This window comes from Schistocerca nitens, chromosome 3, assembly GCF_023898315.1.
Source record: "Schistocerca nitens isolate TAMUIC-IGC-003100 chromosome 3, iqSchNite1.1, whole genome shotgun sequence".
Lineage (NCBI taxonomy): Eukaryota > Metazoa > Arthropoda > Insecta > Orthoptera > Acrididae > Schistocerca > Schistocerca nitens.
Genome location: NC_064616.1, coordinates 274,239,830 through 275,208,338, shown reverse-complemented (window position 1 = coordinate 275,208,338; position 968,509 = coordinate 274,239,830). Strand labels below are relative to the sequence as shown.

Here is a 968,509-nt window from a genome sequence, read left to right as displayed (position 1 = left end):
TGTACGTGGTCCTTTATTTTTAGATCACTACTGGTTTCATGGTACAAAAAGTCACATCTTGAGGTGAACATATAACTAAAACATTAGAGCTAAAAGTCTCAGAACTTTGCACCCAACGTTCATTGTCCACCAGAACAAAACACTGCTAAAAGGCGATTCTGATGTATGACAAATGTTGGGTACAAAGTTCCGAGCTTTTTACCTCTAGTGTGTTAGTTATATGTTCACTTGAAGATGTGCCTTTTAGAGCCATGAAACTGGTAGTGATCTAAAAATATAGGGTCAAATAAAGCTGGAGCTGTTTATTAATATGCAAGATGATTACTCCTAGCTGTGGTTCTTCTACCTACCAGGTTGTCTGTAAAATCTTATATTTGGTAAATAAATACTTGCAATGAGCTCTGCTGTCTGCTCTTGTGATTACTCTACTTGCCTTCTGTTGAATTACAAGAATTTCATTTATTTTTTTTCTGTTTCCCCAGCGTGTTAATCCAAATTTTAAAATAGATTGAAAAAAGCAAAATATGCTGCCCTTACATATTCAAAGGTGACACTTGATGTCAGTCTCTTCAGGAAATATAATACTCTTAATCAGCTGATTGTTACTTGTTACACATGGATCTTACATGTTAGTTTGTTGTCAAGTGTAATACCTAAAAAAATTTTTTTCCTCTATTTCCATAGTCTTTGAGAGACTGAATAACATATTCTGTGTCTAATTTACATTTAATAGTAAACCATTTGCATTGAATTAGGACACTGCACTTTCTTTCACCAAATTCATTCTTTTGACAAGTTCTTTAAATATGTAGTTTATAGACAGAAAAGTAGTATCATCTGCATACTTATCTGTTCGTACAACTATATTCTCTGATAAGTGATTTATTTGTACCAGGAATAGAAAAGATCCTAATTTTGATTCCTGTGGCAATCCATTTTGAGCCTCAAGTGTGTTTGATAAGTGACTGAACTCACCACCTACTTCTTTTATTGAGATATGATTGTGTTACATTTAGACTTTTACCACAAATTCTACAGTATTCTAATTTTGAGAGTAAAACATGGTGGCCAACACAGCTGAAGACCAGAGTCAGATCACAGAATGTTAGCTACATAGGGGCATGGCCCTCAGATGCTGATGAAATGTCCCTAACTGAGACTTCTGCAATTAGCGTATGTGATCTTTCTTTTCTGTAATTGAATTGTGACATAATTAGCATCTTGGTCAATTCGAGGTACTCATACATTTGTTTATACATGATGCTTTCAAAGACTTTGGCTAGTACTAGGTGTAGTGAAATTGGCCTGTGGTTCACAGGTTCAGATTTGCTTCCCTTATTAAAGACTGGAGTCACCTTGGACAATCTGAGTGAATCGGGAGAAACACCCTCTGTTAGACACAAGTTTATAGTGTATGTTAATGGAGTTTCAATGTAATATGTTATTTCTTTCAGTAGTTTATTTGACATATTGAAAATATCTGTACTATCTGAATGTTTCAAGTCTTTAAGAATTTCAAGAATTTCCTCTTGGTTAACCTCCCTAAAGTTGCTTCACGAAGTCTGGCCTGATCATGATTTAGGTTTTTCATAGATTTTCTTACTAACTTTTTGATATCCTCTGCACAGCTTACAAAGTATTGGTTGAATGTGCCTCTTTGTATTGGAACTGTGTTATCAGAGTTTCTGATTACCTCTTTAATATTAGTAATTACAGACCAGGCTGCTTTGAATGGGTTTTTACTATTTTTTATGAAATTAATGTTGTGTTCTGGTGTAACCACAAGTGCTGGAATGAAGACGAAGATAGCAAGAGCAAAGAAGGCAGTGAGATAACGTCAGCCAATAGCCCTCTGACAAGGACCACACCACGACAGGAGTGCCCTCTAGCCAAAGAGAATATAACTACTGATCCTGCCAGCCTCGGCCAGACAGTATTCAGACAGGAGTAGACCGGCACTATGATAGCAGTGACGTGTGATCCATATCGATTGCTTACATGGACCTTGTATACAGCAAGGGCTTTGACTGTTTGCATGTCACGCATCGCTTGCGACGCATTATTGTAATTGCAAGGTTAAGTATTGTCAATCTGCTTTATTGAAATAAAACTATTAATGTTATTTGCTTGAATTGTTGTATAGCATTCCAAGAATGCAACACGGTTCAGGCACCCCATACGAGACGGGTGGGCAGAACCCCACTTGTTGGATCTTTGTTTAGCCAACTGTATCTCTTTCTTGAAAAGTTTCTTTGCAATTTTTTGCAGATCTTTGCTTTCATCAGAATTATTAACTTTTCTTAGGCCTTTTAACACCAGTAATTTATTCTTTAGATTCCCAGTTCTTGAGTGTACCATAGTTTTCCCTTTCTAGTTACACATTTTTCTTTGGAACAAGATAGGCATTTAAGATACTAATTAAATAATTGTGGAAGGTTTCATAAACAAGCCTGGCATTGGACTCACATCTTATAAATAATTTGTCCCAGTTTGTTATGCTCAGCAGGTGCAATAGTTTTTTTCAGATTGTATTTTGTTGTATTAAGGTATTTTTAGAATTAGTTAACTTTTGTTGGGACTTGTTTCTGTTCACTTTTATATAGGGTTGTATCTGTACTGTTTACATTTTGTGATCTGAAAAAATAAATTCTTTTGCATTGGTGGAATAAATATCATGAGGACACTTAACAAAGGCATCTAAGCATGGTTTTAGTCTAGTAGGTTTTGAATTAATGAAAATTGTGCTGCCTGAGGATATTCAGTAACTTTTTTACATTAGATTTGTTACATGTTTCATCAAAGCATGAATTTATGTCTCTCCCCATATTTATTACACATTCTTTCCTCTTTGTTAAGTAGCAGAGTACCCTGTCTAAGTTATCTAAAAATGTATTTTCATTTCAGTCGGGAGCTCGGTAGATACTTGCTAAAATAACTTTCGTTATGTCACACATATGATACCCATAACTTCAAAGTGTTTCTCAACACATGACTGCCTGAGAGCAAAGGTGCTCTAAAGTCCACTTCACTGGAAACATAGATTACAGTACCGTTTTCCTATTGTACACTATTCTGTGAAGAGGAAGGTGTGAATGGCGAGGGTGTTTCTTGTAGCTAACAACTGGAAATGTTATCAAGGTCTGTAAAAAACAAGTTAAATAATTGCACTGACGTTTCAGTATATCCGGTTATTGATAATGCTTGTGACAACCAACAGAAGGGGCTCATTTTTTCCAGAAGGATTGCAGTATTAATAGCCATGACACAAGAGGAAAGTAAAATTTATACAAAGAGTCTATCTCACTGGCCTACTAAACAGTACACATGTTTAAACAATAATTTTCATTTCTTCCATGAACTAACTACTTACTATGGTGGTACAGTGGTTAAGGTTCTGTACTTGGGTTGCAGGGAAGAATAATTTGTATCCATGCAAGCTACCCTAATTTAGCTTTCCCTTTATTTTCCTGAATCACTTCAGGTGACTGCCAGAGTAATTTCTTAGGAAAGACCATGTCTGCACCCTGCCTCATCCTCCTATTGAGAAACTGCTCCAACTTTAAAGACCCCAATCACAATGAAATATTATTCTCTAAAAGTCCTTATTTTATATAAATTGATTGAATTTTTAGTGTAGTAAAGTATGTTTTAGCATTAATTAGTATAGGTAAGAAAATCTTCCATTTGATTTAAAATTAATATAATATGATAAAATAAATATAGAATAATAGTGCATTCCATTACCAGTAGTCATACCATACACACATTAATTTAACTGTAATGCATTTGATTCATTTCATAACTTATGATGCTGTAAAAGTAACAAAACAGTAGAGACATTATAGCTCCAAGTTTAATATACTAGATGCTAATAATTAATGTGGTATTGAACAACATTTTAAAGGCACCATTACTTTGAAAGATACTAAAACAACCACTTATATTTTATATTTCTCTGTCTCTCTCTGTCTCTGTCTCTGTCTCTGTCTCTCTCTCTCTCTCTCTCTCTCTCTCTCTCTCTCTCTCTCTCTCTCTCTCTCTGCCTCTCTAAAGTTGTAACTGAATGCTCTTTGATCTACAGACAACTTATCTAATTATTTAGGACACACACACACACAGGGTGTTTGATTACTATATGCACAAATGAAAGAGGTAAGTAGAGGACAATGAAACAATCAAATCATCCTAATAAACATAGCTGTAGAAACCAACGGTTTCCCCAAAATGACATATGCACATGTGCAGTCTTGCCAATGATACAACACCGTCAAATGTCTAAAGCTATGTTTAATATTAAACACTACAAGTAAGAAATCGATTACAAAATGATAAACCACCCTATTTGATATTATCACTATTTCAGCTACGTAAGTGTAGGTAAACATTGTTTCCACAACAGATATATTGGTTGTGGCTCACCATTATCCCCATCTTAAACTCACTGGATGTTTTTGTGTGGTGATATTTACAAGCCTTGGTGTATTCCACCCTGTTGATAATGTTGATGACCTCTGGGAATGGACTGTGGATGGTTGTCTGTTCGCTAGTAACACAGCTGGTATTCTTTAACATGTATGGGCATAGAGGAGGGACATGCTGAAGCTCTTCTATGAAGCCGTGAGGGATTAGCTGAGCAGTCTAGGCGCTGCAGTCATGGAGCTTCATCGGTTGAGAGGATATGTGAAGTTATTTCGGTTATTACAATATTGAGACAAATTTACTAAGAACTTGGCAACATGAGCCTGCTTATCAGTGTGACATTACCCTCCCTAGCCTTGATGCATGCACTTATTGTGTTCGGAAGGGTGTCTTCTGATCCAAGCAGACCCACAACTGTTGTAACTGGACTTTGGTATCTTCTATACTGGTTCTGGGATGCAGTTGACATCTGAGCTCGTCCCACGTATCTTCTATTGGAGACAGGTCTGGGGATCTTGCTGGTCACATAAGTACCTCAGCAACATTGTCCTGTTCAAAAATGGCACTATGATGAAACTGTGTGAGAGGTAACACAAGAGGACATGGGATGTGCATGAGATTCCTCAGTCACTACCAGCTGTGACTTGAAGTCATACTCAGTGGCTTCCCATACTTGTGAATATTTATTTGTATAAGGAAGTAACATACCAAGTGTCTGTAAGAATATGAATCACACAAGGGATTAATTTATTACAGGAAATGAGCAATGCACAATGCATCCAATCAGTATGCTTTTAAATGTGGCAGAGTGGTACAACTGACATCACAGAAGATATCTTTGTTAGAAGACAAAATGCCACCGGTGAGAATGTAATGTCACCATGCAGTGGGATCACCTTCAGCAGTGGCTCCAGCTGATAGGGTTGTCAGCAGCCACAGCCAAGCCAGACTTCAGCTAACACTGCAAGTGTTTAAGAGGTGTATCACCTGGGCTAATAACGATCAGACAGGCATTAGTCTTGAGGGTAATGATGGCTCTTGATTTCACAGCACCCTAGAGGAAGGACACCATTACTACCACCTTTAAACCTGGCCAAGTAAAATCAAAGACGTTAATTTTAGTAGGGCATTTTAACCACTCATATGTCTCTGGAAATTGTTCATAGTTACACTTCAGTATATTATGATTCATAATAAATAACACTGACTTTGCACTGAATATCACACCCTGAAAAGAACAGTGACACAACTTAAAATTGCAGTACTTGAGGAAACTTGACTTAAAGAATTAATTTTATAAAACTTAATCTGAAATATTATATCTTTATTTATATTTCAACTAAGTGTTGTTGGCAGTAAATTCCATTATATTTTTCACACACATTGTGTCACTTCACACATATTTTCAGTGACATAAAACAAAGATGCCATTTTTTGACTTGTGTCACTTTTCTTGCTGGGGTGTGATATGTAGGACTATAATTTACAGTTATACCTCTCAATGCCATGTTGAAATCACTGGTTCCACTCTTTTAGCAAAAACCTTAGATGAGAACAGCCACTGTGCTGAGATGGAGTCCTCTTCAGTTGCGTCACATAAACAATGTTAAGAAAACATCACAAAGTAACAGACATCTTACACCCTCACAGAAATGAGACCAGCAAAGCAAGTGAAAGAATTAATTTAGTATGTCACTGTTGATATTCTTGTTTTTTGTTTGATTATTTAAATATGCCACATTAACTTCCTTAATTACTTCTGAGATACATGTATTCATTTGTAAACCTTTCAAGTAGAACAGAGAATATGCAGTGTCTCTTGTCTTGATATTAACTGGGCTTAACTTTGAGTCATTTTTTGACATTTTTGTTCAGTTTGTCATTTCCATATAATGTTCTATGAAGTGCTGCATTTTCCTAATTTTGCAGAAAGGTTGAAAAATCACCTACATGCCATGCTTGCACAATGTCCTGGCTACCTAGACAGGGATTAGTCCTTATTTTGTAGGAACACTAGAATGATGCTATCACCTTCCATCTTTTTCTTCTGTCCTTAGACTGAGTGCGCATTTTATTTGTGCTTTTAAGCAGCCATTCCTTTGAAATGCTTCTTGTAGGTATTTTAGCTCATAAGGCAACCTCTCTGTGTTGTATCTGGTTTATGTTCAGTGCACGAGAATGATGAGCACTGCTCTGGATGGAGACAGCTTTTAGTGTTAAAGTAGAGGACTGTGTGGATCTTCTTAATGTATACTGATTGCCCAATTGTCCCATCTGCTTTTTTCTTAATCAGCATGTCCAGGTAAGTCAGGTAACAATTTGTTCCATTTTCCATGGAGAAAAATATGTTATCATGAGTGCCGTTGAAGTGTTGGAGAAATTCAACCAGTAACAGTACCACTCAGTTGTGTTAGTGCAGCAGTTCTATTGAACTATGTGTTATATCCCAGCTGCTTCTGCTATGATTATTATAGTTTTTCCAAGCACTAGAGTACCACAAAACTGTCTTTTTCCTAATATCCCAACAGTAGTTTGGCACCAGGATTTCTTTTTATTATAGTGTTGCATCAAGTACATAACACTCTCTCCATCATAACCACTTCATTATTGACCAAGGGAAAGTGTGTATTCTTCTACAATCTACTGTTGCAGTTAAAATCTTGCTGGCCACTGTTATTTAGTCATAAAGCTGTATCTAACATTTAGTTATAAAGCTGTATCTCACAAGACACTGTCAACTATGTGCGATGAGTAGTAAGTGAACTTCCTTGAACTTCCCTTCTAAGTTCTCAGGTGTGTGGGAGAGAGTCTGCATGCAGCCACCCCAGCTCTTGTGGATGACTGTGACACATAACATGGACTCCTGAGCTACAATACCTATGAGAAACATTCCATAGGGATGGCTACTCGGAATCACAAATGAAATGTGCACCCAGGTCTAAGAAGAGAAAGAAAAAGACTGAAGACAAGAGCATCATCCTAGTGTTTATTCTGTACACAAGACTAATCTGCACTGAGACTGCCAGGGCGTTTGGAAAGTATGGTGTGCAGATGATTTTTCATTCTTCTTGCAAAATTAGGGAAATGATGAGCTTCATAAAAGACCAGCTGAAAATATGAACACTTGGCATAGACAGCATTGTATGTGAATGTGGATGACAGTACATTGACCAAACACTACACTGCATCTTGCCAATAATGCACAGAGCACCCTAGACATTTGAGCATACAATAAACAAAAAAAGAGGAGTGTCAGAGTTTCTATTGTATTGTATGGAACTGGGGATCTAGAAATGATGGAGAGGCTTCGTCCCTGCTGTAGCCCGCAGTGGTACACAACCCCGTAACAGGCTACAGCAGTCCACTCACCCCACCGCCCCCCCCCCCCCCCCCCACACACACACTGAGCCCAAGGTTATTGTGCGGTTCTGCCCCCCAGTGGACCCCCCACCCCCCACCCCCACCCCTCCGGGAACGTCTCATACCAGACAAGTGTAACCCCAGTGTTTGCGTGGTAGAGTAATTATGGTGTACGCGGTACGCATACGTGGAGAAATTGTTTGCGCAGCAATAGCCGACATAGTGTAACTGAGGTGGAATTTGGGGAACCAGCCCGCATTCGCCAAGACAGATGGAAAACCACCTTAAAAACCATCCACAGACTGGCTGGCACACCGGACCTCAACACTAATTCGCTGGGCAGATTTGTGCTGGGGACTGGCATGCCTTCCCGACCGGAAAGCAGTGTGTCAGACTGCACGGCTAACTGGGCGGCCTGTGTCAGAGTTTACTCAGCTAATAATGTGAGAAGAATTCATTAGCAATACTCTCTGAGAAAGCCTACAGTCACATACAATATTTAATTTCACTAATATTTCTTTTAGAGCCTAATAAAAGTGTACCCTTGAGGAATCTCATGATTAAATGATTTTAACATGAGGGCTATTCATAAAGTAACGCCACACTTGCGGTGGAATGCACCTTGAACCAATATGCTGTGAGCAGTGGAGGATCAAGATCATACCTTTGTTCCTCTCTGAGCCACATGGCCACATGATTTCAAACTGTGTGCTGCAATCGCAAGTCCCACCAGTTGAGAGGTACATTCTATAATAAGGTTTGTGGAAAAAAAAAAACTGTAAAGTTAGTTAAATCTATGGTGAATTTGGTGAAGTCTTGGGGTGAAATGTATTAAGTGAAGGTTGTGTAAGATAATGATGCCATATGCTAAAAAATGGGCAAACCAATGTCGATGGTGAAGAGAAAAGTGACCAACTGAGTACCATGAATACAGATCTGAATTATTTGGTTGACAAAGAGATTAGAGAAAACCACAGTTTTAGTATCTCGGATCTTTGTATTCATTTTCCACAGATTAGTGTACTCTTCTGTACAGAGTGATTTCTGGTGATTTCAGTTACCAGAAATTTAATGCCAGATGAGTGCAGCATTGCCCTTTTTTGTGTGTTACAAAAGAAAATTTGATGCTTTTCTTGACCAGACTGTGACAGGAAATGAGATATTTGTGCAGTACATGAATGCAGAAACAAACATTCAATGCAGTGGGGTCATAATGGATCATTGAAAAATGCACAAAGTGTTGTCATACTTTTTCGAGCAGGAAACTAATGGCAACCATCTTCTGGGACAGAAAATGAATTTTGCTAGTGGAGTTCCTGGAGATAAATACCACAACTAATGCTGAAAGTTACTGTAACACACTAACAAACATGAGAAGGGCCATTTGAGACAAATGTCATGGCATGTCAAGCTCTGGCCTGTTTTTACTGCATGGTAATGCCCACCTGCATGCAGTGCAACATGCTGTGACCAGACTGTGGGGGCTCAAATGGAAAGTACTGAATCACTGTCCCTACAGCCCTGATTTGGGCCTAGCAATTATCTATTCATGCACATGAACAAATGGATTGACTTGAAGTGCTTTGATGATGATGAAAAGGTGAAAACTGGGGCCATAGGTTGGCTTCAGTGATGTGACAGGATTCTACAATTGTGGAATTTCAAAGCCCATCAAACACTGTGACAAATGTCTCAATGTAGCTGGTAACTACATCGGAAAATAAATTCATGTGTGTACTTTCACAGTATTGTAAAACATTCTGTAACTTCGCTCTCATATTTAAAAAAATAAACCGAACTTATTCTATGAACAGATCTCATAATTCTATTTCATGTTTTGCCTGCATCTACTTGTTAGAAGAAAATGGAAAAGAAAATAAATAAAAAACTAAGGCATACTTTATCATAGGGGAATGGCTAACAGTAAATTAAATTAAACATTTTCTGTGTAGTTTTTAAAAATTTTTTTAATTACATAAGATGATGAACTCACAGGCACACAATGTTTTTCAAGTCATTTCTGCTCAGGAAGTGTTCTTAGGACAGGTTTGTTGCCTTAATATTTACCATGTGGGAGAAATTGCAAATTTTTATTTATTTATTTTACATGTGTAGTTCTGTAGGACCAGACTGAGGAGTAAATCTCCAAGATCATGTAATGTGTCAGTACATGAAACTACAACATAAAAGTAATAACAGCTAAAATAAAATGTTTATGAACCCAAAAAAGACAAGCCATTTGTTTATGTAAATGCAATCAACAATATAACACATGAATCAGCTTAACTTTTCAAGGAACTCCTCGGCAGAATAAAAAGAGTGACCCATGAGGAAACTCTGCAGTTTCAATTTGAAAGCATGTGGATTAGTGCTAAGATTTTTGAATTCTTGTGGTCACTTAACTGGAAATGGATGCAGCAGTACACTGCACAACTTTCTGCGCAGGAGTCAAGGAAGTGCAATCCAAATGCAGATTGGATTTATGCCTAGTATTAACTGAGTGAAAACTGCTAATACTTGGAGATAAGCTGATACTGTTAACAAGAAACAACAGTAAAGACTATAGATATTGAGAGGCCAATGTCAGTATACCCAGCTAGTGAACAGGGGTCAACAAGAGGTTCATGAATTTACACTACTTATCGCCGAAACTGCTCATTTCTGAGCCAAAAATATCCTTTGAGAACGGGAAGAATGGCCCCAAAATATAATACCATATGTCATAAGTGAATGAAAATAAGTAAATTAGACCACTAATTCATGCCAACCTATCACTTACTTCAAATACCATTCAAATAGTAAAATGGAAGCATTAAGTCTTTGAACAAGATCCTGAATGTGGACTTTGCACTACAGTTTACTATCTGTCTGAATACCTAGAAACGTGAACTGTTCAGTTTCACTAATCATATGCCAATTGTGTGAAATTAAAACGTCAAGTTTTGTTGAATTGTTTGTTAGAAACTTTAAAAACTGTGTCTTACTGTGATTTAGCATTAGTTTATTTTCTACAGGCCATGAACTTATGTCATGAACTGCACTGTTTGGAACAGTGTCAGTGTTGCACACAACATCCTTTACTATCAAACTAGTGTCATCAGCAAACAGAAATATTTTATAATCACTTGTAATACTAGAGGGCATTGTTGTGTCTTCAGTCCTGAGACTGGTTTGATGCAGCTCTCCATGCTACTCTATCCTGTGCAAGCTTCTTCATCTCCCAGTACCTACTGCAACCCACATCCTTCTGAATCTGCTTAGTGTATGCATCTCTTGGTCTCCCCCTACGATTTTTACCCTCCACGCTGCCCTCCAATACTAAATTGGTGATCCCTTGATGCCTCAGAACATGTCCTACCAACCGATCCCTTCTTCTGGTCAAGTTGTGCCACAAACTCCTCTTCTCCCCAATCCTATTCAGTACCTCCTCATTAGTTATGTGATCTACCCATCTAATCTTCAGCATTCTTCTGTAGCACCACATTTTGAAAGCTTCTATCCTCTTCTTGTCCAAACTATTTATCGTCCATGTTTCACTTCCATACATGGCTACACTCCATACAAATACTTGTATCAATAAGGAACAGGAGTGGCCCCAGCACTGATCCCTGGGACACCTCCCATTTGACCGTGGCCCACTCAGACGTCACATCATAGCCATCCTCAACACTGTGGATAACGACCTTTTGCTGTCTGTTATTAAAGTCAGAGAAGAACCAATTGTGAGCTACTCCCTGTATTCCATAATGGTCCAACTTCTTGACCAATAGTTTGTGATCAACACTATCAAACACCCTAGTTAAATAAAAAAAAAGTTGCCTAGCACTCGAAACTTTTAGTTCAATCCACCCAGTACCTCACAGATGAAGGAGAATATAGCATTTTCAGTTGTTAAATCCCTTCCAAAACCGGACTGTACATTTGATAGCAAGTCATGTGAAATAAAATTATCAATTATCATTAGATAGACAGCTTTTTCAACAACTTTAGCAAACACTGATGCCATAGAAATAGGTCTAAAATTGTCTACATTATCCCTTTCTCCCTTTTTATAAAGTGGCATTACTACTGAGTCCTTTAAACGTTCAAAAAATGGTTCAAATGGCTCTGAGCACTATGGGACTCAACTGCTGAGGTCATTAGTCCCCTAGAACTTAGAACTAGTTAAACCTAACTAACCTAAGGACATCACACACATCCATGCCCGAGGCAGGATTCGAACCTGCGACCGTAGCGGTCTCGCGGTTCCAGACTGCAGCGCCAGAACCGCGCGGCCACTTCGGCCGGCTTTTAAACGTTCAGGAAACTGACAATTCCCAAAGGCAAAATTACAAATACGGCTAAGTACAGGGCTAACATGTGCAGCACAGTTCTTTAATATTATGCTAAGCACTCCATCATATCCATGAGAGTCCTTAGTCTTCGTTGATTTAATTATTGACTCAATACCCCCCTTTTCTATATTACATAGGAGTATTTCAGACATCAATCTCGGAGAGACATTTGTCAAAAGAGTTATATGATTCCCTGTAGAAACTATTTTTTATTTAAATCACTAGCAATGTTCAGAAAGTGATTGTTAAATACTGTACATGTATCTCATTTATCAATAATAGAAATATTTTTACTACGAACTGAATTTATATCATTGACCTTGTGCTGCTGACCAGATACTTCCTTCACAACTGACCGTATGGTTTTGATTTTATCCTGTGATTAGCCTTTCTATTTGCATCCCACATACTATTTACCTTCCTAACATTTTAAGCACCTTAAAATACTGTCTGTAATGGGCTACTTGATTGTGACTACTTCTAACACTTTGATAGAATTCCCATTTTGTTCTTCATGACATCCTTAACCCACTAGTCAGCCACCCAGGCTACCCTGTTTACAACATTGTAATGGAAAGCAACTTTCAAAGAGCATGAGAAATATGTTAAGGAAAGCATTATATTCGTCATCTGTGTTATTGGCACTATAAAAATTCTGCCACTCTTGTTCCTTGTTGTTGTTGTGGTCTTCAGTCCTGAGATTGGTTTGATGCAGCTCTCCATGCTACTCTATCCTGTGCAAGCTTCTTCATCTCCCAGGACCTACTGCAGCCTACATCCTTCTGAATCTGCTTACTGTATTTATCTCTTGATCTCCCTCTACGATTTTTACCCTCCACGCTGCCCTCCAACACTAAATTGGTGATCCCTCGATGTCTCAGAACATGTCCTACCAACCGACCCCTTCTTCTAGTCAAGTTGTGCCACAAACTCCTCTTCTCCCCAATTCTATTCAATACCTCCTCATTAGTTATGTGTTCTACCCATCTAATCTTCAGCATTTTTCTGTAGCACCACATTTTGAAAGCTTCTATTCTCTTCTTGTCTAAACTATGTATCGTCCACGTTTCACTTCCATACTTTCAGAAACGAATTCCTGACATTTAAACCTATACTCGATGTTAACAAACTTTTCTTCTCCAGAAACGCTTTCCTTGCCATTGCCAGTCTACATTTTATATCCTCTCTACTTCGACCATCATCAGTTATTTTGCTCCTGAAATAGCAAAACATCTACTACTTTAAGTGTCTCATTTCCTAATCTAATTCCTTCAGCATCACCCGACTTAATTCGACTACATTCCATTATCCTCGTTTTGCTTTTGTTGATGTTCATCTTATATCCTCCTTTCAAGACACTATCCATTCCGTTCAGCTGCTCTTCCAAGTCCTTTGCTGTCTCTGACAGAATTACAATGTCATCGGCAAACCTCAAAGTTTTTATTTCTTCTCCATGGATTTTAATACCTACTCCAAATTTTTCTTTGGTTTCTTTTATTGCTTGCTCAATATACAGATTGAATAACATTGGGGACAGGCTACAACCCTGTCTCACTCCCTTCCCAACCACTGCTTCCCTTTCATACCCCTTGACTCTTATAACTGCCATCTGCTTTCTGTACAAATTGTAAATAGCCTTTTGCTCCCTGTATTTTACCCGTGCCACCTTCAGAATTTGAAAGAGAGTATTCCAATCAAAATTGTCAAAAGCTTTCTCTAAGTCTACAAATGCTAGAAACGTAGGTTCGCCTTTCCTTAATCTTTCTTCTAAGAAAAGTCGTAGGGTCAGTATTGCCTCATGTGTTCCAATATTTCTAAGGAATCCAAACTGATCTTCCGCGAGGTCAGCTTCTATCAGTTTTTCCATTCGTCTGTAAAGAATTCGCTTTACTATTTTGTAGCTGTGACTTATTAAACTGATAGTTCGGTAATTTTCACATCTGTCAACACCTGCTTTCTTTGGGATTGGAATTATTATATTATTTTTGAAGTCTGATGGTATTTCACCTGTCTCATACATTTTGCTCACCAGATGGTAGAATTTTGTCAGGACTGGCTCTCCCAAGACCGTCAGTAGTTCTAATGGAATGTTGTCTACTCCGGGGGCCTTGTTTCGACTCAGGTCTTTCAGTGCTCTGTCAAACTCTTCACGCAGCATCATATCTCCCATTTCATCTTCATCTACATCCTCTTCCATTTCCATAATATAGTCCTCAAGTACATCACCCTTGTATAGACCCTCTATATACTCCTTCCACCTTTCTGCTTTCCCTTCTTTGCTTAGAACTGGGTTTCCGTCAAAGCTCTTGATATTCATGCAAGTGGTTCTCCTTTCTCCAAAGGTCTCTTTAATTTTCCTGTAGGCAGTATCTATCTTACCCCTAGTGAGATAAGCCTCTACATCCTTACATTTATCCTCTAGCCATCCCTGCTTAGCCATTTTGCACTTACTGTCGATCTCAATTTTGAGATGTTTGTATTCATTTTTGCTTGCTTCATTTACAGCATTTTTATATTTTCTCCTTTCATCAATTAAATTCAATATTTCTTCTGTTACCCAAGGGTTTCTACTAGTCCTCATCTTTTTGTCTATTTGATCCTCTGCTGCCTTCACTATTTCATCCCTCAAAGCTACCCATTCTTCTTCTACTATATTTCTTTCCCCCATTCCTGTCAATTGTTCCCTTATGCTCTCCCTGAAACTCTGTACAATCTCTGGTTCTTTCAGTTTATCCAGGTCCCATCGCCTTAAATTCCCACCTTTTTGCAGTTTCTTCAGTTTTAATCCACAGTTCATAACTAATATATTGTGGTCAGAGTCCACATCTGCCCCTGGAAATGTCTTACAGTTTACAACCTGGATCCTAAATCTCTGTCTTACCATTATATAATCTATCTGATACCTTTTAGTATCTCAGGTTTCTTCCATGTATACAACCTTCTTTCATGATTCTTAAACCAAGTGTTGGCTATGATTAAGTTATGTTCCTTAATGAGGTTTAAAAAACTCTCTTTTGCCATTGGATTAGTTTTTTTACATATTTTATAAGTATATATAACACTTTTTGATTACTAAAACCATTTAGTGTTCAAATTTGTGCATCGTGGTCTGAAAGGCTATTCACACTTTTACTAACAGAATGCCCATCTAGTAATCAAGAATGAATAAAAAATATTATCTATGGTTGTGCTACTGTTCCCCTGCACCCTGGCTGTGAAAAACACGGTCTTCATCAGGTCATATGAATTTAGGAGGTCTTCCAACATCCTTTTTCGTGCACAATCACATACAGAATTAATACTGAAGTCACCACATATAACTAATTTTTGGTACTTGCTATAAAGTGAACCTAGCACCCTCTCTAGTTTGAGCAGAATGCTCTGAAGTCAGAGTTAGGGGACCTATAAAAAACAACAATTAGAAGTTTAGTTCCACTAAATTCAACTGCCCCTGCACAACATTCATGTATCTGTTCAGTGCAGTGCTGTGCTATGTCTATGGACTCAAATGGAATACCATTTTTTGCACACATTGTCACTCCCCCACTCCACAAAAAACTATTATACGTGGGGGATTATATACTAGAAACTAGTTATGTACTTCTGTATCAGCAGCAGTGGTCCATACTCATGCCATGTGAACGTATTCCACTGCATAAAACTACTTGCTCCAGCCTGTATTGTGGATGCTGCACGTGATGTATTCATAGCCTCATCAAGTTGCTGTCCCTACTTTTAAGGAAAATATTCATTCTTGTATTCATCAATCATCAGACTGCTTTGCTTCTTACCTCAGTTATCTTCACTGATGAATTGTGTGAAGCATAAATGATGTAGTGAAGACCTGCTGGTGTAGAATGTACATTTGAATGCGCAGGACATAATCATCAATACAAGATTGGCCCACAACCACTTGCCTAGAACCAAATTGCTATCGACTGAGACCATGTGACCCGGCAGCCGCACCTCTTGTGGCACTTGAAAAACACACACACACAAACACAAACACAGGGCTAAATTGTCTCAGCACTACAGCCTGACTGTCGTGAAGGGTTGTGCCTTGTGTAATGGATGCGGGGGTCAAGGAGGATGGGAGGCAGGAAGGGAAGCGACTGTTGAGGAAAGTGAGTGTAACAGGATGGGAGGAAAAGGAAATAAGGGTGATGTAAATGTAGCACCAGTTGAGTCCATCCTGGCACTGGTGGGGAAGTTGTGTGTGGCACAGACAGGAAGAAGGTGGGGGTGAGGGGAAGAGGTAGAACTGTTGAAGAGGGAGGCTGTGGAGAGTACAATGTGGGTTTAGATTAGTGGATAGATGGACTGAACTAGAATGAAGCGAGGTGGGGGATGATGAAAGGCACAGGGACGTGGGTGGAGGCAGGTAATGAAGATCGAGGCAAGGAGGATTATCGGATTGATGGATATGTTGAGAAGAACTATTCTCCTATATGCAATTCACAGAAGCTAGTATTTCCTCACTTGGCATGGTATAAGACACCACCATTTAAATTGATTTATGTTGCACTCAGTGGCATTCACTGCCACTATGTAGCAAAAAAAATGTAAAATATTACAGCATGATTGTCTAAGAGATCCTAAGGGCAGGTTCAGCTGCCTAATTGGAAAGACTATTGCTATCCTACACACTATCTGGCCTCTTCATGAAGTATGAGATTTGAGTGTTATGGGTATCTGATATGTACAGATTACTGTAATGGTTGTGTGTGTAGTATGTTGTCATGTTTGCATTGCATGATGATGGGAGAAGGGATAGGTGAAACCTGGTGCTGGCAAGTAACCTACTTCTCCCAAATAGCACCAAAGTGGTTACTGAGCTTAATACCCCTTCCAATGCATGGATCACCATTAACAGTTTCATGAGACACTGTGGGGAGGTTTGGAATTTAACTCATGACAGTCTGGAGATCAGGTACTTTATGCCACCACCCCTCCTCCACTTTGCCAGAAAGACAACGACATGTCACATATCTGGACATTTACCCTTTCAAGTACAAGTCATTCCCAGTGTTGTTTAACTTTTGTGATCTGATGGGAACCAGTGTATTCAACAAGGCAAGGCAATTGACATCACTGGGTAGTCGACTCCACTCTTGGCCACACTTTGGTGGTGGCCAGTCATTCAAATAGACACCTATGTCCTGATTAAAGGCTATGGAGAAGTTATATCAGACTAGATATAGACCTATAACATGACTGTTTTCACAAGTGGCTCTGTCTCTAATAGAGTAGGATATGTTGTTAAGTTGTTTCGTTGTATGGTGATATTGGATTACACAAAGGGAATAGGATGGATATGGAATGGGAGATATATTTGTGGACTAGATTTGACAGTAGTGCCTGGCTGTGAAGGTCTCAGTAAGACCATCAGCATAATAAGCAAGGGATTACTCATCACTGAATATGTGCCTTCTAGTTTGGGTAGGACTGTATGGGAGAGACATTTTAGTGTAGAAGTGGCAGCTACTCAAGTGTTGGTGGCTGATGGGCTTTACATGGATGGAAATTTTGTAGAGCCATCAGAGAGGTACAAGTCAATGTCCAGGAAGTTGTCATGTAGAGATGAAGAGAAGAGTTGAAGCTGATAGGATGAATGGTATTAAGGCTATTGTGAAATGAATGTATAATGTCTTGGCCCTGGATCCAGATCATGAATGAACTAGAACCAGACAAGGGGCTTAGGATATTGGGTAACTAGGAAAGTTACCTCTACATGGCCAATAAACGAGGTAACATATGAGGATGCAATGTAGGTGCCCATGGCTGTGCTGTAGATTTGTTAGTATGTCTTCCCCTTCAAGGGAATTCATGATACACAGAGCTCAATATCAGATTTGTGAACAATAGGGAGGCAAATTGGTCATGTTCTGTTAAAAGGAATCATCTGAGAATGTGCCTTAATGGTTTTGGAAAACCTAAATAATGATGGATGGACAGTGATTTGCATTGGTGTCCTCCCAAATGTGAGTCAAAGGTCTTACCATTATGCCACCTTCCTCAGTTCCTCCACATGAAGGAGATGTAGTTATGGTTTGGACATAGTTAGTCATGTGTATAGGAAAAGAAGTTGTGGGTCTGAAGTCTGCAGGAGAGAAATTTGTGTACAAGGAGGTGGCAGGCAAGAAGTGAGATGCTGATGGGGTGAGGAGGATGAATAGGTGATGAAAGAAGTTGATAGTGTGCTTTATATAGGAAATTAGACTGTGAGCAATGTGGTCAAGGTGTTGGTCAACTAGGGCAGTGATTCTTTCTAAGGTAGCGCAGTAACCAGCTATGACGAGAACTGCTCATCAATCCTCATTACGCATCTAGCCACAACCCCTTGCCACAAGGTCCACATTCTTATATTCGAGTCAAAGATTTAGGTTCAAGACCTGTCCTATGCATCCAAACAACACAACTACAGTATTGTTGCATGCAAGTGAGCTCAAGAACAAAATTTCATTCTAACTCAATCCATCTATCCATTAATCTGCACTTTCACTGTTCTCTTCACAATCTCCCTCTTCTTCTGTTCTATCTTGTATACCCAACAAATCCACTTTTCTGCTTCACCATGCTGCACATAACTTCCCTTGTATGTGTCAGGGTGGGTTTTCTGGTTTCACTTTACTGTCCCATTTCCTTGCTGCCTCTTCCTCCCTAGCTGTCAACCCCCTCTCACCTTGTGTGTGTGTGTGTGTGTGTGTGTGTGTGTGTGTGTGTGTGTGTGTTAGTTCTAATGAAGGACAACTGCTTAATACCCAGTAACCATTTCTATTTTGTTTATGTGCCTGCTGTGTGCTTCAAGTAAACAAACTAGTTATGCAGTAAGGTGATCTTTAACAGGACAGTTTACATTTTTATTTATCACTGCTAAATAAAATATATTTTATGAATAAGGAAGAAAAATGTGGATGACAATACTTAACAAAATGTTGTGCATCACATGTAAGTCTCATTTTAATAAAACGTGCCAAGGAGTGCTATAAAAAACAATACAAAGAATGAGTGTGTGAGAGAGAAAAAGACACACACACTCACACACACACACACACACACACACACACACACACACACACACAGAAACAGAGACACAGAGAGAGAGAGAGAGAGAGAGAGAGAGAGAGAGAGAGAGCTTGTGTTGACAAGCTCTCTTGTATAGATCTCAGTCAGCCATGAGCCTTCCTGGCAGGATAAAATGTGCACTTGAACTTGTGTGTTTGTCATTTTTGTTCACTGTAATCCCATCTGAGAATGTCTCATTGCCCGTGCCAGTGCTTGAAATGTGGAATGTGTGCTCTGTAAACAAAGTCTTGTATATGCTGTTGGACTTGTACACCTGGAAGAAGAAATATGATGAATAATGACTTGGCCAAATATTAGGAGAATACCAGAATGATATTTTCACTCTGTAGCAGAATGGATAATGACACAAATCTTCAAAACTTTACAGGTATTCACACAGTTTTGAACCAGTACTAACATATCAAGGAAGCTGTAAATGCCCCACTTCAAAGTGAAGATTTCCTGTAATTAAGCATGCTCATTTAAAAGGTAACATACTATTGATAACAAAATCATTAGATGTGGAGCAGTATTTTGGGTTGAACAGGTAAAACTAATTTATAGTTTAATGTCTGGTATATCATAAAGTCTTTAAAGAACCGACACTGTATTAGATTTGGCAAGTATGGGAAAAAACAATGTGGCTAAGCCATGTCTCCACAATATCCTTTCTTTCAGGAGTGCTAGTTCTACAGGGTTCGCAGGAGAGCTTCTGTAAAGTTTGGAAGGTAGGAGACGAGATACTGGCAGAAGTAAAGCTGTGAGGATGGGGCGTGAGTGCTTGGGTAGCTCAGTTGGTAGAGCACTTGCCCACGAAAGGCAAAGGTCCCGAGTTCGAGTCTCGGTCCGGCACACAGTTTTAATCTGCCAGGATGTTTCATTGCACATATGTTTGCTGACCACTATCATCAACTACACTCCTGGAAATGGAAAAAAGAACACATTGACACCGGTGTGTCAGACCCACCATACTTGCTCCGGACACTGCGAGAGGGCTGTACAAGCAATGATCACACGCACGGCACAGCGGACACACCAGGACCCGCGGTGTTGGCCGTCGAATGGCGCTAGCTGCGCAGCATTTGTGCACCGCCGCCGTCAGTGTCAGCCAGTTTGCCGTGGCATACGGAGCTCCATCGCAGTCTTTAACACTGGTAGCATGCCGCGACAGCGTGGACGTGAACCGTATGTGCAGTTGACGGACTTTGAGCGAGGGCGTATAGTGGGTATGCGGGAGGCCGGGTGGACGTACCGCCGAATTGCTCAACACGTGGGGCGTGAGGTCTCCACAGTACATCGATGTTGTCGCCAGTGGTCGGCGGAAGGTGCACGTGCCCGTCGACCTGGGACCGGACCGCAGCGACGCACGGATGCACGCCAAGACCGTAGGATCCTACGCAGTGCCGTAGGGGACCGCACCGCCACTTCCCAGCCAATTAGGGACACTGTTGCTCCTGGGGTATCGGCGAGGACCATTCTCAACCGTCTCCATGAAGCTGGGCTACGGTCCCACACACCGTTAGGCCGTCTTCCGCTCACGCCCCAACATCGTGCAGCCCGCCTCCAGTGGTGTCGCGACAGGCGTGAATGGAGGGACGAATGGAGACGTGTCGTCTTCAGCGATGAGAGTCGCTTCTGCCTTGGTGCCAATGATGGTCGTATGCGTGTTTGGCGCCGTGCAGGTGAGCGCCACAATCAGGACTGCATACGACCGAGGCACACAGGGCCAACACCCGGCATCATGGTGTGGGGAGCGATCTCCTACACTGGCCGTACACCACTGGTGATCGTCGAGGGGACACTGAATAGTGCACGGTACATCCAAACGGTCATCGAACCCATCGTTCTACCATTCGTAGACCGGCAAGGGAACTTGCTGTTCCAACAGGACAATGCACGTCCGCATGTATCCCGTGCCACCCAACGTGCTCTAGAAGGTGTAAGTCAACTACCCTGGCCAGCAAGATCTCCGGATCTGTCCCCCATTGAGCATGTTTGGGACTGGATGAAGCGTCGTCTCACGCGGTCTGCACGTCCAGCACGAACGCTGGTCCAACTGAGGCGCCAGGTGGAAATGGCATGGCAAGCCGTTCCACAGGACTACATCCAGCATCTCTACGATCGTCTCCATGGGAGAATAGCAGCCTGCATTGCTGCGAAAGGTGGATATACACTGTACTAGTGCCGACATTGTGCATGCTCTGTTGCCTGTGTCTATGTGCCTGTGGTTCTGTCAGTGTGATCATGTGATGTATCTGACCCCAGGAATGTGTCAATAACGTTTCCCCTTCCTGGGACAATGAATTCACGGTGTTCTTATTTCAATTTCCAGGAGTGTATGTTAGCAGGTGCACCATAATAATGCAGCCTTTGCAGCGGTCCCCCAGACCCTCACTGGTACACTTGATGATACAGTATTGGCATTCCATTTGGAGGAGATCATGAGTGATGATATTGCAGACGCCCTTGCCAAGGAGGCAGTTTATAAATAACCAGGTGCAGATGGCTTTCCATTCGAATTTTGCTGGACCTTTAAAGATCTGATAGCCCCGCAGTGGAAGATGGTCAGGAGTTGCCGTCATTAGCAGTCCCCACGCCACCGTTTTTCTGGACAGGTCTCATTATTCCGGTGCCCAAACAAGTTTGAGGCACACAAATTGAACATTACCACCTGATCTCCCACAATAGCTGTGATTTCAAGATCTTCACCAGAATCTAGGCGATGTGTCTTAAGCGAGTATTGTGCCAAGTTGTTTTATGTCAACAAATGTCTTTGAGCTGTGGGTGACAATAATACCCCAATGGTCCTTAGCAACTATCGAGATGTGATTGCCCTTGCATAGGCCTGTATGTTGCATGGTGCCCTTGTCTCTATGGACTTTGATGGCATGTTTGATAATGTGAGCCATTCTTTCCTGGCTGCTGTGATGGATTGTAAGGCCTTCTCTGCAGCCTTTACCAACGTGATGAAGCATGTTCTCCATGGGGCCTCTTCGAGGGTGTTAAAGATAATTAACAGTAGGGGAGAAGGGCAGAGGCCAATGTTATGTTCAATCCAACAAGGCTGTCCCCTCTCAGGGATCCTCTATGCAGGAGTGACAGCCGCTTCTGTGTAGACTGAAACAATATTTTTCGGGGATCATCCTGAGAGGACGCAATTTCCAGTGCCACGCTCATGTGGATGATGTAGTGGTTTTCGCCCATTCTGAAGAGAAGATACAGATGGCGCTAGAATGGATCAAGTAATAAGGAAACATGGCAGGCAGCAACATGAACACGGTCAAGTCACATGCCATGGAAATTGGTAGAGGGTTTTCGGAGGGTAGTGTGGCCCCCCTGCAGATGATGGATACACTTTCATGTTTGGGCATCACATTTATGAGAGATGCCTGCTATACGACAGCGCTGAACTATAAACGACTTTTACAAGCCCTCCACATGGACGTCCGACGGCACCTCCTCTGAGCTTTAGATATGGCCCACAAGAGTCCCTATTTTGTGCAGATACTACCGATGATTCCAGAGATGATACAGTGGATCCAGGCAGCTTTTGGTTACTTTGTTAGTAAAGAAATTCTCTTCAAGATATGGTACAATGCCTTCACCCTCTGCCTTCACATTGGAGGACTGGGACTTATCAACATTCGAACACATTCAGGAGCCATTTAAATCAACGCCACAGTTGAGACCTGGACCCATCGTCGACACAGATTCACCAGTCTGCCCATTGATGAAGTGGTGCCTCCGTCATGCCTACCCACCATTGCATTTGCTCATATCGTGCCTTTGCTCTCCACATCAATAACCTTCTTCCTAGGTTATAGCTATGTGCACACGAATTTTCCACATGCCACGGCACCTACGTCATGTGATGTGTACTGTCCATTGATGATGAATCACCCTTGGAATGTGTTTGAAAGTTGCCAGCCAGAAATGACATAGCGTGTGATGTAGTGAGTGATTTACCATAAATATTTCACGATGGAGATTTGCGTTACCTGGTACTTTGTGGTCAACAAAAAGTTACCAACAACACATAGACTACAAAACATTACTCTAGCTGACTCCGAAATGTGTATGCAGTGTCATGTGACCGACATGAGCATTGCTTCAAATGTGGACCTTCCACAGATGTGAGGCTTCTAGTTCAGAAGATGCTTGCCTCCTATCTCTGAGTGCCATCCTGTATGGTTGAGCCTAGAGTGTTTATTCATTCGTTAAGACATACTTTCCCTAGTCAAAGAAACATGCAATGAACTACATCAAAGGACTTTCTGTGTACTATCTTTTTTGGGAAGGTCACAACGATGTGCTGACTTTTGGACTTTCTTACTGGAATGACAAGATTAATTGCAGTCATACGTATTCCAGTCATTGTCAGACTTTTGTTAATTACTTAAACAGTGTATTCAAAGATTCCCACCCACAGTTGGGCAGTGCCAAGTAAGAGAAGCTGATTCTGGTGGAAACTGATTTCAGTCTCGCAATGGACCACTGAGCAAGACTTTATTTTGAGAAGACACGCCAAAGTACCCACTGTGGAAAGTTAGAACCACACAGCGTTTTATTTTCTGATGTTATCGAGCGGTCATCGTTATTATGTTGTACTACCAGAAGGGTATCCTGAGCTTCGGTGCATTCTGTTTTATAGTGTTTACTAATAAAATACAACTCTGTCATACAGGTTTCATTCTTTTTTGTAATTTTATTATTCTCACTGATGTTAGTACCATGTTAGTCCATTGACTTAAAAAAAAAGTAAAGAAAGATGTTCCTGTCCCAAGGGGAAAAATTACAGTGACGTTTTCTTGTTTAAATAGTATAGTACACTTTCCTCCTTGTCATCACTGATAGCCGGCCTGGGTGGCCGAGCGGCTCTAGGCGCTATAGTCTGGAACCGCGCGACCGCTACGGTCGCAGGTTCGAATCCTGCCTCGGGCATGGATGTGTGTGATGTCCTTAGGTTAGTTAGTTTTAAGTAGTTCTAAGTTCTAGGGGACTGATGACCTCAGAAGTTAAGTCCCATAGTGCTCAGAGCCAAGCCATTACTAATAAATTTTTTTATTTGTTATAAAAAAAAACACAGTTAGTAGAGGGGCCACCTTATGGAACTGAAGGTAGATCGGAGAGGGTTCATACCCAGCTCTATCCAATATTTTTTTCACCTTCGCCTTTTCTAAAGGCTTGTGGGACTTTCTTATGAAATTAATAGAGATAATGACTGTATTATTTGACGTTATGTAAATACACTAACAGAAAAGAAATCACAACACCAAAACCTAATTGTTGTGGACTAAAGAAATTTTGGGAATATTTAAGTGATTAACATTCCAAGACCAACGCCATGTCACAAGTTCTGCAATATATCCACTGGGTTATAGGCGAGGGAGGATGAGGGCTGACTGAGAACGATCACATACAGTAGATGGTCACTTTAAAAAAATGCAACGTTAGATTGAGGTCATAGAAAATCTACAAAATCCAATGTCCAGTACACTGCCTTATCAGATCTATAGTTTTACACTTTCTGGTAGAAGTGCTGTCTGCGATTTGGAATCAAGTCTTTACATTCAGTCACATACCTACTTTGAATCCTATGGAGATGTTTTTTAACGATTACAGACACTAGTGAATCATAATCGCGACACCCTCATATCTTGAAGAAAGTCACCTTTCTCGAACATATTTGCTACTGTAAAACTCCAACATGGTTTTAAACACCTCCTATGCCTCTTGTAACTTTTCTTCAGTGTTTGCCTTACTCTCCCTGCAAGTTTGTCCGTGTGATCGTTCCAATTTAATTCGAAACTGAGCAGAGGCCGGAAAGTGCTATGTCTAAGACCTTCTGTAAACCGTCGAGAGCCGTGCGGGATTAGCCGAGCGGTCATAGACGCTGCAGTCACGGACTGTGCGGCTGGTCCCGGCGGAGGTTCGAGTCCTCCCTCGGGCATTGGTGTGTGTTTGTTCTGAGGATAATTTAAGTTAAGTAGTGTGTAAGCTTAGGGACTGATAACCTTAGCAGTTAAGTCTCATAAGATTTTACACACATTTGATTTTTTTTCAAACCGTGCAGAATGAGTGTGCCACAGATCTGTAGTTTTTTACCGCGGGCTGCGGTGTCCGATCGGTTCTAGGCGCTTCAGTCCCGAACCGCGCGACTGCTACGGTCGAAGGTTCGAATCCTGCCTCGGGCATGGATGTGAGTGATGTCTTTAGGTTAGTTAGATGTAAGTAGTTCTAAGTTCTAGGGGACTGATGACCTCCGATGTTAAGTCCCATAGTGCTCAGAACCATTTGAACCACTTTTTTCGTTTTCTACCACTCGGTGGGAATGGAAACGTGTTCTTGTAGCTCTTCCAGTTGTGTACGATGTGTAAGGCCAACGGCTAACGAAGTTTTCTTCTGCAACACGAGGTAGTAGAAAAGACAGTACAAGCAGTTACGGGAACTGGAAGAAGGACAAGTTTTTTACTATTGCATTGTGGTGCATCTCCAAAATACATACAGGTACTGTAGGCTGAAGGAAATCTGCGTCACTCAGGGTGTATTCATGTCCACCTTTCAAAACGCTGTCTCTATCATCGTTATTTTGTATCATCCAATAGAGATAAACTAGAAACTATAAGAACTCTGCCAACGTCATTCGACAGAGGACTCAATAAGAATTTTACCGCATCTCTCTCTTGTGATGTATCAGGAAACAAATACCGTCAGTGTGCTGGCATCGACTACAGGTATTGATCCACTGGAACAAATGGCCAGTCATCGAAGTCACCTGTGCAAACCTGTATATGATACTAGCAAAGTACTGAACGGGTGGTTTAGCAATGACAACAGAAACTTGGAAGCATGCTGCCAAGTCATTGGTCAGGATTTAAATTACTTAAAACAGGTAAAATTGCTAAAATTTATCTCACTATCAACTGTGATGTGTATTACACTACATCGATGGTGTCTTTTCCACCCCATCCATCCACTAGTATGCTGTTGATTACTACAAGATTTGGCCAGTAGTAGAGCAAAGTACGAGGGTCGGTCAAAAAGTAATGCCTCCCATTTTTTTCTACTTAAAGAAATTAAGTTAAGTGAAAAATTTGAATTTGGCGCCATTCCTCAAACCTTCTGCAATCCACTGCAGTAGTAACTTTCTGTGTCAACAGGTGGCAGCACAGCAGAAGTTTGTAAGATGGCCGACATCGATGTTCGTTTGAGACAGCGTTGTGTGATTGAATTCTTGAATGCAGAAGGTGAAACGCCCATACGCATTCATGAAAGACTGAAGAAGGTGTATGGTGTTGTGACAGTGGATGTCAGCACTGTTAGACGATGGGTTCGTCGTTGTAAGGAAGCTGAAGGGCAAACACCGTTGACTGACGAAAAGCGGAGCGGCAGGCCGGTGAGTGCAGTGACTCCACACAACATTCAGCAAGTTGATGACATCATTCGTGGTGACCGTCGGGTGACTGCAGATGAAGTGTGTCGCATTATTTCTCTTAGTAAAGGCAGTGTGATCACGATTATTAAACAATTGGGGTACTCAAAAGTTTGTGCACGGTGGGTTCCAAGAATGTTAACCGATCAGAATAAAGAGGCAAGGAAAACAATAGCCTCCCAACACTTGCAGCGCTTCCGTTTCGAGGGAGATGAGTTTCTGAAAAAAATTGTGACCGGGGACGAAACATGGGTGCTTTTTTGAACCCGAATCAAAGAGGCAGTCAATGGAGTGGCGTCACACAAGCTCGCCGAGGAAGAAAAAATTCAAAACTGTGCGATCGGCAGGGAAAGTTATGGCAACAGTTTTCTGGGATACAGAGGGTGTGATTCTGGTTGATTTTTTGGAGCAGGGATGCACAATAAATTCTGTTCAATACGTCACAACCCTCAAAAAACTTAAAGCACGTCTTCAGCGAGTTCGCCCAACAAAATCAATGGCAGATGTTCTTCTTTTGCATGACAATGCAAGACCACACACCAGTCGTCACACCTCTGACGAGATTGTCAAAATTGGATGGGAAGTTTTGCCTCATCCCCCATACAGCCCTGACATGGCACCATCAGACTTCCATCTGTTCGGGCCACTAAAAGAAGCTCATCGTGGGATTCATTTTGAAGATGAGGAGGCCGTCAAAACATCCGTGCGTCAATGGCTTAGGAAGCAGAGCTGTGATTTTTACCGTGCTGGGATACATGCCCTTGTTCAAAGATGGACCAAAACTGTAGAGATGGGCGCAGATTACATTGAAAAATGACAAAATGATCCTCAATGTTGTGGTTTTCAACCTATGTAATTGCATTTAAATTTCCTGACAATTAAACGTAGAAAAAAAAATAGGAGGCATTACTTTTTGACTGACCCTCGTATGTGTCACCCCACTTTCCAGTGTTGCCAAATTTATTCAAGACAGTGGCGATGACGTCATCCAAGATTGCTGTATGTAGACTTGGCAACAGCACATGACATCATCCAAGATGGCTGCTTTTGGCGGAAAAATAGCTCAATTGGGCATTGTCCACTAACCTAACACTCCAGAAAAAATGGGGGGAAGTTTGAATTTCGGCAGGAAAATAGGTCAAGTGTGCCATGTCCACTAACTAACCTAACCCCCAGAAAAAACGGCAGGAATTTTGAATTTCGGCGGGAAAATAGGTCAATTGGGCTATGTCCACTAACCTAAGCCTCCAGAAAAAATGGCTGCAAATTTGAATTCCAACAAGAGAATGCCTGCAAAACCTTACTTTTCTTTATTATTATTCATTATCATTTATTATTATTTATTTATTATTATTATTATTTATTATCATTGGCCTACCTCCACTAGAAAATACGCGCCAGCACGGTAATGCCTGCAAAACCACACTTCTCTTTATTATTATTATTGATTACCATTCATCATTTCTTATTATGTACTATTATTATTGGTTTACCTCCACTAGAAAATTGCGTCAAATTCAATTTCCAACAAGATAATGTCTCGAAAACTGTACTTCTATTTTTTATTATTTATTATCATTTATTATTATTAATATTATTTATTCAAGATGTCCGATTTTCGCGGCGAGAAAGCCATTTGCGTTACATCCATAACAAAAATCTATCACAAGTTCAAACCCCAACACCACAATCGATCATACGTACGAACTTTCGCGGTCACTTTTCTTTTTTCAATGGTAACCTATCAAAATCGCGTCAAATAATAAAGTGCACATATAGTAACCTAAGTCACGTCCTTTGATTTTGCAGGGGGAAGGGACTGAAGTGTTTATTTCAAACAGTACGGTCATCACTTGTTCTCCAACACAATCAGTACACATCTTCGAGATCGCAGCAACGACCAATGCAATCACCACGACGTCCGCGCTCCAACTGATTTAGTTCAAATCGTCGCCACCACCTGGCACCGCCGGCCAGAGTGCGGCCCGTTGCCTACGGCGGTGACGTGAGGTGGCTGGACTGGCGGCGCGCTGGGGCCGGCCCATGCTAGCTGCTGGACCAGTGATCGCTCCCATGTCGTAATAATGTTTTCGCTGGACGCACTGGAACTTACCGAGGTTGACGTCCCAATGGTCCCTTGTCCGTTCACCACGTGTATTCGTCGCCTCCGCACATTTCCCACCAAAATTGTTTGCCTGGGAACGGAATCACTCAATGGTTGCCCATTCGGCTTAGCTCGTGGTTCGACAAAGAACGCCCTGCCACACTTTTGGCGCGAAAGTTGTTTTCCTGGACACATTCAAACCTGTCGATGCCGACCGTTAGCCACCCACCACGTCTGTTTGTGCGACCGAGAACGCCATGCTACACTTTTGGCGCCAAAGTTTGCTCGATAGTGGAACCCTCCATGACTGTACAACAGTACATTTGGTTGCCACGAGACCCTTCGCTAAGTTAATTGACTCTCTCTCGTGCACGCGTTATAACCGGACACGCGCCGTGCCGCCGCTCTGCTCATGTCCAACCGCTTACATCACACACCCTCGATCGCCCCCTCCATACACCTGACAGTCATAGTCATCTGTAAATATGCTAACACCCACATCGCGCATCTAATCTATCAATTACCTAAGCACTTAATTCCATTTCAGTTTTAATCATATTAAATAATTCAATTTACAATTTCATATACGTTTGCAAAGGTGTTCAACTATCTACTTTCAACTACTTTTAGAGGACCAGACCGCGACCTCTTCCTAGGTACCCTCACCGAGTTTGAATTCTGTCGGTAAAAGAAACGTCACTTGCGCTTTCGCTACCAACCTAAGAAAATTGTGTGTAAAGAAAGCGCACTTGTACTAACCTCATCCACCTGACGACCACTTCCTCCTAGGATCAGCCGCCAAGTGTGATATCTCTCAATAAACAAACCTCAATTGCCTCGTCACTACCAACCTAAGAAAATTTCTGAAAATGAAGCGTACCACCACCAGCACTTCCTAGGGGGCGGGTGGTAAAAGGACTCATGTGACAGCATATTTTCCTAATTTCAGTATCATAGCTAAACCATACCTCCTCTACTTTGCAAGTATCATTGCGAGCATTGATAGATGACTGTTCAGTATGTCCATTCACACTTAATTCTTGAACACATAAAAATGATCAAAGTAAACCAGACAACGCTATACATATTTCTAAGACCTCACACATAATACTCGATCAATCTCTTTGCGTATGGCGGTCACAGAGCAATCTCGCCCTCTTACGTTAAAAGACCATCCTCACCTCGGCATTGACCAGCCTACCCCGCATCATCGCTACCCAATTAATCCTCAACCGAGCAGATGAATACAGCTACACGTCACCTCTCTTGACTGAATAGAGCTTTCCTAGTCCTAACCCCTCCAAGTGCACCACATTTCTCGAGATGTAACCAAGTCTTGGAGCTTAGCACACCATATCGATCTATAGTAACAGATCTCAAAGTGCCTTAATTTAATAGTGTAGAGTTAAGAAGAACAAGAATGGAGTGATATTTATTTGTAACGTAGTTTGACACATTTTTACGTAAATCATCCAATCCATCATGTGTAAAGTATTGTAGCTGCACACTACTAGAATGCAGGCTATATCATGTCACTAAAGCACCGAGATAGAACACTGGAAAAAAATTGACCTTCAGCAACTTGTCCTTCTCTAGAATAAATGATTCAACGTTTAAATCGTACCTAGTTACAGCCCTATCTCAATAGATCATCCCGTACACTCGCTGTTATCCTTTACCACAGATGTGACTAAGTTTAGACGTGAATGATTCTCTGTCCTCCTGAAAAGCATCAAATACAGTGTTCAACTCGCGTGTATCACTGCTACCTTAGTAGACATACACTATAATACGAACTCAACGAGAAAAAATTGACTACCTTCCTGATTCCGCTAGCTTCAATGTCATCGTTTTCCTACATCACTCTTGTTGCTGCATACTTGACTCCATGTACAAACAGAAGATAAGCAAGTATGTCCTCATTTTCACCGCATTTCGGTGTGTATTAGGTTAGTTTATACGTATGCGCTAATCAGTTTCCGCATGTCTTTCGATTTTATGTCAGATCCATCCATGCGACCGCGACATAACCTATCGTTCTGTGTTCTAAAATTGCCTGTAAATGTAACCCAGGCGTATCCAGTCACCTCCACATTCACAGAGCGCTTGCTCTGTTTTCTATATGTCTGTTTTAGATGGCTGGTCACATGACGAGGCGAGAGCAGGGATGTGTAGTTATGTTTAGTTAAAGGGCCGTGTAATGTTGTGTCAAGAGCAATGCGCAGTGTGCTATCGTGTCATAAGAGGTAAATACATGTGCTGCTATGATGTGTCTAGCGTATGGAGGCCTGGACGGACGTCTGTGTGTGCCTTGACAACTGACGAGCGCGTCGACCATGCCAGCTCATACCTGCAGAAGCTGAGCAGACTGTGAGTGAGTCAACAAGTAACTGGACAAATTTCTCTGTAGAGGAGTTAAGGGCCTGGATTGGAATGAATATCTTGATGGGTGTGGTTGTGTTGCCAAGTGTAGTGCACTACTGGAGTTCAGAACCTGCCTTAGGTCAGCCTTACATATCGAAACCTATGACATGCAAACGTTTCAAAAAGATATGTGAAACTATTCACATATTCTGATGTCAGGGGGGGTGTCCTGTGTACTAAGTCAGCTGGACCATGGACTGAGTGGCGAATACAGAGGGTGGTGGTGGTGTCTATCTCTAGTTGTTTAAACAAAGACAGGTGTATGATTTTGAAAAGTTGACGATTAGGGAGCAGGGTATTTTACATGGATTATTATTTAGAGAATTTAAGAGTTGTTCAGTTCTATGGGCGTGCATGTTTTGAATTATTTAGGTGTGCTTCACATATCTGTAGGCTGTGCAGTGACTTTTTTGACGGTTTACAATTAGCAAGCGTGTGTGTAGAGCCTTATACATGAGTTATGTAGGAGTATTTTGCAGGTCTGTATGCTGGGGGGGGGGGGGGCGGGGAGCCATGTCAGAGCGTGTGTTCCTTCCTTCCTCCTTCCTCCTCCCCCCCTTGAAACCTTGGACCTTGCCGTTGGTGGGGAGGCTTGCGTGCCTCAGCGATACAGATAGCCGTACCGTAGGTGCAACCACAACGGAGGGGTATCTGTTGAGAGGCCAGACAAACGCGTGGTTCCTGAAGAGGGGCAGCAGCCTTTTCAGTAGTTTCAGGGGCAACAGTCTGGATGATTGCTGATCTGGCCTTGTAACATTAACCAAAACGGCCATGCTATGCTGGTACTGCGAACGGTTGAAAGCAAGGGGAAACTACAGCCGCAATTTTTCCCGAGGGCATGCAGCTTTACTGTATGGTTAATGATGATGGCGTCCTCTTGGGTAAAATATTCTGGAGGTAAAATAGTTCCCCATTCAGATCTCCGGGCGGGGACTACTCAAGAGGACGTCGTTATCAGGAGAAAGAAAACTGGCGTTCTACGGATCGGAGCGTGGAATGTCAGATCCCTTAATCGGGCAGGTAGGTTAGAAAATTTAAAAAGGGAAATGGATAGGTTAAAGTTACATATAGTGGGAATTAGTGAAGTTCGGTGGCAGGAGGAACAAGACTTTTGGTCAGGCGAATACAGGGTTATAAATACAAAGTCAAATAGGGGTAATGCAGGAGTAGGTTTAATAATGAATAAAAAAATAGGAATGCGGGTAAGCTACTACAAACAGCATAGTGAACGCATCATTGTGGCCAAGATAGACACGAAGTCCATGCCTACTACAGTAGTACAAGTTTATATGCCAACTAGCTCTGCAGATGACGAAGAAATTGATGAAATGTATGATGAAATAAAATAAATTATTCAGATAGTGAAGGGAGACGAAAATTTAATAGTCATGGGTGACTGGAATTCGGTAGTAGGAAAAGGGAGAGAAGGAAACGTAGTAGGTGAATAAGGATTGGGGCTAAGAAATGAAAGAGGAAGCCGCCTGGTAGAATTTTGCACAGAGCACAACTTAATCATTGTTAACACTTGGTTCAAGAATCATAAAAGAACGTTGTATACATGGAAGAAGCCTGGGGATACTGGCAGATTTCAGATAGATCATATAATGGTAAGACTGAGATTTAGGAACCAGGTTTTAAATTGTAAGACATTTCCAGGGGCAGATGTGGACTCTGACCACAATCTATTGGTTATTAACTGTAGATTAAAACTGAAGAAACTGCAAAAAGGTGGGAATTTAAGGCGATGGGACCTGGATAAACTGAAAGAACCAGAGGTTGTAGAGAGTTTCAGGGAGAGCGTATGGGAACAAATGGAAGGAATGGGGGAAAGAAATACAGTAGAAGAAGAATGGGTAGCTTTGAGGGATGAAGTAGTGAAGGCAGGCAAGGATCAAGTAGGTAAAAAGACGAGGGCTAGTAGAAACCCTTGGGTAACAGAAGAAATATTGAATTTAATTGATGAAAGGAGAAAATATAAAAATGCAGTAAATGAAGCAGGCAAAAAGGAATACAAACGTCTCAAAAATGAGATCGACAGGAAGTGCAAAATGGCTAAGCAGCGATGGCTAGAGGATAAATGTAAGGATGTAGAGGCTTATCTCACTAGGGGTAAGATAGATACTGCCTACAGGAAAATTAAAGGGACCTTTGGAGAAAAGAGAACCACTTGTATGAATATCAAGAGCTCAGATGGAAACCCAGTTCTAAGCAAAGAAGGGAAAGCAGAAAGGTGGAAGGAGTATTTAGAGGGTCTATACAAGGGCGATGTACTTGAGGACTATATTATGGTAATGGAAGAGGATGTAGATGAAGATGAAATGGGAGATATGATACTGCGTGAAGAGTTTGACAGAGCACTGAAAGACCTAAGTCGAAACAAGGCCCCGGGAGTTGACAACATTCCATTAGAACTACTGACGGCCTTGGGAGAGCCAGTCCTGACAAAACTCTACCATCTGGTGAGCAAGATGTATGAGACAGGCGAAATTCCCTCAGACTTCAAGAAGAATATAATAATTCCAATCCCAAAGAAAGCAGGTGCTGACAGATGTGAAAATTACCGAACTATCAGTTTAATAATTCACGGCTGCAAAATACTAACACGAATTCTTTACAGACGAATGAAAAATCTAGTAGAAACCGACCTTGGGTAAGATCAGTTTGGATTCCGTAGAAATATTGGAACACATGAGGCAATACTGACCCTACAGCTTATCTTAGAAGCTAGATTAAGGGAAGGCAAACCTACATTTCTAGCATTTGTAGACTTAGAGAAAGCTTTTGACAATTTTGATTGGAATACTCTCTTTCAAATTCTGAAGGTGGCAGGGGTAATATATAGGGAGCGAAAGGCTATTTAAAATTTGTATAGAAACCAAATGGCAGTTATAAGAGTCAAGGGGTATGAAAGGGAAGCAGTGGTTGGGAAGGGAGTGAGACAGGGTTGTAGCCTCTCCCCAATGTTATTCAATCTGTATATTGAGCAAGCAGGAAAGGAAACAAAAGAAAAATTTGGAGTAGGTATTAAAATCCATGGAGAAGAAATAAAAAGTTTGAGCTTCGCCGATGACATTGTAATTCTGTCAGAGACAGCAAAGGACTTGGAAGAGCAGTTGAACGGAATGGATAGTGTCTTGAAAGGAGGATATAAGATGAACATCAACAAAAGCAAAACGAGGATAATGGAATGTAGTCGAATTAAGTCGGGTGATGCCGAGGGAATTAGATTAGGAAATGAGACACTTAAAGTAGTAAAGGAGTTTTGCTATTTGGGGAGCAAAATAACTGATGATGGTCGAAGTAGAGAGGATATAAAATATAGACTGGCAATGGCAAGGAAAGCGTTTCTGAAGAAGAGAAATTTGTTAACATCGAGTATAGATTTAAGTGTCAGGAAGTCGTTTCTGAAAGTATTTGTATGGAGTGTAGCCATGTATGGAAGTGAAACATGGACGATAAATAGTTTGGACAAGAAGAGAATAGAAGCTTTCGAAATGTGGTGCTACAGAAGAATGCTGAAGATTAGATGGGTAGATCACATAACTAATGAGGAGGTGTTGAATAGGATTGGGGAGAAGAGAAGTTTGTGGCACAATTTGACTATAAGAAGGGATCGGTTGGTAGGACATGTTCTGAGGCATCAAGGATTCACCAATTTAGTATTGGAGGGCACCGTGGAGGGTAAAAATCGTAGAGGGAGACCAAGAGATGAATACACCAAGCAGATTCAGAAGGATGTAGGTTGCAGTAGGGACTGGGAGATGAAGAATCTTGCACAGGATAGAGGAGCGTGGAGAGCTGCATCAAACCAGTCTCAGGACTGAAGACCACAACAACAACAAGGAACAAGAGTGGCTGAATTTTTATAGTGCCAATAACACAGGTGACGAATATAATGCTTTCCTTAACATGTTTCTCATGCTCTTTGAAAGTTACTTTCCATTACAATGTTGTAAACAGGGTAGCCTTCCACCTTCCATCAGCCTAGTGCAGGCTGAGTCCTTTTACCACCTGCCTCCTAGGAAGTGGTGGTGGTGGTATGCTTCGTTTTCAGAAATTTTCTTAGGTTGGTAGTGAAGGGGCAAGTGAGGTTTGTTTACTGGGAGATTTCACACTTGGCGGCTGATCCTAGGAGGAAGTGGTCGTCAGGTGTATGAGGTTAGTACAAGTGCGCTTTCTTTACGCACAATTTTCTTTGGTTGGTAGCGAAAGCGCAAGTGACGTTTCTTTATTGACAGAATTCAAACTCGGTGAGGGTTCCTAAATAGGAAGAGGTCGCGATCTGGTCCTCTAAAAGTAGTTGAAAGTAGATAGTTGAACACCTTTGCAAACGTATATGAAATTGTAAATTGAATTATTTAATATGATTAAAACTGAAATGGAATTAAGTACTTAGGTAATTGATAGATTAGATGCGCGATGTGGGTGTTAGCATATTTACAGATGACTATGACTGTCAGGTGTATGGAGGGGGCGATCGAGGGTGTGTGATGTAAGCGGTTGGACATGAGCAGGGCGGCGGCACGGCGCGTGTCCGGTTATAACGCGTGCACGAGAGAGAGTCAATTAACTTAGCGAAGGGTCTCGTGGCAACCAAATGTACTGTTGTACAGTCATGGAGGGTTCCACTATCGAGCAAACTTTGGCGCCAAAAGTGTAGCATGGCGTTCTCGGTCGCACAAACAGACGTGGTGGGTGGCTAACGGTCGGCATCGACAGGTTTGAATGTGTCCAGGAAAACAACTTTCGCGCCAAAAGTGTGGCAGGGCGTTCTTTGTCGAACCACGAGCTGAGCCGAATGGGCAACTATTGAGTGATTCCGTTCCCAGGCAAACAATTTTGGTGGGAAATGTGCGGAGGCGACGAATACACGTGGTGAACGGACAAGGGACCATTGGGACGTCAACCTCGGTAAGTTCCAGTGCGTCCAGCGAAAACATGTTTACGACATGGGAGCGATCACTGGTCCAGCAGCTAGCATGGGCCGGCCCCAGCGCGCCGCCAGTCCAGCCACCTCACGTCACCGCCGTAGGCAACGGGCCGCACTCTGGCCGGCGGTGCCAGGTGGTGGCGACGATTTGAACTAAATCAGTTGGAGCGCGGACGTCGTGGTGATTGCATTGGTCGTTGCTGCGATCTCGAAGATGTGTACTGATTGTGTTGGAGAACAAGTGATGACCGTACTGTTTGAAATAAACACTTCAGTCCCTTCCCCCTGCAAAATCAAAGGACGTGACTTAGGTTACTATATATGCACTTTATTATTTGACGCGATTTTGATAGGTTACCATTGAAAAAAGAAAAGTGACCGCGAAAGTTCGTACGTATGATCGATTGTGGTGTTGGGGTTTGAACTTGTGATAGATTTTTGTTATGGATGTAACGCAAATGGCTTTCTCGCCGCGAAAATCGGACATCTTGAATAAATAATATTAATAATAATAAATGATAATAAATAATAAAAAATGGAAGTACAGTTTTCGAGACATTATCTTTTTGGAAATTGAATTTGACGCAATTTTCTATGGAGGTAAACCAATAATAATAGTACATAATAAGAAATGATGAATGGTAATCAATAATAATAATAAAGAGAAGTATGGTTTTGCAGGCATTACCGTGCTGGCGCGTATTTTCTAGTGGAGGTAGGCCAATGATAATAAATAATAATAATAATAAATAAATAATAATAAATGATAATGAATAATAATAAAGAAAAGTAAGGTTTTGCAGGCATTCTCTTGTTGGAATTCAAATTTGCAGCCATTTTTTCTGGAGGCTTAGGTTAGTGGACATAGCCCAATTGACCTATTTTTCCGCCGAAATTCAAAATTCCTGCCGTTTTTTCTGGAGGTTAGGTTAGTGGACATGGCACACTTGACCTATTTTCCTGCCGAAATTCAAACTTCCCCCCATTTTTTCTGGAGTGTTAGGTTAGTGGACAATGCCCAATTGAGCTATTTTTCCGCCAAAAGCAGCCATCTTGGATGATGTCATGTGCTGTTGCCAAGTCTACATGCAGCAATCTTGGATGACGTCATCGCCACTGTCTTGAATAAATTTGGCAACACTGGAAAGTGGGGTGACACATACTTTGCTCTACTACTGGCCAAATGTTGTAGTAATCAACAGCACACTAGTGGATGGATGGGTTGGAAAAGACACCATCGATGTATTGTAATACAGATCACAGTTGATAGTGAGATAAATTTTAGCAATTTTACCTGTTTTTAAGTAATTTAAATCCTGACCAATGACTTGGCACCATGCTTCCCATTTTCTGCTGTCATTGCTAAACTACCTGTTGAGTACTTTGCTAATACCATATACGGGTTTTCACAGGTGACTTGGATGACTGGCCACTTGTTCCAGTGGATCAATACCTGTACTCGATGCCAGCACACTGACGGTATTTGTTTCCCGATACATCACAAGAGAGAGATGCGGTAAAATTCTTATTGAATCCTCTGTCGAATGACGTTGGCAGAGTTCTTATAGTTCCTAGTTTATCTCTACTGGATGGTACAAACTAACGATGATAGAGACAATGTTTCGAAAGGTGTACATGAATACACCCTGAGTGACTTCGTTTGCCGTTGGCCTTACACATCGTACACAACTGGCGGAGCTACAAGAACATGTTTCCATTCCCACCGAGTGGAAAAGACGAAAAAAGCGGTTCAAATGGCTCTGAGCACCATTGGACTTAACATCGGAGGTCATCAGTCCCCTAGAACTTAGAACTACTTACACCTAACTAACCTAAAGACATCATTCACATCCATGCCCGAGGCAGGATTCAAACCTGCGACCGTAGCAGTCGTGCAGTTCGGGACTGAAGCGCCTAGAACCGATCGGACACCGCAGCCCGCGGTAAAAAAGGACGTTTCTGTGGCATAAACTCAGCTCACCCTCTTTCTCCACAGTTTGAAAAAAATCAAATGTGTGTGAAATCTTATGCGACTTAACTGCTAAGGTCATCAGTCCCTAAGCTTACACACTACTTAATCTAAATTATCCTAAGGACAAACACACACACCCACGCTCGAGGGAGGACTCGAACCTCCGCCGGGACCAGCCGCACAGTCCATGACTGCAGCGCCCTGACCGCTCGGCTAATCCCGCACGGCTCTCGACGGTTTACAGAAGGTCTTAGACATAGCACTTTCCGGCCTCTGCTCAGTTTCGAATTAAATTGGAACGATCACACGGACAAACTTGCAGGGAGAGTAAGGCAAACACTGAAGAAAAGTTACAAGAGGCATAGGAGGTGTTTAAAACCATGTTGGAGTTTTACAGTAGCAAATATGTTCGAGAAAGGTGACTTTCTTCAAGATATGAGGGTGTCGCGATTATGATTCACTAGTGTCTGTAATCGTTAAAAAACATCTCCATAGGATTCAAAGTAGGTATGTGACTGAATGTAAAGACTTGATTCCAAATCGCAGACAGCACTTCTACCAGAAAGTGTAAAACTATAGATCTGATAAGGCAGAGTACTGGACATTGGATTTTGTAGATTTTCTATGACCTCAATCTAACGTTGCATTTTTTTAAAGTGACCATCTACTGTATGTGATCGTTCTCAGTCAGCCCTCATCCTCCCTCGCCTATAACCCAGTGGATATATTGCAGAACTTGTGACATGGCGTCGGGATAGAATGCGTTACAAATACTATTTGTTAGCGTGAGAATTGTCTAGCGGCGGAATTCCTTAGGCAAATAGTTTCCTAAATTCGGTGCTCTTATTATGAGCTTACATGCACCCGCGCTTTCGGTATGTTAATAGAAACCGCGGTGGTCTCCATCTGTATTCAATGTCGCGGAATTTGTGTGAAAAACCACTTCATTCGGAAGTAATACGATATCTCTATTTATAAAGCTTGTGTAGTTTTTAACATGGATATCGTTAGCAATATTTGTGTGCGCTGGTAGAACCAAGACTGCTTTTCATGCAAGGCGACAGTAATATAGTGGTTGCGATCGTGTTTCTTTAATAGCTGGTCGCTTTTGAGAGGATTACGTGTCTCTTCTTAAAACACACTGGTGCCACTCGCAAGAAAAACAAATGAGGCATGTCCATGCAATACAGATTTTCGCTCAATATTGTTTGGTTCTCTAGGATTCGGTAATTGACGAAGTATTATACTTAGTAGGGATATGTGATAGATTTACTGTGATCAGTGGTTCAAATGGTTCAAATGGCTCTGAGCACTATGGGACTTAACTTCTGAGCTCATCAGTTCCCTAGCACTTAGAACTAATTAAAACTAACTAACCTAAGGACATCACACACATCCATGCCCGAGGCAGGATTCGAACCTGCAACAGTAACGGTCGCGCGGTTCCAGACTGTTGCGTCTAGAACCGCTCGGCCATTCCGGCCGGCGTGATCAGCGGCCTTATAAGGAATGTGTACTGTGGTCAGTGTTCTGACATGTGCAAGGGAAATGAATATGTCGTATCATAAGGTGGAGGAGGCAAGGATTACGTCTCTCTTCCTAAGACACACTGATACCCTCGCAATTTGACGTTGGAAAAGGCGATAACCGTAAGGGGGTTGAAAGATTTTACTTGGAAAATTATGTCCAGTCATAAGGAAAATGTAGATATTTATATGTCGAGAGCCACAGCCGTAAGGAGGCGATATCTAGACACTTCGCTCATTGTCGAATGTCGACAGTTTGAGGCTGAAGTTGTAATATTTAATTGTAATTCGAGTGACTGGATTCCTAGGTCGATTCTGCTTGGAGTGCGTAAGCGCGTGGTGATCATAGCCTGTGGCCTCAACGATTGCCATTTCCTGTTTACGGCAGGAGTCGTCCGAATTGGACGGGCTGTGTTACAACGTGCAGTTGAGCTAACCGTGTCGCCTTCTAGGCAGCTCAATAGCGAAATAATACTCAATATGTGTTGGAAGGCCTTTGTGATCGTGAGTGTTGGGAGTATTCTCCACGGAAATTTGAGAAGATTCACTATGGGTGTGTGTTTGCGCTGGACTGTTATTCGCTCCCATGTAAATTGTCCTGTTGACTGTTTGTGCTGCCATTCTACATATTTCGCGTCTTTATTTGGTTGAGAGAACTTCGATTGTCATGTGTGTTATGTGTATCTAGATGGTGAAAAACAGATGGATGAGAAGTTTGCTGGTTCTCTAGACATTAGAAACACCTTAGCTGACTTTGTAAAGTAGAAGGCTGTGCTGGAGTCTTGTTATATCATTGACATAGGTATTCGTTAAAAAATACGAGTGGAACTTCCAGTTTCCTCCATTTTTTAGAGTTTTCATGTAAACATCTTCGCATAAGAGATAAGTTTCTAGTTACTCAGTAGTTTGCAGCATGTCCACCTCGCTGCATGTCGCTTAAGTTTTGGGTTTCTAGCGATATAATTTCCACTCTTTTATCTTCGGAATTATAATGTGGAAGCGGTCGGTAGCTCTGTGGCTGATATCCACAACAATCGCGTAAATGGTATCATATTCTAGCAAACCATGTGAAAATACTTATCAGAGGCTGGAGATGGATGTAGAAAGCATGGCAGCAAACAAGCACGCCAGAAACAGTAATGCATTTGTACCGGCGGGAATCAGCTGTCTTTGTGCACCAGTTCAGAGAGGGACCATTGTCCGTGGAGGATGCTCTCCGATCGCGCATCAGGCAAGCGTGTGTGGGGACAGTTGACTCGTGGCCGTTGGCCGTAGTGGATGACCGACAGACCTCGCAGGACGTGCCTAGTGCTGCGACTGTATACAGTGACGATGCTTATGTTTTTAGGGATCTGTCTGTCTGCACCGTATATGCATGAGTGTATGGTGGTCGATAGTTGTATGCAGCATGCAGAGGTGATGATTTTGTATGGTGCAGGATACGAATTGTATTCACTACATTGATATTGTAATCGTGTCTGGAAATATAGCGAGGTTATAGATCGGTTTCACGCTGAAAAATTCAAGCTTTCCTAGACAGTAGCAGAGCAGTGTAATTGAGGAATTGTCTTTGGCGATATCTTCTGTATTTCATGATTTGTAGACTAATTTTGCAGGGTTTGACTGTCAGTGCAGTATGGCAGCTGTATGTTTTTTCTCGAACTGTACAAAATAGTTTTGCCTCAGCAAGCCTCGTAATTTGTCCATCTGCACAAAATGGCGGGCAGTGCTCACACACCAGCAGGAGGAGCAGTTTGATGGGTAAATTCAGTAAGAACCAAACGCAACACTCCATTCACAGTAAGTTCTATGACAGCAGAGAGTCACAAGAAATTGTGTGGGGCATAGGAGCCTCTACGGACTGGTTCGAACTGGACAGGAGCAAGTTATCTATGGAAAGTTATGTGACGTCTGATAACCACGTGATGTCTTCTTTTTTCAAGTGTCCAGAGACAAGTCCAAGCAGACCATCCTCCTCTGGTTTGGACAGGCGGGATCACCCACCATTGTGACTTTAGAATATCTCCATTCCAGCAGCTGTAGGACACCGAAAATTCGTAGAAAATTCCAGCCATTTGTTTTCGTCTGTAGCACAATGTTTCGAATTCTGTTTTTGTAATTGTTCTGATTTTCCTGTCTGTGCTTGGACACCAGTATGTGCTTCGAGAAGTGAGAAAAATAACATCCTAACATCCCTGACTCCAGCAGGAAATATGAACTAAGCCAACTCGCCGTTTCGGTAAAGTAATGAACACCACAGCAGAAATTTTTCTATCTCTCTGGCAGTGCCTTCAAACAAGCGGCTTAAAGTCGAAAAGTGGTGAGCGTCTTGTTCAGAGTTACAGAGATATTTATTTCGACTTCCAAAGATCGTCGTTTTGACGTGTAAAAGCAGACATTGCAGCTTATTTCGGTTTTGGGATCCATTTCCCACAAAAGCGCTTGAAGTGTCTAAGGAACAATTTCTTTTTTTAGAGTCTGTGCTCAAGTGTGCCGGTGGTATTCCTGGCAATAAAACGTGTAATTACATCGCAAATTGTTTAAATATTCTTGCTTCATCTGCAAAGCACACTCTCTCTTTGCAGTGGTGCATTTAGTTTCTGTGACCTCTTCAAGATATTTCTGTGACAAACGCTACTGGCCATTAAAATTGCTACACAAAGAAGAAATGCAGATGATAAACGGGTATTCATTGGACAAATATATTATACTAGAACTGACATGTGGTTACATTTTCACGCAATATGGGTGCATAGATCCTGAGAAATCAGTACCCAGAACAACCACCTCTGGCCGTAATAACGGCCTTGATACGACTGGGCATTGAGTCAAACAGAGCTTGGGTCGCGTGTACAGGTACAGCTGCACATGCAGCTTCAACACGAGAGCACAGTTCATCAAGAGTAGTGGCTGGCGTATTGTAACGAGACAGTTGCTCGGCCACCATTGACCAGCCGTTTTCAGTTGGTGAGAGATCTGGAAAATGTGCTCGCCAGGGTAGCAGTCGAACATTTTCTGTACCCAGGAAGGCCCGTACAGGACCTGCAACATGCGGTCGTCCATTATCCTACTGAAATGTAGGGTTTCGCAGGGATCGAATGAAGGGTAGATCCACGGGTCGTAACACATCTGAAATGTAACGTCCGCTGTTCAAAGTGTCGTCAATGCGAACAAGAGGTGACCGAGACGTGTAATCAATGGCACCCCATACCATCACGCCGGGTGATACCCCAGTATGTTGATGACGAATACACGATTCCAATGTGCGTTCACCGCGATGTCGCCGAACACGGGTGCGACCATCATGATGCTGTAAACAGAACCTGGATTCATCCGAAAAAATGACGTTTTGCCATTCGTGCACCCGGGTTCGTCGTTGAGTACACCATCGCAGGCGCTCCTGTCTGTGATCTAGCGTCAAGGGTAACCGCAGCCATTGTCTCCGAGCTGATGGTCCATGCTGCTGCAAACATCGTCGAACTGTTCTTGCAGATGGTTGTTGTCTTGCAAACGTCCCCATCTGTTGACTCAGGGACCGAGACGTGGCTACACGATCCATTACAGCCATGCGGATAAGATACCTGTAATCTCGACTGCTAGTGATACGAGGCCGTTGGGATCCAGCACGGCGTTCCGTATTACCCACCTGAACCCACCGGTTCCATATTCTGCTAACAGTCATTGGATCTCGACCAACAAGAGCAGCAATGTTGCCATATGATAAACCGCAATCGCGATAGGCTACATTCCGACCTTTATCAAAGACGGAAACGTGATGGTACGCATTTCTCCTCCTTACACGAGGCATCACAACAACGTTTCACCAGGCGACGCCGGTCAACTGCTGTTTGTGTGTGAGAAATCGGTTGGAAACTTTCCTCATATCAGCACGTTGTAGGTGTCGCCACCGGCGCCAACCTTGTGTGAATGCTCTGAAAAGCTAATCCTTTGCACATCGCAGCATCTTCTTCTTGTCGGTTAAATTTCGCGTCTGTAGCACGTCCTCTTCGTGGTGTAGCAATTTTAATGGCCAGAAGTGTAATTCCGCAGATTGTTTGAACACCAGATTTAATAACTCCTGAAACAGCATGTGTCCAATGACAATTTGTATCTGTGGGCCAGGGATGGGAACGAAGTAAGGCTGTGGATACTTCCAACGTGACAGAAGTACTAAGCAAGCAGCGGCCCCTGGGGCTACCACATGCCAGTGCTGTGAGCCGAGTGCGGAGACTTTTCCAGTCGGCATACAGGCTGAGGGGCAGGGAGCGTGGGCGCCCAAGTGCGGGTTTGTCCTGCCTCTTGCGCCTTGGAAGACTGACTGGACTTTTATTGAATGTGTAACACCCCACCCGTTGCTTGTCCGATTTTTGCGCGTGTTCGCCCCGGACAAACAACTTACAGAGAAATTGGGAGTGGAACTGTACGCAAAAATGGATAACGCTAGCTTTAAATGTGGCCCTGTCACCCCTAATTAATCTGCGGTGGAAGTGTTGAAGATAAATCACACCTATTTTTACTTCCAAACAGGAACGATCACGAACACTTAGGGTGTTCAATGACATCAAACACATACAAAAAAGTAAAATAAAGCACAAGAGTGAACTCAGGATCAACTACTGAAAGTAAAGGCGCTACTGAATCACAATAATTTTATTATAACCTTCAGATCAATCCTGAATAAAACACAATGAACAATTTACAAATTATCCTCCTAAATGGCGTTGGCCGTGAACTGTGCTAAAATTGGTCCGAAACGCGATCTCTTATAACTTGGCTGACCGACTGACATCGACACAAAACGTAAAATACGAAGAAACACTACACCCCAAAGTACCGTGTAACCTCTGTGGAAACAGCAACTGCAGGTGATCCAACTATTTAACGTTACTCCTAACACAGGCCGAAGCGGGAGCGATCTCACCGTAATACTCCTGTTGCAGCGGCGGTCTCCGACGGCGACGGCGCGGCTGTGCGGTTGGCGTGTGGCATCTCGGAAAGTACACTCCTACACTACTCGGACAACAGATCGCTGTCCGTGAACTTCTCTATTTGCAACGATCCTCCCGGCAGCAAAGAGCTGGCACGGCTAACGTCCTCTCAGAACGAAAGACCGAGACGGGAGACGACTTGGCTAACGTCCTCTCAGTACGAGAGCCTAGAACGGAAGACTACTACCGAGAGTCCAGCAAGATCGCTCTTCACCTTTGTTTTCTCCCCTCAACTTTTACCGAGCGAATTACATCACTAGAAGCTCTCAAAATACCCAGTTTGCCAGTGCCGACCAATGTACGGCCTGGGAACAGAACTCTTTTCCACCATTCTTTTATTTCTACAAAATTTCACAAGTAAACTCCGCCCTCGCTGGCTGGGAAGAACCACAGCTGTGGGCAATAGCACGTTTACTGGAAGTTTTCTCCCAAGAGACCAATCGAGATTTTCCCGGCAAGATTCCCCGTCGTAGCGAACACAGATTCTTGCATTGAAAGTTTGTTCTTCGGAACTCTTGGCCTGCCCCACTTGAGTTACTCAAAGGCGTAAAATTAGTGGGACATAGGTGAGAGCACGCACAGGAAAGCCCGTCCAGCTATCCACTGCCCTGTTTTGGTGAACACTTGAACACCTGCAGCTGCACGTCCTTCAGAGGTTGGCGGCTGCTGTGGCCTCTCTAAACGGATTACAGAAATCCCCCAGTACACCATTCATACCGTTAGGCTGTGACCTTTGGCGGCTAGGCGGGGAGGTAGCCGAGCTCTGTCTCGTGTACTGCCTTTCCGCAAAATCTTATAATTACAAAATCGCGGAGATCTCGCGTGCCGATGCGTTTCCACATAGATTTCTTACACCGTACTTTAGAGTATTACTTCAACATAACCTAAAGTGTCACGTTAAATGGACTCATGTAAGGTGAAAGGCCGTTGCCACCTTACAAATGATGTACAGTTACAGCAGACGCATTTATCAGCATGGGTTGGGAAATGTAACTCAGCCCCATCCTGTTGCATGTTCATCATTTGATAAAGCTTATTCATCTTTTTCGTATATTCACCAAATATCATTACTTTCCAAGCAAATGTGCAGGTTTCTATTGAGACAGTCCTCACCTGCAAAATGGCTCTGAGCACTATGGGACTCAACTGCTGAGGTCATTAGTCCCCTAGAACTTAGAACTAGTTAAACCTAACTAACCTAAGGACATCACAAACATCCATGCCCTAGGCAGGATTCGAACCTGCGACCGTAGCACCGCACCTGCATGATTACAGCTAATACACCCATTGAACTCTTTCTCTAGCACAGGCAACTCATCCATTGAACACGTACTATACATTAAACGAATTATGTTCATCTTCTTGGGAAGCTCAACAGAGATTGAGCGAGTCCCCCCCCCCCCCCCATGTTTTACTAAGAACGCCATCTTGGGAGGGAGGGGGGAGCGCCAACAGCGCTCTCTGATGGTGGTGCTCTAAACTGGGCTGGTTGGAGGATTAGGATATTTGGCTTGTGGGACACTCAAATGCGTGGATATCATTGCCCGTACAAAGTCCCTACCTTTGCTCAGTCCAATCTCGCCACTTTCATGAGTCATCTCGAGGTATATGAAAATCCCTGACCTCACCAGGAATTGAACTCGGGAGCCCGTCCTCGGGAAGAGAGAACGTGACCATGGACCACAACCTTCGGGTGGGTTAGTTGGATTCGAGACAACAAGGTGAACACAGTGGATGGAGCTACTGTGTATGACAATTCAAATTGTTTAAATAATCAATGTACTGCAATGCATACCAAATAAAGGCTTACGTCTGTACTAGCCAGCAGCCCAGCACAGACAGTTCTTTCCTCGCCAATTTCCAGTTAAGAGAGGGGACGGGACGAGAGGGTAGGACGGATATGGGATGGGGAAGGGTGGGGTGGGGGAGCTGGATGGAGTTAGGTTCTATTTTCCCACCATAATTTGAACTTTCTGTCAAGACATCAGTGCATTGTTGCCACATATATGGCCGCCACCTTGGATCCGCCATATTGGATACGCCATCTTGAATAAATTTGGCAACAGTTCAGAGTGGGGTGACATGAACTTTGCCCTACTACTGCTAGAGACTAAGGCATATCACAACAACTAATAGGTGTTTGGAGTCAACGGCAAAAAACGGGAAGGAACCGTAGCCAACAAGCGAAGGTCAGGTCATTCTGAAAAAACAGTGAGGAAGAATGATTTTTAAGCAGTCGGCTTCTACTCCAAGAAAATCCGCTCTATAAATTAAAGATTATCAGGAGCAAGCATCATGGACTGAACCTATCTATGTGTACTGTCAAATGTCAGCTATTACAGGTGATTTAAATGGTAGACGACCATAATGTAAACCACTCATAAATTAAAAAATAGAAGAGCCAGAACAGAGTTTGCAAAGAAACGTCAAATTTGGATTGCTACAGACGGGGCGAGCCGTAGCTGGCGTGGGGTCATGTGCAGAAGTTTCGCGAAGGGCTCTCCCGCATCCCCTCTGCCCCCCCCCCCCCCCCAATCACTCCATAGTGTGGGTATGGTAATTACTAAAACGTCAATAATAAAAACTAACTTAGCTATGGAAATCATTCCAGTTTATTGAAATTCAAAATCAAATAAGGTTCACAGGTGTTCTTCGGGATATACTCTTAAATGTTTTCATTACTTGACTATGCTCTATATTTACAAGAAATTAAATGAGTTGTAGGTTATAAACACTAAGGGTTTTCTGCTTTACACAGTTTACACAAAACATCTTTTCCTTGCTTTCTGAAGAGCAAATTCATCAATAATACGTCCAAAATTCAATTTTGAAATCACATCGTGTTCCACTGACAGCACGGCAAGAGAAGACAGGCATTCTTGCGAGATGCTACTTCTAAAATAATTCTTGAGAAGCTTCAAACGTGAAAAGCTCCTTTCAGTGGAGGCGGCAGTTACTGGCACAGTTAGTAAAATTCTGTAGGCAATATAAACGTTGGGAATTTGGTTTCCAATGCCATTCGGGTATTTCAATATTAACGTAAGAGTTTCCACACCCTCGGGCATAATTTCTCTGAACACTTTCATTTCTGTCAAAAGGTTTGCTGTAGCAATGTATTTCAATCATTCACCATTTATGTTTCCGGTTAGCTCTTTCTCGAGGTTTTAAGATAGCATTTTCAGTTCTTCTTCCTGTATGCATTTTTAACTATCTGTCAACGACAGGGTAGAAAAAATCGATTTTGTATTTCTCCTCTGAAGGCTGAGCTCTGCAAACCATGTCGTCACCTTCATAATCAAATTGCTTCGCCTTCTTACCAATTCTCTTTTCTCCAAATTTTGGTTCAATCTGTAAACTTTCAGCTATCTCTTTCGCTGTTATCTGAGAATTAACGAAACTTTCTTCACGGAAATTCTCGATAAACTTCACTAGACTTTCTAGGGATTCAGTTGCTGCTTTCACATCCATGTGTTCTGCTTGAAGTGCCTTACTTCCGGCGTTAAGGGCAAAGAGGAGGTTATAATACAGGACAACGCCTACAATAAACTTGAAGCTTCCTAATTCGTTCACAGCAAGAGAGTGTTCTTCGCTCTTTGTTTTCGATTCAACAATGCTGTTGCTCACTTCAAGAAGGGCATCTCGGACTTCTCTTGTCTCATAACTTACAGCTTTGACATACTCCACCCTACTGGAAGCTTCTTCACTGTTAAGGTTGGTACCATGTCCAATAAGATATCCCATCTCTGAGTGAATGCGCTGAAAACAATGTATATTCTCTGAATTACACCAAAAAATGAGTGCTTTCGCTGTAGTTTTTCTGTATCTGATATCACAAGATTACCGCTGGCACATGGCATATAAAATGCTATTACAATGAAATGAACACATTGAGCTGTTTACAGGCGTTGACATATGTCAACGGGGACACATGAAAATGTGTAACCCCGACCGGGACTCGAACCCGGGATCTCCTGCTTACATGGCAGACGCGCTATCTATCTTTTTTTTTTTTCGTTGTTGATCGTTGTGTTTGGTCGTTGCGGACGTCACGTAATATCCGTTCAAGTTCGTTGTTGATCCTTTCACTCAGTTTTTTATTGCAGAGGCCAACCCGCTCTCTGACCGAACACGCTGAGCTACCGTGCCGGCAAGGGAATCTGATTTCAAGTCAGACGCCTTAACCACTCGGTCACGGCTGCCGGTGATCAATCTGAGCCACCGAGGACACAGAGGATAGCGCGATTGCAGGGATTTATCTCTGGCACGCCTCCCGCGAAACCCACATTCTCAACGTATTGTCCCGCACTAAATTCGTAGTGACCCCGCCCATTATACTCATTACTCGCGGCGCGTTGCCGATTCCCGTAAGAATTCGGACTCTGTTTGTGCATTCGCACAGAAGAAGCAGATGGTCAAGTGGCCGGTGAGCCTTAACTATATATATATACTAAGATGGTATCTGCTCTTTCGGACATGTCCGGAAGAACAGATACCATCTTAGTATATATACACTCCTGGAAATTGAAATAAGAACACCGTGGATTCATTGTCCCAGGAAGGGGAAACTTTATTGACACATTCCTGGGGTCAGATACATCACATGATCACACTGACAGAACCACAGGCACATAGACACAGGCAACAGAGCATGCACAATGTCGGCACTAGTACAGTGTATATCCACCTTTCGCAGCAATGCAGGCTGTTATTCTCCCATGGAGACGATCGTAGAGATGCTGGATGTAGTCCTGTGGAACGGCTTGCCATGCCATTTCCACTTGGCGCCTCAGTTGGACCAGCGTTCGTGCTGGACGTGCAGACCGCGTGAGACGACGCTTCATCCAGTCCCAAACATGCTCAATGGGGGACACCATGATGCCGGGTGTTGGCCCTGTGTGCCTCGGTCGTATGCAGTCCTGATTGTGGCGCTCACCTGCACGGCGCCAAACACGCATACGACCATCATTGGCATCAAGGCAGATCTTGCTGGCCAGGGTAGTTGACTTACACCTTCTAGAGCACGTTGGGTGGCACGGGATACATGCGGACGTGCATTGTCCTGTTGGAACAGCAAGTTCCCTTGCCGGTCTAGGAATGGTAGAACGATGGGTTCGATGACGGTTTGGATGTACCGTGCACTATTCAGTGTCCCCTCGACGATCACCAGTGGTGTACGGCCAGTGTAGGAGATCGCTCCCCACACCATGATGCCGGGTGTTGGCCCTGTGTGCCTCGGTCGTATGCAGTCCTGATTGTGGCGCTCACCTGCACGGCGCCAAACACGCATACGACCATCATTGGCACCAAGGCAGAAGCGACTCTCATCGCTGAAGACGACACGTCTCCATTCGTCCCTCCATTCACGCCTGTCGCGACACCACTGGAGGCGGGCTGCACGATGTTGGGGCGTGAGCGGAAGACGGCCTAACGGTGTGCGGGACCGTAGCCCAGCTTCATGGAGACGGTTGCGAATGGTCCTCGCCGATACCCCAGGAGCAACAGTGTCCCTAATTTGCTGGGAAGTGGCGGTGCGGTCCCCTACGGCACTGCGTAGGATCCTACGGTCTTGGCGTGCATCCGTGCGTCGCTGCGGTCCGGTCCCAGGTCGACGGGCACGTGCACCTTCCGCCGACCACTGGCGACAACATCGATGTACTGTGGAGACCTCACGCCCCACGTGTTGAGCAATTCGGCGGTACGTCCACCCGGCCTCCCGCATGCCCACTATACGCCCTCGCTCAAAGTCCGTCAACTGCACATACGGTTCACGTCCACGCTGTCGCGGCATGCTACCAGTGTTAAAGACTGCGATGGAGCTCCGTATGCCACGGCAAACTGGCTGACACTGACGGCGGCGGTGCACAAATGCTGCGCAGCTAGCGCCATTCGACGGCCAACACCGCGGTTCCTGGTGTGTCCGCTGTGCCGTGCGTGTCATCATTGCTTGTACAGCCCTCTCGCAGTGTCCGGAGCAAGTATGGTGGGTCTGACACACCGGTGTCAATGTGTTCTTTTTTCCATTTCCAGGAGTGTATATAAAATGCTGTTGGATTACACCTTAGGATCCTGGCTTGAACATCACTTCGATAATTTTTCACATTTGCGTCGTTATCGTAACTTTGGTCTCTGCTGTCACGAATATCAAGTCCTAGTTGATTTAGTTTCGACAATAGCGTTTCAAACTTTCTCCTGTTGTTGAAGTAACGTTCAGAAAGTCGAGGAAGTGTTCCTCTACAGTCACTGCGTCTTCTGATTTACAAATCTAATTATCAGTGTCATGTGTTCTTAGTGGCTTGTATCAACAGTACAATCAAGTATTACAGAAAAAATATTTACTTCCTTTTACAAAATTAACAATACTGTTTTTCCTTTGTTGGTAAGCAGATTTATGGGTTCATCTTTAATATTTTTCCCAAGATAATGGTCATGAATTTCTTGAGTTTTAGCCGACTTAAATGTTCTTGCAAAACAGGGTCATATTCTGCTATCATTTCGATCAAACCAAGAAAAGTATCATTATTTACTTGATAGAGCTTGCTGCTGGTTCCTTCTCTTTTTCCAGCAGTTCAAGTTCAATTTGATCAATACCACTTTTTGTTTCAAACGTATCTTGTATTCTATCCATTTTTGTACAGTTTATGTGGTTAAATGACTGAAGACAATTTCCTAAATGAACCTAAACACAGCGTTTATCAATTGACAGCTTGTTTGAAGGAGATCCAAAAAGTTTACAACAAAAACAAAATATTTGTCGGTAGATTTCGAATACACAGGCCATTTATGATCCCTTTTTTTTCTTAATTTGGTAAAGTTCTTACGAAAAACGAGTTGAAAATTTTCTTCTGTTCTTATCTGAGGGATACTCAAAATTTACAATTTTAGTACGATGAAAATTTTCCTCTGTTCTTATTTGAGGGATACTCAAAATTTACTATTTTAGTACGGATTTTCGGCACAATTTTACTTATCATGGAGGATGTTAACGTATTAGGCCAAGTGCCTGTGTCTGAATTTGTGATTACTTCAAAATTGCTACTACAAGGCCTACCTGAATGTGGGAATGCAGGAGGACCGCATGCCAATGCTTCATGTTCACTTGCATCTATATCACCACTGTTAATGCCATCGCCCTTTAAGCACTCTTTATTCTCACTGTCTGAAGTTGTTGGCGGAAGAAATTTTTCGAAAGCGCATTTTTGTGAGTTCAGAAACTGTTCACGTTATAGCTAGGGTGACCATATTTTCTTGGGACAAAAGTGGGACTTTCATACATTTTCTATGCCAAAAAGTGGGACAATTTTTATTTCTCGTTAAATAGCACTTTTAATGCTAACATTTCTTCTTCCTCTGCAAATATAGCCTTCACTGATATTTGTGTGTGTGTGTGTGTGTGTGTGTGTGTACAAAACCAAACAAAGAATGGAAAGACTGGAAAGAAGTACATTTCAAGTTTTCAGAAATTTACTTATTAAGAAATGTTCTTAGTGAACACAAGGAATTTATGGTTTTGTGGATTCCACACTGCAATCATATTTCTTCGAAGATGAAATTTCATTCAGCAACTCAGGTTTGGCTAATAGGTATGAATAGAAGTCAGTGCAACTGTATTTACTGAAGTTTAAACAGGTCAGTAAAATACACTTAACTCTCCTCACCGTAAATCTATTCCTCTCATCTGTCCACTGTGACGATAGTAAGCTGAAAACTCTTTCAACATTTGCATTGTGAGCAGGGAGCGAAAAGAAGTACTGCACTATATTAAGCGATTCTCTGAACTGTTCATTACACTGGCAAGATCTGAAAAACCTACACCATTTTTCATGTGCCATCAACTAATTCCATTGTTCACTGTCTGTTTCCACTTGTTGTTTTACAAATGACTGTATATGAACTATTTCATCAAATAAGAGGCTGTCATTTACTAGAATGCCCTTTTCATTTAGCCACATTAAAGTACTGGGTGATCAAAAAGTCAGTATAAATTTGAAAACTCAATAAATCACGGAATAATGTAGATAGAGAGGTACAAATTGACACACATGCTTGGAATGGCATGGGGTTTTATTAGAACCAAAAAAATACAGACGTTAAAAAAATGTCCGACAGATGGTGCTTCATCTGATCAGGATAGCAATAATTAGCATAACAAAGTAAGACACAGCAAAGATGATGTTCTTTACAGGAAATGCTCAATATGTCCACCATCATTCCTCAACAATAGCTGTAGTCGAGGAATAATGTTGTGAACAGCACTGTAAGGCATGTCAGGAGTTATGGTGAGGCATTGGCGTCGGATGTTGTCTTTCAGCATCCCTAGAGATGTCGGTCGATCACGACACACCTGCGACTTCAGATAACCCCAAAGCCAATAATCGCACGGACTGAGGTCTGGGGACCTGGGAGGCCAAGCATGACGAAAGTGGCGGCTGAGCACACGATCATCACCAAATGATGCGCGCAAGAGACCTTTCACGCGTCTAGCAATATGGAGTGGAGCGCCATCCTGCATAAACATCTTACGTTCCAGCAGGTGTTTATCAGCCAGGCTGGGGATGATGCGATTCTGTAACATATCGGCGTCACGGTAGCACTTTTGCTGTCCAACGCCATCTGTCGGACATTTTGTTAACTTTGTTTTTTTTTGGTTCTAATAAAACCCCATGTCATTCCATGGTTTATTAAGTTTTCAAATTTATACTGACTTTATGATCACCCTGTATTTTCAACTACTGACCATTCTGGTGGTTCTGTGAGCATCATCCATTAGAATACAGAAAACTCAGCTATTCCCTGTAACCATGATGATAAGTAGTCTACTGAAGCATCATAAAACTTTGATACTGCTATGTCAAATTTCCTAACAGACTGGTCATCACAATCATTCAGCAGTTTTTTTACACTTAGTGGTACAAAATGTTCATGTTTCCTTGAATTTAGACTTATCAAAGCTTTATTTAAGACTGCCAATACTTCACATATGGAATTATTCTGTTTCTCAATGCTCAGAATGGATTGTTGGAAAACACTCATTTGTGAATGTACAAAAAGTAAATAACATTCATTTATAGGATCACTACTTAAGATTACAGGGCACTTTCAGTTAGACTGTGACAAAAAGTAAGATTTCAAAGGTTCATACATTTTCAAGATCCTTTCTATGGCTGGAAACAATGAAAGCCACCTTGTTTTGGAAAAGGAAAGTAAATTTTTGTAAGTGACACCAACAAATTCACAGAATTCAGTGAGTTCTGCAACACGAATAGAAAAAATATGAAAATGGTTGTACAACTTCATGACAATGCAGTCAATGTCAACAGGTAAAACATGACAAGCACTTTGAAGTGTGTTATGCTGGACAACCTATGCCAACAATGTTAGAGTTTTTTAATTTTTCTTTCAGATGTGTGAAAACATTATTACCCTCTTTCTTCATTAACCCCCCAAAATTACAGTTAGTATTGTCTGCACCAAATGCAACACACTTTGAAATCATACTGAATTACTGTATAACGTGAGAAAGATAATTGGAAATTGTTTCGAACTTTTCGTTCTGCAATTCATCAAGATCAAGCAATTTCGTCTGCAGTCCACCCTCACTTACAGAACAATACCGAACTATCACAGGAAAAATTTTCTGATGCCCATGGTTGCAAGCATCAGTAGATATTGAAAAGCATTTTGCACTGTTTACAGCAGCTATTACCTGTTTTTGGGAATGCGGAGCTATAACATTGTTGATAATTGCTTCACACTTTGTTCTTCCACACGAAACATTTTCTGCAATCTTAGAATCAGGAAATTTTTTTTGTTTAGTTGAACACTGCAGTCATTAGAACGATAGCTTTGGTGGTGTTTAACAACATGGAATGACAGGGTTCCTTCTGCTGCAACTACGTTTTTCTGTTCCTGTGTATTTGAAGTTACAAAATATCTCGTCATTTTTTGCGAGGAACCTGCCGATCGAAGATTCTTCCTGTGTTTCTCTGATTCCATACGATGCTTGAGATCTGCAGCACCACCATGAGACACGGATACAGCACAGTTACATACGTTACATATTGCTGAACAGTCATTGTCTGTAGCAGTGAAGCAAGGAAATTTCCTCTGAAGCTCTTCAGAAAACTTTGAGTTTCGTTTCGGCATCGCCACGACGTGCTAGCACATCACGAAACCGATACTGAGTGCTGACAACAATGGCAACCAAAAGCAAAGAAAATAAGAGTACGCAACAATTATATTACTTAAGCTGTACATTATCAGGGGGTACCAACGTACGGAATGTCAGTTTCAATTGATAGTTTATAAAATCGACAATCAGAAAATGTTTTAACCACTTTGTAAATGTCTGAAAATAATCCTTGAAAATCGGAACAAATTGCTTGTTTTTTAAAAAAAAGTCGGGACAAATTTTTGAGCCTCAAAAAACGGGACAATCCCGAATAATCGGGACGTATGGTCACCCTAGTTATAGCGTTTTCTTGATCTTTTGAGTACCTGAATCGTATTTTCTAAATCTGTCCCTTTCACGAGACATTTCACTGTTGGTACTTGGAATTTCACAGGACAGACAAAAGCACTATCTTCACACAGAGGGCACACAAGACACATGAAAGGTCCTGAGCTGGAAAAGTACCGTACGTTTAAACTGATGACAATGAAAAAATCATTCTGTGGGGAACACATGCTGACGGAAGAATGTAATGCTTCATTATTAGTCACAACAATGAGTAGAATGGGCGCGGAGAGGCGCTGAGAAACAATGAATCGCGTATCTCTTAATTTACATATGAGCAACAGTCACTTGTTGAGAGTAGATATTACTATTACGCATCAGCACCCTAGCCCCCGGTTTCCTTGACTCCGATGCAGGTACAATTTTCTGAGACGTACTCCAGTGGCCACAGTCGTGTCACAATAGGTATATGATTGAATTACATTACATTAAAAGTAGTTTCACAAACACTTCATTTTTTCCCTTTTTTCTGTAATAATAAAATTACAGGTCATAGTTTTCAAATTACCTTCCAATATTCTGCGGGGGGCCCCCAGAAGCGCGGGCGTCGATGGCGCATGTCTAAGGCCGGCCGTGGAGTGATGAACGCAAATTCAATGTGTTTTCTTCTCATGGTGTGCAGTATATACGCGACCGAAAATTCGAAGACACAACAAAAAGTACCATGTACCGGCCATTAAGCACGGTGATGGTAGCAACATGTTATGGGCACGTTTTTCGAGACGTGAGGCTGATTCTCTGCTGCAAATACACTGACAGAAAAACATCACAACACTAAAAAGTTATTAATGTAGCGTAATGAAATTTGGGGGTTACATTTGTCCAAGTAACATATGTGTTTACCATTCCAAGATCACAGGTTAATGCTAGCGCGACATAAACCATTGCAGATGTGAAATGCTGGTACACTAATAACCTGTTTAACCACCAGAAAGTTGAATGCAAGCATGCAACGTGCATGCATTGTGTTATACAGGTGCCGGATGTCAGTTTGTGGGATGGTTCAAAATGGTTCAAATGGCTCTTAGCACTATGGGACTTAACATCTGTGGTCATCAGTCCCCTAGAACTTAGAACTACTTAAACCTAACTAACCTAAGGACATTACACACATCCATGCCCGAGGCAGGATTCGAACCTGCGACCGTAGCAGTCCCGCGGTTCCGGACTGAGCGCCTAGATGTGGGATGGTGTTATATACCTGTTGCACTTGGTCGGTCAATACAGAGATAGGTAATGCTGTTTGTGGATGACGCAGGAGTTGTCGTCCGATGATGTCCCACATGTGCTCAATTGGAGACAGATCTGCTGATCGAGCGGGCCAAGGCAACATGGTGTAACTGTGTAGGTCCTCGCCAGGTCCTGATGGGATTCCAGTTCGGTTTTACAGAGAGTACTCTACTGCACTGGCTCCTTGCTTGGCTTGCCTTTATCGCGAATCTCTTGCCCAACGTAAATTCCCGAGCGACTGGAAAAAAGCGCAGGTATATAAGAAGGGTAGAAGGACGGATCCTCAAAATTACAGACAAAAATCCTTAACATCGGTTTGTTGAAGGATTCTCGAACATATTCTCAGCTTGAAAATAATGAATTTCCTTGAGATAGAGAAGTTGCTGTCCATGCATCAGCACGGCTCTAGAAAGCATCGCTCCTGCGAAACTCAACACGCCCTTTTTTCGCATGTTATCTTGCGAACCATGGATGAAGGGTATCAGATGGATGCCATATTCTTTGACTTCCGGAAAGCGTTTGGCTCGGTGCCCCACTGCAGACTCGTAACTAAGGTTGGAGCATATGGGATTGGTTCCCAAGTATGTGAGTGGCTCGAAGTAATAGAACCCAGTACGTTGTCCTCGATGGTGAGTGTTGATCGGAGGTGAGGGTATCGTCTGGAGTGCCCCAGGGAAGTGTGGTAGGTCCACTGTTGTTTTCTATCTACATAAATGACCTTTTGGATAGGGTGGATAGCAATGTGCGGCTGTTTGCTGGTGATGCTGTGGTGTACGGGAAGGTGTCGTCGTTGAGTGACTGTAGGAGGATACAAGATGACTTGGACAGGATTTGTGATTGGTATAAAGAATGGCAGCTAACTCTAAATATAGATAAATGTAAATTAATGCAGATGAATAGGAAAAAGAATCATGTAATGTTTGAATACTCCATTAGTAGTGTAGTGCTTGACACAGTCACGTCGATTAAATATTTGGGCGTAACATTGCAGAGCGATATGAAGTGGGACAAGCATGTAATGGCAGTTGTGGGGAAGGCGGACAGTCGTCTTCTGTTCATTGGTAGAATTGTGGGAAGATGTGGTTCATCTGTAAAGGAGACCGCTTATAAAACACTAATACGACCTATTCTTGCGTACTGCTCGAGCGTTTGGGATCCCTATCAGGTCGGATTGAGGGAGGACATAGCAGCAATTCAGAGACGGGCTGCCATATTTGTTACTGGTAGGTTTGATCATCATACGAGTGTTACGGAAATGCTTCAGGAACTCGGGTGGGAGTCTCTGGAGGAAAAGAGGCGTTCTTTTCGTGAATCGCTACTGAGGAAATTTAGAGAACCAGCATTTGAGGCTGACTGCAGTACAGTTTTACTGCCGCCAACTTATATTTCGCGGAAAGACCCCAAAGGGAGTGGAACAGGGAGAGAAGATGCTAGTTGTGGTACGAGGTACCCTCCGCCACGCACCATATGGTGGATTGCGGAGTATGTATGTAGATGTAGATGTAGATGGTCGGTTACAACAGCAGTATGTGGGCGAGCGTTATCCTGTTGGACTGACGAACAAACTTGCAGTCACATTGCGTGGGATAATGAGGAGAGTGGTCCTGCTATGATACGAAAGCGCACCCTAGAGCATAACTCTAAGTGTAAGTCCAGTGCGTCTAGCACGGAGACAGGTTGGTTGCAGGCCCTCAACTGGCTTCCTCCTATCCAACACACAGCCATCACTGGCACGAGGTAGAACCAGCTTTCATCAAGAAACACAGAAGACCTCCACTCTGCTCTCCAGTGAGCTCCCACTTGGCGCCACTGAAGTCGCATATGGTGGTTGTTTGGTGTCAGAGGAATATATGCTACAGGGCGTATGCCTTGGAGCTGTCCTTGAAATAACCGATTTGTAATAGTTCGTTGTGTCAATTGCTGCTTTCAATTGCCAACTGCTGCTCAGATTGCTGCTGCAGATGGAGTACGATGCGCCAAAGCCATACGCCCAACATTACAGTCTTCCCTTTCGGTAGTGCCCTGTGGCCGTCCGGAGCCTGGTTTTCTTGCGAACGAACATTCTCATGACGACCGCTGCCAACAATCATGTACAGTGTCTACGTTCCTGCCAAGTCTTTCTGCAATATCGCAGAAGGGACGTGCAATATCGCAGAAGGGACGTCCAGCTTCTGGTAGTAACATTACATGATATCTTTCAAACTCAGGGAGGTGTTGGCATCTTCGTCCCCTTGAAGGCGTTCTTGACTAACGTCAGCTCACCACTTCGAATCTCAATGGTAACTAACGCCCACGACCGTTACAGCGTGTATTTAAAGCTAACCCGATTTGCATCCTCATAGTGGCGCTACAAGCGCCATTCTTATGCGATTAGCCTGAAATCCGAATAGACGTAATCTCTCAGTTGAAAAAACGCGCCTATCAACTTTCGTTTATGTCGCAGAAATCCTTCTGGAGTTGCGATTTTTTTCCCGTCAATATAGAAGGCAAAATGGATAGGTTCCTGTACAGCGACTTTTTAGGAAGAAGTCCCCTCCCCCCGGTAGCTGAGTGGTTGCCGGCACGGTAGCTCAGCGTGTTCGGTCAGAGGGTTAGCAGCCCTCTGTAATAAAAAAACTGAGCTAATCGATCAACAACGAACTTAAATGGATGTCTTATGACGTCCGCCCCGAGCAGATGCAACGAACAAAAGCGAACAAAATGAGATAAAAAAAGGGGTCAGCGCGACAGGGCCCGGGTTCGATTCCGGGGTGGGTCGGAGATTTTCTCCGCTGAGGGACTGGGTGTTCTGTTGTCCTAATCATCATCATTTCATCCCCATCGACGCTCAAGTCGCCGAAGTGGCGTCAAATCGAAAGACTTGCACCAGGCGAACGGTCTACCCGACGGGAGGCTGTCGTCACACGACATTATTATTATTATTATTATTATATAGGAAGAATATAGTTCCACGTGGCAGAAAGAACATGCAGCGTAATTGGATATTTGGCCGGACAGTGACTCAAAAAATAACTCCAGCCATTTAAAAAAATTCTTTTCAAATAAATAGTCAAACTTTCGGGGCGCGCGGAGTGGCCACTCGGTTTGAGGCGTCATGTCACGGATTGCGCGGCCCCTCCCGCCGGAGGTTCCAGTCCTCCCTCGGCCATGGGTGTGTGTGTTGTTCTTAGCATAAGTTAGTTTAAGTTACTTTAAGGGGACGGATGACCTCAGCAGTTTGGTCCCTTAAGAATTTACACACATTTGAACATTTTGCCGGCCGGTGTGGATGAGCGGTTCTAGGCGCTTCAGTCTGGAACCGCGCGACCGCTACGGTCGCAGGTTCGAATCCTGCCTCGGGCATGGTTGTGTGTGATGTCCTTAGATTAGTTAGGTTCAAGTAGTTCTAAGTTCTAGGGGACTGATGACCTCAGATGTTAAGTCCCATAGTGCTCAGAGCCATTTCAACAATTTTTGAACATTTTCAAGCTTTCGGAGTGACCAAGCCAGAGCCAGGAACTAAATCAAATTCAAGATCTCTGGGATGCATTGAATCGACGTGTTCGTCGTAGATTCTATTCAAATAAGGATCAATTTGGTGCTGCCGTATTGGTCGAATGGCCAAAACTCCCACTTGACCTGTGGATTCAGTGCCAAATAGATGGGCAGCTATGATCAAAGCCCTTGGGTGTGCAACGAAATAGTGATTTGTACTTAAGATTCCAACATAGTTTTGTATTATTCTTACATAGTTAACGCTATAAATTACTTTTGAGCCACAAGAATTGTTATTTCTGTTTTGATGAAAGACAACTTTGTTTTAAACTAAATGTTGTTTTGTACCAAATGGATTATAATGATATACTATTCAATTATCCACAGAAAGTTTTTTATATTACTCACTTGTCTTTGTGTAATTGTAACTAATGGTTTCTATAAAATTCTTTTGAGCGCTACTGTACCTGTGAAATGCAGTGTAGCATGTGAAGTACGAATATCCATAATTTATTCAGGTAGTATTTGAAAATGAAAGCAATTAGCGACTTGTAACATACTTGAAACATAATTTGTTTTAATTTATTACTTTTGTACTACTACTCGTATTGGCAACACATTTTGTAGACTGTGTTCATATACAGGGTGAAAAGTATTTAAACCGACAAACTCTGGGAGGTTGTAGGGGACATCAAAACAAATATTTTTCCCTAATGTCATTTTTTCCTATGATGTGTATTTAAACCGGTAGAGGAAGATTTCTCTGGCTGCAAATTAATTAAACCAACAAGAACTTTTCCATTTTTTATGACCAAGAGACAACAACTAGGTAGCAGATACGGCCCAATTAAACAGTCTCCAACAACACCGACCCACAAATTAACGAAGAACCGCACTTGATGAGCGTTAGTAACTGTGGCATGTGGATTATCCTCACTCCAAACATGCGAATTGTGCATGTTGAAGACTCCATCATCCCGAACGTTGCTTCATCGGTAAACAATACAGAGGATCTAAATGTAGGATGCATTTCACACTGTTCCAGGTACCACTGCGAAAACTGTGGTCTGGGTGGATAATCAACTGGTTCCAGGTTGTGGACACGCTGTAAGTGAAATGGACGTAACAATTGCTCTCGAAGGACTGTTCTTACATTCGTCTGATTCGTCCCCATGTGACGTGCAATTGCACGAGTGCTGATTGAAGGATCCCGCTCCACATGCTACAAGACAGTTTCCTCAAATTGCACCGTTCTTACCGTGAGACGGCATCCCTGTCCAGGTAATCTGCTAAATGACCTGGTCTCACGCAGACGTTGGTACACAGCATCAAAGGTCGTATGATGCGGGATACGGCTATTAGGATATTGTTGTTGATAAACCCACTGTGCAGCTCGTCCGTTGCGGTGCGCTACGTAGTACGCACCAGCCACATCAGTGTACTCACTCCAGGTGTATCGCTCCATTAGTAAACAGAGACAATGCATTAGTACACTGGTGGACAGCAGTTGCCTACAACTGAAGAGCGTAATACGCCCTCTAACTACTGAAGATCGTAATACGGCCTCTATCAACCGAAGACTGTAATACGGCCTCCAACGGTTTAAATAATCCTCGTAGGAAAAAATGATATTAGGGAAAAATATTTGTTTTGATGTCCCTTAAAATCCCCCAGAGTTTGTCGGTTTAAATACTTTTCACCCTGTATACCACTGAATGTAGCAGCAAAATTATATCATAGTACGACAAATAGTTCAGGAGATGTTGTTGTTGTGGTCTTCAGTCCTGAGACTGGTTTCATGCACCTCTCCATGCTACTCTATCCTGTGCAAGCTTCTTCATCTCCCAGTACCTACTGCAGCCTACATCCTTCTGAACCTGCTTAGTGTATCCATATCTTGGTCTCCCTCTACGATTTTTACCCTCCACGCTGCCCTCCAATACTAAATTGGTGATCCCTCGATGTCTCAGAACATGTCCTACCAACCGATCCCTTCTTCTAGTCAAGTTGTGCCACAAGCTCCTCTTCTCCCCAATTCTATTCAATACCTCCTCATTAGTTATGTGATCTAGCCGAGCGGTCTAGGGCGCTGCAGTCATGGACAGTGCGGCTGGTCCCGGCGGAGGTTCGAGTCCTCCCTCGGGCATGGGTGTGAGTGTTTGTCCTTAGGATAATTTAAGTTAAGTAGTGTGTAAGCTTAGGCACTGATGACCTTAGCAGTTGAGTCCCGTAAGATTTCACACACACACAGTTATGTGATCTACCCATCTAATCTTCAGCATTCTTCTGTAGCACCACATTTCGAAAGCTTCTATTCTCTTCTTATCTAAACTATTTATCGTCTACGTTTCAATTCCATACATGGCTACACTCCATACAAATACTTTCAGAAACGACTTCCTGACACTTAAATCTACACTCGATGTTAATTTATTTTTCTTCTTCACAAACGCTTTCCTTGCCATTGCCAGTCTACATTTTATATCCTCTCTACTTCGACCATCATCTGTTATTTTGCTCCCTAAATAGCAAAACTCCTTTACTACTTTAAGTGTCTCATTTCCTAATCTAATTCCCTCAGCATCACCCGATTTAATTTGACTACATTCCATTATCCTCGTTTTGCTTTTGTTGATGTTCATCTTATATCCTCCTTTCAAGACACTGTCCATTCCGTTCAACTGCTCTTCCAAGTCTTTTGCTGTCTCTGACAGAAACACAATGTCATCGGCGAACCTCAAAGTTTTTACTTCTTCTCCATGAATTTTAATACCTACTCCGAATTTTTCTTTTGTTTCCTTTACTGCTTGCTCAATATACAGATTGAATAACATCGGGGATAGGCTACAACCCTGTCTCACTCCCTTCCCAACCACTGCTTCCCTTTCATACCCCTCGACTCTTATAACTGCCATCTGGTTTCTGTACAAATTGTAAAAAGCCTTTCGCTCCCTGTATTTTACCCCTGCCACCTTCAGAATTTGAAAGGGAGTATTCCAATCAACATTGTCAAAAGATTTCTCTAAGTCTACAAATGCTAGAAACGTAGGTTTCCCTTTCCTTAATCTTTCTTCTAAGATAAGTCGTAGGGTCAGTACTGCCTCATGTGTTCCAATATTTCTAAGGAATCCAAACTGATCTTCCGCGAGGTCATCTTCTATCAATTTTTCCATTCGTCTGTAAAGAATTCGTGTTAGTATTTTGCAGCTGTGACTTATTAAACTGATAGTTCGGTAATTTTCACATCTGTCAACACCTGCTTTCTTTGGGATTAGAATTATTATATTCTTCTGAAGTCTGAGGGTATTTCGCCTGTCTCATACATCTTGCTCACCAGATGGTAGAGTTTTGTCAGGACTGGCTCTCCCAAGGCCGCCAGTAGTTCCAATGGAATGTTGTCTACTCCGGGGGCCTTGTTTCGACTCAGGTCTTTCAGTGCTCTGTCAAACTCTTCACGCAGTATCGTATCTCCCATTTCATCTTCATCTACATCCTCTTCCATATCCATAATATTGTCCTCATGTACCTCGCCCTTGTATAGACCCTCTATATACTCCTTCCACCTTTCTGCTTTCCCTTCTTTGTTTAGAACTGGGTTTCCATCCGAGCTCTTGATATTCATACAAGGGGTTCTATTTTTTCCAAAGGTCTCTTTAATTTTCCTATACGCAGTATCTACCTTACCCCTAGTGAGATAAGCCTCTACATTCTTACATTTGTCCTCTAGCCATTCCTGCTTAGCCATTTTGCACTTCCTGTCGATCTCATTTTTGAGACGTTTGTATTCGTTTTTGCCTGCTTCATTTACTGCATTTTTATATTTTCTCCTTTCATCAATTAAATTCAATATATCTTCTGTTACCCAGGGATTTCTACTAGCCCTCGTCTTTTTACCTACTTGTTCCTCTGCTGCCTTCACTACTTCATCCCTCAAAGCTACCCATTCTTCTTCTACTGTATTTCTTTCCCCCATTCCTGTCAACTGTTCCCTTATGCTGTCCCTGAAACTCTGTACAACCTCTGGTTTAGTCAGTTTATCCAGGTCCCATCTCCTTAAATTCCCACCTTTTTGCAGTTTCTTCAGTTTTAATCTACAGTTCATAGCCAATAGATTGTGGTCAGAGTCCACATCTGCCCCTGGAAATGTCTTACAATTTAAAACCTGGTTCCTAAATCTCAGTCTTATTATATAATCTATCTGATACCTTTTAGTATCTCCAGAGTTCTTCCATGTATACAACCTTCTTTCATGATTCTTAAACCAAGTGTTAGCTATGATTAAGTTATGCTCTGTGCAAAATTCTACCAGACGGCTTCCTGTTTCATTTCTTAGCCCCAATCCATATTCACCTACTATGTTTCCTTGTCTCCCTTTTCCTACGCTTGAATTCCAGTCACCAATGACTATTAAATTTTCGTCTCCCTTCACTATTTGAACAATTTCTTTTATCTCCTCATACATTTCATCAATTTCTTCGTCATCTGCAGAGCTAATTGGCATATAAACTTGTACTACTGTAGTAGGCGTGGGCTTCGTGTCTATCTTGGCCACAATAATGCGTTTACTATGCTGTTTGTAGTAGCTTACCCGTACTCCTATTTTTTTATTCATTATTAAACCTACTCCTGCATTACCCCTATTTGATTTTGTATTTATAACCCTGTATTCACCTGACCAAAAGTCTAGTTCCTCCTGCCACCGAACTTCACTAATTCCCACTATATCTAACTTTAACCTATCCATTTCCCTTTTTAAATTTTCTAGCCTACCTGCCTGATTACGAGATTTGACATTCCACGCTCCGATCCATAGAACGCCAATTTTCTTTCTCCTGATAACAACGTCCTCCTGAGTAGTCCCCGCCCGGAGAGCCGAATGGGGAACTATTTTACTTCCGGAATATTTTACCCAAGAGGACGCCATTATCATTTAATCATACAGTGAAGCTGCATGCCCTCGGGAAAAATTACGGCTGTAGTTTCCCCTTGCTTTCAGCCGTTCGCAGTACCAGAACAGCAAGGCTATTTTGGTTAGTGTTACAAGGCCATATCAGTCAATCATCCAGACTGTTGCCCCTGAAACTACTGAAAAGGCTGCTGCCCCTCTTCAGGAACCACGCGTTTGTCTGGCCTCTCAACAGATACCCCTCCGTTGTGGTTGCACCTACGGTACGGCCATCTGTATCACTGAGGCACGCAAGCCTCCCCACCAACGCCAAGGTCCGTGGTTCATTGGGGGGGGGGGGGGGGGTTCAGGATATATGACGTCATAAACACTGAGATGCGTGAAAACTGCGGCATTGTGCATGAGGTTTAAATTTATTACTTCTTTGCTACTAACTCTGTTCATAACGTATTTTGCACACAGTATCCACATAGTCCGTCGAAGGTACCTACAAAATATATCACTGTACGACACCTAGTTTAGGAGATACGACGTTATAAACGTTGAGTTGCGTGAAAATGAAATTGCAGGGTGAAATTTCGCTAAAGCTACAGATGAAATATGTGTGCAAATGCGTGTGAATGATTCAATATACACTACTGGCCATTAAAATTGCTAAACCACGAAGATGACGTGCTACAGACGCGAAATTTAACCGACAGAAAGAAGATGCTGTGATATGCAAAGATTAGCTTTTCAGAGTATTCACACAAGGTTGGCGCCGGCGGCGACACCTACAACACGCTGACATGAGGAAAATTTCCAACCGATTTCTCATACACAAACAGCAGTTGATCGTCGTTGCCTGGTGAAACGTTGTTGTGATGCCTCGCGTAAGGAGAAGAAATACGTACCACCCCGTTTCCGACTTTGATAAAGGTCGGATTGTAGCCTATCGCGATTGCGGTTTATCGTGTCGCAACATTGCTGCTCGCGTTGGTCGAGATCCAATGACTGTTAGCAGAATATGAAATCGATGGGTTCAGAAGGGTAATACGGAACGCCGTGCTGGATCCCAACGGCCTCGTATCACTAGCTGTCGAGATGACAGGCATCTTATCCGCATGGCTGTAATGGATCGTGTAGCCACGTCTCGGTCCCTGAGTCAACAGATGGGGACGTTTGCAAGACAACAACCATCTGCACGAACAGTTCGACGATGTTTGCAGCAGCATGGACTGTGAGCTCGGAGACCATGGTTGCGGTTGCCCTTGACGCGGAATCATACACAGGAACGCTGACGATCGTGTACTCAACGAAGAACCTGGGTGCACGAATGGCAAAATGTCATTTTTTCGGATGAATCCAGGTTCTGTTTACAGCATCATGATGGTCGCATCCGTGTTTGGCGACATTGTGGTGAACGCACATTGGAAACGTGTATTCGTCATCGCCATACTGGCGTATCATCAGGCGTGATGGTATGGGGTGCCATTGGTTACACGTCTCGGTGACCTCATGTTCGCTTTGACGGCACTTTGAGCAGTGGACGTTACATTTCAGATGTGTTACGACCCGTGGCTCTACCCTTCATTTGATTCCTGCGAAACCCTACATTTCAGCAGGATAATGCACGACCGCATGCTGCAGGTCCTGTACGGGCCTTTCTGGATACAGAAAATGTTCGACTGCTGCCCTGGCCAGCACATTATCCATATCTCTCACCAATTGAAAACGTCTGGTCAATGGTGGCCAAGCAAGTGGCTCGTCACAATACGCCAGTAACTACTCTTGATGAACTGTGCTATCGAGTTGAAGCTGCATGGGCAGCTGTACCTGTACACGCCATCCAAACTCTGTTTGACTCAATGCCCAAGCGTATCGAGGCTGTTATTACGGCCAGGGGTGGTTGTTCTGGGCACTGATTTCTCAGGATCTATGCACCCAAATTGCGTGAAAATGTAATCACATGTCAGTTCTACCGTAATATATTTGTCCAATGAATACCCGTTTATCATCTGCATTTCTTCTTGGTGTAGCAATTTTAATGGGCAGTAGTGTATATTTGAAATATATTTGACAGGTTTATATGAGGGCAAAGCCACGGCTAAAAACCTCATCCTAAACCCCACAAACAATTACAACCCAGCTTATTAAACATATTAGTTACGATCTGGGATGAAATACTGTGGGGGTAAGAACCACCAGCCTCCTACTGGGATGGTGGCGATAGCGTAGAGAGAGAATGAGGGAGGCGGATGTGGATGGACAGAGCGGAGGAACAATGTGATGGACACAAATAGAGGGAACGAGGTGGTGGAGAGAGAGGGGAGGGGGAAATGGGCAGAGAGAGGGGGAGGAGGAGATATATAGAGAGAGGGGGGCGGGAAGGTGGACATAGGGGGAGGGGAGGAGGAGGAGGAGGTGACAAAGAGAGAGGGAGGAGCAACTGGCCAGAGGGAGGGGTAGGAGCAGATGGACACAGAGAGGGGCAGGAAGACGTGATTGGAATGGTTCAAATGGTTCTAAGCACTATGGGACTTAACATCTAGGACATCACACACATCTAGGATTCAAACCTGTGACTGAAGCAGCAGTACAGTTCTGGACTGAAGCGCCTAGAACCGCTCAGCCACACCGGATGGCAGACATGGTTGGAGGAGGGGACAGAGAGGAGGAGGGTGGAGGAGAGGGTCTAAATAGAAAATTGGAATAAATATATACCTGGTCAATGTCTGGTATTCGGCTAGTATTAGTTAAAAGGAAATATCGGAGCACTATTACTGTTCAAGGACAACTGAGCTATAACACTGATATAAGATGTTATAAAAGTATCTGCAAGAAGGGTAAATCGTGATGGGGGTAAACTCAGCTGAGATAGCTAAAAGTGTTATGTTGTTGTTGTTGTTGTTGTTGTCTTCAGTCCTGAGACTGGTTTGATGCAGCTCTCCATGCGACTCTATCCTGTGCAAGCTTCTTCATCTCCCAGTACCTACTGGAGCCTACATCCTTCTGAATCTGCTTAGTGTATTCATCTCTTGGTCTCCCTCTACGATTTTTACCCTCCACGCTGCCCTCCAGTACTAACTTGGTGATTCCTTGATTTCTCAGAACATGTCCTACCAACCGATCCCTTCTTCTAGTCAAGTTCTGCCACAAACTCGTCTTCTCCCCAATTCTATTCAATACATCCTCATTAGTTATGTGATCTACCCATCTAATCTTCAGCATTCTTCTGTAGCACTACATTTCGAAAGCTTCTATTCTCTTCTTGTCTAAACTATTTAACGTCCACGTTTCACTTCCATACATGGCTACACTCCATACAAATACTTTCAGAAACGACTTCCTAACACATCAATACTCGATGTTAACAAATTTCTCTTCTTCAGAAACGCTTTCCTTGCCATTGCCAGTCTACATTTTATATCCTCTCTCTTCGACCATCATCAGTTATTTTGCTCCCCAAATAGCAAAACTCCTTTACTACTTTAAGTGTCTCATTTCCTAATCCAATTCCCTCAGCATCACCCGACTTAATTCGACTACATTCCATTATCCTCGTTTTGCTTTTGTTGATGTTCATCTTATACCCTCCCTTCAAGACACTATCCATTCCGTTCAGCTGCTCTTCCAAGTCCTTTGCTGTCTCTGACAGAATTACAATGTCATCGGCGAACCTCAAAGTTTTTATTTCTTCTCCATGGATTTTAATACATACTCCGAACTTTTCTTTTGTTTCCTTTACTGCTTGCTCAACATACAGACTGAATAACATCAGGGATATGCTGCAACACAGTCTCACTTTCATCCCAACCACTACTTCCCTTTCATGTCCCTCGGCTCTTATAAGTGCCATCTGGTTTCTGTACAAATTGTAAATAGCCTTTCGCTCCCTGTGTTTTACCCCTGCCACCTTCAGAATTTGTCAAAAGTTTCTCTAAGTCTACAAATGCTAGAAACGTAGGTTTGCCTTTCCTTAATCTTTCTTCTAAGATAAGTCGTAGGGTCAGTATTGCCTCACATGTTCCAACATTTCTACGGAATCCAAACTTATCCTCTCCGAGTTCAGCTTCTACCAGTTTTTCCGTTCGTCTGTAAATAATTCGCGTTAGTATTTTGCAGCTGTGACTTATTAAACTGATAGTTCGGTAATTTTCACATCTGTCCGCTTTCTTTGGGATTGGAATTATTATATTCTTCTTGAAGTCTGAGGGAATTTCGCCTGTCTCATACATCTTGCTCACCATATAGTAGAGTTTTGTCAGGACTGGCTCTCCCAAGGCTGTCAGTAGTTCTAATGGAATGTTGTGTTATGATAGAATCAGAAAAAAGTCAAAGATGTTACAGTCCTTTTACAGAACCACTGTTGACCAAAAAAGCATATCAGTATTTGCTGCAAAACAGTAGTTATCTCATAATAATGAGTTATTTTAATATAAAGTTGATCGTAATTGATCAAGAAAATTAATTAGCAGGTATATACTCTATTATTCTTTCTAATGGAAACCAATAACTTTGTAATATGAATAAATATTGCGAAATGTCTATGTTATTTTTCATTTGTACCCATCATTTTAAAACAAAAACATTTCCAGATACCGTTATGTCCAGATCATGGTTCCAAAAGTCGTTATGTTCAAACCAAAATATTTACTTTAAATAAAATTATTGTGGTCTGGTTTATGGGAGGTATGAATATAAATCCAGAAAATAAAAAAGATGATATAAGAAATAAAGAATAACAGAAAAACCAAATAACAACTGAGCGAGGCCGGCCGGTGTGGCCGTGCGATTCTAGGTGCTTCAGTTTGGAACCGCGTGACCGCTACGGTCGCAGGTTCGAATCCTGCCTCGGGCATGGATGTGTGTGATGTCCTTATGTTAGTTAGGTTTAAGTAGTTCTAAGTTCTAGGGGACTGATGACCACAGATGTTAAGTCCCATAGTGCTCAGAGCCATTTGAAACATTTTTTGAACAACTGAGTGAAAGTTTTTTGTTTCTGAAAATTTTTGTTACATAGGCTTAACAGACTCTGTAGATAGTCGACTCATGTCTGTTACAATTAGACTGTCAGTGCCTCGCCCAACTATAGCGTTCAATTTCCATTGACCAGAAGATACTGGAGGCTTGCGTTGTCACTGCCGACAGTGTTTTGCCTTGAAATGCTGTGCACATGAAGGATACCGACCACTACTCTCCTAAATTTACCAGAAGACTCAGTCCATTCAATGTAACCACAGATCACACCATTGTGGAGCCACCATCAGCTTGCACAGTGCCTTGTTGTGAACTTGGGGCCATGACTTCGAGGGGTTTGCGCCTCACTCGAACCGTACCATCAGCTCTTACCAACTGAAATTGGGGCTCATTTGACCAGGCCATGGTTTTACAGGCGTTTAGGGTCGGTCACGAGCACCAGGAGAGGCACTGCAGACGTCGTGCTGGTAGCAAAGGCACTTTGTGCCGGTCGTCGTACTTCCCTTTGATTTCTGCGGTTATTTTACGGAGTGTTTCTTTGCTATTAGCACTCACAACTCTACGCAAACGGTGCTGCTCTCGTTCGTTAAGTGAAGGCCGTCGACCATTGCTGGTATTCTCAGCACACACTGTGGATCTCAGAATACTGAATTCTCTAGCGATTTCCGAAATGGAATGTTCCATGCGTCTGGCTCCGACTACCATTGCGCTTTCATAACCTGTTAATTCCCGTCGTGTGGTCATAATTACTTCGGAAACTTTTTCACATGAATCACTTGAGTATTAATGACATCTCTGCCAATGCAGTTTCCTATTACACCGTGAATACGCGACAATACCGCCATCTGTATACAAGCATATCGGTATCCCGTGACCTTTGTCACCTCACTGGATAAGCATGATCCATTTCCTAACGTATTTGATGCGTGCCTGGTAGATATAACTTCGACTGCCCGGTCAGCCGTGCGGTCTAACACACGGCGTTCCGGGTTGGGAAGGAGCGCCTGGTCCCCGGCATGAATGCGCCCGGCGGACTTGGGTCGAGGTCCGGTGAGCTGGCCAGTCTGTGGCTGGTTTTTAGGCGGTTTTCCATGTGCCTCGGTGAATGCGGGCTGGTTCCCCTCATTCCGCTTCAGTTACACTATGTCGGCGATAGCTGCGCAAACAAGTTCCCCACGTACGCGTACATCACCATTACTCTACCACGCAAACATAGGGGTTACACTCGTCTGGTGTGAGACGTTCCCTGGGGGGGGGGTCCACCGGGGGCTGAACCGCACAGTAACCCTGAAAGAGTGGTTCGGTGTGGGACAGCGGTGGGGTGAAGTGGACTGCAGTAGTCGTCGTGGGGTTGTGGACCAGTGCGGTTGCGGCGGGGACAGAGCCTCTCTGTCGTTATAGGCCCCCGGTTAACTTACAATACAATACAGTATATAACTTCACACGTGTTTGATGCAGCTGGTGGCCAGCTATTGGTGATATATGTTTAGTTCAAATGGGTCAGAGCACTATGCGACTTAACTTGGTTCAAATGGCTCTGAGCACTATGGGACTTAACTTCTGAGGTCATCAGTCCCCTAGAACTTAGAGAACTTAAACCTAACTAACCTAAGGACATCACACACATCCATGCCCGTGGCAGGATTCGAACCTGCGACCGTAGCGGTCGCGCGGTTCCAGACTGAAGCGCCTAGAACCGCTCGGCCACTCCGGCCGGCGCGACTTTACTTCTGAGGTCATCAGTCGCCTAGAACTTAGAACTAATTAAACCTAACTAACATAAGGACATCACACACATCCATGCCCGAGGCAGGATTCGAACCAGCGACCGTAGCGGTCGCTCGGCTCCAGATGTAGCGCCTAGAACCGCACGGCCACTCCGGCCGGCGATTTATGTTTGTTTGATGGCTGCCATCCCGTACAAATTAACCTTTTGGTGGCGAATTTTAAAAACATAATATTTGAACTTGTTTTTGGCTTCTGATCCGTGGCACAAGTGTTTCTCAGAGGCCGAGTGTAAATGAATTTTTGAATTTGCCTCCATAAAGTATATGTGAGCTACTGGTCATTTTAAACTTCGGGCCATTTTGAATTTCCGCAATTTTTCAATATAGGCTAAAGCGTAAGTGCGCTTCTTGCATTTTAAATTTCCCCACCAGTTTAACTCGAGTTGCGTGGGTTGTGACTACAGTACCATAAGAAAAAACGTACTTGTGGTGGAAATCAGAATTACCATCCTGTATTTCGTGTCATATAGTCGGCTCGCAGCATCCGTACTGAGTCCACTGAAGCTCAGCACACTGGCTGATGCTAGCGGTAGCGACACCGGTTCAGACTTCAGCTGCTATCGGATTCTGCATGAGATGTCTCGATTTGAGGGATGTCTGTTCTGTCAGACCACTCAAATATATATATATATTTCTATAAGAGCGCGACGGTTTCTTGGCTTTTGTTTCAGCACAGACGCAGTAATATCGTCCGAACTCCTACAATAATCAATAAATTGAGTGTAGGAGGTAAATGGATGAGGGACGCTGCAATGCAGCGTGCGATAAATTGGAGATTTGAGTCGTTCAGCCGGCCGGAGTGGCCGAGCGGTTCTAGGCGCTACAGACCACTCCCCCCCCCCCCACACACACACACTACAAAAAATTGACCGAGCGAGGTGGCGCAGTGGTTAACACACTGGACTCGCATTCGGGAGGACGACGGTTCAATCCCGCGTCCGGCCATCCTGATTTGGGTTTTCCGTGATTTCCCTAAATCGCTCCAGGCAAATGCCGGGATGGTTCCTTTGAAAGGGCACGGCCGATTTCCTTCCCCGTCCTTCCCTATTACGATGAGACCGATGAGCTCGCTGTTTGGTCTCTTTCCTCCAAAAAACAACAACAACCAAACAAAAATTTACGTTTACAAAAATCATCTCCCATATTCGACCTTGTCGGTCCTCATTGACTAGGCTTATTACGATACCAGCTTAGTCATACAGTTACAAATTGGAAAATTTTTGTTTGTGTAAATTTTATCTCAACATTTGTGCATTTTAATAAAATTAACAATTAAATCATTTTGTTCGTCTAATCGTCTTACTACGAAATTACTGTGTTTCTAAGGGTTAAGTTAGGTCGACATGTCAACGTAATTTGTTTTGCGTAATGTTTAAAGATGGCTTTTTTTCATTAGCCTTATAGGAAAGTTTAAATTATTAACGTTGACAAAGTAGCCGACTAAGCCGGTTTATGAGGACCAAAGAGCGCGATTATGTGACATAATTCGTGTACTTTAAATTTTTGTGCAGTTGAAGGGGGAGTGGCACGAACAACGTACTAAAAATCCTGACCAGCGGTGGGAGGGGGGGTGAGTGAGGGGGGATGGGAGTGTTTGAATGTCACCTTTGTAAATTTTGCTTGAATAACTCGAAAACTGCGGCCTGGCGCGGAAAAGTATTTCAGTACAAAATAAAACTACATTAAATATCCCACAAAAAACGGCCAATTCATTTTTTCTCCAGTACTAATAGTTTGCGAATAGAGAGCGAGATGATACTGAATAATATCACTCGAGGCTCATGCGCTGTAGCTTAAGTGTTTTTTTTTAGGCCCAAATTGAGGTAATGTCGAGACTTGATAGACCACAAGTGTCCAATATCAAATTCTCGCCTCGACTTCCTCAGCACCACCGTGGTGCATTGTGAACAGTTATTGTTTACACCCCGTAGAGTAGGAATCTACTCTGTGATGTCAACCAAAGACGCGGGATCTGGTGTCAACAACGGAGAATCAAGTCTGCGCTGCCGTTATTCGCTGCTTTGCAGTTTACTGGATTACATCCGAGGCGGTTAAACGTGTGCTGTTTGTCCATTGTGCTACGTGCGCGTGCGGTGGAAGAACAGGCTAGTACTTTTTGCAAAGTTCCGCGAAAGCGGTTAATGGCGAAAATGTATTACAATAATAATTTACCTACTGTTTAACAGACATACGATTGAAGATACTAATCAGTCATGATTAAGATCCATATGGTATATGCACAGATGATTTTGATAATATTCACCAACTTGAAATAATGCCACTCGTTTCAAGTATTTCGTGAAATAGTTTTAGGTCTTATTTGCGGCGAATGAAACGTCACGTTCTATAATTACCAGTGGGTACAAAGACCATGCGATGTCCTCAGAGTAAATGTCGTATAAAATATATTTCGTTTTATCGTGTCCGACTCAGCTGTTTGATGGTGTATCGAAGGATCTCGTGGAATTATATAATGTATGTCTGACAGTCCTCGGTATCTTTTTACATCTTGCCCATCCAATGGAGTATCATTCCATGAGTGAGTGCCCGCGTAAGCAAAGTAGACTCACGATCGCGTGTCACAAGATCCAACCACCGCAAGCCACATGTTGATTGCCAGGAACAGGTTAAGAGCCGTATAGACAGCAATCAGCAGATTTTCACTCCTCACTTCGAGGGAAGAATTTCTTGTTGATGTATCGTTCTTATAGGCTGCTATTTTAGTGGCTGTAATCAATGTTGGATAAAACTCCTGCATTTATCTGCAGGGAGTCATGAATCCCCCCGCCCCGTCTCTCTCCCACTCCCTCCTGACAAAATGTTGAAAATCACGAATCTGACAATAAAAGAGGCTATAAAGATAATTGTTACCTTATTACCGGAATACGGTTTGTATGTAGGATCTGTGGACGTTGCTTAACAAAGGTGAGGTCCTACCCCAGCTCGATGTAGAAGGGGCTGGGAAATACAATCATTGAAAAATCTGAAGTGTAGAAATCGTAAACACTTGAATTATAATAATCGTTTTCCGTAACAAATGTAGGAATTGCCTGTGGCGAAGTGCATAATGACTCCCACAGCTAGTGGTGTGCACAGATAAGTGCTCTGTGACCCACACCTGCAGGGCTATTTTCGTCTGCAGACACATATTGTGAGTTAACTGAGGAACATACGAAGTCTTGAATTCATACTAACTTATTTATGCATCTAATAGTGGCATGAAACATTTTTGCTTTTTATCTGTGTTGAAGACACTTTGCTGAGAAGTTTCTTATCCATTGTTAACATTTTAGCAACAGACATCATAATCTGCATTTTATATAACTACTACTTTGAGGACTAGCATGACCACATCTTATTACACTATAGCTTACTATAGTCTCAATAAACGTCCATATTAACCCTTGCAATGGATGCAGGGAACATCTTAAAACAGATGATGATCCCTGCATCCCTATAAAAGTTTTTAATAGAAGAATTCTATAGTGTGTCTGAATATATGAGCAGACAGTGATAAGATGTTTATATTGTGAATGATAAATATTATGTACAGCATTAAGAGAAACTAGAATTACAAATTAGTGTGAATAACTAAACTAGAATTAAAATTACTGATGTGCAATATACGATTCACAAAAATGTATTTTTAACTTTGGTGTAAATCATTTAGAATTATGTACATACTGAGCAAGCTGTTGCTTGGTTTCACTGTGTAGCATATTATATGTATATTCTCCAGGTATAACCAAGTTAAGCATTAAGTATTACAAGTACATACCTGTACAAAAGGTAATTTATGGGACCAATAAAAATCAATCACCAAGGGGGCAGGTGAGCAGGCACTTTGTGCCTACATTTTGAAAATACTGTAATCTAGTCTATTCCTTTATACTGCAAAGTTTTGAAAAAATATTTATTCTCTTTGACGAATTCTTCTACCAGATTCCATAAATGTTCAAAAATATTCCATCACTGAACCCAAAAATTTGTCTTAGTACTAGAAGTCACTTGCTCCAACAAAAGACATACTCAGTGTTTTCAAGTTTGGGACCTTACTTACACAGAAGTATCTCTTTGAAAAACCACATTGTGAGTAAAAGTAAACAAAAATTAACGAAATTGGTATTTTAATTTTTTTTTTAGAGTGGGCATAAAATGACCCCACCCCTGCTTGTTAGTACACGTCATCAAAAGTGCATTGATGTTGCTTAGTGTGTGCCAAGATATTTTTCATTCAAGACATGAACAATACCTCTATACACCTTCAAAAAGTGTATTTTTACTATATGTCAACAATTAACAAATTTTGTGTTTTTTAAATTTTGTTAGTGTGGGTATAATACAAGTTATGGAAAATGCCTTGATATTGCTAGGGTTGAAATATTTTGTCATAATTACTGAAATAAATTTTGTGTAATCTTCTGCAGAAGATTTCCACGACATTTATTTTTTTATCATGTGGCTTTTTGACACAATGAAACAGTAGTGTAGAGTGTAATATTTACAATACAAATGTTAGGAACAAACATGTAGAGCATTTATGTAATCTAGCAGCTTTGAAGTCTCCAGCAGTATATCTTCTGGTCTACCACCATATGTTCTTTGGGGGGGGGGGGGGCAGGTAATCTTCTGTGATGTGCCTGATGGTCTGTTTTTCTCCACATTTATAATGTGGGTGTATTTGTTTACCCCATTTGTGTGTAGGAGAGGAAAAAAGAAAGTATGTGCATCTGTCATGCTGGGTTCCAATTCTGTTTAGCATTGACCACACATTGTGTGGCAAGTTTTATCCCAGTGGTTTCTGGATGATAAAACACATTATTGGTGTACTGTCCAGTCCATTCTTGTCTATGAGTTAGTAATGGTGAACTCTTCTTCCACAGCTACCCTTGCAGTTATTCTTGGTGGTTGTTTAGAGAGAAGATGATTATGGTTTGCATAAGTGACATCTTGATAGATTGCTAGTTTTTTTATTATCCATGATCTATTTGCACTAGTTTGTGAGAGCATTTATGCATTGTAGTTGAGGGGATAGAATGTGGCTACCATTTGTTGACAATGTACAAAATTTTTTGAAAGCATCTCTGATGAACTGATATCAGGATTGGTGATATCATTTTCTGCTTCAATTGATTTAATAAAAAAAATGAATTTTTGCAATACAGGTATTTGTTTGTTTCCTGCAGTTTTGGCAACACTGTTCATTAGTTTCCACGCAGGTTTGAACTTATTTGTGGAATTCTCAATACTACTGCAATTGTGTGTTTTTTTGCATTCCATGATGCCTTTTTTTAATACTCGTACCTACGTGCAACATAGGCTAATCTGACATGCCATTCTGCAGGTGTTGATTTGATAACTCCAGCAACCATTCTCATGGGATTATGTAACTGGACATCTCTTTTGTGCAAATGTGCTGGTTAGATAAACTGAGGCTGATAAGACAAGATGCAGAGCAGAAGAATGTAGGGTGGATGCTGATACTACATGGCTTTATATATATTACTTGTTTTCAACCTTTGGCTGTTTTTGATACACTCTGAAATAATAATAATAATAATAATAATAATAATAATAATAAATAATAATAATTTATTATTATTAATATTTATGTTGTTGTTAATAATAATATTTGGGCATAACAGCAATAGACAATGTCAAACACATAATGTAATACAGTTGATAATTTAAAAGAAACAGGTCGCTTATTAACATTAAATTGTTACGTTACAGCTGGTAAATTCCTTTTTATCATAGAGTGGGCGGCCACTGACTAGTCATGCAAGATTTGTTTGAAGGCTTGTTCTGGTAGATCTTGTATGGTTTGTGGAACCTTAGTAAATAATTTGTGCTCTGAGTTCATAGCTGTTAATTGGTTTTGACAGTATATATGCATCTATTGCTTCTCTTGGTATAAGGATGTATATTTTTTCCTCCATTTTGCTGCAAGTAACTATTTCTTCATACAAATTAAAAAAGTGTGTGTGTGTGTGTGTGTGTGTGTGTGTGTGTAAACAATCCATAAGTTGCCTTAAGAAATAAATTATTCGGGTCGACAGAAGCGTCCGATCCCACGCGTCGGCTTCGACCCGTGATGTAAGGGTGTTGTCGTGTGTGACGTCATGACGGCGCGGAGTTTGGTTTGAGTGTGGCTGTCTCCAGTTCTGTTTTATCTTATTTTATTTACTTTTCTCATCTGTTCGTTCTATCTCGTGAGTTTTTTTTTTTAATTTAAAAACTGTTATTAATTATTTTAATTATGTTTCCTCCAATTTCTGTTTTAGTTTATTATATTTATCTTTCTGATCTGTTCGTTCTATCCCGTGAGATTTTTTTTTTAAAGACAAAAAACACTAATCAGCTACTGAAGCATCTTTATCTTCTATGGGTTGCGCGGGTTACGACCCCTAGGGAGGTGGGTGGGTATTCATGCATGGCTGTCTTCACTTACACGTTGTAGCTACGCAAGGCGTCTAAATTTGTTTATATTTAGTTTGCCCCCCACCCAAAACACCCCATTTCCTGCGCTTATCCCGTTAGTGTCATTAGGCTTCTTGTGGAAAGTGTGTGTGTTTATTTTTGTTTCCTCCATATTTGTGACGTCATGGGTCAAAGCAGACGGGCGGGATCGGACGCTTCCGTATTTCCAATTATTCTTGACATCTTACCACTAATATACAGTAAATAGGTAACCATGTAAATACATCCCCAAATATTTAACATAACTTGTCATCTGACACAGGCTTGTTCTTTACACTAAAACCCATATGCCTTTTTTTGTTTTCGATCAGCAAGAATCCATTTGCTTTAAACCAATAGGAAGCTTGATAAGTTGTCTTTGCAACTTGTTATAAGATGACGAAAATCATTACTAATGTGAAGAAATGTAGTATCCTCTGCATATAGCACTGTAATGATTAAATGAATGATGGCATGTCATTGGTCATTATTAGGAACAAGAAAATGCCCTGTACAGATATCTGTGGAGCACAGACATTAACTTATTCTGTACAGGACATTTCTTTGCCAACACACACAACTTGCATATGATTCTATAGATAAGATTTTTATAGTTTAAGGCTGCCATCTCTGACACCATGAAAGTCCATTTTTTCTCATAGTTGTATTTGCCCCACACACTCAAAGGCTTTGGTTAGGTCACAAAAAGTGGACTTCAACAAACTCTTTGCCCTCAAACACTCAAAGTAGGAATTTGACTAGTCTATAGCATTAACCATACCAAGTTTCTTCTAAACCATATTGTGCTCCACTAATTAGTTTCAGTTCTTCAGCATAATCATATAACTGTTGGTAAATAATGCATTCAGATACTTTAGAAAAAGCTTAGACTGTGAAAATTGCCCTGTGCCTTAAGGCGAATTTGTATCTCCCTTTTTATGTACTGGAACTACCCTAGACACTTCAAGCTCATCAGGAAAATACTGCTCGGAATACACTTGTTTGTATATTATGTGAAGGGGTACACAATACAATTGATAACTTCCTTGAGCATGTTAAGAGATTTAAGAGATATGTCCTATACATCTACACTGTGTGATTATTTCTTCTCTTAGGAGAAGATGAATATAATCATGTTTGTTGACAATCTACAGAAATTTTTTGAAAGTATCTTTGATGAACTGATGTCAGGTTTGATATTTGCATTTTATACTTAAATTTATTTAAAAAAATGAGTTTTTGGGGCACACACATTTGTTTCTTTCCTGCAGTTTTGGCAACGCTGTTCATTAGTTTCCACGCAGGTTTGAACTTATTTGTGGAATTCTCAATACTACTGCAGTTGTGTGCTTTTTTTGGCTTCCATGATGGGTTTTTAATAATCATACCTACATGTAACATAGACTAATCTGGCATGGTGAGTCTTTGCACTATTAGATATATCAAAAGTCATTCTACTCAGTTCCCAAACTCTGCCGCACTGGTGCAGCAACTGTGGTAATGCTGTACAGAGAATTCAGTCGTGTTTGCATTCTGAATTGTGGTTTATTTGTCTCATAATGTACATAAACAACATCATTTGATTCACATATGGCAGACATGTCAAATTGTGGTAAAATTTCACCATAAACAAACAACTGCTGGTGTTAACAAACAGCATAATAATAATAATAATAATAATAATAATAGAATTTTGTTATACATACATACAATAAAATCTGACACTTTACTACTCCTTGCTCAAGTTATAATTTCACCCTCTATGAATTCTTCTATTGAATAGTACTCATAGTATTTCTCCCACAGGATCTGCTATAGCCTTGTTTTTAAATTTCTGGCTTCATATTAATTATGTTTTTGCCCATTAACTTGTTGTGTATCATCATCCCCAAATACTGTGGAGTCTGTACATATAATTTCAGCCGGGGTGTAGGTAGCATAAAATTATTTTTATTTCTTGTGTTACATGTATGGTTAAAATGATTCTCCTCAAATAATTTTTGTCTGCTGTGTAGGAAGATCATACTTCCATACATGTATATGGAGGGAACAGTTTGGAATTGTAGTTTCCAAAATAATGGGGGACAGCACTGGATTTATTAGCTCTTTACTTCCGATCCATTTCAGGTTTACTGAAAGGCATCTTCAGACACTCTAGGAAAATTACAAACCCCAGTACAAATATAATTGTCATGTACAAAAATTCTAAAACAAAAAAATGAAAAACAAGTAAAAGTTCTTGAACCCAACAACATAAAAGTTACAGGTCCTAAATTGCATTAAGGGGGTGGGGGTGATGATAACTAAACAGGTACTGGCTCTCATAGTATGAAATATAAAATTTAATGCTATGTGTAAATAATCATCATGTGAAATAAGTAGTTACACACGAAATTACACTCAGGAAAAAATGAGCAAAGTGTATGTATGACGCTAAAATACAGATAAATGTCGTTGGTCACAATTTGTATCTAAAATAGGAATGCTATTGGGTCATACACAAGATAGCCATGAAAAAGAAACAGGCAAAAGCCTACCATGTGATGGTTTACAGTAATGTGGTAACACACAAGAAGCCAATAATAAGAAAACTCTCATATGGTACGATCAAATGAGACTTTTTAAAAAGATACAGGTTCTCTTGACAACATAAAAATCATCTGGAGAGGGAAAAGAACACTGTTGAAATATGTAAACCATGACTGTATACAACAGGAGGAAGCCAAATCATCTGCACACTGAAAGAGGTGAGAGACAGACATTATTTGATATCATATAGAGATAATGTCCCTTAAACACAAAATGTGCCCTGTTTACATCTGTCATATGTGCACAACCTTATGCGTTAGCATCAGTCTGACTAGATAAAAAAATAAAGCCTTGTGATGTTTGAAGCTTTCCCGGTGTACTGATTGTTCCATGAAAACACTACTACAGTGGTACACACCTGAAGATGGCCAGAAGACTCGGCGCCGAAATATCGTGGCAGGACGTTACTGACATCCGGCAGTTCTCCCGTGTTTTTATGGAACAAGTCTTATGATGTCATACTTCGAAGGTCAACAGGCAGTGGCATTACTGTTTCTAACTATGGAAGGCTATGTGTAAATAATCGGGAAGAATGCCCACTGTCTGAACAATATAAACTCATTTGAAGATACAAATCATAGCATCCAAAAATTTCTAATTTTTTGACATAATTATTCGTTTAAAAGCCTTGGAGATTTGAACAGAAAATATTTTGAAATTTCAAGTTCGTCAGTCATATTTAATTTTTGATGTGTTAAACTGTTTATTTGTAAGTTGTTTTGAAGATCTGAATTTTTTGTGTTTTCACCTTATGTTGAACCAAAACAGTATTCTTGAGGTCTTGATGACTGCACATGATATATTATATACCTTTTACTAACAGTACCTTTATGTAATGTTTCAGAGTGGGGCTGCATGTTCTTCTGGAGAATGTTTTTAAAAAAAAGATCTTTCTATTGCTAAAATTTCCTTTAAACTGTTAATTGTAGTAACTTGGATGTATAACCAATTATTGTTAAATAATAAATTTGTGTCAACAAGGCTTGGACCAAATAAATGCCCTACACCTTCCCCATCCTGGCTCTGCTACCGTCCGTCCATTACAATTTACATTATGCGGTAACTAGTGTAGACATGTGGGTTAAACATATTGAAGGTTGTATAACTGTATAGTTACTGGTACGTCCTAATTATATTCATTACTATGAAACATGTTACTCAGCAAATACCAATCACTCACAGCATCTTCATAAATATGATAATAATCAAAAGCCAAAGAGTAAACGGCTTTTTCAAAGAGTAAATATTTTTCCCTGATTCGCATAATAATATTATTCAAATCAATGAGTATCTTGAACTACACACTTTCGAAAAAGCAGCTTATGTTCTTCTTCGGGGTTCGTGCTACCTATACCAGATGTCATCGAAATCGGTTCAACAGCTTAGTTGTGAAAACGTAACAGAGACAATTACACTGAGCAACCACAACATTATGACCACCGATCTACTATATACGCTAATAAACCCGTCCAGGTGATAACAGCGTCACCTGACGGGAAATGAGTGATAGTCAGACACGCACATGCACGTAGTCTCAAGTAAGCGTGCCTGTCCATCTGCATTTACATCCATACTCAGCAAGCCACTTGACGGTGTGTGGCGGAGGGTACCTTGAGTACCTCTATCGGTTCTCCCTTCTATTCCAGTCTCGTATTGTTCGTGGAAAGAGAGATTGTCGGTATGCCTGTTTGTGGGCTCTAATCTCTCTGATTTTATCCTCATGGTCTCTTCGCGAGATATATGTAGGAGGGAGCAATATACTGCTTGACTCCTCGGTGAAGGTATGTTCTCGAAACTTCAACAAAAGCCCGTACCGAGCTACTGAGCGTCTCTCCTGCAGTCTTCCACTGGAGTTTATCTGTCATCTCCTCAACGCTATCGCGACTACTAAATGATCCTGTAACGAAGCGCGCTGCTCTCCGTTGGATCTTCTCTATATCTTCTATCAACCCTATCTGGTACAGATCCCACACTGCTGAGCAGTATTCAAGCAGTGGGCGAACAAGCGTACTGTAAACAACTTCCATTGTTTTCGGATTGCATTTCCTTAGGATTCTTCCAATGAAGCTGTCTGGCATCTGCTTTACCGACGATCAACTTTACATGATCATTCCATTTTAAATCACTCCTAATGTGTGGGGAAGGCGAGCGATCAGTCACAGTTCGACCGAGGGCAGATTGTGATGGCCCGGAGGCTTGACACGAGCATTTCGGAAACTGCACGATTTGCCGGGTGTTCGAGGAGTCCTGCGGTGATTGTCTTCAACACGTGGCGAAACCAAGGTGAAACCACGTCCAAATGTCGTGGGGTTGAGCGGCCACCCCTTATTACAGATGCCAGACGACGTAGGCTGGGCAGACTTGTAAAACAAGACAGGCGGCGAACTGTGGCGGAACTAACATCAGACTAATTCAGCACAGAGTACAAATGTGTCTGAACACACAATGCACTGAACACTCCTAACAATGGATCGCCACAGCCGACGATCCATGCATGTGCCAATGTTAACACGATTACAACGTAACTAGGACTGAAATGGGCACGTGACCACCGGCACCGGACGTCGGTACAGTGGCAGAGCCTTGTGTGGTCTCATGATTCCCGATACTTTCATGCTGATGGGAGGGCAAGAATCGGTCGTCTTCCGGGGGAACAGCTGCTTGACACCTGTACTGGAGGACAGAAGAAAGCTGATGGCGGCTCCATTATGCTCTGGGGAACATTCACGTGGGCATCCGTGTCTCATGTGGAGCTCATGCAAGGCACCATGATGGTCAAGGAGTACCTTACACTGGTTGCAGACCACGTACATCCCGTCTACATCTACATCTATATTTATACTCCGCAAGCCACCCAACGGTGTGTGGCGTAGGGCACTTTATGTGCCACTGTCATTAACTCCCTTTCCTGTTCCAGTCGCGTATGGTTCGCGGGAAGAACGACTGCCGGAAAGCCTCCGTGCGCGCTCGAATCTCTCTAATTTTACGTTCGTGATCTCCTCGGGAGGTATAAGTAGGGGGAAGCAATATATTCGACACCTTATCCAGAAACGCACCCTCTCGAAACCTGGACAGCAAGCTACACTGCAGAGTCCTGGACAGCAAGCTACACTGCAGAGTCTGCCACTTGAGTTTGCTAAACATCTCCGTAACGCTATCACGCTTACCAAATAACCCTGTGACGAAACACGCCGCTCTTCTTTGGATCTTCTCTATCTCCTCTGTCAACCCGACCTGGTACGGATCCCACACTGATGAGCAATACTCAAGTATAGGTCGAACGAGTGTTTTGTACGCCACCTCCTTTGTTGATGGACTACATTTTCTAAGGACTCTCCCAATGAATCTCAACCTGGCACCTGCCTTACCAACAATTAATTTTATATGATCATTCCACTTCAAATATTCCCAGATATTTTACAGAAGTAACTGCTACCAGTGTTTGTTCCGCTATCATATAATCATACAATAAATAATTCTTCTTTCTATGTATTCGCAATACATTACATTTGTGTATGTTAAGAATGAGTTGTCACTCCCTGCACCAAGTGCCTATCCGCTGCAGATCTTCCTGCATTTCCTACAATTTTCTAATGCTGCAACTTTTCTGTATACTACAGCATCATCCGCGAAAAGCCGCATGGAATTTCCGACACTATCTACTAGGTCATTTATATATATTGTGAAAAGCAATGGTCCCATAACACTCCACTGTGGCACGCCAGAGGTTACTTTAACGTCTGTAGACGTCTCTCCATTGAGAAGAACATGCTGTGTTCTGTTTGCTAAAAACTCTTCAATCCAGCCACACAGCTGGTCTTATATTCCGTAGGCTCTTACTTTATCAGGCGAAAGTGCGGAACTGTATCGAACGCCTTCCGGAAGTCAAGGAAAATGGCATCTATCTGGGAGCCTGTATCTAATATTTTCTGGGTCTCATGAACAAATAAAGCGAGTTAGGTCTCACACGTTCGCTGTTTCAGGAATCTATGTTGATTCCTACAGAGTAGATTCTGGGTTTCCAGAAACGACACGATACGCGAGCAAAAAACATGTTCTAAAATTCTACAACAGATCGACGTCAGAGATATATGTCTATAGTTTTGCGCATCTGCTCGACGACCCTTCTTGAAGACTGGGACTACCTGTGCTCTTTTCCAATCATCTGGAACCTTCCGTTCCTCTAGAGACTTGTGGTACACAGCTGTTAGAAGGGGGGCAAGTCCTTTCGCGTACTCTGTGTAGAATCGAATTGATATCCCGTCAGGTCCAGTGGACTTTCCTCTGTTGAGTGATTCCAGTTGCTTTTCTATTCCTTGGATACTTATTTCGATGTCAGCCACTTTTCCGTTTGTGCGAGGATTTAGAGAAGGAACTGCAGTGCGGTCTTCCTCTGTGAAACAGCTTTGAAAAAAGCTAAAAATCTTGTTTGCATTCTCAGTTGCGTAAGGAAAATATTTATTCGAGTCGTTATCTGTTGCCAGATTTAAATGCTAAATGCTGATTCATTAGTTCTGCTCAGGGTACCATCCCCACTTTCTTTTAGATTTATCGTCCCACATTAAAACAGATACCATTTATATAAGCTCACCCAAGCAGGATCAACCTTGTTGAGCGCGTACAAGTTACAGGAAGAGGGTTTTCTGCCATGTTCATCTACCGTTTTCTCCTTATCGGACCGTTAATGAAGCTTCATGTTTCCCTATTAAACTAAAGGAGTGTGCTATGGGTGCTGCATGTAGCGTATTGCGACGGCGGAAATTTATTTAGTTATGGACTTCTGAAGTGAGAAGTCGAGGGCACGCATCGCATATTTTCTGCAAAATTTTTACCGGTGCGTCTTAATCGGCTCGTTAATGTTCTTACTTTTTTTTCACACAACGCTGAAGAATGGGTGTCCAATAGACGTCGGATTTTGCAAGTGGCTTTGTATTTTTGCAGATACAGCTGTCCGAACGTAATATCTGCTTAATATTGTGTCTGGATGTCAATCTTTGTGTGAATTTGGTAAGTGAAGTTCGAAAATAGTTTTAAGCTCTCAACTATGTTTGTTCGTCAAATGGCGGCGATTCTGTGCCTTCTGTTAACTGCGTATATCGCCGTAATGCGCTATGCAATTTACCCTTGAACTTCGATATATTTCAGCAGTTGGTACCGAGTCGTTTTGCGCCTGCAAGTTATACTGTCCCTTCTCCCCTCTCCAAAAGAAACCAGGGGGGGAAACGAAGATAACACCATACTTGCAGTAGAACAAGGGCCATATGAGTGTGTTCTCAAACGTCTGTTATGACATGAGCTATGATCGTTAAAAAGGGAACTTTTCTAATTTCCATATGTATCTCTGTAAGTAGGCTGTTTAGGTTTTTATGTTGGTAACGCCACGTAGCGCTCTATATGAAAATCACTGACTGTGCTGTGTGAAGGCTGTGGTTGGTTTGCATTGTTGGAATAGTCGCCATTGTAGCGTTGGGCAGTTGGCTGTTAACAGCGCGTAGCGTTGCGCAGTTGGAGGTGAACCGGCAGCAGTGGTGGATGTGAGGAGAGAGATGGCGGAGTTTTGAGAGCGGATGATCTGGACGTGTGTCCACCAGAGACAGTAAATTTGTAAGACTGAATGTCATGAGCTGCTATATATATATTATGACTTTTAAACACTATTAAGGTAAATACATTGTTTGTTCTCTATCAAAATCTTTCATTTGCTAACTATGCCTATCAGTAGTTAGTGCCTTCAGTAGTTTGAATCTTTTATTTAGCTGGCAGTATTGGTGCTCGCTGTATTGCAGTAGTTCGAGTAATGAAGATTTTTGTGAGGTAAGTGATTCACGAAAGGTATAGGTTATTGTTAGTCAGGGCCATTCTTTTGTAGGGATTATTAAAAGTCAGATTGCGTTGCGCTAAAAAAATATAGTGTGTCAGTCTAAGCACAGTCATTTGTAATTTTTCTAAAGGGGCGTTTCATATGTCGACCTTTAGCCGAGGATACCTACTGGAATCTTCTGATTTTTTCCTGTAGTTTATGTAATTAGTGTAGCTATTGTTTATTGCTAGCGCGTAATCATAGAGAGAATTTCCTTTGTAGTTGTAGTTTTACATTGTTGTACAGTAAAACAGTTGTGGCATGCATGTAGATTTGCACCAAGTATTTCGCAGCTGCGCTTGCAATTAACGAGATATTATTTTCAGTGCTATGTTAATGTGTTTTCTTAATTTACTCTTCAAATTGTGCTTTTCTGTGTTATCGTGTGAAATATTGTCACAATTATGGCGTGTGATAAACGTAATACTAGGCCCCAAAGTAAACTGAGAAATGGCAGTGGAGACGAAAGCAGTGTGTTAGCGCCACCGTGTAATGAATTAACTAATGTTCAAAGTAGTAATTTGGTAATTGTGCATAGGGAAATGGATCGGGCTGCAAATAATGGTGTAGACATTGAAACAATTAGTGAACAGGGAAGCATTATCGATCGATCGGTCGGCAACAGCTCTCCTCAGGAATCCGAAATGACAGGACACAATCTCGCAAATACTGTAGATTCAGGTTTTAGGTCCTCGCCGTTTTCTCAAATCAGTCAAGACACATTTTCTGCTTGTCAAAATGTGAATGTTCCCGGTGCAAACGCACTGCCGAAAAGCACTGAGGAACATGTTTCAGACACCAGTGCATTGTTATTACAATTAATACAACAAATGGGACAAAATCTTCAAAAGTTAGACACAATGCTTGAACAAACACGTGAAGATTTAACTACTGAGTTACATAACATCGAATCTAAACGTGAGAAAGTCTGTAATGACTTAAAAACACAAATTTGTGAGAATTTTCAACCTATTTCTTCGCGGCATGAAAATGCATTACAGAATCACGAATCAGCCATAAAAGAACTGCGAACTATTGTTCATGAAAATCACGAGACCTTGTGGGCTAAAATTGACTCAGTTGCATCTACCGATTCAGTTACACAACTTGCAAAATCTCAGGAAAACTTAAAGGACACAGTAGATACTATGAAAATTGGTTCAGAAAGACACATGGAGGAAATTAGTTCATTATCAGAGAAAGTAGTCGAACTTTCGGATCAGCTAAATAATTTATCTACGAAGGTAGATGAAATCTGAATGACACAAGACCGGTAGTCTTTAATGATACAGAAGAGTACGAACAAATTAGGAAATTCAAACAAAATCAGAATCAAATTAATACGCAACATCAAAGAGAAATCCGGGAAGTACAAGATCAGTTGACACAGGTAATACAAGAATTACATATTTCAGAGGAAACTCGCGCTCCAATACGGGAAGAGGGACATAGAAATACGGAACAGCCACAAAATAATAACACAGGGTACGTCGGAAATTATGAAAGAAATAGGCAAGGTACACCGAATTTTGAGATGGAACCGCCGAAACGACGTAACAATGGCCGACATGCGACTCGCCGACATGATGATTTTGACTATAAGCTGTTTATTACTACACGTAAATTCAAAACATTTAAGAATTCTGGCAACGACATTCATCCATATGCGTGGGTTCATCAATTCTCCCATTGTTTTCCTCCCAACTGGTCATTAGAGCACAGATTAGAATTTATGTGTGGCTATTTAGAGAATGAACCAGCTGTAAGAATGCGATCAGTCATTCACGACTGTCACAGTGAAGGAGAATTTTTTCATGCCTTCCTCTCAGCATATTGGTCTCAAGCTACACAAGACCGAGTAAAACATAGCATCATAATGATGAAACATTTCGAACAATCTGAATTTTCCAGTGTTGTGAAATATTTTGAAGACATGTTGCGCAAGAATCAGTATCTGTCAAACCCATACAGCCTCTCAAAACTCATCCGCATTTGCTTAATCAAATTGCCTGAACATTTACGACATATTATTTTGGCAGGACGTTGCAAAGACGACATTGAAGCTTTTCAGGGACTGTTACAAGAATTGGAAATTGACACTGACAATCGCGGGACGCGAAAACAGGAACACAACAATTACAGGTCACATCCGTCACAATTCCGCGATGAAAGAAATAATAACTGGACACGACAACGCTATTCTTACAATGTAAATCGTGACCAAAAAAGACACAACCCGTATGACAACCGTTGGCAGAGTAGTAATAATTACAGGGAAAGATCACCTCTCCGCAGTAATGACTATCACAGAGACAGTCAGAGAAACAGACAATATGGGAACCAAAATAATTATTATCAACGGAGACAGAATAACGTCAGATGCAACGGTCCACCCCGCAGTTACGATTCTGGGAGAAATTCTCCACCACATGACCGACAAAAAAGAAACTATGTAAACTACCGACAAAACGACAGACCTGAATTTCATCAGAACTGGCGGGATTCAAACAGGGCAGGACCCTCTCGACAAGGTGAATTTGTAGAAGTTAGATCTCCAAATCCCAATAACGATGCGCACCAACAAAGAGACAATAGGCAATGACCCACACCGCTGGCAGCCACAAAACGTACTTATGAAGCTGACGACGTAGCTGCCGTGGCTAGTAATTACGTAAAAATGGAAGACATTAGGGACATCTTACTCCAGGAACACGGTGTAAAACATAACAACATTGCATATCCTGTAATTCACATTACAGTAAATGACGTAAAATTTACGGAAGTACTTGACTCTGGCAGTCCCATTTCAGTAATTAGTGAAACAGTCTTTAGAAAATGTAACAAATCGAACGATTGCCCCAAACTTCCGTTACGTAAGACTAAATTACAAGGTGCAATCGTTGGAAAAATGTAGATGTACGCCAACAAACCAACTTGGAATTCTTTTGTTAAAGCCACAGGTTCTCTATGAACTTTCTTATTGTCCCATTGTTGTCGACGGAAATTATATTGGGAGTAGACTTTTTGAATGAACACAAAGCAATCTTAAACTTTCACGATGCTGAAATAAGTTTAGAGAAAGAAGGTAAGTCAATAGCTTTGAAATTTGAAGATTGGCTCTCAAACCATGACGAGGAAATTAATCGGCTTTACCTTCTGTTAGACAACAGTTCGGAATTTTCGACGGAACTAGACACTAACAATCACTCTGCAGGTACTGACAGGAATGATATCCACGGCATATTTTATACTAATGAATTAATTCAGAATAAAATTCAATTAATTGAGAACTGTAATGACACTGACAGGCAGGACCTTTTTGAGATTTTACAAGCATATTCCACAGTTTTTACTCACAAAACAGGAACAATCAAGGGATTTCAATACCAATTTCTGTTGGTGAACATACTAAATTTTGTGTTAGACCATACGTAATTCCAGCACATTATAGGGACCGTGTTAGAACAGAAATACAATCTATGCTTGACGAGGGCATTATTGAGCCTGCAGTAAGCTCACACAACAATCCATTACATGTTGTTGAGAAGAAAAATGGATCGATCAGGCTTGTCTTAGATTCGAGACAAATCAATACTATCATCATTCCTGAAACAGACAGGCCGCAAACGATGGAAGAACGTCTTCAAAATTTTAATGGTGTAAAAGTGTTGTCTTCTATCGATCTCAGATCCAGCTTTTATCAGATCGAACTTCATCCAGAATGTAGAAAATACACAGCTTTTCTTTGTTTCGGCGTTTGTTATCAATTTCGGAAACTTCCTTTTGGTTTGAACATTTCTTCGGCAGCATTCATTCGCGGGCTAAATTCCATATTACCTGATTTCTTAAAACGTCACATCACCTTATATATGGATGATATTCTAATAGCAGAAGCCTCATGGGAACAACATAATCACATCCTCAACAGTTTGTTACGTATTTTTGCAGAATCTGGAATTACAGTTAACTTGGAAAAGTCTGAATTCGGTAGGTCAAAGGTGAGGTTTTTGGGCCATATTATTTCTTCTGAAGGCATTCAGCCGGATCCTGAAAAGTTAGAAGCAATCAGAGCCATTCCAGTTCCATCAAAAAAAAAAAAAAAACAAAAAAAAACAGGTCCGCAGTTTTCTAGGTCTCGTAAATTTTTACCGTCGTTTTCTGAATATGCAAATTCTAGTTGCACCAAAACTTTGTTCTCTCACTGGAAAAAATACTATTTGGAACTGGGACGAACAAGCACAGTTCAAATTTAATTCTTTGAAAGAATCGCTACTTAACGCGGCAATACTAGCTCATGCAGATCTGTCACAAGATTTCTGCCTTAGCACGGATTCTTCTAAAGTCGGTCTTGGTGCCCATTTATTTCAAGAAGCCATGGAAAATGACACTACTGTTCAGAAACCCATTGCTTTTGCTAGCCGAGTACTAACAAAATCTGAAAAAAATTATTCCGTTACTGAATTAGAAGCTTTAGCTATCGTTTGGGCATTTAACAAATTCCGTTTCTTTCTTTCTGGTAAGCACGTAAAAGTATACAGTGATCATCGTGCACTACAATTTCTTATGTCTTCAGAATTAAATCATGACAGGTTAAAACGTTGGGCATTGTTTCTGCAAGAATTCCACTTCACAATAGTCTACATTCCCGGCAAGGCGAACATTGTTGCGGACGCAGTGTCACGCGAACCGGCTGGGCTTGAGAAAAGTAACACAGAAGGCAACCTCGAGAAAAATTTCAGTATTCTTTACATTCAGAAAGTCGCCTTTGAAAACTTCATCACCACATCTTTAAAGGACATTGCTGATGAACAAGATAAATATCTGATTTGGAAAGACATCAAAAGTAAATGGCATGAAAAGACACACACAGATTCGGCATTATTATCTGGTTAGAAACAACATACTCTTCAAACGCTGCACTGTTGGTGACAAGCTATGGGTACTTTGCATTCCAGACGATTTTGTTAATAAGCTCATTTGGTACATTCATTTCAGCTACGCACATTTTGGTCCACGAAAATGTTATCATATTCTTCGAACGATTTGTTATTTTAACAATATGGAAAAGAGAATTCGAAGAGTCTTGTCTATTTGTAAACTTTGTCAAAAGGCTAAACCATCTACTATCTCACATCGTGCTCCGTTGTTTCCTATCATTCCTTCTAAATTAAAAGAATTTGCTGCTGTTGATCTCTTGGGTCCCCTTGTCAGAACATCGAATGGATTTTCGTACGTTCTAGTCGCTGTTGAACTTACTTCACAATTTGTTTCCTTCACTCCGTTACGTAAAGCCACTGGACGGTCTGTATCCAACGCCTTTGTAAAAAATTTCTTACGTGAAGTTGGACATGTTAGTAAAGTCATTTCAGATAACGGACCGCAATTCAGATCTGCTGTTTGGTCACGCATGCTTCGGAACCATAAAATCAAACCTGTTTTTATTTCATTGTACTCACCACATTGTAACCCGTCTGAACGGATTATGAAAGAAATCAATAAGCTTTGCAGACTTTATTGTCACAGAAAGCATCAGCATTGGGACAGATAGTTACACTTATTTCAAAACGTGCTGAATGAAATGCCTCATAACTCCACTGCATTACCACCTATTCTTGTACTGAAGAATGAAGAACCACCAAACAGAATCAGAGAGCTTGTACCTTTTCCGAATACACGTAAACTTCGACACAAAGACATAATTAATTTGGCTATTAAAAATATAAATTCTGTTGCAGACAATAGGAGAAAACTACACAGTAAAGCAAATGCAAAGTAATTATATATTGGTCAGAAAGTTCTCATTAAAGCTCATTCATTGTCACATAAGAAGAAACACTTGAGTCACAAATTCTTTCTGGTTTACAATGGACCTTACAGAATCCGACGTATACCACATGATAATTGCGTTGAAGTTGAAACTCTGCGTACTAGGAAGAGTAAAGGATTGCACCACATTTCACATGTAAAACCGTTTATTGAAAGATAATCTGCTTTTTAACTTAGTCATTGCCATAAAATTTTTCACTTCACGTTACTAGAATGCTTTGTCAGACTTAGAAACTGTTAACATGCAACAATGTTTGAAGTTAAATATTCAGTCAAGAACCTAGAGAACTTATTTAAACAGAAATTACGAATGCATTGTTATAGTGAACAGACGACACAGTGTTGTTATTTGTACATTCTTGCTTGTTAGTTGCACGATTACGTAACGAATATAAGGCTCACATACCTAGAACATTTACTGCTACTGTTAATGAGATTTTAATGCAACATTTTGTTTTACATGAAAATATATTATGGATTTAAAGTGCTTTCTGAGAGATATCAAATGACTCAGTGGTTAAGCTACACGATTATATCACGACTCTACTAATGTGTGACACAATTTACATTGTTGTTTTTGCGGTGTATCTGTTTTATATCTGCACAGTTTTTCTGAATTCTTCTGGAAAGGAAAACATGTTTTAATAGTAACTTTTGTGGTATAGCTACAATGAGACAGCCTTTTTCGTAGCACAATACATTACAGTATAGTACTTTCTTGATCACGGTACTGTACACAATAACTACGATGTGTATACGCATAGAATTTCACTTTTGTTTGTTACGAGGTAAGTACATTGACTTCTACATAACTTTGCTTATGGACGACGATAATTACGACACTTGGCATATTTTTACCCTTAAGTAATGACAGAGATTATCTTACAACAACACGCACAGTTTAGCGCTACAGTACACGTATTTGTGTGATTAATTTTATACTTAAAACATTTATTTTTAAAGATTTTTGAATTACAAAGATAAAAAGGTTTTCCGTGATACATTTCATTCCATTACTGTAATCTGTAACACCTGAGGGTATAATTACATTAATCCTCAGGGGGTACACGCCTACTTTGTGTACCATGTGTTTGGCAAGCACAAGGAGCCCTAGCTAATATGGTATTTGCTTATACAACTTTACACATCGGTACCATATTTCTCGAACACATAATTACACAGCTATCTGATCATTTAACTGAGAGAGACAAACATTTTTTTTTACTACATCAGTGACAGATGTTTACATAATTACACCGCTGGATAACTTCACACTTATGAAATTGTATTTTGTCTGTACTTTGTGAACTGTTCATATTTTTTCGGAACCATTGTGATACTACAAGAGCTTTGAATGTCGTATTTGATATGGGATCATGATTTTTAAAGTACGTTTGAGGTAGATGATACTATCTAAATGAGCAGAGAATTTTTTTTAGGTTTTGAAATTATTGGAGGAAGCTACGACGATTTTGAGAATTGACTGAGATGTTATGATATTATTACGACGACGAGGTGTATTATGCTGTTGAGGTATGTTTATGATCAATAAGATGATGCTACCGTATATGAGGAATTTGATTATGCTACATATTTCTTATAATGAAATATTGAAGAAGTGTCAACAAATATGTGTATGTATAATAAGGTAAGGAATAATGAGTAGGGGTTAGGGACTCTGATTTGTGGAAAAGGATGTTGGAAACCAAGGATCGTACTTTAAGAATTATGAAATGTGTGTACATGCGTGAATGTATTACAGTGCTGTCGAAAATTTTTTGGACACTGTTACATTTACAGGATTTTGTTTCTACACATTTGTAACGCAAATTCTCGACCTGTGGAATTTTTATATGAGACTGTCACTGTAGCGGAAACTGCTGTCGTAAATGTTTCGTTAAGGAAGGTAAGTGACCTTGACGTAATGCGTAATGGGCGCCCAGCTGAGCGATAGTTGCCGTAAAAAAAGAAAGCCATTAGGTGAAAAAAAAGAGGCCATTAACCTCGCTATTGACATTCCTTTACAGAAAGCATCACAAATACGACACGGTCATTACTTGGAAACATATGATTATATTGTGGAGCGCGTACTTTGTGCTACTTACTGAAATGCTTATAAACTCATGGGAAATATTCTTACACCTGCACACCTGATTATGACAAGTGTCTTTCTACGAGAGTTGATAAAATTTCTACTAACTTATGAAATGCCACATGAGTACTGAATGATATTTTTAAGCTTTGCTTTAGATAGTTGCTTATTTCATTTGATATCTGGTTTTCAGCTGTGTTGCAGCATTGGTTTTATAAAATAAAATTAAATGCATTTCCTAATGTGAAAACTTTCTGTCAACAGATCTGTTAAATAATAATTTTATGATCCACATTCTTCGAAAAAGGAGCACTTGGAAAGGAAAGAACAATAAGAAGGGACTAATAACAGTAACTGCATACATAATTTTCTTTTCCAGTGCTTGGTAATTTCTTTTGTAGAACAAGTTGTGGTGCACCACTTTAATTACATAGACATTAAGATGTGAATAGACATTTACCTTATCTGCATTGTTGTCTTTAGTGTACTATTTTTTCTGCTTGAACTTTGTCATGTTTAGGTATAAGTTATTGCATTTGCTGCTGCTGTTTGCCAGGCATAGTGCTACTGAATGTCACTTTGTATTACTCTGTTAAGCCAGTTCTACTACCGATTTATATTTCTTGTTGCTGCACATTGCCTTATATTAGTTGTAATATTGCAATTGCTTTGCTAATTTATATTTATTGCTGCTTGCTTTGCCAATTTGCATTTTTTGTAATTGCTGTTTGTGTTAATTATTTTGTGCTGCTGCATTGCCTCGTCCCTTAGTTTAGCATCTGAGCTCAGTAGATTTAAGATAGCTTAAGAGGGGGTAAGCTATATAAGAGAATGAGTTGTGATGAATTGGAAGAAATGCATTGACAAGATATAAAAAAAGTGAAATAAGAGGAAACATTTATGAAATGAAGTTTTGGTTTGGACTGCAGTCCCAAATGTCACAATGAAAACAATCCGTGATCTGTCCTTTGTGTTATTCCACTATGTGTCTCTTTTCCTTGTGTATTTGTGTTCTTCTTGTATTTATGTGTTTATCTGACGAGACTTATGTTGTAGAATTTTTCTAATACTCAGCTACATTCACTATGATGAGGAATACTGTTATCCTTAAATATAATTTACATTTATAATATGTTATTCACTTTGTAAAGATGTTTAGACATTTTTTCTGTTTTGTTTTAATGCACACGTGTGAAGTTGATGTTTCGAAAGTTATTCTGACCTTTTATGTATTTACTTATGTCATAATTCCTGTAATACTGATGTATATGTTATTTCGATCCTTTTGTAGAGCCCGTATTACTACAAATGTTATCTGTATTGTTATGTCCTTTAATGATGTATTTTGTACCTTTGTTATTGTATTCTCATGTTATAATATTGTAATTGACACCAGTTCATCAAATTAAGTAACTTGTAAGCATTCATTTCACTGCACACATTTCTGTTGGTCATAGTATATGCACAATATGTGAAAAAAAAGAGGACTGTTAATGCTCCCACGTGTGTTGATAATTCTGCAAGTGACTGGTTAACAGCATTGCTGGTTCTAAGGACAACTCCAAAAACTTTGTGAGTGCACAAGTGGTGGTTTATGGACTTGCATATTGTCTGCAAGACTCTTCGATGGTGATTGTGCACCTGCACAGTCGCAAAAGATGGCTGCTGGCCATCTCTACAAGGACTGCAGTGGGTCTGCAACTATGGTGGCCCACCAATACCATAATCTCTACCAGGACTACAGTGGGTCTGCTCTGTGATTACATACTTACCAATATTCTTCAAAACTTCGACTGACTCTGCTGTGGGTTTGCTCTATTGTGGCCCATTACCTGTCTGCATGTCGAGAGTCAGAACTGTCTTTCTGTTGGAAGGACAACACTACTTCTTCAAGACTGCATGGATATCCACTACTTCTGTGTGCATTTTCTTTTACTAATGAGACTTTGTGAAAAAAAACTTTAATTACTATTGCGATAAATGATCAGGACTGTCTTAATGGACTGTGAGAAAATCTTTGCTTTTGACCAACAGTGTATCAATAAGTGTGTGCATTTGATATCTTTGTTACCATAATTATGAAAAATTTTTTTCAAATCTGTATTGGCCACTGCCCAAAACAATTTGTAAAATTTTTTGTGGGGAGCATGGGGGCTATGTAAGTAGGCTGTTTAGGTTTTTATGTTGGTAACACCACGTAGCACTTTATATGAAAATCACTGACTGTGCTGTGTGAAGGCTGTGTTTGGGTTGCATTGTTGGAATAGTCGCCATTGTAGCGTTGGGCAGTTGGCTGTTAACAGCGTGTAGCGTTGCGCAGTTGGAGGTGAACCGGCAGCAGTGGTGGATGTGGGGAGAGAGATGGCGGAGTTTTGAGAGCGGATGATCTGGACGTGTGTCCATCAGAGACAGTAAATTTGTAAGACTGGATGTCATGAGCTGGTATATATATTATGACTTTTGAACACTATTAAGGTAAATACATTGTTTATTCTCTATCAAAATCTTTCATTTGCTAACTATGCCTATCAGTAGTTAGTGCCTTCAGTAGTTTGAATCTTTTATTTAGCTGGCAGTATTGGTGCTCGCTGTATTGCAGTAGTTCGAGTAATGAAGATTTTTGTGAGGTAAGTGATTCACGAAAGGTATAGGTTATTGTTAGTCAGGGCCATTCTTTTGTAGGGATTATTAAAAGTCAGATTGCGTTGCGCTAAAAAAATATAGTGTGTCAGTCTAAGCACAGTCATTTGTAATTTTTCTAAAGGGACGTTTCATCTCCTCATAGTACATTTGTAGCAGGCAGTCAAGTATCTCTCTAAATGGTCTTAGAAACACCTCTTAAGACTGCATGGATTCGAAGTGTTTATTCAAACCTGATTCTAATTTAGATGCTGAAGTTATTAATCCTCTAAATAACCATTTATTTACTCAACCGTCCTTTTCGTTATATCCATAAAAGAAAACCCAGTCTATTAGTTTGGACAAAGTTTCAAGTTCTTTTTAATGTTGATATTATGTTCATAGATCGAAAGTCTCTATGCGTCATTAAGTTTTTCTTCAATATTTTTTTTTACTTCTAGCATAACACTATTTAGCCTTCACACTTTACCGAGCGAGGTGGCGCAGTGGTTAGCACACTGGACTCGCATTCGGAAGGACGACGGTTCAATCCCGCGTCTGGCCATCCTGATTTAGGTTTTCCGAGATTTCCCTAAATCTCTTCAGGCGTATCCCGGGACGGTTCCTTTGAAAAGGGCACGGCCGACTTCCTTCCCTAATCCGATAAGACCGATGACCTCGCTGTTTGGTCTCCTCCCCCAACAACACCGAACTCTTCACACTTTTTTAAAAAGCTGACAGTCATAGTAAGGTATCATTTAACCTTGATCAAACATACTTTGTAGAAGAGATATTCATAAATGCGTCTTCAGAATATAACCGTGACACATAGTCAACGAGAGTACTAGATAACATTAACAGTAAAGTTCTTGTTTGTATGAAAGCAGGTAATTCTGTTCTTGTAGTAAGGCACGGCTTTCCGGACTGGGAAGGAACGCCTGGTGTCCGTCACGAATCCGCCATATATGGCGGGTTATGGCCCATCGAACACAGGCCGGTGTGAGGTGGAGGTTACACCATTAAGTTAAGTAGTGGTTTAGACTTTGTACATGTGTACTGTTTGTGTTTTCCTTTTTTCGTTTATAAATGTATAGCTATGGTGTTATTTTAATCATTGACAAAGGTCTTCTTAGTCACTTGTGGGTTTATTGTTCTGAAGAAGTTGCAGTTATCTACGCCGAAACCTAGGTTAACACTAGGTGCTTTTCCGCTATCGAGGCCGGTTTCTAGTTTTTTAATATAAAAAAAGGTTTCTGCTATCTATTTTCTCGAGAAAATAAATTTATTTGTTAAACTCTAGTCTTTCTTTTCCTTTCATTATACCCTCTTATAAACGTATATATAATTGTTTACAATGTGCACTTACATCCGCAACGCACATTTCCTTTCTATAAGAATGGACACATTTATACTTCAGTTTACTTCAATTTAGGAGAAGCAATTGAATAAAGTGTTAAAATTTTGGTACAATGGGCAGAGACATCTGCATTGCAAATGTCCTTATCTATAATGAGGGATGCATTGAAACTGTAGAAATATAAACACCTATACCTACACACCAGACACACACTACTACACAGTGTACAGTTTGGACAGTAGCTTATGATGCTGTATGACATATGTGCTGCCCAAACATAAAAATTTGTTTTAGCTGGGAGAATAGCTTAACTTGAAACAGGCGGGATGGAATGACACAGTGACCTGAGTGCTATAAATAGCCCTACAGGTCTGTATAGGCGAGTTACTTCCATTTGTCCTACCATCTTGGAGTCTGACATCATAGATCTGTACCAGTTTTCCAGCTATGGAGCAGGAGCAGTACATCAGAATTCTACACTTTTATAAATAACATGACAGATCTGAGCTTCAATGTGATGTCATAGCGCCAGTGTTCCTAGTCAGCTACCATGACAATTCACCATCTCTAATCTGGGCAAATACGCTAGAATTTCACACAGTTATAAACAGCCCGATAGGTCTTACCTGGATTCTGACGTCAAAGTTCTGTGCCAGTATGCCCTGATCGCCATCTTCCATTGAATGTCAGCCATCTTGGATTCTGACGTCATAGTTAGGCTGGTGCTCGTGTTTCAATGCAACCAACATGACGATGCACTATTTTGAATTTCCCAACAGTTCATATCTAGGACAACAGCCCTATTCTCACTTGAAACACGCTAGCGCAATTGTTATTTTTTAAATTTCCCTCCAATGTTTTGCATTTCCCACCTGAATTTGAATGCCCGCCATTTTATACACAGGGAAATTTTCCTTTGTCAGAGAGGCGAGGGGTGGTGGTGGGGAAATCCCGTAGTTAATCGATAACGGCATTGATGACCTACTACTGAAGTTTCTCATAGGCGAATCCACTCATCTAGGGATATTATGACTTTGGCATCACTATATTGAGGATTTTCGAACACAATCACTGGTAGAACTCACAATCTGAAATCATCTCTGCACCAACACACTTGCTGTCTCTGATTTTTAAATGTTCGGTGGTGTTTCAAAACATAATTATAACATCCGAAGCAGGCTGTGATAGCTTCCCCTTACCTACAGGAAGAAGAATAGGAGTGTTAGCCACCAATGTATAGTCTCATTCTTCGTCTTTTTCTTCTGCTTCTTGTTTCTTTTCTACGAGTACTTACACCATTAATACATATTTGCTGACTACATTGTGGAGGAGGCAAGGTGCGGTTCACAGCTGGACATCCTCGTCCTTTAAGAGTTCTTATTAGATAAAGCACTATTTAAAAAAATGGTTCAAATGGCTCCGAGCACTATGGGACTTAACTTCTGGGTCATCAGTCTCCTAGAACTTAGAACTACTTAAACCTAACTAACCTAAGGACATCACACACATCCATGCCCGAGGCAGGATTCGAACCTGTGACCATAGCGGTCGCGTGGTTCCAGACTGTAGCGCCAAGAACCGCTCGGTCACTTCGGCCAGCCACTATTTTAAACTGCTGTTAACATATACCATTTGCAGCACTGTATGCAACACCAAAAATTCTATATGTCAGGTAAGATGGGGTAAGTACACTTTTGGGGCAAATGCACAGTTAGTTCATAGCTTCCATGAATTATTTCATACAGAACTGCCACTGGGTGATCATACAGAGAACTACAGGGTGGGGCAAATGAAAGTGGCCCAGAGAACAGAGTTACAGGGTACAAAAAAACACAAGAGAAAAGCAAATACGGTACTAAGCTGACTATAGCAGATGTTGAAAGTGACAAACATTCATCTCTTGGCACTTTTGGGCCCCACTCAGGAAGTTGCTGAAAGCGGATCGAAACTGGCCTGCTGGAATTGCTGCAGTCTCATCCGAAATTTTCTACTGCAGTTCTTGAAGACTATGAGGGTTGTTGCGATACATCTTAGATTTGAGGGCTCCCCACACAAAGTAATCACACACTCACAGATCAGGTGACCTGATTAGGCAGATAGGGTTGCGACCAGACTGACGTCTGCTAACAACTGTCAGGCGTGAAGATTGTGTAAATGTGCTCCAAGGTCCGGCTGGCTGTATGGACAGTTGCTCCATCATGTTGGAAGTAACTCTAGGTGTTTCCCTTCTCTGTTAATCCTGCCACAAATGGATTCAAAATGGTGGAAATGTAATCCACAAAAATCATCGTCTGATGAAGGAAGATGGGACCAATAACATGACGTGCAGACAATACACACCAAACCCCAAACTTCTGATAATGCAAAGATGTTTCGTGGAAGTTATGTGGATTACTCGAAAAAAAAAAAGATTTATTGACACATAGTAAGCACGGTTTCAGAAAATATCGTTCTTGTGAAACACAACTAGCTCTTTATACTACTGAAGTAATAAGTGCTATCGACAGGGGATGTCAAATTGATTCCATATTTTTAGATTTCCAGAAGGCTTTTGACATCGTTCCTCACAAGCGTCTTCTAACCAAACTGCGTGCCTACGGAGTATTACCTCAGTTGTGCGACTGGATTCGTAATTTCCTGTCGGAAAGGTCACAGTTCATAGTAATAGACGGAAAGTCATCGAGTAAAACAGAAGTAATATCCGGCGTTCCCCAAGGAAGCGTTATAGGCCCTCTATTGTACCTGATCTATATTAACGACATAGGAGACAATCTGAGTAGCCGTCTTAGATTGTTTGCAGATGATGCTGTCATTTACCGTCTTGTAAAGTCATCAGATGATCAAAACGACTTGCAAAATGATTTGGTGCGAAAAGTGGCAATTGACCCTGAATAAAGAAATGTGTGAAGTTATTTACATGAGTACTAAAAGTAATCAGCTAAATTTCGATTACGCGATAAGTCACACAAATCTGAAGGCTGTAAATTCAACTAAATACTTAGGGATTACAGTTACAAATAACCTAAATTGGAACGATCACATAGATAATATTGTGGGTAGAACAAACCAAAGACTGCGATTCATTGGCAGAATACTTAGAAGGTGCGACAGGTCTACTAAAGAGACTGCTTACACCACGCTTGTCCGCCCTATTCTGGAGTATTGCTGTGCGGTGTGGGATCCGCATCAGGCGGGACTGACGGATGACATCGAAAAAGTACAAAGAAGGGCAGCTCATTTTGTATTATCGCGAAATAGGGGAGATAGTGTCAGCTCATTTTGTATTATCGCGAAATAGGGGAGATAGTGTCACAGACATGATACGTGAATTGGAGTGGCAGTCATTAAAACAAAGGCGTTTTTCGTTGCGATGGGATCTTCTCATGAAATTTCAGTCACCAGTTTTCTCCTCCGATTGCGAAAACATTCTGTTGGCGCCCACCTACATAGGGAGAAATGATCATCACAATACAATAGAGAAATCAGGGTTCGCACGGAAAAATTTAAGTGCTCGTTTTTCACGCGTGGCGTTCTAGAGTGGAACGGTAGAGAGACAGCTTGAAGGTGGTTCATTGAACCCTGAGCCAGGCAATTTATTGTGAATAGTAGAGTAACCATGTAGATTTAGATGTGGATGTGCCTAGAACCTGTGACTCTGTCAGTTGACATAACCACTCAGGTGAAACTAGGCTTCATCATGTATAAAGAACAGATCCTTGTCCAAGCCATTCATTGTTATCTCATTGATAAAGTTGACAAAACTGGCGGCGCTGATGAACATCCGCTGGTTTTAATGGATAAGCAACAGACACTCGGTAGGGATGCATGTGCAGGTCCAGGTGGGGTATTCGTACACATGATCGACGTGATATGCCTGTCTCTTACAACAGCCATCGGGTTGATTTGATAGGACTCTGAAGTATTTTCTGGTGAAATGCAGCGACATTTTGTGGTATGCAGGCACGTTTCAGAATGTTTTTTGAGATGTTCAAAAAATGTTCAGATGTGTGTGAAATCTTATGGGAATTAACTGCTAAGGTCATCAGTCCCTAAGCTTTCACACTACTTAACCTAAATTACACTAAGAACAAACACACACACCCATGCCCGAGGGAGGACTCGAACCTCCGCCGGGATCAGCCACACAAGATGTTCAGATCTGATCCTGTGTGACGCCATTTCCGGACTAAGCGTTTCGTGGCACTCTTTGTTGGCACTTTGATACAATTAAACTACTCAGGAAACAACTGACTGCATCGTTACCACGACTTTGTTGTCGTGTAACTTTTCACAACGAACACCTGCTGCTCCACTGTGAGTACCATCATCCCCTTTGCATTGCTTCACTCACACTAACACAGCCCGCACTACGCTCTGAACCTGTGTGGATCACGTGAGGGCGTACACGTGGTGTGTACGTCATGAGGTCTGGTTATATGCATACATTCACGTCCAATCGTATCTACTCATCTGGGTAATTTTTATTTGCCCCACCCTGTATATGTATTTATTTCTGTCTTAGCTAGTGTGTGCTGGCGTCAGGCATAGCATTTCCAGAGGCATTTCTATGCATGTATTTAATTAAAGTACAGTTTCTGAGTTTTACCCAAAAAAATTCACTAGTTGGGCTAGTGCATCCTAATTTGTAGAGAAAGCGCACAGTACTGTGCGTGTGCCCCATTACTGAATTTTCATTTCCCTAGTGCAGAGCAATGTCAAAATGTTGAACAAGAAAATGGATGAGTAGCTAATGAACAGGTGAACAGGTGAATGAATACTCTCCTTTTAACTAGTTTCAACATTTTTAATGAAAGGTACTCTTTAGCTGGACTATTCTATGGTGAGTCAAGGTAAGAAACTATGTAAGGTAAACGAAGAGAGGAAAGCAGTAGACAGGAAGAGACCTAGAAGCTGGTGTGGAGGAGGTGCTCCCTGGCCGAATGGATACACATCGCGGTTCTAAGATATACAGTGTACCATATTTTGCATTAAGAGATCGTGCCAAAGGTAGACGAGGGGCCAAAACGTCCTCTCTTGGCAGCTCAACCACGTCTTCACCCGACGTCGAAAAAAGCATGGCAGCAAGAATAACTGAGACGAAAAAGTGAGGTTTTGGACTGACAAGACAGGAGCTTTTTCCATTGTACATCACAAACTAAACTATGATTTTAGTTCTATGCGTTCATGAAATGCAATAATTTATCTATTAAAAACCCCAAAGGACTGAAATGTGCAGAAAAAATTGCGTGGATCCATTCATTGTCAATCCCTACTTCAACCTCCTTGAAGTTGCTATAAAAGCTCTTGGGCTCGAAAATACGCCTAATGTGATTTGTAATATAGACAAGACAGGATAGCGATTCTTCAAAGACTAAGGTTGTGGGAGATAGGGCTTACCTTCCCCGAGCAGAAAAAGTTCTCCAGGAAGGGATAATGTTTGTTTTGTTTAACGTATCTGTGAACGGGAGTGAACTGCCTCCATTAGAAATATTTAAAGGTCAAATTCGCGTGGTGTGATTGGCAAGCTTCTCAAGAAGAAACTGTTCCTGAACTTACTTATGCAGCCTCTCGCAATGGCTGGATGGATGGTTAGATATTTGAGATTTTTTTTCGAGAAATCGTTTTTACCGTCACTAGGAGGAAATAGGCCTCTTTTGCTTATACGTGACCGCCATAAAAAACATGTATATTTGAAATTGATAAAAATGGCATGGAATGGAAATATCAAGTTTTAATTGTTCTTCCTCGCTCATCCTACCTTCTTCAGCCATTGGACTTAAGCGTTATGAAATCTGTAAAAACAGCCTGGTACATTGCGCTCATTAAGTGGCAAAAACATCATATTGGCCAGAAGCTAAGTCGTGTGTGGATGAATGTAGACCGATCTGTTATGCAGGCAGGATTTCGAAAACTAGGAATTTACCCAGTCAAACAGGGTGTGATTTCCTAAAGCTCTTCAACATTGGAAAGCAGAGCACCCATAGACCATTTCACAATCATTATCGACTTATTCCATTGATGATACAACCTTCTGTGGGGAGCCCTCAACATCTACCAAGGCTGGTCTTTTTGTTAATACTGGACATGACGTATGCCAGTCTATCACCTCAGGGCAAAGATAAACATTTCTAGATTACTTTTGGAAACTATTCACAGCCATAAGAGGCCTGTAGAGAAAAACAGGAGAGAGTACCCAAAGGATCAGAGGTAATAACTTCATGTGAAATGCATAAAAATCTTATAACCCGACAAAAGGAAAAAGACGTAACTGAAAAGTTGAAGGAAGGCCTTCAAAGATGATTATTGTTAATGAAGTAAAAGATCCACGCAGTGGACACCTGGTGAATACGCTACTCCTAATGTTTCAGATCTAGACTGCCACAATAAAATGGGGAGTAACTGTTAATTAGAACTCAGGGAGAAGTTGTAGTCTAATTGACAACAAAATTATTAAAGAAACATCACACAAACATTTTTATTTAACAAACGCCTTACTAACATGGGATCTATGGTGGACAAAGTGATCTGCTGGGGATCGACACATGACACTAACCAGAACACTACTGGCTCTATCTGACTTCATACACGTCAATCCAGGCTATGGGATCAAACTACGCCATCACCAAGCATCTATATTCTACCATACAAAAAAAAAAAAAAAGAGAAAAATGTGGTTCGAAAGAACAGGGTGCTGAGAAGTATATTATAACCCTACGTCGCAGCAGCGAATACTTTACCGTCCTACTGGTCAAGGCGGCACACCATGGTGCTTTCGGCGGCTGAAGTCATGGACGGCGGCAATCTGTTATTAATAGTGCATTCCCAAAAAATGTAAGTACGCGGTCTTGTGTTCAGTTAATTCAGAACGCAGGTACTTCACTATGGATTCCAGTGTGCAGGTGAACCCATTTGCTGGTCTGCCAAACCAATTTGACTCCATGCCATGACTGTGCGTGTCGGAATACATCAAATGTTTAGACGGCCGACTCAAGACAAATAAGTACACGCATGTATCACTCGTTGTGACTGTGATTATATAAGTAGTACCTCTGACCGTTCACAAGGTGACTGGCACAGGCTCTAAGTCACACACTAGCAAAGGACACAAGACTCGCCGTTTAGGTAGAGACCTGCAGTGCTTTACTAGCCAAGTGCCAGCACAAGAGACTTCTACGAGAGTGATCTTTCTTCCTTTCTCTGTGTTTCCTCCTCAGCTCGGTTCCAAAAGCACATTTCTCTTTTTTGACTTCCCCCACTTTAGCACAAGCCAATCACAATCTGGAGCCCAGCATTCTAAGCTTGGAGAATGGTCTTTGCACTGCAAACAGATTTGACCAATCAGAGACTTTAAAGTTAACTGGCAGAAAACAGAAATAATTCGCTAACACAATACAAGGTGGAAGCACAGCCCTCCATAAACAGCTTGTTATCTGCCTTGTTGCGTCCATTCCAAAGTTTCCAAAGAATGGCCATAAACTCGCAAACAGCTTCGTGCATTGACCAACATGTTTTGAAATAGAGTCTGGACGCCTGGACGCCAGTTTCCCTGTCCCATGTAGATTCACAGAATATTTACATTCCTTTTGGCGGCTTGCTTCCTAACAAGGGCCCATCCTCTGCTTTATTCTCGGCCCACAGTGCGCTGTCGGCGACTTCTCGGCGCTGGTCCCGTATACCTGGACCTGTGCCTGTCGCCCGGCGCCAGCTTAATGTGTTTTTGCACAATGCAAAGTTGGCATGCGGCCGTCTGGAAGTGTCTCCTCACCATTCTCCAGAAAAACGCGCTTTGTCGGCCCACCAACGCCATGCTTTTACTGCAGTCGTTTAAGTCGGCACCCTGTTCCTTTGAACGCAGGTAAAGCTTACCATATTTCCTTCTCTAGAGCACGCAAACAAGACCATAAACTACTGACCACCATTTCATCATAATGTATGAAGTCAAATCGCAGTAGATCGTATTCCCTACACCGAATCAGAAGTGAGAGTGCCCTGCAATCTCTTAACCTAAAAGTTCAGAAATTACTAACAAAGGAGACTAATAGGACTACCAGAAAGAAGACTGATGGTTCTTACAGAAGAAACTTTAAAAAGCGACAAATTGTGGAAAGTTCTTCGGAAACAGACGATGATGTGCACTGCATCAGAGATTGAGATGAAGACTACTGCAACGATTTTTTGGAGGAAAATTTGGCGCAAGAGAATAAGAGGACACCATAACGCTGGAAGCCGTGGAGACAAAGTTTGATGCAGATGACTCCAGTTATAAGTTTTGGAGAAAATCTTCTGTGATCAATGCCCAAATCACATTCAAGAACCCTCCTAGTGAAGACATTTGTGCAGTAAAAAGTGTGACACTGTAAATATTCTTCCACGCCCCACAGAAGGCAGAAGGTGGGATGTTACCTTTACCATTCAGTTCCTTAATTATATGTGCAGTAATGTGTGTTTTAGTTTATTTGGTTGTCATTAATTATTTAATAAAACTGCTGCTAGTTTGTTTGGCATTGTAGTGCTTACGATGACGATATTTGCTATCACTTGTAATTTCCCCCCTTCATTGTAAGATGTACATCTTTACCCTTTGTCAGCCCTTTATCCTGACGAAGAAAGACTGTTTCCTACAATACATCATTAAAATATACTCTTTGACATAATAAATCTTGGTTTTGATGTTATGTATGTTCTTGAGATCCACAAGCATTGTGACACACGAAGGCACAAATGTTGATAAGTCAAGAAGTTTTAATCTAACTTTGGAGCTTCAGCCATAAAAATAAATGTCAGAATATGTACTATTGGGCACATACCCTAGAATTACTGCCAACTAAAAAGACAACTTTCACATACTATGTTGGTCACTTACCCCACTTCAACAGAGGTGTAAATTGGATGCAATTTAATGGATTAATTGGAAAAAAAGTTTGGGACAAACACGACTCGGAAGTTTCATGATCGCATAGAGCCAATCATTGTGACGACCAATGACAAGAGCTCCTGTTTTGATTGTCCAAAACCATACGTTTCCATCTCAGTTATTCCTGCTGCCAAGCTTTTTTCGATGTCGGGTGAAAACATGGTTGAGCGGTCATAAACCAACTATTTAATATATATATATCTTAAAAAAAGGCAGTCTACTTACCACAATTCAGAAAAATATATTAATGTAGATGTATAAACAAAGTTCGTATGCCCATGTGCAGTAGAACTTCATGACTTTACATGTGCGTTTACTCCACCTTACATTGCACCATCTTTGGTTTCAGGTATGTGCAAGGTGAAGAAAAAACTTGTACTTAGTGGTTGGCATACGATTCCTCATCCCAAGACAAAAGTGTATCTAGCAAAATGTAGTCCCACTAACATATTTAATAGAAACGCGATTTAAGAAACGTGGCTCTGACAATGCTGTAACTGCGTGCAGTGCAGCCAGGAACAGGTAAATAAACTCTGCACTGCGTCAGAACTGCGAGCTCAGTGGGGTGAGGCAATGCCGTTGGGAATGGTTATACAGACTTGCCAATGTTTGAGTCGCACATTTGCCCCAAACAATTGTTTTTTTTTCAATTAAAGCATGAAACTGTATCCAATTTACACCTCCACAATGCGGTATCTTGTGTATTTCTTTCTGTTACTGTTACCTTTATTTAAACATTAAGACATAACACTAACTTGTTACAGATGTAGACGACCACTCTATTTCTTCCATGACACAAATAAATCCAACAGTTAATAATAGTGAGTACAATAACATCGTCTGTATCCAACGAGGTACAAAAAACGCAATAGGTAGGCTACACTAGATTGCACATTATGCTATGAACAATAATTCCATTCTGTACATTTGACCCCAAAAATCCACCATTGCCGAAGTGGCATGCATGTGAGCTATTAGGACATGTACATCCGTGGGTCGAGCAGTATAATCTTGTTCCTTTAATAGTCACCACAAACGGAAATCTAGTGGATTAAGGTCCGGGAAATGTGGAGGCCAGTTCATTGGACCTCCACGACCGATCCATTTCCCTGCAGATCATTGGACCTCCATGACCGATCCTTTTCCCTGAAAACGCTTCATTCAAATTGTTACACACGTTTGTTCCAAAGTCTGGCGATGCACCATCATGCTGAAACCATAGCTGTCAGGAAAAGTATTGCAAAGAAATGTACGATACAGGGGCGCATTCAACTTACTCGGGAATAGGCAATGGCCTAAAAACAGTCCTCCCACGATTCCAGTCCGTAACTTTATGTCAAAGTGTTCCTGAAAGTCACGTTCACGAGTGACATATGGGTTGTGTTCCGGCCAATAATGGCTCATGTGGAGGTTGACAATACCTTCTATAGTGAAGCTAGAGTCGTCAGTCTATATTATTTAGTTCCTTTCACTATCGGAATAAAATAGAAAGTTCCGCAATTTAACATCGTCTAAATTTTTTAAACACCAGTGTCAATTTCAATGTGCATTACGATTTCAGAAATAAATAAACAATATTCTTAAACAAATTGCTTCAACAATGCCTCGTTCACGCTATATTTGCCTACCATCATGAAGCCCCCCCCAGTCCAGCAGCTAGACACAGACTGAGCAAATTTCCCGCCATTTTTCCCCAGACCGCCATCCTGTATTACGTCACAGGAATGGAGGTGGAGCGGAGTGTCAACAGGGCCCTTTCGTGGTGGTGGTGGTGGTGGTGTTGCGAACTAGGTCAGTTGGTCTCTGCACCTCTGGGTCAACACACTGGATGGAGCTACTGTCTACAGCTAGATCAATAGCATCTCAAATTGTTTAAATAAACAATAAATCACACTGCATTCAAAATAAAGACTTACGTCTGTCCTATCCAGCAGCCCAGCGCAGATTGAGTCCTTTTCCTTCCAATTTCCAGATTGGGGGAGAGGAAGGGAGGGGGAGGGTAGAGGTGGGAAGGGAGGGGAGTTAGGTTAGTGGAGGTAGCCCAATGACCTATTTTCCCACCAAAATTTTAAGTTCCCATCATGACATCAATGTGACATTGGCATATCTATGGCCGCCATCTCGAATAAATTTGGCAACAATGCAGAGTGGGGTGATGCCAGCTCTTCCCTACTACTAGTGTAATAAAAACTTAGCAACAAAATTTGAGATCAGGTTACATAAAAGAGCTCAGAAAGGTAGAGGCTTTAGAAAGAAGTGGAAAAAGGAAAGGATGAATTGTGTAAACCATTAAAAAGTCTCTTGTACTACATTCATTACTGAATTACACATTACTTCGTTACAATCATTACTTTACATTACGAGTTTTTTCTTTACAAAGGATGTGAAACGTCCTGTTCCTAGCTTATCAAGCCTTCACTATTCTCAAAGGAGTACAGACGATTCAGAAAGCAATTTCGCTCATGTGTGGCCAGTCATTCCTGCCTTCCCAGCACTGTCTGTATCCCTGTTAACACTCGGGCTCAGCCGGGTATCCGAACGAGCTGTGGAAATCCTTTAATGTATAATTATGTGGGACTTCAGTGAATCATTATCACGTACATCACTTATTATCCAACACTACTTGACCATTTATGTCTCATCAGCATCATGCGAAATAATTTTTTCTGAACTGAAACGAATAAAAAATTATCTTAGCTGTATGATTAATCAAGAACGACTTGCCAATCTGTCCATTTTTTTAACTGAAAGAAAAGTTTAAAATGAAATAAATTGCAAACAACATCACAGAGAATTTAGCGAAATAATGGCATGAAAGCATGTATTATATGATAATATCAATAATAACTACTATATCGTACAAAAGTTAAGCAATTAACTAATTTTATAATTACACAATCTTTGTTTCAAGGTGTACAAAATAAAATGTAATATTCTTATTCTGTTCTTTACTATTTTTTTGCACTCTGCCTAATGGTTAATGTGCTAAATGGTGATTAGTACTCTAAATTTCTCACCTGTATCTTTAAAGATGTGTGTTAAAATTACCATACCGTAGAATACACACATTATAAACGCCTGATTTTTATGACAGCTTTATATCTACATTATTCATTTTTTACAAAATATACATTATACATATATCAATTTCCAAGCAGACTGGAGGCCTCATTTAGTTTCGCCGAGCCCTTAGACAGTGTAGCCAAAGGGCATTGTCGAATACATCAGGCCAACATCTCCTTCGTTAAACTCGCTCCTGTGCACGGGAACGCGTTATGCAGGCCTTGGAGTCACTCACGTCCATCTAGGAAGTTTTTACTGAGTTTAACAAAGGTGATGTTGGCCTGATGTATTCGACGATGCCCTTTGGCTACACTGACTAAAGGATCGTTCTAAGAACTACCAAATTAAGATCAACCTGAGGATGCCTAAATAAGGTGAAACGCGTAGTTGAAAAATAAAAAAACTAAAATTGCAACCAAGACTGTTTTTAACCAATACTCAAACACCCGTCTCTCAATTGTCATGCTCAGCGCCATATTAAAAGTTTCGGCACACAGTAGTTCCCTTAATTACTTAGCAGAGAATTTGTGCATTGTGTATTTTGGGGGAGTATCTTCTTTGTCTGCCGGATATGGCTCCGTTGAAAATCCTTCTGTAAAGATTTGTGAAAGCTCTAGTGTATTGCACTTGCATGGCTGTTTCACAGAGGAAGACCACACTGCAGTTCCTTGTCTAAATCCTCGTACAAACGAAAAAATGGCTGACATCGAAATAAGTGTCCAAGGAATAGAAAAGCAACTGAAATCACTCAACAGAGGAAAGTCCACTGGATCTGACGGGATACCAATTCGATTCAACACAGAGTACGCGAAAGAACTTGCCTCTCTTATAACTGCCGTGTACCGCAAGTCTCTAGAGGAACGGAAGGTTCCAAATGATTGGAAAAGAGCACAGGTAGTCCCAGTCTTCAAGAAGGGTCGTCGAGCAGACGCGCAAAACTATAGACCTATATCTCTGACATCGATCTGTTTTAGAATTTTAGAACATGTTTTTTGCTCGCGTATCATTTCATTTCTGGAAACCCAGAATCTACTCTGTAGGAATCAACATGGATTCCTGAAACAGCGATCGCGTGAGACCCAACTCGCTTTATTCGTTCATGAGACCCAGAAAATATTAGATACAGGCTCCCAGGTAGATGCCATTTTCCTTGACTTCCGGAGAGCGTTCTATGCGGTTTCGCACTGTTGCCTGATAAACAAAGTAAGAGCTTACTGAATATCAGACCAGCTGTGTGGCTGGATTGAAGAGTTTTTAGCAAACAGAACACAACATGTTGTTCTCAATGGAGAGACGTCTACAGACATTAAAGTAACCTCTGGCGTGCCACAGGGGAGTGTTATGGGACCATTGCTTTTCACAACATATATAAATGACCTAGTAGATAGTGCCGGATGTTCCATGCGGCTTTTCGCGGATGATGCTGTAGTATACAGAGAAGTTGCAGCATTAGAAAATTGCAGCGAAATGCAGGAAGATCTGCAGCGGCTAGGGACTTCGTGCAGGGAGTGGCAACTGACCCTTAACATAGACAAATGTAATGTATTGCGAATACATAGAAAGAAGGATCCTTTCTTGTATGATTATATGATAGCGGAACAAACACTGGTAGCAGTTACTTTTGCAAAATATCTGGGAATGTGCGTGCGGAACGATTTGAAGTGGAATGATCATATAAAATTAATCGTTGGTAAGACGGGTGCCAGGTTGAGATTCATTGGGAGAGTCCTTAGAAAATGTAGTCCTTCAACAATGGAGGTGGCTTACAAAACACTCGTTCGACCTATACTTGAGTATTGCTCGTCAATGTGGGATCCGTACCAGGTCGGGTTGACAGAGGAGATAGAGAAGATCCAAAGAGGAGCGGCGCGTTTCGTCACAGGGTTATTTGGTAAGCGTGATAGCGTTACGGAGATGTTTAGCAAACTCAAGTGGCAGACTCTGCAAGAGAGGCGCTCTGCATCGCGGTGTAGCTTGCTGTCCAGGTTTCGAGAGGGTGCGTTTCTGGATGAGGTATCGAATATATTGCTTCCCCCTACTTATACCTCCCGAGGAGATCACGAATGTAAAATTAGAGAGATTCGAGCGCGCACGGAGGCTTTCCGGCAGTCGTTCTTCCCGCGAACCATACGCGAATGGAACAGGAGAAAGGGGTAATGACAGTGGCACGTAAAGTGCCCTCCGCCACACACCGTTGGGTGGCTTGCGGAGTATATATGTAGATGTAGATGCAGATGTAGATGTAGATGTTGCAAATCTGCGTGGTTGGATTACAGCAGCAACATGACTGGTCACTCTGATTGTGTTTATGAATGTGTGGCAGCAGATAGAGTATCACCTAGACACGGTCCGTGCTACCAAGGGTAACCACGTCGAGGTCTACGTAAACCAGTTAGTTTCTCCCAGCAGACCGTCTAAATCTCAGCACAATAGTTTCCCAGAGACACAACTTTCTCTTTCGTCAGTACGGTCCTGGACACCCTGTGCTTTTGTCTTACTTACTCCGGTCACGTCTTACCGTTTCAGTTGCGAGGTGCAGGGGCTAGTAGTGTATTTATCACTAAATTCTACTAGAATCCACATGTGTAAATCATGCTCTAAGCCCCCCCCTATTCTAACTCCGACTTTTGCTGTTGCACAAGGATAAAAAAAAATACGCGAACTGACTCTAATCAACCCTGCTAGTGGAGTAGAAGAGAGTTTGGCACCTGCAATAATTTAATTTGATACATAAGTTAAATAAACAAAGGTTTCATTAGCATAGTGAGGAATGATAGGGTTGCTCTATCGATTAACAGAATGAAAGTTCTGTTCAAAATAACAATATGATTTATTAAGCTTAAACACAGAATAGTAAAAGAAACACAGGAAATTTATAAATCATCAAATTGGCTAAAATTGGAGATTCATACAAACACTATAAAGGTGAAGTTGTCCCTAACTTAGATCCTGAGGTTTAAGACGAAGTGGTATGTGGAGCCAATTCCTTTCCACTCAAATCTCAAGAGAGACACACGGCTAACCCAATAGTAATTGCTGTTACTCGAAACTGAACACAGTTAGAAAAGGATGAACAGGCGCGCTCTGCTGAGCTCTGATTATCACCCAGGAAAAATCCCTATCTGCCGGTGCTGCGGACGTACATTACCAACAGTCTTCTTATCTCCCAGAACACGATCTGGCGTACCGCAGGCGAGGGCTGGCTGCTTCGACGTCCTCGACCGAAAGGCGACTGCCGACTACCCAGAGCACCCGTACAGGCCGAACACCGAACATTCCCGCCCCCACGACAGTGGCCGTGGTTACGTTCCAATCAGCAACTCGAAAACCGGCGGAAATTCCACTCCATTGCCGGAGCACTACCATTCCACCAATGGAGATTCTTGGCGCCAATTTCTGTGCTGATTTTGCAGAAAGTGCGGGAATTTTCCCGCCACAACTGCGTGGGTACACAAGTCATTCCCACGCCTCGCTGGTAGCCCGCCAGAAAGTGTTTTCGCAAAGTTTCTCTGAAGTAACGGAACCTCTAGCCCAGCCGCTACTTCACACCCCAGCGGGCGTGTCTCTTGACAATGTCGGCGTCTGAAAAGCATTCACTCGACTGCCTCACACACGTCGGCTTAACTCTCTCCAGTTCCACCGAGCCCGCCTGTCACCGGCCCACCCGGGTGACGAGAGACGCTGCGTGGGAAGTACGCGTGTTAAGGAAAAGCAACCCTCCACCGCATGCAACTAGAGAGGAGAATCGTAAGATAGAAATATGAGAGGGGGCTCATGCCACCTCTCATTGCCCCTACGCCATTTTAGATTGTAATTGGTGAGCGGTTGGCTCACTTAGGAGCAAGGTAGTGAGTCAATCGCCCAAGAACAATCTTACAAAGTGACTCCACATACCGCACTCTATAAAAAAGATCATTGCAACTGAAAAATGCAACTCATAGAGGGAGGATTATTTATGATGTAGCCAACTTCACCTTCTTAATATGGAACACTAACACTCACATCACACATCCATACCCAGGGAGCCCCTTCCGAACACCGATTCACGCAGACATTCACGCTCTAAACATGGCCCGGGCATCTGAGCCAAATATGGAGCAGTTTATTCTTTACAATCAGAGTTGGAGTGCTCCGCAATTAAATGCCCAAGATGTTACAACAATTTTAATCATTAAACTAACCTGACCTCACTCACACATGATAATATTTAAGTTAACAATCTCTTTGTGAGTTTTCAGAATCTAGTTACAACCTCCGATTCATTCTGTCTCCCTGCAGCAAGAATAACCTTTACAAAATGTTCCCTGAACTGATGGTCCATTCACAATGACAGTGGTGGTATCTGCTTCAGTTTATGGGGACTTCAGGCACACTGTTAGCATACACACAACAATAAACACAAAATACAAAAAAAACATGATGTGGAGAACAATACAGTAATCTGTAATAAGAATTACAGTGTAAAACACAAACGCATACAAGGTATAACATACATTACAGAAACAACATAAGAGAAAGAAATTTAAGAAAAACAAAAAAAACAAGGTTCATGGGGCATCAAATTGTGCGTGCACATTGCACAAAGTTCACGACTGTGCTGAGAATGAGGCACTAAATCACATTGTTAGAAATATCCGTGGCACTTCACTGATTCCACTGTACTGACATCACATAAGGCTAAACGTCGGTTGTAGTTGCTACGTTGTGGCAACAGCAATAGGGAGTTCTGGAGTGTCTGCAGTACGCTGTTGAGGTTGTAGTCAGACCCACGCATATGATCACGGCCGTATGGTAGGAAGACACAGTGATAGGCTCTCCTCACGTCGATTAATTGTCTCTGAGGTCTACTCGTTGGGATACATCACTAGTCTAGGTCTCTTCTCTCGCTGGACAGAACTTTATGTTTCCCAATATTGCAGTTCGACGAGGGATGATGGCACGTGGAGTGACTCCACAAGTGTGTGAGGTCATCCATACAGGATCGAACTAGGAGCGACTATTGTTAAAAACTGCTCTCTAATAGAGAGGAGAAGTAAGACATGAGACCATACATTTGTTAGTGTGGCACGATACTGCTTTGTGTATGCAGATCGGCCAATGCTAGTGAGTTGTAAAAACCCAAACAGGTGAGTATAGAGCGTCCCTTTCTGTCCTGAGGCACATGAGGCGCAGGTTCTGACACGATATGTGATCTTCTTCGTGTACTCACGACAACGTGGTCTGCCGCAGGGAATCCCTCCAAGCGGCTGCCGCGTCTGGAGAGCTAGCAGGCTGTCGCGTGTCAGGGTCAACGGCCAGCCCCTCTTTCGCTTGTGGCGGGGCAAGGGTCCCGTGTAATCCCTCAGGTAGGCAGCCGGGTGACTGTCAGCGTGTAGGACGGGACGCTCGCCCTCTAGCAGGTAGCCGAAGACCTCTTGTTTTTGCGCTGGCTGGCCTCTGCATTGCCACGTTCCTCGTCATCTGTACAATTCTTACAAAAGTCTTATGCCTAACTTTTTCCCATGACCTTCTATGTTATAATAAATTTACCTAATGAAACATTGATGGTCTGTCATTTCAGACACTCTTATTTTACTTTTATAGTTATTAATCTATGGCAATCATTATAACATCTAATCTAGACATGGAAATAATTTATTTTGATATACGTGTAGAGACCGATCTCAGTAAGTACATGGTGTGTGATAACTGATGCTTTGTAGTGGATGAACAACTAAATGTGCGGGCCCGCACTAATATTACTATTAATTATATAGATCGACAGTAGACATGCTTCAAGAATTAACTACCATATCCCAACGATCTACATTCTACGTCTTTTAATTAAATTATGTTGTTATGCAGGTCTAAGTTTTACTGTGCTATAAAGAACATGCAACTACGCTACTTTCGCTCGCCCGTCGTCCCTCCATCTCGGGTCTGTGGTTTGGTGACCTGAAAAATAGCAACTCAACAGGCGCGCGCCACACTTGTGGTAGAAAACCCCCACAATATTAATCTAGTTATTGTTAAATCCTACAGTTTAACTTATCCTAGTATCGTACTTTCCCTTTTATTTATTTATTTATTTATTTTATTTTATTTATTTATTTATTTATTTTTTTATTTACCTTATACAATACCCTTACATAGTTCCTGTTACGCTGAGATGTCTTGCTGCTCGCCGCTATTGACGACAGTGATGTGCGCGCCGTACGACATGACCTCCGAGTTTTCATTACGCCTCACTGAAACTCCAGAGACTGGGTTAGCCATGGCTATACACGACAATAAATTTATAGTTGCAACTTCCTTCTCTATGTGAAGCGGTTTTCGCGATCGAAGTACACCTTTCCAGAAGCAATGTAATATGACCAAGCCAGGACTGGTTCCTGTTGAGGATTCAGACACCCAACACACGCCAGCTACACAGTATGTCACGAATATCCAAGTACAATTCCTTGGTGATTCATCTGTGACAAAAACGAGCAGCACGCTAAATCCCCAACCAGCACATTAGCATGGTAGGCTTTTATGCCCTCATTTCTCTCGTCTAGGGCACCATTAGAGTCAAATGCTCACAGGTTCACCCCGACTTGCAAGACAACGATACCGGCGCAGCTCTGCAAAAACTATACTGCCCATATTCACCCTCGAAATCGCGCAATATACCACAATCGTGCAGTGCACTGACGCGTGCCTGCAAGCATTGGTATGAACGTCTCACGAACTGGTTGTGGCCGCTATGGAGCGTATCACGACCTCTCAGAACGCTTCTAAGAGCACGTTCTTGTATGCGCCCGTTTGTGCGACGTCTCGTCACTCATCCTTATCCCTTAACATGGACACCAGATAGGAAAGGACAAAAACATTGCTCATGAAAAGGTAGTGTCTCCTACTCCATCGACATTGGAGATCGCAAACATAAACAAAAAGAGGATAGCAGCAGTAAATTCTTATGCAAGACAACGCAGCGTGTTAATACTTTAGCAATCTTAATCTATTAATGTAACGATTATTGTTCCCCGAACAAAGGTTCATATATTTGCCTATTCTACTATGTACATTTCTTACACTACTACTATTCTACGAACTCCTTTATGTGAGATATGTGGTGGAGTCCTATGGACTTCTTTCCTTTCAGCGTCTCCAATTCATAAGCATTGTGGTGAGCTGCTCTCCTTATACGGTACGGGCCGTTGTAAACAGAATAGAATTTTTGGCATTTCATTTTTTGTTTGTTCGAAAGTCGGAAAGACTTAACGAGCACCTTTTGTCCAATTTGGAAGTGTCGTAGACGAGCTCCCCTGTCGGCACGTCTCTTCCTGACCTCTGCTGCAGCCCGTATCCTCTTGAGAGCCAAATCCACTATGGCTTGGTGCTGCGTTCGCGCCCTTGGTGGGAAGTTTACGACCTTGGTTATCAAGTCCTTAGGAATCCGGTTTTTCAGTACTGTAATGGGTGCCAATTTTGTTATCCCATGGGGTGCCTCATTGATCACCTCCTGGAAGTCTTTAAGGAAAACGTCCCATGTCGTGTGCTGTTTGTTACAGTACAACCGGCACAAGTTTCCGAGTTCTTTGATAACCCGTTCTGCAGCATTCGAGCTCGGATGGTGTGAAGATATAAAAATGGGATCAATTTTACATCGACGCAACATCTCCTTCCATGTTTTTGACTTAAACTGTGGCCCGTTATCAGAAATGATTCTACTCACATGACCAACCTGTGGTAGGAAATCCCGGATGAGGGCTCGTGATACAGTTCGTCCTGTCGCCCTCTTCAGTGGCGTAAAGGTAACGTATTTGGACGTTAGTTCAACAAACACTAATACGTAAGTATATCCTCTTCTTGTTCTTGGCAAAGGTCCCATCAAATCTGTTGCTGCTAATTGTCTTAATTTGGTCGGTACGATTGGGTATAATGGTGCCTGCATGCTCACAGTAGTGTGCTTAGCCTTTTGGCAGTCTTTACACACCGACAGTACCCTCCGAATTCGACGCTCCATGTTTCGAAAGTAACACATGGTCCTTAGCTTGAGATTGCACTTGCGTGGTCCGAAGTGTCCATAGCTGAGGTGAGTATGCCATATAACCTTGTTTATTAGGTGTTCAGGGATGCATACCCCCCATTCAGTGTCATTGGTATAATTTCGGTGGAAAATTATGCCTTTCCGCAAGAGGTAGAACTGCCTGATGGTGGCGTGTCTTCTGTCTATCCATTTCTGTTTCAATAACACTAGGGCAGGGTCCTTGTCTTGCTCCTCCTTGATGTCCTGCATACTACAGGTAATAAAATTTTCAAAGGCTACTTTCTGCATATAGTAAAGGCAGTAGTGATTTTCCTCCAGATCTTCTTCCATGTTGTGCTCAAATCCGATCGGTGACCGTGATAAGGCGTCTGCAATGATGTTCTGACTGCCGGGGATATATTCTATCGAAAAATTGTACTGCTGTAGATACGATGCCCACCTAATGAGCCGCCTGTGATTAAGCTTTGCAGTCATCAAGAACTCGAGTGCCTTGTGGTCTGTGTAGACCCTCGTCTTGCGACCAAACAGAAGGTATCTGAATTTTTCAAACGCCCATACAATAGCCAGCGCCTCTAACTCGGTTACTGAGTAATTCCTCTCACTCTTGGCTAGTACTCTGCTAGCAAACGCAATTGTCTTCCACACCCTGTTTCCTTCATGTACATAGTCTTGGAACACCATGACACCCAGACCGGAGTATGAACTGTCCGTTACTATGCAAAGCTCTTCAGCTAAATTAGGGTGTGATAGGATGGGTGCTTGTAATAATGCGAATTTTAATGTTTTCCATTCGGATTCGGCCGCCTCATCCCATTCCCAAGGAATCTTCTTTCCTGTAAGTTGATGCAACCGAGGACTGCTCTGAGTTTTGACATGTATAAAGCGGTTGTAAAAATTTATGATCCCCAAGAACCCCCTTAACTGCTTCTTTGTCGTAGGAATGGGAAACTTTTCAATCGCTTCGATCTTTTCGGGATTTGGCGCAATGCCCTCACCCGTGATGATATGTCCTAGAAATTTCACAGAGGACGTCCCAAAATTCGATTTTTCGATATTGATAGTCACACCGTATTCCTTGAATGTCGCTAGGAGTTCACCGAGGACCGCATTGTGCTCTCCCCAAGATTTCTCCGCGATCAGCAAATCGTCCACATAGCTGGTGACATGACGTTTCAAATTATCGCTTAGTATGCCGTCCAGCCCCCGAATGAATGCGGCAGATGAAACGTTCAAACCAAATGGTAGGCGACGAAACCGGTAACATCTTCCAAATGCTAAAAAGGCTGTGTACTGTCTGCAATTTGGATGGAGCTCGATCTGCCAGAAACTCGATTTTAGATCAACTGATGAGAAGATTGATATTCCATGGAAGTTTTGTAAGAGTTCCTCTAATCGTTCCGGTCTGTCTGTTTCGGGTTCTATTATGGTATTAATTTGTCGCGAGTCCAAGACTAAACGAATACTACCATCTGCCTTCTCGACTACTCTTAACGGGTTATTATAGGCTGAAGCCGTAGGTTCTATTATTCCTTCACTCAGCATTCGCGTAATTTCAGCTGCTACTTTCTGTCGATATGCCAAGGGGATTGGATAGGGTGGCACACGAAACTGGTTGTGCGGACGTACACGAAATTCATATTGGAAGTTCTTTATTGATCCTGTCTTGGGAAGGAAGACCTCCGCATGTTCTACTAGTAATTTATGAAGTTCTTTGCGGTGTTCGCCCCTTATATTCTTTATTGCTTCCACTTTTTCTCCTATTTTCTCCTTTATTTCTCCCATTATTCCGACTTCATTCTCATCCGTGTCCTCTCCCCTATCCGCAACGTCGTCCTGTTCTTCCTTTCTGTCTTTCAGACACGCATAGTTTATCCGAACACAGTTAGACGGTAGTTGAGCTGGGATCAGCTGATCGTCGAACTTAATGTGGACGGGATTCCCTTTCCTCAAAACCACTTCACCTCGTCCTAGATCAACTATCGCTTCATGTTCATTTAGGAAGTCCGTTCCTATTATCATGTCGATCGCCAGATTTGGCACGATCCAGAAGTTAGACTCTATTTTGTGTCCTTGGCAGGAGAATTCCAGTCTTGTTTGTTGGGTGACCTCCGTACATTTACCCGCTAATGCCCCTTTTATTTTGGTTTTCTTAACCGATAGGACAGGCCAGTCCATCTCCTGAGAGCACCTCTTGTATGCTGCCTCAGATATTGCTGTTATGTAGCTTCCACTATCTATTATCGCATTCAGACTCTTTTCAGCTATTGCTACTGTGATAAGAGGCTGCCGATCATGTCGAGGAGTTGCTTTATGTTCCTCGAGCAGGATTTCTGATAAATCTTCGTAATGTATCATCCGTAGTTGGCCAGGTCCGAGATTACGTGCGAAATTCCGGCGGCCTGTGTTCGCACTAGTCTGGCGTCAATCCCTAGTTAGGCTCCCCCTCCTCTGACGTGCATTAGGATTTGCGGGTCTGGTTTCAATCTCCTGGTTCCACCGTTGTCCTTGGTTTCGCTCTCTCCAATTACGGTCGCTTTGCCGTTCGTTATTCCTTCTATCCCAGATTCCTTGTCTAGATTGACCCTGCTCCCTGACGTTCTGGTTTCCGTGTCTTTGGTTTCCATAACCTTGAATAGCGTAACCTTGACTTCCGTAACCCTGGTTTCCTAACTGACCAGTGCGATTATGCAATCTGCTGTCGTCTTCTGTTCCTGGCCGGTGGTATTTGTTACTTTGCCCCTTCTTCCTGTCCTTTGCGTCTTGTTTATCAAAGACTACTTCGAGTTCGCGCAATAGAATCTTGAATGCTTCTATGTCAGCTCCACACTTGCCGACAAGTGTCTGTTGGTACCTAACTGGCAATTTGGAAAAGCAAAATTTAATGATTTCTCCGTTACTATATGGACTATCTAAAAATTGATTCTTCTTGAGTAAATCATCAAGAAATTTGGTTGCGCTCCTATGCCCGGACACTTCCAGTTCAGGACAAAATATTATTTCCTCTTTAATCCTATCTTGCGTTTCCTTTGACCAGTAGGTCCGCAGGAATGCACCAACAAATTCCTGATAAGTCCGACACGTCACTGCCACACCCCGCATCTTTTCCGCGGCTTGGCCTTCGATGTGTCCACACATGAATTCTAATTTTGCCTGGGTTGGCCATGATGCCGGTAATGAATTTGTAAACTGCATCACCCAGCTCTTCGGATGCATCGACCCTCCATTTTCTTTGAACTTCTGGAATTTCAGTATCGACAGGAAGTGATTGTGATCAAAATCCTGTCTGATCCTCGCACTGGTGTTGTCACTCGTTTCCGATACTTGCACGTCTGCTGAGTGTCCTGTTCTATCTTGCTGATAACTGTGATGTGCAACCTCTGTATCACAGTGGAAGTGGCACTCAGAATTCACTCTCCTAAGTGGGCTATAATTATTGGAGCTATTACTTGCTGTTTCTGCGTGTGCATTGTTAGTTCCGCACTCTGTCACTGGGCTAGAGCACGGCGGGCTTTTCCTCGGAGACACAATTCTGTGTACTCCATCATGGGTATCCGAACGCGCAGTGCTCGTGTGCCCGTTTTGCTCTAGTTTTGCTATCCGACTCTCTACTTCTTCCATTCGTTTCGTGGAGTTCGCAACCGCGATATTACCTTGAGTTTTTAAGAATGCTAGGGATTTTGAGTGGGATTGTGTTGTACGTCGCAAGCGCCCTGCGAGTTTAGAAGTTGCTTCCGCGACTTTCATTGCCCCTGTTGCTGCAGTTTTGGCAAGGCCTGCTACTTTTTGTGCTACCGTTGACATTTGTTTTGCTTCTCCACATTCTTTCTTTATTGTTAATAATTCCCCACGAATTGCCCCTATATGCGAGATTATTGCCTCAGTGTCCCTCTTACGCTGTTCGTCAGCTTCTTCCTTCTCCTTCTTACGTTGTTTGTCAGCTTCTTCCTGCTTCTTACGCTGTTCGTCAGCTTCTTCTTTCATTGATCGTAGGAAGCTCAGTATTGGGTTTACGTCATCTTCTTGATCCTCTTCAAACATGGGCGATGTAACTCTGGACACCTGGGCGCTAGAGCTCTGACGTGACCGAGCTGGCCTCTGTCTGCACTCGTTCGTTTGACTATAAACTTCTGCTACCGTCTCGATCTGTGTGCCTGTCTCTGTTTCATCCTCTACTTCACTATCATAATCACGGCCGCAACGCTGCTCTGAGATCGCGTCCAAATCACCTTCCTCATCAATGCCCCTGGCGTCCTGTCCTGCTAAAAATGTGCCCATCTCATCTCCGAACCTATTCCCGTCAATAAACTGCCCCTTATCCATTATGCTATCCTCTTTTGTTTTAGCTTCGCCCGATAATAGTCGTGCCTTACTTCTCGTTATCATTCATAAAAACAAATTCATCTAAAATGCACAATAAAATTAATCTACTCCATATATTTTTTACACATAAACATAAAATTTCAACAACGCTGTTCCAACGCTGTAATCACAAACACAATATGATGTGGTACAGAAACCACACACAAATCTGACAAAGTGCGATGCGGTACAGACACCACATCAGCGAAACACAAAAAAAACAATGAACAAAAAATATATACACTGAAAACAACAACTGTAGTCATGCGCCGCTACTTAAAACTAAACGCGGAACTACCAAAACAAAAAAAAACTTGGGTATTAATCATTAAAAAAAATAGAGAGAAAAAAAATTGAATGTTCCTACTAAGAATCCTGTTTGTTTATCAGAGATTCACAGGAAAGATCCGAGGCCAAGGGTCGCCATATTATGCGAGGTGCCGGGGCTAGTAGTGTATTTATCACTAAATTCTACTAGAATCCACATGTGTAAATCATGCTCTAAGCCCCCCCCTATTCTAACTCCGACTTTTGCTGTTGCACAAGGATAAAAAAAAATACGCGAACTGACTCTAATCAACCCTGCTAGTGGAGTAGAAGAGAGTTTGGCACCTGCAATAATTTAATTTGATACATAAGTTAAATAAACAAAGGTTTCATTAGCATAGTGAGGAATGATAGGGTTGCTCTATCGATTAACAGAATGAAAGTTCTGTTCAAAATAACAATATGATTTATTAAGCTTAAACACAGAATAGTAAAAGAAACACAGGAAATTTATAAATCATCAAATTGGCTAAAATTGGAGATTCATACAAACACTATAAAGGTGAAGTTGTCCCTAACTTAGATCCTGAGGTTTAAGACGAAGTGGTATGTGGAGCCAATTCCTTTCCACTCAAATCTCAAGAGAGACACACGGCTAACCCAATAGTAATTGCTGTTACTCGAAACTGAACACAGTTAGAAAAGGATGAACAGGCGCGCTCTGCTGAGCTCTGATTATCACCTAGGAAAAATCCCTATCTGCCGGTGCTGCGGACGTACATTACCAACAGTCTTCTTATCTCCCAGAACACGATCTGGCGTACCGCAGGCGAGGGCTGGCTGCTTCGACGTCCTCGACCGAAAGGCGACTGCCGACTACCCAGAGCACCCGTACAGGCCGAACACCGAACATTCCCGCCCCCACGACAGTGGCCGTGGTTACGTTCCAATCAGCAACTCGAAAACCGGCGGAAATTCCACTCCATTGCCGGAGCACTACCATTCCACCAATGGAGATTCTTGGCGCCAATTTCTGTGCTGATTTTGCAGAAAGTGCGGGAATTTTCCCGCCACAACTGCGTGGGTACACAAGTCATTCCCACGCCTCGCTGGTAGCCCGCCAGAAAGTGTTTTCGCAAAGTTTCTCTGAAGTAACGGAACCTCTAGCCCAGCCGCTACTTCACACCCCAGCGGGCGTGTCTCTTGACAATGTCGGCGTCTGAAAAGCATTCACTCGACTGCCTCACACACGTCGGCTTAACTCTCTCCAGTTCCACCGAGCCCGCCTGTCACCGGCCCACCCGGGTGACGAGAGACGCTGCGTGGGAAGTACGCGTGTTAAGGAAAAGCAACCCTCCACCGCATGCAACTAGAGAGGAGAATCGTAAGATAGAAATATGAGAGGGGGCTCATGCCACCTCTCACAGTCTGCAACGAAAGGAGGCACATTTTCTCCAGAATGTAACTACAATTAATCTTGATCATGTGGAGGCCACCACAGCTGACATTAATATTAATGGTTAATGAAAACCGTCCTAGGTATATTACACTGAGGTGACAATAATCATGGGATACCTCCTAATATCGTCTCAGACCTCCTTTTGTTGGGCGAAGTGCAGCAACTCGACGTTGTAAGTAGCCGGCCGCGGTGGTCTCGCGGTTCTAGGCGCGCAGTCCGGAACCGTGCGACTGCTACGGTCGCAGGTTCGAATCCTGCCTCGGGCATGGATGTTTGTGATGTCCTTAGGTTAGTTAGGTTTAACTAGTTCTAAGTTCTAGGGGACTAATGACCTCAGCAGTTGAGTCCCATAGTGCTCAGAGCCATTTGAACCATTTGACGTTGTAAGTCACCTGCAGAAATATTGAGTTGTGATGCTTCTGTAGCCGTCCACAGTTACGAAAGCATTACCAGTGCAGCATTTTATGCGCGAACTGACCTCTCCGTTATGTTCCATAAGTGTTCGATGCTATTCATGACGGGCGAGCTGGGTGGCCAAACCATACACTAGAATTATCCAGAATGTTCGTCAAAGCAGTCGCGTACAATTAGACCAGTGACATGGCTCATTGTCTCCCATAAAAATTACAACATTGTTTGAGAACATGAAGTCCAAGAATGGCTGCCAATGGTCTGCAAGTAGCCGAACATAACCATTTCCGATCAATAATCAGTTCAGTTGGACAAAAGCACCCAGCCCATTTCAAGTAAACATAGCCCACACCATTATGGAGCTATTACCAGCACGCACAGTGCCTTGTTAACAACTTGGGACCATGGCTTCGTGGTGTCTGCGCCACACTCGAACCCTACCATAAACTCTTCCCAATTGAAATCGTGACTCATCTGGCCAGGCCACGGTTTTACAATCGTCTAGGGTTCAACCGATATGGCACGATCCCAGGAGACGCGCTGGAGGCGATGTCGTGGTGTTAGCAAAGGCACGTGCGTCGGCCGTCTGCTGCCATAGCACATTAATGTCAAATTTCAGCACACTGTCTTAACGAATATGTTCGCCATACGTCCCACATTGATTTCTGAGGCTATTTCACGCAGTGTTGCTTGTCTGTTAGCACTGACAACTCTACACAAACGCTGCTGCTCTCGGTCGTCAAATGAAGGCCGTCCGTGGTGAGAGGTAATGCCTGAAATGTGGTGTTCACGGCACTTTCTTCCCACTGTTGATGGCGGAATACTGGAGTCCCTAACCATTTCCGAAATGGAATGCCCCATTTGTCTAGCTCCAACTACCATGCCGCGGTGAAAGTTTATTAATTACCGTTGTGCGGCCATAATCAAGTCGGAAATCTTTTCACATCACTCACCTGAGCGTGTACGTATGTATGTATGTATGTATTAGACCAAGGACCTAGAAACGACGGAGAGGTTTCGTCCGCACCCCACAACAGGCCACAGCAGTCCACCCAGCCCACCACCGCCCCATACCGAACCCGGGGATATTGTACAGTTCGGCCTCCAGTGGACCCCCCGTGGCAACGTCTAATACCAGACGAGTGTAACCCCAAATGTTTGCATGGTAGAGTAGGTATGGTGCATGTGTATGTGGATACGGTGTTTGTACAGCAATCGCCGACATGGTGTAATTGAGGCGGAATAAGGGGAACCAGCCCGCATTCGCTGAGGTAGATGGAAAACCGCCTTAAAAACCATCCACCGACTGGCCTGCACACCGGAGCTCGACACTAATCCGCTGGATGGATTCGTGCTGGGACTGGCTCGCCTTCGTGCTCGGTCTTACGCCCGGCTGTGCCGGGACTGGCTCGCCTTCGTGCTCGGTCTTACGCCCGGCTAGCCAGGCGGGCTTTACTCACCTGAGTACAAATGACAGCGCCGCCAGTGGACTGTCCCTTTATACATTTTTAGATTAGAGTTTAGATTAGATTAGTACTTGTTCCATAGATCGTGAATACGACACTTCGTAACGATGTGGAACGTGTCAGGCTGTAAAAGGTGTCTATACAAGATATTGCATTAGACAAAATATTACATGACACTCAATATTATTAATTATTTGATTTTTTAATTTTTTTGTGGGGGTTGGGCAATTACCCACTTACTATATCCAAAAATTCATCTAATGAGTAGAAGGAATTGCCATTAAGAAATTCTTTTAATTTCCTTTTAAATGCTATATGGCTATCTGTCAGACTTTTGATGCTATTAGGTAAGTGACCAAAGACTTTTGTGGCAGCATTATTTACCCCCTCCTGAGCCAAAGTTAGATTTAACCTTGAGTAGTGAAGATCATCCTTTCTCCTAGTGTTGTAGCCATGTACACTGCTATTAGTTTTGAATTCGTTCGGATTGTTAATAACAAATTTCATTAGTGAATATATATATTGAGAGGCTACAGTGAAGATTTCTAGCTCTTTAAATAAGTGTCTGCAGGATGATCTTGGATGAGCTCCAGCAATCATTCTGATTACACGCTTTTGTGCAATGAACACTCTTTTACTCAATGATGAGTTACCCCAGAATATGATGCCATAAGAAAGCAGAGAATGAAAATAGGCGTGGTAAGCTAATTTACTGAGATGTATATCGCCAAAATTTGCAATGACCCTAATAGCATAAGTAGCTGAACTCAAACGTTTGAGCAGATCCTCAGTGTGTTTTTTTCCAGTTCGACCCCTCATCAATGCATACACCTAGAAATTTTGAATATTCTACCTTAGCTACCGATTTCTGATCGAAGTCTATATTTATTAATGGGGTCATTCCATTTACTGTGTGGAACTGTATATACTGTGTTTTGTCGAAGTTTAATGAGAGCCCATTTGCAAAGAACCACTTAATGATTTTCTGAAAAACATCGTTTACAATTCACCAGTTAATTCTTGTCTGTCGGGTGTGATAGGTATACATGTATCATCGGCAAAAAGTACCAGCTTTGCATCTTCGTGAATATAGAATAGCAAGTCATTAATATATATTAAGAACAGCAGAGGACCCAAGACCGAACCTTTCGGCACCCCATTCTTGATTGTTCCCCAGTTTGAGAAATCACCAGTTTTTTGCATATTATGTGAACTGTTTATTTCAACTTTCTGCACTCTTCCATTTAGGTATGATTTAAACCTTTTGAGCACTGTCCCATTCATACCACAGTACTTGAGCTTATCTAGAAGTATTCCATGATTTACACAATCAAAAGCCTTTGATAGATCACAAAAAATCCCAACGGGTGACTTCCGGTTACTCAGAGTAATTAATATTTCATTACGCGATACCCCTGTCATCTGTATATGTGCATATCGCTAATGCATGACTTTTGTCAGCTCAATGTATTACACATTTATTATATTACGAGCAGTTTCATTTCTTTGAACATCTTAAGGTTGCCGAGTAGACATCAGCACAATTCGGCAACTTGAAGTTGTTCAAAGAAAATGAATCTGGTCGTAACACAATAAATGTTTCATAATACAGCTGAGGTGGTTTTCATTAATCACCAGCAGTCCAGCCCGGTTTCGCAGGGTCTGTGGCCAGTTGACTTGACTGGTGTGCCGTGTTTTGTTTGCAGCCCACGAATAAAATTATTCTGAGAACAGTGCTGATTAAATTAATATCATCAATTTCATATAGTTTACGCGATGTAAGCACCGAACCGAAAGAAAGTTGTCTGGAGGCATGAATGTTGGAATTGGTGTTTTGAGTGAAATCTAATGGCAAGGACGGGAGCACTTCGTGAATTTAAGTAATATGTTTACAGTCAGTGTAAATAGTGTATGACAATCACGAGTTATATGTGTGTGAGTGATTCAGTATGTATCGGAAGTTGGCTGAGGTAGCACAAATAAAGGAAAAAATAAAAAACAAAAATTTGTTCAAATGTGTGTGAAATCTTATGGGACTTAACTGCTAAGGTCATCAGTCCCTAAGCTTACACACTACTTAACCTAAATTATCCTAAGGACAAACACACACACCCATGCCCGAGGGAGGACTCGAACCTCCACCGGGACCAGCCGCACAGTTCGTGACTGCAGCGCCCTAGACCGCTCGGCTAATCACGCGCGGCAATAAAAAACAAACCCGTGATATTTTTTCCGTTTAGGTCGTGCTTACAGCACTGCTCTCATGAAACTCAGTACACACTGTAATGCATTGTTGAGACTAATTGCCGCAATGGCAGACTTCTTCGCCGTACCACGCAAAGAATCGTGTCCACATCTAGACTTGATTCATGGAAAGCAGAAAGGTGGAAGATGAGTCATCTCCTGAGCTGCTGAAAGAACGAACTGCATGTAAACGAAGTGAAGTTGCTGTTGTAATTTTTCGGAAAACGTTTTACTTGAAGCATTAAAAATAAAACACGACACATTTTGGTTTCGCATGTTTTCTTGCTATGCAATTGTTCTCAACGATTGCAGGGAATCTATAGGTTAAAAATATTTGATTATTTCAAATTTTAAATTTCATATCACATGATGAGGCTGTTATCTTTTTGTTATTGGTCATATTCGGTGCTTGATTTGTAATAGTACGCACCGGCATCTCTGACAAAAAAGAAAAAAAAAATCAGAACTGTTGTTTTGGGGATGTGGTATGACAGAATTTTATTTTTTACCAGTACAAATGTTGTATTCGCACGTTTAAAGTGCGCAGAAAAGCTTTGAAATAACGTTTTAAGGAAGTCTAAATTTAAAAAATACCACCCTCGAACGTCACTGTACAGGAACCTCTTCTTTTACAAATCAAGCATTGGTCATATTTATTAGAATACTCGGAAGTTCAGCAACTAACTGCCCATTGTCCGAAGAATTTGCAGTGAATTAGGAATGCGAATTGCAATTGCTAATGTGAGGGAAGCAGAAACTGGCTGTCTGAAATTGTCGTCATATATCGAACTGCGTTGCCAGTGGAGGTTGCTATTTATTGAGAGGGATGGACGTTGGCAGTTTCTTGTAATTTCATAAAGCATTTAATTCTGCTAAGAAATACAACTTACAGTGTCATTATACGCTCAGAGCATTACGAGCTGGTAGAAGCCGAAGCACGCAAAGAGCTAGTAGCCAGGCTTAAGAACGACATACCAGCAGACGTAAGTTTACAAAAAATTCTTAGTGAAGAAGATATAGAAATATGCATCACAGATAATGTACTGTAATGCGTTTATTATTTTCAGGTGAATGACAGGGAAGAAAACGCAAGTGAAGTAGCAGTTCGAGCAAGTTACAAATTCGCTCACAATTCCCTACATTCCACATAACACCTTCTTTTTTTCCTTTCTAGAAATACTTACTCCCAAGCTATGCATGGCGCAGTACTAACACCTCTTCCTCTTTCTGAGCTCAAAAAAAAAAAAAAAAAAAAAAAAATGGTTCAAATGGCTCTGAGCACTATGGGACTCAACTGCTGTGGTTATCAGTCCCCTAGAACTTAGAACTACTTAAACGTAACTAACCTAAGGACATCACACACATCCATGCCCGAGGCAGGATTCGAACCTGCGACCGTAGTAGTCCCACGGTTGAGCTCAACATCTCACTCATTATGGAGGGATGCTGAATCAGTTTTTCAGGATAGCAAATGGGTAGTTGTGGTACAGAAAATGGCCCAGAGATCACCAGTGTGTGTGTGTGTGTGTGTGTGTGTGTGTGTGTGCGTGCGTGCGTGCGTGTGAGTGTGTGTGTGTGTGTGTGTGTGTGTGTGTGTGTGTATGTGTGTGTGTGTGTGTGTGTGTGTGTGCAGTGAGTGAAGTGTTATGAAACAATGTGTGTATAGTGTGTGCAGTGAGATATGAATGAACAATGTGGCATTACATTATTTAATAAGTTATTTGTAAATCAAATGATTGTCTCTAACTAGAAGTCTGTAAATATATGTGTATACGAATTAGCTTATTTTAAATTGATCTAAATTTCTAAATACTTTGAAATGTCCTATATCCTTGTAAAAAGAGATCTACGGATGAATAAAGCTACTACTACTACTACTATTATAGGGAGGAGTGGCAAGCCGTCTTCAGTGGAAGCCGCTGCAGAATGTTTGTTACTAAAGGAGCTGCAGGCGATTGAAGGGGTTTGCCTTTCAAAGTAAACAATATCCCATCATATCGTGGACATGACAGCGAGTTTAGAGACACAACTCAGGAAAAAGGCTAAGAGCTTTGTTGCGTTTTCACATTTGACGAAGATACAGATATATCTGACGGTGCTGCAGTATTTGTGCGTGGTGCCGATAGGGAGCTGAAGAACTCTTGGATGTGGTAGCGTCCGGTTAAACCACAACAGGTCTTGATGTTTTTGAAGCTGTTAGTGAATCAGTGAACAACATGAATTTGCCATGGTATAAGCATTATTCTCTAGCCACAAATGATTGGGGGTCATCAAAGTTTCACTTGTTCTTTAAAAATAAACTAGGAAGCAAATTCGGGAAAGACGTTTTGCTTGTTCAGTATTTTCATCACCAAGAAGCACTGTGTGCTGAAACAGTGGAAGCAGGTGATGTAATGAATGTCATGGTCAAGGGTGTGAATTCTGTGTGGCATCACGTTGTTGTCACCGCCAATCTGTTACAGTCAAAACCCGTTTTTAGTTAGAACGCGTTCTTACAAGTTAAAACTAGTTTGTACTGAGTCAATTCATCAAAAGGCGTTTTGCCTAGTTAAAACTAGTTTTAACTGACTTTCGTTTTTGACCATCAGTAAATTCTAGTTGTAACTATGGCTATCAGTATCAACTAGTTTCAACTAGTAAGAACGCGTTCTAACTAAACTAGACATTTCTAGTTTTCACTAAATTTATTTAGGGGCAAATATTAAAATTAAGAGCAACTACGTGTTGACTGAAATAAAAAACAGCATTTTTGTATTGCGAAATGCAATATTTATTGAGAATATTGATCACACATCTAAGTCATTAATGTTAACTATAGCAATACAATAAAAAAACCATACACTGAAGAAACATTTTAAGGAACATTACAGAGCCATATTAACAGTATTAGTTACGAAAGTGGAAAAAAATATAATCATACAGTAAAAGTATATTAATTACTCATACATTTGACAAAAGTTACTGCAGTGTTAATAAAAGAGAAACATACGAAAAAAATTAACAATTAAATTTTGATTATTTGTTATTACAAGGCAAACTGTCATGACATTTTGAGTTACAAAGGTTTCCTTTTTTCCTACAAAAGCACCTTTTGAAGTACATGCGTTCTTACACAGACAGCGAACAAATCCTTGTCCTGATCCTAAGGCTGCCGTATTGGCAGCAGTTCTTAATGAGACCTTTGTCTCTGGCACGTCTTCCAGCAGCAAGAATTTCTCTTTGAACACGCCGAATTCTGATCTGGAAGAGAACTTTTAATTAGCTTGTTTGAGAGTCGATTAGGTACTTAATACATATTATAAAATATATTACAGTGTAAGTATTAAAACTTACAACATTAATTAATTACTTGAATAGTTAGCAACATTTTCAGAGCATTAAATCAATGAAGTAATGAATATGTCTGACATTTGTCCTTAATTATTGAAATCAATTCAGAAATACATACCTTCAATACAATTTATCGAGTATCCCATATTTCGTTCCAATCTTGTGCAAGCCCTGTTCATCTTTCCGAAGAACAGCTCCAATAATAATGGGGAGATCTGCTTTTGCTCTGTCGATAATAGGAATCGGTATAATTATATTGTCACTGATTTCTACAGTGGCGTGTATTGAATCTGAAGCCGTCTTCATTCTTTTGGCCTGTTTCGTCAGGTTTTCATGAGCATTTTCTCTAGCTGTTCGTATCTGAGATTGTCGTTTCGTAATAGCTTCAGCTTCTGGATCTTCGTGACAAGCTGGAGTTATTTGAGGCTCTGCACTCGTACAAGCTACGGCTTCTGGATCCTCTTGATTGGCTACTGCTGTTATTGGAGACTGTATACTTGTACTGGGCAAAGCTTCTGCATCTTTTTGTCTGGCTGCAGCTGTAATCTGTCCTTTGCTACTAGCCATAACCGCTGTCTCCTCTGAGACGTGTGATAGTTCCAATTCACCAGGTGTCTCATTTACTGTGTCTACCACATTAATTTTATTTAAAGCCTCTTTAAGATAATCTTCATCTTTTATCTCCTTAATAACATCTAGAGGCAAACTCGAAGTCAGAAGCCCTGCTCGTGGTTCTGTGCCAAACATAGCTTTGTAAGGTGTTTGCTTGATACCAGAATGATATGCCCGAGTTTTAATAAACTGTACAAAGCGAAGACCGTTTGACTAGTTGGTGGTAATGTTGTCTTGCATCCATGAAGCCAATATTTTTTCAACGTCTTGGTTGGCGCGTTCAACAGAACCTTGGCTTTGGCTGTGCTCGGTTTTCCGTGAACCAGTTTACACTCAGGCCAAAATACAGCCAGCTCATTTACGACAGGATTAACAAATTCTCTGCCGTTTCAGAGTGTAAAATACAAGGAGCACCAAATGTCAAAAATATATCTGCTAAATGATGTGCCACTTCCTCTGTCCTCTTGCTTTGCAGTGCACGTAACAAAACAAATTTTGTCAAGTGGTCCTGATACACCATTATATACCTAAATCCACGACCTTCTTGAGTTTGTATGTCGATCAGATCAACTCGGCAACGACTGTTCATTTCTGAATAAAGCATAGGTTTCAAAACATGCCCCCTTTTCTTAATGATCCTTTTGCGTTGACAAGTCTCACACATAGACAGATAAATGTTTATCATCTCCACTGTTATGTTTGCCGGCCGCGGTGGTCTAGCGGTTCTGGCGCTGCAGTCCAGAACCGCGGGACTGCTACGGTCGCAGGTTCGAATCCTGCCTCGGGCATGGGTGTGTGTGATGTCCTTAGGTTAGTTAGGTTTAAGTAGTTCTAAGTTCTAGGGGACTTATGACCTAAGATGTTGAGTTCCATAGTGCTCAGAGCCATTTGAACCATTTTGAACCACTGTTATGTTTGCATATTTTCTTGAAGTTTCAACCTTTAATCTGTCTCGACCTCCATGACCAACGGCCTGATGAGCTGCTTCAATAATGTCGAAAATTTCTTCGACACGGAATTAGTATTTCGCAGGCTCTTTTCTTGTCACTAACTTCCTGGTCCCACAAGTATTAATAACCTTGAATCGATTTAATCTTCTGTACTGCTTCTGTGTTTCTCAGCTGATTGTGCTTCTTCAATTTCGTCCACTAATTTATCGTAACTTTCTTTTGTCATAACATGGTAGTGGTTTTCTCTTTTGTCGTGTTCTTCAATCTGTAACATCCTTCTCACAAATTCTTCTTTCCATCGCCTTTCTTGATTTAGATCTGCCATGATAAATACGTAGAAGCTGATCTGCACGTGCTTAACTCCTAGACCGTGTTGTTTGTTGTGGCGAAAAGCGCCCAGTGGCGGGCTATTGTCGGCCGCTGCAACGCTGCTCAGGCGTGGAGCTTTGGCGCCTGCAACTGTTCCCGCGCATGTGATTCTTTCCGCGCCTCCAGCGCTTATTGTAGCGGTGCGTATTTGACACGCTTATGTGCGTTTGTTGTGGGGGCAAGTGGTTATCTAACAACTGAATACCTAACAATTCGAGGGTTTTCACAGTAGTAACGCTGTTGCAGAATTAAAAATTATTTACCGGCTGAGGTGGCTGAGCGGTTCTACGCGCTACAGTCTGGAACCGCGAGACTGCTACGGTCGCAGGTTCGAATCCTGCCTCGGGCATGTATGTGTGTGATGTCCTTAGGTTAGTTAGGTTTAATTAGTTCTAGGGGACTGATGACCTCAGATGTTAAGTCCCATAACGCTCAGAGCTATTTGAACCATTTTTTTAAATACGGGTTTTGGCTGTAACAAATCCAAGGGATTCCTGAGAGATGTAGAAGCGGAGTACGGGGAATACCTTAGCACAGTACAGTTCGTTGGCTTAGTCGGGGAAAAGTTGTTGATGTTTCCTGTACCATTCGTGAGGAAATATCTACCTTTTATGAAATGAAAGGAGGAGAAATGCATTGTCTGAAGGACTTAAAATGAATATCAGATCTAGCGTTCCTAGGTATAACTGTGCATTTCAACAATTTAAATTTGTCACTGCAGGGCAAAGAGCAACTGATATTTGACATACACGATCAAATCAGACCCTCCATAGGAAAGTCATGTTTGTCTGAGAGGCAAATTGCCGGCCGGAGTGGCCGAGCGGTTCTAGGCGCTACAGTATAGAACCGCGCGACCGCGACGGTCGGAGGTTCGAATCCTGCTTCGGGCATGGATGTTTATGATGTCCTTAGGTTAGTTAGGTTTAAGTAGTTCTAAGTTCCAGGGGACTGATGACCTCAGAAGTTAAGTTCCATAGTGCTCACAAGGGAACCTCCCCATCGCACCCCCCTATGATTTAGTTATACGTTGGCACAGTGGATAGGCCTTGAGAAACTGAACACAGATCAACCGAGAGAACAGGAAGAAGTTATGTGGAACTATGAAAAAAATAAGCAAAATATACAAACTGAGTAGTCCATGTGCATGATAGGCAACATCATGGAGAGGGTGTGCACAGTAGTGCCGTGGTCCTGTGGTTAGCGTGAGCAACTGCGGAATGAGAGGTCATTGGTTCAAGCCTTCCCTCGAGCGAAAATCTTTACTTTCTTTATTTTCGCAAAGTTATGATCTGTCCGTCCGTTCATTGACATCTCTGTTCACTGTAATAAGTTTAGTGACCGTGTTTTGCGACCGCACCGCAAAACCGTGCGATTGGTAGACGAAAGGACGTGCCTCTCCAATGGGAACCGAAAACATTTGATCGCAAGGTCATAGGTCAACCGATTCCTCCACAGGAAAACACGTCTGGTATATTCTATACGACACTGGTGACGGCATATGCGTCACATGACAGGAATATGTTGTCGACCCAACTAACTTGTACACTTGGCGAATGGGTGAAAAGATTCTTCTACCTTGCCCGATTTAGGTTTTTTTTGTGGATGTGATAATCACTCCCAAAAAAGAGTTTGTCACATAAACTGCAACAAATGAATGCAACAGTTTCACAGTCGCACAGTTTTCCCCGTGCTCTGTCAAAACATATGTTTTTAACGTTTTCAAATTTTTACGTGTGTAGACTGTCAAATCCTGCATATGTCCAAGCAAATCTGAACATGTCCTGGAATTTTGGAGAGCGAAGTTGATTATGTGTGAGTACCTGAACTTTGATAATTGTCTGAAAATAAAAAATTAAACTTTTCACGCGTGGGAAGAACCTTTCGTTCCGCAGCTGCTCACGCTAACCACGTGACCACGGCGCTACTGAGCCCACGTTATCCTTGATGTTGCGTAACTTGCTCTTGGGCTACTCAGTTTGTATATTTTGATTATTTTTTCATAGTTCCACACAACTTCTTCCTGTTTTCCCGATTGATCTGTGTTCAGTTTTTCAAGGCCTATCCATTGTGCCAACTTATAACTAAATCTGAGGGGGGTGCGATGGGGAGGTTCCCTTGTCAGAGCCATTTGAACCATTTGAGAGGCAAATTACTAATGGAATTTAAACATTCTAACGTCGTCTGTCTTCTTTAAAACTACCTAAAGGTACTAGTTTTGGCGCTTACCAAGCCAAGATAAAGCAGCTCAACGTGCCTTTTGATACAAGATTCCGAGAGCTAACCTCTTTCGAAATGACAATGAAATTGATTGTTCACTTCAACACTGCTTTGTCAGTTTCATCCGATGATTTGCAATCGTTTCTACAGTTAGATATTATACGCTTGTAAAATTCAACTTTGCTGAAAGATACTACAACACGCTGAATATGTTGCGGTGGTATCGTTCATTACAAGAAAAAACATTTACCAAGCTGCACAAAAATGTCGCCAGTATCACGTACATGTTAATGTATCTACATACTGTTGTGAGCGACCTTTCAATCAGCAATGAAAAGCATAAAAACCAAGGAACGATTTTTTCTAAAACGCCACAGTGAAGAGCATTCTCCGCATTAACGTTACGAACATTTCGACGCCTGTTGATTTGAATATAACGTGTCAGATTTCAGGAACCCAATAAACAGTATTCAATTTGCTTTAAAGCTGTTGTCTTCTTATTTATATCCTTAAATTTCTGTCGCCGAACTCCGCAGCTCGTGGTCTTGCGGTAGCTTTCTCGCTTCCCGCACGCGGGGTCCCGGGTTCGATTCCCGGCGGGGTCAGGGATTTTCTCTGCCTCGTGATGACTGGGTGTTGTGTGTCTCTCATCATCATTGACTCGCAAGTCGCCGAAGTGGTGTCAACTGTAAAGGACTTGCCTCCCGGTCAACAATGCCATACGATCATTTCATTTTTGTTTCCCCGAAGTAGCATGACGCTACAGTATGGCAGCTAGGAGAATTAGATTAGCGATCATTAGTGATGAGACAACCGACTATTTTCAACAACCAGTTGGCCAGTCGATTGTTTTTTCGTTCAGTCGGTTTTTCCAGTCGAATGAAACAAGCGAATGAACAACGGCCATGTCACTCGTTTGAGTGGTTAACGTGACCCAAGTATCTGTCGGTTACGTCAGTTATATGAATGTTTTCAGTCTCTGTGTTTGGGTGATTTTACTTACATAATATTTCACCCTTTCCCGGGGCGGGGAGGGGGAGGGGGTAGTGGGGGGCGACGGTCGTTGGTGATTTAGGGGGTAGTAGGGGGGCGCGAGGCGATGCCACCGTAGCCTCCTCCTACATCTGCTAGAGCCAGGGTTACAGCCGGAGCGAGGAGGTAGCGAGGCGTCAGTCGCTACAGCGGTGGCGCAGCGCCCGGCGCAAGCGCAGTACTGCTGGGGCCGAAGGTAGCGGTGAGTGGTTACCTCCTCCCACCGTCTGCCAGTCTGGCCCTCAGGCAGCAGGACGCTGACGTGGAGCCAGGCGACAGATAAATAAATAAATTAATATCGACATTATACCTTTCAGTTGAACTTCAACGCAAACAGTCGCAAAAATCTGGCAATGTTCCTGTCTTTTTCACGTAGCCCTAACAGAGCCCCAACGAATCTTTAATTTAATCGCACCTGGAACAATTTAATAATTGCACAGCAGCAATCAATCCTTTTATCACTTGTAAACAGACGTGCTTCAACCGCCAGAAAAACTGGCTTCACTTGAAAAGAAAGAACAAGTAAGTCAGTCAGATTAGATTAGATTAGATTAGTACTTGTTCCATAGATCATGAATGCGACACTTCGTAATGATATGGAACGTGTCAGGTTAATAAAAGGTGTCTATACAAGATATTACATTAGACAAAATAAAACATGACACTAATTTTTTTTTTTTAGTGGGGGTTGGGAAATTACCCACTTACTATATCCAAAAATTCATCTAATGAGTAGAAGGAGTTGCCATTAAGAAATTCTTTTAATTTCCTTTTAAATGCTATATGGCTATCTGTCAGACTTTCGATGCTATTAGGTAAGTGACCAAAGACTTTTGTGGCAGCATAATTTACCCCTTTCTGAGCCTAAGTTAGATTTAACCTTGAGTAGTGAAGATCACCCTTTCTCCTAGTGCTGTAGCCATGTACACTGCTATTACTTTTGAATTCGTTCGGATTGTTAATAACAAATTTCATAAGTGAATATATATATTGAGAGGCTACAGTGAAGATTTCTAGCTCTTTAAATAAGTGTCTGCAGGGTGATCTTGGATGAGCTAAAGCAATTATTCTGGTTACACGCTTTTGTGCAATGAACACTCTTTTACTCAATGATGGGTTACCCCAGAATATGATGCCATACGAAAGCAGAGAATGAAAATAGTAGTGGTAAGCTAATTTACTGAGATGTATATCGCCAAAATTTGCAATGACCCTAATAGCATAAGTAGCTGAACTCAAACGTTTGAGCAGATCCTCAGTGTGTTTTTTCCAGTTCAACCCCTCATCAATGCATACACCTAGAAATTTTGAATATTCTACCTTAGATACCGATTTCTAATCGAAGTCTATATTTATTAATGGGGTCATTCTATTTACTGTGTGGAACTGTATATACTGTGTTTTGTCAAAGTTTAGTGAGAGCCCATTTGCAGAGAACCACTTAATGATTTTCTGAAAAACATGGCTTACAATTTTGCCAGTTAATTCTTGTCTGTCGGGTGTGATAGGTATACTTGTATCATCGGCAAAAAGTACCAGCTTTGCATCTTCGTGAATATACACTCCTGGAAATTGAAATAAGAACACCGTGAATTCATTGTCCCGGGAAGGGGAAACTTTATTGACACATTCCTGGGGTCAGATACATCACATGATCACACTGACAGAACCACAGGCACATAGACACAGGCAACAGAGCATGCACAATGTCGGCACTAGTACAGTGTATATCCACCTTTCGCAGCAATGCAGGCTGCTATTCTCCCATGGAGACGATCGTAGAGATGCTGGATGTAGTCCTGTGGAACGGCTTGCCATGCCATTTCCACCTGGCGCCTCAGTTGGACCAGCGTTCGTGCTGGACGTGCAGACCGCGTGAGACGACGCTTCATCCAGTCCCAAACATGCTCAATGGGGGACAGATCCGGAGATCGTGCTGGCCAGGGTAGTTGACTTACACCTTCTAGAGCACGTTGGGTGGCACGGGATCCATGCGGACGTGCATTGTCCTGTTGGAACAGCAAGTTCCCTTGCCGGTCTAGGAATGGTAGAACGATGGGTTCGATGACGGTTTCGATGTACCGTGCACTATTCAGTGTCCCCTCGACGATCACCAGTGGTGTACGGCCAGTGTAGGAGATCGCTCCCCACACCATGATGCCGGGTGTTGGCCCTGTGTGCCTCGGTCGTATGCAGTCCTGATTGTGGCGCTCACCTGCACGGTGCCAAACACGCATACGACCATCATTGGCACCAAGGCAGAAGCGACTCTCATCGCTGAAGACGACACGTCTCCATTCGTCCCTCCATTCACGCCTGTCGCGACACCACTGGAGGCGGGCACCACGATGTTGGGGCGTGAGCGGAAGACGGCCTAACGGTGTGCGGGACCGTAGCCCAGCTTCATGGAGACGGTTGCGAATGGTCCTCGCCTATACCCCAGGAGCAACAGTGTCCCTCTTTTGCTGGGAAGTGGCGGTGCGGTCCCCTACGGCACTGCGTAGGATCCTACGGTCTTGGCGTGCATCCGTGCGTCGCTGCGGTCCGGTCCCAGGTCGACGGGCACGTGCACCTTCCGTCGACCACTGGCGACAACATCGATGTACTGTGGAGACCTCACACCCCACGTGTTGCGCAATTCGGCGGTACGTCCATCCGGCCTCCCGCATGCCCACTATACGCCCTCGCTCAAAGTCCGTCAACTGCACATACGGTTCACGTCCACGCTGTCGCGGCATGCTACCAGTGTTAAAGACTGCGATGGAGCTCCGTATGCCACGGCAAACTGGCTGACACTGACGGCGGCGGTGTACAAATGCTGCGCAGCTAGCGCCATTCGACGGCCAACACCGCGGTTCCTGGTGTGTCCGCTGTGCCGTGCGTGTCATCATTGCTTGTACAGCCCTCTCGCAGTGTCCGGAGCAAGTATGGTGGGTCTGACACACCGGTGTCAATGTGTTCTTTTTTCCATTTCCAGGAGTGTATATACACTCCTGGAAATTGAAATAAGAACACCGTGAATTCATTGTCCCAGGAAGGGGAAACTTTATTGACACATTCCTGGGGTCAGATACATCACATGATCACACTGACAGAACCACAGGCACATAGACACAGGCAACAGAGCATGCACAATGTCGGCACTAGTACAGTGTATATCCACCTTTCGCAGCAATGCAGGCTGCTATTCTCCCATGTAGACGATCGTAGAGATGCTGGATGTAGTCCTGTGGAACGGCTTGCCATGCCATTTCCACCTGGCGCCTCAGTTGGACCAGCGTTCGTGCTGGACGTGCAGACCGCGTGAGACGACGCTTCATCCAGTCCCAAACATGCTCAATGGGGGACAGATCCGGAGATCTTGCTGGCCAGGGTAGTTGACTTACACCTTCTAGAGCACGTTGGGTGGCACGGGATCCATGCGGACGTGCATTGTCCTGTTGGAACAGCAAGTTCCCTTGCCGGTCTAGGAATGGTAGAACGATGGGTTCGATGACGGTTTGGATGTACCGTGCACTATTCAGTGTCCCCTCGACGATCACCAGTGGTGTACGGCCAGTGTAGGAGATCGCTCCCCACACCATGATGCCGGGTGTTGGCCCTGTGTGCCTCGGTCGTATGCAGTCCTGATTGTGGCACTCACCTTCACGGCGCCAAACACGCATACGACCATCATTGGCACCAAGGCAGAAGCGACTCTCATCGCTGAAGACGACACGTCTCCATTCGTCCCTCCATTCACGCCTGTCGCGACACCACTGGAGGCGGGCTGCACGATGTTGGGGCGTGAGCGGAAGACGGCCTAACGGTGTGCGGGACCGTAGCCCAGCTTCATGGAGACGGTTGCGAATCGTCCTCGCCGATACCCCAGGAGCAACAGTGTCCCTAATTTGCTGGGAAGTGGCGGTGCGGTCCCCTACGGCATTGCGTAGGAGCCTACGGTCTTGGCGTGCATCCGTGCGTCGCTGCGGTCCGGTCCCAGGTCGACGGGCACGTGCACCTTCCGCCGACCACTGGCGACAACATCGATGTACTGTGGAGACCTCACGCCCCACGTGTTGAGCAATTCGGCGGTACGTCCACCCGGCCTCCCGCATGCCCACTATACGCCCTCGCTCAAAGTCCGTCAACTGCACATACGGTTCACGTCCACGCTGTCGCGGCATGCTACCAGTGTTAAAGACTGCGATGGAGCTCCGTATGCCACGGCAAACTGGCTGACACTGACGGCGGCGGTGCACAAATGCTGCGCAGCTAGCGCCATTCGACGGCCAACACCGCGGTTCCTGGTGTGTCCGCTGTGCCGTGCGTGTCATCATTGCTTGTACAGCCCTCTCGCAGTGTCCGGAGCAAGTATGGTGGGTCTGACACGCCGGTGTCAATGTGTTCTTTTTTCCATTTCGAGGAGTGTATTGTGTCGATTGTTTTCATTCGGTTGCTCCCAGAGACTGGTTTCAGGTGAAAGAAATGAACCGATACGTAAAGCTACAACCGACCGATTTGATTCTTTTTATTCAGTTGCTGCCAGACTTGTTTCACTCAAAAGAATTCAACCGATACGTAAAATTAAAACCGAATGAATCGATTGTTTTGCAACGAACAACTGAATCGATTGTTTTCATTCGGTTGCTCCCAGAGACTGGTTACAGGTGAAAGAAATGAACCCATACGTAAAGCTACAACCGACCGATTTTATTCTTTTTATTCACTTGCTGCCAGACTTGTTTCACTCAAAAGAATTCAACCGATACGTAAAATTAAAACCGAATGAGTCGATTGTCTTGCAACAAACAACTGAATCGATTGTTTTCATTCGGTTGCTCCCAGAGACTGGTTTCAGGTGAAAGAAATGAACCGATACGTAAAGCTACAACCGACCGATTTGATTCTTTTTGTTCAGTTGCTGCCAGACTTATTTTACTCAAAAGAATTCAACCGATACGTAAAATTAAAACCGAACGAGTCGATTGTCTTGCAACGAACAACTGAATCGATTGTTTTCATTCTGTTGTTCCCATCACTAGCGATCAGGGAGTTCAGATGAGGCTCGGCGTGCCAGCTGCCGAATCCCGTGCCACCGGCTTATTTGATTGTTGAAACTTCCTGGCAGATTAAATCTGCGTGCCAGGCCGAGACTCGAACTCGGGACCTTTGCCTTTCGCGGGTAAGTACTCTACCAACTGAGCTACCCAAGCACGACTCACGCCCCGTCCTCACAACTTTACTTCTGCCAGTACCTCGTCTCCTACCTTCCAGACTTTACAGAAGCTCTCCTGCGAACCTTGCAGAACTAGCACTCCTGAAAGAAAGGATATTGCGGAGACATGGCTTAGCCACAGCCTGGGGGATGTTTCCAGAATGAGATTTTCACTCTGCAGCGGAGTGTGCTCTGATGTGAAACTTCCTGGCAGATTAAAACTGTGTGCCAGGCCGAGACTCGTACTCTGTTCACAGCCAGCGACAATGCACCGCAAAGCAGAGAGCGCTCTTCAGCTCAACAGGGAGCTCAGCAGCTGGAATACCCACTTCATTGATCTCCACTGTTTTGTTAATATTTGTGTACGTAAATGTGTTTAATAATTTTTATTATAATGGACGACCGGAAAAAGTAGTGGAGAGACGTACAGGAAAAATTAGCAGAAGAAAGTAGGAAGAAAATAAGTGACATGTTGTCCCAAAGATGAAAATTGGATTCGCTTTTCACAAAGCCTGCTGCCAGTAACGAAAACTAAATACCAAGTAAGATTGTATAATACCTGTATAAATACAATCCGTAAGCGATTCCGCCGCCCTGTGTGACCGAGCGGTTCTAGGCGCTTCAGTCTGGAACCACGCGACCGCTACGGGCGCAGGTACGAATCCTGCCTCGAGCATGTATGTGTGTGATGTCCTTAGGTTAGTTAGGTTTAAGTAGTTCTACGCTCTAGGGGACTGATGACCTCAGATGTTAAGTCCTATAGTGCTCAGAGCCATTTGAACGTAAGTGATACCTTGAAGCTGTATTACTATAATCGTTTTTTATGTGATTTTAAAATCGTGTTTGTAATTGTTTTTACTCTGATTTTATCGTTTGATATTATTTTCTTTTTAATGATTTTAAGTGACTGAAATGGACCCTATGTGCACAAGGAAGAGGAAGGCAGAATCTAAACAAAACCTTAGGCCGTGTGCTTTTGTTTTATTTCTATTTTTGGTTTGTTCAAGTCACGATCTGCATTACGTTTGCGTACGTGAAGGATTTAAAAAACGCAAAGTAACAAGTAGTTTCTGTTTTAAGGTAGCGGTATACATACAGTAAATAATAAACGTTTCTAATCATATCTAACCATAGAGCATACGATGCCGTGCAAGGTCAGTCGAGAGAAATGGTTTGTGCGTTAAGTGCCTACTTCCAGGCTCAAAAATTTAATGGCGGCCTGCTGCTCGCCTTTAAAACTAATCGATAGAACTGATGTAGGTCTGAACATAAACAAAAACACAATTTTGAAGATTGGCAACTAATGTTCGCGAAATAAAATGAAGCTGAATAAAATAAAAGCTTGACATTCTTGGGGAAAAATCGTTTTATCGGTGAGCGGATTACCAATACAGATTTATTTCAAATTCAAATGGCTCTGAGCACTATGGGACTTAACTTCTGAGGTCATCAGTCCCACAGAACTTAGAACTACTTAAACGTAACTAACTTAAGGACATCACACACTTCCATGCCCGAGGCAGGATTCGAATCTGCGACCGTAGTGGTCGTGCGGTTCCAGACTGTAGCGCCTAGAACCGCTCGGCCACTCCGGCCGGCAGATTTATTTCCTGAGGATGCTATTCGTCGTCATGTTTTTGATTATAATCGCGCAAAGGAAAATCCGACATTCAGCATGTTGTTAGTCACCATTAACAAATCCTCTCTTTTTCAAGTTAGCTGCACAGAGTTTTTTTTTCATTTCATTAAATAACAACAGTGACAGTTACAGCTACACTTTAAGCATCTGTCATAGCAACGAGAGTGATGTCAGTGGAGTTTTTGCGTTATCTCCACAGAAATGAAGTACAGGAGGATGCAGCTACATGTTTGAAGTGCGCAGTCTAAAATGGAGGGTAAAAAAAGAAAAGCACTCCGTCTTCAGGCTACGCGTGGCCTACCGGAACCATCCGACCGCCGTGTCATCCTCAGTGGAGGATGCGGATAGGAGGGGCGTGGGGTCAGCACACCGCTCTCCCGGTCGTTATGATGGTATTCTTGACCGAAGCCGCTACTAGTCGGTCAAGTAGCTCCTCAATTGGCATCACGAGGCTGACTGCACCCAGAAAAATGGCAACAGCGCATGGCGGCCTGGATGGTCACCCATCCAAGTGCCGGCCACGCCCGACAGCGTTAACTTCGGTGATGTCACGGGAACCGGTGTATACACAGCGGCAAGGCCGTTGCCAAAGTGGTAGGTAACACAAAGGAATTGTATTAGCGTACGTTTTAATAAGAAGCTCTTATCAGCGACTAACTCCAACTGCAGCTCGTGTCAGGAATTCAGTCTATATCACACAAAATAAATATTACCGTTTACAATATCAGTGCTGCATTACTGAAGTAATGTTTTCGTAACGCTTTTTTTCTTTCTCCCATCACTAGATGGACTACGTAAGGTACGTGCTCTAACCGCGATAAACACGATCTTATACTCTGTTATGCTCCAAATAAGTAGATGGATTAGAAAACTTCATAAGGGATTAATTATAAGTCTAGCGATCCGTTTCCTACGGGCGACCACTAAGTAATTGCCGCGTAAGCGGACCATTATGCGTCGTATTTAACGGGCATTATTTCGTGTTTTGAAAACTCTGACAGAGTTCCGGTTAGGAGTACATGAAAATTTGATGTATTCATAAGATTTCATCCACTGCATCTGTTCACCTAGCTTCAATAACAAAAGCGTTTCTCGCAGGTCGGAATTTCAGTAACGTCGTCAGAAAATGCAGTATTTTATACTGCCCGTACAGCGTCTTAATAATTTGTTGCTCCAAATAAAAGTAAAATTGACACATACTGCAGCTCTTCAGGATCACATTGATCCAAGTTACACATTTATAAGGTGAGTAGTTTGCGAGCTTGAACAAGCTGAATGAAACGATAAACTCACGCATGTGCCCTCCATGCGGAACGTGGCAACTCTTGTCCGCGCCTCGGCGTGCTCATGCCGAACTGTCAACCCTAATACAACTTTTATGAGCTTGAAGCAAGTAATGGTAGATTTCCACCGAATTATCTCATGCGATCGTATAGATTTTACTTTACCGCACGTAAATTACGAGACAATAACAGGCTACGTACGAATAGTTTTCTTCTTGCTTCCAAGGCTCTCGGGTGTACTGCCGCATGCAATCGTCGAAGGTGCTCTATATTTCGGCGAACAACCGTTCCGCCATCATCAGGTGGTACTGACGGCGTAAGTGGTCTGCGGTGCGCTCCCAGTGTATAAGTTTTCTTCTTGTATGCGCTTTTTTGCGACATTTTAAACAGGGATTAACCTCTTGCCGTTACTGTAAGACTACCACAACATCAAACGACGTAGACAAATTACTACAGGACAGTAAATCTCAAAAGGTTAGTATAGATTTTATATTTTTTGGTTTCAGTTTTGAAGTTAACCACCAAGATGACAATGGAGGAAACAGAAGAGGCGGTGAAATGTGAAACACCAGTTTCTGGAATATCACCTGGTCTTCATGAAAAGAATGAACCTTGTGAATTTGAATTTGATTTTAACGATCCTGGTACATGGCCGAAGAGGTTTTCCGACACTGAAAAATATTATGCTATAAAAATGGGTGTAGAAAACGAACGTGATCCCGGCATAAGAGAAAGCTATGTAGAACGCGGCAGTTTAAATAAAGATATGTTTCGAAAGGAGTTGAAAAATGGGACAGAAAATAAAAGATCATGGCTATGCCATAATCAGAGCAAAAATGCTTTATATTGTATGCCCTGCAGATTATTTTCTCACTTAGGTTCAGATTCTTACTCAAAATCATTATTAGCTAAAGAAGAAGGAATGGTTAGCTGGAAAATAAATTACCTGCCCATGAAAATTCACCAAAACCATAAGCTTTGTTTTTGCTCATGGAAGGCTCTAGAGTCTCTCTCGGGAGCGGTGACATTGACAGGGAGTTACAAGACAAGATACAAAAAGAGGAATCTCACTGGAAAGCAGTGTTGCATTGTGTTATTCGTACTTTTTTCCTTTTATTTCTTTTTTCCCCCTAGCAGAGAAAAGGAATCCGTTTAGAGGAACAAAAGAAGTTGGTGATTTTGGTGATCCAGAGGGTGGCAGATTTCTGTATACCATTGCTCTCTATCACACTATAGTGCCCCCCTTCATCAGCATAGTGAACGTCATTGCCAAAAAAAATGAGGCAAGATATAATTAAAAATATATTAGATGATAAATATTTTTCATTGATGTTTCACTGCACTCCGGCTGTCAGTCACAAGTCAGTGACTCAAGTAGTTCACCATGTCAAGTTCAATGACTCAGAAGTTCTGGAAGGTTTTGTTGACTTTTTTATAATTTGAGACAAAACAGGTCTTAGTCAAGAGATACTGAAAAAAAAGAACAAGATAGGTTGAACACGGAATGCTACAGAGGGCAGTCTTATGGCAATGGGACAAACATGGCTGGAAAGTACAAAGGCGTCCTGTCAAGTATATTTGAGAAGAATGAACTGGCCTATTTCGTACCATGTGTTCCTCACTCTTTAAATGTAGTAGGAGCACATGAAGCCGACACTTCTGCCGTCATTGCATCTATTCTTTGTGGCTTCAACTTCAAGATGGAATGTCTTACAAAAACAAATCCCCATAACTTTAAAATCCCAGAGTAAGACTAGGTAGTCTGCAAGAGTAAAGGCGGTCGAAACTGTTTACAAGCATTTTGATAAATTCATAAAGGCTGTGGAAGAGATTATGACTCAGAACTTGTCAACACCAGGAACAAAAACTGAGGCAAAATCTTTTTTAAAGAATATGATAAAACTCAAATTCATTGGTTTAACTTGTTTCTGGTATGCAGTATTAAAAAAGTGGTATTGTCAATCTGGTTCTGCAAAGAGAAGACCTTATGATTGATAAAGCTGTTCGAAATCTTCAAGGCCTTTTGAGTTTTCTTAAAGCTTCTAAGAGTACTGGTTCCAGTCTTTCAAGGGACATTCCCGCTGAGTGCAATCAGACATTAGCTAGTACCTCCGCCCTCCGCCCTCTGCCATCTGTTACCCCCCTCCCCACCATCACCACATTATCAGCAACTTTAGCACATAACTAAAGTGGTAGAATGAAAGACTTTTTTTGGAACACATTTATTTTTAAAATGATGAAAGATGGACGACAACACCTTCTCGCACAACACCTTCTCAAAAACGAAAGCTGGTACTCACAGTGGGTCTACACACTTGTTACAAAACATGCTTCTCCTGCATTACTCCCCCCCCCCCCCCCCCATTGCGGCACTCGCTTGACCTGCACTCTGCAACCCCATTTAAAATCAAACAAGTTCAAATGTGTGCACTGTACTTGCTGTTCGTAAATCACTTTATTGCTGCACTTCTTACTTCTGAACTGGCAGAAGTTGGATGACTTTTGGTTGTTAATGCTTTATGTCTAACCATTCTAATAATAATAATAATAATAATAATAATAAAACTGTGTACAACTCTGTAGTAGCCTTATGTAATTACTGATGTGTCAAATTATTCATTTATCTGTTTCGAAGCGAGTAATGAAGCAATTTCTGGACTACTGCAGGTACTATCTACAAATTGGAGAAGACATTTTCTTGAGAAATTTAACATTTGTTACGTATACGTATCTTTGTGATCAGCGATGTAAGGGACAAAGCACAACATATGTGTGCAGTGGGTGGATTATGTGAGGAACCTGTAACCTCCACAGCATTAAAGCTACACGACTGGCCATCAAAATTGCTACACCAAGAAGAAATGCAGATGATAAACGGGTATTCATTGGACAAATATATTATACTAGAACTGACATGTGGTCACATTTTCACGCAATTTGGGTGCATAGATCCTGAGAAATCAGTACCAAGAACAACCACCTCTGGCCGTAATAACGGCCTTCATACGCCTGGGCATTGAGTCAAACAGAGCTTGGATGCCGTGTACAGGTACAGCTGCCGATGCAGCTTCAACACGATATCACAGTTCATGAAGAGTAGCGACTGGCGTATTGTGACGAGCCAGTTGCTCTGCCACCATTGACCAGACGTTTTCAATTGGTGAGAGATCTGGAGAACGTGCTGGCCAGGGCAGCAGTCGAACATTTTCTGTGTCCAGAAAAACCCGTACAGGAACTGCAACATGCGGTCGTACATTATCCTGCTGAAATTTAGGGATTCGCAGGGATCGAATGAAGGGTAGAGCCACGGGTCGTAACACATCTGAAATGTAACGTCCACTGTTCAAAGAGCCGTCAGTGCGAACAAGAGGTGACCGAGACGTGTAACGAATGGCACCCTATACCATCACGCCGGCTGATACGCCAGTATGGCGATGACGAATACACGCTTCCAATGTGCGTTAACCGCGATGTCGCCAAACACGGATGCGACCATCATGATGCTGTAAACAGAACGTGGATTCATCCGAAAAATGACGTTTTGCCATTCGTGCACCCAGGTTTGTCGTTGAGTACACCATCGCAGGCGCTCGTGTCTGTGATGCAGCGTCAAGGGTAACCGCAACCATGGTCTCCGATCTGATAGTCCATGCTGCTGCAAACGTCACCGAACTGTTCGTGCAGGTGGTTGTTGTCTTGCAAACGTCCCCATCTGTTGACTCAGGGCTCGAGACGTGGCTGCACGATCCGTTACAGCCATGCGGATAAGATGCCTGTCATCTCGACTGCTAGTGATACGAGGCCGTTGGGATCCAGCACGGCGTTCCGTATTACCCTCCTGAACCCACCGATTCCATATTCTGCTAACAGTCATTGGATCTCGACCAACGCGAGCAGCAATGTCGGGATACGATAAACCTCAATCGCGATAGGCTACAATCCGACCATTATCGAAGTCGGAAACGTGATGGTACGCATTTCTCCTTCTTACACGAGTCATCTCAACAACGTTTCACCAGGCAACGCCGGTCAACTGCTGTTTGTGTATGAGAAATCTGTTGGAAACTTTCCTCATGTCAGCACGTTGTAGGTGTCACCACCGGCGCCAAACTTGTGTGAATGCTCTGGAAAGCTAATTATTTGCATATCACCGCATCTTCTTCCTGTCGGTTAAATTTCGCGTCTGTAGCATGTCATGTTCATGGTGTAGCGATTTTAATGACCAGTAGTGTACTAATTGAGAAAACGTAATTACTGATAATTTGTATAATCAGTATTAGAGTCTTACAACATTGTGATAATAGTAGTAATTTTTTTAAAATAATTTAGTTTCCTGACCGAAATAGAATCGAATTGTTTAGTTCTTACCTCTCAGAATATTTCATTTTACCCCGCAGGTGGTAATTATCCCCAGGTTGGGAACCACTGTTCTAGAGGCTCCCGTACCTTCGAAACTATTCCTGAGGCTGAAGTATTAGCAGAAAATAATGCGACATCAATGGAATTTTCATAAAAAACGAAGAGAAAAGTAAAAATGGCGATGAGCTTCATATCCGATTAGTTCAGAATGTCCCTGTTAGAAGTAAATGACAGAGTGATAATGGAGCTGAGTGCCAGGTTTAAGGCACTGGAGAAAATTTGCGCAAAATTTAATCTTTTGTGTGGCGCCCCAATTCGAGCAACGGAAGTAGAGGACTTAAACAGTTTATTTTTTAAATCGAAAGTTTCAAGCATCGTGTGCTGGCAATAGAGAGCGGCTTGCATGATACTACTGCATCATTCACAATAGGTTTAATTTATTAAAACAAATTGCTAGAAGGATATCCGAACCTTACTACAGCCCTAAAAATATTCCTCCCCATTGCAGTTTGAGGAGCACGATTGCTCAACAAAGGTTAACAGACCTGTGTATAATCTCCATAGAGCACAAACGAGCTGTTTCCATAAGCTATGATGAGATCATATCATTTTTTATGCAGAAAAAGCTCGAAAACTGAAAATTTAAGTTTATTATTTGTACAATGAGTAATTAGGTTTTATTCTCTAAATTTTTTGTTTGTTTTGACTTTGGCCTTAATTCAGTCAATAAAATTAGTCAATGTTATACGATGGTGATATTTATTTCGAAATATATTACCCTAGCTTTACCGTTAGACTATCACAGCAGATGCAAATTATGTTACGCTTTCCGCCATCTCAAGGTGACTATCCCTCTCTCGAATTATGACGACTGCTCGCTAGGTGGCAAAGGCGTCGTTTTCGCAATTGAGCTTTAATTCATTACAATTCAGACAATTTGTACCAAATATTTATAAATTATATACAAAGACCTTCCTCATGAATCAATGTATCCATTAGTCAAACTCCAAAACTCTCTCTCCGTCCGAACAGGCATTGAAAGGCCCAACGGGACCGACCGACCACCGTGTCATCCTCACACGATAGGCCTCACTGGATACGGATATGGAGAGGCATGTGGTCAGCACACGCTCTCCCGATCGCTGTCAGTTTTCGTGACCGGAGCCGCTACTTCTAATTCAAGTAGCTCCTCAATTGACCTCGCAAGGGCTGATTCAAAAACGGATAAAAATCCCTACAGCAGTTCCTGCGATTAGCCTGCACATACAGACGGATGCGAGGAAGCGATTTCAGGTCATATATAAAGACAAGAGAAGAGATGTCAATAAATCTCTCTTCTTCTGAAACGCCTGCTTTGCCATTGCCAGTCTGTATTTTATGTCCTCTCCATGTCAGCCATTATCAGTTATTTCGTCGCCCAAAGATCAAAGATGAACTTATTTAAATCAAAACGTACAGTTATAGTTTACTCCCAGCTCCGCCATTCATTATAGTGGACAGGTATCGGGATGGTTTCCAAACTTATTTTTAATTGTGATATTGAGGCAAACAATCCTTCCAAAAAATGATAACAGGTGTTTGAATCCGTTACAGACCCGGAGCACCAAATATGTTGTACATCACGGCCTTCAATTCACATACACTATGTGATCAAAAGTATCCGGACACCTTCTGAAAATGACTTACGAGTTCGTGGCGCCCTTCATCTGCATTGCTGGAATTCAATGTGGTGTTGGCCCACCGTTAGCTTTGATGACAGCTTTCACTCTCGCAGGCATACGTTCAATCAGGTGCTGGAAGGTTTCTTGAGGAATGGCAGCCCATTCTTCACGGACTGCTGCCGTCAGGAGAGATATCGATATCAGTCGGTGAGGCCTGGTACGAAGTCGGCGTTCCAAAACATTCCAAAGGTGTTCTACAGGATTCAGGCCAGGACTCTGTGCAGGCCAGTCCATTATAGGGATGTTATTGTCGTGTGACCACTCGACCACAGGTGGTGCACTATGAACAGGTGCTCGATGGTGTTGAAAAATCGCCATCCCCGAATTTCAGTGAGTGTTTCTTGATTATCAGAGTAGCTCATCAGAAGATTATCTTGGGAATTTGTCACCGTATAGAGTAGGGTAAACATAGTCATGTGTAGGGACTGTGGTTGTTGTGAGCGGACGCAAGGAGAATTGGCCACTCTTCGGGGACAGGTGGAGGCTTTGTCTGTTAGGCTCATCGAGCTCGAGGCGCAGGCGTCGGCTCGTAGTGGCGTTGGGGCAACTGTGGTGAGACCTATGCCTACTTCGGTGGCCTTGGAATCACATGGAACCCCTGATGTCGCTGCGTCTTCCGGCAGTGAGCATCTTACCGGTCAGCCATCACTCCAGGGTGAATGGCGGACAGTGGTGGGCTCGCGCGTGCCTGGCCGAAAGGCGAAGGTGGGATCTGGCCGCGTGGCGGCTGCCTTACCCCTTTCCAACAGGTACGGGGTGCTTCCTAGTGGTGATGACATCGTTTCCGAGCCACCACAGGATGCCTCGCCTGTTGGGCCAGTGGCCGATTCTCCGGCAAGGTCCCGACAGTCACAGAGGGCGGGCCTATTAGTTATAGGGAGCTCCAACGTTAGGCGGGTTATGGAGCCCCTCAGGAAAATAGCGGGTAGGTCGGGGAAGAATGCCAGTGTGCACTCGGTGTGCTTGCCGGGGGGTCTCGTCCGTAATGTGGAGGAGGCCCTTCCGGCAGCTATTGAACGCACTGGGTGTGACCGGCTGCAGATAGTAGCACATGTCGGAACGAATGACGCCTGCCGCTTGGGTTCTGAGGCCATCCTTGGTTCCTTCCGGCGGCTGGCTGATTTGGTGAAGACAACCAGCATCGCACGCGGAGTGCAAGCTGAGCTTAATATCTGCAGCATAGTGCCCAGAGTCGATCGCGGTCCTCTGGTTTGGAGCCGTGTGGAGGGTCTAAACCAGAGGCTCAGACGACTCTGCGACTATAATGGTTGCAAATTCATCGACCTCCGTTATTGGGTGGAGAACTGTAGGGCCCCCCTAGACAGGTCAGGCGTGCACTACACACCGGAAGCAGCTACTAGGGTAGCAGAGTACGTGTGGCGTGCACACGGGGGTTTTTTAGGTTAGAGGGACCCCCCCTTGGGCGAAACGATAAAATACCTGACGGCTTACCAGAGAGAACATTATCATCGTTGATAAAGAACGTCCGTCCTCAGAGACCAAAAACAGGAAAAGTTAACGTAATATTGGTAAACTGCAGGAGTATCCAGGGCAAGGTTCCTGAATTAGTATCTCTTATTGAAGGAAATAGTGCGCATATAGTATTAGGAACGGAAAGTTGGTTAAAACCGGAAGTGAACAGTAACGAAATCCTAGACACAGAATGGAATATATACCGCAAGGATAGGATAAACGCCAATGGTGGAGGAGTATTTATAGCAGTAAAGAATTCAATAATATCCAGTGAAGTTATTAGCGAATGCGAATGTGAAATAATCTGGGTTAAGTTAAGTATCAAAGGTGGGTCAGATATGATAGTCGGATGCTTCTATAGGCCACCTGCATCAGCAACCGTAGTAGTTGAGCGCCTCAGAGAGAACCTGCAGAACGTCGTGAAGAAGTTTCGTGATCATACTATTGTAATAGGGGGAGACTTCAATCTACCAGGTATAGAATGGGATAGTCACACAATCAGAACTGGAGCCAGGGACAGAGACTCTTGTGACATTATCCTGACTGCCTTGTCCGAGAATTACTTCGAGCAGATAGTTAGAGAACCAACTCGTGAAGCTAACGTTTTAGACCTCATAGCAACAAATAGACCGGAACTTTTCGACTCCGTGAATGTAGAAGAGGGTATCAGTGATCATAAGTCAGTGGTTGCATCAATGACTACAAGTGTAATAAGAAATGCCAAGAAAGGAAGGAAAATCTATTTGCTTAACAAGAGTGATAGGGCACAAATCGCAGAATATCTGAGTGACCACCATCAAACGTTCATTTCTGAGGAAGAGGATGTGGAACAAAAATGGAAAAAATTCAGAAACATCGTCCAGTACGCCTTAGATAAGTTCGTACCGACTAAGGTCCAAAGCGAGGGGAAAGATCCACCGTGGTATAACAATCATGTACGAAAGGTACTACGGAAACAAAGAAAGCTTCACCATAGGTTTAAGAGTAGTCGAATCATAGCTGATAAGGAAAAGCTGAACGAAGCGAAAAAGAGCGTAAAGAGAGCAATGAGAGAAGCATTCAACGAATTCGAACATAAAACATTGGCAAACAATCTAAACAAGAACCCTAAAAAGTTTTGGTCATATGTAAAATCGGTAAGCGGATCTAAATCCCCTATTCAGTCACTCGTTGACCACGATGGCACCGAAACAGAGGACGACCGAAGAAAGGCAGAAATACTGAATTCAGTGTTCCGAAACTGTTTCACTGCGGAAAATCGTAACACGGTCCCTGACTTCAGCCGTCGCACGGACGCCAAAATGGAAAATATTGAAATAAACGATATCGGAATTGAAAAACAACTGCTATCACTTAGTAGCGGAAAAGCATCCGGACCAGACGAGATACCCTTAAGATTCTACAGTGATTATGCTAAAGAACTTGCCCCCTTTCTATCAGCAATTTATCGTAGATCTCTGGAAGAACGTAAAGTACCTAGCGACTGGAAGAAAGCACAGGTCGTTCCCATTTTCAAGAAGGGTCATAAATCAGATGCGAATAATTATAGGCCTATTTCACTTACGTCAATCTGTTGTAGAATAATGGAACATGTTTTGTGTTCTCGTATTATGACGTTCTTAGATAATACAAATCTCCTTCATCATAACCAACATGGATTCCGCAAACAGAGATCATGTGAAACCCAGCTCGCCCTATTTGCCCAAGAAATTCACAGTGCCGTAGACACTGGCGAGCAGATTGATGCCGTATTCCTGGACTTCAGGAAGGCATTTGATACGGTTCCGCACTTACGTTTAGTGAAAAAAATACGTGCTTACGGAATATCGGACCAGGTTTGTGATTGGATTCAGGATTTCCTAGAAGAAAGAACACAACATGTCATTCTTAACGGTTCAAAATCTGCAGATGTAGAGGTAATTTCGGGAGTACCGCAAGGAAGCGTGATAGGACCTTTATTGTTTACAATATACATAAATGACTTAGTTGACAACATCGGTAGCTCCGTGAGGCTATTTGCAGATGACACGGTTGTCTACAAGAAAGTAGCAACATCAGAAGACTCGTACGTACTCCAGGAAGACCTGCAGAGGATTAATGAATGGTGCGACAGCTGGCAGCTTTCCCTAAACGTAGATAAATGTAATATAATGCGCATACATAGGGGCAGAAATCCATTCCAGTACGATTATGCCATAGGTGGTAAATCATTGGAAGCGGTAACGACCGTAAAATACTTAGGAGTTACTATCCGGAGCGATCTGAAGTGGAATGATCACATAAAACAAATAGTGGGAAAAGCAGGCGCCAGGTTGAGATTCATAGGAAGAATTCTAAGAAAATGTGACTCATCGACGAAAGAAGTAGCTTACAAAACGCTTGTTCGTCCGATTCTTGAGTATTGCTCATCAGTATGGGACCCTTACCAGGTTGGATTAATAGAAGAGATAGACATGATCCAGCGAAAAGCAGCGCGATTCGTCATGGGGACATTTAGTCAGCGCGAGAGCGTTACGGAGATGCTGAACAAGCTCCAGTGGCGGACACTTCAAGAAAGGCGTTACGCAATACGGAGAGGTTTATTATCGAAATTACGAGAGAGCACATTCCGGGAAGAGATGGGCAACATATTACTACCGCCCACATATATCTCGCGTAATGATCACAACGAAAAGATCCGAGAAATTAGAGCAAATACGGAGACTTACAAGCAGTCGTTCTTCCCACGCACAATTCGTGAATGGAACAGGGAAGGGGGGATCAGATAGTGGTACAATAAGTACCCTCCGCCACACACCGTAAGGTGGCTCGCGGAGTATAGATGTAGATGTAGATGTAGATGCTCTTCAACAGTGGGAAGCAGGAAGGTGATTAAAACATCAACGTAGGCCTGTACTGTGATAGTGCCACGCAAAACAACAAGGGGTGCAAGCCCCCTCCATGAAAAACACGACCACGCCATAACACACTGCTTCCGAATTTTACTGTTGGCACTGCACACGCTGGCAGATGACATTCACCGGGCATTCGCCATACCCACACCCTGCCATCGGATCGCTACATTGTGTACCGTGATTCGTCACTGCACACAACGTTTTTCCACCGTTCAATCGTCCAATGTTAACGCTCCTAGCACCAAGCGAGGCGTCGTTGGGCATGAGTAACCGCTCGATAATGAAATCCAAGTTTTCTCACCTCCCACCTAACTGTCATAGTACTTGCAGTGGATCCTGATAAAGTTTGGAATTCCTGTGTGATGGTTTCGATAGATGTCTGCTTATTACACATTACGATCCTCTTCTACTGTCGGCGGTCTCAGTCAGTCAACAGACGAGGTCGGCCTGTACGCTTTTATGCTGTACGTGTCCCTTCACGTTTCAACTTCACTATCACATCGGAAACAGTGGACTTGGGGATGTTTAGGAGTGTGGAAATCTCGCGTACAGACGTATGACACAAGTGACAATCACGTTCGAAGTCCGTGAGTTCCGCTGAACGACCCATTCTGCTCTCTCACGATGTCTAATGACTACTGAGGTCGCTGATATGGAGCACCTGGCAGTAGGGGCAACGCAATGCACCTAATGTATGTTTTTGGGGGTGTCCGGATACTTTTGATCACATAGTGTAGTTCATAAAGCGAATTTATATTGATGCAGGATTTAGTGACGTCTTTCCTATTCTTATGTCACATTCCATGTCTCAGTAATGGTTACTGGAATTGGCATATGTCTATAAATAACGTTTTTCCGGTTAATATTCAGCGCTCATTTGCATTTTCCAAGTAAGTTAAATTCGATGCGCCGTTATACCAAGGATCTAATGGTGGTACTGCTAAGCGGCGGAAAGGAGAGTTATTTCTCAAGACTAGCCAGCACAGTACACGCACCCACCGTACGCATGCGTAAAACCTGGTCTCCCATACGGCTGCAATGTGGCGGAGGTTCCGTGAAGGACAACAGGTGCGCGAGATTGTTTGAAAGCTTCACATTCAGAAGGTTACATCTGCATACTATCAGAATTATGACCCAAATTTTCTCGCGGAGTCATTATATCGTTGCATGGATAGTCCGCGCTGGTAACCTCGCCTCTGAGCGCCCGTGAACACCTTTCAAATGGCGCTGAGCACTATGGGACTCAACTGCTGTGGTCATAAGTCCCCTAGAACTTAGAACTACGTAAACCTAACTAACCTAAGGACATCACACACATCCATGCCCGAGGCAGGATTCGAACCTGCGACCATAGCGGTCGTGCGGTTCCAGACTGTAGCGCCTTTAACCGCTCGGCCACTCCGGCCGGCGAACACCTTTCATACGTGGACAATCACGAACAATTATACTCTGGAGCAAGGCCCTAATGCAGCTGGAAGCGCCTCCTCTGAATCCAGTTAGTTTTGATAAAGTTTTGTTTTGATGTAGTGTTATTTGCATAATTTTATTTATGCTTCATTTTACAGCAGTATTCATATTGTTATTCTGAGGAGTATGCTCTCCTCAAAATCGTCTGTCATGTGAAAATATTGGGAGGAATGAGTGAAATGACAGTTCATAGAAGCACGTGGTTAGTTATAGTGGTGCCTTTGTTCGTCCAATTACGGCGAGAACACAGATGAATACATTTTACATTGTATTATTTTTAATAATATAGAACATAACAAAATAACGAGCGAAATTCGCAAATTTGCATGTCGGATATTCACGTACGTTTTTACACTTCTAAAGGAAAAGTAACAGCAGATTAGTAATACATGTTTTAAAAAAATATGCAGTAGAAGTCCTTCGAAATGTTTATTTAGGATAATGTGTAAAAATCTGAAGTAAATCGATCAAGAACTTCTGGAGATTTTTGCGGATATTTCCTCTTTTTTTATATTGAGTCTGTGAAGGTCTGAACGTTTGTTAGATTGCCGTGTAAAAGTTTGAAATAAAGTGATCAAGAACTTATCGAGATTTTTGCTAATAACGTTTCCCGTTACGTAGTATGTATACATTAAAAAAACATATATTATAAAATATATGTCCTATGTCCGTCCAAGTATTTTTAGAGGATCGTGTATAAATATGAATTAAATCAGTCAAAACTTTTCAAGAGCTTCTGAAGCCACAGTTTCCCTTTGTATACTACATATATAGGGTGGTCAGAAATTGCCTGTAACGGCTGTAGGGATGTTGCAGGGCAGGTAGTTATGAGAAATAAATGTTAAGAAAAACATTCGATGTGTTCGCCGTTTCCGAGTCACTTATCATTGAAATTAGCCAATCGAGCCTTTGCACACTCGCGCTCGCATTCAAACAGTCTACCGGGGGCGGCATGGCCAAACAAGTGCTGTGTTTGGTTAGCTGAAACTTGAATTTGAGCGCACAACGGTCTGATTGCCTAACTTAAATGCAAAATAACACAGAAACGGGCGGTCTCCGTACAACCTGCCTTGCAATATCCCTACAAGTGTTTCAGACATTTTCTGAGCATTCGTGCAAACAAACTCGTAAATTACCGAAATAATGCTTTGCACGCCCTACAGACTCCACACTACGCGTAGATCACCGAAATAGTGCATGTATAATGCTCTGGAGACACGCTCACTAATCGTAAACTGTCGAAATAATACACAGCACACCCTAAAGAGCTGCATACTACTCTTAGATCACCTAAATAATGCAGTACATTGATGTGCAGGGAGCTAAACAACTCGTAAATTGTCAAAATAATGTATCTAAAAGACTCTGCAAACACACTTGCTAATCGTCAATTGTCGAAATCATGCATTGCGCACCCTACAGACCTGCAAACTACTAGTAGATCACCGAAATAATGCATGTAAAACGCTCTGCAGACACGCTTGCTAATTGTAAACTGCCGAAATAATGCATTGCACAGCCTACAGACCTGCAAACTACTCGAAAACCACCGAAATAATGCAGTACATTGACGTGCAGAGAGGCAAACAACTTGTAAATGTCTAAATAATGCATCTAAAGGACCGCACTTGCTAATCGTCAACCTTCAGAAAAGACTTCATAAGATTTAAGTCCATATTCAATGTTAACAATTAATATCTCTTCTTCTGAAATGCTTTTCTTGCCATTGCCAATCTACATTTTATACCCTCTCTACTTTGGTCATCGTCATTTATTTTGCTGCCCAAATTGCAAAACCTGTCTATTATTTTCAGTCTCTCGTTTTCTTATCTATTTCCCTCAGCATTATCTGCTTTAATTTGATTACATTTCGTTATCCTTGCCTTGCTTTTCCCCACCAGGTTAGCCGAGGGTGCTAATGTGCTCTTTCCTGGACTTGATTAGGCCGCTGGTCCCGGATTGAATCCGGCCAGATGATTAACAATGAGGCCAGCCTGGATGTGGTTTTCAGATGGTTTTCCACATTCCACTAGGTGAATACCAGGCTGGTCCATATGTGAGGCCTCAGTTACACGACTTACAGACATTTGCAAAACATTCACACTATTTCATGGCTTTCACTAAACGCAGACAGCTGGAGTACATTAATTCTGTCCCGGGGCATATGGGGTGGTGACAGGAGGAGCATCTGGCCACCCTCCAACACTAAAATCACCAAATCCATAGTAACAAGGTCGACCCCACATTGAAGTGGGACAAAGGCCCTAGAATATGACTATGATCCTTGCCTTGCTTTTGTTGATGTTCATCTTACTACATCCTCCTTTCAAGGCACTGTCTATTTTGTTCAACTGCTCTTCTGAGTCTTTTACTCTCTCTGATAGGATTACAAAGTCATCGGCAAACCTAAAGATTTTTATTGCTTCTCCGTTAACTTTAATTCCTACTCCATTTTTTCTATGCAAGTTTTAAATAGCCTTTTGTTCCCTGCATTTTACCCTTGCTGCCTTCAGAATTTAAAAGAGAGTCTTTCAGTCAACATTGCCAAAAGCGTTCCCTAAGTCTACAAATGCTATAAATGTAGGTTTACCTTTCCTTACCTGCCTTCTAAGATAAAATAACCTACCTTCTAAGTTAAAATAACACTTCCTGAAATGATTACAAAACAGTTTCTTTCACCAACCCATTTAGCTGACACAAAGGAAATACTGACGTACGAGGCAATACCTACACCATCATTTTCTCTGCCTTGTAGTGCTGGAGTTGATAGGAGATAGTGCTGCAGCATAGCTGATGATGCCAGAAGTAGGGCACAGAGGCGACAAGTTCTTAGCTTGTAAATGGCAGTGTGGTGTGCGTACTGTAAGACCTTCAGTACACACACCAGCAGATTATTTGACTTGTCGCTCTAATGAAGTTGGCGAGTGTCAGCAATATGTCTCGTGGTCTTATCGTGGTGTGTTTATCTTCAGCTGTTAGGTCAGACAATAGAAATGCCACTTGCAGGCTTAGAGTAGCAGATTGACGATGACCAACTTTAAACAGAACTTGATTAATTTTCACACACATTTATTAAAATAATAACAAGCATAAAAATTACTTAACTTGGTTCTGGATGCTATTTACAATTGACAATCTGAAGTTCCTTTGGTATTGGTACTTTAATCTTATTCTCACATATATCTCTGATACCTGACAAAAGTGTCTATACATTTATCTTCATGGCTATGTACAGGAATATGGTAATCTTATTAGGCACAGACTGAAACTTGACTATAGACTGGTACAGACAAATGTAGAACTCGTACAGACTGGTACAGACTAATGCAGACTGGTACAGACTGGTGCAGACAAATGCAGACTGACTAATCGGAGGTCTGTACACTCGTTATAATACCTTGCGCGTTCATGTATCACTGCGCGAGTGTGATCCGCGAGGAGAAAAGTTTCTACATAAGCAGCAATCTCATTGGCTGCATTACATATTAATACGCAGATCGGCGGAAGCAGAATTTGGTCTGTCTCTATGGCAGCACCATCTCGAAGTGTGGAGACGGACGAGCGCTGCGCCTGCACTGTTGTGCTTAGCGGGGCGCGCTCTAGTGGGAAAGTTGTGTACATGCTACTACGCGGAACTATGTACACAACAGACAGTCTTATTATGATGATAAAAATTAATTTTTATTAAATATAATGCAAGGACATAGTATGTTTTCTAGTGCATTTTAGCATGGGTTTCTTAGCTTTTTGAGCATTAGCAAAGCCAAAGTAGATATTCTCCCATGCTCTAAACCTGAGAAGAAAAGTTGTTTACGCTTAAGAAAGGTCTTATATCTAATTTCACGTGGTGAGGACAAGAAAAAGAAAATCAGAGAGGATTAAATGGACTGAAGAAACGCTAAAAAAGACATTAATTTCAGTGAAGTCAGGGAGAGCACTGAACAGCAATTCAGAGGAGCCAAACATAGTAAAAATTACACTTTATGATCGATTAAAATAAAATTGAGACAAGAAACCTTCCATAGGCAAAAGGTCTGTGTTTACTCGTGAACAAGTTAGTCAGCCACATGGCTACATTGGCACAATAATTCTATGAGATTTTCTTGGTTGAGCCACAGCATACCCTACAATTAGCTTAAGGAAATCATCTGCAACAAGTATCAACAGAGTAATAGGTTTCAATAAAGCTTTATTTCATTTATTTTTTCCAACTTGTGCACTATTTTTGAAAAACATGCTGTGTATGTGTTTTGATAAATGTTAAGATAATGAAGTATATTGCGTTCTTAGTTCAGAAATTTTATTCTGTCTGTATTTCATACTCTTACTATTACCTTGTAAGAGTGTCAGTTGTTATCTAGGTACATGGGGCAATACCAACAGGTTTGAGACTTGGAAAAACGTTTATATGACTCTGAACATACTCAGCAATTTTAGATTTGTTTTGGTAGAGCTAAGTGTCTAATATTCCTGGTTCATTTTACAATGGAAGTGGCATATTCTGAAACAAAACAAAAAATCTCTTAAGGTGTCAGTATTCTCCTGATATCCTCTACTCTTTCATCTTTGTTCATGATGGAAGGTAGCCAAAAAAGTAAATACTGTAAAGTTTGAAATGACACTAAATAAAATCTTTCTATTTCTGCTTGAAATTTCCAGTTATTATTGGGCTCAGTGATAATGAACTGTTGCAACTCAGGTGTATATTAGCCTTGGGAAAAAGCAGCCTTCATCAGGCATTATTGAAATCTACAGCTATTGGCAAAGAGTAGATATAGTAAAATTTTCTTCTTGGCAATTGAATGTGACATGGGCACAAACCATGTGATCATTTACATGTACTTTTAAAGATCACTTGTTTTACTCTTCCTGTAGATCAGTGTAATCTATGGTTTCCTGTAACTGCTAGGTAAAGTGTTTTGTTCAAGGGATGTGCAGTAGATCATGGTTACAATAGGAGTGAACTCATCCACAAATTCTGTATACAATCTGATAGGTGTTCCTTCGGGAGCTGGTGCTTTCTTTAATTTTAGCTATTTTGGCTGTTTCTCAACACCACTGACACTGTATCACTCATCTCTGTAATAGTGCAGAAATAAAACTGTCGCCATATTCCTGTATTTTCCTTTGTAAAGGAACATTTGAAATTGGAGTTCAGGTTTTTGGCTTTTGCTTTGCTGCAATCAATTCAAGTTCATGTGCCATTCATAAGTGTTTGGACACTAACACCATTGACAACCTCCATGTACGATTAGAAATAATTTGGTTTTTGTGAGAAGTCTTTTGATAAGAGTCTGCTACAGCAGTCATTGAAAGACTCACACATTGCCCTTTTGACAGCCAAATGCACTCTGTCTACCCTCTTCCTGTGTATTGTTGTATGCTTTGCTTTAAAACTTTTGTACAGTATTGATAGTTATTATTCCTTTAGAAGTTTCTTTACAGAGACTATATACCATGAAGGGTCTCTTCTGACATGAACTAGGTATGTATCTGTTCAATGTTTCATCAGTTACTTATTCTTCCAAACTTGAACTATTCTTCTTCTACATGCTACTGCCCAGTATTAAGTAAGTTATTCCAGCTTCTTTCTTGAGAAATTTATTTAGTTTGTTGAATGTATAAATCTTTCTACAAGTTTTAGTTGCCTTTTTACTTTGGTGATCACTGCTGCTAAAACTGCTAAATATCACTGACATCAATTTCAGTGTGTAGGGGAGATTGTTTTACCTTGCAACATTTTTCACATTTTCTCCGCTAGCCACTCCTGTCATAGAAGTTTATATATTTTTTATTTCACTTTGAAATGATAGCTTTCACTTTATGTGTACTGCAGTCATTTTCTGAAATTACAGAAATTACTTAAGAAAAGTAAAAATTTTTCAAAATGCGAAAAATTGTTCCAAAGTTCAACATGGCCATGTACCTAGGAACAAATATTCTGTTCAAATTTAAAACTGTTTCAATCAAGAAACACTTGTCAGTACTGTATTTAACAGCCTGTGTCACATCATTACTCTGCTGCCTCCCAATAATTGGTAAATGAAATCAAATTAAGAATAAGTATTATCAAAAACAAGTTACAATCTACAAATATTTTGAAACACAAATTATTGGCAGCCGAAAGAAAAATTATATTTTTGAGACACAGAAAATCATTAAGAAATTATTGGTATTGAGTTCACTTGCAAATATCGCATGTCCCACAGTAAACTTAACCATCCATATGTCATATAACTGGTTTTAAAATATACAGAATTTTACTCAACATAAAAACCTGCAAGTGAAGAATTGACAGTATCCTCCAAATAGTATTGCCTTTTCCTTCTGTTGCTGCTGTTTTTTTCTGTGGATGTACTGGACCAGCTGCTGTCAGTAACCCAGCCTACCTGTGCTTTACTGATTTGTCAAAAGCCTTTGATAGGATAGAAAGAAGGATATAATTCATACTTTAATTGGCAAGAAAATACCAAACAGTTTAGTGAAAACAATAGAAGATATGTGTATGCTGGTAATAAAAGAGAATAAAAACACAAAAATGATTCACATGTGAAATTATAATAGATACAGGAATTAGATAAGGAGACTCATTACACCACTCTTGTTCAACTTAATAATGGACCACATCACTGATGCTGTAACAAATGAATTGGACTATAAAATGGGAAATAAAGTGGTAAAAGTTACACATTATGCTGATGATGCTGTACTGAAGAGGATACTTTACAAAAGTTACTTCACAACTTTAATAAAACAGCTAAGCAGTATACCATGGAGATCTCACCCAAAAGAGTAAGAATACTGTAATACAAAAACCTGTATTATATAAATTTAAAGTAGATGACATGTGAGTTGAGCAAGTGATGAGCTTTAATTATTGAGGGACTATTATCACCAACTATAAAGACTTAACGATGGAAGTGGAAAACCAAGTGACAAAGGCAGTAATGGTATAGCACTTAATCATGTAGAACTCATAATATTTTCACACATTGCATGAAACATAACCTCATAAAACACTAAAAAAATAGTAGAAAATCCTGAAAACTGCTTTGATGGTCTCTGGTGCAATTCCTTTACGTGATTTTAAAATAAATTGCTAGATTGAAGCACCCACCAGGAAACATCATGTGCTCCTAGGTACACTACCCTCCAGGTACATTCTCAAAGAGGTCACTTCTATTTGTTTCCAGCATGCAGAAGTGCCGCAGCACAATGTGACATGGACTTGATTAATGTTTGAAGTAGTGCTGGAGGGAATTGACAGCATGACTCCTGCAGGGCCGCCCATACATCCATAAGAATATGAGGGGTGGAGATCTCTCCTGAACAGCATCCCAGATATGCTCAATAATATTCATGTCTGGGGAGTTTGGTGGCCAGCGGAATTTTTAAACTCAGAAGAGTGTTGCTGGAGCCGCCCTGTAGCAATTCTGTACGTGTGGTATGTTGCATTGTCCTGCTGGAATTGCCCAAGTCTGTCAGAATGCACAATGGAAATGAATGGACACGTATGTGTCACCTGTCAGAGTTGTATCCAGATGTATCGGGGGCCCAATATCACTCCAATTGCACACACCCCACACCATTGCAGAGTCTCCACGAGCTTGAACAGTCCCCTGCTGACATTCAGGGCCCATGAATTCATGAGGTTGTCTCCACACCCACACATGTCCAGCCACTCGATACAATTTCAAACAAGACTCTTCCAACTAGGCAACATGTTTCCAGTCATCAACAGTCCAATGTCAGTGTTGATGGGCCCAGGCAAGGCATAAAGCTTTGTGACTTGCAGTCATCAAGGGTACATGAGTAGGCGTTTGGCTCTGAAAACCCATATCAATGATATTTCGTTGAATGGTTAGCATGCTGACACTTCTTGACAGCCCAGCATTGAAATCTGCAGCAATGTGTGGAAGGGTTGCACTTCTGTGACATTGAATGATTCTCTTCAGTTGTCATTGGTCTCGTTCTTGCAGGATCTTTTTCTGGCCCCAGCAATACCAGAGATTTGATCTTTTACTGGATTCCTGAATTTTATGGCACACTCATTAAATGGTTGTAAAGGAGAATCTCCAGTTCATTACTACCTCAGAGATACTGTGTCCCATCGCTCGTGCACTGACACCACATTCAAACTCACTTAAATCTTGATAACTTGCCATTGTAGCAGCAGTAACCAAACTAACAACTGTGCCAGAAACTTGTCTTATACAGTCGTTGTTGTCCAAAGTGCCCTATTCGGTTTATTTACATATCTCTGTATTTGAATACGCATGCCTATACCAGTTTCGTTGGTGCTTCAGTGTAGCTCTGCCATGTATTCCTCCCACATTTCAGACTTTCCTTCTTTCCTATTACATCTGAGCTCTTGATGCTTACAAAGCCATTTATCTTTCCTCCAAAGATTTTTGTTAATTTTCCTATAACGAGTATCCACTTTTCCGAAAATCATGCATGCTTTAACAGCTTTACATTTCTCCTTTAACCATTCCTAATTTCCTAATTTTCCATTCCTAATTTGTTTTTGTCTGTCTGTGATTCCTTACATCTGTTTCATTTTTTTATCTTATACTTTCAGTCCTTAAATTGAAGGATTCCTATTTGTATTTTTCCCTAGTTGTTCTTCTGCTACATTGATTATTTCCTCATATTATTGTATGGTTGTTGAAAATGATAAAATTATCTATTCAACACACAGCAGGCCAAAATTATATTGCTTCTTGCCTCTATGTTATTTCCAGTTGCACTGTAAATGGTGTCATCAGCATACAGAACAGATTTACATGGCATGGTACTAGGTAGATCATTAAATTAAATTAAATTAATTTAATTAATTAATTTAAATTAAATTAAATTGTAAACAACAAGTGTCCCAGTATGGAGACTGAGACATGCATCTTGAAACACTTAGGAACCCATTAAAGCCCACCTTGTGCTTCTTACTCTCAATATATGATTTAATAAGATTGAGTTCTGTCTCTCAAATGCCATAGCATCCAAGTTTATCTTTCAAAATCCAATGCCTCACAGAATCAAATGCCTTGCTCAGGTCAATCACTAGGACATCAACAGATGATTGTGGTTGAAAGGCACTGAGTATTGTCAAAACAAAATTTCCAACAGCTTTCAGTTTAGATGAATTTCCCCTGAAGCTATACTGAGTGTTTTTCAATGTTCCATTGTGGGTGAAATGTTTGTAACTTTGTTGGTGTGACAATTTTCTGCTATTTTCAAAAGTATTGGTAGAAGAGAAATAGGACAGTAGTTATCAACACATGATTTGTCTCCTTTTTTTATGAAGAGGGACCACTACTGTTATCTTTGAGCAGACTGGAAAAGAACAACTCATAAAAATCCAATTTATTAGTAGGTAAAGTGGTTGCAGTACAATGTGTGCTATCTTCTTAATAACAAGATTTGGCAGACCATATACATCTTGTGATTTTGAGTTGCTGAATTTTGCTATTGCTACTGCTATGTCAGTGACAGCAATTTGTGCCCACTTGAGTGTAGATGTTGCAGGTTTGTTGTGTGATATGAATAACTTTTTTTCCTAGGTGTTTATTAATGCCTGATTTATAGCTGTCATTTTGTTGTGTTGGGTGCCCTTTGTTACCAGAATTAATAAAGAAGTTATTCATTTCATCAGGTGTGATGTTTGTAGTATCACGAGTGGTTCTATTAGTATTACCCAGTTCTGATTTGATAACTCATGAAGCAGCCTTGCATTTGTGACTGCTGAATATAGTTATAATTTGCCATTCATTTCTGTTTTATAATTTCTAATCTGTAGCTATTCTTCAGGTTTATCTTCTTTTACTGTTCTTAGATCTGTCATAGAGACTGATGACATGTGTTCTTCATTTTTTGAGGTCAAGTGGGAAATATCAATGAAATCTTCTATGATTACTTTTACTTGGTTTCCCCCTGTGTCTTTTTAATACTGTGGGGACAGCACTTATGAAACATATTAGAATCAAGATTGACAAAGCTGTCAACAGCTTCATCAACATTTCTAAATTGAGACAGGAAGCTGGACCATTCTGTCACATACAGCTGTGGCCTAAAAGCATTGACATGAATACCATTAACAGTTCTAATGTGTCTGGGTTGTTCACATTGATCTTTGGGACTTTTTGTCAGAAATTTAAACCATATCCCCTCATGATCTGATAGACACATAGTAAGCAGTATAGCGCTAGTTTATTGGCAATACAATGTAAAAGATTAAGTTTCTTGGGTGCTTCACTTTTGTTGATGTGTACCTTGATTTGTTGCAAATCCATTGAGGTCCTCCTTCTTAATGTGATGTATGAGACATGATGTTCAATTGAATGAGTGAATCTCTTAAGCCTTCCAGTGTTTCAAAGTCGCTTCCATCACTCTTAAAGCAAGTATTAGCAATGATTAAACTGCTCACCATGCAAAATTTTACTAAGCACCTGCTCCTTTCATTCTTTATCACAGTCCATGTTTACCTACTGTTTTGGCTTCTCTTCCTACTATCAAAATGAAGTTCCTCATGACAATGAAAATTTCATCCTTAAATACTGAAGAATTTCAGCCATATACACTTGTACTATTGGTTTAGTGTCTGTCTTGATTTTGGTAATGTGTTCACTATGTTATAATAGTTATCTGCATACCTATTTTTCTGTTTATTATTAGATCTAATCCTACATCACAAGTAGTTTGATTTTAGGTTGATAACCCTATATTCACTTGACCAGAAATCCTGTTCAGCCTGCATTCATACTTCACTAATTTACACTATATTTAACTTCAGTCTTTCCATTTAGCTTTCCAAGTTCTCTAATCTCCCTGCATGACTGAGTGATCCAACCATCAACCCTCAAACCCATAGAAGGCCAAATTTCTTTTTGCTGATGACAATATCCTTCTGAGTAGTGTCCATCTAGAGATACAAATGGGAGCTATTTTATCACTAGAATATTTTACTAAATAGAATGTCCACAAGAAGAATAATGGCTACAGTTTCCCTTGTTTCAGTACCAACATAGCAATAGCATGTTGGTTAATGTTTCAAGGCTAAATCAATCAATCATTGACACTGTTGCTCCTGTACTACTGAAAATGTTATTTCCCCTATTCAGGAACCATATGTTGTTAGTCTCTCCTCACCACACTCATCTGATGTGGTCGCATTTATGGTGTTGCTGTCTGTCTGGGTGAGGTATGCATGCCTCTTAATTATTGTAAGGTCCATGATTTGCTTCTTATAATAGCGTCTGAAAATCATGTCATACAGAAAATAGACTTCACAAATATTCTGATATACACTCACATTCAGAAAAAACAGAATACCTTGAATGATTAGAGACAGGATATTCATATTCACAGAATATGTACATTAGTATGTTCTGCAGAACAACACTACCTGTAAAATGTACAGTGCCAACTCAAGACCTTAAGGTGTGGGGTGCTATTGGATACAACCACAAATGACACCTGTTGCATGTCCAGGGCACTGTGACCAGTGTGATCTACATAAATGACATCCTGGGACCTGTAGCCACACCCTCTCTACAGAACACCTCAGATGCCATTTTTCAGCAAGACACTGTATGACTTCATGTTGCTGCAAGAAAACATGTCTTCTTGGTGTCACAGGATGTTAGCCTTTTGCGCTGGCCTACCAGATCACCAGACTTGTCGCCAATCAAAAATGTGTGAGATATGCTGAAACTACAGGTGCAGTGCTGTGACCCAATGCCAACCACAGCAGATGAACTTTGCAGCCAGGTGAATTCAGTATGGATTGCTATACCACAGGATGCCATTCATGCCTTATACACATCATTGCCATCATGCATGGAACAAGTTATCAGGACCCATGAGAGACCTGGGGCCTACTTGGCAACAGGACACATGCTGAACCTAGGTGACTGAAATCATTTCTGCAGAATATACTAGTGAACATGTCCTGTGAATATGAAAATCCTGTCTCTAGTCATTGAAATTGTTCTGGTTTCTTTTTTTAACACGAGTGTATTTTATTGGATTAATTATTATTTTTTGTTTTCTACAATAAAATTTATTTACTAATGTTATCAGCTGGGAAAATTAAAAACTTATTATCAGATAATATGGGTGAAGGCCCCATGGTTTGAATTATCTGGGTACTTCCACACAGTTTAACCAGTTTCTGCATATGATAGGCAGTATCTTTAGCTGATGAGTTCATTTAAGGGTGCACAACATGCGATATATATTTCTTGAGTGTTGTCAAGTGAGGTGGCACAGTTGTAAAACACTACATTCTCATCCAGATTTATATTTTCAATGATTTCTCTAAATGCAGGGATTGTTCTTTTGGAAAGGACATGGCCGATTTCCTTCCTCATCAGGTTTTGTGCTTTGTTTTTAATGATCTCATCATTGACAGGAGACATAACTATAATCTTCCTTCTACCTGAATTTTCTAAGACTACGGTTATATTGTGAACTCTGGTTTTTGCCTTTTGAGTATTCTTCAATTTTATATTTATTCTTGTATTCTGTTTACTTGCCGCTGCAGTGAATTCCTATCAGATATGCCCAACTTCTACAATCATTATTTTACTATTAAAAGCTAGTAGGAGCATTTGTTAATTCCATCCTTCTGTGGATTACTGCCATTGTCATCAATAATGTTTAGTTTATAAATAGTGCCCAGAGTGATGCACAGAAATTGACATATATGTCAGTATGAATTCAGCATGTAGTATAATTAGTTTTTACTAACACAATGAATACATTTTGCCTAAATAAATAAGTTTCTTTAAAATTTTCTTACTATAATTCATCATATCATGGCAAACAAATACTTCTCATACAGATCCATATGTCAAGGATGGTGGGTAAGGCATGGCATGACGAGATAGCTGATGATACACAATATTAAAATGTAACAAAGGAATTTTGCAAAACATGTATTAAAATTAATTTAAAAGTGATAAGCTCTTTGGATAAATATTTTAGTACATGTTTTAGATAATATCTTTGTTACAATTTAACAACACACATTATCAATTGTCTAGCCACTCTCCCTTATGCTTCCACCTCCCACCACTCCCACCCATCATCCCACACATTTTTAGATCTGAATGATACAGAGTAGGGTTAGCAAGATGGTGGAGACCACTGAATGCTGTTACAAGTCTGGTATATAGCTGTTCCTCAACTTTACAGCTTGTGAAATTTATTTTACTAAATTTCTTGACATTTCACAGCTTGTGATTAATTAAGTATTATTTCAGGACTTTTAAATCTTAAAATATTTTCAGTCTATGTTAATTACTTAAATAGACACTTATTAATGTTTTATTTTTATTTATACCTCTGACAATAATCATTAAGTGATCAAAATAAGTTTTTATTATTATTGTATGCATCAATTAGAACAACAAAACTGTTACATATATATTTAATCACAAAACTTACATGTGCAACTAAACATTCAATGACCCAAACTACACGCACACATGTTGGAAGACTCAGTCCAGTGGAGCATCTTGTTGGACACTTCATGGAGACACTTGACAGCACCAGGGAAACATCTCTTAAGACAATCATTTACAATTTAGTTCTTTGTGTGAATATCACTGCAGTCAAATGTGCTGTGAGTTCAAAAGCCCCACTCGTGCATGATGTATTTGCATATACCATCTTCAGTCTGGGATCTATTAAGCCTACCTCCCTATGATGATAAAAGCCTGGAACTTTAACAGATGGATTGTCAACAAGTTCATGGCTCTGTGTTTTCATGGCTTACCACTCTCGGAATTTAAGGAGATGGAACCTGGATAAACTGAAAGAACCACAGGTTGTAGAGAGTTTCAGAGAGAGCATTAGGGAATGATTGACAGGAACAGGGCAAGAAATACAGTAGAAGAAGACTGGGTAGGTTTTAGAGATGCAATAATGATGACAGCAGAGGATCAAGCAAGTAAAAAGATGAGGGCTAGTCGAAATCCGTGGGTAACAGAAGAGATATTGAATTTAACTGATGAAAGGAGAAATAAAAGTGCAGTAAATGAACAGGCAAAAATGAATACAAAATTCTCAAAAATGAGATTGACAGGAGTTCCAAAGTGGCTAAGCAGGGATGGCTAGAGGACAAATGTAAGGATGTAGAAGCATATATCACTAGGGAAATTAAAGAGACTTTTGGAGGAAGGAGAACCACCTGTATGAATATGAAGCACTCAGATGGAGAACCAGACATAAGCAAAGAAGGGAAAGCAGAAAGGTGGAAGGAATATATAGAGGATCTATACAAGGGTGATGTACTTGAGGGCAATATTATGAAAATGGAAGAGAACATAGATGAATATGAAATGGGAGATACAATACTGCATGAAGAATTTCAGAGCCCTGAAAGACCTAAGTTGAAGCAAGGCCCCAGGAGTTGACAACATCTCATTAGAAGTGCTGATAGCTTTGGGAGAGCCAGCCATGAATAAAACTCTTCCATCTGGCGAGCAAAATGTATGAGACATGGGAAATACCTTCCAACTTCAAGAAGAATATAATAATTCCAATCCCAAAGAAAGCAGGTGTTGACAGGCTTGAAAATTACCAAACTATTGATTTAATAAGTCACAGTTGCAAAATACCAACATGAATTCTTTACAGATGAATGAAAAAAACTGGTAGAAGCTGATCTCAGCGTAGATCAGTTTGGATTCTATAGAAATGTTGGAACATGTGAGGCTATACTGACCCTACAACTTATCTTAGAGGATAGGTTAATGAAAGTAAAACCTATGTTTCTATCATTTGTAGACTTAGAGAAAGCTTTTGACTATGTTTCAAATTCTGTAGGTGGTAGAGGTAAAATGCAGGGAGCAAAAGACTATTTACAATTTGTACAAAAACTAGATGGCAGTTATAAGAGTCGAGGGCACGAAAGGGAAGTAGTGGTTGGGATGAAAGTGAGACTGTGTTGCAGCATATCCCTGATGTTATTCAGTCTGTATGTTGAGCAAGCTGTAAAGGAAACAAAAGAAAAATTTTGAGTAGGAATTAAAATCGATGGAGAAAAAATAAAAACTTTGAGGTTTGCTGACGACATTGTAATTCTGTCAGAGACAGCAAAGGACCTGGGAAGAGCAGTTGAACAGATTGGACAGTGTCTTAAAAGGAGGATATAAGATGAACATCAACAAAAGCAAAACAAGGATAATGGTATGTAGGCAAATGAAATCAGGCAATGCTGAGGGAACTAGATTAGGAAATGAAACGCTTAAAGTAGCAAATGAGTTTTGCTGTTTGGGGAGCAAAATAACTGATGATGGTCAAAGTAGAGAGCATATAAAATGTAGACTGGCAATGGCAAGGAAAGCGTTTCTGAAGGAGAGAAATTTGTTAACATCGAGTATAGATTTAAATGTCAGGAAGTCATTTCTGAAAGTATTTGTATGGAGTGTAGCCATGTATGGAAGTGAAACATGGACGATAAATAGTTTAGACAAGAAGAGAATAGAAGTTTTTGAAATGTGGTGCTACAGAAGAATGCTGAAGATTAGATGGGTAGATCACATAACTAATGAGGAGGTATTGAATAGAATTGGGGAGAAGAGGAGTTTGTGGCACAACTTGACTAAGAGAAGGGATCGGTTGGTAGGGCATATTCTGAGGCATCAAGGGATCACCAATTTAGTATTGGAGGGCAGTGTGGAGAGTAAAAATCATAGAGGGAGACCAAGAGAGGATACTCTAAACAGATTCAGAAGGATGTAGGTTGCAGTAGGTACTGGGAGATGAAGAACCTTGTACAGGACAGAGTAGCACGGAGAGCTGCATCAAACCAGTCTCTGGACTGAAGACCACAACAAACAAAGAAGAGAACAGTAGCTTTCAAAATGTGGTGCTACAGAGGACTTCTTAAGATTGGATGAGTAGATCACATAACTAATCAGGAGGTAATGAATAAAATTGAGGAGAAGAGGAATTTGTGGTGCAACATGACTAGAAGAAGGGATTGGTTGGTAGGATATGTTCTGAGGTATCAAGGAATCACCAATTTAGTATTGGAGGGAAGTGTGGAGGGTAAAAATCCCAGAGGGAGACCAAGAGATAAATATACTTAGCAGATTCAGGAGGATGTAGGTTGCAGTAGTTGTTTGGAGATGAAGAGACTTTCACAAGATAGAATAGCATGGAGAGCTGCATCAAGCCAGTATCTGGACTGAAGACCATAACAACACCACCACCACTCACATTTCCATTCATCATCCTGGTTGAACTCAGTAAAGTGCATTTAGACTCCTTCTTCATACGCTTGTCTTCTGGATTTGAGGAATTTCATTTTTAGAAACTTGCTGGCAAAGGTTGAAGAGAGAACCATGTTTTGAGAAAGGTGAGCTGGACAGATGCTTAATAGTATTGGTAGCCAGCAAGCGTGTGTAGAGCTGACTGTGCCACTAATTATTCTCATAGCTACATTCAAAAGAATGTTAACTTTCTTCACATGAATGCTGCAGAGCCAATCTGGTGTGCAGTGTTCTGCTGCTGCATATAACAATGTAGGGGATGCTCTACAGAAAATTGATGTATTTCATTCCCATGTGCTACCTCCCAGGTTCCTCATCAGGTTCTCTCATGTTTGTACCTTCATAGTTGTGTTAGAAATGTGTTTATGATATGTCAATGTCCTGTCTAATGTGACACTACGTATGTTGGCTTATCATTGTATCTGACTATGGCAAGATGACCAAACCATGGGCTGATATTTACTGATGCTAAATTACTAGGGAGGTGGAAAAAGACATATTTCTGTTTTAGAAGCATTAAGTCAGCCCAGGTCAAGATTTTCCCTTTTGGGGTGCACACACACTCTGTGAGTGCAGGCAAGTCTGCTCAGCCCTCCAGCTTCCACCACCACTGCGCAATTCTGAGCAGGTGTGTGAGTAAGTCGGCTACATGCCAAAGACCACACATGCGGGGAAGTTAGGAAGATGTGTTTGCAACACAGTGCAGCTATGTCTAAGAGATGAATATTACAGCATACTTTTATAAGCAGAATTTTTGTCATGTGTGTTTCTTTTCATCTTTTTTTTCTGCCAAAGCAATAAATGTTATTACCTAATTAAATAAATACATTAGATTGTGCTACAATGGTGAGCAGAACTACAAAAAGATTTACATGTAGGCAGTTAACATCAAGTTGTGCTGTTTATAGACTTACACACATTATGATTTCAAAATATGTAATATATCTGAATCTATGGTTCATGGTATAAACACATGGAGCTACCCAGATTAAAATCTGTTAAACTTGACCATTGACAGGACTTGGTCAGCTTGTTAATATAAAAAAATTGGGACACACTTGTTGAACCAAACAATGAAATAGCCTTAGCAGCTTTTCTGTGCAATTGAAGATATTGCTCTTGAGGGTAGCAATTCATAAAAGTCTTGTAATTTCCTGGATCAGAGAAACAGGTCATTGAACAGGGTGCTGCATTGTATGGCAAACAGATCAAGCTGGAAGTAATGAGGTATGTTACTGAAAACTTTAATTAGTTGACTACAAAATTTGTAACTATCCAAGGTTTAGTGAATTATTATTTGTCTTTCCCACTGTATACATATGAAAGTGGAACACATTATTTTACATGTTTATTTTTGTATCATGGAAATGGAACAGCTCAGAACATGGGTTATTATTCAGGCCATTTACTTCTCAGCATCCTTCACAGCTTAAAATTTAAAAACGAGTTGTATGCAGGATAATAACACATTTAACACTAGCTTGGCTCAGATTAATTCATTTCAGATTACCCTGTGGTCTTTTGAACTTCCCTATTCAAGTCACTGAAAGCAGACTGCATGGTCATAACACTATTTTTTTTTTTTTTTTGCCCTGATATTTCAATGAGTTACTTGTTACATTCTCACCTTTGCCTTCAATATACACAGTATGAAAATATATTATGTCAAAACTCTTAGGAGTGGCAGAACAGACAGGAACAAGCACTTTAATCGAAATAACTGTAGGTTGGAATTCTGTCTTTTAATGACTACAGGGTTCGGAAATAAGATAATAGCACTATATATGTCACCTGAATATTCCAAACATAATTTGACTTTGTCACTATGTACTTCAATAATTTATCAATATTTATGGGATTGTGACACTTTAATGAGTGAAGGAATGTTACATGATAAATACAGGGCGTTACGAAAAGGTACGGCCAAACTTTCAGGATACTTTCCTCACACACAAATAAAGAAAAAATGTTATGTGGACATGTGTCCGGAAATGCTTAATTTCCATGTTAGAGCTCATTTTAGTTTCGTCAGTATGTACTGTACTTCTTCGATTCACCGCAATGATTTCATACGGGATACTCTACCTGTGCTGCTAGAACATGTGCCTTTATAAGTACGACACAACATGTGGTTCATGCACGATGGAGCTCCTGCACATTTCAGTCGAAGTGTTCGTATGCTTCTCAACAGCAGATTCAGTGACCGATGGATTGGTAGAGGCGGACCAATTCCACGGCCTCCCCGCTCTCCTGACCTCAACCCTCTTGACTTTCATTTATGGGGGTATTTGAAAGCTCTTGTCTACGCAACCCTGGTACCAAATGTACGGACTCTTCGTGCTTGTATTGTGGACGGCTGTGATAAAATATGCCATTCTCCAGGGCTGCATCAGCGCATCAGGGATTCCTTGCGACGGAGGGTGGATGCATGTATCTTCGCTAACAGAGGACATTTTGAACATTTCCTGTAACAAAGTGTTTGAAGTCACACTGGTACGTTCTGTTGCTGTGTGTTTCCATTCCATGATTAATGCGATTTGAAGAGAAGTAATAAAATGAGCTCTAACATGGAAAGTAAGCATTTTCAGACACATGTCCACATAACATATTTTCTTTCTTTGTGTGTGAGGAATGTTTCCTGAAAGTTTGGCCATACCTTTTTGTAACACCCTGTATAACCACTGTGCTGCATGTATTTTGATGATGTATTGTTGCAAATCCAGATCACACTGACAGTTAACAGTTATTCAGTAAGAACCATAAGTAACCATATGGATGAGAGAGGGGGTGGTAGATATGGAGGCAAGAAAATTTCTGTGGGCATTCACAATAAGAAGTGCATTTTCTTGACTTTTCAGGAAGTCCTATCAATTTTTTTATATGGAACTATATTGTATCCATTATGAGTGTCAACCAAAACATACAGTATTTTTTATTCATCCTTACCATACAGAAGTTGCCAGAATGCCATATTACTGTAGGGAACAAATTTACATTTTTTTGGTAGGATGAAGCTATACTTTTGTTTTAGCCACTGAAAATGATATGTATTTAATTTGCAGATTTCTGCTTACTTTCTTGTAGATTTCAGCTCTCAGAGTACATATATATTGACACTTATTGCTTATTCTTTAGATATGGGCTATCTAGCTGATAGCCCATACAATAACAGATGAAAAATAGCTGTTTATATGAATTACGGCTAAACTGATGATCTTGCTGGTAAAGTAATAGCAAATTAATTCATCTTCATGTACAGAAACCTAAAGAAAAAAATAAAACAGAGGATCATAAACTGCTACAGACATCACTGAATAGCCTGTATAATTGTGTTCAAAATGTTTCTGACTTAAATCAGCTATGCACCTGAATACTGCCAAAAATATGTGCAGAGTAAAATTAGACTCTGTTGCCGACAACAAAACATGTCATTTCCTCAAACTAGTGTGATATTTATCACCTTGGTAAATTACATTTAATGTATTTCTCTTTTTACATGTTTGTTACTTCAAGTGATTTGCTTATATTTTTACACGACACAGGTCTACTTTATTTCTCTATAAGAGAGTGAAATTTAATTCATTTTAGCCCTCAGAAAATATACTAAAATAAATATATTTATTGCAAATCATTCTCACATAAATTACAAAGCATATGAAAATAATCTCTGAGTTACAACATCATATGTTTGTCAAGCAGTTCAGTACATTCATCAACACCTCTCAAACTTAGAAAGAAAGTTCATTATTGCTTGAAATACATGAAAGCAATGCCATAGAGGTACAAAAATTTTGGTTACTTTGCTCTGCCATTCTTGATTAAAAACAAGTTTACAGGAAATTTTATTTCATAACAAAATGAAAGTATTCTACATCTTCACTACAGAACAAAATAACCAGACAGAGCAATTCTTTAAATGTGCAGTGCAGTCATTATAGTGAGTTGTATGTTGCATTTCTTATAATTTAGTCAAAATGAGTTTCTTAAGTGTCTTTCTTTTTCATGTGGACCAATGCTGATGGTGGTAATGGATCATGTAATTAACTATTATATTAGTTTCCTGAAAGCCACATTCTTGGTTTGGTATTTATTTAAAATCTGTTCTTAGAAACAGCCAATGAATTTTGTTGAAAATGCATTTGTGGTGGTTTGCAATGAGCTGATGGAATGATCATTTTTTTCTGTTTTGAGTAAATCAACTGAGTTCAATGACTTGCTGTGTATCTAGTATGGAATTCAACTTAGTTTCATTTCATCTTCTGTTTAATGTAGTATTTTCATAAATTTTGTTAAATAATTCATATCATTTGAAACATTTCCAAAATGAGACAACCAATATCAACTTGGTATTTCTTTAAATGCAAGTGTCTTTGTCACCACACTTCATGCTGCATGCAACTAGCAAGTGTTGGGTAACACCATCTTGTACCTTTCATTGCTAATATGTTTTGAACTTGCTGTAACTAACCCTAATTGTCGTAAAGCTTTAAACTATCTCAATTATTTTTATACTCCTGTCTATCCTTGGACTGCAGACTGTGACAGTCTCAGAGTTGCGCATTAACTTTCTGTTCAAAGGTAGCTAATGAAGTTCTGGATCTTTAATTTATCATACCATTTTGCAATATTCTACAAACTTTTGGGTACCTACTGAGCATACTGTCCAAGAGAGAGGTTAGAGAGGTTTAACACACTAACTCTCCTTGCCTTTCTTTTACAGGTGTAGCCTGGAAAAGATGAGATACTGAAGGAAGTATCATATTTTATTCTGTATTGCACATCTTGGCCTTTTGTAGCAATCTTTTCCCATTTTAAGAGGCATGTGGTGAATTTTATGGTCTTTTTTTATTATGCATATCCAGTATAGATTTAACAGTTTTATTGAGATTTTAAATGGGATCTCACCACTTTTCTTTCTTGATGAAAGAATTTTTTGTTAATCCTGTGAGTAATTAAATATGGCACTGTAGCCTGGCTGTACAGTCTTGCCAATATAGTTCATTTCCAGTCCTGTGAAGAGACAGTAGTCTATGATGTCACATTTTCAGACTTTTAAAAGCTGTGTATGTACTACATCTTCACCAGTGTCATGATTTCCATATTTATTATTTACTTAGTGACTTTTCTTAGTGAAAATGTTTCATATACTCAATAACATCTGTTACCTTTGCTAAACAATTACTGTTGGAATGATACTGTGCCAATGTGTTTTGCAGAAATCTTCAGCTGAGTGCACACAATATATACTATTCCCTACTGGTAAATGCTGCAACAAAGCGCAGAATTATTAATTCCCATATCATCCAAACAAAGCTCAATATGGCTGAGGTTTTACCAAAGAAGCATTAAAGTAATTCCTTTTGTCATGTCCACGCTGTGTCAAATATACTGCTGACGTGTTAAGAGTAACTTTTATATCTTTAGGTAAGACATTTACTGTTGTCATTACTAATATACTGACTGAATTATTAGGTGGCTGATGAATCGGTTGTTTTGCAGCTGGGCAGATTGTTTAGCTGTCTCTGATCTTTTATAGCTTCTTTGGTTTATGATTGTCCCAGGGCACTGGTTGTTTAAGTGGCAAAGAACAAACTTGGGTGGTACAATAGTGCTGTTACAGACATTATTCTCTTGTAACTGCATCATGAAAGAGTTCTTAGGCATGCACTCTGCTGATTAACTTTTAGTGACATATTGAATCTCACATCTAACATATTGAAGGCCAAAACATGCAAATACAATATGTAGCATCTACCAGCAGGTATTATTAGTATACAGATGTCACATGCCTCATACAGCCAGTTATAAGACTATCTAGTTAGTAGAATATTCGCTCTCTCTGTCAGCTGATAATGGTAAAGTGGTAGTGTGTTCATTTCATCTGATATAAATGAAATTTTTTGGCAACATGTAATGCAAACTTAATTTTCATTTGAATTATATCTAACAGAAAATTATATCAAACAAAAGACAAGGTACCATTGAAAAAAAAAAAACCTCTGTCCAAACAAGCCTTGAAGGATCAACAGTACTGACCAGCCGCCATGTCACCCTTAGCCCTTAGGTATCATTAGATGTGGATACTGAGGGGCATGTGGTCAGCACACCGCTTTCCCAGCTGTTGTGTGTTTTCATGACTGGTGCCACTACTCTTTAATCGAGTAGCTCCTCAATTGGCCTCACAAGGGCTGAGTGCACCCTGCTTCCCAACAGCACTCGGAAGACCCAGACGGTGACCCATCCAAGTGCTAGCCAAGTCTGACAGCGCTTAACTTCAGTGGCCTGACTGGAACCGGTGTTACCACTGCAGCAGGCCATTGGCAAAGTACCATCTAAGCTACTCGATTCTTCATATTTACTATGACAAAGCAAGTATCTTACATTGCATTGATCAAAGAAGATATTGAGACATGGAATGTGGAGGATGAGTGAGGCAACAAGAACTATTAAGAAAATAGTTATAGTGCAGGAAGCTGACAGTTCTGCCATTTGTGGGGCCAATATATGAAACATATACTAACTCTGAGCAACTGATAGTCAGCATGTGTCTTCATGATTAATGGCGTGGCCAGTGTCTTGAAAAGATATGGAAATTATGAGTTTGAAGACTAAAACAGAATTGAAACATTCAACAGTAGTCATAACATCCCCACTCAATGGCAAAATTTGTTAATTATGTGTGACAAAACATTAAGTGGAACATAGTTGAAAACACAATCAACAGTCAACATAGATTGGAAATTACAGACTTCAAGAAAAATACCTAATGAGTAGGCTAATACATTTCTTTAGAGATATAGCATCAAGTAATAAAGATAACATGTTAATACACAGAATCTAAATCATTAAGAGAAAAATCAACAATTTTTACAATATTTAAGCCTATTTCAAACTTTTTCTATAAATAACTGATACTAATACATTGTACAGACAAATAAGATATTTAAATGCATGTTCTCACAAATAAAATTGACAGTGAATAATATTGAACAAAAATATAACAAATGGTAAAGGAACTACATTACAAAATGCTTATTGATGGTTCTTTTCCTATGATATGAAGAAACAGGACATACTATTCATTAACCTACTGTATCATAAAACAGAAATATTTCTGTTTCAATTAACATAGTGCACATTAGCTTTTAAAGAATAACACAGAGAGTTGTCTTACATGGAAGAGTAGTGAAATTGCTGCCATATTGGCACACATTGACAACAGTAACACTAAAAAAATAGATCATAAGCATCTTTTCACCTCAGGTGGTAGGCATTCCACAAAATCTACGAACACATCTTTTTATTCGAGTAATTTCTCTCTTCTGCATGAAAATTGTGCCTCTTAACTAAAGCAAATATACTTTATTTCCTTCTTGCAATTTGATAATTTATACAGTTGTGTTATGAGGAATACATTGTCCTTACTCTCCTCAGATGTAGTAGCTTCAGTGCCTACAATGTCTTAAATTTCAGTTAATTTGTTAGTAGAATATCTGTAAAGCATTTATGATATGTTTACAATTTGCTGACAGGAGTTACATTTCCTTTAAGTTTACAAGAAACCTGATCATAGTATTTGATAAAGTAACTATCAAAATATGTTGTTTTAATTATGATATGTAAATATGATTTTTTTTCTATTTAATAGTTTGCCCAATTTATTGTGTAATGCTGTGAAGTGCCTGAAGATGTACCCAGTAGAAAAATAATTACAGTAATCATATGTCAATCTCTACAATACTTTATCATTTCAGATGAGAATGTGTCAGTCTTTGTAGATTCTAGTTGTATCTGATAAGTATTGGACAGAAACTTCATCTAACTTTGTAAGATAGACAACTCTTAAACATTTGCAAATAGCAGCTTCTTTTTATTTATGCATATCTTGTCTCTGTTAAAATGATGTATGAATTCTCTGAGCAACTGAATGAACATAACATTATTTCTTTTTCACAAATTTATCCTCTTTCCACATGGTCAGAAGTTGTATTACATATTACAAGAGAGTAGCTGCTTACAGATGCTTTATATCCTTAGAGAGGAAAAAAAGAAACTACATCACACTGTGGGATGTGCAAACAGGCTTCGTGTGTGTGTGTGTGTGTGTGTGTGTGTGTGTGTGTGTGTGTGTGTGTGTGTGTGTGTGTGTGTGTGTGTCACAGCAGTATTCATGGCTGGACCTTCAACAGAGTAAACATAAATGCTGTATTATAACACTGGCCATGCACTAATATTAGCATTCTATCATTACTAAATACTCATACTTGGAAAAAGTGGACATTGATCCCTTATCACACCTTTAAACCACATAAGTACTTTTCAGTATTATTCATAATTTATAATCGTCCTTGGAAACCATTCTCATATGCCATGCTAGTTACTAAAAATATGCGGTACTACACTACATTGTTATTAAGGAATAGTTTTCATTTGCTTTTTTTGTTAATGTTTTCAGGATTTACAAGCAACAATGCATTTATTTACAATTTAATAATTTTTGGAATGTGTATTGCAGAAAAGTGTATAACAGTAACATTAGCCCTTTTTATCCCAATTATCCACAGTGAAGCTATGTTGTAGAGAGAATTGTCAGAAATGGTTGTGTCTTGATATATTTTACTTTCTTCCATTCTTCTACATAAAAATTCTGTGTAAGGAACATGCCTATGAAAAGGTATGCCATTTCAATATTTGATTTCCACTTTGTGTTGGTCCAGATTTTCAACATTTCCACCTACAGCTATATTGGCCTTTTAGCTATGGAAATATTACTTTATCCACACACATACATTTCTTTATCTCCATTATCAATGTCTCAACATTCTATCATTTACAGGAAATTAAAGGACTGCTTGTGTGTCAAAGGTTGCAAGTGTGTGCTGTGGCCTATCTCTAAGCAGAACTATTCATAGAATATCACAAAAGGTAACAAACAAGAAAATACAGTGTCTGTGGTTGTATTCTGCAAATCATTTTCTTCTCTGTACAGCTAAAGGATAAAAAAAATGAATAAATGAAATGCTGTTCTGGAAGAATTATGACTACAAGTTCTCCACATGAAACTACACAGTTTCCTGTATTAGCTAAAAAGTTCTATAAAGTAAGTAATTAAAATACTCTTCAAATGTATATGTTCTATTTACAGTCAGTATTGTGAGGCATCTTATCTAAATACAATATGATGTTTTTATAAATAAAACCAGATTACTACTTGGAAGGTCTGATACCACAACAAAACCTGACATACTTTGGACTCATCTTGAGAAGACATGATTCACTGGAAAAGATCTTAATACTGGGGAAGACCAAAGGTACAAGGAGAAGAGGCAGCAAAGGATGAGATGAATTGTTGGCATCATAAGAGTAATGGATTTCAAACTGGAAAGTCTTATGGAGATGCAGTAGGACAGAAGAAATTTATATGATTTATCTCATGTGGTCAGTAAGAGTCAGAATTGATTAGAGAGAGAGAGAGAGAGAGAGAGAGAGAGAGAGAGAGAGAGAGAGAGAGAGAGAGCTATTTTTATTTTTATTTACATGTCTCACTGAACTGTTTGGGCATCTCACATGTATAATAAATTTTGTATCAGTTGGGACAAAAGTTACAGCGCACACACACACTGTATAGACAGGATGATAAACGTCCCCATTGAAACTGATCTATTTCATGTTTGGCAATTATATTTGGCAATTCACAGGAAATAAATGAACTATCTGTGAATATATATGAGTATTACAGAAGATATAGGTGTTAGTAAAAAAAAAAACCTAATGGGTGCCACCACTAAAAATTAGAGGAAACTCCAAATTATGTATTGGTTTTTGGAGAATGCAGTGGTATACTTGCAGCAGGATGGGCTTTATACTAGTGTCTGATTATATGTGATAATTTAAGACTGTGTGGGGGTCTGAGAATTTGAGCTGGATAATCTCTTTTCATGGCTGTGTTCTTCCAGTTGAGCCATCCAAGCATACCTCGTGGGCAGACACACAGATTTTAGTTTTCTTTTCTCTCCAAGCATACTTCATGGACAGGTTCACAAACCTTAGTTTCCATTTCTTTCCCTGTTCCAGTGTTTTGTGTGGTAAATTTTACTTTATGTAGGCAATGAATACCTTGTGTACATTAGATTTCACAATTTCTTTCTCCACATGAAACTATACACTTTCCAGTATTAGCTACAAAATTTCTATTCATATAGAATGCTTGAGAATAGTACTTGCATTAATCATTGTCTAGCACAACAATGTTTATGTAATTTGTACATAAATGCTCCAAATTGGAGAAAAATACTTTATTGATTTTCTTAATATTTTACTAGTATTTATGGCAGGAAATTCTGAAAGTGTTCATAGCTGGCATTTCTTCTGTTTCAAGAAAGCAGTCATTAAATAATGCCAGTACAGTGCAGTTTGTGTATACAAAATATGTTGAAATAGTTTATGGAAAGCAAGTACCAGTTCCCTATGACACAGAGAGTCGTAAATGAATATCAAGAGGCTCAATGCAGGCTTATTAATGATAAAAGAGAGACAGATTATTTTGTGTTACTTGGCTGCTGTAACTGAAAAGAAAATTAGAGGCAAGAACTGCAGGAAGGTCACACTAAAATGTGAGAACACAAACTACAGGGATATTTTCGATGATAGTTAAAATTTACTCTATTTTAATTGTGATGTCCATAAAATAATGTAGGAGGCTCTTATAAAACAATGTTTCCAGCTATATCATCTAATGAATGGTACCATATAAGGCATAGGGCACTCTTTGGTTTCTAGAGAATTAGGCCAACATCATGTCTTTTATAAGACATAAACTAATAACACATACTTTCTTGAATTTCAGAAACTAGTTCATAAGAACTACATAATAAACAAAACTTAATCAAAAGCTAAAAGATTAATCCTTACTTCAAAGTCATTTTAAATATCACAATATTCTTAATGTATAAATGTAAAAGTAAATAGGTAATACAAAGGATCAATACTTATTTCTAAGCCATTTCAAATACTGTGATATTTTTAGTTGCCATGATCATATCAAACACACAGAAGGATAATTATTTTACTACATTATGGAAAGTATTGATTTGAATTTATGTAATATCATTTTCGTAGTATCGCAATCACATGCTCTTAAATACATCATGTGTATTAGGTTCTTTTGTGCTCATGGCAATCAGGGTATAACATATTTTACACTGTGATTCAAAATAAACAAAATAAATATGTTAATTTTAACAATGTGGTATGCCACACTGTACCACTGAGAGTAAAGTTAAAAATAATAATAAAGAAAGAGGATTTCCAGATGCAGAATTTGAAACATACTGAAATAAGTCATTAGTTGCACATTATTTAACATGCGCCGCATCTGCAATTGGGTATCTTTCACTGTGCTTCTGAGTGTGCTGACTAGGCACATGAGACTGTATACATCATGACTTTTTCCTGCATCATGATACAAAAGATATTCCTTGTCTTGATGAAAATAAAACTGCTGAGATTGTATGGCAGTAGACAGTATTGGAGCAATGGGTACCTCAAAGAGTGAAATTAAATTTTGGGGCAATTAGTAGCAGATTCATATTTATGTAAGATGTAACTGCCTCCAGTGTGAAGCAAACATAGTGCACTGACTCATACTTAATTAGATCTGATTATGTTGCTTTACAACTTTTGTTGACAATTAACATTAAGAACTGATTACAATTATACCTTTTGATGTAATATATTCTGTGGATTATGCATAAGCCATTCTTGTTTCCCCATAAGCCTCTGTTTTCTAGTGTATTTCTTGTGGGCATAGTGGTTGACAGTTTTCTTAACATTTCCAATATGTTATAAAACCAGCTGCAACAGATGGTTTATTGACATACAAAATCTTCCTTTCATAGTTGTTTACATGTTTTTCACAGTCTATCAACAGAAAAAAACATAAACTGAACCCATAAGAAACTGCCTTGTGCTATGATATTCAGCTTCCACACAGTCCTTTCTGTGGACCAGTTTCTAATGTATATGATTGCTAGTCTATAAAATATTTAGTTGAAAACAAAAAGTTCGGAGGTCACAGTACATATTATTTTCCCTTATGGGCACACTAATTTCAGAGATAAAAGTTTAATACTTTTTTTGTATTTCATTCACTGCCATTAATTAACTAATAAAGATAATCCACACATTTGTTCAGGACAGAAAGTATTTCAACTGAAAATATTTGTACTTTAATTTCATTCACACTTTGAACAAGGTTTGTGAAATGAAATACCATTCATTCCATGCTAGCCAGAGGAACTTCATATTTTTCTTTGCTTCTTCCAAAACAACTTGCACATGCTGTGTCTCCTTCCCCAAATTTCTCACCATCTTCTAAAGTTTGAGGCATTGGTTTGTTCAGTGTTTCTGGGAGCAAAAGTGATAATAAGCCTGAAGCAATGGCAATTGTGGCAAAGATAACAGAAGGTAGCTTTTTATCAAAGGAGTCCTGCAAATTAAAAAAGAAAAAATGTTACACATATAAGATATCTTGCACTTAAGGTACAGTTTACTCCTTTGCCAAAAGTATATTTTAATTTACACTCAAAGAAACTTGTTGCTAATATAGAGAATATCATATTATACTTACATGTAATTTATTAGGTCATATGTGTAGTGTGATTAATTTATTGAAATTCAGAAGCACATGAACAATATTAAAATCAAAATTTTCTATGAAGTTAATGTTATTTGCAATTGAATATGATGTAATTAACAGAGAATTTTAGATTCATTTTATGTTATCACTACTGAAATGAAGCTTGAAAAACTGGTATCAGAATTCTGATAAAATTAGCACAGCAATAAAACACACTTTGATAGTTCATTCATTCTGAAATCAATATACCTTTTTAAAATTATTGCTTTACAGGAGGGCAGTGTGGAGGGTAAAAATCGTAGAGGGAGACCAAGAGATGAATACACTAAGCAGATCCAGAAGGATGTAGGTTGCAGTAGGTACTGGGAGATGAAGAAACTTGCACAGGATAAGGTAGCATGGAGAGCTGCATCAAACCAGTCTCAGGACTGAAGACAACAACAACAACAACAACAACAACAACAACAGGGTCTTTTATAAATAACTGAACATGTGATGCCAAATGAGAAGTCACACAAAGTTCTGTGGGCTGTAAAGCATTAGGGGATAGGCTAAATTTCTGTTGTGAAATGTATGATACTGATGATTAAATTCACAGTCTGATACAGAAATGGTTTTGTGATATGTAATACATTTGGTTATATAAATTATATGTTTCCTTTTGAATTGACAGTGATTAATGTAAACATTTCTTTTAGTTATTATCTGACATATACACAAGACATAATCAACTTTAAAAGACATTTTATTTAAAGAAATACAACTGAAATTTTCAATGTAAAAAAGTCACCATTTTTTTGAACATCCCATTATAAATTAAAATTTAATGTAAAGAATAGAAAATACTTTCTTTTGCATTTCTATTACAGTTTCACAATATATTCACATTTACTGTAATTCACTTCTGTTTTGGAAAATTTATGATAGTTCAAAAAGTTTTTTTGTTTTAGTAAATTCGTGAGCTGAACCATAATCTGCAAATAACCTCATAGCATGTGAATGAATTGGTTACTTATTTCTTGTAAGTTCTTGTAACCTCATGTCAACAATGTGAGGTCTGATCAGTCAATTATTCTTATCTTTTGTTATGGACCAATATCAACATTGTAGTGGAAATGAGTTTGAAAAATTTTGTGAAAATATCAAGCCAAAATATGGAAGAGAATAAATAATGAGATACAAACAACTATGTGTTTCATTTAAGTAAACATAAGTACCTGGGACCTGCTGGACAATGATGTAAATTATTTACCACTACCTTCAAGAAAGATGAGTATAAAAAATTAATTCTTTTATAAACATTCTGTCCCTGCTTGAATTAATAAGTGGCAAAATATTAATGTGCTAAATAGAAGTGCACTTCACTTACTGAAATTTATACAACTTGTAAAATGAACTGTATAATTTGAGAAAGTAATTGAATGTTTAAAAAATTTTAATAGAGTTTCTAATTAGGGGAAGGGAGTCTACAGAGTCTATTAGCAACCTTTTTCTTTGATTAAATTTTGATCCTTTACCTATCTGTCTGTTAATGGAATGTGAAGAAAGTTATGTTGAATAATGTGGCTTAAACTATCTAGACTTATTTCTATGGTGCTGTGATATCTTGATATTAAATTTTGCTGCTGATTTATTCAGAAATCTCATTCAGAAATCTCATTCAGAAATCTCATTCAGAAATCTCATTCAGAAATCTCATTCAGAAATCTCATTCAGAAATCTCATTCAGAAATCTCATTCAGAAATCTCATTCAGAAATCTCATTCAGAAATCTCATTCAGAAATCTCATTCAGAAATCTCATTCAGAAATCTCATTCAGAAATCTCATTCAGAAATCTCATTCAGAAATCTCATTCAGAAATCTCATTCAGAAATCTCATTCAGAAATCTCATTCAGAAATCTCATTCAGAAATCTCATTCAGAAATCTCATTCAGAAATCTCATTCAGAAATCTCATTCAGAAATCTCATTCAGAAATCTCATTCAGAAATCTCATTCAGAAATCTCATTCAGAAATCTCATTCAGAAATCTCATTCAGAAATCTCATTCAGAAATCTCATTCAGAAATCTCATTCAGAAATCTCATTCAGAAATCTCATTCAGAAATCTCATTCAGAAATCTCATTCAGAAATCTCATTCAGAAATCTCATTCAGAAATCTCATTCAGAAATCTCATTCAGAAATCTCATTCAGAAATCTCATTCAGAAATCTCATTCAGAAATCTCATTCAGAAATCTCATTCAGAAATCTCATTCAGAAATCTCATTCAGAAATCTCATTCAGAAATCTCATTCAGAAATCTCATTCAGAAATCTCATTCAGAAATCTCATTCAGAAATCTCATTCAGAAATCTCATTCAGAAATCTCATTCAGAAATCTCATTCAGAAATCTCATTCAGAAATCTCATTCAGAAATCTCATTCAGAAATCTCATTCAGAAATCTCATTCAGAAATCTCATTCAGAAATCTCATTCAGAAATCTCATTCAGAAATCTCATTCAGAAATCTCATTCAGAAATCTCATTCAGAAATCTCATTCAGAAATCTCATTCAGAAATCTCATTCAGAAATCTCATTCAGAAATCTCATTCAGAAATCTCATTCAGAAATCTCATTCAGAAATCTCATTCAGAAATCTCATTCAGAAATCTCATTCAGAAATCTCATTCAGAAATCTCATTCAGAAATCTCATTCAGAAATCTCATTCAGAAATCTCATTCAGAAATCTCATTCAGAAATCTCATTCAGAAATCTCATTCAGAAATCTCATTCAGAAATCTCATTCAGAAATCTCATTCAGAAATCTCATTCAGAAATCTCATTCAGAAATCTCATTCAGAAATCTCATTCAGAAATCTCATTCAGAAATCTCATTCAGAAATCTCATTCAGAAATCTCATTCAGAAATCTCATTCAGAAATCTCATTCAGAAATCTCATTCAGAAATCTCATTCAGAAATCTCATTCAGAAATCTCATTCAGAAATCTCATTCAGAAATCTCATTCAGAAATCTCATTCAGAAATCTCATTCAGAAATCTCATTCAGAAATCTCATTCAGAAATCTCATTCAGAAATCTCATTCAGAAATCTCATTCAGAAATCTCATTCAGAAATCTCATTCAGAAATCTCATTCAGAAATCTCATTCAGAAATCTCATTCAGAAATCTCAGTATGCATCAGTCTAACATGACTTATATAGAATTAACTGTCAGAGCTACATCTACATATACAGGGTGTTACAAAAAGGTACGGACAAACTTTCAGGAAACATTCCTCACACACAAAGAAAGAAAATATGTTATGTGTCTATGTGTCCATGTGTCCAGAAATGCTTAATTTCCATGTTAGAGCTCATTTTAGTTTGTTCTTCCACCTACACTCAATGGAGCACGTTATCATGATTTCATATGGGATACTCTACCTGTGCTGCTAGAACATGTGCCTTTACAAGTATGACACAACATGTGGTTCATGTACGATGGAACTCCGGCACATTTCAGTCGAAGTGTTCGTACGCTTCTCAACAACAGATTCGGTGACCGATGGATTGGTAGAGGCGGACCAATTCCATGGCCTCCACACTCTCCTGACCTCAACCCTCTTGACTTTCATTTATGGGGGCATTTGAAAGCTCTTGTCTACGCAACCCCGGTACCAAATGTAGAGGCTCTTCGTGTGCGTATTGTGGATGGCTGTGATACAATACGCCATTCTCCAGGGCTGCATCAGCGCATCAGGGATTCCATGCGACGGAGGCTGGATGCATGTATCCTCGCTAATGGAGGACATTTTGAACATTTCCTGTAACAAAGTGTTTGAAGTCACACTGGTATGTTCTGTTGCTGTGTGTTTCCATTCCATGATTAATGTGATTTGAAGAGAAGTAATAAAATGAACGCTAACATGGAAAGTATGTGTTTCCGGACACATGTCCACATAACATATTTTCTTTCTTTGTGTGTGAGGAATGTTTCCTGAAAGTTTGGACGTACCTTTTTGTAACACCCTGTATACTCTGCAAATCACTGTAAAGTGAAGAGCAGAGGATGAATGCCTTGTACCAATTATTAGGGTTTCTTCACATCCTATTCACATGTGGAGTGTGGGAAGAATGCTAGTTTGAATGCCTCTGTGCACTGTGCAGTTATTCTAATCTTATCCTCATGATCTCTGTGTGAGCAGTATGTAGGGGCCTGTAGTGTATTCCCAGAGTCATAGTTTAAAACCTGTTCTTGAAATTTGTTAGCAGATTTCCTTTGATAGTTTATGTCTATCTTCATGAGTCTGCCACTTCAGTTTCCAGCATTTCTGAGACACTCTCCCCTGAATCAAACAAACCTGTGACCATTCATGCCGCCCCTCTATGTATATGTTCAGTAACCCCTGATTGTCCTATTTGATACAGGTCCCACACTCTGGAACAACACTCTATGACCAGTTGCGCAAGTGATTTGTAAGCAGTCTCCTTTGAAGATTGACTGCACTTCATCAGTATTCTGCCAACAAATGGAAGTCTACCAATTGCTTTACCCACAGCTGGGCCTATGTGATCATTCCATTTCATATCCCTACAAAGTGTTATACTTGGTATTTGTATGAGTTGGCTGATTCCAACAGGGAATCATTGGTAATACAGTCATAGGATACTACCAGTATGTTTTTTCATTTTGTGAAGTGCACAGTTTTATATTTTCAAAGAAAGTTTCCAAATATTTGAACCACTTTGAACTATTATCAAGATCTGACTGAATATTTATGCAGCTTCTTTCAGACTGTACTTCATTACAGATAACTGCATCCTCTGCAAAAAGTATGGGTTTACTATTAACATTTTCTGCAAGGTCATTAATATACAAGATGAACAGCAAGGGTTCCAACACACTTCCCTGCGGCACACCCAAAGTTACTTCTGCATCTGATGATGACTCTCCATCCAAGATGACATGCTGCATCCTCCATATCAAAAAGTCCTCAAACCAGTCACACATTTTGCTAGAGACAGTATGTGATTGTACTTTCGACAAGAAGTGTAGGTATGGTACAAATTGCAATGCTTTTTGGAAATCAACAAATACTGCATCTTTGTGACTGACTTGGTCCAAAGCTTTCAGTATGTCATATGAGAAAAGTGTGTGTTGGGTTTGACATGACCGATGCTTCAAAATGTGAAACACTGCTGTGTTATAGATCTAAACTGCTAATTACACAGACAATTCTGTTTCAGAACATTATATAGCAAAATGAGGCACTGTTTGCATCTCCATTGCATTATGTGTAACTCACCAGAAGTGTGATTAGAGGTGTCAAAGCACCACTGAGACGTGCACACATACTGCCAACACCCAATGCTGTATTGCGCACTACTGTGGGAAAAAGTTCTGCTGTATAGTTGTAGATGATAGCAAATGATCCTGCTATGAAAAACTTTCCAAGCATAACTACTGTAACTGCAGAAACACTTCCTGTTGCTGTCTCTGGAAGTACAATAAATAATTCACATTAAAATTATATGAAAAATATAATATAACTCTGTATGAAGGCTATCATTTAAGAAAAATTTTAAATGCAATAACACAATAGTTTCTAAAAATTAAATTATCATTTTCTACAAAAAAATCACTGTAGTTCTCAGTTGTCAGACTGGAATTAATTAGTACTGCAATGATCAATTCATATTTAAAAAATAAAATAGTTCCTAATGTTACTCTTATTCATCCGCTGCTATAAACTGAAAGCCATTCTGTTTGTTTTTACTTATTGTTGAGCCCCTTATTTTATCTGAGGAAATTAGAACTAACCTCAAAATTATTCAAATAAAAAATATATCGAAAAAAGAAAGCCAATTTATTTGCTGACATACCAATCTACTACAGTTCTTTTTGTGGTAAATCTGAACTAGTTGATATATGACTGACCATTTAAAATGGTGTGTAGTGATAGAATAAATGAATGATTTACTAGAGTACTATCAGCAATGAAATTCAAAATGTGTTTCAAATACAAGAATTTTTAGAAAACCATACAGTAAAATCACTTACTAAAATCTGTGGCAGTAGAATGTACACAGTCATAAACACAAATTAAAAGTAAACCAGTGTATTGATTATGGATACAAATGGTCTTTGGAAGATCAAAATGAAGTTCCCAGTTGTCTCCTGTGTTACAGCAGTAAGCAGCTAAGAGAAAGCTGAAGTGTAATTAAGTATTTAAATAATAATAATAATAATAATAATAATAATAATAATAATAATAATAATAATAATAATAATAATAATAATAGTAATGATAGTTATATTAATAATTGTCAAGAACTATGGAATCAGATTAAGTGAATGATGTTAAAGGCGCGGGAATCATGGAGGAATAAGAAAAGTAAGAAAGACGTGAATTTGCAGAGCAAACAGTATAGCTTGACTGCTAGGTTTCAAAATGTGCTGTCCAACATAGTTATAAACATCTGTAAAATATCCACTATCTAGAGTGAACACTGAGAAGTAGGAATATAGTTTAGAACTGGTGAAAATGCCTAAATACTGCTAAGGAAAATTAGAAGTAAAGCAGCTGAAAATAACAAATTCAAGTGTAAAAGGTGTTTCTTGCCATGTTCTGGAACTTATTGCCCCATGGTTTTTATTATATTTGCACCTCAGTTTCCAAATATAACTGAAAATGAATGCACACTACTTGAGACATATTAATTTGTTAACTGCTCTGTTTCCCTCTTAACAAAGCATCCTTAATTAGATGTCATGTTCACCACTAATATGTGTATTTCTTCTTGCCAGTTCTTCAAAATGAAGCATACTTTTTATATTTTTCACTTTTATTGACAGACCAAATGGTATTTTCAAGCACTGGTTAATGTTTGTGTATGTTACCATTAGTAACCCTTTTTCCAACTTTTCCTCTTATTTTTCTCTTTTTAATCTCTTACTTTCTTTCATAATATTTATTTTGTTTTTCACTACCACTGTTATAATGTAAAATGATAATACTCTTACATTATTCATATAGTTGTTATAGCAAACTATGTAATAATTTTATATGTAATGCAGACTGTTGGCCAGGATTAAAAAAATAAGACCTGACAAGTTTATCTGATCTTGCATAAATTTGCTAATACATTAGGGCACCAGTAACTACCTTATACATTATAGAGGATGATCAGAAACATTGTGTAAAAATTGCTAGGGTGTTACAGGGTAGGTCATAGTAAGAACTAATTGTTAAGAAAACAATTCCATATGTTGCACTGTTTCAGTGTTAATCATCATTGAAATTAGCCAATCAGGCCATTACACATGCAATTTCAAGTGGCTCACCAGCCTTTTGTTTGGCTTTGATCCTTACTGCCATCTCATATCCAGTTTTTGTATTGCTCTCTTGTTCAGTTTTAGGAAACCAAAGAAAGAACACATCTGGTGAAACTGTTCCTGGTGGGCCACTTCAATTTGCTTGTGCAACTACTTGACTGGCTAACTCCAGTGCTAATTAACTCAGAAAAGTGTAGCATATAAATTTTTTTTCTTAACAGTTATTTCTCAGCACAACCTACTCTGCAACAACCTTACAAGCTATCCAGACTGTTTCTGAGCACTGTGTGTAACTACATTAGATTTATGGACATTGTGTTATGTTATATACTGTAGTATATACTCTGAGCAAATAGAATATAATGTATTTACTTTTGTGAATAGAGAAATTTAGAAAACACTGTTGACATACCTTGTGGAATGTAGCATGCTATGATACAGCATATCCCACCCAGCAGCATTAGTGAGCTAATAAGCGAACGTCTTCCAGTACGGTCCATCAACAAAATAGTCATGATATAACTGGGTATTTCTACCAACCCAAGAATGAATAAAATTAAATATGGATTTCCTGCAAGATTCCCTGTGTTCAGGGACAAACCATAGTATGCCAGGCTATTAGCAAACCTGCAAAACAGAGACCATAGACCTTGTAGATAATATTTTTGTGATTCATTGTATTTAAATGAATTATGCATTATGAAATTTCTAAAAGAACGGAAATATCTCTATTGAAACCAAAATATGCATCCACAAGCAGAATATTCCACAGAAAAATGTTTGGAGCAGTGAAAGACCAAATCACTGGAGACTGGCATATCAAAACAATAAACAAGAACTCTATGGCCTAATTAAAGAACCTGACCATGTAACAAGAGAATGAGATTCTAAGATGATGTGGAATAGAACTTAATTTACTTGAAAATTTCTAATTGGAGAGAACATTGTAAAAACAAACAAGTTTGGGAAACATTATGTCTGCAGCAAAGAGATTATGTAGCTTGTAATTCCTTAATAATAAATAATAATTGTATTTAATTTTGGAAAAGTATTATAATTTTGTATGAAATGTTACTTTTAAGTAGGTGTCTGTGTTATATTCCTAAGGGATTCAGTGTATTTCCTAGTCCTTAATGAAAGTCTGTCTCCTTTAGTTGCTTCATTTTCTGAAACATTTTTTTCAGAATTTTACATTACACTCAACAACTGAAGAAGATATAGTTACTGCATTGGAAAGAGAATGTGCCAGTCACTATAGTGACTGGCATATTATGTGAGTGGGAGTTCATCAGACTTCGTAGTGGTTTTGCAATGATAGACATAAAATTGGCAAGATGTATGATATCACAGCAGTTGATTGTCACCAAATCACAGGTGCCTGTGCATGGGACAATCAACCTCTAAGATCAAGCTGGCACTGTGATTTTCATGAGTCATCTTGTCAATGCTGCACCACAAATACCTTACTTTGAGGAGATCTACCTCTACAAGTATCCACTAGCATATGCAACAACATGTTAATAACAAGAGTTGCCACCAACTACACAGTGTAACAGAAGAGAGAGAGAGAGGTCATAACACAGTAAATTACCACTTCAGTGCTGGCCAACAGCAACCACTGAGCTGCCATACTATCCAGAACCAGTTTCACATTATAGGAATCAGAGACTACAGTCCCACATCAGTACCTATGCTCATCACATCTTACAGGGCACACATACTTTAGCCTGGGAACAGTAACACTATCACTGGACACCCAAAGTGTGAGAAAATGTTGCCTGGTCTGATGAGTCATAGTACATATTGGTAAATGGTGATGACAGGACCATTGAAAGCTATATGAAGTAATGCACCCTATTTGGAGGATGAGCATGAAGTTAGATATGTGTATATGAAGAAAGAAATGGTATTTGTTGCCCAGAAAAGAATTCAACATTCCTTCAAATAAGTTGCATCAATAGTATGAAAAAGGTGGCTATGATATCTAGTAGTGCCCCACATCATGTGGAGCATTTATTTAGTATGACATTGAATAATGCCCATTGGGAGATTGTTTTCACCTCTACAGTATCACATGAGGTCATTACTATAATTCACAAGGAAGCAAGACTTACTGGAAGTTTCTGTTCTTTACCAATTGGCATGCCATGCACTATTGTTGAACTCATTGTAACTGGCTGTATCTCTGATTTGATAAAATACAAATTACATGCATGAAGCATCCCCATTTACTTATTTCAAATTCTACAATTCTGTGAAAAAAAATTCTGCGTGAGGCGTACTGATCTGCGGTGTAATGTTTCCCTCCAAGTAACACTAGTGCAAAATGTTGAACTCTGTACAACAGTTTGTGTGTATCCATGGTTCTTGTGAGGAAGCTGATCAGCACATATGTAGACTAATTGGTTCAAAATCCTAATCATTTATATGCTTCAAATATTCTTTATATTTCAAACAACTTTCACATTTTCTTCATGATGTTACATTGTTCACAAACCTGTTCAGAGAAGTGGGTATTGTGATTACTGCTTGACACTGTTTATTCATCAGTTAATTAGATTTGCATTAAATAATATATACAGTCTCCAAAACATCAGTTCAGTTCACAGAATTATCACAAGGAGTAGTTAAGGGTGCTTGCTTTTATTCCAAACAAGATGTCTGCCAGTAAAGAAAATTTTCAGTAACTTGTTAGCAACCATAATGAGGAGTCTGCTAACAAGGTACAGGCAGTTTCAATGGTAGCCACTCTGTTCATCAATTAATTTTGTGATAAAACTAATTACTGTTTATAATGTTAATGATGTCACTATGTTACTGCTATACAATATACAACTTCCACACATCTTAATTCCATAAAGATTACCAGTGCAGGTAAAAAGAAAAGGAATTTTATGTACAGTGCTTAAGTAATTGTGGATTTATATGTTTATGTTAATTGTATTAAACTGAATTAAAGTGAATTAAAATGAATTCCACAGTTTAAGATTTTCTAGCTTCTGTTGTGCTAAATAAGTTTGTCATGAATATTGATATAAACATGTTAATTCTTGTATTTCACATTTTATTTTGTATTATGTCCCACATCAAGAAGGATCTCATCACAATGGGTCTATAAAATAAACAGTATCTCTTAATTTAATGTATTGTTGGGAATGTTCCTCCCATTCCTCGAACATTAACCCATACTGTACTGTAATACACTTTTGCTTTATTCTTTCCTTTACATGCAAAAAACCTCAGTCATTTGAGAACGGTTCCTTTTCGAATGTACTACATAATTTCAGTTATGTCAATAAAAAATCATGGAAAATGTAGAAATTATTTTGAGAAGATTACGTACCAGTTGAGACAAACATTGAGTGTTTTATTTCTAAGATTTGGTGTTTTGAACAAATCTAATAGGCTATATGCAACAGTTTCTTGCTTCTGTGCAGACAGTGCACCTTTGGAAACGAAGTGTGCTATATCCACTTTTTCTGAGTTGCTATTGATTTGTGCACCACGATCAACGATCTTCACTGCTTCAGTGACTCGCCCTTGAGCCCATAACCAGCGGGGCGATTCATCAATAAGCCTGAAAAATAAAAATGAGCTCTCAGAAATTCCCCAAAAAGCTGAGCTACATAAGGAGTACTATATGCTTAGAGGGAAATTCTAGTAGAAAAGTAAGTAATGACATGGACTAACACTTCCAACAACTGCAAAGTCAACTAGGCCCCATATTACTGAAATATTATTAAAAGGATAGTTGCCACTCACCATACAGTGGAGATCTCACACACACACACACACACACACACACACACACACACACACACACACAGGAGAGAAATATGCAGACTGAGCATTGGTGGAATAGAGGGCTGTGTAGTGCTGGAATGGGAGGGTAGGGGCTAGATGGGTAAGGACAATGAATAATGAAGGTTGAGGCAAGAAATGTTATGGGAACATAGGATATACTGCAGGGAGAGTTCCCATCTGTTCAATTCAGAAAAACTAGAGTTGGCAGAAGGATCCAGATGGCACTGGCTGCAAAGCAGTCATTGAAATGATGAATGTCGTGTTGGATGCCATGCTCAGCAACAGGGTGGTCTAGTTGTTTCTTGGTCACAGTTTGTGGTGGCCATTCATGCAGACAGGCAGCTTGTTGGTTGTCATGCCCATGTTGAATGCAGCAGTGATTGCAGCTTAGCTTTTAGATCGCATGACTGATTTCACAGGTAGCCCTGCCTTTGATGGGATAGGTCATGTTTGTGACTGGACTGGAGTAGGTGGTAGTGGAAGGACATATGGTACAGGTCTTGCATCTAGATCTAATACAGGGATATGAGCCATGAGGCAAGGGGGTTGGGAGCAAGGGTTGTGCAGGGACAGACTAGGATAATGTGTAGGTTTGGTTGATGGCAGAATACCACTGTGGGAGAGGTGAGAAGGATATTATGTTGCAGATTTCTCATTCAGGGCAGAACAAGAGGTAGTTGAAATCCTGCCAGAGAATGTAATTTAGTTGCTACAGTCCTGGGTGGTACTGAGTCATGAGGGGAATGCTCCTCTGTGGCTGGATGGTGGGACTTTGGGAGGGGGTAGGAGACTGGAAAGATAAGGCATGAGAGATCTGTTTCTGTACAAAGTTGGGAGGGTAATTATGGTATCAGTGAGACCCTCAGTACATTTCGAGAAGGATTGCTCGTCATTACCGATGAGATGGCCATGGGTGGCTGGGCTCCATTCCATACAGCCTAGCCACCCAAGGCTGTTGCTATGATGTGACAAACCTATTTGAGAGATACAATTGTGCCCCTTGTAAACATACTTATTATTTGACAAAGCAAACTGCAGACCAGCCTGCAGCAGGAACTAACTTACACGGGGAGACCATGATGTTGGGAATGCAGATTTACTTCAAACATTGTACACTTTTAGTAGGCCATTAACACAACATAATGTGCAAGTAGTAGGGTGCACTAATCTGACAATCCTGAGAAAATTGCAAGAGACGTTTTATGCATCTATTATGTAACTGACATTTCTGTGTGTAGGGGCCAGACATGGTGGGCATCATAAGCTGATGGTTCAGTCTTAATTTTTAATCTATACTTTTTCATCACTGGTCATTATTTGATTTATATGACATATGACAGGTAATAGAATTAAAAAACCTTGTGTGTATCTGCATGAAGTTTTAGTGAATTTCATGTTACTTGACTACTTACTAGTTTTAATTAAATTTAATTAATAGAACAGACATTTATAGCTATTAACAAATAAGAGTCATGTGGAGTTTTCCTGAAAAGTATGCCTTTGCAATTTGCAAAATTCCTTATACATGCAATCTGGTAAGGTACCTGGAACTACTTTGCACCTTGATGCTTTGAGCTGTAGACACAGAGGCAGGCCCCATTTAGCAGTTAACCTGCATAGTGGTGGGATATTGGTAATGCAGCAAGAACAAATGGTGTAGGTGAAATTTTTTGAATATCACAGAATTTACATTTGTACTACAAAAACAAAAGTTTGAGCAGGAGTTGAACCATCTCCTCATACACATGCATCTTACAAAGCTTGAACATATTAACATGAATATTAACATCTGGCACCTGTGCACAGATACATCACTTATTTAATAGATGTGTAAAACTCTTCTTGCAATTTTCTCAGAACTGCCAGAGTAGTACACCTTGCTACTTGCACATTATGTTGTTTTAATGGCCTAAAAGTGTACAAAGTTTGAAGTCAATGTGTGATCTCATTCATGTGGCCTTCCCTTGTTAGTCACATGAGTAGGTGCAGCTATGTTCCAGTTGAATATAGTGTACGTTACTACTTCTCCATGCTAGTATTGAAAGTTATCAAACAAAATGTTTCAGTGGCAGCCACTATGGTTTGGTCTCAATGGCATTAAATTTAGAGATAGTTATAAGAAGAAATGTTTGACAGTGCTGATGGTAATCGAGACAGAATGTACAATCAAAATGTTAAAGTTGTGCAAGTAAATGGTGTCCAAATGACAGTGGGTGGGAATGATGTGAAGTGGAGGTGGACGAAGTATCTAGAAGCACTGCACACACAATAAGTATCTCATTGATGATATGGATAAATGGGTTATTAGAAAATAGTATTTGTGATACTTTGATCAACAGAAAGAAAACTTTGCAGAAAATTCACAGCTTTTGTTGCTCAGAAATTGACTTCGAGCTTAGTAAGCAAATTTTGGGTAAAATTATTTTATCAATGGGATTTGGTTTTAAAGGCTACCAGAATAAATGAGTCATTATGTGTACAAACAAGACAACTTAGTTTCACAAAAGGTAGTTGAAATTAGTTTGTAATGAAAAAATGAAGCAACAGAATTTAAGCAGTTTTAACAAAACAGATGGATTCTTTCCCCCTGTCACATTTTCCTTCCTACCAAATTTTTATTTTATTTTGTTTCATTTATTTATTTGCAGATATCTTCCATATATAATATGGCCTGTGCACACTACTAAATTCTCAAATATCAACTCAGGCCTTAGCCAACTTGACTTTATTACCCAGTACCATCATTTTCTTAATCAGAATCTGTTGATGTAATTAGTTTACCGAAAAATTGTGCTAATTACAAATACCAGTAATTGCAAACGTTAGTATCCTTGTTCACATGTGAACATATACCTGTTATAACCTTTAAGCACTAATAATTTGCGTGGATATGCAAAAGTAGAAAAACTAGCGGGTTACATACTACTGACTCCGCATCTCTCATTCGACTGCCGTGCAGTGACATGCGGCCGGCGCCGTTCATAGCCAGGTGGCGCTCCCGCGCTCGGCCGAGCTGCGGAGCGCCTCTATCGCCGTGTTCGCGTACTAACGTAGCGGCACTTTTGAATGTCGTGGCACTGTCGCAACACTTTCCCCCCTTGAAAAAAAAAAACTCACTTCCTTGGAGACACGGACAGTGCGGAGACATCCATGGCCTCTTGGGAGGCCCCGAGAAGATCCCGCGGAGAAACACGAGAGTATGGTCGAAAATGTCAGGACGGAAGCTTGCGCGTGGAACGTGCCTCCTGGACGAGATGATGGGTGAAAACTCCGGAGCAGCATTCATAGGTGTCGTGGACCTGGGGCTGTGCTCCAGCGAGATGGGTCCCGGAGAAGGCGGCGTCGCGACTGGGGCCGGTTCCGGCGTACTCGGAAGCGGTAGCGACGTCGGCTGCAGCAACACGCCCGGAAGATCGGCAGCAGCGACAGGACTGGCTTCACGGGCTGGTGGAGACTAAAGAAGGGGCGGTGGCACCGGCGTGGCCACCACTCGTGGGCGCATCTGGTCGTAATGGCGAACAACCGTGCCGTCGTCCGTACGTATTTCACAAAGCCGGCGGCCGCGAAGAGCCTGGACCACCCCTGGAATCCATTTAGGGCGAGATCCATACCCCCGTGCCCACACGTCGGCGCCCACCGGGTATTTTCCCGCACTAGGGGACACAGTACAAGGCCTGACAGGGTGAAGCAGGTGCAGTAGAGTGCGCGGTTGGCGGTCATGCAAAAGTTCAGCAGGGCTGCGATCACGCAGAGGCGTGAAGCGATAAGAACTCAGAAATTGCAACAGAGCGTCATCTGTGGAAAAATAACTAAGGAATTTTTTCATTTGGCTTTTGAAAGTGCGGACAAGGCGCTCGACCTCCCCATTCGATTGCGGATGGAAGGGCGGTGCTGTAACATGATGAATCCCTTGTCCAGTACAAAAATCACGGAAGGCCTGCGAAGAGAACTGAGGGCCATTGTCCGTGACAATCGTAGATGGAAGACCTTCTAGCGCAAAGATTTTGGACAAAGCCAGCGTCGTCGCCGCGGTGGTGGTGGTGGTGGTGGTGGTGGTGGTGGTGGTGGTGGTGGTGGGCGACGCACATCGAACAACAAACGGAAACTTCGAGAAGGCGTCAATCAACAGTAGCCAAAAAGTGCCGAGGAAGGGGGGCCGGCAAAGTCAGCGTGCACCCGTTCCCACGGCTGCGCCGGATCAGGCCACGGAGAGGGCATTGTACGAGGTGCAGCCAGTTGTTGAACACACTGATCACACGCAGCGACCATGTGGACGATGTCCGAATCAATACCGGGCCAATAAACGTGCCTGCAGGCCAGGGACTTAGTCCGAGAAATCCCCAATGGCCTTCATGCAATAGTTTGAGAACAGCTTTGCGAAGAGAGGCTGGCACCACGACCCGTGGAGATGCGCCATCCGTGGCCAGAAGAACAACACCCTCACGAACAGACAGACGAAGGCGCGAGGCATGGTAGTTGCGAAGGGGATCCGATGCCCGGCCCTTGGTCCTGTCCGACCAACCCCGTTGAACAAAACCGATCACCTGACGCAGGACCGGGTCCGCGCAGTAGCCGACGCGACCTGCGAACCGGTAAGTGGAAAACCCTCGACCGCACGACGTTCTTCCTCGTCAATGTGGAAACAGTAGTTCATCTCGATCGAAAACCGGGTCGGAGCCCATCGGCAAACGCGACAACGCGTCAGCGTTGGCGTGCTGGGCCGTGGGGCGATAGTGAATCTCATAGTGAAAACGAGACAAGTATAAGGCCCAACGTTGCAGGCGGTGAGCTGCCTTATCCGGAAGCGACGCCGAGGGGCCGAACAGAGACCGGCGGCTTGTGGTCGGTGAAACTTAGAACCATACAAAAAAACGCTGAACTTTTTTAGAGCATAAACGATAGCGAGCGCCTCCTTTTCGATTTGAGAGTAACGCCGTTGAGCACCGTTGAGGGACTTGGAAGCGTAGGCGATGGGTCGTTCCGACCCATCCTCATACCGATGGGCGAGAACAGCCCCTAGGCCATACTGTGACGCGTCAGTCGCCAGAACCAAGTGCTGACCCGGACGGAATGGGTCAAGACAAGGCGCCGACTGCAAATGAGCCTTCAGGCGGACGAAAGCCTGCTCACACTCGTCGGACCAACAGAAAGGAACGTTTTTGCGTAACAGCTGATGCAGAGGATGAGCCACTGCCGCCGCGGATGGAATGAATTTGTGATAAGCAACCTTGCCGAGAAACGCCTGAAGTTCTTTGACGTAGACGGCCGGGGTAGAGCGGTAATGGCCGCAACGTGCTGTCTTAAGAGGACGTATACCCTCATGGGACAAGTGGAAACCAAGATACACAATGGAGGGTTGGAAAAACTGACTTGTCCAGATTGCACTTCAACCCAGCTGAATGCAGGACCCGAAACAGTGAACGCAAATTGCGAAGGTGATCCTCAGTGGAGGCCCCCGTGACAACAATGTCATCCAGGTAGTTGATGCAGCCAGGAACGGAAGCCGTGAGCTGTTCCAAAAACCGCTGAAAAATGGCTGGCGCGCTAGCGACGCCAAATGGTAACCGCTGGTACTGATACAACCCACAAGGAGTGTTGACGAGAAATTCCTTGGAAGACGCATCCAATGGCAACTGATGGTACGCCTCCGATAAGTTTGGAAAAGAACTGGCCCCCAGCGAGCTTAGTAAATAACTCCTCAGGACGGGGAAGAGGATAAGTGTCAATGAGGCTCTGAGCGTTGACAGTGGCTTTAAAATCACCGCACAATCGCAGACTCCCGTTTGGTTTAGAAACCACGACGATGGGCGATGCCCATTCGCTGGAGGTAACAGGAAGGAGAATCCCTGAAGCTGTTAACCTGTCTATCTCAGCTTTGACAGGCGCACGCAACGCCATCGGAATAGGGCGTGCCCGGAAAAACTTAGGGCGAGCTGTAGGTTTAAGAGTAACGTGGTCTTCAAAATCCTTGGCCCGACCCAGACCAGCAGAGAACACGGACGAGAATTCAGAACACAATCCATCCAGTTGTTGATACGGAATATCCTCAGATATGAGGTGCACATCAATGGAGAACCCGAACAACTGGAAAGCATCATAACCGAACAGGTTTTCCGTTCCCGCATGATCCACCACATAAAACGTGAGGGGCCTAACAGACTTGTAGGCAGTGGAAGCATCAAACTGGCCAACGATAGGAATTTCATGCTTATTATAAGTTCGCAGATTTCGCGTAACGGGAGACAAGGGAGGGGAGCCCAACTCCAAATACGTGCGAGAATTAATGAGAGTTACTGCAGAGCCCGTGTCCACTTGCATGCGAATGTCTTTATCCAGAACACGAACAGTAACAAAAAACTTATTTGTTTGAGAAAGCACACAGTTAACATCCATGTCAGATGCCTCGTCCTCGTCGACAGGAGCTTTAGGGGACTGACACACAGAAGCAATGTGGCCTTTTTTCCTACAGGAATTACACGTGGCCCAACGCTTTGGACACGCGGCCCTGTCATGCTGTACGAAACAACGTGGACAAGAAGGAAATGCGGAACGAACCTGCTTCCGTGGTTGCTGTTTTCGCTGCGAGCGTGGGGGCCCCACGCGACGTTGTTGACGCGAGTGAACCGCCGCCACATCGTCGTTCCCCTGTGAAACAGGCAAATTGTCCGCGTCGAAAGCGGTCTGTACAGCGCCCACATCACACCACGCGTCTATTTGCGCACCAGCAGCGTGAGACACTTCAAAAGATTGAGCGATGCTGAGAACTTCCGACAACGACGGGTTTGGCAGTTGTAAGGCACGTTGCCGAACTTCTTTATCAGGAGCAAGCCGTAGAATAGCGTCCCGAACCATTGAATCAGCATAAGACTCATGATGAGTGTCCGTGACAAACTGACATTTCCTACTCAGACCGAGTAATTCCGCCGCCCAAGCCCGGTAAGATTGATGGGGCTGTTTACGACACCCGTAGAACGCCACGCGGGCGGCAACGACGTGGGTGTTTTTACGGTAATAGTTAGACAACAATTCACACATTTCTTGGAAGGACAGAGAGGCAGGTTCCCGCAAAGGGGCTAACTGAGATAGCAGCTGATAGATCCGTGGGGAAATCCCAAATAGAAATAACGACTTACACATAGGAGCGTCGACAACGCCGAAAGCCAAGAAGTGTTGCCGCAAACGCTTCTCATAATCCTCCCAATCTTCAGCGGCCTCGTCGTAAGGAGGGAACGGAGGCGGAGAAGAGGAAGACAGACGATGAGTAAGCGACGTCGTCAACGCCTGAATAGCAGCCGTCAGCTGTGTTTGTTGTTCAATGAGCGCTTGCATAAGCTGTTCCATGTCTGCCCCGACACGAACACCCAAGTCCACAACGCAGGAAAAAAAATATCCGACCTCGTCGCCAAAATGTTATAACCTTTAAGCACATATAATTTGCGTGGATATGCAAAAGTAGAAACACTAGCGGGTTACATACTACTGACTCCGCATCTCTCATTCGACTGCCGTGCAGTGACATGCGGCCGGCGCCGTTCATAGCCAGGTGGCGCTCCCGCGCTCGGCCGAGCTGCGGAGCGCCTCTATCGCCGAGTTCGCGTACTAACGTAGCGGCACTTTTGAATGTCGTGGCACTGTCACAACAATACCCAGTTACTAACTTTCAGAGAGAGTAGAGGAAAAAGAGAGATAAATAATTGTAGCACTTATACTGCTAATGTTGGAGATATGATAGTAGTTTTTTTCCTCGTTTGGTTTCAGAGTAATTAACATTCTTATCTAAAACATTGTTACTGAAACAGAATACCAAATTTTGGCAAACTAGACAGCATAATTAAGCAGCAATTATTGTTTTATCTAAAAAGTCACCAGTAAAAAAATCGTGTTCCATTATTCAGTTATTCAGAAACAGCACTCTTTAACTGTAACTTGTAAAACTCCAGCAAATGAACATAGCTGAGTTTATTGCTAATTTTTGCAATCTTATAAAAGGAAGCCTGCTGGGAGCCATTTTAATCAGTCTGCAGATGTGTATAATGTGAGCAAGATCAGTGCCTCAAATTAACGCAGTGTACCACAGATGTGTTAACGCAAATTACAACTTGTACAGCGTGCTGAGTTTTAGCTAAAATCCATGTCCATGAGGTTACTCAGCGACTGTTTCATTTGATTGACTGTGAACTTGTTATTAGTTTCATGGAATGTGTTAATCTTCTAATAATCCCTTCTGCAAACTGTGACAATAGTATCAAATTGTGAACTGTGTTGTTTCCAAATTATGTTTACTGTGCATATCGTTTTCATTTTGGTATGAATAGCTACCTGAAAGGACAGTGTAATTGATGAATGTGTTAATGATTCCCTTGCCACAAATTACTTATTGTGAATCAGTGCATTTATGTTGGATTAGTGCACTCAAACAGCCTTTGTCTTTATAGGTCATCAACTGAGTGTAGTATGTGGGTGAAACATAGTCTGTGCTTAAATTAGAGTGAATGAGACTTGATTTGGCAATAAACATTAGGTTATTGGATATCAAAGTGCCATTAAAGTGTTTTGGACTGTAAACCTGGTGTGGAAAATGTCACATGAAATAGTCTACTTTCGCCAATTACTTTTCAGCCAGATTCAACAGAGATGCAGGTTGCCAGAGGCATATTAGCCCAGATAAATAGGATAATGTTACACATTTGTTGTTTATTCAGACAAATTGATGATTCATATATATTATGCTGTTAATTAGATGTTCTTAGAGTATGTGAGCAGTATTGTCATGAAGAAGTGCAGGTCAATGTTTAATTGTTGAGCCATTCAGGGTATAAACTTGTAGCACATTAAACCACTCCACTTGCAAGAATACTGGACTGTGCACTAGTACTACTTCCTTGCCCTGTTTCTTGGCCATAAACACAATGGTACTGCCACTCTGGTTATGTTTTCAGTTCACTTTGGCATTTAATACTTGCTGACATTGGACGCTTTAATGTCTACAATGCATACTGACACTTGCTTTCACAATTCCTCTTTGTTTGTTGGTTCTTCACCAATTGAGCTTGGTGTAATTAATGTTATCCTAACTACTTATTACAAGTATACAAGTGCACTGCTCTACACATCACTTAAGTTTGTATTTATACAAGCTATTCTTTTTGGATGCTGCACTTGCACAATCATTAGTGTCTAAGGCAGTTGACAGATACTCCAAAACTCTAAGTCAGAGAAGGACACATGAAGCAGCTGATTGTGTTTATTGCAGTGGCACATTTTTTATAGACAAAACAGAAATGTGGGAATAACTGTATATGGTGGTAAACAGAAAATGAATACAATGAAGTGTAACAGAGAAGATGCAGATTATTACTGAACAGATAAAATTAACATTATAATTTCAAAATTAATTTGTAATAATAAAATAAGAAAATAAGTTTGGAACAGAAATGAAGACAATCTATTCAGTAGAACCAAGTATTTGTATTTGTTTCCTGTTTAGTAACATTATTTATAAACACCATGTAACTGTTGAAGTTACTTGTTTTCTGCACATAATACTTGAATATTTGGAGACAAGCCCCATATGAAAGTGAGAAAAGCTGCAAAAGTAGTTGAAGCAGCATAATCCTGGTACTTAAATTTATAACTTTGTTTACAATCAAAGAAATTTTGTGGAACTGGTGCCAATATTGATCTAAATTCTACTTTCAAATAACTTAAGTTATTTTACTCTTTTACACCTATAATTTATTGATAGTAAAAACAGAAAAATTTTTTTTTGGTCTTGAAGAAATTAGACTGTACTTACCACCAGTGTGCAATGAGAATTGTACTGTGTAGTCCATATACAACTTGAAGCAGTGTGCTGTCTTTTATAAAATAACCCCAAAATGCAACCATCATAACACCAACAGCAAACATGGCTTGGAATGTTACCCCACAGATGGTTCTTTTTGATGGGCCAACTATTTCCATGGCTGATAAAGAGGAAAAAATAGTTTCAGCAATATAGCTAAATTAATAATGCATAAGAACATTCCCAATAAACATATAAACACACAAGATTTTAGATGTGGTAGAGAATAGAGAGTAGAAGAAGCCATTAAAGATGTATAAATGCTAAAGTACAAAATAATTTATAGAAATTCTGCTTTATGTGTTGATCTGAATTGATATTTAAACACATAAAAATATTTGTGTAACATTATAGGCAAGTCTTCCAGGCATTTTAAACTCACTACAACATAAACGCTATTTAGAAAAAAAACCATGTTAATTTCCCAGCAGTTGGTTCATTGCCATTATTGCAGTTTTAGTAGCTTTAGTTTGTGCTGAAATCATTCTTGTGTTTGTGAACAGTAATATGACACTATAATTTTATCAAAAGTTTGTTGCTACTTTTACTTGACATTTAATAATTGGTAATCTTGCATGAAAACCTATGAAAATTCAGTGATTATGACTTACAATATAAGTTGCCAACATTTCTTTTACAGGCTTTTATGAATCTGAAATGTGGACTTATTACCACTTTCATGAACCACATTGTTGTTTTATTGTTTCTAATTTCTCTTTGAGTCTTGAAAATCATTAAAGGCCCTTTTTAGATTCCATTAGATAACAAATATAGTTTAACAGCTAGCAAAGAATAAGGAAGGCATTTATTTTCGATTAACAGTGAAAGAAAATGTCACACAAAGAATTAACTAACTCTGCCAACAGTGAAATACAGAATTGGTGAATAACTAGAAATTTGTAGAGTGAGCCAAATGTACAGTGGAATTAATTCATGATAAATTAATACTGTGTTGTAGTCTGGGACCGGAAATGAGATATTTGTCTTTCATGGGCCATACTCTATCATTTAGGGCATCTAAGCATATCTCACAGACTGAGTCAATTCTTCAAGTCACTAGTATCTTTCTGTTACACTTTCAAACTCAAGGGTCTTCTTTCTCTCCTGCTCTATTATCAAACTTAGACTAAAGGTATGAGATAGAATAGCTTAGTCAGAGTCCAAGGATTGGTTGCAGAATGAAACTTTTCCTCTGCAGTGTGCAATGCACTAAAGTGGACATTTCAGACAATTTCAAAGAGGTGGTGTGATATAACACCCAAAACAATAAGCCACACACAATGTGGAAACCGGATAATAACCTACATATGAATGTAGTCTCATGAGGGGAACCCACTATATGTCCCTCTCTGATGCAGTCCAAACATTGCAGGATGAAATAAGAATGAAAACTGTAGTGACCCACATACCTGAGATCAGAGTGCGCAGTAATAAGCCATGCCACATAACTTGGCAGATGCAGCTAGAAGTTTGACAACTGTTGGACACCACCACTTGTGGATGTGTGTACAGCCTCTTGTCCATGCACTGTACCAGCTGGCAGATAGATTTTAGAGATTGGCATAGCCAGCTTTAACTCAGTTACATATTTACCTCTGCATATGTGTTATCAGACTGTTATTGTCAGCCACTATGTGGCTAATGTGCCCATTATAATAAATTGTTCTCAACATTTAATAAAGTTCTTTGTATCAGTTATTGTGTGGTGTTCTCTTGCAAGATTAGATCACATTGGCGACAAGTTTTTTCTTTGTACAATTGCTTTCCACATTTTGGCATGGCAGAGGGTCTCTGATTCATATGTTGGTGCAGGAACAGATGGACCTCATCACTGTCATGTAACAGGCTTTGCTGGTGTTGCTCTCCAAAAATTCAGCTCTTGCTCCATTTCTTCTCAGTTTGTGCTATTCAATAAAGTGGCAGAAGATTGGTAGGCATGCAAACACCACCTACAGTAGCATTTTCATACTTTCAGTGTTACTGATGCAGAGGTATGTCATGTACTGTTTTTGTCATGGATTTCTTCCACCTTGTATCAGGCATTCCAGCAGTTGGCCCCATTGCAGGAGCCTTACTCATTGTCATTTGACATCTAACATTCATTGATGTCTTCATATTATTGCTTCTGCATACACATCGTGGTCACTAGGGTTGAATTTTACCATTGGAAGAAGCAGCACCATCAGTCTTACCATTCCTGGGCCATGACCCTCCATGGTGGCCTTAGTTGCAAGTGCCATTTTGTCACAGATAAGGCAAAAGAGTCATATGCAGACATCATGGTTCGTGATGTTATCATCCACTCTGCCCCAGATAAGAAAGTCTGGTAATGGGCCCTCCAGAGGTTTTGTTACTTGCCCAGTTGTATGAGGTTTCACAAGCCACTGGTCAGCAACCGGAAGCCTGGTGCAATGTCACAGTGGTACAGGGAGGCCCGGCTGTATTCGGGGAGGACAACATCATGGCACTGCAAACTGGCTGATCCAGCAGCTCCTGCACAGCATGTATACAGTGTTCCACCTGCTGCCCACAGTTGCCATCATGTGTGTTGGGTTGCTCCAGACATACTAATCTGGGCCTTCTGTCTTAAGTGTCAGAAAAAAGGCCACACTGTGGCAGTCTGCCACTCAACTGCTCAGCTGTACAGAACACAGCATCAGAGCACATAATATGGATGTTCAGGAAGTGTTGAGGTCAGAGCTGGTTCCCAACAAGCTTTTTATTGAAGTTTAGGTTCTCTCAAGGCAGCTGCATCTGCAGGTGGACACCAGCATGGTAGTTTCTCTGCTTAATGCCCAAACATCTTCAGACCTCCTCTATCAGCTGTCACAGGGAAACAGGCACCTCAGGGGATAAGGTAAACAACAAATCCCTTTTCTTGGTCAGTTCACTAAGGAAGTTACCTATAAATCAGTGACTCAACCTATTACCTTTATTGTTGTTCATGATGCTAGCCCAGCAAATCTTTTCACGTTTGATGTCTTTTATGCCTTTGGCTTTTCAGTTACTGACTCAATACAGTTGGTATCTGTTGAGGTCCTCTATCAGTCTTTGGAATCTCTGTGTTCAGAATTTCAGGATATCTTTGTGGGAGATCTTGGGTGTCCACAGACTTCCAAGTCCTCATAACCTTGAAGCAGTCGGCTTGTCCTTGATTTTTTTATGCTAGATAGAGTCCCCTGGCTTACACGTCAAGGTGGAACTGGACTGGCTTGCCTCTCGCAGGATTGTGTCTCTCATTTTCTCTAGTGAATCGGCCACACCGCCTTCACTGTTAAGAAACCATCTGCTAAACTGAACCTTTGTGGTGATCTTAAGGCCCCTATGAATTTGCAGTCTGTGATCGACATATACTTGTTGCCACATCCTGACAAACTTTTCACATGCTTAGCAGGGGTCAGTTCTCCTCCAAATGTGATCTTTCCATTTACCCCTGGATGATGAGTCTAAGCATATCATGGTCATTAACATGCCATTCAGCCTTTATAAATACCAATGGTTGATGTTCAGGGTGGTTAGTGCCCCCACAATTTCTCAATGCTGTTTGGAACAGGTCATGTCCAGTATTCCACACTGTTTCAACTTACCTGGATGACATCGTCATTACAGGATGTACTAGGAGCTACCATCTGCACAACCTCCAGGCCCTTTTTTTCAAACTTTTCCATCCATCCATTATTTGAGCCCTGTTATCTCAAGGCAGGGCATTCAACCCATGGAGAATCTTTGGGCTGTTACAGACCTGCCACATCCCTTGTCAATTGGCGAACTGCAGACTTTTTTGTTAGGTAAAATTGCATATTACCACCAGCTCATTCACAAGCCATCCACCACTGTGCACCCACTGCATCTCCTATGCAGAGGTGTTCCATTTATCTGGTCTCCGGTGTGTGACCAGACCTTGACCACACTGAAGGAACACCTCTGGTTGGCTCCATGTCTAGCTGCCTTTGATCCCATAAAACTATTAATTTTGGCTATGGATGCCTTTCACCATGGCGATGAGGTGTTCCTCTTGTATTGGACTGCAGATGGCTTGGAGCAGACACTGGCATTTGCATCCAAAGCTCTCAGTCCACTATTCTCAAATCAATGAATGTCTGGCCGTTGAATATGTCATCACTAAATTTCACATTTTCTTATGTGGCACCAAATTTGCATCTAATTATAAATCACAAGCCCTTACTTTTGTCATTTAGTCCATCCATCCAGATGCCTGATAAGGCAGCACACATGTTGTATTGGTGGGCCCTTTTCCTCTCCAAATACAAGTGAGGCATTCATTTTTGCCCCATGGGGTACCATGACAATGCAGGTGCCTTATCCCAGCTGCCCGTTGGCCCCCAGTTTGATCAAGAGTAGCTCATGTGCTTTCATCTGCATATCTCCTCCTCCTGAGTGGTAGACAGTTTTCTGATCATGAGTGCCCAATTCGCCAAGGAAATAGCAGCCAACCCCATCCTGAGGCAGGTAGTCCACCTCATCCAGCAGGAATGGTTTTCTCATCCTCCGGGCCACTTGTCTGATCTACTTTGCAACTTCTTTGTCTTGTACCACTGTCCCTCTGTCTTGGATGAAGTCTTCTCCATGGACAATGCAGCTCACTTGGTGGTCATTCACAGGAGTTTCTGGTGGGAAGTTTTACAGCTGTTACATGAGGGACACTGGTGTGCTTTCCATACCAAAGTCTTGGCTCACAGAAATGTTCACTGGCTCAGCATCAACCAAGAGCTGGAACACTTGGTTGCTGCTTGTCACCAGTGTGCTAGTTGACAGGTGGCTCCCAGGTCATTGTTCTCTCTGTGGTCTCCAGCAACCCAGCCCTGGGAGCACTTCCATCTTGATTTTGCAGATCTGTTTCTCAACATGATCTGGCTGATTGTTATTGATGCATTTTTGCATTTTCCATATGTGGTCTTGTGCCACTCAGCCACTATTGAGGCCATTATTCAAGCTCTCTCCAAATTTTTTTCTTTGGAAAGTCTTACCCTTGTTTCTGACAATGGATGCCAGTTCCTGCCTCAGGCATTTCATAACTTCTGTGTATGGTCAAGTATTCACCATGTTTGCTCCCCTCCAGTTCACCAAAAATCTAATGGGGAGGCTGAGCACATGGTTTGCACCTTTAACACCCAGATGAAAAAATATCTGCAACACGTCCCCCTCAAAGAGGCATTAATTTTTTTTCTGGCAGCCTACCAGATGACTCCTATAGATTCCCATAGCCCAGAGGAGCTTCTCCATGGGCGCCAGCTATGGACACTGCTTCATTTTCTCCATCCTGGATACTGACCGCCACAGTGTTCCAGAGTACATGTTTTTATACCAGGGATGGCAGTCTAGGCAAATCATTTTCATCAGCGTCCCACTGGATACCAGCAGTCATCATATGCTGGAATGGCCACCACATATACACCCTGTGAACAGGTGACTGGAGGTCCAGCGCCATCAAAATCAGTGCTGTGTATGGGTGAGCACCCACTCCCTCCCATCCTGGGCACAACACCACGTTTTCCGGTATCCCAGTCACTGAGACTGGCTACCTGCTAGGATTCCAGCCTTCTCTTCCACCTGTGGCAGCGCCTCCACCTGAAGAGTGTATGCCTCCGCAGCATACAGCAGCAGCTCTGGTGGCATACCCCTCACTGGTTCAATGTCACAGGAGCAGCCTCACCCTGCATTGGTGCAGAAACTGGTCTGGCCAGTTATTCTGAGCCACTGTGCTGCCAGTGTATCCACAGTAAGTTTTTTTTTCAAAAATTAATAAATTTTATTGTGTCAGTCATCCTGTGGTGTTCTCTTGTGGGATTAGAACAGGAAGCTTTTGAGGAAATGACAGTCAAAGTTTTGACACCACTTCATCAATATGTGCACATGACATTGAGCTAAGCAAGCATGTAGCATAATGGCTAAGAGCATAGTTTCAGAGTTTTGCACCCCTGTTCAAATACAATCTAATTATTCTCTTTTTGTTTTGTTGTAACAAAAGTATGACAACAATATCGACAAAATAAATAAGCATTTCAGATCTTGATAAAAATAGAGTTAATCACTACAAATTGTATATAATTAACAGTAACTGAAAATTAAAAACATTTAAGTTCTAGTATTTCAGTTTTTGCTTTGTTTTTTACTATTATACATTCTGTAACATCAGAAAAACCAATGCATTCCCCAGGGTAATATTTATCATTAAACACTCAAAGTACAAAAAAATGGGACACCATGGGCACTGTATGAAGGTACATTTGTGACAGTCACATGTTTAGGTGTAAATGTCATTAGAAAAAGCAACCTCATTAACACTTTTGAGTATCTTGTGAACTGGTGATAATTTTGTGGCAAACTACACATATCGAAGCACATTCTTGACTGCTGGAGTGTGTAGTTGATTATGGATCAAAGTGTGTATTTTAATTGCCTCAGTTCTTCTTGTGATTTCTCTCTGCTGTGTGACAAGAAAGTGGCATTCCTGCAATCAGGGAATCTTTGCCTACTGGTAAAAGTGTAAATTGCAGAGTTGACAGAATGGCATACTCTTTGGTGGAGTTACTCTTAATGAACATCTTGATATTCCAATCCCATCAACAAACAGCCCACTGCATAAGGGGACTGGTTTTGTCCATACCATGAATCAATAATATACAGAAACAGTTCAATTTTTACAAATAACTAAACTTCATAAAAAACGAATGATAGGTATCTTGTGAAACTTTTGCAGATTTTGTTGCTGTTTTCTACACATTCTGATACCATTTCATTAACTGTAATATGTCTTATTGGAATCAAGGGTCAGATTTTCCACTGACTTCTTGGAGACAAACAAAAACTGTTTGTAACAGCAAAGGGCAAGCAAACCATACATACTGAAGCATTTTCTCAAAAGCTGGAGCCTTCAATTGAGTGTGGATAAAGGCATGTATTTAATTGCATTACTTCTACAGAAGCCTGCGATGTAGGAGCAATGCAGTTAAAATACATGTCTTTAACTGCATTACCTCTACAGAATCCTGCAATATAGAAGCAATGCAGTTAAAATACATGCCTTGATCCATAATCAATTGCACACTTTAGCTTTTGAGGAAATGCTTCAAAATGTATTGTTTGCTACAAAATTATCACCAGTTCATGAGGTATTTGGCAACATTAACAAGGATGCATCCTCGAATGACATTTACACTAAAAAATGTGACTGTAGCATATGTGCCTTTGCACATTGCTTGTGGTGCTGAATTTTTGTATTTTGAATGTTTTTTTATGATAGAGCTCAACCTGGGAAATCTACCAATACTCCTGAAGTATAATAGTAAAATTCAAAGTAAAAATTGAAGTACTAGAATTTATATGTTTTTCATTTTCTGTTACTGTTAATTATATAAGAATATGTTATGGTAAAATCTATTTGTGGCAAGATATGAAATGTTTATTTCTTTGGTCAGGGTTGATGTCACATATTTTCATAATAACAAAAGAAAAGAAAAGCTTGAGATTGGATTTGAACACAGGACATAAAAATCAATAGCTATGTTCTTAGCCACTACACTATCAGCTTGCTAAGTTCAATACCACATGTGCATATTGACCAAGGGGCATCAAAAATTTGAGTGTCATTGTCTTGAAAACAATTCAGTGTTGGCATGTAAGCCAAAATAGGAGTCCCTTTATTTCCACTCTTTTTTCACCCCGAGAAGCTTAGACATCAGAGAATGACCTATTACCAGTTCCCCTTGTCAATGACATTGTGGAAGCAACCATGTTGTTAACCACTAGTGTGTGGCTCCAGCCAGAAGATGTGCAAGGACAGCACTGGCCGATAACTTTGTTTGAATCCTTACTCACTGGTGGTCAGTAGGTGAATTGTTTTGCAGATTGTTTGGCCAGGGAATGACCACTTAAAATGAGGGGTGTGACTGTGACGCCATATGTCACATATCCAAAAGAGTGTAGTATACTGGACATTTAACTGACGGTCTATGAGGGCCACAGCAGGTGATCCTGCAGTGGGTAACAGATTACCATCAGAGAATCAATATTGTCAACAGTCTCCACAGGAAGTCAAGTAAAGGTATTAGTAGAGGCATGGCACACTGCAGATTTAAAATTAGTGCTGTAATTTTCATTGGTTAACAGTAAATGCTAAATGCTGTGGTCATACTGTGCTCACAGGGCTATGGTGGTCGGGGCAGGCTTGCAGTCTAACCTGGTCAAATGGTAGCCTGTAAAGATAGTCATAAATGTTATAGATGCTGTGAATGATTGATAACACTTCTTTCTCTGTTTCAGGAACACTTGTTTTGAAGTGATGAGAGGGCTTTAAAGATTAGGGGTTGTGACCCATACAGTGTGTGTAGTTCTATACTAAGGCTATATACTGATTTGTCTATTCTCTGAACATGTTAGCAACCTGGGATGAAGTGCTTGAGACATAGTGCTTGCAACTAACAGTTCATCAAATGGCTTAAGCATTGTTTAAAGTGAGGAGTGCAAGCAGATTGAAAGATATTATTACCAACTTATGTAGTGAGCTGAGTGATTCTGCAGTTGTAGTAGCATCTGGGATGAACTGAACATAAGAGTTCACCTTTTGAGACACAGATTGTTATTTAGTGATGTAAATTCTTTAACATACGAGGTGCGGCTAGAAAAAAACCGGACTGATGCTGGAAAAAAACATTTATTTACAATTATTTACAATTTCATGTTATCTCCTTCAATGTACTCTCCTCCTCGGTCTCTACACTGCTCCATACGAATTTTCCACTGTTCATAGCAATGCTGCAGATCATTTTCGGTAAGTCCATACATTACTTCCGTCGCTTTTTCTTTTACTGCTTCAACAGTCTCAAATCTAGTTCCTTTCAAAGCTGACTTGACTTTAGGGAAAAGAAAAAAGTCACAGGGGGCCAAATCAGGTGAGTAGGGTGGATGATTTGCCAGGGTTTTGAATACCTCTCATCATGCCCTGAAAAGAGGAATACTGTACCCACTATCCTCCCCACAAACTCCACAGTGGTATTCCACTGCCCACTGAACTTACACAATATCCTTGTCCATTCCTACTCCACTTCTGCTCCAAACCACTTGTCTCATGGTTCATATCCTTGCAATCGACCTTGATGCAAGATGTGTCCCATACATCCTCCCACTACCACCAACTCCAATCCTGTCACAGGAACCTCCTATCCCACAAAGGCACAGTACCTTTGAAAGCAGTCATGTGATTTAAAAGCTTTTTGTCCAAAAAGCTTAAACGTTTAGTAGTATTTTCATTGTACATCGCATCTGACTACAAGTCAACACCACCTCTATATGGTGAGAAGCAATTTATCATTTTCATATTGTTGTTAACTAGGAAATAAAGAAGAGCCAAGTTATTTGTTTACATTTTTATCCATCCATATGGTTAATAGAGCACTTAAAGGAGAAGAGTAAACTCTGTTGGTGCTTGTCCATCAATGGATGTGAAACATTAGCCAACGTCTATCAAGAATGGAAGTAGAAGAGACACCTGTTATTACAAGACAGTTTTCAGACCCTCCAATTGATCACCTAGCCACCACATCTTGGAAACACTGATGATAAAGACACAGTTTTTCTATGAGAGGAGGACACAAAAACAGCAAATCTTCCTCTGCTGGATGTCATTTAAATGTCATGTAAAAATATAGAAAACATCATGGTTTGTCAACTAGTAAGAGTACTTATCATCTCTGGTGTTTTCTTTCCAAGCTTTTCAAGAAAGTGTAATTGCAGCCAAAGGAAAGCCAAGGTTGCTGGCAACATAAATTATGCACACCATGTTAAAGGGCTCTGTTGTTTGGAAATTCTACTTTGTTGAGTTTGCAACAATATGTACATACAATATTTTTGCTTGAGTGGTTCAAGTTTGGCTCAACCAGAGGCTCAGTTTTCAACAGGTCTCAGAGCAATTAGCACATTGATTTTCAGTAGCTAGATTTTTACAGAATTAATTTTAATAAATGGCAGACGCAAACATGAACAAAGAACAGAGATTAAATTTGGTAAAGAATCTCAGTGGAGTCATTGTGCTTCAACATTTGAGAAGAACATTTATTGGAGAAACACCTGCCACTACAGAATCACATACTAATATTATCTCAATTTCAAATACTGAAGAAACAAAAGTGAAAGGGGAAATGATGACGCAACAGAATGCTGAGAGCAGCATGAGAGCCTCTTGCAGAAAACCACAACTCTACCCTGCAAGCAGTTCTTGGGATCCTGCCCATGTCCAGATGTGCTAGCTTTAGTTTTAGACATAGGCCTCTCAGCATGCTACCAACCATCTGTCTGGTGGCAACACCTTCATGAGTTTTTAACCTCTGTTCAAAGTCCCTGAAAGATGAACTACCCAATGACAACTCTGTGAGTGACCATTTGTCAGCAACCTGCAATAGCAATCCCTGAAAATTTTAGGATAGATGTCTTGACAAAATATTTATGGACTTTGACTACATAATCCAGTCAATGATCTGAAAGCTATGTATTCAGCCAGTAAGATGACTGTTCAATAAAGAAAAAGATTCTTTTAGTAAATTTTGTTACCTTGTGATGATTTAAAAATTTTAGCAAAGCACACACTACTCTGATGGAGTTTAGTTCAGTTAATGAGTATTTTATTTCTCTCAACAATTTATAAAAAAAAAAGATCAATGGTCATACAAATAAATAATGGAGGAAATTACAGAGAAAATATTTGATTCAGATACAGCTAGAAAATTTGCATAGTTTGTCACCAAACAAAAGATGATTCCACAGAGTGGATAATTTAATTGAAGGTGAAAGTTAAAATGATTTCATCACACTGTGTGATACATATTCTTACTACTTACTCATTACAAATCCTGTAATGTAGGAACCTGCAGATCCAAAAACTCCATACAGGAATCTTATTACTAGGAATGTATAGTATTCAGGTATAAATGCCACTCCAACACCAAGAAGAAGCTGCATTACAGCTGAGAGGTAAAATATAGTCTTTCGTCCAAACCTAAGAAAAGTGTCAAAGAAGATTAGGAAATATACAACAAAAAACTGTTTTCTATCTATACAATTTATGCGATCTGTTAAGCACATTATACATATTTCCAAACTAAAAACTGAGGTTGAATACTAATTTAATTTTCTGAAATGGGTTTCTAAGCATATAAATGGCCCTAGGAAATTTGATTACTAGTAATATTTTTCAAGTTACATTGCAAAACTGCAAGTGTTTTCAGGGAGTACACTAAAAATCTATCATCATACTAAAATTACAGATGGAATTTCTACAATACTTGCCCCAGTTAACATTCGGATGTATAAATTAACATTATTTTTATACAGGGAGATTCAAAAATTGAAGGAGCTGATACAGGTGACAAACTACAACAACTTAGGAATATAAATATCTGTCTCTTCAAGGAGACTACTCATAGAAAAGCAGAAGGACTGAGTTGTCAATAGGCACATTTTCTAGCTTTCAGAGTTACCGTTTTACAAGCTACAGTAAAAAAAATAATAAGAAAATGAAAAAAACTACATCGTGCTGGCTGGACCAGCAGTGTCAGTGTTACATTTTGGCAGTTGGACTGATTGTGGTGGGGTCAGTGTCAAGTGGGATGGGTAGTGGGAAAGGGAGTGGGATTGGGGGTGGGTGGCAAGCAGCTCAGAGGAAGGTGGCGACTTGGTGGGATTGCCAGTAATGCGGGAGGGAGGATTGGCAGGTATAGCAGCTAGCCATGTAATGCAGGATTGTAGGTGTTGGTAGAGAGCGGTGCATTCTGAAGGTGATGTGGAAACATTAATTGAGAGGGTGTGACAAGATAGGGGAAGAGAAACAGTTGGGAGGAGGGTGCAGAGACTGGGTTACTACAGGCTAAGGCCAATATGAATATGGGAGTGGAGGATGTGTTATAAGGATAACTCACACCTGCATACTTCAGGGAAGCTGGTGGTGAAGGGGAAGATCCAGTATGCCCAGGTTGTGAAGCAATCATTAAAATTGAGCACGTTGTACATGTTGTGACAGCAGGTGGTCAACTTGGTTCTTGGCAACAGTTTGGCAGTGGCCATTCATTCTGGTGGACAGATGGTTGATAATCATACCAAGATAAAAAACTGTGCAGTGTTTGCAGCAGAGCTGGTATTGGGTAGGGCTGCTTTCAAGGTGGCCTGGCCTCTATGGTGTTAGATAAGCTGTGACAGGACTGGAGTAGGAGGTGCAGGTCTTGCACCATGGTCTGCCACAGGGATATGATCCATGAAGCAAGGAATTGGGAGTGTGAGTGGCTAAGGAATGGACAAGGATGATGTGTAGGTTGGATGGGTGACTGAACACCACTTTAGGAGGGCTGAGAAGGATCTTCAGTAGAATGTCCCTCATTTTCTGGCATGATGAGAGGTAATCAATGCTCCGGCAAATGATATGGTTTAGTTGTTCTAGTTGAAGATGATACTGTGTAATGAGGAAGTGTTCCCTTGTAGCTGACACTTGGCAGTGGTGGAAGGATTGGGATGTATGAGGATATGACATGGGAAATCTGTATGTGGACTAGGTTTGAGGGATATTGCTCATATGGGAAGTCCTCTGTGAGGACATCAGAATACTGGGCAAGGGAGTTCTCATCCCTGCAGGTATATTGTCCATGGGTGGCTAGGCTGTATACGAAGCATTTTTTAGTGTACAATGGATGGAAATTGTCAAAATACAGGTGCTGTTTGTGTTTAGTAGGTTTCATGTGTACAGACATGTGGATGGAACCATCTGAGATCTGGAGGTTGATGTCCAGAGAGGTGTTGTGTTGGGTAGAGGAGGACTAGGTGAAGAGGATGAGATAGAAGGTGTTGAGGTTGTGAAGGAATGAGGAATGGATATCTTGGCCCTGAGTCCAGCTCATGAAGATAACATCAATGAACCTAAACCGGACTAGGGGTTGAGAGTTTTGGGAGGCTAGTAAGGTTTTCTCTAGATAGCTTATAAATATTTTGGCATAGAAGGGTGATATGTGGGTGTCCATGGATGTGCCATGGATTTGTTTGTATACCTTCCCTTCAAAGTAAAAGTAATTGAGAGTGAGGATAAAGTTGGTAAGGTGTATAAAGAATGAGGTGGTAGGTATGGAGTCTGAAGGACATTGGAGAGGTAGAGTTTGATGGTAGCAAGGCCATGGGCATGAGGGATATTGGTGTATATTCAGTGTCATCAACAGTGGCAAGTGTTAATCCAATAGGGAAAGAGGTGGGAATGGTGGAAAGTCAGTGAAGGAAGTGATTAGTATCTTTGCCAAGGGAGGCTAGGTTCTGGGAAACTGGTTGAGGTGTTGCTCAACAGGAGTGGAAAGTCTTTCTGCGGGAGCACAACAGCCAGCTACAAGTGGGCATCCAGAATTGTTGGGTTTGTAGATTTTGGGGAGAATACAGAAGGTGAGTGTGAGGGTTGTTATTGAGATGAGGAGAGAGATGGACTTGCAGGAGAGGTTCTGGGATGGGTATATGGGTTTTCAGTATGGAGTGGAGGATATGTTGGAGGTATGTGATGGGATAACCTTGGCAGAGCTTGTAGATGGAGGAGTCAGACAGTTGGTGGAGGCCTGCCAGGTAGCTACTGCAACTCATAAGGACAGTGGTGGATACTTTGTCTGCAGGGAGGATGATTAGGTCAGGATATGTTTTCAGGTTGTTTCTCATGGCTGTCCTTTCTTCTACAGAAAGCTTAGTGTACTTGAGAAGGGATCTGAGGAAGGATGGTGAGGCCAAGTTGGAGGTAGGGAATTTCTGGAAGGTGGCAAGGGAGTGATTTGGTTGGAGGTGGGGGGGGGGGGGTGTTATGACTGGATGGTAGTATGAACTGAGGGAGACAAAGTTCAGTGTTGGGATGAGATTGGCTTTGGATGGAGGCATTGGCAGCAAAGAAGTGTTTCCAGTAGGGATTGGGAGAAGGAGAGTAGGCCTTTGACAAGTCCAACATCGTTAAACTTGTGTGTGGGACTGAAGGTGAGGCCTTTGGATAGGACTGAAATTTCTTTGGCAGAAAGTGTTTTGAGTTTGCCTAGATTGCAGGTTTTATGGGGCGCTGGGAGTGAGTTTTCAAGGATGTGGTGAATTGCAGAGGTCAGATAGGTAGAATATGGGTGCTATGAGGAGTCAATGAGGAGTTTCACTGTGAGCAGGATGGATGTTGATGGATATTGGATTTACAAGGCGGGAGTAAGGTGTCAAAAGGCTAGACAATTGATATAGAGGTTGTGTCTGGGAAGCTCTTACAAGTGTTGGAGTGCAAAGGTTTCTATTTCTGAGATGCTTTGTATGTAGTAAGGATAGCACAGCAGCAGTATCTTGTTGAGTGTGTAGAGTTAGTTTTGAGATGTGTATGACATGGAGAGGTGTTTCTGCAGTGCTAGATCTGTGTGGGTATGGTTAGTGGGACACAAAACTTTGAATGTCACTGTGAAACGAATGGTGGGATACAGAGAAGGGGATTTTTACTATTATGCTATTGGGGGTTTCCATGATTTAGACAGCACTTAAGGAACAATATGTGGGACTGGGTTTTAGCCAGGGACAGGAATACTTTCCTGAGCTGGTGTAGAAAAATGGAGCAGGGGTCGATTGGAATATGGATGGTGTTGGGAAACAGGAAATGATGCAGGAAATGGGTGAGTGGAAGTGTTAGGTAGTTATAAGGGAACTGGATGATATAGTGTGAGACCATGGAGTGAAAAGGACGGAAGAAGTTGTGCTGGGAGCAATATGAAGGATTTGTGGCATGTGGATATTTGACTGCACGCAAGTTATCATCACATGCTGGAAAGAAGAGTGGATTTGATGGTTAAATGTAGTGGTTAGTAGCTGGAAAATGTTGTAGCTGTGATCTGGGAGACAGAGGGTATGTAGAACAGTGTGTCGTGCAGTCATAACAACAGCAACCAGTGCTACATGGGGTTATAAAAGTCACATGTGACCAGGTTGGTTGCCACAAGTGAAGTGTGTGCATAACAAGTATGATATGGATAAATAATGCAGGAGAGCAAAGAGGATTTAGATTTATGAATAGTAACAAAGGAGGGCTCACATGAGGTTTGGAGGAAAAAGAGCTTTTAGATAGTGTAGATGTTGTAGGAAAGTTCTCATAGGTAAAATATTCATAACAGTGGGAAAGAGAGTCAGTTCTGTCAATAGTACTAAAATATACATTATTAGTGAAAATTGGGGCTGTTCTGTTTCACTTTTGATAGGCACAGTTATGAAGGCATCAAGGTTAATCACTTGTTTAACACATGACAAAACAACTGCTCCAGTAATAGTTTTATCTTACTGTTATCAAGTAAAAACTTTAATTTTTACAATTGAAATTCTAAAAATTGTTATTGATATATTAGGAGCACTGTGGCAATATTTAATACACCCATAAATCTGACAATTCGAAGAATAATTAGGTCACTAATTGTAAGACAAAAATATTTTATTAGCTATTCATAATTAGAATTAATTGTAGTCATAATATTAAAAGAAGTAAATTTGTATTTCATATTTCTAATTTAATTAGCAAAAAGCAGAAATTAAATTTACTCTATTCTTATTTTTATTCTCATTAGGTGGATTACCATCATCCCTTGGATTTCAACAAAAATTAATTGTTATACAGTCAGCAACAGAAATAATTTAGCAACCTTAATAACAGTTACAGTGGTATTAACAACTGTTACATTATATGGTTATATATTAATTTGATTTCTGCTCTTATTATATCATATGCAGAAAGTTTATTATCAAGAAACATTAAAACTCAATAATCCAATTTTAATCTACCAATAATAGTTATAATTTCAACACTAGAAGTAATGTAAAGACTGACTTTAATCACTTTATGTTAAGGACTTATTTGCAGCAAAGTAATAATCCTAAAAGCAATAACTAAAAGCCCAGTCTTTTAAGCCTTAGTGGAAATTTACACCTGAAGAATTGCAGTATATAATCACTTTTGAATATAAAATTTATTTCAAGGCAAGAGAGGAAGATTTTCCAGAAGGAATGTTACAGCACAAGACCAGATACATAAGCTATCTTGCTTCAAAAATAATTCTTCTCAAGAATGTATAAGGAGATCAGTACTTCATTTTTTAGTTATAGCATGGGGAGAAATAGTCAGAATATCAGTAAGAACACTTACTGAAGTCATACTAGATCAATTTATATCTATAACTGGGGCTTATCAAACATACAGGGTGTTACAAAAATGTATGGCCAACCTTTCAGGAAACATTCCTCACACACAAAGAAAGAAAATATGTTATGTGGACATGTGTCCGGAAACGCTTACTTTCCATGTTAGAGCTCATTTTTTTACTTCTCTTCAAATCACATTAATCATGGAATGGAAACACACAGCAAACAGAACGTACCAGCGTGACTTCAAACACTTTGTTACAGGAAATGTTCAAAACGTCCTCCGTTAGCGAGGATACATGCATCCACCCTCCGTCACGTGGAATCCCTGATGCGCTGATGCAGCCCTGGAGAATAACGTATTGTATCACAGCCATCCACAATACGAGCACGAAGAGTTTCTACATTTGGTACCGGGGTTGCGTAGACAAGACCTTTCAAATGCCCCCATAAATGAAAGTCAAGAGGGTTGAGGTCAGGAGAGCGTGGAGGCCATGGAATTGGTCCGCCTCTACCAATCCATCGGTCACCGAATCTGTTGTTGAGAAGCGTATGAACACTTCGACTGAAATGTGCAGGAGCTCCATCGTGCATGAACCACATGTTGTGTCGTACTTGTAAAGGCACATGTTCTAGCAGAACAGGTAGAGTATCCCGTACGAAATTATGATAACGTGCTCCATTGAGCGTAGGTGGAAGAACATGGGGCCCAATCAAGACATCACCAACAATGCCTGCCCAAACGTTCACAGAAAATCTGTGTTGATGACGTGATTGCACAATTGCGTGCGGATTCTCGTCAGCCCACACATGTTGATTGTGAAAATTTACAATTTGATCACGTTGGAATGAAGCCTCATCCGTAAAGAGAGCATTTGCACTGAAATGAGGATTGACACATTGTTGGATGAACCATTTGCAGAAGTGTACCCGCGGAGGCCAATCAGCTGCTGATAGTGCCTGCACACGCTGTACATGGTACGGAAACAACTGGTTCTTCCGCATCACTCTCCATACAGTGGCGTGGTCAACGTTACCTTGTACAGCAGCAACTTCTCTGACGCTGACATTAGGGTTATCGTCAACTGCACGAAGAATTGCCTCGTCCATTGCAGGTGTCCTCGTCGTTCTAGGTCTTCCCCAGTCGCGAGTCATAGGCTGGAATGTTCCGTGCTCCCTAAGACGCCGATCAATTGCTTCGAACGTCTTCCTGTCGGGACACCTTCGTTCTGGAAATCTGTCTCGATACAAACGTACCGCGCCACGGCTATTGCCCCGTGCTAATCCATACATCAAATGGGCATCTGCCAACTCCGCATTTGTAAACATTGCACTGATTGCAAAACCACTTTCGTGATGAACACTAACTTGTTGATGCTACATACTGATGTCCTTGATGCTACTAACACTGTAGAGCAATGAGTCGCATCTCAACACAAGCACCGAAGTCAACATTACCTTCCTTGAATTGGGCCAACTGGCAGTGAATCGAGGAAGTACAGTACATACTGACGAATCTAAAATGGGCTCTAAAATGGAAATTAAGCGTTTCTGGACACATGTCCACATAACATCTTTTCTTTATTTGTGTGTGAGGAATGCTTCCTGAAAGTTTGGCCGTACCTTTTTGTAACACCCTATATAATGTACTGTAATTACTATAGCTCTTTATAATAGGTGGGTTTGTTAATTGTTTTTCATCATTAATAATTGGGCACCAGGAATTGCATTTCCACAAACAAAAGACACAATGTTTTTAAATTTTCCAAGATCATTAGCAATTTTCTTAAATCTTCTGTAGCAGACAGTGGTGCTGGTAAAGAATGAAACGTTTATCCACTACTGGCAAGTGCTATTGGTCATGAATAAATACCAAAAGATGTTGTAATTTCTTAATTAGATTTTCCAGGTGTTTCATCAATTTTAGGTGCAATTAACTTTATTGGAACAGTAACTAAGACATGCTCAAAAGTATGATGACAGATCAAATACCATTATTTGTTTCATCAATAGCTATTACATCCCTTGGTCTTCTAACATTACCTCTACTAGAATGCTGTGTAACAATATTATTAACTGACCAAAAATGAATCACATCTTTCTTTGAACTGATAGGAGCTTTTGATTCCAATTCAACAAACATTTATTTCGACTTTTTTGGTCATGTAGAAGCTTGTACATTAATTTTATCAGGGTTTTATGTTACTTCACATACTGTTTGACAAGAAAGTGGTTAATATTTAGTACATCAGGAATAAATTATTCTGTTTTATCAACTGGATTTATAAAATTAATTGTATAAGCATATCACGAATATTTAAATAGCTCTGGGACCTGAAGCCAATATTTCTTTGAATATTCATTTCATAGGGAAATGTTTAAAATTCATTCATCACATATTATTGTCATCCCAGGAGAAATTAGTGTATTAAGATGATAAACAACACTTTACAAACCAATGTAGAAATTATGTCTATGTCTACTTTGAATTCATTCACTTATTTATAGCTGGTGGATTAACAGGTATAGTATACATTAAATAATAACTGATGGTCTAGTATCTTTTGTAGAATTTATTTATTTTATTATTGTTTATTAATCACGTAAGTGGATCATCATACAATAATTTCCAATTTAATAATTTTGTCTACTGTGCATTTTGTGTTTGGGTTTGTTGAAAAGGCAGATTATACTTACTAACCTCTATTTAGGTTGATTTTACAATTAATTTATAGTTAGTGTGTTATAATTATTACTGAATTCATTGTAGAAATTAAATATCAGTCATCTTCTATGATATCTACCTTCTCCAGGAAAAAAATAATTTTTTTGGTGAATTTTCTTGCTATTTAAATTTTGAAAATAATTATTTCAACCTATTTATTCTTTAGCGGATAAATTCTAATAATTTATTAAGTACTGACTATAAAAGTGAGCTTTAAAGTAGATATCTTCTTTTATTATATTATATTTCGTTATTTATTATTCTAATTTTCTTATTATTTTAGGTTTTCATTAATAATAATGGAATTAAAATATTGATCTTGTTTATAATAATTAATTTAGTGAATTTATTGTAAGAGTGTAGGCAAATATGATTTTTAACTGTTTACCAAAATTATTCCTCTCCTCACTAGCTAAGATTAGAGGGACAGTATCTTCAGCATTCAAAGGTAGCATTATCATTATTCTCTTATTTAGGAGCAGAAGCAATGACTTTATGAGAAATCAATTGTCTCTTATTAACCATCTTAGTTAAAAGGCTTAAATTTTTTTAAGAATAGAAAGCCATACATAGCTTGACATTTCACTTTGTATGTCTTTTTATATTTTCAGGTAATATTTTGTTGGGGTTACATAGAGGACAAATAAACTCTTTATTATTAAATTATTATTTTTTCTTTATTTTGCTTCAAAAATAACGATCATAAGGTTAATTTACTTAATGGGTAGCAGCAGAACTGTTTTTAATGTAAGATACTGCTACAGATTGTGTTGCATGCAGTGTAGTGTAGTGATTGGTGTCACTAGCTTGTGTGCTGGTGTTTGCCAGTTCAGACCCACTTATCAGCAGTTATGTTTTATTTAGTATTTTACTTACGTGGAAGGTTCTTGAAATATGTTATTTTTTGTAATGTTTGTATATTCTGGAATATTCGTTTGTATGAACGCCCGCATTCTGGAATATCTCATGTTCGTGAAACTTCCTGGCAGATTAAAACTGTGTGCCCGACCGAGACTCGAACTCGGGACCTTTGCCTTTCGCGGGCAAGCGCTCTACCATCTGAGCTACCGAAGCACGACTCACGCCCGGTACTCACAGCTTTACTTCTGCCAGTATCTCGTCTCCTACCTTCCAAACTTTACAGAAGCTCTCTTGCGAACCTTGCAGAACTAGCACTCCTGAAAGAAAGGATATAGCGGAGATATGGCTTAGCCACAGACTGGGGGATGTTTCCAGAATGAGATTTTCACTCTGCAGCGGAGTGTGCGCTGATATGAAACTTCCTGGCAGATTAAAACTGTATGCCCGACAGAGACTCGAACTCGGGACCTTTGCCTTTCGCGGGCAAGCGCTCTACCATCTGAGCTACCGAAGCACGACTCACGCCCGGTACTCACAGCTTTACTTCTGCCAGTATCTCGTCTCCTACCTTCCAAACTTTACAGAAGCTCTCCTGCGAACCTTTCGTATTAATAGCTGCACTCGTCACTCAGGTCAGTTCTGCTCTGATTTTGCTTTGGTCTCAGTAATAAACATACTTGCTGTGCTAAGTTTTTAACTTGTTTGGCTACTTTGCCTTCAGATTTAGCCTTGATTGTGGTTTAGACGTGGCATTAGTTGGTGGAGAAGTTGGGTGCTTCGTAACATCTATTTCACTATGGCTTCAATTAGGCAATCGAAGAGCCGTCGTATAGACGGGCAGAAACCGAAATATAAGCATTGTATCGTTCCTAAGATGCATATATTCAGGAAAGAGATGGCCTCCAAAACAGCAGAAAGTCTGTTGCACATCAGGCATCCATCAGATGTTTGCGGAGATGCTGTTTAGGAACGGACAAAAGTAACTGAGAAGTATTCGATCAGGTCGAAAAACACAACAGGTGAGACGACACAAGGTGTTTTGCAAATGTTTACATCTCCTTGGATGGCATAGGCCATTAGTGGTTCGAAAAAACGTAGAGAAGCTCAACAGCTGGTAAAAGTTCCAGTACAAATGGAAGAAAACGTTAGGTGACGATCAGCAGCAAGTACGCTTAAAGGAAGAGAAACCGAAGAATAGGGACCAACATCATGGGGAAGCGATAGAGTGGTACACACAGAATCTTTCACAGCCTTACACCACATCGCGAATCCTGACATGACAGAAACTGACAACATCTCGCACTTGATGAAATGAGTTGCAGAAGATATGTACCGAGCTCTTCTGGTAAGGATGTCACAACAGAGGAATTCATCATGTGGTGCCAGGGAATTGAGGAAATGTAACAGAAACGAGGTGGACGTAAAAGATATGACAGTCTGCCGAATGTGGCCACTATGGCAGTAGTGGATGACCACCATGGGCTCGCCCGTTTCATACACCAGTTCGTAAGATAAGAGATACAGCAGTGTATGGCAGCCCGGAATGTCAGATGATCACACAAGGTATACGAGCCTTGAATGTCGACCTCATAAAGCAGGAGGTAATAGAGAATGTTGAAGAAGAGATGTATCCGACATTAGTGTCAATCTCCGTCATCAGCAATGGGTGCCCATGCAACAGTTTGTAGGGGGGGAAGGCTTGATCTGGGGGTTGTGGAGTATTTTTAATATTTAGAAAGACGAATGGCAACTAGCTATAGAAAAGTTCCAGTTCTGTTCCGATTAAAAACTTACGTAAAACCGACTTTTAAATCATTTTATTGACAAAAAACACCTTACTACACTATGTTTTTTACCTAGGAACTGGAGGGTGGAGGAAGCGACTGCCTCTTGACCCTGGACAGAGGCGACCTTGTCATCAGAACGCGTAAGGAAGAATGGACTCAGCGTAATTGCACTTACGTTGCAGCCATCAAACGACAACCCAGCACTCTAACAACACAGGTAAAATCAACTGCTATGCCAAGCAGAACGCTCCACAGAAGAACAGACATTTGGAAGACAGAGGACAACACCCCAGCATGTTTCCACATTGGACGACCTGGACACATTGAATGTACTGCGGAGAAAGAAGGCGAGTTTTTGAAGACTACTACGCAGCCAGACCTAGTAGATAGTGTCGGAAGTTCCATGCGGCTTTTCGCGGATGATGCTGTAGTATACAGAGAAGTCGCAGCATTAGAAAATTGCAGCGAAATGCAGGAAGATCTGCAGCGGATAGGCACTTGGTGCAGGGAGTGGCAACTGACCCTTAACATAGACAAATGTAATGTATTGCGAATACATTTAAAGAAGGATCCCTTATTGTATGATTATATGATAGCGGAACAAACACTGGTAGCAGTTACTTCTGTAAAATATCTGGGAGTATGAGTGCGGAACGATTTGAAGTGTAATGATCATATAAAATTAATTGTTGGTAAGGCGGGTGCCAGGTTGAGATTCATTGGGAGAGTCCTTAGAAAATGTAGTCCATCAAGAAAGGAGGTGGCTTACAAAACACTCGTTCGACCTATACTTGAGTATTGCTAATTAGTGTGGGATCCGTACCAGGTCGCGTTGACAGAGGAGATAGAGAAGATCCAAAGAAGAGCAGCACGTTTCGTCACAGGGTTATTTGGTAAGCGTGATAGCGTTACGGAGATGTTTAGCAAACTCAAGTGGCAGACTCTGCAAGAGAGGCGCTCTGCATCGCGGTGTAGCTTGCTGTCCTGGTTTCGAGTGGGTGCGTTTCTGGATGAGGTATCGAATATATTGCTTCCCCCTACTTATACCTCCCGAGGAGATCACGAATGTAAAATTAGAGAGATTCGAGCGCACAAGGAGGCTTTCCGGCAGTCGTTCTTCCCGCCAACCATACGCGACTGGAACAGGAAAGGTAGGTAATGACAGTGGCACGTAAAGTGCCCTCCGCCACACACCGTTAGGTGGCTTGCGGAGTTTAAATGTAGATGTAGATGAACCATCATAACAGTTCTGTTCACGCCACTCAGCCGCAGACGATTTTAGTCGACCTATGGGACGACGCCCATCGCTATACAGTGGACGAGATAGCTCTTCAACACGCCACAGCCGCTCCCTGTCGCGATTCAGAGGTACTAGCTGCTCGCCTAGCTAACTGACTTCAGGAAAATTAAGCAAGGCGGCCATCTATGGAAGTGAGGTCTTCGTAGATGAAAATCCTGCATAGATGACAGTCACCAAAATATCAGAAAATCTCACTGACGTCACCATCGATGGCCAATCTCTCCGGTCACTAGCTCACTGAGGGACATCCCTTTCTGTAATGCCGGACACTTATCGTTGTCAACTGAAGAATACTATGTTCTGTGATATGAAATAGTTTGCGGTGAAAGTTACAAACTATACACACATCCAGCAAACAGGGACGTGTATTGCAAGAATAACTGAACACAGCCAGTCTAATTTGTTATTTTATCAGAATGTAATCATAGGGTTATTCTCAGTTTGTGCTTGTTGCCAGCGTCACAAGCTGTCATAGGCTATGGAAGATCCGAGCTCCAGACTGGCAAAGCTATTCCAACAGGTACAAAAAACAAATATTGCTCTGGGCGGTTGTTTGTCACTGAAGAAATTGTTATTCCACTGTCATCAACGAGACGAGCTCCAGTCGTCAATCGAGATGCACAGTTAAATTGTAAAGCTTTTGTCGATTGCAAAGAGATATTCAGGCTCACAAAAGAAGTCTTCATGACAGCGACCATCATAATCACTGGCGATGGTCAAGGAGAACTCTGGATCACCATTGCCACGAGCAGGCGCAACACGTTCTTAGATACGCGCATAGGGACAGATGAACCAATCCAGGAAGGACAGCTCAGTGTTATCAGTGAAAAATTATACCAGGAAGGGCCAGTTCAGTGTTATCGACGAGGAATTGTGCCCTCATACCACTAAAGACAACGCAGGATGCAAACCACGTGTTCTGCCAGTCTTCCTAGCCACAAAGATGATGCATAATCTGTGATCATGAAACAATGCTCGGTGACCATGAATGCTATCACGAAGACACATCAGCATTGCCTGATAACACGCAGAGAATTGGAGATGCTCTGTGCTGAAAATGATATTCTACTCCAACACCTTCACAACATATCTGTATAACTTGCACACAACATATCTGCATAACTTGCACATGCACATAAACTGTACAAAAGGCTCTCTGTCACCCCTGCATATGCAGAACACACCTCATCGCCTCCACATCAAGCAGATACGCCACCGGCGCACTTGACCACACTGCACCACTCACAGGTTAGTATAGCGCCGTCTACCTCGGTTCTCAGTGTATCACTAATATCTCACACATCATCCAAATCATGAGTGAAGATCCGTCAGTGTGCCATTTGGAATAGCACAGCGCACAGCATTCTCACGACCTGGCCCTCCAATTTGGCACAAGGCATACCTGCTGGCCTTGGGTCTTCTACTGGCAGCAAAAACAGCAATCGATGAATTGTGACAATTGGGTATAGTTCTCTTTTCGGACAGCTCCTGGACCTCACCCATAAAACTGGTCACAAAAAAGGATGGCTCTATTAGACTTTGTGGTGATTACAGAGTTCTCAACTGTTGAAATACACGACAGTTACCCATACCTTACATTCAAGACTTTACACGTTACCTTGTGGGTGCGACTGGTTTTAATGTTATCGACTGCAAAAAGGCTTAACTTCAATTACCGATGCACCTAGGTGACGTCACTAAGACGGTTATCATGACACCTTTCAGCCTCTTCAAATTTCTTTTCATGCTCTACAGATTGAAAAACGCGACCCAAACCTAACAACGTTTTATCGACGGAGTTCTCTTCAAACTGAACTGTTGCTCAGGGTATTTTAATCTTTCCTGCCAACAACCTGGAAAATAAAGAATCTCAAACTCGTTCTCACCACCCTCCAAGATGTGACGCTCATCATTAAAGAAGAAAAATCTCAGTTGTGTAGAAGTGAAGTAACTTTCAGTGGACACATCGTCAATGCCAAAGGCATGAAACCCACATCTAAACAGAAGAAACTCATTCTACAGCTACCACTCCCACAAACTTAAAATGACTTCTGGCGCTTTCTAGCCATCCTTAACTTTTACCAATGTCACCTGTCGCATGCAGTGGAGATTCAGGCCTGCTCACAGATGCTCTTGCCAGGTCGAATGTATAAGGCAAGAGGACTCCCACCATACAAGCTGTCAAAGTCGGCATCATGAAAGCGACCACCCTAGCACACTGCATACCAGAGGCACAACTCACAGCCACTGTGGACACTAGCAGACTGGCCATTGGGGTGGTCCTACAACAAGCTGCTCCAGGCGAAATACAGTCTCTCCGCTTCTTCTCTAAGAAACTCATGGTCTCAAAATAAATGGTCCATGTTCAATCTGAGTTACTGGCTGTGTATGAAATAGTTTGATATTTCAAGCAGGATATTGTAGGCAGACATGTTGTGTTCTATACAGATGACAAACCACTTGCTCATGCAATATGTCAACCATCAAAGGATGTTATTCCTGCATTTTTGCCATCTTGATCTCATCGTACACTACATGATGGACATCTGTCACTTACATGTTACCAACATTATGCTCATCAACAATCTCTTGTGTATCAATACTATTTCACTCTACCCTGACTACATCATGCTAGCAGATGAATAAGAGTGCAATCTGTCCATCATGCACTTACTCAACAGAGCTATCTTTAATTTATACATCAAACGATGATTAGTTCCCAGTACCGACGACCATATGCTCTGCAAAGGTTTACGGAAAAGTCTTATCCATGTGTTACCTGATCTTCAATTAGCTCCACAAGCTGGCCTACCCAGGTGTCGAAGTAACAGTCTGGCTTGTAACTGAATGATTTGCTTAGCCAAATGTCAAATGATGTTGAGGCAACTGGACGCAGACCCGTTTTGGGTGCCAACTTGGTCAAGTCAGTAGCCATGTGGAACCTTCACTTGGCAGCTTTGATATACTGTGTGCTCAAAAAATGGTTCAAATGGCTCTGAGCACTATGCGACTTAACTTCTGAGGTTACCAGTCGCCTAAAACTTAGGACTAATTAAACCTAACTAACCTAAGGACATCACACACATCCATGCCCGAGGCAGGATTCGAACCTGCGACCGTAGCGGTCGCTCGGCTACAGACTGGAGCGCCTAGAACCGCATAGCCACTCCCCGTGTGCTCAATTTGGACACATGCACTGGCCTAGAATCGAAAGGCTACAGACACCTATAACCGATCGAGTCTCACACTGGGTTGAAGCAGTGTCGATCAAAGATGTCACAGTAGAATCTACTGCTTGAGCTTTCATTAGATATGGATACCTCACTTCAGCTGTCCTGAAACGATTGTTCCAGATCAAGGGAGACAGTTCGAATCCTCTATGCTTGACATACTCTACCACCTTTGCGGCATTACTTGTAATCATAAGACTACATAATACCCACAGAGTAATGGCTTCATGGAACATTGGCACTGCACCCTGATGACTGCAATCATGTGCCACGATGGATGGTGGACAGAGCTCTTGCTGAGGGTGTTGGTCGTTTGTTCAGCATTTAAGAAGGACCTACAGGCTTCCCTACTGCATGTCTTCTACGGCAAATGTCTGCTGGAATTAGTGCAATGGGCGAGGTGCCACATTCAAAATATGCAGGTACCACCACTCTGGAAACCTTCACACGTAAGGTGTTGTCCTACTGCGACCACATCATACTACGCAATTACAGGATGTGACTGGCAGCCTGCATACCTTTGATATTTTACTATGTGGGAAAACAATGGCAGTCTCTCTACAAAGAATCAAACTTGCATGGGTCCTCTGTGCCCCTGTGGCTTCATGTCCTATGATTCTGACCAGCCCACATACTGACTACGATGACCAGATTCCTGTCAAAACGATTTTTGCTATTACGCAGTCTGGCGACCCGTCGTGAATCATCCTTGACGTCCATGACTTCAACTCTGAACACATCAGCATCAAACTAGCTGAATACAATCTAATAATAGATACCTAGCATGATGCTCCCTTGGCCGGGCGGTTCTAGGCGCTACAGTCTGGAACCGCGCGGCCGCTACGGTCGCAGGTTCGAATCCTGCCTCGGGCATGGATTGTGTGATGTCCTTAGGTTAGTTAGGTTTAAGTAGTTCTAGGGGACTGATAACCTCAGAAGTTAAGTCCCATAGTGCTCCGAGCCATTTGAACCACTTGATGTTCCCGGCACACCCACCGCTCCGGTCACCTGTCTCCTCATTCATGTCTACCGATTATTATCACACATTGACTACGAGGCCTAATCCTCTTGCTGTCAGCAGACGGTTTACTCACCATCACTGCACTGGCATAGATTCCTCGCCAGTCGTTACCACACACCATGGAGGAAACTGCTATGGAACAGCCAATAGGGTTTGGCCTATCCAAGGAACAATGTTGGTGAGTGATAGACATTCTGCATCAGCTTTTGGATGCTTTCAAGTTCACAGTGGAGAAAAGCCAAACCAAGCGGTCTATGACAAAAATTATCAACACTGGTGATCATCCAGCAATTAGCCAGCGCTCACATAGAGTGTCACCGACTGAATGAAGTAGAATCCAGGAGGAAGTCGAGAAGATATTGCACGCTATCATCAATGAACCTTCAGAGAGCCCTTGGTACTCTCCTATGGTCCTTATGAAGAAGAAGGATGGCACATGGTGTTTCTGCGTCGACTACTTACGTATGAACAAAATCATAACGAAAGATGTCTATTCATCATTGGTGCACATTTATGACACCCTAGGAAGCTTGAAAGGAGAAAAGTATTTCTCGATTATGATCATGCAGCAAGACTAATGGCAAATCGATGCTGATGATACTGACCGACGAAGGACTGTTTTCATAACTCCTGATGGTCTCTATGAGTTTCATGCTATGCTTTTTGGACTGGTTGAAGCTCCAGACACTTTTAAACGAGTAATAGACAACTTGCTTTGACACCTTAAATGAGCGACATGTCTTTGCTATATACACTATGTGATCAAAAGTATCTGGACACCTGGAAGAAAATGACTTTCAAGTTCGTGGTGTCCTCCATCGGAAATGCTGGAATTCAATATGGTGTTGGCCCATCCTTAGCCTTTATGACAGCTTCCACTCTCGCAGGCATACCTTCAATCAGGTGCTGGAAGGTTTCTTGGGGAATGGCAGCCCATTCTTCACGGTTTGCTGCACTGAAGAGAGGTATCGATGTCGGTCGGTGAGGCCTGGCACGAAATTGTCATTCCAAAACATCCCAGACGTGTTTTATAGGATTCAGGTCAGGACGCTGTGCAGGCCAGTCCATTACAGGGATGTTACTGTCGTGTAACCACTCCGCCACAGGCCGTGCACAATGAGCAGGTGCTTGATCGTGTTGAAACACGCAGTTGTCATCCCCGAATTGTTCTTCAACGGTAGGAAGCAAGAAGGTGCTTAAAACATTAATGTTGACTTGTGCTGTAACAGTGGCACGCAAAACAACAAGGGGTGCAAGCTCCCTCCATGAAAAACACGACCACACCATAACACCACCGCCTCCGAATTTTACTGTTCAGTCGTGCAATGTTTGCGCTCCTTACACCACGCGATGCGTCGTTGGGCATTTACCGGCGTGACGTGTGGCTTATGGGCAACCGCTCGACCATGAAATCCAAGTTTTTTCACCTCCCGCCTAACTGTCATAGCACTTGCAGTGGATCCTGATACAGTTTGGAAGTCCTGTGTGATTGTCTGGGTAGATGTCTGCCTATCACACGTTACGACCCTCGTCAACTGTCGGCGGTCTCTGTCAGTCAACAGACGAGGTCGGCCTGTACGCTTTTGTGCTGTACGTGTCCACTTCACTATCACACCGGAAACAGTGGACGTAGAGACGTTTAGGAGTGTGGAAATCTCGCGTACAGACGTGTGACAAGTGACAATCAATCACCTGACCACATTCGAAGTCCTTGAGTTTCGCAGAGCGCCAAATTCTGCTCTCTCATGATGTCGAATGACGGCTGAGGTCGCTGATATTGAGTACCTGTCAGTATGTTTTTGGGAGTGTCCAGATACTTTTGATCACATAATGTAGGTGAGACTGGCGTTTTTCAAAGACATTTGAAGAGCGCACAAGCTGCCTGACAACGGTGCTGATGTGTATTCGGACTATAGGCCTCCGCCGCCAAAGTCACCGCCCGCGCTGAGCGTGTCCGGCTTCAGACGCCCCCAGCCGTCTACCGCTCACCTGGCTCATCTCTACACCACCGCCGCTGAGTACTAGACGCCAAAAAACAGTCCAGTCGTGACCTGCATTGCAGTCGACTACGACACATCTGGTCATGTGTATCTGCACACGCTCTCTACAACTAACAACATTTACCAAGCATCACCACCCACAGTTGGGTTGGGGTGTTTGGGGGAAGAGACCAAACAGCGAGATCATCGGCCTCATCGGATTAGGGAAGGACGGGGAAGGAAGTCGTCCATGCCCTTTCAGATGAACCATCCCGGCATTTGTCTGGAGCTATTTAGGGAAATCACGGAAAACCTAAATCAGGATGGCCGGACGCGGGATTGAACCGTCGTCGTCCCGAATGCGAGTCCAGTGTGCTAACCACTGCGCCACCTCGCTCGGTCACCACCCACAGTGCTCTGCACTATTGAAGGGGGAGGGGGGAAGGGGGGGGGAGCCCTGTGGTGACATCAGCGTTAGAGACACCGCTGATCAGAGAGTCTCCACTGTTCTGTTGAATATCTGTGTGGAGCTCGGGAAAGACAGTTCAGTCTAGAATCTCATATAATGCAGATGTGCTGTATTGTACTCTGTTATAATAAAATGTTATTGCTCAATATCGTCTCGTCTACGTTCTTGGTACTTCTCCCTTACGGGAAAATGTATCGCAGCGGTGTTCGTCCATCAAATCAAGAGTGCTGTGAACGAAGGTGCCCATATTGACGGGCTGTGCCTTGACATCTGGAAGGGGTACAGTACAATTCGGGACTGTCGTTTAATCAACAAAATATGAGCTTAGTGAGCACTGGATCGCATTTGTTACAGGATTCCGGCTTTCCTAGGAGGCAGAAAGAAACAAACTGTTCTTAACAGGACGAAAACGTCGGATGTAAAGGTATGGAAATATGATAGTACCGTCACTTTTCGCAATATACCAGTATATGACTGATCTAGTGGATAACGTTCTAGGCGCTGCAGTCCGGAACCGCGGGACTGCTACGGTCGCAGGTTCGAATCCTGCATCGGGCATGGATGTGTGTGATGTCCTTAGGTTAGTTAAGTTTAAGTAGTTCTAAGTTCTAGGGGACTGATGACCTAAGATGTTAAGTCCCATAGTGCTCAGAGCCATTTGAACCATTTTGATAACGTCGGAAGCTCATTGACGCTGTTTGGAGACGATGCTGTTGTCTACAGGAATGTTGCTACACCAGAAGAGTGTAGCGAAATTCAGGAAGACCTGCAGAGGAACAATGATTGGCCCAAGGATTGGTGGTTGGCCCTGAATAAAAATGAATGTAATGCATGGCGCATAAATAGGTGAAGAGATGTATTACTGTTCGATAACATTGCTGTTGAAAAGTGACTAGAATCATTAAAAACCCTAAAATACCTAGGAGTAACTGTCCAGAGCGACCTAAAATGTGATGACCACATAGCACTAATTGCAGGAGAAGCAGATTCCAGGTTAAGATTCCTTGGAAGGATCTTAAGGAAATGTAATTATTCCACGAAAGAAGGGGCTTACAGTACACTTATTCGGCCGGTTCTTGAGTACTGTTCCTGAGTATGGAACCCTAACCAAGTAGGATTAATAGAAGAGGTAGAGAAGACCAAATGAAGAGGGCACATTTCATCAAGGGATCATTTAGAAGGTGTGAGAGCGTTATGGAGATGTTCAACGAACACCAGTGACTGTCGCTACAAGAGAGGCGTTGTCCATCGTGGAGAGATGTACAGTACATCTAAAATTCTGAGAGAGTACGTTCCAGGAAGTCTTGGGTGTCATCTCACTTCCTACCAAATACTTCTTGCGAAACGACCACGTCAAGAAAATCAGAGAAATTAGAGCTCATACGTTGGTTTATCAAAAGTCATTCTTCCCACGCATCATTTGCGAATGGAACAGGAAGAGTGAGAAATAATCACGGTACCAGAAATATCCACCTCCACACACCATGAGACGTTGATGTAGTTGCTAAGTCAAATACTGATGATAGTGAATTCACGCATCGATCTTACGAGGTGCTTACCAAATGTTCCCGGAATACACCAATAAATAAAATTACACTTTACCTGGATATTATTTATTACCATCACCTTCTAAGTAGTCTCCTTAGTGGTATACACAGCTCCTAGCATTTTTTTTCCATGAAATGAAAGTTCCTTGGAATGAATTTTTCGTGAGCCTGTTTAGTACCACTTGCGATTCTGTTTGAATCTCCTCAACTTTCTGAAATCTTCGGCTTTTTAACCTGAATTTCATTCGAGGGAATAAAAGAAAGTCACTCGATGGCAGATTGGGTGAATATCGTAGATGAGGAACAACAGGAATTTTCTTTCTCGCCAGAAACGCCCGCATGATCAATGCAGCGTGTGACCTCAGACTGTCAGGAAGGAGGAACCATTCGTTCGTGCGCCACTACTGTAGGACAAAATCCTCTGACACGTCTCGTAAGACAGCCCCAAGACATTGCATTACGTCCTGGATGGTCTACCTACAATCTTTTAGCACCGTATTCCGAGCAGCAGGTCGTCCTGAATGGGGTTCATCGTCAAACAATGTTCTGTCATTCGACATAAAAGTTTTCTGGGTTTGGTAGCGCCTCATAATGTAAAAACTACTGCTGCTATAGAAAAGCCAACGTTTCGGCCACGATTGCAGCGGCCTTCTTCTGGGTCTAATGGTGCGTTCTAGCTATGCAGTGTCCTTTATATTTTGTTGTTTGTGTTCACTGCGCATCCCATTACGTCATAATTTTAAAAAGGTAGGGCACACTGAGGCACAGAGTATATCGTAAGCCTACACATACTGACAGGTATCTGCGCGCCCAATCCTACCACCACCCGGCGCAGAAGAACTGTCATCCGCTCTTTGGCAATCCGTGCGCAGCGCCTAAGTGATGCTCAAAACATCACACCTGAGCTCAAATGGTTACGCACAACGTTTTTAGCCAATGGCTACAGCCATAAGTCGATAAACACAGCCTTGTCGACGAACACAAGCAAGAAAGATAAGCAGGAAATAGACAAACTGCAGCCAACAGTACGCTTACCCTATGTGAAAAACGTTTCTGACCGAATAGGCAAACACCTTCGCCGCGTTGGGGTGCAGCCTGTCTTGTATAGTGGTCGTAGGATCCAGGACGTGCTAGGCTCCACCAAGGACAAGGTGGATGCATTACACACTGCAGGCGTTTACAAGGTGGAATGAGAATGTGGAGAGGCATACATCGGCGAGACTGGTAGGCCAATAGCAACGCGCATTCGGGAACACGAGCGCTATATTCGTCTAGGGCAACGCAACAAATCCGCAGTGGCAGAACATCAGCAGACTACGGAAAAGAAATAAAATTCAGCGAAGCCTGTGTGTTGGCCAAGCAGCCAGTTATGACGAAACGCAAAATCAGAGAGGCCATCGAAGTACTTAAACACCCGAACAACATGAACAGGGAGTATGGACTCAGGCTTGCCCCATCTTGGCCGCCAGCAATCAGAGCCCAACAGAGCGCACTGTCAACACGAGGCACGAGCACTACCGGCGAGTAGCTGCCGCCGCGTGGCCGACGTCCAGCAGTTGGTAAACAGCAGCCAACTTCTCATTAGACGGTGACCACCAATCATGGCATAAAACACAAGAGTCAATAGACAACAGAGGTTACGTTCTTCCTCCACCGCAATAACCTATTAAAATAAAGTTCCCTCTCCTTCTTCCTTAAGTGACCAATAAACTAACTACCTTTTTAAAATGATGACGTAATGGCATGCGCAGTGAACAGTAACAACAAAATATAAAGGACACTGCATAGCTAGAACGCACCATTAGACCCAGAAGAAGGCCGCTGCAGTCGTGGCCGAAACGTTGGCTTTTGTATAGCAGCAGTAGTTTTTACATTATGTCGCGGTACCAAACCCAGAAAAATTTTATGTCGACTGACTCTGGCCGCGGAAGCCTACGCAATTATACGCAATTATAATGTTCTGTCACCTTGAAAACTTTTAAAACAGTCGTAAACTGGACTGTGACCTACGGCATCTTCCCCAGATGCTTCATTCAACATGTCATATGTTTATGTAGCTTCTTTTTTGAGTATGAAACAAAAGTTTATACAGCGATTTGTTTCCAGGCCTCCCCTCCCCCTCCTCCTATTTTTGCAAGACACACAACACACGACAATGGGGAAATGGGCATAAAAACTAAACGCGACTACCTAGCACAAAGAATGTACGAGATACCACCCGGCGGCGTTCCGTCGTGTTAGCTAGACTTCACCAGCTACACATACATTTTGGGAACTTTCGGGTAGTACATTGTATATTGTGTGAATATATTTTCAAAGCTTGTGAAGTTGCTATGTATCACTCAACTGCTACAATACAATTTACTTTAAGGTGACGCAAACAAATTGATATTACTGTTTTTATATAAAACATTTCATATATTATTATAATTGTAGGAATCTGTGGCAAGCTAAAACTGGGAGGTGATGGCAAGATAGATCTGTGAGGAATGGGAAGTGGGAGAGAACGTAACAACCCTTCCAGAACTGAACCCAGTGTTCATGCTTGAGCATTAGAGATGTATAAAGGAGAACAAGTGAAGCACAAATGAAGACACGAGTGCTACAGGTTTATGTTTTGCCTTAGTATTAATTAAAATTATTCGTAACCCTGGTGTTGTCCAGGTGAACGACAAGTAGTGGAGAGTATAAGGCAACAACATACAGGACCAAGTCAGAACACTGTATTGTGGAGTGCCGGAGCTTACAATTGCATTTGCTGGAGTTAGAATGAACAGTGCAAAATATAGCTAGAATTTCATCCCTCACATTCTGTTACCGTTCCTTCAAAATCAAGGAAATACGCTTTTCCAACAGGACAGAATCTGTGCACACACTACGCACATCACTCAACACAAGCGCCGAGATATCCGTCAGCTGCAGTGGCCAGTTCAGTAAACAAACTGGTCCACCACTGAGCTTGTGTAAAATTGAATAGGAACGTGTCTGGCTCAGTGTACATTACTTTAACATCCCTTGATAAGCTGTGAAAGCAAGTGGAAGTGGCATGGAACACTAATTTCCAAGTGGCTTTCAACAGCTCTGTGACCATCTGTATGAAATTATGACTGGAAGAAGCTATACAAAATACTGAAAGTCTTATCTGAGACAATCCGTTCGAAGTTACACAGCCCTGTGATTTTGGGCATATATCGTGTACAAGCTACTTCTCTGTGAATAAAACTTCATTCATGTGGAGCTATTACTTCCAGAGCCTTGTGTTTCATTTTCCACTAGTGTTGTAGCATCTTTTCAACTCTGTCAATAAAAAACACTGTGACGTTGGCTGTATCCTCGCCATACATCCGTGACGGAAGGGGAAAAATGTAAGTAAAAGTAAAAATGAGGGTGGGTAATGTTGAACCAATAGCTTAGGACTGTAATGAAAATATACATTTGTTACAATTAAATAGTAGGCCAGTCATTCTCTCCTCTTGATGTTATCTAGTAATCAATACGGTGCGAGGAAATAAAAGAAAAATATTTCTGCTGAACGGCCAATATATTGCAATGGAATCTGAATTATTATACACTCCTGGAAATTGAAATAAGAACACCGTGAATTCATTGTCCCAGGAAGGGGAAACTTTATTGACACATTCCCGGGGTCAGATACATCACATGATCACACTGACAGAACCACAGGCACATAGACACAGGCAACGGAGCATGCACAATGTCGGCACTAGTACAGTGTATATCCACCTTTCGCAGCAATGCAGGCTGCTATTCTCCCATGGAGACGATCGTAGAGATGCTGGATGTAGTCCTGTGGAACGGCTTGCCATGCCATTTCCACCTGGCGCCTCAGTTGGACCAGCGTTCGTGCTGGACGTGCAGACCGCGTGAGACGACGCTTCATCCAGTCCCAAACATGCTCAATGGGGGACAGATCCGGAGATCTTGCTGGCCAGGGTAGTTGACTTACACCTTGTAGAGCACGTTGGGTGGCACAGGATACATGCGGACGTGCATTGTCCTGTTGGAACAGCAAGTTCCCTTGCCGGTCTAGGAATGGTAGAACGATGGGTTCGATGACGGTTTGGATGTACCGTGCACTATTCAGTGTCCCCTCGACGATCACCAGTGGTGTACGGCAAGTGTAGGAGATCGCTCCCCACATCATGATGCCGGGTGTTGACCCTGTGTGCCTCGGTCGTATGCAGTCCTGATTGTGGCGCTCACCTGCACGGCGCCAAACACGCATACGACCATCATTGGCACCAAGGCAGAAGCGACTCTCATCGCTGAAGACGACACGTCTCCATTCGTCCCTCCATTCACGCCTGTCGCGACACCACTGGAGGCGGGCTGCACGATGTTGGGGCGTGAGCGGAAGACGGCCTAACGGTGTGCGGGACCGTAGCCCAGCTTCATGGAGACGGTTGCGAATGGTCCTCGCCGATACCCCAGGAGCAACAGTGTCCCTAATTTGCTGGGAAGTGGCGGTGCGGTCCCCTACGGCACTATGTAGGATCCTACGGTCTTGGCGTGCATCCGTGCGTCGCTGCGGTCCGGTCCCAGGTCGACGGGCACGTGCACCTTCCGCCGACCACTGGCGACAACATCGATGTACTGTGGAGACCTCACGCCCCACGTGTTGAGCAATTCGGCGGTACGTCCACCCGGCCTCCCGCATGCCCACTATACGCCCTCGCTCAAAGTCCGTCAACTGCACATACGGTTCACGTCCACGCTGTCGCGGCATGCTACCAGTGTTAAAGACTGCGATGGAGCTCCGTATGCCACGGCGAACTGGCTGACACTGACGGCGGCGGTGCACAAATGCTGCGCAGCTAGCGCCATTCGACGGCCAACACCGCGGTTCCTGGTGTGTCCGCTGTGCCGTGCGTGTGATCATTGCTTGTACAGCCCTCTCGCAGTGTCCGGAGCAAGTATGGTGGGTCTGACACACCGGTGTCTATGTGTTCTTTTTTCCATTTCCAGGAGTGTATCATTTGTGAAAGACCTGAAATCATATGCTTGTGGTTCTAAGAGGAAGGGATGTGTCATGGTCCTATGATGACAAAGTACAATCTACAGTAGGAAGATGATCTTGGGCACGAGAGAGGTATGAATGGTTTGATTTTGTTTTCCATTAACATAAAAAAATTGAATTCCACTTCATTCACCTGTGAATTACAGGTAGTTGTAGTTACATGTATTAACAAATGTGGCATTTCACTACACTTCCAAGTCATAACACGATGGGCATTGAACCCGATGCTGTTACTGGACTTACTATTAGCTTTATTGTCTATTTGTCCTTCTAAGAGGTTCACAGCAGCTCCACAATCTGAGACCGTGTTTGCAGCGTCTCTCAGTGTTGACAGTCTCCTCTTAGTTCATAACATATTATTGCCAAACGCAAGGCAAGTGACATGTTTAAGACTGCAATATGATTGCCTTCTGCCACTATTCACATCTTTTACGCTCTATTCACTATTCATAATTTTCTGCGGGAAGTGCTTGAGGAATAATGCTCTTCTGAAAACTATCTGATTTGGAAACACCTATAAATAGTGCAGAGCAAAAAGACGGTAAGATGGCGATATTTTGGACCTGCACTAAGATTCAGAAATGATAGAAGCACATCATCACTGACATCCGGCAAGCTACTGGCATCCATTCTATGGTGTCCTTGTCGTCTTAAGCAAGGAACTGCAGTTTGGAAATCATGATATCACATACACAGGGTGATCAGAAACAGTTTGGAAAGCTTGTAAGGGTGTTGCAGCTTAGGTTGTGCTGAGAAACAATTTAAGAAAAAAATTGATAAGTTGCGCAGTTTCCGAGTTAATTAGCGTTGAAGTTAGCCAAAAAAACGTTGCGGGTGCAAATTCAAGTGGCCCGTAAGAGAGGATGTCGCCAAACGAGTCCCTCGTTTGGTTCACTAATACCGATCAAGATAGTGATACAAGAATTGGACATGGAACTGTAGTAAGGACTTAACCCGAGGCAAAGGCTGAGCAGTCTCGTGCGCCATCATCTATGCTAAAGAAAAACTGACGCGAATTGAATCTGGCGGGCCGCTTGATTTTGCACGCGCAACGGCTCAGTTGACTATTTTTAGTGCTAATTAACTCGGTAACGGTGCAACGTATAAAATTTTTTACTTAACAATTATTTCTCAGCATAACTTACCCTGCAACACTCTTACAAGATTTTCGGACTGTTTATGACCACCTTGTTTATATTTAACAGTAAAACATCAGCTCTACTTTGAAGTATTTCTGTCAAGTACAAGTCCTCTGTTTTGGTATGTTTGAGTATTTAATTATAACAGTATGCGCATATTTTCTGACATGAAACAAGTTAATCAAGAAATCAGTCTTCATATGAAAGCAAGGAAGTAAATGCAGTTCACACAAGCGTCGATCTGAAATTGTTGAGAAGGCAATGCAAATTTCTAATATGTCAAATATTTACTTTCAAGTCTTCTCAAAGTATTCTCCATCAATTTTTATTCACCGTTATGAGTGAAACGTGAGTATTTCTTAGCCTGATGATGAAAGACATTGTTTTTTTAGGCAATAAACGAATTTTTATTTAGTGCTCCATTAGGTTAGTTCACTTTGTTCAACATTCTCTAGTGAGTGTATTCTATACCAGAAGCATGATTCTTGAAGATCTTCAAAATCCCCTTCAATAACTGTTAGTATCTTTATTGGCCTTGAAATGCTTTCTAGCCAAACTTTCTTTAGGTACTGGAATGTGTGGAAGTTACTACGTGCAATATCTGTTTAATACAGTTTATATTCGAACAGTTTGTCCTGCAGATTTCTGTTTTTCTGTTGCCTTTGTAGCCAAAACTGTTGTGCTGAAACATCACGATTTTCTCCAGGTCTCTTTCCTCGTATTTCTCGCACTGTGGAAACAGTTGTTGGAACAATATAAGCAGCAGTAGGAATGATTCGGTTTTAACAGTAGCATCATTATCGTCATCATCATCAACAACAACCACAACAGCAGCAGTAACCACTGTTGCAACAACTACAACAAAAACGACACAGAGCGGCAGCAACATGTTACAGTTACTGCCTTTTGCTGCCTTCAACGAAACCGAGGAAACCTGGGACGTTTAATTATGACATTTCTTACTGTATTGCAGTACAGGTGCCATTTCTCACCCAGTTCATCAGTGTGTCTGCTATTTTCCAGTAGTCATTTTTATGAGACAGCCTCAAAATTTACAGCTTCTATCAGCTACAGGTATGCTTGAATTATCTGTTGTCTATGATTTAGCGACAAAAAGTAATAGCCAACAACTGTCTTTCAGATCGGGAGTAATTTATGTGGGCAGCTCCAAAATTTACATCTTCTAGCAGATAACAGTTGGCTAGAGTTTTCTGTTGTCTGTGATTTAGTTACAAAAAGTTATCGCCAACAAACTCACATTGTAGCCAAGTTCGAAGTCTATCAATGTACAAAGTAGCTGGCTTCATCCTTCATATACACGATCTCTAAAAAAAATGGTTCAAATGGCTCTGAGCACTATGCGACTCAACTTCTGAGGTCATCAGTCGCCTAGAACTTAGAACTAATTAAACCTAACTAACCTAAGGACATCACACACATCCATGCCCGAGGCAGGATTCGAACCTGCGACCGTAGCGGTCACGCGGTTCCAGACTGAAGCGCCTTTAACCGCACGGCCACACCGGCCGGCCACTATCTCTAATTCGTAATGTTATTGACAGATTGACACTAGACAAGAAAGCTGAAACGAAGGCGTTAGCATCTTCAGACCCATCATTTGATGAGATATTAGACATAGCTCAAGCCCGTACGCCACTAAGAAACCAATAATTCAGCTACCACTGCGTTGGTAGATGCTCCAGTACAACCGAGTAAACTTCACTATCCGTCACCAGCACGTGCGAGTTCATGGTCGGTCCTCCACTTCAATGACTTCATGGGTCCATACATATTAAGTTAAGTAACTCTTGCCCCAGGTGTTACTCAATTCAGTGTCTGTATTACAGCGTGAAGTGTGATGTATGCCACAGATCATGCCACCCAGACAGCGACCATCAATAGCTACATGCCACACTGCACTGCTCCACGCCATCACACTGATAGTACCAGCATATGAAACTCCAAGCTGATGATTCATTTAATCATCAACAATCAGCAAACTCAGGTGGACACAGGGATAGTGGCGCCGCTAATTAATTGACACTCATTCAAGCAAAATGGTACCACTTGGGTCCAGAATATAGAGAGACAAGTGGTATCCAACAGTGGCCTGCGGACACCATTAAGAGTACAAATTAAAGCACCAGTAATTTAAAAGCAAGTAGCTCGCACACTGACATTCATAATAGTTTGCCAGCGGTAAGTAACATATTCATACTGAAAAATTTCATTTCATTTGGGTTCCAAATCAATAAGCAAGTAGCATTCTCATCTACGATAATTCCTTTTAGTGATTTGGAAAACTTTGTGTTAGTCTTAAGCAATTGTTTGAATCCACTTTGGGGTGCACAAAGGATCAAAACCATCATAATCTTATTCATTAGGCATGAAGTCACTCAAACAGAGCTTCAAAGACTGCAGTAACTTATGGTTATAACGCTTAATCTGGGTCGCAAGTTGGCAACACTGTTGATTACAATTAAAAAGTCTGTCGGATTAATTTGTATATGTGGTGATTTTAAACTGACGGCAAATACACAGTCTAATACTAATCTTTATCTGACAGCTAGATCAGAGGAGATGGTGGTAAACTAGATGGGGGCCCGATCATCATCATCATCATCATCATCATCATCATCATCATCATCATCATCTTGACAGTTTACAGCCCCAGACTGTGTCTGTTTGGAACGTATGCTTCGTCATCTAGTCCTGTTTTCCCACCATCTTTCTGTGTTTACTCTGGTTCCGTCCTCGTCTCTTTTTTCAACACACTCATCCGCACCTTCCACCCATCTATCCCTTGGTCTTCATCTTGCTCGTTTCCTTCATATCTCGATTTCATGTATCTCCTTGGCAATCCTCTTGTTTTCTATTCTCTTTAAGGGCCCATACCATGTTAGCCTTGATGTTTACATCCTGTTCTGCAAGGATTCCTCTTTCATTATTTCCATACTCTTTCATCCCTCATCCTTCCTCTCCTCGTTACGCCTTCCGTACAGATTACATACCTGTAATCTGCTTACATCTCTTTTCTTCATTACCCATGTTTCAGATGCAAAGGCCCGCATTGACATGTAGTAATTTCTGTATATTACTTCTTTGTGTTTTTGTGGGACGTCTTTATTCCAAACCAGGCTCTTAACACTTGGAAAGAATGCGTCTGCCTGTCTACCACGCTCACTGATCTCCTCCTCATTTCTTCCAATTTCCTCCATCACACCTCCCTAGTATTTGATACTTCCCACCTCCTTCGATTGTCCACCTCCAGTCCGTATTCCAGTTAGTTTGGTCTGCCTTTCTTTCTAGCTATAACCAGGATTTCGCATTTGTTTACATTTAATTTCATTCCATACTGTCTCACAGCTTCTTCCCAAGCACCCAGCTGTTCCTGAATCTCGTTCTTCCTGTTTCCACACATTATTAAGTCATCCGCGAACACTACTGATTTCATCTTGTCTTCTCCAGTTTTTTCTGACCATAAGACGACATTCAAGAGGAGAGGTGACGCCGGCCGCTGTGGCAGAGCGGCTGTAGGGGCTTCAGTCCGGCGCCGCGCGGCTGCTACGGTCTCAGGTTCGAATCCTGCCTCGGGCATTGACGTGTGTGATGTCCTTAGGTTAGTTAGGTTTAAGTAGTTCTAAGTCTCGGGAACTGATGACCTCAGACGTTAAGTCCCATTGTGCTCAGAGCCATTTTTGGAGAGGTGACAATGCGCTTCGCTGTTTCACACCATTTGTGTGCTGGAACTAATCCATCCTTCCATTTCCCACTTTCACACAACCCATACTTCCTCAATACGGCTCTTCCACTCTCTTGTTTTCTACAGCTTCCCTGACCTTTCTTCTACAGACGCCATCAAATGCGTTTTCTGTACCGAGGAAGGCTACCAGAACATCTTCCCGAAATTCATAGTGGTGCTGCCTGAGATGCCTAACTATAAGTGTAAAGTCAACGGTTGACCTCCCAGGTCTGAAGCCACGCTGTTCCTCTCTCAATTTGTTGACGACCGTTGTTCGGCTTTTGATCTCCTGGATCTTTTCATACACCTTCGCACAATGTTGTATCTCTGTCACTCCTCTATAGTTTCTAAAATCCTTCCTACGCCTTTTCGTACATATAGAGACAATTAGCGCCCTCTATCAATCTCTTGGAGTCTTCTTCTCATTCCACACCACTCTCATCACACGTTCAGTCAGTATTTCCCACCCCCTTGCTTTCACCATTTCGACACTTACTTCCTCCGTAACTGGTGCCTGTCCTACTTTCATCTTGTCAAGTGCCACATTTCTACTTCTTCCCATTTCAGGTCCTCCCACCCCTCCCCCTAAAGTTTACTTCTACTTCCTTTAGTCTATTATCATTATCTCCAAGCCCATTCGGATTTAGCAAGTGCTCAGAGTAAACCTTCCTCGCTGTCTAGTGTCTCTTTGTTATTAAACTCTCTCCCATTTTTATCTAGCATCCTCTCTCATACCTTTCCTCTCATTTTTGACCATTCCATATACTACTTCCTTACTTCTTCTGCTATCCTCCTCCATCAACTTTGTCCATTCTTCCAATCACTTTCTTCAGTAATCAGCTATTGTCTTATTTACCTCTTTCTTCTTTTTCTTATACTCCTCTCTTGCTAATTCGGTCCTTTCTTCTAACTATAATCTGAAGGTCTTGTTCTTCCTTCCCACTACCTCCTTGACTCTTTCTGCCACCATGATGACACTTTCAGTCCGCATACAGTTACTGCAGCTTCTTCCATAGCACTTTTAAACTTTCCCCGTTCCTCTTCTCCAGGTATTCTTTCGTGACTTCCTTTTCCTTCAGTTTCCATATTCCAATTCTCCTTTCCTGGTTCTCTGTCTTCTTCCATTCCTTCATGGTTCTCGTGCAACTCACCATGGCTCTCTTTCTTCTGAAACCAGGAGTTCCCTATCACTAAACCACTTCTGATGCAGAATTCCAGCGATCTCTTTTCATCTTCATTTCTACTTCTCCATCCTTCTGCTCCCAATACATTTTCATACCGTGGTCTTTATTCAAGTCTCCGATGACTTTTATCCTTTGTGTATTCATCAGTTTTCATCATTCTTCCTCAAAGTCCTACTTGAGGGGCATACACCTGACCCACCGCCAAGCTTCTTCTCTTTACTATTATTCTCATCTTTATTATCCTGTCGCCTGTTCTCTGTTCCTCTCCTTTTAGACCGTTCCTCACGACAACTCGCATTTCCTTCTGTCTTCCTTTTTCATTTCCACTGCAATACAACTTGCAAACTTTCCTCAGTTCCCTACTGCCTTCTCCTTTCCATTTTGTCTCTCCCATGCCTAACATATCCAGCTTTCTCCTCTCCATCATATCCACTATTTCCTCTACCTTCGTTGACGGTGTTCCGATGTCCAGAGTACCAACTCGTGGTCTGTTGGCCTTGGAGGGTCGTTGTCTTTTATTCCCATCTTTTCCGGGGATAGTTCCCTTGTCGAAAGCTAGTTGTTGATCCACTGTTGGCTAGCTAGGCCTATCACAGTTTTACCACAGCCCCGTTAGGCAGTATTTTTCCAAAATCAATCTCTCTACTCCTCCCTTTGACAAGTAGTCATTTCTAATACATAATCTGGGATGTACTGGTAAAACTGATTGCTGTTCCTGGAAGCAAGCATGTCTGCTGTATTCCAAAGGTACATCAGACAGTTGATTCAGGGCATCCCTAACTGTATTAATTATTTAGACGATATTTTGTGAACCAGACCTTAGCGGTAACAACGTACAGTTACTCGTCAACCATTGTTTAACACTGCAGGGTAACAGCTTAAAATTGTGGTTCGACAAGTACATTCTTTTTCATCAGAGTTTGAAATGCCAAGGGCATTCACGAGTAAAAGGGGCTCACACCCATGAGAGAACATACAGTGGCCATAGAGAGTCTGCCAATTCTGAGGAATTTAAAATAATAAAACTAATTTATTGGAGATGTGGCATTGATTTGCTATCTCAATAATCACAATCATTTCCTAACGTTAAAGTTGCGTAATCGAGTCAGTAGAAATAGTAGTGGAACGTATCTCAGTATGTGCTCTGTTTAATTTGATACTGATTGGTGCAAACCGCAACTTCATCCAACCTTTGGACCTGTAGATTTTGAATTTTAATTGAGTGAGGGCATCAGAATTTACTGGATTGTGCGACAGACGCTTCCGACCATTGTTGCACTGAGGGCTGCCGAGCGCCTGGTAAAAATGCAAGCCACCCATGGTGGGGCCGTAGTGAAGCATTTGGAAGGTTCTGTGTTCTCGGCACAGGAATACTACCGGAAAATATTAAAAGTAAGACAAGTTAGTGGGGGCAGACACCGCTTGGCAACAAGTGGTTGGAGTTGTCTCAAGCCCTTAAATTAGCGAGAAGCAAAGGTAGTTTACCCGTAAAAACACCTTTTCAACAGATAGCATGATCGTAAAATTATTTCAGACTGTATTTCCCAGAGAGTTGGTACTTTAGGTACCAGTGTGTAGCATTGTCATGTCAAAATTGTATACAGGGTGCCCAGAAACAGTTAGAAAAGTTTGTAAGGGTGTTGCAGGATAGATTGTGCTGAGAAATAATTCACAAGAAAAAAAATTCGATACATTGCAGCGTTTCCGAGGCCGTTGCACAAACAAATTCAAGCGGCCCACCAGAATCAATTAGTGTCAGTTATTTTCACATCGTAGATGATAGTGCGCGATCCTTATTACCGTCTCATGTCCAATTTTTGTATCGCTCTCTTGTTCGGTTTTAGGAAACCAAATGAAGGACACGTTTGGCAACACTGCCTCTGAGGGGCCACTTGAATTTCCACGTGCAACGGCCTTATTGGCTAACTTCAATGCTAATTAACTCGAGAACGGCGCAACATATCGACCTCTTTCTTAACAGTTATTTCTCATTGCAATCTACCTTGCAACACCCTTACAAACATTAAAACTGTTTTGACACCCTGTATATTGGGGAGCCGGCCGGTGTGGCCGAGCGGTTCTAGGCGCTTCAGTCGGGAACCACGCTACAGCTACGGTCGCAGGTTCGAATCCTGCCTCGGGCATGGATGTGTGCGACGTCCTTAGGTTAGTTAGGTTTAAGTAGTTCTAAGTTCTAGGGGACTGATGACCTCAGATGTTAAGTCCCATAGTGTTCAGAGCCATTTTTATATTGGGGAAAGTGACGCGTCTGTCATCACAATTGGCTAAAAACTGGTAAGTAGGGGTCTTAGGCCTTTGTTCGAGGCAGAAACCGACTTGTGTTGAATGGCGATGGACCTGCAGCTGATGGCAGTTCCACCTCAGTAGCGCAATGAGCTTTTTGATGTGCATTTTATGTTAACAAAGTCAAAATATGAACAGTCACGTAGGAAGTTTTATTTTGATTAAGACAATACCTTCAGCCTTAGACATTGGTAGCTAAGACGAACAAAGTTCATGTCGCATCGCTAAGTCATCTCTCACCCAGCTGATTGTAACTAGGACGATTCTGTTGTGAACTTTCTCAGTCTTGTGTTGTAAATAGTTGCCGATAATCTTTTGATTGCGACTGTGGCTGTCCATTTTTATAATCTTGGAAATATGGAGCTTAGTTCTCACACACGTTCAGAACTGTCCTGGCGTTTCCTTTCCAAGGTCCCCCGAGGCACCAGTATTACTGCAACAGCCTGAAACACAGCCACAGCTCAGGGTCTTAGGTAGAGCTCAGCTGCGGGCAACGACTTTCCTTTTCAGCAGCAGCGAGGAATTTCAACACCGAACTTCCACGAGTCAACGACCAGACCGCTGACCAACTTTCTGGAAGATTCTGCAGATTCACTCATTACCGTGTGGCAACACGTGGACCTTGGTTCAAATGGCTCTGAGCACTATGGGACTCAACTGCTGTGGTCATAAGTCCCCTAGAACTTAGAACTACTTAAACCTAACTAACCTAAGGACAGCACACAACACCCAGCCATCACGAGGCAGAGAAAATCTCTGACCCCGCCGGGAATCGAACCCGGGAACCCGGGCGTGGGAAGCGAGAACGCTACCGCACGACCACGAGATGCGGGCCGTGGACCTTGGTCACTGACCTAAACTAGAGACGCTTCTGCAGTTCACAGAAGGGCGGCTTCTTCCGCACGCTCAGCGCCGGACAGTGGTATCTCAGCCCTCAGGACCAGCCCGTTATCGTTTTGGACAGCTGGGCAATATTGCTGCGCCTAGACCTTTGAGCTACGTTGTAACAATGACACAGCCCAGGATTCATCTCCCTGGACTGTACCACCCGCCACCACGCCACTATGACACTGCCGGCTATAGCGGTAAGATGCCTACGCAATGTTGCGACTGGCCGCCAGCTCCGAGACTGCGTCCGTTCACGCCACCACTGACTCAACGTCCAGAGTGCAGAAATGTCGACCTCAGCACGTCCGCCTCCATGGTAGCGTGCATATACAGTGATGTGACAAGTCTTCTCATGGTGTCGGACCTCCATTTCCCCGGCGTAGTGCATCAGCTCGACGTGGCATGGACTCAGCAAATCGTTGGAAGTCCCCTGAAGAAATACTGAGTCTTGCTGCCTTATAGCCGCCCATAAGGACGAAAGTGTTGCCGGCGCAGGATTTTATGCACGAACTTCTCGATTATGTCTAATAAATGTTCGATGGATTCAGGTCGGGCCATCTGGGTGGCCAAAGCATACATTCGAATTGTCTAGAATGTTCTCCAAACCAGTCGCTAACAATTCTGGCCTGGTAACATTACATAGCTGTTTGTGAACATGAAGCCCATGAATGGCTGCAAATGATCTCCAGGAAGACGAACAGAACCATTTCCAGTCAATGACTGGTTCAGTTGGACCGCAGGATCCAGTCCATTCCATGTAAACGCAGCCCACACCATTATGGAGCCACCACCAGCTTGCACAGTGCCTTGTTGACAAGTTGGGTCCATGGCTTCGTGGGGTCTGTACCACACTCGAATCGTACCATCAGCTCTTGCCACCTGAAGTCGGGACTCATCTGACCAGACCACGATTTCTAGTCGTCTAGGGTCTAGACGTCTAGGGTCCAACCCTGTGGGAGAGGAGCTGCAGGCGAAGTCGTGCTGTTAGCAAAGGTACTCTGAACGGTTGTCTGTTGCCATAGCAAATGCCAAATTTCGCCGCACTGTCCCAACGGATACATTTTTCGTACGTCCCACATTGACTTCTGCGGTTATTTCATGCAGTGTTGCTTGTCTGTTAGCACTGACAACTCTATACTAACGCCACTGCTCTCGGTCGTTAAGTGAAGGCCATTGGCCACTGCGTTGTCCGCGGTGGGGGGTAATGCCTGATATTTGGTATTCTTGGGACTCTATTGACACTGTCGCTCCCGTAATATTGAATTCCTTACGATTTCAGAAATGAAATTTCCCATGCGTCTAGCTCCATCTACCATTCCGCGTTCGAAGTCTGTCAATTCGCCTCGTGCGGCCGTAATTACGTCGGAAACCTTTTCACATGAATCACCTGAGTACACATGACAGCTCCACCAATGCACTGCTCTTTTATACCTTGTGTTGGCGATACTACCGCCATCTGTATATGTGAATATCGCTATCCTATGACTTTCCTCACCTCAGCATATACCGCAGGCACTTTGTGGTACGCATACCTCGCTTGCTGTGCTGAGAGAAAATATTACAAGACAACAGCGAGCCGTGCCAGAGATGTTTGTCCAAATCAAATGGCTCTGAGCACTATGGGACTCAACTGCTGTGGTCATTAGTCCGCTAGAACTTAGAACTACTTAAAGCTAACTAACCTAAGGACATCACACACATCCATGCCCGAGGCAGGATTCGAACCTGCGACCGTAGCAGTCGCACGGTTCCGGACTGCGCGCCTAGAACCGCGAGACCACCGCGGCCGGCTTTGTCCAAAACAGATGGAATAGTAAAGAACAGTTTTGTTCACCGTTTACTTCTCTCCACCCTTCTACAACGGTCTCATGTCTCCCTTCGAATCACCTTAACGGTATAACAGTACAGTGCACTTTTACCAGGGTAGTGTATTATTTATTTGATGGTGTACGACCTTCTTCCTGAATTGTTTTGTGATAATGCAAAGATTAATTTGCCACACCAGTTGGACCAAGGGATGTCGGGTATCGCATCGGATTTTCGGTTACATCGTTTCTTTTCGTCTCCAGTTTAACCTGACTGTTAAAATTGTTCAAAATAACCGGTTTCTGAATTAACCGATTTTCGGGGTCTTATTGCTATTACTTCTACTAACAAACGTAGACTTCGAACAAAAGTGGATATTCTAATGAGGATGAAGGAGTAGATCACGAGTGATATGAGGCTGAAGCTGCGGCATAAATCTGTCTCATTGTCTCCAGCAAAGATTGCGAAAGTGAAGGAGACGGACACGGCGACAGCGAGAGCGTAATGTCAGAAGTTGATGTCTCCCATGCATCGTCACTTTTGGATAATATGAATTTTTCGCTCTGAAGCAGCCACAGAATTAAGGGTTCAGTTCTTATTCTAAGTTTATAGCACGCCTACGTATAGACCAGGTGGGGGCAAGTCTAGTAGACTGCACATACGCGCGTACTGTCTCTATCAGACCACGCCACTGGGGTCGCCAGAAGACCGGCTTTAGCCGGACATGTCTGGCTTTTTACATCCGTGTCCGGCCAGAGAGATACAGATTTTGTTACACTTTTTAGCGATGAAATAGAGAAAGCACTACTAGGGCCAGTTCCAAGCAAATGACGCAAGCACGAGTAATATGTATGAGGAGGAATGGGGACATATACTATAATAATATAAAGATAGAGCAATCATTGTTATTCTTATGTCTGTGTCCTATGTTTCTCTTCGAAGGTCGGACGAGCCTAACACAGAGTATCACAACCACACTAGATGCACAGCGAGCGAGGCAAAGAAGAATGTGCCTATCAGCCGTTGCCAACCCGCCACGCCCCGCCATGTTCACACGTCTCTCCTATCCGTTTTCAAACAAGTAAGTGCATAATGATGAATTTTATTCGGAATTATTGAAATTGGCAGAATATTACTTTGGAATTCCAGGCAATAACGCCAAAGTCGAACGGGTGTCCTGTTTCATAAACGCCCAATGAACAAAGGAACGCAATAAATTGCAAACCAACACAATCGCAAAGATGTTGTGGTTGTGTAATTTAAAATTATATTGTCACGAGTTCCACGAAATTATTTATAAGAAAAATAATGTTTTTGATAAAGTGGGTTCAAAAATGGTTCAAATGGCTCTGAGCACTATGGGACTTAACATCTGAGGACATCAGTCCCCTAGAACTTAGAACTACGTAAACCTAACTAACCTAAGGACATCACACACGTCCATACCCGAGGCAGGATTCAAACCTGCGACCGTAGCAGTCGTGCGGTTCCGGGCTGAAGCGCCTAGAACCTTTTTTTTTATTTCATTTTGTTCGTCTTCGTTCGTTGCATGTGCTCGTGATGGACGTCGCAAGATACCCTTTTTAGTTCTTCGTTGATCCATTAACTCAGTTTTTTTATTACAGAGGGCAGCTAACCCTCCTGCCGAACACGCTGTGTTACCGTGCCGGCATGGCAAAGTGGGTTCAGTTGAGAAATATTAACACTTAATTGCCTATTACTGTCCTTTGTTTATAAGTCTAAATGAAATGAAGGTTTTTGAATGTCTTTTCACTTTCTGTCCCAGAAGAATGTATAATTATTTACTTTGCGTGCTAGAGAGCTTTCAGTTTATTCTGACATAATATTATCATAGGAACAACACAGCAATTCAGAAGACTGAGTACTTAGTTGCTAACGTAATTGCCAAATTATAAGGATTTTTAATGATTGTTGCTTAGTTTAAGTACGTTTATTGATGGTCTCGCAAAAAACTGACTTTAATTGGTTATTAACAAATGATTGAAAATACCCAACTGACGATTTCTATTCAAAATTTGTAGTCCGGCTTTTAGGGCAAAAAGTCCAGCTAAATATAACACCGAGTCCGGCTTTTCTGGTTCAGAAATGGTTCAAAGGGCTCTGAGCACTATGGGACGTAACATCTATGGTCATCAGTCCCCCAGAACTTAGTACTAATTAAACCTAACTAACCCAAGGACATCACACAACACCCAGTCATCACGAGGCTTTTCTGGAAACCCACACGTCACACGACAACAGGTACATTATTATCCTCGCAATGCCGTACTGATTCGTGTGTCTTGTGTTTGTTGTTACTTCCTAACCGTAAGCGCTGTTATTAGTGCTGGTCGATTTTCCCAAATTCTGTCAGATCCAGTATTTCAAAGCAACGGAAATTTTAGCAATAAACAGCACTCGTTTTTAAAAAGGTTTTATTTGAAAAGCAAAAATTTTAGCACTGCTGCTGTGAAGGTATTTACTCGGTTATTAGCAAAAAATGAAAGAAATCTGTTATAGCCGAGACCAAACAAACACCGGAAAATACCGGTTATTCAGAACTAAAGCACGCGGCGAGATGCAGCGGCCATGGTGATCCTAGAGGCAACAGGGAAGCCTCAGCTATCGCCACAGGGGTGTCATCAACCCAGGTCAAAGGCAGCAGCTGGAGACCAACTTCTAGCTGCTTGCGGACAGTGACCAATTTGATGAATTCTTCTCGGGTTATCAACTGAGTGGTGGCGTTGTCTTGTCGCAACGTTTCAATGAGTTTCGCACCCATCGTCTTCTGGCGAAGGTGGGTACGAAACTCATTGAAACGTTGCGACAAGACGACGCCACCACTCGGCTGATAACCCGAGAAGAATTCATCAGTGGAATACGCCGAGAAAGACTGCAATCGCAAAGACCAGTTTGCCCTGCATCCACTCACTCACAAGAATTCTCCTACCTATTCAGAATATTCAGGAAGTGAAATCGAAATAACTATATTCAAATAGTCAAACATATTACAGAGTTCTACATTTACAACATCTGTTCAAAGGTATCGGCACATCTATTAGTGGACATTAATATGGGGTGTGTCCACACTTCGCCTTGATGACAGCTTGAATATTGTTGGGGGCACATACAATGGGGTGTCTGAATGTCTGTGGGGGAATGGCAACTCATTCTTCCTCAAGGGCTGAAACCAGAGAAGTTAGTGATGTGGCACCTCGGGGTCTGGTGCGAAGTCGACGTTCTGACTCATCGCAAAGGTGTCCGCCCCGTTAGCTGAGTGGTCAGCGTGACGGATTGCTGTCCTACGGGCCTGCGTTCGATTTCCGGCTGGGTCAGAGATTTTCTCCGCTCAGGGACTGGGTGTTGTGTTGTCTTCGTCATCATTTCATCCCCATCCGGTGCGCAGGTCGCCCAATGTGGCGTCTAATGTAATAAGACCTGCACCAAGGCGGCCGGGCGTGCCCCGTAAGGGGCCTCCCGGCCAATGAAGACAAACGCTCATATCCATATATATCCCAAAGGTGTTCCATTGGCTTAAGGTCGGGCATCTGTGCAGGCCAGTCCATTTCAGGAATGTTATCATACACAAACCATTGCTCCACAGACGCTGTTTATGACAGGATGCATTGTCATGCTGATACAAACAACTGCCGTGTCCGATTGGTGTTTGGTGCTGACGGGCGCTCAACGGCGAGGTTATGAGCAGATCGTGTCCGAACTGTTTCTCTACTATACGCAGTAAAATGTGCTCATATCCTACCGCATTTAAATTTCTTAAGCACAATAAGAGCGCTACACTCTGATCACGGAAAACACCCCATACCCTAACACTGTGTCCTCTGTACTCAACTGTTTAAACTACACATGATCGCAGATAACATCTGCATCTACGTCTACATCTACATCTACGTGATTACTCTGCTATTCACAATAAAGTGCCTGGCAGAGGGTCCAATAAACCACTTTGAAGCTGTCTCTCTACCGTTCCACTCTCGAACGGCGCGCGGGAAAAACGAGCACTTAAATTTTTCTGCGCGAGCCCTGATTTCTCTTATTTTATCGTGATGATCATTTCTCCCTATGTAGGTGGGTGCCAACAGAATGTTTTCGCAATCGGAGGAGAAAACTGGTGATTGAAATTTCATGAGAAGATCCCGCTGCAACATAGAACGCCTTTGGTTTAAAGACTGCCACCCCAATCCACGTATCATGTGTGTGTCACTATCTCCCCTATTTCGCCATATTACAAAACGAGCTGCCCTTCTTTGTTATTTTTGGATGTCATCCGTCAGTCCCACCTGATGCGGCTCCCACATCACAGGAGCAATACTCCAGAATAGGGCGGACAAGCGTGGTGTAAGCAGTCTCCTTAGTAGACCTGTTGCACCTTCTAAGCGTTCTGCCAATGAATCGAAATCTCTGGTTTGCTTTGCCCACAACATTATCTATGTGACCGTTCCAATTTAGGTTATTTGTAATTGTTATCCCTAAGTATTTAGTTGAATTTACAGCCTTCAGATTTGTGTGACTTATCGCGTAATCGAAATTTAATGGATTTCTTTTAGTACTCATGTGAATAACTTCACACTTTTCTTTATTCGGGGTCAATTGCCACTTTTCGCACTATGCAGATACGTTATCTAAATCATTTTGCAATTCGTTTTGGTCATCTGATGACTTTACAAGACGGTAAATGACAGCAACATCTGCAAACAATCTAAGACCGCCACTCAGATTGTCTCCCATGTCGTTAATATATATGATGAACAATAGATGACCTGTAACACTTCCTTGCGGAACGCCGGATATTACTTCCGTTTTACTCGATGACTTTCCGTTTATTACTACGAACTATGACCTTTCTGACAGGAAATCACGAATCCAGTCACACAACTTAGGCGATATTCCACAGGCACGCAGATTTGTTAGAAGACGCTTGTTAGGAACGGCGTCGAAAGCCTTTTGGAAATCTAAAAATATGGATTCAATTTGACAGCCCCTGTCGGTAGCACTCATTACTTCATGAGTATAAAGAGCTAGTTGTGTTTCACAAGAACGATATTTTCTGAATCCATGCTGACTATGTACCAATAAATCGTTTTCTTCGAGGCATTTCATAATGTTCGAACACAGTATATGTTCCAAAACCCTACTGCAAATCGACATTAGGGATATGGGCCTGTAATTCAGCGGATTACTCCTACTTCCCTTTTTGGGTATTGGTGTGACTTAACATTCTCGGGTCATCTGGCAACCGAGACCCATCCATCGGATTGCCACGGGGTGTAGTGTGATTTATCACTCCAAATCACTCGTTTCCAGTCATCCACTGAACAGTGGCGTCACTCTTTACGTCATATCCAGCGTCGCTGGGCACTGATGACAGAAATTTATGGCTTATGGAGAGCTGCCCGACCGCTCCACCCCATTCTTTTTAACTCCCTACGCACAGTCATTGTCCTAGTAGGACTGCTGGTCGCGCTTTGGAACTACAAATGATTCCTTCCGCTAATTTCGTGCCGTATTTTACTACCGCTCTCCTAAATGCTCGACGGCGGCAGCCCGTCTGTACATGAGGTCCGCCTGGTCTTGGTTTAGTTGTGGTTATTCCTTCGTGTTTCCACTTCATAGTCACATCACCAACAGTTGACTTGGGCAGCTTTAGAAGGGGTGAAATGTCCGTGATGGATATGTTACTTAGGTGGCATCCAATGACTAGTACGGGGGGCGTTTGAGAGGTCCGTGGAAAAATAAAACTACTTACGTGTTTGGGGTAAACCTTTTTTAATTTTCGGCATAGTCTCCTTTTAGACTTATTCACTTACTCCAACGCTGTTCTAATTTGTTGATCCCTTCCAAATAATACGAATTGTCCAAGTCTGCAAAATAGCTACCAGTTGCTGATCTTTGTCCCGCCAGCCATTTCTTCAAATTGGAGAACAAATAGTAGTCCGAGGGAGCCAAGTCTGGAGAATAGGGGGACTGTGAAACGAGTTGGAATCCTATTTCCATTAATTTTGCGACCACAACTGCTGAAGTGTGTGCTGGTGCATTGTCGTGATGGAAAAGAGCTTTTTTGCGGTCCAATCGCCGGCGTTTTTCTTGCAGCTTGGTTTTCAAATGGTCCAATAACGATGAATAATACTCACCTGTAATAGTTTTACCCTTTTCCAGATAGTCGATGAGGATTATCTCTTGCGAATCCTAAAAGACAGTCGCCATAACCTTTCCGGTCGAAGGAATGGTCTTCGCCTTTTTTGGTGCAGATCCTCCCTTAGTAACCCATTGCTTAGATTGTTGTTTGGTCGCAGGAGTGTAGTAATGTATCCATGTTTCATCCGCAGTGACGAAACGATGCTTGAAGTCTTGCGGATTCTTCCTGAACAGCTGCAAACCATCCTTGCAACACTTTACACGATTCCGTTTTTGGTCAAGCGTGAGCAATCATGGAACCCATCTTGTGGATAGCTTTCTCATGTCCAAATGTTTATGCAAAATATTATGTACCCCTTCATTCGACCGAGCGAGGTGGCGCAGTGGTTAGACACTGGACTCGCATTCGGGAGGACGACGGTTCAATCCCGCGTCCGGCCATCCTGATTTAGGTTTTCCGTGATTTCCCTAAATCAGTCCAGGCAAATGCCGCGATGGTTCCTCTGAAAGGGCACGGCCGACTTCCTTCCCCATCCTTCCCTAATCCGATGAGACCGATGACCACGCAGTCTGGTCTCCTTCCCCAAACCAACCAACCTTCATTCGAGATGCGCACAGCACTAGCAATCTCACGCACCTTATCTCTTCTGTCATCCTTCACCATATCATGGATTTTATCAATGATTTCTGGAGTCATAACCTCCACAGGGTGTCCAGAACGTTCAGCATTACTTGTGCCAATATGGCTACTCGGAAAATTTTGAAACCACTTATAATTTGTTCTAATCGAAGGTGCAGAGTCACCGTAATGTTTGTCAAGCTACTCTTTAGTCTCCTGAGGCGTTTTGCCTGTCATAAAGTAATATTTAATCACCACACGAAATTCTTTTTCGTCCATTTTTGACAATCATTCGGCTTCCTTGATTCACACGAAAGCCAAAAACAAAGAAATAGACCAATATGGCTGAAACTTGGTGTGCAGTCTTACCAAAGATGCTACTAACTAAATATGACCTCGATACGCGCCGGTGGTGCCATCTCTCGGACTTTGGACAGACTTTTGAAACGCCCCTCGTACACGTTCGAAGTGAGTGAACTCTTCCGACCGTTCCATTCGGCTGTTACTGCTTCTGTACTGACAATGCAGTTCTCCCCGTCTCCTTTTATACGGGCGGGTCTGCCTCTCTTGGCATCTAGCAGTGAATTACGCATTACATGAGGGGGAGAGGGGGTTCCAGATACTTTTGATCAGATAGTGTATAGTTCTGAAACTTCTCTCAACAGTAGCCTAAATTTGTTGGAAATGAACAACAAAATACACGATAATGACAATAGCCAACGCTAACATTCATCGGATTAGTCTAAGACTGAAGATCACGACGGGGTGAGAAACATAGGGAGGCTAGATGCCTCACTCTAAATAGTGACAAAAATTAAGGGATAATTGAGGAATGAAGAAATGGAACAGAAAAGGTGAGCAGTCAGTGTAAATGACTGACAAGCTTTCTCCTCAAACCAGACCTATGCTACATGTATAGGACTGGTGAGCTCCCGTCTCAAAGAGGCTCGTGATTCTAAGAGAACGAAAAGTAGTTCGTTGAAATCCCTTAGCGGCATCCAAAGAACTAAACCCAGTGAACAAAAACCAGACCATAAAGAGCAAATGTCAAAGTGGAAATAACAGCTCGCAACAAATAATGCTCATCTGGCATTTGCGCAGTTCGTGCACCACCACTAGACTGGCTCAGAAAGTAATGCGATTTGTTACTTCGTTTGTTACTCTGAATTGCTGTAGGCCTTGGGCAACGTGTTTTTTTATCACCGTGATCGGCAGCAAACAACTGATGTGGTCCTTCGTTTATGTGCCTCCTTCTCACCTGTGGTATCCCAGCACATATTTCTCTGAACAAATGGTATGAATATTAACATCTTTTAAGTGGAAATCGAATGTTTTGCTATTTATCGGCCAGCCGCAGTGGCCGAGCGGTTCTAGGCACTTCAGTCTGGAATCGCGCGACAGCTACGCTCGCAGGTTCGAATCCTGCCTCGGGCATTGGTGTGTGTGATGTCCTTAGGTTAGTTAGGTTTAAGTAGTTCTAAGTTCTAGGGGACTGATGACCTCAGATGTTAAGTCCCATAGTGCACAGACCATTTGAACCATTTTGATATTTATCAAGATGTAGGTGGCCCCTGTTTGCGAGTATTTTCGACTTCCATGATCGTGACTGGTAAAAGAGGTGATAAAAAAAGTCTCCGTTTGCGGCCGTTGCTGCAGCGTATATGCAATGTAGTGCGACTTCGATGCGTGTATAGAAGCTCCGACATTTAGGCAAGGGAGTAGTGGGGCATTCGTGCGTGCGGTAAATGGGGAAACGTGAACTATGGCGACGTTATTACCAAATGAGTCCAATCAGGACCAACGTGCTGTTATTCTTTTCTTGGTTGCCGAAGGATAAACGCCGTAGACGGCCATTGGAGAATGAAGAACATGTTTGGGGCAGCATTTCTGCCGAAAACCATCTTGGTGGAATGATACGCCAAGCTCCGTGCTAGTCACGATTCGACACAAGACGCTGATCGATCTGGGAGGCCAGCCTCATCCATCAACTCAAGCAGAAGACAGCCGAGCACCCGCCATATAGCACTGATATCTCGCAATGCGATTATCAATCCTTCGGTCCCTTAAAAAAGGCCTTGAAGAGTCGACGATTCCTATCGAATGGCGATGTGCAGCAGGCAGTTACAGACTTTTTCAAGCAGCAGGACACAATGTTTTACCAAACTGGTATATTCATCCTAGTGCGTAGGTGGGATGATTGTCTCAATGCTAACAGCGATGATGCCTGACCGACATGTCGATTCTGGATCGTACAGCCTTCGAACAGAAACTTTTTGATCGCCCTTTGTGTCTTGTAAACCACTGACTTCCTCTCTTGCTACGTCATCCACTGTTGAATATGGAATGTGAAATTTGACCGAAATCTCACAGAAGGGCAACTGCGTTAGTAGAAACTATAAAACTACTCTTTCAATTCACATCTCTGTGTCTTTGCGGCGTTTCGGATAGCGTAGCTGGAATCTAGTATAGAGGTCCGTGGCTCAATCCAGAGAGCTACAGCATACTTTTCTGTAGTGGAAAGTTTTCGACAGGAGTCTGCTGAATCGTAGGATTAAGTGAGAAGCTATTTAGCAAAAGAAACGACAATGACACGCAGTCCTAAGTGGCGTCCAGTCGAAATGCTTGCAACAGGTAAGGAGTCTTACGTCCAGCGCTTGTCGTTTGTTCTTTTAGTCTTCTGCAGCTAGTGAATAAGTCTTCTGAGCCGCTAGATTCCAGTAAAGAAGATTACTGTTTAACGTTCCATCGATGATAAGGTCATGATGGACGAATCACAAGTTGGGAGTAGGGAAGAAATCGACTGTTCTTTATAGAGGAACCGTAGTGGCATCTCCCTTAAAAAAACAAGTGAAAACCTAAATCTGCATGGGTGGACGAAAATCTTAACCGTTGTCTTCCCGAATGCGAATCCAAAATCATAGCAGTTGCGCCAGTTCACGCAGCCAGTACATTTCTAATATCGCTAAGTGACCTATGGCAACAATCTACACTGCCTAAAACCGTTATCGAGTAAGAAAAAAATTAATGTAAATATGTGTATTATGCTCATTCACTTGCAAGGGAACATTTCCAACCGTTGATACACATGTTTACGAAAATTGGCAGGTGTGTTGAGGGAACAAAATAATACAATACATATTTCTTTTGTTCGTGCCTAATTTCACTATTAAAGGGTAAAACGCACTCCAAAACGTAATATGGTGTATTAAGTTTAGAGAGAATATCTTCGCAACGACGATGTATAAAAAATGTTTTTTCATATGACAGCTGTTACGTAACTAACGTTCTTGAAAACTCTATAATCAACTTCCGTAACATTTAGAAAGTTTGCAAAATACACCACCATCATTAATTAATTTTGAAAAATGAAAAATTTTCTTACAACGTTAATTAAAGAAGCTTCGAAGCCACATACATCCATGTGTAATACAGCTGTTTTTTGAAATACTATTTTTGGAAAATAAGCTGCACAAAATGTGCTCTCAGCGTAATTTCACCATACCTAATAAACATTGTAAATATTTGCATCCACTTTCTTCAGTTGCTAATAATAACTTCATTTATGTTTTATCATAAAGATAAGAAAACTTCCTTCTTTTGCAACGGAAATTTACTCTTGAGTACCAGACATGTTTCGCCTGTTCATGTTTGGCACTTTCAGTACAATACAAATAAAATTATTTAATTATACATATTTTTATGTGGGATTTGCAGTGTTTTTGGCAGTTTGTTCTGATCTAATTATTTCGATTTGTAATTGTGTGCTTATATTTTTTACTTACAGTAATTTTTGTGGAATTTTCATCCAGCCATTTGTTGTTCTATATGTGCCACATGCACATTTTATAGTTTTCTTCCAGTAAATACTTCTATTCACATAATGTATGCTGTAGAAGAGTGCATATGTTTGCACTGTTCTTGGCCACGTGCTATAGAGATGACTGAGGGATCATGAGAACTGACTGAGGGATCCTGAGGGAATGGAGTGGGATTGAGGAGGGATGGGTAGTGAGGCACTGTCTGTGTGTGTGTAAATTTTTATTTATTTATTTATTCTTAGTTATACTTTCTTTTCAATTCTTTTAATTTTTTAATATTTTTAAACATAAGTTCATGGTAGCTTGTGAATTAGTTTGGATATGGGTCATTTTTATTTATGACCTTTTCGTATGAAATGTGGATGCTTTGGGGTGACCATTCCCTAGCTTTTGTTGTTATGGTATAAGACAGCCATGTCTATTTTTACCCCAGTGTGGTGGTGATTTTCTTTTATTCGATGTTAAGCATTTTTATAGTGGGTGCATTCACTCTTCAGTGTCCTTATACAGAGTGTTCGGAAATTCTAGGACTTGTAGAGGGGAGTGAGTACATAACCTTTGGAATAGGAACTCATGTGCGGAATCGTTCGGTTTCCATTCCCAGACGGTTTCAATTCAGATTCTGAACTCATCCACTTCTGCTTGAGGACTGAATTACGCGTGACGCAGAACGATTATTTGGTAACAATTCGAAAGGAAATATAACGAAACAGCAATTTATCACTTACGCACATTTGTTTGTATTAAAACTTGAAACCTTACATGTTAACATTAACCCAAAACCACTATCGGACTTAACTTCTAAGGTCATCAGTCCCCTAGGACTTAGAACTACTTAAACCTAACTAACCTAAGGATATCACACACATCCATGCCCGAGGCAGGATTCGAACCTGCGACCGTAGCGGTCGCGTGGTTCCATACTGTAGCGACTAGAACCGCTCGGCCACCCCGGCCGGCTCTATCCCACCAGGTATCTCTTCAGTTTCTAATGCAGGAGTCAGAATTCGTGCCAGCCGATCTGTCTCTACAGGAGACTCATAAATTAAACATTGCATGCGGCCCCACAAGAAGTAGTCTGTATGAGTTAAATTCGGCGATCGCGGTAACCACGCTATTGGACCACCTCGGCCTCTACATCTTTCACTATATCGTCCCCGAACGGCACACGAGAAGTAAGGTGGTTCACGATCGTGCTGAAACCACATTTCCTGACGGATATTCAGTGGCACAGCTTCCGAGAACAGGTACAATACGTTTCGTAGGCAGATCAAGTGTGCAGGACCAGTTAGCTTCAGTGGAAGGAGGTATGGCCCAGTCACATGACCGTCCAGAACACCTGCCCGCAGGTTAATACCGATCCAGTGCTGAAATCCCTGAACATACGAGGAATGAAGGTTTTTTTCTGCCCAGACGTGGCTGTTTTGCAGATTCAGAACACAATCCCTAGCGAACTTACATTCATCTGTGAACAGAAGTCGAAATGGGAAAAGGGGTATTTGGATGCACCAATGCAGGAACCACTTGCAATAGGCAACGCCTTGTGGAAAATCTGCTGAACCTATAGAGTGTACGCTTTGTAAGCGGTATGGAAGTAATTGTTGCTTGGCCCGCTCGGTTTGCAGTGCGGTCTCACACACGGCTTTCCGGACTGGGAAGGAGCGCCTGGTTCCCAGCACGAATCCGCCCGGCGGATTTGTGCCGAGGTCCGGTGAGCCTGCCAGTCTGTGGATGGATTTTAGGCGGTTTTCCATCTGTCTCGGCGAATGCGGGCTGGTTCTCTATATTCCGCCTCAGCTGCACTATGTCGGCGATTGCTGCGCAAACAAGTTATCCACGTACGCGTACACCACCATTACTCTACCACGCAAACATAGGAGCTACATTCGTCTGGTGTGAGACGCTCCCGGGGGCCGAACCGCACAATAACCCTGCGGTAGTCGTCGTGGGGTTGTGGACCACTGCGGCTGCGGCGGGGAAGGAGCCTCTCCGTCGTTTCTAGCCCTCGGTTAACATATAGTACAATTGTTGCTTACGTAGAATTTCCCAGACGATACTGTGACTAACACCCATTGCATGCACAATTGTTAGAGTACTCGTTGACGGGTTCTCTTCAACGCGATGCAGTACATCTTGTTCAAATTCTGGCGTGCGACATTGCCGTGATGCGCCACAGTCCTGCCTCCTCATGTTGAAGGTACCTGCTTCTCGGAACCGCTGATACAGCCGACTGGCAGTTCTTCCGTTACCTAGAACTTCGCCATACACGAGGAGCATGTCGGTTTATTCCGAAAACGCGTACTGAACCATGTAACTATATCGGAGGCGCACAGGCATTGAATACGTCTCGCAGCAATGCAGAAGTTAAGTGACATCAGGTAACCGTCTGACGTAGTGCACAGCATCCTGTCTACCCTGTTACATACCAGCACAATCAACTCTCATACACTTCTCTTTCCTTCAGCAGACGTGGACACTTTACACATCTGATCTTAAGCCATTGTAGAATGGAACGGTAGGTTTCAGGACATGGATTTCTGTTCAAAATATTACCTACTCATTCCCCTCTACAAGTATTAGAAGTTTATAACAGGAATTTCCGATCACTCTGTATATTCTTGTACAAGAAAAAGCTACGAACTTACGCTTCAATCTAATTGTTTACCGTTTCACATAAATGTATTTTGTTAATTAAAAATAATAAGTAACTCGAAACGATTTTTTCACTCTGACCACCAGTCTTTTCACAGTTTTAAAAGAAACTAATAGTGAGTTAAGACCAAGAAATAATCTCTTTTTGAAGCCACAAATGTCCTTGTAACAACGTAGAAATCTGGTTAGCAAATGTCTTACCAGGTCAAAAGATATTTGAAAGATGTTTTCTTTCCCAAGCGGGGATAAAAATCTGCATTGTTGTTACATTCTTGGAGTGGTCAATGTGCAAGAACCGTTTAGAGCACAGCGGTGGTGGTTAGTGTTTAACGTCCCGTCGACAACGAGGTCATTAGAGACGGAGCGCAAGCTCGGGCTAGGGAAGGATTGGGAAGGAAATCGGCCGTGCCCTTTCAAAGGAACCATCCCGGCATTTGCCTGAAACGAGTTAGGGAAATCACGGAAAACCTAAATCAGGATGGCCGGAGACGGGATTGAACCGTCGTCCTCCCGAATGCGAGTCCAGTGTGCTAACCACTGCGCCACCTCGCTCGGTTTAGAGCACAGCAATTGAGGACAAGAAATTTGCTCATCTGGTGATCCCAAAGGGCTCGTCAGCACGGGTTAGCCGTACGACTTATACGGCCTTTATGTTGGGAAAACGTTATGGGAATATTTTCAGATCTAGTTCTGTAAAATGATTATGATGTCCATCTCCACTTGAGAAACAATATACACTACTGGCCATTAAAATTGCTACACCAAGACGAAATGCAGATGATAAACGGGTATTCATTGGACAAATATATTATACTAGAACTGACATGTGATTACATTTTCACGCAATCTGGGTGCATAGATCCTGAGAATTGAGTATCCAGAACAACCACCTCTGGCCGTAATAACGGCCTTGATACGCCTGGGCACTGAGTCAAACAGAGCTCGGATGGCATGTCCAGGTACAGCTGTCCATGCAGCTTCAACACGATACCACAGTTCATCAAGAGTAGTGACTAGCGTATTGTGACGAGCCAGTTGCTCGGCCACCATTGACCAGACGTTATCAATTGGTGAGAGATCCGGAGAACGTGCTGGCCAGGGCACCAGTCGAACATTTTCTGTATCCAGAAAGGCCCGTACAGGACCTGCAACATGCCGTCGTGCATTATCCTCCTGAAATGTAGGCTTTCGCTGGGATTGAATGAAGGGTAGAGCTACGGGTCATAACACATCTGAAATGTGTCAATGCGAACAAGAGATGACCGAGTCGTGTAACCAATGGCACCCCATACCATCACGCCGGGTGATACGCCAGTATGGCGATGATGAATACACGCTTCCAATGTGCGTTCGCCGCGATGTCGTCAAACATGGATGCGACCATCATGATGCTGTAAACAGAACCTGGATTCATCCGAAAAAATAACGTTTTGCCATTCGTTCATCCAGGTTCGTCGTTGAGTACACCATCGCAGGCGCTCCTGTCAGTCATGCAGCGTCAAGGGTAACCGCAGCCATGGTCTCCGAGCTGATAGTCCATACTGCTGCAAACGTCGTCGAACTGTTCGTGCAGATGGTTGTTGTCTTGCAAACGTCCCTGTCTGTTGACTCAGGGATCGAGACGTGGCTGCACGATTCGTTACAGCCATGCAGATAAGATGCATGTCATCTCGACTGCTAGTGATACGAGGCCGTTGGGATCCAGCATGGAGTTCCGTATTACCCTCCTGAACCCACCGATTCCATATCCTGCTAGCAGTCATTGGATCTCAACCAACGCGAGCAGCAATGTCGCGATACGATAAACCGCAATCGCGATAGGCTATAATCCGACCTTTATCAAAGTCGGAAAGACAATGGTACGCATTTCTCCTCCTTATGCGAGGCATCACAACAACGTTTCACCAGGCAACGCCGGTCAACTGCTGTTTGCGTATGAGAAATCGGTTGGAAACTTTCCTCATGTCAGCACGTTGTAGGTGTCGCCACCGACGCCAACCTTGTGTGAATGCCCTGAAAAGCTAATCATTTGCATATCACAGCATCTTCTTGCTGTCGGTTAAATTACGCGTCTGTAGCACGTCATCTTCATGGTGTAGCAATTTTAATGGCCAGTAGTGTAATACAGCTGCAGCCACTGGTACATAATCAATTCTCTTCGTCAAGCCTTACCAATGTACTGAAATATGCCTGATACAAAGCTGCATATTTAGTGGATCACCTATGAAAATTTGAAATTCTACTGGATTTTGTTTTATATTTTCTCAGTCGTTTATATTATGTGACGAAATTTCGTTAATTTTATGTGGATACTGTAAAAAACGTTATGTTTTAAATATTTCTTTACAGATAATCATTATTATAATGATTTTGTATCATAATAGTGAGTTACTTACTATTTTCAATTAATAAAATACACATACGTGAAACAGAAAAACCATGAATGTACAACGTCAAATAACAATTTAAAACGTAAAATAAATGTAAGTGAAATAAAGAATTAGGATAATATAAAAGGTTTAGATATTTTAATTACGTATGTTCAAAATGCTCCGACAGCAAATTGCGTACAGCTTATTTTCCAGAAATGTGTTTCAGAAATGAGCTTTATTACACATCGATGTATATGGCTTGATAGCTTTTTAATTAATGTTGTAACACAATTTATCATTTTTGAAAATCGATTAATGGGGCTTGCGTACTTCATAAAATTTCAAATTATTAAAAAAAGTTGATTATAGAGTTTTCAAGGACGTTAATTATATATCAACTTTTATATGAACAACATTTTTAATGCCTCACCGTTTGGCGGTACTCACGCTAAGCCTAATATGCCAAATTACCTTTTAGGGTGTGTTTTCCCCCTTAAAAGAGACGTCGGGCACAAACAAAAAAATAAGTAGTGCATTATTATGCCCGCTCTACACACTTGACAAGTTTCATCAAGACTTTTTATTTACTCTTGGGAATATTCCCTTGTGTGTGATCCACTTAAAGTAAAATCAGGCTAACGAGACTAACGAGCACAGACTTGTAGTACCATACTGTTTTGCCATGATCACTCAGCTGTACCAGATGGCTAATAACTGTAGATGAATAGCCATTTCTATCTTCATGATGAACATTTGTCTTTCCAATTTTTTATTAAGACTGCAGAGAATTGGCGTGCGTAGATCCAGTGACGCCCTCTTTTCTGTGACCGGAGAAGTCAATGTTACACCACATTCAGTGGATGCGGAGCCTTCAAACGAAATGGAAACGTGCAAGCAAGTGTCTATACGCTTCGTCAACGTCAGGGGCGGCAATGTCCGATTTTGAGTGAGTTCTACCGGGGCAGAATGAACGATCCCAGGGAAATGCCTTTGTCGTACCGTGACACTGCAGCTCGTACAAGGCATGCTGCGAAGGCAGAGATGCGTGTGTCGAACCAGAAGAGGGTGTTACTCGGCGACGAGCGGGCACTGGACCACAGAAGGCGACCACAGCAAGGGATCACGGCCATCTTCTCCGCATGGCCGTAACCGACAGAACAGCATCGTCCACAATGTTTGGCTCAATGTCGAAGCTCTGCAGCGGATGTGGATATGTCTTTGTCAAAGGTTCGATGCTTTCTGCTGCGAACTGGACTGGTGGCATGCCGCCATTCTGAAGCATTCCACTGACCAGAAACAACCAACGCCTCAGACTGCTACGGGCAGAGAACGCCATCAGTATCACGCTGAGTGAAAAAATGTGTTTTCGCACAAGTCTCACTTCAGCTTGTTTTACAGTGATAGCCGCGTACATGTTACACGCTAACGTGGTGAACGCAATCGGGCAGACTGCACTGTTATGCGGCAAAGTGCACAAACGCCGATTGTGATGGTTTGGGATGTCATTAGCTATAACGTGCCATCTCGCCTCCTACTTAGTGAGGGCAACCTGAACAGCAACCGCAGCATCAGGGGCGTCTTAGAGCCCGAGGCAATGGTTCAAATCAAATGGCTCTGAGCACTATGGGACTCAACTTCTGAGGTCATTAGTCCCCTAGAATTTAGAACTAGTTAAACCTAACTAACCTAAGGACATCACACACATCCATGCCCGAGGCAGGATTCGAACCTGCGACCGTAGCGGTCTCGCGGTTCCAGACTGCAGCGCCTAGAACCGCACAGCCACTTCGGCCTGCCCGAGGCAATGTCCCTCCTGTAGCAGCTCCATATGCCGTATTTCAGCAGGACAATGTCCAGCCACATATAGCAAGGAATTTGCAATTGTACCACTGATTCCCTGCTTCACTTTGATCTCCCGAACTGAATGCTGTTCAGGGTGTTTCAGGACGAATAGTAAATATTTTAGGAGGCGTTGCTAGGCTAGTACGAATAAAACATTTCATAAAACATGTGCCCAGTTCTTATTATTTACAACGATAGAGCTGATTACAGAGATAACTTTCCGTTTCGCGTGTTGCTATCCAGTTGCCATGTCCTTATTTATCAACTCTCATTGTTGTTTTGAATTTCAGGTAGTTGAGTTCTGCTCGAGTTTACGTAACTGAATTTTTCGACTGTGATTGTGATTGCGGTATGTTGATCAATTGTAATGCATCGTTTAAGCATACTGCACTTATTTACAAATAACACATAGCAAATGCCGAAGGAACAAAGTTACATTTGGCTGTAAGGTTAGGTACGTTTTTCCAGCATGACGATTCTCCAACACATTCTAGTCGTCAGGTGACACATCATTTAAACTTAACATCCCTCGGAAGATGGATTGGGAGAAATGATCACGTTCCTTGGGCACCAAGGTACACTCTACTTACGACTTTAGATTTTTATTTGTTGTGGTGGTTGAAAGGTGGACTCTACAAAGGAAATGTAAACACAAGAGTCGAACTGATCTTCCGGATTACGAATATTGCTACCCCCATCAAATATCGCCGAAGTATCCTCAGAAGACATTGCCAAGAGAATTCAAAAGCGCTGTTGCATGCCTACCTTGTACAAGGCAACAAACGGTTAAAATTTACATTTACATTACGGTGGTGTCGACACGAGGCGGGCGCGGAGAATAACATTTCACGATAGAGAGTGGGTCAAGGGAAAACACATCATCGGGGATTCTGGCGAGCCAGACAGCGGACCTCAGCAGAAATGTAGTGAGGCAGCGCAGCTGGGTGGGATCGCGTCACCTTCGTTACGTCATGAAAGAAATGCTTTTGCTAAGGCAACAATGTGTACCAAGATCTTTTGCGGACCAGTCTTATACTGTAACAAAGTAGCTGAGCTACCCAGCAGAGTGAGAATTGCTGATATCTTCGCAACAACAAGACCGACGTATGTGGTCGTGGCGCCGGGTAAACATTAGCCACTACGTCGCTGCATAAATACCTCAGTATTTTAGCTCGTAAGGCAGTGGATCACAAGGCTCGATGGCGCACATTACGTTCACACCCGACTCCCTGATTTCAGCAAAGGGACGTTTGGCACAAGTCTCTTGTAGATTTCCTGCACGCTACTGAGAAACGACCGCCGCTACTGGGCTATCTCGCTATAATTATCATTCGCAGAGTTCAATATCACAGCCTGCTGCTGTCTACATCTACATCTACATCTACATCTACATCCATACTCCGCAAGCCGCCTGAAGGTGTGTGGCGGAGGGTACCTTGAGTACCTCTATCGGTTCTCCCTTCTATTCCAGTCTCGTATGGTTCGTGGAAAGAAGGATTGTCGGTATGCTTCTGTGTGGGCTCTAATCTCTCTGATTTTAACCTCATGGTCTCTTCGCGAGATATACGTAGGAGGGAGCAATATACTGCTTGACTCTTCGGTGAAGGTATGTTCTCGAAACTTCAACAAAGCCCGTACCGAGCTACTGAACGTCTCTCCCGCAGAGTCTTCCACTGGAGTTTATCTATCATCTCCTTAACGCTTTCGCGATAACTAAATGATCCTGTAACGAAGCGCGCTGCTCTCCGTTGCATCTTCTCTATCTCTTCTATCAACCCTATCTGGTACGGATCCCACACCGGTGAGCAGCATTCAAGCAGTGGGCGAACAAGCGTACTGTAACCTACTTCCTTTGTTTTCGGATTGCATTTCCTTAGGATTCTTCCAATGAATCTCACTCTGGCATCTGCTTTACCGACGATCAACTTTATATGATCATTCCATTTTAAATCACTCCTATTGCCTATTCCCAGATAATTTATGGAATTAACTGCTTCCAGTTGCTGACCAGCTATTTTGTAGCTAAATGATAAGGGAACTATCTTTCTATGTATTCGCAGCACATTACACTTGCCTACATTGAGATTCAGTTGCCATTCCCTGCACCATGCGTCAATTCGCTGCAGATACTCTTGCATTTCAGTACAATTTTCCATTGTTACAACCTCTCGATTTACCACAGCATCATCCGAAAAAGCCTCAGGGAACTTCCGATGTCATCCGCAAGGTCATTTATGTATACTGTGAATAGCAACGGTCCTACGACACTCCCCTGTGGCACACCTGAAATCACTCTTACTTCGGAAGACTTCTCTCCATTGAGAATGACATGCTGCGTCCTGTTATCTAGGAACTCTTCAATCCAATCATACAATTGGTCTGATAGTCCATATGCTCTTACTTTGTTCATTAAACAACTGTGGGGAACTGTACCGAACGCCTTGCGGAAGTCAAGAAACACGGCATCTACCTGGGAACCCGTGTTTATGGCCCTCTGAGTCTCGTGGACGAATAGCGCGAGCTGGGTTTCACACGACCGTCTTTTTCGAAACCCATGCTGATTCCTACAGCGTAGATATCTAGTCTCCAGAAAAGTCATTATACTCGAACATAATACGTGTTCCAAAATTCTACAACTGATCGACGTTAGAGATATAGGTCTATAGTCTGTCACGGATGGGTGGACTCCGGAGTGGTCCCTATCGTCCCAGGTCAGGACGCCAGCGATCCTGATACTTCGGCTGACTGACCAGAGCCTACCTGAACGACAGGCAAAGATCGTTGTACTACACTTCTACACGGCATTCGCTATAGCAGTTGAATAGATGAAGAAGAACGGTGGTGAGTGGGAGGGGACAGAGCACCTCCCGAATCGTCGTGTGTGAATCCAGCATAGGCGCCGCCATCACTCACTGTTGCAGCATCGCAGTATGGCCAGCCCCGGAACCACCGCGTGGCAACCGCCACGGCAGCAGCCGGCGAGAAATAAGCGTGCGGCGTCATCTACCTCGAGCGGATAAACGCCAGTTACGGCGAGTCAAGACACTGGTTATGGCTTACAGAAATAAATAACTACACTACTGGCCATTAAAATTGCTACACCAAGAAGAAATGCAGATGATAAACGGGTATTCATTGGACAAATATATTATGCTAGAACTGACACGTGATTACATTTTCACGCAATTTGGGTGGATAGATCCTGAGAAATCAGTACCCAGAACAACCACCTCTGGCCGTAATAACGCCTGGGCATTGAGTCAAACAGAACTTGGAAGGCGTGTACAGGTATACCTGCCCATGCAGCTTCAACACGATACCAGAGTTCATCAAGAGTAGTGACTGGCGTATTGTGACGAGCCAGTTGGTGAGAGATCTGGAGAATGTGCTGGACAGGGCAGCAGTCGAACATTTTCTGTATCCAGAAAGGCCCGTACAGGACCTGCAACATACGGTCGTGCATTATCCTTCTGAAATGTAGGGTTTCGCAGGGATCGAATGAGCCACGGGTCGGAACACATCTGAAATGTAACGTCCACTGTTCAAAATGCCGTCAATGCGAACGAGAGGTGACCAAGACGTGTAACCAATGGCAGCCCATACCATCACGCAGGGTGATACGCCAGTATGGCGAAGACCAATACACGCTTCCAATGTGCGTTCACCACGATGTCGCCAAACACGGATGCGACCATCATGATGCTGTAAACAGAACCTGGATTCATCCGAAAAAATGACATTTTGCCATTCGTGCACCCAGGTTCGTCGTTGAGTACACCATCGTAGGCGCTCCTGTCTGTGATGCAGTGTCAAGGGTAACCGCAGCCATGGTCTCCGAGCTGATAGTCCATGCTGCTGCAAACGTCGTCGAACTGTTCGTGCAGATGGTTATTGTCTTGCAAACGTCCCCATCTGTTGACTCAGGGATCGAGACGTGGCTGCAAGATCCGTCACAGTCATGCGGATAAGATGCCTGTCATCTCGACTGCTAGTGATATGAGGGCGTTGCGATCCAGCACGGCGTTCCGTATTACCCTCCTGAACCCACCGATTCCACATTCTGCTAACAGTCATTGGATCTCGACCAACGCTAGCAGCAACGTCACGGTACGATAACCGCAATCGCGATAGGCTACAATCCGACCTTTATCAAAGTCGGAAACGTGATGGTACGCATTTCTCCTCCTTACACGAGGCATCACAACAACGTTTCACCAGGCAAGGCCGGTCAACTGCTGTTTGTGTATGAGAAATCGGTTGGAAACTTTCCTCATGTCAGCACGTTGTAGGTGTCGCCACCGACGCCAACCTTGTGTGAATGCTCTGAAAACCTAATCATGTGAATATCACAGCATCTTCTTCCTGTCGGTTAAATTTCACGTCTGTATCACGTCATCTTCACGTTGTAGCAATTTTAATGGCCAGTAGTGTAATTCTGAATCTTCTTTGACTGCGGTTACATGTGACAACAGGTTACCGCTATCCTTCCGAAGAAAACCCGCGAGGAGCGATCTGGAAGAGTCCCTACTTTACGGAACTATCTCTACTTCCGCCCTCCAAACAGTCACCTCTCTGAGTAGATAGAAGTCGGGAATGGAGCTTCGAAAATTAACTTTCATCTTAATCATTTGCCTAAGCTTAACACCTTCTGTGAGTATTTGTTTGGGTTGCATTCTAACAGCTGCGTCTCTGTAAATAATAAAAACTGGACACATGTTATACGGTATTTTTTCCCAAATCCGTCTGAACTACAACCTCCTAAAATATTTACTGTTCCTCCTTAATCATCCTTTAAACCTTATGGCAATGGAACTGTTTCACGAAAGTAACGTTGCAGAAAGTTGTCTACGAGAAGTAACTGCAGAGTCTTCGAGAGGCGTGTTGCAGCTCTAACCAGGAAAGTACTTGGGCTCGAACAAACAGATCTGTATGAACGTTTGGTTGCAGGACCATTATGTACCTCTGAATGTGCTGGTGGGTGTCGTTTTTCTGCAAAAGTCTGCACTCATGCTCTAGATATCACTGTAGATGTAATTGTAGACGCCATACGCAGTGCAGCAATCTTAACTATAAATGTAAATGCGGAATGTCAATAAAATGCTCCGAGCAATTCGAATGACTGCAAAACGCACAGTGAAGAAATGCAAGTTGATCCCATGGCGTATTTGCACATTCTATAATATCAGTGTTGAACGCCACGTCAATGACACTTTTGAAGTTGTTCACTGGTTCACCAATATCGTAGCCAGCCTTCTGCCACGCGTAACGAAGCATTGGTCTGTATACTCCCGCAGATAACTAATTGTAAATGACAGAATGCATATTAATGATAAAGAATCTGTGATGCAATTTCGGCTGCATATTACTGGAACGTAGTGTAATGAAGTCTGTTATTCAAGAAATACACATCCAGAGGTTGTGCATATTTTGCAGTTTTAGACGGAATGATTTTTAAATCTACATGTTTTCCGCCAGATGCTTCCAGTAGTACTCGTTCATCCTTATGTCCAGACCAGGAGTAACAAAGTACTAATGACTTTCTCGACAAATGTGGATTCAAAACTGACAGAAGAAACGTCTTCAGATGTTGTTTCGTCATCTTCCCACTCACACATGCATCGACGACGACATTTGGAGGGCACCGCGTTTCTGTTTCCCTTGACACGCGGGGTCCAAACTTTCCACTGGATTCTTGGAAGCAAATATAGTGTTTGTCTGCCAATCGTCCGTCCATTGATATAGCAACATCGATCGTGTAGCTATGTGTTGCACAGTTAACTGATTGCAACATCGCGACAGTGTTTCTCTCCCCTTTCATGGATGGTGTTCTGTCAAAAGAAAGTTCGTAGTTGAACTGACTCTGATCACAGTTCCATACAGAACTAAGATCGATGTTTTCTCTCGTGATATGCTCATTGACGTCAGCAACAAACGTTTGAGCTCTTTCAATCAGCTCTTCTTCGTCATCCTTATCTTTTCGTGCTTGGAGAACAGTGATACGGCGTGATGTTATCCTAAATTCCTTTTTCAAAATGGTAATAAATCCTAGTGAAGCTGTAAAGTTTGTACACCCGAGATTTCTGCTACGTCCAATGCCAATGTTGTATATGCCAATAATGAACAGCGGAACCGCATTATCGCACTTCATCGAATTTCGCCATTACACGCTCCTTGATGGTCTTGAACAGCAGTGTACGATTTCCTTTGAAAACTGTATTTCCTTCTCTTTTCTTTGCCACGTAATCCAGTATGTTTTTAATTTTGCTTTTAGACTTCAGTTTAGGGTATATTCTCAGAGGCTTGTCGTATGTGTCGAAACCTCTTACGTAATAATCATCGTACATGTTCTCCAGTGTGTTGTCATCAAACGGCGTGATGATACTTGGAACTCTAACCTTCTTCTTGGGAGACGGTTGGTATTCAGTGTCACTGCTTCCATCGTCTTTTCCCGCACTTGCCGTAGCACTACCGTTTGCAATGAGTTGTTCGTCATTATCATCCCTATCATCATCATTATGTGTTAGTGTTACAACAGTATCTGTTTCTAACTTATACTCATATTTCTGCACTATAATAGATACCAGAAAACATGCGAATGATTCGTCTTCTACACCAATACCACCTTCACGAAGAAGGGTTCTTCGTAACTTCATCTCAACCAATCGCAATACATTAGCAGGATTTATTACCAATCGCCGAGCCATCTGACGCTTCAATACACAAATAATGTCACAAAACACAACTTCAGAGGCACACTGCACCGTCCCTACTGGTCTCGACTGGCGTACCGGCAGGTCAGTGTGCAATGCGGCACGGCATACGCAGAGGCCTCTAACGGACGACTACAGAGTTATGCAGATGCGGTAGTATCACTAGTGCAATAAGAGACCTTTGCATTATTTCTCACACGATTTTGGTGTATTTGTGTTTGTTCGAGCCCAAGTAAATTCCTGGTAAGTCCACCTCTGCAAACTTCTGCCTCACTGGGAAGTATGCACATCCAGTGACATCTATCGGGCTGAGGATGATACGGAGTTTAGCTCATCTACATCTACATGATTATTCTGCTGTTCATATGCTGCGTCCTCAGCTGACCACTACGTCACATCTCAGTCTATACAGCGAGATGGCACTGCCATCTCCTCTGTAGGAAAGAGGAATGTGGCCTCAGATGGCACCTTACGACCCAGCTACTAGCCACACATCCGAGTGCCACGGGTTGCCTCCCTCCGAAGGCGCCCACAAACCTAGCCCACGTCATCCTGCCTGCGTCAGCCGCCGCAGTATCTGGGGGCATCACAGCGCCGCTATTGACGACACTGGCTCTCCTATGTGGCCACTTGATAGAAGCACGACTTCCCAGTATTCGTCTGCTTGATGGCTTCACAAGACGCCGACCAGCAGCGCGCCTGTCGGTCTGTGAGTGTGCGAGTTCGACATCGACGTTTACCGAGTGCCATTCGTCAGAGCGCAGCGCACGCCAGTCGAAACAGAAACATCGATACTGCGGCAGATACGGACTTTATCTATGGCAGTCTTTTCTTACTGTGACAGGCTGCGTTCTAAAACTGTATATTGAAGAACTGCTGTCGAATAGTCAAATTTCTCATTAAATCAGTTGCATTTTTCAGAAGCTATACAAACGTTAGTGTGTATTCTTTACGTCAGTAATAAAGTTGTACTGTTTTTGGTTACCTGGGCACAGCTCTCTTGCAGTGGTTAGCACACTGGACTTGCATTTGGGAGGACGACGGTTCAATCCCGCGTCCGGCTATCCTGATTTAGGTTTTCCGTGATTTCCCTAAATCGCTTCTGGCAAATTCCTGGATGGTTCTTTTCACAGGGTACGGCCGACTTCACTCCCCATCCTTCCCTAATTCGACGAGACCGATGACCTCACAGTTTGGTCTCTTCCCCCAAATCAATCCTAGCACATCTCTCTTCTGGCCTGCATCACCCATGCAACGGGATACTAAATCACACTTAAATGCGTAACCAAAGGTTCACAGAACCATTTTCACATTAATTGTCAACTGTTCCACTCACGAATAGTGCATTGAAGAAATGTACACCCTAAATCTTTGCGTGTGTGCTCCGATTTATCTTATTTTGTCACGATGGTAATTTCTTTCTTCGTAGGTGGGAGTCAACAAAATATTTTGGCATTCGGAAGAGAAAGACGGCGAGTGTTCATCAGAGACATGGGTACTGTCAGGAGTGCTCCAGGGAAGTGTGACAGGACCACTGTTTTTGTCATCATCATTTTCCTGAGGCCTTATTCCCGCTGCAATGCGGAGTCGGCCTTGTTATTATTGATTGGGTAGTGTTAGTTGCAAAGGGTGGCCGGATGCCCTTCGTGCCGCCACTCCGAACCCCCCGGGACGGAATCAGAGTACCCCAGCTGTCTGCGTCTAGTGTAAGCCATGAAAGAGTGCGAACATGTTTCAAATGTCTGCGAGTCGTGTAACTGAGGTGGGACATGGGAACCAGCCCGGTATTCACCTAGCGGGAAGTGGAAAACCACCTAAAAACCACATCCAGGCAGGCTAGCATACTGGCCCTCGTCGGTAATCCACCGGACGGATTCGATCCAGGGCCGACGTGTCTACCAGAGTCCAGGACCACTGTTTTGTTATATACATAAATGATCTAGCGGACACGATAAGTAGCAATCCGCGGCTATTATCTCATGATGCTGCGGTGTATGGGAAGGTGTCGTGCCGGCCGGTGAGGCCGTGCGGTTCTAGGCACTTCAGTTTGGAACCGCGTGACCGCTACGGTCGCAGGTTCGAATCCTGCCTCGGGCATGGATGTGTGTGATGTCCTTAGGTTAGTTAGATTTAATTAGTTCTAAGTTCTAGGGGACTGATGACCACAGATGTTAAGTCCCATAGTGCTCAGAGCCATTTGAACCATTTTTGAAGGTGTCGTCGTTGAGTGTCTGTAAGAGGATACAAGATGACTTACATTAAATTTCTAGTTGGTGTGTGGAATGGCAGCTAACTCTAAATGCAGAAAAATTTAAGTTAATGCAGATGAGTAGTAGAAACAAATCCCTAATGTTCCAATACAGTATTAGTAGTGTGCAGCTTGGCACATGCCCATTGATTAAATATCTAGGCGTAACGTTGCAAAGCAATATGAAATGGAGCGAGCTTGTAAGGACTGCAGTATGGAAGGCAAATGGTCGAATTCGATTTATTGGGAGAATTTTAGGAAAATGTTGTTCATCTGTAAAGGAGACCGCATATGGGACACTAGTGTGACCGGTTGTTGAATATTGTTCGAGTGTTTGGGATTAAAGGAAGACATCGAAGTAATCCAGATACGGATTGCTAGATTTGCCACCGGTAGGTTCCAACAACACGCTAGTAGTACGGGGATGCTTCCGGAACGTGGACAAAAATCACCCTGTAGACAATCTTTTTTCCCTCGCTCTATTTGCGAGTGGAACAGAAAAGGAAATGACTACTAATGGTACAGGGTACTCTCCACCACGAACAAGATGGTGGCTTGCGGACTGTGTATGTAGATGCAGATGTAGAAGTTACATGAAAAGCTCTCGCCTCAAATAGAACACCTTTGTTTTAATGATTGGCACCCTATCTCACTTATCATGACCGCGACACTCTTTTCCCAATTTGACGATAATACCAAACGAGTTGACCTTTTTCGAACGTTTTCTATGTCTCCCGTCAATTGTATCTGGCGCTTCAGTCTGGACCCGCGCGAACGCTACGTTCGCAGGTTCGAATCCTGCCTCGGGCATGGATGTGTGTGATGTCCTTAGGTTAGTTATGTTTAAGTAGTTCTAAGATCTAGGGGACTGATGACCTCAGATGTTAAGTCCCATAGTGCTCAGAGCTATTGTATCTGGTAAGGATCCCATACCGCACGGCAATACTTCAGACGGCGTAATGTGGGTGGTCTCTTTAGAAGATTTGTTGGATCTTCTAAGTTTTCTGCTTATAAAACGTAATCTTTGGTTCACCTTCGCCAAAACATTTTCTATATGATGTTTTCAATTAACGTTGTTCATAATTGTACGTATTTAGTTGAACCGACAACCTTCAAACTCATGTGGATTTTCGTTTTACCGAAATGTGACGAAATTTTTTTGTACTGAAGTGGAGGGGTACACACTTTTTATTGTTTGTGGTCATTCTCATTTTTGGCATCATGCAGATCTTCTTCTTCTTTTCCCTAGCGTGTATACCGCCTAGTATGGGGTCCACTTTTTCAGGAGTTTGCACATTTTATTTTGCTATTTAACTGTGTGGCTCGAAGCCTTTCCTGACGCCACAGTCGTCAGGGTAAACTAAGGGAGGGATTTCGTCAGCACCATTTGCCTGTGAATCGTACAAAATAGATTACCCGAAAAAATTAGTACACCCTTTAAGCGATTTCCAATTCAGTCAAGATTTATAGTTGCAACACTGAATATGGAACACATGAAATGACTACATTTACAGATCAACAGCACAAGCGATTATGAGGTACCGAGTGTCGCCCATTGCTGAGACACCTACACTACTGTCCATTAAAATTGCTACTCCAAGAAGAAACGCAGATGATAAACGAGTATTCATTGGACAAATATATTATACCAGAACTCACATGTGATTACATTTTCACGCAATTTGGGTGGATAGATCCTGAGAAATCAGTACCCAGAACAACCACCTCTGGCCGTAATAACGGCCTTGATACGCCTGGGCATTGAGTCAAACAGAGCTTGGATGGCGTGTACAGGTATAGCTGCCCATGCAGCTTCAACACGATACCGCAGTTCATCAAGAGTAGTGACTGGCGTATTGTGACGAGCCAGTTGCTCGGCAAACATTGACCAGACATTTTCAATTGGTGAGAGATCTGGAGAATGTGCTGGCCAGGGCAGCAGTCAAACATTTTCTGTATCCAGAAAGGCCCGTACAGGACCTGAAACATGCGGTCGTGCATTATCCTGCTGAAATGTAGGGTTTCGCAGGGATCGAATGAAGGGTGGAACCACGGGTCGTAACACATCTGAAATGTAACGTCCACTGTTCAAAGTGCCGTCAATACGAACAAGAGGTGACCGAGACGTGTAACCAATGGCACCCTATACCATCACGCTGGGAGATACGCCAGTATGGCGATGACGAATACACGCTTTCAGTGTGCGTTCACCGCGATGTCGCCAAACACGGATGCCACCATCACGATGCTGTAAACAGAACCTGGATTCATCCGAAAAAATAACGTTTTGCCATTTGTGCACCCAGGTTCGTCGTTGAGTACGCCATCGCAGGCGCTCCTGCCTGTGATGCAGCGTCAAGGGTAACCGCAGCCATGGTCTCCGAGCTGATAGTCCATACTGCTGCAAACGTCGTCGGACTGTTCGTGCAGATGGTTATTGTTTCGCAAATGTCCCCATCTGTTGACTCAGGGATCGAGACGTGGCTGCACGATCCGTTACAGCCATGCGGATAAGATGCCTGTCATCTCGACTGCTAGTGATACGAGGCCTTTGGGATCCAGCACGGCGTTCCGTATTACCCTCCTGAACCCACCGATTCCATATGCTGCTAACAGTCATTGGATCTCGACCAACGCGAGCAGCAATGTCGTGATACGATAAACCGCTATCGCGATAGGCTACAATCCGACCTTTATCAAAGTCGGAAACGTGATGGTACGCATTGCTACTCCTTACACGAGACATCACAACAGCGTTTCACCAGGCACGGCCGGTCAACTGCTGTTTGTGTATGAGAAATTGGTTGGAAACTTTCCTCATGTCAGCACGTTGTAGGTGTCGCCACCGGCGCCAATGTTGTGTGAATGCTCTGAAAACCTAATCATGTGCATATCACAGCATCTTCATCCTGTCGGTTAAATTTCGCGTCTGTAGCACGTCATCTTCGTGGTGAAGCAATTTTAATGGCCAGTAATGTATATTAGTACGTGGTGTGGCCCCCGCGGCAGTAATGCGGGCGCTGACTGTGGCATCCAGTCGGTTGTACAAATGGCGAATGCTGCCCTGGGTTACGTTATGCTACGCCTGCTCGACCTGTTCACGTAGGTCTGCGAGATTTGTTGGCTGACGAGTTGCACGAAACATTTCTCGTCCCTTCATATCCCACAAGTGCTCGGTTGGAGACAAATCCGGGGATCGTGCTGGCCAGGGACGTCGCTGCACGACTTGCAGAGCACGTTGAGTTTCACGGGCAATGTGTCTACGAGCAGTATCCTTTTGGAACAACACATCACCTTCCTGTTGCAAAGACACCAAAAGAACGGTGCCTCAGCAATGCCTCTGCGACGTGGTTACCGTCGTCGCTGGCGGCGCAGAGCACCTATTTACAAGACATTAAGGGTGATTGAAACTGATCTCGACGGACATGTTAATAAGCAACAACTGATGGGAGGTCCTCAAGTGTTTTGTGGCCTACGAATGTAGTTTACTTGTGATGTACAAGCTATGTTTGGTGGCAGTACATGGCTGACCTTGGCAGTTGTATGGGGCAACTAAGCTGATCATGGTGGCCTTGAAGCTTTTCCAGACTCTAACATCTTGAGTTGGAAGACATGGAGTATAGCAGATAATACAGGACTGCTTGCTAAAGTTCCTTCCAAGAACATTCTGCACGTACCGAGAGCTGGTTAGCGTCCCTTCCAGAAACACCACAAGCGTACGATAGTTGTAGCTAGTACCCTAGACCATAAAGGTTGGGGTAGGGGCATCGTGCCCTGCACGAATGCACTCTACGAGACAGCGCTTACCAGGTCTAAGTTTTATGCAGAAACGACCATAACTTGATTGCTGGCAGAAGTTACTTTCATCGCTGAAGATCATGGCGCGTCATTCCATGTTCCAAGTGATCCTCTGATGGCACCAGTCGAACCATGCCCGTCGATCCTGTGGCGTGAGTGGAAGACGGGCTAGAGTGTTTATGTCCGTAGTCCCACTGTTAATGACGAGTTGGAAACAGTTCCTGTTGCTACGCATGGACTTACAAGTCCTCTCATTTGTGCTTAATGGAAATGTCGTGTGGCTAGGGCCACTCGTCGGGTAGACCTCTCGCCTGGTGCAAGTCTTTCGAGTTGACGCCACGTCGGCAACTTGCGTGTCAAAAATGGCTCTGAGCACTATGCGTCTTAACTTCTGAGGTCATCAGCCGCCTAGAACTTAGAACTAATTAAACCTAACTAACCTAAGGCCATCACACACATCCATGCCCGAGGCAGGATTCGAACCTGCGACCGTAGCGGTCGCTCGGCTCCAGACTGTAGCGCCTAGAACCGCACGGCCACTCCGACCGGCTACTTGCGTGTCGATGGGGATGAAATGACGATGATAAGGACAACACAACACCGAGTCCCTGAGCGGAGAAAGTCTCCGACCCAGCTGGGAATCGAACCCGTGCCGTTAGGTATGACATTCCGTCGCGCTGACCACTCAGCTACCAGGGGCAGACTCATTTGTGCTGTGTTAGCTGTACGATATGCTACTGCTGCCCTTACAAAACGACGCTCCTTGTGGGCGTTTGTACTGCCTGAAAGTCCAGAACCTCGTCTACGAGTGTGAGAGTGTTTATATGATCACGGATACCATCACCGTTGTACAAGTGACGCAGCATGTCCAACTCGTGTGGCAATTCTCCGGAAGGACCATTTCACCATTCGGAAGACTATAATTTAACTCTTTTTCAAACTCGTTCAATTGGCTGTAGGAAGCACGAGTGCGCCTCCGTAGAATAGTGGCCTGCTTGCTTCACACGCTTGAGCCATACTGAGGCTTATCGCTGAGAACATTCCCTATTAAAGGATAGATGCAGATGGCACTCTGGTAGTTATGCCACTATGATATCTGTTGGCGGACGACGTTGAAACCATTATCAGTACTTCTACTATTCCCCAGGTGGCATATGCCGTTATCGAATCAAAATCGACGTCGTGGTTTTAAGTGTACTAATTTTTTTTCCAAGCAGTATACATCCTGTGTCTTACTATATTTTAACCGTTTGTGTATCATATTATCTGACGCGGAAGTAGGGTACCAACTTTTCATTTGCCTAAACGGTCCTGGGAAACACCATCTAAACAGCACGCTCAGGCTAGTGAACGGTGATTAATCGTGTGTGGTTCATCTCCATGTCTCGCAAAGTAGTGCACTGTACGGTACGCTAATAGAGCAGGTCCTCCGCACCCTGCAGATACCTTGTCAAAATCATTTTGCAATTCGTTTTGATATTCTGATGAGTGTACAAGATGGTAAACGATTTAAAAGAGCTTACAAGAACATCTCATAAATCGTGTGTATAGATTAAGAACTGGAGAGGGTCTATAACAACTCCTTGGCGAACTCCAGATATCAATCCATTTTCACGAGATGACTTCGCGTCTATTACTACGAATTGTGTCCGTGATGACTGGAAATCACGAATCCAGTCGCACAACTGAGACGATACTCCGTAGGCATACATTTTGATTAGAAGCCGCTTGTAAGGGACGGTGTCAAAATACTTCTGAACATATAAAAATATAAAATGAACGTGAGATCCAATGTCTTGAGTTCAGGTCCTTTGCCACCGTATTTGATGTTTTCTATTTCTAAACATAGTTTTTGTCCCGTGATGACAATTGCGAAGCTACCTGCCCTAGTTCTAACTGCTCTACGGTCTGTAAAGTCGGCAAAACAGGCCACATGCGTCACCACACTGCATCCGCACGACATCACAAGGCATAGGATGACACGCCGACCGGTCGACATCCATTGGGCCCTCACGACCTAGAAGTGGAGCTCGTTTTTTTTTTCTTGTGTTTTTAATGCATTTTTTGTGTGAGTGCGTGACAAACGAGGCAGGTCACTGCCACGAACAACACGTCCTATGGAAACTAAAATCGACGTTAAATCGATGTCCGAAAACGTAGATGTGTGCGAATGTTACCACTGAAAGGTATATGAGCTCAAATAGGTACTAGAGAAAAAAGCAAAAATCATCTTGACCACTATATGCATAATCAGAGTTCCGTTTCAGAATTCTCGTCGAGAAAGCGAGGTACCTGAAATACAGATGCTTCGAAAGCAAGACATAAAGTGACCATCCAGCCGCCAGCACGACTGCCCTTCCCATGTGACATTTTTCCAGAGACTGCCGGGGCAGCGGAGGCCGAAAGCTTAAGTATCTGCTATACAGATAACGTCTTACCCTCACTCTGAGCATGTTTCCATATTGTTGCAATTGAAGAATGTTAGAGAGATGATGCATGTCGCCTCTGTAGTAGCGTATACGTTGTGATGAACACTGGTGACATGTTAAAACTGTGTCGGATTGTGATCTGAAGCCAGATCCACGCTTTTCATAGTTAGATGTACACAGGATGGCTTTGGAGTTTTAGTAATTAGTTAAAGTTTCGAATATTTTTCAGCTGGGGTTTACTTTCTCGTTGCTATCAAACAATACGAGCACACATCACTAACTGAGCCATAGCTTCGACTTGCCACTAGTTCTTCTCCTAACGTTACAAACATTCCCACATCTCATCTTAACAACACCCATGAGGCTGTGGTTTAGTACAACTCTCGGCTGTATCCTTTCTCCCGGATAGGCTGGTTCAGAAAGCCTCTGTAGAGTTTGGAGGACGAGGAGAGACGGAAGTGGCAATCTGAAGCCTTGTGACAATGGTGAGGCTTTTTCAGGTCGTACAATTCGTGACTAAGTATTCACGAAAGACTAAAGTGGCACAGAGCTTTCACTTATAACATACACTATGTGATCAAAAGTATCCTGACACCTGGCTGAAAATAACTTCGTGGCACCCTCCATCGGTAATGATGGAATTCAATACGGTGTTGGCCGATCATTTGCCTTGATAAAAGCTTCCACTCTCACAGGCATACGTTCAATCAGGTGCTGGAAGGATTATTGGGAAATGGCAACGCATTCTTCACGGACTGATGCACTCAGGAGCGATATCGATGTCGGTCGGTGAGGCCTGGCACGAAGTCGGCGTTCTAAAACATTCTAAAGCTGTTCTATACGATTCAGGTCAGGGCTCTGTGTAGGCCACTCCATTACAGGGATGTTATTGTCGTGTAACCACTCCGCCACAGGCCGTGCATTATGAACAGGTGCTCGATCGTGTTGAAAGATGCAGTCGTCATCCCAGAATTGCTCTTCAACAGTTGGAATCAAGGTGTTTAAAACATGAATGTAATCCTGTGCTGTGATAGTGCCACGCATAACAACAAGGGGTGCAAACCCCTCCATGGAAAACACGACCACACTATAACACCACCGCCTCCGAATTTTACTGTTGGCACTACACACGCTGGCAGATGACGTTTACCGGGCATTCGGCATACCCACACCCTGCCATCGGATCGCTACATTGTGTACCGTGATTCGTCACTCCACACAACGCTTTAACACTGTTCAAACGTCCAATGTTTACGCTTCTTACACCAAGCGAAGCGTCGTTTGGCATTTACCGTCCTGATGTGTGGCTTACGAGCAGCCGCTCGACCATGAAATCCAAGTTTTCTCACCTCCCGTCTAAGTGTCATATTACTTGCAGTGGATCCTGATGCAGTTTGGAATTCCTGTATGATGGTCTGGATAGATGTCTGCCTATTACACATTACAACCCTCTTCAACTGTGGGCTGTCTCTGTCAGTCGACAGACGAGGTCGGTCTGTACGCTTTTGTGCTGTACGTGTCCCTTCACGTTTCCACTTCACTATAACATTGGAAACAGGGGACCTAGGGGATATTTACGAGTGTGGAAATCTCGCGTTTAGACGCATGACACAAGTGATGCCCAATCATCTGACCACGTTCGCGGTCCGTGAGTTCCACGGAGCGCCCCATTCTGCTCTGTCACGATATCTAGTGACTACTGAGATCGCTGATATGGAGTACTTCCCAGTAGGTGGCAGCACAATGCACGTAATATGGGATACGTATGTTTTTAGTGGTCTCCAGATACCTTTGATAAAATAGTGTACGTTCTTACGTCATACTGGTGGTTTGTTAATGAGATGAAAGGCATTCAATTTATTCTGCCCTATATACTAACAGTTCGTGAATTGACCGGTTGAAGGCTTTCAATGCATGTGAAATCCAAGCAGTTTATTTGGTGAAGTTCATATAGAATGTTGTTGGTAAAGACAAAACCTAACAGCCTACCTTGTGCGAACATAAGAGAAGATAAACTCTGAAGCTAGGAATGTGATTTTACCTGTATAATTTCAGAACAGATCAACGTGCGAAGTATGGATTATTGAGGAGCTCTGGAGAAACAGGTAAATCGAGCTGTATGCTATTTCTGTGTCTCATCGTCTATAGTGAGGAAATGCACTAAAAGTCACTGAATTATTAAAAAGCGAAGAAGGCAACCTATTCATACCAGGGCAAAATTATAATATTTCACTTGACACATCGTTGAAAATAAATCTGATAATATTTTTAGAGTCCAAATAATCTTCTGATTTTGGCTGTCATGTGTAATTTAAATGTAAAATCATCTAGTGAAGAATAGTGAGCACACCTGAGTCTCTTGCGACCGAGTAAGTAGTGTTATTATCTCGTTGCCGTGTTTTTCGCGGAAAAGAGTCGGAATTCACTGAATGTGGTGGTCATTGATAGATTTATGTTTCCATTTGTCTCACTGAGAAAAGAGTGAATCATAGCCACTTGACATCAGTTATCATTCAATTTTGTTTACTACATAATAAATTCATTGTTATTTTTCACCTTCAGAGCTACACTGGAATATACATAGTTTCTGTATTCTTGATGACACAATTTTGGAATTTGTTGAACCTTTTCTTGGTGACATTTCTCCGTTGTATAGGGCTGTTTCTGTGATTGAAATAAAATCCTCTCATTCTGGTGCATAATTATTTTGTTTATAAGGTTTTACTCAATTTTTTTGTATTTGTGTTGAATTTCACTGTTCAAGAAAATGTTAACTTTATGGTGCAGTAGTGTCATAAAAAGTGTGAACTTTCTTATCTACAGTGACTGTATGACACATCCATTATTTCATGTAGGATCTAATTATTTGGTTCAAATAATTAGAATAATATCTTTCACATAATATTTGTTTCACATTACTTGTAATATATATGAATCGATTTATTGTTAAGAGTATTATTATAAACAATTTATCTTATCACATATTTTGCATCATTGTAAGCTATTAAATCCAGAAACAGTTTATTAAGAGTTCCCTTAATAGTTCTTTTTGTCCTAATGAGGTTCTGCAATAAGGAATTAAAAGATCGATACCATCTCTCCATGTGATGTTACTATAATTCTTTATTTTTGTCTGATGTGTTTTATTAATAGAGTTGCTCATTAATCAGCGAAAAATTTAAATTATTCCTCTTAGAAGCCTCGGTCATTCTTAGGTCACAAAGAATTTCAAAATATTTATTGAGTATATCATTCATGAAAATTAAAGTTTCCATAATGGCTCTGCTTTTTGTATAAACAGATATTCTTCATTTCATGTTATTACTTGTGCAGTAACACATAACCTATTTCCCTTAAGAAAAAATTAGTCCACAACACATATGGACATACAGGTGGAAAGACTGTGACAATTTGTTATTACTTAAAGAAACGTAAATACTTAATCTCTAATGTTTGAAATTTGTACATTTGATTAATCTTCTTACTTTTAAAATTTGATGCGGTCGTTGTTTTATGAAGATATTACTGATCTATTTCAGTATGAGTTTTTATATTTAATTATGTATTTGTCAAATAATTGTCGCAGTTACTTTAGCTGTGCCTGCTGTATTGTAATATATATATATAATATTAGAATGACAGCTATTTAAAAAAATATTCATACATTTTGAGGCTGCAGTCATTTTTCACTGCTTAATGAACTACACTTAGAAAATGTTTCTCATGTAACAATCCTTTGGCATTTGTTCCAATTATTTTTAATAACTGATTAATTTCTAGAATGGGATGTAATTTTTTATTCAGACGAACAGTAGAGTAGTTGGAATATGAATGTAATATACTGTTAACATGCCCATCTTAACAAAATGAAATATAGCAAGAACTCCACTGACAATACACTTTCAGCTAGTTTATAACCTTGATCGAGTTATCTGATGACTGTGAAACACAATTTTTATCAAAGTTAATCGCTATTTTAGATTTGGCTTTGAGAGAAATATGGCAGTAGCAAAACAGAATTTTGTATTAATATATAGTTTTAAACAATGTTTCTTTGTATTTTGAAAGGGAGATACTTCTCACTAGTCATGTACCCCTTTACTTTCATTGCAGTACTGCACTTTGTCCCATTAGAAAAGAATATGCTGAAATATTTTGTTGGTCAAATTTGTCTTTAAGAAAATTTAATTAGGAAAAAGTTGCTATTGTCTTTTCAATGATGCTCATTATCATTTCTTTTTAATTTACGCCAAGACTGACAAGATAGAACTACTTACTATATTTTTTACTTGCCGCTCATAATGCAAAATGAATGCGATTCACTTTTACACGAATAAGTAAGGGAAAGATCACTATGTATATGTAAGTGAACACTTTTAATGTACTTCTTATCTGAAAAATGCCCTGTGTTTAATAGCTACCTGTTACCTTCCAAGAGTCTTAACTTTTGATTGAATGTAAAGAGAAGCATAAGGTAATTTCTGCGTGGTTCATTTCAACTATACTAAATCAAAGCTTTAAAAAATACTTTGTTCAATATTTTCCATCCCATTTTATCAGATCATATGGTGAAGTAAATTATTTTTTCTTGGTTCTAGTGTATTTCTCCCAATCTGAGAATACTTCACCAGTCAAATTTGCAGTTGTGTGGAGGAAAAGTTTATATCAGCAAGATGTCAACTGCATGTTAAACAGTGATTTGTGCTACATATGTAAATGTAATGTCTGTTCTGTGTGCTTCTTTATCCTTAATGTGATAGTGGCCACACTTGAACAAATATAGCCATTTCTTGAAACGATCATTCATGGACGTGAGACAGTTGTGCAAAAATGATACTCGAGTGTTAACTGAAAATGTAATAAGTGATCTTTAATCACATCTGTTTCAGATTTTTCGATTTACTTCTCTATATATCACACTCTGCTTCTCTCATCAGATGTACAAAAGCATGTTCAAGTATCTCACTTGTCAGCGAGGCTCCCCAGCACAACAGCGCCAGTAAAAACACCGAACATGTACGCAGATTGTGCAACAGCTCCCATCCATCGGCGGTCACAAACAAAATTCCACTGCAAACAATAATAAAAAGTCTTCAGGCATCTTATTGTGAACATGATACTTTTATGTACATTGAAAATTGACGAGAAATTAGTTATATACATCAGAAATGAAACCAAATCACAGGAAACAAACTCAACTGATCATGTGTCAAATTATTTCTCAGACTTTCTGAGTTTGCATTCCAAGAGTTTGTTTCTGGATTACTTTTTTCTTTTGTGATTGTGCAGATATTTATCAATTTCACTTTTCTGATCTCCTTATGCATAGAACGCAGTATTAAGTAATGTGGAAGAGAAAGATGCGACATACAGATTTATGGAAAGTCACAGTGGCATTACGTCCTTGATAATTTCACACATACGAAGCAATCTACGCCATAGTTAGAAAACACATTAAACGTACTTGAGGGGCCATGTGAATATCAATATTGTAAATAGTTCTTTGGATTCTATCTCAGGCACTTTACTGATCGAGCTTCTAGTCTCTGAGAAAGGGGTATGGTGGAGTGTAAATTCTGTGATCGCAAGAAAATGTTTGCTTTTCACAGGCCTCAGTTCTTAAAAGGCCTATTTACATTCTAAATTATAAAGTTTAAATTCCTTATAAATGTTACTCTACTTGGACTTGTTATAATGTTTTCTATGAGCGGATGTAGCGTTTCTGAAAGTCTAAATTTTCACTATCTGCTAACTTAGCGTCATAAAGATGCAGGTAATTTTGGCACAGCAGAAGTGTTAACGTTGAAGATATTAACCAGCAGCGTCATTTTTTAGGTGTTCTGAAGTTCATCAACAAATATATTTCACAAAGTATACCGTTGCTACAGCAAGGAGATGTATGACAGTATATAGGTACGCCTGCTTTGAAATGCGGTCTTCATCACGCAGTGTTTGAAACTCACTTGCTTGTGTGTGCTTGAAGTAATTTGCGGCACATCACCCAAATTGTGTCGTAATCTCAACAGTGGCAGTAGATGTGAAAAGAAAAGAAAAAGACAGTAATAATAGGGAATTCGAATACCAATATAGTATTCATAATTTCACGCCTATGAATCAAACTGTACCACAAATAAATAATGAGTAATTTTTCAGACCCGCTCGGTTTCGAAATATCGTTTTTTTTAAAAAACTGATGGATTCCTCGAATTTTCAATACCCAGAGGCTATTTAGAACCATTGTTTGTTACGAGGGAAATATGTGAGTTTCTGAGGCGGAGTGGAAGACGGGATTGTTTACGTAAAAAATGTACTTATTTTCTAATGATGTCCACTTTTATGAGGTCTCCTGGCCAGTGTTTTTCCAGTGAGTAGATTTCATTCCTGAAATGCGATTTCGGAGGATCTGAAAAAAACATCTGTCTATGGCTTCCATAGCCTCTTCATTGAACTTACAACGTTATCCATCCATAAATTTTGTTTTTGGAAATAGTTGGAACTCACAGACTGCAAGATCTCGTGAATGTCGTCCAAGCTGCAGGAGTTTTCTTCAGGTGAGAGAATCTTTTGTTTAGTCGCCGAATCTGGTGTACGTCTCCTTCGTTTTGTTTTGACATCCAGTTGGTCGAGATAACTTGTGTATCATTCATCAGTTTTTGTTTTATCTCTGTAGGTAGAAAACAGGATATTTTACAGACCATAAAAAACTGATTATGTTCTTTCCGACTGATGAAACCAATTTAGCCATTTTTGGTACGGGGCTATCGACTTCAATTCACTGCTTTGATAACTGCTTCGTATCTTGCATGAAGTGTTGGATCCACGTCCCATCCACAATAACAAATTGGTACTCACCATTTGGTGGTTTATTTATGAAAGGGTTCAAACATTGGTAACAAACAAGTTTTCGCAATTTCTTTTGGTCAGTATTCAACAAAAGCGGAACCCGTCTTGCACCAAGCTTTCTCGTCCATAATTTGGCACATAACGTTACTGTTTCTTCTGATAGGTCTGCGGAGTTAGCTATGCCACGTTAAGCACTTTCTCAGTGTTTTCATATGTGGTTGCAGGTTTGAGACGTCTTTCACTTCTTCTTCAAGAGAAATACCGCAAGTTTTGAATTCAGCCATCCATTTCCTAACTGTTAAAATGGAGAATTCGTTGGCGATAAACAGTCCACAACAAAGTTTAATGACGGCTCTGTTTTCCAGTTAATCAGTTTGTGCGAATCAAAAACAAGAGAATAACTTAAAATAGCAGTAGAAACTGAACTCTTTATAGATACAGTAAATACTTGATGAACGTTACAAAATATGCCAAAATAACAAAAACAAAATTTCATTGCTAACAACACCATCTCTGCAGCTGGTGCCTCGCCCTCTTTCTCTACCGGTTCTTGCAGAACAGAGTCAGAACGTCTCATTCTGGTAACACATTAACCGCCAAAACTCCGTTGGCTCTTCTCTTGTGAACTGTCTATTGACAAGATTCTCCATATAATCTGATATGGAGACGTTCTTGGCTGCATGAGAACCGGAAGTGCATTGCGGAACGTCACATAGTTAGCAGGTATTGATTCAAGACCACAGCTGTCATAATGAAATAGTATGTTGTGGAAATTATATAATAATGTTTCCTGGAGCAGTTCCAAAGCCCTACGTTATTGCACAGTAATGAAAAATGCCTTACAGACAAGTTGCCCATCGACGGCATTCCTGGTGCGACATGTTACCCTGGCGTGCAAGATCCAGTGACCAATCACACACTCGACATGGTGGGGCCCGACGTGAAGGTTGAAGTCTTGTACTAGGGATCTGGAATGCCCGTTGCAGAAATACGGCACATTTCCTCAGCAATACGTCAAGCGCCTCTATGACGCAATGGGTGTTCGCCCCAAAGTGCAGTGTCTCATTTTAACAGTTGGCCATATTTGTGGTGCAGATAATTTTATATTATTTGTATATACATATTTACGAAAAAAATATATTTTATGATTTTACAATATTTTTATATCGCAAATAATATTTACAAAGAAACACGTGAAAATAATCATAAAGTAACAGAACATAAAACGGAGCCACTTTAATATTCGGCTGTCCATCAACGACCCAATAAATTTCTACTTCAAAAAGTTCTCAATATATTGTTTGACATTGTTTTAGTCTTAGAATCTCTTAAATGTTTATACCGGTACCTGTTTCCTTAGCATTTTTCTGTTGTTTTTCGAGTGGGTAGTGAGAAATTCTTCAATTCTGTCTATACGGAAATTATCTATGCTATACTTTTCTTCTCAGAATGTCTCATTACTTCTCCATGAGCCTGAGCTACAGAGATTGCGAGATTATTTAAATAACTTTAGAGCAGCCAAAAGGCAGTCGCAGACGCACTGCGAAATCCTCATGTTTCATATCTCGGTAGAATATGATCGTCAATCTGACGCAAATTATTTGGTTCGACTTCTGTGCAAATACTTCTTTAAAAGATTCAGGCACTTGCCTCTAGTCAAGTTCTGCCAGTAAATGTAAGTTCGCCTCCCCTAGTCGAAGATATAGATTACATATAATTACACCAGTTCCAATGTGGTTTACTGCGATGCGACGATTTTACTTTGTAATATTTCGTCGATCAAGTGCCACTCACGCGCTCTGTCATCTGATTTATTACTTTCGTCCTTAAATGCATTTCCTACCAGTCAGGTTCTTTACTCGTGTAGCTCGGATCCATCGTACGACTGATCACATTAAATAGGTAATTTTTCCTTTCTTTCCAGCCGGTGTAATCTTGACAAAAATGCATTCTCCTCTCTGAGGGTTGATTTTGGTGCCACTGTTCTGAAAAAAATTACGCTGCTAACTTAAGCAATTGTACAAGGGGTTTCCATTAAGTTACGGCTGATGAGACGTCTGTGTGTTTCACTAAGCTTCCCTTGCTGCCGCTGTTGTGAAAGTGAGATGATTCTCTCTTCATTTCTGTACGAACGAATAGATGATGATTTACGGCGGAGGGCGCTAAACAGAAAGGTCATCCGCGCTCGAGCGTATAGAGCCGATAGCGATGGAAAGAGATGTGTTGAAAACTAATCATATGCCTGAGCGAATCGCGCTTTTTATAGCAACAGGTCAGTAGCTGTCACTAATAGAAAGATATTGTTGGAGACAAGTATTGCTGGGATGTAAAGAAGGTATTTGTTACAGTTTCAATGAGGGAACAAACGCTCGAGCCATTGGTAGCCGCATGTTTGTATATTATAACTTAATGCTATTTTAGCGTCAAAAAAGGAAATTTTTTCCTACAGTTCAAGCCAGAAATAATAGAACGGTAAAAGTACCTATCTGGAGATGTACTTCCTTTATGTCGTTACTTACTTGCTACCATGCCTGCTTTCTGTCTGCGGAATTTCGACGTTGATGTACTGGGGTGGCCAAATATTAAAGTAATGCACTGTATATCATCCTGAAACCTGATGTAAGTAACGTAATTAAAACGAACATTCCAGTACAAAACAGTGTCGCTAAATTCTGGTATGGAGTGTCCAGTTTTATTCCCTGGCCAACGTGCCGTAATAGTGAAGTCTAATTGCGTTACGCATGTTCTCGGGTCGCTTTCCATACCAATGGCAATGAAATTAATTTCAAAATGGTTGCTATTCGGATTTAGTGTTAAGCTGATACTACTAAGTTTATAGAACTTGACGAGGATACGGAATAATTTTAGACTTGTAACCGCGATAGCTGTAAAAACAGAATGCACAAGGTGTAGCTCGACAAGAAATAATACAGGGTGATTCAAAAAGAATACCACAACTTTAAAAATGTGTATTTAATGAAAGAAACATAATATAACCTTCTGTTATACATCATTACAAAGAGTATTTAAAAAGGTTTTTTTTTCACTCAAAAACAAGTTCAGAGATGTTCAATATGCCCCCCCCCCCAGACACTCGAGCAATATCAACCCGATACTCCAACTCGTTCCACACTCTCTGTAGCATATCAGGCGTAACAGTTTGGATAGCTGCTGTTATTTCTCGTTTCAAATCATCAATGGTGGCTGGGAGAGGTGGCCGAAACACCATATCCTTAACATACCCCCATAAGAAAAAATCGCAGGGGGTAAGATCAGGGCTTCTTGGAGGCCAGTGATGAAGTGCTCTGTCACGGGCTGCCTGGCAGCCGATCCATCGCCTCGGGTAGTTGACGTTCAGTTAGTTACGGACAGATAAGTGCCAATGTGGTGGCGCTCCATCCTGCTGAAATATGAATTGTTGTGCTTCTTGTTCGAGCTGAGGGAACAGCCAATTCTCTAACATCTCCAGATACTGTAGTCCAGTTACAGTAGCACCTTCGAAGAAAAAGGGACCAAAAACTTTATTGGCTGAAATGGCACAGAAAACGTTCACCTTAGGCGAGTCAGCTGTTTATACCAACGTTTAATACACCACCTATCAGGAGGTTTAACACCATACTTCGTTCGAAATGCACGCTGAACAACTGTCGTCGATTCACTTCTGCCGTACTTAATAACACAAAAAGCTTTCTGTTGAGCGGTCGCCATCTTAGCATCAACTGACGCTGACGCCTAGTCAACAGCGCCTCAAGCGAACAAATGTACAACTAAATGAAACTTTATAGCTCCCTTAATTCGCCGACAGATAGTGCTTAGCTCTGCCTTTTTTCGTTGCAGAGTTTTAAATTCCTAAAGTTGTGGTATTCTTTTTGAATCACCCTGTATGACTCTGTTCATTTACAAATAATATTAAGTCTGAGAGATCTGAATTTTGGAGAATTGGAATTTAAAAAAAAAAGGGCCACTTAGAGAACATGTTTAAAGGAAATGCAGCATATAAAAGCTTGCTTCGAAGCGGTAATGGCTCCTGGGTATAACGAACTGTTATCCAAGCTTCACTCGCAACTGGCGTGGGACGGAAAAATCTTCTCAACATGTCTCGTGCCACTGGACCTCAGACTGACTGATGGGTATTTTATTGGAGTCATTCAAGCGATATCACGCACATAAGGCTTTATTCTCAGACATCTATCCCGGTTGAGTCCAGTGTCAAAAAACTAGCATGTCCCGTTAATCGGCTGCACATATGCACTCACAGCACTTCCGTAAGCAGAATATGCTGCACAACGTTTGGGCATGGGCAGTCTGGATAATCACGTTTGAATGCATGATGCTACTTGTATGAGTCATCACTCATTCCATGTGGGGTACAGAGGGCTTGCCCAACTGGTAGGTGACTGGCAAAGGACATGGGAATATGATTTGAGTTTAACGTCTCATGGTAATCAAAGCCAATGGAAACGGAATGCTAGTTCAGTTATGGAGGTATCATGGAAGGAAGCAGCCGTGGCCTATTTAAAGATTCAGTCCATTGTTCGACTGAAATGACTTAGAGAATACACACAAACGGGGTTATCTAGATTAGTAGATGGGTGAAACTGTTTCCCTTACGGTAAGTCCCTCCTGGCACCGCCTACACCCACCCCTCCACACCGCCCCCCTACCCACCCCATGCTGCACGTGTTAGTTGTCCTAAAATTTGGTGTCAGGAAATGGCGATGATCGAAACTTGTGATGTAACGACTGTTTAGGATTCTCATGTACCAACATACTTCACTCATTGTCTAACTGTGTGACCAACAACGTCCGTTGCAAAACAATTTATTTACGATATTTACTGTTCTGTTAACAATGTGAAAGCCGAGCAAAGTAGTTGATGATAAGGAGAAAGAAAACTGGGTCTCTTACATTGTTAAAGCGCTTGGGCTGCATTGACTTGATAAGATAGCTGAGCTTGTCAGTCAATACAAGGGGCAAACCGAGGTAGCTGAGATTAACCAGTTGGAGAAGACTGAAGTCTATGAACATGACGTCGTGCTTATGGTTTCAAGCGATTCCAGAAATTTACAGAAGCAAATGTACGTCTAATATTGAGTACTTCTCAAATTGGCATATGATAACGTGACGTAACTTCAGCGTACGCACTGTGAACGGTTTTCGCAGAAGATGAAGACTCGCCTACTCCTGACAACACTAGAATAGGGTAAAACTCAATATTCTAACACCAGTCTAAAAGGGAACCGCACTGTCTATGTCATTAGCTCTGGGATGCGAACTGCGTTGGGCGATAGGCAATACGAAACGCCTGACTGCTCTGTGGAGGGAGAAACATCCTGTGGGCAGCTAAGTCGCTAGAGGCTCTATTCAGCGGTTTCCTTCCTCGAGTTGTTTACATCGCAGTATTTCCTCTGATTGCAGAGATTTTTAAATTTCCGGTCAATATCGGTTATTTGCACGCAGAATTAAAATTAATAGCTACGAAACTCTGAGCGAAAAACAGATTATTTCTCTTTACCATGCTCATTTCTCTAAATTATCATCTTCTATGTACAGTATTTGCGCTGTATCATCTTTATCTACTTTGGGAACGACAGAAGATCAATTATTAGTCATTCTTTGTAGGTAGAAGATTTATTCAAGATTTATCATGGTCTAGTTAATACCACGTGTAGGACCATTGGCAGACAATAAACAGAAAGGTTTAATGTAACTTAGTAAACAGTATTAGGGTGGACTTTAAAACACATCACCTATATTAGATTAAGGCGCAATCGATAAACGATGCATACTCTGAAAGGTTATACCGACACCTAGAAAGAGCTAAGTTCCGTTTAAGTTCCCGCCGGGTTTCATACGTCAGTCTATCTACGGCACAGTTTATTCTTTTATAGGAGGTTCTCGTTTGTTTACTTTTCAAAAACTTCTCTAAGCTGAGCCAAAATATGTACCTGTAGCCCACAGTATACGATGAACTAACAAAATCGACTAGACTACACCTCCATGCTGTACTTTGCGTGGAAAGTATCTAGTCGCCAAGAAGAGCTTTAGAATGGTTTCCATGTCTTCTTGCCACTTTACATAGACATATACTATCAAGCTACGGTATAGACGGACCTCATCTCTTTCTTGCAGCGTATAACACGGGCGTAGTGTCTCTACGGAGATAGCGAGCTCCTCAAATGCACTCTCTATCATCCATCCTGCTGCGGATAAGCTGTCCGACAGTCCATAATACGTATTTTCTTAATTATTATAGAACTAGAAACATGCGACTGCATCATTTCATCACTCACCTCTATTGCTTTGCTCGATTCGTAATACGTATTATCAAACACCCAAGAGTCACACTTGATTGATTGGTTCGTCGAGTGGTCTATTATACGGCAGGAATCGAGACCGTCCTTTCCACGCGGTATATGGAATGTCAGCTCACTTGTGTTCCAAGGAGCTACACTGCCATTCACGTCAACTCCGGGAATTGCACACCTGTCAAGAGAAACAAACACGTAAATTGTTGAAGGAATGTTTACTGCCATTTGTTACTGAAAGGAGAAACACAATTATTCTTATGAGAAATTATTGAGCAAATTAAGAATTACACAGTCAAACGGTGTTCACTATGTTCTACGTTATGTTCCTGCAAAAATATTCTGCAATTAATTCATTTAATAACTTTTTTGAAAAATCAAATGTTTTTTGGTATGATTTGTTTAAAAGTAAGTGATGAAATCGATTAGAGAAACGTTTGACATGCCTCTGAATGATGCTTGAAGTCATGTACAGCAGTTGAGATGCTCATATGTTAGTGACATAAGGAGACTAATGAGTGAAGTTCTACCAGAAAAATACTCTCCAGCACACTTCAAAATTCTAAGTTACACATTGGACTTTAAATTTTCAATCGGCACCTCATTTTCTTTACATAATTTCAAGTATCGTTCAAAAGTGCGTAAATGTTCCTCTAATCTAGTTTATTTTTTACATTCAAATTATTTCACGAAACGTTTGTTGGTCTTTCATTAAATTTTTATTTTCAAGCTTTGTTCAGGAAGCATGAAATATATTTAAATATTGATCGACAGTCTGTTATTATTAAGAGTATACAGAGTGTATCAAAAAGAACCATCCGATTTGGCACGTCTACATTTCTGAAACTAATAAACATATACAATGAATTTTGTTTTTTCATGACTCCTGCCTACATTAGCGTCGTTAGTGATACTGTTGATGCCAGCTACGGATTATCGTAGTACTTATACACAAAGGAGGATTAGTAAACCTTTACGTCACTAGATCCCATGTACTCCAGAAAAAAATACGAGAAATGTAGTTAATAGAACTGAACTCTGTTGAATTTGCAGCACTCAAGACTTCAGCGAATTCGAGTTTTGTATTAAGGGGCCATCAGGTTTTGACTCAATGTTGCGGCACTGTAATTATTTTTTCATTGATGTCATGCCAAGTGAAACAGCACAGAAATTACTTTTTAGCTCTAAAATTAAAAACCTTAAATATGTATAAGAACCTGCAAAATAAATAAGATTTGCAGTGTTTTTTGTTCCTTTTTTTTAAGCTTCCAAGGTTCCGTAGTCTGAATCAAACTGGGAAACAGAGAGTCTAGTTCTATGGTCAATAGAGGACAGATCATTAGAGCATCGCAGCAACAAAACTGCCTTAACAGGGAATGTGTAAAATTTCTTTTAACCTCTTTCACAGTGAGGGAGAAGTTAAGTCCTGTGGTAATATAAAATACATCAGTAAAGAGAATTAGAAGAAATGTGACATAATCACAGTGAAGGACACAGCGATCAGTTGCATAAAACTTGTAGAATACAAAAAAAGTTTCGATTGAAATTTTTTAATTTTATGTTATGGCCATTATCGATCTATAATACCAACATCATCCATTGGTCAGCAAAACTTAAGGACGCGCGTGATGTGTCTCTGCCAAGTAACATAGCTCGATGAAAATTGGACCATACATAGAAAGACAGAAGGTAACTGAAGCAAATACGCAATAAGACGAAAAAAATGACACCTTTGCTCAAAGACAGTAATTACAGTGGAGTCACCACATTTCATGATGATGCCCTGGACACTACAAAAGGCGGCTGTGTGATCACCACAGGCGGTAGTGAACGCTCTAGAACGTGCTTCCATGTGGGCCACAAAGCTGATATGAATTTCTTGTGGTAGGGCGTTCCATTCTTCAAATGGATCAAACGGCTCTGAGCACTATGGGACTTATTATCTGAGGTCATCAGTGCCCTAGAACTTAGAACTACTTAAACCTAACTAACCTAAGGACATCACACACATTCATGCCAGAGGCAGGATTCGAACATGCGACCGTAGCAGTCACGCGAATACAGACTGAAGCGCCTAGAACCGCTCGGTCATTCCGTTTCCATTCTTCCACCAGCACTGTTGACAACTGCTGAATGGTCGTTCGTGCATGTGGACGTCTCCCCAACACATAGGACCTGACTTCATTTTTATGGATGACAATTCGCAACAGCATCGAACAGAGCAGGTAGAGAAGCTCTTGGAAAGAGAAGAATTTGGCGAATGGACTGCCCTGCCCGTACCCCCGTCATAAATCCCGCAGAGTATGCGTGGAATGCGTTGAGGAGACGTATTGTGGCACATCCGCGTGCATCAACGAGCATCCAGCATTTGCCAACCGTACTGGTAAAGGAATGGAACGCCCGACCACAAGAACTCCTTACCAACCTTATCGCCAGCATGACTGTTTGTTGCGATCACCTACCATCTTACGAACTACGTTTCGCCTTTTGTAATGTCCAGAGGACCACCATGAATACCGGTGACTTCAGTGTAATTATTGTCTTTGAACAAAAGTGCTATTTCTGTTCGTCTTATTGCGTATTCCTTCCAGTTACTATCTGTCCCAGACGGTAGCTGTTCTATCTGTGTATTGTCCAAGTTTCATCGAAGCACACTGTCCATTCAAATTAATGTGACGACCTATCAAATGCCTAAATAACGACCTTTTGCCACACTGATCACTGCGAGACGTGCAGGAGGAGGAGGAGGAGGAGGAGCAGGAGGAGGAGGAAGAGAGGATTAGTGTTGAACATCAAGTAGACAACATGGTCATTAGAGACGGAGTACAAGGTCAGATTAGGAACGGTTCAAATGGTTCAAATGGCTCTGAGCACTATGGGACTTAACTTCTGAGGTCATCAGTCCCCTAGAACTTAGAACTACTTAAACCTAACTAACCTAAGGACATCACACACATCCATGCCCGAGGCAGGATTCGAACCTGCGACCGTAGCGACCGCGCGGTTTAAGACTGTAGTGCCTAGAACCGTTCGGCCATTAGGAAAGGATCAAGAAGGAAATCGGCCATGCCCTTTTAAAAGAACCGTCCCGGCATTTGCCTTAAGCGGTTTAGGGAAATCGAGGAAAACCTAAATCAGGATAGCCGGACGCGGGCTTGAACTGTCGTCCTCCCGAATGCGAGTCCAATATGCTAACCGCGAGAAGAGAGTCAATGAGGTTCTGGAAGGTATTGACAGGGGCGTGGAGCGATGCTAACCTCAGTGCCTTAGTCAGCTGCGCTAGATTCCGCGGTTCAGGATCCATGGAGCGTACAGCTCGATTGAGATGGTCCCACAGCTTGACGGTCACAGGAATACAGTAAGCTCAACCTGGTGCTCTTCGATCAACGCATGCACATTGCGAGGTGTGTGACACCATGCATTGTCCTGCTGGTAGATGTCATCGTGCTTCAGAGGAACATACTGCGTGTAGAGGTGAACATGATGCCCAAGGATAGATGCATGCTTGTGCCTTCCAGAATGACGAGATCACCTTGGGGATATTGTTGCTAGCTGCTTGGTTCAACTTGGGGGGGGGGGGGGTGGTCTGTTGCTCAATAGTTGCACGTCTACTCACTGTACTCATCTTCGCAACCGTCATTCAACCGTTTCATCTACGGCCCATGATGCACCACAACTGCCTCGACGCCGGTTTTGGAAAGCGCCTTTTTTACCGTACACAGTATACGTTAAACATGGTGGCACGTGAACAGTTTACAAACTTAGCCGTTTCGGAAAAGCTTCCACCCTTGGCGAGAAGCTAATGACTATTCCCTTTTGGACTTCAGGTACACTACGTGATCAAAAGTATCCGAACACCACCCAAAACATACGTTTTTCATTTTAGGTGCATTGTGCTGCCATCTGCTGCTAGGTAATCCATATCAGCAATGTCAGTAGTCATTAAACATCTTTAGAGAGCAGAATGGGGCGCTCCGCGGAACTCACGGACTGCGAACGTGGTCAGGTGATTGAGTGTCACTTGAGTCATGCGTCTGTACGAGAAATTTCCACTCTCCTAAACATCCCTAAGTCCACTGTTTCCGATGTGATAGTGAAATGGAAACGTGAAGGGACAAGTACAGCACAAAAGCGTACAGGCAGACCTCATCCGTTGACTGACAGAGACCGCCGACAGTTGAAGAGGGTCGTAATGTGGAACAGGCAGACATCTATCCAGACCATCACACAGGAATTCCAAACTGCATCAGGATCCACTGCAAGTACTATGACATTTAGGAGTGAAGTGAGAAAACTTGGATTTCATGGTCGAGCGGCTGCTCATAAGCCACACATAACGCCAGTAAATGCCAAACGACGCCTCGCTTGATGTAAGGAGCATAAACATTGGACAAACGGAGCAGTGTCAAAACGTTGTGGGGAATGACGATTCATGGTACAAAATGCAGCGACCCGATGGCAGGGTGTGGGTACGGCGAATGTCCGGTGAATATCTGCTAGCGTGTGTAGTTCAAAAATGGTTCAAATGGCTCTGAGCACTATGGGACTCAACTGCTGAGGTCATTAGTCCCCTAGAACTTAGAACTAGTTAAACCTAACTAACCTAAGGACATCACAAACATCCATGCCCGAGGCAGGATTCGAACCTGCGACCGTAGCGGTCTCGCGGTTCCAGACTGCAGCGCCTTTAACCGCACGGCCTAGCGTGTGTAGTACCAACAGTAAAATTCGGAGGTGGTGGTGTTATGGTGTAATCGTGTTTTTCATGGAGGGGCTTGCACCCGTTGTTGTTTTGCCTGGCGCTATCACAGAACAGACCTACATTGATGTTTTAAGTACCTTCTTGATTCCCACTGTTGAAAAGCAATTCTGGGATGACGACTGCAGCTTTCAACACGCTCGAGCACCTGTTCATAATGCTCGGCCTGTGGAGGAGTGGTTACTCGATATTTACATCCCTGTAATAGACTGGCCTGCAAAGAGTCCTGACCTGAATCCTATAGAACACCTTTAGGATGTTTTGGAACGCCGACTTCGTGCCAAGCGTCACCGACCGACATCGATACCTCTCCTCAGTGCAGCACTCCGTGAAGAATGGGTTGTCATTCCCCAAGAAACCTTCCAGCATCTGATTGAACGTATGCCTGTGAGAGTGGAAGCTGTCATCAAGGCTAAGGATGGGCCAACAGCATATTGAATTCCAGCATTACCGATGGAGAGCGCCACGAACTTGTAAGTCATTTTCAGCCAGATGCCCCGGTACTGTTGATCACATAGTGTAAATCGCTCCGTTTCCGCAGTACGCCAACATCCACCCCCCCCCCCCCCCCCACCTCCACCGAAACGCTTCATATACCATCGCTAGTGCTGACACCTGTCGTCTGCAAGTAGTTATTCTACGTTGACCTGGAATGTAGGCGGTTGTCACATTAATGATCCTGGATGTTTATATTACGTGGCAGTGAAACATTATGTGAAAATTACTTTCGTCCTGGTTTTGCGTACCAGTGTATATGTCTAAAAAAGACAAAAAGAACGTGCGGTTTATCAATTGCAGCATTAGAATAGCATACAACGGCACTGGAAATAGCTTTTAAGTAATTGGCGATCAGTGATGTTTAAACCTGCAGAGAACTACCGACGTACTAACTGCAGTGTGGTTCTTTCCCGTTGCCGTTAGGTCTCAATATAACAGTATGTAACTTACGAAATGGTAGGGATTTTATTTTTATCTTTTTTTTTAGCTTGTGTAGGTTTACAAGTGTGAATTAAGTGTACGTTGTTTCTGTAGAACCAAGTAGTCACATACCTGTGATTGTCTTTGTTTTTTTTTAGTGATTTCTGAAGTGAAGTGAAATGTGTAGGAGTGGTCGCAGATTCGTTAGCAGTGAATCACTATGCAGGGGATTTAATGTGCACTTATGTAGGGAGAAATGTGGTGGGGAGATTACAACGAAGCTTAGTTAGACTCTTCCCTCATTTGTCAATTTTTCAGCAGTTACAGACAAACAGAGGTGTAGAAGGAAAGATAAGCGTCGTTGAGGCACTGTTAGAGGGTTTCAGCAAACAATCTGACAGGCTTAAGAGCGCCGTGTTGAGACGGAAAGGGCTAGAAAGTGCAGCAGATAGAAACAGGGGGAAAAACAGTATGATTCCGTGGTGGTGTTAGAGAGTTTTAGGGTTGATGGAGAATGACAGATGTATCAATTTGAGGTAAGTGACCCTGGTTCAAAAAGGACCGAATCGTTCTGATACCTCTGACATGGGACCTCTTATCATGCATACCTTAAGAGTTATGAACACCTGTTCAGTAGAAGAGATGTTTTACGCATAGCTATTAATGAATGCTCTTTTGAGACCATGTTTACCGGACGTCTTTTCTTATGTTGGTCCATACTTCCTCCTCCAAAAATACGCAAAGCAAAGAGCTTATAGCAGAATAGGTCAAGTCAGCGGTGTCAGAACTATTTTCGCTTATAACTTTCGACTCGGTCGTTTCCGGATCAGGGTCCCTCATTTCATACTAATAGGTTTACTCCTCTCCATCACCCATGACATTATCATCATCACGGAATCACCCTGTTCATTACAGACGGAAAGTGTATTTTTCTAGCCGTCAGATTCCAATGAATGTGTATGTAAAGTAGGGATAGGTGTAAAGAACGTGGAGAATGTTTTGAACGAACCAAAAACCGTACATGAGGCTTCAAATGTCGCTTGTTTGAAGTGCCAATATGTGAGCATCACGTAACTGATGTATACAGACACATGTTTCAGTCCATTAAAACAGAATAAGAGACTACTCCGCAAAGACTATACACAGGTGGATCAAGTGGCGATAGCGGATGGGATGGGTTAAGTTGCGACGGGGCAAAGTCAGCTTCTCAGATTCATGGGCTCTTATCATGTGGTGCTGGCATCATGAGCGACGGCTCTTCAACGGTGATACGAAGTGAAGTCTCGCACGACTGGATTACCAGTAATTTGAGTTTTCAAGGCAGATGATCTGGAAAGGAGAGGCAGGTTGAGTGCGTCAGATTTAGGCTGTAATGGATCTGAGACATAGCTCTACTTTTAATCTGAATTCAACCTCTACTTAGTAAGGACTCTGTAAATAAAGAAGTTAGTCCGATGGTAACAGGAAATAAGACTCCATTGCACTGTAGATGTTTCATTAGACCGTCGCGGGAACGTCGTGGAAAGGTATGAACTACACTTAGGTGTGGACTCTGACGTATTATGGCTCTCGACACATTTTTAGAGCGAAGAAATGGTGAGGCTTCATCTCCAGGGATATACTTTAGGCACCTTCTTCAGGTATAATTAGAAGACAGATGGAGTTGCTACTTTGCCAACGATAATATTCTATTAAAGCACAATTAAATATCGATTTTTTCGTTGAACAGGTGTTAGAGATCTACGCAACAACGTTCGAATGGACTGGTATTAAATGTTTAGAAACAGCGATTTATAGATCATCCAGATTCAACACTGGGATGTTTCTGAGAAAGAGGGGGGAAGATTAGTAGTTAAAGTACCATCGACGACGAGGTCATTAGAGATAGAGCACAAGTTCGAACGATGGAGTGATGTGGAAGGGAATCTGGTTTATCCTTTCGGAAGGAATCATTTTGAAACTTACTTTAAGTCATTTAGGGAAACAACAGAAATCTAAATCTGCATGGTCTGACGGGGAGTTGAATTATCACTCCCCCGAATGTGAGTCCAGTATCTTATCATTACACCCACACTCGATGTTCGTTCTGTGCAAACGTGATGCTTATAACGAGAAAGACTAGCATGATTCTGTTTGAGGCATGCGGTATTGACTTCATGAGACATTCTCCAAACAAGAAAGAACCTTTCTTTACTTACTTTACTCTCAGTTGTAGCTTTCTTAAAAAGAAGCATCTGCACAGCAATAGACAATATCTTCTTTAATATCTCGTAGATGGATAGATTCTGTGTATAAACTGTTAATAACTCGTTATCAGGCAATGAGGTACTTACTCCAAGGTTGGCAGACGTTATGAAAGAAACGAATAGTCCACGAATATTTAAGAAATTAAAAATCTCCAACCCAATAAAACAATCATTTTTTTACTCTTGAAGGAATGTTAGCGGCAGGGCAGTAGATATACATAAGAAGGAAGGAAGATCAAGGATTAACGTCCTGTCAACATCCATGTCATTAGAGACGGATCACAAGGTCGAAATGTTTCAAGGATGGGGAAGAAAGTCACCCGTACCTTTCCAAAGAACCATGCAGGCGTTTTCCAGGGGCGAAATGGGAAAATCATGGGAAACCTATATCTGGATGTCCAGATGCGGATTTGAATGGTCTCCTCTAGAATGCGAGTCCAATATGCTAACCACGGCGCCATCTAGTTCGGTCAGAAGTTATACAGAGCATACAAGTTGGTCGATGAACAAAACACATTCAAACACACTTTTATTACAATTTATGAAAGCTGTTTTCCATTAACGTACTTAGAACGAAATGTCTGTCGCGAAGAGTATACAATGTGAATACCACTAGGCATCGGAAACTCAAGCAAAAGAAATCGGTAACTGAATCAAAGTTTACGACACAGTCAACAGACGTCTGTCCTGGCTCATGACGGAAAAGACTGTAAGGTCTACAGAACTTTCAGTAGCAAAGCTAAGAGTACGAGCTCCCCAAATATGAAGCATATGTATCAGAATAAAGGAAATTTAATATCGAGTGCAGTGAGAGCATAAGAGAAGAACCAAAACGGTTCAGATGTCACTTCGTTGATAGCAGGTAACGAAAGAAGATTAGGACTTAATTTTCCGTGCAGTCGATGACTATGTCATTAGAAACGGAGCAAAAGTAGGATGGGGGTATTAAATCGGCTGTGCCCATTTACTTTAAGTGATTTAGAGAAATTACAGAAAACTTAAATCCACGGACGGGGATTTAACCGACTGTCATTCCGAATACGAGTCCAGTGTTTTACCGCTGATCCACCTCGCTCGATGAAATCAAATAATGAAGCTGTTACTGATATAACTGAGATGTGCAGGGTCTTCAATGGTCAATCCTCATCTTTTGCGGATTCTGGAGAGATGCAACTCTCAGTTCACAGCCAATAAACTGACTCCAAATTACTATAAAGTACGATGGATAAAGTTTCTTACATCCGGTTCTATTCGTGCTACATTCAATTTTCTAACAATACTATCATAATTAGAGAAGCTGAAGACACCAGATATTTGGAACTGAGGATACATGGTAAACTCTTGTGGATTGAATACGTTGGTGAACTAATTCAGAAGCTGAATGTTGCTAATTTAACAATAACGATGTTGTCAATAGCTATCACTATGGATGCACTAAAGTTAGGTTACTTTGTATGCTTTCATTCCTTGATATTCTGTAGGATAATATTTAAAGGCAAGATATTAATGACAGAAATAATATTTTTAGCCCAAAAGCGAGCCATCCAGAGCAATTTACAAAGTGCAGTCAGGCCTCTATTTAACACTCTAGAGATTTCTAAAATGACATCACGTTACATCTACTAGTCGAAGAGATTTGAGGCTCACAGCATGGCCATGCCTCAAACGAACAAAAATATTTCATGAACACGAAACAAAGGAGTGGCATTTATACTGGGAATACCTAACAAAGGTTGTGGAGCATACTAGAATACGTGTTATCGATAGATCCCTACGAGTGTAGAAGGCTGTCAGTAATAAAGCACAAATTTCAAACCCTAGATTGAATGATTTATCCTAGTAAGCGCATTTATTTTCCAGCAGGAATCATTGATTGTGTTATGGGGAGATGATTCACTGAAATGAATGAAAGAGTAAACAATATAGTTCATGTGTGTATTTTAGGTTCGGTTACTTGTGTTATCACTACTGTAAGTCTCTAGCATGGACTGGGAGGTACGAAAACAGTTCATACAAAGAGTGTAAAGGCGTTTTATGTGATCGAGCCATCCTTTTCCGTCAATAGACAATATATCCTCGGAGAACACCATATTTCATTGTTTACTTATCCAACTTACGTTTTCACTTTTAAAGTGAATTTTACGATGTTCTTTGAATACAAATATACTTTTGCACTTTAATACCACGTACTTCTGTCCATTTAGCCCTTTCCCTCATTCCTTTCCTCCAACTATCCTTCCTTCCTATTATGCCCCTACTCATTATTCCTGACATGCCTCTCTAATACGAATCGGTTTTAGTTGTACGTTGCGTAGCTACAGAAACTGGCAAAAAGTTGGTATGATGGATTTTCTTTTGATGTATGAGTTCTTTTATTTAAAATTCTTTGACTAACTTCGATTTGTGTAAAAATTATGATTTAAAATTATTAACAAGTTTTTACCTTATATCAATCTACTTAAAAAATTTATTAATTACTATTTTTCTTTTTCTTTTATAGAAGTGAAGTTCTTCATATCATCATCGAAATTAGTCACTTAAAACATATTCAACTGAGACTGAGAAAATAAACATCTTATCCGTATTTCTGGTTTTCAGTAGGCGGCCGCTGTGGCCGAACGGTTCTAGGCGTTTCAGTCCGGAGCCGCGCTGCTGCTACGGTCGCAGGTTCGAATTTTGCCTCGGTCATGGATGTGTGTGATGTCCTTAGGTTAGTTAGGTTTAAGTAGTTGTAAGTCTAGGGGACTGATGATCTCAGATGTTAAGTCCCATAGTGCTTAGAGCCATATGAACCATATATGGTTTTCTATGTTTTTCCAAATCATTCCAGTTGAACGTCTTTATGATAATAGGCAATAACAGACACCATCCCCACTCCTTGCTCGTTACTGAGACCTGCAAATTGAAATAAATCATTTCATATGTTTATACAATTTTAATAAACATTCTTGGAACAGTGATTAAATTTTTTTAAAATTTTGTTTTTAAAATTCAATCTTAATCACACCACGTATGTTACAAGAACATAGGTGACTGGTTTCGGTCATATCACATGACCATCATCAGACCCATGGCGTCCTTCGAAGATGGTAGGTGGAGCACTCTTCTCAGCTGCTGTGATGTCAACTGGAGCAGTGCTCCACCTACCATCTAAGAAGGATGCCATGGGTCAGATGATGATCATGTGATATGACCGAAACCGGTCACCTACGTTCTTGTAACATACGTGGTGTGATTAAGACTGAATTTTAAAAACAAAATTTCATATGTTTATTATTATTATTATTACACTGTTCAGTCACATTAATGTGATAACTTGTTGAAGTCTGAATAACCACTTTTTGCAGCGTTAGAACTGCAGAAAGAGAGTCAGTGAAATTCTGGAAGGTACCGAAAGCTATGTGGAGTCATGACTACTCCAATGTTGCGCTAGGTTTCTCGATTGAGGAGACATGGCGTTAACAGCCCGATCGTGGTGATCCTACAGATTCTCGATTGAGTTTAAATGTGGGGAGTTTTGTTGCCAAGAGAGTTCGGCAAACTTATCCCGGTGCTCTTCGAACCACTCACGTATATTGTGAGCTGTGTGACACAGTGCATTGTCCTGCTGGTAGATGCCATCGTGCTAAGGAAAAACAAACTGCATGCCAGGTAGACAAGGTCCCCAAGGATTAATGGATACTTGTGTCGATCTGTCGTGCCTTCCAGAATGACGAGATTACTGAGGGAATGCCACAAAAACATTCCCCACAGTACACTGAAAAGCCAAAGAAACTGGTTCACATGCTTAATATCGTGTAAGGCCCCCGCGTGCACGCAGAAGTGCCGCAACGCAACGTGGCATAGACTCCAATAATGTCTGAAGTAGTGCTGGAGGGAACTGATACCATGAATCCCGCAGGGCTGTCCGTATATTCGTAAGAGTACGACGGGGGGGAGATCTCTTCTGAACAGCACGTAGAAATGCATCCCAGCTATCCTCAATAATGTTAATGTCTGGGGAGTTTGGTGGTGAGCGGAAGTGTTTGAACTCAAAAGAGTGATCCTGGAGCCATCCTGTAGCAGTTCTGGACGTGTGAGGAGTCGCATGTCTCATTGGCCTGCTAGAACTGCCAGAGTCCATCGGAATGCACAATAGACATGAATCGATGTAGGTGATCAGACAGGATACTTACGTACGTGTCACCTGTCAGAATCGTACGTAGGGGTATCAGAGGCCCTATATCACTCCAACTGCACACGCCCCACACCATTACAGAGCCTCCACCAGCTTGAGCAGTTCCCTACTGACGTGGATGGTCCATGGGTTCATGAGGTTGTCTCCATATCCGTACACGTCCATTCGCTCGATACAATTTGAAACGAGACTCGTTCTACCAGGCAACACGTTTGCTGTCATCAACAATCCAGTGTCGGCGTTGACGGGCCCAGGCGAGGCGTAAAACTTTCTGTCGTGCAGTCAACTAGGGTACAAGAGTGGGCTTTCGGCTCCGAAAGCCCATATCGATGATGTTTCGTTGAATGGTCCGCACGCTGACACTTGTTGATGGCCCAACATTGAAATCTGCAGAAATTTGCGGAACTGTTGCACTTCTGTCACGTTGAACGATTCTCTTCCGTCGTCGCTGGTCCCGTTCTTGCAGGATCTTTTTCCGACCGCAGCGATATCGGAGACTGGATGTTTTAGCGGATTCCTGACATTCATTCACGGTACAATCGTGGAATGGTCGTACGGGAAAATTCCCACTTCATCGCTACCTCGGAGATGCTCGTGCGCTGGCCATAACACCACGTTCAGACTAATTTAAATGTTGATAACGTGCCATTGTAGCAGCAGTAACCGACCTAACAACTGAGACAGACACTTGTCTTATACAGGCGTTGCCGACGGCACCACCTTCCTCTGTCTGTTTACGTATCTCTGTATATGAATACGCATGCCTAAACCACTTTCTTTCGTGTTTCAGTGTATAACGCTCCCTCCTCCATCCTGGATCCTTCAGACGAATGTTGCAGGACATTTGTTTTCAGATGTTTCACGCCGAACACGCCAAAGGTCACCTGTGCAGTGGAGCATAAAACATGATTCATCTGGAAAAGGCACCTGCCGACACGCAGTGGACGCTCAATTGCGGCATTGACTTGTAAATTCCAGCCTTTGTACTGATAACAGCAGTCAGCATGAGCATATGGCCAGGCCCCGGCTGCGGAGGTCCTTATGCAGCAACGTTCCCTGAACAGTCGTTGAGGAGACACTGCTAGTTGGTAGCCCTTGGCTCATTTCGTGCTCAGTTGCTGAACAGCTGCACGTCTATTCGCCCGTACACATTTCCGCAGCTGTCATTCACCCCTGCCACCTACGGCCCGTGGTGCTTCTCAGTTATCACGGCGCCGGGTTGGATAGCGCCATTTTTCCATGCACGGTATATTTTAAGCAAGGCGGCACGCGAATACTTTACAAACTTAGCCTTTCGGAAAGCCAATCATCAAGCCCTTTTGGACGCCAGATAAATCGCTCCCTTTCCGCATTACAACGACTGCTTCGTTTTCCGCGTCCCACCGACACGCTTTGCATACCCTCCACTGCTAGTGTTGCCATTTGCCGTCTGTGAGTGGCTATTGCACTTTGACGTAAAACATAGACGGTGGTCACACTAATGCGACTGGACCGTGTATTATTATTACTTCTTTACTTTCTCAGACGTTAAGTCTGGTTAAGAATGGAAAGTGACGCGGACCTTGATCAAGCGTCACTTCCTATTAAATGTACGGTATGTGTTATATTGCATTTAGGAACTTTCGGGTAATTGAACATGTATCAATAATTACGGATTTCTGTAGTTGTATATATATGTTTGGGTTCAAAATGGTTCTGAGCACTATGGGACTCAACTGCTGAGGTCATTAGTCCCCCAGAACTTAGAACTAGTTAAACCTAACTAACCTAATGACATCACAAACATCCATGCCCGAGGCAGGATTCGAACCTGCGACCGTAGCGGTCTCGCGGTTCCAGGCTGCAGCGCCTTTAACCGCACGGCCACTTCGGCCGGCATATGTTTGGGTGTAGCTGTATTGCATTGATGTACTGGTGGATATTGTGTGGTATGACTCCTGTAGTTGATAGTATAATCGGTATAATGTCAACTTTATCCTGATGCCACATGTCTTTGACTTCCCCAGCCAGTTGGATGTATTTTTCAATTTTTTCTCCTGTTTTCTTTTGTATATTTGTTGTATTGGGTATGGATATTTCGATTAGTTGTGTTAATTTCTTCTTTTTATTGGTGAGTATGATGTCAGGTTATGTGGCGTTGTTTTATCTGTTATAATGGTTCTGTTCCAGTATAATTTGTATTCATCATTCTCCAGTACATTTTGTGGTGCATACTTGTATGTAGGAACTTGTTGTTTTAAAAGTTTATGTTGTAAGGCAAGCTGTTGATGTATTATTTTTGCGACATTGTCATGTCTTCTGGGGTATTCTGTATTTGCTAGTATTGTACATCCGCTTGTGATGTGATCTGCTGTTTCTATTTGTTGTTTACAAAGTCTGCATTTATCTGTTGTGGTATTGGGATCTTTAATAATATGCCTGCTGTAATACCTGGTGTTTATTGTTTGATCCTGTACTGCAATCATGAATCCTTCTGTCTCACTGTATATATTTCCTTTTCTTAGCCATATGTTGGATGCGTCTTGATCGATGTGTGGCTGTGTTAGATGATACGAGTGCTTGCCATGAAGTGTTTTCTTTTTCCAATTTACTTTCTTCGTATCTGTTGATGTTATGTGATCTAAAGGGTTGTAGAAGTGGTTATGAAATTGCAGTGGTGTAGCCGATGTATTTATATGAGTGATTGCCTTGTGTATTTTGCTAGTTTCTGCTCGTTCTATAAAGAATTTTCTTAAATTGTCTACCTGTCCATAATGTAGGTTTTTTATGTCGATAAATCCCCTTCCTCCTTCCTTTCTGCTTTATCTGAATCTTTCTGTTGCTGAATGTATGTGATGTATTCTATATTTGTGGCATTGTGATCGTGTAAGTGTATTGAGTGCTTCTAGTTCTGTGTTACTCCATTTCACTACTCCAAATGAGTAGGTCAATATTGGTATGGCATAAGTATTTATAGCTTTTGTCTTGTTTCTTGCTGTCAATTCTGTTTTCAGTATTTTTGTTAGTCTTTGTCTATATTTTTCTTTTAGTTCTTCTTTAATATTTGTATTATCTATTCCTATTTTTTGTCTGTATCCTAGATATTTATAGGCATCCGTTTTTTCCATCGCTTCTATGCAGTTGCTGTGGTTATCCAATATGTAATCTTCTTGTTTAGTGTGTTTTCCCTTGACTATGCTATTTTTCTTACATTTGTCTATTCCAAAAGCCATACTTATATCATTGCTGAATACTTCTGTTATCTTTAGTAATTGGTTGAGTTGTTGATTTGTTGCTGCCAGTAGTTTTAGATCATCCATGTATAGCAAATGTGTGATTTTGTGTGGGTATGTTCCAGTAATATTGTGTCCATAATTTGTATTATTTAGCAAGTTGGATAGTGGGTTCAGAGCAAGGCAGAACCAGAAAGGACTTAATGAGTCTCCTTGGTATATTCCACGCTTAATCTGTATTGGCTGTGATGTGATATTATTTGAATTTGTTTGGATATTAAGTGTGGTTTTCCAATTTTTCATTACTATGTTTAGGAACTTTATCAATTTAGGATCTACTTTGTATATTTCCAATATTTGTAGTAACCATGTGTGGGGTACACTATCAAAAGCTTTTTGGTAATCAATGTATGCGTAGTGTAGCGACCTTTGTTTAGTTTTAGCTTGATATGTCACCTCTGCATCTATTATCAGTTGCTCTTTACATCCTCGTGCTCCTTTGCAACAGCCTTTTTGTTCTTCATTTATAATTTTGTTCTGTGTTGTATGTGTCATTAATTTCTGTTTAATGACTGAAGTTAATATTTTCTATATTGTTGGTAGGCATGTTATGGGGCGATATTTAGCTGGGTTCGCTGTGTCTGCTTGATCTTTAGGTTTCAGATAAGTTATTCCATGTGTAAGTGTATCAGGGAATGTGTATGGGTCTGCAGTGTAACTGTTAAATAATTTAGTTAGATGTGAATGTGTTGAGGTGAACTTCTTTAACCAGAAATTTGCTATTTTATCATTTCCAGGGGCTTTCCAATTGTGAGTAGAATTAATTGCTTGGGTGACTTCATGTTGCAAAATTATCACTTCAGGCATTTGTGGTATCATCTTGTATGTGTCTGTTTCTGCTTGTATCCACCGTGCATGCCTGTTATGTTGTACCGGGTTTGACCATATGTTGCTCCAGAAGTGTTCCATGTCTGTTATGTTTGGTGGGTTGTTTATTTTAATGTGTGTGTTATCTATTGTCTGGTAAAATTTCTTTTGGATTGTGTTGAATGTTTGGTTTTGTTTCCTTCTATTTTCACTTTTTTTGTATCTTCTGAGTCGTTTGGCTAATGCTTGTAATTTATTACTACTATTATTATTATTATTGTTATTATTAGTATTATTGATTTTATTATATAGCCCCACACTTTATTATTCTGTTTTTCCTTCTTTCTGTAATTTCGTGCTTTTCACACATATACTGTGACATTGTCATAGCGTAGATGTCTAGCTGAATAATAATTAAATAAAAATAGACATTCATATAGTAACAGTGCTCAGCTGACTGTTACAGGAGCAGTCGCTGTTAAACGATGTCTCGTGCCAAAAGGGAACCCGGAGATTTATACAAAAACAGCGTCACGCGTTCACATTGAGTTTTTAATTGTTGGATCACCAAATCCGGAAGTGTGGAGGACAATTACAAGTATAAAGAGAAAAAGCATTATACAGCTCTTTTAATTGAAGACTGACTTCAGTACACAAAAGTCGCAGAAGGTAAGACTGAAGAAACTGTTCGAGTTATGACTATTACGGTAGTGTAGGTACACAGCGCGTTAGGTAAGATGAAGAATGGCCGATCACCGCGTCCTGGAAATATTCTTCTGGAAGTGTTGAAAACTGGACACCATTTAAAGAAAAGAGTAACGGACGTTATGAGCAACTGTTGTGAACGGATTTAAATATCCGCATAGTGGAAAAAAGATCGTGTATGGTTTCCTTTCCTAAGAAGGGGAGCAGAAGAATCATTAACTGCTCCAGAGGCATTAGTGTGAACTGCACAATGAGCAGTTTATTTGGCAAACTTACACTATTGGCATTAACATTCCTACACCACGAAGGTGGCGTGCTACAGACGCGAAATTTAACCGACAGGAAGAAGATGCTGTGATATGTAAATGATTAGCTTCTCACAGCATTCACACAAGGTTGGCGCCAGTGGCAACACCTACAACGTGCTGACATGAGAAAAGTTTCCAACCGATTTCTCATACACAAACAGCAGTTGACTGGCGTTGCCTGGTTCAAAAATGTTCAAATGTGTGTGAAATCGTATGGGACTTAAACTGCTAAGGTCATCAGTCCGTAAGCTTACACACTAGTTAAGCTAAATTATCCTAAGGACAAACACACACACCCATGCCCGAGGGAGGACTCGAACCTCCGCCGGGACCAGCCGCACCGCCCATGACTGTAGCGCCCCAGACCGCTCTGCTAATCCCGCGCGGCCGTTGCCTGGTGGAACGTCGTTGTGATGCCTCGTGTAAGGAGGAGAAATGCGTACCATCACGTTTCCGACTTTGATAAAGGTCGGACTGTAGCCTATCACGATTGCGGTTTATCGTATCGCGACATTGCTGCTCGCGTTGGTCGAGATCCAATGACTGTTAGCAGACTATGGAATCGCTGGGTTCAGGAGGGTAATACCGAACGCCGTGCTGGATCCCAACAGCCTCGTATCACTAGCAGTCGAGATAACAGGCATCTTATCCACATGGCTGTAACGGATCGTGCAGCCACCTATCGATCCCTGAGTCAACAGATGGGGACGTTTTCAAGTCAACAACCATCTGCACGGACAGTTCGTCGACGTTTGCAGCAGCATGGACTATCAGCTCGGAGACCATGGCTGCGGTTACTCTTGACGCTGCGTCATAGACAGGAGCGCCTGCGATGGTGTACTCAACGACGAATCTGGGTGCACAGATGGCAAAACGTCATTTTTTCGGATGAATCCAGGTTCTGTTTACAGCATCATGATGGTCGCATCCGTGTTGGACGACATCGCGGTGAACGCACTTTGGAAGCGTGTATTCGTCATCGCCATACTGTCGGATCACCCAGTGTGATGGTATGGGGTACCATTGGTTACACGTCTCGGTCACCTCTTGTTCGCATTGACGGCACGTTGAACAGTGGACGTTACATTTCAGATGTGTTACGACCCCTGGCTCTACCCTTCATCCGATCCTTGCGAAACCCTGAATTTCAGTAGGATAATGCACGATCGCATGTTTCAGGTCCTGTACGGGCATTTCTGGATACAGAAAATGTTCGACTGCTGCCCTGGCCAGCACATTCGCCAGATCTCTCACCAATTGAAAACGTCTGGTCAATGGTGGCCGAGCAACTGGCTCGTCACAATACGCTAGTCACTTCTCTTGATGAACTGTGGTATCGTGTTGAATCTGCATGGGCAGCTGTACCTGTACACGCCATGCAAGCTCTGTTTGAGCCAATGCCCAGGCGTATGAAGGCTGTTATTACGCCAGAGGTGGTTGTTCTGGGTACTGATTTCTCCGGATCTATGCACCAAAATTGCGTGAAAATGTAATCACATGTCAGTTCTAGTATAATATATTTGTCCAATGAATACCCGTTTATCATCTGCATTTCTTCTTGGTTTAGCAATTTTAATGGCGTATGTATGATAAAATAAGTTAGAATATTGGCCACCATGTTGGGGAAGACCAGAGAGTGTATAAACACACCTCATCCAGTACAGATAACCTCTTTATTATGAAACAGGTAATGAAGAAATTCATAGCAGAACGGCAGGAGTTACGGATTTAGCAAAACCTTATGACCCGGTTCGTAGAACAAAGCTGTGGGAGGATCTGAAATACAATGCGCAGCGTAATTAAAGGATCACTTCTTCGAAATAGCGTAATCGCCTCCCACTTCGAGGATAAGTTTGAATTTGGCTTTAAAGTGCCTACAACCTTCCTCTGTTGTGGTGCAAAAGCGTGGCGCCCTGTGACGTCACCCTCGGGTTCGGTGACGCTTGAAACAACGATGTGTGACACCTACGAAAAAAAGGCCTGAGCCGTGTGGCTCGATCAGCGATATTCCCTCCGCCGGTATGGGTCATCTTTCGGCGGTGTGCGCAGAGCGCGCGCTGACGCCACCTGCCGGGCCGTTCGGGAGCGAGAGGAAAAGCTGAGGAAGAGCGAGTCATTTTGCTTTTGGACGCCGAGCGGTAACGGCGTTTTAGGAACTATGGCGGAGAGCTAAGGTCCGGTGTCAACCAGCAAGCAGGGCACGTCTAAAAGGAGCTGTTACCAGGGTGACGGCGCAGTAGCAAATATCGCCGGCGTGGAAAGAGACGTTACTGGGAAGCCGTTGGTATTTTTTCCGCTTGCTTCATGTCTCCTGGCATCGGGATCTGCGGCGGCTGGCTTCGTCGAACAGGAAAGAGGCTAAGGGCCTCGGTTGTCTTGTAAATTGTGGTCGGAATCCACTAATGGGTTCTGTGCGGTTGACTACCATGTGTACCGATATGAAATGAGCGTTAAGATACAAATGTGTCGACAGGGAACATTTTTTGTGAACGAGCCTTAATTTTTGTTTGTTTGGTTGGTATGACATCTGTCAAAGATATTTAGTATACATCAAGTCATGGAACAAACAACATCGTATGTTTTCATCGTGTTAACAATGTCGAATTTCGTACCAGAAAGTGATGATTTGCGGAAAGCATTAATTTTTTGTTTTTATTTGAAAAAAGTGCTGCAGAGTCTCATCGAATGCTTGTCAAGGCATATGGTGATTATGCTCTGTCAGAAGCAACATGCAAAAGATGGTTTCAACGGTTCAGAAATAATGATTTTGATGTAAGAAATGAAGAACGTGGAAGACCACCAAAAAAGTTCGAAGACCCCGAATTGCAAGCAATATTGGATGAAGATGATACTTTGAGTCAGAAGCAAATGGCAGCAATGCTAAATGTTGCACAACAAAAAATTTCTGACCGTTTGAAAGCTATAGGAAAGATCCAAAAGTGTGGAAAATGGGTGCCACATGAATTGAATGAAAGACAGATGGTAAACCGAAAAACCATTTGTCAAATTTTGCTTCGAAGACATGAAAGAAAATCAGTTTTGCATCGAATTGTTACTGGCGATGAAAAATGGATTTATTTTAGGAATCCTAAACGGGAAAAATCATGGGTTAATCCGGGACAACCATCAACATCGACTGCAAAACCAGATCGATTCGGCAAGAAGACAATGCTCTGTGTTTATTGGGATCAGAAAGGTGTGGTGTATCATGAGCTTCTAAAACCCGGTGAAACTGTGAATACTAATCGCTACAGACAACAAATGATCAATTTGAACTATGTATTAATCGAAAAAAGACCAGAATGGGCCAGAAGACATGGCAAAGTAATTTTTTTACACGAAAATGCACCTGCACATAAAGCAAAACTGGTTCAGGATACAATCAAAACACGTGGCTGGGAGCTGCTACCCCACCCGCCGTATTCACCAGACTTGGCCCCTTCCGACCACCATTTGTTTTCATCATTGGGACACGCATTGACTGAGGAACACTTCGATTCCTACGAAGAAGTCGAAAATTGGGTGTCTTGATTGGTTTGCTTCAAAAGACGAACATTTCTATTGGCGTGGTGTCCACAAATTGCCAGAAAGGTGGTCAAAATGTATAGAAAGCAATGGTCAGTACTTTGAATAAAATGTTTTTACTTTTCAATTCAAAATTAGTGTTTCATTTTCACAAGAAAAGGCTCATTTCATACCGGTACACCTGGTATTTTCTTGGGCGGCCGTCGCTACTCCTACTGAGTCTGGCCTTCAATGTGTTGATTTTAATTGGTTTAATACGTAGTGTTTTAAGGCGTATGTGGTGTGATCATTAACATTTACGAGGGCCTGGAGTGCTGAGACATTCCGTTGTATATCCCTACTGTCACGGTTTAACCGCATTGAAAGCAGTTTGCTGGCCCTTGTTTAAGTACCGCCTGGTTATTGTATGTATATCACACCACGGAGTTAAGATGGCCAGGGGATATATATATATATATATATATATATATATATATATATATATATATATATATATATATATATACGTTTCTGTTTGAACTAATAGTGTGTCTGAGAGACACGTGTATAATTTTGAAATCAGTAGTTTCCTAAATTCTTACCAGTTATTGTGCGGCCAGTTGTTATTGTGTGTTTAATAGCCTGAAACGGATTCTATTGATGGTGGTACTAGAATTCCTTCAATGACAATAGATCGATATTGTAATTAATTTCATGTATTGGCTCTGAGCACTATGGGACGTAACTTCTGAGGTCATCAGTCCCCTAGAACTTAAAACTACTGAAACCTAACTAACCTAAGGACATCACACACATCCATGCCCGAGGCAGGATTCGAACCTGCGACCGTAGCGGTCACGCGGTTCCAGACTGTAGCGCCTAGAACCGCTCGGCCACCACGGCCGGCAATTTCATGTATTAATTTTACTGATGATGTGTTGTAATGAGTTTAGTTATTTAAGGCAGTTCTCAGTCTGTTGTATATACCCACTAGTTCTGCGTTTCTCTCATGCCCATTCGTGACCGTTGCTGCTCCCGTCTGATGGTCCATGTCGAGCCTGTTTTGGAAACAGCTCAGCGGACGGGTGTCCGTTTTCTGAGTGTAGTTGTTGAATTTTATATGCCAAATTGTGTGGTGCCTACCATTTAAGTAACATGTTGTGTGCCATGGTATTGATTGTTGTCTGAACTCTGAATTATTTTGGTAATAACAATCACTGTCGTAATGAAAGAGTACATTTGTTAAATTTTGGTAGGCGATGGGCGGGTCACGTAGCTCGAATGGATGAGGGCAGGGCTTCGCGCAGAGTACTGGTAGGGCACCTAGAGAGAAAACGTCCTGTGGGGAGACAGAGGCGTAGATGGGAGGAGCCTAGGTATTGAAGGTGAATGGAAGGAAATAGCCCAAGTCAGGGGCAGATGGCGAAAATACGTTGCTGCGGTAATGGGCTCTGGAGTCCGGTATGACCAGTGAGTAAGTAAGTAAGTAAGTAAGTAAGTAAGCTTGATTACAATTCAGAGTATACAAAATTTATCTCATTTCAGTAAATGTGTAAAAGGCCATAAGTGCCGTGTTTTTGTGAATTTTAAAATTAAAGTAATTTATTTTCACCTGAATGGTAATTTTTAAAGATGTGTGGTAGTTTTAAACATGTGATGGTTTTATTTGTCAAGTTCTTTTGTTTAAAGTTACCAAATAAAGTGTTCGGTGCAACTGTCGATGGTGATTGCCTTATGTGTTACTTTGGACCAGTCCCTACAGCCTATTGTGCTGAGTTTGTGTCGTTGCGTAAAAGGGGGAATTACATGTTGTTTCGACACTTCAAGGCCATAGCTCAGAAGTTCATGTGAGCTGTAAGATGGGTTAATGACGTCACGTTGCCCAAAGCCACCATAGACGTGTCGTACTATGAGAAGGTCCTCACAGCCCCTGTTGCCCACATTTCACCCATTCTTTTGACGTCCCTGCGATGGAGGTCAAAACCGTGACTCCCAGCGTTGAAATCACGCAGTTTTCTTATGAGTGGCCTAGCAAAATTTTTCAGACAGACCACCGCTCAGAACCGACACTGAAAGGCCTCAAGCGGTGGCATGAAGCAGGTCAATGAAGCCACCCTTTTCCCTGTGAGGCGTAGCGCCGTATAACGATCCTGCCTTTGAGGCGGTTAAGTGGGAGATGTGTCTCAGAGCTGGATAGTGACAGATGGTGACGCGAGACTGGACGCGCACATAGTTTATGTATCAGCCGATAGAGGGCAGTATTGGATAGGGGACTGATTTATTTTCAATTGTGCCCACTAGAGTGCACTAAAGTAACAGAATGTTTTTCATAAACTGTTCTAGTATTTTCATAAAGTGTTATTATGTCCTTTTGTGTACGTAAAATATTATAAATGTGTTTTAGCAGTATGAATGAGGGGTGAGTGTGGTTTAAGATTAACATGAAGATAATTGTTTAACGAGTTATGTAGTAGGATTTAGTGTGGGAACATTTCGAAGAAGTATGGATATGGACAAAGGGGATTTTTGTAAAGTAATTTTATGGTAAAGGGAAAATTAATTCAGGTATAAATAACAATAGTAAATAACTTTATGCATAAACAAAACTTCAGCATATTAGATAATTATGTCGGTAAAAAGTGCAGTCGTTAGGTTTACTATTTTGCCATTGGTTATTGATGAAAAACGCGGACTGACGCGGGAGAATGTTGTTTTGCTATTGGCTGTTGAGTTAACTGACCAATGGTAAAGCAATATTCTTCGCGCGCGTTTCTCTGCTGGTAGAGAAGACTGGGAGTATTATAGGTAGTGATGGGCTAAACTGCGATTTTCCGATATCAGTGATTTCTGTGAATGCTACTTTTCAGTATCTGTTATTCTTAACTGCGATTTGTCGCACTTAAGAGTCGCAGTTAAGGAACATAGGTCGTGTATCCCTCCGCCACTGCTATTTCTGCCATTTCTGCTACTTCCGCGATTTCTGCGACTTCTGCTACTTCTGTGACTTCTGCGATTTCTGCTACTTCTGTGACTTCTGCGATTTCTGCTACTTCTGTGACTTCTGCGATTTCTGCTACTTCTGCGATTTCTGTGACTTCTGCTACTTCTGCAATTTCTGTGACTCCTGCGATTTCTGCGACTTACCACTGTATGAAAAAGTTACATCTGTCAACACAGAAAATTGCATCGCAACAAACCTGTCATTGGCAAGTATGTTTTACGTTTTTTCTTCCGTTGGCTTTAATTTTGTATTAAAGAAACAACTGTGAAAATATTAATAGTGTAATTAATATGTAAGTAGCCATACAGTACCGTAATAGTTCGTATTTAGAAAATGAATTCTAACATATTGTTATGTTCACAGGTACCTGAACTACATTTCAGTCACTCAGTAAAGTGATAACTCAAAATATCATTGTCAACAGATCTGAAGAAATTGCCACTGCGTCTTTAGACCGTTTTCGTCAGACGAGAGGTTAGTTTCTAAGCGTTTCGATGGACTTAATTACTTCAGTGAGATCGTTCTTGCAAATGTGATATTCATTATAGCAAATATTAGCAATCTACTCTGTCAATTATATTGCTAGTAATTAATGACAGCAAAAATTGTTTAATAATCCTTGTGTTTTTGCAGACACAGTTCTGACTCTGATTACTGGTTGCTGTACGTATCTATCCACATCAAGGCTGTTGGGAGAGACTCGTGGATTCAAGACAGCTCTTAGAGGATTTGCAGTTTAAAAGTGAAATAATTGTGAAATAAGTGTGTGAATGATTAAACTGTGTTTTATTGAAGTTGTTGTGCGATTTTAAAGGAATAATAAATGTCAAATACAGTGAGTGAATAATAAAAATCTCATTTTCCACATGTTTAAGCCGTCCTATACCCATAATTTTCCGCCACTTACTAATTGGTAAACACTTGTTGGAGAGCGACATGCCGCCCCCCCCCCTCCCCCTTTTCTCCACAATCTTGGTGTGACACTGACCTGTAACATATCCCGAAGTCTACAATATGCATTTTGAGGCTGTTGATATGAAAGTGGGAAGTACAGATCTTCCAGTTAAATCAGGAATAGCTTAAGTGCAATACTTGAAAGTAACACAGGAAAAGCTTACTTATGTAGGTGGTAGTAGTGTCGGCAAAAAGTTCTTGTGTGTGAAGTTGCCATGTAGAACACCAGGTGTAAAACTTTTCTCCCGAGTCTTGAACTGTGTCGGAACAAAAGTGAGGCATTCATATGACTGTTTTCATTTCTCTACACTTATACAGATGTCTGAGTTCTGCTGTGTTAACATTGCAAAGTCCTGTAGGCATGTGGAGTATTAACCAAAACTGTCATATTGGAAGCAGAATCAAACACATTTGTTACGTTACTTGATATTTTCAGGAGATAAGAGCAATGTTGCTTCTTATTAATATAATACATTCAGAGTCACAGCAGTATTTGACCAACCATAACTGATGCTGAATGTGCATGTCGACATATAATATGAAAGGCTTATTTCAATAGTGGTACAAGTCCATTACCTCCACTTTTCTGTCTATAATGCTTCTGAAATTAGTGATCCAAACAAACATAAATAAAGGTTCATCTCTAGCAAGAAGCCATATGCTTGAATATTTCTGGTATCTCAACTGCAGATTTTTCAGCGCTCATTTAACTTTACGACTCGGTATCTCAAAATGAACAAAAATGGACTTGTACCACTATTGAATTAAGCCCTTCATATGCACACACAGCACATCGATCTCGTGAGGCACAAGGCTCTCATAACGAAGTACGTACGTCGGTCAACAGATGACACTAGGAAAAGTATGTTAACTGCGCTTTTTAGTTGCTACTTGCGACTCTTAGTTGCGATTTGTCACAGAAATCGCAGTTTGACTCGGTAGCGAATAGCGTAGTATGAACTTTGCTCAACAGATGGGAGTGCTAACTGCGCTTTTTAGTTGCTACTTGCGACTCTTAGTTGCGACTTGTCACGGAAATCGCAGTTGGACTCCATAGCGTACCGCAGAGATGGACGTAGTACGAACTTTGGCCAACAGATGCCACTGTTAACCGCGCTTTTTAGATGCTACTTGCGACTCTTAGTTGCGACTTGTCACTGAAATCGCAGAAAGCAGTGCTAAATTCGACCAATAGATGGCTCACGTCTTTGAATGTGAAATGCTTATTGCAACTGCTAACTGTGACTGAAATCGCAGTTAGATTCTGTAAAGTTGCTACTGTGATATCTGTGACTTCTCAGTCACTGTGATTTCTAACAGATACGCGATTTCCTGCCCACCACTAATTATAGGGAAGTAGTGATGGGCTAAACTGCGATTTTCCGATATCAGTGATTTCTGTGAATGCTTCTTTTCAGTATCTGTTATTCTTAACTGCGATTTGTCGCAGTTAAGAGTCGCAGTTAAGTAACATAGCTCGTGTATCCCTCCGCCACTGCTATTTCTGCGATTTCTGCTACTTCCGCGATTTCTGCTACTTCTGCGATTTCTGCTACTTCTGTGACTTCTGCGATTTCTGCTACTTCTGTGACTTCTGCGATTTCTGCTACTTCTGCGATTTCTGTGACTTCTGCTACTTCTGCGATTTCTGTGACTTCTGCTACTTCTGCGATTTCTGTGACTTCTGCTACTTCTGCGATTTCTGTGACTTACTACTGTATGAAAAAGTTACATCTGTCAACACGGAAAATTGCATCGCAACAAACCTGTCATTGGCAAGTATGTTTTACGTTTTTTCTTCCGTTGGCTTTAATTTTGTATTAAAGAAACAACTGTGAAAATATTAATAGTGTAATTAATATGTAAGTAGCCGTACAGTACTGTAATAGTTCGTCTTTAGAAAATGAATTCTAACATATAGTTATGTTCACAGGTACCTGAACTACATTTCAGTCACTCAGTAAAGTGATAACTCAAAATATCATTGTCAACAGATCTGAAGAAATTGCCACTGCGTCTTTAGACCGTTTTCGTCAGACAAGAGGTTAGTTTCTAAGCGTTTCGATGGACTTAATTACTTCAGTGAGATCGTTCTTGCAAATGTGATATTCATTATAGCAAATATTAGCAATCTACTCCGTCAATTATATTTCTAGTAATTAATGACAGCAAAAATTGTTTAATAATCCTTGTGTTTTTGCAGGCACAGTTCTGACTCTGATTACTGGTTGCTGTACGTATCTATCCACATCAAGGCTGTTGGGAGAGACTCGTGAAGATTCAAGACAGCTCTTAGAGGATTTGCAGTTTAAAAGTGAAACAATTGTGAAATAAGTGTGTGAATGATTAAGCTGTGTTTTATTGAAGTTGTTGTGCGATTTTAAAGGAATAATAAATGTCAAATACAGTGAGTGAATAATAAAAATCTCATTTTCCACATGCACTTACTTATTGGTAAACACTTGTTGGAGAGCGACATGCCGCCCCCCCCCCCCCCCGCCCCCTTTCTCCACAATCTTGGTGTGACACTGACCTGTAACATATCCCGAAGTCTACAATATGCATTTTGAGGCTGTTGATATGAAAGTGAGAAGTACAGATCTTCCAGTTAAATCAGGAATAGCTTAAGTGCATTACTTGAAAGTAACACAGGAAAAGCTTACTTATGTAGGTGGTAGTAGTGTCGGCAAAAAGTTCTTGTGTGTGAAGTTGCCATGTAGAACACCAGGTGTAAAACTTTTCTCCCGAGTCTTGAACTGTGTCGGAACAAAAGTGAGGCATTCATATGACTGTTTTCATTTCTCTACACTTATACAGATGTCTGAGTTCTGCTGTGTTAACATTGCAAAGTCCTGTAGGCATGTGGAGTATTAACCAAAACTGTCATATTGGAAGCAGAATCAAACACATTTGTTACGTTACTTGATATTTTCAGGAGAAAATGGCAATGTTGCTTCTTATTAATATAATACATTCAGAGTCACAGCAGTATTTGACCAACTATAACTGATGCTGAATGTGCATGTCGTCATATAATATGAAAGGCTTATTTCAATAGTGGTACAAGTCCATTACCTCCACTTTTCTGTCTATAATGCTTCTAAAATTAGTGATCCAAACAAACATAAATAAAGGTTCATCTCTAGCAAGAAGCCATATGCTTGAATATTTCTGGTATCTCAACTGCAGATTTTTCAGCGCTCATTTAACTTTACGACTCTATATCTCAAAATTAACAAAAATGGACTTGTACCACTATTGAAATAAGCCCTTCATATGCACACACAGCACATCGATCTCGTGAGGCACAAGGCTCTCATAACGAAGTACGTACGTCGGTCAACAGATGACACTAGGAAAAGTATGTTAACTGCGCTTTTTAGTTGCTACTTGCGACTCTTAGTTGCGATTTGTCACAGAAATCGCAGTTTGACTCGGTAGCGAATAGCGTAGTATGAACTTTGCTCAACAGATGGGAGTGCTAACTGCGCTTTTTAGTTGCTACTTGCGACTCTTAGTTGCGACTTGTCACGGAAATCGCAGTTAGACTCCATAGCGTACCGCAGAGATGGACGTAGTACGAACTTCGGCCAACAGATGCCACTGTTAACCGCGCTTTTTAGTTGCTACTTGCGACTCTTAGTTGCGACCTGTCACTGAAATCGCAGAAAGCAGTGCTAAATTCGACCAATAGATGGCTCACGTCTTTGAATGTGAAATACTACTTGGGACTGCTAACTGTGACAGAAATCGCAGTTAGATTCTGTAAAGTTGCTACTGTGATATCTGTGACTTCTCAGTCACTGCGATTTCTAACAGATACGCGATTTCCTGCCCACCACTATAGGGAAGAGTCGAAGCCTAGCCATGAAAGAGATCGGACGTGTGCAGTAGTAGTTCCGATGGAAATGATAAGTTGCCGGATCTAGCAGTGTTTCATACATCAATAGTGTTGGAAAGTGACGGCATAATTATTCCGATGTGTGTGTAGAAATTTCGGAACTTTTAAGTGAATTTTGTGACGAGAAAAGGCATATATTCCGCGTGGCGTATTGAGCAGGTCGGTGGCTAAAAACTGTGACTGCATTTGGTACCGACAGACTTAATATTTGGCGAGCGTTCTCAATCAAAAACAGTTAGTATTTTTGTAGCTATTACGTTTTCGGGAAATGCAACACCATAAACTTGCTAACGTGAATGAAAGGGATTGTGAGTGACTGTGTTAAGACTAGCACAGGCTTGGCAGTGATACTTGTTCACCTAAGTTTCAGAATATATTAATTGAGGACAAAATTTCCAACCATTCATTTCGTGTTTCTCCCAAAACGTAGATTAGTGACCTCAATTGCAGCCTGGTTCACGTCGAAGTACAGTAGGTTTCACTCGGCTTACCTACTGATGATCTGCTGAGACAATGTTCACAGGTAGGTGCAGGTTCGTCGTAAAGGGACGGAAAGAACCGCGCAGCCGCACCTGGGCCTTCATTTCCACACACTTCGCGGCCAAAAACGACAGTTCGCAGTACGATTAGCAACGGTAAGATGTTCAACCTCTGACACTGCTCACACCCTCGGCCGTTTCATCGGTCTCTAAAGACAATGTGGAGCTGCATCCACATTGACCGTGATCGTACCCCTTTGGTGGTAGCGCGATCCCAGTTTCTTCTCTCGTGTGCAGACTGGAATCAACAGGGATCGTTAAAAACCATTCGACGAAATTTGAACGTGATCGGAAGCAACAAAGGGTACTTACGCTTTTTCAGCCCTCCTACTTTCCACTCTCCTGTGACGTGATCGCGCAGAAGTGTAACATTAACATGTGCGTGAATAAAACGGCAAAGTGTCCCTCAAACACCCCCCCGCAGTTGGGCAACACCCTCGGGGTGGCACCCACACAACTTCACTGAGCATGCTACAAATATATCTGTCGAAAACTTCGGCAGCAGTTCCACCTAGAGGCTGCTGGAGTGCCTGAAGGACAAACTCCACCCATGAGTATCGAAAGGGTTGCCTAACCCTCAAGCGCTGGAACAACCGACAGGTTGAATTGAGATATAATATTGCAGTGCCTGTGTTATTCTGATTTACGCTGCAAAGTTCCTTCGGACATTCCGCCGACCTGGGAATGCAACTTTCACGTAAAATGTCTCCCCTGTACGGAAATATCCACAACAAATGTACGAGCTCAGGTTGTAGACAAACACGTGGTTGACGACATATGAAAGTTTGGATGTATCCATTGAGTCGTGCTCGGATAGCCAAATGGTAATGCGACCGCTCACAATAAGCGGCAAATTCGCGTTCGTGTCCCTGTCCGCCACAAATTTGCATTGTCCTCATTCAGTTATACAGCTGATGGATATCCATCTCCGCAACAGCGAATAAATGTAATGTATTTAGTGTATAAGGTTGAATAGCTGTCGAAGTTTGTGACCCCGTACATTTCTAACATGCTCAGTATAGTTGCGTGGGTGCACCGCGGGTTTTTCCCAATTGGAGATCTTAGAGTGACACTTTGCCATTTGTTCACGCACGTGTTAAGGTTGCATTCCCTGTCGCAGTGTGGGGCAGTTCCACGGCTTCGATAAAGTAATTCCTTCCGCAATGCACATAAATATGAATGACCATCTTACACAGATTATTAATGTAACACAGGGAGAGAATAAGGTACAGATTAAAAAAGGGACGAAGTTATCAGAACTTACTAATGTCACAAAAGGGCTGATATAAAATTGCAGTAGGTCACCTATCTTGTTCAGTTTATACGTAGAAGTGGCTAGTTGGAGCAACAGCTGTGCAATAACTGGAATCATTGTTAATGACACACGGCTGTTTTTATTGAGTTTTCCTGATGTTTAATGCATTCTAAGACAATATGAATACGATCTTGAGTTATTGATATGACATTTGTGTAAGGAATATGACAAATCTGGACTAGAGATGAATCTGTCAGAAACCAAATATCTGGTGGCAAATAGTGACACTAGGTTTTAAGTACACACGTATGACGGAGCAGTTACGAGACAGATAAATTTAAACATGTAGGGGCGTATATTGTCAAAAACTGACTGGGTAATACAGACGTAAAATGCATAATACAACAAAACAGAAGAGTAGTAAGTTGTGTCGGCTCTTTTTTGTGTGACAAGAACATTTCCAAGAACAATAAGTAAAGAATGGGTAGGCTAATGCTTGAATTTGTCCCGTACTATGAATCAGAACTACAAATTCTTTGTGTAAACCTTAAAAGAAGACTGATAGTTGTGCAAATGGATTATTTACCAAGGAGCGCTAGAATATCAAGAACAGAGAGGAAACTAATGATGAAGATGGAACTGGAATTATGACAAATTAATCAGTGGTAGACAAATTTCCAAGAAAATCTTTGAACAAATTTCGTGAGAATGCCAGATCATCGGTGGCCAAAGAAAGTTATTGAATGGAAATCACCTGGTAAACGGAAACCCGGCATATCACAACCTTCTTTGCAGACCACATCAACGAAACAATGAAGCATTGTGGTGTATGCAAGAAGGATGTCCTGAATAGAGAGAAATGGCAGAAGATAGCAGGAATGCTGCAAAATGTTGTTATTAACTGATATTTGCATTAATTTATCCTGTGTAAGAATAAAATGAAAATAGTAGTGGAGGACAGGGATCAGGGTTTGTCAATAAAATGTTTTCAGTGCCGGCTGTGGGTTGTTTCGTAGCGTAACGGAAGCGAGTGAGTAAACCGAGTCAGCACCTTGGCAGCGTGCATTTTCACTCGCATGGAAAGAACGTTTCACGAGGTAGGACAACAACAAATATGCTTTACTTTCCTTGACAAACATAAAATGGAGTCAGCCGGCCAAATAAGATACAGTAGATCCCGGATAGGTACCATCATAACTGAAAAACACAACAGAGGAAGTTGGTGCAGTAGTTATGTCAGCGGACTCGCAATCGACAGGAACGAGTTTCAAACACTCGATGACAATCCAGATTTAGATTTTTTGTGGATTCCTTTGATCAGTTAAGGAAAATGTCGGAATGGCTCCCACAGAAAGCTCATGACCCATTTTCTTCCTCATACTTGTCCAACTCAATCTTTGCTACGTCTCGAATGGCCTTGTTGTCGATAACCCCATATTAGCATGCATAAGAGTGGGCCATCAAAGCCAACAAGAACATTGGTGCGCAAATCTTAAGGACGAAAGTCACTGTCAAGTAACATATCTCGATAAAACTTGGACATATATAGGAAGAACTGATACAGTATAGAACAAAAGATAACTGAAAGAAATACACAGTGAGACGAACAGAAATGACACTTTTATTCAAAGGCAATAAATACGCTGAAGTGACCGCGATTCATAATGGTCGCTGGACATTACAAAACCCGGGTAGTTTTCCATAAAAGGGTGTTGTAGGAGAGGACATTTATGGCTCAAAAATCGCTGATGTTAGCACATTCCAGTGTCAGCGTTCCAGGAGCTAAAACATTAGTACTTCTGGTGTCAGCATTCCAGGAATTACCCTGATGTTGTTCTGAGGGAAATTTGCTTCTTACATTCAAGGTCACTGACTTTTCATCCCTTCCCTCTCCTCTCCCCTGCTTTGCTCTCCGTCAATTGCGTTACATGAACGTCATGATGCTCTGAGCCAATCGCCGGGGGCCCCACTGCTCGAAGCCAATTTGCTCTCCATTGTAGGTCTGTACGCTGTAGTGAGAGAATCAGCGTGTGGGTATTTGTTATAACTAATAATAACAAGCTAATTTCATTAGTATTCCAACGACACTAGTTTCGTCATTCGAGGTCTGTACGCTATAGTGAGGAGACCATCAACAGCATAGTTATCTTACATTTAAAAAATGCCTGCAAATATTACCATAAATTAAGAGGTAAGGCACTAAAGACACAATATTAATTAATGATGGCAGAGCATATTCTGAAAATGGCGGTAAATAGTAACGTAAGATTCTTTGACATTACAGTGTGCGTATAATTTAATGGTGTCATGGTAAGTTCTGCGCAATGATAGAAAAAAATGTTAGTCCATCCGTTCCCCTAGGTGAACTGTATTTGAGACAGGGTGCTATCCCACCTAAAAATGCTGGTCAATATTACCATATTTAATGGCTGCCGTCAAGTTTCGTATCTTACTCAACACAGCAGTAAAGTATAGGGTATTTTCTGCTATTTGATATAATTGTAGCTGATTTTTTTTATTAAAATACCCACACTAAGTACGAGACTGAAACAATTGGTACGAGGAAACACGTCGTCTTAACTCTTCCAATGCTCCCTCCATGTGCTTTTACATGAAATATTCAGTTTCTGTGAACATGTACAGGCAACGGTTTTGCCGCAGTGGTAACACCGGTTCCCGTCAGTTCACCGAAGTTTAGCGCTATCGGGTTTGGCTAGCACTCGGATGGGTCACAGTATGGGTCTGCCAAGTACTGTACTTCACAAGGGTACTAAGCCCTTGTGAAGCCAATTGAGGAGCTACTTGTTGAGAAGTAGCGGTGCCACTCACGAATGCTGACAACAGCCGGGAGAGCGGTGTGCTGATCACATGTCCCTCCGTATCCGTATCCGGTGACGCCGAAGGACTGAGGATGACACGGCGGCTGGGCGGCACGTTGGGCTTTCAAAGCCTGTTCAGACGGTGTTTGTTTGTTTGTTTGTTTTGAGAATATATAACTCTATACTATGCATTAGCGATCGCGACAGACAGACTGAGCCATTACTATCCGTATGTAAGAGGTACATACTATGACTTTGAAGAGAATTTGTTTGGCGTAATATGACACTCATCTAGATTAGGTAGCAGCAAGCCTGAACTCGCAGACCAAGAATTTTCGCTAGCCTCAGCCTGCCCTGCGAAAAGCACACATGCATTTCTCTCGAGTCGGTAAAACGTGGGATATTGCCAAAGTACAGACTCGCTGACTAAGCACTTTTGCAAACCCCAACTTGTTTGGACTTGTCAAGACTGTGAAATTGCAGACGGATATTAATATGAGATCCGTTTGCTAGTTGCTAGTTGAATGGATGCCATGTGTAAACGGTTTTAAACGCTCGGAAATCTAGGAGGATGAATTTTACCTATTTGCACATGGCACATGAAAAATGCGATCTGTGGTGTTTCCTCCATAATTTTGTAACTGTAATGTGCTCTATGAAGTATATTTGGTAATGAAATGGGGCCGAGGCTCGAATGCAGTAAGCACGTATAAAGAAATATAAACCGTTGTTAATAACGAAACCTAATGAGAAATACTTAAACAGTTGTTATAATTTATCCGGATACTTCCACCAAAATGTGGAATAGAGTTCTTGTTAAGGTCGTTATATATGTATTCTCTTCTCCAGTCACTACAGAGAATTTCTTACTGCTTATCAAGCAAGAGATACACCGGTTCCCGTGAGATCACCGAAGTTAAGCGCTGTTGGGCGTGGCCGGCACTTGGATGGGTGACCATCCAGCCGCCATTTTTCGGGGTGCACTCAGCCTCGTGATGCCAATTGAGGAGCTACTCGACCGAATAGTAGCGGCTTCGGTCAAGAATACCATCATAACGACCGGGAGAGCGGTGTGCTGACCCCACGCCCCTCCTATCCGCATCCTCCACTGAGGATGACACGGCGGTCGGACGGTCCCAGTAGGCCACTCGTGGCCTGAAGACGGAGTGCTTTATCTAGAAAGAGATGAAAATCTAAAGTGTAAACTCATTGTTGCTTAGTAGTGACAAGTTTTCCGGTCCAGATCGTATACCAGTTAGGTTTGGCTCAAATGGCTCTGAGCGCTATGGGACTCAACTGCTGTGGTCATCAGTCCCCTAGAACTTAGAACTACTTAAACCTAACTAACCTAAGGACATCACACACATCCATGCCCGAGGCATGGACCGTAGCAGGCGCACGGTTCCGGACTGCGCGCCTAGAACCGCGAGACCACCGCGGCCGGCCCAGTTAGGTTTCTTCCAGAGTATGCTGATGAAATACGTCCATGTTTTATAATGATATACAACCACTTTGCACAACAGAAGATCTATACTTAAAGACTTGAGAGTTACCCATGTTACACCAGTGCACAAGAAAGGAGATCTACATCACTGTCATCAAGCTGCAGAAAGGATTTGGAAGATATGCTGTGTTCGAACATTATGAAATACCTTGAAGAAAACGATATATAGTCAGAACAGATTAAAAAAATATCGTTCTTGTGTTCTGTAAGTCAGACGAAGTAATGAGTGTTATCGACAGGGGATATAGTGGTGCTTCATCTGAATTAAACATAAGGATATTTCAATGGCTATTTTTTTTATAAGAAAAGAGAGTTTTTGGTTGTTGTAGTAGACTTGATTGTTTTAAAGATAGATTTTGCTGTAGCGACATTGCATAATGGCTTTACAGTATATGAAAATGAAAGCGATGAATTTTATTTCAGCAACTAAATTTAGTAACATTAGTAGTCTTCGTGTCACCTTGTGAATTAGCCATGAGCGCAAAATAATCGGCCATTTGCTTAATGTAGGTAATATGAGTTTGCATGATGTGCAAGAAGTGCAGTCTCCAGACAGTGTGTTTTGCCACGTGCTGGCCCTAGGCGTTTAAAAGGACAGCTATCAGCAGATATCTCGTGTAACATGCAGCGTGACCATACACTCAAAGCAGCGAAGTCTCGTAAAACGTGCCTCCAATTGTATCTGTTCTGCGAGTAAATTCAGAATTTTTTCGCGTAAATAAACAGTTGTCTGAATATCATCTAAGAGGTGCCTCATAGACTTTTCGATCGAATAAGAAAATTAGACCCCGCGGAGACAAGAGAGGATCGTTGGCACTGGCTTACTGAGCTGATAGCTTTGAAGCGAGAAGTTACGAAACAAATGTGATACTGTTGTACTGTATGTAGCTAAATATCAGCGTCTAACTACTGCTCCATCCGGTTTTTAAAATTTTTGTGTCTGCACTAATTTCATTTAGATAAGCTTACTCACTGACGATGGAAAGCTGTCAATGGTCTCGACTTTTTAGCGAATGACGGGGCAGATACAGATTATTAGCTACATTCCTGTTAGATTAGAGTGAAATAGCACACAGTAGATTATCAGATGCAGTCCATGAGTGTCGTAATGAAAGTTATTCGAAGTAGGTAGTTACTCGTAAGATATTTCTTGATCCATTTGATTAATAGGGAATTTCCCGAAACATCTTCAAATCTGTTAACGCAGATTTATGGTGTAGTTTCGTAAGGCGACATAGGTATGTGCACCGCAGATGTGGTGTTGATCAATAATTGGATCTTCGTGTTACTTATATATGGAAAGTAACTTTGTTATGATTCGATTTTCATCATTTCTGTTACCAATGTAATTTTGGAGGTAAGCTCTTAGCACAACAAAAAGTGTTATACAGAACTCAAGTACCAATCCTTATTCACTGTTGTCGACAATTGCAGTACACTAAGTTCACTCGATAGATATTCCTTGCATACAATACTACGTCTCTATGACTTCGTTACTCATTCATTTATGGCTTAGCTTAAACACTATTTCGTCCATGAGGCAGTTTTTCTCGCTGTTACTTCAGAATTCCGCAGAAAATTTTCGTCATTAGTACTAAAGAGAGCTGCAAATGATGCGAGATGTTACTATCAAGCACGAGCAGTTCATCCCACGCAGGTAATTTTATAGTAAAAAAAAAACACGAGGTAATATTAATGCTGGAAGTTACTCGTACGTTACGCGTTACCAGTCACCATACTGTATGGATGACTTTGATACCGTTGTAAGTACAAGTAGAAGGAATATTTTGACAAAAAATAATATGGGCATGTATCTATATACGGGTACTGTCTATTCTGTCGGACACAGCTAGTGATGACGCTGTGGTGCAGACATTACAGTACATGAAATATACGAATGGGAAGGAAAGAGAGAGGGTGGGTGGGAAACTAGTGACTTACAGGCGCACAGAGCATTGTAGAAACGCAATGTGCAAAGTTGAAAAGCTGCGCCGAATTAGGATTTGAACCCAGATTTACCGCTTCTCATGAACGGTTGCCTTAACTGTTTCGGCCATCCCGAAACGGTCCCTGACCGACCCAAATTTCCAAGTCATCGCACGCTGCAATCAGCATCCCTTGTTCATTAACTCCCTACTCGCAAATTATTGATTCCTGTAGGAGTTCGGGAAGTATTAGTGCCTCCGCACTGAAGAAAATACATGTTCGACAGACCAGACGCCTATCGTGATAACACGGCTAGTGTAGACATTGTATATGAAATAGAGGAATGGGAATGACAGAGAAATGGTGGGTGGGAAATTAGTGACTTCTAGCCGCATGGAGCATTGTGGAGCGTCAATGGTGTGACTCAAACCCGGACTTCTCGTGAGCGGCCATCAGCACGTAGTCACTGACCGACCCAAATTTCCAACTTATCGGAAGCTGCAAATGCAGCGTTCCTCACCATTAATCCGCTACTCGCAAGTTACTGATCCTCGTAGCAATTATGACGATATTCCGCACTGAGGAAAATGACATGGAGTCGTTACGCTATCACAGAAATGTATGTATACGCATATCCAACAGAGGAGACACCTCTCGCATATAAAGGGGGATAGAAAACTGTCGAATACTTTTGAGATATGGTAGTACTCATAGAGATATCAAAAAAAGGTCCAATAAACATGGTCCGCAAACACATACTTTATGTTGCGTTTATAGGAAGGGCTGCGCGCCGCTTGGTTGCGGATATTAGCAGAGCCGTTGCATTGGCGCTCCGTTAAATGTATCGGCAAGGTATTATAATGTCTTAATCACAGTACTCTACCTAACATTAGGTGGTCTGCAGTCAGTTGTGTGGTTTGAGTTGTGTTGTAGGCTACGTTAGTTTTCGTCGTGTTTGTGTGCCTTATTATACAGTACTGTCAACTCTGGGTTCGTATCATGGTGTTTTGCCTTCTTTCAAAAGCGGATTCGCTTATATGTTTACCATTATTGCCGTGTTTGCACGTACGGATGGTGTAATACATTTAGATTTTCCCTCTTCCACCACTTATTAGTAACGGAAGCCTATTATTCGACAAGTGAAATGGCGGATATGGTATGGTATGGTATGGTTTAGCAAATGGACGTAGCCTGTAATCCCGTGCCCTTTACGCTGAAAAATACCCACAGAGCAGAGAGTACTCTGATAGGCTGTTCGGCAGACTTTTGCAGCGTCTGAGGGACAAAGGTGCCCTTGCACCTCGGAAGACAGAGTGGAAGGTCCCGCACAATCCACAGGTCTGACATGGAGGAGCATGTGCTACTTTCGGTAGAAGAAACCCCTGTGACCAGTGTGTAACGATTAGCAGCAGCAAAAGGCGTGACCACTCTCTTATTTGGGGGGGGGGGGGGGGTACTTCATGAACAATTGCTGTACCCATATCATCTACAGTGCGTTCAGGCCCTAAGGTTACAGGATCATCATGCCAGACGACGTTTCTGGCAATTGCTGTTGCAGAAGTGTGCCAAAGATCCACTGTGCACATCCAAGATTTTATTTACCGACGAGCCAGGGTTCACAAGAGATGGTGATGTGCATTTCCATATCCAGCATGTATGGGCAGATGTAAATCCCCAAGCAATTCAGGAAAGCGGGAGTCAACTCAGAGTCTCAACCAACGTATTGGCAGGAGCACTTGGCTACCACAAAGGTTAATTAAGGCGCATTGTCTGGACTTCCTCATCAATGTACCGCCTACCTTGCTGGAGGCTGTGGTATTGCCTGCCGCTGTGACCGAGCGCTTCTAGGCGCTTCAGTCCGGAACCGCGCTTCTAGGCGCTTCAGTCCGGAACCGCGCTGCTGCTACGGTCGCAGGTTCGAATCCTGCCTCGGGCATGAATGTGTGTGATGTCCTTAGGTTAGTTAGGTTTACGTGGCTCTAAGTCTAGGGGACTGATGAACTCAGATGTTAAGTCCAATAGTGCTCAGAGCCATTTGAACCACTTTCTTGAGCTGTGGTATTGCAGCAACAAATACACACGAGGTTCATGCATGATGGCGCACCAGCACACTTTCGTCACAATGTGCGCGAACATGTGACGCAGACATTTCAGGACCGCTGGATTGTACGGGAGGCTCCACACCTTGGCCTGCTCGTTCCCCAGACCTCAATCCCCTAGACTTTTGGTTATGGAGACACTTGAAGGAATTGATCTACGCTACGCCAGTCAACGATGTGCGGACACTGCAGGGTCTTCAGTGCGTGTCAGCAGGTACAACAACAACCGGGTATACTACAAAGGGGCGTCATTCCTTACCCCAGAAGGCAGAGGGATGCACTGTCATGAATGGACGCCACGTTGAACACAACCTGCAAACACGTGTTTATCGCAGAAACTATGCATTTCCGAACCCATGTTTATTGGACTTATCTTTCTTCTTTCGATGAGTACTATCACCCTTCAAATTATTCGGCACTTTTTGAAAACCATATATATACGTTACTATGATTCGGCTACATGACGTTCTCTTCAGTGCGGGTGCAGTGGACGAGGGACGCGGCATTGAAGCGTGCGTTAAGTTGGAAATTTGGATCTGTGCGGGACCGTGTCCGGATAGCCAAATGGGTTAACAAAACCGCTCGTGTGAAGTGGTGAATCAGCGTTCGAGTCCCGCTCCCGCACAGAATTTCAACTTTTGCCATTGAATTTTCTCAATTTGCTTTTGTAAGTCGCTGGTTTCCCATTCACCCTTTCCCTTTCCTTCCAATTCCTGTATTTCATACATAACGTATACACCAGCGCATCATGACGACTGGTGTCGTTCCGTTGGACATGTCCTAATGGACAGACACTACTCGTATATACGGTGTCAAACACCTAAAAGTTGCACCGCAAATATTGGAGAAATGGAGAGGGCTGTTACTTGTGGTTTTCACAGAATGGATTGGTAGTCAGGGGCTCGTATTCTCAGCGAACAAATAGATTATAATAATACTTGGGAACTGTATTTTTTGTGCAAACATACACTTTTTAAATGGAACAATGCCTTTTGACATTAACAAACTAAAAGTAGAGTAAATTAGAATGTCAGTGGCGTTTGTTGCAGGATTCTAGTGCGAATCGTTTACGAGATGTCGTATTTTGAAAAGTTTCCACACCGACATTTGTTTGTGCCATTCAACCTGCCTAATTGCTGGATACGATGTTGTTATGTTTGCTTATATTGTGCTTATGTGTTCTTGAGTGCATTCAATCGGTAGGTCGTGAGTGGACGATGGTATTTACCAATGCAAAAAAAAAAAACAAAAAAAAAATGGTTCAAATGGTTCTGAGCACTATGGGACTTAACTTCTGAGGTCATCAGTCCCCTAGAACTTAGAACTACTTAAACCTAACTAACCTAAGGACATCACACACATCCACGCCCGAGGTAGGATTCGAACCTGCGACCGTAGCGGTCGCGCGGTTCCAGACTGTAGCGCCTAGAACCGCTCGGCCATTCCGGACGGCTTTACCAATGCAGAAAAAGCCGATATGATCATGGTGTATGGAGAGTGTAGGAAGAATGCGGTAAGATATCCCAAATGACGTTAACCATATCAACATTTATTTATCAACTTGTTCACCCAGTTCCGTGAAAGTGGTAGTGTAACACCTAAACAACGTAACGGAGGGAATCAAGTGACGACAGAAGTGGGGGAAATCAAAGTTCTTGCTGCTTTTGCAATTGGTCCGCACATTAGCTCCCGTGTAATCGCACGAGGAAGTGGCATCAATAAGGGAAGTGTCCTACCCTTTCTCCATCGATACAGGTTCCATCCCCATCACCTCTCTTTCCATCTATAGCTGCATGGAAACGATTATGAGAATCGTGTTACTTCTGTACATGGGCGTTAAAGCAGGATACTCCAGGTGCATCATGTATCTCGCTTAGAGATGAAGCCACATTTACCAATCATGGCCAGGTAAACCCCCGAAACATGCGCTATTGGTCTGTTGACAATGCACTTCGTCAGGTGGAACGTCAGCGTCTATGGAGTGTAAACATGTGATGTGGCATAGTAAACCATCAGCTCGTAGGCAAGTTTTTCATAGACGGATCACTGAATGCGCAGAAGTACCGCAGCCTCCCAACAGGCCATCTTCCACGGATGCTAGAAGATGTTCCTCTGCAGACTAGGAGGAAGCTATAGTATCAACACCACGGCTGTCCAACCCATAGTGCACCAAGTACTACAGCATGTATTCACGAATTGTTTCAAAATCTTTGGACTGGGTGCATAGGACCTGTACTTTGGCCGGCCCGTTCCTCGGATGTAACGCCTGTAGACTTTTTCCTGTGGGGATAGCTGAAAGACGCTGTCTGCGAGGATATACAAACTACTCCCGATGATATGCAACGACGTATTACTGCAGCCTGCTCGAATATCTTCGCTGAAATGCTAGGATGTATGCAGCAGTTATTTCATACCAGATTGGAAGCGGGTATTACCACTGCATGTGTTCATTTTGAACACAATTTGTGGTGGTCAGCTGTCTCATTACTGCTCAGAATCCACATAACTAGAGTGTACAGTTGTGTTCTTTAGTGTGTGCTACCACAGGTATTATACAAGTGTCGGTGTGTGAACTTTTTCAAAATACGATATCTGGAAAACGACTGGCACTAAAATCCTGCGAAAACTATGCTGAAATCTAATTTACCCTACTTCTAGTTTGTGAATGTCAAAAGGCATTTTGCCATTTAAAAAGTGTATGTCTGCACAAAAATACAAGTTCTAAGTATTGTTACAATCTGTTGATTGGCTAACAATACAAGTCCCTGACTACCAATCCATTCCGTGAAAACCGCATATCAATAGCACTTTCCATTTCTGCAATATTTGCGTTAAAAGTTTTAGGTGATTCACCCTTTATATACATTTCTGTACTAACGTGACGGCTGCATGCCATTTCCTTCGGTACAAATGCACTAAGATCGTCCGAACTCCTATAGTAATCAATAATTTGCGAATAGATGGCAAATGGACGAGAGGCGTTGCATTGAAGAGTGCGGTAAGTTGGAAATTTGGGTCGGTCAGTGACTACGTGCGGGTGGCCGAAGCGATTAAGGCACCGCTCTTGAGAGTTGGTAAAAACGTGTTCGAGTCCCGGTCCGTCACAGAATTCCAGGTTTAGCCATTGCGTTTCCACAATGCCCTATGCGGCTGGAAGTCTCTAGTTTCCCACCCACCCTCTCTCTTCCCTAGGCAGTCCTCTATTTCATATACAAATAATGTGGGCGATCTAGTCTTATCGGCAGAATTATTAGAATTTATTGATGTCGTGACGGTTCGAAAACATACGAGGCACCTGAATGTTTAATAAATTCAGTAATGACTATTTAACGACCAATACACAACAAGTCTAGTTTCTGCCTGCATTGTTAGCGTGTGATGCCTCTATAATCGCAGTGCTTCTGCAGTTACGGGATAGCAGCCTTAAAATTTTTTTATTACACGTCTCTCTATCGAGAATATTTCCAGCAATAAGTCATCACCAAAATCATTACATCACAAGTGACAAAGCTTCCAGCTGTGTACGTTTCCTTAGTGGCGTTCCGCAAACAGTGAAGAATCATCCCTCGCTGAATATGAATATGTGAGAAAAGACCGTAAGTGTTATTGCCTTGGAGGCTGGAAACGCTTTGACGTCCCTTTCTTCTAGAGCAAGTCTTAGTGTTTTAATCTGGTATGAAGCTTTTCTCTGAATATCGTTTTTATCGTCTTTACCTCTGTCCTGCTGACTGACCAGAAAGTTCTTGGTAGGTTCCCATATGGCAGCCAAAAACCACAGAGTGTTTCTCAACAGTCTTCAGATATGTCAATGTAGTTTAATAGCGTAGTTTCGTGAGGTGAATAGTATGCAAATCCCACACGTAGTGAAAATTACAGTGTGTGTAAATTAATGACATCGTACCATATTCTGCAAAATAACGGCAAATATTCAAATATTTTGGTATATTAAAGTGCATATAAATAATGATATTATGCTGTATTCTGAAAAAATGGTGGAAAATTATGAAACATTTATCCAGTATGGAGAAGGCTCCACGATATTCACTACAAAGCATGACGTTGCTTCTAAATTTGCTTCTTGCGAGTTATCAGATTTTTTTTAAAATATCAAATACTACAAAGTGGCAGAAATCGGTAGTAAAGGTTGTAGAGTAGATGCACTGGCAGGATAGACCGTAAAAATTGGAAAAAAATGGCAGGACAGGCTGTAAAATGGCCGAACTGGTAGCGTACGAAAGAAATTGGCAAATTTATACATCAGATCTGGAAATTGGAAAATTGGCCACAAAAATTGGCAAATTTAGTAAGATAGGTAATCAAACTGGCAAATCGGTAGGATTGACCATAAAAATGACAGATTGGTAGGTTCCAATTCCAATCCTTATAGATATGCTAAAACTCTCTCATGGAATACTGACTTTAGATATCTGAAGTACAGCTTGATGCCTAGTGATTCTTACAAAAATACCATTCCATCACCACCTGACAATGATGACTTCCATTTCTACTTTCTCGTATGTTAATAACACAGACTACAGTCCAACTACGGCTGGCAAGCTTAGTATATTTCCTGTGAACCTGTAATATTTATGTAACATATGGAAACAATAAAAGTTATGTTCAGGGAACAGACCCATGCGTGCCTCTTTGTATACAGTTAAATTCCAGTTATCAAATATGTAAACCGATGTACACACCATATTTGGAAAATTAACTATGTGATCAAAAGTATTCGTACACCTGGCCGAAAATGACTTACAAGTTCGTGGCGCCCTCCATCGGTAATGCCGGAATTCATTGTGGTGTTGACCCATCCTTAGCTTTGATGACAGCTTCCACTCTCGCAGGTATACGTTCATTCAGGTGCTGGAAGGTTTCTTGGGGAATGGCAGACCATTCTTCACGGAGTGCTGCACTGAGGAGAGCTATCGATGTCGGTCGGTGAGGCCTGGCACGATGTCGCCGTTCCAAAACATCCCAAGGGTGTTCTGTAGGATGCAGGTCAGGACTCTGTGCACGCCAGTGGATTACAGGGTTGTTATTGTCGTGTAACCACTCCGACACAGGTCGTGCATTATGAACAGGTGCTCGATCGTGTTGAAAGATGCAATCGCCATCCCCGAACTCAACAGTGGGAAGCTAGAAGGTGCTTAAAACATCAGTGGAGGCCTTTTCTGTTATAGTGCCACGCAAAACAACAAGGGGTGAAAGCCCCCTCCATTAAAAACACGACCACATCATAATACCACCGCCTCCGAATTTTACTGTTGGCACTACACGCGCTGGTAGATAACGTTCACCGGGCATTCACCAAACCCACACCCTGCCATCGCATCGCCACGTTGTGTACTATGATTCATCACTCCACACAATGTTTTTCCACTGTTCAATTGTCCAGTGTTTACGCTCCTTACATCATGCGAGGCGTCGTTTGGCATTTACTGGCGTGATGTGTGGCTTATGAGCAGCCGCTCGACCACGAAATCCTAGTTTTCTCACCTCCCACCTAGCTGTCATAGTACTTGCAGTGGATTCTGATGCAGTTTGGAATTCCTGTCTGAAGGTCTGGATAGCTGTCTGCCTATTACACACTACGACCCTCTTCAACTTTCGGCAATCTCTGTCAGCCAACAGACGAGGTCGGCCTGCACGCTTTTGTGCTGTACGTGTCCCTTCACGTTTCCACTTCACTATCACATAGACAGTGGACCTAGTGATGTTTAGGAGTGTGTAAATCTCGCTTACAGACGCATGACACAAGGGACACCCAATCACCTGACCACGTTCGAAGTCCGTGAGTTCCGCGGAGCGCCGCAATTTGCCCTCTCACGATGTCTATACTGCTCTGTGTCCTATTTTATGTTAAACACCGAATGTATCTTTTAACGCTACCGTGTGAGGTGTAGACCACACACCCCCGTTGATGTCTGATTCTATTGCAGGCAGCTGCTCAGGATTAAAGTATTGGCTTGCTGACTATGCACTTCTGAAAGCCCCAAATTGTTGAGATGGTGAAATACGAAACTGCAGCCTGACAATAATATTAGACCCGTCTACTGGTTGAATTGCATGCCGTGTATAAACCACTAAATGACAAGTAAACCAATCCCACTGAGCTTCGAGCGTTATGTAAGCACCATCAGAAACCTGCTAGTCGCCAATGTGGATGTGATCGGATGTTTTCGAAACACCAATGTTTTATAAGCACATAATATTTCGCCGACAGATCTCAGACAGTTACAATAATGATGATGCAAATCATGTGAGCTCTTTGGCCAGAAGTCGACGGAACACCAATGTGCCAAATAAGCATTACTAATACACTCCTGGAAATTGAAATAAGAACACCGTGAATTCATTGTCCCAGGAAGGGGAAACTTTATTGACACATTCCTGGGGTCAGATACATCACATGATCACACTGACAGAACCACAGGCACATAGACACAGGCAACAGAGCATGCACAATGTCGGCACTAGTACAGTGTATATCCACCTTTCGCAGCAATGCAGGCTGCTATTCTCCCATGGAGACGATCGTAGAGATGCTGGATGTAGTCCTGTGGAACGGCTTGCCATGCCATTTCCACCTGGCGCCTCAGTTGGACCAGCGTTCGCGCTGGACGTGCAGACCGCGTGAGACGACGCTTCATCCAGTCCCAAACATGCTCAATGGGGGACAGATCCGGAGATCTTGCTGGCCAGGGTAGTTGACTTACACCTTCTAGAGCACGTTGGGTGGCACGGGATACATGCGGACGTGCATTGTCCTGTTGGAACAGCAAGTTCCCTTGCCGGTCTAGGAATGGTAGAACGATGGGTTCGATGACGGTTTGGATGTACCGTGCACTATTCAGTGTCCCCTCGACGATCACCAGTGGTGTACGGCCAGTGTAGGAGATCGTTCCCCACACCATGATATCGGGTGTTGGCCCTGTGTGCCTCGGTCGTATGCAGTCCTGATTGTGGCGCTCACCTGCACGGCGCCAAACACGCATACGACCATCATTGGCACCAAGGCAGAAGCGACTCTCATCGCTGAAGACGACACGTCTCCATTCGTCCCTCCATTCACGCCTGTCGCGACACCACTGGAGGCGGGCTGCACGATGTTGGGGCGTGAGCGGAAGACGGCGTAACGGTGTGCGGGACCGTAGCCCAGCTTCATGGAGACGGTTGCGAATGGTCCTCGCCGATACCCCAGGAGCAACAGTGTCCCTAATTTGCTGGGAAGTGGCGGTGCGGTCCCCTACGGCACTGCGTAGGATCCTACGGTCTTGGCGTGCATCCGTGCGTCGCTGCGGTCCGGTCCCAGGTCGACGGGCACGTGCACCTTCCGCCGACCACTGGCGACAACATCGATGTACTGTGGAGACCTCACATGACAAATCATGCGGTTTTACATGGGACCAGTAGTATGCTGATAGGATCTGGCAGGAAGCCACTGACGAGCTACATACACACAAGGCGAAGCACTTGTTAGCAGATGATACAAAACTGAATATTTTACCAATAGCGCCCTGTGGATGAAGAACATGACGTCTTTTTAACCCTGCAGAATAACATCCATGTTGACAAAACACTGGTACTGTCTGCCAATTCTACGTTTTAGCTCTAAAATCATAACTCTAAATCTTTCCCGATATGCCTATTGCTGCTGCAGTATCATCCACTTGTAGAGGAATACAAAAAAATGGTTCAAATGGTTCTGAGCACTATGGGACTTAACATCTGTGGTCATCAGTCCCCTAGAACGTAGAACTACTTAAACCTAACTAACCTAAGGACATCACACACATCCATGCCCGAGGCAGGATTCGAACTTGCGACCGTAGCAGTCGCGCGGTTCCGGACTGCGCGCCTAGAACCGCTAGACCACCGCGGCCGGCTAGAGGAATACAGCAATTTCGTCTTGAAAATATGTCTCTCTAGAATGTACAGTCTTTCAGCTATTAAAACATGCATGTAATGTCGTTCTGCCCCTGTATTTCAATACTGCTTCTGTATAAATACAGTATGTTTACATTCCCATTTCGTATCCATGTTTTTACTTTTTTCATTCTTTTCCATATTTTTCCTAATTGTAGCCATACTATTCATATTTTCAACAGCATTTAATATATTTTCCATTTTTTCTTTATTTGCATCCATATTCTATGTGTAAATGTACATCAATATATTATGCACTTATTGCGTACATTGCATACCCTACCAAGTTTCTTTAGCATTAAACACAAAATGCTAACTACCGAAACCAAGCCTTATATGTACACTGAAACATACACCCATGTGGACTGCTGACTTTACATGTCTTAAATACAGTTTTATGCCTACTGATTATCACTCCATGACCACCTAACAACTATGACATCCACTTGTCTTTCTCATATGTTAATAACAGAGAATACAGTCCAACTACGGCTGGTAAAGCTTTGTATATCTACTCTAAAGTTACAAGGTTGATGTAACGAATGAAAACTGACTTTATCCTATTGTAAACAAACATTGTTCAACTAGATTATTTTGTGTGTTGTCAGGATCCCCACGGTCCAGAGTAGGTTCACGATAGGGCTAAGATTCAGAAGTGGATACACCTATATTTTTTTGATCGCCGTTAAAATTTCGTATCTTCATTTCATGTGGGAGTGAGGTCTGGCTGAAAATGGGATCACCCAGGCATAAGGGTTAGTTTTAAAAGCATAGTGGTAGGAGGAAGAGGGAGAAGTTTTGTCCTTATTGGTCCGGAGTGATAGGGCGGGGAGTGTGAAGTGTTTGGCTCTTACTCTGTTAGCAACGTTTATCCACACAGTCGTCCAATGATTTCCGATGGTGAACGTGTGTTTGTTTGCGACTTACTACTGGTTTGCTATGGCGGGATGTCCCTCACTGAATGACTAATTTCGTAGCAGTGCTTTTTGTGCCAGCCACCAGGTCGGATATGATTAGACATATACAGTGAGGTGACAAAACTGAGATACCCCTTAATTTCGTGTCGGACCTCCTATTGGCCGGCGTTGTGCAGTGGATTAAACAATTCCTTGGAAGTCCCCTCTACAGCCGCCCTTAACTGCGAACGTGTTGCCGCTGCAGAATTCTGTGCATGAACTGACCTCTCGGTTATGCCCCATAAATGTTTGATGGGTCTCATGTCGGACGATCTGGGTCGTCAGGCAATTCGCTCGAACTGTCCATAACGTTCTACACACTAATCGCGAACAATTTTGGCCTGGTGACATGGCGCATTGTAATCCATAAAAATTCCATCGTTATTTGGGCACATGAAATCCATGAATAGCTGCAGATGGTCGCCAAGTAGCCGAACATAACCATTTCCACTCAATGATCGCTCGAGTTGGACCAGAGGACACAGTCCACTCCATGTAAACACAGCCCACACCATTATGGAACCACCACCAGATTTCACAGTGCCTTGTTCACAACTTGGGGCCATGCCTTCGTGGTGTTTGCACCACACTTGAACCCTACCATCAGCTCTCATCAACGGAAAGCGAGACTCTCTGACCGGGCCACGGTTGTACAGTCGTCTAGGATCCAACCGATATGGTCACGAGGGCAGAAGAGGCTCCGCAGGCGATGTCGCGCTGTTAGCAAAGGCATTCGGACCGGTCGCCTGCTGCCATAGCCCATTAACGCCAAATTTCGCCGGACTATCCTAACGGATACGTTCTTCGTACGCCCCACATTGATTTCTGTGGTTGTTTCACGCAGGTTTGCTTGTCTGTTAGGTCTGTGGTGAGAGGTAATGTCTGAAATTTGGTGTTCTTGGCACACTCTTGACACTATTGATCGCTGAATACTGAATTCCCTAACGATTTACGAAATGAAATGTCCCACGTTTCTAGATTCAAATACCATTCCGCGCGCGCGCCCAGAATCACGTCGGAAACGTTTTCACATGAATCACCTGAGTACAAGTGACAGCTCCGCCAATGCACAGTCCTCTATATGATACTACCGCCATCTGTATAGGTGCATATCGGAATCCCACGACTTTCGTCACCTGAGTGTAATTATGTGGTGTCACCGCCAGACACCACACTTGCTAGGTGGTAGCTTAAATCGGCCGCGGTCCATTAGTACATGTCGGACCAGCGTGTCGCCACTGTCAGGATCGCAGACCGAGCGCCACCACAAGGCAGGTCTCGAGAGACGTACTAGCACTCGCCCCAGTTGTACGACGACGTTGCTAGCGACTACACTGACGAAGCCTTTCTCTCATTTGTCGAGAGACAGTTAGAATAGCCTTCAGCTAAGTTAATGGCTACGACCTAGCAAGGCGCCATTTGTACCATTGCATGTATCTCAAGATAGTCTCACTTGTATCATCCAGAATGCTGTATACCAAAGGACAATATAAAAGTTAAGTGTTCTAGTAGCTACGTTCTTTTCTTTATCACATTCATCACGTATCCTGTTTCAGACCTCACTCCATCCGTCGTGAGTTAGCGCGTGCATCTTGGCCGCCTCTTTCAATTAGTGTACGTAGTGTTGGCAAGTCTGCCGAGACTACAACAAATTATATAACTTTCTCGGCCATTGCTGGTTTGGAATAGTGTTCACGGCTATACTCCCCACGTCGGTAGTTTACCCTGCTAGCTACTTGGAGGGTTGTTTGAAATACTGCTCACCTGCACTGTCTGTTTCTTCTATACACATTATCTTTGGTTGAAAGCATCACAATTTTGCTATGACGTCATTATTTCCATCGATATGATAAAGAGATAGTTTTAGCACACCTTAGGGATGAATTTTAAAGTTTATATATCGAACCATGTTATTTTGCTAGGTATTTCCACCAGACTAACTTCACCGAGCTGATGGACCCACACAATTCACCTAGATGTGTGGGTAGAGTAACATTTTGCAAAATACCCAATAACTCGCCAGAATGAAATTTGGAAACAATGTCATGCTCTGCAGATGTGTATTTTGTAGTACTGTGCCAATTCTTACACACACACACACACACACACACACACACACACACACACACACACACATTATCTTTGGCTGGAAGCATCAGAAATTTACTATGACGTCACACAAATTATTAATGTGTTGGTGACTTAGGAGGGGTTTATCTATCACTGTGTGGTATCTCCTATACGTACTGTATCCTTGATTCAAAATCGGTAGAAGTTCAGTGCTTATCGGATTTGCTATGATGTCATTATTGACACCAATATGTTCGTTTCTAATTCATGCACTATCAGGTCACAAACACACTAATAATGAAGTGGTGGCTTAGCAGTGATAAATAATTCGGGCATATGCTGGATTGTGATTGGCTGAGAGCATCATGACGTCGACGTGACTTCGAGAGCAGTGCGGCGGAACTCACGTAATTTGGTAAAACATGGAAAAATATTGACAAAGAGGAAAAAATGGGTGAAACATACGTAAGATTGTGGAAAATATGGAAGAACGAGAGAATTTACATATCTGCCTGGATGTGGTCTCTGTTGGTGCCTCGAATGACGAATATTACGTAATATTAAATTATTAAAAAAATAGATCTTGAATGACATATTTTAACACAATTTGTTACTAACAAACAGACATAATGTGATCCTCTCCAAACGATGCCCACCTCCAGAGTGAACCCCACTCACTTAGGTGTTCCATTTATAAAAGATGAAGATGGGAGATGGTGTTTCAGTCTCTTTGGTCCAGGCGGAGGAGCGTGTGAAAGGGAGAGGGAGAAAAGGGAAGGAGGTTGGAGGTCTTCTGGATTACCTTGATCAGTTCCTGGTTGTTCTCTGTGGGCGAGAGGAGTGGATGGTGACCATGAATATAAGTCACCCAATTGTGCAACCTGTCATCTGATATGTAACCTGATACTACCCCTTATCGGCGACTTACAGATAAGATCGTTATCTGAGCTCCAATGCCCACAGAATAATTACTACTGTTTGCTTGTTTACCCCTGATTATATTCGTTTCATAGTCGCTGAGCACGATTCCCAAAGGAATCCAACTTCATATACAATTTTCTCTTTTGCAACTGATTTTATTATTTCTTATTTGAACTAATATAAATGTAACTGCAATGAAAAGAAATCTGTCAGATCAAGAGTCCAGAAAATGGAGACGGCGTTTCAATTAACAAAAAAGGTTTACAACAAAAAGAGTCTCTCGTGGAACTGCAAAATACGACACTACACAACAGTAATTAAACCCGAAGCTCTCCATGTATCTGAGACACTAAATCTTCAACACAGAACACAAAAAGGTGAATTAGAAGTGAAAGAACGTAAAATAATGAGGAAAATCTTTGGAACAAGAACTAAAGATGGTGTGCATTATCCAAAACCCAATGCAGATATACACTCCTGGAAATGGAAAAAAGAACACATTGACACCGGTGAGTCAGACCCACCATACTTGCTCCGGACACTGCGAGAGGGCTGTACAAGCAATGATCACACGCACGGCACAGCGGACACACCAGGACCCGCGGTGTTGGCCGTCGAACGGCGCTAGCTCCGCAGCATTTGTGCACCGCCGCCGTCAGTGTCAGCCAGTTTGCCGTGGCATACGGAGCTCCATCGCAGTCTTTAACACTGGTAGCATGCCGCGACAGCGTGGACGTGAACCGTATGTGCAGTTGACGGACTTTGAGCGAGGGCGTATAGTGGGCATGCGGGAGGCCGGGTGGACGTACCGCCGAATTGCTCAACACGTGGGGCGTGAGGTCTCCTCAGTACATCGATGTTGTCGCCAGTGGTCGGCGGAAGGTGCACGTGCCCGTCGACCTGGGACCGGACCGCAGCGACGCACGGATGCACGCCAAGACCGTAGGATCCTACGCAGTGCCGTAGGGGACCGCACCGCCACTTCCCAGCAAATTAGGGACACTGTTGCTCCTGGGGTATCGGCGAGGACCATTCGCAACCGTCTCCATGAAGCTGGGCTACGGTCCCGCACACCGTTAGGCCGTCTTCCGCTCACGCCCCAACATCGTGCAGCCCGCCTCCAGTGGTGTCGCGACAGGCGTGAATGGAGGGACGAATGGAGACGTGTCGTCTTCAGCGATGAGAGTCGCTTCTGCCTTGGTGCCAATGATGGTCGTATGCGTGTTTGGCGCCGTGCAGGTGAGCGCCACAATCAGGACTGCATACGACCGAGGCACACAGGGCCAACACCCGGCATCATGGTGTGGGGAGCGATCTCCTACACTGGCCGTACACCACTGGTGATCGTCGGGGGGACACTGAATAGTGCACGGTACATCCAAACCGTCATCGAACCCATCGTTCTACCATTCCTAGACCGGCAAGGGAACTTGCTGTTCCAACAGTACAATGCACGTCCGCATGTATCCCGTGCCACCCAACGTGCTCTAGAAGGTGTAAGTCAACTACCCTGGCCAGCACGATCTCCGGATCTGTCCCCCATTGAGCATGTTTGGGACTGGATGAAGCGTCGTCTCACGCGGTCTGCACGTCCAGCACGAACGCTGGTCCAACTGAGGCGCCAGGTGGAAATGGCATGGCAAGCCGTTCCACAGGACTACATCCAGCATCTCTACGATCGTCTCCATGGGAGAATAGCAGCCTGCATTGCTGCGAAAGGTGGATATACACTGTACTAGTGCCGACATTGTGCATGCTCTGTTGCCTGTGTCTATGTGCCTGTGGTTCTGTCAGTGTGATCATGTGATGTATCTGACCCCAGGAATGTGTCAATAAAGTTTCCCCTTCCTGGGACAATGAATTCACGTTGTTCTTATTTCAATTTCCAGGAGTGTATATAAAAATAGCTCCAAAATAACAGACACAATGCGCATGAGAAGAATCCAATTCATGGGGCATTTAGAAAGAATGGACTCAAACAGGTTAACGCGCAAAATCCATACCTTTTTAAAGAACAAAACTACAAGTCCGAACTGGTACAAAAAGACGGAAAAAGACCTGAGAGAATTAGGGTCTCCAAAGCTACATGACAGAAATGAAATCAGAAAAATCACAAACACACGGGGTTTTGAGGAAGAAGAGAGAAAAACTAACCGACACACGTGGTCTACGTAACGAAGCTACCCCATTCGTTGCTTATTAAGGAATACTGGGCGAAAAGGAAGGCCAACAAATGTTGATTACGCGTTGTCCTAAGTGATCCATCCGCGAAGAAGAATAAGAATAAATGTAAAGGTTTAAATTAAAGAACAGGTTCTTTTAGCTCCGTCTTGCCGTAATTTGTTCGTTGCGTGAGATTTTGCTCCAATTACAATTTTCTAATATTAACGGTAGCAACTACTAATGAAGATTGAGAGCTGGCGATCACTGACTGAATAATCTCGATATTTCTGCCATGTATAAGAGACTGTTGAAATTACTTCACCATTACTCTGCTTTGGTGCACTGCCCTTAACCCTGTGTAATTAATAGTATTTAACATCGACTACTTCAAATAGTTCTACTGGTCACCTATACTTCATTTGCTGTTTCCATTCAGAGTTTCCCTTTACCCTTTTAGTTCTGTGTAGCTTATCCTATCCCATACTTCTTGATAGACAGTTTAAAACTGCTCTTAAACGGTGTAGATCTCCGACAACACAATGCGTCTTTAGTATGATCGAAAATACTGTAGAATTTCAGGATCTGCCGTTGTAACCAAGAGGGCGAATCTCACCGTTACGGAGTTCACAAAATTAAAAATAAATCACCAGTTTGCTTTTATTCTACAATATTACTTTTATTGTGTTAACCGGGTTTCGGCTTACAGGCCATCTTCAGACATTTGTACGTAATATTGTAGAACAAAAGCAAACCGGTGATTTTCATTTATTATAATGTTGTTCTACCGAGAACCGACGGAAGATTCTGTTAACATAAAAATAAATCCTTAACAATCAACCTCTGTGGTTGCACTGGAAGATTTGTAGGCTAATGTGGTTACTGTCATTGAAGTTTCCATCATAATTCGCCTGTGCAAAGGCACACATACGCCACAGAATTCTCATTAAAAACACGATAACATACGCTAACCTTTTCCATCAAAGCTACTCAGACACTAGCAGCGAATGGAACTATAGAAAAAGCAACGCCACCTGTTGTTGTTGTGGTCTTTAGTCCTGAGACTGGTTTGATGCAGCTCTCCATGCTACTCTATCTTGTGCAAGCTTCATCTCCCAGTATTTACAGATTGAATAACATCGGGGAGAGGCTACAACCCTGTCTCACTCCCTTCCCAACCACTGCTTCCCTTTCATGCCCCTCGACTCTTATAGCTGCCATCTGGTTTCTGTACAAATTGTAAATAGCGTTTCACTCCCTGCATTTTGCCCCTGCCACCTTAGAATTTGAAAGAGTATTCCAGTCAACATTGTCAAAAGCTTTCTCTAAGTCCACAAATGCTAGAAACGTAGGTTTGCCTTTCCTTAATCTTTCTTCTAAGATAAGTCGTAAGGTCAGTATTGCCTCACGTGTTCCAACATTTCTACGGAATCCAAACTGATCTTCCCCGAGGTCGGCTTCTACCAGTTTTTCCATTCGTCTGTAAAGAATTCGCGTTAGTATTTTGCAGCTGTGACTTATTAAACTGATAGTTCGGTAATTTTTACATCTGTCAACACCTGCTTTCTTTGGGATTGGAATTATTATATTCTTCTTGAAGTCTGAGGGTATTTCGCCTGTCTCATACATCATGCTCACCAGATGGTAGAGTTTTGTAATGACTGGCTCTCCCAAGGCCGTCAGTAGTTCTAATGGAATGTTGTCTACTTCCGGGGCCTTGTTTCGACTCAGGTCTTTCAGTGCTCTGACGTTTGTTTTCCTTTTTGCCTGCTTCATTTACTGCATTTTTATATTTTCTCCTTTCATCAATTAAATTCAATATTTCTTCTGTTACCCAAGGATTTCTACTAGCCCTCGTCATTATACCTACTTGATCCTCTGTTGCCTTCACTACTTCATCCCTCAGAGCTACCCATTCTTCTTCTACTGTATTTATTTCCCCCATTCCTGTCAATTGTTCCCTTATGCTCTCCCTGAAACTCTCTACAACCTCTGGTTTAGTTAGTTTATCAAGGTCCCATCTCCTTAAATTCCCACCTTTTTGCCGTTTCTTCAGTTTTAATCTACAGTTCATAACCAATAGATTGTGGTCAGAGTCCACATCTGCCCCTGGAAATGTCTTACAATTTAAAACCTGGTTCCTAAATCTCTGTCTTACCATTATATAATCTATCTGACACCTTTTAGTATCTCCAGGGTTCTTCCATGTATACAACCTTCTTTCATGATTCTTGAACCAAGTGTTAGCTATGATTAATTTATACTCTGTGCAAAATTCTACCAGACGGCTTCCTCTTTCATTTCTTACCCCCAATCCATATTCACCTACTATGTTTCCTTCTCTCCCTTTTCCTACTCTCGAATTCCAGTCACCCATGACCATTAAATTTTCGTCTCCCTTCACTACCTGAATAATTTCTTTTATCTCATCATACATTTCATCAATTTCTTCATCATCTGCAGAGCTAGTTGGCATATAAACTTGTACTACTGTAGTAGGCGTGGGCTTCGTGTCCATCTTGGCCACAATAATGCGTTCAATATGCCGTTTGTAGTAGCTTACCCGCACTCCTATTTTTTATTCATTATTAAACCTACTCCTGCATTACCCCTATTTGATTTTGTATTTATAACCCTGTATTCACCTGACCAAAAGTCTTGTTCCTCCTGCCACCTACCAGTCGGAAAATACTGACCACATACATATATATATATATATATATATATATATATATATATATATATATATATATATATATATATATATATATACAGGGTGAGTCACCTAACGTTACTGCTGGATGTATTTCGTAAACCACATCAAATACTGACGAACCGATTCCACAGACCGAACGTGAGGAGAGGGGCTAGTGTAATTGTTTAATACAAACCATACAAAAATGCACGGAAGTATGTTTTTTAACACAAACCTACGTTTTTTAAATGGAACCACGTTAGTTTTGTTAGCACATCTGAACATATAAACAAATACGTAATCAGTGCCGTTTGTTGCATTGTAAAATGTTAATTACATCCGGAGATATTGTAACCTAAAGTTGACGCTTGAAACCTCCGACGTTCAGTTGCGTGTTGTAACAAACACGGGCCACGGTCGGCGAGCAGCATCTGCAGGGACATGTTTACGATGACGACCGTGTTTACGAGTGTGGCTGTAGTGCACTGTTGTGGTTTGGTCTAGCTGTCGCAGTGTCCGCATGTAGCGCTTGCTGCTATTGTTATTCTGCATTCGTCTCCGCACGCAGACCAACTGTAGTACACCGTGTTACCAGACGTCTGCGATAGTGTAATGTTGTAGGAACTGTGACCATGGTGTATTCGAACTCTGAAAAGGCGAAGATGATACTCATCTATGGCGAGTGTCGACGAAATGCAGCTGAAGCCTGCAGGGTGTATGCAGAACGGTACCCGGACAGAGAGCATCCAACGTGCCGCACATTGCAAAACATCTACCGCCAACTGTATGCAACAGGTATGGTCGTAGCACGCAAACGGGTCCGTAACAGGCCCGTCACAGGAGAAGCGAGTGCAGTTGGTGTGTTAACTGCTGTTGCCATGAACCCACACGTGAGTACACGGGACATTGCGAGAGCCGGTGGACTGAGTCAAAGTAGTGTCATTCGCATACTGCATCGTTTCCGCTTTCACCCGTTTCATGTGTCGCTACATCAACAATTACATGGTGATGACTTTAATCATCGAGTGCAAATCTGTCAATGGGCGTTAATAGAGAATGCGTTGCAGTTCTACTTGTTTACCGATGAAGCGGATTTCACAAACCACGGGGCAGTGAATCTATGGAACATGCATTACTGGTCCGTGGACAATCCTCGCTGGATCAGACAGGTAGAGCGACAGCGACCGTGGACTGTAAATGTATGGTGCTGAATCATTGGCGACCACCTCATTGGTCCTCACTTCATTGCAGGGGCCCAAACAGCTGCAACATACATCACGTTTCAACAGAATGATCTGCCAACGTTGCTCGAAAATGTCGCACTGGAAACGCGTCGACGTATGTGGTATCAGCATGATGGTGCACCAGCACATTCCGCAATTAACACTAGGCTGACCCTTGACAGGACGTTCAACGGGCGTTTCATAGGGCGTGGAGGACGCATAAATTGGCCAGCCTTTTCTCCTGATCTTACACCTCTGGACTTATTTCTGCGGGGTACGTTAAAGGAGAATGTGTACCGTGATTTGCCTACAACCCCAGAGGATATGAAACAACGTATTGTGGCAGCCTGCGGCGACATTACACCAGATGTACTGCGGCGTGTACGACATTCATTACGCCAGAGATTGCAGTTGTGTGCAGCAAATGGTGGCCACCACATTGAACATCTATTGGCCTGACATGTCGGGACACACTCTATTCCACTCCGTAATTGAAAACGGAAACCACGTGTGTACGTGTACCTCACCCCTCATGGTAATGTACATGTGCGTCAGTGAAAAAGACCAATAAAAAAGTTTTTGCATGTGGACGTAATGTGCTGTTCCAGTCTCTTCTGTACCTAAGGTCCATCACCGCTCCCTTTGGATCCCTACGTAATTCGGTGCTCTCCGATACACACGATCGAACAGCGGAGGAGTGGTACTCAAGCGTCAACTTTAGGTACAATATCTCCGGATGTAATTAACATTTTACAATGCAACAATCTGCACTGATTACCTATTTGTTTATATGTTCAGATGTGCTAACAAAACTAACAGGGTTCCATTTAAGAAAATGTAGGTTTGTGTTAAAAAACATACTTCCGTACATTTTTTTATGGTTTGTATTAACCAATTCACTAGCCCCTCTCCTCACGTTCGGTCTGTGGAATCGATTCTTCAGTATTTGATGTGGTTTACGAAATATATCCAGCGGTAATGTTAGGTGACTCACCCTGTATATATGAAGATAGTATCTGTTCTTTCGGTGACCATGCAGCTCGTTAGAATGAAATTACGATGAAATGAATACCCCTAGCTGCATACAGGCGTTGATATAAGTCAACAGGGATAGTTGAAAATGTGTGCCCCGACCAGGACTCAAACTCGGGATCTCCTGCTTACACGGCAGAGGCTCTATCCATCTTTTTTTTTTTTTTCTAATTTCATTTTGTTCGATTTTGTTCGTTGCATCTGCTCGGGGCGGACGTTGTAAGACATCCGTTTAAGTTCGTTGTTGATCTATTAACTCAGTTTTTTTATTACAGAGGGAGCTAACCTTCTGACCGAACACGCTGAGCTACCGTGCCGGCAATCCATCTGAGCCACCGAGGACACACAAGATAGTGCGACTGCAAGGACTTATCTCTGGCACGCCTCCCGTTGTGACCCACATTCCCAACTTATTGTTCCGCATTATATTCATAGTGCCCCTACCCATTATACTCATTACTCGCGGCTTTTTGCCGATTCCCGTAAGAGTTCGGGCACTGTTTGTACGTACATCCGCACAGAAGAAGATGGTCAAATGGCCGGTGAGACCTCTCTCTCTCTCTCTCTCTCTCTCTCTCTTTCTTTCTATATATAGAGGGAAACTTCCACGTGGGAAAAATATATATATAAACAAAGAGGCTTGTGTGTGTATGTGCGGATGGATATATATATGTGTGTGTGTGTGTGTGTGTGTGTGTGTGTGTGTGTGTGTGTGTGTGTGTGCGCGCGAGAGTGTATACCTGTCCCTTTTTCCCCCTAAGGTACGTCTTTCCGCTCCCGGGGTTGGAATGACTCCTTACCCTCTCCCTTAAAACCCACATCCTTTCGTCTTTCCCTCTCCTTCCCTCTTTCCTGATGAAGCAACCGTGGGTTGCGAAAGCTTGAATTTTGTGTTTGTTTGTGTGTCTATCAACATACCAACACTTTCGTTTGGTAAGTTACATCATCTTTGTTTATATATAAAGATGGTATCTGTTCTTTTGGACATGTCGGATGCGCAAACAGTGCCCGAACGCTTACGAGAATCGGCAAAAAGCCGCGAGTAATGAGTATAGTGGGTAGGGGAACTATGAATATAGTGAGGGACAATAAGTTGGGAACGTGGGTCTCACTGGACGCGTGCCAGAGATAAGCGTCAGCACGGTACCTCAGCGTGTTCGGTCACAGGGCTAACTGTAATAAAAAAAACTGAGTAAATGGATCAACGACGAACTACAGCGGGTGTCTTGCGAATTCCGCCCCGAGCAGAAACCACGAACGAAAACGATCAAAATAAGTTTAAAAAAATGGATAGAGCGTCTGCCATGTAAGCAGGAGACCCCGGATTCGAGTCCCGGTCGGGGCACACATTCTACACTGTCCCCGTTGACTTATATCAACGCCTGTATGGAGCTAGGGGTATTCATGTAATTGTAATTTAATTCTGTGTTGTGTTCTCGGCAACGGTTGCAACCGGAACTAACACGCTAAGTCAGTTTCCGACTGGCGCCACGGGGGGCGCTTTGAGATTCACCGCCAAACGCAAGTGCGGCCCAATCAGGAATCTCCGCACCGGCGCTAACGAGATGGACTTCCGCGTTGCATTAAGTGTCGGCCACAGGCAGCAACGGATCATGTTCGGCGTTGATCTACGACAGTTCTAGTACGGATTTCCAGGTCACTTTTTTTAAGTTTTCCTTGAATAACTCGTAAACCGCGGATCCTAGCGAAACTGTTGTCCAGAATAAAATTAAGCTACGTCAACTTTCCTGCAAAAAAAGTCCTATTCTGAGTCGCCGTTTTCGTGCTGCAGTGGGTCGAAAAACCACAGATTATTAAAAATGGCGTCTTATTGGAGTAAAATTAATATTTATTGTTAAATGAAGAGGGTTAAGAACAAATATTAATTGTGTGTACCACGTCTAAGTGCAATAAAGCCCAATTAAGGAGTAAATTGTGTTCTAGGGGTGTAACAGTCAGGGGTGGAGGGTAGAAGGTGGGAGCCAAGCTCACCAGAATGTGGTCATGCCGTTACGTCCATCATAGGTCTGTAAACTGAAGAGGGAGATTGTGATTCTCCGCTCTGTCCATTCCACCACGTCACAAGATGTAGCTGAACTGCAGGGTGTTTCAGAAAGTTATACCGACCCTCAACAGTGCACCTTATGGCTCACTGGCAATGCAGTTAGTAAACATGCCAGTGGGGAAAGGGGGGTGTTTATTTTCCACAAGTGTGTTAACACTGCATGGAGTACAGACATGAGTTACTAATAATAATCACACAAGAAATGCATACGGACTGAATCTACGTAAATCTCTGCTCTCTGTTCTACACTTCTGGAGGACAAATTGATTCTTAGTCATCCTGTACGGCAGCTGTAGCCTTCTTCCGCGAAAAACTACCTTCCCTACCATGAGCGCAGCTCGCTTTTCAGGTTACGCACCATATCTTCTCAGCATTTCCTGTCAAGTTCTCTTATGTGAGTAGAAAAAATAACTTAAATTATCATAGTGTTGTTATTCTCAGTTTATTAAACGAATATTTATTTGCAGTTGTTAAGTCAGTTTATGCAAAAAAAGTTCATCAGATGGAGCTGTCATCTGTATCACACACTGCAGAATCTGTTCCATGTGTTACATGATGTCAACATGTGTCCTACAATGGCGATTTCTTTATCTCCACTTATTACTTGTTGGAATACTTTTTCACAGCATGAGGAGTATAAAATGCACAACCCCCGCCTAAAATCTCACATCATCTGAAGAAGCCCACACGCTTAAATTGCCTCCCTCTACAACAGAAGTAGGTCACCTAGGAGTAACGGAACTTTATAAATTTCGAATTAAGTCAAGCAATGCATTACAGCAGATTATTGTTCTAGACTTCACATATTCACACCTACCTTGGAAGACATAGTGTGGTAAGTATCTCCACTAAAGTAAAGCAAAGTCGTGTGGCATGGATGGCTGGGAGACTCGAAAGGGCAGTTCATCCGTCTAATCGGAAAGGTTTTCACTATCCTCTGCACTGCAGGCACCTTTTCTCTGGGAAGAATAGGAGCTGTGTGTGTAAATGTATCTGTTAAGTGTAGGTGAATGGTTCAAATGGCTCTAAGCCCTATGGGACTTAACATCTGAGGTCATCAGTCCCCTAGACTTAGAACTACTTAAACCTAACTAACCTACGGACATCACACACATCCGTGCCCGAGGCAGGATTCGAACCTGCGACCGTAGCAGCAGCGCGGTTCCGGACTGCAGCGTCTAGAACCGCTCGGCCACAACGACCGGCTGAAGTGTAGGTGACTGTGTGCGTGTGTGTGTGTGTGTGTCGGAGATAACGAGAGAAGGGAAACGGTGACACCTAGTGCCAGCTCATAGTCTACTCCTCTCGAAGAGCACCAGGGGGCCCGCCGAGTTTAACGTTCCCATCCGAAAGACAGATCAACATCAACAATGTTGCATGCCCTCACTTCAAGAGACATTGCAGAGGAGTCTGGAACTGGATCCAGGACATTGGCGCAATGACTGGTGATCAAGTATTTTACCCTCCTTCCGTAAAGCTCGCGGTGTGCCAGGACAGTCATCCACCCAAGTACAGCCCACTACCGACGGTGTTTCACTTCAGTGGTTTAACGGGAACCGGGGTATAATGTCTGTGTTTATATAGTGTCCGTATCTTCATATTACAATGTCCTGACACTGTTCTGGTAAGTATTACGGAATAGATTCGAATTTTTCGAATGTGGAATGACATCAGCTGTTTGTGACACATGGAAACTTGTGCCGAGCCGGGACTCGAAACAGGATTTCCCGCTTATCGCGAGCGATCATCTGAACCACATTGGCTATCCGAGCACGCCTCCAGGAATGATGCAAAGTTCCGTATGTCTCCGAAGAAGACTTCAGTTACCGTATCGTGTGACGAGAACCAGTTTCTCTTCTAGTAGAGTAGAACGCTACGCGGAGATTTATATAGAGTCTTTCCATACGCGTTTCTTGTGATAGTATTATTAATAATTTATGTCTGCATTCCATGTGGTGTTAATGCTCTTTATGGAAAGTAAACAAGCCCTGGGCATTTCTGCACACTGCGTAGTCGGTGATTCTTATGACGTGCTGCGGAGAATCAATATAACTTTGTGAAAAACCTTTCAGCTGCTTCTTGTGATATGGTGGGGTAGGTGGAATGGGGAACCACCTTCTTGCTTTTCACTTTGCAGACCTAAGAAAGAGGGAAGTGCGTGACCACAACCCGGCGACCGATCTTTCCTCGCACTTTTATCTCCGCCCCCTCCACTCTGTTATATCCCCCGATCACAGTTTACCCTTTAAAATTGCTCTACTGCACTTAGACGTGATTCAAACATTGAATATTGGTTGTTAACCCAATTTTTTTAACAACAAATATTAATTTTATGCCATTAAAACAATATTTTAATAATCTGCGATTTTTCCATCCTCTGCAACGCGGGAACTAATAGTGCCAGAGAAAAAATGAATACGACCTTCTTTGTAGGAAATGTAACGTAGTTTAACTTTGTACTGGAAAACAGTTTCGCTAGAAGGCAGGATTTTCGAGTTATTCAAGAAAACGTAATAGCGTGACCATCACACACCCCTCCCCAACCTTCACATCCCACACGTGGGGACAATTAGTATGTCATTCATAAAATCCCCCCTCCTGACCACCTCCTATCACTGTACAAACATTTGTGGCCATATGAATTTTTTCCCACATTCGCCCTTTGTCGTTCTCCGTTGAGTGGACTTTAATCAACACAAGGTCCCACAGTTGGCCAGGTGGGCGTGGGGCCAGTGGGGCCAGTGTAAGTTTACGAAATGCTTCATTCTGGGCCACAAATTTCCAATCTGATTCAGGTCTTGCGCTCGAGCAGGTCAGTCAAATGGTTCAAATGGCTCTGAGCACTAAGGGACTTAACATCTGAGGTCATCAGTCCCCTAGAACTCAGAACTACGTAAACCTAACTAACCTAAGGACATCACACACATCCATGCCCGAGGTAGGATTCGAACTTGCGACCGAAGCGGTCGCTCACAGTTCAGTCGATCAGGTCCCTGTCAGCCGGTTGCAGAAGCCATCGCTGAACTGTTCGACTCGTGTGAACCGATGAGTGTTCCTGTTGAACTGGATCACTCCATTGTACTAACACAAGTCGAGTGGCTGGAAGTGACACATGATAAGCTGCGTCTAGTGAAGTCCATTACGCGGCCGTGACGTACTTCCTTTCAGTCACGTAAACGGGATCAGGTTTGCATAACCCCTCTGACGCACAGCTTTTTGCTCTGGTGAGAGGATCCTTCAATGTGTCGCGCTTGTGGCGTACAGATAACTGTGTGTCATATTTTATTGGACTCTGTTTTATTTTGAAACGAATTTTGTGCTTTAAGGTTTTGTGATCTGTTCTTAATGTGTTAACAGGCGCTCATTATCTGTTCTTTGTTTTACGGCGTCTGATATTAAGTGACTGTGTTGGTCAACGCGAATGAAGCAGGAGTGACTGAGTGAGTGTGTGACTGAGTGGGTGAGTTACTGAATGTCACAACACACTCACATTCGCTCCTTTTAATATTTGTAAGGGTGTTGATATCCTTGCCGTCCAGCGCCACATACACACACACACACACACACACACACACACACACACACACACATACGAGCGCGCGCGCTGTTTCATGATGTCCACAATCCACTCACTGGTCCGCGCCATGATGACCATAAATTCGATGAAGTATCAGCCATCTGATGACATCCACTCCCAGCACGAGACTGTGACGCGGCCAACACACGAATGTTGGCCCACGTGGGCTTTCTGTGGGTTGTAACGTGCTCCTCATGGCTTGTAAACGATCACTGGACTGCCATCCACTGAGCTAAATATTGACTTATCTGAAAAGATGACATGGTGTCTGTCACGGCCTACATCAAGTTAAGCTAGGCTGCAAATGGTTTGCTAGCATCCAGGGAAATTGGTCTCTCTCTTGAATTGGACGGCATCTAAAAACCGACTTTCCATATATGTGTCAACTAACACGTTTTCTTACTGAGGCTTCGACACCCTTCCTTACTCTGACTCTCGAAGTCGGCCAAGTACTCTGTCACGCGCCACCACTTTATCCACTTCTGGGCACAGCGAGGTTGAACGCCACTCGTGGCTGCCACTCCACGCGCACTGGTCGAGTGCGAGGATGCTGTCTGTCGTGGCCCGCGTATGCAGAGACAGTCTTGTAGCAAATGAGTGTTTGTCATTTAGTCGTCCGTGGCGCAGTGTGTTATCTTGTTCGGTATATCTCGGCTATATCAGTGTTGCGCTTGTAACACAATAACGAACAATAGAATGTAAAAAAAAGTGGTACGAGGGGGGGCGGACGCAAATTGCTTCAGTAGAATTGCACTGCATCGAACGCCGCCACGCGGCTACCCTGTAACTGTACAGGTTTGTTCTTACTTGTTTATTCGAGGCTGAAGCGTCTCGCCGTTTCGAACAGATAAAAGAAATTGCCGTATTGTACAGTCGTGGACAGAACGAGCGAGACCCCTCGCCTTTTCGTTATGCTGATCCGCACAGCCTTAAAGTCTGCTACACAACATACAAGGCAAGGCGACGAAGTGCTACCAACATATTATGCACAGGTGTGAAATTGAAAAACTATCCGAACTTTGTCAGACAGTTTTCAGTCACGTGTAAGACTATATCAATGCTGGTTAGTGTGTTAAACAACACGTAAATATAAGATATAAATGAAAGAAGAAACGCTAATTAGTATTAAATGTACTAATAAAAATTAATTTCTTACACCACCAAGGGACCGTATACCGCAGGAAGTGCGATACATTTCCGATTATTAGGTCTACCTGTACTCGAGGTAAATGGGTTTTAAGGGTTGGGTAGACAGATGACGGTCAAGAAATTGAGACTAGTGGGGTTCCATTTTTACCGATTTAGGTGACGAAATCCTAACAACGAAAATAGCTACCACAGTTACTGAAGATGAGGGCCGCATAATAATTCCCCCTACTCTTTATTCGAGATGTTCTAGTTGCTGTCGATACATCAGCATATTAATCGTAGCTACGCTTTCGATCCAAATCATGTTTACAGGAATGCAAATAAAATACATTTGCCTATACACGTGGTAATTCAGATCCCAGTATTAATGCCACCGCGTTTTAGAAGTGCGAGCATTCCCATTGCTAGCTAGCTTAAGAAACAGTTCGGCTAATGAACGTTTTCTGGCTGTGGCGAGTCTAATGGAGAATTCGAAACATTGTAGAATACGTTTGGAGCTATGCAGCCGTTTATTTCCTCGGGTGGTGCAGAATTATCCTACTAAATGTACTCGCTAATAACAGTATTTTGTAATTTCGACAACCATCCCGAATGACTGTCACATAAGCGGTGACATCAAGGTAGAAAATTCATGTTTTCGAATCCAGAAAGCTCTATGCAACAGAAATTGCAGATCATTTTGCCATTTTCAGTGCGAAATTGCCGGCTAATTCATGTGTGGGGTAATAATAGAGTGCTGTTTGCCTGGGTTGTCTGCTAGCGTAGTGAAAGGTGTTTGCTACTGCAAGGGAGGTCTGGTTTGTTTTTGGTTCTAATCTCGATGGAGACAGATAGACTATCAGTAATGAAATTGTAAGAAATTCTCGTGCCCCCGCCCCCCCTCCCCCCAATACGTTTTATTGCTACCTTTATTATGTACCGGCGCCATGTGGAGGTAAATATGAAAATCTTGTAGAATTTCATACTTGTTACTGCCTACTTTTTCCTCTTTTGTCAATAAATCAATTGACTTAACTGTGGCAATGAATGATTTTTAATTGAATTTCGTTATGAATCTTCACGCATTGCTAAATTTGCTAACATGGTAGGTCAGCAACAGTAATCCAGCATGACTGGTCTGAACGTTGACACAGACAGTTTTGCGGCCGAATGCGCATAATATTTTGCTAATTCGTAACCATCTGGGGTACTTTGTCTTACTAAAACAGTTATGTTATCTCGATAAGCTGAAATTCATTTTTATTAGTACAGTTTATAGTAATTAGCGTTTCTTCTTTCATTTATATCTTCAATTACGTGTTGTGTTTAACACACTAATCAGCATTAATATAGTCTTACACATGATTGCTAACAGTCTGACAAAGTTCAGATAGTTTTTCAGTTTCACGCCTGTGCATAGTATGTTGGTAGCACTTCGTCGCCTTGCCTGTTATGCTGTGTAGCACACTTTAAAGCTGTACGGATCAGCATAACGAAAAGGCGAGGGGTCTCGCTCGTTTTGTCCACGGCTGTACATGTAAAACAATACGCTGTAATTATACCCTGACACAGAAAATCAAAAGCTCTAGGGGTTAAACTGTTACAATAATAAGGGAACAAATACACTTCTAAAAGTGTGTTACATGTGATGCTGTTGCCGTTGCCAGTACGTGTTGCGTTAACAGTGGTGCGAGCTGTACACAACCGAAGGTACCAGACCTCATTAAGACACGCGAACAGTTTTGTTTTGACGACTGTACATGTGCCACACAATTAATTTAAGAACTATAATAGCAGCAAACTCCCACGACTTTGATATCGTCATAATTTACACAATACAAAATCTAAGTGTGCGCTCAAATTTATCAGTTATATCACTAAGCATTACGACTGCGATCTGTGTATGTAAATGAGGGAAATGCCGTTTCTTTGAGTCGTTTCCACCTACGTTTGGGAAATTCGTTTTTCTGTGTCTTCTCATTCATAGACGTTCTTTCCCTTTCTCTCTTGCCTTACTCAAGATATGGTTTGGTGGTTCTACCTGCGAACTCAGAAACCGCATCCGATTTGTTGTTGGCAGCAGGCATGGTCAGGCCGTGGATGTGTGTTTTTCCATGACTGGAATCTCACTTGTCAGGCTGGGAGTCCATCCACGTCGGCCATCACGCAACAACTGAAAAGTATCCTGTGCTAAATGTGGTTTGAAAGTTCTGGAATTCCTTGCCGTTTTCGAGAATCTTACTCTTCGCGCTACTTTATTATCCGTAAGTTAGCTGTGGAATTTGGAAATTAACATACGGGTTGATTCCGTGATGATGTTACGAAACTTCAGGCATGATGTAGAAGGGCGAAAGGATCAATTTCAGGTAGTGGACTCTGGTCCAAAAACGACCTAGTCGCAAGTTATAAGTGAAAATCGACTCAAGTTCCGCCTTACCCACGCTCATCACTCAATTGGCTCTAAGCACTATGGGACTTAACATCTGAGGTCACCAGTCCCCTAGACTTAGAAATACTTAAACCTAACTAACCTAAGGACATCACACACATCCATACCCGAGGCAGGATTTGAACCTGCGACCGTAGCAGCCGCGTGATTCCGGACTGATGCGCCAATAACTCAAACTAAGAGCCCCAGCTTCCGAACCTTGATCATGACGTACAGAATTACCGTCGAATATTCTCATATACCCTCAGATAATTTCTCCTGTTGATGGATTAGCAACCTGATGTCATAGAGACCGGAAATCTTAAGTCTACGGTACGGCAATAATGACTTCCATTTACCTGCACAAGTTTCAGAAGCCGCTACACTTACAACAGTTTTTCGAAATGGCATCCCCCAGCGTCAATGCAGGCATGGCATCTTCGCATAAAGTTCTGTCGTACCCGTTCTAACAAGCCCGGCATCGTTTGAACTGTGGTGCAGACTGCGAGAATTCTTGCCAGGAGAACCTTTTCAGTCTCGACAGACATCTCGTACACAAGACTTTTCACAGGGCCCCTCATGAAGGAATCAAATGGAGTGAGATCAGGTGAACATGCTGGTTACGAAACCTCTTCTGCCTCTTCACTTTTCAGGGCATGTCTAATCCAGGTGTTCACGAACCCTCAGTTCAAAGTGAGGTGGGGCTCCATCGTGGTGGAGCCACATCCGTTGACGAATAACAAATGGCATATGTTACAGGAACCTGGATAGTACGTCCGCAGGTGCATTAAATTGGGGAGGAAGATGAAACAGGTCCAGTACGTAATCACACCCTGACGGAAAAACTGTGTTGATGGCTCTTCACAACTGCAATGTGGGGCTTCTCATTGGCCCAAACATAACTACAAGGTGTGAGTGGAAAGTTTTAAGAATGGGCTTGTAATTGTACAATGGTGGTACTTACATGCTACTGTGATGCATCCCCTTCAAAATAGTCTCTTTATGACTGAACACTCCGTCTCCATCGGTGTTTCCACTTTTGAAACATTCCTGGAAATTTTTTTCCTGAAGTGTGTTAAGGACGCTCTCCGTATTTGCCTGGATGTTTTCAGTAGAGTCAAATCGCTTCCCTTTCAGTGAAAATTTCAGTTTAAGTAACAGGTAGAAGTCTGAAGGGGCCAAATCAGGGGAATATGGCTGTTGTGGAAGCACAGAAATTTTGAATTTGGTATGATTAGCCGGAGCATTGTCATGGTGTAGCACCCAATTCCCGTCTTTCCTCAATGCAGGCGTTTTCTTCTGCACTTTTTTCGCAAACGTTCAAGGACACGTTTGTAGTATTCCTGGTCAATTGTCTGTCCTCTAGGGGTAAATTCATAATGCACAATACCGTTATAATCGAAAAAATCACCAACATTGTCTTCATCTTTGCCGGCCGTGGTGGCCGAGCGGTTCTAGGCGCTACAGCCTGGATCCGCGCGACCGCTACGGTCGCAGGTTCGAATCCTGCCTCGGGCATGGGTGTGTGTGATGTCCTTAGGTTAGTTAAGTTTAAGTAGTTCTTAGGGGACTGATGACCTCACAAGTTAAGTCCCACAGTGCTCAGAGCCATTTGAACCATTTGAATCTTCATCTTTGACCGACTTTGCCGTGCTTTTTTTGGTCGTGGTGAACCTGGAGTCTTCCACTGCGAAAACTGCACTTTGGTTTCAGGATCATATCCATATACCCACTATTCGTCACCTTTAATTACCCTATTTAACAAATCTGGGTCATTTTCAGTCCAATTAATCAGTTCTTGGCATACTTCAAATCGGTATTGTCTCTGGTTCAAAAATGGTTCAAATGGTTCTAAGCACTATGGGACTTAACATCTGTGGTCATCAGCCCCCTAGAACTTAGAACTACTTAAACCTAACTAACCTAAGGACATCACACACATCCATGCCCGAGGCAGGATTCGAACCTGCGACCGTAGCAGTCCCGCGGTTCCGGACTGCGCGCCTAGAACCGCTAGAACACCGCGGCCGGCATTGTCTCTGGTCACTTGACAACACTTTTGGGATGAATTTTGCGAACACTCAACGCATGTTCAGATCTTCAGTTAAAATTGCCTGATCTGCATAGAAACTTAAATTAAGTTCATCAGCCATCTCGCTAATTGTAAGTCTACGATCAGAGCGCACTAAGTCGCAAACTTTCGCAACATTTTCATTTGTTTTTGAGGTGGAAGGACGGCCGGACCGTGGTTCATATTCAAATGATTCACGGCCATTTTTAAATTTGTTGAACCAGACAAAAACTTTTCACTGGCTCATACAGTTATCTCCAATAACTGTTTTTAACAGTTCGTAAGTCTCCGAAGCTGATTTCTCGGTTTTAAAACAAAATTTCACACAAACTCGTTGCTCCGTTTTACGTCCATTTTCACGCAGACAGATGCCACAAGGAAACGCAGTTTCCTGTCAGAGGGCGTTCAAGGACAAGGCAATGACTCACTCCCCACCCTTTGTGTACCTGCCTGCCAAACCAGTAAACAGTAGTGGATCCATTCTTAAAACTTTCCAGTCACACTTCGTATTTCGACCATTTAGCATTCCGTCGCTGGTGAAACAAGACTTCATCCGTGAAATATACAGGATATTAAGGATCGACTGTAAGGGCCTGTAATAACCATTGGCTGAACACGGCATGTTGTCGGAAATCAGCAGGAGCCAAATCATGCACTTTTTGTGGATAGTAGGGTTGTAGCAGCATTTCGTGTAATACTCGCCGCACTGTACTCTACGAAACATTCATTTCACGTGCGTGTGATCGAGTGCTGATTGTAGGTGCTTCATCCACTTGACCAAGCACTGCACCTTCTAAGCCGATAGTCCGCATAGTTTGACATCCTCCTCGGTCGTTTGTACTGTGATACCAATTGCCCCGTTTCCCTTAATCGTTGGAACAGTATCGTAAAAATGGTGCGAGCAGGATGTTTTCTACGCAGATATTTGGTCCAGCACAACATTTCCGCTTCTCTGCTGTTTTCATTTGCTTGCCCATACATGGCAATCAAGTCTGGAAGTTCTGCCACCTGGTACAATTCCATTTGGTTAGCTTTTAGTCACAGACTTTAGTCTACTACAGTACAGACATTGTACTCCAGGACCGCTCATGTCGGTATACAGTACGCCATCTGCACTGTATTAGTTGAGTTATTATCCCAACCTGTACACCTAAGTGCTCTTCAGGATTCCGTACCCAACAATCTTAGCGACAACTTTACCGATACATGTATTCCACTGTCAGAAGTATCAGAACGATTTTCGATTACAGCTTTCGACTCGATCGTTTCCGGACTGGGGTTCCTTAGATTGATATATTTACCCTTCTACATAATCCCTGTAAGTTTAGGTCGTCATCACGGAATCACCCTCTCTATAGAATATAAATGCTTCTACAATTTTTTTTTTGGGGGGGGGGGGGATGGGAGTCTTGTACCTTATGACACCACTACCCCTCTGCCCCCCCCCCTCCCATTTTTCCGACTTCTGGAATATATCTTAAGATTCGCCAGATTGTATAGTAATGTACTTGGCAATGGTAATTCGTTTTGTTATATGTGACATAAGAGCAAATCCGTACCGACAATGCAGTGCGTAAAGACGCGCACAGCTTATGTCATTTAGAGACTTAGCCTTATCTAAGGGCTCTATACTGCCGCACTCAAGTGAGTCGTCAGGCTGAAAGATTACATTTTAGCCTAGTATTGCTGATCCCCTTGTATCTGTGTAACCAATGAATCGTGCACTGACTTAATTTCAAGAGTAGATTTGCAGGTATTAAGGACTTACCTGTGATCCGGTACTGCGGCGACGGTTACCAGTGACAGCATGTGCATGCCGGCTGTGAATGCGGCCATTATGTGTAGTGCGAACTGGCGCATCTGGTAGGGCCCAAACTCCCCTGCAAGCAAACGAGGCAAAGTTAACACACTTCGTTCAAAAAAATGGCTCTGAGCACAATGGGACTTAACTTCTAAGGTCATCAGTCTCCTAGAACTTCGAACTACTTAAACCTAACTAACCTAAGGACATCACACACATCCATGCCCGAGGCAGGATTCGAACCTGCGACCGTAGCGGCCGCGCGGTTCCAGAATGTAGCGCCTAGAACCGCTCGGCCACCACGGCCGGCAACGCACTTCGTTCTCGCATTACTTAGCATAATAAGTAATAATCTCTGATAGGCATTCGTTGAATGCTATCCAGTTCTCTGTGACCTTTTTTTCCACTGTATTTAATTTCGTGTTTTATTCTGTGCATACGGAAAATATTAATTCTGTTGAAAATGTGAAAACTTGTAGCTTTACATAATGACACACTCCATGACAGCACACAACCAGAGATAAAATACCATACACTATTGCAACAGAGCGTTGCAATCTCTGAAAAATGGAGAAAATAGACTCCTTGTAATTTGTTCGTATTAAAAGGGAGAGAACTGTGATGAACTGGGACTAATACGGTCTGAGGTTTCGTGGAGGTACTATATGCAGTTGGCAGAATATATTATTGTGAGACATCTCGATAAATTTGTAATTGACAGAATTACGTCCGGCTGTCGACGAATTTTGATCTGTGATTGTGACTAATCGTAACGGGGATTGTTACGACTGAATTTAAAAAATATGGTATTACGTTTTAGGTACGCGCCCGGCGTCTATCTTGCAATTGTCTCAGTCTCAGTTTTCATATGTAAGATTTATTTCTATGGAAGTTGTAAGGATGTGTGAAGGATGAAGTGTTGAATAGAGCCTACATCACAGTCATTGCTTTTTGAGCAAATCATTTGATTACGTAATCTCATTTCATAAATACAGCTAATTAATAAACAGTTCATCCTCCACGCATAGCGCCACAATGGCAGAAATGCAGACTCCCTGACTACGTACAGTCACGACGGTTAAGGGAAGAGTGAACGATTTTGTAAATGTACTGTTATTAACTCATTTCAGCTCTGATGTAGCAGAGCTTCGCTGAAAATGTGAAACCACATTCACCCTGAGAAGGTATTCAAATTTGAGTTCAATTGTCCGCCTGCTTAGCTGCGTGGTAATGTGTTCGCCTCCCATGCAAGCGGGCCTGGGTTCGATTCCCGGTGTTATGTTGGCTTCATCTTCATTTTATCCTCCTCACCGGCGCGCAAGCCGCCCAATGTGGCGTCGACTGAAGTAAGTCTTGCACTTGGCGGTCAGACTTCCCCGCCCAGCCGAAGATGCCATATGCTCATTTCCATTTTAATTTCAGTTGATAGAACGAGGTTTCAGCGGTGATTTATTGCACTGAAATGATAAAATTCCTAGGACAAAGCTTTCATTTAACAACACTTTTCAGAGTTCAATTTTCAGTTACATACGCAGTTAAAAAACGTCTGCGTCAGATTACATAAATCATTGTAGAAATACAATAGTTACGGGAGTACAGAATTTTCTTTTCTCTCGTTCGAGTTCACATGAGTGTTGCACTAATTCTCTAACTGTGTCTTCAGTAATTCAGCATGCAAAACATTCTAAATAAACGTATACGAGTCACAGGCACTTGGCAGACTGAAGGTTTTCACTTTATGGAAAGCTGGCGAATTCTGCACCGGAAGCAAAATATGTCGAGTAGCAGCAGGTCCATACCAAATTCTTGCCGAGACACAAAAAAGACAACAAGACTATGTCACAATATTATTATCATAAAATAAAGAGCGCTGTCAATAGTGAGTCGATGATTTGGGTAATACGTTCTACAGGCCATTGTAAGTGGTCAGAGAGGACAGATTTTGAACTCGGCCAACAGCAGATTTCGGTCCTTGTGCGTGGCAAAACGTTGAGTCAGATGTGATGCATATACGAGGTGGGACCCAAAGAAAATCGGAATAACATTGCCGCGGGTGCAGCTAGTGTAGTACTCTTTTCTGCTGCTAGGCATGTATAGCGCAACTCATTGCTCGTTATGTGCCGCCTGTGTTGTCGATCCGGCTTGTTCTGTTCATCTGGTATGTTTTCTTTGCTAGCGCTGTTTTGTTCTTGTTTCGTTTTTTGTGATGGCAATTAGTGAACAACGTGAAACTGTGAAATTTTGTTTTCCCCTCGTTAAAAATGCTGCTTAAACTGCTTTAATGTTGAAAACAGCTTACCAGGATGACGCTATGGGAAAAACTGAAGTGTACGAGTGGTTTGCTCGATCTGATTGATGACAAACCTCGTTCTGTACATCCATCAACTGCCCGAATCGGCGAAAATATTGAAAAAATTCGAGAGCTTGTGGTCACAGACCGTCTGCAGACCATTGATCAACTGGCAGAGATTAGTGGGTTGTCTTGGAGCTCAGTTCAGCGAATTTTAACGGAAGATTTGGGAATGGAAAGGGTTGCTGCCAACGCACCTGTACACACAGCCATCTCTGTTAGACAGTTTTTAGCTAAAAATGGCATAGTTCCGCTGCCTCACGCACCTTACTCGCCTGACATGGCTCAGTGCAACTTTTTTATATATCCAAGCTTGAAAAGGAGCATGAAAAGGACACAGATTTGACAACATCGAAGAAGTCAAGAAAAAAGTGAGGGAGGAGATGTCAGCCATTTCTATAGATGACTAGAAAAATATTTCGAACAATGGAAGCACCGGTGGGACGAAAGTATTAGTTGTAATGGAGAGTATTTGGTAGGGGATATGGTTATTTCCTAAACAATCTGAAGACATATAGATTTTAAAAAAATATTCCCGTATTTTTTAGGTACCACCTCGTATGATAGTTATATGGGGGAAAACAAGCTATATCGCTAGCAGCAAGAGGCACCACAGCTTCAACATAAAGCTGTAGTCGTACTGAGATACTGTTCCCATAACGCGACTGTTCGTCTCCAAGATAACGAAGTACTTACTTGTTATATCAGTGGTTTTATCCAACATATAAAAGGTATGTTTTGTAACCTATTGGTTATTACCAGCTATCTTATTCACTACTAGTTTAGACAGCTAAACGTGGAGTGTTCATATTTCTGTTTATAAACTAAGCGTTGCGGAGCAGAGGTTATGAAACTGGAGAACTGATGGGGGATTAAAACTGCCGTCCGGTGATCCTAGTGCAAGTTCCCTGTAAGTTCTCTAAATCACTCCATGCCAAGACCGAAGCATTTCTGTCAATGAAATTACAGTCGATTTACTCCCCTTCCCTTGTCCTGTTGAACTAATGCCCCGTCTCTAATTATGACAGCGTCAGCAAGACGCTACACTCTAATAAACTCATTTTTCTTATTTTTGTCGGATTTGCGGTATAGTGAAGTTCGACGTAGTGCGATGACTACAGTTTCAAACACTGGCAAAGTGTATTGTCAACATATTTAAAAGTCACTTTCAGTCCTTATGTTGATGACACACAGCCCTGTTTAGAAAGGAACACTTGCTAAGAATATTGTACGCTAAGACAATAATTAGAAGTGGAAACACACACGCTACGTATGACGGTACGAGAAAATATCCAGGTGATAACAAGTACGTACGGGAGGCTCATAAAAACGACTATGACATGATGTGTTTGCATAAAATGCTTGTGGTCTAGTAGTAGTCTAGTTACGAAAGTAATTTATAATGTAACAGTTACTGCGATGCTTTCGCACAAGAAGCGTAATAGCTTGATGACAGTAGAGAAAAAAATAAAGTCACTAAATGTGAACGATTTTTGTTCAACTTCATCAGTGCTGCTGAAGACTTATGTAACAGTGAGCAGAAAGTAAAAACTTTGAGTAAAGAACGGACGAAAAAGAATAAGGAAGTGAAAGAATAGAAAATAATAGTGGAAAATTTCGTTTTGTTGCACGCAGAAGAGAATATGTTACATAAAATTTTATACTAAAAGTACATAGATGCAAAGTAGAACAGGTGCTGGGTTAGTGGATAGCCTTGAGAGAAAAACATGTTTCAAACAGTTAACAAAATTTCACTATAGAATGCTGCAGATGGAAAACATGTGGTTGATGATGACTGTGCATTTTTGTAAAATAGTATGCAGGCGTTTCCATCACAAGACATCAAATGGAAGGAGGAGTAATGACTGGTCGGAATAACATTGATTTAAAGTAAACGGAAGTTGCATCATATATTTCCTTTACTACCTGGTTAATCTTATGTGGATAATAGGTTCAAATGGCTCTGAGCACTGTGGGACTTAACTGCTGAGGTCATCAGTCCCCTAGAACTTAGAACTACTTAAACCTAACTAACCTAAGGACATCACACACATCCATGCCCGAGGCAGGGTTCGAACCTGCGACCATGGCGGTCGCGCGGCTCCAGACTGTAGCGCCTAGAACCGCTCGGCCACCCCGGCTGGCTATCTGGATAATTTATGAGCAAGACTGAAACAACAATGAGGGCGTGCCAAGTTAGTGCCACATTAATCACAACAACCCGCTTCTGTAGCCGTGGTCACTACCGTACGCCTGTGCGCTGGAGTTCGACTTGGAAGTAATCCTGCTGGTGGATGAAATTTTCACGGCCAGTATTTGGCCGGCGAGAGGAGGAGGGGAGGCAGCGTACAGTCTTTGCACCAATGTCCTGGATTAAATTCCAACTCTCTTCGTAGTGTCTCATAAAGAGAGGGACGTGACTGTGGTTGGTGGTGATCCGTCCGTCGGATGGGGACGTTAAGTTCGGCGGTCCCCTCTGTATTATTCGAGAAGCGTAGGCTACGTTCAAATGGTTCAAATGGCTCTGAGTACTATGGGACTTAACATCTGTGGTCATCAGTCCCCTAGAACTTAGAACTACTTAAACCTAACTAACCTAAGGACATCACACACATCCATGCCCGAGGCAGGATTCGAACCTGCGACCGTAGCAGTCGCGCGGTTCCGGACTAAGCGCCTAGAACCGCTAGACCACCGCGGCCGGCCGTAGGCTACGTACCAGCACCGGCTTCCACTCTTTCCTTTCACTCATCATAATCGCACAACTCAAAAAAAAGACTGTACTATACACGCATCCATTACACTTACCCTCACTATACAAATACATATACGACATAACTCTCACATATCCGCAAGGAAAGGCGCTGAAGATCGCGGAGGAAGACCACTCTTTGCTAAAAGCGACTGAACCCACCCGTAGGATTTTCCAGCGAACACTAATGACAGCATTTGCCTTTGTCTGCATGTTGTGTTACAGTACTATTAAACTAACATCGAAAGCACGACAACTGTAACGTCTGGAACCAAATAAAAATAACGCGTCTCTTGTAGTGGCCATTTTCCCAGCAGCTGTACATAAATTGCAATTGTTTCAAATAAAATGCCTGTTTTGCATGCTGCACATCGAAATTTTTATTTTTGTTTATGCACCCAGACGCGTTTCGCCTTTTTTACAAGGCATCTTCAGTGGATGTCCTGAAATATTACATGATTTGTCCATTTTTACACGTAGGCTATGGTTTCACATTTAGGTTATAGACTTAAAAACAGTTACTTAACGTTTTTTTATCAAGTGGGAAGGTATTTACACTTAGAAAAACAAATGAAACTCTGTATTAAAAAGATGGCAGTTACAGCGATGTGTAACGTAAACAGTGGACTGTAAGATGTCCACCTGGTTGCCACATGAGAAAAAGCAATCTGCTTAGATGCAATGAATTAGAAGTTACCTGTAAATACCTTTCCATTTCATAAAAAACGTTAAGGAACAGTTTTTAAATCTATAACCTAGATGTGAAACCATAACCTATGTGTAAAAATGGACAAATCATGTAATATTTCAGGACGCCCACTGAAGATGCCTTGTAAAAAAGGCGAAACGCGTATGGGTGCATAAATAAAAATAAAAATTTCTATGTGCACCATGCAAAAAAGGCATTTTCTTTGAAACAACTGCAAACAAAAATATTTTAAAATCCGGTAATACGTCTATTCTGCCACACCTCAATGTCGTTTATCTGTAAAACTATGCATTTATGTACAATCGATGTCTGAAAGTTAACTAAGAGCTTCTGTGAAGTTTGGAAGTTATGAGACGAGGTACTGGCACTATTGAAGCTGTGAGGACGGGTCGTGAGTCGTGCTTGGGTAGCCCAGATGGCACAGCACTTGCCCGTGAAAGGCAAAGGTCCCAAGTTCGAGTCTCAGTCCAGTACACAGTCTTAATCCGACAGGAAGTTTCATATCAGCGCACACTCCGCTGCAGAGTGAAAATCTCATTTTGGAGTTATACATTTAGTTGAAACAATTTGCGTTAACACATGCAACACTTACAAAGCCACTCTGTACAGCAGGAGAAAGTGGTGATCTGTGGAATATCTGACGATAGAGTACAATTCTCTAGGCGAAAGGCAACTCGAGACATGCACCGTGTCACGGACGTAGGCCGACTGGGGGCAGTTATTGCACCATTCAGGACATACACTTGGTGTTTCACGGGACGTGTGGACTATTTCAGCATTTTGCGGACCACCGATACCCTTCGAACCTTATGTCTTTCCAGCCAGCAATGGTATCTTCCAGTAGCTTAAATGCCAATGTGGTGAGCCCAGAACCGTGCTACACTGGTCTGAGGAACATGAAAGTGAACTCATGTTGATGCCTTGGCCAGAAAACTCGCCTGACCTAAACCAGGTTGATCAGGGACACTATCGGACGCCAGTTAGCCACAAACCACCAGTCCATGACTTAACGGCATTGCGTGATCTGTGCATAGACACATACTGCCATATACCGCCTGAAATCTACGAATTACTCGTCTAATCCGTGCCACGAAGAATCGCTGCTATATTGTGCTCCAAATTTCGACTAAGACGCTAGTAAGCAGGTGATGATAAAGTTTAGGCTCATCATTGTTTGTACTTGCAGCAGTTACAGACTTATATTTTCCAAAATAGTTGCTGTGTTGTCGTACGTTCTTCCATTCTTCCTCATCGAAGTGTAAATACAGAGTTTAGATTAAATAATTAAAAGGCGGCAAATTGGAAAAATATAGATAAGAGCAATATGTTGACTCGATGTATCCGCACTGCATTATTATTATTATTCTTTCTTTTCTCAGACGTTATGTCTGGTCAAAAATGGAAAGTGACGCGGACCTTGATCAAGCGTGACTTCCTTTTAACTGTACGGTATATGTTACATTGCATTTAGGAACTTTCGGGTAATTGAACATGTATCAATAATTACAGATTTCTGTAGTTTTATATATAAGTTTGGATGATGTACTGGTGGATATTGTGTGGTATGACTCCTGTAATTGATAGTATAATTGGTATAATGTCAACTTTATCCTGATGCCACATGTTCTTGACTTCCTCAGCCAGTTGGATGTATTTTTCAATTTTTTTCCTGTTTTCTTCTGTATATTTGTTGTATTGGTTATGGATATTTCGATTAGTTGTGTTAATTACTTATTTTTATTGGTGAGTATGATGTCAGGTTTGTTATATGGTGTTGTTTTATCTGTTATAATGGTTCTGTTCCAGTATAATTTGTATTCATCATTCTCCAGTACATTTTGTGGTGCATACTTGTATGTGGGAACGTGTTTTATTAGTTTATGTTGTATGGCAAGTTGTTGATGTATTATTTTTGCTACATTGTCATGTCTTCTGGGGTATTTTGTATTTGCTAGTATTGTACATCCGCTTGTGATGTGATCTACTGTTTCTATTTGTTGTTTGCAAAGTATGCATTTATCTGTTGTGGTATTGGGATCTTTAATAATATGCTTGCTGTAATATCTGGTGTTTATTGTTTGATCTTGTATTGCAATCATGAATCCTTCCGTCTCACTGTATGTATTGCCTTTCCTTAGCCATGTGTGTGATGCGTCTTGATCGATGTGTGGCTGTGTTAGATGATATGGGTGCTTGCTATGCAGTGTTTTCTTTTTCCAATTTACTTTCTTCGTATATGTTGATGTTATGTGATCTAAAGGGTTGTAGAAGTGGTTATGAAATTGCAATGGTGTAGCCGATGTACACTCCTGGAAATGGAAAAAAGAACACATTGACACCGGTGTGTCAGACCCACCATACTTGCTCCGGACACTGCGAGAGGGCTGTACAAGTAATGATCACACGCACGGCACAGCGGACACACCAGGAACCGCGGTGTTGGCCGTCGAATGGCGCTAGCTGCGCAGCATTTGTGCACCGCCGCCGTCAGTGTCAGCCAGTTTGCCGTGGCATACGGAGCTCCATCGCAGTCTTTAACACTGGTAGCATGCCGCGACAGCGTGGACGTGAACCGTATGTGCAGTTGACGGACTTTGAGCGAGGGCGTATAGTGGGCATGCGGGAGGCCGGGTGGACGTACCGCCGAATTGCTCAACACGTGGGGCGTGAGGTCTCCACAGTACATCGATGTTGTCGCCAGTGGTCGGCGGAAGGTGCACGTGCCCGTCGACCTGGGACCGGACCGCAGCGACGCACGGATGCACGCCAAGACCGTAGGATCCTACGCAGTGCCGTAGGGGACCGCACCGCCACTTCCCAGCAAATTAGGGACACTGTTGCTCCTGGGGTATCGGCGAGGACAATTCGCAACCGTCTCCATGAAGCTGGGCTACGGTCCCGCACACCGTTAGGCCGTCTTCCGCTCACGCCCCAACATCGTGCAGCCCGCCTCCAGTGGTGTCGCGACAGGCGTGAATGGAGGGACGAATGGAGACGTGTCGTCTTCAGCGATGAGAGTCGCTTCTGCCTTGGTGCCAATGATGGTCGTATGCGTGTTTGGCGCCGTGCAGGTGAGCGCCACAATCAGGACTGCATACGACCGAGGCACACAGGGCCAACACCCGGCATCATGGTGTGGGGAGCGATCTCCTACACTGGCCGTACACCACTGGTGATCGTCGAGGGGACACTGAATAGTGCACGGTACATCCAAACCGTCATCGAACCCATCGTTCTACCATTCCTAGACCGGCAAGGGAACTTGCTGTTCCAACAGGACAATGCACGTCCGCATGTATCCCGTGCCACGCAACGTGCTCTAGAAGGTGTAAGTCAACTACCCTGGCCAGCAAGATCTCCGGATCTGTCCCCCATTGAGCGTGTTTGGGACTGGATGAAACGTCGTCTCACGCGGTCTGCACGTCCAGCACGAACGCTGGTTCAACTGAGGCGGCAGGTGGAAATGGCATGGCAAGCCGTTCCACAGGACTACATCCAGCATCTCTACGATCGTGTCCATGGGAGAATAGCAGCCTGCATTGCTGCGAAAGGTGGATATACACTGTACTAGTGCCGACATTGTGTATGCTCTGTTGCCTGTGTCTATGTGCCTGTGGTTCTGTCAGTGTGATCATGTGATGTATCTGACCCCAGGAATGTGTCAATAAAGTTTCCCCTTCCTGGGACAATGAATTCACGGTGTTCTTATTTCAATTTCCAGGAGTGTATTTATATGAGTGATTGCTTTGTGTATTTTGCTAGTTTCTGCTCGTTCTATAAAGAATTTTCTTAAATTGTCTACCTGTCCATAATGTAGGTTTTTTATGTCGATAAATCCTCTTCCTCCTTCCTTTCTGCTTATTGTGAATCTTTCTGTTGCTGAATGTATGTGATGTATTGTATATTTGTGGCATTGTGATCGTGTAAGTGTATTGATTATTATTGTTATTGTTATTATTATTGTTATTATTATTATTATTATTATTATTATTATTATTATTCGTATGGCTTACATGGTCACTTTACTTTGTATATAAATTATATAAAATACATAGTATGAAAGCAAACACAACATAAAAAACAAACACTCAAAAAATTAAAACTTAAAATCTAGGTTTCTTAACTAGTCCACAGATTTTAGTATCATCAAATATATTTCACTGAGTCCACCAGAAAATTTTTGTAATACACATTTTTCAGTCAGGCTTTGGTAGCTTGCACAGCAATCCCACAGTTGCGCGTAGGGGCATCCCTTCCGTACAAACAGGCACCACATCTTCCGTGCCCTGTACGGAAACAGTTCAGAGCTGTCCATAGTTTCTTGGAAAGATCAAATCCATTTACGCGTTTCGTAGGATCGGCAATGAGGCAAAAATTTGCTGGTGGAAACGCCTACCAAACATCTCTCCATCCTTGACACTCATAATGTATAAGAGACGCATCTTAGGTTGTTCTGGGTGGTTTTATGGACTTAAGTCAACTGGCAGATATATTCTGTGGCTGGTTATACAGAAGTAAATTTTGCTGAATAACACGCTTTTGGAACTCTGTTACCACTGTTGCTTTTCGTCTAATTGATTGTGGTGCAGTATTACATAACACGTGGAAGTATTGTTGATTTAGTAGGGCCACTTATTATCCTCACAGCATGATTTAGCTTCACATCAAACTGCGTGCATCTGTACCGTTTCTCCATACTGGAGCACAGTACTCTGCCATAGAGTAAACCAATACCAGTGTAGCAGAGTAGCTGCATTTGCACCACATCCTGACCGAGGTAGTTTTCTGATTTATTAGTCCAATACCAAAAACCACAGTTATTCCATTATCAAGATCTTCGCCACAAGGTGCCCCATTTCCCTATATTATAATCATTTCATTTGAACCACACGTTCGCTGTGATGAATAAGGGAAGAACGTGCAATACAGCAATTTTATCTTAGGAAATATGACTCTAAGTACAGTATGTGTTAACATATACCGTTTCAATTAAATGTGTAACTTTTTGCCAAATAATACCCCGTTTATGACTTATGAATCTTCTGCTCTTACCTCTCTGTTACACGTATTATTGATGCAACGACGTTTGCTTCTATAGTCTTTAGATCAATACACAGGTACACAATTTGACTTGATGAATGGTAGAAAATATGTATTTTCGACTATAAAAATATTTTGTATTCGATTTCAGCCGTTAAAATAGCCGCGCTACCATTGTCAGAATACGAGGTCATATCTCGAAGAGCAGAATCGAGTGGCAGATAAGGGAGTCAGAAACGGCAAGATGGAGTACGACCATTATCCTCAAGTTGAATGAGACACGGTACGTTACGAAATCTCGTAAAGAAGGTCACTGGCGCAAGCAGAGCTACAGACTTAATACGAGGCTTGTGACACAATTCCCGTTTACAGCATCGCGGACTTGCTTACCGAAGAAGTTGTAAGGCTCTCAAGAACATGACTGAGAACACAGGTAGGAATCTAGTGAGGATGAAAATCTGAGGCGTTGAACCAATTGTTTTGTAGGCAATTAAAAAGAAAGTTAGGTTTTAACGTCCCGTTCGACGTCGAGGTCATCAGAGATGGAGCACAAGCTCGGAAGGTTTCAAGGATGGAGAAGGAGCCCGGCAGTTCCTTTTAAAAGGAACCATCCTGGCGTTTTCCTGGAGCGACTGAAGGAAATCACGGAAGACCTAAATGTGGATGCCCGGACGCCGACTCCACCCATCTTCCTGCCGAATGCGGAGCCAGTGTGCTAACGGGCAATGGAGGAAAAATATTAGTGTCTTATACTTACTGCAGAAGCTATCTGCAGGCCCGGATGGAGGAGGAGGGGAGCAAACCGGGGTAACTGCCCCGGGTGGCAGTTTCAGGGGGCGCCAAATTCATAGTCTTGCAGAAAAAAAAACCTTGTTTCACAAAGCGCCTGGCAACCAGCGCACGTTGGTCTGTCGATTACTCATATGATTTTGAATCGCATCCCTGTTGGTTTTCGACACATTCTATATTTGAACGAATCATAAGTTGATTTTTGAATGCGTGCATAGTGTACGTGCTGTCTCTGCCAGGGGAAACCCCGTCGCATCTAGAAATAAAAAACCTTCCGGCAGAGAAAATGGGACGGTGCTATACGAGCTGAGCTGAATAAACCCGAACAAGTCAATGCTAATTGCGGTTTGTTTATGTGGTCGACTGGGTGTGCGAATGATAAGCGTTGTTGTAATTGTTAGCGAAATCCATACACTCAGACCACCAGAGTGGAAATAAACGCCGCCCGGTGTGACCTAGCGGTTCTTGGCGCTTCAGTCCGGAACCACGCGACTGCTACGGTCGCATGTTCGAATCCTGTCTCGGGCATGGATGTGTGTGATGTCCTTAGGTTAGTTAGGTTTAAGTAGTTCTAAGTTCTAGGGACTGATGATCTCTGATGTTAAGTCTTGAACCATTTTTTTAAAAATAAACGACTAACAGGAATAACTGGTAAGAAAGATTACATATTATCTTCTAGGTATATCCAAGAAAATTAAATTCTGACAGAAAAATTTTGCTATATCGCTACACTACTAATGGCCAGTTGCAAAGTCCCCGGTTAGTAGTCACCTAATTCTATTTTCGGAATAGCGCAGAAAACGCGTTGTACGAACGCGTAAAATCGCCTAATCGGATAATAAACGTAGGATAACTAAACCGATGATTCTGGCATGGTGAGTGAAGTTAACCGGAGAATAAGTTTTGACAATAACATGAATAGTTACTGAAGATTGTTTGTTAGAACGAGGAAGGAGAAGAAACGGAGATATCACACAAATTATATCGAAGAATATGACGATTCCCAATTCACATAAAAATTTCATACTATTACTACTTTTAGATCCCATGCTTGAGAAACTGGAGCGTATGAATGAAATGTGAAACTACATTCTAACACAAACCTTTTTGCTTGTAGTAGGCATAAGAGACATCTGATATTGGTACTTTGTGAATTATGGTCTGTTGTGTTGTTTATGTATGTGACATAGATAAAAATGACCATTTGTGCCAAAACAGTCTTGCTTATTTGGCGTGTGTTACAATTGCTGCAATATTAGAAAGTCCTATTTCGTTTTATTTAGCAGACAGTGACAAAATAAATCTAGAAACCACACCAGTTTTGGGTACTATTCGTATTAAGAGCGTTTTTAATGACAGACAACGACATTTTGATATTTCATGTAGCAAAAGTTAAACAAACTTCGATAAGATAATAGATTCTTTCGCATAAGGCAAATGGCTAGAAGATTCGTTTCAAAAGGACACGGTACCACTCCAATCCCCACCTCTAATGACCTCGTCGTTGACGGGAAATTAAACCAATCCTTCCTTTTTTATTTGTACAGGTTCATTCTTACGACGATAAAGTGAAAACAGGAACCAGACACTGTTAATAGTGTTATTTTTTAAGAAAATATAGCACCCCATTACAGGTTTAGGGCTGACAGGTTATTCATCAGACGTCTGTTCATATTTAAAATTGCATTTATCGATGCTGTACATGCAATGTTTGCTGATTTCCTTTGTGGCGAAAGTCCCTTGGGGTAGTGGCGCCCTACAACAAAAGAAAGTAAGGAAACGGAATAATTTAGTAGTACTGGGCCTAACAATGAATTAAAGCAATGTAAACAAAAAAATGGTTCAAATGGCTCTAAGCACTATGGGATATAAGATCTGAGGTCATCAGTCCCCTAGACTTAGGAACTACTTAAACCTAACTAACCTAAGGACACACATCCATGCCCGAGGCAGAATTCGAACCAGCGACCGTAGCAGCAGCGTGGTTCCGGACTGGATTGCCTAGAACTGCTCGGTCACAGCGGCTAGACGCAATGTAAAAGACTGATCCTTCTGTCTGCATGTGGTTAAGGCTATTCTCAGGAACTACTGTAGGGATTTTGATACGGTTTTCATTAATACATAAACATATTCACGAGGGAGGTTTGTGTATATAATTTTTAATTATAGTAATTATGAGTATGTGATGTGTGTGTCGGTACGCACGGGACAGCATGCTTACCAATACATTCCATAACACCGAGCATGAGAACTTGATGTTGCTGTGCTCGTGGGTGACAAACAGATAGGGTCAACTGTTCTGGATAGCCCTTGCACTGGAGACCATTTGTATAACCATCAGAAGGATCGTGTTAGTGTCACTTCCCAAAGCACAGAAGTCAATGTATGAATATTACACGCTTCCTCCGGCTTAGGCCAATGGAGCAAATCGGTGTGTTCTTTTTGCACTTGATGTGGTCTACGGTGGGCTTGATGGGACTTATGGAGGCACCATTAGTTTATGGGCGATTCCTCGGGAAAACACAAAAGAAGTTTTTTACTATGTTTAGCCGTCACCAACGGACCAAATGGCTAAATTTTTTAAGATGTATTCCTAAGACGTTATGTTAGACTTACTGATAAAAAAGCGATGAAGCTGGCATTAAAATCTCAAAGGTATCAGCGTGCAAGTGCGAGTTCAAATGGTTCAAATGTCTCTGAGAACTATGGGATGGCTCTGAGCACTATGGGACTCAACTGCTGAGGTCATACGTCCCCTAGAACTTAGAAGTACTTAAACCTAACTAACCTAAGGACTTCACACACTTCCATGCCCGAGGCAGGAATCGAACCTGCGACCGTAGCGGTCGCGCGGTTCCAGACTGAAGCGCCTAGAACCGCTCTGCCACAGCGGCCGGCCGCAACGCACAATACCGACCAAAACGCAAAAAAAAGAAGGGTAAATCATTGACTTTGTCGATAGGCAAGAAATCCGGGTCGAAGCCCGGTCCAGCACAAATTTTCTTTCTCGTCATTCCATTATGCAGCTGATGAGTCTCCATATCTGTAATCGCGCATACATTTCGTGTACTCTAATGTTTAATTCTACTAACACATTTGGAACTAGATTAAAATGTTGTGTGTTATATTCACATATACCAATTGATATGCAACATTCAGTCCGTTCTTTTATCTGGGTAACAGACTAAAATAAAATTGCAAATAAAAATAAGTAATAAAAATGTATATATTTCTGAGACGCTGTCGCGCTGCCTAAACAAACAGGCAACGTATTGTGCAGCTCATTTTTGAATATCCTCCATCTCTTTTGCTGAACAGTGGTAGCAAAATGCAGGTTTTTGTGGTATTGAGGTGACGGCACTACCTCATATAACAGTGGTCGTAGATTCGAGTCCCACTTCAGGCAAGGGTGGTTGGTTGGTTGGTTGGTTTGGGGAAGGAGACCAGACTGCGTGGTCATCGGTCTCATCGGATTAGGGAAGGATGGGGAAGGAAGTCGGCCGTGCCCTTTCAGAGGAACCATCCCGGCATTTGCCTGGACTGATTTAGGGAAATCACGGAAAACCTAAATCAGGATGGCCGGACGCGGGATTGAACCGTCGTCCTCCCGAATGCAGGCAAGGGTGTGAGTTTTAAAAATGCCGTTTCTCTCTCTGTCTCTCTCTCTCTCTCTCTCTCTCTCTCTCTCTCTCTCTCTCTCTGTGTGTGTGTGTGTGTGTGTGTTCGTAAAATTCTAAAGTATGAGTTATAAATTGTGAACCAGATGATGAAGAAAATACTGTAAAACAATAAAACTGATAGATCATTTCATAATTGTACGTACTCGTATTAGAAACTCCTCCGCTGCGTTTTTCAATCTGTATGTGAAGGCTACTCTTAGGAGCCACTGTGGGGACTGTGATACGGCTTTGACTAATAGACTGATTCACGACGAAGCTTAGTGTATAATTTATTACCGCTACGCCAGACAAGTCGTCCGATCGTATATACTTCGCGCTGCCCGCATAAGCCGGGGCGGGTCGCTAGTACATACGTAAAGAGCACAAACGTCTACTTGGCTGTATGGTCGAGTTGTCAAATGAGAATTATTTTCACGAAAATAGACTGGTAAAAATTTGACTACGTAAAAGTTCCCGTCGTATTATTATATTCGTACCGGATCAGTGGCCGAATTATAGTCATCTCCTTACTGTCCACGGTTCACGTCAGGAAACAGTTCCAGCGAGATGTAGCAAGCCGGCATATGAGCTCAAGTAAGCTGCCAAATCGTCCGCTAACATGTTGTGTGAGGTCAACTGTGTGATACGACTGAAGATCTGACAGGAATATAATCAATAAAAGAAGCTTCGTAATGAGCTCTGACCGACCAACAATACTCAAGAATTCGCCGAACGGGGTTCCTGCTAGTGACCATTTTAGTGTATAAATTACACTTACTAAGGGTCATTTCGACAAATCTCATTCCAGCACCTGGCTTCTCAATGGCTAGATTTGTTAAGTATATTTAGGTGCTTGACAGTTGAGACTCATTGTAGTCACTAATAGCTGATGGTGTAGTCAAACGGAACCGGGTCTCGTTTTTAATTGATATTTACACACACACACACTAGATTACAAAAAAATGGCTCTGAGCACTATGAGACTTAACATCTGTGGTCATCAGTCCCCTAGAACTTAGAACTACTTAAACCTAACCAACCTAAGGACATCACACACATCCATGCCCGAGGCAGGATTCGAACCTGCGACCGTAGCAGTCGCGCGGTTCCGGACTGAGCGCCTAGAACCGCTAGACCACCGCGGCCGGCACTAGATTACAAAAAATGTTCAAATGTGTGTGAAATCTTATGGGACGTAACGGCTAAGGTCATCAGTCCCTAAGCTTACACACTACTTAACCTAAATTATCCTAAGGACAGCCGGCCGAAGTGGCCGTGCGGTTAAAGGCGCTGCAGTCTGGAACCGCAAGATCGCTACGGTCGCAGGTTCGAATCCTGCCTCGGGCATGGATGTTTGTGATGTCCTTAGGTTAGTTAGGTTTAACTAGTTCTAAGTTCTAGGGGACTAATGACCTCAGCAGTTGAGTCCCATAGTGCTCAGAGCCATTTTATCCTAAGGACAAACACATACACCCATGCCCACACTAGATTACATTTATTGATGTTAAATGCCAGCTGCTAGTCTTTGCAACAGGTTCTGATATTCTGTATGTGTCTTTTCTTTGTTGCCCGGCAAAGATAATAGCAACGCTGAGTCCGAGACGCCAGAAGCAGTTTCTCGTCAGAGGGCAGTGTTATGAGCTGCCAGCAACACTGCGACACACTAGTGAAACACCGGCCGGGCCTCTAGCGCAGTGGTTCCCAACCTTTACTCCTGAGTGCAATCAGGTAGAACTCCCGCCCCAATCTCTCACCATCACCAACATTATCGACAAACTAAAGTTTGTAATGAAAGAGAATTTTCTTTGAACTCTTATTTTTAAAATGACCAAAGATAAATATTTAATTTTTGGGTGTTTTATTAAACCACGAACTAATGAGTCAGCGCCACAACTGGTAATACTTCCTTCCTAAGAACCTTTTTTATGAAGCTCGCTACATACAGCTGTTTCTACGAAAAGATAAAAGAAAAGATAACTATCCACATTGAGAGTAGAGCCTTGTTACAGAACATGTTTCTGCTCTACCACTCCTCTCCCTAGCGATACTTGCTTCACCCATATTTTGTACACCCATTTAACAGCAACCAAGTTCAGGCTGCCAATGCTTTGCGTCTGACCATTGCTGATAATAATAATAATAATAATATAATAATAATAATACTGTGTAGGGTCTAGGCAGCGTAGAAACTATTACATAGTTACCGTTGTGTTGTGCTGTCAGTTAGTTTGTTTATCTGTTGCGAAGTGAATAATGAAGCATATTCTGGTTCATTCCGCAAAATAGGTAGAATTCCACAAAGGAGTATGTGACATATATGTCTCAATTTTACTGTCATAGATACATGGTAAAAAGGGCAAAATACACTCCTGGAAATTGAAATAAGAACACCGTGAATTCATTGTCCCAGGAAGGGAAACTTTATTGACACATTCCTGGGGTCAGATACATCACATGATCACACTGACAGAACCACAGGCACATAGAGACAGGCAACAGAGCATGCACAATGTCGGCACTAGTACAGTGTATATCCACCTTTCGCAGCAATGCAGGCTGCTATTCTCCCATGGAGACGATCGTAGAGATGCTGGATGTAGTCCTGTGGAACGGCTTGCCATGCCATTTCCACATGGCGCCTCAGTTGGACCAGCGTTCGTGCTGGACGTGCAGACCGCGTGAGACGACGCTTCATCCAGTCCCAAACATGCTCAATGGGGGACAGATCCGGAGATCTTGCTGGCCAGGGTAGTTGACTTACACCTTCTAGAGCACGTTGGGTGGCACGGGATACATGCGGACGTGCATTGTCCTGTTGGAACAGCAAGTTCCCTTGCCGGTCTAGGAATGGTAGAACGATGGGTTCGATGACGGTTTGGATGTACCGTGCACTATTCAGTGTCCCCTCGACGATCACCAGTGGTGTACGGCCAGTGTAGGAGATCGCTCCCCACACCATGATGCCGGGTGTTGGCCCTGTGTGCCTCGGTCGTATGCAGTCCTGATTGTGGCGCTCACCTGCACGGCGCCAAACACGCATACGACCATCATTGGCACCAAGGCAGAAGCGACTCTCATCGCTGAAGACGACACGTCTCCATTCGTCCCTCCATTCACGCCTGTCGCGACACCACTGGAGGCGGGCTGCACGATGTTGGGGCGTGAGCGGAAGACGGCCTAACGGTGTGCGGGACCGTAGCCCAGCTTCATGGAGACGGTTGCGAATGGTCCTCGCCGATACCCCAGGAGCAACAGTGTCCCTAATTTGCTGGGAAGTGGCGGTGCGGTCCCCTACGGCACTGCGTAGGATCCTACGGTCTTGGCGTGCATCCGTGCGTCGCTGCGGTCCGGTCCCAGGTCGACGGGCACGTGCACCTTCCGCCGACCACTGGCGACAACATCGATGTACTGTGGAGACCTCACGCCCCACGTGTTGAGCAATTCGGCGGTACGTCCACCCGGCCTCCCGCATGCCCACTATACGCCCTCGCTCAAAGTCCGTCAACTGCACATACGGTTCACGTCCACGCTGTCGCGGCATGCTACCAGTGTTAAAGACTGCGATGGAGCTCCGTATGCCACGGCAAACTGGCTGACACTGACGGCGGCGGTGCACAAATGCTGCGCAGCTAGCGCCATTCGACGGCCAACACCGCTGTTCCTGGTGTGTCCGCTAAGTATGGTGGGTCTGACACACCGGTGTCAATGTGTTCTTTTTTCCATTTCCAGGAGTGTATGTGTGTAATGTAAGGACTACGTGAGGAAGATGTTGCTCATATATTCATTTCACGAGCTGTAGCCTCCTCCACATTGTCTCACGCGTTAATACTAGTACTATTAAAAATGTATCATATTGTAATCAATATTACAGCCTTACGAAATAGTGATAATAGTAATGAGGTTTTAAAAATAATTTAGTTTGGTGACCGAAACATAGTCAAATCCTTTCGTTTTTAACCCTCGGGAAATTTCGTTTACACCAGGTCGAGAACCATTGCTCTAGCATGTAATACCCGGCCTCGAGCGGCCCCAGCAGTCGTCTATCGCCGTAAGTCGTGGGGCTCATTGCTGAGCGTTGTGACCCCGTGAACCAAGCGTCTCCATCCCGGCCGGCTGCCAGCTTCTCTTAGAGCCTGCTGAAGAGGTAGTCCCGAGATCATCTTGGTTTGACCTATCCACCTGCTGGTCTTCCCTGATCTGTTCACCTCCATCTTCCAAATCATGATTATTTTCTTTAGATTTTCTCCATCTCTTCTCATAAAACGGACAAAGAAACGGAGAATTTTTTGGTTGACATGAAAAGAAAAGGCACCTGGAGAATGAGTTGCTCAATAATGGACACGCTGCGGCCTGAAGGGTCAATTTTTCGCTTCTATAAAAAAAAGACTTCTTCGTAGCCACTCGCCCTAACGTAATCCGTCTTCTCATCTCATCTTAACAGCTTCCCGTGTCGGAGTTGGTTGACCTGAGGTAGATGAAAGACTACATGCCGGTCGGTATGGCCGAGCGGTTCTAGGCGCTACAGTCTGGAACCGCGCGGCCGCTACGGTCGCAGGTTCGAATCCTGCCTCGGGAATGGATGTGTGTGATGTCCTTAGGTTAGTTAGGTTTAAGTAGTTCTAAGTTCTAGGGGACTGATGACCTGAGATGTTAAGTCCCATAGTGCTCAGACCCATTTGAACCATTTGTAGCGCCTAGAACCACGCGGCCACTCCGGCCGGCCGCAAGTGCGACTCATGTAAAGTGTTTACATTTGTAGTCTTTACAGTAATACGTACGGTGTCCATAGTTTTGTGGCTTTTTAGGACGACAGATCGAGGCTACATAGGGGCCGTGAGCTGTTGGCATAGGTCATTTTAGATGCGTGGGGTAGAAGAACCAAGTCCTGCTCTGATGAGCGGCATGTCAGTTTGATTAAAATGTTTGAAATATTTCGAGCAAAAAGTACAGAAATTTGTAGAATTTCCGCAGGAGTTCGTGAACTTGACAAGTTTTAGAAAATCACGTTCGTCAATAGCAGAGCGGTGTTAAAACGTGTAAAATTTACATACGCTATCTGATCAAAAGTCTCCAGACACCTATTAGTGAACATTATTATGGTATGTGTCCACCCGTCGCCTTTATGACGGCTTGAATACTGCGGGGGAAATTTTCAGTGACGTGTCTGAATGTCTGTGCAGGAATGGCATCTCATTCTTCCTCATGAGCCGAAACTAGAGAAGGTAGTAATGTTGGATGATGAGGGCCCGAAGTGAATTCGACATTAAGACTCGTTCCAAAGGTGTTCCATTCCGTTCGTGTCGGTACTCTGGGCAGGTCAGTCCCGGAAAGTTATTGTCCATAAACCATTGCCTCATAGATGCAGCTTTGTGCCGTTTTGATACAGTCATCTCCGGACTGTTCTATTACTGTACACAGTACATAGAGTTGTAAAATTTGTTCATATCCTTCCACATTTAATGTTTCCTGAAGCGAAATAAGGCACCACTCCCTAACCAAGAGAAGCACGTAACCTCCTCCGTACTTCACTGTTGACACTACACATGATGGCAGGTAACGTTCTCCACGCATTTGCCAAATCCAAACCCAACCAACGGATTCCTACAGAATGCAGTATGATTAATCACTCCACATTAGTCGTTTTTAATCATCCAGTGTTCAGTGGTGTCGCTCTTTACACCATATCAAGCATATCTTAGCATCGACTTCAGAAATGAGTGATTTATGAGGAGCTGTTCGACCATTGTACCCTTTTGTTTTTCACTCCTCACACAGCCGTTGTGATAACTGGACTGCTGATAGCAGTTTCGAACTGATAAGTGATTCCTTCCATTGATTTAATGTGATTTTTTTACAGCCACCTTCCGCAGCGCTCGACTGTTTCTGTACGCAATTATATGAAGTGGGACAATCATGTAATGGCAGTTGTGGGGAAGGCGGATAGTCGTCTTCGGTTCATTGGTAGAATTTTGGGAAGATGTGGTTCATCTGTAAAGGAGACCGCTTATAAAACACTAATACGACCTATTCTTGAGTACTGCTCGAGCGTTTGGGATCCCTATCAGGTCGGATTGAGGGAGGACATAGAAGTAATTCAGAGGCGGGCTGCTAGATTTGTTACTGGTAGGTTTGATCATCAGGCGAGTGTTACGGAAATGCTTCAGGAACTCGGGTGGGAGTCTCTAGAGAAAAGGAGGCGTTCTTTTCGTAAATCGCTACTGATGAAATTTAGAGAACCAGCATTTGAGGTTTACTGCAGTACAATTTTACTGCCGCCAACTTACATTTCGCGGAAAGACTACAAAGATAAGATAAGAGAGATTAGGGCTCGTACAGAGGCATATAGGCAGTCATTTTTCCCTCGTTCTGTTTGGAAGTGGAACAGGGAGAGAATATGCTAGTTGTGGTATGAGGTACCCTCCGCCACTCACCGTATGGTGGATTGCGGAGTATGTATGTAGATGTAGATATGAGGACTGCCTCGTTGTGGTTCAGCTGCTGCTGTTCCTTCGCGTTTCCAGTTCACAGCCACATCACCCACAGTCCTGTTGGGCAGCTTTAAGGGTTGAAATGTCGCTGCCGGCCGGAGTGGCCAAGCGGTTAAAGGCGCTACAGTCTGGAACCGCGCGACCATTACGGTCACAGGTTCGAATCCTGCCTCGGGCATGGATGTGTGTGATGTCCTTAGGTTAGTTAGGTTTAAGTAGTTCTAAGTTCTAGGGGACTGATGACCTTAGAAGTTAAGTCCCATAGTGCTCAGAGCCATTTGAACCATTTGAAATGTCGCTGATAGATTATATACTGACGTTATATTCTATTGCTAGTCCACGTTCGAAGTAACTGAATCTCTCTGACCGACCCGTCTTGCGGTTTCTGCTTCTCTACTGACATCACAGTATTCCTCGTCTCATTTTGTGCTGGCGGGTCCATTTACCGTGTAATCTAGTCGTGAACTCCATATTACTTAGGGGCGTCCGGATGCTTCTGATCAGATAGGCCCGCGGATTGCAACTCTGAACAACAATGTGGTGTGCCGGCCGGGGTGGCCGAGCGGTTCTAGGCGCTACAGTCTGGAACCGCGCGACCGCTACGGTCGCAGGTTCGAATCCTGCCTCGGGCATGGATGTGTGTGATTTCCTTAGGTTAGTTAGGTTTAAGTAGTTCTAAGTTCTAGGGGACTGATGACCTTAGAAGTTAAGTCCCATAGTGCTCAGAGCCTATTGAACAATTTTTTGAACAATGTGGTGTAAGAGAATTGCATAATTTATACATCGGCTCGTGGACCTTACTGTGGACAACAGTGTCGTGTTCTAAGATTTGTGAAACTTCTGCTTAGGTTGGTGGACGGTAAAATTATCCAGAATCGATTTTTCGAACTTTAACTCCCAACAGCAACGTGGTGAGACCGACTTAGGGCATTCGTAATACAGCTCGCGAATCGATCTATCCTTGAACTCACAAAAACAATTTTAAGTATTGAACAGTACCCAGCTTATGTTATAGACGTTCCTCAAGACTGTTAACCATATTCCTCCCTGCAATTTAGTCAAACTATTGGAAGTTAACAGAACAATAAGAGGGTTATATGAAAGTTGACAGCAGTTCCCTAGACACCTACGAAGCCAACGAACTCTAAAAATCGGCTATGAACTAAGTTTTACACGAAGGCAGTGCAAAGAAAGAGTTAGTTGGTCACATCGGGACTTCCATGAGTTGATCGTTTTATTATGGAAAAATAGTAACTCATTCTATTATGTAACATGTACCTTCTCGAAATACTATTTGCTACTCCATTATTCAGTTTCTTCAGATTATACTGCAAGTAGGAGTACGCAATTACAAAGTTCTTTCCAAGAAACTGTTGTTAGGTATTAAGCTCTTGATAACCTCTGAAACGTTTCTAGTCGCCCGCCGTTTCGAGCTTCCGTGGCGTCTGGCGAAGCCCCACTCACGGCAATGACCAGAGTCCACGCACTCTCAGTGGCGTGCGGAGTGCGAAGCAAACCAGGCGACGTATTGCTGCGTACACTCCTCCGAAACGTTTGTTGGCGGGCTCGAATTATTTCTATGGACTGTTACACATATAGTATCATGGTATATATTGGGGCATTATGTGAAGAGCTCTCCAAATAGCTCGGGATTTTGACAACCTAACTGGCCAGTTGAACAGAATTTGGCACGATATCCTGCACCAGAGGGCTTCAAACTCCCTCCTGCTCCCCACCAGGGCTTCCGACCGACTCACTCTCCCATTTAGTGAGCTTCTCACAGCTCCACGACACTCTTTTCACACGCAGAAATTTCTGACAATCAGCCTCCAGATCAGAAAGTCGGTATTGCGATTGGCAATTTCATGTTAACGCTCGCAGTACTACTGTAAAGTACTGCTGCCTGTTGACACTTTCAGGAGTTTGTTTCCCAAAGGGTACTGAAAACGTCTGCCATTCCGAGGGACTCGAGCGAGGTGGTGCAGTGGTTAGCACACTGGATTCGCATTCGGGAGGACGACGGTTCAATCTCACGTCAGGCCATCCTGATTTAGGTTTTCCGTGATTTCCCTAAATCGCTCCAGGCAAACGCCGGGATGGTTCCTTTGAAAAGGCACGGGCAACTTCCTTCCCCGTCCTTCCCTAATCCGATTAGAACGATAACCTCGCTGTTTGGTCTCTTCCCCAAAACGATCCAATCCAATACATTCTGAGGGAAACCCTCGAATCCGTGTTAACGTGCCTCAGCAATGCCTCTGCGACGAGCGTTTCGTCGTCGCTGGCGGCGCAGCGCCCCAGTGTATAAGAGACTGAGAGCAATAGACATTGATTTGACTGGACTGTTTAACAAGCAAGAGCTTCTGGGTGGCCCCAATGTTTTTCGTGGATTACGAATGGAGTTCACCAGTGATATACAAGCTGTTTTTGGAGGCAGTACGTGGCTGACCTTGGCTGTTATGGGGCAATCATGCAGACTATGGTGGCCTTGAAGCTTTCCCTGATCCTGATATGTTGGTGTGGAAGACTAGGAGTATAGCAGAGACTACAGGATTAGTTGGTGAAGTTCCTTATGGGACCCTTGTTCCAGATAAGCCATTTACTTTGTCTACAAGAAGAAAGAAGAAGCTCAATGCAGACGAATATCTTTTTATTTGGGCCAAAGTTGGCAATGGTAATTGTAAAATAAAGATTAATGGTGACTGTATGTTCTATTAGAGACAATAAATGTCCTATTCCTAGTCCTTAATCCTCCCTCCTTCGGATCAGATCACCACCCGTTAGCCAGATTAACAATGACTAGACAGCCGGCCGCAGTGGCTGAGCGGTTCTAGGCGCTTCAGTCTGGAACCGCGCTGCTGCTACGGTCGCAGGTTCGAATCCTGCATCGGGTATGGATGTGTGTGATGTCCTTAGGTAAGTTACGTTTAAGTAGTTCTGAGTTCTAGGGGACTGATGACCTCAGATGTTAAGTCCCATAGTGCTCAGAGCCATTTGAACCAAAGACCAGACATTTCGCTCCTGGCGTGAGGACGGTTTCTGTTCCCCGGAGGCAGGGAAACCGATGCTGCCGCTCACAGTACCGACCAGCACTCGCGGCCTGCAAATGATACGTTACACCTCGTGATTATAGATGGTCGAATGGCCACTTTGGATAAGTGTGAGTGAAGGTATTCGCTGAGGATGACAGCTGAAATTATTTGGGAAAATACGGAAAGAACTCGTTAAGTAAATATACAATAACACTGATCGTCGAGTTTTCTTGGCATTCGTCCGCTCCATGGTACTACATAGCGTACAGCAGTGTTTACTGCTGCTGATCCGTAAAGTGAAATAGCGGCAGGTGACAAATTTACTAATTCACATAATGACACACCGTATCAGGGTTCTTCACTAACAGTATCATAATCTGCAGCGGGCGGAAAGATGTCTTGCAGGACATAGTACTGGACAAAGCTAGGAAAAAAAGAGTCCTATAAGCGTATGTATGGAAATTAATATTTGGTGAGATGTAGGCCATTCTTTCCTGTGACACCCACTTGTCTGGTAACGATACAGGTGTTTCCATATTTCTCTACATATCCTTCAGTCTGCATCTACATCTATGTAGATACTCCGCAAGCCACCGTATGGTGCGCGGCGGAGGGTATCCTGTACCATTACTAGTCATTTCCTTTCCTGTTCCACTCCGTCTGCCAAGTCATTTATGTATATGAAGAACCACAGCGGTCCTATCACACTTCACTGAAGCACTCCTGACTATACCCTTGTCTTTTTCGAAAACAATTAAGTGAAAAAATTTGATTCATGCACACGTTACATTCTGATATCTTAACTCGATGAATAACTGAATTTCCTTTCTTTATGCGTCATGCTTACTGCGCTGCATCAAATTAAGTAAAACACTGCACGAAGTTTTAAGGACTTCACAGAGGTAAAAATCCATTGCGTAAACTTTGCGTATGCTTCGCTTTAGCTGATACCTTTCAGTGAATCAAATGTTGATAAGATATCGACACTTTACTTTAAATTGAGAGAAGAAGGATAACTCATTTCGTTCTCGAATTATTGGGTATTATATCCCAAGGACGGTCGCACGCGATGAGCCCTTTCACGTCCTTGGCATCGCGAATCATATAGTCATAATAATCGTCGTATTTCGCAAATGGTTCAAGCTATCGAAAGGAGGTTCTTTTTGTAAATGATAGCACGACATAAGATGCATATGTTGTACGACAAATACTCGAAACTTTTTGTGCAGCGAAGAATATGAATAACTCGTCCGTATCAGTGAGAGGTGGGCGGCTAAGGGCGCTTTCAGACGTCCATAGCACCGTAGGAAAACCCAAGTGGCGCGCGTATACACGTCCACAACACCTGGGGAACGGAGTAGCAGAACGAGTATACGCACCCACAGCAGCGAAAGGACTCATCTACCAGTAATTACATGTTCTTCAGTAGAGAGAGCGATACTGTTATTACATTGTTGTATATTACACTCCGATTAACAACCAGTCATTTACAGAAAAATAACTGGGGCAACGGGAACGACGACATTTCAAGAAAAACAAGCAGGAAAAATGAAGAAACTGAGAGAACTTCACAGTAAAAGGAATGAGGTTCGCCAGTTGAATAATTAAGAACTCGCGCAAAAGGACAATCACCACAATCTACCTACCAATTGGGAAACAAAGAAGAGCATAATGGATTTGGAATGAAGAAAAGAAAAGACGAGATTCTGAGAAAAGTGGTTAAGATTATGACTGTACGAAACCTCTTAAAACTGGAGCTTCTGAGGCTGAAATTATTGAAAGGCAGAGAAGCAGAAAAATTCTGGTACTTGTGTTGTAGACAATGAACAAGCTACTATCAGAGAGTACGACGTAACACCACAGTCGACAACATGAAAAACTTTGAGAGGCTTTCTAGGGTAGCCAAAACACTACTGCAGAAAGACACGAAAGAGGGGTTTGACAGACTGGTTGAAGATTTGAAGAAAAAGATCGCCAAGAAGGAAAAATACAGCCGCCACAGCACCCGCAGTGATGATGCTGATATCGATTACACCAATGAATGCAACACTAATTTCAACGAGGAGTTGCAAAGCTTTTATGGTGAACACTCAACAGAAATTAAACAGACTCTCGAGTGTGGAATAACAGGTTAAGTGATTTATGAAACACTATTTCCATTTCAAACTTCGCCACCTTTCTCAGAGCTCCTCACCGTTTGTTTTCAAAAACAGCTTTATTTGTGGTTTCCGACTGATTGCGGAAGAAGGACTGAGTGGTTTCATTTTAACCATTTAGGATAAAAGAAGAGGAACTGAAAACAAATTGTATGTAAACAAGTGATAAGTAGTTTACAGGTGCACCTTCTATCTTTGTAGCTACGTGGGAATTTTCATATTGAAAATGATAAACATATGCCCATGACAAAAATAAGTGATTACCGATTCTGAGTGCCATGCGGAACAGTCGGATTCAGTTATCGCTACTAAAAAGGTATTTTTCTTGGTGAGCGGACTGGAAAGGTTTCCACTCAGCTTCACGATGCCTAGAAAGCAATTTTAATGAGATTTAGCTGCTCCAAGATCGGGAAAGTGAGCAACAGTCAGATGAGCGAAGTGCTGATACCATGCCCCGTCATGATGCCATACGGCAGAGGTTGACACGGTGGTTGGTTGGCACCGCTCAGCCGTCTCACCCTGATGGCTCAGTTTAGTTTTTTTAGTTTTATCTGCATTTATAAAGCCTATCATTTCTGACCACATCGTCATTCAGTCATATACCTTACGACAATCAATGGATGCTGGCTGTAATTTTATGCTGTATTCTGTGAGCGAATGGCCCAATTTTCTATATAGCATTTTGAAAATGAAAAAAAAGGGACAGGCTGCTATTCAACCCCGACAAATAGCATGCTTCCTCTGGACTGCACCAAGGGATACACCGACCTTAAACCCATGCAGTGAGTGGATCACCTTCAACTATTACAGATAACCTCATTAGACGAAACACTGCTGAGAGGTTTGGGATTTACGCTACAATATTGGTTCACCGTTTACTGATTAGGAACAGTAAGCCACAATGTCTCTTTCCTCCTCCGTGAAAAAACCACGTTGGAAATTTCTTCCATAATCGACCAAGCACCATCCTACAATCGTGAGTTAGTGACCTCTGCCATAAAGGCGAATGGAGGTCAAGTAACTACTCGATAACATTAGCATCTATCTCGGGAACAGCTGTCGTGAGACACTTAATTCGGTATCCTTATACACGTCACCCATAACGCTGTAGATATCGTCGCTAAACACGAGACTGTTTCTTGATATCGGGAAAACCTTCGATGAAGTCGTTAATTAGTAATCAACGTCCATGTTGATTGCTTGTTCAGTCACACTGTTCGATAACAGTGTTTTTGATGGTAGGACGTAGTATGTTGCTGCAGATTGCACAAGGTTATAGGCAAGGACCATACGGCCGCGTGGAATCGTCGAAGTGTGGTGGCCACACAACGTTGTTAATAGCATGAATATTTCACGCTCACACAATAGCTCCACATTTAGCAATTATATACAACGGCTCGCTCACAGAAAGATCCGTACCTAAAGACTGGAAAATTGCTCAAGTCACACCAATATTCAAAAAGGGAAGCAGGAGTAATCCGCTGAATTACAGGCCCATTACACTAACGTCGATTTGCAGTAGGGTTTTGGAACATATACTGTGTTCGAACATTGTGAAGTACCTCGAAGAAAACGGTTTACTGACACATAGTCAGTCCTTGTGAAACACAACTAGTTCTTTATACTCATGAAGTAATGATTGCTATCGACACGGGATGTCGAATTGATTCCATATTTTTAGATTTCCAGAAGGCTTTCGACACCGTTCGTCACAGGCGTCTTCTAACCAAACTGCGTGCCTATGGAATATCGCCTCAGTTGTGCGACTGGTTTCGTGATTTCCTGTCAGAAAGGTCACAGTTCGTAGTTACAGACGGAAATTCATCGAGTAAAACAGAAGTAATATCCGGCGTTCCCCAAGGAAATGTTATGGGCCCTCTATTGTTTCTGATCTACATAAACGACATGGGAAACAATCTGAGTAGCCCTCTTAGATTGTTTGCAGATGATGCTGTCATTTACCGTCTTGTAAAGTCATCAGATGACCAAAACGAATTCCAAAATGATTTAGATACGATATCTGTATGGTGCGAAAAGTGGCAATTGACGCTGAATAAAGAAAAGTGTGAAGTTATTCACATGAGTACTAATAGAAATCCGCTAAATTTCGATTACGCTATAAGTCACACAAATCTGAAGGTTGTAAATTCAACTAAATTCTTAGGGATTACAATTACAAATAGCCTAAATCGGAACGATCACATAGATAATGTGGTGAGCAAACCATAGACTGCGATTCATTGGCAGAATACATAGAAGGTGCAACAGGTCTACTAAAGAGACTGCTTACACCACGCTTGTCCGATCTATTATGGAGTATTGCTGTGCGGTGTGGGATCCGCATCAGGTGGGACTGACAGATGACATCCAAAAAGAACAAAGAAGGGCAGCTCGTTTTGTAATATCGCAAAACAGGGGAGATAGTGCCACAGACATGATACGTGAATTGGAGTGGCAGTCATTAAAACAAAGGCGTTACGTTGCGACGGGATCTTCTCATGAAATTTCAGTCACTAGGTTTCTCCTCCGATTGCGATAATCTGTTGGCACCCACCTACATGGGAAGAAATGGCCATCACGATAAAATAAGGGAGATCAGTGCTCGCACAGAAAAATTTAAGTGCTCATTTTTCCCGCGTGCCTTTCGAGAATGGAACGGTAGAGTGACAGCTTGAATATGGTACATTGAACCCTCTGCCAGGCACTTTATTGTGAATATCAGAGTAATCACGTAGATGTAGATGTGCTAAGTGCACATTTCGGATTGAAGCTGCATGCCAGACTGGGACTCGAAGATGGAATTTAGAAAAGCAAGAGAGAAATGTCGACAGATCAGAACTTGAAGTCGGACCACGAGGTGCAGAACCCTCGCAGGCAGTGATGTTATTTGTCACGAGATGTCATGAGAAAAAATTTGGGAAATCCGGTAGGATCTACCGGTATTTCTTGATTCAGCGGAAAGATTGTCATCTGTTGACGGACGTAATCACGCGTATTTCTTAGTGTATAAGTCCAGGAAAAGCCCCTTATCGCTGGCTAAAGCTTCTATAATCAAACTTCGTGGCTGATTCAAACTGGATGCTCTACAGGTAGTAGACACTAGCACGTGCAAGGCTTTTATCAACTGAGTAACTGAAGGGTTAAACTGTATAATCTACCTCCTACTTCCCAAGTTCCAGTGCTGCTCTCACGCATACAGATAACTTGCTGCATTAGCATCTCAACCAGAGATAAGCGTGTAGGTTCAAGTCACAGGTAACCACTAAGTTGTAATGTGTCAAGGAGTTTGTTACTGCAAAAGAGTAATTGTTCTCGAAAACAATCCATATGTTATGGATACCTGTATCGTTTCCGTATCTTTTCATATAGTTGTTCAGATCCAGTAAGATATACAGGAGGCTCTCTGTGATATATGAAAAGTAAGAAAATCGTATTGGCAAGTAGAAGGCTCGGGGTGAATCGACGAGCGTCCTCGTTTAGCACTAAGCGCGAAGAGCACATGCCGGCGTTCGAATTTGTAAGGAAATTTCGTGTGTTACGTTTCTTTTAGCACCTTTTACTTTTGTTGAGAGTCGCTCTGTGATTCACGAGCAAAGAAATGTGCTTTAGCAAGAACCGTTCTTTCAGCACTACAAAAGGTATTCCTCATGAAAATTGGCTTCCTGAAACGTCAGGTAAACCTTTTGAACATAAGACAGTGCGAACTGAAAAATCTGACTTCAAATGGTTCAAATGGCTCTGAGCACTACGGGACTTAATATCTGAGGTCATCAGTCCCCTAGAACTTAGAACTACTGAAACATATCTAACCTAAGGACATCACACACATCCATGCCCGAGACAGGATTCGAACCTGCGACCGTAGCGGTCGCGCGGTTCCAGACTGAAGCGCCTAGACCCGCTCGGCCTCACCGGCCGGCCAATCTGACTTCCCAGACCAGATAATTAGAAGACGTACATATTCAGTAAATAGGCATCTGGAATGCGTTCAGCAACGCGTATGGTTGAAGTTTTCGCTTTTTAACAGCACCATTCAGCTCAAACAGTAATGCAGTTCACTTAGGCAGCAAACTGTAACGCATTCTATCAAAGATTTTAAAGATCTTCCGCATCAGTCCAAAAAGTTACGAGACTGGATTAGTGAAGACTGGAAAATGGAAATAAGCGTTTGGCGTCATTGGACGGGTGGCATCTTACTGGGCAGGTCCGGCCGACTAGTTGCAGTTCTTATTACATTCGACGCCACAATGGGCGACCTGCGCGCCAGATGGGGATGAAATGATGATGAAGACAACACAACACCCAGTCCATGAGCGGAGAAAATCCACGTCCCAGCCTGGAAAACGAACCCGAGCCCCTTAGGACGGCAGTAGTAAAGACTAGAGAAAATCTGAGTTGGTGATTTTAAGGCTGCAGGTGTTCTGCGTAGTCTCTCTCTCTCTCTCTCTCTCTCCCTCTCCCTCTCAAACTTGAGTTCAAAGCACGGAACCTTCATACAACCAGGCGAAACTGTCAGAAAAGTCCTTCTTTGACATGTTGTTCAACTCGCTCGTCACTTTGGCTTGAATGTCGGTTACATCGGGGCAGACTGTTGACCCTTCATATGAAGTTACATACTTTGGTGTTTCTTAGTAGGTTCATACTGATAACGCTAAGTCTCGTCGTCCGAGGTGCTTTTTCCAGCAAAGAACTGTCCGCGTTTGTCATTTAAATAAGTCGTGGCAGGCGTCCACGCGTCGTTGTTTTTGTTCGGAAGATAAGGTGTGCGGGACGAACTTGGCACACTCTTTTCTCGTCTTTAAAACATCCTGGAGATATTCTTGAACCCTCGATTTGGAGATGTTGCTCCATTATGATCTATAGCACAACAACGCTGACACACTACGCCCGCACGTCTACTCCTTAAAGCTGCCTGCTCACAACTGATTGGTCAAATGCACATCTGTTGTCTACACCTGGTAGTTCAAAATGGTTCAAATGGCTCTGAGCACTATGGGACTTAACATCTGAGGTCATCAGTTCCGTAGACCTAGAACTACTTAAACCTAACTAACATAAGGACATCACACACATTCATGCCCGAGGCAAGATTCGAACCTGCGACCACAGCAGCAGCGCGGTTCAGGACTGAAGCGCCTAGAACCACTCGGCCACAATGGCCGGCCCTGGAAGTTCAAGCTGCCTCCGTAGTTACTGCGCTGACGTCGCCCAGGAACAAAATCTGCCTCGAAACTTTTTGGACGAATGGTGTATTGTGCTCTAGCGCTATAGAAGTAAGATTCTGCGGTGTGACAAGAAAGTCGTTCACAAAGATTGGTATCAATGACGTTGCAAGGGACTACTAATGTTATTTAACACTATTCAAGAAAATTCAGTGGGCCGGCCGGGTGGCCGAGCGGTTCTAGGCGCTGCAGTCTGGAACCGCGAGACCGCTACAGTCGCAGGTTCGAATCCTGCCTCGGACATGAATGTGTGTGATGTCCTTAGGTTAGTTGGGTTTAAGTAGTTCTAAGTTCTAGGAGACTGATGACCTCAGATGTTTAAGTCCCATAGCGCTCAGAGCCATTTGAGCCAAAGTTCAGTGGAGAGTAACAATGTGTTGACAAGGTAAATTAGTGACAGTTTTGATGGGCTAGTAACAACGTCGCTGCTTCTTTACTGATGGGCTCCTGATCTTATCTGAAGAGAAGCCATGGGTGTCTGCCACAAGAACCAGAAAACTATAGTAGCCCTAAGTTGTTTTCACGGCTAGCATTATGCTAGAGGTAGTGGCAAATTGAAGTTGGAGCTCTGAGTCGGTCACTGCGCTGAAAAAAAAAAAAATGCGTGTGGCTAGGGCTTTCCGTCGGTAGACCTGTGGCCTGGTGCAAGTCTTTTTAGTTGACGCCGCTTCGATGACTTGCGTGTCGACGTTCAAATTATGTCCTCACGGACATAACCGTCAAAGGCAAAAGATATGGTTTCGAGTATTGATTCGGGCTATAGTTTCAATGTCAGGATATTTCAACGCCCAGTTCGTCCGTCTATTGATAAAAGTGTCACGGAGGTTTGGGCACTACTGTTGCCGGAGGTAAACAGCGAAGCAGTTTGTTTTATCAGGGACGATCTTGACGTAAGATTACAAGGAGCTATTACGGCAGGTATCCCTTCGAAGTCTATGAAGGCAGTCCGCTAGACGATACTGGTTTTTGTTAGCTCTGCATTGCCATCTGTATCCGGAATGAGTACACAGATACACTATCTGATCAAACGTAACCGGAGACCCCTGTGTAATTCCGAGTTGATCAGTAGATATCACGAGAGATGCATCTACTAGTATAAAAGGAGGCAGAGAGTACTGAGTTGTCGGTAGAGAAGCAGTATAGACGAAACAGATCGATTACAGGTGTAGAAGACCGCTGAAAAACTCTATTTATTCATCAAGGAAACTCCGATAAGTCTTAATTGAAGTACAAGGATGGAATCACAAATCATATTTGCGTACATAATTTTCCGCAAATTATTATAATGTCGTAGAAAATTCGTTTGAAGTTTCAGTAGCTCAAAATACGAGGGAAGGATTTTTATCGCACTGTAATATACATGGTAAGGCAGCTAGGAGAGGCCACTCCATTCGAAATACATGGTGAACGTTAATTAAACCGATAAACTGCAGGGACGTGTTTCTGACTGGAAATAGAGGAGAAAAGGTCCTACAAGCCTGTGTCTGGAAATGCATCGTTGCCACAGTAGATGGCGCTGACACTGATGAACGGAATTTCCTCCGACCATGTGCCCTGTGTTGCAGGCTGTGTGATTGACGCAGCGTGCTGTAAGCAGCAGAATATTCATGTTGGGATCAAGCCGAGATGGGTTTTATATACGGCCAAGCAGATGGTTGAAATAGCTCTAAGCACTATGGGACATAGGTCATCAGTCCCCTAGACTTAGAGCTACTTAAACCTAACCAGGTTAATTGAAGTACAAGGATGGAATCACAAATCATATTTGCGTACATAATTTTCCGCAACCTAACCGTGGTGGCCGAGCGGTTCTAGGCGCTACAGTCTGGAACCGCGCGACCGCTGCGGTCGCAGGTTCGAATCCTGCCTCGGGCATGGATGTGAGTGACGTCCTTAGGTCAGTTAGGTTTAAATAGTTCTAAGTTTTAGGGGACTGATGACCTCAGCAGTTAAGTCCCATAGTGCTCAGAGCCATTTGAACCATTTAAACCGAGGCAGGATTCGAACTTGCGACCGTAGTAGTCGCGTGGTTCCGGACTGAAGCGCCTAGAACCGCTCGGCCACAGCTGCCGGCCCAAGCAGATGGAAATGGTGAACAGGTAGCACGGCTATACCAAAACAAGTATCCTCACAGACACCAACCACAGTACACAACGTTTAAAGTCCTTTTTGGGTATACATGTGGTCATGGGTTCTTTCAGACAGACGAACGTGCAGGGAGGCAGCGGCCTGCGCATACACCAGATTCGGATGACCGTATTCTACAGGATATTGAGCCGAACCCTAGCACAAGCTCTAGGCAAGTAGCCCCTCAACATGGTGTAAGTCAAAGTACGATTATGTGTATCTGTATGAGAAAAGGGCTCGAAATGTTGAGTGTTGTAGTTTGCGTCTGTGAGGGTACTTGTTTTGGTACAGTGGTGCTGCCTCTCGACCATTTCCATCTGCTTGACCGTGCACAAACACCATCTTGGCTTGTTCCCGGGATGAATACGAGACCACCTGCTGCCTACAATACACTGCGTCAGTCACACAGCATGCAACTCACAAGTAAAACATGGAACGTGGTCAGAGGAACATTGATTCGTCAGCGTCATCAACCGTGGCAACGACGCATTTCCGGACACATGCTCATAGGACCTTTATTCCGCCATTTCCAGTAAGCAATCCATCCCTACAGTTTGTCGGTTTTTTTAATGCTTACCCTCTATGTCCAGAATGAGTAAATATATTGAGTTTCAGTTTTCGCTATGCTGTAGCTGACAGAGTGGTGGTTTTTCTGAGGCAAACAAGGAATTGTTAACATTGATAGCTCCAGAATTATACCACCTTTTAAAGAGAAATGTATGCTTTCTTCTGTGGCATTGGAATGACTTATTAGAGAGGAGTTCAGTGCCCTTATATGTGTGAAACTTGGTCAAAATATAACAAGATAAGAGCAACGTAAACCACCGTTCAGCCTAACAGTGCCAAATGTAAGTAAACATTTAATTCAGGTACGGTATGTGTGTCTATTGTTATGGCAGATATTATCAACTGCTGCAAATGTTGACCCTTAACAGTTCAAAAATGGTTCAAATGGCTCTGAGCACTATGGGACTTAACTACTGAGGTTATCAGTCCCCTAGAACTTAGAACTACTTAAACCTAACTAACCTAAGGACATCACACACATCCATGCCCGAGGCAGGATTCGAACCTGCGACCGTAGCGGTCACGCGGTTCCAGACTGTAGAGCCTAGCACCGCACAGCCACTGCGGCCGGCTGACCCTTAACAGTGATAGATCTCTATAAAGATATTCTGGACAGGAAAGCCGGTCCGTGTGGCCGAGCGGTTCTAGGAGCTTCAGTCGGATCTGTGCCACCGCTTCGGTCGCAGGTTCGAATCCTGCCTCGGGCATGGATGTGTGTGATGTCTTTATGTTAGTTAGGTTTAAGTAGTTCTAAGTTCTAGGTGACTAATGACCTCAGATGTTGAGTCCCATAGTTCTCAGAGACATTTGAACCATTTGGGCAGGAAAGTCTGCGCATTGATTTTCCATCTGAACTTATATCAGCACAGGGCCGTGTTGTATGAGATTTCATGTCTTCGTGAGAAGTCAGTATTTAATTGTAAACCTCTTGTTTTAATTTTTACCGCTGATAAAAATCCAGAGATCTTAGTCTTGAGAGCGAAAATATATTTTTGTTTACCGCACGAAAGATGCAACGATTCCTCAGTGTTCCGTAAAGTATACTCTAAGCAAAAAATATCCGCCGCACTACGAAATAATTATCTGAATGGCGCGGAAATCGGTTTATGTGATGTGCATGTGCAAACAAAGAAATGATTACAGTTTCAGAAAAACTGGACGATTTATTCAAGAGAAAGAGCTTCACAAACTGTGCAAGCCGCATTGGTCCACCTTTGGCCCATATTCAAGCAGTTACTCGGCTTGGCCCTGATTGACAGAGTTGCTGGATGCCCTCTTGAGAGATATTGTGCCAAATTCTAACACTTGGGGCGTTAGATTGTCGAAATTCCGAGACTATTGGAAAGCCCGCTTCTCATGCTCCAAACGTACTGGATTGGCGACATTGTTTGCGAAAGCAGGATTTATTCAAATGTGTGTGAATTCCTAAGGGACCAAACTGCTGAGGTCATCGGTTCGGTCACTAGACTTGCACACTACTTAAAATACCTTATGCTAAGAACAACACACACAAACATGCCCGAGGGAGAACTCGGACCTACACCAGGAGGGGCCGCGCAATCCGTTACATGGCACCTCAAATCGTGCGGCCACTCCGCGCAGCTGTAGGATTTGGCAAACACAAAGACAAGCAGTAGAAATTCGAATCGTGTGCGGGCAGGTATTATCTTGTTGAAATGTAAGCCGCAGGGGTCTTGGCATGAGGGCAACAAAACTGGGGGCAGAATATCGTCGACGTATTGCTGCGCTGTAAGGATGACGTGAATGACAACCAAAGGAGTCCTGCTATGAAAAGAAATGGCACCCTAGACCATCACCTCTGGCTGTCGGGCCGTATGGCCGGCGATATTCAGGATGATGTCCTACGACTGTCCGGGAAGTCTCGAGAATGTGTTCACTCGTCATCGGGGATCAGATCGAAGCGAGACTCATCACTGAAGACAATTCTACTCCAGTCACTGAAATTCATGGCCGAAGAACTGTCTGGAAACGCCCTGGACGGCAATGGTATACAAGTCTGCGGTCATACGGCTTGACAGCCAGGAGTGTCTGTCTGGGGCGCCATTTCTTTTCACAGCAGGACCCCTTTGGTTGTCATCTGCGGTACCCTTACAGTACAGCGATACGTCGACGATATTCTGCGCTGTGTTTTGTTGCCCTTCATGGCAAGCTATCCTGGGCTTGTAGTTCAGCAAGGTAATGCTCGCCCACACACTGAGAGAGTTTCTTCTGCTTGTATTCGTGTTTGCCAAACTACACCTTGGCCAGTAGGGTCGCCGGATCTCTCCCCAAGTTTGGAGCATTATGTGGAGGGCCTTCCAGCCATTCTGGATTTTTGACGATATAACGCTCCAATTGGACAGAATTTGGCTCGATATCTCAGGAGAACATCTAATAACTCTTTCAATCAATGCCAAACCGAATAACTATTTCAATAAGCGCCAGATGTGGACGAATGCATTATTGACGCGCTAAGTTGGTAAAGCTCTTTTTCTTGAATAAATCACCAAATTTTTCTGAAATTGTAATCGTTTGTTTGTTTTTGCATGCACATGAAAGGTACCGGTTTACGACCCATTCAAATAATTTCTTCATGGTGCGCGTTGTTATTTTCTTTTTTTTCCTGGAGAGTAATTATCTGTGCTAAATGGACTGATGAAATGGATTCATATCAGCGCACAATCCGCAGCAGAGTGAAAATCTCATTCTGGAAACATCCCCCAGGCTGTGGCTAAGCCATGTCTCCGCAATATCCTTTCTTCCAGGAGTGCGTGCTAGTTCTGCAAGGTTCGCAGAAGAGCTTGTGTTAAGTTTGGAAGTTAGGAGACGAGGTACTGGCAGAATTGAAGCTGTGAGAACGGATCGTGAATCCTGCTTGGGTAGCTCAGATGGTAGAGCACTTGCTCGCGAAAGGCAAAGGTCCCGACTTCGAGTCTCGGTCCGGCACACAGTTTTAATCTGGCAGGAAGTTTCAAATGGATTCTTCTATTTACAGTGGGATGTCTTTCAATAACCGAGGCAGCATATCTGTTAGGAACAGTATATACTTGTGGCTATTTAGAGTATCATCAGTACTATGATCCTTCTCTCAGCAAGGACAGATTTTCAGCTGACCAGTAGCGAATGCTGCGATGATTGACTTGCCCATAGTTTCTATTTGTATGTTTCATTCGTAAAAAAAATCTTGCATAGAACCTCCGGATCACTTTGAGTTTCTTGTCGACACCATTCTGAGAACTGTAACAGATTTTCAAAGTCGTTGTCATGAAGCTGTTGATGGAGCGAAATGTGGAAAGGATGAAATGCATTGGAATGTAGTGTTCGCAGAACGCACGTGTCGGTGGTCACACTCTCACATTGAAACTGCCTCGTAGGGACATGGGGGCTGAGCGTTACTGCTGCTAAGATGTTAGTTGCATTTCTCTCATCATTTGCTGTTCTTTATTCTTGCCGTGTTTTATTCTTCTTAGTTTCAGTTTCTTGAAATTTTTTAATAACATTTGCAAAAACAGACCACGAGGATTTGACGCCACCAGGCCACCTTTCAGCATATTACCGCACTGCTGCTCTATCAGTTTGGCGATATCTGTATATATAAAAGGCAGTATCGTAACTGACTGACCCATCATCGCCCAACCGAAACCGTTGAAGACAGGAACTGAAATTTGGAGAGGATGTTGATCTTATACTGTAGGCGTCGTTTAAGAAGAGATTTTCGAGATTCCACCCCTAGGTGGGTGAAATAGGGTTTGGAAGGTTTCTGGAAATATCTCGCTATTAGGGTAATTTTGGAACTAGAGCTACGAAAATAGATATTTAATTTCTCAACAGAAATAAAGAAATACATGTTTCACTATTTTGGAAAATTTAACTCCTATGGGGGTGACATAGTGGCTGAACGTTTTTTTTTTTAAACTAAATCGTTATTAATGAACTACTAAGCAATTTTCATAGTTAAATCTATGAAAATCTGCATTTCACTCCGGTTAGATATAAAGCAGTATATTAGGGGACGGAAATGTCCATGGAAGTATCGCAAGAATGTGAAAGGCGTGAGTAACAAAAACCTTGTATTCCAGCTACCAGAATCGCTTTTTGGTCAGAAGTACATTCGAAAAAGACCATGCTTGTCTGGCCTTAAGTACCGTGAAAAGTTGAGAAGGTTATTCAATTTGTGAACAACATAAAAAAATCGATTAAACAAAAGCAGAACAAATCTGTACAGACCATACAGTCTACAAGAGCGGCGCAGAGTGTGCTAAGCTAGTTTTCCATGAACGAAAACCATATACATTCTGTACACTATCGCATACAATGTGAAATTCTGAATTGTTGCAGCAAAAAGTTGTATGATAGCTGTAACAGCAAAGCACAAAATGCTGTACTTGAAGCGCACAAGTAAACACACGAGCCATATCTGCATTCCAGTTTGTTGATATGTTTTCCAGTTGGGTAGATGTACGTGGGACTTCTTCTCCTGCGGGTTAGTGGTTTGTGACGCTGTTATCTTTTTACCGTTTGAGATAGTTCCACACATGCTACGTCTCTGAAATCCATTACGAATGCTCTTTTCAGTACCACAGAAAAAGCATGTAGTCTCATTTAAAAAACAGAAACGAGAGTCATAATTCGACAGCTATAAACGTTAAAAATTACTCGCATACATCATAAATTTTGCCACGTTGCCCGTTGTAATGGTTCAAATGGCTCTGAGCACTATGCGACTTAACTTCTGAGGTCATCAGTCGCGTAGAACTTGGAACTAATTAAACCTAACTAACCTAAGGACACCACACACATCCATGCCCGAGGCAGGATTCGAACCTGCGACCGTAGCGGTCACGCGGTTCCAGACTGAAGCGCCTAGAACCGCACGGCCACACATGCCGGCTGTCCATTGTAACATAACGAAACTCTAACGCCCATGTATCTCCTCACTCTGGATGTGTCTGAGGTGACCTGTCTCAGCTGTCTCACCCAACATGACATACATGGTCCAATTGTAGCTACATGCCTTTGACTGCTTGAGAAGAGAATTCCAACGTCTCTTCCATGGGAACTATCATGTCACTTTCTTTGGTTTTTCACACGTGACGTTAACAAACTGAGTCTGTCTCCGGGAACGATGTGGCTGACTAATCTGGAGCTATGTTGATTCAAGTGAGTCCTTCACAGCCATGTCAGCGTGACACCATGATGCTTTCAGTTACTGCGCGGCAACACTGGATCAGCGTTTACCTTTGTTTCACGATTACTGCCGACTACTAGATAAGCGGCCTTAATGCTCGGAAGTCTAAGTCAAAGGCAAGCCACAAACACACGGCTATAAAACGCTGCACGCTGCACTTCTGCAATGAACATATCCACGCCGAGCGTCGTTAAGGCACTGCAGTTGTATTCGGACGGACGACGGTTCAAATCTACTTCGAGCCATCTGCGTATTGTTTCCTTAAACCACTTACAGTAAATGCCGGAATGGTTCTTTTGAAGGCAGCACTGGCCATCTCCTTCCCCATCCTTGTCGAACACAAGCTCGCGCTCCGTCTTATTGCCGACGGAACTTCAAACTTCATCTGCCTTCGTTCCTTTTATCTCTGCATCTACACTAACTGACAAAGGATTACAACAGCAAAAAATAAATAGAGTAGAGTAATGAAATTTCGGGAATATACACTACTGGCCATTAAAATTGCTACACCACGAAGATGACGTGCTACAGACGCGAAATTTAACCGACAGGAAGAAGATGCTGTGATATGCAAATGATTAGCTTTTCAGAGCATTCACACAAGGTTCGCGCCGGTGGCGACACCTACAACGTGCTGACACGAGGAAAGTTTTCAACAGATTTCTCATACACAAACAGCACTTGATCGGCGTTTCCTAGTGAAACGTTGTTGTGATGCCTCGTTTAAGGAGGAGAAAAGCCTACCATAACGTTTCCGACTTTGATAAAGGTCGGATTGTAGCCTGTCGCAATTTCGGTTTATCGTATCGTGACATTGCTGCGCGCGTTGGTCGAGATCCAATGACTGTTAGCAGAATATGGAATCGGTGGGTTCAGGAGAGTAATACGGAATGCCGTGCTGGATCCCAACGGCCTCGTATCACTAGCAGTCGAGATGACAGGCATCTTTTCCGCATGGCTGTAACGGATCGTGCAGCCACGTCTCGATCCCTGACTCGACAGATGGGGACGTTTACAAGACAACAACCATCTGCACGAACAGTTCGACAACGTTTGCAGCAACATGGACTATCACCTCGGAGACAATTGCTGCGGTTACCCTTGACGCTGCATCACAGACAGGAGCGCCTGTGATGGTGCACTCAACGACGAACTTGAGTGCATGAATGGCAAAACGTCATTTATTCGGATGAATCCAAGTTCTGTTTACAGCATCATGATGGTCGCATCCGTGTTTGGCGACATCGCGGTGAACGCACATTGGAAGCGTGTATTCTTTCATCGCCATACTAGCGTATCACCTGGCCTGATGGTATGGGGTACCATTGGTTACCCGCCTCGGTCACCTCTTGTTCGCATTGACGGCACTTTGAACAGTGGACGTTACATTTCAGATGTGTTACGACCCGTGCCTCTATCCTTCTTTCGATCCCTGCGAAACCCTACATTTCAGAAGGATAATGCACGACCGCATGTTGCAGATCCTGTACGGGCCTTTCTGGATACAGAAAATGTTCGACTGCTGCTCTGGCCAGCACATTCTCCAGATCTCTCACCAATTGAAAACGTCTGGTCAATGGTGGCCGAGCAAGTGGCTCGTCACAATACGCCAGTCACTACTCTTGATGAACTGTGGTATCGTGTTGAAGCCGGATGGGCAGCTGTACCTGTACACGTCATCCAAGCTCTGTTTGACTCAATGCCCAGGCGTATCAAGGCCCTTATTACGGCAAGAGGTGGTTGTTCTGGGTACTGATTTCTCAGGATCTATGCACCCAAATTGCGTGAAAATGTAATCACATATCAGTTATAGTATAATATATTTGTCCAATGAATACCCGTTTATCATATGCATTTCTTCTTGGTGTAGCAATTTTAACGGCCAGGAGTATATTTGTCTAGATAAGATATTAAATGATTAACATTGCAAGATCATAGGTTCATGTAAGCGCGAGATAAGCCATTGCAAATGTGAAATTCTCTCACGTTATTAACTGGTGTAGCCGCCACAACGTTGAGCATTGTGTTGTACAGGTGCCGGATGTTAGCTTGTGGGATTGAGTTTCACGTCTGCTGCGTTTGGTCGGTCAATATAGGCTGTGCATGACGCTGGAGTTGTCCTCCGTTGGTGTCCCATGTATGCTCGATCGAGCAGGCCAAGGCATCATCTCGACACTCTGTAGACCGCGTTGGGTTACAACAGCGGTAAGTGGGCAAGCGTTATCCAGCTGGAAGACATCCCCTGGAATGCTGTTCATGAATGGCAGCACAACAGGTCGGATAACCACAAATTTTCAGTCGGTAGCGTGGGATGACCACGAGAGTACTCTTGCTGTCATACTGAATCTCACCACCAGATCCTAACTGCAGGTGTTGGCGCAGTGTGTCTAGCATGGAGACAGACTTGGTTGCAGGCCCTCAACTGGCCTCCTTCTAACCAACACACGGCCACCACTGCACCGAGGCGGAACCAGCTTTCATCAGAAAACACAACAGACGTCCACCCTGCCCTCCAATCAGCTTTCGTTAGACACCAATGAACTCGAAAACAGCAGTGGTCTGGGGCCGATGGACTGATCGCTACGGGGTGTTTGGCTCGGAGCTGTTTTTGAAGTAACAGATTTGTAACGGTTCGTTGTGTCAATGTAGGTGCCATCTGCTGCTCAAATTGCTGCTGCAGATGCAATACGATGTGTCAGGCATTTTGACTGACATAAACTCATCACCACACCCTGCCTCAAAGGCAACTTGCGCCCACGACTATTACAGCATGTATTTAAAGCAAATCTGATTTGTATCCCCATGGTAGCGCCACTACCGCCACTCTTTATGCGACTTGCTTGAAATTTGAATAGACATCGTCTTTCAGATGTAGTAACACACCTACCAACTTTCGCTAATGTCGTACTTTTCTTTCCTGGTGTTGCTGTTGTTTCCGTTGTATATACTGCACAAATGTAGAGGTACACGGTTGAAGGATTGTTTGGGAGCGTATATTATATACTCCCAAACTACCTATTCATGTACCACAGCCGGCCGCTGTGGCAGAGCGGTTCTAGGCACTGCAGTCCTGAACAGCGCTGCTGCTACGGTCGCAGGTTCGAATCCTGCCTCGGGCATGGATGTGTGTGATGTCCTTAGGTTAGTTAGGTTTAAGTAGTTCTAAGTTCTAGGGGACTGATGACCTCAGATGTTAAGTCCCATAGTGCTTAGAGCCATTTGAACCATGTACCTTACTCGGTCCCCTTCGACTACCAGTAAGCCCTTGTATAACCATTAACTTTCTTGATATTAGCATTATCATCATTTCACGCTGTCTAGTAGAACGTTAGACGAAATGCGTCTCTCTGGATTTTCTCTACGTCCCCTATTAATTTACTCTGAGTCTGATTCCAATCTGACTAGCAATACCAAAGAACTGGTAGAACGATGGTTTTGTATGCTACCTACTTTCTGAGTTATTTACTTTTTCTTACAATTCTCCCATTGAATCTGACTGTCTTCTGCCTTTTCTACAACTAATTTTGTGTGGTCAATCCATTTTAAATCGCTCCGGACGAATACTCTAAGATATTTAACGGTTTTGATGATTTTCCATGAATAATCATGAACTGGAGATTCAAACAATAACTATCCTCTTGCCTTTATATGAGCAACATGTGAAAATTGCTTGTGCTAGGGATCAGTGCCACTCCCTTAGCCTTTATTAAGTGTCGAACCTTGTAGCTGTTCCCAATTTTTTTCTTACAATTTTCTGGCGTTACGACAACCGTATTTACAACACTATTCCCGCGGCCATTGGACGTTATTCACCAAATGGTTTACGTATATCATTAACAGACCTATAACACTCCACTGGAATACATCTAATTATGTTTCCGAATCTGATTATTTTTTCCTAAACAAAGCCATGTAAGTGATGAGCTCCAGTTGCTGGGAACTCTTCAGTATCATCACAAAGCTAGGCCGGTATTCTGTAACCTCGAATTTGGCACACAATTTGGAAACCGGTGGAAAAGTGTCAGTATGCAGAAAGGAAGAAATTTCTTCCGGGTAGGCGGCTGCACAACACTTCGGGATCTCCAGTATAACAAATCAAATTGCTTTACTTTTAGTTTCCAGTGTTTTATACCTGAAATTGCCCAGAATGTTCATCCCTATATAGTTCATTCGTTCGTTGGATGTGTACAAAAGTTTCTGACTGTCTCTGTTATATTCTTGTCAACACAAAACTTATACATAGAAGATAATAATATTTGGTCAACTTTTATTTAAGTAGTGTAGCAGCAAGGCAGAAAGAACTTTCGGTTATACTGCCGCAATCTGGCGTCGTTTGGAAATATCTGTTTTCCTTCAACTGAAAATGTAGCATTTCAGCGCTAACAAACAGCTGTGTTAAAGTGTTTGTGTGGAGGTTTGATGTGTAGACGTAGTTTACTGGGACAGTAGACAATATTTGTCTGATGAACTATTGTGGTGTAGATATGGAGAACTGAAAGCTTTGCAACGTTTGACTCAAAAGGTAAGAATACATGTTGTTCATCATTCGACGGTCAATAGCCAGTGGAATAATGTAGATTTCTTCGTGAATAAGTGGAAGCCGCCGTCATTTAGATATGAGCAATGCACTGGCGCGAATGTTCGAGGAAACAGGCAATAATTCAGGACTATCCAGCATTTGTCTTTGCCAATGTCCATGCTGTCTCTGCCAGTACAGCTGGCAGGTGCTTCTGTGAAAGTGGCCAGTATTCCAGGAGGCAGGCAAATGTTACTTTCTGTCAACGTCACTGAAAGGGTCCTGGATGGAGGCGCTTACTGGAAATGGCATATGTCTTGGAAATACCACAGAGTTCTCTTTGCTCCCTAGTCGGATCATGAATACTCACTCTAACTTATATGTTGCCTTGGACCATAGTGATAGATACTCCGCACAATAACGAAGTGCAGAAGTTCCGTACCATTATGCCAGTCTGTACAAGTCATTCTTTGTGTAAGTGTAATATTAAAGATCATTTCCCATGTTAAAATGCATTTCTTTTTATGTACTTTGTACGGAAAGCCTATAAACATTTCATAAACTGGACAGTAATCGTACATTTTCCTGTACAGACGCTGTCCATTCCCTATTAAATTTGAAATGTTACAGCCAGATTTTGGGCGGAAACGTTAATATTTCCCCTTTATTGCCCCGTCTATAGATATCTGTATGATGCCGTCCTGGGTAATGATGATAATTGCGAAAACCGAGCCATTAACACCCATGTAATGTTTTTTTTACCTAACTCCACATTCTGAAAAGTAAGTCCCCGAATTTTTTATGTAAAAGCTCTCAAAGTTTTTTAAATAAGACAAACGATATTATAATTCTACATCTTTATGCTCCATGCTTACATAATTATTCTCAACGTAGTCACCGTGGTGACGAACACATTTCTCTCAATGAGAAACCTATTTGTCGATACCGTCACCATAGAATGTCTAACTTTGTTGATGGATCCACAGCTTCAGTTCTGCTTGCACCGCTTCATCTCTGTCAAAGTGAAGTCCTCGAAAGTGTTCTCTAAGTCTTGGAAACGGATGAAAATCGGATGGGGTCAAGTAATTTAATGAGGATGATCGATGGCAGTGAACCCAAGGTGTCAGATTGTTGCAGATGTAGCAGAGCCCATCTGTGGTCTGGCGTTATCATGCTGGAGTAGTGAGTGCTCCATGCGTGGAACTCTTCGAATTCGAAATTCGACTGCAGTATAGCGTTTCTGACATACCGTCATAGTTACGTTGCACATGGCCATGTTACACGCTACAGTTCGAGGTCCTCTAGAGAGGAGGTAGAGGGCTAGGGCTGCAAATGTGTAGACGTCCGTCTGTATAGCCCGAACATTAATAAAACGGACAAACTGCAGAGACGGATTACAGACTAGAAATGGAGCAAAAAGGTCCTATAAACATGTGTCCGGAAATAGAAGGTGTGAATGCAACGACAACAAATTTTCCTGGAACACCGTACACAGATAAGCAAAGTGGGATTGCTGGTGTTGAGGACAGTAGCGGTTATCATGGGAGAGACACGCGATTGTACTTTGGCTTGTAGTACGTTGGAGGGTCACTTGTCTGGAGTTTGTACAAGGGTTCGTCGTAATATCCTGTGGAACACAGTCGTCCAAATCTGGTGCACGCACTGTCCGCCTCCTCCCTGCACATTCGTCTGCCTGAAATGACCCATGATCATACAATCTTTTTTTTTTCTTTATTGTTATTTTTCACCTTATACAAAGGTGGGCTGGCAGCGGATAGATCTATTCCGCTCTTCAGCCACAAGTATTTCAGTAAAAGAGAAAATGAAGATAGAAAAGTAACAGATTGGTGGTTAAAAGAACAGTAGATACAAAAATTAAAAAACACAAAGCCGTTCACACTCGACGAAAAAACACCAAAAACTGTCGGCACTGCCCCCAAACACTGATGACTTAGACGGTACAAGTGAAGGAAGGAGCGTGGCGGCGAAAAACACTAAATCACAACACGATGGCACAGACACGAGAAACTGATGGCGATGATCTCCGGCGCGCGAATGTCTGCTGAACGTGTGCGAGTCTGGGGACCTGCCAAGAGTGGAAGAAGGGGGGGGGGGGAGGGAGAGGGGAGAGCAAAGATGCCAATTGCAGAGGAGATGGAAGGAGGAATGGAGGTATCGGGTAGGGGAAGCCCGTGGGAGGAGGGGGGGGGGAAGGGAGGAGGGAGGGAAGGGGGAGAGAAGGGAGAGAGGGTGCCCATAGGAACAAACACAGGAAGAGGGAGGGAGTATCAAAGTTGGTAGGAGGGGTAGATGGAGGGGAGGAAGGCATCATCAGGGAGGGGGAGCTGGCGGAAGCCACCTTGGGAGAGGGTATGGAGAGTGGAGAGATGGACAGCAGGTGGGACGTGGAAATACAGGCGTGGCAGAGGATGGGGGCGGGAGAGGATGGGAGAGACAAGCGGGTGAGGAGGATCGAGTTTACGGGAGGTGTAGAGGATCCGTATCCGTTCGAGGAAAAGGAGGAGGTGGGGGAACGGAATAAGGTCGTACAGGATCCGCGTGGGGGAGGGGAGACGGATGCGATAGGCGAGGCGAAGTGCATGGCGTTCGAGGATCTGAAGGGATTTGTAAAAGGTAGGGGGAGTGGAGATCCAGGCAAGGTGGGTGTAGCAGAGGATAGGGCGGATGAGGGATTTATAGGTATGGAGGATGGTGCAGGGGTCCAGACCCCATGTACGGCCAGAAAGGAGCTTGATCATACAATCATCCGAAAAGGGCTTGAAATGTTGTGTGATGGGGTTGGTGTCTGTGAGGGTACATTTTTTGGTACAACCGTGCTGCTTATCTACCGTTTCCGTGTGCTTGGGCGTACGCAAACACCATCTGGGCTTGTTTCCAGCATGAATACCGTACTATTCTGCTGCGTGCAGTACGCTGCGTCAGTCACACAGCCTGCAGCACGCAAGGAACACACGATACGTGGTCTCTGGAACTGCCATTCGTCAGCGCCATCTACCGTGGCAACGATAGGTTCCGGACACATGTTCATAGGACATTTTTTTTTCCTCCACTTCCATTTTCGTCCCTGCAGGTTGTCGGTTTTATTAATGTTCACCCTGTAGATACCGGGTGATCAGAAAGCCAGTATAAATTTTAAAACTTAATAAACCACGGAATAATGTAGATAGAGAGGTAAAAATTAACACACATGCTTGGAATGATATGGGGTTTTATTAGAACCACCCCATATTGCTAGATGCGTGAAAGATCTCTTGCGCGCGTCGTTTGGTGATGATCGTGTGCTCAGCCGCCACTTTCGTCATTCTTGGCCTCCCAGGTCCCCAGATCTCAGTCCACGATTATTGCTTTGGGGTTACCTGAAGTCGCAAGTGTATCGTTATCGACCGATGCTGAAAGACAACATCCGACGCCAATGCCTCACCATAACTCCGGACATGCTTTACAGTGCTGTTCACAACATTATTCCTCGACTTCAGCTATTATTGAGGAATGATGGTGGACATATTGAGCATTTCCTGTAAACAACATCATCTCTGAAAAGAAACTTCCTGGCAGATTAAAACTGTGTGCCCGACCGAGACTCGAACTCGGGACCTTTGCCTTTCGCGGGCAAGTGCTCTACCAACTGAGCTACCGAAGCACGACTCACGCCCGGTGCTCACAGCTTTACTTCTGCCAGTACCTCGTCTCCTACCTTCCAAACTTTACAGAAGCTCTCCTGCGAACCTTGCAGAACTAGCACTCCTGAAAGAAAGGATATTGCGGAGACATGGCTTAGCCATAGCCTGGGGGATGTTTCCAGAATGTTCGAGTCTCGGTCGGGCACACAGTTTTAATCTGCCAGGAAGTTTCATATCAGCGCACACTCCGCTGCAGAGTGAAAATCTCATTCTGGAAACATCATCTCTGCTTTGTCTTACTTTGTTATGCTAATTATTGCTATTCTGATCAGATGAAGTGCCATCTGACGGACATTTTTTGAACTTTTGTATTTTTTTGGTTCTGATAAACCCTCATGTCATTCCAAGTATGTGTGTCAATTTGTACCTCTCTATCTACATTATTCCGTGATTTATTGAGTTTTCAAATTTATACTGACTTTTTGATCACCCTGTACAAAGAATAGTGTCCGTTTGTTTGTAATTCATACAAATCTGCAGTTTTATTCCGATCTTGATGAAATTTTTCAGACTTTACCTTCAAGACAAGAGGAAGATCGCTGTCTACATAAGATTTCTAAATCTGACCTGAAAAATACACTCCTGGAAATGGAAAAAAGAACACATTGACACCGGTGTGTCAGACCCACCATACTTGCTCCGGACACTGCGAGAGGGCTGTACAAGCAATGATCACACGCACGGCACAGCGGACACACCAGGAACCGCGGTGTTGGCCGTCGAATGGCGCTAGCTGCGCAGCATTTGTGCACCGCCGCCGTCAGTGTCAGCCAGTTTTCCGTGGCATACGGAGCTCCATCGCAGTCTTTAACACTGGTAGCATGCCGCGACAGCGTGGACGTGAACCGTATGTGCAGTTGACGGACTTTGAGCGAGGGCGTATAGTGGGCATGCGGGAGGCCGGGTGGACGTACCGCCGAATTGCTCAACACGTGGGGCGTCAGATCTCCACAGTACATCGATGTTGTCGCCAGTGGTCGGCGGAAGGTGCACGTGCCCGTCGACCTGGGACCGGACCGCAGCGACGCACGGATGCACGCCAAGACCGTAGGATCCTACGCAGTGCCGTAGGGGGCCGCACCGCCACTTCCCAGCAAATTAGGGACACTGTTGCTCCTGGGGTATCGGCGACGACCATTCGCCACCGTCTCCATGAAGCTGGGCTACGGTCCCGCACACCATTAGGCCGTCTTCCGCTCACGCCCCAACATCGTGCAGCCCGCCTCCAGTGGTGTCGCGACAGGCGTGAATGGAGGGACGAATGGAGACGTGTCGTCTTCAGCGATGAGAGTCGCTTCTGCCTTGGTGCCAATGATAGTCGTATGTGTGTTTGGCGCCGTGCAGGTGAGCGCCACAATCAGAACTGCGTACGACCGAGGCACACAGGGCCAACACCCGGCATCATGGTGTGGGGAGCGATCTCCTACACTGGCCGTACACCACTGGTGATCGTCGAGGGGACACTGAATATTGCACGGTACATCCAAACCGTCATCGAACCCATCGTTCTACCATTCCTAGACCGGCAAGGGAACTTGCTGTTCCAACAGGACAATGCACGTCCGCATGTATCCCGTGCCACCCAACGTGCTCTAGAAGGTGTAAGTCAACTACCCTGTCCAGCAAGATCTCCGGATCTGTCCCCCATTGAGCATGTTTGGGACTGGATGAAGCGTCGTCTCACGCGGTCTGCACGTCCAGCACGAACGCTGGTCCAACTGAGGCGCCAGGTGGAAATGGCATGGCAAGCCGTTCCACAGGACTACATCCAGCATCTCTACGATCGTCTCCATGGGAGAATAGCAGCCTGCATTGCTGCGAAAGGTGGATATACACTGTACTAGTGCCGACATTGTGCATGCTCTGTTGCCTGTGTCTATGTGCCTGTGGTTCTGTCAGTGTGATCATGTGATGTATCTGACCCCAGGAATGTGTCAATAAAGTTTCCCCTTCCTGGGACAATGAATTCACGGTGTTCTTATTTCAATTTCCAGGAGTGTATATACACGATATGATGAGTGGGAGAGATTGTTGCCAAAAATCTCTAGAAGTTCTTGGCAGACTTATTTCAAATTTCTCCACGATCTCCCAATGAGGAGGAGGACATTAGCATTTAACGTCCCATCGACATTAGGGACGGAACAAAAGCTCGGATTAGGGAAGGATGGGAAGGAAATTGACTGTGCTCTTTCAAAGGAACCATCCCGGCATTCACCTGAAGCGATTTAGGGAAGCCGGCTGCGGTAGCCGAGTGGTTCTATGCGCTTCAGTCCGGAACCGCGCGACTGCTACGGTCGCAGGTTCGAATTCTGCCTCGGGTATGGATGTGTGTGACGTCCTTAGGTTAGCTAGGTTTAAGTAGTTCCAAGTTTTAGGGGACTGATGACCTCAGATGTTAGGTCTCATAGTGCTCAGAGCCATTTCAACCATTTTCGTTTTAGAGAAATCACGGAAAACCTAAATTTGGATGGCCGAACGGGGGTTGTACCGTCGTCCTCCGTAAAGCGAGTCCAGTGTGCTAACCACTGCGCGACCTCGCTCGGTGATATCCTAATGAACATTTGGGCGGACGAAGGCTATAAAAGATTCAAATGGTTCAAATGGCTCTGAGCACTATGGGACTTAACTTCTGAGGTCATCAGTCCCCTAGAACTTAGAGCTAATTAAACCTAACTGACCTCAGGACATCACATCCATCCATGGCCGAGGCAGGATTCGAACCTGCGACCGTAATGGTCGCGTGGTACCAGACTGTAGCGCCTAGAACCGCTCTGCCACTTTGTTTCAAACAGCTCGAAAAGCACTTGACCGATTTACTTTGAAGTGCTTGGCAATTTACTTCAAATTTCTACATTCAGATGAGCAACGAAGAAATTAACGAAGATTTAATGGTTCAAATGGCTCTGAACACTATGGGACTTAACAGCTATGGTCAGCAGTCCCCTAGAACTTAGAACTACTTAAACCTAACTAACCTAAGGACAGCACACAACACCCAGTCATCACGAGGCAGAGAAAATCCCTGACACCGCCGGGAATCGAACCCGGGAAGATTTAATGCCTAACAAAGTAACGGAACTAACTGGAACGAGTATGCAAGGTCTGTTGAAAGGAAAGCGAATGGTACACTTCGATTTGTTGTTAGAATTGTAGCATACTGTAGCACTCCTGTAAAGGAGGAAGTGTACAAAGGATTTGTACGGCACTTCCTTGAATACTGTTTTACTGTTCCTGATCGCCATCAACTCGAATGAAAAGAAGACATCGAACTAATTCCGAGGAATGCTGCTACATTTGTTGCCCGTAGTTTCGATCAGCACTAGAATGTTTTATTAATGCTCCGTGAACTCAAATGGGAATTCTTTGAGGAAAGAAAATGTTCTTTGTGTGTGTGTGTGTGTGTGTGAGAGAGAGAGAGAGAGAGAAGAGCGATTGGATAACTGTTTTAATGAACGATTATAAATAGTTTATATATATTCCTCACAACATTAATCTGCCACAACGTTTACCATGAACACACAACTCTGATAATTTTATGCAGCGTAAAATGTTACTGAAGGAAGTGTGAAAAGCGGAAAAATCTTTTAAATCTTATTTTATGTCAAGATACTATGTATACTGGAAAAGAATATACCTATTTCGAATGCATATATTTATTAAACTTTAAGGCTTACGAATATGAAACTTTACACACATATTTACGAACCTCTCAAGCTCATATTACAGATGTTCAATATTCCTCCATCAGCGACACGAACAATATCACATCGAAACTCAAATTCCTCCCATACTCGGCCAAGTGTGTCCTTCGTCACTGATGTTATGGCAGTACAGATACGGTTCTTCAACTCTTCCGGATTCTGTGGGAGTGGCGGTACACAAACTTTGACTTTAATGAAACCCCACAGGAAGGTATCAATTTAGTACCTCAACCTGAAACGTCTTTGCACTGTAATCACGGAATTCCACCTCGCAAACTCGAGAACACAAATGACTTCTGCTGCGGAGTAGCCATTTCAAACGTATGACGGTTACTAAGCAAAGCCGAAGACAACTGACATCTAGCGGCTATTAATATAAACTAGACTGTGTATTCGTTTCTCCACTAGTCGATCCGAGACGCAGCGATCGGTAGTTTGAACAAAATAATACTTAGTAATACGTATTTTTAAATACTTTTGGTACACACTAATATCCACTGAAGTAAGTCTGTGTTCTGTTATTGTCGACGGCAATGAATTCAGTTTGAACGAGTTTTTGTAAATGGATCCAAAGGGAAATTAACATGATACCACCGTTCGTACCGCCTAAAACAAACTATAAAGCTGGTGGTTTGCCATATAGTAGCTTGAGTCAAGTGTATAGCACACACACACATAAACGACGTTTAATGATAGGAGCCCCTTGTTGGTCGAATAAATAAATAAATAAGCACCTACTTTTTTTGTATACACAGGGACTCCTATTTGGGAGAAGCGGCGTTTCGATATCTGTCCGACAGTCAAACAGGTTTAGACTTCCCGTAATTCACCTGAAGCGAATGCGGGGTGCGTTTCCTTGCATGGACCGCAGTCAAGTTCACCTCCTCTCTCCCTATTCTGTCTCACCCCTAATGACCTCTACGTCAGCTCTTAGCTTTCTTCCTTCGGACCAGGAAAGCGTGGCGGCGTCCTTGTTTGACGACCCTGTCGTGAGTGCAACCTACGAACTTTGTCACGCTTTCGATTCAGAGAGACAGGAATTATACGAAACCTTTATTTCCGTCTGATGGTCTTACAATTTCCCTTCTTTCGCGATACAGCGCACCGGAAGAAACGATTTCAACAACGAAAACTAGCTGCGCTTGCCATGTCCTTCGACATGGTACAGTTGTAGACGCACACACGCAGAAACGAGTCCACGTGTGAGTTTTTCCCGTGTCTGCGGCACGCCGTCTGCCTTATCAGGAACAGACTACTCCGCAACACAGCAGTCTCACCTCTCTTCCGCCCGTAGGCACAAATCCTCATTTCCATTCATGTCGGTCAAAACGAGTACGACATCGTACTAGATGTCAAGCATTAGCGTCAAGTTTGCAGCTCACTCTCTCATCATACATCAGAGGATGTATTTCTAGATACAGTACATTGTGTCCCGGCCATTTTTTTCGATAGCATAACGTCCAACATAATTCCGGTAGAATGTGGTTTCAACAGACTATCAACGACGAGTTGCATAGCTGAGCCGGCCGTTGTGGTCAAACGGTTCTAGGCACTTCAGTCCAGAACCACGCGGCTGATACGGTCGCAGGTTCGAATCCTGTCTCGGGCATGGATGTGTGTGATGTCCTTAGGTTAGTTAGGTTTAAGTAGATCTAAGTCTAGGGGACTGATGACCTCAGATGTTAAGTCCCATAGTGCTTAGAGCCATTTGAACCGTTTTTGCATAGCTAAATTCTCAAAGGGGGAGCTGTTACAAAATAAGTATCGTTGAACGAAGCTCTCAAAGTTAAATATTTGGTGTCTGGAAAGTGTTTTGGCGTGTTGTGCCGATTCAAGGACTGCGATAAAGATACGTTCCTGACACTCTAGGCTTCATCTACGCTTGAAGAAAGATGTAATAAAACGTTAATTGCTAACGATGCTATGAGAAAATAAGGTTTTTACTCTTTTTTCCAATGTAGCAAGAAGATTACGGTTATCAAGTCGTAAACAATATTTTATATGGAAATTATTACAAAATAACACTACCACCTGTCATGGTCATTATTTCCGACTGACATTTCCTTGGTGGGCCACTCATACTTCGCTCAAAATTTTCGCTGGTCGATGGGTTCAGAGAGAAACTTAGCTCTCCACGATTGTTTATTGCGGGAGAGCGTCTAAGACACGGTGTACTGATACTGTCCTACGAGAAGAGGTGAAGTGATTACTTATTTCTGGAAACAAATTTGTCGCTACTAGTTGTAAATAAAGTATGTACCTCAAGACGGGGCACGAATATGCATAGAATAAGAAGAAAAACATTTTAAGTATTTCTTACAGTAAACCGAATATAGATTAATGATTAGTTTATAATACAATATAAGAGCAAATTATCATGAAATTTTATTTAAAATACGAAGTACGGGAAAATTTCAATTTGTGCTACAAATAGTTGAAGTCAATAACATAACGGTACACTAGTTTATTTTATTAAGTGGTTTCGAACCATTTCAGTCTCATCTTAAGATTAAAGGAAGGAAGCTTAATACGCCATCGATGACGAGGTCATTTGCATGTTAGGATTAGGGAAGGAAATCGACCGTATCGTTTTGAAATGATCCATTCCGGCATTTGCCTTAAGATATTTACGAAAGTTTTTCCATTTTTATTTAACTTACTGATTCCTTTAGACCTACTCTATCTATACAATTTGTCATATTTTTCCCATTTTTTAAAGTTAAATGTTTTGATTGATTATAAAATTATGTCTCAACACAGTAATGGTACTAGCAATAATAATAATAATAATAATAATAATAATAATAATAATGCTAGATATAGAAGAAAAATTTCAGCTGACATATATAGAATACAAAGACACATATACAGACATTAGACCATTCTTGCATAACCACCAAATAACCCACAAGTCGAAACAACAATAAAAACTATCAACACAATCATACACAACAAAATAAATGAAAACACAATTATGGAAGAGTTACAACTACTGGTTTATATAGGAGCACTCACTACACTAAATATACACACTAGACAGAGATCAGAACCAACCAACACACAGAAGAAACCCACAAAGCCAGCATGGCAACACAGGCTACAGATCAGAATAGAAAAACTGAGAAAAGACATCGGACCGCTAACACAATTTATAAGAAATGAAATCTCGGAAAAAAAACGAAAAAGGTTAGGTAAAATCTCACAACAAGAAGCGACAGAGCAATTAGACGAAAAGAAGCAGAAATTACAAGCATTAGCCAAACGACTCAGAAGATACAAAAAAAGTGAAAATAGAAGGAAACAAAACCAAACATTCAACACAAACCAAAAGAAATTTTACCAGACAATAGATAAGACACACATTAAAATAAACAATCCACCAAACATAACAGACATGGAACACTTCTGGAGCAACATATGGTCAAACCCGGTACAACATAACAGGCATGCACGGTGGATACAAGCAGAAACAGACACATACAAGATGATACCACAAATGCCTGAAGTGATAATTTTGCAACATGAAGTCACCCAAGCAATTAATTCTACTCACAATTGGAAAGCCCCTGTAAATGATAAAATAGCAAATTTCTGGTTAAAGAAGTTCACCTCAACACATTCACATCTAACTAAATTATTTAACAGTTACATTGCAGACCCATACACATTCCCTGATACACTTACACATGGAATAACTTATCTGAAACCTAAAGATCAAGCAGACACAGCGAACCCAGCTAAATATCGCCCCATAACATGCCTACCAACAATATACAAAATATTAACTTCAATCATTAAACAGAAATTAATTACACATACAACACAGAACAAAATTATAAATGAAGAGCAAAAAGGCTGTTGCAAAGGAGCACGAGGATGTAAAGAGCAACTGATAATAGATGCAGAGGTGACATATCAAGCTAAAACTAAACAAAGGTCGCTACACTACGCATACATTGATTACCAAAAAGCTTTTGATAGTGTACCCCACTCATGGTTACTACAAATATTGGAAATATACAAAATAGATCCTAAATTGATACAGTTCCTAAACATAGTAACGAAAAATTGGAAAACCACACTTAATATCCAAACAAATTCAAATAATATCACATCACAGCCAATACAGATTAAGCGTGGAATATACCAAGGAGACTCATTAAGTCCTTTCTGGTTCTGCCTTGCTCTGAACCCACTATCCAACATGCTAAATAATACAAATTATGGATACAATATTACTGGAACATACCCACACAAAATCACACATTTGCTATACATGGATGATCTAAAACTACTGGCAGCAACAAATCAACAACTCAACCAATTACTAAAGATAACAGAAGTATTCAGCAATGATATAAGTATGGCTTTTGGAACAGACAAATGTAAGAAAAATAGCATTGTCAAGGGAAAACACACTAAACAAGAAGATTACATATTGGATAACCACAGCGACTGCATAGAAGCGATGGAAAAAACGGATGCCTATAAATATCTAGGATACAGACAAAAAATAGGAATAGATAATACAAATATTAAAGAAGAACTAAAAGAAAAATATAGACAAAGACTAACAAAAATACTGAAAACAGAATTGACAGCAAGAAACAAGACAAAAGCTATAAATACTTATGCCATACCAATATTGACCTACTCATTTGGAGTAGTGAAATGGAGTAACACAGACCTAGAAGCACTCAATACACTTACACGATCACAATGCCACAAATATAGAATACATCACATACATTCAGCAACAGAAAGATTCACATTAAGCAGAAAGGAAGGAGGAAGGGGATTTATCGATATAAAAAACCTACATTATGGACAGGTAGACAATTTAAGAAAATTCTTTATAGAACGAGCAGAAACTAGCAAAATACACAAAGCAATCACTCATATAAATACATCGGCTACACCACTACAAATTCATAACCACCTCTACAGCCCTTTAGACCACATAACATCAACAGATACGAAGAAAGTAAATTGGAAAAAGAAAACACTTCATGGCAAGCACCCGTATCATCTAACACAGCCACACATCGATCAAGACGCATCCAACACATGGCTAAGAAAAGGCAATATATACAGTGAGACAGAAGGATTCATGATTGCAATACAGGATCAAACAATAAACACCAGGTATTACAGCAAGCATATTATTAAAGATCCCAATACCACAACAGATAAATGCAGACTTTGTAAACAACAAATAGAAACAGTAGATCACATCACAAGCGGATGTACAATACTAGCAAATACAGAATACCCCAGAAGACATGACAATGTCGCAAAAATAATACATCAACAGCTTGCCTTACAACATAAACTTTTAAAACAACAAGTTCCTACATACAAGTATGCACCACAAAATGTACTGGAGAATGATGAATACAAATTATACTGGAACAGAACCATTATAACAGATAAAACAACGCCACATAACAAACCTGACATCATACTCACCAATAAAAAGAAGAAATTAACACAACTAATCGAAATATCCATACCCAACACAACAAATATACAAAAGAAAACAGGAGAAAAAATTGAAAAATATATCCAACTGGTTGAGGAAGTCAAAGACATGTGGCATCAGGATAAAGTTGACATCATACCAATTATACTATCAACTACAGGAGTCATACCACACAATATCCACCAGTACATCAATGCAATACAGCTACATCCAAACATATACATACAACTACAGAAATCCGTAATTATTGATACATGTTCAATTACCCGAAAGTTCCTAAATGCAATATAACACATACCGTACAGTTAATAGGAAGTGACGCTTGATCAAGGTCCGCGTCACTTTCCATTCTCAACCAGACTTAACGTCTGAGAAAGTAAAGAAATAATAATAATAATAATAAAATCCTTAAATCCGCGATGAAATTGAGTCAACCCCCGAGAAGGAGAAAACACAGGTGGTGGAATATAATATGTGAGCAAGCAATAGAAGAAAGGACCAATGCCTGGAAAAACTTCAATAGTCACAAAACATCAGAAAAATAGCAACAATTTCTAGTAATCCGAAAACAGACATCGAAAACAATCCGGAGGGAAAAAAGAAATTATGCCAAACAGCGACTAGATGAGACAGAATAAGACTTTAAGAAGAACAACACCAGGAATTTTTATAAGACGTTTGAAGAACATATTGCAGGATACCAGCCACCCAATCTTTGCTTCAAGAAACCGGATGGTTCACAAGAAACTAACACGAAGAATAACTGCCAAATCCTTGCAGACTATTTCAACAAACTTCTCAACTGCGAAAGACCTACACAGGATATTCACTACCAGACGTCTACACCAAATACCGACGCTAAACCACCAACCATCAACGAAATAGTAGAAATTATCAAGACACTGAAAAACAATAGAGCCCCAGAAGAAGATGGAATTATTGCAGAACTATGAAAACTAAATGGTGAAAGATTAACAGGAAAAATCCACAAAATCATATTAAACATTTGGGAAACAGAAAAGATCCCTTCTGAACGGAAATGCGCACTCATCCATCCACTCCACAAAAAAGGGGACAAAACTGAACCAAATAATTACAGAGGTATCTCACTCGTGCAGGTCACATATAAAATCCTGTCAAAAGTTCTTATGAATAGATTAGAAGAACAAGCTGACCCACAAATAGGAGAATACCAGGCTGGTTTTCGCAAGGGACGATCATGCATAGAACAGATCTGGAATCTGAAAATGATTCTCCAGATGAGAAACACCCGAAACACAGTGGTCACTTTTGTAGATTTTAAAAAGGCCTACGACTCAATAGACAGAGTAGCGTTCTGCAACTCGCTGGAAGAATTCGGCATTGACAGAAAGACAAGAGTAATCATGCGGCAAACATTAACTGACAGTCTCCAAGGTTAAATTTATGGGGGATATCTATGAACCATTTGAAATCCAAACTGGAGTGCGACAGGGTGACGGACTTTCACCATTACTCTTTAATATCATTCTTGAAAAAATTATCAGGACATGGGAAAAAGAAGTCAAAGGAATCCAAATAGGTATTAGAAAAGATAATAGATTCAATGTGAAGTGTTTAGCTTTTGCAGATGACCTTGCAATCCTCACAAATAATAGAAAAGAAGCCACTAACGCCATAGAGAAGTTACACGAAATTGCGCAAAGAACTGGCCTGCAAATATCGTATGAGAAAACCCACTACATAGAAAGAGTGCCACAAGACAAATTGCCTATTGTGACAACCTATGGGAAAATCGTACAAGTGCCACATTTTAAGTACCTGAGAGAAATTATCCAGCCATTGGGGATCATCCTAAAGGCCAATGAGAAAAGAATAAAAAAAACTACAGAAAGCATATAAACTCACGTGGAACTATTATAACAAAAAGTCCATATCCATTAACGCAAAATTGAGGAGGAGGAGGAGATTAGTGTTTAACGTCACGTCGACAACGAGGTCATTAGAGACGGAGCGCAAGCTCGGGTGAGGGAAGGATGGGGAAGGAAATCGGCCGTGCCCTTTCAAAGGAACCATCCCGGCATTTGCCTGAAGCGATTTAGGGAAATCACGGAAAACCTAAATCAGGATGGCCGGAGACGGGATTGAACCGTCGTTCTCCCGAATGCGAGTCCAGTGTGCTAACCACTGCGCCACCTCGCTCGGTGCAAAATTGAGGCACTACAACACTGTCGTACTTCCGGAAGCACTGTATGCATCTTAAACAACATAAATAGGTGGGCAAACTAAAATCAAAGAAATAGAGAAACAAGAAAGGAAAATTCTCAGGAAAATTTTTGGCCCGATACAAGAGCAAGGAATCTGGAAGAAGAGACTAACATCAGAATTATATAAATACACAGACATGATTACGGATACAATAAGGAAAAGGAGAATGCAGTTCTACGGACATATCCACAGGATGAATGAAAACAAAATGGATAAAAGAAGTTGAAGAGGACCTCAGACAAGCACACATAACAGTAAAAGATGCAGAAAATAGAACTGAATTCAGGAACATCATCAAAAAATATAAATTTGACACCACAACACAGAAGAGACCAGGATGCAAATGGACAGCGGAGCGAAAGAAACAACACAGTGAACACATGAAGAAAATTTGGGCTCAGAAAAAAAATATAAACAATCATCATAAAGGAATTCATGTTCAAACGCTCTCTTTAAATCTTAATAATCGAAAATAATAACAATAATAATAATAATGAAGTAATCATAAAAGAAAATAAATATATCCAGGACGTTCCTTTTAAGAGTCGTCAGGCAGATTTTCCTCGTATTTCGGCAGACATCTGCAATTTCATGTTTGCAGTGTTCAGTTGGAAACAGCGCAAACAAGTATTCCTCATCACGTATTTCATACGATGCCCAGTGTCAACGGAAAGCGACGGTTTTTGTTCCTGTTACGAACAAAATTATTTTTAAAGCAGTCTTTTTCGTGTCCATTCTATAGAATGGTCTCAAATTTGTGGATTTCGATATTTGTTTTATCGATATGCAATGACAAAGACAGTAAAACGAGAAGAACGTCCAGTATTCCAGGAGCAAATGAGCGGCGCCCTAGGCCCCGCTGACAGCTACCACTATCCAGCAGCGCTCGTCAGTCGCTGCTGGCGTACTGCTTCTTCTTCGTGTTAAAATCTTTGTCACTGATTATCGATAAAAGGAATGTCGGACTAGACTCATGCTATAAAAATAATTTTGCTTGTAACGGATAGCAAGCCGACACTTTCCGTCGACGCTGGGTGTCGAATGAAAGACGTGATGAACGGTATTTGTTTGGGCTGACTCCAGCTATACACTACAAACCGAAATTGCAAATATCGGCCGAAATATGAGAACAATGTGCCTGATAACTTTTGGAAAAGACACCCTGTATATTTGTAATGAATTATGTATTTACGGATTACGTATTACATATTTACGGAAACTATGGAGTACTTGCATCGTGATGGCTGGACGGGAATTTGAATCACGATCTTCCGGAATGAGAGTTCGGTGTGTTAGAACTGTGCCACCTCATTCGATATCTTCAGATGTGCCACGCAGAAAATTTACCTACGACTATTTAATTATTTAATTACTAAGACTAAATCAAATTCAACATTTCTCAAAAGGATCTACACTCCTGGAAATTGAAATAAGAACACCGTGAATTCATTGTCCCAGGAAGGGGAAACTTTATTGACACATTCCTGGGGTCAGATACATCACATGATCACACTGACAGAACCACAGGCACATAGACACAGGCAACAGAGCATGCACAATGTCGGCACTAGTACAGTGTATATCCACCTTTCGCAGCAATGCAGGCTGCTATTCTCCCATGGAGACGATCGTAGAGATGCTGGATGTAGTCCTGTGGAACGGCTTGCCATGCCATTTCCACCTGGCGCCTCAGTTGGACCAGCGTTCGTGCTGGACGTGCAGACCGCGTGAGACGACGCTTCATCCAGTCCCAAACATGCTCAATGGGGGACAGATCCGGAGATCTTGCTGGCCAGGGTAGTTGACTTAGACCTTCTAGAGCACGTTGTGTGGCACGGGATACATGCGGACGTGCATTGTCCTGTTGGAACAGCAAGTTCCCTTGCCGGTCTAGGAATGGTAGAACGATGGGTTCGATGACGGTTTGGATGTACCGTGCACTATTCAGTGTCCCCTCGACGATCACCAGTGGTGTACGGCCAGTGTAGGAGATCGCTCCCCACACCATGATGCCGGGTGTTGGCCCTGTGTGCCTCGGTCGTATGCAGTCCTGATTGTGGCGCTCACCTGCACGGCGCCAAACACGCATACGACCATCATTGGCACCAAGGCAGAAGCGACTCTCATCGCTGAAGACGACACGTCTCCATTCGTCCCTCCATTCACGCCTGTCGCGACACCACTGGAGGCGGGCTGCACGATGTGGGGGCGTGAGCGGAAGACGGCCTAACGGTGTGCGGGACCGTAGCCCAGCTTCATGGAGACGGTTGCGAATGGTCCTCGCCGATACCCCAGGAGCAACAGTGTCCCTAATTTGCTGGGAAGTGGCGGTGCGGTCCCCTACGGCACTGCGTAGGATCCTACGGTCTTGGCGTGCATCCGTGCGTCGCTGCGGTCCGGTCCCAGGTCGACGGGCACGTGCACCTTCCGCCGACCACTGGCGACAACATCGATGTACTGTGGAGACCTCACGCCCCTCGTGTTGAGCAATTCGGCGGTACGTCCACCCGGCCTCCCGCATGCCCACTATACGCCCTCGCTCAAAGTCCGTCAACTGCACATACGGTTCACGTCCACGCTGTCGCGGCATGCTACCAGTGTTAAAGACTGCGATGGAGCTCCGTATGCCACGGCAAACTGGCTGACACTGACGGCGGCGGTGCACAAATGCTGCGCAGCTAGCGCCATTCGACGGCCAACACCGCGGTTCCTGGTGTGTCCGCTGTGCCGTGCGTGTGATCATTGCTTGTACAGCCCTCTCGCAGTGTCCGGAGCAAGTATGGTGGGTCTGACACACCGGTGTCAATGTGTTCTTTTTTCCATTTCCAGGAGTGTATTTCTGGCAGAGACGACCCATCGTAACAGATAAACTAACTAAAGGCATAATAGTTGTTTCACGTATATCTGATGTGTGAGGCGGGGTATATATACCAACCCAGAATACATCTACGTATGTAGATGTATGTAGAGTCGAGGGGTATGAAAGGGAAGCAGTGGTTGGGAAGGGAGTGAGACAGGGTTGTAGCCTATCCCCGATGTTATTCAATCTGTATATTGAGCAAGCAATAAAGGACACAAAAGAAGTTCGGAGTAGGTATTAAAATCCATGGATAAGAAGAAAAAATTTTGAGGTTCGCCGATGACATTGTAATTCTGTCAGAGACGGCAAAGGACTTGGAAGAGCAGTTGAACGGAATGGACAGTGTCTCGAAAGGAGGGTATAAGATGAACATCAACAAAAGCAAAACGAGGATAATGGAATGTAGTCGAATTAAATCAGGTGATGCTGAGGGAATTAGGTTAGGAAATGAGACGCTTAAAGCAGTAAAGGAGTTTTGCTATTTGGGGAGCAAAATGATGATGGTCGAAGTAGAGAGGATATAAAATGTAGACTGGCAATGGCAAGGAAAGCGTTTATGAAGAAGAAAAATTTGTTAACATCGAGTATAGATTTAAATGTCAGGAAGTCGTTTCTGAAAGTATTTGTATGGAGTGTAGCCATGTACGGAAGTGAAACGTGGACGATAAATAGTTTAGACAAGAAGAGAATAGAAGCTTTCGAAATGTGGTGCTACAGAAGAATGCTGAAGATTAGATGGGTAGATCACATAACTAATGAGGAGGTATTGAATAGAATTGGGGAGGAGCTTGTGGCACAACTTGACTAGAAGAAGGGATCCGTTGGTAGGACCTGTTCTGAGACATCGAGGGATCACCAATTTAGTATTGGAGGGCAGCGTGGAGGGTAAAAATCGTAGAGGGAGACCAAGAGATGAATACACTAAGCAGATTCAGAAGGATGTAGGCTGCAACAGGTACTGGGAGATGAAGAAGCTTGCACAGGATAGAGTAGCATGGACAGCTGCATCAAACCAGTCTCAGGACTGAAGACCACAACAACAACAACATGTGAAGGAAACTATCAAACTAAAGATTGTCTGAAATTAATATTTCCTCTGAGTGTAAATCCAATCATTTGAAAATGGCCTACCTCTACTCTTTGTTTCTTGGAGCTCTCTTGGTGAACTGTGGCAAATTGATGGATGTGTGAGAATATGAGTAATGGTTTTCATTTCTTTTATTTCGAATGATTAATCGTCCTCTTGACAGAGAGAAGGTCTTGAGAGACGGAGCTGGACGAGGAAGAAGGCAGGAATACAGGAACCGTTCCGTCATTCATTGAAAGTAATTTACGGAAACTGCAGGAGCCTACGTAGAGATTGCCGGAAGGATGGTGAGAATTCCGGGACAATCAATGAGTGAAGATAACGGGTTTCTCATTACGTAATAATAATAACAGTCAATCTGTGTATGAGTCATAACTGAGTGCGTGACGCAGAGAAAGGACAAACGGGGCGACACAGCTGCGATAAGACAATCGCCTTGACCGTGAACTAATCTCTCTGCTGCTCTCTCGCGGACGCCTCTGAGCCGTCCTCTGCGATGGTAGGTATCGTCACCATTACTAACATGGAGTTAAAAATAAGGGGAGTTGTCACCACGTCACAAGCTTGAAGTCGACCCAAGTGAAGATCCGCCATGTTAGCTACCCCAAAACATTCGCTTCTGGTGGTTTGATTCCGTGTAATCGTGAAGTGTTTTCATAAAAAATGCCGGCTTGCGTCGCTTACGGGTGTACTAATCGTTCTGATTATAGTCTAAAGTTTAAACAAATCACATTTCATTCGTAACTGGACTTATTTAAGAGGTATTTTCTTTTACAGGGTGTTACAAAAAGGTACGGCCAAACTTTCAGGAAACATTCCTCACACACAAGTAAAGAAAAGATGTTATGTGGACATGTGTCCGTAAACGCTTAATTTCCATGTTAGAGCTCATTTTAGTTTCGTCAGTATGTACTGTACTTCCTCGATTCACCGCCAGTTGGCCCAATTGAAGGAAGGTAATGTTGACTTCGGTGCTTGTGTTGACACGCGACTCATTGCTCTACAGTACTAGAATCAAGCACATCAGTACGTAGCATCAACAGGTTAGTGTTCATCACGAACGTGGTTTTGCATTCAGTGCAATGTTTACAAATGCGGAGTTGGCAGATGCCCATTTGATGTATGGATTAGCACGGGGCAATAGCCTTGGCGCGGTACGTTTGTATCGAGACAGGTTTCCAGAACGAAGGTGTCCCGACAGGAAGACGTTCGAAGCAATTGATCGGCGTCTTAGGGAGCACGAAACATTCCAGCCTATGACTCGCGACTGGGGAAGACCTAGAACGACGAGGACACCTGCAATGGACGAGGCAATTCTTCGTGCAGTTGACGATAACCCTAATGTCAGCGTCAGAGAAGTTGCTGCTGTACAAGGTAACGTTGACCACGTCACTGTATGGAGAGTGCTACGGGAGAACCAGTTGTTTCTGTACCATGTACAGCGTGTGCAGGCACTATCAGCAGCTGATTGGCCTCCACGGGTACACTTCTGCGAATGGTTCATCCAACAATGTGTCAAATCTCATTTCAGTGCAAATGTTCTCTTTACGGATGAGGCTTCATTCCAACGTGATCAAATTGTAAATTTTCACAATCAACATGTGTGGGCTGACGAGAATCCGCACGCAATTGTGCAATCACGTCATCAACACAGATTTCCTGTGAACGTTTGGGCAGGCATTGTTGGTGATGTCTTGATTGGGCCCCATGTTCTTCCACCTTTCGCTCAATGGAGCACGTTATCATGATTTCATACGGGATACTCTACCTGTGCTGCTAGAACATGTGCCTTTACAAGTACGACACAACATGTGGTTCATGCACGATGGAGCTCCTGCACATTTCAGTGGAAGTGTTCGTACGCTTCTCAACAACAGATTCGGTGACCGATGGATTGGTAGAGGCGGACCAATTCCATCGCCTCCACGCTCTCCTGACCTCAACCCTCTTGACTTTCATTTATGGGGGCATTTGAAAGCTCTTGTCTACGCAACCCCGGTACCAAATGTAGAGACTCTTCGTGCTCGTATTGTGGACGGCTGTGATACAATACGCCATTCTCTGCATCAGCGCATCAGGGATTCCATGCGACGGAGGGTGGATGCATGTATCCTCGCTAACGGAGGACATTTTGAACATTTCCTGTAACAAAGTGTTTGAAGTCACGCTGGTACGTTCTTTTGCTGTGTGTTTCCATGCCATGATTAATGTGATTTGAAGAGAAGTAATAAAATGAGCTCTAACATGGGAAGTAAGCGTTTTCGGACACATGTCCACATAACATATTTTCTTTCTTTGTGTGTGAGGAATGGTTCCTGAAAGTTTGGCCGTACCTTTTTGTAACACCCTATATATACTTGAAATTCTGATGCACTGTAAAGTTTTACAGTATGGTTTTATTTCTGTGATTTGACTTTAGATTTCCTATCAATCCAACGCCAAGGGCTCTCTGGAGGTGAGCAATACACTTGGTTTTCATTGTTTGGTTGTTCCCAAGTAACTGAAAAGTCCTGGCAAGAAATATCCTGGAAATGGGGATTAAAGTTTTAAAATGCGATCATTTAATATAAAAGTAATGTAACTACATGTAGTTAATTGAATCTTCAGTAAAATGTGTGCAACACCTGTTACAGTGGTTACATTATAAGTACTTAAAGGGATACATATTTGTTAAAGCAAAGTTCCGTACCTAAGTCCAGGCTATTTAGATCATTACATTAATTACTGTGTTGTCGTGTTACCCTGTAAATTGCTCTTATTTGCCACCCTGAATGTCACTTTGTAGGTACAATTTAAAAACAAAGCAGATGTGTAAAAGCCAATGAGCCTGGCAATCTTAAATTCAGTTCTTTTCCTTCGTAATTTAACGAATCTTTCACTTTGTCGACATGACAGATGACTTGTTTGTATCATCCCTGCATACATCTATGGGACCCCAAAGGAAATAAGTTTCTTGCAAACTTGAACATTTAAAATTTGCATTTGACTTGAAAATGCAACGAATGCAAATCGATGCCTCTAAACTATCAAACATTGCTTTTGGAGTTCTGGCTTTATCAATTATCGACACAAACGCTCTTTTCATAGCACATACTTCTCTTCTCGGTTATTCGAAGTGTATAAACAAAAAGGAATTACAGTACTGAGGCCAGAAGCGTAATATTTTCGTGTCGTATTACTGTATCGAATACGCATTTAAGACCAGAAAAACGTTTCAAGTGCGTTCCTTATGCTGTGTTGTTCACTAAAACAGTGTAACATTTACTATATAAAACAAATGTCGCGTGCACACGACAGAAATAACGAACAAGAAGCAATTGTAAATACTCGTCTGCTAATGTTTTGGGGCATCCAAGATGGCGACAGGCCCCGCCCACTGGCTTCAAAACAACGTACAGCGGAAGCCTGTAGCGCCATCTCCCCTCATTCTACCTCCATGATTACTAGTCTATCAGGCGTCAGCTACAAAGAAGCAAGAACGTTCCACCACCATGAGGTCGTTATAGGCTATGCACAAGCTCGGAATGGGGATCGGTGGGAAAGGAACTCGGCCATATTCCTCTGCAAAGAACCGTCCCAGCATTTGTCCAGAGTGATGTAGAGAAAACTCGGGAAACTTAAACCTATTCGCCCGTTTCTGTATCTGAACAGCTGTACTCCTGAGAGGAGGTCCAGTGTCTTACCGCTACACTGATTGGTTCGGTTCCAGACTCATGGAAGACCAGGAGTACAGGGCGTGCCTCCGAATATTTTATGTGAAAACTCTTAAGGCTTTTTAAATGAAACAACCGCTGTTAACATTCTGGATATTTATTCTTCATGTCTACATATTTGCAACCCTCTGCCGTTAGGGGGTTCAGATTTGTAGCGTGTAACATGGTGGTGTGTATTGTTAACTATTTCGGTGCGAGAGAAACAGCGTGCTATAATCGAGTTTCGAACTCGTTTCGAGTTCGTCCGCACATGACACACCGTATCGTTCAGCATGACAATGTCAGACCACACACAAGCTTTGTGACATGTGCAAGAATCCGACGGCTTGGGTTCTCTGTTACTGATCATCCTTGATCCAGTCCTGACTTGGCCACAAACTTAAAGAACGCGTTCTTGGACTTCACTTTGATAGTGATGAAGCGGTGTAAGCAGACGTAAGCTTGTGGCTCCGTCAACAAAGTCAGTCATTCTATAGCGACAGTATCAACAAACTGGTCTCTCGTTGAAAGGAATATGTTCGTCACCAGGGTGATTATGTTGAGAAATAAATATGTAGACATGAAGAACAAGGATGTCGAATGTTAAGAAAGTTTCTTTTATTTAAAAAGCCTTAAGAAATTTCGCATAAAAAATTCGGAGGTACTAATTTTCAGAACGCCCTGGTCTATTGTTAGATTATGGTTGGTTGCATGACTACGTTTTGCAGAAGGGCGAAGAGGTATGGGCCACGCCTTTGGCTACTCTACGCCCAAAACCAATAAAACAGAATAAAGGAAAGATTTTGGTTAAGCACATAACTTACGAGGGAAGCAACAGAACAACAAACGTAACATATTTACTGTATGGCGGCTGTTGACACCTATGCGTTTCATTTCTCTTCTTACAGTGCTAGTAGAAATGAATTCCTGATTTTCCACGTTCAAATCGCCCGCTATCTGACTATCAGCTGACCGCTGGTCGTTTTGTATAGGTCTGAGGAGTCGAAGTGATTTCCGTTCGTCAAATTCTTGTGGTCCTCTTATTTCGCACATGGAGTCATTATCTCTACGAAATTTAAGATCCACCTTGGACACCAAATTTCTCGTGTAATTCCCATAACTGAAGTCGGTTAACAGGCGTCGAGCTGCCATGTTCAGCACACACCGTTCTGTGACGGACTGCTCAGATACCATGTCCACACTACCGCCACACTTAGCATTTAGACATAACATTGGGCGTCATACACAGCACACTTCAAATGGAACAACGCTTCCCGCGACTTTTGGCTACTCACAAAAGGGACCGCGCTAATCGTCAATGCCAATTTTGTCCAGATTAATGGTATATGCAGGGCATGGCCAGAAATGAAAGTGACGGAAGAGTGAGCTCAAGATGGACAACCACTCAGAAAAAAAATGGTAGGTTTTGACACGAGTTGGGTGATGCATGAGCCGTTTATGCAAGCAACGCTTCGATACAGCGGCTGCTGCAATGGAAAGAGGGCAGAACTGTGCTCCAAGTGTCGTGGGTTCGAGTCCGTATATAAATTTTTTTTACTTCACTTATAATTCAAATAAACTGAAATAATGCTCAACACATTGTATTTATTAACATTTTATTAAAACGAATGAAAAGAAATGCCAAAGGAAAATTGGGATTGCGAATTAAATGCGAGGAAGAGATTATGAGGGGTATACGAGAACTTTCTATAGAAAATTTGGTACATTTCTTGTTTTACAGTTGCTCATTTACATGTACTGGTGTAATATCCACCGTAGAAACAGGGCAGGTTGTGCTATTCTCGGCATCTTCACACGCTATAAACGTTGCATTTTTACAATCACATTGTTGTTTTAAAGTTTATGTACAAAAGTAACCCTGGTTTACATTCATAAAAAGTTCTCTTTCATGGCGCAGTTTGGCAGTGAACCACGCTTAACGCATCATTTCGCTTATAACGGTAAGCGTAGCTTGCGACGTCCAACGGAATGTATTTTGATGCAGTTTTCTCGGGATGTGATTTCTTATTCTCTCTCGAAGAGATAAGAGCAGATTTGAAGCTTTTTGGTCAAATTCTTTACTTGAGGAAACAAATACGTCGAAGGGTTGCACTAGCCTAGTGTATTTGTGTGGTATCACTTTAAAATTGCACGATGGCAGTCCCAAATTTTCCTTGGCCTTTCCTTTTCATGTCTTTTATGAAAATATTAATAAATACAATCTATTGAGCATTAGCTCGGTTTATTTGCAGTGTCAGAAACGTAACAACTGAAAATAAAGAATTTCCACATAGGGACTCGACCCTATGACCCTCATATTGCCGTTCTCTGTTCTTTCCGTTTTGGCAACAGCTGCTTGGAAACATAAATGGTTCATGCCGGCTCGACCCGCGCCAGAAATGCTATTTTTTCTAAACGCTTGGTCATCTGGAACTCTCACTTCCCTCGCTTTCATTTCTGGCCAAATTTGGACGAAATCGATGTTGACGAGTAGGCGCGGTTCAATTGCCAGTTTATGAGGAGAACATTTTGGGTAATGTTTCACTAAAAAAAAAAAAAAAAAACATCTGGCGCCAGCATCTTCCCTATATCCACTCACTTCCATGGACGAGGAAAAACGCCTCTTTTTACCTTTGCGCTAGATTACGCTTGCCTTCTTGCTTTGAGGAGATGCCATATGATTAGCCGGCCGGAGTGGCCGTGCGGTTCTAGGCGCTACAGTCTGGAACCGAGTGACAGCTACGGTCGCAGGATAGAATCCTGCCTCGGCCATGGATGTGTGTGATGTCCTTAGGTTAGTTAGGTTTAATTAGTTCTAAGTTCTAGGCGACTGATGACCTCAGAAGTTAAGTCGCATAGTGCTCAGAGCTATTTGAACCATATGGTTAAAATACCTGATCAACTGTGATGCAGTACACACGCGAACATTCATAGCGTAAAGGTATTTTACGAAAGTATGTGGTATTGTCAAAACGGTCTGGAACATCTGTCACTGAAGTTGCTTGAAGTTTTGCAACATACCATAGAGGAAAGGTGCCTATTATGCGATAGTTCCCTAATATGAGACACCCCAACTGTGCTCATGTTAGGGGTTGCACTCTGGTGGAGAGTTTCTTAAACATTTCTACTGCGTGCCAGACAACGACACAGCGAGTAGGACGCCATAGTTGAGCCGGACACAGTACGTAGAGGTTGATACAAAATTTCTTGTGTTTGCAGTTTTTGCGACATCGGTGTTAAGACAATATTTCAGCTTAAAGGTGAGTGGATATCACTGCACTCTTTTATTGTTGTTATTTTTGACGGTATTACCTTTAATTATTGACAATTAGGTTCATTTTCTAACGAATGTAGTTATCAAGTGCGTGATTCTTTGTGTAAGATGGCGAAATTCCTAATATGCGATAGTATGGGGATCCAAATACGCGACAGTGTCGCATATTACGATACCTATCGCATATTGGGGGAACTCGTTCTCTCACGATTTGTTACATGTAATTTACGCAATACTATCATGAGATAACAATATTTTATCATTTATTGTAGTAAAATTTTGGCAATGTGTTCTGGAACTTTCTTTCAAGGCAGTATGCTGCTCAGAAGTTGATCAATATTACTCCAAATTCAGAGTACTCCGTTCACAGTACTTATAAAAAATAATCTAACAAATAAAATCATAGAAGTTGAAGTCCTTTAAGAAGTATGTCTGATTATTGTATTTATTCTTTGTAGATTGCATTGTCACCTAAAAAGAAAACGTGGAATAAAGACGCCATGGTTCGTCCCATTACATGTGTGAGAAATGGCGAGATGGGGTACTTAAAAGCCTCAAAATATTTTTCTGTACCAGAACGTAGTTTGGAAATGTATGTGAAGGACAAAACTCGTACACCCGAGAAGCTGGTTGGTGTTAATCTTGGCAGAAGGCCTGTTCTCTCATCTCAACTGGAAGATGAACTAGTGAAATACTGCCTTGCAATGGAAGAGCGATTTTGTACTATTAAATGTAAGGACATACGGAGCATGGCCTTCCAGTTAGCTGTAAGGAATAGGCTGAATAATCCCTTCAATTCAGAAAAGGCTTCAGCAGGAAAGAAATGGCTCCGAGCTTTCCTTAAGAGACATCCCATTTTATCAATGACAACTCCTCAAGGTCTTGCAGCAGCAAGAGTGAAAGCTTTCACTCCAGAAAATGTGAGGAGATTTTTTGATATTTACGAATCTGTGCTATCTAAAGTCAACCATAACCAGCATCGAGTCTTCAATGTTGACGAAACTAGGGTGACGTCTGTGCAGCACAAACACAGCAAGGTTATTGCTATGAAAGGAGAGAGACACGTTGCTGCCTTGACTTCAGTAGGAAGGGGAAATATCATCACAGTCGTAACGTGTATGAACGCAGCTGGCACATATGTTCCTCCACTCATCGTTATCGCAAGGAAGAATGTGAGGCAGGAATTGGTAGACGGTGCACCTGCAGGATCAATTTCAGCTTGTCATCGAAGTGGCTGGATAAAAACTCACATTTTTAGTCAGTGGTTTTATCATTTTGTGAGTCATGTAAAGCCATCTTCAAATGACCCTGTCTATTTTGATTCTTGATGGGCATTATTCCCACACAAAGAATCTCGATGTGATAGATAAAGCACGTGAAAATAATGTTCACATTGTATGTTTGCCATCTCACTCAACGCATAAAATGCAGCCACTTGACGTCGGGTTTATGAGACCTTTCAAAACCTTCTATGCCCAAGAGATAGAAACGTGGTTGGCAAGTAAACCAGAACGTGTTATCACCCCATTATTAATACCCAGGTTATTTGGGGCAGCTTACAACCGAGCAGCAACAATGGAAGCATCTGTGAAACCTTCAGAAAAACAGGTCTCATCCCATGCAACAGAAGCATCTTTAGGGAACATGAATTTTGAATTCATCGCCATGCTGACGCTCTTCAAGAAAGAGGTGCCAAAAACGAAAATGAAACTACTGATGGTGATGGTCAAGCTGTCAGCCCGGCAGACATCAGACCTCTCCCACACATCGGAAAACCACCTGGAGATAGTGAAATAGATCAAACATCGCGTTCGTGCTCTGCTGCGTTACTAACTTCAACTCCTTATGTGAAGCAATTGCAAGAATCTAAACAGAAGAAATCAGAGGCTGAAGCTAAGAAAGCAGCCAGAAAGTTATTTGGGGAGAAGAGTGGAAGATCTTCAAATCGTAGACCTAAAGCAGAAGAATCGTCTAGTGACTCGGCATCCGATGTCCATCTTGATGACAGTGGGGATTCAGACAGCAGTGATGACGATGACGCAGAGTGCCTGTTCTGTACTGGGCGCTTTTTTGAAGTCAAACACGGGGAGAAATGGGCACAGTGCACGAAATGTTATCGCTGGGCTCATGAAGACTGCGGTGTCACAGAAGACAATTTTGTTTGCCTCGGATGTCGTAAATATAATCCCAAGTAGTGTGAAATGAGTGAAGAATAACAGAAATGAATGAAGGATAACAGAAATGAATGAACATGTAAAAATTGTATATTCATATGTCATTATTCTGTAATAAAATAATTAAAGCAAAATATCATTACTGTCTCATATTAGGAAACCTTGGTCTCATTTCTACGAAATGCCTTGTACGTGAAGATTTAATAACTACTCTGAAAGATTGTTTATTATTGCAAATATGATAACAGTATGATAAAATCAAATGATGCAAGATATTATTACCATCATTAAAAATGGTTCAAATGGCTCTGAGCACTATGGGACTTAACATCTTAGGTCATCAGTCCCCTAGAACTTAGAACTACTTAAACCTAACTAACCTAAGGACATCACACACATCCATGCCCGAGGCAGTATTCGAACCTGCGACCGTAGCAGTCCCGCGGTTCCGGACTGCAGCGCCTACTAGAACCGAACGGCCACCGCTGCCGGCTTACCATCATTAAAAATACAATTGCACTTACTTTTAGGTCTTTCAAATGGGTTTACAAAAGTGTGTCTCATATTAGGCACCTTTCCTCTATACTCCATATACAACAGCCTAATACATCATTCATAACAGTCTTTGAGACAGCAACGGAGAAGGAATTGTAGATTGTCCCATACTTTATTCAGTCTATACGTTAAACAACCCGTAAACGACACCAAAGAGAAATTTGGAAAGGGGTTTAAAATTCATGGAGAAGAAACAGAAACACTGAATTTTTCCTGTGGCAAGGTAATTCTCACAGAGACAGCAAAATATCTGGAAGAGCATTTGAACAGAGTGCGGTGTGGTCGAGTTAAATCAGGCGGTACTGAATTGATTGCATTGGAATGTGAGATACTATGAGTTTTGCTATTTGGACAGAAAAACTGTTGACGATTGCATAGGTAGAGAGATTACAAACTGCATACTGCAATAGCAAGAAAAGCATCCATGAAAACGAGAAATTTGTTAAAGTCGAATACTGTTACAAAGCCTTTTTTGACGATATTTTTCTTAAGTGTAGCCTTTTGCGGAAGTGAAACGTCTACATCTACTTCTACATCTACATGGTTACTCTGCAATTCACACTTAAGTGCCTGGCAGAGGGTTCATCGAAACATTTTCATACTACTTCTCTACCATTCCACTCTCGAATGGTGTGTGGGAAAAAGGAACACCTAAATCTTTCCATTCGAGCTCTGATTTCTCTTATTTTATTATGATGATCATTTCTCCCTACGTAGGTGTGTGTCAACAAAATATGTACGCATTCGGAAGAGAAAGTTGGTGATTGAAATTTCGTAAATAGATCTCGCCGCAAAGAAACCGCCTTTGTTTCAGTGACTGCCACCTCAACTCGCGTATCATATTAGTGACACTCTGACCCCTATTGCACGATAACACGAAACGGGCTGCCCTTCTTTGCACTTTTTCGATGTCCTCCGTCAATCCTATCTGGTAAGGATCCCACACCGCGCAGCAATATTCCAACAGAGGACGGACAAGTGTGATGTAGGCTGTCTCTTTAGTGGATTTGTCGCATCTTCTAAGTGTTCTGCCAACAAAGCGCACTCTTTGTGTCGCCTTCCCCACAATATTATCTACGTGGTCTTTCCAATTTAAGTTGCTCGTAATTGTAATTCCAAGGTATTTAGTCGAATTGACAGCCCTTAGATTTGTGCGATTTATCGTATATTCAAAATTTATCGGATTTCTTTTAGTACCCATGTGGATGACCTAGCACTTTTCTTTGTTTAGTGCCAATTATCACTTTTCGCACCGTACAGAAATTCTCTCTAGATCATTTTGTAAGTGGAATTTATCATCTGATGATTTTACTAGACGGTAAATCACAGCATCATCTGCAAACAATCTAAGGGGGCTGCTCTGATTATCACCTACACAATTTATGTAAATCAGGAACAGCAGAGGGCCTATGACACTACCTTGCGGAACGCTAGAGCAAACGTGGACGACAAATTGTCCAGGCAAGATGATAATATAATCGTTTGAAATCTAATGCTACAAAATATAACTGAAGATCAGATAGGTAGATCGGATAACTAATTAATTGAGTAGAATCCGGGAGGAAAGAAATTTACGGTCCAAGTTTATTAAAATAAGGGAGCTGTCTTTCCGACGTGCGTGTGGTAAATGCGGAAACGTGAAGTATGGCGACGTTGTTACCAAATGCGTCCAGACGGGAACAATGTTCTGTAATTCTTTCCTTGGGTGCTGAAGGACAAACAGCAGTAGACATCCATCGGAGAATGAAAAATGGGTATGGAGTAGCATATCTGTCGAAAACGACCGTTGTGGATTGCAGCGCCAAGGAGTGCTACTCTTCGTGATAACACATGTCCCCGTATAGCTAATGTCGTAAAGCTGAAGTTACGCCAACTGAAGTGGGAGAGACTCGAGCATCCGCCCATAGTCCTGATCTCTCCCCATACGATTATCATGCCTTCGATCCGTTAAAAAAGGCCTTCAAGGGTCTACGATTCCTTTGGGATGAGAATTTGCAGCAGGCAATAACGGAATTTATTACGCAGTAGCACATGGTGATTTACTAAACCGGTATCTTCAACTTGGTGCGTCGGTAGGACGATTGACTCAATGCAATTTTGCCTGAATGGCATACCGATTCCGAACTGTACAGCGGTCAGACAGAAGCTTATTGATGGCCCCTTATATATTAAACCGTTCCATCAATTGCACATCGAACCGCATTAACGAGGAGTTGGGAAACGAGTCTCACGGAGAAGATTCCACTTGTTAACTATCCAGCGCAGCAGTTCGTGCTTTGAATCAGTTAATGAGGAAAAAGAGAGAGTGCTCTTCGCAACTATAGAATACAACATTTAAGCTTTAATGCAATCTATGAGGTGAGAAGGGTGAGAAATGAACGATATGGAAACATATCCTCCATTTTAGAGGATAATGATCATGAATAAGTTTTGCTTTAGGGCAATAATGAAGGAAAAGTTTTGAATTTACGGAGAGGTATTCGCGTTACAGTGTATGTCATCAATTTTGGTTTACTTTCTCCAGCTAACGCGTTTTCAAGATACGGTAGCTGGTTGCGAAGTAGTACAACACTAGACTCACAGTCTAGAAGTACCAGGCAGCTGGTTGCAAAATCTGATTTATGTCTCGCATGGTTCCCGAAATTAATCGAAATAATACCATTAATTGAAACAATACCCGGCTGATCCCGGCGGAGGTTCGAGTCCTCCCTCGCGCATGGGTGTGTGTGTTTGTCCTTAGGATAATTTAGGTTAAATAGTGTGTAAGCTTAATGACTGATGACCTTAGCAGTTAAGTCCCATAAGATTTCCCACACATTTGAACATTTGAACATTTTGAAATAATACCGTAGTGTTTCTTTGGAATAAGTCACTGCTAATTCCCGCCCTTATCTTTGTCAGAATTAAACTCCTGTTCTGTCTCTGAGGACCTTGGTTTCGATGGCGGTTTAAATCACACCAAAACGCAAGGAAAAAAATCGCATGGAGACTCGTGAGAAGGATTGTGCTCTTCTCGTCAGTGACTGCTAAAACATTGCAGGTTTTTAGCTTTAACGAATGAAACGACAGATAACTTTTATGAGCTATTATAGTCGAAGTAAGCTACATTCTAGCTTTTAAGCCCACATTTCAGAAGGATTACACTCATACTCTTTCATTCTCGATACTCATCTGGTATTGCTTATATTGGTCCGTTCTTTCACTCAACCTGTGTGAAAATGTAGCTGCGGGCACAATTCATCTTAAAGATGTCAATAGTAAGCGTGTTGTATTCATTCACAGTTTGCCATCTTTCGGATGATCTGTTCTCAGCTCGGTATTATTTTTTTTCCTCTCGTCCCTAGATTACTATATGGCAAATTTTCCAAAATGCTCGTTGTTCTTCCTGTAAACAGCAGCGCCTTCTTTAGCATGTACTGGAAATTCTTCGTTTGTGTCGCCATTGTGTCCTTAGCTGCTTTAAAATTGTCGAAGATATTTTAAATCCATCCAAGCAACTACAAGAAAATGCGTATTTTTGTCGCCATACACATTTTATTGATGTAAAACATAGTCAGCGGAGTTATTTTATGTCTGATGCTAGCCCACATCGAACGAGGTAGCGGAATCGTTAGCACACAAGACTCGCATTCTGGGGGACGACGGTTCAAACCCGCGTCCGGCCATTCAGATTTAGGTTTTCGTGATTTCCCTAAATCACTTAAGGCAAATGCCCTGACGGTTCCTTTGAAAAGGCAAAGCCGATTTCCTTTTCCGAACTTCCCTACTCCGAGCTTGTGCTCCGTCTCTAATTACCTCATCGTCAACGGAACGTTAAACACTAATCTCCTCCTCGCCCTCCTCCTCTTTTCTCTCACATCAGGAAGCGTCGTCTTCTTGCACTTTTCTGAGGTATCCCCTCGTTTGGCACTGCTGTTCTTTCCCAGATCCCCCATTGCTTTGCAGCACCACATATTTCTTGGTGTGGAACACGACACAATGTGGCACCACTACTGTTTGCTTGCAAAGCAAACATCGGACATAAATTAACTACTGATGACGTTTTGTATCAATGTAATGAGACGCGTGTGACGACAAAAATACGCACTTCTGTTAGTTGTGCAGACGAATTTAAGGGGAGGTTTACTATCGTTGGCCCCAAAAAACCATGTTCTTTGAGAATTTTTTCCTCGGGATGTGCTACAGATATCAATGCCAAATTTGGTCAAAATATTTATTGATATTTCTTCTACAAACTGGAATTTTTCGCCCGGAAATGTCGAAGAGCAAAGGTGGAAGTGCCGTCAGAAAGAAACAAAATTTCGATGTAGACCTCCACGCGCGGTATGTTACAGATCAGCCGGCTCGTCTGAAATCAAAATTGAATTGACGTTAGTGAAGTATATAAGATTCTTTAGGAGTTGTACCTCGCTTAAGTTATTTGGACCACAGGAAACAAAATGGCGGCCATTTGAAAAAATAGGGGATTTTTTTCATCGATTTTTCTACTTCGTCGCCCAAGTAAAATATTTATATTTGATGGATCGGAATAAAAGAGGTACGACTCCCACACAATTTAGTTAGCTTCGTCGGAAACAAATAATCATGCCAATCGCTTCAGTAGATTTGAAATTACCATACCGCGCGATAAAAGAAAAGTCATTTCGAGAAAAACACGTTTGAAGTTTTGACTACACGTAAATGCATTACTATACAACTTACGTTCAATCTGCTATTCCGAGTCCATAAACTAGTCACTCCTCTTCCCCATAGAGGGCGTTCTGCTCGACCCGGGCCATCCAACGCTGCTCCAGAGCCGCGCGTGCGGCCGGTGACAAGCGGTTTTCGGCAGCTTGAATCCGGTGGTCGTCCGAATGCTTGGCGAACTGCGTCGAATAGAGTCCCAGGGTGACGTCCATCGTTGTCATGGTCTTCAGAATTGCTGAATACCCTTCGTTGAAGCTGCTCACTGCCAGGAAAGTCGCAATCTCTACAGTCTTCGCACCAGAATAAATGCTTGGGAGCTAACTTACAAATACACGCGTTCAAACTTTCATTTGAATTTTGTGTGTTTCCTCCCAAGCCCCGGTACAATAACTAATCCTCAGAAAGAAAAAACTGGTGCGTGAAAAAGACCGAGTTAAGCCAGGTGCATTTTTTTGTTCAACCGCGAATAACAAACATTTTCGTTCCGTATTCGGAAAAACCGTTTCAGAGGTGGATTCTAAACACTTTTATGGATCCAAAAATGCGATTAAAAAAATCGATTTTTTGAACCAAAAGATAGTAAACCTCCCCTTAACATACCTTCAATGTTCATTGACTTTTCTCAGCTAAACCATGTGTTCCACATTTGAATGCTGCGAGTCACTGTACACCACATGGATGGGGTTACTTTTTTCCTTTATTGTTACTTCAGACTACCTGCCCCAGCTGACGAGAGCGGGCTGGTAACACTACAAGAATCCACTCCACAACCACACAATACTAAAAGTGAAAGTCTGATGATTTTTTTCAAGTACGAACGCATGCAATAGTTTTAATATTATTTAAAAAATTATTTCCTCTGACACTTTTACAAGTACACACAGTCATAATTATTTTGTTTCAAACGACTCGCCGAAAAGGTTTAAAAGAAGTACTGCAAGTATCTGTTCGGGAAGGACATGCACTGGGTAAGGATAAATAAGAAGAGGGATGGTTGACTGGACTATAGGGCTTTAGTTGTGTGCTACGGCAGGATCAGGAGAGTTTGGATGTATGAGTAGAGTAGGATTTGTGGTACCTGACTGTTAGGTACGAATACGGAGCAATGATGTACGGTCATGGAAATGAATCGCAGTTGGGATCAGTCAGTGCATACAAATAGCTGGGAGTAATACCTTGTGGGAATATGAAACGGGACGATCATATAGGCTCAGTCGTAGGTAAAGCAGGAGAGAGATTTTCTTTCATGGATAGGATACAGGAAAGATGCAATTAGTCTGCAAAGGAGTCTTTTAACAAAATACTCGTGAAACGCATCATACAGTATGTATGACCCTAGTGTGTGCGGCCTTTACCATATTCACAGGGTATATTGACAGTATAGAAAGAAGGATAGCACAAATGGTTACATATTTGTTTTCGTCACAGCAGAGCGTCACGGAAATACTGAATAACGTGAGCTTTCAAGTGCTTGAAGATAGATGACACTATCCTGCGAAAACCTACTTACAAAGTTTCAAGAACCAGTGACTGGAGGTCGGTCGAAAATTCGTTGGAGAGGATGTAGTGTATGTGTAGATGTCAGGTCGGCGAGATATGTAGTAAGGCATGGCCGAGTACCAGGATTGTAGATTATGGGGGAGGAGGGGGGGGGGTTGTTTGGGGAAGGAGACCAGACAGCGAGGTCATCGGTCTCATCGGATTAGGGAAGGACGGGGGAGGAATCGGCCGTGCCCTTTGAAAGGAACCATCCCGGCATTTGCCTGGAGCGATTTAGGGAAATCACGGAAAACCTAAATCAGGATGGCCGGACGCGGGATTGAACCGTCGTCTTCCCGAATGCGAGTCCAGTGTCTAACCACTGCGCCGCCTCGCTCGGTGGAGGAGGGGGGATTACAGGGTTACTGGAGCATAGTTTCCGGTAGCCACATGATATAAATCGATGTTTAATGTGGAATAGCAGAGAGCGGAAATTGACGACTTGCAGAGAGAGTCGTTTTGAGAACAAGAAACGGATACTAAAAGAGGGGCGTAATGCGTAGCGTTCGAGGACACGAAGAGAGGAGTACGCATGGTACAGCAGGATCGGTAGGATGATAAACAAGAAGAACGCAGAAGTTACACCTCTGTATCGATCCGAAATCTCAAATTTTACACGATATATGTATGGGCAGAAACAGTACTTTCCTAAGGCTGCTACCGAAACGTACGTTTCCTGAATTATAAGATGAATCCAACCAATGATGCGCACTTGATTTATTTTGGTGGCTCCCTCTGGAGTATGTTGAGCATGTCTCTGATACTGTCAGTTTGACTAAAGCAGTACAATAAAGTAATTTCGCAGTTCTTCTTTCCATATTTCTGCACTTAATCCTTGTTATATTCAGGAGAATGTGAGGAATGTGGGGAAATGGTCGTTGGAAGAAAGATTGGCTAATTGACTCGTAAATGGGTGAGTAGGAAATGTGTGTGTGTCACGACAAGCTGTCGCTTTGGGCGGGCATTCGCAGGCGGCGTGGCCCGGCGAGCTCAGATAACACAGCCGGTTGCTGACCGACCTCCGTGCGGTCATCACAGTGTTGCTGACTTCGTTATCACAGTTATGTCAGAATCAGAACTATCGGGAAAGAGACATTCTCACCACTTCAAAAACTGAAAACTTCCCCAGGTAAAATGCGATAACGAGGAGTTGATTTCTAGGTAGATGTTAGCTCTGTACTGCCAGCATTAAAAAAAGTATGCTTCATGAGAATATATTAAAAAGTTATTGATGTCAACGAGGTAGCAGCAAATGTGGATTAGTTGGAAATCACCCCGGATCCGAATACTCTCAACTCAGCCAACCTACCAGGTCAACATAACAAAAATGTAATGGCATTGAAAGTATCTAACCAAAATTGTATTCTTTTATTCTGTGAAAGTATCAGTGATAAGATTGTTCTAAATTAATTATTCAGCAAACCTGCATCTGACTGCGTCTGTGAACTTGTTTCTTGCACTCCTCCATTTTGCCAGAAATGCAACATGTATTTGACTCAGCAATAAAATTTAAGAGAATAATGCCGTTTGTGCAATGGCATTAAGATGCTACTGGAAAATTAACTTTTGGCCCTGATGTTTACTTGGTTCTTTCATTGGTGGGTAACTGTACTCTACTACTCATTTTCATATTCAATTTAACCAAAGGATTTGGATTATGATTCAGGCTCTTAGATTGAAACACATTGTTGATCTCAATATATATATTGTTAGAATTTTAAGCCATACACAAAACCTACATTTCCAACATTTTTGTAGCACGAAACAATCTTACAAAAAATTTTACCAAACGCTTACTGTGTCAAACCTTGGACATACAAATCCTAACTCTGAATATTATCTAACAAAACCAATTTGAAATCATTATATATCTTCTCTCATTTACGTGCTAAGGTTTGGTCTGGAGCAGTGAGCGCGACCTACCTTACAGCTGTCACCACACGTCTGCTTCCTCCGGGCACCTAGCTGCGACTCCTCGGCTTTTTACTGCACGCGCCTCGCTCTCTTAACCATCAAAGAACCTCCTACTCGAAGATATTATACTCGTTCAACCTTGCCGTTGGCAACTACCGACTATTTTCTGGAACTACCCTGATCAGACCTTAGCACATACCTTTCAGCATGTACTGCAAAGAACCTAATTAGGAAATGACTTCAAATAATCTTTATCAGTTTCGTTTGCTAACCAGTTACAGCCAACTGCTACAAAATCGCTTTGTTAGAATATGCATGTAGGAGCCAAAGCTCCATCTTCAAGCTTCTCCGCAGTTCTCACGTTTCAGAAGCCTCTAATATTCTAAACCTGAACTGCCGTTATTCGCGTGGAGCCGCTCTGTAAGCCACACGTAGAAAGTAGTGGCAGAGGATTGTAACTTCCGCCAGCGATGTGGGAAAGTCGACCGAGTCATATGGATGACATGTAATACTAATACGCCAACCGATACTGAGTGCAGAATAAAAAATAAGGAAGCGTTACTTTTGAACACGCCGTGATGAATAGCTGCATCAGGTAAACAAGCCTAAATCTAGAATGAGATTTTCACTCTGCAGCGGAGTGTGCGCTGATATGAAACTTCCTGGCAGATTAAAACTGTGTGCCCGAACGAGACTCGAACTCGGGACCTTTGGCTTTCGCGGGCAAGTGCTCAACCAACTGAGCTACCGAAGCACGACTCACGCCCGCTGCCCACAGCTTTACTTCTGCCAGTATCTCGTCTCCCACCTTCCAAACTTTACAGAAGCTCTCCTGCGAACCTTGCAGAACTAGCACTCCTGAAAGAAAGGATATAGCGGAGACATGGCTTAGCCACAGCATGGGGGATGTTTCCAGAATGAGATTTTCACTCTGCAGCGGAGTGTGCGCTGATATGAAACTTCCTGGCAGATTAAAACTGTGTGCCCGACCGAGACTCGAACTCGGGACCTTTGCCTTTCGCGGGCGTGAGTCGTGCTTCGGTAGCTCAGTTGGTAGAGCACTTGCCCGCGAAAGGCAAAGGTCCCGAGTTCGAGTCTCGGTCGGGCACACAGTTTTAATCTGCCAGGAAGTTTCAAGCCTAAATCTGCTTTACATGAACAGTTATTCCCCTACTTTGTAACTTATTTATGTGAACTACAATCATCGCAACACAAGTAAATTGATCTAAAGTACTCCTGCAAGCCACAGAATGGGCCTTCTAATTAGGGTCTAATATTTCAAGTTTGTCAACGACAGCCTTCATATTTTGTAGAATCCTCTTGTAAATGTATGCTAAAAAGTTCTGCACACTTTTTGTACATAATTAAGAGTGTACTAGGAAGATAAATATTGTTCCTCTTCCTTGTGTTCATTGAATGGTTTACGCTGTTTCTTTAAGATGCATTTATATTGCCAACTATAAAACACAAACGCCGCGAGTTCCCCTGGTGTGTCGTTTGTGGGCTAAAATATTCTTCGTATTTAAATGGAGTGCCACGTTTCATACGCAAAACAACATTAAGGAGTTAAATTATACAAAGACGACGATGCTGTGCTGATTACCCTCTCGTAAATTTGGACGTTATTTTTATGTATGAAGAGGAGGGGCATCATGAATTCTTACTATTTCACTGAGGAAGATCTTGTTGCAGTGCTTTCTTTAAATCGCCCAAGAGAGGGAAGGCCACTGGATCTGACGGAATGCCGATAAGATTCAGCATAGAGTATGCGCAAGAACTTGTCCCTCTTCTAGCAACAGGGCGCCGTAGATCTCTCGAGGAGCGAAGTGTTCCTGATGATTGGAAAAAAAGCACAGGTCATTCCTGTTTTCAAGAAGAGTCGTCGAACAGACGCACAAAACTGTTCGCCTGTATATCTTACGTTGGCCAGTTGTAGAGTTTTGGAACGTTTTATGCTACACGTATTATGCGATTCCTGGAGGCCGAAAATCTCCTCCGTAGGAACCAAGATGAGTTCCGAGAACAGCGATTGAGTGAAACAGTTCGCTCTGTGCGCCCGCGAGACCCAGAAATCAGTAGATACAGGCGTTCAAGTAGAAGCCGTGTTCTTTGACTTCCGGAAGACATTCGATACAGTTCCGCCCTACCGCCAAATGAACAACATACGAGCGTATGGAATACCAAACTGTGTGATTAGATTGAAAAGTTTGTGGCAAACGGAACACGGCATGCCATTTTGAACGGAGAGGTCTTCAGACGGAAAATAAACTTAGGGGATGCTGCAGGGGAGTGTTATACGACCATTAATTTTCACAATAGATATAAATTTTCTCGTAGATAACATCGGAATTTCCGTGACTGATAGAGGAAACTGAGAAGATCCAAAGAAGAGAAGCACGTTTCGCTACATGTTCGTTTAGTAAGCACGAAAGCGTCACAGGAATGATCAACCAATTGCAGTGGCAGACGCTGCAAGATAGGCGTTCTGCATCCCAGTGTGAATTATTATTACAGTTCGTTCCGAGAGCGTACGTTTCTTGATGAGTCAATAAATATATTGCTTTCACCTACTTAAATCTCGCGAAGAAACCACGAACATAAAATTAGAGAGATTCGAGCCCACAAGGAGGCTTAACGGCAATCGTTCTTCCCGCGAACTATTCGCTACTGGAACAGGAAAATGAGGAAGTGGCAGTGCTATACGAAGTACCCTTCGCCACACACCGCAAGGTGACTAGCGAAGTATAGTCGCAGAAGTAAGTGTAGATGAGTTGCAAATAAGCGCTGTATCTCTTGTGAAGCAGCGTTCAGCCCTGTAATGTATAGAGTCCTACCCATTAACTTATATTAAACGCGGCTACATTAGCCAGTTTCATTCGCCGCTACAGATATTATTAAAGTAAACACATTCACGACACTTTGGTTCACGTTTACTAAATACGCAGCCGCGAAACTACCAACAGCCGTACTGCTGCTTGTGCCAAGGTATGCGTTACTATTTTGGGAGCGGAAGTTTTTGTTCTAATGCGCTGACAGAGAAGTGAGGCGCCGCGTTGGTCTCAGCATCTGTAGCAACCCGGGACAGTGAACTCCGAGAAAGAGACTCGTCGTGTTAGCGATCACTGCAGGTAACACACCTCCCTGCATTTTAAAATGTTTGTACAAAAACGCACTTATAGAAGTTCTGTGAAGGTAAATGCAAATAATTTAAACGTGAATGGGTTTCTGTATTTATGCTCTGTATTCATCTAGTCAGGAATTGTTCTTTTTAATAGCGATGAATGATGTCAATAATGGCCCAATAACAGTCATTGTGATTCCATCGAGAAGTTGCGTGAATATAATGGCAGGAATTACTGTACAAAAAAAATGTGGCACACAATTTTTATCTGTTGGGAAGTTTCAAATCAACAAACCACTTCGCTGCAGAGATGAAGATTCACTTTAGAAAGTTACGTATAATTACGCCGAAATCAACGAACGTTTTTACACTACTGGCCATTAAAATTGCTATACCAAGAAGAAATGCAGATGATAAACGAGCATTCATTGGACAAATATATTATATTAGAACTGACATCTGATTACATTTTCACGCAATTTGGGTGTATAGATCCTGAGAAATCAGTACCCAGAACAACCACCTCTGGCCGTAATAACGGCCTTAATACGCCTGGGCATTGAGTCATACAGAGCTTGGATGACGTGTACAGGTATAGCTGCCCGAGATCTGGAGAATGTGCTGGCCAGGGCAGCAGTCGAATATTTTCTGTATCCAGAAAGGCCCGTACAGGACCTCCAACATGCGGTCGTGCATTATCCTGCTGAAATGTAGGGTTTCGCAAGGACCGAATGAAGGGTAGAGCCATGGGTCGTAACACATCTGAAATGTAACGTCCACTGTTCAAAGTGCCGTCAATGCGAACAAGAGGTGACAGAGACGCGTAACCAATGGCACCACATACCATCACGCCGGGTGATACGCCAGTTTGGCGATGGCGAATACACCCTTCCAATGTGCGTTCACCGCGATGTCGCCAAACACGGATGCGACCATCATGATGCTGTAAACATAACCTGGATTCATCCGAAAAAAATGACGTTTTGCCATTCGTGCACCCAGGTTCGTCGTTGAGTACACCATCGCAGGCGCTCCTGTCTGTGATGCAGCGTCAAGGGTAACCGCAGCCATGGTCTCCAAGCTGATATTCCATGCTGCTGCAAACGTCGTCGAACTGTTCGTGCAGATGGTTGTTGTCTTGCAAACGTCCCCATCTGTAGAGTCAGGGATCGAGACGTGGCTGCACGATCCGTTACAGCCATGCGGATAAGATGCCTGTCATTTCGACTATGGTGATACGAGGCCTTTGGGATCCAGCACGGCGTTCCGTATATTCTGCTAACAGACATTGGTTCTCGATGAGAAATCGGTTGCAAACTTTCCTCGCGTCAGCACGTTGTAGGTGTCGCCACCGGCGCCAACCTTGTGTGAATGCTCTGAAAAGCTTATCATTTGCATATCACAGCATCTTCTTCCTGTCGGTTAAATTTCGCGTCTGTAGCACGTCATCTTCGTGGTGTAGCAATTTTAATGGCCAGTAGTGTGAAATTTTGCAGAATATTTTTCACATGGCACACTGCCTGATAAAACAAGTAAGGCCCACAAAATATATGGGCGGATGTCAATGTAACTTCGTACCCATACATACCACCGCTAGGTACGTAAATGATTAGAGTTGCAATTCTCTGTGACGGGTAGAACAGCTATCAGAGTGCGTTAGTATTGCTAATGTTTAATTTTGTAACATTCACATCTGCATCTGCATCTACATCTACATATATACTCCACTAGCCACCAAGCGGTGTGTGGCGGAGAGCACAATTCGCGCCAAAGTCATATTTCTCCCCCTCTGTTCCACTCGCGGATCGCGCGAGGGAAAAACGACTGTATGAACGATTCAGTACGAGCGCTTATTTCCCTTATCTTTGAATGATGATCATTGCGCGATCTGAAAGTTGGTGGTAATAATATATGCTCTACATCCTCGGTGAAGATCGGATTTCCAAATGTAGTGAGCAGCACCTCTGTTTAGCGCGTCGTCTATCTGCAAGTGTGTCCCACTTTAAAGTTTCTATGAGATTTGTAACGCTCTTGCCATGGCAAAATGTACCAGTCACGAAGCTTGATGCTCTTCTTTGGACCTTCTCAATCTCTTGAATCAGACCCAACTGGTAAGGGTCCCATACAGACGAACAATACTCTAAGACTGGACGAACTAACGTATTGTAAGCAATTTCCTTTGTTGAAGTACTGAATCAATTCAGGATTCTACCAATAAACCGCAATCTAGAGTTCGCCTTGCAGGTTACTTGTGTAATCTGATCATTCCATTTGAGATCATTTCGAATAGTCAATCCCAGATACTTGACAGATGTTACAGCTTCCTAAGACTGGGCATTTATATTGTACTCGTACATTTTCGCCTTGTTTTACGCAGTAGGTTACACTTACTAATATTGAGAGATAACTGCCAGTCATTACACCAAGCATTTATTTTCTGCAAATCCTCACTGATTTGTTCACAACTTTCGTGCGATACTACTTTCCCGTAGACTACAGCATCATCGGCAAACAGTCTAATGCCGCGGTCAATACCATCAACCAGATCGTTTATGTAAATCGTTAAAAGCAGCGGACCTATTACGCTGCCCTGGGGCACACCTGAAGTTACGCTTGTTTCTGTTGAAGTCACCCCATTCAGGACTACATTCTGCACTCTGTCTGTTAGAAAACTTTCTATCCAACCGCATACGTCATCGGATAGAGCGTAAGCACGCACTTTTTGGAGCAAGCGACAGTGCAGAACCGAGTCGAACGCCTTTCGAAAGTCGAGAAATATGGCATCAACCTTGGAGCCGGTATCTAGAGCCTGTTGTGTATCATGCACAAAGAGGGCCAGCTGTGTCTCGCATGACCGCTGTTTCCTAAAACCGTGCTGGTTTCTGCAGATGAGCTTCTCAGAGTGTAGAAAGGTCATTATGTCTGAACACAAAATGTGTTCCATGACTCTACAACAAATACAGGCCTGGTAGGATGTATAAGGGGCGTGAACAGCGTCAGATGTTGACTGATCCCTGTGAAGGATGCGGAGACGCCGCATATTCTTCTGAGACAGCGGAGTAAGCAACGGGGGTTGCGAAGCAACTCAAATCGCTTGATACGGCAAGTCTTCAGGTCCAGATTGTATACCGGTTAGGTTCCTTTCAGATTACGCTGATACAATAGCTCCCTACTTAGCAATCATATACAACCGCTCGCTCACCGATAGATCTGTACCTACAGATTGAAAAATTGCGCAGGTCGCACCAGTGTTTAAGAAGGGCAGTATGAGTAATCCATCGAACTACAGACCTATATCATTGACGTCGGTTTGCAGTAGGGTTTTGGAGCATATACTGTATTCAAACATTATGAATCACCTCGAAGGGAACGATCTATTGATACGTAATCAGCATGGATTCAGAAAACATCGTTCTTGTGCAACGCAGCTAGCTCTTTATTCGCACGAAGTAATGGCCGCTATCGACAGGGGATCTCAAGTTGATTCCTTATTTCTCGATTTCCGGAAAGCTTTTGACACCGTTCCTCACAAGCGACTTCTAATCAAGCTGCGGGCCTATGGGGTATCGTCTCAGTTGTGCGACTGGATTCGTGATTTCCTGTCAGGAAGATCGCAGTTCGTAGTAATAGACGGCAAATCATCGAGTAAAATTGAAGTGATATCAGGTGTTCCCCAGGGAAGCGTCCTGGGACCTCTGCTGTTCCTGATCTATATAAATGACCTGGGTGACAATCTGAGCAGTTCTCTTAGGTTGTTCGCAGATGATGCTGTAATTTACCGTCTAGTAAGGTCATTCGAAGACCAGTATCAGTTGCAAAGCGATTTAGAAAAGATTGCCGTATGGTGTGGCAGGTGGCTGTTGACGCTAAATAACGAAAAGTGTGAGGTGATCCACATGAGTTCCAAAAGAAATCCGTTGGAATTCGATTACTCGATAAATAGTACAATTCTCAAGGCTGTCAATTCAACTAAGTACCTGGGTGTTAAAATTACGAACAACTTCAGTTGGAAAGACCACATAGATAATATTGTGGGGAAGGCGAGCCGAAGGTTGCGTTTCATTGGCAGGACACTTAGAAGATGCAACAAGTCCACTAAAGAGACAGCTTACACTACACTCGTTCGTCCTATGTTAGAATATTGCTGCGCGGTGTGGGATCCTTACCAGGGGGGATTGACGGAGTACATCGAAAGGGTGCAAAAAAGGGCAGCTCGTTTTGTATTATCACGTAGTAGGGGAGAGCGTGTGGCAGATATGATACGCGAATTGGGATGGAAGTCATTACAGCAAAGACGTTTTTCTTCGCGGCGAGATCTATTTACGAAATGTCAGTCACCAACTTTCTCTTCCGAATGTGAAAATATTTTGTTGAGCCCAACCTACATAGGTAGGAATGATCATAAAAATAAAATAAGAGAAATCAGAGCTCGAACAGAAAGGTTTAGGTGTTCGTTTTTCCCGCGCGCTGTTCGGGAGTGGAATGGTAGAGAGATAGTATGATTGTGGTTCGACGAACCCTCTGCCAAGCACTTAAATGTGAATTGCAGAGTAATCATGCAGGTGTAGATGTAGATGTAGATGATGAACGGTGACGCATTTTGTTTTTTATTTGCTAGCTTTCGGGACGTGCCCATACAGCCATCTCAGTAGTGAATGTCATGACGGTATGAACGTGAGGACAACACAACACCCAGTGCCCGAGCGGAGAAAATCTCCGACCAGGCCGGGAATCGAACCCGGGCCCCCTCAGTTAGTAATAAGCCACGCTGACCGTACAGTTACAGATACGAACAGAATGCGAATTATGTTCAGCAACGAATCCCGTCGTCAGCGAGTATGGCGGCGACCTGGTGAGACGCCTCACTTAACCAATGTTTTGGAGACGCACAGCGCTGTTACTCTTGCCACCACGGTGTGATGAGCCACCGAGTATTACTTCAGTCACGGTTAGTAGTGATTGAGGGAACTATAACGGTACGTCATAGACATCCTGCGTCATTGAGTATTGCCTCTCATGCGACAGTATTGTAACGCCATTTACCGATGGGAGATCGTTCGCCCACATATGCCAAGTGTCTCTATGAACTGTCCAGGTGATGCTGATGAACTCCTGTAGCCAACAGGACCCCCAATAGACCATGTGCGGGTCCAACTCGGACATAAACACCATCCCAGTGCCATTATCCAGGACCAGTTACTACAGTTGCGGGCCAGTTTGTCTCAGGAGAGGATGCAACGGATTTAATACATAATGCCTAACCGAATCAATGCATGCATTCAGTCCAGAGGGGGTGTGACGTTGTACCAGTAGGTGGACTCATTCTGCGAAGCGCTTTGTCAATTTGACTCGTCTTTGTAATCACTGCAATAACATCACATTCCCTCTCAACTCGTGAAGTTTCATTTATTTCCCTGCTACCAGTCTGAGTGTTTTACTTCTTTTACGAGGAAGTGTATTACTCTCAAGTACTACATTGGATATGTAAGCTCTCAAAAATCTGAGATATACATAACAAACATTTATCTCACAATAAGTCTGTTTTGCTGTGTCAGTAGATTGCAAGTGAGCTACCTAATTCTTTGATCGACATTTCAAATGAGGTCGCTGCACTCACGGGATGAGAGGCACTCGTCTATGAGTTGACTGTTCAATTCCCGGTGACATAAAGCAACAGGATTTGAATGGTATGACAGCTCTTGATCTAAACATCATGCACCGAAGTTCATTGTTATTTGTCCGTTCCTTCCAATCAAAGCTTCGTCACTGCGCGAAAAACTATCGATGGCAATTGGTTCATTGGTCGCGACGCCAGATCTCCTAGTATGCATGACACACTTGGAGGAGGCACCGTTTTTTTCTACTCTCTACTGTCAACTTCAACACCTGGATTTTGTTACGCCCTGGCTGACTCTTATTTGCTTATTATTGACCATCACGCCCGGACATTTTGTTTTATTTTTTGAAATGTGGCATTAGTTGTATTTAATATACCTATAAGTATTTTGTCCAATGAATGATACGAGTTTTCACTCTGCCGCACTATGCAGTTCCACATTTCACTCATCATACGGCATAGATAGGAAAGGCATGGGCAAGCTGTCCTTAAAGAAGTTTTACATAGCGACCAGTTGATAGTTTCCGAAGTGCCACTCAGTTTTTTGTTACAGTGTCTGAAGGTGTGAATCAACGAAAAAATCGTATTTTAAAACAAGCTTTTTTAGTCCTTCGTTTGAAGTCCATACTCCATTGGTAATGAAGTCACGGAATCTTTGAGCACATTATTTTTAACTATAAAGTTTATTTCAGTCGACGCCCTCATAAGTTGTTTACTGGCTAACCAGTTTCAACTGACCAATCACTACGAGTATTTCATAATCACTTCTTAGTGCACGGTTGTTGACAAATTACGCTGGGTGTCAACATTTGCATGAGGTACCTACTATAATCCTCTTCTAACGCACATTTTGGAAGAGTGCCCTACATTTCTTGTTCCACAGACGCACACAGCCATCCTTGAAGATTTTTCTTTGCCAAAATGGAAAACATTGCAAGACATCATTTCTGCCAGTTTTCTACGATGAACTAAAGTCCACAATGAATACAGTCAGTTCGCCTCTTCGCATCCTAGCTCACATGTGCTGGTCGAATTATTTTTCTTTGAAAAACTGTTGTTACACATTTCTCCAAAGAAATAAGTTCCTAGAAACATAAAACTGAACATATTTGTGTGAACGACAAGAAAGACAACGGATTTGTATGCAAAAGAAGCAGAGCTCAAATTCTCATTCAGCCATCCCAATTCACAGGCGAAATTGTACCGAAAATAAATCACGAACCGGCTACTGTTAATAGCTCTGCTTACTAAAAATGTAGCTATTATCGGTTTCTTATCTACAGATTCATCCTTAGACGGCTGTGGACGTTTATTTGATGAGTTTTGCACATGCCTTTTACAATATGTTAAACAAATGTGTACGGCCGTCTTAAGATGAGCTTGAGGTTCGAAACAAGTAACGGTTCTACTTTATTTAAATAGTGAAATTGGTTATGGTTTGATGTTTTCCTTAGTTCCAATAAAAATTCGCCCGTATTTTCACACAGCCACGCTCTTATGGCGTCAGTTTTCGACGAAACAGCATTCTGATTTAGATTTTCAGCTTTCTCCGAGTCTTTCCAATTGAATAAATCCTTCGAGAAGATTACGATCAGTTTCCTTCCCTGTCCTTTTCTACTGATATACTGGTGAACCTCTAATTAGCTAGATGTCTGTTAGTTCTTCCTTCATTCTATGCTCAGGTTCAGTGGCGTAATAATCAGAACTACTATGTTACTACTGAACCCCCATAATGAGGTCAATCTGGGCTTGTATACTATTGTTTTCACGAAGAGGAGCGAATGTATTTGTAAACAGGGTTAAATGCTACCTGCACGGTCGCTGTGCTGGACAATGGCCAAGATGACCAGTAAAATATAGCCTCGGCGCTAAACTTCCGAGGCTGCCGACTGCCTGCGGACGACGTAAACGCGAAAAGCCGTTCAGCAATGCCACCCAATTACGCAGCTGTTCTGGCAGCTTACGACAGCTTTTTGATGACCACCATTTGTCGTTAGCTGACGGAACATGATTAAGCTAGTCTGGCATGGGGTTTCTCAAGCTATAACTTGCCTTAAAGGAATGATTATCGGTTACCTTCTTCACGCTTTTGCTGAAAGGAATGGATACATGTTGTCTTTTAGGTTTCTCTTCTGTAGCCGCAGTTTTACAAGTACTGTGGGATGTGTTCCATCTTTGCGACTGTAATAGAAGTCTTATTTAGACCAGAAGTGTTGCGCTTACTTCTGAAGCATATTCAGTGGTCACTGTAACTGCTTTTTTCTTACAAGTCTGTCTGGCGGTATCGTAGAGAGTGCTCATGCTTGAAATTAATACTGTAGAGCAATTCTCAGGTTTTAAATTACTATTTGTGGTGTGCGTACTGTAGGACCTTCGGTACACACACCATCAGATTATTTGACTTGTCGCTCTAACGAAGTAGGCGAGTGTGAGCAATATGTCTCGTGGTCTTATAGCGGCGTGTTTATCTTCTGCCGTTAGGTCAGACGATAGAAATGCTACTTGCACGCTTAGAGTAGCAGATTGACGGTGACCAACTTTAAACAGAACTTGATTAATTTTCACCCATATTTATTAAAATAATAAAAAGCATAGAAATTACTTAACTTGATTCTGGATGCTGTTTACAATTGACAATCTGAAGTTCCTTTGGTGTTGGTACATTAATCTTATTCTCACATATCTCTGATACTTGACAAAGTGTCTATACATGGCTATGTACAGGAATATGATAATCTTATTAGGCGCAGACTGAAACTTGACTATAGACTGGTACAGACAAATGCAGACTGACTAATCGGAGGTCTGTACACTCGTTATAACACCCCGCGCGTTCAGGTATCACTGCGCGAGTGTGATCCGCGAGGAGAAAAGGTTCTACGTTAGCAGCAATCTCATTGGCTGCGTTACATATTAATACGCGGATCGGCGGAAGCAGAATTTGGTCCGTCTCTTAAGACAGCGCCATCTCGTAGTGCGAAGACGGACGAGCGCTGCGCCTGCGCTGTTGTGCTTAGCGGGACGCGCTCTATTGGGAATGTTGTGTACGCGCTGACTACGCGGAACTATGTACACAACACTATTATTACTCATGATTTTTGGCTCCTATTTCATTTCATAATGATTTCTATACACAGCGAAAAACGCCAACTGAGCAAAAGCTGGACATGCCTTCTTGTAGTCTCAATGATCTAAATCGGTTGGACCTCCGGAGAGGTAGGTCGCTATCTACGGACTCAGATGCAGCAATAGAAACTTGGGTTCAGCGAAATAAGGTGATGAACAGGGTGCGCCTAACAAGTGAGTCCTGGGTACGGTGCGTTCAAAAACCATTAATAACTCCAATAAAGAGTGGTCATCAGGCTACTAAAATAAGATATTGGTCCAAATTGTCTCCAAGTAATTGCGAAATGTGTGTGTTCAAATAAGTAACACATATTTTCAGACAAAACGATATCGAGAGGGGTAATACAAAGGGAAAATCAAACAAATAGCTTTTATCGACAATGAGCATCTAGAATGAGAATTTTCACTCTGCAGCGAAGTGTGCGCTGATATGAAACTTCCTGACAGATTAAAACTGTGTGCCGGACCGAGACTCGAACTCGGGACCTTTGCCTTTCGCGGGCAAGTGCTCTACCAACTGAGCTACCCAAGCACGACTCACGACCCGTCCTCACAGCTTCAATTCTGCCAGTACCTCGTCTCCTACCTTCCAAACTTCACAGAAGCTCTTCTGCGAACCTTGTAGAACTAGCACTCCTGGAAGAAAGGATATTGCGGAGACATGGCATAGCCACAGCCTAGGGGATGTTTTCAGAATGAGTTTCCGAGTTCGAGTCTCGGTCCGGCACACAGTTTTAATCTGTCAGGAAGTTTCATATCAGCGCACACTCCGCTGCAGAGTGAAAATCTCATTCTGGAAACATCCCCTAGGCTGTGGTTAAGCCATGTCTCCGCAATTTCCTTTCTTCCAGGAGTTCTAGTTCTACAAGGTTCGCAGAAGAGCTTCTGTGAAGTTTGGAAGGTAGGAGACGAGGTACTAGTAGAATTGAAGCTGTGAGGACGGGTCGTGAGTCGTGCTTGGGCAGCTCAGTTGGTAGAGCACTTGCCCGCTAAAGGCAAAGGTCCCGAGTTCGAGTCTCGGTCCGGCACACAGTTTTAATCTGTCAGGAAGTTTCAATGAGCATCTAAAGTAACGACTGATTCACTTCACAAAGACTGTGAATAATAAGGAAGAAGGGAATAGTCATAATCTTACAAATTATTGATAAAACGAAACGATAGCGGCGCTCCGACTTTGCCAGAAGGCATAGAATGTCACATGCAAGTACCATAACTAAATGGGTCAAATGGTTCAAATGGCTCTGAGCACTATGGGACTTAACATCTATGGTCATCAGTCCCCTAGAACTTAGAACTACTTAAACCTAACTAACCTAAGTACATCACACAACACCCAGTCATCACGAGGCAGAGAAAATCCCTGACTCCGCCGGGAATCGAACCCGGGAACCCGGGCGTGGGAAGCGAGAACGCTACCGCACGACCACGAGCTGCGGACAAAATGGGTCATTTATGAGCCCTGAAACTCCTAATGAAAAGTATCGAGGGCCCGGAATCTAACTTTTTTCCAAACATGCGTCTACCGAATGATTGATAACTTTCATTCCCGATCGTCTGTGCAGCAGGTTCTCGTCATGATTTAAACCGCAGGAGGGAGCAGTGTGGAAGGCTGCTGACAGATTGGACGCTGTTTACAGTTTCCTCGCCCAGAAGTAGGGCTGTCCCCAACCAGAGTCGCAGAAGGAGGTGGAGAGCAGTGTGCTCTCGCAGAGGTATAGAACCCCGGTGTTCTCGCAGAGACATCCTCAGTGCCCCCCCCCCCCCCCCTCCCCAGAGCTGTCGAACCAGAGTGCCCCTGCAGAGCTGGCTCCTCTCAGCCTCTCCCCCCCCCCCCTTCCCCACTGCACTTAGGTCACATAAACTGTTCTTCGCTAGCGGCAAGGCCCCGTTAATTTTTGGCGAATGAAAATCTTTGTGACAAAACTGCCGAACTCCCCTCCTAGGGAAAGTTTTATCAACCAGACAATGGCTTATGTTTCCTAAAAGTTTCCAACGCCCCAAAGATATTTCTATTTCAGCAAACCCGCGGTTCCTCCAGGTCCGTAATATTACACTTAAAAAGTGGTCTGCTATCTCCAACACGCTATTTTTTTTCAAGGGGCAGCCATGGAGTCCTTTCCCTCGTTTCCTACGAAATAGAAAGGCCCTTCACCCAGCGTGGAGAAGGCATCCTCCTGGCGGCACCTCACCGGCACAAAGGGAGGAAAGAAATTCTTAAACGAACTCACCTATTCACTCGAATAAGACAGACATCTTTATCTGCTAGTGGCATCCCAAGCTCCTACTTTCTAGGAAGGCTGACGGCCAAAGTAAACAAAATTCTATGGAGTGGTGCTCTCAGCGAATAGGTTTGGCTTGTAAAAATTGGCAGTATTCTGCACAGGGCGGAGTTTTCGTCATTGCTCATTATACACTCCTGGAAATTGAAATAAGAACACCGTGAATTCATTGTCCCAGGACGGGGAAACTTTATTGACACATTCCTGGGGTCAGATACATCACATGATCACACTGACAGAACCACAGGCACATAGACACAGGCAACAGAGCATGCACAATGTCGGCACTAGTACAGTGTATATCCACCTTTCGCAGCAATGCAGGCTGCTATTCTCCCATGGAGACGATCGTAGAGATGCTGGATGTAGTCCTGTGGAACGGCTTGCCATGCCATTTCCACCTGGCGCCTCAGTTGGACCAGCGTTCGTGCTGGACGTGCAGACCGCGTGAGACGACGCTTCATCCAGTCCCAAACATGCTCAATGGGGGACAGATCCGGAGATCTTGCTGGCCAGGGTAGTTGACTTACACCTTCTAGAGCACGTTGGGTGGCACGGGATACATGCGGACGTGCATTGTCCTGTTGGAACAGCAAGTTCCCTTGCCGGTCTAGGAATGGTAGAACGATGGGTCCGATGACGGTTTGGATGTACCGTGCACTATTCAGTGTCCCCTCGACGATCACCAGTGGTGTACGGCCAGTGTAGGAGATCGCTCCCCACACCATGATGCCGGGTGTTGGCCCTGTGTGCCTCGGTCGTATGCAGTCCTGATTGTGGCGCTCACCTGCACGGCGCCAAACACGCATACGACCATCATTGGCACCAAGGCAGAAGCGACTCTCATCGCTGAAGACGACACGTCTCCATTCGTCCCTCCATTCACGCCTGTCGCGACACCACTGGAGGCGGGCTGCACGATGTTGGGGCGTGAGCGGAAGACGGCCTAACGGTGTGCGGGACCGTAGCCCAGCTTCATGGAGACGGTTGCGAATGGTCCTCGCCGATACCACAGGAGCAACAGTGTCCCTAATTTGCTGGGAAGTGGCGGTGCGGTCCCCTACGGCACTGCGTAGGATCCTACGGTCTTGGCGTGCATCCGTGCGTCGCTGCGGTCCGGTCCCAGGTCGACAGGCACGTGCACCTTCCGCCGACCACTGGCGACAACATCGATGTACTGTGGAGACCTCACGCCCCACGTGTTGAGCAATTCGGCGGTACGTCCACCCGGCCTCCCGCATGCCCACTATACGCCCTCGCTCAAAGTCCGTCAACTGCACATACGGTTCACGTCCACGCTGTCGCGGCATGCTACCAGTGTTAAAGACTGCGATGGAGCTCCGTATGCCACGGCAAACTGGCTGACACTGACGGCGGCGGTGCACAAATGCTGCGCAGCTAGCGCCATTCGACGGCCAACACCGCGGTTCCTGGTGTGTCCGCTGTGCCGTGCGTGTGATCATTGCTTGTACAGCCCTCTCGCAGTGTCCGGAGCAAGTATGGTGGGTCTGACACACCGGTGTCAATGTGTTCTTTTTTCCATTTCCAGGAGTGTATTAGCGTTTTAAGGTGAAGTCGGTGGACTCTCATTTTGTGCCGTCCACCGCGTTCAGAGAAGTTCCCGACCGCTGGAAGTCTGGTGCTGGTCTAAACGAAACAGTCAATAAGCTGTCTGCTCTGCACGCGCTTCACCCACCATTGGCGGCGCTTCTCTTAGAAACGGAAACAACTCTCCCTTTTTACTAGACTGGAGTCACCGGAACGTGCCTGTTCCTTCATCAGACATAGAGCTACAGAAAAATTCAACATGCAATAGCTATCCAGTGTGAAGAGAATTTGAGGACGGGAACTGATGGCTTAATCGTTGCAGTCACCTAGGCTGCTCATAATCAGCACTGATATACTTATGTAATCGGTACAAGAATGTATCAGATGCGAAAATATAATTGAAGAAATGAAATAAAAATGAGACGAGTCAGTCCAGAACAGACTAACATGTTTCAACAGATGTTCGATTTAGATCACATTGCACTTTACGTACACAGAATACATTGTAGTTTTCATGTTTGTCTTGTTATACTTATGAACCTTTTTGATTGCGTTGATAAGATCACCTTGGGTTGTTTGTGCGACTGTGGCTTCATTTGCTGTTATTCTGTTTATTTCTATGTTTCGACTGGTGTGTGTGTGTGTGTGTGTGTGTGTGTGTGTGTGTGTGTATGTATGCCAGTTATTACTTTGGTAAGTTCTTTATTACAGTACTATTATGAGTGATCAAGAGGGGGGTTTGTTGCCTGTATTAGATAGTAATGTTTTTGTGATAGCTACAGCGATGGGATATCATTTAAAAAATGGCTCTGAGCTTCTTAGATAGCCACTCGTCTGTTACGTCATCAGGTACACCAGCAGTTTCGCCACAAATTTTCCCGGTGATAATATCATGGCGAACTCGGAAACGTTGTATCCAAGATAAAGAACACTTGAAGTTCCGATTTCCCAACGCAAGCGTAAATTCATTGGTTTTCACTTGAACAGTATGTCCATTGAACGACACATTATTGATATTTACCGCTTTAAACTTCTTCAATATTTTTGTGCTCAGATGATATCGCTCCCCCGATTTTTAAAGTATTGTCTTCGAAAAGAAACTGCGTTTGAGTTTTCTCTCTGTCGTTCCAAACTGTAGTAATCGTTGAGTGTGAGACACTCAATTACTCCGCAATGCTGACGTTTGTTTCCCCGTTTTTTATCGCCATATTATCTGTGACTTTCCTTTAGTATTAAATACTTTCCTCTTTTACTGTAACATCTTTAAAGCGATGCTTGCATTGACTGGAACTAAAAACCTACAGAAAGCAAGACTATGATAATTAGGGTTACATTGTTGTTAGTAATCCCCAAATACGTAACAAAAAAATGGTTCAAATGGCTCTGAGCACTATGGGACTCAACTGCTGTGGTCATCAGTCCCCTAGAACTTAGAACTACTTAAACCTAACTAACCTAAGGACATCACACACAGCCATGCCCGAGGCAGGATTCGAACCTGCGACCGTAGCAGTCGCACGGTTCCGGACTGCGCGCCTAGAACCGCGAGACCACCGCGGCCGGCCCAAATACGTAACAAATAAAAATGAATATTTGGAGATTATAGCCGACAAATTTCTCCGAAAATGTAATGAAAATACTTCGTTTTATACGGCAGAACTACTGATATCATTGGGAAAGCCAGCCATAAGAAAACTTTTCCACCTGGTATGCAAGATATATGAGACTGGCGAAATACTCCCAGACTTCAAGAAGAATGTAGTAATTGCAATTCCAGAGAAAGCAGGTGCTGAAAAGTGGGAATATTACCGAGCTATCCGTTTAATAAGACATGGTTCCAGAATACTGACACGAAATATTTACAGAGGAATGGAAAGATTGGTTGAAGACGATCCCGGGAAATATCCGTTTGGATTCCGGAGAAACTACGAACAAGTGAGGCAACACTGACCCTACGACTTATCTTAGATGGTAGGCTAACGAATGGCAAACCTACGTTTATAGCTTTTGTAGGTTTGGAGAACGTGTTTAACAACATCGACTGGAATACACTCTCTGAAATTCTGAAGGTAGCAGAGAGAAAATATATAGTGCGAAAGGGTATATGCAACTTGTACGGAAACCAGACGGCGGTTATAAGAATCAAGGGGCATGAAAGGGAAGCAGTGGCTGAGAAGGGTGTGAGATAAGATTGTAGCCTATTCCCGATGTTATTGGTTCAAGTGGCTCTGAGCACTATGAGACTTAACATCCGAGGTCATCAGTCCCCTAGAACATAGAACTACTTAAACCTCACTAACCTAAGGACATCACACACACCCACGCCCGAGGCAGGATTCGAACCTGCGACCGTAGCAGGAGCGCGGCTCCGGACTCTAGCGCCTAGAACCGCACGGCCACCGCGGCCGGCGATGGCCTTTTGAATCTGGGAATTTTCGCGTATATTCTTAGGGCAAAACACACGTTCTCCTCAGTGAGCTCAGCGACGGAGTATGATAACAATACAGAAAATTGAAAGTGAGAGCATAACAGGCCTCTGATGGAGCTTGTTATCATTGACTTCCTCCGACTAGTTTATAATAATGATGTTGTTGTGATCTACAGCCCCAAGACTAGTTTTATGCAGCTCTACACGATACTCTTTTCCGTGAAAGCCTCTTCACCTCCGAATAACTGCTACAACCTCTATTCTTTTGAACTAGCTTATTATATTTATCTCTTAGTCTCCCTCTATAATTCTTACCACCCCCTCCCCCTCGCAATCCTCTAGTACGATATTAGTGATCCCTTAGTATCTCAGAATGTGTCCTATCGACCGATTCCATTTTTAGTCAAGTTGTGTCACAAATTTCGTATCTCCCTAGTTCTGTTCATCAACTCCTCATTGGTTACATGACCTATCCATCTAACCTTTAGAATTCTTCTGTAGTACCACATTTCAAAAGATTCTATTCTCTTCTTGTCTGAACTATTTATCGTCCACGTGTCACTTCCATTCAAAAATATCTTCAGAAAACGTTTTCTAACACTTAAATCTATATTGGAAATGAAGTCCCATGCTTCTTGACAGAGCGTAGGGGAACGATGCGGGAGACCCGCACCGCCGTACTAGGCAACGTCCTAATGGAGGTGGTTTGCCGTTGCCTTCCTCCGACCGTAATGAGGATGAATGATGATGATGATGAAGACGACAGAACAGCACCCAGTCATCTCGGGGTAGGTAAAAATCCGTGACCCCGTCAGGAATCGAAACCGGGACCCCGGGCGCGTGAAACGAGAACGCTACCGCGTGACCACGAGCCACGGACTAAATCTATATTGGTGTTGAAAAATTTCTTTTCGTCAGGAAAGCTTTTCTTGTCAATACCAGTCTATATTTTATATCCTCTCTTCTTCGACCATCATGATTTTCTTTACAGCCCCAACAGCAAAATTCTACTACTACTTTGGGTGTATTGTTTCCCAATCTAACACACTCAGCATCACCTGATTTAATTCATTACCCTTGTTTTCCTTTTTTTGATGTTCATCTTATATCTTCATTTCAAGACACTGTCCATTACGTTCAACAGATCTTCCAAGTCCTTTGTTGTCTCCGTCAGAATAACAGTGTAACTAGCAAACCTCAAAGTCTTTACTTCTTCTCCTTGAACTTTAATTCCTTCTCCAAATTTTTCATTGGGTTAGTTTGCGGCTTGCTCAATGAACAGATTGAATAACATCGGGGCCGAGCAGTTCTAGGCGCTAAAGTCTGGAACCGCGCGACCGCTACGGGCGCAGTTTCGAATCCTGCCTCGGGCATGGATGTGTGTGATGTCCTTAGGTTAGTTAGGTTTAAGTAGTTCTATGTCTAGGGGACTGATGACCTAAGATGTTAAGTCTCATAGTGCTCAGAGCCACTTGAACCAATAACATCGGGAATAGGCTACAATCTTATCTCACACCCTTCTCAGCCACTGCTTCCCTTTCATGCCCCTTGATTCTTATAACCGCCGTCTGGTTTCCGTACAAGTTGCATATACCCTTTCGCACTATATATTTTCTCTCTGCTACCTTCAGAATTTCAGAGAGTGTATTCCAGTCGATATTGTTAAACACGTTCTCCAAACCTACAAAAGCTATAAACGTAGGTTTGCCATTCGTTAGCCTACCATCTAAGATAAGTCGTAGGGTCAGTGTTGCCTCACTTGTTCGTAGTTTCTCCGGAATCCAAACGGATATTACCCGGGATCGTCTTCATCCAGTCTTTTTATTCCTCTGTAAATTTCGTGTCAGTATTCTGGAACCATGTCTTATTAAACGGATAGCTCGGTAATATTCCCACTTTTCAGCACCTGCTTTCTCTGGAATTGGAATTACTACATTCTTCTTGAAGTCTGGGAGTATTTCGCCAGTCTCATACATCTTGCATACCAGGTGGAAAAGTTTTCTTATGGCTGGCTTTCCCAATGATATCAGTAGTTCTGCCGTATAAAACGAAGTATTTTCATTACATTTTCGGAGAAATTTGTCGGCTATAATCTCCAAATATTCATTTTTATTTGTTACGTATTTGGGGATTACTAACAACAATGCAACCCTAATTATCGTAGTCTTGCTTTCTGTAGGTTTTTAGTTCCAGTCATTGCAAGCATCGCTTTAAAGATGTTACAGTAAAAGAGGAAAGTATTTGATACTAAAGGAAAGTCACAGATAATATGGCGATAAAAAACGGGGAAACAAACGTCAGCATTGCGGAGTAATTGAGTGTCTCACACTCAACGATTACTACAATTTGGAACGACAGAGAGAAAACTCAAACGCAGTTTCTTTTCGAAGACAATACCTTAAAAATCGGGGGAGCGATATCATCTGAGCACAAAAATATTGAAGAAGTTTAAAGCGGTAAATATCAATAATGTGTCGTTCAATGGACATACTGTTCAAAGTGAAAACCAATGAATTTACGCTTGCGTTGGGAAATCGGAACTTCAAGTGTTCTTTATCTTGGATACAACGTTTCCGAGTTCGCCATGATATTATCACCGGGAAAATTTGTGGCGAAACTGCTGGTGTACCTGATGGCGTAACAGACGAGTGGCTATCTAAGAAGGGGCCTGTTTTGTGTGAAGGTTACAAGCCAGAATATTTAATGCAGATGACGCTGGCTTGTTTTACAACATGACCTCAGGTAAGACACTGAAATTTAAATGCGAACAACAATGGTCAGGTGGGAAAATATGTAAAGCATAAATCACAGTTATCGTTGCTGCAAATGTGACAGGATCATGTAAACAAAAGCTTTTAGTGATCGGAAAATCGGGGAAACCTAGATGTTTTAAAAAATTCACACTCTACCTTTACTTTACGAAAACTGTGCAGATTCTTGGATGACATATGACATTTTTGAAAAGTGGTTGCGTAACTGGGACTCTCAGCTGAAATTAAAGAAACGAAAAATTATTCTCCTGGTCGATAACTGACTTGTTCATTTAGTAGTCGATGATCGTAGTAATCGACGGAAAGCCCTCGAGTAAAACATGAGTGGTTTCTGGCGTTCCCCAAAGTAGTTTTATAGGTCCTCTGTTGTTCCTTATCTATATAAACGATTTAGGAGACAATCTGAGCAGCCGACTTAGGATGGTTGCAAATGATGCTGTTGTTTATCGTCTATTAAAATTGTCAGAAGATCAAAACCAGTTTCAAAATGATTTAGGTAGGTATCTGTATGGTGCGAAAATGGGTTATTCAAAAATGGTTCAAATGGATCTGAGCACTATGGGACTCAACTGCTGTGGTCATCAGTCCCTTAGAAATTAGAACTACTTAAACCTAGCTAACCTAAGGACATCACACACATCCATGCCCGAGGCAGGATTCGAACCTGCGACCGTAGCAGTCGCACGGTTCCGGACTGCGCGCCTAGAACCGCGAGACCACCGCGGCCGGCTGAGGTTATTCACATGAGTGCTGAAACAACCTGATAAAGTTCAGTTACACGGCAAATCCATCAAATCTAAATGCCGTAAATTGAACTAAATACCTAGAAATTACAACTAAGAACAACTTAAATTGGGAAGAACACATAGAAAATGTTGTGGGGAAGGCGAACTAAAGACTGCGGTTTTGTTGGTAGTTCACTTACAAGATGCAACAGATCTACTAAAGAGACTGCCTACACAACGCTTGTCCGTCCCCTTTTGGAGTACTGCTGCGCGGTGTGGGATCATTTCCAGAGAAGACGAACGGAGTACATGGAAAAAGTTCAAAGAAGAGCAGAACGTTTTGTATTATCGAGAAATAGGGGAGACAGTGTCACTGACATGGTACAGGATTTGGGGTGGACATTATTAAAAGAAAGGCGTTTCTCGTTGTGGCGGAATCTTCTCAGTAAATTTTAATCACCAACTCTCTCCTTCGAATGCGTAAATATTTTGTTGACGCCGACCTACATAGGGAGAAACGTTTATCATAATAAAATAGGGGGAATCAGAGCACGCACGGAAAGATATAGGAGTTCGTTTTTACGGCTCGCTAATCGAGAATGGAGTAATAGCGAACTATTGTGAAGGTGGTTCGATGAACCTTCTGCGAGGCACTTAAGTGTGATTTGCTGAGTAGCCAAATAGATGTAGATGCAGATATAGATGCAGTGCTTAAAGCTTGTGTTTTTATCTCCAAAGGTCACTTAATTTCTACAACCAATTGACAGGTGATTTGTAAACTCTCCTAAACGCAGTACAGAAAATTTCAAGAGATGAACACGTTATAAAAAATCGAAGAAGGTGAAGGAACAGTTTCCAATGTTCTTTTTGCAATTTTAATCTCGGAAGCGTGGGAAACTGTCACTCAAAAGACAATTGCCAATTGTTTTAAACATGCAAAATTCAGAGATCTTTCTCCGCCATCCCACGGTGATAATGACAAAGATGAGGATGACGTTTCTCTGGCGGAATTAGTGCAAGAACTTCGTCGTCTCTTAAAATGATGTGTGCGCCTCAGCGAGTGAAGAAGAAATTGTAGCTGACATTCAAAGCAAACACTTGACTGACAATTATGAAAATGAACAAAAAGAACAGAAACTCTCAGTGCGGTGAGAACTTGACAAAAATTTATTATTTTCGAAAAAGAGTTTAACTCAAATAACGAGGCGCTAAAACGAATGCGTCGTCAAATGAAAAATGTGTACGCACACCTTATATGCAAGCAGCAAACAAAGATAACTTATTAACCTAAGTAGGACAGTATACACTAACCAGCCAGAAAATTATGACCACCAATCTACTATTGATATAAACCCGTCCTGGCGATAGCACCGCCACCTGGCAAGGAACGACTGCTAGTCAGACACTGGGCAGAGTACAAGTGTGTCTGAACACACAGTGCACCGACCACTCCTAACAGTGGGCCTCCGCACCCGACGAGCCATGCATGTGCTAATGTTAACACCACGACATCGCCAACTATGACTGAAATGGGCACGTGGCAACCGGCACTGGATGTTGGCACAGTGGCAGATCGTTGCATAGTGTGATGAAACCCGATATCTTCTTCATCATATCGATGAGAGGACGCGAATCAGTCGTCTTCCTGGGGAACAGCTCCTTGACACCTGTACTGTTATTATTTAGGTGGACATATTGTTCTGGCTGATCAGTGGAATACTCTTTCCGCTTTTGTACAGTTGATCAATTTTTGTCATACAATAACTGGAACGAATTTGCGTCATTCATGTCTGTTATACTATACAGCACTCACGGCAAGTTTCAGACATTCCCGATATTTTATCTCATTCATTTTCTAAGAACGTGTTGCTACTTTGCTACCTCTTTCTTCACTTATTAAAGTTTTTTACATTTTGCTCCACGGCAGGAAAAAAAACTCACCGTTTTATGCGACTATCGGCTATAACGGCCGTAAGCCTCGGTCTCTTTGACGTCGTTATAGCCGATTTCGACTGTATGTTCTATGCGAAATTCTGCTATACAGATACACAATTCCTTTCCCTCGGACCATATTCACTTACTATTTTTCCTACTACCGAATTCCAGTCGCCCGTTATAGTTAAATTTTCCTCTGCCTTAACTAACTGAATAATTTTCATTGTCTCACGATACATTTTTTTAAATCTCTTCATCATCTGCGGAGATAGTTGCCATATAAACTTGTACCTCTGTGTTGGCTGTTGGTTTCGTGTCTGGCTTGGCTATGATAAGGTATTCACTATCGTACTCCACCTACCATACTGGCATTAATCCTTTCTTATTCATTATTAGACTTACTCCTGCATTATCCCTACTTCATTTTGTATTTACAACCCTATACTCATTTGACAAGAAGTCCCATTCGTCCTGACACCGAACTTCACTAATCTCCACTACATCTACCTTCAACCTCTCCAATTTCCCTTTTTAAATTTTCTAACCCAACTACCTACCCGATTAAGAAGGGATCTAACATTCCACACTCCAACCCATGTAACACAAGTTTTGTTTCTCCTGATGTTGAGATCCTCCTGTGTACTCCACACCTGGAGAAATGGATGAGGGACTACTTTTTCTTTTGAATATTTTACCCAAGAGTACGACATAATGACATAACTGATCAGTAGAGCTGCATGCTCTCGAGAAAAATAACGGCTGTACATTTTCCATGGTTTCAGCCGTTCACAGTACCAGCACTGCGAGGCCACGTTGGTTGATGGTACGAGGCCACATCAGTCGGCATCCAGACTACTGGCCCTGCAACTGTTGAAAAGGCTGCTGCCCCCCTTCAGGCACCATCTTCAGGAAGTAGGGACTTGGTCATTGGGAGTGGTATGCGTGCCTCACCGATACAGTCAGCTGTACCGTAGGTGCAACCACAACAGAGGGGTATTTGTTGAGACGTCAGACAGACAAAACGACAAGAATGACTGCGATGAAGGCTCGAACAGTTAGGCATTATGTCTACCTTTTTATGAACAACTATAACCTTTAGAATAATCGATCGATTTTGGGCACTGACGAGACGCATTAGTTAAATACACAACAATAGTTGACAATATTTCTTCTGGTGGTAAATTTTAGTGATGAAAATTTCTTCCACCACTGGGATTCGAACGGGCTATCTGCCTGTTGGAAGCCACGTTTTATCACCCATTTACTGACTGTACTGTGTCTGTCGATAAAATGAAAGTTTATGGTTAAACGTCTCTTCAATGAGGAGGTCGTTAGAGATAGAACAAATGCTAATTTGGGACAAAGATACATTAACTTATTCTTTACTTGACATGTACCTCAAGCTTAATACTAATTTTTAAAATTTTCTTAGGGTTTCACACTTTGTAGACACAGCTTATTAAACGTGAAGAGTTGTCTCTTGTAGAAAACGAGGACGAGGTTGCCAGTGACCGTGGCCAAAGTGGTCGCGCAATATCCATACGGCCATTATGCGGCGTTGACTGACAAAGTCTATGCAGCACAAAAATTATGATGGCGGGACCGTTATAAGGGTAAAATTCTTCTCGAATAGAAATACTGTATGGTCCAAACACAGACTTAATGTAGCTTTTGCAACGAGTTTCTTTATCTAAGAACTCTTATCTTTTCATTGTCTTGTTGGTGTTGCTGTCATTGGTGAAAATATGTTTATTGGCAAGTACAAACTATACAATCGGTATCAGGTTCAATATGAAGAATACGACTATTCCCAGCCAATAACTATACGTTAGTTTGTGAACCTTAATAATGGTCCAGGTTTTGGTACCAGATACATCAGTAACCGGTTCTTAATTTTTGTTTGTTATTTGTTTCTTTGTCATCTTCCACACAGGTTGCATCTTTAATGTTATTGCGGGCAGGATGTTTTATCAGTCAAAAGTATCTACAATTGAATTACTGTATTGTAATGTTGTGGAATAAGAACGTGAGTGGTTCATTATTCAGAAGAAGCGCCGTACAAATGCTTATGATCTGTCGTTTCCGAAAATAATTGTATATGAGTGCCAGAAAGATTCTTTCAATACGTTCGCGGCAGATATCCAATTGGTCTAGGTGTTCAGCCTTCAGTGATCTGGACTTCGAGTGAACAGTTGTGCAGCAGAATAATTATATTGTAGGTGTTTAAATTTTTTAAAAGTTCTACCATCCGAGTTCAGAACAGAGAATGCTAGATATGGGCCGGTGTTCCAGACGGAATGTCAACAAGACAAACAAACCTGTTGGTGTAACAGACATCAAAGCAACGGCGAGCATTGACACATCACTGCAGAGTGAGGAAGGCAGAAACGCAACATTGCAGCGCCACCTAACAAAGCACTGTGTAGTAACACTGCGTAATTCCAACGTAATAACGGCACTGCAAAATCAAATAAAGGCAGAACGAACAAAGCTCGACGACCCAGATTAATTATCGAATTACCACAGTGAGGCAAGCAGCCATGAAGGGACCGATAAACGAAGGACGATGCACTCATAAACCCAGAGTCATAACCGCAGGCTCGGCTCTTTGAATAACTAGGCTTTCAGAGCTCAAAAACACATTCAGTCATGCTGCCAAACTGTTCATGTCCCTAGAACCATGGAGAATGACAATGTATTCAGTTTCGGTGAAACCATAACAAGCTGATCGATAATGGTTTGCCTGCTACCTGCTTGCTGACTTCAACACCGAGATGCTGCCAGCCTGATGCATACCATAACCATAGTCTGCCGTTGCTGCCTACTGGCAAGTCGCGAATGAGAAGACTGGTGTGCGGCCAGCCCTCCTGCAGTACAGGTCACCGCGGACTATCTGCAAGCTGCCCTACCCTCCAATGAGCTCTCGCTTTACACCACTGTAGTCACAAATGGCGGTAGTATGGGGTCATTGGACTGTAGCTGCAAGGCATCTGGCTCAGAGGTGTCCTTCAAGTAACCGATTTGTAACAGTTCGTTGTGTCACTGTGGTGCTAACTGCAGCTAAGATTGCTGCTGCAGATGCAGTACGATACGCCAGAGCTACAAGCCGAACACTGTGGTCATTTCTCTGGATAGTGCAACGTAACTGTCCGGAGTCCGCTCTTGTTTTCGACCGTATGTTCTCGTGACCAGCGCTGCCAGCAGTCATGTACAATGTCAACATTATTGCAAAGTCTTTCAGCAATATCACAGAAGGAACATCCAGCTTCACGTAGCCCTATTACACGACCTCGTTCAAACTCAGTGAGGTGTTGACTTAGGTGTCTTTGCCACCTTAAAGGCATTCTTGGGTAACATCAGCTTACTACGTCCCATCTCAAAGGTAACTAACGCTCACGACCGTTACAGCGTGTATTTAAAGCAAACCTGATTTGCATGCTCGTAGTGGCGCTACTAGCGCCCCTCTTGTGCGATTGGTGCGAAATTTGAAGAGACATCATCTTTCAAATGCGGAAACACGCCTACCAACTTTTGTTCATGTCGCACAATTCCTTCTTTATGCTGAAGTTTTCTCCGTCAGTTTCTAAACAACAGATCTGCATAGATCAGTCAGTTGTGAGCAGGCAGTGTTAAGTATTGAACTTACGGCCGTAGTGTATCAGTGTTACTGTGTCAGAAATCGCAGTGGAACAATGTTTCTTAAATCAAGATATTCTCTGGAATGTTTGTTAGATGAATGGAATATGCTCGAAGTTTGCCCCACACACCTTGATTCCCGAACAGAAACGACGACGTGTAGATGCCTGCTGCGACTTGATTGAAATGTGAAACGCGGACAGTTTTCTTCTCGGAAAAATCGTCACAGGAGACGATGCTTGGCGTTTCAGTACGAACCTACCACAAAATGAAATGTCAACGCTTTGACCGATGTTCAAAACAATGAGACGTGCGTGTGGGACAACATTCCAAAGAAGGACTTAACTGAGAATTACACGTCGTTGTATTAAAGTTTTAAGCGTTTGACTCCTGTGGCTATGCAGAACACCAGAAGCATTAAAACTACTGTCGTCATGTTTCTTCACTTGTTCATAATCCAGTCCCGAAATATACGGGGTCTTATTCGCTAGGTCATGCAGGACCCTACAGTCACGTCACGTTGCGTGTGTGAGGAAAAAGGCCTGTTTCCAGCTAGACAAGTATCAACTCTGACAATGCGACGACGTCTGGTGCACTACAAAATCAGCACAGCGACAATTGTGGCGGCTTCCCTTGACGCGCTAATAGAGAGATACACACCAATCGACGATACTGGACACGGGAAAGACGCCACGCCGTCTTTTCAGACGAGTGCCTCTTCTACATACAGCATCGCGATGGACGTATACACTGATCACCCAGAACATTATGAACACCTACGTAATAGTCGGTATGTCCACTTTTGACATGGATAACCGCAGCGACGCGTCGTGGCACGGGAGCAATGAGGCCTTGGTAGGTCGCTGGAGGGAGTTGGCACCACATCTGCACAAACAACTCACCTAATTCCCGTAAATTCCGGGAGGGGGGGGGGGGGAGGCGATGAACTCTTACCCCATGTTCAAGCACATCCCAGATATGTTCGATCGGGTTCAGATCTGATGAGCTGGGGGGCCAGCACATCAATTGGAACTCGCCAATGTGTTCCTCCAACCACTCCATAATACTCCTGGCTTTGTGACGTGGCGCATTATCTTGCTGAAAAATGCCACAGCCGTCAAGAAACGTGACCGTCAGGAAGGGATGTACATGGTCTGCAACCAGTGTACTTTACTCCTTGGCCGTCATGGGGCTTTGCACGAGCTCCACTGGACTCATGGATGCCCATGTGAATGTTCCCCAGAGCTTCATCGAGCTGTCGCCAGCTTGTCTCCGTCCCGCTGTACAGGTGTCAAGGAGCTGTTCCCCTAGAAGACGGATTCACGCCCTCTCTTCGGTATGATGAAGAAGGTATCATAATTCATCAGATCATACAACACTCTGACACTGTGCCGTGCCGATGGTCACGTGCCGTTTTCAGTCGTAGTTTCCGACGTCTGGTGTTAACATCGGCACATTAATGGATCGTCGGCTGCGGAGGCCCACCGTTAGGAGTATTCGGTGCACTGTGTGTTCAAACGTACTTGTACTCTGCCCAACATTGAAGTCTGATGTTAATTCCGCCACAATTCGCCGCCTGTTTTACCAATCTGCCCAGTCTACGATGTCCGATGCCGCTCCCTCCCCCCCCCCCCCCCCGGTCCCCGCAACCCTACGACATCTGCACGTGGTTTTATTTTGGTTTCGCCACGTGTCGAAGACACTCACCACAGCACTCGTCGAACACCCGACAAGTCGTGCTGTTTCCGAAATGCCCGTACCGTGCCTCCGGGCCATCACAATCTGCCCTCGGTCAAACTCAGATTGATCGCGCGGCTTTCCCATTCTACAGACAGACAGCACAGACAGCAAGCTCACTGATGCTACACGCACCGTTCGTTTGTCTGCCTAGCAGTCATTCTTCGCCAGGTGACGCTGCTGTCGCCGGACCCGTTTGTGTCCCTAGTAAAAAAAGATTGTAGTAAGGACTAAAGGACCAAACTGCTGAGATCATCGGTCCCTAGGCTTACGCACTACTTAATCTAGCTTAAACTAACTTATGCTAAGGACAACACACACACACACACCCCCATGCCCGAGGGAGACCTCATCAGACGGGGGGGGGGGGGGGGGGGGAGAGCCACGTGAACCGTGACAAGACCCCCTTAGACCGGACGGCTACCCCGCGCGGCTGTGTCCGTAGTAGGTCGATGGTGATGATGTTATGGCTGATCAATGTCTATCGGTGTAGACTCCGAAGAGAAGGTACGTTGTGGCATTGCATTCGTCACCCTTGTAGTGGTTCAGTACCTGGTGTGACCGTCTGGGGTGCCACTGAATACACAAAACGGTCACCTCTGATTCACACAGCCGGTAATTTGGACAGCAGGCGTAACATTTCTGACGTGTCAAGGCTGGTGGCTGTGCCCTGTCTTCGAGGTCGCCTGACCGTTACCTTTGAACAGGTTAATTAACACAAGTCCGCACGTTGCCCGTGCTGTCCTGACCTACCTCAATACAGAGTACATTTGACTGTTGCCCCAACAGCACGTTCTCCAGATCTCCAACTCATTCAAAACATCTGGTGATTTGTAGCTAAGACACTGGCCCACCACTACGATTGATGAGCACGGGCACAGAGCTGAAGCTACATGGAATGACGTACCCGTATCCGTCATCTTAGCTGTGTCGAACTTGATACTCTGTGGTGCTAGAGCCGTTGGTAGTGCCAGAATTGACAGCTCTGTGTACCGAATTTCTCACCCTTTATACCCCCATAACACCCTTAAATCAAATAACATATTCGTCCTGCTATATCATATACAATAAGTTCAATTTCGTTATTAGCTTTCGCTTTTGGGGTCTGTAGGTGCAGGCGCTAGATGTGTACTTTCATTTCCTTTTCTTCATGTGGAGCAAAATCAAGGAGCAATCCATTATACCGTCGGCACACGGTCCATGCTTTCGAACGTCAACGTGCAACTTGCCAAGTTTCTGACGCCGTTGGATGGAAAAAGCACGTTGCGGAATCTACCTGAAAGTGCAGAGCAATATCTAGCATGTCAGGTATTCTTAACGTGCGTTTAAACATAGAAAAATGAGACAGAAAAACGCCACCTACGTCACACGACGACATCCCTCTTCATTACAGAGTCCCAAGAGGCCATATTGGCTTTCAGTTGAAGCCCATATACGCCGATACTAAGCACCAGAAAACTCAGGGACTCTCGAAAACCCGTCGTTAATTGCACAATTTGTTGTAAGACAATGACGGAAAACGCCATATTCGTGGTTTAAAAAGTATTGTAGCTTGTGTATTATGAAAGTATGCTGTTTCAAGGCATCGGCAAGTCGAAGACCCACCAAAAACGCATTGTTCTTGGTACGATTTGTTATAATTAAATGTGAGTTAATAACATATCTACAGTTGAAGCCATCAGGAAATGGTAAGACGTTAAGTATGGTTGTCTATCAATCCTGGACGATTGAGCGCAATGAATAGAGATGCAGAGCTTTAACGGGTGATGTGTTGCTGATTCACATCTCACTGCACCCAAATATTTTTTTTAGTTACCTTTGCGTTTTTTAATAGGTTCTAATACTATCTTATTAGTTAAATAGAAATATTCCACAATATTTGATGTTATGTAAATACGAGGGCCGTTCAGAAAGTAACCTCCGGTTGATTTAAAAAAATACACCAAGTTAAATAAAAATATTTTAATATATACATCTTACAACTACATCTTTGCACTATTTTTCTACATAGTCTCCATAGCGATTGAGGCACTTAGCGTATCTCTTCACAAGCTTTGACATTCCTTCTGCATAAAAATCACCCGCTTGTGCCTGGAGTCAGCCTGTGACCGCATCTTTGAGCTCTTCGTCGTCATCAAACCGCTGTGACCCGAGCCATTTCTTCAAATGCATGAAGAGGTGATAATCACTTGGCGCCAGGTCTGGGCTGTAAGGTGGATGGTTGATAACGTCCCACTTGAAGGACTCAAGAAGGGCCGTTGTTCTGCGAGCAGAGTGAGGACGGGCGTTATCGTGCAAAAAAACGATACCGGAAGTCAGCATACCACGGCGTTTGTTCCGTATAGCCCGTCGTAACTTTTTTATTGTTTCACAGTACACGTCTTGATTAATGGTCGTACCACGTTCCATGAATTCAACCAACAACACCCCTTTGGCATCCCAAAACACCGTTGCCATCAGTTTTCTGGCAGAAAAATCTTGCGAGGCTTTTCTTGGTTTGGTAGGCGAATTTGAATGTGCCCACATCTTTGATTGTTCTTTTGTCTCAGGGTTCACGTACTTAATCCAGGTTTCGTCACCGGTCACGATTCTGTTTAACAATGGTTCTCCTTCGTCCTCATAACGTGACAGAAAGTCTAATGCAGAGGCCATTCTTTGAGTTTTGTGGTGGTCGGTAAGAATTTTGGGCACCCATCGTGCACAGAACTTACGGTAACCCAATCTTGCTGTCACTATCTCGTACAAGAGAGTCTTAGAAATCTGTGGAAAGCCAGTAGACAACTCCGACATTGAGAAACGTCGATTTTCACGAACTTTTGCATCAACTGTCTGAACGAGTTCGTCAGTCACCAATGATGGGCTACCACTCCTCTCTTCATCATGAACGTTTTCTCGTCCACTTTTAAATAAACGTACCCATTCACAGACAACTCCTTCACTCATAACTCTTGGTCCGTACACGGCACAAAGCTCACGATGAATAGCTGCTGCAGAATATCCTTTGGCTGTAAAAAACCTTATGACAGCACGCACTTCACATTTGGCGGGGTTTTCTATTGCAGCACGCATTTCAAACTGCCACAAAAACTAAACTAGCGCAGGTACGACGTTCACTCGACCACGGCTTGATTCCGACTGACCTGTTGAGTGCGTGAACGCACAGATGGCGTCGCTACTCCCCCCACAACCCACACTGTGACCAATCGGAGGTTACTTTCTGAACCGCCCTCGTAGTAGTGCGCTCTTTCTGATGAGTTGGTTTGTTCTATTGTCCTTAGGCTGAAGACAGCTTGCACTACCTGCATTAAGATATTTTATCTTCCTTGTTTCAAGTCTTCTATTTCACATGTTGTAAAGATTCTGCTAGTGGATAGGAACAGTGATCGAGTAAGAACGAGCTTAGGGTTTTCTAAAAACTGAGAATGATGATGTGGTGTGCGTACTGTAAGACCTTCGGTACACACACCATCAGATTATTTGACGTGTCGCTCTAACGAAGTAGGCGAGTGTGAGCAATATGTCTCGTAGTCTTATCGTGGCGTGTTTATCTTCTGCCGTTAGGTGAGACTATAGAAATGCCACTTGCACGCTTAGAGTAGCAGATTGACGGTGACCAACTTTAAACAGAACTTGGTTAATTTTCACGCACATTTATTAAAATAATAACAATCATAAACCTTACTTAACTTGATTCTGGATGCTATTTACAATTGACAATCAGAAGTTCCTTTGGTCTTGGTACGTTAATCTTATTCTCACATATCTCTGATACTTGACAAAGTGTCTATACATTTATCTTCATGGCTATGTACAGTAATATGATAATCTTATTAGGCGCAGACTGAAACTTGACTATAGACTGGTACAGACAAATGCAGACTATTGCAGACTAATGCAGACTAATGTAGACTGACTAATCGGAGGTCTGTACATCTACATCTACATCTACATCTATACTCCGCGAGCCACCTTACGGTGTGTGGCGGAGGGTACTTATTGTACCACTATCTGATCCCCCCTTCCCTGTTCCATTCACGAATTGTGCGTGGGAAGAACGACTGCTTGTAAGTCTCCGTATTTGCTCTAATTTCTCGGATCTTTTCGTTGTGATCATTACGCGAGATATACACTCCTGGAAATTGAAATAAGAACACCGTGAATTCATTGTCCCAGGAAGGGGAAACTTTATTGACACATTCCTGGGGTCAGATACATCACATGATCACACTGACAGAACCACAGGCACATAGACACAGGCAACAGAGCATGCACAATTTCGGCACTAGTACAGTGTATATCCACCTTTCGCAGCAATGCAGGCTGCTATTCTCCCATGGAGACGATCGTAGAGATGCTGGATGTAGTCCTGTGGAACGGCTTGCCATGCCATTTCCACCTGGCGCCTCAGTTGGACCAGCGTTCGTGCTGGACGTGCAGACCGCGTGAGACGACGCTTCATCCAGTCCCAAACATGCTCAATGGGGGACAGATCCGGAGATCTTGCTGGCCAGGGTAGTTGACTTACACCTTCTAGAGCACGTTGGGTGGCACGGGATACACGCGGACGTGCATTGTCCTTTTGGAACAGCAAGTTCCCTTGCCGGTCTAGGAATGGTAGAACGATGGGTTCGATGACGGTTTGGATGTACCGTGCACTATTCAGTGTCCCCTCGACGATCACCAGTGGTGTACGGCCAGTGTAGGAGATCGCTCCCCACACCATGATGCCGGGTGTTGGCCCTGTGTGCCTCGGTCGTATGCAGTCCTGATTGTGGCGCTCACCTGCACGGCGCCAAACACGCATACGACCATCATTGGCACCAAGGCAGAAGCGACTCTCATCACTGAAGACGACACGTCTCCATTCGTCCCTCCATTCACGCCTGTCGCGACACCACTGGAGGCGGGCTGCACGGTGTTGGGGCGTGAGCGGAAGACGGCCTAACGGTGTGCGGGACCGTAGCCCAGCTTCATGGAGACGGTTGCGAATGGTCCTCGCCGATACCCCAGGAGCAACAGTGTCCCTAATTTGCTGGGAAGTGGCGGTGCGGTCCCCTACGGCACTGCGTAGGATCCTACGGTCTTGGCGTGCATCCGTGCGTCGCTGCGGTCCGGTCCCAGGTCGACGGGCACGTGCACCTTCCGCCGACCACTGGCGACAACATCGATGTACTGTGGAGACCTCACGCCCCACGTGTTGAGCAATTCGGCGGTACGTCCACCCGGCCTCCCGCATGCCCACTATACGCCCTCGCTCAAAGTCCGTCAACTGCACATACGGTTCACGTCCACGCTGTCGCGGCATGCTACCAGTGTTAAAGACTGCGATGGAGCTCCGTATGCCACAGCAAAGTGGCTGACACTGACGGCGGCGGTGCACAAATGCTGCGCAGCTAGCGCCATTCGACGGCCAACACCGCGGTTCCTGGTGTGTCCGCTGTGCCGTGCGTGTGATCATTGCTTGTACAGCCCTCTCGCAGTGTCCGGAGCAAGTATGGTGGGTCTGACATACCGGTGTCAATGTGTTCTTTTTTCCATTTCCAGGAGTGTATGTGGGCGGTAGTAATATGTTGCCCATCTCTTCCCGGAATGTGCTCTCTCGTAATTTCGATAATAAACCTCTCCGTATTGCGTAACGCCTTTCTTGAAGTGTCCACCACTGGAGCTTGTTCAGCATCTCCGTAACGCTCTCGCGCTGACTAAATGTCCCCATGACGAATCGCGCTGCTTTTCGCTGGATCATGTCTATCTCTTCTATTAATCCAACCTGGTAAGGGTCCCATACTGATGAGCAATACTCAAGAATCGGACGAACAAGCGTTTTGTAAGCTACTTCTTTCGTCGATGAGTCACATTTTCTTAGAATTCTTCCTATGAATCTCAACCTATCGCCTGCTTTTCCCACTATTTGTTTTATGTGATCATTCCACTTCAGATCGCTCCGGATAGTAACTCCTAAGTATTTTACGGTCGTTACCGCTTCCAATGATTTACCACCTATGGCATAATCGTACTGGAATGGATTTCTGCCCCTATGTATGCGCATGGTACACTCGTTATAATACCTCGCGCGTTCATGTATCACTGCGCGAGTGTGATCCGCGAGGAGAAAAGGTTCTACGTCAGCAGCAATCTCATTGGCTGCGTTACATATTAATACGCGGATCGGCGGAAGCAGAATTTGGTCCGTCTCTAAGACAGCGCCATCTCGTAGTGCGGAGACGGACGAGCGCTGCGCCTGCGCTGTTGTGCTTAGCGGGGCGCGCTCTAGTGGGAAAGCTGTGTACGCGCTGACTACGCGGAACTATGTACACAACAGATGAAATAATTTTTATCTTATGTGGAGAACTATTGTCAATTTGTATCGCACTGTTTATAATGGAACTTCTATTAGCCGATGTCCGCACTGACTAGGCGTGGTACTTTCCTTTTTACCTTGTAGCATGTTAACCGACATTGAAGTTTTTATTCATTTATACTACAGACAAAAGAACATGACTAGAATATGAGCAAGGGAGGAAATAACCGTTTAATATAGATAACGTAAGAATTTTGCGCCTGTCCATTTCGTAAACAGTGTGATTTGAGAGCCAGATACAGCCGATAACTGCCGCTGGGGCGCGCTACGATCGTTCAGCAGATGTTGAACTTGACACCCTCAACTGTGACGTTCGAAATCACTACCAACGGCTTTAGCGTAATTGGATATGGGAGGTACGCAGTCATGTGAACATCAAAAAATGTTCAAATGTGTGTGAAATTTTATGAGACTTAACTGCTAAGGTCATCAGTCCCGAAGCTTACACACTACTTAACCCAAATTATCCTAAGGACAAACACACACACCCATGCCCGAGGGAGCACTCGAACCTCCGCCGGGACCAGCCGCACAGTGCAGGACTGCAGCGCCTAAGACCGCTCGGCTAATCCCGCGCGGCATGTGAGCATCGGTGGTAACGGCTAAACAAATGCTTAGACATAAAAATGTGCCCATGAGCGACAGAATACCACAGGAGAGCTGGTGACACAACATGTGAGAACTGGATGTCAGGGCCAGGCGGACGGTGTTGGCCGCGGCGGATATCCAAGAGCGCGTGACGTGGGCTGCCAGTGGAAAGCAGGAAGAGGAAGGGCCGCGACCGCCCAAAGAGCCTGGCCGCCCGCCAGGGAGCCTTCCCCGAAATTGGCTGGCGGCCTTCACGGGACACAGACGATGACGCACAGCGTCTGCTAGACAAATCACAAACAACGGCGGCACCTGCAGTATTTACAGCGGCCACCTGAAGCAGGCTACGCCGTCCAGTTGACAGAGCTGGGACCTCAGACGAAGGTAGCTTGAGACGAAGACTCTAGTACAGGGTGGCGCACGAAATGTGTTACCATTTTGTCTTTGAATATAAACTTTATTGTCAATACAATCTGAAAGGAACATATACTACAATGAAGACCCGTCCACGGAGATTTGTTCTAATTCAGCACGTGCTCAATATGTCCACCATTTCGTTTCCTAAATTCAAACGAACACTGAAGTTAGTGATTACCTTACGGCACATGTCTTCCGTAATTTCTACATCTACATCTACATTTAGACTAAGCAAGCCACCCAACGGTGTGTGGCGGAGGGCACTTTGCGTGCCACTGTCATTACCTCCCTTTCCTGTCCCAGTCGCGTATGGTTCGCGGGAAGAACGACTGACGGAAAGCCTCCGTGCGCGCTCGAATCTCTCTAATTTTACATTCGTGGTCTCCTCAGCAGGTGTAAGTAGGGGGAAGCAATATATTCAATACCTCATCCAGAAACGCACCCTCTGGAAACTTGGACAGCAAGCTACACCGCGATGCAGAGCGCCTCTCTTGCAGAGTCTGCCACTTCAGTTTGCTAAACATCATGGCTGAGCCATGTATCCGCAATATGCTTTCTTTCAGGAGTGCTAGTTCTGCAAGGTTCGCAGGAGAGCTTCTGTAAAGTTTGGAAGGTAGGAGACGAGGTACTGGCAGAAGTAAAGCTGTGACGGGGCGTGAGTCGTGCTTGGGTAGCTTAGTCGGTAGATCACTTGCCCGCGAAAGGTAAAGGTCCCGAGTTCGAGTCTCGGTCCGGCACACAGTTTTAATCTGCCAGGAAGTTTCATATCAGCGCACACTCCGCTGTAGAGTGAAAATTTCATTCTAGAAACATCCCCCAGGCTGTGGCTAAGCCATGTCTCCGCAACATCCTTTCTTTCAGGAGTGCTAGTTCTGCGAGGTTCGCAGGAGAGCTTCTGTAAAGTTTGGAAGGTAGGAGACGAGGTACTGGCAGAATTAAAGCTGTGACGGGGCGTGAGTCGTGCTTGGGTAGCTCAGTCGGTAGATCACTTGCCCGCGAAAAGTAAAGGTCCCGAGTTCGAGTCTCGGTCCGGCACACAGTTTTAATCTGCCAGGAAGTTTCATATCAGCGCACACTCCGCTGTAGAGTGAAAATTTCATTCTAGAAACATCCCCCAGGCTGTGGCTAAGCCATGTCTCCGCAACATCCTTTCTTTCAGGAGTGCTAGTTCTGCAAGGTTCGCAGGAGAGCTTCTGTAAAGTTTGGAAGGTAGGAGACGAGGTACTGGCAGAAGTAAAGCTGTGAGGACGGGGCGTGAGTCGTGCTTGGGTAGCTCAGTCGGTAGAGCACTTGCCCGCGAAAGGCAAAGGTCCCGAGTTCGAGTCTCGGTCCGGCACACAGTTTTAATCTGCCAGGAAGTTTCATATCAGCGCACATTCCGCTGTAGAGTGAAAATTTCGTTCTATCTCCATAACGCTATCACGCTTACCAAATAACCCTGTGACTAAACGCGCCGCTCTTCTTTGGATCTTCTTTGTCTCACTGCAAGCGTGAAGAATAAGTCTTCTGAGCTCCATTAAATCACGTGGACGTTTCGGGAAAATTTTTCCTTTAGGTACCCCCAAAGAAAAAAGTCACATGGAGTGAGGTCTGGACTATTGGGGGGCCAAATTTGTCCGTCATTGAAGCGGCCTGGAAACCTCAATGAAATGATCCGCATGTCGAAATGCTCGTGTAAAAACTCCAACACAGTGTTTGCAGTATGTGGCCTTGGTCCATCTTGCATGAACCACTGCGTGTTGAAGGGCAAGACAGTAGCAAGAAGCTGTGGAATGAAGCTATTGCGAAGCATGCTCAAATAACGCTCGCTGTTCACAGTTTCTTCAAAGAAAAAGGGTCCAATAAGTCCGTGACTGGAAATTGCTGCCCACGCTGTAATCCTCGGAGCATAATGTTGTCGTTCATGAAGCACTTGTGGGTTTCCAGTGGCCCAAAAGCGTACATTTTGTTTGTTAACTACACCGTCTAAATGAAAATGCATCTGAAAACCAAACGTTGTTGAGAGTTTCTTCCCTATCCTCCGCCCAGTGAGCAAACAGTAGTCTCTGCTGCTTGTGCTCTTCAGTCAGCTTCTGTGCACAGGTCATCTTGTATGGGTACATATGGAGGTCACTTTTAAGAATGCGTTGAACGGAGCGTCTGAATATTCCCAGTTGCACTGCTGCCTTTCTACACGATTTCCCGGGACTTCTCTGTACAGCAACTCGTACCGCTTCAATATTCTCCGGCGAACAAACAGGCTTAGGCCGAGGTCGCTTCGCTTCCAATACTGTCCCTTCTTGTACAAATTTATCGTACAACCTGTGGATGGCCTTCTTGCAAGGGACCCATCGTGTGTTAAACTGTTGTCGAAACGCCTCTGAGTCACAACAAGGCTTTTTGTTTAATGAAAAAGTAACACAACTGCCGATCGTTGCTGTGTCATCAGTCTTCCATTGTCATCCATTGCTGCTTACTAGTCTCCTAGTGGCAGTATCGTGAATTACACGTCATTTCGTAACTCATTTGTTTTTCCAAGCTCTGAGCTCTGTTGGTACTGCTGTAGAGATCACAGCGGGATATCTAATGTGCGTCGTAAATTGTGAAAGAAACAATTGGTAACACATTTCGTGCGCCACCCTGTATTTGCGGAGACGCCTTTCCCGTAGCTAGAGATCTGCGCGGGCGAGAGAGATTCTGTCCGCGTTCGCAAGTCAGTGTTCTGCGTACGCAAATCTTAAGTCTACATTTCTGTTATTAAAGTTTTGTAAATCACGTTAGTCAGTTAAGTACTCTGGAACTCTGACAGCTGGTTTGAATTCTAGCCTACTAAAGTCGGACCTCGCAACGTATCTTCCATTGAGTAAGATCGCAGAGGTCGACCATGACCACTATTTAATACAACAAAGCTTGTCATATTATCGACACGTTCCATAAGTTACAGTTTTCTGGCATAATTTCTGAAAATGATTTTGTGACTTTTTCTGTGCAACATTACGAAGTCGTTAACTGTTATCACATGTTGCTTAATATGAAACGTTTGTGACGTAGATCGTTTATTATCAAATGTACCTATACTAAATGATATTAACGTGCTACGCTTACCAATGTAATAAGTGTTGCAATGTATCCTCACCAATACATTTAAGAGAAATGTCGAAAGATTCACTAATTTTGTACCGTGCATTATTTATGTCGTATATGAAAAACAAACAAGAGTGTGAACGTAGAGTGATTGTTCAATACTATGTACTATCCTAGAATAGTCTTAAGGTCGCTTTGTGGCAGCTGTTAATATACACAAAGCTTGGAACTTGCAGAACAAGCTGGTTCATGCCTTTATAGCCGCCCGGTTAGAGACGCCATGTCACGAATTGCGCGGCCCCTCTCGCCCGAAGTTCGAGTCCTCCTTCGCGCGCTCACACACACACACACACACACACACACACACACACACACATACTACGCACAGTATTTAATACTGACACTGAAGCTTGTTTTGTGAGTTATGAGTTTGTTTTATATCAGATGATGGGACTAGCCGAAACGGCGTAATCAATAAAGAAATTTGTTAAGCTGTCTAAACTGTTTTACTCACAAAATGTTCAGAATGATCGTGAACATATACAGTGTAGTGTCGGCAGACTTGCCAACACTACGCACACTAATTGAAAGAGGCGGCCAAGATGCACGCGCTAACTCACGAAGGATGGAGTGAGGTCTGAAACAGGAGACTTAATGAATGTGATAAAGAAAATACGTATCTTTGGAATATACTTAACTTTTAATGCTTCCTTTGGTACATCTCTCTTGACTATACAAATGAGACTCGTAAGATACATGCACTGACAATTGGCGCCTTGCTAAGTCGTAGCCATTAACTTAGCTGAAGGCTATTCTAACTGTCTCTCGGCAAATGAGAGCAAAGGCTTCGTCAGTATAGTCGCTAGCAACGTCGCCGTACAACTGGGGCGAGTTCTCGTACGTCTATCGAGACCTGCCGTGTGGTGGCGCTCGATCTGCGATCCTGACAGTGGCGACACGCGGGTCCGACATGTACTAATGGACCGCGGCCGATTTAAGCTACCACCTAGCAAGTGTGGTGTCTGGCAGTGACACCACATACAGGAAATTTGTTTCTTTTATTATTGAGGATTTGAACCGCAATCCTCCCAGATGAAAGGCCAATGTCAAATCACTGCAGCATCTTCTCGGTAAAAACTAGAGTAAAAAGTATTTTTAAAGGTTTTTACACGTGTGTGGAAAGTTCCTTGCCAGAAACCAGAGGAAGGTCTCTGAAGACAGGTTTTGTGGGACTCTAAGGCAGTGCCATTCGAAGCCGATATTGTGAAGATAGGAGAAAAGAAATAGCCTATGTATATCAATATGTTCTAGTAACGTTCTTCAAATCCTGAAACCTGTTTTATTTGTAAATTATTTATTCAAGCCGGGTAGGAACACTATTTTCTGGTGTAAGAAATCGGTTGTCAAAAAAAAAAAAAAAAAAAGAAAAAGATGTACTTAGCGTCGACGTCACCGTGATTAGAGATGAAACCACCTCCGCGTTAACCCACCGTGATTTAGGAAAACCAGGAAGACTATCAGGATGGCTGGACTGTGATTTGAATCAAATGTCTCCTACTGACAAGCCCAATGTTCGATGTTTCTTGCAACAGATATCGAAACTGTCTGCCGAAGGGATATTTCATGAAGTTTTGTACGCTATGTGGTAAAAAACTGATAAATATCCAAAGTTCGATTTGTAAACTTATTTCCTACCATGTTGAACTTTCCATGGAATATGCGGCAATTGATGATAGATGACACATAAAAAAACAGATATTTGCGTCAGTCATTGTTTTATGAAACCTGTTTGGAGGGTTAACACCCTCAACCTCAGGTGGATACAGTGGTTTACACTTACAATTTTGCTTGCTACTGGCTGTTGTCGGCATTGCGTTTTCTTTCGAAGTAGTTCTAGTAAACTGCATAGTGCATGCATTATCGTATAAACGAATTATATTACCGTGTTCAAAACGGAAATCTCCAAATATTACACAGTCTTTATGATCAGTCTATATAAGACGTTGGAAGCTGTACAGTAACTTTTTTAGACAATATGTGTACAATTAGAGGATGGTGGTTGTAGAGTATCTCTATCTGTATCTGAATATAAATTATTAAACAGTATGTATGTATGTTCAACATCTCCTCCTAAACTACTCAATCGATTTCAACCAAGCATGGGACACATTTCACATATCTGGAAATAAGCAGCGTGGGGGCAAAAACAATCTACCTATCAAAGGGATGGGGGAACGGCTGAACAAGAAGCCTAACGCACCGCGCGCAGATACTCAGAATCTATTCATCCAGTCTTTGAGAATGAGAGCATATAGGAGCTTGCAGCAAACTTTACCCCTAATTTCAAGCGCTCATGAAACTTTTTCTCGCTCACTCTTCTCACAAAATGATGAAAAGAAAATTTTCATGTTTACAATATTTTCGCTTTTCATGCAGTAAAACTGCCGCACGAGGCATGACGTTTTAATTTGTTATTTCTTCATTACTAACTTTTAAAACACAGGTTGCTGATACTAGCCACATACACCACTGAATGTACCTGAAAACTTATGTCACTGTACGACATATAGTTCACGAGATATGACGTCGTAAGCACTAAGAAGGTTAAAAAACTAGTTTTTCTGAAAACAGAGGGCAAATTACCTAGGCTATACTCGCCCACTGTTTGATAATGAGAGCACTTAGTAACTTCCAACAAACTTTAAAATTGTTTCAAACCTTTTACAAACTTTTTCTCGATTACATGCGTAACGTCAGAATGGTTCGAATGGCTCTAAGGACTATGGGACTTAACACCTGAGGTCATCAGTCCCCTAGACTTAGAACTACTGAAACCTAACTAACCTAAGGACATCACACACAACCATGCCCGAGGCAGGATTCGAACCTGTGACCGTAGCAGCAGCGCGGTTCCGGACTGAAGCGCCTAGAACCGCTCGGTCACAGCGGCTGGCTGCGTAACGTCAGATATTTAACACATTGACTCATTGGTAAAGTAACCAGAAGTTTGAAGCTGTTTTATATAGGGGAGATCAATTGTTTAAAGTATCGTGGTATACTGATCATTTAGTATCTGGAAAGAAACACTGTGGGATTAACAACCATCTAGATCCCCTAGTGGTGGGAATGAAAACGGGTGACATTGAAGTACAGCTGAGGAACACCTGAAGCAATTTAAACCAAATTTGTTAAGTAAATGTATTATTTGAATAAGAATAAGATGATTTAGGAGGAATGTCACATAATTCAAAGACAAGTCTGAATGTTACTTACCTAAATGCTGTGTAGGCGCTGTGGTGGGCGAAATAATGGTAGGACAGATGACAGATCCATCCTGCAAGACGTGTGGGAGTCATCCAACAGAAGGCAGCATCTAGGCGCTCAGTCCGGAACCGCGCGACTGCTGCGGTCGCAGGTTCGAATCCTGCCTCGGGCATGGATGTGTGTGATGTCCTTAGGTTAGTTAGGTTTAAGTAGTTCTAAGTTCTAGGGGACTGATAACCACAGATGTTAAGTCCCATAGTGCTCAGAGCCATTTGAACCATTTTTTTGAAGGCAGCACTGTGACGTCGCACCGAGGCAACATCTGCAAGCGTACCAAGTGTGCAATCGCGGGTCGGATTAGTGAGCAGTGGTGAGGCCCTGTGCGTGTCGTGACTGAGTGTTTTTTAATTGAGCAAGTCCACTGAGTCTTTGAATACCAAATGCTGCATACGTTCATCCATGCAGAATACGCAGACATGTTGTTTTGTATGGGTACTGTAATGGCAGCGCCCGTGAGGCTGTGACAGAATACCAGAGACGTTTCCCTGATCGACAAACCCCTGTGCCAAAGTATTTCTAGGGTTTCTCAGACATTGTACAAATCTGGAACACTATCCAGTGTACATGTAACATCAGAAAGTGAGGCAGTCATTTGAAGAAAGGGAAGAACTATTACAATGGTACAATGGAGTTCTACCATCAGTAAACAGTGCATTAGTCGCCAGCTGGATGTTTCACAAACGCGAGTGTCATATACATTAGATTCCGGGGCTTATATCCATTTTATTTGCAGCTCGTGCAGCTGCTGCATCCAGGTGGCTTAATAAGCTGAAAACCATTTTGTGAATGGTTTGTTGTGCACAGAGACGTCTCTCAATACACGTTATTTACAAATGAGGCTATATTTACACTAGTGGTATCATAAACACCCGTAGTTATTGTACATGGACACCGAGCGAGGTAGTGAAGTGTTTAGCACAATGGACTCGCATTCGGGAGGACGACGGTTCAAATCTGCGTCCGGCCATTCTGATTTTTGCCGTGATATCCCTAAATCGCTTTAGGCAAATATCGGGATGGTTCCGTTGAAAGGCCACGGCCGATTTTCTTCCTCATCCTTCCTTAATCCGAGCTTGTGGTCCGTTTCTAATGACCTCGTTGTCGACAGGACGTTAAACACTAATCTCCTCCGCCTCCCCTCATAAATAGGCGACGGAGAACCCATATGGCACTAGTGGAACAAGATTCCAAGTGATGTTCTCAGTGAACAACTGGTGAGACATGATTGGTGACCTGGTGCTATGGCCTCTGTTCCTACCAAATCGCATTACAGCCACAGCACACGCACATTTGCCGACAGAAAACCTGCCTGTACGTTTGGAAGACGTGACATTAGAATAACGACGGCAAATGTACTTGCAACATGATGGATCACCGATTCGCTGTACCAGACGAGTATCCCAGTATCTGAATAAGATATTTCCTCAATGGTGGGTTGGCCATTAACTGCCCTGCCAGATAACGCAACTTAACCCCATTAGACTTCTGTTTATGGGGCTATTTAAAGTGGGTTGTGTACGCTACGAAGGTGGTACACGGGAAGAACTTGTCCCCCGCATCACCAACGCTGCTGCTCTCAATAAATTACGCCGAAATAACGGTCGGTGTCCAGAACACCCCCCCCCCCCCCCCTAGCGTGTTGATAAATGCATTGAGATGGATGGAGGACTTTTTGAACATCTCTTGTAGGACGGGTCAGTCATCCGTTCCACCATTATTCTGTCCACCACAGCGCCTACACAACATTCACACTTGTCTTCAGCCGGCCGAATTGGCCGTGCGGTTAAAGGCGCTGCAGTCTGGAACCGCGAGACCGCTACGGTCGCAGGTTCGAATCCTGCCTCGGGCATGGATGTTTGTAATGTCCTTAGGTTAGTTAGGTTTAACTAGTTCTAAGTTCTAGGGGACTAATGACCTCAGCAGTTGAGTCCCATAGTGCTCAGAGCCATTTGAACCATTTGAAACACTTGTCTTCATAATCATTCATGGGTGAGTGTAGTGTTCGACCTGCTCAAGTTCCGTAAGGATCGAAAATGGTTCACATGTTCATAGAACACGTATGGTTTAGTTTCACATACAGAATCACCTCACAAACTATGTGACATACCTCCTGAATTATTCTTTATGTACTACGAATTAGATTTCTCACTTCCACTTGGGGTAGGGGCGCGAATGAGAAGAGACGATGAAAAAAAAAAGGTCGAAAACGACCTAATGATCGCCTCAGTCAGGAACCGTGCGACTGCTACGGTCGCAGGTTCGAATCCTGCCTTGGGCATGGATGTGTGTGATGGTCTTAGGTCAGTTGGGTTTAAGTAGTTCTAAGTTCTAGGGTACTGATGACCTCAGATGTTAAGTCCCAAAGTGCTCAGAGCCATTTGAACCATTTTTTCTTCCTAATGGTACTTATTTCCTGTGTTTATTTGACTTGGAATACTTTTAAAAGTATAAAGTGCAATTTGTCTCTTATTTATGCTCTTCAGTGAGTCAACCATGTTGCGAGAATGATCGCTTCATCGAGCCAATAATTTTATCAACGTGTTTTAGGACATAAGATCAAGCCATACAGATGAACAGCGCAGATAAATTCAACACACTCTCTGGAGTCGTAAAACAGCTGAGAATCATACATACAGGGTGAGTCACCTAACATTACCGCTGGATATATTTCGTAAACCACATCAAATACTGACGAATCGATTCCACAGACCGAACGTGAGGAGAGGGGCTAGTGTAATTGGTTAATACAAACCATACAAAAATGCACGGAAGTATGTTTTTTAACACAAACCTACGTTTCTTTAAATGGAACCCCGTTAGTTTTGTTAGCACATCTGAACATATAAACAAATACGTAATCAGTGCCGTTTGTTGCATTGTAAAATGTTAATTACATCCGGAGATATTGTAACCTAAAGTTGACGCTTGAGTACCACTCCTCCGCTGTTCGATCGTGTGTATCGGAGAGCACCGAATTACGTAGGGATCCAAAGGGAACGGTGATGGACCTTAGGTACAGAAGAGACTGGAACAGCACATTACGTCCACATGCTAACACCTTTTTATTGGTCTTTTTCACTGACGCACATGTACATTACCATGAAGGGGTGAGGTACACGTGCACACGTGGTTCCCGTTTTCAATTACGGAGTGGAATAGAGTGTGTCCCGACATGTCAGGCCAATAGATGTTCAATGTGGTGGCCATCATTTGCTGCACACAATTGCAATCTGTGGCGTAATGAATGTCGTACACGCCACAGTACATCTGGTGTAATGTCGCCGCAGGCTGCCACAATACGTTGTTTCATATCCTCTGGGGTTGTAGGCAAATCACGGTACACATTCTCCTTTAACGTACCCCACAGAAAGAAGTCCAGAGGTGTAAGATCAGGAGAACGGGCTGGCCAATTTATGCGTCCTCCACGTCCTATGAAACGCCCGTCGAACATCCTGTCAAGGGTCAGCCTAGTGTTAATTGCGGAATGTGCAGGTGCACCATCATGTTGATACCACATACGTCGACGCGTTTCCAGTGGGACATTTTCGAGCAACGTTGGCAGATCATTCTGTAGAAACGCGATGTATGTTGCAACTGTTTGGGCCCCTGCAATGAAGTGAGGACCAATGAGGTGGTCGCCAATGATTCCGCACCATACATTTACAGTCCACGGTCGCTGTCGCTCTACCTGTCTGAGCCAGCGAGGATTGTCCACGGACCAGTAATGCATGTTCCGTAGATTCACTGCCCAGTGGTTTGTGAAACCCGCTTCATCGGTAAACAGGTAGAACTGCAACGCATTCTCTGTTAATGCCCATTGACAGAATTGCACTCGATGATTAAAGTCATCACCATGTAATTGCTGATGTAGCGACACATGAAGCGGGTGAAAGCGGTGACGATGCAGTATGCGCATGACACTACTTTGACTCAGTCCATCGGCTCTCGCAATGTCCCGTGTACTCATGTGTGGGTTCATGGCAACAGCAGCTAACACACCAACTGCACCCGCTTCTCCTGTGACGGGCCTATTACGGACCCGTTTGCGTACTACGACCATACCTGTTGCATACAGTTGGCGGTAGATGTTTTGCAATGTGCTGCACGTTGGATGCTCTCTCTCCGGGTACCGTTCTGCATACACCCTGAAGGCTTCAGCTGCATTTCGTCGACACTCGCCATAGATGAGTATCATCTCCGCCTTTTCAGAGTTCGAATACACCATGGTCACAGTTCCTACAACACTACACTGTGCTGAATAACAATAGCAGCAAGCGCTACATGCGGACACTGCAATAGCTAGCCCAAACCGCAACAGTGCACTACAGCCACACTCGTAAACACGGTCGTCATCGTAAACATGTCCCTGCAGATGCTGCTCGCCGACCGTGGCCCGTGTTTGTTACAACACGCAACTGAACGTCGGAGGTTTCAAGCGTCAACTTTAGGTTACAATATCTCCGGATGTAATTAACATTTTACAATGCAACAAACGGCACTGATTACGTATTTGTTTATATGTTCAGATGTGCTAACAAACCTAACGGGGTTCTATTTAAAAAAACGTAGGTTTGTGTTAAAAAACATACTTCCGTGCATTTTTGTATGGTTTGTATTAAACAATTACACTAGCCCCTCTCCTCACGTTCGGTCTGTGGAATCGGTTCTTCAGTATTTGATGTGGTTTACGAAATATATCCAGCGGTACCTGGAAACAAATAATGTGGGGATAGAACCACCAACATCCCACTGGGGTGGGGTCAGGTGGGGGTTGATAATATGGTGACAAACAGAGTAGGGGGAGGAGGAGGTGGATAGAGACAGGTGGGGTGGATGGGAAGACGGACTGTAAGAGAGGGGGGAGGGTGAGAAGATGTACAGAGACATGGGAGAGAAAGAGATGGACAGATAGAGAGGGGACAAAAAAAAACAGATTGAGAGGGTGGAGAAGATGGACAGAGAGAGGGGTGAGGAAGAGATGGACAGATAGAGGAGAAGGAGAAGACAGGTGGAAGGGGTGGGTGGTAAGAGCAGATAGAGAGTGGGGAGAAGGTGGATAGAGAGAGTAGTGAGGAAGAGGTAGACAGATACAGGGGGCAGAGAAGGCAGACAGAGGCGTGGGGGGGGGGGGGGGGAAGAGCAGATGGACAGAGAGAGTGGGGAGGAGATGGACAGAGATAAAAGAAAGGAGGATATGGACTAATAAAAGATTGGATGGCTCAAATGGCTCTGAGCACTATGCGACTTAACTTCTGAGGTCATCAGTCGCCTAGAACTTAGAACTAATTAAACCTAACTAACCTAAGGACATCACACACATCCATGCCCGAGGCAGGATTCGAACCTGCGACCGTAGCGGTCGCTCGGTTCCAGACTGTAGCGCCTAGAACCGCACGGCCACTCCGGCCGGCAAAAGGATTGGAATAAATAAATATCCGGGCAACAACGGCTTTCTCAACTAGTTTATAATAAAAGTGTAAGTTTTTTATGTACATGTGTATGTTCCACATCTCCTACTAAACCATTGGACCGATTTCAAGAAACTTTGGTACACGTATCGTTTGCTAATGGTTCAAATGGCTCTAAGCACTATGGGACTTAACATCTGAGGCCATCAGTCCACTAGACGTAGAACTACTTAAACCTAACTAACCTAAGGATATTACACACATCCATGCCCGAGGCAGTATTCGAACCTGCGACTGTTGCAGGCGCGTGGTTCCGGACTGAAGCGCCCAGAACCGCTCGACCACAGAGGCCGGCTATCGTTCACTATCTAGAAAGAAACACTGTGTGAGCAAGAACCGCTTACCTTTCACAGGGGTGGAGGGTGAAAAGGAGTCACTTAAAAGAATAACTCAGGGACGCCTGGAGCAACTTCAACCAGACTTGGTACATTCATGACTCATTTCTCCTAGGGGTGGGGACAGTCATGAGAAGCGGGTGATAAGTAAAAATTTTCTAAACGACCTGTTTGTATTTCTTTCTTGTATTTTCGTGAATTCGAATATTTTAAAAATATGAAGTGCAATTTGTCTCTTATTTTTGCCATTTAGTGTGCCAATCATATCACGAGAATAAGCACTACAGCGAGCCAATAATTTTGTCTACATGTTTCGCGACCTAAACCCATACCACATGGCCGAATACCACAGATAAATTTAACATCCTTTTTGGATTCGTATGGTGTAAAACAGCAGAGAGTCAGACATATATGTGTGCAGTATATGTGGCATACTCGTACGCTGGTAAAGCCGAGAGTAAGAAGCTAGTTAATAAACGGACTGAAATGCAAATGGAAGATGTTAAACACTGGGAATTCCTTGTTTTTTCCGGAAATATAACTTGGCTGTTACATGCAGCATATCTGCATTATTGTGGTGGCTTTGTTACCAGGTTAGTGGACGGCTAAATCATAGCACCTGTTCTTACGAAACATTTCCATCAAGAAAAACAACACTCGCTAGAAAGTTCTATACTGTGCCTGCTTGGTTACTAATTGAAAGTTTTTCATAAATCTGCAAGTCATATTGAATCAGAGTAATCGATTTATGGGTGGACATATTCAAGAATATGGGGAGAAGGTCACCGACAGGATTTTCTGGCAGTTTTTTATTCGCAGAGCGAGCTCGCGCAGTGGTTAAGATAATATACGCGCATGCGGAAGGATGGCGGTTCAGAGCCCGTTGTTTCCGTAAGCCGCCTAAGGAAATTGTAGGATGCACACGGCTAATTTCGTCCTCCATCATCCCCCACTCCAAGCTTTCGTGCCGTCTCTAAACGAGCTTGTCGTCGACGTTACGTTTAATCTCGATCTTGCCTCCTGCGTGTCCTTCCTTGCAAACACGGGTGTGTTGCCCTGTGAGTAGACGACCAAATCGCTGGATGAGAAATTCAGGAAGAACAAAGAAATGTTGCTGTAATTAGGGAACGATCTAACAATGAAAATTCCGTTTTTTCCGGTTTTTAAACCACTCTTGTGCACCGGCAACGAGTAAGAGCTGTGTGGCAAGTAGAAAGCAGGGAGGAAACTAATAATTCCTTCGTCTATCCTCGTAATTGGCTTTTAATAGAGTTTGTAATAGTGGCGAGTTGTTAAAAATAAACGTCATAACGTGTACGTGGGATGCATTTATTAGATAGACGGAGTGAAAGCAAAAACTGTGTGTAGGTTGCGGCTGAGGACGCGAGAGGAATTCGACGCCGGAAACTCGAGTAATTATCTAATAGGCACACGCAATTACTGCCGGCAGAGCATAAATGGTCAGCCAAGCTGTTTCTTTGTTGGTGCTTCTGGTCCGCTAACGAGGAAGTGTGCGTGAATGCGCCCAAGAGGTGCGCCGCCTACATGATTCGCTAGCTATGGTCAGGCACGGCTACAATAAAATCACCCTGTATGCTAAGGCAGAAGCACTAGACGGATAGGTGCTTTCTTACTAGACAGAGATAATATTGCTTAACACAACATTTCAAAATGTCTCACCAACTCTTCATTTGTTTCTAAATCTATAGCAATAAAACAGCAGGTTACTGTTTATTACTGTTTACTGGCTTGCTGAACGATGAGAAAACACACATGGGTTTTCATGCAATTACAAACAAACGCCTAAAATTAAACCTTTACTGAAGTTCATTCTCTCATTTTATTTGATACTACTAAAAGAGTACAGAACTACCTCTGTTACCTTGAAACTGTAGTAATTGTTTACGCATCGAAGGGCTCTCTTCCGACCATTTCCAGGATATGGAAATCTGGAACAGGCATCTCAAAACTTCGTAAGCGCTGCTTAAAGGCTGGCTCCATAAAGAAAATATGACAGTATACATCTTGTGTACAAAACATCTCAGTGAAAACGAAATAATTAATTCGGAATGGTTTACAGAAATAGGAACCCCACTCACACCAAGTTGTAGAATGTGAATGTAGAAATAAAGTACAATAATGAAATCACATCTACATCATTAATCCGCAAACTGCGAGTTCTAATTTATCTTATTTTATGACAATGCTCATTTCTTCCAATTTAAGTGAGACAACAAAAAAATAGTTTAGCATTCCGAGAAGAAAGCTGATGACTGAAATTTCGTGAAAAGACCTGGCCACAACGGAAGACGCCTTTGTTTCAATTATTGCCACCACACCTTGCTTATCATATCCGCGACGCTCCCTCCCTCATACAAAACGAGCTATTCTTCTTCGAACTTTTTCAGTGTCCTCCGTCTGTCCTATCTGGTGAGGATACCGTATCGCTCATAAGTATTACAGAACAGGATGGACTAGCGTACTGTAAGCAATCTCTTCATCAGATTTGTTCGCGTCTTTAAGTGTTGTGCAAATACAACGCAGCCTTTGGTCCGTCTTCCTCAGATCATTTTCTAAGAGATGATTCCAGTTTACGTTTTTCGTATCTGTAATCCGTAGGTATGTAGTTGAATCGACAACCTTTAAATTAGAGTCATTTATCGTGTAACCGAAATTTTAGTACTCATGTGGAGGACCTCGCAATTTTACTGTGTAGGGTCAATTACGACTTTTCGTACCATGCAGATTTATTATCTAAGACATTTTGCAATTATTGGTTTTGATCTTCTGATGACTTTACTAGATGGTAAACGACGCCATCTTCTGTAAACAGTCTAATACGGTTGCTCAGTGTGTCTCCTACTCGTGCGTATAGATTAAGAACAGGATGTGACAAAAGTAATGAGATAGCGAAATGCGCGTATACAGATGGCGCTAGTATCCCGTAAACAAAGTATAAAAGGGCAGAGCATTGGCGGAGCTGTCATTTGCACTCGGGTAATTCCTGTGAAAAGCCTTCCGACGTGATTATGGCCGCACGGCGGGACTTTGAACGCGGAATGGTAGTTGGAGCTAGTCGCATGGGACTTTCCATTTCGAAAATCGTTAACGAATTCAATGTTCCGAGATCATCAGTGTCAAGAATGTAACGAGAATACCAAATTTCACGTATTATCTCTCACCGTGGACAAACGCAGTGACCGACGGCCTTCTCTTAACAACCGAGAACAGTGGCGTTTGCGTAGAGTTGTCGGTGCTAACGGACGAGCAACACTGTGTGAAATAATCACACTAATCAATGTGGGACGTACGACGAACGTATCAATTAGGACTGTGCTGCGAAATATGAGGTCAATGGGCTATGGAAGCAGACGACTGACGCGAGTGCCTTTGCTAACAGCACGACATCGCCTGCAACGCCTCTCCGCGGCTCGTGACCATATCAATTGACCCTAGAGGACTCGAAAATCGTTGCCTGGTCAGCTGAATCCTGATTTCAGTTGGTAATAGCTGATGGTAGAGTTCGAGTGTGGCTCAGACCTCACGAAGCCATGGATGCAAGTTGTCAACAGGGCACCATGCAAGCTGGTGGTCTCTTCATAATGATGTGAGCTGTGGTTACATGGAATGGACCGGATCTTCTGCTCCATCTGAACTTGGACACCATTTTCGGCCACTTATGGACTTCATGTTCCCAAACTACTGTGGAATTTTTATGGATGACCGTGCGCCTTTTAACCGAGCCACAATTGTTCGCGATTGGTTTGAAGAACATTCTGGACAATTCGAGCGAATGATTTGGCCACCAGATCACCCGACGTGAATCTCACCTAATATTGTCACGTAGAAGAAGGTGTAATTAGCTGAATGAAGAACACTAACTTCAGTTAACGAAGGTTTATTCAGCACTTGCACATACAAGAGCGCGGAGTGAACTGCCTCCGGCCAGAACACATAGAGTATATATACGGCTACAGAACATTCTAGTATAATGATTCTTGACATTTGTGGATACTTCTAGAATGTACTCGAACCGAACATAGAAATTAAAATTTTACAGTGCAGGTGAGTTTTGAACTCATGACCCTCGATGCAATAGTTTAGTATGATAATCACTACACCACGGCGCTACTCACAAGGGAACCTCCCAATTGCACCCCCCTCAGATTTAGTTATACGTTGGCACAGTGGATAGGCCTTGAAAAACTGAACACAGATCAATCGAGAAAAGAGGAAGAAGTTGTGTGGAACTATGAAAAAATAAGCAAAATATACGAACTGAGTAGTCCATGTGCAAGATAAGCAACATCAAAGACATTGTGAGCTCTCGAGCGCAGTGGTCCCGTGGTTAGCGTGAGCAGTTGTGGAAAGAGAGGTCCTTGGTTCAATTCTTCCCTCAAGTGAAAATTTTAATTTTTTTATTTTCAGTTTATGTGACAAAACTCTTATGTTTTCATCACTTTTTTGGGAATGATTATCACATCCACAAGAAAACCTAAATCGAGCAAGCTAGAAGAATCTTTTTACCCATTCGCCACGCGTACAAGTTAGGTGGGTCGACAACATATTCCTGTCATGTGACGCACACGCCGTCACCAGTGTCGTATAGAAAATATCAGACGTGTTTTCCCGTGGAGGAATCGGTTGACCTATGACCTTGCGATCAAATATTTTCGGTTCCCATTGGAAAGGCACGTCCTTTCGTCTACGAATCGCACGGTTTTGCGGTGCGGTCGCAAAACACAGACACTAAACTTATTGCAGTGAACAGAGACGTCAATGAACGAACGGACAGATCATAACTTAGCGAAAATAAAGAAAGTAAAATCTTCAGTTGGGGGAAGACTTGAACCAAGAACCTCTCGTTCTGTAGCTACTCACGCTAACCACGGGACCACGGCGCTCCCGAGCTCAAATTGCCCTTGATGTTGCCTATCTTGCGCATGGACTACTCAGTTTGTATATTTTACTAATTTTTTTCACGGTTCCACACAACTTCTTCCTGTTTTCTCGATTGATCTGTGTTCAGTTTTTCAAGGCCTATCCACTGTGCCAACGTATAACTAAATCTGAGGGGGGTGCGATGGGGAGGTTCCCTTGTCAGCTTCTTGTGCGACAGTATTTATGGGTCAGTTCGTGCACAAAATCCTTCACCAGCAACACTTCCTCAATTATCGACGGCGATAGAGGCAACATGGCTCAACATTACTGCACGGGACTTCCAACGACTTGTTGAGTCCATGCCACGTGGAGTTGCTGCACGAAGCCGGGCAAAAAGAGGTCCGACAAGATATTAGTATGTATCCCTTGACTTCTGTCACATCACTGTATAGCCTTCCTTGGCTAACCCCAGATATCACTTCGATCTCTCTAGATGACTCCCCTTTAATTACTACTAACTGTGACTGTTGCAACAAGGAATCACAAATCCGAAACACGACAGAGAGAAAACACACCGTTTGTCCGGAAGCTGCTTGTGACGAATGGCTTCAGACGCCTTCTGGAAATCTAGAAATTTGAAATCAACTTGAGCTCCGCTGTCGATACTACTAGTTGTTTCGTGTGAGTAAATAGCCGTCCGCAGCTCGTGGTCGTGCGGTAACGTTCTCGCCTCCCCCACCCAGGTTCCCGGGTTCGGTTCCCGGCGAGGTCAGGAGGTTTTCTCTGCCTCGTGATGACTGGGTGTTGTGTGCTGTCCTTAGGTTAGTTAGATTTAAGTAGTTCTAGGGGACTGATGACCATAGATGTTAAGTCCCATAGTGCTCAGAGCCATTTGAACCAACAAATAGCCAGTTGTTTTTCACAAAAACGATATTTTCTGAAACCGTGCTGGTATATGTCAACAGATATTTTTTTTTTCTCGAGGTATTACATTACGTTGGAACACAGTTGTTGTTGTTGTTGTTGTTTTTGTTGTTGTTGTTGTTGTGGTCTTCAGTCCAGAGACTGGTTTGATGCAGCTCTCCATGCTACCCTATCCTGTACAAGGTTCTTCATCTCCCAGTACCTACTGCAACCTACAACCTTCTGAATCTGTTTAGCGTATTCATCTCTTGGTTTCCCTCTACGATTTTTACCCTCCACGCTGCCCTCCAATACTAAATTGGTGATCCCTTGATGCCTCAGAATATGCCCTACCAACCGATCCCTTCTTGTAGTCAAGTTGTGCCACAAATTCTCTTCTCTCCAATTCTATTCAGTGCCTCCTCTTAAGTTATGTGATCTACCCATCTAATCTTCAGCATTCTTCTGTAGCACCACATTTCGAAAGCTTCTGTTCTCTTCTTGTCTAAACTATTTATCGTATATGTCCCAAAATCCGACTACAAATCGATGTCAAAGAAAGGAAAAGCATGCTGAGAAAATGTCAGTTAAGAGATCAATAAAGGACCAACTTTTATGCTTGCAGATGCATTTCTGTACAGAAGATTGGCATCCCAGCAATGAACTACCACTAATAAGCGTAACAGAAAGCTTATGGAGAATGTTCTCAGTAATTTTGGACCAATTGTGAGTCACAGAAACGTTACAGGAAAGCGCTTACTCACAGTAATGCAGTCGTTGCTCTATCATACGTTACTCTTGTTAACAGTATGAAAGTGTTAGGAGGCTATCAGGACTATTATTGTGGATCTCAAAGCTTGTACCTTCACATACCTTGACTGAAGATACTTATTTTCGCAGGTAAGATGCTTTATTAATACAACCCAAATATCCTTAGCAATTTGAAAAACGCCGAATATGATTAAGATGTTGTAGTTAGCGCCTAAAGATTGGTGCACCCGAAGTTTCACACACCTGTTCAAACTCGTTAAAAGCGATTGGTTGAGGTCTCGATCTGACATTTGCTTTAAATAGCTTAGGAAAAATTTGGAATAGTTAAATCAGAGTTACAAGAAAGTAATTCGAATCGCAATCCTTCCGGGTAAGCCGGCCGAAGTGGCCGTGCGGTTAAAGGCGCTGCAGTCTGGAACCGCAAGACCGCTACGGTCGCAGGTTCGAATCCTGCCTCGGGCATGGATGTTTGTGATGTCCTTAGGTTAGTTAGGTTTAACTAGTTCTAAGTTCTAGGGGACTAATGACCTCAGCAGTTGAGTCCCATAGTGCTCAGAGCCATTTGAACCTTCCGGGTAAGAGACCATGGTATTATTTGCTCATTTTCCGTGTCTTGCGTCATTACGTACGAATCACTACTGTCGACAGCACTGATGACTATACAATTCTGTGCACGGCAACCATCTATTACCTGCCACAAAAATGCATTTCACATTAGCGTTAATTAACTCAACTACTGCCAAAGTCTGGCAGTTCCAGTCAAGAACTAAACAACAATCCTTCGCAACCAGGGGGCCCAGATTTAGTAATGGTTATTGGTTTCCGTAATTATGCATGGCTTCAAAAAGGTAAATATTTACATCTGCATCTACATACATACTCCGTAAGCCTAGGTACGTTGCGTGGCGGAGGGTACCTTGTACCACTACTAGTCATTTCCCTTCCCGTTGCACTCGCAAATAGAACGAGGGCCTTCGCACGAGCTTTAATTTATCTTACCTTCATGGTCCTTAGACCAAATGTACTTATCAATAGTAGAATCGTACTACAGTCAGCTTCAAATGCAGGTGCTCTAAAATTTCTCAACATGTTCCTCAAAAAGAATGCCATCTTCCTTTCAGGAATTTCCACATAAGTTCACGAAGTCTCTCGGCATTGCGTGTTGATCAAACCTAACGCCGGCATGGTAGCTCAGCGTGTTCGGTCAGAGGGTTAGCTGCCCTCTGTAATAAAAAACTGAGTTAATCGATCACCAACGAAATTAAACGGATGTCTTACGACGTCCGCTCCGAGCAGATTCAACGAACAAAAGCGAACAAAATGAGATTAAAAAAAAAAAACCTATCAGTAACAAATCTAGTAGCCTGCCTGTGAACTGCTTCTATCTCTTCCTTTAATCCGAACTGATGGGGATCCCAAACACTCGAGCAGTACTGGTGTTCTATTCGCGGTCTGCTTTACAGATGAACCACACTTTCCTAAAATTCTCCCAATAAATTGAAGGTGACCATCCGCCTTCGCTACTACCACCCTTAGGTGCTCGTTCCATATCATGTCGCTTTGCAATATTACGCCTAGATGCGAATATTTAATCAACGTGACTGTCAAGCAGCGCATTACTAATGTTGTATTCGAACATTACGGGATTGTTTTTCTTACTCATCTACATTCAGGGGAGGTTTACTATCTTTGGCCCGAAAAAAGCATGTTCTTTGAGAATTTTTTTCTTGGTATGTGTTATAAATATCAATGTCAAATTTGGTCAAAATGTTTATTGGTATTTTCTGTACAAACTGGAATTTTTTCGACCGGAAATGTCGAAGAGCAAAGGCGAAAGTGCCGTAGGAAAGAAACAAAATTTCGATGTAGATCTCCACGCGCGGTATGTCACAGGTCAGCCGGCTCGTCTGAAGTCAAAATTGAATTGACGTTAGCGAAGTATGTAATATTCTTTAGTAGTTGTACCTCGCTTAAGTTATTTGGACCATAGGAAACAAAATGGCGGCCATTTGAAAAAATAGGGGTTTTTCATAGATTTTTCAACTTCGTAGGCCAAGTAGAAATATTTATAGTTGATGGACTGGAATAAAAGTGGTACAACTCCTAGGCAATTTAGTTAGCTTCGTCGGAAACAAAGAATCATGCCAATCGGTTTAGTAGATTTGAAGTTACCATAGCGCGCGATAAAAAAGTCATTACGAGAAAAACGCGTTGAAGGTTTTGACTACATATAAATGTAATACTATGCAAATTACGTTCAATCTACTATTCCGGGTCCATAAACTAGTCCTTCCTCTTCCTCATAGATGGCGTTCTGCCCGATCTGGGCCATCCTGCGCTGCTCCAGAGCCGCTCGAACGGCCGGTGACAAGCGGTTTTCGGCCACTTGAGTCCGGTGGTCGTCCGAATGCTTGGCCAACTGCGTCGAATAGAGCCCCAGGGTGACGTCCATCGTTGTCAGGGTCTTCAGAATTGCTGAATACTCTACGTTGAAGCTGTTCACTGCCAGGAAAGTCGCAATCCCCACAGTCGTACCAGAATGCAAATGCGTGGGGGCTAACTTCCAAACACAGTCGTTCAAACTTTCATTTGAATTTTGTGTGTTTCCTCCATGCACCGGTACAATAACTCTTCCTTCGAAAGAAAAAAAAACTGGTGCGTGAAAAAGGCTGATTTCAGGCAGGTGAACTTTTTTATTCTACCGCGAATAACAAGCATTTCCGTTCTGTATTCGGAAAAACCGTCTCAGCGGTGGATTCTAAACACTTTTATAGATCCAAAAATAAAATTTAAAAAAATCGATTTTTTGAACCAAAAGATAGTAAACCTCCCCTTAACTTACATTTTCCACTTTTAGGGCTTGCTGCCATTCATCACACGAACTACAAATTCTGTGTGACTAATTTTTATCCTCATACAGTCTCTCAACGACGACACCTTCTCGTACGCCATAGCATCATGAGCAAACAGCCGAAAACTGCTGCTTACCCTGTTCGCCAGATCATTTATGATATACAGAAAATAACAGTGGTCCTATCACACTCACCTGGGGCACTCGTGACGACACTCATGTCTCACTCGCTGCCAAGGACAACGCACTGGATTCCGTTACTTAAGAAGTCTTCGAGCCACTCACATACCTGGGAACCTATTCTGTACGCCTGTATCTTTGTTAACAGTCGGCAGTGTGACACCGTTTCAAATGTTTTACGGAAATCCAGGAATATGGAATTCCCCTGCTGCCCTCCATTCTTGGTTCTTGTGACAGCCAGAGCGAGAGGACCAGCAGCAGCGAGTACTGTTTGTATAAAGCGTTTATTTTGCATTTTGTTTACGACCTTCCACTAAGGAAGGGATTCTATTAGTGTTTATCTGCTCTGCATAGTAACTAACAGTTCTTGATAAAACTTTACGTAGTTTTCGTGTTAGATTTCTTAGTGTTTTCTTGATCGTTTAGAACAGAAAGCGCCCTAAAACCGTCTTTTGTTTGTTTCGCGGCCGTTAGCCACTAGTCACTTGAATCAGCAGTTGTCTTGTGACAGCCAGAGCGAGAGGACCAGCAGCAGCGAGTACTGTTTGTATAAAGCGTTTATTTTGCATTTTGTTTACGACCTTCCACTAAGGAAGGGATTCTATTAGTGTTTATCTGCTCTGCATAGTAACTAACAGTTCTTGATAAAACTTTACGTAGTTTTCGTGTTAGATTTCTTAGTGTTTTCTTGATCGTTTAGAACAGAAAGCGCCCTAAAACCGTCTTTTGTTTGTTTCGCGGCCGTTAGCCACTAGTCACTTGAATCAGCAGTTGTCTTGTGACAGCCAGAGCGAGAGGACCAGCAGCAGCGAGTACTGTTTGTATAAAGCGTTTATTTTGCATTTTGTTTACGACCTTCCACTAAGGAAGGGATTCTATTAGTGTTTATCTGCTCTGCATAGTAACTAACAGTTCTCGATAAAACTTTACGTAGTTTTCGTGTTAGATTTCTTAGTGTTTTCTTGATCGTTTAGAACAGAAAGCGCCCTAAAACCGTCTTTTGTTTGTTTCGCGGCCGTTAGCCACTAGTCACTTGAATCAGCAGTTGTCTTGTGACAGCCAGAGCGAGAGGACCAGCAGCAGCGAGTACTGTTTGTATAAAGCGTTTATTTTGCATTTTGTATACGACCTTCCACTAAGGAAGGGATTCTATTAGTGTTTATCTGCTCTGCATAGTAACTAACAGTTCTTGATAAAACTTTACGTAGTTTTCGTGTTAGATTTCTTAGTGTTTTCTTGATCGTTTAGAACAGAAAGCGCCCTAAAACCGTCTTTTGTTTGTTTCGCGGCCGTTAGCCACTAGTCACTTGAATCAGCAGTTGTCTTGTGACAGCCAGAGCGAGAGGACCAGCAGCAGCGAGTACTGTTTGTATAAAGCGTTTATTTTGCATTTTGTTTACGACCTTCCACTAAGGAAGGGATTCTATTAGTGTTTATCTGCTCTGCATAGTAACTAACAGTTCTTGATAAAACTTTACGTAGTTTTCGTGTTAGATTTCTTAGTGTTTTCTTGATCGTTTAGAACAGAAAGCGCCCTAAAACCGTCTTTTGTTTGTTTCGCGGCCGTTAGCCACTAGTCACTTGAATCAGCAGTTGTCTTGTGACAGCCAGAGCGAGAGGACCAGCAGCAGCGAGTACTGTTTGTATAAAGCGTTTATTTTGCATTTTGTATACGACCTTCCACTAAGGAAGGGATTCTATTAGTGTTTATCTGCTCTGCATAGAAACTAACAGTTCTTGATCGTTAGGAGAGAAATTTATTTTGTACTTATTTGCTGCGCTTAGCTTTTAAATAGTTTTTCTGGGAAAACCTAGCGTAGTTTTCGCGTCTCGTATTTCAGTGAGTGTTTCTTGATTATCAGAGTAGCTCATCAGAAGATTATCTTGGGAATTTGTCACCGTATAGAGTAGGGTAAACATAGTCATGTGTAGGGACTGTGGTTGTTGTGAGCGGACGCAAGGAGAATTGGCCACTCTTCGGGGGCAGGTGGAGGCTTTGTCTGTTAGGCTCATCGAGCTCGAGGCGCAGGCGTCGGCTCGTAGTGGCGTTGGGGCAACTGTGGTGAGACCTATGCCTACTTCGGTGGCCTTGGAATCACATGGAACCCCTGATGTCGCTGCGTCTTCCGGCAGTGAGCATCTTACCGGTCAGCCATCACTCCAGGGTGAATGGCGGACAGTGGTGGGCTCGCGCGTGCCTGGCCGAAAGGCGAAGGTGGGATCTGGCCGCGTGGCAGCTGCCTTACCCCTTTCCAACAGGTACGGGGTGCTTCCTAGTGGTGATGACATCGTTTCCGAGCCACCACAGGATGCCTCGCCTGTTGGGCCAGTGGCCGATTCTCCGGCAAGGTCCCGACAGTCACAGAGGGCGGGCCTATTAGTTATAGGGAGCTCCAACGTTAGGCGGGTTATGGAGCCCCTCAGGAAAATAGCGGGTAGGTCGGGGAAGAATGCCAGTGTGCACTCGGTGTGCTTGCCGGGGGGTCTCGTCCGTAATGTGGAGGAGGCCCTTCCGGCAGCTATTGAACGCACTGGGTGTGACCGGCTGCAGATAGTAGCACATGTCGGAACGAATGACGCCTGCCGCTTGGGTTCTGAGGCCATCCTTGGTTCCTTCCGGCGGCTGGCTGATTTGGTGAAGACAACCAGCATCGCACGCGGAGTGCAAGCTGAGCTTAATATCTGCAGCATAGTGCCCAGAGTCGATCGCGGTCCTCTGGTTTGGAGCCGTGTGGAGGGTCTAAACCAGAGGCTCAGACGACTCTGCGACTATAATGGTTGCAAATTCATCGACCTCCGTTATTGGGTGGAGAACTGTAGGGCCCCCCTAGACAGGTCAGGCGTGCACTACACACCGGAAGCAGCTACTAGGGTAGCAGAGTACGTGTGGCGTGCACACGGGGGTTTTTTAGGTTAGAGGGACCCCCCCTTGGGCGAAACGATAAAATACCTGACGGCTTACCAGAGAGAACATCAGCATCGTTGATAAAGAACGTCCGTCCTCAGAGACCAAAAACAGGAAAAGTTAACGTAATATTGGTAAACTGCAGGAGTATCCAGGGCAAGGTTCCTGAATTAGTATCGCTTATTGAAGGAAATAGTGCGCATATAGTATTAGGAACGGAAAGTTGGTTAAAACCGGAAGTGAACAGTAACGAAATCCTAGACACAGAATGGAATATATACCGCAAGGATAGGATAAACGCCAATGGTGGAGGAGTATTTATAGCAGTAAAGAATTCAATAATATCCAGTGAAGTTATTAGCGAATGCGAATGTGAAATAATCTGGGTTAAGTTAAGTATCAAAGGTGGGTCAGATATGATAGTCGGATGCTTCTATAGACCACCTGCATCAGCAACCGTAGTAGTTGAGCGCCTCAGAGAGAACCTGCAGAACGTCGTGAAGAAGTTTCGTGATCATACTATTGTAATAGGGGGAGACTTCAATCTACCAGGTATAGAATGGGATAGTCACACAATCAGAACTGGAGCCAGGGACAGAGACTCTTGTGACATTATCCTGACTGCCTTGTCCGAGAATTACTTCGAGCAGATAGTTAGAGAACCAACTCGTGAAGCTAACGTTTTAGACCTCATAGCAACAAATAGACCGGAACTTTTCGACTCCGTGAATGTAGAAGAGGGTATCAGTGATCATAAGTCAGTGGTTGCATCAATGACTACAAGTGTAATAAGAAATGCCAAGAAAGGAAGGAAAATATATTTGCTTAACAAGAGTGATAGGGCACAAATCGCAGAATATCTGAGTGACCACCATCAAACGTTCATTTCTGAGGAAGAGGATGTGGAACAAAAATGGAAAAAATTCAGAAACATCGTCCAGTACGCCTTAGATAAGTTCGTACCGACTAAGGTCCAAAGCGAGGGGAAAGATCCACCGTGGTATAACAATCATGTACGAAAGGTACTACGGAAACAAAGAAAGCTTCATCATAGGTTTAAGAGTAGTCGAATCATAGCTGATAAGGAAAAGCTGAACGAAGCGAAAAAGAGCGTAAAGAGAGCAATGAGAGAAGCATTCAACGAATTCGAACATAAAACATTGGCAAGCAATCTAAAAAAGAACCCTAAAAAGTTTTGGTCATATGTAAAATCGGTAAGCGGATCTAAATCCCCTATTCAGTCACTCGTTGACCACGATGGCACCGAAACAGAGGACGACCGAAGAAAGGCAGAAATACTGAATTCAGTGTTCCGAAACTGTTTCACTGCGGAAAATCGTAACACGGTCCCTGACTTCAGCCGTCGCACGGACGCCAAAATGGAAAATATTGAAATAAACGATATCGGAATTGAAAAACAACTGCTATCACTTAGTAGCGGAAAAGCATCCGGACCAGACGAGATACCCGTAAGATTCTACAGTGATTATGCTAAAGAACTTGCCCCCTTTCTATCAGCAATTTATCGTAGATCTCTGGAAGAACGTAAAGTACCTAGCGACTGGAAGAAAGCGCAGGTCGTTCCCATTTTCAAGAAGGGTCATAAATCAGATGCGAATAATTATAGGCCTATTTCGCTTACGTCAATCTGTTGTAGAATAATGGAACATGTTTTATGTTCTCGTATTATGACGTTCTTAGATAATACAAATCTCCTTCATCATAACCAACATGGATTCCGCAAACAGAGATCATGTGAAACTCAGCTCGCCCTATTTGTCCAAGAAATTCACAGTGCCGTAGACACTGGCGAGCAGATTGATGCCGTATTCCTGGACTTCAGGAAGGCATTTGATACGGTTCCGCACCTACGTTTAGTGAAAAAAATACGAGCTTACGGAATATCGGACCAGGTTTGTGATTGGATTCAGGATTTCCTAGAAGAAAGAACACAACATGTCATTCTTAACGGTTCAAAATCTGCAGATGTAGAGGTAATTTCGGGAGTACCGCAAGGAAGCGTGATAGGACCTTTATTGTTTACAATATACATAAATGACTTAGTTGACAACATCGGTAGCTCCGTGAGGCTATTTGCAGATGACACGGTTGTCTACAAGAAAGTAGCAACATCAGAAGACTCGTACGTACTCCAGGAAGACCTGCAGAGGATTAATGAATGGTGCGACAGCTGGCAGCTTTCCCTAAACGTAGATAAATGTAATATAATGCGCATACATAGGGGCAGAAATCCATTCCAGTACGATTATGCCATAGGTGGTAAATCATTGGAAGCGGTAACGACAGTAAAATACTTAGGAGTTACTATCCGGAGCGATCTGAAGTGGAATGATCACATAAAACAAATAGTGGGAAAAGCAGGCGCCAGGTTGAGATTCATAGGAAGAATTCTAAGAAAATGTGACTCATCGACGAAAGAAGTAGCTTACAAAACGCTTGTTCGTCCGATTCTTGAGTATTGCTCATCAGTATGGGACCCTTACCAGGTTGGATTAATAGAAGAGATAGACATGATCCAGCGAAAAGCAGCGCGATTCGTCATGGGGACATTTAGTCAGCGCGAGAGCGTTACGGAGATGCTGAACAAGCTCCAGTGGCGGACACTTCAAGAAAGGCGTTACGCAATACGGAGAGGTTTATTATCGAAATTACGAGAGAGCACATTCCGGGAAGAGATGGGCAACATATTACTACCGCCCACATATATCTCGCGTAATGATCACAACGAAAAGATCCGAGAAATTAGAGCAAATACGGAGACTTACAAGCAGTCGTTCTTCCCACGCACAATTCGTGAATGGAACAGGGAAGGGGGGATCAGATAGTGGTACAATAAGTACCATCCGCCACACACCGTAAGGTGGCTCGCGGAGTATAGATGTAGATGTATATCATGTGAGAAAGCAGCAACCTGGATTTCGCACGAACGATGCTTCCCGCAGATAATCATAGACCAGTTAGCACTTTAAGAAGTGAGAAGTGAGCATTCAGTGTACGTGCGTTCAATAGGCAGTGATCTGTGTTTGACAACGTGGCAAATTTTAGAGTCAAGATTAGCACTGATATTTAGGACAGCGGTAAACCAAACCATCTACATGCAAACAACTCCTTTGGTACTGCGTACATCATCGCTGTTACTTTTTCATTTGCACTTTATGGTTCCTCGACCACATGTCTCAGCATTTACTATAAAGCTTGGACTGTTCATTAGTGAAGAATGCAGTTGACAAGGATGTGGTTTTCGTTCATGATAATGCATTGGGAAGAAAAGGTCTTTATGGAGCAATTTGACAAAAAGAAGGTAAAGATTTACAGGAAACATCGTGAGAGGTAAGGAATATTTGATTTGGTAATGGAAGTGTGGGATGTAAAAATTGGCTTCAGTCTGGAACCGAGCGATCGCTACGGTCGCAGGTTCGAATCCTGCCTCGGGCTTGGATGTGTGTGATGTCCTTAGGTTAGTTAGATTTAAGTAGTTCTAAGTTCTAGGGGACTGATGACCTCAGACGTTAAGTCCCATAGTGCTCAGACCCATTTGAACCATTTGTAAAAATTGTAGAGGGAGCCCAAGATTTAAATATAGTAAGCAAGTTCAAGCGAGTGTAGGATGCATTTGTTGCGCGGACATAAAAAGACTTACAAATATAGACTAGCGTGGCGTGGCGTGGCGTATTTTCCCAAACCAGTCGTATGACTGACAACCATAACAACAACATTACCAAAAAAAAAGGGTAAAATGACTATGAGCACTATGGGACTTAACATCTGTGGTCATCAGTCCCCTAGAACTTAGAACTACTTAAACCTAATTAACCTAAGGACATTACACACATCCATGCCCGAGGCAGGATTCGAACCTGCGACGGTAACGGTCGCGCGGTTCCAGAGTGAAGCGCCTTTTTTTTCCGATGTAGCGGACGTCACATGACGTTGAAGTTCGTTGTTGATCTTTTCACTCAGTTCTGACCGAACACGCTGAGCTACCGTGCCGGCAACTTAGAACCGCTCGGCCACTGCGACCGGCAACAACATTACATTTTTCTAATATACTTGTACAGTGATATGCGAAGAAAACGGCCCATGTGTAATGAATTGAAAAGAACATCTGCAACTGAACTGTAAGACAGTATACCATTACACAGTTGTGTCATTGATTAGATTTCGACGGCGATTGCATACATGGACTGTGATAACTGGATAATCGGTAAGACGTAAAGGACTAGAAACTGTAAATTAGGACAGTTGTTTGACTAACCGCAGTCTTAGCGAGTGACCACACATTATACCGTGAAGGAGCATTTCACAACGTTTGGACAGCTGGTATGTTTGCACGGTATTACACAGAGAAAGGCCGGGAGTTTCAGGGAACTGCTTGCGATTGCCGGACGCACTGAACCAGAGACGACGTGACGTTTCGCACGAGTACCACTAGAGAAAACATGAGACCTTCATCGAGTGCGAGCGTTACCAGGTCATCGTTATCCATCACACGGGGACATTTAAGGTCATCGGTCATTAACCGTTCTCGACCAGTGTGGTACAACAGGATTTTGCTTCTCGGCGTCACAGCAATAGCCTAGCTCAAGCAGCTGTTGTAAACAGCTGGTATGGACATACCTCCAGTGGCTTAAATTGAGTAGTTTGACATAACCAAACTGAATAGTTGTTATTTTATTGACACAAACAACTTACACCTTATAGCAACAACTTAATCTCAGCCCGCATCTCGTGGTCGTGCGGTAGCGTTCTCGCTTCCCACGCCCGGGTTCCCGGGTTCGATTCCCGGCGGGGTCAGGGATTTTCTCTGCCTCGTGATGGCTGGGTGTTGTGTGCTGTCCTTAGGTTAGTTAGGTTTAAGTAGTTCTAAGTTCTAGGGGACTTATGACCACAGCAGTTGAGTCCCATAGTGCTCAGAGCCATTTGAACCATTTTTAACTTAATCTCATAGCATTCCCTTGAGTATTCCTGTTGTCTGTTGTGCATTGAGACAGGGGCTACGACCCTACCAATCAATTAATTCGGTATTTCGCACACCAACGACTTCATGTAACCCGACAGGAAAATAAATCATTGCATTCAAATGGTTCAAATGGCTCTGACCACTATGGGACTTAACATCTGAGGTCATCAGTCCCCCAGAACTTAGAACTACTTAAACCTAATTAACCTAAGGACATTACACACATCCATGCCCGAGGCAGAATTCGAACCTGCGACCGTAGCGGTCGCGCGGTTCCAGACTGAAGCGCCTAGAACCGCTCGGCCACCCCGGCCGGCTAAATCATTGGAGTGAGACCAACTGATCTAGTTGCAAATGGGACAGGATCTCCACTTCAAATTCAAAGACGAGTGTAATGGAGCTCGTAGTAGGAAGAGTACAGTTTAATTTTTCATCGACAACGCAACTGAGTGCAAGCTCGGGTAACGAAGTATATCGGCTGTGTTCTTTCCATAGGAATAATCCTGGTATTTGGCTTATGTGCTAAAATGCCTAAATCTGGGTGTCCGAAAGCGGTAAATGCCCACGGAAACTGAGATCGAAGCGGAACAGCGCACCGTCTTGTTGAAACCACATCTCGCGGGCACCAAGAGGCACAGTCTCCAACAACTGTGTCTTCACAGCTCAGTCAGCACCTGGTAACATGCGCTACACAAACGGTACGATAACAAATATGGTCCTATTAGTTTGTCTTCTACAATTCCAGTTAGTAAGAATCAGTGTTTTAAGAATGTTATTTGTCTTTCAGTTTAAATGGTTCTAAATATTGTTAGGCACTGTACGCAAGCCCATTTTAGCTTGCTGTAATTTATTTTTTTATAAAACGAATTAAAACCACTCTTTGAAGAGATGATCTGTTCAGAGTTACACCGCTGGCCATAAAAATGACGAAATTTTACTTATTGAGCATATGCAGTATAGTACGAAGATTACAAGATTAAGTTTGTAGCTGATTCACTGGTATTCGTGATGCGGAATTTAGTAAAAAGAGCCAAAGTCCTTGTCAGCAACAGTTGTTCTACACCGGCTGAACATCGAGTGAAGTGACATATAAGGGTACACTAATTCATGCTGATTCGGCTCTACGCCAGCGTTCGTCAATCGTAGTGGCTACAGAGTGGTGGCGTGCAGTGTAGGGGCAACTCACAAGCACATGCTTTCCGTGGGAGAGAGATCTATATCTACGTCTACACTATGTGATCCAAAGTATCCGAACACCTCTCTTCATCGTTTCGCAAGTGACCGGTTAGCACAAATTCCTTCACTTTACCGTGTTTGGAAAATGCTGTGGGGACAAGATGTTGTAAGCATTGCAATAATTCCTCTTCTTCTTCCTCGTCCACCAAAAAACCTAGAATGGTATTAGCATGCATGTTGCCAACTCGCGTGCGTGTTCCTTTCACAGAGGTAACTCAATGAGTGACGTGGCCGCTGCGGTCAGCAGTCTCAACGAAATAAACAGGCAGTGACGGTTAGTAGTTACGGCTGGCAGTCGCAGCGAAATAGTACCTTTACGCGCCAGTTGCAGAGAATTTGGCACCACATCCTTCAAGACGATATCTAACACCTCTGTCAATCAATACCAAGCTGAATAACTGTTTCAATAACGGCCGGAGGTGGACCAAAGAGTTATTGACTTGCTCAGTTTGTGAAGTTCTTTCTCTTGAATAAATCAATCACATTTTCTGAAATTCTGTCATTTGTTCATTTGTGCATGTATATCACAACTTCCGACATCCGTCCCATTACGAGAACCCCTTCGTCGTTCGTCTTTTTGAGAGCATTTCTCTATCGTTCGACTCTCGAAGAGCGCGCCGGGAAAAGGGACACTTAAATCTTTTTGTGCGAGCTCTGGTTTCTCTTATTTTATTATAATGATCATTTCTCTCCTGGTGAATGGGCGCCAACAAAATATTTTCGCATTCGGATGAGGAAATGGGTGAGAAATTTCATATGAAGATACTGCTGCTAAAAAGAACGCCTTTGCTTTAATGACTGCCACCCCAGTTCGCGTATCATATCCGTAGCACTCCCCCCCCCCCCTTATTCCACTATAATACAAACGAGTTGCCCTTCTTTGAACTTTTTCGGTGTCCTCCGTCAATCCTATGTGATGCTGGTCCTACTCCGTGCAGCAAAACTCCAGAACAGGACGGACAAGTGTAGTGTAAGCAGTCTCTTTAGTCGAACTGTTGCATTTTCTGAATGTTCTGCCAATAAAGCGCAGTCTTTGGTTCGCGTTCCCCACACCATGATCTATCTGATCGTTCCAGTTTATGTCGTTCGTAATTGTAATTCCTGCGTACGTACTTGAATTCACAGCCTTTAGATTTGTGCGATTTTTTCTTGTAGCCGCAAGTGAGCGGTTTCCTTTTCGTACTCTTGTGGATGACTTCACACTTTTCGTTATTTAGACTCAATTTAGACTTTTCGTACCCTTAAGATAGCTTGTCTAAATCAGTTAGAAATTGGTTTTGTTCATCTGATGACTTTAGGAGACAGTATGTGACAGCATCGTCTGCAATTTAAGATGGCTGCTCAAATTGTTTCCTAAATCGTTTATGTAGGCCAGGAACAGCAGAGGGCCTAAATACTTCCTTGGAAAACGCTGGATATTACGTCTGTTTTATTCTATCACTCTCCGTCAGTTGCTATGAACTGTGACTTTTCCGACAGGAAATCACGAATCCAGGCGCACAACTGGGAAGAATCTCCACCGGTACGTAATTTGGTTAGAAGTCGCTTGAGACGAACTGTGTTAAAACCCTTGTGGAAATCTAAAAATACGGAATCAGCTTGATATCCGCTGTCGATAGTATTCTGAGGATAAAGAGCAAGTTGTGTTTCACAAGAACGATATTTTCGGAGGTAATTCATAATGTTCGAACACAGTGTATGTTCCAGAATCCAACTGCAAATCGACGTTAGTGTTGTAGGTTTGTAATTCAGCGACATTCCATGAGTATTATTGGTGTGATTCGGAGAACTATCCAGTCTTCAAGTAAGTGGTTCTACACACATCAAAAAAAGTTTTGCGTCACCTCTGTTCCGAGAGTTCCGGAATCTGTACAGAAAATTGGAACAGAGATCAACATGAACATCATTTCGCCCTTTTTATTCCTCATGAAAACCACACATTGCATGTTGTAACACCACACAGGGAGATCTTCAAACGTGGTGGTCCAGATTGCTGTACACACCGGTACTCTAATACTCAGTAGCACGTCCTCTTGCACTGATGCATGCCTGTATTCGTCGTGATATACTATCCACAAGTTCATCAAGGCACTGTTGGTCTAGGTTGTCCCACTCCTCAACGGCGATTCGGTGTAGATCCCTCGGAGTGATTGGTGGGTCACGTCGTCCATAAACAGCCCTTTTCAATCTATGCCAGGCATGTTCGATAGGATTCATGTCGGGAGAACATGCTGGCCACTAGTCGAGAGATGTCGTTATCCTGAAGGAAGTCATTCAGAAGATGTGCACGATGGGGGCGCGAATTGTCGTCCATGAAGACGAATGCCTCGCCAGTATGCTGCCGATATGGTTTCACTATCGGTCGGCGGATGACATTCACGTATCGTACAGACGTTACAGCGCCTTCCACGACCACCAGCGGAGTACGCCGGCCCCACATAATGCCACCCCAAAACATCAGGGAGCCTCTACCTTGCTGCACTCGCTGGACAGTGTGTCTAAGGCGTTCAGCCTGACCGGGTTGCCTTCAAACACGTCTCCGACTATTGTCTGGTTGAAGGCATATCCGACACTCATCAATGAAGAGGACGTGATACCAATCCTCATCGGTCCATTCGGCATGTTGTTGGGCCCATCTGTACTGCGCTGCATCGTGTCGTGGTTGCAAAGATGGGACTCGCCATGGACGTCGGAAGTGAAGTTGCGCTTCGTGCAGCCTATTGCGCACAGTTTGAGTCGTAACCCGACGTCCTGCGGCTGCACGAAAAGCATTATTCAACGTGGTGACGTTGCTGTCAGGTTTCCTCCAAGCCATAATCCCTAGGTAGCGGTCATCCACTGCAGTAGTAGGCCTTAGGCAGTCTGGGTGAGGCATATCATCGACAGTTCCAGTCTCTCTGTATCTCCTCCATGTCCGAACAACATCGCTCTGATTCACTCCGGGACGCCTGGACGCTTCCCTTGTAGAGAGCCCTTCCTGGCACAAAGTAACATGGTGGAATGTCTGGAACTGATTGGCTGTTGGACCCCTCCGTCTCAGAGGCGCTGCTCATGCATGGTTGTTTACATCTTTGGGCGGGTTTAGTAACATCTCTGAACAATCAAAGGGACTGTGTCTGTGATACAATATCCACAGTCAACGTCTATCTTCAGGATTTCTGGAAATCGGTGTGATGCGAAACTTTTTTTGATGTGTGTATATGATGGCTAAGTATGGAGCTATTGTATCGGCGTACTCTGAAAGGAAGCGAATTGGTATACAATCTGGGCTAGAGTTCTTGCTTTTATTAAGTAATCTGAAATGCTTAGGTACATCAGGCGTATCTACATTTAAGTTCCTCATATTGGCAGTTCTTCTTGATTCGAATTCTGGAATATTTACTTCGTCTTTTTTGGTGAAGGAATTTCGGAAAAACTGTGTTTGGTAACTCTGCGTTAGTGGCACTGTCAGCAGTAACATTACGATTCATGTCGCACAAGTCTGGAGAATGTGCTGACCAGTGGAACACGCGACAACAATATGTATGAGGTAGCTCGAGACAGCACGAGCGATATGCGTTCTTAGTTACCTTGTTAGAACTTAGAACTATTTAAACCTAACTAACCTAAGGACATCACACACATCCATGCCCGAGGCAAGATTCGAACCTGCGATCGTAGCGGTCCCGCGGTTCCAGACTGTAGCGCCTAGAACCGCTCGGCTACCCCGGCCGGCTACCTTGTTGAAATATAACGTCACTGAAACCACGATGATAGGACACAGCCGCTGGCCTTAACACGTCAGAAATGTTGCATCTGTAGTCCCGATTACCGACTATGCGTGTAGTGATCGTGTTGTGGATCTGATGCAGCCCATACCGTTTCAGACAGCTACTGCGCCTTTACAACGATAACGAATACAATCTGGCAACGTTCGTCGTCCTCGGAGTTTGCATTCACGGATACGTCCGTCGTGATGATGTACGCACGACTGGGACTTATTTGAAAAGACGTGATGGTGCCACTCCCATGTCCTCTGTTTTCGTTGTGCGCAACACTGGCAGCGCGCCTATCTCTGCTGTCATGTCAAGGGAACTGCAGTTACAGTCGCCATGCTGACAGGCCGTCCTGCTCAAAAGCCGTCGCAAATTCGACGTGGATACTTTTTATTTTTTTGCTGCAAACGCCAAAGCCCAGAACAATGTGCCTGTCCTCTCAGGCGCTAGTCGCATGGGGCAATTGAGATCCTACGTGGTGTCGAGTATGGCTCTCCCGAACGCACTGATTCCATGTTCGCATTACACTCCTGGGATCCCAACCAATACGGTCAGCAATACTACTGAAAGATAAACTGCTGTGTCGGTATGCCACGATACTGCTGTTGTTCAATTCCGTCATATGCTGGTGTACGTTTCTCCATCTTGGATGATCTTCTCATAACAGAAAGAACATAGAAACCCGCTGCTTACGTTTTTGTTGCACACAGAATGTAGATAGCGTTACCCGAACTCACTTTTTTGCGGTTACGTTGACATGCTAATCATTTACTTATTTTGGCATGTACCGGGTCGTTATAATCAAAGTGCAACTACTCACAAAGCTCTAGGGAGGGCTGCAATTATCGTATGGCAGCAAAACTTGGTAGATAGTTTAATGTGTTAATGTGGAACCAATTTACACTGGAAAAAAATTAGTTCCAATTTTGGCCACTGGGTGCAACTTTTGCGCTCTGGGTACAAGAAAAACGTATGGAAATGGTTCCATATGTAACGTACTAAGAATGGGACGTTGGCAGAAAAGGTCGCACAAATGAGAAAGGCATAATGCTGGTTTTATTATTAACCGCTGCTTACATAATTTGTGCAGTATGATCACTGAAGACGTTCACGAAATGCTGTACAGCGTCCGATTGGCACCTGGAGATCAGAATTGGAACTAATTTTTTCCAGTGTTAATCGGTTCTGCAGTAACGCTTTAGCATATCTACCAAGTTTCGCTGCCATACAATAAGTACAGCCCACATTGTGCCTACGTGAATACCGGCACTTTTATTGCGAGAGGCGTTCAATAAGTAATGCAACACTTTTTTTATCGGCCAGTTTCGATTCAAAAAATGCAGAAATTGTTGTGGGACATCGTAGAATATTGCCGCTTTAGCCCGTATAGTTTCACGAAGTTCCAATTCGTGGCGGGGCTACACGTAGCCTTCAAAATGGCGTCTGTAGCAGAGGTGCATCCAAGCAGAGTTGTCATTGAGTTTCTTCTGGCGACAAACCACAGCATCGAAGATATTCATAGGAGCTTCCAGAATGTCTATGGAGACATGGTAGTGAACAAAAGCACGACGAGTCGTCGGGGAATGTGTGTGTCATCATCGCAAGAAGGTCGAGCAAATCTGTCCCATCTCGCACACACCTGTGACTCCTGCGGTGTTGGAACATTCGATGTGATCGACGAATCACAAGCAAATACCTGCGATTCTGAAGGGCTGGTTTGGGAGGGGAGGGAAGGGGCGAACGGCGAGGGACGGGGAAGGAAATCGGCCGTGCCCTTTCAATGGAGCCATCTCGGAATTTGCCTGAAGCGATTTAGGGAAATCACGGAAAACCTAAATCAAGATGGCCGGACGCGGGTTTGAACCGTTATCCTTCCGAATGCGAGTCCAGTGTACCAAGCACTGCAACACCTCACTCGGTACCCGCCCATGGTAGCTGAGTGGTCGCCGGCACGGTAGTTCAGCGTGGTCAAAGAGCTGGTTGGCCTTTGTAATAAAAAAACTGAGTGGAAGGATCAACAAACGAACTTGAGCGGATGTCATGTGACGTCCGCAACGACCAAACACAACGATCAACAATGAACAAAATGCAAAAAAAACGGTGGTCAGCGTGGCGGAATGTCATACACGACGGCCCGGGTTCTATTTCCGGCTGGGTCGGAGATTCTTTTCCGCTCAGGGACTGGGTGTTGTGTTGTCCTTATCATCATCATTTCAGCGCCATCGACACGTAAGTCGCCGAAGTGGCGTCAACTCTAAAGACTTGCACTAGGCGAACGGTCTACCCGACGGGAGGCCCTAACCACATGGCATTTCCATTTACCTCACTCGGTAGTGTGAAGGGGTTACTCTGTTCGATGTCCTCCATGATGGCGCAACGATCAGCTCAGAAGTGTACTGTGCTACCCCCAAGAAACTGAACAAACAACTTCATCGTGTTCGTCGCCACAAAAATGCAAACAAACTTCCCTTTCTCCATGACAACTCAAGGCCTCACCAAAGTTTGCTCACCCGAGAAGAGCTCACAAAACTTCATTGCATTATTCTTCCTCAGCATCCCTACGGTCCGCATTTCGCACCTTCCGACTTCCATCTGTTTGGTCCAGTGACGGATACACTCTAGGGGAAGCAGTACATGAATGATGTGGGGGTTATTGATGGACCAAGACATTGGCTCCGACGCCTACCAGCGGGCATACAGGCCCTCACAGTAGCGTGACAGGCTGTTGCATTGAACGGAGATTATGTTGAAAGTTAGGGTTAGGTAGCCAAAAGAATGCGGTTGATACGGCATATTGGAATCCTGAATAAAACCAACCTGCTTTCAGAAAAAAATTGTTGTATTTCTATCGGACGTCCCTCGTATAACCACCCGGTAGTGTACTTCATGGCCGGCCGGAGTGGCCGAGAGGTTCTAGGCGCTACAGTCTGGAACCGCGCGACCGCTACGGTCGCAGGTTCGAATCCTGCCTCGGGCATGGATGTGTGTGGTGTCCTTAGGTTAGTTAGGTTTAAGTAGTTCTAAGTTCTAGGGGACTGATGACCTTAGAAATTAAGTCCTATATGGCTCACAAGGGAGCCTCCCCATCGCACCCCCCTCAGATTTAGTTATAAGTTGGCACAGTGGATAGGCCTTGAAAAACTGAACACAGTTCAATCGAGAAAAGAGGAAGACGTTGTGTGGAACTATGAAAAAAAGACAAAATATACAAACTGAGTAGTCCATGTGCAACATAAGCAGTACAAGGATAATCTTAGTTCAGAATTGCCGTGGTCCCGTGGTTAGCGTGAACAGCTGCCGAACGAGTGGTCCTTGGTTCAAGTCTTCTCTCGAGTGAAAATTTTACTTTCTTTGTTTTCGCAAAGTTATGATCTGTCCGTTCGTTCATTGACGTCTCTGTTCACTGTAATAAGTTTAGTGTCTGTGTTTTGCGACCGCACCGCAAAACCGTGCGATTAGTAGACGAAAGGACGTGCCTTTCCAATGGGAACCGAAAACATTTGATCGCAAGGTCACAGGTCAACCGATTCCTCCACAGGAAAACACGTCTCATATATTCTATACGACACTGGTGACGGCATGTGCGTCACATGACAGGAATATGTTGTCGACCCACGCCCGATTTAGGTTTTCTTGTCGATGTGATAATCACTCTCAAAAAAGTGATCGCATCGGACAGACGGACGGACAGATAATAATTGTCTGAAAATAAAAAAATAAGCTTTTCACTCGAGGGAAGACAAGAACCAAGGACCTCTGGTTCCGCAGCTGCTCACGCTAACCACGGGAACACGGCGCTCCTCAGCAAACATTAACCTTGATGTTGCCTATCTTCTCATGGACTACTCAGTTTGTATATTTTGCTTATTTTTTTCATAGTTCCGTACAACTTCTTCCTGTTTTCTCGATTGATCTGTGTTCAGTTTTTCAAGGCCCATCCACTGTGCCAACTTGTAACTAAATCTGAGGGGGGTGCGATGGGGAGTTCCCTTGTCAGAGCCATTTGAACCATTTTGTACTTGATGCTAATTTGAGGTATTTTGCATGCCTTCTTGTCTGTATTGCAATTTGGATGGACGGCAGTGTACTTTATGAAGTCTCTGTTGTGGCGTAGGAAGACAGCCACGCCACTCGGAAGTAGCCGAAAAGGCACGCGTTACGCTCACGCAGATTGGCGTGAGGTCTGAAACAGGATACGTAATGAATGCTATAAAGAAAAGTACGTAGCTACTGGAATACTTAACTTTAATCCATCATTGTTGTACATCGCTCTTGACAATACAAGTGAGACTCTGTAGATTCAGGCAATATACTGCTAATGGCGCCTTGCTAGGTCGTAGCCATTGACTTAGCTGAAGGCTATTCTGACTATCTGCTCTGCAAATGAGCGACGCTTCGACAGTGTGCATCGCTAGCTACGTCGTCCGTACAACTGGGGCGAGTGCTAGTCCGTCTCTCGAGACCTGCCGTGTGGTGGCGCTCGGTCTGCGATCACTGACAGTGGCGACACGCGGGTCCGACATGTACTAATGGACCGCGGCCGATTTAAAGCTACCACCTAGCAAGTGTGGTGTCTGGCGGTGACACCACAGTCTCCACAAATCTTCTTTGAAGGACTGCTCTTGCTTGTCTTTCATTGCTTGATTGGTACAGTCTTGAAGGAGATCGCTTTTTGGCCCTTACGCCTTCTGACTGCTCCGTGTCGGGTGGATGTTTTTACTGGTGAACGTCGAATAACTTGGCAACGCAAGCAAGACACGAATCGGCGATTTCGCACGTGCTGTGGGACCTTGCAGACTACGGGCTTGGCAGCGGTGAGCGGGTGCGGTGTCTGTGTAACACGGCAGCTGCGTGGTGAGGCGTGCAAGCGGCCTTGTGCTCATTCCTCGCGCATTGTGCCGCCGCTATTGCGCTTGCTTCTGGAGCACATGCTTTCCCTCCCGCCAGCTACGCTCGTACTCGTCGCCAGTGACGTAAATCCCAAGTTCAGTCTTAACCAGCTAGCGAAGGCGGCAGTTCACAATAAAATAAATATGCATAGTGACAGTCGCAGTTAAGTGCTCGGTCCACTGAGTCGGCCTTTAACCTGCTGATAAACGATACTGCATTACCAGTTTCTGTCATCTGAGCTACTTCATTTATCATAAAGCTATTTACAGCAACCTACACGACTACTTTAATACTGTGGCGTCGAATAAAATAAAAGCAATACCACGTCTCTGGTGTCAATTATAAAATAATTATACAGTCAATAGTAAAATGTACTGACACCGTGGAACCTGATTATGAGGGTGCGTGAAGATCAGTTTATTGTGTCAGTACATTTTACTGTTGGGTATATAACGTATTTTACTGTTGACGGCAGAGAAGCAGGATGGCAGAACGCCACAAAGTATAGGCAGTAAACAAAGAGTTGGTTTTTGAGCAGCATGTGTGATAATCGTGAACTTTGGTTCCGATATTAAGTCAATTAATAGTTCCGGTATATTGTTGGCATTCTCTTGGATGGTTAATAGGTGGAGATTCGAAGTTAGTTTTTGATCGGAACAGGATTTCGGTCAGCTGGATAACCAGTACAAGGATGTTATAGGGATGGTAAGCGAACTTTAATCACATGCGTTAGATGAACATCAGTTTTCTCACAAAAAGCCAGTGGTAAATTTAGATACTACGTTTGATTTTGAACATAAAATTATTTTTACTATTTCCGAGGCATACTTTAGGCAAAGACTTTAAGGACAAGCTAAAATGGAACAAGGCATAGATGTAGCGACAGACATTTTCTACCCTAGTTTCTACGTACAGGGAACTGGGAAGGCCCGCAAATAGCAATAATATAAAATACCGTCCACGACAAAAAATGGTTCAAATGGCTCTGAGCACTATGGGACTTAACTTCTGAGGTCATCAGTCCCCTAGAGCTTAGAACTACTTAAACCTAACTAACCTAAGGACATCACACACACCAATGTTCGAGACAGGATTCGAGCCTGCGACCGTAGCGGTCGCGCGGTTCCAGACTGAAGCGCCTAGAACCGCTCGGCCACACCGGCCGGCGTCCACGACACTGAGTGAATAATCTAAAACTTGCACTGCAAATTTCACGGAAATGGAAAGTGCTAATGATGTGCGATTTTCACAGAATGGATTGTTAGTCAGGGGCTAGTATTATTAGGTAATAAACAGATTGTAATAATACTTAGAAAGTGTATTATTTGTGCAAACATACACTTTTTAATGAAACAATGCCTATTGACATTAACAAACTGAAAGTAGGGTAAATTAGAATGTCAGTGGCGTTTATGAGTTACCCATGTTTGTGCCTTTCAACCCACGTAGTTGCTAGGTAGCTGTTGTTATGTTTGCCTACAGTGTGCTTGTGTGTTCCTTGAGTGCATTGCAACTTGCTTGTCAGTTAGTGTGACACAGTCCAAGCAGTAGGTCGTGAGTGGACAATGAGATTTCCAATGCAGAAAAAGCCAAAATTTTCATGGTGTGTGTGTGTGTGTGTGTGTGTGTGTGTGTGTGTGTGTGTGGGCGCGCGTGCGTGTGCGCAAGGTGTAGGAAGAATGCAGTTCGTTCTTGTACGGTGTGTGCGGCAATATATCTCAATAGACATCAACCATCTCGACAAATTATTCATTAACCTCTTCGACCAATTACGTGAAAGTGGTAGTGTAACACCTAGACAACGTAACAGAAGGAAACAACTGACGACGGAAGAGGCGGAAATTGATGATCTTACTGATTTTGCAGTTGATCCCGCGCAATCGCACGAGGAACTGGCGTGAGTCAGGCAAGTATCCTACGCATTCTACATCGACATAGGTTCCACCCCTATCACATCTCTCTCCATCAAGAGCTGCATTGAAACGATTATGAGAATCGTGTTAACTTCTGTACATGGGCATGTAAACCGCAAAAACATGCACTATTTGTCTGTTGACAATCTCCGGTGGAACATCAGCGTCCATGGAATGTAAACGTATGGTGTGGGATAGTGAACCGTAAGTACATAGCACCGTTTTTCATAGACGGAACAATGAACGCGCACAAGTATCGCAGCCTCCAACAGACCATCTTCCACGGATGCTAGACAGCGTTCCTCTGAAGACTAGGAGGAACCTGTTGTACCAACATGGCGGCTGTCCAGCTCATAGTAAACGAAGTACTACGGTATGTTTTCACGAATTGTTTCCAAATCGTTTGATTGGACGCAGAGGATCTGTAACTTGGTTGGCCTGTTCCCCGTAATTGAGGCCTGTAGACTTTTTTCTGTTGGGAAAGCTGAAAGACGCTGTCTACAAGGACATACCAACTACACCCGATGGTATGCAACGATTTATTACTACAGCCTTCTCGGACATCTCCACTGAATTGCCAGCACGTGTACAGCAGTCGTTCCATACTAGACTGGAAGCATACATTGGCGCTGTCGGTGGTCGTTCTGAACACAACTTATCATGCTCAGTTGTCTCGTTACTGATCAGAATCCACATAACTAGTGTCTGCACTTCTGTTGTTCTGTGATGGTCAGTTGTCTCATTACTGATCAGTATCCACATAACTAGTGTATGCACTTCTGTTGTTCTGTGATGGTCAGTTGTCTCGTTACTGATCAGAATCCACATAACTAGTGTCTGCACTTCTGTTGTTCTGTGATGGTCAGTTGTCTCATTACTGATCAGTATCCACATAACTAGTGTATACACTTCTGTTGTTCTGTGATGGTCAGTTGCCTCATTACTGATCAGAATCCACATAACTAGTGTATACACTTCTGTTGTTCTGTGATGGTCAGTTGCCTCATTACTGATCAGAATCCACATAACTAGTGTATACACTTCTGTTGTTCTGTGATGGTTAGTTGTCTCATTACTGATCAGAATCCACATAAAACAATGTACGCACTTGTGTTGTTCTTTAGTGTGTGCTACCACTCTTGTTGTACAAGTATCGGTGTGGGAACTCTTCAAAGTACGATATCTCGCAAACGACTCACACTGGAATCCTGTAATAATCACCACTGACATTCTGATTTATCCTACTTTTAGTTTGTTAATGTCAATAGATAGTGTTCCATTTAAAATGTGTATTTTTGCACAAAAATGCACTTTCTAAGTATTATCACAATCTATTGATTGGCTAACAATACGAACCCCTGACTACCAATCCATTATGTGAAAACCACACATCAATAGCACTTTCCATATCTGCAATATCTGCGGCGCAAGTTTTAGGTGGTCCCGGCGGAGGTTCGAGTCCTCCCTCGGGCATGTGTGTGTTTGTCCTTAGGATAATTTAGGTTAAGTTGTGTGTAAGCTTAGAGACTGATCACCTTAGCAGTTACATCCCATAAGATTTCACATACACACACACACACACACACACACACACACACACACACACACACGCAATACCCAGAAATTATTATTTAGAGTTGGCATGCTTCAGTTTTGGCCACCAGACCTATTTGCTTTTCTTTTAGTCATTTAGTCATTTTCGTAACTATACGTGTGTAAAGACACACTTGACATATTTTGGCATAACTGTCGATTTTACACCTTGTAAAAATGAGACAAATGCTACATGTTATGGCTTTTTCTCCTCAATTACCCGTCCTCCATTTGCTTGCAAAGCAAATTCAGGAAACATGTTTAGTAGAAATAACTGATTTCGCTAGATTATGTAGCCCCACACATGTCCTACAACTGCGCAAAGGTGTGACCGCATCAAACACGAGCTTTATCTTACATGATAGACTCCGGTTTGCCTCAGATGGTGGAAGGCGAAAGTACCATAGACAATCCTGTGTGTCAGTCTCCATGACTGTGTTAGTAAAATTAATCGATCATCATAAAATTACAGAAGTTTCGACTAGAAACAGTATGCTGGACTGGGAACTAGGTAAGTTTCAGTTTTATAGCATAGAGCATGTTATTTCTTAACAAGAGTCCTACTAAGATAAGAATTCACAGAAAAAATTGATCTTCTGTGATTCTTGATTTACGGGAGCTGCTAAATGACTTCATTTCACAGTGATTGTTCTTAGCACACATGTCTGGAGTTCACGAGATTCTAGGAAGGACAAAAAGAAACTTAGAAATCATACGATATATATTTAAAGTATGAGAAAGTCTATTCGTTCCAGTTAAGTTATATTACTGCCTGAAAGAATAACAGTACTATGTTTCGTTCGTCTTAGCTGCGCTGTCCAACCTGACACGCTGTAATTAATTTCAATAATGGGAAGGTAGTGTGTTCCTGAAAATTTCGTGAGCGCCCCGTGTCTTGTAGAACATCGAACGGCACTTTCCAAACACTTTAATCAATCCAATTAGCGCAGCTCTCTCGCTAACATACTGGAAACGCTTCCTTGCCACAGCACTTGAGAGCTTTTTCAATGGTTCGGCATAGGCGACTAGCTAGGAGTGATGAGACCGGTTTCCATACGGATCTGGTAACAAAATCGTAGCTTTCACACCTAGAAACCATTGCTTGAAGCGAACACCATAAAGATTTGCTGTCGGAGGGTACTTGGCGTGCATGGGTGCGTTACTTTTAAGAGTGATTGGGGAATTGCTGGAATGATCAACGCAGTGTATGTTCAGTTCTATGTTTCACGTTGACGACATTTTCGTTTGGGTGATGATGATGATAAAGTGAATGTATGTCATAAATTTACACGAGGGTGTAAAATATCTGGTATCACGCTACCACAAACGTCTAAACAATATGGACAGGTTTCAAGAAAGGTAGTTGAAGTTACCTGCACGAATTTTTCGTAATACAACAGAATATATGTATAAGCGCGATGGCGTGAGATTCCCACCTGATGTTACACTTCACTACGTAGACGTGTGTACCACGTTAAAAATTATAAAATTATGGCGTAACATACCTGAAGTGCTGACTTTTTTGTGCTATATAGAGTCTGTAAGTACATGAATTATATTTGTTCGTTGCGTTACACAGCACAAAACTAACAGATACATTACTCATATCCCGCGATGAGAGTGTCAATGTTGTTGTTGTTGTCTTCAGTCCTGAGACTGGTTTGATGCAGCTCTCCATGCTACTCTATCCTGTGGAAGCTTCTTCATCTCCCAGTACTTACTGCAACCTACATCCTTCTGAATCTGCTTAGTGTATTCATCTCTTGGTCTCCCTCTACGATTTTTACCCTCCACGCTGCCCTCCAACGCTAAATTTGTGATCCCTTGATGCCTCAGAACATGTCCTACCAGCCGATCACTTCTTCTTGTCAAGTTGTGCCACAAACTCCTCCCCAATTCTATTCAATACCTCCTCTTTAGTTATGTCATCTACCGATCTAATCTTCAGCATTCTTCTGTAGCACCACATTTCGAAAGCTTCTATTCTCTTCTTGTTCAAACTATTTATCGTCCATGTTTCACTTCCATACATGGCTACACTCCATACAAATACTTTCAGAAACGACTTCCTGACACGTAAATCTATACTCGATGTTAACAAATTTCTCTTCTTCAGAAACGCTTTCCTTGCCATTGCCAGTCTACATTTTATATCCTCTCTACTTCGACCATCATCAGTTATTTTGCTCCCCAAATAGCAAAACTCCTTTACTACTTTAAGTGTCTCATTTCCTAATCTAATTCCCTCAGTATCACCCGACTTAATTCGACTACATTCCATTATCTTCGTTTCGCTTTTGTTGATGTTCATCTTATATCCTCCTTTCAAGACACTGTCCATTCCGTTCAACTGCTCTTGCAAGTCCTTTGCTGTCTCTGACGGAATTACAATGTCGTCGGCGAACCTCAACGTTTTTATTTCTTCCCCATGGACTTTAATACCTACTCCGAATTTTTCTTTTGTTTCCTTTACTGCTTGCTCAATATACAGATTGAATAACATCGGGGACAGGCTACAACCCTGTCTCACTCCCTTCCCAACCGCTGCTTCCCTTTCATGCACCTCGACTCTTACAACTGTCATCTGGTTTCTGTACAAATTGTAAACAGCCTTTCGCTCCCTGTATGTTACCCCTGCCACCTTTAGAATTTGAAAGAGAGTATTCCAGTCAACATTGTAAAAAGCTTTCTCTAAGTCCACAAATGCTAGAAATGTAGGTTTGCCTTTCCTTAATCTGTTTTCTAAGATAAGTCGTAGGGTCAGTATTGCCTCACGTGTTCCAACATTTCTACGGAATCCAAACTGATCTTCGCCGAGGTCGGCTTCTACCAGTTTTTCCATTCGTCTGTAAAGAATTCGCGTTAGTATTTTGCAGCTGTGACTTATTAAACTGATAGTTCGGTAATTTTCACATCTGTCAACACCTGCTTTCTTTGGGATTGGAATTATTATATTTTTCTTGAAGTCTGAGGGTATTTCGCCTGTCTCATACATCTTGCTCACCAGATGGTATAGTTTTGTCAGGACTGGCTCTCCCAAGGCCGTCAGTAGTTCCAATGGAATGTTGTCTACTCCCGGGGCCTTGTTTCGACTCAGGTCAATATTCTGTCAATATTCTGCCAGATTTTTTCAATGCTCATCCATACTTTAAGGTTTTTACGCACTTTTCGTATCACAAAGTGCGCGAATATGCACTATGAAAAGAAATGTCTTCTCGGGACAAATGTTAACGCCCTGCATCACGTAAATTCAGTTATATGCTGAGGAATGCGCGTCATCTGATGACGAGCTTCGTCAGTCTAAACGAGTGATTGCGTGAATAGCAGTTAAAATCGCTGATTGCTGTACTTACTTTTCATTTATATTATTTACTGCAGTCATGGAGGTTCTTGTAACATACATTATGGATAAAATGATAGCATCAGACCGCCACCGTAGCTGAGGTCGCAAACGTACCCTTTTCTTGTGGCGCTCGACGTGGTGGTAGGTTAGAAACCTGTCAGGGGCAGAAGTTTTCATCACCAGTATTGGGCTGGTAAGGAGAGGAGAGGTGATGGCGTCAAGTTCTGGATGAGCAGACTTTGCGCCAATATCTTGTATTAAATCCCAACCTCTCGACAGTGTGTCATACAGTGAGAACATGTAACAGGTTTGCTACAGATCCTTCCATTAGGAGGAGACGTTAAGCTCTGCGGCCCTATTGGTGCTGAGCTGCCACTAGGTTTCATCCTCTCACTTCTCTCATCACCATACACTATATACGCATTCGTTACATTCACCTGGGCTCAAGAGATACACCGAAGACATAACTCACACACACCAGAGGAAGTGGACATTGCCGGCCAGAGTGGCCGAGTGGTTCTAGGCGCTTTAGTCTGGAACCGCGCGACCGCTACGATAGCAAGTTCGAATCCTGCCTCGGGCATGGATGTGTGTGATGTCCTTAGGTTAGTTAGGTTTAAGCAGTTCTAAGTTCTATGGGACTGATGACCTCAGAAGTTAAGTCCCATAGTGCTCAGAGCCATTTGAACCATTTTTGAAGGGGCCATTATACGCGAAGGAAGAAAATCTTTTCCGATTACGAGGCTGGTCTTACCCTTCGGGGTCTCCCAGTTACAAACATCATACGACTTTTTGTTCCTTTGGGACCATTGATGTATCTGTTTGTTGCGATATATCAGGACCTGCTTGCCGGATAACTCTCATAGACAACGAAAGACGATGTTTATATATCTCATTAACAGTGACGATTTTAAGCTATTGCAACTAACCATCCTAGTGACGAAGTGCAGAGATAAATACTGGGATGGTGTACAATTGGTGCTACGGCCTAATTCCATTTCGAAAGTTTTGGTTTAATTCTTTAGTAGCTCCCTTTAATTCCTCTAGAACAGGACTGGGCGCGCGAGCTGTCGGCAAGGCTGACCGCTAGAATTGTGGGCATTTGCATCGCCGTGAGGGCACGATGCGCGCGAAGCTCGCATTCTCTTACTCGCGAATAGGACCGAAGACTGCCGACAATACACGATCGACGGGTGACACTCGAATTTTTAATCACATTAGACTGTTAAAAGCATTCTGTCATTTTCGTAATTATTATAGTAGAATAAAGCAAATATAACATGTACGTAGTATTTGCGGAAGTGTAGACTCCTTTGTATTACACAAATGTGCCATCGGATGAAAAAGAAACAACATTTAGCTTGAAACAATTCTGTCGTGAAGAAAAGCGGATGAATTTATGTTAGTGCGCATGCTTTTATGCTTCAGGTCGTCTCCTAATGCTTTGCTTGTCAGTTATAAGATTGTAAAATAGTCGTGTTGTCAGGGAGGGAGATTTTATTTTTAATTTTTTTTCCCGTGCAGTCAGCTCTTATTTCATGCTCTACTTTTCTATGAGCTCTGTTGTATCTTGCCTAGTTGTCAAAGATGGGCTATCTAGGAAACATGCTTTTTCGCATCGTTAGACAATAATTAAAGCGAATTGTATCAAAGAGTTTTATTATCAAATGAATCAATAACAACAGTCAACTGACAATAACACAGAAATGTCTCAAGCAAAGGGCGACATGCAGATAAGAAATCTGCTTCAGTATATATACAATTCCTGGATGCTTCAACCCAGGTCGCTGGTCTTGAAGCTCTGGTAGAACTGGCCGCGACCACTCGGGTGCAGCGCTTATGTTCTCCTCGCGTAGAGGGCGCTGCTATCGCGTTATCGTCCTGGAGAGGGGTCGGTCAGCGTGCAATTGGCTGCAGTCTCCTTCACAGCCCTCAACTGGGGTGCTGGCGCTTGACTGTGCGCCAGAACAAGCTCGAATGTACCGTTCCCCCTTCGTTCGAATAAACTACGGGCAGGTGACAATAGCAGACGATGGGTAAGGCGTTGACCATCTGCAGTTCGACTGAGGCACAACACAGCGACAAAGAAACAAATAAATACACTCATACTCAAATTAAGGATAATGCTGACACATGGTGAAACAACGTTCTGGTGGGCGGTTTGCGGGTTTAAATCACCTCGGGGTATGACCATGCGGTGCATCTGACCTGCGGTCGTCGCACGGTGGCGCTGGCAGCAGTCCACATACGCAGAGGTGTGTTGGTGCATGTCAGAGTACGGTGCAGCGAGTAAGTATGCAGACGTTTTAAGACGTGCTAATGGTGACTGTGTGTTGAAAATGGCTCAAAGAACACATTGATGACGTTATGAGGGGTAGAATACTAGAGCGACTGGAGGCTGGTCAAACACAGCTGGTTGTAGCACGGGCCCTCCGTATGCCACAAATTGTGCTCTCAGGATTATGGAAACGATTTCAGCAGACAGGAAACGTGTCCAGGCGCTACAGTACGGGACGTCCACAGTGTACAACACCACAAGAAGACCGATATCTCAGCATCAGCGCCCGCAGACGGCCACGGAGTTCTGCAGGTAGCCTTGCTCGGGACATTACCGCAGCCACTTTAACAGTTGTCTCCAGACACACAGACTACAGACGACTGAACAGACAAGGTTTATTCGCCCGGAGACCTGCAAGGTGCATTCTACTGAACCCCGGTCGCAGGAGACCCTGTAAAGCCTGGTGTCAAAAACACAGTACATGGTCATTCGAACAGTGGTCCCAGGTTATGTTCACGGACGAGTCCAGGTATAGTTTGAACACTGATTCTCGCCTGGTTTTCACCTGGTGTGAAACAGGAACCAGATACCAACCCCTCAATGTCCTTGAAAGGGACCTGTATGGAGGTCGTGGTATGATGGTGTGGGGTGGGATTATGATTGGTGCACGTACACCCCTACATGTCTTTGACAGAGGAACTGTAACAGGTCAGGTGTATTGGGACGACATTTTGCACTAGTATGTCCGCCTTTTCAGGGGTGCAGTGGATCCCACCTTCCTCCTGATGGATGATAACGCACGACCCCACCGAGCTACCATCGTGGAGGAGTACCTCGAAACAGAAGATGTTAGGTGAATGGAGTGGCCTGCCTCTTCTCCTGACCTAAACCCCATCGAGCACATGGAGGATCTTCTCGGTCGACGTATCGCTGTACGTCTTCAAACACCTACGACACTTCAGGAGCCCCGACAGTCACTGGTGCAATAATGGGGGGCGATACCGCAGCTGCTGCTCGACTACCTGATCCAGAGTATGCCAACCCATTGTGCGGCCTGTGTACATGTGCATAGTGATCATATCCCATATTGATGTCGGGGTAAATGCGCAGGAAACAGTGGCGTTTTGTAGCACATGTGTTTCGGCACGGTTTTCTCAACTTATCGCCAATACCGTGGACTTACAGATCTGTGTCGTGTGTGTTCCCTATGTGCCAATGCTATTAGCGCCAGTTTTGTGTATTGCCACGTTGTGTGTCACCACATTCTGCAATTATCCTTAATTTATGAGCATGAGTGTAATAACATTTTCACTTCGCAGTGCCTTAATCAGCACAGCAGCACCGCAAAGTAAGACATTGCATAGGTCGACAGCAAGTACAAGCAGTATGAAGCGTTTCAGATTTCCAAATTCTGTCGTTCTGATCAGTGTAGAACCGGATGGGGGAGGGGTGGGGAGAGAGGCGGTTCAAGGATAAAGAAAATATGAATAAAATAACAGTAGTAAGCAAAGAATACATTTTTTTCATCACACTGCTATTAACTTAACACATGTAATGTTACTGAGAACTGTTAAATTCGATCAGGCACACCTTGCCGCTCGCGTGCCGTTAACAAACGAGCGATGTTAGCAGAGAGGTGGAGGAGGAACTGCTCGCTGACAACGCCCGCGCACAAGCAGTATGGGCGCACACGGGCGCGTTAGCACGTGTCCATCCCTGCTCTAGAAAGACGCACGTTCTACAAGGAAGCACGAACATTCACTCAATAATTTGGCCACATGTGTAGGTGGAAACAGCCTAACATCAATGATTTGTGACAGTACGCTGCAGCTGTACCCTAGTTACTGCATCTACAAATGCCAGGCAATTACGTCAAGTAGAGAAAGAGTCTCTCACATTCCGACGACAACGGAATACATGTATTAACAAGAAACAACTAAGACACTATCTGTCGCAGCGTATTGTACTCGACTGCTGTTACGTACACAAAGTTGCACGTCTCAGACGTAAAACATCTACTGCATCAACAGCATCTTCGTCAACCGCAACCGGCGCGCCGCGCCCCGTTCAGAGTACCGAGAGACGGCACTTTTAAATCCCCCACCCGTGAGAAGCCGCTCTTACATCGCTCGCTATCTGCGATGAGAGGGCGCCACGCCTGCATGTCACCGGAGAACGCAAATCTACGTGACCGCACTGCTCGAGACTCGGAGACAAGATATACGGGCCCTGCAACGAACTTGTGACGTCACACTACACGGTTTGTCCACCACAATTCGCGAACGCTCGGCTCCATGCACGGACCATAGGAAATCAATATTTAATTGAAAAAGTGCCCACTAAAGGTCTTAACTTTGTCGTGTGTCTCCGGGAATTTGCACGCATTTAAACATACAGTGAAGTATTATTAAACTCGTCTGAAATAGATACTCGTTTCCCGCCAGAGACGGCTGCTGGTACTGGTCAGACCTGCAGTGTCACGTGCTGTGAATCTGAAAAGATAGTAGCTTCAATGAAAGCGTCTTGTATAGTTTTAATCTTCAAATGGGTAGAATTACAAAGTGTCGAACGATTCGGATTCCGTAGTACTATTCGAATGATATACCGATAACTCCTAAGTCCAACTTTTCTGCTTTCTGTAAAACCGACAGCAAGCAAGAGAACAAAACAGCACATTGTTGTACACATAATTTTTGTTCGAAATTATGTATAGGTAGAAGGAATATACATGATGTCCATAATTAATGTTCCAGATTCAAACGCTATAGAAAGAGAATCATTGTTTAGAACGTCGTCAAATTTGAATAGCATATTCTCGACACACGGGGTAATGTCACGGAAAAAAAAATAAAAAAAACCGAAACTTTTATCAATGGATGGCGCTGCAAGAGTCTTACCACAAAGGGATCGGCTACAGATGACGGATAAATCGCAATACGGCGGCTGTGGTCTGAACTGTGCATTACACCATCCGTATTTATCAAAGTACATAACTGCACGCTGGCCTTGGTGGCCGAGTGGTTCTACGCGCTTCAGTCCGGAACCGCGCGACTGCTTCGGTCGTAAGTTCGAATCCTGCCTCGGACATGGATGTGTGTGATGTCCATAGGTTAGTTAGGTTTAAGTAGTTCTAATTCTAGGGGACTGATGACCTCCGCCGGCCGAAGTGGCCGTGCGGTTACAGGCGCAGCAGTCTGGAACCGCAAGACCGCTACGGTCGCAGGTTCGAATCCTGCCTCGGGCATGGATGTTTGTGATGTCCTTACGTTAGTTAGGTTTAATTAGTTCTAAGTCCTAGGCGACTGATGACCTCAGAAGTTAAGTCCCATAGCGCTCAGAGCCATTTGTACCATAACTGCACAAGTTCGGCAGTCAACAGTTGTGGCACTGTTTGTTAGGTAAGCCCTTCCGCCATGGTAAGATCGTACTACATCGGATGGGAAAAATCTGTTTTTAATTTTCCTGAGACCAAAAACATCATAAAAACTAAAATGACAACGGTTTCTAATTATCGTGCCACTGGCACAAGAAATGTTCAATACGCTGTCCTCTGGTTTCTGCCACAAGTTGAAATCGAGGAACAGCGAGTTCCACAGCAGATCGTAGTGTCTCGGGGGTCACTTTCAGAATGCGTTACGCAATGAGTACCTTCAGTTCGCAATTGGAGTATTCAACACAATATCTTTCAGGTAACCTTTCAGCCAGAAGTCACACGGATTAAGATCAGGTGATCTGGCCAGCTATGTTCTAGGGAAATGACGGCTGATAATTCTAGCATTTCCGAAAGGCATCTGCAGTAGCTGTTTCATTGGCTGTGCAACGTGCGAAGGAGGCCATCTTCCATAAAAATGACCCCATCGCCGGCCGGAGTGGCCGTGCGATTCTAGGCGCTACAGTCTGGAGCCGAGCGACCGCTACGGTCGCAGGTTCGAATCCTGCCTCGGGCGTGGATGTGTGTGATGTCCTTAGGTTAGTTAGGTTTAATTAGTTCTAAGTTCTAGGCGACTGATGACCTCAGAAGTTAAGTCGCATAGTGCTCAGAGCCATTTGAACCATTTGACCCCATCCACACATCAACGCCGCTGAAGGGGTAGGATGACGTTGGAGCGCAAAACACACTCATAGCGTTTACCAGTGACGGAACAGGTAACGGGACCATCAGGTCTCATGTCCTTGAAACAATACGGTCCTACGATAAACGAAGCTGTCAACCCGTACCACACAGTCACCTTTGCAGAATGATAGATTGACAGACAGACAGACAGACATTTGGTAAGCTCCTATGGGGCCTAACTGCTGAGGTCATCGGTTCCTAGGCTTACACACTACTTAATCTAACTTAAACTAATTTACGCTAAGGACAACACATACCCCGAGGGAGGACTCAAACCTCCGACAGGGGAACCCGCGCGAACCGTGGCAAGGCACCCCCCAGAATAAAGTGGCATCGGTTGATGTGCGTGTGGAATTTCCTATGCCCATTCATTGTCCACTTCCATGCGAGCAAGAAATTCCAGCGCGACCGTTTGTCTTGCTAGCAGTTCAGTACGAAGAAACGCTTGAACATGGGGGATTTCATTTGGATACCATAGATGTTTGGACACCACCGTTCGCCCCTCCTACAGTGCTGTGGCTACAATTTCCACAGATATCTGATCAACTACTTACCGCTTTGTGCCACATTGAACTTCCAAAGAACCTGTCTTTACCAATTTTGTAATCATGTTCTCCAGGCGCTTAGCAGACGTCGGACCAGTGCCTTTCTTCATACCCCTGAGAATCCGGAACTTCTGCTGGGCTGCTACCGCACAGACACCGTTCTTGTAAAACAGCTTTACCAGCAGCGCGATCCTCCATGCAGACAGTCACTTTGAGCGTCCCGGACACAGACTAAGGAACAGCTGCGTGCCGCGCGTCTGTTGGTGAGCATATTCTGACGCTTACAGCGGCATCTATAGGTCAAATTTTCGTTACTTCTTTTTTATTCCGTAACGTTTCCCTCTGCGTCAATAATATGCTGCTCAAATTTGACGTTGGTTCTCTTTCTACAGTGTCTTGAAACTGGAAGTTTAACTATGGGCACTCTGTGTATGGAGAAAGAATTTGTTGCGAATACGAACAACCATCTCGTGTATTAAGGGAGTGACGACAGTGACAATGTGTGCTGGACAGGGACTGGAAACCGAATTTCCCGCTTTACACCTTAATCGCTTTGGCTATCCGTGCAAGGCCGGTCGGGGTGGCCGAGCGGTTCTAGGCGCAACAGTCTGGAACCGCGCGACCGCTACGGTCGCGAGTTCGAATCCTGCCTCGGGCATGGATGTGTGTGATGTCCTTAGGTTAGTTAGGTTTAAGTACTTCTAAGTTCTATGGGACTGATGACCTCAGAAGTTAAGTCCCATAGTGCTCAGAGCCAATTTATCCGTGCACAACTCACAGACCCAAACTTCCATAGGTCGTCATCCCTGCGTCACAACCTGTACTCGTATACACATTATGTAATTCCTGTAAAGACGAGGACATTTTAATTGAAAATCGCTGCCCAGTACTGCCGGATGAAAACGATATTGAAATGCTTGTGTTGTTAAGAAGAACGATGTAATCTTCCTTCGGACATCGGTACATGTCACAAGGAACATTGCATCGTTTTTCTTAACAACACAGTACTGCAATATCGTATCGGATTTGTCTATTGGTCTACATGCCCTGCTATCGTAGTTGAAACTGACTGCGATAAAGAAAACGAAATAGCACATTTTTCACAGCACAGCACATCAATTTCTTTCTCACAGTTGGTTTTAAGAGAAAACTTGTACATGGCCATTTAAAAAGATGTATGTCCTATGTGCGTCTTTTCAATCCGGAACCGCGCTGCTGCTACCGTCGCAGGTTCGAATCCTGCCTCGGGCATGGATGTGTGTGCTGTCCTTAGGTTAGTTAGGTTTAAATAGTTCTAAGTCTAGGGACTGATGACCTCAGATGTTAAGTCCCATAGCGCTTAAAGCCATTTCCTATGTGCGTCTGAATGTTTATTAGTTTCGTGTAAAAATTTGAACTGAGCAGGCAAGAACTTTTTGAGATTTTAGATAACAGTGTTACTCCTCAATATATTACAGATATATTTATGTAACGTATGTATTAAAAATATATAGCCTATATCCATCCGAATGTTCATTGGAGTATCGTGTAAAAATTTGAAGTAAATCAGTCAATAACATATCTAAATCTATGGTGACAACGTTTCCCATTTAAATATTACATATTGATTTATTTATATCATATACATTAAAAATATATTGCCTACACACGTCCGAATGTTCATTTGTTATTGTTTAAAAATCTGAAGTAAATTGCTGAAGACCTGTTCAAGAATTTTGGTAACAATGGTAAACAATGACTTGTCTCTATATAGCAGCAGAGATGTAGACTGCCCTTACAGTTCACTGTTCTCGCAACACACGAGGGAGAGGGAAGAAGTACGGCTTCGCGCCTCTCGTTAGCCCGGTCGGCGGAGCACTTGCCGGTCGAGCGAGCATTGTTGCGAGTGGTCCAGCCCGCGCTGCGCGAAGTGAGAGTGCAGCTTCTGTCTGCTGGCGATATCACGCCTCGCGGCAGCTACGGAAGTCCAGGAGAGAAAGTGCCGCTGTGGAGCGGATTGGACTGCGTCCTTCCATTACTCACGTTTCTCCCATATTTCTCAATTCGCTGCTCCTTCACTACGTCCGTACCATGCTCTCAGGAAACCGGGAATTCAGTACGCATTGTCATTTGAATTGCGTCCTGAACCATTTGTTCCAGTATTCAGCGTCTCCCAAAATTCTGTTAAGGACACGGTCTCAAAAGTATCAGTAGATTCTTTTATTATTAACGATTTTTCGGCTATGCTTGCCTATGTGCAACTCCATAAATCCCGTTTTTACTTTGTCAGACGCGTTTCGCCTTAACTTTGAGGCATCTTCTGGGGCAGTATGCGGTATTATCTTGGCAACCTCACAGTTCTAACATTAACAATGCACAAAGCCTTACTCAATCAAACCGATCAGTAGCCACGAAATTTATGAAATGACAACATTTTCGCCAGGCGACTGTCTGTGATGTGATATTCAGTATACAGGCTGGACCTGAAATTTTGGAAGTGTTTTTCGAGAATTTTGGTATGAGGGACCCGTGGACTCCGGTGGCTCAAAAATGGTTCAAATGGCTCTGAGCTCTATGGGACTTAACATCTGAGGTCATCAGTCCCCTAGAACTTAGAACTACTTAAACCTAACTACCCTAAGGACATCACACACATCCATGTCCAAGGCAGGATTCGAACCTGCGACCGTAGCGGCCGCGCTGTTCCAGACTGAAGCGCCTAGAACCGCTCGGCCACCTCAGCCGGCCCGGCGGCTCACCACAGAGCAATAATGTAACTATCATTTATTCGGTACATTACTCCACTTGTTTCTGTTTCTCTAAAAGTACTTGCCCAACAGTGAAAAACACTTGTGAGATGGAATCACCAAGTTGTACAACCAAAAACATAGAGTAACGTAAAAGCACTGTCATGCGGAAACAGCGCAGAGTAGAGTCGTCGTGCTGCTCTTCCATTGCATACATTGAACCCACATGTCAGATATAACTGCCAACTCTTCATTAGTGAACCTCTCCATTCTGCTTTGCATATCTGTCAACATATCAAGTAACACTGTTGTTGTTGTTGTCTTCAGTCCTGAGACTGGTTTGATGCAGCTCTCCATGCTACTCTATCCTGTGCAAGCTTCTTCATCTCCCAGTACTTACTGCAACCTACATCCTTCTGAATCTGCTTAGTGTATTCATCTCTTGGTCTCCCTCTACGATTTTTACCCTCCACGCTGCCCTCCAACGCTAAATTTGTGATCCCTTGATGCCTCAGAACATGTCCTACCAACCGGTCCCTTCTTCTTGTCAAGTTGTGCCACAAACTCCTCGTCTCCCCAATTCTATTCAATACCTCCTCATTAGTTATGTGATCTACCGATCTAATCTTCAGCATTCTTCTGTAGCACCACATTTCGAAAGCTTCTATTCTCTTCTTGTTCAAACTATTTATCGTCCATGTTTCACTTCCATACATGGCTACACTCCATACAAATACTTTCAGAAACGACTTCCTGACACTTAAATCTATACTCGATGTTAACAAAGTTCTCTTCTTCAGAAACACTTTCCTTGCCATTGCCAGTCTACATTTTATATCCTCTCTACTTCGACCATCATCAGTTATTTTGCTCCCCAAATAGCAAAACTCCTTTACTACTTTAAGAGTCTCATTTCCTAATCTAATTCCCTCAGCATCACCCGACTTAATTCGACTACATTCCATTATCCTCGTTTTGCTTTTGTTGATGTTCATCTTATATCCTCCTTTCAAGACACTGTCCATTCCGTTCAACTGCTCTTCCAAGTCCTTTGCTGTCTCTGACGGAATTACAATGTCGTCGGCGAACTTCAACGTTTTTATTTCTTCTCCATGGACTTCAATACCTACTCCGAATTTTTCTTTTGTTTCCTTTACTGCTTGCTCAATATACAGATTGAATAACATCGGGGACAGGCTACAACCCTGTCTCACTCCCTTCCCAACCGCTGCTTCCCTTTCATGCCCCTCGACTCTTATAACTGTCATCTGCTTTCTGCACAAATTGTAAATAGCCTTTCGCTTTCTGTATTTTACCCCTGCCACCTTTAGAATTTGAAAGAGAGTATTCCAGTCAACATTGTAAAAAGCTTTCTCTAAGTCCACAAATGCTAGAAATGTAGGTTTGCCTTTCCTTAATCTATTTTCTAGGATAAGTCACAGGGTAAAAAAAAATGGCTCTGAGCACTATGGGACTCAACTGCTGTGGCCATCAGTCCCCTAGAACTTAGAACTACTTAAACCTAACTAACCTAAGGACATCACACACATCCATGCCCGAGGCAGGATTCGAACCTGCGACCGTAGCAGTCGCACGGTTCCGGACTGCGCGCCTAGAACCGCGAGACCACCGCGGCCGGCTCGCAGGGTCAGTATTGCCTCACGTGTTCCAACATTTCTGAGGAATCCAAACTGATCTTCGCCGAGGTCGGCTTCTACCAGTTTTTCCATTCGTCTGTAAAGAATTCGCGTTAGTATTTTGCAGCTGTGACTTATTAAACTGATAGTTCGGTAATTTTCACATCTGTCAAGACCTGCTTTCTTTGGGATTGGAATTATTATATTTTTCTTGAAGTCTGAGGTTATTTCGCCTGTCTCATACATCTTGCTCACCAGATGGTATAGTTTTGTCAGGACTGGCTCTCCAAAGGCCGTCAGTAGTTCCAATGGAATGTTGTCTACTCCCTCCGCCTTTTTCCGACTCAGGTCTTTCAGTGCTCTGTCAAACTCTTCACGCAGTATCGTATCTCCCATTTCATCTTCATCTACATCCTCTTCCATTTCCATAATATTGTACTCAAGTACATCGCCCTTGTATAGACCCTCTACATACTCCACTACCATAAAATAAAACCGATACACAACCTAGCAGCACTGACTGCTGGCTTGTGGAGATGTAGTAAATTGGGTATTGGAATTGTCAACAGCAAGTACCGTGACTGAATTGAGCAAGTTTGTTTCCAAAGAAGACAATCACCGCATACTGTCAACATTTGCAATTGTGTGCAGATATTTTTAGTTCAATATGGGTACAAAGAAATCAAACGAAATGCAACTACTGTATAGCGAGCCACTGGAGACCCAAGATTCCTTATACCAATAATGAGAAAATATCCCTGAAAAACTTCAGAAATTTTGTCGGTTTAGTTCGGGTTCACTCTGTATGTATTGATTGTCATACCACCAACAGCCTCCTGGCGGAAGTGTTGTCATTTCATGAATATAAAGCGACTGTGGTGCCACCAAAGAGAAAAGTATTAATAGCCGTGGAGCTAAGTACGGTATAAGCGAAATCTCATAGTGCGTTTTTTCAATATTTATTTAACACGGTGGTACATATTACAAACTAAAATCCCCTAGAGCGTTTTTCTGTCTGTATGGAAAGGCGTATCTCAGGCACCATTGTAGGGATTCTGATATGGTTTTCACTAATAGATAGACTAATTCACGAGGAAGGTTTGTGTATATAATTTATTATCGCTGCACCATAGAAGTCGTTCAGCAATAGATGGTGCTGCCAGAGCGAAGCCATGGAGGGAGGAGGAGGAGATTAATGTTTAGCGTCCCGTCGATATCGAGGTCATTAGAGATGAAGCACAAGCTCGGGTTATGGAAGGATGGAGAAGGTAAGCGGCCGTGCCCTTTCTAAGGAACCATCCCGGCATTTGCCTTAAGCAATTCAGGAAAATCACGGAAAACCTAAATCAGGATGGCCGGGCGTGGGCTTGAACCGTCGTTCTTCCGAATACGAGTCCAGTGTGCTAACCACTCCGCGAAGTCGGGGCGATACATACCAAAAATGTGGGAAATGTGGCAGGAACAGTTACTTCCTTTCATACCAAGTCTTTTGCTGAACACAATATGACGTATATTCATATTGGACGATTTGTTGTTTTTCTTTTCCTTCAATCGGTCGCGTGCAACACTGGCACGCCGCCGGCCGAAGTGGCCGTGCGGTTAAAGGCGCTGCAGTCTGGAACCGCAAGACCGCTACGGTCGCAGGTTCGAATCCTGCCTCGGGCATGGATGTTTGTGATGTCCTTAGGTTAGTTAGGTTTAACTAGTTCTAAGTTCTAGGGGACTAATGACCTCAGCAGTTGAGTCCCATAGTGCTCAGAGCCATTTTTTAGGGACGTGGTTAAGTTGTTCTTGTTGTTGACAATGATGATGATGTAACCAAAGAATTTCAAAGGGGGGGGGGGTATGCTTAATCTGCCCATCTGATGAACGTATCATTATGACTAGTGTCACATGCACTCACAATGGGACCGCGCCTACTCGTTACCGATTTCGCCCAAATTTATGGCGTATGGGACGCTTGGCCAGAAATAAAAGTGACAGAAGTGGCAGCTCCATATGGCAAAGCGTTTAGAAAATACAGCAGTTTTGGCGCGGGTCGGGCGAGGTGTGGGCCATTTGCGTGAGCGGCGTTTCCGGGCAGCGGTTAGCTTAGCGGTGAGTGTACAGCACAGTGATTCGAAGGTCATGGGTTCGAGTTCCTAAGTGGAAACTTCCCTTATTTTCAATTTTTACTTTACTTACTCAGATAATAAACCGAAATATTGCTTAATACATCGTATTCATTAATGTTTTCATAAAAGGCATGAAATGCACTTTTTAACAGAAACAACAGCTTGTAAAGGGTTTTATTTCACATTGACTGGACACACAGCATTGTTTCTAAACTCAGCTTTGTAGAAAGTCGCCCCTGCACTGCCGGATGCAACTCGCGATTCTAAGGAGCTGAAGTCGCGCGTGACTGCCCTGCACCGCAGCGACAAATAGGCGTTGCCGACAGAGGCTACCTTCCAAAGTGGCCAGGGCACTGTCCCCTCCTGGGCCCTACCTCTCTGTACATGGGAGATGGGTTTGTGGTCGAGTCCTTAGTTCGGGTCCATCAGTTCGACTGACAAATCTCTACCTGCTAGCTTCGATCGCTACCTGTCATCCCATAATCCATCAGTGCAGGTCGATAGGATCCGCCAAGCAGTCGCCAATGTCCAGAAACAGTCGGCCAGGTCGGTGAGCGAGTCTGCAGATGGGTCGACGGATCAGTCGGGCTGTTAATGTGCGCTCTTCCGCCAACCCACTCTCCCACCCATCCGACTGTGTATGGACACAAGGGACTGCTTGGCGGACTCTACCTGTCTGCATTCACGGATTGTATGGTAGCAAGTAGCGGTTGGGACTAGAAGGCAGAGGCCCACTGGCCAAACCAATGGACCATGGATCCGACAGCAGACCCATCGCCCACACACAGGAAAACTCGTCCGCCTGTCTGCGAGGGCCTTCAGAATTCGCCTAGGGATACACGTAACACCAGCAAATGGCTTCCAAGATCGGGGATTCCATGCCTCATTCATGTCTTCTGCTGATATGTGCAGTTCAGTAATTATGGAAACATGCAACTAGATCGTCTTGTAAGAAAATTAAATGAGATGGCTGCTCAAATGGTTCAAATGACTCTGAGTACTATGGGATTTACTTCTGAGGTCATCAGTTCCCTATAACTTAGAACTACTTAAATCTAGCTAACCTAAGGACATCACACATCCATGCCCGAGGTAGGATTCGAACCTGCGACCGTAGCGGTCGCGCGGTTCCAGACTGTAGCGCCTAGAACCGTTCGGCCACACCGGCCGGCAGATGGCTGCTCAGTACTTGCAACCATTATCATAACCATGGTATAAACGAAAAGATCTCAATAAATTGGCACAATCAACACAGAGATTACCATAAATTTGTGCAATATAACATGAAAGATATCAGTGCAATCCTAGGCTGATCCCTCTTAACCGCCCCCGGCCCCACCGCCTCCACGTTTTGCAGCCACTCACAGCCCAGTATTAAAATGGTGTGTAAAAATATTGTCAAGTTACTTTATTTACATATACATACCCCTGTATTTAACCAGTGTAGTGTTAAAATGACGTGGAAAACCACTCCAATCACAGCGAAGTATTTTATCCGCGATTAAAATGAAACAGCCTATCACAGTGTGGCTCAGTCTTGGCTGTTCTCAACAGTATCTGAATTATTTGTCAAAAAATTACGTTTGCAGTGTTTCCACTGTTCTGGCGTAACCACAAACGCCGGAACGAAGACGAAGAACGCGAGACCAGGGAAGGTGCTGAAACGACATCGGCCAATGGTGCGCTGATTAGGATCACACCACGACAGGAGCGTCCCCAAGTCGAAGTGAATATAAGCGACGCTCCTGCCTGCCTCGGCCAGACGTTAGTGGACATTCGCAGAGTATTACCACGACCCAGCAGAGTGTGCTAGAGAACTGTTAGTCGTGATCCGTATCAAGTGCTTACTTCGACTTTGTCTAGAGCGAAGATCATTTGCTGTTTGCATGTCGCCATCGCTTGCCACACGTGCTGTACATTCAAGTTAAGTAGTGTCAAATTTGCTTTATTGAAATAAAACTATTAATGTTGTTTATTTGAATTGTTGTATAGCATTCCGAGAACTGAGCATCCCTTAGGCACCCTATCGAGATGAATGGGCAGGACCCAACATCCACATCAAAAATAGTCATCAAAACACAGACACAAACACGTATCTAAAAAATGCCTAATTTGCGTATATGACACCAAAAATATTGTCGACTAAGTTCTCATTACTCACCTAAATAATTGCTTATGAAATGGCTAGCCAGCCACATCTGTGAATTAATTAGAAGCTATATATGATGAGCTATGGAATATTAGAATAAGTGTAAACCACACTCTCCATAAATACGCTCATGCTCATAAATGAAGGATAATGTTGATACATGGTGAAACAACGCTCTGGTGGGCGGTTTGCGGGTTTAAATCACCTCTGGGGTATGGCCATGCGTTCGTCGCAAGGTGGCGCTGGCAGCAGTCCACATACGCAGAGGTGTGTTGGTGCATGTCAGAGTACGGTGCTGCGAGTAAGTGTGTACACGTTTTCAGACGTGCTAATGGTGACTGTGTGTTGAAAATCGTTCAAAGAACACATATTGACGACGTTATGAGGAGTAGAATACTAGAGCGACTGGAGGCTGGTCAAACACAGCAGTTCGTAGCAAGGGCCCTCCGTGTGCCACAAAGTGTGCTCTCAGGATTATGGCAACGATTCCAGTAGACAGGAAACTTGTCCAAGAGTTACAGCACGGGACGTCCACGGCGTACAAAACCACAAGAAGACCGATATCTCAGCATCAGTGCCCGCAGACGGCCACGGAGTACTACAGTTAGCCTTGCTCGGGACCTTACCGCAGCCACTGTAACAGTTGTCTCCAGACACACAGTCTACAGACGACTGAACAGACAAGGTTTATTCGCCCGGAGACCTGCAAGGTGCATTCTACTGAACCCCGGTCGCACGAGACCCTGTAAAGCCTGGTGTCAAAAACACAGTACATGGTCATTCGAACAGTGGTCCCAGGTTATGTTCACGGACGAGTCCAGGTACAGTCTGAACAGTGATTCTCGCCGGGTTTTCATCTGGTGTGAACCAGGAACCAGATACCAACCCCTTAATGTCCTTAAAAGGGACCTGTATGGAGGTCGTGGTTTGATGGTGTGGGGTGGGATGGTTGGTGCACTTACACCCCTACATGTCTTTGACAGAGCAACTGTAACAGGTCAGGTGTATAGGGACGTCATTTTGCACCAGTATGTCCGCTTTTTCAGGGGTGCAGTGGGTCCCACCTTCCTCCTGATGGATGATAACGCGCGGCCCCACCGAGCTGCCATCGTGGGGGAGTACCTTGAAACAGAAGATATCAGGTGAATGGAGTGGCCTGCCTGATCTCCAGACCTAAGCTCCATCGAGCACGTCTGGGATGCTCTCGGTCGACGTATCGCTGTACGTCTTCAAACCCCTACGACACTTCAGGAGCTCCAACAGGCACTGGTGCAATAATGGGAGGCTATACCCCAGCAGCTGCTCGACCACCTGATCCAGAGTATGCCAACCCGTTGTGCGGCCTGTGTACGTGTGCATGGTGATCATATCTCATGTTGATGTCGGGGTACATGCGCAGGAAACAGTGGCGTTTTGTAGCACATGTATTTCTGGAGAGTTTTCTCAATTTATCACCAATACCGTGGACTTACAGATCTGTGTCGTGTGTGTTCCCTACGTGCCGATGCTATTAGCGCCAGTTTTTTGTATTGCCACGTTGTGTGGCACCACATTCTGCAATTATCCTTAATTTATGGGCATGAGTGTAGTTAAAAACCAATCTTTATTGATACAATGCAGTTAACAAATTAGGAATACACAGTTTTCGAACATGAGTTTTACTTTAAATGATGTTCTACAAAGCTTCAAACTCAACTACTGGTTTATGCGCCTTTGTACTGCTTTCGCCAACATATGGCTGCACCAGTAAACGTTCAAAGTTTAGTTGCTATGTTATAGTGTAAGACACAATAGAGGCATAAACTAATTATTTATTACATCTGTGATTCTTGTCAGATGTTACAATATTCTTTCCAAGCGTAAAATGTCTGCAGAAACGCATCAGCAATGCGAAAAAGTGCAGTGCCTACTTCAGGGATCACAGTGGTACCATCACATACCGCATCATTATTTTTACAAACATATCTGTCAAACTGATGTCTAAAACATGATTCTAAATGCTAAAGTATGCTATTTCCTTGTCCAAACACACATGGGGTAAGAAAAATAGCTGACAGTTGACATTAAAGTTAGGCCTAAAAGATCGAATCTAACCTGACCAGGCTAAAATACAAGGCAAACACACAAAAATATAGGCATTCTGAATGTAATTATTTAGGAAAACTCTTGGTGTAGCACCCTCATATTAATTACTTAAGTGTTACAATGGTATAAAAATGGTTCAAATGGCTCTGAGCACTATGGGATTTAACATCTTAGGTCATCAGTCCCCTAGAACTTACAACTGCTTAAACCTAACTAACATAAGCACATCACACACATCCATGCCCGAGGCAGGATTCGAACCTGCGACCGTAGCAGCCACGCGGTGCCGGGCTGAAGCGCCTACAACCGCACGGCCACCGCGGCCGGCTACAATGGTGTATAAACACATAAAGGCTGTCCAGTCTGTTACTATGTACTGTCGTCACCTAACATTTTTCACAACCAATTTAGGACAAGGGCAAAGATACTGTATCAGTAGGAAAATATAACAGATGATACTGATTGCCAGTTATTATAAGTAATTGGACCTAGTCGTGGTCAAGTATGAAGCTAACTGCTGCCATCGGAACTATGGCTCTCTAACTCACCAGTCGGAGCTAAGGCTTTTCAAAACGTTTACAGACTGTATTTTTTTAATAAAGTACTAAATAACACCGACATAGAATATAAGTACACGGCTTAAAACACCACACTCATTCAATAGAGCAAAAAATTATTTTAGAAAGGAAGGGAGAAGGTGTTTTATTACAGGATATTACGTAAACTCGAGAACAACTGTTTTGCTTATACACACACACTAAGATCAAAGATGTTGACAGAGATATAACATCTCCAAAGATATCACTGATGGCTACAATGTCTGTGTTTATACAGTGTCTGAACCTTCACATTAAAAGATAAAGATAAGATACAGGATTCAGGCACTGTATAAACACATACATTGTAACCATCTATGATGTTCCCTTATCTCGATGGCTTTCCCTGAGCGGGAAGCACGAAATGACGACGATGATGATGATGTTTGCTTTGTGGGGCGCTCAACTGCGCGGTCATCAGCGCCCATACAAAGTCCCAGTTTTTTTCACATCCCAATTTTTTCCACGGTCCAATCTAGCCCTTGTCAAGAATAATGACAACACACACACGCCCAGTCCCCGGGCAGAGAAAAATCCCCAACCCGACCGGGAATCCAAGCCGGGATTCCGTGATCCAGTGGCAGCAACGCTAGCCATTAGACCACGAGCGGGAAGCATAACCTGTGCAAGTGTAAGGGTTGTGGCCTCTGTGACAGACTGAAGTTTGTGTCGGTCCTCAAAACCGTCTGCCGTCGGCAGCGGTGGCGGTGGCGAGTGGTTGTCTGCTGTGCGCTGCGGCTGACTTCGCTCGTGCTTGGTGAGGTTTACGCTATTGCAGCTTGTCGCTTTTATTTGTGAGTGTTGTAAAGGTTTTTGAACAGTGATTCGGTGATGTCAGAACTGCCTCGAATCGGTATGTTGAAGTTTACGTTGGATCGTAACTTTACAAGGCAGAGCTCATTTGTGTTTGAATCGTTCCTTGAAGAAGAACTTCAGTTGAATTTTAACAATATCATTGGCATTCACATGTTTATTGTGAGTAGCGTCGTTTTTATCAAGTTAACATCTGCTGAATTATGTGATAAAATTGTTCAATCATATGGGGGAACTTTGAAGTTCAAACACAGTGGCGGAAACGCTGGTGATGTAAATGTTAGAAATGTTTCATATTAGAATAGTAAGAATATCTGAACTGCCCTATTAATTGACAGCCGAGCAAATAAATGACTTGGTGTCGACGTACGGGTAAGTTCTCAGTAACACTGCTCAGAGACGGTCAGCTACTCATAAGTTTCCGGTATTGATCGAGTGCGCCAATTAAAAATCGAACTCCAGAAGGGTATCCCTTATTATACAGGGTGAGTCAGCTAACGTTACCGCTGTATGTATTTCGTAAACCGCATCAAATACTGACGAATCGATTCCACAGACCGAACGTGAGGAGAGGGGCTAGTGTAATTGTTTAATACAAACCATACAAAAATGCACGGAAGTATGTTTAACACAAACCTACGTTTTTTGTAAATGGAAACACGTCAGTTTTGTTAGCACATCTGAACATATAAACAAATACGTAATCAGTGCCGTTTGTTGCATTGTAAAATGTTAATTACATCCGGAGATATTGTAACCTAAAGTTGACGCTTGAGTACCACTCCTCCGCTGTTCGATCGTGTGTATCGGAGAGCACTGCAACATACATCGCGTTTCTACAGAATGATCTGCCAACGTTGCTCGAAAATGTGCCACTGGAAACGTCTCGACGTATGTGGTATCAGCATGATGGTGCACCTGCACATTCCGCAATTAACACTAGGCTGACCCCTGACAGGATGTTCGACGGGCGTTTCATAGGACGTGGAGGACGCATAAATTGGCCAGCCCGTTCTCCTGATCTTACACCTCTGGACTTCTTTCTGTGGGGTACGTTAAAGGAGAATGTGTACCGTGATATGCCTATAACCCCATAGGATATGAAACAACGTATTGTGGCAGCCTGCGGCGACATTACACCAGATGTACTGCGGCGTGTACGACATTCATTACGCCACAGATTGCAATTGTGTGCAGCAAATGATGGCCACCACATTGAACATCTATTGGCCTGACATGTCGGGACACACTCTATTCTACTCCGTAATTGAAAACGGAAACCACATGTGTACGTGTACCTCACCCCTCATGGTAATGTACATGTGCGTTAGTGAAAAAGACCAATAAAAAGGTGTTAGCATGTGGACGTAATGTGCTGTTCCAGTCTCTTATGTACCTAAGGTCCATCACCGTTCCCTTTGGATCCCTACGTAATTCGGTGCTCTCCGATACACACGATCGAACAGCGGAGGAGTGGTACTCAAGCGTCAACTTTAGGTTACAATATCTCCGGATGTAATTAACATTTTACAATGCAACAAACGGCACTGATTACGTATTTGTTTATATGTTCAGATGTGCTAACAAAACTAACGCGGTTACATTTAAAAAAACGTAGATTTGTGTTAAAAAACATACTTCCGCGCATTTTTTAATGGTTTGTATTAACCAATTACACTAGCCCCTCTCCTCACGTTCGGTCTGTGGAATCGATTCGTCAGTATTTGATGTGGTTTACGAAATATATCCAGCGGTAACGTTAGCTGACTCACCCTGTATAAACGTTTGCGAGTACCGCGACATAGCGTCATATGACGTACAACGTCGTAAGAGTGTTGCGTGCACATTACCGGCTCACGTGTGTACAGCGGCGCGGGGCTCAGCTGCCGGCCCGTAAGACCAACACCGACTCAAAGGAAGGCCTCGGCGCTTGTTCGTTACGTCACGTCAGCTAGGCACGGCGAACGCCAGGTCTGTTGCAGGCATACTCATAATGGTGGTGTCTCCCTCTCTGACACAGGAAAATGTGAAACTACTGGCGGTAGTTGACCAACACACATTGTTCTGAGAGATTTCTGCAATCAATTAACTGTGCAATTCATTACACTTCTTAACAAATAGTGTACTCCTGAACTTAAATTCCACCTGTTTTAAGGATTGACATACAAAAACAGCTTCATGGTCCAGCACCAACAGAGTTCGTGCTTCTTTACCTTATTTGTAAATCTGAGGAAGTTACGTTTGTACTAGGTTGTTTTTACAAGAAAATTCAAATGGCTCTGAGCACTATGGGACTCAACTGCTGAGGTTATTAGTCCCCTAGAACTTAGAACTAGTTAAACCTAACTAACCTAAGGACATCACAAACATCCATGCCCGAGGCAGGATTCGAACCTGCGACCGTAGCGGTCTTGCGGTTCCAGACTGCAGCGCCTTTTACAAGAAACTATGAACATATTGGTGCTCTTCTTTAGTATCTTGGTTGACTATGGGGCGAGGTGCACTGAATGTTAATGAAATATCTTGCGATTGTACACGTTGGGGAAGGGGGGTGGGCGACAGAAGAAGAGGCAAAAGAGAGATACTTGTTTTATCAAATAAATTTTTTTTTATCTTATGAAGTTTCTCCTTTCAGTTGCAATAAGGGAATATTTATCTTTTCTAATGTGCATGTTTAAAAAAAGTTTAAGCTCAGCAGCATTGTCGAAGTATGAAGCTATTTTGTTTCCTGTTTAGAATTCCATTCGTTGAAAACGACTGTAATCTAATGACTGGCAACAGTTGGACATTTACACATGTAAATTAGTTCACATTTCCAGTGACGATATCAAACGAAACTAAATAAATAAATAAAAATAGCTCAAATGGCTCTGAGCACTATGCGACTTAACTTCTGATGTCATCAGTCGCCTAGAACTTAGAACTAATTAAACCTAACTAACCGGACATCACACACATCCATGCCCGAGGCAGGATTCGAACCTGCGACCGTAGCAGTCGCTCGGCTCCAGACTGTAGCGCCTAGAACCGCACGGCCACTCCGGCCCACTAAATAAATAAAAGAAACGAGTTCATTGTAAGGGGGTTGGGGTAAGTTTCGGTAACAAAATGGATCAAGTAAATATAATTACTTGAAAGTAAAATTTCCGAAGCTTGCAATGGGGCAAAGCATCTTGTCATATTGATCTACGTTTGTTTCGACAGGTTTCAGTAATACAGAACTATGATCTTCATTTGTAGCTTTACGATAGTAAGAAAATCTTTCATCTAAATAAAACTGCAGAATCCAAAAAAATTCCAAACATTTTGTCCAGAAATAAGACATTTATAGTGATAAGCACGCCCAGGCGTTTCTGCCTGCAACAGACCTGGCGTTCGCCATGCCTAACTGACGTGACGTCACCAACAAGCGCCGAGGCGTTCCTTTGAGTCGGTGTTGGTAAGACCCGCTGCTATGTCAACGACGCATTTGACTTACGTAGCTGCTATCAGTGGCAAAAAGCCTACCTCACCGATCGTGGAATCAATCCAGGATGATATTGTCATTGACAAAGATATTCCTGTGGACATCCCAGATAGTGTGGAGGAAGTTGCTGCTGCACTGCAGTCGACCGAACTTGCAACAGAATCCCCTACTGATCCCATTCAAGGGCCCTCCAAAAATGTAGAGGAAGCATCTGTTGACCAAAACGATACGGAACTGAAGCAGTGTGCTTCATTAGAGAGTTCTCCAACTCCAAAGAAAAGCCGTTCCCCTAGCAAAAATAAGAAACTTAGGCTGGTGCATCAAGATGCTGAGGCAACTGCTCCTGCAATGCGCGAAAAAGCCAAACAAATAGCCAGTACAATTCTTCATAGATCAGAGGAAATCTGCGACCATATTACGCCACGATTAGTTCAAACATCAACTGGTGACAGAGCGCCAACCCACATATTACTTATCTGTAAGGCACTAATTGATTCGGACACCGACATCTCAGAGGACATCCTAGCGGAAATCGTAGTGCTTATCTTAAAAAAAGAAAAATCGCGTTGTACATCAACTGAAAATCTCAGACGAATTACACTGATCAACAGTGATTATAAAATCATGTTCCGCTTTCTTGAGCGCGGGCATAAGATGATAATGCGTGGGGTAATTGTCCCGTCTCAGACTAGCTGGGCAAGGACAGATCTATTTTCCAAACAATGTGCGAATATCGAGATATTACAGCAACTCCAGAGGTTCTCTATATTAAATGTGCTATCGTGACTTTAAATTTATACAAGGCATTCCTCAAAACGATGCACACGCTGGGCTTTCCACAACGTTTTGTTGATGTCATCGGTAGGATTTTGGAGAGCAACTCAATCAAAACTCACGGTCAACGACCAGTTGACCAGAAGTATTCAGTTCAAGAGCTCAGTGCGAGAGGGGCGCCCAATGTCTAAGGCCTATATTGCTGTTGTTATCGAACTCTTACTGGCAACCATGGCGAAACACCTATAAGGGTTGTACATCCACGGTCAACAAATTGTTTTAATGCCTACGCAGATGATGCAGGACTCGTAATCACAAAAGAAAATGACACTGGAAAGACATTACAGACCATTGACAACTGTGAAAATGGAGCGGGCGCAAAGTTAAGTACTTATAAACAGGTATTATGAATTTAGGTCATGGAACATCTGTGCAGAACGTACAACAGCTGAAGGTGATCTCCAATATCCAAATTTTAGGTGTTGACTACAGGTGCCAAATGAAGCATACTATCTCAATCAAATACAAAAAAAAAAAGACTACTTGCTAGAGTGATAGCAAGCGTCAGAGAACACAGTACGATGAACCTTGATGAACTGCAGAAGGCAACTTTTGTCAGTGTATATATCGTCTCTAAGTTCAATTATGTAACACAGTCCTACCAATTCCAAGTGATAACGCTGAAATAATAATGTCGGTCTTAGGCAGCTTCGTCGGTAGTAGAAATATGTTCAAAGTTAAGTTCGACTTATTAACGCTGTCAGCTGACAGAGAAGGCGTAAACCTCACTGACGTCGGTGTTAAGTCAAAAGCTTTATTTGTGCGTAATACACTCCTGGAAATTGAAATAAGAACACCGTGAATTCATTGTCCCAGGAAGGGGAAACTTTATTGACACATTCCTGGGGTCAGATACATCACATGATCACACTGACAGAACCACAGGCACATAGACACAGGCAACAGAGCATGCACAATGTCGGCACTAGCACAGTGTATATCCACCTTTCGCAGCAATGCAGGCTGCTATTCTCCCATGGAGACGATCGTAGAGATGCTGGATGTAGTCCTGTGGAACGGCTTGCCATGCCATTTCCACCTGGCGCCTCAGTTGGACCAGCGTTCGTGCTGGACGTGCAGACCGCGTGAGACGACGCTTCATCCAGTCCCAAACATGCTCAATGGGGGACAGATCCGGAGATCTTGCTGGCCAGGGTAGTTGACTTACACCTTCTAGAGCACGTTGGGTGGCACGGGATACATGCGGACGTGCATTGTCCTGTTGGAACAGCAAGTTCCCTTGCCGGTCTAGGAATGGTAGAACGATGGGTTCGATGACGGTTTGGATGTACCGTGCACTATTCAGTGTCCCCTCGACGATCACCAGTGGTGTACGGCCAGTGTAGGAGATCGCTCCCCACACCATGATGCCGGGTGTTGGCCCTGTGTGCCTCGGTCGTATGCAGTCCTGATTGTGGCGCTCACCTGCACGGCGCCAAACACGCATACGACCATCATTGGCACCAAGGCAGAAGCGACTCTCATCGCTGAAGACGACACGTCTCCATTCGTCCCTCCATTCACGCCTGTCGCGACACCACTGGAGGCGGGCTGCACGATGTTGGGGCGTGAGCGGAAGACGGCCTAACGGTGTGCGGGACCGCAGCCCAGCTTCATGGAGACGGTTGCGAATGGTCCTCGCCGATACCCCAGGAGCAATAGTGTCCCTAATTTGCTGGGAAGTGGCGGTGCGGTCCCCTACGGCACTGCGTAGGATCCTACGGTCTTGGCGTGCATCCGTGCGTCGCTGCGGTCCGGTCCCAGGTCGACGGGCACGTGCAGCTTCCGCCGACCACTGGCGACAACATCGATGTACTGTGGAGACCTCACGCCCCACGTGTTGAGCAATTCGGCGGTACGTCCACCCGGCCTCCGGCATGCCCACTATACGCCCTCGCTCAAAGTCCGTCAACTGCACATACGGTTCACGTCCACGCTGTCGCGGCATGCTACCAGTGTTAAAGACTGCGATGGAGCTCCGTATGCCACGGCAAACTGGCTGACACTGACGGCGGCGGTGCACAAATGCTGCGCAGCTAGCGCCATTCGACGGCCAACACCGCGGTTCCTGGTGTGTCCGCTGTGCCGTGCGTGTGATCATTGCTTGTACAGCCCTCCCGCAGTGTCCGGAGCAAGTATGGTGGGTCTGACACACCGGTGTCAATGTGTTCTTTTTTCCATTTCCAGGAGTGTACATTCAAGACATGGAAAGTAACACTTAACAGCTTTTAAGGACAACCTACTAGAAGAAATTTTTCCTACAAATTTGACTCTGCCAGCAGATTACACCATATTACCATTGGGTTCTATCATTTTAAACAGTTATTAGTTGAGTTTCGTTACCTTTAAACCAAGATCAGTGCAAATAATATGGCTAAGGTGAAAATATATGTATGCACCGTTAGTGTCAAATTAAAGAAAAAACACGATTGAACAAAAATACCCTGATCATTATTGGAACGTAATCTGGAGAAATATCAGCTCCCATCATCTACCCACGAACGTCAAAGAGACGTGATACAAGGCCGTAAATAGGAAAGTAGCGATCTACTCCGTACTGCATGTCATATACCTCGCAGATTTGCCAAATTTTTGGCCCTGCAATGGATACCGAGGAACAGAGATAAGTGTACACAAAGTCTAGGAAATACGGCAGGTCATCGGACAAAGACCAGAGAGTATAACCCGAACAACTCCATATACCATTACGCGAGCAGATTTTTGAAATCCCAGTGATGTGCTGTACCCGCCCACAAAAGGGAATGCCATCCACTGACTAAAAGGACAAAAGATATATTGCATCCTGACGGAAGGTGACAAAAGCAAAGTGGGTTTCTGGCTATACCTCAACAAACAGTTTCACAATATCGTGAAGACCAGAGATTACAAGAAGATTCACTGAGATGACAGAAGTCATGGGATAGCGACATGCACATACACAGATGGCGGTAGTATCGCGTACACAAGGTATAAAAGGGTAGTGCATTGGTGGAGCTGTCATTTGTACTCAGGTGACTCACGTGCGCCATATCACGAACTGCGCGGCCCCTCCCGCCGGAGGTTCGAGTCCTCCCTCTGGCATGGCTGTGTGTGTGTTGTTCTTAGCATAAGTTAGTTTAAGTAGTGTGTAAGTCTAGGGACCGATGATCTCAGCAGTTTGGTCCCTGAGGAATTCACACGCATCTGAACACTGTGTTCTAATGTGTGTGAGTTCTTAAGGGACCAAACTGCAGAGGTCATCGGTCCTTAGTCTTGCACACTACTTAAACTAACTTAAACTAACCTATGACATGGCTCCTCTAACCGGGCGGCCACTCCGCGCGGCATTTGAACACATTTTGATTCATGTGAAATGATTTCCAACGTGATTATGGTCGCACTACGAGAAATAACAGACTTTAGTTGGAGCTAGACGTATGGGACATTCCATTACGACATGATTAGGGAATTCAGCATTCCGAGATCCATTGTGCCAAGAGTGTATGAGAATACCAAAACCGAGTGAGGCGGCGCAGTAGTTAGCACACTGGACTCACATTCGGGAATACGACAGTTCAAACCCGCGTCCGGCCATCCTGATTTAGGTTTTCCGTGATTTCCCCAAAAGCGGTTCAGGCAAATGCCGGGATGTTTCCTTTGAAAGGGGACGGCCGACTTCCTTCCCCATCCTTAACTAATCCGATGGGACCGATGACGTCGCTGTTTAGTCTCCTCCCCCTCAAAGCAACCAACCAAAAATGGTTCAAATGGCACTGAGCACTATGCGACTCAACTTCTGAGGTCATCAGTCCTCTAGAACTTAGAACTAATTAAACCTAGCTAACCTGAGGACATCACACACATCCATGCCCGAGGCAAGATTCGAACCTGCGACCGTAGCGGTCACGCGGTTCCAGACTGAAGCGCCTAGAACCGCACGGCCACACCGGCCCAACCAACAAAGAATACCAAATTTTTGTCACTACCTCTCACCACGGTCAACACATTGGTGACGGCCTTCACTTAATGACCGAGACCAGCGGCTTTTGCGTAGCGCTGTCATTACTAACAAACAAACAGTACTGCTTGACATAACCGCAGAAATCAATGTCGGACATACGACGGCCGTATCCGCTAGGACAGTGCAACGAAATTTAGTGTTAATGGGCTATGTCAGCAAGCGATAGACACAAGTGTCTTTGCTAAGAGCTTGGCATCGCCCGCAGTGCTACAGCTGGGCTGACGACCATATCAGTTGGGCCCTAGACGACTGGAAACCTGAACTGGCCAGATGAGTCCCAGTTCCAGTTTGTAAGAGCTGATGGAAGGATTCGACGGTGGTGCAGGCGCCACGGAGCCATGGACTCCAGTTGTCAACAAGGCACTGAGCAGGCTGGTGGTGGCTCCATAATAGTGTGACATGGAATGAACTGGGTCGTCTGGTCCAACTGAACCCATCATTGACTGGAAATGGTTATGTTTGGCTACTTAGAGACCATTTGCAGCCATTCATGGACTTCTTGTTCCCAAACAACGATGGAATTTTTATGGATGAAAATTTGTTGTCACCAACGAACAATTGTTCGCGATTGGTTTGAACAACATTCGGGACAATTCGAGTGAAGGATTTGGCCACACAGATCGCCCGACATGAATCCCATCGAACATTTATGGGATAATTGAGAGGTCAGCTCGTGCAAAAAATCCTGCGCCTGCAACACTTTCACAATTGGGGACGGCTATAGAGGCAGCATTACTCAGTATTGCTGCAGGGAGCTTCCAACGACTTGTTGAGTCCAAGCCACGTCAAGTTGCTGCACTACGACGTGTTACGGCCGCACGACGGGAATTAACACATTCCATTTCGAAAATCGTTAACGAATTCAATGTTCCGAGATGCACAGCGTCAAGAATGTAACGAGAATATCAAATTTCAGACATTATCTCTCACCGCGGACAAAGGCAGTGGTCGACAGCCTTCTCTTAACAACCGAGAACAGTGACGATTGCGTCGAGTTGTCGGTGCTAACAGACGAGCAACACTGTGTGAAATAATCACACTAATCAATGTGGGACGTACGACGAACGTATCAGTTAGGACTATGCGGCGAAATGTGAGGTCAATGGGCTATGGAAGCAGACGACTGAGGCGAGTGCCTTTGTTAACAGCATGACATCGCCTCTCCGGGGCTCGGGACCATATCAATTGACCCTAGAGGACTCGAAAACCGTGGACTGGTCAGTTGAATCCTGATTTCAGTCGGTAATAGCTGATGGTAGAGTTCGAGTGTGGCACAGACCCCACGAAGCCATGGACGCAAGTTGTCAAAAATGGCTCTGAGCACTATGGGACTTAACATCTGAGGTCATCAGTCCTCTCGACTTAGAGCTACTTAAACCTAAATAACCTAAAGACATCACACACATCCATGCCCGAGACAGGATTCGAACCTGCGACCGTAGCAGCAGCGCGGTTCCGGACTAAAGCGCCTAGAACCGCTCGGCCACAACGGCCGGCCGCAAGTTGTCAACAAGGCACCATGCAAACTGGTGGTCTCTTCATAATGATGTGCGCTGTGGTTACATGGAATGGACTGGATCCACTGGTCCAACTGAACTTGGAGACCGGTTTCACCCACTCGTGGACTTCATGTTCCCAAACTACTGTGGAATTTTTATGGATGACAGTGCGCCTTTTAACTGGGCCACAATTATTCGCGATTGGTTTGAAGAACATTATAGACAATTCGAGAGAATGATTTGGCCACCAGATCACCCGACATGAATCTCACCTAACATTTATGGGTCAGTTCGTGCACAAAATCCTTCACCAGCAACACTTTCTCAATTCTGGACGGCTATAGAGACAACATGGCTCAACATTCCTGCAGGGAGCTTCCAACGACATGTTGGGTTCATGCCACGTCAAGTTGCTGCACTACGCTGGGAAAAATGAGGTTCGACATCATATTAAGACGTATACCACGACTTTTGTCACCTCAGTGTATTTAATTTGAAGTTTCTTAGAGTTTGAAAACTGTGGTATAGCAACCGAACTTTCGTCACTAACGAGTGCTGTTTAACCTAAAACCCTTTATCAGTTGTGCAAATAAGCGAGCCGTATGCATTTTTATAAGATAATGTTTTTTTGATAACATATCTGGAGTAACAGTGATCTAAATATAATTGTAATGATGTAATCAGTCTTGATCGCAAAACAGAAGTTTCATCAGTGGTGATCGGTTTCAGTCCATACGGATCATGTACAGGCCATACGCCATCTCCTTCAGTGATGTGGGGAGACGCTGAGCGGAACCGAACTGTATGCCAGAGGGCACATCCGTTAACTACAATTGTATACAGTTCGGTTGCGCTCAGTGTCTCCCCAGATCACTAAAGGAGATGCCTTACGCTCTGAAGATGATCTGTATAGATTAAAATCGAACACAATTAATGAAACATTTTCTGTTTTGCTGTCAAGACATTATTCTAATACAGTTGTAATATGGAATACAGACAATGAGGAAATATTTAAATTGAAGTCCCAATGTACTTCCAAAGTGTGCAAAATTTTACATATCTCGGGAAGTAATATAATTTTGTTTTGCTCGAATTATCATAGAGACCTTTAATTTTGTGTGTGTGTGTGTGTGTGTGTGTGTGTGTGTGTGTGTGTGTGTACTCAATAAACGTTAAATAATATTATCAAAGAATTTACTTTTGGGGCATCAACTCAGTCGTTGTCTTTGGAAATTTTGCGCCGCTGTAATCATCTTCGGTCGTGTTGTGAGATATAAACAAAGCAGTCGTTATCCATTTTAAGTGATATATCGAATAAAACACCTTTCTTCAAATGGTTCTGAGCACTATGGGACTCAACTGCTGTGGTCATAAGTCCCCTAGAACTTAGAACTACTTAAACCTAACTAACCTAAGGACAGCACACAACACCCAACCATCACGAGGCAGAGAAAATCCCTGACCCCGCCGGGAATCGAACCCGGGAACCCGGGCGTGGGAAGCGAGAACGCTACCGCACGACCACGAGATGCGGGCGAAAACACCTTTCTTCCTGTGTTGTGTGAGTGTGGTGCTTTACGTCGAGTATTTTGATTATGTGTTGGTGTTATATAGTAGGTGATTATAGCAGATACGGTTGGGCGTGGTATGTAGTGATAGATAAGAATGAGGTTTTGGGCGGTCACGTGATGGATAAGAGGGGGCGTGGCTGCCGCCATCTTCGTTAGGTCAGTCACCTTGGTCACGTGTGTAAACAAATTAAGATTTTATGACGTTTGAACAAAGTGCGCTGGTTAGTGCTTACCTACACTACTACTAAGAATAATAATCTTCCAAAAAAGACTCACATTTAGGTAGAGGAGTAGAAACACTACGAAGAAAAAGAATGATTATTTATTCCATTGCTACTATCCAGAAAAGTGAATACTCAAAAAATGTAAGTAGAAGTATGGAGTAATTGTTGTATATGAATTAGCATTCAGCGTAAAGAACCTTAATCCAAATGAAAAATAAATACACTACTTACAATCGCATGTATTATTTATTTTTCACATCGTGTGTTTTCAAGAGTTTACTTCCTCATCTTCGAGTGATAGTCTTGCTACACTGGCTTTCTGTACTGTTATATGATGATCGTATAATATCACCAAAATGTATTACAGTACTAAAAATGTTTTTATTTGTGACAATTTATTCTGCACATATGCACAGTAATATTGCTTGTTGTTTTCTCTCAACATTTTGCAGAAACGCTTTCTTCGTATCCATAGGTACACAAATACATTTCCTATCCATCATATTTCATAGCTAAACACAGACAAATAAATTGTTTGTGGAATGTATAGTCATAGTTAATGAACAGTTAGGGCATCCGTGCTGTGTATCATATTTGTAATAATGCTTCGACAATGACTCTGAAGCGGAGGATGATAGCTATAAATGTCGACTTCGTTATAACTATAAATCCATTTGTTAGACACTGATTAAGTCAGACAAAACACTCGTCAAAAACCTTCTTTGCCTGTACATAACCTGAAATGAGATGGCGTCTAATGAAACGTGCTTGTGTGCTTATGTTGATATGGACTCAGCAACAAACTGCCTTCATTGTTGGGATGTTTTCAGTGATTTCATGAAAGAAACACGTAAAAGTGCACTAAGCTGGTATAACAGCTTATCTTGTAATACTGGTAGCCATTCTGAGCAAGAAACACTACACTTGGCAGTAACGTCTCAAAAAGGGCATCATATACACTTCAGTAACGAGGGAATATATTTATTTGTGAGACAACGTGGAACAGTGGCAGGCATATCCTCAAAATACGGTACTGGTGTTATTAAGAAAAGCCGGAAATTGAAGAGTAGAACGCCGGCCGCGGTGGTCTCGCGGTTCTAGGCGCGCAGTCCGGAACCGCGCGACTGCTACGGTCGCAGGTTCGAATCCTGCCTCGGGCATGGATGTCTGTGATGTCCTTAGGTTAGTTAGGTTTAACTAGTTCTAAGTTCTAGGGGACTGATGACCTAAGATGTTAAGTCCCATAGTGCTCAGAGCCATTTGAACCATTTGAAGAGTAGAAATGTCAAACGTTCTAAGTGACGTTTTTTCACAAAATGCAATTTTGTTGCTTTCAGCACTCTGTTGCATATTCCTAGACTTGTTATAAGGGCCAAATCATGTATAGATGTTGCAAACACCCACTTCTTCGATTTTAAAAATAGTGTAGAAACATTGTTGTCAATGCAGGCGTGTAAGATTTCTGATCATAGTCTCTCATGGTCATCCATATCAAATAACTGTTAAAAATTCTTACTCCGAAACAGAGGAACGGAAAAATGTCTGTGTACTCGAAACAGGAGAGACCATGGCTCATGTAAGAGTATGCCATGCCGTACTTCATCTGAAAGACCAGCCATGTTTATCAATTGCAAAACAGAAAGACCTGTTGACGATGTTACCACTTCATTTCTTTCTCAACAGCAAAGGGAGTTCTGCAGTAACTTAACAATATCTGATAATATCTGATCCCAGGAATGAAACAGCATTAAGAAACAGAAGTCAATACTGAGAGATTTCTTCTTGAATTTAATTCGTTATTCCCTTGTAAAAAATTTATAAGATATGAGAAATTAACTGTTCTACTAGTTAAAACATTACTGATGTGGCGCTGCACTTTTATCATCACAGATAAAATGCACTGCCTCCGTATTAATAGCACATGGGACAAAAAAAATTTCATCTTGGCACTTAGAACCAATCAGATCCCTGGTATGAGTCTCATAAAGTTCTTAATAAAATATTTATTTTCTAATTTGTGACATTTTTTTGCGTTGATGAGGTGAACAGCGTAATTCTGTGGTATCAGAATAACTTCTCAATTTTTTGGATGCAAATAAGTTACGTAAAAACAGAGACACTTTTCTTTTTAATTTTCCTGAGAACTGTAAGGTTTGACACTTAGACCGTTAGACATTTTCAGTCTTCTGGTGTCACCCGATTGGCTGGTTGGTTGGTTGGTTGGTGGTACCCAATAGCGAGGTCATCGGTCCCGTCGGATGAGGAAGGAACCATCCCGGCATTTGCCTGAAGCGATTTAGGGAAATCACGGAAAACTTGTATCAGGATGGGTTTGAATCGCCGTCCTCCCCAATGCGAGTCCAGTGTGCTAACCACTGCGCCACCTCACCTCCCGATTGGGATCTGAATCTTGCTCATTCTGAATGCCTGTCCAGCATTTTAACCACGCTGCCATCTCCTGAGAATACAGTGATACTGTGTTTCATCAGGAGAAGTTGGCAGTCAGCGTAGAGATGAGAAAGCCACCATGCTTTGAGCGGTAAGCTAGTAAGTAACGCCTTGTTGCGGATTGGAACTGAGGACGGCCACAGAAGCGCGTGTTGCGGAGAATCCGCCGTTGACCCGGACTGCAGTGTGTGTGGGCCTGCAGTGCCCGGCCTGATCGATGCCAGCGCGGCGTGCAGTCTGCTGCGCCCTGCCCCCTCCTTCCCCCACCAGTCAACCACCTCCCCACTCCCCTACACCGCCTGCGTCGCCCTATCGCGCTCGCTTCACCTCGCGCCTCTGTCGCTATGTTCACTAGAGACGCGACGCCTGCCTCAGCGTGACCACGCCACAGCTGACTTCGTTTACCGTGCAGTTCAACTGGAAGCTACTTGTTGTGCGTAGAATTTCGTGTATGGGATTTCCGCTGGCAACTGTTTACACGTACCTCTATGTTAATCAGATCAGAAGTCGCTCTAATTACCAAACACTTAACAGAAAGGTTACTGCGTTGATTATGAGACAGTGTATCGTAATGAATATGTAGTCACAATTGAAAAGCTGTGTCAGACCGAGGTTCCTGCCTGTCGCGAATAGTCGCTTTAACCATCTGGCTATTCAACCAAGCCTTCCGGCGTTACTCAAACTTTCATTGTCATTGATGTTTCCACCTATGATTTCCGAACACTAGGAGGTTCAGTTGGTGGAGGAGTGTGGTTTGTGCCGCCACATCAAATATATGTGGAATAAATTAAATGCGATGAAATGAATCTAATTAGCAAGACATTTATTACACTGCAGTTTCCACACATCTGAACTGTTTGCACAGGTATATTTTGATTCACTGATTTTTCATAGATTTCTTCCCCAGGGATCCATTCATTTCATATAGGATATAGCTATTAGTAAAAGAGAAATGGCTTTTAAAACAAATTTAGGAGGGGCGTTCAATAAGAAATGCGGCACATTTTTGTCTTAGTTTCGGTGCGTAGACTTCAGAATGGCGTCTACGGAGGTGCGTTCGAAGCGGAGCGCTGTCATTGAGTTTCTTTCGGTGGAAAACTAGAGCATCGCAGATATTCATAAGCGCTTGTAGAGTGTCTGTGGAGACCTGGCAGTGAACAAAAGCACGGTGAGACGTAACAACGTCGCACAAACCTGTCCGATCTCCTGCATGCCAACCGGTAGCACACAGCTGTGACTCCTGCAGTATTGGAACGTGCGTACACTCTCATTCGAGGTGACCGACGAATCACAATCAAACACCTCGCTGCACAGTTGGTTATCTCTGTCCGTAGGGCTAACATACTCGTCCACCAGTAGTGGATCTCAAAGGTGTGTGCCCGTTCAGTTCCTCGCCGCCTAACAGAAGACAATTAAAGAACAACGAAGGACGATCTGTGCGGAATTGCTTGCGCCTTACGAGGCCGAGCCTGCCAGTTTTTTGTCGAACATCGCCACAGGAGATGAAACATGGGTTCGTCACTTCGGACGGGAAATCCATGGACTGGCGTCACGCCACCTGTCCTCTGACGAAAAAGTTCAGAGCCGCACGCTCAGTCGGTACCGTCAAGACGACGGTCTTCTGGCACTCTGAGGGGGTTTTTCTGCTTGATGTCCTCCTCCATTGTGTATCTATCAATTATGCGCTACTCTCAGGAAATTGAAGAAATGACTTCAACACGTTCTCGCCACAAAAATGCAAACGAACCTCGCCTTCTCCATGACAACGCAAGGTCTCACCCAAGTCTGCACACCCGAGAGGACCTCACTAAACTTCATTGCACTGTCCTTCCTCATACACCCTACAGCCCGGATCTCGCGCCTTCCGACTTGCATTTTTTTGTCCCAATGAAAGATGCACTCCCCTGGAAGCAGTACATGGATGATGTGGAGGTTATTGATGCAGCAAGACGTTGGCTTCGACGTCGACCAGAAGAGTGGTACCATGCAGGCATACAGGTTCTTCCAGTAACATGGGGTAAGGCCACAGCATTGAATGGAGATTATGTTGAAAAATAGGGGTTTGTAACCAAAAGAATAGGCAATAATATGGCCTGTAGGAATCCTGAATAAAACCAACGTGCTTTCACAAAAAAGTGTTGCATTACTTACTGAACGCTCCTCATACAATTTTATATATACGAAGTGCGACAAAGTAATGAGACTGATTTTCTTTGCAGGATTTGGCAACCCTGCAGGCTTGCGTAGGCACAATATCTTTGACCTTGGTCTATAAGCTGCGTCTAGTCCAAGCGGCACATCGATGCAACTGCTCAGTCGTGAGTTGTGCTGTAATAAGTTAACACATGTTTGTGTCTCTCGTCACGGAAATGGAACCGCACAATATTGCTAAGCGGTATGCCATTTCTTTTTGCGTTAAATTGGGTGAGAACGCGACGACAACTTATGGCAAGCTTCAGAAGGCTTTTGGAGAGGAGGTTATGTCAAGAGCTCAAGCTTTTCGTTTGCATAAAATATTTAGTGAAGGCAGAACGAATGTTGAAGATGAAGACAGCAGTGGACGACCATCAACCTCACAGACGGATATCAACTTGGTCAGGGTGCGTGAACTCGTAAGATGTGATCGAAGATCATCCGTGAAAATGATAGCAGAAGAACTGAACTTCAATCGAGAAACGGTTCGTCTAATAATAACTGAAGATCTTGGTATGAGAAAGATCTGTGCAAAAATGGTCCCCAAAAATCTCACATCACAACAGCGAGAAACACGGAAAAATGTGGCAGCCGATCTGTCAGAGGAAACGGAAATCAATCCAGAATTGTTGAGCCGTGTTATCACTAGTGATGAAAGTTGGTTTTTTCAGTACGATCCAGAGACAAAACGCCGAATTTCGCAATGGTGCTCAAAGGGATCACCCAGACCCAAAAAAGCTCGCATGTCGAAGTGAAAAGTGAAATGCAAGCTTGTGTGCTTCTTTGATTCCAGGGAAATTGTTCATAAGAGTGGGTGCCTCTTGGACAAACAGTTAAACAATATTACTGAAAGGTCTCTGTTGGATTCCTTTCATGTTTAATTTCTCAAATTTGTTGTCTTTTATGGAATAAATTCCTCTTCTAAATTTACTGTGGCGTTTCTGACTATCTGGGAGGAGACTGAGTAGTGGAACGTGTTACTTTTACACGTAAACAAGAACGATCTGTCACACTACTACACTTGAAAACACAGTTAATATGTAATTCATGTCACACAGTCTCATACGGAACCTACATCCGCTTTCTGTGATATACTGTATATGATAAGATACTGTCATCCCCCTTCCCTTCTGTGTGAGAGGATGAATGATCAAATGTGTTTGTAGTTGCATGCTTGAGGGTAGCAGACAAGGCTGTCTGCTAGAGAACAGTAGGACCAACGTCGGAACAGGTAGCTACGGTTCCTAAAAGCAAAGAGGTTTCTATTCTTAGTATGGTCCGGTCCGTCCCTTGTCATGTTGGTATAGGAAGCTGCCCCTCTGGCCCCTTCCGTTTGTCTTTGTGAGCGACCCTCAGGAAGCACGCTGGGCAGTAGAGAGTGGCAGTCTGGCGGTAGACAGTTGCAGTCTGGCGGTGGCGAGCGTCTGAAATGGTAAGATCTCCGGCTAAGCGCGTGTCTGCTAAGTCCGTAGGACAATGGATTTGTTGAGTTCAGCCTAACTGAAAATTTAATCACCGTGATTTCAGGTTTAGCTCTAAAATATCTAAGGTTATCTTAAATTGCAGCGTAGTGTAATTCTCGTGTGAAGTTCATATTATTTTCCGGTAGTTGCTTTGTGAGTAAAGTGGAACCACGTGTTGGTCAGTAACTCTAACTAAGATCAATCTTAAATGCGAATGCTTGTGTGATTATAACGTCTCGTCTTAACAATATTTTCAATATAGCAACTTTTCTTTATGTTCAACCCACGTGGGGTGTACTTTGCGAGACCAGTACCACGTGCTTATATAACTGTTTGACCCATCAGGTTAATAGTAAGACGTTAGTAACCAGTTCAAGGTTTTTCTTTTGTCAATTGCTTTTCGATCGAATTTATTTTATTATCAAAATTACTGTGGAGTTATACGCTTTCTGTAAACCAAGTTGACCACGTGAAGTATGTGGTGGAATCATCAAAGTAGCCCTCAGCTATTCTTCTTGGGAAGATTTCACAAAGAGTTAATATGAATTTAGTATACCAGTGTGTGGTAATTACATGACGGACAGGATTGTGCTACGAACGTAATTTCTTTGACTGAAAATTTGAATCTGTTGGTTGTGGTTAACTTTCTCTTGCATGTGTTTCAATGTTCTTTGTGTGTTGTTTTATGAATGCAGTGTTGTATCCAGTCTCCCAATCTTGGCTCCATATTTTATGTGTTCCGTAAGATTCCAATCTCACATTTTCACAATCGTAAATAAGGCACCAGCTCAGTATAACTCACGTATAATATGCTGAAATTTCAATGATCAATCTTAAAAATAAATTTGCTAATATAAACTGATTTCTTTCTTTTTATTTAAATTCTCCCTTTTTATATATAGATATATTACCGGTTGTTGTATGACTGTAAAAGATTATAATCAATGTTAGTCTGATTGGTAATGTGGTAAACCTAGACTAGTTACCAGCAGAAACAGTTGCTTAGTAATGCAAGATTAACTTCCCCAGACAGCTCACAGCTTTCAACCCGCTTTCATTGGCTATTAGCATCCGATGTCAGTATAGCAAATTCATGTAGCAATATTACACATGGCGACCCTGTTCTGTGATTCCGCTAGACTCTGGAATCTCTGAGACGTTAGATTGCAAGCGTTGTATAATCTTAATTTTTTTTCCCTACAGCGCTCAAACAACTTCTGCGTTGTTTCTGAGGAGACTTTCTAAAGATTCACTGCGTTGTTGAGCGGCGTTGTGTTGTTTGTCTTGTTTTGTTTTCTATATGTGTGTGTTTTATATGGTTGTTTTTTTTTCTCTCGCTTGTAAATTCCACTGTTTCGATCAAAGAGAAAAATTTGTTTCGCGTGTGAAAAAGTGCGTACTAGGTTGAGTATCTTTCGTGTGACTGTCGTAATTTTTGGGGGACACATTTATTGAGATTAGTGTGTTGCGTACTGGGTGTAAATTGCACTAATGCTGACACGTAACCAAGCTAAAAGTAAGCGGTCCGACAACTTAAGCAACATGGACCAAGGGGATAATTTGATTTCCAATATTAACGTGTCGGGCGGTTCCGAAAATACAATGGGAAATACTTCAGACGAAATGCAAAACAGCACGAACGGGCTCACATCAGAGCCAGAAATTAATTTGCCTCCAACTAACCAAATTGATTTGGCAGAACTCATGAAAGCCTTTATGCAACAAAGTAAAGAAAACGCAGATAAATTAGAAAAATTGTTCCGAGAACAAAAAGAATCATCAGAAAAATTGTTCCGAGAACAAAAAGAATCATCAGAAAAATCGTTCCGAGAACAAAAAGAATCATTTGAAAAATCGATCCGCGAGCTAGGCGAACAAATGACGCATACATCTGAAAAATCGATCCGCGAGCTAGGCGAACAAATGACGCATAAATCAGAAAAATCGATCCAAGAATTAGGCCGTACATTTGAACAAATCGATGACCGTCTGCAAGCCGTAGAAAAGGACAAGCGGAGTGGCGAGGCCGAATCTAAAGAAAGCGAAGAACGGCTACTTAGGAATTTCCAAGAGCTAAGAGAAGAATGCCAAAGGGAACACCCGCAGGTACTCTCGAGGGTCCAGGAGGCGGAAACGCATTGTCCCACGTCCGTTAGCAACACAATAGCGGACAACAGTTTAGCGATTCACGAGCTGAACCAGCCTGGTTTTGGCAGCCCTGCACGCCTATTCGATCACATGCTGCAGGAAAATCAATTTGTATACGACCCATACGGGCCTGCGGAACTAATTAGGATATGCATCAACAAATTGCAGATGCACTTGCGCCACGTCATTCTTGCGGGACGATGCAAAGAGGACGTGGAAACGTTTAAAACACTTCTCCAAGAGTTGGAATATAATACAGCAGAATGCCCGCCTAATCAGGCACAAAGTTATTACGGGGCACAGCAGCGCGATCACAGTCGTGGCCGTATTACTAATCAACGGCGTGACTGGTCGTCGCGACGCGAACGAAACAATAATCGGGACCGGCCGTATAGAAACTGGGGTAACAGTCGCGAACACAGGTGGAACAACAGAAATGATCGAGGACGTAGACAAGATTGTGAACGCTACAGGTACGGCAACCAGAATCGTTACTACGATGAACACGGTGGGAGTAGGATTGTAGGCGGAGCCCCACATGATGTTGAAATTCGGTCGGCCAACCCTAGACATAATCCGGCAAATGGAACTGAACAAAACCGACAATGACAAACGATCAGCGCAGAAGGCGCCCAATCGGAACAAATGAGCGACATGGCAAATGAGTACATAGGGTTTATAGAGAGGAGAATGAATTGATTAGTTTAAATTTGTGACGTATGCATTTTGAATAATATGTTGGTAAAAATAGTGATAAAGATATTTATATGTGACTGTTGAAGTGATGTTTGTAGTTTTTTTTTAATTCGTTTTCTTTCCTTGTGCAATTAGGATTTAGGTTGGTTCCAAATGTGAAGATAAAAGGTTTCTTTGTGAACGAGTGAAATGCTGTTTATGTTTTTTTTGTGTCAATTGAATGGAGTCGCTCCTGAGAGAAGCAAGATCGTTGCTGAATTAGTGCAAAAACTCAGGGGAATATCCGATCTGTGGGTATTATGGGTCTGGCAAACCCAGGTCCCCAGCTGTTAGTAGCCTTGTTTCCGATTTTCTGCTTTCAGTGCTACTATCTATCTATTACTATTCTATATCTGTCAGTATAAATGAGGATCTCTTACTATAGTATGCGTGCTGTATGAATATTTTAAGATAGGAGAACTCTGAGAAAGGAATGAGTAAGTTTAGATTCTTGAAAACAGGATGCGATAATACGATCGTTTAACCATTGGCTTCCCAATATGCGATGATATGTTAATATTGATGATATATGTCTTTTTTTTTGTTCTTTATAGCTGAGTACGTAAAGTGCTGTCTGTGGATTTCGTAAGTATATTGATTCCCTTCAAGGTGAAAGAAGAATTGTGGTTTGTGTAATTTACGTGGCTCTGAAATATTATTGTGGTAGTCAAATACGAGCAGTTTTTCAGCAAATGGAGAATGGAACGGAAATATGGATCCTTTTTGTAGTCTTGATTGATGTTGAGCCAAAGCCTGGAAAACTTATTCTGCGTTAATACTTGTCCCAGAAAAGCGACGTTTATGTGTTTTGCTGATGCTATGAGCATTACAGCCTACTGTTTTCGCTGGTGCGGGATGCACTGCAGCCTATATGATTTGTACTGAGGAAATTTCCCTCTTGAAGGTAGAGGATGATTAAATAATTTTGATTATGGGAACGAAGGAAAGCTTGGTTTAAGGTAATAAGGATGAAGCAAAACATTTGTCATTTAAACTACAGGAGGATTCGAATCTTTTGTGTCTGTTGTAAGTTCAATATGTTAAGATGATACTGTTTTACAGAATAGAGGTGACCACAATTTTGCCATTCATGAGAAATGAATCCAGAATAACCACCACAGGCGAAATAACTGATTTGGAAGCGAAAGGTAACTTAAAGAAGGAACGAAATCGCAGCAAAATGGGTAAGAAAATGTAGTATAACTTGTATAGTGCAGACATTTTAACCTTCTCAGAGCCATCTGTGTGATTAATTCTTGTGATAACGTAATTTTAGATGAAATTTTCTTACTGTTTTATGTGTGAATATATGAGTATGATAAATGTATAATTGGGAGTCTCTTTTCAGGTGTGTGTACTGGTATAAATGTTTTGGTGTGCAAATAACCATTGTTCTTTTTAATGTGTATGTTTAAGGAAAGTCTCCATATTCATTATATGACAAGACGTATGCCGCGAGCATCAAGAAGAGGGCGAATTAGAACATTGCTGTAGTGGTATATACACGGTGTTGAAATAGAATTGGAGTAGCTTGTGGGCTTAACTAGGAGTGGATAGAAGTAGAATTATGAGTAATGCATGTTTATGGGTAGTTAGTTTGTAGAATAGACAACAGGTGTGCATGTGTGTGTGTAAATAACATGTGAACCCTATGCTGTCCTGACCTATACTTGCACAAGGGATAATCCTATTCATTTTAGTGAATTAATAAGTAGCACTTGATTTATTAAAACGTAAGTGAACCGCATTAGTGATGTGGATTTAAATATTATATTGTCAGTTCATTTAATTTGAATTTTTTTTACATTGTCAAGTCATTTAAATTTTATTTTATATTGTCGATTCATCTAATTATTTCTATAAAAATATATATATAGATATATTACCGGTTGTTGTATGACTGTAAAAGATTATAATCAATGTTAGTCTGATTGGTAATGTGGTAAACCTAGACTAGTTACCAGCAGAAACAGTTGCTTAGTAATGCAAGATTAACTTCCCCAGACAGCTCACAGCTTTCAACCCGCTTTCATTGGCTATTAGCATCTGATGTCAGTATAGCAAATTCCTGTAGCAATATTACATTACTACAAAGAAATTTTTGAAAGACTTCGTAAAAGAGTTCTTTGTGTCCGTGCCAACATTGCTGATAACTGGATTCTGCATCACGATAATTCGCCATCCCATACTGCTCTATCACTACAGCAATTTTTAACCTCAAACAAATTTCAGTACTACCACAGCCACCTAATTCACCAGATATCGCTCCGTGCGACGTTTTTCTATTTCCAAGAGTCAAAACGGCGGTCAAGGGACACTATTTTCAAACAACGCAAGATTTCCAGAAAGCTGTGACAAGATTCTTGGAGGTTATTACAGAAGATGAGTTCCAGAAATGTTACCATCAATGGCAGAAGCGCTGGAAAAAGTGTGTGCAATCAGAAGGGAACTACTTTGAAGGGGACAACACTAAACGTGACAAAAACGGTAAGAAACATTTTTTTCCACATAATTTTCATTTCTTTATTGTCGCACGTCGTATATACACCCGGCAGGATATTTCACAGTGATGGCAGAAGGTAACTGTTACTGGTATTATTTAGCCCATTTTATTCACTCATGGAGAGAGCAAGATATGATTGATTGTACGCCATTGCATGTACACTAATCTGCCTTATCTTATTCTCGTGGTTTTTGCGGATGCGATTAAGGTAATTAAATTACTGTGCACCCTATCTCAAACACAGCTCCTCCAAGTTCATTCGACGTGGCTTCGCAAGAACAACTTCATTCCTCTTGCAAACTATTCCCATTTACTTTCTCAGAGCGCTTCTGTTACACTTTAGTATAAAAGGTAAAGAGTTGTTTCAATTCTCCCAAGGCATTTCTGAAAATTTTTGTCTGGATTAAGTTGCCCGTTAATTCCCATTTACTTATTCAAATTAATCCCTCTTTGACACTACTCCTTCACCAGGTCATCTTAAATCGCATCAATTAAACATTTGCTTAAAAATACAAGTACGTTCAATCAAAACAGATTTTATAAACAAATGAGAGACTTTTCAAATAGAGTCTATTCTTGCCACCGTTCTGCTAAGTATAGCAAATTTTAGTTCGATAAAATTAATCTGCAACATCTAGAAAACTGACGAGTGGTAAAAAAGGTTATTGTTTGTGTCAAGAGGGCCTAAGAGAAATTTGTGAGAATCTGCGACGAAAATGAAAAGAATATGTAGAATCAACGATAAATTTGGAAAGGAAAAATATCTGTGTGCCAAAATAGACACTCTTTGAGGACAGTTTTTCTGTACTTTTAAAAAATATAATACATACAGAAATAACAGTTTGTTTCTTGTAAGAGAGCAGTTTTAACACGAAAAATGCACGAAAATATTAGCAACAGATGTTATGCGAGCAGGAAACGTTAAATAGTTCTAATATGAAGAAGAGAGAATTCAAGAACTTGCGTTAGAAAAAATTTGTCGTATATGAAAGAATCTGTAAAGTGGTAAGAGCACATGGAGTAACGAGGACTATGCACGATAAATGTGCCTATCTAGAAGCGCAAAAATTCCCCATTATAAAGTAGTAGAGAAATCAAAATGCTCCTATGCGACCGAAATCTGGCCCCTGAATTATAGTTACACAAATTATAAATATGGGTGTGTTAGAGTAAAAGATGAAAATCGTAAGAGGATGGTTGTGAAATTATCTGCAGAAAGAAAAGAGAGACATCGCTGAACATAAAAAAAATATTGAAGAAAAACTATAGTGACAATTTTTCTCTGGTTTTTCCGTGAGAATACTTCGAAGGAAGACTGTTTTCAGCAACACTATTATTCACTGAAGGTGCAACATGGCTGGTATGTTTCAGCAATTTACGCCTAATAAATACATAATAATTGGTGTGTCATTTTCTGTGCAAAAGACCTTCGACCTGCAAATATATCTGCACGTTTTCTTTTTTGGTAGGTGTATTCCTAAAAACTGCGGATCGTAGTTTTTCTCACTTAAAACGGACATATAGTTCTGCAGCGAATGAAACATTTTGGGTATTGCACTATGTAGCATAAGATTACAGCCCACGGCAGTTGGAAATTCGACCACGATTATTTACGAACTTACTGCTGTGAATTTCCAAAGAACACAAAAATGGAAGGCGCTTATCTCCAGTCGTTATGTGAGCGAACTAATCGCCACCAGCTGCCGTAAGGTCTCTGTCCTCGCGCCATTGTACTGGAGTGCTTGCCAAAGTTTACCGTTATCAAATCAGTCCGAGATTTACGGCGGTCATAAAGGTATTGTAGATATCTTTATTACGAGGGCAGTTCAATAAGTAATGCAACACATTTTTTTTCTGAAACAGGGGTTGTTTTATTCAGCATTGAAATACACCAGGTTATTCCCCAATCTTTTAGCTACACAACACTATTTTTCAACGTAATCTCCATTCAATGCTATGGCCTTACGCCACCTTGAAATGAGGGCCTGTATGCCTGCACGGTACCATTCCACTGGTCGATGTCGGAGCCAACGTCGTACTGCATCAATAACTTCATCATCCGCGTAGTGCGTCCCACGGATTGCGTCCTTCATTGGCCCAAACATATGGAAATCCGACGGTGCGAGATCGGGACTGTAGGGTGCATGAGGAAGAACAGTCCACTGAAGTTTTGTGAGCTCCTCTTGGGTGCGAAGACTTGTGTGAGGTCTTGCGTTGTCATGAAGAAGGAGAAGTTCGTTCTGATTTTTGTGCCTACGAACATGCTGAAGTCGTTTCTTCAATTTCTGAAGAGTAGCACAATACACTTCAGAGTTGATCGTTTGACCATGGGGAAGGACATCGAACAGAATAACCCCTTCAGCGTCCCAGAAGACTGTAACCATGACTTTACCGGCTGAGGGTATGGCTTTAAACTTTTTCTTGGTAAGGGAGTGGGTGTGGCGCCACTCCATTGATTGCCGTTTTGTTTCAGGTTCGAAGTGATGAACCCATGTTTCATCGCCTGTAACAATCTTTGACAAGAAATTGTCACCCTCAGCCACATGACGAGCAAGCAATTCGGCACAGATGGTTCTCCTTTGCTCTTTATGGTGTTCGGTTAGACAACGAGGGACCCAGCGGGAACAAACCTTCGAATATCCCAACTGGTGAACAATTGTGACAGCGCTACCAACAGAGATGTCAAGTTGAGCACTGAGTTGTTTGATGGTGATCCGTCGATCATCTCGAACGAGTGTGTTCGCACGCTCCGCCATTGCAGGAGTCACAGCTGTGCACGGCCGGCCCACACGCGGGAGATCAGACAGTCTTGCTTGACCTTGCGGCGATGATGACACACGCTTTGCCCAACGACTCACCGTGCTTTTGTCCACTGCCAGATCATCGTAGACATTCTGCAAGCGCCTATGAATATCTTAGATGCCCTGGTTTTCCGCCAAAAGAAACTCGATCACTGCCCGTTGTTTGCAACGCACATCCGTTACAGACGCCATTTTAACAGCTCCGTACAGCACTGCCACCTGTCGGAAGTCAATGAAACTATACGAGACGAAGCGGGAATGTTTGAAAATATTCCACAAGAAATTTCCGGTTTTTTCAACCAAAATTGGTCGAGAAAAAAAATGTGTTGCATTACTTATTGAACTGCCCTCGTACTAGCAAAAGAAGTCACAAAATTATGCATTTTCCGTTTCGTGGTTTTTGAAGAGTATTTTCTTCTACAAGCTGAAGCAGAGATTATTTATTTATTTTATTTTTATTTATTTATTTATTGTTCTGTGGGACCAAATTAAGGAGAAGTCTCCATGGTCATGGAACGAGTCAATACATGAAATTATAACACGATATTAGAAACAGATAAAATGAAATATAAAAAAAAACATATTCAGGTGACAAGTCGTAAGTTTAAATAAAGAAAATCAACAATGTAACACTGGAATTTGCTTAATTTTTTAGCTCTTCCAGGAGCTCCTCGACAGAATAGAAGGAGTGAGCCATGAGGAAACAATTACTAGCAAACTCTTCAGTTTAGACTTAAAAGAGTTTGGGCTACTGCTAAGATTGTTGAGTTCTTGTGGTAGCTTATTGAAAATGGTTGCAGCAGAATACTGCACTCCTTTCTGCACAAGAGTCAAGGAAGTGCATTCCACATGCAGATTGGATTTCTGCCTAGTATTAACTGAGTGAAAGCTGCTAACTCTTGGGAATAGGCTAATATTGCTAACAACAAATGACATTAAAGAAAATATATACTGTGAGGGCAATGTCAGAATTACCAGACTATTGAATAGGGGTCGACAAGAGGTTCTCGAACTTACACCACATATAGCTCGAACAGCCCGTTTTTGAGCCAAAAATACCCTTCTTGAATCAGAAGAATTGCCACAAAAATAATACCATACGACATAAGCGTATGAAAATATTCGAAGTAGACTACTTTTCGTGTTGTAGTGTCACTTATTTCAGATACTGTTCTAATGGTAAATAAATCAGTATTTAGTTTCTGAACAAGATCCTGGACATGGGCTTTCCACAACAGCTTACTATCTATCCGAACGCCTAGGAACTTTAACTGTTCCGTCTCGCTTATAATATGCCCATTCTGTCTGATCAAAATATCGGTTCTTGTTGAATTGTGAGTTAGAAACTCTAAAAACTGAGTCTTAATGTGATTTAGCATCAAATTATTTTCCACAAGCCACGAACTTATTTCATGAACTACATTATTTGACAGTGTTTCAATATTACACACAAGATCCTTCACTATCAAGCTGGTGTCATCAGCAAACAGAAATATTTTTGAATCACCTGTAATACTAGAAGGCATATCATTTATATAAATAAGAAACAGCAGTGGCCCCAGCACCGACCCTTGGGGAACGCCCCACTTAACAGTGCCCCATTGGAACTGAACATCACTACCACTCTCAATATTGCAGAGAATTACCTTCTGCTTTCTGTTCTTAAAGTAACAGGCGAACCAATTTTAAGTTACTCCCCTTACTCCATAATGGTCCAACTTCTTCAGTAATATTTTGTGGTCAACACAGTCAAAAGCCTTCGTTAAATCAAAGGAAACACCTAGCGTTCGCACCTTTTATTTAATCCGTCCAAAACCTCACAGAGAAAAGAGAATATAGCATTTTCAGTTGTTAAACCATTTCTAAAACCAAACTGAACATTTGACAGCAAATTATGTGAATTTAAATGCTCCAGTAACCTTGTATATACAACCTTCTCGGTAACTTAAGCAAACACCGATGGCATAGAAACAGGTCTAAAATTGTCAACATTATCAATGTCTCCATTTTTATAAAGTGGTTTCACTACCAAGTATTTTAATCGGTCAGGAAACCGACCACTCCTAAAGGGAAAGTTACAGATATGGCTAAGCACTGGGCTAACATACATAGAACAATACTTCAGTAGTCTGCTAGATACCCCGTCATATACACGAGAGTTCTTGGTCTTTAGCGATTTAATTATTAACTCAATGTCCCTCTTGTCAGTATCATGGAGGAGCATTTCAGGTAACAGTCTCGGAACACTTTTTTCTAAGAGCGCTATATGATTCCCTGTTGGGACTAGGTTTCTATTTAGTTCACCTGCTATATTCAGAAAGTGATTATTAAATACTGTACATATATGCGACTTATCAGTAACACGGACATTCCCACTACGCACTGATTCTATATCCTCGACCTGTCTCTGCAGACCAGCCACTTCCTTTACGACTGACCATATGGTTTTAATTTTATCCTGAGACTTAGCTATTCTATCTGCATACCACATACTTTTTGCCTTCCTAATAACATTTTTAAGCACCTTACAATACTGTTTGTAATGGGCTGCTGCATTTAGATTCTGACTGTTTCTAACGTTCTGATGTAATTGCCACTTTGTTCTACAAGATATTCTTATCCCTCTAGTCAGCCACCCAGGCTGCCTGTTTGTGCTAGAACCCTGGTTTGAACGTTCTAACGGAAAGCAACTTTCAAAGAGCACGAGAAAAGTCTTGAGAAAAGCATTATATTTATCGTCTTCTGTATCAGCGCTATAAACATCTTGCCACTCTTGTTCCTTGATAAGGTTTACAAAAGTCTCTACAGCAACTGGATCAGCTTTCCTAAACAGCTGATGACTATATGTAACACATGTTGCAGCACAAAAATCTTTTAGAGTTAAAATTTGTGCATCATGATCTGAAAGTCCATTCACCTTTTTGCTAACAGAATGCCCTTCTAGTAATGAGGAATGAACAAAAATGTTGTCTATGGTTGTTCTACTGTTCCCTTGCACTCTCGTTGGAAAGAATACGGTTTGCATAAGGTTATATGAATTAAGGAGGTCTACCAGCATCTTCTTCCTTGCACAGTCACTTATACAATTAATATTGAAGTCACCACATATAACTAACTTTTTGTATTTCCTATAAAGTGAACCAAGAACCTCCTCTAGCTTTAGCAAAAATGTTGTGAAATCGGAGTCTGGGGATCTATAAATAACAACAGTTAGAAGTTTAGCTCCGTTAAATTTAACCACACCTGCACAACATTCAAACACCTTTTCAGTGCAGTACTTTGAAACATCAATTGACTCAAATGGGATGCCGTTTTTCACATACATGGCTAGTGTTATTTCCTTGTTTCGTAGACAACCAATAACAAATATGCTTCTAACTTTTAATGCTGATTTGTACGTCCAGGCATGTTACAAGAAGGATGAAAGCACTGAAGAGCTATCACGCTGTGTATGTCAGAAATATATCGCGTATCAACAAAAAAAACTGCCCGAATAAAGGAACAGGTTTCGATCTCTGTGGATCGTCTTCAGAGCTAAAACAAAGTGAAACTAAATATGTACCATCTACTATTTTACAGTAAGTAGAAAAGAATAGTACATAAATGAAAAATTTTCCTACGTAGTTGCGCCAGCAACCAGCCTTGTCTACTCAAAAGCACATATCAGCGTACTGCGTTATGCGACTGCGGTCACTGTTTTAAACAGGAGTACACTGCAGGTAGAGGATCGCAGGGGAGGGGAAATTGCGTGAGGGGAGGGGGGGGGGGGAGCAGGGAGGCGGTGGTGGGGATGTCATAACTTTAACAAGAGGGGTCGTGCTAAAATTATAGAAAGCATAATTATGTGAAAATTGCTCGTTGAAACACTAACAGTGTAGAACAATGAGTATGTACAACGGAAACGGCAGTAAATAGTAACATTATAAAATGGAGCGAGGGGGAACTGAAAGGGGGCAAACAAGGCAAGGGAGGGAAGTTGGGAGCGGGAGGGATAGTGGTAAGGAAGCTATGGGTTTAACAAGAGAGGGTCTTGTACTAAAATTGCAAAAAGTCAGTTATGTAAAAACCTTGTGATAAAATACTAGAATGCATACTTAAAACTGTAAAAAGGGGTAAAACATTAAATTATAAAAATGTAAATAAAGTACCGAAAACTGAATTAGTATCTTAAGTTATTCAAAATGTGAAACTTCGAAGTCATAATGTCTTACTCTGAAAGTATGAAAACAAAAATTGCACTATTAGTGATTCAACGAGAAAATTTTTACATAATTATACGATCTTTAATTTTAGCACGATCCATCTTGCTAAACTCATGACAGCCTCACCACCCCCTCCCCACATCCTCCCACCACACCCCACCCTCGTACGCCCTCCTTTACCTCTAACTTCCACCAATTAAAAAACTGACCGCGCTTGGAAAACACAGCACTCTGATCTGTGGTTCTGAATAGACAAGCCAGTTTGCTGACGCAACTGCTTAGCTACATTCTTCATTTATATACTACTATTTTTTCTACTTATCGTAAAATAGATGGTATATATTTATTTTTACTTTGTTTTAGATATGGTGATGATCCAGAGGGCCGGCCGAGGTGGCCGAGCGGTTCTAGGTGCTACAGTCTGGAACCGCGCGACCGCTACGGTCGCAAGTTCGAATCCTGCCTCCGGCATGGATGTGTGTGATGTCCTTAGGTTAGTTAGGTTTACGTAGTTCTAAATTCTAGGCGACAGATGACCTCAGAAGTTAAGTCCCATAGTGCTCTGTGCCAGTTGAACCATTTGATCCAGAGGAATAGAAATATGTAATCTAAAAATGTACAACTGAGGTGGAACAATAAATGGGATTTATCTTAAAGATAAATACAGCTGCTGAGTATCTCAAGACTATTATATCGGCTATAGTGAAATCCAGTAACCCTCCTCTTTAACTGAACGTCATTACTAGCAAAATTTATTATGGGTGGTGGGAAGTTATTGTAAATGTTTGTTCCTGAATAATATACATCTTTCTGGACCAAAGTAAGCACTTTAAATCTTCATGAAAATGATTCTTGTTCCTAGTTTTGATTCCACAAACTGAGCTATTGGTTTGAAAAGGAGATATATTACTTAAGACAAAATGCATTAAGGAGCCGGCCGGAGTGGCCGAGCAGTTCTAGGCGCTTCAGTCTGGAACCGCTTGACCACTACGGTCGCAGGTTCGAATCCTGCCTCGGGCATGGATGTGTGTGATGTCCTTAGGTTAGTTAGGTTTAAGTAGTTCTAAGTTCTAGGGGACTGATGACCTCAGATGTTAAGTCCCATAGTGCTCAGAGCCATTTGAACCATTTGCATTAAGGAATACATGCCCAACATAAAGGTAGGGAGTGGACGAGCGGTTAAAGGCGCTACAGTCTGGAACCGCACGACCACTACGGTCGCAGGTTCGAATCCTGCCTCGGGCATGGATGTGTGTGATGTCCTTAGGTTAGTTAGGTTTAAGTAGTTCTAAGTTCTAGGGGACTTATGACCACAGCAGTTGAGTCCCATAGTGCTCAGAGCCATTTGAACCATAAAGGTAGCAGGAAGCGAATCCCCAACTACAGAGTTCCGTAGTTATAGACAAGTATCTTATTTGCACACTTACCATAGCTACATCACGCGGCGGCAACATATGAGAAACAAGAAGAATCATTTATTAAAGAAATATACATAAAAATATACTCAGCTTTTGCGTTGTGAGAAGACGTGACACTGATGTAAAATTTCTTAACGTAATCTAAACTGTCACAGTAGATTTTCACTATTCTAACTGAATTTCAGTTTGGACTCCAGGAAGTCAGTCTCTCAATATATAAACATTTCGACTATCACTTGCACTAATTTACGACACTCGACGTTTACTGTAGGCAATATTAGGTAGCCAGAACTGGAACTACGTGATAATTGACCGAGAGTCGTCTTGCGGAGGCGCAAATGATATGCTTGGCGTATGAATATGCAACTACTCTCTGTATGGCAGATGCATCGAATAGTTCGAGGTTTCAGCGATCGCTGTGGTGGCAGACATAACTATTGGCGTTTGAGTGGTCTATTTGAATGCCTCGTAGCGGCAGCATAGAGTAGTTCTTGGTACGTGCGCCATCTAGGAGGCTACTGAGCGTACTGTGTGCACCGCCCTCTAACCAGTCTGCCCACGTTTGTTGTACATACAACTTAAAACGTCATGTATACGTGAAATAATCGCTGCTGGTTATGACTGATAAATTCAGAAACAAGTCATATGGGCAAACCTAAAGGTTTTGATGAGTGAGTTTGTGAGTACCAAAGTATGCTAGATAAATTGCCGTATTGGCTTAGAAGCTTCAAATTTTTACGCCACCAAGGTACCTCAGTATGTGAAGTTAATTCCAACTTGATACGTCTACCCCTGTCTGAGGAAAAGGGTTTTTAACAGCTGGAGAGACCGACAACAACAAAGCGATCCTATAAGGGTTCCGTTTTTACCGATTGAGGCACAAAACCATAAAAAAAGGAGTTGTATTACTGCACGGTCTTCTACTTTGTTGGTATATGCTAGGTGTTCCACCAGATGCTATACAGGTGTGGTATCAGTTGCTTCAGGTTCAGTTCTTCGTACTTAGCTCATTATTAATTTCAATTTTCGAGTTTTTGTTCATTTTATGGAATATTCTAATTTTTTTATCTGTTTCGTCAGTATCCGATATTCCGTTTAGTTTGCTATACTTTCTTCACTTGCTTTGAACCTGGTAGCTAAATGTGTGGCTGATTTACAGCTGTGTAAGAGAACTGCGACATAGCTGCATCAACAAAATCAACGTGGAAAGAGAACTGATAAATGATTAAAAGTGAACTTGTCCAGTAAATTACAGACTTATAAAATAAGTTACTATTAGAGGCGTAACAAGAGATTTGTTTCCAATGTCATACTCTTTGTAGTGAAAGTATGACTGACAAATGATTTTATATTAGTGATGAAAAGCACTCGGGATTATACCTGTTTTCTTTTATTGATTCAGATTTTCACCTAAACTGTTCCTTTCACGGACCGCGATGGTAAAGGACTTTCAGGCTATCCCGTCACGTTGCTTCGACAGGAGCTTTGCCTTTCTCCAACGAAACGCTTTTTGTTAACAAAGAATGGACGCAGAATGTCTTCTTTTAGAGCTCACTTCCAGTATTCTGCTTCAAGACCAGATTTCCGTCCGTTACTAACTTGCCAGTGTATCGTTTCGAATGAGCGGCTGAAAGGACAAGTGGTACCAGAGTACCTTCTCTACACTTAGCCAGGTCAGTGATAAATTCTGTCATGTGTTGTGTCTCGTTGACTCGATCACAAGAAACAGTTTACACTTCATGTGCTTTTACTGATTTTAATTTAGCTGACTTATTGTCTCTATACAACAGATTTAAGTCGTTCACATTTACTAATGTTTTCGCTGTCGACGGTAATTTCAGCTTTTAACGATAAATAACTGCGTGACAAAAACAGTGAAGCACGCACATGGAGAGGAGGAAACGAAATGAATCTTGACGGGTTGGGAGAGCATGTGATGTTATTTCAGTTATTACAAAATCTATTCAACTTTACAAAGAAGTTGGCAGAATGAGCCCACCTATCAGTATGGCCTCGCACCCCTCTGGCTTGCGTGTATGCACTGATTCGGCCGGGAAGAAAGTCCAAAGGCTTTTGTATTCTCTACTGAGGTGAGGTGACCCACAACTGTTGTAGTTGTTCCTCGATATACTGGTTACTGGCACAAGTGCGGAGATAACGACAAAGCGAGTCCCATACATATTCTATCGTGGACATATCTGTGGATCTTGTCAGCAACTCGTGGTCTTGCCGGTACGGTAGCTCAGCTGGTTCGGTCAGTTAACTGCCCTCTGTAATAAAAAAACTGAGTTAATGAACCAACGATGAACTTGAACAGCCGTCATGGGCCATCCGCACCAAACAAATACAACTAATAATAACGAACAAAATGAGATAAAAAAAAGGAAGTGGCTAGCGTTGCTGCCTCTGGCTCACGGGGTCCCGGGTTCGATTCCCCGCCGGGTTGGGGATTTTCTCTGCCCGGGGACTGGTTGTTTGTGTTGTCCTCATCATTTCATGACCACCATCATTACTTTTGTCAGTGGCTAGATTGGACCGTGTAAAAAATTGGAATGTGAAAAGAATTGGGACTTTGTATGGGCGCTGATGGCCGCAGCAGTTGAGCTCCCCACAAACCAAACATCATTATCATCGTCATTTCATGCTTCCCATCCAGAGAAGGCCTTCGAGATAAGGGTACATAACAGATGGCTACAATGTCTGTGTTTATACAATGCCTGACTCCTGTATCTTATCTGTATCTCTCTCTTTTAATGTGAAGGTACAGACACTGTATAAACACAGACATTGTAGACGTCAGTGATGTACCGAGCGAGGTGGCGCAGTGGTTAGACACTGGACTCGCATTCGGGAGGACGACGGTTCAATCCCGCGTCCGGCCATCCTGATTTAGGTTTTCGGTGATTTCCCTAAATCACTCCAGGCAAATGCGGGGATGGTTCCTCTGAAAGGGCACGGCCCACTTCCTTCCCCATCCTTCCCTAATCCGATGAGACCGATGACCACGCTGTCTGGTCTCCTTCCCCAAAACCAACCAACCAACGTCAGTGATGTCTTTGGAGATGTTATATCGCTGTCAACATCTTTGATCTTGCTGTGTGCTTATAAACAAAACAGTTGTTCTCGAGTTCGCCCTAGTATACTGTAATAAAACAGCTTCTCCCTTCCTTTCTAAAATAATGTTTGGCTATATTGAATGAGTGTGGTGTTTTAAGTCGTGTACTTTTATTCCATGTTGGTGTTATTTAGTACTTTATTATATAAAATACACGTTTTGGAAAGCCTTAGCTCCGAGTGGTAAGTGTGTTAGAGAGCCATAGTTCCGATGGCAGCAGTTAGCTTCATACTTGACCACGACTAGGTCCAATTATTTATAATAACTGGCAATCAGTATCATCTGTTATATTTTTCTACTGATACATTATCTTTGCCCTTGTCCTGAACTGGTTATCAAAAATGTTAGGTGACGACAGTGCACAGCAAAGGACTGGACAGCCTTTATGTGTTTATATACCATTGCGACTCTTAAATATTTAATACGAGGGTGCTACACCAAGAGTCTACCTAAATAATTACATTCAGAATGCCTATATGATTGTGTGTTTGCCTTTTATTTTAGCTTGGTCAGGTTAGATTCGATCTTTTAGGCCTAACTTTAATGTCAACTGTCAGCTATTTTTCTTAGCCCATGTGTGTTTGGAGAAGGAAATAGCATACTTTAGAATTTAGAATCATGTTTTAGACATCAAGTTGACAGATATGCTTGTAAAATAATGTCATAATAATAATCATCATCATCATTCGTGAAGGTGGCGAGACTGGATTGTGTAGAAATTGGGACTTGGTATGCCCGCGCAGTTGAGCTCCCCACATACCAAACATCATCATCTGTGGATCTTGCTGGCAATGGGAGTACGTCAACCTCACGCAGATACTTCGTAGAGACACGTGACATGTACGGACGAACATTTTCCTATTGAACAATGGCACCATGACACTATCGGGTGAGAGGTAAGACATAAGGACGCAGGATTTCGTGATTTTGCTGTCAGTGTTCCCTGTCACTACAAGCCGTGACCTGAAGTGATATCCCACGGCTCCCCACAACTTGGCGCCATCAGTAACATCGCTTTGCCTCTCCAAAACATTCGAAGAACGTGATCTCTCCTCAGGTCGCGGCCATACTCTTCGACGATGGTCGTCGGCGGTAATGCAGAGTCGTTATTCGTCACTGAACACAATGCGACGTCATTCATTAGCTGTCCTTGCCTCCCGCTCACGGCAACCACCCAAAAGCAGCCGTTTGTGTCGTGATGTTAACGGCAGCATACGCATGGGACGGCAATTGCCTAGTCCACCAGCTGCTAATATTCGGCTAGTGATGCGGCGTGACACATAATGGTGCTGGAAATCTACTACTTGTTCTCAGATGGGAGGTTCAGATGTGAAGGGGTAACGATATGCCTGGTGCGGAATACGGCGATCCTCCTTTGTGGTGGTCCGACTTGGTCGACCGGAAACTTGACGACCAATATGCCTGTCCTCACATTTCCGTGCAGTCCAACTCTGGCAGTACAAGATGAAAGGCTCCTGTAGTCCCCTTTCATTATCATTTTATTTACTTTCCAGTGATACAAAACTCTCTGGCAGGCGTGAGTGAATGAATGTGGTTGTGTTTCATGTTGCTATACGGTGGTTTAGTATGCTGCAGAGAATCAGCGGTAGTCGTACAGAATGGCCAACCTCTGTAGTTTTGAGGTAGGCAAAGAGGTTTGCTCTCCTTGCGTGAAAGTTCCCGGTGTTAGGTTGGTGGCGGAAGCCTCATCGTTGGGTTTCCCTGGCCACAGAATCGCGTGGGAGACGTTGGAGCGTGTGAGACGGTCAGTCTGCTTCCAGCGCCCCGAGGGTCTGCAGCCGAGCTCTCTTCGAAGGACGGTGAGTTGGTTTAAGGGGGGGTAGGACGTGAAAGGGGCCGACTAGGAGCAGGAGAGCACCACAGGACATTTTAATTTCCACTGTCTATACTTTTACAAATAAATTCATAAAACTTTGTCAGCATGACCAGAAAGGATTCAGGGTTCACACTCATAGCAGAGGAAGTTCAAAAACATAACAAAACAAATTTTTTTACATGTGAAATTTCATCATTTTTTCACTTGGTTTTGGCTGCATTTGTTGCTGTTGGTACACTTTTCTTAATAAGTAAGAGATTCTTCGATGAATTTTGCACAGCATGCAAACCATACTTACAGGTGTATGAAACTCTAGAATTTCCCAAATCTGTTAAAAACTGTGGTAAAAATTGAGATAATTAACTATAAAATTCGAGTTTTCTCTAAACACGAAGTTTAAAACGTAACAGTCCATCCATTTTTCCATAGATTAAATAAATTCTAGAGTTTCATACACCTGTAAGTATGGTTTGTAGGCTGAGCAAAATTCATCAAAGAATCTCTCTTACTTATGAAGAAAAATGTACCCATAGCAACAAATGCAGCCAACAGTAAGTGAAAAAAATCATCAAATTTCACATTTTAAAAATATTATTTTTTCGTGTTTTTGAACTTCCACTGCTATGAGTGTGAATCCTGAATCCTTCCTGGTCATGCTGACAAAGTCTTATGAATTTATTTGTAAAAGTATAGACAGTGCAAATTAAAATGTGCTGTGGTGCCTCTCCTTCTCGAAGTCGGCCCGTTTGACGTCCTTGCCTCCCTTAACCGCGTGACGCGTTGCCTCATAGCGAGAGGGGAGCTTTTAGCTTTTGGTCTCGCGTCTCATCTTATAGAGATTGTTTAACCTTGTCGCAGCAAGGAATGCAAGGCTTCTGCAGACTTTCAGTTTTGATTCCTAATGCAGACTTTGATCCGTAAGAAGAACGTAACACAAAGGTGTTGCTTATGTAAGAAGTGCGCCCTCGGTTCAGTGTGAATGTCTGCCTGCAACTGCGTCTGCATACGTTCTAATCTTTCCTGGACCTTAATAGTTTTGCCTCTTCGTTAATTTTCTTTGTCTTATTTACCTTATGTCCGTTGGAAGCCATCCACGTGGAATATTAGAGTCTGTTGGCCTACTGCCATCACCCTTTGTCTATTCAAATGTACCTTCTGAATAATGTTAATTGTTCGCGGCTGCGTGTTTTAATGTGGTTAAAACGTGGCCACGGTATGTAGATATTGTGTTTCCACAAACCACGTGGGCATACGAGTGTGTCGTGAATCGTGTATCGTTTCACAAGAAACTGTACTTAGTTACCAGGCAACAGCAGTTGTGTAGATGCATTACATCAATGTTTTAAGGAATAAATAATTTTGCCAGCAATCTTATCCTATGTACCGATGTTACGTCTCTATTACCTACGCCATTTACCTTGTAGTTTCCTTGTTAGCCCATCCATAGCGTTTCCATGCGCACAGGTCCAATAATTAGTGTTCCACTTTTTATTTAAACCAAATTCTTTAGAATAGATGTTGTTTTCAGGAGTGCTGCTGCAAGCTGGTCTTATGCACAGTGTTCATGCATTATTTACTTTATTTTAATATTTGATTCACGTGAACAATGCCTTGACCAAACTAGTAATTACATCCCATTCTTTATGAGTGATAGTACAATGAATGTTCTATTATGAGTCTTTTTTCTTAGACTTAAATTAATTAATTTTCCGATTCAGCCGAACCCTTTATTTGTGTGCCTAGAGTGGTGACCCAATCTTTTACGTTGATTTCTATGTCAGATAGCATTTTCTTATTCAAAGTGAGCTTCACACAACTTACAAATAACGCCAATTTTTTCCGCAACTTACACATAGTGACCATGACGCAAGCTAACTTACAAAGAGATGGAGCACGAACTCGAATAGAGAAAGAGTTGGGAAAAAAACCAGATGCGCTGTTTTCATATAAATCATCCATCCTTAGGACAAGCACGGAAAACATAAATATACTTGGCGGGACGCGTATTTCAGCCGTTGTCCTCCAAGACACCAGCTCATCCTCTTACCACTGGGCCATCTCACTAAGCTGTACTTTCGGCCAGAAAGATGTATAACACAGCCTAAGCGGCGAAGTTCGCAGATGAACGCAGTAAGAAGAAGGTGGTGGGCAGCTCGACCTGGAAAAGTGTGCGCTAATCTTGTGATGCCCGACAACTGTCGGCGCGGAGGAAGCGAAGCCCCTGGCCTTCCGCCTTTCTGAAACTGGCGCACGGCGCCCACGTGAGGCGCGGCCATCGCCCGCGAAGTCCCTAAACTGCCTCACCTTCCTTGCGACAGCCTCATAATCTACAGCTGTATCGACTGCATTTGTAGAGGAGAACACGAGAATAAAACGTAGAAACGTCCGACTTGATTAGAGATTCTAAAAGACAACATCCGACGGCAATATTTCACCATACCTATTGGTGCAAATGGCTCTGAGCACTATGGGACTTAACATCTGAGGTCATCAGTCCCCTACAGCTTAGAACTACTTAAACCTAACTAACCTAAGGACATCACAAACATCCATGCCCGAGGCTGGATTCGAACCTGCGACCGCAGCGGTAGCGCGGCTCCAGACTGAATCGCCTAGAACCGCTCGGCCACTCCGGCCGGCACACCATACCTATTGATATGCTGTACAGTGCTGTTCACAACATTGTCCCTCGACTACAGATATTGTTGATGAATGACGGCCGACATGTTCAGCATTTGTTATAAAGAACAATTTCTTTGCTAAAAATCAATGGTGATGGTAACCAACGACACTAAAGAAAAAATATTAACTGCAAGTAAATATAAATGTCCTGTCTGAAAACGTGTGTGGCTCTTTGAGGCTTTTGGCATACAAGATAGTTATACAGGGCGTTCAAAAATTCAGTGCCCAAACTTACAGGCAATGTCAGAGCCAACAACAAATACAGGGTGACCCAAAAACCGTTAGCATTTGAAATCACACTAATTCACGGAATAATTTAGGTAGAGACGTAAAACTTGACACACGTGCCTAAAAGGACATGGGGTATTATTGAAACCAAATAACGAGTACAAAAACAGGATAGAAGATGGCGCTAGACAGATGAAGCCCATTTCACACTCCAAGGGTCTGCCAACGCCCACAACTTAAGAATTTGGGCTATGGAAAACCTTAGAACTGTCGTAGAAACCCCATTCCATGACGTGAAAATCACGGTGTGGTTTGGATTTAGTACATCAATCGTGATCGAGCACTTTTTCTTCTAGGAAATGCGGATTACTTCTCCTCAAACTGTCAGTGTGATGGGTTCAAGGTACGCCGAAATGCTAAAGAACAGCATCATCCTTAGCCTGTCTGATAAACAGTAGCTGGAAGGTACGACTTTTATGCGGAATGGCACTCCATCCCATACTACTACACCTGTGAGAGATCTCTTGCGCACATATTTTGGTAAGGATCAGGTACTCGGCCACCACTTTCGTCATGCATAGTCCCCCAAGTACCCAGACCTCAATCCGTGTGCTTATCGGTAGTGGGGTTACCTGAAGTCACAAGTCTGCCACTTTTTTTTAATCGTTATTTCACTCTCCAAAATGGGATGGGATGGCAGTGGCACAATACGCCGCTCTTCAACCAAGAGAGTTACAGGAAAAAGAGACAAAGTCAAATGAGAAAAGAACACATAGAATGGTATAAAGTGATGATTAAACAAGAACAGAAATAGATGAGTGTAAATGGTAGATTTAAAAAAAACATAGATGAGAGCCACACACACATGCAGAGAATGAACCCTGTGAGTCGACATGAAAACAAAGAAAACTCCTCAGTGGGAACACAAATGAGTGATGCTGGCGACACTGTTAGTGCTGGTGGAACGTAGCACTGCACACAACACTGAAGAAACACTGACACCACAATGAAAACGTTAAAAATCACTGCACCAAAGGGGACCTACCACCGGGTGAAGGGAGAAGGGGAGAAGAAAAGGGGGGGAGAGACGGTAGGGGGAATCCAGGAGGAGGGTAGTAGGAGTGGGCAGTGGAGGGGAGAGGGCTGAGTTGGCATCCCTTCGCTCCCAGCTTCAGGCAGTGTTGGCTTCGGTCACACAGCTTGAGGCTGTTGCCAATGGGCATCACTGTGGGGGTCCGGATGTGGGTTTGTCGGGGACGGCCAGCTCGTCCCACGCATCCCCCGATCGGACTACGACTGTGGCTGCTCGGGATACTGCCCACATTGAGGCTGATCCCTCACCTGTGGTAGAGTGGGTGGTAGTCTCGATGTGTGGCAGGGGGCGAAAGACATTCCGGAGGGCTGAACGGAAGGCCTCTCCAGTTTGTCTGACGAACCGGTTTCAGGCTCTGTCTCAGGCTGATACTGATCTTCGGCCGGACATGGCTGCTTTTCCTGTTCCAGAGGTTGCCCCTCAGTCTGCAAGATCCGGGCGGTCGCAGAGGGTGGGCTTACTGGTAGTTGGGAGTTCCAATGTCAGGCGCGTAATGGGGCCCCTTGGGATATGGCAGCAAGAGAGGGAAAGAAAACCAATGTGCACTCCGTGTGCATACAGGGAGGAGTCATTCCAGATGTAGAAAGGGTCCTTCCGGATGCCATGAAGGGTACAGGGTGCACCCATCTGCAGTTGGTCGCTCATGTCAGAACCAATGATGTGTGTCGCTATGGATCGGAGGAAATCCTCTCTGGCTTCTGGCGGCAATCTGATTTGGTGAAGACTGCCAGTCTCGCTAGCGGGATGAAAGCAGAGCTCAAAATCTGCAGCATCGTCGACAGGACTGACTGCGGAACTTTGGTACAGAGCCGAGTGGAGGGTCTGAATCAGAGGCTGAGACGGTTCTGCGACCGTGTGGGCTGCAGATTCCTCGACTTGTGCCATAGGGTGGTGGGGTTTCGGGTTCCGCTGGATAGGTCAGGAGTACACTACACGCAGCAAGCTGCTACACGGGTAGCAGGGGTTGTGTGGCGTGGACTGGGCGGTTTTTTAGGTTAGATGGCCTCGGCCAAGCACAGAAAGGGCAACAGCCTCAAAGGGTGCGGGGCAAAGTCAGGACCTGTGGTGACCAAGCAGCATTCGGTGTTGTAATTGTAAACTGTCGAAGCTGCATTGGTAAAGTACCGGAACTTCAAGCGCTGATAGAAAGCACCGAATCTGAAATCGTTATAGGTACAGAAAGCTGGCTGAAGCCAGAGATAAATTCTGCCGAAATTTTTACAAAGGCACAGATGGTGTTTAGAAAGGATAGATTGCATGAAACCGGTGGTGGCGTGTTTGTCACTGTTAGTAGTAGTTTATCCTGTAGTGAAGTAGAAGTGGATAGTTCCTGTGAATTATTATGGGTGGAGGTTAAACTCAACAACCGAGCTAGGTTAATAGTTGGCTCCTTTTACCGACCTCCCGACTCAGCAGCATTATTGGCAGAACAACTGAGAGAAAATTTGGAATACATCTCACATAAATTTTCTCAGCATATTATAGTCTTAGGTGGAGATTTCAATTTACCAGATATAGACTGGGACACTCAGATGTTTAGGACGGGTGGTATGGACAGAGCATCGAGTGACATTATACTGAGTGCACTATCCGAAAATTACCTCGAGCAATTAAGCAGAGAACCGACTCGTGGAGATAACATCTTGGACCTACTGATAACAAACAGACCCGAACTTTTCGACTCTGTAAGTGCAGAACAGCGAATCAGTGATCATAAGGCCGTTGCAGCATCCCAGAATATGGAAGTTAATAGGAATATAAAAAAAGGGAGGAAGGTTTATCTGTTTAGCAAGTGTAATAGAAGGCAGATTTCAGACTACCTAACAGATCAAAACGAAAATCTCTGTTCCGATACTGACAATGTTGAGTGTTTATGGAAAAAGTTCAAGGCAATCGTAAAATGCGTTTTAGACAGGTACGTGCCGAGTAAAACTGTGAGGGACGGGAAAAACCCACCGTGGTTCAACAACAAAGTTAGGAAACTACTGCGAAAGCAAAGAGAGCTTCACTGCAAGTTTAAACGCAGCCAAAACCTCTCAGACAAACAGAATCTAAACGATGTCAAAGTTAGCGTAAGGAGGGCTATGCGTGAAGCGTTCAGTGAATTCGAAAGTAAAATTATATGTACCGACTTGACAGAAAATCCTAGGAAGTTCTGGTCTTACGTTAAATCAGTAAGTGGCTCGAAACAGCATATCCAGACACTCCGGGATGATGATGGCATTGAAACAGAGGATGACATGCGTAAAGCTGAAATACTAAACACCTTTTTCCAAATCTGTTTCACAGAGGAAGACCACACTGCAGTTCCATCTCTAAATACTCGCACAAACGAAAAATGGCTGACATCGAAATAAGTGTCCAAGGAATAGAAAAGCAACTGGAATCACTCAACAGAGGAAAGTCCACTGGACCTGACGGGACACCAATTCGATTCTACACAGAGTACGCGAAAGAACTTGCCCCCTTCTAACAGCAGTGTACCGCAAGTCTCTAGAGGAACGGAAGGTTGAAAGGTCTCTGTTGGATTCCTTTCATGTTTAATTTCTCAAATTTGTTGTCTTTTAAGGAATAAATTCCTCTTCTAAATTTACTGTGGCGTTTCTGACTATCTGGAAGGAGACTGAGTAGTGGAACGTGTTACTTTTACACGTAAACAAGAACGATCTCTCACACTACTACACTTTAAAGCACAGTTTATATGTAATTCTTATATGTAATTCATGTCACACAGTCTCATACGGAACCTACATCCGCTTTCTTTTATATACTGTGTATGATAAGATACTGTCATCCCCCTTCCCTTCTGTGTGAGAGGATGAATGATCAAATGTGTTTGTAGCTGCATGCTTGAGGGTAGCAGACAAGGCTGTCTGCTAGAGAACAGTAGGACCAACGTTGAAACAGGTAGCTACGGTTCCTAAAAGCAGAGAGGTTTCCATTCTTAGTATGGTCCGGTCCGTCCCCTGTCATGTTGGTATAGGAAGCTGCCCCTCTGGCGACTTCCGTTTGTCTTTGTGAGCGACTCTCAGGAGCACGCTGGGTAGTTCAGTGGTAGTCGGCAGTTGGAGTCCAGTAGTAGCGCAGGGCAGTCCAGCAGTAGCAGTCTGGCGGTAGCGAGCGTCTGAAGTGGTAAGATCTCCGGCTAAGCGCGTGTCTGTTAAGTCCATAGGACAATGGATTTGTTAAGTTCAGCTTAACTGAGAATTTAATCATTTTATTTCGGGTTAGCTTTAAAATAGCTAAGGTTATCTTTAATTGCAGCGGAGTGTGATTCTCGTGTCCAGTTCAGATTATTTGGCGGTAGTTGCTTTGTTACTACTTTGTGAGTAAAGTGGAACCACGTGTTGGTCAGTAACTCTAAGTAAGATCAATCTTAAATGCAAATGCTTGTGTGATTATAACGTATCGTCTTGAAAAGATTTTGAATATACCAGCTTTTCTTTATGTTCAACCCACGTGGCGTGTACTTTGTGAGACCAGTACCACGTGCTTATATAACTGTTTGACCCATCAGGTTAATAGTAAGACGTTAGTAACCAGTTCGAGGTTTTTGTTTTGTAATTTGCTTTTTGATCTAATTTATTTTTATTATCTAAATTATTGCGGAGTTATACGCTTTCTGTAAACCAAGTTGACCACGTGAAGGGTAATTACAAGACGGACAGGATTGTGCTACGAAAGTAGATTCCTTAACTAAAAATTTGAATCTGTTTGTAGTGATTAACTTTCTCTTGCATGCGTTTCAATGTTCTTTGTGTGTTGTTTTATGAATGCAGTGTTGTATCCAGTCTCCCAATCTTGACTCCATATTTTATGTGTTCAGTAATATTCCAATCTCACAGTCTCACAATCGTAAATAAGGCACCAGCTCAGTTATAACTCACGTATAATATGCTGAAATCTCAATGAACAATCTTTAAAATAAATTTGCAAATATAAACTGATCTCTTTCTTTTTATTTAAATTCTCCTTTTTATATAGATATACTACCGGTTGTTGTATGACTGTAAAAGATTATAATCAATGATAGTCTGATTGGTAATGTGGTAAACCTAGACTAGTTACCCAGTCGTGAAACAGTGGCCCAGTAAACGCACGGTTAACCTCACAAGACAGCTCACAGTTTTAAACCGCTTTCATGGTCTAATTAGCACCCGATTTCAGCATACCAAATTCAAGTCACAATCTTACGCTATTCAGCAAAGCAAATTAGAGTTACAATCTTTCACATGGCGACCCTGTTCTGTGATTCCGCTAGACTCTGGAATCTCTGAGACGTTAGATTGCAAGCGTTGTATAATCTTAATTTTTTTTCCCTACAGCGCTCATACAACTTTTGCGTTGTTTCTGAGCAGACGTTCAAAAGATTCACGGCGTTGTTGAGCGGCGTTGTGTTGTTTGTCTTGTTTTGTTTTATATATTTGTTTGTTCTATATATGTGTGTTTTTTTTTCTCGCTTGTAAATTCCACTGTTTCGAACAAAGATAAAAATTTGTTTTGCGTATGAAAAAGTGCGTACTAGGTTGGGTATCTTTCGTGTGACTGACGTAATTTTTGGGGGACACATTTATTGTGATTAGTGTGTTGCGTACTGGGTGTAAATTGCACTAATGCTGACACGTAACCAAGCTAAAAGTAAGCGCTCCGACAACTTAAGCAACATGGACCAAGGGGATAATTTGATTTCCAATATTAACGCGTCGGGCGGTTCCGAAAATTCAATGAGGAATACTTCAGACGGAATGCAAAACAGCACGAACGGGCTCACATCAGAGCCAGAAATTAATTCGCCTCCAACTAACCAAATTGATTTGGCGGAACTCATGAAAGCCTTATTGCAACAAAATAAAGAATTGTTCCGAGAACAAAAAGAATCATCCGAAAAATCGATCCGCGAGCTAGGCGAACAAATGACACAGAAATCAGAAAAATCTGAGAAATCGATCCGAGAGCTAGGCGAACAAATAGACAAAAAACTAATCCAGCAGACAAATAAAGTCGACAAGTCGATGCAGAGAGTGTCCGATGATATCTCACAAAGAATAAACAATCTGGCAAGTGAAATAAAAAGCGATATTATGAAAGAATTAGGCCGAACATTTGAACAGATCGATGACCGTCTGCAAGCGTTAGAACAGAGCAAGCGCAGTGGCGAGGCCGAATCTAAAGAAAGCGAAGAACGGCTACTTAGGAATTTCCAAGAGCTGAGAGAACAATGCCAAAGAGATCGTCAGCAGGTACTCTCGAGGGTCCAAGAGGCTGAAACGCATTGTCCCACGGCCGTTAGCAACACAATAGCGGACATCAGTTTAGCGATCCACGCGTTGGAACTGCAGGTCGAACAATTGAAGCAGACTGGGGCGGAGGACAAGAGACAAATAGATGAGAAGATCGCGGCATTAGCGGACATTGTAGGCACAATGAAGCTGACGGAAAGCGAGAACAATATCACACAGGTAGCGGCCGCAGAGACCGAAGAAGTGCGTTCGCTTCTTAAATTCCAGAAGGGACAGTTTGAAGTAAACAGACAGCACAAAGCTGTAACAGGCGATTTACAAGAACGCGTGGCGCATCTGGAAAACCGCATGGCGTGTGATTCCGAACTCGCCAATAGCAATAAAAATAGCCGTGTGAACAGTGCAGAGAGGGACTCCGGCCACGAGGGAGATTGTGACGACAGGGAAGAATGTAATTTAAGGGGCAGACATGAGACAAATAGAAACATTCAAGGGCCTCGCCAGGAGGAAATGCGGGGATTTGATTTCAAACATTTCCTTACGGTAAGAAAATTTGAGATATTCCGTAATTCTCAAAAAGGCATACATCCACGAGCATGGCTCGAGCAATTTGAGTTCTGTCTTCCTCCCGACTGGGCAAGTTCACATAAAATAGAGTATATGTGTGGCTATTTGGAAGGCGAACCGGCGAGTCGTATGAGGTCGGCAGCGCGTCACTGCAACTCCACTCGGGAGTTTCGACAAGCCTTTCTCTCCGCCTATTGGTCGGAAGCGGCACAAGATAGGGTCAAACATGGCATAATTATGCTGCCAAATTTGAACCAGTCTGGTTTCGGCAGCCCTGCACGCCTATTCGACCACATGCTGCAGGCAAATCAATTTTTATACGACCCATACGGACCTGCGGAACTAATTAGGATATGCATCACCAAATTGCCGATGCACTTGCGGCACGTCATTCTTGCGGGACGATGCAAAGAGGACGTGGAAACGTTTAAAACGCTTCTCCAAGAGTTGGAATACAATACACCAGAATGCCCGCCTAATCAGGCACAAAGTTATTACGGGGCTCAGCAGCGCGATCGCAGTCGTGGCCGTATTACTAATCAACGGCGTGACTGGTCGTCGCGACGCGAACGAAACAATAATCGAGACAGGCCGTATAGAAACTGGGGTAACAGTCGCGAACACAGATGGAGCAACAGAAATGATAGAGGATGGGGACAAGATCGTGAGCGCAACAGGTACGGCAACCAGCATCGTTACTACGATGAACACGGTGGGAGTAGAATTGTAGGCGGAGCCCCACATGATGTCGAAATTCGGCCGGCCAACCCCAGACATAATCCAACAAATGGGAATGAACGAAACCGGAAATGACAAATGATCAGCCCAGAAGGCGCCAATCGGAACAAATGAGCGACATGGCAAATGAGTACATAGGATTTATAGAGAGGAGAATGAATTGATTAGTTTAAATTTGTGGCGTATGAATTTTGAATAATATGTTAGTAAAAATAATGATAAAGATATTTTTATGTGATTGATTGAAGTGATGTTGTTAATTTGTTTTCTTTCCTTGTGCAATTAGGATTTAGTTTGATTCAAACGTAAAGATAAAAGGTTTCCTTGTGAACAAGTGAAATGCTTTTTTTTGTGTCAATTGAAAAGAGTCGCTCCTGAGAGAAGCAAGATCGTTGCTGAAATTGCAAAAACTCAGGGGAATATCCGATCTGTGGATATTATGGGTCTGGCAAACCCAGGTCCCCAGCTGTTAGTAGCCTTGTTTCCGATTTTCTGCTTTCAGTGCTACTATCTATCTATTACTATTCTATATCTGTCAGCGTAAATGAGGATCTCTTACTATAGTATGCGTGCTGTATGAATATTTTAAGATAGGAGAACTCTGAGAAAGGAATGAGTAAATCTGGAATCTTGAAAACAGGATGCGATAATACGATTGTTTAACCATTGGCTTCCCAATATGCGATGATATGTTAATATTGATGATATATGTTTTTTTTGTTCTTTATAGCTGAGTACGTAAAGTGCTGTCTGTGGATTTCGTAAGTATATTGATTCCCTTCAAGGTGAAAGAAGAATTGTGGTTTGTGTAATTTACGTGGCTCTGAAATATTATTGTGGTAGTCAAATACGAGCAGTTTTTCAGCAAATGGAGAATGGAACGGAAATATGGATCCTTTTTGTAGTCTTGATTGATGTTGAGCCAAAGCCTGGAAAACTTATTCTGCGTTAATACTTGTCCCAGAAAAGCGACGTTTATGTGTTTTGTGTTTTGCTGATGCTGTGAGCATTACAGCCTACTGTTTTCGCTGGTGCGGGATGCACTGCAGCCTATAGGATTTGTACTGAGGAAATTTCCCTCTTGAAGGTAGAGGATGATTAAATAATTTTGATTATGGGAACGAAGGAAAGCTTGGTTTAAGGTAATAAGGATGAAGCAAAACATTTCTCATTTAAACTACAGGAGGATTCGGATCTTTTGTGTCTGTTGTAAGTTCAATGTTAAGATGATACTGTTTTACAGAATAGAGGTGACCACAATTTTGCCATTCATGAGAAATGAATCCAGAATAACCACCACAGGCGAAATAACTGATTTGAAGGCGAAAGGTAACGTAAAGAAGGAACGAAATCGAAGCAAAATGGCTAAGAAAATGTAATATAACCTGTATAATCAAAATATTTTACCTTCTCAGAGCCATCTGTGTGATTAAGTCTTGTAATAACGTAATTTTAGATGAAATTTTCTTACTGTGTTATGTGTGAATATATGAGTATGATAAATGTATAATTGCGAATCTCTTTTCAGGTGTGCGAACTGGTATAAATGTTTTGGCGTGTAAATAACCATTGTTTTTTTTTTCTACTGTGTATGTTTAAGGAAAGTTTCTCCATATTTATCATGTGACAAGACGTATGCCGCGAGCGTCAAGAAGAGTACGAAGTAAAAAAAAAAAAAAAAATGTTGTAGTGGTATATACACGGTGTTGAAATAGCATTGAAGTAGCTTGTTGGATTAATTAGTAGCGGATAGAAGTAGAATTTTGAGTAATGCATGTTTATGGGTAGTTAGTTTGTAGAATAGACAACAGGTGTGCATGTGTGTGTGTGTAAATAACAGATGAATCCCATGCTCTCCTAACCTATACTTGCGCAAGGCATAACCCTATTCATTTTAATGAATTAATAAGTGGCATTTGATTTATTAAAACACAAGTGAACCACATTAGTGATGTGGATTTAAATATTGTATTGTCAATTCATTTAATTTTTATTTTATACATTGTAAAGTCATTTCACTTTTATTTTTATATTGTCAAGTCATTTAACTTTTAATTTTATATTGTCGATTCATATAACTTTGTTCTTAAAAATTGTGAAAGACAATACTAAGTGGTATTATGTATGACATTGTGTAATCACATAAGAATGATGAAAAATTTCTGTGAATGCAGTTGAGAACGTGAAAGCGAACCGACAAAACTCTTAAGAGACAGCGGGAGCAGCGGGACTAGTCGTAAACTGGCGGGTTTCCCAGCGGGACACGCTGTCAGCCAGGCCACTTCGGGAGCGCGGCCGACAACAAAAGGACGCGGGAAACACTTCCCCTTGCACCTGTAGCTAATGGGCGGCCGCCCCGCGCGACCCTTCCTGAAGGGAATGACCTGAGATGGGCGAGCGGTCCACCGCGCGGAAATCCATCTCCTGGCAACGCACCTCACGCACGCGACCGTGATGAGACGGCCGCGGTGAAACAAAACAAGGGGCGTGGAGCCTTTTGACAGGTACTGTCCAAAGAAACTTGCAGACGTCAACGACGCCTATCGACATTTCCTGACGGATGCCTACTGTCAAGCGACAGTAATTCATGGTTAGATGTTCTCTGGTCGCTAAGGGTGACACGAAGAAGAGCCATTGAAGTGTCATCCTTGCCCAGGAATATCAACCTGGCATGTCAATCGAGGATACTGCACGAATTTGACAATACAAACATGGAACAAAATCGAGATGTTCGTGACACAAGAGAAACTTCATGAGAGGGCAGAGACGGCGGGATCGCACGCAACAGATGGACAAAAATCCCTACTGACAGCTGCGGCGACGAACCCCCTCCCCCACCCCTTATATTGTGCCACGGAACAGTGGAACTAGTGAGTGTATCAGTGAACAGTGATTATACGGTTCTTAATTCAATGCATATACGTGTGTTTCTGTCACAGAAACTTTGACTCGTGTGTTTTGCAGGGACTCGATTTATTGATGTTTATTAAACTCTGACTCTTGTATTTTGCAGGTGTTCTATATTTTTGTTTTGTTTTGAAACTTTGACTCTTGTATTTTGCAGGTGTTTTATTTATTGGTGTTTTGTTTTAGATGTTGACTATTGTACTGTTTTATTGATCAATGTTTGTTCTTGTGTTAGGTATTAGATCTGTGATATTTTGTTTCGAAAATTCATTGCTGTGGCACTGCTTCCTTTATGAGTCAGATAGCTATTCATTCTCATTGGACTGTGATCGATTAGCCTTTGCATGGGGCATATTTATTGTGAGGAACCCCTTAAGGGTAACAATCACACAATTATTGTAGTTTCAGTATAATGACACAGTGCTCATTGTTTGCTAACTAACTGAAATATTGTAGAGTGATTAAATTAGTGCCACATAGTTAGGTTAATCCTACAGATTATGAGTTTTATAAGATATAGAATTTTTTTGCGATAACCACTTAGTAAAACATGTTTTTTTGTCGATTTTTTGCTTTTGCGAATTGTGCATTGTAATGTTCTACTTTATGATACTGATGTTATTTGATGTTCTTTTTTTAATTGCTGTGGCACCTTTGCTATTTTCATAAATTTTGCCTGTTAATAAACAGTCATAAATTTGCCTGTGATCAGTTGGCTCTTGCAATGAGCAAATACTGGTGAACTCCATAAGGGTAACAACCAGAAATTGTTTTCATATTAATGACACAGGAACCATTGTTTTTACTTGCTGACCGATTTAGGTCTACACGACCTTTTAAATAGGTGTCACAGATTGTGTGGTTTTTTTTTTTTTCTCTCTTTGAAATTGGTAGATTGTAAATATGTTTGAAATTATTGTGTTTTAGCAAGTAGCTGGTGACCTTTTGCCTTTTTCTTTACACTTTTGGTTTAAGTAGGGTGTGAGAAGCCTGCTTGGGAATGTCCTAGCATGGCCAGAAAATTCCCTGCACAGTCTTTTCCCGGAGCGTTGGGGTTATGAAAGGTCTCTGTTGGATTCCTTTCATGTTTAATTTCTCAAATTTGTTGTCTTTTAAGGAATAAATTCCTCTTCTAAATTTACTGTGGCGTTTCTGACTATCTGGGAGGAGACTGAGTAGTGGAACGTGTTACTTTTACACGTAAACAAGAACGATCTCTCACACTACTACACTTTAAAGCACAGTTTATATGTAATTCTTATATGTAATTCATGTCACACAGTCTCATACGGAACCTACATCCGCTTTCTTTTATATACTGTGTATGATAAGATACTGTCATCCCCCTTCCCTTCTGTGTGAGAGGATGAATGATCAAATGTGTTTGTAGCTGCATGCTTGAGGGTAGCAGACAAGGCTGTCTGCTAGAGAACAGTAGGACCAACGTTGAAACAGGTAGCTACGGTTCCTAAAAGCAGAGAGGTTTCCATTCTTAGTATGGTCCGGTCCGTCCCCTGTCATGTTGGTATAGGAAGCTGCCCCTCTGGCGACTTCCGTTTGTCTTTGTGAGCGACTCTCAGGAGCACGCTGGGTAGTTCAGTGGTAGTCGGCAGTTGGAGTCCAGTAGTAGCGCAGGGCAGTCCAGCAGTAGCAGTCTGGCGGTAGCGAGCGTCTGAAGTGGTAAGATCTCCGGCTAAGCGCGTGTCTGTTAAGTCCATAGGACAATGGATTTGTTAAGTTCAGCTTAACTGAGAATTTAATCATTTTATTTCGGGTTAGCTTTAAAATAGCTAAGGTTATCTTTAATTGCAGCGGAGTGTGATTCTCGTGTCCAGTTCAGATTATTTGGCGGTAGTTGCTTTGTTACTACTTTGTGAGTAAAGTGGAACCACGTGTTGGTCAGTAACTCTAAGTAAGATCAATCTTAAATGCAAATGCTTGTGTGATTATAACGTATCGTCTTGAAAAGATTTTGAATATACCAGCTTTTCTTTATGTTCAACCCACGTGGCGTGTACTTTGTGAGACCAGTACCACGTGCTTATATAACTGTTTGACCCATCAGGTTAATAGTAAGACGTTAGTAACCAGTTCGAGGTTTTTGTTTTGTAATTTGCTTTTTGATCTAATTTATTTTTATTATCTAAATTATTGCGGAGTTATACGCTTTCTGTAAACCAAGTTGACCACGTGAAGGGTAATTACAAGACGGACAGGATTGTGCTACGAAAGTAGATTCCTTAACTAAAAATTTGAATCTGTTTGTAGTGATTAACTTTCTCTTGCATGCGTTTCAATGTTCTTTGTGTGTTGTTTTATGAATGCAGTGTTGTATCCAGTCTCCCAATCTTGACTCCATATTTTATGTGTTCAGTAATATTCCAATCTCACAGTCTCACAATCGTAAATAAGGCACCAGCTCAGTTATAACTCACGTATAATATGCTGAAATTTCAATGAACAATCTTTAAAATAAATTTGCAAATATAAACTGATCTCTTTCTTTTTATTTAAATTCTCCTTTTTATATAGATATACTACCGGTTGTTGTATGACTGTAAAAGATTATAATCAATGATAGTCTGATTGGTAATGTGGTAAACCTAGACTAGTTACCCAGTCGTGAAACAGTGGCCCAGTAAACGCACGGTTAACCTCACAAGACAGCTCACAGTTTTAAACCGCTTTCATGGTCTAATTAGCACCCGATTTCAGCATACCAAATTCAAGTCACAATCTTACGCTATTCAGCAAAGCAAATTAGAGTTACAATCTTTCAAGGTTCCAAATGATTGGAAAAGAGCACAGGTAGTCCCAGTCTTCAAGAAAGGTCGTCGAGCAGATGCGCAAAACTATAGACCTATATCCCTGACGTCGATCTGTTGTAGAATTTTAGAACATGTTTCTTGCTCGCGTATCATGTCGTTTTTGGGAACCCAGAATCTACTATGTAGGAATCAACATGGATTCTGGAAACAGCGATCGTGTGAGACCTAACTCGCTTTATTTGTTCATGAGACCCAGAAAATATTAGATACAGGCTCCCAGGTAGATGCTATTTTCTTTGACTTCCGGAAGGCGTTCGATACAGTTCCGCACTGTCGCCTGATAAACAAAGTAAGAGCCTACGGAATGTCAGACCAGCTGTGTGGCTGGATTGAAGAGTTTTTAGCAAACAGAACACAGCATGTTGTTATCAATGGAGAGACGTCTACAGACGTTAAGGTAACCTCTGGCGTGCCACAGGGGAGTGTTATGGGACCATTGCTTTTCACAGTATATATAAATGACCTAGTAGATAGTGTCGGAAGTTCCGTGCGGCTTTTCGCGGATGATGCTGTAGTATACAGAAAAGTTGCAGCATTAGAAAATTGTAACGAAATGCAGGAAGATCTGCAGCGGATAGGCACTTGGTGCAGGGAGTGGCAACTGAGCCTTAACATAGATAAATGTAATGTATTGCGAATACATAGAAAGAAGGATCCTTTATTGTATGATTATATGATAGCGGAACAAACACGGGTAGCAGTTACTTCTGTAAAATATAAAATATCTGGGAGTATGCGTGCGGAACAATTTGAAGTGGAATGATCACAAAATTAATTGTTGGTAGGGCGGGTACCAGGTTGAGATTCATTTGGAGAGTCCTTAGAAAATGTAGTCCATCAACAAAGGAGGTGGCTTACAAAACACTCGTTCGACCTATACTTGAGTAGGTCAAAGGAAGAGCGGCGCGTTTCGTCAGAGGGTTATTTGGTAACCGTGATAGCGTTACGGAGATGTTTAGGAAACTCAAGTGGCAGACTCTGCAAGAGAGGCGCTCTGCATCGCGGTGTAGCTTGCTGTCCAGGTTTCGAGAGGGTGCGTTTCAGGATGAGGTATCGAATATATTGTTTCCCCCTACTTATACCTCCCGAGGAGATCACGAATGTAAAATTAGAGAGATTCGAGCGCGCACGGAGGCTTTCAGACAGTCGTTCTTCCCGGGAACCATACGCGACTGGAACAGAAAAGGGAGGTAATGACAGTGGCACGTAAAGTGCCCTCCGCCACACACCGTTGGGTGGCTTGCGGAGTATAAATGTAGATGTAGATGTAGATGAAAGGAAAGGAGCTGGAAGCCCGGGGGGGGGGGGGAGTGAAAAGGAGGAAGAAGGTCTTCAGCAGGGAAAAATGAGGAAGAAGGGAAAGGGGAGAGGGAGAGGGAGGGAGAGAGGGAACCCTGCGGAGGGGGGGAAGAAGGAGGGGTTAGATCTGGTAGGAAGGGTAGATGGAAGGCACGAAGACGTCATCCGGGAGGGGGAGTCTAGTCTACCACGATCGTCCGACCTGATTAGGGATTCAAAAAGACAACATCCGACGGAAATATCTCACCATACCTATTGATATGCTGTACAGTGCTGTTCACAACATTGTCCATCGACTACAGATATTGTTGATGAATGACGGCCAACATATTCAGCATTTGTTACAAAGAACAATTTCTTTGCTAAAAATTAATTGTTACGCTAATTATTGTTTTGTATCATATTAAGCTCCATCTGTTGATAATTTTGTGCACTTTTTTGGTTTCAATAAGACCCCATGAAATATCAAGCATGTGTGTCAGTATTTACCTCGCCTAAACTATTCCGTGAAGTACTGAATTTTCAAACGTTAACGGACTTTTGGCTCACCCTGTATACTTTGTTACGCAACCGGTATGGAGTATCCAGGAGGTCATGAGTGATTCAGAATAAATCAGTGCTGAATGTGTTTCAGTCTTTTATTGTTGTGATCAGTGCTACGGTTAAGTTTTCAAAATGAGCGCTATTCACTTCAGCGCAGAGCCGGTATCGACGTAGCAAGACGTCTCGTGCTGGTCGGAAAATTGTGTTTCGTGTTTTTTGTGTGTGTGGCCGTTGTAAGAACTGGCAGCCCCAGAGAAAGAAATCGAATGGGTTAAGCTCTGGGAACCTTGCAGGCCAATGTTCAGGTTCTCCCTGACCGATCCACGGATCGCCGAATGTACGGGTTAATGCTGCACGTACTGGCTCTGCACAGTGCACTAGTAACACATTCCCCCTCTGATTCGCAGAGGTACCTCTTCCAAAAACATAGCCAGATGATCTTACAAGAACAGTACACACACTGACAACCTGAACGGAGGAGGTAACATGTGGGGCTTAAGCAAGTAGTCACCAACGGTACCGCCGAACGTGTTAATTGCAATATGTGTTGTTGGCACCTTAGTAATAACTGTTAATTTTGCGCATTGAATTTTTGAACAACCTGTGTAGAGGGACGTCTCTTAGTTGGAAAATTATTACTACAGAAGACGTGTGTGGATGATCAACACCTGTTTGGATGACTAGCAGCTGCGTCTCAGTTCAAGGAAATGTAATTTAAATCGTTTGAACAGACGAAAGGACTCAATATTGTTTGATTGTTTGATTGAACTATGGGTGGTCAATGACTGGAATCATTCTAAACTCTCAAGCACGTATGAGTGTCTGTCCGGGGCTAGCCGATGAGGAAAAACCACATAAATCGACTGGAGGTAGATACCAGCCTCAGGTTTATTGAATGAAAATGAAGAAAACGGTAATTAAACCCTCGCTCGGCTGTTTATTGATCATGGTACGTCATCCTGAAACCGGTACCAAGTCGAATTGTCGGAAGAGATAAAGAAACTGTAAAGGACAGATACGTTATTCGTCCTGCGTTTGCTTACTTAGCGTTAGAGCGTCAGAGGAATGTTGAACCATCTCCAGTGGGAGACACTGCACGTAAGAAAGCAGCCTATTGTTCCTGAAAGGAAGCATGCACACCCTTTGCATATGTGACAGGAAATTATCTCACTAAATTATGGCATATAAACATGACTGAAAAGGGAAATTGGGGTTTTCTTAGGACTTTAAATTATCCTTATGACTTAATACCCAGTGGCAGCTTAAACCATTACACCTTTTGTTGTAACACTACGCCGCATGGCAATGCAGCCTTGCAGACTACGATTACCACAGTAGTGCCTAACACGTTTGCACCCATTACTATACGACATGTTGCAATGGGACTAGTCCAAAAACCTAAGTTCTGGTACACAGTACACCAACGATAACATTCACGTGACCATTTTATTGGAAGACACCTGTCGGTTCTGAAGAATGGAAGTTGAATGGCATGCATACCATCAGTTCAGCTTAAAGCAGGCAGTGTCAGACTGTTGACGCAGACAGATCCATGCCCGATGCAGCCGCCAGCGCCGGGTCAACTCGTTAGACGCAGCTGCAACGGGCGTGTAAAGAAAATTGCTGTTATCTCCAGCTTGTGATACCCAAAATCGCTTGGTCCCGCGTCCTGGTCACAGGGAGGGTATTTTAATAAAGCCACACTTGCTCTCCTAGGGCAATCTAAATGGCGAGCAACTCAGGAACCTCAGCATTCGTTTTCTGGGTACTGTTGGCGAACCCAGATTTCCTAAGATGTAAACTGGTGAGAGTCGCCAGTCCTCTGTAGCTGTAAGCTTCAGGGACCACCATGCAGCGCAGCAATGGACTTTTGTGTGCCACAGGGAATGGGGATCTTGACTTAACCGTTTAGATCGTGAGGATGGTAAAAACATTTATAAAAAACCTTAATCTCAATGTATGCTACGGCGATGAGACACATGGCTGATGAGGCGGAACAGTCGTTAGCGGGCAACCTCTGGGGAACCAGCCGCACCTTCGTTATATAAAGCTTGCCCAGGCAAGCAGGGCTCTCAGGGTCGACCGTTTTTTCTGTAGCTGGTCGTGGGACCGAGGTGGAACCTTCGAGGTTCAACCACCCAACTGCTTCCGGAATGGGTGTACCGCTGCAGGGTGCCAACACCTAACCCAACAAGAGGGTTCGTGTTACCAATTCTTCTGATACAGGATTTCAGATTATTCATTTTATAGTAAGAGAACACAGGCTGCTCTGCAGGTTGTGATTATAATAGTTACGAAGGAGAGTAGCTTAGTGAAAGTTTCCCTTCCAACATTCAAAAGGGTTTAGAGGTCATTGCTGGCACCCTAAAATCTATAAAACGATTGAGGAATGGGGCAATGTTGGTTGAAACATCTAGTTCCCGACAAACTGTCAAACAGCTAAATGTCTCGGGCAATATACCATCAAAGGAGAACTACACAACACCTTAAACAACAGCAAAGGTTAGTTTTGTTTCGTGCAGATTTATTGTAGATATTCCCACCTGAAAGACGAGAGGGCTCCATAAGGTGTCATTGACGTGCAAAATATAATGAAACGTGTTGTTGGCGACCTGCTCAAAGCAGGTTCCTTCGTTCTGTAATTCAACAGCATAACCCATCCGCGGCATATCACAGTAGGTTTCCTTTGCTTTAACGTGAGGCCTCGTGTCCCCAGCCCAATGCGCATTTCTTTAAGCACACCACTTTTAGTGTGTCAGGGAGAAGCCACTTGCAGCAAATGTGGTAAAGCCGCCCGCGATTGAGTCACTTGTTCATTCATTTCCTGTGACGTGTGTTAATTGTTCTGGGGATCGTCCTGTCAGCAGTAGAGACTTCAGTATCTATCTTGAAGAAAGGGAGCTCAAAACAACGAAGGATCTACATCTACATCCACATTCACATCTGCATCTAGACTCCGCAAGTCACATTGCGGTTTGTAGAGGAGGACACTTTGTGTACTAGTGACACTTCGTCCTTTTCCTGTTCCAGTCGCGAATGGTTCGCAGTTGCCAGTAAGCCTTCGTACGGCCTCGAATATCTTTAATTTTATCTTCATGGCCCTTTTGCGAGAACTACGTAGGCCGAATCAATAGATTTGTTGACTCTTCTACTAACGTACGCTCTCGGAAACCCCACTGTGAGGCAGAACGCTTCTCTTGCAGCGCCTGCCACTGCAGCAGGATTACCTCCGCCACGCTTTCGCAGTAAGTAACAGAACCTGTAACGAAACGCGCTGCTCTTCTATGGATCTTCTCTATTTCCTGTATCAATCCTATCTGGTATGGATGCCATGCTGATGAACAATATACAAGTACTGGTCGAACCGAATCTCAGCCTAGCATGTGCCTCACCTGCAATTAGTTTTATGTGTTTGTTCCGCTTTATCCCGCCCTGTACGCACACTGATAGATATTTTATGAAAATAACTGCTTCTAGTAACTGCTCTGCGCTCTTGTGATCATCTAAAAAAAGAGTTTTTCGGTCTGTTTACATACAATACGTCACATTTCTTAATGTTGAAAGTCAGTTGCCACTCCCTGCACCCAGCGCTGATCTTCTGCTGGTCTTCCTGTATTTTGCTACAGTTTTCTAACGCTGTGGCTTCTTTGACTTCTCGGTTCTATCCCTGGTTACCAAACTGCAAACAGTTGCAGTTCAGGTTCATGTGGGGATCACTATATGCGCTCTGTATCTACCATAACAAGAAGTGATAGATTCTGACGCTTTCAGAGATCTCGTAGACCGGCTCTCCGGATAATTTCTCCTACTGGGAAACTGAAATGAGCATACCTTGTTATGGGTCTCACACTCTACTTGCCCCAACCTCACAATGTCTCAGGAGCTGTACATCTACAACACAGTCCATCCAACTCATTTCAACGCCTTTATTGGCTCATGTTCGGGCACAGACCTTTCTTTCTGCTCCCCAGACCTTGCAGTTAAAGCTCAGTGGGAAGCAGTGGGAAGTTACTGATGACCTTCATTCCAAATCTGCTTCGTACTCAGGATTCGCCTACTAAATGGAGCAATCCTTGACAGGAAGCTGCCAAGATGGATGATCAGCAGAGCTAACAGGGCGCTGTTCAGCTAGCTGGCTGTGTTTGAACGAGTTAGCGACCAGGAATGGGTGGAACGCATCATACGAGTTAGCCAACATGCCATTGACTTATCCATCCTGAAGTCCTCAGGTCTTTTACGAAGGCAGCGTGTACCTTCTTGGATTGACACATTCCGCTCAGCAACGTGAGTCAGACGTGTGGCTCCGTAACGGTTCAAGTGTCGCCCAGCAACAGAAAACCCCGTAGACTTTCAAATAGGTCGGCTCATAATCAAGGAAAGCAAGGTAAGGTCGTGGCAAACGCTCTTGGACCCTGTCAATCGCCCCACTTTTTCTACGGAAGTATCCGAAGTCGTCTGGAGGATTTCCGATAAAAACGTCGAATACGTATTTCTACAAACATCCCATAGACAACGGCAGAGCATTTTGCGATGACTGCTGCCACTGCCAGGCAGGATCCAGCGTTCCGCCTCTATCGCGCGAGCATGGAGAGGTGTGAGTTGCAATTCAGATCCAATAATTCTGAGTCGTACAGTTGTCCTTCCACCATGTGGATTCAGAACTGTCTAAGGCTCGTGATACTGCTCCCAGTCCGACCAAATTCACTATAGCATAATGCGAAACTTGCAAACAGCGTCAAAGGAAATCCTCCGACACTGTTTTTATACAATGTGGCAGACAGGATAATTTCTCCTCAAACCAAGCAAGGACCGAACGTGTCCCAGTAGTTACCCGAGTTTCTCTTAACGAGCTATGTAGGAAAGACCTTGGAGCGAATGAGAAACCGTCATCTAGAGTCTGGACATCAGAGACCAGGCTGCGCCTTAGCTCCTCTCAGTGTGTGTTCAGGAGATGTCGATCCACCGTCGACCACCTGACCCTGCTAGAGGCGGCTATCCAGCAGGCTTTCCGATGTAAACAGCTTTACATAGGGATATTCTTTGACATCAGTTGGGTTTACGACACTAGTTGGAGGTACAATATTCTAGGACAGATCAACCAGGTGGGCTTCAGTGGCCACCTCCCCATATTCATTCAGTCAGCGCTTTGTTAGGTACCAAATTGGTGATGTGCTGTCAAATAGTTTTGAGCAGGAGAATGGTGTTCGCCAGAACAGACTTTTAATATCCTCTTTGCCGCAGCATTTAACAGCGTTACGTCTATGATAAGTGTTCCTATTGTGATGTGCTGTCAAATAGTTTTGAGCAGGAGAATGGTGTTCCCCAGAACAGACTTTTAAGTGATATCCTCTTTGCCATAGCATTCAACAACGTTACCTCTATGATAAGGGGTCCTGTGGAGTACTCCTTATTTGTGGACGATTTTGTAGTTTTCTGTTTCTGCTCCATCACTGCGACAGCGACTCATTAGCTGCAAATTACAGTGACAGGCTGGAGAAGAGGATTGCAATGACTAGCTTTTCATTTTGTGTAGGTAAGTATGTGTGTGTTAATTTTAATCGTTATCGTCGTATTTTTAATTTACCTGGCTTGCATATGACGGATACTGTTCTACAGTTTAAAGACTGTGTGAAATTTGTGGGCCTCATTTTTGATTCCAAACTGTCGTGGTTATTATACCAAAGGAACTGAAGGCAAGGGCCCTGAGAGTGCTTAATATCTTAAAAGTGCCTTAGCCGCAGGGGCTCGGTAACAGATAGGGCGCAATTTTATAGGGCTTTCGTGAGGTCGCGGCCGGATTATGGGTACACGGTATACGGACCGGTGAGACCTTCTACCTGAAGATCTTTAACGTTATCCATCATGAGGTTATCAGGCTGGCTACGGGTTCTTACAGGACCAGCCCAATACCCAGGAATTGTGCTGAGGCTCTGGAAATGTTACTCAACATCAGCGACAACTCCTTATGGCGCGTTAAGCGTAGAAGATACTCCCTGCTCCCAATTCACCAGCGTAGCATACAAGTCCAGGGTTGCGACCGACTGCCACCCTGGTTACTGCAGGGGCCCAGAGTAATTTTGGATTTAGCGCAGTACAAGAGAGGTTGCAGTAACGTAATATTAAATGACACCATAACTATATAGCTCTAGTCATTGATGGGCCTAAACAGGGGGACTGTGCTAGCTGCTCTGTTGTTTTCACTGAGCGTGTCGTCAAGATCTGGTTACCTCAGGAATTCACTGTGTCCGGTGTCGAATTGTACGCGTTCTTAAGAGCATTGGAGCAGATAAGATGTGTTAAGACTGCTAAATTCGTCTGTTCCGACTCCCTGAGAGCCCTCAACTCTCTACAACACTACTACCCTGCAAATAAAAGCGCGCAGTCCGGAACCGTGCGACTGCTACGGTCGCAGGTTCGAATCCTGCCTCGGGCATGGATGTGTGTGATGTCCTTAGGTTAGTTAGGTTTAAGTAGTTCTAAGTTCTAGGGGACTGATGACCACAGCAGTTGAGTCCCATAGTGCTCAGAGCCATTTGAACCATTTGCAAATAAAATAGTCCACAATATCCAGGACGCCCTTCTTCACCTACAAAGTCTGGGGAAGCAGGTGTCTTTCTGCCGGGTACCAGGGCACATGGGTATTAAGGGCAACGAAATGGCAGATGTAGGAGCTAAGCAGGCATGTCACGATAGTCTGATAGTTTATTGTGTCATCCCCCTGCATGCTAATTCTCACTGTTAACGTACAGAGTCATGCGCAGATGTGAAGAAAAGTTGCTAGAAGTGACAGACGGAAGACTGCGTCTAGTAAAGTCTACAACGCGGACATGGCGTATCTCCTTCCAGCCACGCAGACGGGATTAGGTCCTTTTCACTCGTCTTCGTGTAGGGCAGAGCCGTAACAAGCGTGGCTTCCTGCTCCGACGGGAGAACTCTCCAATGTGTCGTGCTTGAGGCGAACGGATCACTGTGCGCCCCATTTTAATAGATTGTATTTTATATTCAGACCAGATGGCAGTAGCAAATTTACTGACAAATTTGCCCTCTATTTTAACCGACAATCAAGCGATGCGTATTTTAAGGTTTTATGAAATGTCCGAGAGGTTCTCTAAAATATTAGTGAGCAATTTTTAATATGAAACTTCCTGGCAGATTAAAACTGTGTGCCGAACCGAGACTCGAACTCGGGACCTTTACCTTTCGCGGGCAAGTTTGGAAGGTAGGAGACGAGGTACTGGCGGAATTAAAGCTGTGAGGACGGGGCGTGGAGTCGTGCTTGGGTAGCTCAGTTGGTAGAGCACTTGCCCGCGAAAGGCGAAGGTCCCGAGTTCGAGTCTCGATCCGGCACACAGTTTTAATCCGCCAGGAAGTTTCATATCAGCGCACACTCCGCTGTGGAGTGAAAAATTCATTCTAGAAACATTCCCCAGGCTGTGGCTAAGCCATGTCTCCGCAATATCCTTTCTTCCGGGAGTGCTAGTTCTGCAAGGTTCGCAGGAGAGCTTCTGTGAAGCTTGGAAGGTAGGAGACGAGGTACTGGCGGAATTAAAACTGTGAGAACGGGGCGTGAGTCGTGCTTGGGTAGCTCAGTTCGTAGAGCACTTGCCCGCGAAAGGCAAAGGTCTCGAGTTCGAGTCTCGGTCCGGCACACAGTTTTAATCTCCCAGGAAGTTTCATATCAGCGCACACTCCGCTGTAGAGTGAAAATTTCATTCTAGAAATTTTTAATATGTTATCATAGTGGCTGCCTCATCTGTCTTTTTTGTAATGTTCAGCTGCCCACATAGTCCTGTGTATCAGCTTGTGTTTACCTCTTGTCTTACTTGTGTTTTAATAGCCATTTTCAGAACAGCTGACCATTTTACCTCTGTCTAACCCAATGTGAGCTACTGTGCCGTTGGTTATGGCTGAAATTGGGAGAGAGTATGAGCAATTTTATATCAGATTGCTTCTTATTTTTTACCACGTTTTCGACGTGTTAACCACATTAGTTTTTACTAATTTTCGTTAGAGCGCTGATAACCTCGCCGTTGAAGGACCCCTAACACACACACACACACACACACACACACACACACACACACACACACACACACACACGAATAACTACAGCAATGCATCCTCTAGACGATAAACCCATTTACCAGAGAACTGGATGATATGCTAATATTGATTTCGCATTGCCACTTGGATTGACAGCTCTTCATTGATTCAACTCGATGTAAGTATCATCTTTCCACCCACGCAAGAATGACGCTACTGTGTCCTCTTTCTGCAGTCTTAATAAATAAATTCTGATTCTGATATATAAGTCTACAGATCCTCCAAGATTGAATTAATTCGGGTCATTCTTGCCGGATGGTTTGAGTTCTCACAAATGACAGTGTACAAGGCTTTGGAAAGGATGGCTTCAGGTACAGGAGACCAGCACTGTACGGCCTCTCTTGGTGCTGTGGCAATGCTTATATTAGCGAGACGACCATTACCACACACGATCACCGTGATCAACACAGCTGTCAGCGAGGAGCAAACAAATCCGTCATTACAGAGTGCTGTCTCTGCATTGTCTATCGACACTATTATTTATCCCTGGGAGGTTTGCTGTTTCAGCAGATTTTGGAATTGATTTTTGAAAGAGGCTGTTCAGAGCAAGTTAGGAAAACTAGCTACTGAACAGTGATCGTTCCTTAATACCCTTGTTACTTGGTACCCAGCAGGGGGACACCTCCTTCTCCAGCATTTGTAGGTGAAGAAGGTCGTCCTAAATATTATGGACTATTTTATTTGCAGGGTGGAAGTGTTGTAGAGAGTTAAGGGCTCTCAGGGACTGGGAACAGACGAATTTAGGAGTCGCAACATATCTCATCTGCTCCACTGCTCTTAAGAGCGCGTATAATGTCACTCTGATTCCACGTTGGAACCAGCATCCACCTTAGTAAGAATGTTGAGGGACTTACCAGAAACTCAATGATCTCAACCTATTAGAAACTGCTACAAACGCTGTGCTTGTGATATTAATATTAACTTGGTTCAAATGGCTCTAAGCACTATGGGACTTAACATCTGAGGTCATCAGTCCCCTAGACTTAGAAATACTTAAACCTAACTAATCTAAGGACATCACACACATCCATGCCCGAGGCAGGATTCGAACCTGCGACCGTAGCAGCAACGCGGTTCCGGACTGAAGCACCTAGAACCGCTCGGCCACAGCGGCCGGCAATATATTGGCAACTACGGAATTCACCACTTCGACGTCATGATTTTAAATATCATTTTTGCCTGTTATACTAGAGAATGGTGAGAGTCTTGCCAATCGAAATATGTGCCATGGACGGTGTGACTACGTGGCTGCGTTCCCTAACAGGTAATAAACATCAAGCCGGGAAAAGTTTAAACTGCAAATGAAATATAGCCATTTAAAACAGTCATTCAGTGTGTTGTCATGTACACGACAGATATGCAGGTATGAACTGCGCTAGGAATATAATGCTGCAGATAAAAATTGAACTGGCTGGCTTACAAAACAGACCGAACAATCACACATCGGACTTTTATTTGTGACAATACTTCGTGCAATAAACGTGACTCGTGGCGTGGGTAGACTTCTACGTTAAACAGTCTGAGTGTTGGCTGGTTCTCAACTATGAGAAAACTACCTCCATAGCACTGCACACATGTTGACGGCTGCTATACTTGTATTTCTTGTGGTAACGAACTAAGTTCCCAAGTGTACTGAAAATTATTGAGGGTACTCATTTCGACAAATATTTCTGCGATTTTCTGCATTCGTTTAACACGAAAACACATGTCCCATAACTGATTTTATTTATTTGATGTCATTAGCCTTCTGAATGGTTCGATGCTGCCCGCCACGAATTCCTCTCTTGCGCTAACCTCTTTATCTGCGAGCAGCACTTACACGCTACGTCGCCAGCCAGTGTGGCCAAGCGGTTCTAGGCGCTTCAGTCTGGAACCGCGCGACCGCTACGGTAGCAGGTTCGAATCCTGCCTCGGGCATGGATGTGTGTGATGTTCAAAATGGTTCAAATGGCTCTCAGCACTATGGGACTTAACATGTGTGGTCATCAGTCCCCTAGAACTTAGAATTACTTAAACCTAACTAACCTAAGGACATCACACACATCCATGCCCGAGGCAGGATTCGAACCTGCGACCGTAGCAGTCGCGCGGTTCCGGACTGAGCGCCTAGAACCGCGAGACCATCGCGGCCGGCTGTGTGTGATGTCCTTAGGTTAGTTAGGTTTAAGTAGTTCTAAGTTCTAGGGGACTGATGACCTCAGATGTTAAGTCCCATAGCGCTCAGAGCCATTTGAACCATTTGAACACCCTACGCACTCAATGATGTTTTGAGTGTATTCCAATCTCTGTCTTCCCCTACAGCTCCCTCTAGTACCATACAAGTTATTCCCACCTGCTGGCTTAACACATGCCCTTAATTCTGTTTATTCATCTTATCTTCGCTGATTCTGCGGCGAACTTCCTCATTCGTTATCTCATTAGTCCATCTATTCTTCAACATATTTTATATTACCACCACATTGCAAACGATTAAATTCTCTTCTTTTCCGGTTTTCCCACCGTACATGATTCACTACCCTACAGCGCTGTACGTCAAAGGCACATTCTCAGAAATGTGTTCCTAATATTAAGGCCGATGTTTGATACTAGCAGACTTCTCTTGGTCAGAATACCCCTTTTTGCCTCTGCTAATCAGCTTTCTATGTCATCCTTGTTTTGCCTTCAAGTGTCATTTTGCTTCCAAGGAGCAAAAATCCTGAACTCTGTCTACTGATACCACTGTCATTTGTTCGTCAGCCGCACATCGTGATACTAGTAATCAGTAAAACGTCTGTTGTTAAGACCAGTTAATAGTTCTGGGTCTGAGAATCAAACTTAAAGTAACATACACTGGAGTACATTCTGACAGCGAGGCAAATAGTGCAAATGCGCCGCAGGTAGAGATCGAAGACACTGTTACGACAAAAAATGAAGAAAATCGTTTACCAACTTCTTTCGTCTGTAGCTGTACTGAACGTCATGTACAATCCACGTTATCTTTTATCCGTATTTGTGCGTGTGAATATGTATGTGAGTAAGAGAGAGGAGAGGTCCTATATAGAGTCCTGGAGAATTCTTGTGCAAGCTGGATTTCGCCGGTTGCACGAAAGTTACATAACTGGCAGTGAGCCAGAATGGCTCTTGTAGGTGCTACAGCGACGTCTGGGATTAACGTAAATACGAGGCCACTTGAACCAGGCTACTATTTTCACATAATTACACAGCGTTATAATTTACTTGTCCAGTGACAAAGTATGTTGTTTGGATATACCAAACTAAACCACACATCAGGCTCTACATACACTCCTGGAAATTGAAATAAGAACACCGTGAATTCATTGTCCCAGGAAGGGGAAACTTTATTGACACATTCCTGGGGTCAGATACATCACATGATCACACTGACAGAACCACAGGCACATAGACACAGGCAACAGAGCATGCACAATGTCGGCACTAGTACAGTGTATATCCACCTTTCGCAGCAATGCAGGCTGCTATTCTCCCATGGAGACGATCGTAGAGATGCTGGATGTAGTCCTGTGGAACGGCTTGCCATGCCATTTCCACCTGGCGCCTCAGTTAGACCAGCGTTCGTGCTGGACGTGCAGACCGCGTGAGACGACGCTTCATCCAGTCCCAAACATGCTCAATGGGGGACAGATCCGGAGATCTTGCTGGCCAGGGTAGTTGACTTACACCTTCTAGAGCACGTTGGGTGGCACGGGATACATGCGGACGTGCATTGTCCTGTTGGAACAGCAAGTTCCCTTGCCGGTCTAGGAATGGTAGAACGATGGGTTCGATGACGGTTTGGATGTACCGTGCACTATTCAGTGTCCCCTCGACGATCACCAGTGGTGTACGGCCAGTGTAGGAGATCGCTCCCCACACCATGATGCCGGGTGTTGGCCCTGTGTGCCTCGGTCGTATGCAGTCCTGATTGTGGCGCTCACCTGCACGGCGCCAAACACGCATACGACCATCATTGGCACCAAGGCAGAAGCGACTCTCATCGCTGAAGACGACACGTCTCCATTCGTCCCTCCATTCACGCCTGTCGCGACACCACTGGAGGCGGGCTGCACGATGTTGGGGCATGAGCGGAAGACGGCCTAACGGTGTGCGGGACCGTAGCCCAGCTTCATGGAGACGGTTGCGAATGGTCCTCGCCGATACCCCAGGAGCAACGGTGTCCCTAATTTGCTGGAAAGTGGCGGTGCGGTCCCCTACGGCACTGCGTAGGATCCTACGGTCTTGGCGTGCATCCGTGCGTCGCTGCGGTCCGGTCCCAGGTCGACGGGCACGTGCACCTTCCGCCGACCACTGGCGACAACATCGATGTACTGTGGAGACCTCACGCCCCACGTGTTGAGCAATTCGGCGGTACGTCCACCCGGCCTCCCGCATGCCCACTATACGCCCTCGCTCAAAGTCCGTCAACTGCACATACGGTTCACGTCCACGCTGTCGCGGCATGCTACCAGTGTTAAAGACTGCGATGGAGCTCCGTATGCCACGGCAAACTGGCTGACACTGACGGCGGCGGTGCACAAATGCTGCGCAGCTAGCGCCATTCGACGGCCAACACCGCGGTTCCTGGTGTGTCCGCTGTGCCGTGCGTGTGATCATTGCTTGTACAGCCCTCTCGCAGTGTCCGGAGCAAGTATGGTGGGTCTGACACACCGGTGTCAATGTGTTCTTTTTTCCATTTCCAGGAGTGTATGCTGCAAGCCTCTGTACAAGAATGGCGGAGGGCACTGCGTGCGAATGTTTGCCTCTGACTGTCCTGTTACTCCATTTGCGTGTAGAACCAAGGATCAGAGGCTGTATTTATTGCTTCAGAAGGCACCCTTATCTGTCTTGTCTTATTATCCTTGGCCGGGATATATAACGAAAGTTGTAGAATTATTGCAAGCATTACCGTGAATAGCTTCTAATATAATTCCACAGAGTTTCTCAAGAGCGACGTTCACTTCTTCCAACGATTCCTATTTAAGGTCACTGAGAATCTCCTTTATAGTCTGTTTTAGCCTGGGGAATACCGACTTGTTCCAGTAGTACAAGTGCGTCAATACCAACATCTACGTTTTTCGTCAGGTGGACACTGTATAAATCCCTTATGGATCTTCTTTATATTTGGTGAAATGAACTAGGGATGCCTTAGGCCTCGGATTCCACATGGAACTCTTATATTAGAGGAAAATTCCGCTAACTGCACACGCTTCAAAGACCGGGTGGCTTCGCATGAATCAACAACTGTTTACTGCCTAAGTGCTCACCGAGTGTGACACTTCTTTACTACCCTCACAGTATCTGTTCAGGAATGTAGATTATAAGAAGTTAGTCAGAAACTGGCTGCATTTGAACATTTGTACTTTACAGAGACACACCTTATTGCATAAGAATGACCGTTAACTACCCTTAATCACAGTAAAACGTAAGCTTGGGTTCAATATCAGAATGTCACTAGTCTGTTTAGGCTATTGCTAAGCTAATTTCCGTTTTCTCCAAAGAAAGACTTTACATGATGACTCTGAACAGAAAGCAGGAAAGGCGATGCGCCAGCGAATAAACGACACACATTCCTTCACTGCCACAGACTGGAAGGGCACGGGGGTGGGGTGTGGGGGTGTGGAAGGATCAAGAGGAGGTACGTGACAGCAGACAGCGCCCTATAGTGTCATTCGTGTCAGAGAAACTGACGACAGAAAAAGAACAGAACCAATATTGGCTTCCGACAAAGTAGGCTGGTCACATTTACAATCTGGAGAAAATGGGAATTCTAAAATGAAATTTACCGAACAGGATAACAGGCCCACGTCAGTTATGGCCTAGACGAGACATAGTACGTTCGGATGGCTTAAATTTATAATCAGTGAAGCAATTCGGGTATCTTGAAGTATGCGTCACTGCACGCAATGAATTGGACTTGGTCTTGAAAAAGAGGATATAAGATGTTGACAGATGTTTATTCAAAATGCCAAATATTCTGAGGTCCAGAGAGCCATCATGTAGAACAAAGATCTGCACCTATAATTCCATCATTTACTCAGTTACACTTTATGACTCAAAAACATACTCAGGTAGGAAGTCTGACTGAAAGAAATTTAATATCCTCGACTAAATGGTGACAAGACGAATTGATCGATTTGTTAAAAATGGAGGACAATGAAGGCAGCGGAAAAAAAGGAATTATATGTTTTGGAGGATGGATCCAGTGCCCTAGACACGAGACAATGGCGTGTGAAAATGCAGCATACAGAGATGACCAACATACCATAGGTGGGGTCATAGGCATACATATAACTCACATTTACAAAGGAAAGTTGGCAGGTGAAATTATAAAGTTTTCTGTTTTGGAGTTTCCGATTTTGGCTGCTGGATCTCTGAGATATCAAAGATAATGACTTCAGATGTCATTTACATTTACTTATTAATAGTGTTATATTCAGTTGAACGGAAAATACTACGAACAAACAGCTGCCGTGGTGGTGAATAGTCCTATACCGCCTGTATTGGCGAACTGTATATGGAACATGTAACAAACACACTACAAGCTGCGAAGTTCAAGTCAATGTGTACCTGTTGATACAAGGAGGATGCATGTATGGTTTGGGCACATGAACGGAGAAACCTTGATGAATTCATGGAAAATATAAACTCTATCAACTGTAATACCAAATTCACGATATAACTTGAAAATGAGCGCCAGTTACCTTGCGTTAAGAGAAGTGGATCACAGTGTACAAGTAATGGAGCTATGTCTATACTGGCACAACCTGCACTGTTGCCAGGTATGCCCCCTTCTCCCTTCTTCCTCCTCACCAGCTCCACCCTTCAAAGCCAGTTGCCTTTTGTAAAAATGGTGAGCTGTTATATTATTTGCTAAGGCATACTGACCCACCCTGCATGGTTGCCAGATTTCTGGAATAATGCTCAGATAATTTATTACCCAATTAATTACCTTTATCATTAAAATTTATTACTCAAGTTGGACGCCTGTATAGTTATACCAGACTTATCATTACTGCTGTAATTGTGACCTAATATGGTTGCTGGATGTTTTTCCAAGAGAGCCTTATCTTAATTAGTATAATTTATGACCCAATATCGCTGCCACAATCAAAACATGTCTGACCAGACATAGCCCAATGTAAAAATGTCGAGAAATTAAAAACATCCAAGTGAGGTAGCTTGCATATTGTGTGGTCTATTTAATTAGGGACGTTCAGTACTGTAATAAGCGTAAAATGGCATGAAATTTAAAATAATTCAAGTTTGTATGCTTGTTGTAATAACTACTAACATGTACATTTAAAAACATTACAAGATTGTCATCCAAGAGTATTTTAATGTTTAAGCAGTTACCACTGAAGGTATGAGTAGGATTGGATGGGAACAACTGTATCTTTGTTTATTCATACAAAGCTTTGATGCCCCCGTGCTGCCCCCATTGTCCCCACGCCTGTCTGTGCCTCTTCATTGCTCTCATCAGCTTGCCAGTCCGCAGCTCGTGGTCGTGCTGTAGCGTTCTCGCTTCCCGCGCCTGGGTTTCCGGGTTCGATTCCCGGCGGGGTCAGGGATTTTCTCTGCCTCGTGATGACTGGCTGTTGTGTGATGTCCTTAGGTTAGTTAGGTTTAAGTAGGTCTAGTTCTAGGGGACTGATGACCACAGATGTTAAGTTCCATAGTGCTCAGAGCCATTTGAACCATTTTTCAGCTTGCCACTGCAAATTCTCCAGCCACCTCACTCTCACCTCACTATTCCACCGCCATGCTGTATGGAGCTGTACACCTGCTGCTGCCTCTGAAATGAAAATGTAATGAACGTGTGGCACTGATCACCGGGAGGCCCCACCCAGGGAAGTAAGGCCAGCAGGTTGCAAGTCTTATTTCAGGTGACGCCACATTGGGTGACTTGCTTGTCGGTGATGATGAGATGAGGATGAGGACAACACAACACCCACTCCATGGGCTGAGAAAATCCCCAACCTGGCTGGGAATCGAGCCCAGGACTCCTGGATGGTAGGCAAACACATTACTTCTCAGCTAAGCAGGCAGACACAGCTGCATCTGACTGGTTCAGAGGCCAAGCATGGTGTGACATTAATAGCGCGGCCAGCAGTTTTGTGTGAGATGGAGAGTGGTCTGCGGTACACCTGAGTAAGCACGTTAAGGGCCCACCCTACGCCAGGAGCAGATGAGTGTCTATGAGCCATTGCATCACCAGCCTGAGGGAGCGACTGCCAACACAAACACTGCTCCTCTGTCCAACTTAGCTGCCATACAACTGGTGACAGATTCTGGCACAGAGCAACCGATGTCGCACATGGCGCAGTACTACAGGGATATCTGTCTCAGCTAAGACAGTAGAGGACTTCTGCTGCCTTAGCCATCTACAATATTTCCAGGAAAGATATGTTACTAACATTCCAAAACCCTAACATAGTATCCCTAGCAAGGTTCTCCTGTACAGGACCTCACCAATTTTGGCTGCAAATACACTCTAAGACAAAAAAATTCCTCTCTACGAAGGAGTTATCCAAATGGGACAGAAATCGGTGAGTGTGATGTACATGTACAAACAAATGATCGAAATTTCAGAAAAATTGGTTAATTTATTCAAGAGAAAGAACTTCACAGACTGAGCAAGTCAACAATGTAGTGGTCCTCCTCTGGCCCTTATGCAATACTTGGCATTGATTAAGAGAACTGTTGGATGTCCTCCTGAGGGATATCGTGCCAAATTCTGTCCAATTAGTGCGCTAGATCGTCAAAATCCTGAGCTGGTTGGAGAGCCCTGTTCATAATGCTCCAGTTGGGGAGAGATCTAGCGACCTTGCTGGCCAATGTCGAGCTAGAGATCTGGTGACCTTGCTGGCCAAGGTAGGGTTTTTCAAGCATTAAGGTAAACAGTAGAAACTCTCGCCATACATGAGCAGGTGTTATCTTGTGGAAATGTAAGCCCAGGATGGCTTGCCATGAAGGGCAACAAAATGAGGCATAGAATATAGCTGACATACCACTGTATTGTAAGACTGTCACAGGTGAGAACCAAACGCGTCCTGCTAGGAAAAGAAATGACGCAAGAGACCAGCACTCCTGGTTGTCTTCCTATATGGCAGGTGACTCTGGCTGTCTCCAGACATGTCTTCACTGGCCATTGAGGTGCAATTCGAAGTGGGACTCATCACTGAGGACAGCTCTACACCGGTCAATGAGATTACAGGGTGAAGATGTGTCTGGAGACACCCAGGACAGTGGTGGTGCAACAAACTGGCTGATGCCTACATACAGTCCGACAACTGGGAGCCATTTCTTTTCCTAGCAGAACACTTTTGGCTGTCATCTGTGGCACCCTTACAGCACAGCGGTACTTCGGTGATATTCTACATCTCATTTTGTTGCCCTTCATGGCAAGCCATCTTGGGCTTACATTTCAGCAAGATAATGCCTGCCCGCACATGGCAAGAATTTTTAACGTTTGCCTTCGTGCTTGCCAAACCATACCTAGGCCAGCAAGGTCGCTGGGTCTCTCCCCAATTGAGAACATTTATAGCATTATGGACAGGAACCTCCAAACAACTCAGGATTTTAAGGATCTAACATTCCGATAGGACAGAATTTGGCAAGATATCCCCCATAAGGACATCAAAAAATTCTATCAATCAATGCCAAACAGAATAACTGCTTGCATAATGGCCAGAGGTGCATTATTGACTTGCTCAGTTTGTGAAGCTCTTTCTCTTGAATAAATCATCCAATTTGTCTGAAATTATAATCATTTGTTTGTCTGTACATGTAAATTGTATCTAATGATTTCCATCCCATTAGGATAAATTCTTCGCAATGTGCCTTAGAGTGGCTGCAATAATGCATACGGGCTACAACGACCATGTATATTTTTTTTATGTATACAGGGTGTTACAAAAAGTTACGGCCAAACTTTCAGGAAACATTCCTCACACACAAATAAAGAAATTATGTTATGTGGACATGTGTCCGGAAACGCTTACTTTCCATGTTAGAGCCCATTTTATTACTTCTCTTCAAATCACATTAATCATGGAATGGAAACACAGCAACGGAACGTACCAGCGTGACTTCAAACACTTTGTTACAGGAAATGTTCAAAATGTCCTCCGTTAGCGAGGATACATGCATCCACCCTCCGTCGCATGGAATCCCTGATGCGCTGATGCAGAGAATGGCGTATTGTATCACAGCCGTCCACTATACGAGCACGAAGAGTCTCTATATTTGGTACCGGTGTTGCGTAGACAAGAGCTTTCAAATGCCCCCATAAATGAAAGTCAAGAGGGTTGAGGTCAGGAGAGCGTGGAGGCTATGGAGTTGGTCCGCCTCTACCAATCGATCGGTCACCGAATCTGTTGTTGAGAAGCGTATGAACACATCGACTGAAATGTGCAGGAGCTCCATCGTTCATGAACGACATGTTGTGTCGTACTTGTAAAGGCACATGTCTAGCAGCACAGGTAGAGTATCCCGTATAAAATCATGTACATACTGACGAAACTAAAATGAGCTCTAACATGGAAATTAAGCGTTTCCGGACACATGTCCACATAACATCTTTTCTTTATTTCTGTGTGAGGAATGTTTCCTGAAAGTTTGGCCGTAACTTTTTGTAACACCCTGTATAATCCATCTTTGCAGTATATATATTACGATGATCCTTGAATGTTTTGCAATTCCTCCAATAAAGAATAGAGTTGTTGTGTTATCTGCTTCTTATGTCTTAACTCCACGGCTTCTGTTGCAAATTCTGATCACCACACACGCTTCGATACTAACACCCCATACCACTAAACTACCCCTACAGCTAAGTGCCAAATGAGATCAGATTCGCCGGTCGAAGTGGCCGTGCGGTTAAAGGCGCTGCAGTCTGGAATCGCAAGAGCGCTACGGTCGCAGGTTCGAATCCTGCCTCGGGCATGGATGTTTGTGATGTCCTTAGGTTAGTTAGGTTTAACTAGTTCTAAGTTCTAGGGGACTAATGACCTCAGCAGTTGAGTCCCATAGTGCTCAGAGCCATTTTTTGAGATCAGATTCATAATACAGATATCATCCACTCCATTGAGAGTGTATCCTTTAGTCATTTGTGGACTATATAGTAACTTCTATCGCTTAAGTCACTAATAATTATACATCTCCATATAGCATCGGTACATACACAGATCTAATGAAATATTGTGATTATCCTACTTGTCAGTGTTTAGAAGATGTGGAAGGGTGGAGCAAAGGCTGTAGTTTATTGCCGCAACACTTAGAAGATGCAGTAAATCTATACAAAAAAGATTACTAAATAAATAGACCATGCAATGTGCAAACAATCTCACTTGGATTTTTTAATTTTCTGCCATTTTTACATTGGGCTATGACCACTGTAATGTCATAGTGTTGGCCGTTCCTTAGGCAGCCATATTTTGACTGTGGTAGCCACATTAGATCATAAATTATAAGAACGGTATAAATGAAGATGCAGCCACCTTTGGTAATAAATTGTAGCCATAAGGTTAATAAATTGGGTAAGAAATTATCTCATGATGTTCCTGGAAACGTGGCTTATATGGAGGTTGGGACAGTATTCTTCAACTAATAGGATAACAGACAGGGCGAGTGAGGAGGAAGGGGGAGAAAGAGAACTGAGAACAATGCAGGCTGGGCCAGTACAGACATTGCTTCATTAGTTGTATATAAAAACCCACACATACTGACCTTTACCTCCTCACTTCAGCCATCACCATATATTTCACAGGAATTCCGTGTTAGAGACTCTGGTCCATGGAGCACGCATGCCATCAAACAAGGAATACTTCGCTGAAGAAATACAACACCTAAGATTAATGTTAGGATGGAAGGGTACTCAGATCGACAAATTGAGCAAGCATTGCTGTCAAAATCAAAGACGATTGAGGAAGAACTTGAGACTGAAAAAGTAAAAAGGAAAAGGGATATAGGTTATCTGCCTTATGCTGGCAGTCTCTAGAAAGTTCCGTAGACTTCTGTGGAATTTCTCCTGCCAACAAAGATAAACTCTTCTTTCTATTGTTTAAGAGGATCTAAGTCTCGAAAGTCGTGTGTGTATCGTAATCCATGAGAATGTGGTATGTATTATGTGGGAGCAGGTTATTATGACATGTAGTATGAAGAAAGATGCAAAGAACATTAGTGATATGTCAGACTAAAAGGACACGGTGTGGGTCCACCGACTGACCGTCGAAATCAGAAGTCACTATATTATTCGTCACCCTTGGCTGCACACATATTTGCACCTACGCTCCACCTCCACCAAAGCATCAGTCACCCAAGCTCAGTCCACACCCCTTACAAGTGGTGTTACCAATGACTGCATCATCCCCTACACCTTTACAAAACGCTAACGAGCTCGGATAACAAAAATGTGGCGAAGGATATCAGCCATATCTTCTTCATAGGAACTATGTTGGCATTTGTCTGATGCGATCGACAGAATCCGTGGAAAAGCTAAATGAGGACAAATATAAGGGAGTCTGAAGCCCATTTCTCCCTTATGTAAGCTCAGTGTCTTAATCACTGTGACAGTTCATTTGGTGTCGAGTAAAGGTCCAATTTTGCGACAGTGCTCAAAAGTGTGTGTGAAAATTATATTAATTAAACTATGTAAGTAGCAGCCATCATCCATTTTTAACGCCTTACGAATTTTTGTAATAAAAGACAACAGTCTATTCTGACTAAATAATTACTAGTGGAGAGTGTTGTACACTTCAGGTTTTCGTCTACAGCCAGCCATGTATGAGAAGTTATGTATATTTTCTTATTCCATTTTTGAATGATCGCGTTCACTTTTTAAGTACTGTAGTCTTTTTCTGACATTAAAAAAATTACTCCAGAAAACTAAGGTTTCTCGAAATATGAAAACTTATTCCAATCTGCAGCATGGTCATCTACCTAGAAACAAAAATTCGACTGAAATTTAAAAGAGTAGCAATCGAAAAAATCTTTTCAATACTTTATTTAATAGTTTATCTGATACAGTATTAATCTGCTACACACAAATAAGCAGTGAGTCAAATCAAGTTAAGCAGAAGTACATAATTATCAAAAACCCGGTTTCAATTTAAATACATTTTGGAGTAGAAATAATTACCAAACAACACAGATTTTCTTTTTCAAGGCATGCAAAATTGAGAAGACATTAAAGAAACTCAATTCATTTGCAGGTATCACATGTTCCTCGGTAAAAGACCTTCTTCTGCGTAGAGGTACAAGAGGTGCACGACCGATGAAGTATGACTTAAATGGCCACATACTATATGGGGTATCCCAGGAGGAATAGTCGGTATTCAGGAGTATGACAGGAACGATCATTCGTATCAAAAAATGTCTAGTAAACTTGGGCTCTAAAATGCAGACCTTAAAAGGTATGAGCATTTCTTCAACTTCGGTACTGTGAATCATATCTCTTCTGCTACAAACTCTTTGCTTTCCATATTTTGGGAAGAGGCAGTATGGACCGGAACAAGAAAAAGAAATCTGGTAAATATGGGCTCTGAAAAGCATACATTAAGAGCTATGAGCTGTTGTTCATCTTCGCTATTGTGAAACACATCCCTTCCTCTGAAAGAAGTGTTTATAATCTTAAGGTAAGGGCTCATGTTTACTAGGTATTTTTTCCTTATTTTGGTTCATACTACCTCATCCCAAAATATGGAAAGCAAAGAGCTTGTGGTAGAACAGATTTGTCTCACAGAATCGAAGATGTAGAAGTACTCATAGCTGTTAAGATATGCACCCGTGTTTATTAGACGTTTTTTGCATGGAATGATCGTTCCTGAATATTGACCATTCCTCCTTGGAAACCCTGCATAAAGATTTCTAAAAATACAGTATTTTACTCATTATAAAATTCTGTATCGGAAGAATGAATGATGTATTACAAGCACTTAAATGCGTAGAACGCGAAATATTTACAAATGCTGCGCAAAACAAAAGCTCATGCTTAATAACAACAAAAACTGTAGAAAATAGGGAAAAATGCTTGTGGCGGTCTCTTGTACGTATTTCTGCATGTGATTCTAAAATCAGTCACTGGCCTAAAGTACCGACCACAAAACGTCGTGTTTTCCTACTTACACTACCCTCTACGTACAACACTCTCCCTTAGATATGAAACAACATGACTATACAAATGATAATTCCGAAAGTTATTTCACAAGATACGTAAGAAGACGCAGCACAGATTATCCAATTAAAGAAGGAAAATGTTTTGATATTTTGGCAGTGAGAATACTAGTTCGGAATATTTATAAATGCATACAGTACTTAACGCTTACTACATAATTTGTCATAGAAACAGAAGCAAGTCACTACCAGTAGTACATTAAGAACAGCCTGTGTCTGCTACTCGGTGACATAATACGCATACCCTGTCTGGTACAGGTCTGCCCACGCGAAAGTGGTCACCAAAATACCGAATGAACACACACAGGCTTATTATTGGAAGTTTGCCAAGACATATGCGCTGGCAGGGATTGCTTACCCCGATATGCTGGCCGAGGTCGACGCCCATGCGGAAAGAACAAATCTGACAATCAAACCTAGTCATCCAGTAAATGATTAAGTACCAATCCTCCAGAGATTGAGGCTCAGGAAAAGCCTTATGAAAATGAGCAACATCTTTCAACGCATTCCATCAAAAGCAAGAATGTTAACGCGAAAACTACAAGCAGTATATGATTTTCATTGGCCTCAAGCGTCTGAAAATAACCCTCCTGTCCACCAAGACAAGTGGTCTACGTGACAGGCTATCAGTTGCCTACGATGTCGAGTCGGAAGACATAGATATAATACCCCGAAATGGGGATTTCCAGTCGTCCCTACAGACTGTGACTGCAGAGAAGCGCAGACATGGAGCGCCTGATCAGCTGCTGTTGACTGTCTCGCGTCTTTCACCGAAGAAGATATACGGCAAGCGGTTCCAAACACTCTTGAGGGTGCCCCTTCTTGGTCACCGATCGAGGTGGCGCAGTCGTTAGTGCACTGGACTCGCATTCCGGAGGACGACGGTTCAAAACCGCGTCCGGCGGTTAGGTTTTCCGTGATATCCCTAAATCTCTTCAGGCAAATGCTGGGATGATTCCTTTGAAAGGGCACGACCGACTACCTTCCCCATCCTTCCCTAACCCGATGGTACCGATGACCCCGCAGCTTGGTTCCCTCCTCCAAATCAGCCAACCAGCCAACCTTATTGGTCATCTATGGTATAATCGTCCATGCTCCTATACCTAACCGTTTTTACTACATATAACTTGCTTCATACACTATTTTTTTTCATTTCTTTGTACTGATCCTTCTCACACGAATAAAAAGGTGATCAAGCGAACCGCAGATCATGTAGATTGAAGCCATTGGATGGTCTAAGAATAATTCGAGTCTGGTGACCCTAATATACACTCTACAAGGTACGGAGAGAGCGAAACAGCCCTTAGATAATTTACTTACACAGTAAGTCCTGGGATTGTGAACTCAAGGGATAGTCGTATTCGAGACAGAAAACTGCACCGTGTTTATTACTCAAACTTATCTGAGCCGATGTGGAATGCATTCATGTACGCTTTCCTCGCCAACACAAAGTATATTATACGAGACATATATTGGGGTTATGCTCTGAACGTACATAACGCACGCGCCGAATAATCCGAACTTTAATAGGCGACAGAGAATATCTCGTCTAGTCACATTAACGAGCAGTGGCGTGTGAAACAACGACTAAGAGGTGACAAAGTCATAATACTCTCCCCGAGGAGATAATTTAAAATGCGTTCAGATCCGATTGAAAAACAAAGAAAGGAACTCAAGCGACGTGGCATGTCGAAGTGTTGGACTGAACGGGAGATATCTAGTTTTTTTTTTTTTTCAATTTCTTTTCAGACTGTCATAATTTACACTGTTCACTACTTCTCGAAATTCTCTTCCTATCGGTACTCTTTTATTGAGACTGTGGGACACTTTCGTTTGGCCTTGGAATATCGTTCATTCTCCGTATCTAACTTCCTCGTGATAATAGTAAGTTATATGTAGCATACCTCCTGTTCTCATTGTTTCATGGTATACCCATTTTTCAGGAATTGAATGTTCGACAGATGGTGGTGACTGATTAAGTTTTTGTGATCCTTTGCGCGTTTCACTGAGCGAATACAGGATTGCAATCCATGCATAGCGCCTCCAACTCTATCCACAAATAGATACTAAATTGTTTATAAATCTAGCTACTCTAAACGTTTCTCTATTGGACGTCAGTTTTATTTATACGCTGTATTAGCATTATGTTTTTGTGGACTAAACGACGAAGAGTAAAACTTCATCGAGGATAATCCTTTGGAAACGAAGCAAGAAGGTTGCAATATCAGAACCAATGCCACCTTAGGATAGTGTACACACCTTCGTACTGACGTTTAGTGAATTAGATTCTGTACATAACTGAGTGTTGTACAATAATCAGTGATTAATTGACAATATGACGACTGTTTATAAGCAGCAAAGATTGGCTGCTAGAACTCCACCAGTTTAAGTATATAAGTAGAACACCTCAGTCATATTCAAGCCAAACGGCTGATGGAAACTGCAAAATTAGTATAAAGAAGGCTTGAAGGGTCACCACTGAAACGTCATCGTTCATTAATCCTTGTTATGGCGGGTTGTTGTTTGAGAAACGTCGTAGGATCTTGTGGAAAACAATGTACATATTCCGTGTGTACTGTCTATGCTAGGATTCAAATAATCACTGAAAGGAGAGATAAGAGAATTACATTTCGTTATGCAGGCGAGCACGTCATTTACCTCGTGTTTTCTGGCAGCAACAAGGAAGCACGGAGAAACTGTCGACTAACTGAATAACCGTAGTACACACAAAGATAAGCTGCATGTTTTGAATGCGTACGCCGTGATACATACCAGCCGCATATCACGTCTGTCTCCGCGTTCCGCAGTGATATTCAAATTACACTGTTAATATCAACACATGCAACTGGCTGCTGGCGCTCTAAAACAAACAGATTTTGTTAACATTCATGAGAGTACAACCCACACTATGTGTGAAACATCCATGTTCTGCGAAAATTGAACTCATTTTCAATAAAGTTACTGGTCGATCGGAGATCTGGAGATTTGTTTTTTATGATTTTTACGTGTTTTCATCCGGCCGCTGTGGACGAGTGGTTCTAGGCGCTTCAGTCCGGAACCGCGCTGATGCTATGGTCGCAGGTTCGAATCCTGCCTCGGGCATGGATGTGTGTGATGTCCTTAGGTTAGTTAGGTTTAAGTAGTTCTAAGTCTAGGGGACTGATGACCTCAGATGTTAAGTCCCATAGTGCTTAGAGCCATTTGGACCATTTTGAATGTGTTTTCAAATTGATTAATGATGATTTTGAGGATAAAATTGCCATTTACATTTCCATATGCTTACGAATAGGAAGACATCATTTTATGCTCCTGCAAGGGACTCTATACCTTATCATTGTTCGCATACAATAAACGTAAGATCGTATTACGAATTCCTCAAAGTATGAGACCACTCGAATAACTGGCACCAGATCTTTAGGCTAAACGACAAAGAAATACTACACAGCCCAGTAACATTAATGTGACCAACTGTCAAAAGTGTGAATAATCACTTTTTAAATTCAGATGTGCAGAAAGAGAGCCAGTGACGTTCTGTAAGATATCAAAGGGATGTGGAACCATGCCAACTCCACTGCCGTGGCCAGCTGCGCTAGAGTTATCGGTTGAGGATCCATGGCGCGAACACCTCGATCTAGGTGGTCCCACAGATTCTCGATTGGGTTTAAATCCGGTGAGTTCAGTGGACAGAGTATGGTAAACTCATCCTCCTCCTCCTCCTCCTCCTCTCCTCCCGAACAGCCCATGGAGGTCCAAAGGTACCGACCTGCCGCCGTCTCATCCACAGCCCACAGGTGTCACTGGGTGCGTATATGGAGGGGCATGTGGTCAGCACACCGCTCTTCCCGCCGTATGTCAGTTTACGAGACCGGAGCCGCTACTTCTCAACAAAGTAGCTCCTCAGTTTGCCTCACAAGGGCTGAGTGCACCCCAATTGCCAACAGCGCTCGGCAGACCGGATGATCACCCATCTAAGTGCTAGCCCAGCCCGACAGCGCTTAATTTCGGTGATCTGACGGGAACCGGTGTTACCAATGCGGCAAGGCCGTTGGTACAGGTGCTCTTCAAAACACATTTGTACACTATGAGCTGTGTGAGACGTTGCATTGCCTTGCAGGAAGATGCCATCGTGCCGAGGAAAAAAACAAGCTGCATGTTGGGGTGGTACTTTTGTTGATCCATTGTGCCTTCCCAGGGAGCGCCACGAAAACATTTCCCAAACCATTACGCTCCCTCCTCCGGCCTGGACCCTTCCGAGGGTTGTTGCAGAGCCATAATCGCCAAAGGCCATCTGTTCGATGGAACATAAAACGTGATTCATCTGAAAAGGCCACTTGCGGCCACTCAGTAGAAGTCCAACTGCTGCACCGGCTTGCAAATTGCAGCCTTCGTCGTCCATGAACAGCAGTCAGCATGGATGCATGAATCTGGCGTCTGTGTAGCGGACCGTACACAGCAACGTTCGCTGAACAATCGTTGAGGAGACACTGTTGGTAGCCCGTTGGTTCATCTGGGCGGCCACTTGATCAACAGTCGCACGCCTATTCCCCCGTACACACCTCTGCAGCCGTCGTTCACCCGTGTCATCTATTACTCGTGGTGCACCACAGTTGCCTCAGTGCCAGTTTTGGATATTGCCATTTTGCCATATGCGGTATACTCTAACCACGGTTGCACTGGCCTGTTTACAAACTTAGCCATTTCGGTTATGCTTCCACAGAAAGCCAATGATAACGATCATGTCCGTTTGGACGTCAGATAAATCGCTCCGTTTCAGCAGTACAACGACTGCTCTGTTTTTCGCGGTCCTCCGACACCTTTTATACACTACTGGGCATTAAAACTGCTACACCACGAAGATGACGTGCTACAGACGCGAAATTTAACCGACAGGAAGGAGATGCTGTGATACGCAAATTGTTAGCTTTTCAGAGCATTCACACAAGGTTGGCGCCGGTGGCGGCACCTACAACGTGCTGACATGAGGAAAGTTTCCAACCAATTTCTCATACACAAACAGCAGTAGACCGGCGTTGCCTGGAGAAACGTTGTTGTGATGCCTCGTGTAAGGAGGAGAAATGCGTACCATCACGTTTCCGACTTTGATAAAGGTCCGATTGTAGCCTATCGCGAATGCGGTTTACCTTATCGCGACATTGCTGCTCGCGTTGGTCGAGATCCAATGACTGTTAGCAGAATATGGAATCGGTGGGTTCAGGAGGGTAATACGGAACGCCGTGCTGGATCCCAACGGCCTCGTATTACTAGCAGTCCAGATGACAGGCATCTTATATGCATGGATGTAACGAATCCTGCAGCCACGTCTCGATCCCTGAGTCAAAAGATGGGGACGTTTGCAAGACAACAACCATCTGCACGAACAGTTCGACGACGTTTGCAGCAGCATGGACTATCAGCTCGGAGACCATGGCTGCGGTTACCCTTGACGCTGCATCACAGACAGGGGCGCCTGCGATGGTGTACTCAACGACGAAGCTGGGTGCACGAATGGCAAAACGTCATTTTATCGGACGAATCCAGGTTCTGTTTACAGCATCATGATGGTCCCATCCGTGTTTGGCGACATCGCGGTGAACGCACATTGGAAGCGTCTATTCGTTATCGCGATACTGGCGTATCACCCGGCGTGATGTTATGGGGTGCCATTGGTTACACGTCTCGGTCATCTCTTGTTCGCATTGACGGCACTTTGAACAGTGGACGTTACATTTCAGATATGTTACGACCCTTGGCTCTACCCTTCATTCGATCCCTGCGAAACCCTACATTTCAGCAGGATAATGCACGACTGCATGTTGCACGTCGTGTACGGGCCTTCCTGGATACAGAAAATGTTCGACTGATGCCCTGACCAGTACATTCTCCAGATCTCTCACCAACTGAAAACGTCTGGTCAATGGTGGCCGAGCAACTGGCTCGTCACAATACGCCAGTCACTACTCTTGATGAACTGTGGTATCGTGTTGAAGCTGCATGGGCAGCTGTACCTGTACACGCCATCCAGGCTCTGTTTGACTCAATGCTCAGGCGTATCAAGGCAGTTATTACGGCGACAAGTGGTTGTTCTGGGTACTGATTTCTCAGAATCTATGCACCCAAATTGCGTAAAAATGTAACCACATGTGAGTTCTAGCATCTTTGTCCAATGAATACCCGTTTATCATCTCCATTTCTTCTTAGTGTAGCAATTTTAATGGCCAGTAGTGTATTCTCTACAGCTACTGCCGTCACCTGCCGTCTGTGCGTGTTTATTGCATGTTGACGTCGAACGTAGGCGGTGGTCACATTAATGTGACTGAATCGTGTAGAAACAAAGATGAAATACTGCAGGAAAACACACTCCTCAATTTGAGCTGTAACTTATACTACATAGTTATACAGTTTCTAGAATATTTTACTAAGTACCGTGAGATAAGGAATTCGTGGTCGGCAATGGTTATTCCATGCAGAACGAGGTTCAAATCACATGGCTCTGAGCAGTATGGGACTTAACATCTGAGGTCATCAGTCCCCTAGACTTAGAAATACTTAAACCTAACTAACCTAAGTACATCACACACATCCACGCCCGAAGCAAGATTCGAACCTGCGACCGTAGCAGCAGCGCGGTTCCGGACTGAAAAGCCTAGAAGCGCTCGGCGACAACGGCCGGCTGCAGAAGGAGGTTTGGAATGAACAGATCGTTTGTGGTACACGTTTGAAAATTGCTTTTTTTCATAAAAAACAACAGTCTACTACCTCGCTGCTTGTGGTGCTACTTGGAAAACAATGTGAAGCATCTGTTATCCTTAAGGTGCGTTTACACTACGTGAGACTTGCCTCGTAATACAGTTGCGTGAGGCTGTTTCGTGAGACAGCTGTCTTATCCTTTCACTTGCACGGAGAGAAATTTTTGTGCAAAACAAGCACGGAAATGGTGTCCCATCAGTTTTGGCCAGAGAACAATGTAGCGCACTGTCGTACCTCCGGTTTCTGCAACCGCATTCACTCTCATTATGACGCTCTATGTGAAAAAGAAATCGAAACGAGGACGCCGCTGGTGAAGAAAGGAATTATTCCGCTACCGATTCCAATATGGAACCAGTTTGTGGGGGAAATTCCAGTGGAACCCATACCCCATCAAAGATATCAACAGGAACTTTCAAAGTTGAGCTGGTTGCTGAAGGATCTCGCTTATTTCATTTCATACATTCTCCCTTTTTGCATGATTGCGATGGACATTTTCTTTAAGATCTCACAAAAGCGAATAGCTTTTGTAAAATTCTATGAGGTAGATGCTTTCGTCGTGGTTCAGTGGCTAGTGTGCAACAAGGAATGACATCTTCACTAGGCGCGACAAGAGAAACGAGACACTTTGCTTCGCGCCCACAAACCGCCAGGGGTCTGGCTCACCGCGAAACAGCCTCGTGTAACACGTTTCGCGATGGACCCACGTCTGCTCCACGTGAGACTTGCCTCGAGAAACTGATACACTAGGCTGTTTCGTGTAATGTAAATACTGTTTTAGAGGCGATATGAAGAGAAACGAAAATACAGATTCTTATATTTGGAGACGTACACAGTCAAGTAGAGACACTTCGTTTAATGGAGTTTGACGCGTTTGTGAATTCACATATCATTCTTATCTAGTGATAAGAAAATATCACAAGATTTACTTTTCAATACAACTTACACATTTGATTTATATTGCCCGATACTTTAGCACCAACCAGGCACTTAAAATTTTTCCCACAAACATACAGCTTACTTTCTGTAGTTACTCAGAAAGGTCATATTTTTGAATGATGTAAAATATTTCACACATCCAACGTCTTGAGAAGACTATTAAGACAAATGGGGAATTCGCTATGAGCAGAAAAGGCAGCGTGGCATGGACTTAAGATGAACATCCCCTTTGCAGTTGCTAGCCCACAGTGAAAACTTCGTAGCCTCGTACAAAGGTGGTGTCTGTATCACTGAAATCTTGTTTCCGTTACTTTGGTGCGCGTTGTGCAATAACGCTAGTCAAACATCAACTCGATCTACGGAATAGGTTTTTACACAGCTTTTTATAGCAGTCGTGTTTTTTGTGTTTCATCCAAATGGATGAACTTGAATATCGTGGCGTCGAAAAAAATCCCTGTTTTAGACGGCTTAATGCCCAGGAATCTGCTTCAATCTGAACAACTACGAAAGGAATGGCTGAATTCGAATGTGCCGTAACTCTGTTGAAAACAATCTACGTGAAGGACATCCCAAAACTATAACCACTTCGAGAAACTACGCAATATGTTATTGTACAATCGAAGGTGACTGAAATGGCATACGCCACATTTTACATGGGGAATTAACTGCAACAGATTTTTGTGCGAGACGTGTGCCACGTAAGTTAAGTATTCACCAACAGCAAATACCAAAACGAATGTATCTGCAATATTAGTGCCATTTAAAAAAATCCCCTTATTTAGGTTTGTCAATTTTTCCCTGGGGACTTGATATGATCCAGTAGTTTACACCACAGAAGCAGAAACGAAATTAGTGGATGTTGCACCAAAAAGACAAAGCCGATATCACCTGCCAGGAAAATTATGACCAACTTTTTTTTCAGATGTAAAAGGGGTTCATCTTATTGTTTACTTCGCAGAACGTAAAACAATAACTTCTGGTCCAGTTGCATAAACTATATGTGGGAAGACACCTCGATTGCAAAAGAAAGTTCTAATATTTCTTTAGGACTGTCAATGAAGTGCCTCCACAGAAGATAAACGTAGGGATTTGGAGAGCAGATTGCTAGAATACTTATCCTATTCATCAGATTTGGCTTGGAAAATCTACCACCTATTTTGATTCTAAAAAAATTGTGTCTAGAAAACAGTCTGACTACCAACCGTAAGTAGACCTCCCAGAATCGCCTTCAGAGCAAGGAATCTGCTCACCGAAAGAAATCAGAGTGTATTAAGTTAAAAACGGACTGTATAAAGAATTTTATATTTGATCTACAAATCATGTATTTTAACGCCAGGCCGAGGTATTCTCGCCTTGTTCTCGTATGAGACTGTTTAATAACTTACGGTGACGGTTTACTCTCTTACAGGTCTCCCAAGCGTATGTGAACCTTGTCTGCTGTTTTTATTAACACGTTTTATAATGTATTAATAAAATTATTTGTTTCGCACTCTATTGCACGGGTAGCCTTCATCACCACCACCCTTATGAAGTCTACCTGCAATAGTAGTAGATGACACCCGTAGAACAATTTCATTAAAATTGACTCCGGCCTTGAAAGCCTACGCTCATATATACGTATATTAAGACAAGTAACTTCCATTCAGCAAGTACGTTGGCGAGCACTGCCCATGAAGTAGAATTTCGGATGAACAGGAGAACATGACAGTACATTTCACTATTCTTTGATCTTTATTCTAGCAGTTTTAAATCAGAGTGTCCACTGATATCGGTACTGGACGACACACGAGTCCTCTCCCACACTTTTGCACTCTATCACACTGTTCTAACGTAAGTATTGTTCCGATAGCAGACCAGGTAATGTCCGAAGTCAGGTGTCAAGTCGACTCTCATTTCATAGGTGAAATAACTTGTTCCAAAAAAATTTTCAGACTATTCTAAACGAGCGTGTTCGTATCTTTATTTCTAACCCGGACACTCAATTAAGTTGCGTATGTGCCAATTCATGTCTGAAAATCATGGTATGTCAGCAAACACGTGCCGCAGTGTTGCGATTTCTTCTTTACATAGTCCACTGGCGGGTCACTGACGAGATGCGACTGTCCACGAAGTTAATACACTCCTGGAAATTGAAATAAGAACACCGTGAATTCATTGTCCCAGGAAGGAGAAACTTTATTGACACATTCCTGGGGTCAGATACATCACATGATCACACTGACAGAACCACAGGCACGTAGACACAGGCAACAGAGCATGCACAATGTCGGCACTAGTACAGTGTATATCCACCTTTCGCAGCAATGCAGGCTGCTATTCTCCCATGGAGACGATCGTAGAGATGCTGGATGTAGTCCTGTGGAACGGCTTGCCATGCCATTTCCACCTGGCGCCTCAGTTGGACCAGCGTTCGTGCTGGACGTGCAGGCCGCGTGAGACGACGCTTCATCCAGTCCCAAACATGCTCAATGGGGGACAGATCCGGAGATCTTGCTGGCCAGGGTAGTTGACTTACACCTTCTAGAGCACGTTGGGTGGCACGGGATACATGCGGACGTGCATTGTCCTGTTGGAACAGCAAGTTCCCTTGCCGGTCTAGGAATGGTAGAACGATGGGTTCGATGACGGTTTGGATGTACCGTGCACTATTCAGTGTCCCCTCGACGATCACCAGTGGTGTACGGCCAGTGTAGGAGATCGCTCCCCACACCATGATGCCGGGTGTTGGCCCTGTGTGCCTCGGTCGTATGCAGTCCTGATTGTGGCGCTCACCTGCACGGCGCCAAACACGCATACGACCATCATTGTCACCAAGGCTGAAGCGACTCTCATCGCTGAAGACGACACGTCTCCATTCGTCCCTCCATTCACGCCTGTCGCGACACCACTGGAGGCGGTCTGCACGATGTTGGGGCGTGAGCGGAAGACGGCCTAACGGTGTGCGGGACCGTAGCCCAGCTTCATGGAGACGGTTGCGAATGGTCCTCGCCGATACCCCAGGAGCAACAGTGTCCCTAATTTGCTGGGAAGTGGCGGTGCGGTCCCCTACGGCACTGCGTAGGATCCTACGGTCTTGGCGTGCATCCGTGCGTCGCTGCGGTCCGGTCCCAGGTCGACGGGCACGTGCACCTTCCGCCGACCACTGGCGACAACATCGATGTACTGTGGAGACCTCACGCCCCACGTGTTGAGCAATTCGGCGGTACGTCCACCCGGCCTCCCGCATGCCCACTATACGCCCTCGCTCAAAGTCCGTCAACTGCACATACGGTTCACGTCCACGCTGTCGCGGCATGCTACCAGTGTTAAAGACTGCGATGAAGCTCCGTATGCCACGGCAAACTGGCTGACACTGACGGCGGCGGTGCACAAATGCTGCGCAGCTAGCGCCATTCGACGGCCAACACCGCGGTTCCTGGTGTGTCCGCTGTGCCGTGCGTGTGATCATTGCTTGTACAGCCCTCTCGCAGTGTCCGGAGCAAGTATGGTGGGTCTGACACACCGGTGTCAATGTGTTCTTTTTTCCATTTCCAGGAGTGTATATTCCTGACCTCTTGCCTGCCATCACAGAGAAGCTCATGGCACGACGTTGTAACCGACACATAACTCATCTGCAGCGCTCGTAATGTTTCTGCCTTTATTGGCTTATCGATGAACCCATAATACTTACGTCACTTTGATGGTTTTTTAAATCACGGTTACCCTGGGTAAGCAGTATATTTGGGGACGATAGCTGTTGTGGAGTATTGTAGCAAGTCTTGTTCGGGTGGAGGTCGAACAGAGACTACAACACACTAATTATTAGTAATATGTTAAAACTTTAACATGGTGAATACTTAACTTTGGAAACAAGTAGTGTCCATACTGATGACACGAAACTGATGCTGTCTCTCACACTTATAAAATTCATCACTTCATTACAGAATAGTAGTTTCATATCAGAGCTAATAGTCTTTTACATGACACGATGCTCAGTATAGCTATTCTAGTCGCACGCAGACGGATCTGTACTATGACGACACCGTCGAAGTAAGCGATGATTACTATTGATCGCTGATTACATAGAGAGTACGCTGAGCGGCACTGCGCTCGGACGTAAATAAGTTCCCAGCTGCTGTGACGCAAGGAAACACTTGGGGGCGCGTCTGCACCGACTTCTCAGATTTGTCTCTGCGTCTTGCAGCGACTGTCTGTACTTGTGGTGCTGTCTTGAAGCACCAACTTTTGTGTGATACGCAGTCGCCATCGTCAATTGTCGACACGTCATTCAAGTAAAGACTAGTTAGTCCGAGGCGACGCACACCACGTGATTCCTGCATGTTTTTAGAAATGTGAAGCTACGTACAGGGTGATTTTTTCCACCTTGTACAAACCTCAGGGACTGATCGATGAGAGGGTACGGAACAAAAAAGTTCTATTGAATTTATACAAAGATATGCATAGTTTCCATGCTAGAAGCCATATTTTCAATCATACTTTGTTGCAGAGACTGCCACAGTAACAGTATGCATGGTTTTCTCCTAGAGGGTGGTACTGTTCCGCATACGTCTTGCCCTAGCGCCCTCTCCTGCCGTAGTAATTGGTAATGTTGTGTCCGGTTCACTCCCCTTGCTGACTCATCTTGTAGTGGATATGATTCAGCGTTGTACACAATGGTTCTGTATTAGAATAAAGAGCTTGCCGACATGGTGTTTATTCACGGGAAGGCAAATGGCAAAGGGCGGCGGACAGTAAGGTTGTATCAGGAGACCTATCCCCGCTGACAACAACCACATCATTCAAAGTTTACAACAGTGTTTCGCCGTTTTCTGAGACAGAGTCGTTTCAGGAAGCAAGAAATCATGGTTCAAAAATGGCTCTGAGCACTATGGGACTTAACTTCTCAGGTCATCAGTCCCCTAGAACTTAGAACTACTTAAACCTAACTAACCTACGGACATCACACACATCCATGCCCGAGGCAGGATTCGAACCTGCGACCGTCGCACGGTTCCAGACTGAAGCGCCTAGAACCGCTCGGCCATTCCAGCCGGCAAGAAATCATGAAGGACGTACCCAACATGTTCGGACACCAGACGTGGAGGAAAATGTGATTAACACTGTGGAAGGCGACAGCCGCGTCAGTACCAGGCAGTAGGCCCTCCAGTTCAGGGTAAGCCCTGTGTGGAAGTTTCTCCATGACAATAGTTACTACCCTTATCACTTACAGCGTGTGCAGGGCTTACTAACGACAGACTTTTCACACAAGGAGCAGTTTTTCACTGGTTTCTTCATCAAGCAACCACGATTCCGGGATTTGTGTCATCCATCATATTCACAGATGGGCGGAGTGATATGTCGAATTTTCATAACGGTCATCCTTGGAACCCCCTCGGTATTGTGACAGCGAATCATCGGAATCGATGCAGCCGGAATGTGAGGGCCGGGATAATTGGCGACCGTATTTTGGGGCCAGTTTTCTTTCCACGTCGCCTAACAGAGCGGAACTATCGCTGTTTCTTGCGGGTGACTTCTCCTCCCCTGCTAGGAAGAAGTGCCATTGACGAGTCGAAGGGTTATGTGGCTGCTACTTGATGGTGCCCCCCCATGAACCATGGACCTTGCCGTTGGTGGGGAGGCTTGCGTGCCTCAGCGATACAGATGGCCGTACCGTAGGTGCAACCACAACGGAGGGGTATCTGTTGAGAGGCCAGAAAAACATGTGGTTCCTGAAGAGGGGCAGCAGCCTTTTCAGTAGTTGCAGGGGCAACAGTCTGGATGATTGACTGATCTGGCCTTGTAACATTAACCAAAACGGCCTTGCTGTGCTGGTACTGCGAACGGCTGAAAGCAAGGGGAAACTACAGCCGTAAATTTTCCCGAGGACATGCAGCTTTACTGTATGATTAAATGATGATGGCGTCCTCTTGGGTAAAATATTCCAGAGGTAAAATAGTCCCCCATTCGGATCTCCGGGCGGGGACTACTCAAGAGGACGTCGTTATCAGGAGAAAGAAAACTGGCGTTCTACGGATCGGAGCGTGGAATGTCAGATCCCTTAATCGGGCAGGTAGGTTAGAAAATTTAAAAAGGGAAATGGATAGGTTAAAGTTAGATATAGTGGGAATTAGTGAAGTTCGGTGGCAGGAGGAACAAGACTTTTGGTCAGGTGATTACAGGGTTATAAATACAAAATCAAATAGGGGTAATGCAGGAGTAGGTTTAATAATGAATAAAAAAATAGGAGTGCGGGTTAGCTACTACAAACAGCATAGTGAACGCATTATTGTGGCCAAGATAGACACAAAGCCCATGCCTACTACAGTAGTACAAGTTTATATGCCAACTAGCTCTGCAGATGATGAAGAAATTGATGAAATGTATGATGAGATAAAAGAAATTATTCAGGTAGTGAAGGGAGACGAAAATTTAATAGTCATGGGTGACTGGAATTCGTCAGTAGGAAAAGGGAGAGAAGGAAACATAGTAGGTGAATATGGATTGGGGGGAAGAAATGAAAGAGGAAGCCACCTTGCAGAATTTTGTACAGAGCATGACTTAATCATAGCTAACACTTGGTTCAAGAATCATAAAAGAAGGTTGTATACCTGGAAGAATCCTGGAGATACTAAAAGGTATCAGATAGATTATATAATGGTAAGACAGAGATTTAGGAACCAGGTTTTAAATTGTAAGACATTTCCAGGGGCAGATGTGGATTCTGACCACAATCTATTGGTTATGAACTGCAGATTGAAACTGAAGAAACTGCAAAAAGATGGGAATTTAAGGAGATGGGACCTGGATAAACTGAAAAAACCAGAGGTTGTAGAGAGTTTCAGGGAGAGCATAAGGGAACAATTGACAGGAATGGGGGAAAGAAATACAGTAGAAGAAGAATGGGAAGCTCTGAGGGATGAAGTAGTGAAGGCAGCAGAGGATCAAGTAGGTAAAAAGACGAGGGCTAATAGAAATCCTTGGGTAACAGAAGAAATATTGAATTTAATTGATGAAAGGAGAAAATATAAAAATGCAGTAAATGAAGCAGGCAAAAAGGAATACAAACGTCTCAAAAATGAGATCGACAGGAAGTGCAAAATGGCTAAGCAGGGATGGCTAGAGGACAAATGTAAGGATGTAGAGGCTTGTCTCACTAGGGGTAAGATAGATACTGCCTACAGGAAAATTAAAGAGACCTTTGGAGAAAGGAGAACCACTTGTATGAATATCAAGAGCTCAGATGGCAACCCAGTTCTAAGCAAAGAAGGGAAGGCAGAAAGGTGGAAGGAGTATATAGAGGGTTTATACAAGGGCGATGTACTTGAGGACAATATTATGGAAATGGAAGAGGATGTAGATGAAGATGAAATGGGAGATAAGATACTGCGTGAAGAGTTTGACAGAGCACTGAAAGATCTGAGTCGAAACAAGGCCCCGGGAGTAGACAACATTCCATTAGAACTACTGATGGCCTTGGGAGAGCCAGTCATGACAAAACTCTACCATCTGGTGAGCAAGATATATGAGACAGGCGAAATACCCACAGACTTCAAGAAGAATATAATAATTCCAAGCCCAAAGAAAGCAGGTGTTGACAGATGTGAAAATTACCGAACTATCAGTTTAATAAGTCACAGCTGCAAAATACTAACGCGAATTCTTTACAGACGAATGGAAAAACTGGTAGAAGCCGACCTCGGGGAAGATCGGTTTGGATTCCGTAGAAATGTTGGAACACGTGAGGCAATACTGACCTTACGACTTATCTTAGAAGAAAGATTAAGAAAAGGCAAACCTACGTTTCTAGCATTTGTAGACTTAGAGAAAGCTTTTGACAACGTTAACTGGAATACTGTCTTTCAAATTCTGAAGGTGGCAGGGGTAAAATACAGGGAGCGAAAGCCTATTTACAATTTGTACAGAAACCAGATGGCAGTTATAAGAGTCGAGGGGCATGAAAGGGAAGCAGTGGTTGGGAAAGGAGTGAGACAGGGTTGTAGCCTCTCCCCGATGTTATTCAATCTGTATATTGAGCAAGCAGTAAAGGAAACAAAAGAAAAATTCGGAGTAGGTATTAAAATTCATGGAGAAGAAGTAAAAACTTTGAGGTTCGCCGATGACATTGTAATTCTGTCAGAGACAGCAAAGAACTTGGAAGAGCAGTTGAACGGAATGGACAGTGTCTTGAAAGGAGGATATAAGATGAACATCAACAAAAGCAAAACGAGGATAATGGAATGTAGTCAAATTAAATCGGGTGATGCTGAGGGGATTAGATTAGGAAATGAGACACTTAAAGTAGTAAAGGAGTTTTGCTATTTAGGGACTAAAATAACTGATGATGGTCGAAGTAGAGAGGATATAAAATGTAGACTGGCAATGGAAAGGAAATCGTTTCTGAAGAAGAGAAATTTGTTAACATCGAGTATAGATTTAAGTGTCAGGAAGTCGTTTCTGAAAGTATTTGTATGGAGTGTAGCCATGTATGGAAGTGAAACATGGACGATAACCAGTTTGGACAAGAAGAGAATAGAAGCTTTCGAAATGTGGTGCTACAGAAGAATGCTGAAGATAAGGTGGGTAGATCACGTAACTAATGAGGAGGTATTGAATAGGATTGGGGAGAAGAGAAGTTTGTGGCACAACTTGACTAGAAGAAGGGATCGGTTGGTAGGACATGTTTTGAGGCATCAAGGGATCACAAATTTAGCATTGGAGGGCAGCGTGGAGGGTAAAAATCGTAGAGGGAGACCAAGAGATGAATACTCAAAGCAGATTGAGAAGGATGTAGGTTGCAGTAGGTACTGGGAGATGAAGAAGCTTGCACAGGATAGAGTAGCATGGAGAGCTGCATCAAACCAGTCTCACGACTGAAGACCACAACAACACCAACTTGATGGTGCTCCAGCCCACTTCGCCGTTAACGTCCGGACGCATCTCAGTCGTGTCATCCCTGGTAAATGGATCGGACGAGAGGATCCAGTTGCATGGCCTGCTCGTTCACCAGATCTCAGCCTTTGCGATTTCTGGTTATGGGGCCATCTCAAAAGTATCGTGTATGCAGAACCCATTCCAGATGTGGAGACACTGGAGCAGCGTATCCATGCTGCCTTTGACATTGTTCGGATGCATCCTGGCCGATGTGAGCGTGCGAGACAGTACATGCTACGGCACGAACACGCGTGCGTTGAGGCACATGGAAACCATTTTCAACACGTACTGTAACTGTGGTAGTGTCTGTAACAATGTATGATGGAATAAGTGGTCTGTAGCATGGAAGCTATGCATTTACAGGCATAAATTCATTAGATCTGTTTTGTCCGGTATCCTCTCATTGGTCAATCCCTGGAGTTTGTACTCGGTGGAAAAAATCACCCTGTATACATTATCGGAGGAAGAGTATCCGCACCCTCTCTAATGCGGAACTGACCGCTAATTGTCACAGGAGGTGTACCAGCCAGTACTGTGCCATCGGTAGAGAAAAAGTAACAGCAGATAGGGTCGGTTAGTGGAGAGTATGTCTTAAAACATGGACAAGTCAGTGGATGTCATCTGAGTAACAGATTCATCAGGGACATTTTAACCATTCTAAAGCTTCCAAATTCGACTCTTGGTGATGTTATTGTGAAATGGAAACGCGAAGTGTCTACCACAGTTAAACCAAGAAGGCGTACTGACAAACAGGGACCTTTCAGTACTGCGGAGGACGGTTATACAAAACTGCATCAAATCAGCGGAAATACTCACTCGTGATTTCCGAAATGCTACCAGAAGTCCAGCTAGCACAGTGATTGTGCTGGGAAGTTGGGGCACAATGGTCAAGCAGCTTCTCATAAGCCACATAATTCAATAGCCAATGCTAGGCGACGCTTGACGCCACTGGAAAGTGGATGACTGGAAATAAGTGATTTGGAATTATGAATCAATATAGTTCCTGTGGCAATCCGATAGCCCATGTTAAAAGCTAAAGCCCTCCAGAAGAACAGTATAGATCTTACGATAACACAAAAAGGGCTACCCCAACCGCAAGTTTTAGCGTGAGACTTTTTCGCGTCTCTGTTACGTCAGGACCACCCCCCAGCCCATTTTAAAAGATAGAGCCCTCCAGAAGAACAGTATAGATCTTACGATAACACTAAAATGACCACACCAGCTTCAAGTTTTAGCGCGAGACTTTTTCGCTTCTCTGTTACGTTGCAAACTTTAAAAACATTGCCCCACCACGAAAAGTATAACGTTTCTCATTGGATAGACAGAATTTTTGTAGGTGGAGCTTAAAGTTAACATTGAGACCCTGATTGGTCAGATGAAAACACAGCCAGATAGTTTTTTTAAACCAACTTCGGTAAATTGTAGTAAGGAGAAGTTAGGAGAGAGTTGCTTCCGAGACGGCGAGGTGAACGGAGCTGTGCTGCCCGCCGCCCCCTGACGAACACCGATAAGGTAATGAACGCACGCAGCTCGTGGTCGTGCGGTAGCGTTCTCGCTTCTCACGCCCGGGTTCCCGGGTTCGATTCCCGGTGGGGTCAGGGATTTTCTCTGCCTCGTGATGACTGGGTGTTGTGTGCTGTCCTTAGGTTAGTTAGGTTTAAGTAGTTATAAGTTCTAGGGGACTGATAACCATAGATGTTAAGTCCCATAGTGCTCAGAGCCATTTGAACCATTTGAATGAACGCACGCGAAGCCGCATAACAGCGCATAAAGCTTCACTCAGAACTGCAGAAGTCTCATCTGTTACACCCCCTTTTTGCGTAATACTAGTGTCAATCGTCAATTAAAGGTCATGGTGTTCACATTTGCCACTTGAAGTAAAAATCTGAAACGCGATGAGTTTTCTGTTATATAGTTATTGAGAAGCCACATCAGCCACTGTAATTTACGACAAGTTAGATAAGTAATTAAAGATAATTGAGGGTCACTGTAGACCATTTTGATAGTTTTCTCTTTTGTGAAACTTAATTTAAACCTAGATTATAGATGTGATATGGCATATTTCATCCTTCGATCCATTGTAGAACTTGGAAACCCATTCAGGGAATATTCGTTCACATTTTTGTTGAATGCAGTTGGTTTTTACCATCCTGTATTAAAACATTTCCTTTTATCAAAAGTGCAATTTATAAACAATGTATTGTGAGTAGAATAAAATTTCCAATGGTAAACTTAACTGCTTTTTCGACGTTATTTTACCAGCTAACTAAAAATAGGAAAGCCTAGAACCCCTTCCACTAAATTTAGTTAATATTAAGATTCTTTTACAGGGAGTGCAGTGGAGCTGACGCTGAAATCATTAAGTATTTGGTTATATCATCGCTAGTCTCACTGAACTCTTCTGAACTCTACATGTCATGTGTGGTCTGACGTCTCCTTACCAGCAACAGGTCCCAGGTTCAAACTAGTCAATTCCCTAAAAAACACGCTCAGAGCATCGATGCGCGAAAGTGGTAGGGAGACACGATATAGAACAAACAGACACTACGCAGAATGTTAGAAAATGGCGACCCTTCCAGGATATTTTTCTGTCCTAGTTAGGCATGTGGTCGACCTTCAATCATGGTATTTTACCATCCTGGCAGGGATATAACAGAAAAATCATCACGTTTCAGATTTTTCCTTTAAGTGGTAAATGTGAACACCATGAGCTTTAATTGACGATCGATACTAGTATTACGCAAAAAAGGGGTGTAACAGATGAGACTTCTGCAGTTCTAAGTGAAGCTTTTTTGCGCTGTTATGCGGCATCGCGTGCGTTCATTACCTTGTCGGTGTTCGTCAGGGGGCGGCGGGCAGCACAGCACCACTCACCTCGCCGTCTCAGAAGCAACTGTCTCCTAACTTCTCCTTACAACAATTTACCGAAGTTGGTTTAAAAAACTATCTGGCTGTGTTTTCATCTGACCAGTCAGATGATGTTAACCTTAAGCTCCACCTACAAAAATTCTGTCTATCCAATGAGAAACGTTATACTTTTCGAGGTGGGGCAATGTTTTTAAAGTTTGCAACGTAACAGAGACGCGAAAAATTCTCACGCTAAAACTTGCAGCTGGTGTGGTCCTTTTAGTGTTATCGTAAGATCTATACTGTTCTTCTGGAGGGCTCTATCTTTTAACATGGGCTGGGGGGTGGTCCTGACGTAACAGAGACGCGAAAAAGTCTCACGCTAAAACTTGCAGCTGATGTAGCCCTTTTTGTGTTATCGTACGATCTATACTGTTCTTCTGTAGGGCTCTAGCTTTAAACATGGGCTGGGGGGGGGTGGTCCTAGCGGTTAGCTGGCGAAATGGGTGTCCGTCCCTTATCGTAGGGCCTTCTAACTTAACACGGTTCTGCTCTCGGCTTCTGTTCTCGTTTCTCCCCTCGGAACTGCGTCTGTCTCACGGTGGGAAGGTATGACTTGCATTTAGGTGGTGGTGGTGGTGGTTAGTGTTTAACGTCCCGTCGACAACGAGGTTATTAGAGACGTAGCGCAAGCTCGTGTTAGGGAAGGATTGGGAAGGAAATCGGCCGTGCCCTTTCAAAGGAACCATCCCGGCATTTGCCTGAAACGATTTAGGGAAATCACGGAAAACCTAAATCAGGATGGCTGATGGCTGGAGACGGGATTGAACCGTCGTCCTCCCGAATGCGAGTCCAGTGTGCTAACCACCGCGCCACCTCGCTCGGTGACATGCATTTAGGCATTCTTGTGTTAGTCTGTGGTATTCCATTTGCTCGTATTACTTTGGTTAATTTAATGTCGCTATTTATTCGGAGCTATGTGACATACTACTGGATTTGCTTATCATGTCAGGGTTTTCATGGAAGGTGTTGGATTTGCCTGACACCTTACAGCGCTTAAGAAAACGCTAAATGTGAACGGATATGAACACATTTGACAGCATTACGTACTGCGTACAGTAGAGGAACGGTTCAGAGAAGATGATTGTTTGTACCAGCACGCTCCCTGTAATAAAGCGGAATCTACGAGGCAGCCGTTTGTGGACAGTAAGACAGTAAGATTTCTGAAATGGAACGCCTTTGGGATGAGTTGGAACGTCGATTTCACTCCAGACCAAATGGCTCTGAGCACTACGGGACTTAACTTCTGAGGTCATCAGTCCCGTAGAACTTAGAACTACTTAAACCTAACTAACCTAAGGACATCACACACATCCATGCCCGAGGTAGTATTCGAACCAGCGACCGTAGCGGTCACGCTGTTCCAGACTGAAGCGCCTAGAACCGGTCGGCCACACCGGCCGGCTCACTCCAGACCCCAGCGTCGGACATTACTCCTCTGGCTCTTTAGGAAGAATCCATAGACATTCAGACACCTCACTAAAAGTGTCCCAGCAGACCTGATCCCATCTTAAAGGCGAAGGTTGGACATGCACTATATCAGTATCCACTAGCAGCTGTCCGGATAATTTTGGCCGTACAGTGCACACTCCAGAAGCCACGTTACGGTGTGTGGTGTAGCGAATTTATCTTCAGACCCTTTTCCAGTTCAATACGAGAATGGTGCACAGGAAAAGCATCTGTCAGTGAGCTCAGTATGCGCTAGAAGTACTACGGGCTGTCCTGTAGGAAGTACCACTCGAAATATATTGATATATGTTGCACCAGCACGATGTGTTCACGGCTCACTACGCGCTTGTTGCTATGGAAGAGATCATCCAGCTCTTTCCTCGTCGCTTGGTAGAAGGTGAAGACTTTATGGGTTGACCTACACGTTCGCCTGGTTTGGTGCCATTGGACTTTTTTGTCTGGGGTAAACTCAGAGATGAAGTCAATGCGACGGCCCAAGAGGATTTAACACGTATGTCCAATGATAGCGGAGGAATCTGTTTATTCTGCCTAGAAGTCTTTGCACCAGCGATTGCAAATGTGTATTGCAGTAGAAGGTGGACATTTCAAAAACTTGACGACATAAATGGAGTTTCAAGGAGGCTTTTATTACCACATTCTTTTGTGATTTCGTTTTTGTTACTGTTGCTGATTTGACTTTGCAATAAGAGTGTACCTTGACAATAAAAATCATTCCCTGTTCTAAAAATCCATTCAATTTGTGATGTGCATATTTTTTAATGGCTCTGGCAGAAGCAGGAGCAGAACTGCACCGTAGTTAACTGGTGAATCAACCTAAGGTGCCATGTATTTAGCCTTCTGGTTGGTGTGTCGGTGCAACCATGTGCACCCATAAGTGATTAGTATCAGTTTTAAATTAATATTTTCTTCGCTATTTTGCGTTTCTATGTAGACCCTCTTAACTGTTCCAAGCTGGAGTGACCTGTCATCCTGATACTGATGCTACTTGCAGTGGGAGAACTCTATTTTGGTAGCAAACTACATTACATTCGCAGCTTTTTCCAGAGACTTAATAAACTATTTTCTGACTTACCTCTATTAAAATGCACTTTATTCTAACTATACCTTAACAAAGATTTCTTATCGGCATATGGTCAGCTCTTATCACTGTACAGGCTACATAATTATGGTAAAGCGTTTACTTCTGATCTCTGGCCCAACCGCAGTAATGACGTAGAATAAACCTTATGTGCAGAAATAAGGGACTTGGAATAATTGAACAGTTAATGTAACTCGCCCCGGTCTGGAATTGATAAATGGACAAATAATTTGACAACTGTGAGATCTTCTTTGCTCTGCTTGAAGCTGAAAAACCCATGTGGCACAAAAAGTCTGTTAAAGCATAGTTGCTGAAATATGGAACTCCACTGTCTCACCATTCATATTTACTTGACTAGCGAGTAAAGTCTACGTGGACTAATTTCATCTGGTGAACTGCTATAGAGAATATTATTAATACCGCAGCTACACTATTTTTCTCTCCTTGCATTCGTCTTTCGGCTGTCCTTTTATTACTTACGAACCGAAATAATTAGTAGTGTGGAATACTAAATGCTGGGAAACGATCAGAATGACGTGAAACTGCGATACATTCTAATTGCATCTCGCTGAACAGTATGCGTGGACTATAAACACCGGCATTGGCTGAAAGTAAAAGCTCCCGAACTGTAACTTGGGAAGGTACTTGTTGCGAAAGGCCACGGTAGGACAACACTGTGAAGTGTCTGCCAAGTGTCAACATGCAAAGAGGTCGTGCTTGTTTTCTTTCAGCGTGTTGACAACATGAGAGTACGTAGTGTTTCGCTATTTTTGTGGCAGCTTGTTTGGAAGCCTGTGAAGTCTTACGAACGAACTGCTTACAATGGCTGTTGAGCTGGGAATCAGTAAACAGTTTCGCACTGAGGTTTCTTTTGAGATGGCAGACGGACCAAAGGGTTGAAAAATCTGTGCCGGACTTTAGAAAACGCAGCTCGTTAAAACTGATGGTTGCACAGCCTCTTACCGTTCTGAATATTACTTTTCGTTTTCAATTTGTACCAACAAATTTGTGTTTATTTTATTTTTAATGCTTGCTAAAGAGCCTATGATCTATGCACAGCCTGACAAAAAAGTGAAGCACCGAGCCGTGGCTGTATTCAACGTAACTTCGTACGTACGCACCAACACACCATCGGCGGATATGTAAATTATTCTCTGTGACACGTAGAACTGCCAACAGAGTACGTAAGTATTGTTCGTGTTTAGTGATGTTAACAGGCCTGGCAGGGATTATAAGAGGCGTAAACAGGGTCATACCGGGTGATCAAAAAGTCAGTATAAATTTGAAAACTGAATAAATCACGGTATAATGTAGATAGAGAGGTAAAAACTGACACACTTGCTTGGAATGACATGGGGTTTTACTAGAACTAAAAAAATACAAAAGTTCAAAAATGTCCGACAGATGGCGCTTCATCTGATCAGAATAGCAATAATTAGCATAACAAAGTTAGACAAAGCAAAGATGATGTTCTTCACAAGAAATGCTCAATATTTCCACCATCATTCCTCAACAATAGCTGGAGTCGAGGAATAATGTTGTGGACAGGACTGTAAGGCACGTCCGGAGTTATGGTGAGGCACTGGCGTCGGATGTTGTCTTTCAGCATCCCTAGAGGTGTCGGTCGATCACGATACACTTGCGACTTCAGGTAACCCCAAAGCCAATAATCGCACGGACTGAGGTCTGGGGACCTGGGAGGCCAAGCATGACGAAAGTGGCTGCTGAGCATACATATGATCATCACCAAACGACGCGCGCAAGAGAACTTTCACGCGTCTATCAACATGGGGAGGAGCGCCATCCTGCATAAACATCGTACGTTCCAGCAGGTGTTTATCAGCCAGGCTGGGGATGATGCGATTCTGTAACATATCGGCGTACCCCTCACCCGTCACGGTAGCAGTTACTGACGTTTTGCTGTCCAGCGCCATCTGTCGGACATTTGGTGAACTTTTTTTGCTAATAAAACCCCATGTCATTCCAAGCATGTGTGTCAATTTTTACCTCTCTATCTACATTATTCCGTGGTTTATTAAGTTTTCAAATTTATACTGACTTTTTGACCACCCTGTATATTGAATTATGACTGTCAAGGACAAGGAGATGCCGCTTACTGGTGTGAGATAGTGTCAGCGTAACCTAACACAATTTGAAAGGTGCCTCATTGTTGGTCTCCATTTGGCCAGCCGGCCGATTCGGCAGTGTAGAGATTTGTGGGCTTTCGGATGTGACAGTGGCCCGACTGCATGGAAACGTGAGCAAAGGTATACTTTTCGTCTAGGTTCCAGTTGACTATGTGTGACACCACAAGGAAGAATCGCCGTATTGTACACCAAACACATCGTAACCTTCACATCTGCGCTTGCTATCCGAAAAGAAATAATAGACTCTCTGCAGTATTGGTCGTGGACTTGCAGCAGTTGGCTCAGGGATTTATCGTCCCATATGTAGGCTGCCGTAAACAGCACGGTACAAACGGCTGCGTTTCGAGTGGTACTGTAAGTGGGAAGCGTGACCTCTGATAAATGGCGTCGCATTGTGTCAACGATGAATTACGCTTCTGCACTAATCGGATGACCATCGCCTGCGACGATAGCGGCGACCTGGGGAGATGTCCCATTCTTCCAATGTTTCTGAGAGGCACAGCAGTGTTACTCCTACCGTCATGCTAAGAGGAGCCATCGGTTTTGACTTTTCGTCACGGCTGGTAGTGATTGAGGGAACTCTGGCGGCACATTGGTATGTCACGGACTTCCTGCAGCCTCATATGCTGCGTCTCATAATACAGTATCACGGCGCCGTTTTTCAACAGTCCACTGCTTGTCCACACATGGCACGTGTGTCTATGAGCTGAGCTGTCTACGTAATACTGAGGTACTCTCCTGACTAGCAAGATCCCCGATAAGCTCTCAATAGAACATGTGTGGGTGCTCTTCGGATGGCAACTCCATCGCCTGCGATAGTGTCGGAAGTTCCATGCAGCTTTTCGCGGATGATGCTGTAGTATACAGAGAAGTTGCAGCATTAGGAAATTGCAGCGAAATGTAGGAAGATCTGCAGCGGATAGGCACTTGGTGCAGGGAGTGGCAACTGACCCTTAACATAGACAAATGTAATGTATTGCGAATACACAGAAAGAAGGATCCTTTACTGTATGATTATATGATAGCGGAACAAACACCGGTAGCAGTTACTTCTGTAAAATATCTGGGAGTATGCGTACGGAACGATTTGAAGTAGAATGATCATATAAAATTATTGTTGATAATGCGGGTACCAGGTTGAGATTCATTGGGAGAGTCCTTAGAAAATGTAGTCCATCAACAAAGGAGGTGGCTTACAAAACACTCGTTCGACCTATACTTGAGTATTGCTCATCAGTGTGGGATCCGTACCAGGCCGGGTTGACAGAGGAGATAGAGAAGATCCAAAGCAGAGCAGCGCGTTTCGTCACAGGGTTATTTGGTAAACGTGATAGCGTTACGGAGATGTTTAGCAAACTCAAGTGGCAGACTCTGCAAGAGAGGCGCTCTGAATCGCGGTGTAGCTTGCTGTCCAGGTTTCGAGAGGGTGCGTTTCTGGATGAGGTATCGAATATATTGCTTCCCCCTACGTATACCTCCCGAGGAGATCACGAATGTAAAATTAGAGAGATTCGAGCGCGTACGGAGGCTTTCCGGCAGTCGTTCTTCCCGCGAACCATACGCGACTGGAACAGGAAAGGGAGGTAATGACAGTGGCACGTAAAGTACCCTCCGCCACACACCGTTGGGTGGCTTGCGGAGTATAAATGTAGTTGTAGATGTAGATCCCTGTTCCAGTATCCACTATACCAAGGACCACTTACAAAAGTTGGCCAGTTTGTCTCAGAAGAGGGTAGAAAGGCTTTATGACTCTCTTCCCAACCGAATCAGTGCATACCTCAATGCCAGTGGGGGTGCAAAGTGATACTGTTAATTGGGCTCATACTGTCGAGTTCTTTATAAATTTGACTTTATTTTGTAATAAGATACCCTCTGAAACCGCGAACTTTCATTTCGTTTAGTCCTTCTCTCCTGAGTTTTCTCCTTTTTTGACAGACAGTGTGTTTTGAAGTGCTGGCGCTGGTATCTGGAATTTCTCAGAACGTAATGTGGACTCATTGCGAGGAGCGTTTGTTATGAGTGACATCCAAATAAAGGAACCTTTCTCCCACTTCAAAATGGTTCAAATGGCTCTGAGCACTATGGGACTCAACTGCTGAGGTCATTAGTCCCCTAGAACTTAGAACTAGTTAAACCTAACTAACCTAAGGACATCACAAACATCCATGCCCGAGGCAGGATTCGAACCTGCGACCGTAGCGATCTTGCGGTTCCAGACTGCAGCGCCTTTAACCGCACGGCCACTTCGGCCGGCTGCCACTTCAAACTCAATATTTCTTCATCCTCGGTTTTCCCCTTTGTGTGGCTCACAAAGTTATCTAATACATGAATTTGCATGGTGTTGTTGTAGTACTCCGTAATCAGCATTTATTTTCCGTGCTGATCAGAATATGTCAGTCCACAAAGTCAGGTATGATTAATGTTTGGACAAAACTTAGGTTCTTATATGGACACCATTTGACGCCTTTCCTGAGGTGTTCCCTTGCTCAACCATCTGCGTGGACCATGATGCTGCGAGGTTTGCACTGCTGTGTGTGATGGACGTCTGAAGGCGAAGTTGATCCTGCGAAGATGATTGTATATGTGTGGGTCGACACACTCCATCCAGTAGCCTCCAGAAACAGAGCTCTGTAGCAGTGATCTCTGAGTACGTAAGTGACATAATTTATAAGCAGCGGTCATCAGCTGGTTATGTTGACCGTGACGATCATAACAAGGCACACTATCTGATCAAAATGATCTGGAAATCTCTATCTAATGCGGAACTAATCACTATAAATCACGAGAGACGGACCCGCAAGTATAATACGAAGTGAGGAGTATTGTGTTGTCAGTAGAGAAGCAGTAAAAGCAGAATGAGTCGGTCAGGAGAGCTTACTGACTTCGAAAGTAGGTTAGTTATTGGATGTCTCCAGAGTAACAAATCCATCAGGAACATTCGAGCTGCCCAAGTGGATTGTTGGGGATGTGACTGTCTAGTGGAAACTTGAAGGAACAACTACAGCTATACCAAGACCAGGTAGAGCTTATGTACTGACGGACAGGGACCGTCGAGTATTCCAGATGATAGATGAGCAGAATGCATGAAATCTTCGGAAGGAATCATTCGTGAGTTACATAGTGCTGCCAGCAGTCCCGTTAGCACAGTATGTAGGAAGTTAAAAGGAGGGAGTATAATGGTCGAGCAGCTCCTCATAAGCTACACATTACTGTAATTAATACTAAGTACTGTAATTAATACGAAGCGACGCTTGAGATGGTGTAAAGAGGGACACCACTGGACAGTGGAAGACTGGAAACGAGTGATATGAAGTGATGAATCACGCTGTAGCCTGTGACAATCCAATGAAAGGGTTTGGGTCTGTGGGATGGCTGGAGAACGTTACATGCCATCATGTTTAGTGCCAGCAGTGAAATATGGTGGAGGTGGTGTTAAGGTATGGAGTTGTTTTTTGTGGGGGGGGGGGGTAGGGTGTGGTCCTGTTATTGCACTTTAGAAACCGCTAAATGCCGAAGTATATGGATACATTTTACGACATTGTTGAAGAACAATTCGGGGACGATGATTTTATCAGCAGGACAATATACTGTCTCATAAAATAGCATGCGTGAAGCAGCGGTATGTGGATAATAAGGTTACTGAAATGGACTGGACTGCCCAGAGTCCCGACCTGAATCCTCGGCGGTGAGTGTTCATCGGAGGTGAGGGTATCATCTGGAGTGCCCCAGGGAAGTGTGGTAGGTCCGCTGTTGTTTTCTATCTACATAAATGATCTTTTGGATAGGTCGGATAACAATGTGAGGCTGTTTGCTGATGGTGTGGTGTACGGGAAGGTGTCGTCGTTGAGTGACTGTAGGAGGATACAAGATGACTTGGACAGGATTTGTGATTGGTATAAAGAATGGCAGTTAACTCTAAATATAGATAAATGTAAATTAATGCAGATGAATAGGAAAAAGAATTCCGTAATGTTTGAATACTCCATTAGTAGAGTAGCGCTTGACGCAGTCACGTCGATTAGATATTTGGGCGTAACATTGCAGAGCGATATGAAGTGGGACAAGCATGTAATGGCAGTTGTGGGGAAGGCGGATAGTCGTCTTCGGTTCATTGGTAGAATTTTGGGAAGATGTGGTTCATCTGTAAAGGAGACCGCTTATAAAACACTAATACGACCTATTCTTGAGTTCTGCTCGAGCGTTTGGGATCCCTATCAGGTCGGATTGAGGGAGGACATAGAAGCAATTAAGAGGCGGGTTGCTAGATTTGTTACTGGTAGGTTTGATCATCACGCGAGTGTTACGGAAATGCTTCGGGAACTCGGGTGGAAGTCTCTAGAGGAAAGGAGGCGTTCTTTTCGTGAATCGCTTCTGAGGAAATTTAGAGAACCAGCATTTGAGGCTGACTGCAGTACAATTTTACTGCCACCAACTTACGTTTCGCGGAAAGACCACAAAGATAAGATAAGAGAGATTAGGGCTCGTACAGAGGCATATAGGTAGTCATTTTTCCCTCGTTCTGTTTGGGAGTGGAACAGGGAGAGAAGATGCTAGTTGTGGTACGAGGTACCCTCCGCCACGCACTCTATGGTGGATTGCAGAGTATGTATGTAGATGTAGATGTAGATGAACACCTTAGGGATGCGTCTGAAAGTCGACTTCACTCCAGACCCCAGCGTCCAACGGATTTAAATTCTCTGGTTTCAGCTCCTGATGATGAATGTGCTGCCATTCTTTCACAGACATCCGGATATATCACTGAAAATGTCGCCAGCAGAGTCCGAGCCGTCATAAAGGCGAAGAGTGGACGCACCTCACATTAGTGTCCACTAATAAGTGATTGGATGCTTTTGATCAGGTAGTGTATTGCTTCAATAGTTCGTGTTTCACGACAGCGACTGAATATTCGAATCAAGTCGTTGTGATGTACAGTAATCCGTTGGGCAACTCGCTGTGATGACAACGCTTGCTGCTGTAAAGTGTTAATACTTACACTGTCTATGTCTGAAATGAAACTTCGACACTTTTTGACAAACTGAACTGTGCACACAAGCTGGTGACATTCATGATTGGAATCACAATGCGCCCTACTGAACCGTACTGAAAATGCAGGGCTATTTTACTTTCATTATGCAAGTAAAAAAGAAAAGAAATATAAATAATGCAAGTCTTTGGGGGAGGAGGATGGGGAGGATGTGCCAGAACTTGGGCAGTTAAGTAATAATTAAGCCAGACCTACAACTAAAGCATTCTACCTACATCAGACTCACGTACACCACTGTTGTAAGCGACAACAACAACAACAGCAACAACTTCTGATAGATGGCCACAGGACCCCAAAGGCACTGCGTGCAGGAGACACTGAAGTCGCTTTGGAAGCCGTCCACGCAGTGTTATTGGCGAAATGGGGAGCACTTCGTAAGTCACACTTCATACAAATAAATGCTAGGCGCTGGGTCGTGTCGCGTGTGGACCAACCAAAGTATACTTAGGAAATTTATTCGCAATTTCCGAACCTTTTTGACATTAGCTGCATTAGGTATGAAGATACCACCTCTTATTGCGAGCGGGAAATCCAGGTTCGAGTTCCGGTCAGGCAAAAATTTTCATGTGTCACCAGTTGGTAATAGCTTTATATCTAATGCAGCTAATGTCAACAGAATTCCGCAGTTGCGAAAAAATTTCATAAATTTAATGTAGCTGCAAGATCATCACCGTTGTATATTTCTCCAGACATTGTTAAAAATAATTATGTACACTTATTGCGTTGGTTAATTATGGTAGACCATGTGGTCCTGAGGAAACGTGTGACATTTCAGAATTACCGGTGACTGGGAATTAACTACGTTTAAGGGACGAATTTAATAACTGCACGAGTATACATTTCACTCACTCGTGGGCAGGCCTGCTGATTCTCGTTGCTCTAAGTGGAAATGGAACAGCAGTTTGAAGGAATTTGCTATACCCTTATTGTATGTCATTATTCAAAAACAGATATCAAATGAAACTTCCTGGCAGATTAAAACTGTGTGCCGGACCGAGACTCGAACTCGGGACCTTTGCCTTTCGTGGGCAAGTGCTCTACCACCTTTTTTTTTCTAATTTCGTTTTGTTCTATATTGTACGTTGCGTTTGGTCTGGGCGGATGTCACAAGACATCCGTTCAAGTTCATTGCTGGCTCTTTGACTCAGTTTTTTTATTACAGAGAGCACGCAGCCCTCTGACCGAACACGCTGAGCTACCGTGCCGGTGACTGAACTACCCAAGTATGACTCACGCTCCGTCCTCACAGCTTTACTTCTGCCAGTGAGGACGGGGCGTGAGTCGTGCTTGGGTAGCTCAGTTGGTAGAGCACTTGCCCGCGAAAGACAAAGGTCCCGAGTTCGAGTCTCGGTCCGGCACACAGTTTTAATCTGCCAGGAAGTTGCATATCAGCGAACACTCCGCTGCAGAGTGAAAATCTCATTCTGAAGATATCAAATGGTTTCCGAAATCTGTGTATAACAGTCACTCGCATTCCTCCTCCCCCCACCCTCCCCCATAGACACACACCTGCAGAAATATTTCATCAGAAATCGAGTCTTCACTTGTGAAAATAAGGAAAAGTAACATGTGTGAAGATAAGAATTGCAAGAAAGGTGTATAAGTACTTAGAAGCTTACTACAGGTAAATGAAGAGTACTTATTTTTGATCTATGTACTAAAGCGTTGCCGATATGGAAGAATCAGCTGTCGGGTGTCGGTCTAGACTAAAAGTCTGCATGTTTGATAAAGTTTTGTGCGAGAACTTCATAAGGTAAGATTCACGCGAAACGGATGGAGCCCGACGCGGCCAGGTGTACTAGCTCTACAACGGCAAAGATATATGTTCCAGACTCATATCTCATTCTGTCCAGGAGTGGACACTCGCTTCCACTGCATCTGGGTCTCTTTTGTAAAGAATCCAGATTGTTCAGCGAGGTAACAAGGCACTGAAACAGATCAGCGAGAGAATTATTTGGGAATCAAAACTAGGTCACACAATGCAAAACGAGCCAAGCTGTGATTAAGTGAAGCTTTACACGCAATGCACGTTACGAAAACCATCAGTGGTCTATCTGGGAACACAAAATACACAAATCTGAAGAAGCAGTGGGATCTGTTCAGCACCACGGCACACACTCTAACGAAAAAGTGCGTTCTGGTACAGAATACAAAATGTTCGCTGAGCGTAGGGTAGTAACACAGCATGCACAATGCAGAGTTATGCAAGAATAGTTGCGAAACGTAAAAAAAAAGGAAGTTAGTCAGGTATGGACCAAAAACTGTGTGGTGACTGTCACTCAGTGGACATTGAACATACCCTGAGATCACTCAAATTCCGACTTGCAGAACCCAAGACGACCCCTGAAAAGTGAAAGAACACACTTAAAGTATGCAACGCAATTTAAACCGTTTTAGCAACATGCAACGCAGACGTAGCAATATTTCTCGCAGTACCTCTCTAGACGTATTCGTGACTGTAGCTGACACATAAGCTGTCCTCTCTGTTATCAGAGATTGAAAGGCATAAAGAAGCCGAAGCATTTCAGTCACACCAAACAGAGCGAGGTGGCAAACTGCTTAGACGATGGACCCGCGCTCGGGAGATGTACGCTGTACTCAATTGGCGCCCATCTAAAGACCACAATAAGCTTACAATCATTAAGACAGTTGCTTTAGTTCATTGTAACGTTGCTTAAACCAGATGTTTTCATCCATTCACATTGTCTAGTGGAGCGTTCATCCGAACATTGTGCACCGGTTGTTCACTTCTCGTCTCGGTTGGCCGCATGTAACTATAGCTACTCTGTGGAAGTTTCGGTTTTGTGTATCTTCCGCTTGTATGCACATTTCCTCCAGATTTTTTTTTTTTTTTACTTTCATATACCAGGCTATTCTTGTTTTTATGTTCCAGTCACACATTTTTACGATACGTTTTGTCCATTCGGAGTCATTCATTCTTCGTACATAGTCATAAAACCGAATAATCTGTAAAATATTTCTCGCTTTTCGCTATAATTCCGCTAGTAAATATCTCTCAATGAGGATGACACACTCGAATACATACAGAGTCACTGGCTTCATGACAGAGTTATAATGATGAATTATGCTATTTATGGAAAAGAAACTTTTCCTTTGAAATGTTTCATGTGGATGGGAAAATTGTTTCTATTTTTCTGACTCTTGCTTTCAAGGCTTCTTTATATAGTTAACTGGCTTAAATTCATTCGCCCAAGTATTCGGAACTATTCACACGGTTTATTGTTTGGTACCTGTGTTACACTGGGATGTATTGTCGCTGTTATCTGACAATACTATCGTGTTTTCAAAATATATTTTCAAGCAAGTTTGTTCTGTTACTCCTTTCACACATTAATCTGTTCTGTCGGTGTTTGACAATCTTGAATTACTATGGCTTTATAATATGCAAATGCTAGACAGTCCCTTCCACTTCGCTTCCTCCTGCTGTAGATATAGTGAGAGAATCAGGAGATAAATCATAGCAGTTTCAGACTATTAATCATCTCTTGCTGTCCCGAAATAATTATATAACATTCGTTGATTCGCAATTAAAACTCGATAAGGCTTCACACCTTACATCCGCCGCAGGAGATAAAAATTTGTATTTGCGACCACAGCATTACACCTAAGCCCAACCAGCTGCACTGGAAAGAAATAGCGACAGAGAAAAACACTGTAGTGCTTCTGCATTTGTTGTTCTTAACTTTGAACCATATATCATTTGTTGATATATCATTTGTCCGTTTTCAAGAAGGGACGTCGAACAGATGTGCAGAACTATAGACCTATATCTCTAACGTCGATCAGTTGTAGATTTTTGGAACACGTATTATGTTCGAGTATAATGACTTTTCTGGAGACTAGAAATCTACTCTGTAGGAATCAGCATGGGTTTCGAAAAAGACGGTCGTGTGAAACCCAGCTCGCGCTATTCGTCCACGAGACTCAGAGGGCCATAGACACGGGTTCACAGGTAGATGCCGTGTTTCTTGACTTCCGCAAGGTGTTCTATACAGTTCCCAACAGTCGTTTAATGAACAAAGTAAGAGCATATGGACTATCAGACCAATTGTGTGATTGGATTGAAGAGTTCCTACATAACAGAACGCAGCATGTCATTCTCAATGGCGAGAAGTCTTCCGAAGTAAGAGTGATTTCAGGTGTGCCGCAGGGGAGTGTCATAGGACCGTTGCTATTCACAATATACATAAATGAACTTGTGGATAACATCGGAAGTTCAGTGAGGCATTTTGTGGATGAAGCTGTGGTATATCGAGAGGTTGTAACAATGGAAAATTGTACTGAAATGCAGGAGGATCTGCAACGAATTGACGCATGGTGCAGGGAATGGCAATTGAATCTCAATGTAGGCAAGTGTAATGAGCTGCGAATATATAGAAAGAAAGATCCTTTATCATTTAGCTACAATGTAGCAGGTCATCAACTGGAAGCAGTTAATTCTATAAAACATATGGGAGTAGGATTTAGGAGTGATTTAAAATGAAATGACCATATAAAATTAATCGTCGGTAAAGCAGATGCCAGAATGAGATTCATTACAAGAATCCTAAGGAAATGCAATCCGAAAACAAAGGAAGTAGGTTACAGCACACTTGTTCGCCCACTGTTTGAATATTGCTCACCAGTGTGGGATCCGTACCAGCTAGGGTTGATAGAAGAGGTAGAGAAGATCCAACGGAGAGCAGCGCGCTTCGTTACAGGATCATTTAATAATCGCGAAAGCGTTACGGAGATGATAGATAAACTCCAGTGGAAGACTCTGCAGGAGAGACGCTCAGTAGCTCGGTACGGGCTTTTTTTGAAGTTTCGAGAACATACATTCACCGAGGATTGAAGCAGTATATTGCTCCCTCCTACGTATATCTCGCGAAGAGACCATGAGGATAAAATCAGAGAGATTAGAGCCCACACAGAGGCATACCGACAATCTTTCTTTCCACGAACGATACGAGACTGGAATAGAAGGGAGAACCGATAGAGGTACTCTAGGTACCCTCTGCTACACACCGTCAGGTGGCTTGCGGCATATGAATGTAGATGTAGATGTAGAATAACAATACCACGATTCCGTTGTTGAAGGGGCCCACAGAGCTGGTCTGTCCGCGGACTGGCCCAGCCGTCTGACAGTACCGACCGAGGATTGACGAGAAATGAGTTCCGTAATAGCCTCACCGCACAAGTAGCAATAATGGCCGCTGCTCCATTTCGCGGTGGTGGACACGACGGGCCGGAGGTGACTGTCCGGATGAACGTCACCGTTGATGCGGCGGCGCTTCGCCTAATAAACGCGAGGCACTTAGGTGATTTCTAAGTATTGGTCAACAAGATAATGGCTGCAGGCGACGCCGGCCGCATACAAGTGGCGTGTAGGCGCGCCGTGGGACGTGCTCGCGAGCACGGCCGCTGCTCGCTGTTCGCTGCTCTCGCACCACCTATGCAGCCACCAGACGGTCGAGCGCGTCGACTAAGGCTTGGCGAACCGCTCTGCTGAATAATTCCTAGTCACCCTCTAAATGATCCTTGTTGACTTGCATAGTAGGAAGCTTCTACGTATATGAGTCACAGGCGACTGAAAGTAATGGTGTAATGTATCGTTTACGGGCCCGGAGGAATATCAATAAACTATCCGATCCGAAAAACAGTCGGCGTTGGGATGGAATTCTAGATATCAAAGCAGCGACGACAGTATCCGATTATGCCCGTCTGCTCGAGATGTTTCTGGAAGCCTCATTGACTGATGAGCATCTCCAATGTACAGATACGAACATTCGTGTTTAGATTTCGCAGTGCCGATCATGTTTGGATCTTGACAGAGTTCCTCGATGTTTCCTGATTACTTGCGTCCTAAATACATTATATTTTAGAAGTGACCACGATTTCCTGTCGGAAACTAACCATTCTGACTGGCAACATGCTTAACAACACAGGGTGAGTCAGCTGCTCTTTATCCAATCCGACATGACAAAATAGTGTTGTTGGCCATTTCGCTCTGGAGATGTGAAGCACATTGCCAAATGTGCCAGCATAACTGGTCAAGTATACGAAGATATGTTAAAAACAAATCTTGTTTATTTAACTACTTTAGCACATGAACGGAGCGAGTCATATTTTAATCTTTTCATTGTGTTATATACCGGAAATTTTTTACTTCCACACTTCCCATTTTGATATATCCTATTAATTCCGTTGTTTCTGGTGGAAAAACCACTTTATAGTGCAATATTACTATAAATGGAAAAACTTACAGGCACCCACAATCTGTATGACTACACTGCTAATTACACAAAGAAAGATTGGAGACACTTGGTAAGTATGGCAGAAGTAAGATATACCTTGGTCTAAAAATAACGTGTAACTCATGGCCAATCCTCACTTGTATTATCCTACTGTGTGATTCCGTTTGCTAACAGTCGCCCAAACCTCTGAGAACTTATATCGATTATGTGGCTGTCGTCTGTCTGAATAAAGTTTCTGAGTGAGATTTAGTGTGGGTTGCATAAAACGACGTCAGTAGGAGCAGCCGAATCAATTTCCCTGCAGATGCTTCCATGTTGTCTCAGAGAACTCTGAAAGCAGAGTTCACAAAATAAATGGTGGTATCCCACAAGAATCTATTTTGGCCCCACTCCTATTTCAAAAAATGGTTCAAATGGCTCTGAGCACTATGGGACTTAACATCGGAGGTAATCAGTCCCCTAGAACTTAGAACTACTTAAACCTAACTAACCTAAGGACATCACACACGTCCATGCCCGAGGCAGGATTCGAACCTGAAACCGTAACGGTCGCGCGGTTCCAGACTGAAGCGCCTGGAACCACTTGGCCACACCGGCCGGCCCAGTCCTATTTAATTTGTATACATGCGACCTTGGAAAAACAATGTCTGACTCTGAGGCAACACTGATATCAGACCTGAAGACGTTGGATGAATACTTCAAGCATAACTCTCTCCGATCGGATTATAAAAAGACCAACCAACTTGCCACCAACTGAGTAAAAACACTCAAAATACACTCCTGGAAATGGAAAAAAGAACACATTGACACCGGTGTGTCAGACCCACCATACTTGCTCCGGACACTGCGAGAGGGCTGTACAAGCAATGATCACACGCACGGCACAGCGGACACACCAGGAACCGCGGTGTTGGCCATCGAATGGCGCTAGCTGCGCAGCATTTGTGCACCGCCGCCGTCAGTGTCAGCCAGTTTGCCGTGGCATACGGAGCTCCATCGCAGTCTTTAACACTGGTAGCATGCCGCGACAGCGTGGACGTGAACCGTATGTGCAGTTGACGGACTTTGAGCGAGGGCGTATAGTGGGCATGCGGGAGGCCGGGTGGACGTACCGCCGAATTGCTCAACACGTGGGGCGTGAGGTCTCCACAGTACATCGATGTTGTCGCCAGTGGTCGGCGGAAGGTGCACGTGCCCGTCGACCTGGGACCGGACCGCAGCGACGCACGGATGCACGCCAAGGCCGTAGGATCCTACGCAGTGCCGTAGGAGACCGCACCGCCACTTCCCAGCAAATTAGGGACACTTTTGCTCCTGGGGTATCGGCGAGGACCATTCGCAACCGTCTCCATGAAGCTGGGCTACGGTCCCGGACACCGTTAGGCCGTCTTCCGCTCACGTCCCAACATCGTGCAGCCCGCCTCCAGTGGTGTCGCGACAGGCGTGAATGGAGGGACGAATGGAGACGTGTCGTCTTCAGCGATGAGAGTCGCTTCTGCCTTGGTGCCAATGATGGTCGTATGCGTGTTTGGCGCCGTGCAGGTGAGCGCCACAATCAGGACTGCATACGACCGAGGCACACAGGGCCAACACCCGGCATCATGGTGTGGGGAGCGATCTCCTACACTGGCCGTACACCACTGGTGATCGTCGAGGGGACACTGAATAGTGCACGGTACATCCAAACCGTCATCGAACCCATCGTTCTACCATTCCTAGACCGGCAAGGGAACTTGCTGTTCCAACAGGACAATGCACGTCCGCATGTATCCCGTGCCACCCAACGTGCTCTAGAAGGTGTAAGTCAACTACCCTGGCCAGCAAGATCTCCGGATCTGTCCCCCATTGAGCATGTTTGGGACTGGATGAAGCGTCGTCTCACGCGGTCTGCACGTCCAGCACGAACGCTGGTCCAACTGAGGCGCCTGGTGGAAATGGCATGGCAAGCCGTTCCACAGGACTACATCCAGCATCTCTACGATCGTCTCCATGGGAGAATAGCAGCCTGCATTGCTGCGAAAGGTGGATATACACTGTACTAGTGCCGACATTGTGCATGCTCTGTTGCCTGTGTCTATGTGCCTGTGGTTCTGTCAGTGTGATCATGTAATGTATCTGACCCCAGGAATGTGTCAATAAAGTTTCCCCTTCCTGGGACAATGAATTCACGGTGTTCTTATTTCAATTTCCAGGAGTGTATAAAGGTAATATCACATTTAAAGATCAGCGTCTTCAACACTGCAGCACTCCAAAACACCTAGGTGTGACTCTAGACGGGTGTTTCACATATAAAATTCAGCTCCGGATAGTGGCAACTAAAATCAGAACTCATAACGATAAACTTCTCAAGTAGTCACTGCAACAGTCCTCAGTCCTCCAGCTCTTTCGTTACAGAATACTGCTGTTCCGTCTGGCTAAACAGTTCCCACATTGAAACATCTGACGCACAGCTCAATCAAGTATCACGCCTCATCACAGAGTTTAGTCGTTCCACAAACACGCACTGGCTACCAGTCGTCAGTAATATTCCACCACCATCCGTAATATGTGGACAAGAATGACAAAGTCGAGAATTACCAATTCATTCAGAAATTTAGTTATCAGAATCTCAGCAACTGGGGATTAGAAAACCATCGTGGCATACAGCACTCAGCTTCCAGGTCAATAACTTCAACATTTAAGAAGCCTATAACAATCAATGGCAGGAGCAATCTTCCATAAAGCAACACCAACTAATCAAAACTCTCTGGGAGCAATCAGTCGGTTTTCATCTACCCTATCGAGGGAACGATCAGCAGATTTCTTTCCACCCTGATGACACTCGGGCATACTGAATCTGATCGGAATTGGCCGTGGCGGGTGTGGAACACTGCTGCACCAATGGGGGTGGAAGTCCTCGCCTGAATGTGACTGCGGTGAAGAGCAGCAAACAGTACATCACATAACATGTGAATGTTAACTCAAATCATTAAAAGGTACAATAAAAGCCCTTCACAATTTGTCTGTAGGTGCTTCTGACTGGCTATCAAACCTTAACGTAAAGCTATAAACCCAATACGAACTTGAGGTTGTGTGTATATGTTTACAAATGATTGGATTTTCTCATGATGAGAAATTAGAAGGAGCGATCTGTTTTGCTTGGTAAAAGGCTTTATATAGCCAAGAGCGCATAAATTCTTCTTTGTTTTTGACATCCTTTTTGGACAGACTTTTCTGTAATCTTCTGGTCTTTTTTGATGTTCAGAAGATGACAGTTAAGTCTATCGAAACCTGTTGTCGAAAATAAATAAGAATTTATGCGATCTTGGCTATAGACAGTTTTTTTACAGAATTTAGAAATGAACATTTGTTCTAAATAGTTAGCTAGCATTTCTCTTGTCATCATACAATAAAAGGAAAAAAATCCACCTGGACTGTTATATTATTAAATATGCTATTCTCAAGTGACAGCTCACTATGAGGTGCGTCAATGTATAAAAAATAATTTTAAGGAGACACTGTCCTCGTGTCACACATGTTTACATATTCTATGCGCATAATAACTCATGAATTTCATAGTAAATATTACATGAAGTGCTACGTTATTTTATATAGGGTGACGTTACCGAATGGGGACTAACTGCAAGAAGCGATCCCCGAGATGTTTAACAAAAAAGGTCAGATAGACAATGGCCGGAAATTCGTTCCATAGGAGATACATCCACAAGGATGGAGATAACAGAACTTCGACTGTAATCCAGTATCAGCACCAGGGAGGTGGCCTGCCAGCCTGGGATAAGCTAGACGTCCGTGTGAAACACTATCCACGACAGCTGCCGCTAACGTATCACTGGTCTTATTACGTACGGACTTTCCTCAGTGGCGACTGTTTTGTCGCTGGTTCGTCGCACAGATGGTAGGATTTCTATCATCCATCCTATTCACAGATGAGACTACGTTTACGAGGGGATGGTACAACCAACATTCACACCAACTACTTGTGAGCAACGGAGATTTCCCACGGATAGTAATATCGAACCATCGACAACAGTTCAGCATCAGTGTGTGGATGAGGATTATTGGCGACTGCTTGTTGGGACCAGGCAGTTCTGCCACGCCTCATAGGCGACGTGTAACTGCACTTTCTGCGTCTGATCCTCCCTCGCCTTCTGGAAGACGTACCTTTGGTGGTACAATGGGTAATGCTGTGGCTCCTGCAGGATGGTGCTCCAACTCACTGTCTTGTTGCGTCTGCTGCTAAAGTAATGGCACGGAGAGAACATTACCACTTGCCCGTTGTGTTCTCGTGTGTGTTTCCAATCATTGATGCTACACTGTCAAAGTAACTTTATCTCCAGCTTCAAGTGGGGGAACCTTCCTTGGAACACATTTCCGGTCATAAGTCCAAATGACCTTTCTTGCTTCTTGTTCTTTCGTGGATCGTTCCCTGCTTAGCAAAATCACCCTGTATGAATGACGAAGACTCCTGTTTTATTACGCACGTGGAATAGTAAACATGGTTGCCACGAGGAGAGCGTCCTCGTAAAAGGAACGATTATGCATTGAGGCACATCATTGTGAGTTTTCATTTGACAATGGTGTAAGACCGAAATCTCGATCACGAATAAATATATTTAATAACAGTACAGGTGGAAAACGTTGTCGATTCTAAAATTAAACTAAAAGTTGCAGGATTAGTCACATGATATTGTATAACGTCAGAGCTTTTATGGACATTAGGGTAACAAACAATAGTACAAGAGATACAGTCATGTGACGCTGCCAGAAAGAAAAGTGCATATACTTGTAGACAGAGAAGAAACAATGAGACTGACCACTACTGAGGCTAAAGCCAATTAATCTCTAACACAATCTAAACACTTCAACAATTTTTAGATGCTTTTATAAACGTTGTGCGGGACGTTCAATACGTTCTATGGGGGCGCAAAATGCAGTGATCAATTGCTAATTTCTTTAAAATGGAAGTTAAGATAGGGTTGAATACAGCAAATTTAAAGCCTGCAGCACTATCGTGAACCAAATTTTCATAAAATTTGGTATATGTACACTTCTATCAGCTCTTTCAGTTTTCGAAGGCAACTGAGTTCTTTAGATAGATTGTAGAACTAGTCGCAGAATGGAGGAGATGTTGGTCGAATAAACGGATTAACAGAGGTCTTTTGAAATGGAAATGAAGCGTATTGTTTCCGTGGAAACTGAAGTGTTCGATTTTCAGTGACTGACTTTCGTACGTTTTAGTTCTTATCCAGAAATTTTACTCCTAAGAGGATCAAAAGACATTGCAAGGAAACGATTTAGATGTTAAATAGTCAGTGTTCACGGTTTATCGATTCCTGGTCGACTCTCGTTCTATTCGAGTGCAGTGAGATTGCTACAGGGCGTTCATATCGATGGTGTAGGCGTGGTGACTATTTAACCGGTTCTCGAGAGTCCAAACGAGGCTGATGACCGTTATTAATATTATTTAACAATTTTGGGAGTGCATGAAGTTCATCCAGGTGCGTCACTTAATGTTTCCTTCACTGACCGCGATATCTACGTCGCGTAGCAAAACTGTGTTCACCGCAAAGTGACTAGTGCAAATGAACGACGGTTGCGCGAAGCTTTACGTCACCATTCGTGGTGAGCAGAGCAGCGGGAACAATGTAGTATATTTCCATCAGTCAGGAAGGACGGAAAGGAGATTAGGGTTTACGTCCCATCGACGGCGAGGTCATTAGAAACGGAGCACAAGTGGAGAAAGATGAGAAAGAAAATCGACAGTGCCCTTTCAAACGAGCTATCCCGGCATTCGCCTTAAATGAATTAGGGAAATCACGGAAAACCTAAATCAGGATGGCAAGATCACTCCTCGGTTAAGGTATGTTCTCGAAACTTCAAAAAACCCTTGTCGGTTGCTGTTAAACGACGACGCGAGGTACCAGAAGGAAGGCTTGGGTTTAACTTCCTGATGACGGCGTAGTTATTAGAGATGAAGAGCTTGCTCAGATGGAAAGGAAGTCGATCGAGCGCCTATACAAAGGAAACATGTAGCAATTCTCACTGATAGATTTAGGGGGGTTGTGGAACGTCCAAGTATGGTCGACCGCGGGAGTACTTGAACACCGGGCCTCCCGACTCTGACAACTTGAGCCAGCTTACTCTGCAGAAATTAATGACGAGGCACGGCCTGGAAAGACGGTCCATGACCTACTAACGTCGTGTACCGGCGCAGCGTCGAGCAACTGGCGCACTTCATAACTGTTCAAGGTCCCCATCCGTACTACCTACGCAAAAAGACAAGAGGTCCTATCGCATGTTTGCAGATCGGTCTTCATGTGATCAATGTCGGTAACGCCCACTAGAACGGGGGTTGCCATTACAAAAGGTAACCTATTCGAATCCTGGAGGGGAAAAAAATGAACGGCAAAGTTTTCGGGGCAGGGGCAAGAGCGGTGGATTAGAGACTTGGTCATGAGAGTGCCATACCTCTCTGCACTGCCTCATGAATTAAAGACGAGTGACACTGTTTATGGTGATACGTTCTCAGGCGTTAACATTTTCAGTGGTCCATAGTGATAATGGAGATGAGATCACTACGTAGTGGCTCCATTTTTCATCTTCTTCCTTCATTTACTTTCATCAGCAGCACTCTCTTACTTGACAAAGCATCCGGTACCCTAGCCAAAGAGAAAACTGATTTGGTCACTTGACTAGCTACAGCTCCCAGTCCAGGGAAATGTACGTTGTTAAAAACGGAAGATCAGGGTTTAAGGCCCTGTCGATCGATAGGTCATTATATATGCATCAAAAGCTCTCATTATGGAAAGATATTGGTCAGAATTTGCCTTAGACGATTTGAGAAAACTGCAGAAACACTAAGCTGGTATGGCTTGGAACTCAGTGTCTTAGCATCGCGCCGCCTCGCTCCGAGTCTACGTTGTTTTCTCCTGGCACCTACAGGCATGTGCACTGACCCCACAAAATCTCACGGACATTCGTGACCGGTCTTACATCCATTGTTGATGACAAAAGGAGTGACAACACCGGTAGAGAAGGCGATGGAACGTGCGTCTAGGATTTGTAAGTTGGGTAAGTCGCTGATCTACATTTATACCTACATGATTACTTTGCAATTCATAATTAAATGCGTGGCATAGGATTCATCGAACCACCTTCAAGCTATTTCTCTACCGTTTCACTCTCGAACAGCGGGCGGGAAAAACGAACGTTTAAATCTTTCCGTGATTGTTTGTCCTTATGTAGGTGAGCAGCAAAAAAGTATTTTCGCTGGCGGAGGAGGAAGTTGAAATCTCATGAGAAGATCGTCCTTTGTTTTAATGATCGCCACCCCTATTCGCCTGTTATATCCGTTGTCCTCTCTTCCCCATTTAGCGATAATACAAAACGAGGTACAATTTTTTCTACTTTTTCGATGTCCTCCGTCAACTCTCTGGGAAGAATACCATACCGCACAGCAGTACTCTAGCAGAGGACGGAAAAGCGCAGTTTAGGCACCCTCTCTAGCGGATTTGCTTCATCGTCTAAATGTTCTGGCAATAAAACGCAGTCATCTGTAAGCCTTCCGTGCAACAGGAGTGGCTCGGACCCAGAGCTTCTTCTTTTGCCGGAAGTGCTCTTGTTGGTCGAGGTCTTTAGATACGTCTCATGGGCCGCCTGGCAGCTACAATTTGCCATTACTCCTCTCCTTCATTCTGTCATATCAAGGCTTATCAACTCTGCGAAACACTCGTAGCTTTCGGTACGCATACTCAAACAAAATGTTCTGTCAGTGAGATTTCGTTTTGAAAGAATAAACGAGTGATGACGTTGTAGCTAAGGTCATAATTGCGAAGAGTGCATACTGAGCAAATGTTCCATCCGCAATCACATCGACAGAACGATTCTTCGCGGGATCAAGGAACCAAACTCGAGAACCTGAGTTCAAATACCCATCCGGCCATCCAGAAGTATGGATTATTTAGCTTTCCTTAGACACTTGAGACGAATGTCGAGACTCTCCCTTCTAGAAGGTCTGGGTCGCTTTCCTTCACTATCGCTGTTCAATGCGTGTTTTTGCTCAGCTTTTAATGACCCTATCTTCGACAGGCTGTAAAACGCTAATAACCATACCTTTCCAATCTCAGTGAGCTACAAGACGAAGAGAATTTTAATTCTCACTTTTCTGGTGTCTTTTGTTATACACTGTTCTTTTCCCAATAAACTATGATTTTCTCTCATATTCACTGGTATCAACTACTCTTTGTTTTCTGTTTTTTTTTCTGGTTTCCATCATGGCCATCTGTGTAAATTATTGTATTATTGTTACTATTGTCACTACCAAAACTAAAATTTAATGGTTGCATCAGTCGAAGAGATACTAGTTATGCTGCCAATTTTGTTTCGTTTTGTTTTTATTTTCGTTAACCAATTAGTCATCTAACAGAAATATATATGTATGGAGAGTCATAAATGAAGATAAATACTCGTAGCAAAGTGTCATACCTTGAATTAAATAGACAATAGTCTTTGAGACTTCCTGGCAGATTAAAACTGTGTGCCGGACCGAGACTCGAATTCGGGACCTTTGCCTTTCGCGGGCAAATGTTCTACCATCTTTTTTTTCGTTATTATTATTCGCTGTGTTGGGTCGTAGCGGATGTCAAATGACATCCACTGTAGTTCGTGGTTGATCCCTTCACTCAGCTTTTTGTTACACAGACCAGCCGGTTCTCTGACCGATCACACTGAGCTACTGTGCCGTCATCACCTGAGCTACGCAAGATGTCCTCACAGCCTTACTTCCGCCTGCACCTTGTGTCCTACCTCCTGAACTTCACAGAAGCTCTCCTGCGAAACTTGCAGAACTACTACTCCTGGAAGAAAGGATATTGTGGAGACATCGCTTTACCACAGCCTGGGGGATGTTTCCAGAATGAAAGTTTCCTGCTCTCCTGCAAGTTTCGCAGGAGAGCTTCTGTGAAGTTCGGAAGGTAGGAGACGAGGTACTGGCGGAAGTAGAGATGTGAGGACGCGTTGTGAGTCGTGCTTGGGTAGCTCAAATGGTTGAGCACTTGCCCGCGAAAGGCAAAGGTCCCGAGTTTTAATCTGCCAGGAAGTTTCATATCAGCGCACACTCCACTGCAGAGTGAAAATTTCATGCTGGACAGCAGTCCTTTTCCACGTTCCTATGCCAATATAAGGGAGTGCGACCGAATTTCATAACCCAGAGAGGTATGAAGGGAAATTCTGAGTGTTCCTGCGTACCTGCATTAGCAAGGAGGAAACGATGAAAAACTGCATAATTTGTCTGCGTTGTGCACAGCACACTTCCTTGGATCGTCAACTGCTGTGTCCGTTTACAGCTCAGAATTCACGATGCTTGAGTCCGTACCCATTGTGATTGGAGACAGCGTGTGGTTTACATATTCTTATACGACTGCACGCACTCTGCGGAGAGATGTGGTTTTGCCATGTGTCTGTCCAGTGCCAGCCCACACAAAGAATTTAGCGAGGAATGTTATACATCAATGGGAGAGTAACATCTCCGGACCTTTAGGTAGCGTTTCATTAAATGGTAAATGGATAAATTTTGTTTCTTTGTTTAGTGGACAGTTAGTCCAGGAGGGGTAACAAGGTCAGAGCAGGGTAACGGACGTCGAATATAGCAAAATTTTCTTCATGAACACAGATCAGAAACGCACCGTTGTGCAGTCACGCTGTAAAACGACAGCCATCCAGCGACGAGCGCACGGAACTTTTTCCACTAAGCGAACGTCTTTGGGCGTGTCTGCCAGTGCGGTTTAATCCGACTTACTGCTGCTTACTACCTCAACAAATTAATTTCCCTACGGTACTTTCAGTGTAGACGGTTTGATAGTCAATCTTTACCCAGTAAACATCAAAGAAAATCCATGTAAAACGGCCGGCCGGGGTGGCCGGGCGGTTCTAGGCGCTACAAACTGGAACCGCGCGACCGCTACGGTCGCAGGTTCGAATCCTGCCACGGGCATGGATGTGTGTGATGTCCTTAGGTTAGTTAGGTTTAATTAGTTCTAAGTTCTAGGGGACTGATGACCTTAAAAGTTAAGTCCCATAGTGCTCAGAGCCATTTGAACCATGTATAACGTAACGAGCCTTGGAATGGAAATTTTTGTCGAATTTAATTAGTAACTGCATTCTTTAGCATAAAAGGTATTATCCGCGGCTAGTTGTTATAAATGAACATACTTCCGCAGGATTTTCGCTAATTTTTTGCCGTTTTATGGCCAAAGCTCCACAACACTGCAATTTAGCCTTACAGTTACCTGGAAAATTTTGTTCACTTCGAAGGCGCCTACCCTGCTGTATCATTATATTACGTCGTTTTTCTCAATCATATACACTCCTGGAAATTGAAATAAGAACACCGTGAATTCATTGTCCCAGGAAGGGGAAACTTTATTGACACATTCCTGGGGTCAGATACATCACATGATCACACTGACAGAACCACAGGCACATAGACACAGGCAACAGAGCATGCACAATGTCGGCACTAGTACAGTGTATATCCACCTTTCGCAGCAATGCAGGCTGCTATTCTCCCATGGAGACGATCGTAGAGATGCTGGATGTAGTCCTGTGGAACGGCTTGCCATGCCATTTCCACCTGGCGCCTCAGTTGGACCAGCGTTCGTGCTGGACGTGCAGACCGCGTGAGACGACGCTTCATCCAGTCCCAAACATGCTCAATGGGGGACAGATCCGGAGATCTTGCTGGCCAGGGTAGTTGACTTACACCTTCTAGAGCACGTTGGGTGGCACGGGATACATGCGGACGTGCATTGTCCTGTTGGAACAGCAAGTTCCCTTGCCGGTCTAGGAATGGTAGAACGATGGGTTCGATGACGGTTTGGATGTACCGTGCACTATTCAGTGTCCCCTCGACGATCACCAGTGGTGTACGGCCAGTGTTGGAGATCGCTCCCCACACCATGATGCTGGGTGTTGGCCCTGTGTGCCTCGGTCGTATGCAGTCCTGATTGTGGCGCTCACCTGCACGGCGCCAAACACGCATACGACCATCATTGGCACCAAGGCAGAAGCGACTCTCATCGCTGAAGACGACACGTCTCCATTCGTCCCTCCATTCACGCCTGTCGCGACACCACTGGAGGCGGGCTGCACGATGTTGGGGCGTGAGCGGAAGACGGCCTAACGGTGTGCGGGACCGTAGCCCAGCTTCATGGAGACGGTTGCGAATGGTCCTCGCCGATACCCCAGGAGCAACAGTGTCCCTAATTTGCTAGGAAGTGGCGGTGCGGTCCCCTACGGCACTGCGTAGGATCCTACGGTCTTGGCGTGCATCCGTGCGTCGCTGCGGTCCGGTCCCAGGTCGACGGGCACGTGCACCTTCCGCCGACCACTGGCGACAACATCGATGTACTGTGGAGACCTCACGCCCCACGTGTTGAGCAATTCGGCGGTACGTCCACCCGGCCTCCCGCATGTCCACTATACGCCCTCGCTCAAAGTCCGTCAACTGCACATACGGTTCACGTCCACGCTGTCGCGGCATGCTACCAGTGTTAAAGACTGCGATGGAGCTCCGTATGCCACGGCAAACTGGCTGACACTGACGGCGGCGGTGCACAAATGCTGCGCAGCTAGCGCCATTCGACGGCCAACACCGTGGTTCCTGGTGTGTCCGCTGTGCCGTGCGTGTGATCATTGCTTGTACAGCCCTCTCGCAGTGTCCGGAGCAAGTATGGTGGGTCTGACACACCGGTGTCAATGTGTTCTTTTTTCCATTTCCAGGAGTGTATATTCAGATACCTCAAGAAACATTTTCATACACTCTCCCTCACTACACGCAAACTATTAAGCCTACAGAAAAAATTAACAGCTTATTTTTGTAAGAATTTTACTGTAGTTAAGTCTTATGCTGAGAAATTTTTTCGTAAAAGGTCGTAGTTTGTGAATTACCCAAGGAAAACGTGCAAAAGTGACCTTCAAACACGTCTTTCTTGAATAAATCGAAAATCGTGGCCTCCAGCGAAAACGTATCACAGTACAAAATTTAACTACATCAAGTTTCCTACAAAACGATCCTGTTTGTTTTTTGCTTTTTTAGGACTAATAGTTCGCAATAGTAAATGAGAGAATGTGAATCCGTTGCGGGTTGCATAAATCCTATTGGTAGCGGCAGTTGAATATATATATATATATATATATATATATATATATATATATATATATATATATATATACTCCTGGAAATGGAAGAAAGAACACATTGACACCGGTGTGTCAGACCCACCATACTTGCTCCGGACACTGCGAGAGGGCTGTACAAGCAATGATCACACGCACGGCACAGCGGACACACCAGGACCCGCGGTGTTGGCCGTCGAATGGCGCTAGCTGCGCAGCATTTGTGCACCGCCGCCGTCAGTGTCAGCCAGTTTGCCGTGGCATACGGAGCTCCATCGCAGTCTTTAACACTGGTAGCATGCCGCGACAGCGTGGACGTGAACCGTATGTGCAGTTGACGGACTTTGAGCGAGGGCGTATAGTGGGCATGCGGGAGGCCGGGTGGACGTACCGTCGAATTGCTCAACACGTGGGGCGTGAGGTCTCCACAGTACATCGATGTTGTCGCCAGTGGTTGGCGGAAGGTGCACGTGCCCGTCGACCTGGGACCGGACCGCAGCGACGCACGGATGCACGCCAAGACCGTAGGATCCTACGCAGTGCCGTAGGGGACCGCACCGCCACTTCCCAGCAAATTAGGGACACTGTTGCTCCTGGGGTATCGGCGAGGACCATTCGCAACCGTCTCCATGAAGCTGGGCTACGGTCCCGCACACCGTTAGGCCGTCTTCCGCTCACGCCCCAACATCGTGCAGCCCGCCTCCAGTGGTGTCGCGACAGGCGTGAATGGAGGGACGAATGGAGACGTGTCGTCTTCAGCGATGAGAGTCGCTTCTGCCTTGGTGCCAATGATGGTCGTATGCGTGTTTGGCGCCGTGCAGGTGAGCGCCACAATCAGGACTGCATACGACCGAGGCACACAGGGCCAACACCCAGCATCATGGTGTGGGGAGCGATCTCCTACACTGGCCGTACACCACTGGTGATCGTCGAGGGGACACTGAATAGTGCACGGTACATCCAAACCGTCATCGAACCCATCGTTCTACCATTCCTAGACCGGCAAGGGAACTTGCTGTTCCAACAGGACAATGCACGTCCGCATGTATCCCGTGCCACCCAACGTGCTCTAGAAGGTGTAAGTCAACTACCCTGGCCAGCAAGATCTCCGGATCTGTCCCCCATTGAGCATGTTTGGGACTGGATGAAGCGTCGTCTCACGCGGTCTGCACGTCCAGCACGAACGCTGGTCCAACTGAGGCGCCAGGTGGAAATGGCATGGCAAGCCGTTCCACAGGACTACATCCAGCATCTCTACGATCGTCTCCATGGGAGAATAGCAGGCTGCATTGCTGCGAAAGGTGGATATACACTGTACTAGTGCCGACATTGTGCATGCTCTGTTGCCTGTGTCTATGTGGCTGTGGTTCTGTCAGTGTGATCATGTGATGTATCTGACCCCAGGAATGTGTCAATAAAGTTTCCCCTTCGTGGGACAATGAATTCACGGTGTTCTTATTTCAATTTCCAGGAGTATATATATATATATATATATATATATATATATATATATATATATATATATATATATTAATTCAACTGCCCCTACCACTGACCATTAAAACTGCTACACCAAGAAGAAATGCAGATGACAAACGGGTATTCATTGGACAAATGGTTCAAATGGCTCTGAGCACTATGGGACTCAACTGCTGTGGTTATCAGTCCCCTAGAACTTAGAACTACTTAAACCTAACTAACCTAAGGACATCACACACATCCATGCCCGAGGCAGGATTCGAACCTGCGACCGTAGCAGTCGCACGGTTCCGGACTGCGCGCCTAGAACCACGAGACCACCGCGGCCGGCACATTGGACAAATATATTATACTAGAACTGACATGTGATTACATTTTCACGCATTTTGGGTGCATAAATCCTGAGAAATCAATACCCAGAACAACCACCTCTGGCCGTAATAACGGCCTTGATACGCCTGGGCATTGAGTCTAACAGAGCTAGAATGGCGTGTACAGGTACAGCTGCCCATGCAGCTTCAACACAATACCACAGTTCATCAAGAGCAGTGACTGGCGTATTGTGACGAGCCACTTGCTCGGTCACCATTGACCAGACGTTTTCAATTGGTGAGAGATCTGGAGAATGTGTTGGCCAGGGCTCCAGTCGAACATTTTCTGTATCCAGAAAGGCCCGTACAGGACCTGCAACATGCGGTCCTGCATTATCCTGCTGAAATGTAGGGTTTCGCAGGGATCGAATGACGTTTTGCCATTCGTGCACCCAGGTTCGTCGTTGAGTATACCATCGCAGGCGCTCCTATCTGTGATGCAGCGTCAAGGGTAACCGCAACCATGGTCTACGAGCTGATAGTCCATGCTGCTGCAAACGTCGTCGAACTGTTCGTGCAGATGGTTGTTGTCTTGCAAACGTCCCCATCTGTTGAGTCAGGGATCGAGACGTGGCTGCACGATGCGTTACAGCCATGTGGATAAGATACCTGTCATCTCGACTGCTAGCGATACGTGGCCGTTGGGATCCAGCACGGCGTTCCGTATTACCCTCCTGAACCCACCGATTCCATGTTCTGCTAACAGTCATTGGATCTCGACCAACGCGAGCAGCAGTGCCACGATACGATAAACCGCCATCGCGATAGTCTAAAATCAGACTTTTATCAAAGTCGGAAACATGATGGTACGCATTTCTCCTCTTTACACGAGGCATGACAACAACTTTTCACCAGGCAACGCTGGTCAACTGCTGTTAGTGTATGAGAAATCGATTGGAAACTTTCCTCATGTCAGCACGTTGTAGGTGTCGCCACCGGCGCCAACGTTGTGTGAATGCTCTGAAAAACTAATCATTTCACAGCATCTTCTTCCTGTCGATGAAATTTCGCGTCTGTAGCACGTCATCTTCGTGGTGTAGCAATTTTAATGGCCTGTGTGTGTGTGTGTGTGTGTGTGTGTGTGTGTGTGTGTGTGTGTGTGTGTGTGTGTGCGTGTGCTTGCTTTTGAAACATGTAACTGTGATAGACAGCATCACGGAAACAAATTTTCTCCTTTGGTACAGACTATGCTCCTGAGAGGCTATGGGGTATAGGCGCTCTGCGGTGTGCATATGTTTCGTGTATTGCCGATAACCGAGTTATCTTCTCCGAGGAGGCTCAGTAAAATTAGTGTTCCCGATTAGCTTGTAAAATATCTTTCTCCACTTCGAGACGCCGATTCTTAAGATTTTCTTGTTCAAGGTCACCCAATCAACTCACTGGGGTAGGTTGTCTGTAGCACACCTGGGTAGTAACCTATACTAGTTAGGTGAAAGTTCGTCGTCCAAGTGGCGACGAAAACTAAAGGTCGCCTAGCGTCACCGAGAAGCTCCTATGAATATTTTGTCTCGAAGAAAAATTGTTTCTCATGGCTTGATGCATCACCTCTTGACATTTGATGCAAAGACTTTGAAACATTCTGTACATAAAAAATAGCCAGCAAAATATTTGTAAGACTGCGCGGAATTCCTCCTTTTTAATGTACAGGAGAACTGCCTTTCCCAGAAACTGCTGGAAACCGTGCTTTTGATGCACCAATCAGCTTTTGTCATATGTGTGCGTATGCGCATCTCCCATTCGCTCTGTCCCAAGTATTTCGCTGTGTCATTACGTTTGAGTGAATGAGAGGAGCAGACATGTTTAGTGGCCAGTTCAGTGCAACACGAAATGGTGATCACGATAAAATGGCGCATGGTGATTGTGTTACGCGAAACGCATTTCGTGGAATAGTGTGCGGAACTGAATACTCAAGAGTTTAAGACTGGAAGTGTTTTGGAAAAACTTCGATCAAAGTCTGCAATGCAAAACTTTGTACAATTGGCGCGAAACGGGCTCTGTAGCGAATAATATAGCAGCGTAATGGGTCGCTCAGGAGAGATCATTGAGTTCAAGCTTGGACTAGTCATCGGTTGTCACCTGAGTATCAGATGCGTCATGGACATTTCAGCCCTTCGAAAGCTGTCCAGATCGACTGTTGGTGAAGTGGCTGAAATCTAAGGCGCTGCAGTCATGGACTGTGCGGCTAGTCCCGGCGGAGGTTCGATTCCTCCCTCAGGCATGGGTGTGTGTGTTTGTCGTTAGGATAATTTAGGCTAAGCAGTGTGTAAGCTTAGGGACTGATGAACTTAGTAGTTAAGTCCCATAAGATTTCACACACATTTGAACATTTTTTGAAGTGACTGAAGTGGAAACCAAGACCAGGTAGCCCTGTGTACTGATGGACAGAGACTGTCGATCATTGCTAAGAGCGGTTAAACAAAAACGCATGAAATCGTCGTAAGGAATCACTCGTGAATTACAAAGCGCTGCCAGCAATTCTGTTAATGCAGTGATTGTACGTAGGAAGTCAAAAATAATGGGGTGCAGTGGTCGAGCAGGTCCACAAAAGCCCCACATTACTGTAATCAGTGCTAACGGACGCTTGAGGTGATGTAAAGAGCAACGCCCCTGTATAGCGGATGCCTGGAAACGAGTGATTTGGTGTGATGAATCACGCTATATCCTGCGGTAATGGAATGGAAAAGACTGGGTTTGACAAATGGCTGGAGAACGTTGCCTGCCATCATATGTGGTGCCAACGCTGAAGTATTGAAGAGGTGGTGTTAAGGTACGGGCTTTTATTTGTGTTTAAAGCGTGGTCACATTATTGCACTTAAGAAAGCGCTAAATGCGGCTGGATTTGAACACATTTTACAGCATAGTGCACTGAATACTATAGAGGAATATTTCAGAGAGGATGATTGTATCAGCATGACAATGCACTCTGTCATCAAGAAATCTCTATGAAGCAGTGGTTCGTGAACAATAACACTCATGAAGCATACTGGCTTGCTCAGATAATCGACCTGAACCCGATGGAAAATCTTTGGGATGAGGTAGAATGTCGAATGCGCTCCAGATGCCAGCACCCAACATCACTACCTTCTTCGGTTTCGGCTATTGGGGAAGAATGGGCTGTCATTCCTCCACAGATATTCACGTATCTACATCTACATCTACATCCATACTCCGCAAGCCACCTGACGGTGTGTGGCGGAGGCGAAAGTATATCCAGCAGAGTTCAAACTGTCATAAAAACAATGGATGCACACTTCCCATACTACTGCCCACTAATAGGTGTCCAGATACATTGATAAGCCAAAACATTTCGACCACTGCCCACCATGACATTGGATGCTGCCTGGTGACGTTGCAGGCACGTGACGCGATAGCAAAAGTATGGAAGCGTAGCAGATACGGAAGGGAAGATGTTGGCAGCAAATGGGGAAATGCATTGAGATAACCTACTTTGACAAAGGGCAGATTGTTATTACGCAGAGCCTGTGAACGTGTATGAAAACGGCGAAGCTGGCCGAAAGTTCACGTGCTACTGTCGAAAGTATCTACGGAAGAATTAGAAGGACAGTGAAACAACCCCTAGGCGCTAAATGGTTGGATATTCACGACTCTTCACAGAACGTAGGGCCCAGAAGCTTGCCTGCGTTGTAAAGTAGGATACATGGTGATCTGTGGCATCTCTGCCGAAAGAGCACAATGCTGGTGCACGCACAAGTGTTTCGGAGCACACCGTTCATAGTACATTGTCAAACATGGAGCTCCGCAGCAGACCACCCCTACGTGTTCACACGGTGACCCAACGACATCGTCAATAACGTATATTTTGTTTTAGGGCGCCAAAAAACAACTGAGGTCATACGCGCCCAACTCAAAACTATAGTCCGCAGCTCGTTGTCGTGCGGTAGCGTTCTCGCTTCCCGCGCACGGGTTCTCGGGTTCGATTCCCGGCGGGGTCAGGGATTTTCTCTGGCTCGTGATGACTGGGTGTTGTGTGATGTCCGTAGGTTAGTTAGGTTTAAGTAGTTCCAAGTTCTAGGGGACTGATGACCATAGATGTTAAGTCCCATAGTGCTCAGAGCCATTTTTTTTAAAAACTATATAACGTAAACACAGAGACAAGGCAAACGACTATATGTCAGTCCCAATGGAAAGAATAGGAGACATCTGAACAAGACACGTGGAAAAGGGACTAAAAACACCATAAAAATGGAGATCCAAACTAAAAATTAAATGGCCTTCACCCTATTGCTTCGGCGGATAAAAAGTAAAATGCGGGCGACAGTCCGCGCGTCATTTGCTAAAACAGCTGATAAATCAGATGGCAAACCAAAGATGGAACGTAAATTAGTAAAAAAAGGGCATTCCAGCACGTAGTGGCGGACAGCTAAAATTTGGGCGCAAAGCGTACAAAGTAGTGGGGCAGCACCATTGAGCAAATGAGGATGGCTAAAAAGGCAGTGTCGAGTTAAAACAATCTCCTCCCGGCGGGAGGGCCGAGAGGAGGTCGTCTAAGGCGCCGGGAGAGGCTTGATAAGCCGAAGCTTATTTCCGTGAAGGGAGGGCCATTGGCGAAGCCTAAGGGACACCACCGCCTGACAGATGGCAACGCAGAGATCATCGGAGGGAATAGAGGTACTCACGGGCTGAGGTAAGAGGACTGCAGCCTTGGAAGCAGCGTCAGCAGCCTCGTTTCGTGGCAGACTGACATAACCAGGGATCCACAGAAACATGACATTGGCTCCACCAACAGTAAGCAAATGACAGTTTTCCTGGAGCCGCTGCACTCAGGGATGAGCAGTGTACAGCGCACAGAGACTTTGGAGGGCGCTGAGTGAGTCTGAGCAGAGGACACAATTGGGATGGCTGTGTCGCCGGATGTACTCCGTGGCCTGATACATGGCGAAGAGCTCGGCTGTAAATACTGAGGAGTGGGCTGGGAGCCGATATCGAAAGACACGGATGCCAATGACGAATGCACACCCGATCCCACGATCAGTCCGAGAGCCATCAGTGTATACAAAGGTACTATCGGTAAGTTCCATGTGAAGGTCGTGAAACTGGAGGCGATAGACCGAGGCTGGAGTAGTGTCCTTAGGAAGCGAATGAAGGCCAAGGTTAACATGGGCTGCTTCACGAAGCCAAGGTGGTGAAAGTTGCAAGTAGCGTGAAGTTCAGCCGCCGTACCAAGTGGCGAAAGCAGACTCCAGGAGGTAACAGAGAAGAGGGACGAGCCCCATACTGACAATCTAAGGAATCATCAAAGGAGGAGCCATAGGAAGGGTGGCCACACATGGCAGACAAACGGCGGTAGGACAGTGGTAGTTCAGCAGTTTCAGCATACAGACTCTTAACTGGGCTGGTGTAAAAAGCACCCGTGGCCAAACGGATGCCACGATGGTGGATAGTGTTGAGACGGTGTAAAAGGGATGGGCGTGCAGATGCATAAACAAAGCACCCATAGTCGAATTTCGAACGGACAAGGGACCGGCACAAACGGAGGAGAGTGGTTCGATCGGCACCCTAATTAGTACCATTGAGGACATGGAGAACATTAAGGGACCACGTACAGCAGGCTGCCTGGTAAGAGACATGGGAGGACCAAGAGAGTTTCCTATCGAGCATGAGACCCAGGAATTTCGTAGTGTCAACGAACGGAAGGGCAACAGGCCCAAGATGTAGAGATGATGGGAGAAACCATTTCCACCGCGAGAAATTCATACAGACGGATTTGTTAGTGGAAAATCGAAAGACATTGGCGATGCTCCAGGAGTGAAGACCGTCAAGATAGCGCTGAAGACGCCGCTCCGTGAGACAGGTCCGTAGAGAACTGCAATAGATGGCAAAATCATCGACAAAAAGGGAGCCGGAGACGCCCGTCGGAAGACAGGCCATGACGAATCGTCAATAACGACTGCAGTGGGCACGGGACCAATGGGATTCGACCGTCGACTAATGGAAATGTGTCGGCTCTTCACGTAAATCATATTTTTGGTACACTAGGTCGATGGTCGTCTCCACAAACGCTGTCATCGAGGTGAACGACGGCTCGAAACGTGCACCACGCCACGAACACAGGCTGGTGGGAGCAGTATTATGCTATGGTAGACATTCTCTTGTGCTTGCATGGGACTTGTGGTAGTAATCGAAGACATTCTGACAGCTGCGAACCACCTGCATTCCTTCATGCTTAATGTCTTCCCCGATGGCGATGTCATCTTCGGCTCGTTCAAATGGCTCTGAGCACTATGTGACTTAACTTCTGAGGTCATCAGTCGCCTAGAACTTAGAAATAATTAAACCTAACTAACCTAAGGACATCACACACATCCATGCCCGAGGCAGGATTCGAACCTGCGACCGTAGCGGTCGCTCGGCTCCAGACTGTAGCGCCTAGAACCGCACGGCCACTCCAGCCGGCGATGTCATCTTTCAGCAATATAATTGTCCGTCTCTCGGAGCCAGAACCATGGTTTGAGGATTATTACAGTGAACTCACGTTGATAACTCGGCGACCAAATTCACCTGATGTAAATCCTATGTAACCAATCTGGGTCGCTATCGGGCGCCATCGTCGCGTACGCAAAATAGCTGTCCGTTATTTACGTGAATTACATGACCTCCTCGTAGACATCTAATGCCACATACCTCCACAGACCTACCACCACCTGTAGAACCTTGATACGTAGAATCAGAGATGTATTTCGTTCCAGAGACGGACAAACAAGCTATGAAGCAGGTGGCCATAATATATTGGCTCCTCAGTGTATAATTCAGTTTCTAGCAACATGTTTCGTCTAATGCAAAAGTGTAGAAAAGACGAGTTCCAATACTACTTTGAAAAGTTCCTTTTGGAGTTACGGTTTGGAAGTTCTGCGAATCTCCCTACAGAACATTCTGCATTCTGCTTGTCCGAAGTCTCCCTTCTGCTGTCACACATCTCTCCTCATAGCGCCCCCTTATTTTGGAACACGTGACTAATGGATTGGGTAAAAAGAGTGCTGAGTGGATTGGTATTCGTGTCACACGTGATACAGTCCTGTGCCACCTACAGCGGGAACGCCCGCAACAACAAACTCAGTAGCAAGCTCTAGTTTTTACGCTTGCGCTGCAAGAGAGGGAGATGAATAGTCCGACACGTGGCAAGGATCTTGTCCGCACGTGCTTGTCCGCCACGTGGACCCACGCGGCAGTCGGTCACAGCCGCAGTGAGGCGCTCAACCTAGCGCACAGAAGCCCTGGCTTTACTTTGATCTGTACCCGCCTCGTGACCGAAGTCAGCTGCCCTCTGTTATAAAAAAACTGAGTGAATGGATCAACGATGAACTCGAATCGGCGTCATAGGACGTCCACCCTGAACGTATGCAACCAACAATAACGAACAAAATGATCCTGATGTAAGCCGGTTCGAATACTAATGGTGGGAAAAAATTTTACTGCCTGTACATTTCAGGCACTTGGAGGAGAGGTGGTGGCGTAAAGTTCCTGATCACCGGAGTTCGCGCCATCGTCCTGGATTAAATACTATACGTCTCCGCAATGTCTCATAGACCTATATCTCTGACGTCGATCTGTTGTAGAATTTTATAACATGTTTTTTGCTCGCGTATCATGTCGTTTCTGAAAACCCAGAATCTACTCTGTAGGAATCAACATGGATTCCGGAAACAGCGATCGTGTGAGAGCCAACTCGCTTTATTTGTTCATGAGACCCAGATAATATTAGATACAGGCTCCCAGGTAGATGCTATTTTCCTTGACTTCCGGAAGGAATTCGATACAGTTCCGCACTGTCGCCTGATAAACAAAGTAAGAGTCTACGGAATATCAGACCAGCTGTGTGACTGGATTGAAGAGTTTTTAGCAAACAGAACACAGAATGTTGTTCTCAATGAAGAGTCGTCTACAGACGTTAAAGTAAACTCTGGCGTGCCACAGGGGAGTGTTATGGGACCATTGCTTTTCACAATATATATAAATGGCCTAGTAGATAGTGTCGGAAGTTCCATGTGGCTTTTCGCGGATGATGCTGTAGTATACAGAGAAGTTGCAGCATTAGAAAATTGCAGCAAAATGCAGGAAGATCTGCAGCGGATAGGCACTTGGTGCAGGGAGTGGCAACTGACCCTTAACATAGACAAATGTAATGTATTGCGAATACATAGAAAGAAGGATCCTTTATTGTATGATTACATGATAGCAGAACAAACACTGGTAGCAGTTACTTCTGTAAAATATCTGGGAGTATGCGTACGGAGCGATTTGAAGTGGAATGATCATATAAAATTAATTGTTGGTAAGGTGGGTACCAGGTTGAGATCCATTGGGAGAGTCCTTAGAAAATGTAGTCCATCAATAAAGGAGGTGGCTTAAAAAACACTCGTTCGACCTATACTTGAGTATTGCTCATCAGTGTGGAATCCATACCAGGTCGGGTTGACGGAGGATATAGAGAAGATCCAAAGAAGAGCGGCGCGTTTCATCACAGGGTTATTTGGTAAACGTGATAGCGTTACGGAGATGTTTAGCAAACTCAAGTGGCAGACTCTGCAAGAAAGGCACTCTGCATCGCGGTGTAGCTTGCTGTCCAGGTTTCGAGAGGGTGCGTTTCTGGATGAGGTATCGAATATATTGCTTCCCCCTACTTATACCTCCCGAGGAGATCACGAATGTAAAATTAGAGGGATTCGAGCGCGCACGGACGCTTTCCGGCAGTCGTTCTTTCCGCGAGCCACACGCGACTGGAACAGGGAAGGGAGGTAGTGACAGTGGCACGTAAAGTGCCCTCCGCCACACACCGTTGGGTGGCTTGCGGAGTATAAATGTAGATAGACAGATAGAGGTGTGGACATGTCACACTGTTGATGATGATCCTTCCGTTGGCAACCCCCTTTGCGCTATTCGAGAGGAATAAGCTATGTGCAGGCACCGAGTGACACACACACATACACATACACACACACACACACACACATACACACACACAAAATACAAAATATTGTATTACAAATGGTGTGTAATGGGGCAGGATGTAAATGAACAAACAAACAAAACTTTCATCTCGGTGGCTGTTTCCCTGTGTAAGACAGCGGGGGTGATTTAAGATTCTTCATCTCTAACTACGTTAATGAACACGGGATAAGCTTAACAGCTGGCCTAAGCTCACGGAGTTTGATTGTAGCAGAGCCCAAAGAAGGCATTTTTCAGCTGACATCGTACAAGCTGTGCTTGATAGGGTGGTGGTCTATTGATCTCTGAAGCAGTCTCCTACCTCAGGATTGTGCATCACACTGGTGTGACACAGCCGGGTCGCACACTGTGGAGCTGGAAGGACAGGCGTCTAGAGGGTTGCAGTAAGCAAACGAAGCCCTCGTTGTGAAACGGGTACTAGTTATTTCATTTTGTTGTAACCATATAAACCCCACATTAGTATTACACCACTGACCAAAACTGTTCCGTTTTGGCGATTTGGGTCTGTCACCTGACATACTTTTCTACCCGCGTGTACCAATATTTATCGCAACTCTCCTGTCCAAACCACAGACTAACACACGTCAACACAATCCCATATGTCATCAAAACAGAATATTTGCAAAGAATACAGACTCTACTACAGACGCAAAATCGATAGTTATAAATGAAAAACACAAAATGTGCATATTCCACAATAACAACTTATTTAGTGAATCACATTGGCATCATTATCTGATGACCGATCGACGTGTTGCGTTTTTCATTTGTAAATGTTAAGTTGATCTACCAAGCAGCGATGGAAGAATTAGTTAACATGACAAAACTAATAAATCTACATACACATACTCACACAATAGCACACATACCTAACTAGGCCTACGCAGGGTACATCGTGTCCGGCTGTTACATTCGTATGGACACGTTGAATGTGTAATCAGAAATAAGCAATAGATTGGATCGCGTCCTGCTGTTGTTGCTAAATTGACACGTTAAAAAATTTTGAACAGTTCGGGACTAACCTATAGTTAACCTACATTGTAGACATACTAACTTAGGCAGGACAATAGAATAGTTCCACATCACGAACAGAAGAGAATCAATTTCTCTCTATCTCTCCATTTATGTGTGTGTGTGTGTGTGTGTGTGTGTGTGTGTGTGTGTCAGAAAGAAAGAAAGAAAGAGAGAGAGAGAGAGAGAGAGAGAGAGAGAGAAAGAGGGAGGATGCAAATTTATCGTGATAAACACAGACACGTTAGCTATCTGTAATTCAAAAATGCAGAAGAGTCAGCGATAACACTGAATAAAATGTTCTCTGTTTTCCAGGAGCATCAAATGCTTAAAATGCCATGAGCCATCGACCAAACACTCCCTGCTCATTTCTGAGTAGAATGACTGCTGACGGGCTTCTAGTACATCCCTATATAGTCTAGATGGTCAGTGCTGTCCACCGCATCGCTATATATGGGCATACGTCGACTCCCCATTCGCGGCACCCGCTTCACCTTCATGACTGCTGGATCGCACGCTGCCTTGAGCTACAGGTCGCCGTCTCCATTAATGGTGTTATCGGTTATTTTTATTTCGATGGATTCCTTAACTACATAGCCCCAGCCGCCGTTAGTGGACACCATGACAGAGGTTTCGTCAGATCTCCTCCGGTGACCGTTTTCTAGAACATGCCCAGTTAAAGCGGATTTTTCGGGGTAGTGCTGGTGATGAAACCTCTCATGATCCTTCGAGCGCTGTTCCGCAGCGTGCACTGTTTGTCCGGCGTAAAACTGGGCCCACTCGCAAGGCATCATGCAGAACCGGTGTTCTGAGACCTGTCGCACCTTTAACTGGTCTCAGTAACTGTCGGATTTTGGTAGGACATCTGAAGATAGGCTTGATTTTATGCTTTGCTTTCTGGAAAGAAACTTCCTGTTTTGCCATTCTGCAGTTCCTTGTCGGGCAAGATAATCCGCCTGCTGAAAAGACACATTTTCTTCATCTGCAGTTCAGTTGATAATCGCTGTAATTTCATTGTTTGGCTAATAGTTGAAGGTCGCTTTAAAAAGGCTGCTGGATACAGAGCGTTAGTTCAGTTCATCTTCATATACATACGGGGCCTGTTCAGAAAGTAAGCTCCGATTGATTGCCAAATTGAAACCACAGTGAACATCAGAAATGTTTTACTTGTCACAATTAGCTACACCTTTCAGCTACTTCTCCACGTAGTCGCCGTTCTGACTTAGACTTTTGTCATAGCGTTGTACCAACTTTTCAATAGCCTCATCATAGAAGGCAGCCGCCAGTGCTTTCCGCCAATTCTCCACGCTGGCCTACACCTCGTTGTCTGTGTCAAAATGTTGTCTTCAAAGACAGCGGTTCATGTGACCAGAGATGAAACTCAGGGGGAGACAATTGCGGACTGTATTGTGGGTAATTTCACATTTCCATTTGAAAACGATGCAGGAGCATCTTCATTGCCCCTGCAGAATGCGGCTGAGAATTGTCTTGAAGAAGAAACAGCACGACAGTTATGTAATGTTAGCTGCATAGCTTCAGGCGAAATTTCTCACCAGGCCCTCGTACTTGGCGGCAGACACTATTTTCTAGACATCTTTACGCACTCACTGCGAGCTCAGAAATGAGAAGAGCGACGTGATGCTAACTGGGGTTATACTAGAGACACTACCCAACACATCTGTGCGAAGCTTTATCGGATTTTCATAGTCGTTTCCATTTCCCGACCGATCGGAGCTTACTTTCTGAACGCCCCTCGTAGATACTCTGCAAGCCATCGTATGGTGCGTGGCGAAGGGTACCCTGTTCCACTAATAGTCATTTCCTTTCCTGTTCCACTCGAGGGAAAACGACTGTCTATATGCCTCTGTATGAGCTCTAATTTCTCGTATCTTATCTTCGTGAGCCTTACGCGCAGTGTATTTTGGTGGCAGTAGAGTCGTCCCACAGTCAGCTTCATATACCGATTCTCTAAATTTTCTCAATAGAGTTTCTGGAAAGAACGTCGCCTTCTCTCCACGAATTCCCATTTGATTTCCTGAAACATTACACTTACGTGTTGTTCGAACCTACCGGTAACAAATCTAACAATCCGCCGTTGAATTGCTTCGCTGTCTTCCTTTAATGCGACCTGGTACGGATCCGAAACACTCGAGCAGTACTCAAGAATAGGTCGCACCAGCGTCCTATATGCGGTCTCCTTTACAAGTGAACTACTCATTCCTAAAATTCCCCATTAAACCGAAGTCTAACATTCACAGTTCTCACATGCTCGTTCCACCTCATATCACTTTGCAACTTTCCAGCCAGATATTTAAACGACTTCACTGTTTCAAGCAGGAAACTAGTAATACTGTATCTGAACATTACGGTTTGACCTTCCTATTCATCCGCATTAACGTAGATTTTCCGCATTTAGGACTAGCTGCCATTCATCACACCAACTAGAAATGTTGTCTAACTCGTCTTGTATCTTCCTACACTCACTCAACTTCGACACCTTACATACACCACGGCATCATCAAGATACAGTGGAAATTAAGGGAAGGTTTACTATATTTTGGTTAAAAAAATCGATTTTTTAAAAGTTGCATTTTTGTATCCATAAAGGTGTTTAGAATCCACCCCTGAAACGGTTTTTCCGAATACGGAACGGAAATGTTTGTTATTCGCGATTGAACAAAGAAATGCACCTGCCTGAAATTGTCCTTTTCCAGGCACCAGTTTTTGTCCTTCGGAGTACGAGTTATTGTACTGGTGCTTGGGAGGAAACACACAAAATTCAAATGAAAGTTTGAACGCGTGTGTTGGAAGTTAGCCCCCAAGCATTTGCATTCTGGTGCGATGACTGTGGAGATTGCGACTTTCATGGCAGTGAGCAGCTTCAACGAAGGGTATTCGGAAATTCTGAAGACCATGACAACGATGGACGTCACTCTGGGACTCTATTCGACGCCGTTCGCCAAGCATTCGGACGACCACCGGATTCAAGCAGCCGAAAACCGCTTGTCACCGGCCGTTCGAGCGGCTCTGGAGCAGCGCAGGATGGCCAGATCGAGCAGAACGCCCTCTATGAGGAAGAGGAAGGACTAGTTTATGGACCCTGAGTAGCAGATTGAACGTAAGTTGCATTTATATGTAGTCAAAACTTCAAACGCGTTTTTCTCGAAATGCCCGGGTTCCCGGGTTCGATTCCCGGTGGGGTCAGGGATTTTCTCTGCTCGTGATGACTGGGTGTTGTATGATGTCCTTCGGTTAGTTAGGTTTAACTAGTTCTAAGTTCTAGGGGACTGATGACCATAGCTGTTGAGTCCCATAGTGCTCAGAGCCATTTGAACCATTTTTCTCGAAATGACTTTTTATCGCGCGGTATGGTAACTTCAAATCTACTGAACCGATTGACATGATTCTTTGTTTCCGACGAAACTAACTAAATTTTCTAGGAGCTGTACCACTTTTATTCCAATCCATCAACTACACTACTGGCCATTAAAATTGCTACACCACGAAGATGACGTGCTACAGACGCGAAATTTAACTGACAGGAAGAAGATGCTGTGATATGCAAATGATTAGCTTTTCAGAGCATTCCCACAAGGTTGGCGCCGGTGGCGACACTTACAACGTGCTGACATGAGGAAAGTTTCCAACCGATTTCTCATTCACAAACAGCAGCTGACCGGCGTTACCTGGTGAAACGTCGTTGTGATTACTCGTGTAAGGAGTAGAGATGGGCAAAACTGTTCTTTTCAGAGATTGGATCAGAACTGTTCACTCCCTGAAATGAATTAGCTGTTTTTCATGACTCACCACTCATTTACAAAAGAAAATAAATGAAAGGCACATTGCCCTTTAAACTTGGTTTATTCCAGTACTATACCTGTATTTTGATCTTATTTGATCCTATTTTGAAGTAACATAGATAATGAGTAAGAATTTTGTATTGTTTATTGAAATTTCCACGATATGACAAAGTTTTTGATTATTGATTTATTTTGCACTAGCGTGGTTTTTTGGGTGATCGGAAAATGTTGTAACTTGAGATTTACATTAACAATATATTTGGCTATAATGTATTAAAATTTCATTAACCTCATACAAATACATCGCAAGCCATATATTTTTCCTTTCGAAGACGCCTAAAATCGCAAAATCCGTACCAGAATAAGAAAAAAAATATAAATTTGACTGTAAAACGAAAGTGCTGCATATAGCCTTACGCAGAATAAAACAAGGAAAATATTGGTGTATCACATTTTGCGATACGTTTATCGGTTCGCTCGTAATTAAAGCGTAAATTCGAGTGTCCATAATAAAAATCCTATAGTAAGAGTAGTCATCAGGAACCTAATCTAATCAGTTTAAACAAATAAAAATAAAATAAAAACAATTGATGTATACATAACATAATAATGTAATATACATAGCGGTATTACTATGAAGAACAATATCCAGTGGGGACAAACTCCGATGCAGAGGCGCTGAGTCGAGCAGGTCGAGCCGCGAGCTGTATTACTGCGTGAGCTGAGACCGCAGAGACCAGAGTGACACCAGAGTCGCTTTGCTCGACGCTCTGGCTAGAGTCGAGACGGTGGGGTGAGCGTTGAGCGGGCGAGTTCCGAGGGTGGGGGGAGCTCACCCGCTCCGAGACAAATCGTCCGCTCCCTTGCGAGCAGGTTTTTGCAAGTAGTTCCTGTGTTATCCGCTAGGTGGCTCTCTGTCCTGTTGCTGGCATCAACTGCCCAGAGGGCAGGACGTGCGACTGAAACGATCGCCGACAGAGTGCGATGCGAAGTTAAGCTGCGCCAGACACTGCACAGTGCACACGGCAGACGACGCACAGAGACGGCCCGGCATATGTGAAACACAAAATCCAATGGGGCACTGCACAATGCAGGCAGCCAAGGTAGAAGCAGGGCAGAGGCCGGCGCTGGCTGTGTTGTGTGGCGTGCACTGTGCTCTGACCAGCAGAGGCGCTGCTGATATGCTCCGTCTCTCTCTCTCTCTCTCTCTCTGCCTGGGAAACGTTTGGAGCTACCGTTCTTTTTTTCTGAATCACTGATTGTTCACTCCTTTGAAAGATTGAACTCTATGAATTAGTTCAAGAGCGGATCCCCCATCTCTAGTAAGGAGGAGAAATGCATACCATCACGTTTCCGACTTTGACAAAGGTCGGATTGTAGCCTGTCGCGATTGCAGTTTATCGTATCGCGATATTGCTGCTCGCGTTGGTCGAGATCCAATGACTGTTAGCAGAATATGGAATCGCTGGGTTCAGGAGGATAATACGGAACGCCGTGCTGGATCCCAACGGCCTCGTATCACTAGCAGTCGAGATGACAGGAATCTTATCCGAATGGCTGTAACGGATCGTGCAGCCACGTCTCGATCCCTGAGTCAACAGATGGGGACGTTTGCAAGACAACAACCACCTGCACGAACAGTTCGACGACGTTTGCAGCAGCATGGACTATCAGCTCGGAGACCATGGCCGCGATTACCCTTGACGCTGCATCACAGACAGGAACGCTTGCCATGGTGTACTTGGTGTACTCAACGACGAACCTTGGTGCATGAATGGCAAAACGTCTTTTTTTTCGGATGAATACATGTTATGTTTACAGCATCATGATGGTCGCATCCGTGTTTGGCGACGTCGCGGTGAACGCACATTGGAAGCGTGTATTCGTCATCGCCATACTGGCATATCACCCGGCGTGATTGGTCACACGTCTCGGTCACCTCTTGTTCGCATTGACGGCACTTTGAAAGGTGGACGTTAAATTTCAGATGTGTTACGACCCGTGGCTCTACCCCTCATTCGATCCCTGCGAAACCCTACATTTCAGCAGGATAATGCACGACCGCATGTTGCAGGTCCTGTACGGGACTTTCTGGATACAGAAAATGTTCGGCTGCTGCCCTGGCCAGCACATTCTCCAGATGTCTCACCAATTGAACACGTCTGGTCAATAGTGGCCGAGCAACTGGCTCGTCACAATACGCCAGTCCTTACTTTTGATGAACTGTGGTATCGTGTTGTAGCTGTATGGGCAGCTGTACCTGTACACACCATCCAAGCTCTGTTTGACTCAATGCCCAGGCGTATCAAGGCCTATATTACGGCCAGAGGTGGTTGTTCTGCGTACTGATTTCTCAGGATCTATGCACCCAAATATGGGTGAAAATGTAATCACATGTCAGTTCTAGTATAATATATTTGTCCAATGAATACCCGTTTATCATCTGCGTTTCTTCTTGGTGTAGCAATTTTAATGGCCAGTAGTGTATAAATATTTTTACTTGGCCGACGGATTCGAGGAATCTATGAAAAATCCCTATTTTCTTCAAATGGCCGCCATTTTGTTTCCTGTGCTCCAAATAACTTAAGCGAGGTACAACTCCTAAAGAATCTTACATATTTCGCTAACGTCAACTCAATTTTTTTTTCAGACGAGCCGGCTGACTTGTGAAATACCGCGCGTGTAGGTCTACATCGAAATTTTGTTTCGTTCTGACGGCTCTTCCGCCTTTGCTCTTCGACATTTCCTGTAGAAAAATTCCAGCTTGAAGAGAAAATATCAGTGAACATTTTGGCTTGCCAAAGTGTTAGTCTGCTTGGTAAGCTACAACCCCTCGTACCCACTACAAAAGAAGAAAGAGAAATGAAAAACTTACCCTTGCTTCTCCACGAGCACTTTATTTACGGAGTTGTTCCTTTGTTCGAGATATTGGGGCGGGTTGGCTAAATAGCATTCTCCGTCTGGCCGCGGTGACGTATTGTGGGGTTACGGTGCCGCGACGTTATATCTGTATGTACTGGCGCCGTGCCGCGCCGTGACGTCGCCAAGTGTCTCCGCATATAGCGGCCCTACAGCAACTGGGTTATTGCGCCCCAGCCTCACTCAAGTCCGCTAATGAACGGAACGGCAGCCCCTCGGAAATGAGCCGCAAATCTGAGAGCACTATTAAGAACCAGACATTTAATTTTCCACAACGGAACTTCAGACAGGTGCAGTAACACGCTTCTAACTATGATATACACGCTGCCTGACAAAAAGTTAAGCAGCCAGACAAGAAGATCGAAACGAAATGTAATTTCATCCATTGAGAAGGCATGTAATGTCACTTCAGGGAATTACAAAACCCAGTGAAATTTACGAGGAACTTAGAAGTATGAGTTCTCTTACCAGAATTGCTCCCCGTCTGGCCTAGATGAATGCTCTTATTCGGTTCGTAAGGCCGTCATTATGCCATTGGTTTCTCTCCTTAGGCAAACTGTCCCACAACCAGACTTTGATGTAGTCGATACTAGCACTGGGACGGAGTTGACGTCCAAGATGGTCCCACACATCTTCTGTCGGGGCAGATCTGGGAATCTTTATGGTCACAGAGGTACCTCAACATGACGCAGACAGATCATAGAGACACGTACCACTTGTGGACGAGCATTATCTTGTTGAAAAATCCCTCGCTGCTTTTCCGTGAGAGGTAATATTTGAGGAATCGGGATGCCCATGACGCACCGCTGTGCAGTCAGAGTACCCTAAATCACTACTAACCGTGGCGTGGAATCCTACCCGATGGCTCCGCATACTATGACGCAAGGAGTACTCAGGCTGTGCTTCTCCCCACCATTGGACAATGGGATAGTTCGCCCCAAGTCGCCGCCATAATCGCCTACGACGATCATCCGGTATAGTCCAGAACCGCGATTGTTCAAATGTGTGTGAAATCTTACGGGACTTAACTCTGAAGTTCATCAGTCCCTAAGCTTACACACTACTTAACCTAAATTATCCTAAGGACAAACACACACACCAATGCCCGACGGAGGACTCGAACCTCCGCCGGGGCCAGCCGCACAGTCCATGACTGCAGAACCGCGATTCATTGCTCAACACGCAGCGACGCCATTCATCAGCAGTACACGCTTCCCGGCCACGACACCACTCGAAATAAACACTTTAAAAAAATTCCACCATTTGACTGTAGTTACTATCCGTTTATTTCACACAGTCATGATTTCGGCTTATAGCCTTTCTCAAGGGCAATCTGAAATGTCATGTCTAAATGACATGTCGTCGTCGAAATAACATATACTGCTGGAAAAAATTAGTACACCCCTTTAAAGGTTTCTAATTTACTCAATATTTATTGTTGCAACAGTTCATTTGGAGTATAGGAAATTTATACGCTACAGATCAACAGCACAGGCGGTTCCGAGGCACCAATGATCGGCCAATGCTGAATCAACCATGTTGGTACTTTGTGTAGGCGCTGACTTTGACATCCAGTCAATCGTACAGATGGCGAATACGGTCCTGGGATATGTTATGACACCCCTGCTCGACCTGTTTACGTTGTTCTGCACGAGTCGTTTGTTGACGAGTTGCACGAGTCACTTCTGATCCTATAATACCCCACACGTGCTCGATCCGGGGATCGTGCTAGCCATGGACGTTGCTACAAGTCTTGCAGAGCACGCTGAATTTCACGGGCAGTGTGTGGGCGAACACCATCCTGCTGGAACAACACATCACTTTCCTGTGCCAAGAATGGCGAAAGAACGGGTCTGAGAAAATTCTACACGTCCCCTCCAGAAACACCAAAGCTAAACGAGAGTTGTAGCTTGTGGCACCCCAGATCGTAAGGTCTTGGACGAATGCACTCTACGAGACAGCGCTCACCAGATCTACGTCGTATGCGTACAGGCAGAATCTGGTTTCATCGTTGAAGACCACGGCGCTCCATTCCATTTTCCACATGATTGACGGCGCCTCCCGAGCTGTGCACTTCAGTGCTGTGGCGTGAATGGAAGAAGGGCTAAAGGTATGCGTGCCCGTAATGCTGCTGCTAATAAACGGTTCGCAGCAGCTCGTGTTGACATGTCTGGGCTCATAGCTGTGCTGTGCTGTGGTAGCTGTACGACACGCCACCGCTGCCCTTAGATTACGATGATCCTGGCGGGCGTCTAAGCTGCGTGGCCGTCCAGAAACTCGTCCACGGGTGTGAGAACGTTCCAATGGCGACTGATACCAGCATCGTTGCACAACTGACACAGTACGTCCAACTTGTGTGGCAGTTCTCCAAAAAGGCTATCCCACCAATCGGAAGACCACACTTTGACCCCTTCCATTTCCTCTCAGTCGGGTGTAGAAAGTACGAATGCGTTTCTGTGACACATCTGCGCCACACTGAGGCTTCTGGCAGTGAGCATTCCTTATTAAAGGGTAGCCACAGATGGCACTCATGTAGATATGCCGCTATGTTTTCTGTTGACGGACGACGTTGAAATCATTGTGAGTATACCTACTATCACCCAGATGGCAAATGCCGTCATCGGATCAAAATCGACGTCATCTTTCCAAGTGTACTATTTTTTTTTCTTTCAGGCAGTGTATATCTAGTCTTCTAAACGAGTCGTCGTATTACAGTACACGAGTAGAACGTCAGCCTTGTTATTTATATTTGATATGTACTCATATTATATAGTACGATGACTGGTGTACAAGACCAGTCTACGCTGAGACGACAATAATCACAGGCTGCCTCCTAATATCGAGTTGGACCTCATTTTTCCAGGCGTAGTGCAGCAACTCGATGTGCCATGGATTGAAGAAGTTGTTGGAAGTCCCCTGCAGAAAAACTGAGCCTTGCTGCTTCTGTAGCCGACCATAATTGCGAAAGTGTTGCCGGTGCAGAATTTTGTGCACGAAATAAACTCTCGATTATGTCCATTAAATGTCCGATGGGAGTCATGTCAGGTGGTCTGTGTAGCCAAATCATGACCTCGAACTGTCCAGAATATTCTTCAAACCGGTGAAATAACTCATTGTCCTCCATAAAAATTACATCATTGTTTGGGAACATGAAGCCAGTGATCGGTTCAGTTGGACGAGAAGACACCATTATGGAGAGACCACCAGCTTGCTGAGTGCCTTGTTCACAACTTTGGTCCGTGGCATGGGATCTGCACCACACTCGAACCCGACCATCATCTCTTACCAGTTAAAATCGGGACTCATCCGACCAGGCCACGGTTTCCCCCTCATCTCGGATACAACCGGTATGGTGACGAGCCCAGAAGAGGCGCTGCGGGCGATGTCGTGCTGTTAGCAAAGGCACTCGAATGGGCCGTCTGCTGCCATAGCCCATTAACGTCAAATTTCCCCCCTGTCCTAACCGATACGTTCCTCGTACGTCCCACATTGATTTCTGCGGTTATTTCACGCAGAGTTGCTTGTCTGTTAGCACTGACAACTCCACGCAAACGCTGCTCTCCTCGGTCGTTAAGTGAAAGCCGTTGGTCAATGCACTGTCCATGTTAAAAGGTAATAGCTGAAATTTGGTATTCTCGGTACACTCTTGACACTGTGGATCTCGGAACAGTGAATTCCTTATCAGTTTCCGAAATGGAATGTCCCATGCGTCTAGCTCCAGCTACCATTCCGCGTTTAACGTCTGTTAATTCCCGTCGTGCGGACACAATGACGTCTGAAAGTTTTTCACATGAATCACCCGTGTACAAATGACAGCTCCGCCAACGCACTGCCCTTTTATACCTTGTGTATGCGATACTACCGCCACCTGTATATGGGCATATCCCTAAACCCTTTGTCCCTTCAGTGCAGACGTTGTGAGCTAACTCTCAATGCATCCTGCACATTCGAAGGGGGATTACAATTCTGTACAGCGTGCAGAAAATAGGGGATGAGGTTACGTAATGAAACAACTGATAGTGCTGAATTAATACCTGAATTCTTAGCCTAGTTCGCAGTTGCGTTGCAGTGGCATTCACCCCGATCTGCTATTTCCGGTACTGGGGGAGTTTTATTGGCAGTATCCCACCGGAAAGAAGAGGAGTAGTCGTGGGTATGCCGGCCGCTGTGGCCGAGCGGTTCTAGCCGCTTCAGTCCGGAGCCACCCTGCCGGTTCTAATCCTGCCTCGGACATGGGTGTGTGTGATGTCCTTAGGTTAGTTAGATTTAAGGCGTTCTAAGTCTAGGGGACTGATGACCTCAGATGTTAAGTCCCATAGTACTTAGAGCCATTTGAACCACTTTTTTGAGTCGTGGGTATTAGTCCACATCTCCAGACCTTTTATAAAACTTCTCCTCAGTGTCTCACGGACTGAGGACATATGGCACTGTTATATTTGGAGGGGGGGGGGGGGGGGTGTTTAACTTAGTGACACCTTTAATGCTAAACGAAACGATTATCGTTTCTGCCGATAGCAAGTGTCACAACTGCCCGTCTTTCCGTCTTTCATTGCGTTCCCATCCATTGCAACATCGACGCTACATTGCTCAAGGTCTTATTACAGCAATCCGTGCGATGCAGATTCACACTTGATACTTCGTGGTTCACCATATAAATTATGTAGGTAAGGTATCGTTCCGCACTCTGGCCCTAAACGGGCCAACCGAGCTCGACCGACCACTGTGTCATCCTCTGCCAATGACGTCATCGATTGCGGTATGGGGGGAGATGTGATCAGCACACCGCTCTCCCGGGCCTCAGGTTTCTTGATCTTGGAACTCTTGAACTCTCCTACTCACTAATTAATCAAAAACATACCTCTACACGCGACTGAAAAAATTAAATCTGGTAGTACGTTTCACCTACTTCCACAGAAGTACTCCTGAACACTTTGCCGGTGTAGCATTTCAGCGAGGTAACCTCTGCAAAGTTTGCAAGAGTAGGAGAGTGCTGCTATTGTAATAGAGCAGTGAAACATGCCATGAAGCGTTCTCGGATAATTCACTTGATGAAAGGTTTCGTGAGAAAGACGAAGATCCATCAATAATGCTGTATTTCTGCTGACTTTGATATAGATGAATGTGGAGTGTGCTCTGCCCCAGTCGCAAAAACAGTTGCCTGCGTAAGGAAAAACAGAACTTCTCATTTCTGGTTTCGTGCTGTTGTTCTTTGTACCATCAAGCAATACATGAACATTAACTTTCGTTAACCTAGAACCTTTATAAATTAGCTATTTTTTGGAATTTTGGGAAAATTCCTGCTATAAGGTTTTCGTTACTCTAATTAATAAAGTTTCGTAAGTAGCTGTTTCGGTAGTAAAATGTATTCCGTTAGCATCTGCCATTCGATGCACTGGTTTCTATCTGTTGATACTTCCTCAAGAAGAGTTTTTATGCGTTTCAAAAAAATTGTTCAAATTGTTCTGAGCGCTATGAGATTTAACATCTGAGGTCATCAGTCTCCTAGACTTAAAACTACTTAAACCTAACTAACCTAAGGACATCACACACATCCAAGCCCGAGGCAGGATTCGAACCTGCGACCGTAGCAATCGCGTAGTTCGGGACTGAAGCGCCTAGAACCGCTCGGCCACAACGGCCGGCTTAATGCGTTTCATGTAGCATAGTGGATCTCTGGGATTTTTATCTGTTGTGTTCTCTATGTTTGTTTAGAGTTTAATATACTAATGGTATTAACTTGAGCCACAGTTCTTCCTTTTATCATAGGCCGAATTAAACGATTCTGCCTTCTGCCTGATACATCATAGGACCATCCACGTATCGACTTTACCGAACAAGCAGAATTTTCCGCTTACCTTTGTTAGTTCTTGGTCATTTTTGTAACAACTGTACCATGATCACAAATCCCAGTCTCTATAATCAATATCCTTAGAGAATCCAGGTCCGTTTGTTACTGGTAAATTTCCGAGAGAAAGCGTTGATTATGGTGCCGTAGGAAGTTTCTCTAGTGGGCCACTTACGAAATCGTTATTTTCTTAATCAGCTGTTAGGCCACTCAAATCTTCCGTAACTATTTTGTATTGAGTACTGGAGAATATAGAGTACTAGTGAACATTCAGAAGCTATAAGTGAAGGAAGCATGTTCATGCGTTCAGCAGAAGAGACGTATTCGAGAGCGAGAGTCCCTGAAACGGGCACAGAAATCACGTGACTGATAATGGTTTGCATCCACAAGTAGCTTACAGGGGACGGGAGGAGGACGAGGCAGGTAGTTAACGGATTATGACTCGTTTAAGCTTGTTTACACGGTCTGCAGCCCATATCGTCACTACAGACTGGACTGTCCGACGGTGCTGCTTATTTCGCCTTCTTGGTTACTCCGTCATTGCCTATTCCGAGGCAACAGCCTGTTGCCTAATACTCAGACAAGGCTTCCATGTTACTGCACCTAATCTGTGAAAACATCTTAGATGCCTCCTTCACCTTGTCGTGTACTGGTTGTCCGCACGCGTCACCTGCACCAACATCTACAGGGCGGTCAGAAACAGTCTGAAAAGCTCCTAAGTGTGCTGAAGGGTAGGTTGTACTGGGAAATAGTTGTTAAGAAAAAATTCAATACGTTGGCCGTTTCACAGTTAATTAGCGTTGAAGTCAGCCAGTCAGGCGCTTGCCAACGCGTCCTTCGTTTGGTTTCCCATAACCGAACAAGAGAGCGATACAAAAATTGGACATGAGGCGGTAGTAAGGATCGAACCAGAGCCATTATTTACGCTATGAGAACAACTGATACTAATTGTATCTGGTGGGCCGCCTCTGTGCTAATTAACTCAAACGGTGCAACGTATCAATTTTTTTTCTTTGCACTTATATCTCAGCAAAACCTACCCTGCAATACCTTTACAAGCTTTCCAGGCTGTTTCTAATCACCCTGCACATCTACATCTATTCACCGCAAGTCATCTCACAGTGCGTGGCGGCAATCACTTTTATACCAGTGTAACTTACCACTTTTCCTGTTTCGGTTGCATATGGTTTGCGGGAAGAACGAGTGCTGGTAAGCCTCCGTGTGGACTCGAATCTCTCTAATTTTATCTTCATGGTCTCTCCGCGACATAGACATAGTAGGCAGCAATATATTGGTTATACGCTCTCGGAACTTTAACTATAGTCCATAACGAGATGCAGAAAGCCTCTCTTGCAGCGTCTGCCATTGGAATTGGCTGAGCATCTACGTGACACTTTCAGAAATGGTTCAAATGGCCCTGAGCACTATGGGACTCAGTCCCCTAGAACTTAGAACTACTTAAACCTAACTAACCTAAGGACATCACACACTTCCATGCCCGAGGCAGGATTCGAACCTGCGTCCGTAGCGGTCGCGCGGTTCCAGACTGAAGCGCCTAGAACCGCTCGGCCACTCCGGCCCGCTCGTGACGCTTTCGCGCCGACTAAATGAACCTGTTACGAAACGTCCTGGCCTTCTTTGTATCGTCTCTATTTCCTCTATGAGTTCTGTCTCGTACGGATCCCATACTGAGGAGGAATATTCAAGCACTGATCGAACGAGAGGTTTGTAAGTTACCTCCTATGTTGAATAACTATATCTTCTGTCACCAGGATGCTAGATCTCCAAGTGACCCTTTTCTACTCCTTCAGATACCCACTGGCCCGAATCAGCGTGACGTTAACAAATGGTAGTGCTCTTTGCTTATCAAGAAAATATGAAAGTTGTGACTCTGACCGTTTAATCGTGTCGACGCTGTTTACCTCCATCTTAATTTACGCGTATAGTGATCCAGTTCCCGTGAAGCTAGAAATTTTCAAATCTAGGAATATTGGCAGGGTAAAATTCGTTTCCTATTACTAGATTTTGCCCTAGTGTTCTCTGCAGTCTCTTGTGGAATGAGGGTGTAAGTATTTGTTAATGGTGATTCGTTCATCTGACGGAAAACTTTCTTTGCACTTTTCATGCAAAATTGATTTCGTGACGGATTCATGCAACAATTTGGTACCATATTCGTGGTACACTTTAGCGCAATTGCCATGCACTTGGCGTAGTCGGATCCGAACGAGGTAGAGTTGAGATTACCACACTGGTCCCGCCTTCAGAGGAGTGAGGTTCAAATCCCCACGCGATCATTCATATTTAGGATAAATCAGTTAAGGTTTATTAGAAATGTCCAATGCCGGTTTCTTACAACACTCAGATCTGACCCTCACTCGTGCCCTCTTTCTAATGCCCACGTGTTCAGCGAGTCTTTAAACCTTAACCAGCCTTCCTTCGACGTCGGCGCCCATCGTTTATAGTTACATATTAGGCACAACTTATAACTATCGAAGTTAGTCAATGGCAAACGTATTAACGTAGGAAGTAGTCCAGAACGGTATTTCTTAATGGATGGTACAGTATATATTTGTTCATTTCTACCCACATCGTAACGAGTTTTCGAGCACACCATCCATTAAACAAGTAACAATCATAGGATGCACTGTAACCATCAGTCTACATCTTGGCGAAGCGTAGTTTTTGCTTGGCGATAATGGCTGCAATGTACGGTGTTCTTCAGCTACTCAGAGCACACAAACTGAAACGCTAGGTAACAGATACTCGTACACTCTCTATTACTAATATACTCGCTAAGTAGTAGGTACGTCCTCAAGCCACTGTACAGTGCTTAGCTGGAGGCGCTACTTATTTATATCAGCAACTCTGTCAAATTCTTTCCGCGTGTGGAGTGAGGGTGCTAAGCAAGGAAGGGTCTGCTGACAGGTGGACGGAATCTGTGGAGAGGCTTTAAAAGAGAAATGAATTTCTAAGCAGTATTATACAAAGGGAAGAGAAAGTAGATGAAGATGAGGTGAGGGATGTGGTTCTGAGAGAAGTGTTTGACAGAGCACTGGAAGACCTAAGTCGAAACGAGGCCCCTGGAGTAAACGAAATTTCCTCAGAATTGTTAAGAACCTTGATGGAGCTAGATGTGACAAAACTGTTCCACCAGGCGAGCAAGATGTATCAGACAGACGAAATAACCTCAGACCTCAAGAAGGATGTAATAATTCCAGTTCCATCGAAGACTGGAGCTGACAACTGTGAATGTTACCGAACTGTCAATTTAATAGTTAAAGGTCTCAACGTAGTGACACGAATTATTTACAGAAGAATGGAAAAACTGATAGAAGGCAACGTAGGAGAAGATCAGTTTGGGTTCCGGAGAAACGTAGGAACAAAAAAATGGTTCAAATGGCTCTGAGCACTATGGGACTTAACATCTATGGTCATCAGTCCCCTAGAACTTAGAACTACTTAAACCTAACTAACCTAAGGACAGCACACAACACCCAGTCATCACGAGGCAGAGAAAATCCCTGATCCCGCCGGGAATCGAACCCGGGAACCCGGGCGCGGGAAGCGAAAACGCTACCGCACGACCACGAGCTGCGGACAAACGTAGGAACATGCGAGGCACTACTGGCCCTACGACTTGTCTTAGAATATAGTTTAAGGCAAGGCAAACCTACGTTTATAACATTTGCAGGCTCAGAAGTAGATTTTGGCAATGTGGACTGCAATAAACACTTAGAAATTCTAGAGGTAACCGGAAGCGTAAGGTTATTTACAGCTTGTACAGAAAGCAGACGGCAGTTGTAAGAATCGAAGGACAGAAAGGGGAAGTAGCAGTTGAGAAGGGAGTGAGACAGGTTTCTAGTCTATCCCCGCTGTTATTCAGTCCATACAGTCAGCAAGCAGTAAAGGAAACAAAAAAAATATTGGAAAAGAAATCAAGTTTCAGGGAGAAGAAATAAAAACTTTTGAGGTTTGCCGATGGCATCGTAATTCTATCAGAGACGGCAAAGGACTTGGACGAGCAGTTGAGCAGAATGTACCATTTCTTGAAAGGAAGATTTAATTGAACATAATAAACCCAATACAAATCAGGTGCTGTTTAAGGGGTTAGATAGGAAATGCGACACCAAAAGTAATAGAAGGAAAGCAGTTCTCAAAAACAGGAATATAAATTAAAGTCTTAGGAAGTTTTCCCTGAAGGTCTTTGTCTGGAGTGTAGCCCTATACGGACGTGAAACGTGGACGAGAAGTATTTCAGACCAGAAGAGAAGAGAAGCTTTTGAAATGTGCTGCTGCAGAATAACGCTGAAGATTAGATGGGTCGACCTCGTAACTAATGAGAAGGTACTGAATAGAGTTGTGGGGTAAAGAAATTTGTGGCATAACTTGACTAAAAGAAGAGAACGGTTGATAGGACACTTCTGAGACATCAAGGAATAATGAATTCAGTGTCGATAGGAATTGTGGGGGATAAAAACTAAAGAGGAAGAGCAAGAGATGAATACAGGAGCAGGTTCAAACGGGTACAGGTTGCAATACTTAGGCGGAGATAACGAGGCTTGAACAGCATGAAGGGCTGCATCAAACCAGTCTTCGGACTGAGGACCACAACAACAACAGCAAAAATGTGGAGTGAGAGTAAAATGACTATCTATATTACTCGTTATGCGCCGTAATCTGGTTTATCTCATTTTTATGATCTCTACGTGAGATATATGAGGAAGGCGGTAAAATTGTTACACGTATTTTCTGGAACAGTATTTCTCTAAAGTAATAGAAATGGGTTTCATGAGAACAACGCTTGATAAAGACTCCAAGCTGTCTATTGGTCAAACTAGCGTCTTGCCTCTAAAGCTTACATTCGTAGTTCCTACTTATGGTTTCACGTCGTCATTGCATCTGAACAGTGATGTGATGGGCTCCATAACCTTTACACTCGCCTTGTAGTAGGATATATCGAGACCTTTCTCTTTGTTGTGGGCGTTATATTTAATATATCCGTGTTTCAAGATACCTATCGTTTAGTACTCTACTTGGAAATATTGTCTGAGCCTTTGGCATTTTCCCACGACCATCTGATGATATTGTTTTCCTCTAGGCAACAGCAGCATCAGCGAACAATCTGAGAGTGCTGCTCAAGCTTTCTGAGAACTAATATGTAAGAGCTTCCTAAATTATTTCATCTATGATAACCTCGATCTCGAAAATGTATCAGATCCACATTTGAAAACCGTACACGCTTTGAGTAGTTTTAATCATGACTGCTTATAACTTCATTAATCATTAATGAAAAATTTCATATTTATGTGTGTGTCAGTAAATGATCGGATACTGGGGACGAATCAAAATGGCACACTACACAGCGTGATATGAGGGCGTTTGCACTGGGTGTTTGCGCAAAGAAGATCATCCCAGTGGCGTTTACCGAGAGAGGTGATAACTTTAAGAGTCAATGCATTCGACAGAGCAAGGTAAGGTCACTTAGCATCCGCAAACAGGAATTCCGACAGCTAAATCTGTCAACAAATTTGTATCCCATCCCCAGACGTAGCCCAGTTATTTGAAAAGAAACGATTTCCTAGTGATGTGGACTAATCCTCAGAGATCCTATAGAAACAAATTCAACCATTGGGATGGCTGTGGTATAGTGTTTTTGCTTCAAAACACGAGAATGTTGTCAAGACATGATGTCTTTATGTTTTTTATCACTTCACTACCGTCTACTTGAATAATAGCTCGTTTGGTCGCAGTTTTGTGTTCCATCAGCATCTCGTGACAATCTATATCTTCGTGCTGCCTGTCATCTCACAATAGTACTCCGATTAGCAATTCAAAATGCCGTCTGTCAACCAGTAGTCAGTTCATCATTATCCATCAACATTGAGAGAATTAAAAGAAGGAACGTGTATTAGGGTTTAATGTCTCGTCGACGACAAAATCATTAGAGATGAGAGAGAACTGAAGGTAACATGGGAATGCATGAGATGTCTGGGAAGACCGGGGACTACCAATAAACTCAGTTTACTGTTGAAACAAGGTGTTGCAGGTCTACTGCGGTGGAGTATACAAAGGCCCTTCAGTAGCAGGGCGTGTTCTGTCGGTTGCCTGTCCTCAAGGGTTGGGATTGCCACGGTTCAACTTGTGCTATCCGACTACGCGTGGTCGGTCAGTTATTGTCATGTATTGTTATCTGGTTTACGAGTTTAATTGTATAACAGTTTTATTTGGTATTTCGGTCTTTTACTTATGAGCGACCAGGCACCGCCTGCTTCCAGGGTGAAGAGCCACGTTTCAGATATGGCCCTGTAACAATGCGCCAAGGAGATTATAAAAAAGAAAGCAGCAGTAACAGGAGCAGCAGCACCTTATAAAAAAGAAAGCACCACCACCACCATCACAAGCGCCATCGGAGCAATATAGAGGCGTGTGGCTAGATATATTACCGGACCAGTTACATATGCAACGTATTTCGTGCTAAATGACGACCACCTCTGAGCCCGCCTTGGCTGGATACGGGTTTAGCTATCAAGTGGACCCAGAGACAAGCTTTAACGTTAATCGCAAATTACCTCCAGAGAAAGTATTTCTTAGTATGGTAAATGATTGAGAATGCATGAGAACTATATAAACTTGAGATATAATTGACGTGTGATATTCACCCATTCTCTTTCTATACATAACTCGATCTCGTGTTCGTAAATAGGAGTCCACCGTAAATAATAGAAATAAAAAATATAATAAGGTGAGTAGAATCACTGTGAGCGCTATTGGTTACTGACTGTTCTTGACTGTGACGAAAATGTAGGCGTTCAAGTATTTATATGTCAACAGTCAAACTGTTTATGATCCTGTTATACAGCTGAGAGTTAATTTTGAATGGCTACTATAAAATGTAATCCTACGAATACAGTCGTAACAGTTTCAATTGCCAACGATAACACTTTGGTCAGTATCAGTACTCAGTGATCAGCTAGTATTTTGAAATTTCGTGAGAAGTCTTCATTTAGGATTCCTCTCAGCATTTATTTTGAATAACTTAATACTGACACTTTTTTCCTGTAAATAAGGTGAAAGAGTCTGGTTCAGGTCGCTGACTGTGATGGGGATGTTGCCAATCTATCCATTTATTTATGGGAAGTGATCGAAAGTCTAGGGTCATGTATTTCTGTTCGTTCCATAGACGCTAGCCATTTAACTATGACCGTATATGAACTCATTTTATTGCAGTCATGACATATTCTAAGAGACATTTCTGTTACATTTTGATACAGTGAAAATGGAATTCGTTCTTGTTCTCCCTGAAGCATCGTGAATAATTGTTGCGGGATGCAGGTCGTGGGTTTCAGATGAACAATTCAGCAAATTTATATTCTTGTAAGAACTATACGTCAATCTTTGTTTTGTGTATGTAATAAACATGTATAAGACGTATATAACAAAGGACACTTTGAGGACACTTAACTTCACCGACAAACTTCGATAAACTTCCATTTCTGTTAAGGAACATACTCTTCTTAATACGTCGTTAATAAGTTGTACGGGTGAGTTTTCAGTAAGATTCGGGGATGATTAACAACATTTTATAAATGATTTGCATTTTGTTAAAGCTATGTTGGAATAAATTTACAGTAGGTCTTAAGCATATACGGGGGTTCAAGACTGGTTGATTGATAACTTTTGTAAATTTATTCGATTATACCTTTCGTAAAGTGTAATTCTTATACAGTTGTTACTCACCATCAGAACATTACGTACAAACTGTCTGCGCAACTCGTGAGAGACAGGCTACAGCAGATGTGTTCCTTATTATCAAAAATCCTCCTCTCTGTGTGAACTATCGTCCCTCAATATTTGTTAATGATTTCCTGGCTTTGAATTATTCTTAATGCTCAATTCTTTTTATTCAATTTAATGTTGGTGAGGCTCGCGAAAATTTTATAACAGCGAGTCTGAAACAGTCAGTTGTTACGTAAACAGTTGTGTTGGAGAGCCAGAAGGTGGAAGGCTGTGTGAACAATCGATTTTTGGATTGTATAATCTACGGAAAAGAGGCAGATTCGCACACAAAAATAACAAAAAACTTTACCCAAGGTTGAAGCCAAATTATTTGAACATAAAAACCTCTTTCTGTGTGATGTAAAAGTTACATACTGAAAACACACGTTATTTGTAGGTGAAGGAAAACTGACGGAAGAGGGCGCTAGGGGAATAAAGAGAAGGTCTGGATACGCAACCTGAGAAGCTCATACTGACGCTGGAACAGTAGTAACGAGAGGAATGCAGCGCGCAGTGTAGGAGGCGAGGTTAAGTGTATCACTAAAGACCGAGAAACGCGAGAAAGTGTATTGAATTTCAGTACGCCTCTTACTGACATTAATGGAGACACGTGTCAGACCGAGGCAACTGTAGACGGACCTCTATCGCCTTTAAGGGTTGTAGGGTTGCTGTTATTTTTCAGCGATATAGAGGACGAAATTGTTTGTCACACTGAAGTAACCTCAGTCTCACTGAATTCAGGAAACAGAGCGTGGATGAAAAATGTATACAGATAAGAAAGCTATTACTCAGTGCTTGAAAGGACGAAATAATACGAGTAGTTCCAAAGGCTTTTGGCATTGGTGTACAAGATTTTTACAAGAATTTTCACTTGCAGTCTAGAAAAACCATTCGATATTAACCGAACTAGAGAACAAGCTGGTTCTGAGAGTGAATATATATGATGTATAATCCGTTTGTCGTACATGAATTACCGTTTTGTGATTTCGACAAAACTTTCTCCCTGCGTTCCAACAAACTACACGTTGACATTAAAAAACTCCAATTAAAGATTGTCTATATATTGAGTAACTTTTATACTAAGTCTACACCTTCAATTGTAATCGTAACAAAGTCAGTAGTTGTCAAAAAGCAGCGCAATCTTAAAAATTCTTTTTCGAATTCTGTAACATATCCACACGAAGTTTTAACTTATCCACAGCATAAAACTGGTTGATATAGTAGAGATACGTACTATTGACTGTAAATCAACTTCGTATATGTAATATTTCGTATGAAAATTCCAATAACTCTTTATTTATGCATGAAGAGGATAGGCTTAAGTATTACTAACTTATTTATAAAGTATAAAACTGCACGTTTGGTATACAAATTGTATGAAGCTGTATTTGAAATGAAAGGTCAAGCAAGCATTATTAGCTGTCGTCAGCATTTGAGCCCACGCAGCGCTCTTGAGTGCGAGGCACAGTAGTGTCCCATTCCATCGTCAGGACAGCTCAGACATGCTTGAGTGGATTAGACTGAATGCTGGGAAGAGCGTGCCAAGAATGCTTACTGGTCTGCCGCTGAAGTCTGTGTCTGTACAAAGATGTATACAATACCTAAATGAGCGCGGATGATAACCCGTCATTATTTTTACCCGACAGTAATGGCCACTTTACCATATTCAAGTGTAAACAACTCACGTAAATTTCACTTTAAATGAAACGATGTAGAGGAAGTTATGCTTTTTATATTTTTGAAAACCACGAGAACGCAATGAAGACCTTGTAAGGTGAGAACTGGTTAGTTAAATAAATTGATACTCTAAAACAGTGGCAGTCAACTTGGTTCCTACCGCCCACTAGTGGGCATTCCTGCTTTCACGATGGGCGGTAGGCGGTACTGGTTGTAAAAATATTTTCATTATGTTTTCATAAAATTTTAACAAAGTATTTGGGATGCAATTATTATTATTATTATTATTGTATGCTTTGACTTTCTGTAACACTGCTTTATAAATTTTATAAAGTTACTTTCCTACTTTGCAAATCATCGTTTTGTGGAACAGGTTGGCGGTTAGATAAGCTTATTACTAACGGAGATACAGAACTGAGTGGTAGGTAAAGAGGTTGACTAGCCTTACCCCTAGAACATCCACCACATTATTGTGCTTTTCGTTTATAAATATGAAGTTGTCATACCAGTCAGTGTCACAAGACTTAGTTCATATTATACTTAACATTCGTTTCAGAATATGTGTAATGGTCTGTTATTACGTCCATATTCAAGACCTTGTTCCTCTTCGTTGAGTGAAGTATCAGTCACAGTTGTTAAACACGTTAGTCTCATTCTCTAATATTATTTCTGCGGTGTTATATATAGGGTTTTAGGTGTATAAGTGCAGATAATTTTATTGGTAACTTCGAACAGTGTTCACAATTATAGCTACTAGTAGTAGTATATTTTTAGATTGGTTAGTACCTCCAAGCATATGTGGCAAGAGCAAATCGTTAAAGCTTATTTACCCCTGCGCAGCAGGTGAGTTGTTCGAGTGTGGACACGTGGACGCAAAACGGTTAGTCTATAATGGCAGGCGTAGTCGACTTACAAGGGAACCTCCCCATCGCACCCCCCTCAGATATAGTTATAAGTTGGCACAGTGGATAGGCCTTGAAAAACTGAACACAGATCAATCGAGAAAACAGGAAGAAGTTGTGTGGAACTATGAAAAAAATAAGCAAAACATACAAACTGAGTAATCCATGTATAAGATAGGCAACTTCTTGAATAATATTAGCTCCGGACGCCGTGGTCTCGTGATTAGCGCGAGCAGCTGTGAAACGAGGGATCCTTGGTTCAAGTCTTCCCTCAAGTGAAAAGTTTAATTTTTTATTTTCAGTTTATGTGACAAAGTCTTATGTTTTCACCACTTTTTTGGGACTGATTATCACATCCACAAGAAAACCTAATTCGGGCAAGGTAGAAGAATCTTTTTACGCATTCGCTAAGTTTTTAAGTTAGGTAGGTCGACAACATATTCCTGTCATGTGACGCACATGCCGTCTACAGTGTCGTATAGAATATATCAGAGGTATTTTCCTATGGAGGAATCGGTTGACCTATGACCTTGTGATCAAATGTTTTCGGTTCCCATTGGAGAGGCACGTCCTTTCGTCTACTAATCGCACGGTTTTGCGGTGCGGTTGCAAAACACAGACACTAAACTTATTACAGTGAACAGAGACGTCAATGAACGAACGGACAGATCATAACTTTGCGAAAATAAAGAAATAAAAAATTTCACTTGAGGGAAGACTTGAACCAAGGACCTCTCGTTCCGCAGTTGCTCACGATAACCACAGGACCACGGCGCTCTTACGCTAATATTATCCTTGATGTTGCCTATCTTGCACAGGGACTACTCAGTTTGTATATTTTGCTTATTTTTTTCATAGTTCCACACAACTTCTTCCTGTTTTCTCGATTGAACTGTGTTCAGCTTTTCAAGGCCGATCCACTGTGCCAGCTTATAACTAAATCTGAAGAGGGTGCGATGGGGAGGTTCCCTTGTTAGTAGAGCAGTAAGGACCACGCAGAAAACATCAGATAGTAAATTATGTGACATGTTTGCGGAAAGAGCGTTAGACGCAGACAGAAAACAAATACACTGAAGTGGGTGCATATTAAGGTACCAATGATCACAGTATCTGCATTTATACCCCTAACACCTTGTATATGTACATGAATGTGAGATGTGTCTGCTGACAGGGCTGAGTAATTAAATGCGCAATTTTTCATTTGCAGCTTCAGAGGTTATGTAAGTTGGAAAACCTTTTGTCACTAATTCCGTGTCGCCCTTTTCTACGTGCTCTTATTGTGTTTCATTCGTGCCGTACTGTTCAAAAATGGCTCTGAGCACTATGGTACTCAACTTCTGAGGTCATTTGTCCCCTAGAACTTAGAACTAGTTAAACCTAACTAACCTAAGGACATCACAAAGATCCATGCCCGAGGCAGGATTCGAACCTGCGACCGTAGCGGTCTCGCGGTTCCAGACTGCAGCGCCTAGAACCGCACGGCCACTTCGGCCGGCCGTGCCGTACTGTGTCTAAAGTTTTCTTGAACTCTGTTGCACATATTTCGGTGGAAAAATGCTTCATTTTTAAATTTTTTATAATAGATAGTTCCGCCTTAGTGGTGAGATTAATCTTAATACGTATCTCTTCAGTGTAGATGTTCTGAAACAGGCGTGCTAGTAGCTACGGCAGCACTTTGTGTAGAGGACTATGAACGAGCGTACGCCGAGATTTCAGGTATAGGTCAGGATAGGGAGATGCAGTCCGTATCTTCGTAAGTACATTGTCCACTCACAATAACGTGACCACCTGTCAAAAGCCTTAATAACAAACTTTTCGAGCATTTGCAGAGTGAATGAGATTCTGGACGGCACCGGCCGGTATGTGGAACCATGCCGACTCCACCGCAGTCGTCAGCTGCGATAGTTTTCTCGGTTCACGATCCATGGCACGAACAGCCCGATCGAGGTGGTCCCACTGATTCTCGACTGGTTTTAAGTCCGTGGAGTTTGATGGTCAGGAGAGTACGGTAAACTCATCTTGATGGTCTTCGCACTACGCACGTACACTGCGAACTGTGTGACACGTTGCGTTGTCCTGTTGGTAGACGCCATCGTACCGAGGAAAAACATACGGTATGTAGGATTGGACATGATCCCCAAGGATAGATGCATACTTGTGTTGATTCACTGTGCCATCCACAATGACAGGATCCCCCAGCGAATGCCACGAGAACATTCCACAGACCATAACGCTCCCTCCTCTAGCCTTGCCTTCGAACGATTGTTGCAGGATGTTTTCCATATTTCCGATGGAGCATAAAACGTGATTCATCTGAAAAGGCCACCTTTCGCGACTCAGTGGACATCCAGTTGCGGTTCTGGCGTGCAAAGTCCAGCCTTCGTCGCCAATGAACAGAAGTCAACATGGGTGCATGGACCAGGCGCCTGCTGCGGAGACCCATGTCCATATGCCGCTCGACGTTCGCTGAACCGTCGTTGAGGAGACACTGTTGGCAGCCACTCGGTTCATCTGGGTCACTTGCTGAACAGTTGCACGAGTATTCTCCGGTTTTGGATGGCACCATTTTTCCACGCACGCTATACTTTAACCACAGCGACACGCGAACAGCGTACAAACTTAGCCGTTTGGAGTTGCCTCCACAGTGATGTGTGCACATCGACCTAGCTATTATCGATCCCGTCTGGCGTAAAGTTTGCCTATATAGCGCGCGCCTGAGGCGAGGCACGAGAGGAGAGAGTGAACACGGAGCCGCTAGGACGCGTTAGTCGTTCATGGACTGTGTTTGGAAGCACGCTGGGGGCAGTATAAGATGACAACGAGTAGAACTGACACTGGCGTTGGTGATTCTGACGCTCATTGGTTGACGGCACTCTGAGTGGACAGCCTTATTTCTGCTCACGACGGCGTAGGAACCATGATATATATATATATATATATATATATATATATATATATATATATATATATATATATATATATTTCCCCTCATTCGAAACTCTCGTCAGCTTCTTCAATCTGCACTATGGGTATTGCCAACTGCCAGTCCTGAACGATTTCGACCCCCCAGGTTAGCCGAGAGCGCTAACGCGCTGCTTCCTGGACTCGGGTAGGCTCGCCGGCCCCGGATCGAATCCGCCCAGCGGATTAACGACGAGGGCCGATGTGCCGGCCAGCCTGGATGTGGTTTTTAGGCGGTTTTCCACATCCCGCTAGGTGAATACTGGGCTGGTCCCCATGTTCCGCCTCAGTTACACTGCTCGCAGACATCTGAACACTTTCGCACTATTCCGTGGATTACACTCGACGCAGACAGTTGGGGTACACTTATTCCGTCGCGGGGGGGGGGGGGGTACGGGGTGGCGGCAGGAAGGGCATCCGGCCACCCCTTAAACATTAACATGCCCAATCCGATTAACGATGGCTGACCCTGCGTAACTGCGGGACAAGGCTCAAGCGATAGATAGAAGTCATGAACGATTTCCTTAGTAGTGAAATGCCCGTGTTTTGATGGTTTATCAAGTGTGGTTATTCTTTTTTAATTTTATTTACTGGACAAACTGGTAGCTTGAAGTTTTCCAGGCCATAGTTTAAATTGTCTTTATGGTCTGGTCGGTATTCCCTGAAGCATGTATGAACATGTTTTTGAGGCTTGTTGAATTAACACCATCTGTTTGTGTGTTTTAGAAGCTTGTCTTGTTACTTGGTGTTCTCTCCCGTGTGTACAGATTCTATATTTAATTAGTGAAATGCTTTTATGAGAAACTTTGTCTTGAAATTTTATGCTCTGTGTGTGTGTTTTAATCGTGAGCTCATTGGTAGATGCCGGCTTGGAGTAAGACCAAAGGTTATATTCTGGTCTAGTTATTTTTCTAGTTGAAGTACCAGCCTTATTGGACTCTGATTGCTTTGGTAGTGGTTGTTAAATATTACTGTTTGGTAAAATATATTTTAGTTTATTTATTATTTTAATAGCTTGCCTAAAAGTTTAATGCTAAATGAGCTGATGTTTGTCTACCCTTGCTTAAGATAAAGTCTGGAAGCGCAATGATTCAGTATGTATATTTTTTTGTATAAGTACCAAGGAATGAAAGTTGCTCATAGAGCTATGTTGTAATAAAGTCAATCGTGTTTGAGGATTGTGGCCTAGTCCTTTAATTAACTGAAACTTTCCTGTGCTAGCGTAAAGTTGCGCTACAAGACACAGTTAGCCCTATCATCTTTTCGACGTCAGATGGCTCAAATCAAATGGCTCTGAGCACTATGGGACTTAACATCTGAGGTCATCAGTCCCCTACAACTAAGAACTACTTAAACCTAACTAACCTAAGGACACCACACACATCCATGCCCGAGGCAGGATTCGAACCTGCGACCGTAGCAGTCGCGCGCTTCCGGACTGAAGCGCCTAGAACCGCTCGGCCACCGCGGCTGGCGACGTCAGATGAATCGCTCCGTTTCGCATTAATACGTATACTGTCCTTTCTTCCCCGTCTCCCCGATATGCTTTATATGTCGTCCACTGCTAGTACTGCTAGCTAGGTCTGTGAGTGATTATTGCATGTTGACGTCGAATATAACAGTAGTCATATTAATGTGACTGGACCGTGTATTATCCGAACAGAAAAAACCGTCCATATATACAGCTACCACTTTTCTGGAGGATAATGTTGTGTCCAGTTATAGCACGTTCGGTTTTCCGTTCGATGTCGCAAGAATTGTTTAAATCAATCGGATCAGTCGGAAGAATGAATACATTGAAGCACTCACCTGTACAATCTGTATTTAAATACCTACTTATTCGAAGTATGTATGCCTGAAACAGATGCACACGGTTCTTAAGATAGCACCAATAAAAATAAGCGCACTGGATAAAACGTTAGTGATTCTCAGCAGACATACTCTAACACCGCCTGAAGCCTTGATAAAGGAGTGTTTGGCGAAGAAGAGCGTTTACAAGTTTCTTCAGGTGTGCCACATCCAGCTGAAGCCATTTGTAGCCAATTAGATCCCACAGAGCTAACAAATTGTGGGGATGGTGATGGTTACATGAAACCCTCTGTTCAAAGTAATACCAGACATGTTCTGTGAGACAAGACTCGGGCGATTCAGCAGGCCAGTCAAGGTGCGATAGAGTGCTAGAGTATTTGTCAAACCGGTAATATAGACGTGCAGCCCCGTGGACAAGGGTGGGGTCGTCTTAGAAGACGGGATTGTCCTCAGAATTCATCACGAAGATGTAGAAGAAACGACAACATCTGGTCGCCGAAATTGTTGAAATAAACATTGAGTTTCATATTCACGACAATCTGAATGAGTGGGCTTAAGTTATGCTACAAGAAGCGCCACAGAAGCACCTCCGGCCTGAACAACACTGAGGTCGTAAAAATCTTGGGATAGCGACGCGCACATGGAGAGAAGTCTTCCGAAGTAAGGCTAGGCGCAAATTGAGACGAGTATAGCGCGTGTGGCGCGACGCAGCGCAGCGCGTGTTTTTGTAACATCACAGGTTCAAATGGGACCGCGCAAATTGCGACGCGACGCGACTGGGACGCGACACGCGCCTGCGCCAGGTCGCGCGGCGTTGTGGTTGAGGCACAGTTTCTCGCGCCGCGCGTCGCGCTTGCCTCGCTAGCACCATGGGAAATTTGAGGCGGGGAGCGGAAAAGTAGCCCGGCCATATGCTCACATCGGAACGGCGCATATCAGCAGTGATAGTATTGCCAATACGATAAATTTTGCCTTACTGTGTACTGAATTTTATTGCCTTTGGGTAGTGTTTCGTTTTTCGCCATTTAAACGCTCCAGCTTTCTTCGTTAGCGCGTTATACTTTTCTGTTATTTATATCTGCATAGTTTTGTTTTGTTTTTCTTCTGTCAAGAAAAATATATACTTCAGTAACTGATGAGCCATTGGCCGCTGGAATTGTATCATATGCCTCCGCGATGTTTTCAGATTGCAAGAACGGGCAGAGGGTAGTGAATAAGGAAGCAAGGAATATTATAAAATCATGTGATTAAGAAGCAAGGCAGGAAAGTAAAACAAGGTTATCTTCTCGCTGCCTAGTACTCTGGCATATCTGTACGATCTGTTACAAAAATTTAGAAAGGGATAATCTCCACAGGTGTGATCCCTTTCTGCTCCTGGTAAAAAGTGTCCAAGATCTGATGTATAGAAGTTTCACTGTGATTACTCTGATATGTATGTAATAATGTAATACGACACACTGTACTACATGCATGTGAGCATCACATTTCCACTGCAAGCTAGCAACAGTCGAAAAGCAGTCACAAATAACAATGTTTTAATTGGTTCGGCTTGATGAGAAAAATCATTTCAATTGTTGCATGGACATTATCAGCATTAATAAACTAATTATACAACAACAGGCTACACAAATGAAGAAAATGGTCGGTATTATTACGAAAGTAGGAATATCCTGAAAGAGTGTTATGATTCGATATATTTAATTTGTTGAAATGTGCTGCTGACAAAGGCAGATCTACTTTCATGACAATGTTTTTCGAACTCCATCTCACAAGGCACACATGGCTAGCTTGTGCATTCCTGTCGCGCGCATTATCCTTCGCTGCTGACAATACACTGACCATTGTGTTGTGCGACAGACGAATTGTTTATTTTTCTCAATAACAACTATTTTATTCGCGATCACGCGTCAGTTTGGCAAGCCCTAGGTGAGTGAACAGTATCTGGCATGTGCCTATCATTCCGCCTGAAGGAACGCTCGTCATTATTTTAATACTGCTCAGATCCAGAAAAGGGATAAAATACTTTGGTAAATTTACATTCCAGTCGCTCAGTGTTAAAAATACGATGGGTTACGGGGATTCCACCAAAATTCCAACAGAATTGCCAATCTGTTTTTGTGTGAGTTGTTAACCTTTTCTCATTCGAAGAAGCATCACCATTTATGAGTATAGGCCACATTTCTCTTGCTGACTGGTTTAATTATACTTCCCTTGTCACAATGTAATTTGCCAAACTCATCTCACAGCAGCTATTGAGACAGAATTCCGAAACGGAGGGCCTCATTAAACAAGTAATTGGCAATCACAGAGTTCAATAGCTTACGAAAAACCTCATAGTATCGGTTTGCAGTAACATAAAAGAAGAAATTTCATGTTTATTTTCATACTAGGAAGCTCTTGTTTCGCTAGCTGTCGATAACTCTTAAAAAATTACAGTCACTGGAGTGAAATAAATAAAAAAAAAGAAGTATAAGTAGTGATATATCGCCATAGACAAGAAAGTTCCGTGTGTTTAATAATTGGTAAAATACTCTCCTCCTTGTGTGCTAGCATTCGCCAAACTTTCGTTTCGATGTCTCGAGCGGTTTAGGAGATACGAGAGATGTTGTGAGTATTTCATTCTCGCGGGCGTGAGATCGGAAGTGAGCGCGCTACATGGGATCCATTTTCTGGAGATCGGAGGCAGATAGAGATCTCCTCCCAAGTCTAAACAAAAATTCAGCATGTTAGCTCAATTTCATACGCAGCAACATATGGTGTAATACGCACCAAACGCAAAATCATAGCGACCCCTAATTTTCGTTGCAAACTTTTTGAGTTTTGCGTAGTGTCTTACTAAAATGTGTACATCACAATAAGAATGGTCATTAGCGAGGTGATCAGCACTTCGTCACGAAGCTGACACATAACGCTACAAGTAAGGCAAAAATCATATATTTTCAGAGAATAGTTTCTGTAAAATCGTTTGAGACAGATAACAGGTTGCGCGCACTTCGGTTGTGTCAGCGCAGAGCGTTGCCAGTCGGCGCGTGCGAAGTATGGTGTACGCGTCGCAATATGCGCTGGACCCGCGTGACCCGTGTGGCACGTGCGTGTCGCGCTGTAGTGTCGTGTCACGTGACACGTGCTATACGCTTCTCAATTTGCGCCTAGCCAGAGTGATTTCAGGTGTGCCGCAGGGGAGTGTCGTAGGACCGTTGCTATTCACAATGTACATAAATGGCCTTGTGGATGACATCGGAAGTTCAATGAGGCTTTTTGCGGATGATGCTGTGGTACATCGAGAGGTTGTAACAATGGAAAATTGTACTGAAATGCAGGAGGATGTGCAACGAATTGACGCATCGTGCAGGGAATGGCAATTGAATCTCAATGTAGACAAGTGTAATGTGCTGCGAATACATAGAAAGAAAGATCCTTTATCATTTAGCTACAATATAGCAGGTCATCAACTGGAAGCAGTTAATTCCATAAATTATCTGGGAGTAGACATTAGGAGTGATTTAAAATGGAATGATCATATAAAGTTGATCGTCGGTAAAGCAGATGCCAGACTGAGATTCATTGGAAGAATCCTAAGGAATGCAATCCAAAAACAAAGGAAGTAGGTTACAGTACGCTTGTTCGCCCACTGCTTGAATATTGCTCAGCAGTGTGGGATCCGTACCAGATAGGGTTGATAGAAGAGATAGAGAAGATCCAATGGAGAGCAGCGCGCTTCGTTACAGGATCATTTAGTAATCGCGAAAGCGTTACGGAGATGATAGATAAACTCCAGTGGAAGACTGTGCAGGAGGGACGCTCAGTAGCTCGGTACGGGCTTTTGTTGAAGTTTCGAGAACATACCTTAACCGAGGAGTCAAGCAGTATATTGCTCCCTCCTACGTATATCTCGCGAAGAGCCCATGAGGATAAAATCAGAGAGATTAGAGCCTACACAGAGGCATACCGACAATCCTTCTTTCCACGAACAATACGAGACAGGAATAGAGGAGAGAACCGATAGAGGTACTCAAGGTACCATCCGCCACACATCGTCAGGTGGCTTGCGGAGTATGGAGGTTGATGTAGAGGTAGATGTAGATACAGACTGCGGTAGTATCGCGCACACAAGGTATAAAAGGGCAGTGAGTTGGCAGAGCTGTCATCTGTACTCACGTGACCCATGTGAAAAGGTTTCCGACGTGATTAGGGCTCCACGACGGGAATTAACTGACTTTGAATGCGAATTGGTAGTTGTAGCTAGACGCATAGGACATTCCAAATCTGAAATCGTTAGAGAATTCAATATTCCGAAATCCACTGAGTCAAGAGCGTACCGAGAATACCATATTTCAAGGCATTGCGTCTCACCACAGGCAACGCAGTGGTCAATGCCCTTCACTTATCGACCGACAGCAATTTCGTTTGCGTAGACTCGTCAGTGCTAACAGACAAGCAACACTGGGTGAAATAACCACAGAAATCAATGCAGGACATACGACGAACGTATCCTTCAGGGCAGTGCGGCGACATTTGGCGTTAATTGGCTATGGCGGTAGACGACCACGCGAGTGTCTTTGCTAACACCACGACATCGCCCTCAGCACGTGTCCTGCGCTCGTGACCATATCGGCTGGACCCTAGATGACAGGAAAATCGTGACCTAGTAGGACGAGTTTCGATTTTAGTTGGTAAGAGCTGATGTTAGAGCAGGGCTTAACAACTGGCCGGTTTTGAGCGCGAGTACTCGCGTCTGCTCAGGCACGTGCTCGCGAGCAGCTGCAAGGTCGCGGAGTACGGAGGGAGGGGAGGGAGGGGAAATGCGCGCGCACGTTTCAATAGGGCCGCAGCGTGCCTATTGAATTCGCGCCGACTGTGTAACGTTTAAAGTACTACGATCAGCTCTTAACAGTCACTTCGCTGGTTAAGAATCATGTGAAGTCGCCGTTGTGTAACCCCAACCATGCTTTCGCAGTTCAACCCCCATTGGGAGGAATTTTATCTGTTTACTGAAAAAGATGGTGTTGCAAAATGTTTAGTATGTCACAAAACGGTGAATTCTTTTACGAAATTTAATTTGCAGCGACATTATATGTCGTACCACGCGAAAGACTACGGACGTGGAAAATGTGATTGACCAGATCGTGCACAGGAAGTTATTAAACATAAAAGGAAGCTGTCCGAAGAAGATCTGGACGACGAAGAAAAATCAACTGAGGCAGCTCTCAGAGTGGGTTACAAAATTGCTTTGCTTTTAGCAAAATCCCTGCGCCCCTTAACTGATGGCGATTTAATAAAAGAATGTTTGGTAGTTGCAGCGGAACATTTGTGTCCATCTCAACTTGAACAGTTTCGGATTTTGCCATTACCTAACATGACCATTATGCGTCGCATACAGGACATGGCAGACGACGTCCAGAGCCAGCTTGCAAATATCTGTTAAGATTTTATGGCGTATTCTCTAGCTCTGGACGAAAGTGTTGATATCACTGGAACAGCGCAGCTTGCCATATTTATTAGAGGTGTTAACAGAGACCTTCAGGTGAGGGAGGAGCTCCTCGATGTAGTAGCCATGAAGAACACTACAACCGGAGGTGATATTTTAAGTAGTGTTGAAGAAAGTGTTGAAAATATAGGATTGTCGTGGAATTCTTTAGTTTCAGCGTCTACAGATGGTAGAGGCATACACTAAGCTAATAAAATTATGTGGCACGTGTACATTCTCCTTTATTTGTTTCATTTGTCGCAGTAATAATTCGTGAGTGATATCCCTGCAGCTGGCCGCGGATTTACATCGACTGGCGGCAGCTGTTGTGTACCCCACGTGACTCTCCCCACTCTCCGCTCTGGTCCGGTAGTGGGGGTAGCGTGCTCGCGTTGCTCCGTGCTCGCGCCTTGCTGCTCACAGCTTGCTCCTCGAGCACGTATGTTGTGAAGCCCTGTGTTAGAGTGTGGCTCAGATGGCTCCATAATGGTGTGGGCTGTGTTTACATGGAATAGACTGGGTCCTCTAGGTCCAACTGAACCGATCAATGACTGAAAATGCAGCAAACAACGATGGAATTTTTGTAGATGGCAACGTGCCGTATCGCCGGGGCACAATTGTTGGCGATTAGTTTGAAGAACATTGTGGAACATTGAAGAACATTGTGGACAATTCGAGCACTTGATTTGGCCACTCAGGTCGCCCGAGATTAATCCCATCGAACATTAATGGAACATAATGGAGAGGAAAGTTCCTGCACAAAATACTGCACCGGCAAGACTTTCGCAATTAATGACGGATACAGAAACGGCATGGCTCAATATTTCTGCACGGGGCTTCCAACGACTTCCTGAGTCTATGCCACTTCGAGTTTCTACACTACGCCGGGAAAAAGGATGTCCGACACGATATTAGGAGGTATCCCATGACTTCTGTCGCCTCAGTGTACATCTACGAACTGTGGGTTAAACACTTCCGTTGCTGTTGGTGCCTTACATAGTTTGAAAAGTAAAGTCATGACTCGTTGGGCCATAATACACGCCCACACTTAGCTACTGTCCAGTTTCTATGTTGTTTGACCTACTGAAGACGTGCAATTTCAAGTGGCTCTCTAGCCAATGTTCTTATCCCAGGTACTTGGCTCTAAAAGACCATTGCATGAAGTTCCCTTCGCAAAGGTCACCCGCAAACCGGTTGGGTTGTACCTGCTTTCGCTGACAACACCAATTTCGCCCTGTTTGAAACCGACTGTCATTGGCAATGCGTGACACTTGGCTCCGCTCTCTATCCGTTAAGATCTTCTTACGTCCGCTGTTGTTACACCGTGTTTCACCAGTGCGAATGGTGCAATATTTCTTGTAGACACTCATTCACAGTGTAGTCCTGGGAACGACTAAAGACAATAGCTGGAGTCTATCGTTCTACGTCGTATCCGCTTTGGCAGTGGTGGCACGAGGCACCAGTTCCACACAATCCAGTGCGCTTCAGTACGACCAGTTTGTTCTTTTCAAGGGGCTGGGTAATACATACTTTGTTCGTTGAGTTTATAAGATCACACGTCTAAAGCTGTGTGGTTAAGACTGAGTGAATGCTGACATCTTCTCCTCCGCGTCTCTGTACTCACATATCTGACGGTCGCTGTGGCATTTCATTGTCATTCTCACTCCAGAAGTAAAATAGACAAACTCACCGTCTCTAAAATGATGATACAGTAATGGGTTTGGAATTATAAATCGCCTCAGAGCGCCCCAACACCATGTAACTTAATATACGCGATACAGTTATTGTTCAGAGATGTGCAAGTATCGGGAGACAGCACAGACGCTAGGGAACGTCTGACCGAATTGAAATTATGTGTAAGTAGCTCACATAGTAGCTTTAGTGTCATGATATGATTCAGGACGAAAGGAAAGACAATCGAACAGTTCGGTACTGATACTTTGTAACATGTAGGCTAGTAACACATTAATGCCATCACAAAAAGGATGTCAGAAAATCTCAATGAGAAGATTAGGACATCATCGCAAAAATTACGACAGTATATTTATCGCCGGCCGTGGTGGCCAAGCGGTTAAAGGCGCTACAGTCTGGAACCGCGTGACCGCTACGGTCGCAGGTTCGAATCCTGCCTCGGGCATGGATGTGTGTGATGTCCTTAGGTTAGTTAGGTTTAAGCAGTTCTAAGTTCTAGGGGACTGATGACCTTAGAAGTTAAGTCCCATAGTGCTCAGAGCCATTTGAACCAATATATTTATCGAATGTCATTGATTCTACGATCAATTGGGCACATCTTCACAGGATGGACCGAGCTAGTCAACGCCTACTAACGTAACGTAACGTTTTCGAACTCTTACTATGGGCAGCGTAATCGTTTGTACTTTCAGTGAGTTATCAACAAACGGTCTAGGTAACGCTCATTTTTTGTGTATCCAGGTGAAAAAAAATTCATATTAATTCATCATGGAGTTGATAATTTTGTTCAGCATTAATGTCAGTATCCAAACAATGTTAGTTTTTCATCAAAATTGTATGCAGTATAACGCCGACTGATTTTAAAGAGACAGTGTAGAATGCATAGGATTTTGTGAGAGTCGGAAAAGTAACATGAAAACTGTTGTTGAAAACATAGTAGTGAATTCGAGTAAGTGAAAATGTTGCTAAACGATTACGAGTCTAAAGCTGACGTTGGACATTGGTTATGGAAAAACACCGCGAAATTTGTGAAAGTATTGCAATCATTATCTAATAGTCTGACACATAGACATAAGGAAAGAGGCCGATGAGATCAAATATGCTAAACGTTGAACTTGACATCCCTATCCATATGCTCAACACAATTACCTATTAGTTTGTACATCGCAAGCTTTGAGCCAAAGTGTTCTATCTCACCATAATAGATGACCATAAACAATAAAAACATGGTCGTCTGTTCAAATCTGCTTACACATTAGAAATCCGAAGGTGATAATTTCTTGTCCAGAATGTAACAGAGAACGAAACGTGGACATGTCACTTTGAGCCGCGACCAAAGAGCTTCCCCGTCGGAAAAAAAGTTCTTCAGTTATGTCACTGGGAAGGATAAATTTAGTATGTTTATGCCCGTGAACTTCATAATTTACTGGGCGAAATGAATTAGAATGTTTACTAAATTAGAAAGCCTTTCAATAAATGCGCTTTACAGTAATAATGAGTGAGTATTTGTTGGTATTCTGTTTAAATTTTTATTATTGTGACTATCTCGAAGTGCAAACCTCACCGTCACGTAACTATGCCAATACGTTAAAATTTACACTAATTAAATAGTGATCATTTTGTGGTATTTATGTGTAAGTGTGCACTGTGGATTACTTTATTTATCAGTTTAGGACATATGATGTACTCCCCTCATTCCATCGCTGTAGCTAGTTGAATTTCGGCCATCAGAATCTGAAGTTTCTTGCCATTTACGGACAGCGCACTGTAAACTTGTTCAAATGGCTCTGAGCACTATGGGACTTAACATCTGATGTCATCAGTCCCCTAGAACTTAGAACTACTTAAACCTAACTAACCTAAAGACATCACACACATCCATGCCCGAGGCAGGATTCGAACCTGCGACCGTAGCGGTCGCGCGGTTCCAAACTAAAGCGCCTAGAACCGCTCGGTCACACCGGCCGGCCGCTGTATACTGTACACATTGTAAAAATCTTGTGCCGAAACGGTAAAGTAACTTAGAAACAAATTTTCTGAGGGGTTGGTAGTAATACAACTAAGAAAAGAATTTATCATTGTGCGTCACACACTCTATGATACCAAAGATGAAATAAGTATATTGGTGAAACCCCTGTTCCTCTGCATTTTTAGCTGCGAATGTTTCTTCTTCAGACGTATTCCTTTTCAATCTTCTGGTGAAGTGGTCAGTGAAAGTATAAACGGAATATTAAAAAATACCAGTGGAACAAAGCCGCGAAGGTATACAGGCTCATGCCCCGTAGTGGAATGAAGCCATCATTTGGAATAAGATTGAGTTGAAAAACAGATTTTCGTGGTCATCCGACATGGTCATAATGTTCTGTGCTTAAATGTAGAATGATATACTTGTCGACTAAGATCAGAGCTGAACTTCTTGTGGAACATTTTGAGCGATGTGGCGGAGTGACTGACAAATTTGATTCCGTTTGTGGGGCGTATGGTTCAAACCCCACTCCATTTATCCTGACTTAGGTCTCTATGTGCTTTTTCTTAACTCTTTGCAGGCGAATTACGTGATGGTTCGCATAGCAATACGACAGGTAGTTTCTGCCTCTAATCTTGTCCGACTAAGCTATTGTGTCGTCTCTACCGTTGTAGATGTCGACGGAACGCCATACTTCTCGTGTTTTCTTCGTCTCTACATCCTTTACTTTCGGCAGTTACGATCACCACAAGCACGACCACTAACGGAATTTTATTCGAATAACGACTTTGCACAAGTTACAACGCTTCATCAATAAAAATTTCAGAGAATGCGTTAGAACAGCGCTCCCTTTGTTATGCTTAGACAGTAAGAACATTTCACGCGACTCGCTTTCAGTAAGCAGCATTACGTATAGCTTTCAGTTGCACCGTTTTAAATGAATGAGACAGTTGCCCGAACCTGTTTACCACAGGCCAAGGTAAAAGTCCAGTCATCAGAACTCGATATATCAGGTTCTTCTGGCTGTGCCCACTGGCTGGGCGAGATAACCAGGTCATTACTTGCTTACGGGCACAGACTATCGATAATTCCGACAAACAGTTGTGGGCTGCGTACGATAAACTTCCAAGGACTTACTTAATTATCACTTTGGGCGGATATACAAAGTACACATGAACAACGCTTGAGTGACCACTTACAAATGGTCGCTTACCTTAGACAGTGTGTGTTCCCGTTTCGAACAGCAGCGATGTGACAGTGTTGTAACGAGGTGAGCGTCGTTAATTCTGTGGTATGACCTGGCACCATACGTGCAACACGGCATTCATAACAGATACAGACGTGGGGAACGCATCAGAGTGACTGAATAAGTCACCCGTTCCCGCACACACTAGTGTGCTTCGGACCCGGAGGCAGCCTCAAAGACTTTTCATTTATTTCACGCGTCTAGTTCCGTAGGACCAAATTGAGGAGCAAACTTCCACGATCATGGAATGTGACAGTACACGAAATTACGAAAGAAAAGGAATAACAGATAAACTAAAATGTTTATGAATCCTAAAAACGCAAGTTTATATGAACACAATAAACAATATAACACAGGAATCAGCTTAATTTCTTAACGAAGAATCTCTTCAGTTTAGATCTGAAATCGCGTGAATTACTGCTAAGATTTTTCAATTCTTGCGGTAGCAAGATGGATGCACAGGATTCAAGGAAGTGCGATCCAAATGTGCATTTGATTTTTGCCTAGCATTAACTGAGTGAAAGCTGCTAATTCTTGGGCATAAGCTGATCTTGTTAACAACAAACGACATTAAAGACTATATTGAGAGTCTAGTGTCAGAATGGTCAGACTAATGAAAAGTAGTTGACGAGAGATTCGTGAACTTACACTACTTATTATCCGAAACTCCCTTTTCTGAGCCAAAAATACCCTTTGACAATGGAAAGTGTTACCTCAAAATATAATACCATATATCATAAGGGAATGAAAATAAGCAAAGTAAATTATTTTTCGTGTCGAACTATCTATCATTTACTTCAGACACTGCTCCAACAGTAAAAATGACAGCAGTAAGTCTTTGAAGAAGATCCTGAAAATGGTGTTTCCACGATAGTTCACCATCTATCTGAACACCTAGAAATTTGAACTGGTCAATCTCTCTAATCATATGCCCATTCTATGTAATTAAAACGTCAGGTTTTGTTGAATTGTGCGTTATAAACTTTAAAAATTGAGTCTTGCCGTGATGTAGCGTTAGTCCATTTTTACAAGTTATGAGGATGTCTTGCACGGTACTGTTTCAAACAGTGCCAACGTTGTACACAACATCCTTTACTACCAAGCTAGTGTCATCATCAAACAGAAATATTTTAGAATCAACTGTAGTAACAGAAGTGATATCATTTATATAAATAAGGAACAGGAGCTGATCCCTGGGGTACACCCCTCCTCCCCCCAATTTAACCATGCCAGACTCGGACACCACACCACAGCCATACTCAGTACTGTGGAGAATGACCTTTTGCTGTCTGTTCTCAAAGTAAGAGGTGAATTAATTGTGAGCTACTCCCCGTATTCCACAATGGTCTAACTTCTGAAGCAATGTTTAGTGATCAACACAAACAAATGCATTAGTTACATCAAAAAGTATTCGAAACCTTTTGTTTAATCCATCCAGTACCTCACAGAGAAAAGAGAATGTAGCATTTTCAGTTGTTAAACCACTTCTAAAAAATACTGTATATTTGACAGCAAATAATGTGAAATGAAACGATCAATTATCCTTACATACACAGCCTTTTAATAACTTTAGCAGACACTGATGGCATAGAAATATGTCTAAAATTGTGTTCATTATTCCTTCCTCCTTTTAATAAAGCGGATTCACTAATGAGTACTTTAATCGTCCAGGAAACTGACCATTCCTAAAGGAAAAATTACAAATATGGCTAAGTACAGAGCTAACATGCGCAGCACAGTACTTTGGTATTCTGTTCGATACTCCATCATCTCCAGGAGAGTGCTTCAGTAATTTAATTATCGACTCAATCTCCCCCTTGTTAGTGTCGCGTAGGAGTATTTCAGATATCAGTCTCAGAGAGCCATTTTCCAAGAGAGTTTTATGATTCCTTGTAGATTTTATTTAATTCACCTGCTATGTTCAGAACTTGATTGTTGAATACTGTACAGATATCTGACTTATCAGAAACAGAAGCCGTTTTTACTACGTAATGACTTTACATCTCCGACCTTGTGCTGCTGACCAGACACTTCCTTCACGACTGACCATATTGTTTTAATTTTACTCTGTGAATTAGCTATTCTATTTGCCTTACGAACAACATTTTTAACTACCTTACAGTACTGTTTGTAATGGGCTACTGTGTCTCGATTGTGTCTGCTTCTAACATTTTGATATAATTCCCACTTTGTTCCACATTATATCCTTATCCTACTAGTGAGCCACCCAGGCTGGTTTTACTATTAGCCCTGTTTAGAACGTTCTAATGTTCTAATGGAAAGCAACTTTCAAAGAGCATGAGACATGTCTTAAGGAAAGTATTATATTTGTCATCTATGTTATCAGCACTGTAACATCCAGTCACACTTGTTCCTTAACGAGGTTTAAAAAACACTCTATTGCCGTTGGATTAACTTTTCTACATAGTTTGTAAGTAAATATAACATTTGTTTGAGTACAAATACCTTTTAGGGTAAAAATTTGATCATCATAGTCTGAAAGGCCATTCACCCTTTTACTAACAGAATGCCCATCCAGTAATGAAGAATGAACAAAAATATTGTCCATGATTGCGCTTCTGTCCCCTTGCACCCTTGTTGGAAAAAATACAGTCTGCATCATATCATATAATTTAAATCTTCCAACATCGTTTTTCTTACAGAATCACGTACAAAATTAATATTGAAGTCACCACATAAAACTAATTTTTGGCAATTCCTATAAAGTGAGCCAAGAATCCTCTCTAGCTTGAGCAGAAATGTTCTGAAGTCAGAGTTAGGGGACCTATAAATAACAACTAGAAGTTTAGTCTCACTTAATTCAACTGCCCCTGAGCAACATTCAAACATCTGTTCAGTGCAGTGCTTTGATACATCTATGGACTCGAATACTGTTTTTTTAATTACATCGCCAATCCCCCACTCCGCAAAGAACCCCTTGATAAACAGTCAATGTTCAAATGTGTGTGAAATCTTATGGGTCTTAACTGCTAAGGTCATCAGTCTCTAAGCTTACACACTACTTAATCTAAATTATCCTAAGGAGAAACACACACACCCATGCCCGAGAGAGGGCTCGAACCTCCGCCGGGACCAGCGGCACAGTCCATGACTGCAGCGCCCAGACCGCTCGGCTAATCCCGCGTGGCTGATAAACAGCCAGCTAATCTGTATCCTGGTCAAGACTCTGAACTATCACATCATTTAAGCGGCACTCTGATATGCCAATAACGTCAGAGTAAACATCTATAAACAGTTCACTACCTTTATCTATTATATTTTGCTGAAATATGCTTATTCTTTCACTACTTGAGTACTTGACCTTCTTTGAAGGTGGTTCCTTTATTAGAGAAACTTTCTTTATGGAGGGATACCTATCAGCTGACTTCAATTTTAAAAAAGGCGCAGCTCTAACACCAAGTACTACAGGAATTTTCCCATGAGTGATCCCATCACCGCCCATTACACTGTCCCCTATAAGCTTTGCCAAACTCCCCTTGCCATACCTACCGAGGTGCAGGCCATGCCTAGTAAAGCCCGACCTACTGATAGACTCAACTGCCACCACTGCAATCTGAGCCAGGCCCTTCGCCAGCAGTACCTTCACAAGCCTCATGCTAACATGCCAATTAGCATCATTACAGTGAGGCCGATCATGACGCTGAAACAGTTGCGCGAAGTGCACATTTGTGCCAACAGTTTTAGTAGTTATCTTTTCCAGGTCACCACCTACATCACACTCCCCGTCCCTATCAAGACTATTTCCAGCCCCATCCACAATCACTACCTGATCCTCTTTCGTAAAATCCCTACGTTAACTCCCCTAAGTTAACAGTCACTTGACCCAACCTTGCAATAGGCTTCACAATACTGGTGACCTGGTAATCACTCCTTAACATTCTTGCAACTTCTGGCCTACACCTTTGCCATGTGGACTACCTAATAGCAGAACCTTTTTCTTTCTATTGAAACTGCAACTCTCTCAGGTTCCTTACCTACTGAGGTCTGCTGCATGCCTCCTACAACTACATGTACAAGAGGCTACACTAAACTGTGACAGTTGGTTAAATCTATTGGTGATACGCAAAGTACAACTGTCTGAATATCTCTTCCTCGTAACGGCCTTTTTACCAACTGTCAGTTCCGATTCCCGAGACCTCCTCTCCCTCCTGGTACTGTTTAGGTCCTCCACTGCGTTTTGTAAATGCACCTGAAGGGCACAGATATTACGCTCCTGCTCCTATATTAAGTTATCTCTGCCACAAATTATGCATTTCCAGAAAGGATCTCACTAGCTTCCCCACTGCATTTCCCCAAGGAAAACACTTTGAACAAATCTCCCACCGTAACCCACTACTCACAAACCTACGACAAAGCCCACAGTTCTCACTCATGGTAAAATCTTAACAACTACTGAAAAACTAAACGTCCACGTTACACAAGTTCAGTTACTACAGTAGAACTATTAAAGAACTAACAATAGTGATCTCGAATTTTGCTCTTTACTAAGAAAGCAACTACTTCTATTAATGCTACTAAACCACAACTGATACCAATACGACAGAAACTTCACACGATTACTTCTTTAAAAACAAAAATCCAAGCATCCACCGGAAAACTCAACGAAACTAAATACAATGAACTTAAGTTTTCAGTGAAATATTTCTTTAGAAACAGCAAGAAATACCGGCTGAAAATTACCGCACTAAATTTAATAAATGACTGCAGTGCACAAATAGCTTTATCAAACACAGTGCACGAAAGTTTCTGAAATTTTATTGAACCGTTATTTCATCGTCCAAAACTATTAAATTCAATAACCGAATACAGTTCACAAACAACTTTGTCAGTACTTAGCTTTCACTGGACTCGCATTAGGGAGGACGACGGTTCAATCCCGCGTCCGGCCATCCTGATTTAGGTATTCCGTGATTTCCCTAAATCACTCCAGGCAAATGCCGGGATGGTTCCTCTGAAAGGGCACGGCAGACTTCCTTCCCCATCCTTCCCTAATCCGATGAGACCGATGACCACGCTGTCTGGTCTCCTTCCCAAACAACCAAACCAACCAGTACTTAGCTTTAAAAATCGCTTCACCTGCAACTGCACGCCGCGAAATGTAAACACAGTACAGAGACATCGACGAACGACGTAAGCACACTCACGAATAACAGACCACTCGAATCAGTAACACAACAAGAAAGGCTGAGATGAACGAAAATCCACTAATATACTACTTTTACAGCAAATATTATCACCAATAATCGTTAAAATAAGTATTTGAAACCTAAAACTTTATAGAATATTGGCGAGAGATTAGAACAGCTGTCCAGTACTTGTTTGCTTCACCAGTATTTGGCCGAAAAGGCGAGGAGGGGTGGTAACGTAATGTTCCTGACCGCTGTATTATATGTCAACTTTTCGGTTTACAGTTTCTCACCGAGAGAGGGCACGTATTACTGTTAGAGAGCGCAGGCGAATTCTTACAATAAAATAAAAACAGCAACCAGCCGCTGTCAGTAATGCTAAGAACAAAGATTGCTGTTACCGGTTTCGAGATGACAGGATCACCATTGCACGACTACTTTATTAACAAATAGCACTGTTTACAGTGGTTGGTTTCTGTTTTTACTTTATTATAAAAATTAACCTACGTTCTCACACAGCCAATGTCTCACCATACCAGTATTCACCAAATACGTAGGAACTCAAGAACTGAGTTACACATGTCGTCCCACGCTAAGACCATTGCTCAACACGAGTAGCGCATTTTCAGAAGAGAGTCCATGTTTGGGGTTTCCTGCACTCACAGTCCTGCTGAGGCCCCGTTAACAGCTGGCTCACAGTGTGAGAGTGAAAAGACGCGTCAACTGGAAGAGCACTCCTGTGTTGAAGTATACTGAACATTACGATTCTTGTGTGGCGAAACGCCTATTTGCACGCAGATTCAACGTGAAATTCTGGCGGTAATATGGACCAAACGCAGTGTCGCTTCCAGCCGCCCAACGGCGCATAGACGTGGTTGATGCTAGTCTCGAAGGAAACCTTCAACATCGACCACAGACGAATATGTCCAAACAATCGAGGGATTTTCCGACGAGGAGGACGTTAACACAGCAGTTTTCGAAGGGCTCCATGACAAGGACAGGATTTCCGTCGTTGAGGAATTGAACGATTTGTAGAGCGCTCCAATCGTTGTTTACAGATACTTGGTGACCATGTTCAAAATAGTGTTGTGTATCTGTGTCATTTTGGAGTGTAATGCAGATGTCAATAAAAATTACTTGGTCCGCCATAATATTGAGTGACTTACTTCTTGAAAACCCTTCGTAACACAAAGTTTTTACGGAAATGGACACAATAACTTGTCCCCAAGTAGTATTAGATTCAACCGTACGACGTTGAGCTCGGCGGCTCCCTTCGTGCTATTCGACAGGATTAGGCCTTGCGCTGGTACTTCTTTAATGCCTTTCGCATCGTCGTATTCACGGCAGCCACAGTACGACAGTTTATAGTTCGGTCAAGAAATATGTGTGCTCAGAGGAACAACGGTGTATTTTGGAACTGTTACCGCGCTGGAAATTATGCCGAATGATTAGAAATGTATTCACGCAAAAGAAGGCACCAAAGAACTACAGGAAGACGGTTCGGTAGATTTTTATCAGTAGACTAACATCTACAGTATTCCTAAGGCTCCTTCCTTCCTTTTACTATTGAAACACAAGAATGTGCACAAGTCACCATAGGGAAAAAGATAAATGTTCCGTATTTCGCGGATGATATTAAGGCGATAGGAAAGAGCATGGAAGACCTGGAGAAAAGGGGAACTCTACTGATGGAAGAAGCTAAGAAAGTAGCTCTAAGTATAAATGAAAAAAGTTCATGATAATTGGAAGAAGAGTTCATAGAACAAAACATCGTAATGAGAATTCAAGCAGGGGGAAGATGTCTAGAAGCTACGCATAACATCATAAGATCTAAGTTAGTATCCAGGCAGGCAAAAATAATAATATATCGGACCATCATCAAACCAATACTGTGATACACAAGCGAGACATGTACCTAACAAAAAAAGAGGAAAAACTCATTACTTATGAAAATAAAGTACTGAGAAAAATACGTGGATCGGTGAAAGAAAATAAACGGTGGAGAATGAGGAAAAACAGAGAACTCAAACAATTGTATAAAGTACCTGACATCGTAGCGTGTGTGAAAACTAAAAGACTCAGGTTCAACCGACATGTGAGGAAGAGAGGGTAGAACACGGTAATAAAGGCAGTGATGCATGGAGAAGCCGAAGGAACGATAGACTAGGACGGCCAAGAACGAGATGGAGGATGAGACATGCAGATACTGGGTGTGGGATATGAAGGTGCGTCAGACAGGAAAGTGTGGAAGGCTGGACTGAGTGAGGCTAAGGACTGGCTGCGATTTGTGTGGCCAGTATAAGTAAGTATTCCTCCTTTGCGAAAAGAAAAGGAAACCGATTGCACATTTTTTCCATTTGTGGTGGATATACGAATAGCTCCCTCCTCGTGTACCGAATGTAAAACACGGGGCTGTATCGCCACGCACGCCCTGCACTGAAGACTGTACAAGCGCCCATCGCAGTCACCTATACGAAACGATTACACTTAACACACACTACGAAGCACCGAGCCACGGGGTGACATTCGACTCACATTCGTGTGTTTGTAGCGAGGAGAGAGGGGGGGGGGGGGAAGCGGGAACCAGGTTTAAATCCTCGCCTGGCAATTCAGATTTAGTTTTTTCGTGGTATCCACAACGAGCTTAACACGAATGAGGGGAAGTTTGTTTGGAAATGACACATTCAGTTCCCCTCCCCATCCTTGTTCAATCTGATGTTGTGCTACGCCTCTTACAATCTCCACATCAACGGTACTTTATGTTATATGACGGGCTGCTTTCGTGGGAGATATGCTGACGATCTCAAATCCGAGATTTTTATCTTAATGTCGATCTAATTATCCGAGACGCATCATGACTTTCAAATATACACTCAGGTTCAGAAAAAAAAAAAAACAGAACATCTTGAACGTCTAGTCACAGGACATGTACATTAATATGTTCTGCAGAAATGATTAGCATTTCAGTCACCCCAGTTCAACATGTGTCCTGTTGCCTAGTAGGCACAGGGTCCACCATGTACCCTGATAACTTGCTCCATGCATGATGGCATCGACGCGTAAAATGCGCGAATGACATCCTGTCGTATAGCCATCCATAATGCGTTCACCTGGTTCCAAAGTTCATCTGTGGTCGTTGGCATTGTGTCACAGCGCTGCACCCGTCGTTTCATCATATTCCACACATTTTCGATTGGCAACAAGTCTGGTGATCTGTCGGGCCACGCCAAAATGTTGACATCCTGTGACACCAAGAAGGCATATGTCCGTGCAGCAACATGTGGTCATGTATTGTCTTTCTTAAAAATTGGCGTTTGAGGTGTTGTGCAGAAAAGGGCATGGCTACAGGTCGCAGGATGTCATTCAGGTATGTCACTGGTCACAGTGCCCTAGACGCGCACCAACAGTGATTTGTGGTGGCACCCAATAGCACGCCACACCATAAGCCCTTGAGTTGGCGCTGTAAATCTTGTGCTAATGCAGTCACTGTGATGCCGTTCCCTCTGTCTGCTACGAACCAAAATGCACCCATCATTTTCAAATAAACAGAACCTGAATTCTTTCAAATACACTATCTGGTGCCATTCCTGTCCACAGTGACGTCGTTCCATAAACCATTGCCGTCTAGCATGTTTCTGTACATTCGTCTTCGTCGAGGGTAGGCGGAGAAGTGAGCGACGCGCACGTAACCTATGTCGTAATAAACGGCGACAGACGGCGACAGATTGTGACCCCTGATAGCGCACGATATATTACACTGTTCCGCCAGAGCTGAAGAGGACGCAGATCTGTCCTCAAATGCCGTTCGGAAGAGGTGTTGATCTTATATGGGTGGTGCGACCAGATTCATCTCGTCGTATTCTACGGCCTTCCGTGAAGCATTCTGCACACACCCGTTGCATTGCCGAAACACTTCGTCCCACACGGGCAGCAGTTTCCCAGATGTCCGCAGCTTGCGATCTAGTGGCTAGCGTTGCTGCATCTGGGTCCTGGGTTCGATTCCCGGCTGGCTTGGGGATTTTCTCTGCCCGAGGACTGGATGTTTGTGTTGTCCTCCTCATTTCATCATCATTCCTGACAGTGGCTAGATTGGACTGTGTACAAACATTGGGCTATGTAAAAATTGAGACTTTGTACAGGTGCTGATGACCGAGCAGTTCAGCGCCCAAAGAACCAAACATTATCATCAGTTTCCCAGATGAATGCATTATATTCTCTCATACTAATAATGAGCCCTTTTTTTAAACTCACAGATTTCACGACACGGTTCGCACATACGTCTGCGAGGCATCCTGCACGTCGTACTGATGCATTACCTTCGGTTTATAGCGACAAGAGCCGCATTCACATTTTACCGGTAGGTGGTGTTGCGCCGTGTTGTCGATGTTGACCTTTAACCCGCCAGCCGACATGGTTCAAATGCTAATCATTTCTTCACAACATACTAATGTACATGTCCTGTGAATACGAAAGTCCTACCTCTAGTCATTCAAGGTGTTCTGTTTTTTTCTGAACATGAGAGTAAATTTTAGTGACTGCTTACGGAGCGATTATATTGTTCTAACCGTGCACTTTTCATCTATATCAAGCGAGTAATTAACTTTAAACTTAGTTCTGGCAACAAAAGTGCACAAAATGTTTCCTTTGTCTTAGAATCTGGTCCACAGCTGTAGCAAAAATTTTCTAGATAGCTCAAATATCACGCCTGTTGGCGCTACTGATTATTCTTTTGCACTGAATCCGTGTAAATAATGCCCCATGAAGCTGCTGCTGGAAGTACATTACAATTCACGAATGTTCACCTCATAGCTCTTTACTGAATGGGGAAAAAGTATATTTGTCTGACTACTTCAGCTAATTTTATTTTACATACTCAAACTTTTAGACATTGACAAAAAGCGTTGAAGTAAATAGCGAATCAATTCTGTCACTAAAAACTAAATTAATGTGAAACTTCCTGGCAGATTAAAACTGTGTGTCGGACCGAGACTCGAACTCGAGACCTTTGCCTTTCGCGGGCAAGTGCTCTACCAACTTTTTTTTTCGTTTTGTTCGTTGTTAATCGTTGTATTTCGTCGTAACAGACGTCGTATGACATCCGTTGAAGCTCGTTGTTCATCGTTTCACTCAGTTTTTTTATTACAGAGAGCACGCAGCCCTCTGACCGAACACGCTGAGCTACCGTGCCGGCTACAAGAACTATTTCACGTCGGCATTCTCTGGAGACTACCGCCAACTGAACTACCCAAGCACGACTCACGCCCCGTCCTCGCAGCTTCACTTCTGCCGGTACCTCGTCTCCTACCTTCCAAACTTTACAGAAGCTCTCCTGCGAACCCTGCAGCACTAGCACTCCTGAAAGAAAGGATACTGCGGAGACATGGCTTAGCCACAGCCTGGGGGATGTTTCCAGAATGGGATTCTCTAAATTAATGTGGTACTCAGCAGACTACCTGAGGCAACATTCTGAGACATTATTTCTCAATGTTGAAGATGGACAACAGATGTAAAAGAGAAGGTTGCAATTTACATTACATGTACTCAGCGATGATTACCACTACTGGCTTACAGTTCTTTCTAGATTTTCTTTTACCTCCAATTCATTAACATATTCAGCTTAAAAAATTACGGTACACCATCCGTGGTGCGCTTTATAATGACAATAAGTCATTTATTTCAATGTAGTTCTTAGTTCGATTACAGTTTTTTATAAGTGTGAAAAAAAATAGCAATCATATATTCGATGCCACTATGAGATGAGTAGTTGCTAGTCGTCAGCGAGGACAAGGGTGACTATACTATGCAAAACTGAGTGACATCGTTACAGGTACAGGCTCACCAGACCAGTTTCTTGGAGGCTCCTCATGATAAGATCAGTTAATCCTCTTTTCGAGGATACAGGTCTTATATTTCTTGCTGCACTGCTTACCTGTAAAAGGAAAGGGTATACATAAGTATATGTAAACATACGTTTTCTGACAAAGATTGGAAACATTTAGTGAAGCAACAAATTTATAATCGAAATACTTAAGAATTTGGTTTCTAGATCCTGAGCTCCATTTTCGAACCACTGTCTGCCAGAGGAGCACACTGGCTAGAACCTCACTGTTGTTGCTATTGTTGTTGTTGTTGTTGATTTGGTTTGATGTATTAATCGTCCACAGTATTACACTGGGGTGACAAAAGTCATGGGCTAGCGATATGCTCATATACAAATGGCGGTAGTATCGCGTACACAAGCTACAAAAGGGTAGTGAATCAGCTGTGCTGTCATTTGTACTCAGGTGATTCACGTGGAAAGGTAGCCGACGTGATTATGGCCGCACGACGGGAACTAACAGATTTTGAACGAGGAATGGCAGTTGGACCTAGACGCATGAGACATTCCATTTCTGAAATTGTTAAGGAATTCAATATTCTGAGATCCACAGTGTCAAAAGTGTGCCGATAATACCGAATTTCTGCCACTACCTCTCACCATGGACTACACATTGCCAGACGGCCTTCACTTAACGACCGAGAGTAGTGTCGTTTGCGTAGAGTTGTCATTACTAACAGACAAGCAACTCTGTGTGAAATGAGCGCAGAAATCAATGTGTGTCGTACGAATAACGTATCCGTTAGGACAGTGCCACGAAATTTAGCGTTAATGGGCAATGGCAGCAGATTACCGAAGCGAATGCCTTTGCCAACAGTACGACATCGCCTGCAGCGCGTCTCCTGGGCTTGTGACCAAACCGGTTGGACCGATCCATTATAAAACTTAAAATGTGGTTCTCCTAACACAGAGAGAACACTGCCCCCTACCCTATTATCCCCGATTACATGGTGACTTGATCTTAATATTTGAAGCAATACCACCAATAGGCAACACTCTATTCGACGAAGTCAATCTACCAAACTGTGGAAGAGAGATCGGAGCATGGGAAGCTGAGCAGGTTCACGCTGGATCGACATTCGAAAAGACGATGTACCGAATCCACATTACGTAGATCGCTCCAAGAGACTGAGACGACGGGTCCAATGATTCCACGACCCACCGGACGCCAGAACTAGGCTACGTGTTGTTCAAGTGCTTTGCTCATATCTTTCCAATAAGAAAAGTGTGCTGGAAAAATCACTATTAGTGTCCTCATTGTAATGGTTCAATGGACCCAGTTCATGTAAGAGAAGGCAGAATGTGCTTTTGTTTACCGATATGAAATGTTAGTAGTGGCCAATCATCAATTGGCTGCAATACGGTTCCGGCTAAAGCGAGATGTGACTACTGAACAGTCCACTGCACAATGCTCCAAAGACAAACGTATATAAATTATCAGTTCCGAAAGTCGGTCATAGGTGACCAACCATGTAGTTTCCTGTCCTGGCAGTTTAAATTCCAGTTTTGGGACTATCTAGCATTTCTCAACTTATGTTGCAACTGCGGGTGCACTACAATATTTTCGACCGCATCAGTTGTCCCATAAAAGCCGAGGGAAACAAGTAAAAATAAGCTTTTATGTTATCGTGTGGCATTAATGGCCCATGCAACAGGTCTGCTACGTAACGGTGATATCGTGACAAGTGCTTCGTTAACTGAAGGACTGTGGAGCGCATAAACTCAATTGCATTCGGGTCGTTTTACCTAGTTCGGCAACAAGTGATTCAGCGGAAATTAATTACAGGCTGAATATCGTTTAGAGCCTTCAATATACAGCTACATAAAAATTAGATTCGGTTCTTGTACACTGTTCATAAAGATGTATATGATATGAAATGGCTGGGAAATGAAATGTACATGTGAAATGAATATGAACACTTGCGAATGACAGTATAGTCCCACACATCGTAATTTCCATTCATTATGATTCAACTGTTTCCATTAAATTACCGCTTGCACATGCGAAACGAATATGAGCACTTGCGAACAACAGTATAATCCCACCCAACGTCATTTCCATTCATTATAATGTAAAAGTTACAAATAAATTATCGCAAATTGTAGCAAAATGTCAAATATCCTCGATATGAAATGACAATAGGTCAGACTGGAAGTGAATGTCCGCACAGATACTGCATTGAGGTTATTATAATTTATGTACTGCACTTATTAGTACAGTCGAGTAGACTTTTATTTATCCTGACACGTTGGCATTATTTTAACTTCTTTTAATACCTTGATGCGTTTGTGAAATATTAAAGGTTGTGGTATCAGACACTTCTATCTTCTTGCGCGTCATCTCCGTCTGTAATGAGTGCGGCGGGCGGGGTATTTAAACTTATGAAAAGAAGGAAGGAAGAAAGATTAGGATATAGCAACTCTTTGGCGACGAAGTAATTAGAGACAGATCACATACTCGGACTGAACAACAATGGAGAAGGAAATAGACTGTCACTATTTCATATGAATCAGTCCAGCATTTGCCCTAAGCTATTTAAGGGCCGCACATAAAACCTAAATTTGGATGGCGTGACAGATATTTGGAGTCCACTTCTTCCGAATATGTTACCTTTAACAGTAGAATAACTGGTCATTATTACACTGAATACAGAATACTTCAGGAAACATTTGTTATTGGGCCTCTATTTACTAAATTATTTTAAAATTTTGTAAAACACGACGACATACAGCTCAGAGAACAAGATACCACGTCACTGACATGGCCTTGTTAACACACGACGAATTCGCTATGGAGCGGACTGAAAGATGCTCTGACTGTAGAAAATTTTAACGATTAGACATTACTGCCGTAATAATGGATCTGCCACATTGCGTAAGATGCTTCTTCCAGATCCATTGTTTCCAATTAGATTCAAAATATGAAGGCTCTGAAGCCGAGAGAACATGGGTGATTACTTCCAAATATTGCGAATGCCCAGCAGTCACAGACGGCGCAAGGTAGATATGGAAATTACTATCTTCGAATATGTGGCCTCGTAAAGATGGCTGCGCGGCCTTAGATATGGAATGTTGGCCACCCACTGCCTTGCCGCTATAGTGTGCGTTGATACGGCAGGTGTCGCTCATCGCAAGAACGAATGCCGCACCGACAAGCAGTAAAAGTACTGATGATATCCATGTCACGTGTTACTCCAGAGTATTTCATTCGACTGTAGCGACAGGATCGTTCTCTTTCCAACACAGCAGCTCTATCAAATACAGTAGCTCAGGTATGCGTGTTTTCAAACCTTCCAGCAAATTCTTTACGTTTCCTGTTTCAATACACCGCAAACGGTACTGGATATTTTTCAACCTACGTCTATTGCAATCTGAATTTTAACAGAGAATAATATCTCCATAATCACGGTCTCATAATGTCTGTTTAAGGATAGGTACCAAATTTCCGAGAAACGTGAGAATCTCCAGAATTTGATTGACTAAAATTCTGATAATTATAACTCCCTGCTCCCGTGAGCCATGGATCTTGCAGTGGTAAGATAGCTTGTATGCCTTAACGATACAGATAACCGTGACGTATGTGCAACTGCAATGGGATGGTTGTGGGAAAAGGGGGGGGGGAGTAGTAGCTGTACAGTGGCCAGACAAACCCAGACAAACCTGTGGTTCCTGAATAGGGTTAGCAGCGTTTTCAGTAGTTGCAGGGACCACAGTCTGGTTTATTGACTGATCTGGCCATGTTACATCAGCCAACATGGCCTTGCTATGCTGGTACTGCAGACAGCTGAAAGCAAGGACAAACTACAGCCGTAATTTTTCCCGAGGGCATGCAGCGTTACTGTATGCTTAAACGATTATATCGTCCTCTCGGGTAAAATATTCCAGAGGTAAAAAAAATCCCCCATTCGGATCTCCGGGCCGTGACTATTCAGGAGGCTGTCGTCATCAGGGAACACAAAACTGACAATCTACGAGTCTGAGCGCGGATTGTTAGATCCCGTAATCGGAAGTAGATGGGCTGCAGACAGATATAATGGGAATCAGCTAATTGCGGTGGCGGGAAGGTCAAGGTGTCTGGTCAGGTTTCTACAAGGTTACAAATATAAAATCAAATAGGGGTAATTCGTGACTAGATAATTGTGGGGAACAAAATATGAATGTGGGTAAGCTTTTATGAAGAACACAGTGAACGCATTATCGTAGCCAAGATAGTCAGAAGCGAATATAATACAAATTTATATGCCAGTTAGTTCCGCAAATGATGCAGAGATTGAAAAAATGTGTGATGAAATGTAAGGAATTACCCAAATGGTAAAGGGCGACGAAAATTTAATCGTGATGGGTGAGTGGAATTCTGTAGTAGGAAAGGGAAGAGAAGGAAGAATGGTAGGAGCGCTTGGATTGGGGAAAAGGAATGGAAGTGGAAACCTCCTGGTAGAATTTATCACAAAGCATAATTTAATCATCGCTGATACTTCGTTTAAAAATTGTGAAAGAGGGTTGTGTAGGTGGGAGAAATCTGTAGGCACAGGAAGGTTTCAAATAATAATAAGAGAGAGATATCGAAACTAGAATTTAAACTGCAAAAATTTCCAGGGGGAGATGTGGACTCTGTCCATAGTTTATCGGTCATGAACTGCAGATTAAAACTGAAGAAATTGCAGAAATGTAGGAAATTAAGGAGACTGGACCCGGATCAGTTGAAAGAACCAGAGGTTGTTGAGAGTTTCAAGAGAGAATTAGGCAACAACTGACTGATATATGGGTAAGAAACACAACAGAAGACGAATGGGTAGCCTTGAGAAAAGAAATAGTGAAGGCAGCAGAGGATCATATAGGCAGAAAGACAAAGTCCAGTAGAAACCATTAGATAACATACGATATGTCTAATCTCACTGACGAAAGAATAAAATATAAAAATGCAGCAAAAGAAGCAGGCAGAAGTGATACAGAAGTATAAAAATGAGACCGACATAAAGTGCAAAATGGCAAAGCGGGAATATCTTGGCGAGAAATGCAAGGATACAAAAGCATTCATAACTAGGGAAACGATAGCTGCCGGCTGTAAGAAAGTTAAAGAGATTTTTGGAGAAAAGAGAAGCAGCTGTATAAATGTCATAATCATATATGGCAATCCATATCCCCCATAATGCGATTTCCACTCTGCAGCAGAGTGTGCGCTGATATGAAACTTCCTGGCAGATTAAAACTGTGTGCCGGACTGAGACTCGAACTCGGGATCTTTGCCTTGCGCGGGCAAGTGCTCTACCAACTATTTTTTTCGTTTTGTTCGTTGTTAATCGTTGTGTTTGGTCGCTGCGGACGTCACAATGACATCCGTTCAAGTTCATTTGTTGATCCTTCCACTCAGTTTTTTATGACAGAGGCCAACCGGCTCTCTGACCGAACACGCTGAGCTACCGTGCCGGCTATCAACTGAGCTACCCAAGCACGACTCACGCCCCGTCCTCACAGCTGTACTTCTGCCAGTAAAGCTGTGAGGAAGGGGCGTGAGTCGTGCTTGCGTAGCTCAGTTGGCAGAGCAATTGCGCGCGAAAGGCAAAGGTCCCGAGTTCGAGTCTCGGTCCGGCACACAGTTTTAATCTGCCAGGAAGCTTCATATCCCCCATGCTCGCTACTTTGAGATTCCTGCAGGAAGTCGAACGTTATTGCGCATTCGCACTGGACGTGGTGGATTCACAGCCCATCGAGGTGAATCATTTATATGAATGCGTGGTATCTGTTCTTTCGAGCATGTGCGGATAGCAGCGCAGTAGTTGTCGTAATGCTGAAAATGGTTCAAATGGCTCTGAGCACTATGGGACTTAACTTATGAGATCATCAGTCCCCTAGAACTTACAACTACTTAAACCTAACTAACCTAAGAATATCACACACATCCATGCCCAAGGCAGGATTCGAACCTGCGGCCGTAGCGGTCACGCGGTTCCAGACTGAAGCGCCTAGAACCGTAACACTGAAACAGAGCGGTTTATCTGACGTCCAAATGGGCATGAACATTGGCTTTCGGGCCAACGGTGGAAGCGTTTCCGAAACGGCAAAGTTTGTAAATTCTTCGCTTGGGACCATGGTTAGAGTTATGCCAGCAGAATGCCGTTATTGAAAACCAACGCCGACAAACTGTGGTGAAACACGGGCCACAACAAATGACAGGGGTGAATTTCGGCTGCGGCGATGTGTACGGGCGAAGAGACGTGCAACTGTTGAGCAACTGACCGTCGTGTGAATAAAGGGGCTACCGACAGTGTCTTCTCAATGACCGTTCAGTGAACGTTGCTGCATTTGGGCTTCCGCAGCAAGCGCACGGTTCATGCACCCATGTTGCCTGTTGTTCATCGGCGACGAAGGCTGGACTTTGTACGCCAGTGCCGCAGTTGGATGTCCACTGAGTGGCGACAGGTGGCCTTTTTAGTTTTTTGATGAATCATGTTTTATGTTCCATCGGACAACTGGAAAACACCCTGCAACAATCGTTGGAAGACCAGGACGGAGGATGGAACGTTACGGCCACAATGGATCAACACAAGTATGGATCTATCCTTGGGGACTGTGTCCAGTCCTACTGTAAGTAGGGGAGAGAGATGGCGGAGTTTTGAGAGCGGATGATCTGGACGTGTGTCCATCAGAGACAGTAAATTTGTGAGACTGGATGTCATGAACTGATATATATATATATATATATATATATATATATATATATATATATATATATATATATATATATATATATATATGGTGTTACCAAAAGGTACGGCCAAACTTCCAGGAAACATTCCTCACACACAAATAAAGAACAGATGTTATGTGGACATGTATCCGCAAACGCTTAATTTCCATGTTAGAGCTCATTTTAGTTTCGTCAGTATGTACTGTACTTCCTCGATTCACCGCCAGTTGGCCCAATTGAAGGAAGGTAATGTTGACTTCGGTGCTTGTGTTGACATGCGACTCATTGCTCTACAGTACTAGAGTCAAGCACATCAGTACGTAGCATTAAGAGGTTAGTGTTCATTACGAACGTCGATTTGCAGTCAGTGCAATGTTTACAAATGCGGAGTTGGCAGATGCCCATTTGATGTATGGATTAGCACGGGGCAATAGCCGTGGCGCGGTACGTTTGTATCGAGACAGATTTCCAGAACGAAGATGTCCCGACAGGAAGACGTTCGAAGCAATTGATCGGTGTCTTAGGGAGCACGGAACATTCCAGCCTATGACTCGCGACTGGGGAAGACCTAGAACGACGAGGACACCTGAAATGGATGAGGCAATTCTTCGAGCAGTTGACGATAACCCTAATGTCAGCGTTAGAGAAGTTGCTGCTGTACAAGGTAACGTTGACCACGTCACTGTATGGAGAGTGCTACGGGAGAACCAGTTGTTTCCGTACCATGTACAGCGAGTGCAGGCACTATCAGCAGCTGATTGGCCTCCACTGGTACACTTCTGCGAATGGTTCATCCAACAATGTGTCAATCCTCATTTCAGTGCAAATGTTCCCTTTACGGATGAGGCTTCATTCCAACGTGATCAAATTGTAAATTTTCACAATCAGCATGTGTGGGCTGACGAGAATCCGCACGCAACTGTACAATCACGTCATCCACACAGATTTTCTGTGAACGTTTGGGCAGGCATTGTTGCTGATGTCTTAATTCGGCCCCATGTTCTTCCACCTACGCTCAATGGAGCACGTTATCATGGTTTAATACGGGATACTCTACCTGTGCTGCTAGAACATGTGCCTTTACAAGTACGACACAACATGTGGTTCATGCACGATGAAGCTCCTGCACATTTCAGTCGAAGTGTTCGTACGTTTCTCACCAACAGATTCGGTGACCGATGGATTGGTAGAGGCGGACCAATTCCATGGCCTCCACGCTCTCCTGACCTCAACCCTCTTGACTTTCATTTATGGGGGCATTTGAAAGCTCTTGTCTACGCAACTCCGGCACCAAATGTAGAGACTCTTCGTGCTCGTATTGTGGGCGGCTGTGATACAATACGCCATTCTCCAGGGCTGCGTCAGCGCATCGGGTATTCCATGCGACGGAGGGTGGATGCATGTATCCTCGCTAACGGAGGACATTTTGAACATTTCCTGTAACAAAGTGTTTGAAGTCACGCTGGTACGTTCTGTTGCTGTGTGTTTCCATTCCATGATTAATGTGATTTGAAGAGAAGTAATAAAATGAGCTCTAACAAGGAAAGTAAGCGTTTCCGGACACATGTCCACATAACATATTTTCTTTCTTTGTATGTGAGGAATGTTTCCTGAAAGTTTGGCCGTACCTTTCTGTAACACCCTATATATATATGACTTTTGAATATTATTAAGGTAAATACATTGTTTGTTCTCTCTCAGTTAAATGATCAGATAGCTGTGTAATTATGTGTTAGAGAAATATGGTACCGATGCGTAAAGTTGTATAAGCAAATACCATAACCAGGACTACAGTGGGTCTGCTCTGTGATGACCTACCTACCAATATTCTTCAACTTCGACTGACTCTGCTGTGGGTTTGCTCTGTTGTGCCCATTACCTGTCTGCATGTCAAGAGTTAGCACTGTCTTTCCGTTGGAAGGAAAACACTGCTTCTTCAAGACAGCATGGAAATCCACTACTTCCGTGTGCATTTTCTTTTACTGATCAGACTTTTTGCAATGTAATTATACTGTAATGAATGAGCAGGACTGTCTTTATGAGAACAATTTTTGCTTTTGACGAACAGTGTATCAATAAGTGTGTGCACTTGATTTCTTTGTTATTGTAATTATGGAAATTTTTTTCAAATCTGTATTGACCACTGCCCAAAACAATTTGTAAATTTTTTTGTGGGGAGCATGGGGGCTATGTAAGTAGGCTGTTTAGGTTTTTATGTTGGTAACGCCACGTAGCGCTCTATATGAAAATCACTGACTGTGCTGTGTGAAGTCTGTGGCTGATTGGCATTGTTGCAATAGCCGTTATTGTAGTGTTGGGCAGTTGGCTGTTAACAGCACGTAGCGTTGTGCAGTTGGAGGTGAGCCGCCAGCAGTGGTGGATGTGGGGAGAGAGATGGCGGAGTTTTGAGAGCGGATTATCTGGACGTGTGTCTATCAGAGACAGTAAATTTGTAAGACTGGATGTCATGAACTGATATACAGGGTGAGTCACCTAACGTTACCGCTGGATATATTTCGTAAACCACATCAAATACTGACGAACCGATTCCAAATGGTTCAAATGGTTCTGAGCACTATGGGACTCAACTGCTGAGGTCATAAGTCCCCTAGAACTTAGAACTACTTAAACCTAACTAACCTAAGGACAACACAAACATCCATGCCCGAGGCAGGATTCGAACCTGCGACCGTAGCGCAGAACCGCTCGGCCACCAGAGGCCGGCAACCGATTCCACAGACCGAACGTGAGGAGAGGGCCTAGTGTAATTGGTTAATACAAACCATACAAAAAATCCACGGAAGTATGTTTTTTAACACAAACCTACGTTTTTTTAAATGGAACCCCGTTAGTTTTGTTAGCACATCTGAACATATAAACAAATACGTAATCAGTGCCGTTTGTTGCATTGTAAAATGTTAATTACATCCGGAGATATTGTAACCTAAATTTGACGCCTGAGTACCACTCCTCCGCTGTTCGATCGTGTGTATCGGAGAGCACCGAATTACGTAGGGATCCAAAGGGAACGGTGATGGACCTTAGGTACAGAAGAGACTGGAACTGCACATTACGTCCACATGCTAACACCTTTTTATTGGTCTATTTCACTGACGCACATGTACATTACCATGAGGGGTGAGGTACACGTACACACGTGGTTTCCGTTTTCAATTACGGAGTGGAATAGAGTGTGTCCCGACACGTCAGGCCAATAGATGTTCAACGTGGTGGCCATCATTTGCTGCACACAATTGCAATCTCTGGCGTAATGATTGTCGTACACGCCGCAGTACATCTGGTGTAATGTCGCCGCAGGCTGCCACAATACGTTGTTTCATATCCTCTGGGGTTGTAGGCACATCACGGTACACATTATCCTTTAACGTACCCCACAGAAAGAAGTCCAGAGGTGTAAGATCAGGAGAACGGGCTGGCCAATTTATGCGTCCTCCATGTCCTATGAAACGCCCGTCGAACATCCTGTCAAGGGTCAGCCTAGTGTTAATTGCGGAATGTGCTGGTGCACCATCATGCTGATACCACATACGTCGACGCGTTTCCAGTGGGACATTTTCGAGCAACGTTGGCAGGTCATTCTGTAGAAACGCGATGTATGTTGCAGCTTTTTGTTACAACACGCAACTGAACGTCGGAGGTTTCAAGCGTCAACTTTAGGTTACAATATCTCCGGATGTAATTAACATTTTACAATGCAACAAACGGCACTGATTACGTATTTGTTTATATGTTCAGATGTGCTAACAAAACTAACGGGGTTCCATTTAAAAAACGTAGGTTTGTGTTAAAAAAATACTTCCGTGCATTTTTTTATGGTTTGTGTTAACCAATTACACTAGCCCCTCTCCTCACGTTCGGTCTGTGGAATCGGTTCGTCAGTATTTGATGTGGTTTACGAAATATATCCAGCGGTAACGTTAGGTGACTCACCCTGTATATGATGGCTTGAATATTATTAAGGTAAATACATTGTTTGTTCTCTATCAAAATCTTTCATTTGCTAACTATGCCTATCAGTAGTTAGTGCCTTCCGTAGTTAGAATTTTTTATTTAGCTGGCAGTATTGGCGCTCGCTGTATTGTAGTAGTTCGAGTAACGAAGATTTTTGTGAGGTAAGTGATTCATGAAAGGTATTGCTTATTGTTAGTCAGGGCCATTCTTTTGTAGGGATTATTGGAAGTCAGATTGCGTTGCTGTAAAAATATTGTGTGTCAGTCTAGTGTTTATCAGAATAAGTAAAGAGAGAAATGTCTGAGAATGTTCAGTTCTGCTCAGATGTTTGAAAATCAAATAACGTAAGAGGTTTATCAGCACAGTCATTCATAAATTTTTCTAAGGGGACGTTTCGCTACATACAGTGTGTTTTTCCTCGGCACGATGGCTTCTACCAGCAGGACAATGCAACGTGTCACACAGCTCGCAGTGCACGTGTGTACGTGTGTGGTTCGAAGACCACCAGGATGAGTTTCCCGTGCTCTCCTGGCCACCAAATTCTCCTGATTTAAACCCAGAGAATTTGTGGGCCACCTCTATCGGGCTGTTCCCGCCATGGTTCCTCATCCGAGAAACTTAGCGCAGCTGGCTACGGCACTATAATCAGCATGGCTCCACATCACTGTCGGTAATTTATAGAACCTCATTGACTCTCTTCATGCACGTCTCGCAACGGTCCGCACTACAAAATGTGGCTATTGAGGCTTTTGACGAGTAGTCACATTACTGTGACCCCAAGTTATCCAACCGGGGAAAGGGGAAGCTTAGAGCGGAATCCGAAACACGTGTCGTTTCTGGCGGCTCTTCACATTATTGAGATTCGTGGACCCATAATTACTGCTGATTCCAGTTTGTAAGATTTAATCTAAAGTTATTAAATCCATCAAGAAGATTAGGAGAGTGTTTTTGGTAGAAAGAGCAGATAATCAATTGTTAGCATTCCATTAGAAAAAGAAGAGACATTTAGTTCCAGTTTGAGGGACGCAGAGGAATTATTGGCGAAGTTAAAAGGATTGTAAATCGTGCTCTGGAGACGTATGTGCCGACTAAATAGATTAAGGTCGGAAAAGATCCACCGTGGTTTAGTAACGAAATTCTGAAAATGCTGAGGAAGCTAAGGCTGTCGCACTAACGACAGGAAAAAGTTAGTAGAAATTCGTGAATCTCTAAAAAGAGGGATGCGCGGTTCATACAGCAACTACCATCGTCATACTGATTCTAAGTAACATCACTGAGTGGGTCTGAGGGTTCTTTCCTTCAAATCACTCTGTAATGTCTCTTGCAGCGGTCTCTCCGCGATATTTTCAGAATTTTTTTATAAATTATATAACTCAGTACATATCTCGAAATATCTCTTCTTATCGTACCGATTCCTAAACTTTAATATATGATGTTTATCAATGCAAAGTAGTTTCAAGCCCTATTATTCCTTGGAGCGTGCATTTACTCAGTGGAATAGCTTCTCTGCTATCTATGTTTTCTCTTATGAAAAGAATGAAGGGGAGCTTGCGGATTAGCCGTGAAAGAACGAAGATGTATGTGTATGTATTGTTGAGTTAGTCGCCATCTTGATGAGATTCTGTATGAGAAGGAATTTAATACATGAACTAAACTAAAGTACGTGTGTTCGCGTATTATTTAACTGATTATTATTGACAGTGTCTGCTTACTACGCTGTGTTGCACGGGATCAGTGGGGAACGTCTAATTTACACTGGACGAACCTGCCGTTTTGTACGCTCAAGATATCCAGTTATTACTTTCAATAAATGGGCTAACACGGTCTTACCAGCAGATCTCCGGTCTTCCCCAAGTGATCACCGAAAGTTAATAATTATTACAATTGTTTTCAGGAGATCGACTGACAATTTTCGTCGCACCGAGACTTCGAAATTGCTTCACCGCCTTATGGAATTTTAGTTAAGCTCAATTTAATCAGGATAGAACAGTATTGAACTGTGTGAATGTGATAAGCCTGCTTTGTGAATGAAAATTCCCTTAATATACGCATGTTTTTTACTATCCTGGTCAGTGAAGCTAAATCAGGCCGGTGTGAGAGAGGTTTTTAAATTTCAGATCCCACAAAAAATATTAAAACTCGTAGTACAGTTAGGTGCGGCAACAGAAGCCAGCAAAAGGAAAGTCAAAGTTTTACATCTCACTTTTAAGAAATCACTCACACACGGAGGATCGTACAAACATACCATCGTTTGACCTTCGTACAGACTCCCGTGTGGACCACATAGTAATATGCACCCATGGCGTAGAGAAGCAACTGAAAGAGTTGAAAATAAACAAGTCACCAGGTCCGGATAGAATTCCAGTTCAGTTTTACAGAGACTACGCTACAGCATTCGCACATTACTTAGCTTCCATTTATTGCGAATCTCTCGCAGAGCGCAAGGTCTCAAGCAATTGAAAAAAAAAGCGCAGGTGAAACTTGCGTATAAGAAGGGTAAATGAACGGATCCGCAAAATTACAGACAAACAATATTCCTCACATTGGTTTGGTGCAGAATTCTTGAATATCTTCTGAGTTTGAACATAATAAATTTCCTTGAGACTGAAGAGCTCCACAATTCAACACGGAATTAGAAAGCATTGCTCGTGCGAAACTTGCCTTGCCCTTTCTTCACATGATATCGTACAAATCGTGGATGAAGGGCAACAGACAGATTCAATATTCCTAGATTTTCGGAAAGCGATTGACACGGTGCCCCACTACAGACTGTTAACGGAGATACGAGCAGTCGTAATAGGTTCCAGATGTGTGACTGGCCCGAAGACGTCTTAAGTAGTAGAAACCAGAACTTTGTCCTCGACTACGAGTGTTGATCAGAGACAAGAGTGTCGTCAGGAGTGCCCCAGTAAAGTGTGATAGGGGACGGTCAAAAAGTTTTCGTTCGAAGGCGGTGTAGTCCAGAACAGGTATGCCTATCAGGCAAAACCGCCCAGAACATTGAGGCTATCATCCCACCGACTTACAAGGTTGAAGATACATCTTTAGTAAATCAAATGGTTCAAATGGCTCTGAGCACTATGGGACTTAACATCTTAGGTCATCAGTCCCCTAGAACTTAGAACTACGTAAACCTAACTAACCTAAGGACATCACACACATCCATGCCCGAGGCAGGATTCGAACCTGCGACCGTAGCAGTCCCGCGGTTCCGGACTGCAGCGCCTAGAACCGCACGGCCACCACGGCCGGCTGTTTAGTAAATCACCGTGTCCTGCTGCGTACAGAAGTCCGCAACTGCCTGCTGCACATCCTCGTCCGACAGTAATCGTCGACCCTTCAATGTGCTTTTTAAGGGACCGAATGCGTGATAATTGCATGCGGAAGAAACCAAGACTATAGCGAGTGTGCTCGATTATCTCCCACCTGAGTTAGACTAGCTTCTGCGTTACGACATTTGCTATATGGGGAGTGCTTTATCGTGAAGCAGCACCCCTAGGCGCACCATTCAACAACGATGGTTTTCGTCAGACATGCTGACCCATACACGGTCTTCATTTTCCGATGGGTGTCCGCTGGTTTATGTCCTGCGGCAGGCAAGGAAAGAATAGCAGCACGTTGGTCGTGTTTGGACGTATTTGGTAATAACATCACCATATTTTACGTTTCCGTATTTATTGCACGCACGTGGGGTAAACTTGAATAACACCCTAATCCATTGCCTGTACGTTCTTATATACCCACATCGGGATCACGCTACGTTGCATATATGCCGCAGCAACAGCCTGAAACGGATACTTTGTGATCGCCACGTATGCACAAACGATCTGACGGACAGGGTGAGCAGTAATCTGCGGCTGTTTGCTGATGATGCTATGGTGTACAGGAAGATTTCCTCATTGAGCGACTGTAGCAGTATACGAGATGACTTACACAAAATTTTTAGTTGGTGGGATGAATGGTGGCTTGCTCTGAATGTAATTTAATGCAGATGAATAGGAAAAACAATCCCAGTAGTGTATTGTTTGACACAGTCACCTAGGTGTAACGCTGCAAAGCGAAATGAAATGGAATGAGCACGTAAGGACGGTAGTAGGGCAGGCGGATAATCGACTTCGGCTCACTGGGAGAAGTTTAGAAAAGTGTGTTCATCTCTAACGGAGACCACATAAAGAACACTAGTGTAACCCATTCTTGAGTACTGCTCGAGTGTTTGGGATTCCCACCAGATCGGACTGAAGGAGGACATCGAAGCAAGTCAGAGGCGGGCTGCTAGTTTTGTACCGGTAGGTTCGATCAACACGCAAGTATTACGGAGATGTTTCCTGAACTCAAATGGAAATCCCTGGACGGAAGATGACGTTCTTATCGAGTCAACTACTGAGAAAATTTAGAGTACCGACGTATGAAACTGGCTGCAAAACTTCTCTACTATTGCCAACGTACATTTCGCGTAGGAACCACGAAGATAAGAGAAATTAAAGCTCGTGCAGAGGCACATAGAAACTCGTTTTTTCCTCAATCTATTTGCGAATGGAACAGGAAAGGAAATTACTAGTAGAGATGGTTTGCGGCGTATGAATGTAGATGTAGATATACTCCCTGAAGCTCAGGCGTGTTATTGCAGTGATTCACAACTACCTGAATAATATTTGTATACATGTGTTGATCCTACAGTTACTATACAGCTGTGCGAGTAACGGTTGTGAAGTAGATTTATTACTGTGGACCGCTAGTGATTCCAAAAGTGTTAAGATTTTGATGGATACTGTGAACACATAAGTTAATTTTCTACTTTCAAGTGATGAAAACTGTCAATTACATAGTTAGGTATTTTGACGACTACATTTATGTATATCGATGGAAATGTCAATTCCGGTACATAGGTAGTGCTACGCATCTTCATTCTAAACTTGCATCTACAAGATAATAGTGATCAAGCAGGGAAAGTAATTACTGCAGAAAAAAATGGCTGTCACTGTTTATAACCAAGCTGAATGTGATAATGCCTGGAAATCGCATACTAGTGTTGTAGACGTTTATCTTGTAATTACCTCTCACACTTTGCTATAATTCAACTAAATGACTGGTATACCCACTTACTCTTTGGCAGTAATGGCGAATCATATTTGTGTGCAAAGAAACAAAATTTTTTTAGTGTACCAAGAACCGTGTCTACAAAATACTGTATTTATATGCAGATATGGGAAAAATTATATGTTGCTCATGGTGGTTGTATCAACGTAATTACTGCAGACGATAAGAGAAACAGGGAACAATGTAAAGATGAACTATTGTCATACTATTTCACCCATACAGTGTATAGATTTACGTTCTGTACACGAGAATTTCTCGTGCTAGTGTTTAGTTTACTCAGGCGCTGCCGTTCTTAAACGCTACAGTTGTCATCGGAGCTGCTTAATCTGCACTTGAGCTGAGGCTTTTCCATAATTCCGATGTAAATGAAGACAGTCGCTGAATTTCACAGTCGCTGACGACACGTACTGCTCATTCTAAAGTAATTAAGGACTTTGGACGTAATTTTCCCTTTTCCCATTAAGCGATTTCCGCAAAAGTCATGGTGGGCATACCACTGCTGTTTGTTTTAATCCTCAAATAACATTTTCACAGTTGCCTTGCCGCGTCAGAACATTGTTTGCTTACGATATTATAAACTGCACCATTATCTTTAGCTTGTGGACTGTATTAACCTTTATTCAAAATGCCGCTAATGTGGCGGAACGTACTCTCTTAAATAGGTTTGTTTTTCTATAAAAGGACGCTCACCTCGTTACGGGCCATCAGTCAACCAAACGGCTAAGTGATCCGATGTTGTAAGGCTCTCAGGAATATGTAGAATGATGAATTGTGCTTGCGAGAAGTTTATATGATATCTGCATTCACTGATGAGCCGAAACATTACAACCAACGTCTTAATAGCGTGTTGTTCCACCTCTGGAACACGACACAGCTGCGATTCTTCATTTCATGGATTCTAAAAGACCTTGGTAGGTTTCAGGGCACATATTACACCAGATGTGTACACAGGGCCACACAATTCCCGTAATGTAAGGACCGGTGGTTTTTGGCACGGAGGTAGTGCCTGAGAGCGTCTCAGCTAAGTTCCAGCGGGTTCAGATCGGGAAGATTTGGTGGCCAAGGTATCAACGACAGTATTGTGTGCCTCACGCCGCTATTTATGCGGTTTCCATTTCCGACGTCCACTGCGCCCTTTGACGCTCTTTTGTTTAACAGAGCACGGATTGATACTCAAAATGGTGGAAATGGCTCTGAGCACTATGGGACTTAACATCTGAGGTCATCAGTCCCCTAGAACTTAGAACTACTTAAACATAACTAACATAAGGACATCACACACATCCAAGCCCGAGGCAGGATTCGAAACTGCGACCGTTGCGGTCGCGCGATTCCAGATTGAAGCGCCTAGAACCGCTCAGCCACTCCGGCCGGCGACTGATACTCCGTGAAACGCAAATTCTCTCAGCGTTTTCCAACTCTGATGACGGATGTATCGCATTCCATGTGAATGTGGCATGCCTTAGGTCCTGCAGATCGTCAGAACAGTCGAGGAGAGATGCAAAGAATCAACGGCACACCCAACTATAAAACCAAGCAAATCAGTTGCCACCTTGCACTCCTCGAATATAATCATGAAATAAAATACGATCAGACCAGTATTGTGGTGCGATCGCCCTTTCTGGAACAGCATAATTAAGGCGTCTATCGAAATAAAGATGTCAGAGAACCTATTAGACAGGGATGGAGGTTTCAATTTTAATAACGCTTGGGCTCGGCACTCAGTTAATTAAAATCTTGCCCACTGTCAAATCCATCAGGGTCGGAAAACGGTGAGGGAATTTACGTTTCACGGAGTATCAGTATGTGCTCTGTAAAACGAAAGATCTTCAAGGGGGCGCATTTGGATGCCGGGAATCGAACTCAGCTATGAATATCCCCATAAGACCAATAATACAGGGTATTTATAAATGAATATCTGGGTTTTAACGCTTTGTAATATTTATTATATTAAACTTACAGTTACGAGGGCTATTCCGAAAGTAAGGTCCGATCGGTCACGAAATGGAAACGACTATGAAAATCCGATAAAGCTTTGCACAGATGTGTTGGGTAGTGTCTCTAGTATAACCCCAATTAGCATCACGTCGCTCTTCTCATTTCTGAGCTCGCAGTGAGTGCGTAAAGATGTCTAGAAAATAGTGTCTGCCGCCAAGTACGGGGGCCTGGTGAGAAATTTCCCCTGAAGCTATGCAGCTAACATTACATAACTGTCGTGCTGTTTCGTCTTCAAGACAATTCTCAGCCGCGTTCTGCAGGGGCAATGAAGATGCTCCTGCATCGTTTTCAAATGGAAATGTGAGAGTACCCACAATACAGCCCGTAATTGTCTCCCTCTGAGTTTCAGCTCTGGTCACATGAACCGCTGGTTATGAAGACAACATTTCGGCACAAGACAACGAGCCGTAGGCCAGCGTAGAGAATTGGCGGAGAGCACTGGCGGCTGCCTTCTATAGCGAGGGTATGGGAACGTTGGTACAACGCTACGATACACGTCTAAGTCGGGTCGGCGACTATGGAGATAAGTAGCTGCAAGGTGTATCTAACTGTTGCAAATAAAACATTTTTGATTTTTACCGTGGTTTCCATTTCGCGACCTATCGGACCTTACTTTCGGAATAGCCCTCGTATTTTATTACTACTCGCGCTCACACGCCTGATCTACCCGTATGTATAATTGTTGTATAATCTCCCTTGAATGCCAGTTTTCTAAATTTACCTGCCACATCATTATGTTTCTTCCAAAGAGCCCCACACGACTTCTCTGAGCATTTGCGTCATATTTTGCACCCGGTGAGCGTGTCCAAATTCGCTGTCTAACTGTCATGCCGACTCGATTTCACACTCTGGAATATCGCCTTTTAAGCAATTTTCTTAACAGATCCATTGCAATTGAACAGATTCCTCCCAATGAATCCATTGACGTTCTCCACAATTGAAATTGCGTTTTAGTTCCACTTTTTAGTACTACCCCTTGATGCGTATACGATGTGGCATGTGTAGTTTAGCACTAATATTGTGATTAGATGATATCCCATTCTTTCTCTTGTTTATGGATATTATCTTCCATTTAGTTACACTTAATCGGAACCAGCATCCAAACATATTATAAATTAAAATCATATGTTTTTTATTCCAGTCTATGACCACAATATCAATTATTTTGGCGATGACCGGTTTCAATCAGTAATGACAATCCTCAGATCTTTTCTACCATGTCCTAAAGTGATAAGGCCGTAATGGCATCGTCAAAACATATAAATATACTCAGCACAGCATCGTCATATAGATCTAAAATAAGGTGTAGAATAGGCCACATGGTCCACACACTCATTTTTGCAACTCGTGGCGATCCTGTGACGATCCTGTGCTGAGTATATTTACGTATATGTTTTGACGATGCCATTACGGCGTTATCACTTTAGGACATGGTGTAGAAAAGATCTGAGGATGGTCATTACTGACTGAAACCGGTCATCGTCAAAAGAATTGATATTGTGATCAAAGACTGGAATAAAAAACATTTGACAGTATTGGATCACTGTTCATATATGTCGCAGCTGGTGATAAATTAGTCTCTTGCAGCGTAATTATGTCTGTGCGTGAAGGCTGATCTCAGGAACTACTGTAGGGATTTTGCTATGGTTTAGATTAATAAATAGACTGATGCACGAGGAATGTTTGTGTATGTAATTTACCAGCCGGTGGCCGTAGATACTTGGTGCTATCCGTCTGAAGGTGGGGCACGTCGCTCGTTCAGTATACAGATTGACCGTACTATCTTAAACCGTTTTACATATTTACCCAGTTTTACATATTTACCCAGTAAATATGAGAGTGCTACTGGACGAATATAATAAGTCGTTTATGTACACTTGTGTTTGAAAAAAATGGAAAACCAAGCCCGAGAGATGTGATCACAGTGAAACTTATTCCACCGATGAGGGACATGATACTACACAAATGATTAGCATTACAGACCTGTAGATACACTGTCACTGTGCTGAGTAGTGCCACCAGAGCCTCCAGACGTCGTGGCATGGTGTCAAAGGGCGCCTGGATATGCTACTGCGGAATAATCTGCGACGTGGTTTGTAGGCGCGTCCACAAAGCATCAACAGTGGCTGCAAGAGGATCTGAACGAACAAGTTACCGACCGACTATAACCTACGTATGTTCAATGAGCGACATGTGGGGAGAAAGGGCAGGCCAGGGAAGCAGAGGGGCTTGCACATTCCTCGCCACATGTGACCGGGCGTTGTCCTGCTGAAATATGGCATGTGGAACAGCCTGCAGGAGGGGCAGTTCCTCGGGATGTAAGACCTCCCTGATGTAGCAGGGTAGCTGTTCAGATTGCCTCAAGACGCAGGAGGCGAGACCGCTTGTTATAGGCAATGGCGTCCCGAACCGTCACACTCTGCGTTTGTCCGCTATGCCGCTCAACAATATATTCTGCCCGACTGTGTTCACCACTGCGGCATAAAACGCGTGTGCAGCCATCAATGATGGACAGGTTGCCACTCAGTACGCCAGCATCGGCGTTCGCGTGCACAAACAGTCTGCAACGTTGGTGGGTTCTGGTCTATGGAAGCCAACGCAATCGCATGCGTGCCATCAGTCCAGCCCGCAGAACACAGCGTAGAAACGTCGACGCAGACATATCCACACCCGTTGCTGTGCTCCAATGTCGCGCCAACACTGTGGACGAAGCTGTTCTGTCCGTTACCGCCAAGCGGACAAGATAGCAGTCATATTCCGCTTTGGTGACATCGTGTCGTCCACTAGCCTGTCGGCGTTGTGTATGGCCCTCTTCTTTCCATTGGTTCCACATGCGCCTCACTGTTGAAGCAGCTTGCCCTTACGAGCCGCAATTTCACGGAACGACAGACCTTCTGTCGCGTCAGAACGCACTCACATGCCGATATTCCACTCTGTGATGTCGGCGAGGCATAGTGGCTCACGTTTCCACTTCGTATGACGCCTCCGCACCGACTGAGCTTTGCGCAACACTTATCTGTCGCCGGCCGAAGTGGCCGTGCGGTTAAAGGCGCTGCAGTCCGGAACCGCAAGACCGCTACGGTCGCAGGTTCGAATCCTGCCTCGGGCATGGATGTTTGTGATGTCCTTAGGTTAGTTAGGTTTAACTAGTTCTAAGTTCTAGGGGACTAATGACCTCAGCAGTTGAGTCCCATAGTGCTCAGAGCCATTTGAACCATTTTGAACTTATCTGTCCGGTCACACAAAGAGGGTGCTGTTGGGACTACGTGCATGCTGCCTCTCTGCCATTTAAATCACTTGTCAGGTCCTAAGTGTGGTTCTGCTGTTGTACACGTCCTTTATCGTGGCGTGTTGCAGACCATTGCTTCTGACTATTTCACTTTTTACACATGGTAGTGTATATTGAAAACATTTGTGATAATATTGCTCTTTCTTAGGATACATCCCATGTAACTTCTGTTTCTATTGAACATTTGCTGCCTAATATAACGTGATGGATTCTGCCAGCTAAACATTTTCTAGCCAACAGCCCATTCATTAAGATACTTCGTATCTTTGTTATCAGGTTGGAGCGTGGTACATTCTCCGCCGCCAGGTCATTCATTTATGTTGGACCTCACTGAAAGTTTCTGTCTTTGTAAAAGATAGTAATTCAATATGGAGGAAAGTTTTGCGAAGGAAGTGGATATTTTTAAAGGCTATGTTTTAAAGATTTCCCGTCAAAATTTTCAGAAGAGGATGAGGCGTACTTGGAGGTGTAGTATCCTTAATCAACATCAGTTTTAAAATTACCCTTTTATTTTAACGATTTTGTTTCTTTGTCACCACCTCAAATTTCCAAAAAAATGGTTCAAAGGCTCTGAGCACTATGGGACTTAACATCTGAGGTCATCAGTCCCCTACAACTTAGAACTACTTAAACCTAACTAACCTAAGGACATCACACACATCCTAGCCCGAGGCAGGATTCGAAACTGCGACCGTTGCGGTCGCGCGGTTCCAGATTGAAGCCCCAAGAACCGCTCGGCCACTACGGCCGGCGACTGATACTCCGTGAAACGCAAATTCTCTCAGCGTTTTCCAACTCTGATGACGGATGTATCGCATTCCATGTGAATGTGGCATGCCTTAGGTCCTGCAGATCGTCAGAACAGTCCAGGAGAGATGCAAGGAATCAACGGCACACCCAACTATAAAACCAAGCAAATCAGTTGCCACCTTGCACTCCTCGAATATAATCATGAAATAAAATACGATCAGACCAGTATTGTGGTGCGATCGCCCTTTCTGGAACAGCATAATTAAGGCGTCTATCGAAACAAAGATGTCAGAGAACCTATTAGACAGGGATGGAGGTTTCAATTTTAATAACGCTTGGGCTCGGCACTCAGTTAATTAAAATCTTGCCCACTGTCAAATCCATCAGGGTCGGAAAACGGTGAGGGAATTTACGTTTCACGGAGTATCAGTATGTGCTCTGTAAAACGAAAGATCTTCAAGGGGGCGCATTTGGATGCCGGGAATCGAACTCAGCTATAAATATCCCCATAAGACCAATAATACAGGGTATTTATAAATGAATATCTGGGTTTTAACGCTTTGTAATATTTATTATATTAAACTTACAGTTATTTTATTACTACTCGCGCTCACACGCCTGATGTACCCGTATGTATAATTGTTGTATAATCTCCCTTGAATGCCAGTTTTCTAAATTTACCTGCCACATCATCATGTTTCTTCCAAAGAGCCCCACACGACTTCTCTGAGCATCTGCGTCATATTTTGCACCCGGTGAGCGTGTCCAAATTCGCTGTCTAACTGTCATGCCTACTCGATTTCACACTCTGGAATAGGTAGCCCTATCGCCTTTTAAGCAATTTTCTTAACAGATCCATTGCAATTGAACAGATTCCTCCCAATGAATCCATTGACGTTCTCCACAATTGAAATTGCGTTTTAGTTCCACTTTTTAGTACTACCCCTTGATGCGTATACGATGTGGCATGTGTAGTTTAGCACTAATATTGTGATTAGATGATATCCCATTCTTTCTCTTGTTTATGGATATTATCTTCCATTTAGTTACACTTAATCGGAACCAGCATCCAAACATATTATAAATTAAAATCAAATGTTTTTTATTCCAGTCTATGATCACAATATCAATTATTTTGGCGATGACCGGTTTCAATCAGTAATGACAATCCTCAGATCTTTTCTACCATGTCCTAAAGTGATAAGGCCGTAATGGCATCGTCAAAACATATAAATATACTCAGCACAGCATCGTCACATAGATCTAAAATAAGGTGTAGAATAGGCCACATGGTCCACACACTCATTTTTGCAACTCGTGGCGATCCTGTGACGATCCTGTGCTGAGTATATTTACGTATATGTTTTGACGATGCCATTACGGCGTTATCACTTTAGGACATGGTGTAGAAAAGATCTGAGGATGGTCATTACTGACTGAAACCGGTCATCGTCAAAAGAATTGATATTGTGATCAAAGACTGGAATAAAAAACATTTGACAGTATTGGATCACTGTTCATATATGTCGCAGCTGGTGATAAATTAGTCTCTTGCAGCGTAATTATGTCTGTGCGTGAAGGCTGATCTCAGGAACTACTGTAGGGATTTTGCTATGGTTTAGATTAATAAATAGACTGATGCACGAGGAATGTTTGTGTATGTAATTTACCAGCCGGTGGCCGTAGATACTTGGTGCTATCCGTCTGAAGGTGGGGCACGTCGCTCGTTCAGTATACAGATTGACCGTACTATCTTAAACCGTTTTACATATTTACCCAGTTTTACATATTTACCCGGTAAATATGAGAGTGCTACTGGACGAATATAATAAGTCGTTTATGTACACTTGTGTTTGAAAGAAATGAAAAACCAAGACCGAGAGATGTGATCACAGACGCAGACATATCCACACCCGTTGCTGTGCTCCAATGTCGCGCCAACACTGTGGACGAAGCTGTTCTGTCCGTTACCGCCAAGCGGACAAGATAGCAGTCATATTCCGCTTTGGTGACATCGTGTCGTCCACTAGCCTGTCGGCGTTGTGTATGGCCCTCTTCTTTCCATTGGTTCCACATGCGCCTCATTGTTGAAGCAGCTTGCCCTTACGAGCCGCAATTTCACGGAACGACAGACCTTCTGTCGCGTCAGAACGCACTCACATGCCGATATTCCACTCTGTGATGTCGGCGAGGCATAGTGGCTCACGTTTCCACTTCGTATGACGCCTCCGCACCGACTGAGCTTTGCGCAACACTTATCTGTCGCCGGCCGAAGTGGCCGTGCGGTTAAAGGCGCTGCAGTCCGGAACCGCAAGACCGCTACGGTCGCAGGTTCGAATCCTGCCTCGGGCATGGATGTTTGTGATGTCCTTAGGTTAGTTAGGTTTAACTAGTTCTAAGTTCTAGGGGACTAATGACCTCAGCAGTTGAGTCCCATAGTGCTCAGAGCCATTTGAACCATTTTGAACTTATCTGTCCGGTCACACAAAGAGGGTGCTGTTGGGACTACGTGCATGCTGCCTCTCTGCCATTTAAATCACTTGTCAGGTCCTAAGTGTGGTTCTGCTGTTGTACACGTCCTTTATCGTGGCGTGTTGCAGACCATTGCTTCTGACTATTTCACTTTTTACACATGGTAGTGTATATTGAAAACATTTGTGATAATATTGCTCTTTCTTAGGATACATCCCATGTAACTTCTGTTTCTATTGAACATTTGCTGCCTAATATAACGTGATGGATTCTGCCAGCTAAACATTTTCTAGCCAACAGCCCATTCATTAAGATACTTCGTATCTTTGTTATCAGGTTGGAGCGTGGTACATTCTCCGCCGCCAGGTCATTCATTTATGTTGGACCTCACTGAAAGTTTCTGTCTTTGTAAAAGATAGTAATTCAATATGGAGGAAAGTTTTGCGAAGGAAGTGGATATTTTTAAAGGCTATGTTTTAAAGATTTCCCGTCAAAATTTTCAGAAGAGGATGAGGCGTACTTGGAGGTGTAGTATCCTTAATCAACATCAGTTTTAAAATTACCCTTTTATTTTAACGATTTTGTTTCTTTGTCACCACCTCAAATTTCCAAAAAAATGGTTCAAAGGCTCTGAGTACTATGGGACTTAACATCTGAGGTCATCAGTCCCCTACAACTTAGAACTACTTAAACCTAACTAACCTAAGGACATCACACACATCCATGCCCGAGGCAGGATTCGAACCTGCGACCGTAGTGGTCGCGCGGTTCCAGACTGAACCGCCTAGAACTGCTCGGCCACACCGACCGGCCTCAAATTTCCAATTATTTTAACTGATAAAAGGCCATTAAATGTGTCCAAGCTTCTTAATAACACGCTAAACTGTGATTTAACGGAGAGCGTAGACGCCGAGGGTATGCGTTGGTAATTATAGAACATGTCCTATGACCTTGTCAGTGATTGTCCCACGTAAAATGAATTTCATGGACGTTGTACTTCGACATCATGTTCAATTAACCGGACGTTTGCGACAGCACTTATACCTCATAAGTTACAAGACTCTGACGCGACTTCCACGTCATGCTATAATTCAATAGAATAATGATTGTGTCAACAGCGGCTATGAAACTTGCTTGGGTGACAGGAGACAAAACTGTCTTTCACAAGGCTGAGGCGATCTCCAGAAACAGAATATCTGTAACCAGGAAAGCCGGTGTCAAACTCAAGGTTTGCGGCCGCCCTTGAGGTAAGCTTGTATAGGTCAGAAGTCAGAGCACTGGCAGCCAAACCCAGAGATCCGTGTTCGTATCCCTTTCGGGCAAATCTTAAACTGTTACACAGGTTCGTAATAAGCTGCTGCTGACTGCAAGATTTCATTCAATAATGAATTTTATACACACTACTAAAATATTTACTCAAAATAACAATTACATTAAAAATGAAGACGTAATATTTTCGAATGACATTATTTTCACAAACACCATTTAGCTGCACTAATACAGCATTTGTCAACACCTGGAAGTATTTCTGGATAAACCCACAATTAAGAGTTAGAAGTGAAAAATGTGAGGAGTTAACGGTGCTTACATTCAGACGTCATGATGTATGTAACAATGGAAACATTGTTAATACTAAACGTTTTGACGCCTGACTATGGATAGTCGGTTTAACCTGAAAAATGGCCAAGCGTTGATAAATAAAATATTGATGCAACTTCATGATTGTGATGAAGATGATGTAGTTCAGGAAATGCTTGTGGATCAAGGCATGGCGTCCCAAAACAGTTTGTCATTTTTTTGCGGTAACTTAATTTTGTTTTATATCTATTGTAATGAAAAATTATCTAGACACAAACCATTTATTCTGAACTCAACTACTTCTCTGTTTCTGCCAACTGTAACGAATTAATCCGTGCTTTTCGTATCATACGACACTATGTTGTATACAGAGCGTTCGGAAATTACCGTTACAAACGTCTAGGACTTGTCGAAATGAGTGAGTGCATAATATAGGAACCCCTATCCGGAAACGTCATCCAACGATGCTACAGAGTGTCGAAGTTACGGGTGGCCGCCCATGTAAAATGTATGTACATACAGCGTGATTCCGCAATGATGTTACAAACTTTCTAGGATGATGGAGATGGATAAATGAATCAGTTTGAGGTAAAGGTCCCTGGTTAAAAAATTAACGAGTCGAAAGTTACAAGCAAAAATCATTCTGAGACCTCTTCCCAGTGAAATACATGTACCGCTACTGCTGTTGCTAAGAATGTAGAGCATGCAACTTTCAGAGGTGAAAAAAAAAAAAAAAAACAAGGAAAAGAGTCCAGTGAACATTGGCTCTAAGATTCATACCTGAGGAACTATGAGCACTTTTCCATCTTCACTACTGTGAAATACCCTACATTCTTATAAACAACGATAGCGGTACATGTCACAGATATCTGAACGGTTTTCGCTACCAACTTTCGACTCGTTTGTTTCCGAACGAGGGATCCCTACGTCAAATTGATACATTTATCCATCTCCATAATCCTAAAAAGTCTGTCACACCATTACGGAATCATCCTGTACGTACGAGGGCAGTTCAATAAGTAATGCAACACATTTTTTTCTGAAACAGGGGTTGTTTTATTCAGCATTGAAATACACCAGGTTATTCCCCAATCTTTTAGCTACACAACACTATTTTTCAACGTAATCTCCATTCAATGCTACGGCCTTACGCCACCTTGAAATGAGGGCCTGTATGCCTGCACGGTACCATTCCACTGGTCGATGTCGGAGCCAACGTCGTACTGCATCAATAACTTCTTCATCATGCGCGTAGTGCGTCCCACGGATTGCGTCCTTCATTGGGCCAAACATATGGAAATCCGACGGTGCGAGATCGGGGCTGTAGGGTGCATGAGGAAGAACAGTCCACTGAAGTTTTGTGAGCTCCTCTCGGGTGCGAAGACTTGTGTGAGGTCTTGCGTTGTCATGAAGAAGGAGAAGTTCGTTCAGATTTTTGTGCCTACGAACACGCTGAAGTCGTTTCTTCAATTTCTGAAGAGTAGCACAATACACTTCAGAGTTGATCGTTTGACCATGGGGAAGGACATCGAACAGAATAACCCCTTCAGCGTCCCAGAAGACTGTAACCATGACTTTACCGGCTGAGGGTATGGCTTTAAACTTTTTCTTGGTAAGGGAGTGGGTGTGGCGCCACTCCATTGATTGCCGTTTTGTTTCAGGTTCGAAGTGATGAACCCATGTTTCATCGCCTGTAACAATCTTTGACAAGAAATTGTCACCCTCAGCCACATGACGAGCAAGCAATTCGGCACAGATGGTTCTCCTTTGCTCTTTATGGTGTTCGGTTAGACAACGAGGGACCCAGCGGGAACAAACCTTCGAATATCCCAACTGGTGAACAATTGTGACAGCGCTACCAACAGAGATGTCAAGTTGAGCACTGAGTTGTTTGATGGTGATCCGTCGATCATCTCGAACGAGTGTGTTCGCACGCTCCGCCATTGCAGGAGTCACAGCTGTGCACGGCCGGCCCACACGCGGGAGATCAGACAGTCTTGCTTGACCTTGCGGCGATGATGACACACGCTTTGCCCAACGACTCACCGTGCTTTTGTCCACTGCCAGATCACCGTAGACATTCTGCAAGCGCCTATGAATATCTGAGATGCCCTGGTTTTCCGCCAAAAGAAACTCGAACACTGCCCGTTGTTTGCAACGCACATCCGTTACAGACGCCATTTTAACAGCTCCGTACAGCGCTGCCACCTGTCGGAAGTCAATGAAACTATACGAGACGAAGCGGGAATGTTTGAAAATATTCCACAAGAAATTTCCGGTTTTTTCAACCAAAATTGGCCGAGAAAAAAAATGTGTTGCATTACTTATTGAACTGCCCTCGTACATACATTTACAAGCACAGGCGCCTAAAACTTCGACGCTCTGTAGCATCGTTGGATGACGTTCCCGAGCATGGATTGCTACTCGAAATATTACGTACTCATTCCCCTCTACAAGGCCCAGAAGTTTGTAACGGAAGTTTCTGAACACCATGTATAGGGAGCATATGGAGCATTTGTTTATTGTAACAGCAATGTTTATCTCAGTAATGACATAACGTCCTTCTCTTCCTAGCCGGCTGCTGAGGCCGAGCGGTTCTAGGTGCTTCAGTCCGGAACCGCGGTGCTGCTACGGTCGCAGGTTCGAATCCTGCCTCGGACATGGATGTGTGTGATGTCCTTAGGTTAGTTAGGTTTAAGTAGTTCCAAGTCTAGGGGACTGATGACCTCAGATGTTAAGTCCATAGTGCTTAGAGCCATTTGAACCATCCTTCTCTTCCTACCCAACAACTATCTCAGTTACAATCTTCGTATTCTTTTGTTTTCTTATTTTTTTTAACATAACATAGCATAATGGCATCCCCATAGACTTCTGGCCTCATGATATCCATATGAAACCATTTCAGTAGCGTACGTACTCCTAACACGGCATTGTCCCAAACGTGTACGTTGGTGTCACAATGTAGATTCTTTTACAGAATACTGGTTGGATAGTAAGATGTCCTGGTAGAGCGCTAGACTAGCAGACAGTGAGAATCAATCGTTCTGGAGGCTACACCACGATTGACCGTGAAAAGGTGGGTCACTGCCCCTCCTGCTCCTGGGTCCACTCACACAGGAAAGAACCATAGTCGCTGAGCCACTCACTATAATTGTGTGAGGGAAATTCTTCTGGCGGGTCTCAGTTATACCTATAACACCACTCAACTCTCCAGCCGGCCATATATGAAGCTACTACAGGCGCCTGAACACTCAAGATACGTTTCCTTAGCGTTGTGTGCTATTTGTGGAGGACTCTGACGACTGCTCATTTGGTGTAGCGCTGACACTTTCGACGTTGCCGCATGTAATAAACATGAATATAATCATCGCAAATTGGGCATATACACTTGAAGCCAATGACATTAATAAACTAAATACATTAAATGTATTCGTAGTTGCAAATAAGAACAACCATCAGCTATATAATGGGATGACGGCAGTGAATATTTGTGCCAGACTGGGACTCGAACCCGAATATCCCACTTATCGCGAGCTGTAGTCACCGCAGTGCCTGTTCCTTCGGACAGGCATGTATGTCCGAAGGAACACTGCATCGTAATTCTGAACAACACAAGCACTGCAGTACCGTACTGGATTAAAAGCTTTGTAACACGTTTTTGGATTGTTGCAGTCTCTCTCAAAAACCTTTAATCGAATAATAACTGGGAGTCTATTAAGCTCCATTATGGCGTCAATAAACTTTGAACAGAACGTTAGGGGCATTCCTTAAAGAGGCTACTGCCTATTTCCTTCGCTATCCTTGCTCAATACCAGCTTTTGCTCACCTCTGATGATATCGGTACCGATTAAACGATAAACTCAAAACTTCTTTCATTGCCTATGGTATTTAACAATTTGTAAAGTAGCCGTAGTTGGATGTGATGTTTTTATCGCTTCAGATCGCAACAGAATCTACTCTTCGGAGGTGAAAAATCGCAAACGGGACTGGTAGGCCTTTTTTGCTATTGGGGACGCCCACCGCATCGCTGCAATTCCCGAAGGTCAGTCGGTAAAATAACTCGTCGTGGAAGTTCCATTTGCGTCAGTAAGCAGTATATGGAATTATTTTGACGTTACACACGAAGAAGTCCAGAGGCGACTATTTTTCCATCGATTTGTATCTGGACGCGTTTTTAGTAGATGTCTCTTCCGTAAGCGAGCGCTAGTGACACTAGATACTGCTCATCGTTTTCCCTGTTCGCTATAATTGCTGTGGCTGAATCGCGTTATCAGCATTTGTAAGAGACAGACCTGATAGTTCGGTAAACCCGAAGAAAAAAAATATGTGTTACACTAAACTCGTAGTCTCAAGAAATAGGACTCAAACTCCGTTCGGAAGCAGATGTTCAGCCTTTCCGTAACTAGCAGAGTCACGTCAGGCGGGGATGGTTCCTCCATCAAGCACCACCGACGAACTTAGAACTACTTAAACCTAACTAACCTAAGAACATCACACAACACCCAGTCAACACGAGGCAGAGAAAGTCCCTGACCCCACCGGGAATCGAACCCGGGAACCCGGGCGTAGGAAGCGAGAACGCTACCGCACGACCGATGTGAGGTCCACCAGTTATGCAAAACACCGTTTCTTCCCAGTACCCAAACATGTTTCGGCACCACTGTGCCATCATCAGTGGGTTTTCGTTTTTATTTATTCTTTATATTTGGTGTGCATGAGTTTTCTGGATCACTTTTGTGTTAATTACTACAAGTACACTTCATTCTCCGCATCATGCTGAGGTGTTGTGATGCACACGTAACTATAAAAAGTATTTTCCACAAATAACGTAGTAAAACACTTTTCACTTCACCAAATCACACAAAACACACAGAGCCATTCAAAGATGCAAGGGAGAAGGTGGAAAGGGAGAAGTTTCCAACAATTCAGTTTGTTTTAACTCATGCGCTACAACTGCGGTTAGTGGAACCTTGTCTGAGTAACTAACAACTTCAGTGTTTACATTGTTGTACAATTTTAACTACCTTTAAATCGGTGTTGAGTCCAAGTTATGTTCTCAGTGATTTGTCTAACTAATGTAGAGTTGTTATATTTTGTTTATTATTGGTTAACTGATGACCGATAAAATTAAATGTGTTTTACTCACTGTTAATTTGATTAATGTTCGACGGATTTTACGTGAACCTTGAGCACTCAACGCTGAAATCTTTACTGTTCCTTTTTGATGCTTGATATTTTGTGTACAATAAAATGCGTATGATTAATGACCAATCGCAGCTCAGTCCATCTCTACAACTTCCCTATTCCATTACAGTGGTCCCTGCATTCAGTATTGATGCGTACCCTATAAGATACGATTCATATCTTTTGTGTTCCTTGATTTGTAAGCTTTTGCAATTTATTCTTTGAAATCGAGCAGAATTAATATGGTTGCCAGTTATGATCCACGGCCAGTATCATACACTTTGACACTTTGATAGCATAGTTCAAAAATGGTTCAAATGGCTCTGAGCACTATGCGACTTAACTTCTGAGATCATCAGTCGCCTAGGACTTAGAACTAATTAAACCTAACTAACGTAAGGACATCACACACATCCATGCCCGAGTCAGGATTCGAACCTGCGACCGTAGCGGTCGCTCGGCTCCAGACTGTAGCGCCTAGAACCGCACGGCTACTCCGGCCGGCTTTCCATGCTAGAGACCATTTATTCAATCATACATTATTACAGAGACTTCGTCCTAATACGCGCTGTACCGTGCAGCCACAGCTACGGTATGTGCTGAAAATGGTTTCCGTATGCACTCAATGTATGCGTGTACGCGCCGTACCATGTTCCGTCTCACAAGTTCACATCGGCCAGGCTGCATCTGAACAGTTTCAAAGGGAACATGAATACGCTGCTCCAGTGTCTCCGCATCTGGAATAGGCTCTGCAGACTCTATACGTTTGAGACGGCCCCATAACCAGAAATCGCATGGGTTGAGATCCGGTGAACGAGCGGGCCAAGCAACTGGAGCCCGTCGTCCGATCCATCGACCACAGAAGACACGATGGAGTTGCGTCCGGACGTTAACGGTGAAGTAGGCTGGAGCACCATCATGTAGCAGCCACATAACCCTTCGAATCATCAGTGGCACTTCTTACAGCAGTAGAGGCAAAGCTACCCACAAGAAACGCCGATGGTTCCGGCCTGTTAGGTGACGTGGAAGGAAGACTCATCCCAAAATACGGTCGGCAATTATCCCGGCAAACACATTCCGGCTGCACTGATGCTGATGATTCGCTGTCACAATACCATGGGGTTCTGCATACTATCCCAAAGGTGACTGTTGAGGAAACTGATGACACCACTCCGCGTAAAGGTGACATCATCTGTGAGTAGGATATATAACATGAACCCCTGGATCGTGGTTGACTGGTGAAGAAACCAGTGACAACACTACTCCCGATGTGTCGATAGTAAGCCCTGCACACACTGTAAGTGATAAGGGTAGTAACTATTGTTATGGAGAAAGTTGCACACAAGGCTTACCCTGTACTGGAGGGCCAACTGCCTGGTAGTGACACGGCTGTCGCCTTCCACAGTATTAATCACAGTTTCCTCCACGTCTGGTCGCAGGTTCGAATCCTGCCTCGGGCATGGGTGTGTGTGCTGTCCTTAGGTTAGTTAGGTTTAAGTAGTTCTAAGTTCTAGGGGACTTACAACCTAAGATGTTGAGTCCCATAGTGCTCAGAGCCATTTGAACCATTTTTTTTTCCACGTCTGGTGTCCGAACATTTCGGGTACGTCCTTCATAATTTCCTGCTTCCTGAAACTATCCTGTCTGAGACAAACGGCGAAACACTGTTACAAACGTTGAATGCTGTGTTTGTTGTCGGAGGGGACAGGTCTCCTGATACAACCTTGCTACTCGCCGCCCGTTGCCATTTTCCTTTCCGTAAGTAAACACCATGTCGCCAAACTCTCGATTCGAATACAGAACCATGGTGTACAACGCAGTATCACATCCACTACAAGGTGAGTCAGCAAGAGAAGTGAATCGGACACATCATTACCAATAACTATGGCAGGAGAGGGCGCTTGGGCATGACGTATAAGGAACAGCACCAGCCGCTAGGAGGAAACTATGCATATTGTAGCTGTGGCTGCATGGTACAGCGCGTATCAGACCGCAGTCTCTGTAACAATGTATGATTGAATAAATGGTCTCTAGCATTGAAGCTATGCATTTCCGGACCTAACTTCATTAGACCTTTTTTGTTCCGTTTCCTCTTATCGATCATTCCCCAGAGTTTGTTCACGATGGAAAAAATCACCTTGTATAATTGACTTTCGGGCGATGCTTATTCTGCCATCTCAGTAGTGGACTGTCAGTTATAACGGTACAAACGTCAGAACACAACACCCAGTCCCCAAGTGGAGCAAAAGCACCGATCCCGGCCGGGAATCGAAACATTCTTGACATTTGTAGATGCCGTAAACTTCCGCCTAAGCAAAATGTTTGCTCTGATTTGTTGCGCCGCTATGATGTTACTGAAAACGTGGTTAATGATTGGAATTAGCTCATTCATCCTTGAGTATTAAGTTAACCACTATGCAGGATGAATATGTTTTGATTTGGAAACAGATGGGCAGTTTTGTTTGTCCGTCTGCTGTAGTTGCGATATTACATCTTGTTAAAAACTGATTTATACGACTTAAGGGATTAATTGAATACATAAATTAGAATCGACAATGCCGCACTGATTATGAACAAAATCGACAGGTGTAAAGGTAATATCCGGACTACCACAGGGAAGTGTGATAGGACCATTGCTGTTTACAATATACACTATGTGATGCGTTTTTCATATTAGGTGCACTGTGCTGCCATCTGCTGCTAGGTACTCCATATCAGGGACCTCAGCAGTCATTAGACATCGTGAGAGAGCAGAATGGGGCGCTTCGCGGAACTCACGGCCTTGAACGAGGTCAGATGATTGGGTGTCACTTGTGTCACACGTCAGTACGCGAGATTTCCACACTGCTAAACATCCCTACGTCCACGGTTTCCGATGTGATAGTGAAGTGGAAACGTGAAAAGTCATGTACAGCACAAAAGCGTACGGGCTGATCTCGTCTGTTGAATGACAGAGACTGCTGACAGTTGAAGAGGGTCGTAATGTGTGATAGTTAGACATCTATCAAGACCATCACACAGGGATTCCAAACTGCGTCAGGATCTACTGCAAGTACTATGACAGTTAGGGGGGTGGGGGGGGGGGGGGGAGAAAATTTGGATTTCATGGTTGAGCCAAACGACGCCTCGGTTGCTCGGTTGGTGTAAGGAGCGTAAACACTGGACGATTGAACAGTGGAAAATCGTTATGTCGAGTGACGAATCACGGTACACAATGTGGCGATCCGATGACAGGGTGTGGTTTTGGCGAATGCCCCGTGAACGTCATCTGCCAGCGTGTGTAGTGCCAACAGTAAAATTCGGAGGCGGTGGTGTTATGGTGTGGTCTTGTTTTTCATGGAAGGGCTTGCACCCCTTGCTGTTTTGCGTGGCACTATCACAGCACAGGCCGACACTGATGTTTTAACCACCTTCTTGCTTCCCACTGTTGAAGACCAATTCGGGGATGGCGGTTGTATCTTCCAACGCGATCGAGAACCTGTTCATAATGCACGCCCTGTGGCGGAGTAATTACACGACAGTAACATCCCTGTAATGGACTGGACTGCACAGAGTCCTGACCTGAATCCTATAGATCACTTTTGGGATGTTTTGGAACGCCGCCTTCGTGCCAGGCCTCACCGATCGTCATCGATAGCTCTCCTCAGTGCAGCAGTCCGTGAAGAATGGGCTGCCATTCCCCAAGAAACCTTCCAGCACCTGACTGAACGTATGCCTGCAAGAATGGAAACTGTCATCAAGGTTAAGGGTGGGCCAACACCATACTGAATTTCAGCATTACCGATGGAGGGCGCCACGAACTTGTAAATCATTTTCAGCCAGGTGTCCGCATACTTTTGATCACATAGTGTATTAAATGAACTAGTAAAAGCGTCGGATGCTCTTTAAGGCTATTCGCAGTGATGCTGTTGTCTATACCAAAGTAGCAACGCCAGAAGATAATAAGAATTTGCAGAACGACCTGCAGAGAACTGATGAATGGTGCGTGCTCTGGAAGTTGATACTGAACGTAAATAAATGTAACATATAGCGCATACATAGAAAAAGAAATCCACTGCTGTACAGCTACACTATTGATGACAAACAGCTGGAGACAGCGTCTGCCGTAAGATATCTAGGCGTAAATATCCAGAGCGATCTTAAGTGGAATGACCACATAAAACAGATAGTGGTAAGAATCAGATACCAGACTCAGATTCATGGGAAGAATCTTAAGGAAATGTAACTCATCTACGAAATAAGTGGCTTATAAGGCGCTTGTTCACCCGATTCTTTCGGGACAGCACTTTTCAGGAGGAGTCGGACAACAAATTTACTTTCCCTCACATACATCTCGCGTATTGACCACGAGGAGAAAATTCGAGAAATTAGAGCAAATGCAGAGGCTTACCGATAATCATTCTTCCCAGGCACTATTCGCGAGTGGAAGAGGATTGGAGGGATCAGATAGTGGCACCGAAAGCACCCTCCGCCACACACCATTAGATGGCTTGCGGAGTATGATGTAAATATAGATGTACAACAGTGAATCTTCCCAGTGATCAGGCAGCCCATCGCTGTCACCCGAATGAACGAGTGAAGATAACTACTTAAAAAGAAAAATTACTTGAGTATCGGCTTTGAATACACAAATATCCCTCGTAACCGGCAAGCAGAAATGTGGTAGTGAGTCATTTTCTTCCAAAGATGTGGAAATATACATAAAACCATATTCAGGCTTGCTAAGAAACTGATTTCTAGTCATACGTCAATATCGCAACCGAAAAGAATCAGCAGATCCACTACAAGTAGAACCAATATAAGCTCTTAACGTATATGGCTAAATATGACGTACACAGGTTAGTACGAAGCTTACCTTCTCGACAAAAGTTCCTGTATCTCGAGCATTCGTAGGCGCTGTTGTGCACATTTTAGATTGTGTTCAGGAAAATAAAACTTTGATCCGGATACCTGTCTGGTATGTAGCTCCTTTTCTACACTAGTTCAACAGAAGGAAGGTGTGGCCGCGTAAGCTTTTTGTGTACTCGAGAGCAATGTAGCCCCACTCCTAGTATGATTTTCCTCTCTTAGTTTTCTACCGCTTTCTTCAAATGAGATGACTGTTGGATCTGGCAGTGATTAATTCCTTTATTGGCACTACTGTGTGTATCCTTAGTGCCATCAAGCTACTAAAACCAATGCCAGCGGTTTCTAAAGAGTAATAACAAATTAACGCTTGGGTTTTTAGTAGACGCTGTATTGAAGTAACAGCTCTCATTGTATACCACAGGCACGTATTCGTGTTCAGTAGGACCGCTGATAAGCTGGAGGTCCGGGTTGCACATTCAAGATTGTCAGCAGCCCAAAGTCCACCCACCTACGATAAACGATTCCGTGAACGATATGTTCGAGATTCACACGTCTGGAATTACGCAGGTAAAGTGAAGAACAGATGATTTTACAAAAATAATGTTCTGTAATACCAATTAACGATCTTTTGAGTACTTTACAGCAATGAGACGACACATTCTCTGAGCCCATAAGATAATCATCATTTCTGAGCGGCCGGCTGGAGTGGCCGAGCGGTTCTAGGCGCTACAGTCTGGAACCGCGCGACCGCTAAAGTCGCAGGTTCGAATCCTGCCTCAGGCATGGATGTGTGTGATGTCATTAGGCTAGTTAGGTTTAAGTAGTTCGAAGTTCTAGGGGACTGATGACCTCAGAAGTTAAGTCCCATAGTGCTCAGAGCCATTTGAACCATTTCTGAGCGAGTAGGTTAAGAAGAAACACTGGGAAAACATTCGGGAGCAGCGGTGTACAAAGATGGGCTACTTACCCAGAATTACTTTTTAATGAAAGTCAAAGCCCATTCAACAGCCAAATACGAGATTGTGCTCCATGGCTGAGTCTTCAATGGCCTCATTGTGAACAGAATATAGAACTCTATTTTGCTATCTTTCCATCTAATGATCTTGTTGTACACGACGAGCTAAATAGTAACATATTGCCTGAAAGACATGTGGAAATAGTGAAATGGCTGCATATATTGCTGTAGATGCTCGAAGTAGTAACAGAAATAGATAAACTTTCAGTTCTGTCATTGTGAAACACTTGGCTACGGTACGGGAACCAGCTCTACTGCAATGCTACTCTCTCTGCCTTACAGTATGGTCAAAAATACAAAAGGAGAGTGGTTATTCATCTGCGAATGGCTCCGTACGAGCCCTAATCTCTCTTATCTTGTCTTTGCGGCCATTAAGCAAAATGCACGTTGGCAGCAATAGGATCTTTTTGCAATCAGCTGAAAATGCTGGTTCTTTAAATTTTGTCAATTGAGTTTTGCGAAAAGAATATCGTCCTATAGTCAGAGATTCCCATTCGAGTTCACGATGCGTCCCCATGATGAGCGCTTGTTGATTTAATCTACCGATAACACTTCTAGTAGCAAGCCTCTCAATTGCTTCGATGTCTTCCTTTAGTCCTAGCTGCTCGGGAGGCCAAATAACCGAGCAGTGTTCTGCACACGGTCTCCTTTACTGATGAGCTACAGTTTCCTGCAATTCTCCAAATAAACTGATATCATCCTGTAATGATTTTGCGCAGTGTATACAGGGTGTTACAAATAGGTACGGACAAACTTTCAGGAAACATTCCTCACACACAAAGAAAGAAAATATGTTATGTGGACATGTGTCCGGAAACGTTTACTTTCCATGTTAGAACTCATTTTATTACTTCTCTTCAAATCACATTATTCATGGAATGGAAACACACAGCAACAGAACGTACCAGCGTGACTTCAAACACTTTGCTACAGTAAATGTTCAAAATGTCCTCCGTTAGCGAGGATACATGCATCCACCCTCCGTCGCATGGAATCCCTGATGCGCTGATGCAGCCCTGGAGAATGGCGTATTGTATCACAGCCGTCCACAATACGAGCACGAAAAGTCTCTACATTTGGTACCGGGGTTGTGTAGACAAGAGCTTTCAAATGCCCCCATAAATGAAAGTCAAGAGGGTTGAGGTCAGGATAGCGTGGAGGCCATGGAATTGGTCCGCCTCTACCAATCCATCGGTCACCGAATCTGTTGTTGAGAAGCGTACGAACACTTCGACTGAAATGTGCAGGAGCTCCATCGTGCATGAACAACATGTTGTGTCGTACTTGTAAAGGCACATGTTCTAGCAGCACAGGTAGAGTATCCCGTATGAAATCGTGATAACGTGCTCCATTGAGCGTAGGTGGAAGAACATGGGGCCCATTCAAGACATCACCAACAATGCCTGCCCAAACGTTCACAGAAAATCTGTGTTGATGACGTGATTGCACAATTGCGTGCAGATTCTCGTTCAAATGGTTCAAATGGCTCTGAGCACTATGGGACTTAACATCTGTGGTCATCAGTCCCCTAGAACTTAGAACTACTTAAACCTAACTAACCTAAGGACATCACACACATCCATGCCCGAGGCAGGATTCGAACCTGCGACCGTAGCAGTCGCGCGGTTCCGGACTGAGCGCCTAGAACCGCTATACCGGATTCTCGTCAGCCCACACATGTTGATTGTGAAAATTTACAATTTGATCACGTTGGAATGAAGCCTCATCCGTAAAGAGAACATTTGCACTGAAATGAGGATTGACACATTGTCGGATGAACCATTCGCAGAAGTATACCCGTGAAGGCCAATCAGTTGCTGATAGTGCCTGCACTCGCTGTACATGGTACGGAAACAACTGGTTCTCCCGTAGCACTCTCCATACAGTGACGTGGTCAACGTTACCTCGTACAGCAGCAACTTCTCTGACGCTGACATTAGGGTTATCGTCAACTGCACGAAGAATTGCCTCGTCCATTGCAGGTGTCCTCGTCGTTCTAGGTCTTCCCCAGTCGCGAGTCATAGGCTGGAATGTTCCGTGCTCCCTAAGACGCCGATCAATTGCTTCGAACGTCTTCCTGTCGGGACACCTTCGTTCTGGAAATCTGTCTCGATACAAACGTACCGCGCCACGGCTATTGCCCCGTGCTAATCCATACATCAAATGGGCATCTGCCAACTCCGCATTTGTAAACATTGCACTGACTGCAAAACCACGTTCGTGATGAACACTAACCTGTTGATGCTACGTACTGATGTGCTTGATGCTAGTACTGTAGAGCAATGAGTCGCATGTCAACACAAGCACCGAAGTCAACATTACCTTCCTTCAATTGGGCCAACTGGCGGTGAATCGAGGAAGTACAGTACATACTGACGAAACTAAAATGAGCTCTAACATGGAAATTAAGCGTTTCCGGACACATGTCCACATAACATATTTTCTTTGTTTGTGTGTGAGGAATGTTTCCTGAAAGTTTGTCCGTACCTTTTTGTAACACCCTGTATAGAGAACTAGAGCGTTCCTATCAGACTTTCCTGAGATTTCCATGGGGCATTCTTGATGATACCGTTGTCCGTGATAAACATTTGCCGTCGAAAACAACGTACTGGGTCCAACTGCTTCCGAAGACTTTGAGCCACTCACATATCTGGGAATCTATTCCACGTTCTCAGACCTTGCTTAAAAGCCTGCAGTGGGGCACCGTGTCAAACGCTTTCCAAAAATATAGGAATATGAAATGTGTCTGTTGTCCTCCATCCACGGATTGCAGGATATCAGGTAATTAAAAGGGCAAGCTGAGTTTCACACAAGCGATACTTTCCAAATCCGTACTGATTTGTGGACAGAAGCTTTTCTGTTAGACAACGATATAACTTTATATTCGTTACATCATGTTGTCTCTAAAAAGTAACATAGAAAGTTAGCAGATCATTGAAGAGATGTAACAAAAACCTTACGATGACTCAACATATTGCGGACAGTTCTGTTAAATAAAATCAGTTTTATTATAAGAAACTGGGGAATGCTAAGTGCATTAGAAAATTACCAGTGTACCTTATTTTCCAAGCCTCACTTGCATTTCAAGCTACAAGGAGTGCCACATTTCTTGGTATACCTACAGAGCTCGGACAAAATATGGAAGCAACGCAAGAAATACATGGTTGAACATAAATGCATATAATAGCCCAGCCTGCAATTTTCGGTGTTGTATTTGACCACGGACGGCACCTTTACAATGCCCTGAATACATTGGGAGTGTCAGTCGCGGTCAGAACAGTGTTCTGTATAGCTATGACTGCATTATGTCGGAGCTAAAGGAATTCGAACGGGGGAAATTGTTGGTGTTCTTATGGTGGACTTCTGTAACCAAGAGAGCCGAAATGTTTGGAACCTCAAAAGGCACGGTATCGAAGATTTATACTTCACACAGGGTAAGCGGAAAAACATCTTCCGTTAGGTCACAAAGTGTGTGTTGGGTCGTCGTGACAGACGGTCATTGAAGAGGACTGGGACGAAAAATAAGAGGACGACAGCAGCAAAAGTCACACAGAATTGAATGTCGCATTCGCATATCCCGTCAGCACCAAACTCACACTGACAAGGGAACCTCCCCATCGCACCCCCCTTAGATTAAGTTATAAGTTGGCACAGTGGATAGGCCTTGAAAAACTGAACACAGATCAATCGAGAAAACAGGAAGAAGTTGTGTGGAACTATGAAAAAATAAGCAAAATATACAAACTGAGTAGTCCATGTGCAAGATAGGCAACATCAAGGAGAGTGTGACTTCAGAAGCGCCGTGGTCCCGCGGCTAGCGTGAGCAGCTGCGGAACGAGAGGTCCTTGGTTCAAGTCTTCCCTCGAGTGAAAAGTTTACTTTCTTTATTTTCGCAATGTTATGATCTGTCCGTTCGTTCATTGACGTCTCTGCTCACCGTATTAAGTTTAGTGTCTGTGTTTTGCGACCGCACCGCAAAACCGTGCGATTAGTAGACGAAAGGACGTGCCTCTCCAATGGGAACCGAAAAATTTGATCGCAAGGTCATAGGTCAACCGATTCCTCCACAGGAAAACACGTCTGATATATTCTATACGACACTGGTGAGGAATATGTTGTCGACCCACCTAACTTGTACACTTGGCGAACGGGTAAAAAGATTCTTCTACCTTGCCCGATTTAGCTTTTCTTGTGGATGTGATAATCACTCCCAAAAAAGTGATGAAAACATAAGAGTTTGTCACATAAACTGCAACAAATGAATGCAACAGTTTGGTTCAAATGGTTCAAATGGCTCTGAGCACTATGGGACTTAACATCTGTGGTCATCAGTCCCCTAGAACTTAGAACTACTTAAACCTAACTAACCTAAGGACATCACACACATCCATGCCCGAGGCAGGATTCGAACCTGCGACCGTAGCGGTCACGCGGTTCCAGACTGAAGCGCCTAGAATCGCATGGCCACACCGGCCGGCATGCAACAGTTTTACTGTCGCACAGTTTTCGCTGTGCTCTGTCAAAACATATGTTTTTAACGTTTTCAAATTTTTCCGTGTGTAGACCGTCAAATCCTGCATATGTCCAAGCAAATCTGAACATGTCCTGGAATTTTGGAGTGCGAAGTTGATTATGTGTGAGTGCCTTAATTTTGATAATTGTCTGAAAATAAAAAAAAATAAAATTTTCAGTCGAGGGAAGACTTGAACCAAGTACCTCTCGCTCCGCAGCTGCTCACGCTAACCACAGGACCACAGCGCTCGAAAGCTCACGATTTCCTTGATGTTACCTATCTTTCCTATGGTCTTCTCAGTTTGTATATTTTGCTTATTTTTTTCATAGTTCCACACAACTTCTTCCTGTTTTCTTGGTTGATCTGTGTTCAGTTTTTCAAGGCATATACACTGTGCCAACTTATAACTAAATCTGAGGGGGGTGCGATGAGGAGGTTCCCTTGTGAGCATGGACTTGCACGGCGAGCTGGAATTCCATTATCACTCATCAGCGGTGCAAATGCCCGTAACAGGAAAAAGTGGTGCGAAAGCCATAAAACCTGGACTATGGGCTGGCCGGTGTGTCGGGGCGGTTCTAGGCGCTACAGTCCGGAACCGCGCGACTGCTACGGTCGCAGGTTCGAATCCTGCCTCGGGCATGGATGTGTGTGATGTCATTAGGTTAGTTAGGTTTAACTAGTTCTCAGTTCTAGGCGACTGATGACCTCGGAAGTTAAGTCCCATAGTGCTCAGAGCCATTTGAACCTGGACTATGGAGCAATGTCGTTCGGTCGGATGAGTCTTGTTTCACGTTCCTTCCTACTTCCGACCGAAAAGTGAAACATGACTGGGTGTTCACTGCTGCATCTACTGTTGTTCTAAGCTTGAGCTGGGTTGGGGTTCGGCCTCTGATTTATGTTTCACGTGGCTTCATGTTATCCTTGTCTAACTAAACAGTTGTTCCTTCTCTAAGAAGCACTGCACTAAAATTTAGCTTCATTTCTTACTAGAGGACAAAATTCCCCTGGCGACCAGAAGTGATGCAATCGGAGAGAAATATTTGTGAAACATAGTTAAAAGTCAGCAGACTTCTAATATCTTTTAAGATTGAGAAAGACTCTATTCCTGACTCTTCGACTGCTTTACATTGTTTGTGGCACAGAAAAATCCACAGTAAGCCACACGTCGACTTTATTTTTAGGTATCAGATCTAGTGAACGTTTTACACTCTGAATTGTATTGGTTCAAATGGTTCAAATGGCTCTGAGCACTATGCGACTTAACTTCTGAGGTCATCAGTCGCCTAGAACTTAGAACTAATTAAACCTAACTAACCTAAGGACATCACACACATGCATGCCCGAGGCAGGATTCGAACCTGCGACCGTAGCGGTCGCTCGGCTCCAGACTGTAGCGCCCAGAACCGCACGGCCACTCCGGCCGGCCTCTAAATTTTATTCCTCGCTTCCCTTGCAGCTAAGTTTGCGGTTTTGTTCCGCTGTGTGATAGTGTCGAAGTGGTTACATGATACTAGGTTTACACCCATCATTCGAGCGGAACATCATCAGTGCCTGTAACAAGAGTCACTGCCTTCGTCTCCACGCACCCCGTCAAGTGAGCAAGTGTATCTGGGGTAGGACGTATTTGCGTTCGACAGTGACAAACAGCTGGAAGCAAGTAATGGAATAGCAACTTCATTATGTGCTGGTACGATCTCGGTTGCAGCGGTAGCTCGGGGTTTCCGCAATGCGCACAACACTCGAAAGACACCTGTTGCGTCCTCGCCCTTTCAGAATCATTCGAATAATTAGCCGATAAATTTCTCTAGTGTAACTGGAGACCGAATTCTGTGCTATATATTTCTTGCAGACTCAGAACGAGGAAGGGCATTGATTATGGCACTGCAGGAACGAGATTCAAATACCCATCCGACTATTCGCATTTAGGTTTTTCTAAATCGTTTAAAGTGAATGGAAAAAATTTTCTATTGGAAAGAATACGGTCGATATCCATTCTTGTGCTTATTCTGATGAACTGCACTATCTCTAATAACGCTTAACCCTCGACAGACATGTAATATTAAAATTTAAACTATCATATATAATTATTCAGACGAGTTCAAATAAACAGAAATAATTTATCGCTTTGACTGACATTTGTATCAACAGCATATTGTGAACCTTCCAGAAGAAAATTTTGTGAAATAAACTTTACGTCGTGATGGAAGACGGGGACGCAGACGTATGACGAGTTGAAATTGTAAATAAATATTTCTGTGGCTGATCGGGCTCATAGCTTGCTGCCAATACTGTTTCTACAGTACCACACACAATTTTGTCTGCCGACCGCTGATGTCTCAAATTTTGTGTTTCGTTGGAGACACAGGTTTGTTGCACGTATTGTTGATCGATTATGTCAGCAAGCAGCCAGAGACAAATTTATTTGTAATTTATAATTTTACGACATATCTCGTTGAAACGTCTAAACACTTTCGACAGACGTTAGTAGACACAGATACAAATAACAATAGCCTTAAAGAACCGTTAACTGTCTTTTGATTTCTACGTGGCACGTTCTCGGAAAGTATATTTACTTATGTATATTTCTTGTAAGGAATAAAGATTCTCTTTATTAATCCTATAGCGAGCCGTATGGTCGTACTACTTAAGTCTCCCTAGTTTCGTTTTCTTTCTGTCGGCTGCGTGACCTAACTAATAGCGTGAGGAATATAGTAATAAATTAAAATATTAATCAATATAAATTAATATACACATTGAATCAAAAGTTTTTGAGACGTGAAAATGCTTTCCTGTTGACTTTCCACGGATTCCGAGCCATGAGATGAAGTTTTTATTGTCCTGGTCACATTTGTGGATGACATGGTGATAAAATACCGGCATGCTCATCGACATTTTGGTTTTCAACGGTTTCACTAAATGTCTTCATGAGAGTATCTGGATGTTTAGTCAGGAAGGCCTTCGATTTCCGCTTCTTTTAAAGATCGTGACCTTTTATTATCTTTAGCTTTCCATTTTTTTTGGTAAAATGTGTGCATGCTTCCATACTGGGAATGATAACATCTTTCCCTATCCACCATATTTTTATTCACCTCTGACTTATCAGGTCTAATTTGATACACCCACCAAATTTTTCAATTTAGCCAGTTTAGTACTGTCTTCGAGTAATAAAGGGATTTTTATAGGTATATGAAGAACATGTTTTGCTGCATGTACGACGGTGTAAATTATCACCAGTAACCTTTAATTCTGTTATAACGCATTCACAGTACCACAATAGCAACGGTAATGTTCTTTATCAAGTTGCCCGTTACGCAGCTAGAGAAACAGAATGTCATCCTAAAAACTGAGTTTAGATTCGTGGTAAGTGGGTGGCACTAATTCATATGGAAGCGCTCGATGATGCTATTCTAATGACGGGATGTGTGCAGGAGAATTTATTGCTCGATCGACTAATGACGACTTCCTCTCGGAAGTCAGGAATCTGTAGTGGCCACGTGTTAATCATCAGGGAGATATGTATCAGATGTTGTGAAATGTGTGGTGAGTTTAGACAGCGTTGACGCTCGGAGTATTAAGCACAACCATGTGCACGAGAGAGCAATTTCGATATAATTAGCCTCCCGGTCATTTGTGAACGTTGTTCCTATGTGTTTTAATGTACTAAATGGAAGGGAATATTCCGCTTGTGAGAGAGGGCAGTGAGTCGTACGTGGGTGCTCAGTCGGTAAGAGCGTTGCCATAAAAATACAAGGCTCCGGATTCGAATACCGGCCCGGCACACACCTTTAATCTGCCACGAAGTTTCACTTATTGAACTAATGGTCAAATAACGACATATTTTTGCACGGGCAGATATGTGAATAGCTACAAGTCGTAGGAAGTTACATTACTGCAAACCAGTAGCATCAAAGAGAAACTAATTCTGTATGTAGTGTACGTCGTGAGTTGGCAAGGTATAAAACTTTATCATCTTAAAATCCTATACAGCAAGACACGAGTTAGTCACAGGGAACACGAGCCCGTGTGGTCTATATTCTCGTCCATATTGTCGCACGCGACGTCTTGCGTGCATGCAAGCAGTTACATTGTACCTACGTACTTCTCTAATATCATGTTACTGATACAAAGAAGCTATCTATCAGGTAACGTGCCTCAGGCACTATGCCGAAATGTATCCCAATTGAATTTGGTGTGGTACCTCGGTAACAACGTGATGTTTCTACTAAAAATGGTCAAGCCTACGTGCTTACTCTTCTAGTCGCTTAGAAAAGACGAATACAAGTGGCAGTACAGAATTAGTTCAGCTGCAAGTCACATTCCCTATAAATTTCATGTATGTTTTCTATACCTAAGCTGAAACTTCCTGGCAGCTGGAAACTGTGCAGGACTGAGACTCGAACTCGGGAAGGCAGGAGATGGGGTACCGGCGCTAGTTATGTTGTGGTGACGGAACCCCAGACGTGTAAAGCAGGTCAATTGGCACCGACACGGTAGCTCTGCGTGTTCGATCAGAGGACTTGCTACCTTCTGTAATAAAAAAAACTGAGTGAAGGGATCAACGATGAACTTAATCTGGTGTCGTATAACGTCCGCCCCGGCCAAATACAACGAACAGTAACGAGCAAAATGAAGCAAGAAGAAAAAAGTTGGTTGATCATTTGCTCGTGGAAGGCAACGGTCCCGAGTTCGAGTCTCTGTCTAGCATACACCTTTAATCTGCCAGGAAGTTTCATATCAGCGCACACTCCGCTGCAGAGTGAAAATTTCATTCTGGATATATCTAAGTTGTCTGACAATGTGTGTGTGTGTGTGTGAGAGAGAGAGAGAGAGAGTTCCACTATACAATTACTAAGCAAAATTGGACATCGACGAATGGAATGTGATGTCTGGTCCATTCACAGGAAATATCATGGTAGTCATTAAATGCGAGTGAATAGACTCCAGAAATATCTAAATTTCCACGCATTAGAGCAGTTTCATGTTTGACAGCGTCTGGAAAGTTGTCGTTAGAAGTCCTCTGCAGAAATATTGAGCCATGCTGCCGCTATAGCTGACCGTAATTGCGGAAGTGTCATCGGTGTAGGATTTTGTGTACGAACTGACTTCACGATTATGTGCCATAAATGTTCGACTGGATTCATGTCGGGTGATCTAGGTAGCCAAGTCATTCTCTCGAATTATCCAGAATGTTTTTCAATCTCGAAAAATTGTGGCCTGGTGACATGGCGCATCGTCATCCACAAAAATTCCATAGTTCTTTGTCAACATAGGGTCCTTGAATGGCTGAAAATGGTCTCCAGGTAGCCGAACATAATCATTACAGTCAACGGTCGGTGTAAACACAGCCAACACCATTACGGAGCAACCCCCAGCTTGCGCAGTGCCTCTATGACAGCTTGAGTCCATGGCTTCGTGGGGTCTGCGACACACTCGAACCCTACCATCAACTCCTACCAAATGAAATCGGGACTCATCCGACCAGGCCACGGGTTTTCAGTCGTCTACGGTCCTACCGTTATGGTCACGAGCCCAGGGCAGGAGAGGCGCTGCATGCGATGTCGTGGTGTTAGCAAAGGTCCTCGAGTCGATCGTCCGCTGCCATTGTCCATTAACTCCAGATTTCGCCGTACTGTCCTAAGGAATACGTTCGTCGTATGTCGACATTGATTTCTGCGGTTATTTCACGTAGAGTTACTTGTCCGTTAGCACTGACAACTGTAAGAAAACTTCGCTCTTCTCGGTTGTTAAGTGAAGGACGTCGACCACTGCATGGTCCGTGGGGAGAGGTACGGCCTGATATTTGGAATTCTCGGCACACTCTTCACACTGGATTTCGTAATATTGAATTCCGTAACGATTTCCGAAGTGTAATGTCCGATACGTGTAGCTCCAACCACCGTTTCGTGTTGAAAGTCTATTGCGACCATAATCACGTCGGAAACCTTTCCACACGAATCACCTGAGTACAAATGACAGCTCCGCCAATGCACTACCCTTTGATACCTTGTGTACGCGATACTACCGCCACTGTATATCCCATGACTTTTGTCACATCCGTCTAATGTTTCTCAATCCAAAACCAAGCCAACCTGACGAGAAAACTAAAGTAAGTCTCTACGTGTGCGGAAATCACATCATTGTCGGAGCACTATGGGAAGCAGACAATGGGACTTATGGAATGGAAGTATGGGTCCGTCCGTAAACCGTGCTCGTGTAGTTGACGCGCTTAAGGCGATCGCTCGTGTAAAGTGGGAAATCCGGATTCGAGTTCCGGTGCGGAACAAATTTTCATTTCCAGAATGAGATTTTCACTCTGCAGCGGAGTGTGCGCTGATATAAAACTTCCTGGCAGATTAAAACTGTGTGCCCGACCGAGACTCGAACTCGGGACCTTTGCCTTTCGCGGGCAAGTGCTCTACCATCTGAGCTACCGAAGCACGAGGCAAAGGTCCCGAGTTCGAGTCTCAGTCGGGCACACAGCTTTAATCTGCCACGAAGTTTCAAATTTTCATTTGTTTCCAGTAAACTGAATAGCTGTTGTAGTCCCGCATTCGCAGTTTGTGAATACATTTCCTGATAAATATTCATGGCCTGTCGGGGATTTGAACTCAGCTCCTCCCAGATGTGAATCTAGTGCCTTAAATACTGCACCACCTCGACGGTAAGCGTCACTTCCTGTAAGTCCCTTTGAAAGATGTACCAGCCTCTGCAGAAGCTACCGTAACGTCAGTCGTTAAGATTCCGTACCCAATATCTGTCCAGTCTGTTAGGAGAATGATCGGCCTGTCAATTAGTAGAGACGGTGTACAGAATACGATTACTAATAAAACCTTTTCTGTGTAGGGAGTAGCAGTATAATTCTCTGTGTGGCACGCTGATCACACGTGAATTACGATCTAATATGACTGATGGGCGCTAATGGCAAACATTCTGAGCTATGTATTTGTCGCACCTGTGAGTGCAGATGTACAGGGGATATCTGTGTAACGAAGATTTGGTTTCTCGTTTTGTTCGAGTCAAACAGATTGAAAATTTTGCCCGAATGGGATCTACCTATACTCGTATAATCGAATAATCCATTGATTTCAAACTTCAGTTAAAGTTGATTATTCACAAACACAACAATATTTGCTATATTATATTTCAAAAAGGTGTACCTACCTTTTCTCGCTTAAGGGAAATCAAAGCTATGCGATTTCGTGTCTAACGACCTGAATATCAAAAATTGTTCAAATGGCTCTGAGCACTATGGGACTTAACTTCCGAGGTCATCAGTCCCCTAGAACTTAGAACTACTTAAACCTAACTAACCTAAGGACATCACACACATCCATGTCCGTGGCAGGAGTCGAACCTGCGACCGTAGCGGTATCGCGGTTCCAGACTGCAGCGCCTAGAACCTCTCGGCCAACCCGGCCGGCACCTGAATATCGATTGTATGTTAAAAGGAAGGGTAAAACTTAAGACAAATATCGTTATTATTACCAAGACGTTATTCTGCTGTAAAAGAATTCGCGTCGTTGCAAGTTAAACACAATTACAGTCTTTACCGTTGTCATTTTGTACACTAAATACACACATTCGGAATGAGGTTGATAAGGTTTTAACGGTTTGTCGTCCTCGAGGTCGTTCGAGACGGAGCACAAGCTCAGAACGTTTCACGGATTGGGAAGTAAATTGGTCGTGCCCTTGCAAAGGAAACATCCCATCATTTTCCTGGAGCAATTAAGAAAATTACAGAAAACTTAAATCTGGATGACCGGACGCAGGTCTGAACAGTAGTCCTCCCGAATGCGAGTCCAGTGTGCTAACCACACGACGTAAGGAGTAAAGAACAGCGGAAGCCTACGAAGAACTAGAACTAGAGCCACAGAAAAACCATGCGTTCTGCCTGCCTCCCAGTTCAAACCTTTGTACTGCGATTCGTATGAAAGTAAGTTTAGTGTGATGAGCGGAGCACCCGTTGAGAGAAGCAAATTTGTGTGTACCCCGGCCGTCTATCATCTGCATCTGCAGCCTATTCATCATTTGCGTGTGGTCGTTAGATAGTATATCATCGAGTGTTGCTCGAGAAAAAAATTCTGTACAGCTCTTCTTTCACGAGATCATGATCTACTTCTTTTCGTCCTTAGCGTTCCAGGTTTTGGCATGATACTGGAACTGATAGGAACCGCCCTGTTACTCTGTTTTTCAGGTAGCCTGTGGCTTACCAAGTATAAGATGCTGGACGCATCTAAGTCTTGACCACTTTAGTACTGTGCATAAATGAATTTGTGCCACCGCCGATTTGTGCCTCGTGTACAAATTGCGTTTCACATTTCTGATAAAACACACACTAGGGAACTGTGCAGTATTACACTACACGGGTCTAGAAGCTGACCTTAAATGCAAAACCAGGTTAATAGTTTAAGAAATCTTCGTCCGTTTCTGCCCAAGAATAATAAGAATGAGCCAAGTTCTCCCTTCCGATATTGAAACAGTAAACATAATTCCAGTGGTTACTGTAGACGCTTCTTCGGGGCATAATAATTAACCAGGAAATATGCAAGTTACTGGAAAATTTGGAAATTTGTGGTAAGTTCCCATGGGACCACACTTCTGACGTCATCGGTCCCTTGGCTTGTACACTATTTAATCTGACTTAAGCTAACCTACACTAAGGACAACATACACACACCCATGGACGAGGGAGGACTCGAACCTCCGACGGGGAGAGCCGCAAGAACCGTGGCAAGGCGCCCCAAACCGCGCGACTACCCCGCGCGGCCGCAACTAACTCAAAGAGGCTAGAAACTGATCTGCTCGTGCATTTAAAGGGTGAGCCATATGCAGATGTCTCAGACTTTTACACTGTGTTTCGGCTCAAGGAGGAAACAGGAAGAGAAAAATTCATATTTTCCAAATTTAAAGTTTTCAAGCTCACAAGGCTAATGATGTTAGTACTTAGCATGAGCGTCGTGGACGAGCAATCGTGTAAAAGAAGTTGCAGAATCACTAGATCTGAATCCCATTGAACTTCTGTGAGAGCTATTGGAACAAGACGTCTAATTTAGGACCGGCACACATTTAGTCCAGCCGCCCTGTGTCACTTTCTGGAGAAGAACAGGTCGGATATTCGCAACTCCCTATGCTAACAATCTCGTACAATCTGTGCCATAAATAATTTAAAATGTTATCCAGACTTATAGATACGTTCCGCACTATTAAGGCGACAGTGACTAATTTTTTGTACGATGCGCTTATTAGCCAGTAACCTAGGAGAACAGTGTGACCCGTGAATGACCATATGATGTCACTAACTCCATCGACGTACCAAGAACTTGTAGAATTCGTGTCATAGCAAACTGCACTGATTTTGTGTTCCAGAAGTGGATAAGCTAGACATTACGTGCGTGATCAATGTGCTTCGTCAGCATCATTAGTTGGACTCTAATTCAACTACTCCTCTTAAATGTATCGTCTGTACCGAGTAAATATCTTTATTCTATAATTCCGAACTCGATGTCACAGTTCGTAAACGCATTATTACAAATTCAAAGACCCAGGTTCACTCTTCGGTCGGTCGAAGTATTTCTTTCTGTCACTTATTGCTTCTTCCACCTCTGACAATGATATGTCAATTTGAAAACTGCCAAATTGCCCAGTGATTTGAAGTTTTTCATTGGAACTACCCCTATAACTTGCTGGCTAGATCATTTCAAAATTCGGTAGCAGATAAAGGCATACAACATTCAGTAGAACCATGCCAATCAGTGTTTTAGTAATAAAACCAACCTTCGGATTGATGACAGCATTAACTTAATTACGAAAATAAAATGTGCTATCAGAATATATCAGGTTACAAAGACATTAAAGGAGGTAAGAAATACAAAAGCTAGTGGAATAAATGGAATGCCAATGGAATTGTGAAAATATGATAGGAAAGAATGACATATTAGAGTAGCTCAACTTTTTAATTATGTCTAGGCACATGGTACGAAACCTAATGATTGTTGTACTCCAAACAAGGAGAGAAATGTAACTGCAAAAGTTATAAAGAAATCTCATGACTAGCAATAGTAAGTAAAATATATGCAACAGTCTTGAAAGTAAAGTTTCAAAATATAGTTCAACAGAAGATAGCGGAAGAGCAGTTCTGAGTTAAGAAGTGACATTCTTGCATGGATACCATATTTACAGTAAAACGATTAATAAAGAAAAGAAAAGAATTTTGAGTGTTCCCTATATACGGAATTCTTAGATATTTAAAAGGCTTAGACCGAGTCAAAAGACATATGCTGTGCAAATATTAAAAGATTATTAAGTTTCAAATAATTTTACGAACGCAATAAAAATCTTATTCCAATCTACATCTTATTCCAATCTACACACGTAAAAATTAAACTAAATCATGCAAAATATACAGAAATCACAGAAATTAAAGACTTAGGTAAGGATGTGGTCTATCGTCACCATGATCTACTAACTACACTACTGGCCATTAAAATTGCTACTCCAAAAAGAAATGCAGATGATAAACGAGTATTCATTGGACATATATACACTCCTGGAACTTGAAATAAGAACACCGTGAATTCATTGTCCCAGGAAGGGGAAACTTTATTGACACATTCCTGGGGTCAGATACATCACATGATCACACTGACAGAACCACAGGCACATAGACACAGGCAACAGAGCATGCACAATGTCGGCACTAGTACAGTGTATATCCACCTTTCGCAGCAATGCAGGCTGCTATTCTCCCATGGAGACGATCGTAGAGATGCTGGATGTAGTCCTGTGGAACGGCTTGCCATGCCATTTCCACCTGGCGCCTCAGTTGGACCAGCGTTCGTGCTGGACGTGCAGACCGCGTGAGACGACGCTTCATCCAGTCCCAAACATGCTCAATGGGGGACAGATCCGGAGATCTTGCTGGCCAGGGTAGTTGACTTACACCTTCTAGAGCACGTTGGGTGGCACGGGATACATGCGGACGTGCATTGTCCTGTTGGAACAGCAAGTTCCCTTGCCGGTCTAGGAATGGTAGAACGATGGGTTCGATGACGGTTTGGATGTACCGTGCACTATTCAGTGTCCCCTCGACGATCACCAGTGGTGTACGGCCAGTGTAGGAGATCGCTCCCCACACCATGATGCCGGGTGTTGGCCCTGTGTGCCTCGGTCGTATGCAGTCCTGATTGTGGCGCTCACCTGCACGGCGCCAAACACGCATACGACCATCATTGGCACCAAGGCAGAAGCGACTCTCATCGCTGAAGACGACACGTCTCCATTCGTCCCTCCATTCACGTCTGTCGCGACACCACTGGAGGCGGGCTGCACGATGTTGGGGCGTGAGCGGAAGACGGCCTAACGGTGTGCGGGACCGTAGCCCAGCTTCATGGAGACGGTTGCGAATGGTCCTCGCCGATACCCCAGGAGCAACAGTGTCCCTAATTTGCTGGGAAGTGGCGGTGCGGTCCCCTACGGCACTGCGTAGGATCCTACGGTCTTGGCGTGCATCCGTGCGTCGCTGCGGTCCGGTCCCAGGTCGACGGGCACGTGCACCTTCCGCCGACCACTGGCGACAACATCGATGTACTGTGGAGACCTCACGCCCCACGTGTTGAGCAATTCGGCGGTACGTCCACCCGGCCTCCGGCATGCCCACTATACGCCCTCGCTCAAAGTCCGTCAACTGCACATACGGTTCACGTCCACGCTGTCGCGGCATGCTACCAGTGTTAAAGACTGCGATGGAGCTCCGTATGCCACGGCAAACTGGCTGACACTGACGGCGGCGGTGCACAAATGCTGCGCAGCTAGCGCCATTCGACGGCCAACACCGCGGTTCCTGGTGTGTCCGCTGTGCCGTGCGTGTGATCATTGCTTGTACAGCCCTCTCGCAGTGTCCGGAGCAAGTATGGTGGGTCTGACACACCGGTGTCAATGTGTTCTTTTTTCCATTTCCAGGAGTGTACAAATCCTTTTCAATGCCTCTCTTACAGATTTAGTTTTAATACTGAATTAACATTTAACCTACACTGGAAATACAGTTTGCTAGCGACAGTAGTAATATTTATCGCTTCATATTACAAAGAAAAGAAGAAAACACTTGAAAAAATATTGCTCAGGACTTAATATTATTTCTCTTCGTGCAACTCGACGACCTACAGCGATGTCTATATAGTGAAAACTTGCTCCATTGATCTCGCCATAAATTCCTGTGTTGTATACACAATGAAAATGCTGTTGATGATTGTACATTAAAATCATAACTGATTTTTCCCACGCTGCTTGGTAGAACAACTTCATGCAGTATAAGATTCACAATTTTGCCCTCTTCACTTACAATTACACATAACGCTTTTCTACAGACACCTACGTTTTCTCCGTCGTCTGTTGTGTATTGCAATCTTACACATACGGGATGATTCAGCTGCCCCTACCGATGTCGTTTTATGCAACCTGCAATGTTATATTTGGCCTCTCACTCGCTACGCGCAAACTATTAGCCCTCCCAAAAAAAATTAATAGGACCTTGTGCAGGAAATGCAATGTACTTAAATTTTGTGCGGGAATACGTTTTCACTGAGGATCACAGTTTTCGAGTTATAAAAGTGACCTACAAACGATTCTCCAACCCCATACTCCTCCCTCACCAATCGATATTTCTAGTTTGCTGTCCGTGGCACTCCCCCCTGCCTCTGTACATAAATTTACGACTACGTAAGCTATTACAGATATCTGACCTTTTTTGTTTTCTGTTGATTAGACTATTAAGCCACCAGCATAGTCCAATATTTCGTTTACATTATTAATTTGAACGTGCCCGTGAGGATAATGAATGACGGTTGGTTTCGTTAATTTTGGGGAGGGCACCAAACGGCAAGATCATGTTTCCCATCGGATTAGGAAAGGATGGGGAAGGAAGTCGGCCGTGCACTTTCAAGGGAACCATCACGGCATTGCCTGACGCGAGTTAGGGAAATCACGGAAAACCTAAATCATGATGGTCGGACGCGGGTTTGAACCGTCGTCCTCTCGAATGCGAGTCCAGTGTGCTAACCACTGTGCCACCTCGTTCAGTGATAATAAAAGAAAAACGACTTAAAAAAAAGTCACGTTAAAACAAGTTACGTTCACAATTCGATCCAGACTTAACCCTTACAAGCACAGTAGTTTCGTAGTCAGAAAGCCCGACGAATACAACGATCTAATCGTTTCTTTTATGCTGCCAAAATTCACAAACTTGTTAGGTAAAATTTACACATACATCAATATTAAAATTTTTGAATGGTCGACTTAGCCGGAAGCGGCTTAAGACCAATCAGTGGAGATCAAAAACTGTTGAATGTGGGAAATAATTCGTGCAGTCGAAAATTTTTGTACTGTGGTAGGAGGGAGTGCCATGAATAGCGACCGTTAGGGGCTGAGTGTGTGAGTGGGGTGCATTTGATAGTCATTTTTGTATGTTTTTCTTTAGTAACTCGCCCGCATCTCGTGGTCGTGCGGTAGCGTTCTCGCTTCCCACGCCCGGGTTCCCGGGTTCGATTCCCGGCGGGGTCAGGGAGTTTCTCTGCCTCGTGATGGCTGGGTGTTGTGTGCCGTCCTTAGGTTAGTTAGGTTTAAGTAGTTCTAAGTTCTAGGGGACTGATGACCATAGATGTTAAGTCCCATAGTGCTCAGAGCCATTTTGAACCTTTAGTAACTCGAAAACTACAGCCTCTAGCGAAGACCTATCCCTGTAAAAAATTTAACTACGTTAAAGTTCCTACAAAAATCTTCTATTCATTTTCTTGTGTATGACCAATATTTGGAGCGTGGCGAACGAAAGAACATGAAAATTCGAGCGTGGTTGTTGAAGGCCAGATAGAACATTTCGGTGTACATAAAACGATATGTTAAGGGCAGATGAATCAGCCTGTGTATTTTAAATTACATAAAATTACTATAAAATACACTTGCTGCTATAAGAACCCTAAAAAATGGTGCATTCCGCTAATAATGCTCAGATAGACCGTGTTATTCTGTTTTGGCTCCTCTACAGTACTGTGCCACCAAGATTTCAGTTTGTACCAGTATTGCAGACGTGTATCTGCAAATAGCCGGCCGGAGTGACCGAGCGGTTCTAGGCGCTACAGTCTGGAACCGCGCGACCGCTACGGTCGCAGGTTCGAATCCTGCCTCGGGCATGGATGTGTGTGATGTCCTTAGGTTAGTTAGGTTTAAGTAGTTCTAGGTTCTAGGGGACTGATGACCATAGATGTTAAGTTCCATAGTGCTCAGAGCCATTTAAACCATTTCATCTGCAAATAATCAATTGATTACATAACTTTATTTTTTCGGAGTGATAATTAAAACTTTAGGAATACCTTCCATACATAGATCATCTGCACAGTTTCTGTCGAAACGACGGGGAATGTGTCGATTAACATGCTGCGTAAATTATGATTTCGTTTGCTTGTATAGCTATATGCAACCATTTACAGATTACTACATAGCACAGTTGCTTAAATATGAGTGTGACACTACTCAGATTTCTTTTCAAAGTTACACATTCTACCAGTTTTTAGTTTCAGATTCGTCTGTTGAATAGAAAGAGTTGTCTAGTAGATTCAGTATCAGGTTATATATAAAATTTTCTTTTGTTTGGGCAAATGAACTATGACTTTTGTGGCTGAAAATGTAACGCCTGTTTGAGCTACTGAAAGCTTTAGCAGTTAATAGACCAAGTCATTATTTTCTTCCACTACTATAGCTGTGAATATCAGCGTCCTTCTCAAATTGTGTTGGATTAGTTATAACGAATTTCATTAGGGAAAGTGACGATGGAGACGTAATTTCTAACTCCCTGAAGAAGCGGCTAGAAGATGATGGAGACGAACACCACATGTTATTGACGTCATATTCGACATGGGTGCTGAACTGTAGCTACCGATGTCTATGTGCATTACTGACGTTTTCGAGAATCCAATACAGCAACTGTAACTGAAGCGCCGGGTTGGATCCATATCGTGCGTTTCCTTGGCAACAACTCCAACAAGCAAATTGAAGGTCTGGTGGAATAAGCCAGATCCAGTTAGAGTTTAATTCGGGAGCAAGTTTGTAGGTACGGAGCGCTAAGCGAGCCGGCTTGGCGATTGTTCAATACGCGTTTCTGCTGCGAGAAAGCTTTGTCCTACCACCGGGCGCGCGGCGAGTGCTCCAGGCGGCTCTAAAGAAAGGACCATCTGCACTAATGGCCACCACTTCTCTCAACAAAAGCGCTTGCTTTCGTCCGCCAAGTTCTAACAAGGCTGAAAAATCGCAAGCTTGAGCGATCAGCCTCCTTGTAACCACCTTGTTATATTATTATTATTTTCGATTATTCCCATTTAAGAGAGCGTTTGAACTTGAATTCCTTTATGATGATTGTTTATGTTTTTTCTGAGCCCAAATTTTCTTCATGTGTTCACTGTGTTGTTTCTTTCGCTCCGCTGTCCATTTGCATCCTGGCCTCTTCTGTGTTGTGGTGTCAAATTTATGTTTTTTGATGATGTTCCTGAATTCAGTTCTATTTTCTGCATCGTTTACTGTTATGTGTGCTTGTCTGAGGTCCTCTTCAACTTCTTTTATCCATTTTGTTTTTCCCCTGCCTGAGTTGATGACTTTAAGAATTCGCTTTGAAATCCTGTTTTCATTAATCCTGTGGATATGTCCGTAGAACTGCATTCTTCTTTCCCTTATTGTATCCGTAATCTTGTCTGTATATTTATATAATTCTGATGTTGGTCTCTTCTTCCAGATTCCTTGCTCTTTTATCGGGCCAAAAATTTTCCTGAGAATTTTCCTTTCTTGTTTCTCTATTTCTTTGATTTTAGTTTGCCCACCTATTTGTGTTGTTTCAGATGCATACAGTGCCTCCGGAAGTACGACAGTGTTGTAGTGCCTCAATTTTGCGTTATTGGATATGGACTTTTTGTTATAATAGTTCCACGTGAGTTTATATGCTTTCTGTAGTTTTTTTATTCTTTCCTCATTGGCCTTTAGGTTGATCCCCGATGGCTGGATAATTTCTCTCAGGCACTTAAAATGTGGTACTTGTACGATTTTCCCATAGGTTGTCACAATAGGCAATTTGTCTTGTGGCACTCTTTCTATGTATTGGGTTTTCTCATATGAGATTTGCAGGCCAGTTCTTTGTGCAATTTCGTGTAACTTCTCTATGGCGTTAGTGGGTTCTTTTCTTTTATTTGTGAGGATTGCAAGGTCATCCGCAAAAGCTAAACACTTCACATTGAATCTATTATCTTTTCTAATGCCAATTTGGATTCCTTTGACTTCTTTTTCCCATGACTTGATAATTTTTTCTAGAATGATATTAAAGAGTAATGGTGAAAGTCCGTCACCCTGTCGCACTCCAGTTTGGATTTCAAATGGTTCCGAGATATCTCCCATAAATTTACCCTTGGAGACTGTGTCAGTTAATGTTTCCCAAATGATTGCTCTTGTCTTTCTGTCAATGCTGAATTCTTCCAGCGTCTTGCAGAGCGCTACTCTGTCTATTGAGTCGTAGGCCTTTTTAAAATCTACAAAAGTAACCACTGTGTTTCGGGTGTTTCTCATCTGGAGAATCATTTTCAGATTCCAGATCTGCTCTATGCATGATCGTCCCTTGCGAAAACCAGCCTGGTATTCTCCTATTTGTGGGTCAGCTTGTTCTTCTAATCTATTTATGAGAACTTTTGATAGGATTTTATATGTGACCGGTACGAGTGAGATACCCCTGTAATTATTTGGTTCAGTTTTGTCCCCTTTTTTGTGGGGTGGATGGATGAGTGCACATTTCCATTCAGAAGGGATCTGTTCTGTTTCCCAAATGTTTAATATGATTTTGTGAATTTTTCCTGTTAATCTTTCATCATTTAGTTTCCATAGTTCTGCAATAATTCCATCTTCTCCTGGGGCTCTATTGTTTTTCAGTGTCTTGATAATTTCTACTATTTCGTTGATGGTTGGCGGCTTAGCGTCAGGATTTGGTGTAGACGTCTCGTAGTGAATATCCTCTGTAGGTCTTTCGCAGTTGAGAAGTTTGTTGAAATAGTCTGCGAGGATTTGGCAGTTATTCTTCGTGTTAGTTTCTAGTGAACCATCCGGTTCTTGAAGCAAGGATTGGGTGGCTGGTATCCTGCAATATTTTCTTTAAACGTCTTATAAAAATTCCTGGTGTTGTTATATTATTAGTATATATTTTATTATACAGAGTGATTGTTATTAACGTTTAAAAACCCCCGAAGCGACGTAGATGACTCTGAGATAACTAATTTAATATGAGACACATGTGGCCGCAAATGTCGGGAAATACCCCAAAAGTGACTGACAAACGTTGAACGCGTGAGATCACCAGATGACGTACCTCGCCGCACGTTCAGTGGTTGGGCTTGTCAATCCTATCCTTGCCGGTAGGGGCAGTGCTACACATCGCTCAGCTATTTTTTTTTCTTTGTGATCGTATGAAGGAGCTTGTTTACAGCACCCCGTAGAGTCGAAAATGGGCCTCATAGCCAGCATAGCCGTTGCCGCCGCGTAGATCGAAAATACGGCGGATTTTTTCGAGCACGTGCGTGAAGGGTGGATTGAGCGATGCAATATTTACATTCAAACCGTGCAAATATCGAATACCATTTGTAAATGTGGTCAGTTGTAAACGTAGAACTTACAAAATTATTGTCCTCGCTGTAACCAAGCAAACGCTTTTTCTATTTTGTGTTTCTTTCCTTTTCTCCCCCCTCTTTTTTTTTTTTTTTTTTTTTTTACAGATATTATTTAGTAAAGAAAACGTAGGTCATTCACTGGTAGCGGCGCGATGCAAAAAATACTGCCTGCCAGACGCAAGACTCGAACCCTGTGCCTCACGATCTACAGTCACGCACGCAGGGCAGGAGCCACACCAACGTGAATTTTTGACTTGGATTGGGATGATCAGTTGCGACTCACCGATGGGCGCAACCGCTTCACGTGTGGCGACGTACATCTGGTGACGTCACATGTTCAACATTTGTGATCCACTTTCTAGATATTTCCCGACATTTGTGGCTCCGTGCGCCTCATATTGAATTACTTGTCTCAGAGTATTCTAAATCGTCTAGGAGGTTCTGAAACGTTGATAAAAATCACCCTGTACAGTTTGGGGCAAACAAAAATGGACTGGAGAACAGATTTCCATGTTGCAAAGAAACACAGCTGAGGAAAGGCAGTACTGTACTAACCTGAATATAGCATATTGTGAAAGTGAGCATCATTCACCTCTTGGCACTTTTGATCCTGGTCGGCAAGTTGCTGAAGATGAATCGAAGCTGGACTGCTGGAATTGCTGCAGTCTCATCCGAAATGTTCTGCTGCGTTCTTGAAGGGTAGAGGATTGTTGAGATACGCTTTAGACTTGAGGGCTCCCCACACAAAATAATCACACTCTGCCAGATCAGGTGACTGGGTGGCCAGTTAGGGCCGTGACCAGACTGACCTCTGCTAACAACTCTGTCGAGCGTGAAGATTGTGTAAATGTGCTCCAGAGTTCGGCCGGCTGTATGGGCAGTTGCTCAATTCTCTTGGAAGTAACCGTAGATCTTTTCCTCCTCCATTAACGCTGCTACAAATGGTTTCAAAATTTTGGCAATCTAACGCACCGAATCTGGGCCTCTTTTATTTGTCCCATCCTGTAATTGGTTGCCTTAATTTTTCTGAATTTATCAGTGTAAACTGGTTTCACCAAAAATGATGGTTTAAAGAAATAATAAAACTTCTTAAAATTTAGGATACAAAATGTATCATACCTATCGTGTCAGTTCTTATTTTTTAAAATATTGCGCACCAAAGATTTTGTTAGCTGGGCGATTATGGATAAAGTGGTTGATGAGCTTCGTCTTGCCTGGAATCAGTTAGAATTTGAGGACACGTAGCCATCTTCAGGACCTCAGATGGCTCAGAATTATCGCAGCTGAACAAAGCTCTCAAAACCCAACACTCTCCTATCTGGTAACTGTTTGGCACGTCCGCCCCTGGTAGGTGAGTGACAAAACTGAGTCAAAGGATCAACGATCAACTTGAACGGATCTCTTGTGGCGTCCGCCCAGACCAAATGCAACGAACTATATCGAACAAACTGAAACAAAAGTGGTCAGAGCGACGGAATGTCCTACCTAAAGACCCGGGTTCGATTCCCGGCTGCGTCGGAAATTTTTCTCCGCTCAGGGACTGGGTGTTGTGTTGTCCTTATAATCAACATTTCATCCCCATCGACACACAACTCGCCGAAGTGGCGTCTACTCGAAAGACTTACACCAGGCGAACAGTCTACCTGGCGGGAGGCCCTAGCCACAAGGCATTTCCATTTTTACTGTTTGGTATGTTCAGTAGATTCAGTGATGTCATCGGATCAAAATCCCTGACGCATAGAGCAAGCTTCACAGGATAATAAATACTCTTTAGGTGTGGCTGCCCTTAACCTGGAGGTTGTTTTGAACACCGAAGTGTTTCACTAGGTATGGCCACTGGAAGTGGTACGCCCTTGTCTTCCTCCGGCCTTTGAACTGACTTACCCCATCCTTTACATAGTATCGCACATATTATCGAGATCTCCGAAATACGACCCAACTTGGCATTTTTCACATTAGCAAGTGTTCGCAAGAGGTGCAAAAGAAATTGACGGAAAAAAATCGAAGGCCCACTGAGTATTCATCACTGTACCTAAGAATTCTTCGTCTGACACATACCTAGTAAACTAATGAGATATTTTTTACAGTTTTAGTGAGAAAAACATTCATATTACATTTCCTATCTGAAATAACCGTATTTTCTTTTTAATAGTAACAGTTTATGTTTTCTTAAAACGGAAATTCGAGTTACGCACTGATTCGGGATCGATGCGCCTTGCAGGGGAGTCGTATTCCTTCCTTCTCGATGAATCAGGATAGCGATGGGGAGGGGAGTATTTAATTTACCTTCATTATTTTTGCGAGAATGCAACAGATTCCTTCAAGAAATGAAATGAAAGACTGAATTTGGGAAACATACTCGCCACTGCCACATGCAGAGAGACGTCGCAGCACCCAAAGCGCGAAAATATGTGGGAAGGATGTGCACAGAACAAGATTACAAACATTTTGAAAATATATAACAGTAAACGGAAAACAGGTAAAGCTCTTCACTCGCAATACTTTTAAAAAAAATCAAAATTGAAGTTCATAATTTTTTGTTTTAGAAACCAAAACGAACGTAGATTTAAAACAGGAACCGACAGAAAATATTTTTTTTCTCGCTACAATATTGAAAATAATTTTTTAATAATATTAACTGCCTTAGAAGATTTGTAAGGACGATTATTTTGATAATTACATAGAATCGGCGCAAAATATGAAAAAAAGTCCCTGAAAAAAATCAGTTCGTCAGCTCGATTCAACGATTCTAATATTTGGATTACCTGACTTTTGGGAATTCTGAAGTTCTCTACAGTTCGAATTACATCCCAAGAAACGTGAGCTGTGCCATTCTATTCATCCTTAATGATTTTCCTAAAACACATTTTGCCCCCAAAATCTTAGACGTACCATTTTCGAGAAAAAGTTTTGGTCTAGGACATCTCCCATACTCAAATTCAGAAAGTTTAAAAATTTATTTCATCATTTCACCATCACGTAGTCCACTCTTTAATAAATAATTTTACAGAACATCTTCGACCAAGTACCTTCAAAAGGCTGGTAATTTATAACTTATGTCATATTAAAAATGATCAATAAAAATCTATTTTTATGATTTAGCAAATATTAATATTTGCTGCCAATGCTGTTAGTTTAGAAGGCAGGATCGCATTTGAGAACAGTCAGTAACATTAAGAACTAGCGGCTGGTAAGACGCATATTTAGGAGTGTTTTTGAAAAGTACCCACGAGGGAAATACCTCTGCTATAACAGCTGAAACTGAATAAAAACTATTTTCAGATACAGAGGTGCGTCTCTTCTACCACCCATGAAGGTCATTTATTTGTACAACTGTGTACAACTCATGTTTGAAAGTTAACAATGTAAATAGTACAGAAGCACAAGCCGCTGAAGAGACAATATCCGGCTAACAGACAATATTATGACCGACAGATTCACAATAGTCATACATGAGATATCATCTGACGAACACCTAAACATTTGCTTGACACAATATGTGTTAACACATGCAGTACTTACAGAGTAAAGTTTTCCAAAAGTTGATGTGTTGTCATAAGTTCTTCCCACATTCGACATCGAAGTGTCAATGTGGAGCTTAAATGAGATAATTAAAATATACCGGAATGGAGCACTTTCAAAGATCTGGATAACATTATCATTTGAATTTTCATATTGGACTGCTGCAGTGTGGTTGAACCGAAGGTGATGTAGCATGTCCACATGTTGCCCTCAGCAAGGGTGGATATTTATCTATTCCTCTGTGTGTTAATCATTTCATTGAAACTCCACATATCCAGTTCGTTGGCGGATAAGGAAATAGTGTGCAAAAACTCTGGAACTTATATTTTCGGAAATATGACCATAAGTACTGTATATGTATCATATATTGTGTCAAGCAAAACTATAGCTTTTTAATAAATAATATCTAATTTATGACTCTGCTGATCCAAATTGTGTGATACAAAGTAGGGGAGAATGTTGTATACTGGTAAGCTTCTGACATTCGCCGCTAGATAACAGAATTTTAATATATTTTCTTAGTTCAGTTTTAAATGATGGCATTCACTTTTTATGTGCTGCAGTCTTTTTCAGAAATTACAAAGATTACTCCGGAAAATAAAGGTTTCTCCGAATGTGAACGGGTTTACCAAAGTACAACATGGTTATGCACCTAGAAACAAATATTCGATTGAAATCTAAAAGTTTTGCAATTCAGGAAATCATCTAAACGCTTTGTTTAATAATACATATATTATTACTCTACCACAAACCAATAACCAGTAAGCGAAATCAAGTTAAGCAGAAGTATTATCATAACCAAGTTAAATTCATTTTGACAAAGAAACTATCACAAAGTTTCAGTTTGAAGACAGGTAAAATTGTTAAGACAATAAGCAAACTTAGTCATTTGCAAGTATTGTATGTTCCATGATAAAAGACTTTCTTTTGTTCCAACGTACAAGATGGTGCTCGACCGACGAGCTATGACTCGACCGTACACATGTTACATAAATAGTTCTAAAATATGTAGCATTTAATCACCATAAAATTCTGAACCTTAATAATAAACAACATATTCAAAATAGCTTTAATATATTACAGGGTGTTTGGAAATTTCGTTACAGGCTTTTAGGATTTGTAGAGGTGAGTAAGTAAATTATAATTTCAATAGGAACCCATGTCCGGAAACGTACCGTTTCCGTTCTACGTCGGTTTCAATTTATGTATAAAATGCATGTTTCACCATCAGCCGCTTATAGTGGTGTACACTTGTTATTATTATGTTCACTTCTAAATGTCTTGTGTCGTATACAGCTATTCATGACATGCTCTACAGATGATTTAAGTAATGACAAATGTAATGTTGTTCGATACTTGGGTTTAAAATAAAAGTGGCTGATGGTCAAACAGGCATTTTATACGTTACTTGACGGGTGTTGATAGTCACCTTCCAAAAAAAAGGTTTCATTTTGGATGTTTAATGTGGTGTCACTGCCAGACACCACACTTGCTAGGTGGTAGCTTAAATCGGCCGCGGTCCATTAGTACATGTCGGACCCGCGTGTCGCCACTGTGTGATCGCAGACCGAGCGCCACCACACGGCAGGTCTCGAGAGACGTACGAGAACTCGCCCCAGTTGTACGGCGACGTTGCTAGCGACTATACTGACGAAGCCTTTGCTCTCATTTGCTGAGAGGCAGTTAGAATAGCCTTCAGCTAAGTTAATGGCTACGACTTAGCAAGGCGCCAATTGTATCAGTGCATGTATCTTACGAGTCTCATTTGTATAGTCAAGAGAGATGTATCACAAGGATTGATTAAAAGTTAAGTATATTCCAAAGATACGTATTTTCTTTATAGTATTCAATACGTATCCTGTTCCAGACTTGACGCCAGTCGGCGTGTGTGTACGCGTGCCTTACGGCTTCCTCCTCAGTGTGGCGTGACTAGCTTGTTACGCCACAACAGATTGGCGCCGAGGATTCAAGGATCGTGTTATTTCTACTTGCTTTGCTCTGAATTATTTGTGTCATGGCTTCGCCACATTCTCCAGATGTACTGTCCGAATTTTATCGCTCGCAGAATCAGCAGACGCAGGCGTTGTTGGATGCCCTGGGACAGCTCGTCCAGGGTCAACGTGCGCTGCAAAACGATGCGGCAGCCGCCGCTTCATCGCTACCGCAGCCACACCATGCTGTTGCACCTCAATTTAGGCCCTACGAGGCGGCCAACGAGACCTGGGCAGAATGGTCCCGACAATTTGGTTTCCATCTAGCCGCCTACAGAATTCAAGGTAATGAGCGGCAGCCGTTTTTGCTTTCTTGTGTCGGTGTGTCCACCTACCTTGTGATAGTGAAATTGTTTCCCCGACGCGACATAGCAACTCTGTCCTACGAAGAAATTTTGTCTGCTTTAGATGCCTATTTCAAAGAAACAGTTAATGTAGTTGCAAAATGGTATACGTTCTTTTGTACCAAACGTACGGCCAGTCAGACTAATAGGGAGTGGGTTGCAACATTGCAAGGCCTTACTAGGGACTGTGCATTTGAATGTGACTGTGGACTTCCTTATTCGGATACTATGGTGCGTGATGCAATAGCACAGAACGTTTCTGATGTTCGCATACGGGAACACATTTTGAAACTAGTTAATCCCTCCCTTTAACAAGTGATAGACATATTGGATAGGCAAGACACACTTGATTTTGCTCAGGAATCATTTGAAACTTCGCCAGCAGTGTGTCACATTAACCGGCCCGCCGGGCGCGCAGCACGGGACGTTAAACGGCCCTCGCGCACGTCCGAGCAGCTGCAGCCTAGCTCGCAAACACGTGTGCCGCGTAAGCAGGCCAATGCCGTGCTCAAATCATGCCCGCGGTGTGCAACTAGACATTCACGTGACAATTGCCCGTCACGCCAAGCTATTTGCTTTTACTGTCATAAGAAAGGACATGTTCAAAGTGTTTGCCAGAAAAAGCTAAGATCAGACAATCAAAACCATTCCAGGCCCTTTGCTTCGCGCCGGAATCGAACCAGGGACAATCAGGCTCGTGGACCTTCGCCCATGGACATTCATGTCGTTAATTCCACCCCGTCCAGTGCCACTTTATCTAACAGTGACTGTGTTCGTCCCACAAAATGTGTGCGTCGACGTCGCCGGAACTCCCGTAAAGTCGCAAGTGTTTCTGTACCTGTATCAGTTCAAATTGCACGTGAAAGTCGCTCTTGTCGTCAGCAGGACAATAAACTTTTTGTAGACTTAGACTTTGGAGGCAAAGTGATACCATTCCAGCTCGATACCGGAGCTGCAGTTTCATTGCTCAATCAAGACACGTACAAACAACTGGGCAAACCTCCGTTGCGTGCCGCAAGTGTTCAGCTCAATAGTTATTTAGGACAGCAGATACCTGTGTTAGGACAGTGCAGCCTTCTTGCCACATACAAGGGACAAACAAAACTTGTGTCATTTTACGTTCTTCGTTCTTCTACGGCAGTGAACTTGTTTGGTTTCGATTTATTTCAGTTGTTTAACTTGTCTATAGTCAATCAGGTCCTATCAGTGAATCAGACTGTGCCTTCCGCCAGTGTTTCTCGTCTTTGTGAAGAATTTGCAGACATTTTTGCACCGGGCCTTGGTTGCGCTAAGAACTATGAAGCACATTTGGAACTCACAGTGGACGCGCAACCGAAATTTTTTAGAGCGCGCAATGTTCCCCACGCATTGCGTGATGAGGTCGCTAGTACATTACACGATTTAGAATCTCAAGGTGTAATTGAACGTGTGCAGGCTTCTCTCTGGGCCTCACCCTTAGTAATTTTGCCAAAACCTTCCGGAAAATTGAGACTTTGCGTGGACTTCAAGGCAACTGTGAATCCACAACTTGTGACTGCTACTTTTCCTTTGCCCCGCCCGGAAGATCTTTTTGATAAACTGTGCCCGGGTAACTACTTTTCGAAATTGGACCTAGCAGATGCGTACTTGCAAATACCGGTGGACGCAGAATCCCAGCGCGTCTTGGTGGTTAACACGCATCTTGGATTGTACCGATTCAAAAGACTGCCATTCGGGTGTGCATCCGCCCCTACATTGTTTCAGCAATATTTACAAACTGTTTGTGCGTCGGTCCCTACTGCTGCGAACTATCTGGACGATATTGTGATCTCCGGAAAGACAGAAGACGAACATTTAGCCAACCTACGAACGTTATTTCAGGTCTTGCGACAAAATGGTCTTCGCTTGAGGAAGGACAAATGTGTGTTTTTTGCTCGTGACTTACCATATCTGGGCCATGTCATAAATGCACAAGGCATACATCCGAGTCCAGAGCACCTCCGTGCCATACAGGAGTTACCTTCACCACATAACTTGAAACAGCTCCAGAGTGTGTTGGAAAAAATTAACTACTATGCCAGGTTTGTGCCGCGCGCTTCTTCCATTTCAGCTCCACTTCATCGCTTACGCCGTAAAGGTGTTCCGTTCGTCTGGACGACGGAATGCGAACGCGCCTTTCGCCAGTTGAAATCGGCGTTGCTTTCAAATACTTGCCTTACGCCATTCGATCCCCAGAAACCCCTTTTGTTGATGGTAGATGCATCGGAATTCGGGATCGGTGCTGTGCTTGCGCACAAAGATGGATCGCATGATCGTCCTATTGCCTTTGCTTCAAAATTACTCTCGTCTGCGCAACGCCATTACTCCCAGATAGAGAAAGAAGCTTTAGCTCTCGTGTTTGGTGTTACTAAGTTCCATGATTTCTTGTATGGTCGTCATTTTACCATCATCACAGACCACAAACCTTTGACATCGATTTTGCTGGTCCGTTCTGGAATGCTCGATGGTTGGTTGTTGTCGATTCCTTCAGTAATTTTCCTTTTGTTGTCCGGATGTCTTCCACGACGTCATCTGCCACCATCCAAGCGTTATCGGCTATCTTTTGTATTGAAGGTCTTCCACGGACTATTGTTTCCGACAATGGCCCACAATTCATGTCCGCAGAATTTCAGTCATTCGGCAAGGCCAATGGTATTCACCATCTGACATCCGCGCCGTTTTCGCCTCAGTCAAACGGTGCCGCTGAACGGTTCAAGTCACAGATGTTGAAGTTGAAAGAGTCGCATTCTAGGGAGGACGCATTGTTGCTCTTTTTGTCTTCGTATCACTCTCAGCCCCGCGATGGTCGCTCGCCGGCCGAGTTGCTCCATAGTCGTCCTCATCGAACCTTGATGTCTTTGCTGCATCCGCCGCATCAGGTTCCAGTGCAGCGGCAGACTACTGCTTTTGCTCCTGGCGACGTTGTTTTCTATCGCAACTATCGCGGTTCACGGCGTTGGCTCGCAGGGCGCATTCTTCGTTGCCTCGGCCGCGCGAGGTATTTGGTTTTGGGGGCCTCTGGTGAGGTGCGTCGGCATCTCAATCAGCTGCGCCTCTGTCGTCGCCTGGGTTCTGCCGCTCCCCGTCTGCTTTCAGCGACGGTGCCCTCCGGTCAGCGCCCTGGGGACCCATCTACTGGCTCGCCTCATCCCCAGGTGTTACCGACGCTGCCTTCCATTTTGCCCCATGGCGTCGCGCCGCCGCCGCCGCAGCCGCCGCAGCCACCGCAGCCGCCGCAGCCGCCGCCGGCGCCGCCCGCAGTGGACGCTTCGCTGCAGCCGCCAAGCGCCTCCCTGGGTCACGCGCCGCCGCTCGCTTCCCGTGACCAGATGTCCTCCACCATGGACCTCTTGCCCGCTCCGGACCAGATGTCGTCTTCGCCCGTCGGGTGCCCCGACCACATGGAGGTCGACCCTTCGGCCGCTCCTGTCTCTCTACGGGCGCATACACCGCATGTTGACGTGCACCCTGGACTAGGGTTTCAGGCGTTTCCTAGCTCCCCTCGGACCGAATGGCCGGGTGCGGGTGGCACAGCCTCGCCTGTTGTTATGCTCCCCACCTCATCGCATACGTCAACATGGGGTCCTCCCCACGGCGGGCGGAAGCCTTATAACACGACCGTTCGCCGATTTGCGGGGGAGGAATGTGGTGTCACTGCCAGACACCACACTTGCTAGGTGGTAGCTTAAATCGGCCGCGGTCCATTAGTACATGTCGGACCCGCGTGTCGCCACTGTGTGATCGCAGACCGAGCGCCACCACACGGCAGGTCTCGAGAGACGTACGAGAACTCGCCCCAGTTGTACGGCGACGTTGCTAGCGACTATACTGACGAAGCCTTTGCTCTCATTTGCTGAGAGACAGTTAGAATAGCCTTCAGCTAAGTTAATGGCTACGACTTAGCAAGGCGCCAATTGTATCAGTGCATGTATCTTACGAGTCTCATTTGTATAGTCAAGAGAGATGTATCACAAGGATTGATTAAAAGTTAAGTATATTCCAAAGATACGTATTTTCTTTATAGTATTCAATACGTATCCTGTTCCAGACTTGACGCCAGTCGGCGTGTGTGTACGCGTGCCTTACGGCTTCCTCCTCAGTGTGGCGTGACTAGCTTGTTACGCCACAACATTTAACTCACTCATTTCTGCTTGGGGAATTGAATTAGGCATCATGCAGTACAACTGTTAGATACCAATTCGGAAGGAAACGCAAAGAAACGTCAATTTATCACTTAAGGACATTTTTTTGTATTGACACTTAAATATTACGTGTTTACTTTATTCCAAAACAAAAATGAACCCAGCATACCGTATATACAGAACATTAATGATGCATTCCGACAGCGGCTCGATGTGACGACCATCAACGTTGTTACAGACATTGTACCTCCGAAGTATGTTCTGGTACACACGCTCCATCCCACCTGGTGTCTCTTCAATTTCTACTTCAGCGGCCAGAACTCGAGCCAGCAGATCTTCCTCTATCTCTACAGGAGTCTCGTAAATTAAACTTTGCATACGACCCCACAAGTACACGCCATCCTGTCTACTCTACTGCGTACCAGGACAAGCAAGTCTGAGACTTTTTTTCCTTCCCTTAGCAGACGTGGACGCATTACACATCTCAAATAAAACGGTCGTCGAACAGAAACGGTACGTTTCCGGGCATGGGTTCCTATTGAAAATATTATTTACTCAATGTCCTCTATAAGTGCTAGAAGCTTGTAACAGGAATTTTCGAACGCTCTACACAGCACTTAAATGTGTGGAACGCGAAATATTTACAAATTTTGCGCAAAACACAGCCTCATGTCTGACAACCAAAGCTGTAGAAAGATGCGGAAACTGCATATGGCGGCCTCCAGTACGCATTCTTTCATGTAATTCGAAAATCAGTCACTAGACTGAAGTAACGACCAAAAACACGGTGAGTTCCTATATACGCTATCCTCTAGGTGCAATCTCTCCCCTACTCGTGCTTCTGTAACCTTTACATATCTTCAAAACTCGATTGTACACAAGCGTAGAACTTTGCAGTAAATGACATTGATGGGTGATGGTAAAAACACCTTTCTGAACTTCAAAATAATTTTTATTTTTGAAGTAAATGATTGTAGCTCCGTCATAAGTCGAATTGAGAAGTATCTTCTTTTTTATTTCTTGATGGTGACTAGATTGGGACACCTATTTCCATTTTCAGACGTTCCGTGTAGTAAGTGAGACAAATATAGGTAATATCCTATGTATAAAAACTATCACTGCAGAGAAGATCAAAGCGGCACTATGGCCTATTCAACAACAGTAAATACACCACATAGAACGGACTTTAGAGAACTGCAGTATGCTACAAGTTCGTAAGTTTTCAATGTGTTTTAGCCGCTAGAGATTAGGTACCTCCCTTGGCAGACGTACATAAAAGAGTGTCGTTGCTTCAAATAGATCCATAGTTTAATGATTTTAGTGGAAGTATGCAACTTATTCGGCTTAAATGAATTTCATGAAGGAAGGTGTCATACATACTGAATGTAGTGTCAGTATATTAAGCCGTAAATGTTTAGTTTAGGCATCCACAATTAAACTGTAAAGTTTAAAAATGAAACATTGTTTGACAATTCTTTAGCAACGTTAAACTCGTAGGGCAGGGCTTCCCAACCCGTGGTCCGCGGACCCCTTAGGGCTCCGCCGGCTCTTTCTAAGGGGTCCGCGGCTACCTTTCACCAAATCGTGTAAAATAATGAGTAAAATTGTTGAATAAAAATGTAAAAATCAAATTCATCACTATTTTTTTTTCGTGTGAAAAATATGTGTACTTTTACTTCAGGTCGTATCCCCAAGCAGCCTTTGCGGTTCCTAAGTGAAAACGCTTACACAGTTTAGTGCCGGAGAATGCGGCTTCTCTGATCGACTGTTTCGCAATAATACGAGGGTCGTTTGTGCGCCTTTTACGCATGCGCGGAGCGAGCTTTGTCGACCAATCACAGCACTCGCTGGCACATATGCCGCCCCAGGCATCATTAAATGTTAAACTTCCTTTGTCAGTGCACTGCCTATTTCATAAGTCGATTTTTGACCAGTTTATTACTTCTAACATGGATCGGTGGCTGAAGTCAGGATCATTGAAGAAGGGTGTAGTTTCTCCATCGCCTTCACAACAAGGGAAGTTTCCAGTTGAAATGAATGAGGAGGGAGGACGATCAATGGAAGACTTTACATACATTTGAACATTTTGCTTCGGATTTCACGAAAAACCACACACACACACACACACACACACACACACACACACACACACACAACTGTTACGAAATATGGATGCTCCTTACACAACAGTAGCCAAACAGTGGAAGTGAACAGACCATAAGTGGCAGCTTGTCAACAGCGAATAGTTTGGACGTGACGTTGGTTGCTCTTGGAGGAAGACAGCTCCATCGTCAGAAATTTCAATTACCAAGTAATTTTAATCAGGCTATAGTGTGTTGAACAAATGGAGTAAATCCACTAGTAAGTGTCTGGATAAAGTGGGAATCAAATTGGATCGTTAATTTCAAGTTGTTTTCATTCATCTCTAAACCAAAGACTATTGATACTTTGGGGGGGCGGGGTCATTGGGAACATGGCACTTGCATTAAGAAGCTTTCGGTTCCCATGGGTTTCGCTCTGAAATTTAAAGTTACTGTGCTTTTGACTGACTAGGGGTCCGCCATAGATTTTCGACTGAAGGTGTCCGCCAGCTGAAAAGGTTGGGAATCCCTGTCGTAGGGTATTGGGAGAATGTTCAGCTGGACGTAAGGCTGGAGTAATTAAAATTTGTAGCCGTTGTTACGAAAAATTACGAGCTTCAACAGTAAGTATTTCAGAAGCTCTTGTTATATTTAAAATTAAAAGAAAATATTCAGTTAAAGCCCCATGTCATTCAAGTTTAAATATTATGTCAAAGGATCAAAGAAAAGATGACGATCGCGTTATTTTACAGACAGAAACTCTTCCACGCTGGCAGAATGTCCCAGGATATCCATCCGCCCGATATTTAACAAGAGTGTCGAGAAAGATTTTGAACTACTTCACAGACAAATCTGATACATGACTGAAGTTGTAGCGCAACAAGTACCAAGTCACAAAAACAAAATATCTTTGTTATCAATGCTATGTGAGTGCTAAGCAGAAACCTTTAGACCTAACTCTTGAAATAAGCGAAATTTTACTAACTGATGTGAAACAGAACGAACACACATATGTAGTTGCAGAGAGATTTCTTTGTGGTACCCCCGGAAAATGTAGTGTAAATGCAAAGTATGAAGGGCCGTCAGACGAAAACCCAACACCGGCCACAATCGGGTCATGGAATACGTCCATTCAAAAGCAATCACTACACGCGTTAAGACATTCATCCCACTAGGAGACGAGACGATCGTCTCCTGCATAGTAGAGCGCGGTCGGCCGCTGACGGATCCACAAGCACACCTACTCTTACACTTCCTTGTCTGACTCAAACCGGCGTCCACACACATCTTTCTTCAGCTTCCTAAAGATGTGAAAATCACGTGGTGAAAGATCGGGGTTGCAGTGTTACCCAACCAAAACGCTGAAGCGTAACCTTCGTCTGATTGGCAATGTGGGGACGTGCGTTATCGTAAAATAGGGTACTTCCGTCCGACAGCATTCCGACAGCCTGAGATCAAATGGTAAAGCCAACAGTGGAAACATTCGACATCTCCTCTGCCGAAGAAATCCAAAGCTGTTCACACAAGTTCCAACAAGATCACGATGACCTCCTTCTTCGACTGCAGAGGCCCTCTGCTCGTAGAGTTACTCAAGCGTGGATCCACAATAATGCGCAGTGCTATGAAGACAATTTGCGGAAACTGAGGCAAGGTTAAAACGCCAAGAAATGCTGTCGGACGAAATCATCCTGTTTCACGATAATGTCCGCCCCCACACAGCCCTCGGACGCAGGCTGTGCTTCAGCGATTTTGTTGGGAAACACTGCAGCAGCCTCCGTACATCACGGCTCTCTCACCGTGTGATTTTCACATCTTTAGCAAATTGAAGAAAGACATGTGTTGACATTGGTTTCAACCGGATGAGGAAGTGCAAGAATGGGTGCGGTTTTGGGTGCATCAGCGGCCGGCCGCTTTTTACGAAACAGGAACTGATCACTCGCCTTCCAGTGGGGTAAATGTCTTAACAAATGTGAGGAATACTTTTAAATGAAATTATTTCACGGTTCCGTTGTGGCGGGTGTTCAAAAAAAAAAAAAAATGGCTCTGAGGACTACGGGACAACTTCTGAGGTCATCAGTCTCCTAGAACTTAGAACTATTTAAACCTAACTAACCTAATGACATCACACACATCGATGCCCGAGGCAGGATTCGAACCTGCGACCGGAGTGGTCGCGCGGTTCCGGACTGTAGCGCCCAGAACCGCTTGGCCACACCGGCCGGCGGCGGGTTTTCAGTATTCATTTAACTTTCCCTTACAGTGTGCGGAAAAGACACTGGTGCTATTTTTTCTATAGTTTGCTCCAGTTTTTAGAATCTTTACCATATCATATTAAACAAATTGATCTAATGAATCCATGGAAATGTTGTCAGATTTGTTGTTATGTTACATGGGAATCTTTGAAGAGAAGGTACCATTATTTTCGTGAAAGTTTAAGTAACCAGTAACTGAAAAAAATTAAACTATTCTCCTACTTCCTACGAATACCTCACATAAGGATCGTAAGAACAATATAAGATAAATTAGGGTTCAGGAATGTACAGTCAGTCACTTTTCTAGAACGTCATTTACGAGTGAGGCAAACACTGTACAGTGATTTGTGAGATATTTAGGAGTATCGAAGGCAGCTGTGGCCTTCATTACTAGAATTAACACTCTGGAGTGGACAGGTTAAAATACACTCCTACCGGGCAATGGAAACAGAAGCCTTAAAAATTGGTCTCATAGTAAATGAAAACAAAACAAAATATATGGTAATGTCACAATCTGAGGCCAGAAGAACCCCTAAAAACCTAAACATCAATGGGAAATGCTTCAATGGAGTGTCCTCTTTTAACTACTTGGGAGCCCTAATAACAAATGAAAACAGTATTGGAAAGGCTATAAGGGAAAGAATACAAGCAGGAAACAGAGCTTACTTTGCCAATATGCAGCTTTCAAAAATAGCCTTGTTACAAGAAAAACTAAACTGCTAATATATAATTCCCTAGTCCGCCCAGTTATCACATACGGCTCAGAGGTATGGACGTTGACAGAACACGATAAAAATGCTCTAAGAAGCATTGAGCGGAAAATACTACGCAAAATCTATGGGCCAATAAGGGAGGAAGAAGGCTGGAGAATACGCTACAATGCCGAATTACAAGAGTTAATACAAGGCAGGGACATAGTAAAATTTGTGAAATCTCAGCGAATACGATGGCTAGGACACTTGGAGAGAATGGCAGAGGATAGAATTCCTAAGAAAATGATGAAAGGTATGATCCATTCAGTTAGGCGAAAAGGGAGACCTAGAAGAAGATGGATCGATGAGGTAATAATGGATATCAGCAATATGGGAGTCCGGGGGTGAAAAAGAGCAGCAAATAACCGAGAAGTGTGGAGGGAGATTGTTGAAGAAGCCAAGGCTCACCAAGGGCTGTAGAGCTACTGAAGAAGAAGGAGAAGAAGTGGACAGGTTAACACTCAAAATGATTATATGAGAGATCGTACCTGGTGCGTACGTAGAAACTTCAGTCTCACGTAGAGAGGACGTCAATGTGATACCGCTTTTCAATTATTGCATTTTATTGGCTTTCATAACTTACCAGCTCTACCCAGAAGCAAGTTCACTGCCTTGTGACGCACTAAGTGAACGCCGCAGACGTAGATTCCATAGGACGTTAGCCATGCAATCAGTCAGAGAATTTTTGTAAAAAGAACTTACATTCTGAACAACAGAGGCTTGTTTGAGGCCTTTATCTTCTCGAATTCGTTTCATTTCTTAGAAATCCTGTGCATTCCCCATATCTCATATGCGCGTCTAGTTTTCATACAGGAAACAGAGAGAAAAACATTTTGCTCGTTAACTCTGTCACCTCCCGCCATTGATGTTCAGGATTGCCGTAATTGGGGAAGCGCTTCTTTTTACTGCTCCCAGGATGAGTCAGATATTGAATCGCGGCTTTTAACAAGACGATATTCTTTGGTAGCGGAGCGAAGAACTGTGCTTACGCAACTCGGCCGATGGCTCCGTATTCCACTGCTATCAGATACTGAGGAGTGCGGCAAAGCGCTCTGTTTTCTTAACTCTAGTCTATGTTCACCACATTGACAGAGGTTTGTGAGAATAACGTGGAGCGACCACAATCGGAAGACTGTACTTATTCGCGCTAATGCTACAGAACAGTCATTCGATCCAAAAATCTTATTATATAACGATGTCTGCGTTGTGGAGGTCCTAAGTTGTCAGCATTTCATCATTTCAACGTGCCACAAAGTAACGTACGATCGTATTTTATTTTATAATATATGAATGATCTCTTAGAGAAACCGTCACCAGGGGTAGTACAGTGAAAAATATCGTCTGGATATATAATATAATTTAATTTTTTTAGTTTCTTCTGATATGGTGCACAGATCTTTTGAAAACAATAATCTGTTCACTAGGTCGAAATTGGTCCGCAAAATACATGAAAATATTAGTGGTCAAGACGTTGTTGTTTCATTAAGTGTATTCTAACTATACGAGGGCTATTCGGAAAGTAGGGTCCGATCGAAATGGAAACGGCAGTGAAAATCCATTGAAACTTTGCATAGATGTGTCGGACGGTGTCTTTAGTATGCCCCTCGATCATTCACGTCACTCTTTTCAGTTCTGAGGGTCCAGTGAGAACGTAATCTAACCTCAGCTAACCTAACCCAACCTAACCTAACCCAACCCAGTACATGCCTAGAAAATAGTGTCTGCCGTCAAGTATGAGTACCTGTGAGAGATCTCCCCAAATGTCACGCAAGCTACACAACGTACCTTTCATGCATTTCCTTCTTCATGACAATTCTCGGCTGCACCCTGCAGGGACAATGATGACGCTACTGCAGCGCTTTCGATGGGAAGTGTTTGATCATCCACCTTACATCCCAGGTTTGTGTTCCTCTGATTTTCATCTCTGCTCGCATGAACCGCTGACTATGAAGACATCATTCTGGCATAGGCAAAAATCTGCTGGTCAGGAAGAAAGCACAGGCGGCTTCCTTCTATGACGAGGGTGCTGGGAAGTTGGTACAATGCTACGACAGATCTCTTAGTCGGAGTGGCGACTATGTAGAGAAGAAGTAGCTGGAAGGTGTAGCTAACTGTTGTAAATAAAACATTTGTAAAACTCCTATTCCTCTCTCTCAAACCCCACCCTATGGGGAGGGAGGGAGAGCTTTAGTTTTAGCGAATCAAAATTTACTAAGTAAATAAGTATTGTTTATTTATCCGTAACCATTTTCCACTCAAAAATGAGAACATGGATTTTCTTGAATTACAGCGCCAACTACCAAGAATCAAAACAAATGTTTAAGACAAAACGTACGTAGTTTTTGATGTAGAATCTGATTCTGCAATAAAAAATGGGGGTTCCCATTTGAAATTTTAAAGTTGCCTCCCACCCCATCCCCAGGGGGCTGGGGTGGCGAGCTAATTTTAGCACCAGCAAATGTCCCTCTCGAAAATAATCAACTTTGGATTCTACACATTTTTTCGTGTGAAGCTTATTTATCATGTTATTCTGGTTTGTCAACTTAAAATTCACGCCCTGTATATTCCTAGCGGGGGTCCGAGTTGAAACTAGTCGTCTGGGTAATAAATACCTTGAAAATGCGACTCTGGTGTTCCATTTCTATTATCTATATTGTTAGCCGGTGTCCCACGTCAGTAAGGATGAACTTTAACAAGATTATCATAAATTCATAAGTTTATTATAAACTAGTCTACAGTCTCTTGAATGTAAATCATGGAGGTACACAGATGACCAGCATGGAAATCAGACCTACGTGCACAACATCCTTTACCTTATCATCAGCTGATATGCATAGTTACGTTTGAATTATTTCCTCTTTTTTTGTAATACGAAACACTGTGTTGGCAGTATTTGTATATCATTCCTATACATTTTGGCAACCAAAATCACAGTCTTATTTATCAAAAATTTAGCGAGCTAGTAAGCAGTCGGTACAAATATTTAGCGCATATTAAACAGTCAGGACGGAGAACACATATGTGGGTGAAAAACAGGAAGCGAAAGAGCTCTAAAATAAGTCTGGAGTCACGATGCGCGACAAAAATAGCACTGCAGCGCGGGGCCGATTGGCTGCAGCCAAGGCACAGTTCCGATTTGGTGGACCACTTCCTATACGCCGGCATTTCGTCATTGTCCGCTCGCTAACTGAGTGCCTTTCTGTCATTATTTGGTGGCGGAGGGTGAAGAGGGGACTGGGGCACTCAATCACCGGGAGAACTCGTCCACAGATCGCGTCCTGATTTGCGTCATTTCCTCAGTAGGGCGATGGAAAAACAAAAGGTACAGGAAGACATGGTGGCCGAAAGAATCGGACTGTAAAAGAAGGGTAATAGAACGGACCCGCAAAATTGCAGACCATTATGCTTAACAACGGTTTGCTGCGGAATTGTAGAATACCTTCTGAGTTCCAATATAATAAATTTCCTAGAGATCGAAAAGCTTATGTCCACGAATCAGCACGGTTTTAAAAAGCATCGCTCCCGCGAAACTCAGCTTACCCTTTTCTCAAAGGATATACTGCGGCCTGAGGATGAAGGGCAACAGGCAGATCCCATATTCATAGGCATCCGACACTTTTTTTTTTTTTTTTTTTTTTTTTTTTGTCATCAGTCTACTGACTGGTTTGATGCGGCGGCCCGCCACGAATTCCTTTCCTGTGCTAACCTCTTCATCTCAGAGTAGCACTTGCAACCTACGTCCTCAATTATTTGCTTGACGTATTCCAATCTCTGTCTTCCCCTACAGTTTTTGCCCTCTACAGCTCCCTCTAGTCCCATGGAAGTCATTCCCTCATGTCTTAGCAGATGTCCTATCATCATGTCCCTTCTCCTTATCAGTGTTTTCCACATATTCATTTCCTCTCCGATTCTGCGTAGAACCTCCTCATTTTTTAACTTCATTGACTTCGTGACCATCAATCCTGATGTTAAGCTTCTCGCTGTTCTCATTTCTACTACTTCTCATTACCTTCGTCTTTCTCCGATTTACTCTCAAACCATACTGTGTACTCATTAGACTGTTCATTCCGTTCAGCAGATCATTTAATTCTTCTTCACTTTTACTCAGGATAGCAATATCATCAGCAAATCGTATCATTGATATCCTTTCACCTTGTATTTTAATTCCACTCCTGAACCTTTCTTTTATTACCATCATTGCTTCCTCGATCTGCAGATTGAAGAGTAGGGGCGAAAGGCTACAGCCTTGTCTTACACCCTTCTTAATACGAGCACTTCGTTCTTGATCGTCCACTCTTATTATTCCCTCTTGGTTGTTGTACATATTGTATATGACCCGTGTCTCCCTATAGCTTACCCCTACTTTTTTCAGAATCTCGAGCAGCTTGCACCATTTTATATTGTCGAACGCTTTTTCCAGGTCGACAAATCCTATGAAAGTGTCTTGATTTTTCTTTAGCCTTGCTTCCATTATTAGCCGTAACGTCAGAATTGCCTCTCTCGTCCCTTTACTTTTCCTAAAGCCAAACTGATCGTCACCTAGCGCATTCTCAATTTTCTTTTCCATTCTTCTGTATATTATTCTTGTAAGCAGCTTCGATGCATGAGCTGTTAAGCTGATTGTGCGATAATTCTCGCACTTGTCAGCTCTTGCCGACACGGTACCACACTGAAAACTGTTAAGCATACTGATTAGGTTCCCAGGTATGCGAGTGGCTTGAAGACTTCTTAAATAATAGAACCCAGTATGTTGCCCTCGACGTCGAGTGTTCATCGGAGACGAGGGTGCCGTCAGGAGTGCCCCAAGGAAGCGTGATAGGACCGTTATTATCTTCTATACACAGATGTCGAAGATGAATGACTATACGACGGTACAAGTTGACTTAGACAAAATTTCTAGTTGGTGTGATGAATGGCAGGTAGTTCTAAATGTAAAAAAAAGTAAGTTAATGCAGATGAGCAGGAAAAACACACCCGTAATGTTCGGATACAGCATTAGTAGTGTCTGCTTGACACAGTCACATCGTTTAAAAATCTGGGGGCAATTTTGCTATATGAAATGGGACGAACATGTGGGGATTGTGGCAGAGAAGGCGAATGCTCGACTGGGAAAGTGTGGTTCCTCTATAAAGGAGACCGTATAGAAGTCGCTAATGATACCTTTTCTTAAGTACTGCTCGAGAGTTTGGAATCCACACCAGGTCGGTTTAAAGGAAAACATCGAAGCAGTTCAGAGGTGGGTTCGAACAACACAAAAGTATTACGGAGATGCTTCGGGAATTCAAATAGGAATCCCAGGAGGGATGGCGGCGTTGTTTTCGTGGAACGCTACTGAAAAAATTTAGAGAACGGACATTTGAAGCCGACTGCAGACGATCATACTATCGTCAACATGCATTTCGCGTAAGGACCACGAAGATAAGATACGAGAAATTAGGGCTAATACGGAGGCACGTAGAGAGTCACTTTTCCCTCGCTCTATTAGACGTAGGTGTAGAAAGAACCATTCCCCATCCACCTCAAGAGCTCAGGAAACCGCAGGAAACCTCAAACAGGGTAGCCTGATGCAGATCTGAACCCAGTACTACATGTATAGACCAACATCATTAACACATAAACATTCATTGAAGTTGGATGGCCGGCCGGTGTGGCCGTGCGGTTCTAGACGCTTCAGTCTGGAACCGCGTGACCGCTACGGTCGCAGGTTCGAATCCTGCCTCGGGCATGGATGTGTGTGATGTCCTTAGGTTAATTAGGTTTAAGTAGTTCTAAGTTCTAAGGGACTGATGACCCTAGAAGTTAAGTCCAAAAAAAATGGCTCTGAGCACTATGGGACTCAACTTCTCAGGTCATTAGTCCCCTAGAACTTAGAACTAGTTAAACCTAACTAACCTAAGGACATCACACACATCCATGCCCGAGGCAGGATTCGAACCTGCGACCGTAGCTGTGTCGCGGTTCCAGACTGCAGCGCCTAGAAACGCACGGCCACTTCGGCCGGCAGAAGTTAAGTCCCATGGTGCTCAGAGCCATTGAAGTTGGGTGTGAAGTTTCGAGTTATATCGAGATGCTGAATATTCTATGGTATTTTTCTCTAAAACAGGATGTGATTGACCGCCTTCCACTGATATACTCCCTCACAAAAAAAGTGAAGCACCCAGAAGTGGAGGAGGATACGGAATGAAACTTCCCGGGTTGGGAAGGTATGTGATGTCGTTTCGATAATTATAAAATCTAGTAAAAAACAACTGTGCTCTTGGCAGTATGAGCCCAGTTATCAGTATAACGTTTTACCACTCTGGCCTGAATGTATGCTCTGATTCTGCTGTGAAGAATATCACAAAGCTGTCTCCTCTCCTGGGGCACGCTGCCCACAGCTGCTGTCGCTACTGACACCAGGAAGCATTTATCGTCCAAGATGGTCCCACATATTTTCTATCGGGAAGAGATCTGGGGAGCTTACTGGCTATGGGAGTACCTCAATATCACGCAGACATTTCATAGAGACACTTGTCATGTGTGAACGAACATTGTCCCGTCGAAAAATGGCGTCACGATACTGTCGCATGAGATATAATGTATGGGGACATTGGATATCTGTACCATACGGTTGTGCCGTCAGAGTTCCCTCAGTCGCTACCAGGCGTGACCAGAAGTCGTACCCGATGGATCCCCACACAGCGACGTCAGGAGTAATATCGCTGTGCTTCTTCAAAGCATTGGACGAACAGGACCTTTCCCTAACCCGCCGCCATACTCGCCAACGGTGGTTAACCGAGGTAGGCAGAACCACGGTTCATCGTTGAAAACATTGCAACGTCATTCATTACCAATCGAGGCTTCCTAGTTAGCGCACCAACCAAATCGCGGCTGTTTGTGTTGTGGTTTTAATGACAGACTACGCGTGGTACGGTAATTCCATAGTACGGCTGTTGCTAGTCTCCGACCTATGATGCGGGACGACACAGGATGTTCCAGGAAGACCACTACTTGTTCTCGGATGTAAATCATAGATGTGAAGGTTTATGATGTGCTATGTCCACAATATGGCGATCCTCAGTGGTGTTGGTCAGATGTGGTCGACTGGAAGCTTGACGACGTGCATGCTAGCCCTCTCGTTCGCATTCAGTCCAACATCGTGAACTGGCACATGTGAATGCTCCATAAATATGGACGCTGCACGATTCGACCAGTCGGGAAAATGGAGACAAACAATGAGGCCCCTTTCAAACACTGTTAGGCGCTGATAACGCTGTCTTACACGAGTGCGCAGCATCTCTGGGACCTTCACAGTGATCACTCAACATCTGACGCTGCTCGCGGTCCTTATATACCCTACGAGGATTGGTAACAACGCTAATCATGAACGACGGAACGAGGTGACGCAGTGGTTAGCACACTAGATTCCCATCCGCCCTTCCAGATCTGTTTTACGTGATTTCCGTAAATCACTCCAGGCAAATACGAGGATGATTCCTTTGAAGAGGGCTCGGCCGATTTCCTTCCGTAATCCATCACTAACGACCGCACCGCACTGTCGGCGGGACATTAACCTGTAATCTTCCTTCTTCCCTTTTTGTAATCCGAGTTTGTGCTCTGTCTCTAATGAACGCACTGTAGACGGGACGTCAAAAATCTAATCATCCTTTGTTTTTAAACACGAACAACAATAACGCACTGTAGCTGCCGTGCTACCTGCCTCAGAGAGTTGAAACTCTAATCATTTATATACCCGCCGACTGTGTATATGCTTACAAAGTTACACTGATATCCGGCCATGTCTTGTGAGTGCTTCACATTTTTAGTCAGGCAGTATTTGCGCTGAGAACGTTGCATGTACCTTCACACAGCAAAATACGACCATGTTCGCAGCCAAAATAATATCGGAGAAAGTTAACTACGAATCTCTGTAGTCCTTAAATCTCATTTATTACTCTTTGAAGTTCATTTCCTTCAGTTTTTCATAACGCCATGTCCTTTCAGCTTGCTGTGAACAAATCTCTAGATTGCTAGCTGCTGTCGGTAGCCAATTGCAATCAACATTGAGGATAAAGTAAAGAGCTTCAATTTCTCGTCCGAGTATTTTCTGATATATTTCTTACTAGAATACGATCCTTTTTTAAACAATAAGTGACTATATATCTGCTAGGTGAATCGTTGACAGCTGCACAACACAGTACCATCATGACATTAGTACAGAGGTACACAAAGTACCCTCCGCCACACACCATAAGGCGGCTCGCAGGGTACAGCTGTATATATTGCGATTTCAGGGCGGTCACATCGTCGATATTCCATACCTCAAGCCGTACAGGCATTGTGCTATTCTGAGGCCACTGTGTCAAGAGTCGGCCGTGAGTACATCGACTTGGCTAATACCAAAGGATCAGTTGCCGTGGCACGCAATGCGCGTATGAGACGGTTCGTCGTCTGCAAGTTGGGATTGTATAGCAAAAAGAAAAGACCTTGCGCAATGAATCACTTCTCAATTCAAAGCCAGACAACAACACGTAAGCAGTTATACGGTCGCTTATGAACAGAGAAGACACTAAAGGACCAGACAACAACATGCGAGCCGCTATACAGTCGCTTGTGAATAGAGAAGACACAAAAGGACATTCCATAAGCCCCCACCTTAACGTCCAGTAATTAGTATGGCTGGTAGTTCACACTCAAGGGATGTCGACGCATGGGAGAAATAGCCTAAACTGAGAAACTGCGGTACGCGCGCATGTTGCCTCAATTCGAGCGTACGAGTGCGTGAAAAGAAAGCCCACGAAGTGATGGCTCTTCAACCAGCAGGGTGCAAGTTACGATACTTGTGTCTGCTCCTAAGGGGAATGCTCACGTGACATCCCCTGGTAAGTCTGTTTCGTTCCTCGAAGACAATCATTACGATGAAACTGCTTTCTCTTCGTACGTTTAGAGCAACTCGTTGGACACCGTCAGGTTAATGTGGTCAGTGCGCCATACTGTACTTCTGAATGTGTGACGGTTATTGAATGAACGGCCCTCAGACGTGAGGGTACTGCCCTGCCTCCCAACGTCTCTGTTTTCGGTCCTACTCTGCACGTCTATGCTTTTGTCGAGTGTAATGCGAAAACTTTTGCGACAAACCTATATTAAGTGCAGATGGAGCAGCATGACCCCTTTTGGCTTTTGGTTGTTGTTGCAGTCTTCATTTTCAATACTATTTTGATGCAGTTCATCTCTGCATAATCACTCCAATCTACATTCATTTCAGCTTGTTTACTATATTCAAATCTAGATCCCCTTTACAATTTAACTCACTACAGATCCCTCCATTACGAATGTAACTATGCATCCGAAAAGCCTAGTTCTCAATTTACTCAAATTCTGCCATAAATGCCTTTCTTCCCCGAGTCTACCCAGTACGTCTATATTAGTTACTCGCTTTAATCACCTAATCTTCAGTGTCTCTCTGTTGCACCATATTTAAAAAGCTTCTTTTCTGTATTGTGATGCTTATCGTCTAGATTTCGCTTCCCTATAAGATTAAATCCCAGAACCGCACTTTAAAAAAGACTTCTTAAGACATAAATTTAATTTCAGGAAAATTTTTCTTGCTAATGACAGTCTACAGTTTATATCCCCTACATATCAGCCATCGTCAGTTATTTTGCTGCCCAAATAGAAAACTCGTTGACTACTTTGAGTGTCTAATTGAATAACCTAAATCCCTCAACATCATCTGATTGAATTCAACTTCGCTCCATTACTCTCATTTTACTTTCGTTGATATTCATCTCATAGTCTGCATTCAAAATACAGTTTATTTTGTTCAACTGATTTTTCCAGTCCTTTGCTGTCCCTGGCAGAACTGCAGAGTCATCGGCAAAACTTAAAGTGTTTATTTTTTCTCCCTGAACTCCAATTCCACTTCCCAGTTATCCTTCGTCTCCTATACTGGTCACTCAGTGTTCGGAAGGAAAGGTATAGTTCAATGTCTTGTTGACACATAGATTGTTATAGATAAAGAACCAGTACAGGGTGGTCAGATGTTCAGATGTGTGTGAAATCTTATGGGACTTAACTGCTAAGGTCATCAGTCCCTAAGCTTACACACTACTAAACCTAAATTATCCTAAGGACAAACACACCCACCCATGACCGAGGGAGGATTCGAACCTCCGCCGAGAGCAGGTGGTCAGAAACAGTCCAAAAAGCTTGTAAGGGTGTTGCGAGGTAGGCTGTGCTGAGAAATAAATGTTAAGAAAAAAAAACGATAAGTTACACCTTTTCCGAGTTGCTTAGCATTGAAGTTAGCCATTCAGTCAGTTTCGCGTGCAAATTCAAGCAGCCCGGAAGATGCAATTAGTGTCAGATGTTCTCATAACGTAGATGATAGCGCAGGAGACCGTCCAACCTTTGCTTCGGGTTCGATCCTTACTGTCATCCCATGACCAAATATTGTCTCGCTCTTATGTTCGGTTTTAGGAAACTAAACGAAATACTAGTTTGGCGACATCGTCTCTGGCGCGCCGCATCTACATCTACATCATACTCCGTAAGCCACCTAATGGTGTGTGGGGGAGGGTTCTTTCGGTACCACTATCTGATCCCTCCAACCCTGTTCCACTCGTGAATAGTGCGTGGGAAGAATGATTGCCGGTAAGCCTTTGTATTGGTTCTAATTTCTCGAATTTTCTCCAATACGCGAGATGTATGTGGGAAGAAGTAATATGTTGTCTGACTCCTCCTGAAAAGTGCTGTCCCGAAATTTGAATAGTAAATCTCTCCGTGATGCAAAACGTCTCTCTTGTAACGTCTGCCAGTGGAGTTTGTTTAGCATTTCCGTTACGCTCTCTCGCCAACTAAACGATCCCGTGACGAAACGCGCCGCTCTTCGTTGGATCTTCTCTATCTTCTCTATCAGTCCTGCCTGATAGGGATCCCAGAGAGATGAACAATACTCAAGAATCGGGCGAACAAGCGCCTTATAAGTCACTTCTTTCATGGGTGAGTTACATTTCCTTAAGAGTCTTCCGATGAATCTGAGTCTTGTGTCTGCTTTTCCCACTATCTGTTTTACATGGTCATTCCACTAAAGGTCGCTCTGGATAGTTAAGCCTAGATATTTTACGGCAGACGTTGTCTCCAGCTGTTTGTCATCAATAGTGTAGCTGTACAGTAGTGGATTTCTTTTCCTATGAATGCGCAATATGTTACATTTATTTACGTTCAGGGTCAACTGCCAGAGTCTGCACCATTTATCAATTCTCTGCAGGTCGTTCTGCAAATTCTTACTACCTTCTGGCGTTGCTACTTTGGTGAAAACAGCTTCATCAGCTGCGAATAGCCTTAAGGAGCATCCACGCTTTCTACTAGGTGATGATTTTGCATGAATTTGCAACCATAAGGGCCTAATTAGCTAACTTCCATTCTAATTAACTCGGAAGTGCGCAACGTATCGGATTGTATTGTTAACAATTATTTCTCAGCACAACCTCCCTTGCAACACCCTTACAAGCTTTTCAGGCTGTTCCTGACCACCCTGTATATACGCTGCACTTATCCAGAACTGTGAATACAGTAACAACATTAACAAATGTTTACTGTCTGCGGAACCCATGGACGATAACTGAGGTATGTATCCTCATTTGCTTACTGCGTTCTCTAGGTCGTTCGTAATAGCAAAGAGCTTGTAATAGAATTGATGTTTTTCACGTCACCGAAAATGAACATGTACTCATAGCTCTTAAGTGTTCATTTTGAATCCCATTTTTACTGGACAATTTTATCTCGTTTTGCTCCATAATACCACCTCTCAAAACATGGACAGTTTTTTTTTCACCTTTCTGTAACATCACGATCAGAAACTAGAAATCTGAAAATACACTTAGTTTTGTGAAAATTGTTACAACTAAAATCAATCGTCTAAATGTATCGAGACTTGGTGTCACGTTTGTACTTCGTTTGATAGTACTTCACTCTGTGAGCTTGGTATAACACTGATCTTTTCAGGCACGTGACACAGGGCTGTGCTGGTCCTGCATTTACGTCATCTGTACAAAGTCCAGGTCACTTGTTGACGGTTCACTGTTCTACGTATCCACCAGGTGCCACTGTGCCTCGTTGACGTCAAAGGCCAGCATAACAGCATGTGAATGAGATCGAAAGCAGTCGTTTGATCTCTAGGAAATGGAGTTCCCCATAAGGGATATTTTAGCCGGTTCAAAGCATGTAGCCACTACAGCAGTTGGATAGAAAAGAGTCGCACCTGGCGACGAGAGGATATTGGACCACATAACATGATTATAGAACGGGATGATTATCACCATTTTTTCTTCATGGTCGTAACGGACAGTACAGTACTGATTCGTCCACTGCAATGGCTGGCCGATGTGTCTGAGTAGAAGGAGACGGATGTGGAGCTGTCGATATCGATGGCTGTAGTCAATTTGCTCCTGCCTGGTGTAGGTGCATCTTAGTCCATACCACACGAGGTCATTATATTGGGTGTAACAAAAATGTACGCCACAAATTGCAGGACACATTGCTCACACTTAGTCCTAGAAATTTCGTTATATGTACATAGGTCTGGAAACGCTTTGTTTCCATGTCACAACTCATTTTCTCCAACTCATTAATCATGGGGAACATACACGGACAGAACGCATCAGCACACAACATGCAATTCTTTCTCGCAGACGTTGTTCAATATGCCCTCCAAGGGCTTTGATAGATGCATCAACCCGCCGTCGTAGCGAATCTCGGATGTACTGATGTATCCCTGCAGTATTGCATATGGTTTCACAGCCTTATATAATACAGGCACGGAGACTCTCAACATCTTGTACTGGGGTTACATGCACAAGTGCTTTCAAACGTCCCCACAAATAAAGGTCCAGTGGGTTTAGATCTGGAGAGGGTGGAGGCCAGGAAATTAGTGCATCTCTGTCTATCCATCTGTCACCGAATCTGTTATTAAAATCTGACGGGCACTAGCACTAAAATGAAGAGGTGCTCCATCGTGCGTTTTATCGCACAGCTAAAGGCACATCTGCAAACAGATCAGGTAGAACATTCCCTACTAAATAAGATAACTTCGTCCGTTGAGCCTAGAGGGGGGAGGGGGGGGGAAGAAAGTGAGGCCTTACCAAACAGTGACCAACAGTATCAACCCAAACACTGACAGAAAATCTTTGTTGATGACCTACTTCAACAGCTGCGGGAGGATTGACGTCCGACCTTACATGTCGATTGTGAAGTTTTACAATCTGAGCTCGCTGAAACGACACCTCATCTGTGAACAGAACTATTTCACTAAAATTATGGGTGACACTTTGTCGAATAAACCATTTGCAGAAGAGTACCCGTGCAGGAAATCAGCTCCTGATAGTGACTGCACATGCTGTAAATGGTATGGATGCAGCTGGTCCTCGTGTAACACTCTTCAGACGGTTATGTGGTCGACATTCAGTGTTGCAGCTACTTATCTTGTACTGACACTAGGGTCGTCGTCAACTGCATGAAGAACTGCCGCCTTCCGTTGCGGTGTCATCGTCCTTCTAGACTTACTCGGTCGCGAGTACCAGGCTTAAATTCCCCATGTTCCCTAAGACGACGATTAATGGGTTCAAACGTTTTCCTGTCGGAGCACTTTCGTCCTGGAAATCTCTCCTGGTACAAACGTTGAGCGCGAACGCCATTGCCTTCAGCTAATCCATACATCAAATGGGGATCTACAACCTCTGCATTTGCGTACACTACCATTCCTCGAGCAAAGTCTGTGATTTTCTCTACGTACGAGGGCAGTTCAATAAGTAATGCAACACATTTTTTTCTGAAACAGGGGTTGTTTTATTCAGCATTGAAATACACCAGGTTATTCCCCAATCTTTTAGCTACACAACACTATTTTTCAACGTAATCTCCATTCAATGCTACGGCCTTACGCCACCTTGAAATGAGGGCCTGTATGCCTGCACGGTACCATTCCACTGGTCGATGTCGGAGCTAACGTCGTACTGCATCAATAACTTCTTCATCATCCGCGTAGTGCCTCCCACGGATTGCGTCCTTCATTGGGCCAAACATATGGAAATCCGACGGTGCGAGATCGGGGCTGTAGGGTGCATGAGGAAGAACAGTCCACTGAAGTTTTGTGAGCTCCTCTCGGGTGCGAAGACTTGTGTGAGGTCTTGCGTTGTCATGAAGAAGGAGAAGTTCGTTCAGATTTTTGTGCCTACGAACACGCTGAAGTCGTTTCTTCAATTTCTGAAGAGTAGCACAATACACTTCAGAGTTGATCGTTTGACCATGGGGAAGGACATCGAACAGAATAACCCCTTCAGCGTCCCAGAAGACTGTAACCATGATTTTACAGGCTGAGGGTATGGCTTTAAACTTTTTCTTGGTAGGGGAGTGGGTGTGGCGCCACTCCATTGATTGCCGTTTTGTTTCAGGTTCGAAGCGATGAACCCATGTTCCATCGCCTGTAACAATCTTTGACAAGAAATTGTCACCCTCAGCCACATGACGAGCAAGCAATTCCGCACAGATGGTTCTCCTTTGCTCTTTATGATGTTCGGTTAGACAACGAGGGACCCAGCGGGAACAAACCTTTGAATATCCCAACTGGTGAACAATTGTGACAGCACTACCAACAGAGATGTCAAGTTGAGCACTGAGTTGTTTGATGGTGATCCGTCGATCATCTCGAACGAACGTGTTCGCACGCTCCGCCATTGCAGGAGTCACAGCTGTGCACGGCCGGCCCGCACGCGGGAGATCAGACAGTCTTGCTTGACCTTGCGGCGATGATGACACACGCTTTGCCCAACGACTCACCGTGCTTTTGTCCACTGCCAGATCACCTTAGACATTCTGCAAGCGCCTATGAATATCTGAGATGCCCTGGTTTTCCGCCAAAAGAAACTCGATCACTGCCCATTGTTTGCAACGCACATTCGTTACAGACGCCATTTTAACAGCTCCGTACAGCGCTGCCACCTGTCGGAAGTCAATGAAACTATACGAGACGAAGCGGGAATGTTTGAAAATATTCCACAAGAAATTTCCGGTTTTTTCAACCAAAATTGGCCGAGAAAAAAAATGTGTTGCATTACATATTGAACTGGCCTCGTAGTAACCGTGTGCTTGCAACGGTCGTATTGATCGCTGGAACAATTGATGTTGCCTGTAAATAAGCAGTCACGTACGTCGCATGGCATGTAATACAGAATACTGGCGGTGCACAAAGTAACCAGCTGTCACCAAGCGTGAATGGCCCCCATGATTCTTTCTGTTCTTGTGCGTTTCCCATGATTAATGAGCTGGATAAAATGAGCTGTAATATGGAAACGCATGTTCATATAATGTAATTTCTACGTCCATGTCCTGCTTAGCTAGGTGATACCGTGCTTGTCTCCCATGCAAGCGGGTCCGGGTTCTATCCCCGACCAGGTTGGAGATTATCTCCGCTCGTGGACTGGGTGTTGTGTTGTCCTCATCATCATTTCATCCTCATCACCGGTGCGCAAGTCGCCCAATGTGGCGTCGAATGAAATAAGACTTGCACTTGGCGGCCGAACTTCCCCGAATCGGGGCCTCCCGGCCAACGATGCCATACGCTCATTTCATTTCATTTCTACGTCTGTGTGTGAGGAATGCGTCTTGCAATTTGTGTCGTACATTTTTGTTACACACTGTACTGATACTAATATCCCTGCCAGTTGACAGGTATTTCTTCCTGCAGGCGGTTTATGAAATAAGCGTTAATTTTCCTTTATTGTTGTGTTTTCTGCAAAGGTTTTGTATTACGAGGAAATTCAAAACGTAAGTTACACATTATTATGGCATGGCAAGAAAGCCTTACTGAATGCGCGCAACACTTCAAAGTGACACAGCTGCATGGCAGTAGTTTTGAACGTAGCCATCCAGACTATGTGACCGACGGTCAGAATGTTCTACCATCGACCAATTCCTCGACGATAGAAATCCGCTCCTTGGTCACGAATCCATTCGCTGTCTCAGCGTCCTTACCGTTGGAAAATCTCTGTCTCCCAGATGTTCTTCCAGCTTGCCGAAGAGATAAAAATCACATGGTGCTAGATCTAGACTGTATAGTGGATGCTTCCAAATCTCCCATCGAAAATGGTGAAAAAGATTGTACTGTGCTCGCCGTGTGGGGTTGCACTGTTGTGAAGGAGAACAATGGCTTTGCCTAATCTTCCACGCCTCTTGCTCTTTATGGCGTTGTGCAGCGGTGTCATTGTTTCAAAATAGTATCGGAATTAATGGTTTTGTCCTATTCCATAATCTCTGTGCATACAATTCCTTCAAGGTCGAAGAAAACTGTGGCCATTACCTTTCCTGCTGATGTTACTACTCTGGATTTCTTCCGCGGGGGCGAGGCGGTGTGTGTCTATTCCATAGACGCTCTCTTTATTGCAGGTGTGAAATGATGGACCTATACCTCATCGACTGTAATGATGTGGCTTAGCAAATGATTGCCTTTCACGGAGTAACGCTCGAGGAAGTCGAGAGACGTAATAAATAAAAAATGGCTCTGAGCACTATGGGACTTAACATCTATGGTCATCAGTCCCCTAGAACTTAGAACTACTTAAACCTAACTAACCTAAGGACAGCACACAACACCCAGCCATCACGAGTCAGAGAAAATCCCTGACCCCGCCGGGAATCGAACCCGGGAACCCGGGCGTGGGAAGCGAGAACGCTACCGCACGACCACGAGATGCGGGCACGTAATAAACCTTACGCCTTTGGGTGCAGGTCACAATGGTCGCTGAGCCTAGAGATAGCAGACCTCGGTCGATGGAATGAGCACTACCTATTGAGATGCGGATCTGCTGAGCAATGTCCAAGATGGTCACTCTGCGAGTATGAGATCGATGCTGCTGACCTTCCTTCCCGATCAGGATCATTCACATCCTTGCGAACTTTGTCAAACTGTTGGCACCATTCCACTACGACAGGACGCGATACTGCGACTGGTCCATATACCGTCAGAATTTCACTGTGAAACTCCACGCAATTTAGACGTTTTGCTAACAATAATCGCACTGTCGCGCGAACTTCAGCCCTGAAGTACGTTTCCAGTTCCCGCACCGTCTCACTAGGCCACTCGGGTGCGTCTGTTATCCGTACCGCAGCAGAACTCTGTCTCTAGGAAACATGGAATATGTTTTCTCTTTTTGCGCAATGGTCTTAGCGTGCGATGACACGAGTAACTTACTTTCCGAAGTCCTGACGTATAATGGTGAACTCTTGGGCAGCGTTTCATCACATCGACAAATATATGAAAGGAAGTAATATATCGTTATACAGTTTAGGTCGTTTTAAATATGCACAAATCTTGCGAAAACGTTTTCCAATATGAATTTAATGAATCATAGGTCGAAACTAAGACGTGACACCGTTACAAGGGCAGATGTGGATGATCTTTATTTGAGAGTTGTTACTTGTATATAAACATTATTAACTAACTGATAATAGTCATTACATCTTTCGCTCGTAAAAATACGTACAAAAATTTATTAAATGTTAATTTTTCTGTTCGTGTTACGAAATTCATATTTTTTTATGTAATATCAATACGGCTTACATCCCTGCTTTGAACAAAGAAAGAATTCCAAGGAAAATTACCGCACGAAGTTTTTGCTTGGATCTTTTGACAATGAGGCCTGTGAAACTGAAAGGAACTTGAAGCCAAATGTGCAACCAGTATTGGATTTTCCACCACATTTAGAAAACCGCCAATGTATAGAGTATTATGCACAAGTTTCAGTAGCTTAAATGTACAGTTTCATTCAATCCGAAACTATTTTTATCTGGAGTTTGGTTTTGATTCTATAAAAATCTATGAGGAACACCGTGATTAGTGTTGCTGAGTAGGAACTGCTATTATCAAAGCATTAAACAGTCTGACTGCAAAACTTCTGTAGCAGAATGTGGTACGTATACTTGCAGGTGTAAGTAGTGAAATGTTAACTTGAGTTCCAAAGCAGTGAAGAAAATTTGATCAGCACAATATAACTTCCTTTCCCTGTGCCACAAACTTGTATATTTGCCATAATACTCAGTTTTTCTATTGCGCTCATTGATACTAAGCTGAGGGATATACTGACTTTCTTGGCTGCAAGCCTACAAATCCAATTTTTCAAGAACTAGAAATTCATTTCCCAGTGACACTTTACCATGTAGTCTTATGTGGTCTCACTCTATAACGCAAATTACATCGCTCGTTGCTAATCTTACCTGACTCATTACAACACCTTTCTTAATAATAAACGTTTCCTAATATATTCATCTTTATATTTTGACGTTATTTCAGTATTTGTACTAGATATAGTAAACTTCGCAAAACATAAACCTTACTGACTGTAAAACCCAGACATGGTACAAAAAATGGAGTACCCCTTTTTTTGAAAGCGGGAAAACAATCTCACACTTAATTTTTGAGAAATTACCTGAAAACTAAACGCTTTGTGCTACATTTATGTTTGAGTGTGCCAGTCCTCTGAAAGATCAAGTCACTCTATCCTCAAAATCAATTTTTGATTTCCTCTATGAATGAGGAAAACGGTAACTTTAAGACCCACTTCGCATAGTCCGTGATATAAAGTCTGCTTTATTTCACCCGTCCCTTAATCCAAATATTCAGAATTTAAATATTCAGACTACTATTGTCTTGCATTCCACTACCCAGAAACCCCAAAGGCAAACTGCTTTAGCCGGCCGATGTGGCCGAGCGGTTCTAGGCGCTTCAGTCTGGAACCGCGCGACCGCTACGGCCGCAGGTTCGAATCCTGCCTCGGGCTTAAGTCGTTCTAAGTTCTAGGGGACGGATGACCTCAGATGTTAAGTCCCATAGTGCTCAGAGCCATTTGCACTTTTTTTTTTTTTTTTTTTTGAAACTGCTTTATGGATATTGAAGGCCGTCGCAGCGGTGCTGAAGGGGACACTGTATTATTTGGGATACTACTCTACAATATCGGCAATTACGTGCGGGACAATGTGGTGATAACCGTAATCTGGTAGCCTGCATTACTGAGCGACATCGAAAACAAACGGCAACGCCTTTTGTAGCACATGCGATCTCGCTTCTACGTATGGAGAGCGGGGAGTCGGTGGTTGATTGGGAGGGGGGGGGGGGCGGGGGAGAGGGCTTCACTCTGAGCAGCAAAACTGCTGCACCTAGACAGGCCTTAGACTTTGGAGCCCTAGGTGCTGCCCCTCCTTCAGGCAACTGCACTTGGGACATTTTAGTGGCACAACTATGTGGCGAAAATTTTGAAGTGTTGATCGAAGTACGACGGGTATAACAGCTTGTATGTTGGGTGCGTTGGCCTGACACATAGTCCACTAAACATGTCTAGAATATGGTTGGTCGGCAGCTTGTTCATTGCGGTTCTCCAGGAGTCAAAGGTCGTACATAGTTCTGTGACATGTAGAATTTTTTATAGCCTTGTACAGATACTATCCAGAAGCCCAGTCAACAAAGATCTTAAAATGTCAACCGGAGGAAGAAGATTTGTGTAATCGCAAGTTTTTGGACAATGGTAGGAGACAGTGTCATGGACAACATACAAAAAATCCTGACCGGTGGGGTGTGAGTGTGGGGGCGAGAAAGCGTTTAAAGGTCACTTTCGTACGTTTTTCCTGAATATCTCGATAACCACGGCTTCTAACGAAAATGCTTCCAGTAAAAAATTAAACTACGTTACATTTTCTACAAAAAATGTTCAACTTATTTTTTTCTTTAGGACTAATAATTTCCACGTTGAAGGGGATGGGAAATTCGCAAATTATTTTAAAAAATCGTGTTTTAATGGTATAAAATTGATGTTTGTTGTTAAATGAACTGGGTTAATAACAAATATGAAATTTATGTACCACATCTAAGTACATCAGAACCGTATTAAGTGATAAGTTGTGTTCTAAAGTGTTACAGTGTGGAATGGTGGCGGGGCTGGTTAGAAGTGTGAGGGCAGGTAGGTCGCTGAATTGTGGTCCTGCATTTCCCTCCTTCAAACGTCTCCAAAATGAAGAGCAGCAGGCAATTTTATACGGCACAACGTAACAAAAAGAAACTACAGGGTATTTCAGAAAGTTATAACAACCCCTTCGCAGCTTGCCTTATGAAGCACTGGCTACGTAGTGCGCTGATAGTACCGAGGGGGGGGGGATGAGGTGTTTATTTTCCACAAAATGTGTTAACACTACATGGACTGTTGGTATGAATTACTAATAACACTAAAGCAAGAATCGCATATGGACAGAATTTACGTAAAGCTCTCCTCACTGTTCTGAACACTACAGGAAACATTCTTAGTCATCCTGTACGGCATTCGTCCAGAAAAGCGACTTCCTGTACCGTGAGCGCTGCTCGCTTTTCAGTTTACAGATGGGCTATATCTCCCAGTATTCCTTGTCAGGTTCTCTTATGTTAACAGACAAAATAACTTCAGTCATCTCCTGTTTATACAGTGGAGTTATTTTCAGTTTCCTATAAATACCGGCTGAGAAGTGCTTAATTTGTAAATGCGATGTTGTCAGTGACCTTTGTAGTGTTGGTGGGAAAGGGATTGGATTGGCATATGTGCCATTTTACGGCTGTCTGTCGTTGGCTGATTGTCATTGTAAAACCGTGTAACCTTGTTGTAGTCACTTGGTGGTGAATTAACAAATGACCAGAAAATTTACCGCTCTTCTGTCATTATTAATTGGGTTACTGTTAGACTGAGTAAATCTCTTCCACTCAGGAATTATGGACTAACCATGTGTAAACCTGTAATGCATTGCTTGACTTGTGTTGAAATATCTGAAGTTCCGTAACACGTAAGTGACCTACTTCCACCGCAGAGGAAGCAAATTTAAGACTCTGGGTCTCTTCAGACGCTGAAAGAGCTGAGGCTGATGTGATGCATTTTATTTCCCAAAACTTCGAAAAGTATTCCCCTCACTGATAGCGGATGTTGTGCAATACATATTGACAGAATGTTACATTTGCAGCAGGCTCTTCAGTTTGATAGACAGTTGCCGGCTCCAGCTGTTGAGCTTTTTTACGTACAGCTCATTTAACAACTGCAAATAAATAATTAATAAACTGTAAATAACTCCACAATACAAATACGAGATCACTGAAGTTATTTTTTCTGCTCACATGAGAGAATTGCACAGAAAATTCTGGAGAGATATAGCCTGTTTTTAAATTCAAAAGCGAGCAGCACTCGTCATGGGGGTAGTTCCCTTTCCTGGAAGAACGCTACAATTACCGTACAGGATGATTAAGAACCAATTTCCCTCTAGCATTGTAGAAAAATGTGCAGAGATTAACGTAAATTCAATCCATATTCGATTCTTGCCTTAGTATCGTCAGTAATTCATATGTGTATTCCCTGTCGTGTTAACACATTTTATCAAAAATAAACTCCCCCTCCCGCCGAGACTGTCTGTTCGTTAGTAGCCACTGTTTCATAAGGCGAGCTACGTGAGGGTCGGCATAACTTTATGAAATACCTTGTAGCTGCTTTTTATGGCATAGTGCGGTAGAGAAAATGGGTAAATGCCCGTTCGCTCTTCATTTTGGAGATGTATATCGGAGGGAAATGCATGACCACAATCCGGCGACCTAATTCCCCGACACTTCTAACCTCTGCCACCACCTTTCCGCACTGTAACACCACAGAACACAATTTATTCCATAATACGGTTCTGCTGCACTTAGATGTGGTACAAACATTTAGTATTTGTTGTAACCCAGTTCATTTTAAAATGAGCATCAATTTTATTCCATTAAAAGACATTTTAAATAACTTGCGTTTTTTCTATCTCCTGCAACGCGGGAACTATTTGTCCAAGGCAAAAAAATGTATATTATATTTTGTGTAGAAAATGTAAATTAGTTTAATTATATACTTGGGGACATTTTCGCTGGAATCCGCGGTCCTAAGAAACTGAGGAAGAACCTAACAAACGTGACCTTTAAACTCTCCTCTTACCCCTAAATTCACACCCCAACGGTCAGGATTTTTAGTATTTTATTCATGACGCTCCCCTTAGTAACGTACAAAAATTTTGCGAATATATGAATGTTTCCCCTAATTTTCCTTCGTAGACTGGACTAATAAAGTTCATTTCAGCCTCATGAATCCTTCATTTCTGCAGTAGCTTAGTGTTAGGTTACTGTACTATGGAATACAGTTAGAGTTCTATGATATCGGAGGTTCAGCGTATGGTAACCAGGAGGTTCAGGAAATGGTAACGAAGGGTAAGTTGTATTATAACTTCTGTCGTCTTTCGACAACTTCTCATTAAAGTGAAAAAACTTCTTAAACTGAAAGTAATCTTCGAACTGCAATATGGGTTTGCTCCCAAATGAGAAAATGGTATTTATGATTCGAAGAATCCCGATAACACACGCTTCTTCGTTTATTGCATTCCTCTGTGAGGGAGACCCTCTAACCGACATAAATTTATATAAACTCGTTTAATGTGGAGACAATGATATTACAAAAACGGTTGATATGTACAGGAAAAACGTAACGACCAAAGAACAACTCACGACAGATATACTGGTCCGTTCCTCGGTGTTGACAACACCGATCTTGTGCTAACTTTTCACTTAAGATGTGAATATCATGCAAGAAAGTGAGAAAAAGCATATGTTTAATTACCGGTCAAAAGACGAGTGATGTAACCAACCCATCTTTTCTTACTTACTATACAGTAGCTTCTGCTGCAAAAAATTTCAACTTTGAATTTCGTATCTATCACTTACCTGTTTCTTTAATTCACTCTTCAGTCGAAGATTCTGACGCAAGAACAGTATACATATTTTGGACTGCTGTGTGTTTCACTAAATCTTGTAGTAAAGTTTCTTGGTACTCATTAGTAAAGGCGGACAATGAGCTGATTGTGCTCTTTACAAGAATCGCCAATGCTATTATATGATGTGTGGCGCTGCAGGAAGTAGTTAACATTTAGTGAGAAGAGGACTATGTCCCAGGAGTAGACTTTGCCGATTCTCTTTCTATCGTTTCACATTTACCCACAGCAACACAATGCATGAAAGGTTGCTATACGTTGACGAAATCAAATTTCTTGATCATTCGCACTATTCAATTTGGTCACAACACGTATTCACTTCGTAGCTATTGGGTAACTGTCAGCTTCAAAGAAATGCAGTGCTGTCGTTCCGTCAGTCCAAATACACACATCAAAAAAAGTCTTACATCACCCCAGTTTCCAGAACTCCTGAAGGTAGAAGTTGACTGTGAATATTGTATCACAGACACAGTCTCTTTGACTGTTCAGAGATGTCGCTAAACATGCCCAAAGATGTAAACAACCATGCATAAGCAGCGCCTATTAGACAGAGGGGGTCTGACAGCCGATCAGTTCCAGTCAATCCACCAGGAAGGAGGTACACGGCTCGTGTTGTCTGTAGTTCAACAATGCCTAGACGGTCAGCACCGCGATTCGATCGCGTCCGCATTGTTACTTTGTGCCAGGAAGGGCTCTCAACAAGGGAAGTTCCCGGGCGTTTAAAACGGTTCAAATGGCTCTGAGAACTATTGGACTTCACATCTAAGGTCATCAGTCCCCTAGAACTTAGAACTACTTAAACCTAACTAACCTAAGGACATCACACACAACCATTCCGGAAGCAGGATTCGAACCTGCGACCGTAGCGGTCTCGCGGTTCCGGACTGAAGCGCCTAGAACCGCTCGGTCACACCCGCCGGCTGTCCAGGCGTCTCGGAGTGAACCACAGCTATGTTGTTCGGACATGGAGGAAATACAGAGAGACAGGAACTATGGATGACATGCATCGCTCAGGCCGCGAAAGGCTACTACTGCATTGGGTGACCGCTACCTACGGATTGTGGCTTGGAAGGACCCTGGCAGCAATGCCACCATGTTGAATAATGCTTTTCGTGCACGCACAGGACGTCGTGTTGCGACTCAAACTGTGCGAAATAGGCTGTGTGATGCCCAACTTCACTCCCGACGTCCATGGCGAGGTCTATCTTTGCAACCACGACACCATGCAGCGCGGTACAAATCGGCCAACAACATGCAGAATGGACGGTTCAGGATTGGCATCACGTTCTCTTCACCGATGAGTGTCGCATATGTCTTCAACTAGACAATCGTCGGAGACGTGTTTGGAGGCAACCCGGTCAGGCTGAACGCCTTAGACACACTGTCCAGCGAGTGCATCAAGGTGGAGTTACCCTGCTGTTTTGGGGAGGCATCATGTGGGGCCGACGTACGCCGCTGGTGGTTATGGAAGGCGCCGTTGTTGGCTGTACGATACGTGAATGCCATCCTCCGACCGATAGTACAAACATATCGGCAGCATATTGGCGAGGCATTCGTCTTCATGGACGACAATAATTCGCGGCCCCATCGTACACATCTTGTGAATGACTTCCTTCAGGATAACGACATCTCTCGACTAGAGTGGCCAGCATGTTCCCCAGACATGAACCCTATCGAACATGCCTGGAATAGATTGAAAAGGGCTGTTTATGGACGACGTGACCCACCAACCACTCTCGAAAGGGTCTGCGCCGAGTGGGACGATCTTGACCAACTGTTCAAAAATGTTCAAATGTGTGTAAAATCTTATGAGACTTAACTGCTAAGGTCATCAATCCCTAAGCTTACACACTACTTAACCTAAATTATCCTAAGAACAAACATACACACCCATGCCCGAGGGAGTACTCGAACCTCCACCGGCATGACCAACAGTGCCTTGATGAACTTGTGGACAGTATGCCACGACGAATACAGGCATTCATCAGTGCAAAAGGACGTGCTAGTGGGTATTAGAGGTACCGATGTGTACAACAATCTGAACCACCACCTCTGAAGGTCTCGCTGTATGGAGGTACAACATGCAATGTGTGGTTTTCATGAGCAATAAAAAGGGGTGGAAATGATGCTTATGCTGATCCCTATTCCAATTTCTGGTACATGTTCCGTAACTCTCGGGGCAGAAGTGATGCAAAACTTTTTTTATGTGTGTATATATCTAAGAGTGACGATTTGTACGTGGAACGATTTCTCAAAAATTACTCGAGGCCTCTGTGTGAGCTAAACGAGGAACTGTTGAAGGAATATTGAAGGAGCCAATGCAAATAACTTATCCTAAATCACTAAAAACGATTTTTGGTCTGAGTTTGGTATGGATGCTTTTATTTTTAAACCACTTAAAAACTGATAAATTCTCGCCTCGGTTTAAGTTACCGATTGGCTTTAGTTCTTGAATCATTTAGAATCTATAGGTATTTTGTTGTAATTATGTGTCCATTGCCCGCCGGCTTGCCATGCGGTCTAACGCACGGCTTTCCTGGCGGGAAGGAGCGCCGGTCCCCGGCACAAATCCGCCCGGCCAGTCTGTGGATGGTTTTTAGGTGGTTTTCCATCTGCCTCGGCAAATTCGGGCTGGTTCCCCTTATTCCGCCTCAGCTACACTATGTCGGCGACTGCCCCGCAAACAAGTTCTCCACGTACGCGTACACCACCATTACTCTACCACACTCGTCTGGTGTGGTCCACCGGGGGCCGAACCGCACAATAACCCTGCGTTCGGTGTGGGGTGGCGGAGGGGTGAAGTGGACTGTGGTAGTCGTCGTGGGGTTGCACACCACTACGGCTGCGGCGGGGACGGAGCCTCACCGTCGTATCTAGGTCCCCGGTTAACATAACATAACATAACATGCGTCCATGTTCGGTTCGTGATTTTTCCAATATTGTCTAGTCATTCTGATGAGTGATGGATCTGTTCTTGCCGGCTCCCAAAAACATTTTCATTCGTGGTGCTGATTTTTTATTAGAGCAAGGAGATACAAGTCTCCTGTGGAATTTAATGTCCATAGTCTGTCCTTTACTTTTATTTTTTATTGCTTATTTAGCCTGACTAGATTATGAAATTACGGCCCTCTCTTACATCTGACCAGGAACAACACATACAAAACACATTACAAAACATTTCGAATAATAATAATAATTGACAATAATAATTAATGGCGTTTAGAATGATATAGATTAGCCTACCAAATTTGAAACCATGTTTAGTATTATCAGAAGCGAAATCGATAAAGAAAGAGGAGAAGATTGAAATGACAGAGACAGTGATTGTTAGGAAAGAACAGAACAGAATATCGGACAAGGGGTAGGGCAAAATTGTGTGGTAGGGAGGGGGGAGGTGACGAGAGTGAGCTGCAAGCGGCATGTGAGAGATGACTAAGCCGTGCGGAGTCGTCTTGCGGTTTGAGGCGCCATGTCACGGATTGCGCGGCCCCTCCCACCGGAGGCTCGAGTCCTCCCTCAGACATGGGTGTGTGTGTTGTTCTTAGCGTGAGTTAGTTTAAGTAGTGTGTAAGTCTAGGGACCGAGGACTTCAGCAATTTGGACCCTTAGGAATTCACGCACATTGGAGGTGACTGTTGTAACAGAAGGAGGACCATTAGCTGTATTTAAAGTTTGGAAAGAATTTAATTTCTCTGATATTTTGAGGAAGATTAATCCAAAGTCTTGTTCCCGATAGAGAAAATGATTAAGAAAACATGGTAGGGCTCTGTGATGGTAAGGAGAGAATTTTACTTTGTTATGAATGAGTATTTCTGCTGTGCTGTTCAGACAGTAACGTAGGAGTTAAAGACAAATAAGAAGGAGTGCAGTGATTGAGAAGACGATAGTTTCTGCTCTTATAGGCACCTAGCAATGACAATCGTCCATAGGTAGGAGTGATATGGTCGAAAAAGCGTACGTCACAAATGTAGCGTACACAAGCTTTCATCACCAGTTCCAGCCTACGTCAGCTTTAATACGAAAGTCTTTCGACAACAGCATCAGCAGGTCAAGAATGGGGAATATTAGAGTCTCTACGAGCTTCTTTTTAAGCTCGAAAGGAAACATTTTTTTTCTGTTTCTGTAGAGAGTGAAGTGACGCTGACACCTTCTTACAGACTTCAGTTCAGTCTAACAAGGGGAGGCCGCCAATTGTGAAATTCAGATTCGATTCATACTGCGCATAATAAAAGCTCATGGCCAGAGGTGTAATGTGGCAAAGCACCAAGATGCACTTCTCAGCCGTTGTCGAGAAAATCGACAGTTAAAAGAAACCGTTGCGGTGAAATACTCTCTACGATTAATAGTTTTCTACAGCGTCGTGGCGCAGCGGTAAGCGCTCGGGTTCGTAATCCGAAGGTCCCCGGATCGAATCTCGCGCCATGCAATTTTTTTTATTATTAGTTTCTTGAATTGCTTATGCATGTTGGTGAACGCGGATCGCTCTCCAATTGTACCGCCTCCATTTTTCCCTTTTTTAAACAGGGTGTACCAAAGCTCTCCCGTCCGCACTGATTTTCGACCATGTTATAAGTTGCGCTAGGGACCGCATCTACCTTCTTTCGAAGTTAGCACGCAAATACGCTGTTATGCGGCGGCTCGTTTCGGCCCATTCAATATCTGTCCTTCAAGTGTAACGAGCGAATAACGGAGTTCATATTTCATACCTGCGACAGCAAATTTGTGTTCGTGGGGTCTCTATTCTAATTCGAACGTTTGACTTACGCTATACGTATTCGTTTCGGAATATCGTTTCTACGTCTTCCGTTAACTATACGTGGATAACATTATGAAGATAATTAATAACATTTGTGAAATAAAACTTTGTTTGCGGAAAACATAATGACGTTCGAAGTCGCCAGTTTTTCCACGACAAACGACTTTCAACAACTTATTATATGCATAATTGTTGCAACTGATTGCCGGGAATATATATATATATATATATATATATATATATATATATATATATATATATATATATATATATATTACAAAAAACAAATACTAAAAAAATGGTTGCATGGCGCGAGATTCGTACCGGCGACCTTTGGATTACGAACCCAAGCGCTTACCGCTGCTCCACGACGCTGTAGAAAAATTATTGAACGTAGAGAGTATTTCACCGCAACGGTTTCTTTTAACTGTCGATTTTCTCGTCAACGGCTGAGAAGTGCATCTTGGTGCTTTGCCACATTACACCTCTGGTCATGAGCTTTTATTATGCGCAGTATGAATCGAATCTGAATTTCACAATTGGCGGCCTCCCCTTGTAAGTCAAGGTTGAGAATTAGCCCCAAGTAATGTGCAGAAAAAAATGTTATTTCTGTGCCGTTTAAAATTAATAGTGGAAGAGATTCTCTTCACTGAAGTGTAATAAGTCTTTTGTGAGGAACTAAACTGCTTGCGTTTCGGACTGGTTAAGTTTCAAATCCATGTTCTGCGTCACTCTGACAGGGCAAGTAAATCGGAATTTACATGCGGGATGGCTGTGTACAAGTATGTTGGACTTGTACTTCGATATAAATGAGGGTCGTCAGCGTATAGGGGGTATTTGCAGTGGGAGAGAATAGTTGACACAAAATTAACATATACTGGTAAGAATAATAGGCCCAGTAGTGATCCTTGTGGGATCCCTGACACAACAGGGTCCATCCACATTAATGTGACCACCGCCCATATTCGACGTCAACGTGCAGTTACCACTGGCAGACGGCAGGTTGCCGCATTTGCAGTCGAGGGTATATAAAGCGTATCGGGGGAACACGGCAAAAAAGTGCAGTCGTTGACGTAAAGCAGAAACGGAGCGATTTATCTGGCGTTCAGAAGGGCATGATAAGTGGCTTCTGTGCCACGACTGGAAGCATTTCCGAAACGGATAAGTCTGTAAAGTGTTCGCGTGCCGCCGTGGTTAAGTATACTGTGCATGGCAAAATGGCGCTATCCCAAACCGGCGCCGAAGCAACTGTGGTAGATAACAAGGGTGAACAAATGGCTGCGGAAATGTGTAAGGGCGAACAGACGTGCAACTGTTGAGCAACGAAGAGACTGCGAAGAGTGTCTCGCAACGACCGTTCAGTGAACGTTGCTGCGTACTGGTATTCGCAGCAGACGCCTGGTTCGAGCATCAGTGCTGACTGCTGTTAATCGGTGACGAAAGCTGGAATTTGCACGGCAACTGGACGTCCTTTGAGTGATGAATTACGTTTTGTGCTCCATCGGACGGATGGCCGTTGGTGTGTACGGCGTGAAACATCAGAAAGCAAACACCCAGCTGCAGTCTTTGGAACGGTCCAGGCTGGAGGAGGAGGCGTTATGATCTGGGGAATGTTTTCGTGGCATTCCCTGGATGATTCCGTCGTTCTAGAAGGCACAATGTGTAACAGTTGCGCATTAATGTAACTGAGCAGTGTACATCCCTCCAGTGTGACCTTTTTGTTCCGATCATTACTCAGTGTTGGCGAGATGGAAGGTATGAGTGGAACCACTGCACAGCAAATCAACAGCATGAAAAGCTTTGCTGAAATCCAAGAAGCAAATAATAGTCGCCTGTCGTTTTTCGATAACTCGTTATTGTCATAACTCTTTTTTGATCTCTAGGGTGTCTGTTTATCGATGGACAGTGAAAACCTAAATGTGTACGCAAATTACGTTTCGTCTCTGTAGAGCATTCGTGTATTGGCCCTGCATAGCAGCATAGCAGCATGCTATTCCGTCGAGTAGCACTACAAACTGAAACAACAGAATACAGCGAAGTTGTTGCATATTTTAAAAAATATGTTCTTTTTGTGACATCTACCACATTGTTAGGAAATTTCCGCTCATTAACAAGCTTGTTTCTCATAAGCTGGTTAATAATGGTTTCCTTCGCTTAAATCCCTCTGCAGAGAAGCTAATTACGTCGACAAATAGTGTGTATTCATTAGATGCTCCCGATTATATGATCTCTAACGAAATGTTGACAAACTGAGCGACACCATGCGGGATGAAATGGCGTGATTTAGTTGATACGACACTCTACAACGTGGCATATGCTTGCTGAATCTCGAAACCAGTCGTCTAAACTTTGGTTATCTGCAATTTCCAAAGTCGATCCACCCAATAGCTGAAGTAGTTTCTTCGACAGGGTAACTTGCGTTTACGACCTTGTCTGTATAAAATACAAAATAATACATCGTCTCCATGTTCCTGTATACGCATGTGAAGTGCAGCCTGACGTAATACACTACTGGCTATTAAAATTGCTACACCAAGAAGAAATGCAGATGATAAACGGGTATCCATTGGACAAATATATTATACTAGAACTGACATGTGATTACATTTTCACGCAATTTGGCCGCATAGATCCTGAGAAATCAGTACCCAGAACAACCACCTCTGGCCGTAATAACAGCCTTCATACGCCTGGACTGAGTCAAACAGAGCTTGGATGGCGTGTACAGGTACAGCTGCCCATACAGAGTCAACACTGTACCACAGTTCATCAAGAGTAGTGACTGGCGTATTGTGACGAGCCGGTTTCTCGGTCACCATTGACCAGATGTTTTCAGTTGGTTAGAGATCTGGAGAAGGTACTGGCCAGGGCAGCAGTCGAACATTTTCTGTATCCAGAAAGGGCCGTACAGGACCTGCAACATGCGGTCGTGCATTATCCTGCTGAAATGTAGGGTTTCGCAGGGATCGAACGAAGGGTAGAGCCACGGGTCGTAACACATCTGAAATGTAACGTCCACTGTTCAAAGTGCCGTCAATGCGAACAAGAGGTGACCGAGACGTGTAACAAATGGCACCCCATACCATCACGCCGAGTGATTTTCAGAGCATTCACACAAGGCTGACGAGGGTGGCGACACCTACAACGTGCTGACATGAGGAGAGTTTCCAACCGATTTCTCATACACAAACAGCAGTTGACCGGCGTTGCCTGGTGAAATGTTGTTGTGATGCCTCGTGTAAGGAGGAGAAATGCGTACCATCATCACGTTTCCGACTTTGATAAAGGTCGGATTGTAGTCTATCGCGATTGCGGTTTATTGTATCGCAACATTACTGTTCGCGTTGGTCGAGATCCAATGACTGTTAGCAGAATATGGAATCGGTGGGTTCAGGAGGGTAATACGGAACGCCGTGCTGGATCCCAACGGCCTCGTATCACTAGCAGTCGATATGACAGGCATCTTATCCGCATGGCTGTAACGGATCGTGCAGCCACGTCTCGATCCCTGAGTCAACAGATGGAGACGTTTGCAAGACAACAACCATCTGCACGAACAGTTCGACGACGTTTGCAGCAGCACGGACTATCAGCTCGGAGATCATGACTGCGGTTACCCTTGACGCTGCATCACAGACAGTAGCGCCTGCGATGGTGTACTCAACGACGAACCTGGCTGCACGAATAGCAAAACGTCATTTTTTCGGATGAATCCAGGTTCTGTTTACAGCCTCATGATGGTGAACGCACATTGGAAGCGTGTATTCGTCATCGTCATACTGGCGTATCACCTGGCATGATGGTATGGGGTGCCATTTGTTACACGTCTCGGTCACTTCTTGTTCGCATTAACGGCACTCCGAACAGTGGACGTTGCATTTCAGATGTGTTACGACCCGTGGCTCTACCCTTCATTCGATCCCTGCGAAACCCTACATTTCAGCAGGATAATGCACGACCGCATGTTGCAGGTCCTGTACGGCCCTTTCTGGATACAGAAAATGTTCGACTGCTGCCCTGGCCAGCACATTCTCCAGATCTCTCACCAATTGAAATCGTCTGGTCAATGGTGGCCGAGCAACTGGCTCGTCACAATAAGCCAGTCAGTACTCTTGATGAATTGTGGTATCGTGTTGGAGCTGCATGGGCAGCTGTACCTGTACACGCCACCCAAGCTCCGTTTGACTCAATGCCCAGTAGGCGTATCAAGGCCGTTATTACGGCCAGAGGTGGTTGTTCTGGGTACTGATTTCTCAGGATCTATGCGGCCAAATTGCGTGAAAATGTAATCACACGTCAGTTCTAGTATAATATATTTGTCCAATGAGTACCGTTTATCATCTGCATTTCTTCTTGGTGTAGCAATTTTAATGGCCAGTAGTGTATATAACGTAAAACTGGGTAATTCTGTGACAATAGCGCGTTCCAACTCTTTATTCATAAAAGCTGTAATTCTCATCAACATTCAACATACAGCTCTGCTGCTGTGTGTTGTTGTACAGTACGGTCATTAACGATTAAACCTATAAGTATGTGATATTACACTTGAGCTGGTCAAAAAACTGTTTTGTTGGCAGGTGGATAAATGTGTTCGTGCCCGCATCTCGTGGTCGTGCGGTAGCGTTCTCGCTTCCCACGCCCGGGTTCCCGGGTTCGATTCCCGGCGGGGTCAGGGATTTTCTCTGCCTCGTGATGGCTGGGTGTTGTGTGCTGTCCTTAGGTTAGTTAGGTTTAAGTAGTTCTAAGTTCTAGGGGACTTATGACCACAGCAGTTGAGTCCCATAGTGCTCAGAGCCATTTTTTTTGTGTTCGTAGATGTCTTGGAAACTTTCTGTTCCTGCTGATAACTTTGAAGAGCTGAGAAACTGAGGGTAAGTTGATGTAAACGAGGTATATGTGCAGATCGTTCTGTATAAGAGCTACTTTTTACAAAAAATTTCTTGAGCCACTGGAAAAGCGAAAGAAGAGTAAAAAATAACGAAGTTTTCTTTGGCATTATAACTTTGTTTTTAAATAAACCTGCAGTTGCTCAGAATGTTTTGTTGAGTGTGTTGTGACTGTTATTCCTCATACCTATGAACATATAAGTGTCTAAAAGTTTGAACGAATTTCCTTGCTTAGAGGGTACTGTGTTAAATGTAAATATTGTGACATGTTATTTTTTCTCATACGGTTCGACTGAACAGATGCATAAGTATGTATGTAGAAGTATTTTTGAATTACCTTGCTTAGTGAAGTTGATTTTTTCATTCTCATTTTGTTTGAATGAGGACAGGCCTATAATTATTTTGTATTTAAGACAATCAGAAAACCACATCTCACCAAATTGGTCAACTTTGAAACAAATAATTTTCTGCATATGAGTGAAACAAAACTCAGAAAAATTGGGAAAATTTGTAACAAAGTTGAAACTGCGTTATAAAGAAACAGTAGGTCACCCCATCTTTGCGACAAATGAATTTAATTCAACTTTCCCTGTCTTAGACTTCACGTCGCAATGTTGCCTTGATGTGAAGATTAACTTTGTGACAATTAATATTCAATAATCCGAATACCTCAGTTTACATCATAACTTTATTTTCATCGAATGTAAAGGCTAACGGTTATGAAATTAAATGTCTCAGTACAGGTTGGTATGAGATTTTGTTAGAAGAAGTGCTCAGTTGTCCAGTTTTACAGTACACATACACACAGTCAAAAACAGTAATTCAATCCGTCGTGCCATTATAGAGTTAATTAGCATTGAGGTTAGCTAATTATGCCGCTAGGTGCGGTAATACAAACAGTCTGCTAGAGAGGGTGCCACCAAACCTTTTCTTCGTTTGGTTTCCAAAAACCGAACAAGACTGTTATACAAATCTTGGACATCGGTCGGCAGTAAGAATCGAACCCGAGCCAAAGGCTGAGCAATCTAATGTGCTATCATGTACGCTATGAAAAAAACTGACTGGTTTTATCAGTCGAACCGCCTGAATTGCCGGCCTGAGTGGCCGTGCGGTTCTAGGCGCTACAGTCTGGAACCGAGCGACCGCTACGGTCGCAAGTTCGAATCTTGCCTCGGGCATGGATGTGTGTGATGTCCTTAGGTTAGTTAGGTTTAATTAGTTCTAAGTTCTAGGCGACTGATGACCTCAGAAGTTAAGTCGGATAGTGCTCAGAGCCATTTGAACCGCCTGAATTTGCACCCGCAACGGTCTGATTGGCTAACTTCAAGGTTAATTAACGCGGAAACGGAGCAACGTACAGAATTTTTTTCTTAACAATCATTTCTCAGCACTACCTAAGGTGCAACACCCTTGCAAGCTTTTCATATTGTCTCTGACCAGTCTGTATACCAGCGTTTGTACCATGTACACTATTTTAATGATTTAGCTAATTTATTCCTCTTACATGTTACACAATATTTCAGCGGTCCACCTGGCCGCCATCTTCAGATGGACCGCTGAAATATTGTGTCAAGATAACGTTATGATCCGGCTGCACACCCGAGAAGAATATTATCTATTCCTCTTACACCTTGCGGCCAGACGTCCCCGACGTCAGTTATACTAAGGGAAGGAAATCGTGTGTCAGTTTGTGGAGCAGCCCAGCATTTGTCGAAATGACATGGGTAATCGCTTAAAAAGCACACTCAGGTTGAGCGGTAGATTTGTTAAGACCTTCAGACATCTATTTTTACCTTCGAACAAGAGCTGGACGGTCTAGAAGCTCTCAGATGGCCAAGAAAACCTTATCGCAGAACTTAATTACGTGATGTAAAGAAATATGACAATGCTCTGACGAAAAATTAAAATACATTCCAGTCTTTGTTGCTTACTAGTCACGATTACCGTTAGGTACTTCGGTATGAACTTAAAGTACCGTACAAACACTGAGCAATTATTCACTTAGCTAACTAAATTTATCTCTGGTAGTTTCAAGTCATTTTTATGTTATAAGAGCATCCGAAGATGACACTTACGAGTTCTATTTGGTTCACTTACGACATGGGATAAAAAATATTGTTGAAACTACCGTCTTCATGAAAAGTAAACTTCCGTCACATGTGAATAAGTTGCAATCCTACTTCGTGTTTTCTATTTCCTGGGCTGAAAATATTATACATTTCAAGTGAAATGTTCTTCAAGTTATGACCAAACACAAAATTAAACAGGTCATAATTTCGTGATGAAGCCTGAGAAGGTCTTTAGAGAAGCAACATCGTTTAAGATAGGAAGGAAAAGAAGAAGGAAGGAACATTAGCGTTTAATATATCACTGATGACGGGCTCGATAGAGGCGGAGTACAGGCTAAGACTGAACAAGGATTGAGGAGGAAATCGACAGTAATATTCACGCTCAATGGCTTAGGGAATCATAGAATACCTGTGTCTAGATGGCTGGAGTCCATTTGTTTAACCACAGCATCGCCTCGACGTGTCGTTGGAAAGGAATGAGAAAAGGAATTTCCATAGACTTATTCAGAGAACTACCTATCCATTCGCATGAAGTTGATGTAAGGAAACCATGGAAAATCTAAATAAATACGGCGTGACTGATATTTAAAAACCGTTCCACAAGTTGCAAGCTCAGTGCCTTGATTATTGGCTATGTTCAGTCGGTAGCTAAAATCGCGTCATTATCTGTACAATTGTGGTAACGAATGAAAACTCAATGTCCTTTGGCGTATATTGATGCGCTGTTCGGCTATGATGTAGAGATATTTTATGGTAAACGGTCATCACAAGGTCGAGAGTGAATGCATTCTGTATAGCATTATGGGCAAGTAACTGACGCCTAATAGCTATGCAACCTTTGAGACACGCTTCAGCTCACTGTTCAGTTTTTATGAATTCTCCCTGCGTGTTGAAAGATAGCTATTTTTCTTGAAAATATCTCCACCTCTCGCATGTATGCTAGACTGTACTCTATTACACAAGTGACTAAATATGGTACTAACCTTTTCCGGAAACTACAATACTCGTACGTGTTATGTCTGCGTTGTTTGAAGAAAAGAAAAAAACGATTCATACGTGAAATTTGAGGACTAAATTCATAAATGAATCCTATTCTAACAAATTTTGTCATTTTAATATTTTTCGTTCGAGACCCGCAACTGTGCAAGCCTCCTTACGATGTAAGATGGCGGGCGGCTCTTGCTAGTTCCATTCGTGAATGGTTCGTGGGAATAGTGGCTATCGGTAAGCCTGAATTTCAAGCCTAATTTATCTAATTGTCCAGTCGTGGTAATTTTGCGAGATGTGTATCAGAGGAAGTAATATGTTTTTTGTCTCTTGTTGAAGAGTACGCCATAGGAATTTTCTCAATAAACTTTGTCATAAAGCACGCTTCTCTTGCATCATCTTCCACTCTAGTTTGATGAACATCTTCGATATGTTCTCGGTCTTACTTAACGATCCCGTAACAAAACGCGCCACTCTCCTTTGGTACTTGTCTATCTACTCTGCATGGCCTAGTCACATTAATGAGACCACTGCCTATGTTCGATGTCAAAGTGCAATAATCCGAAAATTACCTCGAGCAATTAAACAGAGAACCGACTCGTGGAGATAACATCTTGGACCTACTGATAACAAACAGACCCGAACTTTTCGACTCTGTAAGCGCAGAACAGATAATCAGTGATTTCAAGGCCGTTGCAGCATCCCTGTATACGGAAGTAAATAGGAATATAAAAAAGGGAGGAAGGTTTATCTGTTTAGCAAGAGTAATAGAAGACAGATTTCAGACTACCTATCAGATCAAAACGAAAATTTCTGTTCCGACACTGACAATGTTGAGTGTTTATGGAAAAAGTTCAAGGCAATCGTAAAATGCGTTTTAGACAGGTACGTACCGAGTAAAATTGTGAGGGACGGGAAAAACCCATTGTGGTTCAACAATAAAGTTAGGAAACTACTGCGAAAGCAAAGAGAGCTTCACTGCAAGTTTAAGCGCAGCCAGAACCTCTCAGATAAACAGAAGCTAAACAATGTCAAAGTTAGCGTAAGGAGGGCTATGCGTGAAGCGTTCAGTGAATTCGAAAGTAAAATTCTATGTACCGACTTGACAGAAAATCCTAGGAAGTGTGGTCTTACGTTATATCAGTAAGTGGCTCGAAACAGCATATCCAGACACTCTGGGATGATGATGGCATTGAAACAGAGGATGACACGCGTAAAGCTGAAATACTGAACACCTTTTTCCAAAGCTATTTCACAGAGGAAGACCGCACTACAGTTCCTTCTCTAAATCCTCGCACAAACGGGAAAATGGCTGACATCGAAATAAGTGTCTACTCTAGGGAATAGAAAAGCAACTGAAATCACTCAACAGAGGAACGTCCACTGGACCTGACGGGATACCAATTCGATTCTACACAGAGTACGCGAAAGAACTTGTCCCCCTTCTAACAGCCCTGCCGGCCGCGGTGGTCTAGCGGTTCTAGGCGCGCAGTCCGGAACCGCGCGACTGCTACGGTCGCAGGTTCGAATCCTGCCTCGGGCATGGATGTGTGTGATGTCCTTAGGTTAGTTAGATTTAAGTAGTTCTAAGTTCTAGGGGACTGATGACCACAGATTTTAAGTCCCATAGTGCTCAGAACCATTAGAACCATTTGAATCTAATAGCCCTGTATCGCAAGTCTCTAGAGGAACAGAAGGTTCCAAATGATTGGAAAAGAGCACAGGTAGTCCCTGTCTTCAAGAAGGGTCGTCGAGCAGATGCGCAAAACTATAGACCTATATCTCTGACATCGATCTCTTCTAGAATTTTAGAACATTATTTTTGCTCGCGTATCATGTCATTTCTGAAAACCCAGAATCTACCCTGTAGGAATCAACATGGACTCCGGAAACAGCGATCGTGTGAGACCCAACTCGCTTTATTTGTTCACGAGACCCAGAAAATATTAGATACAGGCTCCCAGGTAGATGCCATTTTCCTTGACTTCCGGAAGGCGTTCGATACAGCTCCGCACTGTCGCCTGATAACTAAACTAAGAGCCTACGGAATATCAGACAAGCTGTGTGACTGGATTGAAGAGTTTTTAGCAAACAAAACACAGCATGTTGTTCTCAATGGAGAGACGTCTATAGACGTTAAAGAAACCTCTGGCGTGCCGCAGGGGAGTGTTATGGGACCATTGCTTTTCACAATATATATAAATGACCTAGTAGATAGTGTCGGAAGTTCCATGCGGCTTTTCGCGGATGGTTCAAATGGTTCAAATGGCTCTGAGCACTATGGGACTCAACTGCTGTGGTCATAAGTCCCCTAGAACTTAGAACTACTTAAACCTAACTAACCTAAGGACAGCACACAACACCCAGCCATCACGAGGCAGAGAAAATCCCTGACCCCGCCGGGAATCGAACCCGGGAACCCGGGCGTGGGAAGCGAGAACGCTACCGCACGACCACGAGATGCGGGCTTTTCGCGGATGATGCTGTAGTATACAGAGAAGTTTCAGGCATTAGAAAATTGCAGCGAAATGCAGGAAGATCTGCAGCGGATAGGCACTTGGTGCAGGGAGTGGCAACTGACCCTTAACATAGACAAATGTAATGTATTGCGAATACATAGAAAGAAGGATCCTTTATTGTATGATTATATAATAGCGGAACAAACACTGGTAGCAGTTACTTCTGTAAAATACCTGGGAATATGCGTGCGGGACGATTTGAAGTGGAATGATTATATAAAATTAATTGTTGGTCAGGCGGGTACCAGGTTTAGATTCATTGGGAGAGTCCTTAGAAAATGTAGTACATCAACTAAGGAGGTGGCTTACAAAACACTCGTTCGACCTATACTTGAGTATTGCTCATCAATGTGGGATCCGTACCAGGTCGGGTTGACGGAGGAGATAGAGATGATCCAAAGAAGAGTGGCGCGTTTCGTCAGAGGGTTATTTGGTAATCGTGATAACGTTACGGAGATGTTTAGCAAACTCAAGTGGCAGACTCTGCAAGAGAGGCGCTCTGCATCGCGGTGTAGCTTGCTGTCCAGGTTTCGAGAGGGTGCGTTTCTGGATGAGGTATCGAATATATTGCTTCCCCCTACTTATACCTCCCGAGGAGATCACAAATTTAAAATTAGAGAGATTCGAGCGCGCACGGAGGCTTTCCGGCAGTCGTACTTCCCGCGAACCATACGCGACTGGAACAGGAAAGGGAGGTAATGACAGCGGCACGTAAAGTGCCCTCCGCCACACACCGTTGGGTGGCTTGCGCAGTATAAATGTAGATGTAGAACCACTCATAGACGGCATTTGGCAGCCCTATTAGTGGAGGGTATATAAAGGGTGTCGGCGAGACGCGGAAAAATAGCGCATCGTTGTCGTGATTCGGAAACTGAGCCACTTATCTGACGTCGAAAAGGGCATGATCAATGGCTTTCGGGCAAAGGGCGGAAGCATTTCCGAAACGGCTAAATTTGTAAAATGTCCGCGCGCCGTGGTTAAATTTTACCGTGCATGCCAAAATGGCGCTATCCCAATCCGGCGCCATGACAACTGTGGTGCCGCCTGGTGTGGCCGAGCGGTTCTAGGCGCTTCAGTCTGGAACCGCGCGACTGCTACAGCGCTGGTTCGAATCCTGCCTCGGGCATGGCTGTGTGTGATGTCCTTGTGTTGGTTATGGGATTGATGACATCCAATGTTAAGTCCCATTGTGCTCAGAGCCCTTTGAACATTTGACAACTGTGGTGCACCACGGGCCATAGATGATAGGGGTGAACGACGGTTGCCTGTATGTATACGGGTGAACAGATGTGCAACTGTTGAGCAACTGAGCGTCCATTGCTGCTTATGGGCCTCCTCAGTTGGTGCCTAGTTCATGCACCCATGCTGATTGCTGTTCACCGGCGACGAAAGCTGGAAATTGCACGTCAGTACCGCAAGTGTACGTCCACTGAATGACGACAGGAGCCCTTTTCAGAAGAATCAAGTTTTATGCTCCATCGGACAGATCGCCGTTGGCGTGTACGACGTGAAACGTGTGAAAACCAAGACCCTGCTACATTCGTCCATAAGCAAGCACAAAAGTCGATGGAGGGAGTATTATGATCTAAGGAATGTTTTCGTGGCATTCCCTGGGTGATCTCGTCATTCTGGAAGGCACAGTGGTTCAAATGGCTCTGAGCACTATGGGACTTACCTTCTGAGGTCATCAGTCCCCTAGAACTTAGAACTACTTAACCCTAACTAACTTAAGGACACCACACACATCCATGCCCGAGGCAGGATTCGAACCTGTGACCGTAGTGGTCGCGCGGTTACAGACTGTAGCGCCTAGAACCGCTCGGCCACTCGGGTCGGCGAAGGCACAGTGGATCAACACAAGTATACATCTATACCTGCGGGCCATGTCCACTCATAGTTGCAGTTTCTTTTTCCTCAGTGGGATGCCATCTACCAGCAGGACAATGGAACGTGCCACACAGCTCGTAGTGTATCTGCGTGGTTCGATGGGCACCAGGATGAGTTATGTACTCCCCTGGCAATCAGACTCCCGGATTTAAAACCAATCTACAATCTGTACGACCACTTGGATCGAGCTGTTCGCACCGCGGTTCCTCACCCGAGAAACCTATCGGTGTCGGCCGCGGCACTGCAATTGGCATGGCCCCACGTCCCTGTCGGTACCTTCCAAAACGTCACTGACTCTCTTCCTGTGCGTTTCGCAGTGGTCCGGGTTGCAAAAGGCGGTTTATCGGGTTTCGACTCGGTCTTTCGGGACCAGTGTCCTTGACATTAAATCGATGCATTGGATCATCTCCATTATCCCCGAAAGTTTGTAACATCATCACGAAATCTCCTGGTCTATAAGCAATACCGTACAATTATCTACTTTGAGAGTCATCTGCCATTAATGTGACTGATCAGTGTATTAATTCTACCTAATAAGGGTCACAAACCGACGAAAACCTTCAAGAATCGGTTCAACGAGTGTTTTGTGAGTCACTTCTTTCGTGCGTGAACTGTACTTCCTTAGGACACTTCCAATGAATCATAACCTGGCATCTGTTTCCTTAAAGCTATTTTAATGTGGTTGTTGCACGTTAAGTAGCTCCGGACACTTACTTCTAGGCATTTTACGCTTCATGTTTCCACTGACTTACTACCAGTACTGTAATCGAGCATTAATGTATCTCTCCGCTTATGGAGGATGATCCCGTAATAATTTCATAAACTTTCAAGCGTGATGGAGAAGCGAGAATGTATCAATTAGAGGTAAGGTACCCTTGTCTGGAAATGGCTGAGTCGAAAGTTATAAGCGAAAATCGTTGTGGTACCTCTGACAGTGGAATACATGTACCGGTGTTGTTGTTGCTAAAACTGTAGGGTAGGTAACTTTCAAAGTAATGCATACCTTAAGAGCGATGAGCAATTGTCCGTCTTTCCTACTGTGAAATACATGTCTTCTGTTGAACAAGTGTTCATAGCTCTTCAGGTATGCATTCTGAACTCGTGTTTACTCTTTTTCTTCTGTTTTTGTCAGTCTCTGAAAGTTGCGTGCTCTACACTCCTAACAACATTGCAGGTGTATTCCACTGTCAGAGATATCATAAGGTTTATTGCATATAACTTTTGACTCGGTCGCTTCCGGACCAGGGTCCTTGACCTTAAATTGATTCATTGGACCATCTCCATCATCCCTGAAAGTTTGTCTCCCGGCCTATAAGCAATACCGTACAGTCATCTACTTTGAGAGTCATCTCCCATTCTCGGCGCCAATCATCAATCCATTTCAGATTTTGCGTTGCAACTTTCTTACAGACAACGGCACCGTCTGCGAATAGCCTCAGAGCTTCAGGCGTTATCCAATAGCTCATTTGTAGGGGCCTATATACTCGTATATTATAAACAGAATCCTGGACCCCTATTTAGTGGTACTCTGTGTGATACGTTTACATCTGAATGTATCTCTCCGCATGTATCTCTCGAGCATTAATGTATCTCTCCGCTTATGGAGGATGATCCCGTAATAATTTCATAAACTTTCAAGCGTGATGGAGAAGCGAGAATGTATCAATTAGAGGTAAGGTACCCTTGTGACTGATCAGTGTATTAATTCTACCTAATAAGGGTCACAAACCGACGAAAACCTTCAAGAATCGGTTCAACGAGTGTTTTGTGAGTCACTTCTTTCGTGCGTGAACTGTACTTCCTTAGGACACTTCCAATGAATCATAACCTGGCATCTGCTGCTCGCGTTGGTCGAGATCCAATGACTGTTAGCAGAATATGGAATTGGTGGGTTCAGGAGGGTAAGCGCGTGACTGCGTGTGAGATCGCTCTCTAAGTTTTCATCTATTTTTAGGTTTCAGATATATATTTTATCTGTTTTTGTGATAATATTTACTATATAAGTGACTTATTAGTGGTTTCTTCATTCACCTCTGCATTTCTTGTGTTGTGGCCTGATATTTGTGAGTGTTTCGTATCGAGCAACTTAACCTCTTACCCGTGTTTGTGTTGAATTATATCTGCTAGTCAGCTAGTGTCAGAAAAGCATATTAGTCGTCCAAGGCGTGCAGCTTGTACCGACATCCTGCTAGACCAGCAATCCTGGTCTAAAGCAAAAGTCTTTCTTCAGGAGCTCTTCGGTTCTTCTCGTATCGCTTTCTGTAGCCTTCTCCCCACGCCGCGCGTGGCTTGGTTTGCTTATCAGCACTTCGCATTATCTTGTTAGGGCCTTAAAACTGGGCGCAGCGGCACATCGACCGACGCCAGCGGGAGACGGTACACCTTTGTGCCGGCTCGGCTCTTCTTAGCCACTATTTCAGGCTGTGTGGACGCACGCGACTACCGTTTAGCTTGGTCTCCCTTGCTCCCGATTGATTTTACGACAGCACAAGTTCTCGTACCAATAATGAAGGAATATTTTATATTCATTTCGAAACACCATTTGCAGGTGTTCGTCACTGTGTCTGCAGACAGTAAGAAGAGGTTCCCGTATTTCTGACTATCGATTTGATTGAGTAAAATTAGGACTGTTTTATAGAACATAATTATTTAGCTGTAATTTTGCGAATTTTGCGTGCATCTGTTCCATGCTGCACTGGCCCATCTTTCTGCTTTATTTACCCTGGGATAGGTGTGCAGAGGATCTCAGTCCATAATCGAAATGACGCAGTGGCGCCCGACGTGGAAACAGACAGATTGAAAAAACTTCCACCGCGGTGATTCGAAGTGACGATTCCGTGATTGAGCGCCACAACAATAGTGTGCGTTAGCGACTTCCAGCACTGAGGAAGGTACGCTGTGTGCACCAACTGCCAGCCCTCAGCCTTCCCGTAGCTCGCTTGTGGCTCTTACAAATGCAAACGATACATCGATTGTCAAAAAATGTGTGTGAAATCTTATGGGACTTAACTGCTAAGGTCATCAGTCCCTAAGCTTACACACTACTTAACCTAAATTATCCTAAGGACAGCCGGCCGCGGTGGTCTAGCGGTTCTAGGCGCTCAGTCAGGAACCGCGCGACTGCTACGGTCGCAGGTTCGAATCCTGCCGCGGGCATGGATGTGTGTGATGTCCTTAGGTTAGTTAGGTTTAAGTAGTTCTAAGTTCTAGGGGACTTATGACCACAGATGTTGAGTCCCATAGTGCTCAGAGCCATATCCTAAGGACAAACACACACACCCATGCCAGAGGGAGGACTCGAACCTCCGCCGGGACCAACCGCACAGTCCATGACTGCAGCGCGTCAGACCGCTCGGCTAATCCCGTGCATCGATTGTCAGATGTGACAATGTAGAGATACCGATATTCGTGCAGTATTATTACATTCACTATACGAGGTGATGCCGTGATAATGATACAAACTTTCAGGGGTGATAGAGAAGGGTAAATATACCTATTTCAAGTAAGGGACCCGGGTCGGGAAACGACCCAGTCGATAGTTATAAGCGAAAATCTTTTTGATACCTTTGAGAGCGGACCTCTTCTACTGCAAGTCCTTTGCCTTCTATATTTTGAAAGGAGTTGCTATGGACCAAAACAAGAAAAAATTGTCTCGTAAAAATGGGCTCTAAAAGGCATACGTTAAACGCTTCGAGCATTTGTTCACTTGAAGAGACGTGTTACACAGTAGCAAATATGAACAAGTGCTCATAGCTCCTTAGGTATGCACGTTAGAGCCCATGTTTACTAGACATCTTGCACTACTGGCCATTAAAACTGCTACACCACGAAGATGACGTGCTGCAGACGCGAAATTTAACCGACAAGAAGAAGATGCTGCGATGTGCAAATGATTAGCTTTTCAGAGCATTCACACAAGGTTGGCGCCGGTGGCGACACCTACAACGTGCTGACATGAGGAAAGTTTCCAACCGATTTCTCATACACAAACAGCAGTTGACCGGCGTTGCCTGGTGAAACGTTGTTGTGATGCCTCGTGTAAGGAGGAAAAATGCGTACCATCACGTTTCCGACTTTGATAAAGGTTGGATTGTAGCCTAACGCGATTGCTGTTTATAGTATCGCGACATTGCTGCTCGCGTTGGTCGAGATCCAATGACTGTTAGCAGAATATGGAATTGGTGGGTTCAGGAGGGTAAGCGCGTGACTGCGTGTGAGATCGCTCTCTAAGTTTTCATCTATTTTTAGGTTTCAGATATATATTTTATCTGTTTTTGTGATAATATTTACTATATAAGTGACTTATTAGTGGTTTCTTCATTCACCTCTGCATTTCTTGTGTTGTGGCCTGATATTTGTGAGTGTTTCGTATCGAGCAACTTAACCTCTTACCCGTGTTTACATTCCGCGCTGACCAGTTGCAGCTGTAGCGGCGCATCGAAAGCTAAGTACTAATTAATTGTTTGTGTATAGTAGTTTATTTAGGAACTTTAGTAGTCTTCAACCGGTGTTCTTGGTGTTTTCCGGTGAAATAACTTCAGAAGTAATTTTTGCGAACTACTTTCAGTTTCGTTACTGTCATTAGACGTTTGATTTTCTTTCTGTGTTAGTATTTTGTTATATTCTCATTTGTTGTTGATGAATACTGTCAATAATAGTAGTTACTTCCCTTGTAGAGCAAGTTTGTGGTTATTGTAGTCAGTTTTTAACATCTTCTTATTGTAGTAGCGGAACTTAGATAAAGTTGTTTTCTTGTTTCAATAATTGTAAAATTTTACCATGAGTGAGAAGTGTGGGCTTTGCCGTAGGTTCGTGAGCAGTGGATTGCGGTGTGAGACTTGTTCGAAGTATTTTCACTGGGGGGAATGCAGTGGGGAAGCCAGTGGGCATTCTGGTGAGATCCTCTCCTGGAACTGCAGGTTATGTAGCAAGAGTAAGTTGATAGAGGAGCAGGAGCGTAAGATCTGTGCCCTTCAGGTGCAGTTGAAAAACGCACAGGAGGAGCTAGATAGGATGAGGAGGGAGAAGGGGGTTGGGGAATGGGAGCTGGCTGTTGGCAAGAGATCTGCTAGGAGAAGGAGATTTTCAGATAGTTTTACTATTGGTGTTTGTAATAGATATGACCAACTGTCAGAGTCTAGTGGAGAGGAATCTCTAGTAGCTGTAGATGTAGGAAGTATGCAGCAGACCTCAGCAGTTACGGTGGCTAGGACAGTTGCAAAGTCTAAGAGAAAGAAGAAGGTTCTGCTGTTAGGTAGTTCTCATGGTAGAGGTGTAGGCCAGCAGTTGCAGGAAGTTTTGGGGAGTGAGTACCAGGTCACCAGCATTGTGAAGCCTAATGCAGGATTGGCTCAGGTGACTTTTAACATAGGGGGTTATGTAGGGATTTTACTAAAGAGGTTCAGGTAGTGATTGTGGGTGGGGCTGGTAATAGTATTGATAGGGATGGGGAGTATGACATATGTAGTGGACTGACAAGGCAGCCAGTCCACAGAGACGGGTAGCCGAAAGGGCACACGTACACACACGCCGACTGGCGCGAAGTCTGGAACAGGATTCGTAATGAATGTGATAAAGAAAAGAATGTAGCTACTAGAACACTTAACTTTTATATCGTCCTTTGGTATACAGCATTCTTGATGATACAAGTGAGACTATCTTGAGATACATGCAATGGTACAAATGGCGCCTTGCTAGGTCGTAGCCATGGACTTAGCTGAAGGCTATTCTAACTGTCTCTCGGCAAATGAGAGAAAGGCTTCGTACGTGTAGTCGTTAGCAATGTCGTCCGTACAACTGGGGCGTGTGCTAGTACGTCTCTCGAGACCTGCCTTGTGGTGGCGCACGGTCTGCAATCCTGACAGTGGCGACACGCGGGTCCGACATGTACTAATGGACCGCGGCCGATTTAAGCTACCACCTAGCAAGTGTGGTGTCTGGCGGTGACACCACAACATAGATGGTGACCTGGAAAAGATAGCCACTCAGACTGGCAACACGAATGTGCATTTCGTGGAACTGTTTCAGCGTCACGATCGGCCTCATCTTAATACAGCCGTCAGGCGTAATAACATGAGACTTGGGGGTGCACTGATGACAGAAGGCATGAGTCACATTTCAGTGGTGTCGTTGGAGTCCATCGGCAGGACAGGTTTCACTAGGCATGGCCTACACCTCAACAGGTATGGGAAGGGGAGGTTGGCAAAACTTATAGGTGACAGCATAGGTGGGGGTGGTGGGATCACTCATGGGAAAATTCCGGTAGTTGTGGGTGTTAGAGCTGTACCTTTTTTAGATTGAAGTCAGCTGATAGGTATTCCTGCTTAAGGGAAGTCTCTCTAACAAAGAAACCACTTTCTACAAAGCTTGGGTATCCGATTAATGAGGGAATTAGTATATTTCATCAAAATATACAAGGTATTAGAGATAAAGTTAGTGAACTGCTTATAGATGTTGACTCTGAAATTATTGGTATATCTGAACACTTCTTAAATAAGGAGATAATTCAGAGGCTTCCTTTACCAGGATACAGGTTGGCTGGCAGCTTTTCTAGGAGCTCTTTGCGGTGTGGGGGAGTAGCCATGTATGTGAAAAACGGTATCCCATTTGAGTCAATTGATGTTTCAAAGTACTGCACTGAAAAGGTGTTTGAATGTTGTGCAGGTGTGGTTAAATTTAGTGGAGCTAAACTTCTTACTGTTGTTATTTATAGATCCCCAGACTCCGATTTCACAACATTTTTGCTAAAGCTAGATGAGGTTCTTGGTTCACTTTATAGGAAATACAAAAAGTTAGTTATATGTGGTGACTTCAATATTAATTGTATAAGTGATTGTGCAAGGAAAAGGATGCTGGTAGACCTCCTTAATTCATATAATCTTATGCAAACCGTATTCTTTCCAACGAGACTGCAAGGGAACAGAAGAACAACCATAGACAATATTTTTGTTCATTCGTCATTATTAGAAGGGCATTCTGTTAGCAAAAAGGTGAATGGCCTTTCAGATCATGATGCACAAATTTTAAGTCTAAAAGATTTTTGTGCTGCAACACATGTTAAATATAGTTACCAACTTTTTAGGAAAGCTGATCCAGTTGCTGTACAGACTTTTGTAAACCTTATCAAGGAACAAGAGTGGCAAGATGTTTATAGTGCTGATACAGTAGACGATAAATATAATGCTTTCCTCAAGACTTTTCTCGTGCTCTTTGAAAGTTGCTTTCCGTTAGAACGTTCAAACCAGGGTTCTAGCACAAACAGGCAGCCTGGGTGGCTGACTAGAGGGATAAGAATATCTTGTAGAACAAAGTGGCAATTGTATCAAAACGTTAGAAATCTAAATGCAGCAGCCCATTACAAACAGTATTGTAAGGTGCTTAAAAAAGTTATTAGGAAGGCAAAAAGTATGTGGTATGCAGATAGAATAGCTAAGTCTCAGGATAAAATTAAAACCATATGGTCAGTCGTAAAGGAAGTGGCTGGTCTGCAGAGACAGGTCGAGAATATAGAATCAGTGCGTAGTGGGGATGTCCATGTTACTGATAAGTCGCATATATGTACAGTACTTAATAATCACTTTCTGAATATAGCAGGTGAACTAAATAGAAACCTAGTCCCAATAGGGACGGTTCCCTGCCGCCGTTGGATAAGCAGCTGCATCAGCAAGTCGTATACTCCTAGCTCACTCATTTCTTACATAGTTTAATTCTTAATTTCTTTGCGTGTTTTTGGTACTTGCATTGTTTAATTCATAAATTTCGGGCGTATTATAGTATTTGAGAGTTGTAGCATCGCGTTTTAGTACCTGAATAGTGTAAAATCGCGTAGTCTCCTTCCGCTGTCGAGCAGTGTGTCAGCAGTGCGCAAGTAGCAGCATTACTGCATTTACTAGGCAATCTTGCATTTTAATAACCGTTTAAATTTTGTCGATTTGTTTGCGCTCTCTGTAGATTAGTTCAGACGTTCTTTGCAAAACAGTTTAGCATGGATAGGGACTGCAACTGCTGTGTTCGGATGCAGGCTGAGTTGGCATCCCTTCGCTCCCAGCTTCAGGCAGTGTTGGCTTCGGTCACACAGCTTGAGGCTGTTGCCAATGGGCATCACTGTGGGGGTCCGGATGGGGGTTTGTCGGGGACGGCCAGCTCGTCCCACGCATCCCCCGGTCGGACTACGACTGTGGTTGCCCGGGATACTGCCCGCATTGAGGCTGATCCCTCACCTGTGGTAGAGTGGGAGGTCGTCTCAAGGTGTGGCAGGGGGCGAAAGACATTCCGGAGGGCTGAACGGAAGGCCTCTCCAGTTTGTCTGAGGAACCGGTTTCAGGCTCTGTCTCAGGCTGATACTGATCTTCGGCCTGACATGGCTGCTTGTCCTGTTCCAGAGGTTGCCCCTCAGTCTGCAATATCCGGGCGGTCGCAGAGGGTGGGCTTACTGATAGTTGGGAGCTCCAACGTCAGGCGCGTAATGGGGCCCCTTAGGGAAATGGCAGCAAGAGAGGGGAAGAAAACCAATGTGTACTCCGTGTGCATACCGGGGGGAGTCATTCCAGATGTGGAAAGGGTCCTTCCGGATGCCATGAAGGGTACAGGGTGCACCCATCTGCAGGTGGTCGCTCATGTCGGCACCAATTATGTGTGTCGCTATGGATCAGAGGAAATCCTCTCTGGCTTCCGGCGGCTATCTGATTTGGTGAAGACTGCCAGTCTCGCTAGCGGGATGAAAGCAGAGCTCACCATCTGCAGCATCGTCGACAGGACTGACTGCGGACCTTTGGTACAGAGCCGAGTGGAGGGTCTGAATCAGAGGCTGAGACGGTTCTGCGACCATGTGGGCTGCAGATTCCTCGACTTGCGCCATAGGGTGGTGGGGTTTCGGGTTCCGCTGGATAGGTCAGGAGACCACTACACGCAGCAAGCTGCTACACGGGTAGCAGGGGTTGTGTGGCGTGGACTGGGCGGTTGTTTAGGTTAGATGGCCTCGGCCAAGCACAGAAAGGGCAACAGCCTCAAAGGGTGCGGGGCAAAGTCAGGACATGTGGTGACCAAGCAGCATTCGGTGTTGTAATTGCAAACTGTCGAAGCTGCATTGGTAAAGTACCGGAACTTCAAGCGCTGATAGAAAGCACCGAATCTGAAATCGTTATAGGTACAGAAAGCTGGCTGAAGCCAGAGATAAATTCTGCCGAAATTTTTACAAAGGCACAGATGGTGTTTAGAAAGGATAGATTGCATGAAACCGGTGGTGGCGTGTTTGTCACTGTTAGTAGTAGTTTATCCTGTAGTGAAGTAGAAGTGGATAGTTCCTGTGAATTATTATGGGTGGAGGTTACACTCAACAACCGAGCTGGGTTAATAGTTGGCTCCTTTTACCGACCTCCCGACTCAGCAGCGTTAGTGGCAGAACAACTGAGAGAAAATTTGGAATACATTTCACATAAATTTCCTCAGCATGTTATAGTCTTAGGTGGAGATTTCAATTTACCAGATATAGACTGGGACACTCAGATGTTTAGGACGGGTGGTAGGGACAGAGCATCGAGTGACATTATACTGAGTGCACTATCCGAAAATTACCTCGAGCAATTAAACAGAGAACCGACTCGTGGAGATAACATCTTGGACCTACTGATAACAAACAGACCCGAACTTTTCGACTCTGTAAGTGCAGAACAGGGAATCAGTGATCATAAGGCCGTTGCAGCATCCCTGAATATGGAAGTTAATAGGAATATAAAAAAGGGAGGAAGGTTTATCTGTTTAGCAAGAGTAATAGAAGGCAGATTTCAGACTACCTAACAGATCAAAACGAAAATTTCTGTTCCGACACTGACAATGCTGAGTGTTTATGGAAAAAGTTCAAGGCAATCGTAAAATGCGTTTTAGACAGGCACGTGCCGAGTAAAACTGCGAGGGACGGGAAAAACCCACCGTGGTACAACAACAAAGTTAGGAAACTACTGCGAAAGCAAAGAGAGCTTCACTCCAAGTTTAAACGCAGCCAAAACCTCTCAGACAAATAGAAGCTAAGCGATGTCAAAGTTAGCGTAAGGAGGGCTATGCGAGAAGCGTTCAGTGAATTCGAAAGTAAAATTCTATGTACCGACTTGACAGAAAATCCTAGGAAGTTCTGGTCTTACGTTAAATCAGTAAGTGGCTCGAAACAGCATATCCAGACACTCCGGGATGATGATGGCATTGAAACAGAGGGTGACACGCGTAAAGCTGGAATACTAAACACCTTTTTCCAAAGCTGTTTCACAGAGGAAGACCGCACTGCAGTTCCTTCTCTAAATCCTCGCACAAAAGAAAAAATGGCTGACATCGAAATAAGTGTCCAAGGAATAGAAAAGCAACTGGAATCACTCAACAGAGGAAAGTCCACTGGACCTGACGGGATACCAATTCGATTCTACACAGAGTACGCGAAAGAACTTGCCCCCCTTCTAACAGCCGTGTACCGCAAGTCTCTAGAGGAACGGAGGGTTCCAAATGATTGGAAAAGAGCACAGGTAGTCCCAGTTTTCAAGAAGGGTCGTCGAGCAGATGCGCAAAACTATAGACCTATATCTCTGACGTCGATCTGTTGTAGAATTTTAGAACATGTTTTTTGCTCGAGTATCATGTCGTTTTTGGAAACCCAGAATCTGCTATGTAGGAATCAACATGGATTCCGGAAACAGCGATCGTGTGAGACCCAACTCGCGTTATTTGTTCATGAGACCCAGAAAATATTAGATACAGGCTCCCAGGTAGATGCTATTTTTCTTGACTTCCGGAAGGCGTTCGATACAGTTCCGCACTGTCGCCTGATAAACAAAGTAAGAGCCTACGGAATATCAGACCAGCTGTGTGGCTGGATTGAAGAGTTTTTAGCAAACAGAACACAGCATGTTGTTATCAATGGAAAGACGTCTACATACGTTAAAGTAACCTCTGGCGTGCCACAGGGGAGTGTTATGGGACCATTGCTTTTCACAATATATATAAATGACCTAGTAGATAGTGTCGGAAGTTCCATGCGGCTTTTCGCGGATGATGCTGTAGTATACAGAGAAGTTGCAGCATTAGAAAATTGTAGCGAAATGCAGGAAGATCTGCAGCGGATAGGCACTTGGTGCAGGGAGTGGCAACTGTCCCTTAACATAGACAAATGTAATGTATTGCGAATACATAGAAAGAAGGATCCTTTATTGTATGATTATATGATAGCGGAACAAACACTGGTAGCAGTTACTTCTGTAAAATATCTGGGAGTATGCGTGCGGAACGATTTGAAGTGGAATGATCATATAAAATTAATTGTTGGTAAGGCGGGTACCAGATTGAGATACATTGGGAGAGTGCTTAGAAAATGTAGTCCATCAACAAAGGAGGTGGCTTACAAAACACTCGTTCGACCTATACTTGAGTATTGCTCATCAGTGTGGGATCCGTACCAGATCGGGTTGACGGAGGAGATAGAGAAGATCCAAAGAAGAGCGGCGCGTTTCATCACAGGGTTATTTGGTAACGGTGATAGCGTTACGGAGATGTTTAATAAACTCAAGTGGCAGACTCTGCAAGAGAGGCGCTCTGCATCGTGGTGTAGCTTGCTCGCCAGGTTTCGAGAGGGTGCGTTTCTGGATGAGGTATCGAATATATTGCTTCCCCCTACTTATACCTCCCGAGGAGATCACGAATGTAAAATTAGAGAGATTCGAGCGCGCACGGAGGCTTTCAGACGGTCGTTCTTCCCGCGAACCATACGCGACTGGAACAGGAAAGGGAGGTAATGACAGTGGCATGTAAAGTGCCCTCCGCCACACACCGTTGGGTGGCTTGCGGAGTATAAATGTAGATGTAGATGTAGGGAATCATATAGCGCTCTTAGAAAAAAGTGTTCCGAGACTGTTACCTGAAATGCTCCTCCATGATACTGACAAGAGGGAGATTGAGTTAATAATAAAATCACTAAAGACCAAGAACTCTCATGGATATGACGGGGTATCTAGCAGAATACTGAAGTATTGTTCCACGTATGTTAGCTCAGTACTTAGCCATATCTGTAACTTTTCCTTTAGGAGTGGTCGGTTTCCTGACCGATTAAAGTACTCGGTAGTGAAGCCACTTTATAAAAAGGGAGACAGGGATAATGTTGACAACTATAGACCTGTTTCTATGCCATCGGTGTTTGCTAAAGTTATCGAGAAGGTTGTATATACAAGGTTACTGCAGCATTTAAATTCACATAATTTGCTGTCAAATGTACAGTTTGGTTTTAGAAATGGCTTAACAACTGAAAATGCTATAGTCTCTTTTCTCTGTGAGGTTTTGGACGGATTAAATAAAAGGTTGCGAACGTTAGGTGTTTTCTTTGATTTAACGAAGGCTTTTGACTGTGTTGACCACAAAATATTACTGCAGAAGTTGGAACATTATGGAGTAAGGGGAGTAGCTTACAATTGGTTCGCCTCCTACTTTAAGAACAGAAAGCAGAAGGTAATCCTCCGCAATATTGAGAGTGGTAGTGATGTTCAGTCCCAATGGGGCACTGTTAAATGGGGCGTTCCCCAAGGGTCGGTGCTGGGGCCACGGCTGTTTCTTATTTATATAAATGATATGCCTTCTAGTATTACAGGTGATTCAAAAATATTTCTGTTTGCTAATGACACCACATTGGTAGTGAAGGATCTTGTGTGTAATATTGAAACATTATCAAATAATGTAGTTCATGATATAAGTTCCTGGCTTGTGGAAAATAATTTGATGCTAAATCACAGTAAGACTCAGTTTTTACAGTTTCTAACTCACAATTCAACAAGAACTGACATTTTAATCAGACAGAATGGGCATGTTATAAGCGAGACGGAACAGTTCAAGTTCCTAGGCGTATGGATAGATAGTAAGTTGTTGTGGAAAGCCCATGTTCAGGATCTTGTTCAGAAACTAAATGCCGCTTTATTTACCATTAGAACAGTATCTGAAATAAGTGACATTTCAACACGAAAAGTAGTATACTTCGCATATTTTCATACGCTTATGTCATATGGTATTATTTTTTGGGGTAATTCTTCTGATTCAAAAAGGGTCTTTTTGGCTCAAAAACGGGCTGTTCGAGCTATGTATGGTGTAAGTTCGAAAACCTCTTGTCGGCCCCTATTCAATAGTCTGGGAATTTTGACATTGCCCTCACAGTATGTATTTTCTTTAATGTCGTTTGTTGTTAGCTATATTAGCTTATTCCCAAGAGTTAGCAGCTTTCACTCAGTTAATACTAGGCAGAAATCAAATCTGCATGTGGAATGCACTTCCTTGACTCTTGTGCAGAAAGGAGTGCAGTATTCTGCTGCATCCATTTTCAATAAGCTACCACAAGAACTCAAAAACCTTAGCAGTAGCCCAAACACTTTTAAGTCTAAACTGAAGAGTTTCCTCATGGCTCACTACTTCTATTCTGTCGAGGAGCTCCTGGAAGAGCTAAAAAATTAAGCAAATTCCAATGTTACATTCTTGATTTTCTTTATTTAAACTAACGACTTGTCGCCTGAATATGTTTCTTATATTTCATGTCATTCTGTTTCTACAATCGTGTTATAATTTCATGTATTGACTCGTTCCATGACCATGGAGACTTCTCCTAAATGTGGTCCCACGGAACAATAAATAAATAAATAAATAAATAAATACGGAACGCCGTGCTGGATCCCAACGGCCTCGTATAACTAGCAGTCGATATGACAGGCATCTTACCCGCATGGCTGTAAAGGATCGTGCAGCCACGTCTCGATCCCTGAGTCAACAGCTGAGGACGTTTGCAAGACAACAGCCATCTGCACGAACAGCTCGACGACGTTTGCAGCTGCATGGACTATCAGCTCGGAGACCATGGCTGCGGTTACCCTTGACGCTGCATCACAGACAGGAGCGCCTGCGATGGTGTACTTAACGACGAACCTGGGTGCACGAATGGCAAAACGTCATTTTTTCGGATGAATCCAGGTTCTGTTTACAGCATCACGACGGTTGCATCCGTGTTTGGCGACATCGCGGTGAACGCACATTGGAAGCGTGTATTCGTCATCACCATACTGGCGTATCACCCGGCGTGATGGTATGGGGTGCCATTGGTTACACGTCTCGGTCACCTATTGTTCGCATGGACGGCACTTTGAACAGTGGACGTTACATATCAGATGCGTTACGACCCGTGGCTCTACCCTTCATTCGATCCCTGCGAAACCCTACACTTCAGCAGGATAATACACGACCGCATGTTGCAGGTTCTTTACGGGCCTTTCTGGAAACAGAAAATGTTCGACTGCTGCCCTGGTCAGCACATTCTCCAGATCTCGCACCAATTGAAAACATCTGGTCAATGGTGGCCGAGCAACTGGCTCATCACAATACGGCAGTCACTACTCTTGATGAACTGTGGTATCGTGTTGAAGCTTCATGGACAGCTGTACCTGTACACGCCATCCAAGCTCTGTTTGACTCAATGCCCAGGCGTATTAAGGCCAGAGGTGGTTGTTGTGGGTACTGGTCTCTCAGGATCTATGCACCCAAATTGCGTGAAAATGTAATCACATGTCAGTTCTAGTATAATATATTTGTCCAATGAATACTCGTTTATCATCTGCATTTCTTCGTGGTGTAGCAATTTTAATGGCCTGTAGTGTATTCTTGTTTTCGTCTGTGCTACCTCTTTCCAAAATATGGAAGGCAAAGAGCTTACGGCAGAAGTCATCCACTGTCAGAAAGGTCAGAGCGAATTTTTCTTTTAAATGTCGACTCGGTCATTTCCGTACCAAGATTCCTTATCTCAAATTGATACATTTACCCTTCTCCATAATCGCTCAAATTTTTAACATCGTCATGGAATCACGCTCTTTATCGACACTACCGATACATATTCCCGACAAAACTGGGTCCCACAATAAATTTTTACTGGACGTTGAAAGTAAGTAGGCATTTGGTTTTAACACACATCCCACCAAACAAGTTTAACAAAGATTCATTAAGTATTTCCAGCATCACATAGATAGATGCTTACAAGCTCATCTATGTGGCATGTGCTTAGTTGTTTTTAAAAGAATTCATTGCGACTTCTAGATGTTTCACACATGTCACACTTATTCGCGTCCGTCACTACAAATAAACATCTAACAAGTCTATTGATTCCCATAATACTTCAAAATGTCTATTCGGTGAACCCTCCGTCTGTGTGAACCAATAAACTCGGTAAGTTCATTGCTTGTCCGAAGCGTATTGTGCCTCCGCATCTGTTCAGTTCGGGTGGTTCAATCGAATCCACGTGCTGTGTTAATTATTGGAAAGTAGTTAACGGAGTTACATATTGAATCTTCCGCAATTTTTTAAAGAGTGTGTTGTTAGGTACTAAACTGACAAAATGAAACATGTCTTCTAAAAGTGATGTGGATATACTTTCAAAAAGACGGTACAGCGTACGATATGTGCAATAATTTGAAACATCTGAAAACAGAATGAAGACTTTCACGGCAGGTGTTTTCATCACTTTACACTTCCGGTTCAAATGGCTCTGAGCACTATGGGACTCAACTGCTGAGGTCATTAGTCCCCTATAACTTAGAACTAGTTAAACCTAACTAACCTAAGGACATCACAAATATCCATGCCCGAGGCAGGATTCGAACCTGCGACCGTAGCGGTCTTGCGGTTCCAGACTGCAGCGCCTTTAACCGCACGGCTACTTCGGCCGGCCAACACTTCCGGGCTGAGATGCCGCGGTCCATACATAAAACTCTCCCCTGACGTTTCACCTTCGACTGCGGAAGGCGAAACGTCAGGGGAGAGTTTTACGTATGGACCGCGGCATCTCAGCCCGGAAGTGTTAAGTGATGACATCTGAAAACACTTCACACATAACGACCCAAATGCAACTTCACACATTAAAACAAGAAGTGGCTGATATAAACTATAAATCAACAGCAATCAAATCAAGTGTGATGGATATCTACAAACTATTGACCGACAATATGCCCTGACAAACCTGATTTTGAAACTTAGTAGCAGGATAAGGCTAAGTTCGGAAGACGGGAATTCAGCGCGCGTTTTAAAATCGCTCGTTTAGACAACCAACATTGAACTCAGAACCGATCATATGAGCGAGCGTTAACACACAGTGGCGCATGTTAACGCAGAGTTCACGGAGAAAATCTATATATGCAGCCGAATACGCTTTGACGCGTGGTTAGAAAAATACGTGGCGCCCGTGCGCGGTACAGTTGACAGCGCGTTTTTGTCGTGAATAAACGTATTTCCAATTTGCTCCTGTTTTTTCTCTTTATTGGATGTCAATAAAATCCAGTTAAATCGAATGTGAGAATATTGCCATCGAACTGCTAATTGACGAAGTACAAAGAGGCCTCATTATGGTATATAACATCAGAATTGTATAAAAATAAAATTGTCAGACGGCAAGCTTCGGTGGAATTTGTTTTGATCTTGTATGTAGGAAATAACTCGAGCAAAAAAGGAAAATATAGGTAGTAAAAATTTATTTCTAACAAGTACACTTTCTTTCATAACATACTATCTGCATGTTCAAGTCATTAAGAAAATAGTTGGTAAATTAAGCTCCAAAGTCTCATTACATTTTCCGTCAGTCCAAATGCCAGTTCACCTACAATTATGTAAGACAGTGCCATCTAATGGTTTACTGTTAAAGGTCGTTGTTTCGGTGCAGCCAGAAAATCTCTGAAAATTCCTGAGTCGCTATATTTCCCAGTAACGTGAATGTCTAACCAGATAAATCGATATTGTTACATAGCGCCAACAGCGCTACAGAAAAATAATGTTTATACGTAAAGTTTAAGGAACTTGAATGTTCTGATACGATCAGCGTCGAGAGTTCCTATGCTATGAAGAAACATTGCGTACTGTTCAAATCCTTGAGATATCTCTTCGTCCGGAATATACTTCACAATGTCCGTTTACTTCATCAAGATAACTTTGCACACTTAACGAATAATCCCAAATGTAGTCGATTTTGCAATTTTGTATGAATAGTGTAGCCCCGTCGCTGAACACCCACTTGGTAGACATCTGAAACCGAAACGGACCGCGAGACAGTAACTGCAGCGACTAACGCGCTCTAGCGCTCGTCATGTGAACTTTTCTGAAATTCGATCGCGGGATAGCGTGCGTCAACGCTCGTTACTTCTCAACAACTGTGTGGGTCAAAAATGGTTCAAATGGCTCTGAGCACTATGCGACTTAACTTCTTAGGTCATCAGTCGCCTAGAACTTAGAACTAATCAAACCTAACTAACCTAAGGACATCACACACATCCATGCCCGAGGCAGGATTCGAACCTGCGACCGTAGCGGTCGCTCAGCTCCAGACTGTAGCGGCCAGAACCGCACGGCCACTCCGGCCGGCAACAACAACTGTGTGTCGGAAGGGTAATCGAACCAGGAACCACGCCTTTCGCGCTCAACTGAGCTGTCCAAGGATAACTCGCGAGTCGCCCTCGTAGCTTTACACTGAATTGACGAAAGTCCTGGGATAGCGATATGCACATATACAGATGAATGTAGTACCACGTACACAAAGTATAAAAGGGCAGTGCACTGGCGTAGCTGTCATTTGTAGTCAGGTGATTCATGTGAAAAGGTTTCCGACGTCGTTATGGCCGCAAGACGGGAGTTAACTGACTTTGAACGCGAAATGGTAGTCGGAGCAAGGCGAATGGGACATTCAGTTTCGGAAATCGTTAGGGAAAACGGTGCTCTGCGATCCAGAGTGTGCAGAGAATACCAAATTTCGGACATTAGCTCTCACCACGGACGAAGCAGTGGCAGATGGCCTTCACTTAACGATCGAGGGCAGTGGCATTTTCGTAGAGGTGTCAAAACTAACACACAAGCAACAGTAAGTGAAATTACCGTAGAAACTAATGTGGGTCGTACGACGAATACGACGAACTTTTCCATTAGGAGAGTGCGGCGAAATTTGGCGTTGATGGGTTACGGCAGCAGACAATCGACGCGAGTGCCTTTGCTGCGGCTTTCCTGGGCTCGTGACCATATCGATCGGACCGTAGGGTGAAAAAATGTGATCTGGTCAGACGAGTCCCGATTTCAGTTGGTAAGAGCTGATGGTAGGGTTCGAGTGTGGTGCAGACCCCACGAAGCCACAGGCCCAAGTTGCCAACAAGATACTGTGCAAGCTTCTAGTGGCTCCATAATGATGTGCGCTGTTTTTACATGGAATGTAAAATAGCTAAATTAACTGTAAATAGTTGTGTTCGGCTGCTTAGAGATGATCTGCAACCATTAATGGACTTCATGTCCCCAAACAATGATGGAATTTTTATGGATTACAATGCATCATGTCACCGGGCCACAATCGTTCCTGATTGGTGTGAAGAACAAAAATGGTTCAAATGGTTCTGAGCACTATGGGACTTAACATCTGTGGTCATCAGTCCCCTAGAACTTAGAACTACTTAAACCTAACTAACCTAAGGACATCACACACATCCATGCCCGAGGCAGGATTCGAACCTGCGACCGTAGCAGTCGCGCGGTTCCGGACTGCGCGCCTAGAACCGCTAGACCACCGCGGCCGGCCTGTGAAGAACATTCTGAACAATTAGAGTGAATGATTTGGCCACCCAGATCGCCCGACATGAATCCCATTAAACGTTTATGGGACATAATCGAGAGGTCAGATCGTGCACAAAATCCTGCACAGGCAACACTTTCGTAATTACGGACGATTATGGAGGCAATATTTGTACAGGTGAATTCCGACTACTTTTTGAGCCCATGCCACATCGTGATGCTGCTCTTCGCTGGGCAAAAGGAGGTCCGACACGATATTAGGAGGTATCGCAAGACTTTTGCCACCTCAGTGCACTTTTGCCATTACGTTTTGAGAGCACGTCAGAAACCATACAAAACGGCACATACCTCTTGTCCCGTTCAAGTAGGCAGTGTAGGTATCATCGTGTGAAGAATGTGCATGTCCGATGATAACGGCAACACTAGTGCTTCTGTCAACGCGTCTCACTGACGAACGATATGGGAACCTAGTTTGTGATTATCTGCAGTAACCTGCAAATAATGTACCGCCGCATCGCTGGCGAATTATGCCAGAATGGTTTGAGATACAGTCTACATCTACATCTACATTTACGTCCGTACTCTGCAAATCACTGTGCACTGCATGACAGGAGGTACTTCCCATTTTACCAGTTATTTGGGCTTCTTCTCGTTCCATTCATGTATGGAACGCGGCTGGAATGAGTTCCTCTTTTGGCGCTGCAATTAATCTAATCTTGTCCTCACGATCCCTAGGGGAGCAATACGTAAAGGGTTGTAGTACATTCCTAGAATTATCGTTTAAAGCCCGTTCTTGTAACTTTGTAAGTAGGCTTTGTCGGGATAGTTTACGTCAATCTTCAAGTGTCTGCCAGTTCAGTTTCTTCAACATCTGCGTGGCAGTCTCCCATGGATCAAACATCCCTGTGATCATTCTTGCCGGCCTTTTCTATACACTCTCAGTATTCCCTGTTAGTCCTATTTGGTACACTTGAGCAATATTCTCGGCCGGTTTTCACGAGTGATCTGTAAGCAGTCCCTTACTTAGCCAAAAACATTTCCCTAGTATTTTACCAATAAACCGAAGTTTCTCACCTACTTTACTTACTACTGGGCCTATCCCTACAAAGTGTTACACCCAGCTGTTTGTATGACGTCACCGATACCAGTTGTGGTCCTTTGATACTGCAGTCATGGGATACTACGTTTTTTCGTTTTGTGAAGTGCTCAGTTTTCCATTTCTGAACATTTAAGTAAGTTGCTAATCATTGCACAATTTTGAAACCTTATCAAGATCTGACAGAATGCTTACAAGCTCTTTCGACAGTACTTTATATATAACTGCATCATTTGCGAAAAGTCTAAGGATAAGGACATTAATATACAACATGAAGAGAAAGGGTCCCAAAACACATCCTTAGGACACACCCAAACCACTTGTACATCTGTCTGTCACTCCCCATCCAAATTAACTTGCTGCGTCCTCTCTACCAAAAGAGCCTCAGTCCAGTCACAAATTTCACTAGATACCGCGTAAGATCTTAGCTTTCATTAGGTGTCGTGCTGAGCAAATAACGTTTCGGAAATCAAGAAATACTGCAGCTACCTGACTACCTTGGTCTATGGTTTTCAGGATGTCTACATCTACATGGATACTCTGCAAATCACATTTAAGTGCCTCGCAGAGGGTTCATCGAATCACCTTCACAATTCTCTATTATTCCAATCTCGTATAGCGCGCGGAAACAACGGACACCTATATCTTTCCGTGCGACCTCTGATTTCTCTTACTTTATGATATGATCGTTTCTCTGTATGTAGGTCGGCGTCAACAAAATATTTTCGGATTCAGAGGAGAAAGTTGGTGATTGGAATTTGGTGAGAAGATTCCTCCACAACAAAAAACGGCTTTGTTTTAATATCGTCCATCCTAAATCCTGTATCGTTTCAATGTCACTCTCTCCCCTATTTCGCGGTAATACAAAGCATACTGCCCTTCTTCGAACATTTCCGAAGCACTCCTTCAATCCTATCTGGTAAAGATCCCACGCGGCGCAGCAGTATTCTAGAAGAGGACGACCAAGCGTAGTGTAGGCAGTCTCCTTAGTAGATCTGTCCTCTTAATAAAACGCAGTCTTTGATTCGACTTCCCCACTACATTTTCTGTGTGTTCCTTCCAATTTCAGTTGTTCATAATAGTAGTTCCTAGGGATTTAGTTGAATTTATGGCCTGTAGATTTGACAGATTTATCATGTAACCGAAGATTAACGGACTCCTTTTAGCACTCATATGGATGACCTCACACTTTTCGTTATTTAGGGTCAATTGCCAATTTTTGCACCCTACAGATGTCTTTTATAAATCGTTTTGCATCTGTTTTGATCTTCCGATGCCTTTACTAGTCGATAAACGACAGCGTCATCTGCAAATAGCCTAAGACGGCCGCTCAGATTGTCTCCCAAATCGTTTATACAGATAAGGAACATCAAAAGGCATATAACACTACCTTGTGGAACGCCAGATATCACTTCTGTTTTACTCGATGACTTTCCGTCAGTTACTACGAACTGTGACCTCTCTGACAGGAAATCACAAATCCAGTCACATATCTGAGACGATATTCTATAAGCACGCAATTTCACTACGAGCCACTTGTGTGGTACAGTGTCAAAAACCTTCCGCAAATCCAGAAATACGGAATCAATTTGAAATCTCTCGTCAATGGCACTCAAAACTTCGTGCGAGTAAAGAGATGGTTGCGATTCACAAGAAGAATGTTTCGTAAGTCCATGTTGACTGTGTGTCAACAGACCGTTTTCTTTGAGGTAATTCATAATGTTTGAACACAATATATGTTCTAAAATCCTGCTGCATATCGACGTTACTGATATGGGCCTGCAGTTTAATGGATTACTCCTATTACCTTTCTTGAATATTGGTGTCACCTGTGCAACTTTCCAGTCTTTGGGTACGGATCTTTCGTCAAGCGAACGGTGGTATATGACTGTTAAGTATGGAGCTATTGCATCAGCGTCGTCTGAAAGTAACCTAATTAGTATACGATCTGGACCGGAAGACTTGCTTTCATTAAGTGATTTAAGTTACTTCACTACTCCGAGGATATCTATTTCTACGTTACTCACGTTGGCAGCTGTTCTTGATTCGAATTCTGGAATATTTACTTCGTCTACTTTGGTGAAGGAATTTGTTTCCGCAATAGTGTTCGGATCCGTTTTGCTTACCAACGAGAATCAGCTCCGTCGTTTGTTAATTTATTCGGTATAAATCTTTCAATTGCTGTCGATACCGTTTCTTTGAATTGAAGCCACATCTGGTCTACACTTACATTGCTAATTTTTAAGGAGGGTAGATTATCTTTCAGGAAGGGGTCAAGCGAATTTTTATCTGATTTTTTGAATAGGTATATTTTTCGTTTATTTTTGGAGGATCTGGGGGTTACAATATTCAGTCTCGCTACGACAGTCCTGTGTTCACTAAACTCTGTATCCGTTTTGATGCTCGTTATTAGCTCCGGATTGTTTGTTGCTAAGAGGTCAAGTGTGTTTTCACAATCGTTTACTACTCCTGTGGGCTCATGAACTAACTGCTCGAAATAATTTTCAGAGAATGCGCGTAGGCCAATTTTGGATGATATTTTATGCATACTTCCAGAATTAAACATGCATTTTCGCCAACGTATCGAGGGTAAATTGAAGTCACCACCAACTACAATTGTATGAATCGGGTACGTGTTTGAAATTGTTGAAGACAACTTTTCTTTGAACCTTTCAGCAATTGTATCATCTGAATTGGGAGGTCGCTAAAAGGATCCAATTATTATTTTATTCCAGCTGCAAAGAACAACCTCTGCCCATACTAACTCACAGGAACTATCTACTTCAATTTCGCGACAACATAAACTACTTCCAACAGCAACAAACACGCCACCGCTTACTGTGTTTAGCCTATCCCTTCGGAACACCGTTAGGTTTTTCGCAAAAATTTCGGCTGATCTTATCTTCGGCTTTAGCCAGCTTTCATTGTCTATAACGATTTGAGCATCAGTGTTTTCTATTAGCGCTTGGAGCTCTGGTACGTTCCCACACAGCTACGACAATTTACAACTGTTCAAAAATGGCTCTGAGCACTATGGGACTTAACATCTATGGTCATCAGTCCCCTAGAACTTAGAACTACTTAAACCTAAATAACCTAAGGACAGCACACAACACCCAGCCATCACGAGGCAGAGAAAATCCCTGACCCCGCCGGGAATCGAACCCGGGAACCCGGGCGTGGGAAGCGAGAACGCTACCGCACGACCACGAGGTGCGGGCTTACAACTGTTATACCGATGGTTCCTGTATATCTATGTTCTTCCTGTGTTCGGCCTGCACTCTTTATGACTATAGCCCTTTTTTGAGTTTTCCCGGGACCCTCTAACCTAAAACACCGCCCAGTCCACGCCACACAACCCTTGCTACCCGTGTAGCCGCCTCCTGCGTGTATTGGACTCCTGAACCTTTCAGCGGAACCCGAAACCCGAAAGCTAACCACCCTATGGCCCAAGTCGAGGAATCTGCAGTCATGTGAGAAAAGCGTGAATTAGTTTTCAGCCTGGTCGATGTTTCCGGTATTCATTCTGGTTGGCATAGAGCAGGTGATTCTGTTCGAGAAATGTCATTACATTTGACGTCAGAATATGTTACAAGATTCTACAACAAATGGACGTCAAGGAAGTATAGGGACACGCACCCTTCTTGCAAGTTACCTGACCTCAGTCTTATTGAGCGCATCTGAGACTCCGACGAGTGGGATGAGTCGTCCTAAACCCATCACCTGTTGTTGCCAGCAATTGAGAGGTCTTATATCGGATATCTCCCCACAGCTTTCAGAGTCTCGCGGAGTCCATGGCACGACACTTTTTCGCTGGTATTATGAAGAAGGGAAGAGTTACACGCTACCAGATAGGCGAAATCTTTGCACCTCGGATGCATTCAGAAAAAGTTATTCTGACAAAAAGCATCGACTAGAAATTGTATGAAACAGTAGCTGTCATCAACCGAAACGGTGTCTATCATTTCGCCCATCACTGGTTTGACTACACAAAGTGAACCCGACCTTCACTGACAAAATTTTAGAAATGTTCGGGGATATTTTCTAGGCACTATGGCATCAGGGACCCGTGGTCTACTGTGAATTGTTACGGAGAAATTGTATTTCGTTTGAACAACAATGGATTTCCCGAATGAATTTTCGCTCTGCAGAGGACGGGTAATAAGTGGTGCTCGGGGAGCTCGGGCGGTGGAACGCTTGCCCGCGAAAGGCCAATGTCCCAGTCCGGCACAGAGTTTTAATCTGCCAGGAAGTTTTAACAATGCATTTTTCCCGGTGGTCCTGTTACACGGTCAGCTCGGTCTCCAGACGTGACGCAAATGGACTTCTACTTTATCGTACACGTGAGTAGAATAGCTGACGAGACTCCTGCCGAAACTCACTGTGCCTGGCTGTTTGGATTGTCGCAGCGGCGAAAGTAGTGCTGTAAACTCCTGGGATTCTTGAGCGTGCAAGACGGCCGATGATGCACCGCTGTACACCCTACCGTCATCATGGTGGTTGACATTTTGAACAAAATACTTTTGTTACTTACTGCATTGTACCCCGACAAAATGTTTTCATCAAGCTGTAATTAACCAGAACGTTTTTCGTCTGAGGTTTGTTTCGTTACTCTGTGTTTTGTGATTTTTTTGTGATTGCATATTACAGGCTTCTTCACTGTTGCAAAGGTATTTTCACGGACACATAGGTAATTCGGGGTAACAAACGGAATAAGTCATAATAACATTACCACTCTGTAATTATCCACCAGATACCACGGATCCCCTACATCGAAATATTCAGCAAATATCCCTGAACAGCATCCGAGAATTTGTTGGTGGAGTTATGCCATCCATGCTACAGGGCGTATTGGCCCATGCTCTTTTGTATAAAATGATGTTGGTTCAAAAATAGTAATGGTATAGAGTGTTGATGATAAACTGCACTGAGCAGTGAATGGAGACGACCCTGATCAACATCTAACAGTCCACATTTGTTTGAAACTCCGTTGCTTCCAACTCATCTTTCCAATCGATAATCTTGAATCTAACATAAGCGAAGACTATATGACATGGAGAATAGGGAAAGAAAGGGAAGGAATGGGTGGGGCGTCGTGACTCTCGCCGCGCGGGATTAGCTGAGCGGTCTTAGGCGCTGCAGTCATGGACTGTACGGCAGGTGCCGGCGGAGGTTCGAGTCCTCCCTCGGGCATGGGTGTGTGTGTTTGTCCTTGGGATAATTTAGGTTAAGTAGTGTGTAAGCTTAGGGACTGATGCCCTTAGCAGTTAAGTACCATAAGATTTCACACACATTTGAACATTTTTCGTGACTCAGCCGCACAGGGCATAGTGGTAATGCAATGGTAAAAGATGAAAGTTTTTGCTGGACCGGGACTCTAACTCGAATTTCCCGCTTCTCATGAGCGGTTATCTTAACCGCTGTCTTCCCTTTATTTTCTTCGTCATTGTTCTCGGCGTTTGGTCTAGGTGGACGTCACGTGACATTCCTTCAAGTTAATCGCTGAATACTTCACTCGTTTTCTTTCATTACAGAGGGCAGCAGGTCCTCCGACACTGTTTCGGCCATCTGGACACGGTCACTCACCACTCAGATTTCCAACTTAATGCACCCTGTAACGCAGCGTCCCTCGTCCATTAGCCCCATACTCGCAAATTATTGATTGCTGTAGGAGATAGGAACATATGTGTGCATCCGTATAGAAACAAGCGTCAGGAAGCCATCGCGCTCTTACAGAAATGTATATACACTCCTGGAAACTGAAATGAGAACACCGTGAATTCATTGTCCCAGGAAGGGGAAACTTTATTGACACATTCCTGGGGTCAGATACATCACATGATCACACTGACAGAACCACAGGCACATAGACACAGGCAACAGAGCATGCACAATGTCGGCACTAGTACAGTGTATATCCACCTTTCGCAGCAATGCAGGCTGCTATTCTCCCATGGAGACGATCGTAGAGATGCTGGATGTAGTCCTGTGGAACGGCTTGCCATGCCATTTCCACCTGGCGCCTCAGTTGGACCAGCGTTCGTGCTGGACGTGCAGACCGCGTGAGACGACGCTTCATCCAGTCCCAAACATGCTCAATGGGGGACAGATCCGGAGATCTTGCTGGCCAGGGTAGTTGACTTACACCTTCTAGAGCACGTTGGGTGGCACGGGATACATGCGGACGTGCATTGTCCTGTTGGAACAGCAAGTTCCCTTGCCGGTCTAGGAATGGTAGAACGATGGGTTCGATGACGGTTTGGATGTACCGTGCACTATTCAGTGTCCCCTCGACGATCACCAGTGGTGTACGGCCAGTGTAGGAGATCGCTCCCCACACCATGATGCCGGGTGTTGGCCCTGTGTGCCTCGGTCGTATGCAGTCCTGATTGTGGCGCTCACCTGCACGGCGCCAAACACGCATACGACCATCATTGGCACCAAGGCAGAAGCGACTCTCATCGCTGAAGACGACACGTCTCCATTCGTCCCTCCATTCACGCCTGTCGCGACACCACTGGAGGCGGGCTGCACGATGTTGGGGCGTGAGCGGAAGACGGCCTAACGGTGTGCGGGACCGTAGCCCAGCTTCGTGGAGACGGTTGCGAATGGTCCTCGCCGATACCCCAGGAGCAACAGTGTCCCTAATTTGCTGGGAAGTGGCGGTGCGGTCCCCTACGGCACTGCGTAGGATCCTACGGTCGTGGCGTGCATCCGTGCGTCGCTGCGGTCCGGTCCCAGGTCGACGGGCACGTGCACCTTCCGCCGACCACTGGCGACAACATCGATGTACTGTGGAGATCTCACGCCCCACGTGTTGAGCAATTCGGCGGTACGTCCACCCGGCCTCCCGCATGCCCACTATACGCCCTCGCTCAAAGTCCGTCAACTGCACATACGGTTCACGTCCACGCTGTCGCGGCATGCTACCAGTGTTAAAGACTGCGATGGAGCTCCGTATGCCACGGCAAACTGGCTGACACTGACGGCGGCGGTGCACAAATGCTGCGCAGCTAGCGCCATTCGACGGCCAACACCGCGGTTCCTGGTGTGTCCGCTGTGCCGTGCGTGTGATCATTGCTTGTACAGCCCTCTCGCAGTGTCCGGAGCAAGTATGGTGGGTCTGACACACCGGTGTCAATGTGTTCTTTTTTCCATTTCCAGGAGTGTATTTGAGCGGTGTCTGTTCTGTTGGAAATGTACGACAGAATAAGTACCACTCACACTTATAAATTAAAAAAGTCGCTACTGTGGCTACGACGCTTTCCAGAAGACAGAGTATACAAGCGATACGGGGTCCCGCCTGCTGGACAGACAGGAGCACGAGACGAAATGTAATGTGTGAACACTACTTTTCTGCAACCAATTACTTAGACAATTAATCAACAGCGCGATAACGAAAAGTCTGTACTGTATGTATACCTAGAAGACAGGGAACACAGTAGCATTTGCTTCTCCCAGACCTAGTTTGCCACGGCAAATATTGCCACTGCAGATGGACACAACCTTTGAAGATCGTTATAGAAATGATATTACATGTACGAGCAAGTCAGGGTTACTCATTAATGAATCTAACGGTATATCGAGCGAAGAAACGATGTACCACTCTTCCATGTGTGACGCCAGATCTGAAATGAAAGATAATTTCTTCTTTATCTATACCGCATAGCTCAGCTGCTTATCTTACGGGGCAGCATAGTCTTATCGTGTTTCTTATTTTGTTAGATGACGTTCTACGTTTGAAAGGAGTTTTAAATAGATCACTGTGATTATAATCATTGGTACATTGAGAATGAGATCACCTAGTGTTACAAAATGAGCCAGCTACTTTTGTTTCTATCTTTAGTCGATGATCAGCTTTGCCAAAGCCTTCTAGAGAGACTAAACCCTTCTCCTTTTACCTTTCAGCTTCACGCAAGACCACATAAAATGTAGCCGTATTCTCTTGAGGAACTACTAGATTAAATAGGCACTAGGCCTCATATCCGCTTACCTTCGTCCGTCGTCACCGTACGATGCATTCAGACCGAAGGTTTAGTGTTTGGTTATCATTCAGACTGCTCTGAAGTTTCTTGTTTTTAGCATAAATTACTCCACATGCATATCGAGGTGCAAGGCCACAGTCGATCCCATCCTTTATCTCCTAAAATCTAAATCACCATTCGTAGCGATTTCGCTGTTTGCGGCGCAAGGAACTTCTCACTGGCCGTGCTCTGCCATCCACAGATCGTTACCGCAGAACAAAAACGATCCGCGTGTCATATGATTCACTGACCAATCGTCATTGTCCATTATCCTCAGATCAGAGAGAATGTCGATAAAATTGGAGAAAAAAATTGTGTTAATAATAGCTGTGTTTATTTTGTACATTTGCTCATGGTCTCACGAATGTGGATCATTGGAGTGATAGTCGCTAGTGACAGATGGTGGCACAGAATCACACACAGACGGTGTTATGTTTCGTAACTTGATGCATTGCAGTTGTAATTCGAAAAAAATAGAGCTGTAAGTTCTATACATCAATCTCGTCATTTCCTAAACGTCTGCTGTCTCGATTGTAGGAAACTATGAAGATAACCGCTCACTGCTTTACCAAATTGACAGTTATATATTCTGTGGGTAAAATATTCATATGCCTCTTCCACTTTTTGCTTAACTAAATGACTCAAATGGCTCTAAGCACTATGGGACTTAACATCTGAGGTCATCAGTCCGGTAGACTTAGAACTACTTAAACCTAACTAACCTAAGGACACCACATACATTCATGCCCGAGGCAGGATTGGAACCTGCGACCGTAGCAGCAGCGCGGTTCCGGACTGAAGCGCCTAGAACCGCTCAGCCACAGCGGCCGGCTTTGCTTATCAAGATGATGTGTTGCAGTTGATATGAAACTGTGCACAACGTTTCGTTTATTCTATGGAAGAGATCAAATCGAAATTTCGTAACTAAACTGTTTTCTGGACCATTCTATCAGCCAGTTCTACATAAAGGCAGTGTTATAGCAGTTTAGTATTCTTGTGGTCCTGTTTGTTTAGTTTCCAAAGACTGAAATCGTAATGGACCTGCGCATTTCTTCTGGTCACAGGTGGTCATCTACCTTTGTCTCCACGTAGACATTATCCAAACACTGCTGATTCGCTCTCGTAAAGCTGACGAAAGAAAAACAGCTCTCACGTCTACAGTGCCTGGTGCTGGTGCGATATTATGCAGTGTTAATGACTTAGAAATGTGTGTTGATAATGTTTATTCTTAGTTATCGGTTCATTACCCCAGTATCCGCTAACAGAAACATAATTTGTGAAATTCAGTGTTTAAGAAAACCATTTTCTTTTTTATCTTCTATGTCCCGCGAATGTTATCAGCGAGTACAAAGAGTTGGGCTCGCTATGAGTAGATGTACGACACAATAGCTCACAGTGCGCTTGGAGACAGGACAGCGATAATGTATAGGACCGCTGCTTTCAGCAGCTGAGGAGCACTACTGGTTCGGTTGTCCGGGTCTGCGGATGACGATGGAATAATTAGCTCGCATGGAATCCTGAAAACGTACCATCATATAAGTTGGCTAAGATACCTGCTCGGACCATTAGTACATGCCCGCAGTAGTCATTACATTCTAATATAATTTGTGAATCGTACTAGTTCCTCGTTTTCTCCATAGCAACTGGTGTCCAGAATCGGTCGTTGCACTGAATCGGGATTCATGTAAGAACATCTTCCTGAGTCACGATGTTCAGTATCTCGATGCAAACCCACAGCGGTGGCTGACAGTCACTGTAAAGCGCCGCACCGGCTTCCGAGCATGGTAAACTCATCGTGAATAGTTCTAGTAGAACTAAGGCTAACTAGAGAAATCTGAAGAAGGTTGTGTAGTCGCGGTTTTGATCCTGTTCATTTGGCTGCCTATGTACCGATACTCAAATCCTCTCGTACAACTGTCACGAACTCTGTGATACAAACAAGATAGCTGCTTCTCTGGTAACACCGACATCTTTTCCCTTCCTTTTATTCCTTTCTTTTTATTTGACTTTCCGTTACCTGTAAGGCCAACGAAGACGGCACGTCAAATGATTTCCGACTATGGTCACAGAAAAGAGACGCCATATATCTTGCGAAAATTTGATAAGAAACTTCTAATGATCTGATTTCATTGCTGAATCTAAGGATGTCAGAACATTTCGGTACAGGTTTTTGGCCCCAGCGTGTTTTGGCGATTCGTATATGAGTTTATGATATGGCGAGAAGCCAAAATTCCTTCAAATGAACCATTTCTTTTCTTATCATCAGCGTGGCATTTTAACCCAGCATCAGACGGCGGTGTACATTTCTTGTGTAAATACTAACGGCCGACCGGAGTGGCCGAGCGGTTCTAGGCGCTACAGTCTGGAACCGCGCGACTGCTACGGTCGCAGGTTCGAATCCTGCCTCGGGCATGGATGTGTGTGATGTCCTTAGGTTAATTAGGTTTAAGCAGTTCTAAGTCTAGCGGACTGATGAGCTCAGACGTTAAGTCCCATAGTGCTCAGAGCCATTTGAACCATTAAATACTAACGACTGACGTAAGAGTCGCTTCACACTTGCAAGCTTAGGAAGTATCACGCATTTTCAAGAACATTGACTGAATGAGTTTAATATTTCCAGAGAAAATGCATGAATGGGAAGTTATCACTAGCGATGAAATGAAACAGAAATTACCTGCAGTTGTAGTAACAATTACGGCCTACCTATAAGTTAGTTTTTTGCAATGTTAAGCATCGAAAATAATTTTTACCATAAAACGGGTTGTGAAAATTATGTAAGGGCCGTTCAATGTGCATGATAAAATATTTTATGCAGTCTGCAGCATCACGCAGCACAATATCAAATGGTCTAATGAGAAGATATTCTCTAGGTGAAACAATCGTGTTTTCGATGTACTGTCTGTAAGTGTGGTAATATTTGTGTCTTCATAACAATGCCATACTCAAATCTAGAGGCGAAAGGAAATTTTTGGTCTGCCCTTTCCGTCATTCAAACTGGTACGTATACCTTCAGTTCCCACAGTCTAAATTAGTATGGCTGCTACCGCCTACACGCAAAAGGTCTATGCTATAACGCCGTGGAATTGCAAACCGACTCTTATTGATAGTGTGTCGTTGTGTGCTAATTAGGTTCTCCATATATCTCGTAAAGGACTGAGTTCAAACACAGATTACTGCCGACATACTCTTGTGGCCTAGATGTTCAATGAAACTCTCTCTCTCTCTCTCTCTCTCTCTCTCTCTCTCTCTCTCTCTCTCTCTCTCTCTCCCTCTAACTTTCACGTTCTAATATTGATTTGTATGGATTCAGAAGTATGTGATGTGTGTATGTGGCACAGTATTTTATTTACGCAAGGTTGTGTCTTCCGTATGTAGTATCGTTATTACACAGTTGAGATTGAGGCTTTCACAAATATACAGTATATTACTCCAAATCAAACGTGGTAGGCCACATTTTCACCCTGCTGCTACCATGCTCCTGAGTCGTGCTACGTATCTCCTGACTGTTTCTCATCTATACTTTAGAAAGAGGTGCTGATATGGGTGCTTTCACAGCTTCAGATTTTCATCACATAACTAAGTTTAGATGAAACAATTACTATCATAAAAGTTTCTAGATATGATAGAATCTGGAGGAAAGATGTTTGTTGGAAAACATAACCCAGACTGGTAACCTCTGGTAGCGATAAAATTGATGGATCTATAACAATTATACTGAAACCTAGAGATAATGCTCATTTACGAAAGTGAACTCAGAAGAAAAATCTCATTACTATGCATATAATGTACATCTTTTGACATATTGATAAGCAGAACAGCTACCATACCGTCTTATTTCACAACTTTCCTTAGAATTGTCCCAATTTTTTCTAGAAATATGTTACTAAAATTGGAATAATCAAAATTCTAAACAACGTACGCTGGAGTCTGTTAGAGATAATATGCTTCGACGAGGGCATTTGATTGTACATTCGAACAAATATTGAACAGATCAAATCATCCGCCGGCCGTTGTGGCCGAGCGGTTCTAGGCGCTTCAGTCTGGAACAACGTGACCACTACGGCCGCAGGTTCGAATCCTGCCTCGGGCATGGATGTGTGTGATGTCCTTAGGTTAGTTAGGTTTAAGTAGTTCTAAGTTCTAGGGGACTGATGACCTCCGCTGTCAAGTCCCATGGTGCTCAGAGCCATTCAAATCATCCTGTCCAAAAACACTTTTGCCACTGAATCCCGAAGATAGAGTCGGAGAGAGCCAATATGAACTTTGAAACCTCATCTTGTGTGACAGCGTCAGCAATATGGACGGAAAGAAAAGGGAAACCGTAAGCACCGGTATGCTTTCCGGGATGCCGGCCGGAGTGGCCGTGCGGTTCTAGGCGCTACAGTCTGGAGCCGAGAGACCGCTACGGTCGCGGGTTCGAATCCTGCCTCGGGCATGGAAGTGTGTGATGTTCTTAGGTTAGTTAGGTTTAATTAGTTCTAAGTTCTAGGCGACTGATGACCTCAGAAGTTAAGTCGCATAGTGCTCAGAGCCATTTGAGCCTTTCCGGGATGGCAACGCAAGAAACGCACTCGCTCACCAGCGCTTGAAAGATGATTGCCGTTTGAATACTTTTCTAACAAAATAAACGTTACTACTTAACAGATGTTGAGGAGAGAACTGAAGGTCTAAAAGTAATTACTTTAACGCATGTTTTCCGTAAAATGAAAGGGCAGAAAAGTGAATATTTTGACTGAATTCACGAATTCCATAACGCAGGTAAAGACTCGTTCCCATCTTAACTTCTTCCCGTCGCATCGTATGATGAAATACGTGCTTGGTAAATTCCAATTTCGAGGTACCAGAACGGACATTTCGCGTGTATGCAAAACATTTTCCAGTTAAGCGAAAGCTAGTTTCAATAACTAGAGGTGATAAACTGCAGCTTCAGTGCGCTACGACTTCTCGGCTTCCGTGGAAGAGAAGTGAAAGTGTCTGGCGTAAGGATTTCATCAGCCGCTGTACCATGGACAGCCTGTTTCGTGTCCGGTAGATAACTGTTACGTCCGGGACCTGGAAACTTCCCCAAAAACACTCTTCTGCGCTCTTCTGGAGTGGTGGAGTGTTTACACCAACCAGAAATGCTTTTCCAAACATGACTGGAAAGGTTGTCCCGCAGTCCAGACGATATGAGTGGAATACTTTATAGTTAAAAACGCCGGCCGAAGTGGCCGTGCGGTTAAAGGCGCTGCAGTCTGGAACCGCAAGACCGCTACGGTCGCAGGTTCGAATCCTGCCTCGGGCATGGATGTTTGTGATGTCCTTAGGTTAGTTAGGTTTAACTAGTTCTAAGTTCTAGGGGAGTAATGACCTCAGCAGTTGAGTCCCATAGTGCTCAGAGCCATTTGAGCCATAGTTAAAAACGTGTTCGTTGGAACATATTTATGGATAACGTTAAGATATGAAACATTTCAACTGGACAAAATATAGAACAGTCTTTTTTTCAAATGATGCAAGTTCTTGTTTTATTATGTTTCACTTACTACATCCAAATAAATGTATACTTCGTTTATCCCGCAGTCTCTAATAAATTATGTGAAATCTATCAGTTGGTTTGGAGCCGATTTGCAGTATGCACACGACACTGCATTCCGCGTCTATAAATTTGAAAAGGAGAGACTACAATTTAATACCCAGCCGGCAACGAGATCATTAGAGACGCAGCACGCGGCCGGATTACTGAGGGACGGGGAAAGGAAGTCCGTTATGTCCTTTTCAAAGAGACCATCCCAGCATTTGACTTCATCTATTTAAGGATACTATGTAAACGTTAAATCAAGAGAAGTGGACGGAGATTTGAAGAAGTATCGTACCACAGTGCCACGTGAATCTATAAATTTAAGGTGGTCTAAATGTGAGTGTTTAGGTTGTAGCTTCCACGGTTCTATACTTGACCCACTTGATTGAAAAATCTCTCAGATTGCAGCCATACATTTAGCAAATAGAGGAATCTCATGAAGCTATGACGGGGAAAGGATCAATGTGTTTTACTTTTGACGGCGGATTCAAAAACAACGTTCGGCTCAAAACTGAAGTCGTGACTTACGTCGTTCTGAGTACTAAGAGCAGTTGTCATTTTCTTGAGGGCGGGCTCCACAGGCTCTATAAATCTGAAGAAAGACGTAATTCCACCAGGCTGGTTTTTTTTAATTTTACTTTATTCAGCACTATTAGTTTCGGGCACAACCCGTTTTAAAGTGCATCTAAAAACAGAACAACACATCATAATGGAAAGAAAGTTACAACTTTACCGGAAACTGGCGCTTTCAGCTGATTATGAATCAAGATACACTACAGGAATTTCTCGGGAACTAATTTCACATAACTTTTTCATTTATATATTTATTCTTTTAAATTCATTCACCATATATATATAATTAGTAGAGGAATAAGGACAATGCAATTTCATTATACTCTGGGAAACATTCGTGCAGGAATCTTTTGTGGGCATCGGTAGATAAATGAAAAAAACGGTTGCTGTAGTTTTTATGAACGTAGTAGTCATACCTACAACAAAAAAATGGCTCTGAGCACTATGGGACTTAACTGCTGAGGTCATCAGTCCCCTAGAACTTAGAACTACTTAAACCTAACTACCCTAAGGACATCACACACATCCATGCCCGAGGCAGGATTCGAACCTGCGACCGTAGCGGTCGCGCGGTTCCAGACTGTAGCGCCTAGAACCGCTCGGCCACTACGGCCGGCCATACCTACAACAGATGCGGATACATCTTCCTGATACCTGTATATTCACATCTGTTCTAGGTAATTACTTTGTTTGTGAAAACACTTCATCCACTGTAGTTGTATGGCTTTTATCTTATAACTTTTGTTTCATTATTGTGTTTCATTATTATGTTTTCAAATGCACTTGAAACTAGTAGCACCGAATAAAGTACAATTTTAAAATAGAGCTCGGTGGACTGGTATCTTTCTTCAAAAGAACAGCAGTAGGAGCGAAATGGCGTGTGCTGCCTAACAATGGACGCAGGTTAAATTTCCGTTGCAGCTAGACGCGTTCGCTTGCGCCTAGGCGGAGGCTGTACAGCGTGACACAGGCCCGGCGACGCCGCCCGCTTCTGCCAGCGCGTGTTATGACAGTCTGTCTAGCATTTCTTCGCTCTCGTTTCATACCGCACTCGCTCTTTCACCGGACGCAGTTTTATATAACGCGCCTCCTATACTGAACTGCCCGACTTAAAACTAAATCTCAATAGAAAATTTACTTGATTAACCGCAAAATAAAACTTTTTCAACATATACGTACTTTCAAACACTATTATTTGGCGAAAAAAAAACCAGCAAAATAAATGCGTGTAGTACACTGTAGATGGAAGTTCGTCATTGATTACCACGGGTGAAGCAACTAATGACGACGTTTGAGCGAAAATTAAGAACTTCCATTTTTTCGTGGAGGGACTGACTGTCAACAATGTATTTACTCGTACTTGTGACGCTTTTGGGAATAGATGACGGTGAGATTGAAAGATACGCAGACAGACGAGCCACTGTTCCGCCGAAGTGGTGTTTCATTACACATGCACTCATAGTGAATAGTGTAGGTGCTCGTCACGTGCCATTAAAAAGCAGTACCAAAGGTACGCATTCCTCTCGCTGCTCGATTTCCTACATAAAGAAAATCAATAATGAAGTGGCCTCGTTCCGTGGGACAATCCGTGGAGCGTTGCATGACTAAGGCAATTGTTTCATGCAAGGCATCACAGAGCTAAGAAACTGTCTAAAACGTGGACAATTTCTTTTTGGTGATTTACGAAAAAAAAAATTACATCTGGGGAAGCGAGTGCTGAGGACTGGTGTGTGAGCCGCGACTGCCTAGGTGAGACTAGGAGTGATGGAGGGTTGTGGTGGCCCGAGCAACAAGTGGCGACTCACCCAGGTGCGCCATGAGCTGCTCCAGGTCATTGTCGACGTCCATGTCTAGGCTCTGCGCCGCGAGCTGCTGGCGAACTGACGGCCGACGGCGCGGAGCAGCCAGCCACGACCAGCCGCCGAGCTCCGCACTGCGCACGCGCGCCGCCGCCCCCTCCACGCGCCGGCGTCTCTGCCACTACTCTGCCGTCAGTAACCGCCGCTCTTTGCTACCGACGGTACGCACCCGGCGTTGTCTTCATTACTCACTCTGCGTGCACAATACACTATCTCGCACCCCGCGTACGGAGGCTGGACGAAGCAGTGTTAAGACACACGTACTAGTGCGTAGGGCGACACTGACAACTAAAGGTGCGGCGTTAATGGCAGCACGAGCCTAGCGGTAGTGTCCGTCTGCCTGTTCAATGGCACTCCTTTACGTAACTGAATGCAACCCTTTCCAGCGTCTTTAGTCGCGCAACGGCAAAGACACAAAAGCGCGGCGCGACCTGACTAAAGAGGAGCACACGGCGACTGCCATAACCCGATTTACCGGAAACTTCGCTCAGTAGAAGAGGGGTCAAAATAAGACCACACGTGTTTCGGCTTAACCGTAGATACTCGACTGTTTCTGAGAACACGACAGTGGTACTTAGTGCCTTTCAGCGGGCAAATTGTTGAACTGAAATGGTGGCACCGTGGGTAGCGTCGCGGCTTCGCACTTGCGTGCCACATGGCGAACCCCGGTTGTTACTTTTATTTTTTTCATTTATCTACCGATGCCCATAAAAGATTCCTGTACGAATGTTTCCCAATGTATATTGAAATACCGTTGTCCTTATTCCTCTACTAATTATATTTATGGTGAATGAATTAGAAGAATAAACAAAACAACAAGACCGAACTGGTACAAACAGACGGAAAAAGACCTGAGGGAATTAGGGTCTCCAAATCTACATGATAGAAATGAAATCAGAAAAATCACAAACACACGGGGTTTTGAGGAAGAGCCCGCATCTCGTGGTCGTGCGGTAGCGTTCTCGCTTCCCACGCCCGGGTTCCCGGGTTCGATTCCCGGCGGGGTCAGGGATTTTCTCTGCCTCGTGATGGCTGGCTGTTGTGTGTTGTCCTTAGGTTAGTTAGGTTTAAGTAGTTCTAAGTTCTAGGGGACTGATGACCATACATGTTAAGTCCCATAGTGCTCAGAGCCATTTGAACTATATATATATATATATATATATATATATATATATATATATATATATATATATATATATATATATATAATTTTTTTTTTTTTTGAGGATGAAGAGAGAAAAACTAACAGACATACGAGGTCTACGTAACGAAAGCTAGCCCATTCGTTGTTGATGAAGGAATACTGGGCGAAAAGGAAGGCCAACAGATGTTGATCACGCGTGGTCCTGAGTGATCCATCCGCGAACAAGAAGAAGAAGAAGAAAAAGTTATGTGAAATTAGTTCCGGAGAAATTCCTGTAGTGTACCTTGATCCATAATCAGTTGAGAGCGCCAGTTTCCGGTAAAATAATCCGATATGCGTAGTTTGCGGCGGAATTACTGCCAACGCGTGAAATCTTCAGCGATATTAACGACGTGTCTTCTCCTGTGAGATTCGTACGATGAAATGTCACTGTGCCAAACCTGGCTTCGTGCAGTGACCGTGGCGTTCGGAATTTCGACGTTTCGTATGTTTCTACAATTGGTATCATCCAAGAAAATCCACCAAAATTCCTGAAGAACAAACATAAGAAAAAACAATAACAATTAATGGAAGAATTGATATAATAATGAAATACACTACTGGCCATTAAAATTGCTACACCACGAAGATGACGTGCTACAGACGCGAAATTTAACCGACAGGAAGGGGATGCTGTGATATGCAAATGATTAGCTTTTCAGAGCATTCACACATGGTTGGCGCCGGTGGTGACACCTACAACGTGCTGACATGAGGAATGTTTCCAACCGATTTCTCATACACAAACAGCAGTTGACCGCGTTGCCTGGTGAAACGTTGTTGTGATGCCTCGTGTAAGGAGGAGAAATGAAATGCGTACCATCACGTTTCCAAGGTCGGATTGTAGCCTATCGCGATTGCGGTTAATCGTAACGTAACATTGCTGCACGCGTTGGTCGAGATCCAATGACTGCTAGCAGAATATAGAATCGGTGGGTTAAGGAGAGTAATACGCAATGCCGTACCGGATACCAACGGCCTCGTATCACTAGCAGTCGAGATGACAGGTATCTTATCCGCATGGTTGTAACGAATCGTGCAGCCACGTCTCGATCCCTGAGTCAACAGATGGGGACGTTTGCAAGACAATAACCATCTGCACGAACAGTTCGACGACGTTTGCAGCAGCATGGACTATCAGTTCGGAGACCATAGCTGCGGTTACCCTTGACGCTGCATCACAGACAGGAGCGCCTGCGATGGTGTACTCAACGACGAACCTGGGTGCGCGAATGGCAGAACGTCATTTTTTCGGATGAATCCAGGTTTTGTTTACAGCATCATGATGGTCGCATCTGTGTTTGGCGACATCGCGGTGAACGCACATTGGAAGGATGTATTCGTCATCGCCATACTGGCGTATCACCTGGCGTGATGGTTTGGGTGCCATTGGTTACACGTCTCGGTCACCTCTTGTTCGCATTGACGGCACTTTGCACAGTGGACGTTACATTTCAGATGTGTTACGACCCGTGACTCTACCCTTCATTCGATCCCTGCGAAACCCTACATTTCAGCAGGATAATGCACGACCGCATGTTGCAGGTCCTGTACGGATCTTTCTGGATACAGAAAATGTTCGACTGCTGCCCTGGCCAGCACATTCTCCAGATCTCTCACCAATTGAATACGTCTGGTCAATGGTGGCCGAGTAACTGGCTCGTCACAATACGCCAGTCACTACTCTTGATGAACTGTGGTATCGTGTTGAAGCTGCATGGGCAGCTGTGCCTGTACACGCCATCCAAGCTCTGTTTGACTCAATGCACAGGCGTATCAAGGCCGTTATTACGGCCAGAGGTGGTTGTTCTGGGTACTGATTTCTCAGGATCTATGCACCCAAAATATGGTTCAAATGGCTCTAAGCACTACCTAAACCTAACTAACCTAATGACATCACACACATCCATGCCCGAGGCAGGATTTGAACCTGTGACCGTAGCAGCAGCGCGGTTCCTGACTGAAGCGCCTAGAACCGCTCGGCCACAGCGGCCGGCTCTATGCACCCAAATTGCGTGAAAATGTAATCACATGTCAGTTATAGTATAATATATTTGTCCAATGAATACCCGTTTATCATCTGCATTTCCTCTTGGTGTAGCAATTTTAATGGCCAGTGGTGTATAAGAATATGAGAATTGAAAAAGACTGTAAAGCTTGCAAGTGCCATACACAAATATATAATAATTGTTTAACGCCTATTGTGAAACCCAGTTGTAATTTTACCATTAATATAACGCCATTATATCCCCTAACATGATAAAAAACGTTTGTGTAGTAACCTACTACGAACACTGGTAGATAAATGGGAAAAAATAAGAAATAAAATAATTAAAAAGAATAATCTGGTTTCGAAGACGGGGCGCAAAATTAAGAACCCGCTACGCTAACGACTGTGCCACTGTTTGGACGAAGAGTAGCTCTCGCCAAAAGACATAAAAATGAAGTCGAAAACTTTGCCCGTCTCTTTGCCAGAAACGCTTGAGTATCTGTGGATAATCTGACCCCTCTTCCACTGAGCGAAGTTTCTGCGAAACTAGGCTCTGGCACTTGCCGCGTTCCCCGCGTAAGGCGCCATTGGAAGGGGTTTAATTCAGTTGTTTCAAAGGTGCACTCACACCTGTGCACCTTTGCATAGTCGCCATGCGCCTGTGTTTTCTTCATACACAACAGAAGCCTGCGTGTCGGTACATGCCGCTTTTTCGACGTGTGCGCATGCGTGATTCTATTGTTGCAGCCATCAAGATGTCAGCTTTGCTAACAGCAGATATCGCTATTGCCGGTCTGTTTTGAGACCAAGACGAAACTGTAAAATGGAGCCCACGTACAGGGATATTTAACCCTCGCAGTAACAAAAGGGGGGAGGGAATGGGAAGGTACTTTATGCCCACCTTTTGAAAATATTGTAATCTAGATGATTTCTTTATATTTTAAAATCTAAAAAAAAATTTATTGTTTTTAAAGAATTCTTCTACCAAGTTCCATATATGTTTTAAATTTTCCAATTAAACATAACCCAAAATTTAAGTCTCAGTAGTAGATATCACTTTCCCCATTGAAGGTCGTATTCAACATTTCCAGGTTCAGGGCCTTAGCTACACATCAGTATCTCTTCAAAAAGTATGTTGAGAGAAAAAGACAACAACAATGAACGAATTTTGCATTTTTTGTTTTTTTGGGTTGGCCACAAAGTTGGTACTACACGTTGTTGCTAAGAGTGTGCTAAAAGATGTTTTCAGGTTCTGGACAGCGATTACACATCAGTAACTCTTTAAAAAGTATGTTGTTAATGCACTGCAGCAACATTAAAGATTTTTTAAAATTTCTTTATGGCGGGCACAAATTACCAACCTCCCTTGGCAATGCGTGTTGTGGTAAATGCGTTGGTATTGATAGAGTTAATACCTTTTCCGTAATCCACGTGTGAGCAAGATGACTCACTTAGACTTAGTCCTTCAAATGCTATGTAGCATATTGGGTAACAAGTTTTCTCCAGCGTACTCGATCAGCTACCGGGTTTGTAGCTTCCTCTCAGGCTATGTCCACACTTTGAAGATTCCTTGCAAAAGTTTGTTTCCAGGTGTTACGGGGTCTTTCTCTACTTCTGTGTTCATCTTCCCACAACATAACTGATTTACCAAGTCTTCCATCTTTCATGTAGAAAACATGACCCGCAAGCTTCAGTCTTCTCTCAGCAACGATTTTGTGCAGGCTGCATAAACCACTTCCTCTCAGCACTTCGTAATTTGAAAGGTGGTCGCGATAACTCATCAAAATTCGCTTCGAGCCCCGTTTGTGAAAGTAATAACTGCAAAAAAGCAAAATGTTTGACATTTTACAGGTCTTGCGTGCGTGTATGGTTATCGGGGGCGTGATAGAAGAGTACAGCCGATTTTGAGTAGATACATTTTCACTTTTTGTGCACATTTTGTTTGCGTTTTAACTATTTATTGTTAACTCTACAGAACTGGCCATGCCATCCACCGTGGTAGCCATCAACTGTAAACTTTCTGGTGCTTCTGCCAGAAGAAAGACATCATCAGCAAAATCCAGATCTGTAAGTTTAGGTTGTTGATTCCAACGTATGCCCATGTTGGAGTTGCTCATAGCTTTCCTCATTAAGAAATATGTGGCTAATATGAAAAAGTATTATGTTTAGTAACTGTAACTGTGATTAAGAAGTAATATTTCACCCTGTTGGGCCACTAATAGTGAAGGAAAGTACAAAATACAGCGACGCCATTCCAGTGGCAAGAAGGTTAGCTCGGACACTTCGAATTATGGATACTGGGACAATTACCTCAACTGGAAGTTCCAGTTCAAACTACCTACTGCAGCGAAGTGTAACATCATCCCAGAAGTTTTCCTAGCCCTGGTGAAATCCCTATAAAAGTATATTAAGTTAGATTGATGACCACATAACGGTTCCTTCTCTGCAATCGAAACATTCATTTCATGCTTAGCACATGCCGTATCTAACCGGAAAGTAAGGAACGATCGGTCGCAAAATGGAAAACACAGTCAAAATTCGATGAAACTTTGCACAGATGTGTTGGACACAGTCTCTAGTAAGCTCGTAGATGGCGTAACGTCGCTCTTTTCAGTTCTGAGCACACAATGAGGGCGTAAAGGTGCCTAGAAGGTAGTGTCTCCCGCCAAGTACGGATGCCTGCCGAGAGATTTCGCCTGATTGCATTCGACCCCACACAACGTAACTGTCATGCATTTTCTTCTTCATGACAGTTCTCGGAGGCAAACATAAGCGGCAATGGGGATGCTCCTGCAGCGTTTTCTGTGGGAAGTGTTTGATCACGCTCCGAACAGCCGGGACTTGGCTCCCTCTGATTTTAATCTTCGCACAAATGAACTGCTGGCTATGGTGACAACATTTTGGCACAGACAACGAGCTGCAGTAAGCCTATAAAATCGTCAGAAAGCGCAGAAGGCTCCGAATTAGGTATATGTCGTAGCATAGTTGGTAAATGTTGGAAATTTGGAAAGTTGATAAATGCTACGACATACACCTAATTCGGAGCGGCGACTACGTAGAGAAGTATCTGGAAAGTGTAGCTAACTATTGCAGTTAAAACAGTTTTTATTTTCAGTGTGGTTTCCATTTCGCGACCGCTTGTTCCTTACTTCCCGGATAGTCCTCATATGCGTACGTGCGCGCGCGCTTGTGTTTGTGTGTGTGTGAGTGTGTGTGTGAGTGTGTTCCTGTTTGTCAAAAGTGCATAACTAGATCTTTGGTTCCTTTTTTATTTACCTTCAGTCCCCAAACTACAGTGAAGAGTGGTTGGATGTCGGACAAAGTTTTAAAGTAAAGAGGAATTTCCCGCAATATTTGGGGAGGGAGGGGGCAGGCTTTGGAGGAAAACGCATGATTTTCCAGTATCCATACCATAGTGGTAGAAGCTATTTGTACTTGGTGGGCAAAATATAACTGGCACGGAAAATATTTCATACACCGCAAGATAGGCAACCCAACTTACATTATCTGCCTTGGTTACGGATGATGTAAGTTGGGTTGCCTATTTAAGATGCGTGAATATTTTCCAGGCCAGTTGTATTTTACCCACGCTGTAGGCCAAAAACGATTTCAATGTTATTTTATTTGCTCTCGTCGATGCGAACTATTTATAAACCAAAGCAGCTCATAAAGGAACCAAGACGGTTTCAGCACATCAGAGACTCCAGAGTCAGACCTCTCATTCAAAATATATTCGTCGGAAGTACGAACGAAGGCGTTTAAAATTGCTCAGGTTTGCTGTTCCCAAATTGTTCTTACTTGTGAGGAAGTGTAGAAGTCATTTAGTTCTACTCTGTCTTCACAGGCTGTGTGTTTAACCAAACACAAACAAGGAAATTCTTACGACAATATTTTTTAAATTCAATATGTTTCTCGCTAGACCACTTGGCCAAAGCGCAAGCGCAAAGTCAAATTTGAATGTGTGCGAAAGAAGTAAATCTTTTGACAGGAAGACGTAGTAAAACAAACCACCATACGAACAGAGGCGTGGACAGTTAGTATTGAGATTAAAATCTTATAAATTAATTTTGCTTGTTTCCTTATTTTATTTTTTTAGGAAAATAGCAATTAAACGGATGTATATATTATTAGTAAGTAGGTATAAATTTTCAGGTGAAAAACACTGATATAAGCCTGATATTTAACAGGTCTCTCTTACAATCTCATCAGTATATTTCAGCTCCATCGAAAAATTTCGTACAATAACTATTTAAATAAAAATAAATTTTAACTACCACGTTTTTTAAATCGGACTAAAAAGTGCAAAATAATTTCTCCTGGTCCCATACAGAGTTCTAACCCCATACAAATAGACATAAAAATTTTGATTGTAAATTTTTAATAGGTATGACAATACTTGTATAATATACATTGAAAACGGTGTGGCACATCCTAAATATACACTCCTGGAAATGGAAAAAAGAACACATTGACACCGGTGTGTCAGACCCACCATACTTGCTCCGGACACTGCGAGAGGGCTGTACAAGCAATGATCACACGCACGGCACAGCGGACACACCAGGAACCGCGGTGTTGGCCGTCGAATGGTGCTAGCTGCGCAGCATTTGTGCACCGCCGCCGTCAGTGTCAGCCAGTTTGCCGTGGCATACGGAGCTCCATCGCAGTCTTTAACACTGGTAGCATGCCGCGACAGCGTGGACGTGAACCGTATGTGCAGTTGACGGGCTTTGAGCGAGGGCGTATAGTGGGCATGCGGGAGGCCGGGTGGACGTACCGCCGAATTGCTCAACACGTGGGGCGTGAGGTCTCCACAGTACATCGATGTTGTCGCCAGTGGTCGGCGGAAGGTGCACGTGCCCGTCGACCTGGGACCGGACCGCAGCGACGCACGGATGCACGCCAAGACCGTAGGATCCTACGCAGTGCCGTAGGGGACCGCACCGCCACTTCCCAGCAAATTAGGGACACTGTTGCTCCTGGGGTATCGGCGAGGACCATTCGCAACCGTCTCCATGAAGCTGGGCTACGGTCCCGCACACCGTTAGGCCGTCTTCCGCTCACGCCCCAACATCGTGCAGCCCGCCTCCAGTGGTGTCGCGACAGGCGTGAATGGAGGGACGAATGGAGACGTGTCGTCTTCAGCGATGAGAGTCGCTTCTGCCTTGGTGCCAATGATGGTCGTATGCGTGTTTGGCGCCGTGCAGGTGAGCGCCACAATCAGGACTGCATACGACCGAGGCACACAGGGCCAACACCCGGCATCACGGTGTGGGGAGCGATCTCCTACACTGGCCGTACACCACTGGCGATCGTCGAGGGGACACTGAATAGTGCACGGTACATCCAAACCGTCATCGAACCCATCGTTCTACCATTCCCAGACCGGCAAGGGAACTTGCTGTTCCAACAGGACAATGCACGTCCGCATGTATCCCGTGCCACCCAACTTGCTCTAGAAGGTGTAAGTCAACTACCCTGGCCAGCAAGATCTCCGGATCTGTCCCCCATTGAGCATGTTTGGGACTGGATGAAGCGTCGTCTCACGCGGTCTGCACGTCCAGCACGAACGCTGGTCCAACTGAGGCGCCAGGTGGAAATGGCATGGCAAGCCGTTCCACAGGACTACGTCCAGTATCTCTACGATCGTCTCCATGGGAGAATAGCAGCCTGCATTGCTGCGAAAGGTGGATATACACTGTACTAGTGCCGACATTGTGCATGCTCTGTTGCCTGTGTCTATGTGCCTGTGGTTCTGTCAGTGTGATCATGTGATGTATCTGACCCCAGGAATGTGTCAATAAAGTTTCCCCTTCCTGGGACAATGAATTCACGGTGTTCTTATTTCAATTTGCAGGAGTGTATAACTGGCACGGAAAATATTTCATACACCGCAAGATAGGCAACCCAACTTACATTATCTGCCTTGGTTACGGATGATGTAAGTTGGGTTGCCTATTTAAGATGCGTGAATATTTTCCAGGCCAGTTGTATTTTACCCACGCTGTATGCCAAAAACGATTTCAATGTTATTTTATTTGCTCTCGTCGATGCAAACTATTTATAAGCCAAAGCAGCTCATAAAGGAACCAAGACGGTTTCAGCACATCAGAGACTCCAGAGTCAGACCTCTCATTCAAAATATATTCGTCGGAAGTACGAACGAAGGCCTTTTATATTGCTCAGGTTTGCTGTTCCCAAATTGTTCTTACTTGTGAGGAAGTGTAGAAGTCATTTCGTTCTACTCTGTCTTCACAGGCTGTGTGTTTAACCAAACACAAACAAGGAAATGCTTACGACAATATTTTTTAAATTCAATATGTTTCTCGCTAGACCACTTGGCCAAAGCGCAAGCGCAAAGGCAAATTTGAATGTGTGCGAAAGAAGTAAATCTTTTGACAGGAAGACGTAGTAAAACAAACCACCATACGAACAGAGGCGTGGACAGTTAGTATTGAGATTAAAATCTTATAAATTAATTTTGCTTGTTTCCTTATTTTATTTTTTTAGGAAAATAGCAATTAAACGGATGTATATATTATTAGTAAGTAGGTATAAATTTTCAGGTGAAAAACACTGATATAAGCCTGAAATTTAACAGGTCTCTCTTACAATCTCATCAGTATGTTTCAGCTCCATCGAAAAATTTCGTACACACAAGTCTAAAAAGCAACAATAACTATTAAAATAAAAATAAATTTTAACTACCACGTTTTTTAAATCGGACTAAAAAGTGCAAAATAATTTCTCCTGGTCCCATACAGAGTTCTAACCCCATACAAATAGACATAAAATTTTTGATTGTAAATTTTTAATAGGTATGACAATACTTGTATAATATACATTGAAAACGGTGTGGCACATCCTAAATATAATTGATGCATGAATAGTTTACCTTCATACTATTACAGCACTTACTAATTAATGCATGAATAGTTCACCTGCTCACTATTATCTGTTGCATGCAACCCAAGTTTTTCGTTTTAAATCTTACAGGTCTATTTGTGTGGTGTCAGGAATCGCGGCTTGGAGAAATTATTTTTTATTTTTAGTCGTATTTAGTGGGGAACTCTATCGAATGCCCTCCGGAAGTCAACGCAAACGGCAGTAACCTTTATCTACAGCACTCTGGATCTCTTGGACGAACAGAACGAGCTGAGTTTCGCAAGTTCTCTGTTTCTTGAAAGCATGTTAACTTTTATAGGGAAGAATTTCGTTCTGCAAAAACATCATAAAGTGTGAGCGTAAATCATGTTCCGTATTTCTACAACGGACTGACGTCAGCGATATACGGCCACAATTATGTGTATCTGTCCGACGACCGTTCTTGAGAACGGGACTGACACGTGTTTTTTTCCAATCGCTAGGAACTCTTCGCTCCTCCAGAGACATACGATGCACTACCGATAGAAGGCGAGCGATGTATTTCTAACAATCTCTGCAGAAACTCACAGGGACCTCGTTGTTTCACAAATGTTAGGGCAACGTGTAAAGTACTCGTGTCCTGACCACTTCTGTAAGCAACTAGACTGACCTGATCAAAGATGATTTATTCTATCACAATAGAGGTAACTGCTCGCACATTCTTTAACCCAGTTGGGCCTGAGAACTTCCGTAGTAACCGTTAATTATAATTTTAGCCATAAACTTTCCAGCAGATGAAATCGACTCCGACTTTTCTAGCACAACATCACCGATATCTAACCAGTGGTTTGCTGTGGTTACCCCACTTGCTTTAGGTCAGAATTCAACAAATTCCGCCACCCGTCTTGAACAAAGTTTTCTCATAGGTAATGTCTTCATGTAAATTGTACCGTCTTCTTTATTGATACAGGTCTATGATGTCAGGTGTTTAATACACCTATAATTGCCTAGCGTCCCATGGAATATTGTGCAATTTTTCTACATTTTTATCCACGGTTAAAATTTTGGGATGTCATTCATGTGACCCACCTTCAACTGAAATGTATCAACGACTAAATTTAGTTTACTATTGCTTAAGTATAAAAGATGAAAAGCAGACTCCTTATAGACCTTAACAAACATTTGATCGATTTTAATTCACAATCAACTATCCTAAATCAATATTTTTGTGATATGTATTTCACCCTACCCATTAGTACGAAACATGTACAGCGGGACTGCTACGGTCGCAGGTTCGAATCCTGCCTCGGGCATGGGTGTGTGTGATGTCCTTAGGTTAGTTAGGTTTAAGTAGTTCTAAGTTCTAGGGGACTTATGACCTAAGATGTTGAGTCCCATAGTGCTCAGAGCCATTTGAACCATTTTGAAACATGTACAGCTCAACTATTTCAAGAACCGCATGTGAAATCGATACCTGACTTACGTTATTATGCAACATCTAGCAACAAAATAAAATAAAAAATTTCTTTAATAATTAGGTCATCTTTCCCAGTTATGTAGATATCTCCAGCAGCTAATCATCTTTTGTCTTCTCTATATATTTATACCATTATCGAATATTCTTCTCTTTATTTAAATGTCCCGCAGTAAAAGTGAGTAAGAGTAACGATTTGAAAATATATAACTTATGTTACGAGGAAAAGATATACGTCGATAAGTGACAGACCAACACAAAACAATTGGCTTCTGAAACAGGGGACAACAAAATGAGTGTTACCAGGTACTCGTCGGCTGACCGCGCGCATGCTGTTTACTAGTTGTCTCCTGTGTTGTGTTTTATGGGCACATCCTAGAATTATTGCCCTGTGCCCTCCTGGGTGCCATCCAATCGATTTTTTTCTGTTGTGACGTGTTTCATGTTCAGTAAAGGCAGTGTGTCATGTGTGGTGTCACCGCCAGACACCACACTTGCTAGGTGGTAGCTTAAATCGGCCGCGGTCCATTAGTACATGTCGGACCCGCGTGTCGCCACTGTCAGGATCGCAGACCGAGCGCCACCACAAGGCAGGTCTCGAGAGACGTACTAGCACTCGGTCCCAGCGACTACACTGACGAAGCCTTTCTCTCATTTGCCGAGAGACAGTTAGAATAGCCTTCAGCTAAGTTAATGGCTACGACCTAGCAAGGCGCCATTAACCATTTGTAACGTTGCATGTACCTCAAGATAGAGTCTCACTTGTATCATCCAGAATGCAGTATACCAAAGGACAATATAAAAGTTAAGTGTTCTAGTAGCTACGTTCTTTTCTTTATCACATTCATTACGAATCCTGTTCCAGACTTAACGCCGGACGGCGTGAGTTGTCGCGTGCCCTTTCGGCTACTTCACTGTGGACTGGCTGCCTTAACAGTCCACTACATTGGCAACGCGGATTAATCAGGATCTTGTTCTTTCTCATTGCTTACATTTACTTGTGTCATGGCTTCGCCACATTCTCCAGATGTACTGTCCGAATTTTATCGCTTGCAGAATCAGCAGACGCAGGCGTTATTGGATGCCCTGGGACAGCTCGTCCAGGGTCAACGTGCGCTGCACAACGATGCGGCCGCCGCCGCTTCATCGCTACCGCAACCACACCATGCTGTTGCACCTCAATTTAGGCCCTACGAGGCGGCCAACGAGACATGGCCGGAGTCGTCCTGACACTTTTGGATTTCATCTCGCCGCCTACAGAATTCAAGGTAATGAGCGGCAGCCGTTTTTGCTTTCGTGTGTAGGTGTGTCCACCTACCGTGTGATAGTGAAATTGTTTCCCCGACGCAGCGTAGCAACTCTGTCATACGAAGAAATTTTGTCTGCTTTAGATGCCTATTTCAAGGAAACAGTCAATGTCGTTGCAAAACAGTATACGTTCTTTCGTACAAAACGTACGGCCGGTCAGACTAATAGGGAGTGGGTTGCAACTTTGCAAGGACTTACTAGGGAGTGTGCATTTGAATGTGACTGTGGACTCCCTTATTCAGATACTATGGTGCGTGATGCAATAGCACAGAACGTTTCTGATGTTCGCATACGGGAACAGATTTTGAAACTAGTTAATCCCTCCCTTCAACAAGCGATAGACATTTTAGATAGGCAAGACACACTTGACTTTGCTCAGGACTCATTTGCAACTTCGCCAGCCGTGTGTCACATTAACCGGCCCGCCGGGCCCACTGCACGGAATGCTAACCTGCCCTCGCGCACGTCCGCGCAGCCACGTGTCCCGCGCAAGCAAGCAAATGCGGTGAAATCATGCCCGCGGTGTGCAACTAGACATTCGTGTGACAATTGCCCGTCACGCCAAGCTATTTGCTTTTTCTGTAACAAGAAAGGACATGTTCAAAGTGTTTGCCAGAAAAAGCTCAGATCAGACAATCACAACCATTCCAGGCCCTTTGCTTCGCGCCGGAATCGAACCAAGGACAATCAGGCTCGGGAACCTTCGCCCATGGACATTCATGTAGTTAGTGCCACTCCGCCCGGTGTTCCTCTCGCTAACAGTGACTGTGTTCGTCCCGCAAAAAGTGTGCGTCGACGGCGACGGAAATCCCGTCACGTCGCACGTGATTCTGTACCAGTGTCTGTTCACGTTGCACAAAACAGTCGCTCTTGTCGTCAGCAGGACAATAAACTTTTTGTAGATTTGGACTTTGCCGGACAAGTGATACCGTTCCAGCTCGATACCGGAGCTGCAGTTTCGCTACTCAATCACGACACGTACAAACAACTTGCTCGTCAGCACTGTACTTGGTTCGGTATCGATGCTGCGATTACGAATATGTGCTCTTCTTGCATGGCGTGTGCCGAACAACAGTCCGCCCCACCGCGGAAATTCTTTGCATGGCCGAAAGCCACTACCCCTTGGCAACGCTTGCACATAGATTTTGCCGGTCCATTCTGGAATGCTCGATGGTTGGTTGTGGTCGATTCTTTTAGTAATTTTCCTTTTGTTGTCCGGATGTCTTCCACGACGTCATCAGCCACCATACAAGCGTTATCTGCTATTTTTTGCATTGAAGGTCTTCCACAGACTATTGTTTCCGACAATGGCCCACAATTCATGTCCGCAGAATTTCAGTCATTCTGCAAGGCCAATGGTATTCAACATCTGACATCCGCGCCGTTTTCGCCTCAGTCAAACGGTGCCGCTGAACGTTTGGTCCGGACTTTCAAGTCACAGATGTTGAAGTTGAAAGAGTCGCATTCTCAGGAGGACGCGTTATTGCTCTTTTTGTCCTCGTATCGCTCTCAGCCCCGAGATGGTCGCTCGCCGGCTGCGTTGCTCCATGGTCGTCCTCATCGAACCTTGATGTCTTTGCTGCATCCGCCGCATCAGGTTCCTGTGCAGCGGCAGACTCCTGCTTTTGCTCCTGGCGACGTTGACTATTATCGCCACTATCGCGGTTCACGGCGTTGGCTCGCAGGGTGCATTCTTCGCTGCCTCGGCCGCGCTATGTATTTGGTTTTGGGGGCCTCTGGTGAGGTGCGTCGGCATCTCAATCAGTTGCGCCTCTGTCGTCGTACGGGTTCTGCCGCTCCCCGTCTGCTTTCAGCGCCGGTGCCGTCCGGTCAGCGCCCTGGGGACCCATCTACTGCTGGCTCGCCTCATCCCCAGGTGTTGCCGACGATGCCTTCCATTTTGCCTCATGGCGTCGCGCCGCCGCCGCCGCCGCAGCCGCCGCCGGCGCCGCCCGCAGTGGACGCTTCGCTGCAGCCGCCAAGCGCCTCCCTGGGTCACGCGCCGCCGATCGCTTCCCGTGACCAGATGTCCTCCGCCATGGAACTCTTGCCCGCTCCGGCCCAGATGTCGTCATCGCGCGTCGGATCCCCCGACACAATGGAGGTCGACCCTTCGGCCCCTCCTGTCTCATTACGGGCGCATACACCGCCTGTTGACGTGCACCCTGGACTAGGTTTTCAGGCGTTTCCTAGCTCCCCTCGAACCGAATGGCAGGGTGCGGGTGGCACAGCCTCGCCTGTTGTTAGGCTCCCCACCTGATCGCATACGTCAACATGGGGTCCTCCCCACGGCGGGCGGAAGCCTTATCACACGACCGTTCGCCGATTTGCGGGGGAGGAATGTGGTGTCACCGCCAGACACCACACTTGCTAGGTGGTAGCTTAAATCGGCCGCGGTCCATTAGTACATGTCGGACCCGCGTGTCGCCACTGTCAGGATCGCAGACCGAGCGCCACCACAAGGCAGGTCTCGAGAGACGTACTAGCACTCGGCCCCAGTTGTACGACGACGTTGCTAGCGACTACACTGACGAAGCCTTTCTCTCATTTGCCGAGAGACAGTTAGAATAGCTTTCAGCTAAGTTAATGGCTACGGCCTAGCAAGGCGCCATTAACCATTTGTAACGTTGCATGTACCTCAAGATAGAGTCTCAATTGTATCATCCAGAATGCTGTATACCAAAGGATAATGTAAAAGTTAAGTGTTCTAGTAGCTACGTTCTTTTCTTTATCACATTCATTACGAATCCTGTTCCAGACTTAACGCCAGACGGCGTGAGTTGTCGCGTGCCCTTTCGGCTACTTCACTGTGGACTGGCTGCCTTAACAGTCCACTACATCATGTCCTCATTAAAAGCCGAATTTCACAATTTGTCGCCGGCCAGGGTGGCCGAGCGGTTCTAGGCGCTACAGCCTGGAACCGCGCGATCGCTACGGTCGCAGGTTCGAATCCTGCCTCGGGCATGAGTGTGTGTGATATCCTTAGTCTGCTTAGGTTTAAGTAGTTGTAAGTTCTAGTGGACTGATGACCTCAGAAGTTAAGTCCCATAATGCTCAGAGCCATTTGAACCATCACAACTGACTTTCTTCAAGGATCCAGCAAATAAGTTGATTCATTGCTGTGGCTAACGTAAATGTCATCACTTTCAGAGGATAATCGTGACTGTTCAAAGTACGGAGCACGTTGAATATTTATTGTCATTATATAAGAGCCACCACCACAGGAAGACTTCGCCTCATTCGCTACAGTTAAATAACTCCAAATATTTAGATTTGTAATGCTGCATACAGCCCACCATTTATCCGATAGCGGCCCGTCCGTCCCCATCTGTACTTTTTTCTTAAATCAGCTTTCATTCCCCCTCGTAAACGAGGATCCATGTAGAACTTAGTTCCTCTGAGCTATGCAACTCTAGCTGGAATTGGGGCAGCGCGAGCCCAGTGCGGAATAACTTGTCTCACGGCACGTTAGGTTTGAAACGAAATGGCGTGTGACGAGGGCCTGCCGTCGGGTAGACCGTTTGCCTGGTGCAAGTCTTTCGATTTGACGCCACTTCGGCGACTTGCGCGTCGATGGGGGTGAAATGATGATGATTAGGACAACACAACACCCAGTCCCTGAGCGGAGAAAATCTCCGACCCAGCCGGGAATCGAACCCGGGCCCTTTGGATTGACGGTCTGTCGCGCTGACCACTCAGCTACCGGGGGGCGGACGTTAGGTTTGAACTTAGTCGCGTCAATAAGAGCTGCACGCGGTCCTTCCAGGAACGACATTGTTTAGACGTCAGTGGTTCAATTTTGCGCTTTTCTACGACAAAAATGTAGCCAAGTATCAAGGCAATTGTGAAATCAATCGATTGTCTCGTTATTTATCAAAACTGTGTAAATAATGTCTCCATAATAATGTGTTATTGCGTTTGTATTTATTAAATAAAATGAATCGTTGTGAAACAAGTGATATACAGTGTGATTCAGCTGCTCATACTGATGTCGTTCTATGCCAGCCACAATGGTATATATGGCCTTCATGAGTTTCATATTCTCTCGCTCGCTACGCACAAACTAATAATCCTACAGAAAAAAATGAACAGGACCTTTTGAAGCAAATTTAATGTAGTTAAATTTTGCACTGGGATTGCTACTCAGCCTGTCCCCCACTCATCCCTCACCAGTCAGTTATGTTGTTTGTGGCACTCCCTCCTTTTACTCTACAAAAATCTGTCTAGTACGCCTGTCGATCGCATCATGTCGCTCTTTTCAGTTCTGAGCTCACATTGAGAACGTAAAGATGGCTAGAAATTAGCGTCTCCCGCCAAGTATGAGGGCCTGGTGAAAGATTTCGCCTGAAGCTATGCAATCCATATAACATAACTGTCATGCGATTCGTTCTGCACCACAATTCTCGGCCGCACTCTGCAGGGGCAATGAAGATGCTCCTGCAGCGTTTTCGAAGGGGAAGTATTTGATCACCCACAATACAGCCCGTAATTGGCTACCCCTGAGGTTCATCTCTGCTCAAATGAACCGCTGGCTATGAAGATAATATTTTGACACAGACAACGAGCCTCAGTCCTGAGTATAAAATTGTCGAAAAGCACTGGCGGCTGTCTTCTATAACGAGGGAATTGAAAAGTTAATACAACGCTACGACAGATGTCTAAGTCTGAGCGGCGACTGTGTAGAGAAGTAGCTGAAAGGTGTAGCTAACCGTTGCAAATAAAACAGTTTTGATTTTCACTGTGGTTTCCATTTCGCGACCTATCGTTCCATAGCCCTAGTAATTGTTTATTTTATGCTGCTAAAATTCACAAAACTGTCAGGTAAAATTTACACAAACGTCAGCTTTACAATTTTTAAGTGCTAGACTAAGCTGACAGTGTAATAAAACCAATACATGAAGACCAAAAAAGGTATAACGTGGGAAATAATTCACGCAGTCGCAAATTTTTGTGCAATGATGGGAGGGAGTGCCATGAACAACATACCAGTAATCCGAAAAGGTGGGGGTTGAGTATGGGAGTTGGGGTGAATTTGAAGGTCACGTTTGTACGTTTTTCTGGAATAACTTGAAAACCGTGGCCTCTAGCGAAAACATAGCTCAGTACAAAATTTAACGGTATAAGGGTCGTCAACAAACAACAGGTGTTTCGTGAGATAGCTGCAATTTCCCTTTTGCAGTGTGTAACTGGACTCAAACCAAACAAATATTACTGATCACATCGTTCATGCGACACCTAGAGTTGACGGAAAGCGTTGGTTTGTTTCCCATCACAAACAAAATTATTTTTGAAGCGGAGTTTCACGTGCCCGTTCGATAGGGCTGTGCCAAACTAGTTCTGTGTTTATTACTTTGTATTAACAGGGACAGTAAAACACGATGAATAATCAGTACTCCAGCAGTAACAGCACCCCTCTGGACTGCACCGCAGCAGCGCTTCCTAGTTGCTGCTGGAGTGCCAGTTATTCCTCGTGTTTTACTCGTTCCTGTTAATATATATTGATGAAACGACTATCGCACTAGAGTAATGTGGGACCGCTCTATCGAATGGGCACGTAAAACTTCGCTTTAAAAATCATTTTGTTTGTAGCAGGAAACAAACCGACGCTTTACGTTGACACTGGGTGTCGCATTAAAACTGTGATGCGTGGAGTTTTTTGGACTGACTCTAGTTACGCATTGCAAACACGAAATAGCACATATTTGCCAAAAAAACAGAAAATACGCCTAACTGCAGTTAGGAGAGAAATCCTATATTTACCGATATATGCGGTGGTCCTTGTACACCGTCCTCCTTTGACGTTAGTTAATCTCGGATATCACAGACGCCTAAGCAGAACAGTAAAGGGTACTCCACACCAAAAGAGAGGAGTCCATGCCAAACGTAAGATCAGCGCTTGAAAACAAACACTTTACAGCTGTGTCTGGTCCTATAGCTCGATGCTAGAAAATTTACTTGCTGTGGGAGGGGCGCTGGGTTCGATTCCTGGGCTCGAGAAAGGTGCCTCTGAAGAAAAATTATTGTTCCTGACCAAAACAATACGCGCAAGGGCCAAGGCACATTATCTGTTTCGAGGCATATCAACTAGTAACAGCTAATTTATTCACAACATATAATGCACCAGTTCGTGCTTCACAACTGGCAGTATTAAATAAATGCTATCATATCTCTGACTGCAATGAAGAACACTGAATATAACGAATACCATAAATGGTGTTCCTTTAGACCTATGTTATAGACTGATAGATCTCTATAACTGCATTACTCCTAAAACAAACCTTCAAATGCATGTCTGTCTTGTTGGATGAATTGATGATAGCGCCTCTCGGTATTATCATGGACATCTCTTAACATTTCCGCAGATGCTGAAGCATAAGCGTGACGTATTCGTTCTTTTAATACATCTGGATTTTCCGGTTCCGTTTCGTAAATCTTGGCTTTGATGCAACCCCATAAGAAAAAAATTAAAGGGTGTTAAATCGGGCGATCTCTCTGGCCATCAAATGCAGCCACCACGACCTTCCAACGTTCAGAGCACACACTGATGATATATACCTAACCCCTCTACAATAACGGGGTGGTGCACCATCATTCTGAAACCAGTGCCTCACAGCTAACAGAAGCGGAATGTCTTATAGGGGACGCCCAAGATTCAGATCATTCTGTAGGAATTGCAAATACAGCCGACCAGTTAGTCTGGGAGCCAAAGAAACTGGTTCAGTAATGTGGTGGCCTAGAATGCCGCACCGTACGTTTATATCCCAGTGAGCTTGCATGTCATGTGGTCACGACCAGTGAGGATTTCCAGGAGCCCAGTAATATAGATTGCGTCTATTGTCAATTGCGTCAATGGCGAAATAGCATTCATCAGCGCATAAAATCTGCCTGATGAAATTCGGATTTACGGCTGCTTTATTTACGAGACATCTGTGGAACGATACTCGATTTTGGAAATCATTTCCAAATAGGTGTTGATGTAGGTACAGCTTAAAGGGGTGCCATGTCCTATGGGATCCACAGTATTTACATCAGGCGAATTTTATCGCCGAGACATCAACTTGAGTTCACTATAATGCTCTTCAAACCACTCTAGCACGGTTTTGGCTCCGAGACACGGACAATTATGCTGCTGAAAGAAGAAATCGCCGTCGGGAAGGGCATCAAGTATCAAAGGATGCAGATGGTTCGCATCTGACAACGTGCCTTCGATTACTTCCACAGGTCCAATGAAAGCACAAGAGTATGTCTCCTACTGCATAATATTGCTCCCACCGGCCTACGTCCGTGGCGCGGTACACGTTTCGATCCGCCATTCACCTCGATGACGGCGTTTGTGGAGACGACCATCGACCTAGTGTAGCAAAAATGTGGTTCACCTGAAGAGCCGACACGTTTCCATTGATCGATGGTCGAATCCCTATGGTCCCGTACCCACTGCAATCGCGATTGACGACGTCGTTGGGTCAACATGCGAGCACGTAGGGGTGGTCTGCTGCGAAGCTCCATGTTCAACAACACACGATGAACAACAATGTACAATAAATGGTGCGCTCCGAAAGACGTGTGCCTGCACCAGCACTGTGCTCTCTCGGCAGAGATGCCACAGATCACCATCCATCCTACTTTAGAGAGCAGAAAAGTCTCAGAATCGTATGTTCTGTGAAGAGTTGTGTACTTCCAACCATCTAGCGCTTAGTGGTAGTTTCACTGTCCTTCTACCTCCATCCGTAGATGCTCACGACAGTAGCACCTGAACAGTCGACCAGCTTCACCGTTTCCGAGATACTCCTTCATAGGCTCTGTGTAATAATAATCTGCCCTTTGTCAGAGTCGCTTATCTCAATGGATTTCCCCTTTTGCAACCCATATCTTCGCTAGGGTAATCCCCCGTCTGTGTCTGCTCTGCTCACATACTTTTGTTACCACGTCACGTGCTCGCAACACCACCAGGATGCATCCAACGTCGAGGAGGGCAATGGTCATTATGTTCTGGCTCATCAGTGTAAATGCAATACCGCGACAGCACTTTCGATTACAGTACATTGTACGTACGCGTTATTTTCATTTAAGCTATGCTTACCGTGCGTGAAATGTTCTCCAAAATACTCAGTAACGTTCGAGGCAACATCGGCTGCATCGCGGATTGGTCTTTCCACGACACGTTGTACGTGGAAAGCTCCCTCGCTTCTTTAACACATCTCTGTACGTCTGAAAACATGCACAGAAGGTAGACCTCGCGTTGGAAAACGTGAACACAGCCTTCGGACCTGAGCTGCTTTGCGGTGCGTCTCCCCACAGACCATTATCATATCGGTGTAATCTTCGCTGGAGTACACTGCAGTTGTTACCTGTTTGACTGTAAGACCTGACTCGAATTACAAACAGGCGGAGGTTCGAGTCCTCCCTCAGGCATGGGTGTGTGTGTTTGTCCGTAGGATAATTTAGGTTAGGTAGTGTGTAAGCTTAGGGATTGATGACCTTAGCAGCTAAGTCCCATAAGATTTCACACAGACATACAAACAGGCTTCGACCCGACGTTATCATAGGGGAACCAGAAGTAAAACGTAGGTAGGTGGCATCACAGCTCGGTGGAGGTTCGCTTGTACTTGCACTTACCCTTTGGAAAGTAGTGACAAGGATACCCTTCTAGCACTAACGTATGAGGGAAACATAAAACTACAGAGGTCGGCTTGTGTGGGCCACCTGGTACATACACACATTAAAAAAAAGTTTTGAATCACTCCGGTTCCCAGAACTCTTGAAGACAGACGTTGAGTGTAGATGTTGTATCACAGACACAGTCCCTTTGACTGCTCAGAGATGTCACTAAACACGCCCAAACATGTAAAAAATAATACATGAGCAGCGCCTGTTTGGTGGAGTGGGTCCGACAGCTGATCATTTCCAGTCATTCTACCAGGAAGGAGGTACACGGCTCGTGTTGTCTGTAGTTCAACCATGCCTAAACGGTCAATACCGCGGTTCGATCGCGTCCGCATTGTTACTTTGTGCCAGGAAGGGATCTCAATAAGGGAAGTGTCCAGGCGTCTCGGAGTGAACCAAAGCGATGTTGTTCGGACATGGAGGAGATACAGAGAGACAGGAACTGTCGATGACATGCCTCGCTCAGGCCGTGCAAGGGCTACTACGGCAGTTGATGACCGTTACCCACGGATTATGGCCCGGAGGAACCCTGACAGCAACGCCACCATTTTCAATAAAGCTTTTGGTGCAGCCACAGGACGTCGTGTTGCGACTCAAACTGTGCGCAATAGGCTGCATGATGCGCAACTTCACTCCCGACGTCCATGGCGAGGTCCATCTTTGCAACCTTGATACCATGCAGCGCGCTACAAATGTGACCAACAACATTCCGAATGGACCGCTCAGGATTGGCATCACGTTCTCTTCACCGATGAGTGTCGCAGATGCCTTCAAAAAAGCAACTAGTCAACCCGGTCAGGCTGAACGCCTTAGAACACTGTCCAGCGAGGTGGAGGTTTACTGCTGTTTTTGGATGGCATTATGTGGGATCGACGTACGCCGTTGGTGGTCATGGAAGGCGCCGTAACGGTTGTACGATACGTGAATGCCATCCTCTGACCGATGGTGCAACCATATTGGCAGCATATTGGCGAGGCATTCGTCTTCATGGACGACAATTTGCGCCTCCATCGTGCCCATCTTGTGAATGACTTCCTTCAAGATAACGACATCGCTCGACTAGAGTGGCCAGCATGTTCTCCAGATATGAACCCTATCGAACATGCCTGGGATAGATTGAAAAGGGCTGTTTATGGACGACGTGACCGACCAACCACTCTGATGGATCTACGACGAATCACCGTTGAATAGTTTGACAATCTGGACCAACAGTGCCTTGATGAACTTGTGGATAGTATGCGACGTCAAAAGCAAGCATGCATCAATGCAAGAGGACGTGCTACTGGGTATTAGAGGTACCGAAGTGTACAGCAATCTGGACCACCACCTCTGAAGATCGCGCTGTATGGTGGTACAACATGCAATGTATGGTTTTCATGAGCAATAAAAAGGGCGAAATGATGTTTATGTTGATCTCTATTCCAATTTTCTGTACAGGTTCCGGAACTCTCGGTACTAAGGCGATGCAAAACTTTTTTGATGTGTGTATGTGAGGGCGTGCTGAAAAGTACTGTCTCCGAATTTTTCACGTGACGGGTTTTAAAGCTTTTTAAATAAAACAAACGTTATTAGCATTCTAGAACTTTATTTTTCATCTCGACATATTTATTTCTCGCCATAGTCATCCTGATGACGAACAAACCCAACGAGAGACCAATTTGTTGATACCATCGCTGTAGAATATTTGACTTTGTTGATGGAACCACAACCTCACATCTGCTTGCACCTCTTCATCATTATCAAAGTGAAGCCCTCGAAGGTGTTCTTTAAGTTTACGAAACAGATGAAAATCGGATGGGGCCAAGTCGGGACTGTATGGAGGATGATCGATGACAGTGAACCAAGACGTCGGACTGTTGCAGATATCGCAGCGCTTGTATGTGGCCTGCCAATGTCCTGCTGAAGGGAAAGGTGCTCCACGTGTGGAGGAACTCTTCGAATTCATGGTTTCAGTTTCTGAGGGTCTCGCAGTACGTTACAGAATTTGTGATGTTGCCTTTAGGGATGAATTCCAAATGTAGCACACCCGGAACATCCTAAAACACCAGGAGCATGAAGCTGCATGCCGATGGCATGGTCTTGAACTTTTTTGTCGTCGGTTATTCTTTGTGGCGCAACTCCTTTGATGCTATCTTGTATTCGGTATCAAAATAGTCAATCCAGTTTTCACTGCCTATTGCAACGTTGTTAAGGAACTCCTCACCCTCATGCTCAATACTCAAAAGAAATTGTTGACATGTCCAGTCACCTACGCAGGAGTGAGCTTTCGAGGCACCTACCGTGCACTAAGTTTTCTGTATCGCAGTTCTGCAATAATGGCCTGTAGACGCTCTCGTGACATGCCACTGTTACCTGAGAGTTGTGTCTGTGTTATCCGACGATTTCCTCTGATGAGTTCATCAACGTGATTCTGGTGAGTCTCGTTGGTTGCCGTATGCGGAAGTCCACTCCCAGGGCTGTCACATTCGTTAAGCTTAGTACCACCGTTTCCTTTATTACGAGCACGAAAAACCGAACGTCACACATTACTGATGTCGATACAATTATCACCATACGCAGCTTCATTCTTATATGGATTTAAATCGGAAGCACGTTTCCTGTGGTTAGAAGCTCGATTACAGCACGCTGTTTTCAGGTACCGACATTTAACACGCAACAAGTTGGAGCCCTCTTGCGGCAGAGGGTTGCAACTTGCGTCAACGGAGGGGGAAAGTCGCCCAAATATTATGCATGACATGTAATACCACAACTGATTTTCAGAACTGAATAAAATATTCTGAGGCATTACTTTTCACCACACAGATTTTTTTTTTCCATAGTCACAGTGAGGAGTTTGGGACCCGCAGTACTAGCAAGTCTCTACATCCCTAATTTAGATGGTTATGAAACCTCCCTTCGTAATTTACTCTCAAACAGTTCCCTTAATAAATGTTCATTTCCAGTAATGTAAAATGGGGTGAATAGAAACAGTTTCAGCTTTAATAGGCAAATTGAGAATTTAATTTTTAAAAAGAAATATGAAAAGCAAAATTTTAGACGTAACTCATGCTTTTATAAAAAAAATAATAAGTTAATGTTTCTACTCACCTCACATAGAGGCGTGGATAGAAACAGCGGTGTCTTATTGGTTTTTGGGTGAATAGGGATATGTCAGTCTGATCTGGATCCAAGAGAATAACAAACAAAATTTATCTGGTGCAAAAAAAATTTTGTTCAGTTCATAAACAGAAAATATTGGATGAATTGTGGTCTTTTACTCTGTTTTCGAAATAAAAATTGTTTGATTTTTAATTACTTTATTTTAACATTAAATTTATGAACTTTGTTTGTCTGTTAATACATTAAGTCACTAACATCATGATGTCTTCGAATCTACAAGTCGTATCCAGAGAAGTGAAGATCTTTCGAACAACATGTCCTTTACTAAAACTGACTCCTCATCTTTGAAAGCAATATGTTTAATCGGCCTTATGTTAAAAAAACATTATTTTTACATTCTTAATAACAAGCACACAACCTAAATTACTGCTTACTTTTTCCATACATTTCATCACAGCATGATCTCCTTTGTTGCGAACAGTCTCAGGTGGTTCTTCATTTATATCAAATTCCTGGTTTTCTTATGAAGAAACACTGACGATTGATGTTTCTATTCATTCTACAAACTGGGTAAACAGTCTTAAGCCCCAAATCTTTACCTATAACATGCTGAGGCATACTGTTGAATATTTGTGTAATTATTTCACTGACTCCGTTCTGTGTTGATGTTTATACAGAAATAATGGTAACGGCAAAGGACGTTAATGACTGTATGTATTATCAAGCAGTTTTCACAATACCGAATTAACACAGCAAATTTAAAAAGGTTAAAGCCTAACTGCACCGTCCATCGCCTGTCTGTTAAAGAAGCACTTTCTGTTATATTAATGTTTTATGCACTCGAATTAGGGATTCTACAAGAGCCTCGAGTGCAAACTGCTCAAATTTCTGAAAGGTCACGTCACTGAAAAGGGAACGCTACGACGTTGGGATCACGAATTTACTTCAAACTTTGTACACTTTTAGTAGGCCATTAAACAACGTAATTTCAAGTAGTAAGGTGCATTACTGTGGCAATTCCGAGAAACCCGCAAGAGAAGTTTTACGCCTCTATTATGTAAATGGTCTATCTATGCGAAGTCACTTTACGCAAAAAGTCAGTTTGACCACGTGGCTAGCGTTCGCGCTGAGCAACAGGGTCGAGAATGGGTCGACGGTGCGAATCTAGCGCACCCTAACTTTGTAATCTATATTTTTTCATCACTGGTCAAATTATTTAGTTTACATGACATTTGAGAGGCGATATAATGGAAAAAACCCAGGTGCATTTTCATGTAGTTCTAGTGAATTTTATGTTATTTGACTATTTACTATTTTTAATTAAATTTTCAAGGACGAAGGACAGGCTTTCAAAGACCAAGTCAAACCTCGGTAAATAAATATGTGAATGACGTTATTCAGTAATATAGTAAGTCACAATGTGAGAGTAATGTACAATAACTTGTCGGATGTGCTCTCGACATCACACGTTGCAGGATGGTATTTGTCATACAGACATGTAAAACATAAATTGAAACGGCATCTACCACATCAAATAAATGCAGTTTTCCCACATTTATAGGGAATGTTCAGAGTTTCTAAAGGGAAGCACACCTCGCTGATATTTTGAAAAATGTCTCTTTCTTCCGATAGTTTGGATGCAAATTATATATGACCAATCATGAAAAAATGTAGACTAAACGTTAATTTTGAGTGGGAGTCGGTCTGTCGCCTCAGACACGCTCAACTGACGACGCTCAAGCGTTAATCACTTAACCACCCTCAAGTCAAACGTCCGGTGCTACGAATAGATACATAAGTCGCATAATAGACGCGTAAGCCTTCTATAGCGGTTTTCTCGGAATTTCCAGAGTATTCCACCTTATTACTTGCACATTATGTTGTTTTAATGGTGTGCAAATTTTGAAGTAAATCTGTGTTCCCAACGTGGTGGTCTCCCCTTGTGAGATATCATACAAAGATTACAGCAGACCTTACAGTTATAAACCAGGGAGACAAGTACACTTACTTTGAGATAGAGAGACTAGCTTTTCGGAGTCTCTGCTTGTGACTGTAACAAGAGGCACTACAACGATATTTTACCAGTTTCAGCTCCGCTCAGTACCGTCTGCTGGTTTGAAAAGTACAAGTGAAGGTCTCAAGTTGTTTGGAATGTCTATAGTTGAAGTTGGAATAGTGCTTTAGCTTCCGTTCCCTGGTAAAAGGATCGGTGAAGGCACCTTCCAGTCACCACTGTATCCTTGATAACTTTTCTATCCCATCTTGCCACAGATGATCAAAACGAAGTCTCCCACACTTCGAGGTATCGAATATTCTTGTATGAAACAAACAAAGAGGAACGTAGACTAGCAATGTATCTAAGACCCATCTTTTCATGTACATTGTAATGAAACTGCTGAGGCGTCTGAGACAACATGAATTAGAGTTTTCAAGAGTCATCTGACACAAAACGGCAGTGAGGTGCTGACGCAAAGAGCGCCACAATGCTGACTATCTGATAGCGCCGCGAAAAAACACTAAAACAAGGTAACACATTACCGTGAGATGAGACAGCAGCTACGTGACAGGAATGTCACACAATAAAATTGTCGGCGTTATAAGGAGGAAAACACTAGTTGCTACGAGTACTGGTGGCCAATAAAATTGAAATACTATGAATACTACATGCATCAAATGTCAAACTAGCTTGAAGCGTACTGCATGGGTGGCTAACTGAAATGATTAGCGTTTCAGCGCAGCTACGCAAAGCAGATGGCAGTAAGGCCATCTACATTCTGAATATAGGAATTTTCTGCAGCAGCTGACCAAATGTACACTGACGGAAAAAAATCGCAACACCAAAAAATAATTAATGTAATGAAATCACGGAGATACATTGGTCCAGGTAGCATATTTAAATGATTAACATTGGAAGATCACTAGTAAATGTCCGGTACATTAATACCCGTGTAATCGCCAGAATGTTGAATAAAAGCATGCAAACGTGCATGCATTGTGCTATACAGGTGCTGGACGTCAGTTTCTGAAATGGATTTGCAAATGGTTCAAATGGCTCTGAGCACTATGGGACTCAACTGCTGAGGTCATTAGTCCCCTAGAACTAGTTAAACCTAACTAACCTAAGGACATCACAAACATCCATGCCCGAGGCAGGATTCGAACCTGCGACCGTAGCGGTCTTGCGGTTCCAGACTGCAGCGCCTTTAACCGCACGGCCACTTCGGCCGGCGAAATGGATTTGCATGCATGTTGCACTTGGTCGGTAAGTACAGGGCGGTTAATGCTCTTTATGGGTGACGCTCGAGTTGTCGTCCAATGATGTCCCATATGTGCTCAACTGGATCTGGAGATCGAGTAGACCACGGCCACATGTTGACACTCTGTAGAGCATGTTGGATTACAACAGCGGTATGTGGGAGAGCGCTATCCCGTTGGAAAACACTCCTCTGGGATGCTGTGCATGAATGGCAAAATAACAGGTCGAATCGCCAGCTTGACGTACAAATCTGCAGTGAGGGTGCGGGGGACAGCCACTACATTGCTACTGCTGTCATACGAAATCGCACGCCAGACCATGATTACAGGTGTTGGTTGAGTGTGTCAATGGTTCAAATGGCTCTAAGCACTATGGAACTTAACATCTGAGATCATCAGTCCCCTAGACTTAGAACTACTGAAACCTAACTAACCTAAGGATAAAAAATGGCTCTGAGCACTATGGGACTCAACTGCTGTGGTCATTAGTCCCCTAGAACTTAGAACTACTTAAACCTAACTAACCTAAGGACATCACACACATCCATGCCCGAGGCAGGATTCGAACCTGCGACCGTAGCAGTCGCACGGTTCCGGACTGCGCGCCTAGAACCGCGAGACCACCGCGGCCGGCACCTAAGGACACCCCACACGTCCATGCCCGAGGCAGGATTCAAACCTGCCACCGTAGCAGCAGCGCGGTTCCGGACTGAAGCGCCTAGAACCGCTCGGCCACAAGGGACGGCTTCGGGTGTGTCTAGCAAGCAGACAGTTTGGCTGAAGCCCTCGACTGGTCTCCTTCTAACCCATACACGACCATCACTGGCACCGAGGGAAAACCAGCTTTCATCAGAAAACTCAACAAACCTCCACCCTTCCATCCGATGAGCTCTCGATTGACGCCACTGTAGTCGCAAATGGTAGTGGTTTTGGGTCAGTGCAACGCACGCTAAAAAGCGTCTGGCTCAGACCTGTCCTTGAAGTAACCGATTTTTACCAGTTCGTTGTGTCACTGCGGTGCCAACTGCTGCTTAAACCGCTGCTGCAGACGCAGTACGATTCGCCAGAGCCATACGCCAAACACGATGGCTTTTAGTCGGCTGGTGTGGCCGAGCGGTTCTAGGCGCTTCAGTCTGGAACCGCGCGACCGCTACGGTTGCAGGTTCGAATACTGCCCCGGGCATGGATGTATGTGATGTCCTTAGGTTAGACTGATGACCTCCGATGTTAAGTCCCATAGTGCTCAGAGCCATTTGAATCATTTCGATGGCTTTTCTCCCGGTAGTGCCACATGGCCGTCTTGAGCCCGGTTTTCTTGAGACCGTACATTCTCGTAACCACCGCTGCCAGCAGTCGTGTACTCATACAGTGCCTACATTCCTGCAGAGTCTGTCTGCAGTACCGCAGAAGGAACATCCAGCTTCTCATAGCCCTATTACACGACCTCGTTCAAACTCAGTGAGGTACTCATAATAGCATTTTTGTCGCCTTAAAGGCATTTCTGAATAACATCATTTCACCATGTCCAACCTCAAAGGTAACCTGATTTGCATCTTCATAGTGCCGCTACTAGCGCAACTCTTATGTGACTGGCGCGAAATCTGAATAGACATCATCTTTCAGATGTAGAAATACGCCTACCGACTTTCGTTTATGTCGCACTACTCCTTCTTGGTGTTGTGATTTTTTTTCCTTCGGTGTCTGTGGTACGCATTTAACAAGATTTATTAAGTACACGTACGTTCCTTTGTAGCTAGAAAGTATGCGTTCCGTTCCTTTTTTGCTTTTTTCATACAGCTGGTGATCTCTGGGAGAATACATGACTCTTCCTAAGGCGAAGCTGTGCAGAGTGGCTGGTCACCAGTAGCAAATGCGTCGAAGGCCATCGCTGCTCTGAGATGCGCTCGTTGTAAAAGCCCGGAGATTTGTTATTTCTATCTACCAACAAGCTATATATTTTATTGTTTTCTGATATATGTAAGTGATAACTGTCACCATGCTGGATTTTGGTCAGCTATGTTGATCGCAAGTTGGCTATTCATATTGTTGTGAAGGTAGAGGATAACTCAGCAAAATATTTCAGATTTATTAATATTTCGGAGAACAATTTCCAGGAGGGGAACAGCCATACGCTCTAGCCATACACTGTCTCACTCCTTCCACCCAAATGCCACCCAGCAGCTACAGTAAAGAAACAATGGACCAAGTGTTCTAGATTAATCTAGTTATTTCAAGTAACATTTCTCTATGTATGTATGCATGTATGTATGTATGTATAAACGCCTGGAGATGAACAAAACATGTTCGAAACGTGTTGCATTATATTAGATTAAGCATAAAATAAAAAGTGATTGGTAGCAGACACTTGAAATAAATAATTGTATTTCTGTTGTGTCCATAATAATACGTGTAAAACGAATATGTATCTGTAATGCCAAATATCTGATAGCGATCCGAAACATGAGAATAAAATCTCATGTCATTTCAGTACACATAAGTAAACAAGCAAAAATGATAAGTACCTTACAAAAAAATTCAAATCCAGTACAGGTTTTGTTATTCACTGTTTTAGGAACACCACTTTTTCGTTAATAATGGAGAGTAAACAATTTCAAAAATTCGCTCGTTCGTTAGGAGCTATTAAGTTACGCACTCGTGCTGGAGCTGAAAATTTATCTTCCGAAATGACTTTCCTTTTTCGGCTTTTTATGATTATTTTTCTAGCTGCATGCCACTATCTCTCTCGGAAGATTCTGTTCCTCTCTTACAAATAAACTTCTTCAAAATATTGATAGTCAATATGTTGTTTGGTACTTTAGTGGCGGCCTCACATCTAGGACGATACAAAAACATATGCTGTGCACTCTCATTTCTTTTATAGTTCAAGTGAGATTGCTTTGCAAACAAGTATAAAATTTTAGAATGAAATTTTCACTCTGCAGCGGAGTGTGCGCTGATATGAAACTTCCTGGCAGATTAAAACTGTGTGCTAGACAGAGACTCGAACTCGGGACCGTTGCCTTTCACGAGCAAATGCTCTACCAACTTTTTTTCTTCTTGCTTCATTTTGCTCGTTACTGTTCGTTGTATTTGGCCGGGGCGGACGTTATATGACACCAGTTTAGGTTCATCGTTGATCCCTTCACTCATTTTTTTTTATTATTATTATTACAGAAGGTAGCAAGTCCTCTGACCGAACACGCTGAGCTACTGTGTCGGTGCCAGTTGAGCTACTTAACACAGCTGGGGTTCCGTCACCGCAACTTTACTTCCGCCGGTACCCCATCTCCCACCATCCCGAGTTCGAGTCTCAGTCCTGCACAGTTTCTAGCTGCCAGGAAGTTTCAGCTTAGGTACAGAAAACATACATGATCTTTATAAGGAATGTTACTTGCAGCTGGCTGCAGGTGGCTGTGAGGACGGGTCGTGAGTCGTACTTGGGTAGCTCAGTTGGTAGAGCACTTGCCCTCGAAAGGCAAAGGTCCCGAGCTCGAGTCTCGGTCCGGCACACAGTTTTAATGTGCCAGGAAGTTTCAAGTATAAAATTTGCCACACCTAATGGTTTCCATTTCATTACAACTATTTGTATATTACGCAAATGAAAGTGAAAAATGTTTTAAGCTGTACAGTGTAATAGAAGCGAATATAGTTTTACTACTGCTAACTGGTAAAGTGAAATGGCCACAGTCAACGAACCTTTCTATTAGAGTTACGATGAGTTGCATGTCATTCCATTGCTGCCGTTCATAGTATCGTAAGTCAGCTATATAGGTAGGCATGTAAATTTTGTGCAGATTTTGTCATTTCGTATGTTCATATTACATACAGCTATGCGTACTGTGCATCAACAAATCATCCCACTTACCAGTTATCCACCTAGTTAAGCGTTCAAATCACAACATTATACATAATCTTTCCGCCTTCTATGCAGTGCTCATAACAGATGCAGGAATTAACGAATGAGCACGTATCAGTATGTACTGTGTGTTAAATAACATCTTAAGCGAATGTTATATTTTGAATGTCAGTAATCGTTATGCGTTATTTCTAAACGCTCTCGTAACGATCTTCTTGAGATCGCATCAATGTAGTTGCTTCACATGATGTAGATGTTAATTACCTGCCATTTAAAAGCGACTGCGCGCAGTTGCCCCTGAGCTCATAACGCCTGCATGTTATGCCGCCCGACAAACATCAGCGTGAGAAAGGCTCCGTAAACTCTGCACACTCAGGAGTAATTCCAATGCAGACAGCTGCTACGCTGGAGAAGAAGCGCTCGTGTCATCACGGAGCCGGAATAATTGGACATATCGCGATACTTAGGTATCGTCAACGCTGCAAATGGCCATCACTGTGACAATGGAGCAGCGGATGGGCAAGACGAGCGACTGAACGCTGCCCGACACACCACGTCGTACAGGAACTGCGCTTTTCACGTGTCGCTGTGTCAAGGATGTACCGTGAGTACCTCCATTCCGGGAGAGACGTCGCTGTCAAAGTTAACTGCAGTCTAAACCAAAGTGTTGATGACAAGGCTCTTCGTTGATAGTTAATAGACGGTCCACACTGTAGCAAATCACTCAATGGAGGGGCTACACCGCCGCATCACAGGTAGAACAACCATTCGTCTTGTTTTATTGTACACCAATTAAAAGGTGTGGTGCAAGAAAGAAGTAACGCGTAAAATAATCACGAAGTAAGAGCCGACTTAATTTTTAGCTGATTTAGTCAGAGACTATCCCTGTTTACAGTGGGCGAACAACAATAATTACAGCAATCTATATAACTATTGTCCAAGATGATCATTTCCATGAAATTCACGAGGAAACGCCACTGCCTGGAACATTCTGTTTGGGATCAGACTTCCTGTGATTTGTGGCATCCACTCCTACATACAACGACGAAAAAACAAAATTGCAACACCAAGAAGAAGGTGTTCGACATAAACGGAAGTTGGTAGACGTATTTCTACATCTGAACGATGACATCTATTCAGACTTGGTGCCAGTCGCGTAAAAGTAACCCTAGTAACGCCACTGTGAGGACGCAAATCAGGTTTGCTGTAAATACACGCTATAACGGTCGTGAGCGTCAGTTACCCTTGAGATTGGACGTGGTGAAATGATGTTATTCAGGAATGCCTTTAAGGCGACAAAGACCCCATTATCAGCACCTCACTGAGTTTGAACGAGTTCGTGTAATAGAGCTATGAGACGCTGGATGTTTCTTCTGAGATACTGCAGAAGGACTAGGCAGGAATGTAACCACTGTACATGATTGCTGGCAGCGGTGGTCACGGTAATGTACTGTCACAAGAAGACCGGGCTCCGGATGGCCTACCGCGAGGAAAACCATCGTATTCGGCGTATGGATCTGGCGCATCGTACTGCGTCTGCAGCAACAATTTAGGCAACAGTTGGCACCACACTGACACAACGAACTGTTACAAATCCGTTACTTCAAGGAAAGCTCCGAGCCAGACACTGACCCCAAACCACCGCCATTTGCGACTACAGTGGTGTCAAGCGAGAGCTCATTGAAGGGCGGGGTGGAGGTCTGTTGTGTTTCCTGGTGAAAACTGGTTTCGTTTCGGTGCCAGTGATGGCCGTGAGTTTGTTGGGAGGAGACCAATTGAGGGCCTGCAACCAACCTGTCTGCGTGGTAGACACACTGAACCCTACACCTGGGCTATAGTCTGAGGTGCAATTTTTTATGACAGCAGTAGCACTCTCGTGGTTATCCTACACACCGTGACTGTGAATTTGTACGTCTCTCTGGTGATTCAACCTGTTGTGCTGCCATTCGTGAACAGCATTCCGGGTGGTTTTTTCCAACAGGATAACGCTCGCCCACATACCGTTGTTGTAACCCAACATGCTCTACAGGGTGTCCACATGAAGCCTTGGCCTGCTTGATCATCAGATCTGTCTCTAGTGGAGCATATATGGGACATCATCGGACGACAACTCCTGCGTCATCCACAAACAGCATTACCTATCCTTGTATTGAACGACCAAGTGCAACAAGCATGGAACTCCATCCCACAAACTGACATCGGGGGCCTGTACAACACAATGCATGCACGTTTGCATTCTTGGATTCAAGATTCTGGCGGCTACACCGGTTATTAATGTACCAGCATTTCACATTTGCCATGGCTTATGTCGCGCTTACATTAACCTGTGATCTTGCAAATGATCACTAAATGTTTTACCTAGACAAATGTATTCCCGAAATTTCGTTACTCTATATTCATTATTTTTTGCGTAACTACTGTAACCTACATCCATTTGAATCTGCTCACTGTATTCGACCCTTGTTGTCCCTCCACTGTAGTTAACCCACACACTTCCCTCTAATACCAAATCGACGATTCCATCATGTCTCAGGAAGCTTCCTCTCAGCCGATGCCTTATTGTAGTCGCGTTGTACCATAATTTTCTTTTTTTCCAGTGTGGTCCACTACATCTCACTTAGTTACTCGGTCTAACCATTTATCAGCATTCTTATATGGCAGTACATTTCTAATTCTTCTATTGTCTTGTCCGCAGCTCGTGGTCGTGCGGTAGCGTTCTCGCTTCCCGCGCCCGGGTTCCCGGGTTCGATTCCCGGCGGGGTCAGGGATTTTCTCTGCCTCGTGATGACTGGGTGTTGTGTGATGTCCTTAGGTTAGTTAGGTTTAAGTAGTTCTAAGTTCTAGGGGACTGATGACCATAGATGTTAAGTCCCATAGTGCTCAGAGCCATTTGAACCATCTATTGCCTTCTTCTCTGAACAGTTCACTTCCGTACAAGGTTACACTCCAGCCAAATGCCTTTAAAAGAGTCTTCCTAACATTTAAGTTTATATTAGATGTTAATAAATTACTCTTTCCTTCGAAATGCTTTTCGTGCCATTGCCAGTCTGCATTTTGTGTCATCTATGCTTCTGACATTGTTATCTATGCTGTTGATTCTTATTAACTTTTAAAATCACCGGAAGCGACATAGATGACGCCGAGACGAGTAATTTGATTCATAACACGTGGGACCCTAATGTCGGGAATACCCCAAAAGTGGACGACAAATGTTGAACTTGTGACGTCACCACATGACGCACTTACAGCGGTTGGGCTTGTCGATCCTACCCTCGCCAGTAGGGGACAGTGCTACACATCGCTCCGCTAGGTTACTCAGTTTTCGAACATCTTTTGTAAATATGATATGTTGTAAGAAATGGTTCAAATGGCTCTGAGCACCATGGGACATAACTGCTGAGGTCATCAGTCCCCTAGAACTTAGAACTACTTAAACCTAACTAACCTAAGGACATCACACACATCCATGCCCGAGGCAGGATTCGAACCTGCGACCGTAGCGGTCGTGCGGTTCCAGCTGAAGCGCCTAGAACCGCTCGGCCACTCCGGCCGGCAATATGTTGTAAACGTAGAAGTTACAAAATTATTGTTCTCGCTGTAAGCAAGCAAATGCTGCTCTTATTTTGTGTTTCTTTCCTTTTGTCCCTTATTTCTTTGTTTACAGACTTTATTTAGTAAATAACACGTAGATCATTCACTGGTCGCTGTGCAATTGGGAAGTTTGTACTCATTTACTTGTTACGCAATATAGTAGGTTTCTTTAGTACTGTAATCCACAGTTAAACATCGAAGACCGCGAGACCGGTAAATAACTAATGAATATTACCTCAATGGAAACATATAACTGTCTAACGGAACACAAAAAAATACTATCTACCAGGCGTAGGACTCAAACCTGAGCGCCACGCGCTAAAGTCGCGCATGAGGTCCAAGACCACATCGAGGTGAATACTTGCCTTGGGGTGGGATGATCAGGTGCGAGAGAGTGACAGGCTCGACCGCTGCACGTGATGCGAGGTACGTCTCTGGTGACGTCACGTGTTCAGCATTTGTCATCCAGCTTTCGGGATTTCCAGGCATTTGCGGTCCCATGTGTCTTATGTTAAATTACTTGTCTCAGTATCATCTACGTCGCTTTGGACTTTTTTTAAACGTCAAAAAGAATCTCCCCGTACAGCAAAACACATGTATTACTATTAGCGTCTTATTTCCTTATCAGTTCCTCAGCATCACCTGATTTAATTCGACTACATTTCATTACCCTTGTTTTACTTTTGTTGATGCTCGTCTTATAACCTCTTTCGGAGATACCATCCATTCCGTTCAACTGCTCTTACAAGTCCTTTTCCTTTTCTGGAAGAGCTACAATGTCATCAGCAAGTAAAAGAAATACCGAACACAAAAGATACAATTTTGTGTAGGAGACACATGTACGTCATTAATTTCAGAAATGAGAACGTAGTTCAAATAGAAACAATGTACAAAGTATTTTGTATTATTTAAATCGTATATATCATTTGCCTACCATATTTTTCAACTTGAAATGTGTGAGAAAAAAACTGTGTTATGCGAGAGTCAACCTCGAAGACTTTGACACGTGGCTGGGGTACATTACGGTTTAATCACCAGAACAGTCGCTTATGTAAAGGGGCCTTTGGTTTATCATAAGCTAATGAAATTAATAACCGAGACTCTATCTTGAGCACCTACCTGAAAAGATATATGAAGATGGTATCTGTTCTTTCGGACATGTCCGAAAGAACAGATAGCATCTTCATATAGTTGAGGCTAACAGGCCATTGATATTCTTCTTCTGTGCTGGATGCACAAGCATTGCCCGAACTCTTACGGGACTAGGTAAGATTGTCTGCCGCGAGTAATGATTGGAATGGGCAGGGGCCTACGAATGTAGTGTTCAAATAGTTCAAATGGCTCTGAGCACTATGGGACTTAACGTCTGAGATCATCAGTTCCATAAACTTAGAACTACTTAAACCTAACTAACCTAAGGACATCACACATATCCATGCCCGAGGCAGGATTCGAACCTGCGACCGTAATAGCCACGTGGTTCCGGACTGAAGCGCCCAGAACTGAAGCATCCTCTGTGCCCTCGGTGGCTGAGATGGGTAGAGCGTCTGCCATGTAAGCAGGAGATCCTGAGTTCGAGTCCCAGCCGGGCACACATTTTCAACTGTCCCCGTTGATGTATATCAACGCCTGTTGACAGCTTTGGGTCTTGATTTAATTATCATTTCATACCTGAAAAAATTCTCTTGGATCAGTTTTTTGTGGTGATCATACATATTTAAAGTTTGCAAAATGACTTCCTGTGAAAAACTTTTTTCTAAGACTCAGTAACTATACGTGCAGAGCGTAGTTATATCCTGAGCTTGGTAGTCATGATTAGTGGAACTATATACATAATATTCAGAAAATACGTTCCTTATAAAGCCAGACATGGACACACTGACTTTCGCCACAGCTGTAGGATGACGACATAAAACATTTCAGTTAAAACACTAACTGAAAAAAAATTGCAACACCAAAACGTAGAGTAATGAAATTTCGGGAATACATTTGTCCAGGTAACATATTTAACTGATTAACATTGCAAGATTACGCTAGATAAGCCATTGCAAATGTGGAATGCTGCTACATTAATAACCAATGTAACTGTCAGAATGTGGAAAGCGAGAATGAAAACATACATGCATTGTGTTGTACAGGTGGAAGATGTCAGTCTGTGAGATGGAGTTCCTTGCTTGTTGCATGTAATGATCAATACAGTGACGGTTAATGCCGGTTGTGGAAGACGATGGAGATGTCGTCGAATAATATCTCACATGTTCTCGGTTGGAAACAGATCTGGTGATAGAGTAGGCCAAGGCAGCATGTCGACACTTTGTAAAGCAAGTTGGATTACAACAGTGGTTTGTGGGCGAGCGTTAAAATGTTTAGAAACACCCCTGGAATGCTGACCATGAATGACATACAAATTTGCAGTCAGGTCGTATGGATTAACCACGAGAGTGCACCCCAGACCGTGTAGGTCCAGTATGTCTAGCACGCACACAGATTGGTTGCGTGTCGTAACTGGTCTCCTCCTAACCAAATACGGCCATGACTGGTACTGAGGCAGAACCAGCTTTCATTAGAAAAGACAACAGACATCCACCCTGTCCTCCAATGAGCTCTCGCTTGACGCCACCGACGTTGCAAATGGCGATGGTTTGAGGACAGGGGAATGCACGCTGCAGGGCTCCTGTCTCGGAGCTAACCTTGAAGTAATCCATTTGTACCAGTTCATCTTGTCACTGTGGAGCGAGCTGCAGCTCAAATTACTGCTGCAGATGCAACACGATGTGCCAGAGGCCTACGCCGAACACGATGGTCTTCCCTCTCGCTAGTGCCAAATAGCCGTCCGGAGCCGGGTCTTCTTGCGACCGTGCATTCCCACGAATACCGTTGCTAACAGCCATGTACAGTGGCTGCATTCCTGCCAAGTCTGCAGTATCGCAGAAGGAACATTCCGTTTTTCGTAGCCTATTACTCGAACTCGTTCAAACTCAGTGAGGTGCTGATAATGGGTCTTTGTCCCCTTAAAGGCATTCCTGGATAACATCATTTCACCACGTCCAATCTCAAAGGTTACTGACCTCACGACCGGTAGAGCGTGTGTTTAAAGCAAACCTGATTTGCATACTCACAGTGGCGCTAATAGCGCGACTGGTGCGAAATCTGAACAGATATCATCTTTCAGATGTACAGTACAAACACACCTACCGATCTTGATTTATGTTGCACAGCACCTTCTTAGTGCTGATTTTTTTCGACAGTGTAATACGGAATGGAGCTGTAGGAATCCCTCAACAATAGGACTTTGCAAACCGCGGCATTGGATTTTTTTAGCACGGCGAACAACGTAGGAAGCCACCGAGTCTATGCATCAAGCTTGCCGACAGAACACGTTTCCGGCATATGGTGCAGGTACCGTCTTGTGGATGATTATTACATGTAATGAAATATGATGTCCCACATACGTCTATCGTCATTCCTTTTCACCGAACAATACGAGAATCCACTGGCCCATCGTGGACATCCGTTTACTGGCTTACAACACCCCATATCCGACATTCAGTAAAACAGTGCACCACCACATCACGCCCTAATTGTGTCAGAATGAGCACTGCTCGGACATAAATGTGCCTGTGTCGCGACTTACTTTGCCTCACTTCAGTCCTTCCGACCACAACTAAGACACCATCGAGAGGGAATAGGAGTGCGTTGGATCCAACTGTGAACAATCTCCGTGAGTTGTGTGTTGCACTTAAGCGGACATAGGTGCGGACAGCTGCCCGATGCGTTTCATGTCGTCGCCACGACGCGTCGCCACTGTCTACAGGACGCAGATGGGTGCTACACCTTGGAAGTAAGGTACCGGTATCTCTAATTTCATTGTTCATGGCTATAAAGTGAAAAACGTATTAAACATAACGTCATGATTAAATATTCATTCCATTCGGAACCGATACCCTCATCGACATAAGTAAGTCGTGTCACCTACATGCCGGCCGTTGTGGCCGAGCGATTCTAGGCACTTCAGTCCGGAACCGCGCACACGCTACGGTCGCAGTTTCAAATCCTGCCTCGAGCATCAATGTGTGTGATGTCCTTAGGTTAGTTAGATTCAAGAAGCTCTAAGTCTATGGGACTGATGACCTCAGATGTTAAGTCCCATAGTGCTTAGAGCCACTTGAACCATTTTTTGCCACCTACACGGGCACAAATACACTCTTTGTATTCCTTATGATATGGAAACAAACAACCTCTCAATGTCATCTTGAGGAATTCTTTCGCATGCCTGAAACGCATGCTGTGTCAGTTCATGAAGATCGCTGATTGTAGGCTGGTGAAAAAGTATGCATCGCATCCTGGACAATTCTCTGTTGGTGACACATCAAGGGAGCTATAGGTAAGTCAAGAATCGACACGATCCTGAAGCGGTTTGTAGGATGAACTGCAGCTTTGGATATTACACCATCCTGCTGGCATATGTCATTTGTTACCCTGGTCATTAAGCGTATGATAACAGGGTTTCCAATTCTTGCCACAAACTGGCGAGTATTCAGCGTCCCTTCAATAGTCAGAAAATCAGTCCTGTTGCAAATCTAGTAGCCCCCTGCACCATCATTCCAAGAGTTATGGAGGTAGGAGTCGAGAATCACTGCTTTCACCATGTCGTCTATGGACACGTTGGCGTCAGTCTTACCACCACAAACAGGAGTGAGACTTCGCTGAACACCATTCCACGTCCCAGTCGACTCAGGTGTCAGCGGTAAATGATACAAGGCAGCTCGACATCTCAACCCAGCTTCCAATAATCTGTTCCAGGCAGTTTGTGGTGACATTCTACTTATAACCTCTGCCCGGGTTTATGCAACATTGTTTCCCCCTGCCGCTGGCAGCTCAGTCGGGTGTGCACGGCAGTAGCGCCCGCACATCGCCCGGCAGTACTGCTGAGTCGACGGAAGCCTCGCATGGGAGCCGTTACGTCACGGACGGTCGATGGCCCCCAGGCGTCGCATCTGGCGTGGCCCTCGATGGACGGCGGCGAACAGCATCCTCTACAAGCCGATTTCAGATCCTCTCGTTGCGACGAGCGCCCAGGAAACTACTCCCCTCCACCATCGCAATCTGTAGTACTTGTTGTCGTGCAGAGTTCGACCCGCGGCCTCCAGTTAACAGATAGACGTCAGCAGCATCAGTGGAGGAATTGGGTGAACAGCAACACTGGCTCCCACTCACGACGGAGGATGGCAAACAGCTTCTTGGCCCTGCTGGTCAAGCCACCAGTAGGCCAACAGAATGATGGTGGTATCTGCATCCCATCAGTGTTGATCGCAAGATAGGCTCTGCAGCTTACAGTGACAGAGTCTCGCTAGCGAGACTTGCGACACCATACATGGTTGTAGACGATAAGGCTCAAAGAGGGTCGACAGATATAGCCTCCACCGTACCACGGGACAGCTACAACTGAGAATGACATTAAGTAAGGCGCAGTCTTTATTCTGGCGCTTTCTGTTCGCTCTGCTGCGGGAGAGAGGCGTGGGGGTAGGGGTAGATGAGGTGTAGCAGTGACATCTGCTCTCCTAGTCGCTTCAGAGTTCCTTACCTTCGGTTTTCATACGCTCTTTTCTGCTGCATCAGTGGCTGAATAATTATTGTTGCGATATACAGGGTGGTCCATTGATCGTGACCGGGCCAAATATCTCACGAAATAAGCGTCAAACGAAAACACTACAAAGAACGAAACTTGTCTAGCTTGAAGGGGGAAACCAGATGCCGCTATGGTTGGCCCGCTAGATGGCGCTGCCATAGGTCAAACGTAAATCAACTGCGTTTTTTAAAATAGGATCCCACATTTTTTATTACATATTCGTGTAGTACGTAAAGAAATACGAATGTTTTAGTTGAACCACTTTTTTCGCTTTGCGATAGATGTCGCTGCAATAGTCACAAACATATGGCTCACAATTAAATTAAAATACAGAACGTAGGTACGTTTGAACATTTTATTTCGGTTGTTCCAATGTGACACATGTACCTTTGTGAACTTATCATTTCTGAGAACGCATGCTGTTACAGCATGATTACCTGTAAATACCACATTAATGCAATAAATGCTCAAAATGATGTCCGTCAACCTTAATGCATTTGGCAATACGTGTAACGACATTCCTCTCAACAGCGAGTAGTTCGCCTTCCGTATGTTCGCACATGCATTGACAATGCGTTGACGCATGTTGTCAGGCGTTGTACGTGCGTCACGATAGCAAATATCCTTCAACTTTCCCCACAGAAAGAAATCCGGGGACGTCAGATCCGGTGAACGTGCGGCCATGGTATGGTGCTTCGACGACCAATCCACCTGCCATGAAATATGCTATTCAAGACCGCTTCAACCGCACGCGAGCTATGTGCCGGACATCCATCATGTTGGAAGTACATCGTCATTCTGTCATGCAGTGAAACATTTTGTAGTAACGTCGGTAGAACATTACGTAGGAAATCAGCATACATTGTACCATTTAGATTGCCATCGATAAAATGGGGGCTAGTTATCCTTCCTCCCATAATGCCGCATCATACATTAACCCGCCAAGATCGCTGATGTTCCACTTGTCGCAGCCATCGTGGATTTTCGTTGCCCAATAGTGCATATTATGCCGGTTTACGTTACCGCTGTTGGTGAATGACGCTTCGTCGCTAAATAGAACTCGTGCAAAAAATCTGTCATCGTCCCGTAATTTCTCTTGTGCCCAGTGGCAGAACTGTACACGACGTTCAAAGTCATCGCCATGCAATTCCTGGTGCATAGAAATAAGTTACGGGTGCAATCGATGTTGATGTAGCATTCTCAACGCCGACGTTTTTGAGATTCCCGATCCTCGCGCAATTTGTCTGCTACTGACGTGCGGATTAACCGCGACAGCAGCTAAAACACCTACTTGGGCATCATCATTTGTTGCAGGTCGTGGTTGACATTTCACATGTGGCTGAACACTTCCTGTTTCCTTAAATAACGTAATTATCCGGCGAACGGTCCTGACACTTGGATGATGTCGTCCAGGATACCGAGCAGCATACATAGCACACGCCCGTTGGGCATTTTGATCACAACAGCCATACACTTACACAATATCGACCTTTTCCGCAATTGGTAAACGGTCCATTTTAACACGGGTAATGTATCATGAAGCAAATACCGTCCGCACTGGCGGAATGTTACGTGATACCGCATACTTATACGTTTGTGACTATTACAGCGCCATCTATCACAAAGCGAAAAAAGTGGTCCAACTAGAACATTCATATTTCTTTACGTACTACACGAATATGTAATAAAAAATGGGTGTTCCTATTTAAAGAAAACGCAGTTGATATCCGTTTGACCAAGGCAGCGCCATCTAGCGCGCCAACCAAAGCTTCCATCTGGTTTCCTTCTAGCTAGATGAGTTTCGTTTTGTAGTTTTTTCGTTTGATGCTTATTTCGTGAGATATTTGGCCCGGTCACTATCAATGGACCACCCTGTATAACTGGGCTTTCTTGTGATACACTGTTCTGTTACCAGTATGACGATATCTGTCTATTACCGTGATGGCAGTGTGCTTCGTCTACGAAATGGGTCTGTCGGTCGGTCCCACTTTTCGCAATCGCTTTCGTGTTCACCTCGGCCTGTTCAAAATTTCCTCCTACCTGACAGTTTTCGTCTTACTTATGGTGTCGCTAGTGACGAACTTTAACAAATTTTTTGTGTTAGCCTGCGATACCATTCCGAGATGCAACCTACATTGCTCCCATATCCCTCATGCCAATGATTCGATCTTTTTCAGAGCCTAAGAGATGATGACAAGCTTCATGTGTACATCCTTTCGACATGCGTGTTGCGATCTCTGTTTGAAAATTACAGTACTGTTAGATACACCAAAAACTATGCTGTCATACCATTCATTGGTGGACTGGTTTTGTTCTGTACAGAAAATACTGAAAATAAACTGACATATGTATGAAATTTTTATCAACATATCCCATAGACTTGGGAATGCTGGAGTACCGGTTTGGTGACGTTCGATTACGTGTTCATGGTGTAACGCCTTTCATTTCCATCAGTGAAGTAATGTTCTTTTATTTTGACATCATTACGGATAACGTTTCCAGTTCGTTATCTTAGCCGGCCAGAGTGGCCGAGCGGTTATAGGTGCTTCAAGTTCGAATCCTGCCTCGGGCATGGATGTGTATGATGTCCTTAGGTTAGTTAGGTTTAAGTAGTTCCAAGTTCTAGGGGACTGATGACCTCAGATGTTAAGTCCCATAGTGCTCAGATCCATTTGAACCATTTTTTTCGTTATCTTATTCATGGAAATATGTTTACCAAAAAATTTCCTTGAACTACAGTCATTTGACACTGTTCTATGCTGTGCTTTGTGCTGAAGCAATGACGTTTCCTAAATTCGTTAATTCTTAAAAATCGTAAATACATTTCATAGCATAACGTAGCGCAATACACTGACGTGTCTAAAGTTACGGGACAGCGATATAAACATATCCAGGTGGCGGTAGTATCGCGTACACAAAATATAAAAGAACACTGCATATGCGGAGATGTTATTTGTACTAAGGCGATTCATGTGAAAAGGTTTTCGACTTGATTATAGCCGCACGCCCGCAATCAACAGATTTTTAACGTGGTATGATAGTTGGAGCTAGACGCATGGGACATTCCATTTCAGAAATCGTTAGGGAATTCAATACTCCGACATCCACTGTGTCAACAGCGTACCAAGAATATCAAATTTCAGGCATTACCTCTCACCACGGACAAGACAGTGATCGATGCCCTTCACTTAACGACCGACAGCAGCGGCGTTTGCGTAGACTCGTCAGTGCTAACAGATAAGCAACACTGCGTGAAAAAACCGCCGAAATCAATGTATGGTGTACGACGAACCTGTCTGTTAGGTCAATGAGGCAAAATCTGGTTTTAAGGGGCCGTGGCAGCAGGCAACTGAGTCGAGTGCTTTTGCTAACAGCACGACATCACCTGCAGCACCTCCCACGGTCTCCTGACCATATCGGCTGGACCCTAGACGACTGGAAAGCCGTGGCCTGCTCAGATGAGTCCTGATTTCACTTGGTAAGAGCTGATGGTAGGGTCCAAGTGTAGCGCACGTCCCATGAAGTCATGGCCCCAATTGGTCGCGATTGTTTTGAAGAACATTCTGTCCAATTCGAGCGAATGATTTGGCCTCCAAATCGCTCGACATGAATCCTATCGTACATTTATGGGACATAATCGAAACGTCTGTTCGTGCACAACAGCCTGCACCGGCAACACTTTCGCGGTTATGGATGGCTGTAGAGGCAGCATGGGTCAGTATTTCTGCAGAAGACTTCCAACGACTTGTTAAGCCCATGCCACGTCTAGTTGTTGCATTGCGATGGCCAAAAAGAGGTCCGACTCGACATTAGGAGATATCCCAAGACTTTTTTCACCTCAGGGTATTAAGTGTATAACAAGGTAACTGCACAAGAAGTTACTTTCGCCATGAAAGCGTAATCATCTTTTTGTGCATCGGATTACGATCAAATTTTGTTGAATGTTTTTGAACGGTCCCTAGTGGTTACACTTCCTATACCAGAGGAAAAGTAGTGCTCGTGGTACAGTCAAAAAGACACGAGAGCACGTTCTGTGTATTTACTTCCCCCGATGATTTACTGTTTTATGTATTCTGAATGTGTTTTTCAATAAACAATATATATTTTATGTGTTTATATATCAGAATTTTATTTCACAAGAAGCACAACTGAGGTTACTTACAGAAACGAGTTAACTCTTGCTTTTTTAAAAACAAAATTTCAACATGAACGTCGATCACGCGGTCTCATTCCTAAGCCACAGCATGTTTGCAGCGTGGTGTGTAAGCCTTGACGTGATCGTACATTGAAGTGGGCTACGTTCAATATCATCACGTTATTCGTCCTTTCCGTTGTACCTCATCGTCTTGTTGTACTGATAGCACAGGCAATGGAGAGAGCGCCCAGCTCAGCTTGGCCCACACTATACAGGGTGGTCGGAAATTCCCGTTACAAACTTCTAGGACTTGTAGAGGGGAGTGAGTACGTAATATTTTGAATAGGAACCCATGTCCGGAAACGTCATCCAACGAGACTACAGAGCGTCAAAGTTATAGGCGCAGGCGTCTGTAAATGTACGTATACATGGGATGATTCCGCGATGATGTTACAGACTTTCTAGGATGATGGAGAACGACAAATGTATTAATTTTAGGTAAGGATCCCTGCACCGGAAACGAACGAGTCGAAAGTTATAAACGAAAACCGTTCTGATACCTCTGACAGTTGAATACATGTACCGGTTCTTGTGTTGCGAAGGGTCTGAGGTTGGTAACTTTTAGTGGTGGTAGTGTGGACAAAAACGAGAAAAAACGTCCAATAAACGTGGGCTCTAAAGTGAGTACGTTAACAGCTATGAACACTTGCTCAATTGAGGAGATTTATTTCACGTTAGTGAAGATGAACGAATGGTCATAGCTCCTCAGGTATGCAATTTAGAGCCCACGTTTATTGGACATTTTTTCTCGTTTTTGTCCACACTTCCACCACTGAAAGTTACCAGCCCTGCACTCTTCGCAACACAAGAGCCGGTAGTCTACATGTATTCAATTGTCAGAGGTATCAGAACTCGTTAGTTCCCGGTACAGGGATACTTACTTCAAATTAATACATTTATCGTTCTCAATCATCCTAGAAAGTCTGTAACATCATCACGGAATCACCCCGTGTATACGTACATTTACAGACGCCCGCGCCTATAACTTTGACGCTCTGTAGTCTCGTTGGTTGACGTTTCCGGGCATGGGTTCCTATTCAAAATACGATGTACTTAGTCCCCTCTACAAGTCCTAGAAGTCTGTAACGGGAATTTCCGACCACCCTGTATGTGGACGACTCGGCCCGCAGCGGCTGTACTGTTACGCTCTATGAAAAAAAAAAAAAAAAAAAATGCGCACCACCAAGGAATTATCCGAATGGGTTGGAAATCGGTAGATGTGATTTACATGTACAGACAATGTACAGACAAACACATGATTACAATTTCAGAAAAATTTGATGATTTATTCAAGTGAAAGAGCTTCACAAATAAAGCAAGCCAATAACTCATTGATGCCCCTCTGGTCCTGAAATTATTCAGCTTGGCATTGATTGACAGAGTTGTCAGATGTCCTCCTGAGGCATATCGCGCCAAATCCTGTCCAACTGGGGCATTAGAGCTTCAAACTTCCGAGATGGTTGGACGGCCTTGCCCATAATGCTCCAAGTGTTCTCAGTTGGGGAGAGATTCAGCGATCTTGTTGGCTAAGATAGGGTTTGGCAAGCAAGAAGACAAGCAGCAGAAATTCTCGCCGTCTCTGGGTGGACAAAATGGTTCAAATGGCTCTGAGCACTATGGGACTTAACTGCTGTGGTCATCAGTCCCCTAGAACTTAGAACTACTTAAACCTAACTAACCTAAGGACATCACACACAACCATGCCGGAGGCAGGATTCGAACCTGCGACCGTAGCGGTCGCGCGGTTCCAGACTGTAGCACCTAGAACCGCTCGGCCACTCTGGCCGGCTCTGGGTGGACATTATCTTGCTGGAATGTAAGCCTAGGATGGGTTGCCACGAAGGGGAACAAAACGGGGTATAGAATATCGTCGACGTGCCACTGTGCTATGAGCGTGCCGCGATTGACAACCAAAGGGGTGCTGCTAAGAGAAGAAATGGCACCCCAGACCATCACTCGGGCCTTTTGGCGGGCGACAGTCAGGCTGGTATGCTACCACCGTCCGGGACGTCTTCAGACAGGTCTTCGCTGGTTATGGCGGCTCAGCTCTAAGCGGGACTCATCAATGAAGATATTTCTACTCCTAGCAATGCTATTTTCGGAGAAAGGTGAAGAATTTGAGAAACCAACATGAAATTCGCGTAGTTTACCGATAGGTGGCGTTGTGGCGCACAGGATTATTCGCCGGGCCAGATTTTAAACGGGTAACAACCTTCAGTCAATGATTAGTTGCTGTGGAGACGCCTAAGGTTTCGGCAGTTCGTTTATGTCGTTATGTGTATCCTGAACCTTTTCAAACTCCATGTGTACCACTTTCATTACACGTTTGCGAAAACTCATTTCCCAGATACAAAGTTACTTTATATGGATACGGATAGCTTCGTCTCTTGAGTGAAAGGTTGCAATCTTTATGAAGCAATAAGGTACCACCCCGACACATTTGACAGGTCTGGATATATGGCCGATAATCCTTATGGTATATAGTCAGCTAAGAAGGAGATTGTCTGTCTAATGAAAGAAGACATGTATAGGTCCAGAGTGTGGAGTTTACGGGTCTTATATCGGAAATGTTTACGTACCATACAGAAACAGCTGCCACCCAAATTCCAGGATGTGAAACGTGCGACCTCAATTTCCCTCATGATTGATGACTACGAGGAGTGCCTGCTTGGTGATTTTGGTGGTACGCCACCTCCCTCGCAGTATATTGTTCGCCAAGGATGCATTCGATTTCAGAACCATGTGGTACACACTGTACTGCAACTTAAAATCCGTCTGTCCTTACTCTGTTCATCTCTTGGTCTCCTTCCACGATTTTTACCACCCACACTTCCCTCTGGTACTAAACTGGTGATCCCTTGATGTCTCAGAATGTGTCGTACTAACCGGTCCCTTCTTCTAGTAAGGTTGCGCCATAGATTTCTTTTCTCCCGAATTCTATTCGGTACGTCCTCATTAGTTGCGTGATCTATCCATCTAATTTTCAGAATTATCTTGTAACTCAACATGTCAACGGCTTCTATTCTCTTCTTGTCTAAACTGTTTATAGTCTATGTTTCATTTCCGTAGATAGCTACACTACATAGAAAAAACTTCCTGACATTTAAATCTATACTCGTTGTTAACAAATTTCTCTTCTTTACAAATGTTTTTTACCATTTCCAGTCTATTTTATATCCTATCTAATTCGATCATCGTCAGTTATTTTGCTACCCAACTAGCAAAACTCATCTACTACTTCAAATGTCTCATTTCCTAACCTAATTGTTTCAGCACCACCGGACTTAATTCGGCTACATTCCGATATACCCATTTTGCTCTTTTTGATGTCCCTCTTATATCCTCTTTTCAAAATACTGCCCATTCCGTTCAACTGCTCTTCCAAGTCCGTTGCTGTCTCTGACAGAATTACAATGTCATCAGCAAACCTTAAAGTGATTATTTCTTCTCCTCGAACTTTCATTCCTACTCCAAATTTTTCTTTGGTTTCATTTACTGCTTGTTCAATGTACAAATTGAATAACATCGGGTATAAGCTACAACTCTGTCCCAGTCCCTTCTCAACCACTGACTCCCTTTCATGCTCCTGGCATACCAATATACCCGAAAAATCAATACTCATACCCTCACCACCCGAGATGCTCATTCACAGCACATTGCATGTCCGAGCTACAGACATCAAGTTTCTGAACATTGATTCCTGAAAATGAGTGCACTCTCACTATTCCCGTTGTTGTGAATTTTGATTCTTGTTTGGTACTGCCCAACACGTACTGTATGGCAGTCCAGTAACACAGAGACCATTTGAGCACTGCACAGTGAGGTCAGGTACGAAAAATTTTGACGTAACCTGTAAGGTGGCTATAATTTCGCACCTTACAAGCACTCATCCACATACTTTGCTGTGATCTACAAACAAAATTAGGTATCATGTGATAGGTTGTACATCGTATGTATGAATATATAAAGGACGCTAACATTGTCACGTACGTCTTGTAAATAATTGTTAACGCTTATTGCTTGAAAGGTGATGGAATGTCGTTATTACAAAAATGGAGTAATGAATGATTGCCTATACTAGTAGAGGTTGGAACGCCAGTGGAAATGAAACGGCTGGCGGAACTGAAGCCCTGGGTGGAAGGCCTACTTAAACACAGGAAATAGCAAGACGGACGTCGTAGCACCTAAGCGCTGGAGCACAATATAGTCGCGATCGGCCGGTTTTGTAGCCAAACCGGAAGGATTATACTTCGGAAACGCTCAAAATCTTGGACGCAGGTGAGAGGAATGAAGAAGCGGCACCTCGGAAACCACGCAGGCTGGATCATTTCCAAGGATTTTTACTCAGTAGCGTACCATTGTACAAGTATAGGTTTTTCCCCGCAAACTTTCCGCGCTGGACGACAAAAGACTACAATATGGTTGGTCGGCGTTCGGTGAGAATCTGTAGAGAGGGAGAATATTCCGTGGTTTCGGGACTATGATTCGTTTTCGGAATTACGATGGTGGGGAGCCAAGCCTTGCTGGGAAGTCAGTGCTGGTGAGACAGGGTCTTCCATTGTGAGCGCCCGTGTGTGACGGTCGCTTGATATCAGCTTTGTTGATACAGACGGACTTGCTGTCTTTGCTCTCAGGAGAGTTTATAGTTAAAACAGTTAGGCACTGTACTGTTGTGAACCTATACGTGTCTGGACTTCACCTCCGAGTTAGAATTCGTCTTTGAGTACGCAGCGTTCAGTAATTCAGAGCACTTCCTCTGCCTGTACTTACGTTGAGATGTTATCTGAACTCCGTCCTTGTGGCTGGGAGTTCGCGTTTCTCGTCTGTAGAACACAGAGAGGAGAAGACAGTATTAGAGTATATTAGTCAGAGGACCTGCTTCTGCCGTCCTAGTGTTTGGAAGAGTTTATTTGTGGCTGGAGTTCTTCCATCGTCGCAGACGAGTACGAGAACCATCACTTCGACGCACCAGACGCAGTACATACGGTGATACCGCTAATTGCTTCGGCTTATGAGGGCTATGAAAGCTAAACAGCTGTGATCACGTTAGTTTATTTCCACTGAGGTTCCACACCACCGTAGATCATCTTTGAAAGTAGTGTCTTCTAGTGTTTGGTACGTAGATGATGTCAGTCATTTCGCGTTATTGATATTAGACCGCGCAGTCATAATAAGGGGCAGAGTTGGGCAATTGATTAGTAATTTTACTTAGGAAAAGTAAACTTTATAATATAAAGGTTTTTGTTTTAATCTACAATAAATATTTAAGCAGGAACAACGTTTATCATTTAGTAGGATTAGTTGCCTTGATCATTCATTTATGTTTAGATTGTAATTTATATAATTAAGAGATCCTAAGATCTGCTTCAGGGGGTAGTCAGACAGGGCCAAATCTTCATTTTAGCGTGTATTATTCTCCGTTGCGCACATTCATTTTACACCCGCCTGGAGTAGCATCTTAGAAACTGACACCACTCATAGGATGCACGCCGCTAGAAAGGGGATTTTCAAACACTACCACTGTGTTGAACTCTTATCTATAAGACGCGCCCACAACGATATCCTTATAACCATTCCCATTTAGATTGTACGTTACTGAGAATAGCATCACTTTAACACATGAGGTATGCCATCATAACCGCCTGATCAGTAATGCTAACGTCTTGATATCAGGAACTTACAGTACAGGTAGAAGAGTTTTTTTATGCTCTGCTGCTGTTGCTGCTGTGGTATATCGCTGGTGCACTGCTGTGGCGCGGACTCGACGTCAGAGAAAGAATCAGGTGATGGAAACTCGAAGTTTCATAAATCAGGTATGTGCTGTGGTAACTCAGTTGGCTCCAATAAATCAGGTAAGTAGACTGTATCATCATCAGGGCTTCGCTGCGCTCTCGAAGAAATAATAATAACAATAAATGAAAACCACATAATAATAATAATGAAATTTATTCTATAAACAAAAATTCCAAGACAAGGGCATAGGATACATAAAACTGATACTGAAGCTTTGAAAATGAAGAAACAAGAATTTCAGGAACGCCTAAATATAGACTCAGAAGACAGAGAGGAGATTAAAACAAAATTAATCAAAATTGCCCTTGAAATAGCGCCACCCAAAACACGCAAAAAGCACAGATGGCGGAACGAACAGTGTGAGGAAGTACTATAGCTAAGAAACCAAGACCGGTAGAAATGGTACTCCAGCGTTCGATTGGAAGGAAACCATCTTATATACCCGTATGAAGGCTAACATTTTATATTTATGTAATGTTTCTATGGTCAAATATGAACTTTTATTATTCATATGTACATTGATAGACTTTATGCTTTCACTTACATTTAAGGCTGCGGTTTGAAAGTGGACGTGATGTTTCGAAACTAGTCGCAACAAAGAGATGACTGTTATCGCAACTATAGCGGATATTGGAAAAATTAAAAACATTTCACACTCAAGTTGCTAATCCTACCCTCCATTATACTGGAAATTCATAAAAAATGTTTTCTTATGAGGGCTGTAACACGAAGCCACTGCCACATATACACTATGTGATCAGAAGTATCCGGACACCTGACTGAAAATGTCTTATAAGTTCATGGCGCCCTCCATCGGTAATGTTGGAATTCAATATGCTGTTGTCCACTTCCGCAGGAATACGTTCAATCACATTTCTTGGGGAATGGCAGCCCATTCTTCACGGAGTGCTGTACTGGGGAGAGCTATCGATGTCGGTCGGTGAGGCCTGGCACCAAGTTGGCGTCCCAAAACATCCCAAAGATGTTCTGTAGGATTCAGGTCAGTACTCTGTGCAGGCCGGTACATTACAGGGATGTTATCGTCGTGTAACCACTCCGCCACAAGCCGTGCATTATGAACAGGAGCTCGACCGTGTTGAAATATGCAGTCGCCATCCCCTAATTGCTCTTCAACAGTGGGAAGCAAGAAGGTGCTTAAAACATCAATGTAGGCCTGTGCTGTGATAGTGCCACGCAGAACAACAAGGGATGCAAGCCCGCTCCATGAAAAACACGACCACACCATAACACCACCGCCTCCGAATTTTACTGTTGTCATTCCATACGCTGGCAGATGACGTTCACCGGGAATTCGCCATGCGTACACCCTGCCATCGGATCGCCACATTGTGTACCGTGATTCGTCACTCCACACAACGTTTTACCACTGTTCAATCGTCAAATGTTTACGCTCCTTACACCAAGCGAGGCGTCGTTTGGTATTTACCGTCTTGATGTGTGGCTTATGAGCAGCCGTTCGACAATGAAATGCAAGTTTTCTCACCTCCCGCCTAACTGTCATAGTACTTGCAGTGGAACCTGATGCAGTTTGGAATTCCTGTGTGATGGTCTGGATAAATATCTGCGTATTACACATTACGACCCTCTTCAACTGTCGGCGGCCTCTGTCAGTCAACAGACGTGGTCTGCATGTACGCTTTTGTGCTGTACGTGTCCCTTCACGTTTCTACTTCACTATCACTTCGGAAACAGTGGACCCAGGGATGTTTAGCAGTGTGGAAATCTCGCGTGCAGATGTATGACACAAGTGACACCCAATCACCTGACCATGTTCGAAATCAGTGAGTTCTGCCCTCTCACGGTGTCTAACGACTACTGAGGTCGCTGATATGGAGTACATGGCAGTAGGTGCAGCACAATGCATCTAATATGAAAAACGTATGTTTCTCGGGATGTCCGGATAGTTTTGATCACATAGTGTACAATGAATATTATAAATGGGGTGAACTCTGAGGCTATGACTCTCCGTTGTTGGATGCATCACTACTTTACTTTTCTTATGTGGCCTTCGACAGTTTAAGATTCGCCCAGTGTTACTGGACTTTGCCCTACAGGAAAGAAGCAACGTCGAGAGCTTATCTTGTTATGTTGATTGACCGAATGTGAGTCAGAGTTTTCAAGAGGGAATCGACCTAACAGCATATATCTGATAGTCGTTTTGTCTGGATACGAACATTAGTTGGCTCTCTCCCGTTACGCCTTTAGTTCCACGTATCAAAGTGTTCAGCGTATCTCTCTCGCGCGAAGGTTGCCAGAAACTGTGCGTTTAGAGGTATCGGTCCATGTGGGTCTGCTTTTGGTACGTCCGCAGCTCGTGGTCTAGGGGCTAGCGTTGCTGCCTTGGGTTCACGGGATCCCGGGTTCGAGTCCCGGACGGGTTGGAGGATTTTCTCTTCCTATGGAGTGAGTGTTTGTGCTGTCCTCATCATTTCATCATCATCATCATCATTATTTGTGAGAGTGACTAGATTGGATTGTGAAAAGAAACTGGGCCGTGTAAAAATTGGGAGCTTGTACGGGCGCTGATGAGCACACAGTTGAGCGCCTCACAAACCGAACGTCATCATCATGACATGCTTAGGATACACAGAGTATCCAAGTCAACCGTTTTACTTCCACTCAGCTAGAACGTCTAAGAAAGGCCGCTTTTCATCAATTTCCATTTCTAACGTAAACTTTACGTTGGTATCTAAGCTATTCATCTGATGAATCAATTGGTACATTGTCTCCCTACCATGACGCCAAATCAAAAAAAAGGAGTGAGGGGTTTAGGCGACGTTCTTCAAAAATCATCACGGTAGAAATTGGTCGCGGCAAGTGAGAGAGATAATACCATGGCCAGAAACGTGTCTTCTACAGCTAACTTCGTGAATATAGATTCCGCTTCGGAAGTGACCACTGTTTACGTACTATTTTATACAACTTTTTAGTGATGTCATGGTAACGCTTCTGGTACCGAAGTGCTGTGTTGGAAAGAGCAATTCTTGCAGCTTCTGTAGCAGTCTATAAGATGTACGTAATTGATGTCAAATGACGAGCACGTCATGAAATTCATACAGACTTTTCCAGATAAGGGTTCCCCGATCTAGAGGCTGGCGAGCGTTGACAGTGAGCTATTAAAATCCGTCAGAAAACTAAATATAGGGAATGCGATCTACTGCTCTTCTTACTCAGCAACGGCACGAGGAACACCAACTGGTTATTTCACCAGATGATACCGGGCATTCGACAATGCACCTGTTAAATCTGGGGTGATGCTGTGTGCACAGTCAGAAACACATACAGGAAGTGTTTATTTTTTCATGAAATACCTTAATAACATACAAAACACAGTACATGATTCGTGTTTCGAATCACCATGTTATATGCTGAGAATTGGGACCATATCGGGAAAACCTGCAGAAACTGCAGTAACTTTAACGAGGGCTATTCGGAAAGTAATGTCCGATCGGTCGCGAAATGGAAACAACTGTCAAAATCAAAAATATTTTATTTGCAACAGTTTGCTACACCCTCCAAATACAGGGTGATTCAAAAAGAATACCACAACTTTAAAAACGTGTATTTAATGAAAGAAACATAATATAACCTTCTGTTATACATCATTACAAAGAGTATTTAAAAGTTTTTTTTTTCACTCAGAAACAAGTTCAGAGATGTTCAATATGGCCCCCTCCAGACACTCGAGCAATATCAACCCGATACTCCAACTCGTTCCACACTCTCTGTAGCATATCAGGCGTAACAGTTTGGATAGCTGCTGTTATTTCTCGTTTCAAATCATCAATGGTGGCTGGGAGAGGTGGCCGAAACACCATATCCTTAACATACCCCCATAAGAAAAAATCGCAGGGGGTAAGATCAGGGCTTCTTGGAGGCCAGTGATGAAGTGCTCTGTCACGGGCTGCCTCGCGGCCGATCCATCGCCTCGGGTAGTTGACGGACAGATAAGTGCCAATGTGGTGGCGCTCCATCCTGCTGAAATATGAATTGTTGTGCTTCTTGTTCGAGCTGAGGGAACAGCCAATTCTCTAACATCTCCAGATACTGTAGTCCAGTTACAGTAGCACCTTCGAAGAAAAAGGGACCAAAAACTTTATTGGCTGAAATGGCACAGAAAACGTTCACCTTAGGCGTTTAATACACCACCTATCAGGAGGTTTAACACCATACTTCGTTCGAAATGCACGCTGAACAACTGTCGTCGATCCACTTCTGCCGTACTCAATAACACAAAAAGCTTTCTGTTGAGCGGTCGCATCTTAGCAACTAGTCAACAGCGCCTCAAGCGAACAAATGTACAACTAAATGAAACTTTATAGCTCCCTTAATTCGCCGACAGATAGTGCTTAGCTCTGCCTTTTGTCGTTGCAGAGTTTTAAATTCCTAAAATTGTGGTATTCTTTTTGAATCACCCTGTACTTCTCTACATAGTTGCCGCTCCGAAGCAGCCATTTGTCATAGAGTTGTACCAACCTTCCAATGCCTTGTCGCAGAAATAAGGCGCCTAGGCTTTCCGCCACTTCTCTACATTGGTCAGCAGTTCGTTTTCTGTACTAAAACATTGTCTTCACAACCAGCGGTTCATGTGAGCAGAGATGAACATTGGAGGGAGCCAAGTACAGGTTGTATGCTGGGTGATCAAACACTTCCCACCGAAAGCCCTGCAGGGGCGCCTTCATTGCCTCTGCAGTGTGCGGCAGAGAATAGTCATGATGAAAGACATGCAGGACTGGTACGTTATGTGGGGCCGCAGATGTCAGGCGGAACCTCGCAGTGGCCACCCTTAGTTAGCAGGAGACGCTATTGTTCTAGGCGTCTTTACGCGCTCACAGTGTGCTCAGAACTGAAAAGAGCGACGTGACGCAATCGACAGGCATATTAGAGACACAGCTCGACCCATCTGTGCAAAGCCGCGTCATCGGATTTCCACTGTCGTTTCCACTTCGCGACCTAACGCATCTTACTTTCCGAATAGGCTTCGTATGAACTACTACAAATATACACTCATGCTCATAAATTAAGGATAATGATGATACATGGTGAAACAACACTTTGGTGTGCGGTTTGCGGGTTTAAATCACCTCGGGGTATGACCATGCGGTGCATTTGACCTGCGGTCGTCGCACGGTGGCGCTGGCAGCAGTCCACATACGCAGACGTGTGTTGGTGCTTGTCAGAGTACGGTGCAGCGAGTAAGAGTACGGAAGTTTTCAGACGTTCAAAAGGTGACTGTGTGTTGAAATGGCTCAAAGAACACATATTGATGACGCTATGAGGGGTAGAATTCTAGGGCGACTGGAGGCTGATCAAACACAACAGGTCGTAACACGGGTCCTCCGTGTGCCATAAAGTGTGACCTCAAGATTATGGCAACGATTCCAGCAGACAGGAAAGGTGTCCAGGCGCTACAGTACGGGTCGTCCACAGTGTACAACACCACAGAAAGACCGATATCTCACCATCAGTGCCCGCAGACGGCCACGGAGTACTGCAGGTATCCTAGCTCGGGACCTTACCGCAGCCACTGGAACAGTTGTCTCCAGACACACAGACTACTGACGACTGAACAGACATGCTTTATTCGCCCGGAGACCTGCAAGGTGCATTCCACTGACCCCTGGTCACAGAAGAGTCCGTAAAGCCTGGTGTCAAGAACACAGTACACGTTCATTGGAACAGCGGTCCCAGGTTATGTTCAATGACGAGTCCAGGTATAGTCTGAACAGTGATTCTCGCCGGGTTTTCATCTGGCGTGAACCAGGAACCAGATACCAACCCCTTAATGTCCTTGAAAGGGACCTGTATGGAGGTCGTGGTTTGATGGTGTGGGGTGGGATTATGATTTGTGCACGTACACCATTGCACGTCTTTGACAGAGGAACTGTAACAGGTCAGGTGTATCGGGACGTCATTTTGCACCAGTATGTCCGCTTTTTCAGGGGTGCAGTGGGTCCCACCCTCCTCCTGATGGATGATAACGCACGGCCCCACCGAGCTGCCATCGTGGAGGAGTACCTTGAAACAGAAAATATCAGGCGAATGGAGTGGCCTGCCTGTTCTCCAGACCTGAACCCCATCGAGTACATCTACATCTACATCTATACTCCGCGAGCCACCTTACGGTGTGTGGCGGAGGGTACTTATTGTACCACTATCTGATCCCCCCTTCCCTGTTCCATTCACGAATTGTGCGTGGGAAGAACGACTGCTTGTAAGTCTCCGTATTTGCTCTAATTTCTCGGATCTTTTCGTTGTGATCATTACGCGAGATATATGTGGGCGGTAGTAATATGTTGCCCATCTCTTCCCGGAATGTGCTCTCTCGTAATTTCGATAATAAACCTCTCCGTATTGCGTAACGCCTTTCTTGAAGTGTCTGCCACTGGAGCTTGTTCAGCATCTCCGTAACGCTCTCGCGCTGACTAAATGTCCCCATGACGAATCGCGCTGCTTTTCGCTGGATCATGTCTATCTCTTCTATTAATCCAACCTGGTAAGGGTCCCATACTGATGAGCAATACTCAAGAATCGGACGAACAAGCGTTTTGTAAGCTACTTCTTTCGTCGATGAGTCACATTTTCTTAGAATTCTTCCTATGAATCTCAACCTGGCGCCTGCTTTTCCCACTATTTGTTTTATGTGATCATTCCACTTCAGATCGCTCCGGATAGTAACTCCTAAGTATTTTACGGTCGTTACCGCTTCCAATGATTTACCACCTATGGCATAATCGTACTGGAATGGATTTCTGCCCCTATGTATGCGCATTATATTACATTTATCTACATTTAGGGAAAGCTGCCAGCTGTCGCACCATTCATTAATCCTCTGCAGGTCTTCCTGGAGTACGTACGAGTCTTCTGATGTTGCTACTTTCTTGTAGACAACCGTGTCATCTGCAAATAGCCTCACGGAGCTACCGATGAGTACATCTGGGATGCTCTCGGTCGACGTATCGCTGCTCGTCTTCTAACCCCTACGACACTTCAGGAGCTCCGACAGGCAGTGGTGCAAGAATGGGAGGCTATACCCCAGCAGCTGCTCGACCACCTGATCCAGAGTATGCTAACTCGTTGTGCGGCCTGTGTACATGTGCATGGTGATCATATCCCATATTGATGTCGGGGTACATGCTCAGGAAACAGGAGCGTTTTGTAGCACATGTGTTTCGGGACGGTTTTCTCAACTTATCACCAATACCGTGGGATTACAGATCTGTGTGGTGTGTGTTTCCTAGATGTCTATGCTATTAGCGCCAGTTTTGTGTAGTGCCACGTTGTGTGGCACCACATTCTGCAATTATCCTTAATTGATGAGCATGAGTGTAGAACGCAGCGTATGTCCATCTGTATGCATATATGTCTACAATTAACTCACAGGCGGGTGAACAGATTTCAACAGGGTTTTCAGGGCTCCTATCGGATCTTGATAAAATTTCAAAGCGGTGCAAAGATTGGCAACTTGTCTTAAATGTTCAGAAATGCAAAATTTTGCACTTCCCAAAACGTAAAAACGCAGTATCCGATTACTACAATAATAATGAGTCACACCTGGAATTCGTCGACTCATAAAAATACCTGAAGGTGGCAGATGCAGTTGGCAGGAAACACAGTTTGCTTCTGTCTGTGGTCATACTGTGTACTCACTTCTCCGTAGTGGTGTCGGCAGTGGCCTGGACACGCGGCAGCCAGTAATACATGTCTGTGTTGCGTACTGGTGGATCCGAGGGGGATACAACAATAAGAAAGCAATATCTACAGATCTCAAGAAAGAGGATGTCCCGTTACGCATTCAATCAGCTCAATCAGCTCACACAAACCACTTTGTGTGATCCCCAACGCTGGCCCACAACTATGGCAGGGTGTTGGGTTGGATTCCAGGCACAGCTACTGACCTGTGGTAAGTTACTTTTCATGGTAGTCCTCAATGGGATAAAAACTCTGACGCCACTTCAACCAATTTTGCTCCTGCAGTGCACCCTTATCCTCCAGATGCTTCCAGGTTGGTACCGGCCTCCCTCTCCACCTCGACAGTATAAACTTAGACCTCACCCTGGAACATCTTCGTGAATAAGCCTGCCCTGCTTCCATTCTTCTTCAGCGGACATCAGAGAACATTGACGCCGATGTCTCAGACGATGCCTCTCCAGATTTCGAGATGGGTCCACACTTGCAGTTGGAGTTTTTGGCCAGGTTACCTCCTCCCTCCTGTTTTGGCGTCACCGTCAATGACCCAGACGTTTTTGGTGCTATTGGTCAAATATAAGGGGAAGGACTCTTGTATCCCAGCCTGCCGACAACTCAGGCTCCAACTCAGACATTGATATTGACCAGCACAATGACTGACCCATAGCACCTGAAGCTAGGAAGAACTCACATCACATCTAGTGGTGCCCTAAACCACAACACGTGGACACTATACAGGGAGCAGCATCGACTGGGCAAGACCACTATGTATCTTTAAGCAGTTACTGACATCGCCCAAACCAATTGAGAAAATATGCCACTACCTGTGCACTTGGACACACACAAGGTTTCTACATTCCAGAGTTTAGTTATAAGGTATGGCAACTTGGCTTGACTCAATGAACATTCTGGTTAAACTGTCATGTTCTGTTGTGTACACTTGACAGCAAAAAAAGTGGGTCACTGCCGAATACAACCAACATAACGTAGCTGTGTTTCAGGTCGTCTAAACACCAAAACCCCATGGGGTACAGTCATTTGACTACACACAATGGGTACCGCAAGAGACTACTAAGAGACCAAAGGTCTTTATGGCAGTCAGTCTAAGCGTCATCTAATATCGTCATACAAAACATATTAGAAAACATGTTCTTAGCGATGAGACACCCCATAACACTCATAAACTAACTTTAATTACAACAAGTGACATTCCAAAAGTTCTGAGAAAACGGATTATTTTACATATATCGTACAGTAATCCTTAGTCAAAATTAAATACTTGAGACAGTATATGGAGTTACAAAGCTGTACGGCAATTGGAAAAAAGTTTTTCGCTCTCTAAAAGGTTTTCCATCCACGTGCTAAAGGTCGCTCAACGGCGAGTGGCTCTGGAAACTGGATATTGGACGAACCAGTAGAAAAACGCGATTAACGGCAAGAAGCACTCTAAAGAAATCTCAACATTAACAGCGAATCACCAGTAATATCTTTGTTCTCGTAACACATCAACAGCTACGTGTACACAAATTTGAACATTAAATGACACGACCAACGTCGTCGTTCTGGACCTGGATTCAAACACAGCACCTATAGCCATTGCTAACTAAGCTAAGCTTTGTTTGTGCCTTATTGAGACCGGATCACTAGGCATAAAGAGACGTGAAGTGTAGACGTTTGCACCAGTATCAGTTATCATTTCAGATCCTGAAAATAAATGACGAAAATGTTTGTACTGAACTGGGAATCCTGTCATAACAGTTACCGTTCTAGGAACTACCCCCAACGACGTTTAATATGGTGTCATTCACAAGGAACAAGGTATGCTCATGTTTCAAATTGAAATGCCATCATATAAAACTTGTGACAGGGATGCGAACCCAGCACCTAATCGGATTGTTAACGAAGTACAGTCATGCTCAAAAGTATCCGAACGACCTGGATTGCATTTCGCCTGATTCCCATGCAACCCACATAACGCAGCTGTCTAGCAGGTCCTCTAATCGCTCCTTGGTATAGTCGTTTGATTATTGAAAATGGTTCCAACAAGTCACCACTAGAAAACGCCGCTCTGTATCGCAATAACTCAGGATGTAAAGTAATACCACGATCCTAAAAATATCAGGGAACATCTCATCACAGATAAGACTGTCCTTAAGGCTTGTAAGCTCGCATTTATTACCATAACTGACATTCCTGAAACGTTAGCACTCTCATTATTACGTCAGATAGGTAATGCACGTAGTAAGTTCGTCGTATTCATGATTTCCTCTTCAAAGTAACATACCATACTTGTTATTTAACACAAAATGTCATTAAAAATTTACGTTATTCACGAGCAACTAGTTGAGAATATGTATGAACTTCAAATGACAGGACGAACCGACTCGTTCTGCATATGCATTCAAACCCAGGCCATGCAAAATAAGATTTCGTGACTGACGGAAATTAACAGTCATTCCTGACTAGGCATAAAGAGAGTGATATACCTCGATTTTAGACAGTATCAGTTAACAAATATCAACTTTAAATTACGTAACGTAAACATTTTTAACGGTCGCTAATTTCTACTCAGCATCTATTGTCCCTGTTAATGAACTACGAGAGATGTTAAATACTGCTTCTTCACAAGTAACTTACTTGAAATGCAGTGAGGTAAAGCTTTGTGTTGGACAGGGATTCGAACCGAGAACCTAATCGGATTGTTATCGAAGCACAATCAACTTTGACATATCGGATTTTCTCGGCAGTAGCTAGATGTATTAACTGAAATGACGAGACGAAACATTAATTTTTTCCTTCCCAGGACTCCAACCCAGCACATATCGCTGTTATATTCTAGAGAAAAGGAACGTTAAGTATGGGTTTGTTGCATCAGCGCCGGCCGCGGTGGTCTAGCGGTTCTAGGCGCTCAGTCCGGAACCGCGCGACTGCTACGGACGCAGGTTCGAATCCTACCTCGGGCATGGAGGTGTGTGATATCCTTAGGTTAGTTAGGTTTAAGTAGTTCTAAGTTCTAGGGGACTGATGACCACAGATGTTAAGTCCCATGGTGCTCAGAGCCATTTGAACCATTTTTTGTTGCATCAGCAGCGACATGTGAGCATCTTTGAACTACATATAATATGACAAAGAGTTCAGTGCTGACTAGGAATCGAACCCCACACATATCGTTGTAGACTACATACAAAGAGACGTCAGCTACCGAATTTTTCTCCACCAGCAGCTCCGAATAACATTCTTGAACTTACAATGATCTCGCAAATAGTTGTGTGTCTCGCTGGGAGTCAAAAACGTCAGATATCGTTTAGTGTTGACAACGAACGAAAATGCATTAAAAATAAAAATTATTATCCACCAGCAGATAGGTGTTCTCATGCTAGAGCTTGATAATACATAGTGAAAAGTTTAGTGCTGGGCCAGGATTCCAACCCATTCATGCGCAATGTGTGGAGATGTTGAGGAATCTGCAGTTTTGAACAAACAACAAGTTGTAGTCAAGCTGTATTGTCACAAAGAAATCAAATTCCGCGATAAGGGCGGTCTGAGTTGCATACCCAGTTCAGAACCAATTTTATCGACATACAGAAGCTCAAATAAAAGACGGAATAAGTGTCCTGTGACCATACACAGGGTTTGTTTCGTCACTAGAAATAAATAACTAGTATAAGAAAGGTTACTGGTGATAGAGTTTCTGCATGTCGCCACTCCTTACTTTATTGTGGTTCCACCTAACGTCTACTTGGAAGAGAAGGAATATCATGTTTAATGTGAATTTCAGGCCACAATGCCGTTATATCTTCTTCACGTGTCGTAGCCAGAAGAGAATAGAATCTGCCTCTTCCTATCAAAAAACAACGGCAGAAGTTGGAATCGAACCGAGACCATTATCATATGAAACTAGCATCAGTCCAACAGACCACCACACCCTCTTCTCTAAGATTCATTTCTCTATCATAACACTGTTAGGGCACACAAGATGAGAATTCTGACACACAGGCTCCCTGTAGTGGTTTGTAGCATGTTCAGTACATTCATTTACTTGGTTGACCGAATCGCCATGAACTAGCTGCCTTGGCTATCCAGTGCATACATTCAACTCTATTTTGTAATCATCGAAATAAAATAACGTAACTGCCACCTACACAGAACTGCCAACAGTGTAGGATGCAGAAATTTAAATAGGAAGTGTTCCTTTCCATTTGAGCTACTCTATTGCGCTATCTGTTTGTTGAAACCATCGTGCAGTGCAAAAGAAATGCTGTAACTGTCTGTCTCTCAGAAGTCTATATCCGGCCATATGCATTATCTCACAGCACTGTGGAATGCCGAAGTTCTGGAGAAACTGTTGTTCACTTCCAGAGGTGCTGTAGCTACGTCATAGCTAGTACCATAACGGTAAGCGTCGCGCACTGTTGATAAGACGTCGCGTGTTCTATTACATTCGCTACTACATTTTTTTTAAACGCAATTCTGCTGTCTGCTGAAGTTAACAGTTTAATGGAACTTTGAACACAATTCTCTTCACTTCTCAACCCAAAATAGTCGCACGTGGAAAAAAAGGCTAACTTCTGCGTCATTTTGTTCTTTCCAGGTTTAATAGACGGCCAGGCAGCAGATGCGTCTCGAAGCTTTTGTATTATGTATGGGGAGAGTGCACCGTGCCAAAATAGTCAGAAAAGTATTTTCTACATTAGCTGTCGTCTGGTAGTGGCATTTTATTCTTCTTCACACCTTGTTTGACAGCTTTAACTCAGAACAAGTTTTCTACATGCATGTAATCAATAAACTGCATGTGCATTGTCACACTGTTATAGATAGCATCAGAGAATTCGCATATATCGTTGATAATTAATTTCTCTCTCATGTTTAGTATTGTTTTAACAACACTAAAAGAAACCTTACGAAAACTGTGCACCGTATCGTATGAAATGAAATAAAACTACCCACGATAAACTTACGACGTAAGTCTGTTTTAACAAAACTGAGTATCTGTCCACAAGCGTGCCTCTTTCTGCACGAATTAGTAAAACACTACTCACTTAGATTTCAAAATGGCTCTGAGCACTATGGGACTTAACTTCTGTTGTCATCAGTCCCCTGGAACATAGAACTACTTAAACCTAACTAACCTAAGGACATCACACACATCCATGCCCGAAGCAGGATTCGAACCTGCGACCGTAGCGGTCACGCGGTTCCAGACTGAAGCGCCTTTAACCGCACGGCCACACCGGCCGGCACTTAGATTTCGATTGGGTCTGTGTTTAAATGGTATGCTGTGTCATACTCAACAGATATGCAAATGTGGCATTTCATAAATAAAGTTACGTATCCCTAGAAACCCAAAATTTGCTTGTCAGCAGCGGAAAGAGGCGTTACCTGTTGTGCAGCATGTAAGTGTTTCACTATTGCACTATGAGCTGAAAGTATTTTCTTACGATTTTCTTATCGATGTTTGATCTGACTGCTTGCAGCTCTTACACAGAAGGGATAAAAACATCACATTCAGCGAGGATGGAACCGCGAACCATAACAGTCGTGTTTTCACAGCTCAGCACGTCAACACAGAGCTAGCGGATAGATATAGTTTGCGCCTTCCTCTTACGAGGCCAACAGGGGCTAGAACTCGTAAACCGCTATTTACAGGACGAGATTAGTTGCGATTTCCACGTTCAATGACTTTGCTGGGCTGAAAACCGTAAATTTACAATCTTCTGTTACACCTCAAGCGATAACAACTCAGGTTATTCAATGGAAATGACACGAGAAATCAAGTGAACTTTGAGGCTTAATTCCGTGCACACCAGGAAGTAACTCGTCGATCACAGAGTTGCCAAACATACCTTGCGTTGTTGCCAAATCTCATTTACATTACTAGCAGGAAGAAGACGAACCGATGTGATACTACAGCGCGCTGGGAAGTGACCATAGCTGGCGCCTCAAAGACGCGGCTGCTACGGCCCGGAACACGTAATGCGTCTGATTCGCATTTCTGTAACTAGGTTTAGGGGCTGGAGCATAGTTACTAATAATACTCAGAACTGACTGCTACTAAGCATCATAAATCAGTAACTCTCATAGTTGTTTTTATATTTCTTTCGTAACTGTACTCAAAACTAAGAAACTCATTCACGGACGTTTTCGTGCCTCGCCGATAGTCGAGCACAACAAACAAATAAAAATAAAAAGAGTGTGTGGGTGTGTGTGTGTGGGGGGGGGGGGGGGGTGAGAGAGAGAGAGAGAGAGAGAGAGAGAGAGAGAGAGAGGGTAAAAAATTGGTGTAAAGAAATTGAATACTGGTATGTAAAGAAATCTTTCATTAAAATGACTCGTTCCACATCATTACGAAATGTCGTATTCATGATCTATGGAACAAGTATTAATCTAATCTAATCTAATCTAATCATATCATATCATATGGCTGACTATCCATGAAGAGTCATGAAGTACCGAAATTTTCGCCTATATCAGTAACCAAATCTAAACTTGAAAATAAAATACGACAGTTTTGTAATAAACCGGGACTCCTATCAAGACCCTTTCATCCCTGTTAACTAACCATGAAAGATGTCTGATATACCTCAATTCAGAAGTAACGAAGTGTGTATGAATTTAAAGATGAAGCGCATGATGTGAAGTTCTGCGACGGAGATACGAACTCAAAACGTAATCGGATTGTTAACTAAGTAAAATCAAATGTTACGTATCGGTTTTTCTTGGCAGCTGCTAGGTGTTTAATCTAAAATAAGGTTGGTTGGTTTGGGGATGGAGACCAGACAGCGAGGTCATCGGTCTCATCGGATTAGGGAAGCATGGGGAAGGAAGTCGGCCGTGCCCTTTGAGAGGAACCATCCCGGCATTTGCCTGGAGCGATTTAGGGAAATCACCTAAAATAAGGACACAAATTTTTGTGCCTGAGCGACAATCGAACCGCACCCCTATCGTTCTTCTTTATTGTCCACGAATATTGCTTAAGTATCAATTGCTTACTCACCAACAGTAAGATGTGTGCGTGTTTGTCCAGAAATTGTTGGCAACATGAACAGACATTAAAAATGCACGTTAATTTTCACTAGCAGGCCGGTGAGCACGTGATAGGGCTTGAAATGAAATTATGAATATTTTTGTACTGGATCAGGATTCGGACCCACATATTTACCTTTGGAGGAGACCTAGAGAAGACTGCAGTCTTGGGAAAAGGAATGAAATGATTGAACTATGCTGTTCCGAGAGATTCAGATCCTCGAAAGAGGAGATACGAATTCGAATCACAGTCCAGCACCAAATTTTTCAACGTCTCTAGTTCAATCAAGTACAAGTAAAATAAGAGCCCTGTTCCTTTAGACGCTACCAGTTTGTCAAATAAAATAAAATTTTCTAATGTAAGTAAGTTTACTGGTGACAGTATTTCTGTTTACCCTGACCTCCACCTATGTCATTTTCCAACGTAAACCGGCTCTGTCCAGTTTGGAATGAAGGAACGCGATGTTGAATGCGGATTCTGGATTATAACAGCTTTCTCTTGAGGTTACCAGAGGTAAAGTAAATCTGTTTGCGCCTGAACCCACGCATTGCACTTGTGATAGTTCGTTCCACCAGACCATTGTGGCCACATTTCCCAGCCCCAGGAGTGTGCTGTAATGGATGATGTGCTTAGCTTACTAAACTAGTCACGGTGGAAAAAAAACGCGAGACTATTAAATGGTTAAGTAGTAGCAAGCTTCTGACGTGGAGATTATGCTATTCTCATGTCAGCAGGATGTAAAGACTCTTCTAGGCGTCATAGCCTCGATTTGAAGCCATTTTGAAATTTTCACTAATTCAGGAAATTTCTTAGTTCGAGAAAATCCACTGTGAAGTGCGAAGTTACCGGATAATTCGATTGTCACCGTCATTATTACTATCATTTTCTTCATACAGCTGCTGGAACACATGTGCTTGAAGATCATTTAAGTCATTTTGGTCATTATAGAAGTAGTTGCCCAAGAACAAGTTCTCTCCCTGTCTACGGAATTCTTTTCATGTTAATATCAAACATCAGCAATTACTCGTAGATCACATTAAAACTAAAGAAATTGATGCAGACGTTACTTGATAACGAAAACGCGCTGCCTTTCTTCATTTACTTGCGCCTAGAAATGGCTGTCGAATACTGCCAAAACAAAAGCCAAGGGATCTTACTGCCTTCCAATATACGTCGCTGTCGGTTCTTCCATATGATTTGGTCGACGTGACCTGTATCAAGTTGTGTATGACACAGAATGTTTTAGAAATTCAATTGTTTTCCTTTGCAATAAACAGAAAGATTTTCATTCTAATCTATCCAAGTCCACAATTTTCGCAATATTAGTTCAAATTTAATATTCGCTTCCATAATGTAAGGAAAGTATTTCACAGTTGCAAAACCTGCATCCGACTCACTGTCCTACACTTACTCGCTGGCCATAAATTCTAGCTCAAAGTGACGCCAGTTTAAGTAACCTAATGTAGCGAAGACTGTTTGCCAGTGCTCTTTCTCACCGGAAAATAAGCAATTCACTCATTGGGCTCCGTAAGCACACTGTAACAGTAATTTCTGTGTGCATGTAATGCATACGGATTGTAGAATTTAGTGGTGCTCTCTCTTCCACTTCTGTGTACAATATGCCTGACCTAAACGGGCCCTTTATTATTACAGGCCCTGGGCGGTGCAACATCATACTGACAACAGTAATGTACTTATACTGACAACTTCATTGTTCGTTTTACCCGATTTTGTAATCATTTAAGTAAAACAACATGACCTTCGAGTGGGAGACATTTCGTCCCCCTTTTCCTTCTGTGAAATTTGTCAGTAAGCTTTTTGCTTCGAACCAGCGAAATGCGGCAGAGTACGGCTGGTAAACGATTTACAAACCACGATTTAGTGCCTTTAACACGATTTCTTTAAACATTGGCGTAGCTGAAGGAATTTAGTTTCTTCTTAATTCGTCTTATGCAGAAACGTTCACAGATATCTCAAATAGGAAAAGCTCTTTATCCAGGTACGAAGGTTTTAAAACAAATTTCCCACAGTTTGTGTCAGGTTGCTCTTTTCGTCTGATAGCACTGCGTAAGTATTTTGTGTAAGAGGTATTAAAGCAGTGTTCCTGTAGCTGTCGGAATCATTGGTAGAAAACGAGTTTCACACCAATAGGTACAGTACTGATAAATATTCAAAATGATTATCAACCTAAGTCTGCGTTCATCCACAAACAGAGGTGTTTTTTTAATATTGAAGCTAGACTAAGTATCCTTGTCTTCCTTGAGTGGGCATTGGAAGGCGTTTACACAAACGTATACGAGGGTAATCCCAAAGGTAAGGTCTCATAAGGGACACGCAAGTGCCAACGCAGGCACAAACGAGAGATCCTTAATTTTAATGGCAAGCAGAAACCACAGGGTTGGCAGCATGGTGGCAAAGTGATAAAGAGCAAGACCATGGATACGAAGGTCTCAGGTTCGATCCCTCACCAGTCCCACGATTTTTATGTGCCGTTTTACACATATTTCCCCTGGGGCAGTGTTTGTTGATGTGAAAAAAGCCTAGCTGCAATATGGTCCGAAAGCCACGTAAAACAGTAGGTTCCCCTATTAACTGGATAGGTAAGTAAACTCAAAGGTCGGATGAAAGCAACAGCATACCACCTCCAACAAGACCGTTCCTATTAAAGCACTGTGGTGTTCAAACCACTTTTGCGACTGATGACTGCTTTACTTTCTATGGGTTCCAAAACTAATGATCTTCGGGTTATTAACATTTTTGTGTTTTCATGCTGTAGCTTTGATACCAGTAAACGTAAGTAACCGGCCGAGCACTGTCACCGTTCGAGTTGTCGAGGTGGTAGACGACGATGCTATCGACCCCAGTTACAATTTTGTCATGGCTATGTTTCAGTCGAATACCTCTATGGGCCTTTCTGCGTATTTCAAGATATACTTTTATACACTTGGTACGCTTACAAATTGATATCTGATAGAGCTGTATTTAGCAACATGAATCAGATAAGTTTTCCGTGCAATATATCGGACAACACGTCAGTGCAGCGAGATTTCGTTTTGTGTTGCGCATGGTGCAAGAAATATTTGTGTTTTGCTTGCTTCTGTGATAGGTTTCACCCCACCGAATGCGAGCAAGCTCACGAATAGACAGTCAATAACTGGAATTACGCAATAACACACTTAAAAGCTGTATTTTTGCATTATGTATCCCGATGAAAATAACTGTAAACAGGTTATACGCCTACTTGCTTATTATCGCGCTCCTCGATGCTTTCCTCAAAAAATAAAAATAAAAATGAAAAACGAGAGACAGAGACAGAAAACAGAAATGAATTTCAAATATCAGCTCAGTGACGCCATGTTCGTCTCGTGATGTAAAGCAAAGATAGTTGATAGGTAATATCTCGTTGTACTAGCGATATGTATGGCTGCGGGGTTCTTTGTTTTCTCTCTGCAAACAACTAGAACAGAATTCAGTAACAAAGTGGTAAGAACGCCTACTCAGTGCGCCAATTAAACACTCAGCCATTCTTGGTTATTTTGTTAATCGTCTGTAATGCAGTAAACATCCTTGATTATTGATTTGTAATTACTACCATTGTTATTGTTATTCGTCACCCCACAACAGCTTTCCTATCACTCACTGCCGCCGATGCACGTAACGAATGGATCAGGATGGATGGAATGTGGGATGTTTCGTCACGGAGAACATACACATTTATCTCGGCATCTTGTGTCAGGGTACTATGAAAATCTCAATAAGAAAAAGACGACAATAACACCCAACTATTTCTGTCCACTTAACACCATGACGGCAGACAAATTGGCGTCTCACTGTATTTTGATTATAATTCGTTAGCGTTTTTGCGGCCTCATTTTAATACCTCATGGGAGCAGGCCGAACAATAACACACAAAGATAGTAGATGGAAGGATACAAAGAAAAATTCAGCCTCATGGGTGTGGATCCAGTTCATCATAAGAAGACTAAACAAGAGGGAAACATTACGAAAGCAATGAATACGCTGGTTAGTATACATTATTTGTATAGATCTGAAGATGAAAAAGCGCAGATCTGCACAGTGCCCGCATCTGCACTTTAGTTTCTGTCTTAATGGGCATAATTTTTAGTTTCTTCTCTTCTGAATTATCAAATGAATTGATTATTACGTGGTACAGAATAATTAGGTAACGGTGTTTCTTTCAGCTTTCATTCGCACCAACATTTTTCTACATTCTCGTGCAATTCATGAAATTCTACTTGTATGATCACAAGACTGCACATAGATGCAATCGATTTCAAGGTGCAAAGTGTTTGTTATATCACTTTTCGTGACGGGCTGGCAAAGTTGATTTCCAAAGACTTTTTATTGTACTGAAATAATCTTTTGTAACAAAGTAACAAGGTAAGTGTTTTATTCGTATATAGTTTGTGGGAAACTGTAATCGTGATGGAAAATTACACACCCGAATGTTTGACACAGCTGGTAGGAGAAAACACTGCATATTAACCAAACCCCGCGCCTCCTCTCCGTATCCTCCAATGACACGAGCACAGGATTCTCCTCCTATAACGCTACAGAGCTGTTCCTACCACAGCTGAGAATTGGCAACATCGTCACAAACATTTGGCAACACTGTGACAGTGCAATCACTTCCGCGTATGGTACTGAAGTGACTCGCTAAATTCACTTGATATTCCCTTTCCATTTGAATGACTCGTGGTATATAATTCTCACGTAAACTAAGACACTGAGACAGAAATGTCAATTTTATGGCTAACGAAATGCTATTCTTCACATAAGAGATAACTTTTAATATCTTTCACGATGTGTTATGAGGCTGAGCGCCCAATACCATGACGAGAGTGGCGTGCTGGCAGCAGTGTGTCCGTAGCCCTGTGGTACCGCCCGTGTCTCGTGTTCCAGCGGTTAAGAAAATCGTCAGTTCTAAACGTGGTAGGATCAGAGCGTGCGAGCTTTTTTTGTGTATTATTTCATGGAGCTGCGAATTCCCAGAAAAAATTCTGTAACAAAATCGGAAGAAAACCTTTACACATCAAATCCGCTTGGCAGTTCGACTCAGTAAGTTGTGTTAATGGTCGTAGATCTCGGCTTTCTGACTGCCAAGCTGCTATACAATACAAGCGTCTCTGCAGAAATTCGAATCGACCGTCAACGATACGAAATTCAATAATGTTCTTCACTTAAAACTCCCATGCCAGGGTGATAAGTATTAAGGTAATAAATTGATTAGCAAATCGCAAGAAAATACTTTCTGCTCAAAGTGCAATGGTGAAAAACCTACAATGCTGCACAACAGGTAACGCCTCTTTCCGCTGCTGACAAGCAAATTTTGGGTTTCTAGGGATACGTAACATTATTTATGAAATGCCACATTTGCATATCTGTTGAGTATGACACAGCATACCATTTAAACACAGACCCAATCGAAATCTAAGTGAGTAGTGTTTTACTAATTCGTGCAGAAAGAGGCACACTTGTGTACAGATACTCAGTTTTGTTAAAACAGACTTACTTACGTCGTAAGTTTATCGTGGGTAGTTTTATTTCATTTCATACGATACGGTGCACAGTTTTCGTAAGGTTTCTTTTAGTGTTGTTAAAACAATACTAAACATGAGAGAGAAATTAATTATCAACGATATATGCGAATTCTCTGATGCTATCTATAACAGTGTGACAATGCACATGCAGTTTATTGATTACATGCATGTAGAAAACTTGTTCTGAGTTAAAGCTGTCAAACAAGGTGTGAAGAAGAATAAAATGCCACTACCAGACGACAGCTAATGTAGAAAATACTTTTCTGACTATTTTGGCACGGTGCACTCTCCCCATACATAATACAAAAGCTTCGAGACGCATCTGCTGCCTGGCCGTCTATTAAACCTAGAAAGAACAAAATGACGCAGAAGTTAGCCTTTTTTCCACGTGCGACTATTTTGGGTTGAGAAGTGAAGAGAATTGTGTTCAAAGTTCCATTAAACTGTTAACTTCAGCAGACAGCAGAATTGCGTTTAAAAAAAAATGTAGCAGCGAATGTAATAGAACACGCGACGTCTTATCAACAGTGCACGACGCTTACCGTTACGCTACTAGCTGTGACGTAGCTACAGCACCTCTGGAAGTGAACAACAGTTCCTCCAGAACTTCGGCATTCCACAGTGCTGTGAGATAATGCATATGGCCGGATATAAACTTCTGAGAGACAGACAGTTACAGCATTTCTTTTGCACTGCACGATGGTTTCAACAAACAGATAGCGCAATAGAGTAGCTCAAATGGAAAGGAACACTTCCTATTTAAATTTCTGCATCCTACACTGTTGGCAGTTCTGTGTAGGTGGCAGTTACGTTATTTTATTTCGATGATTACAAAATAGAGTTGAAAGTATGCACTGGATAGCCAAGGCAGCTAGTTCATGGCGATTCGGTCAACCAAGTAAATGAATGTACTGAACATCCTGCAAACTACTACAGGGAGCCTGTGTGCCAGAATTCTCATCTTGTGTGCCCCAACAGTGTTATGATAGAGAAATGAATCTTAGAGAAGAGGGTGTGGTGGTCTGTTGGACTGATGCTAGTTTCATATGATAATGGTCTCGGTTAGATTCCAACTTCTGCCGTTGTTTTTTGATAGGAAGAGGCAGATTCTATTCTCTTCTGGCTACGACACGTGAAGAAGGTATAATGACATTGTGGTCTGAAAATCACATTAAACATGACATTCCTTCTCTTCCAAGTAGACGTTAGGTGGAATCACAATAAAGTAAGGAGTGGCGACGTGCAGAAACTCTACCACCAGTAACCTTTCTTATACTAGTTATTTATTTCTAGTGACGAAACAAACCCTGTGTATGGTCACAGGACACTTATTCCGTCTTTTATTTGAGCTTCTGTATGTCGATAAAATTGGTTCTGAACTGGGAATGCAACTCAGACCGCCCTTAACACAGAATTTGATCCCTTCGTGACAATACAGCTTGACTACAACTTGTTGTTCGTTCAAAACTGCAGATTCTTCAACATCTCCACACATTGCGCATGAATGGGTTGGAATCCTGGCCCAGCACTAAACTTTTCACTATGTATTATCAAGCTCTAGCATGAGAACACCTATCTGCTAGTGGATAATAATTTTTATTTTTAACGCATTTTCATTCGTTGTCAACACTAACGATATCTGACGTTTTTGACTCCCAGTGAGTCACAGAACTATTTGCGAGACCACTGTAAGTTCAAGAATGTTATTCCGAGCTGCTGGTGGTGAAAAATGAGATCACTGGAAGTTCAAGAATGTTATTCCGAGCTGCTGGTGGAGAAAAATTCGGTAAGTGTCGTCTCTTTGTGTGTAGTCAACAACGATATGTTTGGGCTTCGATTCTCAGTCAGCACTGAACACTTCGTCATATTATTTCTAGTTCAAACATGCTCACATGTCGCTGCTGGTGTAACAAACCCATACTTAACGTTCCTTTTCTCTAGAATATAACAGCGATATGTACCGGGTTGGAGTCCTAGGAAGGAAAAAATTAATGTTTCGTCTCGTCATTTCAGTTAATACATCTAGCTACTGCCGAGAAAATCCGATATGTCAAAGTTTATTGTGCTTCGATAACAATCCGATTAGGTTCTCGGTTCGAATCCCTGTCCAACACAAAGCTTTACCTCACTGCATTTCAAGTAAGTTACTTGTGAAGAATCAGTATTTAACATCTCTCGTACTTCGTTAACAGGGACAATAGATGCTGGGTAGGAATTCTCGTCCGGTAAAAATGTTACGTTATGTAATTTAAAGTTGATATTTGCTAATTGATACTGTCCAAAAATGAGGTATATCACTCTCTCTATGCCTAGTCAGGAATGACTGTTAATTTCCGTCAGCCACGAAATCTTAGCCTGCATGATTGGTTCAAATGGCTCTGAGCACTATGGGACTCAACATCTGAGGTCATCAGTCCCCTAGAACCTAGAACTACTTAAACCTAAGCCGGCAGCGGTGGTCTAGCGGTTCTAGGCGCTCAGTCCGGAACCGCGGGACTGCTACGGTCGCAGGTTCGAATCCTGCCTCGGGCATGGATGTGTGTGTGTCCTTAGGTTAGTTAGCTTTAAGTAGTTCTAAGTTCTAGGGGACTGATGACCACAGATGTTAAGTCCCATAGTGCTCAGAGCCATTACTTAAACCTAACTAACCTAAGGACATCCACACATCCATGCCCGAGGCAGGATTCGAACCTGCGACCGTAGAAGTTACGCGGTTCCGGTTTGAATCCATATGCTGAACGAGGCGGTTGGTCGTGTTATTTGAAGTTCATACATATTCTCAACTAGCTGCTCGTGAATAACGTAAGTTTTTAATGACATTTTGTGTTAAATAACAAGTATGGTATGTTACTTTGAAGAGGAAATCATGAATACGACGAACTTACTACGTGCATTACCTATCTGACGTAATAATGAGAGTGCTAACATTTCAGGTATGTCAGTTATTGCAATAAATGTGAGCTTACAAGCCTTAAGGACACTCTTACCTGCGATGAGGTGTTCCCTGATATTTGTAGTATCGCGGTATTACTTTACATCTTGACTTACTGCGATACAGAGCAGTGTTTTCTAGTGGTGATTTGTTGGAACCATTTTCAATAGTCAAACGACTGTACCAAGGAGCGATTAGAGGACCTGCTAGACAACTGCGTTATGTAGGTCGCATGGGAATCAGGTGAAATGCAATTCAGATCGTTCGGATACTTTTTAGAACGACTGTACATAAAATCAGAAGTTAAATATCAAATGTTTTCACCAATTGCGAAATTCTGGAACCTTAATTGACGATAGAATTGCTTTTGCCTGACGGATTCGAACCCAGCATCTAGCACCGTCGTTTTCTAGCCAGGAACAGACGATAAATAGCTATTGTTGATTCACCAGTAGCGAGATGGGCGCATGTTTAGCTAGACATCAGGCGACGAAAAGCTCTGTGCTGAATGGAATTCAAACCCCGCACACGTGGTCATGAAGAAACTTTAACTATCAAATTCTTTTCCAATAATAGCTAGGAATGGCATGTTTGTACTTTCAATGATGTGATGGTAAATACTCTGCTGGCTAGAAGTTGAATCCACAACATGTCGTCGTTGGTGATCACAGCGAACACAACGTCAAACCCAAATCCGTTTTCACCAGTAGGATGGAGAGGAATGTTTGAACTTGAAAAGATGTAAGGAAACGTTTGATCTTGTAATGTTGTGATAAAAAGCTCATCATGTGGCTGTGAGTTGAAACGAACACGTTACAGCTAACAACGCACGAAGAGACGTTGAAAATGCAACTATTTTTCACCAGTAGTTCGGAGTGCACATGCTAGGGCTTGAAATGAAATAATGAATATTTTGTGCCGATCAGGATTCGAAACCAGATAGGTGCCTTTCGAGGAGGTCTAGAAGAGATTGCAGTCTTGGGGAACACAGTGAAATCGAATTCTAATCCCAGTCCAGTACCACTATTTTCAACGTCTCAGTTTCAAATAAAGTAAGAGCCATGTGAACTTACATGGCCATTGGTTCATTAAATGAAATACTTTTTCTAGTTTACGACGGCTTGCTGGTGACAGAGTCTCAGCCTTATGGGGTTTCTCCATCTGTCACAGCTCAAACGAATGCCCAGTCGGCAGCGAAGGGATGTTATCTTTCCTGCGGATATTGAACTACGGAGCTTACTGGCGTTCTGCAATTGGCGTTACCAGGGGTGAAGGAGAGCTACTTGTGTGTGTAAAAAATTTTACGCTTGACGTGAGATGTGAACCTACACGTTTTACACATCAATACAAGATTAATCCACCAGACCACAGAACCCCCTTCAAAGCACATAATTATGAATTGCAGAGTATTCATTTAGATGTAGAAGCAGATGTCAAGGGACGCGTAACAGGAAGGAGGGCGGGATCTGGGAATGGATAGAATTGCAGAAGTGCAAAATATAAGCGTGAAATGCTTGCAAAGTATTGCTTACTTAGATGTGTGCCACAGTTCGTTTTATCTCAGGACCGAGGGATAAGGAAGGACTGTTCTCAGAACGAAGAATGGGTTATAGGGAAGGGGATATCAAAGAATCGGTTTCATACGTGGTGAGAGGAATGATAGAGAGTAAAGATAGCAGCAATTAAAAGAGAAAATGGAGCGTCATTGGAAACCGATAGATTTGTTTACAAAGTTTTGGGGGAGTGTAACAGAAGGGCACTTGCGGCGATAGTGTCAGAGAGAGAGAGAGAGAGAGAGAGAGTGAGAGAGAATAGAAGAGATATTAACAACGAGTAAACATAAATGTTCAAATGTGTGTGAAATCTTATGGGACTTAACTGCTAAGGTCATCAGTCCCTAATCTTACACACTACTTAACCTAAATTATCCTAAGGACAAACATACACACCCATGCCCGAGGAAGGTCTCGAACCTCCGCCGGGACCAGCCACACAGTCCGTGACTGCAGCGCCCCAGACCGCTCGGCTAATCCCGCGCGGCGAGTAAACATAATATGAAATCGTTGGCGTATTGTGTGGAGGACGGAGGGCGTATTCATAGATGGAGGGGAAGAGAGAGACGTATTTGAAATAACAAAAACTACTGTGACAGAGTCCATCTACGCTGATTAGTTTGTAAGTATGTAGACAGGGTATAAATGAAATCAAAATAGAATACTTAACAAGCTGTATATTCAAAAGAAACCCACTTGAATTAAAAGGGCAACTCAAAGGAAAGCTAACCCATATTGTATCTTTTCTGTTGCCACGCGATCTTCCACATTTTAAGAACTCTAATATTTTATCCAGAATCCTTCATTATTTTGTACTTCTATCACGCGTCTTGGCATAGTATGTATAAGCCGTCGGACGTAACAGCCTGAAGAAGCAACTTCCTCCCAGGCCGACCTCAGCCCACATTTTTTCCATGGAGTTCATATCAGCCGTTCGTGGCGGCCAGTCCATGACGTTGACGGCAATCGTGGAGAGCCGCTGCTGAACAAATGCAGACTTGTAATTGGGAGAATGGTCCTCTTCCAATGTAACGTCCCCTTCTGCGTACAGCATTCACACTGACGGAAGCATCACATTTTCCAATATGTGGGCATACTGCGCGCTGTCCAGAGTTACTTTTATCCTGTGAAGAATTCCCGCCCCTCTCGCAGAATTCCAACCCCAGCAGGTAACGGATAGCCGGCCACTTCTTCTCCTCGTGGTTACATATTCGCGTCGATGGCGAGTCCCTTGCGGCCTGTAAACGATTCGTGGACCGTCGTTATTGGTGGAAAACACCTTCTCATCAGTGAAAATGACGTTGTCCCACGACGCCCTCAGATGGAGCTCCGCAAATGCTAGCCGGTATAAAACGTTGTCTTCACTGAGCTCTTGTTTCACGGCGGATCGTCGTGCATGCAGTCCAGCGTCCCTCAGCCTTCGGCGAATCGTGTCACTGGAGCCGGGGAAGTTGGTCTCCCGCCGCAACTGCTTCGCGTTCAGAAAGGAATTTTCTCTGCTCCTAGACACTAGGTCCCTGTCTTGCTGCTGTGAGATCACTCCTCTCTTCCTGCCTGAGCCAGGAGCCCTGTTGGTGGTGCCTCTTTCAAGGCCCGCTACGGTCGCAGGTTCGAATCCTGCCTCGGGTATGGATGTGTGTGATGTCCTTAGGTTAGTTAGGTTTAAGTAGTTCTAGGGGACTGAGGACCTCAGATGTTAAGTCCCATAGTGCTCAGAGCCATTTGAACCATTTTTTGACCCTACCTCGAATACACCTGTCCCAGTGAGCCATTACGACAGACAGCCTGGTGTGTATTTCTACTTGCCGCTCTTATACTGATTCCACGAGAGGAGGTACACATATTTACGTCAAACGGAGCGGCAGAGGCAGAGGCATGCGGCGCAGCCGTGCTGGCTCGTCCCGGGCTGTTGGCCCACCAACGCCACCGCCAGCTCGCTCACTTGTCTCGCCTCGGCCAGGCTGGCTGGCCCGTAGCCCGCGAGCCGTGGCTAGTACAGACCCGGGCCGCATGGCCACGATCACCCCTTGAAGGATCAAAAGTTACACCAAACCTACCCAACTCTGTAGTACAAACTAACGCAGCTACAGCTATTATGCTATAACATGTGCAGGCACACCTACAGTTGACGATTTATTCAAATATTTGACGAACAATACTTTCAAAAATACATTCATTTTAAACATAGCTACCACAAAATATTTCATCTAGCTACCAATAGCATGACGCAGGAAACTATACTTTGTTGTAAGCGCTGTGCATTAGATGTAGCCTTAAGAAAACCTGTATTTAACCCCGACAACTAAGCGGAATGTAAAAGTAAACAGGTTTGGCGGCAGCTTCTCCAAATAATAATATATACATAGTATATAATACACGTTTTGTGCACTTATAACATGTACTCAGTCTCTCTGAAACAATACGTGCTGCACGACGGAAATTACTTTCTGCTGAGGCACTTCATTTACATCTCAATGATACACGACTACTAGAGAACATTGCTCTTCATGGCAGTCAATCCACTTGTAAATTAACACCATGATATCGCAGATATTAGGCAACACGTTATTAGGTATGAGAAAGGCCTTAAGGTTTGCAACTAAACGTGCTACTCCTAGCTACTACTGAATATGAAGTTGATTATTAACGTGTCTTCATAACCATGTGTGCAGCGTTCGGCTCTGTCAGCACAGACGTTTTCGTCACCTTATTTCTAGTTAAACGTGTGCACATCTCGCTGATGGTGGACCAACATTAGACATTTCTCGTCTGTTCCTGGTTAGACAACGACGGCGGTGGGCGCCGGGTTCGAATCCCAGTCAGGCAATACAACTTCAGTCGTCATTTAAGGTTCCAACCCCACTACTGGTGACAAACTGTGATATCTACATTCTGATTTTACGTACTTATTCAACAATCCGATAAGGTGCTGGGTTCGCATCCTTGTCCCCAACATTACTTGATGGCATTTCAATTTTAAACATGTGCATCCTTTATTCCTTGACAATGCAACACTATACAACGTCTTTCGAGGTTAATTACCAAGAAGGTAATTGTCATGTTAGGGTTCCTGCTTTCGTACAAACATTATCGTCATTTACGTTCAAGTTGAGAATTAAAAACTAATACTGATGCAAACGTCAATATTTGACGTCTCTTTCTGCCTAGTGATCGAGTCTCGATAAGGCACAAAGCTTTGCTTGATTAACAATGGCTTTATGTTCTGGGTTTGCATCCGGATCCAGAACAAAGACGTCGGTCATGTCATTTAAAGTACAACTTCATGTACAAGTAACTGTTGAGTAATGTGAACAATGATATTACTTATGATTCGCTGTTAATGTTGGGATTTCCGTAGAGTGCTTGCCGCCGTTAATCACATTTCCTTTTAACTGCTTAGTATTACATAAAGTTGATGCGAAACCACTCCCCGTTGAACGTTGAACAACGTTCAGCAAGTGTTGGGTAAACCTTTTAACAGCAAAGAACTTGTTTCCAATTGCCATACAACTTTATAAATCCATATACTGACTCAAATATTTAATTGTACCTAAGGATTACTGAACAATTTATGTGACAAAACTAGTTGTCCCATAACATTTGAAATGTCACTTATTGTAATTAAGTTTAGTTTACAAACGTTAAGGACTGTCTGATCTCTTCTGCACTATCGTGGTGTTACTTTACATCTGGACGGACTGTCATAAAGACCGGTGTTCTCTAGTAGTCTCTAGTGGTACCCGTTGTGTATCTTACGACTGAACTGTGGAGG

At 43.2% G+C, this 968,509-nt stretch overlaps 1 protein-coding gene across 2 annotated transcripts; it reads right to left on the bottom strand.

The window, feature by feature from the left end:
- Positions 1-184,892: 184,892 nt before the first annotated feature.
- Positions 184,893-889,127, bottom strand: LOC126249573 (organic cation transporter protein). Of its 2 annotated transcripts, none has more exons than XM_049951238.1 (10): positions 662,209-662,227; positions 370,548-370,659; positions 299,816-300,008; positions 291,646-291,749; positions 217,705-217,862; positions 206,804-206,972; positions 196,547-196,780; positions 193,616-193,830; positions 191,174-191,364; positions 184,893-185,729 (listed from the first exon to the last, which is right to left on the bottom strand). In XM_049951238.1, the coding sequence occupies exons 2-10, from the start codon at positions 370,637-370,639 to the stop codon at positions 185,517-185,519; spliced, it is 1,569 nt and encodes a 522-aa protein (XP_049807195.1). In that variant the 5' UTR covers positions 370,640-370,659; positions 662,209-662,227; the 3' UTR covers positions 184,893-185,516. The 2 variants fall into 2 exon arrangements, with proteins under 2 accessions (XP_049807195.1, XP_049807194.1); XM_049951237.1 differs by lacking the exon at positions 662,209-662,227 and adding an exon at positions 889,003-889,127 and having other exon boundaries at positions 184,894-185,729.
- Between the last annotated feature and the right edge of the window lie 79,382 nt (positions 889,128-968,509).

Coding starts and splice junctions, on each gene's coding strand:
- LOC126249573 (XM_049951237.1), bottom strand. CDS start 889,045: ATGGACGTCGACAATGACCTGGAGCAGCTCATGGCGCACCTGG. Junction 193,831..196,546: donor CTCAATGTTTGTCTCAACTG/GTACGTAATCTT, acceptor TCTGTTTTGCAG/GTTTGCTAATAGCCTGGCAT. Junction 191,365..193,615: donor AGCATGCTACATTCCACAAG/GTATGTCAACAG, acceptor TTGTACTTCCAG/AGACAGCAACAGGAAGTGTT.